Source organism: Ranitomeya imitator, chromosome 3, assembly GCF_032444005.1.
Source record: "Ranitomeya imitator isolate aRanImi1 chromosome 3, aRanImi1.pri, whole genome shotgun sequence".
Lineage (NCBI taxonomy): Eukaryota > Metazoa > Chordata > Amphibia > Anura > Dendrobatidae > Ranitomeya > Ranitomeya imitator.
The window spans coordinates 803,778,103-804,902,341 of NC_091284.1; the positions used below are offsets into that span (position 1 = coordinate 803,778,103).

The 1,124,239-nt window shown below is 43.9% G+C and overlaps 1 protein-coding gene across 6 annotated transcripts; it reads right to left on the bottom strand.

Annotated features, from left to right (window-relative positions):
• Positions 1-134,127: 134,127 nt before the first annotated feature.
• FAT3 (FAT atypical cadherin 3) lies at positions 134,128-879,507 on the bottom strand. 6 transcript variants are annotated; one of them, XM_069759239.1, is made up of 30 exons: positions 879,344-879,507; positions 718,577-718,645; positions 604,574-607,887; positions 481,645-481,959; positions 388,447-388,508; positions 340,995-341,309; positions 338,717-338,927; positions 337,815-337,883; positions 314,332-314,471; positions 279,411-279,686; positions 277,318-277,528; positions 257,756-261,829; positions 243,796-243,992; positions 230,571-230,724; positions 228,444-228,677; positions 214,843-215,232; positions 214,237-214,451; positions 212,260-212,397; positions 208,075-208,218; positions 203,029-203,226; positions 198,227-199,025; positions 175,089-175,223; positions 173,999-174,156; positions 155,098-155,566; positions 151,736-151,889; positions 149,075-149,730; positions 142,533-142,646; positions 139,643-139,702; positions 136,725-136,760; positions 134,128-136,343 (listed from the first exon to the last, which is right to left on the bottom strand). In XM_069759239.1, the coding sequence occupies exons 3-30, from the start codon at positions 607,854-607,856 to the stop codon at positions 135,724-135,726; spliced, it is 13,827 nt and encodes a 4,608-aa protein (XP_069615340.1). In that variant the 5' UTR covers positions 607,857-607,887; positions 718,577-718,645; positions 879,344-879,507; the 3' UTR covers positions 134,128-135,723. The 6 variants fall into 6 exon arrangements, with proteins under 6 accessions (XP_069615340.1, XP_069615336.1, XP_069615339.1 ...); XM_069759235.1 differs by lacking the exons at positions 718,577-718,645; positions 879,344-879,507 and adding an exon at positions 655,996-656,197; XM_069759238.1 differs by lacking the exons at positions 337,815-337,883; positions 718,577-718,645; positions 879,344-879,507 and adding an exon at positions 655,996-656,197.
• Positions 879,508-1,124,239: the final 244,732 nt, after the last annotated feature.

The window sequence follows — 1,124,239 nt, forward strand, 5'->3', positions numbered from 1 at the left end:
AAGGGAACCCAATGGAGAAGAGGATACCTAGCCTGGATGCCGCCTGTGCGGTTTACCTGTGAGGACGGCAGGGGCTCTAGTGCTGGAAGCAGCGTCGGGGGTCCTGGCTTCAGTTTCCCCCCTCCGCTGGCAGGCTCCGTGAGGCCAGGGCAGCAGGTCGCATGGGTCACGGGCAGGAGGACGCATAAGGCGAGCCTGCGGCAGAGGATTATACCCCAGAGTGCGGCGCCGCTGCTGGCGGTAGATGCGGGAGTTATTGCTGCCATTTTCGCTCCCCTGGAGGCAAAGTACAATCATCCAGTGTGGGAGCAGAGGAGATATGACGCTGGGCAGTGCAGCACGTGATCCAAGAGGGCCGCGACCCGGAAGTGGTGAGTACTTCCGGGTTCAACGAAGAAAATGGCGGCACCCAGCTTTAAAATTCTCCAGCGCCGATTCCTCGGTGTCCAAGCATGGTGACGCCACCTCAGGACTCAGCGGTGCCTTCAGAGGACACAGCCAAATTCCCTCGCAGCAGCGCAAGCAGCGGAAGATCCTCTATAAAGAGTGCTAAAGAGAAGAAGTCTGACCGATCTTCATCTCAGCCTGTGCCTGCATCTCCTCCTCCACGTCCGGTACCTTGATCATCTGCTTCACTGGGGTGAGTGTGTACCCTCCCTATTAAGCCGATTACGGCCCCTCTTATTTATAAACCCTAGGCAAAAAGATCGGAAAAATCAAAGCACAAAATGTGCCTTATGTACCCAGCCCCTCCCGGATAATTATGCAAAGAAAATGTGTTGTCTGTATAGAGAAGACAGTACGGGAGGAAGCCTCTGTAAGATCCGAAGACAGACAGATTAGGGACGAGTTATGGGCTTTCCATAGTACAGAAAGTATTCCTGATTCTAGGAGCAGGAAGTATAGTTCGCCAAGGTCAGATCATTCTTCTGATAAAGCAGATACGGATGCCTCTCTGGAATATATTTCCTCAGAAGGGGAGCAAGATACGCGTTTTCCTACGGAGAGTATAGATAATCTGGTGAAAGCTGTATGTAACACCATGGGTATTAAAAGCAGTAAAGATCCTAAAACACCGCAGGATATAATGTTTGCGGGATTGTCAGAAAAGAAGAGGCCTACCTTTCCTGTTATAAATCCAAATCAAAGAGTTAATTAATAAAGAATGGGAGAGCCAAGGGCAAAGGTTTTCCAACTTCTTCAAAAAGACGTTATTCCTTTAAGGATGAGGACATGTCTGTCTGGGCCAAAGCTCCGAAGGTAGACGCAGCGGTTGCATCCACGTCCAAAAAATCCTTACTCCCCGTAGAAGATTCGGGTTCCTTACAGGACCCACTGGATCGTAAGGCAGATACCTTGTTAAAACGAGCATGGGAATCATGTTCTGGGGCATTTAAACCAGCCATATCGGCTACATGCACTGCAAGGTCCATGCTAATCTGGCTTAATGACCTGGAGGAAGGTTTAAAAGGAGGACTATCTAGAGAGATATTAATCTCTTCCTTACCCCTAATCAGAGGCGCTACGGCATTTTTAGCGGACTCATCTGCTGACTCGATCAGATTGGCTGCCAAATCAGCGGGCCTAAAAAATGCAGCTCGTTGAGCCCTGTGGCTAAAAGGCTGGAAGGGGGACGCCCAGACAAAAACAAAATTATGTGGCCTTCCTTGCCAGGGTGAGTACCTTTTTGGTACAAAATTAGATGAGATCCTCACCAAAGCGGGCGAAAGAAAAAAGGGGTTCCCTAATAACTGTTTTCCATCCTATAGGAGAGCCTTCCGGAAGCCTATCTTTAATAAGAGAAGGGATTTCAAAAACCAAGACCGCTGGGCAAATAAGGATAAACAAAGAGGCTCCTTTTTCGGAAAACGTCCATTTAAAATGGAGGATAAACCACGTTAGTACGGATCAACCAGTGGGTGGTAGACTTTTTTCGCCCCGCAGTGGCGTGCTGTAACCTCCAACTCTTGGGCAATTAGTTTCATAACCTCAGGCTTAAAGTTAAAATTTGCCCGAGTCCCTCCGGACTCATTCCTGTTGACTTCTGTGAAGTCTCAATCTCAACAACAGTTTTTGGAACAGGAAATAATTGATCTCCTTTCCAAAAAAGTATTAGTTGAAGTTCCGTATAATCAGAGGGGAAAAAGGTTTTTACTCCTTTATTTTTTATCCCAAAACCTGACGGATCATATAGAACTATAATAAATCTAAAAAAGCTGAACATCTTTCTAGAAAACCAGACCTTTCAGATGGAATCAATCAGGTCTGCGATTAAACTTCTAATTCCGGGGTGCTTTATGGCAGTCCTCGACTTAAAAGATGCATACCATCATCTACCAATTTATATTGAACATAGATAATGATTAGTGAGCAAATACATCATTTTCAATACACGGCCATGCCCTTCGGACTGTCAATAGCTCCTAGAGTATTTACTAAAGTGATGTCATTTTTAAGATTAAAAGATACTCTCATAATTCCATATTTTGATGATCTTCTGGTAGTTGGGAACTCCCCCTCACAGTGTAATCAGCGTCTGACACAATCTCATCCCTACAGGAAATAGGATTGTTGATTAACTGGGAAAAATCCAGATTTCCAACAACCCGTCAAACGTTCTTGGGTCTTATCCTAGACTCTGAATGTCAGAGATGTTTCCTTCCGGAATCCAAACAGTTCTTAATAAAAAAGGTACAGTCGGTAATTAATAACCCTGTAATCTCCCTTAGGGATGGTATGTCCCTTTTAGGTTCCTTTACGTCGTGCATTCCGGCGGTTCCATGGGCTCAATTCCACACTAGGCAGTTACAATATTTAATTTTACAGGAGGAAAGTAAATTTCAAAGCCATTTAAGTAGTCGTTTAAACCTCCCATCAAATGTAATAGAGTCCCTCTATTGGTGGTTGGAGCCAAATAATCTAGTTGGGGGAGTCCCTTGGGTAATTAAACCTTCCAAGATAGTTTTTTACTGACGCCAGTCCTACTGGTTGGGGGGCACATCTAGAGGACCAGATTGTTCAAGGCCAATGGGCTATTAGGGAGTCAGATGATTCGTCTAACGAAAGGGAACTGAAAGCAGTTTATTATGCCATATGTAAATTCCTTCCACAGTTACACGGAACTAACACGAGAATACTATCAGACAACATGACTTCTGTGGCATATATAAACCATCAAGGAGGAACAAGATCAGGAGCTCTCATGTCCATAGCAAACATCTCCTTTCGTTGTCCGCACTACACATCAGGGGAGTGGACAATTCAAAGGCAGATTTCCTCAGCCGTCCCACTCTCCATCAGGGAGAGTGGGTACTTAGTTGGTGTATCTTCATGATGATCGCCAAGAAGTGGGGCACTCCCGACAGACCTTTTTGCAACGAGAGACAGACAGGTCAAAAAGTTCACTTCATTATTCCTCTCCGACAACCCCGATATCCTGGATGCTCTCCAAGTTCCATGGACATTCCGGCAAGCTTACGCATTTCCTCCATTAATACTCCTTCCAACTGTAATCAGGAAGATATGGGAAGACAAAGCGAACAATCCTGATAGCACCATTCTGGCCCAAGAGACCATGGTTTTCCTGCCTCAGAGCCATGTCTGTCTCAGATCTGTGGATTCTTCCAGAGACTCAGGACCTTCTCTCTTAAGGTCCTTTCAACCACCCTCATGTGAAGGGCCTACGGTTGACAGCCTGGTGTTTGAGAGGCAACCATTAAAACAGAGGTTTTTCAGAGAGGTTAATTGATACCCTTTTACTTAGTCGGAAGAAGTCTACAACCATATATGTAAGAATATGGAAAAGATTCCTAACTTTCTACCCTACAGCTCTGTCATGAGAAATTCCTATTTCCGCTATCTTGGAATTTCTCCAAAAGGGGCGTGACTTAGGCTTGTCAGTCAGTACGCTAAAAGTACAGGTTTCGGCTCTGGGAGCGCTATATAGTCATAAAATTGCAGGAGACAGATGGTTAGCACGGTTCATTTCAGCCTGCCAAAGAACAGAACCGATGCAAATTCCCCACATACCACCATGGGATCTTAATTTAGTCCTGGAAGCCCTAACAGGGGAACCATTGGAGCCAATGCACTCGGCCCACATAAAATTTGTATCTATTAAAACCGCCTTTCTTGTTGCTTGAATATCGCTTTCTCTTCTGGCTGATACTAAAGCATTTTCGGTAGACCCTCCTTTTTTTTATCAATATCCCAGGATAGGATTGTGTTAAAGACAGATCCTTCCTACTTACCTAAAGTAGGGACTAAATTCCACAGATCCTAAGAAATCTGCCTTCCTTCCATAGTAACCCTACAAATCAGGAAGAGGAAAGATACCATACTTTAGATGTAAAAAGGGCTGTAATAGCATACCTAGATATGACTAGTCTCTGGAGGAAGAGTAGGGCTCTCTTCATTTCCTTCCAGGGCCATAAGAAAGGTTCTGGGGTAACGAAGAACACGTTATCCCGGTGGATTCGGGATGCGATTCGCTTGGCCCATCTAGCAAGAGGAGAGAACCCTCCTGAGACTGTAAATGCAGACTCTACCCGGGTGATGTCTTCTTCCTGGGCTGAGAGAGGGGAGGTTCCAATAGAACTGATATGTAAGGCCGCAACCTGATCTTCTCCTACTACTTTCTATAGTCACTATAGATTGGACTTGTCTTCCTCATCTGACTTGTCCTTTTTATTCTCTCCATAGGGTTTCCTGTTCCTAAGGGGCCGATCCCCTCTCGTGGGTGCTGTCGTGGCTCTATAAAAAAGCATTACCGTTACGTAATACGGCGTTTCCCTTATTACTTATTGATGGTCCCCTGAGGTGATATCACTAATACAAAAATAAGCAATAGCTACTGAACATACTAAATAAGTTAATAATGGCAAATATGTAATTTAACCTATTACACTACTAAATGAATTATTTGTATATTATGCATTAAAGATTGTTTTATGCACCTGTTAGACAGGGGTAATATTTAGTGGGGTCTTACCCTTAAGATCTTTATTTATATGGTTATAATCTTCCCAGGTAACTTAATCTCTATGTACATTTGAAATTCTAAATCATAGCAAATAGACATAAAAAAAAGCACAAATAGAATAATTGGGTGCAAACGAAACCGTGTAAAAAACAGGCACAAAGGCAATGATGAATGTGGGCCAAACTGGTAAATTGTAACGTGACGGATATTGCAAAAGTGAAAAAACACATGTTGGTCTTGCGTCAGTCTGTGATAATATAAGAATTGGGCATTTTTAAAATAAATGCCAAAAATTAGACCACTCCGTTTATTAGTGATGCTTCTATATTTTTTGCCAAATATAATCTGACAGGTGCCGCACTCCTAAAAAAAATAAAAAAAAAAATCTAGATTAAAGTTTGTAAGTCCCCCCCACCGTGATCGCCTCCACAATATCGGACCATCTGTCAGAGCCGGTGTTCCTCTCCGTCCTCACATTTATTTGGATTTAATTGTGAGATTCCCAATTTAGTTTGTTGGCAGCCCCTTCTTTTAGGTAGTGATATTCCCACCTTGTTACTGTGTAATGGAATTCCTATTGTTTTTTATCTATATGACGGATAATACTATTCCCAAAAATGCTATTCCCACCTCTTATAGATCTCAAGTATAAAGTATAGATTTCATTTTTACTAACTGTATAAAAGACACAATATTGTAAACTTTTTAAAGGCTTCATTGATCAAGCACGAGTCAGACACGGGACATTTCAGAATGATGGAGCAGTGCGATTCATTACAATAATATACCACGATCTGTATTTAATAATAAAGACCATTATAATTCTTACAGAATAATAGAACGTTATTGTACATGTATAGCTTTTAGCAGTCGTATAAGCCACAGCGTCAGCCGCATGGACTGTAGCATCGGCAGAGTCTTTTTTTGGGGGGGTCCATAAAGTTCCTCGTGTGAAACCTAATGATGGGGAACGTAACGGTTGAATCACACGGCGTGGTGAGGACAGCCCACGAGATGTAGACACTCTCTGGTTGGGTCATCAATTGTCATTTTTAATCTCTCTAAAATCTTTCTAGTAGTAGAATTACCCACGATGAAGGACGGTGTATATTTAACTCTGCCACTATCCGCATAAATATATCCCACCCCCGAGGTAAATTCCTGTTACACCCTGGACTTACAAATATATTTTCATATTATTTCAATTTTCAAAGTTTCTGTAACACTTGTATGTGTTTGGGAAAGTCACTGCTACCAACATTACAGCTCGTCTTGTAATATAGTGAGACTTGTGTAACTAAAAGGTGCGACTGTTAACCCCTTCATGACCAGGGGATTTTTCGTTTTTCCGTGTTCGTTTTTCGCTCCCCTCCTTCCCAGAGCCATAACTTTTTTATTTTTCTGTCAATTTGGCCATGTGAGGGCTTATTTTTTGCGGGACGAGTTGTACTTTTGAACGACATCATTGGTTTTAGCATGTCGTGTACTAGAAAACGGGAAAAAAATTCCAAGTGCGGTGAAATTGCAAAAAAAGTGCAATCCCACATTGGTTTTTTGTTTGGCTTTTTTGCTAGGTTCACTAAATGCTAAAACTGACCTGCCATTATGATTCTCCAGGTCATTACGAGTTCATAGACACCAAACATGACTAGGTTATTTTTTATCTAAGTGGTGAAAAAAAATTCCAAACTTTGCTAAAAAAAAAAAAAAAAAAAAAAAATTGCGCCATTTTCCGATACTCGTAGCGTCTCCATTTTTCGTGATCTGGGGTCGGTTGAGGGCTTATTTTTTGCGTGCCGAGATGATGTTTTTAATGATACCATTTCAGTGCAGATACGTTCTTTTGATCGCCCGTTATTGCATTTTAATGCAATGTCGCGGCGACCAAAAAAACGTAATTCTGGCGTTTGAGTTTTTTTCCCGCTACGCTGTTTAGCGATCAGGTTAATACTTTTTTTTATTTGATAGATCGGGCAATTCTGAGCGCGGCGATACCAAATATGCGTAGATTTGATATTTTTTTTATTGATTTATTTTGATTGGGGCGAAAGGGGGGTGATTTAAACTTATGTTTTTTTTATTTTTTTCACATTTTTTTAAACTTTTTTTTTTAACTTTTGCCATGCTTCAATAGCCTCCATGGGAGGCTAGAAGCAGGGACAGCACGATCGGCTCTGCTACATAGCAGCGATCTGCTGATCGCTGCTATGTAGCAGAATTGCACGTGTGCTGTGAGCGCCGACCACAGGGTGGCGCTCACAGCGACGGGCAATCAGTAACCATAGAGGTCTCAAGGACCTCTATGGCTACAATGGAGACGCATCGCCGACCCCCGGACATGTGACGGGGGTCGGCGATGACGTCATTTCCGGCCGCCCGGCCGGAAGCGGTAGTTAAATGCCGCTGTCTGCGTTTGACAGCGGCATTTAACTAGTTAATAGGTGCGGGCAGATCGCGATTCTGCCCGCGCCTATTACAGGCACATGTCAGCTGTTCAAAACAGCTGACATGTCCCGGCTTTGGTGCGGGCTCACCGCGGAGCCCTGCATCAAAGCAGGGGAGCCGGCATCGGACGGTATAGTACGTCCGATGCCGGTAAGGGGTTAATTCTAGTTTTTTTCTTTTTCTTCAATCCGATCATCTGCTGATGGGAACAAGTGGATCACAGTAATGTACAGTAGTGTATGTGCATCTTTTATAGATTTTGTGCCCGTATTTACTATGTACAAGTCTGTAGTGTGTAAACAGACATGTGAATATTTTGTTGTATTGTATATAATGTGAATATACATGTAAATGCGCTTGTTTACATGGGTGGGGATTGATGGTGGGGGCCCAGACAAGTCCTGTACAGGGGCCCTTCACTGTCACTGTCCCCTATTTTAAAAGTGTAGATTCTGCGCTGAATTTTGTGCGTCTGCTGCGTTTTCTCTAATATCTCTTCTGCGTATTCTATCAGCTAGTGACCTCAGTGATTACCAACCGTTTTACAGCACCACTTGCTGCCATTGCTCTATTAAACGAGACTGATGGATTTCTCTACAATTCTTTTAATCCACCATTCTTAGTCATAGTCATAGAGGACTCTGGTTGATTCAGTACATGTCTTATTCGTGTGTCTGCAGAAATTAGCACATTGTTTTAGAATGATGATTTTTTCAATTGTTTTTTGTCTACGCAGCTGCATGATTTGCGGCTGCTAGACAGCTTGAGTACATGTGGGTATTGCCTGTTTGCTAGGCAATCCCCACATGTATTCAAGCTGCTTAGCAGCTGCAAATTCTGCAGCTGCGTCAACAAAACCAAATCGGAGCATGCTGAAATACTCAGACCGCCCGAGCTTGCTCAGAGAAACTCGAGCAACGAGCATACCTGCTCATCACTAGTCTTCAGGCGTCCCCACCCAACACACGGTACTGCTTCTGGTGGCAGCAGGTGTTCACCGGTTTTGCCCACTGAGCCCCTAGTCCGTTCAATTGCGGAGTAGAAGAGTAGAGCTCTCTGCAAAATTCCACTTGGCGCATGTCTCTGAGCAGCTGCCATCACCTCAATGGCTGCTCTGCAATCCTCTGTCCGGCGTGCGCTCCTCTGTGTGCTGGCCGATACCTGAACGTCTGTGCTGCAATGCTCGGCACGCATCTCCCCTGCGCACCCACCGATATAGGCGAGCCTCTCACACTGCTGCCCTGTCTCTGCGTGCTGCGGCCTATCGCTCTCCTGACTGCGGTCCGCACCCATTCAGCCCTCTGGCAGGAAGCCCCTTACAGTTCCCGTGCAACCCCTTTTAACCTTCCCCTGGCTACGCTCCCTTCACCCAGGTTATTGGCTCCCTCCAGCAACAGGAGGCTCAGCCCCAGCAGTTCCGGAACTGGTGCTACAGCAGCATATGCAGCCCTGTCCTCTCCTACACATGCCAAAGCAAAAAGCTTGAACTTCACCTTCTACAATATGTTGGCCATGAAAACGCTGCTTTCCACCTGCTGGATACAGACGGTTTCCAAAAGCTGATGGCTGTCACAGTTCCACATTACCAGTTGCCCAGTCACCATTACTTCAACAACGTACCTGCGCTACACCAGTATATTGCAGACATCTCCCTTTAACTGAAAAAAGTCTGCCAGGGTGCATTTCACCACTGACATCTGAACGAGCCACCACGGGGAGGGGTGTTGCATCTCACTGACTGAGCACAGGGTAACTGTGGTTCCTGCAGGGGCAGGTGGGGAAGGGACTGCTGCACAAGTGTTGAAATCTCCAAGGCTTGAGGGACAAAGTTCTGTATCTAACACTTTGTCCACTGTTTTTGCCTCCTCCTCCACTAGGGACTCCACTCTCACGCACCGTCATCCTCTCCCTTAATGAGACATGTTCCAGCAGTGCAGAGAGAATCTCTCCCACATCCATACTGCACAGCCATAGCTCAGGCAGTGTTCAAATTGATATGCCTTGGAGATCGAAGTCAAAGTACAATAGTTGTGGACAGCTATTCCAGCGGAGTTTGAGCAATGGCTGTCTCCACTGAGCCTGTAGCCAGTGAAGGCAGTGTGTGATAACTGTGTGAACCTGATGGTGGCCCTATGCTTCGGCAACCTCACACATGTGCCTTGCATGGCTCATGTCCTCCATTTGGAGGTACAGCAATTTCTCGGCCACTATCCTGATCTGGATGTGCTGCTGCAGAAAGCAGTGTCACTGTTTGCTCACTTCCGACGATAACACCCCTACAGAGGTATTTCGCCAACTGGTTAACTAGTTAATGTGACGCAAAAGCACGGAGCAGGGGTTAACAATTATTTATTTTATCAATAACCTCACAGGGAGCAACAGCAAATAAACAGATAAAGAATGAGGGGTAAACTAAGGAAGGAGTCATTCAGAATGGCAGTCTATATATTCCACTTCGCATGACTGTACGTTTCTTCTCCTGAGTCAGATGGTTGGTCGGCTGCCGGCTGAAGCCGATGCCGAGTTCTTCCAGCTTCCCCGCCTGAAAAGTCTGCCTCACTTCTGGTGGCAGCAAGCAGTCAATTCTTACCCACTGTTCCCCTGGTCCTTTATGCTGCAGCTCAGCAAAGTGCTCACCGCAATCCTCCACTAGGTGTGCGTTCCTCTGCACGCCCACCGAAACCTTGCTGTACCCGGCCGTGATCACTACTTTGTGGCCTATCTTCCCCTGCAACCCGGCGCCAGTCCTCTGACTCCTCTGGTGGAAACCCCCTTCTTTTCCCACGCAAACCCTTTTATGCCTCCCTGGCTCACCATGCCCCTTCTACACAGGTTAAGCATTTGCTCCGTCTCCAATCTCCTTCGCCCTGCAACAGTAGGTTCGGCCCGAGCAGTTCTGGAAACTGCCCTGTCAGCACCCACAGCTCTGTCTCCTCTTCTACAGGTCTTTCTCAAAAAATTAGCATATAGTGTTAAATTTCATTATTTACCATAATGTAATGATTACAATTAAACTTTCATATATTATAGATTCATTATCCACCAACTGAAATTTGTCAGGTCTTTTATTGTTTTAATACTGATGATTTTGGCATACAACTCCTGATAACCCAAAAAACCTGTCTCAATAAATTAGCATATCAAGAAAAGGTTCTCTAAACGACCTATTACCCTAATCTTCTGAATCAACTAATTAACTCTAAACACATGCAAAAGATACCTGAGGCTTATATAAACTCCCTGCCGGGTTCATTACTCAAAACCCCCATCATGGGTAAGACTAGCGACCTGACAGATGTCAAGAAGGCCATCATTGACACCCTCAAGCAAGAGGGTAAGACCCAGAAAGAAATTTCTCAACAAATAGGCTGTTCCCAGAGTGCTGTATCAAGGCACCTCAATGGTAAGTCTGTTGGAAGGAAACAATGTGGCAGAAAACGCTGTACAACGAGAAGAAGAGACCGGACCCTGAGGAAGATTGTGGAGAAGGACCGATTCCAGACCTTGGGGAACCTGAGGAAGCAGTGGACTGAGTCTGGTGTGGAAACATCCAGAGCCACCGTGCACAGGCGTGTGCAGGAAATGGGCTACAGGTGCCGCATTCCCCAGGTAAAGCCACTTTTGAACCATAAACAGCGGCAGAAGCGCCTGACCTGGGCTACAGAGAAGCAGCACTGGACTGTTGCTAAGTGGTCCCAAGTACTTTTTTCTGATGAAAGCAAATTTTGCATGTCATTCGGAAATCAAGGTGCCAGAGTCTGGAGGAAGACTGGGGAGAAGGAAATGCCAAAATGCCTGAAGTCCAGTGTCAAGTACCCACAGTCAGTGATGGTGTGGGGTGCCATGTCAGCTGCTGGTGTTGGTCCACTGTGTTTCATCAAGGGCAGGGTCAATGCAGCTAGCTATCAGGAGATTTTGGAGCACTTCATGCTTCCATCGGCTGAAATGCTGTATGGAGATGAAGATTTCATTTTTCAGCACGACCTGGCACCTGCTTACAGTGCCAAAACCACTGGTAAATGGTTTACTGACCATGGTATTACTGTGCTCAATTGGCCTGCCAACTCTGACCTGAACCCCATAGAGAATCTGTGGGATATTGTGAAGAGAAAGTTGAGAGACGCAAGACCCAACACTCTGGATGAGCTTAAGGCCGCTATTGAAGCATCCTGGGCCTCCATAACATCTCAGCAGTGTCACAGGCTGATTGCCTCCATGCCACGCCGCATTGAAGCAGTCATTTCTGCCAAAGGATTCCCGACCAAGTATTGAGTGCATAACTGAACATTATTATTTGATGTTTTTTTTGCTTGTTATTAAAAAAACACTTATTTGATTGGATGGGTGAAATATGCTAATTTATTGAGACAGGTTTTTTGGGTTATCAGGAGTTGTATGCCAAAATCATCAGTATTAAAACAATAAAAGACCTGACAAATTTCAGTTGGTGGATAATGAATCTATAATATATGAAAGTTTAATTGTAATCATTACATTATGGTAAATAATGAAATTTAACACTATATGCTAATTTTTTGAGAAGGACCTGTACACGTTTCAGTGACTGTGGCAGCAGCAATGAGCTCTGGAAGAGTATTTCATTTTGTGTAGCCTGGGCCAATGCAGTATGGGCGTGGAGCAATTCACCCTTGCAGGGTTGGCACAGGTGAAGGACCTCTGCACCTTTCTATACAGTTTTGAAAAGGCTATTAAGATGGTTGGCACTCATGATGCCATCAACAGCATCACTATTCCGGTCACTTACATGCTGGAGCACACTTTGAACAGTTTGAGGGAGGAGAAAGTGGTCCCAGAGGAAGAGTAGGAAGCAGAGGAGGATATGGAAAGTATAACAATATATCTACGTTCTGGACAGTCCTAGCACATGAGGGTGCCGTGGGAGTGTGGACTGCAGCGATCGGGGGGTTGGACTCCTGGTACCAGACAAACTGTTAATGAAGTTGCAGGAGCCAAGGAACAAATTGAGGAGGAACAGGTGATGGGCACGCAACAGTCAGGAGATGAAGAGGATAACGATCCCTTCTCTGATATCCATGGTTTATGGGAGGGGACAGAAGGCAAGCTTGTGTTACTCTTCCATGAGATCCAAGTACATGGTGTGTTGGTGGCAGTCCAATACCTAGTGCAGCAAGAAGGCAATCATCTGCAACATGATGCTCGTATTGTTAGGATTAGATATAGTACTGACTACTGGGTTGCCACTGTGAGATCCACAGTACAAAAGTAAATTCTGCCACATGCCCACCCTCCCTGTGCATTCTGGAGTATTGAGACGTACTTGTAGACCATCTTAAGTGTGGTGGTGAGGCACCCAGTGTGCATCACAGTTCTAAACTTCCAATCCTCAGAACGTTGAGTTGCCGACTCAAAAACATTAGCAGCAGCAGTGTAAATGGCAGAAGCAATTTCTGTGATTAGTTTCACTTTTTTTTTTTTACACCATCGTATGCACCAGCAGAAGAGTACAAGTCTGACACATAGCAATCAACTGGAGCAGATGGTGTAGGAGTATCTAGAGATCAACATCAATGCCATTCTCCAGGGAGGTTTTGGACCCTTTTGCATTTTGGTCTTCAAAAATGGAAGTGTCCTGACCTTGCCTGTCAGACCTTTTTGGAGGATTTGTCATGCCCAGCAGCTAGCGTTCGCTCAGAACTTTCATAAAGATGAACAAGTCATTGCTCTCATATTGACTGGGCAGACTAGGCAATGGTGTAGTTTTTAGTGTCATGCACTGATCTCACTTTATTACAGTCTGTGACACTTTTGTCGAGGCTTCTGAGGCTGTTGGTGCTACTGCTGCTGATGCGCCACCAAGGCACTTATTGCAACAATCAGAAGGTGTCTCCCGTTGTTACTTTAAAAAATAATATAGATTTTTAAAGCATACAATATTCCTCCTTTTCCTTTTGCTTCCTCCAGAGTCACAACAAGCGAAATCTTTGGTAATTGGAGACTTATTTGGGTCTCCTTGTTGTGTGGTGTCTGTAGTGGAAGGGGGTGTCAAAGCCCCATTATAAGATTTTCATTCTGGGGAAATTGATGCCACTTTAGTAGTGTGCCAATAATTTTTTGAACTGTGACGACTCCAAATTTGGTCTCCCATCTGGTGGGTTGCCTGTAGTGGAAGGGGTCTCAGAGCACCAGGCCTACAACTGTCACTCAGCTACCTTTTGCTGATCAATTTATAAGCTAGAAATGCTGGACCAAGTCCTGTCCCATGCATTCATGCTGCATTATTATACTATTTGCACTCTGGGTCAATTGATGCAATTTTTCCTGGTGTCTGACCCTAATTTGAGTGGTTTTGGCAGCTTTTGGGCCCATCTTAAGGTGTGGTCTATGCCTTTTTTGGGTTTGCCAATCGTAACTGAACCTTAAAAGGTTCGCTCCTCTCTTCTCCACAATGCACAAGCTGTGAAGGCTTTGTGACCAGAAGAGGCCAGTGGTTGAGTACTAGCACCAACACACCCATCATTACTCTGGTCAGCCTCTGCAGATAACTGAACAGTGGGCATGGATGTCTAACATTTGTTTGGTTCTCTAAGACTTTGAAGACACCACAAAGATGGTGAGTGGCGATGACACCATAGTCAGTGCAACTATCTTGCTTCTATGCCTACTTAAACAGTCGCTGCTCATAATTAAAAAAAGAAGTCTAGCACTCATCTTCAGCAAACGTGGAATAGATTTATTTTTAGCACTTGAAACGTTTCAGTCCAAAGGGACTTTCATCAGTCACGTGCTAATGATAGCCAGTAGGGCTGTGTTTATGGGGAAAGAAACAGTACCCAATCAATGTACAAAGACGCCGCCACACTATAGGGCACAAAGGATAGGAGTAATATAACTTAGGCAGAGTGCTAGTATGGTGGGGCGATGACCACCTATAAAGTAAAACACCTGCAGTCTGAGGATGATGGTAACAGGAGATAGAGGCACGGCCTCCAGACACGGAATCCACCGCAAGATCCAGCCCCCAAGGCTCCGGGGCGGCCCCGACCAGATTGCCCTCATGTGCAGCGGGCATTTGCTTGTTAGTAAGAAGACATATCCAAACTGTTTGCCTTCATTTGTATGTCAAGGGTTAACCAATACATGTTTTGCAGTCCAGATTATGGTCATTGTATAACCTAGTGACCTGGAACATTACTAGCTAGAGATCTAAACACTTAACCCCTTTATGATGGTTTGCACGTTATTGGTGGCAATATTATGTTTGGTAACAAAAATCTAACCTCAAGGTTACGAGCAAACGCTCCTCAGGAGAAACGCTGAGTCGCATGCAGGTGTCTTGTCTGAGAAGGTAAGGCCGCAAAACATGAAGTAGGTTGTCAAGGCCGGGAATGGAAAGACGACAAAAAGCAACAAAGTTCACTGGGTATCTGCGAAGTTCATTATATAATTTTGAAAAATGACCATATGCCCCACGTAGCAACAGTAGAGGGTGAACCCATAGCCTCTTTTGCAGCTGTGGTTCGTCTTCAAGCATATGGTTGCGAACCCCAAAGCGACGTGATACAAGCCATGCCAACCACAATAACGCCTCATTGTCAGTAGACCTATTTGTGACACCTAAGGAGTCCTAACACACCCCCCTAAGATGATATGTCTGTGGCAAACTTTTTAGGAACTGTTAACACATCATCACTAATGGCTCACACCTTTGTAAGTTTAAACCCTTTAATTAATGCCTTAACCCCTCATATGGACCTGGAAACCTTTGTGTGTGATACGTATGCACACAGACGATAAAAACGGACAGCACACGGATGGCCTACGTGAGCACACGGACACGGATAACTCCGGTACCGGAAATATCTGGACGTGAGGGACAGGCCCGAGTCTGTAGAAAACATCGGACAGCCCTCGGATGTCAGTAGATTGCAGACATTGAAGGACATCTCCACTATCTGGTTTTAAATTAGAGCAGCACACACCAAATATCACATATACAAAATGTATACAGATGGATAAATGTATGTATATTATGACTAGTCACACTTACAGTGCATGTGCAAAACATGTGAAGAAATCTCAATGTGCACAATTAAGTGTGGATATATCAAATAACAAATCAAATCATTACCACATACAAAGTGCAAGAGTGCCAAAAAAGTACTGGAGGAATTGGATATGGGGGTAATATACTTTAAGGGTCGCCAGGTCAAGTATTTGGCACACCCCAACATGTGTCTCGGTAAAACTTCCTTAGTCAGGGTTTTTTTTCCAAAATGTGTGTGGTTACGGAACCAGGTGACCCTTAAAAGGTATATTACCACCATTTCTAATTCCTCCAGTACGCTTTTCTTGCACTTTGTGCATGATTAAGTGTGGATATATCAAATAACAAAATCAAACTAGATGGGCAATTCCTGAAGGAAATACATGGTGCTTGAACAGCGCTGCCAGCTGTACAGCAGCACTTACTTATCACACACAGGATGGGGGGTGCACTTATCTTACTTATATATAGACATCCCCCTATATACAGACACCGTACATTTGCCTAGCTGCCATCTTTGTAAGGTCAGTGCACCTGCGCTGTGGCTTTAATCCATGTCAGTTGGAGGTCATGGAAAGGTCGTCATTAATTCCTATGGGAATTTTTTTTTAAAAAAAAATGCGATTTAAAAAAAAAAAAAAAAAACCCTACAAATCGGATCGACTCCTAAAATACATAGCACACCTGTCCCCACCGAGGGCTTCGAAACGCTGCCTGAACGGGGTCTCTACGCCAAGCGGTTCGGGCCGCATTAATTGTGGAAAACGCGGAGAAGAATAAAATATAAGAAATCGGATTACAATATGTTGCTTGAACCTAGAGGGTTCAAGCACCATAATCATTACCACATACATTTTTTTTAAGTATTTACAAAGTTTATTAAAATAATTTAGTTTTTTCTGTTTTCAGATCACACTTAAAATAAAAAAGATAAAAAGTGCCCGGTGTATATAGTCACAAGTAATATATATATATATATATTGTAGCATGGCTAAAGGGTGTGTAGTCGATGGGAGGTATGTGCCACATAAGTGCTTTGTTGCTGTAATGTAGCCCGGAATATTGCGTTGTTTTATATAACCATATGTTTGTGTTTCAGGACCTGTGGTGATGTCAGACCACATGGCTAATCATGTGATGGGTTACTGGGTGTGGTTAGCTCTTTATAAGACTGGCTAATCCTTTACACAGGAGATGTGTGGAGGTGAAACCCTCCTGAGTGTGTTCGGCTTCAGGACTGAGCCGGATGAACTGGACACTTGTTTTCCTTTGCCTGAACCAAAGGCTATTTTGCTTTCTGTTGTTTTGCCACCTGGTTTATGAAGCAATAAACCCAGTGAACTTTAAAGGAACACGTCTCCTGAGTGTCAGCCGTCGCAGCTGAGTGAGTGAAATCGCTACAATAAATATATATATATATATATATATATATATATATATATATATATATATATATATACATATATACATATATACATACACACATATATATATACACACACACAATGTAACAGTTACAATACATTTATTGCACAGATGTTACTTTTGTTTTTGTGAAATCAAAGGGATTCCACCACTGTGCAAACTGTAAGACCTTCTTCCTCTGATCATCAAAGTTCTCTCGCACGGCTTTTCTCCAGACTCTGGGCTCCAGATCCAGCATGCCACCGATGATTTCCTTAACAAAATAATGTGGCAACTTGTTATGGTCTTCGATAATGTGAGCAAAACCTCCTTGTAGTCCAAAATCCACCGAGAAATAAGGCAAGCTTTTTGGAACAGATCGCCGATAGTGTTGAGCATTCCGATACCGCAAGTATCGGGTATCGGCCGATATTTGCGGTATCGGATTTCTGATACAGAGTTCCGATATTTTTGTGATATCGGGAATCGGTATCGGGATTAAGATTAATGTGTAAAATAAAGAATAAAAAATAAATATTGATATACTTACCCTCTGACGCGCCCTGGTCGTCACCGCTGCAACCGCCTTGCTTTCGTTCCGAAGAATGAGCGCGTAAAGGGCCTTCGATGACGTCACGGCTTGTGATTGGTGCACTGACCCCGCTGCCTCCTCATCACTACCGAAGCTACCGCCTCACCAACACTGGAGCTCCTGCAACCCCCAACCTACTGTCTCCTTCCCCATAATCCTGTAGAATGTAAGCCCGCAAGGGCAGGGTCCTCGCCCCTCTGTATCAGTCATTGTTAGTTTACGATATCTGTAACTTGTATGTAACCCCTTCTCATGTACAGCACCATGGAATCAATGGTGCTATATAAATAAATATAAATATTCATGGTTTCATTTACCATTTCTGTATTTTTTGCTTGTGAATATTAGAATGTGACATCTGGAAACCACCATCTGAAGGACAATTTCCTTGTGTGTTGCTGAATAAGACAACATAGAAACCAATATATTGCACACTGTCCTATTAGTTGCCATTTTTGTGAATTCCCCCCAAGCTTCCCTAGCAGCATGCAAAACCCTTTGTTCAACTTCTGGCATGGTAATACAATTGCAACCATTATATCAACGTCTTTAGCTTGTATCGTCCACTACTGGCCAGTGCAGTTCCTTAGGTCGATGCTTCCAATCCAAATTATGATATAAAACACTTGTACTAATAAAAAAAAAAATACTTCTTTTATAGTTCACATGTGCTGTCTTATCCTTCATTTTCAGCTTTAGAGGTTGAGTGTTATTTGGCGAATAGGATATCTTGATACTTCACGCTTGTGTATCGTATATGAAATCCTTTCTTGCTGATTATATCCATCGGGGATTCAATACTAATTCATTTTCATATTGATGATTCAATTTCTTCTGGAGGCCCGGAACCACAAAAACGTTTTAGCCGCATCGCAGATGTATCATGACCTTCAAAGAGCTCCATGTAGTCATAACCACAATCTGCTTCTTCCACCTCAAATGTTGGGAAGTCGAGTTCAATTCGAAGACCTTTGTCACCAACAACCACTCACAATCTGCTTTGACTGGATAATTGTTGTCTCCAAACGGAGCGTGTGAAAACAAGTCTCCTGGCTTTGGTTCTGGTTTCAGTCTACCTCCACACTCCGTGGAATGTGTGGCTTGAAAACCTTTCTTTGTACGGATGCATCAGACTCAAAACAGAAACATCTCATTTCCTGTAGCAACTAAAGGCTCTGGAATCTTATTGCCACATAGTCGTCCCAGGATTGAAGACTTCTCCGTTTCCCCATCAAAAACCTCCAGGTGGTCATAGGCGCACTCTTGATGCTGCTCAATTTCAAATTCGCCAAATGTTAGTTTAACCCTATGGCCTGGAGTGGCACTTATTTCCAGGCAGATGACAATCACTGTGCAAACATAGTGCTCGCTATGTTCACTACTCGCAGAACCCTATGCTGGAGGTCTGCCTGACAGCGGAGGTTGGCACCCCAAACATAGAAACGAGAAATGGCAACCTGAACTCAGATCTTCATGACTCAATATCAAAATCGCCTAGTTAAGGACACCTCCTGGACCAATACTTGTCACCAATTATTTACAAATTATGCTGACTGCACCCCAGATGTCCAAATGGGGATGAACAAGTAAATTTTTTTATACAATACACATTTTGTTTTTTGGCTAAAGCCTTGGATCTTTTAATTTTTCGGCTCTTTATGTTTAGCTAAGCTAGTTCTCATTTTGTATTGTGGTCTTCACGGTATTATAGTTATATGTGTAAATAGAAATGTTTTGGGTTTTTTGCCAGTGAATGATGTAACCCAGAGATGGCGAAGCTGCCGTGATAAATACTGGAGGGAGCGCCAGCATAGTGGTTCCTCGACCAGAAAAAACAAAAAATTTCCCTACCTCTATATGAGTCGCTTAAACTTTTTAAGCCCCTATCATGGACCCAAGATGGCAAGTACTGTTTTTCAGCCTTATTGTTAAAGTTTAAAACCACATTTGTAGTTACCAAAATGATAAAGAAAAGTGGTTTTAATTTATATTTAGACCAGAATCCAACATACAGGAAAGAGACGCCGCCTCTGAGGAAGGGCCATCCCAACCTGCGGTTCAATGCCCATGTGAGGAAGATGTCCCTGGACCATCAGAGGAGGAAGGTCATGGACCAACAAACCCTCAAGAGGATGCAGCACCGCAGGAAGAGCAGCAGTCCTACATTGCCCCTAGATACCTCACCCCACGAATCATCAATACCACAGCGAATGTGCAGAAGGAGAGATGCACAAAATGTAGTGTCAAGGAGGCAAATTGATAGCCATATAATGGATTATATTGGGCCCCTTTCACCATCACTTTAATTTTTAGTTCAGTGCTAGCCATTGTATCCTTTGAGTCTATTGAGGAGCACTGACCTGGCATATTCGTGCGCTACAATATACTTCAGCTGGATGTGTGACTGAGGATGCAGATCCAGCTGAAGTAAGGGCTGGCATCCCAGGGCCTCACACCCACCGGCCCCTGTCCACTGATGGGAAACGGGGAGTTCAGATGGCGTGGCATTGATGGCAGTTTGACATGCAGATTCCACGGCACATTGAGGTTATCGTAAAAGACATGTTGGGGTGGTTAAAAAAAAAAAGTCTCCTGCCCTCATTCATGTTCTGAGAGACTGGGTAAAAAAGTAAATAAATAAAAAGTCAGTAGGGTGTGGGCAAAGAAGAGCAGTTTCACCCAAGGCACAATTCAGGCCAAGTCTGGCCCTGGCCATTGTGGATCATTCTTACCTGGGAGGGGAGATGCCATGATCTATAAGGTGAGGTGGGTCTCCCTGGGTGTGAAGAGTTAAATTAAAATCTTACGGCTGGTGGCGAAGCCTCAGGTGTAAGCAACACCGTGTGTTTACTGGTTAAACTGGACTTCAATAGACGAATTGAACTGGAGACTTCTCATCGAATTCCTTTTATTTCCTGCAAGACAATGCTGGTCAAGGGCTTTATAAAGTTTCTTTTGAGACAAGTGGACATTGCCTGAATATTTTCCAGAAGTGCAAGTGTCGTGACCAGGAAAGCCATTACTAATGTATGTTATATATCATATGGTAAGTGTGTGCTCTATTCCTTCCATGATTACACTTGTGACACCGGCTCCTTGTCTTGCCTTGGGAGGAAGTAAACTAATTCCATGCTGCCCTCTTCTGCCTTAGTTTGGCAATGCAACTTGTTCTTCTGATTGAAAGATAAGTGGCAATTGGAGGTGGTGCGTGCGGGACCAAAAGCACTTTATGTTCTGGTGTTCTGGTTGCAGCGGTGGCAATCGCATCGCCCCTGCAGCCAATCACTGAGCTCGGAGGCTCTCACAATGTCTACCGCAAGAGCCGCCGAGCTCTGTGGTTGGCTGTATTGGTGTTGTGCATGTCACCCACTGCAGCAAAGACAAATAAGATCACCAGGGGAGATGAAAGAGTTTGGGGTCCACTTTTCTTTAAGTGAAAAACCCCTATTAACAGTCTTGTGTATTTTTTTTTTGTGCTGGCATTGTGCCATCTTATGGATGTGTGGCCTGCACGGTGTCCATGACCGTTATAGAGAATGACTATATAACACCAATACTGCGCTACAAGTGCCTATGATGTAACAATTAGCTGATTATGAAGTGGGCTCCTCGCCTACTTTACCCCTTACACTGTTTAATGCACGTTTAAATGTATATAATAAAACATGTAAGAGGTCCTAATGTGGAAAAAAAAAAAAAAGCACTGGATGGTTTTAGTGGGGAGAGGAGGTAGAATTGGGGTTCCTGGATTGGGACAAGTGGGGTGTACAAATAGCACCCTATTCGGAGTGCCCCGTGTCTTACAGCAACAGAGTGCTGAGACAAGAGAAGGAACTGCCCAGCAGATTCCCGGATACTCCGATCTGATTAAGGTCAGTTGGAGCCTCCCATTCATGCAGCCCAGTTAGTCAAATTAAAAGTTACCACCATCCTACCAAGGCCGGGACTGAGAAAAGGCTTTGGCCATCGAAATAGTGAGAAAAATTTTATCGGCTACCCATAACTTATATTGAAAAATATAAGGATTGTTACAAGTCTGCAGTAAAGTTCATCTTTCAAGTTTGCACGAGACCCCGGTGTATGCTTCTTTCGTCCGCAGCCTCATCCCTTGCGGGCATCAACATAACTCAGTCTCATATCCGTTGTCTCCCCTTTATAATTGCCACTGAACCTAGGGATTGTTAGAGCCAATCGAGTCACCGTGACTGAACCATCCTCAGATTCTAGGCCCTGCATCTCACAAGGATCTGCGTGATCTCCCACAGGTGAAGACTTGCAGCTTTATTCCCCTTTTCAATATGGATTTAAAACCATTGACCATCCGTCTCTACGACCCCTTCATAGATCTGGCACCTATAATGTCCTTCCTAAAAATATACTGCAGCACGATCAGAGGAGGGATAAAATAGAGGAACAGGTTTAATATTCCCAACGGGAAAATTCTTTTCTGGGTTCGCTTCAAGCAAGATCTGCATGGTATCGGAGGATTGTCCCACCTGCCAGCCATCTTCTGTAGGAGGTTATCGAGCATTTGTGCTCTTCCCAAGGCAGCCGGAGTATTGTCTATCATGCTTTCAGTACATTCACACCGAGGACTCCTCCTCCCAAGGTAAATGCTGCCGCAACTGCACAATGCCAGGGTATGGGGCCAGGTATTGAAGCAGCCAGATCTGGAGGAGACCCAGTTTTCCTGGAATTCTTGGCTTGGAGACAGATGAAATGTCTGAACTAGCTACAGAGTAAACAGTGGCCCACAAACTTGGCCAGCTAACTCACCCTTTTCTAGAGCCTCAGGGGAACCCTGTCTCCAGACACAAAACTGAAGTACAGACAGTGAATGCCAAATGACCTCATACTTCCAGCACTACAGACAAGCCTTAATGAAACCCAAAAGACTGACTGGAGTGCTTATACCTCAGTCTGAGGGTCAACTGCTGGTTTATGACAAAAGGGAAGACCAGACATCCAGATCTCCACCATGCCTGGAGTGGAACCTCTAAACCCCTGGTAACCTCTCCGCCGGAAGCTATGGACCTCAGCCTCGGAGACCGCACAGAAAGAAAAATGACTCACCCCTACTGGGCTTGTGAGTATGAGCTCCCCTCCTATATTTCCTGAACCTGATGGCTCTGAAACTACTGGGGATAGGTCTGCCAAATCTGCTCCTGATTTATCACCACCGGCAAAATTTTGACAGCTGGGAGACCGTCCACAAGAAATCTAAAAGATTTAAAGCAGACTCTGGTAACTGACATGGATTCTAGCCTTGTACGCCAATTTTTGATGCAAGGCCCCTTCCCACCTTACCCAAAAGCTTCCAAAGACTGGCAGAGACACTGGATTCAGACAGTGTGGGGCGTCATCACCCTTTCTTGATATGGACGCTGTGACACTACAAATGCCCAATACCAAAATGTCCTCAAATACTGTTTGAATATTTTCTTTGTATGGATTTTCCTAATTACTATGTTTTACCATATCTGTTTTATAATTCACATTTTCAATAATTTCCAAAGATGTTTGAGGTTTTCAAGGACACTGCAAGATGAAGAGCCATCTAAAAGGATCTTGCAGAGAAATCGGGGGTGGGGGGTAATTTGTGCCTTCAAGAATGTGGATTTTCCAAGGCACCCAGGAACGCTCAGTGGGGTGAAGTTATGGGGAGGCAATATGGTCGTTTTGAGGAGGTTGGGATCCGGTTCATAAAATCAAAACTTTACTGTAGATTCATATACGTTGTGAAGTGCTTTCTCTTAATGGTCTATTTTTTTTTTTTTTTACTACAATTTTTCTTAGGCCACATTCAAGATTTGATCAGTATTTTACATCAGTATGTGCAAGTCAAAATCAGGAGTGGGACAGTTAGAGGAAACTTATAATAGAAAAACGGCACTACTTATGCATTTTTCACCCACTCCTGGCTTTGGCTTACCTTACAAATACTGATCAAATACTGAAAGGGTGAACGTGGCCTTAAAAAAACTTTCTAGCTCAAAAAAAACTACAGCTTCACAATGGAAGGATGAAAGGTCAATTAATTTCAATCTTGGATAAGACTTGTAAATCCTGTTACCCAATATTTCATAATGGCTTATATACATTGGAATTGTCCTGATATATTCCATCATGTGTGAGGTCAGTGGTAAAGCTATGATCGGTGCCATCATCCCGAGAATTAGTTGCTTCCTCTTGCAGTTTGATGGAATAGCGATCAACACCCGATCACATCAAGTCTCTTTATTCTCTTTGACATGTACTGATTCCAGATCTTACTTGCGCTGTTCATTATAGAAGTAAAGGTACCGTTACACTAAACGACTTACCAATGATCACGACCAGCGATACGACCTGGCCGTGATCGTTGGTAAGTCGTTGTGTGGTCGCTGGGGAGCTGTCACACAGACAGCTCTCTTCAGCGACCAACGATCAGAGGAAAGACTTCGGCATCATTGAAACGGTCTTCAACGATGCCGAAGTCCCCCTGCAGCACCCAGGTAACCAGGGTAAACATCGTGTTACTAAGCGCGGCCCTGCGCTTAGTAACACGATATTTACCCTGGTTACAAGTGAACACATCGCTGGATCGGCGTCACACGCTGATCCAGCGATTACAGCAGGTGATCAGCGTCCAAAAAAAAGGTCCTGATCATTCCCCACGACCAACGATCTCCCAGCAGGGGCCTGATCGTTGGTTGCTATCACAACGAGATAGTTAGCGGGATCGTTGCTACGTCACAAAAAGCGTGACGTTGCAACCATATAGTTAATGAAATCGCTATGTGTGAAGGTACCTTAACTTGTGGATCACATTCTAGGTAAACTGGGTCATAGGTTTATACCTTTATTTCTGTTTGGGACATCTGGTCACAATGTGTGGGATTATATTGCCTTTATATCATAACGGTTGCCCATTTCCATCCTTAATTTTACAATAGAACAATGGAGCATCGTCTAATTGTAGGTTTTATTCTTTTTCTCCTGCATTAAAACAACGTTTAAAAAAAGAAGAAAGGCTAAAGCTTTGTTTGAGAAATACAATTTTTTTTTGTTCCTTCCTGGTATATTACTACTTTTCATCTTGTTGGGGGACCTGAATTGTGGGTTACTCAGACGATTAGTGTGTGCGGTGTGAATGATTTGGAGGAGGGCAATATGGGAAAGGTGTCTGGAAGCTGAATGCTAGTTAGTATGCTGGAAAACCAGAAAGTGGAAATGGGCTTCAATGTCTGCAGTCTGATGATATCCGGGTGCAGTCAGTTTTCCATGTACTCATTGAGTTGTATGGCCGAGTCCAGTCAGAATATCGCATCAATATTGGGCATGCTTTTTTTTCACCCAAGGAAAAATTCTTGTGTGCAAAGCCCCATAGTATACCATTGGTTCAACTGCAATCAGTGTTTTATCAGATCACACGAAGACCTAAAATATTGTCATGTGCACGAGCTCAAACTGGTTACTGGACATGTGAACAAAGCCCAAGAAGAAGGCCGGTGAGGACGAGTAGCTAGAATCGAATCAAGTGACTGACACATACAGGCAACATCTTGTATCAAGCCAAGCTCGATTTGTAGGGAAAGGATGAAAATACTCATGCCCAGAAGACAGAAGTATTCTAGCACAATCTGCACAAAGGAACAGCGCTCCACCGGGTGCATAAATCCAAAGAAATCTTTATTCAGCCATTAAGCATAAGCAACGTTTCGACCATATGCTGGTCTTTTTCAAGCATACAGATATGGCTAACAGGCGGTCTTAAATAGTGTGGACACCACGCAGGGAGCCAATCACCATGAAGTCCCGCCCATCTCATAGTATAAACTAACATTATACAAACTTATGAAAAATAAACATCAGGTACTACAGTGTATACATAAATATTATTAAACAGTCATCATCATTTACATACTGGTGATAATATAACCAGAAATCTAAAATCAGGTGCTTATTTACAATTTTCTTTCATCGATTCCTCCATGTATCATCGTTGTCATAGTGACCGATAACCCATATGGCGTAGAGCTTCCTGTATGGTGTCTCATTATGAGGCTCAATAGTATCCAAGACCTTATATGGCCAATCAGGTCTATCCTTATACTCAGCTACTAAGATTCCCCCAATCACATAATCCCTTGTACCTGCACCTCCACACACCTCCGTCGGACTCCACCAACGTCATAACCGCTGAATAGGCGCACAGGCAGAGGGGCGCAGGTACAGTCCCGTCACACCGGAATAGCGCCTCGTCACATGACCCGACAGAGGCCGCACCCGGAAATGACACAGGCTAGTGCCGCATCTCCGCATAGCTCCAAGCCGAGCAGGTCACCAAGGGAACGCTGGTAAACACTACCGTGTCATCCTTAGACCACGCCCCCCAGACAGTCCAGGACACAATATCGGCACAGGCGCAGTGCGTCATGACCGAGACACAAAAGGAACCGCTCAGACGCAATGCAAACCTTCGATGCCAACACTCCTACCCCGGTATTGTCCAGCAGGCTAATGACCAAGGAAATGCATACACAAAATGGGGCTCATCTCTTAGGATACACTGTATAATCATCTCAGAGATCACTCAATACATAATATTCTCTACATATACTTCAACCATAAGGAATCATAATTATATTTCCTCACTGGTTATGACATGTTACAAGGTAGTATATAAAACGATCACAGGTCAGAACATGAACACTGGGAAGAAATTTTTCTTGAAAGAAAGGTATACATGTACATCTAGTTATGTCATCTACATGATTACCTGTCCATGTGGACTCGCCTATATAGGCGAGACAACAATGGAAGTGAAGGCCCGCATCACTAAACATAAAAGCACGATTAGAACAGGACTCACAGAGTTGCCGGTACCAAAACATTTTGTTGATAGGAAGCAGCTTAGGTTCAGGGTCATTGATAATGTTCCAGTTTTGAGAAGGGGTGGGGACAGGTTACAAATGTTAAAAACTAAAGAGATGAAATGGATCTATACCCTAGGTTCATTACAACCAGGGGGTTTGAATATAGATTTCAATCTTCAAGGATGTACTCATTGAATCTAATTCCCCTTCGATAAAAGTTCCCCTTTTTGATATATGTTGCTCGTCATGTTTTTAACATTGTTGGTATTTTAATTGATTTTCTATGTTTTTATTAGATCAGCCACACATGTGACAGTCGGTGGATGGATATGGATGAAGATGTTGTGATATATTAAAATTGGACAATTTATGTGGATAAAAAGTTTTTTTTTTTTTATCTTTAAAGATGATGCTTCTCCGAATTCCCGGCTGCCGCTGTGTGGCTGTTATATGTTAACTATTGATTGTGGTGTGAGATATGTAATATATAGGTTTTTTTGTTGATCCCTATTCATGTTCTGACCTGTGATCGTTTTATATACTACCTTGTAACATGTCATAACCAGTGAGGAAATATAATTATGATGTTTCCTTATGGTTGAAGTATATGTAGAGAATATTATGTATTGAGTGATCTCTGAGATGATTATACAGTGTATCCTAAGAGATGAGCCCCATTTTGTGTATGCATTTCCTTGGTCATTAGCCTGCTGGACAATACCGGGGTAGGAGTGTTGGCATCGAAGGTTTGCATTGCGTCTGAGCGGTTCCTTTGTGTCTCGGTCATGACGCACTGCGCCTGTGCCGATATTCTGTGTCCTGGACTGTCTGGGGGGCGTGGTCTAAGGATGACACGGTAGTGTTTACCAGCGTTCCCTTGGTGACCTGCTCGGCTTGGAGCTATGCGGAGGTGCGGCACTAGCCTGTGTCATTTCCGGGTGCGGCCTCTGTCGGGTCATGTGACGAGGCGCTATTCCGGTGTGACGGGACTGTACCTGCGCCCCTCTGCCTGTGCGCCTATTCAGCGGTTATGACGTTGGTGGAGTCCGACGGAGGTGTGTGGAGGTGCAGGTACAAGGGGTTATGTGATTGGGGGAATCTTAGTAGCTGAGTATAAGGATAGACCTGATTGGCCATATAAGGTCTTGGATACTATTGAGCCTCATAATGAGACACCATACAGGAAGCTCTACGCCATATGGGTTACCGGTCACTATGACAACGATGATACATGGAGGAATCGATGAAAGAAAATTGTAAATAAGCACCTGATTTTAGATTTCTGGTTATATTATCACCAGTATGTAAATGATGATGACTGTTTAATAATATTTATGTATACACTGTAGTACCTGATGTTTATTTTTCATATGTTTGTATAATGTTACTTTATACTATTAGATGGGCGGGACTTGATGGTGATTGGCTCCCTGCGTGGTGTCCACACTATTTAAGACCGCCTGTTAGCCATATCTGTATGCTTGAAAAAGACCAGCATATGGTCGAAACGTTGCTTATGCTTAATGGCTGAATAAAGATTTTTGGATTTATACACCCGGTGGAGCGCTGTTCCTTTGTGCAGATTGTGATGTGTTACCCAGGAGGGTTCTCTGGATATGGAACGAGTGCCCGAATAAGAGTGCTGTCGGTCATCTACATTTGCTATATACTAGAAGTATTCTAGCAGTGATATTTATTGGCTAATCAGCAAATTTATATTTGCATCTTTCAGAGCACAGCAGCTCCTTTATCAGGGAGGTTTACAAATGAATGACAGACAAGAGCACAACATTTAGGAGATGTTAGTACAGGACATTGGTGGACGGGGTGGTGAGGTCTAACTAGAGATGGGCGAACCTGAACAGTAAAGTTCAACGTCCATACTGAACACCTACTGTTCAGGTACAGACACCGAACCCAGATTTCACCAGGAAGTCCGTGTTATTGTTTGCGTTCAGCCCCCCGAACACCGGGTGTTTACCGCTCTGTCATGCATATGACAGCATGACAAACCGCTTCTGACCGGTGGTAAAATCATCCCTGCCGGTCAGAGCCACGGTTCCCACGCTGTCAAATTACAGCATAAGCGCTCAGCTCACCGATCGGAGGTATAACGGTTACCTCCGGTAATTGTGTCGCTAATGGGACTACTGATCCCATCAGCTGCCGCTAGTAACCGTGAAAGCAGGAGTGGCTTATGGGAGTATTCAGTCAGTGCCTGCACTGTAAATAATGGAGAGAAAAAAAAAAAATGTGTGGGTTCCCCTGTAATCTTGATAAAAAGGCAGGTGCTGCAACCCTCAGCTGCCAGCTTCAGCAAGACTGGATTTCAAGAATAGAGGGGTCCCAGCACCGTATTTTTTTTAAATAAAAAAATAAATATAATATGAATGGCATGGAGTCCCCCTCATTTTTCACAACCAGCCAAGCTAAAGCAGATAACTGGGGGCTGGTATGGGGCCATGGATATTGGCACAACCCAGACTAAAAATAGCAGCCAACAAAAGGCCCATCTATTAGACCTCTGGTGATTGTTTGCCTGAAAAGCTGCACGGCTGTGGCTAATCAGCGAGGAGCAGTTGCCAGGGGGGTGTCCCGTCTCCAGAGCCAGCGTGCGGTAAGTATATCGGATCCTCACTCCCTCGTGTGCTGTGGGGCACTGATGGGGCGGCAGAGTCTAGGTGGCACCGGCCGGAGTACAGCTGTCTGGCCTCGGCGTTCCACGATGGCTGAAGCGCTGACAGGAAGCACTGAGCTGTGGTGATGTCGGTAGGCGGAGCCGGCGACGACTTGCGGGTCGCGGAGCTCCTGCGCATGGGCTCAAAGATGGCGGCGCCCACCGGAGATCCATGCCGCTTTCCCTCAGGCCCTCGGATGATTCCCTACAGCTGCGGGGGGGGGGGGGGGCGGGAAAATCAAAACGGATGCTGAGCAAGGTGTGCTGACCTAGGAGGGGCTTTATAAGAGCGCTCCAGCTGCGTGTTCCCGGCTTCTGGCTCCAAATTGCTGAAGATGGAGTCTGACCAGGATCAGCAGGTTAGGCTTCTGGGTTGCTTCGTCCAGCAGCACAAGGAGAAGGAACAAGAAAGAAGGAGCGATGGATCTGGCCGCAAAAGCTCCTCCAGACAGGGGTCTGGAGTATCAGCCAAGAAAGATTCCCCTCGTACTTTGGTATCTCTCTGGGTGTGGGCAGCCACTGGTAAGTGATCTTTGAGAAAGTTCACTTAGTGACTAGTCTCCCCTCATGTTTTGTGCAGGGAAGAAAAAACATCAGTAAGGCGAAGCATAGGGAGTGTGCCATCTGCGGGGTTCCCTTGCCTGACACACCCTAAAAAAAAAAAAAAAAAAAAAAAAAAACTATGTGACCCCTGTATCCAGCAGACAGTGAGGTCCTGGAAAGAGGGGACGGGGTATGGCATTTAGATCTTATAGACTAGTCTGCCTTACTTATCCCCTCAGGTAGCGGAAGAATCCTCTTCTATTGCGGCCAGTCTGAAGGAAATGGTTAGAATGGAGGTCAGACAGTCCATTAAGAACCTTTCACAAACAGGAGGCTCTAAGCAGAGAACTCAGTGGACGTCTGATTCGTCTGTGGATAAGGACTTTCTAATGCTGCAAGGAGAGCCCTATGGTTTAAATGCTGGCCAGGGGATATGCAGGCGAAAGCAAAGCTCTGCGCTATCCCTTGTAAAGGCAAATAGTACCAGCATTACCATCTTACCTAAAAGATAGTGCCCATATTTTAAAATTATTGCAGAACATACAGGTCCTTCTCAAAAAATTAGCATATAGTGTTAAATTTCATTATTTACCATAATGTAATGATTACAATTAAACTTTCATATATTATAGATTCATTATCCACCAACTGAAATTTGTCAGGTCTTTTATTGTTTTAATACTGATGATTTTGGCATACAACTCCTGATAACCCAAAAAACCTGTCTCAATAAATTAGCATATCAAGAAAAGGTTCTCTAAACGACCTATTACCCTAATCTTCTGAATCAACTAATTAACTCTAAACACATGCAAAAGATACCTGAGGCTTATATAAACTCCCTGCCGGGTTCATTACTCAAAACCCCCATCATGGGTAAGACTAGCGACCTGACAGATGTCAAGAAGGCCATCATTGACACCCTCAAGCAAGAGGGTAAGACCCAGAAAGAAATTTCTCAACAAATAGGCTGTTCCCAGAGTGCTGTATCAAGGCACCTCAATGGTAAGTCTGTTGGAAGGAAACAATGTGGCAGAAAACGCTGTACAATGAGAAGAAGAGACCGGACCCTGAGGAAGATTGTGGAGAAGGACCGATTCCAGACCTTGGGGAACCTGAGGAAGCAGTGGACTGAGTCTGGTGTGGAAACATCCAGAGCCACCGTGCACAGGCGTGTGCAGGAAATGGGCTACAGGTGCCGCATTCCCCAGGTAAAGCCACTTTTGAACCATAAACAGCGGCAGAAGCGCCTGACCTGGGCTACAGAGAAGCAGCACTGGACTGTTGCTAAGTGCTAAGGGGACAATACAAATATCTCGCTGAGGATCTGTTTATACCAAGGAAGGTGACGGGCACAAGGGGGCATTCTTTGCGTCTGGAGGAGAGAAGGTTTTTCCACCAACATAGAAGAGGATTCTTTACTGTTAGGGCAGTGAGAATCTGGAATTGCTTGCCTGAGGAGGTGGTGATGGCGAACTCAGTCGAGGGGCTCAAGAGAGGCCTGGATGTCTTCCTGGAGCAGAACAATATTGTATCATACAATTATTAGGTTCTGTAGAAGGACGTAGATCTGGGTATTTATTATGATGGAATATAGGCTGAACTGGATGGACAAATGTCTTTTTTCGGCCTTACTAACTATGTTACTATGTTACTATGGTCCCAAGTACTTTTTTCTGATGAAAGCAAATTTTGCATGTCATTCGGAAATCAAGGTGCCAGAGTCTGGAGGAAGACTGGGGAGAAGGAAATGCCAAAATGCCTGAAGTCCAGTGTCAAGTACCCACAGTCAGTGATGGTGTGGGGTGCCATGTCAGCTGCTGGTGTTGGTCCACTGTGTTTCATCAAGGGCAGGGTCAATGCAGCTAGCTATCAGGAGATTTTGGAGCACTTCATGCTTCCATCGGCTGAAATGCTTTATGGTGATGAAGATTTCATTTTTCAGCACGACCTGGCACCTGCTCACAGTGCCAAAACCACTGGTAAATGGTTTACTGACCATGGTATTACTGTGCTCAATTGGCCTGCCAACTCTCCTGACCTGAACCCCATAGAGAATCTGTGGGATATTGTGAAGAGAAAGTTGAGAGACGCAAGACCCAACACTCTGGATGAGCTTAAGGCCGCTATTGAAGCATCCTGGGCCTCCATAACATCTCAGCAGTGTCACAGGCTGATTGCCTCCATGCCACGCCGCATTGAAGCAGTCATTTCTGCCAAAGGATTCCCGACCAAGTATTGAGTGCATAACTGAACATTATTATTTGATGGTTTTTTTGTTTGTTATTAAAAAACACTTTTATTTGATTGGATGGGTGAAATATGCTAATTTATTGAGACAGGTTTTTTGGGTTATCAGGAGTTGTATGCCAAAATCATCAGTATTAAAACAATAAAAGACCTGACAAAATTCAGTTGGTGGATAATGAATCTATAATATATGAAAGTTTAATTGTAATCATTACATTATGGTAAATAATGAAATTTAACACTATATGCTAATTTTTTGAGAAGGACATGTACAGTGGCAAGATCATTTTATACTTGGTACATTGGACATGACTTCTCTATACACTATTATAGATCACAACAAAGGGTGTAATGCTGCTAAACATTTTTTAAAATCAGTCTATGATTCCTAGTGAACAAATTGAATTTTTATATGAGTCCATGCAATTTATTTTAAGCCATAATTATTTTATATATCACAAGGACTACTACTCCCAGCAGTGGGGTACAGCTATGGGGACCAGGTTCGCACCAAGTTACGCTAACCTCTATGTGGGTAGGTGGGAAGAGAGTACCATCTACCCCGGGGGGCGGCTTAGGGCGGGCCTGGTCCTCTGGCAACGTTTTATTGACGATATTGTTTTTATTTGGTCAGATTGACCTAATTCTCTTAACAGTTTAAGTAATTTAAATAAAAATGAATTCTTTTTAAAATTTACCGCGAATATTAGTACCAAGGTCATTAATTTTTTAGATTTACAAATTTTTATTGAGAATGGTGCAATACAAACTCGGACTTTTTACAAACCAACTGACACTAATAGTTTTATCCCCCTGGACAGTTGCCATCTCCCTATATGGCTACTTAATATACCTAAAAGCCAATTCATGTGTATACATCGGAATTGCTCAAGAATTGAAGACTTCAATATTGAGGCTGAAGCATTGACAAACAAATTCGTGCAGAAGGGCTATAAACAGGATATTTTGAATACAGCTAAAAATAATGCCCTTATTAAATCACGCCAGGATTTGATTGATTCCACTAGAGCACAGAGGGTAAATAATGAAACCATTCCCATAATTACGCAATACAACACGAACTCACATTTGTTACGCAAAATAGTTAACAAACATTGGCATCTACTAAAGGATGATAAAATTATTGGAGATAAAATACCCACTGGTCCTAGATTTATATACAAGGCGGTGAACCTGGGAAATATGGTTGCCCCTACAATTCAGAACAAATCTCCTCATGCCAATATCTCCTTTTTCCACAACACACTAAGAGGTTTTTCCATGCCGCAGGCGCAACATGTGCAAGCAAATTAGCACTCACAACACCATGAGTATAGAAAAAGGGGATTACAATTATAAGATAAATGACTTCATAATTTGCTCTACTACTGGAGTCATTTATATTATTAAATGTCCCTGCAAGAAAATGTATGTTGGGCGCACTAAAAGACCGTTGAAAATTAGACTAAACGAACATATACGTAACATAAAGAAAAAATTTACTGGTCATCCACTTTCCAAACATTTCATTGAGGTACATGGAGGAATTGTTCAAACAATGGAAGCTTTTGGTATGGAAATTGTACATCCACAGTGGAGAGGGGGGAATTATATCAAGGCTATGTCCAGAACTGAAAGCAAATGGATTTTTCTGTTAGACACACTGACCCCTAGAGGATTGAACTGTGGAGTGGAACGGTTCGGTTTTCATTAGCATAAGTGGACCGCGGAAGGTATATAGAGGACCTGGAAACAAGGGAAGGACCAGCCCTGAGGAAGAAAACAGTTGTTTTCGAAACGCGTCGGTTTTTTCTGGTTTTTACCGCGATCCGTACTGAATTCCCTAGTCACATGGGACGGTCACCTGATTCACCACGTTACTACAGGTCCTAGACGCGCCGTGCACTCTGAACGCACACACGGCGTTGCCGCCCTGAGACGGTGCATCTCCGTCCCCGCTTGGAAGTTCGGTACTCGGAGCAGCTGCCACCGGCCGGGGCAGCTCTCTGGAACACTTACTGTCACAGATTCCAAAGACTCCATCTGTACTACACAGCATCACTGAAGATCCACGGACAGAACTACAGGCGATTCATCTGGACTCATAGGTATTTACTTCTAGCTCATTTAGTTCACGTTACTTAGTAATAGTAGTGGCTCACTCTAGTTTCATATAGAGAAGGTACAAGTGTATATCTGGTGCTGTTATATATCTGGTTATTTGAGCACGTACTATGCGGTAGGCATTACACCTATTCACATTGGCCTCTGTCTTTCCCCTGAATTAGATCTTTCGGCTCAAAGACGTTTCTTGGGTTTTACCAGCGCGATTTTTCTTTGTATTTGAAATATTTATTTGGGCCTACCCTGGATGAACTCCTGGAGAAAGCGGGAGATGACAAGAAAAAGTTTCCTAATTTAGTCAATTCATATTGTTGTCCCTTCAACAAGAGAAGGTTCAATCGGGGAGGGAAGCGCACCTTCTCACCGGGTAGAGATCGATCCAGATGGGATGATAAGCGAAAACGAGGTACAGAGCTCATGTTTCGCTGTAACCCGACAAAGCAAAAAACAGGATCAATGACTAGCAATCCCAGTGGGAGGGAGACTGTTGCATTTCTCGGCAGAATGGTCGAGAATCACAAACAGCGTTTGGATAAAAGACACTGTTTTCCATGGTCTTTAACTTTAATTTGTTCATACTCCACGGGACAAATGCAAGTTAACACCCTGGCGCTCATCTCCCACTGAACAAATTGCCTTAGAAGAGGAAGGGAGGACTCTGCTCTAAAAATGTTCTGGTAGAAGTACCATATTCTCAGGCAGGGAAAGGGTTTTACTCTCCCCTATTCCTAATCCAAAAACCAGATAAGACTTCTAGAACTATTTTAAATCTTAAGGTTCTCAATAAATTTTTGATCAAACATACTTTCAAAATGGAGTCCAACAATTCGACAATAAAAATGCTTTTCAATAACCGTTTTATGGTAGTAGTGGATTTGAAAGATGCCTACTATCATGTACCCATTCATGCTGATTTCCAACGATACCTGAGGGTAGCAGTGCTAATGGAGGGAAGGATTTGACATTTTCAGTTCAGGGCACTCCCCTTCGGGATAATTTCTGCTCCTAGAGTGTTCACTAAAATAATCGCTGAAGTCATGGCGCATTTAAGGGAATCAAATGTCCTTATAATCCCCTACTTAGATGATTTCCTTATTGTAAGAAATTCAGTAGTTCACTGTGTCACAATGGGAGATTACTAAAGCTAAACTAGAACACCTGGGTTGGATCATAAACTTCGAAAAATCTAAGTTACAGCCCCTAAATATTAAAAAATTCCTGGGACTAATGTTGAATTCAGTAACACAACAGTGTCTTCTCCCTATAGAAAAAAAATAGATCCGATTCAGAATTATGTATTAAAAGCAATTAATACACCCTCCATGACACTTCGGCAAGCAATGTCCCTACTTGGGTCACTCATCTTGCATTCCAGCAGTTAAGTGGGCTCAGTTCCACACCAGATCCCTACAAAAAGTAGTCTTGTTCCATGACAGAGCCTTGGGAGGTGCGTTAAATGGGAAATTAACGTTGGGGTCAATAACATTGGATTCCCTTAGGTGGTGGTTGGATAAACAAAATTTAATCAGCAGAGGTTCCCTGGATAGTAGATGTCACCCAGGTGAACCACAGATGCCAGCTCTTCGGGGTGGGGAGCCGATATGGGGGACATGGTGGTCCAGGGGCAATGGGAACCCTTCACAACATTCTTATCAAATCAAAGGGAGTTGTTGGCGGTTGAATTGGCTGTTAAAAAATTCCTCATATCTGCAGGGCCAGCACGTCAGAATTCTGTTGGACAACAGAGTTGCAGTCGCTTATATAAACCGGCAAGGGGGAACACGTTCCGAGACATTAACCCCTTCCCGACCTTTGACGCCACGTAGGCGTCATGAAAGTCGGTGCCAATCCGACCCATGACGCCTATGCGGCGTCATGGAAAGATCGCGTCCCTGCAGACCGGGTGAAAGGGTTAACTCCCATTTCACCCGATCTGCAGGGACAGGGGGAGTGGTAGTTTAGCCGAGGGGGGGTGGCTTCACCCCCCCATGGCTACGATCGCTCTGATTGGCTGTTGAAAGTGAAACTGCCAATCAGAGCGATTTGTAATATTTCACCCATTATAACGGGTGAAATATTACAATCCAGCCATGGCCGATGCTGAAATATCATCGGCCATGGCTGGAAATACTAGTGTGCCCCCACCCCACCCCTCCGATCGCCCCCCCACCCCTCCGTTCTGGCCGGTACACTGCTCCGGCTCCCCTCCGTCCAGTGCTCCGCTCCCCCCCGTGCTCGTGTCCGCTCCCCCCGTGCTCCAATCACCCCCCCGTGCTCCAATCACCCCCCCTGCACTCCGATCCACCCCCCCGGTGCTCCGTTCCACCCCCCCCGTGCTCCATTCCAGCCCCCCGTGCTCCGTTCCACGCCCCCCGCGCTCCGTTCCACCCCTCCCGCGCTCCGATTCCCCCCCCCATGCTCCGATCCCCCCCCTATCATACTTACCGATCCAGCCGTGGTCCCGTCCGTCTTCTCCCGGGCGCCGCCATCTTCCAAAATGGCGGGCGCATGCGCAGTGCGCCCGCCGAATCTGCCGGCCGGCAGATTCGTTCCAAAGTGCATTTTGATCACTGAGATAATCTCTCTCAGTGATCAAAATAAAAAAAATAATAAATGACCCCCCCCCCCCTTTGTCACCCCCATAGGTAGGGACAATAAAAAAATAAAGAAATTTTTTTTTTCCACTGTTAGAATAGGGTTAGGGGTAGGGGTAGGGTTAGGGGTAGGGTTAGGGGTAGGGCTAGGGTTAGGGGTAGGGTTAGGGTTAGGGCTAGGGTTAGGGCTAGGGTTAGGGCTAGGGTTAGGGCTAGGGTTAGGAATGTGCACACGTATTCTGGTCCTCTGCGGATTTTTCCGCTGCGGATTTGATAAATCCGCAGTGCTAAACCGCTGCGGATTTATGGCGGATTTACCGCGTTTTTTTCTGCGCATTTCACTGCGGTTTTACAATTGCGATTTTCTATTGGAGCAGTTGTAAAACCGCTGCGGAATCCGCACAAAGAAGTGACATGCTGCGGAATGTAAACCGCTGCGTTTCCGTGCAGTTTTTCCGCAGCATGTGTACAGCGATTTTTGTTTCCCATAGGTTTACATTGAACTGTACACTCATGGGAAACTGCTGCGGATCCGCAGCGTGTGCACATACCTTTAGAATTAGGCTATGTGCACACGGTGCGGATTTTGCTGCGGATTCGCAGCAGTGTTCCATCAGGTTTACAGTACCATGTAAACATATGAAAAACCAAATCCGCTGTGCCCATGGTGCGGAAAATACCGCGCGGGAACGCTGCGTTGTATTTTCCGCAGCATGTCAATTCTTTGTGCGGATTCCGCAGCGTTTTACACCTGTTCCTCAATAGGAATCCGCAGGTGAAATCCGCACAAAAAACACTGGAAATCCGCGGAAAATCCGCAGGTAAAACACAGTGCTTTTTACCCGCGGATTTTTCAAAAATGGTGCGGAAATATCTCACACGAATCCGCAACGTGGGCACATAGCCTTAGGGTTAGGGTTGGAATTAGAGTTGTGGTTAGGGTTAGGGGTGTGTTGGGGTTAGGGTTGTGGTTAGGGGTGTGTTGGGGTTAGTGTTGGGGTTAGGGTTGTGATTAGGATTATGGCTACAGTTGGGATTAGGGTTAGGAGTGTGTTGGGGTTAGTGTTGGAGGTAGAATTGAGGGGTTACCACTGTTTAGGCACATCAGGGGTCTCCAAACGCAACATGGCGCCACCATTGATTCCAGCCAATCTCGTATTCAAAAAGTCAAATGGTGCTCCCTCACTTCCGAGCCCTGACGTGTGCCCAAACAGTGGTTTACCCCCACATATGGGGTACCAGCATACTCAGGACAAACTGCGCAACAATTACTGGGGTCCAATTTCTCCTGTTACCCTTGTGAATCTAAAAAAATGCTTGCTAAAACATAATTTTTGAGGAAAGAAAAATGATTTTTTATTTTCACGGCTCTGCGTTGTAAACGTCTGTGAAGCACTTGGGGGTTCAAAGTGCTCACCACATATCTAGATAAGTTCCTTGGGGGGTCTAGTTTCTAAAATGGGGTCACTTGTGGGGGGTTTCTACTGTTTAGGCACACCAGGGGCTCTGCAAACGCAACGTGACACCCGCAGACCATTCCATCAAAGTCTGCATTTCAAAAGTCACTACTTCCCTTCTGAGCCCCGACGTGTGCCCAAACAGTGGTTTACCCCCACATATGGGGTATCAGCGTACTCAGGAGAAACTGGACAACAACTTTTGGGGTCCAATTTCTCCTGTAACCCTTGGGAAAATAAAAAATTCTGGGCTAAATAATTATTTTTGAGGAAAGAAAACGTATTTATTATTTTCACGGCTCTGCATTATAAACTTCTATGAAGCACTTGGGGGTTCAAAGTGCTCACCACACATCTAGATAAGTTCCTTTCAGGGTCTAGTTTCCAAAATGGGGTCACTTGTGGGGGGTTTCTACTGTTAAGCCACATCAGGGGCTCTGCAAACGCAACGTGACGCCCACAGAGCATTCCATCAAAGTCTGCATTTCAAAACGTCACTACTTCACTTCCGAGCCCCGGCATGTGCCCAAACAGTGATTTACCCCCACATATGGGGTATCAGCGTACTCAGGAGAAACTGGACAACAACTTTTGGGGTCAAATTTCTCCTGTTACCCTTGGGAAAATAAAAAATTGCAGGCTAAAAGATCATTTTTGAGAAAATAATTTTTTTTTTATTTTCATGGCTCTGCGTTATAAACTTCTGTGAAGCACTTGGGGGTTCAAAGTCCTCACCTCACATCTAGATTAGTTCCTTTGGGGGTCTAGTTTCTAAAATGGTGTCATTTCTGGGGGATCTCCAATGTTTAGGCACACAGGGGCTCTCCAAACGCGACATGGTGTCCGCTAACAATTGGAGCTAATTTTCCATTCAAAAAGTCAAATGGCGCGCCTTCTCTTCCGAGCCCTGCCGAGTGCCCAAACAGTGGTTTACCCCCACATATGAGGTATCGGCGTACTCGGGAGAAATTGCCCAACAAATTTTATGATCCATTTTATCCTACTGCCCATGTGAAAATGAAAAAATTGAGGCGAAAAGAATTTTTTTGTGAAAAAAAATTACTTTTTCATTTTTACAGATCAATTTGTGAAGCACCTGAGGGTTTAAAGTGCTCACTAGGCATCTAAATTAGTTCCTTGGGGGGTCTAGTTTCCAAAATGGGGTCACTTGTGGGGGAGCGCCAATGTTTAGGCACACAGGAGCTATCCAAACGCGACATGGTGTCCGCTAACGATGGAAATAATTTTTCATTCAAAAAGTCAAATGGCGCTCCTTCCCTTCCGAGCCTTACCATGTGCCCAAACAGTGGTTTACCTCCACATGTGAGGTATTGGTGTACTCAGGAGAAATTGCCCAACACATTTTAGGATCCATTTTATCCTGTTGCCCATGTGAAAATGAAAAAATTGAGGCTAAAAGAATTTTTTTGTGAAAAAAAAGTACTTTTTCATTTTTACGGATCAATTTGTGAAGCACCTGGGGGTTTAAAGTGCTCACTATGCATCTAGATAAGTTCCTTGGGGCGTCTAGTTTCCAAAATGGGGTCACTTGTGGGGGAGCTCCAATTTTTAGGCACACGGGGGCTCTCCAAACGTGACATGGTGTCCGCTAAAGAGTGGAGCCAATTTTTGATTCAAAAAGTCAAATGGCGCTCCTTCCCTTCCAAGCCCTGCCGTGCGCCAAAACAGTGGTTTACCCCCACATATGAGGTATCAGCGTACTCAGGACAAATTGGACAACAACTTTCGTGGTTCAGTTTCTCCTTTTACCATTGGGAAAATAAAAAAATTGTTGCTAAAAGATAATTTTTGTGACTAAAAAGTTAAATGTTCATTTTTTCCTTCCATGTTGCTTCTGCTGCTGTGAAGCACCTGAAGGGTTAATAAACTTCTTGAATGTGGTTTTGAGTACCTTGAGGGGTGCAGTTTTTAGAATGGTGTCACTTTTGGGTATTTTCAGCCATATAGACCCCTCAAACTGACTTCAAATGTGAGGTGGTCCCTAAAAAAAATGGTTTTGTAAATTTCGTTGTAAAAATGACAAATCGCTGGTCGAATTTTAACCCTTATAACTTCCTAACAAAAAAAAATTTTGTTTCCAAAATTGTGCTGATGTAAAGTAAACATGTGGGAAATGTTATTTATTAACTATTTTGTGTCACATATCTCTCTGGTTTAACAGAATAAAAATTCAAAATGTGAAAATTGCGAAATTTTCAAAATTTTCTCCAAATTTCCGTGTTTATCACAAATAAATGCAGAATTTATTGACCTAAATTTACCACTAACATGAAGCCCAATATGTCACGAAAAAACAATCTCAGAACCGCTAGGATCCGTTGAAGCGTTCCTGAGTTATTACCTCATAAAGGGACACTGGTCAGAATTGCAAAAAACGGCAAGGTCTTTAAGGTCAAAATAGGCTGGGTCTTGAAGGGGTTAAAGGGAACCTGTCACCCCGTTTTTTCAGATTGAGATAAAAATACTGTTTAATAGGGCCTGCGCTGTGCGTTACAATAGTGTATGTAGTGTATCCCGATTCCCCACCTATGCTGCGAAATACATTACCAAAGTCGCCGCGATCTCTTCTGCGCACGCGCGGCATCCCGCGGCCATTTTCCTGAAGCCCCGTGCAGCAGAGCACTCCATCTGCGCACGTGCGGCCCCAGGAAGATGGCCGCCCCCACCGATGCCAGTAATAGCGCAGATCGCGCGCTTGTTTCTTCACGTGCGCGCAGTGGATGCGGCACTTCGACATGCGTACACCACTACGCCACCAACGTAAAGCTGGGGAAGAAAAAGCGCTGTGGCCACGCCCACCCAACCTGATTTGACCACGCCCACCCGACCAGACCAGCCTGATTGACAGGCGAAAACGGCGACTTTGGTAATGTATTTCGCAGCATAGGTGGGGAATCCGGGTACACTACATACACTATTGTAACGCACAGTGCAGGCCCTATTTAACAGTATTATCTCAATCTGAAAAAACGGGGTGACAGGTTCCCTTTAATGCAGTTCACGGATCGCTTGTTCCAGGTGGCAGAGCTCAATTTTCAATCTTTGACAGCTCTCCACATCAAAGGAAAAGAGAATGTGGCAGATTTCCTCAGCCGAAATGTATTAAAGCAAGGAGAGTGGTCTCTCAACGAGGACATTTTCAACCTTATCGTCCACAGATTGGGTCAACCAGTGGTGGATCTGTTCGCCACCAGAAGCAACAGAAAAGTAAAAGATTTTTGCTCTCTAAATCCCAGGGAGAATCCCCTGGCGGTGGACACGTTTCTAATAAAATGGGATTTTCCGCTGGTTATGCCTTCCCAACGCTGAACCTGATACCTCTAGTTGTGGAGAAAATCAGGGAAGATTGATCAAAAGTCATCCTTATCACCCCTTTTGGCCCAGAAGAACCTGGTTTGCCTGGCTCAAGACAATGTCCGTATCGGTTCCCTGGGTACTACCAGAGATCCCGAACCTGCTTTCTCAGGGACCGATCTCCCATCCACAAGTGGCAGCGCTCCATTTAACGGAGTGGAGTTTGAACAGTCACTGTTAGTAGATAAAGGCTTCTCTCCAAACTTAGTAGAAACGCTCCTAAAGAGTAGAAAGCAAATAACTACGAAAATCTACTCTAGGACTTGGAGGAAGTTCTTGACCTGTTCAAAATTTAATATCCAAGAAGGGGTGCCGATACAACAAATTTTAGAGTTTCTGCAGATGGGGTTTGAGTTAAAACTCTACTAGTACAGGTCTCAGCCCTGGGTGCTCTGTTTTCCTGTAATATAGCCAACAACTATTGGATAGCGAGATTTATGAAGGCATTTAGAACTAGACCAGTGTATAAAGACAGAACGGTTCCGTGGGATCTAAATTTAGTTCTGTCCTCTCTAACAAAACCCCCCTTTGAACCTCTACAAGAGGCCTCAATCTAAATTTTGACACTTAAAACAGCCTTCTTGATTGCCATAACCTCAGCTCGCAGGATAGGGGATATCCAGGCGCTTTCCAGACTCCCCACCCCCCCCCCCCCCCATACACAGAAATCTTGTCGGACAGGGTAGTCCTTAGACCAGACCCAACATATCTGCCAAAGGTAGCGACATGTTTCCATAGATCGCAGGAGATCGTTTTGCCATCTTTTATTCCTAATCCCTCTAATCCTAAAGAGCAGGAGCTTCATACGTTAGACATTAGGAGATCTCTTCTACAGTATATTTCAGCCACTGATAATTGGAAGAAAGATGGAGCACTGCTTCTTTCCTTCCTTCCAAGGTCCAAGAAAAGGGTGTAGAGTATCGAAATATTCACTGGCTAAATGGATTAGGGAAACTATCTCTCTAGCTTACACAGCAGTTGGGGGCCAGCTCCGCAGAATCTAAAGGCACATTCCACCCGGGCCATTGCGTCATCCTGGGCAGAAAGATCTGGAGTATCAGTGGAACAAATATGTAAGGTGGCCACATAGTCATCCCCTTTCACATTCTTTAAGCACTATCGGTTGGATTTGGGGTCCTCCTCTGATCTCTCCTTCGGGTTAAGGGTGCCACAAGCTATAGTCCCTCCCTAAGGTAGCTTACATCTCTGTAAATCCCTCATAGTGCTGTCATGGGAGTCCAAATAAAGCATTAAGCTACTTACTGGTAGCGGCATTTTTCGGAGGCCCATGACAGCACCCTTACTTCCCTCCCTATTCACATGGGGGTTGCACTTCCTAATATGTATATAGTGTGATATGTAGATCTCACGTGTGGTGTCTAGATAGAATAGGATGTTTTTTCAAAATGTATATAATGTTTTTTCAAAATGTATATAATGTATATTTGTGTACCACTAACTGCTGATGCATGGGAGAGGTACCGCCCTTTTTGTATCTGTAGGTTTCCTGTTCCTTAAGGGCGGATCCCCTCTCTCATAGTGCTGTCATGGGCCTCCGAAAAATGCCGCTACCAGTAAGTAGCTTAATGCTTTTCTAGCTATAGTAGCCAAACATTAAGAGAGATGTAGATCTGGTGTCGCTGTAATCACACTGACCCAAAGAATAAAGACATCTAATCATTTATACCGCACGAGGAACTGCAAAAAAATAAAACCAATTCTTCACCTGCTGTTGATTTGTTTTCTGTACCTCTCAAAGATAGCAGTAAAGCTCAACTCCCATTTACCTGCTGTCTTTGCTGAGTTCTTATACTGTGGTTTCTTTATAAATATCAGAAACTCAGACTGAACTCACGACAGAAGATTCCCCATTATGAGGCAGATGGAGACCCTGTGGACACTGACTTATGATTCAGAGGTGTCAGTCTTTTAAAAGCATGCATAAAAGTATAGTTGGCTATAGTTTTGTGCACCTCTGAAAAAGAAATACAGCGCTGAACAAAGACCAGATGGAGTCCAGGGTAACTGCTGTCTGACTAGACCCGTTGTGGGGGGGGGGTTTCATCCGAATCCCGTCATTTGAAAATTTAGATGGAAACCCCAATGTAAATGCTAAGCATAGAGGGCTGGATAAATGTGATCCCAAACATTATGTAAAATTTCATCATCTGGTAGTACAAAGATCCTAGAAAGTGCCATTGCTCCTCGCCCTTTAAAAAAAAAAAATAAAAAAATAATAATGCTGCCAATTCTACACTCCCAAATCCAAATGCCCCAATCCATTCTAAGCCCCTGTGTGCCTAAACCACATAACATCTATGTGTCTAGCATTTCTATAGTGATGAGAGCCAACTTCAATTTACTGAGTGCATGTCTCCAGAAGCAAGAGCTGGGCACAATGTACGGGGCACTACAATGTAACATAGTAACATAGTTAGTAAGGCCGAAAAAAGACATTTGTCCATCCAGTTCAGCCTATATTCCATCATAATAAATCCCCAGAACTACGTCCTTCTACAGAACCTAATAATTGTATGATACAATATTGTTCTGCTCCATGTAAGAGAAATCCAATGAAAGATTTGCCATTTTCTCTCTGCAACATCCACTGCTGCTTGTGTGTGGAAACCACCAATAGAGTCAAAAATCATTACTACACCTGTAGATTAATTCCCATAGGGGGTGCAATTTCCAAAATTGTGTAATGTGAGGAGTAATTTTGCTCTTCTGCCATTTAGGGGCTCCATACGATTCCACGAACTGTTCTATGAAGATTTTGTAAGATCTGCCTGAGGTCACGTGCTCAAAAGACTGCCTTGGACAATGGTGGCACAAGCCACTCCGTCTGGCAGACTCCAGAGAAATCCCAATACCCTTTAACCCCTATACAGAGATCTGGATTTATAATTGGACTCAGTGGAATGCCACCATAGAAGGGCTGCCGTCCAGAGGTAGCAATGGCCACCAAGCAGGGTCAGAGCAGAGGTCACATCAAGGACAAAAATCAGGATCTGTAAGATTAGTCAAACAAGCCAGGGTCAGAGCAAGAATACACTAAACCAAACAATCAACTGCTCCAGTTGGCTGAAGCAGGTAGCAGATTTCAGCTGGACAGTGCACACACCTATACGGGCATACTAGATGGCACTAGAGGTGCAGGCCACTCTATGCTTACTGGCTGGACTGAGCATGTCATCCAGAGCTTCTGGTTCTGACATTATATCACCACCAGCAGAGTGAATACGGCAGCGCATAGTGACAGATGGAGATGTGACAGTACCCTCCCTTTTATGAGGGGCCTACATCCCTTAGAACCAGGCTTGTTAGGAAACTGAAGATGGAACTTCCGGATTAGATTTTTGGCATTGATATTACTCGCCGGGACCCAGGATCCCTCTTCTAGGCCATGACCCCTTTAATGCACCACATTGTACAGACCCTCTTACCATATGAAAATCAAGGATTCACTGCACCTCACTCTAAATTGCCTTTAGCTAAAACAGGAGAAGGAGCATTTCTGACTGGGTGAACCTGGGAGTTATATGGTTTAAGGAGGGACATATTAAATATTTTGGGTATCTTAAAAAAGGAGGAGGTTTCAGGCAGACTGCCTCAATTATCTCCTAAAGTCCATGGAATCTGAGACCCAGCTTGGCAGAAGGACTAGCGAGATTAGAGATTTTTTTTTTAATGGACCACTATACCTTGTTTCCTATTCCAAAGCTTGGGCCTCTAGAACGTTTAATAGCAGTTGGGGGTCTTACCGCCGTGAGCCCTCTTCAAGTTCTGACTTCAGACCAGATAACGTTTAATTTATCCACAAATTTTCAACCTCTAGAGCAACCAACAGTGTGGTTGAAAGAACCAAAATGAGCATGCAAGCCAAGACTACAGAAAAATTGTGCACTTTTAATGGATTCTTGATATCGATCACAGGTCAACAAAAAAAAAATTTTTTTTCTGGTGTCCAAAATATTTTAATGAATTTGGGGTATTTTTGGGGTGCTGATTCTGAATATGCTATCAGTTTTGCCAGATTGGCTCAAGTTTTTGAGATTTTTGGTATCTTATTTATAGCACTTGTTGGTAAATGCGACGCATCATCTCATTAATTTCTTTGGATTAGTACTTGAACTGAGCAGTTCTCAATATAGTTTTGTGTTAGTGTTCTAAAAGTTTGTTCATAGCTTGATTTTTGCACTAACTTTATGTTGTTGTCTGTTTTCCAGTGAAAAGCATGAACTCGTCAAGAAGAAGTTGTCTTAACGATCCAGACTCATTCTGTTACATTTGTGGTGAATGAGATGATGCGTCACATTTGCCAACAAGTGCTATAAATAAGATACCAAAAATCTCAAAAACTTGAGCCAATCTGGCAAAACTGATGACATATTCAGAATCAGCACCCCAAAGTTACCCTAAATTCGATGAAATATCTTTGGCACCAAAAATGCTGTTGACCAATTCAGTGTTATGACAGTAGCAATTCTGCAGGGAAAATAGGTAAAGCTAAAAAAAACCGCAAGTGACCCTGAAGTTGTTAGTTGTTTCTGCATGAGCCAACACCTTTAAACTAGACACTAGACCATGGACCTATGCTGCCTGAAAGGCCATCTAGCACTTCACGTTCCTTTTAAAGAGGTGGGAAGAGCAGAGTGTAAATTCCCTACAGATGGGAAAGTGTGCTGAAATATGAAAAAAAAACACTAGAGTGCATAAAATGAACCACAAAATACAGGATTAATTATGTAGTGTTAGAAACTAAGCCTCTTATTTCCTAAAAATAAAAGATAAGTGCAGGGTAAAGAACAGATGAGCGAGCACTAAAGTGCTCGGATGCTCATTACTCAAAACAAGCATTCAATCATTTAAAAATTGCTTGGTTAGAGTAATGAAATGGGATTTGTTAGCATTTTTCCAGCAGACCCTACAACAGAGGTCTTAGGGGTGGGGCAGTGAAAATGTTGAAATGGGTAGAAAAAGTGCTGACTGGATGGAGAACAGCAGGGGGGAGACCCAATGCATCTGACTCGCAGATCGGTGCTGAGAACAATGATGTCACATATTTAAAATAAACCAAAATAGATTTTATAAAAAAAATTGGAAAATTCAGGGCAATTAAGTAATAGCAATTGGATGGTGTAAAAAAATCTTTAATAGGTTCTTTGAAAATGTAGTAATAAAAAAAAAAAAAAAAAAAAAAAAAAAAAAATCGAAAAAAAGGGGAGGGAATCCTTGGTGAAATGAAGTGCTCCATTATCCGACACAGAAAGGGAAGACAAAGCAAAAAAAAAAAAAAAAACACACACAACGTTCTAAACTGACAGCACTATTGGTCTCTGAACAGCTGATGTCACAATCAGAGAGATAAGACCAATCTCGTATTGTATCTAATATTCATGCAACATCCTGCAGTATTAGAGTCTAAAGACACATAGGCGGTCAGACTCGGTGATTAGACTGCAAGATGTTGCATGAATATTAGATACGGGGTTGCATTTAAGATATTAGATAGGGCATCAGCCCATACATTGATATACCCTGTATGCAACTTTGATCAATACATTTGATACCTGTCCAACCGGTGGCTTCTCTTCAAATCTGGATCTCTGAAAAGTAGTCTAAAGAGACATTTTTCCACCTTAGTAGAGATTGGTCTTATCTCTCTGATCGTGACATCACCTGTTCAGAGACCAATAGTGCTGTCAGTTTAGAACGTTGTGTGTTCTGTTTTTTTGCTTTGTCTTCCCTTTCTGTGTCAGATAATAGGGCACTTCATTTCACCAGGGTTTCCCTCCTTTTTATTTTTTCAAGATTTTACTACATTTTTAAAGAACCTATTAAAAGTTAAGGTTTTACAGCATCCAATTGCCATCTTCATTAATTGTATACAAGTGAGGTGAGTAATCCAACAAAAAATTAAGAAAGCAAGGACTGACAAAAATTAGGGACTCTGATACACCTTGTATTCGACATCAAGGAGGGCTTCACACATTTTGTTCAAGTTGTCATAGACTCGGAGGCTATGCACCAAGTGCAAATCGTTCCAAAAATTATAATCAAGGTTATGGATACACCCTTGAAGGCAACAACTGTCAGGCCTCATTCAAATATTGAACATTAAAAACAGTATGTGCTGCGGAAAAGTGGGGGCTGATCCAGGCTTTATTCATTTCTAATAGTGTGAGCATGTCTATTCTCTGCTGTGACCCCACCCGACTGCACTAAAAAAACCTGCTCAGACAAGACGTGTCAGGGCAGCACACACACCTCCAAGCCATAAAGGGACAGCTCATGCCAGGTGTCCAGCTTTGAGACCCATTAATTGAAGGTCCCAAAAGGAATTAGGGAGAATTGTGGTTTGGTTGGTCAGGTCTGGCTTAACCATCTTTAACCCCTTTACCCCCAAGGGTGGTTTGCACGTCAATGACCGGGCCAATTTTTACAATTCTGACCACTGTTCCTTTATGAGGTTATAACTCCGAAACGCTTCAACGGATCTTAGCGATTCTGAGATTGTTTTCTTGTAACATATTGTACTTCATGATAGTGCTAAAATTTCTTCGATATATCTTGCGTTTATTTGTGAAAAAAAACGGAAATTTGGCGAAAATTTTGAAAATTTCACAATTTTCCAACTTTGAATTTTTATTCTGTTAAACCAAAGAGTTATGTGACACAATATAGTTAATAAATAACATTTCCCACATGTCTACTTTACATCAGCACAATTTTTGAAACAAACTTTTTTTTTCTCAAAGAAGTTATAGGGGTTAAAATTTGACCAGCAATTTCTCATTTTTACAACAAAATTTACAAAACCATTTTTTTTTTTTTAGGGACCACCTCACATTTGAAGTCATTTTGAGGGGTCTATATGGCAGAAAATACCCAAAAGCGACACCATTCTAAAAACTGCACCCCTCAAGGTGCTCAAAACCACATTCAAGAAGTTTATTAACCCTTCAGGTGATTCACAGCAGCAGAAGCAACATGGAAGGAAAAAATTAACATTTTACTTTTTAGTCACAAAAATGATCTTTCAGCAATAATCTTTTTAATTTCCCAAGGGTAAAAAGAGAAAATGGACCTCAAAAGTTGTTGTCCAATTTATGCAGAGTACGCCGATACCCCACATGTGAGGGGGAACCACTTTTTGGGCGCATGGCAGGGCTCAGAAGGAAAGGAGCGCCGTTTGACTTTTTCAAGTTAAATTTGGCTGGAATTGAGATCGGACGCCATGTCACGTTTGGCGAGCCCCTGATGTGCCTAAACAGTGGAAACCCCCCACAAGTGACCCCATTTTGGAAACTAGACCCTCTTTTCTAGTTGTGTGGTGAGAATTTTGAACGCCCACGTGCTTCACTAAAGTTTATAATGCCCAGGCGTGAAAATAAAAAATCCTATTTTTCCCCACAAAAATGATATTTTAGTCCCCAATTTTTAATTTTCCCAAAGGTAACAGGAGAAATTGGACATCAAAAGTTGTTGTCCAAATTGTCCTGATTACGCTGGTTCGCCATATGTGGGAAAAAACTGTTTAGGCACACGTTGGGGCTCGAAAGGGAAGTTGTGACGTTTTGGAATGCAGACTTTGATGAAATGGTCTGCGGTCGTCATGTTCCGTTTGCAGAGCCCCCGATGTGCCTAAACAGTAAAAAAAACCCACAAGTGACATCATTTTGGAACCTAGACCCCCCCAAGGAACTTATCTAGATGTGCCCCCTTTTTGGAACTAATGTACGCTTTCTTGTAAAGTAAATTAGTAGTGCATGGAGGTGTGGCACAATCTGAAGCAATCCTTCATACACAGGCCAGGTTTTTCGGGGCAGGTGTCGCATTGATAAATGGTGTCCTTGCGTATTCCCCTTTTGTAACACATTCGGCACCTTTTTTGCGGCTTACCTTTTCTGCCGGTTGGCGGGACCACCCCTGGAAAATGCTGGCCTGGTACGATACGAGCACCTTCAGTTCCGGAAGTACTGGGGCCCTCTCCTTCCGGAGTACCAAATATCAGGGCCTTAACCACTACCTCCTGGAACTGAAGGTACGACGTATCGGTGTGGCGTGCACATCGTAACAGCAGGAAAGCGTTGAGCATTGCCATTTGTACGATGTGGACGGCCAACTTTTTGTACCACACCTTGGCCTTTCTCAAAGCACTGTATGGTTGGAGGAGTTGATCAGAGAGATCAACCCCCCCCCATGCTTTTGTTGTAGCCCAGTACACAGTCCGGTTTGCAGACCTGTGTAGAGGTACCCCGTACAGTGCTGAGGGCTCTGCCATCACCATGTATGGTGGTCAAGAGAAGGACATCTCTCTTGTCCTTGTACTTGACCACCAGCAGGTGGTCGCTACATTGGGCCTTGCTCTCACCTTTTCTGAGCATCTGCCGAAGTAGCGTCTTTGGGAGGCCTCTCTGATTTTTGCGCACAGTACCGCAGGCTGCGGTACCTCGCGCAGAGAGGGATTTGTAGAGTGGGATGCTGGTATAAAAGTTATCAGTATAGAGGGGATAACCTTTATCCAGCAGTGGGTGCACCAAATCCCACACAATCTTCCCACTCACTCCCAGGACAGGAGGACACTCAGGGGGTTCAATCCTGCTGTCCTTCCCTTCGTACACTACAAGCTGTGTGAGAGTGCCTCAGGGAACATCCACAGGTTTAGAGAGTTTGATTCCGTACCTGGCCCTTTTGTTGGGCAGGTATTGACGGAATCTGAGCCGCCCCTTAAAATGGACCAAGGACTCATCCACGCAGATGTCCCTTTTGGGAACGTACACTTCAGAAAACTTTTTGTTGAAGTGTTTGATGACCAGCCGAACTTTGAACAGACGGTCAAAGTTGGGGTCATCTCGTGCGGGACACTGCATTATCGGAATAATGCAGGAATTTATGGATGGCCTCAAAACGTCTCCGAACCATGGCCATTCGGAATACTGGAGTGTTATATAAAACATCTACACTCCAATATTGCCGCATTTCTGGCTTCTTCACGATCCCCATGTGGAGGACCAGGCCCCAAAACTGCATCATTTCAACTGCGTCTACAGGAGACCAGTTGGATAATGATGTACCGGGGTTTTGCTCCAAAAATTGATGAGCATACAAATTAGTTTGCTCCACCATGAGGTTAATAAAATCCTCAGAGAAAAAGACTTTGAAAAAGTGTTTCTGTGAGGCCCGTGGTGTCAAACTTGATTCCGGATTCTGCCACAAAATCAGGAATCAGTGGCTCGTAATTTTTGGGGGGCAAGGTCCATGTGGGTTCCGCAGTGGGGAGCGCTGGTTCAGGAGTGGTGGGGGCTGCCTCATCTTCTGTCCTGGGGCGTCTGCGTGGTGGTTCCGCAGGACCCGAGGAGGAAGATGAGGAGGAAGAGGATGAAGAATCAGAAAAGTAAAGAAAAGTGGGATCCTCTCCCTCGCTATCAGTGTCGGAGGCAAGGAAAGCATATGCCTCCTCCAATGAATAGCGCTGTTGGGACGAACGGGACGAGCGGGACATTTTTGTGTGAATATGGTGATTGGGTGCACTTTATTGATAACTGTATGTGTATGTGTGGGGGGATAGTGATTTGTGCAAACTTATCTGAAAAGAAAATGCTAAAAGGAGAAGAAAAACCTGTAAAAAAAAAAAAAAAAGGCAGGCACAAACTGATAAGAGAACTGCGTCACTTATCAAAGTTTGGCGGCTGCGGGATGTGTGTACGGAGGTTGCGCAAAAAGGCTGAGGGAAAAAAAGTGAGCGCGAGCGTTGATCGGTGAACTGCGTCACCAATCAACGCTCGGCGGCTACTAAATGTGCGCACGGAGGCGGCACAAATGGGGGTGGAGGGGGTAAAAAGAGGGGGAAGGGGGGATTGGGGGTGGATGAACGGGGATTGGGCAGGGATCAGGGATAAAACTTACGTTTAGTTGTCTTCTTTCTTTAGCAGGGATTGTGGTGCTACAGGCTGCTGTCGCACCACAATACCCAGCACAGAAGGTAGATCCAGCAGAGAGATCAAGCCAGGAGATCCAGCAGTATGACCGCTCTGTAGGAATCCTCAGCTAGAGTGAGGACCCCTACAGAGCGGTCATACACAGGTCAGGCAGGTGACAGACAGGTCACAGAGCGGTCATGCTGCTGCTGTGACCTGTCATTGGTGGGATCGACCATAACATCGATCCCACCAATCAGAGCTTTCCTGGTGACCTGCCTAGGATCGGATCTGTTCACGCCATCCTAGGCAGGTCACAGCCAGGTCACATGCAGGGCACAGAGCGGTCACAGCGTGATTGCCGCTGCGCCCTGTGATTGGCGCGATCGACGATGACATCGATCGTGCCAATCGGCTCCTGCAGGCCCTGCTGGGCCTGCACTGTGTCCTATCTTATCCTAGGATCGGTGCTATTAGAGCACCGATCCATGCAGGTTCCGGCAGGGCACAGCGCGGTAATACTGCGCGGTGCCCTGCGATTGGCGCGATCGATGCGATCGGCAATCGCGCCAATCTGGGGTGTTCTTGCCGGTGCCTGGCGTTGCCAGGCACCGGACCTAGGATCGAGTACATCGGTACTCGATCCTAGCCTGTGACCTCATTGTTTCAGCCGCTCTAATTGAACAGCCAATCACAGCGATCGTGAGGGCGGGTGGGCGGCGACAATGCCCTGGATGCCGAGGCCATCTCCCCCCAGGTAAGATGGCGTCGGAATTTTAATGCGATCACCGCGACTTAAGTCGCGGTATCGCATTAAAGGGCATGACGTACTATCCCGTCAAGGGTCAGATAGGCCCAGGGCACCTCGACGGGATAGTACGTCCAAGGTCACAGAGGGGTTAAAAAGTTTTCCCTCCTTATCAAAAATACCCAGTCAAATTGGCCCAGGTATGTTATTATTTATATAGCACCATTGATTCCATGGTGTTGTAAATGAGAATAGGTTACATACAAGTTACAGATGTCACTTACAGTAAACAAACAATGACAGACAGATACAGAGGGGAGAGGACCCTGCCCTTGCGGGCTTACATTCTACAGGATTATGGGGAAGGAGACAGGTTGATGGTTGCAGGAGCTCCGGTATTGGCGAGTCAGTATCTCCAGTAGCAATGAGGCGGCAGCGGGGTCAGTGCAGGCTGTAGCCTTTCCTGAAGAGATGGGTTTTCAGGTTCCATCTGAAGGATTCGAATGTTGTTGATAGTCGGACATGTTGGGGCAGAGAATTCCAGAGGATGGGGAATATTCTGGAGAAGTCTTGGAGGCGGTTGGATGAAGAGCGAATAAGTGGAGGAGAGAAGGAGGTCTTGGGAGGACCGGAGATCTCGTGCCTTTGACAATGAACCCCTGCCTCTTTGTGCCTCCCTCGCCTCTCCTCCTTTGTTGGGCAAGGAGGAAGCTTTCCCACTACCGCTAGCATTGTCTGATGGGAATTTTCTCAATGGCCTTCTGGTACGGCAACATTTAAGAAGACCCCTCTGCATCAGGAAAGAGATGTTAAAGTCTTCTTGTAGCATGGGACTAGCATGATGAACTGATGAACAACCAGTACTGTTTTTTTTCTTCAAGATAAATATAACGTGAGGGTCACAGGAATGGCAATCGGTACATAAAGTCAGCTATATGTGCCAAGCTCCCTACAACCAACATTTTCCTGTCTCCACAGGATGACTATTTTCCATCTAGTCATCACTATCCTCAGCCCATCTACGTAGGACAGACGGAACAAAAGATTGTGTGTTTAATAGAAGTTTTTGGCTCTCAACAGCAGCTAGTACTCTTCCTCGGTTACCAAATCCACACTGAGCAGATGAGATGAGGCTGGGCTGAGTTGCGTCTACCGGTCTCATGTCTTCCTCCACTTGGTCTGCATGCATAGCTTCATGTTTAATTGTGATCAGCGACTGTTTAAGTCAACACACAGGCAGGATCATTGCACCGACTATGGCATCAGCCACTCACCATCTTTGTGGAGTCCTCAAAGTCTTCGAGAACTGTACAAATGTCAGACATCCATGCCCACTCAGTTATGTGTGGAGGCTGAGCAGAATATGGGCAAGCGTGTTGGAGCTGGTACTCAACTGGCATCTGCTGGTCAAAGCCTTGCCAGCATGTACAGTGTGAAGTTTCAGCACATGATCACGTCGCACACCAGTCAGTGAGCTGGCACTTGCATGTGCTACTGCAGTACTGCCAAAGCGGCAGCAGCAGAAGCAGACTATCAGAAATTGGCGCTGAGATGGCATACCTTGACCAGAAGCGCACGCAAATCTGGGTAGGTTTTAAGAAGTCGCTGAACTACACTGGTACGCGTGTTAGCTTGCCAAGCTTTACAGCCACCAAGTTAAGGCCATTATCACATGACCATGCCTTGTTTGAGGTTCAGCAGAAAAAGACACAGATCAGGTCTGATATTCCTCTAAGTAACTGCCACAGTGTGTGGTTTGTCTCCTACACAAATCAGCTTCCGTAGAGCCCGTTGCAGCTTCACAGAGGCAGTGCTGCAGAGCTTCCAGCTGATGTGGTCTACGTCATCTGACATAACACATTAGGGATGAAGGATGAGCAGGAAAGGGTGCAGGGACTGATTTATGAGATGGAGGAAATGCTGAAAGAAGTAGGGCCAGCAAAACTCTGCGTTAGGAGCACATGTGCCGTGGAAGGGTGGGAATCAGCCCCAGCCTCCACAGCATTAACCTAGTGTATAGTCAGTGAAATTTAGTGTACCTGGCCACAAGCGGTTGTCCATGTGTCTGTCATTAAGTGGACAATCCCAGTAAGTGCATTGGTAAGGGCATGGGTGATTATCCTTGACACATGGAGCAAGGTAGGGACACCACACTGGGAGAAAAAGGTGGCTGGGGACCGAGCACTGAGGGATGGCTGCCAGCATGAGTCTTCGGAAATCCTCTGTGTCAAGCCGAAACAGCATAGTTTCCATGACAAAAACCTGGATATGTGCCAGTTTAGCATTTGGGCCTGTGAACTGTGGGTGGCTGGGAACTTTCTTTTTTGTTCCAAAGCCTGGGGTAGGGACAGCTGAGCGCTGTGTTGGGACAAGGATTTGGAAGTGCCTGATGGGGACAATGAGCAGTCATAATATGCAATAGGTGCCTGTGTTATGGACAGGGGCATGGAAAGCACCAAGCAGAGGGGAAGAGGTAGTGGTGTGACCCAATAGCACCAATCGTTGACCCAGCCGTTTTGACCACTGAGTTGGGTGCTTAGATGACCTATGCCTGATCATGCAGGTGGTGGTTAGGTTCTTAGTGGTCAGACCCAAACTGATCTTTGCACGGCGCCGATTACAAATTAACATTTTTTGGTCTCAGAACTCTGACAGAAAGTCATGAGTGTCTGTGCTCTTCAGAACAGTTGCCCGCCTTGTCCCTCTGGTCACACCAGTGCCCCTTCCTGCCCTTTTTGGCGACTTAAGTTGAATTATCGGCAACTGCGTCTCATCACCATCTTCCTCCTTAGAGCAACAAGAACATGACAGTGAGCAATGGCAAATTTTATCAAACTTTTGTGCACCACTAAACAGTATGACCTCCTGCTCCTCTTGGAACATGCAGAGTCAGGGACCAGATTCAAGAAAGGATGTTGTAAAGAGCTTCTCAGAGTGTCCTAGTGTGGGATTACTAGTCTCCTGGGACATAACATTGTGGGTAGAAGGAGGATCAGGATGAGAGTTATTCAGACTGTTGGCTAGTGAGACTGGACATGTGGAAGACTTTGTGGTGCATTATCTGCTACCCAACCGACCACCTGTTTGTAGTGCTCTTGCTTCAGAAGTGGTGAACCGTGCCTCCCTGAAAAGTGGGACAGGAGCCTGTGGCATGAATAGGCATGTTTGTGCTCCAGCAACAGGCGTAGTTGCACCTGCCCCATGTCCTCTCGGCATCTGCGTGCACCATCATCAGCACTTCCAGTTCCCTGTCCCTTACAGCACACACTGCATTTTCTAATTGCCTTCTCTCTTGAAACCAAGTTCTCTTTAATATAAATAAAAAAAACAAACATTTGGTCACCGTCTGCAGTTTTTTGGTGGTTTAATACCACCGTTAGGTACTACAGAGCAATACTGTATGGATGAGGAACTGAATCCAGAAAATTCACAGTCTTTTTGGAAGTGTTCTGTATTACAAATGTACTACACACCATGGAATACTGTATTGGTAAGAATTTTAACCCAGCAAAAAAGTTTGATTTTTTTTTAGTGTTATACATCATAAAAATGTACCCCAGACCACAGAATACTCTATGGGTGATTAATTTAATGCTGCAGTTATATATTTTGCAAGAAACTGCACAGCCATAATCCCTGTCTAAAGACTGTATTCTGAAGCTGTTCCTGATCATCCAACTTTCCCCTCCCTTCTCTAAATGCAGAATGTACAAACAGCAAAGCAAATGATTAGCCCTTAGAATGGCTTTTAGTATGATGGTTCAACTCCAGCACCAGTATCAACACTACAGGCTTCTGATTCTTATACTGTGCACACGCCTTGACAAGCACTATCCCTCCAATACGAAGTGTCACAGAGCTGTGCAATGGCATCCGTGTGCAGAGCTGGTCAGCTCCTGTTCTGTTATAATCCTTGGTGATATCAAACAGCCAACCAATCATTGTAATACCACTACCAAGATGATTACGGCATTGCGATGATGTGCAGGCAATAAGTTCAGAGACACAGGTCTGTCTGGACCGTGGTCTCTCTAGAAGATGTCTCTAAAAAGGATAACTGCAAATATGACAGCAGAAATATGCCAGAAAAATAACCCCCTGCAATAGATTTATTATATTTTATTATAATTATTTTTAATTTTTATTATGTTTTGTTATTGCTACCAATCTGACAATTGATCTGCTTCATCCTCAGGTATGTCCTCTGGCTGCACCCCAAATCCTATCACCCAACTTTCCTGATCTTCCTCACCCTGCTATTCCTGGGAGGACTGCTGGCTGCTACAACTTGGTGTTTTGTTTTGTTTTTTTTTATTCCCCTGCATGTTTTCTCATTTTAATTCCTTGATACCAATACACAGCTGGCTTTATCTTTCCATTTGGATCTATTTGCCACCTTCAAATTTTCGGATGACTCCGTGGTTGTGGGTTGTATTAGGGGAGATCGGGGGGGATGAGGACTATAGAAGGGTGGGGTCGAATTTCGTGGATTGGTGCAATAGTAACCATCTACAACTAAATGTTAAGAAAACCAAGGAGTTGGTGGCCAACTATAGCAGCAGTAAGTTGGAATGCTCACCGATCACTATTGCTGGTCAGGAGGAGAGTTACAAATATTTGGGGGTCCATTTGGATAGAAAACTGGACTGGAGATGCCACTCAGTTTGTCTACAAGAAGGGGATGAGCAGATTGTATTTCCGAAGGAAACTGAGGTCTTAATGTGTGCAGCAAAATGTTAGAAATGTTCTACCAGTCTGTGGTGGCAAGTGCCATCTTTTTGCAATCACGTGCTGGGGTAGTAGTGTGCGGGCCTCTGATGCTAATAAGATTATCAAAAAGGCAAGTTCTGCTGTGGGCTGCAAGCTGGACTCTTGAGGAGGTAGTGGAGAAAAGAACTCTGAGAAAGTGTATGGCAATTATGAACAATAATGCACATCCACTATATGAGCTATTCATGAGACAGAAGAGCACCTTCAGTAACCGGCTAATACTTCTGAGGTGTAAGAAGGAAAAATTTAGGAAATAGTTTGTGCCAACTGCTATGGGGATGTACAACAACATTAGGGTTAAATCATAAAGGTGATTGTCCACTATTTATTCCACTTCAGTTTACCCGCTGTGTATGTCCTATTCTAATGTATAATGTCCTTCTGTCAAACTGTCATGTCAATTAAGTAATTCATTTTATGATGCAAGTTGTGCTGCTGTGACACCATAATTTCCCACGGGATCAATAAAGTGTATCGTATCGTATTTCCCCTTGCATTTTCCCTTCTGACTTCTAATTAATCCCTCTCCTGTGTCTGACCAGTCTTCCTGCTGCCCCTCCCTCCTGATCACACCTGGCCTATTTCACGTGCCCTACTTAGCTTGTTATAAATTCAGAAACAGGCCTGTCTCCAAAAGGATAACCGCAAATATGACAGCATAAATATGCCAGAAATGAGCCAGAAGTGAACAGAAGGCAAGACTAACCACTGTTAATAAATGTACTAAATTTCTTTCCCTTTCCACCACACTTACTTATGCTGACATACGTTCTAACAGTTTTGGCTCCATTACTCCTCAGCCTCCTTCGCTATCCCCAAACCCCAGCACCCTCTAACCAAGTTATAATCTCTCCTTCCTGCTTGCCTCCCCACCTGACCCCAATCTCGAACCTTAGATCTCTATTAAAACACAAAACAAGCCGCCCACTTCTCCCACCTGCTCTGTCTCTCTGCTTCTCCTCACTGCGGGAGACATATCTCCCCAATCCTGGACCCCCACAGCTCATACCTCCCATTACTACCTCCACCTACCACTCCCAACATAAACACCCGAAATCTTGCCCACCTCAAATCCGTGCCCATGACACCAACCCCCCCTGCACCCTCTCTGGATCACTATGGAATGCCTGCTCCATCTGCAATAAACTCCATGCGATTCACGACCTCTTTACCTCTCGTAATCTTTTCTCTGGGCATCACAGAAACATGGCTGACATCCTCTTACACAGCCTCCCCTGCTGCACTATGTTATGGTGGCCTCCACTTCACCCACACTCCTTGCCCTGGCAATAAACATGGTGGAGGAGTGGGCCTTCTTTCTTCCTTCCAACTGTACCTTTAACCCAATCCCACCTCTACCCTCCCTTCTTTTGAAGTCCACACTGTCCACATCTACTCCCCCTACGACCTCCAAAGGGCTGTCATATACCGACCTCCGGGCCCGACCACTGCCTTTATTTACCAATTCTCCACCTGACTCCTTCACTTTCTCTCTGCCTACACTCCCATCATGGGTGATTTCAACATCCCCATTGACACCCAGTTAGCAGCCTCCAGACTCCTGTCCCTTACTTCATCCTTTGGATGTACTCAGTGGTCCTCCTCAGCCACCCACACATTAGACCTCGTCTTTGTTTGCATATGCAACAGATTAGGACTTAAGTGAAAGAGGGACTTTATACTAACCAGACAGCAGATGGTGATCGTGTGTAAAGTTATATACTTGCTGTAATGTGGGGAGGGAAGCGCTCAATTGTTGGTTGTTTTCTTACTTCCTGTTTTTTTCTTCTTGAATGTGTTATGTCTTCAGTGCACGAACTGTGTTTATTCGTGATTCCTCGCATTTCATTGATATCTGTGGTCAAGTCGAATTGCCTTCTAACTTTCTACTTGTCACTTGTGATGTGGAATCACTTTATTCAAACATCGACCATAAGGATGGGACGGAGGCAGTCGCCCATTTCCTGAATAAGAAACAGTCCACCGACAGGGGGTCACGACTCATTCCTCCTTGATTTACTAACTTTTGTTCTCCATCATAATTTGTTCCTTTTTGACAGAGTCTATTATTTGCAGTGATCAGGCGTGGCGATGGGCGCGAAATGTGCACCAGCCTATGCGAATATCTTTTTAGGCTGGTGGGAAGAAAAATTTGTTTATCCCTTAACATCTTTCGCTGCCCACGTACACGCGTGGTATCGCTTTATAGACGATATTTTCATCCTGTGGAAGGGTACCAGGGAGGAGTGCGTTCTATTTTTGGATCATTTGAACATCAATCCTCATAACATTTTTCTAACGTATTCTATTTCCACCAGTGATACTACCTTTCTGGACCTTAGGATATTCCCACATAAGCAACATCTGGCGACGAATCTGTTCCGTAAACCCACAGCAACAAATGCGCTTCTGGAATTTTCCAGCTTTCATCCGTGGCACACTAAGGTGGGTGTACCTACGGGACAGTTTCTACGCGTGAGACGCAACTACTCTTGATCATGAGTTCTCAATTCAGGCCCGTGAGCTCTCGGATCGGTTCTCAAAAAGGGGCTACCCTAAACGTGTTCTCTCTACAGCTTATCAAAGAGCGAGGGGACAAGATCAGAGGGCACCTTTCTTCCAGGAGGCAAAAATCAGGAAACAGACCAGATTCACCACAGATTTTAACAATAGCTGGAAACAGGTCAGTGAGATTCTTTCTACACACTGGCCAATTCTCCGAGCTGACACCCAAACGATGGAGGTCACTAGCAGCAGACCCCTTATGACATTAAGACGGGCACCTAATCTGAGGGACCTACTTACAAAGGAGCCATTTCAAGAGACCTACGATGAGGTTGAATAGGGGCATTACGCTTCGGGAATCATTTCCCTGTGGGGATTGTACTGTATGTCCCCACATGGTTCCGACCCGTGATGCCTTCATCCACCCCACCCAACAGCTATCCCTTAAAGACCTACATTAACTGTAGATCTAGGGACGTAGTCTATGCTCTCATCTGTCCCTGCAAGATGGTGTACGTTGGGCAGACCACCCAAGAGTAAAGGAAGCGGGCCCAGAAGCACATTTCTACTGTGCATCTGGCAGCTTCGGAGTCGAGGAAGGGTAAAATCCTTACTCCGGTGGCCGAACACTTTTTGGCCAAACATGCGGGCTCTTCGGCTCACCTGAAAGTGGTTGGTCTTCAAAAACTTACCCCAAATGAGAGAGGTGGTGATAAACGCAAACTTTTACAACTGGCATCCCGTTGGATTTTTCTATTACAATCAGTGACTCCCTCTGGTTTGAATGAGGAGTTACTATTTACGGGATTTCTAGGTTAGTGTAGGTTTGTGGGGATTGGCTATTTCCCGCTTTGCTCTGTTCTATATTGTTATACCATCCGCGATAGTTTGATATAATTTTTTTTTTTCTTTTCCATCTTCAGCTGTCTGCTGTTGTGTGACCTCCTCGTTTTTGGATAATGGTTGGCTCTTCAGTAGGATGGATGGCTCCTGCTGTACATGACTTCTGGATATTAAGAATTTGAATTTGCCTTCTACTAGCATATTTATACAAACAAGAGGACTAATAAGACATTGCATTATGTCTGTTCAAAGTTGGCTGGCATTCCTGGAAGTTTGAATCTCATTGCATTAGACGGACGCTCTATCCTGTATATGACCTGTGGATACGAGGGACTTATATTTGCCATTTACTCCTTCCATCAGAATGAGCAGACTAACGAGTCATCCTCCCTTGTGTGAACATCATTGACTGGCATCCTGGGATCTTATTGGACGGGATCAACATATGACGGACATTATTCAGCGTGATATTATGTTGGACATTGAAGATCTTATTCTGATCCGCATTATCGGTGGTCTCTTGGATCCTTGGTCTTTTGGTCACCAACAGGGAAAGAAACATTTGGAGTGGGACTCTTATATCCATCCTTCTTTAGGAAATCCATGTATGTGGACCTCCGTGGTCCATTCACTCTGCAGTATATTAAAGAGTAGCGTCCGGTGGGCCGTTTATGCTCTGTCGTGTTATTCTATTTTATAGATTCTCTTCCGGTTTCTATTTCTTGCCCTAGGGTTATCATTGGGGATATGCGAGACCTCTCACATATATTTCTACACTGTTGGTGATATATGTATTAATTATATATTTATTTCCTGTACAGGTTTCTTCTAGCTATGCTTCGTTCATTCGATCCACATTTGCGCGTGGCTGCATTTTGTCCTATTATGCGCGCCGCTCATCTTAGGCGCTTATCGCTGTTCCCTTTCCCTTCTACATCTATGGGCCCTGTTTTTGTCCGGCGCTTGCGCAGTGCGGCTCATTATTGGATCCGCGCATACGCTTTTCTCCATGGAGATTCTTTCATTCCGCTCTGTCTCCCTCCTTCCGTGACCGGCGGTTCATTTCCGGTCTATTCCTCCTGCGTCCCAGCGACACACTGGTGTCCATTCTGATTGATTGTGGACACTATATACACGCAAGTTGTCCATCATACGACCCACTTCCCCTGATGAAGCCGCTGCGGCGGCGATACGCGTGGGGTCCTGTTTACACCCCCTCCTTTTTTGACACTTGCCGGCTATGTGAGTTATGCGAGCCATTCATAGCTTAGCAGCTTTTTACTCGCAGCTCTATTACCCCAGACGCAGCTGAGTATTTCCGGCGTGATGCCGTTTGTTTTTTTTCTTATGGGAGTTTGGTTCCTTTATTTAGGTCTTCTTTCCACACGTACAGCGGGTATTCTCTGGACCTGTGGACTATTTATGCAGGTCTAGTTGGGGTCATTCATTCACCAGCAGGGAATGCAGGGACCTAACATAATTATATGTATGCATTTTATTGGTCTCTGGTGGTGACCCTCATGAGCATTAGCTCGCTGTACTGTATAATATTATATGCCCGGTTATGAGTGTTATTTCATATATATGTATATATCTTCTATTGACATTCTATTATGGGGGTGTTTTGTACACATTTGTTGTGATTTTAAGTGTTTTTACATTCATGTTGTGGTGTTTAATAAACGTGTTCATTATTATCTTTCTATATTTTGGGGTTGTGCGAGCCTATTTTAGTCCATTCTTTGTCTTTTTCTTGTTCAGTGCACGAACTGTGTGACACTGAATTGTATCTCATGTTTATCCAGTATGAAGTAAATACTGTTTACTCAAGATTAGGGTTGAGCGACTTTTTAGGATCGGGTCGGGTTTCACGAAACCAGACTTTCTCAAAAGTCGGGTTGAGTGAAATCGGCCGATCCTAAAGAAAAGTCGAGGGTCGGCCGAAACACGAAACCCAATGCAGTGCAATGGGATACTAATGGTTCCCAGGGTCTGAAGGAGAGGAAACTCTCCTTCAGGCCCTGGGATCCATATTTAAGTGTAAAATAAAGACTAAAAATAAAAAATATTGATATACTCACCCTCGGACGCGCCCTGGTTCTAACCGGGAGCCTTCCTTCCTAAGAATAGGTCCTTCAGGCGCTCATTCTTAGGAAGGAAGGCTCCCGGTTAGAACCAGGGCGCATCCGAGGGTGAGTATATCAATATTTTTTTTTTATTTTACACTTAAATATGGATTCCGATACCCGATATCTTAAACATATTGGAACTCGGTATCGGAATTCCAATACCAGTTCAGAAGATTGCCGACCTCATGGCCGACCCCACACAGGGGTCGGGTTGGGTTTCATGAAACCCGACTTTGCCAAGAGTCGGCGACTTCTGAAAATGGCCGACCCGTTTCGCTCAACCCTACTCAAGATATCTTGCTGATTGAAGCTCTCGTAAGTACAGCGGTGACTGCAAGAAGACGCACTCTGCAACAGTCTTCACCGGTTTCTGCTCCCTATCTAACTTCACAACCTCCCCTCTATCTAACCACCATCTACTCTCTCTCATCCCTGTCCTCCTCACCTGTCACCCATGTCCAGCAACATGTGCACCCATGCAGGAACCTCGCACACCTAGACACACACACTGACTATCCTACCACTAACATCTATACCCTCACTCCACGACAGACACTGCCACTGCTTTCTACAATGCCACTCTTGCATCAGCTATTGACACAGTCGCCTCTGTCATGCATAGAGTGCGACGGACCAATAGACAACCCTGGCACAATATCACTAAAAAGCGTCGGCAAGTATCTAGAATTGCAGAACGGCGTTGGAAGAAAACGCATTCACAAGATGATTTCACTGCACTCAAAACAAGCAACACTGGCATTCAAATCAGTTCTCACCTCTGCTAAACAGACCTACTTCACAACCCACGTATCTTCATTATCCCCCAACAGTTGTTAACTTTTAATCCCCTCTGCATTCCCTAATCATTGCCCAAGACTTTGCCATGCACTTCAAAATATAAGGTCGACCAAACAAGGCAAATCTTTGTCAAACCACCACAACCCCTTTGTATATCAGATCAATGCCCAAAACCCCAGAGAGGGAAAAAAAAAAAAAAAAAAAAAAGTCACTGAAGGGGAGCTTGCTCATCTCTCCAAGTCACACCACCACTTGTGCACTTGTCCCCATCCCACCTCCTCCCCACCACACTAATCCATCTCTTCAACCCATCACCAATTTCTGGTACCTTCCCCACTGCTTTCAAACATGCCACAATCACACCTATCCTCAAAAAGCCATCATTGATCGTTTTGAAAAGGGCATAAAAGGAAAAAAGATAAATTTCAAAAGGGACAAGCTTGATTATGCTGAGGGCAGAGCCTTTAGATGGACACAACATGGCAATAGGATGCTAGGTTGTAGGAGGCCACAGTTCCCAAACACCACTGCTGGTGTAGGAGATTAGATAGTATCAAGTGATTTTTTTTATCCACGGACACCAGCGACCGAGAAAGCAGCACAGACGGGGGAGAAGGATCCGCAACAGGTCGCAAGAAGAGAACGGGGCGACACAGGGATTGGTCACCGAGCTTCAAGCGGGTGACGCATTACAACAACCGCAGACGATAGAAACGGATCAAACATCGAGGTTGGGAGGTGGCGAGTTGAATATCATTAACCTGTCCTCTTATAAGCTATCTGATGCTGAAAGAAAGCCTTTATCTAGGGGGCTGTCCTCCCCGATGAATACACTGGACAAATTCGAACTGACGAATGATGTGTACCTATTCTGTAGGCAATTAACATTCAAACTATTGTATCAGAAGCCATCAATTATGGATGTTGTGATAGACGGACAGACTTCTTTTGAGGGATTTGACGGACCTGTTGGAGGAAAATGAAAACCAAGGTAGGCGTAAATTTACTGGTAGAATACCCTCACAGGCCACTCCATCATTCTCCCCATTTCCGGCCATTCAAATTTTCGAGAAAACCAGCAATGAGATCCAAAACTTGAAGGTAGATAAATTTGGACAGAATAATTTATCTAAAGAGGAAAAACAAGCCTCGTCTAGCCTTAAATCTAATGACCCTTTTGAGATCAGCGAGGCGGATAACAGTGTTGTGGCCCAAAGATCTATATTGCAATAAGGCAAGGAAGCAATTGGGGAACACACAACACTGTTACCCTACCCCCAGATCCAACAGCTGTGGTCAAGTCTTGATTGACTTTTAAACAATGCCATTATGCAGAACATAGATAAGAAAGAACTGGATTTTCTTACAGTCAGGCACCCAGTTGTTCCTACTTTCTATATGTTACCAAAGGTGCATAAATCTGTGACTGAACCCCCGGGAAGGCCCATTGTCTCAGGTATCGGGGGTTTGTACGAAAAGTCCTGCATTTATCTTGATTTTTTTCTAGCAGCCCATGGTCCTTAGATTGAAGTCTTTCATATGAGATTCTTCATTTTTGATACAGCAACTGGATCCCTTGGTGCTACCTGATGACATCATTCTGGCAACCTTGGACGTGGAAGCACTCTATACCAACATCAACCATGATCTAGGTATATCAGCTGTGACCCATTTCCTGGACAAATATTCAACAGGGAATAGGGGCCACGATTAGTTTATCCTTGACCTTTTGAGAGTTATTCTTGAGAAAAATTATTTTATTTTTGACAGGGTCTTTTATAAACCGGTATCGGGCACAGCCATGGGGGCTAGGTGCGCACCCCCATATGCGAACCTCTTTATGGGGTTGTGGGAAGAAACACAAGTGACTAAGAATCGGTACTTTGAGGAAAATGTTCTGAAATGGTACCGATTCATTGACGATATTGTTTTGTGGACAGGTACAGCAGAGGCTCTGGAGAACTTTGGGGAGGAACTGAACACGAATCAGTGTAACATCCGCTTAACATCGTATTACTCCACCACTTCAGTGGATTTCCTGGATCTGAGGATTATGGTCCGGAACAGGATTAACACCACCTTGTTCCATAAGAGTACAGCCACTAACAATGTATTACGCTACTCAAGTTTTCACCCAAGCCACCTTCGGAATAGCATCCCCAAGGGACAGTTCCTATGTCTTCGAAGGAACTGTAGCACCATGTTGGATTTTCAGGAGGAAGCGAGATCACTCACTAATCGGTTTCAGGAATGTGGTTATCCACGCAAAATCATTGCTAAGGCATTCATGACAAAGATCAAGAGACGAGGTCCTGGAAACACGGCAGAGCTACTCCCAACCAACTGAGCCTTATAACCAAATTTCACAATCAGTGGGGGGGGGGGGGGGGGGGAGGGGGGGATATCCACCATATTTTGAATGAGAACTGGGGTATTTTGTTGAGTGATTCGAGGCTTAAGTCCATCATCCCGAAGAGGCCCAAGGTGGTGGCCAGGAGAACAAAGAATTTGAAAGACTGCCTGTCCAGGAGCCACTTTAGGCGTGCAAAGGTTAAAACATGCACGGGTAACAAAATCATTGGTTCTTTTCCCTGTGGGGGTTGTTCCGTATGCCTGCTGATGTTGGGGAGGTAGGGGTAGGGACAATGATATCTTCACTACCGTTCCAGATCAGAGCGAGATCATTTTTCAACTGTCGTACACGTAATTTGGTGTATGCCCTGATTTGTGGGTGCAGGAAAATATATGTGGGCCAAACATCACAGGAGTTGTGCTGTCGTGTGCAACAACACGTTTCTAATATAACCATGGCCAGATTAGACAGGGAGAGGGGTAAACAACTGACCTCCATAGCAACACACTTCTTGGAACAGCATAATGGTAGCCAAAGGACCAGAGGCGTAGCTAGGGTTTCAACTTAGGGGGGGCGAAACATCTGAGTGGGCCCCTAACCAGCTAACCCTGATTACGGTTGCGCACTCTAGTTGTGAATTTAGGGGAACCTCAGAATATGACCGCACTGTTATTGAAAATAAATCTATATACAAAAACGAACATTGATTTTACCGCCATATTGTGACGATATGCAACTTTGATGGTCACAATACTCTGAGTGCCCCTATAACAATGATGCTTAAGTGCCCACTTTACATTTAATAGTGTCCCCTAAGTTCCCCCATGTACTGCTCCATTATACACAGTATGTTGAGCTCAAAGCTTCCATATACACAGTGTAAGGCCCCCCACAGCTCCCCTATACACAGGATGATGATTCTATAACTCCCTTATACACCGTATGAAGTTCCCACTGCTCCCCTCTACACAGTATGAGCCCATTGCTCCCCTATAGATTGTATAGGGGAGCATTGGGCTCCCCCATCTCACTCTACCCCTCCACCAGACCTATCCATCAATGTCAATGGCTGCTCACTATCCCCAGTCCCACACGCCCGTTGCCTCGGGGTGATCCTCGACTCTGCACTCTCTTTCAAGCCACATATCCAAGCCCTTGCCTCCTCCTGTCATCTCAAACTCAAAAATATTTCCCGGATCCGTGCTTTCCTTGACCGCAACACTGCAAAAACGCTAGTGCATGCCCTTATCTCCCGCCTCGACTACTGCAACCTCCTACTCTCTGGACTCCCCTCTAGCACTCTGGCACCGCTCCAATCCATCCTACACTCTGCTGCCCGACTAATCCACCTGTCCCCCCGCTATTCCGCAGCCTCTCCCCTGTGTCAAGCCCTTCACTGGCTTCCTATCGCCCAGAGACTCCAGTTCAAAACCCTCACACTGACATACAAAGCCATCCACAACCTGTCTCCTCCATACATCTGTGACATGGTCTCCCGGTACCTACCTACACGCGACCTCCGATCCTCCCCTCTCATCTCTTCTTCCCATAACCACATCCAAGACTTCTCCCGTGCTTCCCCCATACTCTGGAACTCTCTACCCCAACACATCAGACTCGCGCCTACCATAGAAACCTTCAAAAAGAACCTGAAGACTCATCTCTTCCGACAAGCCTACAGCCTGCAGTGATCCTCAACCTACTGAACAGCCGCACAGCCAGCTTTTCCCTCTCCTAGTGTATCCTCACCCACCCCCTGCAGACTGAGCCCTCGCGGGCAGGGTCCTCCCTCCTTATGTACTCGTGTGCCTTGTTATCTGCTCATGTTTAATGTATTTGTCTATATTTGCCCCGTATTCACATGTAAAGCGCCATGGAATAAATGGCGCTATAAAAATGTATAATAATAATAATACTACTAAGTATAATGCTGACAGAACTCAACTATAGAAAGTATGCCCCCCAGAGCTCCCCTATATACAGTGTAATGGGCCAACAGCTCCCATATGCACAATATGCCTTCACAGTTCCCTATACACAGTATGATGGGCCCACATTTTCCTTATACACAGTATGATGGGGCCACAGCTCCCCTATACACAGTATGATGGCACGCAGCTCCCTGCCATGATTTGGCAGAGTCTGCAGTCACATAAAGTGACTGCAGACATTTATTCCAAGCCTTTATCAACTTTATAGTAATAAATTGTTTATTATTAAGTTACTAAAGCACCTCTCTAGCAGGGTTTTTTTTTTCCCACCGCTGGAGTGGTGTTTTAAGCGCAAGTCCCCATCCCCGGTCATTTACTCATCCTCTGGTGTATTCACTATTTTGTGGCACTACTGCAGTCCCACGGCTCAAACTTGTGAGCGCAGCTTCTGACTGGCCAGAAGTGAGAAGCTATGTCACAAGCGCTCAATGTAAGACTATGAGGCTATGTGCACACGTTGCAGATTTTTCCGCACCGTTTTTGCAAAATCCACAGGCAAAATGTGCTGCATTTTACCTGTGGATTTACTGCGTTTTTTGTGAGGATTTTGCCTGCGTTTTTACACCTGTGGATTCCTATACAGGAGCAGGTGTAAAACGCTGCGGAATCCGCACAAAAAATTGACATGCTGTGGAAAATACAACGCAGCGTTTCTGTGCTGTATTTTCTGCACCATGTGCACTGTGGATTTGGTTTTCCATAGGTTTACATGGTACTGTACACCACATGGAAAACTGCTGCGGATCCGCAGGCAAATCCGCAACATGTGCACATACCCTGAGAGTGAGAAAGGCCAGAGTGAGGCTCCCATAGACTCACATGGATTAGTGACTTCTGCGCTGCTCCATGAAACACTGGAGCAGCGGACAGGTCACTAACTGCAGGCGACGGAGCTGAGCAGAGACAAAAACAGATGAAGACGCCAGAAGATGAGTATCAGACTGGGGCAGCGGACTGGGATTTTCAGCACCGCTCCAGCAGGGAAAAAAAAATGGTGCTGTAAATGTGATGCAGCTCTTGGTTACTATATGGGGGCTTCGTATACTAATACTCGTAAAAGAGCCAGGTGGTACGTATCAAAAGCCCCCCAAAAGCTGTTTTGCTCACTAGTTTTACTTGAGCCATCTGAATCTAATCATCTATGGCTAGTTATATGCTGGATTTTCTAATAATTCAATGGTGACCTAACTTATCGTACTTTACCCCATGTCTTGCATTATCTAGGCGGTGCCATCTATGAACGGTACTGTCTGCTGAGGTGTTTACCAGACTTACTGCCATAGAGGGGTTGATTCGGCCCAGATTATGGTGAGCTTGACCCTGTTCCCTTATGTTAGGACTTATAGGTGTTTATTTATGAGTGGGACTTGCCCTCTGAGACGTCTATACTAGGGTGCCAATTGGGTGTGTGGGCCGTTGGCAATTTCTATATTCTGACAAACAAGGTAGTCCTCGATGAGGACCTAGACCTGGTTCATCTATTCTTTATTGGAGCCCAATAGCAGAGGAATAGCTTGTTTGCCCTTGGCTTTTTACACATCTGTGCATAACAAACATGGGCCAGGTGACCGTGGGAGTTCACTGTGCCGGACTACCATTTACCTACAATGACTGCGCAGCGGATATTGGTATTTACAAACAGGGGCATCTCCTTTAGCCTAATAAAAGCAGATAGAGTTGCCATGGCAACGTGAGAATTAGGCAGGCGCCGTTGGTATACTTCATAGTAACATAGTAACATAGTTAGTAAGGCTGAAAAAAGACATTTGTCCATCCAGTTCAGCCTATATTCCATCATAATAAATCCCCAGATCTACGTCCTTCTACAGAACCTAATAATTGTATGATACAATATTGTTCTGCTCCAGGAAGACATCCAGGCCTCTCTTGAACCCCTCGACTGAGTTCGAAATAAAAAAATAAAAATAAAATAAAAAAAAAAGAAGTCTAGCACTCATCTTCAGCAAACGTGGAATAGATTTATATGTAGCACTTGAAACGTTTCAGTCCAAAGGGACTTTCATCAGTCACTACAGTATCATAAGAAAAGAAACGAAAAATGATGTACAACCAGTACAAAAATAACCAAGGTATATACAGGATAACATACAGTAACATATAAACAATAAATTGACATACAACATTCGCTTGAGGTCAAAATGGAGTATCATACTAGAATAGGATACCCTAGGCAGTAGGTTAAACCGCAAATATCTACCCCCCCCCCCCCCCCCCCGTGTCAAAGAAAGTGAGACAATAAGTGACCATAAGAGCCCACACAATGGAGAACGTACCGTGCTAATGATGGCCAGTAGGGCTGGGTTCATGGGAAAAGAAACTGTACCCAATCAATGTACCTAATATAAATAAACAGGAAACGAAAAGAATGTTTGTAAAAAAATGCTTATAAAGGATATCCTGGAGAGGATGGAAAACCAGGGGTATGACTAAAATACTCACAAAGACGCCACCACTCTATAGGGCACAAAGGATAGGAGTAAAGTTGGTATACTTCAGACTCCTGGACTATTTGCACATGCGCATAAGAGATCAGGGATAGTGGTCTATGTTTATTTTTCACAGAGTGCCATTGAAACAGCCTGTGCAGCTTCGCCGTCTGCGCAGGTGCACTGGGTCACAAATGTATGTCTGTATAAGAGTAACCATTGCGCAATAGTATAGACGCTTGCATCTGCATGTGCGCGGAGCAAGCGGTGGGCCAGTTGCAACGGCAACCGGGCTAACAGGCAGGCGCCGTCATGACACTTCATTTCCGGTCAGCTGGGACTTCCTGTAGTAGCACCGGGATTCTCTGAACGCCGACATGCGGCCTGATTATTGCCACCTTCGCCTAACCTGGTAGGTTTATTAATTAATGTTTATGGTATAAATGCTGGGGACACACTAGTAGGGCATGCTCTGACCCTGAGGAAGACGCTGAGTGCGTCGACACGCATTGGTCCAGGACACTGGTCAATGGGATGCACTATGCCCAGCACACCAGAAATTTAGCAGGTTACTTCTGGTGAGATACTCTGTGTAATCTGTAGCCAGGGCTCGTTATGCTAGCTGGTGATAGGTTGACCAGTTCACACAGACTAGAGGTGGGGAGACAAAATAGAACAGCATTAGCACCCTTAGGATATTGGGCAGCAATTTTTGACCTGCTGTATGTACTTTTCCTAGCACCTCCTTCATACAATTCTTGTGTGCTGCAGTCTGGGGCTCATTGGGCTATTCAACTATATCTCTTACCAGTTTTTGGGTGCTTGTATATTATGTGGCATTTAATATGATTGTATCCATGTGTACTACCATGTACGGATATTTGACCTAGGAATGGTTATAACTGGTCAGGGTCTATTGTATACTATATGTGGCCCATCAGTGTATTCTTGTGCATTATATTGTTTGTGTGTAATTTTATTGTGGACCCGCCACCTCTACTCATGTGGTGGAGGCCTTTTAAATGTTTTCAATGTGCCTTGTGTGTCCTCAATAAATACATTATTTGGTATATTATTGTACTGGTGATCCCATTCTTTATTGCATACCTGGTCTCTTTTTGTTGTATCTCTTGTGAGTATGCAATAGGTGATCCCGAACCCTTATATTGGATGGTGCCCACTCTAACATTTGTTTGGCAAAAAGCCATCCCTTGACCCAAGCGCTATGTCCAGCTACTGCCCCATATCTTTGCTCCCATTTGCATCCAAACTCCTTAAGCAGCACGTCTATGCTGAACTTTCCTCTCACTTTGCATCTAACCCTCTTAGACAACCTACAATCTGGCTTCCGTCCCCACCATTCCATTGAGACTGCCCTGACCAAAATTACTAACGAATTACTTACAGCCAAAGCTAACAGACAATTCTCTATACTCCTCCTAGACCTGTCCTGTGCCTTCAACAGTTGACCACTGCCTCCTACTACAGATCCCCTCTTCCTTTGGGGGGTCAAAGACCTCACCCTATCTTGGATCTCCTCATACCTTAACTGCACATTTAGCGTCTCCTACTCCCATACTACCTCTTCATCTCGCCCCCTCTCTGTTGGAGTCCCCCAAGGCTCTGTCCTAGGACCCTTACTCTTCTCAATCTATACACTCGGCCTGGGACAACTCATAAGGTCCTATGGCTTCCAGTACCATCTATATGCCGATGACACTCAGATCTACCTCTCTGCTCTCCAGAATCCCAGAGTGTCTATCAGCCATATCCTACTTCTCTCTCTTCAAGCTCAATGTGGACAAATCTGAACTCATTATCTTTCCTCCATCACGAATATCTTCCCTTCCTGATCTATCTAAATAAGTGAAATCGCACTTTCCCCTGTCCCCAAAATTCACTGCGGAGTAACCCTGGATTCTGCCCTGTCCTTCAAACCACACAACCAAGCTATCGCCACCTCCAGCTCAAAGATATTCCAGAATCCGTCCTTTCCTCAACCCTCACTCTACCAAAATGCTTGTGCATGCCCTAATCATCTCCCGCATCGACTACTGCAACATCCTCCTCTGTGGCCTACCTACCTTCTAACACTCTCGCACCCCTCCAGTCCATCCTTAACTCTGCTGCCCGACTAATCTCGCTCCTCGCTACACTCCTGCTTCCCCTCTTTGCAAATCCCTTCACTGGCTTCCAATTTCCCAGCGTATCCAGTTTAAACTACTAACACTGGCATACAAAGCCATCCATAACCTTTCTCCTCTGTACATTTCCAAACTACCGTAATCTCAATATCCTCACTCACGTAATCTCCAGTCCTCCATGCTTATTCGCTCCTCACACAATCTCCTCCAAGACTTCTCCCGAATATCCCCCATCCTCTGGAATTCTAGGCCCCAACACGGTCCAGTTATCCACCACATTTGGATCCTTTAAAAGAAACCTGAAAACCCACCTCTTCAAAGATGATTACAGCCTGTAATGACCACACGGCCACCTCACCACCGAAGCTACTGTAACCCCTGACCTACTGTCTCCTTCCCCATAATCCTGTAGAATGTAAGCCCACAAGAGCAGAGTCCTCTTCCCTCTGAAGGGAAGGTTATTATAATAACCTCATGTTTATTGGCTGTGTAACAGGTGCCAAACATGTGGGGTGGGATTTAGACTTTGAAATCTAGCACCTCCCAATGCTCACCGAGTAAAGAGCACCCACATACTCGAGTGATATCCAAGTATCACTGAACACATTTGCTTATACTTTGTAAAGAACAAAACAGCAAAGAGATACCTGTTGTGAATTCTGTGGCAGAGTTCACTCCTGTGGTCACAAGTGGTACTTCGGCTGATTCTCTCTGGGAGCTTCCGTTTGTGGAGGAAAGTGGTACTGCAGCTTCTGAGTTTCCTCCCTCAGGTGATCTGGTGAGGTCGTTAGGTGCTTCTCTATTTAGCTCCACCTAATGCTTTGATCCATGCTTCCTGTCAATGTTCCAGTGTTGGACTTGTTTTTCCCTGGATCATTCCTGTGGCCTGCTGCTCAGCATAGCTAAGTGCTTCTTTGCTATTTGTTGCTATTTTTTCTGTCCAGCTTGTCTATTTGTTTTGCTGGAAGCTCTGGGACGCAAAGGGTGTACCTCTGTGCCGTTAGTTCGGTACGGAGGGTCTTTGCCCCCTTTGCGTGGTTTTCTTTAGGGTTTTGTGTAGACCGCAAAGTTATCTTTTCTATCCTCGTTCTGTCTAGAATATCGGGCCTCACTTTGCTGAATCTATTTCATCTCTACGTTTGTCTTTTCATCTTAACTCACAGTCATATGTGGGGGGCTTCCTTTTCCTTTGGGGTATTTCTCTGAGGCAAGGTAGGCTTATTTTTCTATCTTCAGGCTAGTTAGTTTCTCAGGCTGTGTCGAGTTGCATAGGTAGCGTTAGGCGCAATCCACGGCTGCCTCTAGTGTGGTTTTTTAGGATCAGGGATTGCAGTCTACAGAGTTCCCACGTCTCAGAGCTCGTTCTATTATTTTGGGTTATTGTCAGATCACTGTATGTGCTCTGATCGCTATGTCCATAGTGATACTGAATTGCCCATCATAACAGATACCCCAGCTGATCTTTCACTGACTGGCTTCAACAGCAGTATGGCTGGACATTGATATAAGACACTCACCAGCAGGAAATACCAACAGAGGGAAAGTATATAAAAAGCTGCACCCAAAAGGTGATAAGGCAGACAAAATGAATAAATTAAAAACACCCTTTATCCTTGCTGGGGTCTGTTTAGGGTAACAGAAACTAAACACCTAGAGAAAAGGTGTGTGCTGTTTTTTGGCTGATCAAGAAGACCACAAAGCACAGGCTCAAAAGTTCAAACCCAAAATCATAACATTCAGCTAACACCACATGTCCCACCAAGTGAGACTGATGATCAGATACACAACACCAAAGATATTGCATGAGTTTGATTAGTACGCTCTGTCTGACCATTGGCAGCTGGGTTGTAGCCGTATCGGGCCCACAAGTAACCAACACTAGTCCCCCACTTTTCAGCTACGTGTAAATGTGACATCCGCAAACCACAAATTTATGTAACAAACTGGTTAGATTAAAAAAAAAAAAAAAAAAAAAAATCAATAAAATGCTGCCTTTGTCTGTACATAGTGATTCAAGTATGTAGTGCCAAGTACTGCTTATATACGAGGGTGGTGGCCCACCGGAGGATTCTCCTGGTCTCCTATGCAAGTCTGGGTGGGAGACCTTTCCATATTGATATTTTTACAGAATGCCCTTCAAAATTTGGAAATCAACTTTAAAATTGAATCGTTTTGTTTAGATCAGTAACTTGCAAGCACAATCATGAGACTTCTGAAAAATACATGGGCTTGCTCTTGGAAGTCTATGATTCTCTGTTACAAGATTTAACCATACGCTCAGCTAGAATAGGAACTGGTTCAGAATCCCCAGAATGAGAAGGATAGACAGTCCAGGAGAGTGCATCAGCTTCTATGTTCTTAGTACGAGGTGTGAACGTCAACCACAAAATCAAATATAAAAAAAAAATTAAATAAAAATTTATATCTCACAGTCACACGTCTGGACCCCGATAGCATCATATGCTTTGTTGTGAGGCAAAATTTTAACCCTGCGCGTTCCAATTCACCACACAATTTTGCCCCCATCTACATAATGGGGAAAAAGTGACAGGAAAAGCGTTGGAAGCAAATTGACCGCTGCCAGATGTGAACAAGGGGGATTTAAAGAGAGAGCAATGGCGCCAAAGAGTATATACCGTACAGTTGCTAAGCTGGGGCCCGCCATGGGATACTCACCACACATGGGGATATGAACACAAAATGCGCCACACTACCATGTGCTTGAACACATACCACCCTCAGCACACATACACCAACCTCACCACATAAGTCGCCACACGCATAACTCGCCACACGCAAAACTCGCCACACGCACAAAAGTTGCAACACATGCAGAGGTTGCCTCACAAAACTTGCATACTCAAAACGCACCACACAACTCGCCATGCGAAAAACTCGCCATGCGCAAAACTTGCTGCACACAACTTGCTACACTAACCTGTCACATGCAACTCGACACAAAAGTTGCTAAACGCATGTCGCCACACGCAACTCAACACAACTTGACACATGAAACTCGCCCTGAAACACACACAAGTCTGGTATTATCCTTCAAAAATAAAAAACTGATTAATAAGCAGACAAACAAGAGCAACAAATGTACCATATAGGAAATATGGCAGCTGTCAGTCACATGACCTGTCTATATGTGTAAGCTAATATATACTGCCACAGGGAAGGGCTTCCTGTTGGCTGGGGATTTATCAGGCTGCCAATAGCAACCAATCACAGCTCAGCTTCTATTTTGCTACAGTTAATCTGAACTCTGGTTAAAATAGGCAACACAGGACATTCTCAGTATAACAAAGCTTGTGTGACGTAATAGCATGTTAGGGTGTGTTGGTGGAAAGGCTTATGTCAGTCACATTACCTCTATGTGAGAGGATATATACAGACTATTTTTACCACAATAATGTCTAAGAAAAGGAATTCCATGGCACAAATGTCAGCTGATGCGAAAAGAAAAGCTGCATTACGGGCCAATGAAAAATGTGAAGACCGAGAAACAGGGCTGACACGAGAACAGCAGCTGCTTCCTCAAGAGCCATATTCAACTGATTTCCTCAGTTCCTTGGAGCCACAAGGACTTCCTCCTCACAACCTCTTTCTAAAACCTGGAGCACCTATTCTGCTATTGAGAAATTTGGATCCACCAAAGCTGTGTAATGGAACAAGACTCTTGATTAATAACTTGTTTCCACATGTAATTGAGGCAACCATTTTGACAGGATGTGCCACAGGAGAAGATGTTTTCATTCCAACAATTCCTCTCATTCCATCTGATTTGCCTTTTGATTTTAAACGCCTCCAGTTTCCTGTTTGACTGGCATTTGCCATGTCCATCAACAAGGCTCAGTGACAGTCCTTGAAAGTACCGTATATACTCGAGTATAAATCAACCTGAGTATAAGCCTCCCACCCTAATTTGGCAACAGAAAAAAAAAAAAAAAAAAAAAAAAAAAAAACTGGGAAGATGTATTGACTCGAGTATAAGCCTAGGGTGAAAAATGCAGCAGCTACCGGTAAATGTCAAAAATACAAGTAGATAACAATAAAAGTAAAATTAATTGAGACATCAGTAGGTTAAGTGTTTTTGAATATCCATATTGAATCAGGAGCCCCATAAAAAAAAAAAAAAAAATTATGATGAGCCCCATAAGATGCTCCATATTAAAATATGCCCCATATAATGCAGCACAAATGCTGATTACGGCTCCATACGGATATTTGGCCCATATAATGCTGCAAAAATGCTTATTATGGCCCCATAGATGATCCATATAACAATGTGCCACATATAATGCTGCAATAAAAAAAAAAAAAATTAAAAAAAAAATTATAAGGACACCTCTCATCGCTGCTCCTCAGCATCCTGTCTCTCCGCACTGACTGTTCAGGCAGAGGGCGGCGCACACACTAATATGTTATCCTTATTCCGATTGCCTTAAGCTTCTAATTAATCACACCCGTCCCCTCCTTAATAAAGTCAGCACAGTCTTTGGAAGTCTAGGAATTTTTCTTCCTCTTTAATAAATTTATGATAATATAGTTTGCAAACCCAAGAAAGCCCTACAAAGCCTTCAGAGACTTGGGTTGCACCTGCTCCTTAATAGGTTGGACCTTAGAGGGATCCATATGGAAGTCTTTAGCGGACACAATATACCCCTGGAAATTTACTGAAAAAACAAAAAAGACTGAGACTTTGAAGTATAGTACGAACATGTTGGATATGTGAGGTCATCCAAATAGACAGCCACATACTGACCACTGATATCTCTGAATATGCCATTACAATTTTGTAATAGAGTTGGTGCATTATTTAACCCCAAAGGCATCACAAAATACTCCGTGACCTTTTGGTGTGTTAAAAGCCGCCTTCCACTCATCTCCTCCTCCGATAGGAATCAGGTTATAAGCTCCACTGAGAAAGTTTGGTGAACAGACAATCTCAGCAATTATTGAGAGCTGGGATGAGTAGCAGAGGTTACCGATTCCTTACAAGTCAGATTTTTCTCTTTTTTTTTTTAAATTTTAAAAAAAAAAAAGTAAAATTGGCACCTATTGGTGATGTGGTCGGTCTGATTAACCTTTTTTGACGACTGGCTGCTATGTAAATCTTTTATGGCCTGATGTTCTGTACCCCAAAAAAAAAGTTTATACATTTTACCTTTATGGAGACAGGAGTTGGGTACCAGGTCTATGAGAATCATAATCACTGTGTGGGGTAGTTTTTCAGATTTGGACAAAAAAAAAAAAAAAAAAAAATTGAGATAAAATCAAAGCAACAACAAGCAGGGATGCCTCCTTTGTGACGTACATCACGACACCCTGGGTGAGAGAGATCATCAATAGCAGCGGTTATCATAGGAACACAAGTTTTAGCAAGAGTAAACCAAGATCCTTTGCATCAACAAAATTTGCTGCGCAACCGCAATCAAAGAAAAAACCCACAAAACAAACAAACAAAAAAAAAAACCGCAATCAAAGGCCTGAAGCCGCAAGGATTTCTTTTGTAAAGATAAACAGGTAACAATAATATTGCAGAATCAGAAAAGGAAATACCTGTGCGCCTAGGTGGACATCCTCGAGCCCACCCAGACGCTGAAGTTTTGTGGTGGCGGTTGTCTTGGGGAGGAAGACCTCCGACGTCTAGACTTTCCACAGTGTATTGCGTTGCTCGATCCCTTGAAGTTTATGGCAGAGAGTCACCCCAATCTGCATGGATTCCTCAGTGAGGGTAACAGGTGCACAATTATTAGGAAAAGGTACAGTCAGTTGCGTTCCTGTCTGCCTTCATGCAAACGCTCATCAAGATGAATAGCCAGGGACCTGGAAATATCAAGAGTCAGGAATCAGTCCATTGTGAGTGTGTGGCTCAACGCCAGGACTCTGTACAATAATCCTCAGCATGGCGTCTCCACTGATGAAGTGCAGTTAATTTAGTTTCAGTAAAGGTACCGTCACACATAACGATATCGTTAACGAAATCGTTATGTGACAGCGACCAATGATCAGGCCCCTGCTGGGAGATCGTTGGTCGCTGGGGAAAGATCAGAACTTTATTTTGTCGCTGAATCGGCGTGTGTGACGCCGATTCAGCGATGTCTTCACTGGTAGCCAGGGTAAACATCGGGTTACTAAGCGCAGAGCTGCGCTTCGTAACCCGATGTTTACCCTGGTTACCAGGGGACTTCAGCATCGTTGGTCGCTGGAGAGCTGTCTGTGTGACAGCTCTCCAGCGACCACACAGCGACGCTGCAGCGATCGGCATCGTTGTCTAGATCGCTGCAGCGTCGCTTAATGTGACGGTACCTTAAGGCTATGTGCACATGTTCAGGATTTTTTGCGCTAAAAATGCTATAAAACACAACAAAATATAGGTCGGCACCACCGTCAGGGATCACCTATAACATGCTACAAAAGAGCTAAGACCAAAAACAAAAGAAAAAGGGTAGCATGCATGATAAAGGGATCACCACAAAATATAACAAATTTTTTATTGAACCACACCACAAAAAAGTATTAAAAACACTTAAAATAGCAGCATAAGGCAAACATGAAAACACGGCCCATAATAAGGTCAAGCCACAGTGTCACCCCACACAAACTACCAGGACAAATCCGGGTATAGGAGATTTAGGGATATAATGGAACCCAGCATGTAGGGCCTCTGTAGCTATAAATAGCCAAACATAACCCATCCTATACTACCTGACATGAATAGAGCAGGCCTCCTAGGTAGCGTTCCTGCATAATAGGTCAGGGCTGATGAAAGATGGCAATAAACAGGGGTGGCACCGGGCAGAGATGCCCAACGCGTGTCGCCAGTAAACTGGCTTCTTCAGGGGCAGTACCAGCAGTGTCCCAAGTGCATGGTTTAAATACCTTAATAATGATGTGAATAGTCGGTGCAGCTGGAGACCAGGGGGCCGGGAGCACGGCGTGTGCTATAAAAACGCATACATTATGCATTCTATCATTCAGAATGCATTCTGCATGTTTTGTGCACATGGATGCGTTTTTTTCTGGAAAAAAAAAAAAAAAAAAAAAAAAAAAAAAAACACACAACAAGCTCATTGCGGTAAAAAAGAAAAAAAATGAGCATGTTCATTTTTGCGGATTTTCTAGGTTTTTCCCACAAACACATGCAGATTTCTGGCAGAAACGTCCGGTTCTTGTCAGGAAAATTTCTGCAAGAAATCCTGACGTGTGCACATACCCTCAAAGCTACTCGGTCCCTCCCCCCCCAAAAAAAACCAAAAAAAAACAAACAAACAAAGTCTACAGTGGAGAATTTTGGGGTGTCAAGGGATAGGGAGAAGGCCCAAGCCTAAGGGTCTTCCTGCAGCAGGGACATGATGAATCCCAACCTCTGTCTCAGGCTAGGTTCACATTAGCGTTTCAGTCGGCAGCGTGGTGCTGCGGACTTTGCCTTAAGCTCTGCCTACATACCTATCTTTAACATTGTGTACACAGGGACATGAGTCGTTTTGGCGTGCCGCCGAACGCAAAAAAAAAAAAAATGCTACATGTTGCGTTTGGCGGTCACTTAAAAAACAATGTACGCGGACGCATCTGCATGCAACGCATGTCCCTGCATACACAATGTTAAAGATAGGTACGCAGGACGCATGCAGAAGTAGGCGGAGTTTACAAAAAATGTCCACAACACCACACTACAGGCTGAAACACTAATGTGAACCTGGGCTCAAAGCCAGACAGAAGTGTGTAGAACCTAAAATACAGGTGACACCTTTCCTTCAAGGAGAAAAAAAAAAATAAAAAAATTATAGAACAATTTTTGCCTGAAAATCTGTCAGGAAGGTTTACCTTGGGCTCCGGAAAAAAAGTCAAGTGAGGTGCTGCAAGGGCCTGGGTGTATCCCTGATGCTGAATCCGCTCTGCAAGATGCCAGCCCTTGCATTCGATGCACCATCATTTGGAGGGGGTCCAGGATTTGGTCCAGATATGTTACATCTGCCTCTAGGTATAGGCTTAAAAGCTGCTTCGGACAGACTTGGCCAAAGCCGCTCCGTCTGGCAGACTCCAGAGAAATCCCAATACCCTTTAACCCCTGTACAGGGATCTGGCTTTACAATAGGATCCAGTGGAATGCCACCATGGAAGGACTGCCATCTCCATAGGTAGGGATGATCGCTAAGCAGGGCCCGACCTGAGCAATCACATCAAAGACACACACAAAAAAAAAATCAGGATCTGTAAGAATAGTCAGAAACAAGCCAGGATCAGTACATGACTACACCTAGCCAGGGAACCACTACATCTGGCAGCTTCCAGCAGTAAGCTGGAAGCCTTAGTATGGTGTGGTGCTCTCCAATTGGCTGGAGCAGGGAGCTGATGACTTCAGCTGGACAGCACACACACCCATACTGCCAGACTGGATGCACTACAGGTCCCAGCCACTCTAACCTTAGGGTATGTGTCCACGTTCAGGATTGCATCAGGATTTGGTCAGGATTTTATGCAGGTAAAATCCTGACCAAATCTGCACCTGAGGTCACTGGCAGGTCACCTGCGTTGTCCTTGCGTTGTTTCAGCAATGTAAGGACATGCTGCGTTCTAAAAAGAAGCACCGCATCTGCGTTTTCGCGGGTCCGCCGCATGCGTCTTTTAATGCATAGTGGATACGGGATTTCATGAAATCCCCTCCACTATGCTGTAACATCTGGACGCTGCGTGTTTGACGCTGCGGCTCAACGCAGCGTCAAACACGCAGCGTTTCCTGAACCTGGAAACATAGCCTTAGTGGCTGGACAGAGCTTCTGGTTCTCTCACACCTGCGCCTCCCGCAGAGTGAATACGGAAGCTCCTGGTGACCAAAGCAGAAGTTGCAGGAGCAGTTTCTGGTGGACAACTTTGTTCTCCAGAAGTCAAATAGCGCTCTGTCCCTCACCATATGGCTAAGGCTACTTTCACATTTCCGTTGGGCACTCCCCGTCATAATACGTAGTTTAGGCTACTTTCACACTAGCGTTGTTTTCAATACGTCGCAATGCGTCGTTTAGGGAAAAAACGCATCCTGCAAAGTTGTTTGCAGGATGCGTTTTTGCTCCATAGAGTATCATTACCGACGCATTGCGATGTATTGACACACGTTGCAACCGTCGTGCGACGGTTGCGCCGTGTTGTTGCGGACTGCCGGGAGCAAAAAACGCTAAATGTGCCTTTTTTTGCTGCCGACGGACCGCTTTTTCCGACCGCGCATGCGCGGCCGGAACTCCGCCACCACCTCCCCACACCTCACAATGGGGCAGCAGATGCGCCGGAGAAATGCATCCGCTGCCTCCGTTGTGCAGCACACTGCGACGGGCCGAATCTGACGCTAGTGTGAAAGTAGCCTCAGGTAAAAAAAACGCATCCTGCAAATTTACCCGCAGGATGCGTTTTTTCCCCATAGACTTATATTGCCGACGGATCGCGACGTATGGCCACACGTTGCGTCCATCGTGCACTGGTTGCGTCGGGTTTTGGTGGCCCATCGTCTAGGAAAAACGTTCAAGGGAACGTTTTTCTCTGCGTTGTATCCAGTTTTTCCGTCTGTGCATGCCCGGCAGGAAAATGTCTCTCTCTGTGGCTACCGTCACACTAGCAGTATTTGGTCAGTATTTTACATCAGTATTTCTCAGCCAAAACCAGGAGTGGAACAATTAGAGGAAAAGTATAATAGAAACATACGCACCACTTCTGCATTTATCACCCACTGCTGGTTTTGGCTGAGAAATACTGATGTAAAATACTGACCAAATACTGCTAGTGTGATGGCAGCCTGTCTCTTTCCTGACCGGAACTGCAGATGGAAATGTGAAAGGACACACTTCTGTCAGTATGTCATGCCGACGCTTTGTGACGGGCGACTACCGACGGAAATGTGAAACTATAAGGCCGGCGTCACACACAGCGTAAAACAATACGGTCCGTATATTACGGCCGTAATACGCTGAAAAGTCCCGAAAATAGTGGTCCGTAGCTCCTCCGTAGGCAGGGTGTGTCAGCGTTTTTTGCGCATGGCATCCTCCGTATGTAATCCGTATGGCATCCGTACTGCGTGGTTTTCTCGCAGGCTTGCAAAACCAACATACCGCTATAGAAGTGATCCATGTGTCCCAAAAAGAAAACAAAATATATATATACTGTCTCTCTCTCTCTCTCTCTCTCTATATATATATATATATGTCAGTAGACACATATATGTATATATATTAATATTTATTCCAGCGCTATACAGCTTGAAAGCCGGTAATTCAATTACCGGCTTTTTCTTTCTCCTTCCTAAAACCCGACATGATTTGAGACATGGTTTACATACAGTAAACCATGTCTTCTCTCCATTTTTTTTGCAGATTCCACACTACTAATGTCAGTAGTGTGTATCTGCAAAATTTGGCCGTTCTAGCTCTTAAAATAAAGGGTTAAATGGCGGAAAAAATTGGCGTGGGCTCCCGTGCAATTTTCTCCGCCAGAGTAGTAAAGCCAGTGACTGAGGGCAGATATTAATAGCCTGGAGAGGGTCCATGGTTATCGCCCCCCCCCCGCCCCCCCGGCTAAAAATATCTGCCCCCAGCCACCCCAGAACAGGCACATCTTGAAGATGCGCCTATTCTGGCACTTGGCCACTCTCTTCCCATTCCCGTGTAGCGGTGGGATATGGGGTAATGAAGGGTTAATGCCACCTTGCTATTGTAAGGTGACATTAAGCCTAATTAATAATGGAGAGGCGTCAATTATGACACCTATCCATTATTAATCCAATTGTAGTAAAGGGTTAAATAAAACACAAACACATTATTTAAAATTATTTTAATGAAATAAAAACAATGGTTGTTGGAGTATTTTATTCTACGCCCAATCCAGTCACTGAAGACCCTCGTTCTGTGAAAGAAAAAACATAATAAACCAACAATATACTTACCCTCCGCAGATCTGTAACGTCCAACGATGTAAATCCTTCTGAAGGGGTTAAAACATTTTGCAACAAGGAGCTTTGCTAATGCAATGCTACTCCTCGCTGCAAAACCCCGGGGAATGAGTCTAAATATAGATCAATGATCTATATTTAGCTTCATTTGCGGTGAGGCGCCCTCTGCTGGATGTTCATAGATCGTGGGAACTTTCCTAGAAAGCCTGGGAGCTTTCTAGGTAAGTTCCCACGATCTATGAACATCCAGCCTGGGAGCTTTCTAGGTAAGTTCCCACGATCTATGAACATCCAGCAGAGGGCGCCTCACCGCAAATGAAGCTAAATATAGATCATTGATCTATATTTAGACTCATTCCCCGGGGTTTTGCAGCGAGGAGTAGCATTGCATTAGCAAAACTCCTTGTTGCAAAATGTTTTAACCCCTTCAGAAGGATTTACATCGTTGGATGTTACAGATCTGCGGAGGGTAAGTATATTGTTGGTTTATTATGTTTTTTCTTTCACAGAACGAGGGTCTTCAGTGACTGGATTGGGCGTAGAATAAAATACTCCAACAACCATTGTTTTTATTTCATTAAAATAATTTTAAATAATGTGTTTGTGTTTTATTTAACCCTTTACTACAATTGGATTAATAATGGATAGGTGTCATAATTGACGCCTCTCCATTATTAATTAGGCTTAATGTCACCTTACAATAGCAAGGTGGCATTAACCCTTCATTACCCCATATCCCACCGCTACACGGGAATGGGAAGAGAGTGGCCAAGTGCCAGAATAGGCGCATCTTCCAGATGTGCCTGTTCTGGGGTGGCTGGGGGCAGATATTTTTAGCCAGGGGGGGGGGCCAATAACCGTGGACCCTCTCCAGGCTATTAATATCTGCCCTCAGTCACTGGCTTTACTACTCTGGCGGAGAAAATTGCGCGGGAGCCCACGCCAATTTTTTCCGCCATTTAACCCTTTATTTTAAGAGCTAGAACGGCCAAATTTTGCAGATACACACTACTGACATTAGTAGTGTGGAATCTGCAAAAAAAATGGAGAGAAGACATGGTTTACTGCATGTAAACCATGTCTCAAATCATGTCGGGTTTTAGGAAGGAGAAAGAAAAAGCCGGTAATTGAATTACCGGCTTTCAAGCTGTATAGCGCTGGAATAAATATTAATATATATACATATATGTGTCTCACTGACATATATATATATATATATATACCTATTCTATGTGTACACATTTATTCTACCTATTCTACTGTAAGCTGTCAGTGTGATTTTACTGTACACCGCACTGAATTGCCGGCTTTTCTCTCTAACAGCGCTGCGTATTTCTCGCAAGTCACACTGCTTGTCCGTGTGTAATCCGTATTTTTCACGCTTCCATAGACTTTCATTGGCGTATTTCTTGCGCAGTACGGTGACAAACGCAGCATGCTGCGATTTTCTACGGCCGTAGAAAGCCGTATAATACTGATCAGTAAAATACGGCAGATAGGAGCAGGGGCATAGAGAATAATTGTGCCGTATTTTTTGCGAGTTTTATGGACGTAGTTTCTGCGCTCTTACATCCGTAAAACTCGCAAGTGTGACGCCGGCCTAAGTGGGAGTAAAATGTAATATCCCCCAGCTGCTGGAATCACCAGAATATGTGACAATTCTGTAAAAACCAACAGTAATAATCTAATATTCGATACTGCGCAATCTTGCCTTGCGCAGGCGTGTACTATGGAGGACAGAGAATGAACTTCAATCCAATATTGCAGCCAGCGGGTAAGGAAAGGGTGAATCAAACACCCGAAAACCCCACCTCTAGGGCTGAAGATTGTTCCCTCCAAATTCAGGAGGCAGAGTCCCTTTAAATAGAACCAGCTCTAATGGGATTGGCTGGGGAGCCAGATCTGTGCAGGACACAAGAGAGTTAAATTCCTGCAGAGACTGGCCAAGTGCTCCTAAGGTCAGATAAAAAACCATGCTGAGCAGCCCTGCAGGAAGAAATAACTTTTTTAGTGGAACATCCTGATGCGAAAAGAAACCACATGGTGAGTAGGATGGTGATAAGGAGCCGTGGAAGTTGCTGCCATCATTGTAATATGAGGTTGTGCAGCAGCTGAGGTGAATGATGTACAATGAATTGTAGATTTTACAATCTTAGTTTTTTTTTTTCTGTTCACACACAATAAAATCAGCAGTAAATCTGCCCCAATATCCACATGATTCCGTGCAAATTTGTTTTATAGAATTTCTGAAGATTGATTTGACGTGTAGCCAACTGGTGTGAGCCCAGACTGAGGGAACCTGTCACCCCGAAAATCGCGGGTGAGGTAATCCCACCGGCATCAGGGGCTTATCTGCAGCATTCTGTAATGCTGTAGACAAGCCCCCGATGTTACCTGAAAAAGGAGAAAAAGACGTTATATTATACTCACCCAGGGGCGGTCCCGCTGCTGGTCCGGTCGGATGGGCGTCTCCGGTCCGCTGCGGCGCCTCCCATCTTCTTTCCATGACATCCTCTTCTGATCTTCAGCCACGGCTCCGGCGCAGGCGTACTTTGCTCTGCCCTCAAGAGGGCAGAGGATAGTACTGCAGTGCGCAGGCGCCGGAAAGGTCAGAGGCCCGGCGCCTGCGCACTGCAGTACTTTGTCTGCCCTCAAGAGGGCAGAGCAAAGTACGCCTGCGCCGGAGCCGTGGCTGAAGATCAGAAGAAGACGTCTTGGAATGAAGATGGGAGGCGGACCAGAGACGCCCATCCGACCGGACCAGCAGCGGGACCGCCCCTGGGTGAGTATAATCTAACGTCTTTTTCTCCTTTTTCAGGTAACATCGGGGGCTTATCTACAGCATTGCAGAATGCTGCAGATAAGCCCCTGATGCCGGTGGGATTACCTCACCCGCGAATTTCGGGGTGACAGGTTCCCTTTAATGAAGGGGTCTTTCCAGGTCAATATATTCTTCCATAAACTGCGCCCTGTGTCCTCATGATGTACGTGTGGTCAGGGTCGTATTTAGGCTATGTGCACACGTTGCGGATTTTCTGAGGATTGCAGAAACGCTGCAGATCCGCAACTGATTTACAGTACAATGTAAATCAATGAAAAAAAATGCTGCGCTGATTGTGCGGAAAATTCAGTGCAGAAACGCTGTGGATTAAAAGTAGCATGTCACTAGTTTTTTTGCGGATCTGCAGCGTTTTTGTACACATTCCATTATAGAAATCCGCAGGGGTAAAAACGCTGAAAATCCGCAGCAAAAACCCTGTGGATCCGCACAAAAAACGTGATAAATCCGCTGCTGCGTTTTCTGCCAAGACATGCAGAATCCGCACCAGAAATTCCTAAGGCTAATCCGCAACGTGTGCACACAGCCTTAGAGTTTCTGCTGCCCTAGGCACTTTTAGTGCTGCCTCCCCATTGGTGAGTATGACACTATCGGCAGTGACTTTGGCAAAAATCGCTGATGTGAAAGTAGCTTTTTGCAGCAGATCCGGCAGTTTCTCCACATCTGCCGCGTAATGGATCACTTATGGCAACACTACGTTCAGCCTCATTGATTCCCTATGGGACTTGCGGACATGTGCGGCACTTGCTGTTTTCCTGCGATCCGGCAAATGCGGTACTTGCTGCAATGGGAAAAAAAACGCTGCTAGCAGTGTTTTTTTGTCTCAACGCAAGTGCAAAACCGCAAGTGCCGCACATATCCGCAAGTAGCCATCACTACCTGTCCCTGCACCTTCCTAGCTCATCCCTAACCATCCCTCTGACCCAAAACTACACTATAAAGCTTTAGAAAAACAATTTATTAACTGACATATTCCTATGATAATGAGGGCTGCAGGCTACGGCATAGACTGGGACGGGCAGTCTACAGGTCTCCATTCTCTCTGTACACACCCTCAGTCCCTGCCTCACTGCCTGTGCACAGACCTCCCTCCACCAGACCCGGTAATCACCGCTCTCAGTAGTATACCGGCAGAGGTGTATGTCTGTTTTCCGGCACCCGGGACATACGTGATTTGCACACTTAGCCATGTACCTACAATCTCCTCTCCCTAATGCTCTCAATGTTCAGTGAAAAACTAAGAGAAGCAGAAGAGAAGCTCGATGTCACAGGACCATAAGTATGAAAGTCGCATATGAGTGAAGTGTCCATGTGACGACTACTGGAACCTGCAGAGCTGAATCCTGACATCGCAGCTTCTGAATTCTCACAACTAACGCACTGCACACTTTTAGGATTTTCCCTTGCTGGTGGACAGTCATGTCAGCACAAGCATGTGATTTGTATACTTCTGACCACATTCTGACTAGATGTGCCTGGCCTTGCTCCGTTCATTTTCATTGAGAGGCCACACATGTCTAGTTAGCATGTGACCGAATGTGTTAGGAGTCGAGTTTCCTCTGCTGCACAGGGGGAATCTCGATCCCTGTCTGCTGCGGTCTCCCATTCTGTACCGGCCGCAGTGGGGCCTGCTCAGTGGAGGCGTCGCTCCCAGCGTCTTGCTGGGACTGATTCTGTGCAAAGGGTTAGGCTACGTTCACATTAGCGTTAAGCTAATGTGCGTCGGATTTGCGTCGGCGACGCAGCGGCGACGCATGCGTCATGCGCCCCTATACTTAACATGGGGGACGCATGCGTTTTTATTTGTTGCGTTGTGCGACGCATGCGTCTTTTTTGCCGCAAGCGTCGGACCAAGAAAACGCAACAAGTTGCATTTTTCTTGCGTCCGATTTTCGGCAAAAACCGACGCATGCGTCGCAAAACGCAGCGTTTTTGCGTGCGTTTTTGCCGCGTTTTGCGTGTGTTGTGCGTTGCGTCGCCGACGCAGCGGCGCACAACGCTAGTGTGAACGTAGCCTTACTGTTGCCTTTTCTGGCTCTCCTGTTGTACCCTGCACTGATCTGCGGCGAGCGGGCTTCTCTGGGACTAAGTCCTTATTTGCACACACCGAGCATGCCCAGGGCAAGATCTCCCGTTGGAGATCGAGGGTCACATGCTCAGGTACTGCAGCACATTCCATTGGTCCTCCAGGAAGGTCCTGAAAGGGCAAAACTTCAGTAGCAGCTTCCTGTGCTGCAACTATATAAACTGCGCATGACTGCACGGCCATGCGCTAGTATTGTCTTGATAATGTGTGTGTGTTGTGTGTGAAAGTCGCTCTTTAAAATACCCTCCCTATTGGATGACTGTTCGCGGAAGGTGTATGTTTGCTATCTAGCGCCCGACTTATCCAACAGCACGTTACACACATAACAGCGTCTAGTTGCTGTGACCGCCTGTACGGCGCCGTGAGCTTCCTCTGCACTTTCCTTACCCAAGCCTGGGTGGTTAGTGGCGTTTGTCAGTGCGGCACTGCATGCACTCTCGTGCCTTTATATACTATTTTAATAGTTTCCTTACACACCCAGTTGCGGTGTTATGCCAGCAAGGGGTCTAATCGGACTTCAATCCTGTGTTGGGGTTGTGTTCGCTGACTTCTTGTTCGCGCTCTATGTGCGGTACCGCGGTCCTGTGACTCAACAGGATCGCTTCCTTCACGCAGGGTGAAGTTAACCCGTGCGTGTATACTTTTAGTACCGCCATATAGTCCGTCTTACTAGCGGCAGGTTCTTCCTGCACGGTGGACCCCGGGCAGCGAACGCACCATTTATAATAAATATCTATTTCTACTCGGTGCGTTCCGCTAGCCCTAACAGCATGTATGTAAATCACCGGCACGAGAGAATCCTGACAGCGTGCAGTGCGCACTGTGAGAACTCAGAAGTCTGCAGTCACAAAGAATGACTGCAGACTCATTACAAACCTGGACATCCCCTTTAATGCTTCGAACATAAACAAAAACATAAAAATTAGTATCATAAAAAACATTTACATCCAGGTACCTCTGGAGCCGTTTTTATTTTCTTCATCTTGTCCAGACCTCATGAGTTTTCTCACCCACAGCCGTCTCTGCAGACTTCCATCTTCTCCGCTCTTTTGCCCTTAAAGATACAAGTGTCATTATAATGCTCCTGAATAAAAAAAATTGTCCCTCACTATATTGTCTGCACAAAATATGACCCCCACATTGTCCCTCTTATGGTACATGCTCTTCACACTGACCTCTCCTTTCCATACCGGCCCCCTCTTCACACTGTCCTCTCATACTGTGTCCACCCTATAGGGCTCCGTCTCTATACTGTACTCTCTCATCACATTCCCGCTCCTTGGTATACTGTCACTTCCTGGCTGTGTCCTTACACTGTCCCCCATGTTACGAAACCACTACTCAGTTTCTATTCTGTGCCCACTCACTTTTCTCCCACCATACTGTCTCATCACACTATTACCCTCCCTCCTCATACTGTCTCCTCTCACATCCCTCCTGTTCACCATATTGTCTCCTCATATATTTATCCCCTCACTTTTGATACTGTCTGCTCACCTGACTCCCCATACTGTCTGCACACATCCCATCATCATCACTCCCCGTACTGTCCACATCAATTTTTCACATCGCTACTTGTACTGTCCGCATACATTCCCCCGTTCACTCCCCATACTGTCTGCACCCATCCCCCATACTGTTTCCTCATACATGCCCCCCATTCCCCAGTACTGTTTCCTCATACATGACCTCATTGCCCATACATGCCCCCATTCCCCAGTACTGTTTCCTCATACATGCCCCCCATTCCCTAGTACTGTTTCCTCCTACATGCCCCCGTACTGTTTCCTCATACATACCCCCATTGCCCATACATGCCCCCCATTCCCCAGTACTGTTTCCTAATACATGCCCCCCATTCCCCTGTACTGTTTCCCCATCTCCCCCTTTGCTCTTCATTTTGTGTCCTCAAATATCCTCCCACACATTAAATCACCCATCCCCACTCCAATTCTCCCCACACATAAATCCCCCTATCCTCACTCAAATTGTCCCCACACACAATAAATCCCTCCATCCTCACTCCAGTTGTCCCCACACATAATAAATCCCCTCATCCCCACTCAAATTGTCCCTCCCTCCCATCTTGTATGTATGGCTCAGCTCCCCCCATCTTGTATGAATGGCTCACCTCCCCCTTCCCATCTTGTATGAATGGTTCAGCTTCCCCCCTTCCCATCTTGTATGTATGGCTCAGTTCCCCCTCCCATTCTTGTATGAATGGCTCAGCTCCCCCCTCCCATCTTGTTTGAATGGCTCAGCTTCCCCATCTTGTATGAATGGCTCAGCTTTCCCCACCCTTCCATCTTGTATGAATGGCTCAGCTTCCCCCCCCCTTCCATCTTGTATGAATGACTCTGCTTTCCCCCCTTCCATCTTGTATGAATGACTCTGCTTCCCCCCCCTTCCATCTTGTATGAATGGCTCAGCTTCCCCCCCTCCCATCTTGTATGAATGGCTCAGCTTCACCCCCCCCTTCCATCTTGTACATCTTGTATGTATGGCTCAGCTTTCCCCCCCCCATCTTGTATGAATGGCTCAGTTCAGCTTCCCCCCCCTCCCATCTTGTATGAATGGCTCAGTTCAGCTTCCCCCCCCCTCCCATCTTGTATGAATGGCTCAGTTCAGCTTCCCCCCCCTCCCATCTTGTATGAAAGGCTCAGTTCAGCTTCCCCCCCTCCCATCTTGTATGAATGGCTCAGTTCAGCTTCCCCCCCTCCCATCTTGTATGCATGGCTCACTCTCCCATGCTCCTCCCATCCTCCCTCCGCCCTCCTTCATCCTCCCCCCATCCTCCTTGGCTGTCATACTCGCCTTTCCCGCACCGCGCCGAACATCCTTCCATCTCTGTCCCGGCGCGGCAACGTCATCCTGCGTGAGCGTTCACACGGTACTGCTCATTAAGGTGATAAATATGCGTCCATATTCATCACCTTAATGAGCGGTACCACATGAATGCTCACACAGGACGAGCTGCATGCGCTGAGACCAGGCATCACTAGAGTAGGGTGAGTATGACGTCCTCAAGTGGGCGGGTGCGTGGGGGGTGGGGTGAGGTGGTGGGCAGGAGGAGAACCCGGACTTTAATTTAAAAAAAAAAAAAAAGGAAAAAAAAAAACAGAACAAAAAACTTCCTCAGGTGCTGCCCCCACATCATCCCGCCCTAGGCACGTGCCCTCAAGTGCCTAGTGGCAAATACAGCCCTGTGTGTGGTACTGCACCTCGGCCAGTCCAGGTGAGTGGAGCAGAGAGGTAATGTCTGATATAAGGAGACAACCCTTCATTATGCAGGAAGCAGAGATTATTTCTTAATCTTGTACAATACCAATTGCCACCTGTATTTAGTTCCTGAGTATACGCAGAGCAGGCCGCCAGCCATATCCTGTGTTATCTAGTCTCCTCATTCTGTATATTTATTGCTTATCTACAGGATTTGAGGAAGGTTTGGTAGATGTGGATCCCACCAATGGGGCCACCCTCAGCCGAGAGATGGCAGAAGTCCTATCCATGTGTATAGCGATTTATACCACCTCTCGTCGTAGAGCAGCAGAGCCTTGTTCTCCAGATGAGGGTCCCAATGGTGATATCCGCCTGTGCGATCCATTATGTAATATCCATGGATAACAGCATAAATGTGCGAGATCAGAGTTCAGATGGGGTGGAATTAATGGGGATTTGAGGTGGAGATTCCACACCACAAATTCGGTGGAGTTTACAGTACAATACATGTGAGGGTTCATGTCAAACCAAGAAAACAAAAGTATGTGAAGAAAGCCAAAATTAATTTTCTCAGGATTTAAAAATGACAGTCACCTGCCGTTGGTGTTATGGGAAACTGGTTAAAAAAAATCTATTGGGTGAAGGCATCTAAGGCTAGTTTCACACAAAGCACCATTCAAGCTAAGTCCAGCCCTCGCCATTGTGATGCATTATGTGAAATAACTTACCTGGGAGTGGAGATGCCATAATCTACAAGGTGGGTCTCCCCATTTGTAAGAGTTTATTAAAATCTCATCATGGCTGGTGCCAAAGCCTCAAGTGTAAGTAACAACATTTGTTTTCTGGTTAACCTGGACTTCAATAGAATACTTGATCTGGAGACTTTTTTTTTTCATTAATGTTCTTTTTATTTCCTTCAAGGTAATGCTGGTCAAGGGCTTCATAAAGTTTCTTTTGAGATGAGTGGACACTGCCTGAATGTTTTCAAAAAAGTGCAAACATCTGAATGATCTTCCACAGATGAAGACTTACAGCTTCATTCCTATTTTCGCTATGGATGAAAAGCTAGTGACCATCTAAGTCTACAATCCTTTCGTTGGCCTTCCTATTAAGATATTGCAGTTTGTTCAGAGGAGGGATACAATTAAGGAAAAGCTTTAATATTCTTAATGGGAAATCAATCAAATTATTGTTGATCGTGCTTTCAGTTCAGTCACACCCAGGACTCCTAGTCCTGATGTAGATGCTGCCACAAGTGCAGGATGCTAAGGTATTGGGCAGACACTAATGCAGCCAGATCTGGAAGAGGCACAATTTTCCTGGGCACCTCAGAGGAGAGAGTTGCAACGTCTGGAGTTGACAAAGGTCCAGACACACGACTAGTTAACTCGCCCTGTTCCATAACAGCAAAGCTGAAGTACAGACAGTAAATTCCAACAACCTCATCATTCCAGCACCACTGGCAAGAACCCAACCTGATACCCAGATGACAGCGACTGGAGATCTTCTATCTCAATCTGAGGATCATCTTCGAGTTTCCAATACACCTGAGAAAACTGAAGATGTCCCCATCTTCACCATGCCCAGGGCTGAGTTATCTAAACTTCTGGAGACCTTTCTGACAGTCTATGGACCACAGCCTCTCTGAGACAGCACAGAAAAAAGATTTTGCCACCCCAAGTAGGCTCGGGAGTATGAGCACCTCCCCTTTCCTGCCTGAAATTGGTAGCTCTGAAACCACTGGGGATACGTCTGTACAATGTGCCCCTGATTTATCACCAGAGGCAAATCTGGACAGATGGAGACGGTCCTCAGGAAACCTAAAAGATTTAAAGCAGACCTGGCTAGTTGTGTTGATGACACCATGGGCAAATTTTTTATCTAATGCCCTGTCCAACCTCCCCCAATAGCTGCTCAATAATTAAGTAACTTGAAGAGCACATTCTGAAGAATAACCTCATGACCCAATATCAACATGGGTTTACGAGGGACCGTTCCTGTCAAACTAATCTGATAAGCTTCTATGAAGAGGTAAGATCCGGACTGGACCAAGGAAATGCAGTGGACGTGGTGTATATGGACTTTTCAAAAGGTTTTAATACCGTGCCACACAAAAGGTGGATGCATATAATGGGGATAGGGGAAAATGTGTAAGTGGGTTGAGAGCTGGCTCAGGGATAGGAAACAAAGGGTGGTTATTTATAAAGCACACTCGGACTGGGTCGCGGTTAGCAGTGGAGTACCACAGGGGTCAGTATTGGGCCCTCTTCTTTTTAACATATTTATTGATGACCTTGTAGGGGGCACACAGTAGTTTCAATATTTGCAGATGACTCTAAACTCTGCAGGGTAATCAATACAGAGGAGGACAATTTTATATTACAGGAGGATTTGTGTAAACTAGAAGCTTGGGCTGATAAATGGCAAATAAGCTTTAATGGGGATAAATGTAAGGTCATGCACTTGGGTAGAAGAAATAAGATGTATAATTATGTGCTTAATTGTAAAATACTGGGCAAAACTGTCACTGAAAAAGACCTGGGTGGATGACAAACTCACATTTAGTGGCCAGTGTCAGGAAGCTGCTGCAAAGGCAAATAAAATAGGATGCATTAAGAGGCAAGAATCAAGAAGTATTAGCTACCTCTTGTATTCCAAATCATAAAAGGGGTCAAATTCTGCAGCATGATGGTGCTTCATCTCATACATCCATCTCTACAACAAAGTTCCTCCAGGCAAAAAAGATCAAGGTGCTCAAGGACTGGCCAGCCCAGTCACCAGACATGAACATCATTGAGCATGTTTGGGGTAGGATGAAAGAGGAAGCTTGGAAGACAAAACCAAAGAATCTAGATGAACTCTGGGAGGCATGGAAGACTGCATTCTTTGCTATTCCTGATGACTTCATTAATAAATTGTATGAATCATTGTTGAACCGCATGGATGAAGTCCTTCAAGCTCTTTGAAGTCACGCAAAATATTAAATACCGTTTATACTCAAGTATAAACCAACCCGAGTATAAGCCGACCCCCTAATTTTGCCACAAAAAACTGGGAAAACTTAATGACTTGAGTATAAGCCTAGGGTGGAAAATGCAGCAGCTACCGGTAAATGTCAAAAATAAAAATAGATAACAATAAAAGTAAAATTGAGACATCCATAGTGAATCAGGAGCCCCATATAATGCTCCATACAGTTCATGATGGGCCCCATAAGATGATCTGTATTAAAATATGCCCCATATAATGCTGCACAAATGCTGATTATGGCCCCATAAGATGCTCCATAGACCCATTTGCCCCATATAATGCTCCACAAATGCTGATCATGGCCCCATAAGATGCTCCATACAGATATTTGCCCCGTATAATGCTCCACAAATGCTGATTATGGCCCCTGTTGTGAATTCTGTGGCAGAGCTCCCTCCTGTGGTCACAAGTGGTACTTCGGCTGATTCTCTCTGGGAGCTTCCGTTTGTGGAGGAAAGTGGTACTGCGGCTTCTGAGTTTCCTCCCTCAGGTGATCTTGTGAGCTCGTTAGGTGCTTCTCTATTTAGCTCCACCTAATGCTTTGATCCATGCTTCCTGTCAATGTTCCAGTGTTGGACTTGTTTTTCCCTGGATCATTCCTGTGGCCTGCTGCTCTGCATAGCTAAGTTCTCCTTTGCTATTTGTTTGCTATTTTTCCTGTCCAGCTTGTCTATTTGTTTTGCTGGAAGCTCTGGGATGCAAAGGGTGTACCTCCGTGCCGTTAGTTCGGTACGGAGGGTCTTTTTGCCCCCTTTGCGTGGTTTTCTTTAGGGTTTTGTGTGGACCGCAAAGTTATCTTTCCTATCTTCGCTCTGTTAAGAAAGTCGGGCCTCACTTTGCTGAATCTATTTCATCTCTACGTTTCTTTTCATCTTACTCAGTCATTATATGTGGGGGGCTGCCTTTTCCTTTGGGGTATTTCTCTGAGGCAAGGTAGGCTTATTTTTCTATCTTCAGGCTAGTTAGTTTCTCAGGCTGTGTCGAGTTGCATAGGTAGCGTTAGGCGCAATCCACGGCTGCCTCTAGTGTGGTTTGTTAGGATCAGGGATTGCGGTCTACAGAGTTCCCACGTCTCAGAGCTCGTTCTATTATTTTGGGTTATTGTCAGATCACTGTATGTGCTCTGATCGCTATTTCCATTGTGATACTTAATTGCCTATCATAACAGTACAGGAAGCCAAAAGTACTAATGTTTCTCAATAGAGGGGAAAAAAGTTCTGAGACCATTTTTTTCCCTTTGCACTGTGTTTTGTCTTTTTTTTCCCCTAGACATTTGGGTGGTTCAGGACACAGGTGTGGATATGGATATTCAGGGTCTGTGCTCTTCAATGGATAATCTCGTTATAAATGTACAAAAGATTCAAGACTTGGTGGTTCAGAAGCCTATGTTAGAACCAAGAATTTCTATTCCTGATTTGTTTTATGGTGATAGAGCGAAGTTTGTGAATTTCAAAAATAATTGCAAACTGTTTCTGGCCTTGAAACCTCACTCCTCTGGTAACTCAGCTCAACAAGTGAGAATTATTTCTTTTTTGCGTAGTGACCCTCAAGACTGGGCATTTTCCCTTGCGCCGGGAGATCCTGCATTAAGTAATATTGATGCGTTTTTCCTGGCGCTCGGATTGCTGTACGATGAGCCTAATTCAGTGGATCAGGCAGAGAAAAATTTGCTGGCTTTGTGTCAGGGTCAGGATGAGATAGAGGTATACTGTCAGAAATTTAGAAAGTGGTCTGTACTCACTCAATGGAATTTTTCAGAAAGGGTCTCTCTGAAGCCCTTAAAGATGTCATGGTGGGATTTCCTATGCCTGATGGTCTGAATGAATCTATGTCTTTGGCCATTCAGATCGGTCGACGCTTGCGTGAGCGTAAAGCTGTGCACCATTTGGCGGTATTACCTGAGATTAAACCTAAGCCTATGCAGTGCGATAGGACTTTGTCCAGAGTTGAACGGCATGAACACAGACGTTTGAATGGTCTGTGTTTCTACTGTGGTGATTCCACTCATGCCATCTCTGATTGTCCTAAGCGCTCTAAGCGGTTCGCTAGGTTTGCCACCATTGGTACGGTACAGTCAAAATTTCTTCTGTCCGTTACCTTGATATCCTCTTTGTCATCATATTCTGTCATGGCGTTTGTGGATTCAGGCGCTGCCCTGAATTTGATGGACTCGGATTATGCTAAGCGTTGTGGGTTTTTCTTGGAGCCCTTGCAGTGTCCTATTCCATTGAGAGGAATTGATGCTACACCTTTGGCCAAGAATAAGCCTCAGTACTGGACCCAGCTGACCATGTGCATGGCTCCTGCACATCAGGAGGATATTCGCTTTCTGGTGTTGCATAATCTGCATGATGTGGTCGTGTTGGGGTTGCCATGGCTACAAGTCCATAATCCAGTATTAGATTGGAAATCCATGTCGGTGTCCAGCTGGGGTTGTCAGGGGGTACATGGTGATGTTCCATTTCTGTCAATTTCGTCATCCACCCCTTCTGAGGTCCCAGAGTTCTTGTCTGATTACCGGGATGTATTTGATGAGCCCAAGTCCGATACCCTACCTCCGCATAGGGATTGTGATTGTGCTATCAATTTGATTCCTGGTAGTAAATTCCCGAAAGGTCGATTGTTTAATTTATCCGTACCTGAGCACACCGCTATGCGCAGTTATGTGAAGGAATCTCTGGAGAAGGGGCATATTCGCCCGTCATCGTCGCCATTAGGAGCAGGGTTATTTTTTGTAGCCAAGAAGGATGGTTCGCTGAGACCTTGTATAGATTACCGCCTTCTTAATAAGATCACTGTTAAATTTCAGTACCCCTTGCCATTGTTATCTGATCTGTTTGCTCGGATTAAGGGGGCTAGTTGGTTCACAAAGATAGATCTTCGTGGTGCGTATAATCTGGTGCGAATTAAGCAAGGCGATGAATGGAAAACTGCATTTAATACGCCCGATGGTCATTTTGAGTATCTAGTGATGCCGTTCGGACTTGCCAATGCTCCATCAGTGTTTCAGTCCTTTATGCATTACATCTTCCGAGAGTACCTGGATAAATTCCTGATTGTGTACTTGGATGACATTTTGATCTTCTCGGATGATTGGGAGTCTCATGTGAAGCAGGTCAGAACGGTTTTTCAGGTCCTGCGTGCTAATTCTTTGTTTGTGAAGGGATCAAAGTGTCTCTTAGGTGTGCAGAAGGTTTCATTTTTGGGGTTCATCTTTTCCCCTTCTACTATCGAGATGGATCCTGTTAAGGTCCAGGCCATCCTTGATTGGACTCAGCCGACATCTCTGAAAAGTCTGCAAAAGTTCCTGGGCTTTGCTAATTTTTATCGTCGCTTCATCTGCAATTTCTCTAGTATTGCTAAACCATTGACCGATTTGACCAAGAAGGGTGCTGATTTGGTCAATTGGTCTTCTGCTGCTGTGGAAGCTTTTCAAGACTTGAAGCGTCGTTTTTCTTCTGCCCCTGTGTTATGTCAACCAGATGTTTCTCTTCCGTTCCAGGTCGAGGTTGATGCTTCTGAGATTGGAGCAGGGGCTGTTTTGTCGCAGAGAGGTTCTGATTGCTCAGTGATGAAACCATGCGCTTTCTTTTCCAGGAAGTTTTCGCCTGCTGAGCGAAATTATGATGTGGGCAACCGAGAGTTGCTGGCCATGAAGTGGGCATTCGAGGAGTGGCGTCATTGGCTTGAAGGAGCTTAAGCATCGCGTGGTGGTATTGACTGATCATAAGAACTTGACTTATCTCGAGTCTGCCAAGCGGTTGAATCCTAGACAGGCTCGTTGGTCGCTGTTTTTTGCCCGTTTTGACTTTGTGATTTCGTACCTTCCGGGCTCTAAAAATGTGAAGGCGGATGCTCTGTCTAGGAGTTTTGTGCCAGACTCTCCGGGTTTGTCTGAGCCGGCGGGTATCCTCAAGAAAGGAGTAATTGTGTCTGCCATCTCCCCTGATTTGCGGCGGGTGTTGCAAAAATTTCAGGTTAATAAGCCTGATCGTTGCCCAGCGGAGAGACTGTTTGTCCCTGATAGGTGGACGAATAAAGTTATCTCTGAGGTTCATTGTTCGGTGTTGGCTGGTCATCCTGGAATCTTTGGTACCAGAGTTAGTGGCTAGATCCTTCTGGTGGCCATCTCTGTCGCGGTATGTGCGTACTTTTGTGCAGTCCTGTGGGATTTGTGCTCGGGCTAAGCCCTGCTGTTCTCGTGCCAGTGGGTTGCTTTTGCCCTTGCCGGTCCCGAAGAGGCCTTGGACACATATCTCTATGGATTTTATTTGAGATCTTCCCGTTTCTCAAAAGATGTCAGTCATTTGGGTGGTCTGTGATCGCTTTTCTAAGATGGTCCATCTGGTACCCTTGTCTAAATTGCCTTCCTCCTCTGATTTGGTGCCATTGTTCTTCCAGCATGTGGTTCGTTTACATGGCATTCCAGAGAATATCGTTTCTGACAGAGGTTCCCAGTTTGTTTCAAGGTTTTGGCGAGCCTTTTGTGGTAGGATGGGCATCGACTTGTCTTTTTCCTCGGCTTTCCATCCTCAGACTAATGGCCAGACCGAACGAACCAATCAGACCTTGGAAACATATCTGAGATGTTTTGTTTCTGCTGATCAGGATGACTGGGTGTCCTTTTTGCCTTTGGCTGAGTTCGCCCTTAATAACCGGGCCAGCTCGGCTACCTTGGTTTCGCCATTTTTCTGCAACTCTGGGTTCCATCCTCGTTTCTCTTCAGGACAGGTTGAGTCTTCGGACTGTCCTGGTGTGGATACTGTGGTGGACAGGTTGCAGCAGATTTGGACTCATGTAGTGGACAATTTGACCTTGTCCCAGGAGAGGGCTCAACGTTTTGCTAATCGCAGACGCTGTGCGGGTCCCCGACTTCGTGTTGGGGATCTGGTTTGGTTATCTTCTCGTCATATTCCTATGAAGGTGTCCTCTCCTAAGTTTAAACCTCGTTTCATTGGTCCGTATAGGATTTCTGAGGTTCTTAATCCTGTGTCTTTTCGTTTGACCCTTCCAGATTCTTTTTCCATCCATAACGTATTCCATAGGTCATTGTTGCGGAGATACGTGGCACCTATGGTTCCATCTGTTGATCCTCCTGCCCCGGTTTTGGTGGAGGGGGAGTTGGAGTATATTGTGGAGAAGATTTTGGATTCTTGTGTTTCAAGACGGAAACTCCAGTATCTGGTTAAATGGAAGGGTTATGCTCAGGAAGATAATTCCTGGGTTTTTGCCTCTGATGTCCATGCTCCCGATCTTGTTCGTGCCTTTCATGTGGCTCATCCTGGTCGGCCTGGGGGCTCTGGTGAGGGTTCGGTGACCCCTCCTCAAGGGGGGGTACTGTTGTGAATTCTGTGGCAGAGCTCCCTCCTGTGGTCACAAGTGGTACTTCGGCTGATTCTCTCTGGGAGCTTCCGTTTGTGGAGGAAAGTGGTACTGCGGCTTCTGAGTTTCCTCCCTCAGGTGATCTGGTGAGCTCGTTAGGTGCTTCTCTATTTAGCTCCACCTAATGCTTTGATTCATTCTTCCTGTCAGTGTTCCAGTGTTTGACTTGTTTTTCCCTGGATCATTCCTGTGGCCTGCTGCTCTGCATAGCTAAGTGCTTCTTGCTATTTGTTGCTATTTTTTCTGTCCAGCTTGTCTATTTACCAAGGAAGGTGACGGGCACAAGGGGGCATTCTTTGCGTCTGGAGGAGAGAAGGTTTTTCCACCAACATAGAAGAGGATTCTTTACTGTTAGGGCAGTGAGAATCTGGAATTGCTTGCCTGAGGAGGTGGTGATGGCGAACTCAGTCGAGGGGTTCAAGAGAGGCCTGGATGTCTTCCTGGAGCAGAACAATATTGTATCATACAATTATTAGGTTCTGTAGAAGGACGTAGATCTGCGTATTTATTATGATGGAATATAGGCTGAACTGGATGGACAAATGTCTTTTTTCGGCCTTACTAACTATGTTACTATGTTACTATGTTATTTGTTTTGCTGGAAGCTCTGGGACGCAAAGGGTGTACCTCCGTGCCGTTAGTTCGGTACGGAGGGTCTTTTTGCCCCCTTTGCGTGGTTTTCTTTAGGGTTTTGTGTGGACCGCAAAGTTATCTTTCCTATCTTCGCTCTGTTAAGAAAGTCGGGCCTCACTTTGCTGAATCTATTTCATCTCTACGTTTCTTTTCATCTTACTCACAGTCATTATATGTGGGGGGCTGCCTTTTCCTTTGGGGTATTTCTCTGAGGCAAGGTAGGCTTATTTTTCTATCTTCAGGCTAGTTAGTTTCTCAGGCTGTGTCGAGTTGCATAGGTAGCGTTAGGCGCAATCCACGGCTGCCTCTACAGTCATGGCCAGAAGTTTTGAAATGACACCAAAATTATATTTTCACATGATCTGCTGCCCTCTGGTTTTTATTAGTGTTTGTCTGATGTTTATATCACATACAGAAATATAATTGCAATCATATTATGAGTACCAATAGGTTATATTGACAGTTAGAATGAGTTAATGCAGCAAGTCAATATTTGCAGTGTTGACCCTTCTTCTTCAAGACCTCTGCAATTCTCCCTGGCATGCTCTCAATCAACTTCTGGACCAAATCCTGACTTATAGCAGTCCATTCTTGCATAATCAATGCTTGCATTTTGCCAGAATTTGTTGGTTTTTGTTTTTCCACCCGTCTCTTGATGATTGAGCACAAGTTCTCAATGGGATTAAGATCTGGGGAGTTTCCAGGCCATGGACCCAAAATCTCTATGTTTTGTTCCATGAGCCATTTAGTTATCACCTTTGCTTTATGGCAAGGTGCTTCATCATGCTGGAAAAGGCATTGTTGAGCGCCAAACTGCTCTTGCACGGTTGGGAGAAGTTGCTCTTGGAGGACATTCTGGTACCATTCTTTATTCATGGCTGTGTTTTTAGGCAAGACTGTGAGTGAGCCGATTCCCTTGGCTGAGAAGCAACCCCACACATGAATGGTTTCAGGATGCTTTACAGTTGGCATGAGACAAGACTGGTGGTAGCGCTCACCTCTTCTTCTCCGAATAAGCTGTTTTCCAGATGTCCCAAACAATCGAAAAGGGGATTCATCAGAGAAAATGACTTTGCCCCAGTCCTCAGCAGTCCACTCCCTGTACCTTTTGCAGAATATCAGTCAGTCCCTGATGTTTTTTCTGGAGAGAAGTGGCTTCTTTGCTGCCCTCCTTGAAACCAGGCCTTGCTCAAAGAGTCTCCGCCTCACAGTGCGTGCAGAAGCACTCACACCAGGCTGCTGCCATTCCTGAGCAAGCTCGGCACTGCTGGTAGTCCGATCCCGCAGCTGAAACAGTTTTAAGATACGGTCCTGGCGCTTGCTGGTCTTTCTTGGGCGCCCTGGAGCCTTTTTGACAACAGTGGAAGCTCTCTCCTTGAAGTTCTTGATGATGCGATAGATTGTTGACTGAGATGCAATCTTTGTAGCTGCGATACTCTTCCCTGTTAGGCCATTTTTGTGCAGTGCAATGATGGCTGCACGTGTTTCTTTACAGATAACCATGGTTAACTGAAGAGAAACAATGATACCAAGCACCAGCCTCCTTTGAAAAGTGTCCAGTGATGTCATTCTTACTTAATCATGACTGATTGATCGCCAGCCCTGTCCTCATCAACATCCACACCTGTGTTAATGGATCAATCACTAAAATGATGTTTGCTGCTCCTTTTAAGGCAGGACTGCAATGATGTTGAAATGTGTTTTAGAGGTTAAAGTTCATTTTCTGGGCAAATATTGACTTTGCAAGTACAGTAATTGCTGTTAAGCTGATCACTCTGACATTCAGGAGTATATGCAAATTGCCATTAGAAAAAATGAAGCAGTAGACTTTGGAAAAATTAATATTTGTCTCATTCTCAAAACTTTTGGCCATGACTGTAGTGTGGTTTGTTAGGATCAGGGATTGCGGTCTACAGAGTTCCCACGTCTCAGAGCTCGTTCTATTATTTTGGGTTATTGTCAGATCACTGTATGTGCTCTGATCGTTATTTCCATTGTGATACTTAATTGCCTATCATAACAGGCCCCATAAGATGCTCCATACAGACATTTGCCCCATATAATGCTGCACAAATGCTGATCATGGCCCCATAAGATGCTCCATATACACATTTACCCCATATGCTATTGCTGTGATTAAAAAAAAAAAAAAAATCACATACTCTCCTCTCGTCGCCCAGGCCCCCGGCACTTGCTATATTCACCTGTCCTCTGTTCCACCGCCGAGCGTCGCTGTGTCTTCCGCGTCCTCTGCACTGACGGTCAGGCAGAGGGCGGTGCGCACACTAATCAAGTCATCGCGCCCTCTGACCTGAGTGTCACTGCAGAGGAAGACAGTGGCGCCCAGCAGTGGAACGCAGACAGGTGAATATCGCTCACTGCCCCTTATACTCACCTGCTCCTGGCGCGGTCCCTGCACGTACCTGGTTCTCCGGGCGCTGGCAGCTTTTTCCTGTGTTGAGCGGTCACATGGTACCACTCATTACAGTAATGAATATGCGGCTCCACCCCTATGGGAGTGGAGTCGGGTCCATATTCATTACTGTAATGAGCGGTACCATGTGACCGCTCAACACAGGAAAAAGCTGCCGGCGCCCGGAGAACCAGGGACCGCGCCAGGAGCAGGCGAGTATGATTACACAGCTGCCGCTCCCCCTCCCCCGCCGACCCCTGGGAATGAGTCGAGTATAAGCTGAGGGGCAATTTCAGCCTTAAAAAATGGGCTGAATTCTCAGCTTATACTCGAGTATAACGGTATGACTCTTAATAGCACCACAACTTCATTCACCAATGTTATGCAACATATATTTGCATTTTAAGTTAATTATTTGATTGAATATGACATTAATTTCTGTGGGCTACAAAACTTTTGTCTTGCCAAAATCTGACCATTCTGTGTCCATTAACTGATCAATATTTCTGCATTGATGCCAATTTATTTTCTTAACCTAAACCACATTTCGGAGGGTTTCAGCTTTCAAAAGAATAATTTATACAACCAATGGATGAATTTAACATCCGGTTATAAGCTTTTATTTACATAACATGGATAAGCGACATAACTTCTGTCAGGGAGTGTAGCTGAACTAGAGCGGGTGCAGAGAAGAGCGACCAAAGTTATTAGAGGACTGGGGGGTCTGCAATACCAAGATAGGTTATTACACTTGGGGCTATTTAGTTTGGAAATGTATAAATATATGAGGGGACAGTACAAAGACCTTTCTGATGATTTTTTTTTTAATCATAGACCTGAGACAGGGACAAGGGGGGCATCCTCTACGTCTGGAGGAAAGAAGGTTTAGGCATAATAGACGCGGATTCTTTACTGTAAGAGCAGTGAGACTATGGAACTCTCTGCCGTATGATGCTGTGATGAGTGATTCATTACTAAAATTTAAGAGGGGACTGGATGCCTTTCTTGAAAAGTATAATGTTACAGGGTATATACACTAGATTCCCTGATAGGGCGTTGATCCAGGGAACTAGTCTGATTGCCGTATGTGGAGTCTGGAAGGAATTTTTTCCCCCAATGTGGAGCTTAGTGTTTGCTGCAAAAGTTTTTTGCCTTCCTCTGGATCAACCTGTTAGGCTATGGGTTGAACTAGATGGACTTGGGGTACCGTCACACTGAAACGACGCTGCAGCGATACGACAACGATGTCGATCGCTGCAGCGTCGCTGTTTGGTCGCTGGAGAGCTGTCACACAGACAGCTCTCCAGCGACCAATGATCCCGATGTCCCCTGGTAACCAGGGTAAACATCGGGTTACTAAGCGCAGGGCCGCGCTTAGTAACCCGATATTTACCCTGGTTACCAGCGTAAAAACACTACATACTTACCTTCCGTGTCTGTCCTCCGGCGCTGTGCTTTCCTCTGCACTGTCAGCGCCGGTCAGCCGTAAAGCAGAGCGGTGACGTCACAGCTCTGCTTTTCGGCTGGCCGGCGCTCACAGCCAGTGCAGAGGAAAGCACAGCGGAGGACAGACACAGAAAGTAAGTATGTAGTGTGTTTTTTTTTTTTTTTACTTTTACGCTGGTAACCAGGGTAAACATCGGGTTACTAAGTGCGGTCCTGCGCTTAGTAACCCGATATTTACCCTGGTTACCAGTGAAAACCTCGCTGAATCGGCGTCACACACGCCGATTCAGCGATGTCAGCGGGAGATCCAGCGACGAAATAAAGTTTCAAACGATCTGCTATGACGTACGATTCTCAGCGGGGTCCCAGATCGCAGTAGCGTGTCAGACACAGCGAGATCGTAAGTATATCGCTGGAACGTCACGGATCGTGCCGTCCTAGCGACCAAAGTGCCACTGTGTGACGGTACCCTTAGTGTTGAAGGAAGACTGTTACTATGTATTCTAGGTAAACAGTCCTAGGTTGAGAACTTCTTTTCTATTTGAGATATGTTGTCACAATGTGCGGCATTATATTGCTTTTATATCATGTAAATGTTGCCTATTTCCATCCTTGATGCTACATTGTTCTATTGTACATTTGTTTGTATTGTACAATGTTTTGTTGTTGTTTTTTTTTTTTTTTTTTTTTCTTTCAATTGGACGAGTTTGAACAAAAAAGAACTGTCTTTGAACTGTGTAAACACGCAGTGACAGCTCAATGCTGACCGCTGTCACTGACAGCTTAGCGGCATGGGAAAAAGTGTGCGTACCCATGCCGTCAGTCCCCACGCTGATGACACTGTGATCAGTCAGTCAATTTGACTGACCGATTATAGCATGATAGCGCAGTAGGCGCGGCGCGATCACACCAGAGTTTTAAACCGTTCATGACCCGGGGTATTTTCGGTTTTGCATTTTTGTTTTCCGCTCCCCTTCTTCCCAGAGCCATAACTTTATTTTTCTGTCAATATGGCCATGTGAGAGCTTTTTTTTTTTTTTTGCAGGATGAGTTGTACTTTTGAATGACACCATTGGTTTTACCATGTCATGTACTAAAAAAACGAGAAAAAAATTCCACGTGCTGTGAAATTGCAAAAAATAAGTGCAATCCCACAGCTGTTTTTTTTTTTTTTTTTAGGTTCACTAAATGCTAAAACTGACCTGCCATTATGATTCCCCAGGTCATTACGAGTTCAGACACCAAACATGCCTAGGTTATTTTTTATCTAAGTGGTAAAAAAAAAAACCAATTGCGCCATTTTCCGATACCCGTAGTGTCTCCATTTTTTTTTCGTGATCTCTGGTTGGGTGAGGGCTTATTTTTTGAATACCAAGCTCACCTTTTTAATGATACCATTTTGGTTTAGATATGATCTTTTGATCGCCCGTTATTGCATTTTAATGCAATGTCGCGGTGACCAAAAAAAGTAATTCTGGCGTTTTGACTTTTTTTTTTTTTTTTTTTTTTTTTTTTTTTTTTTCTTGTTTCGTTGTTTTTTTTTTTTTTGTTGATCAGGTAATTCTGAACATGGTGATACCAAGTATGTGTATGTTTCATTTTTTATTTATTTTTAGTGATGAGCGAATATACTCGTTACTCGAGATTTCCCGAGCATGCTCTGGTGTCCTCCGAGTATTTTTTTAGTGCTCGGAGATAGTTTTCCTTGCAGCAGCTGAATGATTTACAGCTATTAGCCAGCATAAGTACATGTGGGGATTCCCTAGCAACCAAACAACCCCCACATGCACTTATGCTGGCTAGTAGCTGTAAATCATTCAGCTGCGGCGATGAAAACTAAATCTCCGAACACAAACAAATACTCGGAGGACACCCGAGCGTGCTCGAGAAACTAGTACAGTATATTCGCTCATCACTAGTGTTGAGCATTCTGATACCGCAAGTATCGGGTATCGGCCGATATTTGCGGAATCGGAATTCCGATACCGATTTCCGATATTTACCGCATATCGGATACCGGAATCGGAAGTTCCCAGAAACCAAACTGCACGCAGCAGCCAATGAGGAATGAATGGAAGTGTGGGCACATCCTGTTTAGCATGGTGGGCATGTAACTACTGGCAAGGCTGTGATTGGCTGCTGAAATGATGTCACGATGCACTATAAAAAACGCTGCCGCCATTTTGCGCTCACTCTGCTGTGATTTCAGTTAGGGACAGGACGCTGTGTTCTAACTAAGGGCCAGTTGAGATAGCTAATTGCTTCATTGCGCTTTTCCCAGGCTAATTTAGCAACCGCTGTGTTCACTGTTCACCTTGCTCTTGCCTTGCAGCGCTGTTTTAACAGCGTTCTGCAAAGTCTCTGTGTGTGTGTGTGTGTGTGTGTGTGTGTGTGTGTGTGCAGCTCACTCTGTAGTCTGTGTGCAGCCATAGCCGGTTGTATTCAGCTCAGGGGAGGTTCACACTGCCTCATACTGTTCTATCCATTGTTCTTTTTTGCTCATAGTGCAGCCTGCTGCACATTTTTTCTCAAATTTCCTATTAGTGTCTTTCCACCCGTCTCCAGCTAAATTGTGGAAAAACACTACATAGGATAACCTAGAGGAGTGTTTTTGGGCCTTGCAGCGCCGTTTACGGCTGTCTGCACGGTCCCTGTGTGAGTGAAACTCGCTCTGTAGCCCGATCTGCCCCCCCCAAAAAATAAGTAAAATTCACCAAACACCACTTAACACTTGTGTAGGCCACATTTTATCATTAATAAAGTCTAGTCCACACTTTAGAAAATTAGTGTTTCTTACACCTGTTAGGAGGAGCATTACAGGAATAAGCACACTAAGGCCTTAGTACTTTTCTGCTTATCTTTATCTGTGAACCAAGATGAAGAGGGCAGGGAGTAAGGCACGTGGGCGTGGGCGCGGAGCAGGGAGAGGACGTGGTGATTCTGTGCCTGCTGCGGGCACCGGTGACTCATCACCCAGTTTCAGCAGGGAACAGTCCTTCATGCGCAGCTTTGTCGGAGAGCGCCGTGCACCGCTGCTGCGTGAAGATCAAATTGAAGCCGTTGTCGGATGGATGGCAGCTAACGCATCGGCATCGACTTCAATTAGTGCCACATCCTCTCAGGCACAGAGCACTGGAGAGCAGCCATCTGTCTCTTCACCACCTGGCAAATTGGCCAGGCAGTCAGAGAGCCCAGGACAGGAGCCGTCTCTACTTCTGTTTTCTGAATCTCTTGGCTTGGAAACAGGGGGCCAGCCAAGCAGCATTTGAGAAATGGAAGAAGAGGCAGTGTGCAGTGATGCCCAACAGCTTTGTCTCTCTGACTCTGAAGAGGCGGGTGGGCCAGTGCCTCCGGTGACCACAGCACAGTACGCATCTGATGATGAAACTCAGGTGCCGCTTTCTGGTGCGTACTGTGCTGCCTAGACTACCCAGGAGGAGCAGTTGGTGGCAGAGGGTAGTGGAGATGAGGTCCTTGACCCATCGTGGCGTGAGGAACAGGAAGGTGGTGGGAGCAGCTCTGAGGAAGAGATTCCCCGAACGGGCCAAAGAGGGAGAGGGAGGGGGAAGACTGCGGAGCCTGTAGCCTCCACTTTGGCACCCGTTAGGAGCCTGTCTCTTCCAAAAGCCAAAAAGGGCGCTCGCAAGACTTGCAGTGCCTGGTCCTTTTTTGACACAGTTGCAGATGACATTTGTTTTGTCAAATGCAAGCTGTCATCAGAAAGTCAAAAGAGGGAAAAGTGTCAGCAACCTCAATACCACAAATATGTGGAAACATGTGCGGACCAGGCACGCGGTGGAGTTACAAAAACACACTGAAGACCTAGGCCAACCAACAGCGGCAGCTACCACCTCTTCAGCTCATGTTGCCTCTTCCTCCAGCTCACAAACAGCTGGTTCGGCTTCCTCCCAGGATCGTCATGGAAGAACCTCTGGCACTGTTGTCCAGAGACCTAGTGTAATTCCACCCACAGCACCACGTTCCCAGTCATCCTCACACTCCCAGCCTAGTCTACAGCCATCGGTAGTACAGGCATGGGAGAAAAGGTGGGCATTCTCGGCAAACCACCCCCGAGCACAGGCTCTGAATGCAGGTATTGCCAAACTTCTGTCACTGAAAATGCTCTCATTCAGGCTGGTGGAGACTGACAGCTTCCGTGACTTGATGGCATTGGCAGTCCCACAATACAAGGTGCCCAGCCGCTTTTACTTCAGCAGGCAAGCCGTCCCTGCTCTGCACAAGCATGTGGAGGGACACATAAAACACGCTCTACTGAACGCCGTCAGTAGCAAAGTCCACCTCACCACCGATGCGTGGACCAGTCAACATGGACAGGGGCGATACCTTTCCCTCACAGCCAAATGGGTTAATGTTGTTGAGCCGGGTACAGATCGTGCGAGTGGCGCAGGACGTGTCCTGCCCACTCCAAGGATTGCAGGAATCCAGTCTGTACGCATTGACTCCTCCTCATACACAAGTTCCTCAGAATCATTGCTGCAGGTGCCGTCACAGTCCACCTCCATATGGACCCGTGAACGTTTACCTGTTATGACCGACATGAGCACAGCCGTGGCCAAACGTCAACAGGCCGTCTTGAAACTAGTTTATTTGGGGAATCGAAGCCACACAGCGCAGGAGCTCTGGAATGCCATCAAGCAGGAGAGCGATGTGTGGTTTGTGCCAGCGAATCTCCAGCCAGGCATGGTAGTGTGTGACAATGGCCGAAATCTGGTGGCAGCTTTAGGCCTTGGCAACCTCACTCACATCCCATGTCTGGCACATGTGCTCAATTTGGTTGTAGAGAGTTTTCTGAGGGACTATCCGGATCTTATACATGTATGTGATCGCGCTGGAGGTGCCGATAAATCTGTTATACAAGAAAAACTTTCTGTTTGGAAAAACGTTCACACTATGCTTAATTACCTAGTTAGCATTTGGCGTCTGTTTCCCACATGTTTGCGGTTGCCGGGTTTTCCTATTAATTCTGATGGTCTTCCCACATAGATATGAAATACTATGCTTAAAAATATGCGAGGAAGTGGGTATTAAACTGTCCCGGCCGGTGACAGTTACCAGTTACCTCACATGCGGTGTGTTCCGGACCTTCAGCGATGAGGTCGCGCTTCAGTAAGCGAGTTGCCGGCGAGGTGCAGGACCTCGCGTGACGTCACATGCACGTGGTGCTCCACGTGATCGGCTGACGGAATGCACCTAGGACCAAAAAGTCTCTCCATAAGTGTTTACTTCTGTGTTTGCAAGGAGCATAATTAAAAGAGCAACCTTTTCCTTTTGCATCCTTAGTGCTGCACAAGATGGCTTTCAGCTACAAATGCCTTGGGGGGGGGGGGAGGGCTTAAAGGTTCCCTTTCAACTTGCTCCAATCAGGCTTCGGCCTACTCTGTTCCTCTGCTACTCGTGCTGTCCCTGGGCTCTAACACCGCCGGTTGGTGCCTGGAAGTGCTGTCTGCACAGTCAACAGTCGCTCCTCTGTTATTAGGGTTCAGTAACGTCAGCTGATTCCCAGCTCTGTGTGTGCGGCAATACCTCCAATCTGCTCATCCTGCTGTCCCTGGGCTCTAACACCGCCAGTTGGTGCCTGGAAGTGCTGTCTGCACAGTCAACAGTCGCTCCTCTGTTATTGGGGTTCAGTAACGTCAGCTGATCCCCAGCTGTGTATCCGGCAACGTGTCATGCGACCGCCACGCTGGCACACTAACAGACATTTACATGCCTACAGTGCAGGCTTCGGCCTACACTATGCTCCTCCTGCTGTCCCTGGGCTCCAACACTGCTGGTTGATGCCCGGAAGTGCTGTTTGCACAGAGCCAAACACCTCGCCAATGTGTTAGTGGGGTTCAGTCACGCCTGCTGCTCCCCTGCTGTGTATCCGGCACGTGTCATGCGACCGCCACGCTGGCACAACTAAAATGTAAAGGAAACGGCATGCCCATGGATCCCAGGCCCGCAGCGGGATTACATTAGATGACACTGCGAGGTTGGATCTCGGGCAGCTTGGACGCACAGGCACTGCCAGCCTGACACCTAAATGATGTCAGAAGACGGGCACCGCTAAGTGCATGGCCAAGGGATAACATTACAGCGCGGGCTCCGTGACAGAATCAAACAACGCTGAGGAGGCGGCGCACGGCACCAAGGGGGTTGGAATGACGGCTGTGCTGTGTCACATTACAAAGGAAAGTCCCACCTCCGGGAAGGTTGGACGGTGTGAGGGGGGACACATTACATGAGTGTGTAGTTCAGCGTTTGCAAGGAGCATAATTTAAAGAGCCACCTTTTTCCTTTTGCAGTATTACTGCTGTACAAGATGGCTCTTTCAGCAACAAATGCCTGGGGGGGGGGTTAAAGGTTCCCTTTCAACTTGCTCGAGTGCAGGCTTCGGCCTACACTCTGCTCCTACTGCAGACCCTGGGCTCTAACACCGCCAGTTGTTGCCCGGAAGTGCTAGCTGCACAGAGAAAAACACCCGCCAATGTCAGTGGGGTTCAGCAACGCCAGCTGTTCCCCTGCTGTGTAGCCGGCAACGTGTCCAGCACAAGCCACGCTGGCATAATAACAGACATTTTCCTGCCTCCAGTGCAGGCTTCGGCCTACACTTTGCTCCTCTTTGATTCCCTGGGTTTCAACACTGTCAGTTGTCACCTGAAAGTGTTGTCTACACAGAAAAAACTCGCTGATGTGTCAGTGGGGTTCCGCAACGCCAGCTGTTCCCCTGCTGTGTAGTCGGCAATGTGTCCAGCACAAGCCACGCTGGCACAACAGACCTAAAGCTGCCACCAGTGCAGGCTTCGGCCTACACTCTGCTCCTCTCCTCCTCCTGCTGACCCTGGGCTCTAACACCGCCAGTTGTTGCCCAGAAGTGCTAGCTGCACAGAGGAAAACACCCGCCATTGTGTCAGTGGGGTTCAGCAACGCCAGCTGTTCCCCTGCTGTATAGCCGGCAACATGTCCTGCAAATGCCACGCAGGCACCTGAACTGAAATTAAAGGGAACCTGAGCCCCCCCAGGTGTTTCTATGTAAAACAGCCACCTTGTACAACAGTAATGCTGCATTTGTACAAGGTGGCTCACTTTTCCTCCTTGCCCACGTGGAACTCAACATGTACAAAATGTCTCACTAGAGACCATTACACTGTTCCTGAGGTGTGACTTTCCTTTTTAATGACACGCAGCACCCCCCTTGGTAGCGCTGCCCGACTACTGACGTCATTGGTTGGCTGGCTGCGCCTGTGCGTCCGCCCTGACACAACGCCCCTCGGTGTCTTATTTATTTTGACTGCGAGGGTGTGATTGATGGGCATGTGCAGTGCATATGTTCGCCTGTCTTCACTCATCTCCTTCCGCCTTCTTCAGACTGTGCGGCCTCATGGCCGCAGCATGCGATAAGGGATCAGCAGAGGCTGCCCAGTCTGAAGCAGGTGTAAGGACATGTGTGAGCGGCGAACATATTTACTGCACAAGGCCATGAATCCAAGTCCCGCAGTGTGAATTTTTGAAAACACACTGTGGGTTTGGGATTCATGTGCATCGCTAAACGCACCGGCCGACATGAAATGAGGTGAGAAGACAGGCAGCGCTCACAGCGCATGGCCAAGGGATAACACGAGCGCTGACTCCTGTACAGCAAATAACGCTCAGGAGGCTGCGCCCAGCACCAAGGCGTTATTTTGGACACCTGTGCTGCGTTTCCTTAAAAAGACAAGTCACGCCTCCACTACAGTTTGCCTTTATAATGGGCTAAATTGTGTACGTGTTTCATTCAGCGTGTGCAAGGAGCAAAGTTGATAGAGCAACCTTTTACTTGTGCAGCATTAATGCTGCACAAGGTGTGGCTCTTGTACTTTGTAACACCTGAGGGGGGGTTAAAGGTTACCTTTGAAATTGATTCTACTAGGCTTCGGCCTACACTCTGCTCCTTTCCTCTCCTGCTGACCCTGGGCTCCAACACCGCCAGTTGTTGCCCGGAAGTGCTAGCTGCACAGAGAAAAACACCCGCCAATGTGTCAGTGGGGTTCATCAACGCCAGCTGTCCCCCTGCTGTGTAGCCGGCAACGTGTCCTGCAAATGCAACGCAGACACAAAACTGCCTCCAGTGCAGGCTTCGGCCTACACTCTGCTCCCCCTGCTTATCCTTTGCTCCAACACCGCTAGTTGTGGCTCTAGGAAGACAATCTTGAATAGGTCCAAATCCGGGTTCCAGTACCGTCAGCTGGTTCCAGTACCGTCAGCTGGTTCCGGGTAGTGTCAAGGTCACTTAGACGCCAATACGTTGCCCCGTCGTGCTGCAGTCGGGTTAGCCAACTCCATGGTGCCTCCAGTTCAGGAGCTTCCTATGTGGGCTGCGGGAATTGGCAATCAAGGCTGGTTCTGTAGTGCCAGTAGGCCAAGCTCCCCCTGTAGGACTGTTGGTGTTCGGTAACTGCGGCAGCCTCGCGGCCTAGCTGTTCTCTCCTCTCCTGTGGACCTTCCAGCACCGTCAGCTGGTCCTCGGTAGTGCCATTGGCTCTTGCACAGTTGGCCAACGCATCCGGGTTCCAGTACCGTCAGCTGGTTCTCGGCAGTGTCTTTTGCTCTTGTACCTTCTGCTCCCCATCCTGGTTCCAGCACCGTCAGCTGGTTCCGGGCAGAGCCTTTAGCTTAGGTGCCTCCTTCTGGGTATCTGAGTTCCGCCAACGTCAGGCGGTCCTTGGTAGTGCTTTTTAGCACGGGTACCTCCTGCTTAGTAACCGGGTTCCAGTAACGTCAGCTGGTCCTCGGTAGTTCCATTGGCTCTTGGACCTTCGGTTAGCCATCCGAGTTCCAATTCCATCAGCTGGTTCTCTGCATTTTCTCAGACTTCTTGTACCTTCTGCTACATTTCCAAGTTCAATACCCTAAAGACAACGACCCGGAAGACCACCCCTAAGATGACGACGACACCAGAGACGACAACCACTGAGATGACGACGACCCTGGAGACGACGACCCTGAAGACCACCACGATGACGACAATGACGACGACCCTGGAGACGACGACATGAAAGACCGAGAAGCAGAAGAACATTAAGCATAACACTGAATATCAGAGCAAAAGATATTATCTAAATTATATTCAGAAGAAGACTAAGCAGTGTATGGGGGTGAGTCCGTTCCTCCTCGTGGTGCCCCTGGATAAAGCCTGATGCTGCAGGCCAAACTGAACGCGGACAAATGTAACTTTTGTGACTGGCAGAACGGAAGGTGTAATCTTCAAACTTTTATAGATAACAACTACGGGAATGCCTGTCACAAATGAGAATATGATGAAGTAGAATAGGAAGAATAATAACAGTTGAATAAAATGAATATGTAGAATAGGAAGAATAATAATAGTTGAATAAAATGAATATGAAGAATGTAATAAAAAAAAAAAATAGGTAGAAGATGAAGAAGAAGATGAATAAGGTGAAGAAGTTGATGTCAAAGATGCTGATGATGATGAAGATGAAAGTGTGGAAAAAGTAAAAAAGGGGAAGGGCGTGGAATAGTGAAACATCAATATCTGACAAAATAAAAAAAAAATTACATAGTCAATATCTTTGTCACTCCGAACGTCTTTAAAAAAAAAAAATCATGCTATTCTATTTGATTGGGCTAAACCTCTGTGCCTTTAATGTCTCCGCCACCTCCCCAAATACATCCTGCATTATTCTTAGTTGTTTTCCTTCACGTAGAATGAACCTACAAGGAAAGAAAGGGTTTATTTTAATTCCGATATTTTGGTCCCATTGACTTGCATTGGGTATCGGTATCGGCGATATCCGATATTTTTTTGAATATCGGCCGATCCAATCCGATACCGATACTTTCCGATATCGGAAGGTATCGCTCAACACTACTCATCACTATTTATTTTGAATGGGGCGAAATGGGGGTGATTTGAACTTTTATATATTTTATTAATATTTTTAAAAACATTAAAATATATACCGTATATATTTTTTTTTAACTTTTGGCATGCTTCAATAGTCTCCATGGGAGACTAGAAGCTGCCATAACCCGATCGGCTCTGCTACATACAGGCGATGATCAGAACGCCTCCATGTAGTAGAATTACTCACTTGCTATGAGCGCTGACCACTGGGTGGCGCTCACAGCAATCTGGCACTGCTAACCATAGAGTTCTTCTGGAGACCTCTGGTTGTCATTCTAATGAAACGGTGATCCGCAATCACATGACAAGGGACACCGGTGTGTATTTCCGGCGTGATTGCCAGAAGCATGAGTTAAATGCCACTCTCCGCGTTTGATAGCAGCATTTAACGGGTTAATAGGGACGGGTGGATCAGAATTCCACCCGTGGCTATTCTGGGCACATGTCAGCTGTTCAAAACAGCGAAAGATGTGGGCTCACTGCCAGAGACCACATCAAAGGGAGGGAGTCTGACATCGGTGTACTATTACACCTGACATTGGAAAGGGGTTAAGAACCTTAATGCTGCAATCCTTAAAAAGCAAGTCCCCACTCAGGTCCGTCATCTGTCAACGAAAATATAGGGGCTTCCATGTTACTGGTAGTACAAAGGCCCCTTAAGCTCCCAAATCCAAATGCCATCTCCCTTTTGAGCACCACAGTGTACCTTAGGCTGCTTTCACACGTTCATATATTTCCGGCTTTTTCCCACGGTCCAGAGGTCACCTCAGTTCAGGCCAGCCGTGATGATATCATCGCTGGTGAATGATGCTGCGCTCTCAGCATCTCATTCATCAGTGGTTTTCAGCCAGAACGGTTGCATCTTGGCACTGTCCTGGTTGAAAACTATTTAGCTCCCCGACTTGGATTAAAGCGTGGGACACAACGATGGACAAGTATCGTATATTGTTGGTCTATTATTTTATTTTTATTACAGGAGATCAAAGGCATCAGGGAATTAGCTGTTACAATAGGTATGGTTTAAATTAGAACTTTAAAGGAGTCTGTGTAATTTTTTCAAATGAAGGACTTTATTCTGGCCGTGTCTTTATTTAACATTACCACTAGGATAGGTGTCTTATAGACTCTCCATTACTAAACTGTGGGCTTGATGTCACCTGAAAAGTGACATCAACCCCACAAATATTACCCCACTTGCCACCACTACAGGGCAGGTGGTAAGATTCAGGCAAAACACCAGAAAAGGCGCATCTAATAGATGTGCTGTTTCTGGGCAGCTGCGGGCTGCTGTTTTTAGGCTTGGGGGCCTATATCAATGGCCCCTTACCAGCCTGAGAATAGCAGCCCCCAGCTGTGAGCTTTAGCAGGGCTGGTTGTCAAAAAAAGGGGGGCCCCACACCGTATTTTTAATAATTTTTTCAAGCACGTCAAAGTCACTATTAGCAGCTGTGCATGACCAGATAACGCCTTATTCCAGCACATTCGCTCATCACTGATAATGTAGTTGATGTGGAATAGAATTTAGTTTTTTTATTGATATATTTATTATATAAAAATCTAGAACATTCTGAAGTTTCATTATTGTGCTAGAAAGCATGCGCGCAACATTCACATCCGTGCTGTATTGTTATAAATGATATTAAAATGTATTATATTCATAGCCTCTATATAAACTGTATATACCATTTGTATTGATTCGGTACAGATACCGTAGAATATTCATACAGTCTTAATTTAATTTTAGAAGGAAGGACAAATATTCTGTGGATCCATATGCTGATATTCTTACGAATACATAGTTAGGTATGTAATAAACTAAATACGAATTTTTATACAGGTGCTGAAGCGCTTCAAACGGGACATATATATGGAACCAATAACCGTCTGAAAAACTTGGAGAAATCGCTACACGTACTGAGCAAGAATAGCAAAGGTAAGGGTTATATGAAAAACATGTTGAGCACAGGTCCGAGATGAAAAGCGTTTCTACAACCGTCTAATGGTTATATTTTATTCACAGATCGTAAATTGATGCCCAGGAAAATTGTATTTTCAACAGGGAATATACCTATACGATAAAGTGCAACCACAGGGACTCGAGAGCCCACAACATGACAACCTGTGACACGCCAGCTAATATAGTGTGAACGAAAAGACGAACCTTTATCTGTTCTACACCCGCTACTGGAGCGTCAGAACAACGTCTGATCAGCGCAGGCCCCAGTACAGTCCTCTATTGGGGCTGTGAGACCACCGCCTCGATCTCCAATCTGTGTGGTGCAGCAGGGAGGAAGCGCTGTGACAGCAAAACAACCCCTAAAGACCTGTCCAAAACCACCCCGCCGAAAATATAAGTGATGTTCAACAGACAAAACTACAGCACCTTTACCTGCCGCAACACCGCAGATCATTTCCACCAATGTCCCGACACAATTCGTGAAGTGGTCGATAGAGAAATTGATCAGCTCGCTGATGGTAAGCACCCAATCATTAATCCGGGTGTTTCATACTGTAGAGAACACAATTACAGCTCTCAGTTGCTCATCTAACGATTTTAATGTTGTAAGACCTCTAAAGAGACGATGGCATTCATCTCCTACAAGTAAAAAACTCACGACATGGAACCGTACCTTAGCCATGCTGGTTGGGTTGGAGCTGGATTAAGTTTTTCACGAGCTGATATGTCGGTACTTGATAGTTCTGTGATAGTTATGATATATTTTTATCAGCACATCCAACACGTGAAAATATTGCTGAGCTATGCGCACTCAGAAAACCGTATACGGACACAGCGTCAACATCTGTGGACTCTAATAACTCGTAACTGAGGCTGATTGGTTATCGCTTGCAAAAAATGCCTAAAATTCCGATACAGGAGAGTATAATAGGACAAGAGTTATAGAACGAGCTCTAAAGCTGGTGGTGAGTGCTAAGCGGTCACTATCGGCTAGAAGGCGACGAGAAGCCTCTCATGGCGCAATGACTAAACGGGATCCAACAACAACCTCACCAGGCTTTACACAGTCAAGATATCCCTGCGGATGTTAGCAGGATCAAAATTCACAAAGCAGCTCGCATATTGAATCCCATGCTGAAAATGTAGAGTATTATTGGGGAGATTGCTTCAAACATCTTAAAAGGCCGAGTTCTACTGAAACCGCGACAAAAGAGTATATTAAAGTGGCATAAAGCTATAAGAACTTTAAATGATCAATAAAACAACTCCTCAAGAAAAGAAAGGTCTACTAAAGCAGACCAGCAGGTTTTTAGACCCTCTTTTAGGCTTTGCATTCCCGATAATTACAAGCCTGCTCACAGGAAAATAATGGAACATGCAGAGAAAATGTATCTAGTCCCCCAAACAGGACCTAATCAAACTAAGCCCCCCTAGTGTGAACAGGAGGTCGGCTAATATAGTGTATAGAGGATTAGCGCTAGATATTCCTGCCCACTGCAGTAGTGCATTGGATGTAAACTAAATTGAGTTGTCGCTAAAGCCCAGTTTGACTAATAGACAGTAAAAATCACTGACAAATGGCGACTAAAGCCCTAGATGCAAAGCCTCAATAATATAATAAGTAAGGTCATAAATTGCCTAGGAAATATTCACACCATACACAGTCTGCTATATCCAGGGATAGATTGGATCTTATATTTATATCTTATAGTGAATTATTTCCTTTGCTCGTTGCACTTTCACCTTTGTCTTGGGCAAATACGTATTTTATTGTAATACTTAATAAAAGTTATATTTTATAAGGGTTTTTTGCTAGATAATGTCTTGTTGGATCAAATTGTTGTTCTGTGCCCGAACCGTTCTGAGATTTACTGTAATTATTTCTAGAATAATAAAACTCTTACAATATTCTGTCTTTCATTTTTTTTTTTTTTTTTTTTTTACAAATGTATAAAACACATTAATACTTGGGAGGGGTGTTGTGAGAGGTGGATAATAGAATTATTGGTCATATGAATAATATGCTCAATCAAAATCAATGAAAACCATGGTATCAAGAAAAGAATGGTGTGATAAATGAGTTGGGGATATCATTCATATAAAATACAGGGAATGGAGAAACACACATAAGACAGATGGTCTGATAGGGGAGGGATGGAGTGTGTAGAGTGTGTTTGAGTGAATATGTACACACAGGTCAGCACTATATTGCGGGTAACATGGTTAATACAGAATATTATGACACCATGAGAACACAACGATGCGGCTAAATACAATGTATACAAATAGAACATTGATTAGATAATCTCCTTGTTAAACAACGCTTAATCAGTAATGATTGATCTTTATATTTCAGTAGGGGCGGACGCTGACAGCTTGAGGCCCCTGTGCACGAAATGTTTTTGGGCCCCCTCTATGGGGACTAAGCTGCAGATTATATATACTGTACATTATTACATTATACATACTACTGTTCCCTAGTGCCCTCTCAATATGTATACTATTGTCCCCTATTACATAGTGTCCTGACATTGTGTATACTATTGTTGCCTATTACATAGTGCCCTCTCATTATATATACTATTGTCCCCTATTATGTAGTCTACTCTCATTATACATACTACTGTCCCCTATTGCAAAGTGCCCTCTCGTTATGTATACTACTGTCCCCTATTAAATAGTGCCTTGACATTATGTATATTGTCCCCTATTACATGGTGCCCTCTCATTATGTGTAATATTGTCCCCATATTACATGGACTCCTTTCATTATATATACTACTGTCCCTACTAAATAGTACCCTATCATTATGTATACTATTTTCCCCATTACTTAGTCTTCTCTCATTATATATACTATTGTCCCCATTACATAGTGCCATCTCATTATTACTATTGTTCCCTATTACATATTGTCCTCTTGTGTTATGTTCAACACCGTACCTTATACTTCAGATTCTCTTTATACCTTCTCTTGCCTTGCGCAGGCGTGTACTACGGAGGACATAGAATGAACTTCAATCCAATATTGCAGCCAGCGGGTAAGGAAAGGGTGAATCAAACACCTGAAAATTCCACCCATATGACCGAAAACCGGTCCCGCCAAATTCAGGTGATAGGTTCCCTTTAAGCAGCCTCATACTCTGCACTCATTACCTGTTTGAATTAGTTACCTGTATAAAAGACACCTGTCCACACAATCCATCACATTCCAACCTCTCCATCATGGCCACAACCAAAGATTGCAGACCTTCACAAGGCTGGGATGGGAGAGAAGGCAAAAACTGCTTGCACAATTATTAGAAAATGGAGGAAACACAAGATGACTGTCAATCTTCCTCGGTCTGGGGCTCCGTGCAAAATCTTGCCTCATGGGGTAAGGATGATTCTGAGAAAGGTCAGGAATAAGCCCAGAAGGACCTGGTCAATGACCTGATGAGAGCTGGGACTAAAGTCTCAAACATTACCAGTAGTAACACACTATGCCATCATGGATTAAACTCCAGCAGGGCATGCAATCTCCTTCTGCTCATGCCAACACATGCCCAGGCCTATTTAAAGTTCTCCAATGACCATCTGGATGATTCAGAGGAGGCATGGGAGAAAGTCATGTGTTCAGATGAGACCAAAATAGAACTTTTTCATATCAACTGCACTCGTTGAGTTTGGAGGACGAAAAAAAATGAGTACAACCCCAATAGCACCGTCCCAATTGGTGAAACCTCATATTTTGGGGTGCTTTTCTACAAAGGGGACAGCACGACTGCACCGTATTGAAGGGAGGATGGGTGGGGTCATGTATCACAAGATATTGGCCAACAACCTTCTTCCCTCATTAAGAGCATTGAAGATGGGTCATGGCTGGATCTTCAAATATGATAATGACCCAAAACACACAGCCAGGGCAGCTAAGGAGTGGCTCCGTAAGAAGCATTTCAAGGTCCTGGAGTGGCCTAGCCAGTCTCCAGACCTGAACCCAACACAAAACCTTTGGATGGAGCTGAAACTCAATGTTGCCCAGTGACAGCCCCGAAACCTGAAAGCTCTGGAGAAGATCTGTATGGAGGAGGGGACCAAAATCCCTGCTGCAGTGTGTGCAAACTTGGTCAAGAACGTCCGGAAACGTCTGACCTCTGTAACTGCAAACAAAGGTTTCTGTACCAAATATTAAGTTCTGTTTTTCTGTTGTATAAAATAATTACTTTGCATTTTATTGCATGAAATATGTAAAAATCATACAATTTGATTTTCTGTATTTTTTTTAAGATTTTGTCTTAGAGTTGGTGTACCTACAGTAAGAATTACAGACCTCTCCATTCTTTGTAGGTGGGAAAAGTTGCAAAATCGGCAGTGTATCAAATACTTATTTTCTCCACTGTAACTAAAGGATGCTACATTATAAGGAATGAGGAATTTAAGGTTTAATGAGGAAAGTATATAATTCAAGACGGCGCTATATAAGAAGAACGTACACTATATACTAAGGGACAGCGCTATATAACAAGAAAGTGTACTAAATGCTAAGATCCTAAGGGACGGCGTTATACATATCAAGAAAGTGCACTATATACTGCCCCTCTGTGCTATACATAATAACGCGTCAGTCCTGTATCCATGTGAAGTGTTGGTGTGCAGACCGTTTTTTTTTTTCTCAGACAGCACACAGACTCATTGAAATGGACATGCTCTGAGTATCACAGATTTCATTCTCAGAACTGTGATTTTCACACATTTGTGAATGAATCTATGAAACTCTGAGTCCGTGTGCCATCCGATAAAAGAAATCTGGCAGCAGATCCATCACACATGTGAGAATGTGGCCTAAGGAAGGTTCTTTTCCAAATAACAGCGTTACTCCAAGTCATACAGTACAGTACAGAATAACATTTCTATCCGGTGACCGCTGATGTCTCGTCTGTTTAGAGACGTTTTGTGCTGTTTCTTCTCCAGCTGGTCAGACCTTCATGTCGTCGTCTCCCGGCCACGACTCCTCTTGTCACACTGATCACCGCAGCCTTGAAAATAACAAGGTCACATATTGTATACAGACATTTGCCTCCTGAATAAAAAATCCCATGCACTGCTCCCCTAATATAAACAAATTATACAGTTGTGCTCAAAAGTTTACATACCCCAGCAGAATTTTTGCTTTCTTGTCCTTTTTTCAGAGAACATGAATGATAACACCAAAACTTTTTCTCCACTCATGGTTAGTGGTTGGGTGAAGCCATTTATTGTCAAACTACTGTGTTTTCTCTTTTTAAATCATAATGACAACCCAAGACACCCAAATTTCAATTTTCCATTTCAAACATTATAGAGGATGTTGTATTTCGGGGGACCCTGTTGGCTCGTTTCGCCGTCGGGCCTGTTGGGGTCACACCCAGCTCTTTGCTGTCTGGTGATTGGTCAGATGATGTGTTAAAGGGAACCTGTCACCCGAATTTGGCGGGACTGGTTTTGGGTCATATGGGCGGAGTTTTCGGGTGTTTGATTCACCCTTTCCTTACCCGCTGGCTGCATGCTGGCTGCAATATTGGATTGAAGTTCATTCTCTGTCCTCCATAGTACACGCCTGCGCAAAGCAATCTTGCCTTGTACAGGCGTCTGCTATGGAGGACAGAGAATGAACTTCAATCCAATATTGCAGCCAGCATGCAGCCAGCGGGTAAGGAAAGGGTGAATCAAACACCCGAAAACTTCGCCCATATGACCCAAAACCAGTCCCGCCAAATTCAGGTGACAGAGTCCCTTTAAATTTTGTGCAGCTCGAGTCAACTAAGGACTGGGTCGACTTTTTTTTTACTGATCATTTATTGATTATTTATTTATTGATTGGTTATAAGATTTGTTTAAATAAAACCCCCTTAATAAAGCATAGCGGGCTGATTTCACAAATTCATTGTCAATGGTCTTCATTTATATTACAAATATAAATAATTCTAAATAATAAATATCATCTAGTATTTTAGCATTTATAATCCCATGTATGTTTTTACCCACTCCTGACTTTGGCTTAGAACTACCGAGCTAAAGATTCACCAAATACTCAGCATGTTACTTTACACAGCAGCATAAGATATCTGCATCCTTCCTGGTACATAAACGTCCCTAACATTCCCACAATGCAATAATAGGTGGATATAAAGATATTCTGCTGTACCCTGCTTTGGGTTACTACATCCTGTGACTGTCACATGGCAACACTTTGCTGCTTGACATATGAAGTGTCATGGTCTACCAGGGAAAGGATGAGTCTCCTCTAGTCCTACTGCTCCTGAAGTCAGTCCGCCATCCGCTGTGATCCTGCACAGCGCACCCCAAAGGACAGAAAAAAATTCCTGTTATTGTGAACAGTTAGGCAAGTTGAAAAGGAAATGATTTCCAAAAGGCCTAAAGTTAAGAATGACACATTTCCTTTGTATTTTAGGCCAAAAAAAAAAAAAAAATTATATATATATATATATATATATTGTGACAAAGTCACCGGTAAGGTCAGTGATATGAAATCAGAATATTTTCCTCCAGCACGCTATGTGCTGTGAGTGTTAAGTTGCATAATGGGCTGGTTTCATGTGGACCTTCATAGAACAGGAGGGAGGAGGTCCACCATATCTCCAGTGGCAGAGCTGCCAGGACCTGTGTGATGTCATGATCATGTGGTCAGTCAAATGACGGAAAGAGTCACATGATCAGGGGCTTAAGTAAATGGGCTCTACAGGCAGTCTGTGTTCAGCAGGCTTGGAGAGAGGAGTCTCCAGTGGGGTTGTGTCTTGTAGAGGACAGCCTGAACCTGTATTGTTCCAGAGCGGGGTGCCACCCGCATACGTATGGACTGTGTTGCAGCGTTTTGTTTTTTCTCTTCTTGTTTTTCCTGTTTTAGCCTGAAAGGCCGAGTTTATTTTTCCTCGTGTTGGTTTATGCCATTTTATAATAAACCAACCCAGGATTTAAAGAGGTGTTCCTATTTTTCCTTCCTCTGTATACAGCCACGTGAGTTGAACTGCCACAATATATATCTTACATTTTAAAAATTACAAAAAGTAAAATGTCCAGATGCAAAAGTTTGGGCAGCCCTTGGAAATTTGTGTGCTCAGATAACTTTGACCAAGGTTTCAGGCCTGTTAGGGTTATGGCTTGTTCACTATCATCGTTAGGAGAGGCCGGGTGATGAAAATTCCCCAGCTTTATAAAAAACTCATCCTCCTCTAACCTTGTGCCAAAAAAACAGCAGCTATGGGTTCTTCTAAGCAGCTGCTCAGCACTCTGAAAATGGAAATGATGGAGGCCCAGAAAGCGGGAGAAGGCTATAAGAAGCATTTTCAAGTTACCCTTTCCTCAGTTCGAAAAGTAATTAAATGGCAGTTACCAGGAACAGTGGAGGTCAAGATAAGGTCTGGAAGACCAAGCTAAAGTTCAGTGAGAGCTGCTCATAGGATTGCTAGAGAAGCAAGTCAGAACCCCCGCTTGACTAAAAAAGATCTCCAGAAAGATTTAGCAAAAAAGATTTAGTAGGAAAATAGCATTTCAGGACTTAAACAACAGTGATTGCAGCTCAGCCGACACCCTCCACGTATAAAGCAGGCTCTACTCCTGCGCCTGCTCTACACTGACCCTGCACCAGAGGTCCGGTAACAAAAACCTAAAGAGATGTACTGGAATATAAGTTGGTTTTCATGCGGCGTGTAGACGCATGTTCACACTGACCACTAAACAGACAAAACCTAAGCAAAAAACAAAATAAGCAAATAAATAAACAGCAATAATGCATGAAAATAATATAGGATACATAGGTAACAGAATTTTTTAGAAAAAAAAAAGTAAAAGCCATCCTACCACGTCAAGGTGACCCTATTCGGGAGGTTCCTAACCTCAAGTATTAAAACTTTACCATATGTCTAATGACGCTATGTGAATATGGGCTGAGAATGACTGAAACTTGTACTCCAGTTCATCTCTTTAGGTTTTTGTTTCAGGTTTTTTGTTCTCCCTCTTCCTTAAGCTGGACATTACATTCATATAGTTCCCCATGGCTGGTGTCCAATAGCTGGGATCTCAGTCCTTCACAATTTTGCGGCTCCAAAGTTCGGGTCCCCATTGGTTTCATTGAGGTGGTGTTGAGGTGGTACGGGTTCAGGTTCAAGTTCTGGTACAAGAACCCAAACTTCCATGAGTCCGCTCACCTCTATGTACATTTTAAACCCCTCAAAGTCTGTCTCGCTGCGCTGAAATAAAAACAAACGCGTGTTTGCGTAAATTGTTAACCATCGACTTTATCAAATTCTTACAGTTACAAACCTGTACACCGTTTCTAAGAAAATAATAAAAAATAATCCAAAAGTAAACAATAATACTGTCAACAGTGAGATTCACTTTCCTCCCCCCCATCCCCCCCAAAAAAATCTTATTTTGGGGGATAAAAATTCTAAAAAAAAATCCAGTTCATACATAATAGTTTGCATAATTAAGTTTTCATGTCCAAGAAATGATAACATTTCAAAAATGGTCAATTTATTAAAGCAAATGGAAGAGGTATAGAAAATAAAATAAATATTAAAAACAATAAACAACTAACCCAAATTGCATCAAATTGACTAATATTAAAAGTACACGTACAACTTCAAATGCATATTTTGAGGTTCAATACAGGTGGCCGGTAACATTTTTGCAAAGGTTTAAAGGAGAATACGGTCGAACTTTTCCTATACCTACAGGTGCTTAAGGGTTAAAAAAAACCTATATACAATGTGTACCTTATTTTACATATATTGTATCAAACACTACAACATACATCCTTAAGATCTACCTGTTTATAACAGGAAAACACTACAAAATCCTTTTTTTCTCATACAGTGCTCAACAATTCTTTCCCTAACAAAAATATCAGTGCAGTTTTTGGGCTTTTTTAAGTGTCAGATACTATGCAAAGTCAACATGAAAGTAACATTTTCAGATTTCAGCCATACAATGAGTCTTAAAAATATAACCTAAAGGGAAGCAGTTTTTTTGCTATTTAATTTGAGCACCATCATTTAGTGGCAGAAACCCTGATTCCAGGGATGTGTCACTTACTGGACTGTGAGCTGCAGTGTTTTATCAGCAGGAGATTATCACTGCAGGACTAGGTGTCTCCTGCCTCCTAGTCCTCCTGCTCTGTGGAACCACGCCCCCACAACTGATTGGTAGCTTACAATAGTGTACACAGGAAGCTACCACTAAGTGGTGTGGGCGGGGCTATACACAGCTCAGCATTCTGAGCTCTGCTAGATCTGCAGCAGAGAAAACTGTGATTTTATTACAACAATTGCACCCAGTAGACTAAATGATATATCGCTGGTCTCTGTACCTATATCACGCTGCTCTCACATTACACAGCAAAAACTTGATTACAGATTCCCTTTATTGTATTACTATGATATTTGTTATTGCAGTTATTACAGTTGTAGAAAAACTTTTTTGAATATTTTCCTAAACTTGAAACTTGTTTGCCAGAATGTTCATACCCAACCAGTAATGAGTTTCAGACCATGTTATTATGGCAAGTAAACACTTCAATTTTACAGAAAAAAAAAACTCTTTGTAAATTCATGAAAACTTTTAACTAACCTTAAAAAAGAAAATAAAAAAAAAGTTAAAAGAAAATATAAAGGTGCAGCTTTTGGGATAAAAATAATACAAATAGTTTAATTATTTCTTACTATTGTCATGCTTTCACCTGTTTACCGTCTAAATATTCTTACGTTCCTCTTCCAAGAAATGTAGGATTTTATCTAAATCTTATCTCTGGTAGAGAGAAGTACTGGTTCTCATTGAGGAGGAGATTCAGCTGGTGTATGGAGTGTTACAGGAAATGCACCATGGGAAAGCAAATATGCGAATTATCTCTTCAACAGGAAAAAAATGAAAACTTTGTCCAGTACCACCTCTAGGTAACAACCCTAAAAGTAAATTTTTATCCCAAAAAGAGCCTGGAAACATGACTAGTGATATTATCTGCCTATAGTTGATGCTAAAGAACGTTTCCTTCCTTCTGGAGGGAAGCCAATTTGAATATCTAAACCTTAAATTTTCTACTACCGTATATTTTAAGTCTCCAAAAAAAGAAATAAAAAAAAAGATTCAAAGAAAATAAGATTTCAAAGGGCACCAATGAAATATCTATAAGACGACTCCAACCTCCTACCTGTCGGAATTGAATGTAACTATTTCAGTCTCTCATGATTTTCAATCTCACCTTGGGGATTGCTGCTATACATCTCACAAAACTTGCCAACGTATGACGACTTAAAGAGCACTTGTCACAAGCCATAAATATTTTTTTTTCGTTCATTTTTATTTTAACCTAGTGTAAATGCCACTGTTCTCCTGGTTCTGGCATTTTTTGTTTTGTGTTCCTGCGCCTCTCCATTCCTAAAATATGGCATCTTCTTCCCTGTATAGACATCTAGCCTTGTTGGCCAACTACGTGCGGTTCTCAACTCTTCTTTACGGGAGTCTTCTTCAGTTGGCCGAAATACTAGAATTCAAGACATCGAAGACAGGACCATATCTCAGGAACGGAGAGATGACGGAACAAAACGAAAATGGCACTGGATTGAGGAGAACAGCGGCATTTACACCAGGTAACAATATTGCGTATTTATGACAAGTGACAGGTCTTCTTTGATGCTTTCCTACGGCATGGTATGTAACGTCATACTACATTATTGTCCATGTCGAATCATGTTTGGGAACTTTTTGTCTACCTCAAGCCTAAATTAATCAATTTGTTGTGTAGATGAATGCCATAAATAGGTTGACTAAATATTGATATGCCATTAATGTCCTGACTGTGGGAAAACCCCGCCAACAGTAAAATGAAGTGGAATCTCCTGTCTTCTCTTTCTAGACTATGAAGAGATGGATATTATCTATATTGGACCAGCCACTGGGTCTCTGGAAGACTATTGCAGAGCCCAATTGAGAAGAAACATCATTGTCAGGGGTTCATGGATTCCCACGGATCAGACACTGATGACATACCAAGTCTACGAGTAAGGCAATTATAGGATACCAGGATGTTATTGAAAGAAAACTGAACCCTACATTACGGCATAATATAGGGCGATTGACCTTGCCAGTCATAAGGTTGGCTCTGCAAGGTTTGGGCACTGTCTGGTACCAGATACCATCAACTATCATCATCAAGAACAATGGCCACAACACTGATGGCTTCCAGGCAAGATACATCTCTCTCTTTACAATTATGGCTTACATATATAGTATTACTTTTTAGAATATTTGGTAATATTTTCCAGTTCACAATAAGTATATATGGATAAAAAGGTGCCAATATAGTGCTAAATAATACAATGACTTACACATATGGTTTAGGGGAAATTTAAATGCCCAATATTCAGTGATTAGCTGAAAAAGTAAGGTTTTACAATCCATCAAGGGGTTATCTGAAACTATATATATATTTTTTTTACTTTTGACCTAAAAACTAATAGGCAGTTAGTTGATAACCTGATCTATGAGGCACTGATTCAGAGTGGTCATTGACTGCTACAATGTTCGATTTTGCTGCTTCACGTTAACAGAGCAGCTCTTCTTCTTCCGGGCTGCTCTTTCGAAGGGGCATGGCTTCCGAAGTCTTGCTGATTGATAGTCAACTCCCTACAGTTAAGCAGCGGGGAGCTGTAAGTCAATCAGCATGACATCGGCAGTTATGTCACGACAACAGAGCAGAGCGGAAGAGAATTTGCTGCTCTGTCGACATGATGTCAGCAGAATCTGCAAAATTGCTGGCAGGTCTGGGCAGGTGGTGATTTGCACTGGGCAAAACAGGCAGATAGTTAGTTCTTAGGCCCAAAGTAAAAAAAATAAATAAAATAACTTCGGATAACCTATTAAAAGGTTTGCATGAGGTTAAAAAAAACATGTCTGATTCCTTTCAGTAACAGCTTTTCTCTAGGGATGGGTGAACCCGAACTGTAAAGTTCTGGACCCATACCGAACACAGTCTTCGGCTTTTTCTGGCAGTGTTTGCACACGAACACTACCGGAAAAAGCCAAAGACTGCCGAGTGCAGTGAATACCACCAGAAGTTAATGAGCGGCCACGGAAGCAGATGCGGCTGGGAGACAGCTGGACGGGAGGACGCGTCGCTGGACAGGTAAGTATAATTATAATGTTTATTATTAATTTTATGCTTTGTTTTACAGCTTTCCCCTGCCCCATCCCATATCTGTAAAGTCCAAGTTCGGGGTTCGGAGGCAAGTTTGCGTCATCTCTGGCCCCGAGCTCGAAATTTACAAAAAACTTGGATGAACCCGCTGATCCCGATCATTGGGGGGTTCGCCCATCACTACTCTTGTGCATGGACTGTGTCTCGTATTGCAGATCAACCTGATTCAAGCGAATGGTCAATGGACCTTTAGAGACAGGAGATCCAGTCCTGGTTAATCCCAACCCCTTCACTATTTGAGGAATTTACTCAAAGGTTAAGGAATGGGGATGAAGTGAAAACTCCTACCTTGGGTGGCAAAATCCATGGGGCCAATTTTTATTTTTGCTAATTTTGCCATATCTTTTCTAGGAATCTCATTAGTAAAGTAGCCCATAGGTGGACAATGAAAAGCTGAATATGTTATGCAATTAAAATGGCCATCTAATTACTGCACCATTAGATATGGGAGAAGCTGGAGCAAGATTCATAATACTGCTGTAAAAAAAATGGCGGCAGGACCATATCCGCCCCACACAATACTGAATGACATGATAGGAAATGGTAAATTAATCTTTAGTATAATACAAGGTTGCTCACTATCATAAGTCTGAGGAGTGTGATAATAAGTGAGTTTCTATCCTCCATAGCACAGGGGATGGCTAATGAGATCAGATACTTAAAAAATGTTACCTACTACGTCATTCTACCTAGACCACCACATTGTGCTATGAGCCATCGCAGAGTCCAGAAGAAAAGGCGAAAGTCTGCGGTGCTGATGGCAAGGTGCAGAAAACCAAAAAATGGAGAGCGGATACTCTATAAGCAACTACGTCAAGAACAATAAGGGATTTCCATAAGAATATGGCTCAGCTGTCCTCTATCACTATCTATATGGCATCATCTACAATGGATGTCCAAGGAATCAGCCTGCGGATCCTGAAAATGGACCTAAGCTCATCCTGGACGTTAATGGAAATGTGCCCCCCTTTCTACACATCACGGGGGGAAAGAAGGCTTTATTTACTGGGATGGGTGGAATTGATTTTACTTACATTGTAGTGATAATAAAGTGTAAATTAAGCTTAAAGGGCTATTCCATAATAATTCATTTATGACCCTATTTCCTTCATCATGAGAATGTATGACCTCTTTTCCCCAGTCACTAAATGGGGACAGAATGGAGCAATGATCTAGCTTGTGGCCTGCAACTCTATTCAAAGGCCGTGGCTCATGCCCAACCTCTGCTTCATCCTGAATCCCACCAAACATGTTACATAACTATCGGAAAAACTATTATTTGGTGGACATTTTTTTCCTCTGACTCCCCAATACACAGGATTGATGGGATCGACCTGTGTACTCTATGAGGCAGCCAGCCCTCATAAGGCAGCGGCTTAACGCCACACTGAACAAAAGGATCAACTGTTGAAAATCAACAGGAGGGATCTGTTTTCACCCTCCAAAAATTATCTGTCAGGGGAGAGTCAGAAGGCCCTCAGAGATATTAGATTGTTGACCGATATTGGCAGGTTTGGCCGACTTTAGTCTAATGCAAATGGGGGTCTTAAAGGGAATCTTTCAGCAGATTCTTGCTATGTAATCTGAGATTAGCATAATGTAGGGGCTAAAAGCCTGATTCCACCAACGTGTCACTTACTGGGCTGTGTGTTGCGGTTTCAATAAAGTCAGTGTTTTATAAAAAGGAGGTTAGGACTACAGGACTAGGTGTCTCCTGCCTACTAGTCCAACCACAGTCATGACTGTTAATAAACATTCATGTTGGAAGTTCTTTTAAAAAGGTTTTCCAAAGAGTCTTATAGTTTCCAAGAAAATATAATAGAGCCCATCGGATTTTCTGTTGGGTTACGGTGTCTTTGATGTCAAGAATGCACCAGAACCCTGATGGAATGGGAACTAAGACCAATGTGATTAAAGACTGAACAGGCCAAAGTCACTAAGACTGAGCTATACCTTGGTAATTTTTAAACTGGCGTCTACGATATCCCCAAATGGATGTACTGCACAACTATTGGGAAATATGTTACATACTCAGAAATAAGACTATTGATATAAAAATTATTGAGAAATGGCTTTCGTCAGTCTACCCTAAGGTGCCCATTAAAGTTTATATTAAGTTCAACAATTCGGCAGTACTAGAAAATGGTTTTAAAAATTTAGATCTAAAGCTGGTCACACAAAGTAGATGTAACTAGGCCAAACTTGCTAATTTTGGTTGCACTAGCCATGCGTCGAAAGGACATAGGGACCCGCAAACTCTACGCTCGGGGAAGATATCAGGTAGTTGGCTTTCAACTGCTTAATCCTTCCATTTTTGGGGCGATAGTCCTCTGCCAGTGGAGTTAGGCAGCAGCTTACCCCCTTCTTTCTACCGAAAACACAGGCATGCTCAAATGTGTATGGGGGTGTCAGGGGAGATACTGTAGCTGTTCATACACACAAGAAAGCTTCCGGCCAAACCTTCCTTTAGTGGTCAACCTAAAGGTTCTATAATCAAGGATTTTTTCTTAGAATGATCGATTACGGAGAAAAAAGACTTTCTTAAAGTCTTTTGGAAATGATTGAATGTAAAATCAACCTAAGATGTAAGGAAGACCATAATGTAATGCAATACTGCACTATAACCTGAGCTTTATGTGCATTGCTATCCAATATATTCAATTGCTCACATACTTCTGCATGAAGTCATCTAACGAATGTGGGGATCACTTCACAAAAGGTGTAACTTAATGCGTTTTGGGACATGAATGAAAGCTTGATTTTTAGGAGACAACTATAAACCTTCTTGATGGAAATAGATGTCACAAACACTGTAGGTTGCCTCATCAAAACCACTCTTTTCCATGTGATTTATCCAGGCGTATGGACCTCATAGCAGAGGTGACCTTCTAAAGACCATCATAAGTAAAAGCAGCTACTGTTCTGGTTCATGGTCAGATAGGAGCCAGATGAGCCTTACACAAGTCTAACTCCTGGCACTCTCCCTTCCCAAAAAAAAAAACAAAAAAAAAACAACCCGACAAGAAATAGAATCGGAGCATATAACTCATTAGCAACCAAAAAAGACAAAAAAATGCCCCTAAAATATAACTTTTAATAATAATAGGTAAAATGACCTAAGAGAGTCAGGAGACAAGTATTACATAACCATATAACTTAATACTAAAAAGGATAGAAGTATCTAGGTGAGGGGGGTGTTCTCTCCCTAACTCACCCTACCTTACCGCGGAGGTTGGCACCCTAAAGTCGACATGGCGCCCCCACTCAACGACGGCTCTCCCTTAAGACCCTAATGGAGACTACTTAAAGAAAACACCACCACCAACACCACAAATAATTAAAGTGCTAATGTGCTAAAGTGCTAAAGTGGCACCTGCAAGGTATATTCAAAATAGTTGTATACCAGAAAATTTATCAGGATTCTTAGATATGAATCCTGCTTCCTAGTAACTGGGGGTGCGAGCTATGAGTAGAGATATAAATGGATTATCTACTCTATATTAAACAAGTGCAGGTTAATATATCTTATCTTAGATATTATAGGGTTGGCAGAGAATATTCAAAAGAAAAAATACGTTCAATAGAATAACATTGTATTGATCACCTGCGCAACATGTGGTATTCCACACCCAAAATAAGTATATCAGGGGAATTGTCTCATTCTGAGATATTCAGACTCCCCACTTTTATAGAGAACAATCACCACAATAATAAGAGATCACTCCCACATGTTCGATAAATAGTGATAGTACCCAGTTACATAGCACATTGCAGGATTTTAAATAATCAAAATGTTAAGAACATGGTCAGAGAAAAAAAACAGTACTAGTTGTACTCATCATTTTGCTGCCCGTCCCAACGCGTTTCCCCCCGGGGGGATAAACCGGGGTTCGTCAGGGGACCAAAAAGAGGGCTTGTTTCCTGAGCCGGTAACCGCTGCAATGAGCTACGTCCGGCCCTGACCGCTCAGGTGGTGGTGTTTTCTTTAAGTAGTCTCCATTAGGGTCTTAAGGGAGAGCCGTCGTTGAGTGGGGGCGCCATGTCGACTTTAGGGTGCCAACCTCCGCGGTAAGGTAGGGTGAGTTAGGGAGAGAACACCCCCCTCACCTAGATACCTCTATCCTTTTTAGTATTAAGTTATATGGTTAAGTAATACTTGTCTCCTGACTCTCTTAGGTCATTTCACTCTCCCTTCCCACCATTTTCTGGTATTGCTATCGAATATTAGAAACTGGACCTTCTGGAATTTATTGCCTATCACTAGAAAAAATGGATGTCCTCATGAAACTTCCTCTTGAAGTTGTAAACTTAAAGAGTTAGACCTTGGCCATATTTTTGGTTCAGCTATATTTTATGACTTATCAACCTAGATGGACCCATACCACTAGGAACTTTTTGTGGTCACGTTCATAATCTAAGAAGAAGGTGACCACAATTACACATCTCCACAACAACGGACATCATGTATTCCAATCCAATCACCCAACCAAGGTCAGTAACACTCTACAAAGGTTGGTGATAATTTTAGTGGTTGGACATGACCTTCTCTTTATGCAACATAAATATTCATGTTTTTCAAGGGAAGCAACGAGACAGAATGACGTACAAAACTCAAGTGACAAAGCCACAATGTTCAACAAGCTCAACTCCTAATTATCAAGAAACAGATACGAGTCAACAAATGGTTAATGTAAAAGGACGCTCTGTCCACCATTCGAGAAATATCATGGTCTTAGTCTTCTACTTTTAATGAGAAGGCTAAGTAATCATCAAACATTGAAAGAGCCGGTTGTATGTCATTAGATAAACTGTTCTCTTAAGGAAACAGAGACTCTTGTTCATGGGTTGCATCTAAAATCAATGCCAAATTCACTTATGAGACTTGTGTAGAGATGAGCAATTGCCATGGTCCGGTATCCAGTCCGATCATCCGTGGCAGCCGGTCTTCACTTTTAGCCTAGTGAGCATCAAAGGTGCCAATCATGCCAGAACAAGAATGCCAAACACAGATGTAAAGACTGAGGACCGGAATGGACAAAGGATCAGGGTTCATCTCTAGACTGAGGTACAGTACCAGAAAAATAGTAGCACTGTTTTATGAATCAGGTAGCCTTGTAAGAGCTATCTCTTTTCCATGGCCATCAGCAGAAACACCATCATCAGGTAAGGTTCGGACAGGCAGTGATGGGTGGCAAGAGATTTAAAACACAAGCCTTAGGAGATATTTACAAAATTTCCAGAAAACAATTTGTAGAAATAACTTAGTCACAACTAAACAAGATGAGCTGTGTATTTTTTTTTAAATATTTTTATTACATTTTTGGGGAAAAAGACTCATGCTGGCAATAGAGCCATTTTTTTTAAAAATATGGCAACTAAGTATTTATAGGTATTTATAAAAGGGGATTCCAGGATTGGAAAAACAGGATTCTTTCTTGCAGAAAAAGCTCCAAACCTGTCCAAGCTTTCGATAAACAGGTTGTGGTATTCCAGCCCAGACTATGCTGTCTTCATATATATGGACATTAAGTGTAAATCCCTTTTCACAATACATTTCAAAGGTTTATACCTTTCTTTCAAGTACCCTCTATTACTTTAATCCACAAAAAAATACGGAAGGTCAAAGGGGATCATACAGTAGAATCATAGAATGTTAGAGTTGGAAGGGACCTCCAGGGTCATCGTGGCCAACCCTCTACTCAATGCAGGATTCGCTAAACCATCTCAGACAGATGTCTGTCCAGCCTGTTAGCCATGTCCTATCGCTCTCCGATATTCATAATACGGCTCATCTACTATGAAAAAGACAGCGATTTATTGCTTCTATAAGTTAATTAAAATGTCCATATGATACATAAGGAACACAGACTTTAGACTATGGTACTAGTTGGGTTTCTGTAGGGTCTGGAGTTTCTTATGTGAATCATAAAGATGGACCCGAAGAGGAAAACAAAAAGCCGCCATGATGGACAAGTTACGCACATTGGTTAAACACAAAGTGGCTTGTATGGCTAATTACGTCAGATTCTATACATCCTGTCATCAGTCTTGTAGAAGCAAAATCTATGTAAACCGTTTTTTGGATTTTTTTAATGACTTTTGTGCTATTCCAGTAAACTATCATTTCATGGATGCAAACGATGATCCCCCATAGTAAACATATTAAAGTGTACTTGTCACATATGCACAATGGATATATTCTGTAGGCATCGGTCAAAAAGTAATGCAAGATATTTCTCAGTGTGTCCGATATCTAGACTGTCCCACATCCTTAAAGATGCTGTGAATATCGGGGCATTTGTAACTTGGGTAGATTTACATTTTTGAATAATTTTAGGATGGAGTTTGTGCCACATTACGTTGGGGCTTAACACTAGAAGTCCCAGAAGTTTCGAGCTCCAAAGGTTCCAAAGGTAGAAATGTTAAATGACCCCTCTCTGGGACTTCTAGTGTTGAAGGGCTTTTCCCGTCACAGCAATTGGCCCATAGATGCCATGCTATTTCCATAACTCCTAAAGAAGTGAATGGATGTTACAGAAAGCGTATAGCCCTACGAGCAAAGCCATTTCCATAACTCCTATAGAAATTGATGAGAGTTAGAGAAAACGTGTAGCCCAATGCAACACTTCCTTGGCTAGTAAAACATGGACCACAAAATGAATCATTGCCTATGACTTTTTATAAGCCTTTGGCCATGAGTTAGTGATGTTGCCTAGTCTAAGTGACTTTATAGGCCGTAGTCACCTGGCAATCATGGTCCTGAGAGCTACTTGGCCACAACAAAAGGGAGTAATCCTGAATCTGAGAATATGACACCATCACAAGACTTTTGAGCTTACACAGAGGCGTGCTCTGAGTGCAGGGTGCCCAAGGAAGGGCATCAAAAGCCCTTAACTTAGCTAGGGTATTGAAACAATTCCCAGTGGAAGCTAACTGAATAATTTCCCACCTACAACTTTGCACCTACATTAATGACCTTGTTTATTCCTTTGGCCATGAGTGAGTGATGTCGCGTTTTATAGGCTGTGTTCTCTTGGGCCGTTTCCACTGTATACGAGTGAGAGTTAGTGATGTCACATTTTATAGGCTGTGTTCACTTCGGCCGTTTCCACTGTATACGAGTGAGAGTTAGTGATGTCACGTTTTATAGGCTGTGTTCACTTGGGCCGTTTCCACTGTATACGAGTGAGAGTTAGTGATGTCACGTTTTATAGGCTGTGTTCACTTGGGCCGTTTCCACTGTATACGAGTGAGAGTTAGTGATGTCACATTTTATAGGCTGTGTTCACTTGGGCCGATACCACTGTATATGAGTGACAAGCAAACGTTTGTAGTGCATAAAGGTTTACAGCTACAGAAATCAAATCAATTGATGAGACTTTTTGAAACTTTATCTTTCGAAATGCAATTTTTTTTCTTTTTTTTTATAAGTATTAAAACACTGTGCATACTTTTGGCAATAAATATAAGCAACATGTTAGAAGGATTGTCTATTTAATTTTGCAACATATCACTGACATACTGTACTATCAAAAGCCATTGGAGTTCCACAGTCGGCATCCGTTACTAAAAAGTCAGTGACGAACGCGATGACTTCTTGTATTCCCTAGAGGCTAGTCATGGATGGCTATACATAGAGATAGATAGGATAAAAAAATGGAGTTTGTCACACTTGAGTTTGATGTTGGGTTTCCATGTAAGGAATGTGGGAGTGATCGATTCGAAAGTCGTCTAAACTTTCATAGTCACTTATGGCCACTTCTGTATCTTCCAGTCCACAGCTGGCCGACACATCTGAAGAAGAAGCACCTACTGAATTGTGCAAGGATAAAGATACATTATCTGTGCTTGTCTTGTCCACCTGTTGGCTTTGGGCAGGCACAAAAGTACTAAATGAATGTCCGGGTTGTAAGCTGGAAGTGTCTATTTCACTTGAGAGATGATGGGGTGGGAGATATTGGCTGGGATGAAATTGAGGGCGCCGCCGGCAGTCTGGACTGAGTGTGCTGATCACAGATCTTGGCTGTACTTTAGGAAGGGTATCGTAATGTTCTTGAAAGTCCTCCGGGAGAGGAGGTGGAAGCTGATCTTGACTTAAATAATCTTCCTGATGAGGAGGTGGGTAGTCACTGTCAATGTCGTAGCCTCCCAGGTAGTAATCCGTCTCCAGTTCTCTGGTGCTACCATGGTGGGCCGATGACCCATCAGCAGTTTCGTAGTTTGGGGCCTCCTCAATATCAGATAAATGAGCGCTTGGCATCCAATCAGAGGTATCCCAGTGGTACGCTGTGGAGATATAAGGGTCTGAAGTTAATATGAGGATGATGAGAAGCTTTCGGAAAGAGTCATGCTCCTGTTAATGGAGTGGTCAGTCATGCGGCTTGTGTTGAGCCCTCGTCTCGTGCGTTCCACCAAGCTTACGACATAAAAACAATTTGCACAGGGTAGTGATCGCTTATAATGTAACTCAAACACAATAGCAGTTGGATTAGATAAAATGTTACCAGCATGCTAGAGGGTAGGCGGGGGGAAAATGTGAAGGGTGGGGGGTGGGAGAAGCAGGCGGGAAAAAAAGGCAAAGCTTGCAAAATGTCGTTTTCACAAAAAACATGTTATGGGCACCAGACATATTAACAAGGCAACTGAATTTGGGTTACAAAATGTCACCTCTGTTGTAATTCTGCCCTTGGTCCAATATCGGAGCTGTTCGGTTCGAAGGAAAAAAAAAAGAATAAAACTTACAATTCACAAACATTAACGCAAACTATTCCACTTAGAACCCCATTTCACGGTAAAGGGAATCTATCAGCAGGTTTGTGATATGTAATCGGTGGGCAGACAGATTCCCTTTAAAACCAACAAAAAAAAAGTTTAGAAATGCTGCAACAATTTTCATTTTTTTTTTCTTCCCGTTTCTATTTTTTCACCTATGGTTTGTATTATCTACTGTATATAGAGGTGTTATCAGTCATTGCACAGGAGGAGGTGAGCTGTGACATCTCCTATTGTGAATGGTGGATTCTGTATTATGTACTGTATATAGAGGTGTTATCAGTCATTGTACAGGAGGAGGAGGTGAGCTGTGACATCACCTATTGTGAATGGTGGATCCTGTGTTATGTACTGTATATAGAGGTGTTATCAGTCATTGTACAGGAGTAGGAGGTGAGCTGTGATATTACCTATTGTGAATGGTGGATCCTGTGTTATCTACTGTATATAGAGGTGTTATCAGTCATTGTACAGGAGGAGGAGGTGAGCTGTGATATCACCTATTGTGAATGGTGGATCCTGTGTTATCTACTGTATATAGAGGTGTTATCAGTCATTGTACAGGAGGAGGAGGTGAGCTGTGACATCACCTATTGTGAATGGTGGATCCTGTTTTATCTACCGTATATAGAGGTGTTATCAGTCATTGCACAGGAGGAGGAGGTGAGCTGTGACATCACCTATTGTGAATGGTGGATCCTGTGTTATCTACTGTATATAGAGGTGTTATCAGTCATTGTACAGGAGGAGGACGTGAGCTGTGATATTGCCTATTGTGAATGGTGGATCCTGTGTTATCTACTGTATATAGAGGTGTTATCAGTCATTGTACAGGAGGAGGAGGTGAGCTGTGATATCACCTATTGTGAATGGTGGATCCTGTGTTATCTACTGTATATAGAGGTGTTATCAGTCATTGCACAGGAGGAGGAGGTGAGCTGTGAAATCACCTATTGTGAATGGTGGATCCTGTGTTATCTACTGTATATAGAGGTGTTATCAGTCATTGCACAGGAGGAGGAGAAGGTGAGCTGTGACATCTCCTATTGTGAATTCTGTATTATGTACTGTATATAGAGGTGTTATCAGTCATTGCACAGGAGGAGGAAGTGAGCTGTGACATCACCTATTGTGAATGGTGGATCCTGTGTTATCTACTGTATATAGAGGTATTATCAGTCATTGCACAGGAGGAGGAGGTGAGCTGTGAAATCACCTATTGTGAATGGTGGATCCTGTGTTATCTACTGTATATAGAGGTGTTATCAGTCATTGCACAGGAGGAGGAGGTGAGCTGTGACATCACCTATTGTGAATGGTGGATCCTGTATTATCTACTGTATATAGAGGTTTGATCAGTCATTGCACAGGAGGAGGAGTTGAGCTGTGACATCACCTATTGTGAATGGTGGATCTTGTGTTACCTACATATAAGTTTTATATCGGATAGTTATCCTGCCTGTGATGATAATGAGTTGACTACGGAGAAGTAATCTCTACAGAACTATTTTTCTGATACAGACAGTGACATACAAAAAAAAGAATATTTAAAAAATATGTTCAACATTACGAATATACTCAAGCATAAGCCGAGATTTTCAGCCCCAAAAAAATGGGCTGAAAGTGCTCCTCTCTGCTTATACTCGAGTCATGGAAGGCGGGGGGGTCGACGAGTGAGGGGGAGCGACGACTGTCAAATACTCACCTGCTCCCAGCGCTCCTGATGCGGTACCACGGTCTTCGGGCATGGCAGCTTCTTCCCCTGTTCAGCGGTCACTGTTACCGCTCATTAAAGTTATGAATATGGACTCCACTCCCATAGGGGTGGAGCAGCATATTCATTACTGTAATGAGCGGTGCAACGTGACCGCTCACTACAGGAAGAAGCTGCCGCTCCCGGAGACGTGGGACATGCGGGGACCACGCCAGGAGCACGTGAGTATGTCATATTCACTTTTCCGCGTTCCACCGACGCTCCGTCTTCCGCGTCCTCTGCAGTGACTGTTCAGGTCAGAGGGTGCGATGATGTATTAGTGTGCGCGCCGCCCTCTGCCTGAACAGTCAGTGCGGAGAGACGGGACACTGAGGAGCAGCAACGAGAGGTGAGTATGTCATTTTTTTTTTTTAGTGCAGCAGCATTACATGTGGCACAATGCTATATGGGGCATCTATGGGGCCATAAAGAACTGCATGGAGCATTATATGGAGCATCTATGGGGCCATAACTGCATGGAGCATTATATGGGGCATCTATGGGGCCATAAAGAACTGCATGGAGCATTATATGGAGCATCTATGGGGCCATAACTGCATGGAGCACTATGTTGGGCATCTATGGGGCCATAACTGCATGGAGCATTATATGGGGCATCTATGGGGCCATAAAGAACTGAATGGAGCATTATATGGGGCATATTTGTATATGGAGCATCTTATGGGGCCATAAAGAACTGTATGGAGCATTATATGGGGCATATTTGTATATGGAGCATCTTATGGGGCCATAATGAAGTGTATAGAGCATTATATGGGGCTCCTGATTCAATATGGATATTCAAAAACATTTATCCTACTGATGTCTCAATTAATTTTTTGTTGCAAAATTAGGGGGGGTCGGCTTATACGCGGGTCGGCTTATACTCGAGTATGTACGGTAAGTTGATTTAGAAAATAGTTTAGAATCAGTGAAAGTAAATTGTGCTATTTTCTTTAGTATACTTTTATAAGGTACAAAGACAACACATGATACAGATTCACGAATTACATTATCCATTTCATATAATAGGCAAAGTTTGCAGAAAAAGTGTAAATACCTTCAGTTTCAACATTATCAACAACATTGTTGACTAGATGAATGACAGTCACTATGGAAGCTTGTGGGAGGGAGAAAACACAACATGGGAGGAAGGGAGAAAAAGGGAGACAACGGAAAGGTTAGTATTACACCCCACAAACGTGGTTACTGTATCAATCACCGGATGTCACCAACCCTTAGGCTATGTACCCATGTTGCGCTTTTTAAGCATTTTTGCAGCGGTATTCCACTGCGAAAACGCTTAAAAAACGCTTACATGAAGCATCCCATTATTTTTAAGGGCATTCCGCAATTGTTGTGCTCATGCTGCGTTTTTTTCCGCAGCAGGAAAGCATTGTGGAAAAAAACGCAGCATGTTCATTAATTTTGCGGAAAATCTGCGTTTTTGCTGCTATGGAATTGTATTTGGACAAATGGAAAAAAAACGCTAAAAAATGCAAAAAAACCGCGACAAATAAGCGATAACAATGCAAAAAAAAAGCAAGCGGATTTCCTGCTAAGGGAGTCCGGTTTTGATGCACAAAATTCTGCATACGTTCTGCAACGTGGGCACATAGCCTTACTGTATGATTCATGGGTAACATTCATGGAACAGTAGAATTAATGAGCAGTGCTGGGTGATCATCCACCTATGTAAGGTATCAAGTCTCTTAGTCAAGTCTCTTAGTTTGACCTATTTGCAGTTTCCTCTGCTACCTGTTTCCAGTCTTCCAGTACCTCTCCTACCTGTCTGCAGCCTCACAGACGTATCTGGTCTGCCTCCGGCTTCCAGTACCTCTGCTACCTATCTGCAGTCTCCCGGACATCTCCGTCTACCTGTGGCTTCCAGTGTCTCTGATACCTGTTTGCAGTTTCAACTACCTCTGCTACCTTTCTACACTCTCTCGGATGTCTACTGTCTGCCTTTATTTCCAGTATTTATGCTACCTGCTCCTGGTCTTTCATGACCTCTGCTCACCGTTTGCGGTTTCCTGTACCTCAGCTACCTGTCTGCGGCCTTACGGATGTCTCCTGTCTGCCTGCAGCTTCCAGTAGCTCGGAAACCTGCTCCTCGTCTTCCCAGACCTCTGCTACCTGTCTGCGGTCACCAGGACATCTCCGGTTTGCTTGCGGCTTCCAGTGTCTCTGTTACCTGTCTGTGGTCTCCAGTACCTCTGCTACCTGTTTGTAGTCTTTTGGATTTCTCCTATCTGCCTGTGGCTTCCAGTACCTGGCATTTGGTCAGTGAGGTCTCTACTTCTGCCGGACGATTCATGAGAGTTGGAAAATAGGTGTTACTTCCCTTAAAATTGGCTTTAGTGTGTCTAACATAGAAAACATGGAAATTGAATCCTAGTTTGGACAAGAAATAGAAGACTTTCCAATTGAAAAACCATCAGGAATTCAGCACTCCGCCTTCTTGAATTCGAGAAAGTCCTGGATACAAACCTCTACATTTTACCTAAAAAAATCTGTATGTAAGACTTTATATTTTCCCTAGCGGACTTATGAAACGCATCTTTCTTAATCTGTTTTGATAGATTTCATGATAAGTTTAAAAGCGAAACAGCAATATCACAGAAATATTACATCCAGAAGGTCGTGATAACAAAGAAGTTAGAGAAAAAAAAGAATTATTTAGCAACTTCATACAGTATGTCATCAGCTGTTTTAGAATATTTTAATTGCTGTCATTAAAGGGGTTGTTCATATGGAATATTTTTCTATAGGATATTTCATCAAGAGAAGATTGATGGGGATCCAACACTCCTCACCCCCAGTGATCAGCTGTTAGCAGGTCCTGGGGTCCCCAGAAGTAAGACATGTACAGAGTCAGAACAGCGCAGCTCCATGTAGTGGCCATTCTCGTGTACTGCAGCTCAGTTCCTATAGAAGTGAATGTGATCTCAGCTGCAGTACCGATAACGGCCACTACGCGGTGTATAGAGCCTTAATGTAGCCCTCTCCACAGTGAAAATGGCCACTGATGGAGTTGCAAACAGCTGATTGCTAGAGGTGTCGGTCCCTTTGATATATTTCGACTTGTCCTAAGGGTAACTCATCAATTTATAAGTCCAGGACAACCCCTTTAAGGAGATCATTTTTATTTATTTAAAAAGTGCAAATATATTGCTGGTCTCATGAGTCTTCATTAACTGTCGTGCAGTCATGGCATGCCAACCGCTTGTACATGACTGCTGCAGTCAATCGCTGTCCCTTAGCAGTCTCATGCCGTACGTGCAGACATCACTGCGGAGCAAGAAAACCGTGACTATCGGGACTGCTAGAGCAGCATGGAATTTACCAGGTAAGTAGGGTTTTTTTATTGCCTTCCCTGCTTTGAGTAACCGTTCTAAAAATTTTGGATAATCCCCTTAATGGTTAAAAACAGCTGGTAGGTCAGTAGACAGGGGCCATAGAGATGCAATTTCATGTGTATTGATGTTGATGAGATCCCACATGCTTTTGAATACTTACGTACATATGTAGCCCACATTATGACGTTATCGTAGCACGCTTCTCACTGAAAAGGCTGCATGTCTGTAATTGCCACTAGAGGGAGCCATAGGGATTTATACGCCTCCCATTGAACTCAATCATGAATACACCTGCACTGAGCTCCCCCTAGTGGTGGCATATAGAAGCTTAACATGTAACACCACCTTTTCTCCAGAACTGCTCAGAGGTGATGAGATGGGGAATACCAGAAAACATCTCTAAATGTGACCAGACCCTGAGGTCATGGAAGGATAAGACAAGATTACTACCTACTCATTGCACTAATATGAACAGAAAATGTGTCCTCGGATAAAACTGACTTTCCTGGAAACAGGTCCTCGAGATAAAAGAGTGGAAATTGTGCACAAAGTAATATTGAAAAGAAGAGGTTGTAGATGCGGAGTCCTTACCATTGTCATCTCCTGAATCCGACTGGAAGGAGTTCAAAGACTGGTTCTCGGAATTGTTCCCCTTTGTGCTCCCCACAAAGCAAGTCATTTCTTCTGCTGCTTCCAGTCCTTTACCTTGAGATACAAAACCCCCACACAAAAAACTATTATTTTACATCGACCCCATCAGTCACCCCCATTACCAGAGTTCAATGATGACCTCAATTCTACAGAAGAACATCAATTAATGTCATTTTGCAGCATGTGCCCAACTCTCCTTCTGGCCGGTACTTCACTCTTCCCACTCTACTTTGTTACCACTGTGATGCAGTGACCCCTGTTACAGCTAGGGGGCACTGTATGTGCTCCCCAGGACATGCATGGAGGCGTAATGGGGATGGTGAGACGGTGTCCGGCATTGTTGTGAATGGTCGGTATGTATGTCGCAGAGAAAGAAACTCTGCGCTGTCAGCCTGAAGCGATGTTCTGTTCTGGGACCTGTAGTCCCACAAGTAATTGTGTAATTCTAAAGGGAGGCTGGCAAGGCTAGTTATGAGAGATGGGCGGGTCAAACTAGCCACACATCCACACTCCCACCTAGGGGAGTGGTCAAAGGTATATAATGTGACCAGGGTGTGGGTCACATGGTTCCTATATGGTTCCAGTGTATGGATCTATATGGTCCAAGTGCAAGGTCCTGGAAGCCTGTGTTGGAAGTCCTGGGAGAAGGATTCCTGAACAGCACATGGTGGGGCTTTGGACCTGATGGCCTGGGGTGTTGGACTAACGTCCTGAATAGAACCCGGACAGGTCACATGCCTAGGATGTTGGACTAACGTCCTGAATAGCACCCGGAGAGGTCACATGCCTGGGGGTGTTGGACTAACGTTTTCAATAGAACCCGGATAGGTCACATGCCTCTGTGTTGGACGGTCCCAGGTGGGATGGATGTCCTGAAGAGCACAGTGTGATCGTGGTCCTGGATGGTCTGTGTTGGAAGCTCCTGTGAGTGGAGTCTTCCTGGAGCACCTGAGAGACCGTGGACCTGGACGATCTGTGTTGAAGAGCACAGTGTGATCATGGTCCTGGATGGTCTGTGTTGGAAGCTCCTGTGAGTGGAGTCTTCCTGGAGCACCTGAGAGACCGTGGACCTGGACGATCTGTGTTGGAGAAGCTTCCCCTTTGGTGGATCTGGACTGACTAAGGTGTGCCAGGCAAGTTGGTGGTCCCCGTGAGGCAGCTTTCCCAGAAGAGAGGACTGACAAGGAGTCAGCAGGTGGAGCAGGAGCTCCCGTAAGGTACCATAGACTGTTGGTGCTTATGTTGCTCTATGAACTGTGTGGTAACCCACGGCAATTGGTGAGGAGAGGACCAGCGTGTTTAGTTTCCGCAGACTAAGGATGTGAAACTTGATGTGATGTCCTGGTACAGTGTGTAAATGGACTGCGCATGATGGGGTTTATGATACCTTAATAAACCAAATAGACTGTTTTGTGTGAAAAACCGTGCCCGTGTGCCCAAATACTGGGACAGCTCATAGAATCTCATGGCTTTCAGTATCACCTCTACGCTGACGACACACAGATCTACATCTCTGGACCAGATATCACCTCCCTTCTAACCAGAATTCCTCAATGTCTGTCTGCTATTTCATCCTTCTTCTCCACTAGATTTTTAAAACTTAACATGGATAAAACAGAATTCATCATCTTTCCCCCATCTCACGCGACCCCCCCAACGAACCTATCCATTACAGTAAATGGCTGCCTACTCTCCCCAGTCCCACAAGCTCGCTGCCTCGGGGTAATCCTTGACGCTGATCTCTCCTTCAAACCACATATCCAAGCCCTTTCCACTTCCTGCCGCTTTCAACTCAAAAATATTTCACGAATCCGTTCATTCCTCAACCATGAATCTGCAAAAACCCTAGTCCATGCCCTCATCATCTCTCGCCTTGACTACTGCAACCTCCTGCTCTGTGGCCTCCCCTCTAACACTCTCGCACCCCTCCAATCTATTCTAAACTCTGCTGCCCGACTAATCCACCTGTCCCCCCGCTATTTCCCGGCCTCTCCCCTCTGTCAATCCCTTCACTGGCTCCCCATTGCCCAGAGACTCCACTACAAAACCCTTACCATGACGTACAAAGCCATCCACAACCTGTGTCCTCCATACATCTGTGACCTCGTCTCCCAGTACTTACCTACCCGCAACCTCCGATCCTCACAAGATCTCCTTCTCTACTCCCCTCTTATCTCCTCTTCTCACAATCGTATACAAGATTTCTCTCGCGTATCACCCCTACTCTGGAACCCTCTACCACAACACATCAGACTCTCGCCTACCATCGAAACCTTCAAAAAGAACCTGAAGACCCACCTCTTCTGACAAGCCTACAACGTGCAGTAACCACCGATCGACCAAACCGCTGCATGACCAGCTCTACCCTCACCTACTGTATTCTCACCCATCCCTTGTAGATTGTGAGCCTTCGCGGGCAGGGTCCTCATTCCTCCTGTACCAGTTATGACTTGTATTGTTTAAGATTATTGTACTTGTTTTTATTATGTATACCCCTCCTCACATGTAAAGCGCCATGGAATAAATGGCGCTATAACAATAAATAATAATTATAATAATAATATCGCGGCCAAGCGACTGTCCCCCAAGACACGTGGTAAGCGCAATCTTACACCACTCATATTAATCGTGTGGTGACTGTGAATCCACCACAAGCCTCATGATAGATCGATAAATAGTGACAGTCAGAAAGATAAATAGATACAGTGGCATGCTTACATAGGTTACCTAACAAGGTACGAAGTGACACATAGGAAAGTGAATAAAAAGTATTTTTGGGGCCTATACCTGAGAAAGTGGTGATGGTACTATTTCTTGTATAATTTATACTGTTTTTCCTTCTCTCCCTCCATCTCCCCACCGTTTAACTGTGGTTGATAGTTAGACGGAAAAAGGGTGCGGTTAACACTCCGCCTCCTTCTTTTCCCTGGCATCTTACTTCTCGGCGTTGGTGCGCATGCGCCGGTCTCGCTGCTCTACTTGACATTCGATCGGCTCCACACTCATGACGCGCGGTGCGTTCCACCACGTGTCATCCGGCGCAGGACCGGAAGTCTCTTCTTCGTTAGAGCACTTGACCGTATTCATGCGCCGTTAGCTACGCCCCCAGCAACACTTAATACGCACATCACCTTGTCACATTTCATAGTAACATAGTAACATAGTTAGTAAGGCCGAAAAAAGACATTTGTCCATCCAGTTCAGCCTATATTCCATCATAATAAATTCCCAGATCTACGTCCTTCTACAGAACCTAATAATTGTATGATACAATATTGTTCTGCTCCAGGAAGACATCCAGGCCTCTCTTGAACCCCTCGACTGAGTTCGCCATCACCACCTCCTCAGGCAAGCAATTCCAGATTCTCACTGCCCTAACAGTAAAGAATCCTCTTCTATGTTGGTGGAAAAACCTTCTCTCCTCCAGACGCAAAGAATGCCCCCTTGTGCCCGTCACCTTCCTTGGTATAAACAGATCCTCAGCGAGATATTTGTATTGTCCCCTTATATACTTATACATGGTTATTAGATCGCCCCTCAGTCGTCTTTTTTCTAGACTAAATAATCCTAATTTCGCTAATCTATCTGGGTATTGTAGTTCTCCCATCCCCTTTATTAATTTTGTTGCCCTCCTTTGTACTCTCTCTAGTTCCATTATATCCTTCCTGAGCACCGGTGCCCAAAACTGGACACAGTACTCCATGTGCGGTCTAACTAGGGATTTGTACAGAGGCAGTATAATGCTCTCATCATGTGTATCCAGACCTCTTTTAATGCACCCCATGATCCTGTTTGCCTTGGCAGCTGCTGCCTGGCACTGGCTGCTCCAGGTAAGTTTATCATTAACTAGGATCCCCAAGTCCTTCTCCCTGTCAGATTTACCCAGTGGTTTCCCGTTCAGTGTGTAATGGTGATATTGATTTCGCTGATGGACTCCGCCCCCTCACTTTACGTCACACCTGGCTTTAGGATATATAAATCCACACATACCTAGTCTCCAACACGCCCCCTGGCGCTCGTCGGGCGCAGGATGTGACACCTCCTCCTTATATAATGCACCATCTTCCTCCTCCCATCTTCAGGTAATAGTTAACAGCTTATTGATCGGCCTTTCCACATTATATCTATTTGGATCCTGCTATATCCACTACTCTTTCAGGCTTTACACTTTATCCCCATCTAGTGAATGTTCCAAAAACTGCACAGCATCTATGTTCTCTCTGCTTTATATGAACAGATACTGTTCATATATTTAGGTCATTATTGATTTGATTATGGTTATGAGCCTATTTCCTGATGTGAGGGGATCACTATACTCTGCTGTTTATTTATTTTTTTACCCTTTTTGGATATAGGACCGCCAAGGGTTTTAAAAGAGACGTTTTTTTTTACGTCCACCCATATGCAAGTCCATACAACTTCCCTATAGGGATACTTTATGAGCGCACACATATTGAATACAAAAAAATCTTTTTCTTTGTGTCACACCCTGACTTTTTTTGGAGGTCCAACTTTTTTCCATCTTCCTGTCTTTTAATGTTGTGTGATTTTAAAATATTGTTTCAATAAAGACAAAAATACTTTTAATTCGCTTTCCTATGTGTCGCTTCGTACCTTGGTAGGTAACCTATGTAAGCATATATGACTGAAGTGCTATTTAACTGCCTACAAAATGTTGGATTATGGGATTAAAGATACAGTGGCATGTAAAAGTTTGGGCACCCCTGGTCAAAATGACTGTTTTTGTGAATAGTTAAACAAGTTGAAGATGAAATGATCTCTAAAAGGGCTTAAGTTACAGATGACAAATTTCCTTTGTATTTTAGGCACAAAAGATAAATATTATCATCATTAACATTACAAAAAGGAAAACGGACAAATGCTAAAGTTCGGGCACCCTGCATGGTTAGTACCTAGTAGTGCCCCTTTTGCAAGTATCACAGCTTGTAAACGCTTTTGGTGGCCAGACAAGAGTCAATTCTTGTTTGAGGGATTTTCCTCCATTCTTCCTTGGAAAATTCCTCCCGTTCTGTGAGATTCCTGGGGCGTCTTGCATCATCTGCTATTTTGAGGTCTCACCATACATTTTCAATGATGTTCAGCTCAGGGGACTGTGAGGGCCACTGTAAAACCTTCATCTTGCGCCTTTTGGGGTCGTCTATAGTTGATTTTGACGTGTGTTTCAGATCATTATCCATTTGGAGATGCCAGCCTCTTTTCAACTTCAGCTTTTTTACAGATGGTGTTATGTTTGCATCAAGGATTTGGTGAAATTTCATTGAATCCATTCTTCCCTCTACCTGTGAAATGTGCCCCGTGCCATTGTTTGCAACACAATCTCAAAGCATGATTGATCCACCCCCATGCTTAATGGTAGGCGAGATGTTCTTTGATCATTCTGGCAAAATAGTTGTATTTTAACTTCATCTGACCACAGGACTTGTTTCCAAAATGCATCCGAATTCTTAAATGTTCTTTTGCATACATCTGATGCTGAATTTTATGGTGAGCAAACAAATCTCCAAGGGTGTCCAAACTTTTGCACTGGCCCATTCTCCTATTTGTAATTTTTAATTTAAAAAAATTGGCAATATATTTTTTTTGCCTAATAGATGTGTCATCTTTAAGCCTTTTGACCAGGGGGATGGGTGGATGGATAGATAGATGATAGATAGATAATAGATAGATAGATGATAGATAGATGATAGATAATTGATAGATGATAGATAGATGATAGATAGATGATAGATAATAGATAGATAATAGATAATAGATGATAGATAGATAATAGATAGATAGATGATAGATAGATGATAGATAATAGATTGATAGATAATAGATTGATAGATAATAGATAGATAGATGATAGATAGATGATAGATAGATGATAGATAGATAGATAATAGATTGATAGATAATAGATTGATAGATAATAGATAGATAGATGATAGATAGATGATAGATAGATAGATAATAGATTGATAGATAATAGATTGATAGATAATAGATAGATAGATGATAGATAGATGATAGATAGATGATAGATAGATAGATAATAGATTGATAGATAATAGATTGATAGATAATAGATAGATAGATGATAGATAGATGATAGATAGATAGATAATAGATTGATAGATAATAGATTGATAGATAATAGATAGATAATAGATAGATAATAGATTGATAGATAATAGATTGATAGATAATAGATAGATAATAGATAGATAATAGATTGATAGATAATAGATAGATAGATGATAAATAGATAATAGATAGATAAATAATAGATAGATGATAGATAGATAATAGATAGATGATAAATAGATAATAGATAGATAAATAATAGATAGATGATAGATAGATAATAGATAGATGATAAATAGATAATAGATAGATAAATAATAGATAGATGATAGATAGATAATAGATAGATGATAAATAGATAATAGATAGATGATAGATAGATACATAGGACTTACATTCATTTCCTGAATCCCAAGGTGATTTTCTGATGGAGTCACAGTCAGACCGACATGGGGATACTGATGGCATATTGGGAGCCACGCTGCACACCACAACTCCTCTTCGGGCTGTGAGAATCCTAGGTGATTCCGGGTGGAAGGTTGTCATCTCCTGATGTTCCACCCCAAGTCCATCCACCATCTTATCTAAGTTGTTCCTAGATTCGCTCTGGAAACAAGGAGTGTAGGCCATGGGTCGCACAGGAACTTGAGGTGGACCAACCTCTTGATAGATATTTCTACTGTCTCCCCCACCTCGGAGATTCTTAAACTGTATCCCATTGGTTTTATTGAGTAATGCCGCAGTTGCAGGGTCTTGAACCAGGGTGATGTTGTTACGGGAGTAATTTTTTCGGAATACTTTTTTGCGGAACACAATGAAGAGGATGATGAGGACAAATATAACAAAAAGCACCACTGCAATCCCAATGAGCTCCTCCTTGCCAACATAAGAATGCCCAGCTTGAATGTTGGGCACCACCACAGGTCTGAGACCACAGTACTGTCCAACGTAGCCATGAGTGCAATTACAGAAAAACGACCCAAAGGTATTGATGCATGTGCCGCCATTTTCACAGTCTTCTCGTTCACATTCATTAATGTCCTCTTCACATCTACAGAGAAATTTATCAAATGAGAGATTGGTTACAGGTAGACTCTCAACAATGGTCAAAAAGAGATCAGTTACTGATAGATCCTCATCACTGGTCAAGAGAAGATCGGTTACAGATAGATGCTCTACATTGGTCAAAGGGAGATCAGTTACTGATGGACCCTAAACATTGGTCAAGAAGAGACCAGTTACTGATGGACCCTAAACATTGGTCAAGAAGAGATCAGTTGCCGTACATATATTAGCATAACACTAGTTAAGAAGAGATCAGAGCAAAAGGAGATCAGTTACTGATGGACCCTCAACACTGGTCAAATGGAGATCATTTTTGATGAATCTTCAACAATGGTCAAGAGGATATCACAAGGGAAGATCAGTTACTGATGGACCCTCGACACTGGTCAAAAAGAGATAAGTTACTGATGGATCCATAGCACTGGTCAATTATTGATGGACCCTCAACACTGCTCGAGAAGAGATCAGGAACTGACAGATCTTCATCGCTGGTTAAGAAGAGATAATTTACTGATGTCAACAGAACACTGGTCAATAAGAAAGCAGTTACTGATGGTCCCTAGGCATAATTCAAGAAGACATTAACAAGGTTTCCCTATTAACACAACGCCTGATGGACCTACAACAGTAGTCAAGATTAGATCACTTACTTGATTGACTCTTGACACTGGTCAATAGGAGATCAATTACTGATGCATCCTAAAGACTGGTCAAGAAGAGATTGGTTACTGATGGACCCTCAAGACTGGTCAAGAAGACATTACAGGGTTGCCCTATGAACACAACCCCTGTTAGTTACTGACGGACCTGTGACACTAGTCAAGAGGATATCGGTTACTGATGCGCCCTACATCCTGGGCAAGAAGAGATCAGTTACTGATGGACCCTCGACACTAATCGAGAAGACATTAAAGGTGTTGTCCTATGAAAACAACCCCTGTCCGTGTGTCTTATTAGGGGAGGTGGTTGATTGTGAACCCTTCCTTATCAGAGCTGCAAACAAGAGAGGAGGACCCAGCTGTCCTCATGGTACATGGTCCGCAGCTACAGAAGAAATGATCAACTTCTGCAATTAATGCGGATTGTGTCTTGGACAATCGTTATAACAAACGGCTCACTTGACAATAAGCGGATCACAAAGTGTTCCTGGGCTGGGATCTCCAGTGATCAACTGTGATCCCTGAAAACAACTGGTTTATAATGTTAGCTTTTGACAGGCTGAACTTGGCAAGGGTTACTGCACAGCAAGGATTGTGTCTCACAGCGACCACTGCAGGGGAAATGTGGTATTGCAAGGCAGCCAATTACATAAATGGCTGTACTCAGCTCTTGATTCTGGGTCATAGAGGGGGGTCCTAAGTGGAAACCGACCGCTAAATGGAAAGTGCCCCCTAATTGGAAGCGCCCCCCTAATTGGAGCTGCCCCTTTTATGATAAACATAAGTCCTATAAGGCAGATGGATGGGGGGTTTCTTCACCCCTTTAAATGACTCACACATCTTATCAGACCTGGATCTTAGGCAGTAAAACTCAAAGACCTTGACTACAACCCCTTTAAAAATGAGGCGATCCGCAACCACTGCAGGGGAAATATAACATTACATGGTGCCCTTTGAAATGGCAGGTAGTACCCATGCGGGGGGACAAAACTCTTTTCTCTACCTGCTGTAATTGTACATATGGAAAAAAATGTTCTGCACCCCTCTAAATGGCCTTTAAATGAATTGGTGCAATGTTGGATTCCTACGGCCACCACTAGAGGCAGCACACTGAATACAGGCTTCTTAGTGAGGTCAGTGAGGCTTTATTATGCCATAAGCAGCTCCACCTAGTGGTGACAACAGGAAGTCAACATTTTACCCTATCACTCCGGAATTGTAACTCTGTATTACAATAACAAAGCATTCAAAATATTAAGAAATTAGTCAAAAAAGCCGAAAAATGATAGGATCCCTTAGTGCTGGCACCCCGCAGTGATATTCGCTACTTACGTTAACCCCCTCAGGCCTGTCCTACAGGTGCAGATGAATGAATTCCCGATTGGATCACAGGATCCACCGTTTCGGCATGGATTTGGGAAGCACGCTGTGATCTCGGACTCGCAGTTTTTGCCGATGTACTGGGACGGGCAGGTACACTGGTATCCTGTGCAGAAGAATGAGAAATACGAGTTTACATAGGACTGCCTAGAAGTAAATGCATGATACAAAGAACAACAATATTACCATGGTGGATGAAAGGAACAGGTAATGGACAAATTCAGCTCTGCTACATACTGTGCTTGTCACCAACTGGGCTGTGTATCAGAGTGAATGCTGCAGCTATTCTGCTCCATTACATGAGCCAACAGTGCCACCTGCTGTCAGAACAGTGGTATTACAGAAAAAGAAACTGGCAATCTCAAACAGACATTACTCCGATATTATAGAAGAGTTTCCCTAAACTTATAACAAAATGATTCATTCCAGGGTCAACCTGATTACAGGAACTGTGTCTGTGATGGGAACAGCTGCAGCTTCCTAATATTCCTCCTGACTTACAGCAGCAACATGGCCCATAGATAGCAATGTGTGTCATTAAAAAGGAGGTGAGCTGTGACATCACCTATTGTGAATGGTGGATCCTCTGTTATCTACTGTATACAGAGGTGTTATCAGTCATTAGAAAGGAGGAGGTGAGCTGTAACATCACCTATTGTGAATGGTGAATCCTGTGTTATCTACTGTATATAGAGGTGTTATCAGTCATTGTACAGGAGGAGGAGGTGAGCTGTGATATCACCTATTGTGAATGGTGAATCCTGTGTTATCTACTGTATATAGAGGTGTAATCAGTCATTGTACAGGAGGAGGTGAGCTGTGACATCATCTATTGTGAATGGTGGATCCTGTGTTATCTACTGTATATAGAGGTGTTATCAGTCATTGTACAGGAGGAGGAGGTGAGCTGTGATATCACCTATTGTGAATGGTGGATCCTCTGTTATCTACTGTATACAGAGGTGTTATCAGTCATTGTACAGGAGGAGGAGGTGAGCTGTGACATCACCTATTGTGAATGGTGGATCCTGTGTTATCTACTGTGTATAGAGATGTTATCAGTCATTGTACAGGAGGAGGAGGTGAGCTGTGACATCACCTATTGTGTATGGTGGATGCTGTGTTATCTACTGTATATAGAGGTGTTATCAGTCATTGTACAGGAGGAGGAGGTGAGCTGTGATATCACCTATTGTGAATGGTGAATCCTGTGTTATCTACTGTATATAGAGGTGTTATCAGTCATTGTACAGGAGGAGGAGGTGAGCTGTGACATCACCTATTGTGTATGGTGGATCCTGTGTTATCTACTGTATATAGAGGTGTAATCAGTCATTGTACAGGAGGAGGAGGTGAGCTGTGACATCACCTATTGTGTATGGTGGATCCTGTGTTATCTACTGTATATAGAGGTGTTATCAGTCATTGTACAGGAAGAGGGGGAGGTGAGCTGTGACATCACCTATTGTGAATGGTGGCTTCTGTGTTATCTACTGTATATAGAGGTGATATCAGTCATTGTACAGGAGGAGGAGGTGAGCTGTGACATCATCTATTGTGTATGGTGGATCCTGTGTTATCTACTGTATATAGAGGTGTTATCAGTCATTGTACAGGAGGAGGAGGTGAGCTGTGACATCATCTATTGTGTATGGTGGATCCTGTGTTATGTACTGTATATAGAGGTGTAATCAGTCATTGTACAGGAGGAGGAGGTGAGCTGTGACATCACCTATTGTGTATGGTGGATCCTGTGTTATCTACTGTATATAGAGGTGTAATCAGTCATTGTACAGGAGGAGGTGAGCTGTGACATGACCTATTGCGAACAGTGGATCTTGTGTTATCTACTATATATAGAGGTGTTATCAGTCATTGTACAGGAGGAGGAGGTGAGCTGTGACATCATCTATTGTGAATGGTGGATCCTGTGTTATCTACTGTATATAGAGGTGATGTCAGTCATTGTACAGGAGGAGGAGGTGAGCTGTGACATCACCTATTGTGAATGGTGGATCCTGTGTTATCTACTGTATATAGAGGTGTTATCAGTCATTGTACAGGAGGAGGAGGTGAGCTGTGACATCACCTATTGCGAATGGTGGATCTTGTGTTATCTACTGTATATAGAGGTGTAATCAGTGATTGTACAGGAGGAGGGGGTGAGCTGTGACATCACCTACTGTGAATGGTGGATCCTGTGTTATCTACTGTATATAGAGGTGTTATCAGTCATTGTACAGGAGGAGGAGGTGAGCTGTGACATCACCTATTGTGAATGGTGGATCCTGTGCTATCTACTGTATATAGAGGTGTTATCAGTCATTGTACAGGAGGAGGAGGTGAGCTGTGACATCATCTATTGTGTATGGTGGATCCTGTGTTATCTACTGTATATAGAGGTGTTATCAGTCATTGTACAGGAGGAGGAGGTGAGCTGTGATATCATCTATTGTGTATGGTGGATCCTGTGTTATCTACTGTATATAGAGGTGTTATCAGTCATTGTACAGGAGGAGGGGGAGGTGAGCTGTGACATCAGCTATTGTGAATTGTGGATCCAATGTTATCTACTGTATATAGAGGTGTTATCAGTCATTGTACAGGAGGAGGAGGTGAGCTGTGATATCATCTATTGTGTATGGTGGATCCTGTGTTATCTACTGTATATAGAGGTGTTATCAGTCATTGTACAGGAGGAGGAGGTGAGCTGTGACATCATCTATTGTGTATGGTGGATCCTGTGTTATCTACTGTATATAGAGGTGTTATCAGTCATTGTACAGGAGGAGGAGGAGGAGGTGAGCTGTTACATCACCTATTGTGAATGGTGGATCCTGTGTTATCTCATTGTAGTCCAGTAAATTATGATTAGAAGCCTGCTGAAAAACCATTTATGAAACGACAGGAACTATATCAAGTATTCATCAAAGTGATTATGAAGATTGCCTCTTCAAGCGTGGCGGATTCATTAAGAGGCATGCACACCTCTGCCTCTGAATTTGGGGCCTAGGAGTCTAGACTGAAACAATTGTGTCAGACTCTGGTGATAATGGGTCGCATGAGAATGGAAGGATCCTGGGTTCAAATCCCACCAAGGACAACATCTGCAATGAGTTTGTATGTTCTCCCTGTGTGTGCGTGGGTTTCCTCCGGGTTCTCTGGTTTCCTCCCACACTAATAGGGAATCTAGTATGTGATCCACACTGGGGACAGCGATGATGATGTCTGTAAAGTGCTGCGGAATCAATGGCGCTACATAAGCAAAATGGAATAACTAAGAACGGCTACAAGCTGCAGTAATGTGTGCTTACCACCAGATGGCACACTGGTACAGCTGCCTCCGTTCTGGCACGGCCTCCGTTCACAAGCATCAGGGTAGAGCACGCAGCCAAGCTTTAATTCAGTCAAGCCGACCACTTCTGCGAAGCTGCTTCTCTTGTTCTGAAGTGGCAGTTCATTGTTATTCAAGATGACTGAATCCAGGCATCCCTGGAAGCCTCCCAGGACCTGCGTGCTCCTCTTGTCTGTCAGGCTTCGGACATTTTCCACTTGCACCTGGGCTCCAAAATAAATAGAGCTATCGGTGCTGAGGGTCTGGTAGTACAGGGGCGCCTTGCGACGCTCCACGTAGCTATCATCCAGCGACAAGCTTGTGAAATTCCGGTTCAGCTCCAAAAACACCGAGTGCCAGTTCCCATCATTAACCGTCCGGCCAGAAATTCCCAGGATTCCTGGACCGCTGCCACAGTCCAATTGGAACCACAGTTTACCGTCCACAATCTGCAGAATGAAACAAAGAGTCAGCGTGTGAAAGGCCGCCATTCCCCCAATATCGGAAACGATCAGGCCGCGGGGCACAAGACCTGGCGGATATGGTGGCTGTAGACATGCGCCTCATTTCTGAGGAGCTGGCCGCTGCCGTTTCCTCGCTTTCTGTGCCCTACATATCAATGTTACCTCTCTCCTGCACCTGATGATTTGGGGGAAGGATGGATGAATCCTGTAGACTGTAGCTCCTAGACTCCAATTCCCATCATGTAACACTTACCCAGTGCCAAACCTCCCGGATCCAGGAGGACGGTGTCAGGCTTGGGAAGCTGCTCCGCTATTCCGGGATGTCCTCACTTTGACCCAATTTCAACTGCATCAGCATGTAGGTACACTCGGATACAATGGTGGAGCACGGAGCCGTCGGCTCCCAGCTCCACCATTCACCTTGTGCATCTCGGTGCAGCAGGGAGAATGATGTCAGGAAATCAGGTGCAGCCACTCACATCACAGAGCAGATCATCGAGGGATCAGGGCTAGGGGAGTACTATTAGATGGGCACCATAATGTGAGGGTCATTGTGGGAGCATTATAATGCATAGCTGGCACTGCGGCGACATTATGATATGTGAGGGGCACAGTGAGGGCTTAATAATGAGTAGGGAGCACTATGTGAACATCATAATGTGCGTTGGGGCACTGCATTGAGATTCTGGGGGCATAACACCATGTGGAGGAGATTTTGGGGGCATTATAATGTGTGGGGGAGACTCGGGGGCATAATATGGTGGGGGAGACTCTGGGGGCACAATAAGGTATGAGGGAAACTCTGGGGGCATAACAATGTGTGGGGGAGACTCTGGGGACATAATAATGTTTGAGGAAAACTGGGGGCATAATAATGTGTGGGGGAGACTCTGGGGCATACTACTGTGTGGGGGAGACTCTGGGGGCATAATACTGTGTGGGGGAGACTCTGGGTGCATAATACTGTGTGGGGGAGACTCTGGGGGCAGAATACTGTGTTGGGGAGACTCTGGGGGCATAATACTGTGTGGGGGAGACTCTGGTGGCATAATACTGTGTGGGGGAGACTCTGGGGGCATAATACTGTGTGAGGGAGACTCTGGTGGCATAATACTGAGTGGGGAAGACTCTGGGGCATAATAATGTGTGGGGGAGACTCTGGGGGCATAATACTGTGTGGGGGAGACTCTGGGGGCATAATGTGTGGGGGGGAATTCTGGGTGCATAATAATGTGTGGGGGAGACTCAGGGGACATAATAATGTGTCAAACATTATAATATATGGTGGCACTATGAGGCATCATACTGTGTGAAACATTGTAATGTGTGGGGGAGACTCTGGGGACATCATACTGTGTGAAAAAACAATGTATGGGGGCATCCTAATATGTAGGGAGCACTGTGGGAGTATCATAATGCGTGGCGGTCATCATAATATGTGGTAGAGGACCATAGGAGCATCATAATGTGTGTGTGGACACTGTGGGAGCACCAAAATGTATGTTTTTGTGGGGGACATTACAATGTGTAAGGACACACCATGGTGTTGTTTTTTTTACAATTATTTTTTTTCACAATTAGGGTCATTCATCTCATATTCACTTTTCCTTCACTCATAGAAAATGGGGGCAATGACAGGAAAAGAACAGAATCCCAGACCAGCAGCGATCTGATGGCTGGTATCAGTGACGAGTGTGCCAGAAGATCCAGACTATAGATCCAGCTGAGCGGATCACACTACCGCTCATTGGTTCCTCGGTATATCTCATGTTCCTAGTGACAGGAGACATCACTCCTCCCAGTATCAGGAGATTAGAGGATCAGACAAGCTGTGCCTGCGCCCGGCCGAGCATAATACACGACTAGTGTGGGGATCAGTGGTCACCGAGGACGAGGCGTCATCATGAGTCACGAGTCCCACCATCACTTGGCCCCCGGTGTAAGATCTGTACCAGAAATGCCAAATGCCCCCTGACTGCTCCACACCCCCACAGATGCCCTCCACCCCAAACCTCATGGATCCAGGCTATCATAAAGGACCTTGGTGGTTGGGTTCCTTCATTGTCAGCAGGCTGGTATTGGCAGAAGCTTCTGTGTAAGACATATTTAGAGTAGGATATTCGTCCCCTTTTCAGGCCCATTCCACGCCCTGTTACCCACCCCTTTATATAGGAGGAGCGCTCTATATCATTTTCTTTAAATCGGTGACCCACCTTGGTGGGAGGTAATCTGGACAAATGCCTCATGCAGCTATTTCTTCGGTTTAGTTTGCTCACAGAGTTTTCATCCTATCAAAATAATTTAGTGATGTATGGCGGCATTATTTAGCAACTGAACTGCCGTATTACAAGGGAATTATAGGGCGGTGTCATGTGGGATCTTTAGAGTATTATGTACATACTGCATATTGTGTGCTATACAATGGTGCTATGTGCAGTATATGGCGGTAATATGTGGGATCGTTAGAGAAGTATTATGTACATACTGCATATTGTGTGCTATACAATGGTGCTATGTGCAGTATATGGCGGTAATATGTGGGATCGTTAGAGTAGTATTATGTACATACTGCATATTGTGTGCTATACAGTGGTACTATATGTGCTGTATATGGCGGTAATATGTGGGATCTTTAGAGTATTATGTACATACTGCATATTGTGTGCTATACAATGGTGCTATGTGCAGTATATGGCGGTAATATGTGGGATCGTTAGAGAAGTATTATGTACATGCTGCATATTGTGTGCTATACAATGGTACTATATGTGCTGTATATGGCGGCAATATGTGGGATCGTTAGAGAAGTATTATGTACATGCTGCATATTGTGTGCTATACAATGGTACTATATGTGCTGTATATGGCGGTAATATGTGGGATCGTTAGAGTAGTATTATGTACATACTGCATATTGTGTGCTATACAATGGTGCTATGTGCAGTATATGGCGGTAATATGTGGGATCTTTAGAGTATTATGTACATACTGCATATTGTGTGCTATACAATGGTGCTATGTGCAGTATATGGCGGTAATATGTGGGATCGTTAGAGAAGTATTATGTACATACTGCATATTGTGTGCTATACAGTGGTACTATATGTGCTGTATATGGCGGCAATATGTGGGATCGATAGAGAAGTATTATGTACATACTGCATATTGTGTGCTATACAATGGTACTATATGTGCTGTATATGGCGGCAATATGTGGGATCGATAGAGTAGTATTATATACATACTGCATATTGTGTGCTATACAATGGTACTATATGTGCTGTATATGGCGGTAATATGTGGGATCTTTAGAGTATTATGTACATACTGCATATTGTGTGCTATACAATGGTGCTATGTGCAGTATATGGCGGTAATATGTGGGATCGTTAGAGAAGTATTATGTACATACTGCATATTGTGTGCCATACAATGGTACTATATGTGCTGTATATGGCGGTAATATGTGGGATTGTTAGAGTAGTATTATATACATACTGCATATTGTGTGCTATACAATGGTACTATATGTGCTGTATATGGCGGTAATATGTGGAATCGTTAGAGTAGTATTATGTACATACTGCATATTGTGTGCTATACAATGGTACTATGTGTAGTATATGGCGGTAATATGTGGAATCGTTAGAGTAGTATTATATACATACTGCATATTGTGTGCTATACAATGGTACTATATGTGCTGTATATGGCGGTAATATGTGGAATCGTTAGAGTAGTATAATGTACATACTGCATATTGTGTGCTATACAATGGTACTATATGTGCTGTATATGGCGGTAATATGTGGGATCGATCAAGAAGTATTATGTACATACTGCATATTGTGTGCTATACAATGGTACTATATGTGCTGTATATGGCGGTAATATGTGGGATCGTTAGAGTAGTATTATGTACATACTGCATATTGTGTGCTATACAGTGGTACTATATGTGCTGTATATGGCGGTAATATGTGGGATCGATAGAGAAGTATTATGTACAAACTGCATATTGTGTGCTATACAGTGGTACTATATGTGCTGTATATGGCGGTAATATGTGGGATCGTTAGAGTAGTATTATGTACATACTGCATATTGTGTGCTGTACAATGGTACTATATGTGCTGTATATGGCAGTAATATGTGGGATCGATAGAGAAGTATTATGTACAAACTGCATATTGTGTGCTATACAGTGGTACTATATGTGCTGTATATGGCGGTAATATGTGGGATCGTTAGAGTAGTATTATGTACATACTGCATATTGTGTGCTGTACAATGGTACTATATGTGCTGTATATGGCGGTAATATGTGGGATCGATCGAGAAGTATTATGTACATACTGCATATTGTGCTCTATACGGTGGTGTTATGTGGGCTGTATATGGTGGTATTATGTGGTTGTGGGATATTTAAAGGAATAATAATATGTGCACACTTCATGCTATATAGTGGTATTATGTGAGCTGTATGTGACAGTATTATGTGGGATCTTTAGAGTAATATGTGCATACTCCATATTGTGTGCTATATGGTGGTACTATGGTGGGCTGTATTATGTATTATCTTTAGGGTAGCATTATGTGCATATTATGTTCTAATCAACATGGTGGTATTATATGGGCTGTACCCTGGCGTTATTATTTTGGCATTTCATGGCGGTGTAAGGTAGGGACAGGAAAGATTTTGCCCTGAGACACATTTTCTATAAATCCAGCACTAACTTTAAAATGCTTATTCCCTATTTATAGAATAAGGGGCAACTCATCGATCACTTGAGACCCCACTGATCTCGAGAATGGGATTCTGAAGAGCGATTAACAGTTGACCCCCCGGACAGGATAGGGGATAACTTCCGAGCTTGTCACAAATCCTTCAAAGAGATGCCTAAACCTGAGCCAGAATCACTGCTTGCTGTCAATGAATGAAACCTGGTCGTGCGACGGTCGCACATATGTACGGGACAAAAGAAAGCGCAAATAACTGTACTGAAAAAGCCTTCACGTGTGTGAACAGCACCTGATCGGGCTGCAAATTACTCCTTTTCAGTGTCAGCAAGCAGGGATTTCCGAAACTTTACAACCAATAAGCTTTATTTGCCGAAACAGAATAATCTACATGAAGAAAAAGCCGCTTCATCCGTCCACCTCCCACGTTATCTATCTGCAGACCCTAAAAGACCCTCCCACGTATTACCGGCCTATTCTACAAAGCACATTACATAGATACCTGAGGGAGTAGATCAGCCGCAGCGGGCCCGTCTGTAAGTCCATATACTTAATGCCTACAAGATGTCAGGGGAATTGTGTGGACTTTATGGCGGGTGGATCTAATTAAAATGTTGCTTGTTTCACAACTGGGAGCCGCTCCAAGCTGCGAGATTTGCCAGCGGACAGTAAAAAAGAAAAAAAAAAATGGCTGAAGTACCGATAATAAGAACAAGGGATAACACATCTCCTTAACGTCCTGCCAGACTCCATTCGCCGCACCGACGAGCGGTGGGAAAAATGGTAAAGAGGAGTAAAGACTCCGGCCGCGGCCAAAGACGAAGGTGATTTCTCTACAAATTAGGATTCCGGCCGAGAGGCTCTAATCTCATTATACTCCTTTACCTCGCTCCGTTCTCCAGCAGATGTTGGCAGTGAGGACACAACCCTTTCCATATGTTCCCGAATGATTTCCCAAGAAAATGTGTCAGGCCGGCCGGGCATCTTGCTTCATTCAAGTGAGGAGGAGGATTAATGAATTTCAGATTGTCTTAGGTATCCTGTGAGTTTCTGGTAGAGTAGGTTGGGAGGTAAGTAAAGTAAATAGTAAATTATACAAGTGCTGATCGTTGGGTGTCTGACTTCAGGAACCTCCACTGATCCTGAGAAGAGGATGCAATGTAATATGGTCTATGGGAATATCGGAGCTCTGTACTTGGCTTTCTCCGGCAGTCCCATAGACAATGAGTGGGGCAGAGAATGTGCACCATCTCTACATTCCACCCCCCTCTTGGGGTTCCAGATTTTTTATTTCATAGTTTACTCCTACTTGCCTAGGTCACTGGCTACCTCTGCAGTTTATAAGTAATGGCCAGGTTCCTGGACAAAGAGTGTCCACTATCCAGAACACTGGATCAGGCCCTCTATTATCTCACCAATGCCGTAGAGAAAAGCTGATCTGCCGGCACTAATTGTCAACCTTCAGAAATGCTGCGCCCCATAGCAAGCAGGAAGTCGGGAGACAGGGGAGCAGTGCGCTCCTAGAGACAGGGGAGCAGTGCGCTCCTAGAGACAGGGGAGCAGTGCGCTCCTAGAAACAGGGGAGCAGTGAGCTCCTAGAGACAGGGGAGCAGTGCGCTCCTTGAGACAGGGGAGCAGTGCGCTCCTAGAGACAGGGGAGCAGTGCGCTCCTCGAGACAAGGGAGCAGTGTGCTTCTAGAGACAGGGGAGCAGTACGCTCCTCGAGACAAGGGAGCAGTGAGCTCCTAGAGACAGGGGAGCAGTGAGCTCCTAGAGACAGGGGAGCAGTGCGCTCCTAGAGACAGGGGAGCAGTGAGCTCCTAGAGACAGGGGAGCAGTGTGCTCCTAGAGACAGGGGAGGAGTGAGCTCCTAGAGACAGGGGAGCAGTGTGCTCCTAGAGACAGGGGAGCAGTGCGCTCCTAGAGACAGGGGAGCAGTGCGCTCCTAGAGACAGGGGAGCAGTGAGCTCCTAGAGACAGGGGAGCAGTGTGCTCCTAGAGACAGGGGAGGAGTGAGCTCCTAGAGACAGGGGAGCAGTGTGCTCCTAGAGACAGGGGAGCAGTGCGCTCCTAGAGACAGGGGAGGAGTGAGCTCCTAGAGACAGGGGAGCAGTGCGCTCCTAGAGACAGGGGAGCAGTGCGCTCCTAGAGACAGGGGAGCAGTGCGCTCCTAGAGACAGGGGAGCAGTGAGCTCCTAGAGACAGGGGAGCAGTGCGCTCCTTGAGACAGGGGAGCAGTGCGCTCCTAGAGACAGGGGAGCAGTGCGCTCCTCGAGACAAGGGAGCAGTGTGCTTCTAGAGACAGGGGAGCAGTACGCTCCTCGAGACAAGGGAGCAGTGAGCTCCTAGAGACAGGGGAGCAGTGAGCTCCTAGAGACAGGGGAGCAGTGCGCTCCTAGAGACAGGGGAGGAGTGAGCTCCTAGAGACAGGGGAGCAGTGTGCTCCTAGAGACAGGGGAGCAGTGAGCTCCTAGAGACAGGGGAGCAGTACTCTCCTAGAGACAGGGGAGCAGTGTGCTCCTAGAGACAGGGGAGCAGTGCGCTCCTAGAGACAGGGGAGCAGTGCGCTCCTAGAGACAGGGGAGCAGTGCGCTCCTAGAGACAGGGGAGCAGTGAGCTCCTAGAGACAGGGGAGCAGTGCGCTCCTTGAGACAGGGGAGCAGTGCGCTCCTAGAGACAGGGGAGCAGTGCGCTCCTCGAGACAAGGGAGCAGTGAGCTTCTAGAGACAGGGGAGCAGTACGCTCCTCGAGACAAGGGAGCAGTGAGCTCCTAGAGACAGGGGAGCAGTGAGCTCCTAGAGACAAGGGAGCAGTGAGCTCCTAGAGACAGGGGAGGAGTGAGCTCCTAGAGACAGGGGAGCAGTGTGCTCCTAGAGACAGGGGAGCAGTGAGCTCCTAGAGACAGGGGAGCAGTACTCTCCTAGAGACAGGGGAGCAGTGTGCTCCTAGAGACAGGGGAGCAGTGCGCTCCTCGAGACAAGGGAGCAGTGAGCTCCTAGAGACAGGGGAGCAGTGCGCTCCTAGAGACAGGGAAGCAGTGCGCTCCTAGAGACAGGGGAGCAGTGTGCTCCTAGAGACAGGGGAGCAGTGCGCTCCTCGAGACAAGGGAGCAGTGAGCTCCTAGAGACAGGGGAGCAGTGAGCTCCTAGAGACAGGGGAGCAGTGTGCTCCTAGAGACAGGGGAGCAGTGCGCTCCTAGACACAGGGGAGCAGTGTGCTCCTAGAGACAGGGGAGCAGTGCGCTCCTAGAGACAGGGGAGCAGTGCGCTCCTTGAGACAGGGGAGCAGTGCGCTCCTTGAGACAGGGGAGCAGTGCGCTCCTAGAGACAGGGGAGCAGTGCGCTCCTTGAGACAGGGGAGCAGTGCGCTCCTTGAGACAGGGGAGCAGTGCGCTCCTAGAGACAAAGGAGCAGTGCGCTCCTAGAGACAGGGGAGCAGTGCGCTCCTAGAGACAGGGGAGCAGTGCGCTCCTAGAGACAGGGGAGCAGTGCGCTCCTAGAGACAGGGGAGCAGTGCGCTCCTAGAGACAGGGGAGCAGTGCGCTCCTAGAGACAGGGGAGCAGTGCGCTCCTAGAGACAAAGGAGCAGTGCGCTCCTAGACACAGGGGAGCAGTGCGCTCCTAGAGACAGGGGAGCAGTGAGCTCCTAGAGACAGGGGAGCAGTGCGCTCCTAGAGACAAAGGAGCAGTGAGCTCGTAGAGACATGGGAGCAGTGCGCTTCTAGAGACAGGGGAGCAGTGAGCTCCTAGACACAGGGGAGCAGTGCGCTCCTAGAGACAGGGGAGCAGTGCGTTCCTAGAGACAGGGGAGCAGTGAGCTCCTAGAGACAGGGGAGCAGTGCGCTCCTAGACACAGGGGAGCAGTGCGCTCCTAGAGACAGGGGAGCAGTGTGCTCCTAGAGATAGGGGAGCAGTGAGCTCCTAGAGACAGGGGAGCAGTGCGCTCCTAGGGACAGGGGAGCAGTGCGCTCCTAGGGACAGGGGAGCAGTGCGCTCCTAGGGACAGGGGAGCAGTGAGCTCCTAGAGACAGGAGAGCAGTGCGCTCCTAGAGACAGGGGAGCGGTGAGCTCCTAGAGACAGGGGAGCGGTGCGCTCCTAGAGACAGGGGAGCGGTGCGCTCCTCAAGACAAGGGAGCAGTACTCTCCTAGAGACAGGGGAGCAGTGCGCTCCTCGAGACAAGGGAGCAGTACTCTCCTAGAGACAGGGGAGCAGTGTGCTCCTAGAGACAGGGGAGCAGTGCGCTCCTCGAGACAAGGGAGCAGTGAGCTCCTAGAGACAGGGGAGCAGTGAGCTCCTAGAGACAGGGGAGCAGTGCGCTCCTAGAGACAGGAGAGCAGTGAGCTCCTAGAGACAGGGGAGCAGTACTCAACTAGAGACAGGGGAGCAGTGCGCTCCTCGAGACAAGGGAGCAGTACTCTCCTAGAGACAGGGGAGCAGTGTGCTCCTAGAGACAGGGGAGCAGTGCGCTCCTCGAGACAAGGGACCAGTGAGCTCCTAGAGACAGGGGAGCAGTGAGCTCCTAGAGACAGGGGAGCAGTGCGCTCCTAGAGACAGGGGAGCAGTGCGCTCCTAGAGAGAGGGGAGCAGTGAGCTCCTAGAGACAGGGGAGCAGTACTCTCCTAGAGACAGGGGAGCAGTGCGCTCCTCGAGACAAGGGAGCAGTGTGCTCCTAGAGACAGGGGAGCAGTGCGCTCCTCGAGAAAAGGGAGCAGTGAGCTCCTAGAGACAGGGGAGCAGTGAGCTCCTAGAGACAGGGGCGCAGTGCGCTCATAGAGACAGGGGAGCAGTGAGCTTCTAGAGACAGGGGAGCAGTGCGCTCCTAGAGACGGGAGCAGTGCGCTCCTAGAGACAGGGGAGCAGTGCGTTCGTAGAGACAGAGGAGCAGTGCGTTCGTAGAGACAGAGGAGCAGTGCGCTCCTAGAGACAGGGGAGCAGTACGCTCCTAGAGACAGGGGAGCAGTACACTCCTAGAGACAGGGGAGCAGTGCGTTCGTAGAGACAGGGGAGCAGTGCGTTCGTAGAGACAGGGGAGCAGTGAGCTCCTAGAGACAGGGGAGCAGTGAGCTCCTAGAGACAGGGGAGCAGTGCGCTCCTAGAGACAGGGGAGCAGTGCGCTCCTAGAGACAGGGGAGCAGGGCGCTCCTAGAGACAGGGGAGCAGTGAGCTCCTAGAGACAGGGGAGCAGTGAGCTCCTAGAGACAGGGGAGCAGTGCGCTCCTAGAGACAGGGGAGCAGTGAGCTCCTAGAGACAGGGGACTAGTGAGCTCCTAGAGACAGGGGAGCAGTGCGCTCCTATAGACAGGGGAGCAGTGCGCTCCTAGAGACAGGGGAGCAGTACACTCCTAGAGACAGGGGAGCAGTACGCTCCTAGAGACAGAGGAGCAGTGAGCTCCTATAGATGGGAGCAGTGAGCTCCTAGAGACAGGGGAGCAGTGAGCTCCTAGAGACAGGGGAGCAGTACGCTCCTAGAGACAGGGGAGCAGTACGCTCCTAGAGACAGAGGAGCAGTGAGCTCCTATAGATGGGAGCAGTGCGCTCCTATAGATGGGAGCAGTGCGCTCCTTGAGACAGGGGAGCAGTACACTCCTAGAGACAGGGGAGCAGTACGCTCCTAGAGACAGAGGAGCAGTGAGCTCCTATAGATGGGAGCAGTGAGCTCCTAGAGACAGGGGAGCAGTGAGCTCCTAGAGACAGGGGAGCAGTACGCTCCTAGAGACAGGGGAGCAGTACGCTCCTAGAGACAGAGGAGCAGTGAGCTCCTATAGATGGGAGCAGTGCGCTCCTATAGATGGGAGCAGTGCGCTCCTTGAGACAGGGGAGCAGTACACTCCTAGAGACAGGGGAGCAGTGCGCTCCTAGAGACAGGGGAGCAGGGCGCTCCTAGAGACAGGGGAGCAGTGCGCTCCTATAGACAGGGGAGCAGTGCGCTCCTAGAGACAGGGGAGCAGTACACTCCTAGAGACAGGGGAGCAGTACACTCCTAGAGACAGAGGAGCAGTGAGCTCCTATAGATGGGAGCAGTGAGCTCCTAGAGACAGGGGAGCAGTGCGCTCCTAGAGACAGGGGAGCAGTACGCTCCTAGAGACAGGGGACCAGTACGCTCCTAGAGACAGAGGAGCAGTACGCTCCTAGAGACAGAGGAGCAGTGAGCTCCTATAGATGGGAGCAGTGCGCTCCTATAGATGGGAGCAGTGCGCTCCTAGAGACAGGGGAGCAGTACACTCCTAGAGACAGGGGAGCAGTGCGCTCCTAGAGTCAGGGGAGCAGGGCGCTCCTAGAGACAGAGGAGCAGTGAGCTCCTATAGATGGGAGCAGTGAGCTCCTATAGATGGGAGCAGTGAGCTCCTAGAGACAGGGGAGCAGTGCGCTCCTAGAGACAGGGGAGCAGTATGCTCCTAGAGACAGGGGAGCAGTACGCTCCTAGAGACAGGGGAGCAGTACGCTCCTAGAGACAGAGGAGCAGTGTGCTCCTTTAGATGGGAGCAGTGCGCTCCTATAGATGGGAGCAGTGCGCTCCTAGAGACAGGGGAGCAGTACACTCCTAGAGACAGGGGAGCAGTGCGCTCCTAGAGACAGGGGAGCAGGGCGCTCCTAGAGACAGAGGAGCAGTGAGCTCCTATAGATGGGAGCAGTGAGCTCCTATAGATGGGAGCAGTGAGCTCCTAGAGACAGGGGAGCAGTGCGCTCCTAGAGACAGGGGAGCAGTGCGTTCGTAGAGACAGAGGAGCAGTGCGTTCGTAGAGACAGAGGAGCAGTGCGCTCCTAGAGACAGGGGAGCAGTACGCTCCTAGAGACAGGGGAGCAGTACACTCCTAGAGACAGGGGAGCAGTGCGTTCGTAGAGACAGGGGAGCAGTGCGTTCGTAGAGACAGGGGAGCAGTGTGCTCCTAGAGACAGGGGAGCAGTGAGCTCCTAGAGACAGGGGAGCAGTGCGCTCCTAGAGACAGGGGAGCAGTGCACTCCTAGAGACAGGGGAGCAGGGCGCTCCTAGAGACAGGGGAGCAGTGAGCTCCTAGAGACAGGGGAGCAGTGAGCTCCTAGAGACAGGGGAGCAGTGCGCTCCTAGAGACAGGGGAGCAGTGAGCTCCTAGAGACAGGGGACTAGTGAGCTCCTAGAGACAGGGGAGCAGTGCGCTCCTATAGACAGGGGAGCAGTGCGCTCCTAGAGACAGGGGAGCAGTACACTCCTAGAGACAGGGGAGCAGTACGCTCCTAGAGACAGAGGAGCAGTGAGCTCCTATAGATGGGAGCAGTGAGCTCCTAGAGACAGGGGAGCAGTGAGCTCCTAGAGACAGGGGAGCAGTACGCTCCTAGAGACAGGGGAGCAGTACGCTCCTAGAGACAGAGGAGCAGTGAGCTCCTATAGATGGGAGCAGTGCGCTCCTATAGATGGGAGCAGTGCGCTCCTTGAGACAGGGGAGCAGTACACTCCTAGAGACAGGGGAGCAGTGCGCTCCTAGAGACAGGGGAGCAGGGCGCTCCTAGAGACAGGGGAGCAGTGCGCTCCTATAGACAGGGGAGCAGTGCGCTCCTAGAGACAGGGGAGCAGTACACTCCTAGAGACAGGGGAGCAGTACACTCCTAGAGACAGAGGAGCAGTGAGCTCCTATAGATGGGAGAAGTGAGCTCCTAGAGACAGGGGAGCAGTGCGCTCCTAGAGACAGGGGAGCAGTACGCTCCTAGAGACAGGGGAGCAGTACGCTCCTAGAGACAGAGGAGCAGTACGCTCCTAGAGACAGAGGAGCAGTGAGCTCCTATAGATGGGAGCAGTGCGCTCCTATAGATGGGAGCAGTGCGCTCCTAGAGACAGGGGAGCAGTACACTCCTAGAGACAGGGGAGCAGTGCGCTCCTAGAGACAGGGGAGCAGGGCGCTCCTAGAGACAGAGGAGCAGTGAGCTCCTATAGATGGGAGCAGTGAGCTCCTATAGATGGGAGCAGTGAGCTCCTAGAGACAGGGGAGCAGTGCGCTCCTAGAGACAGGGGAGCAGTATGCTCCTAGAGACAGGGGAGCAGTACGCTCCTAGAGACAGGGGAGCAGTACGCTCCTAGAGACAGAGGAGCAGTGTGCTCCTTTAGATGGGAGCAGTGCGCTCCTATAGATGGGAGCAGTGCGCTCCTAGAGACAGGGGAGCAGTACACTCCTAGAGACAGGGGAGCAGTGCGCTCCTAGAGACAGGGGAGCAGGGCGCTCCTAGAGACAGAGGAGCAGTGAGCTCCTATAGATGGGAGCAGTGAGCTCCTATAGATGGGAGCAGTGAGCTCCTAGAGACAGGGGAGCAGTGCGCTCCTAGAGACAGGGGAGCAGTACGCTCCTAGAGACAGAGGAGCAGTACGCTCCTAGAGACAGAGGAGCAGTGAGCTCCTATAGATGGGAGCAGTGCGCTCCTATAGATGGGAGCAGTGCGCTCCTAGAGACAGGGGAGCAGTACACTCCTAGAGACAGGGGAGCAGTGCGCTCCTAGAGACAGGGGAGCAGGGCGCTCCTAGAGACAGGGGAGCAGGGCGCTCCTAGAGACAGAAGGTGAGAAGATCTCTTTAAATATGACTAAGTTTGGTGCATCTTCTAGTTTACCTGAAGAACCGAGTCCCGTCTGCTGGACTTGGGGAGGGGGATTTTAATAGTTGTAATGGGCCTGTACATATCATCTATCTTTGCTTTCCTGAGTGTTTGCTGAAAAGGAGAGGAACTTAATTTCATTCTTGAGATTCCCAGTAATTAATTAATTGGCCTGTGGCAGAATATTGCACCTAACACCTTCACAATTCCACATTACAATTCTTGGTTCTGTAATGAGGGACTAATCCACGCAAAATCATGAAAATTTGGTCTTGGTGATCAGGGGCACATGCAGAAGAGCATGGTGTCATTAGTTTTGAGGATGTTCTAACGTGGGCATAGCATTCGTTTCTCTACAGTATTTACGGGTAGCTAGAGGCGAATATGTCCATAGTACAGACGGGGGACCATAGTAAAAATGAAACTAACTTCTCTCAAGGTTTTGCTCTTTCATGACCCTTTGTCAATTATCCACCCTCTTGGACATTTCTTTAGGCCTCTTTTCTTCTTTTGTAATGTAGTTCCAAATCCCTCACTTTTTTTGAAGAGCCGCACTGTACTGTACTTGCCATCCTGTCACTTCCCGTAGACAGAAGTCCTGCACCAACCAATGGATAACCCTCTCTACGAACATCTCATGGCATAGACATGGGACACCTCTATGGAAAGAACTCAAAAATGCCCAGTCCTTGTGACTATAGTGACATTTTCTTGAGTCTACCATCTACCGCCTTTTTCTTTAAATGCACCCAATCTTGCAGTCTATAGACTTTTTCTGACTCTGGTGTAAAGAAAGTTAAACACATGAAAATACAGTTTCAAGCCTTAATTACTTGTAATGACCTAAACGCCCCGGGTGCTGCCACGCTGTTCTGCAGCAGACTAGCAATTTACATACAAAAGCTTTTTAGAAAACATTCAAAGAGTCTGCAAGGGGGATGAAGGATACAGAGGTTCTGCAGTCTCCGGAGACAGAAGGCGCGGGCTGGATTTTTTCCCTTTTTTCACTTATTCGGTTTGGTAAACATAAAAAACCTTTATACCATAAAAACAGAAGCCTAGGCGGATTATATACTGTATACAGCGGTGAAAAAAAGTATTTATTCAGCCACCAATTGTGCAAGTTCTCCCACTTAAAAAGAAGAGAGAGGCCTGTAATTGACATCGTAGGTAGACCACAGCTATGAGAGTCAAAATGAGAAAACAAATCCAGAGAATCACCTTCTCTGATTTGGCAAGATTTATTTAGCAAATGGTGGAAAATAAGTATTTGGTCAACTAAAAACATGCAAGATTTCCGGCTCTCACAGACCTGTAACTTCTTCTTTAAGAGGCTCCTCTGTCCTCCACTCATTACCTGTAGTGCCTCATGGCACCTCTTTGAACTTGTCATCAGTATAAAAGACACCTGTCCACAACCTCAAACAGTCACACTCCAAACTCCACTACGGTGAAGACCAAAGTGCTGTCGAAGGACACCAGAAACAAAATTGTAGCCCTGCACCAGGCTGGGAAGACTGAATCTGCAATAGGCCAGCAGCTTGGTGTGATGAAATAAACCGTGGGAGCAATAATAAGAAAATGGAAGACATACAAGACCACTGATAATCTCCCTCGATCTGGGGCTCCACGCAAGATGTTATCCCGTGGGGTCAAAATGATCACAAGAACGGAGAGCATAAAAAAACCCAGAACCACACGGGGGGACCTAGTGAATGACCTGCATAGAGCTGGGATCACCGTAACAAAGGCTACCATGAGTAACACACTACCTACGCCGCCAGGGACTCAGATCCTGCAGTGCCAGACATGTCCTCCTGCTTAAGCCAGTACATGTTCGGGCCCATCTGAAGTTTGCTGGAGAGCATTTGGATTATCCAGAAGAGTGTTGGGAGAATGTCATAAGGTCTGATGAAACCAAAGTAGAACTGTTTGGTAGAAACAAAACTCATCGTGTTTGGAGGAGACAGAATGCTGAGTTGCATCCAAAGAACACCATACCTACAGTAAAGCATGGGGGTGGCAACATCATGCTTTGGGGCTGATTCTCTGCAAAGGGACCAGGACGACTGATCCGTCTACATGAAAGAATGAATGTATTGTGAGATTTTGAGTGCAAACCTCCTTCCATCAGCAAGGGCAGTGAAGATGAAATATGGATGGGTCTTTTCGCATGATAATGATCCCAAGCACACCGCCAGGGCAGTAGTGGCTTCGCAAGAAGTCTATGAAGGTCCTGGAGTGGCCCAGCCAGTCTCCAGATCTCAACCTCATAGAACCCCCCCCACAGAAGAAACTACAATCGACAGGCTCCTAGGAACCAGCAGTACAGTTAGCGCTGTCCCCCGCCACATGTCACCACACGTACAGGACACTCTGATGTCTGAAAGAGGCCTAACTAAAAGATGCTTACAACCACTTTTCTAAAATAAAAAAAAATTCAACATGAGTTTTCTGGGTCTGGCAGCTAAAAATCCAGAGTGATCAACCAGTTGCGATCACCAGTGGAAGATGTGGGCAGTCACAGATTTTTTTTTTTAATCTGCAGTGCCATCTGCAGGACAAACGTGGTATTACATGGCACCAAATCAAATAAATATCTACAAAACAGGATCTGCTGGCACATTAAGGGTAAATTCACACTGGGCGTTTTTCATCATTTTTTTTTCTGCAGGAAAGAAGGTGCAGAAAAAAAGAATGTTTTCCTTGTTTTTTGTGAGGCTTTGGCATGCTAGATTTGTCTCTTGAGCATGCTGATAAAGTTTAGTGTTGAAATAAAAAAGTCCTATTCTATAAAATCAGGTTTTGACACACAAAAACGCAGCAAAACATGATATCTGCGTTCTTGGTTCGTTTTTTCACCATTCATTCATTTCAATGGGTGAAAAAACGCTGAAAAACCATGAAAGAAGTGACTTGCTGCGTTGTACAAAAAAAATACAAGCAAAGCACAAAATCTTACTGTAAAACGCAGCAAAAAAAAACTGCAGCAAAAACGCCTAGTGTGAACTTAGCCAAAATCTTCACTGGTTATCAGAGGGGTGCCCCAGTATTCGATGGCTGGGTACCCTAATAGGGTAATTAAATGGGATGTAATAATAGGGATACAGAATCTTTATAATGTATTGTTCTATTAAATATAGCAAAAACTTGACAAAGGATGGTAAGGCTAAAAAGTTTCTCAGCCTTTGAGTCTTATTAAGGCAATTCAGGAGCAAAAATCAGAAACCATCATATTTCTTATTATAAGGGGTCCCTGATCTCGTTCTCTCAGTGGCGGTTAGACATAATAATTAATTAGACAGGACGAGGTGGGAGGAGGGAGACTCATATAATAAAGCATGTAATTTCGGAGACCTCCGCCTGTGACTTTCCACATACCGCGTGTGTATAATTACACCGTAATATGGCGATGCTTTATTTACACCTCAGCCAATAGCTGTTTTCTCTGATGAATGGCACGTATGATTTTAGGTTGTAGGCGACACACTGAGTATGGGAATAAAGCGGAGATCACAGGAATCGGCGCTGCACGGAACATTGGTGAAATCTGGGAGCATTCAGCTAGATCACTATGTGACGAGTCCCCGCAGACTGCAGGAACACAACCGGTCTGGATTACTGGGAATAATTAATGATGAACGTGTTCAGATAAGGCGTTATCTGAGCATGCTCGGGTCTTCGGCATGCACAAATAATATGTTAGAGTCTTCGCGAGACAAGCAGGGACTGGAACCTATTATTCGAGTCACTCCTTTAGAACCCGTGCATGCCCGTGTAACACCTTATCCCAGCACTATTAATAATCACTCCTCCAATGGTAGAGATCTATTGTGTTACTCATCCTCAGCATCCAAAACCAACAATTGAAAAATCAGTCGGAAAGAGGAAACAAGTTGACGTCGAATAGCTGAGGTCGTCACGATTTGTAACGAGTGAATAGAGCGAACTATTCCTCCCGGCTTCTCCATACACATGCACGCTCTCGGCTCGTGCACGTGTTCTTAAAGGGTACATGAAAGTAAGCCATCGACGAACACTTCCTCAAATGGCTTTTCTTTTAGTACAGTTCGACCCACTTTTCTTTTTTGCTAACGAGTTTTCCTGGAATAATGACCATTTAACAGTATAATCAGATGGTCCCTGTCATTTAGTGGGTTCACTTGTCAGCTCTAATGCTCCCCCTAGTGGTGAGTGCAAATAGACAGAATTTTAGCATTTAAAAGGAATCTGTCAGGAGGTTTTTGCTATTTAATCTAAGAGCAGCATAATATAGGGCAAGTTAGCCTGATTCCAGGGATATGTCCCTTATTAGGCTGTGTGTTGCAGTTTCCATACAATCAGTGTTTTATTAGCAGGAGATAATCACTGCAGGACTAGATGTCATGTGCCAGACAGTCAAGCTAATGTGTGTAACCCCACCCCCATCACTGATTGGCAGCTTGCTAACAATGTACACAGGAAGCTGCCAATCAGTGGTGTGGGCGGGGTTATATAAACACAAATCTACAGCAGAGAAAACAGGGATTCTATCAAAACTGCGCCAAGCAGTCTAGTAAGTGACACATTGCTGGAATCAGGCTATCTTGCCCTATATTATACTGCTCTAAGATATAGCAAACCCTGCTGATAGATTCTTTTTAACTGTCAGTTCAGGGGATTTAGAGGTGGAAAAAAAAGCTCTGATTTCGATTTAAAAAAAATATATTGAAACATTAAAGGGGTTTTCTAAATAGAAATCAGAGGTTAGGGATCCTAGAAGAAAGAAATAATAGCACTACAATCTTCCACTGCTTTCCAATGGGGCTGAAAGTGATAAAATCCCAACCACCAGTTACCTGACCTCTGCAGACAATCAGTGACATCAAGCGACAGATGATTGGTGGTCGGGACGTGATCACTTCGGGTCTTGATGGAGAGCAACGAAACGGAAGGGTTTTCCAATCACAGGGTTTCTACTGCTTTATGTAATTGGCCAAAAGTTGCACATGAGCAGAAGAAAGAATTTGGGGTTCAGATCTTTAAAAGGCAAAGTTGTCGTCCAGAGTTGTACATGGTCCAATGGGTATAATGTGGGGTACGGTGGTGAATTGTAGCCGATTTTTAGCACGGACTTACCTTCAGGATCATGCAGGGGTTGGATCTCGTGTACATGATGATGGCGCTGTTCTGCAGAGTCCGCATTCTCAGGCCCAGTCTGAATTCATCTCGCTTGCTGTTCTCGGAGACCCGGTATTTGATGTAACTGTTTCCAGCAAAACTTAGTGAAGTGTGTCCTGAAATAATGAGGAAATATACTGTATTCATTCATACAAATTTGTTTGGCAGATTTAAAGGGAATGTCTAGTATAGAAAAAAAATCATTTTCATACGCCCGACTAGGGGGCCACCCGTCTAGGATCACGATCTCAGGGCTGACTGGAGAATGGGTAAATAATATAATAATATAATAATATATATAATAGAAGACCTGTTATGTCCCGTGATACACAGACATTCCATTCATATGAATGAGTACTGTGTAATGCTTCACTCTCCCTGCGGGGGCACTGTGGGAAAACTGAACACTTCCTAAAAGCACCCCTCACTAATTACAGCTAATCTCTGGATCTCCCATCAGTGGTTCAGTTAGTGATCAGTTTATGGTCAGCTTATTCCTACTAACATGTAGGAATTGTCCGGGTAATTTGTGAGTCAAAAGTCAGCAAAAATGACCCGGTCTCCTGATGGTAGCGTGGCGGGACTGTATACGTCACTGATCTTATACGTAAGTGTAGTGATGACATCCATATACCGTAATATGGACCATATATGGGTTGGCTGAGGGGGTCATTTAGTTTCTACGTGGTATATATGGGTGTCTTTGGGTGGAACTCTCCCCTGATGGGGCATGTGGATGGAGTTGTCCCATTTTTCGGATGGCTGGGCGCTTCTTGACTTTGGACTCGGGATATTATGACCCCACATGGTTCCTGAGCCCCTTCATACGGGACGCATGGGGCTTACTGTGACATTAGTACGGTACTACATTCGGACGGCTATACGCTTAACCTTCCAGCCCATCCTGACGGCGCCGTTTCTCTCCTCCTAGTCTTATTTACTACCTTTGGGCTCCGGAATAAAGAAATTCTGTAATCCCTTTGATATAAAAGTAAATATTAAAAGCTTCTGTCTGCGTCGGAGATATCCTGTGAATAATGGATTTTACCTGAGCATTCTCCGAGTTTGCCTGGTGGGCACTGGCAGATGAATGGTCTCCGGCTGACTTCGTACCCCACACATTGCATATCCTCAGGACACGGCTTGTTCAAACATGGATCGGCGGAGCCGGGGCAGAGTCCACCTGCAACACACGGAGCAGCCTGAGAAGAAAGCCTGCGGTGCGTCCCCTATGAAGATGGCTGATGATTGCTTTATTATCCCATGTAATAATCCATATAGTGGAGCACATCAGGCAGCATAATGGTCCAGGCACTGTGGGAACCCTGTCCAGCACCAGAGTCCCTATGGTTCCATGTCACAGACACTGTGCCGCCATATGGTGCCTCCATGATGTCTCTCTAATATAGCCTGAGATGGAGATAACATTAAAGTGCAAGGACCCTATACAGCAACCAAAAGAGTGACTTTTATAATATAGAGCCATGGGCAATGTGCCGCCATATGGTGCCTCTATGATACCTCTGTAATATAGCATGAGATGGAGATGACAGTCCCTATGGTTCCATATCACCGACCTGTGGGCACTGTGCCGCCATATGGTGCCTCTATGATACCTCTGTAATATAGCATGAGATGGAGATGACAGTCCCTATGGTTCCATATCATAGACCTGTGGGCACTGTGCCGCCATATGGTGCCTCTATGATACCTCTGTAATATAGCATGAGATGGAGATGACAGTCCCTATGGTTCCATATCATAGACCTGTGGGCACTGTGCCGCCATATGGTGCCTCTATGATACCTCTGTAATATAGCATGAGATGGAGATGACAGTCCCTATGGTTCCATATCACCGACCTGTGGGCACTGTGCCGCCATATGGTGCCTCTATGATACCTCTGTAATATAGCATGAGATGGAGATGACAGTCCCTATGGTTCCATATCATAGACCTGTGGGCACTGTGCCGCCATATGGTGCCTCTATGATACCTCCGTAATATAGCATGAGATGGAGATGACAGTCCCTATGGTTCCATATCACCGACCTGTGGGCACTGTGCCGCCATATGGTGCCTCTATGTTGTCTCTGTAATATAGTGTGAAATATTGATAACCATAATCTAAAAAGACCCTGTACAACATCAACTGTAGTCCCTATGGTTCCATATCACCGACCTGTCGGCACTGTGCCGCCATATGGTGCCTCCATGATGTCTCTGTAGTATAGCCTGAGATGGAGAAAACTGTAATCTAAAAGGACCCTGTACAGCACCAAATAGAGTCCCTATGGTTCCATGTCACCGACCTGTGGGCACTATGCCGCCACATGGTGCCTCCATGATACCTTTGTATTATATTCTGAGATGGAGATAACAGTATTGCACAAGGAACCTGTATAGACACCAAGAGAGTGACTATGGTTCTATATTACAGACTCATAGTAACTGTGCCGCCATATAGTGCCTTGATGATACTGCTCTAATATAGCATGAAATATACATAACAGTAATGTGCAGGAAGATTCTCCAGTAACCAACAGAGTAGCGATGCGTCCATATTAGGCTACTTTCACACTAGCGTCGGGTTCGGCCCGTCGCAGTGCGTCGGGCCGAGGTTACCGACGCTAGCAGTGAATGCATCCGCTGCCCCATTGAGAGGTACGGGGAGGTGGGGGCGGAGTAACATGTAACGTTTTTTGCTCCTGGCGGACCGCCACAACACGGCGCAACCGTCGCACGACGGCTGCAACGTGTGTCAATGCGTCGCTAATGTTAGTCTATGGGGCAAAAATGCATCCTGCAGACAACTTTGCAGGATGCGTTTTTTCCCCTAAACGACGCATTGCGACGTATTGAAAAAAACGCCAGTGTGAAAGTAGCCATGGTCACTATCCCGCCATACTGTGCTTTCATGATACTGCTGTAATATAGTATGGCATGGAGATATCAGTAAAGCAATCTGCAGGAACCCTACACAATAGCAAAAATAGTCCCAATTGATTCATTTTATGAATGGATTGACACTATACCGCCATATGGTGCCTTTATGATACTTCTGTAATATATTGCAAGATAGAAATAACAGTAAAGCAGGAACGATGTCAGCACCGAACATTTACCCTATGCCTCCACATTACAGACCTGTAGACACTGTGCCACCCTATAATCCCTTCATGATACCTATGTGCCATAGCGTGAGAATGAGAGCAGCAAAGCAATGTGAAGGGACCCTGTACAGCACCGACCACATGCCCTATGCCTCCATATTACTGACCCATGTTCTCTGTGCTGCCATAACCTCTGTAATACAGCACGGCATGGAGGTCACAGTACAGCAATGTGCAGGGACCCTGTACAGCAACCAACAGAGTGACCATGTTTCCATGTTACAGACCCATCAGCACTATGCCGCCATACTGTGCTTTCATGATACCTCTGTATCCTCTACAGCACAACATAAAAATAGCAGAAAAGCAATGTGCAGGGCCCTCAGGCATCAAACACAGTCCCTATCCTTCCATACCACAGACCGATGGGAATATGCTGCCATATGGTGTCTTGGCGATACCTCTGTAATATAGCAGAAGGTGGAGATAACAGTAAAGCAAAGTGCAAGGACCCTGCACAGTAGCAAAAAGAGTCCCTTTGGTTTCATATTACGGACCCATGGTCACCAGACGCACTAAAGCAATGTACACAGATCCTGTACAGCATCAAACACAGTCCCTATCCTTCCATATTACTGACTGCTGGACACTATGTCGCCATATGGTGCTTATAGGATACCTCTGTAATACAGCGCAAGAGAAAGATCGCACTAAAGCAATGTACAGGCATTCTGTACAACATCAAACACAGTCCCTATGCTTCCATACTACAGACTGCTGGACACTATGCTGCCATATGGTGCCTATATGACACTTCTGTAATACAAAGCAATATAAAGATGGCACTAAAGCAATGTACAGAGACCCTGTAAAGCATCAAACACGGTCCCTATCCTTCCATAATACAGACCAGTGGGCACTATGCCGCTATATGGTGTCTCTGCGATACCTCTGTAATATAGCACCAGGTTGAGATAACAGTAAAGCAAAGTGCAGGCACCTTACACGGTAGCAAAGAGAGTCCCTAATGTTTCATATTATGCATCAGTTGGCACTATGCCGCCATATGGTGCCTATATGATACCTCTGTAATACAGCGCAAGATAAAGATAGCAGTAAAGCAATATACAGGGACCCTGCACAGCATCAAACACAGTCGCTATGCTTCCATGGTACAGACCAGTGGGCATTGTGCCGCCATATGGTGCCTTCTTGATACATCTCTATAGTGGCAGTTTTTGCACTACAAGGACTGTAGTTTCGTGGGACAATCTCACACGATAGACTTAGATACACCAGTCCTGATAATTTCGGCATCGCCTATGACCAGTCGTGTCCATACACTGCCTCTTCGCGACAACTTATTCTTCCAGTATAACAAAGGTAGAATATATAACCCGAAGGGGAGCGTGTGAGAGGGAAGCCACACAGGGGATCGCTCCGTCACATAAGCGCCATGTGGACGCGCCACTTCACTTCCTACGCAATTAATGACAGCATCTGATGGACGGCCGGGGCAGCGCTGACAGGGAAATGCTCGGCGTACGTCTTCTGGCCGGGGCTCGGATTACTCAGGCGATTATATATTTTCGTTCAGAAAAGGGTAAATTACTGTTTTCAGAAATGACATGGTTGAGTTACCGACTCAGACGAGGTCTGAAGTGACGAGTGACAGCCGGAGATCGCACGTTACCGTCTCGCCTGATACACTAGAACTGAATGACCAGACCCCAAGAAGGCAGATTAAAGGGGCACTCCGGGGGTTTGTCAAGTTTGGACTGTCATGACATAAACCAAAATTTGGATGAAAGTGTCCACTGAATACCAAAGATGATCATCCTTCCTTGTATAGAGCCAACATATCCCCGGCCCCTTCCTCCTCTTTTTGGCTCATTATTAGACAATGTGTTTTCAGGTGGGCGAGCAGAGGAGTTAAATCTTGAAAAGTTGTGGCTGTCACTTATGGGGGTTGTGATTATTGTAAACTCACTGTCTCTGGTATCGGGACTTGCGGTTATTACCTTTATGGCAGTCCAGTGGCTGGCACTGTTACTGGGAGCTCTTTGGCTGGCACTGTTACTGGGAGCTCTTTGGCTGGCACTGTTACTGGGAGCTCTTTGGTTGGCACTGTTACTGGGAGCTCTTTGGCTGGCACTGTTACTGGGAGCTCTTGGGCTGGACCGGTTACTGGGAGCTCTTTGGCTGGCACTGTTACTGGGAGCACTTTGGCTGGCACTGTTACTGGGAGCACTTTGGTTGGCACTGTTACTGGGTGCTCTTTGGCTGGCACTGTTACTGGGAGCACTTTGGTTGGCACTGTTACTGGGAGCTCTTTGGCTGGCACTGTTACTAGAAGCTCTTTGGCTGGTACTGTTACTCGGAGCTCTTTGGCTGGACCTGTTACTGGGAACTCTTTGGCTGGACCTGTTACTGGGAGCTCTTTGGCTGGACCTGTTACTGGGAGCTCTTTGGTTGGCACTGTTACTGTGAGCTCTTTGGTTGCACTGTTACTGGGAGCTCTGTGGCTGGCATTGTTACTGGGAGCTCTGTGGCTGGCACTGTTACTGGGAGCTCTTTGGCTGGCACTGTTACTAGAAGCTCTTTGGCTGGTACTGTTACTCGGAGCTCTTTGGCTGGACCTGTTACTGGGAACTCTTTGGCTGGACCTGTTACTGGGAGCTCTTTGGCTGGACCTGTTACTGGGAGCTCTTTGGTTGGCACTGTTACTGTGAGCTCTTTGGTTGCACTGTTACTGGGAGCTCTGTGGCTGGCATTGTTACTGGGAGCTCTGTGGCTGGCACTGTTACTGGGAGCTCTTTGGCTGGCACTGTTACTAGAAGCTCTTTGGCTGGTACTGTTACTCGGAGCTCTTTGGCTGGACCTGTTACTGGGAACTCTTTGGCTGGACCTGTTACTGGGAGCTCTTTGGCTGGACCTGTTACTGGGAGCTCTTTGGTTGGCACTGTTACTGGGAGCTCTTTGGTTGCACTGTTACTGGGAGCTCTGTGGCTGGCATTGTTACTGGGAGCTCTGTGGCTGGCACTGTTACTGGGAGCTCTTTGGTTGGCACTGTTACTGGGAGCTCTGTGGCTGGCACTGTTACTGGGAGCTCTTGGGCTGGCACTGTTACTGGGAGCACTTTGGTTGGCACTGTTACTGGGAGCTCTTTGGCTGGCACTGTTACTGGGAGCTCTTGGGCTGGCACTGTTACTGGGAGCTCTTTGGCTGGCACTGTTACTGGGAGCTCTTTGGCTGACACTGTTACTGGGAGCTCTTTGGCTTGCACTGTTAACTGGAGCTCTTTGGCTGGCACTGTTACTGGTAGCTCTGTGACTGGCACTGTTACTGGGAGCTCTGTGGTTGGCACTGTTACTGGGAACTCTTTGGCTGGCACTGTTACTGGGAGCTCTTTGGCTGGCACTGTTACTGGGAGCTCTTTGGCTGGCACTGCTACTGGGAGCTCTTTGGTTGGCATTGTTACTGGGAGCTCTTTGGCTGGCGCTGTTACTGGGAGCTCTGTGGTTGGCACTGTTACTGGGAGCTCTTTGGCTGGCACTGTTACTGGGAACTCTTTGGCTGGCACTGTTACTGGGAGCTCTGTGGTTGGCACTGTTACTGGGAACTCTTTGGCTGGCACTGTTATTGGGAGCTCTTTGGCTGGCACTGTTACTGGGAGCTCTTTGGCTGGCACTGTTACTGGGAGCTATTTGGTTGGCATTGTTACTGGGAGCTCTTTGGCTTGCGCTGTTACCTGGAGCTCTTTGGCTGGCACTGTTACTGGGAGCTCTTTGGCTGGCACTGTTACTGGGAGCTCTTTGGCTGGCACTGTTACTGGGAGCTCTTTGGTTGCACTGTTACTGGGAGCTCTGTGGCTGGCACTGTTACTGGGAGCTCTGTGGCTGGCACTGTTACTGGGAGCTCTTTGGCTGGCACTGTTACTGGGAGCTCTTTGGCTGGCACTGTTACTGGGAGCTCTTTGGTTGGCACTGTTACTGGAAGCTCTTTGGTTGCACTGTTACTGGGAGCTCTGTGGCTGGCACTGTTACTGGGAGCTCTGTGGCTGGCACTGTTACTGGGTGCTCTTTGGCTGGCACTGTTACTGGGAGCTCTTTGGCTTGCACTGTTACTGGGTGCTCTTTGGCTGGCACTGTTACTGGGTGCTCTTTGGCTGGCACTGTTACTGGGAGCTCTTTGGCTGGCACTGTTACTGGGAGCTCTTTGGCTGGCACTGTTACTGGGAGCTCTTTGGCTGGCACTGTTACTGGGAGCTCTTTGGCTGGCACTGTTACTGGGAGCTCTTTGACTGGCACTGTTACTGGGAGCTCTTTGGTTGGCACTGTTACTGGGAGCTCTGTGGCTGGCGCTGTTACCTGGAGCTCTTTGGCTGGCACTGTTACTGGAAGCTCTTTGGTTGCACTGTTACTGGGAGCTCTGTGGCTGGCACTGTTACTGGGAACTCTTTGGCTGGCACTGTTACTGGTAGCTCTGGTTGGCACTGTTACTGGTAGCTCTGTGACTGGCACTGTTACTGGGAGCTCTTTGGCTGGCACTGTTACTGGGAGCTCTGTGGTTGGCACTGTTACTGTGAGCTCTTTGGCTGGCACTGTTACCTGGAGCTCTTTGGCTGGACCTGTTACTGGGAGCTCTTTGGCTGGCACTGTTACTGGGAGCTCTGTGGTTGGCACTGTTACTGGGAGCTCTGTGACTGGCACTGTTACTGGGAGCTCTTTGGCTGGACCTGTTACTGGGAGCACTTTGGCTGGCACTGTTACTGGGAGCTCTTTGGTTGGCACTGTTACTGGGAGCTCTTTGGCTGGACCTGTTACTGGGAGCACTTTGGCTGGACCTGTTACTGGGAGCTCTTTGGCTGGACCTGTTACTGGGAGCTCTTTGGTTGGCACTGTTACTGTGAGCTCTTTGGTTGGCACTGTTACTGGGAGCTCTTTGGCTGGACCTGTTACTGGGAGCTCTTTGGCTGGCACTGTTACTGGGAGCTCTTTGGTTGGCACTGTTACTGTGAGCTCTTTGGTTGGCACTGTTACTGGGAGCTCTGTGGCTGGCACTGTTACTGGGAGCTCTTGGGCTGGCACTGTTACTGGGAGCACTTTGGTTGGCACTGTTACTGGGAGCTCTTTGGCTGGCACTGTTACTGGGAGCTCTTTGGCTGGCACTGTTACTGGGAGCTCTTGGGCTGGCACTGTTACTGGGAGCTCTTTGGCTGGCACTGTTACTGGGAGCTCTTTGGCTGGCACTGTTACTGGGAGCTCTTGGGCTGGCACTGTTACTGGGAGCACTTTGGTTGGCACTGTTACTGGGAGCTCTTTGGCTGGCACTGTTACTGGGAGCTCTTTGGCTGGCACTGTTACTGGGAGCTCTTGGGCTGGCACTGTTACTGGGAGCTCTTTGGCTGGCACTGTTACTGGGAGCTCTTTGGCTGGCACTGTTACTGGGAGCTCTTTGGCTGGCACTGTTACTGGGAGCTCTTTGGCTGCCACTGTTACTGGTAGCTCTGTGACTGGCACTGTTACTGGGAGCTCTGTGGTTGGCACTGTTACTGGGAACTCTTTGGCTGGCACTGTTACTGGGAGCTCTTTGGCTGGCACCGCTACTGGGAGCTCTTTGGTTGGCATTGTTACTGGGAGCTCTTTGGCTGGCGCTGTTACTGGGAGCTCTGTGGTTGGCACTGTTACTGGGAACTCTTTGGCTGGCACTGTTACTGGGAGCTCTTTGGCTGGCACTGTTACTGGGAACTCTTTGGCTGGCACTCTTACTGGGAGCTCTTTGGTTGGCACTGTTACTGGGAGCTCTTTGGTTGGCACTGTTACTGGGAGCTCTGTGGTTGGCACTGTTACTGGGAACTCTTTGGCTGGCACTGTTACTGGGAGCTCTTTGGCTGGCACTGTTACTGGGAACTCTGGCTGGCACTGTTACTGGGAGCTCTTTGGTTGGCACTGTTACTGGGAGCTCTTTGGTTGGCATTGTTACTGGGAGCTCTTTGGCTGGCGCTGTTACCTGGAGCTCTTTGGCTGGCACTGTTACTGGGAACTCTGTGGCTGGCACTGTTACTGGGAGCTCTTTGGTTGGCACTGTTACTGGAAGATCTTTGGTTGCACTGTTACTGGGAGCTCTGTGGCTGGCACTGTTACTGGGAGCTCTGTGGCTGGCACTGTTACTGGGTGCTCTTTGGCTGGCACTGTTACTGGGAGCTCTTTGGCTTGCACTGTTACTGGGAGCTCTTTGGCTGACACTGTTACTGGGAGCTCTTTGGCTGGCACTGTTACTGGGAGCTCTTTGGTTGGCACTGTTACTGGGAGCTCTGTGGCTGGCACTGTTACTGGTAGCTCTGGTTGGCACTGTTAATGGTAGCTCTGTGGCTGGCACTGTTACTGGGAGCTCTTTGGCTGGCACTGTTACTGGGAGCATTTTGGTTGGCACTGTTACTGGGATCTCTGTGGCTGGCACTGTTACTGGTAGCTCTGGTTGGCACTGTTAATGGTAGCTCTGTGGCTGGCACTGTTACTGGGAGCTCTTTGGCTGGCACTGTTACTGGGAGCATTTTGGTTGGCACTGTTACTGGGATCTCTGTGGCTGGCACTGTTACTGGGAGCTCTGTGGCTGGCACTGTTACTGGGAGCTCTTTGGCTGGACCTGTTACTGGGAGCTCTTTGGTTGCACTGTTACTGGGAGCTCTGTGGCTGGCACTGTTACTGGTAGCTCTGGTTGGCACTGTTACTGGTAGCTCTGTGACTGGCACTTTTACTGGGAACTCTTTGGCTGGCACTGTTACTGGGAGCTCTGTGGTTGGCACTGTTACTGTGAGCTCTTTGGCTGGCACTGTTACTGGGAACTCTTTGGCTGGCACTGTTACTGGTAGCTCTGGTTGGCACTGTTACTGGTAGCTCTGTGACTGGCACTGTTACTGGGAGCTCTTTGGCTGGCACTGTTACTGGGAGCTCTGTGGTTGGCACTGTTACTGTGAGCTCTTTGGCTTGCACTGTTACCTGGAGCTCTTTGGCTGGCACTGTTACTGGGAGCTCTGTGGCTGGCACTGTTACTGGTAGCTCTGTGACTGGCACTGTTACTGGGAGCTCTGTGGTTGGCACTGTTACTGGGAACTCTGGCTGGCACTGTTACTGGGAGCTCTTTGGCTGGCACTGTTACTGGGAGCTCTTTGGCTTGCACTGTTACTGGGAGCTCTTTGGCTGGCACTGTTACTGGGTGCTCTTTGGCTGGCACTGTTACTGGGAGCTCTTTGGCTTGCACTGTTACTGGGAGCTCTTTGGCTGGCACTGTTACTGGGAGCTGTTTGGCTGGCACTGTTACTGGGAGCTCTGTGGCTGGCACTGTTACTGGGAGCTCTTTGGCTGGCACTGTTACTGGGAGCTCTTTGGCTGGCACTGTTACTGGGAGCTCTTTGGCTGGCACTGTTACTGGGAGCTCTGTGGTTGGCACTGTTACTGTGAGCTCTTTGGCTGGCACTGTTACTGGGAGCTCTTTGGCTGGACCTGTTACTGGGAGCTCTTTGGCTGGCACTGTTACCTGGAGCTCTTTGGCTGGACCTGTTACTGGGAGCTCTTTGGCTGGCACTGTTACTGGGAGCTCTGTGGCTGGCACTGTTACTGGTAGCTCTGTGACTGGCACTGTTACTGGGAGCTCTGTGGTTGGCACTGTTACTGGGAACTCTTTGGCTGGCACTGTTACTGGGAGCTCTTTGGCTGGCACTGTTACTGGGAGCTCTTTGGCTGGCACTGTTACTGGGAGCTCTTTGGCTGGCACTGTTACTGGGAGCTCTGTGGCTGGCACTGTTACTGGGAGCTCTGTGGCTGGCACTGTTACTGGGAGCTCTTTGGCTGGCACTGTTACTGGGAGCTCTTTGGCTGGCACTGTTACTGGGAGCTCTGTGGCTGGCACTGTTACTGGTAGCTCTGTGACTGGCACTGTTACTGGGAGCTCTGTGGTTGGCACTGTTACTGGGAACTCTGGCTGGCACTGTTACTGGGAGCTCTTTGGCTGGCACTGTTACTGGGAGCTCTTTGGCTTGCACTGTTACTGGGAGCTCTTTGGCTGGCACTGTTACTGGGTGCTCTTTGGCTGGCACTGTTACTGGGAGCTCTTTGGCTTGCACTGTTACTGGGAGCTCTTTGGCTGGCACTGTTACTGGGAGCTCTTTGGCTGGCACTGTTACTGGGAGCTCTTTGGCTGGCACTGTTACTGGGAGCTCTTTGGCTGGCACTGTTACTGGGAGCTCTTTGGCTGGCACTGTTACTGGGAGCTCTGTGGTTGGCACTGTTACTGTGAGCTCTTTGGCTGGCACTGTTACTGGGAGCTCTTTGGCTGGACCTGTTACTGGGAGCTCTTTGGCTGGCACTGTTACCTGGAGCTCTTTGGCTGGACCTGTTACTGGGAGCTCTTTGGCTGGCACTGTTACTGGGAGCTCTGTGGCTGGCACTGTTACTGGTAGCTCTGTGACTGGCACTGTTACTGGGAGCTCTGTGGTTGGCACTGTTACTGGGAACTCTTTGGCTGGCACTGTTACTGGGAGCTCTTTGGCTGGCACTGTTACTGGGAGCTCTTTGGCTGGCACTGTTACTGGGAGCTCTTTGGCTGGCACTGTTACTGGGAGCTCTGTGGCTGGCACTGTTACTGGGAGCTCTTTGGCTGGCACTGTTACTGGGAGCTCTTTGGCTGGCACTGTTACTGGGAGCTCTTTGGTTGGCACTGTTACTGGAAGCTCTTTGGTTGCACTGTTACTGGGAGCTCTTTGGCTGGCACTGTTACTGGAGCTCTGTGGCTGGCACTGTTACTGGGTGCTCTTTGGCTGGCACTGTTACTGGGAGCTTTTTGGCTGGCACTGTTACTGGGAGCTCTTTGGCTGGCACTGTTACTGGGAGCTCTTTGGCTGGCACTGTTACTGGGAGCTCTTTGGCTGGCACTGTTACTGGGTGCTCTTTGGCTGGCACTGTTACTGGGAGCTCTTTGGTTGGCACTGTTACTGGGAGCTCTTTGGCTGGCGCTGTTACCTGGAGCTCTTTGGCTGGCACTGTTACTGGGAGCTCTGTGGCTGGCACTGTTACTGGGAGCTCTGTGGCTGGCACTGTTACTGGGAGCTCTTTGGCTGGCACTGTTACTGGGAACTCTTTGGCTGGCACTGTTACTGGGAGCTCTTTGGTTGGCATTGTTACTGGGAGCACTTTGGCTGGCACTGTTACTGGGAGCACTTTGGCTGGCACTGTTACTGGGAGCTCTTTGGTTGGCATTGTTACTGGGAGCACTTTGGCTGGCACTGTTACTGGGAGCACTTTGGCTGGCACTGTTACTGGGAGCTCTTTGGTTGGCATTGTTACTGGGAGCACTTTGGCTGGTACTGTCACTGGGAGCACTTTGGCTGGCACTGTTACTGGGAGCACTTTGGCTGGCACTGTTACTGGGAGCTCTTTGGCTGGCACTGTTACTGGGAGCTCTTTGGCTGGCATTGTTACTGGGAGCTCTTTGGTTGGCATTGTCACTGGGAGCACTTTGGCTGGCACTGTTACTGGGAGCACTTTGGCTGGCACTGTTACTGGGAGCTCTTTGGCTGGCACTGTTAATGGGAGCTTTTTGGTTGGTACTGTCACTGGGAGCACTTTGGCTGGCACTGTTACTGGGAGCTCTTTGGCTGGCACTGTTACTGGGAGCTCTTTGGTTGGCATTGTTACTGGGAGCACTTTGGCTGGCACTGTTACTGGGAGCTCTTTGGCTGGCACTGTTACTGGGAACTCTTTGGCTGGCACTGTTACTGGGAGCTCTGTGGCTGGCACTGTTACTGGGAGCTCTTTGGCTGGCACTGTTACTGGGAGCACTTTGGTTGGCATTGTTACTGGGAGCACTTTGGCTGGCACTGTTACTGGGAGCTCTTTGGCTGGCACTGTTACTGGGAGCTCTTTGGTTGGCATTGTTACTGGGAGCACTTTGGCTGGCACTGTTACTGGGAGCTCTTTGGCTGGCACTGTTAATGGGAGCTTTTTGGTTGGTACTGTCACTGGGAGCACTTTGGCTGGCACTGTTACTGGGAGCACTTTGGCTGGCACTGTTACTGGGAGGTCTTTGGCTGGCACTGTTACTGGGAGCTCTTTGGTTGGCATTGTTACTGGGAGCACTTTGGCTGGCACTGTTAATGAGAGCTCTTTGGTTGGTACTGTCACTGGGAGCACTTTGGCTGGCACTGTTACTGGGAGCACTTTGGCTGGCACTGTTACTGGGAGCACTTTGGCTGGCACTGTTACTGGGAGCTCTTTGGTTGGCATTGTTACTGGGAGCTCTTTGGCTGGCACTGTTACTGGGAGCTCTTTGGTTGGCATTGTTACTGGGAGCTCTTTGGCTGGCACTGTTAATGGGAGCTCTTTGGTTGGTACTGTCACTGGGAGCACTTTGGCTGGCACTGTTAATGGGAGCTCTTTGGTTGGTACTGTTACTGGGAGCACTTTGGCTGGCACTGTTACTGGGAGCACTTTGGCTGGCACTGTTACTGGGAGCACTTTGGCTGGCACTGTTACTGGGAGCTCTTTGGTTGGCATTGTTACTGGGAGCTCTTTGGCTGGCACTGTTACTGGGAGCTCTTTGGTTGGCATTGTTACTGGGAGCTCTTTGGCTGGCACTGTTAATGGGAGCTCTTTGGTTGGCACTGTTACTGGGAGCTCTTTGGCTGGCACTGTTACTGGGAGCTCTTTGGCTGGCACTGTTACTGGGAGCTCTTTGGCTGGCACTGTTACTGGGAGCACTTTGGCTGGCACTGTTACTGGATTATGTGGCTGGCACTGTTAATGGGAACTCTTTGGCTGGCATTGTCACTGGGAGCACTTTGGCTGGCACTGTTACTGGGAGCTCTTTGGCTGGCACTGTTACTGGATTATGTGGCTGACACTCAGCGGATTCCTCTGCTGTCACACTATAATGGTACTGTGGCTGGCACTGTTATTGGATTATGTGGCTGACCCACAAATAGTATTCCATGTCTGACATACCATGGTGGTCCTGTGGACACTCGTTTGGTGATTTGTGGCGGACACAGCCGTAGTGGCCCTGTGTCTGGTCCTCTTATGTGGGTCATGCAGTCGTCACTGGGACAGGCAGTATTCTGGTGGTGTACATGGCTGGCTCTGTTATGCAGATTTTGTGGGTTCAATGCCATGTTGGGCCTGTGGTTTATATAGTTGGCATATCTATAGGGGTCTTGTGGTTGGCCCATTCCTATATATGTATGTGAACAGTAATGGCGCCAGTATTGTCTATTTTTACGCACGTGTCACTTAATTCTGCATCCTCAAACTCCCAAAAGATATTCAGCAAATGTCAACCTATGTTTATTCATGTCGCCGCTCCTTCACTCCAGCGACGCATCTGAGAAGTATTAATGCCGGAGAATTTTGCATTTCATAAAACATTGAGATCCGATGAAAACAAACTCATTTTGATGTTTTTAAACATGTCGGATTTGGGATTTCTATACTTTCCCACCCCTGAGATTTTCATAAAAAGTGCTAGCCGTACGCGCCACTGTAATGCTGAATGGATTAAAGGGGAAGTCTCCCGGGCCCTTGTGCCTAAGAGGGGGGAAGACCTCTCCTCCAGAAGCACATGGGAGGTGAAGGCCTGTTACAGATTTTGTATTGGGGCCCAGGAGCTTCCATCTGGATCTGGAGACCTTATCTAGAGACCATATGGACCTAGAGGCCTATATTAACCTGAACTCCCAATATTTTAACCTCAAATCATGTTACATTTTAAGACCCTCTTGCTCAGACCTCCAAAAGTTGGAAAACCCATTTTTATTCATCACATTAGGAAATTCCGATTTAATAGAGGGGGCTCTTTCATTCAAGATCTGGAGTGGCGAATGACCACAAAGTGCGGCTCTCTGGAGGACTGTATTGTGTAATGCTTCATTTCTCCTGTGGTGGCACTGTAGGGAAATTGATCAGTTACAGCCAGGATTACGCAGCGATCACTGATGATCAATGAGATTTGTGTTATTAGTATTATATCAAGGCAGCTGTCTAACAAGAAGGCATTGTCCAAAGTTGAGAACCCCTTAAATTTAACTTACTAACTTAAAACTAATCCTACTTTTACATAATAGTAAAATTAGAGTAATTTTTATGTTGGTAATTACCAACCTGATTTCAGCCATTGTAACAGGGTGGAAAATCAGAGCTGATCTAATATAAACTTCCTCTGGCCCTTTGCAATCATTTTTATAAACCTTCTCCTCCATAGTCTTACTCCTGTATTCGGGAGGAGTTATTTATTAGAAATTCAGATTTTAAAGGATTTTGTGGATTCATTTGTCTCAATGCTGGGTGACAAACTACACTGGTTCATCCTTCAAGAGATCGGCCCAAGGTACTCAGCGCCAGATGTACCCTGAAACTTTAATGTGTGACAGATGTAAGGTTGTGTCCTTTACCATATGGGCCCCGCAACCAGACATGGCGGCAGGGGAACACAGAAAATCTGCATGTAATATACACTCATTCATTATCTATTATGTACCTGTGCTTTACTGAGATGCATCATGTGACCATAGCATATGACAATGCCCATGTGGTCAGGATCATAGGTTATAACAATGCCCATGTGGTCAAGATTAAAGTGTATGACTATGCCCATGTGGTCAGGATCATAGGTTCTGACAATGCCCATGTGGGCAGGATTAAAGTGTATGACAATGCCCATGTGGTCAGGATCATAGGTTCTGACAATGCCCATGTGGGCAGGATTAAAGTGTATGACAATGCCCATGTGGTAAGGCTCCCAGTGTATGACAATGCTCATGTGGTCAGGATCATAGGATATGACAATGCCCATTTGGTCAGGATCATAGGGTATGGCAATGCCCATGTGGTCAGGATCATAGGGTATGGCAATGCCTATGTGGTCAGTATGAATGTGTATGACAACATCCATGTGTTGAGGATTAACGTGTATGACAATGCTCATGTGGTCGGGATTGACGTGTATGACAATGCCCATGTGGTAAGGATCATAGGGTATGACAATGCCCATGTGGTCAGAATCATAGTGTATGACAATGCCCATGTGGTCAGGATCATAGGTTAAACCAAAGCCCATGTGGTCAAGATTATAGTGTATGACTATGCCCATGTGGTCAGGATCATAGGTTCTGACAATGCCCATGTGTGCAGGATTAAAGTGTATGACAATGCCCATGTGGTAAGGCTCCCAGTGTATGACAATGCTCATGTGGTCAGGATCATAGGATATAGCAATGCCCATTTGGTCAGGATCATAGGGTATGACAATGCCTATGTGGTCAGTATGAATGTGTATGACAACATCCATGTGTTGAGGATTAACGTGTATGACAATGCTCATGTGGTCGGGATTGACGTGTATGACAATGCCCATGTGGTAAGGATCATAGTGTATGACAATGCCCATGTGGTCAGAATCATAGTGTATGACAATGCCCATGTGGTCAGGATCATAGTGTATGACAATGCCCATGTGGTCAGGATTATAGTGTATGACAATGCCCATGTGGTCAGGATCATAGCATATAACATTGCCCATGTGGTCAGGACCTTAGGGTATGACAATGCCCATGTGGTCAAGATTATAATGTATGGAAATGATAATGTCATCAGGATCATAGTGTCTGACTCAGGGCCGGACTGGCCATCTGGCAATTCTGGCAAATGCCAGATGGGCTGTTCCAGTCATGGGTTGCATTGTCTGCTATGCTGTTAACAGTATCAGTGTCCTCAGATTGCAATTGATACGGTGACCAGGGGAAGGAACAACGTGGTCCTATGTGCTTTCAATTGCCAGGGCTGAATTTCACTCTCAGTCCGTTCCTGGTCTGACTTGACAATGCCCATGTGGTCAGGATCATAGGGTATGACTATGCCCATGTAGTCAGGATCATAGGGTATGACAATGCCCATGTAGTCAGGATCATAGGGTATAACAATGCCCATGTGGTCAGGATCATAGGATATAACAATGCCCATGTGGTCAGGATCATAGGGTATGACAATGCCCATGTAGTCAGGATCATAGGGTATAACAATGCCCATGTGGTCAGGATCATAGGGTATGACAATGCCCATGTGGTCAGGATCATAGGGTATAACAATGCCCATGTGGTCAGGATCATAGGGTATAACAATGCCCATGTGGTCAGGATCATAGGGTATGACAATGCCCATGTGGTCAGGATCATAGGGTATAACAATGCCCATGTGGTCAGGATCATAGGGTATAACAATGCCCATGTGGTCAGGATCATAGGATATAACAATGCCCATGTGGTCAGGATCATAGGGTATGACAATGCCCATGTAGTCAGGATCATAGGGTATAACAATGCCCATGTGGTCAGGATCATAGGATATAACAATGCCCATGTGGTCAGGATCATAGGGTATAACAATGCCCATGTGGTCAGGATCATAGGATATAACAATGCCCATGTGGTCAGGATCATAGGGTATGACAATGCCCATGTAGTCAGGATCATAGGGTATAACAATGCCTATGTGGTCAGGATCATAGGATATAACAATGCCCATGTGGTCAGGATCAAAGGGTATGACAATGCCCATGTAGTCAGGATCATAGGGTATGACAATGCCCATGTAGTCAGGATCATAGGGTATAACAATGCCCATGTAGTCAGGATCATAGGGTATGACAATGCCCATGTAGTCAGGATCATAGGGTATAACAATGCCCATGTGGTCAGGATCATAGGGTATGACAATGCCCATGTGGTCAGGATCATAGGGTATGACAATGCCCATGTAGTCAGGATCATAGGGTATAACATTGCCCATGTAGTCAGGATCATAGGGTATAACAATGCCCATGTGGTCAGGATCATAGCGTATGACAATGCCCATGTGGTCAGGATCATAGGGTATGACAATGCCCATGTGGTCAGGATCATAGGGTATGACAATGCCCATGTGGTCAGGATCATAGGGTATGACAATGCCCATGTGGTCAGGATCATAGCGTATGACAATGCCCATGTGGTCAGGATCATAGGGTATGACAATGCCCATGTGGTCAGGATCATAGGGTATAACATTGCCCATGTGGTCAGGATCATAGGGTATGACAATGCCCATGTAGTCAGGATCATAGGATATAACATTGCCCATGTAGTCAGGATCATAGGGTATAACAATGCCCATGTGGTCAGGATCATAGGATATAACATTGCCCATGTGGGCAGCATTATAATCTATGGAAATGATAATGTCGTCAGGATCAAAGTGTCTGAGTTGACAATGGCCATGTGGCTAACATCAAAGCTTATGCTAACCTCCATGTAGTCAGGAGAATGCATGCGTGGTCAGATCATAACGTGTTACAATGCTCACGAGGTCATCTATGACAACCAAAATAACAAAGTAGGGCACCACAAAGAAGTAAAACCATTCCTTAGAACATAATACATAACACATAGAAATAAAACCATTCCTTAGAATATATTACAGAAGTAAAACATTAATAACATCTTCCGATGCTAATGCATATTCTGGTACTTTGGAAGATGAATATTTGTCCTTCCTTGCCATCTTGCCTCAACATATTTTAGGATAAATGGAGGGAAATGGCACTGACTATGCTCCATGTGTCTATATGCAGACACCCAGTGGTTGGGATGCGGGTAGAAGCCTGTCGGGAAATTTAATAGAAAATTGAATACGTGTTCCAATCTCAAATCTGCAGAAATATCGAGGTGGACACATCTGTAATTTACATTTTGAGTATCCGTCTATATCTAGGGACAGTTGTGAGTCTTGGCGGCTATTTCGCAGACTATAGAATATTGCATTTTTAGAATATTCTCACTCAGTCAACAAAATTTATACTATTCACCTCCCAGTCTTGATGTTTCCCAACCTTGTGTATGTTTTCTCATAGATATTTCCTCAGCGCTAAAAGCCTACTCTTAGTCACAACCATAAGGTGTAAGAAGCTTGGCTTACTTTTTTTTAGACATCTTTGTGGTTTATTTTGTCCCCTTATGCTCCATTTTGATACCTTACCTTCCTTTGCAAGGAAAAATAACACAATGATCTTTGGGGAAATTCTTCCTTGCCATTTTTGCTCAATCCAATGTACCTATGGGGAGGGATATGCTAAGTCCCGCCCCCGAGGAACGTGTAGATTTAACATAAGCAGGAGCCTGGTTTCCAATGGGCCCGATGGTTGTCTTATGGCACATAAATACATCTACGGGTAGCTGTGTACACTGTCTATGATTTGGGTCTGCAAGCATAGATTAGCATTAGGGATGGTACAGAGCAATACCACACTACAATATTCATGCTATCTAAAGTCACCATGGAGCGTGGGCTTGTCCGGCCTTACACTGGAAACTCGTTCCCGTACAGAAGAGAGCTCTGCCGTATTGCAGCCGCTTGGAAAAGACTGATTTCAGCCACATTCCTCTACGTTCAGCACCATATGGCATTCATCAACTCAATATGTTCTAGATTACGGCTAATTTAAATGTTCATGTGTCTTCACTAAACCTGATTATAAGATGCAAGGCGGTGGGATTAAAGAACACTGCCGAGCATCCATTTTTTACGAGGGTGACCCCCGTGCTTATATTTACCGTCGCTAGGTTGGTTACACTTTCACATCTGCTTTTAAATTACTCAAGAAATGTATGTGGGGAGCAGGTGCCGTCGGTGCGCCGTCAGTGTTCCGTCGGTGCGCCGTCGCTGTCTATACACCACTTCACTTTATTTTTCTAGAATTTAACCCCCAGATCTTTTTCATATGGTGCATTTTAATCTGGGAGTATAACATACATGGCCTGTTTGTGTTGAACTTTCCCAAACTATGAGCAGAACTGTTGACTTTGAGCATTTTTTTTGATTTGTGGCTGCTGCTCTATCGTGTTCCTTCATTGTTTATCTGGTAGTCATGTAATACTACATTTGACCTGCAGGGTAAAAATGTCTGACTGGCTGCAGCTTCAAGTGACAGCCAGAAAGCAAATTTTTGATTATCCCGGCAAATTGAATCTGTCAGCAGATTTTTGCTTTGTAATCTGAGAGCAGCACAATGTGGGGGCTGAGAGCCTGATTCCAGTGATGTATCACTTATTGGACTTCTTGGTGCAGTGTTGATAGAATCCCTGTTTTATCTCCTGTAGATCTAGCAGTGCTCGTAATGCTGAGCTCTGTATAACTCCACCCACTTCCCTGATTGGCAGTTTCTTGTGCACACTGTCAGCAAGCTGCCAATCAGTTGTGGGGGCGGGGTTATACAGATTAGCTGGACTGCTTGGCATGAGACACCTAGTCCCCTGCTGAAAAAAAACCACTGATAGTAGTGAAACTACAGGAAGCTGCAAAGAAAGTGACGCATCCCTGGAATCAGGCTCTCTGCCCATGAATTATGCGGCTCTCGGATTAAATAGCAAAAATCTGCTGACAGGTTAGCTTTAAAGCATTTTTTTTTAAAGAATTGCAAAACAGGGAGACAGGACTAAAATAACTCCTAAGGTGCGTTCAGACGTCTGTACAAATCGGTCCGAGGTCAGACCGCAATGCACGGACTGGCCGTGGGACAGCTTCATATATTTCTATGAAGCTGTCACGTACGGGTCGGGAGAACCGAATCCAGTCCTTGCACTGCGGTCCGGTTTCGGATTGATTTGTAAGGACGCATGAATGTGCCCTTAGTCTGGGGTTCACATTGTATCAGTGTATGGGATTTCGTCTGAAGCCCTGAAAAAGCGCGATTCATGCGAAACGGCCGACAGGAGCGTTGAATTCACCTTGTGATCTTTCCCACCTCCTTCTTGGCATATTTCATATAAGTTTGTCATGGACGAAACAAAAAAAAAAAATTCAGCTGCGTTGAACAAAATGTTCGGATGATCGCAGGTACAGGTCTTCGACTACGAAAACTGAGCCTCACTATTATATTTTGTGTTATCTTTTATAATTTACAAAGGCGGGAAATGAAAAGGAAACGTTTCATCCTGTGATAAAACCATTAGGATTCCATTAATGACCTCGTTACATTCGAGAGGGGGAAAATGCCTGAAAGGGAGGAGGGGAAGTAAAGCCGTGAATGTCACGGGGTTGGGAATTAATACATTCAGGAATTTTTCAGCAATTACACTATGTCATAATAATATGACAGGAATCTGAAAATCTTCCATGTTGCGGCACACAAACCCCGGAAGGCTCCTAACGAGGGAGCGCACGCAGAAGGCTTCAGTTTTTTTAATTTGTGGCCACAAGAAAACGATTGTTTCGGTAAGTGCTATAAATACCAGGTTGGCAGCGCTGGCGTCCATTAACAGTAGTGAACCTATGTTTAGGCTCTCGGGCCGTTCAAGAGGGGATCGTCCGTGTTCTTCAATCCTGAAGAATGACGAAACAATATCCCCAGCTGTCCCTCTGCTATTACTTCTCTTGGTTAGACCTAAGGCTTACTGGAAGTATATAATTAGACGGAGACGGCTACCGCCGATTGACGGTGATTTTCTAAAAATACTAAACCCTACAATCATTCTCGGCAAGGAGCGGAGGAGCTAATATATTGGTTTCTTAGATTTCTGCTTGTTGAAGCATTTTTGGCCATGAGTCATTAGGCCCAAAGACATCATATCAACACTTAAGATGCCTGTCTGTATTAAAGGGTTGGCCCATTATTATTATTTTTTAATTCTCAAAATAGGTCCATGTTAATTTTAAATAAAATAATAAAAAAAAGAAATTAAACTACCATACACCCCTTCTCCACATCGTTCCTCCGTCCTGCTGCCAGCATTGCCCCGTGGGTCTCCTCACTTCCTCTTCCGGTGGATGATGTCACATGACCAATGCAGTCAATCAGCAGCCACTGCTTGGAAAGAAGTCTGGCGATTGGCTGCAGTGGTCAAATCACATTTCGCACCAGAAGAGGAAGTGAACAGGCTGGTAGGACACAGAGGGGCAGCAGTGCTGAGTAATTACAGGGGTCTAATAGGCGAGTATCTGGTTTCTGCTTCTTTGTTCTTTTAACCATGATTAGCCTTCGCTCAAGGTGAAAAAATATATATAGGACAATCCCTTTAAAGTGTTAAGACGTCTTAAGTTGCCTTAAATGAGTTGACCAGTCTTGTGATAAATGTCTGCAATAACTCTATGTGAATGCAGAATTTGGAATCTTAAAAGTGCACAAACAACACACTGTCAGGAGTCCCTGGTGTTAAGGCCGGTAGTGGGCGCTCATGTGACTGCAAGTATACGATTTGCATAGTTCCGGCTACATTCCGACTAGACATGCCCAGCCTCATTCAATACACTTGTATTGAGCAAGGCTGTGTACGTCTATTCGGCATGTGACCGCATGTATACGATGCATACTTCCGGCCACATTCCAACTAAACATGTCCTAACTCATTCAATACACTACTGAGCGAGGCTGTGTTCGTCTATTCGGCATGTGGCCGCATGTATACGATGCATACTTCCGGCCACATTCCAACTAAACATGTCCTAACTCATTCAATACACTACTGAGCGAGGCTGTGTTCGTCTATTCGGCATGTGGCCGCATGTATACGATGCATACTTCCAGCCACATTCCAACTAAACATGTCCTAACTCATTCAATACACTACTGAGCGAGGCTGTGTTCATCTATTCGGCATGTGGCCGCATGTATACGATGCATACTTCCAGCCACATTCCAACTAAACATGTCCTAACTCATTCAATACACTACTGAGCGAGGCTGTGTTCGTCTATTCGGCATGTGGCCGCATGTATACGATGCATACTTCCAGCCACATTCCAACTAAACATGTCCTAACTCATTCAATACACTACTGAGCGAGGCTGTGTTCGTCTATTCGGCATGTGGCCGCATGTATACGATGCATACTTCCAGCCACATTCCAACTAAACATGTCCTAACTCATTCAATACACTACTGAGCGAGGCTGTGTTCGTCTATTCGGCATGTGGCCGCATGTATACGATTTGCATACTTCCGGCCACATTCCAACTAAACATGTCCTAACTCATTCAATACACTACTGAGCGAGGCTGTGTTCGTCTATTCGGCATGTGGCCGCATGTATACGATGCATACTTCCAGCCACATTCCAACTAGACATGTCCACCTTGTGCAATACATTTGTATTGAGTAAGGCTGCGTATGTCTAGTTGACATGTGACCGGATGTCTATGATTTGAATACTTCTGGCCACATTCCAACTAGATATGTCCTGCGTACGTCAAGGCGATGCCTCATCACTGAAGAATCCTGACAGCATGCGTTGCATGCACTGTAAGGATTCAGAAATCGGAATTCACACAGTATCACAAGACTGGAGAACCCCTTTAAAGCATGAGATAGCAAACTTATGGCAGATGTCAAAGCGTCACATAAAGTCTCAATTCACCCAGAACTGTGTACAGGGCCAGTCTTATGTAGAACGATGCTCTGTTCGGTACACATAACCACGCCATAGAGTTGCCAATTAAAAGCGATATACAGTTCATTCTAGCACCCAAATAACAGTACCCGTTATCCAACTCTACATTGGCAAATTATCACTTACATAATTGCCTATTTAACAAGAGGCCATAATTAAAGTTCCAACAGGGAGTAAATTATGGACCTGTCACAATCTATCACCTGCGACCCCCAGCAACAATGGGCAATTTATTAAAAGCAGTGCCCAAAAAAGAGAGGTTTGTGCTACACAATTAATCAAAAAGTAGATCTAAATATGTCCCTACTACCAACATTGCCGGAGAAGTCTCTGGTCATGTCCTCAACACAGCAATAAAGTGCTGGACCTGACCTTACAGGTGTGCTATACACAAACGAGACCTTCCTTATTTTTCCTCTTGGTTCGACATTATCTTTTAGATCAGTGGCTCAAGAAAACTTTCACAAAAAACAAAAACCCAATTTTTGCGATACTCTGTGAGGAGATGATCATTCTATTTATGCCTTTAGGTAGCCAACTAGTGGTTATGAGATGAACAGATTAAATAAAAAATTCCCTACCCGTATAAACCAGGGCGCCATTACTCACCATTGCATATACAGCGCACGTTCCTATAAAAGCGGGGGCATACGAAACTGATTCTGGCTGTGCTGTAGGTCATTAGTGAGTGGGAATCTATCGACAACGTCTGTTCACAATGTTGTTCCTGACAATCCAATCCCGAGCAATTCTTTTCCAGGATTGTTGATATCCGAATCACATTTTCCAAATGTCTCCTTGCATTTGAGAGCTTCTGAATCAAGTACGCCGGCTTGTAGAAACCCCCGCTTTGCATTTGTACGGCGAACAGCATGTCCAGCTGGTTTGTGCCTGCCACCGGCTGGATGCTAATTATATACAGGCTGTCCTCTTTCTGGGTGAGAACCGCGTTCCGGAGGGTACGTCGAAAGCCGTGCAAATGAAGCCCCACAAAATCCTCGGGAGAGATGTTCTCGAAACGTATGGTGACGGCATTGTACAACATATCCTGGATCAACTGCTCAACGTGGACCGTCACATCGACCGATACCTGGTAGCGGCCATCACTAACCGATATGTTCAAGTTGTATTTGCCCCCGTCAAGACCTCCAAGGGCGATAACCTTTCCGTCGTGATTGTTCACTTTGAACAAGCTCTTCTGCTCTGATTTGAGGGCGTAGGAGAGGACATCGTAGACATCCTGATCGGTGGCGTGAATCTTGCCAATGACTCCTCCCGGGAAGTCATCTTCCATGGTGACGATGTATATCTCCAGTGGGGTGGCAGAAGGTTTGTGGATACTCTCTTCGATAACTCTTACATGTACATAGGTTTGAGAGGTCATCGGTGGTTTACCTGAGTCTTTCACCTGTTCGGAGAAAAGAAAAATTAAGTCAATTTTGTGAAAAACAAAAGGACCAAAGGTTGGGGTTGTCAAGAAAACTTAATTATGTCTTATAAGTTTTTGGCAATCTCTTTTGTTGAATCTACTTCTTCACTATCATGGATTTCAGCCTTTCTTCCTCATTTAAATTCATACAGAAATCTTGTCCCTCTTGCCCACTAAAAACATTGATAAATTGGTGACATCATGGTTGGGAAAATTGTGTAGGGGCCATTTTGCTAGAAGCTATGATCATAAGTGTTCTAATAGGGGGGTCTGATGTAATATGACAATTGACATAGAGACTGAAGTCATAGATATATTTATTCCTCTGCAGGGTCCTCTCTCCTGTAGAGTGTCAGCTCTTATGTGCAGGGTCCTCTCTCCTGTAGAGTGTCAGCTCTTATGTGCAGGATCCTCTCTCCTGTAGAGTGTCAGCTCTTATGGGCAGGGTCCTCTCTTCTGTAGAGTGTCAGCTCTTATGGGCAGGGTCCTCTCTCCTGTAGAGTGTCAGCTCTTATGGGCAGGGTCCTCTCTCCTGTACAGTGTCAGCTCTTATGGGCAGGGTCCTCTCTCCTGTAGAGTGTCAGCTCTTATGTGCAGGGTCCTCTCTCCTGTAGAGTGTCAGCTCTTATGTGCAGGGTCCTCTCTCCTGTAGAGTGTCAGCTCTTATGTGCAGGGTCCTCTCTCCTGTACAGTGTCAGCTCTTATGTGCAGGGTCCTCTCTCCTGTAGAGTGACAGCTCTTATGGGCAGGGTCCTCTCTCCTGTAGAGTGTCAGCTCTTATGTGCAGGGTCCTCTCTCCTGTACAGTGTCAGCTCTTATGGGCAGGGTCCTCTCTCCTGTACAGTGTCAGCTCTTATGGGCAGTGTCCTCTCTCTTGTAGAGTGTCAGCTCTTATGGGCGGGATCCTCTCTCCTGTAGAGTGTCAGCTCTTATGGGCAGGGTCCTCTCTCCTGTAGAGTATCAGCTCTTATGGGCAGGGTCCTCTCTCCTGTACAGTGTCAGCTCTTATGTGCAGGGTCCCCTCTCCTGTAGAATGTCAGCTCTTATGTGCAGGGTCCTCTCACCTGTAGAGTGTCAGCTCTTATGGGCAGGGTCCTCTCTCCTGTAGAGTGTCAGCTCTTATGTGCAAGGTCCTCTCTCCTGTAGAGTGTCAGCTCTTATGGGCAGGGTCCTCTCTCCTGTAGAGTGTCAGCTCTTATGGGCAGGGTCCTCTCTCCTGTAGAGTGTCAGCTCTTATGCGCACGGTCCTCTCTCCTGTAGAGTGTCAGCTCTTATGGGCAGGGTCCTCTCTCCTGTAGAGTGTCAGCTCTTATGGGCAGGGTCCTCTCTCCTGTAGAGTGTCAGCTCTTATGTGCAGGGTTCTCTCTCCTGTAGAGTGTCAGCTCTTATGTGCAGGGTCCTCTCTCCTGTAGAGTATCAGCTCTTATGGGCAGGGTCCTCTCTCCTGTAGAGTGTCAGCTCTTATGGGCAGGGTCCTCTCTCCTGTAGAGTGTCAGCTCTTATGGGCAGGGTCCTCTCTCCTGTAGAGTGTCAGCTCTTATGGGCAGGGTCCTCTCTCCTGTAGAGTGTCAGCTCTTATGTGCAGGGTTCTCTCTCCTGTAGAGTGTCAGCTCTTATGTGCAGGGTCCTCTCTCCTGTAGAGTATCAGCTCTTATGTGCAGGGTCCTCTCTCCTGTAGAGTGTCAGCTCTTATGTGCAGGGTCCTCTCTCCTGTAGAGTGTCAGCTCTTATGGGCAGGGTCCTCTCTCCTGTAGAGTGTCAGCTCTTATGGGCAGAGTCCTTCCTCCTGTAGAGTGTCAGCTCTTATGTGCAGGGTCCTCTCGCCTGTAGAGTGTCAGCTCTTATGGGCAGAGTCCTCTCTCCTGTAGAGCGTCACCTCTTATGTGCAGGGTCCTGTCTCCTGTAGAGTGTCAGCTCTTATGTGCAGGGTCCTCTCTCCTGTAGAGTGTCAGCTCTTATGGGCAGGGTCCTCTCTCCTGTAGAGTGTCAGCTCTTATGTGCAGGGTCCTCTCTCCTGTAGAGTGTCAGCTCTTATGGGCAGGGTCCTCTCTCCTGTAGAGTGTCAGCTCTTATGGGCAGGGTCCTCTCTCCTGTAGAGTGTCAGCTCTTATGGGCAGGGTCTTCTCTCCTGTATAGTGTCGGCTCTTATGTGCAGGGTCCTCTCTCCTGTAGAGTGTCAGCTCTTATGGGCAGGGTCCTCTCTCCTGTAGAGTGTCAGCTCTTATGCGCAGGGTCCTCTCTCCTGTAGAGTGTCAGCTCTTATGTGCAGGGTCCTCTCTCCTGTACAGTGTCAGCTCTTATGTGCAGGGTCCTCTCTCCTGTAGAGTGTCAGCTCTTATGTGCAGGATCCTCTCTCCTGTAGAGTGTCAGCTCTTATGTGCAGGGTCCTCTCTCCTGTAGAGTGTCAGCTCTTATGCGCACGGTCCTCTCTCCTGTAGAGTGTCAGCTCTTATGGGCAGGGTCCTCTCTCCTGTAGAGTGTCAGCTCTTATGGGCAGGGTCCTCTCTCCTGTAGAGTGTCAGCTCTTATGTGCAGGGTTCTCTCTCCTGTAGAGTGTCAGCTCTTATGTGCAGGGTCCTCTCTCCTGTAGAGTATCAGCTCTTATGTGCAGGGTCCTCTCTCCTGTAGAGTGTCAGCTCTTATGGGCAGGGTCCTCTCTCCTGTAGAGTGTCAGCTCTTATGTGCAGGGTCCTCTCTCCTGTAGAGTGTCAGCTCTTATGGGCAGGGTCCTCTCTCCTGTAGAGTGTCAGCTCTTATGGGCAGGGTCCTCTCTCCTGTAGAGTGTCAGCTCTTATGGGCAGGGTCTTCTCTCCTGTATAGTGTCGGCTCTTATGTGCAGGGTCCTCTCTCCTGTAGAGTGTCGGCTCTTATGGGCAGGGTCCTCTCTCCTGTAGAGTGTCAGCTCTTATGCGCAGGGTCCTCTCTCCTGTAGAGTGTCAGCTCTTATGTGCAGGGTCCTCTCTCCTGTACAGTGTCAGCTCTTATGTGCAGGGTCCTCTCTCCTGTAGAGTGTCAGCTCTTATGTGCAGGGTCCTCTCTCCTGTACAGTGTCAGCTCTTATGTGCAGGGTCCTCTCTTCTGTATAGTGTCAGCTCTTATGTGCAGGATCCTCTCTCCTGTAGAGTGTCAGGTCTTATGTGCAGGGTCCTCTCTCCTGTAGAGTGTCAGCTCTTATGGGCAGGGTCTTCTCTCCTGTATAGTGTCGGCTCTTATGTGCAGGGTCCTCTCGCCTGTAGAGTGTCAGCTCTTATGCGCAGGGTCCTCTCTCCTGTAGAGTGTCAGCTCTTATGTGCAGGGTCCTCTCTCCTGTACAGTGTCAGCTCTTATGTGCAGGGTCCTCTCTCCTGTAGAGTGTCAGCTCTTATGTGCAGGATCCTCTCTCCTGTAGAGTGTCAGCTCTTATGTGCAGGGTCCTCTCTCCTGTACAGTGTCAGCTCTTATGTGCAGGGTCCTCTCTTCTGTATAGTGTCAGCTCTTATGTGCAGGATCCTCTCTCCTGTAGAGTGTCAGCTCTTATGTGCAGGGTCCTCTCTTCTGTATAGTGTCAGCTCTTATGTGCAGGATCCTCTCTCCTGTAGAGTGTCAGCTCTTATGTGCAGGGTCCTCTCTTCTGTATAGTGTCAGCTCTTATGTGCAGGGTCCCCTCTCCTGTAGAGTGTCAGCTCTTATGTGCAGGGTCCTCTCTTCTGTATAGTGTCAGCTCTTATGTGCAGGGTTCTCTCTCCTGTAGAGTGTCAGCTCTTATGTGCAGGGTTCTCTCTCCTGTAGAGTGTCAGCTCTTATGTGCAGGGTCCCCTCTTCTGTATAGTGTCAGCTCTTATGTGCAGGGTCCTCTCTCCTGTAGAGTGTCGGCTCTTTTAGTCAGGGTCATTTATCCTTTAAGGTTTTACATGCAATGACCTCTCGCTTATAGAATATAAACTCTTAAGGACAGTGTCTTCTCTGTATCTCGTCTACCTCAACAAGTTAGACCTTGAAATACCTGTATGTTCAGGAGATGCTCATTCGCGATCGTGTGTTGAAAAACGACAGCAGAACGTAAAACCCCCGACTGATCCAGAACGAACCGGCCGCCTTCATTTCCACTTATTATGGTGAATGTAAATGGTGGTCCATTATGGTACGAGTCTTTGTCGGTGACTACGAGCTGGAGGATACTAGTCCCGGTAGGTTTGTTCTCCTGAAAGATAAAGCAATGAGTTGTGTAGCATAAAATAAAGGAACTTGTTTTCTAGTCAAATCCCAAAAACTTTTACGTTAGGTTACACCAAGAGTAGGTCTGTCACCAAAATGTCCAATAATATATTTAGATTATTCTACTAGTTAACATGAAGATATAAATGATTTTCTAAGTTGACATGGTTAATATATTAATTCAGGAAGGCATCCGGCATGTCTTGGTCTGCACAAACTACATGACCTAGATAAAGGCTTCGGCATCTCATCAATTCTTTAGCTTTTGATGCAGAAGAAGAATTTCCAGAATTTCAGTACTGAGCTTCACAAACCTTTTATGAAACCCCCCTTTAAGGAAGCTTTTTGTCATTACATGTCCAGTGACATATCCCGATCTACAAAGATGGGTTTGATCATATGCTGTATGTTGATAAATGAAATTTACAATATAATATGGTACTACACCACCTCCGTGTTATGTCATAGAGGCTTAATTGGATGTCATACCCTCGAAAACAAAAGCTTGGTTTCTGGGGGAGAATACTTCTATTGGGTTTATTACATTTTAGAGATCTGGAGGTACAATAATGCAGCAATGCACCCCTACAAAGTCCTGTTATGTGGAGTTAAGCAGAAATGATTTGCAGGACCTTGGTCCAGCAGCCTCATCCGTAGTCTACCGAAGTAGAGCCTCCTAAACCTTTTCCTATCTACTTAATTGTATGACATACCCTTGGTAGTAAAAGCTTTGTTCCTGGGGGAGAATACCTTTATTGGGTTTATGAAGTATTAGATATCCAGAGGTACATTAATGCTGCCATGCCCTCCTACAAAGCCCTGTTATGTGTAGTCGAGCAAAAATCATTTGCAGGACTTAAGTCCAGCAGCTACATCGGTAGTCCACCAATCTAGGGCTCCGAAAACCTTTTGCTATCTCCTTCATTGGATGTCATACCCTTGGAAGTAAAAGCTTTGTTTCTGAGGGAGAATACCTCTATTGGGTTTATGAAATTTTAGAGTTCCAGAGGTAAATTAATGCTGCCATGCACCCATACAAAGCCCTGTTATATGGAGTTGAGCAAAAATGATTTGCAGGACCGTAGTCCACCAAAGTAGAGCTCTGCAAACCTTCTCCTATCTCCTTAATTGGATGTCATAACCTCAGAAGTAAAAGCTTTGTTTCTGAGGGAGAATACCTCTATTGGGTTTATGAAATTTTAGAGATCCAGAGGTACATTAATGCTGCCATGCACCCCTACAAAGCCCTGTTATGTGGAGTTGAGCAAAAATGATTTGCAGGACCGTAGTCCACCAAAGTAGAGCTCTGCAAACCTTCTCCTATCTCCTTAATTGGATGTTATAACCTCAGAAGTAAAAGCTTTGTTTCTGGGGGAGAATACCTCTATTGGGTTTATGAAATTTTAGAGATCCAGAGGTAAATTAATGCTGCCATGCACCCCTACAAAGCCCTGTTATATGGAGTTGAGCAAAAATGATTTGCAGGACCGTAGTCCACCAAAGTAGAGCTCTGCAAACCTTCTCCTATCTCCTTAATTGGATGTCATAACCTCAGAAGTAAAGCTTTGTTTCTGAGGGAGAATACCTCTATTGGGTTTATGAAATTTTAGAGATCCAGAGGTACATTAATGCTGCCATGCACCCCTACAAAGCCCTGTTATGTGGAGTTGAGCAAAAATGATTTGCAGGACCGTAGTTCACCAAAGTAGAGCTCTGCAAACCTTCTCCTATCTCCTTAATTGGATGTTATAACCTCAGAAGTAAAAGCTTTGTTTCTGGGGGAGAATACCTCTATTGGGTTTATGAAATTTTAGAGATCCAGAGGTAAATTAATACTGCCATGCACCCCTACAAAGCCCTGTTATGTGGAGTTGAGCAAAAATGATTTGCAGGACCGTAGTCCACCAAAGTAGAGCTCTGCAAACCTTCTCCTATCTCCTTAATTGGATGTCATAACCTCAGAAGTAAAAGCTTTGTTTCTGGGGGAGAATACCTCTATTGGGTTATTGAAATTTTAGAGATCCAAAGGTACATTAATGCTGCCATGCACCTCTACAAAGCCCTGTTATGTGGAGTTGAGCAAAAATGATTTACAGGATTGTAGTCCACCAAAGTAGAGCTCTGCAAACCTTCTCCTATCTCCTTAATTGGATGTCATAATCTTAGAAATTAAAGCTTTGTTTCTGGGGGAAGATGCTTTTACTGGGTTTATGAAATTTTAGAGATCCGGAGGTACAGTAATGCCGCCATGCACCCCTACAAAGCCCTGTTATGTGGAGTCAAGCAAAAATGATTTGCAGGACCCTGGTCCAGCAGCCACATTGGTAGTCCACTGGAGTAGAGCCCTGCAAACCTTCTCCTATCTACCAGACTACTTCTGATTGGTAGGCATACTAAGACTATAGTAGGCTCATCATTGGGGCATAACACATGTACAACAACATGCCGGGATGACTAATAAGAAGAAGCACCAGAGATGCTGGCGGTTCGGTTTTACTCTAGTAGGATGGTCACAGGGTAACGACGTGGCTGCTTTGTCAAGGTCCTACAAATTGTTTTGCCCGACTCTATTAATATGGATATACCCTAATAATGAACCCACATCTTATCCATATTTTACATTGTATTGGCCGAGTTCGGTCTTGGTGGTTGATTTTAGTGCCAAAACGCCTTGCCCGACCATCGATTATGCTGAATATTCTCTTCTTAGCTCAAATAAACATATCAGTGAGTTCCTCTTGTTCATATCTCCAGATTTATATTTAAAAGTCCATTAATCAATATCCGAGGCCTGGCAGCGTGACGTATAAGCCGGGCTCATTCATTACAGTCCAGTAATGAAGCTCTCGGCTAGGGACCCACAGAAGTGATTCGTAAGGCACAAGTCACATTTAATCCTGGGTCAAGAGATTAGTGGATACCTCGGCTTGTTTACAAGACTAACCCGCCCGTGACCTGCACTACGTATTAAACATCTTCTTCTTAGCTTCACATATATTGGGCAAAGTGGATCATTCTCAGCAGACGGTTAGAAAAGTGATTCTGTTACCGATAATGCATAAAGGGAAGGCATTCATCTATTTATTTCACCCAGAATAGAAAGGCAGGAGTTTTCGAGAACTTGGTTTGTCATGGAGGCGTCTTACTTTAGTGCATGCCTCTTGTTTTCAACTGTTTTATTTAGAATTAATTAGACTTTCTGGGATTAGAAGAAAAAAAAATGTGTTTTTATTTCCACAGACACAGCTCCCCTCTAATCTTCAAGCTCTAGGTGGTATTGCAACTTAAAAGCAATGGACAATTTTGACATGGAGGAAATGATTTTTACATATGTTTGTGCAATTTTATTAACTTGTAATAGCTACTAAGTTTTAGTCAGTAATCTTCATTCTTTTTCAGATCCTCTGATATGCAGTTTTCAAGTTTTGTATTTTTTCATTGTGGGAGCGGTTTTCCAGTAATATAGGCTGGATGTGGGCTCTGTCTGTATCCAGGTTGCTGTTGCTTCAGTAACACATGTATCAGCACAGCTTCTATCCTGAACTTATTTTCTCTCCATGTTTCCCTTCTTTTCTTTTTTTAAAGCCTGTTTTCTCTGCCCTCTCTGAAACTGTAGATACTTTCTCTCTTGTAGAGATCTCTGTATAGTCCCCTTTCCCTCCCTGCTGTTATCTCAAATACTGAAGGAAGGCAGGGATGATCAAAGCCATCCACAACTGCACTCATCACGAGAAAAGACTTACAGACTTTCTCCCAGTAATATAAGTTACATGTGAGCTTTGTGTGTATCCAGGTTGCTGTTGTCTTTAGTAATACATATATCAGCACAGCTTCTATCCTGCGCTTATTTTCTTAATGCATTTTCCTCCTCTCCTAAGGCCTGTTTTATCTCCCCTCTTTGAGACTGTAGATGCTTTCTCTATTGAACACATAGTAGGGATCTATGTATAACCCATGTTATCTCCAATATTGATGGAAGGGAGCAATGAGTAGAGCTGTCCAGACCTGCCCTCAGCACAAGAAAAGACTTGCAGACTTTATCCCCGTAATAAAGGCTAGATGCGAGCATTGTGTGTATCCAGGTTGCTGTTGTCTTTAGTAAAACATATATCAGCACAGCTTCTATCCTGCGCTTATTTTCTTAATGTGTTTTCCTCCTTTCCTAAAGCTTTTCTCTGCCGTCTCTGAAACTGTAGATGCTTTCTCTCTTGTTCATACAGTGAAGATCTACGTGCAATTCTCTTTCCTTCCCTGCTGTTATCTCTAACACTGAAGGAAGGAAGGAATGAGCAGAGAGAGTGTTGAGAATTGCACAAACGAAAACGTTTCAGACAGTCGCTTGCCTTAGGAGTTAGGAAAGCAAGTGAACAACAAAAAGACTGTCGCAAAGGAATAGCCTTTAAAGGGGTATTCCGGATGCTAACACTTGCTGGGTATGATGCATCAAGAATGGCGTAGCACAGGCTCGCACTGAGAAAGTCTTGATGGAGTGGAAGAGGAGCCCAATTTATTAAAAGGCACAAGCCACTTAATTAATTTGGTGCCTCCATGGGCCAAATCAGGGTGTTTGGTGGAGCTGATCCTGATTTTTGCACCAAAATTCTTGAGTTTTTTTCAAAGCTTTTACTCCACATTTGTGGCATTAAACTTTCACAGATTGTCCCCATTACCTATACACAGGATAGATGAAAACTAGCAGATCAGCGTTGAACCCCAATTGATTTATTAATTATCTGGTGGACAGTTTAATTGCAGTACCAGGAGCAGCCTGAGAACAATGGGGGTGCTAGTGATAATATGGTCATAATAAGCAATTCAGATCACTGTAGCCTACCTGTATGACGGCGCTGTAGTTGGCCGGTGAAAACTGGGGGCTGTTATCATTCACATCTGAAATATCGATATTTACTGTCACGGTGGATGAGAGCGGTGGAAAACCACTATCTCTGGCTTGAATCAAAAGCGAATAACCAGATACCTTGAAATAAAAGAAAGAAAAAAGAAAAGTAATAAAACATTTCTATTGGTAATGAAATGATGACAGCAGCGGGAGAAGAGTGAGCTGAACTTGTAGGAGACAGTGACCTGTCTATATGTGTGATTTTAAGGACATAACTAGGCACCTGGGCACTGATGTTTGAGGGGCCTCAAAGGGGTAGTAATGCTACATATGATAAACAAATAGACTTTTCGTAGGTCCTATGAACTTCACGCTATGCCTCGCCTATAGGAATATTTATAGTTGTAAGGTATTACATATTATATGTATATTATTGTGATTACAGCATTTCGATACAAAACTTGATAAAGCACAGTCCAAAAATGTATATAAGTGTAGCTCAGAATCACAGGACTATCAACTGCTTGGCTGGGAAATATAATCCTGGGCCATGGACCTCCTGGGAACATATGATGAATTGATCTGACGGTGTGAAGAGTCATCCTTCTCAGCTTCCAGGGGACTCGTCACTTCACACAAGGCTTCCTCTAGTGACTGCGTCGTAATTCTATTTGGTTCCCGGAGATGTGTTACTAGAAATCATCACGGTTACTTGCAGCTGCATCTCCAAATGTTATTTATCTAGAACATTAGAGGGTGATATAGAATTTTTAGAACTTAAAGGGAACCCGTGAGGTCGATTTTACTACTGAATCTAGTGGTATGGCTGTATAGATCCTCGTTCAACAATATAAATGACACTTCGCTTGTATTAATCCGACGTACCGGCACTGAGAAATCAAGCTTTGAAGCATCAAGTCAATTAATCAGGAAGTGCATTTGTGGGCGTGTCTATGTACTCCGAGTGTATGGACACGCCCCCAGACTAATTTACACGTGAATTCAACGTTCGATTTCTCAGCGCCAGTACATCCGATTACTACAAGACAGGTCTCATTTTTATTGTTGTACTAGGACCAAAACTAGGAACCATACCACTGGTTTAAGTAGTAACATCGTCCTGACAGGTTGGATTTAATTGCTGCAAGATTAAAGGATATTCCACTTTCAGCTTGTTAGCATGTTTTCTAATATACTTTGTACAGTATATTCTACTATGCAAAAGCATAAGGCAAGTCTGGAAAAAATGCAAGAAAGTAAGAATGATTTAAAAAAACAGATACGGTAGTTTAAAGGGAATCTATTACCAGGTTCTCCCAACATAAACTACGGCCATCACCTTTAATGCCTCCTTTAAAAACAGTCCAGCAACCTGCACATAAGTCTCCAATCTCCTCTGCATATCCCCAAAAGTACGTTTTATAATCCCTCCCCCGTACGGTGCAGTCCAGTCCAATGACCGTTGCTGGCCTTGCTCGGCGCCTCCTCTATTCCCGCAATCGCCGTCCTTCTACCCTGCTTGATATGGATAAGTCATCCACACAGCGCCCCCAACGCATGAGCCAGTTTAATTTCCCGGGTCATCGGCGCTCTTTGTCTTCTCACTGTACATGCGCATTACAGTTCTTTGCTCTGCCTACAGCATGGAAGCAGAAGCATGCCTGTGCATGAGCGAGATTGGGGAAGCTGGGTGGATGACATAAGATGCGTCATCCACACAATGCAGGGCAGGAGGATGGTCGATGGCGAGGATAGTAGAGGCACCGAGCAAGACCAGTGACGCCCATCATACAGGATCCCTTTAGTGAAGTCAGGCGGCCATATAACCTGAACGAGGATCACAACGCAATGCTCGGACTGGCCGCCGACTCTCCCGACCTGGGCGTGATAACTGCATAGAAATACATGCAGTTGGGAGAGACGTCGGCCGTCCAAGCATTGAGTTGCGATCCTTGTCCGAGTTATACAGCCATCTAACACATCCCTTAATTTTATCAATAAATAAAATAAACAATTTAATAAAATGAAAAGTGAATGAACAGAAGCGACATCTCCATCAAATCAATATTTATTGTGACTGCCCTTTGCCTTCATCAATTCTCCTAGGTACACTTGTCTCTCGCATACAGTTTTTGAAGGAACTTTGTAGGGAATTTGTTCTAAACATCTTGGAGGAATAACCACAGATCTTAGTGCACATACAGCCAATGTCATTAAGAACTATTCTCAGCATAATGATGGACAAGGAGTCCTGAAAATGATGATCCGGCCCCCACAGAGCCCTGACCTCACATCATCGAGTCGGTTTGGGAGCACAAGAAGAGACAGAAGGATCCACACAAGCCTCTTACACAGAAGATCTGGGGACAGTTCGCCAAGGTGTTTGGAACAACCTCCTGCCGAGTTCCTTCAAAAACTGTGTGCAAGTACAAGTACCTAGAGGAATTGATGAAGGCAAAGGATGGTTATCAAATATTGATCTGATTGGATTTCTCTTTTTCTTCATTGAATTAGCATTTTGCTAATTAATAAAGAATAAACTTTTAACACTTCTATTTTTTAAAAGGGTTGTTCACTACTAGGACAACCCCTTCTCATTCCACACGCTTGGCAACAATAAATAAAAAAGCCTATACTCACCTCCTGTGCCAGCGCTGTTCCAGCGGTGTCGGTACTCGCGGTCCCAGGGCGATTGTGATGACACCAGAGCATGGCGCACAATCAGCGATGGAGTCACTTGTCGAACTGAACATGAAGAGAGAGTCAGATTTCGGCCTCTGCACTGACTTCCTCCTCATGTTTGATTTGTCCAACAGTGACACCAGGGCTGATTGGGTGCTGGGCACCACGTGTAGTACAACTGCACAAGAGCACCGGGAACGCGAGCGCCAACACTGCTGGAACAGCGCCGGAATGGGAGGTGAGTATAGGCTTTTTTTTTTTATTAGGGCAGAAGAAGGGGTTGTCCTAGTATTGGACAACCCCGCTAATCATTATTACTTTGCGGCATTTTTCCACAACCTGCCTAAAATTTTTGCACAGTAGTGTAGATCTCTGCTTGCTTTAGTGAATTGACTACTAATTTTTTTACAATCGAGTTGATGGGTCTATCGGCGTCCTATGAATTTGGTCCGAGAGCATGTGCCTGTATGAGATTAGACTTAGCTTATTGGGAGAGAGAATGATGCAAGTGATGACAATCTCTGTACAACGCTGACATAAGTGTTGGCGCTATATACGGTATGTAACATAAATAATGGATAATGTGATGAACACATCAGTGAACACAGACGCTCCAACTGTCTCACGAATCAACCCGAAAAATAGGAGTGGAGTGTTGCAACCCCACACCCATATGATAGCATTCTGGTTTTGAATGCTGTGAGAGCAGGGATTAAATGTCTAGATTTTTTTCATTTGTGAGACCATGTTCACACTAGCAGTATTTGGTCAGTTTTTTACATCAGTATTTGTAAAACAAGACCAGTAGGGGAAAAGAATAATAGAAACAGAAACAAGTCACAACTTCTGTATTTATCACCCACTCCTGGTTTTGGCTACAAATACTGAGGTAAAATACTGACCAAACACTGAACGTGTGAACAAGGCCTAATGGTAAGTATGTGAACCACTCATGGCTGTACTTTAATGAGCAGGACAGATGTTTACATGCTGATTTTCTCACAAATTTTCCACAGATTATACCGCTGACATGGGTAAAATTGGTGTTGTGATAATCCACAGCAACTGCGTGTGGATAATCCACAGCCTGTCCTGTAAGAGTGGAAAAATCCACTAGGCCGAATTTATCAAAAACTGTGCTAAAAGAAAACCGCCTGTGTTGCTCATAGCAACCAATCACAGCGCAGCTTTCATTTTACCAAAGCAGTTTAAGAAATGAAAGCTGAACTCTGATTGGTTGCTATAGACAACATGGTCATTATTTCCTTTTAGGCAGTGATAAATAAGGGTCCAATTATGCAAAATATGAAACTGGCCTAAAGGTTTCAGGCATATAACATTTTTGGAAACCATAATGAATACCTTAAAATGGTAGAAGGGACCGGCTTTCGTTACATTTTCCCTATAGTGGCAAAAGTAGCGTTCCATAGCTGACATTTATATGCCGACCAGGGAATGAACAGACAGCGCAGCAAAATAAACAATATGTCCCCGTACCCGCTCCCGGTCCAACTTGTCCTTGACTTTTATCAGTCCTATGACCGGATCCACCATGAACTGTTTATCTTGGTCCCCGTTAACAATAGAGAAAGTTATGTATCCATTTGATGGGCTGTCCAGGTCTTCAGCAAAGACCTACGATTAAAAATGATGTGGCAATTAGTAATAATACAAATATTAAAATGGATTTACATAGGACTGCAAGTAAACCTCCTGTATAACCTGTAAAGAGCTTCATGTAAAGAAACATATGAAAATTTATCATAGACTTTGTGCCCGGTTCATCACTTGCAAGGTTTGTTTAAGTCACTTTTTTGTTGGGCATCTGTTTTAGCCAAAAATGTCCAACGTTTTAGATTTTTTTTTTTATAACTCTTACCACTGTTCAAAAAAGCGCATGCGGCTTAGCAAATAGGGGTCGAGGCCAGAACTGTCACACGGGTTTACGGTCATTTATGCCAGAAATTATCAGAGATTATACCAGTAACGTACACCAGCTCATACAGATATAGCAAGTGCTGACAATACCTCTACATCATGTTACTGCCAATGTGCACTGTCATGGTGCAGCTGCGCAAAGTGTGCAGGGAGGCCGCTTGGTCACTTTATATTGGAGCTACACTGAGGGTTTATTTATAAATCACTATATCTGTACTAGAATGGATTATACCTTGTGATGCAACACTTTCCATCTTTATAAAGAGCTGCGCAACCCTTAATTTGGCGAATAATACTCCAGAAGATTTCTTTTTAATACTGGGGTCATTAACGGGTTATTCCCATCTTCCTTTAATCGGTATATCGTCAGATATTGATTGTAATACAAGCAATTTACTTAATATTAAAATTTCAAACGTCCTTAAGATATTAACACTTTTCTTTTGTTTACAGCTTGTTGCCTCGGAGACCGACCACTGCTGCTAGACAACAGATAAAGAGCAGCGTTTACAAGCTGTTTTATTGAGCTTGTAAGTGCTGTTTAGAAGCTGTCTAGGATTGCTGGAGCGCCCTGTTTCCTCCTAGTCCCGGCCAGGTTCAGCATAGTGCTTGCAAATTAGACAGCAGTGGTAGACGGTTTCCTAGGCAACGAGCTGTAAACGGAACAAAACTTTCAATATCTCAATAACAGATGCAAATTTTTATGATCAGCAAAGTGCAAAAGTGCTTGTATTTACAATATCTATCTATCTATGAAGATGGGAATGACCCTTTAAATAACTCCTCCCCCCCCAAAAAAAAAATAATTGGAAAGTTGCCAACAATTTTATTATATAGTGATGAACTGGGTGAGAACCAGAATGGCCATCATTTTAGATCTCACAAGAGTTGTCACCCAGCTTTCCTGAATAGAGATTCTGTCTGGCTGTAGAGTAACACAGTGCATCGCTGCACAGATTGGCGGATTTACCATTCAGGAGTCTAAAAAAGCTGAGTGAGAATCCTCTATGAAAGCTCTAACAGCAGCAAAAATTGGTTGTCACTCAAATTTTCCGCTGTTAAACGTATCTAATATAACGCCGGACACAAAGTTGGACAGAAAAGGACAAATCAAGGTCTTCATTGGAGATTATTTTTATTGGGAAGGGGGGTGTCAAATAAAAATAGCAAATACAGTCCAAGAGGAAATGACTTTGCCCGGTGTACGGCTTGTGTTTATCTTGCTGCCGCCCCATAAATGTAATTAGGTTTTATAAAGGCTCTCTAGACGCGTTTCTTATGGCCAACGCATTTCAGTACAAGCTATAATGTTTGCTTACAAGAAGCGGACATGTTTACTCACTCAGTCAGTAAAATTCTTATTACATTTTATTAGACCATTGTAACCGGCGTGTTGATATTTATTTTATACCGTGACCTTGGGTAGGACACGAGTCGATCAGGTAAGCAGGAAATCATAAAATCCCGAGCAATAAACACTCAGCGAAATAAGGGTTTTAATAGGTTCTTAAGTAAAGTTCTAACCCTGACACTTACCATAATGACAGAATCGCCGATAGTGGCGTCTTCGCTGATGACAGCGCTGTAAACCTCCTGGCTGAAAGTCGGGGGATTGTCATTCACATCCGTCAAGTTGATGTTTACTGTCGCCACTGCGCTAAGTGGAGGGCTGCCGCCATCTTTAGCCTCCACCACAAGAAAAAAGTTTTTACAGCCTTCATAGTCCAGAGGATTGATGACTACAATCGCTCCTGGAAAAGAAAATAAGTTAGATGGAATTTTTTTTTTTTGATTCTAGATTAAAAAAAATAAAAAGTTGGTGCTGACCATTATGGCCACCTTTTACTAGTGCGATAAGGGATGATATTAAGCTTTTCCAAAACCATTATGGATCATAATGTCACCAATCACTACTCTGCTCCCTCCATGTCATTCTAAGATGACTAAGCAGGGCTGTGGAGTCGAAGTCGTGGAGTCAGAGTCCATTTTGGTGGAGTCGGAGTCATGGAAATTGAGGAGTCGCAGGTTTGGCTTACCGACTCCACAGCCCTGTGAATAAGGCATCTCTAGTGTTAGGGGCCTCACTCAACATGATCAAAACTCACCAAAGAGTCTTGGAAATTGATAATTACTGCCTTTTACCTGTCTTGGGATTGATCTTGAACTTCCCATGTTCATTTCCGGTCCTGAAGCTGTACATTATTTCTGCATTTGAGCCAATATCCTTGCTGGCGGCAAATATGAACATCACTTGGGAACCAATGGCTGTGTCTTCGGGAACCGTGACCAGGTAATCTCTCCTTTCAAATACTGGAGGGTTATCATTGACATCCAGGACCGTGATTGTAACAACTGCAAATGAAGATAACGGCTGGAGGGGGCTCCGGTCTGAGGCTTTCACGGTTATATTATAGGAGGACTGGACTTCCCGGTCTAGTGGCTGCTCCAGGACAATGATGCCGGATTGCTCATCCATAGTGAAATGTCCATCTGCTGAGCCAACCAGGGAGTAGATCACCTTCCGGTTTATGCCTAGAATATACAAAAGCAAGATGGGGATTAAATAGCTGTGTGTTAAAAATGACATTTAAGAAAAGAAGGAAAAGGGAGATAAGGGGAAAAAGACAAATAATGGGAGATAAAGAGGTAAATTAAAGGAAGACTGTAAAAGAGAAATAGAAGAGAAGTAAAGGGAATTGAAGCAGAAGATGGGAGATTGGGAAAATAGATATGAAAAAAGGAGAAGGAAAGCATAATGGAGATAGGAAAAAAGGTGAAAATGAAGGCACTGAATGAAAAAGGAAAGAGGGGGAAGAAAGGCAGAGGAGAGAAGTGCAAAGAGGAAAAAAAGAAAGGAGAGAAAGGAAAAAGAAAGATGTGAACAAGAGGCTGGAAGTAGAAAACATGACGGCAGAAGACAGAAAAAATTCAATGTGGAAGGGAAATTGGGAAATGAGAGGAGAGGGTAAGAAAGTATTGGACAGGAAGAAGAAAAAGGAAGATGAAAGTGGAGAGGAGAAAGAGAATGAAAGGAAGGAATGGCGAGGAAGAGAGAAGAAAAGGAAGGCGGCGAAAGAAAGAAGGTAAGGGAAACGTGGTGAGGAGAGAAGGTAAGAAACGAGAGGAGTGAAAGACAGAAGAAAAGGATCAGAGAGAAGAGAAAGGAAAAGAATATATGGTATATACGAAAGGACAGGAGAGGAGAGAAGGATAAGAGAAGAGAATAAAGGAAGGAGATGAGTGAAAGAAAGAAGAATTTGAAGGGAGGGGAGAGAAGAGAAAGGGAAACAGGAAAGGTGAAATGGAAAAGAAGAAGAAAAAAGAAGGATAAGAGGAGAGAAGAAAGGGAAAGAAGGAGAGGAGTGAAAGAAAGAAGAAAAGGAGAAGGAAGGTTTAAAGAAGAGAGAAGAAAGGGAAGAAAATCAGGAGAAGTAACAAAGGAGAGAAGAGAGGGAGTGATGAGATAAGGGCAGAGTAGGGACTGAAGAAGAGGAAGGAGACACAGGTAAGAAGAGAGGGAAGATGAACAGTGAGGATGGCAAGAGAAGGAATCAGAAGAGGGACGATACGTGATGAGGGAAAAGAAAGAAAATAGGGAGAAAAGGAGGAAATTAGAAGAGGAGACAAAAAAAGGGAAGGAGACCACGGAATGGGTAGTTAGGCAGAAAAAAAGGGTAAAGTCAGAACAAGCAGTTTATTTCAAAAGAAGTTAGAAAGTAATTTATCAGGCTTAAATGCCTTTCTTTATCATTTCTTGCTGTATAGAAGCGTAATAGACAATATTGTAGCCTTGTTGTTGTTTTGTGACACCATTATTTTTCATTGCTGCTGTCAGCTAGATATCGGCCTTCGTGATCAGAGAAGTTCCCCACCAACCTATAATCTGCATTCTTATGACTGGCCGCCTACATGCAGACAGCAGGTGCACATTTATAATACAATATCATGCTGCAAAGCCTGTGCAGACACCATCGAAACATAGGTCATGCAAAATGGAAGCCAAATGGACAGCTTTATCCTTCTGCCCAACAGTACTGACAGATGGTAGCACAAGGCTTCACTTACTGATTGCACACAAACAGCACAGTTATCAGAGATGATTTCCTAAAAGATACAACATAGATATAGCGCACAATTATGTCCCTCAAATGCTAAATCTGTTACTTGTCTTTTCAGATGGAGCGGCATGTTTGCTGTTATCTGGCTTATGTTAACAAGGTAACTCATTATTAGTTATTGCCCATGTTTGTCGTGGGACACCCGTATATGAAGCTGCTCTCACTACATTCTTAGCTTCATGTAGTACCACATCTCTCCTGTAGTGGGCACTGCAGAGGGAATGCACAGCTGGCTGCAACTGATCGCTGGAGGTCTCCAAAGCTAAACTTGCCGCAATCAACTAGTCGCTGCCCCAGCATCAATTGAATATATGATTATCTTAATTCACAGCCTTTAAAGCGATACTCAAGGACATACACATTAATGTGTACTGCCCCTAAAAGGGAATATATATATATATATATATATATATATATATATATATATATATATATTATACTAATATTCTCATCATCTCGATTTGTTTAATTGCTGTTCTCCATCCTCTCTTGCTTGGGGTCATCCATAGCATTGAAGCTTCACTTGAAAGTGGAGGCCACTCACAGCTTTGTGCAATCCATAGTGACAGCCTTGACAATCAAGTGATTCATCTTTGGTATGGCCCATCATCACCATCTCCGAGATAAAGGGAACCCGTCATGTCCCCTTATGATATTAGCATGCAGATATAGGGTTAATCAGCTGGTAAATAGAGTTTCACTGTAGTCCGGTTGCCATAGGGTATGTTTCCACATTCAGGAAATGCTGCGTGTTTGACGCTGCGTAGAGCCGCAGCGTCAAACACGCAGCGTCCAGATGTTACAGCATAGTGGAGGGGATTTCATGAAATAGATGAATAGACATGCTGCAGTCTGGAAAGACGCGCCGCATGTCCGTCTCTGGAGGGAAGCCGGAAGTGTCCATGCACGCATAGTGGAGATGGGATTTCATGAAATCCCATCCACTATGCTATAACATCTGGCTGCTGCTGGTTGGACGCTGTGGATGTACACAGCGTCCAACTAGCAGCGTTTACTGAAACGTACCCTTACTGAAAGCCCAGCTACCGGGAGAAAATTAACTTTTTCCTTCCTGGCAGCCGACAACTTTCAGTCAGAGGTGCCACCATCGAAGCTACAGTCATCGCTCTGTGAGTAGAGGCTCTAAGCACATCCAGCACATTTTTGCCAGATCACACTGCAGCGCATCTTTTCAGAATGAGCTGTCAATCAAAGTGTCGGTCATGCTGACAGTCGCTGCTCATTGTGTACTGTGTAGAGCATCTGTGCACAGTGAGCTGAGCTGAAAAATCAAAGTGTCGGGCGTGCTGACAGCCGCTGCTCACTGTCTACTGTGAAGCACATCTGTACACATTGAGCTGTCAATCAAAGTGTCGGGGTGTGCTGACAGCCGCCGCTCATGGTGTACTGTGTAGCGCATCTGTGCACAGGGAGCTGTCAATCAAAGTGTCAGGGTGTGCTGACAGTTGCCACTCGAAATGTTGTGGGCGATGTCTGTAGCAGCTCCAGGCACGTGTCTAAGACTGAAAGCTGATGGCTCCCGGGAGGAATTAAGTTAATTTTTAGAGATCAGCGAATCCGAACCTAAATGTTCAGTGTTCATACCGGACAGTTAGAACACGGAACTCTCCCAGACGTCCATTTCAATGTCCGGAGTTCCGGGGGAAGTCTGAGAGGAGACAGTTGTAACGCAAGTTCCGAAGTTCTGGAAGGCAGTTGTGGGAATCGTACAGAGGAGGCGGAGAGAAAGTTTGGGTCTCCATTGTTTTCAATGGGGTTGGGGTCCAAGTTCGAGTACAGTTCTGGTACCTGAACAAGACTTTTGCATAAGTTCGGGTGGGATACCAGAACCTGAAATTCCACAGGTCCGCTCTTCCCCATTCATTTTCTCCCGGTAGCCACAGTGTCAGTAAGATGGCCGGACAGAATTGAGATGCTGCTCACCTGCAGATTAACCCTATATCTGCACGTTAATATCATTTGGGGACACAGTAGGTTCCTTTAAGCAGGCAGTACCGGGGGAATTCTGCAGCGTGTGACTACGCCCCCATTTATCTGTGTGTGGATTCCCCTCTGTATCATAAGGTTGCATTCGGCGGTGCCACATCTCTCCGAATCTGGGCCAAGCTCTTCCCACTTAGCATTGATTTTGCTGAGCTGGCTCCTGACAACCTATGGCTTTGTGCTGCACATCTGCATTCGGAGCCCGTCTGCGCTAATGAGATCTGAAGGGAAGCAACATGCTTGCTTGCTTCGTCCGCTCAAGCAGAGTCATTTTAGAGCTAATTAAGAACAGAATGCAGAAGCCGCCGCACACCCAGCCGATAATTTATTCTGTGTCTCGGTAGCCGGGGTGTTGCTGGTTTAGGGAATATTTATAAAGCGCCACATTCCAACGCATCCGCAGCTTAGAGGCGCAAGAATAACAATTAACATCAGGTCTAATAGAGGCGCTGACTCCTGCACATTCCGCCAAGGGGACGGGACCTGGCATACAGCTATGCGCGGGAGAAACTGGCGTTTATGGTGAAACATAGTATTACGCTAAGTGTTTATTATACACTATAAAGTACTAAGGGCCGTACATAACACCACACACACTGTCAGGTATACGAATCCCTGATCGAAGCTGGTCATGAGGAAATAATGAGGAAACGGAAGCGTCATGGCAGCCATGGATTGTATGATGTGAAAAAAAGTCTGCCACACCTGAAGCCTCCAGACATTGTGTTGCCAGACACCTTTAATCTTCACCTCCCTTCCTCTCCGTGAAAATGATGTGGACACAGATATTAGTTTGCTCCTCTCTCGCCTAAAAATGATGTGGCACAGATAGTACTGTGGTCCTCTTTCATCTGAAAATGATGCATACACAGATAGTACTGTGTCCCTCTTTCTCCTGAAAATGATGCAGACACAGATAGTACTGTGTCCCTCTTTCTCCTGAAAATGATGAAGACACAGATAGTACTGTGTCCCTCTTTCCCTTGAAAATGATGCAGATACAGATAGTACTGTGGTCCTCTTTCTCCTGAAAATGATGAAGACACAGATAGTACTGTGTCCCTCTTTCTCCTGAAAATGATGCAGACACAGATAGTACTGTGGTCCTCTTTCATCTGAAAATGATGCAGATACAGATAGTACTGTGTTCCTCTTTCTCCTGAAAATGATGCAGACACAGATAGTACTGTGTCCCTCTTTCTCCTGAAAATGATGCAGACACAGATAGTACTGTGTCCCTCTTTCTCCTGAAAATGATGCAGACACAGATAGTACTGTGTCCCTCTTTCCCTTGAAAATGATGCAGACACAGATAGTACTGTGTCCCTCTTTCCCTTGAAAATGATGAAGACACAGATAGTACTGCGTCCCTCTTTCTCCTGAAAATGATGCAGACACAGATAGTACTGTGGTCCTCTTTCTCCTGAAAATGATGCAGACACAGATAGTACTGTGTCCCTCTTTCCCTTGAAAATGATGCAGACACAGATAGTACTGCGTCCCTCTTTCTCCTGAAAATGATGCAGACACAGATAGTACTGTGTCCCTCTTTCCCTTGAAAATGATGCAGACACAGATAGTACTGTGTCCCTCTTTCCCTTGAAAATGATGAAGACACAGATAGTACTGTGTCCTTCTTTCCCTTGAAAATGATGCAGACACAGATAGTACTGTGTCCCTCTTTCTCCTGAAAATGATGAAGACACAGATAGTACTGTGTTCCTCTTTCTCCTGAAAATGATGAAGACACAGATAGTACTGTGTTCCTCTTTCTCCTGATAATGTTGCAGACACAGATAGTACTGTGTCTCTCTCTCTCCCTGAAAATAATCTAGACGCAGGTAGTACTGTGTTCGTCTCTTGCATGAAAATATTATGGACACAGATAGCACTGTATCGAATCAGCAAAACTCAGCCTAGTAAGTGACACATCACTGGAATCATGCTCTCTGCCCCTACATGCTTCTCTCAGATTACATAGCAAAATCCTGCTGACAGATTCCCTTTAAGGAGCTTTTACACAACAACCATTAAACTCAGTGCAGTTATCTGCCACCACTGAATTTTCATCGATTATCAATGTAAAATCCCACAATGTAAAACATTATCTGGAGGATCTGTCAGTGGATCTATCAGTTTGTCTTTGTCTGGATTAAGGGCAAAGGTTTGGTGAGAACTTCTTTCTTTTTTTAAATCAATATTCCTATGTTCAGCTTATAAACCTGTGCAATTTTATATACCTAAGGTCACTTTCACACGGTCAGTATTTGGTCAATATTTATAAGCAATAACCGGGAGTGGAACAAATAGAGGAAAAGTATCATAGAAACACGTCACCACTTCTGTATTTATCACCCACTCCTGGTTTGGGCTTACACATACTGATGTAAAATACTGACCAAATACTGACCGTGTGAACAAGGCCTAAGGGTCATTCTCAGGACCCTTCTCTATGTAGATATCGTCACTGGCTCTGGCAGACCGGCTCACCCATGACTTACATGTAGGCACCCATTTAAATATAATTTAATACCACTTTCCCCCTGTAGTGGCCGCTGCAGGGAAAATGAATGGTCAGACACAACCATTCCTGGCAGTAATAGCTTCTTCATGTGGGTTTCAGAGGATTCTGAGGTTTTCAACAGTCTGGGATTTTTAGCTAATGGCTCAGCTGAATTCATTGGCAAACGTTAACCTCTTTAAGAGCTATTCCTTAAATAGTCAGTTACCCCCATCCATAAAAATAGCCGAGCACCGTGTTTGGCTCTTTCCCATTGTCCTATAGTCAATGAACGGAGCGGTGGTTGGGCATGTGCAACTACACTCCATTCAGGATGGTGCTCTGCAGAGGACCATCCAGGGTTCCAGAGCCCTGTTCTCAGGATTGATGGGAATCCCAGTGGTCAGACCACCAGCGATCAGTAAGATATCCTATGTACAGTAGATAGGGAATAGCTTCCCATCTTAGGAATAACCCGTTAAGACGAAATTAATGCCTAATTACCTATTTAATGGTATTGTTAGCAATGCTCCCATTCAGACAACAGTAAAGTAGATTTGACTGGTTTAGGACAGACTGTAATCTGGAATCCAGACAAAGACTAGACAAGAAAACCCTGGCTAAATGGAGGGACCCACATTAATTTAGGGGACCCATATTGATTTGAGCAGGGGTAGACATAGACAGCAGATGACCCCTCTGCAAAACACTACATACTCTTCAACAGCTCATCCTAAAACACCCCTTGCAAGTTACCCCGGTAGGACGATAGCTAATAGATGATGGGATGCTGCTTTTAAGATGGCAGTGGGTCGCCCTAACCCTCTGGGTACAAATATTGTATCAACCAATTCTCAAAGAAAACCGCAGAAAGAATGGCGGCAGGTTAAGGCGAGGAATGACGAGAGTGGACGACGGCCATTTCGCGCCGGCTGCGCTTCAATGCCTGGACCCATTGAAGCGCAGCCGGAGCGAAACGGCCGTCGTCCACTCTCGTCATCCCGCAGCCTTGCCTTAACCTGCCGCCTCTGTTTAATGTCCTCAACCCATGGATGGTAAAATAAAGGACTACTGAATACAACACTACAGGGTGAGTGCCACATCTTTCTACAAATATTGTATCTCTGCCACTGGATCTGGGTAAAAACACTCTACGGAAGACAGGCGGCCCAATGAGAGCTAGTCTAGAACAGATGGCTGCCATGAACAGCACCTAGTAGACTTAGATCTATTAAATCTATAAAAAACAGATAGTAGATCTATAAAAACACCTTGATGATTTTGGGTCCTCACAGCAGATCCGCGCCCATGCTGCTAATGGGGGAGGGTACTAAGAATACTGTTTAAAGGGGTCTTCCATTGGAAACAAGTTATCACCTATTTAGAGGATAGACGATAACTTACTAATTGGTTGGGGTTCGAATGCCGGGACCTGCACGGATTGGCAAAATGGGAACTTTGCTCGCCGATGGGGGCACTTTAATCCCCACTATAATCCCTGTATTAGCAGGTCGGATGTGCTGCACTCGGCTTTTTCAGGCAGGCCCATAGAAAATAAATGGAGTGTTGGTCAGACATGAACACTGCGGCTCTATTCCGAGGATAAAAGGGCCCTGTTTTTCTGTTCAGTGAGGGTCCTAACGGTTGGACCCCCAAGATCAGTGAGTTATTATACCTATCCTGTGGATAGGTGATTATTTGTTTTCACCGGACAATACTTTTAAGTAATTTAAGATTGGTTATTTCTATCTTTCCAGTCGTTTTATCTAACGGAAACGTGAAACTTTTTTTTATTATTTTAATAAAATCTGGACCGAATTTAATAACGGTTTACTGTGAAAGTTCCCGAAAAGTTTTACAGAACCTCAGGATTAGAGTATGAAGCAATTAAGGTGCGTATTCTAGACTTTTGGTGGCCTTTAAACCTCTGTCAGATCCAGCAAGTCTCGCCTTTGAACTATACATCACTTTGTAAAAAACAAATCTTCTAAAAAATGGAAAGTCTACAAAAATGTCATTTTAAGAGCATCAGTAAGACTATATCGTGATGATACAGCCTTCTTTTTGATTAAATTGCTAACACAAAAAGTTCAGGCTGAGGCGACTGGCAAGAAAAGAGAGGAAGAAAAAATAAAATGTTCTAGCTCCGGGGTACAGGTTCTCTGCTACATCAGGATGAACCGGAGAATGGCTTTGTTTTTTAGAACAATTACTTGCAGATATTCGCTTTATGCCCCTGATCTGATCTACGACTCTGATAACCACTACTGTCAGCTATACCCAAGAAATCCATTAATGTTCAAGATAAAACTCCGACTCGGGAGCTGAAGGATGCTGTTAATAGCCAGGAAAATACAACATGTGCTTACATCAGAGACATCTAGTGTCCCCCGGACAAAGGGGACACCTCTTGGACTTCAGCAGAACCCAAACCTAAACCTAAACTTTCTGATGTTCGAAAAGCATGGAACTAAAGTTTGGTACACGGCATTCGGATCACGAATATAACCTTCTGCCTGGCAAATACAGAACACAGACCACCTCTAGTCACATACAGACAATACAGAAGACCACCGAAACTGAGATGGAGAGTAGATATTAATTATAGGTACAAAGTTCAAACAAGACCCACCATCTATACAGAACCCAGGCCAGACCCACCCTCTATACAGACCCCAGGCAAACCCACCTTCTATAAAGACCCCAGGCCAGACCCACCTTCCATACAGAAGCCAAGCCAAACCCACTCTCTATACAGAACCCAAGCCAGATCCACCCTTTATACAGCACCCAAGCCAAACCCACCTTCTATATAGACTCCAGGCCTGACCCACCCTCTATACAGACCCCAGGCAAACCCACCTTCTATACAGATCCCACGCCAGGGCCACCCTCTATAGAGACCCCAGACCAGACTCACGTTCTATACAGACCCCAGACCAGATCCACCCTCTATAGAGACCCCAGGCCAGGGCCACCTTCTATACAGACACCAGGCCAGACCCACCTTCTATACAGAAGCCAAGCCAAACCCACTCTCTATACAGACCCCAGGCCAGGGCCACCCTCTATACAGACCCCAGACCAGATCCACCCTCTATACAGACCCCAGACCAGACCCACCTTCTATACAGACCCCAGGCCAGACCCACCTTCTATACAGAAGCCAAGCCAAACCCACTCTCTATACAGAACCCAAGCCAGATCCACCCTTTATACAGCACCCAAGCCAAACCCACCTTCCATATAGACCTCAGGCCTGACCCACCCTCTATACAGACCCCAGGCAAACCCACCTTCTATACAGACCCCAGGCCAGACCCACCTTCTATACAGAAGCCAAGCCAAACCCACTCTCTATACAGAACCCAAGCCAGATCCACCCTTTATACAGCACCCAAGCCAAACCCACCTTCCATATAGACCCCAGGCCTGACCCACCCTCTATACAGACCCCAGGCAAACCCACCTTCTATACAGACCCCAGGCCAGGCCCACCCTCTATATAGACCCCAGGCCAAACTCACCCTCTATATAGACCCCAGGTCAGACCCACCTTCTATACAGACCCCAGGCCAGACCCACCCTCTATACAGACCTCAGGCCAGATCCACCCTCTATACAGACCCCAGGCAAACCCACCTTCTATACAGACCCCAGGCCAGGCCCACCCTCTATATAGACCCCAGGCAAACCCACCTTCTATACAGACCCCAGACCAGATCCACCCTCTATACAGTTAGTAAATAACTTGGCACTCAACTTAGTGGATCGTGATAATAAAGAAAAATAATTTTATTACTTGAATAGCAGCCCAGCATAAACGTTTCGGTCAAACATTTAGACCTTCTTCAGTAAACCGACTGCTGGTATAATGGAGAGTATAGGGCACTGATATATGTAGATAGGGTCCTATGGTGGAGTTTTTGCAAGACCTCTAAGATTGAAGCAATTATCCAAGTAAATAGAACGTGTGCGTATTTCCGTTCCAAATAGGCTTGAAAGATAAAAGCTAGTATAAATAACTTAAGAGGTACTGGAATACTGCCAAGAAGCACGGGATATGGAGAAATGTCCAACTGAATGGCCTGGAGTTATATAATCCTGGCCAAAAGGGTGGTACATATAGGCACAGAGTACCGGAGACGCGGTGAAAATCTAATGCACAGGGCTTTGTAAGAAGGCTTCAAAAGGCAAGTCTCATAGGGAAGGTGCGCTGAGGATCTGTTCCGGTATAAGATAGGTAGGAGGTGAACATCAACGCGGTGTCCGCCGCTAGTTGAATGTTATTTTATACTCCGGTACTCTGTGCCTATATGTACCACCCTTTTGGCCAGGATTATATAACTCCAGGCCATTCAGTTGGACATTTCTTCATATCCCGTGCTTCTTGGCAGTATTCCAGTACCTCTTAAGTTATTTATACTAGCTTATTATCTTTCAAGCCTATTTGGAACGGAAATACGCACACGTTCTATTTACTTGGATAATTGCTTCAATCTTAGAGGTCCTGCAAAAACTCCACCATAGGACCCTATCTACATATATCAGTGCCCTATACTCTCCATTATACCAGCAGTCGGTTTACTGAAGAAGGTCTAAATGTTTGACCGAAACGTTTATGCTGGGCTGCTATTCAAGTAATAAAATTATTTTTCTTTATTATCACGATCCACTAAGTTGAGTGCCAAGTTATTTACTAACTATATGATTGCTGGTGTGGGAAACCTTTCTTGAGCACCGACACAGCTGTGCCACGATATACTTCACTATCCACCCTCTATACAGACCCTAGGCCAGGGCCACCTACTATACAGACCCCAGGTCAGACACACCCTCTATACAGACCCCAGACCAGATCCACCCTCTATACAGACCCCAGGCAAACCCACCTTCTATACAGACCCCAGGCCAGACCCACCCTCTATACAGACCTCAGGCTAGATCCACCCTCTATACAGACCCCAGGCAAGGTCCCCCCTCTATATAGACCCCAGGCCAGACCGACGCTCTATACAGACCCCAGGTCAGACGCACCCTCTATACAGACCCCAGACCAGATCCACCCTCTATACAGACCCCAGGCCAGTCCCACCCTCTATATAGACCCCAGGCCAGTCCCACCCTATATACAAACCACAGACCAGACCTACCTTCTATACAGACCCCAGGCCAGACCCACCCTCTATACAGAAGCCAAGCCAAACTCACTCTGTATACCGACCCCAGGCTAACCCACCTTCTATACAGACCCCTCACCAAACCCAACCTCTATATAGACCCCAGACCAGACCCACCTTCGATGCAGACCTCAGGCCAGATGTACCCTCTATTCAGAATCCAAGCCAACCCCCCTCTATACAAACCCCAAGCCAGAATCAACCTCTTTATAGACCCCAGGTCAGACACACGTTCTATACAGACCCCAGGCCAGACCCACTCTCTATACAGAACCCAAGTCAACCAAACCCTCTATACAGACCGCAGGCCAAACCCACCCTCTATACAGACCGCAGGCCAGACCCACCCTCTATACAGAACCCAAGCCAAATCCACCCTTTATACAGCACCCAAGCCAAACCCACCTTCTATATAGACCGCAGGCCAGACCCACCCTCTATACAGACCTCAGGCCAGATCCACCCTATACAGACCTCAGGCCAGATCCACCCTATACAGACCACAGGCCAGACCCACACTCAATACAGATCCGAAGCCAGACCCACCCTCTATACAAATTCAAACTGAAGAAAAGGACAGCGCCACACCGGATAGTGAAAAGCAGCTCACATATTTATTCTGCCTCCTGTGGCAACGTTTCGGTCCAAAGACTTTTGTCAAGCTTGACAAAGGTCTTCGGACCGAAACGTTGCCGCAGGAGGCAGAATAAATATGTGAGCTGCTTTTCACTATCCGGTGTGGCGCTGTCCTTTTCTTCAGTTTGGATTTGGATGTTCTGTCTGGGATGGACCCCCTGGTGAGGACGTGCGCCCCGATGTCCATAGAGACTATATAATTATAGGGTGCGGCTTTACTGCTTTCTTTGAAACTTCCAACCTCTATACAGACCTCAGGCCAGACTCACCCTCTATACAGACCACAGGCCAGACCCACACTCAATACAGATCCGAAGCCAGACCCACCCTCTATACAGACCTCAGGCAAGATCCATCTTCTATAAAGACACCAGGCTAGACCCACCCTCAATACAGATCCCAGGTCAGTACCTCCTGAATACTGAACCCACACCAGACTTCCTAGTATACAGACCCTATGTGACACCAACCCATCTAAAGAAACCAGAACTGACCCCAATTGATCAACTAAGGTTTGCAAATGAATATAAATGTTGCGGTCTAGAAAACACAGAAATAACTGTACATGCCTTTGGTAGAATGCATATTTGGATCATTTTGGGATGTGGCATTAATATTAAAGGGATGGGCAAAGATCTGAATACTGGCCCTTTTGCATTCATGACAAATTCTCCTTGAGGAACGTTCTATAATATAGGCATGTACAATGTACATCTTACCTGCTATTAATTTGGTTCTACAATGAAGGTGTAGATACCATCATTGACTGCAGCTTGGCTACACTGTCTATTGGAGTCTTTGGTAGTCTAAAATCTTTCTCCAGTCTCTTGAGGCTTATGAGTTTGCTCTACATCTCCTTCGGCTGGCCTTTACCTGTCCCACCCCTGCTTTAACTTCATTTTCAAAAAATACATAGTATGTTGCTGACATTAAAACTCCTCAAGGTAATTTATACAGAATAGGTCTTGCCATGTTATAGTCGGAGCGACTGAAAGTCCCTAAGCTTGGCACTATGGATTTCACTAAGATGTCCTTTAAACTGTGTTTCCTTGTCATTTGCTTGCTGTTTCCCAACCATGATTCAGGGGGTTTCTCAAAATATAGTCAAAACTTCTTTGGACGATCACATTGAAGGAAAGCTACAAGATGTTTGACATATGAGTCGGAAAGTGTAGAAATTAGAAAGTAATGTTTTGGTGTCCCCTCATCTAGTATCTTTGAGTTAGAGGTTGGAACGAAGGATTCAAAGTTTCCCCAGTGGAGATGAACTTAAGAACGTGCATGACCTTAATTAGGTTCACTCACCAACATCGGGGTCATTAGCCTGCACTCTCGTCAGCAAAGCTTTGGTGACCGTATTCTCGTAGACACTGGCAGTGTAATAATCAGCCGAGAAGACTGGAGGGTTATCATTGACATCTTCCAGAATTAAACGGATTTCAGACTGGCAAAACCTTCCTCCCCCATCCGTGGCTCGAGCAATTAAATTGTATACTGGAATCTTCTCGCGGTCCAAGGGGGCCAAGGTCTTCAGCTCACCTGCAATTGTTTGGAAAAATAAAAGATGACAGCTCAGCTTGTAGCATATGTCCCGTTCCATCTCTCCTGTGGCTGCCACCAGCAACGCACACAATTTTCATTCTAGGTCTTCGCGAAGAGGAAGCCAATTAAGCCCGGACTGGAAAGGGACAACGTGTTTTCAGAATCAGACCCAAAAGATTTTGATAGTTTTGTAAGATTATTCTCTGACTCTCACCGGCTTTATCTTCTCAGCATTTAATTAAAAAACATGAGATCAGCCAAATGCAAAAGACAGAGGTTGGTTAACAGCTCCTTAAAATCCCAGAAGTTAAAAAAAATATGGGCAGACTGCCAGGCTCGTAAATGTGCGTTTTTTTTGTTTTATTTTTTTATACTTTGATCACTCACTCAAATTTGTTCACCAAGCAAAACAATTTGCCCCTTTTAGTGACCGGGCAACATTTTACAAATCAGACGTGTCATTTTATTTGGCAATACCTCTGTAATGTTTTAACATTTCCCACTGAGTCTGAAACTATTTTTTCATGACACGTTCTACTTTATGTTCACGGTAAACGTAAGCTGACAAGTTTTGTGTTTTTTTGTGAAAATATCAGAAATTTTCACGAAAATGTCGAAAAATTAGCGATTTTCACATTTTTAATATTTACACCCTTACCCAACCAGATCGTTATACCACAAGAAATAATGAATACATATAATTTGCCATGTGCTTACTTATGCCGCCATCATTTTTCAAATGCCCATTGATTTTGTTAGGATGTCTCGCAGCAATTTTTAATTTTTCATGGAAATTTACAAAACTTATATATATATTTTTAGAGACCTATTCAGTTTTAAAGTGACTTTGAGACACCATTTTAAAAATAACACCCCTATAAGTAATCAAAACTGCTGTCCGGTAGATTGCTAACCCTTCAGGTGCCTCACAAAAAGGGGAATGAATGGAATGAAAAATTATATATTTTTTTCCACTAAAATGTTGTCAACATCCTAAAAGGCTACCATAGTTCATAGACCCTGAGGCCATTACCTGGCGACCATCGAGACCATACAATTGCGACCTCGTGGTGCCATTGGAGGTAACGAGGAAGCCCCCTCACTCTGTTGACCCCCTAAATGCCGCTGTCACTATAGACTGCAGCATATAGGGGTTTATACCACCATGATCAGTTTCATCACCGTCCATGGCCAATGCAGCAGGGCATCAACTATCGTATAAATATGGCACCTAATATCTATTGGTAATCCATGATTAAGACTCTTGAGTTGGAACGCGTCAGATTTTTTACCACCCACTGCCTGTAATATGTTCTTTTAACAAAAGTAATAAAGGAATAATTTTTAGACTTACCTTCCTGCCTGAGATCGCTACTGTGCATTTGGCCTACTATATATTCACCCATCGGGGCACGCTATTCTTTTATTTCTCAGGTCAATAAAAAGGCATATTGGTGGACATTAAATAGCTAAAGGGGTGTTCTCCAGGCATTTTCTTTATTATTTTTATATTTTATTATGTTTTTAAATAGCTACAACCAGCTTCATACCCCATGAACAAGATTATGGACTGGCTTTAAATATCTGACTCTAATTGGAATTTCAAGAAAAATTTACATTTTTACAAAAAAAAAAAAAAAAAAAGAATTTGCATTATTGGCCTCTCCTCAAGATCGTCAATCAATGTGTGATCGGTGGAAGTGTGACCACAGCAGGCTAAATAGAGAAGAGTATCCGGGTCCATCAGTGGTCCCGTTAGGTGCCCCATGGTGACGAAGCCCACACTAATAGGCCACCAGTGAGGTCACGTCCTCAGCATACGTTCTTGGGGGAAAAAAACCCTTTACAAATATTTGGACACTTTCCTGCCCCGCTAGTATCTATACTTACCACTTTCAGAATCTAAATAAAAGTTATCAGCACCAGCTCCGTGCAGAGAATAGCGGATCTCAGAGTTGATCCCAATGTCGGCATCTTTAGCACTGATTTTTAGAAGCATCTTATTGGGAGGAATGTCTTCCGGAAAGGAGGCTGCATTTACAACCTATGGAGAGAAATGATACCATAAAATCACAATGGTGCACGGTCACAGTCTGTACGGAGGATCCTCCATGTAATGCTGCTTATTTTGTGTAGCATATTCCGTGTAGCCACGCTTTTCTATTCCAGTCTATATAGAGCATGCTCTCAATAGCTCTGCCTGTTTAGTGTCTCTATAGACCATGCTCCCTGTAGTCCTGCATGTTCAGTGTCTCTATAGAGCATGCTCCCTGTAGTCCTGCATGTTCAGTGTCTCTACAGAGCATGCTCCCTGTAGTCCTGCATGTTCAGTGTCTCTACAGAGCATGCTCCCTGTAGTCCTGCATGTTCAGTGTCTCTATAGAGCATGCTCCCTGTAGTCCTGCATGTTCAGTGTCTCTACAGAGCATGCTCCCTGTAGTCCTGCATGTTCAGTGTCTCTACAGAGCATGCTCTCTGTAGTCCTGCATGTTCAGTGTCTCTACAGAGCATGCTCCCTGTAGTCCTGCATGTTCAGTGTCCCTACAGAGCATGCTCCCTGTAGTCCTGCATGTTCAGTGTCTCTACAGAGCATGCTCTCTGTAGTCCTGCATGTTCAGTGTCTCTACAGAGCATGCTCCCTGTAGTCCTGCATGTTCAGTGTCTCTAGAGAGCATGCTCCCTGTAGCCCTGCATGTTCAGTGTCTCTATAGAGCATGCTCCCTGTAGTCCTGCATGTTCAGTGTCTCTACAGAGCATGCTCCCTGTAGTCCTGCATGTTCAGTGTCTCTATAGAGCATGCTCCCTGTAGTCCTGCATGTTCAGTGTCTCTATAGAGCATGCTCCCTGTAGTCCTGCATGTTCAGTGTCTCTACAGAGCATGCTCCCTGTAGTCCTGCATGTTTAGTGTCTCTACAGAGCATGCTCCCTGTAGTCCTGCATGTTTAGTGTCTCTACAGAGCATGCTCCCTGTAGTCCTGCATGTTTAGTGTCTCTACAGAGCATGCTCTCTGTAGTCCTGCATGTTTAGTGTCTCTACAGAGCATGCTCTCTGTAGTCCTGCATGTTCAGTGTCTCTACAGAACATGCTCCCTGTAGTCCTGCATGTTTAGTGTCTCTACAGAACATGCTCCCTGTAGCCCTGCATGTTCAGTGTCTCTACAGAACATGCTCCCTGTAGCCCTGCATGTTCAGTGTCTCTACAGAGCATGCTCCCTGTAGTCCTGCATGTTCAGTGTCTCTACAGAACATGCTCCCTGTAGCCCTGCATGTTCAGTGTCTCTACAGAGCATGCTCCCTGTAGTCCTGCATGTTTAGTGTCTCTATAGACCATGCTCTCTGTAGCCCTGCATGTTCAGTGTCTCTACAGAGCATGCTCTCTGTAGCCCTGCATGTTCAGTGTCTCTATAGAGCATGCTCCCTGTAGCCCTGCATGTTCAGTGTCTCTACAGAGCATGGTCTCTGTAGCCCTGCATGTTCAGTGTCTCTACAGAGCATGCTCCCTGTAGTCCTGCATGTTCAGTGTCTCTACAGAGCATGCTCCCTATAGTCCTGCATGTTCAGTGTCTCTACAGAGCATGCTCCCTGTAGTCCTGCATGTTCAGTGTCTCTACAGAGCATGCTCCCTGTAGTCCTGCATGTTCAGTGTCTCTATAGAGCATGCTCCCTGTAGTCCTGCATGTTCAGTGTCTCTACAGAACATGCTCCCTGTAGCCCTGCATGTTCAGTGTCTCTACAGAGCATGCTCCCTGTAGTCCTGCATGTTTAGTGTCTCTACAGAGCATGCTCCCTGTAGTCCTGCATGTTCAGTGTCTCTACAGAACATGCTCCCTGTAGCCCTGCATGTTCAGTGTCTCTACAGAGCATGCTCCCTGTAGTCCTGCATGTTTAGTGTCTCTACAGAGCATGCTCCCTGTAGTCCTGCATGTTCAGTGTCTCTACAGAGCATGCTCCCTGTAGTCCTGCATGTTTAGCGTCTCTATAGACCATGCTCTCTGTAGCCCTGCATGTTCAGTGTCTCTACAGAGCATGGTCTCTGTAGCCCTGCATGTTCAGTGTCTCTACAGAGCATGCTCCCTGTAGTCCTGCATGTTCAGTGTCTCTACAGAGCATGCTCCTTGTAGTCCTGCATGTTCAGTGTCTCTACAGAGCATGCTCCCTGTAGTCCTGCATGTTCAGTATCTCTACAGAGCATGCTCCCTGTAGTCCTGCATGTTCAGTGTCTCTATAGAGCATGCTCCCTGTAGTCCTGCATGTTCAGTGTCTCTACAGAGCATGCTCCCTGTAGTCCTGCATGTTCAGTGTCTCTACAGAGCATGCTCCCTGTAGTCCTGCATGTTCAGTATCTCTACAGAGCATGCTCCCTGTAGTCCTGCATGTTCAGTGTCTCTACAGAGCATGCTCAGTGTAACCCTGCATGTTCAGTGTCTCTACAGAGCATGCTCCCTGTAGTCCTGCATGTTCAGTGTCTCTACAGAGCATGCTCCCTGTAGTCCTGCATGTTCAGTGTCTCTACAGAGCATGCTCCCTGTAGTCCTGCATGTTTAGTGTCTCTACAGAGCATGCTCCCTGTAGTCCTGCATGTTCAGTATCTCTACAGAGCATGCTCTCTGTAGTCCTGCATGTTCAGTGTCTCTACAGAGCATGCTCCCTGTAGTCCTGCATGTTCAGTGTCTCTATAGAGCATGCTCCCTGTAGCCCTGCATGTTCAGTGTCTCTACAGAGCATGCTCTCTGTAGCCCTGCATGCTCAGTGTCTCTACAGAGCATGCTCCCTGTAGTCCTGCATGTTCAGTGTCTCTATAGAGCATGCTCCCTGTAGCCCTGCATGTTCAGTGTCTCTACAGAGCATGCTCCCTGTAGCCCTGCATGTTCAGTGTCTCTACAGAGCATGCTCCCTGTAGTCCTGCATGTTCAGTGTCTCTATAGAGCATGCTCCCTGTAGTCCTGCATGTTCAGTGTCTCTACAGAGCATGCTCCCTGTAGCCCTGCATGTTCAGTGTCTCTACAGAGCATGCTCCCTGTAGCCCTGCATGTTCAGTGTCTCTACAGAGCATGCTCCCTGTAGTCCTGCATGTTTAGTGTCTCTACAGAGCATGCTCCCTGTAGTCCTGCATGTTTAGTGTCTCTACAGAGCATGCTCCCTGTAGTCCTGCATGTTTAGTGTCTCTACAGAGCATGCTCTCTGTAGTCCTGCATGTTTAGTGTCTCTACAGAGCATGCTCCCTGTAGTCCTGCATGTTCAGTGTCTCTACAGAGCATGCTCTCTGTAGTCCTGCATGTTCAGTGTCTCTACAGAGCATGCTCCCTGTAGTCTTGCATGTTTAGTGTCTCTACAGAGCATGCTCTCTGTAGTCCTGCATGTTTAGTGTCTCTACAGAGCATGCTCCCTGTAGTCCTGCATGTTTAGTGTCTCTACAGAGCATGCTCTCTGTAGTCCTGCATGTTCAGTGTCTCTACAGAGCATGCTCCCTGTAGTCCTGCATGTTCAGTGTCTCTACAGAGCATGCTCCCTGTAGTCCTGCATGTTCAGTGTCTCTACAGAGCATGCTCCCTGTAGTCCTGCATGTTTAGTGTCTCTACAGAGCATGCTCCCTGTAATCCTGCATGTTCAGTGTCTCTACAGAGCATGCTCCCTGTAGTCCTGCATGTTCAGTGTCTCTACAGAGCATGCTCCCTGTAGTCCTGCATGTTTAGTGTCTCTACAGAGCATGCTCCCTGTAGTCCTGCATGTTCAGTGTCTCTACAGAGCATGCTCTCTGTAGTCCTGCATGTTTAGTGTCTCTACAGAGCATGCTCCCTGTAATCCTGCATGTTCAGTGTCTCTACAGAGCATGCTCTCTGTAGTCCTGCATGTTCAGTGTCTCTACAGAGCATGCTCCCTGTAGTCCTGCATGTTCAGTGTCTCTACAGAGCATGCTCCCTGTAGTCCTGCATGTTCAGTGTCTCTACAGAGCATGCTCCCTGTAGTCCTGCATGTTCAGTGTCTCTACAGAGCATGCTCCCTGTAGTCCTGCATGTTTAGTGTCTCTACAGAGCATGCTCCCTATAGTCCTGCATGTTCAGTGGCTCTACAGAGCATGCTCCCTGTAGTCCTGCATGTTTAGTGTCTCTACAGAGCATGCTCCCTGTAGTCCTGAATGTTTAGTGTCTCTACAGAGCATGCTCCCTGTAGTCCTGCATGTTTAGTGTCTCTACAGAGCATGCTCCCTGTAGTCCTGCATGTTTAGTGTCTCTACAGAGCATGCTCTCTGTAGTCCTGCATGTTCAGTGTCCCTACAGAGCATGCTCCCTGTAGTCCTGCATGTTTAGTGTCTCTACAGAGCATGCTCTCTGTAGTCCTGCATGTTTAGTGTCTCTACAGAGCATGCTCCCTGTAGTCCTGCATGTTCAGTGTTTCTACAGAGCATGCTCAGTGTAACCCTGCATGTTCAGTGTCTCTACAGAACATGCTCCCTGTAGTCCTGCATGTTCAGTGTCTCTACAGAGCATGCTCCCTGTAGTCCTGCATGTTCAGTATCTCTACAGAGCATGCTCCCTGTAGTCCTGCATGTTCAGTGTCTCTACAGAGCATGCTCTCTGTAGTCCTGCATGTTCAGTGTCTCTACAGAGCATGCGCCCTGTAGTCCTGCATGTTCAGTATCTCTACAGAGCATGCTCCCTGTAGTCCTGCATGTTCAGTGTCTCTACAGAGCATGCTCCCTGTAGTCCTGCATGTTCAGTGTCTCTACAGAGCATGCTCCCTGTAGTCCTGCATGTTCAGTATCTCTACAGAGCATGCTCCCTGTAGTCCTGCATGTTCAGTGACTCTACAGAGCATGCTCCCTGTAGTCCTGCATGTTCAGTATCTCTACAGAGCATGCTCTCTGTAGTCCTGCATGTTTAGTGCAGCACGGTGGCGCAGTGGTTAGCACAGCAGCCTTGCAGCGCTGGGGTCGTGGGTTCTAATCCCACCCAGGACAACATCTACAAAGAGTTTGTATGTTCTCTCCGTGTTTGCGTGGGTTTCCTCCGGGTACTCCGGTTTCCTCCCACATTTCAAAAAGACATACTGATAGGGATTCTAGATTGTGAGCCCCAATGGGGACAGTGATGATAATGTGTGCAAAACTGTAAAGCGCTGCGGAATATGTTAGCGCTATATAAAAATAAAGATTATTATTATTAGTGTCTCTACAGAGCATGCTCAGTGTAACCCTGCATGTTCAGTGTCTCTACAGAGCATGCTCAGTGTAACCCTGCATGTTCAGTGTCTCTACAGAGCATGCTCCCTGTAGTCATGCATGTTCAGTATCTCTACAGAGCATGCTCCCTGTAGTCCTGCATGTTCAGTATCTCTACAGAGCATGCTCCCTGTAGTCCTGCATGTTCAGTGTCTCTACAGAGCATGCTCCCTGTAGCCCTGCATGTTCAGTATCTCTACAGAGCATGCTCCCTGTAGTCCTGCATGTTCAGTGTCTCTACAGAGCATGCTCAGTGTAACCCTGCATGTTCAGTGTCTCTACAGAACATGCTCCCTGTAGTCCTGCATGTTCAGTATCTCTACAGAGCATGCTCCCTGTAGTCCTGCATGTTCAGTATCTCTTCAAAGCATGCTCCCTGTAGTCCTGCATGTTCAGTGTCTCTACAGAGCATGCTCCCTGTAGCCATGCATGTTCAGTGTCTCTACAGAGCATGCTCCCTGTAGTCCTGCATGTTCAGTATCTCTACAGAGCATGCTCCCTGTAGTCCTGCATGTTTAGTGTCTCTACAGAGCATGCTCAGTGTAACCCTGCATGTTCAGTGTCTCTACAGAGCATGCTCCCTGTAGTCCTGCATGTTCAGTGTCTCTACAGAGCATGCTCCCTGTAGTCCTGCATGTTCAGTGTCTCTACAGAGCATTCTCCCTACAGTCCTGCATGTTCAGTATCTCTACAGAGCATGCTCCCTGTAGTCCTGCATGTTCAGTGTCTCTACAGAGCATGCTCCCTGTAGTCCTGCATGTTCAGTGTCTCTACAGAGCATGCTCCCTGTAGTCCTGCATGTTTAGTGTCTCTATAGACCATGCTCTCTGTAGTCCTGCATGTTCAGTGTCTCTACAGAGCATGCTCCCTGTAGTCCTGCATGTTTAGTGTCTCTACAGAGCATGCTCCCTGTAGTCCTGCATGTTCAGTGTCTCTACAGAGCATGCTCCCTGTAGTCCTGCATGTTCAGTGTCTCTACAGAGCATGCTCCCTGTAGTCCTGCATGTTCAGTGTCTCTACAGAGCATGCTCCCTGTAGTCCTGCATGTTCAGTGTCTCTACAGAGCATGCTCCCTGTAGTCCTGCATGTTCAGTGTCTCTACAGAGCATGCTCCCTGTAGTCCTGCATGTTCAGTGTCTCTATAGAGCATGCTCCCTGTAGTCCTGCATGTTCAGTGTCTCTACAGAACATGCTCCCTGTAGCCCTGCATGTTCAGTGTCTCTACAGAGCATGCTCCCTGTAGTCCTGCATGTTTAGTGTCTCTACAGAGCATGCTCCCTGTAGTCCTGCATGTTCAGTGTCTCTACAGAGCATGCTCCCTGTAGTCCTGCATGTTTAGTGTCTCTATAGACCATGCTCTCTGTAGCCCTGCATGTTCAGTATCTCTACAGAGCATGCTCTCTGTAGCCCTGCATGTTCAGTGTCTCTATAGAGCATGCTCCCTGTAGCCCTGCATGTTCAGTGTCTCTACAGAGCATGGTCTCTGTAGCCCTGCATGTTCAGTGTCTCTACAGAGCATGCTCCCTGTAGTCCTGCATGTTCAGTGTCTCTATAGAGCATGCTCCCTGTAGTCCTGCATGTTCAGTGTCTCTATAGAGCATGCTCCCTGTAGCCCTGCATGTTCAGTGTCTCTACAGAGCATGGTCTCTGTAGCCCTGCATGTTCAGTGTCTCTACAGAGCATGCTCCCTGTAGTCCTGCATGTTCAGTGTCTCTACAGAGCATGCTCCCTGTAGTCCTGCATGTTCAGTGTCTCTACAGAGCATGCTCCCTGTAGTCCTGCATGTTCAGTATCTCTACAGAGCATGCTCCCTGTAGTCCTGCATGTTCAGTGTCTCTATAGAGCATGCTCCCTGTAGTCCTGCATGTTCAGTGTCTCTACAGAGCATGCTCCCTGTAGTCCTGCATGTTCAGTGTCTCTACAGAGCATGCTCCCTGTAGTCCTGCATGTTCAGTATCTCTACAGAGCATGCTCCCTGTAGTCCTGCATGTTCAGTGTCTCTACAGAGCATGCTCAGTGTAACCCTGCATGTTCAGTGTCTCTACAGAGCATGCTCCCTGTAGTCCTGCATGTTCAGTGTCTCTACAGAGCATGCTCCCTGTAGTCCTGCATGTTCAGTGTCTCTACAAAGCATGCTCCCTGTAGTCCTGCATGTTTAGTGTCTCTACAGAGCATGCTCCCTGTAGTCCTGCATGTTCAGTATCTCTACAGAGCATGCTCTCTGTAGTCCTGCATGTTCAGTGTCTCTACAGAGCATGCTCCCTGTAGTCCTGCATGTTCAGTGTCTCTATAGAGCATGCTCCCTGTAGCCCTGCATGTTCAGTGTCTCTACAGAGCATGCTCTCTGTAGCCCTGCATGCTCAGTGTCTCTACAGAGCATGCTCCCTGTAGTCCTGCATGTTCAGTGTCTCTATAGAGCATGCTCCCTGTAGCCCTGCATGTTCAGTGTCTCTACAGAGCATGCTCCCTGTAGCCCTGCATGTTCAGTGTCTCTACAGAGCATGCTCCCTGTAGTCCTGCATGTTCAGTGTCTCTATAGAGCATGCTCCCTGTAGTCCTGCATGTTCAGTGTCTCTACAGAGCATGCTCCCTGTAGCCCTGCATGTTCAGTGTCTCTACAGAGCATGCTCCCTGTAGCCCTGCATGTTCAGTGTCTCTACAGAGCATGCTCCCTGTAGTCCTGCATGTTCAGTGTCTCTACAGAGCATGCTCCCTGTAGTCCTGCATGTTTAGTGTCTCTACAGAGCATGCTCCCTGTAGTCCTGCATGTTTAGTGTCTCTACAGAGCATGCTCCCTGTAGTCCTGCATGTTTAGTGTCTCTACAGAGCATGCTCCCTGTAGTCCTGCATGTTTAGTGTCTCTACAGAGCATGCTCTCTGTAGTCCTGCATGTTTAGTGTCTCTACAGAGCATGCTCCCTGTAGTCCTGCATGTTCAGTGTCTCTACAGAGCATGCTCTCTGTAGTCCTGCATGTTCAGTGTCTCTACAGAGCATGCTCCCTGTAGTCCTGCATGTTTAGTGTCTCTACAGAGCATGCTCTCTGTAGTCCTGCATGTTTAGTGTCTCTACAGAGCATGCTCCCTGTAGTCCTGCATGTTTAGTGTCTCTACAGAGCATGCTCCCTGTAGTCCTGCATGTTCAGTGTCTCTACAGAGCATGCTCTCTGTAGTCCTGCATGTTCAGTTTCTCTACAGAGCATGCTCTCTGTAGTCCTGCATGTTTAGTGTCACTACAGAGCATGCTCCCTGTAGTCCTGCATGTTCAGTGTCTCTACAGAGCATGCTCTCTGTAGTCCTGCATGTTTAGTGTCTCTACAGAGCATGCTCCCTGTAATCCTGCATGTTCAGTGTCTCTACAGAGCATGCTCTCTGTAGTCCTGCATGTTCAGTGTCTCTACAGAGCATGCTCCCTGTAGTCCTGCATGTTCAGTGTCTCTACAGAGCATGCTCCCTGTAGTCCTGCATGTTCAGTGTCTCTACAGAGCATGCTCCCTGTAGTCCTGCATGTTCAGTGTCTCTACAGAGCATGCTCCCTGTAGTCCTGCATGATTAGTGTCTCTACAGAGCATGCTCCCTGTAGTCCTGCATGTTCAGTGGCTCTACAGAGCATGCTCCCTGTAGTCCTGCATGTTTAGTGTCTCTACAGAGCATGCTCCCTGTAGTCCTGCATGTTTAGTGTCTCTACAGAGCATGCTCCCTGTAGTCCTGCATGTTTAGTGTCTCTACAGAGCATGCTCCCTGTAGTCCTGCATGTTTAGTGTCTCTACAGAGCATGCTCTCTGTAGTCCTGCATGTTCAGTGTCCCTACAGAGCATGCTCCCTGTAGTCCTGCATGTTTAGTGTCTCTACAGAGCATGCTCTCTGTAGTCCTGCATGTTTAGTGTCTCTACAGAGCATGCTCCCTGTAGTCCTGCATGTTCAGTGTTTCTACAGAGCATGCTCAGTGTAACCCTGCATGTTCAGTGTCTCTACAGAACATGCTCCCTGTAGTCCTGCATGTTCAGTGTCTCTACAGAGCATGCTCCCTGTAGTCCTGCATGTTCAATATCTCTACAGAGCATGCTCCCTGTAGTCCTGCATGTTCAGTGTCTCTACAAAGCATGCTCTCTGTAGTCCTGCATGTTCAGTGTCTCTACAGAGCATGCGCCCTGTAGTCCTGCATGTTCAGTATCTCTACAGAGCATGCTCCCTGTAGTCCTGCATGTTCAGTGTCTCTACAGAGCATGCTCCCTGTAGTCCTGCATGTTCAGTGTCTCTACAGAGCATGCGCCCTGTAGTCCTGCATGTTCAGTATCTCTACAGATCATGCTCCCTGTAGTCCTGCATGTTCAGTGTCTCTACAGAGCATGCTCCCTGTAGTCCTGCATGTTCAGTGTCTCTACAGAGCATGCTCCCTGTAGTCCTGCATGTTCAGTGTCTCTACAGAGCATGCTCCCTGTAGTCCTGCATGTTCAGTGTCTCTATAGAGCATGCTCCCTGTAGTCCTGCATGTTCAGTGTCTCTACAGAACATGCTCCCTGTAGCCCTGCATGTTCAGTGTCTCTACAGAGCATGCTCCCTGTAGTCCTGCATGTTTAGTGTCTCTACAGAGCATGCTCCCTGTAGTCCTGCATGTTCAGTGTCTCTACAGAGCATGCTCCCTGTAGTCCTGCATGTTTAGTGTCTCTATAGACCATGCTCTCTGTAGCCCTGCATGTTCAGTATCTCTTCAGAGCATGCTCTTTGTAGCCCTGCATGTTCAGTGTCTCTATAGAGCATGCTCCCTGTAGCCCTGCATGTTCAGTGTCTCTACAGAGCATGGTCTCTGTAGCCCTGCATGTTCAGTGTCTCTACAGAGCATGCTCCCTGTAGTCCTGCATGTTCAGTGTCTCTACAGAGCATGCTCCCTGTAGTCCTGCATGTTCAGTGTCTCTACAGAGCATGCTCCCTGTAGTCCTGCATGTTCAGTGTCTCTACAGAGCATGCTCCCTGTAGTCCTGCATGTTCAGTATCTCTACAGAGCATGCTCTCTGTAGTCCTGCATGTTCAGTGTCTCTATAGAGCATGCTCCCTGTAGTCCTGCATGTTCAGTGTCTCTACAGCGCATGCTCCCTGTAGTCCTGCATGTTCAGTGTCTCTATAGAGCATGCTCCCTGTAGTCCTGCATGTTCAGTGTCTCTACAGAGCATGCTCCCTGTAGTCCTGCATGTTCAGTGTCTCTACAGAGCATGCTCCCTGTAGTCCTGCATGTTCAGTATCTCTACAGAGCATGCTCCCTGTAGTCCTGCATGTTCAGTGTCTCTACAGAGCATGCTCAGTGTAACCCTGCATGTTCAGTGTCTCTACAGAGCATGCTCCCTGTAGTCCTGCATGTTCAGTGTCTCTACAGAGCATGCTCCCTGTAGTCCTGCATGTTCAGTGTCTCTACAGAGCAAGCTCCCTGTAGTCCTGCATGTTTAGTGTCTCTACAGAGCATGCTCCCTGTAGTCCTGCATGTTCAGTATCTCTACAGAGCATGCTCTCTGTAGTCCTGCATGTTCAGTGTCTCTATAGAGCATGCTCCCTGTAGTCCTGCATGTTCAGTGTCTCTATAGAGCATGCTCCCTGTAGCCCTGCATGTTCAGTGTCTCTACAGAGCATGCTCTCTGTAGCCCTGCATGTTCAGTGTCTCTACAGAGCATGCTCCCTGTAGTCCTGCATGTTCAGTGTCTCTATAGAGCATGCTCCCTGTAGCCCTGCATGTTCAGTGTCTCTACAGAGCATGCTCCCTGTAGCCCTGCATGTTCAGTGTCTCTACAGAGCATGCTCCCTGTAGTCCTGCATGTTCAGTGTCTCTATAGAGCATGTTCCCTGTAGTCCTGCATGTTCAGTGTCTCTACAGAGCATGCTCCCTGTAGCCCTGCATGTTCAGTGTCTCTACAGAGCATGCTCCCTGTAGCCCTGCATGTTCAGTGTCTCTACAGAGCATGCTCCCTGTAGTCCTGCATGTTCAGTGTCTCTACAGAGCATGCTCCCTGTAGTCCTGCATGTTTAGTGTCTCTACAGAGCATGCTCCCTGTAGTCCTGCATGTTTAGTGCAGCACGGTGGCGCAGTGGTTAGCACAGCAGCCTTGCAGCGCTGGGGTCGTGGGTTCTAATCCCACCCAGGACAACATCTACAAAGAGTTTGTATGTTATCTCCGTTTTTGCGTGGGTTTCCTCCGGGTACTCCGGTTTCCTCCCACATTCCAAAAAGACATACTGATAGGGATTCTAGATTGTGAGCCCCAATGGGGACAGTGATGATAATGTGTGCAAAACTGTAAAGCGCTGCGGAATATGTTAGCGCTATATAAAAATAAAGATTATTATTATTAGTGTCTCTACAGAGCATGCTCAGTGTAACCCTGCATGTTCAGTGTCTCTACAGAGCATGCTCAGTGTAACCCTGCATGTTCAGTGTCTCTACAGAGCATGCTCCCTGTAGTCATGCATGTTCAGTATCTCTACAGAGCATGCTCCCTGTAGTCCTGCATGTTCAGTGTCTCTACAGAGCATGCTCCCTGTAGTCCTGCATGTTCATTATCTCTACAGAGCATGCTCCCTGTAGTCCTGCATGTTCAGTGTCTCTACAGAGCATGCTCAGTGTAACCCTGCATGTTCAGTGTCTCTACAGAACATGCTCCCTGTAGTCCTGCATGTTCAGTGTCTCTACAGAGCATGCTCCCTGTAGTCCTGCATGTTCAGTATCTCTACAAAGCATGCTCCCTGTAGTCCTGCATGTTCAGTGTCTCTACAGAGCATGCTCCCTGTAGTCCTGCATGTTCAGTGTCTCTACAGAGCATGCTCCCTGTAGTCCTGCATGTTCAGTATCTCTACAAATCATGCTCCCTGTAGTCCTGCATGTTTAGTGTCTCTACAGAGCATGCTCAGTGTAACCCTGCATGTTCAGTGTCTCTACAGAGCATGCTCCCTGTAGTCCTGCATGTTCAGTGTCTCTACAGAGCATGCTCCCTGTAGTCCTGCATGTTCAGTGTCTCTACAGAGCATTCTCCCTACAGTCCTGCATGTTCAGTATCTCTACAGAGCATGCTCCCTGTAGTCCTGCATGTTCAGTGTCTCTACAGAGCATGCTCCCTGTAGTCCTGCATGTTCAGTGTCTCTACAGAGCATGCTCCCTGTAGTCCTGCATGTTCAGTATCTCTACAAAGCATGCTCCCTGTAGTCCTGCATGTTTAGTGTCTCTACAGAGCATGCTCAGTGTAACCCTGCATGTTCAGTGTCTCTACAGAGCATGCTCCCTGTAGTCCTGCATGTTCAGTGTCTCTACAGAGCATGCTCCCTGTAGTCCTGCATGTTCAGTGTCTCTACAGAGCATTCTCCCTGTAGTCCTGCATGTTCAGTGTCTCTACAGAGCATGCTCCCTGCAGTCCTGCATGTTCAGTGTCTCTACAGAGCATGCTCCCTGTAGTCCTGCATGTTCAGTGTCTCTACAGAGCATTCTCCCTGTAGTCCTGCATGTTCAGTATCTCTACAGAGCATGCTCCCTGTAGTCCTGCATGTTCAGTGTCTCTACAGAGCATGCTCCCTGTAGTCCTGCATGTTCAGTGTCTCTACAGAGCATGCTCCCTGTAGTCCTGCATGTTCAGTGTATATATGGCAGATGCTCCCTGTAGTCCTGCATGTTCAGTGTATATATGGCAGATGCTCCCTGTAGTCCTGCTTGTTCAGTGTCTGTAATGTGGTGCTTGCTTGAGGCCCTGTTAATGCATATATCCAGTATTTTAAAAAATTGTGCCCTAAAGAATTATGAATAGGAATCAAAAGGTAATTGATACCGTAGAAGAACCTCACAGCCGCCTCCTGGTAATATAGCTGCTAACATTGAACCAAGAACCAGTCTCATGAAAATCCCCAAAAATGACATTTCCTCTGTACCTGGTCACACACAGGGCTGTTATCATTCACATCGGTGACGTAAACTTCCACAACTGTTTGAGACACATAAAGTCCGTCGGTTGCTGTAATGTTGAGGAAGTACGTGTCCTGTTCTTCCCGGTCCAAGGATCTCTTCACATAAACTTTCCATTCATTTTCTATCAGCCCTAGGGCAAACTTCCCCTTGGGGTTACCTCCTGGAAAACAAGACATAATAATCAGATACCATTGCATCTCTTAGAGCAGCAGTTTGTGCTTCAGAGCTGCACTGAAAGAGAGAAGATGATGTTACAGCCAACGTCAGCCATTTTTTAAGGCTACGGACAAATGATTTTTGTCACCCAGTCACATACACATCCTTGTGCATCTTGCTGCCCTCTTCAATCTCATCCCCTTCTATGTCTGTGACATGCAGGATCTTCTGTCTGTCTGTCTGTCATGTCTGTGACATGCATGAACACCCAAGCCTTACACTATGGCTGGTCCGAATAACTATAGCAATTGTTACCATCCACCTCTCGTGTCTCCCCTTTTCCTCATAGTTTGTAAGCTTACGAGCAGGGCCCTCACTCCTCTTGGTATCTGTTTTGAACTGTATTTCTGTTATGCTGTAATGTCTATTGTATGTACAAGTCCCCTCTATAATTTGTAAAGCGCTGCGGAATATGTTGGCGCTATATAAATAAAAATTATTATTATTATTATTATTATTCTGCCATGAGCATCCTATGGGGGTGTTACACTCTGTGCTCACACATCCTGCAGCGCCACCACAGGGGGAATGACAAATTACATAGTGCCTACTGAAATCTATGCATCTGAAATGTATATTTTGGGTCCTCCAGAGCACAAAAACTTTTCCAATACCATACTGGCCAATATTTGATAGTCCCAAATAAGTAACCCCCTCTATACATTTAGACTTTGAAGGAGAGAATGGCTAATGAAATCAATTATTAACCTTACATAAGCTAGTAATATATGTGGTGTGGGAAAATGGCGTCTACATCCTGGAACTACGCGCTGGAATCCTTGGAATGTGAGGTGGACACACTAAAGACCATATATGGAATAGACCTGACATGGACCTATCACAGACTGATACTGGCTGCTGAGAAGCTGTGCCGCGCCCTCTTCCTGCCCGCTACAAGATCTTTGGTTTATACTAATAAAGTTCATTCTGTGCCAGCTTTTGCCGTTAGAGGAGCGCACATCTGACCCTTCGTCCGATGCCTTTCTTTTATGCATGCACTTGGCTCATATTTATCAGGTCAGGGGCAGGCAATCACTAAGATGTCACTTTAAAAGACCATCAATAAGACCACCCTAAAAAGGAAATCAAAATTTTTTTTTTTACAAACCTTACATACATAGTGTAGGCCATAGGGAATGTGCACACTAGAGTCTTTTAAAGTGGTTCCTCTCTCAAAAACTCCAGAAAAATTGCTAAAAATAAAAAAAAGTGCTCACTCTTCATTTCTACTGTAAAGCCATTTTGCGGTTCATATGTTCGCTCTTTTTTAGTATTTTTCTTTCACCTCAGGTTTTGAAAAACGGCCAGTGTGAAAAAAGTACATGATTGGGTATATCTAAACTATGGCCCCGATTCATCACAACCAAAGTTTTTCACGCAATGTGCCTGATTCATTACGAGGCTCTTAATTAATCAGGTAAGGTGATAATCGGCGTGCGCCTTCGTGGGCTTCGACAAAAAAATCTTACTCCGGTCAGGGACTAGAGTAAGATTTGTGCACCGGTTGTAATGAATTTAACGCCATGGCCCTTCCCACCCCAGCTTCCCTATTTTTGTCAGAGCTTGACATAAATAGCATAAAAATGCCAAAAAGTTGCTAATTTTTTGTGCGCAGCCTCGCATTGTTCAATATTTTGTGACTTTTGAAATGTTGTTACAATCAATGTCTGATCGGGCAGAGTCGGACACCCGGCACCCCGACAGTCGATTAGCTATTCTCGGTGTCAGTGGGGTAACTGCTCACTTGCGGAGCTGTTCTGTCTTCTCAGATTCACATCAATAGGAGGCGGATGTGCAGAACTCTTCTGCGGCCACTATCAGAAGACGGAGCAGCTCCGCAATAGAGCAGTTCCGGTCAGCGTCTGCCAACACCTATAGTAGCTGATCGGCAGGGGAGCAGGGTGTCAGGCTCCGACTGATCAGACATTGACGACCTCTCCTAATGATAAAGTAATGGACAACCTATTTAGCTGTACAGGAAACTGCAGTTTCCTGGACTCTCCTACTCTGCGGTATATCTTTTTTGGAAATTATTCCCCATGGCGGAGGACTGTCCAGTCAACCATCAAAAATGAGGTACCTGTTGGAAATTTATGTCTTATTATGATTTACCAATGTGGGTTTTGGAGGCAAATTTTGTACAGGTGCACAAAAAAAGGACACCCCCTTAAAGAGTACCTGTCATGTGTGCCCCAAAAATTATTTTGTCACCTTGCCAAATTCCCCGTACTCCCCTGAACCTGCCACCATATTCCATTTGTCATTTCATCCCATATTTCCGTTATCTTTTTTGGCACCAAGTGGTCCAAGAGGGCTAAATACAAAATGTTTAGTTCAGGGCTCGCAATCCTACACCCTTTATGATGCTATCCAATTGCCCAAAGGGTAGATCTCCCTAAAGAAGGGACAAAATTAAAAATATGGAAAACAGCAGCGGGTTCAAGGAAACACAGAGATTTTGGCAATTTTACAAACTCTTTTTTGGACATGTGACAAGTTCTCTTTAAAGTGAAACAGTCAGTCTGTTTTTACATAAAGAAATAGTGCTACGACTATATAGGCGCTTACACGCCGATAAAAATGATACCTTATTTATAGAGATCCAATGTGCCAGTCATGAGAAATTTAGTGTAGAAGCCATATGAAAATCAATCTGGAAGTGCACTGGGCGTGTCCTTCCTGCACTTCCTGCTTGATTTGCATATTACTTCCCTGCTTGATTTCACATAGCTGGAACATCGGATTTCTACAAAAAAGGTATCCTTTTTATTGGGAGACAAGCACCTACACAGGCATAACACAACTATCATATATTATATCAAGCTGACGGGTTCCCTTTAATAATGCTTTCATTTATAGGGTTATCATACAGATCGACGCCTGTAGAGACATAACGAGGGGCCATGTGAGGAAGAGTTCAATGACAAGCATTTCAATTAGGTGGAATTTATCGGGATGAAAGCCAGAGAGGAGATCGGGAGATGAAGCAGAACCACCTTTTATTAGCCTGGAACGCTGACATTGAGAATAGCAATCACACTTTTCGACATCATTAACCCCCACGGAGACAAATCCTCCTGATGTCCTAAGAAAAGGGATAGATGCTCACAAAGGAGCATGAGGCGCCCAATGTGATATAGCTGAGCTGTGTGCGCCAGTCCCTGTAGGGTAATGTGACGCTATAATGAAATGTCACGTCGCACCTAATGGAAAGTATTCGCACTGAAATCCACCAAATATGGATTTCCGACAACTGATGTGCCGTGACCGATGCTGACTTCGAAGTCACAATGTAGACCGCGTTCACTATTGTTCACCGCAATGTAGAAGTTGGAAAAAAAAACCTGTGTAGCCCTAACTAAAGAGTACAAAATAAAACAACTTACTAGACTTTAAAAAGGTTGTGGACACCTGTATGTAATAATGTGATCAATGATCAGCTGATCGCCGCAGATGATCAGCTGTGAACCGTACGTTTTCACTACAGCGGCCACTGCAGGACAAATGTAGTATTACATGTTGACCAGTCAAATTAATGGCCATCCATGTATTACAGGGACGGTCCGTGTCTATCAGTGGGAATTTCTGATGCAGAACTGTCACGTCCTAATATTGTAGATCAGTGTTTCCCAACTCCGGTCCTCAAGAGCCACCGAGAGGTCATGTTTTCAAGATTTCCTTAGTGTTGCACAGTTGATAATTGCATAATCTGCACAGGCAATAATTCCATCACCTGTGCAATACTAAGGATATCCTAAAAACATGACCTGTTGGTGGCTCTCGAGGACCGGAGTTGGGGAACACTGTTGTAGATTGAAAGAGGTGATTTTAGTAAAAAAAACAAAACCTCAAAATTAATTTTTCCTGAGGACCAAGTAAGTGGGAAAATCAGAAAAAGCTCACCATCCTGTTTTCTCAGCTTTAAATTTATAGATTCCAACGTTAGTTGGTGTTGACCCTACCTTAAAGACAAGGGTGGACATATCATTGGTGCAACCAGTGCAGCTGTACAAGGGTCCAAGAAGTCGGGGGCCACTTTCTCCTTCAAAGCTAGTTCGTCCATTCTGATGAGTTATTGGACTGTAATTGTTCTTGCACAGGGGCCTTCTTCTATCTCTGTTCGCTCCTGCCTAAAGGTGTCATCCAGGACTTACATATTGAAAAACAGTCCTCAGAATTAGTCATCAGTATCAGGTCACTAAAGGTCTGACACCCAGCATCGGCACCCCTATCGTTCAGCCTTTATTTGCTCTGCAAATATATGTAAGTTCCAGACAACCCCTTTAAATTACAAAATCGCCTCTACTGTATAACACAAATGACGATTATGTAAACAGAATGTATTGCTATGAGTTTAAGAGAATAGTAAGCTGTAAAATCCGCTATCGACTCTGAGGATCTGGTAAGGACTGGCGCTCGGAGGTCACTGAGACAGTGTTCCGCTAGGTGACTCAGTCCTTATGTCTGGCGCTCTACATTGCAGCACAATCAATGATCATTAATCATAGGTGTTACCCGATAACGACGGCAATGTATTTTCGGTACACTTCACAAGATGCACCGCGTTAAGCTGCTGTAGTGGCAAAGATAATGGCCACGTACATAAATAAAAAATGCGCAGGATATAAATAATGATGGAGGAACTGCGAGCAAAAATATTCATCAATTTTTAAAATGCAAAGGAATGAGATATTTCATATAAAAGGAGGCTGGTGGCATTTAAAGATGTAGATCTTTCTAGTGTTGCAGATAGATCCCCAATCACAGCTGTGCGGAGAAAATCTGGAGGTAAACCGCATCGAGGCTGTGACCACACACGGCGCCACATTGAGACTCTGTAACATTGAGCTCTTCTTTATGTGTCTGTGATGAGGTTGTCCGAGGACTAAATCTGTTTTTTAAAATTACCCCTCAAAAAAAATGAAAGAAATGATACCCATCCTCATCGATTCCCTTCAGCTCCCATTCCAGTGCTTACCGGATACCCGTTGGTCTCTATTTCCTGGTCCTGTCTCACTGGAAATAGCCCTATCAGCCAATCAGTAGCCACAGTGCTGACTCACTGCAGAAAGTGATTGGCTAAGCATGCGCAGTTCCTGTGTCTCAAAAAAAGACCAGGAAGTAAAGCACTGCATGGCCTATAAGTCTCCTTACACTGGTATGTCAGACATGTCACTCTCCACAAAGAGTGACGCTACCCCTTAGACAGTAATAATTTAATAAAATATATATCATCCCTTTGGGCATCCTCCTGGTTAAGGTCTATATGTTGGCTTTCTTCAGGTCAATGACTATCTGCCAGATTAATTAGATTGGACCCCTAGTAGGCCAATCCCAAATTCTCTTTGACTTCAGTCATAAATAAATTACATAGGAATACATATGATGGCTGTCTTAATTCTGGTATTAGGGAATCAATCTACGCACAAGGCACTGCCAGACTTTGGTTCCTTGGTATCACCGGGAGTAAAGATCCTGAGACCCATCCTCCGTATATACTATACTTGTCAACTTTTTGGAAGATGGGAAGACCTCCTGGATTCCTAGAAGATATGATATATTTCCAAGGGACGACAAAGGCCGCCCAAAACCCTCGTGGAACAAAAATTTTGGCTTCATGAGCTGAGGTCTTGCACCTCCTGGGAGGCCATCAATAAAATTGGCAAGCCTTATCTATACAGAACATGCAACTTGATATTAATTTGTAATTGAATTTTAGACATGAATAGGTTTTGACTTTTGTCAAACATTTGGGTTCAAAGACCATTGGGCTCAAAGACCAAATCCCACGGATGATCCTTTTGTGGAATAGTCTGAAAATGGCATTGGGAAGCATTTTTTCTGTGGTTTGGCACACCCATTTGTCCAAAAATCTTAAGAACATTAAAGGCTAAATTCATCATTTGTGAGTTTTCTTGAAGTCACCTTTCTTTTTCTGCTTTTCAGTAATCGTTAAGGGCTCTTTGCTCCAAATTCTTCAAAATGGCAGAAAATAAATAAAGGGTTTTTTTTTAAAGTTTTTTTGTAACTTTGTAATCACAAAAAAATCACGTTCCCCTAAAATCTGGCACAAAAAATTTCAGATGCTCATAAAATCATTCTAGGAGGGAGCTAGAGTGCATTTGCAGAAGAATTTAGCAAGTTTTTAAAAAATTCGCAAAAAACATCTGTCGACCCCAAACCCCGACCACAAGGAGAAGAATTTAAAAAAAAGGAAAAGCAAGCAGGTAACAACACATAAAATATACTTTAAAAAAAACAGTTGAAAAAAACAAAACAATAACGAGACAACAAAAAAAGGCGCAAATGTAATAATGAATTGGTTCCTCAAGAATTTTTGAACATCCGTCTCCTGTTTTTGCCGTTTCCTTTGTGCTTTGTTTTGTACCCGTGTCTCCAGTGCAGATGCCCTAGAGAACACATACTGCCTGGGTCGTTATATAATATAATGTGCTTGTTATTGAGCAGAACACTTTGGCTTTCGAAGCTATTCTCGGTGATTGAAGGCGCCAATATGCGACCCGGCACCGGAGCTGTCAGCAACTTTTACCGTTGACCGTAAATTTTCCACCCATTCTCCAGTGTATACATACTAAAGTGCCTCTCTACAGGAGAATGATTAACAATACTTCATTAATTTCTAGTGCAATTCTCAAGTCAGCCGCAACGTATTGTCAAATAAAGGACGGTAAGGAAAAAAAAAAATCCAATTAAAATCCGCCGGTGGTTGACGCTGCCGTGTAGTAAAACCACCATCATTAGAGTCTAGGAGGGTTTTAACAACAGATTTGATTAAATATCCCAAAGATTTGCTTCCTGAGTCATATCCTAACAATCCGGCATCTTTTATCCCCGCCACAGACTTGTAAGTCATCCAGGTAAGCAAAAGGCACAATATCATTTTCCTTCGCAATCACCATTAAAACAAATCAAGTGGATCTCATTATACGTACAATTATTATTGGTTTTCGTAAACCTTTGTTAGAATGTAAAAAAAAAAAAAAATGATGGAACGGATAATTTGGATGTGTCATAAGTATTACCGAAGAGCTAAGTGCTGTGCATTTCCGGAACACGCTAGAATAATTGTATTGATTTTTGCTTCATTTTAAAAGCAGTTTAGACCGCCGAGAATCCCAACGGCTGTTAACAAACTTTTTAGAAAATGTGCAGAGATGAGCGCTCGGGGAGTTAGAGGAGCGTCTGTGTGCTGTAAGACTATAAAATCTCAATGATATCGTTTCATTTACTTTACTCTGTAGGTGTTTAAACCTCAAGTCAATGATTCGGCTTTCAAAAAACTATTCGGAAGAAATTGAACGATTGATGGAATAACGATATGTCAAAATTGTGAGTTACGCAAGCGACAGGAGACTTGTAGCCTTGGTGGCACACCGCGTTGGATCATTCACCCAAATGAGAAGAAAGTGAAGGAGCCATCCTTCCAAGATTGGATTGGTACATACGGCATGAGATGCTACCATTGTAGGGAGGAGAACCAAGTTGATGGTCTCTCCTGCGTATCTGGGCAGGAATCATCGGGGCTGTTACCAGTGCTGCAGGTGAAGAGATTGCTGACCGAAGCAGTACAGGGCACCTGACGGATGGGGTCGGGTCAGACTTAAATAGCAGTTTGAGTGGGAAGACAGGACACGTGGCGGGGACCGAGCTTGTGAGTAGTAAGACGGTTAACTCCTTCACAGACCCACGCCCGCTAGCTGTGCCTATACCCCCAGCTAGCCAGACTTCCGACGCTTCCTACCCTCAGCCCAGAGAGACTTCCTCACCGGGTAGTGACCAGGATAAAGTACAGACCTTTGCTCCGCTCACCACCGCTTAGTCCCATCCTTGCGGTGCCTGCTGAGGACCGACCCGTGCCTGTGTCCTCCTACTGCGGCATTGCTCACTGAACTTTCTGATTCTTCTTCTGTGCCGCCTACCATCACTTCTGCCTCACCGTGTGCACGGATCAGGAGATCGTGTGCCGAAGAACCCGGAGGACTCGTCGTCGCAAGGACAAAGTGCATCGCTCATCTGCAGGACCGGATCGGAAACATCTCGCGCCACCTGAGGCGCCGCCGGGGGATCTTCCAGCCGCCTTCCTCCAGCGCGCAGAGACTGATAAGTTAACCTGTTACATTCTATTGCATTTGACTTTCCTCCTATCCTCCAATCACATTCCTTATCCCCCTGCTTGTACCATTACCGTTCCTATACATAAAAAACCTGTTAACCCTTGTTCTGCCTCCTGTGTGTCACTGCATCCTACACCATCACGGGGAACGAGAAGTACAGATTAGTGATGAGCGAAGGTGTTACCTGAGCATGCTCGGATGCTAACCGCGTGACTTCAGCGTGCTCCAAAAATATACCACTTTGAAGAATATGGTGCAAAAAAAAAAAAATCAACAAATACCACAAGATGAAAAAAAAAAAAGAAAATTGACTTAAACTCTTCAAATAATGATAAAGGATCCATACATAGGCTCGTTTTGGTTACTGCCCTGTTAGCATAGGCAAATTGAACACACTATACAGTCATGGCTGAAATTGTTGGAATTGTTCCAAAAAAGTATTTATCTAAGAAAATGATTGGCATTGCACGTTTTGTTATATACATGTTTATTTCCTTTGTGTGTATTGGAACACCACTTTTGGCCATGACTGTATACATGGTGCTGTTAGTGGGATGGTATGGGGGCGCGCTACTGCCCCTTCTTTGCAATATTTTCTTACACTAGACATGATTTTTTTCCCATAAAAACTAATAATTTTCAATGTTCATTATCTTAATGCCAAAACAAAAACCTTCAAGAAGGTTGGAATTTCAATAACACATGCATCATTTTGGTTCTCTCACTGTTGTGTATTTTTATTATTCTTGAAGTTTTCTCTGGTTCCTAATTGGCCCGGTCAAAGTCTCAGCCACTACTTTAGGTAATGGATACTCTGTAAAGAAGCAGGAGGTCATCGCTACACGAGAAAAGCGGAGGATTTATTGGCGTACAGTAAATTAATCCAGGTGTTCTCATGTGAAACATCCAGGAACAGTCTCTTATCTAATCAGATGCAGCCACTGTATAGCAGTGACCTATGTCAATGACTTCCATCTGCTCCTCCGAGATGCTGGTTTCCTAAAACACTCCTAGAATCACTCCAATTAGCATGCACTCCATCGCCTAGCCCGGCTATGGAAATGAGCTTCCTTAATTAATTGATTTGTTACACGTTAATTGAATCAATTCCAAAAATCTCAGAGTAAGGGTTGATCTGGGTTGACTAACACGCTGATTGCAGACATTCACGTTTTGCCTGGTTTATTTCTGGCATTTAAAGCAAAATTGTCACATTGCAGAATTGATATTAAGGCTGAAGAAATGAGCTCCCATTAATATCGTGTTCCCCCCCCATGATTTAATGAGAACCAATTTTTGCAATCTGTGCTACAGAAATAGAGACAATGCTCATGACCTCACAAGGAGATTTTCTTAAGATGGAGCTTCTAGTTTGTTTTTTTATCCCATGTTATGTCCATGTTATGTGACAATGCCCTTTATAGGATCGCCAATGGGTGGCGCTAGAGTTTCCTCCGATTCTTCAGCTGATAGGAAGAGAGAAGATGGGAAGTTACATCTCTTCATAAACCTCACCCTCCTTGCAGTAAAACAAGCAAACACATATTTGTTCCTTCCTATTGAGCAAAACCACTCTTGCTTACAATCTACAGTATATTTGCAAGAGTTATAAGTCCCCCTCCTACCAAAGTCATGTCCCCTTTTGCCTACTGCTCTAAGGGTCTGTACGGGTGTTTTTGCACTAGGCATGTGTATGGATGGCGGACTGTCCTGCAGCGTTCCTACCCTGAAGACACCAAGCGCACTGTGTGTAAATAGAGTCCTGCGTCTTTGTACATATTGTGTCATGTGAACTGTGCTGTAATGTATCTCATAAGATAAGTAATGTTGGCAATGTACAGTATAGAGTGTATGAAATATGTAGTACAGGGATAGAGAGTTGACCGTAGTTTAGGTAATGACATTAGGGTAAGATAGATAAGATAGCTAGATAAGATAGTTAATGTTTGAGACTAGCCCATAATGGGAGGGCAAGTGACTATTTTCTGTAGTATCAAGTGAGCAGTGCTGTCAAAAAGGGGTGATCCACAGAAAATGAGAATAAAGGTCAGGGATAGCGATATCCTGAAGAAGTGACTGACTAGTCAAAGTAGCCTTCCTTGGATAGGACGTCGAGTCATGAACCCCGAGCTTGCAACATCAAAGGTAATGAGCCTAAACAGGACTGAATTCGTGGGACTAGTGGGGGTCCCGAGCGGTAGATCCAAGGCGCCAGTAGTAGAAGAGCTAAGATGTGGAACTGCATAGAAACCAGAGAGGCTGTGGCGATGTAGGACAATACAGTGTGCTTCACCAGTAGTAGATTACAGAGGAAGGATATGATGTAAGGGGAAAACGCTTTATGCCAAGGAGTAAACGTCCAGGAGACTTTGCTATACCTTGTATATAACCTTTGCCAAGTTATCGTTCAGCAAAGACTATGTTTGAACGACGGATTCCTTTCTTAAACTGTGGAACCTATGGTCCTGGCCAACCTGCACCACCGGCTATGTGCAGCCTGCATGGGGGTGATGCCCTCAGAGAACAAGAGATGATGCCTCGCCCGTGGCTACCACCCCGTACCGTGCTACACATGTTCCGCAATAAGAATTGCATTTTTCCAGGATAGTTAATCAACACGTTTTGCACAATAACATAGATGCACTATGATTATGCGTTGGTCCCCAACCTTTCTTACCTTGAGAGCCACATTCAGCTTTGAGAGATGATCCCAAACCACATCCTGCCCCATCCCCTCCTTCCCCACCTTAGTGACACCCATAGCTTCCCATTACCGACATAATGATAACCAAAGCTTCCCCGCCTCCAGCTTACCATATTTATTTCTCCCTCCTTCCCCCGACAGTATGTGTACATCCACATCTGCTCTTCTGTACAGGCCTACTCATGAAAGTCTCCATCTAGAGACCTATTCTTTATAGCTGTTTGCTAGACCTGGCACTAAACTGGCAGACAGCCGCAGACCACACATCACGGTCCCGTGAGCTACATGTGGCTCCTGGGCCTCAGGTTGGGGCCACTGCCGTACATGAAATCCAGAAATGACTATAAACAGCGTGCTTTGTCTCCTGGGATCCCATAGCTAATATTGAGATGTTCCAGTTTAGAGTATTGTCAATCAGGATATTTTGCAGTCTGTGCGGCAGGCCATACCCAAACTACAGAAAATGAGACAAGAGTGCACATTTTATATCTTTGGTCTTGTGGCATTTGTTGACATTTTTTGTTCTAAATTTTTCAAAATGGTGTATGAGAATGATGAATTTTTGAACAAAACAAAAATTATCTTTATTTTTCCGTTAAGCTTTTTTTGCGCCTTTTCAAAATATCTCAAAATTTGCACAAACATACCAGGTATACTTATAATTGCCGTACTCTAAGTGGGGGGACTGGAGTACATTTATGCAAAAGTTTTGTGACTTTTTAAAAAGTTGCAGTTGATAAATCATCCGAATACATTTAGAGAGCAAAAACGAGACCCACAATTATGAATAATTAAAAAACAAAACAAGCAACACATACAAGATAGACCTCGAAAAGGAGACAAATTAAAAGAATGGCACACATCAAAAACAGACTAAAAATACTAAGAAGTAAACAAAATGGAATAAAGGCAATAATGCTTCGGAGCCTCCAATATGTTGTTTAGGCTTTTCTCAGAAAATACGGCAAAACCATCTGTGCAGTCTGATTTCACATTTTCCCTTATAGGATTATGGTGATGATAATAATAATAACAATATGATATATCAGGAGTAGCCGGTTTTATACACAGAAAAGGAGTTATTATTAATTATGTTCATTAACAGAAAGAATTAGAAGCTTCTCCACAATTATGTCGTGGGAAGGACAAACTTTATGAGGCATATATTCATTATCCATCATTATTCAGTCCTCACTGGTCCAGAATATAAAGTAGTCATGTACTGTCAGAAGAAAAAATTATGGAAAATTATTATTTGCTCCAAGTCACATTATCAGGAGTTTAAAGTCTAAAACCACCTATTATTTCTTGGATACCCTGCTGGTTCAGTGTCTTTAGAACTCATGTTCTCCTGTTCTGCATTGTGTTCGAAATATGACCTAACGATAGTCTAATATGAAAAAAAAATGCTTTGACTTCTGTTTGTTACTGGCTTTAAAGAGGACCTGTCACTTTCTCCCAAAAATTGAGTCAAATACATTGTAAAAATCCTTGTACTCCCCTGATTCTGCCCCTTTTTCCGTTTTGCGCTGCATTGCCCCATTGTAAAGATAATTACATTTGTTATGCATTATGTGAAATCTCTGCTTGTAGTGCAACTGTGCGTTTCCTCAAAGCCTTCTCTGGGGGTGTGTTTGCTTTCATGCCTCCCTCCCAGATGCAACCAATCACAGCTCAGTAGTCTGCGACTGCTAAAAAAGCTGCCTGTGAGGCTAGTCACTACTCACGGACTTGCCGTGAGGCAGGATAGTCAAGAGGTCCGAGGTCAGTACCAAGAGGGCTCATAATAGAATAGGAAAAGATAAAAGCGTAGTCAAGTCACAGTCAGAGAATCAGGAAGGTAGCAAATGAAGACAAAGAGGTAAGTCAAAGGGATGGTCAAAAGTAAATCCAAGGTCAGCAACGGAGATCAAAATTTAACTCAGAGCATTGATCAAACACACACCACTTAAACAAAACTACAATTGGCAATGGTCTGACTCATGTTAGTTAAATAGTCCTGTAATCACCAGGAACAAATGACCCCTGAAGATCCCACAGACCCAACCAGATAGGACGGCTGAGCTGTCATTCACAATACTCACACCTCTTCCTCAGTTTGGGCGGCACAGCTGTCACTCACAATCCTGACAGCTCAGCAAGCCCTCGATTCCCTAGAGAGGCAGAGCTGTCATTCACAGCGTCTGTAGGAAACAGTGAGTGCTGGAATTGTGACACTGTCGAGCTGTGTAAGGGAGGGAGGGGTGAAAGTGCACTCCCCCTGGAGAAGAAACTGAAAAAATGCCCAGTTGAACTACAAGCAGAGATTTCACATGCTGCACTCCAAAAGTAGCAAATGTGAATATCTCTGCAATGGAATGACGCAACGCAAAACAATAAAAAGCTGTAGAATAAGGGGAGTTCAGAGATTCGAACAGGCCATGTTTGTAATCTGTAGTCGCTGGACAGGAATCCTGAGAACAGCCTTCTGAGGCTGTTATTTTGATTAGACAGCCTGGCTTGAAGTCACATCTGTGTTATGCCTCAACAATAAACTTGGCTGGTTAATCAAAAGAAGAGCCACAGATGCCTAGAGGTATAAGGCAGTTCTTAGGGCTGCCGTTCACCGGTCATAGATTACTGACTGAAGACTTTCAAACCAAGCCCTGTGAACCAATTTCCACTAACTCTAATGTTAAAGTTTAGAAAAGACAGAGGTCCATGCAGTTCCATCTATTATTCTAAAGTTTTGATCCCGAGAAAGGCAAAACAAGATGAGGCAGCTGTTACCCCATATTAAGGGAAACTCTCTTTTCGAACTCCAGATAGGGCGATCAAACTATTTCCCCAGATCAATGTCACATCACAGAAGGGTAATAAGTGACTTACCTGTAATATGATAGCTCACTTGACGGTTTATATCGGATGTGTCTTCATCCCAAGTACTAAGTATTCCAACCACCTCTCCTGGGGCATCACTCTCCTTCACAAATCCTTTATAGGTTTCTTGTTCAAAGATGGGTCCATTGTCGTTGATATCTGTGACAGTCACTGAGACAATGGCAGAAGTAGAGAAAGATAATGCTTCTCCAAGATCAGCTGCTACAACAGTGAATATATAGGTAGGATTCCTCTCGTGGTCTAATTCTTTCAGTGTACTTATCCAACCAGTATTTGAGTCAATGGTGAATGTTTCTAAGATTTTGTCTTCATCCCGTTCTGAAATGAGGCTGTATGTGACTTGCCCATTAGCACCCCAGTCGGCATCGACGGCTTTCACTTGGATAACACTGGTTCCCATTGACAAACCCTCCATGATCACAGCATCATAGTGTGTGGAGTCAAATAATGGCTTGTTGTCATTCAAATCTAAGATCTTGATCTCTATGTCAACAGTAATTAATACATCAATATTATCCAGAGGTATAGAAGCAGCCACCTTGAAATGAAAAATAGGTATAGATTCATGGTCAACTTTTTTGTCCAATTTTAACACTCCCGTATCCTTATCGATGACAAAAATGTTGTCCTTGTTATTTTCAGGATATTCACCATTGACTACGCTGTATATAGCATCTTGAATGGGTTTAATAAGGAATGAGTCTATTATAGTGCCAATCAAAGTATCTTCTGGGACAGAGAATGTATACTGAATTTGGGAAAAGGTAGGCAGGAGAGTATCTGAGGGTACGACATGTATGTATACAGGAATAAGAGAGTGCTTCATAGGAATGCCCCCATCCACTGCTTTTACAAAAAATGAAAGAACTGTATTTTTCAGCTGATTGAAGTTGCCTTTTGTCACCATCCATCCATTGTCAGGGTCAATTTCCAAAAGATCTGCTACTGAAACAGAAGCCTCACTGTATAATGAGTAGGTGATTCGAGAGTTGGCACCATCATCTTCATCGAAGGCTTGCACCTGAGTGACGAGATGGCCTTTCTCAACATCAGCTTTGACACTTGCACGATATTCCGTGGCTTTAAATTGTGGAGCATTGTCATTTTCATCCACCACTAACACTTGGATAGTACAAAAAGCTGCCCGACCACCACCATCCAGAGCTCTAAGGAATATATTAATGTCCCGCTCGAGTGGATTTTCTCGATCAAGCTTTTCGGTAGTTACAATCTGTCCTAATGTGTCAATGAAAAATTGATTTTTGGCCAAATCATTTATTATTGTGTAGGTAACGTGTCCATATAAGCCTGAATCTCCATCTGTTGCCTTGACGTAAATAACTTTGGAGCCAACAGGGGCATTTTCTCTAACTTCAGTCACATAAACACTTTGTGCAAAAACAGGGCTAAAAAGATTGGCACCAAGGATCTTCACATGGACTTGTGCTGTACTGGTGAACAGGCCATCAGACACGGAGATATTTAAACTATGCATTGGCTCAATTCGTTGCTTACGATGGTTAGATAGGGTTATGACGCCACTCTTACTATCCATGAAAAAGTTCATACGGTCATTTCCAGACAAAATGCTGTACTCCAATCTATCAACGTCTGTACTGTCTGCGTCAGAAGCTTGGACGCAGGTCACAAAATGTCCTCTAGGAGCCAACTCACTCACATATGACTCATAGATCAACTGATTGAAGACTGGAGGATTGTCATTTAAGTCTGTAATATAGATGGTAACTAGGACCTCGCTGCTTAGAGATGGAAATCCATTATCTGTTGCCCTGATTTTCAGGACACTTTGCTGGGAAACCTCATGGTCCAACAGACGAGCTGTAAGTATTAAACCGCTGGTACTGTCTATGTGGAACGAATCAGTGTTGTTAAAAATGTCCTGAACAATTTGATACCTTATGACTTTGTTATTAAAGGAGTCGGCATCTATGGCAACAACTTGTAGAACTGGAGTCCCAATAAGGGAGCTTTCCGATAAGGTGGCATTGTATGACGGAAACTGGAAAATAGGTGGGTTATCATTGACGTCGTTGATGCTGATATCTACAATGACTTCGGCCCGAGCACTGGTCAGTGAATCACTTGCACGTACGGTCAACTTAAAGGAGGGGTTTGTTTCAAAATCTAATGGGCTCACTACACTTAAAACGCCTGTGTCAAAATCAATGTTAAACTGGTTATAGGGATCGCCATCAACAATGGTGTAGATGATACCTTGGCCTTCTGGGCTTGTGGCATTAATGCTCAAAATTGGTGTATGCATCTTGACGTCTTCATTTACGGAAGCTGTGTAAAAGGCTTTGTCAAATACCGGCATGGCTTTGTTGACAATGGTGACTGGGAGCTCAACCATGGCGGACAATAAAGGATCACCACAATCTTTGGCAATGATAATTAACATGTACTCTATGTTTGAGAGATCTGAGTCGAACGTCATTTTTAAGGTAACACTTCCGTTTTGCTTGTTGATTTCAAAATGGCCGTAATCATCTTCCAAGAAAAATGATAGCTCACCATTTTTACCCTTGTCTTTATCTATCGCAGTCACCTTATATATCAAAGTCCCTGGCTCAGCATCAACCTGAACAGCAGCATAGTATGGAAGACCTACGAAGACAGGAGGATTGTCATTTATATCTTCGATGTTGACCTTAACAACAACTCGAGCCACGCGAAGATTATCTAACTCCCTACTTGCTTCTACTACCAATTCATAGATCTCCTCTTCTTCTCTGTCAAAAGAAATCCCTGTGGTCTGAATAACTCCAGAGGTAGACTTAATTCTAAACTTATTTCCTGGGTTTAATATAGTATATTTTAGGGGCTCGTTCAAACGGTGGCCCACAGCATTCACAACGGCTATCTTTGTGATATTGGTGGTGTTTTCCGCTATAGAAGCAGAGTAAAAATCTTGGGTGAAGTAGAGACCACTGTCCATAGCTTCTTTTACCAGTATAGTCACAATGGCAGTACTATAAAACTTTCCATCTGATACTTTAACCATAAGCATATAATGATCTTTAGATAAACTACTGTTTTTTACAGTAATGACCCCACTGCTCGAATCGATTATGAAATGGTTGAGGTTTCCTTCCGTTAATGAGTAACTCAACTCTAGCGGTATTGCTAAATCTGGATCTCTTGCGGTAACTTGCAGAACTTCTACGCCTACATAGGTTGGTAAGAGTAAAGTTGTTTCAAAAACAGCTTCGGTGAATACTGGAGGGTTATCGTTGACATCACTTACTTCAATTGAAACTTCAACTGGAGTTTCGGCAGTAAGTTGGGGACTTCCACTATCCCTTACATGTACATGGAAATGAAAGAAGGCTATGGTTTCATGGTCCAAGTAAGCTATAGTCCGGATGGCACCGGTGCTGGAATCCACCGTGAAATACTTTTTGGCTGTTGACTCAACAATCTGGTAAACAAGCAAAGCATTCTGGTTGCTATCTGCGTCTGTTGCTCTTATTACTAATGGGTTTTTATCGGCGCTTCTAACAATGCTATTTATGGGGGCTGCTTCACTGATTGTACCTATATACTGAGAACTGAGAAAGACTGGTGGGTTGTCATTCTGGTCAAGAATCTGGATGTTGATTGTGGCGTTAGATGCCATGCCTGCCATATTTGTTGCCTGGACAATAAGCTGGTAAGAAGATAATCGTTCATAATCAAGCGGCTTCTGAGTTGTGATGACTCCAGAGTATGGGTTGATGGAGAAAGCTCCTTCCATTTTACCAGATTTGATTTCGAAAACCAAAGTAGATTGACTTATTGCAGACACCAACACAACCGGTGTGCCGACTTCTACATTCTCATGAACTTCAGCTTGATATTCCATCTGGGTGAATTTTGGATTTGAATTATCAGACATGGATAAGGAAATTCGAACAATAGCTGCAGCAGAGAGCGGTGGGCTTCCTCGATCAGTGACTTTGACGGATAGAACAAATTGACCCATTGTGGATAAGTCTGGCTCCTTTGACACAGCGATGATGCCCAGAACTGGTTCGATTTTGAACATGTTCCCAGTGTTGCCTAAAAATAAAAAAAATAAGAGGAATTAAGCCAAGAAGTAAAAATAGTAAAAACAATCACACGTCAGTTTGTAGAGCAGTTACAAACGTCAAACTATACACGCTCACGATGCCCTTACAGCACAAGGTTACCCTGTAGAGATGAATTGCAGGCTACTGTATGTCACTGCTATTGGATGATGTGCCTAGTGAAGTGTGAAGGATCAGGTCACTACTGACAATTTATTCTGAGACAGGTGAGTGCTTTATGATTTGCAATTACTGAGCACGGACATGTATGTGTTTAGTCTCAATAATACAAAAGGACAAGCAACGCTATTAAAAAAAAGAACCTATTTCAAATCTCAATTTTTTTTGTAATTTCTCCAGAATTATTTGAAATAAATATATATTTTTTTAATTTTATCTTTTATTTATCATTTGAACTTTTCTATTTTTATCTCACACTAAGTATCATACTGTAGGAAGCCCAATTAGCCTTTGAGTATGCTATTACTTACAAGTGACTGACTGCTATGGACAACAAAAACAGTTATTTCGATAAATCTGCCCCAATTAGCGCATGATTACACACATGGACAATAGTTGTTGGTACCTTCTGTTAAAGTAAGAAGAACCCACAATTGTCACTGAAATAACTTGAAAATTGCAAAAGTGATTTAACCCCTTTCAGTCATTAGACGTACTATTCCGTCCATGTGGGGTGGGCCCTAATTCCCACGGACGGAATAGTATATCATAGGCGATCGGCCGCACTCACGGGGGAGCGCGGCCGATCGCCGGGTGTCAGCTGATTGTTGCAGCTGACATCCGGCACTATGTGCCAGGAGCGGTCACGGATCGCTCCTGGCACATTAACCCCCGGCACACTGCGATAATAATAATAATTTTTATTTATATAGCACCAACATATTCCGCAGCGCTTTACAGTTTAACAGTTTCAAACACAAAGTCATAAGTAACAACGTTAACAATACAATAATTAAAGCAATATAAGACGACCCTGCTCGTGAGAGCTTACAATCTACAATGAGGTGGGGGAGATACAAAGTACAGGTGTGTATTTACAATGATGTATTTACAATGATGATCCAGCCATCTTCAGGGGGTGGGGGATAGATGGAGATAGTGAATGGGCTACACACACACACAAACATAACATAACTTTGATTAGTGAACGTGATAGGCCGCTCTGAACAAATGTGTTTTGAGCGAGCGCCTAAAACTATGCAAATTGTGAATGGTCCTAATATCTTGGGGTAGAGCATTCCAGAGGATTGGCGCAGCACGGGAGAAGTCTTGGAGTCGGGAGTGGGAGGTACGGATTAGTGCAGAGGTTAGTCGAAAGTCATTTGCAGAGCGCAGAGGTCGGTTAGGCCGATAGACAGAAATGAGGGAGGAGATGTAAGGGGGTGCCGCACGGTGGAGAGCTTTGTGGGTGAGAACAAGTACTTTGAATTGTATCCTGTAATGAATAGGCAGCCAGTGTAATGACTGGCGAAGAGCGGATGCGTCCGAGTAACGATTGGCCAGATGGACGACCCTGGCTGCTGCATTAAGGATGGACTGGAGAGGGGAAAGTCGAGTGAGGGGGAGGCCAATTAATAGAGCGTTACAGTAGTCCAGGCGGGAGTGGATCAGGGCGACAGTGAGGGTTTTAGTTGTCTCCATGGTGAGAAAAGGGCGGATTCTAGAGATGTTCTTTAGGTGTAAGCGGCACGAGCGGGCAAGAGATTGTATATGGGAGGTGAAGGAGAGATCGGAGTCAAACATAACACCCAGACAGCGCGCCTGCGATCAAAGATGATTGCAGCGTTCCGGCGGCACAGGGAAGCATCGCGCAGGGAGGGGGCTCCCTGCATGCTTCCCTGAGACCCACGGAGTTCCAAGGGTCTCCTACCTCCTTCTCCCTGCAGGCCCCGGATCCAAAATGGCTACGGGGGCCTTCAGGGTCCTGCAGGGAGGTGGCTTACAAACGCCTGCTCAGAGCAGGTGCCGCCAAGCTTCCTGCACTGACTGTCATATCGCTGATCTGACACAGTGTACTGCAAAGTGTCAGATCAGCGATCTGTCACTGTAACATGATGTCCCCCCAGGGCAATGTTACAAAGTAAAAAAAAAAATATTTACACATGTAAAAAAAAAAAAAAAACCTAAATAAATAAAAAAAAATATTCTTCCAATAAATACATTTCTTTGTCTAATTAAAAAAACAAAACAATAAAAGTACACATATTTAATATCGCCGAGTCCGTAACGACCTGACCTATAAAACTGTTCCACTAGTTAACCCCTTCAGTGATCACCGTAAATAAATAATAAAAAAAAAAAAAGGCAAAAAAATCAACACTTTATTATCATACCGCCAAACAAAAAGTGGAATAACACGCGATCAAAATGACGGATATAAATAACCATGGTACCGCTCAAAACGTCATCTTGTCCCGCAAAAAATGAGCCACCATACAGTGTCATCAACGAAAAAATAAAAAAGTTATAGTCCTCAGAATAAAGCGATGCAAAAATAATTATTTTTTATATAAAATAGATTATATTGTATAAAAGACTCAAAACATTAAAAAAAGATATAAATGAGGTATCGCTGTAATCGTACTGACCCGAAGAATAAAACTGCTTTATCAAAGTTACCAAACGTAGAACAGTGTAAACACCCCCCCACAAAAATCGGAATGAAAAGGGATCAAAAATGTCACGTTCCCGAAAATGGTACCAATAAAAACGTCAACTCGTCCCGCAAAAAACAAGACCTCACATGACTCTGTGGACCAAAATATGGAAAAATTATAGCTCTGAAAATGTGGAGATGCCAAAACAATTTTTTGCAATAAAAAGCGTCTTTTAGTGTGTGACAGCTGCCAATCATAAAAATCCGCTAAAAACCCGCTATAAAAATAAATCAAACCCCCTTCATCACCCCCTTAGTTAGGGAAAAATAATAAAATTTAAAAAATGTACGGTATTTATTTCCATTTTCCCATTAGGGTTAGGGCTAGGGCTAGGGTTGGGGCTAAAGTTAGGGTTAGGGTTTGGGCTAAAATTAGGGTTAGGGTTGGGGCTAAAGTTAGGGTTAGGGTTGGGGCTAAAGTTAAGGTTAGGGCTACAGTTAAAGTTGGGGCAACAGTTGGGGTTAGGGTTGGGGCTACAGTTAGGGTTAGGTTTGGCGCTAAAGTTAGGGCTACAGTTAGGGTTGGGGCTACAGTTAGGGTTAGGGTTGGGCTAAAGTTAGGGTTGGGGCTAAAGTTAGGGTTAGGATTACATTTACGGTTGGGATTTTCAAAATTTTCACCAAATTTCCAATTTTTTTCACAAATAAACGCAGTTAATATCAAAGAAATTTTACTACTAACATGAAGAACAATATGTCACGAGAAAACAATGTCAAAATCACTGGGATCCGTTGAAGCCTTCCAGAGTTATAACCTCATAAAGGGACAGTGGTCAGAATTGTAAAAATTGGCCCGTTATTAACGTGCAAACCACCATTGGGGGTAAAGGGGTTAATTTAATTTTACTAAATATCAACTGATGAAAATCAAACTTTTGGATTTGCGTTGTGGTTCAACAGAAAATTAAGAAAAAAACTAGAGAACCTGGCCTGGACAAAAATGATTACACCCATAACTCATTATTTTGTTGCACAATTTTTAGAGGTACCGTAATCACTGCAAACAAGCTGCCAATGAGACATCTGCCCCCGTTCACAGGTATTTTGGCCGCTCTTCGTGAGCAAACTGCTCCTTGTCTCAAGTGTGAAGGCACCTTTTCCAGACTGCAGGAGTCACCTCCTTCCAGATATGTTCAGTAGGATTTAGATCAGGGCTCATAGAAGCCACTTCAGCTTGTCCAATGCTTGGCTCTTAGCCATTCTTGGATATTTTAAGTTGTGTTTTGGATCATTATCCTATTGGAGGACCCATGACCTATGGCTCAGAGCGAGCTTTCTGACACTGGGCAGCACATTTCACTCCAGAATGTCTTCATAACCTTGAGATTTCATTGTACACATCACAGATTCAAGACCCCCTGTGGCAGATGCAGCGAAACAGCCCCAAAACACAACCGTGCCTTCTCCATGTGTCACAATAGGTACAATGTACTATTCTTTATAAATATTTTTATGTCTGTAAATATAGAGTTGATGCTTTTGACAAATTCTAGTCTCACTGTTTATGATTTGATTTCAACAGTGGTTTACTCCTTGGTCGTCTTCCATGAGGTCCACTTTGGTCAAGACAACAACGAATGGCTTGATCTGACATTAGTGGACCTTCACCTTGGAGTTCACCTTTAATCTCTTTGGAAGTTGTTCTGAGCTCTTTGGTTCTCATTCGTATTATCCGCCACTTTGATGTGTCATAATTTTTCCTCTTGAGGCCACATCCAGGGAGGTCGGCTACAGTCCCATAGACCTTAAACTTCTGAATAATAAGTGCAACTCTAGTAAGAGAAACATCAAGCTGCTTGGAGATGGTCTTATAACCATTACCTTTGACATATTTGTCTATAATTTTCTATCTAATCTCCTGAGACACATTTTCCCTTAGCTTTCTTTGGTCTATGCTCAGTGTCACCAAGACACCAAACAGCACAATGACTACTTTTCACCCTGTTACATAAACAGACTAACTGATTACAAGTTTCTAGAGACTTCTGATCTGATCTTAAATTTCATATGTCCCTATACTCAAATTATTTTCAATCTTTTCTAGGGACACCATCATTTTTGTCCTGGTCAATTTAATTAGATTTTTTATTTTTCTGTTCAACCACAATTCAAAAGCAATGCCTGACTGTCATTAGTTGATATTCAGTAAATTAAAATTGAAAATTACTTTTGCGGGTTACAAGTTATTTCATTGACCATTTGAGTTTTTCTTACTTTTAGCAGGAGGGTACCAACAATTTTGTCCATGTTTGTATAACCTAGATTTGAATCCGTGTCTATATGTCAAGGATTAGATGCAAAGGACGTTAACGTTACCATGAAGAACCATGTCACCTTCCTAACCGAGTGTACAATATACAAAACACAACGGACAAGTATCTTTGCTGGGAGGATATTTCACCATCGACGATGTCATCAGACTGTCAAGTCCATTGACCATATAAAATATTGTGAATGGAAAAGCACTTTAGGAAAAAGCACCATCCCTGAGTACAATATCCTTCTATAAGTCATAGAACGGGCTGAGATGAAAAGTGAGAAAATATATCCATCCTTAGAGTGTAACAAATCCATGAAACAGCCGCCAAACAATGAGCATGTAGGGCAATAAATTACGAAAATTTAGAATTATATGAAGCATAAACATAAAGGGACCTGAAAATCATACACAGGGCTATCAAATGACCACAGAAGATTCACGGTCTTCTATTTTTCTCTAAAACTTTTTGACCAAAGTTTCACAATTCTAAAAGTTCCTAAATGTAGATAAGCCGCTGCCAGAGCTGTCTGGCAGTGATTGTCTCCCCTCTTCCCTGTAAAAACACATGTAAGGGTGGCCAATCAGAAAGTTCTGCTGAACAATACAGTATACGCATTCCTCAACATTAAAATTTCAACTCCCAAGAAGGAAAATTTGTGGAATTATGGAAAACACAGGATAGACACGCTACTGTGCTGCAAATGAGGAAAAAATGGAAACATTTTCAAACCATAACGATTTATTCAGTCTGGAGTATGAGCACCACGTGCAGAAATCCCCACACTTACAGCCTTAGCCGCCATCAGTGATGTTATTAAGGGTTGTTTGAGGAATGTTCTGCTGCGGAATGCACTTGGGTGCGAAAATCATCAAGATCCACTGCTGGCAGCATCCTTTGTAACTGGCAAAAAAATAGCTGCGGATCTTGATGATTTTACCAAATGCATTCAAGACAACAGAACATTGCTCAGGCGACCATTAATAACCTCGATGATAGCAGCAGAGGCTGTAAGTGTGGGGATTTCTGCACGTGACGCTACTCCAGACTGATTAAATCTAGGTACGTACAAAATATTGATTTTAGTTTATCATCATTTGCAGATCAGTAATAAGTTGATCCATCCTGTGATTTCCATAATTCCAGACCTTTGTAATCTTGGTGTTGCCATTTCAATGGTAATGACTGTATGAATACATAGCAGTACCACGAGAGTGTTTTTTCTAATACTAGTCTTCATTTTCCCCAGAATATGACCCCTTCTGATCACAGACACTACTGTATGTTTCACTGTGACATTTCGAAAATGTCATTGATTTCACAAAATTTGTCCAATGTGTGAAACTGTAGACATCTGCAGATACAAAGATCGCGGGTAATTAAACTTTACAAAGTTCAATTTACAAGATATGAAACATGGACAGATGTCTAGAAGACACTGAGCATCATATGTATACTGTACAGAACAGGAACCTCTCAAAGGTCAGACAAACTTATGTACAGCGTATACCTACACATTCAGATGGATAGACAAACGGACACATACAGTCACGCCCTAAAGTCTTGGCACCCTTGAAATTGTTTCAGAAAATGAAATATTTCTATTAGAAAATTATTGCAGCTACACGTGTTTTGTTGTACACATGTTTACACAAAAAAAAAACAGAGAAAAAAAGGCAAATTGGATATAAGTTCATACAAAACCCCCAAAATGAGCCAGAGAAAATTGCTACAGGGCAGTGGGAAGAACCAGGCAAAGCTCCAGAATTGACGCATCTTATAGATGCGCCTTTTCTGGGCAGCTACGGGCTGCTGTTTTAACCCCTTTCTGACATGGGACGTACTATCCCGTCGAGGTGGGGTGGGCCCCCATGACCACGGACGGGATAGTACGTCCAGCGCGATCGGCGGCGCTCACGGGGGGAGCGCCGCCGATCGCGGCCGGGTGTCAGCTGTTTATCGCAGCTGACATCCGGCACTATGTGCCAGGAGCGGTCACGGACCGCCCCCGGCACATTAACCCCTGGCACACCGCGATCAAAGATGATCGCGATGTGCCGGCGGTATAGGGAAGCTTCCCGAAGGGAGGGGGCTCCCTGCGGGCTTCCCTGAGCCCCCCGCAGCAACGCATTGTGATCGCGTTGCTGCGAGGGTCTTACCTCCCTCCCTGCTTCCTCCAGCCCCGGATCCAAGATGGCCGCGGATCCGGGTCCTGCAGGGAGGGAGGTGGCTTCACAGAGCCTGCTCAGAGCAGGCTCTGTGAAGGCTGCAGCGCTGCATGTCAGATCAGTGATCTGACAGAGTGCTGTGCACACTGTCAGATCACTGATCTGTGATGTCCCCCCCTGGGACAATGTAAAAAAGTAAAAACATTTTTTTCAAAATGTGTAAAAAAAAATAAAAAAAAATATTCCTAAATAATGAAAAAAAAAAAAATATTATTCCCCTAAATACATTTCTTTATCTAAATAAAAAAAAAACAATAAAAGTGCACATATTTAGTATCGCCGCGTCCGTAACGACCCGACCTATAAAACTGGCCCACTAGTTAACCCCTTCAGTAAACACCTTAAGGAAAAAAAAAAAAAACGAGGCAAAAAACAACGCTTTATTATCATACCGCCGAACAAAAAGTGGAATAACACGCGATCAAAAAGACAGATATAAATAACCATGATACCGCTGAAAGCGTCATCTTGTCCCGCAAAAAACGAGCCGCCATACAGCATCATCAGCAAAAAAAAAAAAAAGTTATAGTCCTGAGAATAAAGCGATGCAAAAATAATTATTTTTTCTATAAAATAGTTTTTATCATATAAAAGCGCCAAAACATAAAAAAATGATATAAATGAGGTGTCGCTGTAATCGTACTGACCCGAAGAATAAAACTGATTTATCAATTTTACCAAACGCGGAACGGTATAAACGCCTCACCCAAAAGAAATTCATGAATAGCTGGTTTTTGGTCATTCTGCCTCGCAAAAATCGGAATAAAAAGCGATAAAAAAATGTAACGTGCCCGAAAATGTTACCAATAAAAACGTCAACTCGTCCCGCAAAAAACAAGACCTCACATGACTCTGTGGACCAAAATATGGAAAAATTATAGCTCTCAAAGTGTGGTAAGGCAAAAAATATTTTTTGCAATAAAAAGCGTCTTTCAGTGTGTGAAGGCTGCCAATCATAAAAATCCGCTAAAAAACCTGCTATAAAAGTAAATCAAACCCCCCTTCATCACCCCCTTAGTTAGGGAAAAATAAAAAAAAATGTATTTATTTCCATTTTTCCATTAGGGCTAGGGTTAGGGCTAGGGTTTGGGCTAGGGTTAGGGCTAGGGTTAGGGTTAGGGCTATGGTTAGGGCTATGGTTAGGGCTACAGTTAGGGTTGGGGCTAAAGTTAGGGTTAGGGCTATGGTTAGGGCTAGGGTTAGGGCTACAGTTTGGGTTAGGGCTAAAGTTAGGGTTGGGGCTAGGGTTAAGGCTACAGTTAGGGTTGGGGCTAAAGTTACGGTTAGGGTTTAGATTACATTTACAGTTGGGAATAGGGTTGGGATTAGGGTTAGGGGTGTGTCAGGGTTAGGGGTGTAGTTAGGGTTACTGTTGGGATTAGGGTTAGGGGTGTGTTTGGATTAGGGTTTCAGTAATATTTGGGGGTTTTCTACTGTTTAGGCACATCAGGGGCTCTCCAAACGCGACATGGCGTCCGATCTCAATTCCAGCCAATTCTGCGTTGAAAAAGTAAAACAGTGCTTCTTCCCTTCCGAGCTCTCCCGTGTGCCCAAACAGGGGTTTACCCCAACATATGGGGTATCAGCGTACTCGGGACAAATTGGACAACAACTTTTGGGGTCCAATTTCTCCTGTTACCCTTGGGAAAATACAAAACTGGGGGCTAAAAAATAATTTTTGTGGGAAAAAAAAAGATTTTTTATTTTCACGGCTCTGCGTTATAACCTGTAGTGAAACACTTGGGGGTTCAAAGTTCTCACAACACATCTAGATAAGTTCCATGGGGGTCTAGTTTCCAATATGGGGTCACTTGTGAGGGATTTCTACTGTTTAGGTACATTAGGGGTTCTGCAAACGCAATGTGACGCCTGCAGACCATTCCATCTAAGTCTGCATTCCAAATGGCACTCCTTCCCTTCCGAGCCCTCCCATGCGCCCAAACGGTGGTTCCCCCCAACATATGGGGTATCAGCGTACTCAGAACAAATTGGACAACAACTTTTGGGGTCAAATTTCTCCTCTTACCCTCGGGAAAATACAAAACTGGGGTCTAAAAAATAATTTTTGGGGGAAAGATTTTTTTTTCTCAATTTTCACGGCTCTGCGTTACAAACTGTAGTGAAACACTTGGGGGTTCAAAGCTCTCACAACACATCTAGATAAGTTCCTTAGGGGGTCTAGTTTCCAAAATGGTGTCACTTGTGGGGGGTTTCTACTGTTTCGGTACATTAGGGGCTCTGCAAATGCAATGTGACACCTGCAGACCATTCCATCTAAGCCTGCATTCCAAATGGAGCTCCTTCCCTTCCGAGCCCTCCCATGCGCCCAAACAGTGGTTCCCCCCCACATATGGGGTATCAGCGCACTCAGGACAAATTGGACAACAAATTTAGGGGTCCAATTTCTCCTGTTACCTTCGGGAAAATACAAAACTGGGGGCTAAAAAATAATTTTTGTGGGAAAAAATTTTTGTTTTATTTTTACGGCTCTCCATTATAAACTTCTGTGAAGCCCTTGGTGGGTCAAAGTGCTCACCACACATGTAGATAAGTTCCTTAGGGGGTCTACTTTCCAAAATGGTGTCACTTGTGGGGGGTTTCTACTGTTTAGGTACATTAGGAGCTCTGCAAACGCAATGTGACACCTGCAGACCATTCCATCTAAGTCTGCATTCAAATTGCACTCCTTCCCTTTCGAACCCTCCCATGCGCCCAAACAGTGGTTCCCCCCACATATGGTGTATCATTGCACTCAGGACAAATTGGGCAACAAATTTTGGGGTCCACTTTCTCCTGTTACCCTCGGGAAAATACAAAACTGGGGGCTAAAAAAATAATTTTTGTGGGAAAAATTTTTTGTTTTATTTTTACGGCTCTGCATTATAAACTTCTGTGAAGCACTTGGTGGGTCAAAGTGCTCACCACACCTCTAGATAAGTTCCTTAGGGGGTCTACTTTCCAAAATGGTGTCACTTGTGGGGGGTTTCAATGTTTAGGCACATCAGTGGCTCTCCAAACGCAACATGGCGTCCCATCTCAATTCCTGTCAATTTTGCATTGAAAAGTCAAACGGCGCTCCTTCCCTTCCGAGCGCTCCCATCCGCCCAAACAGTGGTTTACCCCCACATATGGGGTATCAGCGTACTCAGGACAAATTGTACAACAACTTTTGGGGTCCAATTTCTTCTCTTACCCTTGGGAAAATAAAAAATTGGGGGCGGAAAGATAATTTTTGAGAAAAAATATGATTTTTTATTTTTACGGTTCTACATTATAAACTTCTGTGAAGCACTTGGTGGGTCAAAGTGCTCACCACACATCTAGATAAGTTCCTTAAGGGGTCTACTTTCCAAAATGGTGTCACTTGTGGGGGGTTTCAATGTTTAGGCACATCAGGGGCTCTCCAAACGAAACATGGTGTCCCATCTCAATTCCAGTCAATTTTGCATTGAAAAGTCAAATGGCGCTCCTTCGCTTCCGAGCTCTGCCATGCGCCCAAACAGTGGTTTACCCCCACATGTGGGGTATTGTGGTGCTCAGGACAAATTGTACAACAATGTTTGGGGTCTATTTTCTCCTGTTACCCTTGGTAAAATTAAACAAATTGGAGCTGAATTAAATTTTTTGTGAAAAAAAGTTAAATGTTCATTTTTATTTAAACATTCAAAAAATTCCTGTGAAGCACCAGAAGGGTTAATAAACTCCTTGAATATGGTTTTGAGCACCTTGAGGGGTGTAGTTTTTAGAATGGTGTCACACTTGGGTATTTTCTATCATATAGACCCCTCAAAATGACTTCAAATGAGATGTGTCCCTAAAAAAAAAATGGTGTTGTAGAAATGAGAAATTGCTGGTCAACTTTTAACCCTTATAACTCCCTAAAAAAAAAAAATTTTGGTTCCAAAATTGTGCTGATGTAAAGTAGACATGTGGGAAATGTTACTTATTAAGTATTTTGTGTGACATATCTCTGTGATTTAATTGCATAAAAATTCAAAGTTGGAAAATTGCGAAATTTTCATAATTTTCGCCAAATTTCCGTTTTTTTCACAAATAAACGCAGGTACTATCAAAGAATTTTTACCATTGTCATGAAGTACAATATGTCACAAGAAAACAATGTCAGAATCACTGGGATCCGTTGAAGCGTTCCAGAGTTATAACCTCACAAAGGGACAGTGGTCAGAATTGTAAAAATTGGCCCGGTCATTAACGTGCAAACCACCCTTGGGGGTAAAGGGGTTAAGGTTGGGGGCCCCATATGCATGGACCTTTACCAGCCTGACAATAGCAGCCCGCACCTGTGAGTTTTGCCGGGTTGGCTGAAAAACATAGGGGGGACCCCACGTCAGGTTTTTCTTTCATTCATTGTCCCCTGTTCACGCTGCTCGCCGGCCGAGCAGGAGAGAAGTAATGACAACCACGTTCAGCACCACACGCAGGGGAACAGCGCTTACTGTAGCACTACTTCCCCGGCGGCCGACTGTGCACACGGAGGACAGTGTACACCAGGGGTGTCAAACTGCATTCCTCGAGGGCTGCAAACAGGTCATGTTTTCAGGATTTCCTTGCATTGCACAGGTGATAATTTAATCACCTGCAGAGAATGATTCCAGCACCTTGTGCAATGCTAAGGAAATCTTGAAAACACGCATGGTTTGAGGCCCTCGAGGAATGCAGTTTGACACCCCTGGTGTACACTGTTCTCTCATGTGTGTGGCACGTTTGGCGGGCCGTGTGTCCGGGTAAAAGCGGACATGTCTGCGTGTTTTGCATTTGAATGGGTCTACGTGTGTCAGCGTCTCCGGTTCGTGAGAAAACGGTCACTACATGTACCGGAGACACTGATGTGTGAAACCGGCCTTAAAGACAGTCCACATATAACCCATTAGGTCTTAGGGTGTTACGTTTATGAATCCAGCCTAATCCTACCATTTTGAGCAGTTTCTCTCTATCCCCACCTGGGGCACATGACTTAAAATACAAAACTCTAACCCTCTTCTTTGTGTCCCAGTTAAAAAAATAAATTTGATACAGGCAACTCTAATTTTTTCTTTCAAATTGTATATCTATGATGATGGAAGAGGGTCTTAAAATCCCATCTTGTTTCTCCCACATATACATTTTTACAGGGACATAAATTATCTCATTTACTTTGCTTGTACTGTAAAATACTTTTTTCTCACGGCAAAAATGCCACGTGTGAATATCCTCTTAGACTACGTTCCCACTATGAGTTTTTCCTGCTGCATGATTTTAAAAAAAAATTTACTTAACTGGTGCAGAAAATCAAAAACTCACCAAAATCTCATCATGGGAACTGAGCCTCAAAGAACAAAATGTAACAGCTACTGGTATTTTCTCAATGGACTAAAATCCACAGATGGATTTCTTTTACTTGCCATTTGCTGTAAATATAGATTTTTGTTTTGCCGTTGTTCTCCTGAATCCGACGCCGTTTTCCTTTTTTTCCTGCGCCTCTCCATTCCCGAGATACGGCCCTTTTTTCACTGAACATAAGTTTGACCTTTTTTTTAGCCGAGTGGGCTCGGTTCTCGTAAACATATCAATAGAAAACAGTTGAGTGTCACTCCCAGTTGGCTAAAAAGACCAGATTTGTATACAGGAAAGATTGGACCATATCTCAAGAACGGAGAGGTGCAGAAACAAAAGAAAAACATCGCCGGATTCAGGAGAACAGCGGGAATTACACCGCGTTCAAAAATATTGATTCATAGCAAATGACAGGTACTTTCTAATTCAGGCCCCTAATGTACTATATTTTTAGAAGATGAGAGCTACTGACACCGACAAAACTAATTTAATTACTCTCGTTGTGTGAAGTGCTTGTGTTCACGTCCCATGAGTTTCTCCATTTCCTTCCGAACCAAAACATATTAAAGATTAATTGGTTTCCTATGAAATTGACCCCAGCGTGTACAATAAGGGGATTAGATCTTGAGCCCACCAGAGACAGGGATCTGTGTACTTCGCTGCAGAATGCGTTGGTGCTATATAAGCAATAGGAAGTAACTAAATTAGTGTTACAGGTGGTGAACCTTTTAATGCTATACTTTCCAGAGAAACAAGCACGGGCAATTCCCAGCCGCCTGCCATGAAGTTGTCTGATGCATTAGTCATGTGCAGCAATATAGCTCCGGGGCGCGCTCGGTGCAAACAAATACACAATTATATGCTTGGCTACGGATCCGGGCTACGAACTGCTAAAACAATCTGCTTAATGAGTTTACCATAGAAAGCTGTGGCTCAGGTATAAAATGTCATGTACAACAGGCTGCCGCAGATAGAGGCGGCCGGCTGCAAACGATTTCCTCTCCCGCAGATGTTTCTGAGGACCGGCCCGTGTAATGCAGATTTATATGAGAGAGGAAACCTGGGGCGAACCTGACACCCTCTGCAGTCACAGAGGTTGTTATATTAGGGTTCGGTTTAACCCCCACGAGTATTATAAAAGACTGTATTCATTATGTATTAGTGTAACTGGTGGGGTACCGACATAGTAAATGTAGGGGCCCGACAAGGGATAAAGATGTATTCTTCCTAACATCCACAATCGTGCCCTACGAATTCCTAGCACATGGCATGATTTCTTAAAAAAAAGGGTAAAACAAATCTGACTTCCCAAACGAATGAATCTAACTTTTTTGTTTTGCTTCATTGGCCCCTAACAGGAGGAGCATGGGCACTTCACCCAGTGCCTTGAGCTGGTAATGGGTGGGCATCCGGTGGTTGCCAGTGCTTGCCAGAGATCTCCAACTCGGGAGAGAGCTAGGGGAGCACCTAGGGAATATAATCTTGACCAAGGAAGTGACGGGCATGTGGCATGAAGTTCAAAACCATGAGGGATCCAATTTGGGAAGAGAGAAACAATAGGCACTGGGCGGGCATTCAGTGGTTACCAGTGCTTGCCAGGTATCTTCACCTCATGGGAGAGCTAGGGGGACACCTAGCAAATATCATTATGAACAGAGATGTGACGGACATGTGGTAGGAAGTTCACAACCATAGGGGTTCCAATTTGGGAAGAGAGAATTAATACGATGCAGTAGAGTTGGTGCAAATTATTTTGTTGGACCCAGTTCGGTGGACAAGTCGGTAATCTGTGGCCATCGAAAAGTAGCCCTACGGACCACCTCCTACCTCCCAGCATCGGTGGCTCTTTCTTTGATTAGCCAGCCTGGCATCATGCACATCTGACATCGCACCAGGCAGGCTAATCGAAGGGAGTGTCACAAATGCTGGGAGGTAGGAGGCGGTCCGTAGGGTTCCTTTTCGATGCCCATAGATTACTGACTTGTCCACCGAACTGGGTCCTACTAATCAATTTGCACCAACTCTACTGCATCTTATTGTTTCTCTCTTCCCAAATTGGAACCCCTATGGTCTTGAACTTCCTACCACATGTCCGTCACATCTCTGTTCATAATGATATTTCCTAAGTGTCCCCCTAGCTCTCCCCTGAGGTGGAGATACCTGGCAAGCACTGGTAACCACTGAATGGCCACCCAATGCCTATAGTTTCTCTCTTCCCAAATTGGAACCCTCATGGTTTTGTGATATCGGGATTTGTGATTACTGACCTGGCCACTGGATTGGGACCTACAAATGGATTTGCACCAACTCTAGGAGGAAGGTGAATGCTCAGATATGAATCATTTTCAATCGCTACATGCATTTGTGACTTTTACAAAAAAAATGGTACGTTGGGTCAAACCAATAATATGAGGCTCAAAAATCTGCAGCAGAATCCCTCATCGCAATCCATTATTATTATACTTTTCTGGGTCAAAGGGAACTTTTGCCCTCAGAGACTACCTCTGTACCCCCGGTAGGTCCTCCTCGGTGTCTCAGGTATGAGGGGAAAGAGGTAGATGAGAGGTAGAGGAATATAGATTACTGAAAGGACAAGTTAGGGGGTAAAATGTCCAGGTGGCAGAGCAATCATCATGATACTCGTCTCTTTACTGCCGCCATCCTCACCTCAGACTCATGCACACTCAGAGAGTCTGAAAATCGACCTCTCACCTCCCCTTTCACAACTCCAATTTTTCAGTATACTATTCCCATACTGCTAGCAAAACCTTCAACAGGCTGCAACTCGCCTCACAACCACCAGATGGCCACATAGAGACACCCATAACAAACATCTCCCTACAGAGTATCACAAAACCACGTTTTTTTTTCCAGAGCTTTTCATCTTGCACCAATCTTCTTGGGAAAGTAAACGAAGGGCTGATAGATTACGTGTATTCGTATATATTATTTTCCAGCGCTAATAATGATGCTGTGTCAGTACCTGTCTCTATTGAGTATATAAGTTCAGCGTTTTCTCCTTTGTCTCGGTCTAAGGCAGTGACTTGTATGACGGCCGAGCCAATGGCGGCAGATTCAAACACAGAAGCTTCGTACAGTGGACTGGTGAAGTACGGGCTGTGGTCGTTAGCGTCTTCTACGGTAATTGTAATGCGAGCCAGGTTCCGTCTGTACGGGAATTCCTGATCTTTCACCTTTTGGAAAGAATGGAGAAAGGATTGTGAATTATTCATAAGCGCGGAGCCTTTTGTTGTCAGTGATCGTTATTGCAGCGGAATTCAGAGCAACCTCGGAGAAAAAAAAGGAGCGAGCCCAAAATACGCGCAGGTGTGAGCTGACCTGTCGCCACCAATAACAACCTCCTATAAAAATGGAAATATCACAAATTAAATATTTATATAAGGATGGACTATGGCTGGAAACCGAAAAATGGTCAACACTGAATGTCAACACTTAAAGATTAGCTGTCACTTTAATTTTCCAAAAATCAATAGTACAAGTGCAAAAAATCAACGTTGCAATATGTCTTATCAATATTTCTCCTCTGGGACAGATAGTTCATTCTCAAAATTCTCGTATCTCGAGTAAAATCTGTCGTCAGTGAACACAGACTTTCCCACTACTGAGATAGGAGATAACAGTTGGTGCTCATAAACTTCTATGGAACTGGCAGTAGAATGTCTGCGTCTGCCTCAATAGAATTTTAAAAGCACCAACTGTCTTTGTCAGGAGATGATCTGAGAGTGAACGATCAGTCCAGGAGGAGGAAAAGTTAGATATCTCTGATAAAATATATTACACAGTTTCTGATTTTCATTGATTTATAAAAGAAACATTAAAATGACGAATATTCTGTGCAGATTAAAATGTCCTCAAAACGGCTGGAACCTTGTGTCAAAATACAGAGAAAAGACATAAATTAGATGCTAAGATTTTATCTCTATGTGGCCACCACTAGGGGGAGCCTAGGAGCTTACTGCATACAATTTTTGATTGAACTCAATATTTAACCCCTTAGCACCCTAGAGAGCATTGATGCAGCATTTTTTTTCCTTTAATTCTTGTCTCCCAAGAGTCACAACTTTGTCATTTTTGCATCAAGCACACTTGGTAATACTTGTTTTGTGGGGGAGGAAGGGATGGAAAAAAATCAGCAATTTCCACTAAAAAAATTAAAGCTTTGTTTTTTGGGAGGTTTTATTTTTATTGCATTTACTGTGACATCTGGACTTTATTCTGTGGGAATTTATGATACTGAATGCATAGTAATAAAATTCCTTAAAAATGTGTTTTTGTGTCGCCATATTCTGAGAATCACATATATATATATATATATATATATATATATATATATATATATATATATTTTTTTTTTTTTTTTCGTTGACGGGGCTGTCTGAAGGTTAGTTTTTCTTATAGGATGAGAGTAGGCTATGTTCCCAGGTGGCGTTTTTGCAGCATTTTTTTTTCAGTGGCAAAACCTGCTCTCATGGCGGTGATAAGCTGTTTACAAAAAGCAGATCTTGATGCGCTTTTGCGGCTTTTTTGGGGTGAGTTTTTGCCGTGACTTTTTTTGTGTGATTATAGGTGCCATTTGTCTACAATACATGTTTAAAACCAGTTTTATTCAGCAAAATTGCATGGTTGTGTTTTTTTTTTTCTGCAGCGTCTTTGCACTTTCTCATTGCTTCCTATAATGTAAAAACAATCCAAAACCAGCTCAAAGAATTGACCCGTTGATTGGCTGCAGCGGTGATGTGATTTGATGCCACACACTTGGAAAAAAAGAAGCAAAGAGACTGGCGAAAACACTGGCAGCAGTAAGGTGAAGTGGCAAGGAGTCCGGTGGTGATTTTTTGTTTTATTTAGGGTAATTGTTTAGTAGTCATAGAAAATACTTTCACATTTCTTTTTCGTCCCACTATAGGACTTGCACTTGCGATTTTTAATCAATTGTTAACCTGAAAATACCCAATGCATATGATTAGGAGATATCCTGCTTGCTGATGGTTTCCACTTAAAATTATGTCAAGACAACACATTTGATGACCATAGTCCATGCTGCTGGGATCTCACCATTACAGTGAGGATGTGATGGGCCTGGGTCTCGTGGTCCAGTCGCTCCGCCGTGTACAGAGTGCCGCTGCCGGGATCAATGCGAAACTTCCTCATGCTGTTTGGGTCGATGCTGCTGTGGATGATGTAGCTCAGCTTGTGGTTATCGTCCTTGTCTGTGGCCTTGATGCGCAATATCTCAGTGTCGGGGAGGACGTCTTCTGAGATGATGGCGTCATAACTAGGCTGGGAGAACTCTGGGCCGTTGTCATTATTATCGAGGACTCGAATTAGAACCTGAAAGAGGAAGAGAGAAAAAAGAAAGAAAAGTGAACGTGCTCAGTAGAAACACAGGGGAAGGCTCTGCTACCAATGATGACCCATCCAGGTAACCCATCCGGCTGTTAGGGCACCACGAGGGCAGAGCAGCCCCCTATCCTCCTACCCCATGATCCCCCTAGCCCTCCTACCCCAGCACCATAGCTCTATCCAATGGGCTACACTATTCATTACTCCAAAACTGCAACTAGACAGACAGATGACAGATAGATAGTGTCACGGATGTGTCAGAGGCTGCAGACCGTTGCACTGCATCTGTCTGCAGAATGTCTCGATTGTTTGCTTTGCGGACTAGTGGCCACCTCCCCCGGTGGTAATGACCACACTTGGACCAGGGTGTTTATAACTCCCTACTTTCTGTTGGGAGGTGCGGGTGTTATTTCCTGTTTACACTTCTCTGTTGAGACTTGGAGCTGTAGCAGTCTGGTAACGTCCTCTTTGAGTTTGGAGGGCATCGGCGTGTCAACCTAAGTCTACTCAAGCAAAGTGTCCCCTGGTTTCATTTATCCTTATTGTCTTTAGTGTTAGTGGGATTGACTAGTGTTTATCCTGTCCTTCTCGGTGCAAGACTTATTGCCAGGGTCACACAGGGATTAGGTATCCTGTTCGGCGATAGCTGTGGAACCTATATAGGGACAGTAGGGCACACAGGTTGATGTTCATCAGTTGAAGGATCTCCACTTCCCCCTTCCCTAGTGTTTGATTCCCCTTCCCTTATCCCTTTGTGCTGCGCTTAAGGCCCCTTCACATTAAGCGACGCTGCAGCGATACCGACAACGATCCGGATCGCTGCAGCGTCGCTGTTTGGTCGCTGGAGAGCTGTCACACAGACCGCTCTCCAGCGACCAACGAAGCCGGTAACCAGGGTAAACATCGGGTAACTAAGCGCAGGGCCGCGCTTAGTAACCCGATGTTTACCCTGGTTACCATCCTAAAAGTAAAAAAAACAAACAGTACATACTTACCTACCGCTGTCTGTCCTCCAGCGCTGTGCTCTGCACTCCTCCTGTACTGTCTGTGTGTACCGCTCCTGTACGTCACCGCTCTGCTTTCCGGCTGACCGACGCTCACACAGACAGTACAGGAGGAGTGCAGAGCACAGCGCTGGAGGACAGACAGCGTTAGGTAAGTATGTACTGTTTGTTTTTTTTTACTTTTAGGATGGTAACCAGGGTAAACATCGGGTTACTAAGCGCGGTCCTGCGCTTAGTTACCCGATGTTTACCCTGGTTACCAGTGAAGACATCGCTGGATCGGTGTCACACACGCCGATCCAGCGATGTCCACGGGAGATCCAGCGACGAAATAAAGTTCTGGACTTTATTCAGCGACCAACGATCTCCCAGCAGGGGCCTGATCGTTGGTCGCTGTCACACATAATGATTTTATTAACGATATTGTTGCTACGTCACAAAAAGCAACGATATCGTTAACAATATCGTTATGTGTGAAGGTACCTTTAGTCTGACCTACACTGTGCATGACAGATAGAAAGATAGATGATAATAGATAGATAATGGATAGATAGATAATATGTGGATGAGATAGATAGCTAGAGATATATATATATATATACCGTATATATAGATAGATAATAGATAGAAAGATAGATAATAGATAGATAATATAGATAATAAAAAAATAGATAGATGATAGATAATAAATAGGTAGATAATAGACAGATGATAGATAATAGATAGATAGGTAATAGATAGATAGGTAGATAAATAGATAGATGATAGATAGACAGATAATAGGTAGATAATAGATAGGTAGATAATAGATAGATGATAGATAGATAGGTAGATAATAGATAACAGACTGACAGATTAATATATAAACAACTTTAATTTAGAAATAAATAAATATAAATGGAGACTTTCTCTGGAGTAGCTGGAAGCCTACGATGATGACATCCTGATTCGGTGTCACCGACACGTCCAGTCCTCGGGGGTCACCCTGCCACCAGTTGTCTAATCTATTCAGATCTGTCATAAAGAAACCCCATAAAGGGTCGGTGTGACCCCGAGCTGCAGATCTCCTCCGACCATTGTGCCTCACACAAAACCCTCTCCCTCCCCTGTACCGGCACTCTCTGGATCCGCCGCCTCCATCTGTACTCCGCTCACGTCCCGTCTTACTTGCCTGAATTTCCCACACTTACAAAAGTTTTAACAAAAGGATCTCTTGGTCCAGTAGTTGCACAAATGAAAGACGTTATGGCCTGATACTCGAGCTGGCAATTATACAGGAGCGTAACCACCAAATAAAGGCGCATACAGTAACACCCAGTAAAGTGGCCGCCACCCGGACTGTGGCCGCAGTGTAACCCTTTAATGACGCTGACAATTTCAATATCTTCTTTTTTGTCTTTTCTCCTTTTCTTCCAACAGACGTAACTTTATTTTCTTTTTTATTTCTATCCACATCCCCATACAGAGGCTTGTTTTTTAGGACTTTCACCTTTTTTTCTTTTTCTATTGCCAGGGCTGTATTATGACGGCTTTTTTTTCTTTGCGCTGTGCGCTGCGATTGATATTTTTATTGGTATCATTCCTGAGTACATACAACATTTCGATCACTTTGGATGCTTTTATTTTTTGCAGCGGTACGTTGAAAAATTACAATTTTGGTCTTTACTGTATGGGGTAGATCATTTTATGTTTTGATGGATCCAACGTATTTTATGGATGCAGCAGTATTGATTATATGGCACTTATTATTTTTATTTTTCATATTTTCAAATGGGGAAAAAGGGGGATGGTGCAAATGTTTCTTATTTTTTATTATTATTATTATTATTATTAGTCTTCCTAGTGATTGTTGGTACTATATACTGGAACACTTCAGCATTGCAGGAGATAGTATAAATAACGATCTCCTATGAAGGCATTAATAAAATGAGATTTAAAGCATATGCCACAAATGTCTGATACATGAAGGGGGGGTCTCATTTCTGGAACCCGTACCTATGTAGAGAATGAGGTTCCTGTTAATATACCATAAATATCCAAGATGGTAATACCGTTTCAGCTTCTGTCTGCATGGAGCCACCACTAGAGGGAGCTCACTATAACGGGAGATGTGAAAACAGTTTATGTCTGCATGGAGCCACCACTAGAGGGAGCTCACTACAATGGGAAATGTGAATACAGTTTATGTCTGCATGGAGCCACCACTAGAGGGAGCTCACTACAATGGGAAATGTGAATACAGTTTATGTCTGCATGGAGCCACCACTAGAGGGAGCTCACTACAATGGGGGATGTGAATACAGTTTATGTCTGCATGGAGCCACCACTAGAGGGAGCTCACTACAATGGGAAATGTGAATACAGTTTATGTCTGCATGGAGCCACCACTAGAGGGAGCTCACTACAATGGGAGATGTGAATACAGTTTATGTCTGCATGGAGCCACCACTAGAGGGAGCTCACTACAATGGGAGATGTGAATACAGTTTATGTCTGCATGGAGCCACCACTAGAGGGAGCTCACTACAATGGGAAATGTGAATACAGTTTATGTCTGCATGGAGCCACCACTAGAGGGAGCTCACTACAACGGGAGATGTGAATACAGTTTATGTCTGCATGGAGCCACCACTAGAGGGGGCTCACTACAACGGGAGATGTGAATACAGTTTATGTCTGCATGGAGCCACCATTAGAGGGAGCTCACTACAACGGGAGATGTGAAAACAGTTTATGTCTGCATGGAGCCACCACTAGAGGGAGCTCACTACAATGGGGGATGTGAATACAGTTTATGTCTGCATGGAGTCACCACTAGAGGGAGCTCACTACAACGGGATATGTGAATACAGTTTATGTCTGCATGGAGCCACCACTAGAGGGAGCTCACTACAAAGGGAGATGTGAATACAGTTTATGTCTGCATGGAGCCACCACTAGAGGGAGCTCACTACAACGGGAGATGTGAATACAGTTTATGTCTGCATGGAGCCACCACTAGAGGGAGATCACTACAACGGGAGATGTGAATACAGTTTATGTCTGCATGGAGCCACCACTAGAGGGAGCTCACTACAACGGGAGATGTGAAAACAGTTTATGTCTGCATGGAGCCACCACTAGAGGGAGCTCACTACAATGGGAAATGTGAATACAGTTTATGTCTGCATGAGCCACCACTAGAGGGAGCTCACTACAATGGGGGATGTGAATACAGTTTATGTCTGCATGGAGTCACCACTAGAGGGAGCTCACTACAACGGGAGATGTGAATACAGTTTATGTCTGCATGGAGCCACCACTAGAGGGAGCTCACTACAATGGGGGATGTGAATACAGTTTATGTCTGCATGGAGTCACCACTAGAGGGAGCTCACTACAACGGGAGATGTGAAAACAGTTTATGTCTGCATGGAGCCACCACTAGAGGGAGCTCACTACAATGGGGGATGTGAATACAGTTTATGACTGCATGGAGCCACCACTAGAGGGAGCTCACTACAATGGGAGATGTGAATACAGTTTATGTCTGCATGGAGCCACCACTAGAGGGAGCTCACTACAACGGGAGATGTGAATACAGTTTATGTCTGCATGGAGCCACCACTAAAGGGGGCTCACTACAACGGGAGATGTGAATACAGTTTATGTCTGCATGGAGCCACCACTAGAGGGAGCTCACTACAACGGGAGATGTGAAAACAGTTTATGTCTGCATGGAGCCACCACTAGAGGGAGCTCACTACAATGGGAAATGTGAATACAGTTTATGTCTGCATGAGCCACCACTAGAGGGAGCTCACTACAATGGGGGATGTGAATACAGTTTATGTCTGCATGGAGTCACCACTAGAGGGAGCTCACTACAACGGGAGATGTGAATACAGTTTATGTCTGCATGGAGCCACCACTAGAGGGAGCTCACTACAATGGGGGATGTGAATACAGTTTATGTCTGCATGGAGCCACCACTAGAGGAGTTAAAGTGATAATCCGGGAATTTGATTCTTTTTTTTTTTTTCATATGTGGCTAAGCACCTTCCAGCAAGTAGTTGCTAACTACCTGCCGTTTGACAGCCAGCATCATCAGCATTAGCCCTGCAGGTAAAAGCCCAATACATATACTAAACAAGAAAGAGTTAAAGGACAAACTTGGCTCTGCTACCTCAGTACACAGCTCTCATGCCTCAGAAAACAGTCATTGTTCCCTGCTTCACCGGCTCCTTCTCCAGCCTATTAAGACGTTCCACTTCACCCCAGAATACCCATTCTCCGCCAGCCTTTATGTTTGCACAGTGTCTGCACAATTAGTTCCCCCTGGGTTTGATTATATTCCTGTAACCCCCTCCTTCCTTAAATCTTAGACCCCCTCCCGGGGCACCTTAATCACGCCGCTTGCCAGTGTGATTGGAAAGTAGGTCTGACTCATTTTTCTAGCTTATCTTTGTATGTTGCCGGTCTGCGTGGCATCGCCATCGATGTGCGCTACTTACACACACAAATCCCTTTATTGTTAATCTGCGTCGCTAAAACTCACATCAAAGGAGAAAACTTTCAGCTATGGTAATTTATCAGGATGAGAAATCATTTTCTGGCTCCTGAGTGTATGGGATAATATTATTGACAGTGATAATATCCAACTGCAGTGACTGCAGGGTCTAAGATATACTACACGGACTGGCCCACGGGAGGACAGGTAAATGCCATGGTGGGCCCCTCTAAATGAGAAGTAATAATCAAAATACTATCGAGTCACTATGTACAAAGGCGGAATCATTTCATCATTCTGTAACCAACTACCTAGGTTACTATCTAGAAGCAGAGGTAGATTTGTGACTCTGGGTGATGTAATATTTGCATGTAGTTGAATAGTGGCCCCCAGAGTCTATGTTACTGATCGGCCCTTGGCACCCCAGTCTGACACTGCTACAGAATATCATTTCTTTTCACAAATACTTCAAAAAGTCACTACTCCTGTGTATCCGTATTCATGTCAACTGGGGCGTTGTACAGCTGCAGACAGATCTGCCCCCTAGTGGTGGGAATAATTTTGAAAAAAAATACATACAAAAATTATAAAAATATATATATATATATATATAATATATAATAGTATGAAATATGTATGAAAAAATGTAACAAATACAAAAAAAAATATATATATATATATATATATATATATATATATATATATATATATATATATATATATATATACATATATATATATCCTCAGCAAGAATTTACATTCTGTAAATGATTGTCCATCTCTGGAGACAATTCTTTTTTTTACCTAAATTAGTCTATTTGGGACTAGAAATTATTTTTACAATTATGTTCCATTACAAATTTTAGACTGCTTTGCTTTTACAGGTCATTTTTTTTCCATCTGCAAATTCAATTTTGATGTGATCCATGATTATAAATCAGCTGAAAAGAGCTCAGAAAAAGACAGATAAAAGAGTTACAAACCCCATCATTTGACCATTAGGAGTGATCTCACTGATGGAATCTCATTTAACTCATTCTGCCATCGCCAATACGGAGACTACAGAAGGCCAACGATGCAAAATGTTTAATGAAACCCAACTGCAAAAATATTTTTGCGCTAAAAATACATTATTTTAAGTAAGAAAAAAAATATGCCCCCAAAAGTGGACAATCCCTTTAACACTCACCCACAGGCAACTTTCCACTGTAGATTTTTTTCAGTAGTGCAGCAGACAAGGTTTGGTAAAAATTTCCTCCAATTTTGCTGCTAATGCAGATTTTACGCCCACAAATCCGAAGGTAAATCTGCGATGTACCCGCCACGTGTGACCACAGTGGGTCTAGAGAAGCATATGTTTTTCTTAATATAAGTCGCAGCGGCATTTCAGAGTAATAACCCTATGAAAAGCCGTCTAGGAACTACAGTATGAACCTCAGATGACTAGGTGTGAGTGCCAAGCCGTGGTGGTACAACTGCTGTACGTTTATGACGGACGCTACTTGCCCGAGTTGATGCTTCCTGTTAATGGTGCTCATGTAGTAAAATGGTCTCGTCGTACATGGCAGACATTTCATCCTATCCACATCTCGCATTCAAGGTAAAATTGAATGTGGAGCTCCTTGTGATCCGGGAGGTTACTGCCGGTTCCAGCACCGGGACATTGATTGATGTCCTCCATTAAACGTCACGCAAGGTTAGGTAGAACATACACCTCACGCTGTCGCTGGGTGCAGTGACACAACTCGCTGTCACATCCTACATTTCATGGTGAGAAATGGGAATTTGTAGAGCACAAAAATCTGAATTTTTAGTGGAGAGAAATCATGGGACGCAAATGTTTTTTTTTTTTTATTAGATACCGTACTTAAAGGGGCCCTGTCCAAAACCTAACTGAAGGCTTGAACATAAAGCCCCTTTAAGGCGTATTACCTTCATATCTTGCTTGCAGTAATTAGCATTTTTGAGAAATCCATCCTTGAAGTTGGGGTAAGGACGGCACTTGCAGATCTACTGAGCTCTCTACCTTTTCCCCTCCAGTCTTTGATGGGTCAGTGTTCTCTCAGTGTCCCTTCTTCCATGTGCAGGTGCCGTCGTTGCTCATAATGGTTTCATCAGAAACGGCGACGCATGCGCAGCAAGCTCCTGATGATGATGGAGGAACAATACCACCTCCTGCATTGTCATTACGAACCTACTGCCCATTCTAATGAGACGAATTCGGGCTATGCTGACACCTGGTAAAACCGGTCACTGTTCGCTCAGTGTCCCTTCTTCCCTGTGCAGGTGCCGTCGTTGCTCATGATGGGTTTCATCAGAAACGGTGACGTATGCGCAGCAAGCTCCTGATGATGATGAAGGATCACGATACCACCTCCTGCATTGTCATTACGAACCTACTGCCCATTCTAATGAGACGAATTCGGGCTATGCTGACACCTGGTAAAACGGGTCACTGTTCGCTCAGTGTCCCTTCTTCCCTGTGCAGGTGCCGTCGTTGCTCATGATGGTTTCATCAGAAACGGCGACGCATGCGCAGCGAGTTCCTGATGATGATGGAGGATCAAGGTACCACCTTCCGCACTGTCATTATGAACCTACTGCCCTTTCTGGCTATGCCGCCACCTGGTAAAAAGGGTCACTGCGAATACAGTGATCTACTAATAAAAGACCACAGCGGAAGAGTTAGAGAGGACAGTAGAGCTGGAAGTGCCTTGCTTACAGCACTGCACTTGCGATTTAAAATTCGAGGATGGATTTCACAAAAATGCCCCAACGAAATACAAAAAGCAAGTTAAGAATGCAGTCAGCATTAAAGGTGCTTTCCACTCGTACCTTTATTTAGGGGTCAAATATCCTTGTGACAGGTCCTTTTTAAGCTAAATAGGTGGAGATGCTTTACGTCATGCTGCAAAAGGTATGATCATCCCCTAGAAAAAGGAAGGATGACATTTGGTAGCTATAGGTTCTGAAGGTGACAAGACTTCTTAGCTAGCAGTTGGCAGAAAGCTCGTTTGGCCAAGATCTCTGACCTACTGTCTCAGCCATAGACTGGGCCAAACATGAATGTATATTCAAAAGGAAGAGTGGCTTAAATAGGTTTTCCAGCCTTGGAAAATCTCTGTCCCCTGTTGTCTCGGATCTACTCACCTGCCACAGGTTCGGCACTTAGTCTCCATTGCGGCTACCAGTGAGTTGTGGCTCATGCTATCAACTCGAACAAGACACCCGATATCACAGATTGGCTGCAGGCTGTCGAAGTAGCATCAGCACTGCAAACCATCAGATACTGGGAACAGCGGAAAATATTTAGACAGGCGGAGAGAGAGAAAGGCCTATTTTTTATTTATTTTTTAATCATGCTGCATCAGCAGGACAAGGCTTTTCTATACCTGGAAACTTCCTTTAAGCTGTTGCCAGACACTTCTGGTGGCTTACATCCCGCAGGAACAAAAGTATCGGCCATTGCTTTTAAGATTCCCACTCCTTCTATGATAGGATTGCAGAGGCCCCCTTATACATTAGGTAAGTGGCTAGTCTCAACGAAATCCACATACCGTATTTGGCTCAATTTATTCTAATGAAGCTGATCACTCAAGGATCCTTGGTGGTATTTAGACTTTCCAGGATTCAGAGAATACAGTATTTTTTGTATTCGGTGAGCACAGTATATTTTTGGGTCATTTGTAAATTGACTAAGGGGAGCCTGAAGATCTTTTTTTCACCAGGGGTGTCCCATGTCCAAAAAGAGTGAGAAACACTAGTCTGATGTGTATAGTAGCCCCCCAAATCTTTCCTTACATAAGGACTGGGCACATCAAGTTTCATCTCCCGATCCTTTCGTTCTTCCCAAGAGATAAGCTGCCATCAGAAATGTCTGACAGCCATTGAGAAAGTTGACAACAGGTAGAAATTGCTGTCATCTGACCGGTGGTTTGGCCAACAATAAAGCCAATGATACACATTAGATGGATGTTGGCCAAACCACGTTTCAGCCCATCGTTCAGCCAGCAGTCATCACGGATGGATTTCCCATACACAGGAGCACATGTACGGCTCAGCCCTCCTTAGTTTTCAATGAGAAAACCGCCAATTGACACGTCAACTGGCAACTCATCTATGGCTGACTAATGCGATTGGCAGTCCAAAATCAGACATGTCCGATCGACATTTCTCCCAATGATTAATTGGCCGATGCAACCAATAGCCTATTGGCCGAACCCAAAGATATTGTCTAATATGTATGGAGGACTTAAAGAAACTTCTGCATGGGTCAACAATGGAAGAACATGTTTGGGTGGATTGTTGTTGGTTGTTTATCTGTGATAACATAAAATGGATCGTCTGGCATTAGGCAACTCCACATTAATAGAGGAGAGCCTCTCAACCAGGTTCTCCATCAATTACCCATTGGTTCAAAGGATCTCTTTTGCTTGCAAATCTGATCCTTTCAATGGGCATACTTTATTAAAAACTTACAAAAGTCTGAAGCCGACCTGTGGTTTAGCCTTTATTTCAGGAATTTTATTTTGTAACCCAATTAGCATTGGAGGAGCCTATTAAAAAATTCTGAAAAAAATGCAGTAAATACAGAATGGACATTAAAAAAAATGCAAAATGTTCCAAAAAAAAAAAAAAAAACATTCGGTGGCATAAAAGGCTACAAAAAATGGACCAGACGCATGTGATGCCCCCTATTTCCATGAATAAACCTCGTTCTTTAAATCTGTTCCTATCCATGTTCTTTTTCTAACACTGAAAACTACATCCATCACACGAGTCACCATTTATAACTAGTCTGCTTTTCCCGGTGAAGCATTCCGAGCCCCAATAAGGATTTTCTGATAAGAAATGTCCATTTTAAGAGGCGGCATGAAGTAATACATCAAACAATAATTGTGCTGTTTGTCTCAGACATGTGTCTCGGAAAAGAGCTGAATTAACAGATGCGGTGCAGGACAAGCGATAATGAAAAAAGGTTTATTGACGGAGGAGGCAGCTCCTCACCGATCAGGGAGATCTGGCCAAAGGAGCTGGCGCAGATTGAGATAACGAACCACTGCTCGTACATCACATGCAGAAAACCCCAGAAACTCAGAAAATTAAAGATTCTTCATTAGTGCACCAAACCCCTGCCGCCTGGTATTCTCCTTGGCCGGCGCACTTGGAAGTTACGACAGATCACGTATAATCACACGGTTATGTTGCTGTGTTCGAATTGTTACACTCAGCGTGGTACAACCATAGTAAAAATGCAGTATACGGGTTAAATTTGCAACATGATTGAATTTTTGTTTTTTAGGGTGTTTTTTGTCACTGGGGCTCTTTTTGGAATCTTTTTTAAAGCAAAAACCTTAGTCCATACAACTAAAACAAAGGGCTAATTCGTTGTTGTCTTTGCACCTGTTTTTGTTGTTGCGTTATTGGTGTTTTGCGCCTTTTTCGTTTACGCCATATTCATTGGGCTTTCCTCCTGATTCATCATTTGCAACTTTTCAAATGGTCACAAGTTTTCTCGCAAGTGTACTCCAGTCCTTCCCCTGGAAGGATTTTATGTATGCTGTGTATTTTGGCACAATTTTTGCAACATAATACCAGAAAGTGTGACTTTTTTGCACTAAAAAAGTCACAAAACAGATTGAAGACATAAATAAAGAACATTTTATTTTGGGCCAAATTCATAACAAATTCAGAAGAATTTGACACAAAAAAATGGCAGCGAATATTACAAGACTTAAGAAAGATAAATCAAGTCCAAAATGTTTTGTAGCGTGCACTTCCTATATCGACTTTAACATGCAGCTGCACATTTTCAGACACAAACCACGTGCATAAAAGAGATATGAAAATCATGGTGCTTCTCTAAAAAACTGCCCTGTACTAAAAACCTAGGCTCTTTGTTATGCATTCTACAGAAGAGCAGAAGAAGAAAGAAAAAGACTCAACTTCCCTTCCAGCAGAGAAACAAAGACCTGCCCTCACTTCCTTCAGAGAGTCAAAGACCCATCCATATTTCACTCCTACTTACTGTAGAGATATAAATACCCACCCTCGCTTCCTGTAGAGTCAGAGACCTACCCACACTTTGCCCCTACTTACTGTAGAGATATAAAGACCCACCCTCGCTTCCTGTAGAGTCAGAGACCCACCCACACTTTGCTCCTACTTTCTGTAGAGATATAAAGACCCACCCTCGCTTCCTGTAGAGTCAGAGACCCACCCACACTTTGTCTCTACTTACAGTAGAGATATGAAGACCCACCCTCGCTTACTGTAGAGTCAGAGACCCTCCGACACTTTGTCTCTACTTACTGTAGAGATATGAAGACCCACCCTCGCTTACTGTAGAGTCAGAGACCCATCCACACTTTGCCCCTACTTATTGTAGAGATATAAAGACCCACCCTCGCTTCCTGTAGAGTCAGAGACCCACCCACACTTTGTCTCTACTTACAGTAGAGATATGAAGACCCATCCTCGCTTACTGTAGAGTCAAAGACCCTCCGACACTTTGTCTCTACTTACTGTAGAGATATGAAGACCCACCCTCGCTTACTGTAGAGTCAGAGACCCATCCACACTTTGCTCCTACTTTCTGTAGAGATATAAAGACCCACTCTCGCTTCTTGTAGAGTCAGAAACCCTCCGACACTTTGTCTCTACTTACTGTAGAGATATGAAGACCCACCCTCGCTTACTGTAGAGTCAGAGACCCATCCACACTTTGCTCCTACTTTCTGTAGAGATATAAAGACCCACCCTCGCTTCCTGTAGAGTCAGAAACCCTCCGACACTTTGTCTCTACTTACTGTAGAGATATGAAGACCCACCCTCGCTTACTGTAGAGTCAGAGACCCACCCACCCTTTGCTCCTACTTTCTGTAGATATATAAAGACCCACTCTTGCTTCCTGTAGTCAGAAACCCTCCGACACTTTGTCTCTACTTACTGTAGAGATATGAAGACCCACCCTCGCTTACTGTAGAGTCAGAGACCCACCCACCCTTTGCACCTACTTACTGTAGAGATATGAAGACACACCCTCACTTACTGTAGAGTCAGAGACCCACCCACCCTTTGCACCTACTTACTGTAGAGATATAAAGACCTGCCCTCGCTGTTGTGAATTCTGTGGCTGAATTCACTCCTGTGGTCACAAGTGGTATTGCAGCCTCTGGGCTTCCTCCCTCAGGTGTTTTGGTGAGCTCGTTGGCTGCCTTGCTATTTAACTCCACCTGAGTCTGTCTTCCTTGCTCCTTGTCAATGTTCCAGTGTTGGATCTGAGCTACTGCATCTTTCCTGTGGCCTGCTGCTCTGCTAGATAAGTGTTACTTTGTTTTGGTTTCCGTTTTTTTCTGTCCAGCTGTGCTATTCTCTTTTGCTGGAAGCTCTGAGACGCAAAGGGTGCACCGCCGTGTCGTTAGTTCGGCACGGTGGGTCTTTTTGCCCCCCTTTGCGTGGTTCTGCTTTAGGGTTTTTTGTAGACTGCATAGTTCTCTTTGCTATCCTCGCTCTGTCTAGAATATCGGGCCTCACTTTGCTGAATCTATTTCATTCCTACGTTTTGTCTTTTCATCTTGCTAACAGTCATTATATGTGGGGGGCTGCCTATTCCTTTGGGGTATTTCTCTGAGGCAAGTCAGGCTTGTATTTCTATCTTCAGGCTAGTCAGCTCCTCAGGCAGTGCCGAGTTGCATAGGTAGTGTTAGGCGCAATCCACTGCTGCTTTTAGTTGTGTGAGGATAGGTTCAGGTATTGCAGTCTGCAGAGATTCCACGTCTCAGAGCTTGTTCTATTGTTTTTGGGTTATTGCCATAACACTGTATGTGCGCTGATTACTGCACACTGTGTTGCCTGATAGCACAGCATAACAGTACAAGGAGCCCTACCAATGATTCTCAATAGAGGGAAAAAAGAAGTCCTGACATCATTTTTTTTTTTCCTCAGCTCTGTCTTCAGTTTTTTTTTTTTTTCCCCTAGACATTAGAGTGCTTCAGGACACAGCTGTGGACATGGATATTCAGGCTCTGTGTTCCTCAATGGATAATCTCGTTATAAATGTACAAAAGATTCAAGATACAATTGATCAGAAATCTATGCTAGAACCAAGAATTCCTATTCCTGATTTGTTTTTTGGTGACAGAACTAAGTTCCTGAGCTTCAAAAATAATTGTAAGCTATTTCTGGCCTTGAAACCTCATTCTTCTGGTAATCCTATTCAACAGGTTTTGATTACTATTTCTTTTTTGCGCGGCGACCCACAGGACTGGGCGTTTTCTCTTGCGCCAGGAGACCCTGCATTGAGTAATGTTGATGCGTTTTTCCAGGCGCTTGGATTGCTTTACGATGAGCCTAATTCAGTGGATCAGGCTGAGAAAAATTTGCTGGCTTTATGCCAGGGTCAGGATGATGTAGAAGTATATTGTCAGAAATTTAGGAAGTGGTCAGTACTCACTCTGTGGAATGAATCTGCACTGGCGGCTTGGTTCAGAAAGGGTCTCTCTGAAGCTCTTAAGGATGTCATGGTGGGATTTCCTATGCCTGCTGGTTTGAATGAGTCTATGTCCTTGGCCATTCAGATCGGTCGTCGCTTGCGCGAGCGTAAATCTGTGCACCATCTGGCGGTATTGTCTGAGAGTAAACCTGAGCCTATGCAGTGCGACAGGACTATGACTAAAGTTGAACGGCAAGAACACAGACGTCTGAACAGGCTGTGTTTCTACTGTGGTGATTCCACTCATGCTATTTCTGATTGTCCTAAGCGCACTAAGCGGTCCGCTAGGTCTGCCGTCATTGGTACTGTACAGTCCAAATTCCTTCTGTCCATTACCTTGATATGCTCTTTGTCATCGTATTCTGTCATGGCGTTTGTGGATTCAGGCGCTGCCCTGAATCTGATGGATTTGGATTATGCTAAACGTTGTGGATTTTTCTTGGAGCCTTTGCGGTGTCCTATTCCGTTGAGAGGAATTGATGCTACACCTTTGGCCAAGAATAAGCCTCAGTACTGGGCCCAGCTGACCATGTGCATGGCTCCTGCACATCAGGAAGTTATTCGCTTTCTGGTACTGCATAATCTGCATGATGTGGTCGTGTTGGGGTTGCCATGGCTACAAACCCATAATCCAGTATTAGATTGGAACTCTATGTCGGTAACCAGCTGGGGTTGTCAGGGAGTACATGGTGATGTTCCATTTTTATCTATTTCGTCATCCATTCCTTCTGACATCCCAGAGTTCTTGTCTGACTTTCAGGATGTATTTGAAGAGCCCAAGTCTGATGCCCTACCTCCGCATAGGAATTGTGATTGTGCTATCAATTTGATTCCTGGTAGTAAATTCCCTAAGGGTCGTTTATTTAATTTGTCCGTGCCTGAACACACCGCTATGCGCAGTTATGTGAAAGAATCCCTGGAGAAGGGACATATTCGCCCATCGTCATCACCATTGGGAGCAGGGTTCTTTTTTGTAGCCAAAAAGGATGGTTCGCTAAGACCGTGTATTGATTACCGCCTTCTTAATAAGATCACTGTTAAGTTTCAGTATCCCTTGCCATTGATATCTGACTTGTTTGCTCGGATTAAGGGGGCTAGTTGGTTTACTAAGATTGATCTTCGTGGTGCGTATAATCTGGTGAGAATCAGGCAGGGAGATGAATGGAAAACGGCATTTAATACGCCCGAGGGTCATTTTGAGTATCTGGTGATGCCGTTCGGACTTGCCAATGCTCCATCTGTTTTTCAGTCTTTTATGCATGACATTTTCCGTGAGTATCTGGATAAATTCCTGATTGTTTACTTGGATGACATATTGATCTTCTCTGATGATTGGGAGTCTCATGTGAAGCAAGTCAGAATGGTTTTCCAGGTACTGCGTGCTAATTCCTTGTTCGTGAAGGGATCAAAGTGTCTCTTCGGTGTGCAGAAAGTTTCATTTTTGGGGTTCATCTTTTCCCCTTCTACTATCGAGATGGATCCGGTTAAGGTCCAGGCCATCCAGGATTGGACTCAGCCGACATCTCTGAAAAGTCTGCAGAAATTCCTGGGCTTTGCTAATTTTTATCGTCGCTTCATCTGTAATTTTTCTAGCATTGCCAGACCATTGACCGATTTGACCAAGAAGGGTGCTGATTTGGTTAATTGGTCTTCTGCTGCCGTGGAAGCTTTTCAGGAGTTGAAGCGTCGTTTTTGCTGTGCCCCTGTGTTGTGTCAACCAGATGTTTCTCTTCCGTTCCAGGTCGAGGTTGATGCTTCTGAGATTGGAGCAGGGGCGGTTTTGTCACAGAGAGGTTCTGGTTGCTCAGTGTTGAAACCATGTGCTTTCTTTTCCAGGAAATTTTCTGCTGCTGAGCGTAATTATGATGTGGGCAACCGAGAGTTGCTGGCCATGAAGTGGGCATTCGAGGAGTGGCGTCATTGGCTTGAGGGAGCTAAGCATCGCGTGGTGGTATTGACTGATCATAAGAATCTTACTTATCTCGAGTCTGCCAAGCGCTTGAATCCTAGACAGGCCCGTTGGTCGTTATTTTTTGCTCGTTTTGATTTTGTGATTTCGTACCTTCCGGGCTCTAAAAATGTGAAGGCGGATGCTCTGTCTAGGAGTTTTGTGCCCGACTCTCCGGGGTTATCTGAGCCGGCGAGTATCCTCAAGGAAGGAGTCATTGTGTCTGCCATCTCTCCTGATTTGCGGAGAGTGTTGCAGAAATTTCAGGCTAATAAACCTGATCGTTGTCCGGCCGAGAAACTGTTCGTCCCTGATAGGTGGACTAGTAAAGTTATCTCTGAACTTCATTGTTCGGTGTTGGCTGGTCATCCTGGAATCTTTGGTACCAGAGAGTTAGTGGCTAGATCCTTCTGGTGGCCATCTCTGTCACGGGATGTACGTACTTTTGTGCAGTCCTGTGGGATTTGTGCTAGGGCTAAGCCCTGCTGTTCACGTGCCAGTGGGTTGCTTTTGCCCTTGCCGGTCCCGAAGAGGCCTTGGACACATATTTCGATGGATTTCATTTCTGACCTTCCCGTTTCTCAAAAGATGTCGGTCATTTGGGTGGTCTGTGATCGCTTTTCTAAAATGGTCCATCTGGTGCCCTTGGTTAAATTGCCTTCCTCCTCTGATTTGGTGCCTTTGTTCTTCCAGCATGTGGTTCGTTTGCATGGCATTCCTGAGAATATTGTTTCTGACAGAGGTTCCCAGTTTGTCTCGAGGTTCTGGCGAGCCTTTTGTGGTAGGATGGGCATTGACCTATCTTTTTCCTCGGCCTTCCATCCTCAGACTAATGGCCAGACCGAACGAACCAATCAGACCTTGGAAACATATCTGAGATGTTTTGTTTCTGCTGACCAGGATGATTGGGTGTCATTTTTGCCGTTGGCTGGGTTCGCCCTTAATAATCGGGCCAGCTCGGCTACCTTGGTCTCTCCATTTTTCTGCAATTCTGGGTTCCATCCTCGTTTCTCTTCAGGACAGGTTGAGTCTTCGGACTGTCCTGGTGTGGATTCTGTGGTGGACAGGTTGCAGCAGATCTGGACTCAGGTAGTGGACAATTTGACCTTGTCCCAGGAGAAGGCTCAGCTTTTCGCTAATCGTAGACGCCGTGTGGGTCCCCGACTTCGTGTTGGGGATCTGGTTTGGTTATCTTCTCGTCATATTCCTATGAAGGTTTCCTCTCCTAAATTTAAACCTCGTTTTATTGGTCCGTATAGGATTTCTGAGATTCTCAATCCGGTGTCTTTTCGTCTGACCCTCCCAGACTCCTTTTCCATACATAATGTATTCCATAGGTCGTTGTTGAGAAGATACGTGGCACCTATGGTTCCATCTGTGGAGCCTCCTGCCCCTGTTTTGGTGGAGGGGGAATTGGAGTATATTGTGGAGAAAATTTTGGATTCTCGTGTCTCTAGACGGAAACTCCAGTATCTGGTCAAATGGAAGGGTTATGCTCAGGAGGATAATTCCTGGGTTTTTGCCTCTGATGTCCATGCCCCAGATCTTGTTCGTGCCTTTCATGTGGCTCATCCTGGTCGGCCTGGGGGTTCTGGTGAGGGTTCAGTGACCCCTCCTCAAGGAGGGGGTACTGTTGTGAATTCTGTGGCTGAATTCACTCCTGTGGTCACAAGTGGTATTGCAGCCTCTGGGCTTCCTCCCTCAGGTGTTTTGGTGAGCTCGTTGGCTGCCTTGCTATTTAACTCCACCTGAGTCTGTCTTCCTTGCTCCTTGTCAATGTTCCAGTGTTGGATCTGAGCTACTGCATCTTTCCTGTGGCCTGCTGCTCTGCTAGATAAGTGTTACTTTGTTTTGGTTTCCGTTTTTTTCTGTCCAGCTGTGCTATTCTCTTTTGCTGGAAGCTCTGAGACGCAAAGGGTGCACCGCCGTGTCGTTAGTTCGGCACGGTGGGTCTTTTTGCCCCCCTTTGCGTGGTTCTGCTTTAGGGTTTTTTGTAGACTGCATAGTTCTCTTTGCTATCCTCGCTCTGTCTAGAATATCGGGCCTCACTTTGCTGAATCTATTTCATTCCTACGTTTTGTCTTTTCATCTTGCTAACAGTCATTATATGTGGGGGGCTGCCTATTCCTTTGGGGTATTTCTCTGAGGCAAGTCAGGCTTGTATTTCTATCTTCAGGCTAGTCAGCTCCTCAGGCAGTGCCGAGTTGCATAGGTAGTGTTAGGCGCAATCCACTGCTGCTTTTAGTTGTGTGAGGATAGGTTCAGGTATTGCAGTCTGCAGAGATTCCACGTCTCAGAGCTTGTTCTATTGTTTTTGGGTTATTGCCATAACACTGTATGTGCGCTGATTACTGCACACTGTGTTGCCTGATAGCACAGCATAACACCTCGCTTCCTGTAGAGTCAGAGACCTACCCACACTTTGTCTCTACTTACTGTAGAGATATAAAGACCCACCCTCGCTTCCTGTAGAGTAAGAGACCCATCCACACTTTGCCCCTATTTACTGTAGAGATATAAAGACCCACCCTCGCTTCCTGTAGAGTAAGAGACCCACCCACCCTTTGCCCCTACTTACTGTAGAGATATAAAGACCCACCCTCGCTTCCTGTAGAGTCAGAAACCTACCCACACTTTGTCTCTACTTACTGTAGAGCTATGAAGACCCACCCACACTTTGCCCCTACTTCCTGTAGAGATATAAAGACCCACCCTCACTTTCTGCAGAGTCAAAGACCCACACTTTGTCTCTACTTACTGTAGAGATATAAAGACCCACCCTCGCTTCCTGTAGAGTAAGAGACCCATCCACACTTTGCCCCTATTTACTGTAGAGATATAAAGACCCACCCTCGCTTCCTGTAGAGTAAGAGACCCACCCACCCTTTGCCCCTACTTCCTGTAGAGATATAAAGACACACCCTTGCTTCCTGTAGAGTCAGAGAACCACCCACACTTTTCCCCTACTTCCTGTAGAGAAATAAAGACCCTTCTCAATCTTCTACAGATCAAAAAAGAGCTGCAGTCATTCTCCACAGAAAGACAAGACCCTTCCCCACTTCCCATAGAAAGAAATAGACCCACCCGCGCTTCTCACTGAGAGATAAAGCCCCACCACCACTTACTATAATCTGTTTCTTTGGTACTACAGATGGATTACACCTGTATGGGGGGCAGCAAAAGGGAACATACATGCAATAGGAAAGCAGTCACCTTTCGAGTTGTACTTGCACATCAGAGGACCTTAGGTGGCCCCCATCATGTCTTGTCACTTTTCCTGGAGACTGGCTAGAAGATGACTGCAGCGTGCAAATATATCTTGATACAAGAGTTAACCACAATTTAATGCCAGTGGCCGGGCTGATGATTTCTGTGCTCACATTACTCTGCCACATAGCTTTTTGTAGGTAATTTAACAGCTTAATTGTCATCCATAAAGTAATAATGTGTCCATCGTCATAGTTCAGGTTGGATGAAAGTATTTAACCTCAGCCTACCCCATACTTAATAATACCAATAAAGACAAGCAGAGGGGAACAAAGGACCCACTTTTCCTGGACGATGACTCGTATAAAAACCCGGTAAAGTGCCATAAATGAATATTACAGGCTGCGGTATACAGTAATAACCGATGGGAACTAAACTACACGCATATGGAAACATCACATCATGGAGGGTTACTTGGCGTCTCAATGGAAAAGTCATATAGTAAGGGGAAAGACCATCAGAGTAAGGTTGGTAAGTGTGAGACAGACTGATTTGTATTTATGGTAAAAAGGTCAGAATGTATAAAAAAATAACAATGGGAATTTCTTGGATATCCCACCCTCTGTTCTATGTGCCCTATTTGGGGACGTAGAAGTATTGGAACCATTTCCTGGCATGGTAACCTTATATGTTCCCTAGCTTCTACAAACCGAAGCTCAGTTTCTGATGGATTTGACAGTGAGTGAGAAAACATATTATATTATACACCTTCTTATATAGCTTATTTGGTGATTTGAGTGAGAAAATAGCCAGGGAGAGACACAAAAAGATCGTACTGCTGCTTTCCAGCAAGTGTTTATCTTATCCTAGAGCTGGATTCACACCAATGCTGCTCAGTACTGTACTGTCTTTCGTTCTGCTGCTTCTGAAGATGTGTTACCGTATAAAGAGACAGGAGAGCAGAAATTCCTCATGTCTGTGTGTGCGGTGTATGGGAGACAGCATTTCAGCTACTAGCTCGGAGACAACTGAAAATGAGAGATAAAGGTGAAAACTGGTGACAAATACAGGATAAAAGTCCTAGAATGGCCAGAAATCGTAGTATCTGTCATGACTACACAAATCACAGAATATTCTAAAGTGAGCTCTAAATTGCCATTATGCCCTATCATGACATTTGCACATTACAGTGAGATGTCTTCAAGAGAAGACGCCTTCTTTTATCCAGACCCGAGACCGTCTGCAAATTCTGTCTCCCTTTCTGGTGACTCAGTACAAAAACAAATATTGTATTGGGCCACCGAACCATGTAAAAAAGCCGCCATGTAATTTCACATTTCTCCAGCAGTGGGCACTCTTGGTAATAACAGCATACGCAAATCCCTTCATGTACGTCGGCAAACAAGTCTGTAATAACATCTGATTGCAACAGCAGCGGGACTCCTGACAATATTTTCCATTTCGATAGGGGAGGCTACATTTATATGGTAGTTGGTCAGAGGTGGTAGAAAACTCCTCAAAAAAGGGTTCCCCAATAGCATCATTTTTATTATAATAATAACTCCGTCACGGAATCATTTTTGCGCCTCTATCAAGTTATCCCCAATCCCAAAGGTATGGGATGACTTCCAAACTTGAGAAAATAGGTGCATTTCCGAGTGATAAAAGGGGTTGTCCCGGATTTCCTCTTCATGTTCAGTTTGTCTGAAGGCGGAGACAGTGACGCCAGCGCTGATTGGGCATCATGTGTCACAACACCACATCACAGCCCCGGGGAGAGCGAGTGCCGACACCGCAGGAACGGTGCCGGCACGGGAGGTGAGTATAGACTTTATTATTTTATCGGCGCCTAACATTTAGTTTAAGAAGGGGTTATCCTAGTAGTGGACAACCCATTTAAAGTTATACATTCAGTTTGGTTGTGCTTTCTGGACGGGGGTCCGTATTTTTATTTTATTCACTTATATAGCGCCATTAATTTCAGCGCAATTTCACAGACATTATCATTGTCCCCATTGGGGCTCAAAATCTATTTCCTATCAGAATGTCTTTCAAATGTAAGAGTAAACCAGAGAACCCAGGGAAAACTCATAAACTCCTTACAGATGTTGTCCTTGGTGGGATTTGAACCCAGGACCTCAGTGCTGCAAGGCTGCAGTGCTAACCACTGAGTCACCGTGCTGCCCACAAGAAACTTGCATTACCTAGTATCTTGACCCTCAAAACTGGGAATTATAATTGAACTAATTGGGCTATGTGCCCACAACGTCTTTTTTTCCTGATTACGGTAGTTTTTTCAGGCACCGGCGGTCTTTTTTTTTCTTGAAGCAGCTTCGTTGGCGGATCTTACAATCTTATATTGTTGTGGTGTTTTCTAAGATATGTAAAACTATTGTGACTGGCGGGTCGTGAATAGAGGAGATCCCTTCATAACGGGTGGGCAAAAATGAATCAGTCTTAATGGCGGGTTGGAATTGGACCCTTATCCTAGCTGTATAACATCATCTTCTATCCCTTCTTCTAGCTAGAAAATTCTATTGGGGTCCATGATCTGTACTCTACACTATTGTGGATCTCCATCTAGTATAACAAGCAGCGCCCATCTAAGATTTTGAAGATTCATAGTGTGAAAAATTAATGGACCAAGCGGCAAATTATCAGTAATGCCTGTACGCGACAAAACAAAGAAATAAATGCATTGCATGTACCCCAAAATAACACATGAAAATTACAGCTCGCCAACCCAAAAAAAAATGGCCTCACACAGCTCCATGAACGGAAAAATAAAAAAGTTACGAATCTCAGTAAACGGAGACACAAATAATTTTTTGGGGATTTTGTTAACCACTAAAACTGTGCAGAGTTGTTATCACTATAATAGTACTGATCTGAAGAATAATAGAATGATGTCTCCAGGTCATTTTTTTTATCACACACTGTATGCTGTAAAAACAAATCCCCAAAAAACAATAGTGAAAAAAATAGTAATAAGCCGCACTTACACAGTATATATATATATGTGTGTGTGTCTGTCGGCTCGGACTGGCCCATCGGTGAGCAGGTGAATTTCTCTGGTGGGCCACTCAACCCTATATGTTTCAAAAACCTGACCTGCACATCCAAACATAGACTAAGTGTGAACAGGTGCTGAACCCAGAGTCGCCAACTCGTATATAGTTAAGTAAATAAGGCAGCACACTGCAGCGCTAAAACATGCAAACTTGAAAACACGAAATTTGAACTGCATTACTGCACTAGAAATATGAAAAATGAGAGCGTTTAGCGCATAAAAATGGCCAATTTTATGTGTATCTGGTAGCCTCTTTACGGCATCTCTCTTATACCAGGTCCTACGTTTGACCTACCTCGCTGAGAATAAACGTCTCCATCTGAATGGGTACATGTGAAACCTCTTCCTAGACTAAAATTCTCTCTCTCTGTGGAGGGATATTGGACCTGCTGTAATTAAAACACCTGAAGCTAGGAGGCGGAGTGCACGATCAGAAGGCTAGAGAATGCATTTCAAAAACCTGACCTGCACATCCAAACATAGACTAAGTGTGAACAGGTGCTGAACCCAGAGTCGCCAACTCGTATATAGTTTCTATATTTCTAGTGCAGTAATGCAGTTCAAATTTCGTGTTTTCAAGTTTGCAAGTTTTAGCGCTGCAGTGTGCTGCCTTATTTACTTAACTCAACCCTATATGAACTGCCACACTTATACAGTATGTGTGTGTGTGTCTGTCGGCTCGGACTGGCCCATCGGTGAGCAGGTGAATGTCTCTAGTGGGCCACTCAACCCTATATGAACTGAAACACTTATACAGTATATGTGTGTGCGTTTGTGTGTCTGTCGGCTCGGACTGGCCCATTGGTGAGCAGGTGAATTTCTCTGGTGGGCCACTCAACTCTATATGAACTGCCACACTTATACAGTATATGTGTGTGTGTCTGTCTGTCAGTTCGGACTGGCCTATTGGTGAGCAGGTGATTTTCTCTGGTGGGCCACGCAACCCTATATGAACTGCCACACTTATACAGTATATGTGTGTGTGTGTGTCTGTCGGCTCAGACTGGCCCATTGGTGAGCAGGTGAATTTCTCTAGTGGGCCATTCAACCATATATGAACGGCCACACTTATACAGTATATATGTGTATCTGTCTGTCGGCTTGGGCTGGCCCATTGGTGAGCAGGTGATTTTCTCTGGTGGGCCACTCGACCCTATATGAACTGCCACACTTACACAGTATATATGTGTGTGTGTCTGTCAGTTGGCTCAGACTGGCCCATTGGTAAGCAGGTGAGTTTCTCTGGTGGGCCATTCAACCCTATATGAACTGCCACACTTATACAGTATATGTGTGTGTGTCTGTCTGTCGGCTCGGACTGGCCCATCGGTGAGCAGGTGAATTTCTCTGGTGGGCCACGCAACCCTATATGAACTGCCACACTTATACAGTCTGTGTGTGTGTGTGTGTGTCTGTCTGTCGGCTCGGACTGGTCCATTGGTGAGCAGGTGATTTTCTCTGGTGGGCCACTCAACCCTATATGAACTGCCACACTTATACAGTATACAGTATGTGTGCGTGTGTCTGTTGGCTCAGACTGGCCCATCAGTGAGCAGGTGAATGTCTCTGGTGGGCCACTTAACCATATATGAACTGCTACACTTATACAGTATATATGTGTGTGTGTCTGTCTGTCGGCTCGGACTGGCCCATTGGTGAAATTCTCTGGTGGGCCACTCATCCCTATATGAACTGGTACAATTCACTTTATATAGCTGAACAGTGAGCCCCCAGAGTCAATGGTACTGGGGGATCTCTTATCACTCCAGTCCGATACTGTATAAGCAGCTTAATAAAGAAAAAATCCAAATATGCATATACATCTATAGATTTATAAGTCGGGCCTAATAAAGGGAATTTTTTCCTGTATGGGGTAATGTATTAACGTCATTCTCTATTTTTCATTATTCTTCACTCCTCGAGGCAGCTGAGAAATGTTCTAAGTATTATCCCACTACGTTACTTGTGAACATTTCTTAAAGGATATATCCTCCTTAAAAATTATTTGACAGGGGTGTAACTATAGGGGGTGCCGAGGTTGCATTCCTGCTCGGACTGTCCCTCTGTCTGCGTCACACCAGTATATTATAGCTGGCGATACTTGGGAGGCGGCTGGAAGACTCAAAAATATCCCTGTAAAGAGTTGTTCCCAGTCAACATCGCAAATGATAAATTCAGCTCTGCTGCATCTGTAGCGGGGAAGGAACATATTGTCTGTCACCGGGCCGTGCACTTACCCCCATCCTGCAATCCATCAGAAAAAAATATGGCAGGCTTTCATCATTCACCAGATGTAGCAGAGCTGGGTGTGACGTATGGAAGAAGTGAGATCTGTGCTTATTATCTGTTTCCCGTAGGAAACACAGGACAAGTTCAGATCATTTATTAAAAGGATTGTCCAGGACTGAGGGACTATTAATAAGGTTGTGAATATCAGATTGGTGCCTGCCCTCACTCTCGGACCATCCCTTTAAGTTATTTCTAAATCTGCTGCTCTGTCGGTGTGACGTCAGTGGCGGCAGCTGAATCGCCGGAAGGAGCGGTCTGTGAACACTCTGTGCCAGCAGAGATCGGTGCCGGGCTCAACAGGCAGGGAGGTATCAACTACCTGCCTGTTAGTTCTTAGGCCAGTAGTACAAAAATTAAGTTATCTACTTTTGGGGACAACTTTTTAAAACTTCTTTCAACTTTTTAAAACTTCTTTAAACTTTTTTAAAGTGAAATACATGTGCAGTATTTAGGGCTTACATTAGTTTTTGCAATTGGATTTTATTAACAATTTTGCACCGTTTCTCTCCTACAGCCTCTGCATTGCACTGTGACTTGCTGGCTGCAGAACGAGTTAACTGAAAAACCATCAGTGAGCTTATTTTGAGGAATAGTTTGTAACTTTTCTCAGCTGATTTATAACCACAGATCCGATCAGGGTTAAACATGCGGGAAAACAAAAACTAAAAAAAAAAAAAAAAACGGCACAAAATCTTTAATGAAACTCGATTACGAAAATGATTATTTTTTCCCCAAATGCATGCATTTAGGTAAAAAAAAAAAAAAAGTTCTTAAAAAAGGTGAACAATCCCTTTAAAATTACTCCCAGGTAGGTAAAAGTATAGAGAAACAAAAAACAGTCGCCGGAATTCCATCTCTTAATGAGTAAATTAGTTCGGAGGTTGGGATTATAGCGTAAGACCTGTCGATCCGTCGGTAAAAGGCGTCAAGTTACAGTCGGATTTTATTCTAATTGCTTCGCTCGTGTTTGCAGAAAACAGTCCCTGTTATGGCTCCTTTCATCCACCTTCGAAATGCATTTATTCAAGATGTGATGAATGGCGTTCACCTTCCGTCTGGTGAAAAAAAAAAAAAAAAGTAATCACTTTTCCAAACATGGCCCTGAGCGGTGATGTATTACGCCGCGGCGCGGGATACGGGCGTGCATGTCATCCGCAGGCTAGAAAAATTCATCATCCTCAAGGAACTTTGCTCTGCGGATACATTAGACGCCATGTCGTAGCACCATCGGGGGTCAAATACTGGAGGTCACGTTGGGGGGTTGAAGTGATTAAGTGATTACATTACCCCCGTTAGCGAGCTACAGGTAATTAGCAAAAAAAAAAAAGTTTTCGACCAGGCAGGAAAGAAAGTAATACTCTAATCACGGAAGCTGTGCTCGTGTGATTTTTAGTTTTGATGGGGACGCCATATCCATAGTATAGGTTTTCGTCTGCGATCACTTGATCCGTAGCTAATCAGGGGTATATTTACATGTGTCGGGGGGTCTTTACTTGGCTATCGGTTAAATCAATCTCTAAAACAATATTATCAAAGTATAATATTAATCGGTGACCCATAGAAAAACACGGGCGAAATGAGAGATAATGGAGACCATGTGTAGGAGGACGGGAATCAGGAGTGACGCAAAGTTTGATTACTAAGGCAATTAAGTGACGAGAGGCTGAGGATGTCTAGACAAAGACTTAAAGAAAACTTAGGGGGGGATTCGATACTTGCCCTTTAGGAGACCCTGTAAAGGAACTGCCTGGTCTATAAACCTCATTTTCATAATTAGGATCCAAAATTAGCAGCGATGAGAAGAAGTTCTCGCTCTGAAGGTCCCAAAACGGCCATTTATTACGGTACTCAATTTAATAAGTGTGATGCGGCTGCAGTGCAGTTTAGCGCAACCTCCACCACGTGGAGCTGGTGAGGGAAAAGATGTTGCACACTAACAGCGTAGCAACACCGAGCAGCCGCACAGGTGTCACAGGTAACGAAAGAGTGGTCAGATGAGCAGAGTCTGAAACTGTCAGGAGCAGAGGTACCAGAGGTCACAGCATGCACAAAGTCAGAGACAAGCCAGAAGTCAGAGCCAAATGGGAGTGCAGTATCCAAAACGTGAGACGTAAGACGAAGTCAGGATACAAGCCAGAAGTCAAAGCCGGTCGGGGAATGAGGTATCAGAGATAGAAAGCAAGAGGTGGCGTTCAGAGATCAGGCAGAATCATACACTGTAAGGGAAACAACCAGACAAACACGGAGTCAGTGATAGGGAATGGGTCTCACACAAATACGGGAAGTCAGAGGCAGAAGGATCACCAGGGTATACGGGTCAGCTGCCCGAGCATGGAAGCATGAACTATCACTGACGCTGGCCAGCAGACTGCAGAGCTCTGAAAAAGCCCAGCCAGCTCCAAAATGAGGGAGAGGGTGTTAACCCCTGCATGACCAGTCCAGAGAGGGAATAACAGAAAACAAACACCGGACTGGATCATGACAATAAGGTTATGCTTCTTTTTACCACCGGAGGCGCTGCAGGAGAACTGAACACTTTCTGCCATTCAGACTAAATGGGTTGTAAGCTTGAAGAAAATGATTGGATGAGGTTGGATGACTGCTCACTTCTTTCTCTATTCATTGGCTGTAACAGAGAAGGGGTGTGGCTTAGATCAGTCATCCAGCCTCTTATACGCAACACGCACGGGGTAAAAAGAAAAGTGAAGTTGATGAATCCAGTGCGGGATGAGATAGTTGAAAATATAAGGGAAACATATAGGTAAGTCGTATCCATTATTTTATACACTTATACGTATAATTTTTGCTCTAATGGACAAGCCCTATAAATCTGATCACTTCGGGAGGGTCCGGGTTTTAGGACACAATTAAGAGCAGATGTAAATGGAGGAAGTTCCCTGGACAAAAATGGAATATGTGCCCCTTGTTCTTCCAGAACTCATTGTTGAGCACTTGCCTTTCAGAAGTCTGGGCGGTTAAAAGTGTTGTCTGGGACTTTAACATTGATGGCCTATCCTTAGGAAAGCTCATCAATGTCTGATTGGTGGGGGTGCTACACTCGACACTCCCGTCAATCAGCTCTTCCTGTTGTTGGCAGTGACCGGAGCTGCTTAGTTGCGGAGATGCACAGCTCCATAGACAGAATAGTGGCCGAGGATGGGTACTGCACATCCGCCCCCTATAGATTTAAATAGAGGGTGGAAGTGCAGTACCCGGCCGCAGCCACTATAGAATCGATGGCGCTATTAGCTGCATCTCCGCAGCTGATCAGTTCTAGCCACCAGGAACAGCCGATCGTCAGGGGTGCCGCCCCCACCTTAAGGCATGATGTTTTCACTTATATAATGAATATAAATTATCAATAAAGAAACAAATTATTGTTTTTGCAATTGTTCGAAATCATCTTGGTTGACTAGAAGTGGTATCAGTATAAATTAGCCTTATTGTAAAAAATAATTTAAAGGGGTTGTCCAGGGTTGGGACTTAAGCCTGTCATTACTCTATGCACAGAGTGCACTGTCAGGATTCTCCAATTGCGGTGCCGGGAGCAGGCGGGCATGTTACCACAAGTATGTGATCTGCATACTTCCGGACACATTTCGACTAAACATGTCTGATCTCACGCAAAACATTTCTATTGAGTGAGGCCGTGCATGTCTAGTCGGCATGTGACTGCATGTATTCAAATCGTACACTTGCGGTCATGCACTTGCCTGCTTCCGAAGCCGGAGAATCTTGACAGAGCACACACTGCTCGCACAGAGTGACCGCAGACTTGTACCCCAACCCTGTGAGTTTCTTTAGATAGGAACGTTTGATAATGACAATGATGATGATGGTCGTTGATAAACCATATCACCTAGACTGGTACTTGTGTTACACAATTATCCAGAGATTTTCCTAAATTAACTTTAGTTAAATAGTTTAATTTACTTCTCTATAGAAGTGCAAACGACATTGCACCCAGAGTGACCTAAAGTGACCATGTTGTTCAATTTCTATGGATGCACTTGCCATAGATGACAAAAATTCTGTATATTATGATATTATTAGTATTTTTAAACTTTTTACAGATTCCACAACTTGTTGAAAAATGTCTAGATCATAAACTCTTATTGTCACGTCTCCACCAGGACTTGCTCCTGTGCAGTCTGCTTCTGTCACCATTCTATGGGTGGTGCTAATGATGGAAGAGATGTTAGAACCTAAAGCCATGGATGGTGCAGGCTTCGTCCAACCACTAGGAGTAGCGTGGATGTGACCTGTAGTGATGTCCAGTCTGGCAGTATGGGTGTGTGTGCTGTCCAGCTGATGTTACAGAAAGTTGGAGAGCATCACAACTTACTTAAGCTTCCAGCTTACTGCTGGAAGCTGCCTGATAAAGCCTTGTGTTTCTCTGGTTCAGACCTGTCAGTTTAGCTCCAATATAGTGTTTGTTTCCTGTTTTTGACCTCTGTTTTGTTTTATTGACTATTCTTGCGTCTTCCGATTTTGTACTTTTCCTGCCCTCTTATTTCTGACCCAAATATCGGACCATTCTTGCCAGCCTGCGCCAACGTACAGCAGCTTATTCTGTGACCCCAGCCCAGGGGCCCCTGTTTAAGTTCAGATCCCCGTGCAAGGGTTAAAGGTTGAAAGTCAGGTTAACCCCTGGTATGTGGTAAGTAGAGTGGCTTGCGCTGACCCTGTCCGTTTTAGCCTTTTTAGATCTACTAGGGGACCGCTGACAGAGCTACATTACACCTATTCTAATTTTCAAACCATCGATACTCAGAAAGCAGCGCTGGACGATGAGATAAAATTCCTATAAAGTAGGCACTCAGATAATTGTGGCCATGATATATATATATATTTTTTAATTCCAGACGGTGCAAGATCATGAGGATTTTGCTGAGCGAAAAGCGTGGGACTTGTAGACAGATGATTGTCAGGCTATTTAAGACGCCTGTGATACAATAGCAATGTGTAAAGTCCATTATGACTTCATCCTGCCCGATCCAATAACACACATGCTGATCACATTACAATGCTCCTGTTGTCTGTAGGATTACGACATCCGTTACCCCAACGCTGAGCTGAACCTATACAAAGAATGTGTCAAAGAGAATAGAAAGCCCATGTAATTGTCCCCAGCTCTAAATTACCAATGTAGACCGTTGAACTTTGCGCCTATGGAGAAAATCCTGTACGATGGAGTGCGAAAGAAAGACTGGGGATGTAAAGAAATGCAAATGGGAGAACATTAGGGTTTTATGAACAGCTCCAGAAAGCGACTAAACATGAAACAAAGATGCAGGAGGCGTAATATAACACAGCCGATCTGCGTCTACATTTTAGGACCCTTGAATTAGAAGACTGAAATTTTCATTGATGCCTTTTTATTCAGTAGCTCAGAACATGTCGGGAGCAAATCATGACACAGAACCTAACTCACTATCCAAGAAGGAAACTTTTCACTACTTTCTCATCAAGGAATCTTTTTGGAGTGGTGGTGCTTGATCTTTCATTTTTTGCCCATGGTTTGGTACAAAAATTGTCTTAGTAGGCACAACCCATCTATGGCCACTAGAGGCGAACGCAATACACGTCCTGTTAGGCACAGCTCACTTTTATGCCTGCTGTAAAGACAATATTTTCAGAAATGTTAGAGCCTATATAAAAGGGGGACAGCACAGCGCACACACATCAGCATGTAAACATATTTACCGGCCATTCATTGAGTGCCCTTAAGGGTTTTCCCGATGCCTAGAGTTGAAGAAAAGCATCGTACTCAACTGTCCTCTTTGACATCTTCACTTCTGACAGTTCCTCACTATAACTGCATTATATTTTTTTTGTGGGCCTGATATCCAGTATTCAGATTGATGACAAGTAGTCAGAGCACAGGGAGGAGAATTTGTGAAGCTTTTAATGTATAAATCTGGAGGTCACATTCATTGGAAGTAGATGGTGGTCACGGCTCAGCTATACAACACGAACCAACTGATAATTATTTTTTTTACAGTTATAGCAACTTTTAGAGGGGAACATAAAGATTTTTTATTTCCTAAATGTATATTGTATTGTTATACCCTGGTATTGTATATTTTCTATAATCTATAGGTATTAATAGTTGTATCCAAATCTTCATAGCTCCAAAAGCAAATTATATTCAAGACGTTTCTGCTTTTTTTTAAATGTCTTTTAACAAAAAGTTGCTCACCATTCATGGTGCTTTGCGAGCAATTCTTCCCGGCGTTACTCCAGTCCCATTCCGCCATATTGTGACTACAGCATCTGAATGACCGGAAGAGGTAACATCACAAGCTCTCAATGTGAGTCTTTGAGGACCTCATTCTGGCTTACATTGAGTTGCGACTTCTGGATTGTGCCACCAAACACTGGAGAGATCCGACAGGTGACAACCTGCAGAAGACGACTGAAGCAGCACCGATAACAGATGAAACTGGTGGCCGGTAAGTGTAAGACTAGGGCAGAGAACTTAGATTAGTTGCACCACTCCAGCATTCCAAATTAAAAACAAAACAATGGAGTGGTGCTTTAAGCATTATACTGTTCCCACAATGGGTTGTCCATGTAATGCACAAACATGCTAGGTCTCCAGAAGACCCCCTTTGCAGCCAATTTCTTTTCTGACTAGTAGATGAGAGCCCTAAATGGGGTAACCCGATACTTTAATTCATAAGTCCCTAACGCTGTGAGTCTCGTGAACCAGATGATTCCATTGAAATTTTCGAAAAATTGTCTCAAACCATTTTTTTTTTTGCATGTATATAAAATACCCAACTCACGTTTTGTACTGGAAGTCGTTTATTTGTATTTCATTGGCATTCTGGGAAGGATTATATGACTCACTTGTCAGTGTATTATCGCATTTCATCTTTACATTACATTTGTAGAGATTAAAAATAATGCAAGCACACAAAGCTGATTTACCAAAGTCAAAAACCACGGGTCACTTCACAGCAAGCTGAAGGGCTTTATGCAAACTTTTCGACAGTATGAAAACTTTCAGTGACTCAATGCATTGAACGTTATGATATATTTTAGCATTCTAATTACCAAGTTTTTTTTAAAAGGAGTAAATCATATTAGGTGATTAATCGACAGGGGTCCCAATTCTGTGACCCTTACAGATCTTCAGAAGGAAGCAGCCACAGTGTTTCCCTTGCCAGTGATAGTCCGGGACACCAGCCATGCGTTGACCTCGAACACAGTCCCAGTAACTTAATTGGGAGGAACTCATGAATGAATACTGCTGTTTACACAGTATGTCACAGAATATAGAGCAACAACTGTAGACAAGTCTTAAGGTACCGTCACATTAAGCGACGCTGCAGCGATATAGGCAACGATGCCGATCGCTGCAGCGTCGCTGTTTGGTCACTGGAGAGCTCTCACACAGACAGCTCTCCAGCGACCAACGATGCCGAAGTCCCCTGGTAACCAGGGTAAACATCGGGTTACTAAGCGCAGGGCCACGCTTAGTAACCCGATGTTTACCCTGGTTACCATTGTAAATGTAAAAAAAAACAAACAGTACATACTTACATTCCGGTGTCTGTCCCCCGGCCTCAGCTTCCCTGTACTGTCTCAGCGCCGGCCGGCCGTCAAGCAGAGCGGTGACATCACTGCTGTGCTTTACGGCCGGCCAGCGCTCACAGTCATTGCGGGAAGCTGACGGCGAGGGGACAGACACCGGAATGTAAGTATGTACTGTTTGTTTTTTTTTACATTTACAATGGAACCAGGGTAACATCGGGTTACTAAGCGCGGCCCTGCGCTTAGTAACCCGATGTTTACCCTGGTTACCAGTGAAGACATCGCTGAATCGGCGTCACACACGCCGATTCAGCGATGTTTGCGGGAGATCCAGCGACGAAATAAAGTTCTGGCCTTTCTGCTCCGACCAACGATGTCACAGCAGGATCCAGATCGCTGCTGCGTGTCAAACACAACGATATCGCTATCCAGGACGCTGCAACGTCACGGATCGCTAGCAATATCGTTAAGTCGCTCAGTGTGAAGGTACCTTTAGCCATAGCTGGCCATTTTGGAGTCATGAAAAGAGACTTCTGGTAACCCACATTCTTATACACTTGCCTGACAATTTCAACTTCTTAAGGATATAATGAGGTGGTGTAAAAAATTGAGACTTGCATGTTTCATATAACAGATAAATAGCACTAACCAAATCGGTTAGGTAAAATTCCTTTATTCCGACTGGTTTGGACATAAGTTGGGTGGCATGCAGGTGTACAAGGGAGCAAGGCAAGGGAAGGATGATGGATGATGCTCGTTTCACGTCTAGCCGACGCTTCTACGGGTCCAATCGGACTGATAGAAGCGTCAGCGAGACGCGAAATGACCGTCGTCCATCCTCCTCAGCCACCTAGCTCCCTTGAACACCTACATGCCGCCCAACTTATGTCCAAACCAGTCGGAATAAAGGACTTTTATCTTAACAATTTAGTAAGTGCTATTTTTCTGTTTTCTATGGACCTGGAGTACCGTATTTCCCAGCGTATAAGACGACTTTTTGACCCCTAAAAATTGTCCCAAAAGTCGGGGGTCGTCTTATACGCCGGGTACGGTGTGTGCAGGGAGCGATCCTGCATTTCGGCGTGTGGTTCCCAGGGTCTGGAGGAGAGGAGACTCTCCTTCAGGCCCTGGGTTCCATATTCATGTAAAAAATAAAGAATAAAAATAAAAAACATGGATATACTCACCCTCGGACAGGCCCTGGATCACAGCGCTGCTAGTGTCTCCCTCCGTTCCTTAGAATGCGGTGAGTAAAGGACCTTCAGTGACGTCGCGGTCACCTGACCGCTCATGTGACCGCGACGTCACTGAAGGTCCTTCACTCACCGCATTCTAAGGAACGGAGGGAGACGCTAGCAGCACTGTGATCCAGGGCCCGTCCGAGGGTGAGTATATCCATGTTTTTTATTTTTATTCTTTATTTTTAACATAAATATGGATCCCAGGGCCTGAAGGAGAGTCTCCTCTCCTCCGGATCCCGGGAACCACACGCCGTATAAGATGACTGGGCGTATAAGATGACCCCCGTCTTATACGGCGGGCATATCCCAAATTCCATATTTTATATGGAAAATTTGGGGGTCGTCTTATACGCCAGAAAATACGGTATCTTGTTTCTTCCACATTCACTGTCCTATAGCGCCTTGGATAATTATACAAGGGTAAGACATTCCTGGACTTAGATACTTTCCACACGGCAGCCCACAAACTCCCTTACACCCTCAGAGCTAGTAATGGATCTCTTCTTCTGGTGCTTTGGTTTCTGTTCATGTCAACAGAGGTCAAAACACTTGAATAACACAACCAAAATGATCTCACGAGCCTTGATCATATATTCTGTGATTTCACCATTTGTGATTAGTGGATTGGAGCCAACCAACAAAGAACAATCAAATCATAAGGAGTAAGACTTTTATACACTCAAGCTGGCCACACACATCAAACTTATATTGGCCGAACCCGCCGGGATCGATGGGTTTCGGTCGATGGTCTTATGTTGTATGGGGAAGGCGGTCAAATATTGATCAGGAGTGATGTTGATCAGGCATGTCCAATTTTAAATTACCGATCACATTGTTCTCCCTGGGATAAGCTGGCGATCGATGTATCAGTCAGCAGCTTTCTTACCGAGAATACAGGCGCGCTCGGCCGAACGAGCACTCGTGTATGGGAGAGTTGGCTGAGAAGGCTGTTGGCCAAATGATCTTTTGCCTCACAGCCATCAAATGTGTTTGGCCAGTCTTAGAGACTTTCCACATGACAGCCAACATACCGCTCAGAGCTAGAAATACAATTCTTCTCTCGTTTAGGTTTCTGTCCATGTCAATAGAGGTCATAGAACTTAAATAAAATAACCAAAAATTATGTCACGAGCCTTAATCGTGTGTACTGTGAATTCACCAATTATGATTAGCGAATTGGAGCCAACCCACAAAGAACTGTCAAACCATAAAACTCTTTCGAGGGGTCGATGATTCAGATTATTGCCCCTTACCCTTTGCTCCAGTTGCCAGTTCCCAAGTTATAAAACCAATGAGATGAGAATATCCACTTTACATAAAACCACGCATTGATCTTATCAGGATTTTACCTGGGTGGTGGCCACATTTGTCCCATCGGTGACTTCGACAGTCATATTATAGCTGGAGCGCAGCTCGGCATCCAATGGCTTTGCAATAACAATCGTCCCTACTCCTTTCTCGATGTCAAAAGCACTGTCCATATTTCCTCCTATACAAAAAAGGAAAATAATGTTATAAAAATTTTATTTTCACAAGTTTCCACATGTAACTGTATGAGATATTTGATATAAGTCTGTGGAAATGGGAAAAACGTGACAAGTGTCATTGGGCACTTACTATGGAGTAATTTGATCAAAGTAGACGTCGGGTCAGGTCAACATGAGTGGTGGCCATCAAAATAAGAAAACTGATATTTACTTAACAGCTATGGTATTGAGGAGTTTTAGGTGAGAATCCTCTCCACAAACCCTGTCCCATGGTATAGAACCAATGGCCTATGACCATGTCTCCAAACATCACACTCTAACATCTCAGGAACCTAAGCTTCACATCAAGAGGCACCATCTTCCAACCTTGAGTATTGCACATGGCTCCAAACTAGTTCTGAAATGCACCACCATTTAACATAGTAACATAGGGCCATAAGGCGGCACTACGTGGCGGAGTGCCTATGGCATATCGTAAAGTAGATAACATTTCCATTAAGTGACATGTATTTTTTTTCACCGAAAAATTTTCAAAGCTTCTTTAAAAAATAAATGCTCACAAAATTTCTCATGTGAATAGTAAAGTGGATTTTCCATAGAAGTTAACAGGAAGAGGTTTCAAAGTATTCTTAGGGTATGTACATGGTGTCTATTTTAGGCTGATTTAGCTTGGAATCCACCAGAAAAAGCGCTGCAAATGCGCTCCATAAAAACGAGCATAATGCAGAGAAATGTCAAAGTGACATTATTGTGCACAGGCCCCATCTAATGCCACACAACTGATGCAGGGTTTGGAAATAGTGATGAGCGAGCGTGCTTGGATTAGGTGTAATTCGAGCATACTCGTGTGCTAACCGAGTGTCTTCAGCGTGCTCGAAAAATGTGTTTGAGTCCCCGCGGCTGCATGTCTCGCGGCTTTTCAACAGCCCCAACACATGCAGGGATTTCCTGTTTGTTAGGCAATCCCATCATGTGTTGCGGATGTCGACCAACAGAGAGACTTACAGCCATGGGGACTCTTTAGCACACGAGTATGATCATCACGCTCACTTATCACTATTTGGAAACTCTTAAGAGCTCAAATAAAATAACCTTGAAAGTATAGAGTAAAAGAACTTAGCAGCAAAGCCACGTCAGGGGTGCCGGCGAAGCCACTTCAGGAAACAGACTGCCTGCATTTGTGGTTTGCCTGGGAAAACTCGGGGGTGCACATACCCTTAATTGAGTTTTTGAGAAGGATTTTGGGACAGATCTACTCCCCCCCAAAAAAAAATTAAAGAAAATTCCATCTAAACAAGACTTGGGTCCTGGGCTTATGTCCACATGGAGTTTTTCAAAGAGATTTTTGGACTTGGAGTCTACCATAGGCTGTGTTCACACTGAAGTTTTTGAAAAAATTTTTTTAGCAGGTCCACTCCAAAATGCTTGGATAACTCTTCCTACTAATTTTTATCAGAAATCCGATTTTGATGCTATGAGGTGGAGTCAACCTTTCTTTTTTTTTTTTTTTAAAGAAGAGGTGTTGAAAAGTGCCTGATGGAATAACAACTTCACTTCTTTAAAGTGCATCCTGATGAAGTCTACTCCAAACTAAGTACTATTAAAATAAAGGGCTGTAAAAAATGCTCAAGGGAAAAAAAATGCTTCAAGAAATTAAAGACATTTTTGTCCAGGCCAGTGTCATTAGTTGTTTTTTTTTTTTACATTTTTCTTTTGAAACACAACTCAAAAACACACAAAAGCGAAGTCTGATTGTAATTAGTTGATATTCTGTAAATTTTAATTAAACATTTCTTCTGGCAGTTTCAAGTTATCTCAGTGACCAATGTGTTTTTTTTTTTACTTTAACAGAAGGGAACCAAAAATTTTGTCCATAAATCTTCAAACATACTTGTACAATTCCGTAATAATACAACAATAAAAATTGTTGACCTCACTGTCGAATCAGACGTTGACTTACAGGATAGTTGCCTCCACAAGGTGGCAATAGTAAGACCACACTCTATTGGATAAAATTAAACTAATTTGAATGTTTTTTTTCCCATAGAGCATTGCCAGACTCTATACTCTGCTGGTCTCCTTAAGGAGAGGTAGTCCTATCAAAAGTTACTACCTATTGGTCTGTGAATGAAGCAGATCAGGGGATTACATTATCTCGAGTCAGGAACAATGAGATGTTGATTTGTATAAACTAGGTACCAAATATATGGCTGGAATTTGTCATCAGGGCATCATATGGGGGCCATCTTCCTGGAGCCCAACCAAGGTGACCCAAGGGTCTAATTAACATGTGAGAAGGGGGTTTCCTAAGTGTTATGAGTGGAGAGGTTATAAGAACATCAGATTATACACTTTCTACATAATAGGTGGCACAACGTCTTATTCTGAGCGTCGATATCCAGAACAGATCTCCAAAACACGTTTGTAATTTGACTTTTGATTCATTAGACGTCGTTCCACAAAAAGTCCAACAGATAAGGTAGGAACGGCCCACACACTCCTGACTACCGTAACGTAGCATGGCCCAGAGTGGAAAATGTCTCACGGTCAACAATGGATGCCCTGGTTATTTCTGTCAGCATCTAGGAATGAGGAAAGTTGATGAGAGAATTCCATTTTTTACACAGGAGACATTCGAGGTATTCTGGGGTTATCTTAAGAAATCTGACACAAATGGCTTACTGAAAGAAAAATCTATGAAGTCCACGAAAAAGCTGCTTTTTTAAGAAATCTGTCAAAATATGAAAGAAAGCACAAACGGTAATATATTGTATATGTTGACATTGATAAGGACAAATCGCCTGCTACATTCAGGTCTTGGCCTCCTACTTGGCACTTATTATGATGAACAACTCCGCAGCTGACAATGTCGTATATTATAAAAAGTGCATAAAAGTTCAATAATTAAAGGAATTGTCCACTTTTCCCAGAGTAGCCAACTCTGGTAACATTTCAAGGAGACTCCAACAAACAAGGGAGATCTTTTAGACATCTGCTAGAAGTCGTAAGTATTCACTTCTCCCCATTCTCAATATTCCATTAGTTTGGCTATTGTCTTTGGTGGTCATGGGAAATGGAAGAAAGCTGAAGAATGGGGGAGAAGTTGGCAGATAAATGTCTGGTCATAAGTCTGATAAGTGGTCGTTTGGAGTCTGGATTGGAACCTGTAGAAGGATAGAGGCTGGTCTTGGGTCTATATAGAAGTTTGAACCCATGGGGAATCTGATCTTATGTCTAAAATAAATGTTGGGGCTGATCTGGGGATCTGTATTATAAAAGGAGTCTAGTATAGGGTCTGAATTTTTTAGGGAGTTCTGGTCCGGGGTCTCTATTTTCAGAATATATGGAATCCTTTAGGGGGACCTATATAAACAGAAGAGTAAGGCCTGGGGTCTGCCTATGGGTATATTGTGTCACTAAAGTGTATATACAAGGGGGTTTGGTCTGATAGTTCTATAAAGGGCATGTCCGTGTACAGAGGTGTTTGGGGTCCATAACTTTATTATTATTTATTAGGGGGTCTAGGATATATTTCTTTTCAGGCTTTTTATGTTCCTTTTTCATAATCTCCTTAATGAATCTTCTCAAATGGTGACAATGATGACTTTTGACAATTTTTTCTTTCATCAAACAAATCCTTTGATGGTTAAGATATCTCAGGGTGGTCCTGCAGTTGGGACCCCTGATTGTTAGTGCTTATATCCCTGATAAAACAAAGCAGCATAAGCAATAATCAATAGGGATCTATATAACATACAGAAAATAAATATTCTCATATGATGGACCTCTGGAATCTCCACTTTTTAATGCTAAGTCAATTATGGGTCCAACATTTTCTGCACAATAATTTCCTAATATCCTAATATATATTTATAGTGAACTTCATTTTTATTCATACAAATCTCCAAATGCTGATTAAACATAGCTCAAATATTAAGTCACCACTAGAGGGAGCTTACTGTAGACTTTTTATACACTGACCTCCATATAAAAACAGTATACAATAAGCTTTTGGGCTCCCCCTAGTGGTGGCTGTTGGCAGTAAAAATTTTATTGGGTAACGCTTTCTGCAGTGAATCGGAGGCTTGCTTGAGAAAAATGGAGCTTAAACCACTATGAAGGAATTTTGGTAAATAATTTTGCAGAGAAAGCTAGACCTATAATTGACCTGGCATTTAAAAGAAGAGGTCCACCTCCTAGGAATATTTATTCCTTCTTATCTAAAGAGTGCCTCAATGTTCTATTAGTCTCATTTGTGTGTTTGTTTTCTAATGGCAACTCATTAGTCCACCAGGACTTGAAACATCAAAGGATTTTGGAACATTAAAAGCCAGAGGGTATCCTAAAGTGTTAGGAGTTTGGCATGTTGATGGCAAGGGGCCATCCTAAAGTGCTAGGAAGGTCAACAATCTTGGGAATTTGCTGATAAGGGGGTAAAGATCCCTGGATATTAAGAGTAGACTATTGAGGAACATACTAAACTGCAAGGAGCCTCACGGATCTTGATTTTAAAAGGACATCCTAACATTCGAGAAGCCTTAAAGATCTAGCCAGAGTTTGTCATAAAGTGATAGGAACATGAAAGATCTTTAGATCTTTAATGATGGCAAGGGGCATCTTAAACTGCTAGGAACATCGACGATCTTGGGATGTTGATTCTAAGAGGTCATCCTAGCGCATAAGAAGCCTCAATGATCTAGCAAGAGGGTGTCAAAGTAATAGCAACCTTTAGAACCTTGGCATATTGATGATCTTTGTGGCATTCTAATGTTCTTCAACAATCTTGAGATGTTAATATGGAGGCAAGCAAACGTGCTAGGAACCTCAATGATCTTGGAAAGTTCACAGTAAGGGAGTTTGAGACAGTGATAAGAACTTTAAGGATCTTGAGATCTTGTTGTAAAGGGCCAACCTTAAATGCTAGAAGCATAGCTAGATGCTTCACAGATCTTGGTATATTGATGGCAAAACCCAATGTAAAGTGCAAAAGCCTTGAGGCTCTTGACATAATGGTAAGAGGGTGTCCTAAAGTGCTAGGAGCACCAAGAATCTTGGGAAGTTAATGGTAAGATGTCATCCTAAAGCCAGTAACCATATGTAAGTTAAACCTCTCTTTTCAATGTGTATCACTATTTTAAAGATTATTTTCTAAAATTTCAAAGTTTGAGTCGAACCAAAATCTTGATTACTGGATTCAGCAGGGCTGTAATTACTAGTTTAAATAATAATTACACAGGAACAAAAGAGGGAGAAGAAAACACAGATCTAATCAAAATTATGCAGATTAATCTCATAAAATAATTATATTTCATTCTGCTTAGCACATTAAAACGATGCAGATGAAAGTTCCCTGATCTAACTTGATCGTCATTACGGCTGCCGAAGTAGAGAAAACTTATTTTGCCAGTACTAAACTTTATGAGGTTCTCTAAACTTTAGCCCTTTAATCATAATTGCTTCTTTGCTGCTCTAAAAGCCTCAGCAGAGGAAGCTGACATATGGGCTTTGTGGGGAGCACATATAATTTTATGGTGTTCTCATAGCTAATGGCTTCTGGGATCAAGTCTGAACAGGTGGAAGGAACTGCTGTAACACTGATCCCACCGATGAAGGACACGGAGCTAAAAATATGAATTTGCTGAAGTTTTGAAATAAAAGTTTAGTAGTTGAGTCATTGCCAATGTAAAAGTTTCAACATTTTCAGGGGCTGATTGTGCCAGGAAATTCACCCATATCGTGGCAATGTAACCTTTTCGTATTATTTAGCAGGCTATCATCAATTCACTGCCCCAACAAAGCACTGTATACAAACATAGATTGGAGGACCCATCCATTAGTTGCCCCTATAGCAAGGTCGTAGGGACAGGTGATGCTTATGTAGAAAATTGCACTCGATCTTAAGGCAAAAATGAGACAAAATCACATAAAAAAACACCATTATTAAAAAACAGCACAAGATGGGTGTGTGGTTTAGTTTAAGACTTTACATTCTGCTCTACGGTTTACTAAGCACTGGATCAAATATCAGCATAACCTTAGACTGGCATTGGCAAATATCCAATGCCAGACGCAAACCAGAAACAATAATGTTACAGTTTCTTGAAAAACCTGACCTTTATTCCCAATCAGATGCAGTCTTAGGATAAGTTCAAATCATGTTTTAGCCACTTTTAGTCAATAGCTCCATCGGGGCTTCCAGTTGAAACCCTGAAAAATGGGATTCGGTCATATCTGCCAATGTGGCCGTTGACTTTAATAAAGCAGATAGTCATTGTGTGCTGTTTCATCTAATTTTTAGGTACATGGGTATAAATGGCAGGCAGGAGTGGCAACTGATCTGTGCACAGCCAACATGGGGGCGCCATTGTGCCGTCTACTACGGCAGTCTGAAATGTTCCACAGATGAAGGAATTTTGCTGCCCCATGTCACTATGGGGAAATCTCAAGAGCGCAGTTCATGCTAGACAGCTCAGGAATTTACAGGAACTGGAGGCCTTTTGCCAAGAAGAGTGGGCAGCTTTACCATCTGAGAAAATAAAGAACCTCATCCACAATTACCACAAAAGACTTCAAGCTGTCATTGATGTTAGAGGTTTCAATACACAGTATTAAGAAATGGGGTATGTGAACTTTTGATCAGGATCATTTGGATGTTTTGGGTTGTCATTTTGATTTACAAAGAGAATACACATTAGTTTGACAATTAATGGCTTCACCCAACCACTAACCATGAGTGGAGAAAAAGTTTTGGTGTTATAATTCATATTCTCTGAAAAAAGGCCAAGAAAGCAAAAATTCTGCCGGGGTATGTAAACTTTTGAGCACAACTGTATATGAAGAAATATAATCCTTGTAGGAGTTGCAACAATCCTGGAAACATTGACATCAAATACTGCAAGTTGGAAGTATTTCTTCATTTTGAAAATCTACAAGCAATATTGGATTAAAGATTTATAAAGATTAAGTCTTTCTAAGACACTGATCTCCCTAGGAGCATTACTGGTTTCACTAGCCTTGTATGAATAATGATAACTGACAGTCAAAGTTTTATTCTAAGAAAAGACAAGAACTGTGTAGCAGAATGACCCAGGAATACCTGTACAGAAATACTGTAGATCCTTTTATTGAAGCCTTGAAGGCGTGGAACATGCTGGCTTTCTATGAGGAGGTAAGTGTACATCTGGATGTAGGTAATGCGGCTGGTGTGATTTATCTGGACTTTTTAAAGGCATTTGATCCTGTACTACTCAACAGCCTTGGGGGAAACTATATGCAGGTGGGTAAAAATTTGCTTAAAGGGCCACTGTCCCCCCCCTCCAGCCGTTACAAACTAAAAGAGCCACCTTGTGCAGCAGTAATGCTGCATTCTAACAAGGTGGCTCTTTTAGTTTTTGTTCCTGTTATTCCCACAATAAATGTATCTATAATTCTGCTGAAATACCTGCCTTTGTCCATGGAGGCGGGACTGAAGCCTCCTCTTAGAAGCGCCCAACTGCCGTCACTCATCTCTTGTGTAGATTTTCGCCGCCCCCTCAGCGCCGTTATTGTGTGAATTCCGGCGCCTGCGCTCTGCTCTTCTGCCTTGCGCAGGCGCATAGAGCATTTGTCGTCCTAGCGCTGGTGCCAGGTTCCGTTCTGCGCCTGTGCGGGCAGTGCGGCCACCCTGTTACTGAATCCCCGCCCCGCACTGTGCATAATGCTGGTATTCCTGGGCATGCGCACTGCGCATCTCAGACGCTCCCCAGGTCCCCCGCCTTTCAGCGTTGCCGGAATATACAGGTATCCTTGCCAGCGTTTGGAACAGCCGCACAGGGGGGGGGACCTGTGGAGTGTCTGACAAGCGCAATGCGCATGCCCAGGAATCCCAGCCCCGCACTATGCATACTGCATAACACAGTGCGGGGCGGGGATTCAGTAACAGGCTGGCCGCACTGACCGCACAGGCGCAGAAAGGAACCCGGCACCAGCGCTCGGACGGATAATGCTCTATGCGCCTGCGCAAGGCAGAAGAGCAGAGCGCAGGCGCCGGAATTCACACAATAACAGCGCTGAGGGGGCGGCGAAAATCTACACAAGAGATGAGTGACGGCAGTTGGGTGCTTCTAAGAGGAGGCTTCAGTCCCGCCTCCATGGACAAAGACAGGTATTTCAGCAGAATTATAAATACATTTATTGTGGGAATAACAGAAACAAAAACTAAAAGAGCCACCTTGTTAGACTGCAGCATTACTGCTGCACAAGTGGCTCTTTTAGTTTATAACGGCTGGAGGGGGTGACAGTGGCCCTTTAAAGAACAAGGAACAAAGATTCGTAAATGGTACATTCTCTAAATGTGATAAAGTCAGCATTGGGGGCAGCAAGGATCAGCAGCGGGGGCACAAGGATCACTGTTAGGACCTATTATTTTTAATCTCTTTATTAATGACCTTGTGGATGGGATTTAGAGTAAAGGATCAGTCTGTCCTGCTGGATAATAAAAACTGACCTTGATGGTACAATATTACAGAACGATCTGGATAAGAATGGGTAAACACTTGGCAGATGAACTTACTGATAAATGTAAAGTAATGCAGTTGTGACGGAGTAATCCTATTGCTGCATATACAGTGGGGCAAAAAAGTATTTAGTCAGTCAGCAATAGTGCAAGTTCCACCACTTAAAAAGATGAGAGGCGTCTGTAATTTACATCATAGGTAGACCTCAACTATGGGAGACAAACTGAGAAAAAAAAATCCAGAAAATCACATTGTCTGTTTTTTTAACATTTTATTTGCATATTATGGTGGAAAATAAGTATTTGGTCAGAAACAAAATTTCATCTCAATACTTTGTAATATATCCTTTGTTGGCAATGACAGAGGTCAAACGTTTTCTGTAAGTCTTCACAAGGTTGCCACACACTGTTGTTGGTATGTTGGCCCATTCCTCCATGCAGATCTCCTCTAGAGCAGTGATGTTTTTGGCTTTTCGCTTGGCAACACGGACTTTCAACTCCCTCCAAAGGTTTTCCATAGGGTTGAGATCTGGAGACTGGCTAGGCCACTCCAGGACCTTGAAATGCTTCTTACGAAGCCACTCCTTCGTTGCCCTGGCGGTGTGCTTTGGATCATTGTCATGTTGAAAGACCCAGCCACGTTTCATCTTCAATGCCCTTGCTGATGGAAGGAGGTTTGCACTCAAAATCTCACGATACATGGCCCCATTCATTCTTTCATGTACCCGGATCAGTCGTCCTGGCCCCTTTGCAGAGAAACAGCCCCAAAGCATGATGTTTCCACCACCATGCTTTACAGTAGGTATGGTGTTTGATGGATGCAACTCAGTATTCTTTTTCCTCCAAACACGACAAGTTGTGTTTCTACCAAACAGTTCCAGTTTGGTTTCATCAGACCATAGGACATTCTCCCAAAACTCCTCTGGATCATCCAAATGCTCTCTAGCAAACTTCAGACGGGCCCAGACATGTACTGGCTTAAGCAGTGGGACACGTCTGGCACTGCAGGATCTGAGTCCATGGTGGCGTAGTGTGTTACTTATGGTAGGCCTTGTTACATTGGTCCCAGCTCTCTGCGGTTCATTCACTAGGTCCCCCCGCGTGGTTCTGGGATTTTTGCTCACCGTTCTTGTGATCATTCTGACCCCACGGGGTGGGATTTTGCGTGGAGCCCCAGATCGAGGGAGATTATCAGTGGTCTTGTATGTCTTCCATTTTCTAATTATTGCTCCCACTGTTGATTTCTTTTCTCCAAGCTGGTTCGCTATTGCAGATTCAGTCTTCCCAGCCTGGTGCAGGGCTACAATTTTGTTTCTGATGTCCTTTGACAGCTCTTTGGTCTTCACCATAGTGGAGTTTGGAGTCAGACTGTTTGAGGGTGTGCACAGGTGTCTTTTTATACTGATAACAAGTTTAAACAGGTGCCATTACTACAGGTAATGAGTGGAGGAAAGAGGAGACTCTTAAAGAAGAAGTTACAGGTCTGTGAGAGCCTGAAATCTTGATTGTTTGTTTCTGACCAAATACTTATTTTCCACCATAATATGCAAAAAAAATGATAAAAAAACAGACAATGTGATTTTCTGGATTTTTTTTTTCTCAGTTTGTCTCCCATAGTTGAGGTCTACCTATGATGTAAATTACAGACGCCTCTCATCTTTTTAAGTGGTGGAACTTGCACTATTGCTGACTGACTAAATACTTTTTTGCCCCACTGTACATTAAATGGAAATATACTCGGGACTACAGAACAGGAGAAGGACGGGGGTTTCTGGTTACAAGTAAGCTGGGCAGTAGTACTCAATGTCAGGCAGCAGCTACAAAAGCAAATAAGATTTTATGGTGTCTAAAAAAGATATAAATTCCTTGGATCTAAATCTATTGTTACCTCTTTATAAATCACTGGTGAGGCCACATCTGGAATACGGGAAACAGTTTTGGCCGCCACATTTTAAAAAGGATATTGTAAAGTTAGAGTCAGCTCAAAGGCGGCAACTAGATTACTAAAAGGACATTGCAGGAAAAGTCTGCTCAGCCAATTACTGTCAGAGGCGAGTCACCTGTGACACTAGTCACTTCTCACGGCCAAGCCCTGATTCAGGATAGTCAAGGAGGCCAAAGTCAGAAGCCAGGAGGTTAGGTCATAAACAGAAGGAAGAGACAAAAGCGTAGTCAGGTAACGTTCTGAGGTCAGAATACCAGGATGATAGCAGATCAGAGCAGAAAAAGTTAAACAGACACAAGATCAGAATGAGGTCCAAGGTCAGGCAACAAAAGATCAACATACAGAACAAAAGGCACAGAACGAACAAACCCCACTTAGCTGAAGGTACGTTTAGCAGAGGTCTTGGAAAAACAGCCCAGTTAAACAGCCAGGCAATCACCTGGGATAATGAACACTTGGAGACAGCCAACCCCTCCCAGTGTCAGATTGCCAGCTCGGCTGTCTAATCAACACACTGACAGCTCAGCACGCCCCTGCACCAGACTGGACGACTAAGCTGTCAATCAAAGCACCAACAGCTTTAGTAATGTACCAGATTGGATGGCTGAGCTGTCAGTAACTGCATCCCAGACACATTGAGGGGTGGAACCGTGACATCACCAATGTGACCAGTGATCGGTTGAGCTGGCATTTCCTTGCTTTTCTGGTGTGTCAAAATTAAACCAAGAAGTAGAGACCAGGAAAGTCTCAGCTTTTTTATTTTTACACAAGATGTAATGATTTAACAATTAAGACTTGGGTTTTCTGGGATTGCCTATAGGCCATACACCTTAGATAGCCTTCAGCTTAAAGAAGCCCTCCTCTCATCACAGTTTTTATCTTCTTAATATATTGCAGTCATCATATTATATAGCAAGGTGTACTTACAATTGCTCATTTTGACTTTCTACCCAGTTAATTCTTCTCTTTTCCATTAAACCTGACATCACATGATTGAAAACTGACTAGCTGAATCCTTCTAAACTCTGTCTTAGACATGGGAAGTCTCTTTTCCCTGCATGAGTTATCATTAGAACTACAATTCCTCTTCACTGCAGAGTCCCTGGCATCCCAGCTCCACCTCCTCTTCAACTCCTGGCCCATATGCTCCGATCCTCCCCCTGCCACGGACTTTGCATGGAAGTGCTTCTTTAATAATCTTTGAGTGGCTCTTTGTTCTTAATCAGGAGTGAGAAAAATAGGTTGTTGCCAGACACCTCCGACACCACCTTATACTCTGCGAGAACAAAGGATCTGGCATGCCAATATCAAACATGCCTACTTTTTCTTTCCCCCCTTATCTACCATGCTGATAATGTCATAACTCTACAAACAAATTTGATGGCTGGATGGCAAGAATAAAGCTATGCATTTAGAGTATTTGCACTAACGTCTTATCACTTATCCAACAGTCTGTATTACTGATGTGAACATACACTGTGTAATGATTCATTTCTCCTGTGGTGGCGCTGCAGGGAAATTTAACACTTAATGGCAGAAACTCTAACAGATATGAAAGTCCAAGGTTGTGCGTCCCTTTAAGGATTTATTTTCCATATTTTTATGGATATTTTTGCTTTGAAAGGAGGAGAACCCTTAGGTGTGTTAGCTATTTAGCTCTTGGTATTTACTTGGTCTTGCTCTTATCCACAGTCAAATTGATAGAATTCAAAGAAAAATTCTGAAAAACCCAAATTGCGAGGAAAATAATGTAAAATTTTCATTTTTTGGTTCTATCTTTATACTACCACAATAGTCATCTTCAATACATTCATAATTTTTTGCAGGCTCATAATTGTCCTTGACATTTCATTTTGGAGGAGGTAGAGATACTAAGGTAGCCTGGAACGGCTACGAGATTACATTCCTTTTTTTTTTTTGCATTTTATGCTAAGAAGACATGGCATCTTCCAATTAACGTTTTAATTGATTTGCTTGGGAAATGATGCAAAAAAAATTGACTGTAAAATCGTTTGAAGAATAGAGTTTCAAGGAAAAGTCTTTAATTGAAAGCCTTGGGAGAGTATAGTATTTTTTTTTTCAAAGAGAATACTTTGTTCTGTTAATTAGAAGAGAAAAATAAAATAAGCATAAAAATTTCAATGGTGTAGCCAGACATGAAAAGCAAAAGCTTAAGGTACAGCCCGCTGTAAAATTATTCATCTTTCGAATGATTTTGGCACTTTGCTAAATAAAAGTTATCGTAGACTTGCCTGCAGAACTTTTCACTAAGTATGCTATAGAAGAAAATCAACAAAGTATAAACAGAAAAAATAAGACAAATTTCAAAAAAACTCTAATAACATTTTCCAACTTTAATAAACAAACTAATTTATCACAAATGTCTCTGCTATTAAATGAAATACATTTCAGGAGAACTTCCTTTTATTGTATCAAAGCAGCAAATAGATGGGTCCAGTTGTTTGTTGTAAGCATCTCTCTGACCTGATCCCCAAGGCAAAAGATCACTCTCTAGGATTTCCATACTCTCAAGGCCACTTTTGCCATGAGGTAAGTATCTCGCCTCAGGCATCTCTCTGAGCTGTTCCTCAGGAAGGGGGGAGAAAAAATGCCTTCACACCCCGAGATCGCAGCCTAAAAACTCTGACTCAATCATACCGCATATGAGGTTAGAGTGTTGGGAGCGGGCTCAGGAGCTGTGCCAGTGCCATATGTGGTAGATGCCGGCTTTTTAGCAGCAGCAACCATAGCTCAGCTTCAAAAGCTGCTGTTAACCATTTAGATGCCTCTATCAATTTCTTACAATGGCACTTAAATAAAGCAGTGACCAGTTCACACATGCTGCTTCCCATTGGACCTTTGTGATATGCGGGTATAGATGGGTGACAATTGCAGCCTGCTAAAAGACACTGTTGCGGCCATTTTAGCTTTCCTGATTGGTTTTATATACCGCAATACTGTGATGTTGCAAAATATAGTATAAGCAATCAAAGAATTGTAGGTTTAAGTACACTAGCAAGATTAACAAAACAGACAAAAAAATAAAACATTTTTAAAAAGAAAAAAAATTGAAACACACACCTTAACCCCACATTAAAGTAAAGACATTTAAAAAATAAACATATATAATATTGTAACTTCTCAAACTGTTCATTCTATCAAAATAGGAAATTAATTAACCCACATGGTAAATTCAGCAAAGAGGAAAAATAAAGGGAACGCCATATTGCCTTTTTGATCACATCACCTTATATTCCCCCAAAAATGCAATAAAAATCTAACAAAACGGCATATGCACCCCAAATTAATATCAATAAAAACGTCATCTCGCCTTGTAAAAAACAAGCCCTCTCAGAGAGAGCTCCATGGATGGAGAAATAAAAACGTTACGGGTTTCAGAAGTTGACAACACTGATCCCAATTTTTTTTGTTTACAAACTCCAATTTTTTTCTTCACCACTACAATAATAAAAAAAAATCTATGCAAGTTTGACATTGCCATAATCAAACTAATCATGTTGACAGGTCACTTATACATACAATGAATATCGAAAAAGCAAAACCCAGAAATAATGGTGGAGTTGCGTTTGTTCACTGTAAGTTTCTATTGAACTGCAAGGAGGAACGCCATTTCAATTTTCAAGCAGCAAGAAAGCAGGAATAGGATCTGTATACTATCTTTGGTGGTTAGTGAGATGTAACCTTAAATTGTAAATTTCAGGCTAACACTGACGGTTCCCATAAACGTCAGATATGAGTTGACCAAACCAGTCGATTTTGGGGTTGCCATTCCATCATGATAATGACCCAAAACACACAGGCAGGGCAACTAAGGAGTGGCTCCGTAAGAAGCATTTCAAGCTCCTAGAGTGGCCTAGCCAGTCTACAGACCTGAACCCAACAGAAATCTTTGGATGGAGCTGAAATTCAATGTTGCCCAGTGACAGCCCCGAAACCTGAAAGATCTGGAGAAGATCTGTTTGGAGGAGTGGGACAAAATCCCTGCTGCATTGTGTTGAAACTTGCTCAAGAACTACTGTACAGGAAACGTCTGACCTCTGTAGTTGCAAACAAAGGTTTTGCTATTGTATTAAATAATTATTTCACTGGAAATGTACCTATGATAAAAATTATAGACCTCTCCATTCTTTGTAAGTGGGAAAACTTCCAAGATCGGCAGTGTATCAAATACTTACTTCCACCACTATAGATGACATTGGGAAGAGAAGGATTTGGTCTTCTAAAATTCAACAGCTGATACTTTTATTCGTCATGGAGATAAGCCGCTACCAGAACTCAGGAATGCTTGTCCGACTTCTCTTTTAAAATCTATCTAGAACTATGTGGTTTTAATCTGGTACAAACAAAGGAAGTAAACCTCCTGGGAGGGCTATCTAGTGAACTCTTACAGGAGTCCAGCAGGTTTTCCTCTTTTTCCAAAAGACTCGAGAGTGTTCCGATACAGTAGGTAAATTTGTTTGTATTTATAGGATTGAACGGACCTTTTTTTGGTGAAATGTAGGAATTATAAAGATGGTCGTAATCCATTTCAGGCCTTAAATGACTGTTTGTGTAGATATCGCTCAACAGAAGGAGGTAGATAACGTCAGTCCTACATGATCAAGGATGGAGTAAACACTGGGCAAGTCTATACAAATGCCAATGGTTGACAAGCATAGGGTGTCCCATCGCGATCTCTATAAACATTATCAACATTTTGGAGCCTCTTATGACTTTGGCAATAAAAGGACCACCTAACCCTAAACTAGGGTCTATTCAAGATGGTTAAAAAAGCTTCATTTCCAGTTAAATTGACCACTTTGAGATGCCTAAAATATTGGCCAAGCTAACTGAAATTAAGTGCTTTAAAGTATCTATGGGCAAAACTAGGCTACCATCAGAGTCAGAATCAAGACGATGCCCCCTACTACGTTCAAAGAATCAACATTAGCATAGTATATGTAAGACAGGAAGCACATTAATATGTGCCCATAAATTATGAACCGAAAAGTCTGTCAAATAAATTATATATAAGGTCTTAGAAGAGACCATGCCGCTCCCTACTGCTTCAAATTATATAATGTGTACATAAATATTGGTTTCGCTTGTTCAGGAGCGAATTCTCTAATTCTATCCATACCTCGGAAGCAGATCAATTTAAAAAAAAAAAATGCACAGAACATCTGGTCTGACAGGCTATAAAATGCAAGATTGAACCGTACTTATTTTCTGCATGGTAGGGAATAAAAGCTCTGAGCCACCGAGTTTCTCTTTGTCGGCAATGACCTGCTAGGAGAGCAATTTTAAGATGGAAACTGAAAATTACGGCTTGCAGTATAGACGCATATTTAATGTGTGCTCATAGACTTTCGATAAAAATCTAGTAGCATTAGAAGGAATATAGAACAGAATGAAATAAACTTATTGGGGCTGTCAGATGACTTGATTTACTGTACAAATGCAAATTAAAATGGTGGCATGTCCAAGTTTGGAAGCATTAAATCGCAAGGAAGTTAGGAGTAGAAACTTTTGAATGTTGGATTCCTACTGAAAGCAAACACAAAAAACTTAAAGGGAACCCATCCCCCATATAAAGTACGGCCACCACCTTTAAGCCCACTTTTAAAGCATTCTACAGTAGTATGCTGCATGTATGTCTCCAATTCCGCAAGCAAAGCACAAAAACTTCCTTTTATTATACTCCAAGACGGCATGTTCTGTTGCGATTGGCGCCTCTTGTCTAGATCCGATGCCTCCTCTCTTCCTTCAATCGTCCTCCTTCACAGCGTCATGTGGATGACATATCCTACATTACCCTGTCCCCAGCATTGTGCTCCTGCACAGGTGCAATTCTCTCTGCCCTGCCAAGAGTAGAACAAAGTATTGTAGTGTACATGCGCCGGCTTTACCTAGTGGTCATCGGCGCTCTTCAGTTTTTAACGGCAAATCTGAACTACAGTAATTTGCTCTGCCCTCGTCAGGACAGAGACGAATGGCACGGCTCAGGAGCACAATAGGGGATAATGTATGGATGACGTAGGATGCGTCTTCCACATGAAGCAGGGAAGTAGGAAGGGGATTGTAAGGTGAGAGGAGGTGCCAGATCAAGACCAGCAACGTCCATTGGACCGCCCCACTCCATAGGTCAGTGAGTCTAATAAAAGCTCTTCTTTGAGGTGCGGATTGGGAACATGCATACCAGAATGCTATAAAAAGGCGCTGGCCCTACTTCATATTGGAAAAGCCTGTTGAAAAGTTCCTTTTAAGGGTTACCCAGTCATATAAAAGGTTGCTTAAAGGCTATGACCACCTCTGATGTATAAGAAATGATTTTTACAAATGTTAGTAACATAGTAACATAGTAACATAGTTAGTAAGGCCGAAAAAAGACATTTGTCCATCCAGTTCAGCCTATATTCCATCATAATAAATACCCAGATCTACGTCCTTCTACAGAACCTAATAATTGTATGATACAATATTGTTCTGCTCCAGGAAGACATCCAGGCCTCTCTTGAACCCCTCGACTGAGTTCGCCATCACCACCTCCTCAGGCAAGCAATTCCAGATTATCACTGCCCTAACAGTAAAGAATCCTCTTCTATGTTGGTGGAAAAACCTTCTCTCCTCCAGACGCAAAGAATGCCCCCTTGTGCCCGTCACCTTCCTTGGTATAAACAGATCCTCAGCGAGATATTTGTATTGTCCCCTTATATACTTATACATGGTTATTAGATCGCCCCTCAGTCGTCTTTTTTCTAGACTAAATAATCCTAATTTCGCTAATCTATCTGGGTATTGTAGTTCTCCCATCCCCTTTATTAATTTTGTTGCCCTCCTTTGTACTCTCTCTAGTTCCATTATATCCATTAACCATTATAGTGGTTAACTTTAGTCAATAAAATTGTACTAAGTTTCGGTCTACGATCTTCATTCTCTCATTCATGTTTAGACTACCTGATTTACAGTTCACATCCTGATAAAAGTTTCTGAATTTACACAAGTGGGCTAAAAGAAAGGCACTAGTATTTTAATGGTACCTGTGAATGAGGCAAATGTTTTTTTTGCATTGGGTTCATTGGGGCTTTAAATAATACATGAGTCATTTTGCAAAATGAAGGAGTCTACGAGTTTCATATGTGGGCCAATTCTGGGTCACAAGCACAAAAATCATGGTCATGTATTATTGACAATGTTAAGCTTGACAACACGTACGGTGAATATCTGAAGATCTAGGTCACGTGGTTTATGAATAGAATAATCATGTGAAGCTACAGGTGATGTTGCAGTAACAGCACGACAGATATAACCAGGGTTTATGAGCCTGATATCTAAACCTTAGCCTCATAGTTTATGTTCTTTTATATTTCGATTTCCAAAATGTTATTCCGTTTTCCATTTAGTACTCTGCATGGTTTGCAATATTTGTTGATAAACTGCTTCAACATCTAGGTCATTTATGCAAGAAAAATCTGTTAGATTTTCATATTCTCCTTTAAATTAAGGGGGTAATGCGATCAAAGTAAACTCCACAGAGAGGCGAAATGCGTTAGTCCCTGCTGACAGATACTCACTGTATTTCCATAGTATTAATTAGGATGGCACCTTGGAAAACAGCCAAGACTATTTAGAACATGAACAGTGTCTCAGATCAAACTATTGTGTTTATCTGAGATGCTGAAAAGTAAGTGATGTGACATATTAGGGTCATCTTTTTTTTTGCATCTTCCAAGTGACTAGTAGTCAATGGACTGAAAGAACATACATGTATGCCGACAGAAGCCAAGACTTGTCAGTCCTTTCTAAAAAAGACAGGTCTACTTGAAGGTAAATTTGATGGCTGTTTTCGATAATGTTGGGCTCACGTAGAATGCTGGATCCTTTTGCTCTCATAGAAAATGAACCGATAACCTCTACTCTTAGGCTGGGTTCACATAGCACTTTCTCCTACAGTCAGAGGCTCTGTTGGGGCTTAAGTCATCCAAACTCCTCAAAACATAATGCGTGCACCATTTTCATCCATATACACTTAGCTGAGACCAGCACCAAGGCGTAGTCTATCAGGTCTTGCTGCCCACCTGCAATAGGTGCATACGGATGAATAATGGACGACAGAGCACATGGTGACTCCATCTGCATCATTATAGTCAATGGCCCCATCAGTGCATACGCCCAAATCCAGTTTTGTGGGGGTTCGGACCTCAGCCCCGACAGAGCCTCTGACCGTTGATGAAAATTCTACGTGAACCCAGACTAAGAGTGTCGGTTCATCATCCATGAAGTTAAAAGGATCAGATATCCATCTCTCCCTCAACATTGGAGAAATGTGAGTAGGACCCAGTACACTTTAGATGATCAGCTGGTCCCATCGAAATTGGACGGTGTATCGTCAACCTAAAGCAGGCTTAGAGATGAAAGTTAACCATAGTTATTGAATCATTTTTAATCATTGTGGTTGGCTTATGGGGCACAATAAGTCAACTTTCAGAGATTACAGAAATTTGCAGTATCAGCTCAATTACTTAGTTTTCTCTACAGCCGTCTAAAATAAATTTTCCTAAACTTTGATGTAGATAACAATTTCTAAGAACCAGATCAGAAATTAAATGAATTGCATGATCTGAATGAAGGAGTCGTGGTGCACCAGACTACTCTGATATTACCTATCATAGTGAATGGTCACCAGTATTAAATTCCTTATGCTCTACTAATATCCAAAGTCATGTTGGAAAGGAGCAGAGGGTCATTTTAAGCAACTTATAAAGATTGTTCACTACTTTTACACTGATGACCTATCCTTACGATAGGTCATCAATGTCTGATCAGCCGGGGTCCGACACCCGGTACCCCGCTAATCCGCTGTTACAGGTGACGGCGGCGGCCGTCAACCAGGAATGCTCAATGCCGAGCTGCTCCGTCTACTTGTAGTGTCTGCTGCCGGGTACTACAGTCATGGCAAAAATTTTTGAGAACGACACCAAAATTATATTTTCTCATGATCTGCTGCCCTCTGGTTTTTATTAGTGTTTGTTTGATGTTTATATCACATACAGAAATATAATTGCAATCATATTATGAGTACCAATAGGTTAAATTGACAGAATGAGTTAATGCACCAAGTCAATATTTGCAGTGTTGACCTTTCTTCTTCAAGACCTCTGCAATTCTCCCTGGCATGCTCTCAATCAACTTCTGGACCAAATCCTGACTGATAGTCCATTCTTGCAAAATCAATGCTTGCATTTTGCCAGAATTTGTTGGTTTTTGTTTGTCCACCCGTCTCTTGATGATTGACCACAAGTTCTCAATGGGATTAAGATCTGGGGAGTTTCCTGGCCATGGACCCAAAATCTCTATGTTTTGTTCCATGAGCCATTTAGTTATCACCTTTGCTTTATGGCAAGGTGCTCCATCATGCTGGAAAAGGCATTGTTGGGCGCCAAACTGCTCTTGGACGGTTGGGAGAAGTTGCTCTTGGAGGACATTCTGGTACCATTCTTTATTCTTGGCTGTGTTTTTAGGCAAGACTGTGAGTGAGCCGATTCCCTTGGCTGAGAAGCAACCCCACACATGAATGGTTTCAGGATGCTTTACAGTTGGCATGAGACAAGACTGGTGGTAGCACTCACCTCTTCTTCTCCGAATAAGCTGTTTTCCAGATGTCCCAAACAATCGAAAAGGGGATTCATCAGAGAAAATGACTTTGCCACAGTCCTCAGCAGTCCACTCCCTGTACCTTTTGCAGAATATCAGTCGGTCCCTGATGTTTTTTCTGGAGAGAAGTGGCTTCTTTGCTGCCCTCCTTGAAACCAGGCCTTGCTCAAAGAGTCTCCGCCTCACAGTGCGTGCAGAAGCACTCACACCAGCCTGCTGCCATTCCTGAGCAAGCTCGGCACTGCTGGTAGTTCGATCCCGCAGCTGAAACAGTTTTAAGATACGGTCCTGGCGCTTGCTGGTCTTTCTTGGACGCCCTGGAGCCTATTTGACAACAATGGAAGCTCTCTCCTTGAAGTTCTTGATGATGCGATAGATTGTTGACTGAGGTGCAATCTTTGTAGCTGCGATACTCTTCCCTGTTAGGCCATTTTTGTGCAGTGCAATGATGGCTGCACGTGTTTCTTTAGAGATAACCATGGTTAACTGAAGAGAAACAATGATACCAAGCACCAGCCTCCTTTTAAAGTGTCCAGTGATGTCATTCTTACTTAATCATGACTGATTGATCGCCAGCCCTGTCCTCATCAACACCCACACCAGTGTTAATGGATCAATCACTAAAACGATGTTAGCTGCTCCTTTTAAGGCAGGACTGCAATGATGTTGAAATGTGTTTTGGGGGTTAAAGTTCATTTTCTAGGCAAATATTGACTTTGCAGGTACAGTAATTGCTGTTAAGCTGATCACTCTGACATTCAGGAGTATATGCAAATTGTCATTAGAAAAAATGAAGCAGTAGACTTTGGAAAAATTAATATTTGTCTCATCCTCAAAATTTTTGTCCATGACTGTACACATCTGCCTCCTATTGATTTCAATATCAGGTGGATCTGTAGTAGCCAGCCCCGACCTCTAAAAGTAGACAGAGCAGCTCGGCAAGTGAGTACTTCCAGTTGGGGGCCAACTATAACAGTTGAGAGGTGGGGGGTGGCGGATGTCAGCCCCTGGCCGATCAGACATTTATGACCTATCCTAAGGATGGGTCATCCATGTAAAAGTAATATACACCCTCTTTAATTTATTCCGAGCTCTAGAATTCACTCTTTTTCATTACCAAATTCACAAACCTACCATCCAATCTCACATTTGTAGTAGCTCTAATGTATTCATATTAGATATTTACTTCACAATTTTACTTTTCTTGAGCCACAGGCACAAACTTCTCTGCTAATCAGGTCAACGTAACGATTATGATAGAAGACCCCGGAGCAATAAAAAAAGCCAAAAAACACTAACTAATAAAACGGTGCATTAAAATTGTCACACCGCTTAGGGGATTTAGTATGTTTTTATGCAAAAGCTACTAATTAAAATTACCATTAGATTGTAATGACTTCGCCTTAAAAAGTATGTTTTTTCTCAATTTTGGACTTAAACTTACATCAAGAAAACTGCATTTTGTCATGGCTCGTGAGGCCTCATCTTTTGTTATATATATATATATATATATATATATATATATATATATATATATATATATATATATAAAATAAAAAACATATATATGTATATATAAACAAAAAAAAAACAATTTAATACTAATGAAAAATATAAAAAATATAAAAAGTGTATATAGTTGTTTTTTTAATAAATCTATTTCCTTTACTTTTTATGTCTTTATTAATCTGAATTTTATAACTAATGCAGCTATTTAATATGCTATTAAAAATTTAAAGCACGGTACATCTTTTATTCTTGCATATATAGTTAATACACACACACACACATATATATATATATATATATATATATATATATATATATATATATATATATACACATGTTTGTGTATGGATATATGTATATGAATAAATGTATATAAATAACTGAATTATATGTACAATAAAGAATATATATATATTGTAACGTTGTACCCACTCAGGTGCGTAGGAGGAAACAGGAGCCACATTCTCTTCTGCGTTCAAGTGGGTTTATTGCTCCATAAACCACATAACAGTGTGAACAACAGGTAAACAAACAGCTTTTAGCTCAGGAAAGGAAAATACAAAAGTCCAGTCCTTCAGGCTCAGTCCTGCAGCCTTAACACACTTTGGAGGCTTTCTCCTCCACACACACAGACTCCTGTCTGTAGTGTCCCATCTGGACACAGGGACCTCTGTCCACCCTGACAGATTCCCAAACACTCTCTTACCATGTGCTACACATCTCCATTAAGTAGCCTGAAACCACACCCATTGGTGAAGTAACGTCACATGATTAGACATGTGGCTATGACATCACCACAGGTCCTTAAACAAACACAAATAGGCATGGTTATGCCCCTTACCCAGGGGTGAGGTATATGGGTAGCCAGACCCTCCCATCTCTCATAGCTACCCGTAACCCGGACCCAAACATCCTAAACAATTCCTTATTGCCTTATGTGTATTAAACAAAACACTCCGGGTTACATCACAGCGGCAAGCCTTCTCTGTGATACATACCTCCCATCGACTATACAAGCTTTAGCCATGCTACAATATATATATATATATATATATATATATATATATATATATATATATATATATATACTGTATGTAAATATACACACTATTCATTAAAAAATCAAATTTAAAAAGGGCAAATTATTATTTTTAAAATGTATACTTTAATTATTTGTACATTAAAATGTATAGCCTTAAAATATATATACCGTATCTTAAGTGTAATTTTTAATTATTTGTCCATTTAAAAAAAAAAGTAGGTTCATAAATACAGGAAATGTAAATAAAATCAGATTTATTAAAAACCTAGATAAAATATGACTATTTAAATATTTAAAGCATTTTAAGTCCGTAAATAATGAATTTAAAAAAATGTGAATGATTATAAATTTGTTGTTATTTCAATTAAACTGTATAACTAGGTGTTTATAGCCTGCAGACTCTATTATGGGTAAAATATTCTATTTTGTCCAGATTACAGAGAATAGATATCGGGAGTCACAGCATGAGGAATGATAGTGATGAAAAAAAAAATAATTGGATACCGACTTGAAAAAAAAAACATATATAGAAAAATAATAAAAAAAAAGCTGAATATAGAATTTTGTAGAAAGATTAATATACTGCCTGAGACATATTTATAAAACACAATTTTAATGGCTCGGAGAGGGAGAAGCAGAAAAAAAAGAGTCTTGGTGAGATAGCAGCAATTTAGCAAAAATGTATTTTGCACCAATAATACCTTCTGATGAGCAGTTCTGCCCACAAGCTGTCTGCAGAATATAGAACATCTCTCGGGCATGCTTGCCACCTTGCAGCAGGGCAGTCAGCAGAAAAGCAAAGAGACAGCGGTAAAGGCAGCGAGAGAGAAGAAAGAGAGAGAGAAGTAAGTCAAACGGGACAAGATTAGTGCACAACCAATTAAGGGATTAAATCTGACAACACAGAAAATAGGAAAGAAAGAAAAATTAGAAAAAAAAGTTTTACGACATCGGTTAAAGCAAAGCAAGTGAAATATCTGGCAACTGCGCAGCCGGTCAGAAATATTCGTCAATAGACACTGCTTATAGACTAAGGATGGGATATGCGGTAAAACTCCTAAAATCCAGCTTGAACAGGATGTAATATGCCAAATAAAACAACATTTTGGATTATTGAAGTGCTAAAAAAGATCGGTGGAGGTCCATCACGCAGTGTACGAAACCGGGAGAAAGCAGCTCTTTACACCGTGTAGTGGCCATTCTGCGGTACTGCAGCCCAGCTCTTATTGAAGTGAATATGATCTGAGCTGCTGTAGAGGAGAATGGCCACTACATACTATAAAGAGCTGTTCTATCCCGGCTACATAAAGTTCTAGCAGCGGCATCGAGGATAAGCTGATGTTGTGATATTCCGTATTTTATTGCAGTTTTGTGCTAAAAAAAAAATGAAATGCCGGATTAAAGGAATTGTACTGCATAAACACAGAATTATCAACGAATAGCCACGCTCATTCTGGTCTTCGCCTCGGAATAACATGTCAAATCCTTGGCTTTGGGATGGTCTCTTTAAATAGATCAAATTAAATAAATTAACAGATCTTAAGTTTGAGATGTTAGAATTTTATTGGCGGGGAAGGGTCATGTTGAGTTGACTTGTTCTTACCTTCGACATCGAACCAGAGAGGGATATTGGAAGGCTGCACGGTGACGACCCCCACAATCTCCGTTACTTTATCACTTTCCATGACTGTAAAATTGTAGAAGGGTTCATCGAAAGTAAGGGGCGTGGGTGAAGGCGGAGGCTTCTTTATCCATTCAATATGGAGTCGTGCGGTGGAGGACTTCTGAGGACGACCGTTGTCAACGGCCTTTATCTGAATTAGGAAAAAACAAATAGGTGTTACCTCTCGACTATAGAAGTAGCTTTCAGAACATGTCTCAGGCGCCTGGGGACTTATTTTATTAACAACTCTAGGAGCCCCCATTAGACAGGTGCAGAGTTAAGACTCCCAAGTTTTGGATGTCATTGTAAGCCTCACTAATACATACCTACTAAGATTGGTAAACTAAGGAAGTGTAAATCTCTCCTTCATTCCCCCCAGAGAACAGCCCAGAAACGTCACCAAACTGAGCGACCCACTCAATTTTGGATGGGATATGATCCCTCCTCTATCTGGAAAATGGAACCACCGATTGCCACAATCGAATGAATGGAGTCACCGTCAAAACTGGATCAGCTTCTCATGTAACTCCCATAGACTTGAGTGATCACCACTCCATTCTTTGTTCGGCCGGAAATGACGGTTGACTGTGACCTCACCCAGTGATATGGGATAGGGAATCATCTGTTCTCCTGATTGGAAGGACCCCCATTTTTACGACAATAAATTCATATTGTGTATATTTATATTGTGTCAATACATTGTGATCCTACAGTCTGATTATGTCAGAAACTTTAAACCCCTCCAAATAATGTATATGAACGTGCAGACCTTTAAAATATAAGCCAGTAGATCCTTTTATCACACCAAAGCTCCATCAGTGAGAAATCGCATATCAAGTTGTGCATGGAAGTGCACTGGCGAGTGAGGATGCACTTACAGCTTCTCATCCTCATGCTGTAATTACTACCTAGCAGCACCTTCCACTGGCTGATTGACAGCTCAATGGTCATGTACCATAGCTAATGACCTGTCAATCAGCCATAGGCGGGAATAAAGAGTACGGCTAGGTGCAGACCACCGTGGAGTCTCTCATCCAAGACCATTAGGTAGTTTATGCAAATCACAATCTGATCAAGAGCCAATTCTCTTTGAGGAGGAGAAAATGGAAAAAAAAAAAAAAAGGAAAAGTAATTTAAAAAGCTCCCTATCTTCTTCATTCTCTCAGTCTCTAGAAATCGGACTGTACCCAGATGTTATCTGAGTGCGGTCCGATGGTTTCCACGCACACATTGACTTGCATGACTGAGTGCTATCCGAATATCAGATCAAGTTCGGGTATGCTGCAATTATTTCCTTGAACCACTCATTCCGAAGAAAAAATCTGACGTGTGCACGACCCCATAAAATAACACCGGTCCCAGTTCGATCTAATGTTTTGTTGAATCGCCCTTGGACAGAACATACGGCCATGTGCACAAGCCCTAAGGCTGAGAAGCTGTAAGTGCATCGTCATGTCCCAATGCACTTCCAGACAACTTCAACATGCGATTTCTTGTTTCTCAAGCAAAAAGGGATCAACTGGCTTATCATTTTAAAGGATTACACAATCAGATTAATTGTTTGCGTAGGGTAAACAATTCTAAAAGGTTCTCTTTAACACTACGTGTGGTCCAATGTATAATTCCGGGAATTATAAGAGAGGAATGACATCATTCAAAGTTCTAAGAAAAGACACCCTGGAATGTTTATTTCATGCAGATTTAAAACTTTTTTCAAAAAGTGCGAAGATGGCTTAAATTACTGAAGTTGGTGTTGTGGTTATCCGTTTCACATATTGACCCTGCTCGACCTTTTGAATATATTTAAACATTTATTAATTACCCTGAAGATGGATTTTTATCATTAAGATTTTCCATGAAAATGACCGAAAAGTTTGGTTTTCTGGAAAAAAAAATCTGTAATTAGGGGACGATGGAAAACGAAAAGGCTAAGTCACGACAGAACCTTCCAATGAATTTTAATATATCTATTTCTGGTTTTTAGCCTAAATGGTTGAGCACGTTGTACGGCAGATCTGTTTTGGATTAAAGACAAATGTATCATTTATGGCAGCATGCTGTTCTAGCCTTTCTGGCTCCCGGGGGATCTGGCTGCTTGCACTTGCAAATTTAAAATACAAGTAGGTAGTGAAGTGTTTTGATTTTGCATTAGCCTTGTAAATAACCTTCTCCGGCTCACTGTTAAACAACGTGAAAAGAATGGATAATGAATTCTTACTGTTAAGATGTCGTAACTCCCAGCGGAAAACTGCTTTCTCGAAGACACCATGCCGGTTTTAGGGTCGATAAAGAACTTGCCGTCTTCGTTCCCGTCAACAACGGTGTAGGAAATTTCGGCATTGGGACCTTCATCCTTGTCAAAGGCGAAAGCTCTGTAGATGGGTTCTCCTCTTTTCTTACGGTCTCTCTCTGGAAGTTTGATCTGATAAACCTTTTCCGGGAATTGGGGTTTGTTATCATTTTCATCCAAGACTTGAACCACCACCCAGACGGTGGAGTGCTTGGGTGATGGACCTCCATCACTGACGGTCACCTGTAGGTAAAAGAAGATGAATATTAAAAAAGTCAAATCCGATCCCAGGACTCCTAATAAGGTTATAAACTTGATATTCAGAACCCATAAACACTCATGGTATTGGGTTCAACCTTGACATGAACAAATGGTCAAAATGTCAAAAGAGAGTACAAGTCCTTCATTCCACATTTTTAAAACATTGGCAAAACATATATCTGTATTGCCTCAATGTTGGTTTAGGGTGGTTCTAACAGTCTAAACCAAAAAGTGAAAACTTTGAGTCAATTGAGGAAAAGTTAGGGTCAAAATTTTATAAGAGCATTAGTGGTGACAACTTCAACAAGGGTTCACCAGTTGCACAGCTTTATCATTACTTTAGATTGTTTCCCTTATAGCCTACAAGCCATAAGGTCCACATGCTCAATAATATCAACAAAGCAATTAAAGGTAGACATGGACCAGTGATCTGTAGCTTAAAGCCAACTGGAAAAAGTGCTTGTCAAGTGATTTGTGGTTGGCAATAACATCACCAGGGCTCAGAGATCCAAGAAGAAATGAATCGCTCATTTTACAACTTTTTATTGTCTTAGAGTCTTAGAATAAGCAACACATTTTGGAGAACCAGTAACAGAAAGAGAGACAAAATACAACTATTACAGATCCGCTTTAAATACGTAAAAAAAGACAAAGAAACATTATTTTCAAATGAGTTCAGTACCTTATCTGTGACACGTTAACCTTATAAACACTCCCTTTAGGTTTTGTCTATTTTGTCCTCTGCTGCTGCACTACGTATAAATTAAAGAGTCCCAGTCACATGTCATAAAAATGTAATTTCCCCCCTAGTGTAAATACCACTGTTCTACTGCATCTGGCGGCATTTTATTTTCTCCATGTGCCTCTCCATTCCTGGGATATGGTTCTCTCTTCCCGTTAAGAAATCATCTTTTTAGCCAAATGGGCATTGTCCACACAAAAAAGTTGAGGGCCACACCCACTTCTTAACAAGGCTAGATTCACATACAAGGAAGATGGACCACATCTCGGGAATACAGAAACTCAGGAACAAAGGAGACAACCATGCCAAATTCAACAGAAGAGCCCTCGGAATCCTTGTTCCTTGCGGGGCCAAGGTAACAAATTTCTCCACCTCTTCATCCTGAAGGCCATAAGTTAACTGTAAGGTTATGTAGACACAATTTTTTTAGATGCCGGCATACCCGAATAGTTTAATGTTTTTACCATGAGCCTAAAAAGTAACAGGCAGGTAGTTGCTGACTACCTATATGTTTTGCTCTGTGATCTCTGCCGGCACAGATAAGATTCAGCAGCTTCCATGGACGTCACGTGGACAGATCAGCTTCTTCTCTTCTGCTTTGCTGATGGACATGACTGCCAATGTCATGCTGATTGCCAGATGGCTCCCCACTGTCTTACCTGCAGGGAGCCGGATGTCAAACAGCATAACGTCTGCAGTCACGCCCTGTCGACAGAGCAGTATAGCAAAAAACTCGGCACTCAAACTTAGCTTTATAAGTGGTTTAATTGTATCCACGCTTAGTAGCAAAAAAAACGTTTCGGTCCTATTAGCTGGACCTTCATCAGTCACAGCGGTAAGTTGTGAATAAAAACAGGTGGACCCAGAGGATTGTGGGTTCTCAGTAAAGCCGTAACAGAAGGTTGACGCAGTCCGTGTCTCAGGAGTGTAGCCGAATCCGGCAGATAATCTTAGAAGATCTAGAGCCTGCGTGTCTGGTCTGAAGGGGACGCGGCATCTTCTAAGGTTATCTGCCGGATTTGGCTACACTCCTGAGATCCTGTGGGTCCATCTGTTTTTATTCACAACTTACCGCTGTGACTGATGAAGGTCCGGCTAATAGGACCGAAACTTATAAAGCTGAGTTTGAGTGCCGAGTTTTTTGCTACACTTCATGGTATTGGAACCTACTCTGGCACCTTATATACGACTGTGCACGCGATTATCATTCTGTCGACAGAGCAGACCGTAAAAAGGGAGAACTGCTCTGTTGACGTGGAACAGCTGAATATAGTAGTAGTGTAGTTGTATCTGCTACCAACTATCTAGCTGTTAGTTTTTATGCCTATATTAAAAAAAATAGAATAGAAAAAATATTGATAAAAGATGGAGTATGTGCACAACAATATTGTTTTGACATTGAAGTGCATTATGTTCATGTCTTGGACTTCCAAATGGAATCCGCTCGAAAAAGATGTTGTGTGCACATACCCTTATGAGTCAAAAAAGCCAAAAGAAGAGGAGATTGTACGTAAAAGATTCTTCACTTACGAATACTACATCTCGAGACTCAACAGTCACAGCTGACAATTATTTGTTATATTTAGAAGCCACCAGAAAAAGATGGAGTGAATGCAATTAGCTGATTAGCCTGGCACGTGCCAAGATGGGTAACTAAGAGGGCTGATAAGGGTTACAAGATGCTATAAAGTTCTTACGTTCTTTACTCCATTAACTGTGTATTTCAGAGAACCGTGGGGCTTGGAATGACACATCACAGCCCCCTGTTGTTTCCACTGCTCGGAGATTTATAGAGTTTACTGATCTCTTTATCTGGACAATTCTGTCAGTAAGACTATCAGAGCTGCGATGGCCGTTTTCCACACTGTTCAGTCAGGTAATTTTGATTATTACACATTGATTGTCATGCTGTTTATCAACTCCGCAGCTCACTGCAGCATAAAAGGCTCTCCCACTGGATGGGCTATTTCACAAAAAAGCTATATCCAAGTGCAATTTCACATTGTATTATCTTCCCTGCTGGAAAGTTAATACTGAAAATCCCACTGCAGTTACAGACTTATTCCTAGACCCGCTACACTGCTAAAAATCAATATTAACAGGGGATATACTCCTCAGTTCATGAACAATAATGTGATTTCAGAAACAGCTTAAAGGAAATGTCTACCATACTGTGCTGATATATTGTCTTAATATATGTTAATTTATGCCAGATACCACTAGGGCGAGCTTAAGAGCTTACTATTTACTGTTCATATATTAGGCTCCCCCTAGTGGTGGCTGTGGGCATAGCAGCGTCAATCAAGTGGGCCTAACATAGACTGAATAAAAGCAGAAGCAAGGAATGCAGCAGTCATTTTGTGGTGAATCTGGATACTGAAATTACATTACAGCTCAGAGATACAGATAAGGAGAGAAAGTCATAAAACACTGAATAAACATTACAGATAGTGTGTGACAGGACAGCAGTGAAGAACAGTTACCCAAAGCTGTATATGTTAAGAGATCACTTGGACATTACTAAGGCTGTGTTTGTGTTAAACAGTTTGATAAAGATTTAATACATGAAATGCGATTTCATAATTAAAGCTCTATCGTTTATTTTACAACATAATTGCCTTTACTTCAAGACTTCTCCCTATCTATAGCTTCAAGGTCCATGATGGCGGCCTGCACGCCTTCTTATGTCAACCTTTTCCTGTGGTTGTGGGAGAGGGAGATCTTTGTAACAGACCCAGTACATTCCATTTACCAGGTCTTACAATGTAGTCGTTACGTAGACGACATCTTCATGATATAGCAAGGTTCCATGACTGAACTTGATTCTGACATCTCCACTTTGAATAATAACAATCTTAAAGGAGTTGTTCGGTCAAAACCGGTAAGTCTGCAGTCATTCTGTGTGACTGCACATATGCAGGGCGTGCGCCGTGGGGATTCTCCAGTTTCAGACCCGGGAAAGGAGGGTATATACCCCCGGCAAGAGGGCACATTCTGGCTCTACATACACTTGTTTGGTGCGAGGCCGCACCCTCTAGTCGGACAAGCCCACTCGGAGGGTGCATCCTTGGCTCAATACAAGCCTGTGGAGTGAGGCTGCGCCCACTGGCCGGGGGTATGTATAACTCATACATACTCTCTGGTCTGAAACCGGCAAATCCCCACAGCGCACAGTGAGTGTGCCGGTGGGATTCATACATCTACAGCAGAGGTCCCCAACGTTTCAGACCTTGAGAGCCACATTCAGCTCTGAGAGAGGGTCAAGAGCCACATCCAGCCTTGAGAGAGGGCCGCGAACCACATTCAGCTCCCGCGCCCCCCCCCCCCCCCCCCCCCTCACAATAGTGGCAACCAAAGCCCCATTACAGGCATAATGATAACCAAAGCTTTTCCACAAAAATCAATCACCCCAAGGTAATATACAAACATCCAGGGGTTCCTACAATAACCCCATTCAGTATTCTCCTATAAAGTACTCCCAAGTCACTGTCACATCGAGCTTCAAAGACCTCCTCTGACAGGTGGTGTCATTTTGTCTCAAGCGTACCATACTTAAATCATCTTGAAACCCCTAAGACCATTACATGTTCATCCGGATCTGCTCTACTGTGCAAGGCTGCTCACTAAATTCACCATTTTCAGATGTGCTCTTAATACCTGTTTGCTAGAACTGGAGCTAATGCACCAAACTGACAAACAGCCGCGAGCCACAATTCATGGGTCCGCGAGCCACATGTGGCTCCCGAGCTACAGGTTGAGGACCCCTGATCTACAGTCACACACAGTGACTGCAGTCTTATCGGTTTTGACCGGACAACCCCCTTTAACACCAAGCTGACATATCATACTAGTCCATCAGCAAATTACTTTTTGGATCTTTCGATACAGGTAGACGCACGGGGTTTTCTGCAGCCGGACAGCTATTGTAAAGAGAGTTATATAAAATGGGAATTGACTATATCTATACCCCTTTTCACATGTAAAGCGCCATGGAATAAATGGTGCTATAATAAATAATAATAAAATTAATATAGCTAAGCATCCCCTTAATAAAAAAAACTACTATCTTTTATATTTCTCCAATTTTTTTTTAAAGGGAACCTGTCACCTGAATTTGGCGGGACTGGTTTTGGGTCATATGGGCGGAGTTTTCGGGTGCTTGATTCACCCTTTCCTTACCCGCTGGCTGCATGCTGGCCGCAATATTGGATTGAAGTTCATTCTCTGTTCTCTGTAGTACATGCCTGCACAAGGCAAGATTGCACAGCGCAGACGTGTACTACGGAGGACAGAGAATGAACTTCAATCCAATATTGCGGCCAGCATGCAGCCAGCGGGTGAGGAAAGGGTGAATCAAACACCCGAAAACCCCACCCATATGACCACAAACCTGTCCCGCCAAATTCAGGTGACAGGTTCCCTTTAAATGATTTAATTTTTATATATGCAAAATCAACCATAGCATTTGCCTTTAAGAAAAATGGAAATGTGATAACTTTTGTAAAATTTACCCATCTCTAACTTTTGCAAAGTTGATTTTACTGTATTGTCATATGAGGATTTCGAGAACATAAAATATATTGGAAATACTAAGTATCAAAGTGCGCTGTGCCTGGTTGGTCGCTTCCCCCAGAATCCTGTCCGAGGGTATATATCTGGGATAAACAATTCCGCTACTGAGGTCGCGCTAAGCCTGACAGCTGGCTGAAAGTTCTGACAGTATCGGTAGACACTCTGCACTCTATGTCTAAAATAAATATATAAAAAAACCTTAACCACAAGACCTTGAAGCGCTGAGCGCAAAGTTCATATCCTGAGCCAGACAGGGAGGCCATAAACAACAGCAAAGGAAAATCAATTCTCCTGAAATTGTTCAGTTGCCGCCCTCAGCAATCAATGATATAGAGGGTTCTTCAGATTCGAGTCATGGAACACCCAATAACAAAGGTTTGATATAAAGGTTGACATACATTCACAGTAGTAAGATAGTTATATAAATGTGCACGTTATTATATATACCGGATAAACAAAAACTAATAAAACGCAAATTATCTATGTCAATTTAATAATAAAAGCCTAAAGTTCAAAAACAATGCAAACCTCTAAAATTGAAGAGGACCTGTCATTTGTCAAAAAAATGTACTTTTTTTTGCCCGCTGTAAATGCCGCTGTTCTCCTGAATCTGGCGTTGTTTTTCTTCTGTTCCTGTGTTTCTCCGTTACTGAGATATGGTCCTCTTTTTCCTGTCTATAAATCTAGTCTTGTTAGCCAAGAGGGGTGTGTTCCTGAACAACACGCCCCCAGGAGAAGTGAGGAGCACACCCACTTGGCTAACAAGACTAGATTTATGCACCGTGAAGAAGGGGCCATATCTCAGGAACAGAGAGGCGCAAGAATATAAGAAAAACAATGCAGAATTCTTGAGAACGGGGGCATTTACACCAGATGAAGGAAATACATATTAATGACAAGTGACAGTCAGCCAATGGGACCTGTTACTGCTGTCTGTTGTCACACAACACCGATGGCATAACATTTGGTGGCACCTAACGGCTCACCATTTTTCGACTATAATAGAAACATCACAGCTGGGGACACCAACGAATGACACAGCCACTTGACATCATGGTACTATATGTGAACCTTTAAGAACACTTTAATGAACGCTCTAATTCTTGTGATGCTAATTCCATGTTGGAAGAAAGGCAAAAGAGGTTTTCCAGGACTTAAGATAGGCTGTTATTATTACATTGTTTGGAAATTATGATCCTCCACTGATCAACTAATTAAAAAGTCTGAAGTTCTCCACCAAGAAGCGCATCCTCTTGAAGGTTTATCAGTAGGACGTGGTACATTTTGTAGTGTTGGGCCTGCTACTGCAGCTCATTCCTGTTCACATTATTGGGACAAAGCCGCAATGAGCTGCCTGTAATACTAGTCCCTGTTACTACAACATATATAGCGTTGTGTCTGCAGGACCATGGAGAGGACGCGGTGCTCAACTAATCGGTGTGGGTTAGATACGAGCAAGTCTCCTGAAATTCGGGAGATTTGCTCAAATCGGCCCACAGATTTGATTCACTCTGAAGATAATTTGACTTAAATCAAATCTGACCTGAAAAGACATTTATTATTCACTGAGGCTTCATCAGACCCCAAAGCTTTATGAATGGGGGGCAATGAGAGGCTGACAAGTGAAGAATGTTTCAATACTATGGATGTCAAGAAAAACAAACAAATCAATCCTGGAAAAAAATTTTCAAGCCCGACATGTCAATTGAAGCCAGGATCACCAACCTACGACTTGCCTACTTTGGACATATCACATAAAGAAAGAAATCACTGTAGAAGGACATTATGGTAGGGAAAATAGATGAAACAGGGTGAAAAGGAAGACCAGCAACCCAATGGCTTGATACAATCGAAATAACGGCAGAGAAGACCTTGGTGAACCTATCTAGGCTTGCACAAGATTGATCTTCCTACAGATCATTCATCCATCATGTCGCCATGGCTCGAGATCAAGAATTCAAAAGAATCAATGAATATGACATTTGTGTTAGGTGTCGAGTTCCCGCCTCTGCACAGGGGGAATCTCCATTCTTCTCCAGCCACAGTGGAGCCTGCTCAGCGGAGACGTCGGTCCCAGTGTCTATCTCAGGCTGATACTGGGCGGCTGGTTACTACTGTTCTTCCAGGCTCTGCCTTTGTAGCCAGCGCTGATCAGTGGCGAGCAGATCTTTCTGGGACTAAGTCCTGCTTTTCTCATACTGGGCTTGCCCACGGGACGACCTCCCATTGGAGGTTGGGGGTCACATGTGCAGGTCCTAAAGCGGTTTCTATTGGACCACTAGGAAGGTCTTTAACTGCTAAAGCTATAAAAGGTTCACATGGCCGCACGGCCATGCGCTAGTATCAACCTATGTAATGAGCTCAGCGCCAGTGTGGTCATGTTTGCATGTGGTCAGGGTTTGTCTTATAGAAGCCCCTAATATACCAGCACCTCCGGTGAGGAGTTTTGTGTATGTGGATTCAGGGTTGGCGTAAAGCCACTAGAATTCCGGCTCCACCGGAGAGGAGCTGTGTGTGTGTTATGTTGACTGCATGACCACTATCGGCTCTATTAGGTAGCTGTGTTCCCCTGTGAAGTCAACAGGGCACAGCGTTCTCTTTTCTTGCGAATCTGTGAAGTAACAGAGTTCGTATATACTGCCATATAGTACCGCCTTTTCTAGAAGCAGGTTCTATCCTGCACGGTGGACCCTGGGATGCGAACGCACCTACTAATTCTAATATATATATTCGGTGCGTTCTGCCAACCCTAACAATTTGTATGACCCTCCATTTTTCTGGATTCATCCAAATCTCGAGAAATCTGGTAAATCTAAGTTTTTCAGGAAATTTAGAAATTAATTTAATTTGTTAAGAATCAATCTGTTCATCTTTAGTAGGGGTTAAGGATAAATATCAAGGTTCAAAAAGGAAAACCTTTAAAGATTCAGACAACCTTAAAGCCAATGTTTTAACCACCAAACATCAGGGAATAGGTAAAAATGTGCAAATAAATATTCACTTCCTAGGGGTCTTCGTTGCCTTTTTTGAGGTAGTTCTAAAAATCTTAACTGCTAAATGTTTCCTAATCCCGTATCAATTACTGCCCATATTCTACCCGCTTGCGCACAGCCCCCTCGCATTTAATACTATGATTTATTCCGTTTAACTGGTCTGTATGGAGAATATCAGTTCGGCCTGGCAGTCGCATGGAGGAATTGGCTCGGTGTTGCTCTCATTTATTTTAAGGCCATATGGCCTACCTGGTGAGAACAAATCTGTTAATGATTATACAGCGCGTCTTTTACTAACCATGGGATTAGGGAAATATAATTATGAATTGCATTGCTCAGGGGAAAAGTAATTACATTTAAATTGTGTATTTCTAGGTAGTAGGCTGAACTCGATCGTTTCTCAGCTTTATTCCTGGTTATTAAATTTTTAACTTTCTGGAAAGTACGTTTTGTAACACAGAAGAAATTAGAGAAAGAAGCAAATCCCGGCTTCAACAAGGTGTGACGGAAACTAATGGCACCGCTATGATACAGTCCAAGTAATCCTGATGGAGACCACTTATAATCAATTTAGGTTAATTCCCCTGCCCTTTATTTATTTTTAGCACTTTGGATAGTTCACAACAGTCTGATGATCAGGTTTAACGAAATTTGGTCAAACTAGAATTCGTTCATAAATCAATGGCCTGTGTAAAAGCAGCAGTGATCAGTCAATGAAAGTGTTGGTCTACTTCGGGGATGGGGAACCTCAGGCCCGCAGGCCGTTCCCGGGCACTGTAGTGCTTGGGCCAGCACCTGTCTTTTAACGACCCCCCGGACCATTAATTTCTTCTTGCTCTGTGTGTTCACTATTCAACGCTGAGGTGCATGCAGTGAAAGATTACGACCTTACACCAGTGCCAGTATCAGGACGCACTTTGTGGGGAGAGTTAGTGCGCAATTTGTACGGCCCCCAAAGAATGGTATAAATATCCAAATGGCCCTTGGTAGAAAACTGATTCCCCACCCCTGGTCTACATAGAAGATGAAATCCTTCAACGATTCAGCAGATTGTCAAACAGAGTTGGTGCGAATAGATTCGCATATACCAGTCGATCGGCCATAACAAGTCGTTGGTGGCCACTGGACAGGCGCGGGAGAACTGCCTCTTCCCTGACAGCATCTCTTCTACTGATTAGCCGCCCTTGCACAATGTCACATGAGCTTCACGCCATAAGTTGGCCAATCTAAAGTAGAGCCACGTTTTCCATCAGGTATAAGGCGGTTCTCCCATTCCTATCCATTGGTCAGAAACCACCGTCATGGATGATGGACATAGATTTACACCAACTCCGGTTGACGATCCAGTTTTGACTCGTTGACTGATCACTTCTTCGATGTAGATAGACTTTTTATATAGGGGATCAGTGCTCATTTTCTGGGAATCTGCCCAAATAAATCTTCAGACTATGGCCCGAACTGATTTCAAGAACCTTAATCTTCCAAACCATGTCTCACTCCCAGAAGTCCTGGAAGATGGGATATAATTGGCTTTTTGAAGAGATCTCTGAAATATGTATGAAAACTACTCAAGTTCTCCCACCACTGGCGAATACAGAAAGAAGAGGGCCCCTGTTCAGGAATAATATATCGGCCCTTTGCAGTCCAATAATTCATCACAGTACAAGTTTCACCTGCTTTGGGGGTAGAAGTGGTCTCCTTTCTTCTTGGACCCCTGTGTAGCTGCACACATTACACCAATGGTATGTCCACCCTGGTTTCCACCATATTACTGGTGGATGCAACACCTACAAGGCGATGACCAAACAACTTCTTAAACGTCCGCTTTTCATTCATGGGTAAAATTTTTTAGGTTTTCAGAGCAGAACAGTTTCATGGGCATGCCAGTTCTATGCACATTAGGCAAGACGTAGCGAACCCTTGGCTCCATACTATATGCTCACATATGGTGCCGCACAATGACTGTAGGGGAGAATACATCTGTAAATCGGCACATGATGGTACATGCCATGATTCTTAATTGAACAAGACTATGGGTGCTCTATTATACACATACAAAATGGTAATATCTATGTTTTTATGAAGCAAATAAAATTAATCTGTCATTGGGTTTTTGTTATGTAATCTGAAAATAGCATGATGTAGGGGCAGAAAGCCTGATTGCAGAGATGTGTCACTTACTTGGCTGTGTGCTTTGGTTTCAAGAGTTTTATCAGCAGGAGATTATCACTATAGCACTAGATGTGTCATGCCTCCTGGTCCAACCCTGCCCCACCACTGATTACAGTGTACACAGAAAGCTGCCAATCAGTGATGTGGACGGGGCTATACACGGCTCAGCATTCCGAGCTCTGCTATATCTTTACCAGAGAAAACTGTGATTGTATCGAAATGACAGCATGCAGACTAGTAAGTGATACATCCCTGGAGTCAGCATCTCAATCCCTACATCAGGCTCCTATCAGGTTACATAGTAAAATCCTGCAGGAAGATTCCTTTTAGTATGTGACCCTTGTTTCAGAGGATCTATTCTTTATAGGCTTAAGGGTACATGAACACATGAGATGAGAAGAAGACTTCATAAAAGTATATAATGTAGTTCACACCCAAAAATGTGCAAATTACGTGTCTCTTATTTACATATTTAATCTTTCATCCCTCTAGGTTGTTTTTTTCTTTCTTACAAACAAGTCCTGCCAAACCGGTGACAAAGCCGGGAAGTGCGCCTCTCCATCTCCTACTCCACCAAGGTATTCAGTCAATTAAGCAATTATGTCAACCTAAGGGAAATAGCTAATTACGTAAGATGGGGTACATGGCGACATCTCTCATCATATACTTTGGCCTTGTCGATATATATAATCCAAACAGAGGTCCAATCACAACATAGCCTTCATTGAGTCAAGAAGGTGGTGGGCTCATTATAAACTCTTGCCCTCCAGAGCTGGCCACGCAGTAAAGCTATAAACATAAAGATGTGATGTATTTTTTACATTTAGTCCATGTTTGTCTGGTTGTCTAGGGGCTGATATAAAATAATCCTGGTAGCCAGATGCATAGTGTCAAAATTAAATTTTATTCATTATTGATGGTTTTTATTTTAGTTGGACCTTTAACAAGGAGGAGTGAGAGTAGATCCGATAAAAATAGTGACCAGCTCAAAGCTTAATTGTTCTTAAATGATACTTGTCTTTTTAATAATAAACTTTGCATAATTCAATAGTCCAAGTGATATATATTTTATCACTTCTCCTCTCTGATATCTCCTGAACTCAATATTGCTTTATTATGTCCTCCAAGTTGCTGCTTTATAGTTAGTGTTTAATTTCACTGAAAAGCTGGATTCACAACTGCACTGCTCAGTACTGCTCCATCATATCTTCCATGCTGTTGCTGCTTTTGAACATGTGCTACATAGAGAATAGAGAGCAGGAATCGCTCATATATTTGTGTACAATACATGGAAGACCTTGTATTAGATGGTCTCTACCCACTAACTCAGAGACAATTGAAAGTAAGAGAGGGTGCTTTCACACAATGTTCTTCCCCACTCTCAGTGGTCCCGTCGGGGCTTACGTCTGAACCCCCTCTCTGCAAACTAGGTTTCAGACATATGTTCCGACTGGCCATTGATTCTAATGATACAGACGGAGTCATCCTGTGTTCCGTCATGCAGCATTTTTAAGGAGTATACGCATCCTGGAGGCGGACACAAGGCGTAGAGTAGACTGTGTTCAGGTGTCCGCCTCCAGTAGATGTGTAAGCCTGAAAATGATGCTCGACAGAGCACAAGGTGACTCAGTTTGTACCATTATAGTCAATGGCCTAGTCAGCGCATTCGCCTGAATCCCGGTTTGCAGGATGATCGGACGTAATCCCTGACGGGACCACAAAGTGGGGAAGAACACAGTGTGAAAGCACCCTTATTCTGCAGGCTCTCTCTTACTTTCAGTTGCCTCTGAGCTAGTGGGTTGAAACTTTAGCCTCGATGAAGCCACTGAAGAAAGCATAGTTGGTGCCTTTTATTGCAGCTCAGTCCCATTTAAGTGACTAGGACTAAGCTGCAATATCAGACACAGCTTTTGGATAAGAGTGTCGCAGTATTAAAAGTTGACTAAACTTACAACATTCTCTCCTGTTCTTCTCTTTGCTCGATGTATTCAGGCGTCTACACGAAAGCAGAGGAGGAGCGCCAAATGAAATCTCTCACAGCAGCTTGTTGTACTCACGGTTATATTGCATCAATCTGAAAATATCCAGCTTTTTTAGGATAATTTTCAATATCAGCAGGAAATAAACACTTTCACTCTGTCTTATTTTAATTGTTCGGATTGCTTCCCAACATTGAGAACAGATGGCCCCAATTTACCCAATCGCGGGAGATCTTTATGCTGGAGCAGCGGTGAGCCACGATGGTCGTCTATTACATGTTACAACGCTATAATTGTCCTACACGTGGTGGAAGAAAGGGACATTGTGACGATGCAGGTGTGGGAGAGACGCAGTTCTGCCGGGTCTGTAGCTGCAGATTAGGCATCCTGGGTTTATTGGCCCATTATGCCTTTTGTAGCCCATTTGATTTTTTATTGTTTTTTTTTAATCTTTTTAATTTTTGGTCGATTTTATTACAATATAGAGACCAAAATGAAAAATCAACAATTATACACCACAATTAGATTAAATACAATTTCTCGGGTCTTAAAGAGCAAAATCAAGCTATCATCTCCCCTTAGGCACCTGTAGATCTATGGAAACAATGAAGTGCAGACCGTAGAGTTGCTATGTGATTGATAGATTTAGCCTTCTTCCTTTCCCCTCTGCTTCACATGCGGTTCCTTTACTTTACTTCCTTTGTCGTAGTCCATCCTTAGGTTCAGCATTAGGCATAAAGCTTTATTACAGTGTTCCTTTAGAAAAGCCCTCCTCCTCCCATCAAAGTTTGCATCTTCTTAATATTTTGCAGTCATCATATGATATAGCACTGTGTACTTACAATTGCTAATTTTGCCTTTCTACCCAGCTAATTTTTCTCTTTTACATTAGGTCTATGACATCACATGATTAAAAACTGACTAGCCAAATCCTTCTAAGTTCTATGTAGAAACAGGAGGTCAATTTTCCCTGCATAACTCAAGAGTCACTGCAAAAGTCCCTGGCAGGGGCAGAGGCGGGAGCAGCTGGCTCAGGAGTTGAAGCGGGGAATGATGAATGCAGGCACAAGAGACTTACTGTTTCTACATAGAGCAGAGAACAGAAAAGAATTATCTGGGTAGAAAGGCAAAATGAGCAATTGTAAGTATACAGTGCTATATAATATGATGACTGAAATATTGTAAAAGGATAAAAACTTCGTTGGCAGTATTCTTTAAGAACTTAAAGAGTACTTGTACTTTCATTAAACTTTTGACATGTTAAAGAGATATGAAAGAAGTTTTAATCATGGGGGAAGATGACACTGTTCGCTAAAACAAAAGAAACAAAAGTGCTCAATCGAATGCCATCCACCTCGAAGATTAAAGATGAAGTCATTGGCCCTGATTCATCAAGACTGGTCCTTTTCACACTAGACTTGATGAGGAGACGGGTTGAAGTGTAAGGTACCTGATTAAGTGGTGAACGCCTCTTAATGAATCAGACGAGGCACGAAGTGTTGTATGCCTCCTTATTCACCTCACCACAAATCAAAAGAATGCTACTGCTCATCATGAATTTGACGTGGAGGGGCCGCCATTCGCCTCATCCTGCCCACTCTGTTGTAGCTGGGCGAAAAGGTCACGGAAACCTCAACAGTCACAACATTTTGAGGAACTTTACGTTGATCAAAGGTTTTGCAACTTTTCAAAACTTTTTAAATGTTTTGACGAATCTGTTGAGTCCGTCAACTTTCTCTTGAGTCCGTCTTCAAATTATTGAGGAGAGAGCGCTCCTGCCATTCTGTTTTAGAGACTGATGGGAGTCTCAACCCTCAGACCACCATAGATCAAAACTTCTGAAATGTCTCCATGATATGGAAATATTTTTGTGAACGTGGAAATGCTCTTCACGGACATTACAGAAACAGTTCAATAAAGTGTTCAGTCTAATGCATGGTGGATAAGGGAGGAGGATAAAAAAGGAAATTAAACCAAGGAAGAGTAGAGGGGAAGGAAAGGACGAAAGAGACCCTGAAGGATGATACATGCCATCTGATCCACAGGCAGTATGTGTCTGGAACAGTAATAAATACTTTAAAAACCGCCATAGGCCAAGCTGCGCAGGAGACTAGTCCTCCTACTCGCTGCCCCAGATTGACAGGTCTCTGCCTACGTGTGTATATATCCCAAGACTTGTCAATCCAGAGCAGGGTTGAGGCAAAATTCGACTAGTCTTCATTGACGGTCAGTCTCCAATGGCTTAATTTTTTTTTTTTTCAGAAATGCCCCAGCATCGGCTGAGTTCATAAAGCCGTTGCTCCCTTGAGTATTCTGTTTTTTGCTTCCTCCACCATAAGGTTGCAGAGATATGGACCATTTTATTTAGTGCACATTTTTCTGGTCTTTATAAACGGGTCGTGGGAGGCTCACAAGATAAGAATACAGAGCAACCTAAAGACATGACCTCAGAGTACCCTAAATATTTAGAAATGTACTCAAGGATGGATTAATTTAAATGTTTTGTTTTGCCAGTCGGATTTGATTCAATTTGTAATAATTGTATTGATTTTTTTCAGTATTTTCTTTTAATTTATTTTTACCTTATTTTGTTTTTCTGAGCTTCGTGATCCCCATTAGCAGCAAGCAGTGGTACAGATGCCATTATGTACCAGCAGGAAAAAAAAATACTTTCAAAGTTGTAAGAGCAGAAAACTTTTTTATCCTTCGGTGTGGAAAATAAAAAGTTGAAAAGATGGTATGGGGGCACTCCTGAGGTTCCTGGCAAAAGTAGGAAGCAAATGTGACATAACAGTAAAGACGGCAGTAGAAGTGCGCGCCACTGAGATAATTGTGTAGTGTGGGCTTGCCTAAAGGGCTGAGAAAGTATAGTGATCTGTGCAATAATAGAGCAGAGAAAGTTCCACCAGCGAGGACTCATCCTCTAAATGCTTAACGCAACAACACACAAAATCCAAGCTCGAGACCAAAAAAAGTTATTTATTTTAGCAGATAAACAACATTTAAAAGAATATAAAAAAAATAACTCACATCATTTACTTTTTGAACAAGTCAATCATGCGGCAAAAAAAATAAAAAATCAACAAGGGCAGTCTGTAGCTGTAGCAGGCATTCTACAAATGAGAAGGTCCCTTCCCCAAAAAATTGGCCAACACTTTGGACTAGAAAGTCATGCAAAGCTCAAGGTTTGATGGCCTCAAAAAGTTATGGGAGAACTCGTCTTTCTCCTGGGCTTCCATCTGACTTGTTACTTCAATTTTCATCAGAAGCTAAAGTCAAGGTTTGGTTCCTCAGAAAGAGAGAAAGGGTCACTATGCGGTAGAGCATGAGGAACCTGATGGCCATTCTCCATAGACCACCTCCCATGGCATCCTGAATTGTCCTTGTCACACAAAAATGTGGAACTGATATGAAGTAGATGTCAACCATGTCATTGCCACCTGGACATCACCCTCGGGAATCCGATTTATACTATAAGACCTGACTTATCTGTGTATTAGATATACCGCAAATTGACTTCAATGAGACAGTTGTAAAGCATCAGCTCTCTCATTTTGATAAGAATTTACATTTGTTGACAGTTTTGTGTTTTCTTCTCCAGTCACATCTAAAGTTTAGTTTTTCAAGTTTTCTGAAAACTATACATTGTAGGAGAAGAGCTAAAATATGAATCTTTGAAAAATCCTGGCGAACAGAAGTCCCAGAAGATTGGAGAAGAGCAAATGTTGCCCCTATCTTCAAAAAAGGAAAAAAGATGGAGCCAGGAAATTACAGGACAGTGAGCCTTACTTGTATACTAAGAACTATCTTTGATCAAATTATTAAACAACATGTATGTAAGTACTTGGATAAGAATACAGCAATTAACCAGAGCCAGCATGGGTTTGTAGCAAACAAGTCATGCCAGACTAATCTAATTTTCTTCTATGATGGAATCACTGACTGGGTGGATCAGGGAAATGCGGTAGATATAGTATATGTTGACTTCAGCAAAGCTTTTGATAAAGTATCTCATACTATCCTTATAAAAAAAAGACCAAGTATGGGATTGGCAAGGTTATGGTTAGGTGGATTCATAACTGGCTCAGTGATCATACTCTACAAGTGATAATAAATGGTTGCGCATCCAGTTGGAAGACTGTTTCAAGTGGGGTACCACAAGGCTCTGTTCTGGCACCAGTGTTGTTCAACAGTTTTATAAATGATCTAGATAAGGAAACTGAAGGTGAACTAAACAAATTTACAGACAATGCAAAGCTAGGAAGGATAGGTAACACTAGAGAAAACCGATAAAAGATTCAGAAGGATCTAGATAAGCCTGAACAATGGGTAGTGACTACTAGAATGGTATTTAACAGGGAGAAATGCAAAATTCTCATCTGGGAAAAAAAATGAAAATTACATCTACAGAATGGGAGGAACAGAATTAAGCAATGGCACGTGTGAAAAAGACTTGGGCACACTAATAGATCACAGACTGCACATGAGTCAACAGTGTGATGCAGCAGCAAAAAAGCAAACACAGTTCTAGGATGCATTAAGAGAAGCATAGAGTCTAGATCACGTGAAATAATTACCCCCCTCTACTCCTCCATGGTCAGGCCTCGTGTGGAATACTGTTTCCAGTTCTAGGCACCATATTTAAAAAAAAGACATTGAAAAACTGGAGAAAGTTCTGAGAAGAACTACCAGGATGGTGAGTGAACTTAAAATATGTCCTACAAGGAACGGTTAAACATTTTGGGAATGTTTAGCTTGCAAAAAGAAGGCTAAGAGGATACTTAATAGCTGTCTTCAAATATCTGAAGGAATGTCACAGTGCAGAGATATCATCATTATAATTTGCCCATGGAAGCACGAGAAGCAATGGAATGAAACTGAAAGGGAGAAGATACAGATGAGGTATTAGTAAAAACTTTTGACAGTGAGGGTGATCAATGAGTAGAACAGGCTGCCACAAGAGGTGGTGAGTTCTCTTTCAATGGAAGTCTTCAAACATAGGTTGGACAGACATCTGTCTGAGATAGTTTAGTGAATCCTGCATTGAGCAAGGGGTTGGACATGATGACCCTTGAGGTCTCTTCCAACTCTAACATTCTATGATTCTATGGTAGGGGTTATCCCACCAACATTTGTGATAAGTGTACGATCAATGGGATGTCAAGTTCTCCTGAGACCTAATATTCTATGTGACCGAAGCAATAATACTAATGCGCAGCCACCTTTCAATTCAATTCTACAAGTTCGGTAATGTTCAAAACAGCTAACATGTGCCAGGGAAGATGGGGTCTCAGCGCCAGAGCCCACATCAAAAAAGAGGGACACAACATGCGCAGTATATTTAGGGCGCATGTTGTGAAGTGGTTAAAGGGAGTCCATCAGCACAGTTCTTTTAAGACCCTCTAAACTGTGATCTGACAAAACAAATCAATTTTGTAACAAATTAACCCAGACACGTGTCTCAAAGCAAGGATCATCAGCTACGACTTGCCTACTTTGGACACGTCATACACAGAGAGTAATGAATAGAGAAGGACATCATGATCGAAAGAATAAAATGAACAAGGCGAAGAGATAAACCAACAACTCAAAAACTTGATACTATCAAGATAATGGCGGAGAAGACCCTGGTGGACCTTTCTGGGGTTGCAAAAGATAGATCTCCACACACATCGTTTATCCATCAAGTCGCCATGGCTCGAGATAGAGCAGAAGGCCATTAAATAATAGTAGTCTGTATTCCAGTCCTGCACTGTTATTTGAAACTTTACGGGCAAGATTTGATTCATCCATTGATCTCAGATTAACTGGTTTTCCAAAACTAATTAATAAGAAACTTGGATAAAAGGAAAATTTCCTGAACCCTGCAGGGAGATTTCAGGTTCAAGTAGTACAGACCTGATCACCCTTCAGGCTGAGATAATCCAATAAGAGTCAGAACCACTGTTCCAAATATTAACTCCGAGAACCCATCTCAACCTTACTTGTCAGCAGCAATACGCATCATTCTGAAAAACCAGTCTGTATGTTTCTACAAGGTTCCTACTGTCAGACAAATACTGTAAATATTAAAAGAAAGCATCCTTGCACAGATCTCAATGTATTCTGCTTCTGCTTTGTATTCAGGCATGATCTGGCAATGTTCTCAAGGTCGCATTCCCCCGGGTGTGATCCAAAGTGATAACAGCTTTGTAAAATTAACATTTGCATGAAATGTCAGAGTGTTTGTTATTTCTAATAACCAATGTGGTGTTGTAGAAAAATAAAACAGAAACCTTCAAAAATTTATAGGAAAAAAAAAACACATAAAGACAACTTTTTTTTTGTAAACAACATATTTCACGAGCAAGTGTTATCATGAAGGGAGAATAAGTTAAAAACAGAAAAGTAACCTTGGAAAAATCACTGAAGAAGATACCAATAACAACCTATCTTCCAACTTTTCCACCATTTCTACAAGGGGACAAACATGGACTGAGTTTTTTAAAAAATGTGATCGTCAAGGCCAATAACCAAAGGCGTATGTGACAATAACCGTAGCCAAAAATGAAAACGGGCCAAGCACATGGCTTTGCCATACACACTGCACTTAAGTTGGCTAAACCTGGTGAAATCGATGGTTCGGCCAACGGAGGATGAGGATGCCGGCTGACCGATTATAAGAAGAGACGTAGATCGCGCACGACCAATTTCAGACTGATAATAGCAGTTAGTTAATCACCAGATGGCATGTCAGGCAGCTTTCTCATAGAGAACACAGCAGCGCTCGCCCGAGCAAGTACTCCTATGTATGGGTGGAAGACGGGAGAGATGGCTGTCAGCTAAACGATCGTCTGAAGCATCATTTGGCAGAAAGTCATCAAGTGTGTAGGGACACATACAGTTGTGGCCAAAAGTATTGACACCCCTGCAATTCTGTCAGATAATCCTCAGTTTCTTCCTGAAAATGATTACTAACACAAATTCTTTATTATTATCTTCACTTAATTTGTCGTAAATGAAAAAAACACAAAGCCAAATTGGATATAATTCCACACCAAACATAAAAAAGGGGGTGGACAACAGTATTGGCACTGTTCGAAAAATCATGTGATGCTTCTGTAATTTGTGTAATTAACAGCACCTGTAACTTACCTGTGGCACCTAACAGGTGTTGGCAATAACTAAATCACACTTGCAGCCAGTTGACATGGATTAAAGTTGACTCAACCTCTGTCCTGTGACCTTGTGTGTACCACAATGAGCATTGAGAAGAGAAAGAAGACCAAAGAACTGTCTGAGGACTTGAGAAACCAAATTGTGAGGAAGCATGAGCAATTCCAAGGCTACAAGTCCATCTCCAAAGACCTGAATGTTCCGGTGTCTATCGTGCGCAGTGTCATCGAGAAGTTTAAAGCCCATGGCACTGTGGCTAACCTCCCTAGATGTGGACGGAAAAGAAAAATTCACAAGAGATTTCAACGCAAGATTGTGCGGATGTTGGATAAAGAACCTCGACTAACATCCAAACAAGTTCAAGCTGCCCTGCAGTCCGAGGGTACAACAGTGTCAACCCGTACTATCCATCGGCGTCTGAATGAAAAGGGACAGTATGGTAGGAGACCCAGGAAGACCCCACTTCTTACCCCGAGACATAAAAAAGCCAGGCTGGAGTTTGCCAAAACTTACCTGAAAAAGGTTAAAACGTTTTGGAAGAATGTTCTCTGGTCAGATGAGACAAAAGTAGAGCTTTTTGGGCAAAGGCATCAACACAGAGTTTACAGGAGAAAAAAAAGAGGCATTCAAAGAAAAGAACACGGTCCCTATAGTCAAACATGGCGGAGGTTCCCTGATGTTTTGGGGTTGCTTTGCTGCCTCTGGCACTGGACTGCTTGACCGTGTGCATGGCATTATGAAGTCTGAAGACTACCAACAAATTTTGCAGCATAATGTAGGGCCCAGTGTGAGAAAGCTGGGTCTCCCTCAGAGATCACGGGTCTTCCATCAGGACAATGACCCAAAACACACTTCAAAAAGCACTAGAAAATGGTTTGAGAGAAAGCACTGGAGACTTCTAAGGTGGCCAGCAATGAGTGCAGACCTGAATCTCATAGAACACCTGTGGAGATATCTAAAAATGGCAGTTTGGAGAAGGCACCCTTCAAATATCAGGGACCTGGAGCAGTTTGCCAAAGAAGAATGGTCTAAAATTCCAGCAGAACATTGTAAGAAACTCATTGATGGTTACCGGAAGCGGTTGGTCGCAGTTATTTTGGCTAAAGGTTGTGCAACCAAGTATTAGGCTGAGGGTGCCAATACTTTTGTCTGGCCCATTTTTGGAGTTTTGTGTGAAATGATCAATGTTTTGCTTTTTGCTTCATTCTCTTTTGTGTTTTTTCAGTTAAGACAAATTAAATGAAGATAATAATACCAAAGAATTTATGATTGCAATCATTTTCAGGAAGAAACTGAGTATTATCTGACAGAATTGTAGGGGTGTCAATACTTTTGGCCACAACTGTAACTATACAGAGATAAGCAAGATCTTGTACTGCTTGACAATAACCTAGTAAGATGACGTTTGGTGTGCGCTATATTATCAGTACCTATGACTAGAGATGAGCAGATCTTTTTAAATTGAAATACGCTGGCTTCAACATATTTTCCCCAAAAGACCGATTTGTGTCTCTCAATACAGGAGAGCATGTAATTACTAGGTAAATACACACGGGGAGAGAGTATACACTTTACAGGAGAGAGAGAGGGGACATTTTGACCATAAGGCCGGGATCACACATGCGAGAAACACGTCCGTGTCTCGCATGTGAAATCCCTCCTCTGGCGCCGGCACTCCAGAGCGGAGCGTGCGGCCGCATAGCAACACATGGAGCCGCACGCTCCGCTCTGGAGTGCCGGTGCCAGAGCTTGGATTTCACATGCGAGACACGGACGTGTTTCTCGCATGTCTGATCTCAGCCAAAGAAGAACTTACACTCTATAGAAGTGAGATAGCAAACCCTGCTGACCATAAGAGCCTACACTATACAGAAGAGAGAGAGGGAGAGAGGACCATAATCATAGGCGCTTACACTCTACAGGAGAGAGAGAGAGGACCCCACTAATCATAAGAGCTTACATTCTACAGGAGAGAGAGGACCCCACTGACCATAAGAGCTTACACTCTACAGGAGAGAGAGAGAGGACCCCACTGACCATAAGAGCTTACATTCTACAGGAGAGAGAGAGAGGACCCCATTGACCATAAGAGCTTGCACTCTACAGGAGAGAGAGGACCCCGCTGACTATAAGAGCTTACACTCTACAGGAGAGAGAGAGAGGACCCCACTGACCATAAGAGCTTGCACTCTACAGGAGAGAGAGGACCCCGCTGACTATAAGAGCTTACACTCTACAGGAGAGAGGACCCCACTGACCATAAGAGCTTACACTATACAGGAGAGAGAGGACCCCGCTGACTATAAGAGCTTACACTTTACTGAAGAGAGATGTACCCAGTTGCAATGGAGATGAAAAACGACTCTGCCGTACAAACTGTTCACCGCTGGAAACCGCCGATCTGTGATGGACCCAGTCATAAAACTAGATATCATAGCTGCAGGGCATTATGAGGAAACCCATGCAGCTACGCAAAAAGACATTAGGTCACTTTCTGATGTTTCAGTAGTGTGGGAAATGGTGCCCGGCAGGTTTTCTTCTTTTTGTGATTATAAATCGAATCTCAAAGTGTTCGAATTCACGTGAAACCACGAATTTCAGGAAATTCAATTCTAAGTTGATCGTCCACGGACTGATCTCTTAATATGACATCTGACCTTATTACATTCAAGCTGGCATCACACCAATTTGCCCAGAGGAACTACTGTACTTAAAGGTCATTGGCCCTCCGGCAAAATTTGCTTCAGGACTCCCCTCTATGTTCCATTTATGATGCTGGCATCTACGCGTCTACTGTAGCATCAAGACCATTGGGCACCATCAGGCACCAGGGCCTCTAACTATATTTTTATACTTTAACGCGCTGCCTAGCTCTCTACAAATCAATATTATCAGAGTTCCTGATGGAGAAACATGCCAAACACATCAAATGCACTGAGCGAAAAACATGCCTTCATTTTCTCAGTGTGTGCACACATCCGAAGTGCTTAGACTTATTATGACGTGGATGCAGAGAAGAACTTGGCACAAGGCAGCGCAAGACACAGGAGACATTGTATGCTGACATTTAGACAGGAACAGGTGCGGCACCCCACCTCTAATTGGTCACCGCGGAGGTAAGTACCTCATAAATGATAGCACAGTGAGCGGCAGTAAGGTTGATGAGGCATCTGTCAATCCGAATAGTGAAGTTAATCGGGCGGTGGCAGCTATATAGTCTAATCTGAATATGCATAAAGCTCACATGGTGTATATGAAAAGAAAAGCAATAGGTTTCTGGAACGGAAATATCAGCGGCCCGTCAAGTCCCTCAATCAGTTCAGCAACAAATACATTATGCACCTGTCATGTCTACATAAAGAAGAGATGTGGGCAGCCGATCAACACTCAAGTTCTGGAAAAGAGACAGGTGCGTTTTCCTAGAATCCATAACCGATCAAACAAGCAGAAGATAAATCGTGAAAAATGGAAAAACAAAGCAAAACCGGACAGAAAAAAGTCTAAGCCACATTGTACCAGTGGTAAACCGTCAATATATCCTTCCTCAACTTTCGATATTTCAGATGGCTACACAAAAACATTTCAAGGACCTATCTGAGTGTCTCCTAGATCTTGCTGGTCATCCATAAGGAAAAAAAACCCATGACTTAGAAAACCAAAGCATTGAGGCCATCAGACATTTATCCAACATGTAAGAAAGTCTCCCTGATTGTCAGAAGTGCTCATTATCTCTGTTGTACTGTTGTACACGACTGAGGTCTATTGTGGATGTCAACTCCGAATGGTCAAAGCAACTCTCTGTAAAGCAATTACCCTGGATCAAAAGATTAGAAGGAGTGGACATCTCTTTGGTTTCAGGAGCTAAAAGTTGTCTAGTACCTGTCTTTTCATGCAGATTATGAAGATTTTGGCATTCAACTCTACTGAGAACTTTCCCAGTCTAGCTGTCCTATCAGCTTAGTCCATAATTAGGTCATAGACATGAGATAATTTTTGGAAGGTTCTGCTGATGACACTCTTACATCCATCTTAAGTCTTATGTTGCGCAACGGCCGTACATAACTCCAACCAGAAGGGGTTCTCCATGTTGGACATTCTCAGCTTGTTGAGAGGTGGATGGATAAGAAACATGGGGAACTCCCTGCGTAACACCATGGACAACAGGTGAGGGTGAGCTGGAGGGTTCGGCGGCACAACTACGTAAAAAGTGTTGTGTAATTCAATCATGGTTGCTGCTCCGGCCACTGTACTTACACAAAAAGGAGAGAGGACATAACAAAGAGTGAGGAGTGTGGTGGATCTTGGACGCTGCCGCAGACAAAGGTTAATCCAGGCAGTAATTGCAAAAAAACCTTCCAATTTATATATTTCAGGGTAGAATCTATTCCTTCCTCAGGCTAACAGAAAAGGAATCCAATCCTCCCTTATAAAGGGGTCGGAGGTTAAGTTTAAAACACATTACACTACTTAACTTTTTAAGAACAAATTATAAAAAAAATATGAAAAAAAAAACAAAAAGACAAAAGGGGGGGAAAAACAAGAAAAAATATAAAAAAAAACAATAAACATGCATATATACATACACATTTATCTAGTCATATATATGTATACATGCAACGTCACCTCCTCCTTTATAAGGGAGGGCATGATTCTTTTCTGTTATGCCTGAGGAAGGAGTAGATTTGGTCTAAAACGCGTTGCAATAAATTGGAAGGTTTTTTATGACACTTAGAGTCTTGCTTAACCTAAGTCAGCGGCAGCTCCCGGGATCTACAGGACTGCTCTCTCCTTAACTTGTCACAAGGGTCATTTGATATGAAGTCGATTACAATTTTCTCTCTGCTGGAATTCCAAACGATCAGTGACCGGTCCTCCGCATCCTTCAATATAAAATAAAGCCATCATCTTCAGCTGATGTCACAACGACAGCGCTGCAGCTAATCAATGAGCTCAGTAGCTCTGAACGGCTCAGAGTCTCACCTCAGTTATTGACTGCAGCGCTGTTAATGTGACGTCGGCGCTGCGTACAATAAGACATTGAAAGCAGCGGTGCAGGATCAGTTGGACCAAGGGAGAGTGAGCAAAAAGTGTAGCTGGAGGACAGGGCTTATCCAAAATGGAGAAATTATTTTAAAGGGTTTGGCTTAAGTTTTCAAGTTCTCTGCTATTTTTGAGAGAGCTGTACTCGGCTATCTCCGACTGTCCCACAGACAGGATCGGGATGGGTCCCATCTGTCAGATCCCCATCAATCCGAGGCTTGTACTTTACTTTGGGAAATTCAGACAAATTTCCACATCACAGAACAAATAAGAATAGAAATTCTTAAAAACCCATTCCTCCCTCAATTGTGGGGTCTAGGGGAAAAAAAAGTGCAATCAAACACCTGTATCGACTTTTCCAGGAACTATTCCGGCTAAATTTTATCAGTATGACACGTTAATAAACCCTCGCTGCGGGAGCCTGGGATTCTATAATTTCCTCTCTATAAAAGTCTATGAACATGGCTATAAACTTCGCAAGTGCACAGCATGGCTCCCCAGCTCATCTGGTATGGAGAATGTTACCCGTTAACATACATTAAGCCCCCGCCTTACAGCCATTGGTGATCAAACAACGAGAATGTAACCTCTAAAGAACAATCCGAATCTTATCAACTTACAGATGCGCAACGATAAAAGCCGAGCAAATACTGATACAGCCTGGCAGGTGCAGCATCATGTACCAAAAGACCTCTTATTTCTCCATAACCGTCTCTGCAAATGGCCAAGTCAGGCAAAAAGCAACAGCAAATAAAATTATAAAATGTAAAGCAAAAACGTAAGGAGCAAAATGGGATCTGCTAAATAAGGTCACGGAAAAAAGGGAAACTACAGCAGCACTCGCTGTAGATTAACATTAGGTGCCCACTGCCTGCACATTTTCCAAAATCAAGGGGGTCCGGTTCCTGGAACCACCAATAACAAAATAATGGTAACTTCGGATACATCCCAAATGCTGTATCTATAAGTATTGATGAAAGCAGAACTTTAGAGGTTTGTTTTTCTATAAGCGAACACCTTATTTGCCATCAAATGCACAAAATATGCATTTTTAGGGGTAGTTTGGTTATGACCCCGATTCATCATTTATGTTTGTTTAAGTCAAAAAAGGCGCACGGAATTTATGATTTTGGCACAAAGTCCAAAATGGCTTCTTTTCTGTCTTGAAGTCACAAAAACTGCACCAAAATGTTGGCGTACTCGAAAATACACCGGGGGATGGGTGGGAAGGGGTGTTATAGATTTTTAACATACTCGAAAATATACCAGGGATGCGGGGGTTGGGGCAGGACTGAAGTGAAATTGCACCAAATTTTCTAATTTTTTAAAAGTCACAATTGATGAATCAGGTGAAAATATTTGGAGTTGCTAAACTTCGCCAGTGAAGCGAAAAAAAAAGTAATGCACATGTAAAATAGACTTTAAAAAAAGACACAAAAACAATAAGGAATTAGATGCAAACAACAACAAAAAAGGCACAAAAAAAGGTGCAAAAGCAATGATGAATGGAGGCCATAGTTTTTCCTGGGGAGACAACCTCTGCTGCACAGTTTTCCGCAGCAGCAGTTGTCAGAACCTTTCCCCTCAGTCAGTGATTAGCAGTTATTGTCTACAGATACCACACACTAAAAGTAGGGGGGTTACCTTTCATATCTCGGGGGATGATGACCCTGCTCTGAGTACCCAGCACTAGATGAAAAAAAGATATTTCTAATGATCTTTTTTTTTTAATACAGTGCATGCATGAGATTTCAGAAATCAAATTCAATTTGTGGGTACTGTAAACCACACAGGTTTTTTTTACCGCAACAAAAAAAAAGCGACAAAAATGCAGGATGTGAACAAGCCCTATGACTACCAGATTCTGGAGGTGGGACATTGATCCAGGGAACGAGTCTGAATGCCATGCAGTTAATGGAGCCTAGTTTGGGGCAGTGAATATCTTCCTCAAAGGTTTTTTGGCTTCTTGGATCAACATTTTAGGTTTGTTTCACACTTCTGTCGGTACGGGGCTGTCACAAAGCATGGGCGTGACGTACCGACGGAAGTTGTTAAAATTCGGCACAACGTGGGCAGCGGATGCAGTTTTTCAACGCATTCGCTGCCCATTCTACAGTCCCGGGGAGGAGCTAGAGATTTCCGCCTGGGCATGTGCTCTGCAAAGTGCAGGATGCGACGTACGAAAAAATGCTCCCTTGAACGTTTTTTCGTGACGACGGTCTGCCAAAATACGACACATCCAGTCACGATCTGTTGGCAATACAAGTCTATGGGAAAAAAACGCATCCTGTGGGGAACATTTGCAGGATGCGTTTTTTTTCCAAAACAATGCACTGTGAAATAATAAAAAAGATGGAAGTGTGAAAGAAGCCTTAGCATTACAGGTTGGACTTTTTTCAGCCTTATCAACTAAGAAACTATGTTGACTTGACTCTCTTGGCCAGTGTGAAAACTGCAATATTTCAGGTACCACAATACAATTTGTTATTGTACATCAGGATGTCTTGTTAATATATATATATATATATATATATATATATATATATACATATATATATATATATAAAACCGATTAGCAGGATGTGGTCCATCGGCCTAGTGAGAAATCTGCGAGTTGTGAGGACCTCCCCTTGCTTGACGGCAACGGCGGCTCTTCATTTGATTAGTCAGCCTGACGCAATGTTATTGTTGTGACCATCTGACGCTCATGTGACAAGGCCGGCTAAACAAAAGAAGAGTTGCGGATGACAATGGGTAAAAGGCGGCTCTCCAGCCTCCCGTTCAACAGTTACACACCAATGTCGTGGTCGATGGACCGGGTCGTGCAAATCGATTTGCACCAATTCTAGTTTATTATATATCACAAAACTAAAATAAAGTATAAAAAAGCCATTTTTTTAAATAAAGGACATCCCCTTAAAACATCTTGTAGAAATATAGGGCAGATTCCTTTGTCAATGGTTATTTTTTTCCCATCTGTCGCAGATGCTGCAGATTCAGCAACTTTTGGAGGTGAAATCTTTCCAAACACAAGATCAAAGAACTCTCGGGGAATATGTAGAATCAAAGCGTTCATTACATATTCAAGCTTTCTCCTGGCTTCCCAATTCTCATTAGAAATCATGAAATGAGCTTTTATTTACACTCGCCCCATTTACGCGGCTTCAATGGCAAGGATTCAAAGCCATTTAAGAAGAATTCTGCGGAAAGCCTGCTAATTTACAAGCCGGTCGTGCGGCGGTGCTAAAGAAGACGAAAACGAAGAGAAGAGGAAATATCACGTTTCTAAGCTCATAACGAAGCGTTGACGAGAGGTTATATCAACAATGTTCATTCCTACTGTTTATTATATGGAAACAAGACCTCCGGATACTCGAAGGACAGCTTCCTTCTGGAGAACATGTAAAACTTAGCCTGAAGAAGAGCACATTTAGAGCTGCTCGCTAATCTACCGGCCTGGCTTGATTTGCTTTATGTATTTAATTTTACTGAAGGATTTTATCTACAACATAAAATTTTATGTTGTGTTTTACACACAGACTTTTCACTGATGCGCTTCCCGGTAAAGCAAGCTTTTGAGATTTTTCTCAAGATAGTAAAAAATAGGGTTTTCATTTTTAAAGGGCTGTCATGTTGATTTTGTCATGTCCTCACTGCTAAAAATATCAAGAAGAAGAAAGCTGTTAAAAATAGTATATGCTGTGAGTCTGCAAAGAAAGGAGATGAGGATTTATTGCCGAGAAGAAAAATTGGCTACAAATTAGTAGATCGGATATTAGAAGAGTAAGCTAAATGTAGTAATTATATCACCATTGTTTCCATTTTACTGTGGCATAAATTTTTTAATAAAAGTGGAATCCATTTTTTTAACTGCACACACGTTCATAGTTACTTTAGAGTTAACATATTTTAATTTTAAGCTCCACCGTTGAGGAACGACCGACATCCCCAATCATCTATCTAGGATCTTCTCAGCTTTGTGTCAGAGAAGAAAAATTGGCCATAGATTACTAGTTAAAGGAGTAGATTCAATTTGGGAATTACATCGATGATGCTTCCATTTTGCTGTAGCCTCCATTTTCAATCTTTATAAAACTGACAACATGAACTGCAGCCATATTATTATTTTTTACTTAGCATATTTTAATTTTAAGCTTCACCCTTGATGAATAATCCACACCCCCAAAAATATATATTGGATCGTTCATGTGTATGTAGCCGAGAAGAAAAATTGGCTATGGTATAATAGATTATGTTAGAGGAATAGGCTAAATTTGGTAATTATATCGAGAATATTTTGCTGTGGCCTCCATTAATTTTTTTTTTTACAAAAGTGACAACATGAACTGCAGCCATACTGATAGTTACTTTTGATTTAGCATATATTAATTTAAGCTCCAACCTTGAGGAACAGCCTACATCCCCCAAAATATTTTTGTAGATCTTCTCGGACTTATAGTCGAGAAGAAAAATTGGCCATGCATTGGTAGACAAGACGTTAGAGGAGTAGACAAAATTTTGCAATTTTATCAAAGATGTTACCATTTTGCTGTGGACTCCTTTTTTTTTTTTTTTTACAAAAATGGCACAATAAACTGTAGTGATATTGATTGTTACTTTTGATTTAGCATATTTTAGTTTTAAGCTCCACCCTTGAGAAACAACTCACATCTCCAAAGAACTATCTAGGATCTTCTCGGATTTGTAGCTAAGAAGAAAAACCGACAATGGATTAGTAGAACGGATGTTAGAGGACTAGGCTACATTTTTCCATTTTGCTGTGGCCTCCATTTCTTTCTTTTTTTTGATGAACAAACCACTACCCCAAAAAACTTTACTGGATCTTTCACAGGTATGTACCCGAGAAGAAAAATTGGCCTGGGAATAGTAGATTATATGTTAGAGGAGTGGGCTGTTTCCATTTTGCTGTGGTCTCTATTTTTTTGACAAAAGTGACATGGACTGCAGCCATATTGATGGCTACTTTTGATTTAACAAATTTTAATTTTAAGCTCCACCCTTCAGGAGAATCCACACCCCCAAAGATCTATAGTAGTCCTTGGGGAAAAGATAGTAAAATAAACCATTCTCAGATGTGGTTCAGTTTATGGGACTGCTATGAACTATGCCAGAGGTGACTGTCCACCCTGACCTCTTGAAGAATTTCATTACCAACTCTAATTAGTACATTTTGTTGTGTTAGCAAAATCCTCAACATGAAGGCTGTAATTCACATCTCAACTATTGGAAGACAAATATAGCATAAACATCTCCTAACAGAGTATCAGGAAAATTATTTTTTCCCCAAAAAGCTCTCCATTTTGTTCCAATCATTTCACAAAATGTACAGCCAGAAGGGAAAGTAAGGAAGGACACATCTGCAATTCCGAATGAAAGGATGATCATTTATCATTTTGCCAGAATGTTATCATGGTTGTGGACAGGGTTTCTTCCCTTACCTTTTGGGGTTAATTTGTATAGCATTCTTTTGGTTTGGGGAGGGCTAATTACCCGCCTTCATCTGGGGTCCTTGTCAGTGACACATCTGTCTTGGCTGTGTGTCTGACACCAGTGTGTGCTTACATACTGTTTGGTCAGATTGTTTTCTTATGTATGACTCGGCCTGTTTTCTCGTTCTGAGCTTTGCCTTGTGACTCTGTGCTTATTGTCTGTTTCTGGCTCTGACCTTCGGCTTGGTACTCTAACTTCCCTCCTGTCTGCCCTGTTTGTACTGCACCGCTATCTTCGGCTCCCAATCTTACTGCTACTTCTCGACCACGCTTATGTCAGACCCTTTTGGCACTTCATCTACCTCCCGTCTTGACCTCGGCATATCCAGACTACTCTCCGGCTTCGCCGGTCTCGCCGCTACTCGGCATCTGGCCCGCCTCCGTCCACTCCCCCGGAAGTCACGTGCTTCAGGTCCTGCGCTCCGGCAGGTAACTCACCGCAGCACTCCTTCTGTAACACATGCACAGACTCCTGCTGTAAGTCTGCAGCTTGGCTCTTGACACATGTTTTATCAGAAGAGAAAGAGCAAAAATAGTTAGCGTGAAGGTTTTTATACAGATTGATGATGTCATGTGCACAGATTGTCCTCAGTAGCACACAAATTACTTAGAAATCTGTATTACAGATCTATAGGCCATGTGTTGCCAAATGAAGTGTAAATTTTGACCACTGTACAAAATTTTGTTTTGAGCTATTACGACAAGGAACAATGGAAAAATCTTGGGGGGAGGGGGTGGGTGGAAGTCGATTGGCCTAAGCTTGGTCAGTTTTGCAAATTACCATATAATGGACAAAATTCTGCTTCCTTATTGTCTGGAAGATTTTTAATTTAATAGAAAAAGGAAAAAAAATCTTAAGTCTTTTACAGCACACTGTAGGCAAAAATTACAACAATTAAGAAAGGAAACGCTAATGACTGTGGGTGGGGGTTGACTTTGTGCCAGTTCCTAATTAGTAGCAGGCAGCCAGCCACGTACTAATGGACTGTTAATGTAGAGGCGTCATTAGAAGGTAAAATGAATACTGTGTGTGGGGGGCAGTCAACGACGATGACTTACTCGACCAGTATGTGACATTCCCAATAATGAGAGGATTAAACAAAATTTCAATTTCCAATTATAAAATCAATTTGAAAAATATTGAACTCCTCCTCTGTCCGAATAAACATTGGTATGACTGTTCTCTCCCAGTTACTTCCCAGTATTATTTGCGTTGCTGGCAGCAGATCCAGCGTTATACACAGGGGTGGGCTGTTCACAATAATGAAGGAGAGGGAGAATATCTGCTAACACGACCATTGGAAGACAGAAATTAAAGTACAGTGCCTTGCGAATGTATTTGGCCCCCTGGAACATTTCAACCTTTTCCCACATATCATGTTTCAAACATAAAGATACCAAATGTAAATTTTTGGTGAATAATCAACAACAAGTGGAACACAATTGTGAAGTTGAACCAAATTTATTGGTTATTTTAAATTTTTGTGGAAATTCAAAAACTGAAACGTGGGGCGTGCAATATTATTCGGCCCCTTTAACTTAATACTTTGTTGCGCCATCTTTTCCTGCGATTACAGCTGCAAGTCTCTTGGGGTCTGTCTCTATCAGTTTTGTACATCGAGAGACTGAAATTCTTGCCCATTCTTCCTTGGCAAACAGCTCGAGCTCAGTGAGGTCTGATGGGGATCGTTTGTGAACAGCAGTTTTCAGCCATTTCCACAGATTCTCGATTGTATTGAGGTCTGGACTTTGACTTGACCATTCTCTCACCTGGATACATTTATTTGTGAACCATTCCATTGTAGATTTTGCTTTATGTTTGGGATCATTGTCTTGTTGGAAGACAAATCTCCGTCCCAGTCTCAGGTCTTTTGCAGACTCCAACAGGTTTTCTTCAAGAATGGTCCTGTATTTGGCTCCATCCATCTTCCCATCAATTTTAACCATCTTCCCTGTCCCTGCTGAAGAAAAGCAGGCCCAAACCATGATGCTGCCTCCACCATGTTTGACAGTGGGGATGGTGTGTTCAGGGCTGTGTTGCCTTTATGCCAAACATATTGTTTGGCAAAATTGCCAAAAAGTTTGGTTTTGGTTTCATCTGACCAGAGCACCTTCTTCCACATGTTTGGTGTCTCCCAGGTGGCTTGTTGCAAACTTTAAACGACACTGTTTATGGATATCTTTGAGAAATAGCTTTCTTCTTGCCACTCTTCCATAAAGGCCAGATTTGTGCAGTGTACGACTGATTGTTGCCCTATGGACAGACTGTCCCACCTCAGCTGTAGTTCTCTGCAGTTCATCCAGAGTGATCATGGGCCTCTTGGCTGCATCTCTGATCAGTCTTCTCCTTGTTTGAGATGAAAGTTTAGAGGGACGGCCGGGTATTGGTAGATTTGCAGTGGTATGATACTCCTTCCATTTCAATATGATCGCTTGCACAGTGCTCCTTGGGATGTTTAAAGTTTTGGAAATCATTTTGTATCCAAATCTGGCTTTAAACTTCTCCACAACAGTATCACAGACCTGCCTGTTGTGTTCCTTGGTCTTCATGATGCTCTCTGTGCTTCAAGCAGAACCCTGAGACTATCACAGAGCCGGTGCATTTATACGGAGACTTGATTACACACAGGTGGATTATATTTATCATCATTAGGCATTTAGGACAACATTGGATCATTCAGAGATCCACAATGAACTTCTGGAGTGAGTTTACTGCACTGAAAGTAAAGGGGCCGAATAATATTGCATGCGCCACTTTTCAGTTTTTGAATTTCCACAAAAATTAAAAAAAAAAAAAACAATAAATTTCGTTCAACTTTACAATTGTGTTCCACTTGTTGTTGATTCTTCACCAAAAATTTACATTTAGTATATATCTGTTTCAAGCATGATATGTGGGAAAAGGTTGAAAAGTTCCAGGGGGCCGAATACTTTTGCAAGGCACGGTAAATGAGCATCCATTAACTTCTTATATTGTCATTTACAGAAAAGGACAATTTATCTGTAGAAGAACACTTCCATATAATCTCCACTGTGGAGCCGCTAAGCCTTTAAGGGGAATCTGTCAGCAGGTTTTTGCTGTGTAATCTGAAGACAGCAGGAGATAGAGGCTGAAACACAGAACTCAGGGATGTTTCACTTGTCAAAATGCGTGCTGTTGTTTACTAACTGTGAAGGATTGATCACTAAGAGATTAACGTTGCTGGACTAGTCCGGCAACGCCCACCCCTGTGATAAGCAGCTCACTGTTTATAGTTTGTACATACAGAGCCTGGAGTGGGCAAGGTTAGCTTCCTCAGCTCCGCTTCATTCTAAATCTAATAATCTGTGTCAGAACAGCTGCACCCAGTAAGTGATACATCGTTGGATTCAGGGTCTCTTGGCATACATCATGTTGCTGTCAGATCGTGTAGCAAAAATCTGCTGACAGATTCCCTTGAAGTATGTAAAGAAAACCTAATAGAGAAATCATGAAAAGTTAAGAAACTTTACAAAATACTTTTTGCTCCTGTTCCCTCAATATTTTCAAGTGTCAGTGCTTACAGTCAGTGTTCATTACAAAAGGAATTGGGTTGATGATAGATAGATATCGGATAGATAAATAGATGACAGATAGATAAGATATAGATAGAAGAGAGATAGATAATAGATAGATACATAGATAAGATATAGATAGATAATAGAAAGATAGTAACATAGTAACATAGTTAGTAAGGCCGAAAAAAGACATTTGTCCATCCAGTTCAGCCTATATTCCATCATAATAAATCCCCAGATCTACGTCCTTCTACAGAACCTAATAATTGTATGATACAATATTGTTCTGCTCCAGGAAGACATCCAGGCCTCTCTTGAACCCCTCGATTGAGTTCGCCATCACCACCTCCTCAGGCAAGCAATTCCAGATTCTCACTGCCCTAACAGTAAAGAATCCTCTTCTATGTTGGTGGAAAAACCTTCTCTCCTCCAGACGCAAAGAATGCCCCCTTGTGCCCGTCACCTTCCTTGGTATAAACAGATCCTCAGCGAGATATTTGTATTGTCCCCTTATATACTTATACATGGTTATTAGATCGCCCCTCAGTCGTCTTTTTTCTAGACTAAATAATCCTAATTTCGCTAATCTATCTGGGTATTGTAGTTCTCCCATCCCCTTTATTAATTTTGTTGCCCTCCTTTGTACTCTCTCTAGTTCCATTATATCCTTCCTGAGCACCGGTGCCCAAAACTGGACACAGTACTCCATGTGCGGTCTAACTAGGGATTTGTACAGAGGCAGTATAATGCTCTCATCATGTGTAGTAGATGATCAATATATAATAGATAGATAATAAATAAAAGATAGATAATAAAAAGATAATAGACAGATAAAAGATGGATAATAAGTGATAGATAATGATAGATATGGTACAGATGATAGATAACAGATAGATGATAGATAGATAATAAATAATAGATAGATAATAGATAGATAGATAATAGTTAATCTACATACATAATTGTCTAAGGTCCACTTCCGTCCGTCTGTCACAGAAATCCCACGTCGCTGATTGGTTGCGGCCGGCTGGGCGCGACCAATCAGTGACAGGCACAGTCCGGCCGCGAATTGGCCTCTCCCTACTCCCCTCCAGTCAGCGCCCACATAGTGTTTCAGCAGTCCGTTAAACGGACTGCGTTACACCACTGCATAACGCGGTGTAATGCACTTCGTTAACGCTGCCATTAACCCTGTAAGTGTGACCAACATCTTACTATTGATGCTGCCTATGCAGCATCAATAGTAAAAACATATAATGCTAAAAATAGTAATAATAAAAAAAACATTATAGCCTCACCTTGCGGCGTGCGCGGCAGCCTTTCCCTCTCCTCGCGATGCTCCCATCCCAAGATTACATTGCACCAATGACCTCAGATGACGTAGCGGTCTCGCGAGACCGCTACAACATCACGGGTTATTAATGCAAACAAATAAACACCGTGTGCACTGCTATATATGTGGTGCAGATACTAGGTTCCCAAACCATCAGCAATCAATATAAAAGTCTCGCACTCAACTTAAGTCTAATGGATTAGTGAGTCTTATTGGTGCAAGGTAGCACTGGAAACGTTTCAGCTCACATGGAGCTTTCATCAGTCACGTGCTGTGCCTTATAAGTGTTTAACGGACAAGTCCTAAGATGGTATAGAGTTGGTGCTTGATACAGCCAAAAATCGTGGGAGGATAAGACGGTGGTCCTGTGTTTAGAATCTAAACTATAGAATAGAGGGGCTTGTACTAATAAATATTTCTGGAGAGGGCCATGGGCCTAAAGGTGACCAGCAAAAGAGTAGGGGCTTATATGTATAATGTCCGCGGTGGGAGGTGGTAGCCTCCAATATGGTCATAGACGGAACAGGGGCTGTTGTGAAGAGCCGCCTGGATCTGGGTAACGTCCCCTGAGACGTGCGGTGGACTCCGCGTCTCAGGGGACGTTACCCAGATCCAGGCGGCTCTTCACAACAGCCCCTGTTCCGTCTATGACCATATTGGAGGCTACCACCTCCCACCGCGGACATTATACATATAAGCCCCTACTCTTTTGCTGGTCACCTTTAGGCCCATGGCCCTCTCCAGAAATATTTATTAGTACAAGCCCCTCTATTCTATAGTTTAGATTCTAAACACAGGACCACCGTCTTATCCTCCCACGATTTTTGGCTGTATCAAGCACCAACTCTATACCATCTTAGGACTTGTCCGTTAAACACTTATAAGGCACAGCACGTGACTGATGAAAGCTCCATGTGAGCTGAAACGTTTCCAGTGCTACCTTGCACCAATAAGATTCACTAATCCATGAGACTTAAGTTGAGTGCGAGACTTTTATATTGATGGGTTATTAATGCAAGGCATTACTGAGAACGGAGCGTCGCAAGGAGCATCGCTAAAGGCCTGTGCTGGATCCACGGCAGCCGGAAGGTGAGTATATAACTAATTTTTATTTTTATTTTTTTTTAACAGGGATATGGTGGCCACATTGCTATATACTACGTGGGCTGTGTTATATACTGCATGAGCTGTGTTATATACTGTGTGGGCTGTGTTATACACTACGTCGCTGTGCTATATACTACATGGGCTGTGCTATATACTATGTGGCTGTGCAATATACTACGTGGCTGTGCTATATACTACGTGGCTGTGTTATATACTAAGTGGGCTGTGCTATATACTATGTGGGCTGTGTTATATACTGCGTCGGCTGTGCAATATACTGTGTGGCTGTGCTATATACTACGTGGATGTGCTATATACTACGTGGGCTGTGCTATATACTACATGAGCTATGTTATATACTGTGTGGGCTGTGTTATATACTACATGGCTGTGCTATATACTGCATGGGCTGTGTTATATACTACGTGGGCTATGTTATAATGTTATATACTATGTGGGCTGTGTTATATACTATGTGGACTGTGCTATATACTACGTGGCTGTGCAATATACTAAGTGGCGGTGCTATATACCACATGGCTGTGTTATATACTACATGGGCTGTGCTATATACTGCGTAGCTGTGCTATTACTACGTGGGCTGTGTTATATACTACGTCGTCTGTGCTATATACTATGTGGGCTGTGCTATATACTACATGGCTGTGCAATATACTATGTGGCTGTGCAATATACTATGTGGCTGTGCTATATACTACGTGAGCTGTGTTATATACTGTGTGGGCTGTGCTATAGACTACGTGGGCTGTGCTCTATACTATGTGGGCTGTGTTATATACTGCATGGGCTGTGATATATACTACGGCTGTGCTATATACTACGTGGCTGTGCTATATACTATGTGGGTTGTGTTATATGCTATGTGGGCTGTTATATACTATGTGGCTGTGCTATATACTACATGGCTGTGTTATATACTACGTGGGCTGTGCTATATGCTACGAGGCTGTGCAATATACTATGTGGCTGTGTTATATGCTACGTGGCTGTGCTATATACTAAGTGGCGGTGCTATATACTACGTGGCTGTGTTATATACTACATGGGCTGTGCTATATACTGCGTGGCTGTGCTATTACTACGTGGGCTGTGTTATATACTACGTGGTCTGTGCTATATACTATGTGGGCTGTGCTATATACTACATGGCTGTGCAATATACTATGTGGCTGTGCAATATACTATGTGGCTGTGCTATATACTACGTGAGCTGTGTTATATACTGTGTGGGCTGTGCTATAGACTACGTGGGCTGTGCTCTATACTATGTGGGCTGTGTTATATACTGCATGGGCTGTGCTATATACTACGGCTGTGCTATATACTACGTGGCTGTGCTATATACTATGTGGGTTGTGTTATATGCTATGTGGCTGTGCTATATACTATGTGGGTTGTGTTATATACTATGTGGCTGTGCTATATACTACATGGCTGTGCTATAAACTACGTGGGCTGTGCTATATGCTACGAGGCTGTGCAATATACTATGTGGCTGTGCAATATACTATGTGGCTGTGTTATATGCTACGTGGCTGTGCTATATACTATGTGGGTTGTGTTATATACTATGTGGCTGTGCTATATACTACATGGCTGTGCTATAAACTACGTGGGCTGTGCTATATGCTACGAGGCTGTGCAATATACTATGTGGCTGTGTTATATGCTACGTGGCTGTGCTATATACTACGTGGCTGTGTTACATACTACGTGGCTGTGCAATATACTACATGGCTGTATTATATGCTACGTGGCTGTGCTATATGCCACGTGGGCCATGTTATGTACTACGTGAGCTGTGTTATATGCTACGTGGGCTGTGTTATATACTACGTGAGCTGTGTTATATGCTACGTGGGCTGTGTTATATACTACGTGAGCTGTGTTATATGCTATGTGGCTGTGCTATATTTCTCTGCTGTATTTGTGTATCATGATTTGTGGTATGTGTTAAAGGGGGGGGGGGGGCACTGAGACTCTTTCGCCCGGGGCCCTCAAAAACATGGAGCCGGCCCTGGCCGGGCACGAACAATCAGCGACATGCGCAGTCTGGCCACAAATTGGTGCGGGATTTGAACCACGCTTCGCTGATTGGTTGCGCCTGGCCAGCCGAATCCTGTGTATTCATTGCATTATTCTTAAATTTTCATAAATAAACTACAGTACATACATATTCTAGGATACCCAATGCGTTATTATCGGCCCACCATCTAGTAGATAGATTAGACAGATACAGTAAATAGATAGACAAATAATAGATAGATAGATGGATAGATAATAGATAGATATGGGATAGATGATAGATAACAGATAGATAGATGGATATAGATATGAGATAGATAGATAATAGATATAGATAGATAATAGATACTTTCGCGGTAGAATGCTTCTTATGAGAATAATCCCATTACCTGGACACCATCCAGCCTTCTTCACTTAGGGTACCGTCACACAGTGCAATTTTCATCGCTACGACGGTACGATCCGTGACGCTCCAGCGTCGTAACAATATTGCTCCAGCGTCGTAGACTGCTGTCACACTTTGCAATCTACGACGCTGGAGCGATAATTTCATGACGTATGTGCGATGTAGAAGCCGTTGGTTACTATGCGCACATCGTATACAATATATGTTACACCATGCGATCATGCCGCCACAGCGGGACACTAGACGACGAAAGAAAGTTTCAAACGATCTGCTACGACGTACGATTCACAGCGGAGTCCCTGATCGCAGGAGCGTGTCAGACACTGCGATCTCGTAACTATATCGCTCGAACGTCACGAATCGTGCCGTCGTAGCGATCAAAATTGCACTGTGTGACGGTACCCTTAGATTCCGCTGTGTCACACATAAACTGCTGCCAACAGTTTGTTCCTAAATATTGCTCTGATATCAGACGGCTAATTGAATTTTCAGGAGCTGCAAAGTGTTAGAACAGTCCCCTGTACATATGAAGAAAATGAGGACCGCCACCAGGGTTTCATTAAAGCGTCACCAATACTTTTCCAGAAATGTATAAAAGGGGAAATAATATCTCAAATACCCTCACCGTTTGGATATTATGTGGCTACACTGTGCACATACAACACTGCCGTATAGTGCCCAATTCCTCCTATCGATACCTAAATAATTTCACCATTATTGTAATTGTATTATCTATGATACCGGTAACAGCAGAAGACAAGTGTGCTGATCTTACAGGAAGCAGTGACCGCTCTGCTCATGGCAGCTTATTACTGAGTTGAAGGCTGTGTAAGTGGTAAAGCTTCTCCTTGGGAGACTACGCCCCTCCACCCCCACAACTGGGCGTGCAATGTTCCCCTGGGAAATTAAAGAGGTAAGTAGACTTTTAGGAGAGAAAGAAGACAGGAAATCTAATGCTACTTATTGGAGGTAGCAATCCTAAAAGTCAGTATTGATCCTTTAAAGGGCCTTGGTACATGAGTGAGGATAGGCATTAAAGGCTAGTTGTGATTAATGCAGTGTCAGGAAGCAGTCAGAAGTGAAAAATTAGATTAAGATGATGACAGCAGGAGAGGAGTTTGCTGATTTTGTGAGTGGCAGTGACTTGTTTACTTGTGACTTTATTTTAATGAGCATAGAGCTGCAGGAGATTGGAGTGGTGCCTGAAGGTGAACAGGATTCAATTTAATCAGATTCTGATAATGATGACAGCAGGAGATGAATTTGCTGATTTTGCAGGAGTCAGTGACTTGACAACTTGTGAGATTGTTGTAGATCGCAGAGCATGTGATTAGAGTAATGCCTTGAAGCAAATAGAAAATTTAAAAAAAAAATCTGATTATTATAATGATGGCAGCAGGAAAAGAGTTTGATGATTTTGCAGGAGGCAGTGACTTGTCCACTTGTGAGATTATGTTAGTTAGCATAGAACATGCACCTGATTGGAGTAATGCTTTGAAGTGAGCAGGAATACAAGAACATACAGAAAGATAAAAATAATAGCAGCAGGACAGAAGATTGTTGATTTTGCAGGAGGTAGTGACTTGTGCACTTGTGAGAAACTCTCCCCGCTCCAATCTGTCCTGAATGCTGCTGCCAGGATCATATTCCTCACCAACCGTTACACCGATGCCTCTACCTTGTGCCAGTCATTACACTGGTTACCCATCCACTCAAGAATCCAGTACAAAACTACTACCCTCATCCACAAAGCACTCCATGGCTCAGCACCACCCTACATCTCCTCTCTGGTCTCAGTCTACCACCCTACCCGTGCCCTCCGCTCCGCTGATGACCTCAGGTTAGCATCCTCAATAATCAGAACCTCCCACTCCCGTCTCCAAGACTTTACACGTGCTGCGCCGATTCTTTGGAATGCACTACCTAGGATAATACGATTAATCCCCAATCCCCACAGTTTTAAGCGTGCCCTAAAAACTCATTTGTTCAGACTGGCCTACCGCCTCAATGCATTAACCTAACGATCCCTGTGTGGCCTATATTAAAAAAAAAAAAAAATTAATTAACTGGTTCATGCAGCTTTACATGAACACCCAAGCCTTACACTATGGCTGGTCCGAATAACTATAGCAATTGTTACCATCCACCTCTCGTGTCTCCCCTTTTCCTCAAAGTTTGTAAGCTTACGAGCAGGGCCCTCACTCCTCTTGGTATCTGTTTTGAACTGTATTTCTGTTATGCTGTAATGTCTATTGTATGTACAAGTCCCCTCTATAATTTGTAAAGCGCTGCGGAATATGTTGGCGCTATATAAATAAAAATTATTATTATTATTATTATTATGATTATGTTAGTTAGCATAGAACATGCACCTGATTGGAGTAATGCTTTGAAGTGAGCAGGAATTACAAGAACATACAGAATGATAATAATAATAGCAGGAGGACAGAAGATTGTTGATTTTGGAGGAGGCAATGACTGATCCCTTAGTGAAATTATATTACTGAGTATAGAGGTGCATGTGAATGGAGTAGTGCTTTAAGGTGAACAAGAAAAAAAAGAAAGAAAAAAAAAAAACAGATTATGAAAATTATGACAGCAGAGAAGTTTGTTGATTTTGTAGTAGAAAGTGACTTAGCACTTATAAGATTATGTCATTGTGAACTTGGTCTCTGTCCATTGGCACAGTGTCATAAAAAAGAGCAGTAATTGAAACTTTGCAGCCATCTAGATCATTGGGGGAATAATGGGAACAGCAGCAGAAGAGTGTGCTGATTCTGGAGGAAGCAGTGACCTGTACTATTATATGACTTGATCAGCTAAAAATAATAAAGTAAAAATGTGATGAATTCATAATTTAGGATTCTTGGTTTATGAAGATTAAACTATACATACCCCACTGTATGTTCCTGATATAACAGGACCTGTTCACACTTATGGATCGGCAGCATGTACCTTTAAATATGCGGAGGATTACGTGTAGGACGGCCATATGCTTTACTGAACTTCTATTAAAAATAAAGTGAAACTAATCCCATAAATACCGATGAAACATTTTACCTTTAAAATCGCAATCTGGCTCCTGGGAGGAATAAGACTAATGTCGTTAACTGCGGCCCGCGGTGCCTTATAATGAAGCTGATAAAACTCGCTGTAGGGTAATCTACCATGTCACAGACGCGGATTGATCAGTGTGATGTCAGATTTAAGAGCCGCGTTAACACCAGATAACGGCCACGGGAGCCATGGGATTTTAATTCCAAGATAAATCTGGTTCTGTCCTTTTTTTTTATCTTGCACCAGTTCCTACGAGTGAAATATTTTATAACCTTCCCACTAATGCAGATCTCATCTAAATCTTCATGTAACTGAGGCCCGATGACAACATAATCCCATAAAGCAAATTGGAGGTCTCCGAGGAGCCATGATGGGAGCATCCGGATTCAGTAGAGACCGTCATCGATTCCTGGTATTTCCTTGGATTGGATTGTTGAACAGCAAATTGACGGCTTGCTTTATTTTTACAAGATGCTTGAAAAAAAACATTTCCAGGAATTCTTGAGGGACACGAGTCTTGTTCTATCAAAGGTCCCTTGACAATAACCACATCACAAAATGTCCGTTTGCTGGATTCCTCAGCGATCAACTTTTATCTGTCCGTGTCCCAGTCCCAATGTGCTACCAGGTGTGGGGTGCGTCACACTGTCTTGTAGGCCGCAGGCCCCCGATGTCTCCAGGCCTCCATCTTCAGGAGCCGCCGCACATGAAGTTCATCAGATGGTAACCCGCAGAATCGGGCATGACACTTCTTATTTCCTTAGTACAGTACATCTTCAGCACCACTATCCGCTCCTCCTGGACTATCCCTACATTCACTGTTCCTGTCAGCCCCTGGGATTTCCCTTCCAGTCCTGAAGTGTACCCGGGATCCATTACCTTCCCTTTACGAGGTTCCATGTACATCGTCCTCAGTGCGCTAGAGGATACAGCACTCCTCGTAGTCCCTGTACCGAGCCTTGAGCTCCGGATGTTGCAGGAATGTCCTCAAGGGTTCCCACTGCCCCGAATGATAATTGCTCACCAACCGCAACTTGAACTTGACTGTTTACTTTACTTCCCTATATGATTAACTTTGAGGAAGCAGCTATTTCTTACTGTGGCTTGCCCACCCACTGTGGGCTAGTCCCAAATTTTTAACTATGTCTGTAGCTGACAGATATACATTTACAAACCTTATGCACGTCATATATTAACCTTCGTCCGGCTGACTAGGTACAATTGTAACTATTCCGTTTTAAAATTGCAATAATTTTTTTTTTTCGAAAAGCCATAGAGGGCTGAAATTTCGTGACATCTCTGCAGTTTTGGTCCAGAATATATTGGCCAAATTTCAATATAATATGTATGAAGGTACATTTGTACCTCTGCAGCCTGTTAACGTTGTAAAATTATGCAGCCTGACGAAGGTTAAACATGTTACATTTAGACTGCTTACCAAAGTCTATCTTATATGTATTAAATCAATTATTTTATACCTTACATTCCCTATAGCTGTGCTGCACACTATGCCGATTATTCTAACACTGCTTATCACATTCTATACATTATACATCACAATATCACATGATGCACTCCTAAAACCGCAATACTCAGTTCACACTTCACATGTCAAAGTATATGGAAAACCACATGGTGCTATTCACATTATAATACACAGCAGAGGGTGATTGGGGTCTTCAGGGGTAGGAACACATTAGTACAGTCCACCACCCTTACACAACTACTATCTCTACACACCCTCCTGCTTGGCAACAGAGCCTGCATACAACCACTACCTTTATACACTCTTCTCCTAGGCACCAGGGTCAGGATACATCTACTACCTCTACACATCCTACTCCCAGGCACCATAGTCTGGGTGTAACTACTGCTTTTATACACCCTACTGCTAGGCACCAGAGCCTGGAGTCAACTACTACCTCTACATACACCCCTGCTAGGCACCAGAGCCTGGATGCAGCTGCTGTCTATACACATCCTCCTTCTACAAACCGGGGTGCAACTACTACCTCTACACCTCCTTCAGCCAGGCACCAGAGCCTGGGTGCAACTACTATCTCTACCCGTACTCCTCGAGGCACCAGAGCCTGGGTGCAACTACTATCTCTACCCGTACTCCTCGAGGCACCAGAGCCTGGGTGCAACTACTATCTCTACCCGTACTCCTCAAGGCACCAGACCCTGGGTGCAACTACTACCTCTACACGTACTCCTCGAGGCACCAGAGCCTGGGTGCAACTACTATCTCTACCCGTACTCCTCGAGGCACCAGAGCCTGGGTGCAACTACTATCTCTACCCGTACTCCTCGAGGCACCAGAGCCTGGGTGCAACTACTATCTCTACCCGTACTCCTCAAGGCACCAGACCCTGGGTGCAACTACTACCTCTACACGTACTCCTCGAGGCACCAGAGCCTGGGTGCAACTACTATCTCTACCCGTACTCCTCGAGGCACCAGAGCCTGGGTGCAACTACTATCTCTACACGTACCCCTGTGAGGCACCAGAGCCTGGGTGAAACTACTATCTCTACCCGTACTCCTCGAGGCACCAGAGCCTGGGTGCAACTACTATCTCTACCCGTACTCCTCAAGGCACCAGACCCTGGGTGCAACTACTACCTCTACACGTACTCCTCGAGGCACCAGAGCCTGGGTGCAACTACTATCTCTACCAGTACTCCTCGAGGCACCAGAGCCTGGGTGCAACTACTATCTCTACACGTACCCCTGCGAGGCACCAGAGCCTGGGTGCAACTACTATCTCTACACGTACCCCTGTGAGGCACCAGAGCCTGGGTGAAACTACAATCTCTACACGTACTCCTCAAGGCACCAGAGCCTGGGTGCAACTACTATCTCTATACGTACCCCTGCGAGGCACCAGAGCCTGGGTGAAACTACTATCTCTACCCGTACTCCTCGAGGCACCAGAGCCTGGGTGCAACTACTATCTCTACACGTACCCCTGCGAGGCATGAGAGCCAGGGTGCAACTACTACCTCTACACGTACTCCTCGAGGCACCAGAGCCTGGGTGCAACTACTATCTCTACACGTACCCCTGCAAGGCACCAGAGCCTGGGTGCAACTACTATCTCTACTCGTATTCCTCGAGGCACCAGAGCCTGGGTGCAACTACTATCTCTACTCGTATTCCTCGAGGCACCAGAGCCTGGGTGCAACTACTACCTTTAAACACTCTCCTGCTAGGCACCAGGGTGCAACTACTACCTCTACACACATCCCTGCTAGGCACCAGAGCCTGGGTGCAACTACTACGTCTACACACACCCCTGCTAGGTACCAGAGTGCAACTACTACCTCTATACATCTACTTGCTGGGCACCAGAGCCTGGGCGAAACTATTAGCTCTACACAGCTTTCTAGGCACCAGAGTGCCACCACTATCGCTTTACTTCCTTCTCCTAGGAATTTGGATGCAACCGCTACCTCTATATATCCTCTTGCCAGGCACAAGGGTGCAACTACTAACTCTACATATTCTCCTCCTAGGCACCAGGGTGCAAATACTACCTTTATATACTATCCTTCTAGGCACATGGTACATCTACTACCTCTACGCCTCTTCCTGCTGGGCACGAGGGCCTGGCTGCAAATACTATCTTTATATACTCTCCTGTTAGGCACCATGGCCTGGGTACAACTACTACTTTTATACACCATACTACTATGCACCAAATCCAGGTTGCAACTACTACCTCTACACTCTCTCCCACTAGGCACGAACATCTGGGTGCAATTACTTCCTCTGCACACCATGTTGCTACGCCTGCAGCCTTAACATCATGACTAGGGCCAAATGTTGCACATAAAATATACATGAATTGTGTTATTTATGCAAATATCTCTGGCAAGCTACGTTACAATCTTCAGTCCTATTAGGATATCACATAAAGGTGGCACAGTTTCCTGTTTGAATCCGTTACTCACTCACTTGCGCTAATCATTTTATTAATGACAGTGCTCCCTTTACATTACAGCGCGAGATGCAGCCAGTTAATCTATAAGCACCATTTCATTTTATGACAAAACATGAACTTATCAAACCCAGGACCAGACATAAACCACGGGAGGCTGACACCAGATGTCAACCTGGATTTCACAACTAAGAAACAACTGCATTTGATATAGGTCGAAAGATAAGTGACGTTGAAAAAAAAAATGATTTCCTATTGCGAAACTGCATAAAAAGTCATGAAAAAGAAAGAAACCAGTGATCAAGTGACTGCACTTATCACTAAATCAATATCATTACATGACGGAACGAACAGGATGAATGACAAGTGCAAATGACAGAATTGCTGCCCTAATTAACAAAGCAAGTATTACCATAGTTTAGGTTTAATCTTTTCTTTCTTACTTTTCAGAAGATATATCATCGGAAATGAAAAGGTAACAAAGAAAAAAACATCCCGCCACCAGTCCTAAAATAAGGATGCTTAAGACCTGCCCCCGAACCGCCCAAGCCCAGACGCTAACACCCACTTTTGGGTTGGGTTTAAGAAAACCCCTCCCTGTTTCAGACAAGAGCATGCTTGATTATTTATGTAAATCTGGTATGATCCTGGTAAACAGTTGCCAGTAAAGAGTCGGATACATGGTCGTACCCAAGCAGGAGAGAAAAGCAGCATGGCCATCTAGTTGGCACTTTTCCTTCGGTTTCTAACAGTGCGGGCCAGTTTCCTTACACAGAAAGAAATGACTTTTCGCCACCATGTGGGAACGAGGGTCAGACCACCTTGATATGGGACTTTGTGCCCTTGGGTTCCTTCTATAATACGATTTCCTTTTCGAGTAGATATCTCCTGAATCCTATCCTGTACACCCTGCCACTCCATACTTGACTAGTAAGCGCTGCCCTGTTGCTTAGTATTTCACCCTGTTGGGGGCACACTAGTTACCCACGGGAGCGGCATGGTATATACGCACAGCCTCTGCCTGCATGTTATTTATCCATGGGATATTGAGATATGGCGGGGTGTTTTCCGGTGGTGACTCACTTCCCATTTTAACCATCTTCCTGTGATATTTATATATGTATTTATGCACTATTTGCTTGTGATACAATAAAATATATTTTGCACTATTCTTTTTGCTCTGTTTCTACTCCTGTTTTCTCTAACAAAAGTACATTACTGGGAGCTATGACCGTGCATGGACCAAATGGAGAAGTACCAGTGCCATTAAAATCAACATTAGCCCCCCCCCCCCAGATCTATCCTGTAGATCTGAAAGAGTTCTAGAACATCAATGACATCCGGCCCTCATTATCAGTAGGATCAGTGGCACTCCCTTTTATGTAGCCGTACTGATTAAAGAACCGTCTGATAGTACTCGGACATTATTTATTAATGCTAAAACGCTTCACAATGCGAAGACATTTTATTACCTGGCATTGACTACAGCACAAATGAATTAACTTAGAATAAACTCTTAGCCATTACCTCAAGAAAATGCTCTGCTTGTTGTTCGCGATCCAACTTTCTCGATGTCGTGGTAATGAGACCTAAAGGAAAGAAGAAAAGACAACGTTTCACTTTCTTTTATAACCTTCAGCATAAGGGTTGGAAAAAATTGTCATTTAGGCTACTTTCACACTAGCGTCGTTTGACCTCCGTCGCAATGCGTCGCTTTGGAGAAAAAAACGCATCCTGCAAAGTTGGCCGCAGGATGCGTTTTTTCTCCATAGACTTTCATTAGCGACGCACTGCGACGGATTGAAACACGTCGCATCTGTCGTGCGACGGATACGTCGTGTTTTGGCGGACCGTCGGCACAAAAAACGCTACATGTAACGTTTTTTTGCGCGTCGTGTCCGCCACTTCCGACCGCGCATGCGCGGTCGGAACTCCGCCCCTCCTCCCAGGACCTTACAATGGGGCAGCGGATGCGTTGAAAAACTGCATCCGCTGCCCCCGTTGTGCTTTTACTTCACAGCATGCATCGGTACGTCGGCCCGACGCACTGCGATGGGCCCGTACCGACGCTAGTGTGAAAGTAGCCTAAGACATTTATGGCTGTAGAAATATCACGGCTCGAAGACTCTTTGATCCAGGCAAAGCATAATGGCCAATCGCGGCACCGTTTAACCCCTTTCTTTTACGACTGTCACTAAGGTGTATTATTAGGATGTACGGAGGGTGGTGTAGAATTGGTCAAGTTTCTCGCATTTTACGGTTTCAGCCTTCGAAAAGGCTCTAAATGGATTGGTTGCATTGGAGACAGCAGAGATGATCAAGTGATCACTGGGTCAAGTTTCTGGCATGTTATGATTTCTGCCTCTGAAAAGGCTCTAAATGGATTGGTTGCATTGGAGACAGCAGAGATGATCAAGTGATCGCTGGGTCAGGTTTCTGGCACATTATGATTTCTGCCTCTGAAAAGGCTCTAAATGGATTGGTTGCATTGGAGACAGCAGAGATGATCAAGTGATCGCTGGGTCAAGTTTCTGGCATATTATGATTTCTGCCTCTGAAAAGGCTCTAAATGGATTGGTTGCATTGGAGACAGCAGAGATGATCAAGTGATCGCTGGGTCAAGTTTCTGGCATATTATGACTTCTGCCTCTGAAATGGCTCTAAATGGTGTGGTTGGGTTAGAGACGGCAGAGATGATCAAGAGATCGCTGGGTCAAGTTTCTGGCATGTTATGATTTCTGCCTTTGAAAAGGCTCTAAATGGATTGGTTGCATTGGAGACAGCAGAGATGATCAAGTGATCGCTGGGTCAAGTTTCTGGCATATTATGATTTCTGCATCTGAAAAGGCTCTAAATGGATTGGTTGCATTGGAGACCGCAGAGATGATCAAGTGATCGCTGGGTCAAGTTTCTGGCATATTATGATTTCTGCCTCTGAAACGGCTCTAAATGGCATGGTTGCATTGGAGACAGCAGAGATGATCAAGTGATCGCTGGGTCAAGTTTCTGGCATATTATGACTTCTGCCTCTGAAATGGCTCTAAATGGTATGGTTGGGTTAGAGACGGCAGAGATGATCAAGAGATCGCTGGGTCAAGTTTCTGGCATGTTATGATTTCTGCCTCTGAAAAGGTTCTAAATGGATTGGTTGCATTGGAGACAGCAGAGATGATCAAGTGATCGCCGGGTCAAGATTATGGCATTTTATGGTTCTGCCCCAGAAATGGCGTGGTTACACTGGAGACAACGGAGATGATCTAGTGATCACTGGGTCAAGTTTCTGGCATCTTATGGTTTCTGCCTCTGAAATGGCTCTAAATGGCATGGTTGTATTGGAGACAGCAGAGATGATCAAGTGATCGCTGGGTCAAGTTTCTGGCATGTTATGATTTCTAGCTCTGAAAAGGCTCTAAATGGATTGGTTGCATTGGAGACAGCAGAGATGATCAAGTGATCGCTGGGTCAGGTTTCTGGCACATTATGATTTCTGCCTCTGAAAAGGCTCTAAATGGATTGGTTGCATTGGAGACAGCAGAGATGATCAAGTGATCGCTGGGTCAAGTTTCTAGCATATTATGATTTCTGCCTCTGAAAAGGCTCTAAATGGATTGGTTGCATTGGAGACAGCAGAGATGATCAAGTGATCGCTGGGTCAAGTTTCTGGCATATTATGACTTCTGCCTCTGAAATGGCTCTAAATGGTGTGGTTGGGTTAGAGACAGCAGAGATGATCAAGAGATCGCTGGGTCAAGTTTCTGGCATGTTATGATTTCTGCCTCTGAAAAGGCTCTAAATGGATTGGTTGCATTGGAAACAGCAGAGATGATCAAGTGATCGCTGGGTCAAGTTTCTGGCATATTATCATTTCTGGATCTGAAAAGGCTCTAAATGGATTGGTTGCATTGGAGACCGCAGAGATGATCAAGTGATCGCTGGGTCAAGTTTCTGGCATATTATGATTTCTGCCTCTGAAACGGCTCTAAATGGCATGGTTGCATTGGAGACAGCAGAGATGATCAAGTGATCGCTGGGTCAAGTTTCTGGCATATTATGACTTCTGCCTCTGAAATGGCTCTAAATTTTATGGTTGGGTTAGAGACGGCAGAGATGATCAAGAGATCGCTGGGTCAAGTTTCTGGCATGTTATGATTTCTGCCTCTGAAAAGGCTCTAAATGGATTGGTTGCATTGGAGACAGCAGAGATGATCAAGTGATCGCCGGGTCAAGATTATGGCATTTTATGGTTCTGCCTCAGAAATGGCGTGGTTGCACTGGAGACAACGGAGATGATCTAGTGATCACTGGGTCAAGTTTCTGGCATCTTATGGTTTCTGCCTCTGAAATGGCTCTAAATAGCGTGGTTGCACTGGAGACAGCAGAGATGATCAAGCAATCGCTGGATCATTCTATTATTTCATTCAATTACTATTTATTACTAATGGGTTTGTAGCTTTTTTTGTGATGTCTTATTTTGTACTTTGTTATAGATTTTTTGCTTTGTTTTGCGTTTTATAGTGTGTATACTACTTTTTGCCTTACTCTATTGTGATGCCAATTTTTTCTGTCACCTATTGTCATCACCCTAGTCTGCACATTTTTTTAATAAACCGTAATTGATTCAATAAAATATATTTTACTTTTCTACTCCTTGGCTTCTTTGCTTTTTTTCTATATGCTTTTTTTCTATATTACCTCTTTTCCTTTCTCAGTAAGGGCACATTATATATTAATTACACATAAAGATCTAATGCATGTACTGCAAATTGATAGATTCATCTAGGATCATTTTCATGTGTCTCAATGTTGTAGTTTTCAGGGTTGATTCGCATTCATGTTACAACATTTTAAGGTAATGTGTAAATGGGTCTAGTCTTCAAAAAATGCGGGTGACTTTTACCAAACATTTTCTCAACCAAAATCTCCATACCTAAGGCCATGCCTTTGAGTTTTACCAACTTGACATTTCAATAGAGCTGGATTTATATTCCGGTTTTCCTCCCATACTCCAGAGACAGACTGACAAGGAACATAGATTGTGAGCCCCAGTGTGGACAGTGATGATAATGTCTGTAAAGCCCTACGGTATATGATGGTGCTATAAAAACGAGTAAAATAAAAAAATACATTTACATAAGTATCTATTATTGGTTTAATGCAAAAGCAAAAATAAGGTAAATTGTACAAAGTATCCGGCTTTGCAGACAATGATCTATTCTGAAATGCTTCGAGTAACCGGGGGGCAAACTGTCCAAACAATATCCTAGTAATAAACGAAAAACATAACTGTCAGGAGCTAATGTACCGGCTGCATCTTAATAATTCACATACTCGGACTCTATCTGTGGCTAAACGTTGTAGGAAAGAACAAAATGGATCAAAACGGAGAATCACACGTGGGAATACTGGAGAAGTACTGGAAGATCTTCATAAAAATATAAAAATAGCTTAAATCTCTGCTGAGATATTAGCAGTTTAAGTCCTATTGTGTCGGCGCCCCTATGACTGCATCTTTTGCTCCTATGATTTAACATGTGAAATTTGCCCTAATAGTGTTTTGTATTATATGTGATGACACATACTGTTCCAGTAACAAACAGTAATCTGATGTTTAGAAAAACCCACACAGGTCAATAGGAATGGCTTTTTTTTATAGGGGATCTGAGGTAAGAAGAGGCTGCTCACACTGCTGTCCACCATGTCTATCTGATCTAATACTGGAGATACCAGGGGGGCTGAGGTAAGAAGAGGCTGCTCACACTGCTGTTCACCCTGTCTATCTAATCTAATACTGGAGATATCAGGAGTGCTGAGGTAAGAAGAGGCTGCTCACACTGCTGTCCATCTTGTCTATCTGATCTAACACTGGAGATACCAGGGGGGCTGAGGTAAGAAGAGGCTGCTCACACTGCTGTCCACCATTTCTATCTGATCTAATACTGGAGATACCAGGGGGGCTGAGGTAAGAAGAGGCTGCTAACACAGCTGTCCACCATGTCTATCTGACCTAATACTGGAGATACCAGGGGGGCTGAGGTAAGAAGAGGCTGCTCACACTGCTGTCCACCCAGTCTATCTGATCTAATACTGGAGATACCAGGGGGGCTGAGGTAAGAAGAGGCTGCTCACACTGCTGTCCACCATGTCTATCTGATCTAATACTGGAGATACCAGGGGGGCTGAGGTAAGAAGAGGCTGCTCACAATGCTGTCCACCCTGTCTATCTAATCTAATACTGGAGATATCAGGAGTGCTGAGGTAAGAAGAGGCTGCTCACACTGCTGTCCACCCTGTCAATCTGATCTAATACTGGAGATATCAGGAGTGCTGAGGTAAGAAGAGGCTGCTCACACTGCTGTCCACCCTGTCTATCTAATCTAATACTGGAGATATCAGGAGTGCTGAGGTAAGAAGAGGCTGCTCACACTGCTGTCCACCCAGTCTATCTGATCTAATACTGGAGATACCAGGGGGGCTGAGGTAAGAAGAGGCTGCTCACAATGCTGTCCACCCTGTCTATCTAATCTAATACTGAAGATATCAGGAGTGCTGAGGTAAGAAGAGGCTGCTCACACTGCTGTCCACCCTGTCAATCTGATCTAATACTGGAGATATCAGGAGTGCTGAGGTAAGAAGAGGCTGCTCACACTGCTGTCCACCCTGTCTATCTAATTTAATACTGGAGATATCAGGAGTGCTGAGGTAAGAAGAGGCTGCTCACACTGCTGTCCACCCTGTCTATCTAATCTAATACTGGAGATATCAGGAGTGCTGAGGTAAGAAGAGGCTGCTCACACTGCTGGCCACCCTGTCTATCTGATCTAATACTGGAGATATCAGGAGTGCTGAGGTAAGAAGAGGCTGCTTACACTGCTGTCCACCTTGTCTATCTGATCTAATACTGGAGACGCCAGGAGTACTGAGGTAAGAAGAGGCTTCTCACACTGCTGTCCACCTTCATTATGTGCTGTAACAAGATGCTGAGGTAAGAAGCGGTTGCTCACACTGCTGTCCACCCTGTCTATCTGAACTAATATTTGAGATTCCAGGAGTGCTGAGGTAAGAAGAGGCTGCTCACACTGCTGTCCACCCTGTCTATTTGATCTAATATTGGAGATATCAGGAGTGCTTAGGTAAGAAGAGGCTGCTCACACTGCTGTCCACCTTCATTATCTGCTGTAACAAGATGCTGAGGTAAGAAGAGGCTGCTCACACTTCTGTCCACCCTGTCTATCTGATGTAACACTAGAGATACCAGGAGTGCTGAGGTAAGAAGAGGCTTATCCCACTTCTGTCCACCCTCATTATCGGCTGTAACAAGGTGCTGAGGTAAGAAGAGGTTGCTCACACTGCTGTCCACCCTGTCTATCTGAACTAATACTGGAGAAACCAAGGGCCCTGAGGTAAAAAGAGGCTGCTCACACTGCTGGCCACCCTATCTGATCTAATACTGGAGGTACCAGAGGTGCTGGGGTAAGAAGAGACTGCTCACACTGTTGTCCACCCTGTCTATCTGATCTAATACTGGAGATACCAGAGGTGCTGAGGTAAGAGGAGGCTTCTCACACTGCTGTCCACCCTATCTGAACCAATACTGGAGATACCAAGGGCACTGAAGTAAAAAGAGGCTGCTCACACTGCTGGGCACCCTATCTGATCTAATACTGGAGGTACCTGAGGTGCTGGGGTAAGAAGAGGCTGCTCACACTGTTGTCCACCCTGTCTATCTGATCTAATACTGGAGATACCAGGGATACGACATAAGAATAGGCTGCTCACACTGCTTTTCAATTCTACCTTTTTAAATTTTGAACAACTGATGTGACCTAGAGATAACCTATTCTACATATAACCTAAGCCTATACCTCACTACCTCCAGGTCACACAGGAGAGCTTCTTACAGAGTCCTATTAACAATCTAGCACATTTACAATGTGGTGTAGATTGGCCAGGTTGCATGTGACATGTACCCAAAACTTTTATAGGGTTGGCTTTTGTGTCTTACATGTTGAGTTCACAACTCCATTTACCATAATTGGATGTGAAGTCGCAAAGTGACATTGTGATCACCCTGTTGGACAACCAAAGATGCTATATAGCCCTTTCCGTAAATAAATATGGTAACATGGGTAAGGCAAGCAATATTTTTTCAGAATTTGACTGATAATCAGACTCATTACTTTTCAGATGAAAGCCGCCTGGTGGCATGAAACTAATCCATTATTGTAGTGTCATACGGTGGCTGCTATATGTGTGTAAATCATTGCAATGACAGTGGTGATAAACCCCATTACCAAACCTGGCCAGATTTTGATGGCAGATACTAATGCCGTGTGTCACAGCGAAAAGCCACTTTATTTCTGCGCTGCGCCCAGAGTCTGCTTTTTAATTAAAACACATATTTTCCGCTTCTAAATGAAACAAACTTCATTTGCGAGCGGCGATCTGCGGTACAGCAAATTCCAGATGGAGCAGCTGCGTGTGCCAAAAATTGATACGGAACACCGTGCAAGGACGCAATTTTTACATTTCATTTTTCCTAGCTAAGTATTGATCATTGCAAAGGGGGGACGCACTTTATTTAACGCTGCAAAAGGAGACTTTGAAAAGCTTAAGAGGTCAGCTGAAAGGACCTCGAGGAGCCGCTCTTTGGAGCCGTTAGACCAGCGGCGCTCCTTTCATTCAGGACACAAAACCCCCCAAACAAAGGCCGAGACAGAAACGGGGGCCGAGCCACCTGTTGCCCATTACATCATCATCCGAGATGAAACATTTTTTTTTGCAAAAGGGAGAAGGCAGGACAATTCAGATGCCTCACTGAATATAATCCTCTGCCCGGAAGCAAGTGCCGGGGGCTTCACAGCTCCGCTCCGTCCAAATTAAGTAAATCCTGACCCTCCATAATAGATGGCAAATATTCTGGGTAGGGGTACAGCACAGGACTAAAACAAGCGGGAGGGAATTATTAGGCCAGGTTCACATGTTATATATTTGGTGCAGATTTTATAGGTAAAATCCACAGTATATTGCAGTACTGGCAAAATGGTGAGTTTTAACTGATCGTCGTCCACATGCTACTTTTTTTTGGGGGGAGGGATGCAAAATCCTTGGGGAAATTAGATTTTTCTTTTTTTTTAATCCGAAGCATGTTGGTTCTTAGAGCAGAATCAGTGGGGAGTTCACCCTTTGCAAATCAGCAGCAAAATCCGCATGTGGTCTATATGATTCTGCTGGAGATACACAGGGGAAAGATTCCCACCCAATAAGTAGCATGTGACGCCCAGCCTTTTGAAGCAGCTTTTACCCATTCATTTTAATGGTGTTCCTGAAATCCACTGGTCTGACAAATGTTCTGCCAATTTTTATTTTTTTTTTGTCGTTGGGTCAGTTTTCGCAATAAATAATGCAAAAAACAAACAAACATGTGCATCAATAAATAGGTAAATACGTCCAGAGTTTTGTTGCGGAAATGATGCAGATTTCGGTTTATAAATCCATGTCTGAAATCTGCACGGTGTCTACTCTGCAAAAAGTTGCGTTTCTGCAAAAGAAATAAACATGCTGTGGTTTCTCACCAAAAACAAACAAAAAATACAACATGTCGATGAGATCAACTTAAAGAGTAATCTTTTTTTGTTTTTGCTGGGTAATCTGACAGTATGATGTAGAGGCTGAGACCCTGATTCCAGCAATGTATCACTTACTGGTCTGCATGCTGTCATTTGGAAACAATCACAGTTTTTTCTGCAGCAGAGCTCGGAATGCTGAGCCTTGTATAACCCCGCCCACACCACTGATTGGCTGCTTCCTGTGTATACTGTATATTGACAGAAAGCTGCTAATCAGTGATGAGGGAGAGGTTGGACCAGGAGGCATCAGACACCTAGTCCTGTACTAATAATCTGATGATAAAACACTGATTTTAATTGAAATAGCAAAACATAGCTCAATAAGTGACGCATCGCTGGAATCAGGGTCTCATCCTCTACATCATGCTTCTCTTAGATTACATAGCAAAACCTGCTGACAGATTCCCTTTGAAAGTCATTCACTTTGCTGGTACTGTAAAATGCTGCAGATTTTGTTGAAATCCCTTGTTTAGGACGGGTTCTCATTTCTTGGTGCTTTAATGGGACCTCAATCTGACCCCAACATACAACCTCATATGTGTCTATGAGGCTGTTAGTTTGGGACGGGAGACCAAGGGTCAGTCTGGGCACTGCGGTTCATATATTGACTATGAAATTTGCCGGCCTAAAGGTGATCTCCACTTGCAACATAAAATTTTCCCCCAACTTTCCCTCTCGCGTACGATACATAGATTGCAATCTTCCCTACTTGTCTGCACTTTTACCACCTCACTTTCCGATGTTTTGTTAATCTATGGCATTGAATGTTTATTCCACCCTTAGGCCTCATTCAGACGTCCGATCTTTCCAAGTACGAGAAAAACGGACCGATGATTCTGATCAGAGTTTGGTCCGAGTGTCATCCAACTTTCTTGTACGAAGAGAAATTTTTAAAAACAAAACAGTTTCTCCATCTTCCCCTTCTTGAGAGTCCGTGAAAATCGTCATCCGAGTACTGTCCGATTTTTTTCACGGACCCATTGACCTGCATTGTCGATTTTGATATGACCCTTGGATAAAGATCGGACATGTCTTGGCGAAAAAAAATCAAGGACATGGAAATGTCCCCATAGACTATCCCAGGTGTGAGTGCTACCCGTGAAAATCACTCGTCAGCTTGGACATGTGACTTCACACAGTTTCCACCTTTCCACGAGAAGAAATGGAATGAAATTGAGAGGGAGAAGATACAGATTAGACATTAGGAAAAACATTTTTTACAGTGAGGGCGATCAATGAGTGGAACAGGCGGCCACGAGAGGTGGCGAGTTCTCCTTCAATGGAAGTCTTCAAACAGAGGCTGGACAGACATCTGCCTGAGATTAGTTAGTGACTCCTGCACTGAGATTTCGTTGGACACGATGACCCTGGAGGTCCCTGCTAACGCTAACATTCTATGATTCTAAGATATCTTCTCTGATCAATGAGGGTCTCAAACCTACCAACATTCTACATCCAAAGCCTTGAACAATGAAATACTCCTTTTGGCGTGTCATTTTTCCAGGCCGTCTCCTTTCATCAGTTTTTGGGACTGTCTCAATAAAATCGAGTTATAAGAGGCTGTTGAGTTTGGATCAGTAGATCCGCCACCGGTCGGGAAATCACGGTCATCCTCGGAGCGTGAAGCACCAATGTTTTAACGGAACCTTCGTCCGTCCTTCTGATTTCATGACTCCACTTGATTCCCCGTCACGGCAGCCTTCCCTGGCTCTTCAGAGCTCGTCAGCGTAGGAGGCCGATGGCGGAGACATTGTTCTGTCAGGAGGACAGGACGGCTTTTTCAGCCCTGTCATCACACTCACACTTGTGAACCGTAATGACTCCTGGCAGACGCTCCTCTCATCTATTGCAGCTTTATTAGCAAGCTGTCAGGACATGGGAACGTTCGGCAAAAACAATTTTGGGGCCAGATAGGAGAATAGATGAGGTAAACACTGTATTTTATGTAAATATGGCACCACAACTAACCATCGCTATAACCGTACCAATATGAATCTCACAGACTCCTATTTCCCTCTACATTGTGGAGATATGAGCTGTAACATGAAACAGAAAAACTTGTCCAAACAGCCCCATCTTCTGGTTTTGCAGCTTCTTCGAAAAGAATGGGGCTGAACTGCAATACCAGACACAACCTGGGGTCGGGTGGGGGCGCAGGTTTTCTGCATTGTTGGGACTTTCTTTGCCAAGTTCAAGAAATGTCTAACGTTCACCTTCCGATCTGTGCTCTATGTTCTACTGTGACTAATACGTGTCTAGAAAAGATTTCCAAATCATTGCTTTCTTGTTTCCTGTACGGTGCCCCAACTTTTTTTAGATTCTGTATTCTATGTATTGATCCCCTATTTCTGAGAAAGCTGGGAGTCAATCAATACTTCCGTTGACTTGCTACTTTTCCAAAAAAACAGAAGTATTATTGCTATATCATTGGATAATGGACTTGCCATAAATATTTTTTAAAAAAACCTGGTATAAATGCCGCTGTTCTCCTGAATCCGGCGATGTTTTTCTTTTATTCCTGCGCCTCTCCGTTCCCGAGATATGCCCCTATAATCTCTCTATAAAAGTCTTGTCTTAAGTCAAGTGGGTGTTGTCCTCAAGCAGAATCCTATAGAGAAGAGTTGATGACCACACCCACTTGACTAAGCAAGCAGACTAAATTTGCATACAGGGAAGAGGAGGCCATGTCTCAGGAACGGAGAAGAGCAGGAACAAAAGAATTACAACGCCGGATTCAGGAGAACAAGGGCATTTACGAGAGGTTATAAAAAATGTGTTTTATGGCCAGTGACGGGTCATGATTAAATGATTTTCTTCCACTTCAGAGATACTGATTTCATATTTCCAGAAAAAAAGGTGATTATCTATATGCCGAACTCCTTTGCCAGAAATCTCGGATTATGCCAGTTTACACTATTATTTTTATAAATACCTTATATCATATATATTGATTCCATATTTCTGGAAATCAGCATAGCTTCTATTAAAGGGAATTTTATCACCAGGTTTTTGCTACATCGTCTGAGAGCAGCACGATGTAGAACCAAAGACCCTGATTCCAGGGATGTATCACTTACTGGGCTGCTTGCTGTAGTCTTTTTAAAAAGTTCACTGTTTTATCAGCAGGAGATTATCACTAGAGGACTAGTAAACCTGCTGCCAGGTCGTCCAACCACGCCCCCACCACTGATTGGCTGCCTTCTCTTATGCACAGTGTACACAGAAAGCGGCCAATCAGTGGTGTGGGCGGGGTCATACACAGCTCAGCCTTCAGAGCACTGATAGATCTGCAGCAGATAAAACAGGGGGTAGTTTGTGCCAAAAACGTCATAAAAAACGGATATTTCCCAATAAGTGGAGGAGGCTGAAAGCCATCACTAGATGAGTCTGGCAGCGGCACTCTCACAGAAAATCCGGGAGATAAGCCGCATCCGGAGGAGTCTGACAGCAGCACTCTCATAGATAATCCAGGAGAGGAGCCGCCACTGGAGGGGTCTGACAGCGGCACTCTCATAGAGAATCCGGGAGATAAGCCGCATCCGGAGGAGTCTGACAGCGGCACCCTCATAGAGAATCCAGGAGAGAAGCCGCCACTGGAGGAGTCTGACAGCGGCACCCGCATAGAGAATACGGGAGAGAAGCCGCCATTGGAAGAGTCTGACAGCGGCACCCTCATAGAGAATCCGGGAGAGAAGCCGCCACAGGAGGAGTCTGACAGCGGCACTCTCAGAGAATCCGGGAGAGAAGCCGCCACCGGAGGAGTCTGACAGCGGCACCCTCATAGAGAATCCAGGAGAGGAGCCGCCACTGGAGGAGTCTGACAGCAGCACCCGCATAGAGAATACGGGAGAGAAGCCGCCACTGGAAGAGTCTGATGGCAGCACTCTCATAGAGAATACGGGAGAGAAGCCGCCACCAGAGGAGTCTGACAGCAGAACCCTCATAGAGAATACGGGAGAGAAGCCGCCACTGGAAGAGTCTGATGGCAGCACTCTCATAGAGAATACGGGAGAGAAGCCATCACCGGAGGAGTCTGACAGCAGCACTCTCATAGAGAATCCGGGAGAGAAGCTGCCACCGGAGGAGTCTGACAGCGGCACCCTCATAGAGAATCCGGGAGAGAAGCCGCCACCGGAGGAGTCTGACAGCGGCACCCTCATAGAGAATACGGGAGAGAAGCCGCCACAGGAGGAGTCTGACAGCGGCACTCTCAGAGAATACGGGAGAGAAGCCGCCACCGGAGGAGTCTGACAGCGGCACTCTCATAGAGAATCCGGGAGAGAAGCCGCCACCGGAGGAGTCTGACAGCAGCACCCTCATAGAGAATCCGGGAGAGAAGCCGCCACCAGAGGAGTCTGACAGCGGCACCCTCATAGAGAATCCGGGAGAGAAGCCGCCACCGGAGGAGTCTGACAGCGGCACCTTCATAGAGAATACGGGAGAGAAGCCGCGACAGGAGGAGTCTGACAGCGGCACTCTCAGAGAATACGGGAGAGAAGCCGCCACCGGAGGAGTCTGACAGCGGCACTCTCATAGAGAATCCGGGAGAGAAGCCGCCACCAGAGGAGTCTGACAGCGGCACCCTCATAGAGAATCCGGGAGAGAAGCCGCCACCGGAGGAGTCTGACAGCGGCACCTTCATAGAGAATACGGGAGAGAAGCCGCGACAGGAGGAGTCTGACAGCGGCACTCTCAGAGAATACGGGAGAGAAGCCGCCACAGGAGGAGTCTGACAGCGGCACTCTCATAGAGAATCCAGGAGAGGAGCCGCCACCGGAGGAGTCTGACAGCGGCACTCTCATAGAGAATCCGGGAGAGAAGCCACCACTGGAGAAGTCTGACAGCAGCACTCTCATAGAGAATCCGGGAGAGAAGCCACCACCAGAGGAGTCTGACAGCGGCACCCTCATAGAGAATACGGGAGAGAAGCCACCACCGGAGGAGTCTGACAGCAGCACTCTCATAGAGAATACGGGAGAGAAGCCGCCACCGGAGGAGTCTGACAGCGGCACCCTCATAGAGAATCCGGGAGAGAAGCCGCCACAGGAGGAGTCTGACAGCGGCACTCTCAGAGAATCCGGGAGAGAAGCCGCCACCGGAGGAGTCTGACAGCGGCACCCTCATAGAGAATACGGGAGAGAAACCGCCACAGGAGGAGTCTGACAGCGGCACTCTCAGAGAATACGGGAGAAAAGCCACCACCGGAGGAGTCTGACAGCGGCACTCTCATAGAGAATCCGGGAGAGAAGCCGCCACCGGAGGAGTCTGACAGCGGCACCCTCATAGAGAATACGGGAGAGAAGCCGCCACAGGAGGAGTCTGACAGCGGCACTCTCAGAGAATATGGGAGAGAAGCCGCCACCGAAGGAGTCTGACAGCGGCACTCTCATAGAGAATCCGGGAGAGAAGCCGCCACCGGAGGAGTCTGACAGCGGCACCCTCATAGAGAATCCGGGAGAGAAGCCGCCACCAGAGGAGTTTGACAGCGGCACCCTCATAGAGAATCCGGGAGAGAAGCCGCCACCGGAGGAGTCTGACAGCGGCACTCTCATAGAGAATCCAGGAGAGGAGCTGCCACCGGAGGAGTCTGACAGCGGCACTCTCATAGAGAATCCAGGAGAGGAGCTGCCACCGGAGGAGTCTGACAGCGGCACTCTCATAGAGAATCCGGGAGAGAAGCCACCACTGGAGAAGTCTGACAGCAGCACTCTCATAGAGAATACGGGAGAGAAGCCGCCACCGGAGGAGTCTGACAGCAGCACTCTCATAGAGAATACGGGAGAGAAGTCACCACCGGAGGAGTCTGACAGCAGCACTCTCATAGAGAATACGGGAGAGAAGCCGCCACCGGAGGAGTCTGACAGCAGCACTCTCATAGAGAAAACGGGAGAGAAGCCGCCACCGGAGGAGTCTGACAGCAACACTCTCATAGACAATACGGGAGAGAAGCCGCCACCGGAGGAGTCTGACAGCAGCACTCTCATAGAGAATACGGGAGAGAAGTCACCACCGGAGGAGTCTGACAGCAGCACTCTCATAGAGAATCCGGGAGAGAAGCTGCCACCAGAGGAGTCTGACAGCAGCACCCTCATAGAGAATCCGGGAGAGAAGCCGCCACCGGAGGAGTCTGACAGCAGCACTCTCAGAGAATCCGGGAGAGAAGCCGCCACCGGAGGAGTCTGACAGCAGCACTCTCAGAGAATCCGGGAGAGAAGCCGCCACCGGAGGAGTCTGACAGCGGCACCTTCATAGAGAATACGGGAGAGAAGCCGCGACAGGAGGAGTCTGACAGCGGCACTCTCAGAGAATCCGGGAGAGAAGCCGCCACCGGAGGAGTCTGACAGCAGCACTCTCATGTAGGACAGAAGGACGCTCAGTCGAATCAGACATCCTGCTTATGTATGCCGAATGATTGTTCTAATGAGTATGGAGGCCTTGAGTTTCTAGTATTTCTGGACTATTGGATGCCAGATTACAGGGAGTTTCCATGGTGTAATGGCCTGCTGATCCTGAAATAAACATCACTACTTAATAACCCCCCCACCTTTCCCCGCAGATGACAAAGCGGCTACTTTACACTGTAATAACATGTGTTTCTGGAGCGAGGGGCACAGACAATTAATCTTCCCATTGTTCTCTTAATGTAAGGAACGTGTTGTTTCACACCTCGAACATCTGACGGGGTGACACATCATTAATCAAAGTATTTCTTCGCTGCGACCCATCGCCTCGCTCCTTCCATATTAAAGAATGTTAAAATAATAAAAGAAAATCACGGAGATTTAGAAAATCCGTCTCTGCTGATATTAAACTTATGTAATTCATGCCTGACAACTGCGCTGTACCTTAAAAAAAAGACTGAAAGCTATGCAGCCAATTACCTGCTCCTGCAAAATGAATCATATAAGATGCCAGAGCGCCCCCCGTCCCCTGAGGATGATATTTTTTAATAACGATTAGTTGCCATGAAGTTCTGTAAATCTCGGGGTTACCAGGCACCATGCGGAGTCAGACAGTTATCTGTAAAATATACCAACATTCCGAGGTTGCCATGGAAACCTGCAGGTATGTATCAAGCCTAATACCGGCGCAGCTTATTCGTCTCGTGTGGCAGGGGTGTGATTATTTCTTAAGACCTGTCACATATTAACTGGAAGCATATGTGAAATCGCGTAAGATAGACAACTCGGGTTAGGAAAATGTTTCCATTATCTAAAGACTTTACCAGTGCGGTAGATGTAAAGAAAATATTCAGTAATTATTCACAGATCAATGTCTGTGATGCTGTAAAATGTTAGTTATTTTGCCATATAATGCCAACATGCTGCTATATAGTACAAAAGTAATTTTACAGCCCACATAATACCACCATATAGTGACCACATACTACCATATAGCGTTCACATAATACCACCATATAATGGCCACATAATACCACCATATAGTGACCACATACTACTATATAGTGTACACATAATACCACCATATAATGTCCACATAATACCACTATATAGTCACCACATAATACCACCATATAGTGTCCACATAATACCATAGTGTTCATATAATACCACCATATAATGTCCACATAATACCACCAAATAATGTCCACGTAATACCACCATTTAGTGTCCACATAATACCACCATTTAGTGACCACATAATACCACCATTTAGTGTCCACATAATACAACCATATAGTTTCCACATAATACATCATATAATGTCCACATAATACCACCATAGTTTCCACATGATACCACCAGTGTCCACATACTACCACATTTAGTGATCACATAATACCACAGTTTAGTGTCCACATAATATCATATAGAGTCCACATAATATCACCATATAGAGTCCACATAATACCACCATAGAGTCCACATAATACCTTCATAGAGTCCACATAATACTACCATATAGTGCTCAAATTATTTAAGGAAACAACATATTCAGCAAATCTTCACAAAACAATGTCTCTGAGGGTACAGTATTACCATGACACTGCAAATTTCTTTAAGCAATTTCGGGCCCTGTAATACCCCTTAGTGATGAGTAACGAGCTCTGATAACATGGCGTCTTATCTGAGCATCTGGGAGTGCTCGTATATTATATTGGAGTCCCTCCCACCCCCCCTCTAACAGTCGCAGGGACTCGGACATAACATATGAGCACACCCAGAGACTCTGATTACACCTGAGCACAAGATGATATCTGCGCACATTCGCTCATCACTAATAACATTGTATTCTCATACAGTTCACTTGTAGTTTTGCCATAAAACCCACATAATACTACCACATAGTGCCCAAATAATATATCATATGGTTACAAACAATTTAAGGAAACAAAATATTCAGTAAATACTCAAAAAACAAATTTTAACATGACACCGTAACATTTTAGGGATTTCGGGTCCTATAATACCACCAACATCATTTTTCCCTATACTGCCCAGATAATACTACCACATAGTGACCAAATAATATGTAATGTCCAAAAATACTCTCTTAAAAGAAATCCACATTACACCACAATGTTGTCTAGACATAATGCTGTAATTCACTTTCCAAATATTCCCGCCAGCGCTGCCGTATAATACAACATTGGAAGGTTTTAGTTTGTTACCGATAGCAAGCAAGAGAACTGAGTACGGTAACTTCCCTGTTTGCAACCCACTAACGCTGGTATAGGTCAATGTCAGTTTGCTGCCGCATCAGCACAGGGAGATCCTAATTCCCTACACGGCCGTCTATTAGTATCCGCATGCATCATCACTGAGCACAGCACTTTTAACAATAAGATATTAGGGTCTGACATTTCCCAAAATAAAGACGAAGACTTGATGGGAATATGTGATTAGTAAAAGATCAACTGTTTGAGAGAGGATTTTATGTTACATATTAAATTTTTTTAACATTTTTTTTATATTTGTTTTAATTTTTCATATCACCATATTGGAAAAAAAATAATTTTCCCACTAATCACTAGTCCTAAAACTAGACTCTTATTTCTGTTCTTAACATGAATATTAGCAGCAATACAGTAATGCAGATCTTATTTGTGTGCATAAAAGCATTGTCTGAGTCTGTCTAATATGGGACAATGTCATTGTACAGGAGGAGAAGGTGAGCTGTGACATCCTCTAAGGTGAATGGTGGATCCTGTGTTATCTACTGTATATAGAGGTGTTATCAGTCATTGTACAGGAGGAGGAGGTGAGCTGTGACATCACCTATTGTGAATGGTGAATCCTGTGTTACCCACTGTATATAGAGGTGGTATCAGTCATTGTACAGGAGGAGGCGGTGAGTTGTGATATCACCTATTGTGAATGGTGGATCCTGTGTTATCTACTGTATATAGAGGTGTTATCAGTCATTGTACAGGAGGAGGAGGTGAGCTGTGATATCACCTATTGTAAATGGTGGATCCTATGTTATCTACTGTATATAGAGGTGTTATCAGTCATTGTTCAGGAGGAGGAGGTGAGCTGTGGCATCACCTATTGTGAATGGTGGATCCTGTGTTGTTTACTGTATATAGAGGTGTTATCAGTCATTGTACAGGAGGAGGTGAGCTGTGACATCACCGATTGTGAATGGTGGATACTGTGTTATCTACTGTATATAGAGGTGTTATCAGTCATTGTACAGGAGGAGGAGGTGAGCTGTGACATCACTTATTGTGAATGGTGGATCCTGTGTTATCTACTATAGAGGTGTTATCAGTCATTGTACAAGAGGAGGAGGTGAGCTGTGATATCACCTATTGTGAATGGTAGATTCAATGGTAAATACTATAGAGGAGTTATCAGTCATTGTAATCTTGTCTGTGATGACAATGAGACTGCTGAAAAGTCATGTGTACAGAACAGGAAGTATGAGTCTTACGTAACATCTAGTAGTCATTGTGAAAACTGTAATATTTCTGATAACTTTTTAACATAAAATCCTAATAGAAACAATAGTTTGTTTTGTCATGACACATTCTCTTTAAAGGGAACTTGTTATGAGGACTTGGCATTAAAAAAAAGAGCAGCGACTTAATATCCAGGACAATGACAGGTTCACAATGACGTGCTTCTGTATTTTGGAGAATTTTCATTACACAAAATATATATTTCAATTCTGCTATCAAGTACAGGATTTATATATACTGTATATTGTTTTTTGCTGATATAGGGCCTTTGACGAAACTGTCCAAATCTTTTACAGGCCCGATATATGTACTTGCATGAGGACTGTATGAGATACGACAGATTAATTAGTGTTCTCCGTCCATGATTCAGTGCACAACGAGCTCTTCCATCGAAGCTTTGTCTTCTGCTCGGTGCAGGAAACAACTGGATTGTTTATGAGCAGCTCGAGGCGCAGGGAAATTATTTTCCGTGCTGGTTAAATCTCAGCCCATGCTGTGTACAGTGATGCTAATCACATGCAAAATTTATTTTTCCATTATTTTTCTTAACATTTTTTTTTAATATCTTGCAATATGGCTGAATACAATGTACTGTGTTGTTTAGAGAGTTTTTTTCTGATTTGCCAGAAAACATCACGTGATTTGTGTCCACCTTTTGAACGTCACTTTTATATCTACAGATATAATGTACATAAAATAAAGATAAGTAACTTTGTAAATACAGTGAATAATAAAAGTAAGCCTGCCATATACAGTACTCCAGAGCTGAATTCATAATTCAGAAAGTTGTCACTGGAAACAGTCAGTAAGCTGATCTGTTACTCACCCTCTTAACAGTTCTTATAATGAGTAGGAACAATTACTGTTCTCATCATCAGATTACTGCAAATGCATCACCAGATCACCCAAGCAAGTTCTATACTGACGACCAAATCAGTTCCGTCACCTCAGGGAATCCTGTCGTCACGCACAAGAATCCCTGCAATTTGGGAGGTTTTTGGAATGCCCAGGTGATTTGCTATTTCTCCAGGAGTCTGGAGGTACTCTCCTTTTTCGAAAGTCTTCCAGGATGTTCTGCAAGAGTTGACAAAAATGTATTCGGATGGACTACCAAAGTTTGGTATGTGGTGGGGCCACCTTCAAGGACAAGTGGTGTAAAGACGCGAGAACGGATCCGATTATTGTCCCAAGGAACCAAAAATGGACCTCCATTATGCTCACCAGTTGGCCAACCAAGGACAAGGTCATTTTATGACTCTTGGGGGCAACTCGTTACCTACTTTCTTAAAGACCTACAGAAATTCTTAACACCCATGAGGAAGGTTGATGGGGCCAGACAAGATTGGGATCACTTTTGCTACAGCATGGTCTTCTTTTATGATATGTCCCCTGCTGTCTGGGAGAACCACCACAACAAATGGTCACATTATAGCCCCATACATACCAGTATGGCCGTGCCTGGTACTGAAGCTCTGTCACTTGAAGATTGAGCTGCAGTTCTCATGGCCAAGCTACTATGCCATGGCTCCTTCAATGTTTTGAAGTCAGAACCCACTAAAAAAGATGAAGGCCCATCCAAAGTTCTTGAGAACCTCTTTTAGCATTGTTCTCCAGGTACAATTATTGGTCATTCTATAAAATAATCACTAATCTAAACAAATAATTAAAAATGACTCATGGGTTCCAAAAATTGTGACTGCTCTTCTTTTTCTTTTATTTTGCCTGTCCCAGAATTTCCCGTCCAAACCATGGGAATACCGCATTAGCCTACATGTTTAATTCAGCCCCTAGGCGAAAGAACAAGCCCATAAAATGTAAGGTTATCCCGTAAGTGAATAAAAACATGTCACTCGCTGCATGTCAACATCGATGCAAAGTATAAAATAATAGCACGCGACATTACCGTGGTAAGTAGATAGGAAACAGATGGTCCTTTTATGTACTCGTTGTTTCCTCTGCATACAAATGCTTTTGGGGGGGATCTAATTAGTCTTCCACAAAACTCAAACTGGGTAATTACTATCATTATCCCCTTTCCAAATAAATCTGAAGTCTAAACCGCAATTACGTTTTTAATCTTGCCCGTTCATATTCACACAAACATTTTTTTTTCCACTTTAGGAAGATGAAAAATATAAGTTGTGAAAAGTTCTCAAGAGGTAAAATTGAGGCATCATGCAAATTGTTCCAGGAATTACCGACTCTTCTCAGTTTCTTGGCACATAATAGCTTGGAAAATTTCAGTAAAGCGTTGGTTGCTTTAACAGTATATCGGTATGCAGGATTGATGGTGGGTCTTACATTCTTGTCATTACTTTATATATGTTAAGAAAGATCAAGAATTAGACTGGTGAAGACCTGGTTACAGGGTTGTAGAGGGTGCAGAAACAACAATTTTCAGAGGTCCTGGTTCCTACGGCAGACATACACATAAGATAAATATGGTTCGAAGAAGAACAGGTAAGACTATCACTGCCTACATTGACAGCTTTGGATTTTCTTTGACCATTGATGTAGCCAATGCTCATGATCAGCTGAGAAAAAAAAATCATTGACTGACCGGTATTTTGAACATTACTGAATGCTCATCGGTCAGTTGGTCATTGATTAACACATACATTTTTTCAGGTTGCTAATGATTGTTCATTGTTTTGGGTCTCGTGGGGGGTCTTTAGAAGATACCAGACACATAGAAGATTGATGGCACACAGGCTATACCCTACAGTACTTGTTTGCTTAGGCATATTTGCCAACATTACGAAATTTGCCAGGACAGTCTTACATTTTTCGAGATGGTGTTGTCCAGGACTTTAACACTAATGGCCTATCCTTGGGATAGGTGTTGTGAATTCTGTGGCTGAATTCAGTCCTGTGGTCACAAGTGGTACTGCAGCTTCTGGGCTTCCTCCCTCAGGTGTTCTGGTGAGCTCGTTGGCTGCCTTGTTATTTAACTCCACCTGATTCTGTCTTCCTTGCTCCTTGTCAATGTTCCAGTGTTGGATCTGAGCTTCTGGATCTTTCCTGTGGCCTGCTGCTCTGCTTAGATAAGTGCTTCTTTGCTTTTGTTGCTGTTTTTTTCTGTCCAGCTTGTCTTTTCGTTTTTGCTGGAAGCTCTGAGACGCAAAGGGTGTACCGCCGTGCCGTTAGTTCGGCACGGTGGGTCTTTTTGCCCCCTTTGCGTGGTTTTTGCTTTAGGGTTTTTTGTAGACTGCAAAGTTCTCTTTGCTATTCTCGCTCTATCTAGAATATCGGGCCTCACTTTGCTGAATCTATTTCATCCCTACGTTTGGTCTTTTCATCTTGCTAACAGTCATTATATGTGGGGGGCTGCCTTTTCCTTTGGGGTATTTCTCTGAGGCAAGTCAGGCTTGTATTTCTATCTTCAGGCTAGTCAGTTCATCAGGCTGTGCCGAGTTGCATAGGTAGTGTCAGGCGCAATCCACAGCTGCCTTTAGTTGTGTTTAGGATAGGTTCAGGTATTGCGGTCTACAGAGATTCCACGTCTCAGAGCTCGTTCTATTGTTTTTGGGTTATTGTCAGATCACTGTATGTGCTCTGATTACTGGCACACTGTGTTACTGGATTGCCTTCATAACAGATAGGTCATCAATGTCTGAATGGTGAAGATGTGACTCTCGGCACTCTCACTGAACAGCTGTTTCCCGTGCCGGCCGTGGCTGGAACTGCTCAATTGTGGAGCTGTGCAGCACAGCTCCGTCAACGAAATAGTGGCCAAGCCTGGATATTGCACATGCATCAGACACTGATGACCTATTCTTTGAGAAGAGTCAGACAACCATATAACTTGGACAGGGATTACAAAGCAATGCTTGAACTGGCCGGCGGCTCTCCTGACTCGAGAGTGACAGCATGTATTTCTATGCCACCGTCATGCTCAGGTCGGGAGAGCCGACACCTAGAGCATTGCGTTGTGATCCACTTCTGAGTTATACAGCTGTCTGATTCTTCCCTAAGGATAGGCCGTCAATGTTAAACTCTCGAACAAGCTTTTAAACAGTCCCGACATATTTTGGTACCGGTATATCCTTGTTCAAGAAAGAGGTTGGGTTCACGGGAAAACCACCCAAAAGTCTACATTCCCATCAGATTTTATGTGGTTTTGGGAGGTGAAACCTAAATTTCTCCATTTTGCTACTGCCGTAAATCCCAAACATTTTAACAAGGCATTCTGAACATCTTGTGGTATGCAAAAATAAATATCGAACTCTGGCATAAAGAATTTGATTTCGGTTATGGTAAACATTTCATAAACAGTGACCAACGCTAAACTCAAAAAACATCCTACAGGGCTAAGAACCACAGTTTCTTAACATCCAATTACTTGAATTTGCCAAAATGAGGAAAGTTTTTGGTTGAGTTCACGTTTCTCAACCTCTTCTGTTGGTGGTTTTTCTTTTACGTTTATACAACACTCAATTTTTTATGTAATTTTTCTTCTCTGTTCTTTTTTTCTTCTTCAGAGATCATCTTTTGGCCACCTGCTTTGGTTATACTCATATTGCTCCTGTTCTTTCTATTTTGGGGCATTTACATCTCGAATTTTCTAGTTTATCGTTAGAAGATGTAAAATACTTTCAATTGTTACCCCCAAAAAAACACAAACGGAGTATACATTAAAGGTAGTGCATTCAGCTCCTAAGGGGTCTTCATAAAGTGAAGACAGCACTGAGAAATCCCATGACTAGTTCAATTGGGTGGGAAAGTGATGGGATAAGGATCTTAAAGAGGGTGTTGTTGGAGATCACAAACATCAAGATCTTGCGTTTATGGTGGCAAAACCCTGCACCTTAATGGTAACTCATGGCCAATATGACCCCATATATACTCTGTCCTCATTTCTTTCGATCGGAAAATGCGTTCAACATTAACACAAATTTAAAGGTAAAAACGGATTATGTGATTAAAGAGATTTACTAATGTATGAATCCATTATGCATGATGCCTCCTCCATTAAGATGCTCGAAAACCAGAACAATATGAGCAAATAGACAATGGCAGGAAGCTTTATTGATCAGAGTCAATTGGGAAATAATAAATTGGTAAAAGTAAATCCACAATACATTTTATGAGGCTCCAGTGATGTAGAAGGTAACATTAGAATTTTTGGGATTTGTGTATGGAAGACATATGATTAAAATATTTTTTTTAGAACATGATGGTTCTAATTTAATCCTAATTTTAAACTGAGGCAGACGTACCATGAGTGCAATTGAATAGAAGCCCAGTAAGTAGGAAGGCACAATGCCACCCAAAAGATGCTTCCGAAATGTCCATTAGATTATGTATGTATTATGTATGTATTATGTATTAGATCGATCTCATAGATGAAATTGCTCACAATTACTTGTAAATTTTGTACAGGAAGAACAGACTTAAAGGGAATCTGTCAACAGGTTTTCGTTATGTAATCTGAGAGCAGCATGATGTAGAGGCTGAGACCCTGAGTCCAATGAGGTGTCACTTACTGGTCTGCAGGATGTCATTTTGATACAATCACTGTTTTCAATGTTGGGGGTGTGACTGGACCAGGAGGCATAAGACACCTAGTCCTCAAGTGATAATCGCCTGCTGATCAAACACTGACTTGATTGAAGCTACAACACACAGTCCAGAAAGTGATACATCGCTAGAATCAGAGTCTTTGCCCTTATATTATGCTGCTTTCAGACTATAATGCAAAAACCTGCTGTTAGATTCCTGTAAAAGACAGGTTTTGGAGGATTCGGCCTCATGTATGGACTGAAGGTCATCGTCTGTGGCAAAGTACTCAATTCATCTAAATGTTGTAGACAATTTCCACCCAATATGTCAAAAAATGATGAGATATATCAATTTAGATATTTCTGAGACCATATGGTCCTGGTGGACCAGTGACTAGGTGCAAAAAAAACCTGGTTTGATGGAGAACACAATCAGCAATCAGTAGTCTTGAGGAAGAACATGGTTAGTCATTGATGGCCATCTCCATAACGGCTCACACTCTTAATGCAGGACCATGATGAATTTGATGTTGTCCATGTGTAAGAAGAGGCACCGGACCGGGGGTACCTTTCTAGCCCCGGGTTCGGAGCTGTTGGTGCTGTCACCTTCGCTGTCTGGGGGAATGCTTAGAGACCCGGTGGGATAAAAGGGAGAGAGCACGCGAAACAGTGGAGACTTAGCGGGAGCATGCAGCACACAGCAGGGGAAGTTTGGTGCTCCGTCCTCTGAGCACCGTGGCAGCGCAGGCCCACGCTATATTATCCCTGTTGCCAATTACAGAGACTGTGACGGGAGAACTGTATTTTGCCCGTTGGCTCCCACTACTACGACGCTACGGGCCAGTAAACAACGCGCGTTCCGCCTAAGAAACCCAGGGTGACTTACCGCGAAGTGTTCCTTTTCTCACGCGCCTATTTCTGCCAAGCTTCGTTAAGCCTTGGCAGTGTTGGAGACCACTTTTCACTCTCAACCTACATCCTGGACCCAGGACCCCGTGCAAGACGTGAAGGACCCATTGCCATCGCCAGGAATCGGATCCTCAACGCCTGCAGGACGACACCGGATTCATCATGTGCCGACTGCATGCGCACCACCGTTAGTACCTAAGACTCTGCAGTCAGGAAGCCATCAGACTGAAAATTTTACCCTTTATGAACAGTTTTTATATTTTTGCCCTCGTTACCTCTCTCAGCACATCTGTTGTGCTCCTATGACCTGCCATACCCTTGCCTCTACTTTCCCCTCCTTGCGTGGAGTATACCCCTGTATTAGTAAAGTTAACTTTAACCCTTGCTCTGCCTCCTGTCTGTTACTGCATCCCACAACCTGCTCACACATGCCACTGGAGTTGTACTACTCTTGACATTTTGCAAAGTCATCAAATTCTAGAGAGATTATTCTTTGGGAGACTTCAACTTAATGAACCTTCATGATAATGGACCATAATTCTCAATGGAGCCCAGGTAGAAGAGGACTACCTTCTTCATAGAAATGGCCAAAAATTTAAGGCACATGTCCTCCTAATGTATATGCTAGATAGTCCTTGGTCCTCCATAGACACTAGGGTCTAAGTGACAAATTTGACCCCTTTTACAGCAGAGAACTTCAGTTTTGTATCTTGCGAACAACATTTTAAAATAACAGGTAGTCCTAAGCTACATTAGGTACTGGTTCCAGCCATATTGACCACTTTAATATGTCTGGAACCAGTACCTAGACCACTTCCAAAATACTGGTCAGGTGTGAAAAACAGTCATGGCCGAAAACGTTGGCACACATTTGTTCCAGAAAATGAAGTATTTCTCCCAGAATTTTTTTGCAACATGTTTTGTTATACACATGATTATTTCCCTTGTGTGTATTGGAACAATACAAAAAAAGAGAGACAAAAATGCAAATTGGACATAATTTCACACAAAACTCCAAAAATAGTCCGAACAAAATTGTTGACATCCTTAATTTAATATTTGGTTGCACACTGTTTGGAATACCTGCAATCAGTCACTTCCTATAACCATCAACAAGCTTCTTACATCTTTCAACTGGAAGTCTGGACCACTATTCTCTTGCAAAATGCTCCAGGTCTCTCATATTTGAAGGCGCCTTCTCCTAACAGCAATTTTAAGATCTCCCCACAGCTGATTAATGGGATTTAGATCCGGACTCATTGCTGGCCACTTCAGAACTCTCCAGTGCTTTGCTTCCATTCATTTCTGGGTATTCTTGAAGTATGTTTTCCATTGCTCTGCTGGAAACCCCATGAACTAGGACGCAAACCCAGCTTCTGACACTCCGCACTACATTGCGACCCAAAATCCTTTGGTAATCTTCAGATTTCATGATGACTTGCACACATTCATTGCAACCAGTGCCAGGGGCAGCAAAGCAACCCCAAAACATCTTTGAACCTCCACCATATTTGACTGTAGGTACTGTGTTCTTTTCTTTGTAGGCCTCATTCTGTTTAAGGTAAGCAGTGGAATGATAGGCTTTACCAAAAAGCTCTATCTTGGTCTCCTCTGTCCACAAGACGCTTTCCCATAATGATTTTGGCTAACTCACATACATTTTGGCAAACTGAAGTCTAGCTTTTTTACATCTCGGTCAGCAGTGGGGTCCTCCTAGGTCTCCTGCCATAGTGTTTCATTTCATTCAAATGTCGACGTTCAGTTCACGCTAACACTGATGCACCCTGAGCCTGCAGGACAGCTTGAATTTCTTTGAAACTTGATTGGGGCTACTTATCCCCCATCTGGACTATCCTGCGTTGCAACTTTTCATCAATTTTTCTCTGCAGTTCATGTCCAGGGAGATTAGCTACAGCGCCATGGGTTGTAAACTTCTTGATTATGTTGTGCACCTTGGACAAAGCAACATCAAGATCTCTGAGGATGGAATTCTAACCGTGAAATTGTAGATATTTTTTAACAATTTTAGCTTTCAACTCCTCAGACAGTTCTCTTTTCCTCTTTCTGTTCTCCATGTTTAGTGTGGAAAACATACAGAGACACAATGCAAAGTTTGAGTCAAATTATCCCCTTTTTATCTGGTTTCAGGTGATTTTTATATTGCCCACACCTGTTACTTGCCACAAGTAAGTTTAAACGAGCATCACTTGCTTGAAACAAAGTTTTTTACCCACAATTTTGGAAAGGTGCCAACAATTTTGTCCAGCCCATTTTGGGTTTTTGTGTGAGGTTACATCCAATTTGCCTTTTTTTCTCGTTTTTTTTTTCGTGTTGTTCCAATATGCGCAAAGGAAATAAACGTATATAATAAAATGTGTAATTGCAATAAAATTCTGGGAGAAATACTCAATACAATTTCAAGGGGGTCAACACTGTACATGGTTTTTGCATGACCCTACCTGCCCTGGAGTTTTGACCTTGGATACGCTAATACCAATGGAGCCAAAAATTAGTGGCAAAAGGGTCCCAATTTTCACTCATGAAACTTAATGGGCACAATACGCCACTGCTTTTTGGTGACCTAAAGCTGCAACTTCTGGCTGCCGTTTTGAGCGCTGACATTAATGTATTCAGCTCACATGGAAGACCTGCTGATTTTTGACTCTGTTTCAATCAAGAGCTCTTGGGAGAGCTGTGACCTGCCTGTCCGTTCTCTTGATTTGTATGAATGTTATTATTTTTATGCAGGGCCGGATAAAAAGCTTTATGAACAGCTCCATAAACTATTTTACACTGTGTCAGCGAGAGTTCTCTCGTCAGCCATCAAGCCGGAGTTTATTCAGGCCACAATCGCGTTCCTCGCCAAGAAGTTCACATCTACGCTCCTCATTTAAAATATATCATCTGAAGTCATATTGATCCATCCTTAACCCCTCGGAGGCACAGCTCTACACCATTTACTTCTTAGGATACTTTTTTTTATCTGTTTTGACAAAGAGATAAAACATTAGAAAAAAAAGAAAGTGAATCTTCCAACTGTTGTTTCAGGTGATCCGAGCTGTGATGTGTTTTTTACAAAACGCTGGGTCAATATTGGAGCTTTACAAAGAGGAGCAGTGGGTCTAGACGGGACGGGGTATGAGAGACGAAGAGAGTTGCCGAGTGGCAGTTCCAAAGCGTTGGTAGAAGAGAAGAGAAGTAAAAGCCATACTGGAACCATAACTCCCCTAAGGAGAGCGAAAATGCTGAACTGTTGGTTGAGTAAAGGATTTTAGCTAAACAGGACTGTAGTGTAAAGCTGGGATGTGGTGATTTAGTGAGGAATAGTGAAGACAGAACAAGTAAAGAGAGAGAAGAGAAAGGGATTGAATTTGTGTGAGGCAAATGTTACACATTATGAAGGAAACATTTGAGAATATATGAGCCTTCCTGAACTGTTCAAATCTGGTCCTGGTCAACCAGCAACATCGGTTACATGTGCCCTGGAAGGAGCCCCACCTTCATGTAACGTGCCACGGCGTAAGAGAGGAGAACCTCGCCCATGGCCATCGCCCAGCACCATGTTACAGATGACGTACTGATATGGGGAATCTGTGGATGATGCACTGTTATGGAGACTAGGAGTTGGGGTCCTGAGCACAAATATCTCCCCTCTTACCTCTTTCCTTTTTACTATCTTGACATTGAACATGTTTGTTTCTTCCGGAATATCTAAAGCCACAGTCTGCGGTGGTATTAGCTGCCTCTGAGGACGATGGATGTGGTTTATCGACTGCTGTTTTATGTGTTATTACATAGCATAGCATAGCAGCGGAATATATCAGCTCGACACATTAAAATATGGTCATAATAAGTAATGTTTATTGTCTGATCTAAGACTTTACGGGCAGCAGATAAATAACGTTTTAGGTGAAGTTACTTGTCTTCTGCTCCACATTTAAACTTTAGGTTTTTGTGTGCAGCCGGTGAGTTTCAGCGTTCGGGACTTAGATACTTCTGTTTAACAGGTCCAAAGACACCTTTGCACCCAACATAAGCCTAAAAAGGTGTTATATCTATCTATACATGTTTTACCATTGTGGCTTATGGCGTACGTCAGCATTATATATGTCAGGATATTATTTTGCCGGGAGATGTGTACAATGTGAAGCCTTACAGAGCTCGTGAATAGAGGTAACATAAGTAATAAATCTATTTAGAAGGATACAGTGCATAACTAATAAATCTGGGGAAAAAAAGTGACTCCCTCTTTATTCCTGAGAGGCAACGGAGGTTGTCGGATCCATCTGATGCCACTCATTTCTGTGCAAAACAGTAGTCAACGTCCATATTTGCTAACGGTTACAAATTTTAACGCACTGCTCCAAATTTGGACATGTCGTGTACCCCAAAAAAGCACTTTCTGCAAACTCGACCCAAAAATGGGTGTTCCTGCTTGGTTAGGAGGAGTCACCTAGTTGGTCATAGGGAAGGGATTTAATAGTCTGTGGCCTCTAGGAAAGAGCCCTGAATACTTCCTCCTGCCAGAATCCCTGGCATCTCTTCCGACTTGTCACCCCTGCTTGAAGTCATCGTTACGGCATGACATCGCTTCAGACCAACTATTCAGGAGAGGCACAGGCGATGCCTGAAGCTAGGGATAGGTTTCTGGTCTAGTGCCACAGACCACTGACGTGGCCGCTGGACCATGGTCCCGTGAAAAATTTTGCTCAACTTTTCTGATAACTTCTGGATTATCAAATATTTAGATAACTGTACGGCTGAAGAAAAGTTTGTAAAATGAACACATTTGGATGAAAAACCTAAAAGAATTAAGAAAAAAAATAAAATCCTAAATAAAATTGAAAAAAATAAATAAAATCCTCATACCAGCTTTATCCTCTGCAATCTAAACACAACTAAAAAAAATAGTCATCACTGAAAAAGCTGGTAAAATTATTGGATGTGTTATGCAAAACGCATGCCTTACACTTTTTTTTATTGATGACCGGCCTGTCTTAAAAGAACACCATTAACATTCCTTTGCAAATATTCCCCAGGTTTAATACATGGGTCTAAAGGTTAAAAATATTATACGGAGTATTGAGATCCTAAAAAAAAAGTCCATCAGAGTCAAAGAGGGTCAGTCGTCCAACATCTGATGGACGTGGTTATTACACCGTAGGACCTAGCGTCCTCAATTCCAGTCAAAAAGTCACCACTAAGTATGTCAGTAGCTGGTTATTAACTATTCCCTGTTCCCGTCTGCTTCCTAGAGTAAGAGGACAGCGCCTAACGGAGCAATTGCATTAAATACATGCCGGAGATGCGGCCTCCGGTGCCATCCTCTGTGTTGACAGCTCTTGTCCGGAGGTGCTTTTTATAAAGAGGATTAATGTCATTGCACTAAGGGCAGCTCATAGCTCTGTGTGCCGCCGGTGCCCACATTGAAGCTCCCGTTATGGAGTAGTTTATGACTTCTCGAGTCTGTATCTAGAGCCGCGGCCAATTGCAGTGCATTCGAAGGGTAAATCTGAAGACAGACACTATGTTTATATAGTCAGCAAAACATAAAATGCTGAGGCCGGAGTACAGCTCAAAGAAAAAAAAAATCCAAAAATTGATGTGTGGTTGTTGGATAACTGGAAGACCGCATCCAGATTGTTCCTTCATATTTTCTAGGGTGTAGGGCAGTGGTCCCCAACTCCAGGCCTCGAGGGCCGCCAACAGTGCAGGTTTTCAGGATTTCTTTAGTATTGCATGGGTGGTAATGTGAGACTAAGGAAATCCTGAAAACCTGCACTGTTGGCGGCCCTCGAGGCCTGGAGTTGGGGACCACTGGTGTAGGAAGTAAGTATCAAGGAACTGGGTGTGGTTATCGAATAGTGAAGGGCGCAGTGAGAAAATAATACTGGGAACCCCCTTTCTTTACCAGGCAGAATAGTCTTTGGTTTGGACAAACGTTTGCTAAACCCTTTGGCCAACTTCACCAAATCTCACCAAGCAGTTGCAAAGGATATGAGGGCCAATGGTGGTTGGGATTTTTGGATAAGCTCATTATGCTGAAGGTGTCCCAAAAAATGGCGATATAGAAAGACTTGGCACTTGAGTGATATATGGTTTGGGACCCTACTTGTGCACCTTACCTTGGAGTGCCAATATCTTCTAGCTAAAAAATGGTGATGACATGGAGACATCCCCAACAATCAACTGATCTGTAGGGGTTCCATGAAAAAAGGGTAAATGAAAGGGACTTGCTGACCTAGGAATACCCAAAAATTAATACCCAAAAATTAAAATTATTTTTCTATCTACTGGCTAACACGGTACCAAGATATATTTCTTTCCTGTATCAAAAATTAGATGAACACCCACTACTTTTGTTTTTCTTTTTCCAAGCTTTAACCCTTTCAGCCATGGACATGACTACATTTTCCGAATTATATCCTAAATCCTTGAAGAGTCCTGACAAATTAGGGACTATTGGCAATCCATGTATAGAAATGTTCCATGTAATACCGAGTCTTCCTTCAGGAGACTTTTCTTATATTTCTAATTTTCCAGATTTCTTATATTTTTAGTTGTTCTCTATTTTTTTCATCACTCTGGTACATACCCAGCTTGGCACGAATGGATGTAATATCTGCATTTTTTCTGCCTAGATTTAAACCGGGAGCATTGTGATTTTCTACTAAATCAGTAAGAACATAATTGACCTGTAAAAATACGCTTTGATTCCTACCTACTTCATTAAGTAGGAGGTATGAGGACATTTGCTCTGAAATAGCTGAAAAATATTGGACCTGTCACAAAAAAATAAATCAGGCTTCAGAATCAAATAACTGAATATTTTGCATTTGCACATAGCCATGGATGTATTATTAACCCTCCGTCACATACAACTGATCTGACAGGCGCTTCTCTTTTACTTTCATTTCTCCTTCCTCACCAGATTGTGAGGAAACCCCCTCCCTCCAGGTAGTCTCCTGTCTCTTGAAGGTCTGTGAAACCCGATATCACAGTTGGATTTCAGAGCTTCAGGGGAGAGGATATAGCTGCACAGATCTCTCAGGCTCATTGTATGTGAATACGTCACATTCAGTAAGGTTGGTATTTTATGTTTTTATTCATCACAATAGTTTATTTAGCTTGTTTTATGAATGTATAGCACAAAATGTGAGGATATTTCATAGAAATAAGGGAGATTTTATAAAAGAAAGTGTGCTGCTCAGGCATATACAGTAGTTCCCTAACATATTCCTTCTCTTGCTTCAGATTATCTGCTGAAATGGAGAGGAAAATGTACAATTTATCCAAACAACTTGATGTTGAGGAAGTAACAAACATGCTGTTAGATGATAGAGACCTCACACTGAATGAGGATTTAGGAGAGGAAAGTGAGATTGATTCTCATGATGAGGTGGAAGAATGTGTCCTGGATTCTGAAACAGAGCAAGATGGTGACAGTGGTGAGGATGAAGAAGTTGGATCATATTATATTGGAAAAGATAAAAATACTAAATGGAACAAGAAGCCATTCCAGAAAAAACGTAGGGAACCTTTAAACATTATTACTCACCTTCCTGCAGTAATAGGAACTGCACGTAATGCAAAAACTGCAGTTGAATGCTGGAACAGTATATTTACAGATGACATTCTGGACTCTATTGTCACATATACCAACCAATATATAGACATTATAAAGGACAAGTACATCTGCAACAGAACCATCAAGCCCACAGATGAAATAGAACTGCATGCTTTTTTTGGATTACTGTACCTTGCAGGAGCTTATAGGGCAAATAGACAAAGTTTGGAGGAACTTTGGGGTAAAGATGGGGATGGAGTTGAAATATTTAGCCTTGTTATGTCCATAAACAGATTCAAGATTCTAATTCGTTGCCTTCGGTTTGACGACAGAACTACCCGAACCGAACGCAAAACACATGACCGACTTGGTCCAATTCATGATATATTTCAAAGATTTGTTGTAAACTGTAAACAAAGTTATTACCCTGGAGAGAATCTCACTATTGACGAAATGCTCCCTGGTTTTCGTGGTAGATGTGCCTTTCGTCAATATATTCCATCAAAGCCAAACAAATATGGAATAAAAATTTATGCCCTTGTTGATGCCAGTAAGACCTACACTTACAACCTGGAAGTTTATGCAGGAAAACAACCAGAAGGTCCTTACTGTGTGAGCAACAAACCCATTGATGTTGTAAAAAGACTGGCTGAACCCTTATTTGGATCAGGTCGCAATATTACAGCTGACAATTGGTTTACAAGTTGTGATCTGATTGATTATCTGAAAGTTCAGAAGCTGTCATATGTGGGAACTGTAAGAAAAAACAAAAGGTAATTGCCGCCACAGTTTGTAAGTGTGAAAGAGAGACAACAGTACAGCAGTATGTTTGCATTCCATAATGGAAAGGCTTTAGTTTCCTATGTACCACATGCCAAAAAAATCGTACTTCTTCTATCAACACTTCATGATGATGCTGCCATCGATCCTGGGACTGGGGCAGAAAAAAAACCGGAGATAATTACATTTTACAATGCCACCAAAGGGGGTGTGGATACAGCAGATCAGATGTGCTCCACTTTCAACATCAGCAGAAACATCAAACGCTGGCCAATGGTCATATTTTTTGCTATGTTGAATTTGGGTGGTATAAATTCACAAGTAATTTATCTTGAAAACAAGCTTGAACCACTCCATAGACGATTGTATCTGAAAAAATTGGCCCATGAACTAGTACTTGGAGAGCTACGCAGGAGAAGCGTGAAAACAATCGGTATCCCCTCTCGCCTTCAAGTTCAGCTCAAAAGGTTCCGCCCAGAAGATGATGGTGAAAAGTCACCATCTGCACCACCTCACAAAAGAAAGAGATGCACCACCTGCCAAACGGAAAGCGGAACCAGAAGGCTTTCAAATTATGAATGTCTCAAATGTCATAAAGCAATTTGCCTGACACATGCAAAAATGGTGTGTAATTCTTGCTATTTGCTCTGCAAGTGTGACTTTTCTGGGGAAACCTCAGCATCTACTTCTGATTGAATATGTTTTTAAAAGTACTTAAGGTACCTTAAAATTAAGTTTGTGTTCAAAAATTTTCTTTGTACATTTTTTTGAGAGAGTCGAACTGGGGACTATTTGGCGGGAGTTTTGAAAAGTTTGTATTTCATAGTAATTAGTTTTATGTTAAGTAAATGTTTTTTTTTGCAACTGATTATGTGTAGTCTCTTTTATTACATCCCTATGAAGGTCACTGATCACTTTTAGAGCACTGAAATTGCAAACATTAGATATTATAGGTATTTTTCCAGCAGGCGCCTGACAGGCACATTGTATGTGAACTCGTTAGTCCGAATATTGTATGTGACGGAGGGTTAAAGCAAACACAAAATGTGAACTGTCATGCAGTACTTATTTCTACCAGTAGATGGCATGTTAGAAATGTAATCCTCATCCCTGTTGAATGTCAGCATGATTCCCACAGCTCACCAAGTGGTCAGACATGGTATTGCATGTAAGACATAACAATAGTTTAAAGAGGTTATTTCAGTACCAACATCGATGAAATATCCCAAAAAAACTTGTAGCTCAAAATGCATCACCTCCTCCTATGTTAGCTTGGCTAGGCTCTTTATATATGGCTCCCAGTCTCCAGAGCACAAGTGAATAATGAAATATTTTTGACAAGCTAATAGTAGAGCTCCACTAACGAGCAGGAGGAGAGAAATGCATGTCATCCTTGGAGAAGAGTGGTCAGGATCTTCCTTACCAACCACAATACAAATTTTTTGTCTATTTTTATTTTATTTTTATCTCCTGCATTTAAACTTTAAGAAGTGTTGCCACTAAGGACACATTCACAGGTCAGTATTTTCCACTTATAAGAAAAACAGACTGATTATTTTGATCGGAGTGTGGTTCGAGTTTCATCATTTTTTTTCTTATACGTGGAAAAACTTGCATAGCCGATTTCGATCTGATGCTTGGATCAAAATTGGACATGTCTCCGTGATTATCTGCGGGCTGCACGGTCTACGAAAAACCACACTGTCAATCTCCCTATTGAAGAAGCTATACGCGAAACGCGCGTCGGGGTCGCTGGCTGCCGCGTTGTGACCACCCACCCAGGTTTGTGTGCACTTGCACCCTATGTAGACACTATGCCTATTCATTTGCCCAAGGCTTAATGGCTAGATAGTCCATGCACAGCACTTGCACCTTATATTTGCTAGTACGTTTACTTGCCTGCCTAGGATCTAATGGTTAGTTAGCTCAGCACAAGCACTTTATTTATGTCTATCCAATTTATTTAGGATTTATTACCTGGACAGTTTAGCATAGGACTTCTGTTGCTGACCTTGCAATATGGTGCAAAATATTACATTTGGCATATATGTATATACATCTTTATTATGATGATGAAATCCTCTTTATAACATCTTTTGCACAGCACTTTATTTATTAATCATGTATATGTCCATTCAATAATATTCTTCAACCGATTAGATTTATTTAACTATTTGGACACTACACATATTATGTATGGATTATTTTTTTGTTATATAATTTGGATTCATCTGTGACCTGTATGGCTTCACACCGGCGGCTACTCCTGTTTTCCATCTCCACCATTTTTGTATTTTTTAAAGAATTTGTCTTGTCTTTTTATTCATTACTAATAAACATTATACATTTTACTTTGGCTCAGTAGTTATATTTTTCCCTGTAGGTTATTTTAGAAATCCTAACAGCAAGTGTTCAGTTTCACTACAGCGTCATCACAGGGGGAAATTAAAGGGACTCTGTCACCTGAAATTGTCCTCCATAGTACACGCCTGCGCAAGGCAAGATTGCCTTGCGCAGGCGTTTACTACGGAGGATATAGAATGAACTTCAATCCAATATTGCGGCCAGCATGCAGCCAGCGGGTAAGGAAAGGGTGAATCAAACACCCGAAAACCCCGCCCCTATGGCTGAAGATTGTTCCCTCCAATTTCAGGTGACAGAGTCCCTTTAAGCATTACATATGGTCCATTCCATTCTATGGGTACTTTGTACAATGTAGAACGGGACCAGTCCTCCAGAGAGGGAGACGCTCTTCGTAATTGACTCTCTATTTTGGCTTAGAGACGAGTATCCAGAACAGAAGACCCTCGCCCTCTATTGACTCAGAATTCTCTACCGGGGTCTGTGAAAATGTGTTTTCTGTATTAGACAACCCCTTTATGATGATAGACCTGTTACTAAAATGCCAAATAAATAGGCAAAAATGATATTTGCCGAGGTGGGAACCTACAGGTCTGGCAAAAGGAGAATGATTAGATTTATCTAAACCTGTCTTATAGAGGAGAATGCCTACATGAAACAAGACACTCGACCCTCGGCGCCCGCTCCTGCTAAACAGGACGATATTATCAGCCGCCATCTCTGAAGTCAGTGACCTCACGTGTTTATATTCAGAGCGACCATCAGATTCCAGCCGAAAATCTGTTTATTGTGGATTCTTTCATCTGTGGCTACAAGACGCGAGATAAGCCGCGAGTAAGAGGCGCTCACGTCCCTTCACCCTTCGCTACGCTACAGACCTTTTCATTTTTCCTCTTAATCTGCCAATTTTAGGTGCGGGCGTGCGGCAACTAATAAAAATAAAATGAAATTTCCATTTTTAAGTCAGTGGGATAATATAGACCGTTGCCAGACTTAATTTCCTCTCCAATCTACGGGCTTGCCTATTGACACATTCGAGAGCAAATCCGATCTGGACACAGGTCTGTTGACGGAGGAAATATATTTCGGCTGACAGTGGACGAGGATCTCGAGGGAACGGCGACGGATAAATCTTGCAAGAGCTATTTGACAGATTTAAGCGTCTCGCTACAAAACAAACAAGTAGCCGGTCAATAAGGATCTGATGAAATGGAACTTTTGAGTCTCCTGCCAGTCAGGACGGGATTTTAGGAAAAAAAGAAAAAGAAAACCACCAAAAAATATACAACAGTATCAATAGAAGATATTATGTCCTCACATATTTCTGAGGGTATCTATTGACCTTCCCAGTTCCCACCCTTCTACTACTAGTGAAGCAAAAACCTTGGAGAAAAAGGTGGATCCAATACACAAAGTCATTGTGTGTCTCAACAGGTATATACAATTTGCCCCCCTTTGGTTCACGTGAATTAGTAAGTTTGGGGAGGAAGCTAGGACCAATGCAACCCAAAAAATCATCATATGAAGCCGTTTAGTTGCCCCAGCCTCACTGCTAGTGAATATGACGCATTTAGCTTGCGGAATGTGATCTGACCAACATAACATAGAAAGTCATCATATATCCTATAACATATACAGTTTTAGCCCCCCATCCAGTGCTGGTGCATGTAGAACAATAAGCTTGATGTATGAGGAGCTTACGCTGTTTTTTTTCTGGTTGGAGAAACAACTTGCTGCAGCGGAAACCTCCCCCATAAAGCTAACCGTACATATTAAGTAGCTATTCTCCCGTTAGCAACTTTCCCCAACACCCCCAAACATTGAAGCGCTCTAATCTGGCAGAGACTTATCTACACGCTGAACAAGGTTGTCTGTTGATTCTTCTCTACCCTGACATCATCTTTTGGGGGGAGACTCAGGAGGTCCTCATACACTTTAGAGGAAAATCGGTAAGCTTGGCTGACATTTATCGATTGGCTATGGGGCTCTAACCTGAGACTGCTGTATACGGTACATTTCACATGTACAAACACCTCACTCGGTGCCTCCTCTGCTCAGATCGGCGTTCCATTCATCCTGCTTCCAAGATATCCACCGCATGGAAATTCCAGTGGTAAGTCTAAGCCATGCCTTTTGACTTTTCTGCGTTTTTGATATCTGCAGTGTGTCAAATCTTTCAGCGTTTTTGCAGCCTTTTAGTTCACCCTTAAAAAGCAATGAAAAATTGCAAATCTGCCTTTTGCATTTTTTGTACCGTGTTTGGGGAACAAAACAAACTTTATTAAACATATATTGTGGACAAATCACATATGTAATCTTCACCCCCCCCCAAAAAAAATGCACCAATAAAGCTGCAAAAACTGAGAAAAACCCTGTTGACCATAGACTTATTAATTCTGGATCTTACCTGCCCCTTAAATTTGTAGGTTTTTGGCTCAGCAGATACATATCTGATGGATATGTTAGGTCCTCCTATATATATGGTATATCTCATTTATTAGGGATGAAATCAAGGAGGCATTACTGAGGATGGACCATCTGGAGAACATCTGAGGAGCACAAAGTTCCTCCCGATACTTCAACGGCGGCTAATACTCTTCGATAAGTTGCATTTTTCATGTCCATGTTGTCGGTGGCTCTCTTATATATTACACATGTATTGGACGATTTTCTTGGGGGTCAGGTACTGTGACTGCCATTTATTTTCTGTTTGCATTAGTGTTGAATTATATGGAGAATTATGTAATTTTATTTCATATTTTTGCTACGTGACTTTCCAGGAACCTGAGCACTGCTGAATACATTTGTATGTGGCCGAAGAACGTCTCCGTCATAAATCCCAAGTCTGCGTCCCTCTTATGTCAGCCTTTGAAACTTACGTATCAAACTTAGCAAAAGCAACGAGCTGACAACAAGTACATGGATTATGCGGGTTGTCAAAGCCTTTTAGACGCCTTTTAAGTGTCAGGAGGAACTGGGTGGCCTTCAGATGTTCTCCAGGAGGTTCGTTCTCGGCAGTGCCTCTTGTTTTTCATTCCTAATAAATAAAATACATTTTGACACTGGAAATTTGCAGGTAGGGGGTCGCTTTACATAAGAAATACTACTGAAAATAAAGAGAAAAATCAAGCTGCGGTCGGTTTCCTCTGAACATATGAACAGCCCTGGATGCCCAAGGCACAATTTTATATTATATATTTAGATGACATTGTGTTTCCTTAGAAAAAAATGATTTACAAAACTGGTTAAAAAAGGGAATTGTCTGTGTGTCGCTTGGTTATGTAAGAGTATTATTTGGGTATTGTGACGACTCAGCATCAATGAGGAAAATCTGACCACCTGTGCGGGGGGTCAACCATTCGTAATTATGCCAGACGTACTATTTCTTGTTAAGCAAATCAAGGGACATAAGCCATTGTTTCGTGTGACCCTTTTTGTATGTTAATTTGTAGAATGCCTGCTGATTACATTGCATCAGCGCCCTGCAGCGTACTAGTCTACATTATTTGGGGACCAATTATACAGACTAATTGATCTAGCGAACAATGAAGGAATAGCCATGATTATCTACCCCCAATTCTGTGGAGCACAATGCCCTGAAATGGGAGCTAAGAGATATAAAAAAGGACCTGCTCATGTTACCGGTGTTTTCTACTGGACTTCAGGGACCATGCTTCCAGCTGGCGGATTACAGTACTGTTCCACTGTCCAACACTGAGCCCATTAATTCGCTTGGATAACCTAGGTTGGGACAATCCGGTCACCTGGCCACATACCTATCTGTGGTCGGTCAGGTTCCTAAGCTTGTCGCTACCTCCTCTCAGTGGGTGACCGCCAAAAGTGGGTGCTGCTGGTTGGCATAGCTGGTGCTGGAGGCCCCAAAGTTGTTTAGGTTCTAATCCCTGGTAAGCCAGCAGAAGGGTGAGACTCTCACTTGCACCATCTTGAGTCCTTGCTGGGAATGCAATACCTACTTTTAATTGTTGGGGACCCAATAAAGTTTTACTGGAGGGTGGTACTCTCACTGTGTGTGTTGTCTGAGTAGTGTTCTGCCCATGGGGAAGGAGTGCGGGAGTTCAGTGGGATGAGACCCGGCCGTGCGGTGTTTCTAAAGACAGCCAGGCCAGCAGACGAGTGTACCCTCGTGTCTCTACAGGTATATATTAGTATTCTAAGTATGGATGAGTCTCACATGGCTATAAATGGGTATCATATGGCTATACATGGGTATCAAAAGAATATATCTCTATAACATGGGTATTTATGAGCATGATACGGGCATAAATAGGTATTATAGGTTATACATATATGGGTATTATTTGGATATTCCATTGCTATAAGTGAGTAATATAGGGTATTTATGGGTACACATACAGCTCTGGCAAAAGTTAAGAGACCACCACATCAAATCCCTGTCATGGGCAGCCCAATCTCCAGACCTGAACCCCACTGAAAACCTGTGGAATGTAATCAAGAGGAAGATGGATAGTCACAAGACATCAAACAAAGAAGAACTGCTTACATTTTTGCTCCAGAAGCCATGTGAAAGACTGATGGAAAGCATGCCAAGACACATTTGTATTTTTAATGTATTTATGAGTATTATATGGCTAGAAATGAGTATTATATGGATATGCAGTGTTACGCTACTGTTTCAGCCTCTGCTGTCAGGCCTTCTACGCCAGATCAGGTTGCGGCATGCCACAGAGTAGTCAGATACTTGGCATCTTAACTACGGTACTACTTTAGCTGGTCTCTGCTATGCCATAGTGATTCATCTGACCTATTCAACTCTGCTGCATTGTCGGGTTCTGCTACATGTCCACATTAAGTCACCTCACCTACTTAACTCTGCTTCATTGCTTGGCTCTGCTATATCATAACACTCAACCACCTGACCAACTCAATTTGCCTACAATGCTGGTCTCTAGCACATTGCATTATTTATTCACTTCGATTACTAAACTCTGCTGCACTGCTGGGTTCTGCTACATCACTGGTCATTGTTACTCAGGACTCTGTGGCAAACTATGCATTACCACAAAGTCTTCTCCGCTATGCCGTTATCTTCACTATGCTTCATCGGTCTCCCTTTGCTGAGTCTCAGACTTCCTTGTAGTCTACTTCTCTACTCCTCCAAACGCCAAGCAGCCATTACAGCTTCCATTATTCCTTCCTTTCCGCTCCGCTGCACCGCCGCATCTGTCCGTGCTGCTCATCTGGAACAAGGGCTCAGACAATCCACTTCACCATGTGTATAACTATATGTGTATTATATGGGTATTAAATACGTATTTTAAGAATATTTATCCACTTTTAAGCAATAAATGTGCAGTATATGGATTTGCATGGTATCATGGGTATATGTGGGTGCACATGGCAGTGCCAGGGTGCGGCACTCCGCGGCAGCACTGGGGATCCTAGAGAGAAATGGCCTCAATGTAGGTTCATCTTGTCCCAGTTCCAGATCACTTTTTTATACGAATGTCATCATGCATCATGTTGCTGTGTTTCAGCCCTTTCCCGAGGTATGGCCGTCGTAAAATCCAAACACACCGGAAATAAGTGTTTGCAGAATTCCATATCCATGTGTTATACTGGAGATTTACACAACAATAAAGTGGATGAAATCCAGTTTATACATCGGGTTTATTTTCCATTTAATATCCACATTCTATAACTTTATGGCTGGGACTAAATTGTAATCGGTACCTGGCTGACGCACGGATTAATGCGCGTACAGATCGGTAATGCAAACCTGCACGTCGTCTCCTAAATCAGCGCTGGCCCCGTCACTGAGCACTTCCATCTGACTGATGGATTCTGCTCTTTGTGAGATGAACCCGCCATATACAGCAGCGCCTCAACTTTATGTTTATTCACTTCTATAATCATATTTCACACTTGTCTAATGCCAAGTGACATATGATCGGACCGTACACACATTCAGGCCGGGATTAGCACAATTCCATAAAGAGAATCTGCTCCTTATTTCACAAAGTTGTTTGCGGATACAAGACTCTGCATTCATTTATTTCTGATCTTAATATTCACTATTTGGAGAAAAGTGGTGTTACATAGGTCTCAATCATTGAATTCAGGTTTTTCCGTCAAACCATTTCCCCTGGAATATAACATCCGACCCCTCGCCTCCGGTGTATAATACCTGGCCCCATTTCCCCCTCGTATATAACATCCAGCCCCTCGCCTCCGGTGTATAATACCTGGCCCCATTTCCCCCTCGTATATAACATCCAGCCCCTCGCCTCTGGTGTATAATACCTAGCACCATTTAACCCCTGGTGCATAACATCTAGCCCCTTGGCTCCAGTGTATAACATGTGGCTCCATTTCCCCCTGGTATATAACATCCGGCCCCTCACCTCCGGTGTATAATACCTAGCACCATTTAACCCCTGGTGCATAACATCCAGCCCTTCGGCTCCAGTGTATAACATGTGGCTCCATATCCTCCTGGTGTATAACATCCAGCCCCTCGCCCCCGGTGTATAACATGTGGCTCCATTTCCCCCTGGTATGTAACATCCGGCCCCTCGCCTCCAGTGTATAATACCTGGCACCATTTTCCCCTGGTATGTAACATCCGGCCCCTCGCCTCCGGTGTATAATACCTGGCACTATATTTCCCCCTGGTATGTAACATCCGGCCCCTCGCCTCCGGTGTATAATACCTGGAACCATTTAACCCCTGGTGCATAACATCCAGCCCCTCGGCTCCAGTGTATAACATCTTGCTCCATTTCCCCCTGGTGTATAACATCCAGCCCCTCGCCCCCGGTGTATAATACCCAGCTCTATTTCCCCCTGGTGTATAACATCCAGCCCCTTGCCCCTGGTGTATAACTTCTGGCTCCATTTCCCCCTGGTATATAACATCCATCCCCTCGCCCCCAGTGTATAATATCTGGCCCCAGGGCCGCCATCAGGGCATTACAGGCATCACTGCCGTATGGGGCCCGGTGATGAGGAGCCTGACATTTTTATTCAGGCTGCGGCTGCCAGTGCCACTGTGCTGTGCCTGTCTGTAAATGAGCCTGTTGTACCTTTAAGGCGGCCGGGCCCGCGGTGCATCATGAGCCCGCCCGCCGCAAGTTAGTGACATCACACGCTGCCCTGCTCCACTTCCTCATTCCGGGACCAGAGCAGAGCAGCGTGCGGCGGTGTGACACCACGTGGACGGCGGAGGGAGCAGAGAAGAGGCAGCGGGGGCCACCGGACGACGAGGGACCCGGCGGAGGAGAAGAGGCAGGCGGCAGCGGGGGACCGGCGGAGAAGAGGCAAGCGCCGCCGGGGGGGAGGGGGGGGGGGCAGAAAGCTGGACACAGGGGGGGGGGCAGAAAGCTGGACACAGGGGGGCCCAGGGCAGTAAAGCTGGACACAGGGGGGGCAGAAAGCTGGACACAGGGGGGGCCCAGGGCAGTAAAGCTGGACACAGGGGGGGCAGAAAGCTGGACACGGGGGGGGGGGGGGGGGCCCAGGGCAGTAAAGCTGGACACAGGGGGGCAGAAAGCTGGACACAGGGGGGGGCAGAAAGCTGGACACAGGGGGGGGGGCAGAAAGCTGGACACAGGGGGGGCCCAGGGCAGTAAAGCTGGACACAAGGGGGGCAGAAAGCTGGACACAGGGGGGGCCCAGGGCAGTAAAGCTGGACACAGGGGGGGCAGAAAGCTGGACACAGGGGGGGGACCAGGGCAGTAAAGCTGGACACAGGGGGACAGAAAGCTGGACACAGGGGGGGCAGAAAGCTGGACACAGGGGCCCAGGGCAGTAAAGCTGGACACAGGGGGGGGGGGCAGAAAGCTGGACACAGGGGGGGCCCAGGGCAGTAAAGCTGGACACAGGGGGGGCAGAAAGCTGGACACAGGGGGGGCCCAGGGCAGTAAAGCTGGACACGGGGGGGGGGGCAGAAAGCTGGACACGGGGGGGGGGGGGGGGGGCAGAAGGCTGGACACAGGGGGGGGCCCAGGGCAGTAAAGCTGGACACAGGGGGGGGCAGAAAGCTGGACACAGGGGGGGCCCAGGGCAGTAAAGCTGGACACAGGGGGGGCAGAAAGCTGGACACAGGGGGGGCAGAAAGCTGGACACAGGGGGGCAGAAAGCTGGACACGGGGGGGGGGGGGCAGAAAGCTGGACACAGGGGGGGCCCAGAGCAGTAAAGCTGGACACAGGGGGGGCAGAAAGCTGGACACAGGGGGGGCAGAAAGCTGGACACAGGGGGGGGGGCAGGGCAGTAAAGCTGGACACAGGGGGGGCAGAAAGCTGGACACGGGGGGGGGGCAGAAAGCTGGACACGGGGGGGGGGGCAGAAAGCTGGACACACAGTGGGGCAGAAATGCTGGACACACAGTGGGGCAGAAATGCTGGACACACAGTGGGGCAGAATGCTGGACACACAGTGGGGCAGAAATACTGGACACACTGGGGCAGAAATGCTGGACACACAGTGGGGCAGAAATGCTGGACACACAGTGGGGCAGAATGCTGGACACACAGTGGGGCAGAAATACTGGACACACTGGGGCAGAAATGCTGGACACACAGTGGGGCAGAAATGCTGGACACAGTGGGGCAGAAATGCTGGACACAGTGGGGCAGAATGCTGGACACACAGTGGGGCAGAATGCTGGACACACAGTGGGGCAGAATGCTGGACACAGTGGGGCAGAAATGCTGGACACACAGTGGGGCAGAATGCTGGACACACAATGGGGCAGAAATGCTGGACACACAGTGGGGCAGAAATGCTGGACACAGTGGGGCAGAAATGCTGGACACAGTGGGGCAGAAATGCTGGACACAGTGGGGCAGAAATGCTGCACACAGTGGGGCAGAAATGCTGGACACAGTGGGGCAGAAATGCTGGACACAGTGGGGCTGAAATGCTGGACACAGTGGGGCAGAAATGCTGGACACAGTGGGGCAGAAATGCTGGACACAGTGGGGCAGAAATGCTGGACACAGTGGGGCAGAAATGCTGGACACAGTGGGGCAGAAATGCTGGACACAGTGGGGCAGAAATGCTGGACACAGTGGGGCAGAAATGCTGGACACAGTGGGGCAGAATGCTGGACACAGTGGGGCAGAATGCTGGACACAGTGGGGCAGAAATGCTGGACACAGTGGGGCAGAAATGCTGGACACAGTGGGGCAGAAATGCTGGACACAGTGGGGCTGAAATGCTGGACACAGTGGGGCAGAAATGCTGGACACAGTGGGGCAGAAATGCTGGACACAGTGGGGCAGAAATGCTGGACACAGTGGGATAGAAATGCTGGACACAGTGGGGCAGAAATGCTGGACACAGTGGGGCAGAAATGCTGGACAGTGGGGCAGAATGCTGGACACAGTGGGGCAGAAATGCTGGACACAGTGACAGGGGCAGAATGCTGGACACAGTGACAGGGGCAGAATGCTGGACACAGTGACAGGGGCAGAATGCTGGACACAGTGACAGGGGCAGAATGCTGGACACAGTGGCAGGGGCAGAATGCTGGACACAGTGACAGGGGCAGAATGCTGGACACAGTGACAGGGGCAGAATGCTGGACACAGTGACAGGGGCAGAATGCTGGACACAGTGACAGGGGCAGAATGCTGGACACAGGGGCAGACTGTGAGACCCGGGGGCAGAATGCTGGACATTGGGGCAGAATGCTGGACATTGGGGCAGAATGCGAGACACCGGGCAGAATGGAGATACGGGGCATGATTGGAGACACGGGGCAGGATGAAAGACATGGGGGCATGACTGGAGACAGATGGGGGAGGATTGGAGACAGATGGGGCAGAATGGAGACACAGGGGGCATAATTGGAGACAAGTGGCAGAATTGCAGACACAGGGGCATGGTTGGAAACATAGGGGGCAGAATGGAGACATGGGGCATGATTGGAGACACTGGGGGCAGAATTGGAGACAGATCGTGCAGGATCATGGGGCAGGATGGATATGATGGAGACAGTCAGATGGGGCCGGATGGAGAGATCACATGGGGTGATCATATGGGGCAGGATGGGGAGATCATATAGGGCAGAATGGATACTCATGAGGGCAGGATGTGAGAACATATGGCTGACGCCAGGAATGAGACACACGGTGGCCAGGATGGGGAATATTATTACCATAGGGGCTAATTTAGGGATATTATTACTGCAGTGATGTATTTTTTATTTTTTGAGTATACTGTTTTAAATGAGGGGGCAGTCCTGTTACTGTATAGAGTGATACTATGTTGCCTCTTTTTCTTCATGTGGTGTAATGTAGAAGTTGTGAAAAATTAAGTAATGTATTCTACAAGCGGAGCTCGAGATAACTGTGTTATTTCCTGCAGAAACGAGTCCTGGCTGGATGAAATGATGGTGGTCTGTGCTGGATGAAAGATGAAGGACTTCACCTAGAGACGTCACTGGTGAGTCAGTGTGTTACCTATACACTGACACTATACACTGTATACTATATACAGAGCTCCTGTGTATAATTTCACTAGTGATCACTGTATTATCTGTACACAGACACTGCATACTAAGTACAGATCTCCTGTGTATAATGGCACTTATGGTGATAGTATGGTGCTTTTTTTTTAATTACTGATCAGAATTGTAGTATTCGGTCACTTTGTGGTGGTAATATGTGGTCTGGTCATGGTGTTGTGGTATTTGTTCCTTGTATGTGATATTATTTGCTCACTGTGGTGGTAATATGTGGTCTGGACATGGTGTTGTGGTATTTGTTCCTTGTATGTGATATTATTGGTCATTTTAAACATTGAAAAATAAATAAAAATATACCTAAATTGTATTGCATATTTTAACAAATATTTAATAGGTTACAGTAGAGTAGGGCCCGGCCAAAAGTGTCTACCGTGTTATGGTGGCGGCTTAAAAAATCTTTTGGCCAAAACAAAAGCTGCTGGCTATATGTGTGATCTGGTGATGGGAACTGTTAATGTGTGATAGGTGAGAAGTGGAGTTTTTCCAAGAGAGAGCGGTGGGACTGTGGACAGTTCGAGGGGTGGAGCGTGGAAGCGGGGCTGGGGTGGAGCATGGGTGGAGTCTCAAGGGGACCCCGAAAATTTTGCCAGTATGGGGCCCCGAAATTTCTAGTGGCAGCCCTGTCTGGCCCCATTTCCCTTGGTGTACAGCATCTGGTCCCACTGCCCCTGTAGTATAAGATCCAGCTCCATTGCTTCCCGGTGTATAACATCCGGCCCCTCACCCACGGTGAACAGCATTTGGCCCTGCGACACCAGTGTATAGCACCCATTACCCCCGGTGTATATTATCCGTTCCATTGTCCCCAGTGTATAACGTCTGTGCTCATAACCCCTTGGTGTTAAATTTCTGGCCCCTCGCCTTCAGTGTATAACATACAGATTCTCGCCCCCAGTGTATAACATCCTTACCCTCGCCCTCGGTGTATAACATTCGGTCCCTTGCCCCCTGTGCATAACATTTGTCCCCTCACTCCATGTATAACCTTCGGCCCTTAGCCCCCTATGTATAACATTCAGCTCCAGAGCGATCCTGTAATAGGAGCTATCGATGTAACAAGTCTGTTCATGACATTTCTTCCTCCTAAATCTTCCCCATCATCCATAAGTGTTATTTTTGAGAAGTGGAAATAGCTGCAGCAACTCGGCCAATAAGTGGAGACCCCATAATGTTACAGAGCGGGGGGCTGAGTTCTGAGAAGCAGAGGGAAGAAAAGTCACCAAGGCTCTGTTGACTCCATAACTGCGGGGTCCAGACCACCTCTGGCATTAACAACATCACAAACACTGCACCCCCACTGGAAACTTTATGGCTTCGCAGCTGTACCAACATCACCAAGCACAATGCCGAGTGTCAAATGGAGTGGTGTAAAGCCTCCACCACTCGACTCTGGAGGAGACGTATTCTGTGCAGTGACAGATCACAGTTCTCTGTCTGGCATCTGAGGAACGAGTCTGAATGTTGTGGATGCTAGGATAAAGCTACCCCCTGACTGTATTATTGTATCATACAATTATTAGGTTCTGTAGAAGGACGTAGATCTGGGAATTTATTATGATGGAATATAGGCTGAACTGGATGGACAAATGTCTTTTTTCGGCCTAACTAACTATGTTACTATGTTAATTTGGTGGAGGAGGGATAATGCTATGGTCTATGACTGCACCCAGTGCACAAGGTCAATACAGACATGGTTGGAGGAGTTTGGCGAGGAAGAACATGTCCAAAGCCTGGAATGAACTAGACAGGAGATTGTGATCCCGTCCCCTCCTCCACCGTGAGTGTTTGACTGAACAAATCCTCTTGTCATGGTTTATTTGGAAGTTTTGGCTGGTACCTCAGGGGTTAAGGCTTTTTGGCCTCTCTCTGGCTTTAAGAGGGCTTTAAATGGCCTCAGATGGGTTCCGGTCTTTGTCAGTTATACTTCTGCCTGCTTTTGTATGTTTCCTGTTATTGACCCGCTTCTGTCCCTCATTTTCCTTTTGTCTATTGAATCGGTACTGCTCATTCATTTGCCTGGTTACTGACTTCTGCTCCATCCTGACCCATTTGCCTGTCCCCTTGGTACATCTGCTGCCCTCTCCGGTTTCTGACACTTGGCTTGTATTTGATTCCTCCACCTCCGGTTCTGCCCCTTGCAGTCACAAGCCACAGGTCCTGCACGTCAGCGGTCGAGTCCCGTCCCTGTAAGCATTCTGTGCGCTGCCCAGCCCCGCGCATCTGGGACATTGCGGAACACGCGTACTGAGTGAGCTATATCAGTCACAGTGTTCCTTATACCTCTTCTGGATGAAAGGGCAAAATTTTCCACAGACATCTCCAAAATCTTGTAGAATGTCTTCCCAGAAGATTGGATATACTTTCAAATCAGAGCGAGCTCTATATTTCTGATACAGAGTTCCAAATCTCCTGCAGATCACACAAACCCACCAATCGATGAAAATACTTGTCAAAAAATGCACCATTCAGCAGACAAGAGTGCTCACAGACATCCAGAGATTGTCTATTCTGCCCGCACACGGCTCTGTGGGCGCTGATGCAGGAGCTGAGATCTTCTGTCTCCTGAACTTAGCGCTTTTGCATGCAGAGGGGGTCTAAGGACCCTGACCAAAGCGATCTACAGAGCATTTAAACACCTATGAAATATTAAGCATCGAAAAAGTGTGAATGTACAAAAAGGTCACAAGTGCTCAGTTGGCGGCTCCGAGCTCAACAACTCAGGTTCTCCTCTTCCAGATTATTCCTCTAAACCAAAGGGTAGGACACAACCATGGGCCTAAAAGCCTGAGGACATATCTTCAAAACCTGAGCCTGTCCTTTGAAATCCAGAATCTGCTACATTCCTCGTGTCCTTGACCCTCAAAACATATCACGCCAACAATACCGGTCATCTCCGCTCTTCAGCAGGTCAGCACTAAATACTCAAAGTATCATTACAGCATCTACAACCTAAACTGTGAAGTATTGAAAGAGGTTCTCATACTCAAAAAAAATATATGTCCTTCCTGTAAAAAAATAAATAATGGCCCCTTTTTCATCACTCAACTATCAAAGAGCACCATAGATGACTTTAGGGCATGTGTGCTATTGACAGCAATATTAGAAAGGGGAATAAAGGGGTAAAGTAAATATGTCTCCTTAGACAAAAATACGGTAGTTAATTTTCTTTTTCAATTTAAAAAAAAAAAATTTTTTAACGATATTGGACAAGGAAGATGAAGTCATTGCAAAGAGTATCTTTAGAACCCCTCTAAATAGATTCCATAAAGGGTAAAAAAACGATCAATGGTAGACACAGCTTTCTATATTTTCTCCATTTCAAAGCAGCAACTTTGTACATGAAGCCTTAACAGAACAAAGACAACAAAATCTCTGAACTTCAAATCCCCCTTCCCTATCCCTGAAGTGTTCGGGAAAGTTGTCGATATTTTTAGATCAGTGAGGTCCTCCTTTGTGAAAGGTTAATGTTCCTCGGTGAGGTCCTCGGAGTAGATGTCCAACCTTTGAGGGGGGATTTGGTGCCCTCTCTTGTGGCTCACAGCCTAAGTATAGAGCATGTGAAAAAATTTAAAGATCGATCGCTTCTCCGTGTGGATCCTTCTGGTTTTATCGCGAAGGCTAGATGACTACCACTCGAGACTCGTCTTGTTACAGAATGTAGAGAGCTGTGTACATACATCCTCCTTCATGAATCATGAAATTTTAAAGCATCATTTCAAATGACTCTTGATATTTATGATCATTAACACTTTTTCTGGCCATTATATGACTTGTATCCTGCATCTGTTACCAGTTTTCACCTCTGCAGGCTCTATCTCTGGTTTTCGGTTGTCTCTGAGCTGGTGGGTGGAGAATAGCTGCTAAGATGTCTCCTATACACAGCACACACAGACATTGAGATTCCTGCTCTCCTATATCATGTTCAAAAACAGCATCAGCAGCATGGAGGACATGATACCGCAGTACTTAGAAGTGTAGTCTGCCTCTTATTACCTCTCACTTTGCTCCTACATCCTCCTCTTCCTCTCCTCTCCATAGTCCTCAATAGGCAGATGTGTACTCTAATCCCTCAGTGAGATAATAGTCTATTTATTTTGACCAAGAATTATGATTTTTTTTTTAGCAGTTTTTCCGGATAAATGATGAGTTCAGGAGGCAGAAAAAAGGATAAGAAGTGGCTCATAAGTGGAGAAAGAAGCAGATTTCTGCTAAAGGTTTTGAAATTGATGTGACTATTTAAAGAAGTCTCCTAAAGAAATTGTGAGAATGAAGAAGAAGTAGTGTTGATGTTCCCTATTCCTATAGTCCCTGCATAGCGACTATCTTACCTAGCAAAACTATACTCCGACCTTATTAACCTGAATGCTGCAGATAATGGGGGATGCAGCATTAGACCAGCCCTGTGTAGTCCCTCCATTTCTAGAATTGGTGGTGGCCCTGGAGGTTGGATGTCCATCAATCCTAAAGTGGTGGCATATCTACATTATTTCAATGAGCAGTATGTAATTCTTTATTTCCCCTGAGGTGGCGTAACTAAACAATTCCAGAGACAGGGCAACAGACAAGCGAGAAAAGAAAAATAAAGCTTATGCTATAACGATGGACAATTCCTTTAAGAGAATGCATAGCATAAGCACTATCTCTTATTCGGAGTCTGTTTCCACCACATTTCTCTTTTTTACGCTTTTATTTTATATCTAGCAAATAACGAGATACCGAGGAGGCTGCAAATTTGGCATTTTTTACATTTTTTTATTTTTTTATTTTACCTTTGAAGTTTTGTTCCCGTCATCTGTTCGTGTTTTCACTAATATGTACAGCATCTGAATATGATCCTCAGCCTCCGGCGGTCTGTCTTTCAAGATTATACATTTGGGTTACATTCAGAGGAGAGATAGACTTTTCGGCTTTTGAAGTTTTTGTGCCATTTTTCTTCATCTTTTTTATGTACCGTATATTCTGCTCACTGGTTAACAGCTTATGGGGGGATTGCAAAGTAATGAACCCCCCATCCCACCCAGTGAACAGATCATACATAGTGAGGGGTTATGGGACCAATTCCATAAAATGTATGTACGAACGGAACATCATGCTGGTTTTGACTAAGTGACCAATTTTGGTTTTTGCACCTTCCTCTTTTCCTCCCCTTCTTCCAAGAGCCACATTTTTTATATTATTCCTTCGACAAAGCTGTAGGAGGGCTTTTTTGCAGGACGTGTTGTAGTTTATTATTTTTTTTTTATGGTAACATTCATTTTACCGTATAATGGACTGGAAATATTCCAAAGGGGGTGAAAAATTGAGAAAAATGCAACTCCAACATTGTTCTTTTTTTTGTGTTTAGTTTTTACCGCATTCATTGTGTGGCAAGAATGATTTGATTGTTTAGGTCAGAATGATTACCGTGATATCAAACTTTTTAATTAAAGTGGTAAAAGAAATTCAGAACTTTGTAAAAAAAAACAAACAATGTGGTTTCAATGGCCACTTTCTTAGAACTGGACCTCTTTATTTTTCCATGGATGGAGCCATGTTAGGGCTTGTTTTTTTGTGTGCTAAGCTGATGTTTTTATGTATTACTTTTTGGGACACAAACGATGTTTTGATCACTTTTAATTGCATTTTTCATGGAGGTGCGTTAACTAAAAATTCACTAATTTTGGGGTCCATTCTACAGATTATTTGATTTTATCTATTGATAGAGTTGACTTTTACAAATGTGATAATAGTTTTTGTGGTTTTTACACCTTTTTTTACATTCATTTATGTTGTATTTGATAAAGAGTGGTAACTCAATTTTTGTGTTTTTTATATAAATTTTTGAAAACTTTTTTTAAGTCCTTTTTATACCGTTTTTATGCCCCCCTTATGGGACTTGAACCTGCAATTGTTTTATTGGTAGTTCTATATCATGCAATATTACAGTCTTGCAGAGAATGTTGAGAATTGTGGTCTCCTATGAAGCTTCACAGGAATACCAAAAGATGGCGGCAATGGTACAGCAACCCATCGGTGACCCATGAGGGAAAAGCAGGAAGAATGGTGGGCACAGAAGCCAGGTAACTTAAATGCTACTGGTAATTCCTGTAGTTATGCTCGAAGACCACATGTGTAACAATGGGGATCAGAAGATCCTACGGCGACCGGTAGGGTGACTGTGAAGATCAGAAGATAGAACGAGGACCGGACGAGTGACAGCGAAGATCAGGAGATATGATGAGGACCTGACAAGTGATAGCTTGGTCAGAAGATACGACGAGGATAGGACAAGTTTTTGCAAAGATCAGAAGATGCAACAAGGACTGGACGAGTGCAGGCCAAGATCAAAAGATGTAAGAGAATTAGACAAGTGACAGCAAAGATTATGAGATATGACAAGGACCTGACGAGTGATGGCGACAATCAGGAGATACGAGGAGGACAGGACGAGTGACTGCGAAGTTCAGTAGGTGCAAGAGGATCGGACAAGTGACAGTAAAGATCAAGAGATATGATGAGGACCTGACGAGTGATGGCGACGGTCAGGAGATATGACGAGGATCGGACGAGTGACTGCGAAGATCAGAAGATGCAACGAGGACCGGACGAGTAACAGCGAAGATCAGAAGATGCCACAAGGATTGAATCAGTGACGGCAAAGATCAGGAGATACGATGAGGACCGGATGAGCGGCACCGAAGATTAGAAGATGCGTCGAAGAGCGGATAAATGTCGGTGAAGATCAGAAGAGCAAACCTCTGCTGGTAGGAGCAAGTGCAGACTGGATAACACAATTGCCGTATAAGGTGAAGGCTCAGCTCCTGAGCCAACTCCATATATTTGCACTCAATATGGGATGTACCAGTAAGTTGTAAGTCAGAAAAGGCTTGAACATGTCCAAAACTATGGAGAAAAGCAGCATCAGATGTGTCTCTTAGCCGATTATCGCCATTTCAATAAACGCCAATCTGAGCGTACATTTTCTAAGCGGAGACAGAGAATGTCCAAAATCTATTGAATGTGGATATTCTTATGGTATTGATAGACTTGGGGGCCTATATGTGTTGGAGGTATATGTCATAATATACTCCCAACATAAACCTTCTACGTGCTCAAACAGAAGCCAAGACAGAGCCTTACTCTGCCATGGTAATTGTTGGGTTTTACCACCATGAAGTCCATTTTCACCATCTGTGCACAATTTACTTATCCCTCCCATTCACTGACAGCAAGCAAAAATTAAACAAATGAGGATTTTTTTTATTATACAGCAATTAACTCTTTTGGAACCAAAAGCTTTGGTGGACATGCTGTCTGAGTGTTCATGCTTTCAGTGAGGAAAAGGTAATACTCTGCTGAGAGATGACTGCTGTCGAACCTTCCTTACCCAACGCTGGGGGGAAGAGTCAGGAGAGACCCCCATATACATTGTATACATACATCGTATATACAGCCAGTTTGGCCGACTTTCCCCTATTGTGTAATGACTACCCGTCCTCCCACATAAAGATTTCCTATCAGACATTTGTCTGCAGCTGCGCTCCCCTCCTCCCCCCACACCCTATCAGGCCTTTGATGCCTGTACTTTGTCAGCAGCGGCTCAGTCTCACTGTATTAGACCTCCTTCGACCTGTCAGAGGAATAAATCTGATTGTGTTCTCCCTGAAGGATTCTTTGATGGTTTGATCAATGTCAACTTTGAGAAAATGAGAAGTTTGCCCTTATAGAAAACCCGTTGAGAGACATCATCCCAAATTATATCTGCAGGCTGTTGGGGAGTGCGCCTATTATTAGTGATTTGTACGACTTGGACAGATACAAACACAAAAAAACAGAAAAAAACAATTCTCTCCTGACGGTGAAGAGAGAGTCACAGAAGTCTACAGCAATCTATGTCATCTAACATGGCTGCTCCACCGCTGCTGTCCCAACAGGCACTACCACCACTATAAGTACTGTCCCCATAGGCACTAGCACCCCTATAGGCACTGTCATCCCATAAGTACTGCCATCCCTATAGGCACTGCCACCCCTATAGGTACTGCCTCCCCTATAGGCACTGTCATCCCATAAGCACTGCCACCCTCATAGGTACTGCCACCCTTTAAGTACTGTCACTCATATAGGCACTGCCACCCCCATAAGTACTGCCTCCCCCATAGGCACTGTCACCCCCATATGCACTGCTACCCCCAGAGGTACTGCCACTAATATAGGTACTGCCACCCCATAACTACTGCCACTCCTATAGGCACTGCCAATCCATATGTAAAGCCAGACCTATAGGTACTACCACCCACCACCATAGATACAGCCATCCCCATAGGCATTGCCATCCCTATAGGCACTGTCACCTCCATAGGCACTGTCACCCCAACAGGCACTGCTACCCCATAGGTACTGCCTCCCCAAAGGCACTGCCAACTCCTATAGGTACCGCCACCCCATAACTGCTACTACCCCTATAGGCACTGCCACCCCAACAGACACCATTGTGAATGGTGGATCCTGTGTTATCTACTGTATATAGGGGTGTTATCGGTCATTGTACAGGAGGAGGAGGTGAGCTGTGACATCACCTATTGTGAATGGTGGATCCTGTGTTATCTACTGTATATAGAGGTGTTATTAGTCATTGTACAGGAGGAGGAGGTGACCTGTGACATCACCTATTGTGAATGGTGGATCCTGTGTTATCTACTGTATATAGAGGTGTAATCAGTCATTGTACAGGAGGAGGAGGTGAGCTGTGACATCACCTATTGTGAATGGTGGATCCTGTGTTATCTACTGTATATAGAGGTGTTATCAGTCATTGTACAGGAGGAGGAGGTGAGCTGTGCATCACCTATTATGAATGGTGGATCCTGCGTTATCTACTGTATATAGAGGTGTTATCAGTCATTGTACAGGAGGAGGAGGAGGTGAGCTGTGACATCACCTATTGTGAATGGTGGAACCTGTGTTATCTACTGTATATAGAGGTGTTATCAGTCATTGTACAGGAGGAGGAGGAGGAGGTGAGCTGTGACATCACCTATTGTGAATGGTGGATCCTGTGTTATCTACTGTATATAGAGGTGTTATCAGTCATTGTTCAGGAGGAGGTGAGCTGTGACATCACCTATTGTGAATGGTGGATCCTGTGTTATCTACTGTATATAGAGGTGTTATCAGTCATTGTACAGGAGGGGGAGGTGAGCTGTGACATCACCTATTGTGAATGACGGATCCTGTGTTATCTATTGTATACAGAGGTGTTATCAGTCACTGCACAGGAGGAGGAGGTGAGCTGTGCCATCACCTATTGTGAATGGTGGATCCTGTGTGATCTACTGTATATGGAGATGTTATCAGTCATTGTACAGGAGGAGGAGGTGAGCTGTGACATCACTTATCGTGAATGGTAGATCTTGTGTCATCTACTTTTTGAGCTATTGGTAAAAATGTACTTACTGAACAAACATTTTTGAAGGGACAGAATGACTGTTAAACCAAGTGCAAGCACTCATCGTGCAGCCAAACATTTAAATACACCTTCCCATCTGTCAGCTCTCCCTTTTTCTCCAGCCGCCCTTTCCTGATTGACAGCTCTGACTTCATAAAGATACAGTGTTTCACTGAAAATAAGACAGGGTCTCATATTACTTTTGTTCCTAAAGATGGGGGTTTATTTTCAGGTGATTTCTTTCTTTGTCTTCCATGAACAACAATCCACATTTATCCTTTAACAAAAAGTCAACATTTCTTCAAATATAATCCTGTTATCACACACACTGCCATTACACGTTTATATATACACACACACACAGCTCTGGCAAAAATTAAGAGACCACTGCAAAATGTTCAGTTTGGCTGATTTTTCTCTTTATAGGTACATTTTGGAGTAAAATGTAAATTGTTCTTTTATTCTATAAATTACTGACAACATGTCTCCGAATTTCCAAGCAATAAATTATGTATTTATTTTCAGAAAATGAGAAATGGTCAGAACAAAAAATCCAGTGCTTTCAGACCTCAAATAATGCAAAGAAAACAAGTTCATAATCATTTAGAAACAACAATACTAATGTTTTAACTCAAGAAGAGTTCAGAAATCAATATTTTGTGGAATAACCATGATTTCTAATCACAGCTTTCTTGCGTCTTGGCATGCTTTCCACCAGTCTTTCACGCTGCTCCTGGCCCAAAAATTTAAGTAATTCCTCTTTGTTTGATGGCTTGTGACTATCCATCATCCTCTTGATTACATTCCAGAGGTTTTCAGTGGGGTTCAGGTCTGGAGATTGGGCTGCCCATGACAGGGATTTGATGTGGTGGTCTCTTAATTTTTGCCAGAGCTGTATGTATATATATATATTTATACACACACACACACACACACATATATATACCGTATTTTTCTCTTATAAGACGCGCCGGATTATAAGACGCACCCCAAATTTTGAGGAGAAAAATAGGAAAAAAACTTTTTTTAATAAAATGGTGGTGCTTCTTATAATCCATGCATCTTATTGCTTACTGGGGATGGTGGCTGCGATGACGCGGGGCGGCGCATGCGCAGATGGAGATCTCGGCAACAAGATCTCGGGAGATGAGATTTCAGCGCTGAGATCTCATCTACCGAGACCTCCCGGCGGCCATTTTTCCGAAAAGAATCCACCGCACAGGAAAGCATGGATGGAAATGCAGAGCCCCCATGCAGCATGGGACAGAGAGTGGCAGCAAGCACAGGTGACACAACGCGGCGGCACCAGCGCATGGCAGCACTGGGGACACAGCGCGGCGGCAGCAGCAGCACATGGCAGCACCGGCGGGGATAGTGTGGCGGCAAGCATCTGACACCCACAGAGGCAGCACCAATAAGGTATATCTGATATCTGCATTGTAAGACGCACCCCCCATTTTCCCCCCAAATTTGGAGGAAAAAAAGTGCGTCTTACAAAGCGGAAAATACGGTGTATATATAGATATATATATATATATATATATACACATACACACACACACACTGCACATACACATGTGTACACATAATACACATGCATGTACAAACCTTCATATCTCCTCTTCAGTTCCTCTAGACTCCTGCAGTTAAGGAATCTTAACCTCAGAAGAAAAACGCTGGGAGCCCCTAAGAGAGTGGGGCCCTAGGCAAATGACCAATTATATCCCCCCTATTGCCGACCGTGACTGTAACCAGGGCTTATTTTTTAAGTAGGACTTATATTTCAAACATACTCCAAAAATCCTGCAAAATTATGCTAGGGCTTATTTTCGGGGGAAAAAATGGTAGATGGAAAATAAACAGGTGCTCTTAAATATTTGGCTGCACCAAGGGTTCACTGAGCGCTCGTGCTTGGTTTGAATAGTCATTATGTGCTGAGAGTTGTTGTAACTATCCAGACTGATACTTACCCTGATACACTGTAACAATCTTGTCATTAGAGAGACTTGTGATGTGTTTTCTTCCCACACTGGATACAACTGTAGCAAACTCTCAGCTGTGTAAGATTCTGGTATGTATGGCTTTCCAACAGGGCTGATCTTTACCCCAATTGTGTGGGGTTTAGCAAGACTACAACCATAAGTGGCTGTTTAGGGAATGTTCCTTGCAGGTGTTCTGCTCAGGTATCTGGTATCACGGCCTTATACACAACTAAACATATACTCTGAGAGGCGAGCCTGAGCGCACGATGATCTGTGAAGACCCCTGTAATTATGGGGGGTATGGAGATTAAAGTAATATCATTTTCAGAGCTGCAGGCAGCGGAAATATCTATGAGAAAGACCCAAAAGGAAGCGAGATCAGATGTGATAATGGAAAATTAAAGGGACGCAGAGCGTGACCACAACATGTGCTGTAATTAAATGCGGCACAAGACCTTAACCGTGAGGCTGTCAGTCTGAATGAATCTTCTCCGAGATTATTTATATATATATATATATATATATATATATATATATATATATATATATATAAAAAGTAAGAAAGCTTTAAAACAAATAGAAGTGTTAGTGTTTTGTTCATTCACTTTGCATTTTGTTAATTGATAAAAATAAACCATTAAGTCGAATTAATACTTTCAGTGACCAATCTTTGCCGTCTAAACAGCATCAGTTCTTTCCGATACGCTCGCACAAAGTCAAGGATATAGTTAATGATCCTTTTCATATGTAGGTAGAAACACTAGGATTACCTGAAAGAGATACCGCTGTGTAGGAGGCTTCAAACTGGGTGAAGAACAGTGAAACTCTGCTACAAAAGCTCATACACCGTGGCAAGATTGAGCACAGAAAGAAGACACGAGGTAGTTATACTGCATCAGCAAGGCCTCTCCCAGACAAACATTTCAACGCACATGGTTTTCACTGTTCAAACTCTTCTGGAAAAGCACCAAAAATGGACAACATCGGAAACCTTGGATGAAGGGAACGTATTATAGTGCAGCATGTGAAAAAAGACCCTTCATACTCTCTTCCTTTTAAATTGGAAGATGACCAGCAGTGCCATCCACAGAGAGCTGGCACTAACCAGTAGGACCCAGCTACACCCATCTACTGGTCAAAGAAGTCTGCCAAGACGTGGTCTTCATGGAGGAACTGCGGCTCACATGAGCACTGAGATACAGGTAACAGTTCCTCATGGAGAAATGTTTCTTTGCAATATTGGACCCAAGAACAATAATCCAAGTAGAACAAGCCTTCAAATTCAATGTTCTTACATTGTTTTATTTACATCTTACTATTTAAAAGTCATTAAGATTTTAATCTCTATGATCAGTTCCATAAACCCAGCCACACCTGTTCACAGCAAGAAAGTAAATTACATGCTATAGTCCCATCCCTCATTGTAACACTATAAAGTCCTACTCCAGAGATACCATCACAAATCAATCCTTCCATTCCCGCTAAGCTTTGATTAAAATCAAACTGCATATTAGCAGCTTCGACAAGGAAAATTAAAGTAGTTGCCCTGGAAGTAAATGAGGTCAAGCCGCGGTACCACACACAACTGGTAGGACAGGAAGGGGTCTGGTTTTGGAAGAAACAAAATATTTTGTTTTAATCCAGCACGGCTTGTTAAGTGTTTTGCTTGAATCAACATTAATGGCCCATCAGTGTTTTTTATTCTAGACACAATGGCGCATCCATGCATGTTACATAGTTACATAGTTATTAAGGTTGAAGGAAGACTATAAGTCCATCTAGTTCAACCCATAGCCTAACCTAACATGCCCTAACATGTTGATCCAGAGGAAGGCACTAAAAACCCCATGTGGCAAAGAGTAAGCTCCACATTGGGGAAAATGTGGTCGAACTAGTGACTTGTATAGAGGTAAAATTATGTTCTCCTCATGAGCATCTATGCCTCTTTTAATGCATCCCATTATTTTATTTGCCTTTGTAGCAGCTGCCTGACACTGGCCACTGAACATGAGTTTGTCATCCACGCATACACCCAGGTCTTTGTCATTGACGGTTTTGCCCAGAGTTTTAGAATTAAGCGCATAATTATACATCTTATTTCTTCTACCCAAGTGCATGACCTTACATTTATCCCCATTAACCCCTTCATGACCCAGCCTATTTTGACCTTAAAGACCTTGCCGTTTTTTGCAATTCTGACCAGTGTCCCTTTATGAGGTAATAACTCAGGAACGCTTCAACGGATCCTAGCGGTTCTGAGACTGTTTTTTCGTGACATATTGGGCTTCATGTTAGTGGTAAATTTAGGTCAATAAATTATGCGTTTATTTGTGATAAAAACGGAAATTTGGCGAAAATTTTGAAAATTTCGCAATTTTCACATTTTGAATTTTTATTCTGTTAAACCAGAGAGTTATGTGACACAAAATAGTTAATAAATAACATTTCCCACATGTTTACTTTACCTCAGCACAATTTTGGAAACAAAATTTTTTTTTCCTAGGAAGTTATAAGGGTTAAAATTTGACCAGCGATTTCTCATTTTTACAACGAAATTTACAAAACCATTTTTTTAGGGACCACCTCACATTTGAAGTCAGTTTGAGGGGTCTATATGGCTGAAAATACCCAAAAAGTGACACCATTCTAAAAACTGCACCCCTCAAGGTACTCAAAACCACATTCCAGAAGTTTATTAACCCTTCAGGTGCTTCACAGCAGCAGAAGCAACATGGAAGGAAAAAATGAACATTTAACTTTTTAGTCACAAAAATTATCTTTTAGCAACAATTTTTTTATTTTCCCAATGGTAAAAGGAGAAACTGAACCAAGTAAGTTGTTGTCCAATTTGTCCTGAGTACGCTGATACCTCATATGTGGGGGTAAACCACTGTTTGGGCGCACGGCAGGGCTTGGAAGGGAAGGAGCGCCATTTGACTTTTTGAATCAAAAATTGGCTCCACTCTTTAGCGGACACCATGTCGCGTTTCGAAAGCTCTTGTGTGCCTAAACATTGGCGCTCCCCCACAAGTGACCCCATTTTGGAAACTAGACCCCCCAAGGAACTTATTTAGATGCCTAGTGAGCACTTTAAACCCTCAGGTGCTTCACAAATTGATCTGTAAAAATGAAAAAGTACTTTTTTTTCACAAAAAAATTCTTTTCGCCTCAATTTTTTCATTATCACATGGGCAATAGGATAAAATGGATCATAAAATTTGTTGGGCAATTTCTCCCAAGTATGCCGATACCTCATATGTGGGGGTAAACCACTGTTTGGGCACCCGGCAGGGCTCGGAAGGGAAGGCGCGCCATTTGACTTTTTGAATGGAAAATTAGCTCCAATTGTTAGCGGACACCATGTCGCGTTTGGAGAGCACCTTTGTGCCTAAACATTGGAGCTCCCCCACAAGTGACCCTATTTTGGAAACTAGACCCCCCAAGGAACTTATCTAGATGCATATTGAGCACTTTAAACCCCCAGGTGCTTCACAGAAGTTTATAACGCAGAGCCATGAAAATAAAAAATAATTTTTCTTTCCTCAAAAATGATTTTTTAGCCTGGAATTTCCTATTTTGCCAAGGGTAATAGGAGAAATTGGACCCCAAATGTTGTTGTCCAGTTTGTCCTGAGTACGCAGATACCCCATATGTGGGGGTAAACCACTGTTTGGGCGCATGGCAAGGCTCGGAAGGGAAGGCACGCCATTTGGCTTTTTAAATGGAAAATTAGCTCCAATCATTAGCGGACACCATGTCACGTTTGGAGAGCTCCTGTGTGCCTAAACATTGGAGATCCCCCAGAAATGACCCCATTTTGGAAACTAGACCCCCAAAGGAACTAATCTAGATGTGTGGTGAGGACTTTGAACCCCCAAGTGCTTCACAGAAGTTTATAACGCAGAGCCATGAAAATAAAAAAAAAAATTATTTTCTCAAAAATGATCTTTTAGCCTGCAATTTTTTATTTTCCCAAGGGTATCAGGAGAAATTTGACCCCAAAATTTGTTGTCCAGTTTCTCCTGAGTACGCTGATACCCCATATGTGGGGGTAAACCACTGTTTGGGCACATGCCGGGGCTCGGAAGTGAAGTAGTGACGTTTTGAAATGCAGACTTTGATGGAATGCTCTGTGGGCGTCACGTTGCGTTTGCAGAGCCCCTGATGTGGCTTAACAGTAGAAACCCCCCACAAGTGACCCCATTTTGGAAACTAGACCCCGAAAGGAACTTATCTAGATGTGTGGTGAGCACTTTGAACCCCCAAGTGCTTCACAGAGGTTTATAATGCAGAGCCGTGAAAATAATAAATACGTTTTCTTTCCTCAAAAATAATTATTTAGCCCAGAATTTTTTAATTTTCCCAAGGGTAACAGGAGAAATTTGACCCCAATATTTGTTGTCCAGTTTCTCCTGAGTACGGTGATACCCCATATGTGGGGGTAAACTACTGTTTGGGCACATGCCGGGGCTCGGAATTGAAGTAGTGACGTTTTGAAATGCAGACTTTGATGGAATGTTCTGCGGGCGTCACGTTGCGTTTGCAGAGCCCCTGATGTGGCTAAACAGTAGAAACCCCCCACACGTGACCCCATTTTGGAAACTAGACCCCGAAAGGAACTTATCTAGATGTGTGGTGAGCACTTTGAACCCCCAAGTGCTTCATAGAAGTATATAATGCAGAGCCGTGAAAATAATAAATATGTTTTCTTTCCTCAAAAATAATTATTTAGCCCAGAATTTTTTATTTTCCCAAGGGTTACAGGAGAAATTGGACCCCAAAAGTTGTTGTTCAGTTTCTCCTGAGTACGCTGATACCCCATGTGTGGAGGTAAACCACTGTTTGGGCACACGTCGGGGCTCAGAAGGGAAGTAGTGACTTTTGAAATGCAGACTTTGATGGAATGGTCTGCGGGCGTCACGTTGCGTTTGCAGAGCCCCTGGTGTGCCTAAACAGTAGAAACCCCCACAAGTGACCCCATTTTAGAAACTAGACCCCCCAAGGAACTTATCTAGATATGTGGTGAGCACTTTAAACCCCCAAGTGCTTCACAGACGTTTACAACGTAGAGCCGTGAAAATAATAAATCATTTTTCTTTCCTCAAAAATGATGTTTTAGCAAGCATTTTTTTATTTTCACAAGGGTAACAGGAGAAATTGGACCCCAGTAATTGTTGCGCAGTTTATCCTGAGTATGTTGGTACCCCATATGTGGGGGTAAACCACTGTTTGGGTACACGTCAGGGCTCGGAATTGAGGGAGCACCATTTGACTTTTTGAATACGAGATTGGCTGGAATCAATGGTGGCGCCATGTTGCGTTTGGAGACCCCTGATGTGCCTAAACAGTGGTAACCCCTCAATTCTACCTCCAACACTAACCCCAACACACCCCTAACCCTAATCCCAACTGTAGCCATAACCCTAATCACAACCCTAATCACAACCCTAACCCCAACACACCCCTAACCACAACCCTAACCCCAACACACCCCTAACCCTAACCACAACCCTAATTCCAACTGTAGCCATAACCCTAATCACAGCCCTAACCCTAACCCTAACCCCAACACACCCCTAACCCTAATCCCAACTGTAGCCATAACCCTAATCACAACCCTAACCACAACCCTAATTCCAACCCTAACCCTAAGGTTATGTGCCCACGTTGCGGATTCGTGTGAGATTTTTCAGCATCATTTTTTAAAAATCCGCAGGTAAAAGGCACTGCGTTTTACCTGCGGATTTTCCGCGGATTTCCAGTGTTTTTTGTGCGGATTTCACCTGCGGATTCCTATTGAGGAACAGGTGTAAAACGCTGCGGAATCCGCACAAAGAATTGACATGCTGCGGAAAATACAACGCAGCGTTTCCGCGCGGTATTTTCCGCACCATGGGCACAGCGGATTTGGTTTCCATATGTTTACATGGTACTGTACACCTGATGGAACACTGCTGCGAATCCGCAGCGACCAATCCACTGCGGATCCGCAGCCAAATCCGCACCGTGTGCACATGGCCTAATTCTAAAGGTATGTGCACACGCTGCGGAAAACGCTGCGGATCCGCAGCAGTTTCCCATGAGTTTACAGTTCAATGTAAACCTATGGGAAACAAAAATCGCTGTACACACGCTGCGGAAAAACTGCACGGAAACGCAGCGGTTTACATTCCGCAGCATGTCACTTCTTTGTGCGGATTCCGCAGCGGTTTTACAACTGCTCCAATAGAAAATCACAGTTGTAAAACCGCAGTGAAATGCGCAGAAAAAACGCAGTAAATCCGCCATAAATCCGCAGCGGTTTAGCACTGCGGATTTATCAAATCCGCAGCGGAAAAATCCGCAGAGGACCAGAATACGTGTGCACATACCGAAACCCTACCCCTAACCCTACCCCTAACCCTACCCCTAGCCCTACCCCTAACCCTACCCCTAACCCTAGCCCTAACCCTACCCCTAACCCTAGCCCTACCCATAGCCCTAACCCTAACCCTACCCCTAACCCTACCCCTAACCCTAACCCTACCCCTAACCCTATTCTAACATTAGTGGGAAAAAAAAAAAATTCTTTATTTTTTTATTGTCCCTACCTATGGGGGTGACAAAGGGGGGGGGGGGGGGTCATTTATTATTTTTTTTATTTTGATCACTGTGATAGATTATATCTCAGTGATCAAAATCCACTTTGGAACGAATCTGCCGGCCGGCAGATTCGGCGGGCGCACTGCGCATGCGCCCGCCATTTTGGAAGATGGCGGCGCCCGGGGAGAAGACGGACGGACCCCGGCAGGATCGGTAAATATGATAGGGTGGGGGGGAGCACGGGGGGGGGGGGGATCGGAGCATGGGGGGGTGAATCGGAGCGCGGGAGGGGTGGAACGGAGCACGGGGGGGTAGAACGGAGCACGGGGGGGTGGAACGGAGCACGGAGGGGGGTGGATCGGAGTGCAGGGGGGGTGATCGGAGCACGGGGGGGGTGATTGGAGCACGGGGGTGAGCGAACAAGAGCACGAGGGGGAGCGGAGCACAGGACAGAGGGGAGCCGGAGCAGTGTACCGGACAGATCGGGGGGCTCCCCTGTATTGATTACCCTGCAGAGTTTAGTGTCATCTGCAAATATTGAAATTCTACTCTGAATGTCCCCTACTTAATGCCCCTGGATTTATCCAGTACTACTTGTCAGTGCTTTTCACTGGCAACAAAGCTATTTAGTACCTGCAGCCACCACTAGAGGGAGCTAACTGTATGCTGCATTATAATTTAGATCAGTATGCAGTCATCTCCTAAGTTCCCCCTAGTGGTGGTTATAAGCAGCCAGTACCATAAATGCTAGACCTTCCTTACTCTAATTTACCATGCACTGATCTTGTTCTTGATCTGTCCTAAATTGACAGCTCAACTATGATTCATTTATGTATTTTGATTGATAGAAAAAACAGCAGGAGAAGAGCGGTAAACACCCACCAACCCCCTTCATGTAAAGACACAAACATCTTCACTCACTTCTGGCCGAGAAGAAAGAAAACATTTCCTGTAGAAAAATAAAGACCCACCCACACTTCCTGTAGAGATATAAAGCCCCAACCACACTTCCTGTAGAGATATAAAGCCCCACCCACACTTCCTGTAGAGATATAAAGCCCCACCCACACTTCCTGTAGAGATATAAAGCCCCAACCACACTTCCTGTAGAGATATAAAGCCCCACCCACACTTCCTGTAGAGAGATAAAGCCCCACCCACACTTCCTGTAGAGATATAAAGCCCCACCCACACTTCCTGTAGAGAGATAAAGCCCCACCCACACTTCCTGTGGAGAGATAAAAACCCACCTCCACTTCCTGTGGAGAGATAAAAACCCACCTCCACTTGCTATTTAGAGATATTGAACTGCCTTACTTACTGTATAGACATAAAGATGTGTCACCACTTCCTGTAAAGGGATAAAGACACACCTTCAGTTCCAGCAGAGAGATACTGTCTAGACATGAGTGAATATCATCAAATCCCTCCTTATTCGACTTGCAAAGATAGCTTAGCGAATAGCTGCAGCGGGAACTCAGATACCGGCTGTGTGACAGTCACAACACATGCAGCCTCGGCGCCGGACACCTGATTATCGGGAGTGATCCAGGTATCCGGGTTCCTGCTGCAGCTATTCATAAGCTCTATTAGCGAGCTGAACAAGGAGGGATCCGACGATATTCGCTCATGTCTAATACTGACCAGCTCCCACTTCCTGTAGAAATAAAGACCAACCTCCATTTCCTGTAAAGAGATAAAGACACACCTCCACTTCCTGTAGACAAATAAAGACCCACCTCCACTTCCTATAGGGAAATATTGACTTGTCCTTACTTCCTGTGGACAGATAAAGACCCACCTCAACTTCCTGTACACAGATAATTACCCATCTCCACTTCCTATATGGAGATATTGACCTGTCCCTATTTCCTGTAGACAGATAAAGACCCACCTCCACTTCCTGTACACAGATAATTACCCATCTCTACTTCCTATACAGAGACATTGACCTGTCCCTACTTCCTGTAGACAGATAAAGACCCACCTCCACTTCCTATAGGAAGATGACCTGTCCCTACTTCCTGTGGACAGATAAAGACCCACCTCCACTTCCTGTACACAGATATTTACCCACCTCTACTTCCTATAGGGAGATATTGACCTGTCCCTACTTCCTGTAGACAGATAAAGATCCACCTCCACTTCCTATAGGGAGATGACCTGCCCCTACTTCCTGTGGACAGATAAAGACCCACCTCCACTTCCTGTACACAGATAATTACCCATCTCCACTTCCTATATGGAGATATTGACCTGTCCCTACTTCCTGTAGACAGATAAAGACCCACCTCCACTTCCTATAGGAAGATGACCTGTCCCTACTTCCTGTGGAAAGATAAAGACCCACCTCCACTTCCTGTACACAGATAATTACCCACCTCCACTTCCTATAGGGAGATATTGACCTGTCCCTACTTCCTGTAGACAGATAAAGACCCACCTCCACTTCCTGTACACAGATAATTACCCACCTCCACTTCCTATAGGGAGAAATTGACCGGTCCCTACTTCCTGTAGACAGATAAAGACCCACCTCCACTTCCTGTACACAGATAATTACCCACCTCCACATCCTATAGGGAGATATTGACCTGTCCCTACTTCCTGTAGACAGATAAAGACCCACCTCCACTTCCTGTACACAGATATTTACCCACCTCTACTTCTTATAGGGAGATATTGACCTGTCCCTACTTCCTGTAGACAGATAAAGATGCACTACCACGTCTTGTAGACAGATAAAGACCCACTTCCACTTCCTGTAGGGAGATATTGACCTGCCCCCACTTCCTATAGACAGATAAAGATCTGCCCACACTTTCTGCAGAGAGATAAAGCCTCAATCCCATTTCCAGAAAAAAGAGATAGAGAGACAAAGATTTAGATTTTTCAGGGCTAAGACAACATAATGTATAAATAAGGTGATTCATAGAATTATCTATTTATCACATCAACGGTCAAATAACATCAAGATGTCTGAAAATACATGACTTCATTTTTGCTTGCTGCTCAAATTAAAGTAGGTCCTGGTAAACCCCTTTACATACGTGCCTATGCAGGGGGCTTGGTGCTTTGTGTTAGGAAAATGGAGGTCTATAAAAAGAAACAGTTGGTGTCGAATAGGACGGTGTGGACAAGTGGTGATCTTCTACGTCTGAGGTCTTCTTCTGAGCCTTGTCTACACGACTAACAGGACTTACGTTGGAAACGAGGAAACTTTTGCTTGGAGCTCTCGGCCCTATAAGTGCAATTACATTGTCACACTTAATATCCTAATTGATAATCCTGTAACCATTACACATCATCTATAGAGAGAGTCTAACAGGATAGCGGCGGATTCATCTCCAAAAACGCTTCCAGGAGACGATGCTCTCAATCCGAGCTGTGAGATGAGAAGGAACAGGTGAGCGGGCGTCAATCTTATCTCAGGGTGTCAGATCTGCAAATGCAATGTGATTACCTCATTCGCGCTGAATTAGTACCTATGCCAATGAGGAACTGTAGGAACGCGCTACCTGAAATATTCAGCTGCCTAATACATGGCATTATCTCAGCACGAGCCGTGGCACCCATCACAGGCAAGCAGGGGTAGCCGTCCTCCTTAACATCACTTACAGCTGCTTACTATGCTTGGAAAAGAGGACCACTTCTGTAAAGAAAAAAGCCCTAGTCCTACGCGTTTCAAGCCCTTAAGCATTTTGATCCAATTACTGAAACATTGTTCACCTGTTTTGACAGAATTGGCACAAAATCTGGCTGCATGAATAGAAAAATATAACAATCCCTCCCCTCAAATGATGAATCGAGCGCTTTAAGGGGTTGTCCACTACTCGGAAGACCCCCTTCTCAATCTTCGTGTTTCTCCTTTGCAAAATAATAACACTTATACTCACCTCTGGTGCCGGCCGTTCCAGCAGTGTCGGCACTTACTTTCTTGTGATGTATCACATACGTACATCTGGGAAAAATTAGAGAACAGACACAGGTCTCACTTCATCCGGATGTCTTGATTTGTCTGAAGGAGAAAGATGCAAAGGCTGATTGGCCGCAGTGATAGCGTGACATTACGTCACGTGAGCCCTGGGAGTGACAGTACCAACACGGTGCCGGCACTGGAGGTGAGTAGAACTGGTATTATCTTACAAGAGGCACAGGAAACAACAAATAATTTCAGCGGATCTTTCCTACTTGGCAATTAAAATCCATTTTATTATTTCGGGTCTTCTTCTAGGTCTCCAGAAGAAGACCTAAGAAGGTCAAAACGCGTTGTCTGCACGCATTAAGCAGCAGTGTGCCCTTATCTTGATCCCCCTGTGTACATCAAGGATTTCTGCCAAATGGATTAAATAATAAAATGGATTTTAACTGCCAAGTAGGAAAGATCCGCTGGAATTATGTGTTGCTTCCTGTGGCTATTGCATCATGGGTGCGCATCTCCCATTTCAACTCTGTGTGGCTTCCTGGCAGTGAGCAGATCTCCTAAAGACGACAGACTAGGTGAGCTGGCTACAACTTTCAGTGTTTGTTTGGATTTTACAAGAGGGAATCATGTGGATTGAGAAGGGTTTGTTCTAACAGTGGACAACCCTTTTAAGAGTTTGCTACAATGAGATCCAGTCTGGGCAATCTTCTCTCAGCTAAACACACTGGAAGCATCATTTTCTGGCACACTGATGGCACACTGATGATATACTGATGGCACACTGATGATATACTGATGGCACACTGATGATATACTGATGATACACTGATGATACGCTGATGACACGCTGATGACACACTGATGATACGCTGATGATACACTGATGATACGCTGATGATACACTGATGATACGCTGATGACACGCTGATGACACGCTGATGACACACTGATGATACGCTGATGATACACTGATGATACGCTGATGACACGCTGATGATACGCTGATGACACGCTGATGACACACTGATGATACGCTGATGATACGCTGATGATACGCTGATGACACACTGATGATACGCTGATGATACGCTGATGACACACTGATGATACGCTGATGATACACTGATACGCTGATGATACGCTGATATGCTGATGACACACTGATGATACACGGATGATACACGGATGATACACGGATGATACACGGATGACACACTGATGACACACTGATAACACACTGATAACACTGATGACACGCTGATGATACACTGATGACACACTGATGATACGCTGATGATACACTGATGATACGCTGATGACACGCTGATGACACACTGATGATACGCTGATGATACACTGATGATACGCTGATGATACACTGATGATACGCTGATGACACGCTGATGACACGCTGATGACACACTGATGATACGCTGATGATACACTGATGATACGCTGATGACACACTGATGATACGCTGATGATACACTGATGATACGCTGATGACACGCTGATGACACGCTGATGACACACTGATGATACGCTGATGATACACTGATGATACGCTGATGACACGCTGATGATACGCTGATGACACGCTGATGACACACTGATGATACGCTGATGATACGCTGATGATACGCTGATGACACACTGATGATACGCTGATGATACGCTGATGACACACTGATGATACGCTGATGATACACTGATACGCTGATGATACGCTGATATGCTGATGACACACTGATGATACACGGATGATACACGGATGATACACGGATGATACACGGATGATACACGGATGACACACTGATGACACACTGATAACACACTGATAACACTGATGACACGCTGATGATACACTGATGACACACTGATGATACGCTGATGATACACTGATGATACGCTGATGACACGCTGATGACACACTGATGATACGCTGATGATACACTGATGATACGCTGATGATACACTGATGATACGCTGATGACATACTGATGATACGCTGATGATATGCTGATGATACGCTGATGACACACTGATGATACGCTGATGACACACTGATGATACGCTGATGACACACTGATGATACACTGATGACACACTGATGATACGCTGATGACACGCTGATGATACGCTGATGATACGCTGATGACACGCTGATGATACGCATATGACACGCTGATACGCTGATGATACGCTGATGATATGCTGATGACACGCTGATGACACACTGATGATACACGGATGATACACGGATGACACACTGATAACACACTGATAACACACTGATGACACACTGATGACACACTGATGATACACTGATGATACACTGATGATACACTGATGACACACTGATGATACGCTGATGACACGCTGATGACACGCTGATGATATGCATATGATACGCTGATACGCTGATGATACGCTGATGACACGCTGATGACACACTGATGATACACGGATGATACACGGATGACACACTGATGATACGCTGATGACACGCTGATGACACGCTGATGATATGCATATGATACGCTGATACGCTGATGATACGCTGATGACACGCTGATGACACACTGATGATACACGGATGATACACGGATGACACACTGATAACACACTGATAACACTGATGACACGCTGATGATATACTGATGATACACTGATGATACACTGATGATACACTGATGGCTCACTGATGATACACTGTTTTATAAGGATATATGAAGAGGGCCCAAGTGAATGTGGCCATGCTGTAATACCACACATAACCTCTGGACAAGTGTGGCCACCTGCATTTATAGCGCCGCTGTCTCTTTAGATAGGCTTACAGTGATGCGTGAGGATTCAGGGCTCAGCTATAGGGACCTCTGGAGTAACATGTAAGTGCTGGATAATCAAGTTCCCATTGAATGAAAAAGTGAAACGTTTCTGCTACATTGTAACTTTTCCACTTCACTGATCGCCAACCTCATTAATGGGATATGAGGAAAAACGTGTTCTATGTGGATATTGCATTTCTACCTCATCTGGCAAATGAGCGGGGAGGATTCATTTACTACCACAGACGTGTAACTGTGTGAGGTCAGGAACAATCCCCTCCGGCCATGACTGATATATGAAGAAATTGGTTGTACGCAGCCGAGGGGGAGGGGAAGTTTATAACAGACCCATCCAGGTACCTGTCAGCTCTGCCCAGCATTGCTGCTGTGATACTTGTGGCCCTTTCCAAGTATCGAGACCCCCTATGGCCCCTGGGGCCAACATCGCTAACATGACCTCACATACATACAGACACTGTACATTCCTCACAAGTGAAATTACAACACCGAGAGGGAAACATGGTGGAAGTCTGGAAATCGCAGGATGGAGACGTTACTGACCTGCAAATGAGGAAAACATGGTAATAAAATGATCAAAACATCTGGATTTATTCCGTATGAAATATTATCTTTACGTGCAGAAATCCCCACACTTACAGTGAGGTTATTAATGGTCGTCTGAGGAATGTTCTGCACTTGGGCAGAAAATCATCAAGATCCGCTGCTGGCAGCATCCTGTGTAATCACTGAGTAATGATGTCCTGGATGTGCTTGATGGGAGAAAAAAGACAAATATTGACCTTGGTTTAAGTTGGTATACATGCAGCACATACAGGCGTTTGTGTGTTGCATGTATACCAACTTAAAGGGAAGTTATCCCCCCTGGGACATATATGATCTATTAATATGGGCATACAGGTGATAGAAATATTAGACTAGTCCTACCTGTCTGCCTCATATTAATGGTGTTGTTGTGGAGAAATGTTATATTCTTTATACTAATTATTTCTTCCAGGCTCCGGGGCGTGCGGTGCTGGACCTGCCCCCTGTCCTCAGTGTAATATTACCCCCTTCCATCAGTGTCAGCTATGGCCCCGGAATCACACGCCTGCGCCCTGCACTCCCTCAGAAATGCAGACCTCGTACTCCCTTCTGTGGGCACTGCATTCAGGAATCTTCTGCACAAGCGCAGGCGACTTCCATTCCAGTGAACTCCGGTGTGTGCACCGATAATATTCTCTCCCCAGTCATCACTATATACACATGGTTCCTAGCGATGACTGTGCAGGCAGGAAGTAGGGAGAGAATATTATCGGTGCACACACCGGAGGTCACAGTGACTTGCCGGCGCCTGCGCCAAATATTCCTGACTACAGTGCCCCCAGAAGGGAGGATGAGGTCTGTATTTCTGAGGGGAGTGCAGGGCGCAGGTGAGGGAATTTGGGACCATAACTGACGCTAATGGGAGGGGGGTAATATTACACTGAGGACAGGAGGCAGGGATTTCTTACAGGCACCGCACGTTCCGTAGCCTGGAAGAAATCATTAGCATAAGAGTCTTATATATAAGAATATAGCATTTCTCAGCATCATGACCATTAATATAAGGCAGACAGGTAGGACTAGTGTAACATCTCAATTACCTGTATGCCCATATTAATAGGTCATGTGTGTCCCGGGGAGAGGGGGTGACAGATTCCCCTTAAACCAAGCTCAATCTTTCTGGTTTTTTCTTTGTATTTTTGCATTTTGTGCAAGCCGGGGTGTGGCCTCCCTCTCCTGAGCTGGAAATTACATTTAAAAGCTTCTATAGGTTGGTGTTCACATTTTGGGAACCAACCCTTTGTCTGCCCTTATTCACACACTGAGGTCATCGCTGACACATGGTAAGGTTTTTAATATTAGATAGTGCAGGACCATCCCGATCAGGGCACCATGCCGTGGTAGGATGGCTTTTATGTTATTTTTGATAAAAAACAGTGTTACTAAGACCCCTGTGTTATTTAGATGCACTTTTTCTTTTTAGTTACAGCAGGGTTTTTGCTCATTTTGCTTCTTGTAGGTTTCAATGGGAGACAAGTCCGGAGACTCCGCAAGCCATGCAGCATATTTAGGCCACACAGGCTGCTCACAGTAGCACGAGCAACATGTGGCCTGGCATAGTCATGTAGAAAAATAGCACAGAGTAGCGGACAGGTTTCCTTTACAGAGACACTGAACCTAAAAATGATTGATTAAATTAAACAATAAACCTAGCAACCCTCACTGTTTGATGCTGCAACATTATTTACTACTGCTGATAAGGCAGAGGGGGGAGGCTCCTGCTGCAGCCAGCTGTCTTTCAGTCATACACAAGACAGATAAGATAAGAAATTGGTAACCATAATTCGAGACTACGAGACTTGTTAACGCTACACAAAATGTAGAACTTAGAAAAATATTACCCTTCTATATCAACAATGACCTTTGCACACACTCATTAGATGCTTCAATACAAAAGAAAGGGGAGGGGACAGTTCATTGCTGCTCATGTACAAGTGAACTTAGTAAAAAAAAAAAAAAACAGGAAGCTAGTGTGTAAAAAATCCCCAGTGGCCAGTGAGAGAATTGCAAGATTACTAATTTATTTTTACTGAAGATTATGTTATATAAAAATAAAATGGCCCAAAATAAAAAAAAATTAATGGCGAGTGGTCTCCGAATATCACCTTCAAAAAGTGCCTGGAAAACACTCAAAAGAATAAACATATCAATTTCTCTGAAAAAACAACTTGCTGTCGACATGTTGAGCTTAACATTTCCAAAGACGCCAGGTGCTTAGAAGAACTTAGGTCCATTCTTCAGACTTCTTATGCTGTGAAGATGTTCTAAATTTTACAATCTAAGGCCATATGAAAGCTAAAAAAGCAGCTAAAAACTAAAAAAAAAATTCACTAAGCAAAATGCAAAAAAAAGAAGCTTCATAAAACAATGCTGTCGTTTCCTGAAGCGACTACCTCTTGGAAAAATCACTGTATTATAAAAAAAGCATTGTGTGCACAGACCCTTAGGTCTCCATACACATTAGATGACTGTCAGCCGAATGATGTTTTGGCTAATCGTTCCTCCGACATTCATCTCACCCAACTTCTTCACAGACAGTCTCGGTCCAGTGTTCTTTATGGGAAAACCGATGATTGTCAGTTCAGCTGGCGGCTTATCTCCTGGGGGGGGGGGGGGGGACTATGTGATCGGCAGTCTGAAATCAAACACGTGCATTCAACAGTTCCCCCAACAATCAGTGAGCCGGTGCCTCCTTACACATTAGAGTCCCGTTGGCCAAATAAGTTGCTCGGCTGTTAGTCTCTTACACAGGCTGAGACAAAGAGACTCTTACATGATCCTCCTCCCCTCTCACAGCGTACAGTCTCGCTGCAGCTGCATCGCCCCCTCTCCCCTCTTCTTTAAAGCGATTTCTGAACACTTCCATAGGGGAAATACTGAATTTAACACAACTTAGCCCTGATAAGATCTAAAAAAATTGTATGTATGCAAGAACAGTAAAATAATAGCACTCTATGAGAAAAGAGAAAAGCAAATAGCAGAAAGATACACAAAAATCGAGATACAAAATGGCTGCCAAAAGTGGAAAAACATCTTTAAAGAAAGTTCCTGAAAAAAAAAAAAACATATAAAAAAACATGCTGATAGATAAAAAGGTTTGCACATTTTGGAAATCAACCCCCCCCTCCCCGACGCGCGTCCTGGTGAAATACTATTAAATACGACTTAAGCCTAAATGGATAGAGAGGCAGATAGTGGATGTCAGAGTGTCAGGCTACAGGGAAGCAATAAAGGAGCGCTTCGCCAGCAGTCAGCATTTTGATTACTCTTATACCTAATCCAAATGGCCTCAAAGATGCAGCCAACTGCAAAGTAGTAAAATCTGCTGATCGCCGGAAATTGGGCGAAGAAACCGTTAACTTTAAGTAAAACACCACAAGTCTGCTTACATGAGACTAAGGCAATTAACCTACTGTCTAAGATAATACCGGGAGTCTATTAGGGCTGTGCCGAGCGTGCAAATCCTATCAAAGCTTACAGCTAACCTTTCACTCCAGCAACTAACAGGACAATGTGCGATAATTACAGGACGTCAGTCACATGCTTGTTTTCGTAAATGAGAATGAAAAGCAAAATTAGGACTAATTTGCCTTAAAGAGTGTGCGTGTGTTTATATCCACACACTAAAAGTTAAGTCACCGTCTGCGTACATACATTACATTACTGAACCTGAGTTATATCCTGTATTATACTCCAGAGCTGCACTCACTATTCTGCTGGTGCAGTCACTGTGTGCATACATTACATTACTGATCCTGAGTTACATCCTGTATTATACTCCAGAGCTGCACTCACTATTCTGCTGGTGCAGTCACTGTGTACATACATTACATTACTGATCCTGAGTTATATCCTGTATTATGCTCCAGAGCTGCACTCACTATTCTGCTGGTGCAGTCACTGTGTACATACATTACATTACTGATCCTGAGTTACATCCTGTATTATACCCCAGAGCTGCACTCACTCTTCTGCTGGTGCAGTCACTGTGTACATACATTACATTACTGATCCTGAGTTACATCCTGTATTATACCCCAGAGCTGCACTCACTATTCTGTTGGTGCAGTCACTGTGTACATACATTACATTACTGATCCTGAGTTATATCCTGTATTATACCCCAGAGCTGCACACACTATTCTGCTGGTGCAGTTACTGTGTACATACATTACATTACTGATCCTGAGTTACATCCTGTATTATACCCCAGAGCTGCACTCACTATTCTGCTGGTACAGTCACAGTGTACATACATTACATTACTGATCCTGAGTTACATCCTGTATTATACCCCAGAGCTGCACTCACTATTCTGCTGGTGCAGTCACTGTGTACATACATTACATTACTGATCCTAAGTTATATCCTGTATTATATCACAGAGCTGCACTCACTATTCTGCTGGTGCAGTCACTGTGTACATACATTACATTACTGATTCTGAGTTACATACTGTGTTACACCCCAGAGCTGCGCTCACTATTCTGCTGGTGCAGTCACTGTGTACATACATTACATTACTGATCCTGAGTTACATCCTGTATTATACCCCAGAGCTGCACTCACTATTCTGCTGGTGCAGTCACTGTGTACATACATTACATTACTGATCCTAAGTTATATCCTGTATTATATCACAGAGCTGCACTCACTATTCTGCTGGTGCAGTCACTGTGTACATACATTACATTACTGATTCTGAGTTACATACTGTGTTACACCCCAGAGCTGCGCTCACTATTCTGCTGGTGCAGTCACTGTGTACATACATTACATTACTGATCCTGAGTTACATCCTGTATTATACCCAGAGCTGCGCTCACTATTCTGCTGGTGCAGTCACTGTGTACAAACATTACATTAGTGATTCTGAGTTACATCCTGTATTATACTCCAGAGCTGCACTCACTATTCTGCTGGTGAAGTCACTGTGTATATACATTACATTACTGATCCTGAGTTACATCCTGTATTATACCCCAGAGCTGCACTCACTCTTCTGCTGGTGCAGTCACTGTGTACATACATTACATTACTGATCCTGAGTTACATCCTGTATTATACCCCAGAGCTGCACTCACTATTCTGTTGGTGCAGTCACTGTGTACATACATTACATTACTGATCCTGAGTTATATCCTGTATTATACCCCGGAGCTGCACACACTATTCTGCTGGTGCAGTTACTGTGTACATACATTACATTACTGATCCTGAGTTACATCCTGTATTATACCCCAGAGCTGCACTCACTATTCTGCTGGTGCAGTCACTGTGTACATACATTACATTACTGATCCTGAGTTATATCCTGTATTATATCACAGAGCTGCACTCACAATTCTGCTGGTGCAGTCACTGTGTACATACATTACATTACTGATTCTGAGTTACATCCTGTGTTTGTTATGTTTGCTAATGAAGGCAATCCAGAAACACAGTGTGCATAGCGATCAGAGCGCACACAGTGATCTGACAAATACCCAAAAATACAAGAACGAGCTCTGAGACGTGGAAACTCTGTAGACTGCACACCTGATCCTATCCTAAACACAACTAAAAGCAGCTGTGGATTGCGCCTAACAACTACCTAGGCAACTCGGCACAGCCTAAGAAACTAGCTAGCCTGAAGATAGAAAAATAGGCCTGACTTGCCCCAGAGAAATTCCCCAAAGGAAAAGGCAGCCCCCCACATATAATGACTGTGAGTAAGATGAAAAGACAAAACGTAGGGATGAAATAGATTCAGCAAAGTGGGGCCCGATATTCTAGGACAGAGCGAGGACAGTAAAGCGAACTTTGCAGTCTACAAAAAACCCTAAAGCAAAACCACGCAAAGGGGGCAAAAAAAACCCACCGTGCCGAACTAACGGCACGGCGGTACACCCTTTGCGTCTCAGAGCTTCCAGCAAAACAAAAGACAAGCTGGACAGAAAAAAAAGCAACAAAAAAGCAAAAGGCACTTAGCTATACAGAGCAGCAGGTCACAGGAACAATCAGGAGAAGCTCAGATCCAACACTGAAACATTGACAAGGAGCAAGGATAGCAGCATCAGGCGGAGTTAAGTAATGAAGCAGTTAACGAGCTCACCAGAACACCTGAGGGAGGAAGCTCAGAAGCTGCAGTACCACTTGTGACCACAGGAGTGAATTCAGCCACAGAATTCACAACAGTACCCCCCCCTTGAGGAGGGGTCACCGAACCCTCACCAGAGCCCCCAGGCCGACCAGGATGAGCCGCATGAAAGGCACGAACAAGATCGGAAGCATGAACATCAGAGGCAAAAACCCAGGAATTATCCTCCTGAGCATAACCCTTCCATTTAACCAGATACTGGAGTTTCCGTCTAGAAACACGAGAATCCAAAATCTTCTCCACAATATACTCCAATTCCCCCTCCACCAAAACCGGGGCAGGAGGCTCAACAGATGGAACCATAGGTGCCACGTATCTCCGCAACAACGACCTATGGAATACATTATGTATGGAAAAGGAGTCTGGGAGGGTCAAACGAAAAGACACAGGATTGAGAACCTCAGAAATCCTATACGGACCAATAAAACGAGGTTTAAATTTAGGAGAGGAAACCTTCATAGGAATATGACGAGAAGATAACCAAACCAGATCCCCAACACGAAGTCGGGGACCCACACGGCGTCTGCGATTAGCGAAAAGTTGAGCTTTCTCCTGGGACAAGATCAAATTGTCCACTACCTGAGTCCAGATCTGCTGCAACCTATCCACCACAGAATCCACACCAGGACAGTCCGAAGACTCAACCTGTCCTGAAGAGAAACGAGGATGGAACCCAGAATTGCAAAAAAATGGAGAAACCAAGGTAGCCGAGCTGGCCCGATTATTAAGGGCGAACTCAGCCAACGGCAAAAAGGACACCCAATCATCCTGGTCTGCAGAAACAAAACATCTCAGATATGTTTCCAAGGTCTGATTGGTTCGTTCGGTCTGGCCATTAGTCTGAGGATGGAAAGCCGAGGAAAAGGATAGGTCAATGCCCATCCTACCACAAAAGGCTCGCCAAAACCTTGAAACAAACTGGGAACCTCTGTCAGAAACAATATTCTCAGGAATGCCATGCAACCGAACCACATGCTGAAAGAACAAAGGTACCAAATCAGAGGAGGAAGGCAATTTAGCCAAGGGCACCAGATGGACCATTTTAGAAAAGCGATCACAGACCACCCAAATGACTGACATCTTTTGAGAAACGGGAAGGTCAGAAATGAAATCCATCGAAATATGTGTCCAAGGCCTCTTTGGGACCGGCAAGGGCAAAAGCAACCCACTGGCACGAGAACAGCAGGACTTAGCCCTAGCACAAATCCCACAGGACTGCACAAAAGTACGTACATCCCGTGACAGAGATGGCCACCAGAAGGATCTAGCCACTAACTCTCTGGTACCAAAGATTCCAGGATGACCAGCCAACACCGAACAATGAAGTTCAGAGATAAGTTTATTAGTCCACCTATCAGGGACATAGTAACATAGTAACATAGTAACATAGTTAGTAAGGCCGAAAAAAGACATTTGTCCATCCAGTTCAGCCTATATTCCATCATAATAAATACCCAGATCTACGTCCTTCTACAGAACCTAATAATTGTATGATACAATATTGTTCTGCTCCAGGAAGACATCCAGGCCTCTCTTGAACCCCTCGACTGAGTTCGCCATCACCACCTCCTCAGGCAAGCAATTCCAGATTCTCACTGCCCTAACAGTAAAGAATCCTCTTCTATGTTGGTGGAAAAACCTTCTCTCCTCCAGACGCAAAGAATGCCCCCTTGTGCCCGTCACCTTCCTTGGTATAAACAGATCCGCAGCGAGATATTTGTATTGTCCCCTTATATACTTATACATGGTTATTAGATCGCCCCTCAGTCGTCTTTTTTCTAGACTAAATAATCCTAATTTCGCTAATCTATCTGGGTATTGTAGTTCACCCATCCCCTTTATTAATTTTGTTGCCCTCCTTTGTACTCTCTCTAGTTCCATTATATCCTTCCTGAGCACCGGTGCCCAAAACTGGACACAGTACTCCATGTGCGGTCTAACTAGGGATTTGTACAGAGGCAGTATAATGCTCTCATCATGTGTATCCAGACCTCTTTTAATGCACCCCATGATCCTGTTTGCCTTGGCAGCTGCTGCCTGGCACTGGCTGCTCCAGGTAAGTTTATCATTAACTAGGATCCCCAAGGGACGAACAGTTTCTCTGCTGGCCAACGATCAGGTTTATTCGCCTGAAATTTTTGCAGCACCCGCCGCAAATCAGGGAAGATGGCAGACACAATGACTCCTTCCTTGAGGATACCCGCTGGCTCAGATAAACCCGGAGAGTCGGGCACAAAACTCCTAGACAGAGCATCCGCCTTCACATTTTTAGAGCCCGGAAGGTACGAAATCACAAAGTCGAAGCGGGCAAAAAATAACGACCAACGGGCCTGTCTAGGATTCAAGCGCTTGGCAGACTCAAAATAAGTCAAGTTCTTATGATCAGTCAATACCACCACGCGATGCTTAGCTCCTTCAAGCCAATGACGCCACTCCTCGAATGCCCACTTCATGGCCAGCAACTCTCGATTGCCCACATCATAATTACGCTCAGCGGGCGAAAACTTCCTGGAAAAGAAAGCACATGGTTTCATCACTGAGCAATCAGAACCTCTCTGTGACAAAACCGCCCCTGCTCCAATCTCAGAAGCATCAACCTCGACCTGGAACGGAAGAGAAACATCTGGCTGACACAACACAGGGGCAGAACAAAAACGACGCTTCAACTCCTGAAAAGCTTCCACAGCAGCAGAAGACCAATTAACCAAATCAGCACCCTTCTTGGTCAAATCGGTCAATGGTTTGGCAATGCTAGAAAAATTACAGATGAAGCGACTATAAAAATTAGCAAAGCCCAGGAACTTTTGCAGACTTTTCAGAGATGTCGGCTGAATCCAATCCTGGATGGCTTGGACCTTAACTGGATCCATCTCGATAGTAGAAGGGGTAAAGATGAACCCCAAAAATGAAACTTTCTGCACACCGAAGAGACACTTTGATCCCTTCACAAACAAAGAGTTAGCACGCAGGACCTGAAAAACCATTCTGACCTGCTTCACATGAGACTCCCAATCATCTGAGAAGATCAAAATGTCATCCAAGTAAACAATCAGGAATTTATCCAGATACTCACGGAAGATGTCATGCATTAAAGACTGAAACACAGATGGAGCATTGGCAAGTCCGAACGGCATCACTAGATACTCAAAATGACCCTCGGGCGTATTGAATGCAGTTTTCCATTCATCTCCTTGCCTGATTCTCACCAGATTATACGCACCACGAAGATCTATCTTAGTGAACCAACTAGCCCCCTTAATCCGAGCAAACAAGTCAGATAACAATGGCAAGGGATACTGAAATTTAACAGTGATCTTATTAAGAAGGCGGTAATCAATACACGGTCTCAGCGAACCATCCTTCTTGGCTACAGAGAAGAACCCTGCTCCCAGTGGTGATGACGATGGGCGAATATGTCCCTTCTCCAGGGATTCCTTCACATAACTGCGCATAGCGGCGTGTTCGGGCACGGATAAATTAAATAATCGACCTTTAGGGAATTTACTACCAGGAATCAAATTGATAGCACAATCACAATCCCTATGCGGAGGTAGAGCATCGGACTTGGGCTCTTCAAATACATCCTGATAATCAGACAAGAACTCTGGGACCTCAGAAGGGGTGGATGACGAAATCGACAAAAATGGAACATCACCATGTACCCCCTGACAACCCCAGCTGGATACCGACATGGAATTCCAATCCAATACTGGATTATGGGTTTGTAGCCATGGCAACCCTAACACGACCACATCATGCAGATTATGCAACACCAGAAAGCGAATAACTTCCTGATGTGCAGGAGCCATGCACATGGTCAGCTGGGCCCAGTATTGAGGTTTATTCTTGGCCAAAGGTGTAGCATCAATTCCTCTCAATGGAATAGGACACCGCAAAGGCTCCAAGAAAAACCCACAACGCTTAGCATAATCCAAATCCATCAGATTCAGGGCAGCGCCAGAATCCACAAACGCCATGACAGAAAACGACGACAAAGAGCATATCAAGGTAATGGACAGAAGGAATTTGGACTGTACAGTACCAATGACGGCAGACCTAGCGGACCGCTTAGTGCGCTTAGGACAATCAGAAATAGCATGAGTGGAATCACCACAGTAGAAACACAGACCATTCAGACGTCTGTATTCCTGCCGTTCAACTCTAGTCATAGTCCTATCGCACTGCATAGGCTCAGGTTTAACCTCAGGCAGTACCGCCAAATGGTGCACAGATTTACGCTCGCGCAAGCGTCGACCGATCTGAATGGCCAAAGACAAAGACTCATTCAAACCAGCAGGCATAGGAAATCCCACCATGACATCCTTAAGAGCCTCAGAGAGACCCTTTCTGAACAAAGCTGCCAGCGCAGATTCATTCCACTGAGTGAGTACTGACCATTTCCTAAATTTCTGACAATATACTTCTATATCATCCTGACCCTGGCACAAAGCCAGCAAATTTTTCTCAGCCTGATCCACTGAATTAGGCTCATCGTACAGCAATCCGAGCGCCAGGAAAAACGCATCGACACTACTCAATGCAGGGTCTCCTGGCGCAAGAGAAAATGCCCAGTCTTGAGGGTCGCCGCGCAAAAAAGAAATAATAATCAAAACCTGTTGAATAGGATTACCAGAAGAATGAGGTTTCAAGGCCAGAAATAGCTTACAATTATTTTTGAAACTTAGAAACTTAGTTCTATCTCCAAAAAACAAATCAGGAATAGGAATTCTTGGTTCTAACATAGATTTCTGATCAATAGTATCTTGAATTTTTTGTACATTTATAACGAGATTATCCATTGAAGAGCACAGACCCTGAATATCCATGTCCACACCTGTGTCCAGAATCACCCAAATGTCTAGGGGAAAAAAAAAAGTGAACACAGAGCAGAAAAAAAAAAAAAAATGATGTCAGAACTTTTTCTTTCCCTCTATTGAGAATCATTAGTTTGGCTCCTTGTACTGTTATGTTTGCTAATGACAGGTGTTATGAAGGCAATCCAGAAACACAGTGTGCTTAGCGATCAGAGCGCACACAGTGATCTGACAAATACCCAAAAATACAAGAACGAGCTCTGAGACGTGGAAGCTCTGTAGACTGCACACCTGATCCTATCCTAAACACAACTAAAAGCGGCTGTGGATTGCGCCTAACAACTACCTAGGCAACTCGGCACAGCCTAAGAAACTAGCTAGCCTGAAGATAGAAAAATAGGCCTGACTTGCCCCGGAGAAATTCCCCAAAGGAAAAGGCAGCCCCCCACATATAATGACTGTGAGTAAGATGAAAAGACAAAACGTAGGGATGAAATAGATTCAGCAAAGTGGGGCCCGATATTCTAGGACAGAGCGAGGACAGTAAAGCGAACTTTGCAGTCTACAAAAAACCCTAAAGCAAAACCACGCAAAGGGGGCAAAAAAAACCCACCGTGCCGAACTAACGGCACGGCGGTACACCCTTTGCGTCTCAGAGCTTCCAGCAAAACAAAAGACAAGCTGGACAGAAAAAAAAGCAACAAAAAAGCAAAAGGCACTTAGCTATACAGAGCAGCAGGTCACAGGAACAATCAGGAGAAGCTCAGATCCAACACTGAAACATTGACAAGGAGCAAGGATAGCAGCATCAGGCGGAGTTAAGTAATGAAGCAGTTAACGAGCTCACCAGAACACCTGAGGGAGGAAGCTCAGAAGCTGCAGTACCACTTGTGACCACAGGAGTGAATTCAGCCACAGAATTCACAACAGTGTTATACTCCAGAGCTGCACTCACTATTTTGCTGGTGCAGTCACTGTGTACATACATTACATTACTGATTCTGAGTTACATCCTGTGTTACACCCCAGAGCTGCGCTCACTATTCTGCTGGTGCAGTCACTGTGTACATACATTAGTGATTCTGAGTTACATCCTGTATTATACTCCAGAGCTGCACTCACTATTCTGCTGGTGAAGTCACTGTGTACATACATTACATTACTGATCCTGAGTTACATCCTGTATTATACCCCAGAGCTGCACTCACTCTTCTGGTGGTGCAGTCACTGTGTACATACATTACATTACTGATCCTGAGTTACATCCTGTATTATACCCCAGAGCTGCACTCACTATTCTGTTGGTGCAGTCACTGTGTACATACATTACATTACTGATCCTGAGTTATATCCTGTATTATACCCCGGAGCTGCACACACTATTCTGCTGGTGCAGTCACTGTGTACATACATTACATTACTGATCCTGAGTTACATCCTGTATTATACCCCAGAGCTGCACTCACTATTCTGCTGGTGCAGTCACTGTGTACATACATTACATTACTGATCCTGAGTTATATCCTGTATTATATCACAGAGCTGCACTCACTATTCTGCTGGTGCAGTCACTGTGTACATACATTACATTACTGATTCTGAGTTACATCCTATGTTATACTACAGAGCTGCACTCAATATTCTGCTGGTGCAGACACTGTGTACATACATTACATTACTGATTCTGAGTTACATCCTGTGTTACACCCCAGAGCTGCGCTCACTATTCTGCTGGTGCAGTCACTGTGTACATACATTAGTGATTCTGAGTTCCATCCTGTGTTATGCTCCAGAGCTGCACTCACTATTTTGCTGGTGCAGTCACTGTGTACATACATTACATTACTGATCCTGAGTTACATCCTGTATTATACCCCAGAGCTGCACTCACTATTCTTCTGGTGCAGTTACTGTGTACATACATTACATTACTGATCCTGAGTTACATCCTGTATTATACCCCAGAGCTGCACTCACTATTCTGCTGGTGCAGTCACTGTGTACATACATTACATTACTGATCCTGAGTTACATCCTGTATTATACCCCAGAGCTGCACTCACTATTCTGTTGGTGCAGTCACTGTGTACATACATTACATTACTGATCCTGAGTTATATCCTGTATTATATCACAGAGCTGCACTCACTATTCTGCTGGTGCAGTCACTGTGTACATACATTACATTACTGATTCTGAGTTACATCCTGTGTTATACTCCAGAGCTGCACTCACTATTCTGCTGGTGCAGTCACTGTGTACATACATTACATTACTGATTCTGAGTTACATCCTGTGTTACACCCCAGAGCTGCGCTCACTATTCTTCTGGTGCAGTCACTGTGTACATACATTAGTGATTCTAAGTTCCATCCTGTGTTATGCTCCAGAGCTGCACTCACTATTCTGCTGGTGCAGTCACTGTGTACATACATTACATTACTGATCCTGAGTTACCTCCTGTATTATACCCCAGAGCTGCACTCACTATTCTGCTGGTGCAGTCACTGTGTACATACATTACATTACTGATCCTGAGATACATCCTGTATTATACTCCAGAGCTGCACTCACTATTCTGCTGGTGCAGTCACTGTGTACATACATTACATTACTGATCCTGAGTTACATCCTGTATTACACCCCAGAGCTGCACTCACTATTCTGCTGATGCAGTCACTGTGTACATACATTACATTACTGATCCTGAGTTATATCCTGTATTATATCCCAGAGCTGCACTCACTATTCTGCTGGTGCAGTCACTGTGTACATACATTACATTACTGATCCTGAGTTACATCCTGTATTATACTCCAGAGCTGCACTCACTATTCTGCTGGTGCAGTCACTGTGTACATACATTACATTACTGAACCGGAGTTACATCCTGTATTATACTCCAGAGCTGCACTCACTATTCTGCTGGTGAAGTCACTGTGTACATACATTACATTACTGATCCTGAGTTACATCCTGTATTATACCCCAGAGCTGCACTCACTCTTCTGCTGGTGCAGTCACTGTGTACATACATTACTGATCCTGAGTTACATCCTGTATTATACTCCAGAGCTGCACTCACTATTCTGCTGGTGCAGTCACTGTGTACATACATTACATTACTGAACCGAAGTTACATCCTGTATTATACTCCAGAGCTGCACTCACTATTCTGCTGGTGAAGTCACTGTGTACATACATTACATTACTGATCCTGAGTTACATCCTGTATTATACCCCAGAGCTGCACTCACTCTTCTGCTGGTGCAGTCACTGTGTACATACATTACTGATGCTGAGTTACATCCTGTATTATACCCCAGAGCTGCACTCGCTATTCTGTTGGTGCAGTCACTGTGTACATACATTACATTACTGATTCTGAGTTACATCCTGTGTTATACTCCAGAGCTGCACTCACTATTCTGCTGGTGCAGTCACTGTGTACATACATTACATTACTGATTCTGAGTTACATCCTGTGTTATACTCCAGAGCTGCACTCACTATTCTGCTGGTGCAGTCACTGTGTACATACATTACATTACTGATTCTGAGTTACATCCTGTGTTACACCCCAGAGCTGCGCTCACTATTCTGCTGGTGCAGTCACTGTGTGCATACATTACATTACTGATCCTGAGTTACATCCTGTATTATACTCCAGAGCTGCACTCACTATTCTGCTAGTGCAGTCACTGTGTACATACATTACATTACTGATCCTGAGTTACATCCTGTATTATACCCCAGAGCTGCACTCACTATTCTGCTGGTGCGGTCACTGTGTACATACATTACACTATTGATCCTGAGTTGCATCCTGTATTATACCCCAGAGCTGCACTCACTATTCTGCTGGTGCAGTCACTGTGTACAAACATTACATTACTGATCCTGTACTGATCTGGAGTTACAATTTATACATTACTCTAAAGTTAACCGTATTTTTGTTGGATGCCCCCCCCCCCCCGCCAGCAGTTTAGCTGTGCCTTTATAATATTGGGGGGGGGGGGTGAATTAGATGACTATACCGTGTTTGGTGTAAGAAAAACACTTTGTAATCTAATTTAAAACCCTTTGAGCCCACAAGGAAGACTGGGAGACTTCAGCGCTCGAGTCAGCAGAATTGTAAATGCAGCTCTGTAGTATAGTAAAAGGAGAAAAAATTCAAATAAACATAAAAGTGAATGAAATGAATAAATACTGAATTATTAAAACATAAATTTATGCCTTGAGGGGCAAACATCTAAAATAAATGTCGTTTCAGGGCACTGGCGAGAAATCCATATTTAGTTGACTGCGTGTTCATCAGAGCTGTGGCTTTGCCAATTAGCCCTCCCGGGAAGGCGTGGATGAGCCGCACGTGTGGTCATTGGGGGCGCCGAGGCAGAAATGCCGAAAAAACAACATTACAAAGAGAAATGTAGCAGTATGGCAGTGACTTTATATCTCCTCCCCGGCACATCTATGCGTACGCGCTGTCCATCACTTTTTATGACTTTATTATACAATTTATTTCCTTCCTCTTTTATCTGCTGTCAATATTTTTTAAAGCTTTGGAAAAAAATTGCAAAAAAACATCTCTTGGGTTGTACGTACACGGCTTGGAAAAAAAATGAAAGCTCATTATCTGGATCTTCTGTTCTGTGTGTTTATGTAATAAACTAAGAAACATGGCGTTTCTACGAGTCTCGGGTGGCCCCACATTGCACGTGGCAGAATTAATGGTTCATCAACGCTAAGGCAATTAGTTACAAGTACTCAGCATAAAACGCGACCATGTAGGATGCCCTCCAGTTCACCCTTCCGCTGTCATCTGGACCCGTGCTTTACTGTTATATGCCCGGCACACAATTACATACATTATTAATCCTTTTGGACTACGCTGGATGAACGCTACCCTCCAGAAATGAAATATAATGAGCCGCGACCTCTGTCTATGCTCACAAGATGGGAAATTGCTCCTGAAAAATGGCACAATGAAAATTTGCATACAACGTTGACCTTGAGGGGTATCGGTACTTGGGGAGATTTTTTTTTCCCAGGAAATGCCTTCTGGGAAAAAGTATGCTCCAAAAAGTGTCATCTCATGAGGCCAACCAGTTCCGCGTACCATAAAAAGGGCACAAAACCCCCAAAAGGCTATGTTCACACCTACATCGGAGCCTTCATTGCATGCTGCCGTTGTCATTGACATTGCAGTTCCGAAATTAAGGATGTCTTAACTTTTTCTCAGTTTTGCCTGGATAAATCAAGAACGTCAATGGGTCTAGAAAAATCAGAACCGAATCGAAAAATGTTGGTAAGTTTGCATTATTTTGTTTAGTAAAATGATGAACGGCTTTAAAGCCAATGAGGAATGACGGGGGCCGTTGTCATCTATCACGGAATCGATCCCAATCTCCCTCGTCGTGTCCTTTAATAGGTCGGACATTGATTTAAAAGGTAGACACCTATATATGGCAATGCAGAGATAGATTTCTTCCTTCTGGAGGAGATCTAATTGGAACACTACGTTGAGTAATTTTTAATTCTACGTTACAGTTTGTTGTTCATTAACAATTCTGCAGGCTTCAGAGCTGAAATCTCACAGAATTATTTACTTTTTTCTAGCTATTTGTGTCTCCAGGAAAACAAAAACGACTCATCTGCATTATAAAAGCTCAGCTTCAAACCTGATCTTTGTGTCCCAGGTCCTTCATGACTTGTCCTCCTTCTCACTACTCCCTGTGTGGTTGTAAGGCAAATGACTGCAGCAGGAGCCTCCCCCCACCTCCACTTTGGAAACCAAGGGATCATTAAGCCCAGCTCTCATGGTTGAGCCATGCTTTCTCAGTTAGTCACCAGTCAGATGTAGACTAGATCAGTAGGAGATTTCCTTCCATCTTCTTGCTAGGGTTTCTACAAGTAACAGGATCGAGCAGAAACCGCTGCAGACTAACAAAAACGATAATCTTGTTTAACTTCTAACACTCAGACCTCGGCTCACCAGGACAATTTGTCATCTTTCCTCCAGCATCCATGACCTAGATGAGTTATCACAGTCAGTTACGTGATAAGCGTCCTCAGACTATAGCCTTCATCTGAATCATAGAGGGGCTCCCTGACCAGAGACCCCACTTTATTAAAGGTCCTAATACCCAGGGAAGGTTTAGTAGACTCCTGAAAAAAAGGGGAAAACTCTCAGAAAAAGCCCCAAAACTCCCATAAATCATCAGTTATTGACAATTTCTTGGGGGTTGTCGAGAGGCCATGAGCTCAAAAAGAGAGAGTCAAACATTTTCGGCGGAATGCAATGCCAACAAATGTCAAATGTTCCAGATGACAAACTCCCAAATTTCTCCAGTATAATATGGAGGCATAAGGAAGGGGGTTATACATCTGTTTAAAGAGGTTTTTAGCTTTTTTTTAAACTGCGCTTTACTCTCCATTCCCAGGTCCAGCGCTGATTCTAGTGTATGTTATTGTCGTCAGCACTGCAGACAATCAGTGAGTTCAGTCTCTCTGCCCGTGTAGACGGCACAACCCTATTGGCTGCAGAGATGCCCAAGTGAAGTCAGCGTTACAGACAATAAAAGACATTGAGAACAGCAGTAGAGACTCAGCGCTGGACCTGGGGAGGGTGAATTAACGACAATATGCTTTTTTTTTTTTTACGCTGCGGGACTTTTACGAAAGTGGGAATCTATTTTCATATATTTAACACCTTTAAGGGTATGTGCCAACGGAGTCTTTTGTCTTTTTGCAAAGTTTTCGAAACAGAAACACAACATTTTTCAGGAGTTTTGAGATTTGGAATAGGATTTGGAAAGTTTCCACTAAGTTTCTGCTGCAAAAACTGTTCTACTCAAGAACGGAACAGAAAATACTGACACTGAGCAATTTCCTTTGAAAATTTGTTGTGCCAAAAGCTGTGAACAGCAGCAGGCGCAGTTCTTAATGTAAAGGGGGCGCGCGTTGTGACTGCTGCGAGCTGCGCTTCATTTTTTTTCTTTTCTCGAGCTCAAGCTAATATAGAAGCTCATTTGGAAGCGGCGTCCGGGCCTCACACACGGGCAGCAGGTGCTTCGCTGCGTCCTTTTTCTATTTTTTTGTAGCAAATTGAAAGATTTCGTTTAGTTAATGGGGGAGACAGATTACCTTGGACGCAGCGGGGTCTGCGGGAAGAGATGTCCAGGACACACACCTAACTGGACACTGCTGTGAGCGAGACCCGTTTGCCTTGTTATTTTCAAGGTTTCTGACACCACAAGAAAATAACAAAAGGACTCCCCACCGAGCGGCAATCACTTAGAGGTGAACGTAAAATGTCAGTGTGCGGGAATGGCGGCCTGAAAGATGTGACCTACTTCCTCCCGCTGCTGCAGAGACCTAATGTGTTACAGACGGGAATCGCGGTGGACGGGTTAATGGCAAACGCTGCACTTTATACGGGATTCACTTTCCCTCTTAGATATCTCATACCTATTTCCTATTTTCCCAGGATCATAGATTATCCATGTTGTGGTTTCCATTATGCATCATAGTGCTGGATTGGCCATATTATGGATACCACCGATGTTCTCCCTAAGTTAGGTGTATGGGTATGTGCACACGTCAAAGGGTCACAATCTAACTTGACTTGCTTGACCTCGCTCGATTCACTTGTATTGAGTGATGCCACGCACGTCTAGTCAGCATGTGACTTCATGTGTACAAATCATGTGTATGGGTATGTGCACGTTAAAGGGTTACAATCTAACGACTTGTTTGACCTCCCTCGATTCACTTGTATTGAGTGATGCCACGCACGTCTAGTCAGCATGTGACTTCATGTGTACAAATCATCTGTATGGGTATGTGCACACGTCAAAGGGTCACAATCTAACTTGACTTGCTTGACCTCGCTCGATTCACTTGTATTGAGTGATGCCACACAAGTCTAGTCAGCATGTGTACAAAACATGTGTATGTGTATGTGCACGTTAAAGGGTCACAATCTAACGACTTGTTTGACCTCCCTCGATTCACTTGTATTGAGTGATGCCACGCACGTCTAGTCAGCATGTGACTTCATGTGTACAAATCATGTGTATGGGTATGTGCACACGTTAAAGGGTCACAATCTCACTTGACTTGTCTGACCTTGCTCAATTCACTTGTTTTGATCGAGTCTAGTTGGCATGGGATTGCACGTGTACAAATTATGGGTATGGGTATGTGCACACGATAAAGGGTCACAATCTGACTTGATTTGTTTGACCTCGCTCGATTCACTTGTATTGAGTGATGCCACACAAGTCTAGTCATAATGTGACTGCATGTGTACAAATCATGTGTATGTGCACGTTAAAGGGTCACAATCTAACGACTTGTTTGACCTCGCTCGATTCACTTGTATTGAGTGATGACACGCACGTCTAGTCAGCATGTGACTGCATGTGTACAAATCATGTGTATGGGTATGTGCACACGTCAAAGGGTCACAATCTAACTTGACTTGCTTGACCTCGCTCGATTCACTTGTATTGAGTGAAGCCACGCATGTCTAGTCAGCATGTGTACAAATTAGGCATATGGGTATGTGCACACAAAGGGTCCCAATCTGACTTGATTTGTCTGTTGTCGCTCAATTCACTAGTATTGAGCGATGCCAAGCACGTCTAGTCGGCATGTGTACAAATCAGGTGTATGGCTATGTGCAAACGTAAAAGGGTCACAATCTGACTTGACTTGTCTGACCTTGCTAAATTAACTTGTGTTGAGCGAGGCCACACAAGTCTAGTCAGCATGTGACTGCATGTATACAAATCACATACTTACGGTCACGTGCAAGCCTGCTCTCACCGCCGGTACCGGAGAACACAGACCACTCTGAGGACTCACAAGTCTGCAGTCACTGTATGTGATCCCCAAGCCTGGACAAACCCCCTTTAAGTACGGTATTTGCTTTTTTTTATTGTGTTTTTTATTCGTAGATTTGTCACAAAAACTGAAAGATTTCTTAGTGTGAGCAAAGTGATTCCTGAAATCTCACGCACAGGCTGCTTACTTTTCCTTGAAATTATTTTGAAGCGGGCTTCAAATCTGCAGCATGTCAATTCTTTCAGTAATTTTCATTTCATTTTAATTAATGGGAAAAATACATAAAAAAATCAAAATGTAAAAAAAAACGTAAAAATGAATGTACTTTAAGCTGCGTCTTTCCTGCCTACACATCACTATTCAAAGCAGACTTTTCTGTAGCAAATACTGAACGTGTCCACATACCCTTATGCAGTTTTATTCCTATTAAACCCATATTTCCGTATATCCTATTTTGCAATTATAGACCCACCTCAATCTATGAATCAAAGAGTGGCTGCAAAAAGACTCTCTCTATCACTCCGGAGGACCAAGGAGCCTGAAAGCCCAATTATTTTAAAAGCCATCATGTAGTACTTTACTTCCCCTGTGGGGGCACTGTGAATAAACTAGACTAGGATAACTACGGTAAACTTTATTTTAATTATTGATCAGCCTATATAAAGTTATGAATTAACTTACTATGCTTCCTTTTGCCTTAAACACCATGTTGATAGTGCTGGCTTACCTGCTTAGTTCATGCCGTCTTAGCAGCTGATTTGTACGGCAGGTATAGCACAGATCCGTAGTCCGAGAGTGACGTTCTTCGCTCTCCTTTCCCATTCTCCGCCACTAGTCTGATCATGGAGGAGGGAAGCACAGAAGCTCACAAAAGAATACAAGTTTTTCGAAAGCTACAGTTAAAATCAGCTGCGAAGACACCATGAACCAGGCAGACAAAACATCACTTTCAGCAAGGTATTAAAGAAAGAAGATTTGGAAGTCCACCAAACAAAACGTGATCGCGAACCCTTACGGTATCACTGTACAAAATATCCCTTTAAAGTCGAAAATAACCTCTTTAATGTGAGCACTTTTATATACTGTATTATTGTAAGTGATTGCTGTACTGGAAACCAATCTCATTCCTTGGCTCAGAAGATGAACATTTCTAGATGGACATCTTGGGCAAATGCCTAGTCTCTGTGTTCTTTTTTTAATGTTACATTTAACAAAAACTGATCTAAATCCTAAATTACTCCAAGCATGAAGACTAATCTAATAACTTCAGAATGAAAGTAGCAAAGATTACACTCAAAAGGATCATCAAAGTCAACACTATAGCCAGAAAACTATGGCTAGATGTAACCTCTATGGACATGTACCCAACCAACAACCAGAAACATGGTGTAATATGAATTTTGTAGGGTAAAAGTTACCTACATATACAGTATAAAGTATTGCCTCAGTCTAGTCTTCCGTGACATTGGCCCAACTTCATGGGTCTAAATACTATTTGCGTTAACAATTGCTACGTTTGCATCTGAACCATCTCCCATGGTCTCTGCTGCTAGGCGGTGCCATGCTTGCAATGCCGACAACATTGGAGGAAGCAGGTGTGGTCCTATTTTACATTAGTCTGGGTGGGTCTTGTAGCCAAGACAAGGAGTTTATGATTAAGGAACGAGTCAGACGGAAACATAACTCGGATGAGGCTTACAACAATGCAATGTTCGGACTGGCCATCGGCTCTCCTGATCCGAGTGTGACAGCATCGGGTGGGGAGAGCCGACGGCCAGTCCGAGCATTGCGTTGCGATCCTCGTCTGAGTTATATGGCCATCTGACTCTTCCCGTCCTTGTAGGGTGCTTATTATCTCTGCTGTGATACATGGGAAGAGCCACTCCCTATTTAAACTCCCACCAGATACTTCTAGCTACCGGATATTATATTTAACCTCCCCGCTCTGCTGTTCTTCTGTTCTGTTTTTTCTGGTGTTTAGATCCTGAACTTGGCTTGTATTTTGAGTACTTCTCTGTTTCTCAATTTTGTGCCAGACTTTGCCCCCGACTTTTGGTAATACCCTGACTATTCTACCACTTTCTCAGCCAGCTCACTCCACCGGCAAGCAGCCACTTTACGAACATAAACTTGGGGGCCTCTTATAAGTCCAGGTTTCTGTATAGGGGTTAAAGAGTGAGGGGTTAAGTTCTCCTGGGACCGCCTAAATGTAGTGGCTTGTGCAAAGCCTGGACATGGAAACCCTATTAAAAGCTGTCAGGCTACCACAAACAGAGCTACATTACAGAAATACATAGTATAAAGAAAACCTATATATAAATATTCAACAATTCAAAACTCGGACCACCGTTAACTACCTATCAGGATATATAAATTCAACTTTTTCAAAGCTTACCTGTCTTGGCATTGATGGCAAAGAAGTTCTGAGGGTTTCCGCTTGTGATCTTGTAGGACAACTTGTCACTGGTGTTAGAATCGGGGTCTACAGCCTGGACCTGGAGCACAGACACATCTTTAGGGGAATTCTCCATAATAGTAGGATAATATATGGGCTGTGAAGTCAGAGGAGCGTTATCGTTCACATCTTCCACTTCAATGTAAACTTCAATGGTAGAGAAGAGAGGGACAACTCCTCGGTCAGTGGCGTAAATGGTGAGCCAGTACGAGTTGGTGGTTTCCTTATCTAAAACATCCGCGGTATAGATAACTCCTACAAGACAAGAGCACAGAGGAATAGTATGGTTAGTGTACGAGAAGGCAAATATGTTCGGTTTCCATTGCACCTAAATGGGACCATGATCAGTTATTACTACACATTTTTCTTATGCCAATGGTAGGAAAATAAAATCTTATACACCTATTGCCTGTAGGTACAGGAGAGAATCTTTCAGAACTAAATGACCTATTGTTTAAATTAGAATGTTATGTTATAGATATTTTAAAAAAAATACAAATACATTTTGTTTCCCATGTCAATATATTAAAAAAAACATTTGTCAGCAATCTCTTCATCATCACAGACACCACTACCATTCACAATAGGTGATATCACAGCTCACCTCCTCCTCCTGTACAATGATTGATAACACCTCTATATACAGTAGATAGCACAGGATCCACCATTCACAATAGGTGATGTCACAGCTCACCTCCTCCTCCTCCTGTACAATGATTGATAACACCTCTATATACAGTAGATAACACAGGATCCACCATTCACAATAGGTGATGTCACAGCTCACCTCCTCCTCCTGTACAATGATTGATAACACCTCTATATACAGTAGATAACACAGGATCCACTGTTGTGAATTCTGTGGTCACAAGTGGTATTGCAGTCTCTGGGCGTCCTCCCTCAGGTGTTTTGGTGTGCTCGTTGGCTGCCTTGCTATTTAGCTCCACCTGAGTCTGTCTTCCTTGCTCCTTGTCAATGTTCCAGTGTTGGATCTGAGCTACTGCATCTTTCCTTGGGCCTGCTGCTCTGCTAGATAAGTGCTTCTAGTTTGTTTTCTGTTTTTTCTGTCCAGCTTGTTATTATCTTTTGCTGGAAGCTCTGAGAAGCAAAGGGGTGCACCGCCGTGCTGTTAGTTCGGCACGGTGGGTCTTTTTTGCCCCTTTGCGTGGTTTTCGTTTTAGGGTTTTTTGTAGACTGCATAGTTCTCTTTGCTATCCTCGCTCTGTCTAGAATATCGGGCCTCACTTTGCTGAATCTATTTCATTCCTACGTTTGTCTTTTCATCTTGCTAACAGTCATTATATGTGGGGGCTGCCTATTCCTTTGGGGTATTTCTCTGAGGTAAGTCAGGCTTGTATTTCTATCTTCAGGCTAGTCAGCTCCTCAGGCAGTGCCGAGTTGCATAGGTAGTGATAGGCGCAATCCACTGCTGCTTCCAGTTGTGTGAGGACAGTTTAGGTACTGCAGTCTACAGAGATTCCACGTCTCAGAGCTCGTCCTATTGTTTTGGGTTTTTGCCAGATCTCTGTATGTGCGCTGATTACTGCACGCTGTGTTGCCTGATTGCCAGCCATAACAGTACAAGGAGCCAATTCAATGATTTCCAATAGAGGGAAAAAAGAAATCCTGACATCATTTTTTTTTCTTAGCTCTGTCTTCAGTCTTTTTTTTCCCCTAGACATTAGAGTGCTTCAGGACACAGCTGTGGACATGGATATTCAGGCTCTGTGCTCCTCAATGGATAATCTCGTTGTAAATGTACAAAAGATTCAAGATACTATTGATCAGAAATCGATGCTAGAACCAAGAATTCCGATTCCTGATTTGTTTTTTGGTGACAGAACTAAGTTCCTGAGCTTCAGAAATAATTGTAAGCTATTTTTGGCCTTGAAACCTCATTCTTCTGGTAATCCTATTCAACAGGTTTTGATTATTATTTCTTTTTTGCGCGGCGACCCACAGGACTGGGCGTTTTCTCTTGCACCAGGAGATTCTGCATTGAGTAATATTGATGCATTTTTCCAGGCGCTGGGATTGCTTTACGATGAGCCTAATTCAGTGGATCAAGCTGAGAAAAATCTGCTGGCTTTATGCCAGGGTCAGGATGATGTAGAACTATATTGTCAGAAATTTAGAAAATGGTCAGTACTCACTCTGTGGAATGAATCTGCACTAGCGGCTTTGTTCAGAAAGGGTCTCTCTGAAGCTCTTAAGGATGTAATGGTGGGATTTCCTATGCCTGCTGGTTTGAATGAGTCTATGTCCTTGGCCATTCAGATCGGTCGTCGCTTGCGCGAGCGTAAATCTGTGCACCATCTGGCGGTATTGTCTGAGAGTAAGCCTGAGCCTATGCAGTGCAACAGGACTATGACTAAAGTAGAACGGCACGAACACAGACGTCTGAACAGACTGTGTTTCTATTGTGGTGATTCTACTCATGCTATTTCTAATTGTCCTAAACGCACTAGGCGGTTCGATAGCTCTGCCGTTATTGGTACTGTACAGTCCAAATTCCTTTTGTCCATTACCTTAATGTGCTCTTTGTCATCATATTCTGTCATGGCGTTTGTGGATTCAGGCGCTGCCCTGAATCTGATGGATTTGGATTATGCTAAACGTTGTGGATTTTTCTTGGAGCCTTTGCGGTGTCCTATTCCGTTGAGAGGAATTGATGCTACACCTCTGGCCAAGAATAAGCCTCAGTACTGGGCCCAGCTGACCATGTGCATGGCTCCTGCACATCAGGAAGTTATTCGCTTTTTGGTACTGCATAATTTGCATGATGTGGTCGTGTTGGGGTTGCCATGGCTACAAACCCATAATCCAGTATTGGATTGGAACTCTATGTCGGTAACCAGCTGGGGTTGTCAGGGAGTACATGGTGATGTTCCATTTTTGTCTATTTCGTCATCCATTCCTTCTGACATCCCAGAGTTCTTGTCGGACTTTCAGGATGTATTTGAAGAGTCCAAGTCTGATGCCCTTCCTCCGCATAGGAATTGTGATTGTGCTATCGATTTGATTCCTGGTAGTAAATTCCCTAAGGGTCGTTTATTTAATTTGTCCGTACCTGAACACACCGCTATGCGCAGTTATGTGAAGGAGTCCCTGGAGAAGGGACATATTCGCCCATCGTCGTCACCATTGGGAGCAGGGTTCTTTTTTGTAGCCAAGAAGGATGGTTCGCTAAGACCGTGTATTGATTACCGCCTTCTTAATAAGATCACTGTTAAGTTTCAGTATCCCTTGCCATTGATTTCTGACTTGTTTGCTCGGATTAAGGGGGCTAGTTGGTTTACTAAGATTGATCTTCGTGGTGCGTATAATCTGGTGAGAATCAGGCAGGGAGATGAATGGAAAACGGCATTTAATACGCCCGAGGGTCATTTTGAGTATCTGGTGATGCCGTTCGGACTTGCCAATGCTCCATCTGTTTTTCAGTCTTTTATGCATGACATTTTTCGTGAGTATCTGGATAAATTCTTGATTGTTTACTTGGATGACATTTTGATCTTCTCAGATGATTGGGAGTCTCATGTAAAGCAAGTCAGAATGGTTTTCCAGGTACTGCGTGCTAATTCCTTGTTTGTGAAGGGATCAAAGTGTCTCTTCGGTGTGCAGAAAGTTTCATTTTTGGGGTTCATCTTTTCCCCTTCTACTATCGAGATGGATCCGGTTAAGGTTCAGGCCATCCAGGATTGGACTCAGCCGACATCTCTAAAAAGTTTGCAGAAATTCCTGGGCTTTGCTAATTTTTATCGTCGCTTCATCTGTAATTTTTCTAGCATTGCCAGACCATTGACCGATTTGACCAAGAAGGGTGCTGATTTGGTTAATTGGTCTTCTGCTGCTGTGGAAGCTTTTCAGGAGTTGAAGCGTCGTTTTTGCTGTGCCCCTGTGTTGTGTCAACCTGATGTTTCTCTTCCGTTCCAGGTCGAGGTTGATGCTTCTGAGATTGGTGCAGGGGCGGTTTTGTCACAGAGAGGTTCTGGTTGCTCAGTGTTCAAACCATGTGCTTTCTTTTCCAGGAAATTTTCTGCTGCTGAGCGTAATTATGATGTGGGCAACCGAGAGTTGCTGGCCATGAAGTGGGCATTCGAGGAGTGGCGTCATTGGCTTGAGGGTGCTAAGCATCGCGTGGTGGTTTTGACTGATCATAAGAACCTTACTTATCTTGAGTCTGCCAAGCGCTTGAATCCTAGACAGGCCCGTTGGTCGTTGTTTTTTGCTCGTTTTGATTTTGTGATTTCATACCTTCCGGGCTCTAAAAATGTGAAGGCGGATGCTCTGTCTAGGAGTTTTGTGCCCGACTCTCCGGGGTTATCTGAGCCGGCGAGTATCCTCAAGGAAGGAGTCATTGTGTCTGCCATCTCCCCTGATTTGCGGAGAGTGTTGCAGAAATTTCAGGCTAATAAACCTGATCGTTGTCCGGCCGAGAAACTGTTCGTCCCTGATAGGTGGACTAGTAAAGTTATCTCTGAACTTCATTGTTCGGTGCTGGCCGGTCATCCAGGAATCTTTGGTACCAGGGAGTTGGTTGCTAGATCCTTTTGGTGGCCGTCTCTGTCGCGGGATGTGCGTGCTTTTGTGCAGTCCTGTGGAATTTGTGCTAGGGCTAAGCCCTGCTGTTCACGTGCCAGTGGGTTGCTTTTGCCCTTGCCGGTCCCGAAGAGGCCTTGGACACATATTTCGATGGATTTCATTTCTGACCTTCCCGTTTCTCAAAAGATGTCTGTCATTTGGGTGGTCTGTGATCGCTTTTCTAAAATGGTCCATCTGGTGCCCTTGGTTAAATTGCCTTCCTCCTCTGATTTGGTGCCTTTGTTCTTCCAGCATGTGGTTCGTTTACATGGCATTCCTGAGAATATTGTTTCTGACAGAGGTTCCCAGTTTGTCTCAAGGTTCTGGCGAGCCTTTTGTGGTAGGATGGGCATTGACCTATCTTTTTCCTCGGCCTTCCATCCTCAGACTAATGGCCAGACCGAACGAACCAATCAGACCTTGGAAACTTATCTGAGATGTTTTGTTTCCGCTGACCAGGATGATTGGGTGTCATTTTTGCCGTTGGCTGAGTTCGCCCTTAATAATCGGGCCAGCTCGGCTACCTTGGTCTCTCCATTTTTCTGCAATTCTGGGTTCCATCCTCGTTTCTCTTCAGGACAGGTTGAGTCTTCGGACTGTCCTGGTGTGGATTATGTGGTGGACAGGTTGCAGCAGATCTGGACTCAGGTAGTGGACAATTTGACCTTGTCCCAGGAGAAGGCTCAGCTTTTCGCTAATCGCAGACGCCGTGTGGGACCCCGACTTCGTGTTGGGGATCTGGTTTGGTTATCTTCTCGTCATATACCTATGAAGGTTTCCTCTCCTAAATTTAAACCTCGTTTTATTGGTCCGTATAGGATTTCTGAGATTCTCAATCCGGTGTCTTTTCGTCTGACCCTCCCAGACTCCTTTTCCATACATAATGTATTCCATAGGTCGTTGTTGAGGAGATACGTGGCACCTATGGTTCCATCTGTGGAGCCTCCTGCCCCTGTTTTGGTGGAGGGGGAATTGGAGTATATTGTGGAGAAGATTTTGGATTCTCGTGTCTCTAGACGGAAACTCCAGTATCTGGTCAAATGGAAGGGTTATGCTCAGGAAGATAATTCCTGGGTTTTTGCCTCTGATGTCCATGCCCCAGATCTTGTTCGTGCCTTTCATGTGGCTCATCCTGGTCGGCCTGGGGGTTCTGGTGAGGGTTCGGTGACCCCTCCTCAAGGGGGGGGTACTGTTGTGAATTCTGTGGTCACAAGTGGTATTGCAGTCTCTGGGCGTCCTCCCTCAGGTGTTTTGGTGTGCTCGTTGGCTGCCTTGCTATTTAGCTCCACCTGAGTCTGTCTTCCTTGCTCCTTGTCAATGTTCCAGTGTTGGATCTGAGCTACTGCATCTTTCCTTGGGCCTGCTGCTCTGCTAGATAAGTGCTTCTAGTTTGTTTTCTGTTTTTTCTGTCCAGCTTGTTATTATCTTTTGCTGGAAGCTCTGAGAAGCAAAGGGGTGCACCGCCGTGCTGTTAGTTCGGCACGGTGGGTCTTTTTTGCCCCTTTGCGTGGTTTTCGTTTTAGGGTTTTTTGTAGACTGCATAGTTCTCTTTGCTATCCTCGCTCTGTCTAGAATATCGGGCCTCACTTTGCTGAATCTATTTCATTCCTACGTTTGTCTTTTCATCTTGCTAACAGTCATTATATGTGGGGGCTGCCTATTCCTTTGGGGTATTTCTCTGAGGTAAGTCAGGCTTGTATTTCTATCTTCAGGCTAGTCAGCTCCTCAGGCAGTGCCGAGTTGCATAGGTAGTGATAGGCGCAATCCACTGCTGCTTCCAGTTGTGTGAGGACAGTTTAGGTACTGCAGTCTACAGAGATTCCACGTCTCAGAGCTCGTCCTATTGTTTTGGGTTTTTGCCAGATCTCTGTATGTGCGCTGATTACTGCACGCTGTGTTGCCTGATTGCCAGCCATAACAATCCACCATTCACAATAGGTGATGTCACAGCTCACCTCCTCCTCCTCCTGTACAATGATTGATAACACCTCTATATACAGTAGATAACACAGGATCCACCATTCACAATAGGTGATGTCACAGCTCACCTCCTCCTCCTGTACAATGACTGATAACACCTCTATATACAGTAGATAACACAGGATCCACCATTCACAATAGGTGATGTAACAGCTCACCTCCTCCTCCTCCTGTACAATGACTGATAACACCTCTATATACAGTAGATAACACAGGATCCACCATTCACAATAGGTGATGTCACAGCTCACCTCATCCTCCTGTACAATGACTGATAACATCTCTATATACAGTAGATAACACAGGATCCACCATTCACAATAGGTGATATCACAGCTCACCTCCTCCTCCTGTACAATGACTGATAACACCTCTGTATACAGTAGATAACACAGGATTCACCATTCACAATAGGTGATGTCAGAGCTCACCTCCTCTTCTTGTACAATGACTGATAACACCTCTGTATACAGTAGATAACACAGGATTCACCATTCACAATAGGTGATGTCAGAGCTCACCTCCTCCTCTTGTACAATGACTGATAACACCTCTGTATACAGTAGATAACACAGGATTCACCATTCACAATAGGTGATGTCACAGCTCACCTCCTCCTCCTGTACAATGACTGATAACATCTCTATATACAGTAGATAACACAGGATCCACCATTCACAATAGGTGATATCACAGCTCACCTCCTCCTCCTGTACAATGACTGATAATACCTCTATATACAGTAGATAACACAGGATTCACCATTCACAATAGGTGATGTCAGAGCTCACCTCCTCCTCCTGTACAATGACTGATAACACCTCTATATACAGTAGATAACACAGGATCCACCATTCACAATAGGTGATGTCACAGCTCACCTCCTCCTCCTGTACAATGACTGATAATACCTCTATATACAGTAGATAACACAGGATCCACCATTCACAATAGGTGATATCACAGCTCACCTCCTCCTCCTGTACAATGACTGATAACACCTCTGTATACAGTAGATAACACAGGATTCACCATTCACAATAGGTGATGTCACAGCTCACCTCCTCCTCCTGTACAATGACTGATAACACCTCTATATACAGTAGATAACACAGGATCCACCATTCACAATAGGTGATGTCACAGCTCACCTCATCCTCCCGCTGGGTGCTTTATAGCTCACTGGTCACTATGACTATTATACTATATACCGGCCGGATTTAGCGCCAATAGATTGCACCAATATTTATTATCAGCATCTCTATTCGGTCTCCTTTTTGCCACCAATTAATTAAATTTGCACATGCACTTTATAATATTCATTTGGTAAATCTGCTTGCTATATATTCTATGGCTTATTGACACAGGTATGCACATATATTTTGTTCTTACACTGGTTATATATTTAACTTATTTTTAGTGCTGCCATTTACATGTCCCTGGTGTTGTGCTTTTTATGGTATTTTTTCCCACTGAAACACTATATTATATATATTTTAATAAATATTATAATTTAGACTGCATTTTTGGACTTTGTTTCGTTTTTTTCTTCGTTTTTTCTAATTCATAATGACGTGGAGAATCATAATGGCAGGTCAGTTTTAGAATTTAGTGAACATGATAAAAAAAAAAAAAAAAAAAAAACAGCTGTGGAATTGCACTTTTTTGCAATTTCACCACACTTGAATTTTTTCCCCCCATTTTCTAGTACACAATATGGTAAAACCAAAGGCATATTTCAAAAGTACAACTCGTCCTGCAAAAAACAAGCCCTCACACGGCCATATTGACGGAAAAATAAAAAAAAAGTTATGGCTCTGGGAAGAAGGGGAACAAAGAACAGAAACACAAAAAGGAAAAAAGGGCTGCGGCGTGAACGGGTTAAAGCAAATCTCAAAGCAGTTCGGTCACGATGCCCACCCCCGTAATGAAACACAGAATAGAAGTAAGTAACATGAAAATAAAAACAAATTATAGAAAAAGAATATGTCTCGCTATCTGCTCTAGTTGGATCTGCAGCTTTTTTCCGCTGTGGAATTAGGGGCGTTAAATTATAGGGATGTGAAAAACTTGCCACAAATGTGAAAAATTAGGATGTGATGGGATAACCATCGATACATGGTGATCATCTAATGACGTCACTTTTCTATACCCAGCGTACATTTCCTCATTTCCACCTACGTAGATTTAGGCTACTTTCACACTAGCGTCGGAATCTCCCCGTCGCAATGCGTTGGGCAGAGATTCCGACGCTAGCGTTTAACGCACTGCACAACGGAGGCAGCGGATGCATTTCTCCGGCGCATCCGCTGCCCCATTGTAAGGTGCGGGGAGGTGGGGGCGGAGCTCCGGCCGCGCATGCGCGGTCGGAAAAAGCGGTCCGTCAGGAGCAAAAAACGTTACATGTAGCGTTTTTTGCTCCCGACGGTCCGCCAAAGCACGACACATCCGTCGCTCGACGGATTCGACGTGTGGCAATCCGTCGCAAATGCGTCGTCAATACAAGTCTATGGGAAAAAAACGCATCCTGCAAGCACTTTTGCAGGATGCGTTTTTTCTGCAAAACGACGCATTGTGACGGATTGCAGAAAACGCTAGTGTGAAAGTAGCCTTAGCCTCCTGCAGGGCATTCAGGGACTAGTAGTTCCTCGTTACCAATAATAATGACTATTAGTACATTTCTCCGAATCGTCACATTTCTAAGTGCGGAAAACATTATATAGAAGAAGGACCGCTATAATACGACACTCCGTTACAGAACTGATGTCTTAGCCCGTACACGTGCAGAAGACCCCAACAAGCTCATGACCTCCACTCGCTCTACTCTCTAATGGGAATTGGAACCTTCCAGATGCCTCCATAATCCAGAAAGTCTCCATCCCAGATACATCGTAGAGAGCAGAAAGTGACCGTAGAAGTAAGACAGAACTCCAGAACGTGTTGGGCTGATATCCCAGGGTCTGGTAACCTAAGCTTACGGCATTAATGGTGTCAGCTGTCACACGCCATACCTGGCCAACAACATGGAGATGTGCGCCACGGCTGTCCGCACTTCATCACGTTCACCGGCAGGATCTGTTCCATTGATTCTCAATGACCGGGACGTTTACCGCACATTATATGACGGCAGACGGAGATCCGCAGTACAAAGGAATGACTTATTTTTGGGGCTCCGTCCAAGATATCAGATGGCCATAGTGGGACCCATTACTTTATATTACACCGCACTCCTTGTCCCGTGCTCACGGAGTCACACTTCATCACAAGCCATGAAACATTATTGTAATACTCCTTAGAAGATGCTCCTAGTGGAAACTTTATACAACTATCTAAAGGATAGACCGTCTTTGTTGCCCGTAGCCAGGGGCGTTTTGCCAGGAGCAAGGCAAATAGTTTGCACCCCTAGCCCTTGCTCCTTGAGTCGCTTCCACCAGTCCCCAAGCACATGTCGTACTCTAAGAAAACTATCATCTAATTGTAATTTGGCCTTGTTGCAGAAATCAGATGTCAATTTTTAAAGTTATGTTTTTTGCACTTTATATTTGTATTTTTTTTACCCCAGCCCTAACCCTTCCTCTACCCCTTGTTCTTACTCCCTTAATTTATAATATTTTTTGCACTTTATATTATGTTAAAGTAATAATTTTCTTCCCCTACCCTATACCTAACCCCAACCCTAACCTTTTCTCTAGCCCTATACCTAACCCCAACCCTAACCTTTTCTCTAGCCCTATACCTAACCCCAACCCTAACCTTTTCTCTAGCCCTATACCTAACCCCAACCCTAACCTTTTCTCTAGCCCTATACCTAACCCCAACCCTAACCTTTTCTCTAGCCCTATACCTACCACCAACCCTAACCTTTTCTCTAGCCCTATACCTAACCCCAACCCTAACCTTTTCTCTAGCCCTATACCTAACACCAACCCTAACCTTTTCTCTAGCCCTATACCTAACCCCAACCCTAACCTTTTCTCTAGCCCTATACCTAACCCCAACCCTAACCTTTTCTCTAGCCCTATACCTAACCCCAACCCTAACCTTTTCTCTAGCCCCATACCTAACCCCAACCCTAACCTTTTCTCTAGCCCTATACCTAACCCCAACCCTAACCTTTTCTCTAGCCCGATACCTAACCCCAACCCTAACCTTTTCTCTAGCCCTATACCTAACCCCAACCCTAACCTTTTCTCTGGCCCTATACCTAACCCCAACCCTAACCTTTTCTCTAGCCCTATACCTAACCCCAACCCTAACCTTTTCTCTAGCCCTATACCTAACCCTAACCTTTTTTCTAGCCCTATACCTAACCCCAACCCTAACCTTTTCTCTAGCCCTATACCTAACCCCAACCTTTTCTCTAGCCCTATACCTAACCCCAACCCTAACCTTTTCTCTAGCCCTATACCTACCACCAACCCTAACCTTTTCTCTAGCCCTATACCTAACCCCAACCCTAACCTTTTCTCTAGCCCTATACCTAACACCAACCCTAACCTTTTCTCTAGCCCTATACCTAACCCCAACCCTAACCTTTTCTCTAGACCTATACCTAACCCCAACCCTAACCTTTTCTCTAGCCCTATACCTAACCCCAACCCTAACCTTTTCTCTAGCCCCATACCTAACCCCAACCCTAACCTTTTCTCTAGCCCTATACCTAACCCCAACCCTAACCTTTTCTCTAGCCCTATACCTAACCCCAACCCTAACCTTTTCTCTGGCCCTATACCTAACCCCAACCCTAACCTTTTCTCTAGCCCTATACCTAACCCCAACCCTAACCTTTTCTCTAGCCCTATACCTAACCCCAACCTTAACCTTTTCTCTAGTCCTATACCTAACCCCAACCCTAACCTTTTCTCTAGCCCTATACCTAACCATTGTTCCCTTTTAAGCTTTAATATTTTCTGCACTTATCCTATTTTCTGTGGTTTCTGATGTAAATATTTTTTTTATCTTAGCCCTAAACCTAACTCCAGCCCTAACCATTACTTTAGCCCTGAACTTAACCCTACTTCTAACCCTCTGTTTGGTCCAAACCCTAAACCCAACTCTTACCCTAATACTAATAGCATCTCAGCCTCTGTAATCTCAGTCTCTGCTTATGCAGAGTACAGCATTTAAGATCGGTTGGGTATCAGCAGCACCGCTCTGCATAGGCAGCAAACAAAGTGATGAAGTTCACCTCATTAAGGCTCATTCAGACGTAAATTTTCCAAACTCTAGCTCTGTCCATGTTTTTCATGTTTAGAAATTGCACCTATTCTAATATACTGTATATGGAGCTGTTCACGTGATCGTGGTCTGCACAAAATCATGCAGACGTGTCAGACTTTGATCAATCTCGTCAATGTAAGCCTACGGGTTTCTGACAAAAATCAGACAGCATACAGATACCATCCACGTGCTCTCTGCTTTTCAAGTACTAATTGACATGAGAAGGTTGAGAATCCGCCATCAAATTTATATTTTCCATATGAGAAAAACTGATTAATCCTCGACACCTCATTTCCAAGGTTCCGCTGGAGCCTCCATTCTTAGAGTAGAAATCGCTCCAACTTAGAAGTTTCTGTGATTCCATTTTTTGGCCGGTGAGAACAGTACAAATACATAGGCATGTGATTTCCAACAAACTCCAAGATATTCCGGAGTGTTAGTTTATTTTATACCCTTCCTGAATATAGGCGATCTGTACATAAATATAGGGAGTTCATACATAATAAGTAAGTGACAGTCCGGGGGTCCACATAGCTTGACTATCAGTTGCTTGATGTCTCCAGGTGAGAACCTCAACCCCATCCTTACACGATCATCTATTCTTCTTCTGCAGCCAGTGATGACCTGCAGCAGTCATGACACCGTACGGCCATGACAGGATGTATGGAGACCAATGTGCTGGAAGACGAGCAATGAGGGTCAATAGGGGGAGTATGATTCGTTTTTCTATTTTTTTTCTGAGCTGGATGGATTTGTAAAAATAAAAATCTGATGTAGTTGATCACTATTAATGTTCCTCTTCTCGTAGTGAGAAATATATGATTTGAAGTAGCGTATAAGTGGGAAAGAGAACAGTAAGTGCATAAATAGGCATAGATATGGCTGCAGCGTCGCTTAGTGTGAAGGTACCTTAAGTTTTGCATCTGATAATGCCCGTAAAGATAAATATCTTATATTATAGAGGTGTTATCAGTCATTGTACAGGAGGAGGAGGTGAGCTGTGATATCACCAATTGTGAATAGTGGATCCTGTGTGATCTACTGTATATAGAGGTGTTATCAATCATTGTACAGGAGCAGGAGGTGAGCTGTGACATCACCTATTGTGAATGGTGGATCCTGTGTTATCTATTGAATATAAAGGTGTTATCAGTCATTGTACAGGAGGAGGAGGAGGTGAGCTGTGATATCACCTATTGTGAATGGTGGATCCTGTGTGATCTACTGAATATAGAGGTGTTATCAGTCATTGTACAGGAGGAGGAGGTGAGCTGTGATATCACCTATTGTGAATGGTGGATCCTGTGTGATCTACTGTATATAGAGGTGTTATCATTCATTGTACAGGAGGAGGAGGTGAGCTGTGACATCACCTATTGTGAATGGTGGATCCTGTGTTATCTATTGTATATAGAGGTGTTATCAGTCATTGTACAGGAGGAGGAGGTGAGCTGTGATATCACCTATTGTGAATGGTGGATCCTGTGTGATCTACTGTATATAGAGGTGTTATCAGTCATTGTACAGGAGGAGGAGGTGAGCTGTGACATCACCTATTGTGAATGGTGGATCCTGTGTTATCTATTGTATATAGAGGTGTTATCAGTCATTGTACAGGAGGAGGTGAGCTGTGATATCACCTATTGTGAATGGTGGATCCTGTGTGATCTACTGTATATAGAGGTGTTATCAGTCATTGTACAGGAGGAGGAGGTGAGCTGTGATATCACCTATTGTGAATGGTGGATCCTGTGTGATCTACTGTATATAGAGGTGTTATCAGTCATTGTACAGGAGGAGGAGGTGAGCTGTGATATCACCTATTGTGAATGGTGGTGTTGTGAATTCTGTGGCAGAGCTCCCTCCTGTGGTCACAAGTGGTACTTCGGCTGGTTCTCTCTGTGAGCTTCCGTTGGTGGAGGAAAGTGGTACTGCGGCTTCTGAGTTTCCTTCCTCAGGTGCGTGGTGAAGTCGTTAGGTGCTTCTCTATTTAACTCCACCTAGTGCTTTGATCCTGGCCGCCAGTCAATGTTCTAGTATTGGACCTGTTTCCTCCTGGATCGTTCCTGTGGCCTGCTGCTCTGCATAGCTAAGTTCCTCTTTGCTATTTGTTTGCTGTTTTTTTCTGTCCAGCTTGTCAATTTGTTTTTTTCTGCTTGCTGGAAGCTCTGGGACGCAGAGGGTGTACCTCCGTGCCGTTAGTTCGGTACGGAGGGTCTTTTTGCCCCCTTTGCGTGGTTTTTGTGTTGACCGCAAAGTTACCTTTCCTATCCTCGCTCTGTTCAAAAAGTTGGGCCTCACTTTGCTAAATCTATTTCATCTCTACGTTTGTCTTTTCATCTTAACTCACCGTCATTATATGTGGGGGCTGCCTTTTCCTTTGGGGTATTTCTCTGAGGCAAGGTAGGCTTATTTTCTATCTTCAGGCTAGCTAGTTTCTCAGGCCGTGCCGAGTTGCATAGGCAGCGTTAGGCGCAATCCACGGCTGCCTTTAGTGTGGTTGGAGAGGATTAGGGATTGCGGTCAACAGAGTTCCCACGTCTCAGAGCTCGTTCTTGTTTTTTGGGTTATTGCCAGGTCACTGTATGTGCGCTGACCTCTATGTCCATTGTGGTACTGAATTACCTTTCATAACAGTACTGGCGGCCCAAAGTACTAATGATTCTCAATAGAGGGAAAAAAGAAGTTCTGAGACCATTTTTTTTTCTTTGCACTGTGTTTTGCCTTTTTTTTCCCCTAGACATTTGGGTGGTTCAGGACACAGGTGTAGCAATGGACATTAAAGATCTGTCTTCATGTGTGGATCAGCTCACGGCAAGAGTACAAAGTATTCAAGACTTTGTGGTTCAGAATTCTATGTTAGAACCGAGAATCCCTATTCCTGATTTGTTTTTTGGTGATAGAACTAAATTTCTGAGTTTCAAAAATAATTTTAAACTATTTCTGGCTTTGAAACCTCGCTCCTCTGGTGACCCAGTTCAACAAGTTAGGATCGTTATTTCTTTTTTGCGTGGCGATCCTCAGGACTGGGCATTTTCCCTTGCGCCAGGAGATCCTGCATTATGTAATATTGATGCGTTTTTCCTGGCGCTCGGATTGCTGTACGATGAGCCTAATTCTGTGGATCAGGCAGAGAAGAATTTGCTGGTTCTGTGTCAGGGTCAGGATGAAATAGAGGTATATTGTCAGAAATTTAGAAAGTGGTCCGTACTCACTCAGTGGAATGAAGGTGCGCTCGCAGCTATTTTCAGAAAAGGTCTCTCTGAAGCCCTTAAGGATGTCATGGTGGGATTTCCTATGCCTGCTGGTCTGAATGAGTCTATGTCTTTGGCCATTCAGATCGGTCGACGCTTGCGCGAGCGTAAATCTGTGCACCATTTGGCGGTATTACCTGAGCTTAAACCTGAGCCTATGCAGTGCGATAGGACTTTGACCAGAGTTGAACGGCAAGAACACAGACGTCTGAATGGGCTGTGTTTCTACTGTGGTGATTCCACTCATGCTATCTCTGATTGTCCTAAGCGCACTAAGCGGTTCGCTAGGTCTGCCACCATTGGTACGGTACAGTCAAAATTTCTTCTGTCTGTTACCTTGATCTGCTCTTTGTCATCGTATTCTGTCATGGCATTTGTGGATTCAGGTGCTGCCCAGAATTTGATGGACTTGGAGTATGCTAAGCGTTGTGGGTTTTTCTTGGAGCCCTTGCAGTGTCCTATTCCATTGAGAGGAATTGATGCTACGCCTTTGGCCAAGAATAAGCCTCAGTACTGGACCCAGCTGACCATGTGCATGGCTCCTGCACATCAGGAGGTTATTCGCTTTCTGGTGTTGCATAATCTGCATGATGTGGTCGTGTTGGGGTTGCCATGGCTACAAGTCCATAATCCAGTTTTAGATTGGAAATCCATGTCTGTGTCCAGCTGGGGTTGTCAGGGGGTACATGGTGATGTCCCATTTCTGACTATTTCGTCATCCACCCCTTCTGAGGTTCCTGAGTTTTTGTCTGATTACCGGGATGTATTTGATGAGCCCAAGTCCGATACCCTACCTCCGCATAGGGATTGTGATTGTGCTATCAATTTGATTCCTGGTAGTAAATTCCCAAAAGGTTGACTGTTTAATTTATATGTGCCTGAGCACGCCGCTATGCGGAGTTATGTGAAGGAGTCTTTGGAGAAGGGGCATATTCGCCCGTCATCGTCGCCATTAGGAGCGGGGTTCTTTTTTGTAGCCAAGAAGGATGGTTCGCTGAGACCTTGTATAGATTACCGCCTTCTAAATAAGATCACGGTTAAATTTCAGTACACCTTGCCGCTGTTATCTGATTTGTTTGCTCGGATTAAGGGGGCTAGTTGGTTCACCAAGATAGATCTTCGTGGTGCGTATAATCTTGTGCGTATTAAGCGAGGCGATGAGTGGAAAACTGCATTTAATACGCCCGAGGGCCATTTTGAGTATCTAGTAATGCCATTCGGACTTGCCAATGCTCCATCAGTGTTTCAGTCCTTTATGCATGACATCTTCCGAGAGTACCTGGATAAATTCCTGATTGTGTACTTAGATGACATTTTGATCTTCTCGGATGATTGGGAGTCTCATGTGAAGCAGGTCAGAACGGTGTTTCAGGTCCTGCGTGCTAATTCTTTGTTTGTGAAGGGATCAAAGTGTCTCTTTGGTGTTCAGAAGGTTTCACTTTTGGGGTTCATCTTTTCCCCTTCTACTATCGAGATGGATCCTGTTAAGGTCCAAGCCATCCATAAGTTCCTGGGCTTTGCTAATTTTTATCGTCGCTTCATCTGCAATTTTTCTAGTATTGCTAAACCATTGACCGATTTGACCAAGAAAGGTGCTGATTTGGTCAATTGGTCTTCTGCTGCGGTGGAAGCTTTTCAAGAGTTGAAGCGTCGTTTTTCTTCTGCCCCTGTGTTGTGTCAACCAGATGTTTCGCTTCCGTTCCAGGTCGAGGTTGATGCTTCTGAGATTGGAGCAGGGGCTGTTTTGTCGCAGAGAAGTTCTGATTGCTCGGTGATGAAACCATGCGCCTTCTTTTCCAGGAAGTTTTCGCCTGCTGAGCGTAATTATGATGTGGGCAATCGAGAGTTGCTGGCCATGAAGTGGGCATTCGAGGAGTGGCGTCATTGGCTTGAAGGAGCTAAGCATCGCGTGGTGGTCTTGACTGATCATAAGAACTTGACTTATCTCGAGTCCGCCAAGCGGTTGAATCCTAGACAAGCTCGTTGGTCGTTGTTTTTTGCCCGTTTTGACTTTGTGATTTCATACCTTCCGGGCTCTAAAAATGTGAAGGCGGATGCTCTGTCTAGGAGTTTTGTGCCCGACTCTCCGGGTGTATCTGAGCCGGTGGGTATCCTCAAAGAGGGAGTAATTGTGTCTGCCATCTCCCCTGATTTGCGGCGGGTGCTGCAAAAATTTCAGGCTAATAAACCTGATTGTTGCCCAGCGGAGAAACTGTTTGTCCCTGATAGGTGGACGAATAAAGTTATCTCTGAGGTTCATTGTTCGGTGTTGGCTGGTCATCCTGGAATCTTTGGTACCAGAGAGTTAGTGGCTAGATCCTTTTGGTGGCCATCTCTGTCGCGGGATGTGCGTACTTTTGTGCAGTCCTGTGGGATTTGTGCTCGGGCTAAGCCCTGCTGTTCTCGTGCCAGTGGGTTGCTTTTGCCCTTGCCGGTCCCGAAGAGGCCTTGGACACATATCTCTATGGATTTTATTTCAGATCTTCCCGTCTCTCAAAAGATGTCAGTCATTTGGGTGGTCTGTGATCGCTTCTCTAAGATGGTCCATTTGGTACCCTTGTCTAAATTGCCTTCCTCCTCTGATTTGGTGCCATTGTTTTTCCAGCATGTGGTTCGTTTACATGGCATTCCAGAGAATATAGTTTCTGACAGAGGTTCCCAGTTTGTTTCGAGGTTTTGGCGAGCCTTTTGTGGTAGGATGGGCATTGACTTGTCGTTTTCCTCGGCTTTCCATCCTCAGACTAATGGCCAGACCGAACGAACCAATCAGACCTTGGAAACATATCTGAGATGCTTTGTTTCTGCTGATCAGGATGACTGGGTGTCCTTTTTGCCTTTGGCTGAGTTCGCCCTTAATAATCGGGCCAGCTCGGCTACCTTGATTTCACCGTTTTTCTGCAACTCTGGGTTCCATCCTCGTTTCTCTTCAGGGCAGGTTGAGTCTTCGGACTGTCCTGGTGTGGATACTGTGGTGGACAGGTTGCAGCAGATTTGGACTCATGTAGTGGACAATTTGACTTTGTCCCAGGAGAAGGCTCAACGTTTCGCTAATCGCAGACGCTGTGTGGGTCCCCGACTTCGGGTTGGGGACTTGGTTTGGTTATCTTCTCTTCATATTCCTATGAAGGTTTCCTCTCCTAAGTTTAAACCTCGTTTTATTGGTCCGTATAGGATTTCTGAGGTTCTTAATCCTGTGTCTTTTCGTCTGACCCTTCCAGATTCATTTTCCATACATAACGTATTCCATAGGTCATTGTTGCGGAGATACGTGGCACCTATGGTTCCATCTGTTGATCCTCCTGCCCCGGTTTTGGTGGAGGGGGAGTTGGAGTATATTGTGGAGAAGATTTTGGATTCTCGTGTTTCGAGACGGAAACTCCAGTATCTGGTTAAGTGGAAGGGTTATGCTCAGGAAGATAATTCCTGGGTCTTTGCCTCTGATGTCCATGCTCCCGATCTTGTTCGTGCCTTTCATATGGCTCATCCTGTTCGTCCTGGGAGCTCTGGTGAGGGTTCGGTGACCCCTCCTCAAGGGGGGGGTACTGTTGTGAATTCTGTGGCAGAGCTCCCTCCTGTGGTCACAAGTGGTACTTTGGCTGGTTCTCTCTGTGAGCTTCCGTTGGTGGAGGAAAGTGGTACTGCGGCTTCTGCGTTTCCTTCCTCAGGTGATGTGGTGAAGTCGTTAAATAGAGAAGCACCTAACTCCACCTAGTGCTTTGATCCTGGCCGCCAGTCAATGTTCTAGTATTGGACCTGTTTCCTCCTGGATCGTTCCTGTGGCCTGCTGCTCTGCATAGCCAAGTTCCTCTTTGCTATTTGTTTGCTGTTTTTTTCTGTCCAGCTTGTCAATTTGTTTTTTTCTGCTTGCCGGAAGCTCTGGGACGCAGAGGGTGTACCTCCGTGCCGTTAGTTCGGTACGGAGGGTCTTTTTGCCCCCTTTGCGTGGTTTTTGTAGGGTTTTGTGTTGACCGCAAAGTTACCTTTCCTATCCTCGCTCTGTTCAGAAAGTTGGGCCTCACTTTGCTAAATCTATTTCATCTCTACGTTTGTCTTTTCATCTTAACTCACCGTCATTATATGTGGGGGCTGCCTTTTCCTTTGGGGTATTTCTCTGAGGCAAGGTAGGCTTATTTTCTATCTTCAGGCTAGCTAGTTTCTCAGGCCGTGCCGAGTTGCATAGGCAGCGTTAGGCGCAATCCACGGCTGCCTTTAGTGTGGTTGGAGAGGATTAGGGATTCCGGTCAACAGAGTTCCCACGTCTCAGAGCTCGTTCTTGTTTTTTGGGTTATTGCCAGGTCACTGTATGTGCGCTGACCTCGATGTCCATTGTGGTACTGAATTACCTTTCATAACAGTGTGGATCCTGTGTGATCTACTGTATATAGAGGTGTTATCAGTCATTGTACAGGAGGGGGAGGTGAGCTGTGATATCACCTATTGTGAATGGTGGATCCTGTGTTATCTACTGTATATAGAGGTGTTATCAGTCATTGTACAGGAGGAGGAGGTGAGCTGTGATATCACCTATTGTGAATGGTGGATCCTGTGTGATCTACTGTATATAGAGGTGTTATCAGTCATTGTACAGGAGGAGGAGGTGAGCTGTGATATCACCTATTGTGAATGGTGGATCCTGTGTGATCTACTGTATATAGAGGTGTTATCAGTCATTGTAAAGGACGGGGAGGTGAGCTGTGCTATCACCTATTGTGAATGGTGGATCCTGTGTTATCTACTGTATATAGAGGTGTTATCAGTCATTGTACAGGAGGAGGAGGAGGTGAGCTGTGATATCACCTATTGTGAATGGTGGATCCTGTGTGATCTACTGTATAGAGGTGTTATCAGTCATTGTACAGGAGGAGGAGGTGAGCTGTGATATCACCTATTGTGAATGGTGGATCCTGTGTGATCTACTGTATATAGAGGTGTTATCAGTCATTGTACAGGAGAAGGAGGTGAGCTGTGATATCACCTAATGTGTATGTTGGATCCTGTGTTATCTAATGTATATAGAGGTGTTATCGGTCATTGTACAGGAGGAGGTGAGCTGTGATATCACCTATTCTGAATGGTGGAGCCTGTGTTATCTATTGTATACAGAGGTGTTATCAGTCAATGTACAGGAGGAGGAGGTGAGCTGTGATATCACCTATCCTGAATGCCGGATCCTGTGATATCTACTGTATACAGAGGTGTTATCAGTCAATGTATAGGAGGAGGAGGTGAGCTGTGATATCACCTATTGTGAATGGTGGACCCTGTGTTATCTACTGTATATAGAGGTGTTATCAGTCATTGTACAGGAGAAGGAGGTGAGCTGTGATATCACCTATTCTGAATGCCGGATCCTGTGCTATCTACTGTATATTAAGGTGCTATCAGTCATTGTACAGGAGGAGGAGGTGAGCTGTGACATCACCTATTGTGTATGTTGGATCCTGTGTTATCTAATGTATATAGAGGTGTTATTAGTCATTGTACAGGAGGAGGAGGTGAGCTGTGACATCCCCTATTGTGAATAGTGGATCCTGTGTTATCTACTGTATATAGAGGTGTTATCAGTCATTGTACAGGAGGAGGAGGTGAGCTGTGAGATCACCTATTAAGAATGGTGGATCCTGTGTTATCTACTGTATATAAAGGTGTTATCAGTCATTGTACAGGAGGAGGAGGTGAGCTGTGACATCACCTATTGTGAATGGTGGATCCTGTGTTATCTATCATTGTAATCAGTCATTGATAATAATGAGACTGCTGAAAAGTTCTCTGTACAGAGCAGTAAATGTGAGTCTAGTGTAAGGTCCCTGTGTGAAAATTGAAAGATTGGTGCAATTTTTAAATATTAATAGCAATGTTTTTATAATACAATGCTGAAAAATAAAAAAAAATATTATAAATATCTGATTTAAACAGGTAACAAATAATAAGTCATTTTCTGACACTTATTCCCTTTGTAAAATACATTATTTATCATGTACTGATACTAAGCTACGATCTTTATTACCTGCCAGAGCTGAACTCACTATTCTATAGGAGCTGAAATCTCGTCACATTTCTTGCTTAATGTTTTGTAAAAAGATGCACTTTTTTTCTGGTATATGTATACAGTACGGAAAAGTGTGCACAAAGGCTTTCCCTAGCATACGCTAACAGTAGTCCGACTTTTGGGAATCCCACAGATCTTTCTACGATCATGTCTGCTTCTATGGAGTGGTGGTCGTCAATCACGGCTGTCACCTCGTAGGTAAAAATTCCATTATGACAGTGCTGTAAATTGACTGTGCTGAGAATTATGTGTTCGCTCCCAGGACCGTATGATCCAACGCAAGGTCGGAAGGAGGCAGTAAGGCACCTCGAAATTGGTTTTCTAAATTAGACAGCCCTTTTAATATTTTAGATATGTATTTTTGGATCACTCAGCTGCACGGTGTATTAACGTTTGCCGATTTTGTGCCCTTTTGCCTCTTTGATGCATAACACCGGTACTCTTTGCATACCTTTTTATATCGGAGGACCTCTAAACCCAATGTTACCCCTCTACCCAAACTGTATACCTCCGTCAAGCCAAACAAAAATATAAAAAATAAATCCAACTAAAATCATTCAACGTCAGCATTGGTAAAAATCAAGATACAAGATCTGAGAAGAAGATTGAGGGGAGTGTGAACGATGTAATTAGTATCTTTAAGTCCCAGATCGGCAGTTTCACGGCTCAGAACATTATACTTAACCTTGAATTTTTTTTTTCCCTTGTGACATTTCAGAAATGTTCCCATTTTGAAAGCTTCACAATAAGGGTGAAATGTCACCCAATCTTCTCTCTAAGAGGCGGCAATGTAGAAAGGGAAACTTGAAAAATGTTCCTTACTGTGAAAATGATCCAATTTCTTCATGGTCTCCTTTGAAAATTGCTCGAAAAATTGACGTTCGTCTAACCTCAGAGCAAATTGTCAGAAATTTTAACATCTTTCATCATCTCCACTTAGCACATGAAAGAAGAGCTCAAAACTTGTGATTTTTTAAATTTAGGTCAATGCGAATGAACGTAGGGAAAGCTCATCAATGGCCGATGTGAGCGTCGTGCGGCAGTTACATGGGCGAGGTGATAATTAGCTGCTATTTCTATTAGTCTAATCTCATGTAACTGCTGATTTACTATATAGTACAAAAAGTCCATATTAGAGATAATCAATCCCTACACCCGGGGTGCAGAATTAATGGTGACAACGACATATCCCATCTCCAATTTAGGGCGTTTTGCTTTTTGCTTCAGCAAAAATTTGACCCACTTCTGCTCTGGACCAGACAGTACATATTTCTTTTCCTAACCATAGAGATCTATATATATTCTGCACCTGGTACTGATCCTAAAGGTTTTACTCAAGTGTTAATTATAGAAGCCCACCGACATAAAAGCAAAAAATGGCAAAATTTTGCTGGTGGACCATTTTATGTGTATCGGGCTCTCCCAATTCTTCTCAAATGGATGATGTTGAATTTCAATGTCCGATCCTCTAGCTTAGGTGAGGTTATAATTGATATTTGCTTATCCAACTGTCCCCATTAAGAACCCATGCATGGAGAAATAGCCAACTCTGCACTTTCTATAGCCGTTGCGTCTTGTCCTTTTCCTTCATTGGTTTTTGACCATTGTGCAGACCTCGTTTGTGCTTGCTTATGAAGGGTGTACTTTCGAAAGAATGGTTGAACAAAAAGGGTGTTGTTCACAGGCTATCAACACTCAACATTAGAGTTACGTTAAAAAAAAAAAGATTTGCACTACCCTGGTCCAGTCCGGTCCTCCGGGACAGCCAGACCAGGGAAGTCTTCACTTCTACTGGCAGCTTCCTGAGTGCCTCTGGACCAGACTTAAGGGCATCATGTTTCTGAGGTGTAACACAAAGCCTAATAAATGCCAAAGGCACCCAAGATACTGGCCGCAGAAGTGAAGACTGTCTTGATCTTCCTGCTACACTGGACAGGACTGGGTGCTAATCAGGTCCACATTAATCTTTTTGCTCAACACTACTAAGTAGCAAATGACTGGGTCTAGTCTCTCCAAGGAATTCAAATATGGAAGAACCAGGCACACTGCCATGTAGAAAATATGAAAGCCGGGGTGCAACCAGAATTAAAATTTGCACTAAAAAAGAAAAGAAAAGACACTGCTGGAAATATGCACACCACCGCAACTGTTATAATATAAAGAAATCCACTTTATTAGCACACAACAATTATTAAAACATAATTGAAATAGCCATACAACTGTCCCCACCCTGGGTAAATGACATCACACCCCAATATATGACCTAGTATGTAATAATAACAACACATAAATTCATGCATAATTATAGGATCTACCCCTTAATTCATGGCTCATGGGGCACAACAAATCCCTATCCAAATAAAGATTCCTCAAAGACAAAATTCAATAGTGTAGTACTAAAAGTACTAAAAGCCACCGGGTAAGTGACCTATCTGAGGTAAAATAACCTAAATCACCAGTCTAATAACCGGTGGAACAACACCGCCAGCGCTTATATAGAGGAACAATCCATGGTAAGAAATCAATAGGAAAAGAAGGATATATTACCCAATATGGCCTAGTTGCATGAAAAATGACCAGGATCAGAGGTCCCAGGGTGGAGGGCAGGACATAGGAATTCCAGCATGGCTGACCGTTACGGTATGTGAATTTTTGGAGCCAGAGTTGGCACAAAGATCCCTCTGCCCCTGGTCCAGTCCAATCCTCCATGGCAGCCAGACAAAGGCAGTTTTCACTTCTGCTGCAAGCATCCTGTGTGCTTTGGCATTTACTAGACCTCATGACATGATTTTGTTAACTTCCATAGGCACCCCAGATGATTGGTAAAGAAGACTGCCTTGATATTACTGCCACGGTGGACTGGACTGGATGCCAGATAAGGGCAGTTTCAACTCTACCCAATAGCTAGTGGGATAGCACAAACAATGACTAGGTCCTGCAAGGAGCTCCAGCATTGTCAAACACTATGGTATGTGACTTTGGAACTTGAGTTGGCACAAAGACCTCTGTGCTTGAGTAAAACAAAGACCCCTCTACCTCTCTGATGTCACTGCCATGGCGGTCTGGACTGGATGCTACATCTAGAAAAGGGCAGCATTAATCTTTTTGCTCAACTCTGCTCAATAGCAAAATGAATAGCACAAACAATGACTGGGTCTGATCTCTCCAAGGAGCTCCAGCTTGGCCCAACGCTACAGTTTATGACTTTTTGAAGCCATATTTGGCACAAAGACTACTGTGTCACACAAGAAGATGAGTAATACAAATTGCACAAATGGTGGAAGGCCCTATTACGATATATTTGTGCATGTGTCCTTCAAAATTGCAAAAGCATCTCTTGTATGGAGGGAATCATTTATACAGTAAGTTGTCAAAATCAATTAAATCTCTAAACAAGATTGAAGAATTTTTTTTAAATTATTCTAACGCATTCTAAAGATTTTGACTAAATCGATGATGAAATCTATCCTACTGTACGTATCTGGATAGAAGGTATTTTACAAGATGTGTAAAAATTGCAGACGCAACTTTACATGAGTTTGCCAGGGTGGCCATTCTTTTTTTTTTTTTTTTTAAATCTTCATCTCTTAGAATCTCTTAGAAGAAAAAGGAATTTTCTGCCGGTAGTCTCAGGATGCAGGTAGGAAGCCAACTGGAAGCATTTAAGACACGAATACTGTGTTCCCATCCAGCCAAATTAGACGTTAAATGTCAGTTTATTCTTCAGTGTTTTATTTTAATGAAACAAAATAATCCCAGACTGCAGGAGCGAGAGTTTAACACAAGTTCCTGCTGAGAAGCAATATTGAGCCATCATGCTCGGCAGAGATGTGGAGAAAGAACGGGAGGATAGCCTAAGTGCAGAGTAAAGATCCTAATTGTGGAGAACAGGATTTTACTGCATTTTCATTCATGGTATTTAAAGACTAAAGCAGGTCAGACCTACAGGGTTACATGACCCCTATGAAGCCCGGAGAGGAGGCCAGAGGAACTCTTTACCTTCATGCATTATTGACATTCTTGGGCCACAATAACAAGGTTTGTTGATCGTCTTCTTGTAGAATATCATTACCGGGAAAAGAGATATTCCAAGTACACAGCACGCACAAGTCAGGTTGGTTCTTGTACAAAGCTTTATTGTGGCAGAGAGTTGACTCATGGGAGGTTTTCTTCATGCTGTGAAATATGGAGGTGGAGAAACAACAGGAACTGAAAAGGTTTTTGACTGGAAAGTCAGACACCTCCTAGGCTTAAGAATTTGCAAACATGCTGATTTGTGTTCTTAGTTTCCAGTTGACATACGGCCAAAACCTTTGCGTTTAGGTTCATATTAAATATTGGGGTGTTGAGAATCTTCAATATCAAAATGAGATATTCCCCAGATAGAAAACTCTAGTGTCTCATCTCTCTAGTATCACATGGATCAGACATTGACTTACATCCAGATTACTAGATTCAGCGCAAATTGATTTGCAGGACCCATTCCAGCAGCCAAGAAAGGGAGTCCTAAGAATTTTCCTCATTCCTCTGGGCATCTGAGGACTTTCTTTTGGTTAGCTGGCCTGCGATATCATCATTGCGGCTTGGGATGTCGCGTGAGGTCACCTAATCAAAGGAATGGCTGCAAATCCTGGGAGGTAGGAGGCGGTTCTCAAGGCTCCCATCCAGCAGACACAGAGTACTGACATGGCTGATGGACTAGGTACTACAAATCGATATACACCAACTTTATACCTATAGGGGTGTCACGCTGGTGGTGGGTGTGGACCCACTGCACCAGGGTTTGGACCTACTCTGGAGGAGCTTAACTATGTGGCTACCTGGTATTCACTAAAGCTTATGCTGGTGAGGCTAGACTTGAGCTGAAGGTAAAATTACCAATAATGACAAACACAACACAGGGTAAATGCAAATTAGACCCTGTGACCATCAGGGGATAATTAAACCATACCGGTCCCATACAAACCAAGCTATATACCTATAATAAATTGTACGAGTCAAACCTCAGAGTATAATATAATACCAAACTTTATTAAGGTTAAAACACAACAAAAGACAATAGTGATGGTGATAAATACCAATGAACAGGCACCATAGACCTGAGGCACGTTAGTTATAAATATCCTTACTACCACATTATATAGATCTCCCGTAAATTAGCAATCCATTACGCCAAGTGGCATGGTAACCTTGTATCCCATAGTTCAATATTACAAATGTGGCATAAAAAGACATACACAGTAAGTCACGCACTACATTACCTCAGGTCTGATGGTGTCAGAGCCCCTACACGCTTTTCGGCCATGTGTGCCTTCTTCTGGGGGAGTCTCATACAATTTATCATAGGTATATATATTGAGCTGAAGGTAGTTGCCTAGTACCACTCCAGGGCAGTCTCCAGTACAGCATCAGCTGACTTCAGGGGTTAGAGACGCAGGTACGGACTCGGAGTCACAGGCACGATAGGATCGGAGTCCCACGACAGACTCTGGTACAGGTATGGACTCAAAATCCAAGGAAAGACTGCAACCAGGCAACAGACAGTATGGACACTTGTGCTGGTTCAGACAGTACGGAAACAGGTTCAGTGGATTCAGGTTCTGATAAGGAAAGGCAGGACGGGTACAGGATCAAGTTCAGACAAAAAGGATGCAGGGACCTAGCAACTAAGTAGCAAGCACGAATTGACAATGCACTAAAGTTGCTCAGGCACCTCCCTAGAGGGGAAGGTGCCTTAAATACTTAGTGCCTACCTGCTGTTGGCTGGGTACACATCCCCTTTAAAAAGTGAGGAACATGCGCTACTAGAACACCTGTGCAGCAAGTGGAGGCACTGGAGTGCAGGAGTCACAGCTCAGTGCCTGAGGCGGTGAACATGTCGGCATCCCTGCCGGGAGGAGGAAGAGCAACCATGCAGGGACGCTGGCATTGCAAGGGCGCACTAGAGACAGTTTACTTCATTCTCTAGTTTTTTCCTAAGGTTCATCTAATGTTAGTCTAATATATATGTGGGAGCCTTTATGGCCATTTTACGGTATGCCATCAGTGTTCCCTACTCTTTTATAACCACCTTATTTAAAATTTTCTGAACACAATATATTCTGCATACAAAATGCCCGTTTTTGATACTCATCGGTTCCATTGACATAAAATATTTCAATGCTTCAAAAATGAACATCCATTGAATTTGTAATTAAGTCTTATTATCCTGGGAAGAAAACAGATTGTTCTTAAATAAAAATTAATTCTTGTCTCACTCATTATTACTCAAAGTCGCACGCATCGTTAATGTGCATCAGAGTCGAATTGATGTAAGACATTTAGTAAAACTGTTCATGAGCGGGAAGGGTTTTTCCTTTTTCCTCTTGGAACCAGAAATTCATTATGAGAAAATTTCGAACAGGTCTGAAATCTTCAATAGGGATTCTTGTAGGAATTTCTATATTATTGTTATGATTATTAAGAGGAGCTAAAGTTTTGACTCGGCATCCTTGAGATAGGTAAGGTCGGTAATAATGTTCATCTCCTTGGGGTCTCAGACCATTATTACATTGTGCGAGAAAACACTCTTGCTGGTGGGGATTGCATTCCTGCAAATTGCTTTTTGAATACCGTCTTAATTAAAAAGGGGGCACGGATTGCCCTGGAATATCTTATTAATGCTCTCTTTGCAGAGGTCTTGAAAAAGCTTAAGGTTTTAATTATTGAAGGCTAATTGCCAACAAGTTTTTTTTATTATTTGATTTTTAATTGCAATGTTTCACAAAATAGCATTATTTTATTAAAAAGGGGGACCTAGAAAATAGTCAAAAATATTATATACTAAGTTCATTTTTCTTCATGCAGCAATGTATAATTAACCTTTTTAAGCCTTTTACCAAGAGTCTTGTGTAAAAGGTGGGGGCTATAATAAGGCTTCCGATGCTGTATGTACGAGGACAGTATGAAGAATTGCTCCTACATCCGGCATCTGAGTGATTCAGTAGAGTAGCACATGGAAACCTTAGAGCTTCTTAATAAGCTGCCCTAGTGCAAGAAGCCTAAAGGCCTCCACAATGGGTTTGGTCAATGGTCTAAAGTGCATGGAAGCCCCGGTTCTCCTTCAACAGATGACATCAGGGGAGATAGGATCTGGCATGTTAGATTTAGGATTGCTGATCCTTTTCTTCTCTAAGAGTTAAGGTGCGTTCAGAAGAGTCTGAAGGTACCTTCACACTGAACAACTTAACAACAATAACGATAGCGATCTGTGACGTTGCAGCGTCCTGGCTAGCGATATCATTGAGTTTGACACGCAGCAGCTACCAGGATCCTGCTGTGACATCGCTGGTCGGAGCTAGAAGGCCAGCACCTTATTTCGTCGCTGGATCACCCGCTGACATCGCTGAATCGGCGTGTGTGACGCCGATCCAGCGAAGTCTTCACTTGTAACCAGGGTAAACATCGGGTTACTAAGCGCAGGGCCGCGCTTAGTAACCCAATGTTTACCCTGGTTACCATTGTAAATGTAAAAAAAAAACCACATACTCACATTCCGGTGTCTGTCACGTCCCCGGCGTCCGCTTCCCTGCACTCCTCCTGCATCCTGTGTAAGCGCCGGCCGTAAAGCAGAGCGGTGACGTCACCGCTGTGCTCTGCTTTACGGCCGGCCGGCGCTGACACAGGATGCAGGAGGAGTGCAGGGAAGCGGACGCCGGGGACGTGACAGGCACCGGAATGTAAGTATGTGGTTTTTTTTTTTACATTTACAATGGTAACCAGGGTAAACATCGGGTTACTAAGCGCGGCCCTGCGCTTAGTAACCCGATGTTTACCCTGGTTACCCGGGGACTTCGGCATCGTTGGTCGCTGGAGAGCTGTCTGTGTGACAGCTCTCCAGCGACCACACAAGGACTTTCCAACGATCACGGCCAGGTCGTATCACTGGTCGTGATCGTTGGAAAGTTGCTGAGTGTGACAGTACCTTAACAAAAGTGATCTCCTTGAGAGCACAGGAGCACTTGGCCAAGCGAGTGCTTCTATATAGGTGAGAGTAGATTAAAATAGCTGTTGACCTAGCAATTGGCAGAACCATTCTATTGTTCGGTCAACAGCTATCTATAGTGTATGATGTTGTTAGGCTCACCTGGTGAGGTGGATCCACTAAGCCTCAAGTATGAGTGGACACACAGGCCCAGCTTTTGGTGTAGCAGGGAGGAAGGCACATATTAAACGAGTACTTGGCACACTGAAGACCACAGAAAGGCAGATAGAGACAGGATGCGGGCAAGTCAAAAGCAGCAATCAAGGGAGGCAGAGGAATCTCAGGCATAGCACAGAAATAAAGAGGTCCAATGTGAGTCCAACAACAGCACTGTAACTTACTGCAACCGAGGGGCGAATCCAGGGGATGATCACAGAGGATTGACCAACAATGCAGTGGCGATGCAGGGTCGCAAAGGTCTAGCAAGTTGAATCCAATAAGAGCTGATGGTGAAGCGCTCCAAACAAACTGAACACATAGTCTTAATCCTAAGACACAAGTGTGTGTCTTAGTGGGCCTTACATAGGGCTAGGCAGATGAGGTCATTGAGACCCGCCGGGTAACTTGCAAACCCAAAGATTGACAGTGGCAATTAACTAGTTAACAGCCACAGGTGGATCATGATTACACCCGTGGCTGTTGCGGGCACATGTCAGCTCTATAGATCAGCTGTCATGTGCCCGGAAAGGTGCAAGCTCCGGTGCTGAGCAGGGGGAGTCTGACATGTGCGTACTATTATGGCACATGTCGTAAAAGGGGTTAATGTACCGTATATGTCTTTCTGGATTCCAAAAAATTGTGCAGTGGTCTATTGGACGACACTTTACAAGGCACTTCAGTAGTGCTGTATTGAGGCACAATATGGTGGTGGCACATGGAGTGTCTACGGGTCTACACATCGAGGCCATTTGTGACTCCATAGGCATCGGACACAAAGTTGTGATGGAAGTACAAGTGTCATTAATCCCATACAGCCGCATATATATCTAAACTAGTGGATGGTGATATAGCACTTTTTAGTAATCTAAACACTACGAGTAGCCATAACAGATGGACAGTATAGAATTGTACCCGCCATTACAGAACAAAATAGACCTGGCTTTTTGTGAATAATTAAAATGCGATGAAACATTTTTCATTCTGGCAGTCTGTTGTTTCATAAAATCTCGGCGCTTTCTAGCATGTGTCCTTATAATCAACTTCTCGAAATCCCTCCTACCCCCATCTGTTAATAAGGCCAAAATGCAAGATTACCATTCTCCTCCTCCAGGCACTTATGTTGGAGCCAACAGATAAGACAGCTTTTTTGTTAGCAAAGGTAGGCAGGGACCATCTGCAAGCTTTAAAAAAAAACCTCCAGATTACACACAATAGTTTCTCCAGAGCTCATGGTATTATTAAGAAAACAAAAGAAAAGTTGCACTTTTTTTGTCCAAAAAACACAATATTTATTTTGACAAATCAAATTATAAAGAAGAAAAGGAAATAAATTTCTATTTCTGTACGTATTACTTGATTTCCTTTTCTTTGTTCTTGATCATTCGATTTGGTGAAATATTGTTGTTGGGTTTTTTTTCAGTTTTTTTTTGTTGGGTAATTTTTTTTTTAGTCAACTCACTTGTTGAATTTATTGACCAAAAACATTAGATACCCCTTTTAAGATAACGATTATCCCTGATCACATCCTGGGAACCACAAGGGCCATGTTGACCATCATTGCAACCTGATCTAGGACATGGCTGAAGGTTATGTTTGCATTTTGGCTCAATGGACTAAAGAAGTTGTAGGGCCCCATCGTCTATCCTAAGAAACCATTATAATTAATGGTTTCAGTAGATGATAGCCCCGTTACAAGTTTTCCACATTTTAGGCCTTTTCACAAAAGTCGATCACCCAATTATTATTCCAATGACCCAATGCCTCAGTTAACTCAAGGAATTGGCAAAAGGCTTGTTCATCCGGTAATCAGATCATTTAAGCCTTCATAAAACACCTAATGTGGTCCTTAAAGAGGCTCCTTGTCATTAGTAGAAAATCTAAGAAAAAAAACAAACATGGAGGATCTTTTGTTCAAGCTATTTTGTAAAGGATTTGCTCACTCGATGGACAGCTTTTAAAGTTTTTGCCTATTCATGGCTTTTATTTCTACGTGTTTGATCACTTGCCAGTCTTTTTCATCAGGAGAAAACAACATTAGGATCCTTTAGTATGATATCTCTTGAGATAAAAAATGAAATATATAATTTTTTTTATAATGGGTAAAATGTGAAATGTTTCTTCTTGCAGAGAATGCCAAGCAGGCGTACGGAGACTTATTGGCCATGCTATGCTCCTCTGGCATTATTTTAGATCCACAAGTTTGATTATCTGCAAATTTTTTTGGGTAAGGACAAAATATATCGAGGATTGTTTAGTACGATATTTGTTTAGCTAAAAATGTATCATTATTTTATAAGGAGTCTAATATGGAAGCTTCTTCTTGGGGAAAGTGTCAAGCAGTCATAAGGAGACTTACAAGCCATGCAATGCATCTTTGAAAATTTGTCATTTTTTTATATTATTTTATTAATGCTATTATTGTTATATTTCATATGTTTTTTTTACTATTACTATTTGTAATAGTGATATTATACTTTATTGTAGAACAGGTATACTTAGATCAGTGGAATGTCCACCATTGAATCATGAGAGGTCCTCTCCTACTTCATCAGGGATCCTTGCTTTACCAGTTGGATCCTCAGGTTGGATCCTCAAAATAGTCAACCATAAGTAGCGAGACACATCAGTGATGAGATAACTGAAGGTTAGTTGGGTGATGGTCATGAGTCAGCACTGGAAATGTAGTACAACAAACTGAGGGAATGAGACAGAAGGTCAAACTGGAAACAAATCCCAAGGGGATAGCCAGGAAGCCAGGTCCGGGGCAAATCAGTGTGCAAAAAGCTAAATGCAGGCAAAAATGACAACGGATACTCCAAAAAGGAGTTCAAATATGCCAAAAAGAATTGCTTTGTATCAGGCTGCCATAACAGATGATTTGCAGAAAAGTAGAGTTTAGCAGGAAGAAGTATAGAACATTTATATAATTAATATTGTTGTTATACTATTTTTATATTTTTTCCACTTTAATGTAAAAAAAAAACAAGTCACCCCCTCTTTCTCGTACTTCGGCAATTTTGTTTTAATGACCTGTTAAGCCATATTCGTGAAGATATCCGATATAAGAAAGTGGCTTCTTCCATTATTATCAGTGGGTAGTGAGTACACTTTTAATGCAAATTTCCGATTGGTAATTCTGGAAGAACATGTTACATTTTTTTTAGAGACTTGTCATGTTTTCAGTCTTGCATCAAATTACAAGTTGGGCAAATCAATTCTCGTTACCCCATTTTCCCTTTGGTTCGTCAATGGGTTAAATCTCATTACGGCACTCATTTGCATGCAAGATGTTAATGATGGATGCATGCATAAGCATTTTAACAAGCTTAATCCCATTTACCGTGGGTAATTATTGGGGAAGAAAACCGATTTAATGAGATACCTTCCTTACATAAACTCATCATTAAAATAGTTTAGTGTCACTCCCCGTGATTTTCGCCTCATCAATATCAAGAAGTGAATTCTCGTCAACACACAAATAAGCCTCATTTAAATTCACCGCTTGACCTGAAGCTCTTCCCTGCGTCTCGACAAGAGAGCTATGGCGTTCGTTATGTTTCCACACACAGATGTCGGTCGTGTTCTACTTCTGTAAACATCCGACGTTAATGTGACTCCAGCTGATATATTGATACGCGCCACAAGTAAAGTCACCTGGTTTCGGAGAACATTCACATTTAATCCTGCTCTGTCATCATATATAAAAATATGTCTACCAAGATTACCAACGAGGGGCAACAAGTCAAGGAGATGTGGCATTTTTGGCAAGGACTTGATGAGAGTTATAATAAGGCAGAAGCCATCATTTTCCATGAAGAAAATTCTTACATGAGCTCACTGTCACCCCCTGTTGAGTACTGAATTAGATATGAACTGTCAAGCAGTGATGTACATAAATGGAAGACTGTATAACGTGGCACTGTCTGTGATCACCGAGCAGCTCTACATGGGACATCTATAGGCAGACTTCTCGGACAATTAGGTCTCATGGGTAACTTGGTCTTCACTTTTAAATAATTGTACAGGGATGTAGACTTATACAGGGGCCCTGGACTGAATTCTCAATAGTAGATCCTGGCTAATGAAGTGGGCTGGCAGAAATAGCAGGTTGCCAGGTCCGAAATAGGATGGAAGACAAGGAACAAAATCATAAGACACAAGAGCCATCATAAAAGGTGCTGAAGTTAGAGCAAGAATCAAAAGAACTATACAGGAGCTTAAGGCCTAAAGTGAACAAGAGCTAGTACTAACTATAACTGGCAAATCCTAGCACCAAGCTGGGAGTTTCAGTAGGGTGTGGTGCAGACCTACTGGCCATAACAGGTAGATAATAATTCCTGCTGGATAGCACACATCCCCACACTGTCAAACCAGACAACTCTAGAGGTCCCGTCCACACTAGACTCTACAGCTGGACAAAGTCTGCATCGGCCAGAGCTTCTAGTCCTGATGTCTCCATTACCAGTGCCATACAGTGATGCCAGGTGACATCGTAAGATCAAGTCCAAGTGTAGTTGTGATTAATGCAAAAAGAAAAATTGAGATCCCTTTCAGGAGCAGCTTGACATCACCACACTCCTAATCACCCACAAAGAAGTCCAGGTGGTGTATTCGACTTTCATAGAGTACACTGCCCACATTCATGCTGATATTGCTGCACCAGTTCAGGTCATGAACCTCTGATGATTTATTTGACAGAAGAACAAGGGAATTGTTAACAGTTTAGACCACATTCCTGACTCAAGGTTGTCACATTTCAAACACATTGAAGCATTGGCCAGAAAGGTTAGCTAAAGAGGTTGTCCACTCAGAAAATATTGATAGCCTATCCTTAGAATAGGAAATCATTATCAGATGGGTGGGAGTCAAATATCTGCCCCCCCCCCACCAATCAGCGGTGTCTAGAAGTAAACATATTGAACCGAGCTGCACATTGTGGCTACCGAAGAGATTTCTTACAGTTGATTGTGGAGGTGTCGGGGTGTTAGACCACTATTGATATGAAATTGATAACCTATTTTACAAATGAATCAGCAATACAGTGGCATATAAAAGTGTGGGCACCCTTGGTCAAAATTACTGTTATTGTGAACAGTTAAAGTTGAAGATGAAATGATCTCTAAAAGGCCTAAAGTTAAAGTTGACACATTTCCTTTGGTATTTTTGGCAAAAAAAATATATATTTTCATCTTTACCATTTTAAAAATTACAAAAAGGAAAATGGGCTGATGCAAAATTTTGGGCACCATGCATGGTTAGTACCTAGTAGCACCTCTTTTTGAAAGTATCACAGCTTGTAAACACAGCTTGTAAACACTTTTTGTAGCCAGCCAAGAGTGTTTAAATTCTTGTTTGAGGGTTTTCTCCATTCTTCCTTGGAAAATTCTTACATTTCTGTGAGATTCCTGGAACATCTCGCATGCACTGCTATTTTGAGGTCTAGCCACAGATTTTCAATGATGTTCAGATCAGGGGACTGTGAGGGCCATTGTAAAACCTTCAACTTGCGCCTTTTGAGGTCGTCTATTGTGGATTGTGACATGTGTTTAGGATCATTATTCATTTGTAGAAGCCATAGTTTTCAACTTCAGCTTTTTTACAGATGCTGTTATGCTTGCAACAAGACTTTGTTAAAATTAAATTTTATCCAGTCTTCCCTCTATCTGTGAAATGTTCCCCGTGCCTTTGGCTGCAACACAACCCCAAACATGATTGTTTCACCCCCATGCTCACTGGTTGGCGAAATGTTCTTTTCATGAAATTCTGTGCCCATTTTTCTCCACACACACTATGATCATTGTGGTGATAGTTGTAGTTTAACCTCATCGGTCCACAGGACTTGTTTCCAAAATGCATCAGGCATGATTAGATTGTTTATGGTGAGGACGCAGGAGAGGTTTTCTTCTGATGAGTCTTCCATGAAGGCCATATTTCTGCAGGTGTTTCTGAACAGTAGAACAATGTACTATAAATTAAAAGTCTGCTAAATCTTTCTCAGGGTCTTTAGCAGTCAAGCGGGGGTTCTGATTTGCCTCTCTAGCAATCCTGTGAAGTTTTTGCTCAAATTTTGCTTGGTCTTCAAGACCTTATCTTGACCTCCACTGTTCCTGTTAACTGCCATTTCTTCATTACACTTCAAACTGAGGAAACTTGAAAAAGCTTTGCAATCTTCTGGTAGTCTTCTCCTGCTTTGTGGGCCTCCACTATTTTCATTTTCAAAGTGCTAGGCAGCTGCTTAGAAGAACCCATGGCTGCTGTTTTGGCACAAGGTTAGAGGAGGCTGGGTTTTTATAAAGTTGGTAAATTTGCATCCCCTGGCCTTTCCTAACAATGATCATGAACAAGCCATAACCCTAAAAGGCTAATTAAGATCTGAAAGCTTGGTCAGAGTTATCTGAGCACACAAATCTCAAAGGTTGCCCAAACTTTTACATCAGCCTATTTTCCTTATTGTAATTTTTAAAATGGAAAATGACAATATATATATATTAGCCTAAAATGCAAAGGAAACTTTAACGTTAGGCCTTTTAGTGATAATTTCATCTTCAACTTGCTTAACTGTTCACAATAACAGTAATTTTGAACAGGGGTGCCCAAAGTTTTACATGTCACTGTAGCGTTTGCAGGGATAACCCCTTTAAATTAGCTAAGATTAAGTATCTTTTAAACCAGTTGGCCAACCTACTACAGAGTAACCCTAAATAGGTAAGAATGTGAAAGAAGAAATGCCCCCTTACGCATTAATGCAAAGTTAGATGAACTTCACGATTTTGGTGGCACAAGATGTCTGTCTTTTGAGTATGGAGGCCTCCCAAATTTCGAAATAGATGAAATTGGGGGAAAGGAGATTTGCTTATGATGAATTATTACTCAACCTATTGGGCACAATGAAATATTTTATTTTCATGGGAGATAAGTTACTACAAAGGTCTGGCAACGTCTTAATCTGTTTTCCTATTGACATGCATGGTTGGCCAAGCCAAGAGTGAATGTGTTGGAAGAAACAGTTGTTGGCTGAATGAGGGTGCAGATGTCTGTGATTGAAGGTGAACAGTATTGGCACCTTAATACTAGCATTGTGAAGTAAGGAAGGTCTCTATGGGAAAAATAAAAATTGAGAAAGTTAGAATGTGCCGTTTATTTTCATCCCTGTATTTTCCACCATTCAAATTAATAAAGTTTACATGAAAACACAGATAAACTAGAAAAAAGGATCAAGCAAAAAATATTGCGCTCCTAAATCAAAAGAAAATGAATAAAGAGAGGAAGAGATGGATCTGATGGTATGTGAAATAGACTAAATCAATAAGACAGATGATGGGAGGAATACATACATTCAATCAGGTGAAGAACAAAGAGCAAGAATGAGAAGATCAAAAGAAAGTTAATTAGATGAGTAACAAACGAACGAAAAGCGTAATGCAAAATAATGAAATCAAGGACAGAATCAAGGACAATCCAAAAAGATATATTAAGATAAAATCAGCAAAATGACAGGTGAACTCAGGGTGATTAATAAGATGCATGGATTAAGCAAACATGAAGAAGACATTTTAATTCAGTCCAAAACCAAATGGACAAATGCAAAGAAAAGATGAGACGAAGGGAAGACTTTGTGAAATCATCAAAAAGAAACGAGACAGCAAATGGGAAAGTCAATGGGAAAAAAATATGATAACACAGAAAACAAAAATGAATCAAGAAGCCAATTAATCATCAAGAGGACAATTCAAATTAATAGACTATTCAAAATGGTTGACGTAAACTATAGATTTCATCTGAATTTTTGAAAAGTCAAAAACTCAGAAGTTTCTAAATTGACCAACGAAAGAGGTCTTGCCAATATGTCACGTCTAGTGGCTCCAAACGTTATCACACCATACCATAATAGGTTTCTGGATCCCTACTTGTGATGTCAAGTTCTTCTGAGCTTCATAGAGCTAGGGTTAGAAGCGTTTTGCGCAAGATAGCATGGTGGCAAAGTGGTGGCACATTCTTTATTTGTTGTGCTGATCTTGAATCGGAGAACTAATACTGTGAATCCTAGACCAAATTTTGGGAAGATGACTCCTAAAAAAACCCACTAGATTATTTTTGTCGTAGCACCAAAAAGCAGATGCAGATTTAGGCCCAGAATCTGTGGCAAAATCTGCATAAAATCCATCATGTTTGAACATATCCTTGGAGGCCAGTTTGACTAACTCATGATGAAAAAAACAGATTATATTACTCGAGGAGATGGCATTAATGTCGTCTCTGAAGAATCAGCTCCTATGGCATTATTGTGATACATTCGGCAGAAGTATTTCGTGTCTATCTATCCATCATTTTATCTACATAGTCACAAGGAATCTGTTATTTAATTGGAACCTTTCCTAATTCTATTCATGGGCAGTGGTCCATTAAACACAAATTCCTCACACATGGTAACAATTAGTATTGTACCTACCAGTAAAAGACATGTAATTAATATCAGCCAGATTTCATCTCGTCTTATTTCCATTCGTTGGCCAAATAATGCCAGATGGTAAACAATATTATCATTAAAGAGAAAATTCCTAGTGAACCGCGTGTAGAACAAAGAACCGAGTGCATAGAAACTCAACAATAAGGAGAGAACATATCATTATGGGGACATTACACCTGTAACATACAGTGGCTTGTGAAAGTATTCACTCCCCTTACATTTTCATACTCGAGTCGGGTCAGCTTATTCTCGAGTACATACGGTATTTGATCCCATAAATTTAATTTATACCTATATTTTTCACATATCACTTCGCCAATTTAGACCATTTAGTGCTGATGATGCATCTCACACAAACCTCGTTATCGGATTACAAAAATATTTAAACACAGGGAAAAAAAACTACAGAAAAAAAGAAGTACTTAGCCCAAGAATAAAATTTACAATATTTATTGGGGATAATTAAAAAGCATTAAAAAAAATATATAGAATATGGAGATGGAAATAGAGATAACTGCAAGCATAAAGACTATCCAGACAGTGACATATAGCTTGTTATGATTACTGATGGTAAAGATATAATAAAAGAATTGTTACTGCAAAACAACATATATAGATTAAATATCAGTATGTAAATAAAATATCCTTATTATGTCCATAAAAAGAGATCAATATTTGAACAATGTAATCAAGTGATAAACAATTATTAAATGGACATATACATATTAAGTATAAATATTTATATCCATCCCTTAACCGAGGAATATATTCATACAAAGAAAGCATTGAACCCAAGGGGAAAGCAGTCCAAAATAATAATGCAGAGTCGGAATTGTATCTAGATACTGCAGCTGCAATGGATGGTTCACTAGAATGGAGGAGAACCACTCAAGGTATGATATTTGAAGGGAGAAAACTGTCAATCAAGCCAAACTAGAGAGGAAAGATCCAGAGGGAAATGCCCGGTGGACTCCTCTCCCCATGCCCAGCTTGTTTTCCTTGTGAAGAAAATGAGGGGGGTTTAATGGCAGCTTACAATCTTCCTTCAGCAAGTGTAGCTGTAACACAACACCTGGATCAGCAGGTAATCCAGCCCCACCCGCTAGTATCCAGGCTCATACAGGATGACCACCTGTGGGGCCCACGCTGTGACTGCTTCATTCAAACTTCCACCAGTCAGGTAGGATTCCATAAAGATATTTAAAGAGAATATGGAGTTATCGTATGTCCTAGCCACACCGGTTACATAAATAAGATCTCTGCAACAGGTCAAACGCCTTCCAGGGCCTCGATCAGTTCTAGCACTCCAGAGTGGGGAGATACGCAAAACAGCTAGTAGAAGGCAGGTAGCGAAGCCATGTTTGGTCTCCAAGCACAACAGGAGCCTGACCAGATCTGATGGCACCAGATTCGGCAACCTACAACCTTCAGTTGGGAAGTTATGATCCTTCATAGGTTTTAGGAGTTTTAGCTACAAACACACAGGGCAGATAAGCCCTAAGCCCCATTCCGGGGAGGGTGTGACTGATCAAGGGACTAAAAGGCTTGAGTAAGGCCAGGTGTCCTCACTCTTCTTTGTCATGCTTGCTGTTCACTTCTACAGGGGGGGATCACGTCAAGTAATGTTCTGGAAGAAACAGGGACAAGCTGGCAGCCCCATGTCCCCATGTGGCCTAGCACACATGGTCAAACATCAAACCGGTAATTGACATGACTCATCTGTTTATATAATTTGTACTTCACCTGTATTTGCATATCTGACCATTGTAAAGTATAACCATTGTGTATATAGTGTATTATCTAGTGTGCCCTTAAGGCAATTAAATATAAAATTTAACCTTGGGTTTGTTCAGAGAGGAAGAGGACTAGAACTCTAGTGCCACCTATTGGAAGTAAAGTTCTAGTCCTCTTCCTCTCTGAAGAGACAATTTGCATATTTCCCAGAGGAGCATTGCGGCTTTAAGTCTCCTCACCTCGACATGCTTATCATGTCACTCTCCGCGAGGAGAAACGATACCTCTTTGAACCTTGGGTTTGTATTTTATCTCAATCCACACTTCTGTGTTCTCGGTTTTAACTTGACATGATACTGGGGCTGATTTCTGGTCTGATATATTTGCGTTATCGGACCGGGCGTATGTCACTTGAGGAACTGTTGGCAGTCCTACCAGGCTGGCAGCGCTCTGTTTCACTGATGCTAGTGAAAAGTGCCTGTCAGGGTTGTGAGCGATTGTGGGGTCACGTCAGCGGAGCATGGTCCACCTTCTCTAACTCCCGTGCCTCCCTGGACCCGTGTGGACAGGGGGTGTCTGTGTTAAACTGTTCCAAGCCGATATTACATGTCCCCAGAGGGTGCGAAACGCCACATTGGTGCAAGTACAGAGACCATACCGCATCATACTTCCGACGTAATAGTGACGTCAGGCGTGGTGGCGAGGTGTGGGTTCACCACATTCACCAAGCTTATTTTGTTCTAAAACACTACACAGTTTTAGAATAAAATATAGCTTCCTGCAATGAGGGAGCCTGTCTAGATTTTATCCTGCACTTGGCTCAGATAGAATCTTAGTACTGTAGGTCCGATCAATTCTCCTGATTTCACCAAAAACATGCGCAATTGGTGTACATTTATTTGTTTTTTTCTTCTATTGTCCAATCATGGGCAGCTGGAAGGCCGTCAGATACACTAAGCAGCAACTATCCTTAAACCAATGGGCTTTAAAAATGGACTTTTAAATGGGATCTAAAGAATGAGAAAAACATTGCTGCCCCACAATCATCGTTACAGCTATTGACAAACGAACTAAGCCAACATGGCTCATGGAAGTGCAACTTCTAAGATACAAATTGCATGGTGATGTGGATGTTAATCATATGGCTAGTTGAGCAACCAGGACATGTGTCCTTGGTGCTGAATGTATTTAAGGTACCTTCACACTGAACGATATCGCTAGCGATCCGTGACGTTGCAGCGTCCTGGCTAGCGATATCGTTGTGTTTGACACGCAGCAGCGATCAGGATCCTGTTGTGACATCGTTGGTCGGAGCAGAAAGGCCAGAACTTTATTTCGTCGCTGGATCTCCCGCAGACATCGCTGAATCTGCGTGTGTGACGCCGATTCAGCGATGTCTTCACTGGTAACCAGGGTAAACATCGGGTTACTAAGCGCAGGGCCGCGCTTAGTAACCCGATGTTTACCCTGGTTACCAGCGTAAACATAAAAAAAAAAAAACACTACATACTTACATTCCGGTTTCTGTCCCCCGGCGCTGTGCTTCTCTGCACTGTGTAAGCGCCGGCCGGAAAGCAGAGCACAGCGGTGATGTCACCGTTGTGCTTTCCGGCTGGCGCTCACAGTCAGTGCAGAGAAGCACAGCGCCGGGGGACAGACACCGGAATGTAAGTATGTAGTGTTTTTTTTTTTTACGTTTACGCTGATAACCAGGGTAAACATTGGGTTACTAAGCGCGGCCCTACGCTTAGTAACCCGATGTTTACCCTGGTTACCAAGGGACTTCGCATAGTTGGTCGCTGGAGAGCTCTCCAGTGACCACACAGCGACGCTGCAGCGATCGGGATCGTTGTCTAGATCGCTGCAGCGTCGCTAAATGTGATGGTACCTTTAGATACAGGACTAGGGAAACCAACTAAACCTTTGCCCTGGGTGAAATAAATTTTAGCTAAAGCTCCTCTCAGGATCTCTGAACTCACAAAACACACAGTTCAAGCTACTTTATAGGCCTGACTTATGGTTGTAAAACCTGGAACCATAATGGGGGGAATGCATTTTAATCTTTATAATGGAACCCTTTTCCTCTTAAGCATGCCATAGATTCGACAACTCAAGTACAAACTATAACGGCTGGCAAATTAGCAGACGGGTTAACTCAATCGGCTCATGCCTCGTTATAAGCAATAACAATGGAAGTTGACTTTGAACCACCTACTATTTACAGAAGTTACTATATACATTCTGTATAAGCTGTAGTGACAATTTATGAAGACATCATAGACTTTACCACATGCTTATTAAAGCTCTAATTAATGTTATGGTATGCTAAAGAGATGGGAATTAAACCCTAATGGACTTTCCTTAATGGACTTTGTAGAGCACTTCCACCACCAGGACCTAAGTAAAAAGAGCCAACATGATTATCTTAATCTACAAGATACCAATCAATTTTTTATAAAGTGGCTTAAGGTCTATTGCTCTCAATTTCTTAAGTGTGAGGCAGCACATGTTAATGCTACATTTGGCCAAATAATCACTGCAAAGTCAAGTTGATGTGAAACTAAACTGACCATGGACGTAATTTTCATTTGTAGCTGAGGCAAAATTTAATGTTTCTAGGCTCAAAGCACCCTCACGTGCCATGTGCCTTTTATATTATTGGTGTCGTCTGATGTAGTAGAGGGGCACCAGAACCCAGATATGACTGTTCCATCGACATCCCTGATAGCTTCACCACTATTGTATTGCAAATTCTTCTCATGACCAAATATCAATTAAAGAAAGGACTCTCGTCATCAGGGCATCTATTCCATGTTTATCCTGCGGAACTCATTAGGTTGGCATTATGTATGGTAAATTAAAATGCAGTGTCTGTGATCTGCGGACAAAGTCATGACAAAGCTCATCCAATCCATGCCGTGAACTTCTCATTAATGTGGATATGAATGCATTCGGCTACTCGAGTGAAGTTGTCGCCCTGGGGTATTACTTTATGCCGAAGAAAGAAAGAGAATACAGGGAGGTATATCTTATAACTAAACTCTTCAACCAGACCCTTGAGCGAAATGAGGTTTCCACTGTATGCTCATCCTCAAAATTTAATAATGGGAAAGAAAGAGAAAATATGTGAGACGGAATTCATCAATTTTTATGATCGCGCAAATTGAAAAAGTCCTCTCGGGTATGTTGGGTCAACAGAAGAGGGTCACCAACTCAAGACCTCAATCTGTTAAAGCTGAAAGATACATTGGAGCAAATATATCATACAGATAACCTTTAGGGCATTTGTCGAAAAGAGGTCTAGCCCTGGTTGGTCTCATGAGCTTTGCAGTTTGGTGGTAAGAACCTGTGCAAGGATTACTTCTCTAAAGGAATACAATTGCGAAATTGGATCAAGAAAAGGGCATGGATGAGGAAAAGAGCAAGACATTTCTGTCCTGGGTGGCACAATTTGGAACCATAATGTGGGTCCATCTATGATATGAGGTCTACTCTAATCTGCATGTGCTACTGTGGCTTGAAGCCACTTGTTCAAAGTAGTCAACGACTGGGATCTCGTAATGATAAGGACTTCTGATATCTGCATGTCTTAAGTCCAGTATACACATAAACAAGCTGTTGGATGAAGAATTGTTTGACTGACAGCTCTCTGCCATGACTCCCTCTTATACAGGAACACTCACTGGTGGCCAAGTGCTCCTGTCGCTGTCCAAGTTGCTGTCAGACTCTTCTCTTCTTCTCCCAGAGAACAAAAGGATCGTCATTGGAAATCCAATAGATCCTTCTCTCCTACATCACCTGTTGAGGGACTGCCCCCATATACCGACTGCTGGCCAATCCAGCCAATATTAGCGAGTTTGACCATCTTAATCCAACGTGTATGGTGTGGACTCACAATCTGCAATAGACTGTTTGAACCTAACAACCAGTTTCCTTCTCCTTGTCATATACTGTTATGTGCCAAAAACTTTGCATATGAAGTCGAGCAAAATCCTGAGAGACCAAGGTTTCCTTGATTGATCATCCCCCTAGTCATGCTTATGGAATGTATATGGCCACTCATGGACTTTTCTGGTATACTATTCTCCTATCTCAGTATATGTCCAATTTCTTAAAAGTCAAAGCGGACTCTGTTTGCTGATGTACATGTGAAAGCCCACATTCATGCATTGTGGATGGGGTCTAGAGCATGTTCTGCAGCTGGGAGATGACTGATGGCTGTGTCCTAGCAGAAGACATGGTTCCTCTATAATATTGACCACTACTGTTCCTGAAGCGGATCATTAAAAAGGTGAATTCTTAAAAAAAAAAATCACACAGTTGGTCATTGATGCCTGCCCCATCAAAACCGGAAACTGGTTCACCGGACAGGAGGATGCCTTCGAAGGTTGGGTGGAAGATTAAGATGATGTAGAAGCATTTTTCTCTGTCCCTACCTTAAGGCCTTTTTCACACACCCTATGTTCTCACATACAAGAAAAAGGAAGCGATCATTTTGATCAAACTTTGATTAGAGTTTGTCCCAAGTGCTATCAGTTTTTCTCGTATGTGGGGGGAAAACAAAAAGTCTCTCCATCTTCTCCTTTCTGACATTCTGTGAAAATCAGACCACACTTGGATGTAATTAGATAGTAGTCTAATTTTTTCACAGATCCATCGACTTGCATTCCCGACCCTTGGATCAAAATCGGACATGCCTCTGCAATATTGCGTGGACTGAGTAGTCTGCGAAAAATCACAGACATGTGAATGGCACCACAGACTATCACAGGTACGAGTGCACTTGTACGTGAAAATTGGACGTCCGAATGAGGCCTTAAGCTGAGCTTGCTGGTTCTAATATTTGGGTTTTCTAGGAACTAAGTCAATTGAATTTGCTGCAAGTGCACCATTTTTAAGTGCTATTTTTACTGCTACGTGTAGTGGATTTTCCAGCTTTTCAGCACTAGGATAGAAATTAAAAAGTCAGAGCAAGCGAGTTATGTGACAGACGTGTAATTAGCCGTGCCTTCAGCTTGTGCAGCGTTAGTGTCGTACGTAAACCAAACATGACAATTCGAGGAGTGCCGCCAAGCTCCGGTAAGTCCCTGATTTCCCAGCTGATGCTGTACATTTACTCGGCTGCAGCCACAAACATGAGATAGAAAGGCTACTTCATTTCATGGAACTAGTCTGGAAATAATATTAAAAAGAAAAACTCTACTCCTCTATCTCATTCTCACAAGAGGTCCAGGAAGCTGAGCTATGAGATGTTTGATGGGTGGTCCTCGATGGGTTTCGCCTCTGAGACAGTCTGCTTCATTCTATAGATCTAGTTAGCATGTCAATAAAAAAAAGTCTCCCACGAGAAATCCGGGAAGCTGAAATATGAGGTGCTGTAAGAGCAGATATTCAAACCTGCTTTAGCTGCATTATGCCATTTACTAGATAAAAAATTGGCCGGTAATAACCCTTTAATTTAAAGTGAAACCATCATTTTAATTTTCATCATTTCATCATTTCATAAATCAACAGTTCATTTTGAAAATAACTTTGTAATATATCTTATTAGAGGAATCTGCTTCTTTCTCCTCCTGGACTGATTTTTCACTCTCAGTTCACAGATAAAATCTGTATTCAGTGATTTTCCCATTACGGAGATAGGAGATGACAGTTGGTGCTTCTAAGATTCCATGGAGAAAGGAGGAGGAGCTTGAAACTCCATAGAACTTTGTGAGCACCAACTGTCACCTCCTATCTCAGTAATGGGAAAATCTGTAGTCGATGAAGAAAGATTTGACCAGTGAGTTGAGAATTTTCAAAGTTAAAGATCAGTCCAGGAGGAAAAAGAAAGAGATTTATCTGATAAGATGTATTACAAAGTTTCTTATTTTCATGTGTACTATTGATTTACGAAATGGAGATTAGAACGACGGTTATTCTTCAAGCTCTGACTTCCCTTGTGTCACTGAAAAGGTCAGAAAGATGAGATATGAGAGCAGTTTAAAGAAGTCTTTATACTGTGCAGCTACTTTAGTATCTCCAGGTGACCGCAGCTGTCAGCTCACCGATGGTTATCTCTTCCGATCCAATCTGGAGAGAAGTGAACGTATCTTTTATTTATTGTTTTACCACCATAATTCTTCATTGGCAAATTTAACAAATTAAGTGAACAGCTCCTTTAAGTGATGGTATATCCTAACATGCCACTTATCCTATCCTCCCTATGATGGGAAATATGAGGTGACCTTTATTGGTTAGAGATGAATAACTAGGTTTATGTTTTTGAAAAAAAGTTGGATGTAAAAATAAAAAAAAATAAGAAAGGACATCCCTTTAAAGGGGTTGGACATTACCTTTAATTAAAGGGCTTCCACAATACTAGAAAACAGCCAAAAATAGTGTTACACCTGTCGATGGGTTGCGCCTGGGCATTTCAGATTACTTCAATTGGAGTGAATAAAGTTGACCTGCAATACCACACACAACCTGCAAATTAGGGTGGCGCTGTTGCAGAAAAGAAAAAAATACTAAAGGCTTCAACACTGTGTCCAAACATTGAATATTAGAGTTTTATCACTAGAAGTTCTTCATTGATGTTATTACTATTCCCAAGTGGCTGAATTTTGTGGGGGAAGCCATAACCAAGAAGAAAAGATTTTATTACTTTAGCTGGTTGAACAGGCACAGACCGTGCCGGACCCCAGGCGGCTGGGTTGTATCATTTGTATTTTCCTACTAAGGCTATATCCATTTAATAACTTTTCAATATTAAGCCCCGAGGCTCTCGCCGATACAGTGGTAAATACCGAGGAAAATTTAATCTACTCTAGTGTATTTCCCCACCTATAACAGGACAAAGCTCTGCAGATCCATTTGAACAGTTTTATGAAAAGTTTACATATTAGTTCCCCCCAAAAAAAATTTTTCATCAATAAAAGGAATTTCTCATATCACAGTGAAACCTGAGAAAATGAAAATGTTTTAGGCAACTGCTCTGGTGTTCGTAACTTCCCAGTGTTGCATACACAGAAAAAGCAGGACAAGGCATCCTGGCTATTATGGTGTAGTAAAGGTCTGTTATTCTGATATAAGGCTGTTTTCTTCTATCTTCTGGAGCACACATCTCCCCTGACTTCTAGCTTCCTGTTTGCCTGGGAGTGGAGGCTCCTCTCATTTATCTTCAGGAGCACACACCTCCCCTGCCTACTAGCTTCCTGCTTGCCTCCCAGCGCAGGCTGTTCTCATCTATCTTCAGGAGAACACAATTCCATTTCCGCCTAGATTCCTGCTTGCCTGGGAGGGGAGGCTGTTCTCATTTACCTTCAGGAGAACACACCTCCCTTTTTTCCTAGCTTCTTGTTTGCCTGAGTGAGGAGGCTGTTCTCATCTATCTTCAGGAGTACACAGCTCCCCTCTGCCTACTAGCTTTCTGCTTGCCTGGGAGGGGAAGCTGTTCTCATTTACCTTCAGGAGAACACACCACCCTTTTTTCCTAGCTTCCTGCTTGCCTGAGTGAGGAGGCTGTTCTCATCCATCTTCAGGAGAACACAGCTCCCCTCTGCCTACTAGCTTCCTGCTTGCCTGGGAGAGCAGGCTGTTCTCATCTATCTTCAGGAGAAAGTTTCCTGCTTGCCTGAGAGGGGAGGCTGTTCTCATCTATCTTCAGGAGAATAAAGGTCCCCTCTGCCTACTAGATTCCTGCTTGCCTGGGAGCGCAGGATGCTTTCATCTATCTTCAGGAGAACCCTCCTCCCTTTTTTCCTAGCTTCCTGCTTGCCTGAGAGGGGAGGCTGTTCTCATCTATCTTCAAGAGCACACAGCTCCCCTGCCTACTAGCTTCCTTCTTGCCTGGGAGTGGAGGCTGTTGTCATCTATTTTCAGGAGAACACACCTCCCTTTTTTCCTAGCTTCCTTCTTGCCTGGGAATGAAGGCTGTTCTCATCTATCTTCAGGAGCACACAGCTCCCTTTCCTTCTAACTTTCTTCTTGCCTGGGAGTGGAGGCTGTTCTCATCTATCTTCAAGAGCACACAGCTCCCTTTCCTTCTAGCTTCCTTCTTGCCTGGGAGTGGAGGCTATTCTCATCTATCTTCAGGAGCACACACCTCCCTTTCCTTCTAGCTTCCTTCTTGCCTGGGAGCGGAGGCTGTTCTCATCTATCTTCAGGAGCACACAGCTCCCTTTCCTTCTAGCTTCCTTCTTGCCTGAGAGTGGAGGCTGTTCTCATCTATCTTCAGGAGCACACAGCTCCCTTTCCTTCTAGCTTCCTTCTTGCCTGGGAGTGGAGGCTGTTCTCATCTATCTTCAGGAGCACACAGCTCCCTTTCCTTCTAGCTTCCTTCTTGCCTGAGAGGGGAGGCTGTTCTCATCTATCTTCAGGTGCACACAGCTCTTCTGCCCCCTAGCTTCCTGCATACCTGGGAGTGGAGGCTGTTTTCAACTATCTTTAGGAGCAAATAGGTCCACTGCCTCCCAGCTTCTTTCTTGCCTGGAATCAGAAGCTGTTCTCATCTATCTTCAGGAGCACACAGCTCCTCTGCTTTCTAGTTTACTGTTTGCCTGGGAATGGAGGCTATTCTATTCTATTTTCAGGAGTGCACAGCTCCCCTGTCTCTTGGTTTACTGCTTGCCGGGGAGTGGTATGATCCTTATGATTGACAGTATGATTGACAGCATGATTGCACCACTGTCCTGAACGATCTCCCACACTGCAAGCAGATATAGCTTTACCTCTCCAGCACCAGACGATCACTCGTTCAGTAGGAAAGAGCTTGTAAGGCTGCAGTCCTGAAAACCAGCCACTTCAGAGGTGAAAACTCTAGAGATGAGAGAATAAATTCAAAAGGAATTCTAAAAAAAAAAAAAATCAACATTCTCCAAAATGTGGACTTTTTCATAATTTTCTTCTGATCAGTTTTAGCAAAATGTCTGGCTTCTATTTTTCCGAACCATAAAAGGCCATCAAAATGTTACCGTACGGTGCTTGTCACATCTGCAGATCGCCGTTGGCAGCAAGTCTCCTAGTGTGTGAGGTCTGAGAATTTCAGGGCTGCCAACCGCGATCCGAGGTTGCAATGAGGATTGGATGGGTGATGGTAAAGGGCGGATGGGCTGGTGAGGTGAGCATAAGTATTTTTTAAAATGTTCTGCAACCCCAGAGCATAATAAGAGGTTTACATTTGAGGAGAACATTTTCTCTGTAAATCAATATTGCCTGATCCGCTCATCTTTAGACAATTCCCCAGGCAAAGAACTGTAAACTCTAAAATTAAAAATGCCTCAGTTCTAGCGAAAATTGCAAAGACGGGATAGATAGATAGATCGATAGATAGATAGAAAAATTTTGTCTCAAACTAACCCATTATGCAACTACCTTCATCAGCATAATTAATACTAGAAAGTAAGTGGTTAATTAGAAAAGTTTTACTTTCGAAATAATAGCGAATCTCTGATCGGAGCCCCGATGAGCTGCCAGGAGGCCCCAGCCTGCAGACTATGAGCAGAAGGTACTGCAGGCAGCGGTCCTGGATATTAACATAATCTGTCACATCTTCAGGCTACTAAATTACTTGGCATAATGTGATGATTCCTCATGTATAATAACAGGAGGGTGAATCCATACTCCCCTCCCCATCATTTATGTCTGAAATGAAGACTTCACGACGTGCGCCAATCTGAACAAATGGATGTCACTCTCAATAACGTAAACAGGAGTCGCTGGAGATCATTCTACCAGCAGCGAGTCCAGATTTCTGGATATTTCCAAGCATTTTTATGTAGATGTTTATCTGCACTCAGCACAAATTTATCGCATAAAGGACACCCTGAGCGGAAAAATAATCTAGTAAGGGATTGTAGGTAGAGAGACATTCAAAGCAAGTAGCAGCAAGCTACCACTTGCCTACTCTGGACACATCATATGAAGAGAGCTATCACTGGAGAAGGACATGATGGTTAAAAGACTAGAAGGAATAAGGCGAAGAGGAAGACCAGCAACCCGATGGCTTGATACCATCCAGATAAGGGCAGAGAAGACCCTGGTGTACCTATGCACAAGATCGATCTTCCTACAGAGCGTTCATCCAGATGTAGAATTGTTGTTCTCCGTCTTCTATTCACAGTGTGCGCCGATTCTCACATCCAAGAGAATCGAATCACACTATGCTGACAAGATAATCAAACTTGGATCATAGTTTGATCAGAGTGTCATTAGCATAAACTCGGATGAGAGAATCTATGGTCATGTGACCTTAGCCAAAAGTTGTAAATTGTAAAGTTGGTTGTTTTTGTAAGCAATTTTCAATTTTATTCATTTCAAAAGAAGAGATAATCTCTTTAAAAGAAACCTCTCAGCTCCTCTACACCTACAACGTTGCAAGCAACCTGTTCCTTGATTAGAACAAAACCCTTCAAGTTCCATATATTCGATCCTACTTTCTAAAACTCAACTGTCACGACTGTGTTGGCTCCTTCCCTGTACTTAATGCTAGGGGCGCCCTAGCTCGACCTGTTCTCCGGGTAACTTCTGATGGTGAAGACACTGTGGCCATGTACATTGCCTTAGCTCCTGTATCTGTCCTCAGTCTGTAACCTTCCCCACCCAGGGAAGAGGGGAGTAGTAGTGTACCGTAATACACCAACAAGACTCACAAGGTAATATAAACAGGGATAAAGGAAAATACCAATATACTCACACATACAACAGAGGAATGGCATGGGAGTGGTGGATGGAGTTAAACCAAAGTAGGAGTAGAATGGGAATTATCAAACATTCAAAACCTAGCAACAGTCACAGATAAATCCACCAAATGCCTTCTCCAATAACCACCAACAACCTCCAGCCATGCAGCATAAGCTAACTCTGACAGTGCTAGCAAGGAGCCAGTTTAAATAGTAGATGGGAGTGGATAACAGTGCACAGGCTGAGAGCCTTAGCTCCGGGAGCTCTCAACAGAGCAGATTAAACCCTGCACTGCTAAAATAAATTTACACCATTTAGTATGAAGGTGAAGTACTTCTAATTAGTGCAGGAGTAAGAGAAATCAGATGCTGTGGTCTTCTGGCTCCTCTCTGACGCGGTAACCCTGTGACATCAACTTTTTTTTTTGCAATGAAAATTAGCCACTCATTCAGTGGACTAATCACTTCTTCAGCTTCATTAATCACAACCCCCTGGCCATGATTGATAGCCATCCCAAAGGTGATATCACAATCAGGTTTCCCCAAATCTGTGGGCTCAGTCTGCCCAGACGTATGCAATCATACCAGGTATCCCTTCCTTGGGTTCATCGGCACACTGTGCATGACCAGGGAAGGCATTGGTGATACAGGTTATAAGTTGGCAAGCTGGAAAGCCTGAAAGTCATAACCAATACCTCCCTGTTTTTTCACCCTACACCTTCTTTAACCCCTTACCGGCATCGGACGTACTATACCGTCCGATGCCGGCTCCCCTGCTTTGATGCAGGGCTCCGCAGTGAGCCCGCACCAAAGCCGGGACATGTCAGCTGTTTTGAACAGCTGACATGTGCCCGTAATAGGCGCGGGCAGAATCGCGATCTGCCCGCACCTATTAACTAGTTAAATGCCGCTGTCAAACGCAGACAGCGGCATAACTACCGCTTCCGGCCGGGCGGCCGGAAATGACGTCATCGCCGACCCCCGTCACATGATCGGGGGTCGGCGATGCTTGTATATTGTAACCATAGAGGTCCTTGAGACCTCTATGGTTACTGATTGCCCGTCGCTGTGAGCGCCACCCTGTGGTCGGCGCTCACAGCACACGTGCAATTCTGCTACATAGCAGCGATCAGCAGATCGCTGCTATGTAGCAGAGCCGATCGGGTTGTGCCTGCTTCTAGCCTCTCATGGAGGCTATTGAAGCATGGCAAAAGTTAAAAAAAAAAGTTTAAAAAAATGTGAAAAAAATAAAAAAAACATAAAAGTTTAAATCACCCCCCTTTCGCCCCAATCAAAATAAATCAATAAAAAAAATATCAAATCTACGCATATTTGGTATCGCCGCGCTCATAATCGCCCGATCTATCAAATAAAAAAAAGTATTAACCTGATCGCTAAACAGCGTAGCGGGAAAAAAACTCGAAACGCCAGAATTACGTTTTTTTGGTCGCCGCAACATTGCATTAAAATGCAATAACGGGCGATCAAAAGAACGTATCTGCACCGAAATGCTATCATTAAAAACGTCATCTCGGCATGCAAAAAATAAGCCCTCAACCGACCCCAGATGATGAAAAATGGAGACGCTACGAGTATCGGAAAATGGCGCAAATTTTTTTTTTTTTTTTTTAGCAAAGTTTGGAATTTTTTTTCACCACTTAGATAAAAAATAACCTAGTCATATTTGGTGTCTATGAACTCGTAATGACCTGGAGAATCATAATGGCAGGTCATTTTTAGCATTTAGTGCACCTAGCAAAAAAGCCAAACAAAAAACCAATGTGGGATTGCACTTTTTTTGCAATTTCACCGCACTTGGAATTTTTTTCCCGTTTTCTAGTACACGACATGCTAAAACCAACGATGTCGTTCAAAAGTACAACTCGTCCCGCAAAAAATAAGCCCTCACATGGCCAAATTGATGGAAAAATAAAAAAGTTATGGCTCTGGGAATGAGGGGAGTAAAAAACGAACACGGAAAAACGGAAAATCACCCGGTCATGAAGGGGTTAAGCGGCTCGTGCCGTCAACTCAGCTGCAATAGAGTCGCTGACTTCGACAACTGGTGATGCCAGCACTGCAGAAAATAAAGAAATCGGGAACAACGCTGGATCTGGGAAGGGTGAGTAATGCCCAGTTTGTTTGTTTTTTATTTTTTTGGAAAAAAGGTTTCCCAAAACACCCTCTCTCTTAAATAGAGCAATTTTGTAAATTATTAGCCATCACGAGTTAATGGAAAAAAAATGAAAATCTAATGGATGTTAAATGCAAAAATATATAAGTAAAAATTAATTTGATGGTACAAGTCCAACAACATGGTGATACTTTACGATTTTCTCTTTACCAAGCTCTCACACGTTGTATAGGATTCGCACATTTACCACTAACCGCAGTTGTCAAGTGTACAAGCTCCTTCACTTAAGGCAACCATCAGCCAGACATGCTCATGACTTGATTTCAATTCCTTCCAATAAACCACATTTTGCTCAAGTGCTGAATGTCAGCTCTGCTCATAGTAATAACACAAATATTTCTCCAAAACTGACAAAAGAATACTGGAAGGATCCCAAGTGCACTCGGAAGGTGGAATTGTCTACTTAAGACGAGGTTCATGGATAATATACTATTTTATCGGATACTGATGGTTTCAGAAATTAATGTACAGCTGCAGCGGAAAGTAGTCCAGTAATAAAACAGGATCCGACCCATTAATGGACATCACAGGGTCTGTCTCCTCCGAAGCCCCCGTTTACCTTGTTATGTCTGCAACGTGAGCGGAGAAACGATGACATATGTCAAATTTTAATGCTCATTTTTAGGTCTCTGACCTGAAAATAAATTCTCGATATGAGAAAATACAGCTGTGTCTTAAGACAGCGAAGAGCCCAAGAGTAGGAGAGACGTGTTCTGCTGTTACAATGGAAAATGAGCTTGGATGCTAGACAAAGACAGTGAGTACCTTAACCCCATGCAGTATGTAGTGATGATCAAGCAAAAAAAAAATCTGACTTTTTCAACTTTGGAGGAAAAAGCTCGATTCACACAGATGCTATTTAATGACCAAGTTGCGGCCAAGTAACAAGGACTATTGTCACAGGCGCCACAAGGAGAACTCCATACAAGCTTGACTTGACCTGCCATTAAGTTGAAGAAACATAACATTTTGATGGCCCTTTACAGTTCAGAAAAGTGGTGGCCAGATTTATTTAAATAAAAAAAAAACTATAAAAAAAATATCCACATTTTGGCAAATGCAGAATTGTAGAATTCAATTCCACTTTTATCTATTTTCTCGATCTTTAGTTATAACCTATCTCACTGCCTGTAACTTCTGGACACTGATTAACAATAACGTTCAACCTGGTACACTATGGTGATATACTATGAATTCAGATCAACTATGTGGGGTTTAACTTTTTCTAGGTAGCTGAACTTAGATAACCCTCGAACCTTACGGTGATGTATGACTTATTCTTTAAAGATGTATGTGGTCTGGGTATTGCATGAGACTAGCTTCACATCTCTTCAGTTTCAACATGTATGTTCTTACAGAACCAAACGTTAACCCAACCGGGAAAGCGCTTCAATTTCAGGGATCATCTTTGGAGAACTTGTGGAAGAACTGTACAGAATCAAAGTTTATATTCCTATAAAGGCTGCTTTTAGAACAGTGCAAAAAGTTTTAAAAACCTCCGCACGTCTCCTTTGACAGGCTCTGTTTAAGGACATTGGCAAGGTAAACGAACTGGAAGATTAAGTCTAAAGGTACCGTCACACTCAGCGACGCTGCAGCGATGTAGACAACGAGCCGACCTAAACTAGATCGCTGGAGCGTCGCTGTTTAGGTCGCTGTAGAGACGTCAAACAAAGCAACTCCAGAACGATGCAGGAGCGATCCAGTGACGTAACGGCGACTCACTTCTCGTTCTCGCTGGTTGTTAGCTCCATGTCAAACAGCCGGAGTGTACCGATCCAACACACATCTAGGGGCCCTATGCTCGTTGCTGGCATCGTTGCTTTTGATGTCAAACATGACGATACACGCCGACCTGGCGACGAAATAAAGTTCTGGACTTCTAGCTCCGACCAGCAATGGCACAGCGGGATCCAGATCGCTGCTGCGTGTCAAACACAATGAGATCGCTATCCAGGATGCTGCAACGTCACGGATTGTTGTCGTTCTCTTTGCAAAGTTGCTGAGTGTGACGGTACCTTAAGGTCAGGATCTACAGAAACAGGACCTGTACTTAGAAAATCAGTACAAGAAAAATAAATAGGTGAAGACTGATCCTGGTGAAGAGATTAACCAGAGAATGAAAAATGTCAAACTCACAGATAATGAATCAACAGATCACCTACCAAAAGAAGGTTGAACTTAGGAAGGGCAAAATAAGGAACATCGAGATAGGACATGCCCAACCACCACAGACCAGAAAAAAAAACTCCTTAAAGTAAATCCAAAACTATAGAAAAGGAAATTTGTTCTGGACTGAAACTACACAATCGATTTCCCAACTCCTGCTGATTGAAATGAGTTGTCAATCTTTAGCCATTACTAGTGATGAGTGGATCAATTTGTCAACTTTCAAGCTTGGAGTTAGAGAATCGAATCTCAGGCTCAGCAATTTTTTCCCAACAAATATATAATATTTATAAATTCATTTTGAAACTGCCAAAAAATTGAAGATGGTATTTCAATTCTTACTTCTCTGGCAAGGAAAAAACAATTGCTTTCTTCGAGTTACTTGGAAGTTCTTCCATTCTGTAGGCATAATTACATGAAACGATAAGAAAAGACTCCGTACAATTACATCCATTAGCACTTGTGAGATGATTTCTACAGCAAATAGCTAAGAATAACCCCCAGACCATTGTCATTTAAGAAGTTTTGTTTACTATCAGTTTGTTTGGAGATTGTTCTTTCGCCCACGGTATACACGAAAGGACTCTAAATATATCCCAAATTAGATAATATTAGCAATTATCATGAAGGATTGTTTTTTCCCGTGTAATGAGATATACGGTAATCGTTTTGTTCAGCAGATTAACGCTCTAATGCAGGCTGCTTATTTTCCTAGATGGAAAACCTAAAAAGAGTAATGTGTGAAAAAGTATTCAGTGAAGGGAACAGGTATCCCAAAAGAATATGAAGGCAACTTTGGCAAATTTGGCTTGGAAATCCAAAACAATGTCCATAAATGGGAGTTTAGTGTGCCAAACAATCGTACATAATGTGCCCTGAGGATAGTGTGGGCATAATCTCAGCATAGCATGCAGTTATTGTCCGGTTTAGGTTTGAAGGAAGAAAAATAGCTTCAAAGTGAGCACCAAACAGATTAGGGACGGTTCCTAAAAAACTGGGCATGTCATTAAAGCGTCATGGTATTGTTAATGGGTTGCCACGTATTACAAATAGCATATGTGCACTACATTAAACATTATCATCATAGTACATTGTGATTGTCCCATTTAGGTTCAGGGTAAAGTGGTCAAGAGGAGAAAGGAGGTTCATAGGACCATCAAAGTTGGGCTAGTGGTTAAACTATGATGGTACTGTTCATAGGCATCCTTCCTATGCAAAAAGTGTAGATCATGCTTTCGACATAATGGTCCTGCTAAGGTTTGCTACAGCTGTAGATCCAGGGTATGGAGACTTACATGACCACCAAAGAAATGCATGGGAATTCCTACACATTTGGGCAAGTAATTGAGCTATATTGACTACTGCCAGGTACGACCGGGACACATTTTAGATGGACAGCGATGAACTGGAAGTTGTAAAGGACTTCAACCTACTTGGATCAATGATCACGAAAAACGCAGAGAGGACACTTGAAGTCAGCAGGAGAATAGTTATGGGCAAATCAACATTGAAGTCAGTGGACAAGGTCTTCAAATCTAGGAACATTTGACTGGCGACAAAGACACTGCTTGTACATTGTTTGGTATTTTCTGAAGTACTTACTGGCGACAAAGACACTGCTTGTACATTGGTCTTTTCTGAAGTACATACGGATGTGAAACCTGGACAATAAAGAAATAAGACAGAAGAAGAATCGATGCCTTCAAAATGTAGTATGTGGTGCTGGAGAAGGATGTTATCAATACCATGGATGGCAAGAAGAACAAACAAATCAATTTTGGTACCCAAACCGTCAAACTCGGCAAACCTGAACTTCTATGGGTCCGCTCATCCCTAACCATGACGCTTTGCAGTTTTGTTTTTTTTTTACCAGGATTCCAAATGAAGAGATGGTCTAAAATCTGTGTTTAAAGAACCTACCGAACCTCAATCAAAGTAAGGAACGGAGAGATTTTGACTTTTCCATTTTATGTTGTTGTTTTTTTTTCTAATTTTCTGTCCCTTTAAATACAGTATGGTAACTACTGAAGCCGTAGGTTATAAAGTGTAATTACTGCACCCTCCCACGTACGTCTCAAGATTTAAATTAGCATTCGATACTTCTTATGAAAAATAATCTGGACTCGCCGAACCGTATCAACTTATTTCTCCCACCCGCTGAATTGGCAGCGACAACTCTAAATGTTACCTTAACATCTTCACGCCGCATAGCAATGACAAGCTTTAGCTTTCTTTCTTCAAACACCAGTATTCTTTCCCCAGGGTAATAAAGCTCATAAGGCTCCTCAACATTTTCATACATTTGTAATACAGCAAATCAAATATTTGACAAGAACAGGAGATGAAACTTATAAGAAATGGGAAAAAAAACCGAAAACAATAAATAAATTACTAGTTTTTGATCAAAGCCAAAATCAATCCTGAAATGTAGAGAGGTTTCATAGATCCCTTCTGTAAGTAATGCGCCTTATATTTTATTATCATAGTTTTGTAACATGGGGTCCAAAACAATCAGGGGCGTAACAATCGCGGCCGCACCCTTCACTGGGGGCCCATGTGGGAAGGAGCCTGCTGACGCTGGATGTGTGTCCAATGACGCCGCATGTCGGGGAAGGTGAGAAAAATTTTTTTTTTTCAATGTGTACAGCAAAACAGTGGGGAGCATTTTTACAGGAAGGGCCAAGAAGCTGGGACATTATTCAGGAAAGTTCCCGGGATGAAGGAAATCTATAATATAACGCTGGGAGCATCACTCTGTCCGAAGCCTTTATAGACTGCGCAAACGCAAGCGCCGGCGCAGTCTGGACCCCACAGAGTAACGCAGCCCAGGAGATCGTGGTATGCATAAGCACTGAACGCATACCGCGATCTCCAACGGTGAAGCAGGGACGTGCCAGGAGGGTGAGTATGCTATATTCACCTGTCCCATTCCAGCGCTGCTCGCCGCTCCATCTTCCGGGTCCTCTGCCAGTGACGTTCAGTTCAGAGGGCGTGATGACGCGCTTAATGCACGCCGCCCTCTGACTGAACAGTCACAGCCAGAGGACCCGGAAGAAGCGGCGCGCAGCGCTGGAACGGGACAGGTGAATATAGCAAGTGTCGGGGGCCTGAGCTAGCGGTGACTCCGGCACCTGACCCCCACAGCGCACCGGTGTCCCCGCCTGCTCAGGCCCCCCAGCACTCGGCGCCCAGCGACGATAGGTGAGTATGTTATTTTTTTTTTATATATTGCAGCAGCATACGGGGCATATAATACTATGAAGCATCTTATGGGGGCCATCAACATTTATGGAGCAGTATACGGGGCATATACTATGGAGCATCTTATGGGGGCCATCAACCATAATGGAGCAGCATATGGGGCATATACTATGGAGCATCTTATGGGGGCCATCAACCATAATGGAGCAGCATATGAGGCATATACTATGGAGCATATTATGAGGGCAATCAACCATAATGGAGCAGCATACGGGGCATAAACTATGGAGCATCTTATGGGGGCCATCAACCATAATGGAGCAGCATACGGGGCATATACTATGGAGCATCTTATGGGGTCCATCAACCATAATGGAGCAGCATATGAGGCATATACTATGGAGCATCTTATGGGGGCCATCAACCATAATGGAGCAGCATATGAGGCATATACTATGGAGCATCTTATGGGGGCCATCAACCATAATGGAGCAGCATATGAGGCATATACTATGGAGCATCTTATGGGGGCCATCAACATTTATGGAGCAGTATATGGGGCATATACTATGGAGCATCTTATGGGGGCCATCAACCATAATGGTGCAGCATATGAGGCATATACTATGGAGCATCTTATGGGGGCCATCACCCATAATGGTGCAGCATACGGGGCATATACTATGGAGCATCTTATGGGGGCCATCAACCATAATGCAGCAGTATATGAGGCATATACTATGGAGCATCTTATGGGGGCCATCAACCATAATGGTGCAGCATACGGGGCATATACTATGGAGCATCTTATGGGGGCCATCAACCATAATGCATCAGCATGTGAGGCATATATTATGGAGCATCTTATGGGGGCCATCAACCATAATGGAGCAGCATATGAGGCTTATACTATGGAGCATCGTATGGGGGGCAATCAACCTTTATGGAGCAGCGTATGGGGCATATAGATGGGAGCAGCAAATTACAGAACGGGGACGCAGGAGCAGCACATGACAGAACGGGGGCACAGGATGGGAGCAGCACATGACAGGATGGGGCGCAGGATGGGAGCAGCAAATGACAGGATTGGGGCGCAAGATGGTAGCAGCACATGACAAGATTAGGGCGCAGGATGGAAGCAACACATACCAGGATGGAGACCATATACCAATATAAATGCTCACCACCCAGGCATAGAACGGGTTCAATAGCTAGTACAGTATATTCCTTGAAGTTGCCAGGATGAGGACATAAGACCAGGATGGGGGGCATTATTACTGGAAAGGCTGAAGATGGGGGACATAAATTACTGGAACGGGCACAGGCTGGGGGACATTATACCAGGAAAGGGCCAGGATAGGTAGATTATTTAAAGAATGGGCTCAGGATGAAGGGGAACTAGAGCAGGAAGGGGGCCAGCATGGGGGAGATTAGACCAGGAAGGGGCCCAATATGTTGGACATTATTACAGGAAGGACCCCAAGATGGGAAACATTATTACTGGAAGGGGTCCAGGATGGAGGACACTATATCAGAAAGGGACACAGGATGAGTGACATTAGTACATAATGGGGGACATCATTACATTACGGGGGGCACACAAGGTTTTATATGATCTAGAACACTACAAGGGCTAATACATATGACCAACTTGTAGGTGGGGGCCCAGGTCTAAATTTTGCACCAAGATTCATTGGACTCTAATTACGTTTACAGAAAACAAAACATTTTAGACATTGGTGGCTTATCACTAGAAGATGTCACTGATGTCCAATAAACAAATGTGTGACTGATTCAACCAGAGATTGCAAAGACTTGAACTAATTGGCTCTTTGTTGTATATCAAAGCAATATGCCTCCAATGTCTATTGTTATTAGACAAACCCTTTAAGTCTAGTTGCAGGGTACAGAGGAATAGCTCTCACAGAACATCTGAAAGGTCCTGGAAAAAGAAGAGACTTCTTCAGATGCTTGGAAGAGTTGGCAAAAATCTAGGGGTTGCAAAATCCTTCCTCAAGCTTTTCTAATGCTGTGATACCAAGTTCCCAGGTCCAGAGACGAGCCACCTTAGGAAGAAAGAACGGGGAAAGTGGATAGACATGGGTAGCTACAACCTGATATGTGGTATGACTATGTAAATAAAAATTTGGTGGCACTCCGCAAGCTTTTATGAAAAGTTGGCAAATATATTGTACACCAATAGCATTTACATCTGTTAAGGAGAACAGGATGTTTTACATAAACTTCTACCCATACTTAGTGGCCAGGTGACTATGACCAGAAAGTTTCAAAATGGCTGACTATGATTTAACCAGTTCCATATAGGTACAAGTAAATACTTGGTCATTTCATATGGGCCAAAGAAACTTTTAGACACCTCTATGATTTAGGGCCCTGGTGTAATTGCAACCCCCTGAACCCACTGGACAATTTTTCATTGCATGAGTTCTTCCAACAGTATAGCTCTATATAATGTTGCCGAAAACTGCAACTCAGCTCATACTCAAACTGATAACAGCTGACCGGTTGAGGTTCCGCGTGTTGGAAACCCCTCGTCCAGTCTGATATTGGTGACTTAGATCATCAATATCAAACTAGTGGTCAACCTATTTATAGAGATTATCGGGATGGACGATGACTGTCTATGATGTTGAGGCTGAATAATTCTTTTGAGCACCAATATCGTTTACTCTGTAAGATTGCAATAGATCTTGGTTTGGCAACTAATATAATAGCGACTTTAGCCTATCACTCCCTTGAAGTGGCAACATGGGGGTATGATAGTCTGAGACTTTCCTAAAGGTACCGTCACATTTAGCGACGCTGCAGCGATACCGACAACGATCCGGATCGCTGCAGCGTCGCTGTTTGGTCGCTGGAGAGCTGTCACACAGACCGCTCTCCAGCGACCAACGATGCCGGTAACCAGGGTAAACATCGGGTAACTAAGCGCAGGGCCGCGCTTAGTAACCCGATGTTTACCCTGGTTACCATCCTAAAAGTAAAAAAAACAAACACTACATACTTACCTACAGCCGTCTGTCCTCCAGCGCTGTGCTCTGCACTCCTCCTGTACTGTCTGTGTGAGCACAGCGGCCGGAAAGCAGAGCGGTGACGTCACCGCTCTGCTTTCCGGCTGACCGACGCTCACAGCCAGTACAGGAGGAGTGCAGAGCACAGCGCTGGAGGACAGACGGCTGTAGGTAAGTATGTAGTGTTTGTTTTTTTTACTTTTAGGATGGTAACCAGGGTAAACATCGGGTTACTAAGCGCGGCCCTGCGCTTAGTTACCCGATGTTTACCCTGGTTACCAGTGAAGACATCGCTGAATCGGTGTCACACACGCCGATTCAGCGATGTCTGCGGGGAGTCTAGCAACCAAATAAAGTTCTGGACTTTCTTCCCCGACCAGCGACAGCACAGCAGGGGCCTGATCGCTGCTGCCTGTCACACTGGACGATATCGCTAGCGAGGACGCTGCAACGTCACGGATCGCTAGCGATATCGTCTAGTGTGACGGTACCTTAACAGTCAGCTTTGTAGAGGACCTCAAAACCAAATTGTGACTTTCTAGCAAAGAACTTAGCATGCTGCAAGGCACACGACAACCAATGGATTGCCACATATAGCATAGACATCTCCCGGCCGACAGAGTAATGAGAAATCACTGCATTTTTTTTCAAAGCTGGCCTTTTTGAGCCACTCGTCCTGGGATATCTTGAGCCAACAGCTCTGAAGGACAAGTAAATAATTCTCACCAAGAGTAAGAAATGTGATAAAGTATAAAAATAACCAATACTGTCACTTGTTCAATCCGTCACTGTTTAGGTAGTTCCTGGTCGTCTTCTCTATTTACTTCCTCTCAGGGATGACATCATGGATATCCATGTGACCGCTGCAGTTAATCATTTGCCTCATTGTTAATACTAGCAAATCTGTGGCAGGAGACTGCTGAGGCCACTGATTGGCTGCAGTGGTCATATAGATATGCATGATGTCATACTGAGAAGTAAACAAACAAGACAGTTTGGAGAATACAGAATGGCTGGCACTGGAGATGTGGGGCTTGAGATATTATTATTATTATTATTAATATTTTTTTATTATTATTATTAGCTAATAGTAATGCATAAATAAAATAATGATAAAATCAAATCATTAAAATAATTTAAAATTAATATAATATTAATGATGTCAATAAAATTGTTAATTATTACAAGTATTAATTTATTTACATGTTATTATATTTTATTGACATTACTATTATTATTATTTTGATTTGTAATTTGTTTTATTCTATTGATATTATTATTTTATTGACTTATTATTGCTATAAGTCAATAAGAGAATATTAATTGTAAAATGTTAATAAAATAATATAATAATAACAATAATACAATGGCAACAAATTATTATTAATAATGTAAATATTATAGTAATAAAAATAATAATGAAACAATATTATCACTGTAATAATAGACTGTAAATCAAATCTACATAATAATATTCACAATAATATTAATAATGTAATATATAAATAACAATAATAATCAGATTTTACTCCCCCTACAACTTTCCCGTAGAATACACAGTCAGGTTGCAGCCAATTCTTGATTGCTAAATACACCTGAAATAACTGGAAATTCACCTTCAGATGATCGGGACAGCAGGTCTGTCGGTAGTAAAGTGCCAAACATATGGTTAAAGTCTCATTAAAATAACAGATTATATACTGAAAATTTGTAGAAATTTTTGCCAGAGATCGTTTTTCGGAACTTACTGTAAATTCCTGGCACTGGGTGGAAAAGAAATAAATGAAGACTTTGAAGAGAAGCGACAGAAGCAGCAGACACTGGTGAGCAGGATATTTTTCTCACCAGTTTGTTGCATGAATGAGTAATAGGTCATTTACCAGAAATGTATATTGACAGATCCAGGTCTTACTGAAAGAAGCTACAGAATGCTCAATTGAGCAAAGGATGAATCTGCAAGGAGTCTGAGGTTTCGGCAGATCATAGCCGTTAAAGAGCAAATCCCTGCAGAGCAGTTTACGAGGCGCAGCACGGCCTATGCTGCCATCCCGTACGGATCCGGGAGTATTGGGGTTTGCGCACACGGCGCCTTTTTCAGGTGGATCCGCTCCCAATCCTGCTTGAAAAATTCAAAAAAAAATATGACCATGTGCTGTCAAAATGACTTGCTGTTCATATGTTCAGCCTTTTTGAGCTTCGAAAGCCACAAAGCGGTAAAATAAGTGACCCGACCATTCTGCAGGTGGCTTCAGATCACTGTGTTATTCATATACCGTATATACTCGAGTATAAGCCGAGATTTTTAGCCCACTTTTTTGGGCTGAAAGTCCACCTCTCGGCTTATACTCGAGTCATACCCAGGGGTCATCATGGGAGGGGGTGCGGGGGCTGTCTAATTATACTCACCTGCTTCTCCTGTCCCTGCAGGTCCCTGCTTCTTCCAGAGCTGCTGCTTCTTCCTGTAGTGAGCGGTCACATGGTACCGCTCATTACAGTAATGAATATGCGGCTCCACCTCCCATAGATGTGGAGTCGCATATTCATTACTGCAATGAGCGGTAACGGTGACCGCTCACTACAGGAAGAAAATGCGGTGCCGGGGAACAGACGTGCAGCGACGGCGCCAGGAGCAGGTAAGTATGACGGGGGCAGTGCGCGATACTCACCTGCTCCTCGTTCCACCGTCGGCGCCGCTGTCTTCCACAGTGATGCTCAGGTCAGAGGGCGCGGTGACGTGATTAGTGTGCGTGCTGCCTTCTTCCTGAACGTCGGCGCAGAGGATGGTAAGATCAAGACACAGCGGCGGTCAGCGGTGGAACGGGAAAGGTGAGTATAACAACTTCGTTATACCAAGAAACAGAAAGATGATCGGCACAGAGCTTCACTATAGCGCAATTGGAGATTCGCTTAAATGATCTGTTTCAGAAGGACAGATGAGGTCTCCCTTACTGTGAGCTGCGGGTGGTGCTATGCAATCGTCAGAGTTTTGTACAAGACCATATAATGAGAAGAAAAATGATGCAGCACTCACCCTTGCGCTTCTTCCAAGTGTGCTCTTTATTCAGCAAAACATACTATACATAGTATGAACCGGCATACGCAGTGATCTATGAGGGAGCGGGAGTGAGGAGAGACCGGACGACGGCCGTTTCGCGCTACGGCGCTTCTACGGGTCCATGCTAAAAACAGGTGATGTCATTTCCTTTTTAAGGTTTTTTTTTTTTTTTTAGACTCACCTGATTCTATTAATTACAATTGTGCAAGTTAAAAACAATGAGATCTCTTATTACAGAATGAACATTTACAAGTATATTACAAAATGAACTTTAACAAATGTATTATAAGAACACCGCCATGTCAAGTTTGTCGTTAAGACTCCCTGGGCCCTGTGTGTTTGTTTGTAGGATCCATTTCGCTTCACGCTGCAGCAGTAGGCGGTCATTATTACCGCCGTTTTGTGAACATTTAACTAGTTCCAAACCTGCAAACCGCAATTGATCTGGATCGCTATTATGTGTCTCTGCCATATGTTCTACAAAACGCACGCGTCCCTTTCCTGTCCGAATTGAGTTATAATGCTCTCGTATTCGGACTGTGAGAGGTCTAATAGTCTTACCTATATAAAACCGTTGACACGGACAGAAAATTACGTAAACCAGAAATTTACTCTTGCAGGTTATGAAGTCTTTCACAAAATGCTCAATTATACCTATTTGCAAGGGGTTCTCAATTTTATGCAGATGGCATATGCTACAATTGCCGTATCTGTGGTTACCTTGCGGTATGGTTTTTGCTAACCAATTATTTGTTGGTGGTGATACTTTATTTTTTACAACAAGGTCTCCTATATTAATTGATCTTTTATATGAGAATAGAGGACATGTATCAGGGAGATTTCTAAAGTCCACGTCTTTCTGCAGCACATGCCAATTTTTTCGTATTGCTGTTTGTACAGTGGGGCAAAAAAGTATTTAGTCAGTCAGCAATAGTGCAAGTTCCACCACTTAAAAAGATGAGAGGCGTCTGTAATTTACATCATAGGTAGACCTCAACTATAGGAGACAAACTGAGAAAAGAAAATCCAGAAAATCACATTGTCTGTTTTTTTAACATTTTATTTGCATATTATGGTGGAAAATAAGTATTTGGTCAGAAACAAACAATCAAGATTTCTGACTCTCACAGACCTGTAACTTCTTCTTTAAGAGTCTCCTCTTTCCTCCACTCATTACCTGTAGTAATGGCACCTGTTTAAACTTGTTATCAGTATAAAAAGACACCTGTGCACACCCTCAAACAGTCTGACTCCAAACTCCACTATGGTGAAGACCAAAGAGCTGTCAAAGGACACCAGAAACAAAATTGTAGCCCTGCACCAGGCTGGGAAGACTGAATCTGCAATAGCCAACCAGCTTGGAGTGAAGAAATCAACAGTGGGAGCAATAATTAGAAAATGGAAGACATACAAGACCACTGATAATCTCCCTCGATCTGGGGCTCCACGCAAAATCCCACCCCGTGGGGTCAGAATGATCACAAGAACGGTGAGCAAAAATCCCAGAACCACGCGGGGGGACCTAGTGAATGAACTGCAGAGAGCTGGGACCAATGTAACAAGGCCTACCATAAGTAACACACTACGCCACAATGGACTCAGATCCTGCAGTGCCAGACGTGTCCCATTGCTTAAGCCAGTACATGTCCAGGCCCGTCTGAAGTTTGCTAGAGAGCATTTGGATGATCCAGAGGAGTTTTGGGAGAATGTCCTATGGTCTGATGAAACCAAACTGGAACTGTTTGGTAGAAACACAACTTGTCGTGTTTGGAGGAAAAAGAATACTGAGTTGCATCCATCAAACACCATACCTACTGTAAAGCATGGTGGTGGAAACATCATGCTTTGGGGCTGTTTCTCTGCAAAGGGGCCAGGACGACTGATCCGGGTACATGAAAGAATGAATGGGGCCATGTATCGTGAGATTTTGAGTGCAAACCTCCTTCCATCAGCAAGGGCATTGAAGATGAAACGTGGGTGGGTCTTTCAACATGACAATGATCCAAAGCACACCGCCAGGGCAACGAAGGAGTGGCTTCGTAAGAAGCATTTCAAGGTCCTGGAGTGGCCTAGCCAGTCTCCAGATCTCAACCCTATAGAAAACCTTTGGAGGGAGTTGAAAGTCCGTGTTGCCAAGCGAAAAGCCAAAAACATCACTGCTCTAGAGGAGATCTGCATGGAGGAATGGGCCAACATACCAACAACAGTGTGTGGCAACCTTGTGAAGACTTACAGAAAACGTTTGACCTCTGTCATTGCCAACAAAGGATATATTACAAAGTATTGAGATGAAATTTTGTTTCTGACCAAATACTTATTTTCCACCATAATATGCAAATAAAATGTTAAAAAAACAGACAATGTGATTTTCTGGATTTTTTTTTCTCAGTTTGTCTCCCATAGTTGAGGTCTACCTATGATGTAAATTACAGACGCCTCTCATCTTTTTAAGTGGTGGAACTTGCACTATTGCTGACTGACTAAATACTTTTTTGCCCCACTGTATATCTCTATCTAAAGGGCTATGTTTTAAAATCAGGTGAGTCTAAAAAAAAAAAAAAACCTTAAAAAGGAAATGACATCACCTGTTTTTAGCATGGACCCGTACAAGCGCCGTAGCGCGAAACGGCCGTCGTCCGGTCTCTCCTCACTCCCGCTCCCTCACAGATCACTGCGTATGCCGGTTCATACTATGTATAGTATGTTTTGCTGAATAAAGAGCACACTTGGAAGAAGCGCAAGGGTGAGTGCTGCATCATTTTTCTTCTCATTATATGAGTATAACAAGTGCTGGGGGCTGGAGAGGTGAGTATATAATTTTTTTTTACTTTTTTAATGGCAGCAACAGCATATGGGGCAGGTATCTGTATGGAGCATCTTATGGGGCCATAATCCACATTTGTGGACCATTATACGGGGCAAATGTCTGTATGGAGCATCTTATGTGGCCATCTGCAGCATTATATGGGGCAAATATCTGTATGGGGCATCTTATATGGCCATGTGCAGCATTGTATGGGGGCAAATATCTGTATGGGGCATCTTATGTGGCCATGTGCAGCATTATATGGGGCAAATGTCTGTATGGAGCATCTTATGGGGTCATAATCAAAATTTGTGCAGCATTATATGGGGCATATTTTAATATGGAGCATCTTATGGGGCCCATCATAAACTGTATGAAGCATTATATGGGGCTCCTGATTCAATATGGATATTCAAAAACACTTAACTTACTGATGTCTCAATTAATTTTACTTTTATTGGTATCTATTTTTGTTTTTGAAATTTACCGGTAGCTGCTGCATTTCCCACCCCAGGCTTATACTCAAGTCATTAAGTTTTCCCAGCTTTTTGTGGCAAAATTAGGGGGGTCGGCTTATACTTAGGGTCGGCTTATACTCGAGTATATACGGTAAGTAAGAAAAACAAATGTGGGCAACAAGGCTACAGTTTGGGAGAAAACACTGCCATTGATATTCTGACTTTTGCTTGAAAAATCTAGCAGGTTTCGCCAGAGGTTAAACAATGTATTGCACACAGGGCCTTAGGCCTGCAAATTTTTTTTTTTTTTTTTAGTGGATCAGCTCCAAAAAAAACAACATTTTTGGAAGCACTTTAAAATTGAGCAGGCACATGTAAAGAAAATAAAGAAAGGACAAAGTATGACATTGTTCACCAGTTACTGGCGTGAGGACCCTGCTTGCGAGCTACAATCTATAGAGAAATGGGCATAATAGGTAGAACGTGTTGTCATGTACGGTCCAGTCATCATTATGATAAATAAGGGTCTTCAAAGAAAGCTCTGTGATCCGGTCATCAGCCAGTATCTGCTGCAGTATGATTATTAAGTCCTATTGGGTGCATAGAGGATGAGAGATGAATAGGAGGGGCCAGATTCTGAAAAATTTTTAGATACAGAGATCAGTGAAAAGTTAGATTAGTGAAATGAGGTGATAGGCCTGTCTAAAGAGATGTGTTTTTAAAGCCTGAATATAAATGTTGGGGCTAAGAATTAGTTGGGTCATCCAGGGTAATGCATTCCAGAAAACTTGCGTAGCAAGAGAGAAGTCTTTAACCCCTTCATGACCCAGCCTATTTTGACCTTAAAGACCTTGCCATTTTTTGCAATTCTGACCAGTGTCCCTTTATGAGGTAATAACTCAGGAACGCTTCAATGGATCCTAGCGGTTCTGAGATTGTTTTTTCCTGACATATTGGGCTTCATGTTAGTGGTAAATTTAGGTCAATAAATTCTGTGTTTATTTGTGATAAAAGCGGAAATTTGGCGAAAATTTTGAAAATTTCGCAATTTTCACATTTTGAATTTTTATTCTGTTAAACCAGAGAGTTATGTGACACAAAATAGTTAATAAATAACATTTCCCACACGTCTACTTTACATCAGCACAATTTTGGAAACAAATTTTTTTTTTGCTAGGAAGTTATAAGGGTTAAAATTTGACCAGCGATTTCTCATTTTTACAACGAAATTTACAAAACCATTTTTTTTAGGGACCACCTCACATTTGAAGTCAGTTTGAGGGGTCTATATGGCTGAAAATACCCAAAAGAGACACCATTCTAAAAACTGCACCCCTCAAGGTGCACAAAACCACATTCAAGAAGTTTATTAACTCTTCAGGTGCTTCACAGCAGCAGAAGCAACATGGAAGGAAAAAATGAACATTTAACTTTTTAGTCACAAAAATGATTTTTCAGCAACAATTTTTTTATTTTCCCAATGGTAAAAGGAGAAACTGAACAATGATAGTTGTTGTCCAATTTGTCCTGAGTACGCTGATACCTCATATGTGGGGTAAACCACTGTTTGGGCGCACAGCAGGGCTTGAAAGGGAAGGAGCGCCATTTGACTTTTTGAACGAAAAATTGGCTGCACTCTTTAGCGGACACCATGTCACGTTTGGAGAGCCCCCGTGTGGCTAAAAATTGGAGCTCCCCCACAAGTGACCCCATTTTGGAAACTAGACGCCCCAAGGAACTTATCTAGATGCATAGTGAGCCCTTTAAACCCCCAGGTGCTTCACAAATTGATCCGTAAAAATGAAAAAGTACTTTTTTTTCACAAAAAAATTCTTTTAGCCTCAATTTTTTCATTTTCACATGGACAACAGGATAAAATGGATCCTAAAATTTGTTGGGCAATTTCTCCTGAGTACACCGATACCTCACATGTGGGGGTAAACCACTGTTTGGGCACATGGTAAGGCTCGGAAGGGAAGGAGCGCCATTTGACTTTTTGAATGAAAAATTATCTCCATCGTTAGCGGACACCATGTCGCGTTTGGAGAGACCCTGTGTGCCTAAACATTGGAGCTCCCCCACAAGTGACCCCATTTTGGAAACTGGACCCCTGTTGTGAGCTCTGTTTTTGGGCTCCCTCTGGTGGTTACTGATGTACTGGGTGATTTGTGTTCTGCTGTCTCTGGTGTCCACCTGTTCTATTAGGATTTGGGAGTTTCCTATTTAACCAGGCTTTCTTGTCATTTCCCCGCCGGCTATCAAGGTTATCAGAGTGTTTTGTTACCTCAGCTTCTGGCTTCAGTAATCTTCAGGACAAGCTAAGTTTTTGATTTTCTTGTTCCACGTTTTGCTTTATTTTTGTCTTGTCCAGCTTGCATATAATTGTTTCTTTGCTGCTGGTTGCTCTAGCGGGCTGTAATTGCTCCTCATGTTCCATGAGTTGGAACATGAGTTCAAGTAATTACAGGATGGTTTTTTGAAGGGTTTTTTGCTGACCGCGCAGTTTACATTTGTATCCTCTGCTATCTAGTTTTAGCGGGCCTCATTTTGCTGAATCTGTTTTCATACTGTGTATGTGCCTTCCTCTCATTTCACCGTCATTATATGTGGGGGGCTGCTATTTCTGTGGGGTATTTCTCTGGAGGCAAGAGAGGTCTGTGTTTCTTCTAATAGGGGAAGTTAGATCTTCGGCTGGTGCGAGACGTCTAGGATCAACGTAGGCACGTTCCCCGGCTATTGTTATTTGTGTGTTCAGGTTTAGGGTCGCGGTCAGCTCAGGTTCCATCACCCTAGAGCTCGTTGGTGCTTGTCCTTTTGTGATTCCCTGCCATTGGAATCATGACAGACCCCCCAAGGAACTTATCTAGATGCCTAGTGAGCACTTTAAACCCTCAGGTGCTTCACAAATTGATCCGTAAAAATGAAAAAGTACTTTTTTTTCACAAAAAATTTATTTTCGCCTCAATTTTTTCATTTTCACATGGGCAATAGGATAAAATGGATCCTAAAATTTGTTGAGCAATTTCTCCCGAGTACGCCGATACCTCATATGTGGGGTAAACCTCTGTTTGGGCACACGGCAGGGCTCGGAAGGGAAGGCGCGCCTTTTGTCTTTTTGAATGGAAAATTAGTTCCAATTGTTAGCGGACACCATGTCGCGTTTGGAGAGCCCCTGTGTGCCTATGCATTGGAGCTCCCCCACAAGTGACCCCATTTTGGAAACTAGACCCCCCAAGGAACTTATCTAGATGCATACTGGGTGCTTCACAGAAGTTTATAATGCAGAGCCATGAAAATAAAAAATAATTTTTCTTTTCTCAAAAATGATTTTTTAGCCTGGAATTTCCTATTTTGCCAATGGTAATAGGAGAAATTGGACCACAAATGTTGTTGTCCAGTTTGTCCTGAGTACGCAGATACCCCATATGTGGGGGTAAACCACTGTTTGGGCGCACGGCAGGGCTCAGAAGGGAAGGCACGCCATTTGGCTTTTTAAATGGAAAATTAGCTCCAATCATTAGCGTACACCATGTCGCGTTTGGAGAGCCCCTGTGTGCCTAAACATTGGAGATCCCCCACAAATGACCCCATTTTGGAAACTAGACCCCCAAAGGAACTAATCTAGATGTGTGGTGAGCACTTTGAACCCTCAAGTGCTTCACAGAAGTTTATAACACAGAGCCATGAAAATAAAAAAAAAATTTCTTTTCTCAAAAATGATTTTTTAGCCCGCAATTTTTTATTTTCCCAAGGGTAACAGGAGAAATTTGACCCCAAAATTTGTTGTCCAGTTTCTCCTGAGTACGCTGATACCCCATATGTGGGGGTAAACCACTATTTAGGCACATGCTGGGGCTCGGAAGTGAAGTAGTGACGTTTTGAAATGCAGACTTTGATGGAATGCTCTGCGGGCGTCACGTTGCGTTTGCAGAGCCCCTGATGTGGCTAAACAGTAGAAACCCCCCACAAGTGACCCCATTTTGGAAACTAGACCCTGAAAGGAACTTATCTAGATGTGAGGTGAGCACTTTGAACCCCCAAGTGCTTCACAGAAGTTCATAACACAGAGCAGTGAAAATAATAAATACGTTTTCTTTCCTCAAAAATAATTTTTTAGCCCAGAATTTTTTAATTTTCCCAAGGGTAACAGGAGAAATTTGACCCCAATATTTGTTGTCCAGTTTCTCCTGAGTACGGTGATACCCCATATGTGGGGGTAAACTACTATTTGGGCACTTGCCGGGGCTCGGAAGTGAAGTAGTGACGTTTTGAAATACAGACTTTGATGGAATGCTCTACGGGAATCACGTTGCGTTTGCAGAGCCCCTGATGTGACTAAACAGTAGAAACCCCCCACAAGTGACCCCATTTCGGAAACTAGACCCCGAAATGAAATTATCTAGATATGTGGTGAGCACTTTCAACCCCAAAGTGCTTCACAGAAGTTTATAACGCAGAGCCGTGAAAATAATAAATACGTTTTCTTTCCTCAAAAATAATTTTTTAGCCCAGAATTTTTTATTTTTATTTTCCCAAGGGTTATAGGAGAAATTGGACTACAAAAGTTGTTGTCCAGTTTCTCCTGAGTAAGCTGATACCCCATGTGTGGGGGTAAACCACTGTTTGGGCACACGTCGGGGCTCAGAAGGGAAGTAGTGACTTTTGAAATGCAGACTTTGATGGAATGGTCGGCGGGTGTCACGTTGCGTTTGCAGAGCCCCTGGTGTGCCTAAACAGTAGAAACCCCCCACAAGTGACCCCATTTTGGAAACTAGACCCCCAAAGGAACTTATCTAGATATGTGGTGAGCACTTTCAACCCCCAAGTGCTTTACAGAAGTTTATAACGCAGAGCCGTGAAAATAATAAATACGTTTTCTTTCCTCAAAAATAATTTTTTAGCCCAGACTTTTTTATTTTCCCAAGGGTTACAGGAGAAATTGGACGCCAAAATTTGTTGTCCAGTTTCTCCTGAGTACGCTGATACCCCATGTGTGGGGGTAAACCACTGTTTCGGCACACGTCGGGGCTCAGAATGGAAGTAGTGACTTTTGAAATGCAGACTTTGATGGAATGGTCTGCAGACGTCACGTTGCATTTGCAGAGCCCCTGGTGTGCCTAAGCAGTAGAAACCCCCCACAAGTGACCCCATTTTGGAAACTAGACCCCCCCAAGGAACTTATCTAGATATGTGGTGAGCACTTTGATTCCCCAAGTGCTTCACAGACGTTTACAACGCAGAGCCGTGAAAATAAAAAATAATTTTTCTTTCCTCAAAAATGATGTTTTAGCAAGCAATTTTTTATTTTCTCAAGGGTAACAGGAGAAATTGGACCCCAGTAATTGTTGTGCAGTTTGTCCTGAGTACGCTGGTACCCCATATGTGGGGGTAAACCACTGTTTGGGCGCACGTCGGGGCTCGGAAGTGAGGGAGCACCATTTGACTTTTTGAATACGAGATTGGCTGGAATCAATGGTGGCGCCATGTTGCGTTTGGAGACCCCCTGATGTGCCTAAACAGTGGTAACCCCTCAATTCTACCTCCAACACACCCCTAACCCTTATCCCAACTGTAGCCGTAACCCTAATCACAACCCTAACCCCAACACACCCCTAACCACAACCCTAACCCCAACACACCCCTAACCCTAACCACAACCCTAATTCCAACCCAACCCTAACCCTAAGGCTGTGTGCCAACGTTGCGGATTCGTATGAGATTTTTCCGCACCATTTTTGAAAAATCCGCGGGTAAAAGGCACTGCGTTTTACCTGCGGATTTACCGCGGATTGCCAGTGTTTTTTGTGCGGATTTCACCTGCGGATTCCTATTGAGGAACAGGTGTAAAACGCTGTGGAATTCGCACAAAGAATTGACATGCTGCGGAAAATACAACGCAGCGTTTCCGCGTGGTATTTTCCGCACCATGGGCACAGCGGATTTGGTTTTCCATATGTTTACATGGTACTGTAAACCTGATGGAACACTGCTGCGGATCCGCAGCGGCCAATCCGCACCGTGTGCGCATAGCCTAATTCTAAAGGTATGTGCACACGCTGCGGAAAACGCTGCGGATCCGCAGCAGTTTCCCATGAGTTTACAGTACAATGTAAACCTATGGGAAACAAAAATCGCTGTGCACATGCTGCAGAAAAACTGCACGGAAACGCAGCGGTTTACATTCCGCAGCATGTCACTTCTTTCTGCGGATTCCGCAGCGGTTTTACAACTGCTCCAATAGAAAATCACATTTGTAAAACCGCAGTGAAATGCACAGAAAAACCGCGGATTTATCAACTCCTCTGCGGAAAAATCTGCAGAGTTACAGAATACGTGTGCACATCCCGAACCCTAACCCTACCCCTACCTCTAACCCTAACCCTACCACTAACCCTACCCCTACCCCTAACCCTACCCCTAACCCTACCCCTAACCCTAGTTCTTACCCCAACCTTAGTGGAAAAAAAAAATTCTTTATTTTTTTTATTGTCCCTACCTATGGGGGTGACAAGGGGGGGGGGGTCATTTACTATTTTTTTTATTTTGATCACTGTGAGATTTTATCTCAGTGATCAAAATTCACTCTGGAACGAATCTGCCGGCCGGCAGATTCGGCGGGCGCACTGCACATGTGCCCGCCATTTTGGAAGATGGCGGCGCCCAGCAAAGAAGACGGACGGACCCCAGGAGGCTAGGTAAGTATAAGGGGGGGAGATCAGGGCACGGGGGGGGGGCGTCGGAGCATGGGGGGTGGATCGGAACACGGGGGGTGGATTGGAGCACGGGGTGGGGGATCGCTGTGCGGGGGGGTGGATCGGAGCACGGGGGGATCGCTGTGCGGGGGGATCGGAGTGCGGGGGGGTTTGATTGGAGCACGGGGGGTGGGATTGGAGCACGGGGGGAGCGGACAGGAGGACGGGGGAGCGGAGCACAGGACGGAGGGGAGCGGACCACAGATGGGGGGCTGGGGGGGCGATCGGTGGGGTGGGGGCACATAAGTGTTTCCAGCCATGGCCGATGATATTGCAGCATCGGCCATGGCTGGATTGTAATATTTCACCAGTTTTTTAGGTGAAATATTACAAATTGCTCTGATTGGCAGTTTCACTTTCAACAGCCAATCAGAGCGATCGTAGCCACGGGGGGGTGAAGCCACCCCCCCCGGGCTAAACTACCACTCCCCCTGTCCCTGCAGGTCGGGTGAAATGGGAGTTAACCCTTTCACCTGATCTGCAGGGACGCGATCTTTCCATGACGCCACATAGGCGTCATGGGTCGGATTGGCACCGACTTTCATGACGCCTACGTGGCGTCATGGGTCGGGAAGGGGTTAAGGAGGATATGCGAAATTCGGATTATGGAAGTTAGTCTTTGATCGGTTACAGAACGGAGAGCACAGGTAGGATAATGATAGATATAAGGGAGGAGAGGTAGGGTGATGCAGAACTGTGAAGAGCTTTGTAGGTGAGAGAGATAACTTTATATTAATCTTTGTAGCAGATGGGTAACCAGTGTAATGGCTGGCACAGCGTGGAAGCATCGGCGAAGCAGCTGGACAGGAATATAACACTGGCGGCAACATCCAGGACGGATTAAAGAGAAGAAAGCTTGGTAAGAGCGCTTACTATGTGCTGCAACACCAAACATAATGTCCAGGATGCCAGGTGAGGAAGGGGAAGCTACCCTGGTACAGCTGCCACAGAGAACTGGACTGGAAGTCGGACAAGAGCAGCGTCAATCCTTTTGCTTAACTATATTTTTTTATTATAAATTTAGGATTAAGGGTGAAAGATTCTAAATAGTACAACATTGTATAGTATCCAGGTGGGATTATACAGTACTATGCATTTTTCATCTTTTTCCCCCTTGAAAAAAAAAAAAAAGAAAAAAATAGTAGACTGGTTTCTTATTTCCTTTTAATTCCCAAGAAGTCATGATCAAAGAGCTGAATTCACACAACCATAGGAAAAAATAAAAAAGATTCTTTTCCGTGCCCGCTCCCTTCACCCCTGCGTTCAGTCGCCCAGCAGGTGCCATTCATACAGGAATGGAATCATTTGAAGTCGAGATAAAGATAGCTTCAAGGAGATCTCTCCCTTCCTTGATTTGCGCTTCTCACAAGTTGACCAGACAATGCGGCACAGATCAGTCCCGTGTTTAATCATGTTTAGAATTCGGTCTATTGTACATCTCATTGGCAAAGCGGAGAATAAGGAAAAGGTATAATGGTGGTGTGCGTCTGAACCGCGGACCTCTTGTGTTACAGATAATGATTCTGTGCGTAAAAGGTTGGTAGACTTGCAAAAATACCTTAAAAAGAAAAATAATAAATGATGTATGTAAATAAAATATGGGTCAGTCATCTATTTTTGTGATATCTTTCCAGCTTAACAATGGAATGAGAAGATAAAATCAGGGATGGACTGACAAATCCAAGTATCCTCCAGTTGACCGAGGATCCGACATAATAATGTTCCCTAAAGCTCCAGTGGGTGAAAACCCAAACTTGAGTTGACTAATCATTTGTTGGGATGGGTGGTTCCACAATAACCATCATCAATGAACCCAGTTTCTTTTTTAGATAGTGTCCATATCCTATAGATTCCCTACAAAAGCCGTCTTGCCAGGAGACATCTCTAGATCAACTATCTGACTTGAGACCTATCGTATTTTGTGATTACCTCAAGGAAACCTGTCACTAGATTTAGATGGGTCTTCAACCTTGCCATCGTAAAACCATTGTTTGGGGCATTAGGTATTAAGGTGGAGTCTCCACTACAATTACATTGATCACCTAACCCTAGATTAGGTCATCAATATCAGATTAGTGGGGTCCGACACCCATTACGAGCTCCAGCATTGTCCGAATGTAAGCAGAACACCACCGCTCCATCACATGGTTTAGCGGCCACTCCAAGGTAATGCCACTGCACATGCCCATGTGTCTGTCTCCATTGGGATAATCTCTCGGACCACCTAATGCTAAACCTGTGGTTCTGACAGGAATATATTTGAAAAGCTAAACCCAGCTACATAATAACCCAAAGCTAGTCCTTTAATTGTGGAATTTTCCTTTATTTTTGGAAAAATTTTACCACAGGCATTTTGGTCCAGAGACAAAAAAAAATATGTACCGGAAAAATGCAAACAAAATTAATATTACTTTAGGTTTTTATTTTACAAGGCCACCACCCACTTGAGTGTGATAAAAATGGACCAATGGCACATCACAGAAGTGAAATTTTTGGCATATGCCTTACGCAACAGATGGCAAACTATGGGAATCAGCGAGAGAATGGCGGACACAGAATGTGCCTTTTTGTTGGGAGTTTGTGAGTTCAGTCAAGCTAATGCATTGCTATGCCACTCCAGAACAAAATAATTGCTTAAAGTTTCTTCAAGCTATTTTTTTTTCACTACTTGAACTTTGTCACACTGTGCCGGCACATTCATTTTACAGAATTCTTTCTAGCTCAAGTATGAGAAAATTGACAAAAAGTGGCTAAAAGTGAACCAAGCGCAAGCGGATCCATCAAATGCTACTTTCTTGCTTAACTATATATGTTATAAACTGTCTGAGATTTGGGTAAAAATAACGCTCTACTATTTTCCCTAAACACCACTATTTGCCTAGATAGGAATCAGCTGCAGTACCAAATACAGCCAATAGACAGAGGTGGTGCTGTTTCTAGAAAGAAAAGCAAACCCTTTTCTAGTAGTAGACAAACACTTTCAATTTTGCTGTACAATTAGTCCACTTTAACTCCCCTTTACGTGTTATTGGTCTTAGAATGGTCTGTCTGTACCCTAGTCTATTACAGGTCATATATTTTGTAAAGTCGTGTCCCCCATTTACTGCTAAGCTAGCTTGGCTCCCACTTTGGTGCTTTAACCATCCATGAGTTTCATGGTTTTCAATTAAAATTGGCACCGTGTACTATTTCACATCCCCTCTAGAAGGAACTACCAGGTAAATGTGTGGCCAGTAGAGATGAGCAAATCGATTCACAGAAATCTGTGCAGTGGGGACAACAAGAATCAGTACTGGGAGAAGTGGGGACCACAAGGATTAGTAGTGGGAGAAGTGGGAACCACAAGGGTCCATACTATGAGCAGTGGGTACCATAAGGATCAGTACTATGAACAGTGGGGAAAATAAGGATCAGTAGTGGGAGCAATGGGAACCACAAGGGTCAGTATTAAGATCATTGGGAACTGTAAGGATCAGTACTTGGAGAAGTGAGTACCACAAAGAACAGTATGAGGAGTAGTGAGGACCACAAGGAACAGTGCTGGGAGCAGTGGGGACCACAAGGATCAGTATGAGGAGCAGTGGGGACAAGGAAAAGTAATGGGAGCAGTGGGGACCACAAGGATCAGTATTGAGAGCAGTGGGGACCACAAGAATCAGTATGAGTAGCAATGGGGATCACAAGGATCAGTATGATGAGCAGTGGGGACCACAACGATCAGTACTGGGAGCAGTGGGGACCACAAGGATCAGTACTGAGAGAAGTGGGGACCACAAGAATCAGTATGAGTAGAAATGGGGATCACAAGGATCAGTATGATGAGCAGTGGGGATCACAACGATCAGTACTGGGAGCAGAGGGGACCACAAGGATCAGTATGAGGAGCAGTACGGACCACAAAGATCACTACTAGGTGCAGTGGGGACCACAAGAATCAGTACAATGAGCAGTGGAGACCACAAGGATCAGCAATGTGAGCAGTGGGTACCAGAAGCATCAGTATGAGGAGCAGTGGGGACCACAAGAATCAATACTGGGAGAATTGCGGATCACAAGGATCAGTACTGGGAGCAGTTTTGATCTGTTTTAAGCCCAAATCTTTGTAATCACTTTATTAATTACCTTGGGGATGGGAGTGAAGGTAAAGTGGTCTTTGCTGATGACACAAAACTATGTAAGATAATAAAAACTTGGCCTGGCTGTATAATATTACAAAATGATCTGGATAAGATGGCTGCATGGACAAACACATGACAGATGAGGTTTAATGTAGATAAATGTAGAGTAATACACCTAGGATGGAGTAATCCTACTACTGCATATACCTTAAATGAGAGAATACTCAGGACTCCAGAACAGAAGAAGGACGGGGGATTCTGGTTACAGGAAAGCTGAGTAGTACTCAATGTCCGGCAGCAACTTCAAAAGCAAACAGATTTTAGGGTGTCTAAACAAAGAGATAAAATCCTGCGATCCCAATGTATTATTACCCCTTTATAAATCACTGGTGAGACCACATTTAGAATATGGGATACAGTTTTGGGCTCACCATTTTAAAGAGGATATTGGGAAAACAAAGTCGGTTCAAAAGCGGCAACTAGATTCTTCCAAAGTAAGACCTCTCATATGAAGAGAGGCTGGAAAAGTTGGGCTTGTTTAGCTAAGAAAAAAGACAGAGGACACCTCATTTATAAGTATAAACATTTGTGTGGTCAACACAAGGACTTGTATATGACTTATTAGTCCCAAAGAACTTACAAGGGACATTTATTATGTGTGAAGGAAAGGCGATGCTAGCAGCTAAATACGAAGGGTTCTTTACAGTTAGAGCAGACAGACTGAGGAATGTCCGAACAAAAGAGGCAATAATGGCAGACACTATAACAGCTTCTTTTTTAAGGGACCAATGTTTTCCTCACAACAAAGGGCATTGTCTTTATAAATAATCTGCGATAGAGAATGCAGAGCTGGCGGAGAAAGGTTGAACTTGATGGACCTAAGACTTATTTCAACCTGTGTAATTATGTAATTATATTGTGTCACGGTTTCATAACTGACTGTGGCCTATAAATGCTGTGAGTGACAGCTCAGCTGCCCTATGGAATCTGGAGTCAGCTGGACTGTTGGTTGTGTGAGTGACAGTCCAGTCATCCAATCTGATCCAGGGCGTACTGACCTGTTAGCATTTTGACTGACAGCCCTGCTGTTCTATCTGGTTTAGTCTTCGAAAGTTTCCTCGGATGCATCCCGAATTAATCATTTTCAAGGTATTTAGCTGGCTAGCTGTTAGTAGTCAATGTCAGTTGTAGCTTTGCCCAAGCTGGATGTGTTTGCTTAGTTCTGTGTCTCTTTCTTCTGGCCCTGTTGCCGGACCTTGGATTTGTCGTGACTTATCTTGTGGATTCTCTGTTCTGCTTTTGACACTCTCTGACTTTAGGTATCTGACCCTGGAATTGGACTCTGACTATCCTTTTGTTGTACCCGCTGGTTTTGACGTATCCACCTGGCATTTGACCCCGGACTGTTTCCTGACCAGTCCTTTGACTTACCCCGCTGTACTTCAAGCCCTCCTAGTATCTGACCTTGGACCTCTTGACTACCCTGTCTCACTGCTTGCCCGTGAGTAGTGTCTCATCAACACATATTGACAGTTCAGGGCCAAGAGAAATAATTAATATTTTTGAGTATTTTTTACTATTGTTTTGTAAAATACAGATTGGTGTTAGTAAAATTTCAGCAACTCTACAAATCCACTGGATATAATTGTCGGAAAGCCATTAGCAACACACGAAGCGTTTAGGAGCATGTCCAAGCTGATCAGGTGGCCGATATAAAGTGACACTGTACATGGGATGATTTAATGCGTTGATTCTGCCTTCTGGGCAGATGGTAAAAAGCTGTAAATGGCATCTATTTATATACTCGTAGTGCGAATATGTTCTTTTTCTTTTTTATAGAAGGTTCCACCTGCGTGGTACAGACTCGGCATTGGCTGGTGCTGCCCTAAAACTAATGTGTTGGGCTGGACGTTCCTTCTCGGCAGCTACCGAAATGGTGATATTTACCACCTCCTGCTGGAAAAAAAAAGCTAAAAATAAGCAGCAGAATGCTTCATAAACAAGCTGCGATATAATCTCATTCATATTTCAGTTCTGAGTGTTAAATATGCTCATATTTAGCATCTGGGCCGTTTTAAACAAGCAGCTGGGAGACATTGACCTCATTTTCATGTACAATACAAGAACATTTGCATTTTGTTTACTCATAATAAAAAAAATAGATTTTTTTTTTAATTTCATGAAGTTGTACACAAAAGATAGAAGTGTAGTGAAATCTCTTTTGAGACAACCACCCAAATGTGTGATAAAAATTAGTAAATGATGCACTATGAGAAGAAGCCTATCAAACTAAGGCAGTGTGATGCTTTGGATAATGTTCTTCTCGGAAATCTTGGGTCCTGGCATATGGATGTCACACATGCCACCTACCAAAACATTGTACAAATCAGGTAATCTCCTTTCATGGCAGCAGGATTCCCTAATGTCAATGGTCTCTTTCAGCATTCTGCAAAACTGAAAAAAAATTTTTAGCAATAGACTTTTATAATGTCTTTGATACAGCGTTACATAAAAGGTTGGAACACAAAACGAGAGAAATAGGACTAGTGGAGAAATGGGTAACTGGGTTAACAACTGGCTCAGTGATAATAAAAAAGGGTGGTTATTAATGGAACACACTCAGACTGTTTCACAGTTACCAGTGGGGTATCACAGGGGTCAGTATTGGGCCCTCTTCTTTTTAATATATTTATTAATGAGCGCTGCAAAATAATCAACACATAGGAGGATGAATTTATATTACCGAAGGATTTACATAAGTTGGAGGCTTGGGCTAAAAAAAATTGCAATTGTAGATTAATATAGATAAATTTAAGGCTATGCACTTTGGGAGAGGAAATAAAATGTATAATTACGCACTACATTGTAAAACATTGGGTAAAGTGTCACTCAAAAAGACTTGGGTGGATGAAAAAAAATCATCTTTAGTAATTAGTGCCAAGCAGCTGCTGCTAAGGCGGGTAAAATAATTGGAAGCATTAAAAGTGACAGAGAAGCTCCTGATGAGACCATAGTTTTGACTCTATACAAGTCACTAGTTTAGCCAATTTTGGTCATCGGTGTATAAAAAGCATGAGAGGGTGTAGAGAGCAGCCAGCAACGTTACTAAGGGAAATGGTAGACTGCAATACAAGGACAGGTTATCAAACTTGGGGTTATTCTGTTTGGGAAAAATGAAGGCTTAGGGGCGGTCTTATTACAATGTACAAATATACAGTATGAGGAGACAGTACAGAGATCTGTAAAATTTTATTTACACAACTACGCCTGCAACGGTTATAAGAGGCCATACTCTACATCTTGAGGAAGGAAGGCTTAATCATAATCACAGATGACGATTCTTTACTGTAAGCAGTGAGACTATGGACCTCTCTGCCATATGAGGTGATAATGGTTGATTCACTACAAAAGTTCAAGGAGGGCTTGGATGCCTTTCTTGAAAAATTACATGGAGTTCAAGGTGATGACTTGGCTTACAAATTCCCCAAATCCCAATCTAACCAAGTATCTATGGAATTTCCTGGAAACACCTTGGTGCCAGATACCAAAGGACACCTTCAGGAGTCCTGCGAAGAACGTGAGTATATGTCTCAATGTGCCAGAATTGTTTTGATGGTATAAGGGGGACCTAGAGAATTTTAGCTGACTTTGATGTTACAGCCCAATAAATGTATTGAACAACAATGGAAGTAGCTAAGAAAATGTTCTTTCCTACATCATTAAAAGACACAAACCCAACTTAAAATCAAGTTTCAAATCCAGAAAAACATCTGTCACCGAAAACACCATTAATTGTGAAACCTATAGTCCAGAAGTTGAGGTCAATACCAGTGAAAAGGAACTAGACAACAAGTGTCTAAGCTGTAAAAAACTATCTTAGAAGAAAGTGATATTCCAAAAATGAATTGCACACCAAGACCAGGGGACCTCACAACTAAACTGGTAGAACACCACACTGCCTAATGACTAAACTCGTTGATTGGTTACTCCCTAAGGGAGAGGGAGTCTTCTATACATGATGACAGGAACAACAGGAATCAGGAGCATTCTGGGGAACCACGTTGCGGGGCCAGGGCAATGTGTATGCTGGTATCCATGCCTGGAGAGGAAACGAGGCACCATGCAGGGACGCCGGCCATAGCGCTAAACTCTATTTGGTTATATGACCAAAGTTCTCAAGGATTCATGCCAATTTACCAGACTAGGAAGCTTAATATGAAGAAAAATGAGTGGACCCTGGGTGAAGCTGTGATCATCACCCATCAAGGAGAACAGAGAGGACGAGCGTAACTGTTATTTAATTGATGTGGTATTTTCATGCGGCACGAAAATGTGTCAGACTGATGAATTATTTGTGTGCACAAGTCAAACCAAGAAATCTCTTTAAAATTAAAATAATGTCTCATTGATTTTCTTTGTAATAATTACAATGTCCATGTGGGTTGATAAGAAGAGGAGAACTAATGAAATAATGAATTGCTAACATCTTAACAAACCAGCCTTACACAATGGAATACAAAGAACAGTAAATCATTCATTCGCCTGGACCCAGAACGAGCTTCCCGTAACTTCATTTACTTTTAATAATGTCGGCTGTCACAGTTACACAAGAAAGAATTTCCAGACAAAACCCATATAATTAATAATTTCTACAGCGGTAATGAGTACCTAATGGTGCTTTACCTTCATTGAATGACTGCATCTCTAACCTCGGGGTGATGATATTACTCTCTCCACCCTACGATAAATGACATGCATTCAATTTTAATTTCTCAATGAACATCTTATTACAGACAAGAAACTCGATTTGGAAAGCTCCACAGAAGTTATTTATGTCCAGGTTGCTCACTTGAGTTCTCGAAATTGACCAGTCACACAAAAAATCTTCACGATTTAAAATCAACCGCAAACTAGAAGGTTCAAAGAGCATCAACCGTGGAAAGCTTCTAATCTACATGCAACTTGCATGGGATCCTTCTATCGGAGTCCCCAACTTTCAATATACTGATTCCCTTTTTAACTTCAAGACAGGAGGTCCATTTTACTAAGGCCTCATTCAGAAGTCCGATTTTCATGTACGAGTGATATCCGTGCTTGGCTATGGGGCCATTCACACGCTGAATCAAAATCGACAATTGGATCTATGGATCTTCCAAAAAATCAGATGCACTTGGATGCCACCAGAGTTTGGTCCGATTTCCAAGGACTGCCACATAGGAAAAAGGGGAGAAACTTTTGTTTCCCCACGTACAAGAAAAACGTATGACACTCGGGCCACATTATAATTAAAGTCTGATCAGAGTCTGATCAAAATATTCATGGATGAGAAAAATGGACGTCTAAGTAAGGTCTTAGTGTAATCCAACTAAGGACCTCTACTGACCAGGACTGGGGATGTTGGCTTCTTCAGCTTTCAAGGTACTAGTTCATAAGGGAAGTGTAGTTCTCTACAAAAGCTCATCTGAGTTCTCGCAGACAATTGGTCAAACAAACATTCCTATAGATGTGAAGCCAACGCAAAGCTAGAAGATTCAAAAACTTTTAATCTACATACATGTAACTTGCATTGTGTCCTTCCACCAGAAGCTTGAACCATCCACAGACAACTACTCTTTTTACCCTTCTAGGTACTTCATACTAAGTGCCATAGATAATCAATCTATGGACTTCTGTTGACCAGAAATGGAAATATTTTATTCCAAAGCTTTTAAAGTACTAGCTAATGGCGCATAGGTTATATATGGAAATGCACAAAATTTCACCTATTGCGTCTAGAACATGTTCCATGTTCTACCAGCAACTCTAGTATTTCTGCTCCACTGATGCCTATCTGTGGAATATTTAGGTTGTTTTGAAAAATGTCCGCCTTTCAGATCATTTCCAGATGCTCTGGACTTACAAGGTAGCTTATTTTAGAAAACGCATTTTTATACATCATATTAAGGAATTGTGTGTTAATAGAGGGAGGCTCACAGTTCAGGATCTTCATCTCTTAGTCTAAACGGAGAGCAGTTACAAAGAACGTCTGTCAGTCTGGAGGACCTGCCCAGATCAACATTACACTGTGAGTCTAATGATTCACATTTGGTGGCACTGAAGAAAAACTTTGGACTGACTCTAAGGCGCACCCTACAGATGACAGCGGATCGCTAGGTGAACCAAATTGGAAGGAGGGAGACATTTTCTGATCTTTCCGATGTCAAGCGTTCCTTATTAACAAATAAACTTCTCAAATAAATATATAAAAATAACTAAATAAAGAAAGAACTACAATATCATGGTTGAAACTAGATATGCATGCTTGGATTCGAAAGTGTAAAGTGAGGTTATTGGTAGTGACAAGCAAATAGCTTTTTCGCTGCAGGTTTGATTCCTAAAGAATAGCGAAGAGGCTGTAGATATGAACCGAGCCATTGGAAAGAAAGGAACTGTACTGCGGGTATCAAGCAGTGGTGTGGCCAGAGAGGAGAGTGGTTGGGTGAATTTTTTTTTTCCATTCGCCATAAAAGGTTTACCAAAATGACGTCTTGGACTTTTTTTCTTTTTTCAAATTGTGAATGGAGTCACAGAAAGTGTTCAAAATCGTGTGGAACCGTGAATTTTAGGACTTTTAACTCAAACTGGATCTTCTAAGATACGATCCTCTTATCCTTAGTTTCTTGGTTTTATTCCACCACCCATATAATATAGAATTTCCATTACTATCTTCCATTCGAATGGCCAAGTTGCGGCAAAAGTTGGACCCTCATAACTTTTTACTTATAAACTTCATTGAATTCTGATGTAGCACAATGTTATGCACTCTGTTCTCCGAGAATGGCCGCCCACCGCTAACCTAATTCATAACCGAAAAGTTTCATTTTACTTGAGAATAAATTTCAAGATTCTTCTCATCCGTTCAAGTCTCCCACCGCCGTTGTGCCTACCTAGCAATAAACAATCCTCGGATCACGTTAAGTGCCGGTAACATTCAGAACAACAGGTGTCTGAACGGAGACTGTTCAATTTGCAGCAATAGTTGAAGCAGATAAAACACAAACAGCAATCCAATCATGATCACAGCACCGGATCAAACCCACAGACCGGAGTCTAATCCATGTCAAAAGAGCGTTATTTTTTCCTGAAATTATGATCTTTTATTTTATTTTTTTCCGTTTTCCATGTCATTACCTGGAGCAAGGTGCATTTTCTCTCCTTTCTGAAATTGAGATAAGCGCAACTGGGTTGGTAATAAAAAGAAATCCCCAGCGTGAGAACAAAGCTATTTTACAAGGCTTTAAGCAGGTATTATGCTTCGATGCCGTTCACATCGTCTTAAAACTTCTGAAAAGAACGGATATATTCCAGACACAGAAGTCACTGAACACGGATCTAAGTGCAAACTTCCTAAACTTATGTTGGTGCAGCTATCCAAATACAAAGAGAAAAATAGAGAATCTAAATATAAAATATATCAGGATCCTGCCTGTTTCCATAGATCATAGACAGCTTGTTAGAATCAGAAACCAATCATGTTTATTAACCCCCTGATGAAACAATTAGCATTAAAGGGGTTGACTAGGACTATTTAATTATTTTGCTATGGACCTAAATCTAACAGGCAGGTAGTTGCCAACTTCCTGTTGTTCCCGACGCCGATCTCTGCTGGCACAAAGAGGTCTCCGACCACTCATGTTGGCAATTCAGCAGTTTCCACTGATGTCTCGTCAACGGAGCAGTGACTTCTCTTTCATTCTGCTCTGTTGATGGTGTTGATGGTGCATAACTGCTGAAATCATGCTGATTGACAGCAGACTTCTCCCTGCAAGGAGCTGGTATCAATCAGCATGACGACAGCAATGATGTCCCATCGAAAGAGGAGCCCAGGAGAAGAAGAGCTGCTCTGTTAATGTGACGCAGCTGAAGCACCGGCAGGAGAGGTCGGTGACCGCTCTGAGCCAGAGCCGGGTGTAACTACGTGCCTTAAATGCCTAGTAAAAAAATAAGATAGTGATGCCCCATCGAAAGAGCAGCCCAGGAGAAGAAGAGTTGCTCTGTTGATGTGAGGCAGCTGAATCACCGGCAGGAGCGGTCGGTAACCGCTCAGAGCCGGATGCAACTACCTGCCTTAGACACCTAGTAAAAAAATAATAAGATTGTCCTGGACATTAACTTTAACATTGTAAATAGTATAATAATAGTTATTGGAGGTTAGTGAACACATTTGATGCAAATAGAATTTTGGGTAGAATTTTAACAAATTTGCAGGACCTAGTGAATCTGAACAATTTTCTGTTCTATTTATCGTGAATTACCCAAAAAAATTTCAACATCATTTCACATGATGCAGAAAGTTAATTCGCCAGAAAAGGCTCACATAACCTCAGGTGCAGCCATGTAGGCTTCCTTATAATGCCATCCAGCTATCACATCACATGGTATAGCACAGCCAATCAGGATGTGGTACATTCCTAGAAAGAAGGAAAAACAGGATAGAAATAAAGAAAAAAATAGATAGATGGATAGGTAATAGATAGATAATAGATGAATAGATATATAATAGATAGATAATAGATGGATAATATATGGATAGGTAATAGATAGATAGAAAATAGATAGATAATTGATCGATAGAAAATAGATAGATAGATAGAAGATAGATAATAGATAAATAATAGATAGTAAATAGTAGATAGATAATAGATAGATAATAGACAGATAGTAGATAGATATGAATATAGATATATAGATAGAGAGATGATAGATAGATAATAGATGATAGACAGATAGATAATAGATAGAAGATAGATAGATAGATAATAACTAGATACATAGGAGATAGAAAATTTATAGATAATAGATAACACAGATAGATAATAGACAGATAGATATATAGATAATTAGATAGATGATAGATATATAAATAAAAGATAGATAATAGATAGACAGACAGAATATTACAGTTTGAGCGGATATTAGCAGACTTATTATATTCAGTATTCCACAACATTCTGCCATTGTCTCTCCACACTTGTTTCTGCTGTATCTGACGCTCCTCTAATCAGCGTCCCTCCGTGAGTGATGAGACCACTGCCATGGTTATACGCTGGCATCTGCTATCATACAATAATGAAATACAAGTGGACTAATCGAGATTTGGCTGTACGCAGTGTGACTCACATATGGCCGAGATGGAATGGATATCTAACAAAAATACTCGGAAAAACACTCGACTTCTGTAACTGATTACACCATTGATGACAACATATGAGTATACAGATGGGGCCTCAGCAATGCTTCAAAGTGAGCCCCCATTGCATGGAGCGCAGGGTCAAGTGTTTGCTTGCCTCCCTGTCTTCACCATGATCTGATATTCCACTTCTAATCAGTTCTTTACACCCTTGCTCGGAGGCCACATGGTTTTCCTCTACATTCTTACCAACAGTCGGAATCCAACATTTTCTACAATCTAAGCTCCGTCCGCAAATTGCTCAGGAAGCGCCACAAAATGCATCAGACAATGGACAGGTTCTTTGCTGATGAATAGAAAAAAAAACAAAACACTGGGACAAGAGAAGATGCCAATCTCCAATTCATTGAAGCGTTTGGTTAGCCTGCTCCATGTCTGGTGTGCCTTATACCAACACACGTTCTACCCTATACAATAATAACACCTGTGAGCCAATTAACCGGTAGTCCACACTTCCTAAATGTTCCCTTATTAAGACAACCAGTCATGCAAAAATACACTTCCTGGTAAACAAGTATGGGGAAGCAATCATAAATGCACAGGAATCCCATAGACCTTAAAACAACCTGCACCCCCTGCTCGACACTATATTATCATAATGAATGCAGACCTGCACGGATTGGAGAAGGTGTGGTGGTGTCTTTTTTCACTTTCTGACTTCCTTGGTAATTTTGAAGACTATTTAGAAAAGCTAGTGGACAAGGAAAATATTGAATGTTATTAAACATGTATGTAAGTACTTGGATAGCAATACAATAATTAACCAAAGCAAACAAGTCATGCTGGACTAATGTAATTTCCTTCTATGATGGAATTACTGACTGGGTGAATCAAGGAAATGTGGTGACATAGTAAATCTCTACTTAAGCAAAGCATTTGATAAAGTATTTCATACTATCCTTATTAAAAAAACGAAAAAGTATGGGACTGACAAGGCTAAGGTTGGGTGGACTCATAACTGGCTCAGTGATCATACTCAAAAAGTGGTAATAAATGGTTGCACATCCATTTGGAAGAGCGTTTTAATTGGAGTACCACAAGGGTCTGCCCTGGGTCCTGTGTTGTTAAACATTTTTATAAATTATCTAGATAAGGGAACTGAAGGTAAACTAATCAAATTTGGAGATGCTGCAAAGCTAGGATGGATAGCTAACAGTAGAGAAGAGAAAGGATTGAGAAGGATATAGATAAGCTTGAACAATGGGCATCAACTAATACAATGGTATTTAACAGGGAGACATGCAAGATTCTACATCTGGGCAAGAAAAATGAAAATTATATCTACAGAATGGGAGGAATAGAACTAAACAACAGCACGTGTGAAAAAGACTTGGGTATACTAATAGATCACAGACTACACAGGAGTCAACAGTGTGATGCAGCAGTAAAAAAGGCAAACACAGTTCTAGGATTAATTAAGAGAAGCATAGAGTATAGATCACGGGAAGTAATTATCCCCCTGTACTCCTCCTTGGTCAGGCCTCATCTGGAATACTGTGTCCAGTTCTGGGCACCACATTTTAAAAAAGACATTGAAAAACTGGAGCAAGTTCGGAGAAGAGCTACCATAATGGTGAGCAGACAGTATGTCCTACGAGGAACGGTTAAAGGAGCTGGGAATGTTTAGCTTGCAAAAAAGGAGAAGAGGAGACTTAATAGCTGTCTACAAATGTTTGAAGGGCTGTCACAGTGTAGAGGGATCATCATTATTCTAATTTGCACATGGAAACACGAGACGCAATGGAATTAAACTGAAAGGGAGAAGATACAGATTAGATTTAGAAAAAAACCTTTTTGACAGTGAGGGTGATCAATGAGTGGCACAGGCTGCCACGAGAGGTGTCTTCAGACAGAGGCTGGACAGACATCAGTCTGAGATAATTTAGTGAATCCTGCATAGAGCAGGGGGTTGGACTTTATTGACATTCTATGATTAAATGTCTTTAACAAAAATTTTTTTTTTACAAATTTGGAGACATTTGCAACATGTTAGCAGTCATCCTATGACTAATAGCGTAAAGAAAATGAATTGAAGATGACAATGTTTGGTTTTCACATTCATGTCAGGCCCTTTTTATGACACCTGGGCTACTTACCCATCTGCTTGCTTGATAATAAAGTAAAGATATGTACGAGTTTTCTCATTCAAGTAGTAAAGTAAGAAACAATCAGGGCTGTTACTTTCTACGGGACTTACGGTACATGGGCCACATGGTCTACCTGATAGATGGGATTTATAACCGTGCCCATGACGGTACTGAAAAATCTCACTGTGTTTATCCTATAGTAGAGGGGGCGTAGAGATGAGCAAATAAATTCATAAAACCTGAGCCTCCGGCCAGGACGTCGCCAGCTCCTCTTTTGATTAGCTGACTTGGCACGACGTTGGGTTTCATTGGAGAGGTAACTCCAGGCCAGCTAATCAACAGAATGGTGGATGCTGAAAGGTAGGAGGAGGTGCGGAGACCTCTGGTACTATGGCAGGAGGTTACTGGTCAGTGGATCAGGGTCCTGGACCAAGATATTGATGACTCTTTATCTTTAGAACAGATCACAAATCTCAGATCGGTGTGATTCTGGCACCTTCACAGATCAGGTGCCACCAAGTCCCACCAGCGGTAGTCTATGGAGCCCGTACACTACAGCTCCATACTCTGCAGTGGATGATCCAGAGGACTGCAACTCAGCTCCCACTGACTTCAAAAGGAGGTAACGATTCTGATTTGGTACACTTTACTTATGGCGGGCATGGGACCCTGTAAAAGCGGATTATCTGATATTATTTAACTATCCTAAGTTAGGTCATCAATATCCTAGTCATGGTAAATCCTTTTAAAGTGGATTCGAGAGCAGATTTGTGCTATGGGATCCTAGAGCAGTATGATGTAGGGGCAGAGACCCTGATTCCAGGGATGTATCACTTACAGAGTTGCTTTGCGTCGTTTGGATAGATTCCCTGTGTTATCTGCTGTAGATATGGCAGTGCTCAGAATGCTGAGCTGTGTATAACCCCGCCCAAACCACTGATTGGATGCAAGGGGTTATACAGATTAGCCTGACTGCCTTGCACGTGACACATAGTCCTCCAGTGATAATCTCTTGCTGATAAAACTCTTGCTGATAAAACTCTGATTGTATTGAAACTACTGAAAGCTGTTGAGCAAGTGACACATCACTAGAATTTGCATAATGCTCTCCTACTACATAGAAAAAATCTGCTGACAAATTTCTCTTTATGGCATGCTTTTGGAGAAAATGGGGCCAAAATTTAAGGGGAAGAAGGGGCAAAAAAAGAGAGTAAACCCTTCTATTTTGAATAGCAAAACCGTAATTGGGTGGTCAATATCAAATTTTGCAATGAGGCCCTCAGTGTACAAAATCTAAGCTGGGCGAACAATCCGATCTAATTATTTCCCATTCCTATCACATTTTTCCCTTTGCCGCTTTCTGGGTATCCGTAAGACGCCAAGCAGATGTTACCAGAGCTAGGAAGATCAAACTGAAATAATAAAACTGATTGCTTTAAAGTTCAGGCTGCAATAATAGAAGTGATTAAGTTGAAAACACATTGAAAAGTTTAATGAATGGCTATTAACCTTTCCTTCCATAGTAATGACATTATTCCTTCATGTCCTGAATATGTCCCATCAGTAGTTCAACCTCGTACCACATTCAGGGTTACGATTTCAAAGGAGGCATATGAAAAAAAAAAAAGAAAAATCTCATTTAATTTTTAACAAAGGCCGCCAGACGAGAAACGGGTTTTGTTCAATTACTTGGACTTACACGACTGCGCTTGCCAAGTTATTTCACGGCTCGTGAAAAATGGAACCGGCCACAAATAGTATTACCAGTTACATAGAATAAGGCTTGTTATATCCAATGTTGACCGACCCAAAAAAAATTCTAGAAATCCTAATTTACTCTAATAGGATCTGAAGCTACTGAATTTATAAAGTATGTGACCCTCCCATGACTCGGGGAAATTGTCTACAGCTTGCTTCCCCAAAACCAGTGCCAGACGTAGACAGATGCTTGTTAATTGCTACGTCGAATTTAGCACATCTGGTCTATTTGCCTTAGAAAAATGTTTAAAGGTCGTTATTTTTTTTTCCCAGAAGTTCCAAAATGGTATGATCTTACCGACAAATTACATAGTTGGTCACAGAGATTAGATGTTCAAACGTGACCACGAAGCAGGGCCATTTAGCCGACCACTAAGAGCATACCTGCGAAACTGGTCTACGGTGTCCATTGTCTGCCACAAAAGTTTCTCAAGAAATTTCCAAATGACTTAAAAAAAAAATGCCCTAGATAGGGATAAGGAGGATAATAATTTATGTAAAACTTATGATTCCCACTTTAGATAACACTACGACACAAAGACCCCTACATACATTGGATGAAAGTTGTCCGAACTAGCCGGGCTGACCATCTAATGTGGGCTTCCCAACTCTTTATCATGGCTTAGAAGGATCGGCCAGAAGGAATTTCAAGGTCTGATCCTTTTATTGTCAGGGAAGAAAGTTGTTCCTTGGGGCGTCTTGAACACATACTGTAAGTGGTTGGCCCATGTTTGCGGGAGTCAGGAGACAAATGTCTACTACTGATGTCTACTGAACAAATGTATGGCCGACAGCTATCTGAATTGTATGGTCAGCTCCTTTTGCACCCTCGACTTCTCGTTCGAATTAGGAGAGATGTGCTTTTCTCCCCCAAAAACAAAAGGTTTGGGCATGCTGAAATTGCACTTCCCGATTCATCCCTCCACCACTGGATGAGTATCAGGATTCAGGAGTCCCCCCTAAACCACACTGGATGGTTGGCCACATTGTCAACATTAATCCAATGTGTATGGCCAGAATTGAAGAGCTAATCCAGGAGCCAGTTTGACTTCATTTTTTAAGTTGCCAGTCAGAAAAAGAAATACCACGGAAAACAATTAAATAAAAAGTTAGACATCAACATCAAATTATTAACCTTCGTCCGGCTGAAAAGGTACAATTGTAACTATTCCGTTTTAAAATTGCATTAACTTTTTTTTTTCGAAAAGCCGTAGAGGGCTGAAATTTCGTGACATCTCTGCAGTTTTGGTCCAGAATATATTGGCCAAATTTCACTAAAATATATATGAAGGTACAATTGTACCTCTGCAGCCTGTTAACGTTGTAAAATTATGCACCTGACGAAGGTTAAACAATATGGGCGAAGAATCAGCCATGAGGGATCATTTTATCCAAATATTCCTAGTTATTTGGATGTTGACTACAAGTGAATGATTCGCGAACTTAAGGACACCATTCAGGGCCAGCTCCAGGTTTTTGAGGGCCGCGGGCGAAAGAGTCTCAGTGGACCCCCCTTTTAACACATACCAGGATTCATGATCGCATATAACACAGCCATGTAGTATATAGCACTGCCACATATTATATAACACAGCCCACGTAGCATATAGAACAGCCATGTAGTATATAGCACAGCCCACATAGCATATAACAACCCACGTAGTATAAAACACGGCCCACATAGTATATAGAACAGCCATGTAGTATATAGCACGGCCCACATAGCATATAACAGCCCACGTAGTATAAAACACGGCCCAAGTAGTATATAGAACAGCCATGTAGTATATAGCACAGCCCACGTAGCATATAACAGCCCACGTAGTGTATAACACGGCCCATGTAGTATACAGCACAGCCCACGTAGCATATAACAGCCCACGTAGTATATAGAACCGCCATGTAGTATATAGCACAGCCCACGTAGATTATAACAGCCCATATAGTATATAGCACAGCCACATAATATATAACACAGCCCATGTAGTATATAGAACAGCCATGTAGTATATAGCACAGCCCACGTAGCATACAACAGCCCATATAGTATATAGCACAGCCCACGTAGTATATAAAACAGCCATGTAGTATATAACACAGACATTTAGTATACAGCAGAGCCCCCTTCCCCCAAGAAAGGCCCCATAATCCAGTACTCACTGTTATAGTTACAAAAAAAAAAAAAAACACTCTTCACCTCTCAACGTGCCCGCGCTGCTCCCTGCTCCGGTCTCGGCGGCTGCCGCTGCACTGCCTGACACACAGCGAGTGCGCGATGATGTCATCGCGCACCCGCAGCGGCAGTGTCAGAGTGGGGAATGATGGGAGAGGGAGCGTCAGGTGACGCGCTCTCCTCCATCATTTGCTTTGAACTTTACCGGCAGACGCCGGTATAGTTCAATGTGGCGGCGGGGGAGTTTTCGCTGGCGACAGGCGGGCCCCCCTGCCTAACAGAGGCCCCATAGCGGCTGCTGATGTGCCGCTAGCTGAGGGCCCCTGAGGGAGCGGGGGCCCTAGGCTGCTGGCTGCCCCAACGCCAGCCCTGAATGGGCCCCCCTGTTCTGCCAGGGCCCCGGCACTTGCCCGGGTACGCCAGGTGCTGACGCCTGCCCTGACACCACTGGTTGAGGTGCCGATACTTATAGGAGTAAAATTGAGTAAACCATGGATTATGGCAACTTAATTATAAGGACAAAGGTGGCCATAAATATTGGAGATAAGTCAGTCAAACCTTCCAATTTCATTAAGACTGTCCAATGTCTTATGTGTATGGTGGCTTCTGACTCTCCTCCAGTCATAGTTTAATAGTCATAAAGGTTGACAACAAAGTCCATTGATTTCAATCTATAGCCAAACATGATGATCCAGAGGAAGGCAAGAATCCCATGGCACAGATGCCAATAGCTTCACATTAGAAGAAAAATGCCTTCTTGATATCAGGGGAAGGACTATTGGGCATGCTTAATTTGAATGCCCAATCCTTTTGTTCCCACGGCAGATAAACCATGCCAGAAGGGTCTGCTAGTGGCTTACTCCCCTCTCACGGTTAAAAACACACTACTCTCAGCCAAACTGAGTATCCATGTGTCTACGGAGGTGGGGAGATGGTTTAGTGGTCAGTCAGATGGGCATTTGAAGTTGTAGGGGCATCTTAACTTTCCTTCTTCTGGACCAACACTGAATCACAACAGTATGAACTAGATAAACTTGTGAGTCTTCCTTCTTCAGCCCGAGAGGCCATAGTCAGACAGGGTAAGGTAAGAGAAGTAATTCGCCCAGAAGTTACATTCTTAACACACTTGGCCACCTTCCTATTTTAGCTGAAAGACGAGTAAATCCTAATGAGTTTTATTTAGATTCCAAGGACAAATATAATGTCCATGACATGCCCGGCATTCTCTAATCATCCACTGTAATAGTATATTTATCTAGATACACAATATTAAGAATCTACGGCACCATGTGGATTAGGGTCGGAAAATATTCCTCTCACAAAGGAATGTTATCCAACTAATTCAGTCTTCATCTAGTCTCGAGAAATGGATTTAACTTTCAGGATATTAAAGGGGTTGTCCAAATTTTCATTGTTCAGATTGATAGGTGATAACTTACTGATCGATGGAGGTGCAACCGCAGGGATCTGCGTTGATCGGTAAAACTGAGAACTTCCAGCGGGGAACTTTTATTCCCGTTACAATTTGGAGTGGTGCCGGATGCCTGACCACCACTCAATTTATTATCTACAGGGATGCTGGATAAAGTGGAGTTCAGTGCTCAGGACACCCATAGAGAATAATGGTGGTTGAGCATGCGCACTTTCACTCCAATGTATAGGGTGGAAAAAACTGCTTGTTTTGCCAATTGGCGTGGGTCTCAGTGGTTGGACCCCACATGATCAATAAGTTATCACCTATCCTGTGAATAGGTTATAACTTGTTTTCACTAGACAAGCCATTAAGTTAAAAATTTGAACTTTTTTTTAATGTATAAGTCAAGTTACGACTCACGATGTCGGGTGGGACAAGCAGCAGTGTAACCACAGGAAGAGGTTGCACCAGATCTTTATTACCTGAGGGTTACTAACGACCCTTCTTCCACCAAAAGGTATGGACAGATAGCACCTGATTAGACGTTTTGCATACTATCCTTTTCGGGCTCAGAAATGATCAATGTATCTCTGGGTTCTCAACTGTCACATGGATTTATTGGTGGGGGCGCTATTGTACTGGAGCCTAAGGTAAATATTTAGCATTGGCTGTGGTGAAAGAGGGTATTGCAAGTTACCATCCTTAATTGTAAATTCTAGAATGGTATCTTGCCAAACTAAATTTTAAAATTGTCATGACACGAACTGGCTCTAACACATAAAATAAAAAAGTCATTTTCGTAAAAGATGATAAAAATCATGTTGTATGATTCATAATTATGTCACAATCAGAGGCCCCTCATTTAACTTTAGGAGCTAGAAATATCCTTCCAAGCGCCATGAAATATATGCTAAGATACGTCAGGCCACCAATTTTCAGGTGCAAAAAAAAAAAAAAAAAATAAATAAATAAATAAATATATATATATATATATATATATATATATATATATATATATATACACACGGTATATATGTATGTATATATATATATATTTTTTTTTTTTTATTTGTTTTTAAAGGATAGTCTAAGCTTGTCTGCGAAACTCTTATCCTCCAAAAATTTCCAATAATATGAATTTCAGGAAGATAGTTATCTGGTATTGATGTATTCACACAGATCCCTATTGGTTCTATTAAGCTGATTTAAAAATAAAAAATAAAAATAAAAAAAACCTTGAGTTGTTCACCGTGAAACAGTTTTCGATTGTATCAATTCAAAGCAACAGATCAATCTTGGTTCTGCCTTTAATTCCCTTGCAGAGCAACAACTTAGCAATTGTCAAACACAATAACGTCAGCAGATTCCCATAAGGATACCTAGAAACTGTGTCTCGTTCTGGGATTTAAGCTCTCATTGCTGGATCTAATAGCGTACACAAATAAACTTCAGTTTGCAGATAGAACAGCCACTGAGGTCCTAAATGGAGAAGGATTTCTACTGTAGGAACCCTTGAAATACCAAATGATGCCTAAAATCCCTCTAAAAAGTAAGAAAAAGTGAAAATGCAACAAAAAAGGAAAAAAAATGAAAATGACATAAAAAGGTTAAGAAATGAACATAAAAAGACACAAAATAAAAATGGATAAAAGTAAAAATAATAAAATAAAAAATAAATAAAATATTATTTGAATCATGCCTGTAAAACAGGAGGAACAAAAACTATAAAAATATGTACTAAAAAAATGACATAAAAAGGTTAAAAAAAGAAACTAAAAAGACAAGAAATAAAAAAAAATGGATGAATGTAAAAATAATAAAATAAAAAACAAATAAGAATATTTGAATCATGCCTGTAAAAAAAAAAGGAGGAAAAAATCTATAAATACAGTATACATACTAAAAAGGTTAAAAAATGAATATAAAAAGACATGAAATAAAAAAAATGAATAAAAGTAAAAATAATAAAATAAAAAATAAATAAAACATTATTTGAATCATGCCTGTAAAAAAAGGAGGGAAAAAAAACCTATAAAAATATATACTAAAAAAAGACGTAAAAAGGTTAAAAAAAAAAAATAAAACGACATGAAATTAAAAAAAATGGATAAGAGTAAAAATAATAAAATAAAAAAACAAATAAAAATATTTGAATCATGCCTGTAGAAAAAAAAAGGAGGAAAAAATCTATAAACACTATACATGCTAAAAAAAAGACATAAAAAGGTTAAAAAATGAATATAAAAAGACATGAAATAAAAAATGGATAAAAGTAAAAATAATAAAATAATATTACATTTAAAAAATATTTGAATCCTGCCTGTAAAAAAAAAGGATACTTTTCTCCGAGGAGCAGTTTCAGCCTCGCTAGAAAGATAAGTAGTACTGACAAGTCAATAAACTATGAAAGAATAATAAAAATTTCATTACCATTCCAGCTTGCAGCAAAAAAAAAAAAAAAAACATCAAACACTGAAGGCCGTAATAATCCAATTCTATGTTCTTCCATGTGCAGCTAAAAAAAAAAAAATCTGGCCCAAAGCCTAAACCTAGATATTAGCTACGTGGATTAATTCCGCTCACTAGCAGGAATACTTCTACTGTATTTAAAGCAGGGGTGGCGTGTCATGGGGGTTTTATTGACAGGACAATTACTCACAGGCGATGGCACTTAATGTCAGCTGATAAATTCTGAAGATGTTTCAAAGAATAGATCAGGAGGCAGATATTGATCGGCCTAAAGTAAGCCATATGCTCCGCACGCTCAGGGCTTTGTCTAACGCCGGCTTTTTTTCCTACTAGAATAATCTATAGATTTCAGCTTCACTGAAAAGAAGAGCGAAAATCATAAAGGACAATTTGCCACAGTGTTAACCACACAAAGAGACCTCTCCATAAGACCAGCTCTTTGAAAAGACCACCCTCCCATCTCCTCCAGATTCTTCTTCAATGGATTGCCAATTCTTTATCTTCTGGGACCTACTTCCGTGATGCCACCAGGCCCGGCTGTATTAATTTTGTATTACGGATTCAGTTCTGCACATGAACGAACAGGTCGTGACCTTTGGCACGAGAATCATGCACAGAATCATAAGAGCCGGAAATCTAGGCTCGGTGTGAGAGGTCTAGAGATTTCAGCACAAACGATGGGAATCATAAGATGCGGTGAGGACCAGACAGGTGACAATGAGGAGTGGAGGCGCCAAAGACGTGAGCAGTGAGATGAGTATAAGGATTTTTTTTTTATTTTTTACATCTTATGCTCAGGATTCTGGTGAGAGCATAAGGAACATTACATTTTAATAGAATAACTTTTTGTGGAGACACAAGGATTAGTAGTCCGCCTGTCTTAAGAAAGACTGCCTCGACCAGGGTTCATCCCACTGAATGCCTGCATTCCTTTCCCGTGGGCAGAATACCACACATACAACACAGGGTGATGGTAAAACAGGGTGGCAATAATTTATTGAACCACCAACAGACAATAACATATAGAACAGTCCCAGCAATTACCCAAGATGGTGCAAATTACAGAGTCTCACCAGTCTCATCCGCTTGCTCACCAACATCTGCGACTTCGGGGCCTCCAGGGCGACTACCTGCACCAGTGGCACCCTGCTTTTGGTGGGTAACCACAAAGAGGAGGTAACAACAAGCTTAGGAAGCTGACTGAGTGCAGTGAGGGATATAGCCAGGTGACCTGATTGTCTCAATCTGGATTCTCGAAACGTCTTTGAGGATCAATGGAGCAGATCTGTATTCCTTCAGCTAAGGTCATGGTCCCTTAAGTGGGTATCCTGTAGAATTCTCAAATCTGTATTCCTCTTCATGGAGCCATGGTGCCTTGGCTGCTGTTCTATAGAGTCTTCTTGCAGAAGGATAGAGATCCCTTTTTAAACTCACAGCTGTCTTCCTGGCCATCATCCACAGGTCAGGGGGAAGGTGGCATCAGGTTAACTCTCATTGTTTGAGTATTAAATCAACCTGCATAGTTTGTCCTCTAATGTTTTCTAGGTCAACAAGGTACATTGACTTATGCAATGGGTAATCAACATATTAGCAAACATTGATTGTTCAATGACCCTGCTTCCCTGTCCTCCAAAGATAGCAACACAATATACTCTAGGAGTTTATATAACTCAACTTTAGCTATTGAAGAATTTACAAACATCAAATCAATCTACAACAAGAGTCAAAGTTCAGACTCATACGAACAACAGTCTTCCTGGCCCACTGAAAATACTCATCTGGCATAATTAAGATTAAATACTGTGTCATCACACTCCACAAATCGAACGTCCTGGGAAGAAACGCACAAACAGGAGAATTAAAATTTTGCCTGATCAGATCATCTCTGCTTCCAGCTTACTGCTGGGAGCTTCCAGATAAATTTTTACAAGCACTGAAAGCACTGTAGTGTGCATAAGCCGGGAAAGGTCAAAGAGCATCGATGACCTGGAATTAAAACCAGCGTATGCGCACTACAGTATTTTGCTCTGCCCTCAGCAGGGCGGATAGAGGTGCACCTGCGCAAGAGCGCGATGGAGGACACTGTGGATGATATAGAACGCCTCATCCACACGAAGCAGGGAAGGAGGATGGCAATCGCAAGAGGAGGTGCCCATCAGACCAGATCACCCCATCTATAAGAATAATAAAAGCAATTTTGGGGGGATCTGTAGAGGGGACTGGGGACTTTATTACAGCATTCCAATATTTTACAGCATTCTAAGATTTTACCAATGCAAACCGGTCGGGGCTTCTATGTGAAAGTAATGTTTATTTCTTATTTTCAAGCATTACCCACCTGTGGCCTTTTTATCTTCTTTAACCCCTTACCGGCATCGGACGTACTATACCGTCCGATGCCGGCTCCCCTGCTTTGATGCAGGGCTCCGCGGTGAGCCCGCACCAAAGCCGGGACATGTCAGCTGTTTTGAACAGCTGACATGTGCCCGTAATAGGCGCGGGCAGAATCGCGATCTGCCCGCACCTATTAACTAGTTAAATGCCGCTGTCAAACGCAGACAGCGGCATTTAACTACCGCTTCCGGCCGGGCGGCCGGAAATGACGTCATCGCCGACCCCCGTCACATGATCGGGGGTCGGCGATGCTTGTGAATGGTAACCATAGAGGTCCTTGAGACCTCTATGGTTACTGATTGCCCGTCGCTGTGAGCGCCACCCTGTGGTCGGCGCTCACAGCACACGTGCAATTCTGCTACATAGCAGCGATCAGCAGATCGCTGCTATGTAGCAGAGCCGATCGTGCTATGCCTGCTTCTAGCCTCTCATGGAGGCTATTGAAGCATGGCAAAAGTTAAAAAAAAAGTTTAAAAAAATGTGAAAAAAATAAAAAAAAACATAAAAGTTTAAATCACCCCCCTTTCGCCCCAATTAAAATAAATCAATAAAAAAAATATCAAATCTACGCATATTTGGTATCGCCGCGCTCAGAATCGCCCGATCTATCAATTAAAAAAAAGTACTAACCTGATCGCTAAACAGCGTAGCGGGAAAAAAATTCGAAACGCCAGAATTACGTTTTTTTGGTCGCCGCGACATTGCATTAAAATGCAATAACGGGCGATCAAAAGAACGTATCTGCACCGAAATGCTATCATTAAAAACGTCATCTCGGCATGCAAAAAATAAGCCCTCAACCGACCCCAGATGATGAAAAATGGAGACGCTACGAGTATCGGAAAATGGCGGAATTTTTTTTTTTTTTAGCAAAGTTTGGAATTTTTTTTCACCACTTAGATAAAAAATAACCTAATCATGTTTGGTGTCTATGAACTCGTAATGACCTGGAGAATCATAATGGCAGGTCAGTTTTAGCATTTAGTGAACCTAGCAAAAAATCCAAACAAGAAACCAATGTGGGATTGCACTTTTTTTGCAATTTCACCGCACTTGGAATTTTTTTCCCGTTTTCTAGTACACGACATGCTAAAACCAATGATGTCGTTCAAAAGTACAACTCGTCCCGCAAAAAATAAGCCCTCACATGGCCAAATTGACGGAAAAATAAAAAAGTTATGGGTCTGGGAAGGAGGGGAGCGAAAAACGAACACGGAAAAACGAAAAATCCCCCGGTCATGAAGGGGTTAAATGGACAACCCCTTAAAGATACATTTTGAATTGTTGGACAAACATCTGTGAATCTCATAGACTAAGATCCGCATCTGACTAACGTAAAAGTGGGGCTGATGCTTTATGCTCTCCATCGCAATGTTTATAGGAAATGCGATAAAGAATAAGTGCTTTCTCGTGTAGCACAATGACATTTATGACTGGGCGTGATATACCGAATCTGCCCATTATTCCATTGTTTTATAATTTATGTCTAATATCTTTTAAATATCAGTCCAAAGACAAAGCGGCGAGAGACATTACATCCAGCGATACAGAAGACATCCGTCATCCTGAGTGCTTCAAGTGGAGAAGACAGCAGTGACGACTAGACCAGAAATTAAATAGGTGGAAGTGGGTCTTCTAAGAGAAAGCAATGGGCTCGAAATGGGATTTTCAGACAATCGCTGTAGATTTTTTTTTACCGTGGAAATAAGAGTGGCTGTCACCGAACAGATATTTCACCGTTCCTATACAGACACCACACATGTCTCCAGGGACTGTCGCAGCTGGACTATCAATATAAAACTTTATGAGTTTGCGGTTTTACTACGGAGATCATAAAGCTGAAATTTGTATCCAGCAAATTCTCGGATCTAGTTGGACAATGGATAAAACCACAAACAAAAACAGTAAAATGATCCAGAATATTTGATATGAAGGTTGCAGTGGTTGTCTGACATTTGATATATATATATACAGGGTGGAGCGCGGTAATTTGCTGATTTGGGAATGAAATAAAAAAATTATGATCATTAGAAAAATTTATTTTATATTTTAATTATACTGAACAGTAATGGAATTTTTAAATTACATGGTTTTAAATAGTGTATCTGGCAAATGTCGACCTTCGCTATCCACACACTGCTGCATACGTTTTCTGAAGTTTTCATGAACTCTAACAAGCATGTCCACTGGTATTCTGCCAATTTCATCTTCAATATTGTTCCTTAGGTCTTCCAAGGTGTTGGGACGGTTGATATACTGTACACCTTAGACTTCAGGTAACCCCAAAGGAAAAAATCGCATGGGGCTAAATCTGGTGAGCGTGCTGGCCAGTTCACATCTCCCCTCAAAGAGATAAGCCGTCCAGGAAACATTTGCCTCAAACAATTCATGGTAACCCTCGCTGTGTGTGCAGTGGCACCATCCTGTTGGAACCATGTATCCTCTAGTTCCATTGCCTCAAGAGCCGGCTGAAAATAATCCTGTATCATAGACAAGTACCGTTCGGAGTTCACAGTTATGGCACGACCATTATCCTGAAAAAAGTAAGGACCAATGATGCCTACTCGTGATATGGCGCACCACACAGTGAAAATGAGGTGAAAATGTGCCTCATCAGAAAAAAAACACAATTGCGTCACGGAGTATCGTTGCTAACATGTCTTCACAAGAGGTCCGCCGTGTCAAATAGTCCCATGCTGACAAATGTTGGACCACGCACATTTTATACGGGTGAAAATTCAGTTCATCATGAAGAATCCGGTGGAGAGAACGTCTTGAAATGCCAAGAGCAAATGATTGCTTCCGAGCAGAGCGTTTCGGAGATTGCAGTACTGCTGCTCTAACTCTCTCGATGTTTTGTGGTGTTGTAATCCTTCTCTCAGGTCCCCTTCGTACACATGACACATTCCCTGCTGTTCTGAATGCATTCACCCAATTTACAATTGATTGCCGTCCAGGAACACGTCCGCGTGGAGGAACAGCGAATTGTAAACGAAAAGCACGCTGCACTGCAATGAACGAGTGGGCATTTGAAAAATACGCTTCAACACAAAATTACCTCTCCTTATAGGCCCCGCAATTCTCTACTGGGAAATTAAATATGCAAATTGACTCTTCAGAGGAAACAAGTACTAGTACTCTGGTGGTGGTGGCTACAGGAAGTAGCAATCCTTAAACTCAACCCTTTAATGAGCCTTACCACATCACTTAGAATAAAAGTCAAGTCAGAAGCTCTATTTGTAGACACATGTTTTAGGGTGTTTGCCCCTCCTCAGTCCAAAGCAGGAGAGCTGATTTGGCTGTATTAGAGGCTATTGACTGGTGTCTAAGGGGTAACGTCTCTACTTGTGGAGAGCTACTTACCTCTTTGGAACCCTGCTTCTCCTGAACCGCCACTACAGTGGCCTCAACCTGGGCACGAAGTGACTACATGCTATCCAAACAATCACCTGACCATCAATAATTGGCTGCAGACTTAGGTGACTAACATAATAGACAATGTTCCATCCATTAGTCACCTGATCCTGCCGACAATCGGTGGCTTCAGTGGTCAAATGACTTTACGGAAGGGATGTCATTAATTCTGGTCCCGCCGAAAATCCCTGGAAAGAAGTGCTGAAGCTACAAGAGCATTTTGTTCTTCTACAATCACTCCTGGGAAAGAAAACCCCTTTAAAGGGGTTTTCCCAATGAAAACTAATAGGACACATGGTCAATCTATTATGGTCCAGAATGAGTCCCACCAGATTACCAAGTCCATGAGTGCTAGGTATCCACTAGGTGCGGTCTTGATGGCATGATGATTAAAGTCGATTGATGGGTGGGTCAATATTTAGACACATCATGCTATTTCTGCAGAAATGTAATATTTCTGGGCCATACCAAACCTCTTACTCACATCTGCCAACTTATACAGGTAGTTCAAAACATTCCTTTTTTCTGCTCTGGTCAGCCCCCACTTAGTTATTAGGCAACCCATGTGTGAAGACCTCCCATACACACATATTCTTCTCCTCGGACAATTTAGAGATGCTCAGTGTTGGCACCTAACTAGAGATCCTGTTCATTTTCAGTCTGATAGAAAAGTCTGGAGCCCTCCCAAAAAAAAGAGATGAGGAACCTGATGCTGAACCTAATTACTGATATCATATATAACACTGTTACTTTTAACATCTTAGGTAGCAATTTCCTATCCATTCATCTTGTCAAGTGACAGGTTTTTAATCTTGAAAACACTTGCGTAGACTGTATGGAGTTGTTACAACCCAATTACTGGAATAAGTAGGCAGCGTAAAAGTAAAGCAATTGCCCTGAAAAATAGCAAATCAAAAAAACATTATCTTGTCATCTCTACCGCTGGCACCATGTCAGCCACATTACTGTCCAAAAGTCATAGAGGAGAACAGATAACGTTTGGTCTGTTGATAGGAAAAGCTAAAACGTAAGAATTTATGAGAAATGTCTTACTTCTAAATTCAAGGGTATGTCCTCTATTGGGACATCATATGATTACTTAATCTAAAGGGTCCTTCTATACACTCAGGAACTTTCAAGTAAGATTCAGTTCTTTCAACTTGGCTTAAGTTTTGCCACCTGAAGCCCAGCTAGTTGACAGGTCACCACTGTGCATTGCTGGACCATTCATATTGCTTCACTTGGTTTGGCTCATGGGCTTGAAGGTTTGGTTTTCCTCTAAAAAAACCTCATAATAGATATATAAGGAAACAAGAAAATAAATATATGGTAAGTAAAGAACCTCCCATGGTTAGAAGATCGTGAATGAAGGTCTTTGCATTGGCCATTCATGGACATCCATTTATGGACTTAAAACACCTTTTAGACCTTCTCTATAGCTTTCGACCACACTAAAGCGGGCCATATACTAGGGATTTCAGGAGACTACTTTCGGGCTACGGTTGGTTTTGAAGGTTGGCATTTTTTACATCAATGCCATCAGTTCAAAGAAGAGTCTCAGATTGGTGTTGTGATTTATGGCCAGATCTAAGCTTTTAATTGATGGGATACAGATATTTTTTTTTTAGCATTAATGACTTTTTATGCATACATTGACTTCCAAAACATCCAACATAGCAGATTAACTTTTCTGCCTTTAGTATTAACGAACAAGACGTGCACTCTCGCTAATGGTGGTGCAGACTGAACATGGAGGGATACTCCAAACTATAGTCATATAACAACAGTCGCACTCAAGGAAAAATTTTCAGAGTTTCGGTTTTTGCAAAAACCGAAACTCTGAAAATTTTTCCTTGAGTGCGACTGTTGTTATATGACTAACTTTTCTGCCTTTAGTCAGCTTAAATGAGACTCACTTTGTCACTAAAAGGAAACAATATTTACCAATAAATGGCCTAAATAGGCTTTTTGTTTGGCTATTAAATATACTATATATTTTCCGCTAATCAACTCCTAATGGGAATACAAGATTATCGGAAAAGTAGGTCTTTGCTTTCATCCAGGAACCGCCCTCCATGGACATAATTTTGTACCTTATACTCTACGTAGCTGTAAATTTAGTTCTCACTTTAATTAATTATTTTGACGGTGGCAATGCGCTCTTCATGTATAGCTCTTAGATAGGGCTGTTGTATGATTGGACCTGTTTTGCTATGGATACATCAATAAAATTATTACAACAGGATGTAGTCCAAGGGACTGGTCAATTGTTCATCCACCCCAATCAATTCCAACATATCGATAACACATTGGGAATAAGTTTCATACATTGAAATCATGTTTTGATTAAACACACATGTATGTATCTATGTTATGGACCATCATATTCACAAATATGGTCATCACGTTTTGTTCCCATAAAAAATTCCCAAAAACAAAGGCCCTAAGGTATTATTGTCCGCCAATACTAATATAGTCTAAAGCCCCTCATAAAAAGTAAAAACCATTCGACCAACGGCTATCTCCCCCAACTTGTCCATATAAAGGAACACTCGTCCCAGCCGAGTGCTCCTGCTTTCTATGTAAGACCGTGATAAGATGGGCATATTTCATGGTCCGTAGACGGATAGCAATAGATGGACTGACTGTAGGTCTCCATCTGGAACTTATATTCAGTAAGTATAGGTCGGAAGATTTGCGGTATGTCCAGGTATTGAGTTCCAGGTATGGATAATGAAATATGCCTACTTGAACCGGGTCTAAAACATACTCGTTAGATGGCTATCGGCAGAAAGATGCATTGCCCAACGGAACAGCCGACAGACATCTCAGCCGTCACCACCCATACACAGAAGTACTCCAGTGTTCTCTATGAGAAAGCCACCAATGGATATCTTTTCTGATGGCTAATCTTGGAGAACAAATCAATCAGCAGGCCAAAATCAGATGTGCTCAATCAACATTTTTGCCACTGACGATCAGTTGGCTGGTGCTTCCATGTGCATTAGAGTGTTGGCCAATTCCAACAATATTGGGGACCCTAAACTTTTGGCTAAGGGTTGAGCCAATATTGGACCTGCCTTCTTAGGCATAGATAACAGGGTTGTCCAGAGGTCGTCCTCACGAAGAGAAACAGGAAATCCTGACACTGGGTCGTAAAACCTTCATTGGCAGAAATCCTATTTTTTGTCTTGATTTGACAAGAGTGAGACATCGGTGCAAGTAGCTGAGGATGGAGCAAGGTGATATTTACCAGGTTTTGCTATTTCCTGCTATAATTTATACCATTAATATCTAAGCAGTAATATTTTTTAGCAGAATATACTGTAGATATGCATAATGCAGCAGGCTGTATTTCTCTATTTTGCATATGGATGTTTTTACCTTGAGCGGCAATAAAACATACACCCACGACCGAAGCAAAAATAAAAACATAACAGAAAACAGTTAAAACCCACTAAAGCATGCAACCATGACAGACGTTTACACAAGGATGTATACCCGCGGGGCAAGCGACATCTTGCTTGCTACTGTGCTAACTTTTTTCTATGGAGTGTGGGTTGTCATGCGTGCGGGTTCCAACCAAAACAAATACAATATAGCACGTACCAATCTGGTTTTTGTTTTGTGTTTTCTCTCTATTTTTTTTAATATAAGGTACCATATAATATTGATGAATGGAGCATCCTACGCTAAACCTAATACCCCAAATAATTTTTCCAGCTGAATTTTTAAGAATTCCACAGCATGTGAATAATAACAATTAGCGTGGGAGCTTACAGACGTAAAAGGAAAAATATAACAAGGCAGAATATAAAACTCTATAAACACACACATTTTTGTGAAATACACAATGTCTAAATGTCTCTTATACAAAGGTTCAGAGTCAGAGTCAAGCAGAAAAGAAAGCAGTTTTTTCTATAAACCAATAACTTTTTTTTTTGCCTACATGTATTCCAGATGCGAGAAGCAGATTGTTTATCCAGGCCAATATTAATGGATCTGCTGATGCATTGTACCTAATGCAAGACCCGAGCGGGCGGTCCGTGACCTAAGAATCCCTGTGTCATGCCCATGTCTGTGACCACCTGTAATTTTACCATGTACTGAGCTTCCGTAGGCTGCGTGCACACGTTCCACTTTTGCAGCAGTGTTTTTTTGCAGTGACTTTTTTATGCAAATTTTAGGCTGTGTTTACAGTATAAGCAAGTTCACATACCCCATTTCTTAATACTGTGTATTGCCCCCTCTAACATCAATAACAGCTTGAAGTCTTTTGTGGTAGTTGTGGAAGAGGTTCTTTATTTTCTCAGATGGTAAAGCTGACCACTCTTCTTGGCAAAAAGCCTCCAGTTCTTGTAAATTCCTGGGTTGTCTAGCAAGAAATGCGCATTTGAGATCTCCCCAGATTGGCTCAATGATATTGAGGTCAGGAGACTAAGATGGCCACTCCAGAACCTTAATTTTGTTCTGCTGTAGCCAATGACAGGGTCAACTTGGCCTTGTGTTTTGGATCGTTGTCATGTTGGAACGTCCAAGTATGTCCCATGCGCAGCTTCTGGGCTGATGATTGCAAATTTGCCTCCAGTATTTGCTGACAACGTGTTGCATTAATCTTTCCTTCAACTTTGACCAAGTTACCTGGGTCTGTAGCTCACACATCCCCAAAACATCAGCGATCCACCTCCAAGCTTTACAGTAGGAATGGTGTTCCTTTCATCATAGGCCTTGTTGACCTCTCTCCAAATGTAACGTTTATGGTTGTGGCCAAGTTCAATTTTGGTCTCATCACTCCAAATTACTTTGTTCCAGAACTTTTGAGGCTTGTCTCTGTGCTGTTTTGTGTAGGAGAGATACTTTACAGCATTTCAGCATTTGCACAGTAATGGCTTTCTTCTGGCGACTCGACCATGCAGCCCATTTTTCTTCAAGTGCCTCTAGTTTTCAGAGAGTCCTGTATGTCAACTGATGTTATTTGTGGGTTTTTCTTTGCATTCCGAACAATTTTCCTGGCAGTTGTGAATGACATTTTTGTTGGTCTACCTGACTGCGGTTTTGTTTTTACAGAGCCCCTGATTTTCCATTTGTTAATGACAGTTTCTATGCTGCTGACTGGCATTATCAATTCTTTGGATATCTTTTTATATCCCTTTCCTGTTTTATAGAGTTCAACTACTTTTTTCTGTAGATCCGTTGACAATTATTTTGCTTTCCCCATGACTCACAATCCAGAAACGTCAGTGGCTGGATGAAAGATGCAAGAGTCTGTCTGGATCCCAGAAACTCACTCAGCTTTTATACACACACACACTGATTACAAAGAGGCCACAGGTGAGGATGTTACCTTTAGTAGCCAGTCAAATCCATTTGTGTCAACTTCTGTGCATGTTATCAGGCCAATATCACCATGGTATGTGAACTTTTGACCAAGGTCATTTGGATATTGTGGGTTGTCATTGTGATTTTTTTTGGTAAACTGTCCAAAAAATAAAAATAAATAAAAACTCAAGATGACAACCCTGATGAAAATCCCTCTTCTGCCATAAAAACATGGTTAGACAAAAATGTCCATATTTGCGGAATGGAGGAACTGTCTAGCTAGGACTAGATTAGGAAAGATCTGGTATCCTTGGCGCTCCAATAGGGCCCACCTGGTGACCCAGACCAGACCCTTCCTCAGCTGTTCTACCACCACCCATTTCTGCTGCTACTTCACAGACCTAATCCTTATCCTCACCTTTGGCAGGGCAATAAATATTCCCACATGGCTCCAAATTACACATCTCATCCATACATCCTCCGCTCCTACATTTCTCTCTAACATAACATGAAGCTTCCATTGCGCCTTCCCCTCCTCATGTCTCCATAATTATTCCCCAGGTTCGAGAAATATATATATATATATATATATATATATATATATATATATATATATATATATGTGTGTGTATAACCACATTCCTAGGCCCTAAATTATAAATATTCATATCCTATCTTGCTTTATCAAGCTCAGAGATCTTATTCCCACACCACCTCAGGCTCGGACTTTTTAGCACTGACTAATGGGACATGCAGAACATGTTGAGAAGAACCTTTGAATTACAAATGTCCTTTCCCGTTTCCCTAGCTGCCCTCTCCCTAAAACATACCCCTCAGGGATGTGTCTGGTATAGTTGTGTGGCCATTCATGATTAATGTCCTCTACTGATTAGACTTTCTGCCTCATTAGTGCTGGATAATTCGTATCTAGCTTTCTACTGTTAGATGTTGAGCCGTACACATACATTGTGTAAATGTACAATGAGATAAAGCTGGGTTTGCACTTACATTTATTGTGGCTTTTTTTTCTCTTGCTTTACAAATCACCCTTTAAAATTATTGTCCTATGTGTGATATTCCATGTTTCGGTCTAATTAACATCCGTGGTAAAATGAGGGGATTCATTGTTAATCAGTCGTGATCAGTCCTCACCTGCGCGAAATTTACTAATCGGTGTGTAATTAATGGGATCTACAGTTAGGGCCAGAAATATTTGGACAGTGACACAAGTTTTGTTATTTTAGCTGTTTACAAAAACATGTTCAGAAATACAATTATATATATAATATGGGCTGAAAGTGCACACTCCCAGCTGCAATATGATAGTTTCCACATCCAAATCGGAGAAAGGGTTTAGGAATCATAGCTCTGTAATGCATAGCGTCCTCTTTTTCAAGGGACCAAAAGTAATTGGACAATGGACTCTAAGGGCTGCAATTAACTCTGAAGGTGTCTCCCTCGTTAACCTGTAATCAATGAAGTAGTTAAAAGGTCAGGGGTGGATTCCAGGTGTGTGGTTTTGCATTTGGAAGCTGTTGCTGTGAGCAGACAACATGCGGTCAAAGGAACTCTCAATTGAGGTGAAGCAGAACATCCTGAGGCTGAAAAAAAAGAAAAAATCCATCAGAGAGATAGCAGACATGCTTGGAGTAGCAAAATCAACAGTTGGGTACATTCTGAGAAAAAAGGAATTGACTGGTGAGCTTGGGAACTCAAAAAGGCCTGGGCGTCCACGGATGACAACAGTGGTGGATGATCGCCGCATACTTAATTTGGTGAAGAAGAACCCGTTCACAACATCAACTGAAGTCCAGAACACTCTCAGTGAAGTAGGTGTATCTGTCTCTAAGTCAAAAGTAAAGAGAAGACTCCATGACAGTAAATACAAAGGGTTCACATCTAGATGCAAACCATTCATCAATACCAAAAATAGACAGGCCAGAGTTAAATTTGCAGAAAAACACCTCAAGAAGCCAGCTCAGACCTGGAAAAGTATTCTATGGACAGATGAGACAAAGATCAACCTGTACCAGAATGATGGGAAGAAAAAAGTTTGGAGAAGAAAGGGAACGGCACATGATCCAAGGCACACCACATCCTCTGTAAAACATGGTGGAGGCAACGTGATGGCATGGGCATGCATGGCTTTCAATTGCACTGGGTCACTTGTGTTTATTGATGACATAAGAGCAGACAAGAGTAGCCGGATGAATTCTGAAGTGTACCGGGATATACTTTCAGCCCAGATTCAGCCAAATGCTGCAAAGTTGATTGGACGGCGCTTCATAGTACAGATGGACAATGACCCCAAGCATACATCCAAAGCTACCCAGGAGTTCATGAGTGCCAAAAAGTGGAACATTCTGCAATGGCCAAGTCAATCTCCAGATCTAAACCCAATTGAGCATGCATTTCACTTGCTCAAATCCAGACTTAAGACGGAAAGACCCACAAACAAGCAAGACCTGAAGGCTGCGGCTGTAAAGGCCTGGCAAAGCATTAAGAAGGAGGAAACCCAGCGTTTGGTGATGTCCATGGGTTCCAGACTTAAGGCAGTGATTGCCTCCAAAGGATTTGCAACAAAATATTGAAAATAAAAATATTTTGTTTGGGTTATGTTTATTTGTCCAATTACTTTTGACCTCCTAAAATGTGGAGTGTTTGCAAAGAAATGTGTACAATTCCTACATTTTCTATCAGATATTTTTGTTCAACCCTTCAAATTAAACGTTACAATCTGCACTTGAATTCTGTTGTAGAGGTTTCATTTCAAATCCAATGTGGTGGCATGCAGAGCCCAACTCGCGAAAATTGTGTCACTGTCCAAATATTTCTGGCCCTAACTGTATAATAAAGATTGTCAAAAATGTATGTGTAACATGGTGCGGGGTGGTAACTGCGGGTGAGGTACTCGTCTTTCACGCCCCGATATGCTACATGAACATGGGGGTCCTGGCTGGGTGTGTTGGCTTCGTCCACAGGGGCGCTAACCCTTGCAGGCCGCTTGATGCCGGTGATTTCGGCTAGCCAGGACCATGTGTTGAGGACTCCATTGAGGGAGTGCATCAGCCAACAATTAACATTTTTTTTACTGAACAGTAACTTGGTGGGAAGTATGTACATTAGATAGTGGGTGCATAACTACATGAATGTTTATTTTATAACATGGAGCATCTTCACACCCATTTTCTGCTTTCCTTCTCTAGGCTCACTTGCCTCTGCCTCAGCTAGCATCTCTATATTACCCACCACCCAGCCCAGAACTTCAGGAGTCTCTCCAATAACGGCACTATAGTTGAGCAAGTGCGAGTCCTGTACTTGAACTCGCGGTTTCGCGTCCTTTTCCCCTTAAGGGAGCTATTTGGCCACTACGGCCGTTACTTAACTTTTTGTTGCTGCCGCCTTGGAACTACCGCCCCGGGCGCTCTCTTTTTCTCACATTCCCTGTTCCATCCTGGCCCATTACCTCTCCGACTTGCGTACTCGGGCCGTACTGCTAGGTGTCCTGTCCTAGGACCCATCTCCTGTGCACCCCTCTGTCTTTCTGTCACTCTTCCTCGTCTCTACTCTGGATCGCTATCCACAGCCTCTGTCTCTACCCCTCAGGGACACCCACGTCACGTGACTCTGCTGACTAATAAGACCTTAGGTCTGTTTCCACTGCAGGCTGGGTCCTACCTCATGTTCTAACAGGAAACTATCCCTGTCCCTTCACTTTGACTCCTCCCACTATGGGCTAGTCCCAAATATTAACCCTAACTCCTGTCGAGCAGAATAAAACATTGTCACTAACAATACATGTCCTCAGACACACACTCAGTTGAAATGTATTGCCCCGTCGCCATTGCAATAGGCCACCATCCTAGCAAAGGCCGGATGCTGACACGTGTAGCACCGTGTGCGCCTGTCACAGGCGGCATATGACAGTAACGTCGTCAGCGTATGATGTCACTGTCATGCGACGCGCACACTCATGCCCCCCAATAAAAGGGGCCAGGATGATAGCCTTAAAGAGAACCTGTCAGGTCCCCTATGCCCTCCAACCCAGCAGCATTCAATTACTTATGATTACATTCTCTCACTGACCAGCCCAGTATAACGTTTGTCTTAAAAAAAGCATTTATATTGTCCCCGTTTCCTATGGTAATGAGGGCTCTGATTAGTCGATGGGGCGTCAGTTGACCCTGACTAGTCGGCTCTCTTTCCATGTTATCACGGGGTTCAGAGGCACACTGTGTATGATTGAAAGTTCAGAAGAAATCCATTAAAGGGTATTTCCAGGACATTTTTTTTTACCATGAGCCTAGCAATTAACAGGCTGCTTGTTCTATCTGGCGCCGACTCTGAGCGAACACAGACAGCTCCTGCCGGAGAATCAGTTGCTTCACATCAGCAGAGCAGCTCTTCCTCTCCCGATGTGCTCTGTCAATGGGGCATGACTGCCGATGTCATGCTAATTGACAGCCAACTATTCACAGCCAAGAAACGGGGAGCCGGCTGTCAATCAGCATGACGCTGGCAGTCGAAGAGGAGTTGCTGCTCTGCCGACATGATGTCAGTCAAAGCCACTGAATCGCCGGCACGAGCAGTTTGTGACCGGTACCAGGCACAACACATAGGTAGTTAACAACTACCTGCCTGATAGTTCTTTGGCACATAGTAAAAACATGAAATTTAATCTGTGCACATTTGCTTCCCATTAGTTCATAATGTGTCCATCTCGTTCCATGGAGGTTTCCATTTTATATAATCACTAATGAAAACATTTTTTTTAATGTTAATTTTATGTATTTTTTTACTGAGGCAATGCACCAAAATTTGAGCTATGTGTACAATGATCAAAATTGCCATAAAATTGAGCCAGGTCCACTACAATCTCATGTTTCAGGTATACTAATGCCAACTAAAAAAAAGCTAACAAAAAAGTTGAACCCCATGTGTGTATGAGCCTTGCTTCGGGCAACTTAACATGATTTATCATGATACAGAGGTATTTATGGGTGAAGACAATGGCCTCCCTTGTTTTTCGATTCAAGCATTGAGCTTGTGAGAACACGTGGAATTATTTACCGTCTGATGCCCTCAGGCTTCCCTATGTCCTCTCAGATGGTATGGGTTCCCCGAACATTTATGACCGATCTGGTAGAATATACATATAAAAAATCCTTTCTTCAAATTTCTTTCCGCCTTACCATATTCTAACAGTCTCCACCATGGTTGGAGAACAATCCTGTTGTGTCGAGAACCTTTGAAGGTAGACATTAAACTTCTCATGCTTTGCCAAGTTGACACTTTCTACTTTAGGTTCATGGCTTTATTCTCCTGTATGTTTCAATACTTTGTTGTACTCCCAGATTTATTCTTCTCGGGAACACATTTGTTTTTAGTCTACATTGGATTTTTTTTTTAAAACCTCATTTCAATTTCAAATTAAGGAACTGAAAAAAAATCAATCAAGAGGGTCTTCCAAGGTCTTTGAAATATCAATAGTTTTCGATACGTTCATGAAAAATTGTGTTGGGTAATCTCTTTTACGGAGATTCAATTACTGTATAAACGTATAAAAGACCTCACAGAAATCTTTGCCCCCACTATTGAAGAAAGCCTGCTTTCACACCCCAAAAATATTCATGTCTGAAATTTGCATTTGAACACATGGTGCTCACACAGACTTGATTGTGAGCCGTTGAGGTGTACAACATCTGTGTCGAGTTTGAGCATGTTCTCATCCATTAACAGTCGTCTTATTCTAAAAGGGTCTCGGGTTATTATAAGAAAGTGATGAAAGCAATAATAGAAAACCCAAAAAAGACGAAAGAAAAATATCAAAGTATGGAAATAATTTGAATATTTTACCGTACACAAAAGAGAATTGGAATGTAGTGCATAACTTACAGGCAGTAAGTATAAGGCAGCCATTATATTCAGAGGAAGCCTAGACAAGAAAATTACTGCTAGACCTATCAATATGTGAAAAAAAGAAAAATAGTAAAGAAATAATATTGTTAGCAATAATGATGTTGTACATCCAAGTCCGAGTGCGGAGACACCGAAAGTCCCATCGATTCTACATTACGAAGCAGAAGACGTTGTGTGTGGCTTCATATAGTGCCTTGATGCAGAGGAGCATGGAGAGGTACTATATGGACCAATATATTTTTGAGGCACTGTACGTGGATCAATGAAACAGCCATATGCATGAGCCTTAAAGGTTTTATCCAGGGCTATTCTTTTAGCTATGAGCCTAAAAGCTAACCCCTTAATGACCAATACGTCTTTTTACTGACCAGAGATATGAGAGAATAGCCTCCCATACAGGTGACAATCCAGCAGCTGTTGGCTATACACTATAGGTGACAACTTGCTGTATCAGCCAAAACCAGTGTTGGCACCATCCATATCTGTTTAACCCCTTAGATGCTGCTGTCAATAGTGACATCATATAAATGGTTAATAGAGAATGGGAGTTTTCTATTTAACCCCATCGGCACCCAGAAATCACGATTGTGTGTTTTAGGTGTTGAGTTCCCACCGCTGCACAGGGCGAATCTCGAACCATGTCCACAGTGGTCTCCCATTCTTCTCCAGTCGCAGTGGAGCCTGCTCAGCAAAGACATCGGTCCCAGTGTTTGGCTCAGGCAGATACTGTGCGCTTGGTTACTGCTGCCCTCCCAGGTCCAGTCATTGTAACCAGCACTGATCAGCGGCGAGCAGACGCTTCTAGGACTAAATCCTGCTTTTTCTCTACTAAGCATGCCCAAGGGATGACTTCTCATTGTAGGTCGGGGGGTCACATGCTCAGGTCCTGTAGCAGCTCCTATTGCATCACTAGGAAGGTCCCAGAGAGCTTCTGCTATAAAAGCTTCACATGGCCGCATGGCCATGCGCTAGTATAAACTGATAACGTGTGTGTGTAGATGAATGACTGTCGATGGATGAAAGCTCCTTAATCATTCTCATTCCTTGTGTTGTTGACTGCTCGCGAATGGTGGAAGCCATCTAGTGCCCGACAGTGCTCCCTGCACACATAGCACACATTACAGTGCCTTTTTGCAGTGCCCGTCTGTATGGCACCGTGTGCAATCAGTGCGCTTCCAGACAGCCTGTCAGCGTAGGGCGGGAATTCCTGCTTGGACTCTGCATCTTGCTTGGGGCGTCCTCAGGCGCGAGCTCAAAAGCCACCGAGGGTCAGAGCGAGTTTAATCACCAGTTTAGTGGGGGTGATTCATAGGGATCCCACTAGTGTCATGCGGCTGCACCCTGTGACTGCTAACAGGGCACAGCTTTTTTTGGCGACTCTGAAGCAACAGAGTTCGCTTCCATTTACACTGGGTGAAGTCTAACCCACGTGTGAGCAAGTGTCCATCCGCCATTACTCAGCAGCAGGTACCATCTCTGCACGGTGGACCCCGGGCTGCGAACGCACCTCACATCTACCTCTATTATTTGGTAATGTTAGGTGTCGAGTTCCCACCGCTGCACAGGGGGAATCTCGAACCATGTCCACTGCAGTCTCCCATTCTTAACCAAGCACACAGTATCTGCCTGAGCCAGACGCTAGGACTGACGTCTCTGCTGAGCAGGCTCCACTGCAGCTGGAGAAGAATGGGAGACCGCAGTGGACATGGTTCGAGATTCCCCCGTGCAGCAGCGGGAACTCGACACCTAACAACGTGGTCTTGATGTTTGCCATGGCAATTCACGGCCAAATAGTGGCCTTAGAGTCTCTTCAGGGATAAGCTAACTCATCACTAGCACATTTTTGGAGACCCTTATCTTTCTTTTTTTCTCTTTTTGCATTATATGTATATCTTACTAACATGCACTTGCAAGGCCTTCTGTTTTAACGTTACAGCGGCCTGGTCAGAAGTTAGCGACATTTAGGTGGTAAAAATACAATTTCATTTCTGTCATGCCACTTTGCATTAATTCCTGAAAATTACCTGAAGGGTTAATAAACTACCTGACTGCAGTTTTCAATATGTCAGGGGGTACTGTTTTTAACCCCTTCATGACCAGGGGATTTTTCGTTTTTCCGTGTTCGTTTTTCGCTCCCCTCCTTCCCAGAGCCATAACTTTTTTATTTTTCCGTCAATTTGGCCATGTGAGGGCTTATTTTTTGCGGGACGAGTTGTACTTTTGAACGACATCATTGGTTTTAGCATGTCGTGTACTAGAAAACGGGAAAAAAATTCCAAGTGCGGTGAAATTGCAAAAAAAGTGCAATCCCACATTGGTTTTTTGTTTGGCTTTTTTGCTAGGTTCACTAAATGCTAAAAATGACCTGCCATTATGATTCTCCCGGTCATTACGAGTTCATAGACACCAAACATGACTAGGTTATTTTTTATCTAAGTGGTGAAAAAAAATTCCAAACTGTGCTAAAAAAAAAAAAAAAAAAAATTGCGCCATTTTCCGATACTCGTAGCGTCTCCATTTTTCGTGATCTGGGGTCGGTTGAGGGCTTATTTTTTGCGTGCCGAGATGACGTTTTTAATGATAGCATTTCGGTGCAGATACGTTCTTTTGATCGCCCGTTATTGCATTTTAATGCAATGTCGCGGCGACCAAAAAAACGTAATTCTGGCGTTTCGAGTTTTTTTCCCGCTACGCTGTTTAGCGATCAGGTTAATACTTTTTTTTATTTGATAGATCGGGCAATTCTGAGCGCGGCGATACCAAATATGCGTAGATTTGATATTTTTTTTATTGATTTATTTTGATTGGGGCGAAAGGGGGGTGATTTAAACTTTTATGTTTTTTTTATTTTTTTCACATTTTTTTAAACTTTTTTTTTTAACTTTTGCCATGCTTCAATAGCCTCCATGAGAGGCTAGAAGCAGGCACAAGCCGATCGGCTCTGCTACATAGCAGCGATCTGCTGATCGCTGCTATGTAGCAGAAATGCACGTGTGCTGTGAGCGCCGACCACAGGGTGGCGCTCACAGCGACGGGCAATCAGTAACCATAGAGGTCTCAAGGACCTCTATGGCTACAATGGAGATGCATCGCCGACCCCCGGACATGTGACGGGGGTCGGCGATAACGTCATTTCCGGCCGCCCGGCCGGAAGCGGTAGTTAAATGCCGCTGTCTGCGTTTGACAGCGGCATTTAACTAGTTAATAGGTGCGGGCAGATCGCGATTCTGCCCGCGCCTATTACGGGCACATGTCAGCTGTTCAAAACAGCTGACATGTCCCGGCTTTGGTGCGGGCTCACCGCGGAGCCCTGCATCAAAGCACGGGAGCCGGCATCGGACGGTATAGTACGTCCGATGCCGGTAAGGGGTTAAAATGGTATCACTTTTGAAGGTTTTTCAATATATAGTGACCCCCAAAGTCACTTCAAACCGGGATAGGCTCCTAGAAAAATATATTTTGTAAATTTCCTTGAAAAAATGAAAAATTGCTGCTACAAGTAATCAGGCAACAGTCAAGGACCTTTGTCCAAGAATATGTGCCAAAATTTGATGAGTTAGCTTATCCCTGAAGAGGTTATCTGGGACAATTTTTTTTTGTTATTTGCCTAATATTTAACAATCAGGTTCCAAGCTGCCTGTTGTGCCCAGAACTGATCGCAGACCGCTCCTGCCGGCGATTCAGCTGCTTCCACTGACGTCACATCAACAAAGCGTCTACTCTGTCAATAGGGCGTGATTGCCCTTGTCCAGTTGATTGACAGCCGGCTCCCTGCTGCCGATTGTCAATCAGCGTGACGTCGGTAGTCACGCCCCAGGGACAGAGCAGCTCAGAAAAGAAGAGCTGCGCTGTTGACATTGGGTTGCTGAATTGCTGGCAGGAGCAGTTAATGACCGCTCTGTGCCGGCGCCAGGTAGAACAAGCAGGTAGTTAACTACCTTTCTATTAGCACCTTAGTGATGGAGCCACATTTTTTTAAATCTGACCAGTGTCACTTTATGTGCTAATAACTCTGGAATGCTTCAACAAATCCCAGAGATTTAGAGATTGTTTTTTCGTGGCACATTATAATTTATGATAATGGTAAATTTAGGTCAATATATTTTGTGCTTATTTAAAAAAAAATCTGAAAATTGACCAAAATGTAAACAAATTAGCAATTTTCAAACTTTGAATGATTATCCCTTTAATCCAGATAGTGATATAACAGAAAAACATTAAGAAATAACAATTCCCACATGTCTGTTTTACATCAGCACCATTTGTAAAATGTTATTTTATTTTGTTAACATTTTACGAGGTTTAAAAATGTAGCAGCAATTTTTCATTTTTTCAAGGAAATTTACAAGTTCATAATCATTTAGAAACAACAATACTCATGTTTTTAATTCAGGAAGAGTTCAGAAATCAATATTTTGTGGAATAACCATGATTTTTAAATCACAGCTTTCTTGCGTCTTGGCATGCTTTCCACCAGTCTTTCATACTGCTCCTGGCGCAAAATTTAAGCAGTTCTTTGTTTGATGGCTTGTGACTATCCATCATCTTCTTGATTACATTACAGAGGTTTTCAATGGGGTTCAGGTCTGGAGATTGGGCTGCCCATGACAGGGATTTGATGTGGTGGTCTCTTAATTTTTGCCAGTGTTTATGCTGTTTACTAAGGAGGCAGATCTAACAGGATCCTCTGGGACGTGGTTTAGGCTGCTCTGAGTGATTACCCTGTGAGCACCGCCTCTTTAATAAAGACCATAAAAATAAGCACTAAATATAAACACACATATCTATGGAAAATAAAACTGAATAATCGCGAGATCATTGGGAATAAAATATGAGAAAAACCTGCCCATATTTAATCTGGTGATAGGTCCTCTTTTAGCCACCAATTTACTTTACAGATTCAAGTGGCAACATTAGTTAGGCTAGATATATTGCGAAAAAAAACAGATTCTCCAGAAATAATGATTTATCATACAGCCCTTTCTGTCTAAAAGTAAGGGAGGTCTTCAGACCTTATCTAAAACAATTAATCACCTGAACTTACTCCTAATTTTTACCATATCTTAAAATTCTTAAGCATGCAAAGGTTTATAGTGTTAAGAGGCTTTGCCAAAACATTTTATTAACACATTAAGAGTCTGTTTCACTATTGCATTTGCTTCATTGTTTTTTTGTCTGGTTGTTGGAGTTTTAGCCTGTTTTTGATTCTTCTATTACCGTAATTTGCACCTTTTTCAAGTCCATTTTATATGTGTTTGCTTGTTTTATCTTTTAAACTCAACATTGTGGATATGGTTGTTGTTTTCCAGATGTTTGCAGCCAATTCATCAAATGCAACTTTTTAAAACGTTGCAAAATTAGGATGAAAATGTAGTCCAGTTCCTCTCTGGAGTAATTTCGTATACAGTATGTTTTTATTTTTTGCATAAATTTGGGAACATTTTAGAGTGAAATGAAAATAATTTTTGCTCCAAAAAGGAGCAACAAAAAGATTAAAAAAAAAGCTTTTTTTCTTTAGCGCAAAATTCATGAACCATGTGTGCTATTTTACAGAATTTGGTGCACAAAACATCAATGAGTACAACAATACAAACAAATAAAAGTGGGCTATACATTATATATGGAGAACTGTGGAGGGTGCATTATACTATATGGAGGACTATAGGGAGTGTACTATAGTATATGGAGAAATATGGAGAGTGCATTATACTATATGGAGGACTATGGGATGTGCAGTATATATAAGGAGGACTGTGGGATGCATTATACTACATGGAGGACTTTGGAGGGTGCATTATACTATCTGGAGGACTACGGGGAGCGCATTATACTATATGGAGGCCAACTACCTAACAATTATTTTTAAGCCTTTTTAGTCCTACACATAGTTTGCCAAACACTTTTCAAGCTAATCAGACCACTCTAGGGAGCACTTTAAACCTTCAGTGGCCTTAATCTGGCCATACAGAATAGATGGCTGTCAAGACAAATTACGCTTTGGCCAATCGTTTGGCTGACAGCCAAATTGGTGGTCTTCACCTTACAAAGAAGCGCTCTTTCAGCTCCAGTGCTCTCTATGATAAAGCTCTGCTGGTGGCTTATCTCCGGTGGAGAATAAAGTGATTGGCAATCTGAAATCGAACATGCCCAATTGATATCTCCCCCATTGATCAGTAGGCCGGCCCCCTTATAAACATATGTGTTGACCGTTACTGTCGATATCGCCCCAAAGAGCACCTATACATAGAGACCAATTAAAACTTTTAGATATCAGTTACAATTGCCAAGGAGCATTGACTACCTGGATCATCGGACCCTGCAATCCTAAAAGCTAGGATGATGAGAAGAACAGCAACATTCCTGGTCATATGTACCATAGAAATGGTTGCTTTGGGGCACTTGGAGATGGGGACAAGCCTTAGTTGGCAGCATCTTAAAGAGTTGTGAGAGCCAAATGTACAGATTCTTTCTCTAAAGGGTTTCCAATGTTAGAAAATAAAGGTGAAGACTCAACCCAAGGATTGTGGAGAGGAGATTAGGGGCGAACAAGAGCAAGTCCTTCAATCCAAGATGGTTGGGGATGTGAAGATCTATACCAGAGATGTAAATTGAAGCTCCTGACCTCCAATGAAAAATCTATACCAGGTCCCCCATTGACCATGTACTCTTAGTAATAATGGTGTCTTCTATGTGGTAAGGAGCTCACTCTGGCACTAAGGTTGGAAAGTGATGGTTGCACCCCTGTAATAGTGGTCAAGGTCTCAAGTATTACTGATTCAGGATCCCATTTTATTTTCTAACATTAGCATTCCCTTCATTCCTTACTTGTGGTAAACTTTATGTTGCCTTCAAAAACTTTCCTACCCTCCAATTATTGTACAATAAGGTCGAATGTATAGAATTTCTGTATTTGTACAAGTGACATAGATACATGATATCACTGACAGTATAACGGGAGCAGATTAGACATCATATAGATGACTAGCGCCGGCCGGTATACAAACTGGTCAATGACCCAGAGTACAACTCTATTACGTGGATGTATTAAGATGTATAACTCCATTACACAAAATGAACAACTTTAGGAAAAAATAAATAAATGATCAAGACATAAGGCATAGGTGCCGCCAGCCGTCATTAATTGCCTTAGCTAATAACCCATGACACATCTGGATTTGCGGCAAACCTTTAACCTAAAATCGATGGCCACTTCATAATGAGCACATGAACTAAACAAACGGTAAATAAACAGGCCTGTCAGTGTAAGGTAATTCAATCCGCGACTCTCTCTGTAACTAGACAGAAGATTAATTATTCAGAGGTGTTTTAGCTGCCACTAGTCCAATAGCAATCCGCTAATGACTTTCAAGTATCAGAGATCATATTGCCGAATGGCTTTTACACGTATCTCAACAGGATGGAGTCCAAATCACCCAGCTGACTCAGCCAAAGTTTTTTAGTCTGGCTCGGATCAAACAGCAAGAAGTTAATATTAAAATTCAACCCATTTTCTATTGGCAAACAAACACTATAATCATGATAACGAAAAATATGAAACCTCACCCTTCATGTTAATAGCTTATAGTAAATTAAAAGACTTTTGTTTCTATTTTCAGAAATATATTGGATATCCTAATTTAAAGGGATTAAGCACTACTCGGACAACTCCTTCGCAATCTACCTGTTTCCCCTTTGTAAAATCATGTCACTTATATTGATTCACCTCCGGTGCCGAAACTGCTCAAGCGATGTAAGTACTGGGTATCCCGGGAATTGCCTAACATAATTATGTCATGTAATCCCTGTGGCCAACCAGTGCTGGCTTTACTCTCCCGACCTTCAGAAAATCGCATGCATCAGGAGGAAATGAGAGAGCAGAAGTAGCTCTCACTTCCTCCAGATGTATGTTATTTGTCCGAAGACGAAGAGAATGAAGCCAGAACTGATTGGTCGCAAGGATTGCATGACATAATTATGTTACGCAATTCCTGGGACACCAAAGTACAGACACCACTGGAACGGTGCCGGCATCGGAGGCGAGTATAAGTGATATGATTTTATAAAGGGGAAACATGAGGATTGAGAAGGAGTTGTTCGAGTAGTGGACAACCTCTTGAAAGGGAGTCTGTCAATACAAAATGCCTGGTCAAGCCAAGTATAGGCACGCTGTGCACCCTTGGCGTGGCCAATCAGTTTTGTGCACCTTCCCACTATTTATTTTCCATCTATTTCCACCCTCTTCCGCCTCCTGTAAAGCCAGAGCTGTTAATCAAAGAAGACATGAGTGTAGATAGCTAGAAACCACTGAGTTGCAAAGGTGAACTGTTTGGCCACACCAAGGGTTCATGTGCTTGGTTTGAACAGTCATCTTGTTCAGCTATTTTTTAAGTGAAGGGGATTGAACTGCTGTTTTAGTTGTTGAGCGTGGCTATGTGATGCTGCTTTTGGGGAAAATATAATCCTGGACAACACCTTAACCGAGCTAATACAGAATTAAGAATGATTTTATGGATGATAATTAGGTTTGTCAAATAAAAAACTTTAGAGACCGAAGGACAATACCTAATATATAAATACAAATAAAAAAAACATGACAAGTAGTGCAACCATGATCTCCAATATCTAAATTAGTTCGCTACATTATTCTAGTACATAGAGACAAAAGGAGATTGACCTTAAAAAACACACATCTTCATTGTATTGCCATTGTTTCCCTTCTATTCCCATAAATAGTGCCATTCTGATCCATTATTTTGTATTAGAATACTTTTAGTCACTTACCAGTTTCTTCATCAATACTAAATCTTCCGAGTCCACTCCCATCCCTTATGGAGTATTGTATTTCACCATCTCGACCGGTATCTTCATCTCTTGCCAAAACTTGCAACACACTAGTTCCAACGCGTGAATTCTCTTTGATAGATCCAGTTATAGCGAAATCCAAAAAGTAGGGGGTATGTAGGTTTTCATTGACATCTACCACTTCCACTTCCACAAATGAAACCGAAGATAGAGAAACGGGACGGCCCTTATCCTTAGCACGTACGGTTAGATTGTAGAATTGTTGCTTTTCGTAGTCCAGTTCCTTGTTCAAGCGAATAGCTCCACTGGTTTTATCAATTTCAAACTTGCCGTTGTAGTCATTCACTAAGGAATATCGTACTTGGCCACCTAAACCAAGATCCGGATCTTGGGTTTCAAGCCAAGATATGACGGTACCCACTGGTAGATCTTCCAGTACTTTGGCAGTGTAGCTGAAAGGTACAAAAACTGGAGCGCAATCATTAACATCATCCAAAAAGACCTTGAGGGTGACAACTGAAAAAAGTTGTTGACCGTTTTCCGCTTTGTCCCTTGCCTCAATTTTCAGTGTGTAATTAGACATGAGTTCTCTGTCCAGTTGATCAGCCACATAGACTATTCCAGTAGAGCTATTTATTGCAAATTTTTTGGTGTCGGTTAAAATTGAATAAGATATTTCTCCATTGGGTCCAATATCCTTGTCTCGAGCTTCCACCTGAATTAACTCTGTCCCTAAACTTGTGCTCTCTAGAGTATTAGCCGAGTAGCTTTCTTGAAGAAACGTAGGACTGTTATCATTTGCGTCATTGACATGGATAGTCAACAATCTCCATGAAGATCTCTGAGGTTTGCCTAAATCGTAGGCAGTGATATTAAGAAGATATTTATCTGAAGTCTCACGATCCATGGGCATGAGCACGCTAATTTGTCCAGATTCCAAGTCAATGGTAAAACAGCTATCAATATTACCATCTGTGATGGTGTAAAGTACCTTTCCATTAAACCCTGAATCAGAGTCGGTTGCTTTAATTTTTAATATAGAGGAACCTACAGGAAGGTCCTCCTTGACTGATACATCTGAAGGAAACGACTTGTCAAATTGGGGCGGTTGCCTATTTATTGAATAGAAATCAAACAAATTGTCCTCATAGTTTAACTTAGCATTAGCCTTGGACTTTTTGAGAAGTTTTTCTGCTAATTTCTGGGCAACTCTTGTTTCTTTACAGTCAAAATATTTAGATGGGACCTTACCATGAACAACTGTTATGTTCACGTACATAGGGTCGGCAAAGTTTTCCCCATCCGTGGCAGTGATCTTAAGTGCAAAGTTGCTATTTCTAAGACCGGAACTGATAAATGATTTCTTAAGCTGTAAGACCCCAGAATCTGGATTCAAGTAGAAGAAACCTAGTTCATTCCCTGACATTATTTTATACTTGACCAGCTCTAACTCATCAATATCAATGGCAGAAACGGCAGTGATGTGTCCACCGGTTGGAAAGTCAAAAGAGATGACTCCTTGGCAAGCAACTTTTTCAAATAAGGGCTTATTATCATTTATGTTTCCTATATGAATAGTGACATTGACTTCACTCTCATGGCGATAGGGAGACCCCCAATCGGAGGCTCTTACGATAAATCTATAACTCTCGGGAGATGACTCAAAATCAAGAACATCAGAAGTGCTGATAGTTCCCGTAAACTGGTTAATGACAAAAGGTAGGGAATTCAAACTGGCAATGCTATAAGTTATATAACCATTTTCTCCTTTGTCCTTATCGGATGCTAAAACCAATAATACGCTAGTTCCGACAGGCACAGTTTCATTGACAAATGCCTCATATGAGGTCTGTTGGAACTCCGGGGTGTTATCATTGGCGTCTTCTAATTTTATTGTAACCTTTGCTTTAATATCATTAATTTTCTGAATTACTTCTATTTCATAGGTATCTTTCCCATCGAAGTTTAAATGCCGTGCTGTAGTGATCAGTCCCGTTCTGGAGTTTATCTTAAAATACTCTGAATCCTCACTTTCGGAAATTTTGTATTCCACAGATGCAGACGAAGGTTGCACCTTCACTGCTGTTACGACTGCACCAGGAGGAGAGAACTCACTAACTGTAATGTCATAAACTTCTTTCTCAAATTCAGCTTTTACTTTTTCTTTTTCAAGGCTGGCAATATGCATGTAATTTAAATCCGAAGACTTCTGAGGAGACCCTTTGTCTTTAGCTTGAAGTGTCAGATTAATACCGTATGGAAAGTTGTCCCAATCAATGGGACTTTTTTGTTTGATTTTATACTCATTCATCCATTTTCCCTCCTTCACGATTGAAAACTGTTGCGACTCGTCTCCCGAGATAATGGTAACTGATTCGATGTCTCCATTGGCGCCTTCATCGATATCATCAACGGTAACAACGGCATATGAAGGGTCCATGTCCAACATGGATGGAATGTGAGTGACCACAGTGACTGTAGGAGCGTTTTCATTAATACGTTCAATGTGAACAAAAAGTTTGGCAGTGCTGCTGACGCCATTGTTGCCGTATAATTTCATGCCACGGTCTACAGCTAAAACCTCCAGGTCGTATCTGTTTTTCTCGTCGTAGTTTAGCCGCCCACTTAACGAAACAATCCCACTTGTAGGATGGACAGAGAAGAGGTCTACCTTGTTCTTAAAATAGTAATAAAATTCACCATTGGATCCAATATCGGCATCGGTGGCAGTAACCTGTGCTATGCTCGTCCTTATAGGAGTGCTTTCCGCTATGGTAACAGAGTAAGTGGTTGGGGAGAACAAGGGACGTAAATCATTCATATCTAAGACCTGTACGTTGACTTTGGCCCAGGCCTCCAAATCCTCCCCTCTCACTGATGCCTTTATTGATAATAAATAGCTGTCCTGAATTTCCCTATTCAAAATGGCTGAATTTCCTCCTTTTGTTCGTATTCGTAGAAAACAAAAATCACCAATTACCACCTCTTCGGCTTTAAAAAATCCCTCTTCATCTCCAGACATTATCCTGTATTTGATGTCCCAAGAAAGATTGGCCAGCTTGATTCCAATTTTGGTTTGACTGTTGAGATAAGTCCGAGCAGCAGAATTTTCGTATACTGTGGCATTGTACATTGAATGTGTAAACTGGAAGATCTGAGATGACGTTCCTTGCAGACCAATACATAATTTAAAGAGTAAATTTAGAAATAATAGGGTGATGACACTGGAAGGCGATGTCCGTATGCCTTTCAAGATGTCCATCTTTACAGCTATTCCATCATTTTTCTTTCTCCTAAAATAAAAAAAAATAAAAAGGTTTAGAAACAAAATCTAATAAATGTATATACAGTAAATATATATATATATATATATATATATATATATATATATAATTAATCAAGATTTTGGAAAGAAGAACAAAAAGATCATAGACAAATCCAAAGGAATACGCAATATTTATAAAAAAAAATGTTTTCTAATTTTACTACTTGTTCAGTCTAGGCATAAGCTTTACATTTTTTAAAGAGCATTGTCCATACTTGGAAAGAGAGGTCTGGTCTTCCATGTCGAAAGGTCGCTAACTCTTATAGGAATAATCCCATCTCATACTTTTAAAGTTTTTTTCTACAAAAAAACAATTGTCCCGATTCATCAAGATTGATGACTTTCTTGCTGAAGGGCCAGGTGGAGTCAGATGCTCCTGATTCATGAAGAGGTGCATGCCTCTTCGTGAATCCGGAAAGTCTGAAGAGTGGCATCGACCTCCATACACCACGTCAGATATCTTACTTCAATCATGGACTGAAGTGAGATCTCTTGTATAGGACACATCAAAGCTCTCTGTGAATTAGATGAGCTGTGCTATCTAGCTTCTGCCACAACCTTGTCTCACCCAAACGTCATCCATTATGGCAGAACTGGGAGAAACTGCAGTGGAGATGCCAAAAGTCACAACATTTTGGCTCAACTCCGATGTGCCAAAATTTAGCAATTTTTCAAAGCTTTTACGACACTGTTTTTGTGTAAAAGCTTTGATGAATCGGGGCTAAAATCTGTGGATAGAGGATAGTTTGCTGATCGCTAGACGTCTGACTGTTGAGACTCCCAACTATCCCAAGAACGGGGCTCTACCTCAACCATATTTCACAGCGCTTCATAGATATTGTCATCGCTGTTTCCATTGGCGATCTCAAAGCAAATTCCTTATTGGCACAACTTTGGAGAAAACCCATACAGACTTGGGCAGACCATACATACTTCATACAGATGTCGTTCTTGGTGGCATTTAAGCCTACGACCACTGTACGGCAAAGCAACAGTGGTAACCAGTGAGACACTGTGCTGAGAATAATTCCCTATGGCATAGCCATATAATATGTCATGAGTGTAGTGTGGATTCGAGACCATCCAGTGGGTCATTGGTACGTGCTGGTTTCAGTCGAAATTTGGTTGGAATTAAAAAAGAGTTTCAACCAACTCTTCACTGACAAAGGGGCACATTGTTGCCCCTTTCTCGAGAAAGATGCAGGTTTTATTTGTGCTGTCCGCATCTTCTGTACCTTTTGCCATATCCTGTGGATATGCCGTAAGTACATATGATTGAAATACCTCTTGAGGTCCTCATTCATTTGAGAGCAATACTGGTTGCAAAGTCAATTTTATGTACTGTGTTGACTCTCCGCTCGATTTCAGAGATCAGAAGAAAGAAGTATTGGGCATGTTGGATTTCATCATGCCTGATGCTTTGCTCTCAAAGGAAATGGGCGGCTGACAGCAATGTATGTATGGCATTTCTTGATGAAAAGAACAAGTATATGTATAGTGAAGTTGGGAAGAACACCTGTTGGCTGAGTGAGGTATATAGCTATCTTCACAATGTGTAGGTAAGAGTATGGTATTCTGGTTTATGATAAAATGGAAGTGAGAATACAATCCATGATTGTTGCATTGCTATTGTATTCAATGCAGCCAAAAAAGTATGAAGACCATTATCTTCCATGAATGAGAAATTAAGGCAATTTTATGCATATCCCTTGCCTTAAGATCCAAACTAGGAAAATGGGAACTGTAAGCTTCAAAAAAGGTGAGGAAAATTACCATTTTATTGAGAAACATTGTAATTGTCACATATTTCATACTACCATTGTCATGACACTGTTGTCGGGTGTCCCGGGACCAGGGGCTCCTTCCCTGACCTTACCACTAAGGGGCGCTCTAGCTCGCCCTATTCCCCGGGTTACTTCTGAAGGTGAAGATGCCAGAGCCTCCACCCTTGCCTTATCTCCTGAATTAGCCCTCTGTCTGTTCTCTTCCCCTACCCAGGGAAGAGGGGCGCAATTGTGCACCGCAGTACACCAACCCGACAAACAAGGCTACACCAAGAAGGTTTAGAAGAAAACTCCAGGCATACAAAATACTCACTCACATAACAGAGGAATGCATCGGGGAGTGTAGGATGGGGAATAAACAAAAGTAGAGAAGGGAAGACAATTACCACACTTACAAACCACACAACAGTCACAGATAACTCCTTCAACTCTCCTTTTCATATGAACACCTCTTCCTCGTGAAGCCATGCAGCAAATGCTAGCTCTGACATGGATTTGCATCATAGTCCAGATTATCAAGGGGAAGGGAGTGGCTAACTGGGCTCAGATGGGAGCGCAGAGTTTTCCAACATGGCCGCCTAACCGTTGTTCTGCCAAAAGGAATAAACACCATTAAAATGAAGGAGAAATGCTTCTTCTCACTGCCGGAGTAGGAGCAATCAGACGCTGCGGTCTTCTGGCTCCACACTGTCACGGTAACCCTGTGACAACCATATTGTACAAAACATAGTAAAAATTAATATGTGCATCTGTACCAGCAGCATTAACTACAGAGCTCTCACCAAGGCAGGCTAGGACTCAAATATAGCCATGACTATCTCCAATTATATCAGTTATTTGAAAAAGTTTTTGCTTTCCTTCTCCATAATGTTAGTTGATTGGAGAGAATAAAGATAACTGGCAATAATACAATGTATCGCTCAATATAATTTAGCAGAGATACAATTTGACGCCGCACATAATGTTGGACCCATGTGACCCATTTAATATTGTGAAATAGTTCTGTAATATAGCGATTCTCAGTAGCAGATCTCGGAGGACAGGAACGGATCAAATGTAGCTATAATTCTAAAGCAACAAGAAAGTGTTTATTACGAGGTTATTTTATTCCTTCGGCAACCGACCAAACTTATTGAAACTAATATACAACAATGGTCTTATGAGAGAGAGACACAATCTTTAGAAACTCAAAGAAAAATTCCACAGAACTTGTAAAAAACAATTCCACCTTATAAAGTTATAAAATAACACTTGCTTGTTTTTAACCACTATGGCCTAGGAGGGGGAGGAGGAGAGCTGTGACATCACTTATTGTGAATGGTGGATCCTGTGTTATCTACTGTATATAGAGGTGATATCAGTCATTGTACAGGAGCAGGAGGTGAGCTGTGATATCACCGATTGTGAATGGTGGATCCTGTGTTATCTACTGTATATAGAGGTGTCATCAGTCATTATACAGGAGGAGGTGAGCTGTGACATCACCTATTGTGAATGGTGGATCCTGTGTTATCTACTGTATATAGAGGTGTTATCAGGCATTGTACAGGAGGGAGAGGAGGTGAGCTGTGACATCACCTATTGTGAATGGTGGATCCTGTGTTCTCTTCTGTATATAGAGGTGTTATCAGGCATTGTACAGAAGGAGGAGGAGGTGAGCTGTGAGATCACCTATTGTAAATGGTGGATTATGTGTTATCTACTGTATATAGAGGTGTTATCAGTCATTGTACAGGAGGAGGTGAGCTGTGACATCACCTATTGTGAATGATGGATCCTGTGTTATCTACTGTATATAGAGGTGTTATCTGTCATTGTACAGGAGGGGGAGGAGGTGAGCTGTGACATCACCTATTGTGAATGGTGGATCCTGTGTTATCTGCTGTATATAGAGGTGTTATCAGTCATTGTATAGGAGGAGGAGGTGAGCTGTGACATCACCTATTAGTGAATGGTGGATCCTGTGTTATCTACTGTATATAGAGGTGTTATCAGTCATTGTACAGGAGGGGGAGGCGGCGAGCTGTGACTTCACCTATTGTGAATGGTGGATCCTGTGTTATCTACTGTATATTGAGGTGTTATCAGTCATTGTAAAGGAGGAGGAGGTGAGCTGTGACATCACCTATTGTGAATGGTGGATCCTGTGTTATCTACTGTATATAGAGGTGTTATCAGACATTGTACAGGAGGGGGAGGTGAGCTGTGACATCACCTATTGTGAATGGTGAAATATGTGTTATCTTGAGGTATTATTTATCATTGTATTCCTGTCTGTGATGACAATGAAACTCCAAAATGTCATTTTTACAAAACGGGAATTATTAGTATATTGTTAGGTCAATTGGCCGCTGTAACAATGGCAACATTTCTGAGTTATTTTTTTTAGATGAGTAACATTATGGAACATTTTAAAAATCATTAATTGAAAAAAAAAAAAAACTTATAATAAAAAACTTCTTGAAACAAAGTAATTTTCTGATGACACATTCCATTTAACAGGTTCCCATCAATGGAAATTTCTGACAACAGTTTAGACGATGAGATATTGAAATGCACGGGGGCTCGTTCAGGACATTCTATGGGAGATTCCGAACGGGGTCAGGTGTAACGTAGTTTCTGACTTGGAATCTCTGGAGGGAGAGCTGTCAGGCTCTATTGATGTGATCTTTGACACGTCAGGAGATCCGTTTGGTTGGATCACATCGGAACCTCTGTTACTGGGTTCGGAACAATGAGATCAGAAGGATCGAGTCTGGTGTCATCATTTCACTTTTGGGTTAAGGAGGACACAATGGCGTGCAGTTCTCCATATGCACAGTCGGAGGCTGCACTTAGCGAAAGTAGCAAGTTCTAGTAATGAGCACTTTTTAGTGGAGCCGCGTCTTTTTGTTTTGTTTTCCCCCTTCCTTTCTCTCCCATTACGTTTCTCTCTCTCACTACATTCCGACCTATTCAACTGAAAAACAAACCAATTTAAAATGCAATTAGACTCCTCAATGAGCGCATTTAAGGCTTGTAATGATGCTAAGTGCATTACTTAGCTACAGATGAGGCTGGTGCCAAACATCATGCTGTTTTTTTTTTCTTTATGCAAGATGCCAGTATTTAATGAAAATTACACGCAAACACAAAACTTGGTGATGATGTTGAGCGCCGTTCCAACGCACAGTTGGGTGAAGAACTTATAGCCGTTTCCCATTCATGGGTTTATAGCTTTTAAGGTTGAAGTTGGAGATGAGTCCATGGAGTTCCACTTAGAGTTTAACATGTTGATCCAGAGGAAGGGAAAGACCCCACAATGCAGATACTAATAGCTCCATATCAGGGGAAAAAATCCTTCCTGACTCCGACTTGTCTGGCGCACAGAATCTAGTACCCATAACCTGTAATATATTATTCAAGAAAGGGATCCATGCCCTCCTTGTACTTTTGTAGTCAATCGAACATTACTTCATATGGCAGAATGTAACGCCGGTGGGTTTATACCTTGTTTCTTCGGCGTTACTCTGCATGTCTCTGCTTTAACCCTTGCTCCTCTCCCCCTAACTTGCACGGGTACTGTTGTCTGTTACCTGTATGGATGCTGCTCAGTTCCCTGTGCCGCTGCGTAGCTGTACATGTGCTGTGATGTCTTTGCTCTGCTGCATGACCACCCGCATGTGCGGTCCCTGGCTGCCGCTGTGGAAGCTATCCGCAGGTTGCGAGGTCCTCTGCAGCTGGTGCATGACTTTCCACGTGTGTCCAGGCTAGCAGTCGCTGCCAGATGCCCTAAGCTACAGTTCCTGTGCTGTCTGTGCTGTAATGGTTTCTGTTTGTGCTTAGGGTGCGCGCAGCCACACCTACCCTGCTTTTATCAGGGTTTGAGTGTGCACCTGTGTTGCTCCCTCAGCCTGTTTCTGAGGGGCAGCTCCTATATAAACTCTCTCTTCCCTGTTGAGCGGCGCCAGAGCATTGCATTGTGTTTCTGAGTCTAGCCTTGTGTGTGAGGTATTCAGCTCCCATTCTATCTGCAGTCTGTTCTAGGAGAGCTGATACCTGTCTTCCGCCTGTTCTGGGGGCAAAGTACCCAGATCCCGCCTGCTCTGGGGGCAGAATACCCAGATTTGTTTGCGTCTTGTTTTTCCGCCTGTTCTGGGGGCAGAGTACCCAGATCCCGCCTGCTATAGGGGCAGAATACCCAGATTCGTTTGTCTTATTTTTCTGCCCTGGGGGCAGAGTACCCAGATCCGCCTATTCTGGAGGCTGCATATCCAGTACCTGACCCTGTCTAAACTGTGTTCTGTGTTATGTTACTGAAGTCCTTTTGTGTCTGACACCCTGTACCCAGTGACTGTGAACTTTCTGGGCTCATCTTTTAAAGATGGATCCCGCGTTCTTACTGAGCTTATACTATGCTGTGCTCAGCCTGCTATGCGGTGCTAACCCTGTTCGGCCCAGGTTCAGTCCAGCAGTGCTTGCACCATCACGCTGGAGTTTCTTCCTAGGTACGATGCCCGGAGCCTGACGACTGTAGCTAGGAACCTGATGACCACTGTTGCCTGGTCCTGAGCCATCTGTGTCCCAGCCGATGACCTGGGTTGCCTCGCCAGTGTCCCAGATGTCTATCTGGTATTCCTGATGTCCTGATGTCCAGCCTGTATCCGATGTCCTGATGTCTTGCCTGTGACTCGATGATCTACCGGTTCTCCAGGGTCCACCCTGTGATGACGTCCTTCCGGGATCGATGTCTGATGTTCTCCTGCTGAGCCTGTGCTACGCCTGAGGCCTGAGAGAGAGGCCGTCCTAGTATGCCCGTGCCAGATGACCCTGGACTACATCAACCCGTGATGACTCCTGCCATCGTCCGACATCTGTCCAAGGTGTCCAGCCTGTGTCTGATGACCCCTGATGTCCTGCCTGTGTCCTGATGTCCTGCCTGTGTCCTGATGTTCTGATGTCCTGCCTGTATACTGATGTCCAGCCTGTATCCTACGTCCTGATGTCTAGCCTGTGACCCGATGTTCCACCGGTTCCCCGGGGTCCACCTAGTGACGACGTCCTTCCGGGATCAGTGTCTGATGTTCTCCTGCTGAGCCTGTGCTACGCCTGAGGCCTGAGAGACCGTTCTAGTATGCCCCTTCCAGATGATCCTGGACTGCATCAACCCGTGATGACTCCTGCCATCTTCTGACGTCTGTCCGAGGTCGGTGACTGATGTTCTCCTGCTGAGCCTGTGCTACGCCTGAGGCCTGAGAGAGAGGCCGTCTTAGTATGCCCGAGCCAGATAACCCGGGACTGCATCAACTTGTGATGTCCTCCTGCCTTCATCTGTTATCCTGAGACGTGTACCCTTCCTAGACGTGTGGAATCGGGATCCTGACATCATTATGTTTTGTTATGTACTGTGCTTTCATTTAAGTAAACTTGGTTTCTTCATACCTGAAGTTGTGCGGTGTAATCTAGTTCTGCATATCAACATCTTGTTCACATGTTCAGCTGTCACAGACCCTGCTTGCTGCCCTTCCCTAGCCTGGGTAGGTCTAGGTTACTCTATGTGGTCCAGTGGGTCCACATTGCGTTCCTTTTTGGGGCGCTCGCCCACTTCATCATGGTCAGGCGACGTGGAGGCGTCGGCTCGGCCGCGTCTGCGGTCGCAGCCATAACACAGAAACTTCCATAATCTCATTGCTCACAGTACAAGAAATCAAAACCTCACTGCTCTTACAGTAAAGAAACCAGAATCTCACTGCTCTTACAGTAAAGAATCCATAACCTCACTGCTCTTACAGTAAAGAACCCATAATCTCACTGCTCTTACAGTAAAGAAACCATAACCTCACTGCTCTTACAGTAAAGAAACCATAACCTCACTGCTCTTACAGTAAAGAACCCATAATCTCACTGCTCTTACGGTTAAGAAACCATAATATCACTGCTCTTACAGTAAAGAAACCATAATCTCACTGCTCTTACAGTAAAAAACCCATAATCTCACTGCTCTTACACTAAAGAAACCATAATCTCACTTCTTACACTAAAGAACCCATAATCTCACTGATTTTACAAGAACCATAATCTCACTGATCTTACAGTAAAGAACCATAATCTCACTGCTCTTACAGTAAAGAAACCAGAATCTCACTGCTCTTACAGTAAAGAATCCATAACCTCACTGCTCTTACAGTAAAGAACCCATAATCTCACTGTTCTTACAGTAAAGAATCCATAACCTCACTGCTCTTACAGTAAAGAAACCATAACCTCACTGCTCTTACAGTAAAGAACCCATAATCTCACTGCTCTTACGGTTAAGAAACCATAATATCACTGCTCTTACAGTAAAGAAACCATAATCTCACTGCTCTTACAGTAAAAAACCCATAATCTCACTGCTCTTACACTAAAGAAACCATAATCTCACTTCTTACACTAAAGAACCCATAATCTCACTGATTTTACAAGAACCATAATCTCACTGATCTTACAGTAAAGAACCATAATCTCACTGCTCTTACAGTAAATAACCATAATCTCACTGTTTTTACGCTAAAGAAACCATAATCTCACTGCTCTTACAGTAAAAAACCCATAATCTCACTGCTCTTACACTAAAGAAACCATAATCTCACTTCTTACACTAAAGAACCCATAATCTCACTGATCTTACACTAAAGAACCATAATATCACTGCTCTTACAGTAAAGAACCATAATCTCACTGTTTTTACACTAAAGAAACCATAATCTCACTGCTCTTACAATAAAGACACATAAAGGTTCATTTTGGCAAATGATCTATCACAATGATGCTCATTGCCGATCATCAGCCTGCTTGAGCATTATGCCGAATATTTACGTGAATCAGTATATCGTTTTTATTAGCAGCACGTTGCTCAGTTGGGACCTGCTGCTGACAATAAGCAAGTTGTATGAGGACAGCCAGTGCTAATGGGCCATTAAATAGTTAATAGTTGCTCATTTATAGGCAGAAACCGTCAAGTGTAAATGGGGAATAAGACAAAAAGACCTGATTGTTTACACTTTCTAAGACATTTGGGAGAAAATATCTATCTTCAATATGGTGTCTCGATAGAGGAACCAACCTAGCAGCAAAACGAATAGCATCTACCAAGGCTGGGGCTTCTCTCTCCAATGAACCACTCAGAGCAACAACATGGTCTGCCTTTATTGTGTATATACACCCTTACAGATAACATGGTCTACCTCTATTACGTATACACCCTTGCAGTTATTGCTGCTGTTGAATACACCTACGGTATATACTTCTGTCTGGGGGTCAAAAGTGAAATCCAGTCCTTCCAAAATCAAAGAGTTTATAGTGTAGATGGATGATCTGAAAAAAAGTCCTTTATTGAGGTTTCAAAGAAAATGGATAGTGTACGGCCCAAAAGATAAAGCTAAAGGGATATAGGTCATAAATGATAGAAAATCGGTGAGTAACACGTCCTGGTAACCAGTGCTTCGATGTAGAGGCATGTTTTCTATTTCATGTCCTTTGACACTAACAATGATAAAAGATTCCAGAACCTTAAAAGTACAATGTAGCATTTACTGTCACTACAGTTCTGTCTCAATAACAAAACGGAATCTAGGTCAAGTGGAGAAAGAAGAGTCGCAACGAGAGGTGAACCGAGAGTTTATAGCAAAACTGGGAGTCTTAAGAGCTCTCAAGCATGAGGCATGGAAACATGAATTTAGTTAAATGTTTTGTTGTGTGTGAAAAGAGATCCGGAGAAGTAGATAACAAGATATCAAATAGTGTGAAAAAATAATCTACATGCAGCCAGCTGAAATATTGCACTTTACAGTCTGAAGTGGAAAAATGAAATGTTCTGTCGAAGGAACACATTAAGCCGGTAAGCACCGTTCTTAGAAGCAGAAAAGATCATCAGGACATGGCGCTTCTGAGAATGGTTATTTCTTTGATTTGTGTTAACCGAGGTTGCTTTGTCAAGAGACCTTCAAAAGTAAAAGGATGAACCCAAGTTGTCAGAAAAGGCCGAAATTTAGTGTAAAGTATTTTCTTTGGCTCTACATTGATGTGAAAGCTGGAAAACAAAAACCAAAGACGTATTGATGCCTTCAAATATTTACATTAGAGAAGACTTTCATCGTGGCAAGACATACAGTGGGGCAAAAAAGTATTTAGTCAGTCAGCAATAGTGCAAGTTCCACCACTTAAAAAGATGAGAGGCGTCTGTAATTTACATCATAGGTAGACCTCAACTATGGGAGACAAACTGAGAAAACAAAATCCAGAAAATCACATTGTCTGTTTTTTTAACATTTTATTTGCATATTATGGTGGAAAATAAGTATTTGGTCAGAAACAAAATTTCATCTCAATACTTTGTAATATATCCTTTGTTGGCAATGACAGAGGTCAAACGTTTTCTGTAAGTCTTCACAAGGTTGCCACACACTGTTGTTGGTATGTTGGCCCATTCCTCCATGCAGATCTCCTCTAGAGCAGTGATGTTTTTGGCTTTTCTCTTGGCAACACGGACTTTCAACTCCCTCCAAAGGTTTTCTATAGGGTTGAGATCTGGAGACTGGCTAGGCCACTCCAGGACCTTGAAATGCTTCTTACGAAGCCACTCCTTCGTTGCCCTGCCGGTGTGCTTTGGATCATTGTCATGTTGAAAGACCCAGCCACGTTTCATCTTCAATGCCCTTGCTGATGGAAGGAGGTTTGCACTCAAAATCTCACGATATATGGCCCCATTCATTCTTTCATGTACCGGATTAGTCGTCCTGGCCCCTTTGCATAGAAACAGCCCCAAAGCATGATGTTTCCACCACCATGCTTTACAGTAGGTATGGAGTTTGATGGATGCAACTCAGTATTCTTTTTCCTCCAAACACGACAAGTTGTGTTTCTACCAAACAGTTCCAGTTTGGTTTCATCAGACCATAGGACATTCTCCCAAAACTCCTCTGGATCATCCAAATGCTCTCTAGCAAACTTCAGACGGGCCCGGACATGTACTGGCTTAAGCATTGGGACACGTCTGGCACTGCAGGATCTGAGTCCATGGTGGCGTAGTGTGTTACTTATGGTAGGCCTTGTTACATTGGTCCCAGCTCTCTGCAGTTCATTCACTAGGTCCCCCCGCGTGGTTCTGGGATTTTTGCTCACCGTTCTTGTGATCATTCTGACCCCACGGGGTGGGATTTTGCGTGGAGCCCCAGATCGAGGGAGATTATCAGTGGTCTTGTATGTCCTCCATTTTCTAATTATTGCTCCCACTGTTGATTTCTTCACTCCAAGCTGGTTGGCTATTGCAGATTCAGTCTTCCCAGCCTGGTGCAGGGCTACAATTTTGTTTCCGGTGTCCTTTGACAGCTCTTTGGTCTTCACCATAGTGGAGTTTGGAGTCAGACTGTTTGAGGGTGTGCACAGGTGTCTTTTTATACTGATAACAAGTTTAAACAGGTGCCATTACTACAGGTAATGAGTGGAGGAAAGAGGAGACTCTTAAAGAAGAAGTTACAGGTCTGTGAGAGCCAGAAATCTTGATTGTTTGTTTCTGACCAAATACTTATTTTCCACCATAATATGCAAATAAAATGTTAAAAAAACAGAAAATGTGATTTTCTGGATTTTTATTTCTCAGTTTGTCTCCCATAGTTGAGGTCTACCTATGATGTAAATTACAGACTCCTCTCATCTTTTTAAGTGGTGGAACTTGCACTATTGCTGACTGACTAAATACTTTTTTGCCCCACTGTATAAGTCATGGCATATCATTCACTTGAAGAGCAAATGACAAGACTGAAGGTTTTTCTTATGCTGGACGTCTTAAAATAAGAGACGGAGAAAGAGGAGACCATCAACAATATGAACGTATGCTAAGAAGATGATTATCATTAAGAAGGACAGAGAGGAAGTGGACAATCATCAGCAGGATGGATGATGATGGGCGGTTGGGACATCATACTGTGTGAGGGGCTGTGGAGACATCATTCTTGTGTGGGGGTCATAATGCTATGCAAGGGGTTGTGTGGACATCACAATTGTGTGGGGGGGCGTAACAATGTGTGCAGGGATATAGGGATATCCTTCTTGTGGAGGGCAAGCATAATATTATGCAAGGGGCTGTGGGGAGATCATACTTTTGTGGGGGAACACCACATGGTGTGAGGGGCTGTGGGGACATCATAGTTGTGAGTGGAGACAACATACTGTGTGAGGGGCTATAGAGGCAACATTTAGCTTGTGGGGACATTATACTGTGTGAGGGGCTGTGGAGGCATCATATTGTTTGTGGGGGGCTGTGGGAAAATTATACAGTGTGAGTTGTGGTGGGGGTCATCATATTGTTTGTGGGGGGCTGTTTCGACATGATACTGTGTGAAGGGCTGTGGGAAAATGTGGGGGCATCATATTGTTTATGGGGAGATGTGGGGACATTATACTGTGTAAGGGACTGTGGAGGCATCACACTGTTTGTGGGGAGTTGTGGGGACAGTATACTGTGTGATGGGCTGTGGAGACATCATATGGTTTGCGGAGGGATGTGGGGACATTATACTGTGTCAAGGGCTATGGGGACATTATACTGTGTGAAGGGCTGTGGGGACGTTATACTGGGTGAGGGGCTGTGAAGAACTCTGGGGACATTATACTGTGTGAGGGGCTGTGGAGGCATCATATTATTTATGGTAGCTGTGGGGACATTATACTTTGTGAGGGGCTGTGGAGGCATCACATTGTTTTGTGGGGAGTTGTGGGGACATCATACTGTATGAGGGGCTGTGGAGGCATCACATTGTTTTGTGGGAAGTTGTGGGGACATTATACTGTGTGAGGGGCTGTGGAGGTATCACATGGTTTTGTGGGGAGTTGTGGGGACATTATACTGTGTGAGGGGCAGTAGAGGCATCACATTGTTTTGTGGGGAGTTGTGGGGACATTATACTGTGTGAGGGGCTGTGGAGGTATCACATGGTTTTGTGGGGAGTTGTGGGGACATTATACTGTGAGGGGCAGTAGAGGCATCACATTATTTTATGGGGAGTTGTGGGGACATTATACTGTGTGAGGGGCAGTATAGGCATCACATTGTTTTGTGGGGAGTTGTGGGGGCATTATACTGTGTGAGGGGCTGTGGAGGTATCACATGGTTTTGTGGGGAGTTGTGGGGACATTATACTGTGTGAGGGGCAGTAGAGGCATCACATTATTTTATGGGGAGTTGTGGGGACATTATACTGTGAGGGGCAGTAGAGGTATCACATTGTTTTGTGGGGAGTTGTGGGGACATTATACTGTGCGAGGGACTGTGGAGGCATCACATTGTTTTGTGGGGAGTTGTGGGGACATTATACTGTGTGAGGGGCTGTAGAGGCATCACATTGTTTTGTGGGGAGTTGTGGGGACATTATACAGTGAGAGGGCTTTGGAGGCATCATATTGTTTGTGAGTTGTTGTGGAGACACTATTCTGTGTGTAGAGAGCTGATTCTTATTATCCCTTGCATGGACAATAAGAATAAAGAGAAAAACAGAGACCATGAGAGGAAAGTGATGACCATAAATAGGATGAATGGAGAGGAAGAAAGTCACCACGCAGAAGAGACAGGAGGACGATCATCAAGAAGACGGAAAGAGAGGAAAAGGATGAAAATCAACAGCACAAGAGATAGGAGGATGATCATCAATAAAATGGATGGAGAAGAAGAGGATGAAAATCAAAAAATTCCGTGGTCATGTCAACTGTTGGGTTTGAGTTTATAAAAAGTAGGCCTGCAGTGACCACCTGAATGATGCAGAAGTCATGGACAAGCTTGGAGAACTTGACAGAAGACATCCGATAAGCATGGTTGGTGGTGATTTGTAGTCACTGTTGGTGAAGGCAAATATGGAACTTTATGGCCAGATCTTTCCATGGTGGATATAAAAAGTCAATGATATACAAAAAGCAATATGAGAAGCCATCAAATTTTATTTTTATGGCTCTGGGTGGTGTTCCTAAGGTACAGAACTTAACAAACAACAGATACAACATTTAGCATGTATGTTAAGGCTTGGGCAGTCGAAAAATGGCAAATTATTGTCTCAAAAATGAATTCCATAACGTATGAGAAGCTCTCATAAAAAACTATAAATGTGGAGACCACAGGAAAGCATCTGGAAAGAGATGAAATGTAAGAACCCAATAACTTGGCCAGAAACGTATGAAGTCCTTATGTTCCTGCTGGACTCTACACCTCAAAAATGTTTACATTCTGTTTTCTTTTAGCTCCGTTTCTCTTTTTTCTCCAGCGAAAAAAAAAATTCCAAAATATTTGATTGCAAAAATAACAAAATGTAAAATATTTTACGATATTTTGGTGAGAAAAAGATACATTTTAAGGTCATTTACATAAACCTCAAGCATTGGACCCCATTTTATTATATTATAATTTATTGTATAGCGGTCAGCTGAAGAAAATACGAGGGAGGGTTTTTATTAACTTTTTTTTTAACGGATGTAATTTAAGAACTGGTGAATTCCCACAAAACACCAGAAATCCGAGCCGAAAAAAAAAATATGATCAGCACAAAAGTTCCAAGCCATCAATTCATTTTATATCAGATTGTGCAGTAAACTGAGAACAAATAGCTTTTCCAAACCCGAAAAAAGAAAAAAAACAAAACAAAGCAAGACAATGCAGCGAATATATCCGAAATCTGCCAGTTAGCTGGAAGTAATCAGGACATAAAGGCTACTCAGCATTAAAACTGTGTAATTTGAGACAGCCCCAAGGAATCCCGCCTCAGCCACCATTCAGCAGTGGGTTATGAACACTTTGTCTCACTTTTCCTACCAGGTGCTGGAACGTTTCCACATAGTCGCGCACCCGCTAATGTAGAAGTTCATCAGCAAATTGTTCCAGTTAGCAGGCAGCTTTTTTATCTCTTATTATTATCTCCGCAGAGGCTTTTTGTAAATTTTAATACTTTTTTTTTTTTTTTTTTACAAAAAAAAAAAAAAAATCACATCGGATACAAAACTATTGTCACATTACAAATTCACAAAGAATTTCTCCTTAAGTCAGATTTATTGTAATTACGGTCTGAAAAAAAAAAAAAAGGTTTTCTCTTAGGACCTGAAATGTAATGTAGAAGCCAGAAGGACCACAGGAAAAAAAAAATATGATGGTATGCCCCTGAAAAAGTGAAAAGTTCTAAAGGATAATATATATGACTAGCTGAAGAGCTCGGCGTTGCCCGGGCATAGAAACTAACTGTGGTTAGTTATAACAAATTATAATGATTATATTGCACATAAAACCATTTGACTTCATATATTCAACACTACAGATTTGCAACACAAATTAACTAAACGATGACCCAAGTATTGATGTTATTTTATTTTCAACTCATTCAAGAGCCTTTTGATAAACAACATTTTTGGTTTTTCCTTCTGGTGCAAAGATGAACAGATTTTTGGCAGTTCCAACTCTTGAACAGGCCACGTAAAGTTGACCATGAGAAAAGCATGGAGATTGCAATTACAATGATGACTTTTAACGGCAGCAGTTAAGGGGCCTTATTCCTCCTGCACCTCATGATTCTTCTTTTTACACAGCCTCATCCTGCACCTCACGCTCCTCCTTTATACACAGCAATTTTCTGCAGCACAGCTTTTCTCCTTTATAGTCGCCTCCTCCGGCAGCCCCTCACACTCCTTTTCCATATACTATTGGAAACACTTGATCCTAAGAGAAATTGCACTAATTGTAATAAAGTGTATTGTATACACAGCCTACTTCTTCTGCAGCACCACACTTTTCTCCTTTACACCTCGTTCACATGTTATTTTGTCAGTATTTTTGCCTCAGTATTTGTAAGCTAAAACTTGGAGTAAAACAATCAGAGGAAAAGTGTATTAGAAACACATCACCACTTCTGTATTTTTCTCCCACTTGTGGTTTTGGCTTATAAATACTGAGGTAAAATACTGACCAAATATTGATCGTGTGAATATGGCCTTAGACACAGCCTCCACCTCAAGGTATGGGCCGTTTTAATTAGTGCTTACTTTCATGGTCCTTACCAAGAACCAAGGGAGTACCGTATGTCTCACAGGATCCTCTGGAGAGTGTCTTTAGCCTCCTCTACATTGTTATTCTGGGAGCCACGTCTGCTTGTAAAGATTAACACTACATAGAAAGGTCAGTATCTCTGGAACTGTATGGTGGATTTACAGAAAAAAAAATAGATATATAAATAGATAGATAGATATGGGATAGATGATAGATAATAGATAGATAATAAATAGATGATAGATAGATAATAGAGATAATAAATAGATAGATAATAGATAGATACTAAATAGATAATAGACAGATAATAAATAGATAGACACATAATTGATAGAAACATAGATTTCCAAAATTCTACCCCGTCCCTCTGATATATCATACGTAGTTTTTCACTTGCATTTTGCACATGTGATGGTCACAGCTCTGCCTGTAATGTGACTTGTGTGATGTAGCACAGTGCCTGGGATCGGAGCCGGAGCTGTATACGGTGTATATATAACACTACACTCCGCCGCTTGTGGTGTTTTCAGCTTCCTGATGGTTATAACAGGGGTGTATTTTAGAATACAGCAGAAGTCCCTCAGCTCCACATATTCTGGTAGCTGCCTCCTTCAGCGCTTTGTACTGTGTGAGTAGCCCCCGCCTGTGAGTCAGCAGCCCCCGAGCCCTCATTTCCCTTCCAATCAATGATATGACGGGCTCACATAGTTATAAACCTTAACACTGATATTAAACTACAGGCCAGATTATATACACAAGAACATCTAGTGGAAGTCCCATCCTGAGCCCATCGTTGTATATTTGTCCTCAACCAGTAATATATGGCCCCCATCCAGGACATTTTTCTCACATACGCGTATATGTCCCCCATCCTGGTATAGATGTCCCCCATCCCGGTATACATGTTCCCCATCCTGGTATAGATGTCTCCCATCCTGGTATACGTGTCCTTCATCCTGGTATACATGTCTCCAATCCTGGTATACATGTCTCTTATCTTGGTATATATGTCTCCCATCCTGAGCCCATCCTGGTATATTTGTCCTCAACCAGTAATATATGTCTCCCATCCAGGACCCTTTTCTCACATATATGTCCCCCATCCTGGTATAGATGCCCCCCATCCTTAGCTCCTTTCCAGTATATACATTTCCAGTTCTGCCTCTGCATAAAAAAATAAATAAATAACATTCTACTCAGCTCTCTCGACATGGAGTATCCCCTTCTACAATCGGCGCAATGGCCGGCAGCTGACATTGGCATGCCTGCTATGGTGACGCATGATGTCACTCATGTGAAGCCAATGCCTGGCCCATAGGCATCAGTTGCCGGCCTCTGTCAGTCAGAGGCCGGCTGAGATTTACAGCAGCGAAGGGAGTCAGAGAGTTTCTGCACCGCAATACATTTCAGCTGAATGTGTGTCCTCTGACGTACATCCTGTTGAAGCAGGGTCTGGAATCAAAGAGCCCCGCTCCCACGCAGTCCCAGTCACACCCTCTGCAATTGTGATGGTTACACACTCTGGTCAAATCCCTTTAAAATTTCTTTATTGTGACAATTTTTTACATAACTTTTTATAGCAAGAGGAGCTGAGCAGACTGATATATGGGTTTGTGGTAGAAAATGTATTATAACTTGCATTTTATGCATTTAAATACCTATTACCAAAAGTCCAGTGGGTGGTTCTACTCAGAGATTGACAGCTTTCACTGATTGTAAACAGGAATAGCGGTCAATCACGGATCAAAACTGCCCACTAGTGAAGAAAAGAGCAAGCTTCACATGCAGAGAAGGCTGCCAGGACCAACTGGACTCCTAGAAAGAACGAGGAATTAAAAGAATGAAGTACAAGTTATACTGAAGCAAAGGTGTGTGGTTTGTTACAAAAGGAATCCAAGCAAGATGACACTTTTTTGGCCCCACTAGATGCATTTCACAAAAAGGGGAACCACTAGGTCATTGTAGCGCCCATCTAAACCAAATGCAAACAACATTTGAGATTTACGGCTCCGATTATTTTTCGGGCTCTATTGGACTGGTCCCTCTACCATAATATCTTCTACATCTCGCGTTGTCAGGCTCCTATGTGACGAATTTGCCTATCTATACTATGGAAGACGTGACAGTCTGGAGGGCAAATAAAATGACTTACTCCGCTTTTAGAGGGTGGTATTTTAGCATCCATATTGAAAATCACAATATGCGGACTTTCTGTACAAGGTCTAGTCCAGTAGAAGTCCACTCCAGAAGAATCCGCTCCAGTAGAAGCTGATCCAACAGAAGTCTGATCTAAAAGAAATCCGCTCCAGTAGAAGTTTAGTCCATTAGACGTTCGCTCCAATAGAAGTCCAGTCCAGAAAAAGTCTGTTTCATTAGAAGCTGATCGAGGAGAAGTTTGGTCCAGTACAAGTTGGGTCCAGTATAAGTCGGGTCTAGTACAAGTCGGGTCCAGTACAAGGCGGTCCAGCAGAGGTCAGGACCAGTACTGGTCCAGTCCAAGTACAAGTAAGGTCCAGTCCAGCACAAGTCATGTCCAGTTGAAGACAGATCAAGTAGAAAACAAGTACAAGTCCGGTCCAGTAGAAGTCTAAACCAATAGAAGTCCAGTGCACTAGAAGTTTTGTACATTAAAAGTTTAATCCAGCACAGGTTTGGTCCAGTACAAGTTTGGTCCAGTACAAGTTTGGTCCAGTACAAGTTTGGTCTAGTACAAGTTTGGTCCAGTACAAGTTTGGTCCAGTACAAGTTTGGTCCAGTACAAATGTCGGCTCCAGTAAAAATGTCAGCTCCAGTACACTGACGCCTCCAGTATAAGTTGGGTCAAGTACAAGTTGGGTCCAGTACAGGTCCTAACCAGTACAAGTCGGGTCCAGTATAGGTCAGGTCCAGTATAGGACAGGGTCCAGTATAGGTCCGGTCCAGTACAGGTCCGGTCCAGTATAGGTCTGGTCCAGTATAGGTCCGGTTCAGTATAGGTCCGGTCCAGTATAACGCCGTTGATTAGGAATATAATATGAACACTAAAATATGCCATAAATGTCTGGAGATTTCGTAATTTGAGGGGCAAGTGCCCCTTCTATGTCTGTGTGGGTCACTGTTTACAGCGAACTATGGTCCCAGTGCCGATCCTCTTCTCCACCGCGCTCCTTCCAGTAAACACTTTCCAGTTGAAGTGTTTTCAATGATGCCCCATCCCCCCAGATTTCCAGCAAAGCCCCCTCAGAGCAAGGCCTTGGATCTTTCCTTTTAAATGCTAATAGTATCCACCGGCATCCTAAAGATTGCTACCAGCTATCAGAAGGAAACTGCAAGTGTGCGCTTTGTTTCTGGCGCTCGCCATCCTTCAATATGCTCGGATTTTAATTAACCCCTGTGGGGGCGGAGGGAACGCAGACGTTGCTTACTTGGCGTATTCCCTGCTCCCGTCTTCATTCCTCCACGCTTTAGTATGGCACACACAAAGGGATGACAGCACGAGTGTCCTTACACAGATATGGCAGACATGTCTAGCTGCAGGACATGGGATGGAAGAATCAGTTTTGGGTATTTGAAAGCAGTCGTTTCTTTCCCTCCAGGCCGAGGAATGTGCGGCACATCTGCGGCCCTTTGATTTTTGCCATTATCTCGTCTAAAGATAAAACCCTCGCCATAAATCGATAATTAAATATGGACTGAATTGGCGAGAATGAACGCAAATGTCCTGGGGTCAACACAAATCCTATAACGAAGGACGAATAAAAAAACTTCTTAAAGGAGTTTTACTAACAATAATGTTTTACGTCTTATTTTATAAAATTGAGTGGGCTACTAATTAGAGAACAACGGTTTTGGTCACATTATTTGAAAAAGGTTGTGTATTATACTTCCCAGTCATCAGGCTATTATATAGTCTTTTATAGGCTATCTATTAATTTACAGAAGGGTTCACCATTTTCATAAATTTTGCCAAGAACTTAGAAATGAGCAAAATTTGAATTTGCCAGTTTTCAACTTAAAAAAAAATCGATACACTGTCAATGGCAATTACAGCGAAGAATCCAATTCTAAGAATCTATTACTAATCTATTTCAACCTAAAACGGCTGCTGCATTCCCTGCCTCAGCTTTTATACAGGCGACGACAATTCCTTCGGTCTGATTGGCTATGCTGTATAAAATGTAACATGATAGCTGTAAAGCATTATTGGAAAGTCCACAGGGTTACGCCTGAGTTCATGCGAGTCTTCTCAATCTTTTATTTTGGATAAAATAGCGGCAGGCATTTTTTTGTGATTCACAAATAGTTTTGAATTTTTCCTAAAATTTGACACAAATTTGATTTGTTCACATTTATAAGGACTTCAATTTACCAAAATATCCAATACATTATCTAATCATGCTTGGAGAACCCTTAAAAAATGTAATTCACATCAAGACCATAGCCACGTATAGCTTAAACATCTCTCAACAGAGTATCAAAACATTATTATTTTCTCATACACAGCCACATATAGCTTAAACATCTCTCAACAAATCATCACATAATAATTTTCTCATACACAGCCATGTATAGCTTAAACATCTGTCAACAGAGCATTGCAACATTATTTTCTCATACACAGCCACGTATAGCTTAAACATCTCTCAACAGAACATCACAACATCATTATTTTCTTATACACAGCCATATATAGCTTAAACATCTCTCCAGAGTATCACAACATTATTATTTTCTTATACAAAGCCATGTATAGCTTAAGCATCTCTCAACAGAGCATCACAACGTTATTATTTTCTTATACACAGCCACGTATAGCTTAAACATCTCTCAGAGCATCACATTATTTTCTTATACACAGCCACGTTTAGCTTATACATCTCTCAACAAATCATCACATAATCATTTTCTCATACACAGCCACATATAGCTTAATCATCTCTCAGAGCATCACAACATTATTTTCTTATACATAGCCACGTATAGCTTAAACATCTCTCCACAGAGTATCACATTATTATTTTGTCATACACAGCCACATATAGCTTAAACATCTCTCAACAGAGCATCACAACGTTATTATTTTCTCATCTCATACACAGCCATGTATTGCTTAAACATCTCTCCACAGAGTATCACAACATTATTATTTTCTCATACACAGCCACATATAGCTTAAACATCTCTTCACAGAGCATCACAACATTATTATTTTCTCATACACAGCCACATATAGCTTAAACATCTCTCAACAGAGCATCACAACATTATTATTTTCTCATACACAGCCACATATAGCTTAAACATCTCTCCACAGAGTATCACATTATTATTTTCTCATACACAGCCACATATAGCTTAAACATCTCTCCACAGAGTATCACAACATTATTATTTTCTCATACACAGCCACATATAGCTTAAACACCTCTGAACAGTGTATCACAATTTTGTTTTATTTTTCAAAGATAGCGCCAATCATCTCAGGTTACGTTAAGCCAAGAACTAAGGTAAAAAAATTATTATATTAGGACTCTACGAAATGTAAGGGTTGTATGGAATCAGAATAAAGTACTCATAGAAGTCTATGGGCCTATGAGAGTCTACAGAACCAATGTACAAACCATCCACCTGGCAGCCATGACACACAACTGGGATGGTATAAAGTGACTTGGCTGTTAGCTAAGTGAATGAGATTGCCATGCTACTCAAATTGCATAGGGCTACAATACTGTCAAAGACCACTGACGGCTGCCATCTCTGTACCTTTTTATAACTCTAATTCCATACAAAGGGAAACAGAAAACAATGCTTTCAGTGATATCTGCACTGCTCCAAGTACAGGGAATCTGTGTGCGTCTGTAATGGCTCTACCATGCACAGGAGGCAGCGCCGGCTCCAGATTTATACAGGTCCCAGAGGTCCCTTATTTGCTTTTCATTTTTCCTCTTTGTCTTCCACGGGCTATAATGAGCTACAGTTTTCATCTTTACTATTTTGGATTCCATATGACTTTCAAATTTCTCATATGATATATACAGTACAGACCAAAAGTTTGGACACACCTCATTTAAAGATTTTTCTGCATTTTCATCACTATGAAAATTGTACATTCACACTGAAGGCATCAAAACTATGAATTAACACATGTGGAATTATATACTTAACAAAAAAGTGTGAAACAACTGAAAATATGTCTTATATTCTAGGTTCTTCAAAGTAGCCACCTTTTGCTTTGGTGATTGTTTTGCACACTCTTGGCATTCTCTTGATGAGCTTCAAGAGGTAGTCACCGGGAATGGTTTTCCAACAATCTTGAAGGAATTCCCAGAGATGCTTGGCACTTGTTGGCCCTTTTGACTTCACTCTGCGGTCCAGCTCACCCCAAACCATCTCGATTGGGTTCAGGTCTGGTGACTGTGGAGGCCAGGTCATCTGGTGTAGCACCCCATCACTCTCCTTCTTGGTCAAATAGCCCTTACACAGCCTGAAGGTGTGTTTGGGGTCATTCTCCTGTTGAAAAATAAATGATGGTCCAACTAAACGCAAACCGGATGAAATAGCATGCCGCTGCAAGATGCTGTGGTAGCCATGCTGGTTCAGTATGCCTTCAATTGTGAATAAATCCCCAACAGTGTCACCAGCAAAGCACCCCCACACCATCACACCTCCTCCTCCATGCTTCACGGTGGGAACCAGGCATGTAGAGTCCATCCGTTCACCTTTTCTGCGTCGCTCAAAGACACGGTGGTTGGAACCAAAGATCTCAAATTTGGACTCATCAGACCAAAGCACAGATTTCCACTGGTCTAATGTCCATTCCTTGTGTTCTTTAGCCAAAACAAGTCTCTTCTGCTTGTTGCCTGTCCTTGGCAGTGGTTTCCTAGCAGCTATTTTACCATGAAGGCCTGCTGCACAAAGTCTCCTCCTAACAGTTGTAGAGATGTGTCTGCTGCTAGAACTCTGTGTGGCATTGACCTGGTCTCTAATCTGAGCTGCCGATAACCTGTGATATCTGAGGCTGGTGACTCGGATAAACTTATCCTCAGAAGCAGAGGTGACTCTTGGTCTTCCTTTCCTGGGGCGGTCCTCATATGAGCTAGTTTCTTTGTAGGGCTTGATGGATTTTGCCACTGCACTTGGGGACACTTTCAAAGTTTTCACAACTTTTCGGACTGACTGACCTTCATTTCTTAAAGTAATGATGGACACTCGTTTTTCTTAACTTAGCTGATTTTTTCTTGCCAGAATACAAATTCTAACAGTCTATTCAGTAGGAATATCAGCTGTGTGTCCACCAAACTTCTGCACAACACAACTGAAGGTCCCAACCCCATTTATAAGGCAAGAAATCCCACTTATTAAACAAGACAGGGCACACCTGTGAGGTATGTCCAAACTTTTGGTCTGCATTGTATATATATATATATATATATATATATATATATATATATATATATATATCTTTATTTACGTATTTATTCTTTTATATTTTTTGTGTTAAAAATATATATATATTTTTTTTCATTTTTACTGGTGCCCCTAGGGGACTTGAACCTGTAGTCAATTGTAAAATACGCTGCAATATTGTAAGGAGCAGTGTTTTAGAAAAATGACTGATCTCATATGAAGATCAATCACAGGGGTACAAACATGGCCTTCAGTAGGCTGCCATGATAATGTTGTGTTGCAGGAGGGCTCGAAGAGTGTTGGATGGGACACCTTAGCCTATTTTCAACTTCATAAATGCAGCGGTTGCTATAGACAGTGGCAGCTAAGAGGTTAAACTGTTGCAATCAACGCTAGCTATTAGACTCAGGGGTCAGCTGTACAACAAAGGCATCACCCTCGCTTTTTAGAGTGGGCTCAGATCCCCAGATTGCAACGTATAAGCCCATCAAACCTGGACAGAGTGACCCCCTGGTGTTGTCCCAATAGAGAATGGCAAATTCCTTTAATTACATTGGAACCTGTTGAGGGTTCAGTTGAGATGTCCGTCATTCCAACCGCCTAAGTAGTGATGTATTCTACGCCATTCTTCCTGTTAAGAAAAAAGTGTCGCAGGCGGCTCTGATGGCAGTGTAAACCGAGCATTATACGCGTCCATGCCGTCATTATAAGAAGGTTTGAAGGTTAGCACTCAGCCACCACTCACCGAGAGCGGGAACAGCATGACTATAATTTGTGCTCCATACGCAACCACATTATAGATCCAGGGGGCCGAACATTCAGGAAGAGAGAAACTCAAAGTAGATCCCCTACTGCTTGATTCACCTTAAAATTATGTTTTCGTATTCACTTTAACATAAGTGGAGAAAAATATATACATAAAGTGAGTTTCGAGAGAAGTTATGAAGCATTCTACAGTTATCTGTTCTCAAAAAAGCCGAGATCCAAGCAATATGGCTGCCATTACAGATTTTTCGGGGGATATATTTCTGAATATTGCGGCATAATTTAGCCACGTCTAACTATATTGTCACAGGCTGCACTAAAATAAATGGTGGTGCGGTGTTTAAATGTTAGCAATTTGTTACAGAAAATATAAAAATATTGGGTGCGGCAAAAGCAGACGTTGCAAAAGTGCAAAAAAAAAAGTGCCATGCCCCAATAATTTGTCACTGATCGAATAAGATTTAACTTTTCCTCCTTACATAGGGTAAAACCCTGATCTGCCTGTTAGCCTCCTGAGAGTGCTGCAAGCCATGTCTGTCATGGGGTTACCACAACAGAGCGGAGCCCGAAGACCGCAGCGTCTGGTTGTTCGCTGAGAAGAAGCACTTCTCCGGTTTATTTGTACTCTTGATAATCCCTTATCCTTCCCTGTTTTGCTTTCTTCCCCCTCCTGCACACCCTAGTCGATTCCTCTATTATATGTGAGTGAATATTTTGTGTGTGTGTAGTTTTCAGTTTACCCTTATCTGTGTTGCCCTGTTTGTCAGGTTGGTATACTGCGGTGCACAGTAGATTCCCCTCTACCCTGGGTGGGGGAAGGGGACAGACGAATGGCTAACTTAAGAGCTAAGGCAAGGGCGGAGGCCCCAGCGTCTTAGCCATCTGAAGTATCCCGGGGAACAGGGCGAGCTAGGGCGCCCCCTAGTGTTAGGGCCAGGAAATGAGCCCCTGGTCTGAGGTCAGTCAACAGCTGTGTCGTGACAACATCTATGCCTTTTATGAACTAGAATAACCGGCAGTGTGTGGTGATTACATGCTAGCAGTTTTCTGCAAAAAATACTGCAAAACTGGGTGTGGCAAAAAATTTGTGCTGTGACACTCAAAATAACTTGTCATAGACTAAAGTAGAATTAACATTGTTTTCTGTGTTGCTTACAGGGCAGTGGAGTCGGTAAGCCAAGCCTCCGACACCTCAATTTCCACGACTCCGACTTCACAATTTCCCTGACTCCCAACTCTGACTCCACAGCCCTGCCTTATTACTGAGCATGTACCTAAAGTGCAGCACAGATTCATCTCAACTAAAAGCCGAGATCCTTAGATGAGGGACAGAACAGGCATTTATAGGACAGTTCATAACTTTCCCAAATTATTATGAAAAAATATTCAACATATCCTGCCTTGTACTACTGTACCCAATGTATTACCATATATATTTTAGGAGTTGGAGTAGGTCCATTTTATACTGACTCAGACTCCACAAAAATGGACACCGACTCCAATTCCACATCCCTGGTTGCTTAAATACTGGTAGTTTAATGTAAAACCCTGTAAAAAATTGCATGTAAGTAGCTTCCAAGCCGCTGCGTTTTCCCAGTCTATCTGCCTGCCTTAAAGGGAAACTCAGTAGGATGAACCCTCCTAAGCCGTCTATAAGGGCATGTAGGTCACAGAAAGATGAATAAAATTGTACCTTGATATATGTGATCCGATGTCTAATTCCTGAGAAATCCACATTTTTTCTTAATATGTAAATGAGATCTTAAGATCTATGGGCTGGACATAGATCTCCCCAAGAATTTTTCACCAGAGATTATTTTTAATAAAATCGTTGTTACCAGTGTGAGACAAGTAAGTAACACAGAACCGGAGAACTGAACTTTGTCCCCTTACAAACACATTTGCTGCGGCTCTCACAGCTCTGCGGTATTACAACCCCGTCTGCCTGTGAGATGGAAGGTGAAGATGAGAGGAACCTGCAGCTGTGTCAGGTATAATCACACACAGCTCTGGGGTAATACAACCCCGTCTGCCTGTGAGATAGAAGCTGAAGATGAGAGGAACCTGCAGCTGTGTCAGGTATAATCACACACAGCCCTGCGGTATTACAACCCCGTCTGCCTGTGAGATAGAAGCTGAAGATGAGAGGAACCTGCAGCTGTGTCAGGTATAATCACACACAGCCCTGCGGTATTACAACCCCGTCTGCCTGTGAGATAGAAGCTGAAGATGAGAGGAACCTGCTGCTGTGTCAGGTATAATCACACACAGCCCTGCGGTATTACAACCCTGTCTGCCTGTGAGATGGAAGCTGAAGATGAGAGGAACCTGCAGCTGTGTCAGGTATAATCACACACAGCTCTGCGGTATTACAACCCCGTCTGCCTGTGAGATGGAAGCTGAAGATGAGAGGAACCTGCAGCTGTGTCAGGTATAATCACACACAGCTCTGCATTAAGGTCAGGAGAGCAAAGAGCGGCCATTACACATCATACTGGTAACTCCTCCTTATACTATAATAAGCTCTGGAGGCGGAGTCTCAGGGAGATCTCTCTCTTTAACAGCTCATTTACATATAAGAAAAACATGGATTTCTCTGCAATAAGACATCGGATCGCAGACATGAAGGCATCATTTTATTCAGGTTCCTATGACCTGTGTGCCCATATAGACGGCTTAGGAGGGTTGACACTACTGACAGATGCTCTTTAAATTCCACTTGTATCAGATCGTACTCATTTGGAGCACAGACGATGGCAGTGATAGGTTAGCATCTGTCTCCTCCTCTCAGTACAATCTCTGGCAGCAGCTTCTCCACAGAGTTAGTGGCTCAGGTGCTGAGCTGACCCTTTCACTGCCAGCATCAGTACTCCAAATGACCACTGCCAGCATCAGTACTCCAAATGACCACTGCCAGCATCTCCCATTTGACTTTTATAGAGATCTGACGTCCCCAAATGCTCCCCCATGATTGGCTGTGCTCTAGGGTGGGGTAACTGCAAGGCGTTAGGGGGAAGCCCACTGCCCGCGCCCGAGGTCGGGCTATCCTTGCTTTTCTGTCTTACCCTATTTGTAACATAGCAGTTTCAATTTTAGGCAACTGTCCCCAAAAAAATTTGGATTTGCAAATTTGGACTGAACATGATTCCAGGGGATTCATCTCTACGAAATCTCTGACACAGACACACACTGTACATTCCAGCAGTGCACCAGCCGCATCCCCCACCTCCCTGAAACCTTTGCCCTCTGCATTGGAAAGGGAAGCAGCCACAGCCCCTGTGCTGATGTATTGCCCCCTCCCCAGCAGATTCTGCACACACAGCACATTATTATCACACCACATCTCTGTATAAATATTCATGGAGATTTGCTTCATCCCTGCACAGTCTGCTGTGAGACCAGGGAGGATGGTAATCTACATGTGGGTATGGGAGAAAGACCCCATCCCATGCACTGGGGAAACTGCAGGCATCCATGCAAAGGATTGGTATAATGTATAATATCCGAACGGCTGCAATAATCCACTGAAAAGCGACAGCAGCTGAAAAATCCAACATGTCAGATCGGATCTTCTTTACAATATCCCAATGGAACATGAAGAAACACAAGAACATTCACTGCTCATTAACAATGGGAAAACCTTTTTACGATACACATATCTTACTTCTAGGCTACCGTACAATCAGTGGAAGTTTCATGCAGATAGATGATAGATAGACAGACAGACAGATAGAAAATAGATAGATAGATAGATAGATAGATGATAGCTAGATAATAGATAGATAATATATATGAGATAGTTAGAAAGATGATAGATAATAGATGATTGATAATAGATATATAGATAGATAGTAGATAATAGATAGATGGATAATAGATAATAGATAGATAATAGATAATAGATAGATAGATAGTAGATAATAGATAGATGGATAATAGATAATAGATAGATAATAGATAATAGATAGATAGATAATAGATAGATAGATAATAGATGATAGATAGATAGATAGATAATAGATAATAGATAGATAGATAATAGATAGATAATAGATGATAGATAGATAATAGATAGATAGATAATAGATGATAGATAGATAGATAGATAATAGATAGATAATAGATAGATAATAGATAGATAGATGATAGATAGATGAGACATTTCCTGAGTAGTAAGGTCGGATATTTCCATGACTTTGGATGTGATTGCTGACACTATTCCGGGGATTGCTCCGCCATGTATAACATTTCAGGACAGGCAGCACTACCGTATATGTATTTGGTGACACAGTGTGCACGAGGTTCTTGCTCTCATGGGGACATCGTGCCAGTCACCCGTCTTGTAGCCGAATACCCTTGTGGCCACCGTCATCCCCGGCACCCTGAGGTTCTGAGGCCTGTGCAGCAGTAATGAAGACGGGCCACCCGCCATGCCACACTCACAACACCTCAGACTCATAATAAAGAAATCAAACGCTCAGTAACTTGTTTCCTTTGGATGTTCCGGCTCCTTACATAACCTAATTCCTGCAAACTTGTTAATCCCTGTGTTTATTACCTGAGTTATGAGCTGAAGTTTCCAGCCCGGCCTTACAGGTACATGACCACCGAGCAAACATAGAAATGCCTCATAATGTGGGTACAGACCTAAACACGCTCATACCAGGGGACAATTACCAAATCCACCTATGGGCAAAGCAAAAGAGGGCTGCTGGCATCATTACACAGTGGGGCTCTCACTGTACATACTCAGAGAAATAGATCAATAAATCCATATATGATAGATTATATATATATATACACACATATACTAGATGGTGGCCCGATTCTAACGCATCGGGTATTCTAGAATATGCATGTCCACATAGTATATTGCCAATTTATGTAATATATTGCCTAGTGACATAGTATATTGCGCAGCCACGTAGTATATTGCCTAGTGACATAGTATATTGCGCAGCCACGTTGTATATTGCCCAGCCACGTAGTATATTGCCCAGTGACGTAGTATACAGTACAGAGCCACGTAGTATATTGCCCAGCCACGTAGTATATAGCCCAGCCACGTAGTATATTGCCCAGCCACGTAGTATATAGCCCAGCCACGTAGTATATTGCCCAGCCACGTAGTATATTGCCCAGCCACGTAGTATATTTCCCAGTGACATAGTATACAGTACAGAGCCACGTAGTATATTGCCCAGTCACGTAGTATATTGCCCAGCTACGTAGTATATTGCCCAGCCACGTAGTATATTGCCCAGTGACGTAGTATACAGTACAGAGCCACGTAGTATATTGACCAGCCACGTAGTATATTGCCCAGCTACGTAGTATATTGCCCAGCCACGTAGTATATTGCCCAGCCACGTAGTATATTGCCCAGCCACGTAGTATATTGCCCAGCTACGTAGTATATTGCCCAGCCACGTAGTATATTGCCCAGCCACGTAGTATATTGCCCAGCCACGTAGTATATTGCCCAGTGACGTAGTATACAGTACAGAGCCACGTAGTATATTGCCCAGCCACGTAGTATATAGCCCAGCCACGTAGTATATTGCCCAGCCACGTAGTATATAGCCCAGCCACGTAGTATATTGCCCAGCCACGTAGTATATTGCCCAGCCACGTAGTATATTGCCCAGTGACGTAGTATATTGCCCAGCCACGTAGTATATAGCCCAGCCACGTAGTATATTGCCCAGCCACGTAGTATATTGCCCAGCCACGTAGTATATTGCCCAGTGACATAGTACACAGTACAGAGCCACGTAGTATATTGCCCAGTCACGTAGTATATTGCCCAGCTACGTAGTATATTGCCCAGCCACGTAGTATATTGCCCAGTGACGTAGTATACAGTACAGAGCCACGTAGTATATTGCCCAGCCACGTAGTATATAGCCCAGCCACGTAGTATATTGCCCAGCCACGTAGTATATAGCCCAGCCACGTAGTATATTGCCCAGCCACGTAGTATATTGCCCAGCCACGTAGTATATTGCCCAGTGACGTAGTATACAGTACAGAGCCACGTAGTATATTGCCCAGCCACGTAGTATATAGCAAAGCCACGTAGTATATTGCCCAGCCACGTAGCATATTGCCCAGCCACGTAGTATATTGCCCAGTGACGTAGTATACAGTACAGAGCCACGTAGTATATTGCCCAGCCACGTAGTATATTGCCCAGCTACGTAGTATATTGCCCAGCCACGTAGTATATTGCCCAGTGACGTAGTATACAGTACAGAGCCACGTAGTATATTGCCCAGCCACGTAGTATATAGCCCAGCCACGTAGTATATTGCCCAGCCACGTAGTATATTGCCCAGCCACGTAGTATATTGCCCAGCCACGTAGTATATTGCCCAGCCACGTAGTATATTGCCCAGGTACGTAGTATATTGCCCAGTGACATAGTATACAGCACAGAGCCACGTAGTATATTGCCCAGTGACATAGTATACAGCACAGAGTCACGTAGTATATTGCCCAGCCAGGTTTGTCACAGGTTAAAAAACAAAAAATAAACATATACTTACCTTTTCGAAGGCCCGTTGTAGTCCACGGCAGCTTCCGGTCCCAGGGTTGGTATGAGCGCAGGACCTGTGATGATGTCACTGTCACATGACCGTGACGTCATGGCAGGTCCTTCTCCCATACCATCTTTGCCACCGGAACCTGCAACGGAAGATGGCAGCCGGTGCGAGCGACTACGGAGGGTGAGTATAGCAGGGTTTTTTTAATTATTTTTAACATTACATTTTTTACTATTGAAGCCGCATAGGCAGCGTCAATAGTAAAAAGTTGGGGACACACACAGTTAATAGCGGCGGTAACGGAGTGCGTTACCCCCGGCATAACGCGGTCCGTTACCGCCGGCATTAACCCTGTGTTAGTGGTGACCGGAGGGAGTATGCGGGCGACAGGCACTGACTGCGGGGAGTGAGGCGCGGCCATTTTCTTCCAGACTGTGCCCGTCGCTGATTGGTCGCGGCAGCCATGACAGGCAGCTTGCGAGACCAATCAGCGAATGAATAACCGTGACAGACAGACAGACGGAAGTGACCCTTAGACAATTATATAGTAGATATACATATATGTATGTATGTATGCATGTATATATATATATATATATATATATATATATATATATATACACACTATAATATATTATTGATACATGATTGATAGATAATATAGAAGATTGATAAATAGATAGATAATAGATAGAACATACGGTACATATCCTGCGGGGAGAAGAGAGTGCGATGGAAAGAGCAGAGCAGTATGTGAGCACTGGGGAGAGAGCAGCGCAGTATGTGAGCACCAGGGAGAGAGCAGTGCAGTATGTGAGCACTGGGGAGAGAGCAGTGCAGTATGTGAGCATTGGGGAGAGAGCAGCGCAGTATGTGAGCACTGGGGAGAGAGCAGTGCAGTATGTGAGCACTGGGGAGAGAGCAGTGCAGTATGTGAGCACCAGGGAGAGAGCAGTGCAGTATGTGAGCACTGGGGAGAGAGCAGTGCAGTATGTGAGCACTGGGGAGAGAGCAGCGCAGTATGTGAGCACCAGGGAGAGAGCAGCACAGTATGTGAGCACCAGGGAGAGAGCAGTGCAGTATGTGAGCACCAGGGAGAGAGCAGTGCAGTATGTGAGCACTGGGGAGAGAGCAGCGCAGTATGTGAGCACTGGGGAGAGAGCAGCGCAGTATGTGAGCACTGGGGAGAGAGCAGCACAGTATGTGAGCACCAGGGAGAGAGCAGCGCAGTATGTGAGCACTGGGGAGAGAGCAGCGCAGTATGTGAGCACTGGGGAGAGAGCAGTGCAGTATGTGAGCATTGGGGAGAGAGCAGCGCAGTATGTGAGCACTGGGGAGAGAGCAGTGCAGTATGTGAGCACTGGGGAGAGAGCAGTGCAGTATGTGAGCACCAGGGAGAGAGCAGTGCAGTATGTGAGCACTGGGGAGAGAGCAGTGCAGTATGTGAGCACTGGGGAGAGAGCAGCGCAGTATGTGAGCACCAGGGAGAGAGCAGCACAGTATGTGAGCACCAGGGAGAGAGCAGTGCAGTATGTGAGCACCAGGGAGAGAGCAGTGCAGTATGTGAGCACTGGGGAGAGAGCAGCGCAGTATGTGAGCACTGGGGAGAGAGCAGCGCAGTATGTGAGCACTGGGGAGAGAGCAGCACAGTATGTGAGCACCAGGGAGAGAGCAGCGCAGTATGTGAGCACTGGGGAGAGAGCAGCGCAGTATGTGAGCACTGGGGAGAGAGCAGTGCAGTATGTGAGCACTGGGGAGAGAGCAGTGCAGTATGTGAGCACTGGGGAGAGAGCAGTGCAGTATGTGAGCACTGGGGAGAGAGCAGCGCAGTATGTGAGCACTGGGGAGAGAGCAGTGCAGTATGTGAGCACCAGGGAGAGAGCAGTGCAGTATGTGAGCACTGGGGAGAGAGCAGTGCAGTATGTGAGCATTGGGGAGAGAGCAGCGCAGTATGTGAGCACTGGGGAGAGAGCAGTGCAGTATGTGAGCACTGGGGAGAGAGCAGTGCAGTATGTGAGCACCAGGGAGAGAGCAGTGCAGTATGTGAGCACTGGGGAGAGAGCAGTGCAGTATGTGAGCACTGGGGAGAGAGCAGTGCAGTATGTGAGCACCAGGGAGAGAGCAGTGCAGTATGTGAGCACTGGGGAGAGAGCAGTGCAGTATGTGAGCATTGGGGAGAGAGCAGCGCAGTATGTGAGCACTGGGGAGAGAGCAGTGCAGTATGTGAGCACTGGGGAGAGAGCAGTGCAGTATGTGAGCACCAGGGAGAGAGCAGTGCAGTATGTGAGCACTGGGGAGAGAGCAGTGCAGTATGTGAGCACTGGGGAGAGAGCAGCGCAGTATGTGAGCACCAGGGAGAGAGCAGCACAGTATGTGAGCACCAGGGAGAGAGCAGTGCAGTATGTGAGCACCAGGGAGAGAGCAGTGCAGTATGTGAGCACTGGGGAGAGAGCAGCGCAGTATGTGAGCACTGGGGAGAGAGCAGCGCAGTATGTGAGCACTGGGGAGAGAGCAGCACAGTATGTGAGCACCAGGGAGAGAGCAGCGCAGTATGTGAGCACTGGGGAGAGAGCAGCGCAGTATGTGAGCACTGGGGAGAGAGCAGTGCAGTATGTGAGCATTGGGGAGAGAGCAGCGCAGTATGTGAGCACTGGGGAGAGAGCAGTGCAGTATGTGAGCACTGGGGAGAGAGCAGTGCAGTATGTGAGCACCAGGGAGAGAGCAGTGCAGTATGTGAGCACTGGGGAGAGAGCAGTGCAGTATGTGAGCACTGGGGAGAGAGCAGCGCAGTATGTGAGCACCAGGGAGAGAGCAGCACAGTATGTGAGCACCAGGGAGAGAGCAGTGCAGTATGTGAGCACCAGGGAGAGAGCAGTGCAGTATGTGAGCACTGGGGAGAGAGCAGCGCAGTATGTGAGCACTGGGGAGAGAGCAGCGCAGTATGTGAGCACTGGGGAGAGAGCAGCACAGTATGTGAGCACCAGGGAGAGAGCAGCGCAGTATGTGAGCACTGGGGAGAGAGCAGCGCAGTATGTGAGCACTGGGGAGAGAGCAGTGCAGTATGTGAGCACTGGGGAGAGAGCAGTGCAGTATGTGAGCACTGGGGAGAGAGCAGTGCAGTATGTGAGCACTGGGGAGAGAGCAGCGCAGTATGTGAGCACTGGGGAGAGAGCAGTGCAGTATGTGAGCACCAGGGAGAGAGCAGTGCAGTATGTGAGCACCAGGGAGAGAGCAGTGCAGTATGTGAGCACTGGGGAGAGAGCAGCGCAGTATGTGAGCACTGGGGAGAGAGCAGCGCAGTATGTGAGCACTGGGGAGAGAGCAGCGCAGTATGTGAGCACTGGGGAGAGAGCAGCACAGTATGTGAGCACCAGGGAGAGAGCAGTGCAGTATGTGAGCACCGGGGAGAGAGCAGTGCAGTATGTGAGCACCAGGGAGAGAGCAGCGCAGTATGTGAGCACTGGGGAGAGAGCAGTGCAGTATGTGAGCACTGGGGAGAGAGCAGCGCAGTATGTGAGCACTGGGGAGAGAGCAGCGCAGTATGTGAGCACTGGGGAGAGAGCAGCGCAGTATGTGAGCACTGGGGAGAGAGCAGCGCAGTATGTGAGCACTGGGGAGAGAGCAGCGCAGTATGTGAGCACCAGGGAGAGAGCAGTGCAGTATGTGAGCACCGGGGAGAGAGCAGTGCAGTATGTGAGCACTGGGGAGAGAGCAGCGCAGTATGTGAGCACTGGGGAGAGAGCAGCGCAGTATGTGAGCACTGGGGAGAGAGCAGCGCAGTATGTGAGCACTGGGGAGAGAGCAGTGCAGTATGTGAGCACTGGGGAGAGAGCAGCGCAGTATGTGAGTACTGGGGAGAGAGCAGCGCAGTATGTGGGCACTGGGGAGAGAGCAGTGCAGTATGTGAGCACTGGGGAGAGAGCAGTGCAGTATGTGAGCACCGGGGAGAGAGCAGCACAGTATGTGAGCACTGGGGAGAGAGCAGTGCAGTATGTGAGCACCGGGGAGAGAGCAGCGCAGTATGTGAGCACTGGGGAGAGAGCAGCGCAGTATGTGGGCACTGGGGAGAGAGCAGCGCAGTATGTGAGCACTGGGGAGAGAGCAGTGCAGTATGTGAGTACTGGGGAGAGAGCAGCGCAGTATGTGGGCACTGGGGAGAGAGCAGTGCAGTATGTGAGCACTGGGGAGAGAGCAGTGCAGTATGTGAGCACCGGGGAGAGAGCAGCGCAGTATGTGGGCACTGGGGAGAGAGCAGCGCAGTATGTGAGCACTGGGGAGAGAGCAGCGCAGTATGTGAGCACCGGGGAGAGAGCAGCGCAGTATGTGAGCACTGGGGAGAGAGCAGTGCAGTATGTGAGCACTGGGGAGAGAGCAGTGCAGTATGTGAGCACCGGGGAGAGAGCAGCGCAGTATGTGGGCACTGGGGAGAGAGCAGCGCAGTATGTGAGCACTGGGGAGAGAGCAGCGCAGTATGTGAGCACCGGGGAGAGAGCAGCGCAGTATGTGAGCACTGGGGAGAGAGCAGCGCAGTATGTGAGCACTGGGGAGAGAGCAACGCAGTATGTGAGCACTGGGGAGAGAGCAGCGCAGTATGTGAGCACTGGGGAGAGAGCAGCGCAGTATGTGAGCACCGGGGAGAGAGCAGCGCAGTATGTGAGCACTGGGGAGAGAGCAGCGCAGTATGTGAGCACTGGGGAGAGAGCAGCGCAGTATGTGAGCACTGGGGAGAGAGCAGCGCAGTATGTGAGCACTGGGGAGAGAGCAGCGCAGTATGTGAGCACTGGGGAGAGAGCAGCGCAGTATGTGAGCACTGGGGAGAGAGCAGCGCAGTATGTGAGCACTGGGGAGAGAGCAGCGCAGTATGTGAGCACCGGGGAGAGAGCAGTGCAGTATGTGAGCACTGGGGAGAGAGCAGCGCAGTATGTGAGCACTGGGGAGAGAGCAGCGCAGTATGTGAGCACCGGGGAGAGAGCAGCGCAGTATGTGGGCACTGGGGAGTGAGCAGAGGAATATGTGAGGGTGCGAGAGTATGATGTGCCATGGACTTCTATATCTTCCACCCTGGATGAGCCCCCATCCATCGTTCCTACAGTAACTACCTATCAGCCCCATAGTTCTGATCCCTACTGTACACTCGCTTTGGCACAACTAATGTGTATTTAGTCCTGACAATAAAGCTTCTTTGATTTTTAAGTTTGAATTTGATAGAATGATAGATAGACAGATAAATAAATAGATAGATGATAGATAAATAAATAGATAATAGACATATAGATGACAGATAGATAATATATAGGTATATAGATAGATAATAGATAGATAGATAGATAGATGCTAGATAGATGGTTAATAGATATATAGATAACAGATAGATGATAGATAAATAGATAATTAGATAGATAATAGATAGATAATAGACACATAGATAATAGATAGATATAGATAGAAAGGTAATAGATATATAATAGATAATAGATAGATAGATAGATAGATAGATAGATAGATAGATAGATAGATAGATAGATAGATAGATAGATAGATAGATTTTATACATAGATCTCCTATATTACCAGTTTTACTCAGACAATGTCTGGGACATCTATTTTCTCAACAGGCACATTAAAACAATAATCCAGACCCGAAAAAAGGAGTCCCGGAATCCAGACAGACTGTCCCACCTGTTGGATATTATTGTAGATGGAGGAAGCAGGGGGTGCTCTTAAAAGAAAACACAGTGAGCTGCTTTGCTTGCAGCTGTTGTGGTTCTGAGTTCAGGGACATCAATCTTTCGGCAGCGAGTGTAGTGTTGTAGCGAGCAAATATATGTTCTAATCCTGGAGATCTGGATTTTATTTGTTGCCTTCTTCTTTACTATATAGTGTTTCATGTGAAATCAGTAAAATTTACTTTGGAGCACAGGAAAATTACTTAAATGGCAGTTACATAATGTGAATATTTGTTCTTGAAGGCCATTGTTAATCCTAAATCGGTGCAAAACGATGTGCTGATTAATTAATATATTTTTACATCGGTCACAATTGCATTTTTCTGATGCAGAGCCCCAAAGTCCCTGCCTCAACTTAAAACTAATGATAGAACCGTGCATGCCTGCAGCCACCACTAGAGGGAGCTTAGGAGCTTACTGCGTACTGATAATACTTTGAGCTCAATAATAAAACAGTAGTCAGTGCGCTCCCAAGCTCCCCCTGGTGGCAGCCAGGATTATATCATTGAACTTTTCTAAATGAATGCAAGAAGAGGGTAAAAAACGAAATATAGGGGGCACAGAAACATTAATAGCCACACAACTTTCCCATATACAGATACAATTTAGTAGGTTTTGACAGGAGAGCAACTTTAAATGATAGATATGGTCTTGGTTGGTTATCTGTTACGTCCAACTGTGCATGTCTTAGAGATCTCCTTACAGAGAGACATGTGGAACAATAAACAGCACATATGGATCTTATAGGACGAGACGCCACTGATTAATACACCTGTGACATCTGGGATATATATTACATTGCGGGGGTGAACTGAGGACCGTTGATCTGGACTGTTTCCAAAAAGTCTGGGACTCTGATATGTGGCATGTATGTGTGTGTGTGTGTGTGTGTGTGCGTGTGTGCATATATATATATATATATATATATATATACTGAGGTATATAGATCTATTGGTTTTCCATGTTAGCGATTATCCAATATATGAATGTAGCTTCATTGCAGGAGAACTTCCACTATAAACACGATTGTTGATCCCGGCCAATGTCCATGAGGTCGGTGAACTGTGCAGAGAGCCACGTGAGCAGATGATCTGACAATGCTTTGCACACCCCTAGTAACATGTTCGCTACAAACCATCCCCCTTCTTGTAAATGAGATTTAATCAATATTCCAGCTATTGCTGCTTACAATGTCAGCGGTTGCTTAGAAGAAGGCCTGTCACTTTACGCAAATATATACATAGTAACATAGTAACATAGTTAGTAAGGCCGAAAAAAGACATTTGTCCATCCAGTTCAGCCTATATTCCATCATAATAAATACCCAGATCTACGTCCTTCTACAGAACCTAATAATTGTATGATACAATATTGTTCTGCTCCAGGAAGACATCCAGGCCTCTCTTGAACCCCTCGACTGAGTTCGCCATCACCACCTCCTCAGGCAAGCAATTCCAGATTCTCACTGCCCTAACAGTAAAGAATCCTCTTCTATGTTGGTGGAAAAACCTTCTCTCCTCCAGACGCAAAGAATGCCCCCTTGTGCCCGTCACCTTCCTTGGTATAAACAGATCCTCAGCGAGATATTTGTATTGTCCCCTTATATACTTATACATGGTTATTAGATCGCCCCTCAGTCGTCTTTTTTCTAGACTAAATAATCCTAATTTCGCTAATCTATCTGGGTATTGTAGTTCTCCCATCCCCTTTATTAATTTTGTTGCCCTCCTTTGTACTCTCTCTAGTTCCATTATATCCTTCCTGAGCACCGGTGCCCAAAACTGGACACAGTACTCCATGTGCGGTCTAACTAGGGATTTGTACAGAGGCAGTATAATGCTCTCATCATGTGTATCCAGACCTCTTTTAATGCACCCCATGATCCTGTTTGCCTTGGCAGCTGCTGCCTGGCACTGGCTGCTCCAGGTAAGTTTATCATTAACTAGGATCCCCAAGTCCTTCTCCCTGTCAGATTTACCCAGTGGTTTCCCGTTCAGTGTGTAATGGTGATATTGATTCCCTCTTCCCATGTGTATAACCTTACATTTATCATTGTTAAACCTCATCTGCCACCTTTCAGCCCAAGTTTCCAACTTATCCAGATCCATCTGTAGCAGAATACTATCTTCTCTTGTATTAACCGCTTTACATAGTTTTGTATCATCTGCAAATATCGATATTTTACTGTGTAAACCTTCTACCAGATCATTAATGAATATGTTGAAGAGAACAGGTCCCAATACTGACCCCTGCGGTACCCCACTGGTCACAGCGACCCAGTTAGAGACTATACCATTTATAACCACCCTCTGCTTTCTATCACTAAGCCAGTTACTAACCCATTTACACACATTTTCCCCCAGACCAAGCATTCTCATTTTGTGTACCAACCTCTTGTGCGGCACGGTATCAAACGCTTTGGAAAAATCGAGATATACCACGTCCAATGACTCACCGTGGTCCAGTCTATAGCTTACCTCTTCATAAAAACTGATTAGATTGGTTTGACAGGAGCGATTTCTCATAAACCCATGCTGATATGGAGTTAAACAGTTATTCTCATTGAGATAATCCAGAATAACATCCCTCAGAAACCCTTCAAATATTTTACCAACAATAGAGGTTAGACTTACTGGCCTATAATTTCCAGGTTCACTTTTAGAGCCCTTTTTGAATATTGGCACCACATTTGCTATGCGCCAATCCTGCGGAACAGACCCTGTCTCTATAGAGTCCCTAAAAATAAGAAATAATGGTTTATCTATTACATTACTTAGTTCTCTTAGTACTCGTGGGTGTATGCCATCCGGACCCGGAGATTTATCTATTTTAATCTTATTTAGCCGGTTTCGCACCTCTTCTTGGGTTAGATTGGTGACCCTTAATATAGGGTTTTCATTGTTTCTTGGGATTTCACCTAGCATTTCATTTTCCACCGTGAATACCGTGGAGAAGAAGGTGTTTAATATGTTAGCTTTTTCCTTGTCATCTACAACCATTCTTTCCTCACTATTTTTTAAGGGGCCTACATTTTCAGTTTTTATTCTTTTACTATTGATATAGTTGAAGAACAGTTTGGGATTAGTTTTACTCTCCTTAGCAATGTGCTTCTCTGTTTCCTTTTTGGCAGCTTTAATTAGTTTTTTAGATAAAGTATTTTTCTCCCTATAGTTTTTTAGAGCTTCAATGGTGCCATCCTGCTTTAATAGTGCAAATGCTTTCTTTTTACTGTTAATTGCCTGTCTTACTTCTTTGTTTAGCCACATTGGGTTTTTCCTATTTCTAGTCCTTTTATTCCCACAAGGTATAAACCGCTTACACTGCCTATTTAGGATGTTCTTAAACATTTCCCATTTATTATCTGTATTCTCATTTCTGAGGATATTGTCCCAGTCTACCAGATTAAGGGCATCTCTAAGCTGTTCAAACTTTGCCTTCCTAAAGTTCAATGTTTTTGTGACTCCCTGACAAGTCCCCCTAGTGAAAGACAGGTGAAACTGCACAATATTGTGGTCGCTATTTCCTAAATGCCCAACCACCTGCAGATTTGTTATTCTGTCAGGTCTATTAGATAGTATTAGGTCTAAAAGTGCTGCTCCTCTGGTTGGATTCTGCACCAATTGTGAAAGATAATTTTTCTTGGTTATTAGCAGAAACCTGTTGCCTTTATGGGTTTCACAGGTTTCTGTTTCCCAGTTAATATCCGGGTAGTTAAAGTCCCCCATAACCAGGACCTCATTATGGGTTGCAGCTTCATCTATCTGCTTTAGAAGTAGACTTTCCATGCTTTCTGTTATATTTGGGGGTTTGTAACAGACCCCAATGAGAATTTTGTTACCATTTTTCCCTCCATGAATTTCAACCCATATGGACTCGACATCCTCATTCCCTTCGCTAATATCCTCCCTTAAAGTGGACTTTAGACAAGACTTTACATAGAGACAAACCCCTCCTCCTCTCCGATTTTTACGATCCTTTCTAAACAGACTGTAACCCTGTAAGTTAACTGCCCAGTCATAGCTTTCATCTAACCATGTCTCGGTTATTCCCACTATGTCAAAGTTACCTGTAGATATTTCTGCTTCTAGTTCTTCCATCTTGTTTGTCAGGCTTCTGGCGTTTGCGAGCATGCAGTTTAGAGGATTTTGTTTTGTTCCAATCTCCTCACTGTGGATTGTTTTAGAAATGTTCTTACCTCCCTTCTGAGTATGTTTTCCTGGGTCGTCTTTGTTCGAGTCTAATGTTTTTCTTCCCGTCCCCTCTTCTTCTAGTTTAACGCCCTCCTGATGAGTGTAGCGAGTCTTCTGGCGAATGTGTGTTTCCCAGGTTTGTTGAGGTGTAGTCCGTCTCTGGCGAGGAGTCCATCATACCAGTAATTCACACCGTGGTCCAGGAATCCAAATCCTTGTTGTCTGCACCATCGTCTTAGCCAGTTGTTTGCATCAAGGATCCTGTTCCATCTCCTGGTGCCATGCCCGTCTACTGGAAGGATAGAAGAAAAAACTACCTGTGCATCCAGTTCCTTTACTTTCTTCCCCAACTCTTCAAAGTCCTTGCAGATTGTCGGTAGGTCCTTCCTTGCCGTGTCATTGGTGCCAACATGTATCAGAAGAAATGGGTGGACGTCCTTGGAGCTGAAGAGCTTTGGTATCCTATCGGTCACATCCTTGATCATCGCACCTGGAAGGCAGCATACTTCTCTTGCAATTATGTCCGGTCTGCAGATGGCTGCTTCGGTGCCTCTCAGTAGTGAGTCTCCCACCACCACCACTCTTCGTTGCTTCTTGGCTGTACTTTTTACATCCCCCCATTGGTGTAAATGCCGCTGTTCTTCTGATTCCGCCGACGTTTTCCTTTTGTTTCTGTGACTCTCCATTGCTGAGATATGACCCCTTCTTTTCTGTTTCTAGATCTAGCCTTATTGGCCAACTAGGCGTGATCCTCAAGACGATGCCCACAGAAAAGAGCTGTGGATCACGCCCACTTGTAAAAAAAAGATGATTTCTGGAGACCATATCTCAGGAATGGAGAGGCGTAGAGACGAAAGAAAAACAACGCCGGATTCAGGAGAACAGCGGCATTTTTACCGGGTAAAAATAAGTCACGTGTTTAGGGCAAGTGACGGGTCCTCTATAAGTAGACACACGAGTATCAAACAGAGGGATGCTCGAAGACTCCACATAACCGTCCATGAAGACAGGCATAATGCAGCTCATAGATAACATGGAGGTGTTCCTGCAAATTTTTTGTAAATCGCAGGAAATAACGCAATATGTGTACACTGATTAAAGGGTTAAAGCAGAGTCCATATAACCGCCCACCAAAACGGGTTCTTAGAGTGCGTCGGTCTTAGGGTACAATCAGGTGTTGTGTTCATGTGTTCATGACGGAAAATGTTATGGCGGAAAAGTGAAAACAGATTAAAGGGTTAAAAGGGTGTAAGGTTCAGAGAGTCGGCATAACCGTCCACAAAAACAGTCTGGATACGGCTGACAGGTATATCTGTGTAGCCGCATGTTCTGGGTTTCATAAAAATAACAGCACCTGCTGGGAGTTGTAGTGCAGCACTGAATATGTAATGACTGACGGGGACGTTTCTCTCACAGGCCATGTGGTAGTGCGAGTAGAATACCCTATAGAAGTGTGACAATATGGCTGACGGCTTCCACCTGGCAGATGTGTGCGCCAGTCACAGACCGGGAGGAATGAGCACAAACATCCTTCCAATTAAACGAGTCCCAGCGGACATGTCTAATAGCTTGTTCTCGGTGCGTAACATAATCCTAGTATTATTTTAAAGATCCGATATGGTAAAAAAATGCAAACTTAGGATTTATGAAAGGAACATATTGGGCGATTAATGTTATAATAGTCTAATGTTGAGCGCCGGGCATAATGGAGGATGTCTAGGGTTTAAGCCAGGGCAACCAATCAGATCAGGGCTACCATTCTGAAAATGAACATCTGAAAAAGAAAGCAACCACTCCATTGCTCCATTGGTTGCTACTGGCAATACACCCGCGTCCTTCTCTTAGTATTGTTTACATGGCCTCCATTATAAGTATTCAGAGTGTTTAGCCGCCGTATGCCATGCTGTAGTACAGAAATACATTACAGGCTATATAACCATAATTACAGTGATCGTGGGGGGTGAGACCGTTAATCTTTACAAAATGGCTGCCTACTGTTTTTATCTGTGTGATGAAATGTAAGTCCTAATAAATCTACCTCATATTATTATGCAGAACAGGCGCCATTTACTACTTAGGCTAATTTCACACATCCACGTTTGAAGGTCTGAATACGGACCGGAATGTACAGAACCGGCCATGGGTCTTCTAACCCGAACTTTACAGCCTTAGGCCGGGATCACACAGGCGAGAAACACGGCCGAGTCTCGCATGTTAATAACCGGCCCTGCCGCCTGCACTCCGGAGCAGAGCGTGTGGCCGCATAGCAATACATGGAGCCGCTCGCTCCGCTCCTGAGTGCCAGCAGGAGTCCTGGGTATTAACATGCGAGACTCGGCCGTGTTTCTCGCATGCATGATCCGATCCCAGCCTTAGACGGGTATCAAGCTGTTGAGTTCGGGGTTAGAAGACCTACGGTCCAGACTCGAGACATGGCGGTCTAGACTCAAGACATGGCGGTCCAGACTCGAGACATAGCGGTCCAGACCCGAGACATAGCGGTCCAGACTCAAGACATAGCGGTCCAGACTCGAGACATGGCGGTCCAGACTCGAGACATGGCGGTCCAGACTCGAGACATAGCGGTCCAGACTCGAGACATAGCGGTCCAGACTCGAGACATAGCGGTCCAGACTCGAGACATGGCGGTCCAGACTCAAGACATGGCGGTCCAGACTCAAGACATAGCGGTCCAGACTCAAGACATAGCGGTCCAGACTCGAGACATGGCGGTCCAGACTCGAGACATGGATGTCCAGACTCGAGACATGGCGGTCCTGACTCGAGACACAGCGGTCCAGACTCGAGACACAGCGGTCCAGACTCAAGACATAGAGGTCCAGACTCGAGACATGGCGGTCCAGACTCGAGACATGGATGTCCAGACTCGAGACATGGCGGTCCAGAATCAAAACACAGGGGTCCAGAATCAAAATACGGGGGTCCAGAATCAAAACACGGGGGTCAAGACTCGAAACATGGCGGTCCAGACTCGAGACATGGTGGTCCAGACTCGAGACATAGAGGTCCAGACTCGAGACATAGAGGTCCAGACTCTAGACATAGCGGTCCAGACTCGAGACATGGCGGTCCAGACTCGAGACATGGCGGTCCAGACTCGAGACATGGCGGTCCAGACTCGAGACATAGAGGTCCAGACTCGAGACATAGAGGTCCAGACTCGAGACATGGTGGTCCAGACTCGAGACATGGCGGTCCAGACTCAAGACATAGCGGTCCAGACTCAAGACATAGCGGTCCAGACTCAAGACATAGCGGTCCAGACTCGAGACATGGCGGTCCAGACTCGAGACATGGATGTCCAGACTCGAGACATGGAGGTCCTGACTCGAGACATGGCGGTCCTGACTCGAGACACAGCGGTCCAGACTCAAGACATAGAGGTCCAGACTCGAGACATGGCGGTCCAGACTCGAGACATGGATGTCCAGACTCGAGACATGGCGGTCCAGAATCAAAACACAGGGGTCCAGAATCAAAACACGGGGGTCCAGAATCAAAACACGGGGGTCCAGAATCAAAACACGGGGGTCGAGACTCGAAACATGGCGGTCCAGACTCGAGACATGGTGGTCCAGACTCGAGACATAGAGGTCCAGACTCGAGACATAGAGGTCCAGACTCGAGACATAGAGGTCCAGACTCGAGACATAGAGGTCCAGACTCGAGACATAGAGGTCCAGACTCGGATGTGTGAAGCCAACCTTAGAAGCAGGCCTCATGTACATGGCAGCCATATTGGCTGGAGCCCAGCGATGCTTCTATGTACTCAGGCAGGGTCCGTGACATATTGTAATATGCTAATACACGGGTCTTCACCAGGATTCCTGATGGCTGCCTGCAGAGATTGAGACATCTGCACTTGTCTTCTATATAATGAGATACTTGCTATGGAGATTAGGTCAATGCCATACTTCCGCCCGGGGAGAGCAGGCGAAAAATACACAAAATGTATTACCTGTAATGGCAGCTGTACGTTATAAGATATGACGGCTTCTGGGGGCTCCTGAGCACGCCAACAATCGGGCCAAAGGCGTACCGTGCCCCCCCCCCCCTGCATCATATCACACTTTAGTATAATATCTAGTGTCCTCAAAATGGGAAACACTATGATTAAGATGTATTAAATATAAACATATATTTATATAGCGCAGACGTCCAGTATCATCACCAGGACTTGTTCACACTTACCATTTTCTGCTGAACCCTTTTCCTTCCCTTTTTCAAAATGGCGCACTAGTATTTTTTTTTCTTCCTGTAATCTGGCTATTTTTTTAGAGCCCAAAAAGGAACTTTATGCTAAATGGTGCAAAATTTGCCCCAAATTTTCAGATATACATAAAAATACCTGGGGAGGATGGACTGGAAACCCCAAAGCCCGATGAAAATAAGGAGAAGGTGCAAAAACAGGTCACAAAAACACCCAAAACTAGACAAAAAGAAGGAACAAAAATAGTTTTCCTATTGCATTTGTCATGCAGTTTTTTTGCTTTTTTTATGTAGTTTTGACGGATAGGGTTTTTTTTTTATGTCAGAGTGCAAAAATCACTTGAATTTCACACTTAAAAAACATAACTTGCATTTTTATGGGGTTTTTTTCAGATTCCCACTTGAACCCTATCAGTAACCGAGATTTTAAAAATCTCATTTATTTTGCCTTTACTGTAAAATAATGGCTTTTTTTTTTTTACACCAGCAATATTACCGGTAAATGGAAAAAGAAGTATGAAAAACGTTACGTGTGAACAAGTCCTAAGGCATCATGCAATAAGAGCATGTAGCAGGGCTTAGTTTGTCATTTGCCACAGTAGCCATATGTTCTGACATTTTTTTTTATTGGTTATCTATAGCGTTCCCTCCCATAGTTGTCATCCCCCCACAACGCTTTTTCCTCAGGGGGATTTGCTGGCGTTCATTGAAATGGATGCCCATTAATTTCAGCGGGTGCTGCGCAAGCGATTCCGGCAGCTGTGACATCAGATTGTGAATAATCCCTGTATCAGAATTGCTCCATCATGAAAAAAATGGTGTCCGACATATTTCATACAAAATCAAAGACTAAAAGACAAATTCAGCTCAGCTACATGGGAAAATACGCACATACAGATGCAGTATAGTGTGAAGCTGGTGTCGATTAATTATTACATTGGCGCCTTCTTTTAATTTGCGCCTTTTTTAAACTGTTTCCTATGCTCTCACTATCTTATATTCTCCCGTATGGGCGAGGTTTTTTGGGGTTTCCAAATGTTTTTGGGCCGATTCATCAATTGCGAGATTTTAAACATTTGCACAATTTTTGCAAGAAAAACTGCACTTCGGCCCTCCCCCTCCTTTCCTCCGGAATGATTTTTACGTAGGCATGTAATTAGGACGCGACTTTTTGCGCCATAAAGACGCAAAACAGGTTATACTCTGGACTTTGCGCCAAAATTGGTGCGCAAAGAATTTAGCGCAAAAAAATCAACACATGCAAGAGAAAAAACAAATGTGACAAAAAACCACCAAAAATGATAAATCGGGCACGCTGTGTTTTTACGTAAAAAACATTTTTTTGCGATGTTTTTATATATTTTTTCCATTTTTTACGCGGCCAGATGAAACTGGGTTATATGCACTACACACGATGCGTTTTGGTTTGTGACCGTTTTAGGGTCAGTGACTTTTGTACCATGTAGCGTGCTCTGGGTATGGCTGTTTTTTTCAAGGGTCTTAACACTGAAAAAAACGCAAACAAAATGCAGGGAATTACAGTAATGCTGGGTTCACATATTTCGGGCTCAACGGATCAGAGCTGATGACAAAAATAGGCATCGCTTGCCACCAGCCCGTTCCACCATGGTCCACAACTCCACATATTACCTAAAAAGTACCGAACCGGCGCCTGCACCTATCTGGAGCAAAAACTGATGCGCCGAACAGATTGGAACGATCCCATCGTGGTGTCCCCATCAGTTTCAGCCTGGTGTTTTAGGTTAACGCCAGATGGAAACGGCTGCCATAGGTGGACCCAGCCTAAATAAAAAACAACATAAAACAGCACTAACAAATCCACTAAAATATACTAAAAACACCTACTACTATGTTTTCATAAATTAATGTACCGTATATAGATAAATCCACACCATTAAGTACATATATTTGCATATTATATAGACCCTTGACCCCCATCTACTAGGCGCACCCTGACCATACAGTAGCCAACACTACAAACCAACTGTGCTAAAATATACCACAATTAAATTAAAAACATCATACAATATAAAAAAATAACTAAAAAGACCATATACTATGCACCCTACACATATACAGCCTATGCTTTATGTCCTATGACAGCCAACACCATCCTACTAATGCTACTAAAAATACATAAATGAAAAATAAAATAACTAAAATTAACTAAAACACACCATATGCTATCATCATATACATATATACAGACTCTATATCCTACTAACGCAACTAAAATGTATGGAGAGTGATAAAACACACCATATGCTATGCTAAAACACATACACACAGTCTATATACTGCCTGATGCCATATACCAGCCAACGCAATACTAAAAACTCAAATATAAATTAAATAAAATATAAAATAACAATATATCTATATATATCATACACTCTACACCCTACACATGTACAGCCTATGCTTTATGTCCTATGACAGTTAACACCATCCTACTAATGATACTAAATATACATAAATGGAAAATAAAATAACTCAAATGAACTAAATACACCATAGACTATGCATCATAAACATATATATAGTCTACTATATAAAGTCTATATATTACTAACACAACCAAAATGTATGGAAAGTGATAAAACACACCATATACTATGCAAACACACATATACACAGTCCATTTACTGCATGATATCATATACCAGTCAACGCCATACTAAAAACTCAATATAAATTACATGAAAAATGAAATAAAACAATATATATATAAAAATCTAAATATACCATGTACAATGCACCGTACACATCTACGAAGCCCATACATTGCGTTATGTCCTATAAAAGTCAACAGCATCCACCTAACTAATATATCAACGCAATAAAATAACCTAATAAAATATGTAAAATAAATCAAATCTAAAAAACAACTAAACACTATCCACCAAACGCATATATTCCACGCCCTGCCTTACGTCCTATAACTGTGAACGGCATCCAAACGACTAATATATAAATAAATGAAAAATAAAACAACCTAATAAAATATGTAAAATTATAAATATATATCAGATATAATAAAACTAATAAACTCTGAACGCACCATATACAGCCTAGACATTTCCTTATGTCTTATCGGCATCCCGATGACAGCTGACACAAACCTCTTACTTTGCTTGATAAGGAAAAAAATGAAACAAGTAAAAAAAAAATGATAAAACGTAAAATAAAAAACAAAAACTAGAAATACTATAATAAAATAATGCAAAAAAATATATAAAAAATACTTTAATCTAACCATTAGCAGGTGCTGAATTGCTTCTTCCATTTCCAGGAGGGTTACCGTGTATACAGCTGACTTTGCTACTCTGTATATACAGCCATGATACAGTGTATACAGTATACACCCTCCCGAGAGCGGCGAGGACTCCCCTTACCTCTCGCATGAGTGCAGCTTCATGAACTGTCTCCAATCTTGCACTTGTCCTAGATGGTCCTCCATGCTCTTTCCAAAAACAGCCCCGCAACCCAAGTGCAACCTGCCTGCTCCATTCTCCACCTCTGCTCAAGATGATAGATGCTTCCAAGGTAACCAGGTGGAAATCTCAGCCTTCGCACACTTTACTATATAAAGTCTACTTTATAGTCAAAAATTATCTTCCCCCCCCCTCAAAAAAAAAATTATCCGGAAGATTCCTTGCGGAAGACTCAAGACTTGTCCGGGGAATTCAGCAGTTTGAAAAAGTTGCCATCACCTTCCTTCAATGAAGAAAAAAAATGTGACTTGGAGATGGGGGAAGAAAATCCTGGAGCAGGGAGGAGGGGGAGGGGATTGGGAGGTAGTGGAGGAGGAGGAGGAGGAGGAGGAGGGTAGTGCAGTGATGTGACATACATATGGAATGAGCTTTGGAACAATGCTGTCACAACAGCCAGTGCCTTCTCCACTCATAGGCAGCCGCCTTCTGGACTGAGCGGTATAAAAGGAGTTGGGGTAGAGCCCCCAGATTAAGCCTGGTGAGAACCCTAGCGTCTCCGCCTGGTGCGCTGCCGCACTTACTCCTTACAATTGGCCATGGATTCCTTTGCAAGACACATCCTAATTCCTAAATCGCCCATTAGAGAAATCGGATGCCTTCAGGCTGTGGAACTACAAGTGCTTGCACACTTAGCCGGACCCTTGCCCTTCATTTGCCCTTAGTCTTCGTTTGGCGCTTGTGGTTTTACGACAACTGCTTCACTTTTGCGTGGCGGCGCCACTTCGAAATAACTACAATTTCGTTAACAATTTCCTGAATTAAAATGACCCCAATTTTGGCAGATTTGTGGTAGAGATAAGTTACCTTCCCGCGGGACGGAATTCTGGCAGCGGAGATTCCGCAGCGACCGCCCACAGCGGTATTTATGGTGGCAGATATCATTTGAAAAAAATGGGGCACACACATTTCACACCTTTGCATGATAAGGGGTGAAAATGGCACCTCTATCCACAACTAAAATTGACATGAACGTAGCTCTTGTCAATTTCTGCTGCGGATATATTTCGTAGCATGTCTCAGCCCGTTCACGCTGTGACTTTTTATGTCCTTTTTGCCGCAGAAAAAGCAGCAAACGTGCCGATAAAATGCTCATTAGAAAAATTTTATTATTTTCTGTGCAAAAACATATTTCGATCCGTTGGCACAGGCTTTCGAGATCTTTTTAAACGTTTCAGGCTTTCAAAAAACGCAAAGCGGTTGAAAGAAGTAACATGTTCTTCAGGTATTAGTCACTAGAAACATGCTGAATGCTTAATAAGAGAAGTCATTGGGAAGACTAAAAAAAAAAAGTCTCAAAGGCGGCCGGGCTTTTTGTATCACATGCGTGTTTTATAAGCGTTTTTGCTGCAAAAAAACAGTAGTATTTTCATCATTGGATAATGGACTTCACAAATACAGAGAATGCCAAAAAAAATCCAAATAAATGATTGTGAAAAAAAAACTCAGAAAACTACACAAAAATGCTAAAGAAGGAGCGATTCCTTGCTTGAAAAAAAAATACATTTTTTGACCACTGTAAAAAAATGCAGTGTGAAAAAATTGGAACAGCATCAGACACTACCTTAATGACGTGCAAAGTTTCCCCAACCAATATTCAAGTGGCTTTCAAAATAGAAATAAAAAAGGAAAACAGCACAAATAAATGAAAAAAAGTGGCGAGGCGACGTTTCGGATATAGTATCCTTGAGCTTGAGAAAGGATACTATATCCGAAACGTCTCCCCACGCCGTTTGGGCAATAAAGTCCACTTTTTTTCAGTTTTTTGTGCTGTTTTCCTTTATATATATATATATATATATATATATATATATATATATATATATATATATATATATATATATATATATATATATATATATATATACAGTGGGGCAAAAAAGTATTTAGTCAGTCAGCAATAGTGCAAGTTCCACCACTTAAAAAGATGAGAGGCGTCTGTAATTTACATCATAGGTAGACCTCAACTATGGGAGACAAACTGAGAAAAAAAAATCCAGAAAATCACATTGTCTGTTTTTTTAACAATTTATTTGCATATTATGGTGGAAAATAAGTATTTGGTCAGAAACAAAATTTCATCTCAATACTTTGTAATATATCCTTTGTTGGCAATGACAGAGGTCAAACGTTTTCTGTAAGTCTTCACAAGGTTGCCACACACTGTTGTTGGTATGTTGGCCCATTCCTCCATGCAGATCTCCTCTAGAGCAGTGATGTTTTTGGCTTTTCGCTTGGCAACACGGACTTTCAACTCCCTGCAAAGGTTTTCTATAGGGTTGAGATCTGGAGACTGGCTAGGCCACTCCAGAACCTTGAAATGCTTCTTACGAAGCCACTCCTTTGTTGCCCTGGCGGTGTGCTTTGGATCATTGTCATGTTGAAAGACCCAGCCACGTTTCATCTTCAATGCCCTTGCTGATGGAAGGAGGTTTGCACTCAAAATCTCACGATACATGGCCCCATTCATTCTTTCATGTACCCGGATCAGTCGTCCTGGCCCCTTTGCAGAGAAACAGCCCCAAAGCATGATGTTTCCACCACCATGCTTTACAGTAGGTATGGTGTTTGATGGATGCAACTCAGTATTCTTTTTCCTCCAAACACGACAAGTTGTGTTTCGACCAAACAGTTCCAGTTTGGTTTCATCAGACCATAGGACATTCCCCCAAAACTCCTCTGGATCATCCAAAAGCTCTCTAGCAAACTTCAGACGGGCCCGGACATGTACTGGCTTAAGCAGTGGGACACGTCTGGCACTGCAGGATCTGAGTCCATGGTGGCGTAGTGTGTTACTTATGGTAGGCCTTGTTACATTGGTCCCAGCTCTCTGCAGTTCATTCACTAGGTCCCCCCGCGTGGTTCTGGGATTTTTGCTCACCGTTCTTGTGATCATTCTGACCCCACGGGGTGGGATTTTGCGTGGAGCCCCAGATCGAGGGAGATTATCAATGGTCTTGTATGTCTTCCATTTTCTAATTATTGCTCCCACTGTTGATTTCTTCACTCCAAGCTGGTTGGCTATTGCAGATTCAGTCTTCCCAGCCTGGTGCAGGGCTACAATTTTGTTTCTGGTGTCCTTTGACAGCTCTTTGGTCTTCACCATAGTGGAGTTTGGAGTCAGACTGTTTGAGGGTGTGCACAGGTGTCTTTTTATACTGATAACAAGTTTAAACAGGTGCCATCACTACAGGTAATGAGTGGAGGAAAGAGGAGACTCTTAAAGAAGAAGTTACAGGTCTGTGAGAGCCAGAAATCTTGATTGTTTGTTTCTGACCAAATACTTATTTTCCACCATAATATGCAAATAAATTGTTAAAAAAACAGACAATGTGATTTTCTGGATTTTTTTTTCTCAGTTTGTCTCCCATAGTTGAGGTCTACCTATGATGTAAATTACAGACGCCTCTCATCTTTTTAAGTGGTGGAACTTGCACTATTGCTGACTGACTAAATACATTTTTGCCCCACTGTATATCTAATATATAAAGCTGAATGTGTGTATGTGTGTATGTATGTCCGGGATTGGCATCTGCACCGTCGCAGCTACAGCCACAAAATTTTGCACAGTCACACATCTGGACCCCGAGAGCGTCATAGGCTATATTGTGAGGCAAAATTTTAACCCCGCGCGTTCCAATTCACCAAACAATTTTGCCCCTATCTACATAATGGGAAAAAATGAAAGGAAAAGTGTAGGAGGCAAATTGACAGCTGCCAGATGTGAACAAGGGGGACTTAAAGAATGAGAGCGATGGCGCCAAAGAGTATATACCGTACAGTTGCTAAGGTGGGGCCCCGACATGGGATACTCACCACACACGGGGATATGAACACACACACAAAATGCGCCACACACTACCACGTGCTTGAACACATATCACCCTCAGCACACATTTCACCACACATTCTCCAACCTCGCCACATAAAAGTCGAAACACAAAAGTCGCCGCTCAAAACTCGCCACGCGCAGAACTCGCCACAAGTGCAAAACTCACCTCATGGAAAACTCGCCACACACAAAACTTGCACACGCGGAAAAATTGCCACATGCACAAAAGTTGCAACACATGCAAAATTTGCCTCACACAAAACTTGCACATACTCAAAAGGCACCACACAAAACTCGCCACGCGCAAAACTCGCCATGCGCAAAACTTGCTGCACACAAGTTGCTACACTAACCTGTCACATGCAACTCGACACACAAAAAGTTGCTACAGGCATGTTGCCACACAAAACTCATCTCACAAAAGTCGCTACATGCATGTCGCCACACGCAACTCAACACACACAACTTGACAAACGAAACTCGCCCTAAAACACACAAGTCTGGTCTTATCCTTCAAAAATAAAAATCTGATTAATAAGCAGACAAACTACAACAAATGTACCATATAGGAAATACGGCAGCTGTCAGTCACATGACCTGTCTATTATGTGTATGTGTGAGCTAATATATACTGCCAGGGGGAGGGCTTCCTGTTGGCTGGGGATTTATCAGGCTGCCAATTTAGCTTACAAATACTGAGGTAAAAATACTGAGCAAATAACGTGTGAACGAGGTCTAATACAGGAGGAGATGACACACAGGTATATACTATATACAGGGGAGATGATACACAGATATATACTATATACAGGAGAGATGACACACAGGTATATACTATATAGAGGAGGAGATGACATACAGGTACATATATATACAGGAGGAGATGACATACAGGTATATACTATATCAGTGTTCCCCAACTCCAGTCCTCAAGGCCCACCAACAGATCATGTTTTTAGGTTTACTTTTGTTTTGCACAGGTAATGCAATTATCACCTGGGCAATACTAAGGAAATCCTGAAAACATGACCTGTTGGTGGGCCTTGAGGACTGGAGTTGGGGACCCCTGTACTATATACAGGAGGAGATGACATACAGGTATATGCTATATATACAAGATGACATGCAGGTATATACTATATACAGGAGGAGATGACACACAGATATATACTATATACAGGGGAGATGACACACAGGTATATACTATACAGGACGAGATGACATACAGGTATATGCTATATATAGAAGATGACATGCAGGTATATACTATATACAGGAGGAGATGACAGATATATACTGTATACAGGGGAGATGACACACAGGTATATACTATATACAGGAGGAGATGACATACAGGTATATACTATATATAGAAGGAGATGACATTCAGGTATATACTATATATAAGGGAGATGACACACAGCAGGTATATACTATATACAGGGGAGATGACATACAGGTATATACTATATACAGGAGATGACATACAGATGTATACTATATATAAGGGAGATGACAAACATGTATATACTGAGGTGATGAGGTGAAAATGAGAGGTGTGAGTGCAAAATGAGAGGAGTGAGGAAAAATAGTGGAGTGATCAGAAAATGACAGATGTGAGGTTGAAATGACAAGTGTTAGGGGGGAATGAGAGGAGTGAGGGAGAAAATGAGAGGTGTGAGGGAGAAAATGAGAGATGTGAGGGGGAAAATGAAAGATGTGATTGGGAAAATGAGAGGCATGATGGGAAAATAAGAGAAGTGAGGTGCTATAACTAACCACAGATATTTAATATGCCCAGGCAACGCCGGGCTCTTCAGCTAGTATATATATATGTATGTATGTATATATATATATATATATGTATATATATATATATATATATATATATATATATATATATATATATATATATATATGTATGTATATATATATATATACACTAGATGGTGGCCCGATTCTAACGCATCGGGTATTCTAGAATATGTATTTATGTATGTATGTAGCAGCCATATATAGCAGAGGCCACATAGTATATAGCAAATATATGTGCTATATACTATGCGGCTGCTATATACATATATACATATTGTAGAATACCCGATGCGTTAATACAGGCCACGCAATATATAACAGTGGCCACGCAGTATATAACACAGCCACGCAGTATATAACACAGGCGACGTAGTATATAACACAGGCCACGCAGTATATAACACAGGCCACGTAACATATAACACAGGGCACGTAGTATATAGCACAGCCCACGAAGTATATCACACAGCCCACGGAGTATATAACACACCCCACGTACTATATAGCACAGCCCATGCAGTATATAGCAGCCACGCAGTATACAGTTAGGGCCAGAAATATTTGGACAGTGACACAATTTTCGCGAGTTGGGCTCTGCATGCCCCCACATTGGATTTGAAATTAAACCTCTACAACAGAATTCAAGTGCAGATTGTAATTTGAAGGGTTGAACAAAAATATCTGATAGAAAATGTAGGAATTGTACACATTTCTTTACAAACACTCCACATTTTAGGAGGTCAAAAGTAATTGGACAAATAAACATAACCCAAACAAAATATTTTTATTTTCAATATTTTGTTGCAAATCCTTTGGAGGCAATCACTGCCTTAAGTCTGGAACCCATGGACATCACCAAACGCTGGGTTTCCTCCTTCTTAATGCTTTGCCAGGCCTTTACAGCCGCAGCCTTCAGGTCTTGCTTGTTTGTGGGTTTTCCGTCTTAAGTCTGGATTTGAGCAAGTGAAATGCATGCTCAATTGGGTTTAGATCTGGAGATTGACTTGGTCATTGCAGAATGTTCCACTTTTTGGCACTCATGAACTCCTGGGTAGCTTTGGCTGTATGCTTGGGGTCATTGTCCATCTGTACTATGAAGCGCCGTCCAATCAACTTTGCAGCATTTGGCTGAATCTGGGCTGAAAGTATATCCCGGTACACTTCAGAATTCATCCGGCTACTCTTGTCTGCTCTTATGTCATCAATAAACACAAGTGACCCAGTGCCATTGAAAGCTATGCATGCCCATGCCATCACGTTGCCTCCACCATGTTTTACAGAGGATGTGGTGTGCCTTGGATCATGTGCCGCTCCCTTTCTTCTCCAAACTTTTTTCTTCCCATCATTCTGGTACAGGTTGATCTTTGTCTCATCTGTCCATAGAATACTTTTCCAGAACTGAGCTGGCTTCTTGAGGTGTTTTTCTGCAAATTTAACTCTGGCCTGTCTATTTTTGGTATTGATGAATGGTTTGCATCTAGATGTGAACCCTTTGTATTTACTGTCATGGAGTCTTCTCTTTACTGTTGACTTAGAGACAGATACACCTACTTCACTGAGAGTGTTCTGGACTTCAGTTGATATTGTGAACGGGTTCTTCTTCCCCCAATTAAGTATGCGGCGATCATCCACCACTGTTGTCATCCGTGGACGCCCAGGCCTTTTTGAGTTCCCAAGCTCACCAGTCAATTCCTTTTTTCTCAGAATGTACCCAACTGTTGATTTTGCTACTCCAAGCATGTCTGCTATCTCTCTGATGGATTTTTTCGTTTTTTTCAGCCTCAGGATGTTCTGCTTCACCTCAATTGAGAGTTCCTTTGACCGCATGTTGTCTGCTCACAGCAACAGCTTCCAAATGCAAAACCACACACCTGGAATCCACCCCTGACCTTTTAACTACTTCATTGATTACAGGTTAACGAGGGAGACGCCTTCAGAGTTAATTGCAGCCCTTAGAGTCCATTGTCCAATTACTTTTGGTCCCTTGAAAAAGAGGACGCTATGCATTACAGAGCTATGATTCCTAAACCCTTTCTCCGATTTGGATGTGGAAACTATCATATTGCAGCTGGGAGTGTGCATTTCAGCCCATATTATATATATATAATTGTATTTCTGAACATGTTTTTGTAAACAGCTAAAATAACAAAACTTGTGTCACTGTCCAAATATTTCTGGCCCTAACTGTATAACACAGGCGACGCAGTATATAACACAGCCCACGTAACATATAACACAGGGCACGTAGTATATAGCACAGCCCACGGAGTATATCACACAGCCCACGGAGTATATAACACAGCCCATGTAGTATATAGCAGCCACGCGGTATATAACAGTGCCCACGTAGTATTTAGCAGTGTGGGCACCATATCCCTGTTAAAAAAAATAATTAAAATAAAAAATAGTTATATACTCACCCCCTGGGATCCAGCGAAACTCTGGCGGTGTGCGCGCGGCTGCCGCCATCTTCCGTTCCCAGGATGCATTGCAAAATTACCCAGATGACTTAGCGGTCTCGCGACGCATCGTCCGACGACGGAAGGTGAGACTAGCAGGTTTTTTGTTTTGTTATTATCTTTAACATTAGATCTTTATACTATTGATGCTGCATAGGCAGTATCAATAGTAAAAATTTGGTCACACAGGGGTAATAGCAGCGGTAACGGAGTGCGGTACCCGCAGCATAGCGCACTCCGTTACCGCTGGCATTAACCCTGTGTGAGCGGTGACTGGAGGGGATTACGGAGCGGGCGCCGGGCGCTGACTGTAGGGGAGGAGGGAGGGACTAATCGGACTGTGCCCGTCGCTGATTGGTCGCGGCAGCCATGACAGGCAGCTGGCGAGACCAATCAGCGACGCGGGATTTCCGTTACGGAAGTTGCCGACAGAAAGACGGAAGTACTGTACCTTAGACAATTATATATATGCACACCGGTGAGAAATTATACACACCACCAAATTAAGAGCTACACAGGCACAATATGTCAAAAATGGAATTAATAACATAATTCCTTTAATCTGACATCTGATAATACCAAATAAACATTAAAGCTGTGCAAGGGAAATTAATTAGGACATTTCTCCAAATTAATTTTATTTTTAGAGAATTTTCAAAAATCAGGAAAAAAAACTGCATTTTTTTTGCAATAATTGAAAAAAAATGAAAAAAATGAAAATGCCCACCATGTGTGCTTGTACTTCTGGTTCGTTGCACAACCGTAAGAAGATCCAGGGGGCTGATGTGGACCTGCATAGCCATGTGGCAAGAATATGATGAGATGTGAGAATATGACGGGATTATCGGTGCAGCGTTGGATTATCCAGGGACGCTCGGATAATGCCAGGTATAAATCATGGTGAAGGTAGCTCTCAGGGGTATGTACACATGGCTACCTCAGACCAGGTTTGTTTGCTTTGATTTGCGGCTGACATAGCATTTATATATACGGGTCAGTGGAATAAAAGAGGAGTGAACCACATCTATAACGTACGGAGGATCTTGTCCAATCCACGACAGACAAGTCAGTATAAATACAGCATAAGGCCTCATTCAGATATCGGTTTTTCACGTATGCGCTCTATCCATGTTTTTCAGTAATAAAACATATGCCCAATATAATCTAAGGCGCACTTCACGTCTAGGAGACATGTCTGTTTTTGATCCAAGTAACTGAAAAAATTCAGTGCAGTGGACCTGTGAAAAGAATGGATAGCACTCAAATGCCATCCATGTGTCATTCAAGTGCCACAATCTATGTGTCATCCGAGTGCTGCCATCCATGTGTCATCCGAGTGCTGCCATCCATGTGTCATTCAAGTGCCACAATCTATGTGTCATCCGAGTGCTGCCATCCATGTGTCATCCGAGTGCTGCCATCCATGTGTCATCCGAGTGCTGACATCCTTGTGTCATCCGAGTACTGCCATCCATGCGTCATCTGAGTGTCATAATCCATGTGTCATCCGAGTGCTGACATACTTGTGCCATTTGAGTGCTGCCCTATGTATCATCCAAGTACCGTCATCCCTGTGTCATCCAAATGCTGACATACGTGTGTCATTCGAGTGCTGCCATCTATGTGTCATCTGAGTGCTGTCATCCACGTGACATCCGAGTACTGCCATCCATGTGTCATCTGAGTACTGCCATCCATGTGTCATCCTAGTGCTGTCACCCATGTGTCATTGATGTGTCATTCGAGTGCTGCCATCCATGTGTCATCCGAGTGCTGCCATCCATGTGTCATCCGAGTACTGCAATCCATGTTTCATCCGAGTAATGCAATCCATTTGTTATCCGAGTGCTGCCATCCATGTGTCATCCATGTGTCATTCGAGTACTGCCATCCATGTGTCATCCGAGTGCTGTCACCCATGTGTCATTGATGTGTCATTCGAGTGCTGCCATCCATGTGTCATCCGAGTGCTGCCATCCATGTGTCATTCGAGTACTGCCATCCATGTGTCATCCGAGTGCTGTCACCCATGTGTCATTGATGTGTCATCCGAGTGCTGCCATCCATGTGTCATCCGAGTGCTGCCATCCATGTGTCATCCGAGTGCTGTCATCCATGTGTCATCCGAGTGCTGCCATCCATGTGTCATCCGGGTGCTGTCATCCAGGTGTCATCCGAGTGCTGTAATCCGAGTGCTGTCATCCATGTGTCATCCGAGTGCTGTCATCCATGTGACATCCTAGTGCTGCCATTGATGTGTCATCCGAGTGCTGTCGTCCATGTGACATCCAAGTACTGCCATCCATGTGTCATCCTAGTGCTGCCATGCATGTGTCATCCGAGTGCTGTCATCCATGTGACATCCGAGTACTGCCATCCATGTGTCATCCGAGTGCTGCCATCCGTGTGTCATCCGAGTGCTGTCATCCATGTGACATCCGAGTGCTGCCATCCATGTGTCATCCGAGTGCTATCAATTATTTGTTATCTGAGTACTGCCATCCATGTGTCATCCGAGTGCTGCCATCCATGTGTCATCCGAGTGCTATCATCCATTTGTTATCTGAGTGCTGTCATCCATGTGTCATCCGAGTGCTGTCATCCATTTGTTATCTGAGTGCTGTCATCATGTGTCATCCGAGTGCTGTCATCCATGTGACTTCCGAGTACTGCCATCCATGTGTCATCCTAGTGCTGCCATCCATGTGTCATCCGAGTGCTGTCATCCATGTGACATCCGAGTGCTGCCATCCATGTGTCATCCGAGTGCTGCCATCCATGTGTCATCCGAGTGCTGTCATCCATGTGACATCGAGTACTGCCATCCATGTGTCATCCGAGTGCTGCCATCCATGTGTCATCCGAGTGCTGCCATCCATGTGTCATCCGAGTGCTGCCATCCATGTGTCATCCGAGTGCTGCCATCCATGTGCCATTCGAGTACTGCCATCCATGTGACATTCGAGTACGGTCATCAATGTGTCATCTGAGTGTCACAATCCATGTCTAAACTGTTGGTGCTTTGATTGACGGGCTCAGTTGACCTACCTGAGACTGGGAGGTGCAGAGATGTCTCCAGGTGCTCCCTGTTCTTAGTAATTGCCCTGCTATTTAAGTGAGCTGTCTGACCCAGATCACTGCCAGTCAGAAGCTTGTGCTCTCTGGTGTGTGTTTACCAGATTCCTGTGCTGTGAGTTCTGATCTGCTGCTGCCTGACCTTTGGACCGTGTTCTGACTATCTGTTTGTTATTGCCCTTTTGCTTATTCACTATTTCTTTGGTATTTTGACCCCGAACTGTGACCTGACTTACGCCTTCATCTTTTCCCTTAGTTTACTATGTGCTCTCTTGGTACTTGACCTCAGACTGTCTGATTTATCTGCCTCATGGCCTATCCATGAGTTGTGACTGGCGTCACACTAACAGTAGTCACACGGTCCAAAAATGGATGATTACCGATCCAGAACATCGAAAAAATAGCTATCCATTTTTTTTCTTGTACACAAATAATAGTTATGTCTAAATGAGGCCTAAATAATGGAAAAATGTAAAGCTCCTAAGGCCAGGGCACCTCACTAATAACGTGCAATTCTAGTGAGGCCATTCAGGACTCAAATTATACCAGTAAATTATATCTACACAACCGGTGTAGAGAATCAAAATAATACTACCATATAGTCCTCATAGGGCATCGCTATACATCAATGATATACAGTATATCAATGCCACATGGACACCATATGGTACCATTATTCTGAGCATTTAGACAATGTACAGCATAAATTTCCCACACAATAGTATCATTTAATGCCAAATAAAACTGAACTGATATTCAGTATCCAGATAATGCCGCAATACAGTGTCTACATAACCTAAATACAAAATTAGGCCACAGTCAGTATTTTACATCAGTATTTGTAAGCCAAAGCCAGGAGTGGGACAATTAGAGGAAATGTATAACAGAAACTCGTCACCACTTCTGTATTTTTCATCCATTCCTGGTTTTGACTTACAAAAATATTGATGTAAATTACTGATCAAATACTGAACATGTGAATGTGGCCTTAGAATGATTCTTCCAACTTGTGCCCATATATCACTGACATATATTTCCCACACAATAATGTCATTCAGGCCAAATAAAGCGGCTATTCAGAGTCCAGGTAATACCGCAATGCAACATCTGAACATTATACCATACATTGCCTTTATAGTACTATTCTATATTTCCCACACAATAGTGCCATTTAATGCACAAATTAAACAGCTATTCAGTGTCTATATAATACTGCCATAAAAAGTCTAAATGACGTCTATATGGCATCTAAGTAATACAATCAAATAATGCACATATTTCACCCACACAATAGTGTCATTCAGTGTCCAGTTAAAACCGCAAGGCGGTAAATAATACACCATGCAGTGCACATATACCATTGATATAATTTATACACAATAGTAAATACAACTGTCATTGAGTGTCCAAATAACACTGCTATAAAATGTTTCGCTACTATACCGTATAGTGCCCATATATTACTGATATCTATTTCCCCAAAAATAGTGTCACTCAATGCCAAAAACACAATCATTATTAAGTACCTGAATAATACCTCCATACAATGTTTAAATAACCAGTATATAGTATCTAAAATATACTACCATATAGTGCACTTATAACAATGGCATCTACTTCCCACACAGTAGTGATAATCTATGCCCAAATAAAACTGTCACTCTAAATGTCTAAATAATACACCATGTTGTGCCCATATACCCATGATATATATTTCCTACTCAATAGTGTCATGCTATGCTCAAATAAAAGTGTCTTTCAGTGTCCAAATAATACCGCAATGCAACGTCTAAATGACTTATATACGGAATCAGAATGATTCTGCCAAATAATGCCCAAATAACCAGGTACGTATTTGCCACCTAACAATGTTATACTATTCCCAAGTAAATCTGCCATTCAGTGTCCAAATAATACCGCTATACGATGTCTACATTCAGTTTACGGGAATGGAAAATTTCTTGCTTGCAATCAGAGGCTAAAAACTAATACAAACAGTTGGTTACAATGGTGTCCAGTCCATGCAATCCTTTGTGAGCTAAAGCTTTCCCTTGTCCTGCTGGTTTCCTACAGAATTTAGGATTAAAACAAAATGGGCATATAAAGTGCAGCGAATAAATAGATAATTAGTAATAGCACACGTAAATAACATACAGTACTTGGTTAACACTTTTGATCAAAAAAGTGTAAAAGCTATCCGACTGCGACAAGGTAAACCCATCGGGATGGTACCTAACTCTTGTAGTTCACCTCATTGTGTGTCAGCAGCCATCAAAACAGATGAAGGCAGAGCAGGACCTGGGTCCCGACTTTCCAGATACCGGTCTGTAGAAAACTATATAAACAAAATTAACAGCCCAAAAAGAGGGTGCCACGACCCTCTTTGCACAGAGTGCAAAAAACTAAAACAAAACCAAAAAAAACTGAGCCAGAGCCTACTGTATTTTGGCATAAGTGTAAAGCGTTGGGGTGCATTCACACTGTGGCCATGTAACAGTCATAGGTTTCCACTGGCAGGTGTCTGAGCAGTCGGGACCCAGGTCCTGCTCTGCCCTCATCTATTTCGATGTCTCCTGACACATAGTGAGGTGAACTACACAAGTTAGGCACCTTCCCGATTGGGTGCACCTTGTCTCAGTGGGATGTCCTTTACGCTTTTTGATCAAAACACTCATAACTAAGTACTCTATGTGATTTACATGCGCTATTACTCTTTATTTTCTTACTACAGGGTATTTGCTCATTTTGTTTTTACCATCGGTTCTGTCTGTTAAATGTCCACAGTGTGAATGAACACCTATGTAGTGATGAGCAAACAAGTGTGCTTCATGGATTCGCCGCTTTCAGAACCGGAACAAAGGCTTTGTATGAGTTATACATACCCCTGGAAAGTGGGTTCAGCCTCGCTCCATACACTTGTATACAGCCGAGGCTGCGCCCTGACCAGTGATGCGGCCGGCCAGTGGGAGTGTCTGACTACAGGGTGTGGCCTTGCTCCATAGAAGTGTATGGAAAGTGAGACCACGCCCTTAACACTGATGCCGCCGGCCAGTGGGAGGGTCTGATTAGAGAGTGCGGCCTTGCTCCATATAAGTGTATGGAGAGTGAGGCCATGCCCTGAACAGTGACGTGGCCGGCCACTGGGAGTGTCTGATTAGAGAGTGCGGCCTTGATTCATAGAAGTGTATGGAGAGTGAGACCACGCCCTTAACAGTGATGCTGCCGGCCAGTAGGAGTGTCTGATTAGAGGGTGCGGCCTTGCTCCATACACTTGTATAGAGCCGAGGCTGTGCCCTGACCAGTGACGCGGTTGGCCAGTGGGAGTGTCTGACTAGAGGGTGCGGCCTTGCTCCATAGAAGTGTATGGAGAGTGAGGCCACGCCCTGAACAGTGACGCGGTCGGCTAGTGGGAGTGTCTGATTAGAGGATATGGCCTTGCTCCATACACTTGTATACAGCCGAGACTGCGCCCTGACCAGTGAAGCGGCCGGCCAGTGGGAGGGTCTGACTAGAGCAGTGTTTCTCAACTCCAGTCCTCAAGACCCCACAACAGGTCATGTTTTGAGGATTTCCTTACAAGTGTATGGAGAGCGAGGCCGCACCCTCACCAGTGACGTCGCCGGCGAGTGGGAGTGTCTGACTAGAGTGTGCGGCCTTGCTGCATACAAATGTATAGAGAGCGAGGCCGCGCCCTGAACAGTGACGTGGCCGGAGAGTGGGAGTGTCTGACTAGAGGGTTTGGCCTTGCTACATACAAGTGTATGGAGAGCGAGGCCACGCCCTCACCAGTGACGTGGCCGGCGAGTGGGAGTGTCTGACTAGAGGGTTTGGCCTTGCTACATACAAGTGTATGGAGAGCGAGGCCACGCCCTGAAGAGTGATGCGGATGGCCAGTGGGAGTGTCTGAATAGAGGGTGTGGCATTGCTCCATACACTTGTATAGAGCCGAGGCTGTGCCCTGACCAGTGACGCGGTTGGCCAGTGGGAGTGTCTGACTAGAGGGTGCGGCCTTGCTCCATAGAAGTGTATGGAGAGTGAGGCCACGCCCTGAACAGTGACGCGGTCGGCTAGTGGGAGTGTCTGATTAGAGGATATGGCCTTGCTCCATACACTTGTATACAGCCGAGACTGCGCCCTGACCAGTGAAGCGGCCGGCCAGTGGGAGGGTCTGACTAGAGCAGTGTTTCTCAACTCCAGTCCTCAAGACCCCACAACAGGTCATGTTTTGAGGATTTCCTTACAAGTGTATGGAGAGCGAGGCCGCACCCTCACCAGTGACGTCGCCGGCGAGTGGGAGTGTCTGACTAGAGTGTGCGGCCTTGCTGCATACAAATGTATAGAGAGCGAGGCCGCGCCCTGAACAGTGACGTGGCCGGAGAGTGGGAGTGTCTGACTAGAGGGTTTGGCCTTGCTACATACAAGTGTATGGAGAGCGAGGCCACGCCCTCACCAGTGACGTGGCCGGCGAGTGGGAGTGTCTGACTAGAGGGTTTGGCCTTGCTACATACAAGTGTATGGAGAGCGAGGCCACGCCCTGAAGAGTGATGCGGATGGCCAGTGGGAGTGTCTGAATAGAGGGTGTGGCATTGCTACATACAAGTGTATGGAGAGCGAGGCAACGCTCTCACCAGTGACATGGCCGGCGAGTGGGAGTGTCTGACTAGAGGGTTTGGCCTTGCTACATACAAGTGTATGGAAAGCGAGGCCACGCCCTCACCAGTGATGTGGCCGGCGAGTGGGAGTGTCTGACTAGAGGGTGCGGCCTTGCTCCACACAAGTGTATGGAGAGTGAGGCCACGCCCTGAAGAGTGATGCGGATGGCCAGTGGGAGTGTCTGACTAGAGGGTTTGGCATTGCTACATACAAGTGTATGGAGAGCGAGGCAACGCTCTCACCAGTGACATGGCCGGCCAGTGGGAGTGTCTGACTAGAGGGTGCGGCCTTGCTACATACAAGTGTATGGAGAGCGAGGCAACGCTCTCACCAGTGACATGGCCGGCCAGTGGGAGTGTCTGACTAGAGGGTTTGGCCTTGCTACATACAAGTGTATGGAGAGCGAGGCCGCGCCCTGAACAGTGATGCGGATGGCCAGTGGGAGTGTCTCACTAGAGGGTGTGGCCTTGCTCCATACAAGTGTATGGAGAGTGATGCCACGTCCACACCAGTGACGTGGCCGGCGAGTGGGAGTGTCTGACTAGAGGGTGCGACCTTGCTACATACAAGTGTATGGAGAGTGAGGCTGCGCCCACTTGCCAGGAGTATGCATAACTCCTACATACCCTCCGTTCACGGGTCTGAAACCAATGAATCCCCGCAGATCACAGTGTGTGTGCTGGGGGCATTAATAAGTCGGCAGTCACACAGACTTATCGGTTTGGACCAGACAACCCTTTTAATGCACCAGTCCAGAGTCTCGTATGTTTCGCTTACACAAGTTTGCTGGGACCAGATATAACTCTAGCAAATTCTCCGGTAAAGTAGCCATGAGGAGCCTAGCGATGCCGGACTGCGCTCAGTCTACACGCTATCACTGCTACTGTTACCCTAATGGGTCCTAAAGGGGACCCCTGACATCTCAGGTCTACTTGATGAGACACCATAAATGTGACTTGATCCCAGCAGCTCCGCACCGCGGCATTACATTGCATCGGGGACTTCGCCCATACGTTCACGTGTACAGGAGGGAGACACATTGTCCACATTCCTCCGGGTATGGTTCCTGCTGGAGCTGCTGTTCGTTCAAGTTTATGTGTGAGGCGCTATGTTTATGGAGGGAACACATGTCTTGAAAAAACAGTTGCCCAAATGCGAATAACAGCTGACATTTTCTTACAAGCCCGAGGAGCAGACATTAAAGGGGAGACAGAGCAATTGGTCAACTGGAAGAAAAGTTATAAAAAAAACTGCTTATGTTGGCATGGCGTGGTGGTACCTAGGTTGACATTACTGCATTAAGGCTCTATCAGCTGGGTCATGAAGATTTGGAGAAACTACAACCCCCAGCAAGCACTGGAAATAATGGTCCTGGGACATAGTGCTAGAAATAAGGAATGACAGAATCGATGTCCCACCACGCCGTGCACCCATCTATGATGTTCAGTATCTCCACCAGCATTCGGTCTTACTGGCTTAGTGGGAAAGTCTTCTGCCCAGTATCCATTGTATCTCGGCTTAAGGGCTCACTCACACCAGTGCCTAATACAGAAGAGTGCCATGTGAGATTGCGCCAATGCAAGTAAATAGGTGCGAAAAAAAAATAAGACGGCATACGGACCATGTATGAAGACCAATTTTTACGCACACATATCAAAGGAAACTCAACATTTCAACAGCACAGCAACTTCACAGCCCGAACCCTCAGGATACGATAGATAAATAGATAGCTGTCCAAAAAATATATAATATCACAAGCCCCCTAAATAACTCGTATAATAAACTAGCACCCATTATTGCCTTTCATGTGGCACTAAAGGGTGTTTCGCCTTATTAAACCTATTAAATAAATATGTAATTTAAAAAAATAATGTTTTTGATAACCAGCCAAGGTAAAGGAGACAGCTGTGAGCTGATATTATCAGGTTAGGAAGGTCCCTGGTTATTGGACCCTTCCCAGTCTGAAAATACCAGCCCGCAGATTAGATGTGCCAATTTTGGCACTTTGCCCAACTCTTCCCAAGGTCGTAATCGGGGTTGTGGTAGTTGGGGTTGATGACATCTGTGATTTGTCAAAAATCACAGCTGCTATCAAGCCATGGGGTTAGTAATGGAGAGGTGTCTTATCAGACACCCCTATTACTAACCCAGTAATCGAAAATAAAAATACACGGAAAAAAAAACTTTATTTGAATAAAGACTCCCCCACACTAGCCCTCATTCAACAATTTATTTTAAAAAAATAAAATTCCCACGCGGGTCCGCCATAATCCAACAAATCTGATGTAGACCATAAATGGATACCTGAAAAACATAAAAAGACAGAAATACACAGCAGAGACAGTCTCTCGTTCCCCAATCTATTACCAAAAATGTTCCCACGAAGCTCCGACGTAGTCCACATTCCCGAAATCTGGCTCCGGTCACTGTGGATAGCAGTATAATGACCGCTATTCACAGGCACCGGGTAGTGACTACAAAGCTCATCAGCTGCGTTTACTGAGAGCTGGCATCTCTGATGAGAGTTGTCGTTACATCCCGGTGCCTGTGAATAGCGGTCAGTTTACTGCCATCCACAGTTGCTGGATACAGATTTCGGGAACGTAGACTACGTCGGAGCTTCGTGGGAACATTTTTGGTAATAAATTGGTGAACGAGAGACTGTCTCTGGTGTTTATTTCTGTCTTTTTATGTTTTTCATACCGATTATTATATGTATTGATAGAAATGATCGCATCTATAATGTGCACTACATTTTTTTATTTAGTTATATACATTGATTCTGGAAAAAAAAAACGGCGCCGACGATCCGATAGATGCTACTGCACAGGCGCCGTCCATCTTGGTGGAGAAAATTTAGTTTTTTCCTCTACCAAAATGGCGGCAGCGGCTGCGCAGTAGAATCTATCAGATCTTTTTTAGAATCGATGTACATGACTAAATAAAACAATTTAATACACTTTATAGATGTGATCATGCTGCAGAGCAGGCGCCGCCACCGCCTGCCTGATGAATGCAATTTTTGGGGGGGTTTTTTCAATACATATAATAATCAGTATGTAAAATAAGGGGCAGGTCAGTGTCAGCTGTCTTCATTATCAATACGTAATCAGAACACCACATGAAAACCCCACCCAAGTCCCACCCACAGCCCCACCCAAGCCCCGCCCACATCCCCACCCAAGTCCCACCCATTGCCCCACCCAAGCCCCGCCCACAGCCCCACCCAAGTCCCGCTCACAGCCCCACCCACATGCCGCCACAAACCACGAGAATCTCATTAACTCAAAGCTGAAAATAAAGATTAACCAACAACCACAAGACGGATTTAATCAACCAAGGTATCATTTTAATCAGTATAACGGCGCCGACCTGACACTGTCTGTAGGTTACTGTGCACAATCCTGCTGACAGTTTCCATTTAATATCTGCTTTACTATACAGCTGAAGCCTACAAGAGGCAGCATGGCAGCACAATATACACAGATAAGTCTCTGCACGCAGCTCCTCTGCTAGCGCTTGGTTTCTGGGTGAGGGGTTGCATTTCATTTGTCTGTGTCCCCCCATTAAAGGGATTTCCAACTAATAAATCTAGCTGCTATGTTACTGCCATCAGAGAACAGAACTATGGGGAACTGCGCGTCATGGACTGTTCAATGCAACGCTCCGAGTGCAGTTTTTGTGCATGCAGAAAGCATAAGATGAGCAGTAAATGTGCAAAAAAAAAATTGTAAAAATAATAAATATCTAAAAAAAAAAGTTACATTTTGATGCAATAATTTTTGCTTCTAGCACTGGGCATATTATAATGGGATCACCGATCTCATCTACATGAGCTTACGATACATTACCAGTCCGCTCTCTAGGGCACTGGGATTTTCCATCCACCAAACCAATCTGAAGGACCTGGCATCATTAAACAAAACCTATTGGCTTTTTAATACATCAGCGGCGTTTCTCCCGGACTGGGGCAATCAGGGAAATATTACCTGCTATCCTGATCCCAGTGTGTGAAGGAAAAACCTGGTCACAATCATTAGATATGCTCATTGTTCCTTACACTCGTTGCCTTCCGATCAAATAACGGATTGCCATAGATTTACCCATACCCGATTCATCAAGGTCTTTAATATACACAAGGTGACCACAATAAGCAGAAAGGGCAATCAATAAGCACTGCCGCTGGCCTGGGATTAATGGCTGTGACTCCCCGATCAATAATTCACCGCGCGCAGAACAAGAGCACCGGTCAGCGGCCCAATGTGTGGCTTGTTTATTGCATATGTAGGATCAGAGCTCAGCTGCTGTGTATGCTACGACTGTAATGATAGTTCCCCTTTAAATAAAAAAAAAATACTTGCAAAGTCCCCGAATATTCAAGCTGTTGTATCTGAATTTAGGAAAACTGAGTGCCAAAAAATATGGCCACCATTACCAAGTATTGCCAGAAAATGCAAAAATCTTACTGTTTTTAATAATCCATTATTCAGTGTTAAGTCTATGAGATGCAGAAATGATTTGTTGATACACGTAAACCATCACCAAGCTGCTGTTGACAGATCTACAATTCTAAATGAAGCTGAAGAACTACGTCGTGTAGGCAAAATCTACATGGAATACGGAAACCATCAACAAGCTGCTGTTGACAGATCTACAATTCTAAATGAAGCTGAAGATCTACGTTGTGCAGGCAAAATCTACATGGAATACGGAAAACATCAACAAGCTGCTGTTGACAGATCTACAATTCTAAATGAAGCTGAAGATCTACGTCGTGCAGGCAAAATCTACATGGAATACGGAAACCATCAACAAGCTGCAGTTGACAGATCTAGAATTCTAAATGAAGCTGAAGACCTATGTCGTGTAGGCAAAATCTACATGGAATACGGAAACCATCAACAAGCTGCGTTTGACAGATGTGCAAATCTTTGGAAACCCTCAGCAAGCTGCTATTGACAAATGTCCAATTATTGAAATCAATTTTGAAATCATAATGCTGTGCGGCTGCAAACAGACAGGCAATAAGCTACTTTTGGCAGATCTACAATTCTACATTTCCTAGTACTTATCTGTAAATGTAGTATAGGCAAAGTCTGTTGCTATTTGGAAACCATGAAGAAGCTGCTGTTGACAGATCTACAATTCTTATTGCGTGTCTCTGAATACGTAATGGTGTGCTGCAGTAAATAACCTGTCGGTCTCACAGTTTCAATTATTTTTCTATACATTTTACTCTGTGCAATATACCGAAAGTGTGCTGCTATTTGGAAACCATCAAAAAGCTAAGGGTGACAGATCTATAATTCTTATTGTCTGCTTTCAATGCATAATAGTGTGCTGCTGCGAATTGGAAGTGCCGTGACATAATTTTCATTTATTTTTCAGTACACATCAGTATATGCAGCTTAAGCACAGTATGTTGCTAATTGGAAACCCTCAACAAGCTGCTGTTGACAGATCTACAATTCTTATTGTGGGTTTTTTAATATCAATGTGTTGATCTAAATAGATTTTGAATCTGACAGAATGTTATTCTTTGTTTCAGTACATCTTCAGTCTATAGATAAAACATTTTTCTATTCGGAAACCATAAACAAGCTGCTCTTGACTGATCTATATTTTTATTATTTGCTTTTAAATGCATAACTATGCGCTGCCATAAAAAAAGCAAGTAATAAACATTGATATATGTATAGTCAGCAAATTTAACATTTTTGCTTATTTTGCCGTTAATTTTTAGTCTGCATGGTCTAGAAAAAAGTAAGTTGAAAGCATCAACAAACTGCTGTTGACAGATCTTCTCTTCTCATATTTTGCGTTTTGGGGTAAAACCATGATCCCTAATAAAAATTAAGGACAAGCAACTAGCTTACTAGCTGATGGTTTTTAAAAAGTAGCATATGATACATCGCACACAGTATTAGCAAAAATAAGTGTGATAGTGGGTGTTAGCCACCTCCTTGTGATGGCCACCAAATGACCTCAATCTCTGCTGTCAGATGGGGCAGACATTTTTATTGTCAGTGTAGATGGAGACGACTCAGGTGCAGAAATCTTCCAGAACAAGTGAAATCTTCCAGCACACTTTATAATCCTCATAAATCAGTCCGCGTCTAATTCTGGGCAGAACACGGAGGTTTAATAATGTAACATGTGCTGATTTATGGCCGGGGCCTATGACAGAAGTGACATACAGGACGGTAAATTATGCGCCTGCCTCGCTTTTTACCATATGAATTAAATGTAACTTTCTCTTTAAGTCAGACCAGAACACTGAGAGATCCAGAAGATCCAGGGAACGGATCTCATACATGGAGGTCTCAGCCACCACGAGTTATGCTCCGAGCTTCTCTGGCTGCGACCATCTGCCTCCTTCTAGATCAAGGATGTCAAACTCCAATAGACGGAGGGCCAAAATTAAAAGCCTGGGCAAAGTTGCCGGCCATCCTTGATATTTATGAAAAAATGTCTGCAATTGAGGATGTTTTTCCTTGTCATCAGATATAACAATGAACTTTTGTACATGGGATGAAACTTAAAGGGGTTGTCCCACGAACAAAGAAAATAGATCTTAGAATAAAATATTGGAATAATATAATGTCATGTAAAAAAAATTGTTATATAAAACAGTGAAAAGCATATGGCCTAATTTAAATATGTAATACCAAAGAATAAAAAGCCTTGAATAATAAGGATAATAAAGTATGGTGCAACAAAAGTGTACCCCAAACACAATATGATACCCCCACAGTGAAAACCTCCACATGCACAGTAGGATGACCCTACTCTACCACCATCCCTCAATCCCCCAACAAAGAATGGTCACCCCATCACAGTATGATTCTCCAACTCTAATCCCCACACAGCCCTCCACACAGTATAACGGACCCCACATAGTACTTCATACAATATACTGACCACAGAAAGTACTTTATACAGTAAAATGGACCCAACATAGTTCTCCATACAGAATAATGGCACCACATAGTGCTCTATACAGTATAATGTGCCCCACATAGTGCTCCATACAGTATAACAGGCCCCACATAGTGCTCCATAGAGACAAGAAAGAGACAATGGAGTTGGAGTCCATAAACAGATATTTATTATTAACAACAATTGGCCACCATAGCCAAGAAACATGCAAATATAATAATACAATTAAACATTACACATAACTGAAAAGGAGGATGAATGGTAGCAAAAAGATGGAAATAGACACCATGTGGGTGAACCTGATACCAACTTTTATATTAATAAAGTGCATAGTGCCACAAAATAAACGGGAAATAAAAGGGCAGCCCCCTGACGAAGCTGACGCGAAACGCGCGTTGGGGCCACCGCGTGGGTCATCTTGGTTACCAACCTGTGGGTAAGGATCAATAGGGTTTATTTATGGCGTTTTCTCCCCTTCTCTCTTTGGCCTTTGATTACTGACCAGATTTGGTGGTCATTTAGCCTGTGCGCAGGGCTAGTTACATGTATATACAGCCATTAGTGTAGATTTACAGGGATAGCTTGATATTATCTGGTCCTTTTCCCGTTTATTTTGTGGCACTATGCACTTTATTAATATAAAAGTTGGTATCAGGTTCACCCACATGGTGTCTATTTCCATCTTTTTGCTACCATTCATCCTCCTTTTCAGTTATGTGTAATGTTTAATTGTATTATTATATTTGCATGTTTCTTGGCTATGGTGGCCAATTGTTGTTAATAATAAATATCTGTTTATGGACTCCAACTCCATTGTTTCTTTCTTGTCGCTATTGTGAGGAGTGTCCACTTTTACTATCGGTATTGAATATCTCCCTGGGTGGCTCCCTCACTTGGGGTGTGAGTATGGTGGAGATTTCGGCTACAGTATCTTCATATTTGGTTTTTCTCTGCTATAGTGCTCCATAGAGTATAATAGGCCCCACATAGTGCTCCATAGAGTATAATAGACCCCACATAGCGCTCCATACAGTATAATAGGCCCCACATAGTGCTCCATACAGTATAATAGGCCCCACATAGTGCTCCATACAGTATAATAGGCCCCATATAGTGCTCCATACAGTATAATAGGCCCCACATAGTGCTCCATACAGTATAATAGGCCCCACATAGTGCTCCATATAGTATAATTGGTCCCACATAGTGCTCCATACAGTATAATGGGTCCCACATAAAGCTCTATATAGTATAATAGGTCCCACATAGTGCTCTATACAGTATAACGGGTCCCACATAGTGCTCCATATAGTATAATGGGCCCCACATAGTGCTCCATGTAGTATAATTGGTCACAAATAGTGCTCCATACAGTATAACGGGTCCCACATTGTGCTCCATATAGTATAATGGGCCCCACAGTGCTCCATATAGTATAATTGGTCTCACATAGTGCTCCACACAGTATAACGGGTCCCACATAGTGCTCCATATAGTATAATGAGCCCCACATAGTGCTCCATATAGTATAATGGTCCCCACATATTGCTCCATAGAGTATAACAGGCCCCACATTGTGCTCCATATAGTATAATGTGCCCCACATATTGCTCCATACAGTATGATGTGCCCCACATAGTGCTCCATACAGTACAGGGTGGGCCATTTATATGGATACACCTAAATAAAATGTGAACGGTTGGTGATATCAACTGCAGTGTGATCCCTTAGAAGTGTGTCCTTAAAAGTGTGGATTACAGTAGAATTAAAACCTGAAAGATGTATACAGACTGTGCCCTGCTACCTGCCACCATCGCACTCTAACAAGCATCTCTACTCTTCCAACAGGTATGTCTATCCAGCCAGCTTCCCTGCGCTGTCTGTCTATGAAGTGCACATAATTACATCACCCAGCTTTCCACACAGACTTTCCTCTGCTCTTAGCATTCTCATGGTATGTCTATCCAGCCAGCTTCCCTGCGCTGTCTGTCTATGAAGTGCACATAATTACATCACCCAGCTTTCCACACAGACTTTCCTCTGCTCCTAGCATTCTCATGGTATGCTTTTCAGCTAACCCCAGCATACCATAGTAACATAGTAACATAGTAACATAGTTAGTAAGGCCGAAAAAAGACATTTGTCCATCCAGTTCAGCCTATATTCCATCATAATAAATAAATACCCAGATCTACGTCCTTCTACAGAACCTAATAATTGTATGATACAATATTGTTCTGCTCCAGGAAGACATCCAGGCCTCTCTTGAACCCCTCGACTGAGTTCGCCATCACCACCTCCTCAGGCAAGCAATTCCAGATTCTCACTGCCCTAACAGTAAAGAATCCTCTTCTATGTTGGTGGAAAAACCTTCTCTCCTCCAGACGCAAAGAATGCCCCCTTGTGCCCGTCACCTTCCTTGGTATAAACAGATCCTCAGCGAGATATTTGTATTGTCCCCTTATATACTTATACATGGTTATTAGATCGCCCCTCAGTCGTCTTTTTTCTAGACTAAATAATCCTAATTTCGCTAATCTATATGGGTATTGTAGTTCTCCCATCCCCTTTATTAATTTTGTTGCCCTCCTTTGTACTCTCTCTAGTTCCATTATATCCTTCCTGAGCACCGGTGCCCAAAACTGGACACAGTACTCCATGTGCGGTCTAACTAGGGATTTGTACAGAGGCAGTATAATGCTCTCATCATGTGTATCCAGACCTCTTTTAATGCACCCCATGATCCTGTTTGCCTTGGCAGCTGCTGCCTGGCACTGGCTGCTCCAGGTAAGTTTATCATTAACTAGGATCCCCAAGTCCTTCTCCCTGTCAGATTTACCCAGTGGTTTCCCGTTCAGTGTGTAATGGTGATATTGATTCCCTCTTCCCATGTGTATAACCTTACATTTATCATTGTTAAACCTCATCTGCCACCTTTCAGCCCAAGTTTCCAACTTATCCAGATCCATCTGTAGCAGAATACTATCTTCTCTTGTATTAACTGCTTTACATAGTTTTGTATCATCTGCAAATATCGATATTTTACTGTGTAAACCTTCTACCAGATCATTAATGAATATGTTGAAGAGAACAGGTCCCAATACTGACCCCTGCGGTACCCCACTGGTCACAGCGACCCAGTTAGAGACTATACCATTTATAACCACCCTCTGCTTTCTATCACTAAGCCAGTTACTAACCCATTTACACACATTTTCCCCCAGACCAAGCATTCTCATTTTGTGTACCAACCTCTTGTGCGGCACGGTATCAAACGCTTTGGAAAAATCGAGATATACCATGTCCAATGACTCACCGTGGTCCAGCCTATAGCTTACCTCTTCATAAAAACTGATTAGATTGGTTTGACAGGAGCGATTTCTCATAAACCCATGCTGATATGGAGTTAAACAGTTATTCTCATTGAGATAATCCAGAATAACATCCCTCAGAAACCCTTCAAATATTTTACCAACAATAGAGGTTAGACTTACTGGCCTATAATTTCCAGGTTCACTTTTAGAGCCCTTTTTGAATATTGGCACCACATTTGCTATGCGCCAGTCCTGCGGAACAGACCCTGTCGCTATAGAGTCACTAAAAATAAGAAATAATGGTTTATCTATTACATTACTTAGTTCTCTTAGTACTCGTGGGTGTATGCCATCCGGACCCGGAGATTTATCTATTTTAATCTTATTTAGCCGGTTTTGCACCTCTTCTTGGGTTAGATTGGTGACCCTTAATATAGGGTTTTCATTGTTTCTTGGGATTTCACCTAGCATTTCATTTTCCACCGTGAATACCGTGGAGAAGAAGGTGTTTAATATGTTAGCTTTTTCCTCGTCATCTACAACCATTCTTTCCTCACTATTTTTTAAGGGGCCTACATTTTCAGTTTTTATTCTTTTACTATTGATATAGTTGAAGAACAGTTTGGGATTAGTTTTACTCTCCTTAGCAATGTGCTTCTCTGTTTCCTTTTTGGCAGCTTTAATTAGTTTTTTAGATAAAGTATTTTTCTCCCTATAGTTTTTTAGAGCTTCAATGGTGCCATCCTGCTTTAGTAGTGCAAATGCTTTCTTTTTACTGTTAATTGCCTGTCTTACTTCTTTGTTTAGCCACATTGGGTTTTTCCTATTTCTAGTCCTTTTATTCCCACAAGGTATAAACCGCTTACACTGCCTATTTAGGATGTTCTTAAACATTTCCCATTTATTATCTGTATTCTCATTTCTGAGGATATTGTCCCAGTCTACCAGATTAAGGGCATCTCTAAGCTGTTCAAACTTTGCCTTCCTAAAGTTCAATGTTTTTGTGACTCCCTGACAAGTCCCCCTAGTGAAAGACAGGTGAAACTGCACAATATTGTGGTCGCTATTTCCTAAATGCCCAACCACCTGCAGATTTGTTATTCTGTCAGGTCTATTAGATAGTATTAGGTCTAAAAGTGCTGCTCCTCTGGTTGGATTCTGCACCAATTGTGAAAGATAATTTTTCTTGGTTATTAGCAGAAACCTGTTGCCTTTATGGGTTTCACAGGTTTCTGTTTCCCAGTTAATATCCGGGTAGTTAAAGTCCCCCATAACCAGGACCTCATTATGGGTTGCAGCTTCATCTATCTGCTTTAGAAGTAGACTTTCCATGCTTTCTGTTATATTTGGGGGTTTGTAACAGACCCCAATGAGAATTTTGTTACCATTTTTCCCTCCATGAATTTCAACCCATATGGACTCGACATCCTCATTCCCTTCGCTAATATCCTCCCTTAAAGTGGACTTTAGACAAGACTTTACATAGAGACAAACCCCTCCTCCTCTCCGATTTTTACGATCCTTTCTAAACAGACTGTAACCCTGTAAGTTAACTGCCCAGTCATAGCTTTCATCTAACCATGTCTCGGTTATTCCCACTATGTCAAAGTTACCTGTAGATATTTCTGCTTCTAGTTCTTCCATCTTGTTTGTCAGGCTTCTGGCGTTTGCGAGCATGCAGTTTAGAGGATTTTGTTTTGTTCCAATCTCCTCACTGTGGATTGTTTTAGAAATGTTCTTACCTCCCTTCTGAGTATGTTTTCCTGGGTCGTCTTTGTTCAAGTCTAATGTTTTTCTTCCCGTCCCCTCTTCTTCTAGTTTAACGCCCTCCTGATGAGTGTAGCGAGTCTTCTGGCGAATGTGTGTTTCCCAGGTTTGTTGAGGTGTAGTCCGTCTCTGGCGAGGAGTCCATCATACCAGTAATTCACACCGTGGTCCAGGAATCCGAATCCTTGTTGTCTGCACCATCGTCTTAGCCAGTTGTTTGCATCAAGGATCCTGTTCCATCTCCTGGTGCCATGCCCGTCTACTGGAAGGATAGAAGAAAAAACTACCTGTGCATCCAGTTCCTTTACTTTCTTCCCCAACTCTTCAAAGTCCTTGCAGATTGTCGGTAGGTCCTTCCTTGCCGTGTCATTGGTGCCAACATGTATCAGAAGAAATGGGTGGACGTCCTTGGAGCTGAAGAGCTTTGGTATCCTATCGGTCACATCCTTGATCATCGCACCTGGAAGGCAGCATACTTCTCTTGCAGTTATGTCCGGTCTGCAGATGGCTGCTTCTGTGCCTCTCAGTAGTGAGTCTCCCACCACCACCACTCTTCGTTGCTTCTTGGCTGTACTTTTTGCTGTCACTTGTTGCTGTGTGCCCTTTTCTTTTTTGCTTGCTGGTATTGCTTCATTCTTAGGTGTGCCATCTTCATCCTCTACAAAGATTTGATATCGGTTCTTCAGTTGTGTGGTTGGTGATTTCTCCATGGTCTTCTTGCTTCTTTTGGTCACATGCTTCCACTCATCTGCTTTTGGAGGTTCTCTGACACTTTTTGCACCTTCTGTGACCAGTAGAGATGCTTCTGTTCTGTCTAGAAAGTCTTCATTCTCTTTGATGAGTTTCAAAGTTGCTATTCTTTCTTCCAGACCCCGCACCTTTTCTTCTAAAAGGGCCACTAGTCTACACTTCTGACAGGTGAAATTGGATTCTTCTTCTGGTCGATCTGTGAACATGTAGCACATGCTGCAGCTCACCATGTAGGTTGTCACATCTGCCATGTTGCTCCTAGATCCTGCTGACTTGCTGTGTGTTTTCCTCCTTGTGTAATCTACTCAGCCAAGCTCTCTTGCAATAATGTCCTACAGGCAAAAATTCACCTGGAATATGCAAATTAGCCTCCTGAAGCTTGAATCCCTGGTTTGGTGATGCTTTCGAAGCAGCTGGTCCCGGCTGTACCCAACGATCTTCTTGCTTAGGGAGACTTCGCTTCTCCCAGAAGGCACCTGGAATATGCAAATTAGCCTCCTGAAGCTTGAATCACTGGTTTGGTGATGCTTTCGAAGCAGCTGGTCCCGGCTGTACCCAACGATCTTCTAGCTTAGGGAGACTTCGCTTCTCCCAGAAGGCACCTGGAATATGCAAATTAGCCTCCTGAAGCTTGAATCCCTGGTTTGGTGATGCTTTCGAAGCAGCTGGTCCCGGCTGTACCCAACGATCTTCTAGCTTAGGGAGACTTCGCTTCTCCCAGAAGGCACCTGGAATATGCAAATTAGCCTCCTGAAGCTTGAATCCCTGGTTTGGTGATGCTTTCGAAGCATCCCTGTGTTATTTATGACCTTGTTTACTCAGGCCTGATTGTATGCATCTGGTCCACCCTTAATTCTCTGACCAAGATGAGCAGAGACCACTCCTCTCTGCTTCACACCTGAACGCACTTAGTTTGCCATATATTGCATAGTATAAGTCTGCATGGACTTCAGTCTGCAGTGTGATCCCTTAGAAGTGTGTCCTTAAAAGTGTGGATTACAGTAGAATTAAAACCTGAATTGAACCTGAAGGGAACTGAAGGTAACTGGCCACAGTCTTTGAAAAGAATGTTTCTGTTTGTTTTCACTTTCACTCCTATAATCCTTCACTTTCTGCTACCTCCCCTGATCCCTACACCTAGTAAGGAACTGTTCATCTCCTCTTCAATCCTCCCCATCCACCTCACCTCCTCCTCCAAACTGATCCTTAACATACAATCCTCTGTCTCCAAGCACAGACAGCCCCCTCATGCCCTCTCCTGCTCCCACCTGCTAACACTTTCTCTGCTCCTTCTTACTGCTGGTGATATCTCTCCAAATCCTGGTCCTCCTCACCATATTCCCACAATCATTTCTACCTCCCATCCACGCTCTAGCACAAACTTCCGTAACCTCTCTAACCTAATACCCATTCACCCAGCCCCCGCTTCCCCAGTCCCACTAACGGGAGCTCTGTGGAACGCTCGCTCTGTCTGCAACAAGCTCTCCTACATCCATGATCTATTTGTTACTACCAAACTTTCCTTCCTTGCCATCACCGAAACCTGGCTCACCCCCTCTGACTCAGTCTCCCCTGCTGCACTCTCTTACGGTGGCTTCCACCTTTCCCACACACCCCGCCCCAGCAGCAAACATGGCGGAGGAGTTGGTTTTCTCCTGTCAGATAACTGCTCCTTCACCCCAATCCCACTGCCACCCTCTGTTACCCTCCCTTCCTTTGAGGTGCACTCTATGCGCATCTATTCCCCCACCAACCTCCAACTGGCTGTCATTTACCGCCCCCCAGGGCCAGCCACCATCTTCTTTGACCACTTCACCACCTGGCTACTTCATTTCCTTTCTGCGGACATCCCCACTATCATCATGGGCGACTTCAACATACCCATTGACACTTCCCTCTCAGCTGCCACTAAACTTCTATCTCTCACTTCCTCCTTCAGCCTCACTCAATGGTCTTCTGCAGCCACTCACAAAGACGGTCACACACTGGACCTCATCTTCACCCGCCTCTGCTCTCTATCTAACCTCTCTAACTCACCTCTTCCTCTCTCTGACCACAACTTTCTCACATTCTCATCTCTCTCCACTCCATGTCTACAATCCCCACCCCACAAACTTTCACACCCTCGCAGAAATATTAAACATCTTGACCTACATTCATTCTCTGAATCCCTCCTCCCCCTCACAGGCATAAGTTCCATACACAATGCGGATGATGCTGCCACTCTATATAACACCACAATAGCTGTAGCTTTGGAATCTGCTGCCCCACTTACACATACCAAAGCTCGCAAAATCAACAGACAGCCCTGGTACACCAGCCTGACCAAAGAACTTAGGCGAGCTTCCAGAGCTGCTGAGCGCAGATGGAAAAGATCCCACTCTAACGAGCACTTCATCGCATTCAAACAGTCCCTCACTACTTTCAAGACCACACTTGCCACAGCTAAACAAACCTACTTCTCATCTCTCATATCCTCCCTCTCTCACAACCCTAAACAGTTATTCAACACCTTCAATTCTCTCCTCCGTCCCCCAGCACCTCCTCCCTCCCCACTTATCTCTGCTGAAGACTTTGCCTCATTTTTCAAGCAGAAGATTGATAGCATTAGAGACAGTTTTGGTCAACAACCCCCAGAGCTCTTCCTCCCGATTTCACAGACCTCCACCTCCAAAACCAACTTCTCCACCATTACAGAAGATCAACTCTCCACTCTACTCTCAAGATCACATCTCACCACCTGTGCACTTGACCCACTCCCATCCCACCTCATCCCAAACCTCACCACAATCTTCATCCCAACCCTAACCCATCTCTTCAACTTATCTCTAACAACTGGTGTTTTCCCCTCAAGCTTTAAACATGCCTCCATCACACCTATCCTCAAAAAGCCCTCTCTTGACCCATCCTCTGTATCTAGCTATCGCCCTATATCACTTCTCCCCTATGCCTCCAAACTACTGGAACAACACGTTTACCTTGAACTGTCCTCCCATCTCTCTTCCTGCTCCCTCTTTGACCGCCTACAATCTGGCTTCCGGTCACACCATTCCACCGAAACTGCCCTAACTAAAGTCACCAATGACCTCTTAACCGCCAAGAGCAAGCGACACTACTCTGTCCTCCTCCTCCTCGACCTGTCGGCTGCCTTTGACACAGTGGACCATTCCCTATTATTACAAACCCTCTCATCCCTTGGCATCGCAGACTTGGCCCTATCCTGGATCTCATCATACCTAACAGACCGGACATTCAGCGTCTCCCACTCACACACCACCTCCTCACCTCGCCCTCTATCTGTCGGAGTCCCACAAGGTTCAGTCCTTGGGCCCTTGCTCTTCTCCATTTACACCTTTGGCCTGGGACAGCTCATAGAATCTCATGGCTTTCAGTATCACCTCTATGCTGACGACACACAGATCTACATCTCTGGACCAGATATCACCTCCCTTCTAACCAGAATCCCTCAATGTCTGTCCACTATTTCATCCTTCTTCTCCGCTAGATTTTTGAAACTTAACATGGACAAAACAGAATTCATCATCTTTCCCCCATCTCACGCGACCCCCCCAACGAACCTATCAATTACAGTAAATGGCTGCCCACTCTCCCCAGTCCCACAAGCTCGCTGCCTCGGGGTAATCCTTGACGCTGATCTCTCCTTCAAACCACATATCCAAGCCCTTTCCACTTCCTGCCGACTGCAACTCAAAAATATTTCACGAATCCGTTCATTCCTCAACCATGAATCTGCAAAAACCCTAGTCCATGCCCTCATCATCTCTCGCCTTGACTACTGCAACCTCCTGCTCTGTGGCCTCCCCGCTAACACTCTCGCACCCCTCCAATCTATTCTAAACTCTGCTGCCCGACTAATCCACCTGTCCCCCCGCTATTCCCCGGCCTCTCCCCTCTGTCAATCCCTTCACTGGCTCCCCATTGCCCAGAGACTCCACTACAAAACCCTAACCATGACGTACAAAGCCATCCACAACCTGTCTCCTCCATACATCTGTGACCTCGTCTCCCGGTACTTACCTACCCGCAACCTCCGATCCTCACAAGATCTCCTACTCTACTCCCCTCTTATCTCCTCTTCCCACAATCGTATACAAGATTTCTCTCGCGTATCACCCCTACTCTGGAACCCTCTACCACAACACATCAGACTCTCGCCTACCATCGAAACCTTCAAAAAGAACCTGAAGACCCACCTCTTCAGACAAGCCTACAACCTGCAGCTACCACCGATCGACCAAACCGCTGCATGACCATCTCTACCCTCACCTACTGTATTCTCACCCATCCCTTGTAGATTGTGAGCCCTCGCGGGCAGGGTCCTCATTCCTCCTGTACCAGTTATGACTTGTATTGTTTAAGATTATTGTACTTGTTTTCATTATGTATACCCCTCCTCACATGTAAAGCGCCATGGAATAAATGGCGCTATAACAATAAATAATAATAATAATAATAACTTCCTGTTTGTAGCACATTAGTATATGGGAGGGGGGAACTTTTGAAGATGGGTAATGACCATGGTGGCCATTTTGAAGTCAGCTATTTTGGATCCAACTTTATTTTTTTCAATGGGAAGAGGGTCATGTAACACTTCAAGCTTATTGAGAATTTCACAAAAAAAAACAATGGTGTGCTTGGTTTTAACGTAACTTTATTCTTTCATGAGTTATTTACAACTTTATGCCCACTTATAAAATGTGTTCAAAGTGCTGCCCATTGTGTTGGATTGTCAATGCAACCCACTTCTCTCACTCTTGACACACTGATACGAACACCGCAGAAGAAATGCTAGCACAGGCTTCCAGTATCCGTTGTATCAGATGCTGAGGGGGAATGGTGGGAGAGGGAACGTCAGTTGGCGCTCCCTCCCCCATCATTGTTTTCAACTATATTGGCATCTAGGATGCCGATAAAGATGAAAGTGCGATGCCAGGCGGGGGACCCGCCCGATGTCAAAAAAATCTGAGGCAGCACACCATTAACAGTGGAAAAAAAGGACATCTGTTTATTAGCACATCATGGCGACGTTTCGGTTCAAAAGTGAGAACCTATTTCAAGCGGTACATGGGTGCAAATACAAGGTATATGTTCTCTTGAACAGGCTCTTTTTCCTGTAATTACTGTTAAACACTTTAATCATGTATACCCTTTATATACACCTTGTATTTGCACCCATGTACTGCTTGAAAAAGGTTCCAATTTTTTAACCGAAACGTCGCCATGATGGGCTAATAAGCAAAAGTCCTATTTTTCACTTTGAATGGTGTGATGCCTCCATGTTTTGGATTTCTATCTATCTGGAATGGCTTGCAAAAGTATTCACTCCCACCCCCTTGGTTTTTTACCTATCTTGTTACAACCTGTGTTTAAAACTTTTTGTAATCCGATTTGTGTGTGATTCATTGGCACAAAATAATCTAAGTGAGTAAAGTGATAAAAATATAGCCATAAATTAAATTTATGGGATCAAATAACTAAAAATTAGCATGTGCATACGTATTCACCCCTTTTGCGATGAAGACCCCAAAATTTCTGGTGCAAGCAATTACCTTCATAAGTCACATACTTAGTGACAGGATGTTCCCCGCTGTGCAATCTAAGTGTCACATGTCTGTCAGTGTACACACCTTTTCTGAAAGGCCACAACACCCTTAATCAAGAGGCAACACTAACCAGACAACACCATGAAGACCAAGGAGATCTCCAAACAAGTCAGGAACAAAGTTGATGAGAAGTACAATTCAGGGTTGGGATATAAAAAATATCTCAACTCTGATGATCCCCCGGAGCTCCTTCAAATCCATTCTCATCAAATGGAAAGAACATGCTACCACAACAAACCGGCCAAGAGGGGCGCCCATCAAAACTCTCAGCCCAGCATTACAGAATGCTGTAGATAAGCCCCTGATTCTGGTGGGCTTAGCACACCTTCGATTTTGGGGGAGACAGGTTCCTTTTAAAATTTTAACAAATGATTCAAAAAGACTTTGTAAAAATCTAGTAACATAGTAACATAGTAACATAGTTAGTAAGGCCGAAAAAAGACATTTGTCCATCCAGTTCAGCCTATATTCCATCATAATAAATACCCAGATCTACGTCCTTCTACAGAACCTAATAATTGTATGATACAATATTGTTCTGCTCCAGGAAGACATCCAGGCCTCTCTTGAACCCCTCGACTGAGTTCGCCATCACCACCTCCTCAGGCAAGCAATTCCAGATTCTCACTGCCCTAACAGTAAAGAATCCTCTTCTATGTTGGTGGAAAAACCTTCTCTCCTCCAGACGCAAAGAATGCCCCCTTGTGCCCGTCACCTTCCTTGGTATAAACAGATCCTCAGCGAGATATTTGTATTGTCCCCTTATATACTTATACATGGTTATTAGATCGCCCCTCAGTCGTCTTTTTTCTAGACTAAATAATCCTAAATTCGCTAATCTATCTGGGTATTGTAGTTCTCCCATCCCCTTTATTAATTTTGTTGCCCTCCTTTGTACTCTCTCTAGTTCCATTATATCCTTCCTGAGCACCGGTGCCCAAAACTGGACACAGTACTCCATGTGCGGTCTAACTAGGGATTTGTACAGAGGCAGTATAATGCTCTCATCATGTGTATCCAGACCTCTTTTAATGCACCCCATGATCCTGTTTGCCTTGGCAGCTGCTGCCTGGCACTGGCTGCTCCAGGTAAGTTTATCATTAACTAGGATCCCCAAGTCCTTCTCCCTGTCAGATTTACCCAGTGGTTTCCCGTTCAGTGTGTAATGGTGATATTGATTCCCTCTTCCCATGTGTATAACCTTACATTTATCATTGTTAAACCTCATCTGCCACCTTTCAGCCCAAGTTTCCAACTTATCCAGATCCATCTGTAGCAGAATACTATCTTCTCTTGTATTAACTGCTTTACATAGTTTTGTATCATCTGCAAATATCGATATTTTACTGTGTAAACCTTCTACCAGATCATTAATGAATATGTTGAAGAGAACAGGTCCCAATACTGACCCCTGCGGTACCCCACTGGTCACAGCGACCCAGTTAGAGACTATACCATTTATAACCACCCTCTGCTTTCTATCACTAAGCCAGTTACTAACCCATTTACACACATTTTCCCCCAGACCAAGCATTCTCATTTTGTGTACCAACCTCTTGTGCGGCACGGTATCAAACGCTTTGGAAAAATCGAGATATACCACGTCCAATGACTCACCGTGGTCCAGTCTATAGCTTACCTCTTCATAAAAACTAATTAGATTGGTTTGACAGGAGCGATTTCTCATAAACCCATGCTGATATGGAGTTAAACAGTTATTCTCATTGAGATAATCCAGAATAACATCCCTCAGAAACCCTTCAAATATTTTACCAACAATAGAGGTTAGACTTACTGGCCTATAATTTCCAGGTTCACTTTTAGAGCCCTTTTTGAATATTGGCACCACATTTGCTATGCGCCAGTCCTGCGGAACAGACCCTGTCGCTATAGAGTCACTAAAAATAAGAAATAATGGTTTATCTATTACATTACTTAGTTCTCTTAGTACTCGTGGGTGTATGCCATCCGGACCCGGAGATTTATCTATTTTAATCTTATTTAGCCGGTTTCGCACCTCTTCTTGGGTTAGATTGGTGACCCTTAATATAGGGTTTTCATTGTTTCTTGGGATTTCACCTAGCATTTCATTTTCCACCGTGAATACCGTGGAGAAGAAGGTGTTTAATATGTTAGCTTTTTCCTCGTCATCTACAACCATTCTTTCCTCACTATTTTTTAAGGGGCCTATATTTTCAGTTTTTATTCTTTTACTATTGATATAGTTGAAAAACAGTTTGGGATTAGTTTTACTCTCCTTAGCAATGTGCTTCTCTGTTTCCTTTTTGGCAGCTTTAATTAGTTTTTTAGATAAAGTATTTTTCTCCCTATAGTTTTTTAGAGCTTCAATGGTGCCATCCTGCTTTAGTAGTGCAAATGCTTTCTTTTTACTGTTAATTGCCTGTCTTACTTCTTTGTTTAGCCACATTGGGTTTTTCCTATTTCTAGTCCTTTTATTCCCACAAGGTATAAACCGCTTACACTGCCTATTTAGGATGTTCTTAAACATTTCCCATTTATTATCTGTATTCTTATTTCTGAGGATATTGTCCCAGTCTACCAGATTAAGGGCATCTCTAAGCTGTTCAAACTTTGCCTTCCTAAAGTTCAATGTTTTTGTGACTCCCTGACAAGTCCCCCTAGTGAAAGACAGGTGAAACTGCACAATATTGTGGTCGCTATTTCCTAAATGCCCAACCACCTGCAGATTTGTTATTCTGTCAGGTCTATTAGATAGTATTAGGTCTAAAAGTGCTGCTCCTCTGGTTGGATTCTGCACCAATTGTGAAAGATAATTTTTCTTGGTTATTAGCAGAAACCTGTTGCCTTTATGGGTTTCACAGGTTTCTGTTTCCCAGTTAATATCCGGGTAGTTAAAGTCCCCCATAACCAGGACCTCATTATGCGTTGCAGCTTCATCTATCTGCTTTAGAAGTAGACTTTCCATGCTTTCTGTTATATTTGGGGGTTTGTAACAGACCCCAATGAGAATTTTGTTACCATTTTTCCCTCCATGAATTTCAACCCATATGGACTCGACATCCTCATTCCCTTCGCTAATATCCTCCCTTAAAGTGGACTTTAGACAAGACTTTACATAGAGACAAACCCCTCCTCCTCTCCGATTTTTACGATCCTTTCTAAACAGACTGTAACCCTGTAAGTTAACTGCCCAGTCATAGCTTTCATCTAACCATGTCTCGGTTATTCCCACTATGTCAAAGTTACCTGTAGATATTTCTGCTTCTAGTTCTTCCATCTTGTTTGTCAGGCTTCTGGCGTTTGCGAGCATGCAGTTTAGAGGATTTTGTTTTGTTCCAATCTCCTCACTGTGGATTGTTTTAGAAATGTTCTTACCTCCCTTCTGAGTATGTTTTCCTGGGTCGTCTTTGTTCGAGTCTAATGTTTTTCTTCCCGTCCCCTCTTCTTCTAGTTTAACGCCCTCCTGATGAGTGTAGCGAGTCTTCTGGCGAATGTGTGTTTCCCAGGTTTGTTGAGGTGTAGTCCGTCTCTGGCGAGGAGTCCATCATACCAGTAATTCACACCGTGGTCCAGGAATCCAAATCCTTGTTGTCTGCACCATCGTCTTAGCCAGTTGTTTGCATCAAGGATCCTGTTCCATCTCCTGGTGCCATGCCCGTCTACTGGAAGGATAGAAGAAAAAACTACCTGTGCATCCAGTTCCTTTACTTTCTTCCCCAACTCTTCAAAGTCCTTGCAGATTGTCGGTAGGTCCTTCCTTGCCGTGTCATTGGTGCCAACATGTATCAGAAGAAATGGGTGGACGTCCTTGGAGCTGAAGAGCTTTGGTATCCTATCGGTCACATCCTTGATCATCGCACCTGGAAGGCAGCATACTTCTCTTGCAGTTATGTCCGGTCTGCAGATGGCTGCTTCTGTGCCTCTCAGTAGTGAGTCTCCCACCACCACCACTCTTCGTTGCTTCTTGGCTGTACTTTTTGCTGTCACTTGTTGCTGTGTGCCCTTTTCTTTTTTGCTTGCTGGTATTGCTTCATTCTTAGGTGTGCCATCTTTATCCTCTACAAAGATTTGATATCGGTTCTTCAGTTGTGTGGTTGGTGATTTCTCCATGGTCTTCTTGCTTCTTTTGGTCACATGCTTCCACTCATCTGCTTTTGGAGGTTCTCTGACACTTTTTGCACCTTCTGTGACCAGTAGAGATGCTTCTGTTCTGTCTAGAAAGTCTTCATTCTCTTTGATGAGTTTCAAAGTTGCTATTCTTTCTTCCAGACCCCGCACCTTTTCTTCTAAAAGGGCCACTAGTCTACACTTCTGACAGGTGAAATTGGATTCTTCTTCTGGTCGATCTGTGAACATGTAGCACATGCTGCAGCTCACCATGTAGGTTGTCACATCTGCCATGTTGTTCCTAGATCCTGCTGACTTGCTGTGTGTTTTCCTTCTTGTATAATCTACTCAGCCAAGCTCTCTTGCAATAATGTCCTACAGGCAAAAATTCTGAAGCTTGAATCCCTGGTTTGGTGATGCTTTCGAAGCAGCTGGTCCCGGCTGTACCCAACGATCTTCTAGCTTAGGGAGACTTCGCTTCTCCCAGAAGGCACCTGGAATATGCAAATTAGCCTCCTGAAGCTTGAATCCCTGGTTTGGTGATGCTTTCGAAGCAGCTGGTCCCGGCTGTACCCAACGATCTTCTAGCTTAGGGAGACTTCGCTTCTCCCAGAAGGCACCTGGAATATGCAAATTAGCCTCCTGAAGCTTGAATCCCTGGTTTGGTGATGCTTTCGAAGCAGCTGGTCCCGGCTGTACCCAACGATCTTCTAGCTTAGGGAGACTTCGCTTCTCCCAGAAGGCACCTGGAATATGCAAATTAGCCTCCTGAAGCTTGAATCCCTGGTGCTCACTAAGTGTTATAAAATGTTTTATAAGTGGTATAAAAATGCAGCATCTGTAAGCAATGTGGGGGGTGAAAACCTGCAATTAACATACCAGAATAATTGCTTGACATCCAGGAATTATAGAGACTCGGGTAAAGACTTTTATGATGGCGGTCATTTCAGTAGTCCTTTAAGTGTAGCCAAACTACAAGCTCCAGGACCCCTCTGTGATCTACAAGTGATACCTTGCAGTTAGTACACTAGGGTAAGGGGATTTCAAAGTTGATGTTTATTTCCTTAAAATTTGACATTTTGAAATTCAAAAAGTTTTTCAATAGACGTTACATTTTTTATTTTCTTACGGCCCAGTCCTGAAACTTTTTGAGTCTCTAGATGGTCTTCTGTTTAGCATAACTTGTTATAACATGTAGCCCCTACAGATATAGACAAAGCATGTTCTCTATGGCAGGATGTAATAGTTCAAGGCATTCGGGTGGTATAAAATGGCATTGATAAGGGTGACTGACCACCGAAATCTGCCTTGCTCGGGGTCTTTTGATGAGAAGTTGAGGGCATACCATAGATGATGTTGGGATTTGGAGTTTTCATATTTGGTGAGTAACAAATTCTACATTTCAGAATTCTAAAAGTTTTTTAGTATACATTTCATTTTTATTTCCTTATGGCCCTGCACTGTGACTGAAAGTCCATTTATATGGACCGACTGGTGGTACTAGATGACCGCTGATTGGTAAATGTTTACTGATCGGCAGTCTTTTAGTAGCCAGTTTAGAAAGGCAGACCGCAGCCAACCATGAGCATGGAACGATCTGTAATAGATCACTAATTGCGCATAAGCTGTAATTTCATGATCTTTTGATCTGCACAAAAGCTTTTTGCTAATTCGTCCAGATTATTGTGAAAAGAGTGTTCTTAAGAACGTACCTTCTTGATATTCTTTTGGTGTAAATGTAGCTTATGTCTTTGGTCGGCATTCTGATTTAGGTGGAATGTTATGATGACATGTGGCCCATACAGATATGAGTAACACATCACCCTGGCAGACTACCTTTAGCCAAGTGTAGATACACGTGAAGGACCCCATATACAGGGTACCATGTCAAAAACCCTATCATCCTTGGTAAAGGGTCTTTAGGTAAAGCCCTAGGTGATGGGGGCCAACATCTCAAACTGCTTTGTGAGGGCATTTATAAGGTTACGGTCAGTCCTTAAGTGCTGGGTGACAATTCTACCTTGATCGGTAAGGACCCAGATCAGTATAGACCCCAAAATTCACAGCACTGGAACAGAAACAAGACAAGTAAGTCTCTTTTTACATCTGCGTTGAAGGTTCTGACACATTTTATAGAAAAAATAGAGTTGTTTTTTTCTGGCTGAACCCAACAGACAAGTCACCGCGATTCACCGGACACCGTTAGTATCAGTCATTTCACAGATCCTGAACTGCTTTGTGGTTTCCATTATAGACGGACCCCAAACATTTATGCACATTGCCAAAGTGTACTGAAAATATAGTGATTTATCTCAAATTTTGTAATTTTCCAAAATTTGGTAAGAAGCTAGAGAAGCCAGATTTTTGGAGCAGGAAAAGAAGCAAAATGGTAACACATAGTGATGATATTTGTTCTGACTTTATGACAAATCTACCAGTATATAGAGATAAAAAAGGAAAAAAAACACTGACCAAAAATAAATAAAGGATTACATGTCCCTAGGGAACGGCCTACCGGTGTATTGTGTCACAGTTTAGACAGCGATAGATATGAACCAGCTGTGTATTCATCTAAATTATGGTAGCCTATCTATCACAAGGGAGATTGCCAGACTGATGTGGCGGGCACTTCAACATAATGAGAAAAATCAGTTACACTGGAGGGCTCGGGTAAGGGCATGAAAGGGAATGAGGAAATCTGAGAAGAAGGATGTCAAAACATTTTGTGAATGATGTAAACACATGGCAGGTTTGCCCGAGAGGGAGGAGGTGGCCGAAAAAACATAAAGTGCTCCTGAAAAGCGGGGGCTTACAATCCTGGGTGAAGACATTGACATTAATGAACCCTATTTGAAATTCAAGGTAAAGTAGTGTTACAAAGAGAACATTGTCGATGTGATAATAGAGAACGGTCTACCGGGACGGCACTGTGGAATTTAATCCTTAATACTAGGCTGAGCAGCTGCTGGGAGCTTTGTCTACTCAAATGGTTAACAGTCTGTAGAGCATTGGTGGAGGTAGCCAATTAAATGAATGATATGTAGGACTCTTTACCAAACTCTGTAGCGGAAATGGTTGGAGTAAGCAAAATTTTTACTGCCCCATGAATTTTCAATGTTTTATTCATCATCCGATAACTTACGAATACAAAATAGAGCACAAAATGACTGTTCGAACCAAGCATGTATGCTCTGTGCACCATTGGTGTGACTGAGATGTTCAGTATAACTTCCTTCCCATCTATCTCGGTTCTACTCTGAACTCCTTTAAAGCCAGATATGTCAATCAAGTAAGAAGAGTGTGAAGATAGACGAAAAACTAGGTGGGAAGGTGCTCTGAATTGTTTGGCTAACCCAAGGGTGCATGGAGTGCCTATCCGTGGTTTGGACATTTATTTTGTGCCGACGGGCTCCCTTGAAAAACCTGTGTAGTGCCATGCTACCCAATTTTGCCTGAATATATAAAATAAAATCTATTGGAAATGACTACCCAAAATGGTATTGTGGAGAAGTGTTTCTTAACAACTGTGAGCCAAGATACTGCCTACTGCATCAACAATCAGACATTGCGCTGCTTGCTAATAGCAAAACTAAGCAAAGTACAAGTACAAGTACATCCACGTGGTGTGGACCTACTGGGATGCACATTTCACAGGGTTGGACGCCAAGATATAAGTGCCTCATAAGCTATCCTAGATCGAGACTGGTCTAATCAATTAAGTGGTCTACTGCAGCGGTTTCAATGTATGACCTTGTAACTACTGTTGACCACAAACATCTCCTGTATTGGTCAACTACTGGGTAATGCCTGAGTCTTAATTTGCTATATAAACCCAAGCCGGGAGATATAGGTCCAGGCTGAATGATCATTTCGGCCAATGAATAACTAATGTATGGCCAACTTAAGACCACTGGTGAAAATGAAGCTTGGCTATTTAGGGCTCCATAGACAGGCAGTAAAATCACTCATATTCTTGGAGATGTTGAATAAATAGTTCAACTATGCCTGAGCAACCCATTTTCATATACAACTTTTGAAAAATGTTAATGGAAATCCTTTTTTCAGGACCTTCATTTTCAAGACGGAGTGGAGAATGGTAACAGAAAGTATTTCTCGTCCTGATGATCCTCTCCTGTCCTTCATTACACAAACAACCCAATAATGTGATGGAACATTGTGTAATGCTTTATTTTTGGGAAATATGATGCTCACTGTCAGTCTCTCCATAGGTTACTTATTGCTTAGAGCTCCAGCCAGGGGACCATCTGTATTCGGATAAGTATTAAGAGACTCATATAAGAAGTATAGACTCTCCAAAATGGTGAACTCCTTTCAGACACGCGTAATGATTTTTGGTTACTGACATGCATCAAGGTTCCATTTTGGACAATCACTATTTCTTAAATGAGTCTCCAGAGAGAGGATAACCTTCAATCTTGGCAAGAAAATCCTGTAAGGAGACCAGATGAGAATGGAGTCCTATTGGCAATGCTTCATGGGAACAAAAAGTATGCACGTTACCAATAAGACTCCATACTTAGCTGGTCTCCTTAAGAAGAGCCAGTTCTTCAAAGTTGATGACATCAGATACAAGCATCTTGGAACAGGAGAAATGGTATTTCTTGCCCCAAGAGAAAAATTTACTAACAACACTCCCCTCACCTTGTAAAGTTAACACCCCCACCCATAAAAGAGGTGATATGGACAATTTAAAGAGAAACTGTCACTTGCAAAATTGAAAGTTCCAACTTTCATAATTTGCTAATTTTTCGTTGCCCTCTAGTTAAACATCTAGTGGTATGTCTCAACATACACACACATGCCACAGAGAAACAAACCTACTTCTCATCTCTCATATCCTCCCTGTCTCACAACCCTAAACAGTTATTGAACACATTCAATTCTCTCCTCCGTCCCTCAGCACCTCCTCCCTCCCCACTTATCTCAGCTGAAGACTTTGCCTCATTTTTCAAGCAGAAGATTGATAACATCAGAGACAATTTTAGTCGACAACCCCCAGACCCCTTCCTCCCAACTACCCAGCCTTCCACCTCCAAAACCAACTTCTCCACCATTACAGAAGATCGACTCTACACTCTACTCTCAAGATCGCATCTCACCACCTGTGCACTTGCCCCGATCCCTTCCCACTTCATTCCAAACCTCGCCACAGTCTTCATCCCAACCCTAGCCCATCTCTTCAACCTATCACTAACAACTGGTATTTTCCCCTCAACCTTTAAACATGCCTCAATCACACCTACCCTGAAAAAGCCCTCTCTTGACCCATCCTCTTTATCTAGCTATCACCCTATATCACTTCTCCCCTATGCCTCAAAACTACTAGAACAACACGTCCACCTTGAACTGTCCTTCCATCTCTCTTCCTGCTCCCTCTTCGACCGCTTACAATCTGGCTTCCGGTCACCACTCCACTGAAATTGCCCTAACTAAGGTCACCAATGACCTATTAACCGCCAAGAGAAAGAGACACTACTCTATCCTCCTCCTCCTGGACCTGTCCTCTGCCTTTGACACAAAGGACCATTCCCTATTATTACAGACCCTCTCATCCCTTGGCATCACAGACTTGGCCCTATCCTGGATCTCGTCATCCCTAACAGACCGGACATTCAGCGTCTCCCACTCACACACCATCTCCTCACCTCGCCCCCTATCTGTCGGAGTTCCGCAAGGATCAGTTCTAGGGCCCCTAATCTTCTCCATTTACACCTTTGGCCTGGGACAGCTCATAGAATCTCATGGTTTTCAGTATCATCTCTATGATGACAACACGCAGATCTACGTCTCTGGACCAGATATCACCACCCTACTAACCAGAATCCCTCAATGTCTATCCGCTATTTCATCCTTCTTCTCCACTAGATTTCTAAAACTTAACATGGACAAAACAGAATTCATCATCTTTCCCCATCTCACACGACCCCCGCAACAAACTTATCCATTACAGTAAACGGCTTCCCACTCTCCCCAGTCCCACAAGCTCGCTGCCTCGGGGTAATCCTTGACACTGATCTCTCCTTCAAACCACATATCCAAGCCCTTTCCACTTCCTGCCGCCTTCAACTCAAAAATATTTCACGGACCTGTACATTCCTAAACCAAGAATCTGCAAAAACCCTAGTCCATGTCCTCATCATCTCCCACCTTGACTACTGTAACCTCCTGCTCTGTGGCCTCCCCTTTAACACTCTCACACCCCTCCAATCTATTCTAAACTCTGCTGCCTGACTAATCCACCTGTTCCCCCCCCCCCCCCACACTATTCCCCGGCCTCTCCCCTCTGTCAATCCCTTCACTGCCTCACCATTACCCAGAGACTCCAGTACAAAACCCTAACCATCTAACCATGACATACAAAGTCATCACAACCTCCATACATCTGTGACCTCGTCTCCTGTACTTACCTACGTGCAACCTCCGATCCTCACAAGATCTCCTTCTCTACTCCCCTCTTATCTCCTCTTCCCACAATCGCATACAAGATTTCTCTCGCGCATCCCCCCTACTCTGGGACTCTCTCCCACAACATATCAGACTCTCACCTACCATCGAAACCTTCAAAAAGAACCTGAACACCCACCTCTTCTGACAAGCCTACAACCTGCAGTAACCACCGATCGACCAAACCACTGCACGACCAGCTCTATCCTCACTTACTGTATTCTCACCCATCCCTTGTAGATTGTTAGCCCTTGTGGGCGGGTTCCTCTCTCCTCCTGTACCAGTTGTGACCTGTATTGTTTAAGATTATTGTACTTGTTTTTATTATGTATACCCCTCCTCACATGTAACGCGCCATGGAACAAATGGCGCTATAATAATAAATTATAATAATAATAGTAACATGCATTACACTAACATATGTAATCTCTGACAAAGGGGAAAAAAACAAAATGCTGCAGTGGTGCTTTAGGATGGATTGACATTTCTTTGAGAACACACTCCAGCCTATCATAACTGTTACGAATAACACCAAAGTCATCGAGTTCATGAAACACTTGCAAACAATCTGGACTGTGAAAACTGCCATTAACCTCTTGGTTGGATCTCTTGTCGCTGATGATCCGATGGATATTCTTGGAAACGTATTAACAAGAACTGTCCATCATTGTGGGAGTCCATCAGAGAGGGCTTTTTCTTTGAAAAGTTCATCATCTCTCTGAAAAAGTGGCTACACATTGCTTTCACCTCTGGTGTTTGGAAGACGCTGAAAAACAAGCTGCAAAACTTACTAGAATAACCAAATGATCTACTGCAAGTCAAGCTTAAGTCTTAAAGGACTCTTCTCCATTCCTAACATCTGACCTCCTCTTCCCTGTATGTAAATCTAGTCGTTATCCAAAAGGGTGGACACTTGAGAAGAAGATGCCCACAGAGAATAACCGAAGACCATTCCCACTTGGATAAGAAGGCTTGATTTACCCACATTGAATAATGTCCATATTTCAAGAATGGAGAGGCACAAGAACAAAATTAAGAAAAATAGATGAAGATGAAGGTTCACAACAGCGGCATTTATAACAGGTAAAAATGGATATACCGTATTTTCCGGCGTATAAGACGACTTTTTAACCCCTGAAAATATTCTCAAAAGTCGGGGGTCGTCTTATACGCCGGGTGTCGTCTTATACGGCGGGTGCGGAGCTTTGCGATCGCCGAATATGGTGCGGTGAGCTGTCCCGATGATGACGTGCCTCACCGGGAAGATGTAAGGGAATCAAGCCCGCCCTTGTATCCTATTACCTCCTTCTTTCACCTGTCTGGCCCACCATTCTCTGCCTCTCAAGTCTCTGGAGGATTGAAATGAAGTCGCTTCTTCTCTTTCACCCATCTGGCCCGCCCTTCTCTGCCTTTCAAATATCATGGGGATGGATGTGAAGCAGCGCAGACGCGCATATTATGCAGCGAGTAGATCCCAAACTCTATATGTTAAATGGAAAAGTTGGGGGTCGTCTTATACATTCAGTCATCTTATACGCCAGAAAATACGGTATTTATATCAAGTGACAGGTCCCCTTTAATTAGACATTTAAGTAGGCTTAAAACAGGGAATGCTCAAAATGTCCACATAACCGTTCATGAAAACATGTTTAAATGGGTTGTCCACTACTAGGACAACCCCTTCTTGATCTAATGTCTGCCTCAGTTAAAATAAAAACACTTACACTCACCTCTTGTGCCGCTGCCATTCCAGCGGTGTTGGCACTCGCATGCCCAAAGATCATGTGAGGTTGTATGCCATGGGAGCCCAGCGCCCATGTCACGGTTAAAGTGACAGAGCAGAGACAGAAGACCGCAGCGTCTGATGGCTCCTGCTTCGCCGCTGAGAAGAAGCACTTCTCCAGTGTATTAAATGTGTTTGTTTTCTTTCAGCAGGACAGGGGTTTATCGGCCATGTGGAAATCCCTGCATTCAGCTGTGCTCGGTTAGCCACTCCTCTATAAAAGCTAGGCCTTCTGGCCTGGTACTTGTCTGAGTTAGCACTTGCTACATAGATCTGGAGAGAGAGAAGCTGGTGTCTGGAGAGCTGGAGGAGTTTATTGTGCGACTGTTGCTTGGTTTGTACACTTGGAAAGTCCTCATCCTTACCTGCCTTATTTTCTTCCCCCGTCCTTCACACCCTGGTGAATACCTCTGTTATTTGTGAGAGTATATTTTGCGTGAGTGGAATTTGTACTGCGGTACATGGTAGCGCCTCTGTTCCCTGGTTGGGGGAAGGGGACAGACGCAGGGCTGCAGCTAGGAGAAAGGGCAAGGGCGGAGGCTCCGGCATCCTCGCTATCTGAGGTATCCCAGGGAACAGGGTGAGCTAGGGCGCCCCCTAGTGCTAGGGCCAGGAAAGGTGCCCCTGGTCCCAGTTTACTTGCCAGTCCTATCGTAACAGCCCAATCAACACTGGCATCACTGTTCCCACCTTCAAATGTATAAGTAATCAAGAGGGAGTATGAGCTGCGGTTAGGTGTTCACTTCCTCTTAATTAGCTTGGACATGGAAACAAGGCTAAGAGACTCAAGTGTGCACGAAAACATAGGAACCGGAGAAAAGAAACATGGCAGCAGGAGCTCTGGACTGAAGAGCCAAAATGTGAAATCTTGGTCAGTAACAGTTGGCAGTTGTTCACCGAAGGTTTGGAAAGCAGCACAATAATGAGTGTCTGCAGGGACAGTGAAGCAAGGGCGAGGTTTCTTGCAAGTTTAGGGCTACATTTCAGCCAATGGAGATGGGGATTTGGTCAGGATTAATGGTGTCCTCAATGCTGAGAGATACAGACAGATACCTATCCACCATGCAATACCATCAGGCAGGCATGTGAAGTCATTAAGAACTATCTTCAGAATAAAGAAGAACAAGGAATCCTGGAAGTGATGATCTGGCCCCCGCAGAGCCCTGATCTCACATCATCCAGTCTGTCTGGGATCACATGAAGACACAGAACTACTTGTACAAGTGACATCCACAGAAGATCTGTGGTTAGTTCTACAAGATGTTTGGAACAAACTCCCTACCGAGTTCCCTTAATAAATGGATGTAGAAGAATAGATGCAGTTTTGAAGGCCAAATGCAGGCATACCAAATAATGATTTTATTTAGGTTTCTCTTATTCATTCACTCAACTGATAAAAACAAACCAGTAACACTTCTATTTAAAAAAAAAAAAAAAACATTTTTACTCGGCAGCATTTTTACGACACCTGACTAAAACAGTTTCCTACATAAATAGATAGTTGGCCATATCTCAGGAACATAGAGGAGCAGAATGAAAAGGAAAAAAAAAAACTTCCATTTCAAGAGAACATCAATATGTACACCAGGTATAAAATATTAGTAACTGGTCCTCCTTAAGCAAGGGATCCCTAATACCTGAGAAGAAAAATGTAGGAATCCAGCTCCAGGATGTAAAATATCAAAAAAATTCTTTATTCAAACATCAAAAATTGAAACAAGGGCTTACAAATGACCAGCAAGATAGTTAGGGAGCAGCCATAGGGTGAGCTGAAATAACTTTTTTCGTATTTATCCCTAATACCTACATTGTCTGCCACTATGATATATATAGTACCGGTATATACCTAATGGCTGCCACTACGGTATATATGGCTTTGGTAATATAATACTATGAGGATTTGCAAAGTTACAGGAAAGCCAGCTCCGTAGAGTTGCTAATTCTAAACGTGTGAGTCCGTAACACAGTGCGTGAAAGTTGATACCAGGCAACAGTCGGTTTCTGGCACAGAAAGGATGTGAATATGCAGCGGCAGGGAGGCTCTCTGCGGGATAAATTCTTCAGAGGGATGTACTAAAACATCCAGTGTTGTTTAATAGCAGAATGGTGTAGTGCTGAACGCCCCAGGCAGGAGGCAGACACAATACTCAAGGGCTCACAAACTATAACTCTTTTTAAAGGGACTCTTAGTTGTGGTTCATGAGATGTGGCGTGCATTGCAGATCCCTTCCATAAATCAGGTAAAATACTTCTTTCCAAGTGGCGGTCTTATTTTTCACATTCCCTTAGTAAAAAAGGAAAAAAAAAAACCTAATAATAAAATGAAATCTGCCTACATCCTAGTGCTAAGCTGAGACGGATGTGTATCTCAGAGTTTAATCCACTGTCTTCGCAGTCTCGATCATCATCAAGGTCACCTTCAAGGTATCTTAGTTGATATATAAGGAAGAGGCGTACACCACTACATCCCTCAGGTGTCGTTCAGGAAGACATGGCTTTCCCGCTATTGCGTGGGTTGAAGGAAACAAAGGCAGTAATGAGCAGAATGACTTAAACAATTTTGATGATATCGTATATGGCTTGCGTGAGTTTTCTGTCGCTCTTCCGTCACGACTTATAACTAGGATTAGATTTCATTTATTTAATCAGCCCCTGATGTCATTGTGGCAGTGGAGGAGCCAAGCGATGGTCCTCTCGGATAACCTTTCAGCCCATTACGTTGTGGTCTTTGGATGGCGGCACATAGGGTCCCCAACGTTCGCCTAGCACACTAGACTAAAGTTGGCCAAACCTGTCTATCCTGGAAGATCACCCGAAATTTTGACGTCTATGGGGGGGCCTTTTGACTCTCCTCCGACAGATGATATCAGAGGAGATAAGGGTCGGTAGTTTGTATTTCAATGGCCGACCCTTCTTTTATCTCCGGGAGATAAGTTGCTGACAGAGCTGTCTGGAAGAGGCTTTCTCCGTGATCCCCTTTGAAAACACATGAAGTTTGGTCAAGCTGAACGTTCATGTGTATGTGGAGAAACAGCTGTCGGCCAAATGTTTGATCATGCATATGGTGGCTATAAGGGTCTGTTTTGCAGACCCAAAAGCCAATTGGACTGCTGTATGGTGTCTCCTAGAGGGCAGAGATTACCTCTGCTGTGGAGCATGCATTTTCTTGTTTTTCTTACAGAAGATCTTCCATAAACTTTTTTTTTTTTACTAAATCTGTGCATACAGTATATCACAAAAGTGAGTGCACCCCTCACATTTTTGTAAACATTTTATTATAACATTTCATGCGACAACACTGAAGATATGACACTTTTATACAATGTAAAGAAGTCAGTGTAATCTATGTCCTTAGCCTACTTGTCTTCAGCAAAGTGTGCCATCTTTATGTAGAGCAACAATTCTTTTTTCAGATCCTCAGAGAGTTCTTTGCACACGGGGTGCCATTTTGAACTTCCAGTGACCAGTGTGAGAGCGTTAACATAAAATGTAACACACCTGCTCCCCATTCACACCTGAGACCTTGCAACACTAAGAAGTCACATGACACCAGCTAATTTGGCCATTTTCACTTAGGGGAGTACTCACTTTTGTTGTCAGTGGTTTAGGCGTTGCATTAATTAGACAGCTCACCAAATTGACACTGTTACACAAGATGTGCACTGACTACTGTTCATTGTATCAAAGGGTCAGTGTTATGATCCTGTGACCTTGGAGCCGCATGAAACTTTCTCTGGAGTAGGTGGAAACTGTACTGACCGCAAATCCTCAACTAACACCGCAACTAGAAGTAGCCGTGGGGTGTGCCTAACAAACCCTAGACACCTCGACACAGCCGGAGGACTAAATACCCCTATAGATGGAAATAGGAATTCTACCTTACCACAGAGCAGAACCCCAAAGGATAGGCAGCCCCCCACAAATATTGACTGTGAGTAGGAGAGGAAAGACACACGCAGGCAGAAAACAGGATTTAGCAAAAGAGGCCACTCTAGCTAAATAGGAAAGGATAGGACAGAATACTAAGCGGTCAGTTTTAAAACCCTTTCAAAAATATCCACAGCAGATAATACAAAAAATTCCACCATCTAACTAAAGACGTGGAACGTATATCTGCAACTCCTGAGAATCCAACAAGACTGAGAAAATACTGACACAATCTAAGCTGGACAAGAAAAAACAAATGAATAGCACTGAATTATCAAGCACACAGCATGTGTGCCACAGAAACAAAACCAGACACTTATCTTTGCTGATTTGGCAGCAAGGCAGGAGGAACCAGACAGAGGTCCAACACCTCCCAACAACCATGGACAACTGGCAAGGACTAATGAATCCTGCACACCTAAATACCCCAGTCAGAACTGCAATCAGCAGATACACCTGACCAGGACTGCAATCCAGGGACAACTGCATTACCACCTACAACCACCGGAGGGAGCCCAAAAGCAGAATTCACAACAGTACCCCCCCTTGAGGAGGGGTCACCAAACCCTCACCAGAGCCCCCAGGCCGATCAGGACGAGCCAGATGAAAGGCACGAACCCAATCAGCAGCATGGACATCAGAGGCAAAAACCCAAGAATTATCCTCCTGGCCATAACCCTTCCATTTGACAAGGTACTGAAGCCTCCGCCTCGAAAAACGAGAATCCAAAATCTTCTCAACCACATACTCCAACTCCCTATCAATCAACACAGGGGCCGGAGGATCAACAGAGGGAACAACGGGCACCACATATTTCCGCAATAAAGATCTATGGAAGACATTATTGATAGCAAAAGAGGCCGGAAGCGCCAATCGAAAAGACACCGGATTAATAATCCCAGAAATCCTATAAGGACCAATAAACCGAGGCTTAAACTTAGGGGAAGAAACCTTCATAGGAACATGACGGGAAGACAACCAGACCAGATCCCCAACCCAAAGCCGGGAACCAACACATCGACGACGGTTAGCAAAACGTTGAGCCTCCTCCTGAGACAACACCAAATTGTCCACCACATGAGCCCAAATCTGCTGCAACCTGTAAACCACAGAATCCACACCAGGACAGTCAGAAGGCTCAACCTGCCCAGAAGAAAAACGAGGATGAAAACCAAAATTACAAAAGAAAGGCAAAACCAAAGTAGCCGAACTAGCCCGATTATTAAGGGCAAACTCGGCAAATGGCAAGAAGGCCACCCAATCATCCTGATCAGCAGACACAAAGCATCTCAAATAAGTCTCCAAAGTCTGATTAGTTTGCTCGGTCTGGCCATTTGTCTGAGGATGAAATGCAGAAGAAAAAGACAAATCAATACCCAGCCTAGCACAAAAGGCCCGCCAAAACCTAGAAACAAACTGGGAACCTCTGTCGGACACAATATTCTCCGGAATACCATGCAAACGAACCACATGCTAAAAAAACAAGGGAACCAAATCTGAAGAGGAAGGCAATTTAGGCAAAGGCACCAAATGAACCATCTTAGAGAACCGGTCACAAACAACCCAGATAACCGACATCCTCTGGGAAACCGGAAGATCAGAAATAAAATCCATAGAAATATGCGTCCAGGGCCTCTCAGGGACCGGCAATGGCAAAAGCAACCCACTAGCACGGGAACAACAAGGCTTGGCCCGCGCACAAGTCCCACAGGACTGCACAAAAGAACGCACATCACGTGACAAAGAAGGCCACCAAAAGGACCTACCAACCAAGTCTCTGGTACCAAAAATACCAGGATGACCAGCCAACACAGAACAGTGAACCTCAGAAATCACTCTACTAGTCCATCTGTCAGGAACAAACAGTTTCCCCACAGGACAGCGGTCAGGTCTGTCAGCCTGAAATTCCTGAAGAACCCGTCGTAAATCAATGGGAAATGGCAGAAAGGACCAACCCGTTCTTTCAGAATGCCGATCGGTTCAAGAACCTCAGGAGAATCAGGCAAAAAACTCCTAGAGAGGGCATCAGCCTTAATATTCTTAGAACCCGGAAGATACGAGACCACAAAATCAAAGCGGGAAAAAAACAAGGACCATCGAGCCTGTTTAGGAATCAGCCGTTTGGCAGACTCGAGGTAAATCAGATTCTTATGATCGGTCAAGACCACAATATGGTGCTTAGCTCCCTCAAGCCAATGTCGCCACTCCTCAAACGCCCACTTCATAGCCAACAACTCCCGATTGCCGACATCATAATTGCGTTCAGCAGGCGAAAACTTACGGGAAAAGAAGGAACACAGTTTCATCAAGGAACCAACAGGATCCCTCTGAGACAAAACGGCCCCTGCCCCAATCTCAGAAGCGTCAATCTCAAGCTGAAACGGAAGAGAAACATCCGATTGGCGCAACACCGGAGCAGAAGTAAATCGGCGTTTAAGCTCCTGAAAGGCAGAGACAGCCGCAGAAGACCAATTCGCCACATCAGCGCCTTTCTTCTTCAAATCGGTTAAGGGTTTAACCACGCTGGAGAAGTTAGCAATGAAACGGCGATAAAAATTTGCAAAACCCAAAAATTTCTGAAGGCTCTTCACGGATGTGGGTTGAATCCAATCATGAATGGACTGAACCTTAACCGGATCCATTTCTATAGATGAGGGAGAAAAAATGAAGCCCAAAAAAGAAACCTTCTACACCCCAAAGAGACACTTAGACCCCTTCACAAACAAAGCATTGTCACGAAGGATCTGAAATACCATCCTGACCTGTTCCACATGAGACTCCCAATCATCGGAAAAAATCAAAATATCGTCCAGATATACAATCAAGAATTTATCAATATAAGTCCGGAAGATATCATGCATGAAGGACTGAAAAACAGATGGAGCATTAGTGAGCCCGAATGGCATCACAAGGTATTCAAAATGGCCTTCGGGCGTATTAAAGGCAGTTTTCCATTCATCACCCTGCTTAATACGAACAAGATTATATGCCCCCCGAAGGTCAATCTTCGTAAACCAACTAGCCCCCTTAATCCTAGCAAACAAATCGGAAAGCAAAGGTAAAGGGTATTGAAACTTGACCGTGATCTTATTCAAGAGGCGATAATCAATACAGGGTCTCAAGGAGCCATCCTTCTTAGCAACAAAAAAAAATCCCGCTCCCAACGGTGAAGAAGATGGCCGAATATGCCCTTTCTCCAAAGACTCCTTATCATAACTCCGCAGGGCGGTATGTTCAGGCACAGACAGGTTGAAAAGTCGGCCCTTAGGAAACTTACAGCCTGGAATCAAGTCAATCGCACAATCACAGTCCCTGTGCGGTGGAAGGGAACTGGACTTGGGCTCATCGAATACATCCTGAAAATCAGACAAAAACTCTGGAATTTCAGAAGAGGAAGAAGAGGAGATTGACATCAAAGGAACATCATTATGAACCCCCTGACAACCCCAACTAGTCACAGACATAGACTTCCAATCCGACACAGGATTATGTACCTGCAACCACGGAAAACCCAGCACGATAGCATCATGCAAATTATGCAACACCAGAAATCGACAATCTTCCTGATGGGCTGGCGCCATGCGCATGGTCACCTGTGTCCAAAACTGGGGCTTATTTTTAGCCAAAGGTGTAGCATCAATGCCCCTTAAAGGAATAGGGTTCTGCAAAGGCTGCAAGGGAAAACCACAACGCCTGGCAAACTCAAAGTCCATTAAGTTCAAGGCAGCGCCTGAATCCACAAACGCCATGACAGAAAATGATGACAATGAGCAGATCAAGGACACAGATAACAGAAATTTAGGTTGTACAGTACTGATGGTAAATGAACTAGCGATCCTCTTTGTCCGCTTAGGGCAGACTGAAATTACATGAGAAGCGTCGCCACAATAATAACACAACCTATTCTGACGTCTGAATCCTTGTCGTTCCGTTCTAGACAGAATCCTATCACACTGCATTGGCTCAGGAATCTGCTCTGAGGACAACGCCACAGCGCGCACAGTTCTGCGCTCCCGCAAGCGCCGGTCAATCTGAATGGCCAGAGACACAGAATCACTCAGACCGAAAGGCGTGGGAAACCCCACCATAAGATCTTTAACGGATTCAGAAAGACCCTTTCTGAAAATTGCCGCCAAAGCATCATCATTCCATTTAGTCAACACAGACCCTTTTCTAAATTTCTGACAATACAATTCTGCCGCCTCTTGACCCTGAGACAGGGCCAACAAGGTCTTCTCCGCTTGATCCACAGAATTCGGTTCATCATATAATAATCCTAAAGCCTGAAAAAAGGAGTCTACATTAAGCAAAGCCGGATTCCCAGATTCCAGGGAAAAGGCCCAATCCTGTGGATCGCCACGCAGCAGGGAGATGACGATTTTAACCTGCTGAATGGAATCACCGGAGGATCGAGGTCTCAGAGCAAAAAACAGTTTACAGTTGTTTTTAAAACTCAAAAATTTGGACCTGTCACCAAAAAACAAATCAGGAGTAGGAATCTTCAGCTCTAAAACAGGAGTCTGAACAATATAATCAGAAATACCCTGTACCCTAGCAGCAAGCTGGTCTACACGAGAAGCTAATTCCTGAACATCCATGCTAGTACAAGACTCCTCAGTCACCCAGAGAAAGAGGGAAGAGAAGACAAAGCAGACTGCAGAAAAAAAATGGCTCAAGACCCTTCTTCTGAGATGCATTTAACTCATTATTGGCCAGTTGTACTGTTATGATCCGGTGACCTTGGAGCCGCATGAAACTTTCTCTGGAGTAGGTGGAAACTGTACTGACCGCAAATCTTGAACTAACCACGCAACTAGAAGTAGCCGTGGGGTGTGCCTAACAAACCCTAGACACCTCGACACAGCCGGAGGACTAAATACCCCTATAGATGGAAATAGGAATTCTACCTTGCCTCAGAGCAGAACCCCAAAGGATAGGCAGCCCCCACAAATATTGACTGTGAGTAGGAGAGGAAAGACACACGCAGGCAGAAAACAGGATTTAGCAAAAGAGGCCACTCGAGCTAAACAGGAAAGGATAGGACAGAATACTAAGCGGTCAGTATTAAAACCCTTCCAAAAATATCCACAGCAGATAATACAAAAAATTCCACCATCTAACTAAAGACGTGGAACGTATATCTGCAACTCCTGAGAATCCAACAAGACTGAGAAAATACTGACGCAATCTAAGCTGGACAAGAAAAAACAAATGAATAGCACTGAATTATCAAGCACACAGCATGTGTGCCACAGAAACAAAACCAGACACTTATCTTTGCTGATTTGGCAGCAAGGCAGGAGGAACCAGACAGAGGTCCAACACCTCCCAACAACCATGGACAACTAGCAAGGACCAATGAATCCTGCACACCTAAATACCCCAGTCAGAACTGCAATCAGCAGATACACCTGACCAGGACTGCAACCCAGGGACAACTGCATTACCACCTACAACCACCGGAGGGAGCCCAAAAGCAGAATTCACAACAGGTCAGCTATTCTGTGTTGTCCCATGAAAAGCTATAATAAAATATTTTTAAAAAAATTAAGGGGTGTACTTACTTTTGAGATATATTGTATGTAGTGTGTGTATGTTAATGTTCATCTACCGCCGTCTTCTCTGGCATTCGGCAACGTTCTGCTCCTCTTCTCAGTGACGTCACCGCTCTTCAGACTCTCTCCGCCTCACTGTATGCTCTACGCGTGAGCCGGAAGTGGCTTTGAAACCCTTCTCCGGACGCTCCATAGTCTTACACTATAAGAGCCACTTCCGGGTCACCTGAAACGCAGTGTGGCTCAGAGAATCTGCAGAGCAGTGACGTCACTGAGGAGAGGAGCAGAATGGAGGAGATGACGGTAGGTGAGTATATTAACACGCACTACAGTACATACATACGAGCTCGTATATGCACAAAATTAGTTAAAAATAGTTAACGGAGGTGCTTCTTTAAGGATTCGCTATGTCATACAGAATAGTTTCATAACCATATATTGGCGCCATATCCAAACAAAGTGGTCATGCGCACAAGCTCTAGGGGTATGTGTGATCATGACGGAATTTTCAGGAAGATTCGCCCAGGAAACCCACTTGAAAAGCAGAAAATGCTTAGGAAAAGCTCAAAAGAATGAATATATGCACTACTACGTAAAAACTACTTGTTGTTCATATGTTCAGGCTTTTGAGCATCTTAAGGTTTCAAAAGACGCCAAGCGACCAAAAGAAGCGAGCGGAACATTCTTCAGGCTTCGGAAGACACTCTGTAATTTACAAGTCAATGGGAAGGCTTAAAAGACACCTGGAAGATGCCTGGACGTCTTTTTTGATCATTTCCCCAATGGTTTCGCTAACGGTTTTTTCATTATTGAATGGAGAAAAGAAAACGTTCGGAAAACATCAGTAAAAAAGACGATCCAAAAACAATAGAAAAAGTGCTCAAAATAAATGCCGGCAGTCAAAAACGACAAAGCAAGCACTCAGGAAATGACAGAAAAGATGTAAAAAAAATATGTCACCTTCTAAATTCCCTGGGTTGTCCTAGACGTTACATTTTAACATGATCGATTCTTTTTGTTCTAAAAGACATTGTCTGCTACAAAACAACCCCTTCTTAAACTTCTTAAATGCTTTCATGCCACATATAAAATAAAAAAAGTAAACAACATCTACTCACCTCCTAAAGCGGATCAGTTCCAGCAATGCTGGCACTGGGATTCCCAATGCTTGGTTATGCCAAGTAAGCACTGCAGCCTATCAGTGGTCACTGACAGGCTGCAGTGCTCACATGACACAATAATGTTACCCGAGAGCCAGGAATCTTAACGTTGCCATCCATTAAATACTACCAGTCTGTGTGCTGAGTATGGTTTTTTAACGTTATATGGGGCATAGAAAAATTAAAGTAGAGGTTATCCAGTTGTGGACAACTCCTTTAAAAACAAAAAGATCAGCCATGTTAAAATGTAACAGCCTGATCATTCTTTATCCCACAACTTCCTCTGAGGGAAAGTCAGGACTGGTGGTCCGACATCTGTGACCCTCACAGATCCCAAGAACGAGAGTCACAAGTCTCCAATTTGGATAGAGCAGTCATCACATATGTGCATTAGTACTCCATTCATTAAAATGATCTACATGACTGATGGAGACCTCCATCAGTTGCACTGACTATGCGCATGCGTGAACACCACAAGGGTCTCCATCCCATGTGACTGGAGGGATGTAAGGTGCATGGGTGACAACCATTTGATTTACTGTTGGAAAAATACATAAAAGTGAATGGAGCAGTGTTCGCGCATGCGCATTACCACTCCCATAGACCCAGATTAGTGAAAAGAGAAGTGGTTGCTGATGCGTAATATCACTCCCATAGAGCCATAAATGTGAATGGAGCAGTGGTCGCACATGAGCATTACCACTCCCATAGGCCCATAGAAGTGAAAGGAGAAGTGGTCGTGCACGCACATTACCACTCCCATAGAGCCATAAAAGTGAAAGGAACAGTGTTCATGAATGCGCATTACCACTTCCATAGACCCATAGCAGTGAAATGTGCAGAGGTTACGCATGTGCATTACCACTTCCATAGAGCCATAGTAGTGAAAGGAGCAGTGGCCGGGCATGCGCATTACCTCCCCTCCAATACATCCGTAGAAGTGAAAGGAGCAGTGGTCATGCATGCGCAATACCACTCCCATAGAGCCATAGTAGTGAAAGGAGCAGTGGCCGGGCATGCGCATTACCTCGCCCATACATCCGTAGAAGTGAAAGAAGCAGAGGTTGCGCATGCACATTGCCTCTCCCATAGACCCATAGAAGTGAAAGGAGCAGTGGTCATGCATGCGCAATATCACTCCCATAGAGCCATAGAATTGAATGGACCAGAGATCACGCATGCATAATTCCACTCCATTCACATGGCAAATAAGACCTCTTTTCTTGTGATTAGGGTTCCCATTGGTTGGGATCATACATTTATCCCCAATCGCATGAATACGTGATAAATGTTATTCGTGAGATAATTACCTAATGTATATGACCACCTCATAGGCGTTTCCCAAGAATTTGACAATGAAGGCCTATCCTAAGCTTAGGTGATCCATCTTTAAGTCTTGGATAACCCCTTTAAAAGATCTTGATCACAGCCTTAATGGATACAATGGGCTGGGTGGCCGATAGTGGTGAACGCAGTCAGCATGGATACAATGGGCAGGGTGACCGATAGTGGTGAATGCAGACAGTCAGCATGGATACAATGGGCGGGGTGACCGATAGTGGTGAACGCAGACAGTCAGCATGGATACAATGGGCGGGGTGACCGATAGTGGTGAATGCAGACAGTCAGCATGGATACAATGGACGGGGTGACCGATAGTGGTGAATGCAGACAGTCAGCATGGATACAATGGGCGGGGTGACCGATAGTGGTGAACGCAGACGGTCAGCATGAATACAATGGGCAGGGTGGCCGATAGTGGTGAATGCAGACAGTCAGCATGGATACAATGGGCGGGGTGACTGATAGTGGTGAACGCAGACAGTCAGCATGAATACAATGGGCAGGGTGGCCGATAGTGGTGAATGCAGACAGTCAGCATGGATACAATGGGCGGGGTGACCGATAGTGGTGAACGCAGACAGTTAGCATGAATACAATGGGCAGGGTGGCCGATAGTGGTGAATGCAGTCAGCATGGATACAATGGGCAGGGTGGCTGATAGTGGTGAATGCAGACAGTCAGCATGGATACAATGGGCAGGGTGACCGATAGTGGTGAACGCAGTCAGCATGGATACAATGGGCAGGGTGACCGATAGTGGTGAATGCAGACAGTCAGCATGGATACAATGGGCGGGGTGACCGATAGTGGTGAACGCAGACAGTCAGCATGGATACAATGGACGGGGTGACCGATAGTGGTGAATGCAGACAGTCAGCATGGATACAATGGGCGGGGTGACCGGTAGTGGTGAACGCAGACAGTCAGCATGAATACAATGGGCAGGGTGGCCGATAGTGGTGAATGCAGACAGTCAGCATGGATACAATGGGCGGGGTGACCGATAGTGGTGAACGCAGACAGTTAGCATGAATACAATGGGCAGGGAGGCCGATAGTGGTGAATGCAGTCAGCATGGATACAATGGACGGGGTGACCGATAGTGGTGAATGCAGACAGTCAGCATGGATACAATGGGCAGGGTGAGCGATAGTGGTGAACACAGACAGTCAGCATGAATACAATGGGCAGGGTGACCGATAGTGGTGAACGCAGACAGTCAGCATGAATACAATGGGCAGGGTGACCGATAGTGGTGAACGCAGACAGTCAGCATGGATACAATGGGCGGGGTGGCCGATAGTAGTGAACGCAGAGAGTTAGCATAGATACAATGGGCGGGGTGACCGATAGTGGTGAACGCAGACAACATGGATACAATGGGCGTGGTGGCCGATAGTAGTGAACGCAGAGAGTTAGCATAGATACAATGGGCGGGGTGGCAAATAGTGGTGAACGCAGACAGCATGGATACAATGGACGGGGTGACCAATAGTGGTGAATGCAGACAGTCAGCATGAATACAATGGGCGGGGTGACCGATAGTGGTGAACGCAGGCAGTCAGCATGGATACAATGGGCGGGGTGGCCGATAGTGGTGAACGCAGACAGTCAGCATGGATACAATGGACGGGGTGGCTAATAGTGGTGAACGCAGACAGTCAGCATGGATACAATGGGCGGGGTGACCGATAGTGGTGAACACAGACAGTCAGCATGGATACAATGGGCAGAGTGGCCGATAGTGGTGAACGCAGACAGTCAGCATGGATACAATGGGCGGGGTGGCTGATAGTGGTGAACGCAGACAGTCAGCATGGATACAATGGGCGGGGTGGCTGATAGTGGTGAACGCAGACAGTCAGCATGGATATAATGGGCGGGGTGGCTGATAGTGGTCAACGCAGACAGTCAGCATGGATACAATGGGCGGGGTGGCCGATAGTGGTCAACGCAGACAGTCAGCATGGATACAATGGACGGGGTGGCCGATAGTGGTGAACACAGACAGTCAGCATGGATACAATGGGCGGGGTGGCTGATAGTGGTGAACGCAGACAGTCAGCATGGATACAATGGACGGGGTGGCTGATAGTGGTGAACACAGACAGTCAGCATGGATACAATGGGCGGGGTGGGCGATAGTGGTCAATGCAGACAGTCAGCATGGATACAATGGGCAGGGTGGCCGATAGGGTTGAATGCAGACAGTCAGCATGGATACAATGGGCGGGGTGGCCGATAGTGGTGAACGCAGACAGTCAGCATGGATACAATGGGCAGGGTGGCCGATAGTGTTGAACGCAGACAGTCAGCATGGATACAATGGACGGGGTGGCCGATAGTGGTGAACGCAGACAGTCACCATGGATACAATGGGCGGGGTGGCTGATAGTGGTGAACGCAGACAGTCAGCATGGATACAATGGGCGGGGTGGCTGATAGTGGTGAACACAGACAGTCAGCATGGATACAATGGGCGGGGTGGCCGATAGTGGTGAACGCAGACAGTCAGCATGAATACAATGGGCAGGGTGAGCGATAGTGGTCAATGCAGACAGTCAGCATGGATACAATGGGCAGGGTGGCCGATAGGGTTGAATGCAGACAGTCAGCATGGATACAATGGGCGGGGTGGCCGATAGTGGTGAACGCAGACAGTCAGCATGGATACAATGGGCAGGGTGGACGATAGTGTTGAACGCAGACAGTCAGCATGGATACAATGGACGGGGTGGCCGATAGTGGTGAACGCAGACAGTCAGCATGGATACAATGGGCGGGGTGGCCGATAGTGGTGAACACAGATAGTCAGCATGGATACAATGGGCGGGGTGGCCGATAGTGGTGAACGCAGACAGTCAGCATGGATACAATGGACGGGGTGACCGATAGTGGTGAACGCAGACAGTCAGCATTGACCGTTCTGGTTGTGGAGAGCGTCTCCTTCAGGCCTATCCACCTATCCTGTGTTCACTGCAATCACTTCCCGCATATTTATCGTGTAGGATGAATAAAGTTGCAATTAGCGTTTAAATAAAGTAACACTCGAGGAAAATACATCTGCTCTTCAGGCAAATTACCTGAAAAATGGAAAAAATTCAAAGATTTCAAAAGCAGTACTTCAACGTAAAGGGGGCTGTAGACGTTTTAATAAAGCCGGGCTTTCAGTTAGGAGGCGCTTTCACTGCACTTGACTCTACAAAATGATCTGAATCTCTAGGGGTTTGAGGACATTGTTGTTCCTGGGTAGAACAAATAAAAAAAAGAACAAGCGCTATGTATTAAAAATGTCACCGTGGTGTTTTAGCCGGGCACCTTATAGGGACGACTGATTTCACCGAATTACATACAGGCATTGCTCAAAAGGAGCATGCGTTCACTGATACTGTACAACAAAATTTTGGCAAAAATTTGTACCACATGAGTTTAGCTATAACACTCAATATTGCACCCATGCCCCTTCTGCTAAGCCGCCGAATTGTGTGTGGAGGATCACCTGCGTTTGCGTTGCGTTTACACAACCACGCCTCTATCTGGTTCGTTGCTTGCCAAAATTTGCTTCCAGGAAATTTGGGTCTGTTGGGGAGAGGGTGTAGGTACTGCAGTCACAACTGAATAGGAAAGAGACCTAAAAACGCCTTCGGTAACATGTAAGGAGACCAATGGGAACATTTATTTGTGATTTTTCATGGGGGCGCGCGTGGATCGGTTACCTATTTTATTTGAAAATTTACAAAATTGTGGCACGCTCCACTAGACGTAATATTATTGAGATATTCAACCTAGCACCATGAATCAAGGGGAGGATATCTGTAATATTGGCATCACATGTAGGCACCACATGGTCCGTTAGATCTTAGAGCACAACAGCCGCCATCCAAGCATAAAACTCAGTGGTCTCCCAATGTAGTGATAAAGTTACCGGACATACCTGCAAACGATGCGTTGTATCCAAAATTCTCTATTCTCCTTTCTTGGACTCCTTCAGAATTCATAGGTCCTGTCAAAATCAAAAAAATATATATATAGATTAGGGAACATATGTCACTTACTATTGGTTATGTCAATGAAATTAAATTACGGTAGGTAAAGTAATAGAATAAAAAATGGAAAGGCTATAAAAAAGAAGAGAAATTAAAAAAGTACCGTAATACTATTAAGTAAAGCAATAGAATACAAAATGTAAAAGCTATAAAAAATAAGCAAAATAAAAAAAAAGAAAATTTTTATTTAAAAAAACATATATATATATATATATATATATATATACACACACACGCACATCGCACATTTTTATGGATAGAAAAAATTATAAAAGCTCTACAAAAAAAGAAATACAAAAAATTTTTTTATTTAAAAAAGCATATACCGTATATATATATATATATATATATTGTATATATATATATATATATATACAATATATATATATATATATATATATATATATATATATACAGTGGGGCAAAAAAGTATTTAGTCAGTCAGCAATAGTGCTAGTTCCACCACTTAAAAAGATGAGAGGCGTCTGTAATTTACATCATAGGTAGACCTCAACTATGGGAGACAAACTGAGAAAAAAAAATCCAGAAAATCACATTGTCTGTTTTTTTAACAATTTATTTGCATATTATGGTGGAAAATAAGTATTTGGTCAGAAACAAAATTTCATCTCAATACTTTGTAATATATCCTTTGTTGGCAATGACAAAGGTCAAACGTTTTCTGTAAGTCTTCACAAGGTTGCCACACACTGTTGTTGGTATGTTGGCCCATTCCTCCATGCAGATCTCCTCTAGAGCAGTGTTGTTTTTGGCTTTTCGCTTGGCAACACGGAATTTCAACTCCCTCCAAAGGTTTTCTATAGGGTTGAGATCTGGAGACTGGCTAGGCCACTCCAGGACCTTGAAATACTTCTTACGAAGCCACTCCTTCGTTGCCCTGGCGGTGTGCTTTGGATCATTGTCATGTTGAAAGACCCAGCCACGTTTCATCTTCAATGCCCTTGCTGATGGAAGGAGGTTTGCACTCAAAATCTCACGATACATGGCCCCATTCATTCTTTCATGTACCCGGATCAGTCGTCCTGGCCCCTTTGCAGAGAAACAGCCCCAAAGCATGATGTTTCCACCACCATGCTTTACAGTAGGTATGGTGTTTGATGGATGCAACTCAGTATTCTTTTTCCTCCAAACACGACAAGTTGTGTTTCTACCAAACAGTTCCAGTTTGGTTTCATCAGACCATAGGACATTCTCCCAAAACTCCTCTGGATCATCCAAATGCTCTCTAACAAACTTCAGACGGGCCCGGACATGTACTGGCTTAAGCAGTGGGACACGTCTGGCACTGCAGGATCTGAGTCCATGGTGGCGTAGTGTGTTACTTATGGTAGGCCTTGTTACATTGGTCCCAGCTCTCTGCAGTTCATTCACTAGGTCCCCACGCGTGGTTCTGGGATTTTTGCTCACCGTTCTTGTGATCATTCTGACCCCATGGGGTGGGATTTTGCGTGGAGCCCCAGATCGAGGGAGATTATCAGTGGTCTTGTATGTCTTCCATTTTCTAATTATTGCTCCCACTGTTGATTTCTTCACTCCAAGCTGGTTGGCTATTGCAGATTCAGTCTTCCCAGCCTGGTGCAGGGCTACAATTTTGTTTCTGGTGTCCTTTGACAGCTCTTTGGTCTTCACCATAGTGGAGTTTGGAGTCAGACTGTTTGAGGGTGTGCACAGGTGTCTTTTTATACTGATAACAAGTTTAAACAGGTGCCGTTACTACAGGTAATGAGTGGAGGAAAGAGGAGACTCTTAAAGATGAAGTTACAGGTCTGTGAGAGCCAGAAATCTTGATTGTTTGTTTCTGACCAAATACTTATTTTCCACCATAATATGCAAATAAATTGTTAAAAAAACAGACAATGTGATTTTCTGGATTTTTTTTTCTCAGTTTGTCTCCCATAGTGGAGGTCTACCTATGATATAAATTACAGACGCCTCTCATCTTTTTAAGTGGTGGAACTTGCACTATTGCTGACTGACTAAATACTTTTTTGCCCCACTGTATATATACGGTATATATATACACACACATTTTTATGAATAGAAAACAATTGTAAAAGCTCTACAAAAAAGAAACAAAAAAATGGAAATTTTTTTTTGGTCCAAGTGTATTTTAATGTAGCAGAATACAAGAATACCACCTATTACTGCACATAATGAATACAAAAAATAATATAAAAATATAAAGTGAAGCATAGTAAAATAGAATACAATCAAAAAATATATATATACGGTAAATATATACCGTACCTTATATATGTATATATATTTAGTCTTTTATTGCATCTTTCTTTACTTCATTTTTAATTATGTTTTTTTTGTCATTTTTTACTCTCAATTCTTATTTTTGATCTCATGTGAAAATGTATTTAAGTATCTGATTGAGGTGTAGGTATTGATATTAAATATTCATGTCTAGTCATGGTAAGGTGGGCAACATCAAGGTGGGGGAAGGGTAATTGCACAATATGGGGGTTGGTGGAGTGGAGTGGGGGGTAAGAAGTCACAATCTCTATTCTTGTCTGTTGATTGTCATGGAAACTTAAAGCTCATGAGAGAGTAGACATCTGACGATCCTTACACACACTCATGTATCCAGAGATAACTCGGTGAGAATTATTCCGGGTTCCGTAACTTATTGTTACCATAGTAATATCGATAGAATCTCACGTAAAACGTAAAATACAAGGAAGCACAATTATAGCAAGAGCATTTGCACTACTGTTACAATGTAGGGTTTGACATTTAATACAACAACCTAGTTTAAGATCTTTAATATTTTAAAAAGAACATGTCACTTCCCACAAATAAGTTTATTATCCGATGTAAATGCTGCTGTTCTCCTGAATCCGGCGTTGTTTTCCTTTTGCTCCAGAGCCTCTCCGTTCCTGAGATATGACCTCTTCTTCTCTTTATATAAATCTAGTCTTTGGAGCCAAGTGGGCGTGGTTCTCTGTAGACATCTACTCGAGGGCTACACCTACTTGGCTAAGCAGATTAGATTTATATAGATGAAAGAGGAGGTCATATCTCAGGAACGGAGAGGCGCAGAGAGAAAAGAAAACTAACACCGGATTCAGGAGAACAGCGGCATTTACACCAGGTATTAACAATCACACATTTATAGCAAGTGGCCGGTCCTCTGTTAGGTCAATGCCATAGAAACTAAAATAATTTAAAGCATTGTCTAGTTAATACAACTCATTCTCTGGTGTGGGGGGATCTGCTCCAAATAACAGTTCCCTCTCTAAAGGACAAAGCACATCCATAGATCCATTTTTTATGGGAAGTGTGTAATGCTTGATTTCTCCTGTGGTGGCGCTGGTGAGAAATTGAACGGCCACACTGTTTCTTAAAGAATACAGCAAATGATAGAACAGGAACGGCTCCCATCTCTCATTAGCCAAAATGGCACAAAAACATTGTTCATCCGGTGTATACCTGAGAATAGCTGGTACAATAATAACAGGTACAATAATCTTGAACAATACAAGTCACAACTGGTACAGCAGGAGAGAGGACCCTGCCCGCAAGGGCTCACAATCTACAAGGCATATCCATGCCTAATTGTCGGAAAAAGCACAGAAAGTGTCTAAAATGCATCACAAATTTGGCAAAATGCTTTTAAAACAGCTTTTTTGCGCAAGTTGTTCCAGAATAATAAATCTCGCATATTCTCTGATAGATCCACTTTAATATTAAAGGGATTGTCCCATTTCATGCCCTTTAGAGCAGAGAAACATCTCAGTCTGAGGCTGCTTATTCAGAACCCTTTCTATGAACCCGAGCAGAGTCGCAAACAGGCTTTGGAGGACTCAAATTTTTTATATATTGCTTAGGCTACCATACATTTGATTGGTCGCATGCAATACTATAATTATCCTGTAGGGGCTGCTGCAGGGAAAACGATTCACTGCCAGACCTGCAGCGATCAACTGATTGCCAAAGGAGCTCTTATTTGTAGATCTTATTTCATCCCTGTATCTTGGACAACCCCTTTTCTTTTTTTTGCACGTATCTTGGAATTAGTCTGATCAGTACAGTCCTACAAAGCATTGAAACATATGTCTGTTTAATAATTTCAAAGGATTATCAGGATCCAATACAGGACTGCTCAATACAGGACATCCTTCCGACTAACTCAGCATGCTACGTATATTGGGGTATAGACAGCCAATATATTGGCGTCAATTCATTATAAAGCCACTAACTACTAAGGACAATTTATAGATTCAAGGTCCTAAAAGGACACAATTTAATGATAATTGACCATTAAAAGGTTATCCTCAATAAAGTGCTGTCCATCACTCTTCAGGAGAGCAAAGAGTGGAGGGACAGTAGTGGAGGGACAGTAGTGGAGGGACAGTAGTGTAGGGACAGTAGAGTTGATCAAATTTGTGTGGAATCGGTCGCTGAATCTGAATTTGCCATATTGGTACCCTATATGTGCCGAATTTGTTTGATGATCAGTTCCAAACATATTCGGTAATTTCTACTCCCATTGACTTCAATGACGTTTGGCTGTGTTCGGCAAATATTGCAAAAACAATATTCGCCGCCGATTGTAATTGGACCCGAATTTTGAAAAATTTCCCGAAGACTGATAGTTTGGACCACCATCTAACCCGAACTGTGCTCTTTCCGATTCTGCAAACAGGACACTTTTCTCCTCCAACATCAAAGGAGCTCTGAAGTTGGCTGAATTCAGCGACCCAGACAGCTACAGAGCAGCGCTTACAAACTCTACAACAAAGATCTTGTAAACTCATGTCCAGGAATCCAGCCACCTCTGATAGGAAGAAATCAGTGAAGAATTAAATTAAAAATTCCTCTGTTCTTGAGAACGTAGAAGAGGTAAATTGTCAAATTTGTTTGTTTACAAGCACATTTACAATGAAAAGAATACCCCTTTAAAGCCACCAGACTTATAGCAGTGATGACGACACTTCTTGCTATGCATCGTGGTTTTTACGCATTGTTCTAACCATCCACATCAATGTCTACATCCTTAGTGGCGAACATGTGGATATTGATGGAAATGATGTTTTGGATACTCACAATGTAAATCAATGGATCTTTGTCAGTGTGGATAATATAAATGATTGATTGCAAATAGACTGTATCTCAACACCCCCATACACCACCCCCCAAAAAAAGACAAATGACAAAATAACAACCAAAGCCTCCGTGCGTAAAGCACAAAGTAGTCGCTCGGCAGTTCTTAGCACCAGCAGTCAACAATTCGCCCGCTTATGTCGCCGGCAACAGATTACAGTTATCAGAAATTAGCTGAGCCAAATATTTTTTTTAAGGAAGACAAGTAGCAGTCAATCCTGCATTGTGTAGATAATTGATCATTATACTTGTATTACTCTGGGCCAGAAGACTGATCTCATAATTAACTGGGACTCGGCTTCTAATTAGGATATTTGTTATTCATGTTTGGCAGGGAGAATCAAGTGCAGAGAAAATTAACATAATGCTTTAACCTAAAAAAAAAAAGAAAAAACAATATACATATAAAAAAATGAAAGGATGTTTTTGCAGTAAATGTAAACTTATGAGAACAGATGATATTCTTAATGAGGAGAAAATCTGCTCTTGATTTTCAGATTTTTTTTTTTACTTTTCCGAAACTTGGATGATGAGAAACAGACTTGTTATTATTGACCTTACACAGTTGTGATTAGACTATCGACTGTGTTAGTGTCCTGGGGGCTCAATCCCTTCACGTCTGTCACTATTTGCTGTATTTACATGACATTAACACGAAGAATGAACCAAGAGCGTAAAGAACGTTTCTACTAAAAAAAAATAAAAAAAACAGCAGAAAATATAAAAAAAAAATGTAAAAAAAAATACTAGTATCGAACCAGACTAGAGTATACTGCGATTTTTTACACATGGACTTGAGGTTTATGTGAAAAATAGCCCATGTGCACTGGCACATACCCTATCATTGGGTCCTTGGACTGTCCGTTTTACTCGTGGCCCAAAATACATCTGTCTGAATGTACCCTAACTTATGGGACTCCCTCTCTTTGGATGGCAAGGTAGCACACACAAGACAGTCTTAAGAGTAGGACCTTTACGTTGAGGCACAGAGTTTACTTAACGTATTTCCAGTGATTGGAACAGACAATGTACAAACACACAATCCAGGTCTTCATCCGGCATCCAGTCTCCATCACACTCTACATCAAAACTCTTGTTCTTTCTCAGTCCAACACTGGATGGCTCTCTAAACCAGGGGTGTCAAACTGCATTCCTCGAGGGCCTCAAACCATGCGTGTTTTCAAGATTTCCTTAGCATTGCACAAGGTGCTGGAATCATTCTCTGCAGGTGATTAAATTATCACCTGTGCAATGCAAGGAAATCCTGAAAACATGACCTGTTTGCAGCCCTCGAGGAATGCAGTTTGACACCCCTGTTATAAACATCAGTAGCTTCCTCGTTCGCACATCTAAGGTCCTCATACCTGGGTCTCGATTCTGCTCATCTGGACTTTTACCTGAAGTGGCAACCTCACAACTCTCTTATCTCCTCAAGGGTCAAATTTTTTTTTACCTCCCTCATGACTTTGTTTTTCTGCCATCAAGATTTCCACACTTAACACTTGTCTCACCACAACGCCATATCCACTAGGGCATCTCCTTATCTCCTTACAGCCAGACAAGCTTCTTCTACTCAGGACACTCACAAGAGTCACTTTCTCCCCCATAACCTGGGGCAACAAACCACATTAAAATGTGTCTTCTACCCATTTTCAAGTTGTAGGCTATATCAGGTAGCACCTTGACGTGATTGGGTGGCTTCTGGGCTCTTTGTTCAAAAAACTATAACTCAGTACCTACATTCTTAACATTTAACGCAATGGTGGAGGTCATGTATCCATTAGTGGCAACGTGCTGAAGCAAATCCAATAGTTATAAAGCACAAGGCAGAATAAACTATTGGGCTCCTGAGGCCTATCATGAGGCCTATCAGGTAATTGGTGGGGTGGCAACAAATTTGCCTTGGGGGTGAATTGAGGAGCAGACTAAGGGTTCATGATCCTTTCAGTGATTTTCTCAAAAGAGAAAATTAGGTCCAAGTTTCATCAGTGCTTTCGATCAGAGTTTCTTCAGATGTTCATCAGCATTTGGTCAGATGATGAGATATAAAAAAAGGTTTCTCAAGCTTCTCCTATTTATCACTTCATGTTGACATCCTAATGTTGTCTGATTTTTTTAATGGACACATTGGCTTTTACTGACAAATTTGAACCGACACTCGGCTCAAGATCGGACATGTCTCCGCGGTTTTGCACAGACGGTCCGCAAAAAAAATCACTGACATGTCAAAAACCCTATAGACTATTACAGGTTCGAGTGCTATCTGTGGAAAACATGGATACCACTCAAACTACAATAAGCCTTAATATTGCTGACTTCATAAAAATTGTCTTCCAGTTCTCTCAAACTCCTGAGTAGCATATGGTCTGTGATTAGGGAGAAATATCATACTTATAGCTCTGTTATTGAACTATATACATGCCAACAGTTCCCAAATTTCCTAGGACAGGCAAATTTGTGGCTGTTTCGGACCAAAAAGGAGCTCCTGCTTTCAAGGTGGGATTTTGGGGGTGAGACTTAAAATTCTAGTGCTGTTATCGTTAGACTTCCACTGGATTGGACTTTTACTAAACTAGACTTCTACAGGAGCTGACTTCTACCTTAGCGGACTTCTACTGGAGCAGTCTTCTACTAGTCTACACTTCTTAAGGAACTGACTTCTACCTTAGCGGACTTCTATTGGAGAAGTCTTCTACTAGACTAGACTTCTAAAGGAACTGACTTCTACCTTAGTGGACTTCTACTGGAGCAGTCTTCTACTAGAGTGGTCTTCTACTGGAGCGGACTTCTACTGCAGTGGTCTCCTACTAAGCAGTCTTCTACTGGAGCAGACTTCTACTGGAGTGGATTCTACTGTCATGGACTTCTACTGGAGAAGACTTCTACAGAAGGTCCACATATAGCGGTCTTTAATATGGGTGCCAAAATGAGTTCTAATTACACCATCTAAATGAGACTAAGTCATAGTCATGCAGCTCAGGAGTTAGGACTGTTGATAATTTTGTTCAAATTCTGCTAAAGGCGACATCTTGATACAGTTTGTATGTTCTCCCTGTTTTTGTATGGGGTTCTTATCACCATCCTAAAACATACAAATAGGGATGTGATGGGGACCGTGAAAACAACATCTATAAAAGCACTGTGGAATATGAAGGCGCTAAATAAACAAATTAATAAATAGGCCTGAAAACTGTGTTATAAAACATGAAGTAGGTATAAAAAGACAAAATTTTGGTAATAATTTTTTTTTTTCAAATTGAGTTTTCCTACTTTTTATCCCCACAACATCATGCATTGGGCTCATACACCGCACCGCGAGAAACATTCATTTGCTTTTTAGTGGAACATTCCCAGAGAAGTCATTTCAGTGTGAAAAAGTCTCACGGGATTAAATTTAGACCCTAACCTCTGACTGCTTAGAGGTTAAGGCCTTCTGTCAAGGACACATCAAAGTCCTGAGCGCACCAACATCGGGGGAACACTGCCAATTATATCAATGAAACGTGATTCCTGTTCTTAATTACGTGGCGTACACAAAAAAAAAGTTCTGGATACAGAATTAGGCCTTGTATAACTTCACTCAGGGCCCGAGTTGTACGTTGTCATTATTTCGGCACCCATGTATGTTCATGGCCGGAAACCGAACCTGTGTATCCATCCTATGATTTTCCCAATAGGAGTCAAGAGGAAAAATGATGGCATGTTCCTTCAACGAGATATTTTTCCTTAAAGCAATTCTTATACACCACAGTGACACACACTGTCCCCGATCGTCCGGCAAACTCCTGGAAAATGACGAAACCTCTAGGACAAATCTCCTAGGCACTGCTGAAACTTCTCGGAAAACAACACTGTTACGCTCCATCATCAGATGGAGACTCAAGGCCCAAATGGAGAGATCATATCAGAGGAGAGAGAAATGGGAAATCATACTTTTTTTTTCAATCGCCTATCACGAGACTATAGCGCTATAACTTTATTTCTCAGCGCCGTTAAAAAGCCGTTAAAAAGTACCCCTAGCTCTATGACTTACATAACAAATGCAAGGTCTGTGCTCACGCCTGCTGAAGAAGTGTGGACGAAACGCGCGTCGGGGTTGAGGACCGCGGCACGTATTTAGTGTGAATTTTGAATTATGATGCAGCCCTTTGAGATCACATACTTTTTGATCACAGTTTTATCTATATGTACTTCTATGAGAATATTGATTGCTTATATTACATGCACTCCCTTTATATGCATTTTAACATATGTTTAATAGGGTCTCTATCCACATGCGTCCCTCACATTCGAAGCATAGTTTTTATTGTGTATTTTTGTGATAATCGATTTTCAATAAAGATTGTATATCATTATTTTCTATATATATGGTCATTGTGTTTTTCTCTGAGAACTGTGTCTCCTCATGTGGAGTGACAAAGCGACTGGTACAGAAGGACAGAGGACCCTGCCCATGAGGGCTCACCATCTACTATATTTAACAATTTTTGGCTTCTAAAATTTGCAAAGAATTTCATTATTTGCTATTTTTTTCTCTCTAGAGGTCTAAATCTATGTTAAAACCCATGACCAAAGACATACTTGGGACATGCTACATTTGGAAAAAAAAATACCAAAAAATGCAACAAAAGAAGCCAGAAATACCTAGATTTGGTGTTCTCCTGCAAAAAATGCTTAAAAAAACACTAGAAAATGATACAAAAATATTGTTCCAATTGATCTGAAGATGACTTATATCACCTCTCACTTTCCGCATATAAGGCCCTCTGCCGCGCTGGACCCAGGATTAGCGCCTTGTAGACGTGTATATAGGGTTAGACCAAACCGTCGCTAATCCACTAGAAGAAAACGGATTGTTTACTGCAGACAGGACTTCACAGGGAAGGAAGATAAATCTTTTTATCACCATTTAAAGGAAAAAAAAAGAAATCCTTGATGTTTTATAGCTGCTGAGCAAATGAAATCCATTTTAGATTTGCTGACAGCAGCAACTTGACGCTTTTTCCGCAGTTTCCCCCGACGATGAATCTTTATCTTTGATATCACAGGGATTGTGCCTGTTACTCCACAGGACCTCTACTTTCCGTCTGTGATTTGCATTAGGCTGTGTGTTAGGGGTTGTAGTTGTGTAACTGATGGAGAAGATCATATTACAGATCACTGCAATGGACAGTTATTAAACTGTTTTTTAAACATGGTGGCTCAGTGCTTAGCACTGTATGGTGAGTCAGTGGTTAGCACTGCATAGTGGCTCAATGGTTAGCACTGTATGGTGGCACAATGGATAGCACTGTATGGTGACTCAGTGGATAGCACTGTATGGTGGCTCAGTGGATAGCACTGTATGGTGGCTCAGTGGATAGCACTGTATGGTGAGTCAGTGGTTAGCACTGTATGGTGAGTCAGTGGTTAGCACTGTATAGTGGCTCAGTGGATAGCACTGTATAGTGGCTCAGTGGATAGCACTGTATGGTGGCTCAGTGGATAGCACTGTATAGTGGCTCAGTGGATAGCACTGTATGGTGGCTCAGTGGTTAGCACTGTATGGTGAGTCAGTGGTTAGCACTGTATAGTGGCTCAGTGGTTAGCACTGTATGGTGGCACAATGGATAGCACTGTATGGTGACTCAGTGGATAGCACTGTATGGTGGCTCAGTGGATAGCACTGTATGGTGAGTCAGTGGTTAGCACTGTATGGTGAGTCAGTGGTTAGCACTGTATAGTGGCTCAGTGGATAGCACTGTATAGTGGCTCAGTGGATAGCACTGTATGGTGGCTCAGTGGATAGCACTGTATGGTGACTCAGTGGATAGCACTGTATAGTGTCTCAGTGGATAGCACTGTATGGTGAGTCAGTGGTTAGCACTGTATGGTGAGTCAGTGGTTAGCACTGTATAGTGTCTCAGTGGTTAGCACTGTATGGTGGCACAATGGATAGCACTGTATGGTGGCACAGTGGATAGCACTGTATGGTGGCTCAGTGGTTAGCACTGTATGGTGGCTCAGTGGATAGCACTGTATGGTGATTCTGGTTAGCACTGTATGGTGGCTCAGTGGTTAGCACTGTATGGTGAGTCAGTGGTTAGCACTGTATGGTGACTCAGTGGTTAGCACTGTATGGTGAGTCAGTGGTTAGCACTGTATGGTGAGTCAGTGGTTAGCACTGTATAGTGGCTCAATGGTTAGCACTGTATAGTGGCTCAATGGTTAGCACTGTATGATGGCACAGTGGATAGCACTGTATGGTGACTCAGTGGTTAGCACTGTATGGTGGCTCAGTGGTTAGCACTGTATGGTGGCACAGTGGATAGCACTGTAGGGTGGCACAGTGGTTAGCACTGTATGGTGACTCAGTGGTTAGCACTGTATGGTGGCACAGTGGATAGCACTGTATGGTGGCTCAGTGGTTAGCACTGTATGGTGGCACAGTGGATAGCACTGTATGGTGGCACAGTGGTTAGCACTGTATGGTGACTCAGTGGTTAGCACTGTATGGTGGCACAGTGGATAGCACTGTAGGGTGGCACAGTGGTTAGCACTGTATGGTGACTCAGTGGTTAGCACTGTATGGTGGCACAGTGGATAGCACTGTATGGTGGCTCAGTGGTTAGCACTGTATGGTGGCACAGTGGATAGCACTGTATGGTGGCACAGTGGTTAGCACTGTATGGTGACTCAGTGGTTAGCACTGTATAGTGGCTCAATGGTTAGCACTGTATGATGGCACAGTGGATAGCACTGTATGATGGCACAGTGGATAGCACTGTATGGTGGCACAGTGGATAGCACTGTATGGTGGCACAGTGGTTAGCACTGTATGGTGACTCAGTGGTTAGCACTGTATGGTGGCACAGTGGATAGCACTGTATGGTGGCACAGTGGTTAGCACTGTATGGTGACTCAGTGGTTAGCACTGTATAGTGGCTCAATGGTTAGCACTGTATGATGGCACAGTGGATAGCACTGTATGGTGGCACAGTGGATAGCACTGTATGGTGGCACAGTGGTTAGCACTGTATGGTGACTCAGTGGTTAGCACTGTATGGTGGCACAGTGGATAGCACTGTATGGTGGCACAGTGGTTAGCACTGTATGGTGACTCAGTGGTTAGCACTGTATGGTGACTCAGTGGTTAGCACTGTATAGTGGCTCAATGGTTAGCACTGTATGGTGGCACAGTGGATAGCACTGTATGGTGGCACAGTGGATAGCACTGTATGGTGGCACAGTGGTTAGCACTGTTTGGTGACTCAGTGGTTAGCACTGTATAGTGGCTCAATGGTTAGCACTGTATGATGGCACAGTGGATAGCACTGTTTTGGGCACCGGTGCTCAGGAAGGATATAATGGAACTAGAGAGAGTACAAAGGAGGGCAACAAAATTAATAAAGGGGATGGGAGAACTACAATACCCAGATAGATTAGCGAAATTAGGATTATTTAGTCTAGAAAAAAGACGACTGAGGGGCGATCTAATAACCATGTATAAGTATATAAGGGGACAATACAAATATCTCGCTGAGGATCTGTTTATACCAAGGAAGGTGACGGGCACAAGGGGGCATTCTTTGCGTCTGGAGGAGAGAAGGTTTTTCCACCAACATAGAAGAGGATTCTTTACTGTTAGGGCAGTGAGAATCTGGAATTGCTTGCCTGAGGAGGTGGTGATGGCGAACTCAGTCGAGGGGTTCAAGAGAGGCCTGGATGTCTTCCTGGAGCAGAACAATATTGTATCATACAATTATTAGGTTCTGTAGAAGGACGTAGATCTGGGTATTTATTATGATGGAATATAGGCTGAACTGGATGGACAAATGTCTTTTTTCGGCCTTACTAACTATGTTACTATGTTACTATGTTACTATGTATGGTGGCTCAGTGGTTAGCACTGTATGGTGGCTCAGTGGTTAGCACTGTATGGTGACTCAGTGGTTAGCACTGTATGGTGGCTCAGTGGTTAGCACTGTATGGTGACTCAGTGGTTAGCACTGTATGGTGACTTAGTGGTTAGCACTGTATGGTGGCACAGTGGTTAGCACTGTATGATGGCACAGTGGATAGCACTGTATGGTGGCTCAGTGGTTAGCACTGTATGGTTGCTCAGTGGTTAGCACTGTATGGTGACTCAGTGGTTAGTATTGTATAGTGGCTCAGTGGCTAGCATTGTATGGTGGCACAGTGGTTAGCACTGTATGGTGGCTCAGTGGTTAGCTCTGTATGATGGCTAAGTGGTTAGCAATATATGGTGGCACAGTGGTTAGCACTGTATGGTAGTACAGTGGTTAGCACTATAGTGGCTCAGTGGTTAGCACTTTATGGTGGCACAGTGGTTAGCACTGTATAGTGGCTCATGGGTTAGCACTGAATGGTGGCACAGTGGTTAGCACTATATGGTAGCACAGTGGTTAGCACTGTATAGTGGCTTAGTGGTTAGCACTGCATGGTGGCACAGTGGTTAGCACTGTATAGTGGCTCAGTGGTTAGCACTGTATGGTGGCACAGAGGTTAGCACTGTATGGTGGCACAGTGGTTAGCACTGTATGGTAGCACAGAGGTTAGCACTGTATAATGGTTTAATGGTTAGCACTGCAGGCTTTCAGCGCTGGGGTCCTGGGTTCAAATCCAACATCAACAAGGAGTTTGTGTGTTCTCCCCGTGTTTGTGGGGGGTTTCCTCCAGGTTCCCCCACACTGCAAAGACATACTGATAGGAAATGTAGATTGTGAGCCCCAATGGGGACAGTGATGATGATGACTGTAAAGCTGTGGAATTAATGGCGCTATATGAGTAAAATAAATATATACATGGGGCTGACTACCGTAATTAGTTTCACTGGAGTAATGATTTAGTTCCCTCCATGTTTTTTTACATGTCTTCCAAGAAAGCTCCCGACATCATGTTAAAGGGAACCTGTCACCAGGTTTGGCCGATACGAGTTATGGCCACCGCCTTTCAGGGCTGATATACAGCGTTCTATAATGCTGTAAATATATCTGCCCCCGACCCGACCTGCAAGAGAAGAAAAGTAACTTTTATTATACTCCCCTGTAGGGCCGTCCGGTCCGAGGCGTGTCGCAGGTCTTGGTCTGCTGCCTCCCATCTTCTTATGGTCCCCGTCCTCCTGCTTCATGTGCCTTCATCATCCATACAGGCTCCCCGGCATCGCGTTCCGGCGCAGGCGTACTTATCTGTCCTGTTGAGGGCAGAGGAAAGTCCTGCAGTGCGCAGGTGCCGGGAAAGGTCAGAGAGGCCCCACGCCTGCCCTCAACATGGCAGAGAAGTACGCCTGCGCAGGAGCGCGATGCCGGGGAGCCTGTGTGGATGACGCAGGGACGGGTCATCCACACGGAGCAGCAGGAGGACGACATTGAACATTTGTGTTTGCTGTCAGTGAACGATATCAAACAATCTGAAAACCAAATCAGACCTGACACTTCTCACTGCTGCGGTTTTGCTTCATTGTGTCCAGTCCCGGGAATCTTCCTGAGCTCCACAGCCTATATTCCAGACCAAGACATTTCGCCTGCAGTGATACATTGTTGCTAACTCTCAGGACAGTGATTTATGCCTCTATTGTGTTTATCTAACAGATGATTGTCAAGACTAAATGCAATTATGGCAAACTAAGTAGTATGAGGTCTTTTTTTTTCAGCCTCTGGATGTAAAGAAGAATGCTCCCATTCTTTGCCAGCAAGCAGAGATTTTAGAAATAATGAAGAACAAAGTTTATCAGAAAGTTGCAGAACTTGCACAATAGAGGACCCCTTTCACCATGAGTTGCACCACATGACACACAGCTCTGCTACATCTGTATCGTAGGATCGCTCCCATTTGTAAAGTGAGGGATTCCAAGAATAACATTGTGATAGCAAATAGCAGAAGTGATGATAGGTGACGCGGTATGCATCTTTATTTTGGCCATGGACGCAGCATTCCTCCGCTGTACTCTGCGGACACATCTGGCCGCTCTCCACATTCCCAGTGTGACGCAATCTGATAATTGCCCCATTAACACCGCCGCTGTACCGGCTTCCACATAATGCACTGGCACGGCAAATAATTTATCCGGTGGCACATGAATTAATACCACACTGCTACTTTGGATACATAATTCATTACGGATGCTAAATTAATGAAGCAGTTAAAAAATGCTTCCAAAGTAAAAAGGATTAAAAATAAATAAATATATGTAGAGTCATGGGTGAAAGTGTTGGCACCCTAGAAATTGTCCCAGAAAACAGTGCACAATGCACTCCAGTGACTATACTCCCATCATAGGGGTTGTCCAGGATAGTGGGCGCCACCTTGCTCCATACGAGTGTATGAAGAGAGGGCCTGGCCGTCTAGTGGGCACGGATTGCTCCATACACTTGTCATACCCACTAGATGGCTTCTGCCAGAAAAGAATGCATATCAAAAACATCACTGCCATTCCCAGCTCAGAAACCGGCGAAACTTTGCAGCGCCCAGTGCGTGCTCTGTGGAGAATGATACAGACTTTTCATTTTAGACCAGGCAACCCCTGTAAATGTAATACGCTTGTAAGCAATAAGTCCTTCTCTAGTGGTGGATAAAGGGAGGCAAAATGTTATGTACTTTTATCTCTATAGGAAGTTGGGGTGGGTCTTTCTCTCTCTACAGGAAGTGGGGCAGGTCAGTATCACTGTACAGGAAGTGGGGGCGGGTCAGTAGCACTGTACAGGAAGTGGGGGCCGGTCAGTATCACTGTACAGGAAGTGGGGGCGGGTCAGTATCACTGTACAGGAAGTGGGGGCGGGTCAGTATCACTCTACAGGAAGTGGGGGCGGGTCAGTATCACTGTACAGGAAGTGGGGGCGGGTCAGTATCACTGTACAGGAAGTGGGGGCGGGTCAGTATCACTGTACAGGAAGTGGGGGCGGGTCAGTATCACTCTACAGGAAGTGGGGGCGGGTCAGTATCACTGTACAGGAAGTGGGGGCGGGTCAGTATCACTGTACAGGAAGTGGGGGTGGGTCAGTATCACTGTACAGGAAGTGGGGGCGGGTCTTTCTCTCTCTACAGTAAGTGGGGCAGGTCAGTATCACTGTACAGGAAGTGGGGGCGGGTCAGTATCGCTGTACAGGAAGTGGGGGCGGGTCAGTATCACTGTACAGGAAGTGGGGGCGGGTCAGTATCACTATACAGGAAGTGGGGCGGGTCAGTATCACTCTACATGAAGTGGGGGTGGGTCAGTATCACTGTACAGGAAGTGGGGGCGGGTCAGTATCACTGTACAGGAAGTGGGGGTGGGTCAGTATCACTGTACAGGAAGTGGGGGCGGGTCAGTATCACTATACAGGAAGTGGGGCGGGTCAGTATCACTCTACATGAAGTGGGGGCGGGTCAGTATCACTGTACAGGAAGTGGGGGCGGGTCAGTATCACTATACAGGAAGTGGGGCGGGTCAGTATCACTCTACATGAAGTGAAGGCGGGTCAGTATCACTGTACAGGAAGTGGGGGCGGGTCAGTATCACTGTACAGGAAGTGGGGGCGGGTCAGTATCACTGTACAGGAAGTGGGGGCGGGTCAGTATCACTGTACAGGAAGTGGGGGTGGGTCAGTATCACTGTACAGGAAGTGGGGGTGGGTCAGTATCACTGTACATGAAGTGGGGGCGTGTCAGTATCACTGTACATGAAGTGGGGGCGGGTCAGTATCACTGTACAGGAAGTGGGGGCGGGTCAGTATCACTGTACAGGAAGTGGGGGCGGGTCAGTATCACTGTACAGAAAGTGGGGGCGGGTCAGTATCACTGTACAGGAAGTAGGGGTTGGTCTCTCTACAGTATGCGGGGGGCAGGTCAGTATCACTCTACAGGAAGTGGGGGCGGGTCAGTATCACTGTACAGGAAGTAGGGGTTGGTCTCTCTACAGTATGCGGGGGGCAGGTCAGTATCACTCTACAGGAAGTGGGGGCGGGTCAGTATCACTGTACAGGAAGTAGGGGTTGGTCTCTCTCTACAGTATGCGGGGGGCAGGTCAGTATCACTCTACAGGAAGTGGGGGCGGGTCAGTATCACTGTACAGGAAGTAGGGGTTGGTCTCTCTACAATAAGCGAGGGGCAGGTCAGTATCACTCTACAAGAAGTGGGGATGGGTCTTTCTCTCTCTACAGTAAGGGGGCGGGTCATTATCACTCTACATGAAGTGGGGGCAAGTCTTTCTCCATAAAGCGGGGACGGGTCAGTATCACTCTACAGGAAGTGAAGGGTTTTTCTCTACAGTAAGAGGGAGTGGGTCAGTATAACTCTACATGGGGGGGCGGGTCTTTCTCTCTACAGTAACGGGGGTTATCACTCTACAGGAAGAGGGGGTGGGTCTTTCTCCAGAAAGCAGGGGCGGGTCAGTAACACTCTACAGTAAGAGGGGGTGGGTCAGTATCACGCTACATGAAGTGGGGCGGATCTTTCTCTACAGTAAGCAGGGGCGGGTCTTTGCCTCTCTACAGTAAGTGGGGGCAGATCTTTCTCTACAGTAAGCGGGGTGGTCTTTGTCTCTCTACAGTAAGTGGGGCAGACATTTTTCTCTCTACATAAGTGGGAGACGTTTTTTGTCTTTCTACTGAAAATGAGGACAGGAGTTTGGATTTCTACAGGATGAGAGGGCAGGTCAGGCTCTTGTTCTCCTTTCAAACTGCATAGAAGAGATGTGGGCTTTGTGTTCAGAAAATTTGACAATGGCATAAGCAGTGCATTCTGGAAAGTAAGGAAAAATACGTTCTTGCTACTATAGAGGTGGCAAAATGGAAGTGAAGAGCATCCACTAACTGAAAAAGTTTCAAAGCATGAGAATTGGGAACGTTCCTGGACATGTGCACTAAAGGCAGTTTTAATGTGTTTTGGGGGGAGAAGGGCAACAAGATCATGCATGCATCTCTACCGGTTTTATGTGAAAGGACAGGTCTGTTTTTAAAGTGCAGTTTTAAGTTTAATGGTTGGGAGGCTTTTACTGGCTCTGGGCCATTGGGCAGCGTCCAGTTGCCCGAATGTTCAGGCCGCCCCGGATCAGGGCAGATTTTTTGAGGAATAATAAAATAAACAATGTAGGAAATGAGAACTACTGAGCGTAGCGAATCATAGGGATTTCCTTCATTCTCCGCATGGTGGAGGAGATAGGATTTTAGAGGGGGCAGACCATTCCCCTCCAGAGTAGACACTGATACTCTTTAAGTTGAAAGCTAATAAGTAAAACAGCTGTTACTACACCGGGTCACATACAAGTCCAGAGACAAGTGGAATTACGAGGCGGCAGCCATGGAATGTTTATGGGTGTGTTCCTTGACGGAGAAGAATAATAAAGCTGTAGGGTATATACCATTCCAAGCCAGGCCCAAACGTGACAGATCTGCTTTGTAACAATATCAGCGTTGCCTATATTCTGCCGGAATAAACTTTTTTTTTTTAATTCGTCTTAAGGACGTGCAAAAGATCTGGACTCTCCTTAAAGTATTTTGAAGCTGCATGCAATTGTGTAGCCGGCGTCTGTCTGTAGAGGGGCATCTGTACGGGCAATGGTGGCTGCCAACAAATTCTTTGGAAGTTACAATCTGTTGACTGTTCGTAGAAAAGTGGGAATATGCTACATAAACACGTTCTGCACCACGTTCTGTCTCCGTTGTAGTAACCATGGGGATGGCAGACGCGTGTATTAACACCATAATGAAGATTTTTTTCAAATAGTACACAGTGTGAATCTGTGTTAAAATTTAATTGTGCAAAAACTCGTTTTTATACAGATGTTAAGTTATTTTTGGCTTCCATATGTCAATGGCTCTCCTTGCAAACAGTCAGCAGCTCCGACCATTGTCAGATATGTGACCAGAAAGGGTTTGTACTAAGAATGCAACCTATGTCCCATCCACAGGTGGTAAGTTGCTGACAGCCGTGGGCTACATCATTTGGACCCTCACTGATGAATAGAGCAGGTTACCGCCCAAGTCTCACTGCGCACGCACAGTGTTGGTTCATTGAAAGAGTACAGCTCTCAACTGTTTTTATCAGGACCCTTATTTTCATCATTGTTAAGCGTTGAACCTAAAAGTTGGACCCTCAGAAATCGGCAATTTACTACCAATCCTGTTAGCAAGTTTATGATCCTCTATGCCATATATGTCCGATATGTGGGGTCCAAGCTACTGTGAAAACAGGGGGAACAATGGCCTTGTTAGCATACCAAGGTAGATCCGATTCCAAGAAAAGACAGAAGAAGAGGTGGCCAAGCATCTGATCTGGTTAGTTGTCTCTATAGAAGTGTTACGCACCTGCCTCAAATCCAAGGCCGGGCTCTGCTCCCTTCCCCTGTGGCTGCCACCTTTTGATGTTTTCCACCCTTGTGAATCACGGCGTTTCTCAGTGATGTCGTTTCCCAAGGACTTTTAAGGCCCACTTAAAAACACATGTGTGTCTGAGTGTTCACTCAGTGTTCACATGCTTGAAAAAGATCTTCATGCTTGAAACGTTGCATTTGGCACAATAAAGGAAACTTTGATACTTCACCTGGATTGGATGCTGTCCTTCACTTTTCTTTTGTTATGTATTTTTTCCATCGGGTCCAGTGGAACTAGGACTTGCATCCATATGTCTGCTGTGCTGTCGGCCATCTTCTAATATATTGTCTGAGTGTTCAGTCAGTGTTGTGTTTACTTGCCATTTGCTTTGGAGTTTGCCATCATCCAGTTCCTACAGCTGCAATCATCTTTGCAAACTCCTGTACTTTCTACAGCTTCCTCGTACTTCTCCTCGGACCTGCTGGTTAGTCTATCATCTTCTGTAAGCATTACAACAAACTGTTATCTAAAGACTGCTCATATTACTTTGCAATCATCTCCAAGAACTTCTTTGGTTTCTACAACTTTCACCTATAATCTGGTTCAGACTTGCCATTTAACCCTTCATCTACTCTCCTGTGCTTGTCTACACTCCGCACCTTGTGGTTTGTGATATGTCTTGCTCTACTTGCTTGCTTGCCATCTACCACAGCCAGTTACCCGGGTCCACACTGATCCATGTGCCCTCCGGCAAATCCAGCCAACTGTGCCATCGCTGAGGCCTGTGTGTTCTTCCAGACCTCCACCATGTGAACCCTACGACGAAGTCTATGTGCTCAAGTCAGCCACGTAAGCTTTCGGGAGTAGTGTTGGGAGACTATGTTTTTTCATATTGATGAAAGTCTAAACATATGACACCGATCAGACATTTAGATTCAGATAAGAGGTACGTCTCTTTTCACCCCTACTGCGCAACTAATTGAAAATTCTGCAGCCTGTATTACCAGGCATAGCTCCATGCACTTTCTTGTTACTGTGCTTGATGATGCAGCTCTCCGATGCTTAATCCATTCAAATATGTATGATGGAGCCTCAGCACCAGGCATCTATGCTAGGGAAACAATAGAAGCCCCATACTTCTCAATCAGCTGATCATGAAGGTTCTTGAAGTTAGACCCCACCCAAAAATATTGGAATTTTATGGCCTAGCCTAAGGATAAACCATTAAAATTAACTGAACAGATATTCAGGATTTAGTGCCATGCTACTGCAGTGCAGTATAGCGCAACCTCTACCAGAGGGTACCAGTGAGGGAAGAGAGGTTGCACACACAGTGTAGCAACACAGCAGCAGCACAAGCGACACCAGGTGGCGAAAGAGTGGTCAGACAAGCAGAGCCAGCAACAGTCAGGAGCAGAAGTACTTGCCCTGTGTCTGTTAATTCCCTCTGTTTGTTGACTCACTGGTTTTGACTTGGCTTGCATTCGGACCTTCTTTTGTCTTCGTCTTATCCGCTTCCGACCGTTGCTGACCCCCTGGCTTTTTTCTGACCATGTGTACGGCTGTGACCTCAAGTTAGGGATCACAGCAGGACTAATCAGGATATTCCAGAGTCAGATACACAAACCAAAGGCAAAACTATAGCTGACACCGCCTGCAGGATGCGGCGGTGCTAAATAGCAAACCTGAGACCAGACTGAGGCTCAGAAAAGCTAACCTCTGAAATGACCAGACCGGGAACATGGAGAGACAGGACTCAAAATCCGGTCTGGATCATGACATTTAGTTTTCAGAACGATAGAGAAAGGCATGTCATGGACAACTGGTGTACACCACTAGTGGTCCACCTGACACTTGTGGTCTTGTCATGACACATCAGATACATCCCTTCTACAAATGCCATTCACTGCTATTGTAATGCGATCCAACAGGGAGCGAGGAGTGATGCAAGTTAATATTATAATCTGATCTCTGCTAGCTGGTCGCTCAGTGCTCACTGCTCAGACACGCAGTGTTGGTATCTCCTCAACTGCAGCAGTCGAAGGGTTAAAAGATGAGAGAACTGGGAAAAGTGCCTCGGGACGAGCGAGATAATGTCAGCATGACAGCCCGTCTTTTACTTTAGGACCGTCCTTGCAAATAATTACATTGTCTAATATTCCCCTTGGTATTTGGGGCATTTGTGTCACCCAATTACAGTGTGCGTAAAAGACACAATGTAACGTTCACATTTCATCCTGCAAATCCGACTAGGAAATGACAGCCAACAATAAGGTCATTATTGAAAAAGCCTGCACCTGGGCTGAGTAGCTCATATCGTTTCCCGGTAATGTGACAGCCTCTCGTCAAAGTCCTTACCAGTGAACACCAGCTGTGGCAAAACTACAACTCCCATAGTGTGAGATTCCTAGCGATCAGTTATAATCTGCATTGAGCCTTGGCAGCGAGTGTTCAGTTTTCCAGCAGCTCCCCCACAGGAGACATGGAGCATTACATAAATCAGTTTGCTGCCAATGTAATACTCCGGGTCCTCCGGAAGGAAACACACCTTGTAGCCACTCTGTGCAAAGTGGCTACGAGATAAGAACCAATTCAGAATGAGTTATCATGTGTCTGTACATGATATATAAGACTATGTTGGCCATTATATGCCTTGCATCCTGTATTTTTCACTAGTTTTCCCCTCCACAGGCTCTAATTTTCTAATATCTCTGAGCTAGTGGGTGGATACTTGCTACTGTGAATAATCCCAAGGGAATTGCTGTTCTCCTGACTATGTATGAAGCACATGTTCAGAATAATCAGACAGTATGCAGGGTGTTGTGAATTCTGTGGCTGAATTCACTCCTGTGGTCACAAGTGGTACTGCAGCTTCTGAGCTTCCTCCCTCAGGTGTTCTGGTGAGCTCGTTAACTGCTTCATTACTTAACTCCGCCTGATGCTGCTATCCTTGCTCCTTGTCAATGTTTCAGTGTTGGATCTGAGCTTCTCCTGATTGTTCCTGTGACCTGCTGCTCTGTATAGCTAAGTGCTTTTGCTTTTTTGTTGCTTTTTTTTTGTCCAGCTTGTCTTTTGTTTTGCTGGAAGCTCTGAGACGCAAAGGGTGTACCGCCGTGCCGTTAGTTCGGCACGGTGGGTTTTTTTTTTTGCCCCCTTTGCGTGGTTTTGCTTTAGGGTTTTTTGTAGACTGCAAAGTTCGCTTTACTGTCCTCGCTCTGTCCTAGAATATCGGGCCCCACTTTGCTGAATCTATTTCATCCCTACGTTTTGTCTTTTCATCTTACTCACAGTCATTATATGTGGGGGGCTGCCTTTTCCTTTGGGGAATTTCTCTGGGGCAAGTCAGGCCTATTTTTCTATCTTCAGGCTAGCTAGTTTCTTAGGCTGTGCCGAGTTGCCTAGGTAGTTGTTAGGCGCAATCCACAGCCGCTTTTAGTTGTGTTTAGGATATGATCAGGTGTGCAGTCTACAGAGTTTCCACGTCTCAGAGCTCGTTCTTGTATTTTTGGGTATTTGTCAGATCACTGTGTGCGCTCTGATCGCTAAGCACACTGTGTTTCTGGATTGCCTTCATAGCACCTGTCATTAGCAAACATAACAGCAGGGGTACTGAGCAATGTAGCTGTGCTTACAGCTCTGGGATGAGACAAAACAGTCTTTTCTGTGTCTATCTATCTATTTTTCTCACTTTTCCCCTTCTACCACCAAAGACTTCAAAAGAAAGCTGTAATCGGATCAATCAGTGAGCTGGTAGCCCCTTTTATCTTGAGCAGAACAGATTTTAGTTGTTTTTCAGGGTTCAGTGGGAGAAGAAGAGGCTCATAAGTGGAGAAAGAAGCCTATTTCTCTGAAAAGATATATCAAAGTTTCTTATATTTGCTTGACCTATTGATTTATGCAAAGTTTATGCAAACGGCAGTGACCGTCGCACTAATTTTTTTCAGCATGGTTTCGCAGAGGCAGACAGCCACACAAAATTTCTGTGCATCCCTTCCAATATTCTGGATCTGGTAAACTACTCATCTCATAATATGTAAAGGAAAGCTTGTCCTTATTATCCCTTCATTTACTGTAAACACAAAACAGAGGTTGGAGAACCCACCGTAAGTAATTCAAGACACTCAAGCAATTATGTTCCAATAGACATAAAACAAACCATTCAATTTGAGTAATTAGGAATAAAACAAAGACTTAATTCAGTAACATACGTAATGGCTTGCAGTACGGAGACGTATATGGCATTCTGGTGGAGAACATGGAAATGGCTGCATGACTTATGGGTATGGATGTAGGAGTGGCTGGATATAAATCTGGCTGGCGGCAACGGTTTCATGAGGTTTGTACCTCCAAAATATAAAAAATTGCCTTATACCATCAATACTCAATTATAGGTGCTTAATCACTGTGATCATTGAGGCATTTCATTGTTATGGAGTCCTGGCCATGGTCCTTATGCACATTGTGCAGAGCCGTAATAAGAAAGTTGTTCACGGGACCCTCATAAGGGGAGTTTCACCTATGTTTCACGGTCTGAGTAGAGAACGCAATGTATGGGGTGGCCGTGAGCCTACTGACAGCTTCATATATGCCTTTAGTAATATATGCCCATAAAGCTGTTGAGTATGGCTTAAAAAGAACATGTCAGCAGGATTTTGCTAAGTAAACTACAGGTATTGTCAGGTTGCCACTGTTACACTGATTAAAATGATACCTGGGGTGAAGAAATCTGTCTTGTGGTTCTCGTGTAATCAGTGTTAGAAGTTAGGGGACGCTAATGAAGGAAGAGGAGGCGGCGCCCGGCGTGGAGGCCATGAGTGACGGCTGTGAGGTGTATGCATTAGGGGGGAAAGACCTGCCCCCCCTGGCGATTTCACGGTATGAGGGACAAATTTCAAAAGCGATTATTGCAGCAGTGCCAGGGACCCGAACTAAAAGAGCCACCTTGTCAGAATGCAGCATTAGTGCTGCACAAGGTGGCTCTTTTAGTTACAAACGCCTGGGGGGGGGGTGACAGGTTCCCTTTAAATAGCCAGACAGATACCAAAACGAGGCAAGGAAGATTAACCCCCACATGACCATCCTGGGGAGAGAATAATCAGAAACAAACCCAGGACTGGATCATGACAAGTTTGATGCAAAGTTCAAGGTCGGAGTTCGTTAACAGTACAGAATAGTTGCCCCCTCCCCCCCAGGCGTTTGTAATTAAAAAAGCCACCTTGTGCTACACTAATGCTGCATTCTGACAAGGTGGCTTTTAGTTGCAAATGCCTGGGGGGGGGGGGGGGGGTGACAGGTTTCCTTTAAGTCTGATGTTACCTGTAAGCTGTGTCAGTTACAGTCTCTGGCTTCAGCAGCTGACCTCATTATACCCTGATTTGTCCTCTGCCCATTTACCTAGGTCCCGTTCCTGCTTTCCCCTGTCACTTCGCTAGTCGTAGTACTCGCTCTCTGTGTTGTGATCTCTTGGTATTTGACCCTGCTTGATTGTCTTCCGTCTTTGGCTTTCCTGCTCCCGACCGGCTCTGACTTCTTTGGCTTGTTTCTGACCACGTGTATTGCTGCAGACTCTGGTACTTCATTCCTTCTCTGTTGCTGACCCGACTTTTCTGACTACTCTTCCGTCATCTAGTGGCTCCTGCCTGTTGCTCTGTGGTTTCTCTGTGTGTACCTACTTTCCCTCACCCGCATCCCCTGGTGGAGGCTGTGTGCTACAGGCATTACAAAACTCAATTCTGTTGTGCCCTACCGACTCTGTAGTAAACGCAGCTCAAATATAGCGCTGATTCAACTGTTTTACCGCCAGTATCTCAACATTGGACTCTGTGACAAATTCTGTTCTGTTACATTGCTGTGTCAGCTACCAACTTGTTCTCCGCCTCCTGATCGCTATATATTCTGCTTCATCAGAAACCTTTATTCCCGTTTGCTTCTCCTGTTCCCATTTTGCCACAGTAGCCTCCATTGTTCTACTTCGATTTCACTGCTGCACCAACGTCATCTGTCCGTGCTGCTTCACAACCGCTCATCCGGACCAAGGACATTGAGCAGCCACGTCGCCAAAAGAGACATAATTTGAAAAAAGGAGTGGCATTTTTTCTCGAAATACAGGAAGCCACTTTTTTTTCTAATCTCAAACAACCATTATTTTCTGCAGTAACTGGTCCACAAGACATAACGACCATGAAGATACTAAGCAGAATATTTCCAGGGACACTGATGATAAACATACAACTACTTACACGGGGTCTGCTACGAGCTTGATTAATGGACCAACAAAACTGATCAAACGACTCAGGTAATGTCTACAGGAAACTGGGGAAAAAAAGTCGGCTGGGTCTGTACATTTAATCAATGGCAATTACTAAGGTGTCAATGCCGAGAGAATGAATCAGACCACGATGAGCGGAGAACATAGACCGATAGAACAGAGGTTATTATTTTTAGCTCGGTGATTACCTTTTTTTTTAACCTTATTCAATTATTCTTCTATAGGAAATCTGAACCTTAAATGAGTTCTGCAGAATAAAATAAAAATAAAGGGTCTGCTTTCTTTCTTAATCCGTTCCACACCTGTCTACAGGTCGTGTGCAATATAGCAACTCATCTTAATTGACCTCTATGGAGCGGAGCTGCAATACCAGATGCTTAGGGGTGGCGCTGTTTAAGTAAGAGAGCAGCCCTGTTTTTCACGCCTTTAAAAGGTATGTACACACTTATATGGATATACCTAAATACATTGGATCCAAAATGGCCGACTTCAAAATGGCCGCCATGGTCACCATCCATTTTCAAAAGCTTTCCCCCTCCCATATACTAATGTGCCACAAACAGGAAGTTGATATCACCAACCACTCCCATTTCATTTAGGTGTATCCATATACATGGCCCACCATGTAGAGACGATTGAATCAGTTGGCAGCTCTTTGGCCCAGTGGCCAGGCTACTGGATGGAAGCCCTACAATCTGCTCCTATCTGGATGGTCCTCCCTTGATTAGCTGAGCTGGTGAAACAACGTTGGTGCAGAGGGCAGAGCAGATGACATCAAGCCAGACTGCTAAATCAAAGGAGGACCCGTAGAAGGTGGCAGGTAGGACTGGTTTGCAGTAGTGCTCATTACTCATGTTTGCGGAGGGTGCTCGTGTATGCACTGAGTATTGCGGATGGTCATGTGACATGTTCAATTCCCCACACCCGCCTATTAGACAGTCACAAAACATGCGGAGATTGCTTGTGTTGGTCCGACAATTGCCACATGTTTTGTGCTGCAAAACATGCATCCGCAGGGACTCAGACGTGTCACTCGAGCTACTGCTCTCCCTATTTCCCTGTGCACATCCCCAGTCACTGACATCTTGCTGAGAATCACAGGCCACGCCCCCATGACATCACCAGTCAGAGCACATAGCACTGACGGCTGCTGACTGTAGCAGGAAATAAGGAGCCGGAGGTCACATGTGACAGCAAAATTTTAACAACAAGTAAATTATGAAGTTTCTTCATTTCTCATAAGCTTTCCAATGCCATAATAATCTGTGTGCCTCGAAAACCCCTTTAAAGGTAAGTACAAAGTACTTGGCCACCAGTTCAGGTAACTTCAGTGAGGCATAAGGTGGCTCTTACCTTCTTTATTACTATTAACCCTATCTAGCTCCACAATATGGCTACCCACGATCGCTCGCTGGCGGCAATGAATGTAAAAGTGTCCTCAGCGCCGCTGTAATGACACCATCGCGCAGAATCTGACTGATTGCTGTGGACCACAAGGACGCTTTATCTCGGAGAGCCTTTTGATGTGTGAGGTCTGTAGACTTCAGGCCGCAGACAAAATCTATATTCTTGTTTTATACTCTCAAGTAAGGAATCTGCCGGGGCTCCACGTTTGGCAGGGATCCCACGCAATTTCACGTAGAGGGTTTTTCCCTTCTAAAATGACAGCTTATGATATTGAGGAAGGCAAGGACGGCAACTTGGACCCAAGGCTGCGGCAAATCAGCCAATTACGGGAGAAATTCTTCATTAAAGAAAAACGAGAGAGATGTAGACTGTAACAAGCATGAGGATGCGGAATAATCAGTGTCAGCTAGGGATATGGGTAATACAGGGGTAGCAGAGCTGAGATTGTCAAACATAGCACTGCTGTATTTGCCATTTTATACAAGTATTCAGGACACCAGATTTACACAAGATTGCAGGTAAGCGGCCATAATCCCCATAAACATGTATGTCTGGTCGAACATACATACTTTACATGGAAAAAAATGTTGGGACATCAACATATAGGAGCTTTTATGACCTCCCCTCCTACATCCATTGGTATTAATATGGGGTCGCTCCTCCTTTTGCAGCTCCATAATTCAAAAATGGCTGCTTTACACCACTCCATCTGACGCTCAGCATTGCGCTTGGTGATGTAAGGCCACAGGCAGCTGCTCGGCCATGATGCTCCTGGCGAGGGCGCAGTGTTTGTGCTGATGGTAATATCAGAGGAGGTCTGGACTCTGGAGTTATGGAGTCTTGGTGTCTCCACTTCGTGGTCGAATTGCTGCTGTTCTTTCCACTTCTCAATAATATCACTCACAGATAATGGGGGAAGATTCAGGAGGAAGAAACCTCACCCTGGCAGCTAATATTACAGGACCGCGCTGGCATCTTTGAGCTCAGCACCACCGGCCAATCTGTCACATGGTAGTAAAGGCAGATGACATAGCGGGGAGCCGGAGGTTATACACTGGGGGTGAGGGGTTGGATATTATACACTGGGGGCGGGAAGACTGGACGTTATATACCAGGAGCGAGGCAGCCGTACGTTATAAACCAGGAAAAAGGGCCGAAGGTTATACACCAGGGGCAAGGTGGCTTAATGTTATATATACACAAAGGGGGAGAAGGCCGAACTTTATACATAGCCAGGGGGGAGGAAGCTGGACGTTATAAACTGGGGACGAGGTGTTGGATATTATACATCGGGAGTGGGAAAGTTGGACGTTAGACACCAGGGGTGAGGAAGCCATACATTATACACAGGGGGTCGAGGGGCCGTATGTTATACACCGGTGACAAGGGGTTGGATATTATACACCAAGGGCGGGAAAACTGGACGTTAGACACCAGGGGCGAGGAAGCCATACGTTATACACAGGGAGTCGAGGGGCCGAATGTTATACACCGGGGACAAGGGGTTGGATATTATACACCGGGAGTGGGAAAACTGGACGTTAGACACCAGGGGCGAGGAAGCCATACGTTATACACAGGGAGTCGAGGGGCCGAATGTTATACACCGGGGACAAGGGGTTAGATATTTTACACCAAGGGCGGGAAAGCTGGACGTTATATACCAGGGGCGAGGAAGCCGTACGTTATACACAGGGGGTCGAGGGGCCGAATGTCATACACCGGGGACAAGGGGTTGGATATTTTACACCGAGGGCGGGAAAGCTGGACGTTATATACCAGGGGTGAGGAAGCCGTACGTTATAATCCCGGGGCAAAGGGCCGAATGTTATACACCTGGGGCAATGTGGCTGAATGTTATATATACACTAAGGGGGAGAAGGCTGAATTTTATACATACGCCAGGGGCGAGGAAGCTGGACGTTATACACTGGGGACGAGGAAGCCGTATGTTATACACAGGGGGTCGAGGGGCCGAATGTTATACGCCAAGCACGAGGGGTTGGATATTACACACCGAGGCGAGGAAGCTGGATATTATACACCAGGGGTGAGGTGGCCGAATGTTATATAATAAACCAGGGGCGAGGAGGCCAAATGTTATTTATACACCAGGGACGAGGAAGCTGAACGTTATACACCTGGGACAAGAGGTTGGATATTATACATGGGCGAGGAGGCCAGATATTATACACAGGGGTGAAGGGCCCAATGTCATACACCTGAGGGCAAGGGGGCCAAACATTATACACCAGGGACGAGGGGTTGGATATTATACACAGGGGAGAGGAAGCTGAACGTTATACACAAGGGGTGAGGAAGCCGGACGTTATATACCAGGGCGAAGGGCCGAACGTTATACACTAGGGGCAAGGTGGCCGAACGTTATACACCGGAGACAATGAGACTAAAAGGAAAACCCGAATTCAATAATTATGATGTGTGTCACAATACTTTTATACTTTTACTCCTTATACTGTATTTATATCAATGGGCTTAGGAAGACAAGGCACATTTGGAACTGCTTATCTCCTGCCTTAAGAAAAGATTGGGCATGTTAAAATAAAATATGTCTAATCCTTGTTTACAGCGACACTTGCCATATGGAGACAGTACGACTGCCAAGAATGACCAGAATGCGGCACCCAGTGGTAAATGTTTGCCAGCCATCCCTTCCTAGACCGCTGCTTGTAACATCGAACAAATGTGCCGATGGTTCAATCGAGTAGACTGACTTCACTGCAGGATGTACTTGTACCCATTAGCTACAAAACCATGGTGAGTCTCCATCCTATCGACCTTCTGCTTGACTAGCATATTTTACCTGTATGTGGGAGCCATGGTAGGGTGGGGTCATAACCTTATCAATTCCATGCAATCTGGTAAATATTGACCACATCAAGTGAAGATCCAAGACCACCCTGATGACAATGGCTAACATTGTCTTTTTATGAAACCAATACTTCACCTGTTAGGCCTTTCTAATGTGATGGATCTGTGCGACCATCATAATAATAATAATAACTAGATTATTTGCAAAATTGTAGTTTGTAGACACTTCCAAAATTAGCAGGAGCTGAAAGCCGAGCGAGACGATGTCCTGTCTCTAGAATACAATCACTCTCTGATCGGTGGGGATCTGAGCTCTGCGATCCCTGACGATCCTAAGAATGTAGTGCCGCATGCACCTGCAGTGAATAGATACGACCACAATTATCCCCAAAAAAACAGCGAAGGAGCAGACACACTGATTCATTCTTAGGATTGATAGGGGCCCTAGAGGGTTAACTCCAACCGATCATACATAAAGTGATACCATATCATAGCCAAACACCAGCAATTTTAAGATGAGAACACTCTTTTAATAAAATGTAGTATCAAGCCTTGGGCAAGTGTTGTGCATTAAACCAAGCAAATCCATTATATCATTAGTTCCATACATGAGGGGCTCTTGGGCCCCAAACCCATTACATCATTGGGGCTAAATATGAGGGCCTCTTGGTCCCCGTACCATTACATCAATGGGTCCATACATGAGGGCCTCATAGCTTTACATCATTGGGTCCATACATGAGGTCTTCTTGGGCCCTATACAAATTACAGCCTTGGGTCCATACATGAGGGCCTCGTGGGCCCCATACCCATTGCAGCATTGGGTCTCTACATGAGGGCCTCTTGAGCCCCATACTAATTTGATAATTGGGTCCATACATTAGGGCCTTTTTGGCCTTATACCTATCATATCAATGGGTCCATAAATCAGGATTTCCTGGAACCTATACTCATTACAACATTGGGTCCATGAGGACCTATCGGGCCCCATACCCATTATATCATTGGGTCCATATATGAGGGTCTTTTGGGCTCCATACACATTACATCATTGTCCATACACGAGGGCCTCTTGAGCCCCATACCCACTACATCATTGGGTCCACATATGAAAGCCTCTTGTGCCCGATTTCCATTACATCAACTGGTCCATACATGGGGACTTTATGGGCCCAATACCCATTACAACATTGGGTCCATCCATGAGGGCCTCTTGGGCCCCATACCCATTATATCATTGGGTCCATATATGAGGGCCTCTTGAGCCTCTTACCCACTACATCATTGGGTCCACACATGAAGGCCTCTTGTGCCCGAATTCCATTACATTAATTGGTCCATACATGAGGGCCTCTTGGGCCACCAGTGAAGCCAAATGTAGAGAATGACCTTTCTTGACTTGAGTTTTATGCAAGACGCGAAAGGTGGTCTTCCTCTGAGCCGCTTGGCTATCACATTCCATAATATTTCACAGACGGCTGTGTAGATGACTCCAGCTTGTTCTTTTCACTTGTCAATCCAGAGTCCGTGGTGGGACCTCAGCTCATGTATCGCTAGTGAAGAACCTAAGAGAAGCACCCATGGGATCGACAATGACTTTTCATGAAAATGTAAATGAAAACCAGTAAAGTCAGAAAATAATAGGGAAGTCAAATCTATGTACAATATATAATATGTTCATCACTCCCCCACTCCAGAGACCAAGAATTGACATGAAATCACTTTAATTGGTCCCACGATACCCCTCCTTGGTGACAATTACCGCAAGCTACATACCTAACACGACCTCCTGCATCCACCTCCCACCGGGTCACACATGAGGACGGGGATGAATTTAATAAGAGGCGTTTAGTCCCTTTTCTACATGGGCATTTAATCAGTTTTTACTTTTCCTAGCGCGGTCACTGGAAGACATTGGAGGTCACTAGATAACATCTACACTTAATTGGTTTCAGATCCTTCAATATGGATAACGCGCAGGTCCATCGGCCCAGAAGGAACACGGTTTTATAAAATTCCTGTATCTTCGAGATTCTTCGAACTGAAATATAATCCATAATCTCAGATGAAAAAAGAGAATATGTATTAGATAAATGAGCAGAGACCACCAGTTATGAGGGCCCCATGGTCGTCTCACTCACATATGTGCAGGTAAATGCTGAGGTGTTAAAGGGATTGTCTACCTTTGGGATCTTTTATATTACTTAATTGCATGTATTTACGCCTAAAATTCATTATTGTAATTGGGTTTCATTAAAAATATGACACCATTTGCTTCCTGGAAGCCTTCGTTCTTCACTATTGCTGGCTGCAGAATGGGTTAACTGAGAATTCATCACTGAGCTCCTTCTGATGGTGGAACAGGAAGTTTTTAACTCTTTCATCAGTCTTTTTCTCAGCTGATTAATGATCACAGTAAAAGCCAAATGGGGCATAATTTTTAATGAAACCGAATTGCAAATGTTTTTTTTAGCCCCAAGTATAAGCATTTCGGTAAAGAAAAAAAAAATGTCTCCTGGGGTGGATAACCCCTTTAACTTCAAGAGCTGGGACACAGTTCACATTCTGTACCAAAGAACGCTTTTGTTATAGCGAAAATCCACAGGTGCACATGGTCTGTGTGCGGCAATGAAGGGAAACCAAGAAATTCCAGATAGCATGATCCAAAGAAGTAAAAGTCGGCAATGCACTGACAACAGTACAAAAAAAAAAGTAAAGATCCAACGCGTTTCGGATCACTTTTGGTCCGAAACGCGTTGCATTTTTTTAAATTGATATCTGATGCTTGTTTTTTTTTTATTGGTTATTTTTTGGTGTTATACTTAGGGTAAAATTTCAAAGAAAAATTTCCCCCAAAAAAGTGAAAAACACACACGTGCAAATATATGCAAATCCGCCCTAGGGATACTAACCCCCATTTAGACAGCTGTTAAAATACACCTCACACTTGGAAGTATGCAAATCAGTTTTGATGGTTTCACTTTACACCTCATCTATAATTAACCATGTGATAAAAAGATGCCTCCGTCCGTCATGTGACGGCGCCAGAACGTGCGATTCATCCCGAATGAAACAATTTTCAATCTTATTACTACGTGGTCAAAGTATAAGCGTTTAATGATGGAGTCTGGAATGTTTAAAATTAGGATGAAAGGCGCTGTCATGGAAACAAACCTCGTAGCGAGACTCGAATCATTAAAGGCATAATGAGAGAAGGTATAAAAAGTACCAAAAAAAGCTATATATTATCAATTTACTTCAATTGGTTCAATTACCGCTTTTTAACCGGATGAAATAGATAAAATGGTTGATGAAATATTTAAAGGGGCAGAACGCTTTACCGTAACGTGGATCTGTCCGGCCTCTCTTGAATGCCCGTGCTAGTAAATATTTGCGTTCCTCATGTGTTTCCTTTCATTTAGAACACTGCAATTTGTTGTCCCAAATGAAACTTACACCTGGGTGTTTCCATTCCTTCTTGTTATTTAGAGAAAAATGAGCAAATTCCCCAAAAAATTGGTTTCGGGCCAATTTGATTTGTTCTGAATCAAAAGTGTCAAAATGACCAGAAGTGTTGCTCTTTCTGCTCCTCCCATTTGGAGCTGAGACAAAATATTAATCTCAGGTGTATTTTCCACACCATGTGATAGCATAATTCAAATCTGTCTCAGTGCTGCAAGGAGGGTGCGCCGGAAGAAAGGGAGACCAGCTCGGAGGTCCGGGGTAATGTGGCGTAATGACATGTGACAGCATAGGACACAGGTGATTATCAGGAACTTGATCATCTAGTGTCGGACCGAGGTGCCAAGGGCCCATCAGTAACATCAACTCCAGGGCCCCACTTTTCAACTACCTGTGAATATGACTTTCCTCATTCATAAATTTCCATAGCAATAAGCTGGGGTGGTTGTTACATTGATAAGATGCTGCCTTTGCTTGTATATGGTGAATCAAGTGTATTGTGCCAAGTACTGCTCATATAAGTGGGTGGTGGCCCCAGGGCTGTGGAGTCGGTAAGCCAAACCTCAGACTCCTCAATTTCCACGACTCCGACTCCACCAAAATGGGCTTCGACTCCATAACTCCGACTCCACTGCCCTGGGTGGCCCATTTCTTCATAGGCAGGGGCCCACCCAAGCATTCTCCTGTTCTCCTGTGTGCCAGTCTGAACCTGATATTAACTCATTCCCAGCATCCACAGTCGTCCACCACTGTACTAGATTCATGAGAATCGAATTCCAAAAACTTCACATTTATTAGAATTCCAAATTTCATAACGAATTTAATTCATTGCGAAACTGATTTGCTAATCTTTAAGTACGCCCCTGTCAGCTATGTAAGATATGACATTAAATAGGGGTATTCTCAAGTTTGGAAGTTATCCCTTATCTATGGTATTGTCATGAGCGTGTCAAGTCTTCCTGAGAGATATGGGGTTAGAAGATCACTACGAATTGTGAATCGCAGATCTTCCATTTAATGTGTGTTTGTGTCCCATATTAAATGGATTTGGTTTCCTTTGGTGCTGAAGAGGTTAATGACCCATTCTACGCTGGTTAGAAACTTGCAGCTCTATTTCAGCTGCTTCTGATCTGGTCATTACCTCTCCCTATAACACCTGGCCAGACCTTCTCTGCCTTGTCCACAAAAGCTTTGCTTCCTAGCTCCTTGGAGTTGCTGTGCAAAATTGGAGATTGTTGTTACTACTGGAGATTGTTGTGTTGTTTTTGGGGTGTATGCTTTCCTCATAGTCCTATTCCTATTTTGTTGGTACATTCCTATCCTTTCCTATATACCTCTCTACTTTTGGTGAGCGTTTGTATGTTTGTTGCTTTCTGTCATCCCTGTTTTATCTTTCTGTCTTGTTTACCTTACATTTCTATCCCAGGCCTCAGGTGGTGGGGAAGGAGTCAGATCAGGATTTAACAGGAGCATAACTAAGGACGAAAAAGAACCCAAACGAATGTCCAATGTTGAAATAAAGAATAATGTTTATGGTGGGATACCTAAACCATAGGGAGAGGTGGGAAAATACCAAAGAAAGAGGGGGCAACATAGTGTGGCTAAAGGAGTTATAACATAGTATAATTGTTATTATCAATGTATAACAAAAATGAAATCAAATAATCATGCCACAGAAATAAAAAATACAAAAGAGATCTAATCAAAAAAGATGCTGGTGTGCAAAATGTATACAGGCATATGGAAAGTTAAAGTGCAAATGCAAAGGGTCGGTCATGTAAGGGGGGGTAATATACAGCAGATAATTGCACAACCTTGACGAAGGCAGATGCCGAAACGCGCGCCGGGGCAGGGCGCATCCTGGGGACCTCTAATATACAGGCATAAGGTAAAAATTGTGTGGCTATTGAGCGTACTTAAGTGTACTTTATCTATGGATGCATATATACAGTGGGGCAAAAAAGTATTTAGTCAGTCAGCAATAGTGCAAGTTCCACCACTTAAAAAGATGAGAGGCGTCTGTAATTTACATCATAGGTAGACCTCAACTATGGGAGACAAACTGAGGGAAAAAAATCCAGAAAATCACATTGTCTGTTTTTTTATCATTTTTTTTGCATATTATGGTGGAAAATAAGTATTTGGTCAGAAACAAACAATCAAGATTTCTGGCTCTCACAGACCTGTAACTTCTTCTTTAAGAGTCTCCTCTTTCCTCCACTCATTACCTGTAGTAATGGCACCTGTTTAAACTTGTTATCAGTATAAAAAGACACTTGTGCACACCCTCAAACAGTCTGACTCCAAACTCCACTATGGTGAAGACCAAAGAGCTGTCAAAGGACACCAGAAACAAAATTGTAGCCCTGCACCAGGCTGGGAAGACTGAATCTGCAATAGCCAACCAGCTTGGAGTGAAGAAATCAACAGTGGGAGCAATAATTAGAAAATGGAAGACATACAAGACCACTGATAATCTCCCTCGATCTGGGGCTCCATGCAAAATCCCACCCCGTGGGGTCAGAATGATCACAAGAACGGTGAGCAAAAATCCCAGCACCACGCGGGGGGACCTAGTGAATGAACTGCAGAGAGCTGGGACCAATGTAACAAGGCCTACCATAAGTAACACACTACGCCACCATGGACTCAGATCCTGCAGTGCCAGACGTGTCCCACTGCTTAAGCTAGTACATGTCCGGGCCCGTCTGAAGTTTGCTAGAGAGCATTTGGATGATCCAGAGGAGTTTTGGGAGAATGTCCTATGGTCTGATGAAACCAAACTGGAACTGTTTGGTAGAAACACAACTTGTCGTGTTTGGGGGAAAAAGAATACTGAGTTGCATCCATCAAACACCATACCTACTGTAAAGCATGGTGGTGGAAACATCATGCTTTGGGGCTGTTTCTCTGCAAAGGGGCCAGGACGACTGATCCGGGTACATGAAAGAATGAATGGAGCCATGTATCGTGAGATTTTGAGTGCAAACCTCCTTCCATCAGCAAGGGCATTGAAGATGAAACGTGGCTGGGTCTTTCAACATGACAATGATCCAAAGCACACCGCCAGGGCAACGAAGGAGTGGCTTCGTAAGAAGCATTTCAAGGTCCTGGAGTGGCCTAGCCAGTCTCCAGATCTCAACCCTATAGAAAACCTTTGGAGGGAGTTGAAAGTCCATGTTGCCAAGCAAAAAGCCAAAAACATCTCTGCTCTAGAGGAGATCTGCATGGAGGAATGGGCCAACATACCAACAACAGTGTGTGGCAACCTTGTGAAGACTTACAGAAAACATTTGACCTCTGTCATTGCCAACAAAGGATATATTACAAAGTATTGAGATGAAATTTTGTTTCTGACCAAATACTTATTTTCCACCATAATATGCAAATAAAATGATTAAAAAAAACAGACAATGTGATTTTCTGGATTTTTTTTTCTCAGTTTGTCTCCCATGTTGAGGTCTATCTATGATGTAAATTACAGACGCCTCTCATCTTTTTAAGTGGTGGAACTTGCACTATTGCTGACTGACTAAATACTTTTTTGCCCCACTGTATATGTTATGCGATTATCTGCAGGCGCCAGGACGTGAACATGTTTTTCAAGTATGTCGAAGGCACTCGGTTAGCAAATGAGCATTGAGGATACTGCCTTATCTGAGCACGTTCACTCATCACTATTAATGGCCTATTTTAGGGATAGGTCATGAATATCTAAGTGATGGACATGTCCATGGTAGAGAAATAGAGCTTTCTATATACTGCTGTATAAGACGAGGAGCGGTGGAAACACAAGAGGACGGTAATATAATCCTGCCAGATAGATCACCCTGTTACATCTTCTCAAGCCGCCATCAACTAAGCACTGCGACATCGCAAAGCTTTCAAGTGTCTATCAAGAAGTTATTTGATAGAGCAGATGATTGGACGCAGCGCGGGCAGTTCTCATATTATTTCTCAAACAATCATAAAAAAGCGAAAAATCAATGAAGAACAAAAATCACACACACCGTACAAAAGCGCCACACACTTCAGCTAAAATTGGTTTTTAAAGATTGGTTTATTTTTCCTTTTTTTTTCAAAAAAGAACCATGGAATTCCTTTTTCCAGACCACATCGAATAGAATTATGACAGTCATGCAGTTTTTGTACAGAAAACACAACAGTTATTTATTTGTGAGATCACATAGATACAACGTAGGGAAAGTAAAAAAAATACAAATAAAAAAATGGAAAAAAATCAACATTGCTTTGTATCAGATATTCCGGAGATTCCAACCATGGTGACACCAATGCATAAATGATATCACATAGGGATAAAAATATAAATCCCGTCTTCTTTGCATTCTGTACAGATCCATGTTACCAGTTAAAGGGACACGCTAAACGTGTGTGTCAGAGGCGGTGTACGACCAGAAGGGGAGGGACAGTATGCAAATTACCTCTCCTCCAATAGGTGGCACTAGAGAGACAGATCCCTGGAGGAGAGCTAATTTGCATACCTTTTTCCCAGGAAGCATTGCCTGGCCAATAACGCTCCCTACGCCATAAGGATTAAACAAAATAAATATGTAGTAAAGATGAGTGAATAGATTTGCTGAACTAAAACTGGACAGATCAGTATTCCGTGACGGCTGGATGACCGCCTCCTACAGAGGCTTCTTTTTTGATTAGTCAGCCTGGAATAATGTCTTGTGTGCCTCACGATGCAACAATGATTTCAAATTTGACATCTGAATACCCTCGGAGTTATTATTTTATTATTTTTACTACTGGCCTAACAATTAACAGTCAGGTAATTGTTACCTACCTGACTGTATTTCTGCCAGCATAGACCACTCCAGACGGCGATTATGTGACTCCTGATCTGCTCTGCTGACAGAGTGTGAATGTCGATTGACAGCTGGCTCCCCACTGTCTAACTGCGGGGAGCCAGCTGTCAATCAGCATGATGCCAGTGGTCACGCCCCATCAACAGAGCAGACTGGAAGAGGAAGAGATTCCCTGTTGAAGTGAAGCAGGAGAATTGCTGGCAGGAGAGGACAGTAACCACTCTGAGCCGCTGCTGTTTAGAACAGGCAGGTAGTTAGTAACTACCTGCCTGTTAGTTATAAGGCCCAGAGTAAAAAATAAAATAATCCTGGACAACCCGTTTAATAGAGACCCCCAGGGCTGAGGAGCCAGAGCCCATTAAGGTGGAGTCGGAGTAATGGAAATTGAGGAGTCGGAGGTTTGGCTTTTCCCCAAAAGTTTTTCCCAGCTGGCAATGAGCTGTAACTACAGTATGCCTAGGTCAGCTGATGTGGATGGTGCCCACTCCCACCATCCCTTAAATTGTCACCTGATGCATCAGCTGACTGTCAGTGATAGAGCAATCTACAGTGACCTAGCCTGGAGGAAGGAGGAGGTCGCTGGCTGCTGTGGTGTATCAGCTGGTTTTGTGAGCTCGTGATCCTGGTGCCTTTATTCTTCTGTTCGGTGCGCTGCAGCAGAGGAAGTTGAAGCTAAGTTGTGTGTTTTTACCCCTTCCCTTTTGTGTTTGTCACCGTTTAATGTGTGGTATTATCTGCAGTGGTGAGGCTAGCGCCCCTTTCCAGCCAGTGTACTAGCCAGGGCACTATTAGGTGACAGCGAGGGATGAGGTTCCTGATGCTGGTGGGGGAAGGACCCACTTGGGGCATTAGGGGAGCTTCATATATTTAAGTAGTAGTCACCGGGACCACCCGGGACTACATAGCTTCCAGAAAGTGAACATACACATAAAAGCTAGGTGGACTACTATATGATCAACATGGTGGCTTCCTGACTCTCTTCAGGTAGATGATATCAGGGAAAATGAGGATTGGACATTCTGAATTTAAATGTACAATCTTTGACGGCCAATCAGTGAGAGCTTTCTGGAAGCGACAAACTCTTCTGTCTCATACATACAACATCTAAAATCCCTCTTTATCCCCCCAAAAAAAGTTTGGTAAATCACTGAGAGATCAGATGACACCTGCGTGTACAGTGACAGGAGAAGGAGAGAAAAACAGATCATGCTGGAGCTGTGTATTCATCTCACACAGTGCTGGATCCACAGATACACTGCTCAGAACTGCTGTACAAAGACACATAATGGAGAGAAATAGTGTTATACCTCATGCAAAGACACATGACGGCGTCATCTGGAATAACGGGTATGCTTCAAAGAATCTTACTTGAAGATGGCATATTGTGAAAAAATGCAGTCAGCTCAAATAGTGAAGAGGGTCATGAAGGGGTGAACCTGTGACCCCCTTTACAGTTCATTCTTCTCAGGCATAATAAGAGCATTGATTCGCAGCTACTTTACGTTCCTTTCTAATAATACAAAAGCACTTTACAGAGAAGATTGTTACATTTACAACTCTCCATAGCACTTACATAAATGGAGCACTTAACTCTCTGTTACTCTCACGGTTCGTTGTGAATGTGTTTATGATTTTTTTTTAAACTCAAAATGCAAAAAGCAGTATTGAATCTATCATAAATTGCTTTCTGAAAATGAGTCCTCGGGTTTAGCAACGTCCGCAAGCAGCTGTGATATTACAGAAACATCAAAACAACCAAATTCTAAGATTTGCATCAGGAGCTAATGTGAATATTTCATACCTTGCGGCCAAGCAGTGCCACTATCAGTAAAGTTAGTCTTGCCTGTCGCGTCACTGTGTACGTGAAAATTACCGATGCCTTTTATAAGACTCCGGTCCGTCAAGATTCACCAGTTCTACATTCTCTATCGCTATATTATCCATATCCCATAATGTAATTTATTATGAGGAAATCATCAAGCCCCTGTACAAGAGCTGATATAGTATCAGCCATTACTACCTCTTGTGGTCGGCATTCCACAGTCTGACTGCTCTAACTGTAAAGAACCCTTTCCTGTTTAGCTGCCGCAATCACCTTTCTTCCACCCGTAATGAATGCCCTCTGGTCCTCAGTATGGTCTTTGGACGCAATAAGTCGTATGCGAGTGTTTTGTACTGGTCACACACATATTTATACATGTAAATGAGATCTCCTCTGAGGCATCTTTTTTCTAAGCTAAACAAGCCCAACTTTCCCACCCCCTCCTCCTATGAGAGGCCTCCATCCCTTGTAATAATCTAGTTGCCGCCTTTCAACTGACTAATCTCTGAATATCCTTTTTTAAATGTGGAGCCCCAAACTGAATCCCGTGTTCTACATGTGGCCTCACCAGTGATTTATAAAGGGGGAATAAGTAGTGATGAGCGAGTATACTTGTTGCTCGGTTTTCCCGAGCATGCCCGGGTGGTCTCCAAGTATTTGTGAGTGTTCGGAGATTTAGTTTTTGTTGATTCAGCTGCTTGATTTACAGCTGCTAGCCAGCCTGAGTACATGTGGGGGTTGCCTAATTGCTACGGAATCCCCACATGTAATCAAGCTGTCTAGTGGTCGCAAATCATCTAGCAGTGGCAAGGAAAACGAAATCTCCGAACACTAACAAATACTCGGAGACCACCCGAGCAACGAGTATATTCGCTCATCACTAGTAATAAGACGTTGGGACCGCAGGAATTTATCTCTGTTTTTTGCACCCTAAAATATGGCTTGCTTTTGTGACTGCTGCCTGACATTGAGTGCTGCTGCTCAGCTCACTTGTAACCAGAATCCCCCGTCCTTCTCCCGTTCTGTAGTGCCGAGCATTCTCCCATCTAATGTATATGCAGCAGCAAGATTACTCCGTCCTCGGCGCATTACTTTACATTTATCTACATTAAATCTCATTTGCCAAGTGTTTACCTATTCAGTCATCTTAGGGGGCGGAGTTGAATGGAAAAGGTGCGCCAGTGGGCGTGGTTTAACAGAAGAAGTACGAGGAAGTACGCAGCCCTCCGCAGCTTTGCAATATTGTAATGTCAGGGTCAGATTTTAGTATCCTACATAGTTTGGAGTCGACAGCAAAGAATAAGAATAAGACTGACACTTTACTGTCAATCCCATCCACAAGGTCAGTAGTAAGGAGATTAAAAATAATTAATCCTAACACAGATCCTTGTGGCCCCACTGCTCCCAGTACAGATCCTTGTGGCCCCCACTGCTCTTGATGTAGAATCTTATGGTCCCCACTGCCCCTAATACAGATCCTTGTGGCCCCACTACTTCTAGTACAGATCCCTACGGTCCCCACTGCTCCCAGTACAGATCCCTGCGGTCCCCACTGCTGCCAGCACAGATCCCTGCGGTCCCCGCTACTTCTAGTACAGATCCCCGCAGTCCCTGCTACTTCTAGTACAGATCCCTGTGTGTCCATTGCTCCCAGTACAGATCCCTGCGGTCCCCACTGCTCCCAGTACAGATCCCTGCGGTTCCCGCTACTTCTAGTACAGATCCCTGCAGTCCCCACTGCTCCCAGTACAGATCCCTACGGTCCCCACTGCACCCAGTACAGATCCCTGCGGTCCCCGCTACTTCTAGTACAGATCCCCGCAGTCCCTGCTACTTCTAGTACAGATCCCTGTGTGTCCATTGCTCCCATTACAGATCCCTGCGGTCCCCACTGCTCCCAGTACAGATCCCTGCGGTCCCCACTGCTCCCAGTACAGATCCCTGTGGTTCCTGCTACTTCTAGTACAGATCCCTGCAGTCCCCACTGCTCCCAGTACAGATCCCTGCGGTCCCCACTGCTCCCAGTACAGATCCCTGCGGTCCCCACTGCTCCCAGTACAGATCCCTGTGGTTCCTGCTACTTCTAGTACAGATCCCTGCAGTCCCCACTGCTCCCAGTACAGATCCCTGCGGTCCCCACTGCTCCCAGTACAGATCCCTGTGGTTCCTGCTACTTCTAGTACAGATCCCTGCGGTCCCCACTGCTCCCAGTACAGATCCCTGCAGTCCCCACTGCTCCCAGTACAGATCCCTGCGGTCCCCACTGCTCCCAGTACAGATCCCTGTGGTTCCCGCTACTTCTAGTACAGATCCCTGCGGTCCCCACTGCTCCCAGTACAGATCCCTGCGGTCCCCGCTACTTCTAGTACAGATCCCTGCAGTCCCCGCTACTTCTAGTACAGATCCCTGTGTCGCCATTGCTCCCAGTACAGATCCCTGTGGTCCCCACTTCTCCCAGTACAGATCCCTGCGGTCCCCACTGCTGACTATATCCCATTCAGAGAACGCACCATTTTTGACGATTCTTTTTCTTTGCTGTTATTTGGAACTAGATTGTGGCCTGATTCTAACGCATCGGGTATTCTAGAATATGCATGTCCCCGTAGTATATGGACAATGATGATTCCAGAATTCGCGGCAGACTGTGCCCGTCGCTGATTGGTTGAGGCAACCTTTATGACATCATCGTCGCCATGGCAACCATTATGACATCATCGTCGCTGTGCCCGTTGCTGATTGGTCGAGGCCTGGAGGCCTCGACCAATCAGAGACGCAGTATTTCCTGGACAGATAGACAGAAAAACAGACAGACAGAAAAACCCTTAGACAATTATATATATAGATTGTATCAAATGCCTTTGCAAAGTGGAGATAAATCACATCAGCCGCATTACCAACATCCAGATTTGACCTATCTCCTCATAGAAACCCAATATGTTGGTCAGACATGACGTATTCTTCATGAATCCATGCTGGTTGCCAGTTATTATAATACTAGATTGTGGCCCGATTCTAACGCATCGGGTATTCTAGAATATGCATGTCCCCGTAGTATATGGACAATGATGATTCCAGAATTCACGGCAGACTGTGCCCGTCACTGATTGGTCGAGGCAACCTTTATGACATCATCGTCGCCATGGCAACCATTATGACATCTACGTCGATACTGTGCCTGTCGCTGAATCAGAAACGTGGGATTTCTACGTCCTTTATGACATCATTGTCGCTGTGCCCACCAGGCCTCGACCAATCAGAGACGCGGGATGTCTACGTCCTTTATGACATCATCGTCGCTGTGCCCGTCGCTGATTGGTCGAGGCCTGGCGGCCTCGACCAATCAGAGACGCGGGATTTCCAGGACAGACAGACGGAAAAACCCTTAGACAATTATATATATAGATTCTTTGCAATATTTTTTGTAGAACATCTCTTACAAAGTCATTATTTCCTTTCTTAAATATCGGTACCATTATCAGCCATCTTCCAATCCTCTGGCGCCGACACTGTTGCAAGAGTCCAACCAGCTGAGACACATCGGTCTGTCAATTACTGACCTCAGCTCCCTCAATATCCATGGATGAATGCCATTCGGCCCAAGGGCTTTGTCAGTTTTCCATTTGTTCAGACGCAGCCGTACTTTGTGTTAGTGTAATTATATCTTGCTAAATTGTTGTTTTGCTTCACACTGTTTATAAAAGTGTGGAAACTACGTGACCATAATACACATATTTCAGCCACAAGTCCAGATGGGCAAGATTTTCATCTTTAACAAGTCTGGACGAATTCAGCCATATAATTCTGATGCCAAACCTGCCTTAAGGGGATTGTCTCAGCTTCTTAAATGGGTATAATTGGAACGAGCTTGTAAAAACAAGGAACTTCGCAATTTACCTCTTATTAAAATTCCTTTCTCCGTTTTTAAAGCTATTGTTGACAGCTCGATGCCTAAGTTACCAGCCATCATTGCGGTCTATAAGAGGTAGCCGGTGTTCTAGCCAAAGGTCTGTGATATGGAGCTTGTAAGTGCTACTCTGAAGCCAGCCAGCGTCAGTGTTCCTGTCCTTTTCCAATGCTGCAGAGGCACATCGGAGAGCACAGAGTTTGGACCAAAACAATGCCACCGGTCCAAACTGTTAATATTTGGGAGCGCACTGCAAGCATTAAGCACAGAGGCAGAGAAGCAGTGCCCTCCCAAATTAGATTAAAGCCTACTGCACACATCAGGTTGACATTCCCCTGACAGATGATGTTGTGAGGGTGAAAGTTTCTTCTCAAGGGAGATGATCCACCATGTAAGGGGTCTGTCTACTTGCTTCCCTCCCCCCTCATACAGAACATACAGTATATATGCTTGACCAAGCAGAGCATACTCATGTATGGGAAGGTCAGAAGCAATAGATGTCGGTCAACCAGCTATCTAAGGTGAATGGCCATCTTTAGAGTGTAAATGTTGTGTGCAGAAGAGGACTGACCCTTTGGTAATTAGGGTTATATCCGAGTGGTCCCATCATTTTAAAAGCAGACCTGAGAAAAAAATAAATTACAGTAATATTTGCTCCTTAAAAGTATTTTACCAACCCAAATCTAGTGTTAGGCTCACCAAATGAGGTGTATTCATTAAGTCCCAGGTCTGGGTGGGTATATGGACCTTGGGCATTGGTGTACCAAGCAGCCATGTGGAAAACGAGGACTTGGCATGCAGGAAACTCAGGATCTGTAGAACAGGTGAAGTGGAGAAAAGCAAGGCTGAACCAAGTCCATCAGAAGTTTGTTTGCTGCAACTGATGGTTAAATGCAGATACGGCAGAGGGAGGGTGAACCTGCTGAGATGTACAGTGGGGCAAAAAAGTATTTAGTCAGTCAGCAATAGTGCAAGTTCCACCACTTAAAAAGATGAGAGGCGTCTGTAATTTACATCATAGGTAGACCTCAACTATGGGAGACAAACTGAGAAAAAAAAAATCCAGAAAATCACATTGTCTGTTTTTTTATCATTTTTTTTGCATATTATGGTGGAAAATAAGTATTTGGTCAGAAACAAACAATCAAGATTTCTGGCTCTCACAGACCTGTAACTTCATCTTTAAGAGTCTCCTCTTTCCTCCACTCATTACCTGTAGTAATGGCACCTGTTTAAACTTGTTATCAGTATAAAAAGACACCTGTGCACACCCTCAAACAGTTTGACTCCAAACTCCACTATGGTGAAGACCAAAGAGCTGTCAAAGGACACCAGAAACAAAATTGTAGCCCTGCACCAGGTTGGGAAGACTGAATCTGCAATAGCCAACCAGCTTGGAGTGAAGAAATCAACAGTGGGAGCAATAATTAGAAAATGGAAGACATGCAAGACCACTGATAATCTCCCTCGATCTGGGGCTCCACGCAAAATCCCACCCCGTGGGGTCAGAATGATCACAAGAACGGTGAGCAAAAATCCTAGAACCACGCGGTGGGACCTAGTGAATGAACTGCAGAGAGCTGGGACCAATGTAACAAGGCCTACCATAAGTAACACACTACGCCACCGTGGACTCAGATCCTGCAGTGCCAGACGTGTCCCACTGCTTAAGCCAGTACATGTCCGGGCCCGTCTGAAGTTTGCTAGAGAGCATTTGGATGATCCAGAGGAGTTTTGGGAGAATGTCCTATGGTCTGATGAAACCAAACTGGAACTGTTTGGTAGAAACACAACTTGTCGTGTTTGGAGGAAAAAGAATACTGAGTTGCATCCATCAAACACCATACCTACTGTAAAGCATGGTGGTGGAAACATCATGCTTTGGGGCTGTTTCTCTGCAAAGGGGCCAGGACGACTGATCCGGGTACATGAAAGAATGAATGGGGCCATGTATCGTGAGATTTTGAGTGCAAACCTCCTTCCATCAGCAAGGCATTGAAGATGAAACGTGGCTGGGTCTTTCAACATGACAATGATCCAAAGCACACCGCCAGGGCAACGAAGGAGTGGCTTCATAAGAAGCATTTCAAGGTCCTGGAGTGGCCTAGCCAGTCTCCAGATCTCAACGTTATAGAAAACCTTTGGAGGGAGTTGAAAGTCCGTGTTGCCAAGTGAAAAGCCAAAAACATCACTGCTCTAGAGGAGATCTGCATGGAGGAATGGGCCAACATACCAACAACAGTGTGTGGCAACCTTGTGAAGACTTATAGAAAACGTTTGACCTCTGTCATTGCCAACAAAGGATATATTACAAAGTATTGAGATGAAATTTTGTTTCTGACCAAATACTTATTTTCCACCATAATATGCAAATAAATTGTTAAAAAAAACAGACAATGTGATTTTCTGGATTTTTTTTTCTCAGTTTGTCTCCCATAGTTGAGGTCTACCTATGATGTAAATTACAGACGCCTCTCATCTTTTTAAGTGGTGGAACTTGCACTATTGCTGACTGACTAAATACTTTTTTGCCCCACTGTAGGTATGCAGGACCAAAGAGTTGGAGCACAAATGGTGGAGAAGACCAAACACAGGACACTAGAGTCTTAGGCAGATGCAAACCAGGAGCTGATGGAGGAGCACAGCAAATAAACAGGACTAGGAGCCCTAATACCAAAACACAGGTGTGAGACTTATGGGACATGTGAAGATGTGGAGCACAAAAGGCAGTGGACATAGTGGTTAGCAGGGCTCCACCACTTTCCCCTAAGTAGTGGAGCCCTGCTAACCGGACGTCACGTGTCAACTAGATTCTCATCTGCTTCTCTCGCTAAAATATTGATTTGCCAATATGTGGTCTTATAAAGTGACTGCAGAAATTTAGCTGAAGCACGGAAAAATCTTTAAATTCTTCTACAGCACCAACTGGGTCAAAAATATACTGACAGGGGAACGACCTATAAGTGGCACTGGAATAACAGTTTTCTTCTTTCTGAAAGAGAGCTCATTTGCCTCCCTTTTTCCAATAGAGCACCGCCTCCAGGAGCAGACACAAACAGAAGAGGGCCTCTTTGTGGTCAGTTGCCTCCTTTTTCCCATGGAGCACTGCCTCCAGGAGCAGACACAGACAGAAGAGGGCCTCTTTGTGGTCAGTTGCCTCCTTTTTCCCATGGAGCACTGCCTCCAGGAGCAGAAACAGACAGAAGAGGGCCTCTTTGTGGTCAGTTGCCTCCTTTTTCCCATGGAGCACTGCCTCCAGGAGCAGACACAGACAGAAGAGGGCCTCTTTGTGGTCAGTTGCCTCCTTTTTCCCATGGAGCACTGCCTCCAGGAGCAGAAACAGACAGAAGAGGGCCTCTTTGTGGTCAGTTGCCTCCTTTTTCCCATGGAGCACTGCCTCCAGGAGCAGAAACAGACAGAAGAGGGCCTCTTTGTGGTCAGTTGCCTCCTTTTCCCATGGAGCACTGCCTCCAGGAGCAGAAACAGACAGAAGAGGGCCTCTTTGTGGTCAGTTGCCTCCTTTTTCCCATAGAGCACTGCCTCCAGGAGCAGAAACAGACAGAAGAGGGCCTCTTTGTGGTCAGTTGCCTCCTTTTCCCATGGAGCACTGCCTCCAGGAGCAGAAACAGACAGAAGAGGGCCTCTTTGTGGTCAGTTGCCTCCTTTTTCCCATGGAGCACTGCCTCCAGGAGCAGACACAGACAGAAGAGGGCCTCTTTGTGGTCAGTTGCCTCCTTTTTCCCATGGAACACTGCCTCCAGGAGCAGACACAGACAGAAGAGGGCCTCTTTGTGGTCAGTTGCCTCCTTTTTCCCATGGAACACTGCCTCCAGGAGCAGACACAGACAGAAGAGGGCCTCTTTGTGGTCAGTTGCCTCCTTTTTCCCATGGAGCACTGCCTCCAGGAGCAGACACAGACAGAAGAGGGCCTCTTTGTGGTCAGTTGCCTCCTTTTTCCCATGGAACACTGCCTCCAGGAGCAGACACAGACAGAAGAGGGCCTCTTTGTGGTCAGTTGCCTCCTTTTTCCCATGGAACACTGCCTCCAGGAGCAGAAACAGACAGAAGAGGGCCTCTTTGTGGTCAGTTGCCCTCCTTTTTCCCATGGAGCACTGCCTCCAGGAGCAGACACAGACAGAAGAGGGCCCCTTTGTGGTCAAATAGCTCATCATAATCCACAATTCTACCTTCTCCAGAGTTAGAAGTCCTCATTTTTCCAATAAGGGCCGATGTGAAACTGCACAGGTTGCACCAATGGTATGTCCGCCCTTGATGGCCTCCAAAAACCATCTGGATCTCCTCAATGAGATCCGACACTTATCAATACAACCTCAGGTCAACCAATTTTAGCTCCAACCATTTCCCCCAAAATATATTGTTCAAAGTCTCAGAATGGGAAGAAAGGGGAAATAAATTGAAAAATTGATGAAAAATACAGGAGAATGCAGAAGATATTTTATATAGATTTTTTTTCCTTTCCGTTTGCAATTTGACACAGATTAAGTCCTGGAAATAACAAAGGATTGGTTACCAAATCATTACTAAATGTCCGACCAATGGAAAAGTGGTCAAAACGGTCCCCTCTACTTTATTATATCATTGGTGCACACTGCCATTTTGGGTAGGATATTAGACATCACATTGTCTTATTTCCAAATTATTTTCGGTCTTGGAAGTCTCCTTTAAAAAATTGTACCTATTGGTGGTATAAAAAAAGGTTCTATTCTTAATGATGTTTCCATGCTGTGATGCGTCTCCCTCTCCCTCCATCACGTCCTTCTTAACAAGCTATCACTGCTGAGAACCACCGCTATTTTTATTAATAGGACACCAGAACGCTACAACCCACACAGTTTATAAATACAGCCGAAGCCCCAATGATGATCGCATCGGCCATTAGAGATGGCTCCCTGCTAACTTCTAACCATAATTGCAAGAAGGGTCACTTTTTAGATGGACCAATATGGATACACGTGGATCATACTGGTTAAAATTACTGTAAAAGACAAATGGCCATTTAATAGCAGGGTAGCTGCTAGGTGCGCCACCGGGAGGTACGGCGCGCATCACAACAGGAAACAGGGGCACTCAGTGGGGTGAGGACGGAGGAAGGAGGAGGACACCATGCAGGGGTGCTGCACTGTGCTCCACTGACTTTTGCAGTACCATAGACAATAAATGGAGAACTCGCGAGCATGCACGGCCATTGCTCCATTCTAACAGAACATTCCAGAGCCCTGTTCTCAGAATTGGTCAGACTCCCAGAGATTATAAAGTTATTCCCGATCCTGGGAAAGAACAACTATTATCACCAAGCACAAGCAGTCTAAAGATTACAAGACTATCTCCAGAGACCATGGCATCCCAGCTTCTACAGTTCCCACTATTACCGTGAAGATTGCAACTGATGAAACAGTAAAGAACCTACTGGGACAAGGGGGAAAGAGGTAAATTGAAGCAAGAACTCTGCAAAAATTGGTTTAAAGTATGGCTAAGAAATCACGTACTACATCCAGAAAACTTCAGTTTGCATACTTCTGGGGCACATTTCGACTAGACGTGTCCGGCCTCGCTCAATACACTTGAATTGAGTGAGGCTGCACACTTCTTGTTGGCATGTGACTGGCATACTTACGGTCACACGTCCGACACTCCCGACATCAGAGAACCCTCAGAGTGCGCGGGATGTGAGGACTCACAAGTCTACAGTCACGTAGGTTGGCTAAGATTTGTAGCCTACGGCCGGTCAACGCATGTAAAGAAAGGCCTAAAAAGAGCAACTGAACTTTGCCATTAGCTTACAAAGACAAACCACAAACCTTCTGTGAAAATGTTCTGGGGACAGATAAACCCAAACTATAGCTCTTCAGCAAAATGAAGCCACAAAAGAAAAGTGCTCCCTACCTACAGTGACTGGAAGCCTTGATAATGTTAAGGCCTATTTGCACGGACCAAACGACAGAACAATACAACTGAAAATCGGTGAAATTCGTTCGGTCGTTTGACTACCTGTTTGCACAGACAGATCAAAGCAATCCATGCTTACTGAGCGACCTACACCACATTTTTCAGTGTGCAGAGGCTTCCATTGTACTCGTCAGCATGAGTCCTGTTTACACAGGACGATGTGCCGCCGAGAACGATGATCCTCTAAGATTGAGAAAAAAAAAATTTCATCCGGTGATCAAGCGCTATGGGTGATTGGCAGCCTGTTTACGTGGCAAGATAATCGTGAATCAAGCGCATTCGAGAACATTCTTCATGACTATCTCGCAGTGTAAATGTCCGTTTACAATAAAACTGTATTTTTTTTTACACCTGGGAGCACAAAATGGGTCCTACAGTAGAATAATGACCCAAACCTCACATCCAAAAGTACATAAGCATTGTTAAGAAGAAAAAAACACGGATTGATCTAAATTCAGATGAAAATTATTGGAGAACTGAATTCTGTTATTGAGAAGAAAACTGCAAAAATTCAAGAGCTGGAGAGAACAGCAGAAGAAACTACCAGCAGACAGGAGCAAGAAGTTTACAGGTGGCTACAAAAAAAAGTATGGATGCTATCTAAGGTCATGTCACCAACTATTAGGGGAGGGGTCTTTACCAACTATTAGGGGAGGGGTCTTTACCAAGTATTAGGGGAGGGGCCTTTACCAAGTATTGGGGAGGGGCCTTTACCAAGTATTAGGGGAGGGGCCTTTACCAAGTATTAGGGGAGGGGTCTTTACCAAGTATTAGGGGAGGGGTCTTTACCAAGTATTGGGGAGGGGCCTTTACCAAGTATTAGGGGAAGGGCCTTTACCAAGTATTAGGGGAGGGGTCTTTACCAAGTATTAGGGGAGGGGTCTTTACCAAGTATTAGGGGAGGGGTCTTTACCAAGTATTAGGGGAGGAGCCTTTACCAAGTATTGGGGAGGGGCCTTTACCAAGTATTAGGGGAAGGGCCTTTACCAAGTATTAGGGGAGGGGTCTTTACCAAGTATTAGGGGAGGAGCCTTTACCAAGTATTGGGGAGGGGCCTTTACCAAGTATTAGGGGAGGGGCCTTTACCAAGTATTAGGGGAGGGGTCTTTACCAAGTATTAGGGGAGGGGTCTTTACCAACTATTAGGGGAGGGGTCTTTACCAAGTATTAGGGGAGGGGCCTTTACCAAGTATTGGGGAGGGGCCTTTACCAAGTATTAGGGGAGGGGCCTTTACCAAGTATTAGGGGAGGGGTCTTTACCAAGTATTAGGGGAGGGGTCTTTACCAACTATTAGGGGAGGGGTCTTTACCAACTATTAGGGGAGGAGTCTTTAACAAGCATTAGGGGAAGGACCTTTACCAACTATTAGGGGAGGGGCCTTTACCAAGTATTAGGAGAGGGGGTTTTACCAAGTATTAGGGTAGGGGCCTTTACCAAGTATTAGGAGAGGGGCCTTTACCAAGTAGTAGGGGAGGAGTCTTTAAAAAGCATTAGGCGAGGGGCCTTTACCAAGTATTAGAGGAGGGATCTTTATCAAGTATTAGGGGAGTTTCCTTTACCAAGCATTGGGGGAGGGGCCTTTACCAAAAATTATTTGTCAAGTATTAGAGGAGGGATCTTTATCCTTTCCATGTCATACACGTCGTTTCTTCTTTTTTACTTTTGTGAAATAATGGCAGGTATGGGAACAAGGTAAACTGTGGACACGCTATTATATTGGCTATAGTAGCATGGTATAACAGTGGCTCACCCACCAAACACAACTGCTTCATCTGGGGTGGTTGGTGGAAGTGACAATTTTTCTATTTCAAATACAGCCTACTCATCACCGAAGACAAATAATCATCCTATATGATTCAATCAGAAGGTTAACCTTCATCAGAATGGTGAAACTCTCTGAAATGATGGCATGTAAAAGGTGTAAGGTCTTGATCACATGCTGCATTTTTGTTTCTATAATTTCATATACGGTAAATACTGCTTAGCTTTTAAGGAGTGATGCAATCTTTTCTGTACCTATGGAGGGGGGTCTTATGACCACCTGGACAGGAGACACAACCAGTATTCCTTTTCCCTGAGCCATAGGCTAAGATTATTACCCAAGTTATGTGTCTAAAAACCCTGGAAAATTCAAAGTCTGGAACCTATCACATACTTGCCAACTCTACCAGAACATCAAGGTGGCACCCGGTAAAAGGGCAAACATCCCAAGCTCTCGGAAGAGTCGGCAAATTTCCCAAGTGATGCCAAAGCCTTCCAAAACCAGTAGCTACTGAAGGTTCTTAGCGCGTGACGCTGGGATCTTCTATCATCCTATCACATACTCGAGAGTAAAATTTGTAAAATATTACTTATTATCAGGACCCATGCCGAGATTGTCCCACCCTATATACCTACATCCCAGGAGAAGGGGCATGGTGGTTCCTTCTTCGCAGGTGGTTCCTTCTTCGCAAGAGGTTCTTTCTTCGCATCCCCTACAGTTGTGGTATGCCGTTACACTGCACACATTATACCATAGAGTACCATTATAATTAGTAATTAGTAATCTTTCCTCCTACTATCATATTTCTAAACTGTTTTCACAAAACAACTACCCACAAATCATTGGAAAAATTATTACCTAAAGGGTACGGGAAGCAGCCTCGATCTCCTCCTTGTACTGTACACGGAGAACTGCCGCCTGCTATTCCCATGCTTCTCCGAGTAATACGTTTACAATGATAAAACCGCCGCTCATCACTCATCCCATATGTGTTTTTCCCAGTGAGGAAATTAGCATGAATTTACAATGCATTAGTAAGTTTGTAGACCTCGGCTGCAGAAGGAGAAGATGTAGAAGATGTAGTTGCGATTCTGATAAAACTGTGAGCGCGCGGGGGAAAAAAAACGCCGCTCGCTACCTACATAAATATATTACAGTGACATCCTGTCAATCTCCTGTAATCATTTTTCTTCTTCCCAATATAAATTATGAAAGGAATCTGCTGGAATAGGATTTATTTGATATAGGGGTTGCATCGCTTTAACCTTGTGGATTTTATTGTCAAGGTGAGAGCTGGAAAATTGTAAAATTGCACAATGAATGTAACAGCGCCGATTGTTCCCCGCGTCTGCACTGTGCTAGTTGTTCAACCACAGAAATGTTACCGTATCATCAAGGGTTCTCTACGATAAAAAGAGGTAACGGGCCCCCATGCAATATGGTAATATGAACATTGTGAGTCGATTGTGGTAACCCAAGGCTTCTAACACCACTAGCGAGCTGACAAATGTTGCTGTGCCACCGCAGTCTGAAGGTCTTCTACGATGGTGATCACTCCAAGGAAAAATGGCAGATGTTACTCAAAATTGTCACCAGTTTCACCAAACTTTGCATAAAGTTAATAGAAGAAATTAGGTAATAAGTCTTTTCAGAGAAATCTGCTTCTTTCTCCCCTTCCCCCTGCCTCTTGGATTCACCACCCACTCTGAAAAAACCTCAGCTCAAATTTAACTTGGTCAAGATAAGACAGACTGCCTACTCACTGAGGGATCAGATTACGGCTGCCTAGTGAAACCTATAGTGAGGTTAGGGATGCAGTAAGACAGAACCAGCTGCTTTACCTTGTTTCTGCCACCTCAGTGCTGGATTCATATCTACACTGCTCAGTACTGCTGTGTAAAGAGAGGAGAGCAGAAATCCCTCACGTCTGTGTGTGCTGTGTATGGGAGACATTGTAGTAGCTAATCTATAGTGAGGTGAGGGAGGCAGTAAGACAGAACCAGCTGCTTTATCTTGCTTCTGCCACCTCAGTGCTGTATTCATATATACACTGCTCAGTACTGCTGTGTAAAGAGAGGAGAGCAGGAATCCCTCATGTCTGTGTGTGCTGTGTATGGGAGACATCCTAGTAGCTAGTCTATAGTGAGGTGAGAGAGGCACTATGACAGAACCAGCTGCTTTACCTTGATTCTGCCACCTCAGTGCTGGATTCATATCTACACTGTTCAGTACTTCTGTGTAAAGGGAGGAGAGCAGGAATCCCTCATGTCTGTGTGTGCTGTGTACGGGAGACACTGTAGTAGCTAATCTCCACCCACCAGCTCAGAGACAACTGAAAACCAGAGACAGAGCCTGCCAAGGGGAAAAGTGGTGAAAATGCAGGATACAAGTCATATAATGACAAGAAATTGCGTTATTTCTCTTGCACACACACAAGACAACTCATTCTGAAGAGCCGTTTGAAATGACAAGTATGCTGTAAAGTTTGTAATATATGAATCACACTACATGCAAAGTTTTGGGGGACATTTATGTAGTCAGTAGCCACATGCTTTTCCATAGGATTAAAAACAACAGTATAAAGGTACATGTACCTGAAGACCCACCTCTTCCGTTAAGCCTACAACCTGCAGTAACCGCCGATCGACCAAACCGCTGCATGACCAGCTCTACCCTCACCTACTGTATCCTCACCCATCCCTTGTAGATTGTGAGCCCTCGCGGGCAGGGTCCTCTCTCCTCCTGTACCAGTCGTGACTTGTATTGTTTAAGATTATACTTGTTTCTTATTATGTATACCCCTCCTCACATGTAAAGCGCCATGGAATAAATGGCGCTATAACAATAAATAATAATAATGTACAAAATTACAATTAATAAAAAACACCAAGAAAAAATTCCACTAAAAAGCCCTAAAAATGCATGTTAGATTGAAAGCCCGCTCGGCTTTTCTCTCCTGGAACTGATAATCCAAAATCTGAAACAATTCAGCCTGACAAGGCCAATTCTTCAATTAGGACATAAGGAAAGTGACAAGACCATATTGCGTCATGCATCAGTTGGACCTCACTAGATGAATCCCTGATTCTCACTGAAAGTTCTGAATACTTGTCTCAATCAGTTCTTGTCGTAAAACAGCTCTATTGGCCATCCCTCGCAGAATATACCCTGATCCCCTGATGAACACATAAAACAAGTCGGCCACTCTCTTTCTCCCACCTGCTCTCTCTCTCTCTCTGCTTCTCCTCACTGCTGGAGACATATCTCCCATCCCTGGACCCCCACAGCTCTTACCTCCTATTACTACCCCCTCCTATCACTCCCTATCCAACATGAACTTCCGCAATCTTTCCAACATAAAACCCGTGCCCCTGACGCCCACCCCCCTGCTCCCTCTCTCTGGAGCTCTCTGGAATGCCCGCTCAATCTGCAATAAGCTTCATGTGATTCACGACCTTTTTCTCTCCCGCAACCTTGCCTTCCTTGGCCTCACAGAAACATGGCTAACACCCTCTGACACCGCCTCCCCTGCTGCGCTGTGTTACAGAGGCCTCCACTTCACCCATACCCCTCGACCCGGCAACAAACATGGTGGAGGAGTGGGTCTTCTCCTTTCTTCAAACTGCACCTTTAACCCAATCCCACCTCTTCCCTCCCTTATCCTCCCCTCTTTTGAAGTCCATTCTGTCCGCATCTACTCTCCCTCCAACCTCCAAGTGGCCATCATATACCGACCTCCGGGCCTGGCCACTGCCTTTATTGACCAATTCTCCACCTGGCTTCTTCACTTTCTCTCTGCTGACATTCCCACCATCATCATGGGTGACTTCAACATCCCCATTGATACCCTTCAGTCAACAGCCTCCAAACTTCTGTCCCTTACCTCATCCTTTGGACTGACTCAGTGGTCCTCCGCAGCCACCCACACGGATGGGCATACACTAGACCTGGTATTCACCCGTCTCTGCTCTCTATCTAACTTCACCACCTCCCCTCTCCCTCTATCCGACCACCATCTGCTCACCTTCTTATCCCAGTCCTCCTCACCAGTCATCCATGTCCAGCAACATGCGCACCCACGCAGAAACCTTGCACACCTAGACACCCACACACTCTCTGACTCCATCCTACCACTGGCATCCATATCCTCACTCCACGACACAGACACTGCCACTGCTTTCTACAATGCCACTCTCGCATCAGCTATTGAAACGGTTGCCCCTCTCGTCCATGGCGAGTGCCACGTATCAATAGACAACCTTGGCACAATAACACCACTAAAAAGCTCCGGCAAGTGTCCAGGGTTGCGGAGCGGCGTTGGAAGAAAACACATTCGCAAGACGACTTCACTGTATTCAAACAAGCAACACTGGCTTTTAAATCTGCTCTCACCTCTGCTGAACAGGCCTACTTCACAACCCTCGTATCTTCCCTATCCTACAACCCCAAACAGTTATTCAAAACCTTTAACTCCCTCCTCCGCCCCCCACTGCCCCCTCCAGCCTCCCTCATCTCTGCTGAGGACTTTGCCACACACTTTAAAAATAAGATCGACCAGACAAGGCAAGTCTTTATTGTTCAACCACCACAACCCCTTTGTATAACAGACTAATGCCCAAACCCCATAACCTCCCTATCCAACATCACTGAAGGGGGGCTTAATTGTCTCCTCTCCAAATTGCACCTCACCACCTGTGCGCTCGACCCCATCCCATCCCACCTCCTCCCCTACCTCACCACCACACTTATCCCATCTCTAACCCACCTCTTCAACCTATCACTAACTTCTGGCACCTTCCCCTCTGCGTTCAAACATGCCACAATCACGCCTATCCTTAAAAAGCCAACCCTCGATCCAACTGCTATGTCCAGCTATCGTCCAATATCGCTGCTCCCATTCGCTTCCAAACTCCTGGAGCAGCACGTCCATGCTGAACTCTCCTCCCACCTCTCATCTAACTTGTTGTTCAACAATCTACAATCTGGTTTCCGCCCCCATCACTCAACTGAGACTGCCCTGACCAAAATCACTAACGACCTACTTACCGCCAAAGCTACTGGACAATACTCTGTACTCCTCCTTCTAGACCTGTCCTCTGCTTTCGACACAGTTGACCACTGCCTCCTACTACAGATCCTCTCCTCCTTTGGCATCAAAGACCTCGCCCTATCCTGGATCGCCTCGTACCTTTCCAACCGCACATTCAGCGTCTCCCACTCCCATACTACCTCCTCATCCCACCCTCTCTCTGTTGGAGTCCCCCAAGGCTCTGTTCTAGGACCCCTACTCTTCTCAATCTATACACTTGGCTTGGGACAACTCATAAAGTCCCATGGATTCCAGTACCACCTCTATGCTGATGACACTCAGATCTACCTCTCTGGCCCAGACGTCACCGCTCTGCTGTCCAGAATCCCAGAGTGCCTATCAGCCATATCCTCCTTCTTCTCCTCTCGCTTCATCAAACTCAATGTGGACAAATCTGAACTCATCATCTTTCCTCCATCCCACAAATCTTCCTTACCTGACCTATCTATCGCAGTCAATGACATCATGCTTTCCCCCGTACCTGAAGTCCGCTGCCTCGGAGTAACCTTCGACTCTGCCCTGTCCTTCAAACCACACATCCAAGCTCTTTCCACCTCCTGTCGCCTCCAGCTCAAAAATATCTCCAGGATCCGTCCTTTCCTCAACCCCCAATCTACTAAAATGCTTGTGCACGCCCTCATCATCTCCCGCCCTGACTACTGCAACATCCTTTTCTGTGGCCTCCCTGCTAACACCCTTGCACCTCTCCAGTCCATCCTTAACTCTGCTGCCCGACTAATCCATCTCTCTCCTTGCTACTCCTCCACTTCCCCCCTCTGCAAATCTCTTCACTGGCTCCCATTCCCTCAGCGTATCCAGTTCAAATTACTAATACTGACCTAATACTGAACTACAAAGCCATCCACAACCTGTCTCCTCCATATATCTCTGAACTAATCTCCCGATATCTTCCCTCACGTGATCTCCGGTCCTCCCAAGACCTCCTTCTCTCCTCCACACTTATTCGCTCCTCATCCAATCGCCTCCAAGACTTCTCCCGAATATCCCCCATCCTCTGGAACGCTCTGCCCCAACACTTCCAACTATCAACCACAGTCGGATCCTTCAGACGGAACCTGAAAACTCATCTCTTCAGGAAAGCCTACAGCCTGCACTGACACCGCTGCCGCCTCATCACTATCGAAGCTACCTCCTCACCAACACCGGAGCTCCTGCAATCCTCAACCTACTGTCTCCTCTCCCATAATCCTGTAGAATGTAAGCCCGCAAGGGCAGGGTCCTCGCCCCTCTGTATCAGTCCATCATTGTTAGTTTGTTTACTGTATGTGATATCTGTAACTTGTATGTAACCCCTTCTCATGTACAGCACCATGGAATCAATGGTGCTATATAAATAATAATAATAATAATAATCTTGATCGTCTACTTCTGCCACTATCATGCCTTCTCTCGGGGAAAATCTACCAGCAGTCCGACACCATCAATGCATTGGTTGATCCTCTTGTTCTGTAGAGTTATGAGGACAGTGCCCCTAGGCTCTACTCATTACATATGGGTTTGTCCTCTGGCCTTCCTCATTGCATGGCAGTATACAACAGTCATAAAGATGGCAATCTTCTTCCTGTAGTAAAGGCAAGTAGAGATGTGTAGAAAGGTGTAAGCACCTACAAAAAGAGGTCACAAGTTCTTGAGATCTCTAAGGCTCCTTTGGGCGTTTCCAGTTATGTTTGCTATTCTTTCAGACACTTGAAGAATGTTCCTCTCCCAGATCTTGTATCTGGAGGAATCTTTGACTCTCACTATCAGCCTGCAATGATGGATTCTCTGTGCTGTGCCCTCAGAAGACCTCAAATCAAACCCTTTTCCCCTCCCCAGTCCTCAACTTTAGGCAACTTTATTCCATCTCTGTATTTGGATGTACTCTTCTTTCTTAAGATGGAGTTCTGAACCAGAATTTACAAAATGTTAAAAAAATTTGGGGGGGTTGGGTCAAGAATCAAGTCTTATTTTAGTGTTGTCCAAACATGCTCGGGTTTTAACCGAGAGTCTTCGGAGCACTTGAAAAATATGTTCTAGTCCTCGTGGCTACATGTCTCGCTGTTTGTTCAGCACATGCAGGGGTTGCTTGTTTTTAAGGCAATCACTGCCTGTGTTGCGGATGTCGGACAGCGGAGAGACATGCAGCCGCGGGGACAGTGGATTTGCGCAGGCTTTAATAAAGAGGCTCCAAATTTACATGGAACTGTTGTAAGAGTTCCGAAACGTGCTGCAAACTGACTAGGGAAAAAATGGCTACCTCGGCAAAAAGGTAGGACATATTTAACAACGATTTGCAAATTAGCTTTTTTAAATTTATTTTAAATATAGAATCACTTTTCTTGCACAGAATATTGGAGATACAAGGATATTAGGCACTTATTGCACCTTGTATGCCAAACACTGTGCTATACTTATGAGCGGCAAACACCCTGATAAAGGCTGTCTGTAGATGATTTTCTTGCTTGGCTTTCGCCATTTTATCTTGACGTCCAACTCATCTGCAAAAAAATCGAGATATACTCCTTTTCTAGGGAAAACTACATTTCCTCATGGTGGCACTTTGTGGCTCAAGAAGGCACCAGTGTTACACAGGTTACCTAAAGTTGGTAAAATAATCTTGTGCCGTTATACAGTGTTCGTACAGCAACAGTTACCAATGGTCCCAAATTTGTCTACACCTCTCCAGAAAAAAGGGCCGCAAAAAAAGTTGGATTTACGCAAATTTTGGTTAAAAAAGGGCATTTCTGAATGTTTAAAGGAAAGTTCCCTACTGAACCGCATACTCCTAAACTGCCCTATTTGTTTTGAAATTGGCCTACAACAAAAATAGCAACTTTCCAATAAAGTGGTCTGGGTGTTTCTAGGCTGTTTTGTGGGAATACATGGGTAGGGCTTAAAGGGAATCTGAGGGGAGGGTCAAGCTTCCTAAGGCGTCTATATGGGCATATTGGTCATAGAAAGCTGAGTAAAATGATACCTTGATATCTACGATCCGACATCATATTCCAGAGAAATCCATGTTTTTCTTAATATGTAAATGAGCTCTTCAAACCTATGGGCCAGACATAGATCTCCCTGAGAATCTGCCTCTAGAGCTGATTGTAAACGTTAAAATGTGGGACATGTAATGACTGATAGCCTGCTCTCCTGACCTACATGTCTGACAATTTTTTTTTACAATAAGCTCTGGCAGATTCTCAGTGAGATCTATGTCCGGCCCATAGATCTTAACAGTTCATTTACATATTAAGAAAAATGTGGATTTCTCTGGAATAAAACATCGCATCGAAGATGTCAAGGTATCATTTTATTCAGCTTCCTATGACCTGTATGTTCATATAGACAGCTTAGGAGGGTTGAAATTCCCTTTAAAATGTGTGAATGGGGATCCAAATGTTGTGAGCCATGGAATAAAAAAACTAAATACCTCCAACTGTTCAAATTTTTTGAAGAACTGGTTCTTGACATAGGGTGCAAAATTGGCACACCTAATTTTTTGTAGGACTGGTTCATGACATCGGGTGCAAAACTGCCACAACTATCATTAAAGTGGTCAGTGGGTTCCTGGGTTGTTTTGTGACCATTCTGGGGGTTAAAAGTGTCCAATGCATTGGGGGTGGATAAATGTCCCACAAATTTGGTTTTAAAGTGGTACTCTAGGCCTGATATTTATTATTACGGCAATATCAGGTAAGTTTATAGTATGGAGTCCATTGAAAGCCTCGGCGTACAACCCGCAGGTAATTCATCGATGCCTCGGCTGCTAATATACTTCTCCAAAGACAATAATGATTAATGTTTCTAGTTTCCTGGGTTCACACATAGATGTGACTCCGAAATGAAATGTATTTCTCAATTCCGGCATAAGCACATCTCTAGTACTCAAAATTCCTTCACCCGCCCTCAAGTGTGTGTGTACCCGTCCTGTAGACCATACTTGACATTGCTTAGCATGCACTACTGAACTCCTTCATTACAGATAAGAGTCCTTCTCTGAAAGGTCTTTTAAAAGCCCAGAAGCGCTACATCCCCGACGCACACAATGAAAAGGTTGCATCTCTTTCAGGTGCTTTTCAAGAGAGACACATGTAGAGAATCGTACCGGAAGGGAAATAACAGGGAAGACAACATCGCAAAATAAAGATGCCGGCACGGAGCATGGAAACAAAATGTTGTGTAGGAGAATCTCCGAGCAGAACAGAAGTCAAACTAAATGATGTTCTATTCTGTAAGATGTCTCAACCCGTAAAGAGGTTCTCTGATTTTCGATAAAAGCCAAGTCTTTGGAAAAATCTTGAAAAAGGAAAGCGGTCCTGGACTCACGGAAGAGTGGGAATTTCTCCTTCCAAATTCTTTCGAAAAGATGATCTTTTGAAAGTTCCTTCTGAGAAGGTGGCAAAGAAACTACATAAAAGGGGACATGGAGGATGACTTGAAAAATAGGCTTGGCTTCATCATCACAACAGATGTTCAGGCAGAAGGGGGCTGGTTTGCCTTTAGACTAAGCAATCAGCAAACCCCCTTTTACATACTCACAGAAACAAAAAAATCCCCAGTGTAAACTAGATAAAAATATCTTTATTAGTTAGTTTTAAAACCTATCAAAAACAATAATAATAATAAGTGCACTTAACGTAAACCGTCACCATGACAACAACATATAATAGAAAAGACCAGGGTGATGCCTAGCCCTATACTGCACTACCTGCACCCTACCTACCAGCGGAGGTTGGCACCCTATAATCCTGCGCAGTTGGCGCCCCCGCTCACCGTCGACTCTCCCTCCTACCCCTATTGGGCCCTAATAGGATGGGATGGAAACACATAAACAATCATACAGAAATGATATAGTAAATATGATAGAAAGAAAGGGGGAGTCTGTATTACTAACTGCTCTACCCCTACCTGTCAGCGGAGGTTGGCACCCTATTATAGTACATAGACAGTGGCGCCCCCGCTCAACGACGACTGTCCACTGGCCTGTCCCTTATTGGATGTTTAGGGAAATAGGATATTATATTTGTAATAAAGTGCTGTAGTGCTTGTAAACCATGTCTAAACACTCCCAAGGGTTAAACATACATGTATGGATCCTCTTAGTGTAACACACATTCATACACCAGGTACTCCAAACAAAATGTAGTCCGATATATGAAAGATATAAATATCTGGTATAATGCTCATCCAGTTCAGCCTGATGCACTGACTGGACACCAAAATACATAATCCGAGACCACTGAGCATAATACCCAGTCAAACCCCAAGAAAAAGGCCACAGACAATCAGTACCCTTGTTATTGGGAATCCATACAAAAAACCATTTGGTATTTTAAATAGTATAACTATACACACATTATATAAGCATTATATAAGCATTATATCAGCATCAGGCTGATCTGGATGAGCATTATACCAGATATTTATATCTTTCATATATCGGACTACATTTTGTTTGGAGTACCTGGTGTATGAATGTGTGTTACACTAAGAGGATCCATACATGTATGTTTAACCCTTGGGAGTGTTTAGACATGGTTTACAAGCACTACAGCACTTTATTACAAATATAATATCCTATTTCCCTAAACATCCAATAAGGGACAGGCCAGTGGACAGTCGTCGTTGAGCGGGGGCGCCACTGTCTATGTACTATAATAGGGTGCCAACCTCCGCTGACAGGTAGGGGTAGAGCAGTTAGTAATACAGACTCCCCCTTTCTTTCTATCATATTTACTATATCATTTCTGTATGATTGTTTATGTGTTTCCATCCCATCCTATTAGGGCCCAATAGGGGTAGGAGGGAGAGTCGACGGTGAGCGGGGGCGCCAACTGCGCAGGATTATAGGGTGCCAACCTCCGCTGGTAGGTAGGGTGCAGGTAGTGCAGTATAGGGCTAGGCATCACCCTGGTCTTTTCTATTATATGTTGTTGTCATGGTGACGGTTTACGTTAAGTGCACTTATTATTATTATTGTTTTTGATAGGTTTTAAAACTAACTAATAAAGATATTTTTATCTAGTTTACACTGGGGATTTTTTTGTTTCTGTGAATTTGTTAAAGATAGATGTCCCCATAGATATATATTTTTTCTCTGTGAATGTGTTACAATCACCCCTTTTACATACCCATCCGATGACGTGCCGATGGAAAATATTTTGGTCATACAGAATCTGATGGAACACGGCAGCACAAAGCTACGTAGACCTTTGAAGAGATTTAATATGGTGGTGGGCATGAGGTCTTACATGGGTTCTTCACCTTTAGGGACATTTTATTTTTCTTAAATAGATGTACTAAAACTCATTTTTTTGCAGGTAGATGTTAAAAATTGTGAACCGTTTGGCTTTTACAGTCTTTTTGTTTTCATGCACAACGAACTTTGAAGGGGTCTGTGGTCATAAATTAGCTGAGAAGTCCTCAGAAAATGACTGATAAAAGACTTACAAACACAGCAGGCTCACTAAAAAATGTTCAGATAACTCATTCTGCAGCCAGCAATAGCCACAGAGACTAAAGTGACTAAAAAAGGTAAAATTATTAATGATACCCAACTGCAAAAATGATTTTTAGCCCCAAAATACATTCATTTAAGTAGAAAAGAAATGTCCGAAATGGTTGAAACATCTAAACAGAATTCAACCATTGATAAGATATTGGTCATTTTTCTTGAGACTTGTCCCGCTTGAGTAATATATTCTTAGATAAGGTCAATGCTTCCGAGAAACTGGCTAAGGGCTAATTATAAAGTCCACAGATAGGGATATTGATCTGGATGACGCTCTTCTCACGAGGAAAGCTCAATACAGAACCTACGTAAATTTCAGAGCACATCCACCAAGGAAGACTGGTCGGACTTTAGCATTTTGATTCCAAATCTTGCTCCTCATAAATTGTATCACTGATTTTGGTCCTGGTTGATAGTGGCTGATGAGAATGTTACCAGCAATAGTGACATTTTCCAAGATCCACAGTGTAACACTGCTTTGAGGAACACGGGATGTTTCTGCATTACATGTAGAGATGAGCGGATAAATTTGAGTGGAATTGAATTCTTCTCGAATTTTCCAAATATCTGCATTCCCTAAAATGCTATTTTTCTTTTCTCCTTCGCTTTCGCATGGCCACCATGTTTCTGGACCACAAAGGTCCATCAAAATTTTTTTTAAAAATCCTTATACTTACCTTACCACTCACCTCTCCAGCATCTCCGTTCCTCACCGTCACCTGTCTGATCCTCATCACATCTTCTGATCCAAACCTCTCGCACTGAGCCGAGACATCCGGCTCTGATGAGACCTAAGATGGTTGGTCACAATGCACATTGTCCTGTCATCATATCGTAACTCCTCCCTGTCAGATGGTGTCCGGTGGAGAGAAGGATCCGGAATGTTAAATTTCAGACTGCTGATAATTTCGTTTTCCAGAAGATAACCCATCTCCAGAGGAGACCAGCAACGGATCTCTGATAGAGAACACAAGAGAGTACTTAGTGAAGCCAAGTGAGAGCTTGTGTGTGGGAAGTCGGGAGTCATAGCTGGTTGGAGAACCATCGGCCAAACAATCACTTGGCCGTAATCTCCATGGGAGAGCTTAAGTGTGTTAGTGTAATCAAAAAGATCCAATGCATTAAAATACAAATCCCAATTTTTGCCCCTTGGGTAAAAGTTGGAAAGTCCTCATACACATTCACTAGAAGGTTGGCTGTTCCCATTGATATGAGTAGGTTTTAGTCAACATTCATCTAATGTGTCTGCTACTCAATAGTCGTTAGAATAGCCTGTTCTGGAGCTCACCAGCCCTGTTGTGGCTTGGAATAATTACTATGCCAAACATTATGCCCTCATACCAACCATTCCGGTGGGCAAGACCAACCCTGAACCATTCCACCGGTCCATAACTCTTCACATTTCCTCCATTTAAGTGGCTTTTTGTACAATTATTGTTTCTTGTAATGTGGCTCTGTGCCCACTTCCTTGTTTTACAGGACAATAAATTGGAATTTTTTCCCTTCCCCCAGGTCACGAATGAATAATTTTGTCATTTCCAGTAATCAATAAGAAGTGTAAAGGCTCCTTCTTCTCCACCCATGGCAGGACCACATCACTTGTCTACAGGACACTTTACCAATAATCACGGTTTTATAGTAAATTTCTCTCTCAGCGATTGATCATCTACTGACATTGTAACATACATTCTCATGACACAGCACTCACATACGGCATTGACTGATACATTTACTATCAGTCTCCTAAATCTTACACAGGTAAAAGCTTTCTCAGCTCCATTATCATCACATTGTTATCAGACAGATAATTCTATTCAAGAGGTGCGTCGTAAATCATAAAATCTGACTTTTTATCTATCTATTTATCTATCTCGCATTCAATCACACATCTATTTGCTCTATTTTACTCATGTTTTATATGACGCCATAATAATAATATGCAAATTGCCTCTTCTGAGAAAAAGAGGACTTAACTCTATAGCGCCACCTGTTGGAAGTAGCGATCCTACAAGTCACAATCAAGCCTTTAACGAGTTGTGCAATAAAAGGATAAAAGCCAAATCAGTATCTTAATTCGCAGACACAAAATATTTTTTTTACATTTTTTAAATAAATATGGACTTTTAAAGGAGTTTTTGGATGCTGGACTTGAATCGTCTTCTGAATTTCCCTTGCTACACAGTGAGTATCCATGCAATCAATCCACTCCAGAAAGGGTTAGCTGACAAATATATTTTTTCTGCTACTATAATAATGCTCCCTAAAAACAAGAATATACTATATACCTAACCCTAATGTACAAGGATATAACTACTATAATACTGCCCCTATGTACAAGAACATGCTGTAACTACTATAATACTGCCCCTATGTACAAGAATATAACTACTATAATACTGCTCCTATGTACAAGAATATACCTACTATAATACTACTCCTATGTACAAGAATATAACCACTATAATACTGCCCCCTATGTACAAGAATATATCTAATATAATACTGCCCCCTATGTACAAGAATATATCTACTATAATACTGCTCCTATGTACAAGAATATAACTACTATAATACTGCTCCTATGTACAAGAATATACCTACTATAATACTGCCGCTATGTACAAGAATATAACTACTATAATACTGCCCCCTATGTACAAGAATATACTATAATACTGCCCCCTATGTACAAGAATATATCTACTATAATACTGCCTCCTATGTACAAGAATATAACTACTATAATACTGCCCCTATGTACGAGAATATATCTACTACAATACTGTCCCCTATGTACAATATAACTACTATAATACTGCCCCTATGTACAAGAATAAAACTACTATAATACTGCCCCTATGTACAAGGATATAACTACTATAATACTGCCCCTATGTACAAGAATATAACTACTATAATACTGCCCCTATGTACAAGAATATAACTACTATAATACTGCTCCTATGTACAAGAATATAACTACTATAATACTGCCCTTATGTACAAGAATATAACTACTATAATACTGCCCCTATGTACAAGAATATAACTACTATAATGCTGCCCCTATGTACAAGAATATAACTACTGTAATACTGCCCATATGTACAAGAATATAACTACTATAATACTGCTCCTATGTACAAGAATATAACTACTATAATACTGCCCCTATGTACAAGGATATAACTACTATAATACTGCCCCTATGTACAAGGATATAACTACTATAATACTGCCCCTATGTACAAGAATATAACTACTATAATACTGCTCCTATGTACAAGAATATAACTACTATAATACTGCCCCTATGTACAAGAATATAACTACTATAATACTGCCCCTATGTACAAGAATATAACTACTATAATACTGCTCCTATGTACAAGAATATAACTACTATAATACTGCTCCTATGTACAGGAATATAACTACTATAATACTGCTCCTATGTATAAGAATATAACTACTGTAATACTGCTCCTATGTACAAGAATATAACTACTATAATACTGCTCCTATGTACAAGAATATAACTACTATAATACTGCCCCCTATGTACAAGAATATAACTACTATAATACGGCTCCTATGTACAAGAATATAACTACTATAATACTGCCCCAATGTACAAGAATATAACTACTATAAAACTGCTCCTATGTACAAGAATATAACTACTATAATACTGCTCCTATGTACAAGAATAGAACTACTATAATACTGCTCCTATGTACAAGAATATAGCTACTATAATACTGCCCCCTATGTACAAGAATATAACTACTATAATGCTGCTCCTATGTACAAGAATATAACTACTATAATACTGCTCCTATGTACAAGAATATAACTACTATAATACTGCTCCTATGTACAAGAATATAACTACTATAATACTGCCCCCTATGTACAAGAATATAACTACTATAATACGGCTCCTATGTACAAGAATATAACTACTATAATACTGCCCCTATGTACAAGAATAAAACTACTTTAATACTGCCCCTATGTACAAGGATATAACTACTATAATACTGCCCCTATGTACAAGGATATAACTACTATAATACTGCCCCTATGTACAAGAATATAACTACTATAATACTGCTCCTATGTACAAGAATATAACTACTATAATACTGCCCCTATGTACAAGAATATAACTACTATAATACTGCCCCTATGTACAAGAATATAACTACTATAATACTGCTCCTATGTACAAGAATATAACTACTATAATACTGCTCCTATGTACAGGAATATAACTACTATAATACTGCTCCTATGTATAAGAATATAACTACTATAATACTGCTCCTATGTACAAGAATATAACTACTATAATACTGCTCCTATGTACAAGAATATAACTACTATAATACTGCCCCCTATGTACAAGAATATAACTACTATAATACGGCTCCTATGTACAAGAATATAACTACTATAATACTGCCCCAATGTACAAGAATATAACTACTATAAAACTGCTCCTATGTACAAGAATATAACTACTATAATACTGCTCCTATGTACAAGAATAGAACTACTATAATACTGCTCCTATGTACAAGAATATAGCTACTATAATACTGCCCCCTATGTACAAGAATATAACTACTATAATGCTGCTCCTATGTACAAGAATATAACTACTATAATACTGCTCCTATGTACAAGAATATAACTACTATAATACTGCTCCTATGTACAAGAATATAACTACTATAATACTGCCCCCTATGTACAAGAATATAACTACTATAATACTGCCCCCTATGTACAAGAATATAACTACTATAATACGGCTCCTATGTACAAGAATATAACTACTATAATACTGCCCCAATGTACAAGAATATAACTACTATAATGCTGCTCCTATGTACAAGAATATAACTACTATAATACTGCTCCTATGTACAAGAATATAACTACTATAAAACTGCTCCTATGTACAAGAATATAACTACTATAATACTGCCCCTCTTTCGTTTCAAGATAGATTTTCACGTATGGATTGATTCTACAATGACGGCTTAGAATCTCAGTTAGTTTCAGCCTTTGGTCCCATCCATTTATCTGTCGGGGTTACCCCGGGGGAAATAAGACCTTTATCTCTTTTGGCGGAGTGCCTGATATTAGTGAATGATTCTTTGATAACGGCTCCACCAAATCCCTCACTGTCCAGCTGCAGGTTAGAGTAACATATCATGACACAGATGCTCAGAGGTCATTTTATTGACCCCTTCCTTTCTTCCGAGCAGCAGCTGACAATCCCCCTAAGCTCTGCGTCTGAGCTGGGTTCATTTAGATAAAATTTTGTAAATAATCCCAATCATTTTCTTGGCCTTTGCACATGTGTCTCCATCTAGATGAGATCTCAAACAAAAGGGTCATTATTTAAGCCAAGAAGGATCAAGACAATTCTTCTCCATAGATTTTTTTTCTCCCTATCAGGATTCTTCTGTCTATATCATTCATAATCACTAGGGGTAGAAAATGTCTAGGTAGGACTATCCCTTTAAGGTAAGGAGACTAGGAAGAATTTGCTTTCGGTACTTTTGTCTCTTGTTCTTCATGTGCGCTCATTTTTGCTCAGAGCAGGGAAAGACAATAAAAAATAATCCTGGCAGAAGAGGTAGAATGTTCTGATTTTGGAGGAGAAAGTGACCTCTCATCTTATATAACATACATAGCTGGCACAGAAGGAAAAAAAATAATGTGTCTATCTGCTTAAATCTATTACACTGAACTGTTGATCCAGAAAAAGGCAAAACAACCAGAAAACTGATGGGGAAGCCACTATAAAAGCTACCACAATGCTCGGCACTTTTGGTACCTTATTTTTGAAGCAACTAAAAGCAATGTGCCATTTAGTGCTGTAGGAAAGCTGAGTGACCCACAGAGCTATAAATTAACTCATCGCAATTGTTTTACAAACACTTAGTTAGTCAATAGTGACTTGATAGATGAGAAGTCCTAAAATTGTGCTGATATTGTGTCGAATAATTTGCAAATAGGACAAGGTGATGGTACAAGCGAAACATGGAGGTGATGTAAAATGTCCAAAACATACCCACTAGGGATCAATAAGGGTCATTTTGCAAAAAAACAAAATAATTAAAGGTACAGATCCCCAAAAGGGTAAAATTTAAAGGGGTTGTTCAGAAACAGAAATATATGGCTTTTTCCAAATCCAGTGCTATACATGTCGAAATGTTGTATGTGGTATTGCAGCTCAGCCCCATTCACTTCAATAGAGCTTAACGGTAATACCACACACAACCAGGTTTAGTATACTGCTATATAGGTTCTGAGATGTGCCATACATGATCCGTGCATGGCAAGACAGCTCTGTGCAGCTCCATGCAAGCTCCGTGCTCTGCTGTACATGATCTGTGCCCTGTAATATTGGCTCGGTGCTCTGCCATACAAGCTCCGTGCTTTGCCATATAGCCTCTGTGCTCTGCCATACAAGCTCCGTGCTGTATGTACATGCTCTGTGCTCTGCCATGCATGTTCCGTGCTGTATGTACATGCTCTGTGCTCTGCCATACAAGCTCCGTGCTGTATGTACATGCTCTGTGCTCTGCCATACAAGCTCCGTGCTGTATGTACATGCTCTGTGCTCTGCCATGCATGTTCCGTGCTGTATGTACATGCTCTGTGCTCTGCCATACAAGCTCCGTGCTGTATGTACATGCTCTGTGCTCTGCCATGCATGTTCCGTGCTGTATGTACATGCTCTGTGCTCTGCCATACAGGCTCCGTGCTGTATGTACATGCTCTGTGCTCTGCCATACAAGCTCCGTGCTGTATGTACATGCTCTGTGCTCTGCCATACAAGCTCCGTGCTGTATGTACATGCTCTGTGCTCTGCCATACAGGCTCCGTGCTGTATGTACATGCTCTGTGCTCTGCCATACAGGCTCCGTGCTGTATGTACATGCTCTGTGCTCTGCCATACATGTTCTGTGCTGTATGTACATGCTCTGTGCTCTGCCATACAGGCTCTGTGCTGTATGTACATGCTCTGTGCTCTGCCATACAGGCTCTGTGCTGTATGTACATGCTCTGTGCTCTGCCAAAAAGGCTCCGTGCTGTATGTACATGCTCTGTGCTGTGCCATACAGGCTCTGTGCTGTATATACATGCTCTGTGCTCTGCCATACAGGCTCCGTGTTGTATGTACATGCTCTGTGCTCTGCCATACATGTTCCGTGCTGTATGTACATGCTCTGTGCTCTGCCATACAGGCTCCGTGCTGTATGTACATGCTCTGTGCTCTGCCATACATGTTCCGTGCTGTATGTACATGCTCTGTGCTCTGCCATAAAGGCTCCGTGCTGTATGTACATGCTCTGTGCTCTGCCAAACAGGCTCCGTGCTGTATGTACATGCTCTGTGCTTTGCCATACAAGCTCCGTGCTGTATGTACATGCTCTGTGCTCTGCCATACATGTTCTGTGCTGTATGTACATGCTCTGTGCTCTGCCATACAGGCTCTGTGCTGTATGTACATGCTCTGTGCTCTGCCATACAGGCTCTGTGCTGTATGTACATGCTCTGTGCTCTGCCATACAGGCTCCGTGCTGTATGTACATGCTCTGTGCTTTGCCATACAAGCTCCGTGCTGTATGTACATGCTCTGTGCTCTGCCATACATGTTCTGTGCTGTATGTACATGCTCTGTGCTCTGCCATACAGGCTCCGTGCTGTATGTACATGCTCTGTGCTCTGCCATACAGGCTCCGTGCTGTATGTACATGCTCTGTGCTCTGCCATACATGTTCTGTGCTGTATGTACATGCTCTGTGTTCTACCATACATGTTCTGTGCTGTATGTACATGCTCTGTTCTCTGCCATACAGGCTCTGTGCTGTATGTACATGCTCTGTGTTCTACCATTCATGCTCTGTGCTGTATGTACATGCTCTGTGCTCTGCCATACAGGCTCTGTGCTGTATGTACATGCTCTGTTCTCTGCCATACAGGCTCTGTGCTGTATGTACATGCTCTGTGTTCTACCATACAGGTTCCATACTGCATGTACATGCTCTGTGCTCTGCCATACAGGCTCTGTGCTGTATGTACATGCTCTGTGTTCTACCATACATGTTTTGTGCTGTATGTACATGCTCTGTGCCCTGCCATACATGTTCTGTGCTGTATGTACATGCTCTGTGCTCTGTTGTGAATTCTGTGGCAGAGCTCCCTCCTGTGGTCACAGGTGGTACTTCGGCTGATTCTCTCTATGAGCTTCCGTTGGTGGAGGAGAGTGGTACTGCGGCTTCTGAGTTTCCTTCCTCAGGTGCTGTGGTGAAGTCGTTAGGTGCTGCTCTATTTAACTCCACCTAGTGCTTTGATCCTGGCCTCCAGTCAATGTTCTAGTATTGGACTTTCTTCCTCCTGGATCGTTCCTGTGGCCTGCTGCTCTGCGTAGCTAAGTTGCTCTTGTGTTATTTTTGTTTGCTGTTTTTTCTGTCCAGCTTGTTTATTTGGTTTTTCTTGCTTGCTGGAAGCTCTGGGACGCAGAGGGTGTACCTCCGTGCCGTTAGTCGGTACGGAGGGTCTTTTTGCCCCTTTTGCGTGGTTGTTTGTAGGGTTTTGTGTTGACCGCAAAGTTACCTTTCCTATCCTCGCTCTGTTCAGAAAGTCGGGCCTCACTTTGCTAAATCTATTTCATCTCTACGTTTGTCTTTTCATCTTAACTCACAGTCATTATATGTGGGGGGCTGCCTTTTCCTTTGGGGTATTTCTCTGAGGCAAGGTAGGCTTATTTTCTATCTTCAGGCTAGCTAGTTTCTCAGGCTGTGCCGAGTTGCATAGGGAGCGTTAGGCGCAATCCACAGCTGCCTCTATTGTGGTTGGAGAGGATTAGGGATTGCGGTCAGCAGAGTTCCCACGTCTCAGAGCTCGTTCTATGTTTTTGGGTTATTGTCAGATCACTGTATGTGCTCTGACTTCTATGTCCATTGTGGTACTGAATTACCAGCCATAACAGTGCTCTGCCATACATGTTCTGTGCTGTATGTACATGCTCTGTGCTCTGCTATACATGTTCTGTGCTGTATGTACATGCTCTGTGCTCTGCCATACATGTTCTGTGCTGTATGTACATGCTCTGTGCTCTGCCATACATGTTCTGTGCTGTATGTACATGCTCTGTGCTCTGCCATACATGTTCTGTGCTGTATGTACATGCTCTGTGCTCTGCCATACAGGCTCTGTGCTGTATGTACATGCTCTGTGCTCTGCCATACAGGCTCTGTGCTGTATGTACATGCTCTTTGCTCTGCCATACAGGCTCTGTGCTGTATGTACATGCTCTGTGTTCTACCATACATGTTCTGTGCTGTATGTACATACTCTGTGCCCTGCCATACATGTTCTGTGCTGTATGTACATGCTCTGTGCTGTGCCATACATGTTCTGTGCTGTATGTACATGCTCTGTGCTCTGCCATACAGGCTCTGTGCTGTATGTACATGCTCTGTGCTCTGCCATACAGGCTCTGTGCTGTATGTACATGCTCTGTGCTCTGCCATACAGGCTCTGTGCTGTATGTACATGCTCTGTGTTCTACCATACAGGTTCCATACTGCATGTACATGCTCTGTGCTCTGCCATACAGGCTCTGTGCTGTATGTACATGCTTTGTGTTCTACCATACATGTTCTGTGCTGTATGTACATGCTCTGTGCCCTGCCATACATGTTCTGTGCTGTATGTACATGCTCTGTGCGCTGCCATACATGTTCTGTGCTGTATGTACATGCTCTGTGCTCTGCCATACATGTTCTGTGCTGTATGTACATGCTCTGTGCTCTGCCATACATGTTCTGTGCTGTATGTACATGCTCTGTGCTCTGCCATACAAGCTCTGTGCTGTATGTACATGCTCTGTGCTCTGCCATACAGGCTCTGTGCTGTATGTACATGATCTGTGCTCTGCCATACAGGCTCTGTGCTGTATGTACATGCTCTGTGCTCTGCCATACAGGCTCTGTGCTGTATGTACATGCTCTGTGTTCTACCATACAGGTTCCATACTGCATGTACATGCTCTGTGTTCTACCATACAGATTCCATACTGCATGTACATGCTCTGTGCTCTGCCATACAGGCTCTGTGCTGTATGTACATGCTCTGTGTTCTACCATACATGTTCTGTGCTGTATGTACATGCTCTGTGCCCTGCCATACATGTTCTGTGCTGTATGTACATGCTCTGTGCTCTGCCATACATGTTCTGTGCTGTATGTACATGCTCTGTGCTCTGCCATACAGGCTCTGTGCTATATGTACATGCTCTGTGCTCTGCCATACAGGCTCTGTGCTGTATGTACATGCTCTGTGCTCTGCCATACAGGCTCTGTGCTGTATGTACATGATCTGTGCTCTGCCATACAGGCTCTGTGCTGTATGTACATGCTCTGTGCTCTGCCATACAGGCTCTGTGCTGTATGTACATGCTCTGTGTTCTACCATACAGGTTCCATACTGCATGTACATGCTCTGTGTTCTACCATACAGGTTCCATACTGCATGTACATGCTCTGTGCCCTGCCATACATGTTCTGTGCTGTATGTACATGCTCTGTGCCCTGCCATACATGTTCTGTGCTGTATGTACATGCTCTGTGCCCTGCCATACATGTTCTGTGCTGTATGTACATGCTCTGTGCTCTGCCATACAGGCTCTGTGCTGTATGTACATGCTCTGTGTTCTACCATACATGTTCTGTGCTGTATGTACATGCTCTGTGCCCTGCCATACATGTTCTGTGCTGTATGTACATGCTCTGTGCTCTGCCATACATGTTCTGTGCTGTATGTACATGCTCTGTGCTCTGCCATACAGGCTCCGTGCTGTATGTACATGCTCTGTGCTCTGCCATACATGTTCTGTGCTGTATGTACATGCTCTGTGCCCTGCCATACATGTTCTGTGCTGTATGTACATGCTCTGTGCTCTGCCATACATGTTCTGTGCTGTATGTACATGGTCTGTGCTCTGCCATACAGGCTCTGTGCTGTATGTACATGCTCTGTGTTCTACCATACATGTTCTGTGCTGTATGTACATGCTCTGTGCCCTGCCATACATGTTCTGTGCTGTATGTACATGCTCTGTGCTCTGCCATACATGTTCCGTGCTGTATGTACATGCTCTGTGCTCTGCCATACAGGCTCTGTGCTGTATGTACATGCTCTGTGCTCTGCCATACAGGCTCTGTGCTGTATGTACATGCTCTGTGCTCTGCCATACAGGCTCTGTGCTGTATGTACATGCTCTGTGTTCTACCATACAGGTTCCATACTGCATGTACATGCTCTGTGTTCTACCATACAGGTTCCATACTGCATGTACATGCTCTGTGCTCTGCCATACAGGCTCTGTGCTGTATGTACATGCTCTGTGTTCTACCATGCATGTTCTGTGCTGTATGTACATGCTCTGTGCCCTGCCATACATGTTCTGTGCTGTATGTACATGCTCTGTGCTCTGCCATACATGTTCTGTGCTGTATGTACATGCTCTGTGCTCTGCCATACATGTTCTGTGCTGTATGTACATGCTCTGTGCTCTGCCATACATGTTCTGTGCTGTATGTACATGCTCTGTGCTCTTCATACAGGCTCTGTGCTGTATGTACATGCTCTGTGCTGTGCCATACATGTTCTGTGCTGTATGTACATGCTCTGTGCTCTGCCATACAGGCTCTGTGCTGTATGTACATGCTCTGTGCTCTGCCATACAGGCTCTGTGCTGTATGTACATGCTCTGTGTTCTACCATACAGGTTCCATACTGCATGTACATGCTCTGTGTTCTACCATACAGGTTCCATACTGCATGTACATGCTCTGTGCTCTGCCATACAGGCTCTGTGCTGTATGTACATGCTCTGTGTTCTACCATACATGTTCTGTGCTGTATGTACATGCTCTGTGCCCTGCCATACATGTTCTGTGCTGTATGTACATGCTCTTTGCTCTGCCATACATGTTCTGTGCTGTATGTACATGCTCTGTGCTCTGCCATACAGGCTCTGTGCTGTATGTACATGCTCTGCCATACAGGCTCTGTGCTGTATGTACATACTCTGTGCTCTGCCATACAGGCTCTGTGCTGTATATACATGCTCTGTGTTCTACCATACAGGTTCCATACTGCATGTACATGCTCTGTGTTCTACCATACAGGTTCCATACTGCATGTACATGCTCTGTGCTCTGCCATACAGGCTCTGTGCTGTATGTACATGCTCTGTGTTCTACCATACAGGTTCTGTGCTGTATGTACATGCTCTGTGCCCTGCCATACATGTTCTGTGCTGTATGTACATGCTCTGTCCTCTGCCATACATGATCTGTGCTGTATGTACATGCTCTGTGCTCTGCCATACATGTTCTGTGCTGTATGTACATGCTCTGTGCTTTGCCATACAAGCTTCGTGCTGTATGTACATGCTCTGCCATACATGTTCTGTGCTGTATGTACATGCTCTGTGCTCTGCCATACATGTTCCGTGCTGTATGTACATGCTCTGTGCTCTGCCATACAGGCTCCGTGCTGTATGTACATGCTCTGTGCTCTGCCATACAGGCTCCGTGCTGTATGTACATGCTCTGTGCTTTGCCATACAAGCTCCGTGCTGTATGTACATGCTCTGTGCTCTGCCATACATGTTCTGTGCTGTATGTACATGCTCTGTGCTCTGCCATACAGGCTCTGTGCTGTATGTACATGCTCTGTGCTCTGCCATACAGGCTCCGTGCTGTATGTACATGCTCTGTGCTCTGCCATACAGGCTCCGTGCTGTATGTACATGCTCTGCGCTTTGCCATACAAGCTCCGTGCTGTATGTACATGCTCTGTGCTCTGCCATACATGTTCTGTGCTGTATGTACATGCTCTGTGCTCTGCCATACAGGCTCCGTGCTGTATGTACATGCTCTGTGCTCTGCCATACATGTTCTGTGCTGTATGTACATGCTCTGTTCTCTGCCATACATGTTCTGTGCTGTATGTACATGCTCTGTGCTCTGCCATACAGTCTCCGTGCTGTATGTACATGCTCTGTGCTCTGCCATACAGGCTCTGTGCTGTATGTACATGCTCTGTGTTCTACCATACATGTTCTGTGGTGTATGTACATGCTCTGTTCTCTGCCATACAGGCTCTGTGCTGTATGTACATGCTCTGTGCTCTGCCATACATGTTCTGTATGTACATGCTCTGTTCTCTGTCATACAGGCTCTGTGCTGTATGTACATGCTCTGTGTTCTACCATACAGGCTCCGTGCTGTATGTACATGCTCTGTGCTCTGCCATACAGGCTCCGTGCTGTATGTACATGCTCTGTGCTCTGCCATACATGTTCTGTGCTGTATGTACATGCTCTGTGCTCTGCCATACATGTTCTGTGCTGTATGTACATGCTCTGTGTTCTACCATACATGTTCTGTGCTGTATGTACATGCTCTGTTCTCTGCCATACAGGCTCTGTGCTGTATGTACATGCTCTGTGTTCTACCATTCATGCTCTGTGCTGTATGTACATGCTCTGTGCTCTGCCATACAGGCTCTGTGCTGTATGTACATGCTCTGTTCTCTGCCATACAGGCTCTGTGCTGTATGTACATGCTCTGTGTTCTACCATACAGGTTCCATACTGCATGTACATGCTCTGTGCTCTGCCATACAGGCTCTGTGCTGTATGTACATGCTCTGTGTTCTACCATACATGTTTTGTGCTGTATGTACATGCTCTGTGCCCTGCCATACATGTTCTGTGCTGTATGTACATGCTCTGTGCTCTGTTGTGAATTCTGTGGCAGAGCTCTCTCCTGTGGTCACAGGTGGTACTTCGGCTGATTCTCTCTATGAGCTTCCGTTGGTGGAGGAGAGTGGTACTGCGGCTTCTGAGTTTCCTTCCTCAGGTGCTGTGGTGAAGTCGTTAGGTGCTGCTCTATTTAACTCCACCTAGTGCTTTGATCCTGGCCTCCAGTCAATGTTCTAGTATTGGACTTTCTTCCTCCTGGATCGTTCCTGTGGCCTGCTGCTCTGCGTAGCTAAGTTGCTCTTGTGTTATTTTTGTTTGCTGTTTTTTCTGTCCAGCTTGTTTATTTGGTTTTTCTTGCTTGCTGGAAGCTCTGGGACGCAGAGGGTGTACCTCCGTGCCGTTAGTCGGTACGGAGGGTCTTTTTGCCCCTTTTGCGTGGTTGTTTGTAGGGTTTTGTGTTGACCGCAAAGTTACCTTTCCTATCCTCGCTCTGTTCAGAAAGTCGGGCCTCACTTTGCTAAATCTATTTCATCTCTACGTTTGTCTTTTCATCTTAACTCACAGTCATTATATGTGGGGGGCTGCCTTTTCCTTTGGGGTATTTCTCTGAGGCAAGGTAGGCTTATTTTCTATCTTCAGGCTAGCTAGTTTCTCAGGCTGTGCCGAGTTGCATAGGGAGCGTTAGGCGCAATCCACAGCTGCCTCTATTGTGGTTGGAGAGGATTAGGGATTGCGGTCAGCAGAGTTCCCACGTCTCAGAGCTCGTTCTATGTTTTTGGGTTATTGTCAGATCACTGTATGTGCTCTGACTTCTATGTCCATTGTGGTACTGAATTACCAGCCATAACAGTGCTCTGCCATACATGTTCTGTGCTGTATGTACATGCTCTGTGCTCTGCTATACATGTTCTGTGCTGTATGTACATGCTCTGTGCTCTGCCATACATGTTCTGTGCTGTATGTACATGCTCTGTGCTCTGCCATACATGTTCTGTGCTGTATGTACATGCTCTGTGCTCTGCCATACAGGCTCTGTGCTGTATGTACATGCTCTGTGCTCTGCCATACAGGCTCTGTGCTGTATGTACATGCTCTTTGCTCTGCCATACAGGCTCTGTGCTGTATGTACATGCTCTGTGTTCTACCATACAGGTTCCATACTGCATGTACATGCTCTGTGTTCTACCATACAGGTTCCATACTGCATGTACATGCTCTGTGCTGTATGTACATGCTCTGTGTTCTACCATACATGTTCTGTGCTGTATGTACATGCACTGTGCCCTGCCATACATGTTCTGTGCTGTATGTACATGCTCTGTGCTGTGCCATACATGTTCTGTGCTGTATGTACATGCTCTGTGCTCTGCCATACAGGCTCTGTGCTGTATGTACATGCTCTGTGCTCTGCCATACAGGCTCTGTGGTGTATGTACATGCTCTGTGCTCTGCCATACAGGCTCTGTGCTGTATGTACATGCTCTGTGTTCTACCATACAGGTTCCATACTGCATGTACATGCTCTGTGCTCTGCCATACAGGCTCTGTGCTGTATGTACATGCTTTGTGTTCTACCATACATGTTCTGTGCTGTATGTACATGCTCTATGCCCTGCCATACATGTTCTGTGCTGTATGTACATGCTCTGTGCGCTGCCATACATGTTCTGTGCTGTATGTACATGCTCTGTGCTCTGCCATACATGTTCTGTGCTGTATGTACATGCTCTGTGCTCTGCCATACATGTTCTGTGCTGTATGTACATGCTCTGTGCTCTGCCATACAGGCTCTGTGCTGTATGTACATGCTCTGTGCTCTGCCATACAGGCTCTGTGCTGTATGTACATGATCTGTGCTCTGCCATACAGGCTCTGTGCTGTATGTACATGCTCTGTGCTCTGCCATACAAGCTCTGTGCTGTATGTACATGCTCTGTGTTCTACCATACAGGTTCCATACTGCATGTACATGCTCTGTGTTTTACCATACAGGTTCCATACTGCATGTACATGCTCTGTGCTCTGCCATACATGTTCTGTGCTGTATGTACATGCTCTGTGCCCTGCCATACATGTTCTGTGCTGTATGTACATGCTCTGTGCCCTGCCATACATGTTCTGTGCTGTATGTACATGCTCTGTGCCCTGCCATACATGTTCTGTGCTGTATGTACATGCTCTGTGCTCTGCCATACATGTTCTGTGCTGTATGTACATGCTCTGTGCTCTGCCATACAGGCTCCGTGCTGTATGTACATGCTCTGTGCTCTGCCATACATGTTCTGTGCTGTATGTACATGCTCTGTGCCCTGCCATACATGTTCTGTGCTGTATGTACATGCTCTGTGCTCTGCCATACATGTTCTGTGCTGTATGTACATGGTCTGTGCTCTGCCATACAGGCTCTGTGCTGTATGTACATGCTTTGTGCTCTGCCATACAGGCTCTGTGCTGTATGTACATGCTCTGTGTTCTACCATACAGGCTCTGTGCTGTATGTACATGCTCTGTGCTCTGCCATACATGTTCTGTGCTGTATGTACATGCTCTGTGTTCTACCATACATGTTCTGTGCTGTATGTACATGCTCTGTGCCCTGCCATACATGTTCTGTGCTGTATGTACATGCTCTGTGCTCTGCCATACATGTTCTGTGCTGTATGTACATGCTCTGTGCTCTGCCATACAGGCTCTGTGCTGTATGTACATGCTCTGTGCTCTGCCATACAGGCTCTGTGCTGTATGTACATGCTCTGTGCTCTGCCATACAGGCTCTGTGCTGTATGTACATGCTCTGTGTTCTACCATACAGGTTCCATACTGCATGTACATGCTCTGTGTTCTACCATACAGGTTTCATACTGCATGTACATGCTCTGTGCTCTGCCATACAGGCTCTGTGCTGTATGTACATGCTCTGTGTTCTACCATGCATGTTCTGTGCTGTATGTACATGCTCTGTGCCCTGCCATACATGTTCTGTGCTGTATGTACATGCTCTGTGCTCTGCCATACATGTTCTGTGCTGTATGTACATGCTCTGTGCTCTGCCATACATGTTCTGTGCTGTATGTACATGCTCTGTGCTCTGCCATACAGGCTCTGTGCTGTATGTACATGCTCTGTGCTGTATGTACATGCTCTGTGCTCTGCCATACAGGCTCTGTGCTGTATGTACATGATCTGTGCTCTGCCATACAGGCTCTGTGCTGTATGTACATGCTCTGTGTTCTACCATACATGTTCTGTGCTGTATGTACATGCTCTGTGCCCTGCCATACATGTTCTGTGCTGTATGTACATGCTCTGTGCTCTGCCATACATGTTCTGTGCTGTATGTACATGCTCTGTGCTCTGCCATACAGGCTCTGTGCTGTATGTACATGCTCTGTCATACAGGCTCTGTGCTGTATGTACATACTCTGTGCTCTGCCATACAGGCTCTGTGCTGTATATACATGCTCTGTGTTCTACCATACAGGTTCCATACTGCATGTACATGCTCTGTGTTCTACCATACAGGTTCCATACTGCATGTACATGCTCTGTGCTCTGCCATACAGGCTCTGTGCTGTATGTACATGCTCTGTGTTCTACCATACAGGTTCTGTGCTGTATGTACATGCTCTGTGCCCTGCCATACATGTTCTGTGCTGTATGTACATGCTCTGTGCCCTGCCATACATGTTCTGTGCTGTATGTACATGCTCTGTGCTCTGCCATACATGTTCTGTGCTGTATGTACATGCTCTGTGCTCTGCCATACATGATCTGTGCTGTATGTACATGCTCTGTGCCCTGCCATACATGTTCTGTGCTGTATGTACATGCTCTGTGTTCTACCATACAGGTTCTGTGCTGTATGTACATGCTCTGTGCCCTGCCATACATGTTCTGTGCTGTATGTACATGCTCTGTGCTCTGCCATACATGTTCTGTGCTGTATGTACATGCTCTGTGCTCTGCCATACAGGCTCCGTGCTGTATGTACATGCTCTGTGCTCTGCCATACAGGCTCTGTGCTGTATGTACATGCTCTGTGCTCTGCCATACAGGCTCTGTGCTGTATGTACATATTCTGTTCTCTGCCATACAGGCTCTGTGCCGTATGTACATGCTCTGTGTTCTACCATACATGTTCTGTGCTGTATGTACATGCTCTGTGCTCTGCCATACAGGCTCTGTGCTGTATGTACATGCTCTGTGCTCTGCCATACAGGCTCTGTGCTGTATGTACATGCTCTGTGCTCTGCCATACAGGCTCTGTGCTGTATGTACATGCTCTGTGCTCTGCCATACATGTTCTGTGCTGTATGTACATGCTCTGTGCTCTGCCATACAGGCTCCGTGCTGTATGTACATGCTCTGTGCTCTGCCATACAGGCTCTGTGCTGTATGTACATGCTCTGTTCTCTGCCATACAGGCTCTGTGCCGTATGTACATGCTCTGTGTTCTACCATACATGTTCTGTGCTGTATGTACATGCTCTGTGCCCTGCCATACATGTTCTGTGCTGTATGTACATGCTCTGTGCTCTGCCATACATGTTCTTTGCTGTATGTACATGCTCTGTGCTCTGCCATACAGGCTCTGTGCTGTATGTACATGCTCTGTGCTCTGCCATACAGGCTCTGTGCTGTATGTACATGCTCTGTGTTCTACCATACATGTTCTGTGCTGTATGTACATGCTCTGTGCCCTGCCATACATGTTCTGTGCTGTATGTACATGCTCTGTGCTCTGCCATACATGTTCTGTGCTGTATGTACATGCTCTGTGCTCTGCCATACAGGCTCCGTGCTGTATGTACATGCTCTGTGCTCTGCCATACAGGCTCTGTGCTGTATGTACATGCTCTGTGCCCTGCCATACATGTTCTGTGCTGTATGTACATGCTCTGTGCTCTGCCATACATGTTCTGTGCTGTATGTACATGCTCTGTGCTCTGCCATACAGGCTCCGTGCTGTATGTACATGCTCTGTGCTCTGCCATACATGTTCTGTGCTGTATGTACATGCTCTGTGCCCTGCCATACATGTTCTGTGCTGTATGTACATGCTCTGTGCTCTGCCATACATGTTCTGTGCTGTATGTACATGCTCTGTGCTCTGCCATACAGGCTCTGTGCTGTATGTACATGCTCTGTGCTCTGCCATACAGGCTCTGTGCTGTATGTACATGCTCTGTGTTCTACCATACATGTTCTGTGCTGTATGTACATGCTCTGTGCCCTGCCATACATGTTCTGTGCTGTATGTACATGCTCTGTGCTCTGCCATACATGTTCTGTGCTGTATGTACATGCTCTGTGTTCTACCATACAGGTTCCATACTGCATGTACATGCTCTGTGCTCTGCCATACAGGCTCTGTGCTGTATGTACATGCTCTGTGTTCTACCATGCATGTTCTGTGCTGTATGTACATGCTCTGTGCCCTGCCATACATGTTCTGTGCTGTATGTACATGCTCTGTGCTCTGCCATACATGTTCTGTGCTGTATATACATGCTCTGTGCTCTGCCATACATGTTCTGTGCTGTATGTACATGCTCTGTGCTCTGCCATACATGTTCTGTGCTGTATGTACATGCTCTGTGCTCTGCCATACAGGCTCTGTGCTGTATGTACATGCTCTGCCATACATGTTCTGTGCTGTATGTACATGCTCTGTGCTCTGCCATACAGGCTCTGTGCTGTATGTACATGCTCTGTGCTGTATGTACATGCTCTGTGCTCTGCCATACATGTTCTGTGCTGTATGTACATGCTCTGTGCTCTGCCATACAGGCTCTGTGCTGTATGTACATGCTCTGCCATACAGGCTCTGTGCTGTATGTACATGCTCTGTGCTCTGCCATACAGGTTCCATACTGCATGTACATGCTCTGTGTTCTACCATACAGGTTCCATACTGCATGTACATGCTCTGTGCTCTGCCATACAGGCTCTGTGCTGTATGTACATGCTCTGTGTTCTACCATACATGTTCTGTGCTGTATGTACATGCTCTGTGCCCTGCCATACATGTTCTGTGCTGTATGTACATGCTCTGTGCTCTGCCATACATGTTCTGTGCTGTATGTACATGCTCTGTGCTCTGCCATACAGGCTCTGTGCTGTATGTACATGCTCTGTGCTCTGCCATACAGGCTCCGTGCTGTATGTACATGCTCTGTGCTCTGCCATACAGGCTCCGTGCTGTATGTACATGCTCTGTGCTCTGCCATACATGTTTTGTGCTGTATGTACATGCTCTGTGCTCTGCCATACAGGCTCCGTGCTGTATGTACATGCTCTGTGCTCTGCCATACAGGCTCTGTGCTGTATGTACATGCTCTGTTCTCTGCCATACAGGCTCTGTGCCGTATGTACATGCTCTGTGTTCTACCATACATGTTCCGTGCTGTATGTACATGCTCTGTGCTCTGCCATACATGTTCTGTGCTGTATGTACATGCTCTGTGTTCTGCCATACAGGTTCCATACTGCATGTACATGCTCTGTGCTCTGCCATACAGGCTCTGTGCTGTATGTACATGCTCTGTGTTCTACCATACATGTTCTGTGCTGTATGTACATGCTCTGTGCCCTGCCATACATGTTCTGTGCTGTATGTACATGCTCTGTGCTCTGCCATACATGTTCTGTGCTGTATGTACATGCTCTGTGCTCTGCCATACATGTTCTGTGCTGTATGTACATGGTCTGTGCTCTGCCATACAGGCTCTGTGCTGTATGTACATGCTCTGTGCTCTGCCATACAGGCTCTGTGCTGTATGTACATGCTCTGTGTTCTACCATACAGGCTCTGTGCTGTATGTACATGCTCTGTGCTCTGCCATACATGTTCTGTGCTGTATGTACATGCTCTGTGTTCTACCATACATGTTCTGTGCTGTATGTACATGCTCTGTGCCCTGCCATACATGTTCTGTGCTGTATGTACATGCTCTGTGCTCTGCCATACATGTTCTGTGCTGTATGTACATGCTCTGTGCCCTGCCATACATGTTCTGTGCTGTATGTACATGCTCTGTGTTCTACCATACATGTTCTGTGCTGTATGTACATGCTCTGTGCTCTGCCATACATGTTCTGTGCTGTATGTACATGCTCTGTGCTCTGCCATACAGGCTCTGTGCTGTATGTACATGCTCTGTGCTCTGCCATACAGGCTCTGTGCTGTATGTACATGCTCTGTGCTCTGCCATACAGGCTCTGTGCAGTATGTACATGCTCTGTGTTCTACCATACAGGTTCCATACTGCATGTACATGCTCTGTGCTCTGCCATACAGGCTCTGTGCTGTATGTAGATGCTCTGTGTTCTACCATGCATGTTCTGTGCTGTATGTACATGCTCTGTGCCCTGCCATACATGTTCTGTGCTGTATGTACATGCTCTGTGCTCTGCCATACATGTTCTGTGCTGTATGTACATGCTCTGTGTTCTACCATACATGTTTTGTGCTGTATGTACATGCTCTGTGCTCTGCCATACAGGCTCTGTGCTGTATGTACATGCTCTGTGCTCTGCCATACATGTTCTGTGCTGTATGTACATGCTCTGTGCTCTGCCATACAGGCTCTGTGCTGTATGTACATGATCTGTGCTCTGCCATACAGGCTCTGTGCTGTATGTACATGCTCTGTGTTCTACCATACATGTTCTGTGCTGTATGTACATGCTCTGTGCCCTGCCATACATGTTCTGTGCTGTATGTACATGCTCTGTGCTCTGCCATACATGTTCTGTGCTGTATGTACATGCTCTGTGCTCTGCCATACAGGCTCTGTGCTGTATGTACATGCTCTGTCATACAGGCTCTGTGCTGTATGTACATACTCTGTGCTCTGCCATACAGGCTCTGTGCTGTATATACATGTTCTGTGTTCTACCATACAGGTTCCATACTGCATGTACATGCTCTGTGTTCTACCATACAGGTTCCATACTGCATGTACATGCTCTGTGCTCTGCCATACAGGCTCTGTGCTGTATGTACATGCTCTGTGTTCTACCATACAGGTTCTGTGCTGTATGTACATGCTCTGTGCCCTGCCATACATGTTCTGTGCTGTATGTACATGCTCTGTGCTCTGCCATACATGATCTGTGCTGTATGTACATGCTCTGTGCCCTGCCATACATGTTCTGTGCTGTATGTACATGCTCTGTGTTCTACCATACAGGTTCTGTGCTGTATGTACATGCTCTGTGCCCTGCCATACATGTTCTGTGCTGTATGTACATGCTCTGTGCTCTGCCATACATGTTCTGTGCTGTATGTACATGCTCTGTGCTCTGCCATACAGGCTCCGTGCTGTATGTACATGCTCTGTGCTCTGCCATACAGGCTCTGTGCTGTATGTACATGCTCTGTGCTCTGCCATACAGGCTCTGTGCTGTATGTACATGCTCTGTTCTCTGCCATACAGGCTCTGTGCCGTATGTACATGCTCTGTGTTCTACCATACATGTTCTGTGCTGTATGTACATGCTCTGTGCCCTGCCATACATGTTCTGTGCTGTATGTACATGCTCTGTGCTCTGCCATACATGTTCTGTGCTGTATGTACATGCTCTGTGCTCTGCCATACAGGCTCCGTGCTGTATGTACATGCTCTGTGCTCTGCCATACAGGCTCTGTGCTGTATGTACATGCTCTGTGCTCTGCCATACAGGCTCTGTGCTGTATGTACATGCTCTGTGCTCTGCCATACAGGCTCTGTGCTGTATGTACATGCTCTGTGCTCTGCCATACATGTTCTGTGCTGTATGTACATGCTCTGTGCTCTGCCATACAGGCTCCGTGCTGTATGTACATGCTCTGTGCTCTGCCATACAGGCTCCGTGCTGTATGTACATGCTCTGTGCTCTGCCATACATGTTCTGTGCTGTATGTACATGCTCTGTGCTCTGCCATACAGGCTCTGTGCTGTATGTACATGCTCTGTTCTCTGCCATACAGGCTCTGTGCCGTATGTACATGCTCTGTGTTCTACCATACATGTTCTGTGCTGTATGTACATGCTCTGTGCCCTGCCATACATGTTCTGTGCTGTATGTACATGCTCTGTGCTCTGCCATACATGTTCTTTGCTGTATGTACATGCTCTGTGCTCTGCCATACAGGCTCTGTGCTGTATGTACATGCTCTGTGCTCTGCCATACAGGCTCTGTGCTGTATGTACATGCTCTGTGTTCTACCATACATGTTCTGTGCTGTATGTACATGCTCTGTGCCCTGCCATACATGTTCTGTGCTGTATGTACATGCTCTGTGCTCTGCCATACATGTTCTGTGCTGTATGTACATGCTCTGTGCTCTGCCATACAGGCTCTGTGCTGTATGTACATGCTCTGTGCCCTGCCATACATGTTCTGTGCTGTATGTACATGCTCTGTGCTCTGCCATACATGCTCTGTGCTCTGCCATACAGGCTCCGTGCTGTATGTACATGCTCTGTGCTCTGCCATACATGTTCTGTGCTGTATGTACATGCTCTGTGCCCTGCCATACATGTTCTGTGCTGTATGTACATGCTCTGTGCTCTGCCATACATGTTCTGTGCTGTATGTACATGCTCTGTGCTCTGCCATACAGGCTCTGTGCTGTATGTACATGCTCTGTGCTCTGCCATACAGGCTCTGTGCTGTATGTACATGCTCTGTGTTCTACCATACATGTTCTGTGCTGTATGTACATGCTCTGTGCCCTGCCATACATGTTCTGTGCTGTATGTACATGCTCTGTGCTCTGCCATACATGTTCTGTGCTGTATGTACATGCTCTGTGTTCTACCATACAGGTTCCATACTGCATGTACATGCTCTGTGCTCTGCCATACAGGCTCTGTGCTGTATGTACATGCTCTGTGTTCTACCATGCATGTTCTGTGCTGTATGTACATGCTCTGTGCCCTGCCATACATGTTCTGTGCTGTATGTACATGCTCTGTGCTCTGCCATACATGTTCTGTGCTGTATATACATGCTCTGTGCTCTGCCATACATGTTCTGTGCTGTATGTACATGCTCTGTGCTCTGCCATACATGTTCTGTGCTGTATGTACATGCTCTGTGCTCTGCCATACAGGCTCTGTGCTGTATGTACATGCTCTGCCATACATGTTCTGTGCTGTATGTACATGCTCTGTGCTCTGCCATACAGGCTCTGTGCTGTATGTACATGCTCTGTGCTGTATGTACATGCTCTGTGCTCTGCCATACATGTTCTGTGCTGTATGTACATGCTCTGTGCTCTGCCATACAGGCTCTGTGCTGTATGTACATGCTCTGCCATACAGGCTCTGTGCTGTATGTACATGCTCTGTGCTCTGCCATACAGGTTCCATACTGCATGTACATGCTCTGTGCTCTGCCATACAGGCTCTGTGCTGTATGTACATGCTCTGTGTTCTACCATACAGGTTCTGTGCTGTATGTACATGCTCTGTGCCCTGCCATACATGTTCTGTGCTGTATGTACATGCTCTGTGCTCTGCCATACATGTTCTGTGCTGTATGTACATGCTCTGTGCTCTGCCATACAGGCTCTGTGCCGTATGTACATGCTCTGTGTTCTACCATACATGTTCTGTGCTGTATGTACATGCTCTGTGCCCTGCCATACATGTTCTGTGCTGTATGTACATGCTCTGTGCTCTGCCATACATGTTCTGTGCTGTATGTACATGCTCTGTGCTCTGCCATACAGGCTCTGTGCTGTATGTACATGCTCTGTGCTCTGCCATACATGTTCTGTGCTGTATGTACATGCTCTGTGTTCTACCATACATGTTCTGTGCTGTATGTACATGCTCTGTGTTCTACCATACAGGTTCCATACTGCATGTACATGCTCTGTGCTCTGCCATACATGATCTGTGCTGTATGTACATGCTCTGTGCTCTGCCATACATGTTCTGTGCTGTATGTACATGCTCTGTGCTCTGCCTTACAGGCTCCGTGCTGTATGTACATGCTCTGTGCTCTGCCATACAGGCTCTGTGCTGTATGTACATGCTCTGTGCTCTGCCATACAGGCTCCGTGCTGTATGTACATGCTCTGTGCTCTGCCATACAGGCTCCGTGCTGTATGTACATGCTCTGTGCTCTGCCATACATGTTTTGTGCTGTATGTACATGCTCTGTGCTCTGCCATACAGGCTCCGTGCTGTATGTACATGCTCTGTGCTCTGCCATACAGGCTCTGTGCTGTATGTACATGCTCTGTTCTCTGCCATACAGGCTCTGTGCCGTATGTACATGCTCTGTGTTCTACCATACATGTTCCGTGCTGTATGTACATGCTCTGTGCTCTGCCATACATGTTCTGTGCTGTATGTACATGCTCTGTGTTCTGCCATACAGGTTCCACACTGCATGCACATGCTCTGTGTTCTACCATACAGGTTCCATACTGCATGTACATGCTCTGTGCTCTGCCATACAGGCTCTGTGCTGTATGTACATGCTCTGTGTTCTACCATACATGTTCTGTGCTGTATGTACATGCTCTGTGCCCTGCCATACATGTTCTGTGCTGTATGTACATGCTCTGTGCTCTGCCATACATGTTCTGTGCTGTATGTACATGCTCTGTGCTCTGCCATACATGTTCTGTGCTGTATGTACATGCTCTGTGCTCTGCCATACAGGTTCTGTGCTGTATGTACATGCTCTGTGCTCTGCCATACATGTTCTGTGCTGTATGTACATGCTCTGTGCCCTGCCATACAGGCTCTGTGCTGTATGTACATGCTCTGTGTTCTACCATACAGGTTCCATACTGCATGTACATGCTCTGTGCTCTGCCATACAGGCTCTGTGCTGTATGTACATGCTCTGTGTTCTACCATACATGTTCTGTGCTGTATGTACATGCTCTGTGCCCTGCCATACATGTTCTGTGCTGTATGTACATGCTCTGTGCTCTGCCATACATGTTCTGTGCTGTATGTACATGCTCTGTGCTCTGCCATACAGGCTCTGTGCTGTATGTACATGCTCTGTGCTCTGCCATACAGGCTCTGTGCTGTATGTACATGCTCTGTGCTCTGCCATACAGGCTCTGTGCTGTATGTACATGCGCTGTGTTCTACCATACAGGTTCCATACTGCATGTACATGCTCTGTGCTCTGCCATACAGGCTCTGTGCTGTATGTACATGCTCTGTGTTCTACCATACATGTTCTGTGTCCTACCATACATGTTCTGTGCTGTATGTACATGCTCTGTGCCCTGCCATACATGTTCTGTGCTGTATGTACATGCTCTGTGCTCTGCCATACATGTTCTGTGCTGTATGTACATGCTCTGTGCCCTGCCATACATGTTCTGTGCTGTATGTACATGCTCTGTGCCCTGCCATACAGGCTCCATGCTGTATGTACATGCTCTGTGCTCTGCCATACATGTTCTGTGCTGTGTGTACATGCTCTGTGCCCTGCCATACAGGCTCTGTGCTGTATGTACATGCTCTGTTCTCTGCCATACAGGTTCTGTGCTGTATGTACATGCTCTGTTCTCTGCCATACAGGCTCTGTGCTGTATGTACATGCTCTGTGCTCTGCCATACAGGCTCTGTGCTGTATGTACATGCTCTGTGTTCTACCATACATGTTCTGTGCTGTATGTACATGCTCTGTGCCCTGCCATACATGTTCTGTGCTTTATGTACTTGCTCTGTGCCCTGCCATACATGTTCCGTGCTGTATGTACATGCTCTGTGCTCTGCCATAGATGCTCTGTGCTTTACGGTACAGGCTCAGTAATCGGCCATAAAAGCTCTGTGCTTTGCCATACAGGCTCCTTGCTTTGCCGTACAGGCTCTGTGATCTGTCATACAGGCTCGGTGCTCTGCCATAGAAACTCAGTGCTTTGCCGTACAGGCTCGGTATTCTGCCATAGAAGCTCCAAGCTTTACCGTACAGGCTCTGTTCTTTGCCGTACAGGCTCGGTATTCTGCCATAGAAGCTCTGTGCATTGCCGTACAGGCGCGGTGATCTGTCACACAAGCTCCGTGTTTTGCTGTACAGGCTCGGTGCTCTGCCATAAAAGCTCTGTGCATTGCCGTACAGGCGCGGTGATCTGTCACACAAGGTCCGTGTTTTGCTGTACAGGCTCGGTGCTCTGCCATAAAAGCTCTGTGCTTTGCCGTACAGGCTCCGTGCTTTGCCATACAGGTTCGGCATTCTGCCATAGAAGCTCTGTGCTTTGCCATACAGGCTCCGTGCTTTACCATACAGGTGCGGTGATCTGTCATACAGGCTCCGTGCTTTGCCGTACAGGCACGGTATTCTGCCACAGAAGCTCTGTGCTTTGCCGTACAGTCTCTGTGCTTTACAGTACAGGCTCAGTATTCTGCCATAGAAGCTTTGTGCTTTGCCGTACAGGCTCCGTGCTTTGCCATACAGGCTCGGTATTCTGCCATAGAAGCTCTGTGCTTTGCCATACAGTCTCTGTGCTTTGCCGTACATGCTCGGTATTCTGCCATAGCAGCTCTGTGCTTTGCCGTACAGGCTCCGTGCTTTGCTGTACAGGCGCGGTGATCTATCATACAGTCTCCGTGCTTTGCCGTACAGGCTCGGTATTCTGCCATAGAAGCTCTGTGCTTTGCCGTACAGGCTCCGTGCTTTGCCGTACAGGTGCGGTATTCTGCCATAGCAGCTCTGTGCTTTGCCGTACAGGCTCCGTGCTTTGCTGTACAGTCGCGGTGATCTATCATACAGTCTCCGTGCTTTGCCGTACAGGCTCGGTATTCTGCCATAGAAGCTCTGTGCTTTGCCGTACAGGCTCCGTGCTTTGCTGTACAGTCGCGGTGATCTATCATACAGTCTCCGTGCTTTGCCGTACAGGCTCGGTATTCTGCCATAGAAGCTCTGTGCTTTGCCGTACAGGCTCCGTGCTTTGCTGTACAGTCGCGGTGATCTATCATACAGTCTCCGTGCTTTGCCGTACAGGCTCGGTATTCTGCCATAGAAGCTCTGTGCTTTGCCGTACAGGCTCCGTGCTTTGCCGTACAGACGCGGTGCTCTGCATGCAGGCTCTATGACTACACTCCTTACACTACACTTTTCCCATCAGTATTGTCTCTGGTACCATGAGAACTGTCTATTTTACATTTAGAAATGTGAGCTTGTGAGAAACGTCTTCCCCTAGCACAATGCGCTTTCTGGTAATTGATGAGCAGACCAGAAAAGACACACGAGCGCTGCCCCTGCCAAACCGAGATTCACTGATTGTACGGGTAATGTTCATTTCAGACTCACATTGGGATTTTGCAATCCATTGATTTAGACATGAACATAACAATTGCCGGGAAGAGAAGAACGTATCCTATCTGGAGCAGAGACCATGGAATATGCCCTATATACCGTATATAGAGCTATTTCCACACTTGTGTTCAGGAATTTACTTAAAAAAATGAAGCAACTTTACAGTCTTGATTTTATACCACCCAATATTTGTATACAGCTTCTACTGAAAAAAAAAAACACATGTTGCCATGGTTACAGACTACAAACAAACCCTATGTAGTCAGATCTTAATGTTCTGCATCTATGATGTAATTACCCCCTTTGTGTGCAGGAATTACATTTTTCCAGTAAAAAAGAAACGAAGGCTTACAGCCATCAAATCTACCCCAGAAACTTTTATTCATTTTCCAAAATGGAAAAATGTAATCATATATTTTGCATTTCTTTAAGAAATGTGAAGCAAAACTACCATGGCAACCAGAAGTAATCTTTGAGATAAGGTTTATGAAAAAAAAGAGTAGCTATAGAGTATATTAATAGAAAACAGCGGCATGTGCGATATTTCACTGCTAAACTGTAAGAACATGACTGGACCGGCAGCTCAAGGAACATCATCAAAGGAGCCGGGAAAGCGAGGGCTGTATTGTTACACAGGAGAAAAGGAAGAACAGAGAGGAAAAGAGATGATACCATTACCAGCACCAGCTCCACCATTATCAATGTCACCACCATCAGTCACCATCATCAGCATCACCAGCTTTATCATTCACATATTCATCATCACCATCATCAATGTAATGATTGACAACCTCTTCATCATCATCATCAATATCATCAATATCACCAATATCGCCATTATGTTCAATTCCTTTACTGTCAACATCTTCAACATCATCGCCGTTGTTAACATCATCGTCATCACCATTATCAACATCATCGTCATCACCATTATAAACATCATCATCACCATTATAAATATCATCACCATTATCAACATCATCACCATTATCAACATCATCACCATTATCGACATCATCACCAACACCATTATCAAAATCAACGTCATCACCATTATCTACATCATCATCACCATTATCAACATCATTGTCATCACCATTATCAACATCATTGTCATCACCATTATCAACATCATTGTCATCACCATTATCAACAACATTGTCATCACCATTATCAACAACATCGTCATCACCATTATCAACATCATCATCACCATTATCAACATCATTGTCATCACCATTATCAACATCATCGTTATCACCATTATCAACATCATCACCATTACCAACATCATCATCACTATTATCAACATCATCACCATCTTATTCATCAACATTATCATCACTATCACCATTATCAACATTTAAATCACATTTATCAACATCATCAGTCACCATCTTCAGCATCACCATAATTACTAACAAGTATGTTGCAAAGTTGTTCGTTTTCTCATCTTCTGCAGGAGCGCACTACTCCCCTATCTTCTGCATGCTGGGCAGCATTGCACTCCTGCTTAATTGACAGTTTGAACGATTTCTGTGCAGGATCTATTGGACTTTAAATTACATCAACATCTGGTTCATCATCGTTAAAAGGAATTCTCTTAACATCTTCTGCAGGAGCGCACTGCTCCTCTGACCTCTGCATGCCGGGGAGCATTGTGCTCCTGCTTAATTGACAGTTAGAACTAGCAGCATCATCACGTCACTGGCAGGATCCATCAGAAAGAGCTTGTAAGTGCTGCTCTCCTTGCATAGGAGACCGGCCACCCTAGCTGGCTGATGGATCAATGTGCAACTAAGGCAGCCTTCTTCTCTGTCTATACAGTATGTTGGTTTTGATGAATGGGCTGGCTTAGCTATTATAATAAGCAATCAGACAGCCCCCATCTTGTACAGCTCCATCAGTCATACACGAACTGGCAGATGATTTGCCCTGTCCGTTAACTGAAAGATCGAGGCACCATCACGAAGACACAAAGTAAATTAATAAGTCGCCTTACTGGCTAAGGCTGGTTTCACACCTGCGTTTTAAAACGCATGCATTTAAAAAAAAAAAACCGCATGGTGAAAAAACGCATGTAAACGCGTGCAAACGCCGCGTTTCTTTGACGCATGCGTTTTTGCATGTGGTAAAAAACCGCGGCATTTTAACGTGTTTACATGCGTTTTTTCATGCGTTTGCGTTTTTTAAACGCATGCAGATAAATGTGTGACAGCTGCCAATCATCAAAATAAAGTAAAAAAACCCACTATAAACAGAAAGAGCTAGGGTTAGGGTTAGGGGTAGGGTTAGGGATCCTAACCCTAACCCTAAAGGGATCCTAACCCTACCCCTAACCCTACCCTTAAAGGGATTAGGGTTAGGGTTAGGGATAGGGGTAGGGTTAAGATCCCTTTATCAATTTTATGGTGTGAGGTGGTTTATGAGTTTTTTTTTTTTTTTTTTAATAAAAACGCATGCGTTTTTAACGCATGCAAACGCATGTGGTTAAAAACGCATGCGTTTACATAGACAGCAATGCATTTTTGCTGCAAAAAAAGCATGCTTTTTTTTGCAGCAAAAAAACACCGCTAAAAATACTAGATGTTGCATTTCTGCAACACAACGCATGCATAAAAAAGATGCATGCGGTGGCAAAACGCAGCAAAACGCATGCAAAAAACGAATGCGTTTTTAATGATAAGTATAAGGGGAAAAAAACGCATGCTTTTTTTTTTGCGTTTTTTTACCGCAAAAACGCAAAAAAAAAAAACGCAAATGTGAAACCAGCCTAATTTCTAAGAATTGACCCAACTTGGCCAATTATCACACATCGTGACCCCCATCGATCTAAAGATGGGCTATGAATCGGTCCTCTTGTATGTACTGGTGGTTGCGCATGCGCACTGGTTCTATTCATTGTCTGCAGGACTCTATAGGACTGATTTCATGAATCCTTCACTAGACCAGCGATGCTCCTAAACACCTTCGAAATATAGTTCTAGGAAGTGATTATAATAAAATCAAAACAACAGTAAATGTATTAAAATAATGAAAAATAATGGCCCCCCTTCACCTTCCATCCAGTCACTGAAACGCGCGTGGCTGAGCACACCAGACCCGTTCCTCGAGTGCAGCCTCCGCAATGTCCTACATATTCATGCGTGCAGCCAGTCATTCACAATCTACGGTGACATGAAGTATCTCTCCACTTAACAGATAAAACTTTGACTCCATTTTCACCTTATAGGTCACGACACCCGTTTGAAGGAAAGCGCCCTGAAGACATGTCATTGTGTTTAATGGCTGATCCCACGATGAGTAACCTGTCACATAACTCATCGGCTGCGGTAATAATCGGCACATCTTCAGCTACAGTCGCAGCCTTAATTTCCCTCCAAGATGCCAGGTCCAATGTAAAGCAGGTGCCTTCACTCTCCGCTCAGTGCCCAGGAGCCGGTGTTATAAATATTTGGAGAACTCCCAGGCGGTTATGGTGGTACCACACATAGAATTTTTGGAAAAACATGGTGGCCATCATACAGTAGTTGAAAGTGAATAGTAAAATATAAAACGCACTACGGTTAGTTTTGTTCTGTGACATTTGTCTTCACGTCTACTGCAGGACTTTTCTTAGGGCTTGCTCACACGTGTGTATAATACAGCCGAGAGCTATATGTTGTTTTTATAGCACTCGGACCAATGTTATACTATTGGGAAGAACGGGTCTGAGATTATTTTCTCATGCCGATTCGGCAGCATGCTGCGAGTGCTTCCCATAATCGGGTCAGGTGCACGCATACAAGTCTATGGATGCGTGTAAAATATCGGACTGCACTCAGATGTCTCCAGAGAATGGAGAAGATAGATAAATTATGTTCTCCGTCTCTTCTGCACCTGTGGTGAAGAGAATCGGATCACACTCGGGTGACACTCGACTCACGTTCTGACAAAGCTGGAGCCGAGTGACATTAGTGTAATCGGCCTGATTCTCTCGCATGAGAGTATCTACGACAGTGTGAACGGGCCTTCAAGGTTTTCCAGTAGGCTCTTCTATAGTACATAAAAACATCAGGAATAAAAGAAACAAAAACAAAAAAAGACCCCTAAAAACCTTTGTGTAAATGAAAGTTCAAGGCAACTTTCAGACATACATGTTCCACAGTCCGAGTCCGGACAGCGATGCCTAGAACCACCACTCTACTCCACCCAACACCACTAACCTCAACAGCCTCAAATATGTCTATCAATCTGCAGCCTTTCCGTGCATTGCAGTCCATACTTGGACCGTGAACGTCCGACTGTACAACCCCCTAAATTGGGCGCTATGACACTATTAGTGGCGTACTATAACTGCCATGGTTTTAGGAAAGTCTACTGTGTCTAATGTGATATTTGTGCCATGTATGGTAGATTTCCGACTTGCATTGTGTATGGCGGCACCGTGGACGTATTGTATGGAGTTATAGTCAATATTTATGGGCAGCATTCATGTGCATTCGGCTAGGCAAGCAAAGTGCATTGAGCCTCCGATAGTGCTGCATCGTCCCATTTAACAGAATTGGGTTTAAAAGTACCGGTAATAGCACACGCCACCACATAGGAAAGAGTGGCGGCATCTTGGGTACAGCAGTCAAAGAGCCAATCTTCTGATTTTGGGACCACATTAATGATGCAATTCAAGGACAGCTATGATCCCAACAAAGACTATCTAAAGTGCGTGAGTGAGTAGTAATGTAGGACGGCACTGCCGATGCCACCGAGGCCCTCGCTGGGACATTTTTAGCTGCCAATCAGGGCCCCAATACGAAGCTTTACTCTTACATTCTTCATTAGCTTTCTCCTTTACAAACCCATTATCCAATATTCAAAGTAACATATGCAAAATGACTGCGAGAAGTCAGATAACAGACACGAAGCCGACACTGCCAAGATGGGTTAAGCAATAGAAGTGTAAACACAGAGAAGATAAAGAGCGAGTGCGCTAACCGCATCGGCTCCTGATCAGATTGCAGGCTATTCCGATGACATGGGACAAAGTCTTGTTCTCTTTTGAATATCTGAGCCGAGAAAATACGATTTACAGAGATCAAATATTCCACGAGCCGCACGGACCCATCTCTCCAGCTCTGTTATCATTCTTCACATCAGCTTTTCAGCTACAAAGTTGAAAAAGCGCCTGGCGCTGAGCCAGTTCATTGTCAGATACAAAACTGAAGGCCTGATCCTCAGCAGGTCCTTACAGAGGAAAATACATCAATGTGCCGTAGAAAAACAGGGATAGCTGACAATCTGTTCAGAAAAAAAAACAATATGGATCACAATCTCCACTGCAAACTAAAGGTTTTTTTCCCCCCATTGCTTTGAATATCGTGATCTCCAAGGCAACAATATGCCAGAAAGCCTGAGCTCCAAGGCACCAATGTGCCAGAAGGCCTGAGCTCCAAGGCACCAATGTGCCAGAAGGCCTGAGCTCCAAGGCACCAATGTGCCAGAAGGCCTGAGCTCCAAGACACCAAAGTGCCAGAAGGCCCGAGCTACAAGGCACCATAGTGCCAGAAGGCCCGAGCTACAAGGCACCAATGTGCCAGAAGGCCTGAGCTCCAAGACACCAAAGTGCCAGAAGGCCCGAGCTACAAGGCACCATAGTGCCAGAAGGCCCGAGCTACAAGGCACCAAAGTGCCAGAAAGCCCGAGCTCCAAGACACCAATGTGCCAGAAGGCCCGAGCTCCAAGGCAATAATGTGCCAGAAAGTCTGAGCTACAGGTCACCAATGTGCCAGAAGACCAAAGCTCCAAGGCACCAATGTGCCAGAAGGCCCAAGCTCCAAGGCACTAATGTGCCAGAAAGTTTGAGCTACAAGTCAACAATGTGCCAGACGTTCTGAGCTCCAAGGCACTAATGTGCCAGAAAGCCTGAGCTACAAGTCACCAATGTGCCAGAAGACCTTACCTCCAATATGCCAGACGGCCTGAGTTCCAAGACGCCAATTTGTCAGAAGACCCGAGCTTCAAGGCACCAATGTGCCAGATGCTATAAGTTCCAAGGCACCAATCTGTCAGAAGACCCGAGCTCCAAGACACCAATGTGTCAGAGGGCCCGAGCTCCAAGGCACCAATGTACCAGAAGACTCGATCTCCAAGATACCAATGAGCCAAAAGGCCCAAGCTCCAAGGCATCAATGAGCCAGAATCACTGAACTCCATAGCACCAATGTGCTAGAAGCCACGATCTACAGTATAACTGGGTGCCCACTTATTCTGGTATCTTCTTTTATTGATCACCAGAGCATGAAGTTCAACTTTTTCCTCTGCAGCCCCCACAGTAACCTCCTGGCTCCGGAGCTATTCATTATTCTTCACCGTTGATGGACCACTGATTCTTTTGATGGACCACTGATTCTAGTCCTAAAATGCCCTAATTGAACATGATCTGTCTATGTATACTATATATTTTGACCAGGCTACATTTGGTTGATACACACAGTATAGGCAGATCAGCAAGCTACTTTAGAACACTTGGATAAGTACGCCTGGCCATGCTGACCCCATCTTTGGGGGCATTTTGTTGTCACTTCTAATGGGGGATACTCTGAAACTAATAATAAATCATTCATTGCAATAGTGTTAAAAGAATTCTCCAGGCTGAACATAGATTCACCACTGGACCAGATCATAAGCTAGCTGAGCTAATTATGTGCCCTAAGTCTGTTGTGAGTCTTGGAAGGAATCTGCTCTGCTGTAACTTTATATAAACCTACAAAAAATGCACAAGACAGACCTCAAAGTATGAAACAATACCAAAATTTTATTCAAAGTACAATTACAAGAGAACACCTAATGATGGTGATGTATACCAGTAAAAAAGACACCATAGACCTGAGGCATGTGTTATACATACAATCCTTTCAGCCACGTACTATATATAGATCACACGTATCATGCAATGATCATTACGCCTAGTGGCATATTATAACAATAATTAGCGATATTGCTATTCTAAAGTGGCAAGATATATAACAAAGAAATCAGTTTGTATTACCTCAGGTCTGATGGTGCCAGGTCCCCTACGCGCGTTTCGGGTGCGTGTGCCTTCTTCCGGGGGAGACTGCGACTGATGACAGCGGGTGATCAGCGACCAAAAAATGGTCCTGATCATTCCCCAACGACCAACGATCTCCCAGCAGGGGCCTGATCGTTGGTCGCTGTCACACATAACGAGATCGTTAGCGGGATCGTTGCTACGTCACCAAAAGCGTGATGTTGCAACGATATCGTTAACGATATCGTTATGTGTGACTCCCCCTTTACATCCCAGAAGATCGTCACAGAGTGTCAGGACTAAAACCAAGCAGCTCTTGCGCACCATGCGGAGGATCTTCCCTCTGAGCTATTCAGCTCCCTGGACAGTTCCTTGTTAAACTAGATACTAGTACCTGTGTTGTTCCTGATTGTCTCCACCCTCAGTTCCTGAATGTCGCCACTGCGAGTTCCTGATTGTCTCAATCCTTTCATCTCCTGATTGAACACCTACTTAAAACTAGCATTGCACTTCCTTCCCTGCAAGATTATTGAGCCCACAGCCTTTAGTCTAGCTTCTTTCTTCCTGCTGATTATCCTCAAAGATTCTACTGCTGCACCGTGTACCGACTTCTGGCTATTTCCTGACTATGTTACCTACTTATCCTCCCAAATATACTGCTGCTTCGTGTACCGACCTCTGGCTATTTCTTGAAAACGTTTCCTGCTTATCCTCCCAACTAACACTGCTGCTCCGTGTACCGACCTCTGGCTATTTCCTATGTAATCTGCTTATCCTCCCAACTATACTGCTGCTCCGTGTACCGACCTCTGGCTATTTCCTGACTATGTTACCTACTTATCCTCCCAACTATACTGCTGCTTCGTGTACCGACCTCTGGCTATTTCTTGAAAACGTTTCCTGCTTATCCTCCCAACTATACTGCTGCTTCATGTACCGACCTCTGGCTATTTCCTGAAAACGTTTCCTGCTTATCCTCCCAACTAACACTGCTGCTCCATGTACCGACCTCTGGCTATTTCCTATGTAATCTGCTTATTCTCCCAACTATACTGCTGCTCCATGTACCGACCTCTGGCGATTTCCTGACTATGCTTCCTGCCGATGCTGCCCCTAGTGGTTGCAATGTCACTACTCCAGCTTAGGTCAGTCCATAACAGAGGACTAACTGATGGATTCTCAGCTAGTGCATTTTGCAGCAGAGAGACTAAAGAAGGCAAACTGTGCAATATTTTTAAACAAACCCAATACCAAAAATGATATTTAGCCCCAAATACAAGCATTTAAGTAAAAAAAGTCCACAATGATATACAATTCCTTTAAGTATATAATTGAACCAATGAGGTTTGGGTTGTCAGAATAAGCAACCCTGGGCCTACACACTTTAGGTGACATTTGGTCAAACCAATATCAATGGGAACGGCTGACCATCTGACGTAAACAGGGGTCTCCCAACTCTCAATGACAGATGATGTTGAGGTGAGAGAAGGATCGAGCCTTTGGAAATTCTATGCAGTTTCTTTGGTTTTCAAGCTAAATAAGCAGCTGCCAGCCTGGCAGCAGCTTTCTCCTCTCTCCCTGTTGAAAACACATGAACAATTGCCAATCCGAGTGCTCATGTGTATGGGGAAGTCGGGTGAGAAAGCGGTCAGCCGAGAGAACATTCAAGCAACAGCTATCAAATGTGCATGGTCAACTAAGTAAGAAATAATTGAGATGTCAGACTGGAACGGGCTAATGACCAATGGGTGAGGGCTAATGACCAGTGTGTAAGGGCTAATGACCAATGTGTAAGGTCTAATGACCGGTGTGTGTAAGAGTTAATGACCATTGTGTAATGGCTCATGACCAATATGTAAGGGTTAATGAGTAGAGGCTAATGACTGGTGTTTAAGAGCTAATGACCGGTGTGTAAGGGCTAATGACCGGTAGGCAAGGGCTAATGATGGGTGTATAGGGTCTATCGACTAATGTATATGGGCTAATGACCAATGTTTGAGGGTGTAAGGGCTAATGACCAGTGTGTAAGGGCTAATTACCGACGTGTATGGCCTAATGACTGGTGTGTAAGGGCTAATGACCGATGTGTAGGGGCTCATGACCGGTATGTAAGGCCTAATGCATGATGTGTAAGAGCTAATGACCAGTGTGTAAGGCCTAATGACTGGTGTGTAAGGCCTAATGCCTGGTGTGTAAGAGCTAATGACCAGCGTGTAAGGCCTAATGACCGATGTATAAGAGCTAATGACCAGTGTGTAAGGGCTCATGACTGGTTTGTAAGGCCTAATGCCTTTTGTGTAAGAGCTAATGACCAGTGTGTAAGGTCTAATGCCTGGTGTGTGAGAGCTAATGACCAGTGTGTAAGGCCTAATGATGGGTGTGTAAGAGCTAATGACCAGTGTGTAAGGCCTAATGACTGGTCTGTAAGAGCTAATGACCAGTGTGTAAGGCCTAATGACTGGTCTATAAGAGCTAATGGCCAGTGTTTAAGGGCTAATGACCAGTGTGTAAGGGCTAATGACTGGTTTGTAAGGCCTAATGACTGGTGTGTAAGAGCTAATGACCAGTGTGTAAGGCCTAATGATTGGTGTGTATGAGCTACTGACCAGTGTGTAAGGGCTAATGATTGGTGTGTAAGAGCTAATTACCAGTGTGTTAGGCCTAATAACTGGTCTGTAAGAGCTAATGACCAGTGTAAGGCCTAATGACTGGTGTGTAAGAGCTAATGACCAGTGTGTAAGGCCTAATGACTGGTCTGTAAGAGCTAATGACCAGTGTGTAAGGCCTAATGACCAGTGTGTAAGAGCTAATGACCGGTGTGTAAGAGCTAATGACCAGTGTGTAAGGCCTAATGACTGGTCTGTAAGAGCTAATGACCAGTGTGTAAGGCCTAATGATTGGTGTGTAAGAGCTAATGACCAGGGTGTAAGGCCTAATGATTGGTGTGCAGGGGCTAGTGACCAGTGTATAGGGGCTAATGACTGGTCTGTAAGGGCTAATGACCAGTGTGTAAGGCCTAATAACTGGTGTGTAAGAGCTAATGACCAGTGTAAAGGCTAATGACTTGTGTGTAAGGGCTAATGACTTGTGTGTAAGAGCTAATGACCAGTGTATAGAGGCTAATGACCAGTGTGTAAGCTCTAATGACCAATGTGTTAGGCCTAATGACTGGTCTGTAAGAGCTAATGACCAGGGTGTAAGGCCTAATGATTGGTGTGCAGGGGCTAGTGACCAGTGTGTAAGGCCTAATGACTGGTCGGTAAGGGCTAATGACCAGTGTGTAAGGCCTAATGATTGGTGTGTAAGAGCTAATGACCAGGGTGTAAGGCCTAATGATTGGTGTGCAGGGGCTAGTGACCAGTGTGTAAGGCCTAATAACTGGTGTGTAAGAGCTAATGACCAGTGTAAGGGCTAATGACTTGTGTGTAAGGGCTAATGACTTGTGTGTAAGAGCTAATGACCAGTGTAAGGGCTAATGACTTGTGTGTAAGGGCTAATGACTTGTGTGTAAGAGCTAATGACCAGTGTAAGGGCTAATGACTTGTGTGTAAGGGCTAATGACTTGTGTGTAAGAGCTAATGACCAGTGTGTTAGGCCTAATAACTGGTCTGTAAGAGCTAATGACCAGAGTGTAAGGCCTAATGACTGGTCTGTAAGAGCTAATGACCAGTGTGTAAGGCCTAATGATTGGTGTGCAGGGGCTAATGACCAGTGTATAGGGGCTAATGACCAGTGTGTAAGGCCTAATGATTGGTGTGTAGGGGCTAATGACCAGTGTATAGGGGCTAATGACCAGTGTGTAAGGCCTAATGATTGGTGTGTAGGGGCTAATGACCAGTGTATATGGGCTAATGACCAGTGTGTAAGCTCTAATGACCAGTGTGTAGAGGATGACTAGTTACTGTGTCAGTGAGGTGGCATGGAGGGTTCAGTCCGGTTGAGAAAAACATAGCTACAACAGCTCCTTCTTTCTAGCTGTCTGGGAATGGTGCGGCTGCCAGTGACAGCTGTTCCTTCCCACTATAGGTAATAGGGGCACAATTATAACTAATACATATTGTAACTCAAGATCAGAAACACAATATGTAAATCATTTGCAAAATTACTCGACTTATTATGTAGACGTCCACAGAAATGGAGCCACGCTATAGAATCAGGCCTTCCCATTAACGCTTGCAGCCGAGGATCTCAGTAGTCAGCAGTCTTATTATTACGACACGCTGCAAGTTACAGTATTTCCTATTGTGTTTGTAGAGATGTTTTGTATACAGCTGCGTATGCAAATCTATGATAAAAGGAGCCGCCGGTGACGGTAGCAAAGCCTCTCGTTCCGAGCTTATTTCCATGTTTTAATAATAAGCAAGGTAGCCCTCAGCTCCCAGATCCATGTCAGAAGCAATGTAGAAAACCAACACAAAATGATACAGGAAAGAAAACTAATTAGCTTGTCATTTTTATGCTTAGTTTCATGGCGGTATGATAAAGGAGGAAATGCTGCGCTGACAAATGCTCCATTTCAGTGAGCGGCGACGGAGACCACTGTGGACATCCAGCTTATTATTGCATTTCTGGTAAACGCTTACTGCACCGGATTGTGGGCGACCATGTGTGTCTTCATGTGCTCAACGTTAAACAGAATTTACAATCTGATCACTACGTTTTCAGTTTATCTACTGTATCCTAAAATAATTCCCAACCATAGAGGAGATCCAGACGGCTGAAATTGAGAGGTTGAACCAATCGTTTTTGCTTTTGGGTTATGAGAACCTAAGAAGGTTTCCTGTCCCTCCTTAGCTCCTACAAAGGTAGGTGGAATCGGCACACGGGTCACTGACTGTCCAGTCAGATAATCAGAGGATTCTCCACTTAACCCAGGATCGGAAACAATAATGAATGGTCGAACCGGAGACAACCCCATCTGGAGGTGACTGGAGCCAACCAGTTGTCACCATGGTCAATTTTTTAATTGGACCCATTAGATCTCATTGATTATAAGTCCTGCGAGAGAATAATTGTTGATCTGCACTTGTTCCATAAAGATTTTATGTGGACCCCAGAAAGGTTTCCTCTGGTGAGCTCCAAGTCCCTCACGATGGAAATGTTATGGGGAAGCCAAAAAGCATGCGTTATTTCCATTATAGTTAGCTTTTTCCCAATCAAGTGAGGCTTCATTTCGATCCTTGACCTCAACATGTCTACTTGCCTTCTACTTGAGCCACCAATGTCTAACCATAAAGCTTTATATCATCCTAAACATAGGAGAAGACTCGGCTCATATTTAAACTAAATTATGTTCTTAGAGAAGAGTTGAAGGGAAAAAAGAAGGGGAAGAAGCACAATCAAGAACATGGATGAAGACACAAAAGGATTTCACCATAAACATATTTAATCACCTATCTACAGAAGTGTTGTATCACTGGGAGTCCAAGAGTTGTGTCCCTCACTCATCATGATGGTCCTGTGTCACATGTGTAAATGGTACTGAAGGAGATGGCTGAGCAATGAACTCCCTAGACAAAGCTATAAAGGGAGAAACTATGGGTCAGGTAAGTTACATGAGGCATCCTGTGCTATTTTATCTATGTGAGTAGATACACTTGACCTAACAAATCAATCCTTAACATTTTCCACCATGGCTGAATGTTTGTTTGCTCTATAGGAAGTACAGTGGCTTGCAAAAGTTTTCACACCCTTGGATTTTTTGGTGTTTTGCTACCTCACATCCTTGAATTTCACAGGTTTTGTTTAGGGTTTGTGTTATGACCTGGTGGTCAGGACAATAATGGACCTGGTGGTTAAGAGCACACGGAATGACCTGATAGTTACTGATAATAAGGACGAGCTCTGGGATGTGGGAACTCTGCTGACCGCAATCCCTAAACCTATCAAACACACTAGAAATAGCCATGGATTGCGCCTAACGCTCCCTATGCAACTCGGCACAGCCTAAGAAACTAGCTAGCCCTGAAGATAGAAAAATAAAGCCTACCTTGCCTCAGAGAAATTCCCCAAAGGAAAAGGCAGCCCCCCACATATAATGACTGTGAGTAAAGATGAAAATACAAACACAGAGATGAAATAGATTTAGCAAAGTGAGGCCCGACTTACTGAACAGACCGAGGATAGGAAAGGTTACTTTGCGGTCAGCACAAAAACCTACAAAAAGACCACGCAGAGGGCGCAAAAAGACCCTCCGCACCAACTCACGGTGCGGAGGCGCTCCCTCTGCGTCCCAGAGCTTCCAGCAAGCAAGACAACAAATTAAATAGCAAGCTGGACAGAAAAATAGCAAACCAAAGAAATACAAGCTGGAACTTAGCTTCTGATGGGAAGACAGGTCACAAGAACGATCCAGAAGTGAACAGACCAATACTGGAACATTGACAGGTGGCATGGAGCAAAGATCTAAGTGGAGTTAAATAGAGCAGCAGCTAACGAATTAACCTCGTCACCTGTGAAACTCAGAAACACCCACCAGAGGAAGTCCATGGACAGAACCAGCCGAAGTACCATTCATGACCACAGGAGGGAGCCCGACAACAGAATTCACAACAGGTTTGCATCAGTTCATGTAAAGAACATGACTACAACTGTGAACATTTGGTTTACCGTACTTTTTATTGTGAAGCAAACAAAAAATAGGACAAAATAACTAAAAACTTTTAGTGTGAATAACTATTCACCCCACCAAAGTCACTTAATTATAGAGCCTCCTTTTGAAGCAATTATAGCTGCAAGTCGCTTTGAATAAGTCTATATGTGCTTTCCACATCTTGCCACTGGGATTTTTGCCCATTCTTCAAGTTAAAACTGCTCCAGGTCCTTCAAGTTAGATGGTTGGTTCTGGTGAACAGCGATCTTCAAGTCTGACCACAATCTCAATTGGATTAAGGTCTGGCATTTTACTGAGGTGAACCTCCGCCCCCACCTCAAATTACTGACAAAAAGGTTTTGCTCAAGAATATCCCTGTATTTGGCACCACCCATCTTCACCTCGACCATTTTCCCTGTCCCTGCTGCCGAAAAACATTCCACAGCATGATGCTGCCACCATGTTTCACTGTGGGGATGGTGTTCTTGGAGTGATGAGATGTCTTGGTTTGGCACTAGTGTATACCTTAGTGACCAAAAAGTTCAGTTTTGGCCTCATCTGACCACAGAACCTTTCTTCTTACATTTGGGGAGTTTCCACACATCTTTTGGTAATCTCAAAATGAGCCTTACAATTTTTGTATGAAAGTAAAGGCTTTTCTTTGCCCGCTCTTCCATAAAAGACACCTCTATGGAGTGTATGGCTTTTTGTGGTGGTATGGAGAGATATTGCAGCCTCTGCTTGGGAACGCTGCAGCTTCTTTAGGGTTAGCTTTGGTCTCTGTGCTGCGTCTCTGATTAATGCTCTCCTTGAGAGTTTTGGTGGGAGGCCCTCTCTACGCAAGTTTGATGTGGTACCATGTTCTTTCCATTTGATGATTATTTGATGATAATGGATTTGATGATGCTTCAGGGATCATCAGTGATTGGGATGTTTTTTATAACCCAACCTTGACTTGTACTTCTCCACAACTTTGTCCCTGACTTGTTTGGAGATCTCCTTGGTCTTCATGGTGTTGTTTGGAGATCTCCTTGTTCTTCATGGTGGTGTTTGGAGATCTCCTTGGTCTTCATGGTCTTTCTTGGAGATCTCCTTGGTCTTCCTGGTGTTTGGTTAATGGTGCCTCTTGATTAATGGTGTTGCAGCCTCTGTGGCCTTTCAGAAAAGGTCAAGTGTACAGTGGGGCAAAAAAGTATTTAGTCAGTCAGCAATAGTGCAAGTTCCACCACTTAAAAAGATGAGAGGCGTCTGTAATTTACATCATAGGTAGACCTCAACTCTTTGAGACAAACTGAGAAAAAAAAATCCAGAAAATCACATTGTCTGTTTTTTTAACATTTTATTTGCATATTATGGTGGAAAATAAGTATTTGGTCAGAAACAAAATTTCATCTCAATACTTTGTAATATATCCTTTGTTGGCAATGACAGAGGTCAAACCTTTTCTGTAAGTCTTCACAAGGTTGCCACACACTGTTGTTGGTATGTTGGCCCATTCCTCCATGCAGATCTCCTCTAGAGCAGTGATGTTTTTGGCTTTTCGCTTGGCAACATGGACTTTCAACTCCCTCCAAAGGTTTTCTATAGGGTTGAGATCTGGAGACTGGCTAGGCCACTCCAGGACCTTGAAATGCTTCTTACGAAGCCACTCCTTCATTGCCCTGGCGGTGTGCTTTGGATTATTGTCATGTTGAAAGACCCAGCCACGTTTCATCTTCAATGCCCTTGCTGATGGAAGGAGGTTTGCACTCAAAATCTCACGATACATGGCCCCATTCATTCTTTCATGTACCCGGATCAGTCATCCTGGCCCCTTTGCAGAGAAACCGCCCCAAAGCATGATGTTTCCACCACCATGCTTTACAGTAGGTATGGTGTTTGATGGATGCAACTCAGTATTCTTTTTCCTCCAAACACGACAAGTTGTGTTTCTACCAAACAGTTCCAGTTTGGTTTCATCAGACCATAGGACATTCTCCCAAAACTCCTCTGGATCATCCAAATGCTCTCTAGCAAACTTCAGACGGGCCCGGACATGTACTGGCTTAAGCAGTGGGACACGTCTGGCACTGCAGGATCTGAGTCCATGGTGGCGAAATGTGTTACTTATGGTAGGCCTTGTTACATTGGTCCCAGCTCTCTGCAGTTCATTCACTAGGTCCCCCCGCGTGGTTCTGGGATTTTTGCTCACCGTTCTTGTGATCATTCTGACCCCACGTGGTGGGATTTTGCGTGGAGCCCCAGATCGAGGGAGATTATCAGTGGTCTTGTATGTCTTCCATTTTCTAATTATTGCTCCCACTGTTGATTTCTTCACTCCAAGCTGGTTGGCTATTGCAGATTCAGTCTTCCCAGCCTGGTGCAGGGCTACAATTTTGTTTCTGGTGTCCTTTGACAGCTCTTTGGTCTTCACCATAGTGGAGTTTGGAGTCAGACTGTTTGAGGGTGTGCACAGGTGTCTTTTTATACTGATAACAAGTTTAAACAGGTGCCATTACTACAGGTAATGAGTGGAGGAAAGAAGAGACTCTTAAAGAAGAAGTTACAGGTCTGTGAGAGCCAGAAATCTTGATTGTTTGTTTCTGACCAAATACTTATTTTCCACCATAATATGCAAATAAAATGTTAAAAAAACAGACAATGTGATTTTCTGGATTTGTTTTCTTAGTTTGTCTCCCATAGTTGAGGTCTACCTATGATGTAAATTACAGACGCCTCTCATCTTTTTAAGTGGTGGAACTTGCACTATTGCTGACTGACTAAATACTTTTTTGCCCCACTGTATATATGGACAGACATGTGACACTTCGACCTCACTCACGTGGACTTCTTTTCACTAAGCATGTGACTTATGAAGGTAATTGCTTGCACCAAAAATGTTTAGGGTCTTTGTAGCAAAAGGGGTGAATACATATGCACATACCAATTTTTAGTTATTTGATCCCATAAATGTAATATATGCCTATATTTTTCTCACTTCACCATCTTACATTATTTACTTCTGATGCATCATATAGAAATACAAAGATATTTAAACACAGGTTGTAACGTAACAAAACAGGTAAAAAGCCAAGATCGATGAATAATTTTGCAACCAACTGTAATTCCCCTAGATGCTGAGTATGTCAAACATTTTGCACTGCATCGCTCCATTGCAGAGATAGTAATATTTATTGCTTGTGGAGCACGGTAAGTGAAATTTCTGCTTGCAGACGGAATGGACGTTTGTTCACAGACCTCCCTGGGGGTGTGCGCTTCTACCCTCGGATCAGCTGTGATTGGTCACATCTAGGAGAGAGGGATGTAAGTGCACACCCCTAGGGAAGACTCTGATAAATAACCCAGTTGCACTGCTTCCAAAGATTTCTCATACTACTACTACTAGAAAGCAAATGATACCTATCTATTGATACCTGTTTCAGGGTTCTTGGCCCCTCATGTAGATCTTGGGGGGGGGGGGGGGGGGTTACTGTTTCTTCTTGAGGAGATCACCATTTGTTGCAGAAAGTCTTAGAGGCCAAGAAATGTCTGGGAAAAAGTTATACAAATCAGTTCTTCTATAGATGTGGGAAAACTGTCTCTCTAGTGCAACTGCCTTATAAGTTAATGTCAAACCTTATAACGAGCTTTTCTACAGCCATTAGAAGATTGGCTTTCTTCCTTCTGGAGAAGAACTTGTTTGCATACTCTTTTTCCAGGGAGTATTGCACTTTCCATAAGGAGAAATAGTAAAGAGCTGAAAATGTCATGATATAATCAATTAACATATTTTTTATTGTTCTTATCATTCTATCTAGATAAGTATATTGTCACTTCTTGGCCTTTTGGCTAAGATCAAGTGCAGTATCACCCGAAAAGTCGGCTTTGGCCAAGGCCGACCAAGGAGATCGGTACATTATGCATACTAGTTACGGTGTGCTGAGCATTATGCCGGATGGCTTATACAGTCACCCGGTGGAGACCCCGGTTCTCCAGGACCGAGGTCATTAAGATTTAGAATCCGAGGCGTGAAGTGTCCCAAGAGTGGTGACCCTGGGGTGCCTTAACTCACTAGGCGTGGGAACCTCTGTTGACTTCATGTCGATTTTGCACTACACTTCCAATTTTTCATTCTTACTGCTCACATACCCTTTTCACAGCTCTTTTGGCTAGGTTGGGGAATTTTTAAACTTCCGTTCGAAGGTCCGGCTAGGACCGTCATTATTTAATTGTTTTCACTAGGTGTGTCACCCTTTGCCTGGATGACTAGTCAACAGGACCTCCCAGGATTCGGTTCCCTCCTAGTCAGTTTAAGGGGAATGTGTATGGCCATCAGGTTCTGTTCCCACCTGAAACTCCTCGTTGTCTCTTGGGAGGGGGTTGACCCAGATGCCTCCTAGTTCTGTTTGGATGGCAGTCAGATCAGATGCTGGGAGCAAGATTGGGTGTCCCTTGGCTTTGGCTAGGAAAGGTCACTAGTCCCTGTTCCTCACTGTAGACTTTTGAGTCGTAGGGAATGTGGATCGATTTTTGGAGACCTTCTCTTGTTGGAGAGGGCTACGACTGACCACATCCGAATGCACTTTTCTTGTGGCACTTGTCACTTTTTTTAACAGACTCTGGTATAGAGCACTATTCTCGAGCTCAACAAAAAAAAAAAGAGATGCGCACAGTATAGTCAGGGTTAAAAGACACATTAAGTTTTATCCATCTGTAATACTTTCCATTATTCATGTGTCAGAATGGCTTTCGCTGGCACCCAGAGAGCAAACGATAACGCTCAGCTCTTGGTCCATCCTGAACGACTGCTTCATATTTATCTAGTGTAAGTCTTCTTCTACGGTATAAAAGGAAAACCCAGATGTCTAATCCTGGATCGTCTCCCAACCCACAAATAATATACTGGAAGGAAGCGCGGAGAGTAATACTTTGCATTCTTCTGCGGGTAGAAGTTATCTAGTCTTCATTCCGTCTGATGTTTGCTTCAGATACTTAATAATAAATCCATTCAAAGAAATAACAGCTGACGAGAGACCGGGGATCTGGAAGCGCGCCATCACCTAATACATGTCCTTCACGACCTCTCACCCTGCTATTGCCACCATCATTTGTCGCTACTTAACCTCTACTTACAAGACACCCTCTTTTATAAAGGATCACAAATCACACTTATAAATAGCTGGAGGGAGTCAGAAGCGGAAAGTCTGCAATTAACTAGGAAACAAATGAAAAATCCCTCTGACTACGACTCCCTAGCTGACAGCCAAAAAGATGTAATTTTCTGCCGTTTGATCCAGTTCTGTATACTTACTGAATGGTTATGTCGTCTTGGGAGTATGGTTGGAGACATCTTCAAGAAAAGAAGCGTATGCATTGAATGTACGTCGTAGGGAGCGCAGCCAGAGCTGAATTAAGGAGCATTGTTGTATCGTAAAGTCAAAACTAATTATAGGGTAAATTCTCCGTCGCGCTTTTCTACGATACTTATATCGTTGTTTTCTGCAATGTTCATTTCTGGAAGAGATATAGTATAGTAAAACCATGGGAGTCGCTCAGAAATGTTTGGATCTCTCGTAGAAATGGATGGAGAAAGCTGCGCATGCATGGTCACCACTCCTCCAACAGAGTCTGACCTGCATTTGTCATACAGTTATGGCCTATACTGTGGATACGATGCTAGAAACCCCCCCAATCCCAAAATAAGGGCTTACCAGTTGAGGTGGATCCACTAAGCCTCTGGTCCAGGTGGGCACACGGGCCCCAGGTATTGGTGCAGTTTCTAGAGGACAGTGCCCAAACGCAAACCCAAAATCTCAAAGCTTCAAGGGAAATGTACAAACTCCTGACCAACTTGGATAATCTAATCGTGGAATTGTGGGGACTAGGACTAACTGGAAACTCAGAAGCAGATGGACAAATTGGGGTGGAATCCGGCATGGATGGATGCAAGCTGAAATGCAGAAGTACATATAATGGAGAACACTAAACAAGGAACAGTAGAGTCTCAATTCCAAGACACAGGGGTGTGTGTGTCAATGGGCCGTAAGTAAATCTAGGGAGATGATGTCATGATCTACACCAGAAAACCTGCAATTTTTGGAGCTCCAGTAGAAATGAGTGGCGAGAGCTGCGCATGTACAGTCTCCACTTCCCAGACAGAGTTGAACCTGTGTTGATCATATATTTATGGCCTACTCTATGGATATGCCTCAGGGACCCACACCAATCCAAATGATAAATAAACCAGAAGATGTGGATTTCATAGTCTGCTAAGCCTCTGTCTTGGGGGGGACACACGGACCCCAAGAACATTAGAGTCTCAATCCCAGTACAAAGGTGTGTGTTTCAATGGGCCTTACACACCGGGCAACCTGCAAAACCTAATGTGGAGCACAACAGAGAGCATCACACCCGGGAGAAGGGGGCAGAGCCTGAGAAACCCGGGACTAGTGTGTAACACCCAAGAACAAGGCTCTGAAATGCCCTGTAGGAACAAAGTGTTGGCCGTGCATACAAACATCCGCTCCTTCATTGGATATTGGACTGTCAGAGATAGGGGAGTATATTGACAGCCAAACACAATAAATGGAGTGGTGCACTCAGATTAAATTGCAAAAACATGTTGGCAGAGTTACTTTCATAGAACTCCTCGAACCTCGTCATAAGTTCACAGCTTTCCTGCATAACTAAGAAAATACCTCTTATAGTTCTCCAGCACCGCATGCTAATCATCGCCCTGCGGTGCAATGGGCGTTTCAGGAGTCTTCTCAGCAATTACTATCCTTCTGCCTTGACTGACTAGGCTGACATAACCCCCCCACAGCCTGTTGCACCTTTGCAGATTTTATTCCTAACTGTGAGGGCACGGGAGTTGAACAAACTCTATGGAAGATATAGGAGATGTCAGCCATGTCAATCAAGGCAGGAGTATAGTGATTGCAAGGACAGATTAGGCACCCAGCACAGACTGGAGACAACCATTGGTTGCGATGACCATACAGTACAAAAAAAAACTCTTAGTTATGCGGAAGAGCTGAGAACTTAGGAAGATGTTCCAGAAGTGCTTTTAAAGGTGACTTGGCCATTCTCCTCTTCTTCTGCCACTGACCAATCCAAGAATGACGTCTTTCTCCAATGACTGGCTTTGCATAATGTGGTTAAAATAAGCTAATTATTGTTTGTTCATCTTAGTTTTCAGTGACAGTTTTGCCTTGACGTGGTCCAAGAAGTCTCCATTGGTGCTCCACGCTGTCAAGATTCTATGGATCAAAACCAACATATCACCTATCCAGTGCAACCATAACCAAAACAAGTGGTAATAAAAGAAACAAAAATATATACCTCACCGCCTGGCCACTAATATGGTTAAAAAAAGTCCTAATTAGTATTGTTTTGAGAGATAAGCAGAAATAAGATGGAAACCACCTTAGCAGTGCCCAAACGCAAACCCATAATCTCAAGGCTTCATGGGAACTGTACAAGCTCCTGACCAACTTGGAGAGTAATCTAATCAGTTTACTTCTAGATCTGAAGAGGGGACCAATAAGTAGAGTATGCGCACTTCGGAAGAAAATAAAAGATCAAGCGGATGTTACCGTGCTCGGATCTTACCCATCAGAAAATACATCAGGATTGAAAAGCAAGAATAGTCATCATTCCGTTGGTAAATCTGAAGATTTTTGGATTTTTGGTGAAGACGCATGCCGCCCATGTTATCAAGCACCAACAGTTTCCAAAAAAGTTCAGATAAAATGTGAAAAAGGTGCAGCCATAGAAATAAATTACGACCCTACGGTATATGGGATTTTCTCTCCTATAATAAATGATATGTAATAAAACCATTTTTATTGCGCCTTTTGGTTCCTCTTGACACGACGTGACCCTTCAATGTCTCAGCTCTGCATGCTGATATTGCGTTTTGATTTCAGGTTTTAATCGAGTGCGCTCATTTTCTTTTTTTTTCCCTATCTCCACCTGCGTCTTTTGTCTTTTCCTTTTTCTATAGTGCAGCAGTTTTCTCCTCGTGTCAACATGCCCTCTGCCTCACCTACATTTCTTTCCCTGTCTGTGCCCTATTTGACTTCACTCCCTTAAATCCTGGTGAACATAAATTCTCTTCTAGACGTGCCCCTCCCGATTGGTTCACGTAGCTGACCGACCTTGGACTCCTCTCTCCATTTTTCTCTATCCTTGAATGAGCCTCATGAATTAGACAGCGGACAACGAAAATGCGGATAGTGAGGTTAGTGAGACACATCTACAGTCAGTTGTGAGTGGCCATTTAAATATACGCTAATTAACAAAGCCTCAAAAAATATATACCGGGGTCATACATCAATAACGTTGGTATCAATACTATGGATGGCAAGAACAAACAAATCAATTTTGGAACAAATCAAACCAGACATGTCACTCAAAGCAAGGATCACCAAGCTAAGACTTGTCTACTTTAGACACATCTTACGAAGAGAGCAATCACTGGAGAAGGACATCATAGTCATATGAAGAGAGTAATCATTGGAGATGAACATCATAGTCATGTGAAAAGATCAATCACTGGAGAAGGACATCATAGTAATATGAAGAGAGCAATCACTGGAGAAGGACATCATAGTCATGTGAAAAGATCAATCACTGGAGAAGGACATCATAGTAATATGAAGAGAGCAATCACTGGAGAAGGACATCATGGTCATACGAAGAGAGCAAACACTGAAGAAGGACATCATGGTCATACGAAGAGAGCAATCACTGGAGAAGGACATCATGGTCATACAAAGAGGGCAATCACTGGAGAAGGACATCATGGTCATACGAAGAGAGCAAACACTGGAGAAGGACATCATGGTCATACGAAGACAGTAATCACTTGAGAAGGACATCATGGACATACGAAGAGGGCAATCACTGGAGAAGGACATCATGGTCATAAGAAGAGAGCAATCACTGGAGTAAGACATCATGGTCATACGAAGAGAGCAATCACTGGAGAAGGACATCATGGTCATACAAAGAGAGCAATCACTGGAGAAGGACATCATTGTTGGAATAGATGGAAAAAGTCAAAGAGGAAATCTAGAAACCCAATGGCTTGATACTATCAAGATAATATCGGACAAGACATTGGAGGACCTATCTAGGCTCGCACAAGGTCAATCTTCCTACAGATCCTTCATTCATCAAGTCGCCATGGCTCAAGATCGAGCTGAAGGACATAAAAAGAATCTGGAACCATGGGTAGACAATGGGAAGAAAGTGCGAGAAGTGTGTTTGGGCCCCTTCTCTGCTTGAGAAAGCCAAATGATCTTCAGCGTTCCGATTGAGAATCAATGGAGCATATGCTCAACCTTTATTCCATTCAGTCAGGACACTATCAGAGCCCAAATCTCCGGATCGTTGGAGGTCCAAGCAAGCAGATCGCCCAATGATTGGGTTGTTATCTTCTATGGATAGGAGATAAATTCATGTCTTGGTTCAAAAACTTTCACTACCTAGTGCATTGGCTGGGGCCCAGGAACTGCAATCTTTAATTTACAGAAATGATGATGTAAAGGGACAAAACCCCCTTTGGACCCATGTACGGTTGTACAGGCTGCATTGAATATAAGTCCAGCCATTTCTGGTACAATGCCAGCAAATTATTAAAAATGTAATGTATATACTTTTGACCCACTTATAATTCCATTTTTATGGGTCTGTCATATATAGATTGACTTTCCCCAGTAGTTCTAAAGGCAATGAATGGAGCAATGGCGCGCATGAGTAACTACGTATCATTCCATTGTAAAGTAGAATTTCAAAATCCATTTTCTGAATCGGTGGCGGTCCCAGTGGTCAACACTCTTTAAAGGTGATATTTGTCAACAGGTTTTTGATATTTAATCTTAGGGCAGCATGACCTAGGGACAGAGACCCTTATTCCTATGATGTCTCACTTACTGGGCTGCTTTTGCAATAAAATTAGTGTTTTATCAGCAGGAGATTATCACTACAAGACTAGGAGTCCCTAGGCACTAGGAGTGCCATGTAGTGCAACCCCGCCCTCACCACTGACTGGCAGCTGTTGACTAATCAGTGGTGTTGGCGGGGTTATACACAGCTCAGCATTCAGAGAACGGCTAGATCTGCAGCAGAGAAAATAATGATTGTATCAAAACTGCAATAAGAAGCCCAGTAAGTGACATCGCTGGAATCAGGGTCTCTGCCCCTACATCATGGTGATCTTAGAATAAATTAAAAAAAAACCTGGTGATAGATTCCGTTTAAGGATAGACATTCGTCAAAGCTTTTATGTTAGCATTCTGGAGTAAAAAGCTTTGAAAAGTCACATCATTTTTGGTGGTTCGGAAAAATTCCGTGACTTTTGGCCTTCTCACGCCATTTTTTCCCATACTCCAACAAAGTGGGCTCACTTGAGGTTGGACCGCCGCTCATCAAATTTGTGATGAGTGGCGATGTTCGCTACACCATAAATCTTAACCCAGCAGGGACTGGAGTAGGATTTGTGACAAGACGCACACAGAGGTGTACGCCACTCATTCGACACTCCTGATTTATGAAAAAGGGTGAGCCGTGTAGGCTTAATCAAGCATTATCGGCTGTGGCTTGGGCACGAGGCTGTCAATCACGCCAATAGGCACCCTCTATCTCCTAATATCTCGGGTACCCCCATCTATCTTAAGTACGTAACATACCCATCTCAATGGACCAAGACGTTGACCATTTCCTATAACGGAACCTGTACATAACTGGGGCACTTTCTTTTTTTCATACATGTGAATGTAAGACCTTTAAAGTCTGTTATCTCTCGAATAGCTAAATAACTTATCTCAGGATCCGTGAGACCTAACGTTTACATAGTATTTTTTTTTTCAGATATCAGGAAAAAAAATAAATGAAAAAACACCTATTATTTTTTTTACTCTTTCTTCCACAAAATACCACTAAGATACATTTTAAATTGCGATCTCAATTCCTTAACAATTATTTTTATGTATCGTGCATGTTGGGGTTTTTTTTCATTTTTTTTTTTCTTTTTTGTTTCTTATTTTTGATTCATTGCTTTTTTTTATTTATTTTTCATTTATTTCACATGTAAAGGACGTTTAGGGAAAATTTAAATATTGAAATAATTTTTGCTCATAATACATATATATATAGATGATTTTCCCTGTAACTGGGGCTCAGTTACAGAGTAAATTTTTCCTCTTGGTTGCATAGCAGAGCTGATCCGGGTCTGCTAGGCTCCTGCTCCCTCCCAGTACCACCAAACATATGATCGCCGGCTCCAGGGGAGGAATTGCCTTCAGTATTCAGTGCTTTCTTCTCCATATACTTCGCTTGTTCAGCACAGTGGAAGGCAGAGGTGGTAATATACCATCTCTGCCTTCTCTATGTGGAGTCTGGCCGTGTCTGACACATGGCTCCATCTTCATGAAGCTGTTTACTTTTCAGTGACAGACTAATATTTGGACCGCCCAGACATTCAAAATGTATATATGGTCAGGAAATAATTAATATTGCTCCCTTTTTTTGGTATTTTTCAACCTTCATGACCCTATTATATCTCCCTTTGAGTGTAAGATGTGTTTTTTTTTACTGTATTGTTTTTTTTTTTACTGTATTGTTTCTAAAGCCAGCTTGGTTTGTGCTTCTAAAGATCATCAAATGTCGTCATTGCCAGCTGCTGTACACCACAGGCCTAGAAATTCCCTAAGATTATAACTTTTTATTTATCGGCGACGCATTTACCTGACTCAGAAATGTTTTCAAAGTTTTGTCTCTCATTAAGATTCACCGCATGTCCGTAACGCAACGGCCCGACCAGCGGTGATCCAGACAATAGACGCCAGAGAAAGCCAACGTGACAGAATTCATTTTCTGAATCGCTTTACCTGCAGTATCCTCACATCTCTCAAACACAAGGAATTTTTTTTTTTTTTTTTTGACAAGTACATATCATATTTTGGTAAGGGGCCCTTGACAGCGGAGTTCTGTTTAGCTCCTTTTTGTTGTATATTGCAAAGTCAAAGTAAATGGAATGACAATGGCTGACATGTTATCACAGCTCTCTCACTTTCAACATCATACCATTGATTTTTTATATATATTATAATATATATTTATATTCTTTCAAGGTTAAATTTAGGTTTTCAAAAATGTTGCTTTTTTTTTTTTTTCTTAATCCTACGAACGGGGTATAGATGAAACAATTTCATGGCGGATTTTAGATTAATATTATCAATCACTACATGTGGGACACTTAGGACATAGTGAAAAGGAAAGTTTTTGCTACTTATGAAGAGTAGACCATTCTCAAGGACTTAAAGGGGAAATTTCATCCGATTTTAATATTTGAACTGAATTGCCTCGAACAATTGCTGTTGTCCTACTGATTCTGGAACAGTTTTTGTTTTCTGTCTATGCCCTTTCATTCCAAAGTTATGGCCCCAAGTAATAATAATGCAAATTTTCCCTGTATGCCACAGAATTTCTCTGTGGGCGTGGTCTTGTTTTGATTGGCCAGCATATAACAAGAGAAAAAGCAAACGCCCACAGAAAAGTTCAATGGAACAAGCCGAAATGGTAGTAGGGAAAATTTACACCATAACTTTTGAACCGAGGGGCACAGAAGAAAAAGAAAAACTGTCCCAGAATCAGTGGAACATCGACAATTAAATGACTCGTTTAAGTTAAATTTAAAAATTCAGTGACAGCCCCCTTAAAAAGTTGATAGTACGTGACTCACTAATGTTTTACACGCTCTTAAAATGCCTGTGTCCCTCAGCAAGGCTCAGATTATAATTTTTTTAAGGGGTGTTTCTTTGCATAGAATTGTACATTCTTTTTACATTTTTTTTTTTAATTCCAGAACTTTTAAAAGAAAAATTTCCAAAAAAAATCACAAACTACAAATCAATGTCCTTAGCATATGTCATAAAGATTTGATAGAGGCAGGTGCGACATCTATCTTGTAACTGGGATATCCAACCCATCTCGTGTCCATTGCCCATGGGGAAGTGCGAAACATTCGCAACTCTCTGCATTCACTTTCATAGGAGTTTTCTTGGCTGTTTTAAGAAGAGGAGCGATGGGAAATCGGGGAAGGTGAGTATTGCTTCTTTTATTTTTTTCTAAGATGACACTCAGACTTTTTTTTTAGCGGGGAAAAACAGATTGATCAGGCGATCGACCCTTTTAAAGGAACACTCCACCCAAAACGGATATGCCATTTAATACTTAATTCAGGGATTGCGCTTTTTTTTTAGAAAAAAAATATTATTTAAAGGTGTTTTAACACAATCCAAAGTTATTCCTTCTACATAAATTTGGGCATAACTGCACCACACCATTCATTGACTATAGAACAGACAGAAATAGCTGATTTCTGGTAGTCCCATAGACAATGAATGAACTAGAGGTGTGGATGCTCAACGTTTGTAACAGAGTCCTGTTCACAGTGGTCGTTCCACCAGCTATAAGTAAGACATCCCCATCCAATGGATAGGGAATAACTTTAAGTCAAGGGAAAATCCCTTTAAGTCCCTGTACCGTCAGTAAGACCCAATTTTTGTAAGGAGTTGTAATTTATTTTAGATTTTTTAAGAATTGCCCATTATCTTCTACTTCAAACCCTAAAGAGTTGAAGATTCCTCAGAATATTGAACCTGTTCACACTTAGTCTCTCACTTATGCCGGAGATGGCGCCAGGATTAATCACAGCTTGAGAACGCTATGGGGCAGGGATCCCCCTTGGTAGCCTTTCCCTTGTCTTCTCATTACTCATGTATTCCTGTGTACGCATATTGTTCCACAGTTCTATGTACTAGATTAATCACTGCGAGGAGTCCACTGGGAATACTGGGATATATGGAGGAAACGCAGCTCCCCGGACAATACCATGGAAGCGCCAGAAGATACTGTTTATTATCAGGAGCGCATAGAAGAAGAAGATAGCCGCTGCCTATTCTGCCTATTTATAACTAATTACCAGATTTACATAAAAGCATAGTAAATGAGTTTTACTGCCAAGGACAAACAAACAAGGTCAGCATTTATTGCAAAAAAAAAAAATTATAAGGAAAAAAAAGTAAGAAAACTAAATTCCAGGGTATAGTTTAAGCCTCACCTCTGCTTAACCTAGAACCAACCTCTATGTGTAAATCTGAGTGAGCCCAACCCTTGCTTAACCTAGAAACATTCAGTAAATAAGCCCCACCTCTGCTCAGCCAAGAAACACCCTTTTGTATGTGTTTATAAGTGATCCCTACACCTCCTTACCCTATATTCATCCTATATGTGTATATTATTTAAAGCTCCACCCCTGACTAGGCTAGAAAAGCCCTCTATATGTAAATATTTATAAGCCCCGCCTCTGCTTAACTTAGAAACACCACCTATATGTACATTTGTGCAATCCCTACTACTGCTTAGCCTAGAAACACTTTCTATATGTACATATGAGTAAGCCCAACCCTTGATTAATCTATAAATGTACAGTTTATGTACATTTATATAAGCCGCACCCCTGCTTAACCTAAAAACACCCTTTATATTTACATTTGTGTAAGCCTCAGCCCTGCTCAGCCAAGTAACACCAGTTATAAGTGTATATATGTCAGCCCCCCACCTCATTAGCTTAGACTAACCCTATATGTGCACAATATTTCAACCCCTGCTAAGGCTGGAAAAGTCCTATGTATGTACATAAGTGTAAGACCCACCCCTGCTTAACTTAGAAATACCCTTTATATATACATTTATGCAATCTCCATTCCTGGTTAGCAACACCTTCTATATGTACATACAGAAAACAGGAAAACACACATTTGGTAGACGCCTTGCTACACTCATCAGGAAAGCTTTAAACTAGAGCATTATGTAATGGGCAATATATACGGCCAGGAAAAAATATGCAGCTAATGAATTCTTTTGAGAACCTGATATTAGAAGTGGAAAGGAAGAACAAAAGCAACAAACTCTGAATAAAAATAGAGGAGCAAGAGAAACAGACTACAAACTAACATGTGTCTATAAAAAAGCACAAAGCATGGGAAACAAACAAGGAGAAATGGAACTGCTAACACAGGAAGAGAGATATGATTTCATAGGCATCACTAAAACTTGGTGGGATGATACACATGATTGGAATGCAAACCTTAAAAGCGACAACTTATTTATTAGAAAGAGGGTTAACAAGAGGTGAGGAGGTGTTGCATTGTATGTTAGGAAAATGTATATCTTAACAGGGATCCAAGCTTCAGAGACTGGTAGCTCTGTAAAAACTGTTTAGGTAAGAATACAAGGAGAGAAGAACAGAAAGGACACTAATGTAGGTGTTTTCTACAGGCCACCAGGACAGACTGAAGACACGGAAGAACTCTTTTTACATCAGATGTCTCTGTTCTCGAAAATGTACTACATAGTGATCATAGGAGATTCTAACTATCCAAATATTTGCTGTGAATCTCTCTCTGGCAAAAGTAATGGGTCCAGAAAATTCTTAACTTCTTTTTCCAATAACTTTATTTTTCAAAAGGCTGAAGAAAGAACAAGAGGATCCGCAATCTTGGACCGAATTATTACCCACAAGGAGGAATTGGTTGAGGAAGTAAAGGTGGCTGGAAATTTAGGAGGCAGCAATCATGCTATCCTCGAATTTTGGACTACAAGAGGAGGAAGACCAGCGAGGACTCAGACTTTAAGGTTGGACTTCAGAAAGGCAGATTTTAATGGACTCAAAAAGAGGGTAGGAAAGGTCCAATGGCTGGATGTTCTAAAGGACAGATATGTCCAAGAAGGGTGGGAGACTTTACTAAAAGAAATTCTGAAAGGAAGAAGATACAGATTAGATTTGTCTAAGTCCCACCCATGCTTAATCTAGAAATACCCTCTATATGTACATTTGTCAAAGTCCCACCCTTGGTTAGTCTAGAAATACCCACTATGTGTACATTTGTCTAAGTCACACCCTTGCTTAGTCTAGAAATACCCTCTATAGGTTTTCCTAAAAACACCCTTGATATAAATTATTGCTTGAACATTTTAACAGCAAGCTATGCCCCCGAAACATCAATTTCCAATGGACATATAGTATAAGCATTACAATACAGCACCACTTATTAAGCTTATTGACAGCACCATACAATACATACAAAAAAGTACTGTGTATTAAACATTAACAGTACTAGACAGTGTCTCCAGAACAGTACCATTTCTTAGTGATATGACCAGATCCATACAGTGTCTAAACAACAGCAGTTTCAATAAACATTAATGAATGGTACTGATTAATTGACTTCGTCAGAACCTTACAAGCACCATGCAGAGGCTACATAACAGTACCATTTATTGCACAGGGAACATAACAGTACCAGTCATTGAACATATGAACAATACATACAGGGCTTACCAACAGGTACTATCCATTGAATATTTTAACAATGCCATACAGAGCCTACATAACAGTACCATTCAATAATCATAATAAGAATACTATGGGTTGACTACATGACAGTACCATTTATTGTACAGGCAATATAACAGTACCATTTCTTAGTGATATTACCAGTAACATACAGTGCCTAAACAACAATAACTTCAATAAACGTATTAATAAATGGTACTGAATAATTGCCTTAATCAGAACCTTACAGAGACTACATAACAGTACCATTTATTGCACAGGGAACATAACAATACCAGTCAATGAACATATGAACAATACATACAGGGTTTACCAACAGCTACTATCCATTGAACATATTAACAATGCCATGCAGTCCCTATATAACCGTACCATTCAATAATCATAATAATAGTACTATGGACCCGGTGGCTATACAACAGTACCATTATTTTAACATGTTACCAGTACAATGCTGTACCTGTATAACAGCGCTATCCATCCAACACTCTGGCTAATCCTGCTACATAACAGTGCCATTTAATGACCATATTACCAGTACCATAGACAGCAGTGCTGACATAACAGCGCCATTTAATGACCATATTACCAGTACCATAGACAGCAGTGCTGACATAACAGTGCTATTTAATGACCATATTACCAGTACCATAGACAGCAGTGCTGACATAACAGCGCCATTTAATGACCATATTACCAGTACCATAGACAGCAGTGCTGACATAACAGTGCCATTTAATGACCATATTACCAGTACCATAGACAGCAGTGCTGACATAACAGCGCCATTTAATGACCATATTACCAGTACCATAGACAGCAGTGCTGACATAACAGTGCCATTTAATGACCATATTACCAGTACCATAGACAGCAGTGCTCACATAACAGCGTCATTTAATGACCATATTACCAGTACCATAGACAGCAGTGCTCACATAACAGCGCCATTTAATGACCATATTACCAGTACCATAGACAGCAGTGCTCACATAACAGCGCCATTTAATGACCATATTACCAGTACCATAGACAGCAGTGCTGACATAACAGTGCCATTTAATGACCATATTACCAGTACCATAGACAGCAGTGCTGACATAACAGAGCCATATAATGACCATATTACCAGTACCATAGACAGCAGTGCTGACATAACAGTGCCATTTAATGACCATATTACCAGTACCATAGACAGCAGTGCTGACATAACAGAGCCATTTAATGACCATATTACCAGTACCATAGATAGCAGTGCTGACATAACAGCGCCATTTAATGACCATATTACCAGTACCATAGACAGCAGTGCTGACATAACAGAGCCATTTAATGACCATATTACCAGTACCATAGACAGCAGTGCTGACATAACAGCGTCATTTAATGACCATATTACCAGTACCATAGACAGCAGTGCTCACATAACAGCGCCATTTAATGACCATATTACCAGTACCATAGACAGCAGTGCTCACATAACAGCGCCATTTAATGACCATATTACCAGTACCATAGACAGCAGTGCTGACATAACAGTGCCATTTAATGACCATATTACCAGTACCATGGACAGCAGTTCTGACATAACAGTGCCATTTAATGACCATATTACCAGTACCATAGACAGCAGTGCTGACATAACAGTGCCATTTAATGACCATATTACCAGTACCATAGACAGCAGTGCTGACATAACAGTGCCATTTAATGACCATATTACCAGTACCATAGACAGCAGTGCTCACATAACAGCGCCATTTAATGACCATATTACCAGTACCATAGACAGCAGTGCTGACATAACAGTGCCATTTAATGACCATATTACCAGTACCATAGACAGCAGTGCTCACATAACAGCGCCATTTAATGACCATATTACCAGTACCATAGACAGCAGTGCTGACATAACAGCGCCATTTAATGACCATATTACCAGTACCATAGACAGCAGTGCTGAGATAACAGTGCCATTTAATGACCATATTACCAGTACCATAGACAGCAGTGCTGACATAACAGTGCCATTTAATGACCATATTACCAGTACCATAGACAGCAGTGCTGACATAACAGTGCCATTTAATGACCATATTACCAGTACCATAGACAGCAGTGCTGACATAACAGCGCCATTTAATGACCATATTACCAGTACCATAGACAGCAGTGCTGACATAACAGTGCCATTTAATGACCATATTACCAGTACCATAGACAGCAGTGCTGACATAACAGAGCCATATAATGACCATATTACCAGTACCATAGACAGCAGTGCTGACATAACAGTGCCATTTAATGACCATATTACCAGTACCATAGACAGCAGTGCTGACATAACAGAGCCATTTAATGACCATATTACCAGTACCATAGATAGCAGTGCTGACATAACAGCGCCATTTAATGACCATATTACCAGTACCATAGACAGCAGTGCTGACATAACAGAGCCATTTAATGACCATATTACCAGTACCATAGACAGCAGTGCTGACATAACAGCGTCATTTAATGACCATATTACCAGTACCATAGACAGCAGTGCTCACATAACAGCGCCATTTAATGACCATATTACCAGTACCATAGACAGCAGTGCTCACATAACAGCGCCATTTAATGACCATATTACCAGTACCATAGACAGCAGTGCTGACATAACAGTGCCATTTAATGACCATATTACCAGTACCATGGACAGCAGTTCTGACATAACAGTGCCATTTAATGACCATATTACCAGTACCATAGACAGCAGTGCTGACATAACAGTGCCATTTAATGACCATATTACCAGTACCATAGACAGCAGTGCTGACATAACAGTGCCATTTAATGACCATATTACCAGTACCATAGACAGCAGTGCTCACATAACAGCGCCATTTAATGACCATATTACCAGTACCATAGACAGCAGTGCTGACATAACAGTGCCATTTAATGACCATATTACCAGTACCATAGAGAGCAGTGCTGACATAACAGCGCCATTTAATGACCATATTACCAGTACCATAGACAGCAGTGCTGACATAACAGTGCCATTTAATGACCATATTACCAGTACCATAGACAGCAGTGCTGACATAACAGCGCCATTTAATGACCATATTACCAGTACCATAGACAGCAGTGCTGACATAACAGCGCCATATAATGACCATATTACCAGTACCATAGACAGCAGTGCTGACATAACAGCGCCATTTAATGACCATATTACCAGTACCACAGACAGCAGTGCTGAGATAACAGTGCCATTTAATGACCATATTACCAGTACCATAGACAGCAGTGCTGACATAACAGTGCCATTTAATGACCATATTACCAGTACCATAGACAGCAGTGCTGACATAACAGTGCCATTTAATGACCATATTACCAGTACCATAGACAGCAGTGCTGACATAACAGCGCCATTTAATGACCATATTACCAGTACCATAGACAGCAGTGCTGACATAACAGTGCCATTTAATGACCATATTACCAGTACCATAGACAGCAGTGCTCACATAACAGTGCCATTTAATGACCATATTACCAGTACCATAGACAGCAGTGCTGACATAACAGCGCCATATAATGACCATATTACCAGTACCATAGACAGCAGTGCTGACATAACAGCGCCATTTAATGACCATATTACCAGTACCATAGACAGCAGTGCTGACATAACAGCGCCATATAATGACCATATTACCAGTACCATAGACAGCAGTGCTGACATAACAGTGCCATTTAATGACCATATTACCAGTACCACAGACAGCAGTGCTCACATAACAGTGCCATTTAATGACCATATTACCAGTACCATAGACAGCAGTGCTGACATAACAGTGCCATTTAATGACCATATTACCAGTACCACAGACAGCAGTGCTGAGATAACAGTGCCATTTAATGACCATATTACCAGTACCATAGACAGCAGTGCTGACATAACAGTGCCATTTAATGACCATATTACCAGTACCATAGACAGCAGTGCAGACATAACAGTGCTATTTAATGACCATATTACCAGTACCATAGACAGCAGTGCTGACATAACAGTGCCATTTAATGACCATATTACCAGTACCATAGAGAGCAGTGCTGACATAACAGCGCCATATAATGACCATATTACCAGTACCATAGACAGCAGTGCTGACATAACAGTGCCATTTAATGACCATATTACCAGTACCATAGACAGCAGTGCAGACATAACAGTGCCATTTAATGACCATATTACCAGTACCATAGACAGCAGTGCTCACATAACAGCGCCATATAATGACCATATTACCAGTACCATAGACAGCAGTGCAGACATAACAGCGCCATATAATGACCATATTACCAGTACCATAGACAGCGGTGCTGACATAACAGCGCCATTTAATGACCATATTACCAGTACCATAGACAGCAGTGCTGACATAACAGTGCCATTTAATGACCATATTACCAGTACCATAGACAGCAGTGCTCACATAACAGTGCCATTTAATGACCATATTACCAGTACCATAGACAGCAGTGCTGACATAACAGCGCCATATAATGACCATATTACCAGTACCACAGACAGCAGTGCTCACATAACAGTGCCATTTAATGACCATATTACCAGTACCATAGACAGCAGTGCTGACATAACAGTGCCATTTAATGACCATATTACCAGTACCACAGACAGCAGTGCTCACATAACAGTGCCATTTAATGACCATATTACCAGTACCATAGACAGCAGTGCTGACATAACAGTGCCATTTAATGACCATATTACCAGTACCATAGACAGCAGTGCTCACATAACAGTGCCATTTAATGACCATATTACCAGTACCATAGACAGCAGTGCAGACATAACAGTGCCATTTAATGACCATATTACCAGTACCATAGACAGCAGTGCTGACATAACAGTGCCATTTAATGACCATATTACCAGTACCATAGACAGCAGTGCTGACATAACAGTGCCATTTAATGACCATATTACCAGTACCATAGACAGCAGTGCTGACATAACAGCGCCATTTAATGACCATATTACCAGTACCATAGACAGCAGTGCTGACATAACAGTGCCATTTAATGACCATATTACCAGTACCATAGACAGCAGTGCTGACATAACAGCGCTATTTAATGACCATATTACCAGTACCACAGACAGCAGTGCTGAGATAACAGTGCCATTTAATGACCATATTACCAGTACCATAGACAGCAGTGCTGACATAACAGTGCCATTTAATGACCATATTACCAGTACCATAGACAGCAGTGCTGACATAACAGCGTCATTTATTGACCATATTACCAGTACCATAGACAGCAGTGCTCACATAACAGCGCCATTTAATGACCATATTACCAGTACCATAGACAGCAGTGCAGACATAACAGTGCTATTTAATGACCATATTACCAGTACCATAGAGAGCAGTGCTGACATAACAGCGCCATATAATGACCATATTACCAGTACCATAGACAGCAGTGCTGACATAACAGTGCCATTTAATGACCATATTACCAGTACCATAGACAGCAGTGCTCACATAACAGCGCCATTTAATGACCATATTACCAGTACCATAGACAGCAGTGCAGACATAACAGCGCCATATAATGACCATATTACCAGTACCATAGACAGCAGTGCTCACATAACAGCGTCATTTATTGACCATATTACCAGTACCATAGACAGCAGTGCTGACATAACAGAGCCATATAATGACCATATTACCAGTACCATAGACAGCAGTGCTGACATAACAGAGCCATATAATGACCATATTACCAGTACCATAGACAGCAGTGCTGACATAACAGTGCCATTTATTGACCATATTACCAGTACCATAGACAGCAGTGCTCACATAACAGCGCCATTTAATGACCATATTACCAGTACCATAGACAGCAGTGCTGACATAACAGTGCCATTTAATGACCATATTACCAGTACCATAGAGAGCAGTGCTGACATAACAGCGCCATATAATGACCATATTACCAGTACCATAGACAGCAGTGCTCACATAACAGCGCCATTTAATGACCATATTACCAGTACCATAGACAGCAGTGCTCACATAACAGCGCCATTTAATGACCATATTACCAGTACCATAGACAGCAGTGCTGACATAACAGTGCCATTTAATGACCATATTACCAGTACCATGGACAGCAGTTCTGACATAACAGTGCCATATAATGACCATATTACCAGTACCATAGACAGCAGTGCTGACATAACAGCGCCATTTAAAGACCATATTACCAGTACCATAGACAGCAGTGCTGACATAACAGCGCCATTTAATGACCATATTACCAGTACCATAGACAGCAGTGCTGACATAACAGTGCCATTTAATGACCATATTACCAGTACCATAGACAGCAGTGCTGACATAACAGTGCCATTTAATGACCATATTACCAGTACCATAGACAGCAGTGCTGACATAACAGCGCCATATAATGACCATATTACCAGTACCATAGACAGCAGTGCTCACATAACAGCGCCATTTAATGACCATATTACCAGTACCATAGACAGCAGTGCTCACATAACAGCGCCATTTAATGACCATATTACCAGTACCATAGACAGCAGTGCTGACATAACAGTGCCATTTAATGACCATATTACCAGTACCATGGACAGCAGTTCTGACATAACAGTGCCATATAATGACCATATTACCAGTACCATAGACAGCAGTGCTGACATAACAGCGCCATTTAAAGACCATATTACCAGTACCATAGACAGCAGTGCTCACATAACAGAGCCATTTAATGACCATATTACCAGTACCATAGACAGCAGTGCTCACATAACAGCGCCATTTAATGACCATATTACCAGTACCATAGAGAGCAGTGCTGACATAACAGCGCCATTTAATGACCATATTACCAGTACCATAGACAGCAGTGCTGACATAACAGTGCCATTTAATGACCATATTACCAGTACCATAGACAGCAGTGCTCACATAACAGCGCCATATAATGACCATATTACCAGTACCATAGACAGCAGTGCTGACATAACAGCGCCATTTAATGACCATATTACCAGTACCATAGACAGCAGTGCTGACATAACAGCGCCATATAATGACCATATTACCAGTACCATAGACAGCAGTGCTGACATAACAGCGCCATTTAATGACCATATTACCAGTACCACAGACAGCAGTGCTGAGATAACAGTGCCATTTAATGACCATATTACCAGTACCATAGACAGCAGTGCTGACATAACAGTGCCATTTAATGACCATATTACCAGTACCATAGACAGCAGTGCTGACATAACAGTGCCATTTAATGACCATATTACCAGTACCATAGACAGCAGTGCTGACATAACAGCGCCATTTAATGACCATATTACCAGTACCATAGACAGCAGTGCTCACATAACAGTGCCATTTAATGACCATATTACCAGTACCATAGACAGCAGTGCTCACATAACAGTGCCATTTAATGACCATATTACCAGTACCATAGACAGCAGTGCTGACATAACAGCGCCATATAATGACCATATTACCAGTACCATAGACAGCAGTGCTGACATAACAGCGCCATATAATGACCATATTACCAGTACCATAGACAGCAGTGCTGACATAACAGCGCCATTTAATGACCATATTACCAGTACCATAGACAGCAGTGCTGACATAACAGCGCCATATAATGACCATATTACCAGTACCATAGACAGCAGTGCTGACATAACAGTGCCATTTAATGACCATATTACCAGTACCATAGACAGCAGTGCTGACATAACAGTGCCATTTAATGACCATATTACCAGTACCATAGACAGCAGTGCTGACATAACAGTGCCATTTAATGACCATATTACCAGTACCATAGACAGCAGTGCTGACATAACAGCGCCATTTAATGACCATATTACCAGTACCATAGACAGCAGTGCTGACATAACAGTGCCATTTAATGACCATATTACCAGTACCATAGACAGCAGTGCTGACATAACAGCGCCATATAATGACCATATTACCAGTACCATAGACAGCAGTGCTGACATAACAGTGCCATTTAATGACCATATTACCAGTACCACAGACAGCAGTGCTGAGATAACAGTGCCATTTAATGACCATATTACCAGTACCATAGACAGCAGTGCTGACATAACAGTGCCATTTAATGACCATATTACCAGTACCATAGACAGCAGTGCTGACATAACAGTGCCATTTAATGACCATATTACCAGTACCACAGACAGCAGTGCTGAGATAACAGTGCCATTTAATGACCATATTACCAGTACCATAGACAGCAGTGCTGACATAACAGTGCCATTTAATGACCATATTACCAGTACCATAGACAGCAGTGCAGACATAACAGTGCTATTTAATGACCATATTACCAGTACCATAGACAGCAGTGCTCACATAACAGTGCCATTTAATGACCATATTACCAGTACCATAGACAGCAGTGCTGACATAACAGTGCCATTTAATGACCATATTACCAGTACCATAGACAGCAGTGCTCACATAACAGTGCCATTTAATGACCATATTACCAGTACCATAGACAGCAGTGCTGACATAACAGTGCCATTTAATGACCATATTACCAGTACCATAGACAGCAGTGCTGACATAAGAGTGCCATTTAATGACCATATTACCAGTACCATAGACAGCAGTGCTGACATAACAGTGCTATTTAATGACCATATTACCAGTACCATAGACAGCAGTGCTCACATAACAGCGCCATTTAATGACCATATTACCAGTACCATAGACAGCAGTGCTGACATAACAGTGCCATTTAATGACCATATTACCAGTACCATAGACAGCAGTGCTCACATAACAGTGCCATTTAATGACCATATTACCAGTACCATAGACAGCAGTGCTGACATAACAGCGCCATTTAATGACCATATTACCAGTACCATAGACAGCAGTGCTGACATAACAGTGCCATTTAATGACCATATTACCAGTACCATAGAGAGCAGTGCTGACATAACAGCGCCATATAATGACCATATTACCAGTACCATAGACAGCAGTGCTGACATAACAGTGCCATTTAATGACCATATTACCAGTACCATAGACAGCAGTGCTGACATAACAGTGCCATTTAATGACCATATTACCAGTACCATAGAGAGCAGTGCTGACATAACAGCGCCATATAATGACCATATTACCAGTACCATAGACAGCAGTGCTGACATAACAGTGCCATTTAATGACCATATTACCAGTACCATAGACAGCAGTGCTGACATAACAGCGTCATTTAATGACCATATTACCAGTACCATAGACAGCAGTGCTGACATAACAGTGCCATTTAATGACCATATTACCAGTACCATAGACAGCAGTGCTGACATAACAGCGCCATATAATGACCATATTACCAGTACCATAGACAGCAGTGCTCACATAACAGCGCCATTTAATGACCATATTACCAGTACCATAGACAGCAGTGCTGACATAACAGTGCCATTTAATGACCATATTACCAGTACCATAGACAGCAGTGCTGACATAACAGTGCCATTTAATGACCATATTACCAGTACCATAGACAGCAGTGCTGACATAACAGCGTCATTTAATGACCATATTACCAGTACCATAGACAGCAGTGCTGACATAACAGCGCCATTTATTGACCATATTACCAGTACCATAGACAGCAGTGCTGACATAACAGTGCTATTTAATGACCATATTACCAGTACCATAGACAGCAGTGCAGACATAACAGTGCTATTTAATGACCATATTACCAGTACCATAGACAGCAGTGCTGACATAACAGTGCCATTTATTGACCATATTACCAGTACCATAGACAGCAGTGCTGACATAACAGTGCTATTTAATGACCATATTACCAGTACCATAGACAGCAGTGCAGACATAACAGTGCTATTTAATGACCATATTACCAGTACCATAGACAGCAGTGCTGACATAACAGTGCCATTTAATGACCATATTACCAGTACCATAGACAGCAGTGCAGACATAACAGTGCTATTTAATGACCATATTACCAGTACCATAGACAGCAGTGCTGACATAACAGTGCCATTTAATGACCATATTACCAGTACCATAGAGAGCAGTGCTGACATAACAGCGCCATATAATGACCATATTACCAGTACCATAGAGAGCAGTGCTGACATAACAGCGCCATATAATGACCATATTACCAGTACCATAGACAGCAGTGCTCACATAACAGCGCCATTTAATGACCATATTACCAGTACCATAGACAGCAGTGCTCACATAACAGCGCCATTTAATGACCATATTACCAGTACCATAGACAGCAGTGCTGACATAACAGTGCCATTTAATGACCATATTACCAGTACCATGGACAGCAGTTCTGACATAACAGTGCCATATAATGACCATATTACCAGTACCATAGACAGCAGTGCTGACATAACAGCGCCATTTAATGACCATATTACCAGTACCATAGACAGCAGTGCTGACATAACAGCGCCATTTAATGACCATATTACCAGTACCATAGACAGCAGTGCTCACATAACAGTGCCATATAATGACCATATTACCAGTACCATAGACAGCAGTGCTGACATAACAGTGCCATTTAATGACCATATTACCAGTACCATAGACAGCAGTGCTGACATAACAGTGCCATTTAATGACCATATTACCAGTACCATAGACAGCAGTGCTGACATAACAGCGCCATTTAATGACCATATTACCAGTACCATAGACAGCAGTGCTCACATAACAGTGCCATTTAATGACCATATTACCAGTACCATAGAGAGCAGTGCTGACATAACAGCGCCATTTAATGACCATATTACCAGTACCATAGACAGCAGTGCTGACATAACAGTGCCATTTAATGACCATATTACCAGTACCATAGACAGCAGTGCTCACATAACAGCGCCATATAATGACCATATTACCAGTACCATAGACAGCAGTGCTGACATAACAGCGCCATTTAATGACCATATTACCAGTACCATAGACAGCAGTGCTGACATAACAGCGCCATATAATGACCATATTACCAGTACCATAGACAGCAGTGCTGACATAACAGTGCCATTTAATGACCATATTACCAGTACCACAGACAGCAGTGCTGAGATAACAGTGCCATTTAATGACCATATTACCAGTACCATAGACAGCAGTGCTGACATAACAGTGCCATTTAATGACCATATTACCAGTACCATAGACAGCAGTGCTGACATAACAGTGCCATTTAATGACCATATTACCAGTACCATAGACAGCAGTGCTGACATAACAGCGCCATTTAATGACCATATTACCAGTACCATAGACAGCAGTGCTGACATAACAGTGCCATTTAATGACCATATTACCAGTACCATAGACAGCAGTGCTCACATAACAGCGCCATATAATGACCATATTACCAGTACCATAGACAGCAGTGCTGACATAACAGCGCCATTTAATGACCATATTACCAGTACCATAGACAGCAGTGCTGACATAACAGCGCCATATAATGACCATATTACCAGTACCATAGACAGCAGTGCTGACATAACAGTGCCATTTAATGACCATATTACCAGTACCACAGACAGCAGTGCTGAGATAACAGTGCCATTTAATGACCATATTACCAGTACCATAGAGAGCAGTGCTGACATAACAGCGCCATTTAATGACCATATTACCAGTACCATAGACAGCAGTGCTGACATAACAGCGCCATTTAATGACCATATTACCAGTACCATAGACAGCAGTGCTGACATAACAGTGCCATTTAATGACCATATTACCAGTACCATAGACAGCAGTGCTCACATAACAGTGCCATTTAATGACCATATTACCAGTACCATAGACAGCAGTGCTCACATAACAGTGCCATTTAATGACCATATTACCAGTACCATAGACAGCAGTGCTGACATAACAGCGCCATATAATGACCATATTACCAGTACCATAGACAGCAGTGCTGACATAACAGCGCCATTTAATGACCATATTACCAGTACCATAGACAGCAGTGCTGACATAACAGTGCCATTTAATGACCATATTACCAGTACCACAGACAGCAGTGCTGAGATAACAGTGCCATTTAATGACCATATTACCAGTGCCATAGACAGCAGTGCTGACATAACAGTGCCATTTAATGACCATATTACCAGTACCATAGACAGCAGTGCTGACATAACAGTGCCATTTAATGACCATATTACCAGTACCATAGACAGCAGTGCTGACATAACAGTGCCATTTATTGACCATATTACCAGTACCATAGACAGCAGTGCTCACATAACAGCGTCATTTAATGACCATATTACCAGTACCATAGACAGCAGTGCTGACATAACAGTGCCATTTAATGACCATATTACCAGTACCATAGACAGCAGTGCTGACATAACAGTGCCATTTATTGACCATATTACCAGTACCATAGACAGCAGTGCTCACATAACAGTGCCATTTAATGACCATATTACCAGTACCATAGACAGCAGTGCTGACATAACAGTGCCATTTAATGACCATATTACCAGTACCATAGACAGCAGTGCAGACATAACAGTGCTATTTAATGACCATATTACCAGTACCATAGACAGCAGTGCTGACATAACAGTGCCATTTAATGACCATATTACCAGTACCATAGAGAGCAGTGCTGACATAACAGCGCCATATAATGACCATATTACCAGTACCATAGAGAGCAGTGCTGACATAACAGCGCCATTTAATGACCATATTACCAGTACCATAGACAGCAGTGCTGACATAACAGTGCCATTTAATGACCATATTACCAGTACCATAGACAGCAGTGCTGACATAACAGCGCCATTTAATGACCATATTACCAGTACCATAGAGAGCAGTGCTGACATAACAGTGCCATTTAATGACCATATTACCAGTACCATAGACAGCAGTGCTCACATAACAGCGCCATATAATGACCATATTACCAGTACCATAGACAGCAGTGCTGACATAACAGTGCCATTTAATGACCATATTACCAGTACCATAGACAGCAGTGCTGACATAACAGCGCCATATAATGACCATATTACCAGTACCATAGACAGCAGTGCTGACATAACAGTGCCATTTAATGACCATATTACCAGTACCATAGACAGCAGTGCTGACATAACAGCGCCATATAATGACCATATTACCAGTACCATAGACAGCAGTGCTGACATAACAGCGCCATTTAATGACCATATTACCAGTACCATAGACAGCGGTGCTCACATAACAGTGCCATATAATGACCATATTACCAGTACCATAGACAGCAGTGCTGACATAACAGTGCCATTTAATGACCATATTACCAGTACCATAGACAGCAGTGCTGACATAACAGCGCCATATAATGACCATATTTCCAGTACCATAGACAGCAGTGCTCACATAACAGAGCCATATAATGACCATATTACCAGTACCATAGACAGCAGTGCTGACATAACAGTGCCATTTAATGACCATATTACCAGTACCATAGACAGCAGTGCTGACATAACAGTGCCATTTAATGACCATATTACCAGTACCATAGACAGCAGTGCTTACATAACAGAGCCATATAATGACCATATTACCAGTACCATAGACAGCAGTGCTCACATAACAGTGCCATTTAATGACCATATTACCAGTACCATAGACAGCAGTGCTGACATAACAGTGCCATTTAATGACCATATTTCCAGTACCATAGACAGCAGTGCTCACATAACAGAGCCATATAATGACCATATTACCAGTACCATAGACAGCAGTGCTGACATAACAGTGCCATTTAATGACCATATTACCAGTACCATAGACAGCAGTGCTCACATAACAGCGCCATATAATGACCATATTACCAGTACCATAGACAGCAGTGCTGACATAACAGCGCCATATAATGACCATATTACCAGTACCATAGACAGCAGTGCTGACATAACAGTGCCATTTAATGACCATATTACCAGTACCATAGACAGCAGTGCTGACATAACAGTGCTATTTAATGACCATATTACCAGTACCATAGACAGCAGTGCTGACATAACAGTGCCATTTAATGACCATATTACCAGTACCATAGACAGCAGTGCTGACATAACAGTGCCATTTAATGACCATATTACCAGTACCATAGACAGCAGTGCTGACATAACAGTGCCATTTAATGACCATATTTCCAGTACCATAGACAGCAGTGCTGACATAACAGCGCCATATAATGACCATATTACCAGTACCATAGACAGCAGTGCTGACATAACAGTGCCATTTAATGACCATATTACCAGTACCATAGACAGCAGTGCTCACATAACAGTGCCATTTAATGACCATATTACCAGTACCATAGACAGCAGTGCTGACATAACAGTGCCATTTAATGACCATATTACCAGTACCATAGACAGCAGTGCTCACATAACAGCGCCATATAATGACCATATTACCAGTACCATAGACAGCAGTGCTGACATAACAGCGCCATATAATGACCATATTACCAGTACCATAGACAGCAGTGCTGACATAACAGTGCCATTTAATGACCATATTACCAGTACCATAGACAGCAGTGCTCACATAACAGCGCCATATAATGACCATATTACCAGTACCATAGACAGCAGTGCTGACATAACAGCGCCATTTAATGACCATATTACCAGTACCATAGACAGCAGTGCTGACATAACAGTGCCATTTAATGACCATATTACCAGTACCATAGACAGCAGTGCTGAGATAACAGTGCCATTTAATGACCATATTACCAGTACCATAGACAGCAGTGCAGACATAACAGTGCTATTTAATGACCATATTACCAGTACCATAGACAGCAGTGCTGAGATAACAGTGCCATTTATTGACCATATTACCAGTACCATAGACAGCAGTGCTGAGATAACAGTGCCATTTAATGACCATATTACCAGTACCATAGACAGCAGTTCTGACATAACAGTGCTATTTAATGACCATATTACCAGTACCATAGACAGCAGTGCTGAGATAACAGTGCCATTTAATGACCATATTACCAGTACCATAGACAGCAGTGCAGACATAACAGTGCTATTTAATGACCATATTACCAGTACCATAGACAGCAGTGCTGACATAACAGTGCCATTTAATGACCATATTACCAGTACCATAGACAGCAGTGCTGACATAACAGCGCCATATAATGACCATATTACCAGTACCATAGACAGCAGTGCAGACATAACAGTGCTATTTAATGACCATATTACCAGTACCATAGACAGCAGTGCTGACATAACAGTGCCATTTAATGACCATATTACCAGTACCATAGACAGCAGTGCTGACATAACAGTGCCATTTAATGACCATATTACCAGTACCATAGACAGCAGTGCTGACATAACAGCGCCATATAATGACCATATTACCAGTACCATAGACAGCAGTGCTGACATAACAGTGCCATATAATGACCATATTACCAGTACCATAGACAGCAGTGCAGACATAACAGTGCTATTTAATGACCATATTACCAGTACCATAGACAGCAGTGCTGACATAACAGCGCTATTTAATGACCATATTACCAGTACCATAGACAGCAGTGCTCACATAACAGCGCTATTTAATGACCATATTACCAGTACCATAGACAGCAGTGCTGACATAACAGTGCCATTTAATGACCATATTACCAGTACCATAGACAGCATTGCTGACATAACAGCGCCATTTAATGACCATATTACCAGTACCATAGACAGCAGTGCTGACATAACAGCGCCATTTAATGACCATATTACCAGTACCATAGACAGCAGTGCTGACATAACAGTGCCATTTAATGACCATATTACCAGTACCATAGACAGCAGTGCTGACATAACAGAGCCATATAATGACCATATTACCAGTACCATAGACAGCAGTGCTGACATAACAGTGCCATTTATTGACCATATTACCAGTACCATAGACAGCAGTGCTCACATAACAGTGCCATTTAATGACCATATTACCAGTACCATAGACAGCAGTGCTCACATAACAGCGCCATATAATGACCATATTACCAGTACCATAGACAGCAGTGCTGACATAACAGTGCCATTTAATGACCATATTACCAGTACCATAGACAGCAGTGCTGACATAACAGCGCCATATAATGACCATATTACCAGTACCATAGACAGCAGTGCTGACATAACAGTGCCATTTAATGACCATATTACCAGTACCATAGACAGCAGTGCTGACATAACAGCGCCATATAATGACCATATTACCAGTACCATAGACAGCAGTGCTGACATAACAGCGCCATTTAATGACCATATTACCAGTACCATAGACAGCAGTGCTGACATAACAGCGCCATATAATGACCATATTACCAGTACCATAGACAGCAGTGCTCACATAACAGAGCCATATAATGACCATATTACCAGTACCATAGACAGCAGTGCTGACATAACAGTGCCATTTAATGACCATATTACCAGTACCATAGACAGCAGTGCTGACATAACAGTGCCATTTAATGACCATATTACCAGTACCATAGACAGCAGTGCTGACATAACAGCGCCATATAATGACCATATTACCAGTACCATAGACAGCAGTGCTCACATAACAGAGCCATATAATGACCATATTACCAGTACCATAGACAGCAGTGCTGACATAACAGTGCCATTTAATGACCATATTACCAGTACCATAGACAGCAGTGCTGAGATAACAGTGCCATTTAATGACCATATTACCAGTACCATAGACAGCAGTGCTGAGATAACAGTGCCATTTAATGACCATATTACCAGTACCATAGACAGCAGTGCTGACATAACAGCGCCATATAATGACCATATTACCAGTACCATAGACAGCAGTGCTGACATAACAGTGCCATTTAATGACCATATTACCAGTACCATAGACAGCAGTGCTGACATAACAGCGCCATTTAATGACCATATTACCAGTACCATAGACAGCAGTGCTGACATAACAGTGCCATTTAATGACCATATTACCAGTACCATAGACAGCAGTGCTGACATAACAGCGCCATATAATGACCATATTACCAGTACCATAGACAGCAGTGCTGACATAACAGTGCCATTTAATGACCATATTACCAGTACCATAGACAGCAGTGCTCACATAACAGTGCCATTTAATGACCATATTACCAGTACCATAGACAGCAGTGCTGACATAACAGCGCCATTTAATGACCATATTACCAGTACCATAGACAGCAGTGCTGACATAACAGTGCCATTTATTGACCATATTACCAGTACCATAGACAGCAGCGCTCACATAACAGTGCCATTTAATGACTATATTACCAGTACCATAGACAGCAGTGCTCACATAACAGTGCCATTTAATGACCATATTACCAGTACCATAGACAGCAGTACTGACATAACAGTGCCATTTAATGACCATATTACCAGTACCATAGACAGCAGTGCTGACATAACAGTGCCATTTAATGACCATATTACCAGTACCATAGACAGCAGTGCTGACATAACAGCGCCATTTAATGACCATATTACCAGTACCATAGACAGCAGTGCTGACATAACAGCGCCATTTAATGACCATATTACCAGTACCATAGACAGCAGTGCAGACATAACAGCGCCATTTAATGACCATATTACCAGTACCATAGACAGCAGTGCTCACATAACAGTGCCATATAATGACCATATTACCAGTACCACAGACAGCAGTGCTGACATAACAGCGCCATTTAATGACCATATTACCAGTACCATAGACAGCAGTGCTGACATAACAGCGCCATTTAATGACCATATTACCAGTACCATAGACAGCAGTGCTGACATAACAGAGCCATATAATGACCATATTACCAGTACCATAGACAGCAGTGCTGACATAACAGCGCCATTTAATGACCATATTACCAGTACCACAGACAGCAGTGCTGACATAACAGTGCCATTAATGACCATATTACCAGTACCATAGACAGCAGTGCTGACATAACAGCGCCATTTAATGACCATATTACCAGTACCATAGACAGCAGTGCTCACATAACAGTGCCATTTATTGACCATATTACCAGTACCATAGACAGCAGTGCTCACATAACAGTGCCATTTAATGACCATATTACCAGTACCATAGACAGCAGTGCTGAGATAACAGTGCCATTTAATGACCATATTACCAGTACCATAGACAGCAGTGCTCACATAACAGCGCCATATAATGACCATATTACCAGTACCATAGACAGCAGTGCTGACATAACAGCGCCATTTAATGACCATATTACCAGTACCATAGACAGCAGTGCTCACATAACAGTGCCATTTATTGACCATATTACCAGTACCATAGACAGCAGTGCTCACATAACAGTGCCATTTAATGACCATATTACCAGTACCATAGACAGCAGTGCTGAGATAACAGTGCCATTTAATGACCATATTACCAGTACCATAGACAGCAGTGCTCACATAACAGTGCCATTTAATGACCATATTACCAGTACCATAGACAGCAGTGCTCACATAACAGTGCCATTTAATGACCATATTACCAGTACCATAGACAGCAGTGCTGAGATAACAGTGCCATTTAATGACCATATTACCAGTACCATAGACAGCAGTGCTCACATAACAGTGCCATTTATTGACCATATTACCAGTACCATAGACAGCAGTGCTCACATAACAGTGCCATTTAATGACCATATTACCAGTACCATAGACAGCAGTGCTGACATAACAGTGCCATTTAATGACCATATTACCAGTACCATAGACAGCAGTGCTGACATAACAGTGCCATTTAATGACCATATTACCAGTACCATAGACAGCAGTGCTGACATAACAGAACCATTTAATGACCATATTACCAGTACCATAGACAGCAGTGCTGACATAACAGTGCCATTTAATGACCATATTACCAGTACCATATACAGCAGTGCTGACATAACAGTGCCATTTAATGACCATATTACCAGTACCATAGACAGCAGTGCTGACATAACAGTGCCATTTAATGACCATATTACCAGTACCACAGACAGCAGTGCTGACATAACAGTGCCATTTAATGACCATATTACCAGTACCATAGACAGCAGTGCTGACATAACAGCGCCATTTAATGACCATATTACCAGTACCATAGACAGCAGTGCTCACATAACAGCGCCATTTAATGACCATATTACCAGTACCATAGACAGCAGTGCTCACATAACAGCGCCATTTAATGACCATATTACCAGTACCATAGACAGCAGTGCTGACATAACAGTGCCATTTATTGACCATATTACCAGTACCATAGACAGCAGTGCTGACATAACAGCGCCATTTAATGACCATATTACCAGTACCATAGACAGCAGTGCTCACATAACAGTGCCATATAATGACCATATTACCAGTACCATAGACAGCAGTGCTGACATAACAGCGCCATTTAATGACCATATTACCAGTACCATAGACAGCAGTGCTCACATAACAGCGCCATTTAATGACCATATTACCAGTACCATAGACAGCAGTGCTCACATAACAGCGCCATTTAATGACCATATTACCAGTACCATAGACAGCAGTGCTGACATAACAGTGCCATTTAATGACCATATTACCAGTACCATAGACAGCAGTGCTCACATAACAGCGCCATTTAATGACCATATTACCAGTACCACAGACAGCAGTGCTGACATAACAGTGCCATTTAATGACCATATTACCAGTACCATAGACAGCAGTGCTGACATAACAGCGCCATTTAATGACCATATTACCAGTACCATAGACAGCAGTGCTGACATAACAGTGCCATTTAATGACCATATTACCAGTACCATAGACAGCAGTGCTGACATAACAGTGCCATATAATGACCATATTACCAGTACCATAGACAGCAGTGCTGACATAACAGCGCCATTTAATGACCATATTACCAGTACCATAGACAGCAGAGCTGACATAACAGTGCCATTTAATGACCATATTACCAGTACCATAGACAGCAGTGCTGACATAACAGTGCCATTTAATGACCATATTACCAGTACCATAGACAGCAGTGCTCACATAACAGCGCCATTTAATGACCATATTACCAGTACCATAGACAGCAGTGCTGACATAACAGTGCCATTTAATGACCATATTACCAGTACCATAGACAGCAGTGCTGACATAACAGTGCCATTTAATGACCATATTACCAGTACCATAGACAGCAGTGCTGACATAACAGTGCCATTTAATGACCATATTACCAGTACCATAGACAGCAGTGCTGACATAACAGTGCCATTTAATGACCATATTACCAGTACCATAGACAGCAGTGCTGACATAACAGTGCCATTTAATGACCATATTACCAGTACCATAGACAGCAGTGCTCACATAACAGCGCCATTTAATGACCATATTACCAGTACCATAGACAGCAGTGCTGACATAACAGTGCCATTTAATGACCATATTACCAGTACCATAGACAGCAGTGCTCACATAACAGCGCCATTTAATGACCATATTACCAGTACCATAGACAGCAGTGCTGACATAACAGTGCCATTTAATGACCATATTACCAGTACCATACACAGCAGTGCTGACATAACAGTGCCATTTAATGACCATATTACCAGTACCATAGACAGCAGTGCTGACATAACAGCGCCATTTAATGACCATATTACCAGTACCATAGACAGCAGTGCTGACATAACAGCGCCATTTAATGACCATATTACCAGTACCATAGACAGCAGTGCTGACATAACAGTGCCATTTAATGACCATATTACCAGTACCATAGACAGCAGTGCTGACATAACAGTGCCATTTAATGACCATATTACCAGTACCATAGACAGCAGTGCTGACATAACAGTGCCATTTAATGACCATATTACCAGTACCATAGACAGCAGTGCTCACATAACAGCGCCATTTAATGACCATATTACCAGTACCATAGACAGAGTGCTATATAGAGGTAAGGATACTGGTATACAGAGCTGCCACAGCAGATATCATGCCATTAGCTTGTGATACACCATCATGGACGAAGTTGCAGGTGACCCATAAATAAGGGAGACCCCAAATTTGGCCCCAATCTTGCTGATGCCATAATATATGTACATAGAGATGAAACTGGACATTGTTCGGCAATAATGGTGGAAAGTGCTAAACCCGACCATATGATGTCTGTTACGTTACATAGGACTGCATAATATAAATGCTGGGATTTGCCCTTTAAATGACAATGTCAGCTCTGCTGTATCTACACGCTGTAACAAATTGGATCCATTTGCTGCAGATCGGGGGGATTCTTTCCTCTTGTTGAATGCTCAGCCCCCCGCTATGTCCAGGGAATGATGTGATTATAATCTGTGCGGCCCATGATTGTGAGATGTAGCAGAGCTGAGCGTTGGCTATGAATACTAATAACAGGCATCATCTCAGGGGGCGCAGGGCTCAGCTACATGCCAGCGCCTTGTAGGAAATCCAGGCCACACATTCCTCCACTCGCACAAATATGCAAAACATTTTAATGATTTTAGGTTCAGCTTATACGCGGGGATTTGTCAGATTGCCCTCGAGATACAGAAGTCTCTTTCCAATTCATTACAAGGTAACACAAGCCCCGACTGGCAGCGCAATAAATGAGCGGAAAACGACAAATTGTAAGAATACAATGCATAGAAAAGCGCAAACACCATCACATGTATGAGATACACAAGTAGCGGTGCTGGGGGTGCGGAGGGAGCACTGGATATAGCAGAGCTGGGCTGTAAAGTAAAGCTGACGGGCTGCTTCCATTTCTAGCAGAGCTGCTGATTATGGGTATAGCAGAGCTGCTGGTTATGGATATAGCAGAGCTGCTGATTATGGGTATAGCAGAGCTGCTGATTATGGGTATAGCAGAGCTGCTGATTATGGATATAGCAGAGCTTCTGATTATGGATATAGCAGAGCTGCTGAATATGGGTATAGCAGAGCTGCTGAATATGGGTATAGCAGAGCTGCTGATTATGGGTATAGCAGAGCTGCTGGTTATGGGTATAGCAGAGCTGCTGATTATGGATATAGCAGAGCTGCGGATTATGGATATAGCAGAGCTGCTGATTATGGGTATAGCAGAGCTGCTGAATATGGATATAGCAGAGCTGCTGATTATGGATATAGCAGAGCTGCTGATTATGGGTATAGCAGAGCTGCTGATTATGGGTACAGCAGAGCTGCTGATTATGGATATAGCAGAGCTGCTGATTATGGGTATAGCAGAGCTGCTGGTTATGGGTATAGCAGAGCTGCGGATTATGGGTATAGCAGAGCTGCTGATTATGGGTATAGCAGAGCTGCTGAATATGGGTATAGCAGAGCTGCGGATTATGGATATAGCAGAGGTGCTGATTATGGGTATAGTGGAGCTGCTGATTATGGGTATAGCAGAGCTGCTGGTTATGGATATAGCAGAGCTGCTGATTATGGGTATAGCAGAGCTGCTGATTATGGGTATAGCAGAGCTGCTGATTATGGGTATAGCAGAGCTGCTGATTATGGGTATAGCAGAGCTGCTGATTATGGGTATAGCAGAGCTGCTGATTATGGGTATAGCAGAGCTGCGGATTATGGATATAGCAGAGGTGCTGATTATGGGTATAGCAGAGCTGCTGATTATGGGTATAGCAGAGCTGCTGAATATGGGTATAGCAGAGCTGCTGTTATGGGTATAGCAGAGCTGCTGATTATGGGTATAGCAGAGCTGCTGGTTATGGGTATAGCAGAGCTGCTGATTATGGGTATAGCAGAGCTGCTGGTTATGGGTATAGCAGAGCTGCTGATTATGGGTATAGCAGAGCTGCTGATTATGGATATAGCAGAGATGCTGATTATGGGTATAGCAGAGCTGCTGATTATGGGTATAGCAGAGCTGCTGATTATGGGTATAGCAGAGCTGCTGGTTATGGGTATAGCAGAGCTGCTGATTATGGGTATAGCAGAGCTGCTGAATATGGGTATAGCAGAGCTGCTGATTATGGGTATAGCAGAGCTGCTGGTTATGGGTATAGCAGAGCTGCTGATTATGGGTATAGCAGAGCTGCTGATTATGGATACAGCAGAGCTGCTGATTATGGGTATAGCAGAGCTGCTGGTTATGGGTATAGCAGAGCTGCTGATTATGGGTATAGCAGAGCTGCTGATTATGGGTATAGCAGAGCTGCTGAATATGGGTATAGCAGAGCTGCTGATTATGGGTATAGCAGAGCTGCTGATTATGGGTATAGCAGAGCTGCTGATTATGGGTATAGCAGAGCTGCTGATTATGGGTATAGCAGAGCTGCTGATTATGGGTATAGCAGAGCTGCTGAATATGGGTATAGCAGAGCTGCTGATTATGGGTATAGCAGAGCTGCTGAATATGGGTATAGCAGAGCTGCCGATTATGGGTATAGCAGAGCTGCCGATTATGGGTATAGCAGAGCTGCCGATTATGGGTATAGCAGAGCTGCCGATTATGGATATAGCAGAGCTGCTGTTATGGGTATAGCAGAGCTGCTGTTATGGGTATAGCAGAGCTGCTGTTATGGGTATAGCAGAGCTGCTGATTATGGGTATAGCAGAGCTGCTGAATATGGGTATAGCAGAGCTGCTGATTATGGATATAGCAGAGCTGCTGTTATGGGTATAGCAGAGCTGCTGTTATGGGTATAGCAGAGCTGCCGATTATGGATATAGCAGAGCTGCTGTTATGGGTATAGCAGAGCTGCCGATTATGGATATAGCAGAGCTGCTGTTATGGGTATAGCAGAGCTGCTGTTATGGGTATAGCAGAGCTGCTGTTATGGGTATAGCAGAGCTGCTGATTATGGGTATAGCAGAGCTGTTGAATATGGGTATAGCAGAGCTGCTGATTATGGATATAGCAGAGCTGCTGTTATGGGTATAGCAGAGCTGCTGTTATGGGTATAGCAGAGCTGCCGATTATGGATATAGCAGAGCTGCTGTTATGGGTATAGCAGAGCTGCCGATTATGGATATAGCAGAGCTGCTGATTATGGATATAGCAGAGCTGCTGTTATGGGTATAGCGGAGCTGCTGATTATGGGTATAGCGGAGCTGCTGATTATGGGTATAGCGGAGCTGCTGATTATGGGTATAGCGGAGTTGCTGATTATGGGTATAGCGGAGCTGCTGATTATGGGTATAGCAGAGCTGCTGTTATGGGTATAGCAGAGCTGCTGATTATGGGTATAGCAGAGCTGCTGATTATGGGTATAGCAGAGCTGCTGATTATGGGTATAGCAGAGCTGCTGATTATGGGTATAACAGAGCTGCTGATTATGGGTATAGCAGAGCTGCCGATTATGGGTATAGCAGAGCTGCCGATTATGGGTATAGCAGAGCTGCCGATTATGGATATAGCAGAGCTGCTGTTATGGGTATAGCAGAGCTGCTGTTATGGGTATAGCAGAGCTGCTGTTATGGGTATAGCAGAGCTGCTGATTATGGGTATAGCAGAGCTGCTGAATATGGGTATAGCAGAGCTGCTGATTATGGATATAGCAGAGCTGCTGTTATGGGTATAGCAGAGCTGCTGTTATGGGTATAGCAGAGCTGCCGATTATGGATATAGCAGAGCTGCTGTTATGGGTATAGCAGAGCTGCCGATTATGGATATAGCAGAGCTGCTGTTATGGGTATAGCAGAGCTGCTGTTATGGGTATAGCAGAGCTGCTGTTATGGGTATAGCAGAGCTGCTGATTATGGGTATAGCAGAGCTGTTGAATATGGGTATAGCAGAGCTGCTGATTATGGATATAGCAGAGCTGCTGTTATGGGTATAGCAGAGCTGCTGTTATGGGTATAGCAGAGCTGCCGATTATGGATATAGCAGAGCTGCTGTTATGGGTATAGCAGAGCTGCCGATTATGGATATAGCAGAGCTGCTGTTATGGGTATAGCAGAGCTGCTGTTATGGGTATAGCAGAGCTGCTGTTATGGGTATAGCAGAGCTGCTGATTATGGGTATAGCAGAGCTGCTGTTATGGGTATAGCAGAGCTGCTGATTATGGGTATAGCAGAGCTGCTGAATATGGGTATAGCAGAGCTGCTGATTATGGGTATAGCAGAGCTGCTGGTTATGGGTATAGCAGAGCTGCGGATTATGGATATAGCAGAGCTGCTGTTATGGGTATAGCAGAGCTGACATTTGAAGATATAGATGAGCTGAGACGTTACAGGTGGAGCAGAGCTCTGCTTTACAGATAGGATATTTCTTAGGATCGGTTCTGCACAGCAGAGCTGAGCTCTTCAGATTAACACTTATATACAGCAACCTGACGTTTTAGGATATAACAGAGGCGAGATTTTCGGATAAAGCAGAGCGGATTTCTTCAGATACAACTGAGCTTGCATGATGCAGCAGAGCTGAGTCTAAAGTTACAGCAGAGAGGTGGAGTTTAGATATAGCAGAGCTGTTCTTTTGGTTATGGTATAGCAGAGCTGAGCTTCTTACATGCGGTATACAGCAAAACTGATTTATGATATAACTGAGGTTTATGAAGCAGCAGAGCTGAGCTTTTATGAAGCAGCAGAGATGAGCGTTTATGATGCAGGAGAGTTGATCTTTTATGATGCAGCAGGGCTGATCTTTTATGAAGCAGCAGAGCTGAGCTTTTATGAAGCAGCAGAGCTGAGCTTTTATGAAGCAGCAGAGCTGAGCTTTTATGAAGCAGCAGAGCTGAGCTCTTATGAAGCAGCAGAGCTGAGCTCTTATGAAGCAGCAGAGCTGATCTTTTATGATGCAGCAGGGCTGATCTTTTATGAAGCAGCAGAGCTGATCTTTTATGCTGCAGCAGAGCTGATCTTTTATGAGGCAGCAGGGCTGATCTTTTATGAAGCAGCAGAGCTGAGCTTTTATGAAGCAGCAGAGTTGATCTTTTATGAAGCAGCAGAGCTGATCTTTTATGATGCAGCAGGGCTGATCTTTTATGAAGCAGCAGAGTTGATCTTTTATGAAGCAGCAGAGCTGATCTTTTATGATGCAGCAGGGCTGATCTTTTATGAAGCAGCAGAGCTGATCTTTTATGAAGCAGCAGAGCTGATCTTTTATGATGCAGCAGAGTTGATCTTTTATGAAGCAGCAGAGCTGATCTTTTATGAAGCAGCAGAGCTAATCTTTTATGATGCAGCAAAGTGGATCTTTTATGACGCAGCAGAGGTGAGCTTTTATGACGCAGCAGAGTTGATCTTTTATGATGCAGCAGAGTTGATCTTTTATGATGCAGCAGGGCTGATCTTTTATGATGCAGCAGAGTTGATCTTTTATGATGCAGCAGAGTTGATCTTTTATGATGCAGCAGAGCTGATCTTTTATGAAGCAGCAGAGCTGATCTTTTATGATGCAGCAAAGCGGATTTTTTATGAAGCAGCAGAGCTGAGCTTTTATGATGCAGCAGAGCTGATTTTGCCATTTTGCCCAGTTCGTTAATAAATAACAATGAAGCAGGTTTATAAGAATGGGGGCAGACAGCAAACAATTGGCATATACAGGAAACGTCCGCCTCCGGCATACCGGATCTGATACTTTGCATGTTGCTGCCCTTTATGCCTCTGCAGTACCTCCATCAATAAATGATTACCCGCCATACTCTAAGTGGCGCACGATTGGCATGTGAATGCGTGAGATAAGAGAATGGGATCCTGGTCCGGACCACTCTGCGTGCTACGCTGCAGAATATGTTGGCGCTATATGTTTTATTTCGATGGCATAGTATAAAAAGAAGACATAGCCAATGAGACCTGCACATTCATTCTTCCAGGATGGGAACCTCCGGGGGAAATTCTTGGCAAATCCTTCCGTCAAATTGCTAGCATGCATTTTAATTGGCTGTAAATAAGGAAAAAAAGCAGATTAAGGCTTCTTTCACACTAGCGTCGGGCCCGGCCCGTCGCAGTGCGTCGGGCCGAGGTTACCGACGCTAGCGTTGCCTCCGCCGCACAACGGGTGCAGCGGATGCTGCTTTTCAGCGCATCCGCTGCCCCATTGTGAGGTGCGGGGAGGTGGGGGAGGAGTTCCGGCCGCGCATGCGCGGTCGGAAAAGACGGTCCGTCGGCTGCAAAAAATGTTACATGGAACGTTTTTTGCGGCCGACGGTCGGCCGAAAAACGGCGCAACCGTCGCGCGACGGTTGCGACGTGTGGCAATCCGTCGCAATGCGTCGCGTAATGTTAGTCAATGGAGAAAAAACGCATCCTGCAAACACTTTTGCAGGATGCGTTTTTTCTGCAAAACGACGCATTGTGACGGATTGCAGTTAACGCTAGTGTGAAAGTAGCCTAACAAGAAAACCACCCCGACTGCGGCCTCATAAAGGAAGGCATTAAATGGCGAGCTGCTTCCTAGCTGCACCGCACAGCCACTGCCGGCAGGGGCTATTAATTAGGATTTATTTCCCAGGTAAATAGGACGCTGTTTGAATATTTCTGTACCGGCCTAATACGCCTGGAAAGGAAAAATAACACAAGCTAAATGGAAGAGATATCTGGAAATAACTCCATAATTAGGAAAATCCCATCTACAGCTGCTGTCAGCAAGCTTTCATCTTCCCTGCAGCACCCCCGCAGGTGAAACAAGGTATTACACAGGTCATATTAGTATCAACAGCCAGAGTGGTTAATGCTTCAGCATGTTGGGTCCTCCAGAGGGAGGGATGAGAGGGGGTCACTTCTGCTAAGAGATGAAGATCCTGAACGAAGAACGAATAGGGCGTTTAAAGGGGATTTCTTAAGTAGAAATCCCCTTTAAGTCTAAGAAAATGGTGCAATATCTAGGAGGACCATCTAGCCTAGGTATGATAGCTGGACTTTAAGATGTGGCACAATTAATTGTAAATCCACCACGGACCACGACGGATATCATAATCCATCTATATACCTCCCGAGATCACCAGGAACATTCATCGGAACCATTACTGAGGCTGAAGATGTGGAGGCCATGTGTGGTACTTTATCATATTGGGGTCATATAAAGGGAGATTCCAAGATAGATAGATGATAGATAATAGAAGATAGTCAGATAATAGATAATAGATACATAGATAATAGATAGATAATAGAAGATCGTCAGATAATAGATAGATAGATAGATAGATAGATAGATAATAGATAGATGATAGATAGATAATAGATAGATAATAGATAGATAATAGATATATAATAGATAGATAATAGATTAGATATATAGATAGATAATAGATAGATAATAGATAGATGATAGATAGATAATAGATTAGATAGATGATAGATAGATAGATGATAGATAGATAGATAGATAATAGATAGATAAATAATAGATGATAAATAGATGATAGATAGATATATAATAGATAAATCATAGATAGATGATAGATATTAGATAACATGTAGATAGATAATAGATAGATAATAGAGAGATGATAGATAGATAGATAGATAGATAGATAGATAGATAGATAGATAGATAGATAATAGATAGATCATAGATAGATAATAGATCGATAGATGATAGATAGATAATAGATAGATGATAGATAGATAATAGATAGATGATAGATAGATAGATAGATAGATAGATAGATAGATAGATAGATAATAGATAGATCATAGATAGATAATAGATCGATAGATGATAGATAGATAATAGATAGATAGATAGATATATAATAGATAGATAAATAATAGATGATAAATAGATGATTGATAGATAGATATATAATACATAAATAATAGATAGATAATAGATAGATAGATGATAGATAGATAATAGATAGATGATAGATAGATAATAGATAGATAGATGATAGATAGATAATAGATAGATGATAGATAGATAGATATATAATAGATAAATAATAGATGATAAATAGATGATTGATAGATAGATATATAATACATAAATAATAGATAGATGATAGATAGATAATAGATAGATGATAGATAGATGATAGATAGATAATAGATAGATAAATAATAGATGATAAATAGATGATTGATAGATAGATAATAGATAGATGATAGATAGATAATAGATAGATATATAATAGATAAATAATAGATGATAAATAGATAGATAGATAATACATAAATAATAGATAGATGATAGATATTAGATAACATGTAGATAGATAATAGATGGGTCACCATGGTGGCAGTGTGATGTATTTTGGCTGCTGACTTCAGAGCCACATATTGGACAGAGCTCGGAGACAGTAGTGGTCGCCCTCCCCCCATATAACGGCAGATCACACCGCTCCTCAGTCTGGGGGTCTTTCATAGCGTCTCCCCTCACACAGTGTATGCTCGCCCGCCCGACATCACCCGCCGGCCCGTGTATAATTCATGCGATCTCACCGCTTCAGCGTTTTGTGCTCTTCAAAATAAAAGTCAGCGCTGACTAATAACCGCGAGCATCTCACGTCACCATGGAAACGCCGGCAACATTCCACGGATCAGGAAGAATCTTTTTTCACATTTTTTTTTCTTTCTTATAACGGACGGCGACAAATAACTGACAGATAATAAACTCCCAGAAGACACCAGGTGACGTAGAGGTGGCGTAATAATCACAGGAATTCTCCCAACCCCGACCTCCCCGACTACAGCAATACTGATAGTACTGCACAGGGAGTAGTCACACCGAGGACCAACTCTAGGACAGGAAAGACCCCAGGACAGAAAACACCCCAGGACAGGAAAGACCCCAGGACAGGAAAGACCCCAGTTATAGAAATGGCACAGGATAGGGGAAATGGAGTGGGGGGTGAAGGCCGTGTATACATTTTAGGTTAGAGATCTATCCATCTATGGCTACGTTCACACTAGCGTTCGGCTAGTGTGCGTCGCGCTAGCGTCGGGCGACGCAGCGGCGACGCACGCGTCATGCGCCCCTATGTTTAACATGGGGGACGCATGCGTTTTTGCTTGTTGCGTTTTCCGACACGTGCGTCTTTTTTGACGCTAGCGTCGGACCAAGAAAACGCAACAAGTTGCATTTTTCTTGCGTCCGATTTTCGTCAAAAAACGACGCACGCGTCGAAAAACGCAGCGTTTTTGCGTGCGTTTGCACGCGTTTTTCGGTGCGTTGTGCGTCGCGTCGCCGACGCAGCGGCGCACAATGCTAGTGTGAACGTAGCCTATCATCAATGTATTATCTATCATCTATCTTCTATTTATCTATCAATCTATTATCTATCTATTATCTATCATCTATATATTATCTATCTTCTATTTATCGGTCTATTATCGATCATCTATCTTCTATTTATCTATTATCTATCCACCCATCTATCCATCATCTATATACCTATTATCTATCTATGATCTATCTATCTATTATCTGTCTATTATCTATGATCTATCTATTATCTATCTATTATCTATGATCTATCTATTATCTATCTATGATCTATCTATCTATTATCTGTCTATTATCTATGATCTATCTATTATCTATCTATGATCTATCTATCTATTATCTGTCTATTATCTATGATCTATCTATTATCTATCTATTATCTATGTATGTGTCTATTTCTCTGGCACACACCGGCAGGTATCAGTGAGGTAACAGCCTATAATACATATTCACGCTATCGGCCGCTGCTCTCTGGGGCGCGGAGACACTAAATATTGCTCATTATTTATGCAGCTCTTCTTCTTGTCATTTGTACAAGGATTAGTCCAGGTTTAGACACACAAGTGTTGGAGATGAAATGCAAAACTCGATCACACAAAGAAATGACAATAATTTAAAGAAAAATACAGCAAATTATTTTGGATTAGGTGTTTATTCATTTTTTCTTTCACTTCATCATTTACCTTTCATTTTTGCCATAAAGACATGTACCGTATTTACAAATCTATTCCGAGGATTGTTCCTGGTAAAAAGAAAAAATCTACACAGTCACATTCTTGCAGTTTGGTAATTAATGGGACCTGATCGGTGCCAGAGTATCAGATATTCTAGAGGTTATAGAAATGTGCTGTATATGAGAATCACTTCTATGATTAGGGAATCATTTCTTCCAACAAAAAAAAAAAACAGCGCCACCCCTCCCCCACCCCTGCCATTGGGTTATGTTTGGTAATGCAGCTCAGCTCCATTACAGTGAATGAATCTGAACTGCAGTACCACACAGAGCCTGAGGACAGGGATGGCGCTGTTTATGGAAGAAAGCAGCCATGCTGGACTATTCCGTCCGGGGTTGTCTCTACAGACACTCCCAGGGTGGCGAGAAGCTGCTATCGATGCAGGAATCATGTCAGGATCCCTTTAAGTTCTATAGGGCACTTTTATTTAAGCACTATAGAGCGTTATTAATTAGCCACTAATTTCAGCACTACAGTTATACTAGCGCGCGTCGGGGCGTTATTGCTTGCCTACTGTAAATAACCACATGGCGTTACTATTTAGGCACTACCAACCATTGATGTCTGAGCACTATGTTTATTTTTTCAGCACCATATGGCACCATTAGTGAGCACTAACAGACACTGTGTGGCATTATTATTATTTTAGAAAACAGTATGCTTATTATTTCAGCATTATATGGCGTTATTATTTAGGCACTGTAAGGCACTGTTATTTCAGCACGCTGTGGTGTTATTATTAACGCACTGTGTGTCACTGGCGAACACTGGTATTTAAAGACTACATGGTCTTATTATATGAGCACTTTATGGTTGTTATTATTTCATTATTGTACTGTAATGTGTAATTATTTATGCACCATAAGGCACTCTTATTTGAGTACTGTGGAGTTAATATTTCAGCACCGTATGATGGTATTATTTCTGTACTGTATGGTGTCATTTATGCACCATAGGGCACTGTTATTTCAGTAATGTGTAGATAATATTTCAGCACCATATGATGGTATTATTTCAGCACGGTATGGTGTCATTATTTATGCACCATAGGGCACTGTTATTCCAGTAATGTGGAAGTAATATTTCAGCACTGTATGGTGGTATTATTTCTGTACCACATGGTGTCATTATTTATGCACAATAGGACACTTATTCCAGTACTGCGTAGTTAATATTTTAGCACTGCATGGCAGTACTATTTGAGGACTATATGGTGTAATTATTTATGCACCATAGGGCACTGTTATTTCAGTAATGTGGAAGTTATATTTCAACACTGTATGGTGGTATTATTTCAGCACTGTATGGTGTCATTAATTATGCACACTTATTTCAGTACTGTGTAGTTAATGTATGGCGGTTTTATTTGTGCATCGTCTTTCTCATTCTTCCAACATCCTATGGCGCTCTCTGGGCACTGAATGGTACTTTTAATTAACTATGGTATGGCGGTATTATATGTAAGAAACTACTATTATGATCAATTTTTTTTTCTTATATATTTACTATCTCCAGAAAAAGGGAATATTTTGATTTTGGAGCATCCACATACTGTAGTTCGTCCCTATCTAGCGCCTCGTACATGTGCGTTCCCCATTTATAGGAGGCATGACGGTACTTTTTTCCTGCCTGGTATATGGGAGCGGAGGCTGCACGTTACACTCCACCATCACCGGGCGCCAGAGATACGGGGTGGATGTAGCAGAGCTGAGCGTTCGGCCGCTGCACCCCAGGCGTTACCCAGCGAGGGAGAATGTGTCCTGTTACCAGATCTCTGAATTACACCCGTAACCCTAGAAACTGCCGGTGAAAAGAGCCGGAGAACTTGTTTTTCTTGGCAGGATCTGGGATAACGATTAACGGGCACAAAGGCTTCGGTTGAAATTTGCTTAAAAAAATACAAAGAAAAAAAATACATTTTCACAAGGGGATGAACGACGACGTAGAGGAATCCCAGCGAGATCCGCATCACTTATGGGGAAATGAATGGAAGATGCAAAACAAGAATGACTGATCCGAAAATAAAGATGATGCCCCCCCAAGCCTTGTTAACGGGGGCAACTGTGACCACCGGACGGCGATGCATTGAGAGCCCGACAGTTCGCCCACACACCGGCCATTGTGGCTTCCAAAGTCACCTCCTAATCCTCCTGAATTTCTGTCAACCGTCAGCATTACATAGGAGAAAAGCTGAATTAAGTGAGGTCCCAGAGCAGCGCTCCCGGCAGCAACCGCGGGTATGGCTTTAAAGAAAGGGACTAAAATGATGCATTAACTCTTCACCTGCCGCGCCGACATCATCAAAAAATCCAGCTACCTTCTATCATCCCACCGGCATTATTATCGAGGGGCTGGGGGGGTCCGACCATGTAGCATTGCATGCATTTCCGTAGGCACGAAAGATTCACAGTGGCGCCGCTCATCCTGAGCTTGCTGATTCACCAATATAATCCAAGAGAAGCAGTAGAGACTGATGCATTACAGCAATAGAAGGAAGTGTAAAAAAAGCATAAGTTAATACGCCACGGGACGACGACAATTTACGTACAGCGCTGCGGAATAGGACGGCGCTATAAGAATAAGTTAAATATATGAAAAGGAAAAATTGTAGTCCATGGGTCTTACCAAGAACTAATGCATGGGAGAACTTCCAAAATTATGAAAATCCTATAGCAATGTTCATCATGAGCTACCTGATTCATCCTGAGCCCCCTAATTCATCCAGAGCCCTCTGATTCATCCTGAGCCCTCTGATTCATCCTGAGCCCTCTGATTCATCCTGAGCCCCCTGATTCATGAGACTAATACAAGAGGAGCAGAAGAGGCTGACACAAGCACAGTAGCAGAAGGGGAATAAATGGTCAGTGGTTGGGTCAGTTCAGACCGATGTGTCAGTCAAGACCAGTGCAGTGCGATGACGATGTAAGTACAGCGCTGCTGAATATGTTGGCACTATATATATATATATATATCTATTAAAAAAACTAACTATAATGGCTGCCATAGGAGGTAAGTATTTTATTGCATTGTCTCATAATTCAATGCACTGCAGTACATCCCTAGCAAGAAAAAAAGAAAAAAAAAGTTCAACACTTTTCATCCTGGGCTACCTGATTCATGAACATAATCCAAGAAGAGCAGTAAAAACTGACACATGCAAAATGCAATGGTAGGTGATGGGGTATAAGGGCGCAGCTGTATGGCGCCTTCAAGATCAGATGTAGCGGTTATGTCTATGTTTTATCTGCAACTACGACGAAATCGGAGCTAGATGCTACATAAAAGTATGGTATAGTTCGGAGCCACATCTGGATATTCCCCAATGACTCTGATGAGCTCTGGGATACTTGTCTATCATACACTTCACAATCATTTTAAAGCATCCACATTTCATTTACAGCAACTTCATTGTAGAATTTTTTTCCCAAAAGAGCGCCACACTATTCCACAGGTTGCTTATGGTACTGCAGCTCAGCTCCATTGACTTCAATAAAAGGGAACGATGCCAGCCACAAGGTGAGAGGCCGTGGACATATGTGGCGCTGCTCTTACTGAGACTTCCCATCCATGAATATGATTTATGTGCCACAGTGATGCTATAATGGTATATATGTAAGAGGGTATGTGCGGCCCCTTACACCACCAACACGACAGGCCGACACAGAGTTCACCATTACTGGCTCCAATCACTGCGTTTTCTGTGTCCTCTTATCACCCTGTTCATCCTGAGCTCTCTGGTTCATGAATATAATCCAAGATCTGCAGTAGAGACTGACACATTGCAGCAAGAGGAGTATAACCACCAGCAGCCAGAACTACGCAGATTGATGTGCTGTTTAGAGCCTGGGTGGCACCGAAACGGTCATAGGAGATAGATAAAGAAAGTATATATACATATTTATGTGTGTGGGTGTATATATATATATATATATATATATCTGTATGATACATGTACATAGGACATTTAAGAGAAACAACACACAGATAATTTGCCGGCACTGCTCCTATTATTATTAGTTTCCTTCCCGGAAATACAGGAGAGCCCCCCGTTATTGCCCCTATTATTTAGCACCTCAGCTTACAGTGTGGGGCCTCTGAGGTGGCAGTGCTTCCCAGGGAAGACCCCCTGTGCCTCCAGGGCAGCCCCCAGAGCACCCAGAACAGACCCTCCAGGGCAGACCCCAGAGCACCCTGAACAGACCCTCCAGGGCAGACCCCAGAGCACCCTGAACAGACCCTCCAGGGCAGACCCCAGAGCACCCTGAACAGACCCTCCAGGGCAGACCCCAGAGCACCCTGAACAGACCCCCCAGGGCAGACCCCAGAGCACCCTGAGAAGACCCTCCAGGGCAGACCCCAGAGCACCCTGAACAGACCCTCCAGGGCAGACCCCAGAGCACCCTGAACAGACCCTCCAGGGCAGACCCCAGAGCACCCTGAGAAGACCCTCCAGGGCAGACCCCAGAGCACCCTGAACAGACCCTCCAGGGCAGACCCTTAGAGCACCCTGAACAGACCCTAGAGGGCAGACCCCAGAGCACTCAGAACAGACCCTCCAGGGCAGACCCCAGAGCACCCAGAACAGACCCTCCAGGGCAGACCCCAGAGCACCCAGAACAGACCCTCCAGGGCAGACCCCAGAGCACCCTGAAAAGACCCTCCAGGGCAGACCCCAGAGCACCCTGAGAAGACCCTCCAGGGCAGACCCCAGAGCACCCTGAACAGACCCTCCAGGGCAGACCCCAGAGCACCCTGAACAGACCCTCCAGGGCAGACCCCAGAGCACCCTGAACAGACCCTCCAGGGCAGACCCCAGAGCACCCTGAACAGACCCTCCAGGGCAGACCCCCAGAGCACCCTGAACAGACCCTCCAGGGCAGACCCCAGAGCACCCTGAACAGACCCTCCAGGGCAGACCCCAAGCACCCTGAACAGACCCTCCAGGGCAGACCCCAGAGCACCTTGAACAGACCCTCCGGGGCAGACCCCAGAGCAGCCTGAACAGACCCTCCGGGGCAGACCCCAGAGCACCCTGAACAGACCCTCCAGGGCAGACCCCAGAGCACCCTGAACAGACCCTCCAGGGCAGACCCCAGAGCAGCCTGAACAGACCCTCCAGGGCAGACCCCCAGAGCACCCTGAACAGACCCTCCAGGGCAGACCCCAGAGCACCCTGAACAGACCCTCCAGGGCAGACCCCAGAGCACCTTGAACAGACCCTCCAGGGCAGACCCCAGAGCAGCCTGAACAGACCCTCCAGGGCAGACCCCAGAGCACCTTGAACAGACCCTCCGGGGCAGACCCCAGAGCAGCCTGAACAGACCCTCCGGGGCAGACCCCAGAGCACCCTGAACAGACCCTCCGGGGCAGACCCCAGAGCACCCTGAACAGACCCTCCAGGGCAGACCCCAGAGCAGCCTGAACAGACCCTCCAGGGCAGACCCCAGAGCACCTTGAACAGACCCTCCGGGGCAGACCCCAGAGCAGCCTGAACAGACCCTCCGGGGCAGACCCCAGAGCACCCTGAACAGACCCTCCAGGGCAGACCCCAGAGCACCCTGAACAGACCCTCCAGAGCAGACCCCAGAGCAGCCTGAACAGACCCTCCAGGGCAGACCACAGAGCACCTTGAACAGACCCTCCAGGGCAGACCCCAGAGCACCCTGAACAGACCCTCCAGGGCAGACCCCAGAGTAGCCTGAACAGACCCTCCAGGGCAGACCCCCAGAGCACCCTGAACAGACCCTCCAGGGCAGACCCCAGAGCACCCTGAACAGACCCTCCAGGGCAGACCCCAGAGCACCCTGAACAGACCCTCCAGGGCAGACCCCCAGAGCACCCTGAACAGACCCTCCAGGGCAGACCCCAGAGCACCCTGAACAGACCCTCCAGGGCAGACCCCAGAGCACCCTGAACAGACCCTCCAGGGCAGACCCCAGAGCACCCTGAACAGACCCTCCAGGGCAGACCCCCAGAGCACCCTGAACAGACCCTCCAGGGCAGACCCCAGAGCAGCCTGAACAGACCCTCCAGGGCAGACCCCTAGAGCACCCTGAACAGACCCTCCAGGGCAGACCCCAGAGCACCCTGAACAGACCCTCCAGGGCAGACCCCAGAGCACCCTGAACAGACCCTCCAGGGCAGACCCCAGAGCACCCTGAACAGACCCTCCAGGGCAGACCCCAGAGCACCCTGAACAGACCCTCCAGGGCAGACCCCAGAGCACCCTGAACAGACCCTCCAGGGCAGACCCCAGAGCACCCTGAACAGACCCTCCAGGGCAGACCCCCAGAGCACCCTGAACAGACCCTCCAGGGCAGACCCCCAGAGCACCCTGAACAGACCCTCCAGGGCAGACCCCAGAGCACCCTGAACAGACCCTCCAGGGCAGACCCCAGAGCACCCTGAACAGACCCTCCAGGGCAGACCCCAGAGCACCCTGAACAGACCCTCCAGGGCAGACCCCCAGAGCACCCTGAACAGACCCTCCAGGGCAGACCCCAGAGCAGCCTGAACAGACCCTCCAGGGCAGACCCCTAGAGCACCCTGAACAGACCCTCCAGGGCAGACCCCAGAGCACCCTGAACAGACCCTCCAGGGCAGACCCCAGAGCACCCTGAACAGACCCTCCAGGGCAGACCCCAGAGCAGCCTGAACAGACCCTCCAGGGCAGACCCCTAGAGCACCCTGAACAGACCCTCCAGGGCAGACCCCAGAGCACCCTGAACAGACCCTCCAGGGCAGACCCCAGAGCACCCTGAACAGACCTTCCAGGGCAGACCCCAGAGCACCCTGAACAGACCCTCCAGGGCAGACCCCAGAGCACCCTGAACAGACCCTCCAGGGCAGACCCCAGAGCACCCTGAACAGACCCTCCAGGGCAGACCCCAGAGCACCCTGAGAAGACCCTCCAGGGCAGACCCCAGAGCACCCTGAACAGACCCTCCAGGGCAGACCCCAGAGCACCCTGAACAGACCCTCCAGGGCAGACCCCAGAGCACCCTGAGAAGACCCTCCAGGGCAGACCCCAGAGCACCCTGAACAGACCCTCCAGGGCAGACCCCAGAGCACCCTGAACAGACCCTCCAGGGCAGACCCCAGAGCACCCTGAACAGACCCTCCAGGGCAGACCCCAGAGCACCCTGAACAGACCCTCCAGGGCAGACCCCCAGAGCACCCTGAACAGACCCTCCAGGGCAGACCCCAGAGCAGCCTGAACAGACCCTCCAGGGCAGACCCCCAGAGCACCCTGAGAAGACCCTCCAGGGCAGACCCCAGAGCACCCTGAACAGACCCTCCAGGGCAGACCCCAGAGCACCCTGAACAGACCCTCCAGGGCAGACCCCCCAGTGTCTCCTGGGTAGACCCCCAGAACTCCCTGAGAAGACCCTCCAGGGCAGACCCCCAGTGCCCTCCCGCCCTGAGCCCCCACCCGTCACCCACCAGACTGAGGTAACTTTCCCCCCTCCGTGTTTGCACTGAAGATGAGTCCGCGCTCCGGGCACAGCGCCCAGCGCCACCACAGCCAGCATCACCAGTAGGGGCATTGTACTGGGACTTAACCCCTGCAGGGGCGGAAAACCTCCCGGTGGGCTTCCCAGGGTTTATATCGGGGGTATTTGCGGCCGTCATCCGTCATGTGTGTTCCATGGGCAGCGACACAGACATCAGGCCCCTGTGCACACTGTGCGCCGCATGTGCTGCACCTGCCCGGGCTGCGGAGGGAGCGGAGCCGGCATGTGGAGGCGATACATCCTGCTACACGGAGCGCCGCATCCTAAACCTGACCCTCCCGCCCCGGTCCTCACCTCCCTGCCCGGTCCTCACCCCCCTGCCCGGGTCCTCACCCTCCCGCCCCGGTCCTCACCCCCCTGCCCGGGTCCTCACCCTCCCGCCCCGGTCCTCACCCCCCTGCCCGGGTCCTCACCCTCCCGCCCCGGTCCTCACCCTCCCGCCCCGGTCCTCACCCTCCTGCCCGGGTCCTCACCTCCAGCCCCGGTCCTCACCTCCTGCCCAAAAACTTTGAGGCAAGAACAAGGTAACAGCAACTTCTTCCAAGAGCGAGAAGACACAATGGACGAAGCCTGACAATGGCACTCACCCGGGCCGGCGGAGACGAGCTGCAGGCGGCGGAGAAGTGCTGCAGGCTCCTCACTCCCATCCATAGTGAAGCCGCATGCTGCCTCCAGCTCTGCACACAGCCCTGTGCTGCCTGCGGACTGGAGCCTGAGTCTCCTGCCTCTCCAAGAGGAGAATTCCCAGCCCACTAATCACAGCGCAGCCTACTGGGGAACCCTGCCTGCTGCCTGCCTGCTGCCTGCCTCCCTGCCTGCCTGCCTCCCTGCCCGCCTCCATGCCTGCCTGCCCGCTGCCCGCTGCCCGCTGCCCGCCTCCCTGCCTGCTTGCCCACTACCCGCCTGCCTCCCTACCCTCCTGCCTGCTTGCCTGCCTGGGCTTCATCTTCTCCTCAGCTCCTCTCTTCCTGACACCCCTTGTGTGCACCATCTTGCACTTTTATTTATTATTGTGTGTGTGTGTGTGGGGGGCACAGCTAATAAAGCTTCGGGTCGGGTATTCTACAATATGTATGTAGTTTATTTATGACGTTTTCAGAATAATGCAATTTATACACAGGATTCGGCCGGGCGTGACCAATTAGCAAAGCGTGGTTCAAATTCCGTGCCAATTCAAGGGCGGACTGCGCCTGTCGCTGATTGTTCGCGGCCGGGCGTGACCAATCAGTGAAGCCAGGGCCGTCTCCAGGGTTTTGAGGTCCCCGGGCGAAAGAGTCTCATTGGTCCCCTCTTTAACACATACCACAATTCATGATGCACAGATACAGCAGAGAAATATACCACAGCCAAGTAGCGTATAACTCAGGCCACGTAGTATATAGCACAGCCAAGTAGTATATAACACAGCCACGTAGTATATAGCACAGCCCACGTAGTACAGCGCACAGCCACTAGTATATAACAGCCACGTAGTATATAGCACAGCCATGTAGTATACAGCACAACCACGTGGTATATAGCACAGCCACATAGTATATAGTCCAGCCACATAGTATATAACAGCCTACATAGTATATAGCACAGCCACGTAGCATATAGCACAGGCCAAGTGGTATGTAGCACAGCCATGTAGTATATAACACAGCCCACATAGTAAATAGCACAGACAGGTAGTATATTGCCCAGCCACTTAGTATATTGCCCAGCCACGTAGTATATAGCACAGACACGTAGTATATAGCACAGACACGTAGTATATTGCCCAGACACGTAGTATATTGCCCAGACACGTAGTATATTGCCCAGCCACATAGAATATTGCACAGACACGTAGTATATAGCACAGCCCACGTAGTAAATAGCACAGACACATAGTATATTGCCCAGACACGTAGTATATTGCCCAGCCACGTAGTATATAGTTCTGCCACATAGTATATAACACAGCCTACGTAGTATAGCACAGCCACGTAGCATATAGCACAGGCTACGTGGTATATAGCACAGCCATGTAGTAAATAGAAGACTTGTAGTATATTACCCAGCCACGTAGTATATTGCTCAGCCACGTAGTATATTGCACAGACACATAGTATATAGCACAGCCCACGTAGTAAATAGCACAGACACGTAGTATATTGCCAAGCCACGTAGTATATAGTCCAGCCACATAGTATATAACACAGCCTACGTAGTATATAGCACAGACACGTAGTATATTGCCCAGCCACGTAGTATATAGCACGTGGTATATAGCACAGCCCTGTAGTAAATAGCACAGACACGTAGTATATTGCCGAGCCACGTAGTATATTGCCCAGCCATGTAGTATATAGCACAGACATGTAGTACATAGCACAGACACGTAGTATATTGCCCAGCCATGTAGTATATTGCCCAGCCACATAGTATATTGCACAGACACGTAGTATATAGCACAGCCCACGTAGTAAATAGCACAGACACGTAGTTTATTGCCCAGACACGTAATATATAGCACAGACACATAGTATATTGCCCAACCACGTAGTATATTGCCCAGCCACATAGTATATAGCACAGACACGTAGTATATAGCACAGACACGTAGTATATTGCCCAGCCACATAGTATATTGCCCAGCCACATAGTATATTGCCCAACCACATAGTATATTGCCCAACCATGTAGTATATTGCCCAGCCACATAGTATATAGCACAGACACGTAGTATATAGCACAAACACGTATTATATTGCCCAGCCACATAGTATATTGCCCAGCCACATAGTATATTGCCCAGCCACGTAGTATATAGCACGGAAACATAGTATATAACACAGCCCACGCAGTATCTAACACAGCCCACGTAGTATATAGCAATGTGGGCACCATATCTCTGTTAAAAAAAGAATTAAAATAAAAAATAGTTACATATCTTCCGTCGGCCCCCGGATCCAGCCCAGGCGTTTACCGATGCTCGTGAGAGCGCTAAGTCATCATCTCGCGAGACCGCAATGCATGGACCGGTCACCGGAGCGTCGCGAGGAGCGAGAAAGGCCTGGGCTGGATCCGGGGCCGCTAGAAGGTGAGTATATAATGATTTTTTTTATTATTATTATTTTTAACATTAGATCTTTTTACTATTGATGCTGCATGGGCAGCATCAATAGTAAAAAGTTGGTCACACAGGGTTAATAACAGCATTAACGGAGTGCGTTTCACCGCGGCATAACGCGGTCCATTAACGCTGCCATTAACCCTGTGTGAGCACTGACTGGAGGGGAGTATGGGGCGGGCACTGACGGCAGGGGAGTAGCCGCACTGTGCCCGTCGCTGATTGGTCGTGGCCGTTTGACCGTGACCAATCAGCGACTTGGGATTTCAGTGACAGACAGACAGAAAGACGGAAGTGACCCTTAGACAATTATATAGTAGATTCTAGTCCATGGTATAGGTCCAAAAAAAAAAAATATTTATATAATTTTTTTTATTAGTTTACATCTGCAACTATTATTAACCCCTTCATACCCTTTTTTTCCCTTCATGTTTCTTTCCTCCCCTTCTTCCAAGAGCCATAAATTTTTTCTTATTTTATCTGTATGGCCATATGAGGGCTCGTTGTTTTTTTTTTTCAGGGATCACTTGTACTTTTTAAACACACCACTCATTTTAGAATGTGATGCAATGGAAAGTGGGAAAAAAAATTCCAAGTATGTTAAAATTGCAAAAAAAAAATTAATTAAAAAAATTTACCATGTTCACTATATGGTAAAATTGACCTGATAATATGATTTTCCAGGTCGGTACGAGTTCGTAGATACCAAACATGTATAGGATTTTTTTTTTTTTTAAGTGGTGAAAAAAAATTTAGCAATTTGGGAAAAATAAAACCTTTTCTTGTGTCGCCATTTCCCAAGTACCGCAGCGTCTTTATTTTTCGGGTTCTGGGGCTCGGTCAGGGCTTATTTTTTGCGACATGAGCTGATGTTTTAATGACACCATTTTGGGGTACATAAGATATTTTGATCGTCGCATAATGAATTTTTACTGCAATGTAGCGGCAGCCAAAAAAACACAATTCTGGTGCTCTGATTTTTTTTTCTTACGCCGTTTAACCAATTGGGTTAATTTATATTGGGGGAAATCTACTGTATCTCTGACACTGAAGATTCCCCCAGAATCACATTAGATTCCCCGATATCAGTGTCAGACATACAGTAGATTCCCCCCGATATCAGTGTCAGACATACAGTAGATTCCCCTGATATCAGGGGAATCTTCTGTATGTCTGACACTGATATCAGGGGAATCTAATGTATGTCTGACACTGATATCTGGGGGAATCTTCTGTATGTCTGACACTGATATCAGGGGAATCTACTGTATGTCTGACACTGATATCGGGGGGAATCTACTGTATGTCTGACCCTGATATCAGGGGGAATCTACTGTATGTCTGACACTGATATCAGGGGGAATCTACTGTATGTCTGACACTGATATCAGGGGAATCTAATATATGTCTGACACTGATATCGGGGGAATCTACTGTATATCTGACACTGATATCTGGCGGAATCTTCTGTATGTCTGACACTGATATCAGGGGAATCTACTGTATGTCTGACACTGATATCGGGGAATCTACTGTATGTCTGACACTGATATCGGGGAATCTACTGTATGTCTGACACTGATATCGGGGGGATCTACTGTATGTCTGACACTGATATCAGGGGGAATCTACTGTATCTCTGACACCGATATCGGGGGAATCTACTGTATGTCTGGCACTGATATCAGGGGAATCTTCTGTATGTCTGACACTGATATCAGGGGAATCTAATGTATGTCTGACACTGATATCTGGGGGAATCTTCTGTATGTCTGACACTGATATCAGGGGAATCTACTGTATGTCTGACACTGATATCGGGGGGAATCTACTGTATGTCTGACCCTGATATCAGGGGGAATCTACTGTATGTCTGACACTGATATCAGGGGGAATCTACTGTATGTCTGACACTGATATCAGGGGAATCTAATATATGTCTGACACTGATATCGGGGGAATCTACTGTATATCTGACACTGATATCGGGGGAATCTACTGTATATCTGACACTGATATCTGGCGGAATCTTCTGTATGTCTGACACTGATATCAGGGGAATCTACTGTATGTCTGACACTGATATCGGGGGGAATCTACTGTATGTCTGACACTGATATCGGGGAATCTACTGTATGTCTGACACTGATATCGGGGAATCTACTGTATGTCTGACACTGATATCGGGGGGGATCTACTGTATGTCTGACACTGATATCAGGGGGAATCTACTGTATCTCTGACACCGATATCGGGGGAATCTACTGTATGTCTGGCACTGATATCAGGGGGAATCTACTGTATGTCTGGCACTGATATCAAGGGAATCTAATGTATGTCTGACACTGATATCGGGGGAATCTACTGTATGTCTGACACTGATATCAGGGGGAATCTACTGTACGTCTGACACTGATATCAGGGGAATCTAATATATGTCTGACACTGATATCGGGGGAATCTACTGTATATCTGACACTGATATCGGGGGGAATCTACTGTATATCTGACACTGATATCGGGGGAATCTACTGTATATCTGACACTGATATCTGGGGGAATCTTCTGTATGTCTGACACTGATATCAGGGGAATCTACTGTATGTCTGACACTGATATCGGGGGGAATCTACTGTATGTCTGACACTGATATCGGGGAATCTACTGTATGTCTGACACTGATATCGGGGAATCTACTGTATGTCTGACACCGATATCGGGGGGAATCTACTGTATGTCTGACACCGATATCAGGGGGAATCTACTGTATCTCTGACACTGATATCGGGGGAATCTACTGTATGTCTGACACTGATATCAGGGGGAATCTACTGTATGTCTGGCACTGATATCAAAGGAATCTAATGTATGTCTGACACTGATATCGGGGGAATCTACTGTATGTCTGACACTGATATCGGGGGGAATCTTATGTATGTCTGACACTGATATCAGGAGAATCTACTGTATGTCTGACACTGATATCGGGGGGAATCTACTGTATGTCTGACACTGATATCAGGGGAATCTACTGTATGTCTGACACTGATATCAGGGGAATCTAATGTATGTCTGACACTGATATCGGGGGAATCTAATGTATGTCTGACACTGATATCGGGGGAATCTACTGTATATCTGACACTGATATCTGGGGGAATCTTCTGTATATCTGACACTGATATCAGGGGAATCTACTGTATGTCTGACACTGATATCGGGGGGAATCTACTGTATGACTGACACTGATATCGGGGAATCTACTGTATGTCTGACACTGATATCAGGGGGAATCTACTGTATGTCTGACACTGATATCAGGGGAATCTAATGTATGTCTGACACTGATATCGGGGGAATCTACTGTATATCTGACACTGATATCGGGGAATCTACTGTATGTCTGACACTGATATCGGGGAATCTACTGTATGTCTGACACTGATGTCAGGGGGAATCTACTGTATGTCTGACACTGATATCGGGGAATCTACAGTATGTCTGACACTGATATCGGGGGAATCTAATGTATGTCTGACACTGATATCAGGGGAATCTAATGTATGTCTGACACTGATATCGGGGGAATCTACTGTATATCTGACACTGATATCGGGGGAATCTACTGTATATCTGACACTGATATCTGGGGGAATCTTCTGTATGTCTGACACTGATATCAGGGGAATGTTCTGTATGTCTGACACTGATATCAGGGGAATCTACTGTATGTCTGACACTGATATCGGGGGGAATCTACTGTATGTCTGACACTGATATCGGGGGAATCTACTGTATGTCTGACACTGATATCGGGGGAATCTACTGTATATCTGACACTGATATCGGGGGAATCTACTGTATGTCTGACACTGATATCTGGGGGAATCTTCTGTATGTCTGACACTGATATCAGGGGAATCTACTGTATGTCTGACACTGATATCGGGGGGAATCTACTGTATGTCTGACACTGATATCAGGGGGAATCTACTGTATGTCTGACACTGGTATCAGTGTGAATCTACTGTATGTCTGACACTGGTATCAAGGTGAATCTACTGTTGGTCTGACACTGATATCAGGGGAATCTACTGTATGTCTGACACTGGTATCAGGGTGAATCTACTGTATGTCTGACACTGGTATCAGGGTGAATCTACTGTATGGCTGACACTGGTATCAGGGTGAATCTACTGTATGTCTGACACTGATATTGGGGGGAATCTACTGTATGTCTGACACTGATATCGGGGGAATCTACTGTATGGATGACACTGATATCAGGGTGAATCTACTGTATGGATGACACTGATATCGGGGGAATCTACTGTATGTCTGACACTGATATCAGGGTGAATCTACTGTATGTCTGACACTGGTATCAGGGTGAATCTACTGTATGTCTGACACTGATATCAGGGGAATCTACTGTATGTCTGACACTGGTATCAGGGTGAATCTACTGTATGTCTGACACTGGTATCAGGGTGAATCTACTGTATGTCTGACACTGGTATCAGGGTGAATCTACTGTATGTCTGACACTGATATCAGAGTGAATCTACTGTATGTCTGACACTGATATCGGGGGAATCTACTGTATGTCTGACACTGATATCAGGGTGAATCTACTGTATGTCTGACACTGATATCAGGGGAATCTACTGTATGTCTGACACTGATATCAGGGTGAATCTACTGTATGTCTGACACTGGTATCAGGGTGAATCTACTGTATGTCTGACACTGGTATCAGGGTGAATCTACTGTATGTCTGACACTGATATCAGGGTGAATCTACTGTATGTCTGACACTGGTATCAGGGTGAATCTACTGTATGGCTGACACTGGTATCAGGGGAATCTACTGTATGTCTGACACTGATATTGGGGGGAATCTACTGTATGTCTGACACTGATATCAGGGGAATCTACTGTATGGATGACACTGATATCAGGGTGAATCTACTGTATGGATGACACTGATATCGGGGGAATCTACTGTATGTCTGACACTGATATTGAGGGGAATCTACTGCAAACATTGCAAACGGTCCACCCCCAAGGCCTGAATGAGAAACTTTCTTTGTCCTCGTTTCTATAATATATTTGTGTAGTTTGATACACTTAGCGGTCACTTGCTTGCTGTTGGGAACATATATACAGGTTGTTTTTTATGATTTTAATATTATTTTTTATTTCATAGGTGTTTATTGTCTTACATTTCATATGTCGGGCTTTTTTGATAATCCATATGGCCTGGGTGAACTACTCTATTTGCCATTTGATGTGGAAGTATCATTGGTCAGGAAATGAATATAATGGGATTTCTCTATCTACACATTATTCATCTCGTCTTGACGGTGCAACATTCTTATACTGTGAAGTTCTGCGAAATTGTATATGTACCTTTTGTATGTACTAAATATGTATGTTACTTACTATGTTGTATACTGATATTGTGTACAAAGTATATAATTGTGTAGTATATATCTCTCTCAAAATACATCTTTCCTGACATACTGTGTCGAATGGGCTAAATTGGGCTCTGCCCTCTCTATTCTGGTTGTCCTGTGTAATAGGAAGCTAAATGTTCTTTTGGTGATGCATTTTGATTTGGTAACGCTGTTGCGGACAGTGCGCATGCGCGCCTTGTCCCCGCTACTCCCGCCGGCCTCCTGTGTCTCTATGTGTCTGCAGGCATCGGGTCACGTCGGGATTACCTGTTTCCTGATGCCTGTGGTCACATGACCAGCGCGCCGTCCAGCGTCGCCGTTGCCGAGGTGACGGATGCGTCACTTCCGGTCCACGGCAGCGCTACTTCCAGGACGCGCTGTGATATAAAAAGCCCGGTTTCTTGCTATAATGTATGCCCCCTGACGAAGGTGCCATCCGAAACGTGCGTTGGGGCGGTCAGGCGGATCCTCTGGGCCACCACTGAAATACTTTTGACAGGTGATAGTGCAAACTTTACAATTATTGTATATTACTAGCTGTTTCCAGCCAGCTAACGCTCGGCACGCTCATTGCTATCTAATTAACGCTGCTGGTGATTATGCAATTAAATGTACGTTTACCTTGGTTGAAGTGGTTGAATTACATAGAAAGGAAGTGCTGCTTGTGGTAATGTGTGGGGGCGGAGCCTCGTGTGGTAATGTGTGGGGACGGAGCCTCGTGTGGTAATGTGTGGGGACGGAGCCTCGTGTGGTAATGTGTGGGGGCGAAGCCTCATGTGGTAATGTGTGGGGGCGGAGCCTCGTGGGGTAATGTGTGGGGACAGAGCCTCATGTGGTAATGTGTGGGGGCGGAGCCTCGTGTGGTAATGTGGGGGGGCCGGAGCCTCGTGTGGTAATGTGTGGTGACGGAGCCTCGTGTGGTAATATGTGGGGACGGAGCCTCGTGTGGTAATGTGGGGGGGCCGGAGCCTCGTGTGGTAATGTGTGGGGACGGAGCCTCGTGTGGTAATGTGTGGGGACGTAGCTTCGTGTGGTAATGTGTGGGGCCAGAGCCTTGTGTGGTAAAGTGTGGGGATCCAGCCTCGTGTGGTAATGTGTGGGGACGGAGCCTCGTGTGGTAATGTGTGGGGACGGAGCCTCGTGTGGTAATGTGTGGGGATGGGATTATGTGTGGTAATGTGGTGGGGGGCGGGATTATGTGTGGTGATGTGGTGGGGGGCGGGATTATCTGTGGCAATGTGGTGGAGGGCGGGATTATGTGTGGTGATGTGGTGGGGGTGGGATTATGTGTGGTAATGTGGGGGGGCGACATTATGTGTGGTGATGTAGTGGGGGCGGGATTGTGTGTGGTGATGAGGTGGGGGGTGGGATTATGTGTGGTGATGTGGGGCGGAGCTACTGTTCAGGGGGTGGGATTAGAGAGTGTGATGGGGGTGGGATTATGTGTGGTGATGTTGTGGGGGGGCGGGATTATGTGTGGTGATGTGGTGGGGGTGGAAATATGTGTAATAATGGGGTGGGGGGCGGGATTATGTGTGGTAATGGGGTGGGGGGCGGGATTGTGTGTGGTAATTTGGTGGGCGGGATTGTGTGTGGTGGTGTGGGGCGGAATTGTGTGTGGTATTGTGGTTTGGGGTGGAATTGTGTGTGGTAATGTGGTGGGGGGCAGAATTGTGTGTGGTAATGTGGTGGGGGCGGGATTGTGTGGGGTAATGGGGTGGAGGCGGGATTATGTGTGGTGATGTGCTGGGGGGCAGAGCTACTGTGCAGGGGGCAGGATTAGCTAGTGTGGTGGGGGGCGGGATTATGTGTGCTGATGTGGGGGCGGGATTGTGTGTGGTAATGTGGTGGGGGCAGGATTGTGTGTGGTAATGGGGTGGGGGGCGGGATTGTGTGTGGTAATGGGGTGGGGGGCGGGATTATGTGTGGTGGGGGCGGGATTGTGTGTGGTAATGGGGTGGGGAGCGGGATTGTGTGTGGTAATGTGGTGGGGGCGGGATTGTGTGTGGTAATGTGGTGTGGGGCGGAATTGTGTGGTAATGTGGTGGGGGGCGGAATTGTGTGTGGTAATGTGGTGGGGGCGGGATTGTGTGGGGTAATCGGGTGGGGGGCGGGATTATGTGTGGTGATGTGGTGGGGGCAGAGCTACTGTGCAGGGGGCAGGATTAGCTAGTGTGGTGGGGGGTGGGATTATGTGTGCTGATGTGGTGGGGGCGGGATTGTGTGGTAATGTGGTGGGGGCGGGATTGTGTGGGGCAATCAGGTGGGGGGCGGGATTATGTGTGGTGATGTGGGGGGCGGAGCTACTGTGCAGGGGGAGGGATTAGCTAGTGTGGTGGGGGGCGGGATTATGTGTGCTGATGTGGTGGGGGGCCGGATTGTGTGTGGTAATGTGGTGGGGGCGGGATTGTGTGTGGTAATGGGGTTGGGGCGGGATTATGTGTGGTGATGTGGGGGGCGGAGCTACTGTGCAGGGGCGGGGTTAGCGAGTAATCACGATGCCTCTTATATATATAGATATACCTCAGCACATTCGCACTTTACCTTTCTTTGCTGGAGGCAGGATTATTGGGTCCTTGAATGTATAGATCTCCATGCTGTTAGATTGCCTCCTACATGTTGCTTGATTCATTCAAGGCACTTGATACTATATTCAGGTGCCTGTATGCAGGGATATTATCTGTGGGGTTTTCCGGTCTCTAGATATACAAATACTTATTATTGAATTGGATTTATCTGGAATATTGGCCCATTTTTGGTCCTGCCTGTCCTTGAGCGTTTTTTACGTGTCGTTGTAACATTCCCTTCACTATGTATTCAGTAATAAACTATATAATCTTTTTACAATGCTTTGGACTTTTTGATCGTGAGGTTTGTTTCTTTTTGTTTTGCTTGTCTAATTGACGATCTGTCCATATTCGGTCCATATCATTGGGTTGGTTACCATTTTGGAATTCATTGGAATATTCATACTTTATATCTAACCAATGCTTTTCATAAGTTATTGCAACTGTGGACTCTGTTGCAAACCCACCTTTGCTACATCGCTGGATCATCTCTGGCATACTGCTGTGCCAGCTCTGCAGCTTTGAACTCTGCTGCTATCCCAGCTCTGCTATATTGCTGGGTCAACTGAAAAATGTTGGACTTTGCTGCAAACTCTACTACATTGCTGACCCAGCTCTGCCACATTGCTAGTACAGCTCTGCCTTTGGACCTCAACTACTTAGATTCCCCGTTGCTGCGTCTACCTAACTCCTTCGTGAATTGCAACTCTGCTAAACCGGTTGTCATTGCTTCGGCTCTGCTTCATCAGTTCTCATGGTTCCAGTTCTTCTCGAAACTTAAAACGTTGGCTCTGATTTATCACTTCACTTTGAAGACACTTTTCTTTTTTTTTTGTCTTGTAATTTTTACATTGACAGTGTTTGCACCAAAACTTCACCAAAATAACTTGTGTACATAAAAAACACTCCAGGATGGAGACTGGAGTACAGTAACTAAAATTTTAGCATTTTTTTTTTTTAAAGTCATATTTTACAATTCAGTCTAATAGAATGAGTTAACCGAGAATTTGTCAGTGAGCTCATTCTGATGACCCAACAGTAAGTTTGTAGCTGTTTTATCCATCTTTCTTTGAGCTCCTCTTCCATTATTTATGAGCGCAGACCACATCAAAGTTGAATTTACAAGGAAGCAAAAAGACTGTATAAACCATATGGTATAAAACTGACTGAGAATCCGTCAGTGAAATAAATCCAATAGTCAGATGGGAGGGATTGTAACTGTTTTAGGTCTTTTTCTGAGCTCCTATCAGCTGATTTATCAACATAGACCACATCAAAGTTCAATGTGCACAGAGACAAATAGGCTATAAGAGCCAAACGGTGCAAAATGTGTGATGATACCCAATAGCAAAAATGATTTTAACCCCAAATACATAAATTTAAGCAAAGACAAAAAATGTACCCAAAGATGTAAAAGATGTCATCCTCCCCTTGGCCGTTAAGTCCCATGTAGTTACACCAGAAAATCAGTTGTGACCCCGCCCACCACGTCCTTTAAATTTCATACAGAATGCACTTTAATACAGAACTGCAAAGATGAAGATCTAATAAATGGACTTTCTTAAAGGGGCGGCACATTAAAGGGGAAAACAACTTGAAGTCCATGCCAAAGTCAAAAAGTTCCTATTGTAATTAGCAAACAAGAAAAGGCACGTGTGATCTGTAACTTGTCCACAACTTTCCGACATCGTAGATCAATTGTGCACATGGTCTCCGACTTTCATCACTTTGCCTAAAGGACTGTATTGCATGGCTTCAATAAAGCAGCTCCTGATGTGTGTACATCTGTGACTGAGGTCATACACGAGCCCCCTCCACCCAAGGCAAATCTACGAAGTCCACAGAAAGTGATTATCCACTCGCTCGTCCACGGGGATATTTTGCATTCAGTCCTGTGTGCTTTCTACCTGTCATTTATGAAATCCAAGAAAAATGTTCAAGCGCTCCTCAGACCTCAGGAGCACAGTTCTGAATGTTATGAAGCAGTACTGAATCCTTTCGAGTTTCCATATCTCTATACGATGCTGGATTTTTCATTCCCAGTCCATGTTATTAAATAAAAATTGAGCCTTGATTGATCTGATGTGATGTGTATGTCGGTTGTACCCAACAGGACCAAAGGCAGGAGGACTCTTGGATTTGCATGTCGTCATGGGAAATACTGCTTTTTTCATGTTTTCATACCATTCTCATAGTAAAATCATACAGGACCCATCTGTAATGCAAACTATCAATACAGAGGTCAATATGGAGGAAAATCTATTGTTCCTATATGGCACTTGTATGAAATTCATTCTGCACCAATACTGAACTTACTCCACTCATGGGAATTAAACAGAAAGCTACGTGTACCTCACACAAATCATCCAGATCTCATACTGTACAGATACAGGACCCATATATAAAAAAGGAAAGGAAATTGGGAAGATAGAGTCAGGTCAATGGCGGCAACCAGATTATTTCATGGGATGGAAGATCTCACCTTCCAAGGAACTTACGAAAGACCTGGGGGGAATTCTCTGAGGGAGAGAGAGGACCCCACTGACCATAGGAACTTACACTCTACAGGAGAGAGAGAGAGAGGACCCCGTTGGCCATAAGAGCTTACACTCTACAGGAGAGAGAGGACCCCACTGACCATAAGAGCTTACACTCTACAGGAGAGAGAGGACCCCACTGACCTTAAGAACTTACACTCTACAGGAGAGAGGACCCCACTGATCATAAGAGCTTACACTCTACAGGAGAGAGAGGACCCCACTGACCATAAGAGCTTACACTCTACAGGAGAGAGGACCCCGCTGACCATAAGAGCTTACATTCTACAGGAGAGAGAGGACCCCACTGACCATAAGAGCTTACACTCTACAGGAGACAGGACCCCACTGACCTTAAGAACTTACACTCTACAGGAGAGAGAGGACCCCACTGACCATAAGAGCTTACACTCTACAGGAGAGAGAGAGGACCCCACTGACCATAAGAGCTTACACTCTACAGGAGAGAGAGGACCCCGCTGACCATAAGAGCTTACATTCTACAGGAGAGAGAGGACCCCACTGACCATAAGAGCTTACACTCTACAGGAGACAGGACCCCACTGACCATAAGAGCTTACATTCTACAGGAGAGAGAGAGGACCCCACTGACCATAAGAGCTTACACTCTACAGGAGAGCGAGGACCCCGCTGACCATAAGAGCTTATACTCTACAGGAGAGGGCCCCACTGACCATAAGAGCTTACATTCTACAGGAGAGGACCCCACTGACCTTAAGAACTTACACTCTACAGGAGAGAGAGGACCCCACTGACCATAAGAGCTAACACTCTACAGGAGAGAGAGGACCCCACTGACCATAAGAGCTAACACTCTACAGGAGAGAGAGGACCCCACTGACCATAAGAGCTTACATTCTACAGGAGAGAGAGAGGACCCCGCTGACCATAAGAGCTTATACTCTACAGGAGAGGACCCCACTGACCATAAGAGCTTACATTCTACAGGAGAGGACCCCACTGACCATAAGAGCTTACATTCTACAGGAGAGGACCCCACTGACCATAAGAGCTTACATTCTACAGGAGAGAGAGGACCCCACTGACCATAAGAACTTACACTCTACAGGAGTGAGAGAGGACCCCACTTTTTTTTAAGCACCACTCCAGCGGTGAAATAAAAAACAAAGAAAACAAGCTGGAGTGGCGCTTTCTGAAATCTAAGGTGTAACACATCTTTCTGGTTTGTTTCACACGTTTCTTTGCTCCTTATTTTCATACTTGTTCCTTCATGATTTTGCCGCCTTCAGTCTGATTCTATAATGTGCACATTCCAGTATAAAGACTCCGTTGCATTATTGCCGCTGTATATTGGGCACCTATGGAAATAATAGGAACTCCTATGAAAAAATTTACTACACACATCTAGGACTCGGAGAGAACTCCTGCGGGATACAATGCCCGCACTGAGCCACAGGCAAAAAACAAAAAGAGAACAAATGTAATGTCAGATTTTGCAATTTTTTGGTTCATTTTTCGCCTCCGTATAAGCTGCTGTGTTTGGGACCGTCCTTCACATACAGTCAGTGCATCAGACCCGATACGCGGTTTTATGTCCTGCTCAGCAGGAGTAGAATAGTAAACCTCCAATTTACAGTAATTTTCTGGCACATTTTGGCCAGTGGGGAAAAAAATGGTTCTTAAAAATTAAACTCTCTACAAATCTGTGATATTTAAGAACATGCCGAGCGCGGATCAGCTGGAAATATTTAGGACGTGGCTCCTCTTTACAACTGCGTAAATCTATGGGAATGCAGAAAGAAAGACTCGGATAATGTTTCCATACGATACTTCGTCAATGTGTGATTGGTGGGGGTCCCACCCTCGGGGTCTATATTAAACAGCACAAAGGAGGGATTTCCTGGATTGTCTTGACCTTTCCGCACGCAGCGCAAATGAAACAGAATATATAACAAGTTTTTTACTGATTTTTTTTTACATAACACTGCCATATAGTGCCAAGATAATACCGCCATATACAGTCGACAAAGGAATAACGCCATATTGCCATAAAGAAGGCAATATCCAAATAATACACATATACCGCCATATAGTCCCACATAATGCTACATAATACTGCCATTTAGTACCAAGATAATACCGCCCTATACAGATGACAAGGAAATAGCACAATATTGCCATAAAGAATGCAATATCCAAATAATACACATATACCACCATATATTCCCACATAACACTGTCATATAGTACCAAGATAATACCGCCATATGTAGCCGACAAAGGACTAACACCATATTGCCAAAAAGAATGCAATTATCCAAATAATACACATTTACCACCATATAGTCCCGTATAATACTGCCGTATAGTGCCAAGATAATGCCACCATGTACAGCTGACAAGGGAATAACACCATATTGCCATAAAGAATGCAGTATTCAAATACACATATACAGCCATATAGTCTCACGTAATACTGCCGTATAGTACGGCCCTATACAGCAGACAAGGAATAAAACCATATTGATTAAAAGAATGCAATATCCAAATAATACACAAATATCACCATATAGTAGTGCATAATATTGCCATATAGTGCCAAGATAATACCACCATATACAGCTGACAAGGGAATAACACCATATTGTTATTAAAAATTCCAATATTCAAATGATACCCGTATACCGCCATATAGTCACACATAATACTGCAAATCAGTTTCCATATAATACCGCCATACCAAGCTAAATTATACTGGTCGGTTTTATTTTACACCGTTTGGGTCTCCGTAGTAAAGTCTGCATGTTCTGTCTTTTAAATAAGCAACATAGAAAAGTATATTTTGTCTTGGAAGCCAATGCCAAACTACGAGATTATTAGATTTTCTGGATTATTGGATGCCGTATTAAAGGGCATCAAATTTTAAATTCTACTCCCGGAGTTTCCCTTTAATGAATGCAGCACGAAGCGCATTAGTCATAAAAAACAAGATAATTAAAAACCTAAGAGAAAACAATGTGTTCTGTTACCATCATGAAAGACGATCCACCTACAGCTAAACCTGCCTGCTATAAATATTTCAATCATCGCTCCGTCGCCTCAGACGGTCCTGAAATTATCATACGACAGCGGCAAAACTTTCTTTTTCCCTTTTTTTCTTTTTTTTTTTTTTTTAGATATAAAAGTATTCTAAAAAGAATCGGGGGCTAATTAATATTTCACATATGAAGCGCTCGCTGCTGTGTCCATTAATATGTAGTCGCCTCTGAGAAACAAAAGGCTCAGATGCACTTGACCTTTTATATTCGGCAGAAGCAAAAACGTTTTCCATCTTTGCTGCCACCATAGGACACAAAGGAATTTTATCAACTTTTAAAAAAAAATGTTGAAGAACTTTGGTTGTATTTTCTTTTACTGCTTTTAAATTGTAAAACTCTTCTGTCACAGCAGCAGCGAATTTCCACTGAAGTCACCGAGAAGTATTCGTCACTAAAGCTTGACACTTGCCAATTTAGACTTGATGTTTGCCAACATTTCCATTTTTATTCCATAAATCAATAGTACACATGGAAATAAGACAGTTTGTAATGTATCTTGTCAGATAAATCTGCTTCTTTCTCCTCCTAGACGGATCTAATTGTAACACCCCCTTAAGGGCTACCACGGTACACTGGGTGTTATGGGGGGTCTCACCTCTCCAGGGCGCAGTGCCTCCACCCGAATCTTGATTGGAGCTCTCTCTCTGGGACTGCAGAAGGACTATTATCTTCTGCCAGGGGCTGACTCGGGAAGCCTCTGCCACTCTCAGTACACACTCACAGGGATCAGGAGTAAAACAGTTTAACAGGTTTATTGCTATGCAGCATAAATGAGATGGATTTAACCCCTTAATGACCGCCAATACGTCTTTTAACTGACCTGAGATATAAGAGAATAGCCTCCCCATACAGATGACAATCCAGCATCTGTTGGTTGTACACTATAGCTGACAACTTGCTGTATCAGCCACGATCAGTATTTGCACCATCTAAATCTGTTTAACCCCTTAGATGCTGCTGTCAATAGTGACTACATCATTATAAATGGTTAACAGAGTGTGGGGGCTTCTTCTTTGTCACAATTGGTGCCCTCAGATCATGATTTTGTTGTCCTGATGTTTGCCATGGCAATTAATGACCAAATAGCGGCCTTAGAGTCTGACGGCTGTAGTAATCTGTTTAGAAGTTAGCAACATTTAGGTGGTAAAAATACACATTTTCATTTCTGTCATACCACTTTGCATTAATTCCTGTAAAGCACCTGAAGGGTTAATAAACTACATGACAGCAGTTTTCAATATGTTTAGGGGTGCTGTTTTTAAAATGGTATCACGTTTGGGGGTTTCCCAATATATGGGACCCCTAAAGTCACTTCAAACATGGATAAGTCCCTAAAAAAATACATTTTGTAAATTTCTTTGAAAAAATTAAAAATTGCTGCTACATTTTTAAACCTCCTAAAATGCTAACAAAATAAAATAACATTTTACAAATGGTGCTGATGTAAAGCAGACATGTGGGAAATGTTATTTATTAATGGTTTGCTGTTGTATGACTATCTGGATTAAAGGGATAATCATTCAAATTTAGAAAATTGCTAATTTTTTAACATTTTTCTCAAATTTTTGATATTTTTTATAAATAAACACAAAAAATGTTGAACAAAATTTACCATTATCATAAAGTATAATGTGTCACGAAAAAACAATCTCAAAATCACTGGGATTTGTTGAAGCGTTGCAGAGTTATTACCACATAAAGTGACACTGGTCAGATTTCAAAAATTTGGCTCGGTCACTAAGGGGTTAAAAGAATAACATGCAATACAAGTAACTGTGCTCTGTAAAAGTCATATACACATCACACTCTAATTCTACTTCAACCCTGCAAGTATAACGCAGCAGGGGTTTTGTTTCTTCTGGTTTAACTCAGTCCAAACGTTGGGGCCCAGTTGCTGCAGATGTTGACGCGCAAATTAGAACAGTTTGTGCACTTAGATGAATATTAATGGCAATAGTCTAGGCTGTAGTGTACTCACTGTAAATAGCGCTGGTAGATCCACAAGTCTCAGAAGGTCACCCACTGCGCGTCTCCAACGGTCGGATGGTTCTCTGGACACCAGCTGGGGGCGGCCGGATTCAGTCCTATATACGGTGGGAGTGCTGGCAGAACTCTCCAAGTTCTTGATGTAACTTGTTTCAGAGGGTAAAAAAAAGCCGCGCTCTCTCCAGCAGCGTGGGTATATCCGAGGGGACATCAACACTGCAGCGTAGAGGGATGCAAATCCGCCGTGCTCAGTCTCTCACAGCAAGTTGCCACGCTCTTTTTTTTCTCTGAATTCTTGCTTTCACTTTCTGCCCAGCTCCTCCCTCCAAGTCCCTCCTCATCCAATCCAGGCTGTGTCATCTGACGGAAACAAGCGTCCCTGGGAATTGTAGTCCACTGCAGCTCAAGGGAAAATCTGCTAATGTCTGTAAGTCCCAGTATACCAGTAGCTGCCCTGACAGTTCCCAGTGCTGGTAATCTTTCATTTTTTTAATTCAGAGGTAAAATCTGTAAAAATCTTGTCAGTGAAGGTAAATGCACCCATTACTAAGATAGGAGATGACAATTAGTGCTTATAAAATTCTATGGAGAGGGAAGCAGTTAGTGGAAGAGGAACACCCAGACATTCTAGGGAGGAGCTAGAGGAACACCCAGATATTCCAGGGAGGAGCTAGAAGAACACAGACATTCTAGGGAGGAGTTAGAGGAACACCCAGATATTGTAGGGAGGAGCTAGAGGAACACACAGACATTCTACAGAGGAGCTAGAAGAACACCCAGACATTTTAGGGAGGAGCTAGAGGAAAATATACATTCTAGGGATGAGCTAGAGGAACACACAGACATTCTGCAGAGGAGCTAGAGGAACACCCAGACATTTTAGGGAGGAGCTAGAGGAACACCTAGATATTCTAGGGAGGAGCTAGAGGAAGACCCAGATATTCTAGGGAGGAGCTAGAGGAACACACAGACATTATACAGAGGAGCTAGACGAAAATATACATTCCAGGGAGGAGCTAGAGGAACACAGGCATTCTGCAGAGAAGCTAGAAGAACACCCAGACATTTTAGGGAGGAGCTAGAGGAACACCTAGATATTCTAGGGAGGAGCTAGAGGAAGACCCAGATATTCTAGGGAGGAGCTAGAAGAACACCCAGACATTTTAGGGAGGAGCTAGAGGAACACCCAGACATTCTAGGGAGGAGCTATAGGAACACACATACTTTCTAGGGAGGAGCTAGAGGAACACCCAGATATTATAGGGAGGAGCTAGAGTAATGCACAGACATTCTAGGGAGAAGCTAGTGGAACACCCAGACATTCTAGGGAGGAGCTAGAGGAACACCCAGATATTCTAGGGAGGAGCTAGAGGAACACCCAGACATTCTAGGGAGGAGCTAGAGGAACACCCAGGTATTCTAGGGAGGAGATAGAGGTACACCCAGACATTCAAGGGAGGAGCTAGGGGAAAACACAGACATTCAAGGGAGGAGCTATAGGAACACACATACATTCTAGGGAGGAGCTAGAGGAACATACAAATTCTAGGGAGGAGCAAGAGGAACACACAGACATTCTAGGGAGGAGCTAGAGGAACATACAAATTCTAGGGAGGAGCTAGAGGTACACAGACATTCTAGAGAGGAACTAGAGGAACACACAAACATTCTACAGAGGAGCTAGAGTAAAATATACATTCTAGGGAGGAGCTAGAGGAACACACAGACATTCTGCAGAGGAGCTAAAAGAACACGCAGACATTTTAGGGAGGAGCTAGAGGAACACCTAGATATTCTAGGGAGGAGCTAGAGGAGCACACAGATATTCTAGGGAGGAGCTAGAGGAACACACATACATTCTAAGGAGGACCTAGAGGAACACCCAGATATTCTAGCGAGGAGCTAGAGGAACACACAGACATTCTACAGAGGAGCTAGAGGAACACCCAGATATTCTAGGGAGGAGCTAGAGAAACACACACACATTCTAGAAAGGAGCTAGTGGAACATACAGATATTCTAGGGAGGAGCTAGAGGAACACCCAGATATTCTAAGGAGGAACTAGAGGAACATACAGACATCCTACAGAGGAGCTAGAGGAACACAGAAATTCTAGGGAGGAGCTAGAGGAACACCCAGATATTCTAGGGAGGAGCTAGAGGATCACATACATTCTAGGGAGGAGCTAGAGGAACAGACATTCTACAGAGGAGCTAGAGGAACACACAGACATTCTAGGGAGGAGCTAGAGGAACACCCAGATATTCTAAGGAAGAGCTAGAGGAACACACATACAATCTAGAGAGGGGCTAGAGGAACACACAGACATTCTAGGGAGGAGCTAAAGGAACTTACACATTCATTCTACAGAGGAGCTACAGGAACGCACAGATATTCTAGGGAGGTGCTAGAGGAACACACAGACATTCTACAGTGGAGCTACAGGAACACACAGAAATTCTAGGGAGGAGCTAGAGGAGCACAGATATTCTAGGGAGGAGCTAGAAGAACACCGAGATATTCTAGGGAGGAGCTAGAGGAACACATACATACTAGGGAGGAGCTATAGGAACATACATTCTACAGAGGAGCTAGAGGAACACACAGACATTCTAGGGAGGATTTAGAGGAACACCCAGATATTCTAGGGAGGAGCTAGAGGAACACATACATTCTACAGAGGAGCTAGAGGAACACACAGACATTCTAGGGAGGAGCTAGAGGAACATACATTCTACAGAGGAGCAAGAGGAACACACAGACATTCTAGGGAGGAGCTAGAGGAATACCCATATATTCTAGGGAGGAGCTAGAGGACCACACAGACATTCTAGAGAGGAGCTAGAGGAACACACAGACATTCTAGGGAGGAGCTAAAGGAACTTACACATTCATTCTACAGAGGAGCTACAGGAACGCACAGCTATTCTAGGGAGGCGCTAGAGAAACACACAGACATTCTACAGTGGAGCTACAGGAACACACAGAAATTCTAGGGAGGAGCTAGTGGAACACAGATATTCTAGGGAGGAGCTAGAAGAACACCGAGATATTCCACGGAGGAGCTAGAGGAATACACACTTTCTAGGGAGGAGCTATAGGAACATACATTCTACAGAGGAGCTAGAGGAACACACAGATATTCTAGGGAAGAGCTAGAGGAACACAGACATTCTAGGGAGGAGTTAAAGGAACTTACAAATTCATTCTAAGGAGGATCTAGAAGAACACGCAGACATTCTAGGGAGGAGCTAGAGGAACATGCAGATATTCTAGGGAGGAGCTAGAGGAACACATATACTTTCAGGGGAGGAGCAAGAAGAACACACAGACATTTTAGGAAGGAGCAATAGGAGCACACAGAAATTCTAGGGAGAAGATAGAGGAACACAGACATTCAAGGGAGGAGCAGGAGGAATACTTTGGCATTCTAGGGAGGAAATAGATGAGCACACAGACATTCAAGGGAGGAGGTAGAGAAACACAGACATTCTAGGGAGAAGCAGGAGGAACATACAGGCCTTAAAGGGAGGAATTAGAGGAACATACAGACATTCTAGAGAGGAGCTAGAGCAACAAACAAACATTCCAGGGAGGAGCTAGAGGAACACACCGATATTCTGGGGAGGAGCAAGAGGAACACACAGGAAGTCTAGGGAGGAGCTAGAAGAACACACAGACATTCTATGGAGGAGCTAGAGAAACACAGACAATCTAGGGAGGAGCAACAGGAACACAGGGATTCTATGGAGGAGCAAGATGAACTCACATTTTAGGGAGGAGCTAGATGAACACACAGGCATTCTAGGGAGGAACTAAGAGAATACACAGACATTCTGGGGAGGAGCTAGAGGAACACACAGACACTCTAGGGATGAGCTAGAGGAATGCACAAGGAAGCAAGAGGAACACAGGCATTCTATCGAGGAGCAAGAGGAACGCAGATATTCTAGGGAGGAGCAAGAGGAATGCACACACATTTTAGGGAAGAGCAGGACGAACACACAGACATTCTAGGGAGGAGCAAGAGGAACACAGGCATTCTATGGAGGAGCAAGAGGAACACAGACTCAAGGAGCAAGTGGAACACACATACATTCTAAAAAGGTGCTAGAGGAACACACAGGCATTCTAGGGAGGAATTAGAAGAATGCAAGGACATTCTAGGGAGGAGCTAGAGGAACAGACAGACATTCTAGGGAGGAGGTAGAGGAGCACACAGACATTCTAGGGAGGAGCAAAAGAACACAGGCATTCTTTGGAGGAGCTAGAGGACCACACAGACATTCCAGGGAGGAGATAGAAGAACACACAGATATTCTAGGGAGGAGCTAGAGGAACACACACATTCATTCTAAGGTGACGCTAGAGGAACACACAGACATTTTAGGGAGGAGCAAGAGGAACACAGGCATTCTAGGGAGGGGCTAGAGGAACACACAGACATTCTAGGGAGGAGCTAGAGGAACACAGACATTCTTGGGAGGATCAGGAGTAACACATTGGCATTCTAGGGAGGAACTAGAGAAATACACAAACATTCTAGGGAGAAACTAGAGGAACACACGGACACCCTAGGGAGGAGCTAGAGGGGCACACATACATTCTAGGGAGGAGTAAGAGGAGCACAGGCATTCTATGGAGGAGAGAGAGGAACACACAGATATTCTGGGGAAGAGCAAGAGGAACACACAGGAAGTCTAGGGAGGAGCTAGAGGAACACACAGACATTCTAAGGAGGAGCTAGAGGAACACAGACAATCTAGGGAGGAGCAACAGGAACACAGGGATTCTATGGAGGAGCAAGATGAACTCACATTTTAGGGAGGAGCTAGATGAACACACAGGCATTCTAGGGAGGAACTAAGAGAATACACAGACATTCTGGGGAGGAGCTAGAGGAACACACAGACACTCTAGTGATGAGCTAGAGGAATGCACAAGGAAGCAAGAGGAACACAGACATTCTATGGAGGAGCAAGAGGAACACAGATATTCTAGGGAGGAGCAAGAGGAATGCACACACATTTTAGGGAGGAGCAGGACGAACACACAGACATTCTAGGGAGGAGCAAGAGGAACACAGGCATTCTATGGAGGAGCAAGAGGAACACACAGACTCAAGGAGCAAGTGGAACACATACATTCTAAAAAGGTGCTAGAGGAAAACACAGGCATTCTAGGGAGGAATTAGAAGAATTAGAAGACATTCTAGGGAGGAGCTAGAGGAACAGACAGACATTCTAGGGAGGAGGTAGAGGAGCACACAGACATTCTAGGGAGGAGCAAGAGGAACACAGGCATTCTTTGGAGGAGCTAGAGGACCACACAGACATTCTAGGGAGGAGCTAGAAGAACACACAGATATTCTAGGGAGGAGCTAGAAGAACACACAGACATTCTAAGGTGACGCTAGAGGAACACACAGACATTTTAGGGAGGAGCAAGAGGAACACAGACATTCTAGGGAGGAGCTAGAGGAACACAGACATTCTTGGGGGCAAGAGGAACACAGGCATTTGTTGGTGGGGCAACAGGAACTCACGTACATTCTAGGGAGGAGCAAGAGGAACACAGGCATTTTATGGAGGAGCAAGAGGAACTCACATACATTCTACGGAGGAGGAAAAGGAACACAGACATTCTAAGGAGGATCAGGAGTAACACATAGGCATTCTAGGGAGGAACTAGAGAAATACACAGACTTTCTAGGGAGGAACTAGAGGAACACACGGACACCCTAGGGAGGAGCTAGAGGAACACACAGGCATTCTAGGGAGGAATTAGAAGAATGCAAGGACATTCTAGGGAGGAGCTAGAGGAACAGACAGACATTCTAGGGAGGAGGTAGAGGAGCACACAGACATTCTAGGGAGGAGCAAAAGAACACAGGCATTCTTTGGAGGAGCTAGAGGACCACACAGACATTCCAGGGAGGAGATAGAAGAACACACAGATATTCTAGGGAGGAGCTAGAGGAACACACACATTCATTCTAAGGTGACGCTAGAGGAACACACAGACATTTTAGGGAGGAGCAAGAGGAACACAGGCATTCTAGGGAGGGGCTAGAGGAACACACAGACATTCTAGGGAGGAGCTAGAGGAACACAGACATTCTTTGGAGGATCAGGAGTAACACATTGGCATTCTAGGGAGAAACTAGAGAAATACACAGACATTCTAGGGAGGAACTAGAGGAACACACGGACACCCTAGGGAGGAGCTAGAGGGGCACACATACATTCTAGGGAGGAGTAAGAGGAGCACAGGCATTCTATGGAGGAGTGAGAGGAACACACAGATATTCTGGGGAAGAGCAAGAGGAACACACAGGAAGTCTAGGGAGGAGCTAGAGGAACACACAGACATTCTAGGGAGGAGCTAGAGGAACACAGACAATCTAGGGAGGAGCAACAGGAACACAGGGATTCTATGGAGGAGCAAGATGAACTCTCATTTTAGGGAGGAGCTAGATGAACACACAGGCATTCTAGGGAGGAACTAAGAGAATACACAGACATTCTGGGGAGGAGCTAGAGGAACACACAGACACTCTAGGGATGAGCTAGAGGAATGCACAAGGAAGCAAGAGGAACACAGGCATTCAATGGAGGAGCAAGAGGAACGCAGATATTCTAGGGATGAGCTAGAGGAATGCACAAGGAAGCAAGAGGAACACAGGCATTCTATGGAGGAGCAAGAGGAACACAGGCATTCTATGGAGGAGCAAGAGGAACACACAGACTCAAGGAGCAAGTGGAACACACATACATTCTAAAAAGGTGCTAGAGGAACACACAGGCATTCTAGGGAGGAATTAGAAAAATGCAAGGACATTCTAGGGAGGAGCTAGAGGAACAGACAGACATTCTAGGGAGGAGCAAGAGGAACACAGGCATTCTTTGGAGGAGCTACAGGACCACACAGACATTCTAGGGAGGAGCTAGAAGAACACACATATATTCTAGGGAGGAGCTAGAGGAACACACACATTCATTCTAAGGTGACGCTAGAGGAACACACATACATTTTAGGGAGGAGCAAGAGGAACACATAGACATTCTAGGGAGGATCAGGAGTAACACATAGGCATTCTAGGGAGGAACTAGAGAAATACACAGACATTCTAGGGAGGAGCTAGAGGAACACACGGACACTCTAGGGAGGAGCTAGAGGGGCACACATACATTCTAGGGAGGAGTAAGAGGAGCACAGGCATTCTATGGAGGAGTGAGAGGAACACACAGATATTCTGGGGAAGAGCAAGAGGAACACACAGGAAGTCTAGGGAGGAGCTAGAGGAACACACAGACATTCTAGGGAGGAGCTAGAGGAACACAGACAATCTAGGGAGGAGCAACAGGAACACAGGGATTCTATGGAGGAGCAAGATGAACTCTCATTTTAGGGAGGAGCTAGATGAACACACAGGCATTCTAGGGAGGAACTAAGAGAATACACAGACATTCTGGGGAGGAGCTAGAGGAACACACAGACACTCTAGGGATGAGCTAGAGGAATGCACAAGGAAGCAAGAGGAACACAGGCATTCAATGGAGGAGCAAGAGGAACGCAGATATTCTAGGGATGAGCTAGAGGAATGCACAAGGAAGCAAGAGGAACACAGGCATTCTATGGAGGAGCAAGAGGAACACAGGCATTCTATGGAGGAGCAAGAGGAACACACAGACTCAAGGAGCAAGTGGAACACACATACATTCTAAAAAGGTGCTAGAGGAACACACAGGCATTCTAGGGAGGAATTAGAAAAATGCAAGGACATTCTAGGGAGGAGCTAGAGGAACAGACAGACATTCTAGGGAGGAGCAAGAGGAACACAGGCATTCTTTGGAGGAGCTACAGGACCACACAGACATTCTAGGGAGGAGCTAGAAGAACACACATATATTCTAGGGAGGAGCTAGAGGAACACACACATTCATTCTAAGGTGACGCTAGAGGAACACACATACATTTTAGGGAGGAGCAAGAGGAACACAGGCATTCTAGGGAGGGGCTAGAGGAACACACATACATTCTAGGGAGGAGCAAGAGGAACACATAGACATTCTAGGGAAGATCAGGAGTAACACATAGGCATTCTAGGGAGGAACTAGAGAAATACACAGACATTCTAGGGAGGAGCTAGAGGAACACACGGACACTCTAGGGAGGAGCTAGAGGGGCACACATACATTCTAGGGAGGAGTAAGAGGAGCACAGGCATTCTATGGAGGAGTGAGAGGAACACACAGGCATTCTAGGGAGGAACTAAAGGAACACACAGATATTTTAGAGAGGAGCTAGAAGAACACAGACTTTCTAGGGATGAGCTAGAGGAACACACAGACTGCAAGTTCTCTTGAAGCAATAGTTAGAGTTTTCCATAAAACTTTATGAGTACTAACTGCCATCTTCTTTCTCAGTAATGGGAAAATGGATTTTACCTTTCAATTCATAATTTTGAGAATAAATAATTTCTCCAGGAGGAGAAAGAAGCAGATTTTTCTTGATAAGATATTTTACAAAGTTTCTTATTTTTACATGTATTATTAATAGTGATGAGAAAATATACTCGTTACTCGAGATTTCCCAAGCACGCTCGGGTGTCCTCCAAGTATTTTTTAGTGCTTGGAGATTTAGTTTTCTTCACTGCAGCTGAATGATTTACATCTGTTAGCCAGCATAAGTACATGTGGGGGTTGTCTGGTTGCTTGGGAATCCCCACTTGTAATCAAGCTGGCTAACAGAGGTGAAACATTTAGCTGTGGCAAAAAAACCTAAATCTCCGAGCACTAAAAAATACTCGGAGGACATCCGAGCGTGCTCGGGAAATCTTGAGTAACGATTATATTCTCTCATCACTAATTATTCATTTATGAAAAAAAAATGATGATGACATTTTAAGTCCCACCCTCGGGACTATCCATGAGATTCTCTCCATACTTCCCAGGAATTTTCCTAAACACATATTTTTGGATGAGGTTTGCAGATGCCTACCCTTTTTGTGAATGGTCTGCTACATTAACACAGCTAAAAATAATTATCTGATTTTAATCTCCCTTGGCAAAATTATTATTTTTGCCAGGGGTGTAAGGAGGCGGGCCTGGATTGATTGGCGAATTCCTCAAATGTCTAATTCGGGATTCATCAATTACTTTGGCGCATCTTTTGACCTTCATGCGGCGCCGCCACCTTGTGGCATAAATGGTGATATATTCGTCAGAGGCGCCCAGCCAGGCTCCATCCCGTCTGAGCCCTGCTTACTTTTCTTGTCAGAGCTGGCCAGGATTGGGGTAAAAAAACAAAAACAAAAGTTGCAACATTTTTTGCGGATCTTCAAGTTTTGAAAAATTGTGCAACATTTCAAGTAGTTTTAGGTTGCTGAATCTGTGCCCGCGTTTTATAAACAGCTAAATCTGAACTATAGAAGGAATGGTAAATGATCTCAGCAGAACACCGGAATCATCGGTCAAAGATCAAGACCAGAAACTTAACAGAAGGCAAAAAAAAGAAGAAAATCTAAGCCTCTCAATCTGCGGCACAGAAATCTGGGACATTTTCTGAATAAATTAAAGCCTGACAAACTAAGTCTATGTTCTCAACTTTTCAATTAATGCGACATTTATCAAATATATAAAGCTCCCAAGAAAACTGCTCTCTGGAAATATTGACAGTGTGCCAGATTTGTGACACTTTTTGATGTTTGAAACGCTTAGGAAAATCTTTTTTTTCTAATTCGGCAATGAGAAACTGGACCGGAACAAGATACCGTATATACTCGAGTATAAGCCGACCCGAGTATAAGCCGACCCCCCTAATTTTGCCACAAAAAACTGGGAAAACTTATTGACTCGAGTATAAGCCTAGCGTGGAAATGCAGCATTTACCGGTGAATTTCTAAAATAAAAATAGATCATTATTTCCCCATAGCTGTGACCCATAGGGTTGAGCGAAACGGGTCGAACATTTTCAAAAGTCGCCGACTTTTGGCGAAGTCGAGTTTCATGAAACCCGATCCGACCCCTGTGCGTGGTCGGCCATGCGGTACGCGACTTTCGCGCCAAAGTCGCGTTTCAATGACGCGAAAAGTGCCATTTCTCAGCCAATGAAGGTAAACGCAGAGTGTGGGCAGCGTGATGACATAGGTCCTGGTCCCCACCATCTTAGAGAAGGGCATTGCAGTGATTGGCTTGCTGTCCGCGGCGTCACAGGGGCTATAAAGAGGCGTTCCCGCCGACCGCCATCTTACTGCTGCTGATCTGAGCTTAGGGAGAGGTTGCTGCCGCTTCGTCAGAAGCAGGGATAGCGTTAGGCAGGGTCCATTAACCACCAAACCGCTTGTGCTGTAGCGATTTCCACTGCCCAACACCACCTTCGGTGTGCAGGGACAGTGGAAGCTCCTTTTTTTTTTTTTTCCTCAGCGCTGTAGCTCATTGGGCTGCCCTAGAAGGCTCCCTGATAGCTGCATTGCTGTGTGTACGCCGCTGTGCAAACCAACTGCTTTTTTCAAAGCACAAATCCTCTTGTTCCTTCCTTTCTGCACAGCTATCTTGTTTGTTTGTACACACTTTTTATTTAATTTGTGCATCAGTCCACTCCTTATTGCTGCCTGCCATACCTGGCTGAGATTACTGCAGGGAGATAGTAATTGAAGGACAGTTCCTTTTTTTTTTTTTTTTTTTTGGTGGGAGATTAAGATTGGCATTTCTGCTAGAGTGCCATCCCTGTGTGTGTCATCTCTCACTCAGTGGGCCATAGAAAGCCTATTTATTTTTTTGCTTGATTTGGGTTCCAAAATCTACCAGAAAAAATCACAACATCAATCAGTGGGAGAAAAATATTGGCCTCAGGGCTTGTGTGCCAGTCCTGAGCGTGCCATCTCTCACTCAGTGGGCCATAGAAAGCCTATTAATTTTTTTGCTTGATTTGGGTTCTAAATTCTACCTGAAAAAATCAATAAATCAATCAGTGGGAGATTAATATTGGCCTTTGGGCTTGTGTGCCAGTCCTAAGCGTGCCATCTCTCTCTCTCTCAGATAGTGGGCCATAGAAAGCCTATTTTTTTATTATTTTATTGGGTTTATAAATTTTCCCTGGAAAAAAAAAAAAGTGGGAGATTAATATTGGCCTCTGGGCTTGTGTGCCAGTCCTGAGCGTGCCATCTCTCTCACAAATAGTGGGCCATAGAAAGCCTATTTATTTTTTTAGTTGATTTGGGTTCATAATTCTACCTTAAAAAATCAATCAATCAATCAGTGGGAGATTAGTATTGGCCTTTGGGCTTGTGTGCCAGTCCTAAGCGTGCCATCTCTCTCTCTCAGATAGTGGGCCATAGAAAGCCTATTTATTATTATTTTTTTTATTGGGTTTATAAATTTTCCCTGGAAAAAAAAAAAAGTGGGAGATTAATATTGGCCTCTGGGCTTGTGTGCCAGTCCTGAGCGTGCCATCTCTCTCACAAATAGTGGGCCATAGAAAGCCTATTTATTTTTTTAGTTGATTTGGGTTCATAATTCTACCTTAAAAAATCAATCAATCAATCAGTGGGAGATTAGTATTGGCCTTTGGGCTTGTGTGCCAGTCCTAAGCGTGCCATCTCTCTCTCTCAGATAGTGGGCCATAGAAAGCCTATTTATTATTATTTTTTTTATTGGGTTTATAAATTTTCCCTGGAAAAAAAAAAAAATGGGAGATTAATATTGGCCTCTGGGCTTGTGTGCCAGTCCTGAGCGTGCCATCTCTCTCACAAATAGTGGGCCATAGAAAGCCTATTAATTTTTTTGCTTGATTTGGGTTCCAAAATCTACCTGAAAAAAATCACTAAATCAATCAGTGGGAGATTAATATTGGCCTCTGGGCTTGTGTGCCACTCCTGACTCCTGTGTGCGTCATCTGTCACTCAGTGGGCCCTAGAAAGCCTATTTTTTGTTTTATTTGTTTTCTACATTCTCCCTGAAACAATCATTTTATTTTCTTTGGTTTCTAAATTATTCCTGAAAAAAATCATTTTTTTTGTATTTTTTTTTCTCTCAAGTCTCCCTGAAAAAAAAAATAAAAAATCTGTGGGAGATTCATATTGCCCCTTCTGCTTGTGTGCCAGTCTTGACTCCTGGGTGTGCCATCTCTCTCTCTCGCCCCAATTGTGGGCCATAGAAAGCCTATTAATTTTTTTGCTTGATTTGGGTTCCAAAATCTACCTGAAAAAAATCACTAAATCAATCAGTGGGAGATTAATATTGGCCTCTGGGCTTGTGTGCCACTCCTGACTCCTGTGTGCGTCATCTGTCACTCAGTGGGCCCTAGAAAGCCTATTTTTTTGTTTTATTTGTTTTCTAAATTCTCCCTGAAACAATCATTTTATTTTCTTTGGTTTCTAAATTATTCCTGAAAAAATCATTTCTTTTGTATTTTTTTTTCTCTCAAGTCTCCCTGAAAAAAAAAAAAAAAAAAAAATCTGTGGGAGATTCATATTGCCCCTTCTGCTTGTGTGCCAGTCTTGACTCCTGGGTGTGCCATCTCTCTCTCTCTCCCCAATTGTGGGCCATAGAAAGCCTATTAATTTTTTTGCTTGATTTGGGTTCCAAAATCTACCAAAAAAAATCACTAAATCAATCAGTGGGAGATTAATATTGGCCTCTGGGCTTGTGTGCCACTCCTGACTCCTGTGTGCGTCATCTGTCACTCAGTGGGCCCTAGAAAGCCTATTTTTTGTTTTATTTGTTTTCTAAATTCTCCCTGAAACAATCATTTTATTTTCTTTGGTTTCTAAATTATTCCTGAAAAAAATCATTTTTTTTGTATTTTTTTTTCTCTCAAGTCTCCCTGAAAAAAAAAAATAAAAAATCTGTGGGAGATTCATATTGCCCCTTCTGCTTGTGTGCCAGTCTTGACTCCTGGGTGTGCCATCTCTCTCTCTCTCCCCAATTGTGGGCCATAGAAAGCCTATTATTTTTTTTAGCTTGATTTGGGTTCCAAAATCTACCTGAAAAAATCAGTACATCAATCAGTGGGAGATAAATATTGGCCTCTGGGCTTGTGTGCCACTCCTGACTCCTGTGTGCGTCCTCTCTCACTCAGTGGGCCCTACAAAGCCTTTTTTTTGTTTTATTTGTTTTCTAAATTCTCCCTGAAACAATCATTTTATTTTCTTTGGTTTCTAAATTATTCCTGAAAAAAATCATTTTTTTTGTATTTTTTTTTCTCTCAAGTCTCCCTGAAAAAAAAAAATAAAAAATCTGTGGGAGATTCATATTGCCCCTTCTGCTTGTGTGCCAGTCTTGACTCCTGGGTGTGCCATCTCTCTCTCTCTCCCCAATTGTGGGCCATAGAAAGCCTATTATTTTTTTTAGCTTGATTTGGGTTCCAAAATCTACCTGAAAAAATCAGTACATCAATCAGTGGGAGATAAATATTGGCCTCTGGGCTTGTGTGCCACTCCTGACTCCTGTGTGCGTCCTCTCTCACTCAGTGGGCCCTACAAAGCCTTTTTTTTTTTTTTTTTTCCTAAATTCTCCCTGAAACAATCATTTCATTTTATTTGTTTTATAAATTCTTCTGTAAAAAATATTTTTTTTTTAATTTTTTTTTTTTCTGAAGTCTCCCTTTTAAAAAAAACAAACACAAATCAGTGGGAGATAAATATTTACATTTGCGCTTCAGTGACAGTCCTGCGTGTGTGCCATCTCATTTGTTGCCAACAACAACAGAGTGTGTAACATTGTGGCTGATTTTCGTTGTGGTCTCACCCACCTGTAAAGGGGTAGCTAAATCATACTGAAGTTATAGCTCACCGTGTAAGTTGTGTGACAGCAACAAATACCGTTCGTTTGTTAACGTTTTTAAAACAATGAGGAAGTCTGGTGGAAGAGGTCGTGGCCGGGGGCGTTCATTGTCAGCTGGTAATGAGGGTAGTGGTAGTGGTGGAGCATCAGCTGGTCGTGGGAAAAAAAATATTGCACCTAAGTCTGGAGCTGTGGAGCCAGGTTCGTCGTCTGGCTACACAAGGCCTTGAACGCTCCCTTTTCTGGGAGTAGGAAAACCGCTTTTAAAGCCGGAGCAGCAAGAGCAAGTTTTGGCTTATCTTGCTGACTCAGCCTCTAGCTCTTTTGCCTCCTCTCGTGAAACTGGTAAATGTCAAAGCAGCGTGTCGTTAGTGGATGTTCACGGTCAGGGACAAGTCGCTTCCTTGTCCTCTTCAGCAAAAACAACAACAGAGAAGAATGCAGCAGGCGACACAACGGGTTACTCCATGGAGCTCTTTACACATACCGTCCTTGGCTTAGAAAGTGAAGCAGTTAACAGTCCATGCCCATTACAAGTTGAATCTGACATGGAGTGCACTGATGCACAGCCACAGCCAGACTACTATCCTGGTCCTTTGACTCAGACCACAACATTGCCATCGCAGGGTGCTGATCAAGAATCAGACCCTCATGAGACTATGTTGCCCCATCACGAACGCTATACCACCGACCGCCACGGTGACACAGACGAAGTTGCACACGAGCTACAAGAAGAGGTAATAGATGACCCAGTTCTTGACCCCGATTGGCAGCCATTGGGGGAACAGGGTGCAGGCGGCAGCAGTTCTGAAGCGGAGGAGGAGGGGCCGCAGCAGGCATCAACATCGCAACAGGTTCCATCTGCCGGGCCCGTATCTTGCCCAAAACGCGTGGCAAAGCTAAAACCTGTTGGAGGACAGCGTGGCCATCCGGTTAAAGCTCAGTCTGCAATGTCTGAAAAGGTATCCGATGCTAGAAAGAGTGCAGTCTGGCATTTTTTTAAACAACATCCAATTGATCAGCGCAAAGTCATCTGTCAAAAATGTTCAACTACCTTAAGCAGAGGACAGAATCTGAAAAGTCTCAATACAAGTTGCATGCATAGACATTTAACCACCATGCATTTGCAAGCCTGGACTAACTACCAAACGTCCCTTAAGGTTGTAGCACCCTCGGCCAATGAAGCTAGTCAGCAACGCAACATCCCTTCCGGCAGTGTAGGGCCACCATTTTCCGCACCACCTGCAGTATCTGTGCAGGTTTCTTTGCCAGGCCAAAGCCTTCAGGGTCAGGGAATCACCAGTTTCGTAGTAGGAAACACTGCATCTAGGGCGCCGGTGGCAACAATACCATCTCCCACCGTCTCTCAGTCTGCCATGTCCACCGGCACCCCCGCTAGTTCCACGATCTGCAGCTCTCCAGTCCAGCTCACCCTACATGAGACTATGGTTAGAAAAAGGAAGTACTTAGCCTCGCATCCGCGTACACAGGGTTTGAACGCACACATAGCTAGACTAATCTCGTTAGAGATGATGCCCTACCGGTTAGTTGAAAGCGAAGCTTTCAAAGCCCTGATGGACTACGCTGTACCACGCTACGAGCTACCCAGTCGACACTTTTTTTACAGAAAAGCCATCCCAGCCCTCCACCAGCATGTTAAAGAGCGCATCGTCCATGCACTCAGGCAATCTGTGAGCACAAAGGTGCACCTGACGTTACGTGTCCATCACGGCACACTGGTTAAATGTGGTGGATGCAGGGTCCACAGGGGACAGCAAGTTTGGGACAGTTCTGCCTAGCCCACGGTCTAGGAAACAATTGGCTGTAGCCGTTCGCACCCCCTCCTCCTCCTCTTCGTCCTCCTGCAGAAGCGAGAGCTCGTCCACAGACCGCAGTCGCACAACCACTCCATCCGCAGCTGCCACTGTTGCACACCAGGTCTCCCATTATGGGGCAGCTACTGGCAAACGTCAGCAGGCTGTATTGGCTATGAAGTGTTTGGGCGACAACAGACACACCGCGGAAGTTCTGTCCGAGTTCTTGCAGAAAGAAACGCAGTCGTGGCTGGGCACTGTAGATCTTGAGGCAGGCAAGGTAGTGAGTGATAACGGAAGGAATTTCATGGCTGCCATCTCCCTTTCCCAACTGAAACACATTCCTTGCCTGGCTCACACCTTAAACCTGGTGGTGCAGTGCTTCCTGAAAAGTTATCCGGGGTTATCCGACCTGCTCCTCAAAGTGCGTGGACTTTGCTCACATATCCGCCGTTCGCCCGTACACTCCAGCCGTATGCAGACCTATCAGCGTTCTTTGAACCTTCCCCAGCATCGCCTAATCATAGACGTTGCAACAAGGTGGAACTCAACACTGCACATGCTTCAGAGACTGTGTGAACAGAGGCGGGCTGTTATGTTTTTGTGGGAGGATACACATACAGGGGCAGGCAGTAGGATGGCAGACATGGAGTTGTCAGGTGTGCAGTGGTCGAAGATTCAAGACATGTGTCAAGTCCTTCAGTGTTTTGAGGAATGCACACGGCTGGTTAGTGCAGACAACGCCATAATAAGCATGAGCATCCCCCTAATGCGTCTGCTGATGCAAAGTTTGACGCACATAAAGGATCAGGCGTCTGCAGCTGAGGAAGAGGAAAGCCTTGATGACAGTCAGCCATTGTCTGGCCAGGGCAGTGTACAGGACGAGGTAGCGGGCGAAGAGGAGGAGGAGGACGAGGAGGATGATGGGGATGATTATATTTTTAATGAGGAAGCTTTTCCGGGGCCACTGGAAATTGGTGGCGCGGCAAGGCCGGGTTCTGCTTTTTTGAGGGACACAAGTGACGTGGATTTGCCTGAAACTGCCCCTCAACCAAGCACAACCGCAGATTTGAGAACTGGAACTTTGGCCCACATGGCGGATTATGCCTTACGTATCCTCAAAAGGGACACACGCATAACTAAAATGATGAATGATGACGATTACTGGTTGGCCTGCCTCCTTGATCCTCGCTATAAAGGCAAATTGCAAAATATAATGCCACATGAGAACTTGGAACTAATATTAGCAACCAAACAATCAACTCTTGTTGACCGTTTGCTTCTGGCATTCCCTGCACACAGCGCCCGTGATCGTTCTCACACGAGCTGCAGGGGCCAGCAGACCAGAGGAGTTAGAGGGGCAGAAATCAGAAGTGGCGTTGGCCAGAGGGGTTTTCTGACCAGGTTGTGGAGTGATTTTGCTATGACCGCAGACAGGACAGGTACTGCAGCATCAATTCAAAGTGACAGGAGACAACATTTGTCCAGTATGGTTACAAACTATTTTTCATCCCTTATCGATGTTCTCCCTCAACCGTCATTCCCATTTGATTACTGGGCATCAAAATTAGACACCTGGCCAGAATTGGCAGAATATGCATTGCAGGAGCTTGCTTGCCCGGCAGCTAGTGTCCTATCAGAAAGAGTATTCAGTGCTGCAGGTTCAATACTAACAGAAAAATGGACTCGTCTGGCTACCCAAAATGTAGATGATCTAACCTTCATTAAAATGAACCACAACTGGATTTCGAAATCTTTTGCCCCACCTTGCCTGGCTGACACCTAGCTTTCCTATGAAAAGGTCTTGCCTGTGGACTATTCTGAATGCCTTTTCCAATCTCGTAATTTTCAGCACCTGATTGTCCAGCATACGACATGTTTACACCTCACTAAATGGCCAAACTCCCCACACGGGGCAGTGGTATCGACACTTGGCGACAGCACCCGTGAGAGTGCAGTTTGTCTGAAGAGGTGGGTGAGCCCGCTTTTGGTCGACGGCACTGCCACTGGGTCCCTCCTAGTACAATAAAGTGTCTCTGGCGGTGGTGGTGCGCACCCAACGTCAGACACACCGTTGTAATATGAGGGGCCCTGGGCCTGTACCGCCGGCCACAAGACAGTTTCCCCCCACCCCAGCTCAAACAGTGCTCTACCACTTGCAAAATTATCTCACAGCTCCACCAATGTTTAGTCTATGCGCTGACATCCTTCAACGCCTGCCACTGACAATACCATTGTATTGACATTTTTGTTATGTTAGGCCTTCGATGCCTGTCTGTGGTCACTCCTTCCACTAGGCCTCCACTGACCACACCACTGCTGCCCGTGTACCCCTGGAACCAATTTAAAATTGCCTACAGCCATGTGTTATTATTTTAGGCCTTCGATGCCTGTCTGCGGTGACTCCTTCCACTAGGCCTCCACTGACCACACCACTGCTGCCCGTGTACCCCTGGAACCAATTTAAAATTGCCTACAGCCATGTGTTATTATTTTAGGCCTTCGATGCCTGTCTGCGGTGACTCCTTCCACTAGGCCTCCACTGACCACACCACTGCTGCCCGTGTACCCCTGGAACCAATTTAAAATTGCCTACAGCCATGTGTTATTATTTTAGGCCTTCGATGCCTGTCTGCGGTGACTCCTTCCACTAGGCCTCCACTGACCACACCACTGCTGCCCGTGTACCCCTGGAACCAATTTAAAATTGCCTACAGCCATGTGTTATTATTTTAGGCCTTCGATGCCTGTCTGTGGTGACTCCTTCCACTAGGCCTCCACTGACCACACCACTGCTGCCCGTGTACCCCTGGAACCAATTTAAAATTGCCTACAGCCATGTGTTATTATTTTAGGCCTTCGATGCCTGTCTGCGGTGACTCCTTCCACTAGGCCTCCACTGACCACACCACTGCTGCCCGTGTACCCCTGGAACCAATTTAAAATTGCCTACAGCCATGTGTTATTATTTTAGGCCTTCCATGCCTGTCTGCGGTGACTCCTTCCACTAGGCCTCCACTGACCACACCACTGCTGCCCGTGTACCCCTGGAACCAATTTAAAATTGCCTACAGCCATGTGTTATTATTTTAGGCCTTCGATGCCTGTCTGCGGTGACTCCTTCCACTAGGCCTCCACTGACCACACCACTGCTGCCCGTGTACCCCTGGAACCAATTTAAAATTGCCTACAGCCATGTGTTATTATTTTAGGCCTTCGATGCCTGTCTGCGGTGACTCCTTCCACTAGGCCTCCACTGACCACACCACTGCTGCCCGTGTACCCCTGGAACCAATTTAAAATTGCCTACAGCCATGTGTTATTATTTTAGGCCTTCGATGCCTGTCTGCGGTGACTCCTTCCACTAGGCCTCCACTGACCACACCACTGCTGCCCGTGTACCCCTGGAACCAATTTAAAATTGCCTACAGCCATGTGTTATTATTTTAGGCCTTCGATGCCTGTCTGCGGTGACTCCTTCCACTAGGCCTCCACTGACCACACCACTGCTGCCCGTGTACCCCTGGAACCAATTTAAAATTGCCTACAGCCATGTGTTATTATTTTAGGCCTTCGATGCCTGTCTGCGGTGACTCCTTCCACTAGGCCTCCACTGACCACACCACTGCTGCCCGTGTACCCCTGGAACCAATTTAAAATTGCCTACAGCCATGTGTTATTATTTTAGGCCTTCGATGCCTGTCTGTGGTGACTCCTTCCACTAGGCCTCCACTGACCACACCACTGCTGCCCGTGTACCCCTGGAACCAATTTAAAATTGCCTACAGCCATGTGTTATTATTTTAGGCCTTCGATGCCTGTCTGCGGTGACTCCTTCCACTAGGCCTCCACTGACCACACCACTGCTGCCCGTGTACCCCTGGAACCAATTTAAAATTGCCTACAGCCAGCCCAATTTTTTTATTTTAGGCCTTCGATGCCTGTCTGCGGTCCATTCTTTCAACTACTACTACTACACTGACCAGGGCACTGCTGCCCGTGTACCCCTGGAACCAACATCAGAAAATATAAAAATAAGTATTTTGCTTACAAAAAAGAAAATACTGGAGAGATATCAAATGCAGACATTTTAACATTAAAAACAAACACACAACTAAAATCTGGTACAGTACTAAAAATGGCCACCAGCTACAATTACTTTCTCCTACAAGTAGTTAACTGAAAGGTTTTTTCAATTGAAAACACACATATGGCATCCACCGAGTGTTGTCCTGTCGCGTCTTCTTTATATTATTGCCGAGAAGATGCAAAACAATGAAAATAATAAAATCATTAATTACCAAAATAATAGAGAAAGTCAACACCACATTGCAAATAAACATTCATTCCAAATAAAGAAGCAGGGCGCGTCCGAGGGTGAGTATATACCTAATAAGAATATAATCACCCTCGGACGCGCAATGCTTATTTCCAACAGCCTTCCTTCCTAAGAATCAGCCCTTCCGTGGTGTAGAGAGACGTTGTGTTACACTCCAAGGTGTTCCCCAGGTTGCCTTTCCTGAGCTTCGATCTTCCGGCTCTCGTTTAGTAGTTCTTGGAAACTACACTGCATTAGGCCTTCAAATTGGGTATGGGGTGTAGAGAGAGCGTGTGTTCCACTCCAAGGTGTTCCCCAGGTTGCCTTTCCTGAGCTTCGATCTTCCGGCTCTCGTTTAGTAGTTGTTGGAAACTACGCTGCATTAGGCCTTCAAATTGGGTATGGGGTGTAGAGAGAGGGTGTGTTACACTCCAAGGTGTTCCCCAGGTTGCCTTTCCTGAGCTTCGATCTTCCGGCTCTCGTTTAGTAGTTCTTGGAAACTACACTGCATTAGGCCTACAAATTGGGTATGGGGTGGAGAGAGATGGTGTGTTACACTCCAAGGTGTTCCCCAGGTTTCCTTGCCATTGCTTCGGTCTTCCGACTCTCGTTTAGTAGTTGTAGAAAAGTACACTGCATTAGGCCTACAAAATGGGTATGGGGTGGAGAGAGATGGTGTGTTACACTCCAAGGTGTTCCCCAGGTTGCCTTTCCTGAGCTTCTATCTTCAGGCTCTCATTAAATTGTGGTTAAATGAAACAACTGCATTTGGCGTACTAGTTGGTTTGGGGCCTACTATCGGTGTCTGCCACTCCTTGCTGTTCTCCTGGTTTCCTGTCCTGAAATTCCATTTTCAGGCTCTCGTTAAGTAGTTGTTAATGTTAGACTGCATTTGGCCTACTAGTTGGGTTGGGGCCTACTATCGGTGTCTGCCACTCCTTGCTGTTCTCCTCCACTGAACAAAGCTGTGCCGCCTGTTTACTACGGTTGCCAATTTTGAACTGCATTTCGACTACTTACTGATTTGGCCCTACTCTCTGTGTCAGCCTCTCATTCCAGTTGTCCTCCACTGCAATGCCCCCTGGTTATTCCTGTGTTACCAATTTTGAACTGCATTTAGCCCACTTTATTCTTTGGGCCTATATCTGTGTTTCCACTTCATCGTGCCCATTGCCCAGCCAGTGATAGATGAGTCTGCTGGTACATTGACCCATAACGCAACATTCCCCGTGCATGCTACACAACAACATTGTGACCCTGCTGAAAGTCAGGTTGCTCTTCCCGCATACCATACCACCTTACACGGGGACAAAGAGGAAGGTGCAGATGAAAGTGCAGGTTCCTTCATCAGGTGGGGGGAGGAATACTAGTTGGCGACGTCACTGGCACAGGGCCTCTCATAGTACGCAAAAGTGTTGCTGCCGGTGGGAGGCGCCCCCGCCGTGCAAACACACCGCTGTACTTTGAGGGGCCCTGTGCCAGTGCCAATGCCAACAAGTGGGCCCCCCCTGCTTGCTCAGGATCACAGCACTTGCAAAGTTGAAATACTTACCTCTCCCTGCTCCACTGCCGTGACGTGGTCCAGATTTCCTGGGCCCACTAATTACTTGAACCAGCCCTACCCCACACAACTTTAGCCAAATGACCCCCAATTTCAAATGCCTTCCAATTATTATAAGGTAAATTACGCTTGACAAGCTACATTAAGAAGAATGGATGGTTTTTACATTAAAATGGGCACTCTAGGTGTTTTCCTGGCCCCCACTCACTGCCGACTATGCTGCCCCATTGACTTGCATTGGGTTTCGTGTTTCGGTCGATCCCGACTTTACGTCATAATCGGCCGATTTCACTCGACCCGACTTTTGAGATAGTCGGGTTTCGCGAAACCCGGCTCGACTCTAAAAAGGTCAAGGTCGCTCAACTCTAGTGACCCATACAGTGCTCTGCACCGTTCATTTTGTCCCATAGCTGTGCCCCATACTGTGCTCTGCACCGTTCATTTTGTCCCATAGCTGTGCCCCATATAGTGCTCTGCACCGTTCATATTTCCCCATAGCTGTGCCCCATACAGTGCTCTGCACCGTTCATTTTGTCCCATAGCTGTGCCCCATATAGTGCTCTGCACCGTTCATTTTGTCCCATAGCTGTGCCCCATATAGTGCTCTGCACCGTTCATTTTGTCCCATAGCTGTGCCCCATATAGTGCTCTGCACCGTTCATTTTGTCCCATAGCTGTGCCCCATACTGTGCTCTGCACCGTTCATTTTGTCCCATAGCTGTGCCCCATATAGTGCTCTGCACCGTTCATTTTGTCCCATAGCTGTGCCCCATACTGTGCTCGGCACCGTTCATTATTGCCCCATATCTGTGCCCCATATATGCTCTGCACCGTTCATTATTGCCCCATATCTGTGCCCCATACTGTGCTCTGCACCGTTCATACTGCCCCATAGCTGTGCCCCATACAGTGCTCGGCACCGTTCATTATTGCCCCATATCTGTGCGCCATATACAATGCTCTGCACCGTTCATTTTGTCCCATAGCTCTGCCCCATACAGTGCTCTGCACCGTTCATTATTGTCCCATATCTGTGCCCCATATATGCTCTGCACCGTTCATTACTGCCCCATATCTGTGCCCCATATATGCTCTGCACCGTTCATTATTGTCCCATATCTATGCCCCATATATGCTCTGCACCGTTCATTTTGTCCCATAGCTCTGCCCCATATAGTGCTCTGCACCGTTCATTTTGTCCCATAGATGCTCCACATTAAATCTGTGCCGCTGCTGCTGCTGCAATAAAAAAGAAAAAACCCATACTCACCTTTCTTGATTGCAGCTCCCAGCGTCCGGTCCCGGCGTCTCGTCCCGGCGTCTCTGCACTGACTGATCAGGCAGAGGGCGCCGCGCACACTATATGCGTCATCGCGCCCTCTGACCTGCACAGTCAGAGCGCAGACGCCGGGAAGATGGAGGCGCCGGGAAGATGGAGCGACGCCCGGCGGCTGGAACGCGGACAGGTGAATATAAAATACTTACCTAGTCCCAGCGATCCTGACGCTCACACTGCCTGTCACAGCTGTCTTCGGTGCCGCAGCCTCTTCCTCTATCAGCGCTCACTGTTACCGCTGATTAGAGAAATGAATACGCGGCTCCACCCCTATGGGAGGTGGAGCCGCCTATTCATTTTTCTAAATGAGCGGTCCCACGTGACCGCTGAAGAGGGGAAGAACTGCAGCACCGAAGACCGTGGGACGGCAGGGACAGCGCCAGGATCGCTGGGACTAGGTAAGTATGCCTCAGCGCCCTCACCCCCTCACCCGCCGACCCTGCCACCCACCTTGACTCGATTATAAGCCGAGAGGGGCACTTTCAGCCCAAAAATTTGGGCTGAAAATCTCAGCTTATACTCGAGTATATACGGTACTTTGGTTCTATAAGCAGATGGCACCCTTCACAAGTACAGGAATCGTCAGGAAATGGGTGTTAGGTGTTGCGATTCTCCCGCTGCACGGGATAGATCCCAAGCCTTATCTGCCTCTGCAGTCTCCCATTCAGCTTCAGCTGCTGTTGAGCATAGACATCGGTCCCAGCGTCTTGCTCAGGCTCATAGTGTTCGTTTGGTTAGGCCAGTCTCACACGTCCAGATAATTCCGGTACCGGAGATATCGGTACCGGAGTTATCCGTGTCAGTGTGTCCGTGTGCTCACATGGCACATCAGTGTAGCACACGTGCGGCAGCCGTGTGCCGCCCGTTTGCCGCCTGAGGACCACACGGACCGTGCAGGAGAGACAGCACTGTCCCCTGCATGTGGTGCTGAAGCCGGCATTCATCCCTTTTGTCCTGCTCGGCTGAAAGCAGCGCTTGCAGGAGAGAAGGGATGAAAAATCAAGTTTTTTTGTTAAAAATAAAGTTTGGGGGTCATCTAATGCCTCTCACACCTCCCCACCCCCCGCGTGCACGCCCCCTAGCAGAGAAATACTCTCCCAGCTCTCGTGATGCCTTCTCTCAGCGCCACCAGCTTGTCTTGTGTGAGCGGTCACGTGGTACCGCTCATTACAGTGATGAATATGCGGCTCCACCTCCCATAGGGGTGGAGCCGCATATTCATCACTGTAATGAGCGGTACCACGTGATGCTCACACAGGACAAGCTGTGGCGCTGAGAGGAGGCATCACGGGAGCTGGGTGAGTATTTCTCTGCAAGCGGGCGGGCGCACGGGGGGTGAGAGGCAGGAGGTGACCCCCAAACTTTATTTTTAACAAAAAAAAAAGCTTCTCACCAGCATGCAGCCCTGCAGGGAGAAGAAATGAATGCCGCCTTCAGCACCACACGCATGGGGGACAGCGTTTACTGTAGCGCTGTCTCTCCTGTGGTGGTTGTTATGATCTGGTGGTTTAGGAGCAACATGGAACGAGCTCTGAAGGACGTGGTAACTGTACTGACCGCAGTCCCTAAGCTCAACACAACACTAGAAGTAGCCGTGGAATGCTCCTAACTCTCCCTAGGCATCTCGTCACAGCCTAAGAGCTAACTACCCCTAAAGATAGAAGCAGGAAAGCTATCTTGCCTCAGAGAAAATCCCCAAAGGATAGATTAGCCCCCCATAAATAATGACTGTGAGTGGAGAGGGAAAAGACATACACAGAATGAAACCAGGATGAGCACAGGAGGCCAGTCTAGCTAAATAGATAGGACAGGATGGAATACTGTGCGGTCAGTATAAAACACTACAAAAAATCCACGCAGAGTTTACAAAAATCTCCACACCTGACTAAAGGTGTGGAGGGTAAATCTGCTTCCCAGAGCTTCCAGCAAGACAAAATTAATTCATTCATACTGATAAGCTGGACAAACAAAGAAAGCACAGAACGGATAAGTCCACAATCTATGGACAGAAAAGAGCAAGCAAAAACTTAGCTTTGCTGAACTGGTCAGGAAAACAGGGAAATCCAAAGAGATGTGAATCCAACCAGGAACCATTTACAAGTGGCACTGGCTGAAGGAAAGAGCCAGGCCTAAATAGCAGAGCAGAAGAGACAATAAGTGGAGGCAGCTGACGACAGCTAACTCCAAGGAGCAGCCATACCACTTGAAACCACAAGAGGGAGCCCAAGAGCAGAACTCACAAAAGTGCCACTTACAACCACTGGAGGGAGCCCAAGAGCGGAATTCACAACAGGTGGTACGTGCTCACAGAGGAGAGTGCACACTGTTCTCCATGTGCACGTGTGCGGGACGCTTTGCGGGACGCTTTGCGGACCATGCTGCCAGAGAAAAGCGGACATGTCTCTGTGTTTTCAACACAGACACACGGTCCATGAAAACACGGAGACATGTGCATAGACCCATTCATTTGAATGGGTGTACGTGTGTCAGTGTCTCCGGTACGTGAGAAAACTGTCACTACACGTACCGGAGACACTGACGTGTGAAACCGGCCTTACTGCTGGTTCTCCAGCCAAGTCTATGGTAACCAGAGATAGGCAGCAGCGACCTGATACTCTGGACCTACAGTTAGGGCCAGAAATATTTGGACAGTGACACAATTTTCGCGAGTTGGGCTCTGCATGCCACCACATTGGATTTGAAATGAAACCTCTACAACAGAATTCAAGTGCAGATTGTAACGTTTAATTTGAAGGGTTGAACAAAAATATCTGATAAAAAATGTAGGAATTGTACACATTTCTTTACAAACACTCCACATTTTAGGAGGTCAAAAGTAATTGGACAAATAAACATAACCCAAACAAAATATTTTTATTTTCAATATTTTGTTACAAATCCTTTGGAGGCAATCACTGCCTTAAGTCTGGAACCCATGGACATCACCAAACGCTGGGTTTCCTCCTTCTTAATGCTTTGCCAGGCCTTTACAGCCGCAGCCTTCAGGTCTTGCTTGTTTGTGGGTCTTTGCGTCTTAAGTCTGGATTTGAGCAAGTGAAATGCATGCTCAATTGGGTTTAGATCTGGAGATTGACTTGGCCATTGCAGAATGTTCCACTTTTTGGCACTCATGAACTCCTGGGTAGCTTTGGCTGTATGCTTGGGGTCATTGTCCATCTGTACTATGAAGCGCCGTCCAATCAACTTTGCAGCATTTGGCTGAATCTGGGCTGAAAGTATATCCCGGTACACTTCAGAATTCATCCGGCTACTCTTGTCTGCTCTTATGTCATCAATAAACACAAGTGACCCAGTGCCATTGAAAGCCATGCATGCCCATGCCATCACGTTGCCTCAACCATGTTTTACAGAGGATGTGATGTGCCGTTCCCTTTCTTCTCCAAACTTTTTTCTTCCCATCATTCTGGTACAGGTTGATCTTTGTCTCATCTGTCCATAGAATACTTTTCCAGAACTGAGCTGGCTTCTTGAGGTGTTTTTCTGCAAATTTAACTCTGGCCTGTCTATTTTTGGTATTGATGAATGGTTTGCATCTAGATGTGAACCCTTTGTATTTACTGTCATGGAGTCTTCTCTTTACTGTTGACTTAGAGACAGATACACCTACTTCACTGAGAGTGTTCTGGACTTCAGTTGATGTTGTGAACGGGTTCTTCTTCACCAAATTAAGTATGCGGCGATCATCCACCACTGTTGTCATCCGTGGACGCCCAGGCCTTTTTGAGTTCCCAAGCTCACCAGTCAATTCCTTTTTTCTCAGAATGTACCCAACTGTTGATTTTGCTACTCCAAGCATGTCTGCTATCTCTCTGATGGATTTTTTCTTTTTTTTCAGCCTCAGGATGTTCTGCTTCACCTCAATTGAGAGTTCCTTTGACCGCATGTTGTCTGCTCACAGCAACAGCTTCCAAATGCAAAACCACACACCTGGAATCCACCCCTGACCTTTTAACTACTTCATTGATTACAGGTTAACGAGGGAGATGCCTTCAGAGTTAATTGCAGCCCTTAGAGTCCATTGTCCAATTACTTTTGGTCCCTTGAAAAAGAGGACGCTATGCATTACAGAGCTATGATTCCTAAACCCTTTCTCCGATTTGGATGTGGAAGCTATCATATTGCAGCTGGGAGTGTGCACTTTCAGCCCATATTATGTATATAATTGTATTTCTGAACATGTTTTTGTAAACAGCTAAAATAACAAAACTTGTGTCACTGTCCAAATATTTCTGGCCCTAACTGTAAGTCCAGAAATCACCTTACTGAGCATGTCCACGCTGTGGCGTCTACCTATTTTTCTCCAGCTCTGGTGATGTGGCAGCTCTGGATTGGCCCTTGGCTGATGTCATGGCCTGCTGGGCGTGAGTGTTTGGGGTGGAGCTATGGGGTTAAAAGGCTTCCGATGGCGCCCGGAAGCACAACCCTAGTCAGGGTATTATACTTAGCATCTGTTTAGTTTCTGTGCGCGAGTGACACAGCTCAGTTGCAGAGCATCTCTTTAATTTTTGTGTGCAATTGACACAGCTCAGTTGCAGAGCATCTATTTGATTTCTGTGTGCGATTGACACAGCTCAGTTGCAGAGCATCTATTTCATTTCTATGTGCGATTGACACAGCTCAGTTGCAGAGCATCTATTTCATTTCTGTGTGCGATTGACACAGCTCAGTTGCAGAGCATCTATTTCATTTCTTTGTGCGAGTTCAGTTCACGTGTTTGTCCTGTGACGTTTAAAAGGACAGAGCACTTAGTACTCGTTTGTACTGTTCCTTCCTGTGGAGTAACAGAGTTTGGATCTCAGCGTCCTGTTTACACTGAGTGGCGGCAACCCAATGTGCACAAGTAATCGCTCGCCGTGTGTTTCGTCATTATCCACTAGCAGAAATTTTCCATCTCTACATGGTGGACCTCGGGTTGCGATTGCGCTTTATTATTTATTTTATTTTGTGCATTCCGCCAACCCTAACAATGGGTCACACATAGCGTTAAGTGTCTGAGGTGCGGCTGCTGAAAAGTCGCTTCCTAATTGTTCCATTATTACAAATTCATTGCTAATGGCTGGGAGGTTTTTGAGACATTTCACTTTCACTACTGCTAATAGCCGGGTGGTTTTGGAAAGAGAGTTCATGGTCCCTACTGCTAATAGCTTAGTATACTTGCAGTACCTATGCATGGCCACTACGCAATGGATGGCGTTGTGTTACTTTTATTGTAGCCACGGCGCCTTTAATTAGCAGGTTTAATAGGATTAGACACTGTATAATACGTTCCAGTAACAAAAAGTCATCACCTATCCATTTCCAAACACCCAACGTGAAAGGGGGCAGTATGGTGAATTACAATGTAAAGCTTATGTGCAGGTGTGATGGTTATGGCACGCCTATCACAATATTATTTTGCACTTTTATGATTATTTTTTTGGAGATATATATGACACTACTATTTGTATGCTTTTTGATATTACTATACTAAAAAGCACTATAGTGCAGTCTTATTTGGGGGGCTACATGGCAGTGAAGTTGTTGCTGGTCACCTATCAAACTTTTTTTGGAGCACATGGACCATGATGCTCAGCGAGACACATAGGAGCAGCTGCCTATATTATTATTTTACATTATTATTTACATTATTATTTTTTATATTATTATTCTCCGTCTGATGAAAGGATCCAGGAACCTAATAGGCAGGGCTGTAATTAGCTGCCATTTACAACATCGCCCCCTGCTGGACGTCGGGGATCTGCAGCCATACTTCATTGCAGTTCTGCTAATCCAGCATTTTATTTTATTCTTCTGTGGAGATGATATTAAATAGGGACATCAAACATTAGAATATTCAAAGTCCCCTTAAAGCATCCTTTTGACCTTTTATATTTCTTTGAGCAAGACCTTTTTCCATCTTTTTGACCATTGGACACTTTTTTTTTTTGTTATAAAAGACTTTGGGTAACTTTGAAAAACTTTGGTTGTATTTTCTTTTTCTGATTTAGAATTGCAAAATGTTTCAGTCACAGCGGCCACAAATTCCCACTCAAGGGAACTAGTCAGTTACAGTTCTCCATAGAACTTTATAAGCACCAACTGTCATCTCCTATCTCAGTAATGGGAAAGTTTGTATTCACTGAAGAGTGAGACACATTTTACCAGTGAATTGAGAAGAAAAGAGGAGAAGGAAGCAAATCTCTCTGATAAGATACATTAAAAAGTTTCTTATTTTCAGATGTGCTATTGATTTATGGAAAAAGAAGCATCCTGACTGGGTGTGTGTGGTTGGACTACTTCTGCGGACACCGTCAGGTTCAGCTAGGCCACTGTTTGTGCGGCACCGGACCCCTTTAACCCCTTTACCCCCAAGGGTGGTTTGCATATTAATGACCGGGCCAATTTTTACCATTCTGACCACTGTCCCTTTATGAGGTTATAACTCTGGAACGCTTCATCGGATCTCAGTGATTCTGACAATGTTTTCTCATGACATATTGTACTTCAAGATAGTTGTAAAATTTCTTTGATATTACCTGCGTTTATATGTGAAAAAAACGGAAATTTGGCAAAAATTTTGAAAAATTCGCAATTTTCCAACTTTGAATTTTTATGCAATTAAATCACAGAGATATGTGTGGCACCCCTAGGGGTATTTGCCACAAAAATAGTTACTGACAGTAAATACAAATACTAAAATAGCAAGACTGCACTACCACCTCCGGCCAGAAGGGGGAGCTCCAGAGACTCCCCTTGATCTATTCTGGTCTGAGAGAAGAAATGGCAGTTGGGCCAAGGAGCTGATAGTGAGAGGTCATACAGTTGAATCTCTAACAGCCCTGTGACTGTTACCAGGCCTAAATCACCGGCCTGAGGAGAAGAGGGATAGAGAAAAAGGACATTGTGAGAACCGGGTAGCATTAATCACTACCCAGAACAGGCGCAAAGACGGATACCGGATCCGTGGCTGTATTCATTACATATAATACAGCAACCGGAAAAACGTGAGGTGATATCAGCTTCACTAGGGCCGGACGCAGCAACAGACACAGAGTTCAGCAGTACTCCCAGAGGGGGTAAACCGATAAAAGGACTCGGGTTGCCCGTCGAACCAGGACCCGGAGGGGACAGATTGGGCCGGCAGCCAGTTCACATACAGCAGCAGGGCCACACAGAAATTGCGCACAATAAGAGGCGAAGACCCCGGCAGGGTCAAAGTAACTCAGAGTTCCCATACAGACTCCGGTGACAGGACTGGTTGTAAATCCTTTTATGTTAAAGTAAACTGGTTAAACGTTTCAGTGCCTCAGTCTTTCATTTGGACAATAGCCATCTATCCAGGATCGGGATCGTCACCGCTGGGAGAACCTGCTGCTGATCAAGTAAGTGCCTGTCCCCTCATGATACCCCTTACACTGTGCATTGCCTGAGGCCACAGCACCGGGTCAAGCCACCCGTGACATCCCCCTCAAGAGACAGACCCCATTGGTCCGGTGCTGGGTATCCCGGTCTCCTGGGCGTCACAATTGGCGTCACGAACAGGATCTAGCCAGCCCGTATACCGGGTATTGTGTGCCGTGATTGGAGCCCAAAACTGTGAAAACTGGGATGAAAAATCTTGAAAATTGACTTTATTAAAGAAAAATCCATTCCCCATTGAAAACTATTGAAAGTGACTTTTCCCCATTGGTTATAATGGAGTAAAGATGGCCGCCATCCCCTGAGGTAATCACTTCATAACCGTTAGGCACGAGACTGTTAATTGAGCTACGCCATTACCTGAGCCCCAGTCTAACTGAAAAACTTCAGAATCCGCCATTACTGAGCGCGCGGCGGGCGGGAGCAGCAGGGGGCGTGTCATTGTGGGCGGCACCAAGCTGAGCGCTCTGACATCAGAGCAAGGGGAAAATCGATCCTGCTGCACAGCGGAACGAATCTACACTATCCCGACGGAAGCGGAGGACCGGAAGGGTCCGGATTAACTAAGGGGGCACAGTATGTCGCAGCACGGAGACGCCGCAGCACCCGGCAACGCTAATGCAGCTGAAAGACAGAGTGTCAATAGAGAGTCCGGTAGCGCAGCGGTGCAAGGAGTGGCGCCCATCATGCCGGTGCTGATGCCATATACCCCGGGTGGCCCATGGCTTCCAATGTATGAAGGTGAGCCTAATACCCTTGACGATTTCAGAGAAAAGATGCTGGCCCATTTTGACATGTTCCCTGTGGGTGAAGTTCAGCGTGTTAGTCTCCTGATGATGCAGTTAAGTGGCCATGCTAAGCGAGAAGTCACAGCATGGGCAGCTGATCTAAAAGGCACTGTTGAACGCATATTTGCTGGATTAAAAGCTACATTTGAAACCACGGCCAGCAGCAAAGCTAAAATACGATTCTTTAATTGCAAACAAAAAGTTAATGAGGGCGTGAGAGACTTTGCCTTAAACCTGCAGGAAGCCCTTAAATCACTTACACTGGCTGAACCCATTTTTAACACCGGAGCGGATAAACTACTAAGAGATCAATTTATTGAGGGACTCTACACCCCTTCTCACCGGGGGCATGTGAGCATGCTTGTTTTTAAGAACCCTGAATTGACATTTGCCCAATTAAAGGAGAGCGCTATACGTCTCCAGCTGGCAGAGGCACCTCGGGATCAGGATCCTGCGCAACCCATGGCAGAGGCACCTCAACAACAGGGAGTGCCAGTGACATCAGCTATGTCTGGGGCCATTGCTAAGCCCCTGGGGCCCAGTACTAATGAGGCTCTTCAACAAAAGCTTGACTCTTTAGCTGATGTTGTTGCTTCAATGGCTAAAACCATGCAGGAGATGAGAGGACCCAAGATGGAGTTGGCAAACTGTAGAGAGGATGTTCCATGGATGAGACCCCGGAGATACCCGACATGGAGAGGACGACCCCGCGACCGCTACCAACCGGATGGACAGCCCATTTGCCGCCGTTGCCAGCAGCCGGTCCACTTTGCACGAGATTGTGATTTAAACGGGAATCCCCTGGGAATGCGGGCCGCTTCGCAGGAATGAACTTTCAAGGCCCAACACCCTGGCACGACAGGTACATCGGAGGACGACCCATTATCCCTATCGTGCTGGACGGAATTCCCCTCAACGCTTTGCTGGACACAGGTTCCCAGATTTCATCTATACCGTATATCCTTTATAAGAGGTACTGGGCTGATGCAGATATTGATAAAGGGCCCTCTGATGTTGAACTAGATATATGGGCCAGTAATGGTAAGTTGGTACCGAAACTAGGATTCAGGGAGATGACCATAAAGATTGGTAAAGTAGAACTGAAGAAACAGGGTATAATTGTTGTTGATGATGACCGGCGGAACTGTGAACCAACTGTATTGATAGGAATGAATGTGTTAGAGAACTGCTTTTCCGAAGTCATTTCTGTCTTACAGCAAATTGCTGAAACTGCCCAATCCTGCCAGCAGAGAGTTCTCCGGAGGGAAATAAAAGTATTGATGTTAAGGCAACAGGTAGAAGTTGCAGGTGGAGAAATCGGCAGTGTGAGGGTAAGTGATCCAACGTCTATTGTAATCCCACCAAAAACAGAAATGCTGGTATGGTGTAGAGCAGCCATTGGTACTAAGGGACGAGATTATCAAGCCTTAATAGAACCAGTGTACACCGACAGCAGGCCCACTATACTCACAGCACGAGGGATAGTCGAGGTACACCGGGGACGAGTGCCGGTACAACTTTTGAACTGTGGAGAGGAAGAGGTCACTTTGCCAAGGTATGCTACAATGGCAAAGCTATATACTGTTGACAACAATGCCATCACAACCATTGAGCCCTTAGAACCAACCTGTCAGGTGGAAGGCAATGGCTCAGATGGAGAAATGGAGGATTGGTGCCAACAGCTACACGTGGGCATAAATTCAACACCTACCCATCAAAAACAAGGGGTGTATAGGCTAGTGACGGAATATGAACAAGTCTTCAGTAAACACCCATTGGACTTCGGACGGATAGAAGGGGTAGAACACACAATCCCCACAGGTGACCATCCCCCAATAAAAGAAAGATATAGACCCATACCGCCCGCTCACTATCAATGTGCAAAAGATATGCTGAGGGAAATGAAACAGGCCGGGGTAATAAGAGACAGCTGTAGCCCCTGGGCGGCCCCTCTAGTGATTGTCAAAAAAAAGGACGGAACCATGAGAATGTGCGTAGACTACCGGAAGATTAATAACATCACCCATAAAGACGCCTACCCCTTGCCTAGGATAGAAGAGTCCTTAACTGCTTTGAAATCTGCTAATTATTTTTCCACCTTAGACTTAACAAGCGGGTATTGGCAAGTCCCTGTGGCTGAGAGAGATAAGGAAAAGACGGCATTCACGACACCAATGGGTCTATGTGAATTTAATCGCATGCCGTTCGGACTCTGCAACGCATCCGGTACCTTCCAGCGGCTGATGGAATGCTGCCTCGGACACAAGAACTTCGAGACCGTTCTCCTGTATCTAGATGATGTGATCGTCTACTCGAAGACTTACGAACAACACTTAATAGACCTGGCAGAAGTGTTCGAAGCCTTATCCAGGTATGGCATGAAAGTCAAGCCATCCAAATGTCACCTTCTCAAGCCAAAGGTACAGTACCTGGGACACATCGTGAGTTCGGAGGGAGTAGCACCAGATCCCGAGAAAATAAGCGCCATAAGGGATTGGCCAAGACCTACCAGCGCAAAAGAAGTGAGACAATTCCTGGGATTGGTGGGTTACTATCGCAGATTTATAAAAGGATTTACCAAGTTGGCAGCACCCTTGCAAGACACCTTGGTAGGGCAGACGAAGAAACCTTCAAACCGAAACCCTCCTTTTCAGTGGAACGACGAAAGGGAAGACTCCTTTGAACAACTAAAGAAGGCACTAACCGGAGAAGAGGTTCTGGCATACCCAGATTACCATCAACCTTTCATCCTCTACACCGATGCCAGTAATGTGGGACTAGGAGCGGTGTTGTCACAAAAGCAAGAAGGTCGGGAGAAAGTCATCGCCTTTGCAAGTAGAAAGCTCCGGCCTACTGAAAGAAATTCAGAAAATTACAGCTCCTTCAAATTGGAACCACTGGCAGTAGTTTGGGCTGTGACGGAGCGTTTCAAACACTATCTGGCCGCTGCAGAATTTATTGTCTATACTGACAATAATCCGTTGACCCACCTGGACACAGCCAAATTAGGTGCGTTAGAACAGCGATGGATAGCCCGGTTATCTAATTACAACTTCATAATCAAGTATCGAGCAGGTTGCAAGAATGGAAATGCCGATGCCCTATCCCGGATGCCACACTTGAGAGATGTAGAAGAGGAAACGGGGGAGCTTGAAGAAATTGAACTACCAGCCTTCCAACGTCCCAAGGCAAAACATCATCAGTCAAGTACCTATCAGAAACAACAAGAGGTGAATTTTAATCCGTTAGCACACCATAGATGGGCTGACACCCAAGACAGCAATCCGGCTGTGAAGTTGGTGAAGGAACTGTTGACTGAGCAAAGTGCATATCCCGATGAGGATGCCCCAGAAGAGACGCATCAACTCTGGAAAGAGAGAGGCAAAATGTTCCTGTATCAAGGGAAGCTCTGTAGAAGATACACCAATCCGAAAACACATGAATTGGTTTGGCAGATTATTGTGCCTAAACAAGATGTGAAGATGGTCCTCGAAGCTTACCATAATGGTGCTGGTCACTTCGGTTGGAAAAATTTAGAAGTACTTCTAAGAGAAAGATTTTATTGGGTCGGGATGAGAAAATCAATCGAACAGTGGTGCAGAAATTGTGGCCCGTGCAACCTCAGAAGAAACGATCAAAAGAACCAAAGAGCACCACTGCAGCCCATAATCACCAAACAACCACTTGAACTTGTAGCCATGGACCACGTGAAGTTGACACCAAGCCGGTCCGGCTATGTCTATGCCTTGACCATCGTGGACCATTATTCACGTTTCTTGGTAGTAGTACCCGTAAAAGATCTGACAGCAAAAACAGCAGCCAAAGCGTTCCAAACGTACTTTTGTAGACCCCATGGATATCCGGAACAGGTTATCACCGACCAAGGTACAGCCTTTGAATCAGAGATCTTCAGAGAATTCTGTAATATGTATGGTTGCAAAAAGATCCGGACGACGGCCTATCATCCACAAACAAACGGCTTATGCGAGAAGATGAACCATATTGTAATAGACCTACTAAAGACTTTACCTGAGACAGATAGGAATCAATGGCCAGAGAAATTGCCTGACTTGGTGGATCTGTATAATCATGTCCCGGTGAGCTCAACCAACTGCACCCCAGCTTACCTTATGCGTGCAAGACCCGGCCAATTACCAATCGATCTAGAAATGGGAATTCTGAAACCAGACGCAGAAGTTCAAGACTCCAATTGGGATATCATACGGCAAAAGCAGTATCGCCAAGTGCAAGAGAGTGTGGAAAGAAGCCTTCAGCAAACTAGAGAAAGACAAGAGCGAACTTTCAACCAGAATGCTCTAGCGACCCCATTAAGACCGGGTGACCAAGTGCTCAAGAGAAATCGTCGAACCAATAAACTAGACAATCAGTGGGAAGCCGTACCCTACACAGTTTTACCAACAAGAATGGATAATCCTAAAATGTGTCTCATTAGCAAAAACGGAGGCTTAACATCTGTATTAGTGTCAAGAGACAATCTTAAATTGTGTCCGGAAGCATTGAAAGAGCCAGAAGTTGTCCAGCCAGAATCAGAAGTTATTCAACCCATACAGGTTCAACCAGTAAAGGAAAAAGAAGAGGAAATGTATCACACCTGTATAGGAGACTTTCCCAAAACCCTACTAACATACCATGGTGCAGTAGTGGTTCCCATGGTGGCCTTTTACCCAACACCGAACCCAATACCAGAAGTTCAAAGACAGGAAGAGGATGACCCCGTACTACAGGAGGTTCCAGGCCAGGAAGAACAGATTCCTGATCAGAGTAATCCCCTTCACGGTGGACTTGCCAACTCCATAGTCATGGAATTATCTTTAGCAGAGCGGGCAGATACTACATCCGCAGTAGACAGTAGTACACCACATGAAGAGACACCGCTATTACGTAGATCACAGCGTAGTACCCAGGGTCAATTACCGGCCAGGTATGCAGATTACCAACTATAAAGCTCATAATGTGAATTGTATATATGTTATGCCGTATATAGTTAAACAGAAAATGTAGTATAGTCATTGCTATCAGTCTGCAACGTTTAAGCCCAGTGCCTACAGAGACTTGTCTGTATGAACTTATTGCATATTCTTGAACTTTTTATCAGCCCGGAGGCACTAAATCAAAGCTCCGGAAAGACTGCTTTTTGAACTTTGCTTTTTGCTCTTTTTGAACTTTCTTTAGACTTTATATTGATAACTCCGTTGGAAAAATGGAACTAAATTCCTGGACACTAAGTACAGTGCCGTTCCTAATACCTTCAAGGATAGAACTGTATTAATGGACGCTATTTGAAGTGACTTTTTACAGAACTCTATTTTTGTTTCCTTGAGTGGTTTTTGTAACTTTTCATTTTTAAGACTCTGTACATATTAATTGTTATTTCAAAATGTTATTGTCCCACAGTCCCGGAGTACTGTTCTTAACTAAGGGGGAATGTGGCACCCCTAGGGGTATTTGCCACAAAAATAGTTACTGACAGTAAGTACAAATACTAAAATAGCAAGACTGCACTACCACCTCCGGCCAGAAGGGGGAGCTCCAGAGACTCCCCTTGATCCATTCTGGTCTGAGAGAAGAAATGGCAGTTGGGCCAAGGAGCTGATAGTGAGAGGTCATACAGTTAAATCTCTAACAGCCCTGTGACTGTTACCAGGCCTAAATCACCGGCCTGAGGAGAAGAGGGATAGAGAAAAAGGACATTGTGAGAACCGGGTAGCATTAATCACTACCCAGAACAGGCGCAAAGACGGATACCGGATCCGTGGCTGTATTCATTATATATAATACAGCAACCGGAAAAACGTGAGGTGATATCAGCTTCACTAGGGCCGGACGCAGCAACAGACACAGAGTTCAGCGGTACTCCCAGAGGGGGTAAACCGATAAAAGGACTCGGGTTGCCCGTCGAACCAGGACCCGGAGGGGACAGATTGGGCCGGCAGCCAGTTCACATACAGCAGCAGGGCCACACAGAAATTGCGCACAATAAGAGGCGAAGACCCCGGCAGGGTCAAAGTAACTCAGAGTTCCCATACAGACTCCGGTGACAGGACTGGTTGTAAATCCTTTTATGTTAAAGTAAACTGGTTAAACGTTTCAGTGCCTCAGTCTTTCATTTGGACAATAGCCATCTATCCAGGATCGGGATCGTCACCGCTGGGAGAACCTGCTGCTGATCAAGTAAGTGCCTGTCCCCTCATGATACCCCTTACACTGTGCATTGCCTGAGGCCACAGCACCGGGTCAAGCCACCCGTGACATCCCCCTCAAGAGACAGACTCCATTGGTCCGGTGCTGGGTATCCCGGTCTCCTGGGCGTCACATATGTCACACAATATACTTAATAAGTAACATTTCCCACATGTCCACTTTACATCGGCACAATTTTGGAACCAAATTTTTTTTTGTTAGGGAGTTATAAGGGTTAAAAGTTGACCAGCAATTTCTCATTTTTACAACACCATATTTTTTTAGGGACCACATCTCATTTGAAGTCATTTTGAGGGGTCTATATTTAGAAAATACCCAAGTGTGACACCATTCTAAAAACTGCACCCCTCAAGGTTCTCAAAACCACATTCAAGAAGTTTATTAACCCTTCAGGTGTTTCACAGGAATTTTTGGAATGTTTAAATAAAAATGAACATTTAACTTTTTTTCACAAAAAATTTACTTCAGCTCCAATTTGTTTTATTTTACCAAGGTTAACAGGAGAAAATGGACCCCAAAAGTTGTTGTACAATTTGTTCTGAGTACACAGATACCCCATATGTGGGGTTAAACCACTGTTTGGGCGCATGGCAGAGCTTGGAAGAGGAGTGCCGTTTTACTTTTCAATGCAAAATTGACAGGAATTGAGATGGGACGCCATGTCACGTTTAGAGAGCCACTGATGTGCCTCAACATTGAAACCCCCCACAAGTGACACCATTTTGGAAAGTAGACCCCCTACGGAACTTATCTAGAGGTGTATAATCATATATAATAAACCTGGCCTATTATATTGACTCTTCCCATAAATATAAACCAAACCAATACACAAAATCTAGGAAGCGAATGTCAAAAGTACATAAAACCAAAATTTTATTAAGTAAACACACACAGGAAAATTACCAAACATGACATGTACACAGGATAAAAAATATGTATATACTGTCCTCAGCGAGATACACATGCAATATAAGACTGCAGACACAGAGCCATGCACAGCACCCCAATTAAGTCTCCATAGATAATATCATGAAAAGCACACAGAAAAGTAAAACTTGATACAGTACTAACAGCGGTTCATAAATAGTACATACCAAAAAAGGACACAAAGTCCTAAATACGTGGTGATACCTATCACCTACATGTACTGAGTAAAGACCACTATGATGCTAAGGTAGCTATACCCAGAAAAAAATGAAAGCAGTGCTTAGTAAACTACCACACATAGCAGCCATAGCAGTTTATAAGTGCCCAAACCAGCCTGTGCTCAAGGAGTGGATATCCACAACATGTTAAAATGAATCAATAAGGAGTATGGATACAATACATAACCTGCATGTGCAGTCCTGAGAGCCCCAACGCACGTTTCGCGTATTGCTTCTTCCGGGGGAGTGTATGTGTGGATCGATATATGTTGGGCTTTTATAGCCATGTCTCATATTGGTGGCAGCGGCGTTGTAATGGCGCTCACATCGCTGACCCGGGCCACAGCGCATGCGCAGATCGGCGTCCCACGTCACTGCCCCGCTTCCCCGTCCGACGCGTCAAGACGGGGGGCGGAGTCAGCGGCGCCATGTTCGCGTCACTGCAGCAGAGCGGTAACCCAGACAACGATGGAGCGCTCACGTCGCACATATGACGAGGGTACACAGACGCAATGGTAGCTTGGTAACAGGGGGACGGAGGGGAGTGTGAATAATAACATTCAAGTGACTTTGTTACGATATCACAATACCGCGGTAGCCTAAACAATAGTGAGGCACTCACGTCGCACATATAATGAAGGTATATAGAGGTGATAATGAATCAGCAGAGGGGAATTGATTGTTACCAAGTGGGACTACATATAAATGAGCTAGAAAGGAGGAGGGGGGGAGAGGGGTAATCTATGGAGAGAGTTATCAATCTCGATTGGGAGTATATACACGCAAGGGTCCGAGGGCAGCACATGCAGGCCATAGAGTAACCACTACCCATAACCATATATATATATATAGAATTAATCCACGAGAGAGACTGACTATGTGAAGATAATTTCTAAAACATATATTTTTTACATGAATTTGTTATATATATATACATAATTATTTAAACTGTGATATAGATTGTGTCCTACAGGTACACCAAATTTCACAGATTCTATAGACGTTCAGTGAAAAGTGACTAGTGCAATGAAAAAACTAAATAGCAGCAAAGAGATATATATCATATAAATATCTAACCTACATATTCCCTTAAAGTTACATAAGCATATAGATTTGAAAAGGTGCATATCTACCTATAAATGATGAAAAACTAATGATTATAGATGTTATACACAAATTCTATAGATATTCAGTGAAAAGTGACTAGTGCAATTAAATGACTATATAGCAATAATGAGATATATATCAAATATATCAAATAAATATTTGACCTACATATTCCTTTCAAGTTACATATGTGTATAAATTTGAAAAGGTGCATATCTACCTATACTTGATGAAAAACTAATTAAAATACATATTATAGATGCTATACATATATATAGTTGGTTATGGTGGTTCAGATTCCATGACTTCCAACATAGGGTCCTCTTGCATGACTTGATTTCCTTCATCTTTTCAGCATTACTCAGAAGCACGAAATCACTCCGAATTCTCCATTCCAGACTCGCCACACACCACCAAGTATCCCAATCCTCCAGAATAGACGCCATATGCCACCAACGAACATAGGTAAGTATACATATTCTAGAAAGAAACTAAGAAAACAACTGATTAAAAACTGGAAATGAATACAGTAAATATGTAAAAGACCTTAAAACCACACGAAAATAAAAAGTTAAAGAAAGGGGGCAAAACTTAATTTCTCATTTAAACCTTTTGGATAGACACAGTCAATCTTTTTAATCCATCTGGTTTCTAATTGCGCGAGGATCTTCTTCCAGTCACAACCTCTTTGGTTTATGAAGACTTTATCAATTCCTGACACCTTTAGTAGTTTGGCATTACAATCATGTATTTGTTTAAAGTGCCGAGGTATCGGTTTCAATTCCGTCATGTCAGTTACCTCCCGTGCATTTAAAATGTCTCTGACATGCTCTCTTACTCGTAATCTCAATGGTCTTGAAGTTAGACCTACATAGATTTTTCCGCAAGGACATTTTGCGTAGTAGATCACGCCAATCGAGTTGCATGTTATATGTTGGGTGATGGTAAAATTCTTAGTTCCATCACTAGACTCAAAACCAGATGCCTTCTGCATGTTAGGACATGCAATACAATCATTGCATGGGAAAAAGCCCCATTTTGGTCCTTTGGATCCAAATGCTTTATTTGGATCTCCTCCAGGGTAGTAACTGTGGACTAGAATATCCTTTAGATTTTTGGATCTCCTATAGGTGATAGAGGAGGTATCGCTGATGTGTCTAGTCAAAGTTTGATCACTTTTTAGTATTGCCCAATATTTATTGAGGGCTTGTCTCATGTCCCTCCATCTCTCATTATAGGTTGAAATAAATCTGATCATTGGATATTGTTCTTTTTTCTTTTCTTTTGGCTGCATGAGATTGATCCGGTTTTCTGCTGCTGCCCGTCTCCAGCCCTAATAAAAATGCTCCTATTAGAGTAGCCACGACTTCTAAATCTCTCTGCCAGCTCATCAGCTTGTCGGTTGAATAGGTAGTCATTAGAGCAGATTCTTTTAACCTGCAGAAATTGTCCCGTAGGGATAGCATTCACCACTTGCTGGGGGTGAGAAGATGAGGCATGGAGAAGAGAGTTTACAGCGGTTTCTTTGCGAAAAACATCGGTTTCCAAGATATTAGACTCTCCCTTTCGAATGAGTATATCCAAAAATTCAATTTCAGTTTGACTATATTTGCATGTCAATTTCATGTTGATGTCATTACTGTTTAGTATATTGACAAATGATAGGAGCTCTTCTTCCGTGCCCTGCCAAATCATGAGAATGTCATCGATAAATCTCGCCCAAAAGAGGACCTTTTCAATGTCGGCAATGGGATTGGTGAAAAATATATGTGGGGGTAAACCACTGTTTGGGCGCATGACAGAGCTCGGAAGCGAAGGAGCGCCATTTTACTTTTCAATGCAAAATTGACTGGAATTGAGATGGGACGCCATGTCACGTTTAGAGAGCCACTGATGTGCCTAAACATTGAAACCCCTCACAAGTGACACCATTTTGGAAAGTAGACCCCCTACGGAACTTATCTAGAGGTGTGGTGAGCACTTTGACCTACCAAGTGCTTCACAGAAGTTTATAATGCAGAACCGTAAAAATAAAAAATCATATTTTTTCACAAAAATTATCTTTTCGCCCCTAATTTTTTATTTTCCCAAAGGTAAGAGAAGAAATTGGACCTCAAAAGTTGTTGTACAATTTGTCCTGAGTATGCTGATACCCCATATGTGGGGGTAAACCACTGTTTGGGCGCATGGGAGAGCTCGGAAGGGAAGGAGCGCCGTTTGACTTTTCAATGCAAAATTGACAGGAATTGAGATGGGACGCCATGTTGCGTTCGGAGAGCCCCTGATGTGCCTAAGCATTGAAACGCCCCACAAGTGACACCATTTTGGAAAGTAGACCCCCTAAGGAACTTATCTAGAGGTGTGGTGAGTACTTTGACCCACCAAGTGCTTCACAGAAGTTTAAAATGCAGAACCGTAAAAATAAAAAATCATATTTTTTCACAAAAATTATCTTTTCGCCCCCACTTTTTTATTTTCCCAAGGGTAAGAGAAGAAATTGGACCCCAAAAGTTGTTGTACAATTTGTCCTGAGTACGCTGATACCCCATATGTGGGGGTAAACCACTGTTTGGGTGCATGGGAGAGCTCGGAAGGGAAGGAGCGCCGTTTGACTTTTCAAGGCAAAATTGACAGGAATTGAGATGGGACGCCATGTAGTGTTGAGCGATACCGTCCGATACTTGAAAGTATCGGTATCGGATAGTATTGGCCGATACCCGAAAAATATCGGATATCGCCGATACCGATATCCGATACCAATACAAGTCAATGGGACACCAAGTATCGGAAGGTATCCTGATGGTTCCCAGGGTCTGAAGGAGAGGTAACTCTCCTTCAGGCCCTGGGATCCATATTAATGTGTAAAATTAAGAATTAAAATAAAAAATATTGATATATTCACCTCTCCGGCGGCCCCTGGACATCACGCTGGTAACCGGCAGGCTTCTTTGTTTAAAATAAGCGCCTTTAGGACCTGCGAATGACGTCGCGGCTTCTGATTGGTCGCTTGCCGCTCATGTGAGCGCCACGCGACCAATCAGAAGCCGCGACGTCATTCTCATTCACTAAACTCCTAATTCTAGGAATTTAGGACCTGCGAATGACGTCGCGGCTTCTGATTGGTCGCGTGGCGGTCACATGAGCGGCACGCGACCAATCAGAAGTCGCGACGTCATTCGCAGGTCCTAAACGCGTTCATTTTAAACAAAGAAGCCTGCCGGTTACCAGCGTGATGTCCAGGGGCCGCCGGAGAGGTGAATATATCAATATTTTTTATTTTAATTCTTTATTTTACACATCCCTATGGATCCGATACCGATACCCGATACCACAAAAGTATCGGATCTCGGTATCGGAATTCCGATACCGCAAGTATCGGCCGATACCCGATACTTGCGGTATCGGAATGCTCAACACTAACGCCATGTTGCATTTGGAGAGCCCCTGATGTGCCTAAACATTGAAATCCCCCACAATTGACACCATTTTGGAAAGTAGACCCCTTAAGGAACTTATCTAGATGTGTGGTGAGCACTTTGACCCACCAAGGGCTTCACAGAAGTTTATAATGCAGAGCCGTAAAAATAAAACAAAAAGTTTTTTCCCACAAAAATTATTTCTTAGCCCCCAGTTTTGTATTTTTCCGAGGGTAACAGAAGAAATTGGACCCCAAAAGTTGTTGTCCAATTTGTCCTGAGTATGCTGATAACCAATATGTGGGGGGAGCCAGCGTTTGAGCGCATGGCAGAGCTCGGAAGGGAAGGAGCATCATTTGGAATGCAGACTTAGATGGATTGGTCTGCAGGCGTCACATTGCGTTTGCAGAGCCCCTAATGTACCTAAACAGTAGAAACCCCCCACAAGTGACCCCATATTGGAAAATAGACCCCCCCAAGGAACTTATCTAGATGTGTTGTGAGAACTTTGAGCTCCCAAGTGTTTCAGTACAGTTTGTAACGCAGAGCCGTAAAAATAAAAAAAAAAACATTTTCCCCCAAAAATAATTTTTTAGCCCGCAGTTTTGTATTTTCCCAAGGGTTACAGGAAAAATTGGATGCCAAAAGTTGTTATCCAATTTGTCCTGAGTACACTGATACCCAATATGTGGGAGGGAACTACCGTTTGGGCGCATGGGAGGGCTCGGAAGGGAAGGAGCGCCATTTGGAATGCAGACTTAGATGGAATGGTCTGCAGGCGTCACATTGCGTTTGCAGAGCCCCTAATGTACCTAAACAGTAGAAACCCCCCACAAGTGACCCCATATTGGAAACTAGACCCCCCATGGAACTTATCTAGATGTGTTGTGAGAACTTTGAGCCCCCAAGTGTTTCACTATAGGTTATAACGCAGAGCCGTGAAAATAAAAAATCTTTTTTTTTCCCACAAAAATTATTTTTTAGCCCCAGTTTTGTATTTTTCCAAGGGTAACAGGAGAAATTGGACCCCAAAAGTTGTTGTCCAATTTGTCCTGAGTACGCTGATACCCCATATGTTGGGGTAAACCCCTGTTTGGGCACACGGGAGAGCTCAGAAGGGAAGGAGCACTGTTTTACTTTTTCAACGCAGAATTGGCTGGCATTGAGATCGGACGCCATGTCCCGTTTGGAGAGCCCCTGATGTGCCTAAACAGTGGAAACCCCCCAATTATAACTGAAACCCTAATCCAAACACACCCCTAACCCTAATCCCAACGGTAACCCTAACCACGCCTCTAACCCAGACACACCCCTAACCCTAATCCCAACCCTATTCCCAACCGTAAATGTAATCCAAACCCTAACTTTAGCCCCAACCCTAACTGTAGCCTTAACCCTAGCCCCAACCCTAACCCTAACCCTAGCCCTAACCCTAACCCTAGCCCTAACCCTAACCCTAACCCTAGCCCTAACCCTAGCCCTAACCCTAGCCCTAACCCTAACCCTAACCCTAGTCCTAACTCTAACCCTAGCCCTAACCCTAGCCCTAACCCTAACCCTAGCCCTAACCCTAGCCCTAACCCTTATGGGAAAATGGAAATAAATAATTTTTTTTTATTTTTTTATTTTTCCCTAACTAAGGGGGTGATGAAGGGGGGTTTGATTTACTTTTATAGTGGGTTTTTTAGCGGATTTTTATGATTGGCAGCCATCACACACTGAAAGACGCTTTTTATTGCAAAAAATATTTTTTGCGTTACCACATTTTGAGAGCTATAATTTTTCCATATTTGAGTCCACAGAGTCATGTCAAGTCTTGTTTTTTGCGGGACGAGTTGACGTTTTTATTGGTAACATTTTCAGGCACGTGACATTTTTTGATCGCTTTTTATTCCGATTTTTGTGAGGCAGAATGACCAAAAACCAGTTATTCATGAATTTCTTTTGGGGAGGCGTTTATACCGTTCCCGCGTTTGGTAAAAGTGATAAAGCAGTTTTATTCTTCGGGTCAGTACGATTACAGCGATACCTCATTTATATTTTTTTTTATGTTTTGGCGCTTTTATACGATAAAAACTATTTTATAGAAAAAATAATTATTTTTGCATCGCTTTATCCTGAGGACTATAACTTTTTTATTTTTTTGCTGATGATGCTGTATGCCAGCTCGTTTTTTGCGAGACAAGATGACGTTTTCAGCGGTAGCATGGTTATTTATATCTGTCTCTTTGATCGGGTGTTATTCCACTTTTTGTTCGGCGGTATGATAATAAAGCGTTGTTTTTTGCCTCGTTTTATTATTTTTTTTTTTCTTACGGTGTTTACTGAAGAGGTTAACTAGTGGGCCATTTTTTGTAGGTTGGGTCGTTACGGACGCGGCGATACTAAATACGTGTACTTTTATTGTTTTTTTTTTTTTTTATTTAGATAAAGAAATGTATATATGGGAATAATATTTTTTTTTTCTTTATTTAGGAATTATTATTATTTTTTTTTTTTACACATGTGGAAATTTTTTTGGGGACTTTTTTACTTTGCACAGCACTCTGTCAGATCAGCGATCTGACTTGCAGCGCTGCAGGCTTACCAAGCGCCTGCTCTGAGCAGGCACTTGGTAAGCCACCTCCCTCCCTGCAGGACCCGGATGCCGTGGCCATTTTGGATCCAGGCCTTGCTGAAGGGAGGAAGGTAAGAGATCGCACCGCGTTGCTGCGGGGGTCTCAGGGAAGCCCGCAGGGAGCCCCCTCCCTGCGCGATGCTTCCCTATACCGCCGGCACACCGCGATCATGTTTGATCGCGGTGTGCCGGGGTTAATGTGCCAGGGGCGGTCCGTGACCGCTCCTGGCACATAGTGCCGAATGTCAGCTGGGATAGGCAGCTGACACCCGGCCGCGATCGGGCTGGACGTACTATTCCGTCCGTGGGAATTAAGGCCCACCCCACATGGACGGAATAGTACGTCCAATGACAGAAAGGGGTTAAACCCACAATGAGGTAGCAGGAAATAAGCGTAGTGTGGCGTGGGGAGGTAGCCGCAGACGAGGCACTCGTCTTCTCCTGTGACACCATGGAGCACTACATGAAAGAGTGGGTCCTGCCTGGGAGTAGGTGTTTGTGCTGTGAGGGCCTCGCACCCACACTGGCCACCTGTAGACGATGATGTTGGCCGGCCATGACCATAGGTTTAAGAGTTCAATAAGGAGACTCCCGTTCTAAGACACAGTCTTTACTGAACGGTAACTTGGTATGGGTTATGTACAAGGAGTAGTGGGTACATAGTCTTATGGACATTTTCTTTACAGTATAAAGTATATTCATACACACAGTTTCCTTCCTCTGTAGTCTACTCCAGGGCCGGTGAAGCACACTGTTTCGCCCTACTTCATCATAGGCTAACTTGCCACCACAGTCCTGATCAGCAATTCTGTCTACTCGCTTTCTTCCACTACTGGACCCTAACTAGTCCTACATACTTAAGTGCTAGGTTCTTTACCTTCAGTGTTTAGCAAGGTCAGGGTTTCTCATGACATGTCGTCCTATCCAAAGACACCTTTAAGATAGTAGGCCATTCTGTTTCTTCTTCGCCGAGTTCCACACTAATCCCTTGACATTAGTCTCCTTTTCTTAGTAGTTCATCTAAACGGCAGCACTGCTCACGGACACTTCCTGCTTCAATTTCAACTTTTCCCTATCTGACTACGTAGAGGAAGTGGTCTCTTTCCCTAACACTAAGCCCCTCCCACAATGGGCTTGTCGTGAACATTAACTTACCCTAATGTCGCTACCTAAGTACAATCACTATCTAATTCTTCCTATCTTATAACCTAAATCGTAACCTATGTATTATCCTACACTTATCCTACACGACACACTACCAACATTACTTATACACTCATCATATTACACTTCACATAATACAAAATATACAACAGATGCTCAATACTATTCATAATATATAGTACACATAACGCGATTGGTGTAATTATGGGTAGGAACACGACAGTCCAGTCCACACCTCTTACATAAGCTTGCTGTTTTCTTCTGCACAATACAGAGGCACATTATTGGTTGTGGTCTCTTGCACTATACTTGTAGTGAACGTTACAGATGAACAACGGGACAAATTGGGTAAGTTCATCTTCCTGGTAGAGGGCAGCACGAGTCGATGTGTTTCGCTGTGACCACTGCAGCCTAGTTTCACATTTATGAACGGTGTAAGGGAACTCAACTTACTGACATCCCCCAGCCCAACTAACCCTGTATTCCTTCACGGCTGATCTCCAGGTCTGGTTAACACCATTGCTTCCTTCTTCCTTTAGCTTTTCCAGTGCTTAAAGGGAACCTGTCACCCCCAAAATCGAGGGTGAGCTAAGCCCACCAGCATCAGGGGTGTCACGGGGTTACCGCGACAGAGAGGTTCCAGAGAACCGCAGCGCTCTGGGCCTCGTTCACACAGTGAACAGAAGCTCTTCACCTGTATTCTGACCTAGCTGCTTTGTGTCAGCAGTGCAGGAGTTAACCTTATTGCTAAGTTGCTGAGAGCTGGTTCTCTCAGCTGAAGTGGATTTTATAATCTAATCCTCTATATAGACCCAGTCCTGACTTCAGCTAGTATCAGTGATCAGTTCTACTGCCTGGCTTGGAGGTTGAAGGAGCGTAGTGTTGGTGTTGGAGGTTTATTTACAGAGATTAGTGTCTGCAATTTTGGTTGCATGTTAAACCTGTTTTCCTTCCTAAGTTTATTCCTTCTCTTCACTTCTCTGTGTTTCCTCTGTGGTTGTGTGAGCATTTGGTGAGTTTGAAACTTTAAGTTACCTTGTCTGTATACCCTGTTATTTGTTGTATTATTACACTGGTGCAGTCCACCTCCTTTGGGGGGAGAGGGGGCCCCTGATAGGGCCTGCACAGGAGACGGAGATACGTTGGGGGCTTGGGCCTCCTAACCATCATAGGTACCCCCGAGATAAGGGAAAGCCAGGGCCCCATTTAAGTGGTAGGGACAGGTGTGGGTTCCTGTAGTGCACAGGCGCCGGGCCTCTCTGACCTTTCCCGGCGCCTGCGCACTGCAGTACTTTGCTCTGCCCTCAACAGGGCAGACAGTACGCCTGCGCCGGAGCCGCAGCGTGAAGACCAGAAGAGGACGTCATCTGATGAAGACAGGAGGCCCCAGACCGGACCGCGACACCCATCGGATCAGACTGCCCACCCATGTGAGTATAATCTAACCTCTTTTTCTCATCTTTCAGGATACATCGGGGGCTTATCTACAGCATTACAGAATGCTGTACATTAGCCCCTGATGTCAGTGTGCTTAGCTCACCGTCGATTTTGGGGGTGACAGGTTCCCTTTAACTGCCCCAGATTTGCCTGCTATGAAGAACTTGCGCCACTACCGCCATACTTGCTGAGAATTGCTCCCTTTCCTTGTTTTGGCTTCCACACACACACCCATCGAGGATAACCTTCTTGTGAGGGTGTCTTTTCTTGTCTCTCGCTCACTAAAAAGTAACTTTCTCCCAGGAACTAGCTCACAAGTCCCTATTACTCCTCTCCAACTATGGGCCGACCCTACAGTTCACCCTGTCACCCGTGACCAACAGAAACTGCATCCTTTAGGAGAATAACACATACAATACAGTACATTTCATTACATTTTAAAAAAAGCAGTGGTCTTCAGAGAAGTGTTACGCCATCTTCTCCACGTTCACGCCCTGCTTGTCAGATTTAGTTCCTACTAGTGTTGAGCGATACCGTCCGATACTTGAAAGTATCGGTATCGGATAGTATCGGCCGATACCCGAAAAATATCGGATATCGCCGATACCGATATCCGATACCAATACAAGTCAATGGGACATCAAGTATCGGAATGTATCCTCATGGATCCCAGGGTCTGAAGGAGAGGAAACTCTCCTTCAGGCCCTGGGATCCATATTAAAGTGTAAAATAAAGAATTAAAATAAAAAATATTGTTATATTCACCTCTCCGGCGGCCCCTGGACATCAGCGGGAGGATCCGGCGTCCGGCACGGCTTCTTTCTTCAAAATGCGCGCCTTTAGGACCTGTGGAATGACGTCCCTGCTTCTGATTGGTCGCGTGCCGCCCATGTGACCGCCACGCGACCAATCAGAAGCCGCGACGTCATTCCTCAGGTCCTAAAAGGCGCTCATTCTAGGACTTTAGCTGAGGAATGACGTCGCGGCTTCTGATTGGTCGCGTGGCGGTCACATGGGCGGCACGCGACCAATCAGAAGCCGGGACGTCATACCACAGGTCCTAAAGGCGCGCATTTTGAAGAAAGAAGCCGTGCCGGACACCGGATCCTCCCGCTGATGTCCAGGGGCCGCCGGAGAGGTGAATATAACAATATTTTTTATTTTAATTCTTTATTTTACACTTCCGATACCGATACCCGATATCACAAAAATATCGGATCTCGGTATCGGAATTCCGATACCGCAAGTATCGGCCGATACCCGATACTTGCGGTATCGGAATGCTCAACACTAGTTCCTACTACTGAGATCCTTGCCTGTGGGAGCATTAATTTTAGGAATTGCTATGTAAGCTCCTCACTGAGGTTTATTACAGAGTGGCCAGTTTGGCCTGAGCTCCTTTATCGGGATTTTTATACAGAAAGATTTTAGACTTTTCTACTTATATGGCAAAAGTGAGATGAAGCCAACACGTAACAATGGCTGCATTCATTACCGGGATCTTGCTATGTCAGTGCGAAACTTCACACATTCCTGTGTCTTTTGTCTCTACTTCACAATTCTTCATATGTAGATAGATAATAGATAGATAGACGCGACCTCCGATCCTCCCAAGACCTCCTTCTCTACTCCCCTCTCATCTCTTCTTCCCATAACCGCATCCAAGACTTCTCCCGTGCTTCCCCCATACTCTGGAACTCTCTACCCCAACACATCAGACTTGCGCCTACCATAGAAACCTTCAAAAAGAACCTGAAGACTCATCTCTTCCGACAAGCCTACAGCCTGCAGTGATCCTCAACCTACTGAACAGCCGCACAGCCAGCTCTTCCCTCTCCTAGTGTATCCTCACCCACCCCCTGCAGACTGTGAGCCCTCGCGGGCAGGGTCCTCCCTCCTTATGTACTCGTGTGCCTTGTTATCTGCTCATGTTTAATGTATTTGTCTATATTTGCCCCGTATTCACATGTAAAGCGCCATGGAATAAATGGCGCTATAAAAATGTATAATAATAATAATAATAATAATAAAATGATAGATAGACAGATAAAAAAGGCAGCATGCACTTTATTATACTCTGTACTGAGTATGGATTGTGTTTTTATTTTGTACTAGCTGAAGAGCCCGGTGTTGCCTAGGCACAGTAAATATCTGTGGTTAGTTATAGCACCTCAGGTCTCTTATTTTCCCATCATGCCTCTCATTTTCTCCCTTACACCTCTCATTTTCTCCCTTACACCTCTCATTTTCCCCCTCACTCCTCTTATTTTCCCACCACTCCTCTCATTCCTCCCTAACACTTGTCATTTCGACCTCACATCTGTCATTTTCCAATCACTCCACTATTTTCCCTCACTCCTCTCATTTTGCACTCACACCTTTTCATTTTCACCTCACACCCCTCATTTTCACCTCAGTATATACATGTTTGTCATCTGCCTTATATATAGTATACACCTTTATGTCTTCTCTTGTATATAGTATATACCTGTATGTCATCTCCCCTGTAAATAGTATATACCTGCTGTATGTCATCTCCTCCTGTATATTGTATATACCCATGTGTCATCTCCTCCTGTATATATTATATACCTGTATGTCATCTCTTCTGTATATACTATATACCTGTATGTCATCTCCTGTATATAGTATATACCTGTATGTCATCTCCCCTGTATATAGTATATACCTGCTGTATGTCATCTCCTCCTCTATATACCTATGTGTCATCTCCTCTTTTATATAGTATATACCTGTAAGTCATCTCCTCCTGTAGAATAGTATATACCTGTGTATCATCTGCTCCTGTATATAGTATATACCTGTGTGTCATCTCCTCCAGTATATAGTATATACCTGTGTGTCATCTCCACTGTATATAGTATATACCTGTGTGTCATCGCCCCTGTATATAGTATGTACCTGTATGTCATCTCCCCTGTATATAGTATATACCAGGTTGTCATCTCCTCCTGTATATAGTATATACCTGTATGTCATCTCCTCCTATATATAGTATATACCTGTGTGTCATGTCCTCCTGTATATAGTATATACCTGTATGTCATCTCCTCCTGTATATAGTATATACCTGTGTGTCATCTCCCCTGTATATAGTATATATGTGTGTGTCATCTCCTCCTGTATATAGTATATACCTGTGTGTCATCTCCTCCTGTATATAGTATATACCTGTGTCATCTCCTCCTGTATATAGTATGTACCTGTATGTCATCTCCTCCTGTATATAGTATATACGTGTGTCATCTCCTCCTGTATATAGTATATACCTGTAAGTCATCTTCTCCTGTATATAGTATATACCTGTGTGTCATCTGCTCCTGTATATAGTATATACCTGCGTGTAATCTGCTCCTGTATATAGTATATACCTGTGTGTCATCTCCACTGTATATAGTATATACCTGTGTGTCATCGCCCCTGTATATAGTATGTACCTGTATGTCATCTCCCCTGTATATAGTATATACCAGGTTGTCATCTCCTCCTGTATATAGTATATACCTGTATGTCATCTCCTCCTATATATAGTATATACCTGTGTGTCATGTCCTCCTGTATATAGTATATACCTGTATGTCATCTCCTCCTGTATATAGTATATACCTGTGTGTCATCTCCCCTGTATATAGTATATATGTGTGTGTCATCTCCTCCTGTACATAGTATATACCTGTGTGTCATCTCCTCCTGTATATAGTATATACCTGTGTCATCTCCTCCTGTATATAGTATGTACCTGTATGTCATCTCCTCCTGTATATAGTATATACGTGTGTCATCTCCTCCTGTATATAGTATATACCTGTAAGTCATCTTCTCCTGTATATAGTATATACCTGTGTGTCATCTGCTCCTGTATATAGTATATACCTGCGTGTAATCTGCTCCTGTATATAGTATATACCTGTGTGTCATCTCCTCCTGTATATAGTATATTCCTGTGTGTCATCTCCTCCTGTATATAGTACATACCTGTGTGTCATCTCTCCTGTATATAGTATATACCTGTGTGTCATCTCCTCCTGTATATAGTATATACCTGTGTCATCTCCTCCTGTATATAGTATATACGTGTGTCATCTCCTCCTGTATATAGTATATACCTGTAAGTCATCTTCTCCTGTATATAGTATATACCTGTGTGTCATCTGCTCCTGTATATAGTATATACCTGCGTGTAATCTGCTCCTGTATATAGTATATACCTGTGTGTCATCTCCTCCTGTATATAGTATATTCCTGTGTGTCATCTCCTCCTGTATATAGTATATACCTGTGTGTCATCTCTCCTGTATATAGTATATACCTGTGTGTCATCTCCTCCTGTGTATAGAATATATCTGTGTGTCATCTCCTCCTGTATTAGACTGCGTTCACGCGTTATTTGGTCAGTATTTTTACCTCAGTATTTGTAAGCTAAATTGGCAGCCTGATAAATCCCCAGCCAACAGGGAGCCCTCCCCCCTGGCAGTATATATTAGCTCACACATACACATAATAGACAGGTCATGTGACTGACAGCTGCCGTATTTCCTATATGGTACAGTTGTTGCTCTTGTAGTTTGTCTGCTTATTAATCAGATTTTTATTTTTGAAGGATAATACCAGACTTGTGTGTGTTTTAGGGCGAGTTTCATGTGTCAAGTTGTGTGTGTTGAGTTGCATGTGGCGACATGCATGTAGCGACTTTTGTGAGATGAGTTTTGTGTGGCGACATGCGTGTAGCAACTTTTTGTGTGTCGAGTTGCGTGTGACAGGTTAGTGTAGCAAGTTGTGTGAAGCAAGTTTTGCGCATGGCGAGTTTTGCGCGTGGCGAGTTTTATGTGGTGCGTTTTGAGTATGTGCAAGTTTTGTGTGAGGCAACTTTTGCATGTGTTGCAACTTTTGTGTATGTGGCAATTTTTCCGCTTGTGCAAGTTTTGAACGTGTGGCGAGTTTTGCGTGAGCCTAGTTTTGCATGTGGCGAGTTTTGCGCGTGGCGAGTTTTGAGCGGCGACTTTTGTGTTTCGACTTTTATGTAGCGAGGTTGGTGTATGTGTTCAAGCACGTGGTAGTTTGTGGCGCCCTTTGTGTGTGTGTTCATATCCCCGTGTGTGGTGAGTATCCCTTGTCGGGGCCCCACCTTAGCATCTGTACGGTATATACTCTTTGGCGCCATCGCTCTCACTCTTTAAGTCCACCTTGTTCACATCTGGCAGCTGTTAATTTGCCTCCAACACTTTTCCTTTCACTTTTTCCCCATTATGTAGATAGGGGCAAAATTGTTTGGTAAATTGTAACGCGCGGGGTTAAAATTTCGCCTCACAACATAGCCTATGACGCTCTCGGGGTCTAGACGTGTGACTGTGCAAAATTTTGTGGCTGTAGCTGCGACGGTGCAGATGCCAATCCCGGACATACATACATACACACACACATTCAGCTTTATATATTAGACTAGCTATTGAACCCGTTCTACGCCCGGGTGGCGAGCATTTATATAGGTATATGGTCTCCATCCTGGTATGTGCTGCTCCATCCTGCGTCCCCATCCTGTCATGTGCTGCTCCATCCTGGGTCCCCATCCTGTCATGAGCTGCTCCATCCTGCACCCCCATCCTGCCATGTGCTGCTCCCATCCTGTGCCCCCATTCTGTCATGTGCTGCTCCCATCCTGTGCCCCCATCCTGTCATGTGCTGCTCCATCCTGCGTCCCCATCCTGTCATGTGCTGCACCCATCCTGCACCCCCATTCTGTCATGTGCTGCTCCCATCCTGCGCCCCCATTCTGACATGTGCTGCTCCCATCCTGCGCCCCCATTCTGACATGTGCTGCACCCATCCTGCGCCTCCATTCTGACATGTGCTGCACCCATCCTGCGCCTCCATTCTGACATGTGCTGCACCCATCCTGCGCCTGCATTCTGTCACTGGCTGCTCCCATCCTGCGTCCCCGTTCTGTCATGTGCTGCTTCCATCCTGCACCCCCGTTCTGTCATGTGCTGCTCCCATCCTGCGCCCCCGTTCTGTCATGTGCTGCTTCCATCCTGCGCCCCCGTTCTGTCATGTGCTACTGCCATTCTGCGCCCCCGTTCTGTCATGTGCTGCTCCCATCCTGCGCCCTCGTTCTGTCATGTGCTGCTTCCATCCTGCACCCCCGTTCTATCATGTGCTGCTTGCATCCTGCGCCCCCGTTCTGTCATGTGCTGCTGCCATCCTGCGTCCCCGTTCTGTCATGTGCTGCTGCAATCCTGCGCCCCCGTTCTGTCATGTGCTGCTCCCATCTTGCGCCCCCGTTCTGTCATGTGCTGCTTCCATCCTGCACCCCCGTTCTGTCATGTGCTGCTCCCATCCTGCGCCCCCGTTGTCATGTGCTGCTGCCATCCTGCGCCCCCGTTCTGACATGTGCTGCTTCCATCCTGCGTCCCCGTTCTGTCATGTGCTGCTGCAATCCTGCGCCCCCGTTCTGTCATGTGCTGCTCCCATCCTGCGCCCCCGTTCTGTCATGTGCTGCTTCCATCCTGCACCCCCGTTCTGTCATGTGCTGCTCCCATCCTGCGCCCCCGTTCTGTCATGTGCTGCTGCCATCCTGCGCCCCCGTTCTGACGTGTGCTGCTTCCATCCTGCACCCCCGTTCTGTCATGTGCTGCTGCTATCCTGCACCCCCGTTCTGTCATGTGCTGCCCTATTCTGTCATGTGCTGCTCCCATCCTGCGCCCCCGTTCTGTCATGTGCTGCTGCCATCCTGCACCCCGTTCTGTCATGTGCTGCCCTATTCTGTCATATGCTGCTCCCATCCTGCGCCCCCGTTCTGTCATGTGCTGCTCCCATCCATATACCCCATACGCTGCTCCATAAAGGTTTATGACCCCCATCAGGTGGCGTAAGTAACAAATAGCTGTGGCATGAAGTGCCACAGCCTCATGGCACAGCAATTTGTTACTTACGCTACCTGATTCTTTTCCGGCGCCATTGTCTTGCTCCTCCCGGTGCCGGAATCGGCGCCTGCGCAGTCCGCGCTTTCCGGCGCCATTTTCTTGAAGACAAACTCCTGTGTGTCTTCAAGAAAATGGCGCCGGTAAGCGCGGACTGCGCAGGCACCGATTCCGGCACCGGGAGGAGCAAGACAATGGCGCCGGAAAGGAATGGCATAAGTAACAAATTGCTGTGGCATGAAGTGCCACAGCCTCATGGCACAGCAAGTTTTTACTTACGCTATTCGTTTCGGGCGCCATTGTCTTGCTCCTGGTGCCGGAATCGGCGCCTGCGCAGTCCGCGCTTTCCGGCGCCATTTTCTTGAAGACACACAGCAGTGTGTCTTCAAGAAAATGGCGCCAGAAAGCGCGGACTGCGCAGGCGCCGATTCCGGCACCAGGAGGAGCAAGACAATGGCGCCCGAAATGAATAGCGTAAGTAAAAACTTACTATGGCGGTGGATTATTTGCATAATCAGGGCAAACATATGTAGACGGCGTCCCCGTGCTCCCGACCCCCTGCTCTCGGCGGCATTTTTTCCATAATGTAACGCTAGGAGCGTCGCGCCTGCGCAGTCTATTAAGGCTTCGGACAGAGTGACGCTCCCAGCGTTATATTATAGATTAGCTCATGTTATTGCATTATATCAATATTTATTCACTTTATAGATGAAATGCACTTTTGATTTATGAATTATTTACACTTTTTTTGCTAATGGATCTATATGTACCTATTTGACATCACTGTATATATCTTCATTGTATACTTGCTGCTTGGATAAGGTCCAATGGTAGGACGAAAACATTGCTACACGAGCTAATAATGATTAATTATTCATGAAGATTTTGAGCGTGTATCTTGGAGGCCTGACACCCAACATTGATATATTTTGGTGCAACATGTATTTTTTCCTTCTTTCTCTCCATTTTCTCCTTCTTTTTCCCCATCCTTTTTCCTTTTTTCTATTTCTTTCTCTCCTTTTTCCTTCTTTCTCACCATATTTTTTCCTTTTTTTCTCTAATTTTTCCTTCTTTCTCTCCATCTCTTGTCCGCCTTCTTTTTTATTTTCTCTTTTATTTTTTACATTTTTCTTGCCTTCTTTTTCCTTCTTTCTCTCCATCATCCCTCCCTTCCTTCTATCCATCTTTTTTAATTTTTTATCTTGTTTTTTAATTCTTTCTATCCTTGTTTTTTCCTTTCTATTTTCATTCTTTCTATCCTTCATTTTTCCTATTTCTCTCCTTTTTTCATCTTTCTATATTTTCCTTCTTGCTCTCCATCTTTCTTCCCTTCTTTCTCTCCTTTTTAAATTCTTTCTCTCCTTTTTTAATTCTTATTTCCTTCTTTTTACCGTCTCTCTCCTTCCTTCCTTCTTTTCTTTCGTTCCTTCCTTTCTTTTATCTTTCCTTCTTTTTCCATCACTCTTTTTCTCTCTGCTCTCTCTCTTTCCTTCTCTCTCTATTTCTTTCTTTATTTTTCTCTCTCTCTTTCTTTCAGTATACCAGCAGAACATTAGAATTGATTAGGAGCGTTGTTCAGTTTTGTGCTGGGTGATTACCGGTTGAGGAATATAGACTTACATGAATTTCCCTGCCTGATACTCGGGTGATTCTTCTGTTGCTCTTATTCCCAGGATGACAATTGTAGCAGAAGTTTAGTTTTCGTACATGTGACGACCCTGGACTTGTTGAATCCCAAAATTCTTTCATCACAGATAGTAAGTCCATATGTGCCGCATCTAGATCACTTGGATCTGTTACAGACTTGGTTGTAAGAGCAGGTTGGTGCATGCTTGAGCGCAATCTCGAGTCCCGCCCCGCATGTTTGGTGCTTTTCAGACAGCCAATAAACGTGGGGATTGCCTGCCAGTCACTGTAATGCTGTAGCCATCTTGGCTGTGGCATTACTGTGATTGGCTGGACACATAGCATCATCGGGTCTTCTATATAAGACCCATGACACCATGCTCGGCCCGCTGTACCCCAGAAACAGGCAGCATATGGAGAAATGCTGGTGAGAGAGGAAGAGAATTGTAGCTGCGTATTACCCAGGGATTCAACCACATTAATATTTCTATGAAGTAGAACAACAGCCCTTCTTAGGGCTGATGATAACAAATATACATACTCCTGGTAGCAGCACTTAGGGAGAAATTGTGCTGAAGGAATCGTGTAGGACAGGATAGGGGGAATTTATGCTGCAGCCTGCAACTCAGGCCAAAACCCCTTTCCAGGGCTAATAATATTCTTTTTGCTCTTAATCCTGCAAATTGTTCTGATCAGAGAAATATTATGCACCATTTTTACTGAGGCAGTTGTGCGTCAAAAGCATACAGCCAGACTAGGTTGAATCTCAGTAGCATGGCTATATTGATACTGTAGTGTAACCAGTCCATCTGAGGTGTGCAAATTTTCCTGCAATAGTAATACTGCAAATTTTTTTCAGCAGTGAAATATTATTTACATTTATTGCGCTCCAGTTGTGCATCAAAACAAAAAAAAAACATGATTGGTTGCAAAGAGCATTGCTATATTGATACTGCAGCGTAAGAAGTCCATCTGAGGTGGGTGGAACACCACCCTTGAAGCCAGAGCAGTGTCAAAAAGTTGTTTTATAGATAGCAGATAATGCTTCCAGTCAGTTTGCCAGCATCACTCTGTCTTCCACATGGTGCAGTCTTAGTAGCTGTGATTCTGGACCAAATAATCCTCACCTTGATTTTCCTTCCTCCCACCATGCCGAGTGCCAGGAAACAAGTAATCCCAAACTTGGACATTCTAAAGAGCTGTTCACATTTCCATTTATAGATTCTGGCCTCCCATCAAGCCAGTTTCAAGCGGGACATGAGGAGATCGCATGTAGTGATGCCCAAATATTTGAGCAGCCATGGTGGCTGCTATGAAGCTTGACAACATCGCACATGTACCATGCTTGGCCCACGCACTTAACTGAGTGGTTCAGTGGTTTCTGAAAACCTACCAAATCTGCCTGAGCTACTTGTGAAAGTATGCCGCATGTGTGCCCATTTCCGCAAGTCAACTACAACTGCCGCTGCCTTGGCGGTGCTGCAGCAGTTTTGGCAACTTTCAACTCACCGACTTGTGTGTGATGTCACCACGGGTTGGAACTCAACGTTACATATGTTGGCAAAGCTTTGTTAGCAGCAGAGGTCAGTAGTTGAATAACAGCTACACTATGCCTGTCGGTATTCAGGTCAGCCTCCGCACATAAGAGTTGATGAGTGGGCATGGTTGTCTGACATCTGTGCAGTTCTCCAAAACTTTAAGGACTCGATCAAGATGGTGAGCGGCGATGAAGCCATAATCAGTGTCACCATCCCGCTTCTCTGTCCACTGAAACACTCGCTGCTCATAATTAAAGAGGCTTGCAGGTGGAGCAAGTTGAGATGGAGCAAGAAACTATACTGGGTGATGCTACCCAGTCCAGCCTCAGCTCATCTTCTCAATGAGGATTGGGTGATAATCAAGAGGATTAGGAGAAGGAACAGGAGCTGGTTGCCTGGAATACAGATGGTAGTACTCACACCACCTTCATCCCTTCTGGATAGCCTTAAAAAAAGGAGGAGAGGGAGGACGAGGAGGAGAGGAAGAACGAGGAGGATGAGTAGGACAACATAGACAGTCATCTTCTTGGTGGGGACTAGGGTTGAGCGAAACGGGTCGTTCATTTTCAAAAGTCGCCGACTTTTGGCAAAGTCGGGTTTCATGAAACCCGACCCGACCCCTGTGTGGGGTCGGCCATGCGGTACGCGACTTTCGCGCCAAAGTCGCGTTTCAATGACGCGAAAAGCGCCATTTCTCAGCCAATGAAGGTGAAAGCAGAGTGTGGGCAGCGTGATGACATAGGTCCTGGTCCCCACCATCTTAGAGAAGGGCATTGCAGTGATTGGCTTGCTGTCTGCGGCGTCACAGGGGTTATAAAGAGGCGTTCCCGCCGACCGCCATCTTACTGCTGCTGATCTGAGCTTAGGGAGAGGTTGCTGCCGCTTTGTCAGAAGCAGGGATAGCGTTAGGCAGGGTCCATTAACCACCAAACCGCTTGTGCTGTAGCGATTTCCACTGTCCAACACCACCTTCGGTTTGCAGGGATAGTGGAAGCTACTGTTACGGCTAGCGGAACGCACCAAATAATAAGACAGATAGAGTATGGTGCGTTTGCAGCCCGGGGTCCACCATGCAGAGATGGAACCTGCTGCCAAGTAATGATGGACTATATGGCGGTACAAAGTGAATACACACATGAGCTAACCTCACCCTGTGTGAAGGAAGCGAACCCTGTTACGTCACAGGGCCGTGGTACCGCACCAAGAGCGCAAGCAATGAGTCTCAGAACTCAATCCCAAGACACAGGATTAGAGTACATAGACCTCATGCGCTCGACACCGCTACTGAGGTGTCAGAGTGACAGCAATAGAAGCACGAGAGTGCATGCAGTGCCGCACTGGCGAACGCCACTAACCACCCAGGCTTGGGTCAGGAAAGCGCTGTGAAAGCACAAGGCGCCGCACTGGCGGACACAGCAATAAGACGCTGTATTGTGTGTTAACGTGCTGATGGCTAAGTCGGGCGCTAGATAGCAAACATACACCTTCCGCGAACAGTCATCCAATAGGGAGGGTTATTTAAAGAGCAACTTTCACTCACAACACACACACATTTACAAATGTACACTAGCGCATGACCGTGCGGTCATGCGCAGCTTATATAGTTGCAGCACATTCAGGACCTTCCAATAAAGGACCAATGGGAAGCTGCTACCAAAGTTTTGCCCTTTCAGGACCTTCCTGGAGGACCAATGGGATGTGCTGCAGTACCTGAGCATGTGACCATCGATCTCCAATGGGAGATCTTGCCCTGGGCATGCTCAGAAAGAGAAAAGCAGGACTTAGCCCCAAAAGCATCTGCTCGCCGCTGCCCAACACTGACTTCAATGACAGAAGCAGGAAAAGCAGCAGTAACTCTTTGTACATAGTGAGACTGAGCAAGACGCTGGGACCGACGTCTCTCCTGAGCAGACTCCACTGTGGCTGGATAAGAATGGGAGACCGCAGCGGAGATGGCTCGAGATTCCCCTTGTGCAGAAGCGGGAACTTGACACCTAACATTACCCCCCCTCCTAGGACCCCCCCCTCCTTGGGCCTCGCTACGCTCGAAGGCAGCAATGAGCTGTGGGGCCCGAATGTTTTCAGCAGGCTCCCAGGACCTGTCCTCTGGGCCATAACCCTTCCAATCCACCAGATAGAACTTTTTGTCACGTACCACCTTGCACCCCAAAATAGCGTTCACCTCGTAATCGTCCGTAGACGAACTCGATGTCCCGGCAGATGACTCGGAAAACCGGGACATGTATACGGGTTTCAAGAGGGACACATGAAAGGTGTCGGTGATACCCAAGCGTGGAGGAAGGGCCAGACGGTAGACCACAGGGTTAACCTGTTCAAGGACCTTGAAGGGACCCAAGTAGCGAGGTGCAAACTTAGTGGACTCAACACGCAGCCTGATGTTACGGGCGGAGAGCCACACTAAGTCGCCAGGAGCAAAGGTCGGAGCGGGACGCCAATGAGCATCGGCGGAGGACCTCATTCTCTCCTTGGAGGCCTGAATGGCATCCTGAGTGCGGTCCCAAATGTCCCGTGCCTCCACAGCCCAGTCTGCCACCCTGGAGTCAGCAGAAGACACAGGCATGGGCACAAGGACACGCGGATGCTGGTCGTAATTTAGGAGGAATGGAGTCTGACCGGTGGAGTCAGCTACAGCGTTGTTAAGCGCAAACTCTGCCCACGGTAGCAAGGATGCCCAGTCATCCTGCCTGGCAGAAACAAAATGTCGTAAATATGTGACCAAGGTCTGGTTGGCCCTCTCTACCAACCCATTCGTCTCGGGATGATATGCCGAAGAGAGATTCAACTCAATACTGAGTAGACGACAAAGCTCTCTCCAGAATCGAGACGCAAACTGGGGACCCCGGTCACTAACAATTTTGTCTGGCATACCGTGTAGGCGAAAGATATGTTTGATGAACAAGACAGCCAACGCCCGTGCAGAAGGTAGCCGTGGAAGAGGCACCAAGTGCACCATTTTGGAAAAATGGTCAGTGATCACCCAGATAATGGTGCAGTTACGAGACTTGGGTAAGCCCACCACAAAGTCCATCCCGACCATCTCCCAGGGCCTGTCCGCCACCGGCAGAGGGTAAAGCAAACCAGCTGGCCGTTGCCGAGGGGACTTGTTCTTGGCGCAAGAGACACACGCCCGAACATATTCTGCGACATCACGAGCCATATGCGGCCACCAGTATGTCCTCGCCAGTAACTCAGATGTCCTTTTGGAACCAAAATGTCCACCCACCCTGGATGAGTGTGCCCAAGAGAGAACCTCCGGTCGCAAACTGGATGGTACAAAAGTCTTGCCCGGAGGCACAGACTCTAGCGAAACCGGGGCCACAGTTCTCAAGCTCTCGGTGGGGACAATAAGCCGAGGCTCCTCTTCCTCCTCTGCAGATGACACAACGGAGCGAGAGAGAGCATCGGCCCGAATGTTCTTCTCCCCAGAAAGAAAATGGAGAGTGAAATGAAACCGGGAGAAGAATATGGACCATCTGGCCTGGCGAGAATTCAACCGCTGGGCTGTCTGCAGGTACACCAAATTTTTATGGTCTGTGAAGACTTGGAAGGGAAAACGTGCTCCCTCCAAGAGATGTTTCCACTCCGAGAAAGCCAACTTCATGGCTAGCAACTCCCTGTCCCCGATGGAATAATTCCTCTCTGCTGGTGAGAAAATCTTAGAAAAGAAGAAGCAGAATGCTTCCGACCTTGAGCATCCTTTTGGAAGAGGACTGCTCCAGCACCAACAGAAGAGGCATCCACCTCCATGATAAATGGCTTATCAACATCGGGGCGATGTAGGATGGGAGCGCTAGCGAAGTGTGACTTTATGGAGTTAAAGGCCTTGGAGACCTCCTCAGACCACAATTTGGGATTTGCCCCCTTCTTGGTGAGGGCAACCAAGGGAGCTACCAAAGTTGAGAAGTGCGGAATGAACTGGCGATAATAATTAATGAACCCCATAAAGCGCTGCACCGCTTTAAGAGAATGGGGTTCCTGCCAGTCCATCACAGCCTGTAGTTTGGCAGGATCCATAGCCAATCCCATTAACTCCTCCAGTGTGGCAGGAATCTCCCTAGTGGCCAGAGCGTCCTTAACGTGATCAGCCAGGCCCCTCCAAAATATGGGGATAAGGGCTTTATCCGACCAGTCCAGCTCAGAAGCTAAAGTGCGGAATTGGACGGCAAAATGACTGACCAAGGACTCACCCTGAGTTAATGCCAGCAGTTGGAGCGCAGTATCATGGGTGACTTGAGGTCCTAAAAAGACCTGTTTCAGAGTGCTCAGGAACAGCGGAGCAATCTGCACCACATGATCGCCACGCTCCCACAGCGGCGTAGCCCATTCCAACGCCCTGTCCGACAAGAGAGACACTATAAATCCCACCTTAGCCTGCTCTGTGGGAAAACGTGCAGCCAGGAGCTCGAGGTGAATAGAGCACTAACTCACGAATCCCCTACAAAATTTGCTATCACCAGAAATTTTTTCTGGCAGTGGGAGGCGAGATAATGTCGGAACAGGGGTGGCAATGGACCACTACTCAGTTTGAGAAGGACCCGGAATTGGGTCGAAACGTCACTTTTTTCTTATCCTGCTGTATGTGTACATATATTTGAATGTCAAACACATGTGAATAAATACACCACTTTGCAAGCTATAACCCAAGAGAGTGCGGCTGTTTTATCGTTTATTTGACTGGTATTGGGTTCTTCCCAAGTACAGCCTGCACCACCTGATTTGCTGAGTGTGCTCCATTCCCTTGAATTTGAGCCCATGTGTGTATTCACTTTGTACCGCCATATAGTCCGTCATTACTTGGCAGCAGGTTCCATCTCTGCACGGTGGAACCCGGGCTGCGAACGCACCATACTCTATCTGTCTTATTATTTGGTGCGTTCCGCTAGCCGTAACATTACACCAGCGCCAGGGTCTGGCTAGTAATGACGGACAAACAGCAATCCTTGCGGTATATCCAGCAGCTGGAGGGTAGGTTGGCGGCTCTCGAGAGCTCAACCTCAGCTGTGGATGTTACCGCAGTTGCTGTACAGGCTGCTAGCGTGGCTGCAGCAACCTTGTCCACACTTCCAGGAAGCAGGATACCCCAGCGCCACACTTAGAGGAGCCCTTTTTGGGACCTAATTTCAAACTTTCAAACAGTATCAGCTACTCAGTTTGAGAAAGACCCGGAATTGGGTCGAAACGTCACTTTTTTTCTTATCCTGCTGTATGTGTACATATATTTGAATGTCAAACACATGTGAATAAATACACCACTTTGCAAGCTATAACCCAAGAGAGTGCGGCTGTTTTATCGTTTATTTACACACATGGGCTAACCTCACCCTGTGTGAAGGAAGCAAACCCTGTTACGTCACAGGGCCGTGGTACCGCACCAAGAGCGCAAGCAACGAGTCTCAGAACTCAATCCCAAGACACAGGATTAGAGTGCATAGACCTCATGTGCTCGACACCGCTGCTGAGGTGTCAGAGTGACAGCAATAGAAGCACGAGAGTGCATGCAGTGCCGCACTGGCGAACGCCACTAACCACCCAGGCTTGGGTCAGGAAAGCGCTGTGAAAGCACAAGGCGCCGCACTGGCGGTCACAGCAATAAGACGCTGTATTGTGTGTTTACGTGCTGATGGCTAAGTCGGGCGCTAGATAGCAAACATACACCTTCCGCGAACAGTCATCCAATAGGGAGGGTTATTTAAAGAGCGACTTTCACTCACAACACACACACACATTTACAAATGTACACTAGCGCATGGCCGTGCGGTCATGCGCAGCTTATATAGTTGCAGCACGTTCAGGACCTTCCAATAAAGGACCAATGGGAAGCTGCTACCAAAGTTTTGCCCTTTCAGGACCTTCCTGGAGGACCAATGGGATGTGCTGCAGTACCTGAGCATGTGACCATCGATCTCCAATGGGAGATCTTGCCCTGGGCATGCTCAGAAAGAGAAAAGCAGGACTTAGCCCCAAAAGCATCTGCTCGCCACTGCCCAACACTGATTTCAATGGCAGAAGCAGGAAAAGCAGCAGTAACTCTTTGTACAGAGTGAGACTGAGCAAGACGCTGGGACCGACGTCTCTGCTGAGCAGACTCCACTGCGGCTGCATAAGTATGGGAGATCGCAGCGGAGATGGCTCGAGATTCCCCTTGTGCAGAAGCGGGAACTTGACACCTAACAGCTACGTTTTTTTTTTTTCTCAGCGCTGTAGCTCATTGGGCTGCCCTAGAAGGCTCCCTGATAGCTGCATTGATGTGTGTACGCCGCTGTGCAAACCAACTGCTTTTTTCAAAGCCCAAATCCTCTTGTTCCTTTCTTTCTGCACAGCTATCTTTTTTGTTTGTCCACACTTTTTATTTAATTTGTGCATCAGTCCACTCCTTATTGCTGCCTGCCATACCTGGCTGAGATTACTGCAGGGAGATAGTAATTGTAGGACAGTCCCTTTTATTTATTTATTTTTTTTTAATTCTCCCTACAAAAAATAAGTTGTGGGAGATTAAGATTGCCATTTCTGCTACAGTGCTATCCCTGTGTGTGCCATCTCTCTCACATAGTGGGCCATAGAAAGCCTATTTTTTTTTTGTTGATTTGGTTTCTAAATTCTACCTGAAAAAATCAATAAATCAATCAGTGGGAGATAAATATTGGCCTCTGGGCTTGTGTGCCACTCCTAACTCCTGTGTGTGCCATCTCTCACTCAGTGGGCCATAGAAAGCCTATTTTTTTTTGTTGATTTGGTTTCTAAATTCTACCTGAAAAAATCAATAAATCAATCAGTGGGAGATAAATATTGGCCTCTGGGCTCGTGTGCCACTCCTGACTCCTGTGTGTGCCATCTCTCACTCAGTGGGCCATAGAAAGCCTATTTATTTTTTTTGTTGATTTGGTTTCTAAATTCTACCTGAAAAAAAATCAATAAATCAATCAGTGGGAGATAAATATTGGCCTCTGGGCTTGTGTGCCACTCCTGACTCCTGTGTGTGCCATCTCTCACTCAGTGGGCCATAGAAAGCCTATTAATTTATTTTGTTGATTTGGTTTCTAAATTCTACCTGAAAAAATCAATAAATCAATCAGTGGGAGATAAATATTGGCCTCTGGGCTTGTGTGCCACTCCTGACTCATGTGTGTGCCATCTCTCACTCAGTGGGCCATAGAAAGCCTATTAATTTTTTTTGTTGATTTGGTTTCTAAATTCTACCCGAAAAAATCAATAAATCAATCAGTGGGAGATAAATATTGGCCTCTGGGCTTGTGTGCCACTCCTGACTCCTGTGTGTGCCATCTCTCACTCAGTGGGCCATAGAAAGCCAATTTATTTTTTTTGTTGATTTGGTTTCTAAATTCTACCTGAAAAAATCAATAAATCAATCAGTGGGAGATAAATATTGGCCTCTGGGCTTGTGTGCCACTCCTGACTCCTGTGTGTGCCATCTCTCACTCAGTGGGCCATAGAAAGCCTATTTTTTTTTTTGTTGATTTGGTTTCTAAATTCTACCTGAAAAAATCAATAAATCAATCAGTGGGAGATAAATATTGGCCTCTGGGCTTGTGTGCCACTCCTGACTCCTGTGTGTGCCATCTCTCACTCAGTGGGCCATAGAAAGCCTATTCATTTTTTTTGTTGATTTGGTTTCTAAATTCTACCTGAAAAAATCAATAAATCAATCAGTGGGAGATAAATATTGGCCTCTGGGCTTGTGTGCCACTCCTGACTCCTGTGTGTGCCATCTCTCACTCAGTGGGCCATAGAAAGCCTATTAATTTTTTTTGTTGATTTGGTTTCTAAATTCTACCTGAAAAAATCAATAAATCAGTCAGCGGGAGATAAATATTGGCCTCTGGGCTTGTGTGCCACTCCTGACTCCTGTGTGTGCCATCTCTCACTCAGTGGGCCATAGAAAGCCTATTTTTTTTTGTTGATTTGGTTTCTAAATTCTACCTGAAAAAATCAATAAATCAATCAGTGGGAGATAAATATTGGCCTCTGGGCTTGTGTGCCACTCCTGACTCCTGTGTGTGCCATCTCTCTCACATAGTGGGCCATAGAAAGCCTATTTTTTTTTTGTTGATTTGGTTTCTAAATTCTACCTGAAAAAATCAATAAATCAATCAGTGGGAGATAAATATTGGCCTCTGGGCTTGTGTGCCACTCCTAACTCCTGTGTGTGCCATCTCTCACTCAGTGGGCCATAGAAAGCCTATTTTTTTTTGTTGATTTGGTTTCTAAATTCTACCTGAAAAAATCAATAAATCAATCAGTGGGAGATAAATATTGGCCTCTGGGCTCGTGTGCCACTCCTGACTCCTGTGTGTGCCATCTCTCACTCAGTGGGCCATAGAAAGCCTATTTATTTTTTTTGTTGATTTGGTTTCTAAATTCTACCTGAAAAAAAATCAATAAATCAATCAGTGGGAGATAAATATTGGCCTCTGGGCTTGTGTGCCACTCCTGACTCCTGTGTGTGCCATCTCTCACTCAGTGGGCCATAGAAAGCCTATTAATTTATTTTGTTGATTTGGTTTCTAAATTCTACCTGAAAAAATCAATAAATCAATCAGTGGGAGATAAATATTGGCCTCTGGGCTTGTGTGCCACTCCTGACTCCTGTGTGTGCCATCTCTCACTCAGTGGGCCATAGAAAGCCTATTAATTTTTTTTGTTGATTTGGTTTCTAAATTCTACCCGAAAAAATCAATAAATCAATCAGTGGGAGATAAATATTGGCCTCTGGGCTTGTGTGCCACTCCTGACTCCTGTGTGTGCCATCTCTCACTCAGTGGGCCATAGAAAGCCAATTTATTTTTTTTGTTGATTTGGTTTCTAAATTCTACCTGAAAAAATCAATAAATCAATCAGTGGGAGATAAATATTGGCCTCTGGGCTTGTGTGCCTCTCCTGACTCCTGTGTGTGCCATCTCTCACTCAGTGGGCCATAGAAAGCCTATTTTTTTTTTGTTGATTTGGTTTCTAAATTCTACCTGAAAAAATCAATAAATCAATCAGTGGGAGATAAATATTGGCCTCTGGGCTTGTGTGCCACTCCTGACTCCTGTGTGTGCCATCTCTCACTCAGTGGGCCATAGAAAGCCTATTCATTTTTTTGTTGATTTGGTTTCTAAATTCTACCTGAAAAAATCAATAAATCAATCAGTGGGAGATAAATATTGGCCTCTGGGCTTGTGTGCCACTCCTGACTCCTGTGTGTGCCATCTCTCACTCAGTGGGCCATAGAAAGCCTATTAATTTTTTTTGTTGATTTGGTTTCTAAATTCTACCTGAAAAAATCAATAAATCAGTCAGCGGGAGATAAATATTGGCCTCTGGGCTTGTGTGCCACTCCTGACTCCTGTGTGTGCCATCTCTCACTCAGTGGGCCATAGAAAGCCTATTTTTTTTGTTGATTTGGTTTCTAAATTCTACCTGAAAAAATCAATAAATGAATCAGTGGGAGATAAATATTGGCCTCTGGGCTTGTGTGCCACTCCTGACTCCTGTGTGTGCCATCTCTCTCACATAGTGGGCCATAGAAAGCCTAATTTTTTTTTGTTGATTTGGTTTCTAAATTCTACCTGAAAAAATCAATAAATCAATCAGTGGGAGATAAATATTGGCCTCTGGGCTTGTGTGCCACTCTTGACTCCTGTGTGTGCCATCTCTCACTCAGTGGGCCATAGAAAGCCTATTTTTTTTTTTGTTGATTTGGTTTCTAAATTCTACCTGAAAAAATCAATAAATCAATCAGTGGGAGATAAATATTGGCCTCTGGGCTCGTGTGCCACTCCTGACTCCTGTGTGTGCCATCTCTCACTCAGTGGGCCATAGAAAGCCTATTTATTTTTTTTGTTGATTTGGTTTCTAAATTCTACCTGAAAAAAAATCAATAAATCAATCAGTGGGAGATAAATATTGGCCTCTGGGCTTGTGTGCCACTCCTGACTCCTGTGTGTGCCATCTCTCACTCAGTGGGCCATAGAAAGCCTATTAATTTATTTTGTTGATTTGGTTTCTAAATTCTACCTGAAAAAATCAATAAATCAATCAGTGGGAGATAAATATTGGCCTCTGGGCTTGTGTGCCACTCCTGACTCCTGTGTGTGCCATCTCTCACTCAGTGGGCCATAGAAAGCCTATTAATTTTTTTTGTTGATTTGGTTTCTAAATTCTACCCGAAAAAATCAATAAATCAATCAGTGGGAGATAAATATTGGCCTCTGGGCTTGTGTGCCACTCCTGACTCCTGTGTGTGCCATCTCTCACTCAGTGGGCCATAGAAAGCCAATTTATTTTTTTTGTTGATTTGGTTTCTAAATTCTACCTGAAAAAATCAATAAATCAATCAGTGGGAGATAAATATTGGCCTCTGGGCTTGTGTGCCACTCCTGACTCCTGTGTGTGCCATCTCTCACTCAGTGGGCCATAGAAAGCCTATTCATTTTTTTTGTTGATTTGGTTTCTAAATTCTACCTGAAAAAATCAATAAATCAATCAGTGGGAGATAAATATTGGCCTCTGGGCTTGTGTGCCACTCCTGACTCCTGTGTGTGCCATCTCTCACTCAGTGGGCCATAGAAAGCCTATTAATTTTTTTTGTTGATTTGGTTTCTAAATTCTACCTGAAAAAATCAATAAATCAATCAGCGGGAGATAAATATTGGCCTCTGGGCTTGTGTGCCACTCCTGACTCCTGTGTGTGCCATCTCTCACTCAGTGGGCCATAGAAAGCCTATTTTTTTTTTGTTGATTTGGTTTCTAAATTCTACCTGAAAAAATCAATAAATCAATCAGTGGGAGATAAATATTGGCCTCTGGGCTTGTGTGCCACTCCTGACTCCTGTGTGTGCCATCTCTCACTCAGTGGGCCATAGAAAGCCTATTTATTTTTTTTGTTGATTTGGTTTCTAAATTCTACCTGAAAAAATCAATAAATCAATCAGCGGGAGATAAATATTGGCCTCTGGGCTTGTGTGCCACTCCTGACTCCTGTGTGTGCCATCTCTCACTCAGTGGGCCATAGAAAGCCTATATTTTTTTTTTGTTTCTAAATTCTCCCGGTAAAAATCCTTTTATTTTATTTGGTTTCTAAATTCTTCCTAAAAAAATCATTTTATTTTATTTTGTTTCTAAAGTCTCCCTGAAAAAAAAAATCAGTGGGAGATTAATATTGCCCTTTCTGCTTGTGTGCCAGTCTTGACTCCTGGGTGTGCCATCTCTCTCTCTCAAATAGTGGGCACTGGGCCATAGAAAGGCAATTTTTTTTTTATTTGGTTTCTAAATTCTCCCGGAAAAAATCCTTTTATTTTATTTGGTTTCTAAATTCTTCCTGAAAAAATCCTTTTATTTTATTTTGTTTCTAAAGTCTCCCTGAAAAAAAAAAAATCAGTGGGAGATTAATATTGCCTTTTCTGCTTGTGTGCCAGTCTTGACTCCTGGGTGTGCCATCTCTCTCTCTCAAATAGTGGGCACTGGGCCATAGAAAGGCAATTTTTTTTTTATTTGGTTTCTAAATTCTCCCGGAAAAAATCCTTTTATTTTATTTGGTTTCTAAATTCTTCCTGAAAAAATCCTTTTATTTTATTTTGTTTCTAAAGTCTCCCTGAAAAAAAAAAAAAAATCAGTGGGAGATTAATATTGCCTTTTCTGCTTGTGTGCCAGTCTTGACTCCTGGGTGTGCCATCTCTCTCAAATAGTGGGCACTGGGCCATAGAAAGGCAATTTTTTTTAAATTTGGTTTCTAAATACTCCCGGAAAAAATCATTTTACTTTTTTTTGGTTTCTAAATTCTTCCTGAAAAAATCCTTTTATTTTATTTTGTTTCTAAAGTCTCCCTGAAAAAAAAAAAATCAGTGGGAGATTAATATTGCCCTTTCTGCTTGTGTGCCAGTCTTGACTCCTGGGTGTGCCATCTCTCTCTCTCAAATAGTGGGCACTTGGCCATAGAAAGGCAATTTTTTTTTTATTTGGTTTCTAAATTCTTCCGGAAAAAATCATTTTACTTTTTTTTGGTTTCTAAATTCTTCCTGAAAAAATCATTTTATTTTATTTTGTTTCTAAAGTCTCCCTGAAAAAAAAAAAAAAATATCAGTGGGAGATTAATATTGCCCTTTCTGCTTGTGTGCCAGTCTTGACTCCTGGGTGTGCCATCTCTCTCTCTCAAATAGTGGGCACTGGGCCATAGAAAGGCAATTTTTTTTTTGCTTTCTAAATTCTCCCTGAAATAAAAAAAAAATACAGTGGGAGATTAATATTGACATTTGTGCTTGAGTGACAGTCCTGCGTGTGTGGCATCTCTCTGATTTGGTGCCACAGAAAACAGAGTGTGTAACATTGTGCCTGATTTTCCTTGCGGTCTCACCAACCTGTAAAGAGATATCGAAATCATACTGAAGTTATAGCTCACCGTGTAAGTTGTTTGACAGCAACAAATACCGTTACTTTGGTTACGTTTTTAAAACAATGAGGAAGTCTGGTGGAAGAGATCGTGGCCGTGGGCGTTCATTGTCAGCTGGTAATGATGGTAGTGGAGCATCAGGTGGTCGTGGGAAAAGAAATATTGCACCTAAGTCTGGAGCTGTGGAGCCAGGTTCGTCGTCTGGCTACAGAAGGCCTCGAACGCTCCCTTTTCTGGGAGTAGGAAAACCGCTTTTAAAGCCGGAGCAGCAAGAGCAAGTTTTGGCTTACCTTGCAGACTCAGCCTCTAGCTCTTTTGCCTCCTCTTTTGAAACTGGTAAATGTAAAAGCAGCGCGTCGTTAGTGGATGTTCACGGTCAGGGACAAGTCGCTTCCTTGTCCTCTTCAGCAAATACAACAACAGAGAAGAATGCAGCAGGCGACACAACGGGTTACTCCATGGAGCTCTTTACACATACCGTCCCTGGCTTAGAAAGTGAAGCAGTTAACAGGCCATGCCCATTACAAGTTGAATCTGACATGGAGTGCACTGATGCACAGCCACAGCCAGACTACTATGCTGGTCCTTTGACTCAGACCACAACATTGCCCTCGCAGGGTACTGATCCAGAATCAGACCCTGATGAGACTATGTTGCCCCATCACGAACGCTCTACCACCGACTTACACGGTGACACAGACGAAGTTGCGCACTAGCTAGAAGAGGAGGTTATAGATGACCCAGTTGTTGACCCCGATTGGCAGCCATTGGGGGAACAGGGTGCAGGCGGCAGTAGTTCTGAAGCGGAGGAGGAGGGGCCGCAGCAGGCATCAACATCGCAACAGGTTCCATCTGCCGTGCCCGTATCTGGCCCAAAACGCGTAGCAAAGCCAAAAACTGTTGGAGGACAGCGTGTCCATCCGGTTAAAGCTCAGTCTGCAATGGCTGAAAAGGGATCCGAGGCTCGAAAGAGTACAGTCTGGCATTTTTTTAAACAACATCCAATTGATCCGCACAAAGTCATCTGTCAAAAATGTTCAACTAGCTTAAGCAGAGGTCAGAATCTGAAAAGTCTCAATACAAGTTGCATGCATAGACATTTAACCACCATGCATTTGCAAGCCTGGACTAACTACCAAACGTCCCTTAAGGTTGTAGCACCCTCGGCCAATGAAACTAGTCAGCAACGCTACATCCCTTCCGTCACTGTAAGGCCACCATTTTCCGCACCACCAGCAGTATCTGTGCAGGTTTCTTTGCCAGCCCAAAGCAGTCAGGGTCAGGGAATCACCAGTTTCGTAGGAGGAAATACTGCATCTAGGGCACCGGCGGAAACAATACCGTCTCCAACCGTCTCTCAGTCTGCCATGTCCACCGGCACACCCGCTAGTTCCACGATCTCCAGCTCTCCAGTCCAGCTCACCCTACATGAGACTCTGGTTAGAAAAAGGAAGTACTTATCCTCGCATCCGCGTACACAGGGTTTTAACGCCCACATAGCTAGACTAATCTCGTTAGAGATGATGCCCTACCGGTTAGTTGAAAGCGAAGCTTTCAAAGCCCTGATGGAGTACGCTGAACCACGCTACGAGCTACCCAGTCGACACTTCTTTTCGAGAAAAGCCATCCCAGCCCTGCACCAGCATGTTAAACAGCGCATCGTCCATGCACTCAGGCAATCTGTGAGTACAAAGGTGCACCTGACTACAGATGCATGGACCAGTAGGCATGGCCAGGGACGTTACGTGTCCATCACGGCACACTGGGTGAATGTGGTGGATGCAGGGTCCACAGGGGACATCAATTTCGGGACAGTTGTGCCTAGCCCACGGTCTAGGAAACAGTTGGCTGTAGGCGTTCGCACCCCCTCCTCCTCCTCCTGCAGAAGCGAGAGCTCTTCCACAGACCGCAGTCGCCCAACCACTCCATCGGCAGCTGTCACTGTTGCACACCAGTTGTCCCATTATGGCCCAGCTACTGGCAAGCGTCAGCAGGCTGTATTGGCTATGAAGTGTTTGGGCGACAACAGACACACCGCGGAAGTTCTGTCCAAGTTCTTGCAGCAAGAAACGCAGTCGTGGCTGGGCACAGTAGATCTTGAGGCAGGCAAGGTAGTGAGTGATAACGGAAGGAATTTCATGGCTGCCATCTCCCTTTCCCAACTGAAACACATTCCTTGCCTGGCTCACACCTTAAACCTGGTGGTGCAGTGCTTATTGAAAACTTATCCTGGGTTCTTCGACCTGCTCCTCAAAGTGCGTGGACTTTGCTCACATATCCGCCATTCGCCTGCAAACTCCAGCCATATGCAGACCTATCAGCGGTCTTTGAACTTTCCCCAGCATCGCCTAATCATAGACGTTGCAACAAGGTGGAACTCAACACTGTACATGCTTCAGAGACTGTGCGAACAGAGGCGGGCTGTTATGTTTTTGTGGGAGGATACACATACACGGGCAGGCAGTAGGATGGCAGACATGGAGTTGTCAGGTGTGCAGTGGTCGAAGATACAAGACATGTGTCAAGTCCTTCAGTGTTTTGAGGAATGCACACAGCTGGTTAGTGCAGACAACGCCATAATAAGCATGAGCATCCCCCTAATGTGTCTGCTTATGCAAAGTTTGACGCACATAAAGGATCAGGATGAGGTAGCGGGCGAAGAGGAGGTGGAGGACGAAGAGGATGATGGGGATGAGTATATTTTTAATGAGGAAGCTTTCCCGGGGGCACTGGAAATTGGTGGCGTGGCAAGGCCGGGTTCTGTTTTTTTGAGGGACACAAGTGACGTAGATTTGCCTGAAACTGCCCCTCAACCAATCACAACCGCAGATTTGAGAACTGGAACTTTGGCCCACATGGCGGATTATGCCTCACGTATCCTCAAAAGGGACACACGCATTACTAAAATGATGAACGATGACGATTACTGGTTGGCCTGCCTCCTTGATCCTCGCTATAAAGGCAAATTGCAAAATATTATGCCCCATGAGAACTTGGAACTAATATTAGCAACCAAACAATCAACTCTTGTTGACCGTTTGCTTCAGGCATTCCCAGCACACAGCGCCCGTGATTGTTCTCACACGAGCTGCAGGGGGCAGCAGACCAGGAGTGTTAGGGGTGCACACATCAGAAGTGGCGTTGGACAGAGGGGTTTTCTGACCAGGTTGTGGAGTGATTTTGCTATGATCGCAGACAGGACAGGTACTGCTGCATCAATTCAAAGTGACAGGAGACAACATTTGTCCAGTATGGTTACAAACTATTTTTCATCCCTTATCGATGTTCTCCCTCAACCGTCATTCCCATTTGATTACTGGGCATCCAAATTAGACACCTGGCCAGAATTGGCAGAATATGCATTGCAGGAGCTTGCTTGCCCGGCAGCTAGTGTCCTATCAGAAAGAGTATTCAGTGCTGCAGGTTCAATATTAACCGAAAAAAGGACTCATCTGGCTACCCAAAATGTTGATGATCTAACATTCATTAAAATGAACCACAACTGGATTTCGAATTCTTTTGCCCCACCTTGCCCGGCCGACACCTAGCTTTCCTATGAAAAGCTCTTGCCTGTGGACTACTGTGAATTACTTTTCTAATGTCTTAATTTGCTGCAGCTGATTGTCCAGCATACGACATGTTTAGACCTCCCTAAATGGCCAAACTCCCCACACGGGGGTGTGGTATCGCGACTTCTCGCAAGCACCCGTGAGAGTGCTGTTTGTCTGAAGAGGTGGGTGTGCCCGCTTTTGGTCGACAGCACTGCCACAGGGTCCCTCATAGTACAATAAAGTGTCTCTGGCGGTGGTGGTGCGCACCCAACGTCAGACACACTGTTGTAACATGAGGGGCCCTGGGCCTGTACCGCCGGCCACAAGAGAGTTCACCCACCCCCAGGTCAAACATTGCTCTACCACTTCCATAATTATCTCTCACACTTCCACCAATGTTTAGTCTATGCGCTGACATCCTTCCATTCCTGCCACTGACAATACCATTGTGTTGACATGTATGATGGTACTTAACATAGTCAGGGGCAGTGTCCTCTATTTACCCAAGTAAATACTTGCGCCAAATTAGTAGGTCTGAAACTACGCAGAGGATCCCACCCCTGTACCTAATGATTGCACCCTTTAGTGTTTTCGTTTTGTTTTAATGCGAGACATTCACATTTATGTATTGTTTTGGACTACTAACTGGCAGACACTCATTACAATCGGCCTCCGCTGACCAGACCACTGCTGCCCGTGTACCCCTGGAACCAATTGTAAAGTGCCTACAGCCAGCCCAATTTTATTATGTTAGGCCTTCGAAGCCTGTCTGCGGCCCGTTCTTTCTACTACTCCTCCACTGACCAGACCACTGCTGCCCGTGTACCCCTGGAACCTATTTAAAAGTGCCTACAGCCCAATTTTATTATGTTAGGCGTTCGAAGCCTGTCTGTGGCCCGTTCTTTCTACTACTCCTACACTGACCAGACCACTGCTGCCCGTGTACCCCTGGAACCTATTTAAAAGTGCCTACAGCCCAATATTTTATTATGTTAGGCCTTCGAAGCCTGTCTGCGGCCCGTTCTTTCTACTACTCCTACACTGACCAGACCACTGCTGCCCGTGTACCCCTGGAACCTATTTATAAGTGCCTACAGCCCAATTTTATTATGTTAGGCGTTCGAAGCCTGTCTGCGGCCCGTTCTTTCTACTACTCCTACACTGACCAGACCACTGCTGCCCGTTTACCCCTGGAACCTATTTAAAAGTGCCTACAGCCCAATTTTATTATGTTAGGCCTTAGAAGCCTGTCTGCGGCCTGTTCTTTCTACTACTCCTACACTGACCAGACCACTGCTGCCCGTGTACCCCTGGAACCTATTTAAAAGTGCCTACAGCCCAATTTTATTATGTTAGGCCTTCAAAGCCTGTCTGCGGCCCATTCTTTCTACTACTCCTCCAGTGACCAGACCACTGCTGCCAGTGTACCCCTGGAACCTATTTAAAAGTGCCTACAGCCCAATTTTATTATGCTAGGCGTTCGAAGCCTGTCTGCGGCCCGTTCTTTCTACTACTCCTACACTGACCAGACCACTGCTGCCCGTGTACCCCTGGAACCTATATAAAAGTGCCTACAGCCCAATATTTTGTTATGTTAGGTCTTCAAAGCCTGTCTGCGGTCCCTCCTTCCACTAGGCCTCCACTGACCTGTCTACTGCTGCCCGTGTACCCCTGGAACCAATCAGAAAGTGCCTACAGCCCAATTTTTTTATGTTAGGCCTTCGAAGCCTGTCTGCGGTTCGTTCTTTCTACTACTCCTCCACTGACCAGACCAATGCTGCCCGTGTACCCCTGGAACCAATTATAAATTGCCTACAGCCCAATTTTATTATGTTAGGCCTTCGAAGCCTGTCTGCGGTCCCTTCTTTCTACTACTACTCCACTGACCTGTATACTGCTGCCCTTGTACCCATGGAACCAATTACAAAGTTCCTACAGCCCAATTTTTGTTATGTTAGGCCTTCGAAGCCTGTCTGCGGTCCCTCCTTCCACTAGGCCTCCACTGACCTGTCTACTGCTGCCTGTGTACCCCTGGAACCAATTAGAAAGTGCCTACAGCCCAATTTTTTTAATGTTAGGCCTTCGAAGCCTGTCTGCGGTCCGTTCTTTCTACTACTCCTCCACTGACCAGACCAATGCTGCCCGTGTACCCCTGGAACCAATTATAAATTGCCTACAGCCCAATTTTATTATGTTAGGCCTTCGAAGCCTGTCTGCGGTCCCTTCTTTCTACTACTACTCCACTGACCTGTCTACTGCTGCCCGTGTACCCCTGGAACCAATTACAAAGTTCCTACAGCCCAATTTTTGTTATGTTAGGCCTTCGAAGCCTGTCTGCGGTCCCTCCTTCCACTAGGTCTCCACTGACCTGTCTACTGCTGCCCGTGTACCCTTGGAAAGAATTTAAAAGTGCCTACAGCCCAATTTTTTTTTATGTTAGGCCTTCGAAGCCTGTCTGCGGTCCCTTCTTTCTACTACTACTCCACTGACCTGTCTACTGCTGCCCGTGTACCCATGGAACGAATTTAAAAGTGCCTACAGCCCAATTTTTTTTATGTTAGGCCTTCGAAGCCTGTCTGCGGTCCCTCCTTCCACTAGGCCTCCACTGACCTGTCTACTGCTGCCCGTGTACCCCTGGAACCAATTAGAAAGTGCCTACAGCCCAATTTTTTTATGTTAGACCTTCGAAGCCTGTCTGCGGTCCGTTCTTTCTACTACTCCTCCACTGACCAGACCAATGCTGCCCGTGTACCCCTGGAACCAATTATAAAGTGCCTACATCCCAATTTTATTATGTTAGGCCTTCAAAGCCTGTCTGCGGTCCCTTCTTTCTACTACTACTCCACTGACCTGTCTACTGCTGCCCGTGTACCCCTGGAACGAATTTAAAAGTGCCTACAGCCCAATTTTTTTTTATGTTAGGCCTTCGAAGCCTGTCTGCGGTCCCTTCTTTCTACTACTACTCCACTGACCTGTCTACTGCTGCCCGTGTACCCATGGAACAAATTTAAAAGTGCCTACAGCCCAATTTTTTTTATGTTAGGCCTTCGAAGCCTGTCTGCGGTCCCTCCTTCCACTAGGCCTCTACTGACCTGTCTACTGCTGCCCGTGTACCCCTGGAACCAATTAGAAAGTGCCTACAGCCCAATTTTTTTAATGTTAGGCCTTCGAAGCCTGTCTGCGGTCCGTTCTTTCTACTACTCCTCCACTGACCAGACCAATGCTGCCCGTGTACCCCTGGAACCAATTATAAATTGCCTACAGCCCAATTTTATTATGTTAGGCCTTCGAAGCCTGTCTGCGGTCCCTTCTTTCTACTACTACTCCACTGACCTGTCTACTGCTGCCCGTGTACCCCTGGAACCAATTACAAAGTTCCTACAGCCCAATTTTTGTTATGTTAGGCCTTCGAAGCCTGTCTGCGGTCCCTCCTTCCACTAGGTCTCCACTGACCTGTCTACTGCTGCCCGTGTACCCTTGGAAAGAATTTAAAAGTGCCTACAGCCCAATTTTTTTTTATGTTAGGCCTTCGAAGCCTGTCTGCGGTCCCTTCTTTCTACTACTACTCCACTGACCTGTCTACTGCTGCCCGTGTACCCATGGAACGAATTTAAAAGTGCCTACAGCCCAATTTTTTTTATGTTAGGCCTTCGAAGCCTGTCTGCGGTCCCTCCTTCCACTAGGCCTCCACTGACCTGTCTACTGCTGCCCGTGTACCCCTGGAACCAATTAGAAAGTGCCTACAGCCCAATTTTTTTATGTTAGACCTTCGAAGCCTGTCTGCGGTCCGTTCTTTCTACTACTCCTCCACTGACCAGACCAATGCTGCCCGTGTACCCCTGGAACCAATTATAAAGTGCCTACATCCCAATTTTATTATGTTAGGCCTTCAAAGCCTGTCTGCGGTCCCTTCTTTCTACTACTACTCCACTGACCTGTCTACTGCTGCCCGTGTACCCCTGGAACGAATTTAAAAGTGCCTACAGCCCAATTTTTTTTTATGTTAGGCCTTCGAAGCCTGTCTGCGGTCCCTTCTTTCTACTACTACTCCACTGACCTGTCTACTGCTGCCCGTGTACCCATGGAACAAATTTAAAAGTGCCTACAGCCCAATTTTTTTTATGTTAGGCCTTCGAAGCCTGTCTGCGGTCCCTCCTTCCACTAGGCCTCTACTGACCTGTCTACTGCTGCCCGTGTACCCCTGGAACCAATTAGAAAGTGCCTACAGCCCAATTTTTTTATGTTAGGCCTTCGAAGCCTGTATGCGGTCCGTTCTTTCTACTACTCCTCCACTGACCAGACCAATGCTGCCCGTGTACCCCTGGAACCAATTATAAAGTGCCTACAGCCCAATTTTTTTATGTTAGGCCTTCGAAGCCTGTCTGCGGTCCCTCCTTCCACTAGTCCTCCAGTGACCAGTCCACTGCCGCCCGTGTACCCCTGGAACCTATTTCAAAGTGCATACAGCCTACTTTTTTTCTTTTATTTATAATTATAAAGCCCAGATGGACTACGCTGTACCACGGTAAGAGCTACCCAGTCGTCACTTCTTTTGCGAGAAAAGCCATCCCAGCCCTCCACCATCATGTCCGCATTGTCCATGCTCTCAGGCTATCTAATAGTAGAAAGGTGCACCTGACAACAGATGCATGGACCAGTAGGCATGTCCACGAAAGGTTACATGTCCATTACGGCGCACTGGGTTAATGTTGTGGATGCATGGTCCACAGGGGACAGCCTACTAAGTCTGTCTGCAGTCCCAAATAGAAATTGTCCTCCGCTTACCACACCAATGCTGCCTGTGTACCCCTGGAACATTTTATAAACTCCATTGACCAAAATTTTGGGTTTAAAGCCTACTACCAGTGTCTGCCGCTTCAAGGTGTTCTCCGGGTTGCCTTTTCTGAGCTTTGATCTTCAGGCTCTCGTTTAGTATTTTTTGGTAAATCTAACTGCAGTGGGGCTAGTACTTGGGTTGGGGTCTACTACCAGTGTCTGCCGCTTCAAGGTGTTCTCCAGGTTGCCTCTCCATTGCTTCAATCTTCTGGCTCTCGTTTAGTAGTTGTTGAAAACAACACTGCATGCGGCCTACAAGTTGGGTCAGGGGTGTAGAGACGGTGTGTTCCACTCCAAGGTGTTCCCCAGGTTGCCTCTCCATTGCTTCAATCTTGAGGCTCTTGTTAAATAGTTGTTAAATGGAACAACTGCATTTGGCCTACTAGTTGGGTTGGGGCCTACTAACAGTGTCTGCCGCTCCTTGCTGTTCTCCTGGTTTCCTGTCCTGAAATTCCATTTTCAGGCTCTCGTTAAGTAGTTGTTAATGTTAGACTGCATTTGGCCTACTAGTTGGGTTGGGGCCTACTATTGGTGTCTGCCGCTCCTTGCTGTTCTCCTCCACTGAACAAAGCTGTGCCGCCTGTTTACTACTGTTGCCAATTTCAAACTGCATTTAGACTAATTACTGCTTTGGGCCTACTCTCTGTGTCAGCCTCTCATTACTCATCTCCACTGAACAAAGCAATGCCCCCTGGTTAGTCCTCTTACCAATTTTGAACTGCATTTAAACCACTTTATTCTTTGGGCCTATATCTGTGTTTCCTCCTCATCCTGCCCATTGCCCAGCCAGTGATAGATGAGTCTGCTGGTACATTGACCCATAACGCAACATTCCCCGTGCACGCTACACAGCAAGATTGTGACCCTGCTGAAAGTCAGGTTCCTCTTCCCGCATACCATACCACCTTACACGGGGACAAAGAGGAAGGTGCAGATGAAAGTGCAGGTTCCTTCATCAGGTGGGGGGAGGAATACTCGTTGGCGACGTCACTGGCACAGGGCCCCTCATAGTACGCAAAAGTGTCGCTGCCGGTGGGAGGCGCCCCCGCCGTGCAAACACACCGCCGTACTTTGAGGGGCCCTGTGCCAGTGCCAATGCCAACGAGTGGGCCCCCCCTGCTTGCTCAGGATCACAGCACTTGCAAAGTTTAAATACTTACCTTACCTTAACTATTATTATAAGGGAAATTAAGATTGACAAGCTTCATTAAGAAGAATGCATGGTTTTGGCATTAAAATGGGCACTCTAGGTGTTTTCCTGGCCCCCACTCACTGCCGACTATGCTGCCCCATTGACTTGCATTGGGTTTCGTGTTTCGGTCGATCCCGACTTTACGTCATAATCGGCCGATTTCACTCGACCCGACTATTGAGATAGTCGGGTTTTGCGAAACCCGACTCGACTCTAAAAAAGTCAAGGTCGCTCAACCCTAGTGGGGACAGGGAAGTCTTGGCTGTGGCAGTTTGGCACACATGGCTGTGTTTAGGTTCCATTGCCTTTCCCGTGACCCTCACATTGTACGCATTTTGGCCAACCCTAATTATTGGTTGGTCAGCCTTCTAGACCCATGCTACAAGAAGAACTTTACATCTCTTCTCCATAGCGGATAGGTCTAATAAAATGTTGCAGTATCAGTAGGCCCTAGTTGAAGAATTATTAAAAAATTCCCATCTGACAACGCTAAAGCCAGAGGTCGCAGGTCGTTGGAAAACCAAGGAGTAGAGACAAGGGAGACACACACCAGATGCAGCATAGGCAGGGGAACACTATCAAAGGTCTTGGACATTTTTCTCAGACCGTCCCATCACCCTTCTTGATGTGTGGGGTACTCTGAAAGGTAGGTTAACGTTTTGGAAGATTCTTAAGGAGTACCTTGCCGACCGTACCAGCGTATGTCGATGTTCCTCTGAGCCTTACAACTATTGGGTATCCAAGCTAGACACGTGGCACGAACTGTCTTCCAATGCCTTGGAGGTCCTGGTATGCCCTGCTGCTAACGTTTTGCCAGAGTGGGTTTTTAGTGCCGTCTGGGGTATTATAATCGATAGGCCTGTCAACTGAAAATACAGACAGGCTGACTCTTATCAAAATGAACAAGGGCTGGATTTGGCCAGACTTCTCCACTCCAATGGATGACAGTAGCGGAACATAAACTCAAATCCAGTGTTCTTCTTTTTTCTGGTTTATGCCCATGCCCACCCAAACATGGATATACGCTTCAGGATTTTGTCTTTTTTGTGTCGTTTTCCTCCTCCACCACCATATCAACAGGGTGATCATGCTACCCTCACTATAATTATTTAAGGGTGTTTATGATGCCTGTATTAACAATTTTTTGATGCCTACCTTGAATATTCTTTAATATACATGTATACCCCCCAGGGGCAAATGTTTTTCAGCCTGTGCACCTAGAGCATGGGCTTTACCAGTCTAGAATGCGCACTCCTTAATAATGGGAAAAAATGTTTTCTAAGGCCCTCCACTACGTCTCTTCAAAGGGGTATTGGAGATCCTCCATCTAATTTTTGTCACTTGGTGCATACGCTTTACCAGTGTAGGAGATCCACTCCTTTGTAATGGGAAAAAAGCTTTTCTGGGGGCTCCACCTTCTAGTTTAGGGAACATTTTTGGAAATCAAAAGAGTCAGTGGGTTCTATTAGTATATGATCCAGTGCCTTGTTGTGGGCTGTCAGATGATTGTCACATAGGAAGTTCGCACACTGCATGCAGGATTTCACAGCTGGGACAGGAGACTTTGTACAGTAAGTAGAGAAGATTCTGGTCTCCTCCATATCAGGCTGAGTAGATGTGAAATGCTCCACTATATTCCCCAGCAGGGTTGATGCTGCTACTTTAAACTAATCGCTTTTTTCAGGGCTAATTCAAATAAATTCTATTCTGTTATAATAATACTGCTCTTATCTGCACTTTGTCTACAGTGAGGTATGGCAGTAGGTATAGCGTATGACAAGCATCTAGTCAGGGATTATTGCTGTCATGACTCCTCTGGATGGGGTGGTTCTAGCTCCATCCTGGTCAGGTCAGGGTTAAGATAGTTTGCCTCTCTTTGGTTCTGGTGCGGCTAATTAATGCTTGCAGTTCCTGGGTCCAGTGTCGGTGATATTTCTGTTTACTCTTACTTTTATAGGCTGAACTGGATGGACAAATGTCTTTTTTCGGCCTCACTAACTATGTTACTATGTTACTATGTTACTCGGCTAGGGATTGCTGACCCAGGTTACCTCTCTGTTACCGTTGTGCCTCTGTGCGTGTGAGCATTTCTGTGTATGACCCGGTTCGTCCCCTGACTTCTGCCTCTGTGTTCTGCCCTGTCCTTCATGGTGCTCTATTATATAATACACTTGGCACTCAACTTGTACTGATAATTGGAGTTTATTGTAGTCAACAAATTAAACGTTTCAGCCACACGTGGCCTTCTTCAGTAATGGGTAGAAAATAGGCTGGATACGTGGTGTTTGTGAGCAGGATACGCAAGCTTGCAGCAGTATCTGGACTAAGGGATAGGGTTCCAACAGTAGAATGATGTGTTTTACCAAAAATCTGTATCTTGGTCTCATCTGTTCACAAGATGCCTGGTAGACCTCTAAAAATAGTGGGGACCACCTGCTGGCCCTCTATAAATTGTGAGGGCCTCTTGCTGACACTTTAAGCTTCAAACGGTACAGTATTAATACGAAAAAGAAAATTTGCCCACGTCAGATGCATGTTATACTGAAGTAGCAATATATGCATCTATAATATAGCCGTCTGCTGGCCCTCTAAAATTAAAGTGAGGGTCAACGGATGATCCTCTGACAGTAGTGAGGCCCACCTGCTGGCCCGCTAACAATAGCAAGGGCTGTCTGATGGCCCTCTACAAATAGTGAGGGCAACCTGATGGCCCTGAAAACAAAATTGTGACTTTCAGAGTCCCTCCTTCATAAATTAAACAGGATGTGTCTGAACATGTCTCACACCACAAAGCCAGATAAGGTATTAAAATGATAAAATTACATTTCCTGTTGAATATTTTTTTTCAAGATTGAAAGCAATGTAAACGTGCAAAAATGCAGAAACACTACGTGTGAACTTAGCCCAAGGTGTGGAGGAGATTTTTTTCCCTCTTATTTATTTTGCCTTTTATACAAGTCATTATCCTGGATAGAATGTTTCTTAACATTTTCTTCCAGTTAAATCCCTTCTAACTGCGGTTTTGTATGTTTTATTGTCAGTCTGTAAAAGTGGCGTAAGACTCTGACAACATTGTTCTCAGCTCTGACATGGGATTCACATATGCTTTCAGGGGTCTTGCCAATGCTGTCCCCATGCCATTTCAGCACTATTTCCATCGATTTCAGCAATTTTTAGACCCCCTCCGGACCTCGGTGGAGAGGGGGGGTGGCACCGAAAAAATGCTTGAGTTTCAATTGACTTCTATTATACTTGTTACTTGGATCGAGCACCCGAGCCTTACGATTTGCTCGACTCGTGTAACGGGCACCCGGGCATTTTAGTGCTCATTCATCATTACTATTAACCTGTTAATTGTGTGTTTTAGGCTGGTTTCACATTTGCGTTTTTTTGGGTGTGTTTTTGCGGTAAAAAATGCAAAAAAACACATGGTGAAAAAACGCATGTAAACGCGTGCAAACGCTGCGTTTTTTTGACGCATGCATTTTTGCATGTGGTGAAAAAAATGCGGCATTTTGACGCGTTTACATGCGTTTTTTCATGCGTTTGCGTTTTTTAAACGCATGCTGAGAAATGTGTGACAGCTGCCAATCATCAAAATAAAGTAAAAAACCCACTATAAACAGAAATAATTAGGGTTAGGGTTAGGGGTAGGGTTAGGGGTAGGGATCATAACCCTAACCCTAACCCTAAAGGGATCCTAACCCTAACCCTACCCCTAACCCTAACCCTAACCCTAACCCTACCTCTAACCCTAAGGTATCCTAACCCTAACCCTATCCCTAACCCTACCCCTAACCCTAACCCTAAAGGTATTAGGGTTAGGGTTAGGGGTAGGGTTAGGGTTAGGGGTAGGGTTAGGGTTAGGGGTAGGGTTATGGTTAGGATCCCTTAGGGTTAGGGTTAGTGTTAGGGGTAGGGTTAGGGTTAGGGGTAGGGTTAGGGTTAGGATCCCTTAGGGTTAGGGTTAGGGTTAGGGGTGGGGTTAGGGGTGGGGTTAGGGTTAGGATCCCTTTATCACCTTTATGTTGGGGGGTGGCATATCAGTGTGTTTTCTGATTTTTTAATATAAAAACGCATGCATTTTTAATGCAAAAAAACGCATGCACAAAAAAACGCATGCGTCCCCATTGACTCCAATGTATTTTTTGTCCCCAAAAAAAACGCATGAAAACGCATGCGTTTTTTTTGGTCCAAAAAACGCCTCTCAAAAATACTACAAGTTGCATTTCTGAAAATGAACGCATGGAGTAAAAAAACGCATGCGTTGCAAAACGCGACCAAACGCGTACAAACAAAAACGCATGCGTTTTCAATGTTAAATATAGGAAAAAAAACGCATGCGTTTTTTTTTAAAAAAAAAACGCTGCAGACAAAAACGCAAGTGTGAAACCACCCTTATTCTAGCATGCTATGGCGAATTTGGCAACTTCAGGAGCGACAGACCTTTTATAGTTTGAATATTCTAAGCAGAATGTTCCACTGTTCTGGAAGGAATGGGAAGAATGGCCCCGCTCTGAGCCATTAACCCCTGTCATCCTTGCTGGTATTAATCATGAGTGAGGCCCATTGTGCTACTAGTAAGGTGATCTGAGGCATCTTTAGGTAATAGCTTGTGCTGGAACATGCCGTGATCTGTTACGTAAAGGAGACCCTGAGCCATGTGATGTAATCGCAGCCGCTCTCAATTCGGAGGAATGCTGAACACTTGTAGGTATGGGGATCAGGAGAACAGTGGAAGCTGCCGAATGCCAGGGAGGAAAATGTAAGATGCAAAATCTCTCTGAAAGTAGCAGTATAGAAAATTAGAGAGATGTTTAAATAAAAGGAGAAAGAGAAAAAAGAAAGAAGATATGAAGGAGAAAGAAAGAAAAAGAAAAAAAGAAAGAAAAAAAAGAAAGAAAAAAAAAAGAAAGAAAGAAAAGAAATACATGGGGGTAGATGTCATTGCGTCACGTCTGCTGTGTGGAGAGTCAGTGCATCGGAGACCGGAGCAGAGCGTCGGGGGGACGGGAGTGAGGTGAGTATGTGTTGTTTATTTTCTTATGTGTATGGGACACATAGCCCCTGAATACAGTATGAGCCCCTACATAGCCCCACACATACTGCCTAAGCCCCACATAGCCTCCTATATACAGAGGGTGAAATAAGTATTGAACACATCACCAATTTTCTAAGTAAATATAAAGGTGCTATTGATATGAAATACTCACCAGATGTTGGTAGAAACAATCCACACAGGCAAATGAATCAAACCATAGATGTCCATGAATTGAGCTATGTACTTAATTTATGGACATCTGTGGTTTGATTTATTGGCCTGTGTGGATTGTTTGAGTTTCTACCAACATCTGGTATTTCATGTCAATAGCACCTTTATATTTACTTAGAAAATTGGCGAAGTGTTCAATATTAGTGATGGGCGAGCACTAAAATGCTCGGGTGCTCGTTGCTCGGGACGAGCAAATTGTAATACTCGGGTACTCGGCCAAAACAACGAGCCCAATGTAAGTCTATGGGAGACCCGAGTAATTTTACCGCGATCCTCCAGGGGTCAATTTAAGGTCTAAAACATCTGAAAATGATGGAAACACTGCTCAAATGACACAGGGACATCATGGGGATCGCCCCTGGAAGCATTCCTGACTCCTAGTTCACAGCTTTAAACAATTTTTTCTGAGATTCATGCCATTTTTCCCAGTGCCACAAAAACACATTAAAACAAAACCAAAACGGGTTTTGCTTGGAAATATGTCAAGGTACAACCTTTGCAGGCTAATGACTTGCCTGTAAGGCCAAATATTTAACCCCAGACTGAAAATTTCATCCCCCACCTAGGCTTAGTTCAGACGCAGCGTTTTTGAAGCGTTTTTCAACTTTAACATTGCTTTCAACTAGGGTTGAGCGAAACGGGTCGAACATTTTCAAAAGTCGCCGACTTTTGGCTAAGTCGGGGTTTCATGAAACCCGATCCGACCCCTGTGCGGGGTCGGCCATGCGGTACGCGACTTTCGCGCCAAAGTCGCGTTTCAATGACGCGAAAAGCGCCATTTCTCAGCCAATGAAGGTAAACGCAGAGTGTGGGCAGCGTGATGACATAGGTCCTGGTCCCCACCATCTTAGAGAAGGGCATTGCAGTGATTGGCTTGCTGTCTGCGACGTCACAGGGGCTATAAAGAGGCGTTCCCGCCGACCGCCATCTTACTGCTGCTGATCTGAGCTTAGGGAGAGGTTGCTGCCGCTTTGTCAGAAGCAGGGATAGCGTTAGGCAGGGTCCATTAACCACAAAACCGCTTGTGCTGCAGCGATTTGCACTGTCCAACACCACCCTCGGTGTGCAGGGACAGTGGAAGTTTTTTTTTTTTTTTTTTTCCCCTCAGCGCTGTAGCTCATTGGGCTGCCCTAGAAGGCTCCCTGATAGCTGCATTGCTGTGTGTACGCCGCTGTGCAAACCAACTGCTTTTTTCAAAGCACAAATCCTCTTGTTCCTTCCTTTCTGCACAGCTATCTTTTTTGTTTGTCCACACTTTTTATTTCATTTGTGCATCAGTCCACTCCTTATTGCTGCCTGCCATACCTGGCTGAGATTACTGCAGGCAGGGAGATAGTAGCTGCCTGCCATACCTGGCTGAGATTACTGCAGGCAGGGAGATAGTAATTGTAGGACATTCCCTGTTTTTTTTTTTTTTTTTTTTTTGGTGGGAGATTAAGATTGGCAATTTGGCATTTCTGCTAGAGTGCCATCCCTGTGTGTGCCATCTCTCTCACATAGTGGGCCATAGAAAGCCTTTTCATTTTTCTGTATTTTTTTTTGTGGGGTGTATAAATTCTCCCTGATAAAAATACAGTGGGAGATTAATATTGGCCTTTGGGCTTGTGTGCCAGTCCTGAGTGTGCCATCTCTCTCACAAATAGTGGGCCATAGAAAGCCTATTTATTTTTTTTTTTGGTTTTATAAATTCTCCCTGAAAAAAAGGGAGATTAATATTGGCCTCTGGGCTTGTGTGCCAGTCCTGAGCGTGCCATCTGTGCCAGCCCTGAGCGTGCCATCTCTCTCACAAATAGTGGGCCATAGAAAGCCTATTTAATTTTTTTTTTTGTTTTATAAATTTTCCCTGAAAAAAGGGAGATTAATATTGGCCTCTGGGCTTGTGTGCCAGTTGTGAGCGTGCCATCTGTGCCAGTCCTGAGCGTGCCATCTCTCTCACAAATAGTGGGCCATAGAAAGCCTATTTAAATATTTTTTTGGTTTTATAAATTCTCCCAGAAAAAAAGGGAGATTAATATTGGCCTCTGGGCTTGTGTGCCAGTCCTGAGCGTGCCATCTGTGCCAGCCAGCCCTGAGCGTGCCATCTCTCTCACAAATAGTGGGCCATAGAAAGCCTATTTAATTTTTTTTTTTGTTTTATCAATTTTCCCTGAAAAAAGGGAGATTAATATTGGCCTCTGGGCTTGTGTGCCAGTTGTGAGCGTGCCATCTGTGCCAGTCCTGAGCGTGCCATCTCTCTCACAAATAGTGGGCCATAGAAAGCCTATTTAAATATTTTTTTGGTTTTATAAATTCTCCCAGAAAAAAAGGGAGATTAATATTGGCCTCTGGGCTTGTGTGCCAGTCCTGAGCGTGCCATCTGTGCCAGCCAGCCCTGAGCGTGCCATCTCTCTCACAAATAGTGGGCCATAGAAAGCCTATTTAATTTTTTTTTTTGTTTTATCAATTTTCCCTGAAAAAAGGGAGATTAATATTGGCCTCTGGGCTTGTGTGCCAGTTGTGAGCGTGCCATCTGTGCCAGTCCTGAGCGTGCCATCTCTCTCACAAATAGTGGGCCATAGAAAGCCTATTTAAATATTTTTTTGGTTTTATAAATTCTCCCAGAAAAAAAGGGAGATTAATATTGGCCTCTGGGCTTCTGTGCCAGTCCTGAGCGTGCCATCTGTGCCAGTCCTGAGCGTCCCATCTCTCTCACAAATAGTGGGCCATAGAAAGCCTATTTTATTTTTTTTTTGGGTTTTAGAAATTCTCCCTGAAAAAAGGGAGATTAATATTGGCCTCTGGGCTTGTGTGCCAGTTGTGAGCGTGCCATCTGTGCCAGTCCTGAGCGTGCCATCTCTCTCACAAATAGTGGGCCATAGAAAGCCTATTTAAATATTTTTTTGGTTTTATAAATTCTCCCAGAAAAAAAGGGAGATTAATATTGGCCTCTGGGCTTCTGTGCCAGTCCTGAGCGTGCCATCTGTGCCAGTCCTGAGCGTCCCATCTCTCTCACAAATAGTGGGCCATAGAAAGCCTATTTTATTTTTTTTTTGGGTTTCAGAAATTCTCCCTGGAAAAAAAAAGGGAGATTAATATTGCCCTTTGGGCTTGTGTGCCAGTACTAAGCGTTCCATCTCTCTCTCTCTCTCAGTCAGTGGGCCATAGAACGCATATTTTTGGTTTTATTTGTTTTCTAAATTCTCCCTGAAAAAATCATTTTATTTTATTTGGTTTCTAAATTCTTCCTGATAAAATCATATTTTTTTTATTATTTTTATTTCTAAAGTCTCCCTGAAAAAAAAAAAAAAAAAACAACCAAAAAAACAGTGGGAGATTAATATTGGCCTTTCTGCTTGTGTGCCAGTCTTGACTCCTGGGTGTGCCATCTCTCTCTCTCTCTCTCTCTCTCTCTCTCCAATTGTGGTCCATAGAAAGCCTATATTTTTTTTCCTTGATTTGGGTTCTAAAATCTACCAGAGAAAATAACTACATCAATCATTGGTAGAAAAATATTGGCCTCTGGGTTTGTGTGCCACTCCTGACTCCTGTGTGCGTCATCTCTCAGTCAGTGGGCCATAGAACGCCTATTTTTGGTTTTATTTGTTTTCTAAATTCTCCCTGAAAAAATCATTTTATTTTATTTGGTTTCTAAATTCTTCCTGATAAAATCATATTTTTTTTATTATTTTTTTTTCTAAAGTCTCCCTGAAAAAAAAAAAAAAAAACAGTGGGAGATTAATATTGGCCTTTCTGCTTGTGTGCCAGTCTTGACTCCTGGGTGCGTCATCTCTCAGTCAGTGGGCCATAGAACGCCTATTTTTGGTTTTATTTGTTTTATAAATTCTCCCTGAAAAAATCATTTTATTTTATTTGGTTTCTAAATTCTTCCTGATAAAATCATATTTTTTTTATTATTTTTTTTTCTAAAGTCTCCCTGAAAAAAAAAAAAAAAAAACAACCAAAAAAAACAGTGGGAGATTAATATTGGCCTTTCTGCTTGTGTGCCAGTCTTGACTCCTGGGTGCGTCATCTCTCAGTCAGTGGGCCATAGAACGCCTATTTTTGGTTTTATTTGTTTTATAAATTCTCCCTGAAAAAATCATTTTATTTTATTTGGTTTCTAAATTCTTCCTGATAAAATCATATTTTTTTTATTATTTTTTTTTCTAAAGTCTCCCTGAAAAAAAAAAAAAAAAAAACAACCAAAAAAAACAGTGGGAGATTAATATTGGCCTTTCTGCTTGTGTGCCAGTCTTGACTCCTGGGTGCGTCATCTCTCAGTCAGTGGGCCATAGAACGCCTATTTTTGGTTTTATTTGTTTTATAAATTCTCCCTGAAAAAATCATTTTATTTTATTTGGTTTCTAAATTCTTCCTGATAAAATCATATTTTTTTTATTATTTTTTTTTCTAAAGTCTCCCTGAAAAAAAAAAAAAAAAAACAACCAAAAAAAACAGTGGGAGATTAATATTGGCCTTTCTGCTTGTGTGCCAGTCTTGACTCCTGGGTGTGCCATCTCTCTCTCTCTCTCTCTCTCTCTCTCTCTCTCTCTCTCTCTCTCTCCAATTGTGGTCCATAGAAAGCCTATATTTTTTTTCCTTGATTTGGGTTCTAAAATCTACCAGAGAAAATAACTACATCAATCATTGGTAGAAAAATATTGGCCTCTGGGTTTGTGTGCCACTCCTGACTCCTGTGTGCGTCATCTCTCAGTCAGTGGGCCATAGAACGCCTATTTTTGTTTTTATTTGTTTTATAAATTCTCCCTGAAAAAATCATTTTATTTTATTTGGTTTCTAAATTCTTCCTGATAAAATCATATTTTTTTTATTATTTTTTTTTCTAAAGTCTCCCTGAAAAAAAAAAAAAAAAAAAAAAAAAAAAAACAGTGGGAGATTAATATTGGCCTTTCTGCTTGTGTGCCAGTCTTGACTCCTGGGTGTGCCATCTCTCTCTCTCTCTCTCTCCAATTGTGGTCCATAGAAAGCCTACATTTTTTTTCCTTGATTTGGGTTCCAAAATCTACCAGAGAAAATAACTCCATCAATCATTGGTAGAAAAATATTGGCCTCTGGGCTTGTGTGCCACTCCTGATTCCTGTGTGCGTCATCTCTCACTCAGTGGCCCATAGAAAGCATATAGTTTGTTACATTTGTTTTCTAAATTCTCCCTGCAAAAATCTATTTTTTTTTTTTTGGGGGGTTTCTAAAGTGTTCCTGAAAAAAATAAAAATAAAAAAAAAATAATAGTGTGACATTAATATTAACATTTGTGCTTCAGTGACAGTCCTGCGTGTGGGGCATCTCTCTAATTTGCAGCCACCAAAAAAAGAGTGTGTAACATTGGGCCTGATTTTCGCTGTGGTCTCACCAACCTGTAAAGGGGTAGCTAAATCATACTGAAGTTATAGCTCACCGTGTAAGTTGTGTGACTGCAACAAATAACGTTAGTTTGGTTACGTTTTTAAAACAATGAGGAAGTCTAGTGGAAGAGGTCGTGGCCGGGGGCGTTCATTGTCAGCTGGTAATGAGGGTAGTGGTAGTGGTGGAGCATCAGGTGGTCGTGGGGGAAAAAATATTGCACCTAAGTCTGGAGCTGTGGAGCCAGGTTCGTCGTCCGGCTACACAAGGCCTCGAACGCTCCCTTTTCTGGGATTAGGAAAACCGCTTTTAAAGCCGGAGCAGCAAGAGCAAGTTTTGGCTTATCTTGCTGACTCAGCCTCTAGCTCTTTTGCCTCATCTCGTGAAACTGGTAAAAGTAAAAGCAGCGCGTCGTTAGTGGATGTTCACGGTCAGGGACAAGTCACTTCCTTGTCCTCTTCAGCAAAAACAACAACAGAGAAGAATGCAGCAGGCGACACAACGGGTTACTCCATGGAGCTCTTTACACATACCGTCCCTGGCTTAGAAAGTGAAGCAGTTAACAGTCCATGCCCATTACAAATTGAATCTGACATGGAGTGCACTGACGCACAGCCACAGCCAGACTACTATGCTGGTCCTTTGACTCAGACCACAACATTGCCCTCGCAGGGTGCTGATCAAGAATCAGACCCTGATGAGACTATGTTGCCCCATCACGAACGCTATACCACCGAACGACACGGTGACACAGACGAAGTTGCGCAGGAGGTACAAGAAGAGTTATTAGATGACCCAGTTCTTGACCCCGATTGGCAGCCATTGGGGGAACAGGGTGCAGGCGGCAGCAGTTCTGAAGCAGAGGAGGAGGAGGGGCCGCAGCAGGCATCAACATCGCCACAGGTTCCATCTGCCGGGCCCGTATCTTGCCCAAAACGCGTGGCAAAGCCAAAACCTGGTGGAGGACAGCGTGGCCATCCGGTTAAAGCTCAGTCTGCAATGCCTGAAAAGGTATCCGATGCTAGAAAGAGTGCAGTCTGGCATTTTTTTAAACAACATCCAATTGATCAGCGCAAAGTCATCTGTCAAAAATGTTCTACTTCCTTAAGCAGAGGTCAGAATCTGAAAAGTCTCAATACTAGTTGCATGCATAGACATTTAACCACCATGCATTTGAAAGCTTGGACTAACTACCAAACGTCCCTTAAGGTTGTTGCACCCTCGGCCAATGAAGCTAGTCATCAACGCAACATCCCTTCCGGCAGTGTAGGACCACCATTTAGCGCACCACCTGCTGTATCTGTGCAGGTATCTTTGCCAGGCCAAAGCAGTCAGGGTCAGGGAATCACCAGTTTCGTAGTAGGAAACACTGCATCTAGGGCACCGGCGGCAACAATACCATCTCCCACCGTCTCTCAGTCTGCCATGTCCACCGGCACCCCCGCTAGTTCCACGATCTCCAGCTCTCCAGTCCAGCTCACCCTACATGAGACTATGGTTAGAAAAAGGAAATACTTAGCCTCGCATCCGCGTACACAGGGTTTGAACGCCCACATAGCTAGACTAATCTCGTTAGAGATGATGCCCTACCGGTTAGTTGAAAGCGAAGCTTTCAAAGACCTGATGGACTACGCTGTACCACGCTACGAGCTACCCAGTCGACACTTTTTTTCCAGAAAAGCCATCCCAGCCCTCCACCAGCATGTTAAAGAGCGCATCGTCCATGCACTCAGGCAATCTGTGAGCACAAAGGTGCACCTGACAACAGATGCATGGACCAGTAGGCATGGCCAGGGACGTTACGTGTCCATCACGGCACACTGGGTAAATGTGGTGGATTCAGGGTCCACAGGGGACAGCAAGTTTGGGACAGTTCTGCCTAGCCCACGGTCTAGTAAACAGTTGTCTGTAGCCGTTCGCACCCCCTCCTCCTCCTCCTCCTCGTCCTCCTGCAGAAGCAAGAGCTCGTCCACAGACCGCAGTCGCACAAACACTCCATCCGCACCTGCCACTGTTGCACACCAGGTCTCCCATTATGGGGCAGCTACTGGCATACGTCAGCAGGCTGTATTGGCTATGAAGTGTTTGGGCGACAATAGACACACCGCGGAAGTTCTGTCCGAGTTCTTGCAGCAAGAAACGCAGTCGTGGCTGGGCACTGTAGATCTTGAGGCAGGCAAGGTAGTGAGTGATAACGGAAGGAATTTCATGGCTGCCATCTCCCTTTCCCAACTGAAACACATTCCTTGCCTGGCTCACACCTTAAACCTGGTGGTGCAGTGCTTCCTGAAAAGTTATCCGGGGTTATCCGACCTGCTCCTCAAAGTGCGTGGACTTTGCGCACATATCCGCCGTTCGCCTGTACACTCCAGCCGTATGCAGACCTATCAGCGTTCTTTGAACCTTCCCCAGCATCGCCTAATCATAGACGTTGCAACAAGGTGGAACTCAACACTGCACATGCTTCAGAGACTGTGCGAACAGAGGCGGGCTGTTATGTTTTTGTGGGAGGATACACATACACGGGCAGGCAGTAGGATGGCAGACATGGAGTTGTCAGGTGTGCAGTGGTCGAAGATTCAAGACATGTGTCAAGTCCTTCAGTGTTTTGAGGAATGCACACGGCTGGTTAGTGCAGACAACGCCATAATAAGCATGAGCATCCCCCTAATGCGTCTGCTGATGCAAAGTTTGACGCACATAAAGGATCAGGCGTCTGCACCAGAGGAAGAGGAAAGCCTTGATGACAGTCAGCGATTGTCTGGTCAGGGCAGTGTACATGACGAGGTACCGGGCGAAGAGGAGGTGGAGGATGAGGAGGATGATGGGGATGAGTATATTTTTAATGAGGAAGCTTTCCCGGGGGCACGGGAAATTGGTGGCGTGGCAAGGCCGGGTTCTGGTTTTTTGAGGGACACAAGTGACGTAGATTTGCCTGCAACTGCCCCTCAACCAAGCACAACCGCAGATTTGACAACGGGAACTTTGGCCCACATGGCGGATTATGCCTTGCGTATCCTCAAAAGGGACACACGCATTACAAAAATGATGAACGATGACGATTACTGGTTGGCCTGCCTCCTTGATCCTCGCTATAAAGGCAAATTGCAAAATATTATGCCACATGAGAACTTGGAACTAATATTAGCAACAAAACAATCAACTCTTGTTGACCGTTTGCTTCTGGCATTCCCTGCACACAGCGCCCGTGATCGTTCTCACACGAGCTCCAGGGGCCAGCAGACCAGAGGTGTTAGAGGGGCAGAAATCAGAAGTGGCGTTGGACAGAGGGGTTTTCTGACCAGGTTGTGGAGTGATTTTTCTATGACCGCAGACAGGACAGGTACTGCAGCATCAATTCAAAGTGACAGGAGACAACATTTGTCCAGTATGGTTACAAACTATTTTTCATCCCTTATCGACGTTCTCCCTCAACCGTCATTCCCATTTGATTACTGGGCATCCAAATTAGACACCTGGCCAGAATTGGCAGAATATGCATTGCAGGAGCTTGCTTGCCCGGCAGCTAGTGTCCTATCAGAAAGAGTATTCAGTGCTGCAGGTTCAATACTAACAGAAAAAAGGACTCGTCTGGCTACCCAAAATGTAGATGATCTAACCTTCATTAAAATGAACCACAACTGGATTTCAAAATCTTTTGCCCCACCCTGCCCGGCTGACACCTAGCTTTCCTATGAAAAGGTCTTGCCTGTGGACTATTCTGAATGACTTTTCCAATCTCGTAATTTTCTTCACCTGATTGTCCAGCATACGACATGTTTCCACCTCACGAAATGGCCAAACTCCCCACACGGGGCCGTGCTATCGCCACTTTGCGCTTGGACCCTTGAGAGTGCTGTTTGTCTGAAGAGGTGGGTGTGGCCGCTTTTGGTCGACGGCACTGCCACTGGGTCCCTCATAGTACAATAAAGTGTCTCTGGCGGTGGTGGTGCGCACCCAACGTCAGACACACCGTTGTAATATGAGGGGCCCTGTGCCTGTACCGCCGGCCACAAGACAGTTCCCCCCCCCCAGCTCAAACAGTGCTCTACCACTAGCAAAATTATCTCTCACAGCTTCACCAATGTGTAGTCTAGCCGCTGACATCCTTCAATGCCTGGCACTGATAATACCATTGTTTTGACATTTTTGTTATGTTAGGCCTTCGAAGCCTGTCTGCGGTCCCTTCTTTCTACAACTACTACACTGACCAGGCCACTGCTGGCCGTGTTACCCTGGAACCAATTTAAAAGTGCCTACAGTCAGCCCAATTTTGTTATGTTAGGCCTTCGAAGACTGTCTGCCGTCACTCCTTCCACTAGACTTCCACTGACCATACACTGCTGCCCATGTACCCCTGGAACCAATTTAAAGTGCCTACAGCCAGCCCAATTTTGTTATGTTAGGCCTTCGAAGCCTGTCTGCGGTCACTCCTTCCACTAGACTTCCACTGACCAGACCACTGCTGCCCGTGTACCCCTGGAACCAATTTAAAAGTGCCTACAGCCAGCCCAAGTTTGTTATGTTAGGCCTTGGAAGCCTGTCTGCGGTCACTCCTTCCACTAGACTTCCACTGACCAGACCACTGCTGCCCGTGTACCCCTGGAACCAATTTAAAAGTGCCTACAGCCAGCCCAAGTTTGTTATGTTAGGCCTTGGAAGCCTGTCTGCGGTCACTCCTTCCACTAGACTTCCACTGACCAGACCACTGCTGCCCGTGTACCCCTGGAACCAATTTAAAAGTGCCTACAGCCAGCCCAAGTTTGTTATGTTAGGCCTTGGAAGCCTGTCTGCGGTCACTCCTTCCACTAGACTTCCACTGACCAGACCACTGCTGCCCGTGTACCCCTGGAACCAATTTAAAAGTGCCTACAGCCAGCCCAAGTTTGTTATGTTAGGCCTTGGAAGCCTGTCTGCGGTCACTCCTTCCACTAGACTTCCACTGACCAGACCACTGCTGCCCGTGTACCCCTGGAACCAATTTAAAAGTGCCTACAGCCAGCCCAAGTTTGTTATGTTAGGCCTTCTAAGCCTGTCTGCGGTCCATTCTTTCAACTACTACTACACTGACCAGGTCACTGCTGCCCGTGTACCCCTGGAACCAATTTAAAATTGCCTACAGCCAGCCCAATTTTTTTATTTTAGGCCTTCGATGCCTGTCTGCGGTCCATTCTTTCAACTACTACTACACTGACCAGGTCACTGCTGTCCGTGTACCCCTGTAACCAATTTAAAATTGCCTACAGCCATGTGTTATTATTTTAGGCATTCGATGCCTGTCTGCGGTCCATTTTTTCAACTACTACTACACTGACCAGGTCACTGCTGCCCGTGTACCCCTGGAACCAATTTAAAATTGCCTACAGCCATGTGTTATTATTTTAGGCCTTCGATGCCTGTCTGCGGTCACTCCTTCCACTAGGCCTCCACTGACCACACCACTGCTGCCCGTGTACCCCTGGAACCAATTTAAAATTGCCTACAGCCAGCCCAATTTTTTTATTTTAGGCCTTCGATGCCTGTCTGCGGTCCATTCTTTCAACTACTACTACACTGACCAGGTCACTGCTGCCCGTGTACCCCTGGAACCAATTTAAAATTGCCTACAGCCATGTGTTATTATTTTAGGCCTTCGATGCCTGTCTGCGGTCACTCCTTCCACTAGGCCTCCACTGACCACACCACTGCTGTCCGTGTACCCCTGGAACCAATTTAAAATTGCCTACAGCCATGTGTTATTATTTTAGGCCTTCGATGCCTGTCTGCGGTCACTCCTTCCACTAGGCCTCCACTGACCACACCACTGCTGTCCGTGTACCCCTGGAACCAATTTAAAATTGCCTACAGCCATGTGTTATTATTTTAGGCCTTCGATGCCTGTCTGCGGTCACTCCTTCCACTAGGCCTCCACTGACCACACCACTGCTGTCCGTGTACCCCTGGAACCAATTTAAAATTGCCTACAGCCATGTGTTATTATTTTAGGCCTTCGATGCCTGTCTGCGGTCACTCCTTCCACTAGGCCTCCACTGACCACACCACTGCTGTCCGTGTACCCCTGGAACCAATTTAAAATTGCCTACAGCCAGCCCAATTTTTTTATTTTAGGCCTTCGATGCCTGTCTGCGGTCCATTCTTTCAACTACTACTACACTGACCAGGTCACTGCTGTCCGTGTACCCCTGGAACCAATTTAAAATTGCCTACAGCCATGTGTTATTATTTTAGGCCTTCGATGCCTGTCTGCGGTCACTCCTTCCACTAGGCCTCCACTGACCACACCACTGCTGTCCGTGTACCCCTGGAACCAATTTAAAATTGCCTACAGCCAGCCCAATTTTTTTATTTTAGGCCTTCGATGCCTGTCTGCGGTCCATTCTTTCAACTACTACTACACTGACCAGGTCACTGCTGTCCGTGTACCCCTGTAACCAATTTAAAATTGCCTACAGCCATGTGTTATTATTTTAGGCATTCGATGCCTGTCTGCGGTCCATTTTTTCAACTACTACTACACTGACCAGGTCACTGCTGCCCGTGTACCCCTGGAACCAATTTAAAATTGCCTACAGCCATGTGTTATTATTTTAGGCCTTCGATGCCTGTCTGCGGTCACTCCTTCCACTAGGCCTCCACTGACCACACCACTGCTGTCCGTGTACCCCTGGAACCAATTTAAAATTGCCTACAGCCATGTGTTATTATTTTAGGCCTTCGATGCCTGTCTGCGGTCCATTCTTTCAACTACTACTACACTGACCAGGGCACTGCTGGCCGTGTACCCCTGGAACCAACATCAGAAAATATAAAAATAAGTATTTTGCTTATAAAAAAGAAAATACTGGTGAGATATCAAATGCAGACATTTTAACATTAAAAACAAACACACAACTCTAATCTGGTACAGTACTAAAAATGGCCACCAGCTACAATTACTTTCTCCTGCAAGTAGTTAACTGAAAGTTTTTTTAAATTGAAAACACACATATGGCATCCACCGAGTGTTGTCCTGTCGCGTCTTCTTTATATTATTGCCGAGAAGATGCAAAATAATGAAAATAATAAAATCATTAATTACCAAAATAATAGAGAAAGTCAACACCACATTGCAAATAAACATTCATTCCAAATAAAGAAGCAGGGCGCGTCCGAGGGTGAGTATATACCTAATAAGAATATAATCACCCTCGGACGCGCAATGCTTATTTCCAACAGCCTTCCTTCCTAAGAATCAGCCCTTCCGTCGTGTAGAGAGACGTTGTGTTACACTCCAAGGTGTTCCCCAGGTTGCCTTTCCTGAGCTTCGATCTTCCGGCTCTCGTTTAGTAGTTCTTGGAAACTACTCTGCATTAGGCCTTCAAATTGGGTATGGGGTGTAGAGAGATGGTGTGTTCCACTCCAAGGTGTTCCCCAGGTTGCCTTTCCTGAGCTTCGATCTTCCGGCTCTCGTTTAGTAGTTGTTGGAAACTACGCTGCATTAGGCCTTCAAATTGGGTATGGGGTGTAGCGAGAGGGTGTGTTACACTCCAAGGTGTTCCCCAGGTTGCCTTTCCTGAGCTTCGATCTTCCGGCTCTCGTTTAGTAGTTCTTGGAAACTACACTGCATTAGGCCTTCAAATTGGGTATGGGGTGTAGAGAGAGGGTGTGTTACACTCCAAGGTGTTCCCCAGGTTGCCTTTCCTGAGCTTCGATATTCCGGCTCTCGTTTAGTAGTTGTCGGAAACTACGCTGCATTAGGCCTACAAATTGGGTATGGGGCGTAGAGAGAGGGTGTGTTACACTCCAAGGTGTTCCCCAGGTTGCCTTTCCTGAGCTTCGATATTCCGGCTCTCGTTTAGTAGTTGTCGGAAACTACGCTGCATTAGGCCTACAAATTGGGTATGGGGTGTAGAGAGAGGGTGTGTTACACTCCAAGGTGTTCCCCAGGTTGCCTTTCCTGAGCTTCGATCTTCATGCTCTCGTTTAGTAGTTGTCGGAAACTACGCTGCATTAGGCCTACAAATTGGGTATGGGGTGTAGAGAGAGGGTTTGTTACACTCCAAGGTGTTCCCCAGGTTGCCTTTCCTGAGCTTCGATCTTCCGGCTCTCGTTTAGTAGTTGTTGGAAACTACGCTGCATTAGGCCTTCAAATTGGGTATGGGGTGTAGCGAGAGGGTGTGTTACACTCCAAGGTGTTCCCCAGGTTGCCTTTCCTGAGCTTCGATCTTCCGGCTCTCGTTTAGTAGTTCTTGGAAACTACACTGCATTAGGCCTTCAAATTGGGTATGGGGTGTAGAGAGAGGGTGTGTTACACTCCAAGGTGTTCCCCAGGTTGCCTTTCCTGAGCTTCGATATTCCGGCTCTCGTTTAGTAGTTGTCGGAAACTACGCTGCATTAGGCCTACAAATTGGGTATGGGGTGTAGAGAGAGGGTGTGTTACACTCCAAGGTGTTCCCCAGGTTGCCTTTCCTGAGCTTCGATATTCCGGCTCTCGTTTAGTAGTTGTCGGAAACTACGCTGCATTAGGCCTACAAATTGGGTATGGGGTGTAGAGAGAGGGTGTGTTACACTCCAAGGTGTTCCCCAGGTTGCCTTTCCTGAGCTTCGATCTTCATGCTCTCGTTTAGTAGTTGTCGGAAACTACGCTGCATTAGGCCTACAAATTGGGTATGGGGTGTAGAGAGAGGGTTTGTTACACTCCAAGGTGTTCCCCAGGTTGCCTTTCCTGAGCTTCGATCTTCCGGCTCTCGTTTAGTAGTTGTTGGAAACTACGCTGCATTAGGCCTTCAAATTGGGTATGGGGTGTAGCGAGAGGGTGTGTTACACTCCAAGGTGTTCCCCAGGTTGCCTTTCCTGAGCTTCGATCTTCCGGCTCTCGTTTAGTAGTTCTTGGAAACTACACTGCATTAGACCTTCAAATTGGGTATGGGGTGTAGAGAGAGGGTGTGTTACACTCTAAGGTGTTCCCCAGGTTTCCTTGCCATTGCTTCGGTCTTCCGACTCTCGTTTAGTAGTTGTAGAAAAGTACACTGCATTAGGCCATACAAAATGGGTATGGGGTGGAGAGAGATGGTGTGTTACACTCCAAGGTGTTCCCCAGGTTGCCTTTCCTGAGCTTCTATCTTCAGGCTCTCATTAAATTGTGGTTAAATGGAACAACTGCATTTGGCGTACTAGTTGGTTTGGGGCCTACTATCGGTGTCTGCCACTCCTTGCTGTTCTCCTCCACTGAACAAAGCTGTGCCGCCTGTTTACTACGGTTGCCAATTTTGAACTGCATTTCGACTACTTACTGATTTGGCCCTACTCTCTGTGTCAGCCTCTCATTCCAGTTGTCCTCCACTGCAATGCCCCCTGGTTATTCCTGTGTTACCAATTTTGAACTGCATTTAGCCCACTTTCTTCTTTGGGCCTATATCTGTGTTTCCACTTCATCGTGCCCATTGCCCAGCCAGTGATAGATGAGTCTGCTGGTACATTGACCCATAACGCAACATTCCCCGTGCACGCTACACAACAACATTTTGACCCTGCTGAAAGTCAGGTTGCTCTTCCCGCATACCATACCACCTTACACGGGGACAAAGAGGAAGGTGCAGATGAAAGTGCAGGTTCCTTCATCAGGTGGGGGGAGGAATACTAGTTGGCGACGTCACTGGCACAGGGCCTCTCATAGTACGCAAAAGTGTTGCTGCCGGTGGGAGGCGCCCCCGCCGTGCAAACACACCGCTGTACTTTGAGGGGCCCTGTGCCAGTGCCAATGCCAACGAGTGGGCCCCCCCTGCTTGCTCAGGTTCACAGCACTTGCAAAGTTGAAATACTTACCTCTCCCTGCTCCACTGCCGTGACGTGGTCCAGATTTCCTGGGCCCACTAATTACTTGAACCAGCCCTACCCCCCACAACTTTAGCCAAATGACCCCCAATTTCAAATGCCTTCCAATTATTATAAGGTAAATTACGCTTGACAAGCTTCATTAAGAAGAATGGATGGTTTTGACATTAAAATGGCCACTCTAGGTGTTTTCCTGGCCCCCACTCACTGCCGACTATGCTGCCCCATTGACTTGCATTGGGTTTCGTGTTTCGGTCGATCCCGACTTTACGTCATAATCGGCCGATTTCACTCGACCCGACTTTGGACATAGTCGGGTTTCGCAAAACCCGGCTCGACTCTAAAAAGGTCAAGGTCGCTCAACTCTACTTTCAACCACTTCCAACTTAAACGGCCTATAACAATACTGAGCACGATCACCCTGGTGATCTAGTGGCAGTTAAACAAGAGACATTGCAGGAGTTAAGAATTTGGGCCAATGTAGTGGTGGGTGTCTCTGAGACTTGTAATGCAGTGTACTGGCAGTTAAAGGACACATTGCAGGAGACAGAATGAAGAAGTAGGCCCAATGTAATGTCATGCCCAATTCCCCAATGTGGGGTCCATTTTTTTTTTAAATAAAAGAGTGCCAGCACAGCCCTCTTGCCCAAAATGCACCGTACAGAGCACGTTAACCCTGGTGATCTAGTGGCAGGTAAAAGGACACATTGCAGGAGACAGAAGGAAGAAGTAGGCCCAATGTAATGTCATGCCCAATTCCCCAATGTGGGGTCCATTTTTTAAAAAATAAAAGAGTTCCAGCACAGCCCCCTTGCCCAAAATGCACCGTTCAGAGCACGTTAACCTGGGGATCTAGTGGCAGGTAAAAGGACACATTGCAGGAGACAGAATGAAGAAGTAGGCCCAATATAATGTCATGCCCAATTCCCCAATGTGGAGTCATTTTTTTAAAAAAATGTAAAGAGTGCCATCCCAGCCTCCTTGCCCAAAATGCACCATACAGAGCCCGTTAACCCTGGTGATCTAGTGGTTCTGGATGATGAGGATGAGGAAAAGGAGGAGGATAACAACAAACAGACCAAATATTGTAGCGTATACCCATGCGGGGTTGTGAAGAGGTGCATGAGAATACACCTCCCCAAAAGAGAGAATGCATTTGAGGTTATGTTTCGCTGTTTTCACTTGCTGTTGTACAGAAGTCTTTACCAATCCAGGCCTGGTTCATTTTTATAAGTGTCAGCCTGTCAGCATTTTCAGTTGACAGGCAGATGTACTTATATGTTATAACTCCACCAGTGGCACGATAAACCCTCTCTGACAGAACGCTAGCAACAGGGCAGGCCAGGACCTCCAAGGCGTAGAGAGCCAATTCATGCCATGTGTCCAGCTTGGATACCCAATAATTAAAAGGCACAGAGGAATCACGGAGGACGTTTGTACGATCTGCAAGGTACTCCCTCATCATCTTCTCAAACATTCCACTTCTTGTAACAGCACCCCTTGCCTCTGTGCCGCCATGATGGGAGGGTCTGAGAAAACTGTCCCAGAACATGGCCATTGTTCCCCTGCCTGAGCTGGATAACACTTCTGTCTCTCTCGCTTGGACTCCTTGGTTGTACAACAAACTTTGTCATCTGCTGCCTGCGTTCTCACATGGAAATTTTCTAAGTAATTCCGCTACAAGGGCCCTCTGGTACTGCAACAATTTAGTACACCTCTCTGCCTCAGATAGAAGAGATTGAAAGTTTTCCTTGTAGTGTGGGTCTAGAAGTGTCACCTGTTATGATAGGCAATTCAGGAACACAATATACATAGCGATCAGAGCACATACAATGATCTGACAACAACCCAAAATAACAGAACGAGCTCTGAGACGTGGGAACTCTGTAGACCGCAATTCCTGATCCTCTCCAAACACAACTAGAGGCAGCTGTGGATTGCGCCTAACGCTCCCTATGCAACTCAGCACAGCCTGAGAAACTAACTAGCCTGAAGATAGAAAAATAAGCCTACCTTGCCTCAGAGAAATACCCCAAAGGAAAAGTCAGCCCCCCACATATAATGACTGTGAGTAAGATGAAAAGACAAACGTAGGGATGAAATAGATTCAGCAAAGTGAGGCCCGATATTCTAGACAGAACGAGGATAGGAAAGATAACTTTGCGGTCTACACAAAACCCTAAAGAAAACCACGCAAAGGGGGCAAAAAGACCCTCCGTACCGAACTAACGGCACGGAGGTACACCCCTTGCGTCCCAGAGCTTCCAGCAAAACAAATAGACAAGCTGGACAGAAAAAATAGCAACAAATAGCAAAGAAGCACTTAGCTATGCAGAGCAGCAGGCCACAGGAATGATCCAGAGAAACACAAGTCCAACACTGGAACATTGACAGGAAGCATGAATCGAAGCATTAGGTGGAGTTAAGTAGAGAAGCAGCTAACGACCTCACCAGATCACCTGAGGGAGGAAACTCAGAAGCTGCAGTACCACTTTCCTCCACAAACGGAAGCTCCCAGAGAGAATCAGCCGAAGTACCACTTGTGACCACAGGAGTGAACTCTGCCACAGAATTTACAACAGTCACCAACCAGTAATGAGTGTCACCCAAAATTTTGATAATGTGAGGGTCACGTGAAATGCAGCGCAACATAAAGTCAGCCATGCGTGCCAGACTGCTAACAGGCAAGACTTCCATGTTCTCACCTACAGGACGACTGACCATGCTGTCCTTCTCCTCCTCATCCTCCTCCTCCTCCCTGTCCTCAGGCCATCCCTGCTGAACAGTCACTAATACAGATGTGTTTGTAATACCGTCTATAGCGCATGAAAGTAGCTTCTGTTCTTCCTCCTCCTTATTGCCTACCAATCCACGTTGAGAAGACATGAGGCTGGGCTGAGTGTAATCCCCCTGTATGTTTCCTTGCTCCATGTCCTCGTGCTCAGCCTGCAATGCATCCTCTTTGATTGTGAGCAGAGAGGTTTTCAGAATGCTGAGAAGCGGGATGGTGATGCTAATTATAGCGTCCTCGCCGCTCACCATCTTGGTGCAGTCCTCAAAGTTTTGGAGGATGTTACATATGTCTGACATCCATGTCCACTCCTGTCACGATATTGTATGAAATATAATATGATGGTGTAGCTTTGTCCTTCAGCTCATGCTGGGGGCTAACCCCCCCCCTTCTCTCTGCGGCTCTCTTTGTCTCTTTGTGTTGGAATGTATGGGGGAAGAGGGTTTTATTGCCAAAAGGTATTTACGACTAGGCTCAAATCTCCCTCTTGCAGAACTGTCTAGAAGTTTCCAGAAATCCATGAGAGTCCTTTGTTCCAATATGATAAGATATTGGGCCAACTACTGGGCGTCAGAGAATATTAATTAGATATTGCTAAAGTCCATCGGAGCCTCTATCCATCACGGTAAAGATGAGCTTCTAACTCCATCAGGTAAAAAAGTAGGGATTTCTCTGTAATGACGCATCACACATATGACATATTTGATCTCATTAGAATGCCAATGTTAATACGAGATGAATGCTGGGTTTGTTATGACCATGACATGTTCTGTAGCGGAGTTACAAGCATTAGAGAAATTTAGGAATGTTAGTTTAAACTGAGGAGGTAGGAGGGACAGAGTAATCCAACCCCTTTCAGTGATGTCACAGGCTGCAGCTATAAGTTTGTTGGCCAGACTCCAGCAGTCAGGCAGCTGCTGGAAGCCATGTGAGTCTGACCTGAAGAGCTGTTCCTAACCAGTCCTAATGCATTGGGACATATGGACCTAGCCTGGTTGCCTGAACTGATATGAACTAAGAACATGTGAGTTGTACCTTTTCTTATTTAATCCCTGTTTATTTTATAATTACCTTCTACATATTTTTCTCAATTTTCTCATATTGTAACATCTTTATATAACTTTTTATAAACACTGCCTGAAAATCATTTCTGGAGTATAATATTTAATATACTAGATTCGTTCTCCTGTTCTAAAACGTACCCTGTCTCCTGAAGGGAATTACGCTACTGTTTTTGGGTAAGCTTTGGACCCGTTTAATCAAAGCTGGTGGCAGCTTACCGTGTGCAGGCCTCTGGATGTTGTTGTAGCGACTGCGGCGTTGATAATTATTGTTCCTGCCTGAGTGGGAGTAGTTTATCGCATCGCTGCAGCGTGCCCAATAGCCAGTACATAGCAGGTAGCCTTTCTGGCGACTAATTACCTCAGGTGCAGTACCTAATCTGACCTGAGAGTAAGGGGGGCACCAGAGAGCTGCAAGTCTTAAGTGGAACTGTAAGCGGGATATACATAAATCCCTGCAGTTCGTGGTATATTGAAGAGCGGTGGGATAGCTAAAATAAGCCCCTGCTGTAAACTAAGAGGTCAATAGCCTTGTGTGTGCTTTTTCATCACATTGTGGAGTGGAGGGATAACTAAGATAAGCCCCCTGCACATGTGATAGCCGTCTGTTGGCCTAAAGTCACCCCGACCCGTGACGTAGGGGTGACGGTCACGGTGTGAATCGTGACAACTCCTGAGGTCTTATGTTTGGAGTCTGACCTGAAATTCGACGGCCTTGTTGATGTTGGTAGTCAACAACGGCCGTCTTCTGCTCACAAATCCTTTCCAACATATGCAGCGTAAAGTTCCAGCACGTGGGGACATCACACCACAGTGAGCTGGAAGCTGAAAACGCTGCTGAAGCACGGCAAGGGCAGCTGAAGCTGTAGCTGACTTTCTAAAATGGGCAGACGGCGTACTTTCACTAGCAGATCCGGCAGCTCTGGGTAGCTTTTCAGAAAACGTTGAACAATGAGGTTAAGCACATGGGCCAAGCAAGGTATGTGTGTGAGCTCACCTTGTCTCAGAGCTGCCACAAGGTTACGGCCATTGTCACACACGACCATGCCTGGCTGTAGGTTCAGCGGTGTCATCGAAACATCTGACTGCTCTTTCAGCGCTATCCACAACTCTTCTGCATTGTGCGGTTTGTCACCTATGCGTCAGCACAGCCTGTTGCCGCTTGGCTGAGGCGATGCTGCAGTGCTTCCAGCTTCTGACTGATGTGTTGATTTCAGAGATGGAGGATGAAGAGGAGGAGGTGCAGGAGCTGTAGACTCTGAGGGCACCCCTGATTGAAGTAGGGCCAGCAATCCTCAGCATGGGGAGGATGTGTTCCATCCAAAGGTCCGACTGGGTCCCGGCTTCCACTATGTTAACCCAGTGTACTGTCATTGAGATGTACCGTCCCAGCCCACAAGCACTTGTCCACGTGTCCGTGGTTAGGTGGACTTTCCCCGTAACAGCATTGTTGAGGGCACGGGTAATATTGTGGGACACATGCTGGTATAATGCCAGTATGGCACACTGGGAGAAATAAGGACGTCTGGGGACCGAATACCTTGGGACTGCCGCCGCCATCAGGTTGCGGAAAGCTTCCGTCTCAACGAGCCTAAAAGGCAGCTTTTCAAGTGCAAGCAGAAGGGAAATATTAGAATTTAGGACTGTGGGGCATTGGCTGGGTATTTCCACTTGCGTTCAAATGACTGGGTTAAAGACAACTGAAGGCTGTGCTGGGACCAGGACGTGGACGGGCTCGATGATGGTGCTGTTTGACTGTGGAGCACAACAGGTGCAGGGCTAGAGGCATCTTCACATGCACGGTGTACTGGGTATTGGCCTCTACGCAAAACAGTGGAAGAAGCAGTGGTGTGACCTGCAGGCAGTGGTCCTGGAGCCTGGGTTTCGGCCCACAAAGTTGGGTGCTTTTCTGCCATGTGCCTGATCATGCTGGTGGTGGTCAGGCTGGTTGCTTTGCTACCCCTGCTGATGCGGGCATGGCAGGTGCTGCAAATGGCCTGTTTGGGGTTATCGATAAAGTCTTTAAAAAATAACCAGACTCGGGAAAATCTCACAGTTGGAATGGCAACTTCCCTCATGTTGGTGTTACTGGGAACGGATGCACGCCTTCTGTCTGTGGCCACCACACTGCTTCTTCCTGCCTGTTGGGGTGATATGCCTTCTTCCCCATTTGTGCTGCTGTCCTCGGTATGCATGTCCTCCTGCCAGGTTGGGTCAGTCACTATGTCATCCACCACCTCGTCTTCCACATCCGCACCCTGCTCCTCCTCCTGACTTTCTGGCAATTGTGTCTCATCATCATCCAACTCTTGTGACACTTTCCCATCATCGCCTTCGTGTGACCAAGGCTGGTCAAAGCTTTGGGCAGCTCTACATGCGCTCTCATCTTTCCCCACTTCAAGTTGACCGGCAGAGATTTCTGAATCTTGAAATGGACAACTGAACGGCTCTTCAGAGTGTCCAAGTGTGGGATCAGTTGTTTCAGGGCACTAAGCATGGTGGGAGGAAGGAGGATCAATGTGAGTTATATCCTGGCCACACTCACGGCTACTCAGACTTGACCGTGTGGAAGACATGGTGGTGGTGGTGGCTAAGTGACTGGAAGCATTATCTGCTATCCAACCAACAACCGTTTCACACTGCTCTGGCTTCAATAGTGGTGTGCTGCGGTCCCCTAGAAACTGGGACAGGAAGGTCGAGCAAGAAGATGTGGGTCTTTGTTGTTGCCCACTTTCACCTTGGCACGGCCTCGTCCTCTGGATGCAGCATCAGCATCATGTCCACTTCCCTATCCCTTGCCCCTTGCCTTAACCATTAAATGGACTACTGCACTATTTAAAATGCTCAACACAAATGTCTTTATTAGTAGCGAAATAATATCTGATTAGTAAGCCTGCAAATCTACGATTTTTCAAACCCAAACACCAGGCAATCCTCAGCCTTACATAACAGACTGTATTCAGTGTTTGGGGGCTTTTTTGTGAAGTGAATTTATGCAAAATAGTGCTGTATAGAATTTGAGTATCAGACAGCCAAATAATAACTACATCGGCCTACAATGACCAAACTTGGAGCACGCAGATATATGATGGCTGTCACCGAAATACCACACTGGCAAATATGTGGCCTTTTTTTGTTTGATATGCAAAATAGTGCTGTATAGAATTTGAGTATCAGACAGCCAAAAAATAAGTACACAGGCCTACAATGACCAAACTTGGAGCGCACAGATATATGACGGCTGTGACGGAAATACCACACTGGCAAATATGTGGCCTTTTTTTTAGTTTGATATGCAAAATAGTGCTGTATAGAATTAGAGTATCAGACAGCCAAAAAATAAGTACACTGGCCTACAATGCCCAAACTTGGAGCATGCAGATATATGAGGCCTTTTTCGGTGAATTAAAATAAAAATTGTGGCACAAGGCTAGCACGCACAACTATGCTACGTATGCCTGACACTATGATTTTTCAACAGGCCTCAGTCTGACAGAACAGACTGTATATATTTTTTTTTTTTTGGGGGGGTGAATTTTTGGAAAAAAAAAATCCAACTAGATATATAGTAAATAAGCTCCCTTTGGGAGGGATGCAGTGGGAGTAATGGACGCACATACCGTGCGCTTGGTTTCTCAGGAGTTGTGGATGTAAGAGTTGCAGACCTACACTACCTCTAACCACGATTCTGACTCTATTTCGGCACCAGCTCTCCCTACTCTCGCTGAAACAGGAACAGAATGCGGCGAACAGGGCGGCGCCAGGTCTCTTATACTCGTGATGATGCTCTACAGCCAAGCCAATCACTGGACGACCACAACAGCGATGGATGCGGCGTTTCATAGCCTGGCAGGCAATCCCTGCAGCATGATTGGGTCTCTAAAGTCCACTAAAACTGCTCAGTGGAGATACCAGTTACCACCGAATAATCCCGGAAATGCTCGCTGCTCACCGAGTACGCCGAGCATTGAGATACTCAGGCGAGTACCGAATAGTGGCAAGCACGTTCTCTCATCACTATTCAATACTTATTTCACCCTCTGTATATAGGAGGCTATGTGGGGCTCAAGCAGTATGTGTGGGGCCTCATACTGTATTCAGGGGCTATGTGGGGGCTGTTTGTGGACCCATACTGCATATAGAGAACTGTGTATGGGCTCATACTGTATAAAGGGGGCTACACCTTCAAACAGGCCCAAAAGCTGCCAAAACACATCAAATTAGGGACAGACACCAGTAAAGTGGCCTCAATTGACCAACAGTACAAATTTTAGAATGGCACGGCAGAAATAAGCCAGGTATGAGGAATCAGGGTCTGGGACAGCATTTACAGCTTTGAATTGAACTTAAATTAAGACGAGGTGGGTGAGGCATTGGTGTAGGTCTGCTGTGCTGGGAGCCCTAATACCACATGCAACAGCTCAACCTGCTTTGATGCTCAGTCACATTCAGGTGGCACAAATATCAGTTTTGTAACTACCATTGTCAGAAAAATGTAAGGATAGTAACACGGGTAGTTGACTCAAAGGAAGTGAGTAGGGCAGCATGGTGGCTTAGTGGTTAGCACAGCAGCCTTGCAGCGCTGGGGTCCTGGGTTCTAATCCCACCTTGGACAACATCTGCAAAGAGTTTGTATGTTCTCTCCGTATTTGCGTGGGTTTCCTCCGGGCACTCCGGTTTCCTCCCACATTCCAAAGACATACTGATAGGGAATTTAGATTGTGAGCCCCATCAGGGACAGCGATGATAATGTGTGCAAACTGTAAAGCGCTGCGGAATATGTTAGCGCTATATACAAATAAAGATTATTATTATTAAGTGAGTCCTGCCGGTCTCGGAGGCATACTGCTACAGGCAACACACATGAAGGAGACCCAACCAGGGTTCACATTTCCAAAAATTAGTAGTAGAAGCAGACACCAACAAAGTGGCAGCAATTTCATCAGAGTAGAAATAGTATAATAGGGACTGACACCTCTTCCACTACAGCCAACCCAGCAGATGGAGACCCAACCAGGATTGTTCTCATTTCCACAAATTAGTGTTAACATCTGCTGCTGCAGCAGCAGCAGGCACAGAATCCCCACTAAAGATATCACAGACTGCGAATAGATCAATGCCCACTAAAAAGTAGAACACTGCCTAGTCTGTATGTTCTTATTGCTCAGAAGTGGCTTTTCATCATGGAACTCTGCTATGCGTGACATTTTTGCCCAGTCTTTTTCTTGTGGTAGAGTCATGAACGCTGACCTTTACTGAGGCAAGTGAGTTCTTTGGATGTTGTTGTGGGGTCTTTTATGATGTCTTTAATGAGTTGTCGCTACCCTCTTGGGTTAATTTTGGTCGGCCAGCCACTCCCGGGAAGGTTCACCACTGTTCCTTCTTTTGCCCATTTGTGAATAATGGCTCCCTCTGTGGTTCACTGGAGTCTCAAAGCTTGAGAAATGGCTTTAGAACCTTTTCCAGACTGATATATCTAAATTACTCTGTTTCCCATTTGTTTCAGAATTTCTTTGAATCTCGGCATGATGTCCAGCTTTAGAGGTTCTTTTGGTCTACTTCACTTTGTAAGGCAGATCCTATTTAAGTGATTTCTTGTGGTAGTAGTCAGGCCTTGGTTTGGCTAGGAAATTTGATATCAGCTTCCCAAAGATATGATGAATGACCGTTAGTTTATGTTTTAACCCCTTCCCGACCTTTGACGCAGCGTATGCGTCATGAAAACCCGTGCCAATCCGACCTGTGACGCAGCATATGCGTCATGGTCGGATCGCGTCCCTGCAGGCCTGGTGAAAGGGTTAACTGTAATTTCACCCGATCTGCAGGGACAGGGGGGAGTGGTACTACAGCCCAGGGGGGTGGCTTGGCCCCCCCGTGGCTACAATCGCTCTGATTGGCTGTTGAAAGTGAAACTGCCAATCAGAGCAATCTGTAATATTTAACCTATGAAAATTGGTGAAATATTACTATCCAGCCATGGCCGATGCTGCAATAGCATCGGCCATGGCTGGAGACCCCGATCTGGCCACCCCACCGACTGACGGCAGCAATCTGCAGCCGCCGTCAGTGTTCCGTACCCCTCCGTCTTGTCCTAAGCTCCTTCCTCTCCCCTCCGCCCCCCCCCCCCCCGCTGTCCGATCGCACCCCCCATACTTACCTAGTCCCGGTGTCCCTCCCGCTGCCGCGGTCTTCTCGCATGGGCGCCGCCATCTTGGAAAATGGTGGGCGCATGCGCAGTGCGCCCGCCGAATCTGCCGGCCGGCAGATTCGTTCCTTGTACATTTTGATCGCTGTGATAGAACCTATCACAGCGATCAAAATAAAAAAAAGTAAATAAACCCCCCTTTTATCCCCCCCCCATAGGATAAAAATAATAAAATACAGAAAATATATTTATTTTTGTTTTTCCATTTGGGTTAGGTGTAGGGGTAGGGTTGCACTTAGGGTTAGGGTTGCACTTAGGGTTAGGGTTGCACTTAGGGATAGGGTTGCACTTAGGGCTAGGGTTGTACTTAGGGCTAGGATTACACTTAGGGCTAGGGTTGCACTTAGGGTTGCACTTAGGGTTAGGGTTGCACTTAGGTTTAGGGTTGCACTTAGGGTTGCACTTAGGGTTAGGGTTGCACTTAGGGCTAGGGTTTTTACTTAGGGCTAGGGTTGCACTTAGGGTTGCGCTTAGGGTTGGGGTTGCACTTAGGGTTGGGGTTGCACTTAGGGTTGCACTTAGGGTTAAGGTTGCACTTAGGGTTAGGGTTGCACTTAGGGCTAGGGTTGCACTTAGGGTTAGGGTTACACTTAGGGTTGCACTTAGGGTTAGGGTTGCACTTAGGGCTAGGGTTGCACTTAGGGTTAGGGTTGCACTTAGGGTTGCACTTAGGGTTAGGGTTGCACTTAGGGTTGCACTTAGGGTTAGGGTTGCACTTAGGGATATCGTTGCACTTAGGGTTAGGGTTGCACTTAGGGATATCGTTGCACTTAGGGATAGGGTTGCATTTAGGGATAGGGTTGCACTTAGGGTTAGGGTTGCACTTAGGGTTAGGGTTGCAAATAGGGCTAGAGTTGCACTTGAGGTTAGGGTTGCACTTAGGGATAGGGTTGCACTTAGGGTTAGGGTTGCACTTAGGGTTAGGGTTGCACTTAGGGTTAGGGTTGCACTTAGGGCTAGGGTTGCACTTAGGGTTGCATTTAGGGTTAGGGTTGCACTTAGGGTTGCACTTAGGGTTAGGGTTGCACTAAAGGTACCGTCACACTCAGCGACGCTGCAGCATTATAGACAACGAGCCGACCTAAACTAGATCGCTGGAGCGTCGCTGTTTAGGTCGCTGTAGAGACGTCAAACACAGCAACTCCAGAACGATGCAGGAGCGATCCAGTGACGTAACGGCGACTCACTTCTCGTTCTCTCTGGTTGTTAGCTCCATGTAAAACATTGCTGGCGTCATAGCTTTTGATGTCAAACATGACGATACACGCCAACCTGGCGACGAAATAAAGTTCTGGACTTCTAGCTCCGACCAGCGATGGCACAGCGGGATCCAGATCGCTGCTGCGTGTCAAACACAATGAGATCGCTATCCAGGACGCTGCAACGTCACGGATCATTGTCGTTCTCTTTGCAAAGTTGCTGAGTGTGACGGTACCTTTAGGGATATCGTTGCACTTAGGGTTGCACTTAGGATTAGGGTTGCACTTAGGGATATCGTTGCACTTAGGGTTGCACTTAGGGTTAGGGTTGCACTTATGGTTAGGGTTGCACTTAGGGTTGCACTTAGGGTTGGGGTTGCACTTAGGGTTAGTGTTGCACTTAGGGTTAGTGTTGCACTTAGGGCTAGGGTTGCACTTAGGGCTAGGGTTGCACTTAGGGCTAGGGTTAGAATTAGGGTTAGAATTAGGGTTAGAAATAGGGTTAGGGTTGCAATTAGGGTTAGGGTTGCAATTAGGGTTAGGGTTGCAGTTAGGGTTAGAATTAGGGGTAGGGTTGGAATTAGGGTTAGAATTAGGCTATGTGCACACGGTACGGATTTGGCTGTGGATTCACAGCGGATTGGTCGCTGCGGATTTGTAGCAGTGTTCCATCAGGTGTACAGTACCATGTAAACATATGGAAACCAAATCCGCTGTGCCCATGGTGTGGAAAATACAGCACGGAAAAGCTGCGTTGTATTTTCCGCAGCATATCAATTCTTTGTGCGGATTCTGCAGCGTTTTACACCTGCTCCATAATAGGAATCCACAGGTGAAATCCATACAAAAAACATTGGAAATCCGCAGGTAAAGCGCAGTACGTTTTACCTGCAGATTTTTCAAAGACGGTGAGGAAAAATCCGCACACAAATCCGCAACGTGGGCACATAGCCTTAGGGTTGGGGCTGGAATTAGAGTTAGGGTTGGAATTAGGGTTAAGACTAGGGTTAGGGGTGTGTTGGGGTTAGGGTTGTGGTTAGGGTTGGGATTAGGGTTAGGGGTGTGTTGGGGTTAGTGTTGGAGTTAGAATTGAGGGGTTTCCACTGTTTAGGCACATCAGGGGGTCTCCAAACGCGACATGGCGCCACCATTGATTCCAGCCAATCTTACGTTGAAAAAGTCAAATGGTGCTCTCTCCCTTCCGAGCCCCGACATGTGCCCAAACAGTGGGGTATCAGCGTACTCAGGAGAAACTGGACAACAACTCTTGGGGTCCAATTTCTCCTGTTACCCTTGGGAAAATAAAAAATTGCGGGCTAAAATTTATTTTTGAGGAAAGAAAAATGATTTTTTATTTTCACGGCTCTGCGTTATAAACTTCTGTGAAGCACTTGGGAGTTTAAAGTGCTCACCACACATCTAGATAAGTTCCTTTGGGGGTCTAGTTTCCAAAATGGGGTCACTTGTGGGGATTTCTACTGTTTAGGCACATCAGGGGCTCTGCAAACGCAACGTTACGCCCGCAGAGCATTCCATCAAAGTCTGCCTTTCAAAACGTCACTACTTCACTTCCGAGTCCCGGCATGTGCCCAAACAGTGGTTTACCCCCACACATGGGGTATCAGCATACTCAGGAGAAACTGGACAACAACTTTTGGGGTCAAATTTCTCCTGTTACCCTTGTAAAAATAAAAAATTCTGGGCTAAAAAATTATTTTTGAGGAAAGAAAACGTATTTATTATTTTCACGGCTCTGCATCATAAACTTCTGTGAAGCACTTGGGGGATCAAAGTGCTCACCATACATCTAGATAAGTTCTTTTGGGGTCTAGTTTCCAAAATGGGGTCACTTGTGGGGAGTTTCTACTGTTTAGGCACATCAGGGGCTCTGCAAATGCAACGCAGAGGATTCCATCAAAGTCTGCATTTCAAAACGTCACTACTTCACTTCTGAGCCCCGGCATGTGCCCAAACAGTGGATTACCCCCACATATGGGGTATCAGTGTACTCAGGAGAAACTGAACAACAACTCTTGGGGTCAAATTTCTTCTGTTACCCTTGGGAAAATAAAAAATTGCGGGCTGAAAAATAATTTTTGAGGAAAGAAAAATTATTTTTTATTTTCACGGCTCTGTGTTATAAACTTCTGTGAAGCACCTGGGGGTTTAAAGTGCTCACTATGCATCTAGATAAGTTCCTTGGGGGGCCTAGTTTCTAAAATGGGGTCACTTGTGGGGGAGCTCTAATGTTTAGGCACACAGGGGCTCTCCAAATGCGACATGGTGTCCGCTAATGATTGGAGCTAATTTTCCATTCAAAAAGTCAAATGGCGCGCCTTCCCTTCCGAGCCTTGCTGTGCGCCCAAACAGTGGTTTACCCCCACATATGAGGTATTGACGTACTCAGGAGAAATTGCCCAACAAATTTTTGGATCCATTTTATCCTGTTGCCTATGTGAAAATGAAAAAATTGAGGCGAAAATAATTTTTTTGTGAAAAAAAAGTACTTTTTCATGTTTACGGCACAATTTGTGAAGCACCTGAGGGTTTAAAATGCTCACTATGCATCTAGATAAGTTCCTTGGGGGGTCTAGTTTCCAAAATGGGGTCACTTATGGGGGAGCTCCAATGTTTAGGCACACAGGGGCTCTCCAAACTTGACATGGTGTCTGTTAACGATGGAGATAATTTTTTATTCAAAAAGTCAAATGGTGCTCCTTTCCTTCCGAGCCTTACCATGTGCATAAACAGTGGTTTACCCCCACATGTGAGGTATCGGTGTACTCAGGACAAATTGCCCAACAAATTTTAGGATTCATTTTATCCTGTTGCCCATGTGAAAATGAAAAAATTGAGGCTAAAAGAATTTTTTTGTGAAAAAAAGGAGTTTTTCATTTTTATGGATCAATTTGTGAAGCACCTGGGGGTTTAAAGTGCTCACTATGTATCTAGATAAGTTACTTGGGGCGTATAGTTTCCAAAATGGGGTCCTTTGTGGGGGAGCTCCAATGTTTAGGCACACAGGGGCTCTCCAAACGCGACATGGTGTCCGCTAAAGATTGGAGCCAATTTTTCATTAAAAAAGTCAAATGGCGCTCCTTCCCTTTCGAGCCCTGCCGTGCACCCAAACAGTGGTTTACCCCCACATTTGAGGTATCAGCGTACTCAGGACAAATTGGACAACAACTTTCGTGTTCCAGTTTCTCCTTTTACCCTTGGAAAAATAAAAAAATTGTTGCTAAAAGATCATTTTTGTGACTAAAAAGTTAAATGTTCATTTTTTTCTTCCATGTTGCTTCTGCTGCTGTGAAGCACCTGAAAGGTTAATTGTTATGACCTGGTGGTCAGGACAATAATGGTGGTTAAGAGCACACGGAATGACCTGATAGTTACTGATAATAAGGACGAGCTCTGGGACGTGGGAACTCTGCTGACCGCAATCCCTAAACCTATCAAACACACTAGAAATAGCCGTGGATTGCGCCTAACGCTCCCTATGCAACTCGGCACAGCCTAAGAAACTAGCTAGCTCTGAAGATAGAAAAATAAAGCCTACCTTGCCTCAGAGAAATTTCCCAAAGGAAAATGCAGCCCCCCACATATAATGACTGTGAGTAAAGATGAAAATACAAACACAGAGATGAAATAGATTTAGCAAAGTGAGGCCCGACTTACTGAACAGACCGAGGATAGGAAAGGTTACTTTGCGGTCAGCACAAAAACCTACAAAAAGACCACGCAGAGGGCGCAAAAAGACCCTCCGCACGACTCACGGTGCGGAGGCGCTCCCTCTGCGTCCCAGAGCTTCCAGCAAGCAAGACAACAAAATTAAATAGCAAGCTGGACAGAAAAATAGCAAACCAAAGAAATACAAGCTGGAACTTAGCTTCTGATGGGAAGACAGGTCACAAGAACGATCCAGGAGTGAACTAGACCAATACTGGAACATTGACAGGTGGCATGGAGCAAAGATCTAAGTGGAGTTAAATAAAGCAGCAGCTAACGAATTAACCTCGTCACCTGTGAAACTCAGAAACACCCACCAGAGGAAATCCATGGACAGAACCAGCCGAAGTACCATTCATGACCACAGGAGGGAGCCCGACAACCGAATTCACAACAGTACCCCCCCCTTGAGGAGGGGGTCACCGAACCCTCACCAGAGCCCCCAGGCCGACCAGGATGAGCCAAATGAAAGGCACGAACCAGATCGGCAGCAAGAACATCAGAGGCAAAAACCCAGGAATTATCTTCCTGACCATAACCCTTCCACTTGACCAGGTACTGGAGTTTCCGTCTCGAAACACGAGAATCCAAAATCTTCTCCACCACATACTCCAACTCCCCCTCAACTAACACCGGGGCAGGAGGATCAACGGATGGAACCACAGGCGCCACGTATCTCCGCAATAACGACCTATGGAACACATTATGGATGGCAAAAGAAGCAGGAAGGGCCAAAAGAAATGACACAGGATTGATAACCTCAGAAATCTTATACAGACCAATGAAACGAGGCTTAAACTTAGGAGAGGAAACCTTCATAGGAACATAACGAGACGATAACCAAACCAAATCCCCAACACGAAGTCGGGGACCCACACAGCGCCGGCGGTTAGCGAAACGTTGAGCCTTCTCCTGGGACAATGTCAAATTGTCCACCACATGAGTCCAAATCTGCTGCAACCTATCCACCACAGTATCTACACCAGGACAGTCTGAAGACTCAACCTGCCCTGAAGAGAAACGAGAATGGAAACCAGAATTGCAGAAAAACGGAGAAACAAAAGTAGCCGAGCTGGCCTGATTATTAAGGGCGAACTCAGCCAGCGGCAAAAAGGACACCCAATCATCCTGATCAGCAGAAACAAAGCATCTCAGATATGTTTCCAAAGTTTGATTAGTTCGTTCGGTTTAGCCATTTGTCTGAGGATGGAAAACCGAGGAAAAAGACAAATCAATGCCCATCCTAGCACAAAAGGATTGCCAAAACCTTGAAACAAACTGGGAACCTCTGTCAGAAACGATGTTCTCCGGGATACCATGTAAACGAACCACATGCTGGAAAAATAATGGCACCAAATCAGAGGAGGAAGGCAATTTAGACAAAGGTACCAAATGGACCATCTTAGAAAAGCGATCACAAACCACCCAAATGACCGACATCTTTTGAGAGACGGGGAGATCCGAAATAAAATCCATAGAAATATGCGTCCAGGGCCTCTTCAGGACCGGCAAGGGCAAAAGCAACCCACTGGCACGAGAACAGCAGGGCTTAGCCCGAGCACAAGTCCCACAGGACTGCACAAAAGAACGCACATCCCGCGACAAAGACGGCCACCAGAAGGATCTAGCCACCAAATCTCTGGTACCAAAGATTCCAGGATGCCCAGCCAACACTGAACAATGAATCTCAGAGATAACTCTACTATTCCATCTATCAGGGACAAACAGTTTTTCCGCTGGGCAACGGTCAGGTCTATCAGCCTGAAATTTTTTAAGCACCCGCCGCAAATCAGGGGAGATGGCAGACAAAATTACCCCCTCTTTGAGAATATCCGCCGGCTCCGGAACACCCGGAGAGTCAGGCACAAAACTCCTTGACAGGGCATCAGCCTTCACATTCTTAGAGCCCGGAAGGTACGAAACCACAAAATCAAAACGGGAGAAAAATAACGACCATCGAGCCTGTCTCGGATTCAACCGTTTGGCAGACTCAAGATAAGTCAAATTCTTGTGATCTGTCAAGACCACCACGCGATGCTTGGCTCCTTCCAGCCAATGACGCCACTCCTCGAATGCCCACTTCATGGCCAACAATTCACGATTACCAACATCATAGTTACGCTCAGCAGGCGAGAACTTTCTAGAAAAGAAAGCACATGGCTTCATCACCGAGCCATCAGAACTTCTTTGCGACAAAACAGCCTTCTCCAATCTCAGAAGCATCAACCTCAACCTGAAACGGAAGCGAAACATCTGGCTGGCACAACACAGGGGCAGAAGAAAAACAACGCTTCAACTCCTGATAAGCCTCTACAGCCGCAGAAGACCAATTGACCACATCAGCACCCTTCTAGGTCAAATCAGTCAACGGTTTAGCAACAGTAGAAAAATTAGCGATGAAGCGCCGATAAAAATTAGCAAAGCCCAGGAACTTTTGCAGGCTCTTCACAGATGTCGGCTGAGTCCATCGTAAATGGCCTGGACTTTAACAGGGTCCATCTCGATAGTAGAAGGGGAAAAAATGAACCCCAAAAATGAAACCTTCTGAACTCCAAAGAGACACTTTGACCCTTTCACAAACAAGGAATTCGCACGAAGGACCTGGAACACCATTCTGACCTGCTTCACATGAGACTCCCAATCATCCGAAAAGACCAAAATATCATCCAAATACACAATCAGGAATTTATCCAGGTACTCTCGGAAGATGCCATGCATAAAGGACTGAAATACTGATGGAGCATTGGAAAGCCCGAATGGCATAACCAGGTACTCAAAATGGCCCTCGGGCGTATTAAATGCTGTTTTCCATTCATCGCCTTGTTTAATACGCACAAGATTATACGCCCCTCGAAGATCTATCTTGGTGAACCAACTAGCCCCTTTAATACGAGCAAACAAATCAGACAGCAACGGCAAAGGATACTGAAATTTGACAGTAATTTTATTAAGAAGGCGGTAATCAATACAAGGTCTCAAAGAATCATCCTTCTTGGCCACAAAAAAGAACCCTGCTCCTAACGGTCATGACGACGGGCGAATATGGCCTTTCTCCAAGGATTCTTTTATATAACTCCGCATAGCGGCGTGTTCTGGCACAGATAAATTGAACAATCGGCCCTTAGGAAACTTACTACCATGAATCAAATTATTGCACAATCGCAATCCCTATGAGGAGGTAGGGCACTGGCTTTGGGCTCATCAAATACATCCCGATAATCCGACAAAAACTCTGGAACTTCAGAAGGAGTGGAAGACGAAATTGACAAAAATGGAACATCACCATGTACCCCCTGGCAACCCCAGCTGGACACAGACATAGATTTCCAGTCCAATACTGGATTATGAACCTGTAGCCATGGCAACCCCAAAACGACCACATCATGCAGATTATGCAACACCAAAAAGCGAATATTCTCCTGATGTGTAGGAGCCATGCACATGGTCAATTGAGTCCAGTACTGAGGCTTATTCTTGGCCAAAGGCGTAGCATCAATTCCTCTCAATGGAATAGGATACTGCAAGGGCTCCAAGAAAAAACCACAGCGCCTGGCAATCTCCAAGTCCATCAAATTCAGGGCAGCGCCTGAATCCACAAATGCCATTACACAATAGGACGTCAGAGAGCAAATCAGAGTAACGGACAAAAGAAATTTAGACTGTACCGTACCAATGATGGCAGATCTAGCGAACCGCTTAGTGCACTTAGGACAATCGGAAATAGCATGAGTGGATTCACCACAGTAAAAACACAGCCCATTCCGACGTCTGTGTTCTTGCCGTTCAGCTCTGGTCAAAGTCCTATCACACTGCATAGGCTCAGGCCTATGCTCAGAGAATACCGCCAAATGGTGCACAGCTTTGCGCTCACGCAAGCGCCGATCGATCTGAATGGCCAAGGACATAGACTCATTCAGACCAGCAGGCGTGGGAAATCCCACCATGACATCCTTAAGGGCTTCAGAAAGACCCTTTCTGAAAATTGCCGCCAGGGCACATTCATTCCACTGAGTAAGCACAGACCACTTTCTAAACTTCTGACAGCACACCTCCGCTTCATCCTGACCCTGACACAAAGCCAGCAAGATTTTCTCTGCCTGATCCACTGAATTAGGTTCGTCATAAAGCAATCCAAGCGCCAGGAAAAATGCATCAACATCACGCAATGCCGGATCTCCTGGCGCAAGGGAAAATGCCCAGTCTTGAGGGTCACCACGTAACAAAGAAATAATGATCTTTACTTGTTGAACAGGGTCACCTGAGGAGCGAGGTTTCAAGGCAAGAAACAATTTACAATTATTTTTGAAATTCAAGAACTTAGATCTATCACCAAAAAACAAATCAGGAATTGGAATCCTAGGCTCTGACATCGGATTCTGAACCTCAAAATCTTGAATGTTTTGTATCCTTGTAGTGAGATTATCCATCCAAAAGGACAGACCTTGAATGTTCATGTTTACACCAGTGTCCTGAACCACCCAGAGGTAAAGGGGGAAATAGAGACAAAACACACTGCAAAGAAATAAAAATTGGTCTCAGAACTTCTCTTATCCCTCTATTGAGATGCATTAGTACTTTGGGCCACCTGTACTGTTATGACCTGGTGGTCAGGACAATAATGGACCTGGTGGTTAAGAGCACACGGAATGACCTGATAGTTACTGATAATAAGGACGAGCTCTGGGACGTGGGAACTCTGCTGACCGCAATCCCTAAACCTATCAAACACACTAGAAATAGCCGTGGATTGCGCCTAACGCTCCCTATGCAACTCGGCACAGCCTAAGAAACTAGCTAGCCCTGAAGATAGAAAAATAAAGCCTACCTTGCCTCAGAGAAATTTCCCAAAGGAAAAGGCAGCCCCCCACATATAATGACTGTGAGTAAAGATGAAAATACAAACACAGAGATGAAATAGATTTAGCAAAGTGAGGCCCGACTTACTGAACAGACCGAGGATAGGAAAGGTTACTTTGCGGTCAGCACAAAAACCTACAAAAAGACCACGCAGAGGGCGCAAAAAGACCCTCCGCACCGACTCACGGTGCGGAGGCGCTCCCTCTGCGTCCCAGAGCTTCCAGCAAGCAAGACAACAAATTAAATAGCAAACTGGACAGAAAAATAGCAAACCAAAGAAATACAAGCTGGAACTTAGCTTCTGATGGGAAGACAGGTCACAAGAACGATCCAGGAGTGAACTAGACCAATACTGGAACATTGACAGGTGGCATGGAGCAAAGATCCAAGTGGAGTTAAATAGAGCAGCAGCTAACGAATTAACCTCGTCACCTGTGAAACTCAGAAACACCCACCAGAGGAAGTCCATGGACAGAACCAGCCGAAGTACCATTCATGACCACAGGAGGGAGCCCGACAACCGAATTCACAACAGTTAATAAACTTCTTGAATGTGGTTTTGAGCACCATGAGGGGTGCAGTTTTTAGAATGGTGTCACTTTTGGGTATTTTCAGCCATATGGAACCCTCAAACTGACTTCAAATGTGAGGTTGTCCCTAAAAAAATGGTTTTGTAAATTTTGTTGTAAAAATGAGAAATCACTGGTCAAATTTTAACCCTTATAACTTCCTAGCAAAAAAAAAATTTTGTTTCCAAAATTGTGCTGATGTAAAGTAGACATGTGGGAAATGTTATTTATTAACTATTTTGTGTCACCTAACTTTCTGGTTTAACAGAATAAAAATTCAAAATGTAAAAATTGCGAAATTTTCAAAATTTTCGCCAAATTTCCATTTTTTTCACAAATAAACGCAGAAATTATCGACCTAAATTTACCCCTAACATGAAGCCCAATATGTCACGAAAAAACAGTCTGAGAATCGCTGGGATCCGTTGAAGCGTTCCTGAGTTATTACCTCATAAATGGGCACTGGTCAGAATTGCAAAAAATGGCCAGGTCATTAAGGTCAAAATAGGCTGAGTCATGAAGGGGTTAAGGGAGGGGTTGGTTGCTTTTTCAAACAGGGCCCTGTAGGTTTGGATTTCTATTTAAAAATTGTATTTTGTCTTTATTTGTGTTACTTTTGTCTAATATTTAAATCTGTTTGGTGATCTGCAAAATTTAAGTGTGACAAAAATGCAAAAGAATAGGAATTCAGGCAAGTTTTTTTTACACAACTGTATATTTGCCAAATGCCAGAATTATGAGAGAGAGAATGTTTAAGGCATTTTTATTACTTACTGGAAAGTAAAAAGTTTATATACACTAAGATTACTGTGCCTTTGAACAATTCTGCGAATATGATGATATCATGCGTCTGTGGAAGCTTCTGATAGGTTTTTGAGTAAATTAGAAACACACCTGTGGATGTATTTAATGCACGCCTAAAACACACTGCCTCTTTGTGTAACATCATGGGAAAGTCTCAAGACATCAGCCAAGATATCAGGAAGAGATTTGTGGACTTGCACAAGTCTGGCTCATCCTTGGGTACAATTTCAAAATTCCTGAAGGTGCCTTGTTCATCTGTACAAACAAATATATGCAAGTACAAACAAGATGGGAATGTCCGGCCATCATACCGCTCAGGAAGAAGATGGGTTCTGTGTCCCAGGGATGAATGTTCTTTTTTTTGTCCGACATGTGCATATCAATTATCAACCAAAGGAAAAAAAGCAAAAGACCTTTTGAAGATGATGGTGGAAGCTGGTAAGATTGTGTCAACATCCACAGTGAAACAAGTACTGTATCAAGATGAGCTGAAAGGCCACTCTGCCTCAAAGAAGCCATTACTCCAAAAGAAACATAAAAAGTCAGATTAATGTTTGCAAATGCACACAGGAACAAAGACCTTATATTTGGAGACGTCTTTTTAGGGCGTAATGACCATCGTTACATTTGGAGGAAAAAGGGAGAAGCTTGGAAGGTTAAGAACACCATCCCAACTGTGAAACACGGGGGTGGCAGCATCAAGCAGCATCATGTTGTGTGGTTATTTTTCTGCAGGAGGAACTTATGCACTTCACAAAATAGATGGCATCATGGGAAAAGAAGATTATGATTATAATTATACATTTTTTATAGTGCCATTTATTCCATGGCGCTTTGCATGTGAAAAAGGGGGCAAATATAGACAAATGCAATAAACATGTGCAAAAAACAAGGCAATAACGGCTGCAGAAGGAGGGAGGACCCTGCCCGCGAGGGCTCACAGTCTGCAGGGGATGGGTGAGGATACACTAGTAGAGGGTAGAGCTGGTTGTGCGGCGGTTCAGTAGGTTGAGGATCACTGCATGCTGTAGGCTTGTCGGAAGAGGTGAGTCTTCAGGTTCTTTTTGAAGGTTTCTATGGTAGGCGAGAATCTGATGTGTTGGGGTAGAGAGTTCCAGAGTATGAGGGAAGCACGGAAGAAGTCTTGGATGCGGTTGTGGGAAGAAGAGATAAGAGGGGAATAGAGAAGGAGATCTTGTGAGGATCGAAGGTTGCGTGTAGGTAAGTACCGGGAAACCATGTCACATGTGGAGGAGACTGGTTGTGGATGGCTTTGTATGTCATAGTAAGGGTTTTGAACTGGAGTCTCTGGACGATAGGAAGCCAGTGAAGGGCTTAGCATAGGGGAGAGGCTGGGGAATAGTAGGGAGACAGGTAGATTAGTCAGGCAGCAGAGTGTGGGATGGATTTGAGTGGTGCCAGAGTGCTAGAGGGGAGGCCAGAGAGTCGGAGGATGGAATAGTCAAGGCGGTAGATGATAAGGGTGCACACTGTTATGACCTGGTGGTTAGGAGCACCCGGAATGACCTGATAGTTAAACCTCATACAGGACGAGCTCTGGGATGTGGGAGCTCTGCTGACCACAAGCCCTAATCCTATCACACACACTAAAAATAGCCGTGGAGCGCTCCTGTCCAGACCTAGGCGCCTCATCACAGCCTAAGAACTATCTAGCCCTAGAGATAGAAAATAAAGCCTACCTTGCCTCAGAGAAATTCCCCAAAGGTAAAGGAAGCCCCCCACATATATTGACTGTGAGTAAAGATGAAAGTCACAAACACAGAAATGAAACAGGTATCAGCAAAGGGAGGCCAGACTTACTAAATAGACAGAGGATAGGAAAGGTAACTTTGCGATCAGCACAAAAAACTACAAAAGACCACGCAGAGTGTGCAAAAAGGACCTCCGCACCGACTCACGGTGCGGAGGGGCCATCCTGCATCCCAGAGCTTCCAGCTAGCAAGACAAAATCATGAAAACCAGCTGGACAAGAAAACAATGAACAAATAATGACTATCAGAAACTTAGCTTCTGCAGGAGAAGGAAGGTCACCAGAGAGATCCAGGAGCGAACTGAACCAATGCTAAAACATTGACAGCTGGCATGGAGTAACGATCTGAGAGGATTTAAATAGAGCAGTCAACCAAAGGATAAACCACGTCACCTGTGTAAGGAACCTCAGAAGCAGCAGCTTCACTCACAGCCACCAGAGGGAGCCCATAGACAGAACTCGCCGAAGTACCATTCATGACCACAGGAGGGAGTTCGACAACAGAATTCACAACAGTACCCCCCCCTTGAGGAGGGGTCACCGAACCCTCACCAGAGCCCCCAGGTCGATCAGGATGAGCCAAATGAAAGGCACGAACAAGATCGGCAGCATGAACATCAGAGGCAAAAACCCAGGAATTATCTTCCTGACCATAACCCTTCCACTTGACCAGGTACTGGAGTTTCCGTCTCGAAACACGAGAATCCAAAATGTTCTCCACCACATACTCCAACTCCCCCTCGACCAACACCGGGGCAGGAGGATCAACGGAGGGAACCATAGGCGCCACGTATCTCCGCAACAACGACCTATGGAACACATTATGGATGGCAAAAGAAGCTGGAAGATCCAAACGAAATGACACAGGATTAAGAACTTCAGAAATCTTATATAGTCCAATGAAACGAGGCTTAAACTTAGGAGAGGAAACCTTCATAGGAACGTGACGAGATGACAACCAAACCAAATTCCCAACACGAAGTCGGGGACCAACACAACGCCGGCGGTTAGCGAAACGTTGAGCCTTCTCCTGGGACAATGTCAAATTGTCCACCACATGAGTCCAAATCTGCTGCAACCTGTCCACCACCGCATCCACACCAGGACAGTCCGAAGGCACAACCTGCCCTGAAGAGAAGCGAGGATGGAAACCAGAATTACAGAAAAAAGGAGAAACTAAAGTAGCCGAGCTGGCCCGATTATTAAGGGCGAACTCAGCCAAAGGCAAGAAAGACACCCAATCATCCTGATCAGCAGAAACAAAGCATCTCAGATATGTCTCCAAAGTCTGATTAGTTCGTTCGGTTTGGCCATTAGTCTGAGGATGGAAAGCCGAAGAAAAAGACAAATCAATGCCCATCTTAGCGCAAAAGGACCGCCAAAACCTCGAAACAAACTGGGAACCTCTGTCCGAGACGATGTTCTCTGGAATGCCATGCAAACGAACCACATGCTGGAAAAACATTGGCACCAAATCAGAGGAGGAAGGCAGTTTAGACAAGGGCACCAAATGGACCATCTTAGAGAAGCGATCACAAACCACCCAAATGACCGACATCTTTTGAGAAACAGGGAGATCAGAAATAAAATCCATGGAAATATGCGTCCAGGGCCTCTTCGGGATCGGCAAGGGCAAAAGCAACCCACTGGCACGAGAACAGCAGGGCTTAGCCCGAGCACAAATCCCACAGGACTGCACAAAAGAACGCACATCCCGTGACAAAGAAGGCCACCAAAAGGATCTAGCCACTAAATCTCTGGTACCAAAGATTCCAGGATGACCAGCCAATACTGAACAATGAATCTCCGAGATAACTCTACTATTCCATCTATCAGGGACAAACAGTTTCTCCGTAGGACAATGGTCAGGTCTATCAGCCTGAAACTTTTGCAGCACACGCCGCAAATCAGGGGAAATGGCAGACAAAATTACCCGTTCTTTAAGAATACCCGCCGGCTCCGGAACACCCGGAGAGTCAGGCACAAAACTCCTTGACAGGGCGTCAGCCTTCACATTCTTAGATCCCGGAAGGTATGAAACCACAAAATCAAAACGGGAGAAAAAGAGCGACCATCGAGCCTGTCTAGGATTCAACCGTTTGGCAGACTCGAGATAAGTTAAATTCTTGTGATCCGTCAAGACCACCACGCGATGTTTAGCTCCTTCAAGCCAATGTCGCCACTACTCGAATGCCCACTTCATGGCCAACAACTCCCGATTGCCCACATCATAATTGCGCTCAGCAGGTGAGAATTTTCTAGAAAAGAAGGCACAGGGTTTCATCACCGAGCCATCAGAACTTCTTTGCGACAAAACGGCCCCAGCTCCAATTTCAGAAGCATCAACCTCCACCTGAAAAGGAAGCGAAACATCTGGCTGGCACAACACAGGGGCAGAAGCAAAACGACGCTTCAACTCCTGAAAAGCCTCTACAGCCGCAGAGGACCAATTGACCACATCAGCACCTTTCTTGGTCAAATCAGTCAACGGCTTAGCAACACTGGAAAAGTTAGCGATGAAGCGACGATAAAAATTAGCAAAGCCCAGAAACTTCTGCAAGCTCTTCACAGATGTCGGCTGAGTCCAATCGTAAATGGCCTGAACTTTAACAGGGTCCATCTCGATAGTAGAAGGGGAAAAAATGTAACCCAAAAATGAAACCTTCTGAACTCCAAAGAGACACTTTGACCCCTTCACAAACAAGGAATTCACACGAAGGACCTGGAACACCATTCTGACCTGCTTCACATGAGACTCCTAATCATCCGAAAAGACCAAAATGTCATCCAAATAGACAATCATGAATCTATCCAGGTACTCTCGGAAGATGTCATGCATAAAGGACTGAAACACAGATGGAGCATTAGAAAGCCCGAATGGCATAACCAGGTACTCAAAATGGCCCTCGGGCGTATTAAATGCCGTCTTCCATTCATCACCCTGTTTAATTCGCACAAGATTATACGCACCACGAAGATCTATCTTGGTGAACCAACTAGCCCCCTTAATCCGAGCAAATAAATCAGACAGCAGCGGCAAAGGGTACTGAAATTTGACTGTGATCTTATTGAGAAGGCGATAATCAATACAAGGTCTCAAAGAACCATCCTTCTTGGCCACAAAAAAGAACCCTGCTCCCAGCGGTGATGACGACGGGCGAATATGACCCTTCTCCAAGGATTCCTTTATATAACTCCGCATAGCGGCGTGCTCTGGCACAGATAAATTAAACAGACGGCCCTTAGGAAACTTTCTACCAGGAATCAAATCAATAGCACAGTCGCAATCCCTATGAGGAGGTAGGGCACCAGATTTGGGCTCTTCAAATACATCCCGGTAATCTGATAAAAACTCAGGAACTTCAGAAGGAGTGGAAGGTGAAATTGAGAGCAATGGAACATCACCATGTACCCCCTGACAACCCCAGCTGGACACAGACATAGATTTCCAATCCAACACTGGATTATGGACCTGTAGCCATGGCAACCCCAAAACGACCACATCATGCAGATTATGCAACACCAAAAAGCGAATATTCTCCTGATGTGCAGGAGCCATGCACATGATCAATTGAGTCCAGTACTGAGGCTTATTCTTGGCCAAAGGCGTAGCATCAATTCCTCTCAATGGAGTTGGATACTGCAAGGGCTCCAAGAAAAAACCACAGCGCCTGGCAATCTCCAAATCCATCAAATTCAGGGCAGCGCCTGAATCCACAAATGCCATTACACAATAGGACGTCAGAGAGCAAATCAGAGTAACGGACAAAAGAAATTTAGACTGTACCGTACCAATGATGGCAGATCTAGCGAACCGCTTAGTGCACTTAGGACAATCGGAAATAGCATGAGTGGATTCACCACAGTAAAAACACAGCCCATTCCGACGTCTGTGTTCTTGCCGTTCAGCTCTGGTCAAAGTCCTATCACACTGCATAGGCTCAGGCCTATGCTCAGAGAATACCGCCAGATGGTGCACAGCTTTGCGCTCACGCAAGCGCCGATCGATCTGAATGGCCAAGGACATAGACTCATTCAGACCAGCAGGCATGGGAAATCCCACCATGACATCCTTAAGGGCTTCAGAAAGACCCTTTCTGAAAATTGCCGCCAGGGCACATTCATTCCACTGAGTAAGCACAGACCACTTTCTAAACTTCTGACAGTACACCTCCGCTTCATCCTGACCCTGACACAAAGCCAGCAAGATTTTTTCTGCCTGATCCACTGAATTAGGTTCATCATAAAGCAATCCAAGCGCCAGAAAAAATGCATCAACATCACGCAATGCCGGATCTCCTGGCGCAAGGGAAAATGCCCAGTCTTGAGGGTCATCACGCAACAAAGAAATAATGATTTTTACCTGTTGAACAGGGTCACCAGAGGAGCGGGGTTTCAAAGCTAGAAACAGTTTACAATTATTTTTGAAATTCAAGAACCTAGATCTATCCCCAGAAAATAAGTCAGGAATAGGAATTTTAGGCTCTAACATAGGATTCTGAACCACAAAATCTTGAATGTTTTGTACCCTTGCAGAGAGATGATCCATACAAGAGGACAGACCTTGAATGTCCATATCTACACCTGTGTCCTGAACCACCCAAAGGTCTAGGGGAAAAGAAAGACAAAACACAGTGCAGAGAAAAAAAAATGGTCTCAGAAGTTCTCTTATCCCTCTATTGAGATGCATTAATACTTCGGGCCAGCTGTACTGTTATGACCTGGTGGTTAGGAGCACCCGGAATGACCTGATAGTTAAACCTCATACAGGACGAGCTCTGGGATGTGGGAGCTCTGCTGACCACAAGCCCTAATCCTATCACACACTTCTTCTTAGCTTTTGCAGGAGAAGGCAGGTCACCAGAGAGATCCAGGAGCGAACTGAACCAATGCTAAAACATTGACAGCTGGCATGGAGTAACGATCTGAGAGGATTTAAATAGAGCAGTCAACCAAAGGATAAACCACGTCACCTGTGTAAGGAACCTCAGAAGCAGCAGCTTCACTCACAGCCACCAGAGGGAGCCCATAGACAGAACTCGCCGAAGTACCATTCACGACCACAGGAGGGAGTTCGACAACAGAATTCACAACAGCACACTAGTGTTTTTGTGGTTTCGTGGTAAAGGAATGCGCGGATCCGGGAAATATTTTTGAGTTTGAGATGGCAGGAGTAGGTAAGGGCTTGGATATGTGGCTTGAAAGAGAGGGCAGAGTCGAGGATCACCCCGAGGCACCGAGCATGCGGGACTGTTGAAAGTAAGCAGCCATTGACATTGATGGATAGGTCCGGTGGAGGTGTAGATTGAGATGGAGGAAAGATTATGAATTTTGTTTTGTCCATGTTCAGTTTTAGAAAGCGAGCAGAAAAGAAGGCCGAGATAATAGACAGACAGTGTGGAATTTTGGTGAGTAAGGAGGTGAGGTCAGGTCTGGATAGGTCGATCTGTGTGTCATTGGCGTAGAGATGATACTGCAAACCATGGGATTCTATGAGCTGTCCCAGGCCGAACGGTAGATGGAGAAGAGTAGGGGTCCTAGAACCGAGCCTTGAAAAACACCGACAGACAGGGGGAGAGGTGTTATGATAGGCAATTCAGTAACACAATGTACATAGCGATCAGAGCACATACAGTGATCTGACAATAACCCAAAATAATAGAATGAGCTCTGAGACGTGGAAACTCTGTAGACCGCAATTCCTGATCCTCTCCAAACACAACTAGAGGCAGCTGTGGATTGCGCCTAACGCTCCCTATGCAACTCGGCACAGCCTGAGAAACTAACTAGCCTGAAGATAGAAAAATAAGCCTACCTTGCCTCAGAGAAATACCCCAAAGGAAAGGGCAGCCCCCCACATATAATGACTGTAAGATGAAAAGACAAACGTAGGGATGAAATAGATTCAGCAAAGTGAGGCCCGATATTCTAGACGGAACGAGGATCGGAAAGATAACTTTGCGGTCTACACAAAACCCTAAAGAAAACCACGCAAAGGGGGCAAAAAGACCCTCTGTACCGAACTAACGGCACGGAGGTACACCCTTTGCGTCCCAGAGCTTCCAGCAAAACAAATAGACAAGCTGGACAGAAAAAATAGCAACAAATAGCAAAGAAGCACTTAGCTATGCAGAGCAGCAGGCCACAGGAATGATCCAGAGAAACACAAGTCCAACACTGGAACATAGACAGGAAGCATGGATCAAAGCATCAGGTGGAGTTAAGTAGAGAAGCAGCTAACGACCTCAGCAGATCACCTGAGGGAGGAAACTCAGAAGCTGCAGTACCACTTTCCTCCACAAACGGAAGCTCCCAGAGAGAATCAGCTGAAGTACCACTTGTGACCACAGGAGTGAACTCTGCCACAGAATTCACAACAGAGAGGCGAGGAGGTGGTGTGGGAGAGGGAGACACTGAATGTTCAGTCTGTTAGATATGACAAGATCCAGGATAGGGCCAAGTCTGTGATGCCAAGATATGAGAGAATCAGTAGCAGGAGGGAGTGGTCCACAGTGTCAAAGGCAGAAGACAGATTATTTGGCAATACTGAAGCAACATCTCAACACATCAGCTAGGAAATTAAAGCTTAGGTGGAAACAGGTCTTCCAAATGGACAATGAGCCAAAGCATACTGCCAAAATAGTAACAAAGTGGCTTAAGGTTAACAGTGTCAATATTTTTGAGCGGCCATCACAAAGTCCTGATCTCAATCCTATTGAAAATTTATCTGCAAAGCTAAAAAGGCCGATGCGAGCAAGGTGACCTACAAACCTGCATCAGTTACACCAGTTTTGTCAGGAGGAATGGACCTAAATTCCGAAGAAGCTTGTGGAAGGATTTTGTGAGGAAGTGCCAGGGCCATAGTCATGGCTGAGAATATCTGTTTACATGCGCCCTGGCCTTCCGCTACATGAAAACAATGTCCCCTTTTCAGCATACCTTCAGCTACATCATCTGCACCTTCAGGGTTCCATCTGAGCGGCCGAAGTTCTGCTGCTGGCGTTGTTGCACAAATTGCGACAGAGTCCACATTCAACTTTAAATAGATAACTTTACTGGTTTCTTCTCTCAGCACATCCATGTCTTTTGCAGCATCAACATAGGGTTCCACAAAGTTTACATTCTTCACTTTCCCCGTGCACTCCCTCATGTCCTTCGGCACATTCCCGGATCGGACCGTCGTATCCGGTGTCACAGCGTCCTCCCTGTCCAGCTTCACAACTCTTAGGGATTCTCATGTCCGCTTAACGCCAGACAAAAGGGCATCTGCCCACATAGTAAGCTGCCACATGATAGAGCCACCTGCATTCCTGTGCTGCTGCAATTCCTGAACTCCTGGCCGTGGATATCTGGGCTCCTAGCTTCAAACACTACAGGGCCCACTGTGTTGCCCCAGGCTCTAGGGCCCTCCGGGACTGCCTGGGCTCTCCGGCCCTCCTGAGCTATCTCAGCTCCCTGGCTCCACTGAACTCTAAGGCCACATTCACACGTTGCGTCCTGTCCTGCGGGTTCTCCCGCAGCGGATTTGATAAACCTGCAGGGCAAACCCGCTGCGGTTATCCCTGCAGATTTATCGCGGTTTGTCCTGCGGGTTTCGCTGCGGGATTTTACCCCTACTATTGATGCTGCATATGCAGCAATATGCAGCATCAATAGTAATGTTAAAAATAATAAAATCATGATATACTCACCCTCTGACGTCCCGATCTCCTCGGCGCTGCAGGCGGCGGTCCGGTTCCAAAGATGCTGTGCGACGAGGACCTTCGTGATGTCACGGTCATGTGACCGCGACGTCACCGCAGGTCCTGGTCGCATAGCAAACCTGAGACCGGACGGCCGCGTGCAGCGCTGAGAATTCAGAGGTGAGTATATCATTATTTTTTTATTTTAATTCTTTTTTTTTTTACTCAAATATGGTTCCCGGGGCCTGGAGGAGAGTCTCCTCTCCTCCACCCCGGGTATAACCCGCACATTATCCGCTTACTTCCCGCATGGTGTGCACAGCCCCATGCGGGAAGTAAGCGGATCAATGCATTTCTATGGGTGCAGAATCGCTGCGATTCTGCACAAAGAAGTGACATGCTCCTTCTTTTTTTCCGCAGCAATTCCGCGCGTTTTTTTCCGTGATTTTCCGCAATGTGGGCACAGCGGTTTTTGTTTTCCATAGGGTAACATTGTACTGTACCATGCATGGAAAACTGCTGCGGACCCGCAGCGGCAAAATCGCGGCGGTTCCGCGGTAAAAACTGCATAGTGTGAACATGGCCTAACAAGGAAATACTCATAATTTATCCACAACTGGCACCTCCTACATTAATTTTTTACACCATCGTGCCTCCATCTACTGTCATAACTGAGGTGCTGCACTTTCCCTAACATCAATGTCCAAATGGCAGCATTAGATACAGAATATTACATATAACCATAAATACACGATTTAACAACATTACAAGGCGGCAATATACATTCAATTAACCGGGACGTGTTTGGGGTACGAGACCACTTTTATGACCCCCTTACAGTATCTCAAACGTTTGACCCAAGTCATTCAGTTTAAGGGCAATGGTACCAACTATAATGAAATGTATGTAAGTTTTTGACTTTGCAGTTAGTAATAAAATGCTTTCAATCACTCTCTCTTGCTCTCATTATTTTGGCATTTGGCAATTATTAATAATTATGGTAATCCTAATTGATCTAAAATGGGAAAGGTTTATTCTGATTTCATGTCAGATATTGAGAAAAACATGCAGATATGTTTTTTTTATATAGCGTATGGAACCTTCTCGTTTCAAATATAACCAAACCAGTGGAGATGATGGTGTGAGCGGCCGTTCTTCTGCCCACATATAGAGACACGAGGACCATCTGTAATTAATAAGCAAGGAAATCCATTATCGTGACTCGTCACTGATCTTACACAGTGATTGCTCATAGCCGCGCTCATGACTTGTGAGCCCCATTTTTGGCTACCGTTGGACTTCATGCTTTTATTATACTTGTTTGGCCCATTACTTGTCATGTATGCAGTTATATTGATTAATAGCATGACCCTATAATTGGATGTACCTCCCTCTCCCAGACATGATTGTACTCATACACTAATGTATCTCCGCCGTTCCTTTATCTGCGGCCCGCACCTCTTTATCAGCTTTGCCGCTGCTCACACCTGGTATCTTCCCATTGTTTTCTGCCGCTGCTGCTGGGGATGGGCCATTTGCAATTCTAAACGATTGCTCCCCGGTGTGTTACTTCTGCATTTCTCGCCTTGTGTTTGCCGCTACCTCCGCTCGTTCCTTTGTACCTCGCACAGAATGGCGCATTGTGTCAAAGCGGTTTTATGTAATAATAATGCACACATTACTTATTTATACCCAATCTCATAAGATGCCGGCGCTTATTTTTTCTTGCATTCCCATTGTACATAAATTGCCCAGCAGTATATTTTTTTCTTTCTTTACGTTCCTCCCTTTTTTTTTTAAAGACATAAATGGCGCTATTAAATGTTTCACTGTGTAAATACGCTCGGCGGGTATTGTTAATGCGTTTGATGATTATTTCTTATTTTATTATTTACCTTTGGTTAAGGAATTATAGACACGGATGTAGCAGAGACGATCGAATTATTTAAAGGGGTTTTCTGGATTTTGGTAAATTAAAATTGTCCAGTCTACAAAATCCATTTTTATATCCCCTAATAGAGTATTCAGAAATAATAGAGGTTGGGCCCTTTGTCTTGGATCCAAAACCCTTGGACAGACTAATAAGTGTGCATCTTGCTCTGTCCGGCTCTATAGAGACCACACACTGGTTTTCAATGGATGCCGTGTAATGCTTCATTTCTCCTGTGGAGGCGCTGCAGGGAAATTGAAAATTTGCTGCCAGGTTTTCCTAGGAAGTATAGCCGGGGTCGTACCAGGGGGCTTGTCCAAAGAGGATAAATGGGTTCTCCCAACTTAGAACGTAATCCCTTATCCACATCACTGCTAATCACTGGATGTTTGAGCTTTAGGACCCCCACTGATCCTGAGAATGGGGATCCACTGCTCCATTTTAATGGAGCATTTCTGAGCCACATTCTTGGGGTTAGTGGAGGTTCCGGAGGTCAGATTAGTGATCTATAAGTTGTCACTAGTGTTGAGCATTCCGATACTGCAATATCAGGTATCGGCCGATATTCGCTGTATCGGAGTTCCGATACTGAGTTCCGATACTTTTACAATATTGAATACTGGAATCGGAAGTTCCCATAATGCAATGAGCCATTTTTATTCTATTCAGCCAATGAGGATCCTAAGAAGTGTGGGCACATCCTGTTAGGCATGTTAGCCATGTTAACTAATAGCATGGCTGTGATTGGTTGCTCAAATGATGTCATGATGTGTGGGCGGTGTGTGGGTGGAGACTGCGTGTCTGTGCGTGGGGGCAGGGTCTGTACGGGCCTCTTGGGGGTCTGTGCGTGCCTCTCGGGGTCTGTGCGGGCCTGCTGGGGGTCTTTGTGTCTGTATGTAGTCCCATCAGGCTATGCCTGCTACAATGACAGTGATTGATACATTAGCCAATGATGGGACAGTAGTAGTCCCATCGTCCCGCTAATGTGTTGAATGTAAAAAAAAACCCACAAACATACATACTACATACAACATACTACATACATACTACATACATACAACATACTATATACTACATACATACTACATACATACAACATACTATATACTACATACATACTACATACATACATACATACTACATACAACATACTGCATGCATACTACATGCATACAACATACATACAACATACTATATACTACATACATACTACATACATACATACATACTACATACAACATACTACATACATACTACATACTATATACTACATACATACTACATACATACAACATACTATATACTACATACATACTACATACATACTACATACATACATACTACATACAACATACTACATGCATACTACATGCATACAACATACATACAACATACTATATACTACATACATACCACATACATACATACATACATAATACATACAACATAATACATGCATACTACATACTGTACATACATACAACATACTATATACTACATACATACTACATACATACATACTACATACAACATACTACATGCATACTACATGCATACAACATACATACAACATACTATATACTACATACATACCACATACATACATACATACATAATACATACAACATAATACATGCATACTACATACTGTACATACATACAACATACTATATACTACATACATACCACATACATACATACATAATACATACAACATAATACATGCATACTACATACTGTACATACATACAACATACTATATAGTACATACATACTACATACATACAACATACTATATACTACATACATACTACATACATACAACATACTATATACTACATACATACTACATACAACATACTACATGCATACTACATGCATGCAACATACATACAACATACTATATACTACATACATACTACATACATACATACTACATACAACATACTACATGCATACTACATACATACTACATACATACAACATACTATATACTACATACATACATACATACAACATACATACTACATACATACTACATACAGTACATACTACATGAAAAACCACTAAATAAAACTAGTGCCATTGTCCAAAATATATGCAAATCATAGAAAGTTTATTAAATACAAAGAACAACAAAGAATGTGGGCGTAAAAATAGGGGATACGCGACAGAATTAACATGGAAGGAAGGAGCCAGGTGGAGAACTCTGCATATAATCTGAATATGTAACATCAAATAGAACGCATCAAGCTAAAGGTGTATACGGATCCATACCGACAGTGCAAGTTAAGCACATGCCATATGGAACCACAATGTGAACATACCAGTATATGCAGGGAACCACGCTGACTTCAACCCACCCCGACGCGCGTTTCGGTACAATACTTCTTCAGGGGTGAAAAATACCTTCATCCAGGATCCAGGAACTCATTAAAAGCTACAGGAAGCAACTAGAGGCTGTTATTTTTGCAAAAGGAGGATCTACTAATTATTATTGTCACTTTTCTGGTGGGGTGCTCATACTTATGCACCTGTCAAATTTTGTTTGAATGCAGATTGCACATTTTCTGTTAGTACAATAAACCTCATTTCAAGGCAGAAACATTACTGTGTCCAACAGTTATTAGATATATGAAATTGACATAGCTGTTGCAATAAAAACAATTTTTATAAAACATTAAGCTTAAGATTAATAGGGGTGCCCAAACTTTTTCATATAACTGTATGTATGTTGTATGCATGTAGTATGTATGTAGTATGTATGTTGTATGTATGTAGTATGTACAGTATGTAGTATGTTGTATGTAGTATGTATGTTTGTGTTTTTTTTCTTTTTACATTCAACACATTAGCCGGATGATGGGACTACTACTGTCCCATCATTGGCTAATCACTGTCATTGTAGCAGGCATAGCCCTATTGGACTTGTAGTCCCATCGGACGATGCCTGCACACAGACACAAAGACCCCCGAGAGGCCCGCACAGACCCCCGAGAGGCCCGTACAGACCCCGGCAGGCCCGCGCAGACCCCCGAGAGGCCCGTACAGACCCCCGGCAGGCCTGCACAGACCTTGCCCGCACACACAGACATGCACAGTCTCCGCCCATGCACCGCCCACACTCTTTCCCCCTCCCGAACAGGATGTGCAAGGAAAGAAAGGGTTTATTTTCATTCCGATATTTGTGTCCCATTGACTAGCATTGGTTTCCGGTATCGGCGATACCCGATATTTTTGGGGTATTGGTCCGATCCAATCCGATCCGATATTTCCCGATATCAGAAGGTATCGCTCAACACTAGTTGTCACCTACCTATATTTACTGCATTACACACATCTTCAGGAGCACACTGCTCTCCTTACTACTTGCTGGGAACTGTGTGCTCCTGAAGATTGAGAATTCGGACAAGCGACATGGTCACACCATTGGTTCAAACAGTTTGCTCTTCTATACTGCAAACATAGGCCACATTACACCAGAGGAGTGCAGGGGTAATATAGCTCTCCGGATTGTGAGCTCCAGCCTCTGGACCAGTTTTAGATCAGCGCTTTCAAACTCTGTTACAAAGAGCTTGTAAGCACTGAGCATGCTCAGTGTAACCTAGACAAAGAGCATTGCACAGTAAAATTTCACACCTTTCTCTATTTGAGAACGGAGAAGATTTTTAATAACAAGTAAATAGAAAAGTTGCTTGTTTTATAAGTGCATCTTGATTTTAGCCATAATGAGACTAAGATGTGTGTTGAACCTGCCATTGTGATTTTTCTTGAGCCATTAGTGAGACTAACTTGTGCATTTGCTGAACTCAGCGTGTACTAAGATTCACCTCTGAAATGCAATGTGCTGCAGAATAAGTTGGCACTTTAGAAATACAATTATTATTATTATTATTATTATTATTAATAATAAAATAAGCTCTGAAGATTCCCCTAGTGGAGGCTGCAGGTAACCAAAACTTTATCATTTTGGTGCAGTCTATGCAGGAATTCAGACCTCTGTATAGTAAAATGAAACTCTGACTGATTTTTTTTTTTTACATTAAATGTTAAAATATGAGAAAAAATAACAAAATTTGAATTACTTACCTTTCAACACCAATGTTGCTTCACTGGTACTTCCATCAGTTTGCATTGACCGGGCCATAGCAGTGACATCCCGCCTAAAGCATGTGTCTGTCGCAGCCAATCGCCAACCTACCTCGATACGATCTCCAATTTGTACATAAAGCACTTTTCTTGTTTTTGATTTACAATGATCTCTTGCCCAGAGCGAGCGCTGCCTGAAATCAATCCATGTACCTGTGCATACATGCTGACACTGGAGGGTGCCCAACGGTGTGCACAAAGCAGCAGCGCAAGCGTGCTCTTATTCCTGGCTTCTCTCTGAAGTGGCTTGATGTATCAGTGTACTGAGTAGTGGCCGCAGACAGAAGCCAAAGATCAAAGCATGCACACTGACACTGGAGATTGCCCAGTGGTGTGCATACAGCATTAGTGTAGGTGTGCTCTAATTCATGGTTCCTCTCTGAAGTTACCGTATATACTCGAGTCTAAGCCGGCCCGAGTATAAGCCGACCCCCCTAATTTTGCCACAAAAAACTGGGAAAACTTATTGACTCGAGTATAAGACTAGGGTAGGAAATGCAGCCGCTACCGGTGAATTTCAAAAATAAAAATAGATGCTCCATACCGTTCATTATTGCCCCATAGATGCTCCATATAAAGCTGTGCCCCACATATAATGCTCTGCACTGTTCATTATGGCCCCATAGATGCTCCATATAAAGCTGTGCCCCATATATAATGCTCTGCACCGTTCATTATGGCCCCATAGATGCTCCATATAAAGCTGTGCCCCATATAGAATGCTCTGCACTGTTCATTATGGCCACATAGATGCTCCATATAAAGCTGTGCCATATAGAATGCTCTGCACCGTTCATTATGGCCCCATAGATGCTCCATATAAAGCTGTGCCCCATATAGAATGCTCTGCACCGTTCATTATGGCCCCATAGATGCTCCTTATCAAGCTGTGCCATATAGAATGCTGCTGCTGCAATAAAAAAAAAAATCACATACTCACCTCTCTTTTCTCAGTACGCCGGCGCTTTCAATATTTACCTGCTCCGTCTCCAGCACTGACGCTCAGCAGAGGGCGCGCACTGACTACGTCACCGTGCCCTCTAACCTGAGCATCACTGCCAGAGGATGCTAGAGATGGAGCAGCACTGGAGCGAGAAGCAGGTAAATATCGCGCAGCGCTACCCTCCCCGTTTACTTACCTGCTCCCAGCGCGGTCCCTGCAGTCCCTGCTTCTTCCAGCGCTGCATCTTCTTGCTGTATTGAGCGGTCACAGTTACCGCTCATTTTCAGTCATGAATATGCGGCTCCACCTCTATGGGAGGTGGAGCCGCATGTTCATTTCTGTAATGAGCGGTACCATGTGACCGCTCAATACAGGAAAAAGATGCAGCGCTGGAAGAAGCAGGGACTGCAGGGACCCCTGCCGACCCCCAGGTATGACTCGAGTATAAGCCGAGAGGGGGACTTTCAGCCCCCAAAAATGGGCTGAAAATCTCGGCTTATACTCGAGTACTTGATGTATCAGTGTATTGAGCGGTGGCCGCAGACAGGAGCTAAAGATCAGAGCATGTGCAATGACACTGGAGGTTGCCCAGTGGGGTGCAAACAGCATCAGCATGTGCATGCTCTCATTCCTGGCTCCTCTCTGCAGTTGGTTGCTGTATCAGTGTACTTAGAGGCTGCTGCAGACAGGAGGCAAGGATCAGAGCATGTGCACTGGCACTAGAGATTGCCCAGCGGTGTGCACACAGCATCAGCGTGGGTGTGCGCTTATTCCTGGCTCCTTTCTGAAGTTGCTTGATGTATCAGTGTATTGAGTGGTGGCTGCAGACACAGGGAATTGCACACAGCATCAGCGTAATCATGCTCTCTGAAGTTGCTTGATGTATCGGGGTACTGAGAGGCGGATGCAGACCAAAGATCAGAGCATGCGCACTGGAGATTGCCCAGCGGTGTGCACACAGCATCAGTGCGGGTGTGCTCTAATTCCTGCCTCCTCTCTGAAGTTGCTTGATTTATCAGTGTATTGAGCGGTGACCACAGACAGGAGCCAAGGATCAGAGCATGCGCACTGACACTGGAGATTGCCAGGTGGTATGCAAACAGCATTAGTGCGGGTGTGCTCTAATTCCTGCCTTCTCTCTGAAGTTGCTTGATATATCAGTGCATTGAGCGGTGGCCAAAGACAGGAGCCAAGGATCAGAGCATGTGCACTGACACTGGGGGGTTGCTGCCACACACAGTATAGGAAAGACTAAGTGCAACACAAAGGGATAAGGGGAAGGGGAAGGGAACCCAACACTAGGGAAGAGGGGAGTGGAGACCCCTAGGCAGATCTAGCGTCACTAGGTCTGCCCTAAGCGTCCATATATAGGTTCCGCACTTATCACCGACCAGGATACCTAACCCCTGCTTGACGATAAGCCCTGCATAGGGAAAGAAAGGATGAACACAATTCAATTCCCACTACCACTAAAGTCAAATGGGATACACAATCAAGGGGAATACTTCCCTAATAACATCCCTCTCCAACATCACTGAAGGAGAGCTTACTTGACTTTTTTCCAAATCACACCTCACCACCTGTGCACTTGACCCAGTCCCCTCCCACCTGCTCCCCAACCTCACTAACATGCTCATTCCAGCCCTAACCCATCTCTTCTGGTACCTTCCCCTCTGCCTTCAAACATGCCACCATCACACCCGTCCTCAAAAAAACTAACCTTGACCCAACTGCTATGCCCAGCTCCCGCCCCATATCACTGCTCCCGTTTGCTTCAAAACTCCTTGAGCAGCATGTCCATGCTCAAATTTCCTCCCACCTCTCATCTAACTCTCTCCTTGACAACCTCCAATCTGGCTTCCGCCCCCACCACTCGACTGAAACTGCCCTGACAAAAATTACTAATGACTTACTCACAGCCAAAGTTAACAGACAGTTTTCTATCCTCCTCCTTCTTGACCTGTCCTCTGCTTTCGACACAGTCGATCACTGCCCACTGCTACAGATTCTTTCTTCCCTTGGCATCAAAGACCTTGCCCTGTCCTGGATTGCCTCATACCTTTCCGACCGCACATTTAGCATTTCCCACTCCCACACCACCTCCTCATCCCGCCCTCTCTTTGTTGTAGTCCCTCAAGGCTCTGTCCTAGGGCCCCCCCTTTTTTCCATCTATACACTTGGCCTAGGACAACTCATAAAGTCCCATGGCTTCCAGTACCACCTGTATGCGGACGACACTCAGATCTACCTCTCTGGCCCAGATGTCACCTCTCTGCTGTCCAGAATCCCGAAGTGTCTGTCAGCCATATCCTCCTTCTTCACCTCTCACTTCCTAAAACTCAATGTAGACAAAACCGAACTCATCATCTTTCCCCCATCTCACGTATCCCCCCTACCTGATCTATCTATTATGGTAAACGGCATCACGCTCTCTCCCGCACCTGAAATTCGCAGACTCGAGGTAACTCTCGACTCTGCCCTGTCCTTCAAACCGCACGTCCAAACTCTTGCCACCTCCTGTCGCCTCCAACTCAAAAATATTGCCAGAATCCATCCCTTCCTCAGCCCACAATCTACCATAACTCTTGTGCATGCCCTCATTATCTCCCACCTCGACTACTGCAACACCCTCATCTGTGGCCTCCCCGCTAACTCTCTTGCACCACTCCTGTCTGTCCTCAACTCTGTTGCCCGGCTAATCCACTTCTCTCCTCGCTACTCCCCTGCTTCTCCCCTCTGCAATATCTTCCCTCACGTAATCTCCGATCCTCCCAAGACCTCTTACTCTCCTCCACACTTATTCATTCCTCACACAACCGCCTCCAAGATTTCTCCTGAATATCCCCCATCCTCTGGAATTCCATGCCTCAACACGTCCGATTATCCAACACCATCGGATCCTTCAGACGGAACCTTAAAACCCATCTCTTCAAGAAAGCCTACAGCTTGCAATAACCATTCTGCCGCCTCGCCATTGCCAGAGCCGCCGCCTCGCCATCACCAGAGCCGCCGCCTCACCATCGCTAGAGCCGATGCCTCGCGATCGCCAGAGCCGCCGACTAGCCATTGCCAGAGCCGCCGCCTCACCCCTACCTTCTGCCTCTTCCCCACTATCCCATAGAATGTAAGTCCGCAAGGACAGGGTCCTCTCCCCTCTGTACTAGTCTGTCACTATAAACTTGTTTACTGTAAACGATATCTATAACTCTGTATGTAACCTCTTTCTCATGTACAGCACCATGGAATTAATGGTGCTATATAAATGAATAATAATAATGCTTAGCTTGAGTAGACTCAGAGAGAAACACAGACATCCTCCAAGCACCAAAGAGGATGATAGCCGACTGCTATAGCTCCAAGCCTCAACAAGAAATGGAAACATCATCGGCAACTCCCAGCAGCAAGCTGGGAGTTATAAACACCCAGGTCCACGTGTGTCAACTAGAGGCGGGGGAGGTTGCCACTGGGTCCTAAAGTCAGAAGGACTGGGAAGCAGTCTGCAAAGCCAACCTCTGAGACCTTCTGCAGCCAGATGCAGTGCAACTATCTGCAGCCTCTGACACACCTGTGACAGTGGCCCAGCGGTGTGCACACAGAATCAGTGCGGGCATACTCTTATTCCTGGATCCTCTCTGAAGTTGCTTGATGTTTCAGTGTACTGAGAGGTGGCCGAAGACAGGAGCAAAGGATCAGAGCATGTTCACTGACACTGGAGATTGCCCAGCGGTGTGTACTCAGCATCAGCGTGGGTGTGCTCTTATTCCTGGCTCCTCTCTGAAGTTGCTTGATGTATCAGCGTATTGAACGATGGCCGCAGACAGGAGCCAAGGATCAAAGTATGTCCAAACCTACTCTGTATGCATGCTGCTGGGCTCCTCTAGAGTCAGTGTGCAAGCACAGAACACTGATTGAGTTCAGAGCAAGCAAATGCTGTCAATCAAGATCAGATATAGTACTAAGTAAATTGGAGGGCGTAACGATGCACTAAGCTTTTAGTCATGCCTAGTGTTCACCAAAGTGCCCTAATTGGCATAAGAAATATATGTAAATTTCTCTGCCCTAAAAACTAAAATGTATATTATTTGTATGATTTTATAAGGGCTAATTATCCTACATACTGTAAATGTTTAAGTAGTTTTAGTTGCATTTTGATGGTGACAGACTCATTCTACAGAAGGTGCAGCAGCATCCCCCTCCTCCCTCTCCTCTAACCTCCTCTCCTCACCCCTCCTCTAACCTCCTCTCCCCCTCTCCTTTTATCCTCTGTATTACAGTAGATGGATTTCTTGGTGACTTAGAAGGTTTGTTAACTTTTGCAGGCAGAAATATTCTGGATAGTAGAATAATTAGATTACCTAGGGTGATAACTTATGGCCAGCGGTTATTTAAGAGTGTTGATGCTTTCCCTTCCCCCCCATGTGTGCGATACCTATAATCTGTGAGTTTTGCTCCTATGGGGGAAGGATTACGCCAACTCCCGACGGATTCTGGGATAATTCAGCATTCCATGTGCTCATTACAGGATTATATATTTATAGCCATATAGTTAATTGTTCTATCCTCTCCCATCTAATCATTTACCATTCATCTCTGTGTTGTCCCATTTTTTTCCTTGCATTATTTATAAGGAGACCCCGGGCTGCTGCCTTTAATTGGGGTCCGCAGGGAGAATTGCAGAAGGAGCAATATTTTGGTTGGAGGAAGAATTTTTAGACATTTCTACTTCATCAGACCGTGGAGACCTCGAGCAGGAGAAACATCTGTATCACTGTTACACGGATATTAAGTGGCACAGTAGGGAATCGATATATTGTCCTTATCACCATCTACAGATGTAGCAGGGCTGAATGTGTCAATTATTTTTTGATGGTCATTAGTGAGAATCCATACATGAAATACACAGGATGTCACTTAGGAAGGGAGATTAGTGATACATTTAGCAGTGAAACTCGGACAAAATGTAGTAGCACAATCATATCATATTGTCTTGTCTATTGTTCTATCTGAGACTCCGGGAAATCCACAGATTTATAACTGGAGGCAAATAGATAGATAATAGATAGAAGATAGATAGATAACTGGATGATAGATAGATAATAGATAGATAGATAGATAGATAGATAGATAGATAACTTGATGATAGATAGATGATAGATGGATAATAGATAGATAGATAATAGATAGATAGATAGATAGATAGATGATAGATGGATAATAGATACATAGATAGATAGATAGATAGATAGATAGAAGATAGACAGATAGATAGATAGATAGATGATAGATGGATAATAGATACATAGATAGATAGATAGATAGATAGATAGATAGATAGATAGATAGATAGATAGATAGATAGAAGATAGACAGATAGATAGATAGAAAGATAGATAGATAACTAGATGATAAACAGATGATAGATGGATAATAGATAGATAGATATAATAGATAGAAGATAGAAGATAGATAGATAGATAGATAGATAGATAGATAGATAGATAATAGATGGATAATAGATAGATAATACATAGAAGATAGATAGATAATAGATAGATAGAAGATAGAAAATAGATAGATAGATAGATAGATAGATAGATACCGTAGATAGATAGATAGATAGATAGATAATAGATGGATAATAGATAGATAGATAATACATAGAAGATAGATAGATAACTAGATGATAGATAGATGATAGATGGATAATAGATAGATAGATAGATGATAGATACATGGATAACAGATAGATAGATAGATAGATAGACAGATAAATAGATAGATAGATAGATAGATAGATAGATAGACAGATAAATAGATAGAGAGATAATAGATAGATAGATAGATAATAGATAGATAGATAGACAGATAAATAGATAGATAATAGATAGATAGATAATAGATAGATGATATCCCTCCACTGGCTCCCAATTCCCCAATGAATCCAGTTCAAACTACTAACACTGACCTACAAAGCCATCTACAACCTGGTCCCTCCCTATATCTCTGAACTAATCTCCCAATATCTTCCCTCACGTAATCTCCGGTCCTCCCAAGACCTCCTACTCTCCTCCACACTTATTCGTTCCTCACACAACCGCCTCCAAGATTTCTCCCGAATATCCACCATCCTCTGGAATTCCACACCTCAACACGTCCGACTATCCACCACCCCTCGGCTCCTTCAGAAGGAACCTGAAAACCCATCTCTTCAGGAAAGCCTACAGCCTGCAATAACCATTCTGCCGCCTCACCAACCACCCGAGCTGCTGCCACGTCACCAACCACCCGAGCTGCTGCCACGTCACCAACCACCCGAGCTGCTGCCTCACCAACCACCCGAGCTGCTGCCACGTCACCAACCACCCGAGCTGCTGCCTCACCAACCACCCGAGCTGCTGCCACGTCACCAACCACCCGAGCTGCTGCCTCACCAACCACCCGAGCTGCTGCCTCACCAACCACCCGAGCTGCAGTACACCGACTTCCTGTATCTTCCCCATTATCCCGAAGAATGTAAGTCCGCAAGGACAGGGTCCTCTCCCCTCTGTACCAGTCTGTCACTGTAAACTTGTTTACTGTAAACGATATCTATAACCCTGTATGTAACCCCTTCTCATGTACAGCACCATGGAACTAATGGTGCTATATAAATAAATAATAATAATAATAATAATAGATAGATAGATAATAGATAGATAAATGGATAATAGATAGATAAATGGATAATAGATAGATGATAGATGGTTAATATATAGATAGATAATAGATGATAGATGGTTAATATATAGATAGATAATAGATGATAGATGGTTAATATATAGATAGATAATAGATGATAGATGGTTAATATATAGATAGATAATAGATGATAGATGGTTAATATATAGATAGATAATAGATGATAGATAGTGAGACAATAGATAAAGATGGATAGATATTGGATAGATAACAGATAGATAGATAGATAGATAATAGATGATAGATAATAGATGATAGATATATAGATAGATAATAGATAGATAATAGATGATAGATAAAAGATAGATAGATAGATAGATAATAGATAGATAATAGATAGTCAGATGATAGATAGATAATAGATAGATGATAGATAATAGATAGATGATAGATAGATAGATAGATAGATAGATAGATAGATAGATAGATAGATGAATAATAGATAGAGAATAGATAGATAGATGATAGATAGATAATAGTTAGATAATAGATAGATAATGAGAAGGATAGATAGAATAGACTTTTTTTCCTCAAATTATGTAAAGGTGAGGGAGGAATTTACCTATCCTTTTGTATGACTCGCAGAGTAGGTTTTATATGAGGACACCCTGTCACTTGCTCTGTACGGAGCCTCATTAGTCTGTTCTCAAAGGCCGGCGTCACACTTGCGAGTTTTACGGACGTAAGAGCGCAGAAACTACGTCCGTAAAACTCGCAAAACATACGGCACAATTATTCTCTTTGCCCTTGCTCCTATCTGCCGTATTAAACTAATCAGTATTATACGGCTTTCTACGGCCGTACAAAATCGCAGCATGCTGTGTTTGTCACCGTATTGCGCAAATAAAACGTCAATGAAAGTCTATGGAAGCCCCAAAAATACGGATTACACACGGACCAGCAGTGTGACTTGCGAGAAATACGCAGCGGTGTTAGCGAGAAACGCCGGTAATTCATTGCGGTGTACAGTAAAATCACACTGACAGCTTACAGTAGAATAGGTGGAATAAATGTGTACACATAGAATAGGTATATATATATATATATGTCAGTGAGACACATATATGTATATATATTATTATTTCATCCAGCGCGATATAGCAGAAAGCCGGTAATTCAATTGCCGGCTTTTGCTTTCTCCTTCCAAAACCCGACATGATATGAGACCTGGTTTATATACAGTAAACCATCTCATATCCCCATTTTTTTTGCATATTCCACACTACTGTTAGTAGTGTGTCTATGCAAAATTTGGCCGTTCTAGCTAGTAAATTAAAGGGTTAAATGGCGGAAAAAATTGGCGTGGGCCCCCGTGCAATTTTCTCCGCCAGAGTAGTAAAGCCAGTGAGTGAGGGCAGATATTAATAGCCTGGAGAGGGTCCATGGTTATTGCCCCCCCCTGGCTAAAAACATCTGCCCCCAGCCACCCCAGAAAAGGCACATCTGGAAGATGCGCCTATTCTGGCACTTGGCCACTCTCTTCCCATTCCCGTGTAGCGGTGGGATATGAGGTAATGAAGGGTTAATGCCACCTTGATATTGTAAGGTGACATTAAGCCAAATTAATAATGGAGAGGCGTCAATTATGACACCTATCCATTATTAATCCAATACTAGTAAAGGGCTAAAAAAAACACACACACATTATTAAAAATTAATTTAATGAAAAAATCACAAAGGTTGTTGTATTAATTTATTCTACTCTCAATCCACTCACTGAAGACCCTTGATCTGTAAATAAAAAAAAAATAATAAACCAACAATATCCTTACCTTCCGAAGATCTGTAACGTCCCACCATGTAAATCCATCTGAAGGGGTTAAAATATTTTGCAGCCACGAGCTTTGCTAATGCAACATTGCTCATGTCTGCAAAACCCCGGAGAATGTAGGTAAAGTAGGTCATTGACCTATATTTACCTGCATTTGCGGTGAGGCGCCCTCTGCTGGCTGTTCCTAGATCGTGGGAACTTTCCTAGAAATCTCCCAGGCTCGAGATCATAAGAGGGCGCCCTCTGCTGGTTGTCCTCATATGAACTCGAGCCAGGGAGCCGTCGTCTCGTGACACCCACGTTCTCCTGTGAGACCTTGCTATACATTTTATGCCGCAATAAAGATTGAACATTTCTTCTGGATGGTGAGTGCTCCTTTCTACTTCGTTGTACTGAATTTTGGACCCTGTTTTTTCACAAGGAGCACCCAAATCCATAATACTGGCTGAAGAAACGCATGTTTTGTGGTTTTCCACCCAGTATCTCTGATTTAACCTGCTGTGAGTGCGGACTTTGATTCTTAGTTTTGGGTGACTGTAAGTGGCCTGTGCTTGACATTTATTCTTCCACTATTAAAAAAGTATTTTTTAGGGTTATGAGCTCAATTGTCTGTTTTTCTGTCTCAGTTCTGGGGTTGTCACGGTGGCTGGACCCGGTCCGTGACCCTGCCAAGGGGCGTCCAATAAAAGGGGTGATGGTAGTTTGTCAAGGTTTCGTGACGCCACCTGTGGTGTTCGGTCAGGGTGACCGACGCTGCTTGGGGTCCACTGGGGTGATGTGATGGCAGCTGGATGGTATACCTTCCCACAGGTGAAGTATGTCCCCAGGGCTTCCCAGTAAGGTGGATGGTGATGGTGTGAGGTGAAGTCAATAACGAGGACACAGGGTTGCACCTCTTTACTGAAGACTTCAGGATCCTCAATCCAGAGCACGCTTAACAGGGCTATCTGAGACCGGCCGGTCCGATGGGCACATCCAGAGTTCCCTGTGCAGGTGGAAATCGTTGCCTACCACTAGCGCCTGTGTGTTGTAGTGCTTCCCTGCTGAGCATTCGGAATAGTCCTCACAACTTCTGTTCTCGTTCGTTCTTTCTAGTGCTTTCTAATTCTTTCTCTTTCGTTCCAGATGTTTCTAGTTTCTCATCCCCAGGTATGTTATGGCTAGGATGCACCCGTATGACGGGAAGACTCGGAGCTCTTCCGGGACCCTAGAGACGGCCCTCTCCACGCGTTGCCCCCTATGTCTGCGTAGGAAATTTAAGGTAGACAGCCAACCTACAATTAACTGTACTGCGGAGTTTGAAGTAAGGCATAGAGTTAGTTACTTCCTTGGTGTTCCGGCCACCGGCTACGCGCCTCAGTAGGATGTTGCCGTTCTCGGGGCACGACTCCTACTGGCTCTCCTTTGTGCTTGATCTCATTTCTCACTGTTCCACAATATCCTTCGCTTCGTGTCTCTTTCTTAGGATACAGCCGCAAGGTAGTGCAGGCGCGGTTCCGTAATGTTCTGCTCTGTTCGCTAGGTACCTGCCAGGTTCCCACGCCTGACAGGCACCCCTCTGAATCTTCTCCCTGCAACACCCCCTGCCACGGGATGTTGCCTGAATCCAACCCAGTCAGCTTCTGACTAACTTCCTATCCAACCCCTAGTTTTACCAGTGTGAGGAGTGGCCCAATAAATAAAGCCTTTTTCTCCCCCTAGTGTCCGGAGTGTGAAGTGTAATGTGTGCTGGTGATACCTGGTCAGAAGAACTCCTTTAGTGCCATCATACGTACCATCACTCCCCTTAGCGGCAAAGCGTCATACTGCAACGACCAGGTCTCTGGGGCGCTGCAAATGTGTAGTGAGCGATACTACTATTAGTATAATATTCAGTTATTATATGGCACTGTACTAAAAACCCTCGTATCATTAGCTATTACACACAACTCCCCGGAGAGACCACTGTTGTATGATGATTTTATTTAATCACTCTAGCCAATTCATTCACTGTATGGCAGTATTATTCACTCGCTGTATGGCAGTATTATTCACTCACTGCATGTCAGTATTATTCACTCACTGTATGGCAGTATTATTCACTCGCTGTATGGCAGTATTATTCACTCACTGTATGCAGTATTATTTACTCTCTGCAGTATTATTCACTCACTGTATGTACGGTAGTATTATTCACTCTCTGTATGGCAGTATTATTCACTCACTGTATGCAGTATTATTCACTCACTGTATGACAGTATTTTTCACTCACTGTATGCAGTATTATTCACTCTCTGTATGGCAGTATTATTCACTCACTGTATGGCAATATTATTCACTCGCTGTATGCAGTATTATTCACTTGCTGTATGGCAGTATTATCACTCACTATTTGGCAGCATTATTCACTCGCTGTATGGCAGTATAATTCACTCGCTGTATGGCAGTATTATTCACTCACTGTATGCAGTGTTATTCATTCGCTGTATGGCAGCATTATTCACTCGCTGTATGGCAGTATAATTCACTCGCTGTATGGCAGTATTATTCACTCGCTGTATGCAGTATTATTCACTTGCTGTATAGCAGTATTATTAACTCACTGTTTTGCAGCTTAATTCACTCACTGTATAGCAGTATAATTCACTCTCTGTATGGTAGTATAAGTCACTCATTGTATAGCATTGTAATTCATTCACTATATGGCAGTATTACACACTCACTGTATAGCAGTATAATTCACTCGCTGTATAGAAGTATTATTCGCTTACTGTATGGCAGTATTATTCACTCACTGTATGACAGTATTATTCACTCACTGTATGGCAGTATTATTCACACTTTGCAGTATTATTCAATCTCTGTATGGTAGTATTATTCACTCACTGTATGCAGTGTTATTCACTCTCTGGCAGTATTTTTCACTCACTGTATGACAGCATTATTCACTTGCTGTATGACAGTATAAGCCTGGTTTCACATTTGCGTTTAAAAATGCAGCGTTTTAAATGCAAACACATGTGGTGAAAAAAACGCATGTAAACGCGTTAAAACGCCGCGTTTTTTAGACACATGCGTTTTTGCATGTTTTAATACAAACGTGGCGTTTTGACGCGTTTACGTGCGTTTTTTCCTGCATTTGCGTTTTGAAAACGCATGATGAGAAGTGTGTGACAGCTGCCAATCATCAAAATCAACAAGAAAACCCACTTTAAACAGAAATAGCTAGGGTTAGGGTTAGGGTTAGGATCCCTAGTAACCCTAGGGATCCTAACCCTAACCCTAACCCTAAGGGATCCTAACCCTAACCCTAAGGGATAGGGTTAGGATCCCTTAGGGTTAGGGTAAGGGTTAGGGTTTGGGGTTGGCTTATCAGTGTGCATTCTTGTGTTTTTTTCTATTAAAACGCATTCGTTTAAAAACGCATGCAAACGCATGTGCTTAAAAACGCATGCGTTTACATAGACAGCAATAGGTTTTTTTGCCGCAAAGCACCGCTAGAAATTACTACATGTTGCATTTCTGCAACACAATGCATGCATAGAAAAGACGCATGTGGCGGCAAAACGCGGCAAAACGCACGCAAAAAAACGCATGCGTTTTTAATGTTAAGTATAGGAAAAAACGCATGCTTTTTTTGCGCTAAAACGCAGCGGCAAAAAACGCAAATGTGAAACCAGCTTAATTCACTCACTGTATGGCAGTATTATTCACTCACTGTATGGCAGCATTATTCACTCACTGTATGGCAGTATTATTCACTCGCTATATGGCAGTATAATTCACTCACTGTATGGCAGTATTATTCACTCACTGTATGGCAGCATTATTCACTCACAGGCAGTATTATTGTTTCACTTTATGATGGATTTATTCACTCACTATGTACTGATAAATTATTCAATTTCTAGCAGCATTATTATTCAGTCCCTGTATGTTGATATTCTGTCACTTTATGATGGTATTATTGTTTCACTGTATGATAATTGTATTCAGCTATGGCTGTATTATTCCGCTAGTGTGTGCAAGTATTATTCATTGAATGCATGGTGGTCTTATTCAATCACCATATGCTAGTATTACATGGTCACTGTATAGTGATTTCAATCAATCACTGCATGGCACTATTTTAACTCACTATATGGCAGCATTATTCAGTCACTATTTGGTGCTATTCAGTTAGCTAGGTGGTATTAATCACTGTATGATAATATTATTTACTCTTTCTATAGTATGGTATTTGTTCACTGTTTAGTGATGTTCAGCAGCTCTATTATTTATTCATGGTATTATCCAGTCAATGTGTGGTGGTAATACTGATTCACGTATGATATTATGTATTCATTCTACATTCATTCATGTAATTCATTCACTATGTACTCATTTATTCACTGAATGGTGGCATAATTTAGTCACAATATGGTGTTTTTATTCACTCACCATATATTCATATACAGTTAGGGCCAGAAATATTTGGACAGTGATACAAGTTTTGTTATTTTAGCTGTTTACAAAAACATGTTCAGAAATACAATTATATATATAATATGGGCTGAAAGTGCACACTCCCAGCTGCAATATGATAGTTTCCACATCCAAATCGGAGAAAGGGTTTAGGAATCATAGCTCTGTAATGCATAGCGTCCTCTTTTTCAAGGGACCAAAAGTAATTGGACAATGGACTCTAAGGGCTGCAATTAACTCTGAAGGCGTCTCCCTCGTTAACCTGTAATCAATGAAGTAGTTAAAAGGTCAGGGGTGGATTCCAGGTGTGTGGTTTTGCATTTGGAAGCTGTTGCTGTGAGCAGACAACATGCGGTCAAAGGAACTCTCAATTGAGGTGAAGCAGAACATCCTGAGGCTGAAAAAAAAGAAAAAATCCATCATAGAGATAGCAGACATGCTTGGAGTAGCAAAATCAACAGTTGGGTACATTCTGAGAAAAAAGGAATTGACTGGTGAGCTTGGGAACTCAAAAAGGCCTGGGCGTCCACGGATGACAACAGTGGTGGATGATCGCCGCATACTTAATTTGGTGAAGAAGAACCCGTTCACAACATCAACTGAAGTCCAGAACACTCTCAGTGAAGTAGGTGTATCTGTCTCTAAGTCAACAGTAAAGAGAAGACTCCATGACAGTAAATACAAAGGGTTCACATCTAGATGCAAACCATTCATCAATACCAAAAATAGACAGGCCAGAGTTAAATTTGCAGAAAAACACCTCAAGAAGCCAGCTCAGTTCTGGAAAAGTATTCTATGGACAGATGAGACAAAGATCAACCTGTACCAGAATGATGGGAAGAAAAAAGTTTGGAGAAGAAAGGAAACGGCACATGATCCAAGGCACACCACATCCTCTGTAAAACATGGTGGAGGCAACGTGATGGCATGGGCATGCATGGCTTTCAATGGCACTGGGTCACTTGTGTTTATTGATGACATAAGAGCAGACAAGAGTAGCCGGATGAATTCTGAAGTGTACCGGGATATACTTTCAGCCCAGATTCAGCCAAATGCTGCAAAGTTGATTGGACGGCGTTTCATAGTACAGATGGACAATGACCCCAAGCATACAGCCAAAGCTACCCAGGAGTTCATGAGTGCCAAAAAGTGGAACATTCTGCAATGGCCAAGTCAATCTCCAGATCTAAACCCAATTGAGCATGCATTTCACTTGCTCAAATCCAGACTTAAGACGGAAAGACCCACAAACAAGCAAGACCTGAAGGCTGCGGCTGTAAAGGCCTGGCAAAGCATTAAGAAGGAGGAAACCCAGCGTTTGGTGATGTCCATGGGTTCCAGACTTAAGGCAGTGATTGCCTCCAAAGGATTTGCAACAAAATATTGAAAATAAAAATATTTTGTTTGGGTTATGTTTATTTGTCCAATTACTTTTGACCTCCTAAAATGTGGAGTGTTTGTAAAGAAATGTGTACAATTCCTACATTTTCTATCAGATATTTTTGTTCAACCCTTCAAATTAAACGTTACAATCTGCACTTGAATTCTGTTGTAGAGGTTTCATTTCAAATCCAATGTGGTGGCATGCAGAGCCCAACTCGCAAAAATTGTGTCACTGTCCAAAAATTTCTGGCCCTAACTGTAGCAATAATCTCCTGAGCAATCTCTAAACACTAACTCCGATCACAAACGGCACCTCTAACTTCAGAACCAGGCTGTATGAACTAACATTTGCAACCTCTAAGTGCCAGACGTGAGCATATATAGCAGAGGGGAGTGGTCAACACTGAACAGCTGAGACAATCCAAGTAGAAAGCTCCAGGAGCTCAACTGAACAGATTAACCCTGGCAAGGGAAAACCTTGGATTAAGCAGTAGCACAATGATCCAAAACACACCAGCTAGTCCACCTCTTAATGGCTTAAGAAAAAGCAAATTTAAGACTTTGGAGTGGCCTAGTCAAATTGTTGACCTTAATCAAATTGAGATGATGTGGCATGAACTTTATGATTACTTGTGTTATCTTTGTCTAATATTTGCATTTTTTCGATGATCTGCAAGTTTTAAGTGTGACAAACATGCAAAAGAATAGGAAATCAGGAATGGGCAAAAACATTTTCACACCTGTATATATTTTTTAGTACTCTACTTTTTTTTCTATGTTGTGTTTTGGATAGGCATTTGAGCATAAAAAGGCACAACCAATTCACATCAAATGAATTATATGCAGATCAAAATTTGTGCGCAATTTTTGAGCTGACAAATACGAATTTTTCTCAGATTTGCTCATCACCATGATATTTTCATTTTTATATTTCAGTCCTGTAACTAAATATACTGTCATTACATCCCAGACCTTTGCTTTTCAACATTTCTGTTTTCATGTTTGAAAAGCATCGTAAAGAAACCTTCTTTTCGTGTCGCCACCAGAAAGCGATGCCCTGGCAGTAAGTCCTGCAAAATGAGAAGCATATTGCTCCAATCTCATGTATTTTTTTTTCTTTTTGGGTTACAGAGATTTGCCAAGAAAGGACCACAGACAAGTGAGTCCCAGAGCATCAATATTAATCTGAGCGACTGGCAGCAGAACAAGCCACGGGCAACTGTAGCCTTCAAACCACAACAAACATGTCTGATTGGGAAAGTGTACACGAGCAGATCCCAGCACAGCTCCACTCCCCGTTAATTATAGGCTCTTCAGAGAGTAAGGATCTGAGTTTCTGCGCCAATGACTATATACTGGATAGATATGCAAATCTAAAGAAATAATAAACTAGACCCCTTAAGGAACTTATCTAGATGTGTGGTGAGCACTTTGAACTCCCAAGTGCTTCACAAAAGTTTATAACATAGAGCCGTGAAAATAAAAAATCATATTTTTTCCACAAAAATTATCTTTTTGCCCCCAAATTTTTATTTTCACAAAGGCAACAGGAGAAATTAGACCCCAAAAGTTGTTGTGCAATTTATGCTAAGTATGCTGATACCCCATATGTGGGGGTAAACCACTGTTTGGGTGCATGGCAGAACTCGGAAGGGAAGGAGCGCCGTTTGACATTTTCAATGCAGAATTGGCTAGAATTGAGATCGGTCGCCATTTCGCTTTTGGGGAGCCCCTGATGTCCTAAACAGTGAAAACCCTCTTACAAGTGACACCATTTTGGAAACTAGACCCCCAAAGGAGCTTATCTAGATGTGTGGTGAGCACTATGAACCCCCAAGTGCTTCACAGAAGTTTATAATGCAGAGCCATGAAAATAAAAAATCATTTTTGTTCCATAAAAATGATTTTTTAGCCCCCAATTTTTTATTTTCCCAAGGGTAACAGGAGAAATTGGACCCCAAAAGTTGTCATCCAATTTGTCCTGAGTACGCTGATACCCCATATGGAAGGGAAGTAGTGATGTTTTGGAATGCAGACTTTGATGGAATGGTCTACCTGCATCATGTTGCGTTTGCAGAGCCCTTGATATTCCTAAACAGTAGAAACTCCCCAAAAGTGACCCCATTTTGGAAACTAGATCCCCCCAAGGAGCACTTTGAACACCCAAGTGCTTCACAGAAGTTTATAATGCAGAGCCGTGAAAATAAAAATATCATTTTTTTTCCACAAAAATTATTTTTTAGTCCCCAATTTTTTTTATTTTTCCAAGGGTAACAGGGGAAACTGGATCCCAAAAGTTGCTGTCCAATTTGTCCTGAGTACCCTCATGATCCATATGTGGGGATAAACTACTGTTTGGGCGCACAGCAGAGCTCAGAAGGGAGCACCATTTGACTTTTTGAATGCAAAATTGGCTGTAATTAATGGTGGTGCCATGTCGCGTTTGTTGACCCCCTGATGTACCTAAACAGTGGAAACCCCTCAATTCTAACTCCAACCCTAACCCCAACACACCCCTAACCCTAATCCCAAACCTATACATAATCCTAATCACAACCCTAACCCCAACCCACCCCTAACCATAGCCCTAATCACAACCATAACCCCAACACATGCCTAACCCTAATTCCAACCCCAACCATAACCCTAATGACAACCCTAACCCCAACACACCCTAACCCTAATCCACACCCTAACCATAACCCTAATCGCAACCCTAACCCCAACACACCCCAAACCATAATACAAACCCTAACTATAACCCTAACCCCAACACACCCCTAACCCTAATCCCAACCCTATGTATAACCCCAACACACCCCTAACCCTAATCCCAACCCTAACCATAACCCTAACCATACCCCTAACCCTAATCCCAACCCTAACCATAACCCTAACCATAACCCTAACCATACCCCTAACCCTAATCCCAACCTTAACCATAACCCTAATCCCAACCCTAACCCTAATCCGAAACCTAAATCTAATCCCACCCCTACCCCTAATCCAAACCTAACCCTAAACCCAAACCTAACTCTAAACCCAAACCTAACCCTAAACCCAAACCTAACCCTAAACCAAGCCCTAACCCTAATCTCAACCCTAACCCTAATCCCAACCCTAACCCTAATCCCAACTCTAACCCTAACTTTAGCCCCAATTCTAACTTTAGCCCCAACCCTAACCCTAAATTTAGCCCCAACCCTAACCCTAACCCTAGCCCCAACCCTAACCCTAACTTTAACTTTAGCCCCAACCCTAACCCTAACTTTAGCCCAACTCTAACCCTAATTGGAAAATGGAAATAAATACCTTTTCTTTATTTTATTATTTTTTCATAACTAAGAGGGTGATAAAGTGGGGGGTTTATTTACTTTTTTTTATTTTGATCACTGTGATAGGGTCTATCACAGTGACCAAAATAAACCAATAGGAAAATTTTTCATATTGTTGCCGAGTGCCGGCCGGCAGATCTCGGCGTGCGCACTGTGCATGCACCTGCCATTTTCTCCGAAAGAAGACGCTGGAGGCACGGGGGACTTCAGGGGGCCATGGAGGGACAATGGTGGTACCTGGGGGGAAATTGGGGACTCTATTTCTCTCTCCTCTGATGTGCGATCACATCAGAGGAGAGAGAAACTAAATGGCACATCAGACTTTATTTTTTGTGGCCGCCGTTACACATTTAGTAACAACGATAGCAAAACCGAATCGTTAAAAACCAACCCCACTCATGTTCTTTAGGGTCTTGGCTACCCCCGGAAGCCGAGACCCCGAGATCTGCCGGGTGCTGTCCGGCAGATCCAGCGCACTGCCCATGCGCCTGCCATTTTCTTCCCGGAAGAAGATGGAGGCGCCCATAGGGGGATGCACGAGGGCAAAGGAGCACCGGGAGGTACCAGGAGGGATCGAGGAACCTATTTCTCTGTCTTCTGATGTTCAATCACATTGGAAGACAAAGAAATTAAATGGCAAATCGAGCTTTTTTTTTGCGGTCGCTGGTAAAAGGTTCATTGCCGGCAATCGCAACCCGGGGGTTGGTAAAAACTGACCCGAATCATGTTCTCAGGGGTCTCAGCTACCCCCAGCAGCCGAGACCCCAGAGAAATCCAACTCTGGGGGGCGCTATACACTTTTTCCACAGCGCCATTAATTAACGGCTCTGTGGTTTAAGTACCCTTAACTACCGCCGTTAAAAGGCGTATCGGCGGTTGTTAAGAGAAGCATAGAGTCTAGATCATGTGAAGTAATTATTCCTGTCTACTCCTCCTGGGTCAGGCCTCATCTGGAATACTGTGTCCATTTTAAAGAAGAAATCGAAAAACTGGAGCAAGTTCAGAGAAGAGCTACCAGGATGGTGAGTGGACTGCAAACTATGTCCTATGAGGAACAGTTAGAGGATCTGGGAATGTTTAGCTCGGAAAAAAGAAGAAGAGGAGACTTCATAGCTGTCTACAAATATCTGAAGGGCTGTCACATTGCTTCTCATTTGCACATGGAAACAAGAGAAGCAATGGAATGAAACTGAAAGGGAGAAGATACAGATCCGACATTAGAAAAATCTTTTTGACTGTGAGGGTGATCAATGAGTGGAACAGGCTGCAGAGAGAGGTGGTGAGTTTTCCTTCAATGGAAGTCTTCAAACAGAGGCTGGATAGACATCTGTCTGAGAAGGTTTAATGAATCCTGCATTGAGCAGGGGGTTGGACACGATGACCCTGGAGGCCCCTTCCAACTCTAACAGTCTAGGATTCTATGAAATGATGAAAAAAAAAACAATTCCGTCTAATTTTTTTACAACATTCATTGTGTGGTACAAAGGACTTGTCAATACAATTCTCCAGGCCAGTCGGATTACAGCAATATCGAATTTGTATCGTTTATTTTTAAATATATAGATTTTAGTGGTTAAAAAAATCAGAACTTTGCAAAAATAACTTTTTGGTTTGTGTCACCAATTATTGAGGCCCAGAACTTTTTTTAGCTGTCCTTTGATTCCATTGATGGAGCTGTGTGAGAGTTTGTTTTCAAAACAAACCTTACTCTAATATCAATTCATCACCAGCACCAAGAAGACGATGTCACAAAGGCTTTATATCTACAGATTGGTGAGACAATGAGTAAAAAAAATCCAACTGTATGGACATTCCCTTGACCACAATACAGTGGTTGTGCTCGCCTGGAGTTATGGGGCATCAGTCAGAAATTTGTGACATGTGTACTGCCATGAATTTCATCGTTAGTGATGTGACTACTACTTTCTTTTCCTTTTTAAAGTTCGCTTCTAGAGGGGTCAAAAAAATATACGGTAAGTGAAAGTGAATTAATTTTTTTTAATTAATCAAAACTTATTAGGCTATGTGCACATGTTGCAGATTTTGATGCGTTTCCGCAGCTTTTTGGATGCGTGGAATTGCATCAATGCCATAGTGTAGTGCACAAGCAATGTTAGTCAATGGGAAATTGAGAATTTTTGTGCACATGCTACGAAAAAAAAATGCAGATTTGCAGCGTTTTATTTTATGTCATTTCTTTTTGCGGATCTGCAGCATTTCTGCATCCATTGACTACCATTGAGTCAGGCAAATCCACAGCAAAACCGCAGGTTTAAAAAGATCTGCGGTGTTGCTGTGGAGTTGTTTGTGAGAAATGCTGCAGATAGGGATGAGGAAGAGTGTGTGGGCGGAGACTATGTGTGTGGGTGGGGACTGTGTGTGTGGGCGGGGACTGTGTGCGGAGATGTGCGTGTCTGTGTGCGGGTGTCTGTGAGTTTGTGTGTGTGTGTGCGTGGGTCCACGGGGGTCTACGAGTGTGTGTGCGTGTGTGTGTAGGCAGGCATCGTCTGATGGGACTACTAGTCCCATCCGGCTATGCCTGCTACAGTGACAGCTAGCTGGATGATGGGACAGTAGTACCATCATCCAGCTACTGTGTTCAAGTGTAAAAAAAACAACACATACACACATATACACATACAGTACATACATTATATACTCACGATACAGCTAATCCCTGACGCCCTTGATCTCCGATGTAATTCATTTAATAACGAGTGTACCACGATGGTCTCCCATGGAGAGCTGTCACATCGGCAGATGTGACCATCCTCCAGGGTCTCCGGCGATACAATGTTGGCAGGTAATCCTCCGCACTGTATCCCTCTGCCGCCATGAGTTCAGTAGAGTTCATACTGTTAATTGCGGCACCGCTGCATGGGATAATTCTCACGCAGCAGTGCCATAAAGTGAGAACATGAACTCTAGTGTACCCTAAGTGATAACACTGCAGGAGCCATTGTCTCCTGTCACTGTGTCACTGGAGGCCCTGTAGAGTGGTCACATCTCCTGATGTTACTGCTCTATGGGGGAGATCGTCGTGGGACACTTGTTATTAAATGGATTAAGGCAGAACAGGAAAAATTTGTGTTGGTTTATTATTTTACTTTTTTACAGTAGATTGAGAGCGTCTCATGGATTAGGCTTAAAAATAAAGATGGCAAACTGTGTTTAGTGTTTTATTTAATTAAAATACTTTTATCTGGCTGTGTGTTTATTTAATCCGTTACCAACTATAGGGTTAGTAATGGATAGGTGTCATATTGACACCTCTCCATTACTAAGTCGGCTTGATTGTCACCTTACAATACAAAGGTGACATTAACCCCCCAATTATTACCCCATATGCCATGGATACAGGGCAGTGGGAAGAGAGATTATAGATCTTATAGATGTGCCATTTCTGGGGCAGCTGTGAGCTATTGCTTGTAGCTGGGGGGGGGGGCAATATCCATGGTCCATTACTAGGCTATTGATATCAGCCCACAACTGTCTGCATAGCCTTTTCTGGCTATTAATTATAGGGGGACCCCACATCATTTTTTGGGGGGGTCCCCCTATTTTATTAGCCAGTAAAGGCTAAATATACAGTTGTGGGCTGAGATTCATAGCCTGGGAAGAACCATGGGTATTAACTCCTTCCTAGGCTATAAATATCGGCCCCCAGTTGCTGGCTTTCCCTCTCTGGTGCAGAAAATTTCACGGGAGCCCACGCCATTTTTTTCTATTTTTTTCAATTTTAATTTAAATTTTAATCTAATTTTTGAAACAGATATTGCGTTTAAGGCCGGGGTCACAATTGCGAGAAACTCGCGCGAGTCTCGCACCTCAATACCTGGCACTGCGGCTGGCACTCGGGATCGGAGTGTGCGGCTGCATGTATTTTCATGCAGCGGAACACTCTGGTTCGAGTGCTGGCGGCAGTGCCGGGTATTGAGGTGCGAGACTCGTAAGAGATTCTCGTAAGTGTGACCCCGGCCTAACGCAGATTTTATGTGTGTGTGTCTTTATTTAACTCTTTATGTACCATTTTATTATTATATTATGTTTATTACTAAACATTGGGCTTGGTATCTATCTATCTATCTATCTATCTATCTGTGTGTGTACATATTATTCTTCAATGGAGTATGTAAATGAAGAGGTTGGACAAGAAATTACATCACAATTCTTTTTTTTTTTGTTAAATACTAGATCTTTATTTAGCTTATAAAAATGCATACAAATTTGCATGAAAAAAAAAACGCATGAAAAACCGCATCAAAAACGCATCAAATCCGCGGGGATTTTTACCTGCGCTTTTTGCCAAGAGATGCAGAATCTGCGCCGAAAATTCCGAAGGCAAATCTGCAACGTGTGCACATACCCTTAAAGTTTTAATCACTCCCATTTTCCAGGTGTGTTATTTTCGCATCAGTAAAAGTCGAATCTGTGAAAATATAAAATTAATTAACTCATAAGATAAAAGAGAAAAAAAATATCAAAAGATCTGATGGCGGGTTTTCTATCATTTGCTTTCCCTCCTCTGAACAAAAAAAGAATAAAAAACAATCAAAACTTAACTAAACCCAAAAAACAATGAAATTAAACACTTGTAATTTTTACGATTATGTCAACAGAAAAGTAACAAAGTTGTTATGGCTCTTGGAAGAATGGTTTGGAAGAAATGCAAAAAAAAATGGAAATTTGCCTGGTCAGGGAGGGATTAAGTGTTATATATATGTAATAGCTTGTGAAAGGCTCAAAACTGAAACAAAAAGTCATAAAAAAGGAAAATGTAAATGCACCCTCACATTTTTGTATGTTAGATACTTTTCAAAAAGGTTAAAATATTACTTTATTAGAGTTTTTTTTATGCCAAGAGACAATATGGGAGGGAGCTATAATATTACTGTATACAATCTGTTGACGAAATCTTAGGGTAAGAAAAGGCGTAGGTAGACGAGAACAACACAATAGCAGTAAACAAGTTTTAAGTCTTCGAATGCAGAATCTCACACATTTTTAATGTGCTAATGATGAGGAGCGCTAGATATTTATAGCAGACATCTGCTTATATTATCCCACTGCGGTGTACCAGCCCGACGGAACGTTTGTCAGTGAATATTCCTTACCTCTATCTATACCATAGAAGATTTACGCAAATATTTTTTGCTAAGTATAATGATTGTGACCCTTAAAAACCTTTATCGTATCTCATCTGAGTAGATACTAACCAGCACCATACATGGGAGGAAGTAAAGTCATTGGATCAAGTTATACTGGTCTATAATTATAGCGGAAGAGGAAGCAATGTGTCAATAGTACGTTCACCTTTCCAAAATTCAGTCCATTATAGTAAGTACATTGTAAGAATAGTTTAGTGTCAGAAGCTACTAAAATTACCGCACACCGAAAATAACAAGAAATGTTGACAATTGTGTAAATTGTTGTTTGTTGTTGATATTGTGTGAGAGAAGTCACATAGTAATATAATTTTGTGGTAGTGTGATATTGTAGTAAGAAATTATTGTAGTATGGTATTGTACTAATACAGTCCTATGGTAGTATATCACTGTGGTAGTGTGGGCCTATGATGGTATTGTGGTACTGTAATAGTTTGGTATTGTGGTTGAGCTGTAGTATGGCTTTTAGGTAGTATCGGCCTATGATGGATATATGGTATTGTGGTATTGTAGTAATATAACATGGCAACGTGGGCCTATGATGGGTATGGGATTGTGGTTCTGTAAAAGTTTGGCATTGTGTTATTATGGTATTGTAATTGTGCGGTGTATAGTAATATGACATTGTGGTAATGTGGGCCTATGATGGTATTGCATTGTTGCACTGTAATAGTATGACATTGTGGTGGTATGGTATTGTGGTTGTGCATTAGTATGGCTTTGAGGTAGTGTTGGCCTATGATGGGTATGGTATTGTAATACTGTAGTAGTATGACATTGTGGTGACGTGGGCCGGTTAGTGGTATGGTATTGTGGTTCCTTCAAAGTTTGGCATTGTGGTAGTATAGTATTGTAATTGTGTGGTCATCTAGTAGTATGGTACTGTGGTCGTGTCGACCTATGATGGGTATGGTATTGTGATACTGCAATAGTATGACATTGTGGTAATGTGGCCTATGACGGCATAGTATGGTGGTACTGTAATAGTATGACATTGTGGTAGTATGGTATTATCGCAGTGTCGGCGGATGATAGGTATGGAATTGTGGTACTGCACTGTGGGAAGTGCAGGGGTTAATCTGCTCTGTTGACAGCCCCTGGAGCATTTAGACTCTCAGCTGTGCACTGACACTCCCATCTACTATATAATGTGGGTCTTGGCTAGCACTCATTGTCAGAGTTAGCTTATGTGGCATGGAAGGAGGTTGTTAGTGCTAATTATTGGAGAAAGGAGTTTGGTGGATTTATCTGTGACTGTTGCTAGGTTTTGTGTGTGTGATAATTCCATTTCTTGTCCTATTTTGGTTTATCCATATCATAGTAACATAGTAACATAGTAACATAGTTAGTAAGGCCGAAAAAAGACATTTGTCCATCCAGTTCAGCCTATATTCCATCATAATAAATACCCAGATCTACGTCCTTCTACAGAACCTAATAATTGTATGATACAATATTGTTCTGCTCCAGGAAGACATCCAGGCCTCTCTTGAACCCCTCGACTGAGTTCGCCATCACCACCTCCTCAGGCAAGCAATTCCAGATTCTCACTGCCCTAACAGTAAAGAATCCTCTTCTATGTTGGTGGAAAAACCTTCTCTCCTCCACACGCAAAGAATGCCCCCTTGTGCCCGTCACCTTCCTTGGTATAAACAGATCCTCAGCGAGATATTTGTATTGTCCCCTTATATACTTATACATGGTTATTAGATCGCCCCTCAGTCGTCTTTTTTCTAGACTAAATAATCCTAATTTCGCTAATCTATCTGGGTATTGTAGTTCTCCCATCCCCTTTATTAATTTTGTTGCCCTCCTTTGTACTCTCTCTAGTTCCATTATATCCTTCCTGAGCACCGGTGCCCAAAACTGGACACAGTACTCCATGTGCGGTCTAACTAGGGATTTGTACAGAGGCAGTATAATGCTCTCATCATGTGTATCCAGACCTCTTTTAATGCACCCCATGATCCTGTTTGCCTTGGCAGCTGCTGCCTGGCACTGGCTGCTCCAGGTAAGTTTATCATTAACTAGGATCCCCAAGTCCTTCTCCCTGTCAGATTTACCCAGTGGTTTCCCGTTCAGTGTGTAATGGTGATATTGATTCCCTCTTCCCATGTGTATAACCTTACATTTATCATTGTTAAACCTCATCTGCCACCTTTCAGCCCAAGTTTCCAACTTATCCAGATCCATCTGTAGCAGAATACTATCTTCTCTTGTATTAACTGCTTTACATAGTTTTGTATCATCTGCAAATATCGATATTTTACTGTGTAAACCTTCTACCAGATCATTAATGAATATGTTGAAGAGAACAGGTCCCAATACTGACCCCTGCGGTACCCCACTGGTCACAGCGACCCAGTTAGAGACTATACCATTTATAACCACCCTCTGCTTTCTATCACTAAGCCAGTTACTAACCCATTTACACACATTTTCCCCCAGACCAAGCATTCTCATTTTGTGTACCAACCTCTTGTGCGGCACGGTATCAAACGCTTTGGAAAAATCGAGATATACCACGTCCAATGACTCACCGTGGTCCAGTCTATAGCTTACCTCTTCATAAAAACTGATTAGATTGGTTTGACAGGAGCGATTTCTCATAAACCCATGCTGATATGGAGTTAAACAGTTATTCTCATTGAGATAATCCAGAATAACATCCCTCAGAAACCCTTCAAATATTTTACCAACAATAGAGGTTAGACTTACTGGCCTATAATTTCCAGGTTCACTTTTAGAGCCCTTTTTGAATATTGGCACCACATTTGCTATGCGCCAGTCCTGCGGAACAGACCCTGTCGCTATAGAGTCACTAAAAATAAGAAATAATGGTTTATCTATTACATTACTTAGTTCTCTTAGTACTCGTGGGTGTATGCCATCCGGACCCGGAGATTTATCTATTTTAATCTTATTTAGCCGGTTTCGCACCTCTTCTTGGGTTAGATTGGTGACCCTTAATATAGGGTTTTCATTGTTTCTTGGGATTTCACCTAGCATTTCATTTTCCACCGTGAATACCGTGGAGAAGAAGGTGTTTAATATGTTAGCTTTTTCCTCGTCATCTACAACCATTCTTTCCTCACTATTTTTTAAGGGGCCTACATTTTCAGTTTTTATTCTTTTACTATTGATATAGTTGAAGAACAGTTTGGGATTAGTTTTACTCTCCTTAGCAATGTGCTTCTCTGTTTCCTTTTTGGCAGCTTTAATTAGTTTTTTAGATAAAGTATTTTTCTCCCTATAGGTTTTTAGAGCTTCAATGGTGCCATCCTGCTTTAGTAGTGCAAATGCTTTCTTTTTACTGTTAATTGCCTGTCTTACTTCTTTGTTTAGCCACATTGGGTTTTTCCTATTTCTAGTCCTTTTATTCCCACAAGGTATAAACCGCTTACACTGCCTATTTAGGATGTTCTTAAACATTTCCCATTTATTATCTGTATTCTCATTTCTGAGGATATTGTCCCAGTCTACCAGATTAAGGGCATCTCTAAGCTGTTCAAACTTTGCCTTCCTAAAGTTCAATGTTTTTGTGACTCCCTGACAAGTCCCCCTAGTGAAAGACAGGTGAAACTGCACAATATTGTGGTCGCTATTTCCTAAATGCCCGACCACCTGCAGATTTGTTATTCTGTCAGGTCTATTAGATAGTATTAGGTCTAAAAGTGCTGCTCCTCTGGTTGGATTCTGCACCAATTGTGAAAGATAATTTTTCTTGGTTATTAGCAGAAACCTGTTGCCTTTATGGGTTTCACAGGTTTCTGTTTCCCAGTTAATATCCGGGTAGTTAAAGTCCCCCATAACCAGGACCTCATTATGGGTTGCAGCTTCATCTATCTGCTTTAGAAGTAGACTTTCCATGCTTTCTGTTATATTTGGGGGTTTGTAACAGACCCCAATGAGAATTTTGTTACCATTTTTCCCTCCATGAATTTCAACCCATATGGACTCGACATCCTCATTCCCTTCGCTAATATCCTCCCTTAAAGTGGATTTTAGACAAGACTTTACATAGAGACAAACCCCTCCTCCTCTCCGATTATTACGATCCTTTCTAAACAGACTGTAACCCTGTAAGTTAACTGCCCAGTCATAGCTTTCATCTAACCATGTCTCGGTTATTCCCACTATGTCAAAGTTACCTGTAGATATTTCTGCTTCTAGTTCTTCCATCTTGTTTGTCAGGCTTCTGGCGTTTGCGAGCATGCAGTTTAGAGGATTTTGTTTTGTTCCAATCTCCTCACTGTGGATTGTTTTAGAAATGTTCTTACCTCCCTTCTGAGTATGTTTTCCTGGGTCGTCTTTGTTCGAGTCTAATGTTTTTCTTCCCGTCCCCTCTTCTCCTAGTTTAACGCCCTCCTGATGAGTGTAGCGAGTCTTCTGGCGAATGTGTGTTTCCCAGGTTTGTTGAGGTGTAGTCCGTCTCTGGCGAGGAGTCCATCATACCAGTAATTCACACCGTGGTCCAGGAATCCAAATCCTTGTTGTCTGCACCATCGTCTTAGCCAGTTGTTTGCATCAAGGATCCTGTTCCATCTCCTGGTGCCATGCCCGTCTACTGGAAGGATAGAAGAAAAAACTACCTGTGCATCCAGTTCCTTTACTTTCTTCCCCAACTCTTCAAAGTCCTTGCAGATTGTCGGTAGGTCCTTCCTTGCCGTGTCATTGGTGCCAACATGTATCAGAAGAAATGGGTGGACGTCCTTGGAGCTGAAGAGCTTTGGTATCCTATCGGTCACATCCTTGATCATCGCACCTGGAAGGCAGCATACTTCTCTTGCAGTTATGTCCGGTCTGCAGATGGCTGCTTCGGTGCCTCTCAGTAGTGAGTCTCCCACCACCACCACTCTTCGTTGCTTCTTGGCTGTACTTTTTGCTGTCACTTGTTGCTGTGTGCCCTTTTCTTTTTTGCTTGCTGGTATTGCTTCATTCTTAGGTGTGCCATCTTCATCCTCTACAAAGATTTGATATCGGTTCTTCAGTTGTGTGGTTGGTGATTTCTCCATGGTCTTCTTGCTTCTTTTGGTCACATGCTTCCACTCATCTGCTTTTGGAGGTTCTCTGACACTTTTTGCACCTTCTGTGACCAGTAGAGATGCTTCTGTTCTGTCTAGAAAGTCTTCATTCTCTTTGATGAGTTTCAAAGTTGCTATTCTTTCTTCCAGACCCCGCACCTTTTCTTCTAAAAGGGCCACTAGTCTACACTTCTGACAGGTGAAATTGGATTCTTCTTCTGGTCGATCTGTGAACATGTAGCACATGCTGCAGCTCACCATGTAGGTTGTCACATCTGCCATGTTGCTCCTAGATCCTGCTGACTTGCTGTGTGTTTTCCTTCTTGTGTAATCTACTCAGCCAAGCTCTCTTGCAATAATGTCCTACAGGCAAAAATTCGCGCGCCGTAAGGCGCGCGGTTTGGTGATGCTTTCAAAGCAGCTGGTCCCGGCTGTACCCAACGATCTTCTAGCTTAGGGAGACTTCGCTTCTCCCAGAAGGCACCTGGAATATGCAAATTAGCCTCCTGAAGCTTGAATCCCTGGTTTCCCTGGTATCCTCCACTCCACGGTGTATTCTTCTGTTACATGTGTGAATATATTTATATGTTTGGTATTTTTTCTCTACCCCTGTTCGTACTACCTTGTTAGTCTGGTTTGGTGTACTACGTGTACTACGGTATACTACTACTCTCCTCTTCCCTGGGTGGGGGATGGGTACATACTGAGGGCAGATTCAGGAGCTAAGGCAAGGTATGTGGCCCCGGTGTCTTCACCATAAGAAGAATCTGGGGAACATGACGTGAGCTAGGGCGCCCCTAGCATTAGGGACAGGGAGGATCCCCTAGTCCAGGGACACCAGACAACAGAGTCATGACAGTCTCCCCACAATCCCAAAGAAAATATGATGTTCCCACACTGTCATGACATTAGTTCTGACCAAAACAGTTTTTTAATCCATTATGGATCCTATCACTGCTTTGATAGGGCAACTGCAGCAGCTCAACCTAGAGGTGGCAGATCTATGCACTGTAATTTTGCAGCTGTCATGACTCTGGACAGGATGGTTCCGCCTCCATCCTGGTCAGATCCGGGGGTAATTTTAGTTTGCCTCTCTTTGGTTCTGGGGTGGCTCTTTAATGTTTGCAGTTCCTGGATTTGGTGTCAGTGATACTACTGTACCCTCGGTTTGTGGTTGCTCACCCAGGTTACTTGTCCGTAAACGTTGTGCCTCTGTGCTTGTGTGGTTTACTGTGTATGACCTAGTTTGTTCCCTGACTTTTGCCTCTGTATCCTGCATTGTACTGCCCTGTTCTTTCCGGTTATCTGACCCCTTGGCTTGTCTCTGTTTACTCTTTGTCTTATCCCTAGGTACTATGCTCTCGTCCGGCTTTTGACCCTTGGCTTTCCTTGACTACGTGTACTGTCATTTGTCTTCCCTGCACTCACATACGGTGACTCCTCCCCCTGGTCTCATGACTGCTCAGTGCCAGGTAATGTGCTCACTGCATAGTCTCAGGACCTTGCGCACAGCGTGCTGTGTTCCTGCACTCCCTGCGCTTGTTCCCCTGCTCCCTACTAGCACCCCCCTAGGTAGCGCCAGTGACACCATTGGTGTCATCGCAGCAGCACCCTAACAGAAGGATGCTTCAGCAAGGTTAGATTTGGGCAGGTTGTTCTTTGCGAAGGACGTATGAATCAAGCCACATACAAGGTTAGCCTGGGAAAACAGTTGATTTCTTCTACTCAGGCAATGTTCCCCAACTCTAAGAACTGTTTTTGTCCAGCAGGAAAATGCACCATGCCACACAACTAGGTCAATCATGGCGTGGATGAAGGAAGGACCAAAACATCAAATCCCTGTCATGGGCAGCCCAATCTCCAGACTTGAACCCCATTGAAAACCTCTGGAATGTAATCAAGAGGAAGATGGATAGTCACAAGCCATCAAACAAAGAAGAACTGCTTACATTTTTGTTCCAGGAGTGGCATAAGGTCACCCAAAAGCAGTGTGAAAGACTGGGGGAAAGCATGCCAAGACACATAAAAGCTGTGGTTAAAAATCATGGTTATTCCACAAAATATGGATTTCTGAACTCTTCCTGAGTTAAAATATTAGTATTGTTGTTTCTAAATGATTATGAACTAGTTTTTTGTTTTTTTTTGCATTATTTGAGGTTTGCAAGCAATGCACTTTTTTGTCATTTTGACCATTTCTCATTTTCAGAACATAAATACAAAATGTATTGCTTGGAACTTCGGAGACATGTCAGAAGTTTGTAGAATAAAATAACAATTTATATTTTGCTCAAAAATATACCTTTACATAGAAAAATCAGACAAACTGAAAATTTTGCAGTGGTCTCTTAATTTTTGCCAGAGCTGTATGTGAAGGAGATCCCTTTTGAAGGATATGTGTTTATCGTCAACTGGTTTTTGCATCCGGTGAGTGTCCAGGCAGTACTGACCTGAGGATTTGAAGACGTTACAAAGGTTTTTGGGTTTTGCCAACTACTACAGTAAATTCATCAAAGACTTTTCAGTAGTGGCAAAATCTCTGACGGATATGATCACGAAAGTTACAGACTTTTCTAAGTTGTCTAATCCAGCCAGGGAGGCATTCGATAACTTTAAGGAGTTTTTTGCATGTGCATGAATTCTCATACAGCCTGATGTCACTCGGCTTTTCATTGTACAAGTAGATGCGTTTGAAGTGGGGGCTGTATTGTCGTAGGGTGCCTCTCCTGGTAAATGGCGTCCAGGTGCATACTTTTAAAAAAAACTGTCATCTGTGGAGAGAAATTATGGCATTGGTAACAGGGAACTCTTGGCTTTCAAGTGGGCCTTTGAATAGTGGTGTCATTTTTAGGAGGGGGCAGTTCATCATGTTATGGTAATTCTGAATATTAAAAATATCGTAAATCTAGAGTCTGCAAAACATCTAACGCCTCGACAGGCAAGATGGGCATTGCTCTTCACCAGATTTACATTTTTTGTTACATAGAGACCGGGGAACAAGAACATTAAGGAGGATGTCTTGTCTCGTTGTTTTCCTGGGGTGAAGATAATTGTGAATCGGTTCCAATACTACAAAAAGGGGTGATTATTGCGTCAATTTTGAAAAAGAGGTTGTTGACACTCAGAGGGACGCTCCTGCTGCCTATCCATTAGGTAAACTGTTTGTGCCTATGAATCTGCGTCTGAAAGTTCTTAGTGAACATCATGATTCAGCCTTGGCCAGACATCCCGGTAATAAAACCACCACAGATCTTCTAACTTGGCGTTTTTGGTGCTCAAGCGTACATGAGGATGTCCGGGAGTATGTGGCCGCCTGCAGTGTCTGCGCGTGTTCTAAAAGTATGTCAGGGGCTCTGCAACCATTGGCGATTCCCAGTAGACCTTGGACCAATTTATCGGTCAATATTATCACTGATCTACCCTTGTCGGCAGGTAGTACTGTAATTTTGGGGGTGGTGGACAGATTTAGGAAAATGTCACATGTTATCACGCTACCCACTTTACCTAACGCCAAGACCTTGGTGCAAATTTTTATCAGTGCGATAGTAAAATTACATGGGATCCCTACCGATATTGTGTCTGACTGGGGGTGCAGTTTATTTCCAAATTTTTGAGGGCATTTTGCACTCGTTTGATGAGCTACCTGTCATTTTCTTCAGCATTTCACCTGCAGTCTAATGGGCAAATTTTGTTGGTTAACCAGAATCTTGAGACTTATCTTAGGTGTTTTGTGTCTGAGAATCAGGAGGATTGGGTTACCTACCTACCTCTAGCTGAATTTGCAGTAAATAATTGTTGTCATTCGTCTACTGGTAAGTTCCCATTTTTTGGGGCATATGGGTTTCATCCTCAGTTCAACTCATTTAATAGGAATAAGTCTTCTGCAATACCTGAAGAGGAACAATTTTTATCATCAATTACAATTACTTGAAATTTAGAATTTTAAATAGCCAAGATCATTGATTCTTGCTTAGTTTGTCGGTGGCTTCAGTATCTTGTACAGTGAAAGGGATACGGTCCTGAAGAGAGGATGTGGGTACCAGCATCTGATGTCCATGCGACCAGGCTGATCTGATCTTTTCACATGGCACATCCTGATAAACCTGGTTCTGAGGTTCCGGAGGTCCTTCATAGAAGGGGGGTACTGTCATGGGTTTACCATGACAGAGAGGAGCTAGAAGCCACTGGTTTCTCCTTCTCCTGCACTGATTAGAAGCACTCACATTCATATTAAAAGGTATAAATTTAGGCTGGCAGTGCAAGTGTTAATCTGCTCTGTTGAGAGTTCCTGGAGCGTTCAGGCTCTCAACTGTGCACTGTTAGCCACTCCCATCTCCTATATAATCTGGGTCCTGGCTGGCACTCATTGTCGGAGTTAGCTTATGCTGCATGGCTGGAGGTTGTTCGTGGTTATTACTGGAGAGAGATGTTTGGTGGATTTATCTGTGACTGTTGCTAGGTTTTGTGTATGTGATAATTCCCTTTCTTCTCCTACCTTGGTTTAACCTACCCTCCACTCCCCGGTGCATTCCTCTGTTACATATGTGAGTATAGTTGTATGTTTGGAATTTTTTCCATTACCCCTGTTTGTACTACCTTGTTAGTCTGGTTTGGTGTACCACTGTATATTACAACTCCCCTCTTCCCTGGGTGGGGGAAGGGTACAGACTGAGGGCGGATTAAGGAGCTAAGGCAAGGTACGTGGTCCCGGCATCCTCACCATCAGAAGTAATCCGAACTAGGGCAACCCCTAGTGTTACTGACAGGGAAGGAGCCCCTGGTCCCAGGACACCCGACAACAGAGTTGTGACAGTCCCCCTACAATCCCAAAGACAGTATGATGTTCCCACACAGCCCTCTACACAGTATGATGTCTCTCCATAGTGCTCCACATGCTATGATGTCCCCCCTAGTTCCCCACACAGTATATCTTGAGACAGCCCTCCACACAGTATGATGTCCCCCCCACAAAACCCAAACACAATGTGATGTCCCCCCACAGCCTCATCCACATTATGATATCACATTGGTTTTATTACTTTGCTTTTTTTGTACTGTCTCAGTATTGTCACAGTATTGCCCTGTGATTGTATGACATTGTACTAGTATTAGTCGTATTATGTTAGTATGTTTCTGTAGTCGCATGCTATTTTGGTCCTGCTTGTTGTAACAGTACTGTCTAGAGATGAGCTGATCATCATTATGGTCAGCAGCATCCTCTCTATCCCTCTCTCACTCCCCATCTTTCGCGTCTGTAGATTGACGGTTCTTAAAGGGGTTGTTGGTATGATCTGGTGGTTTAGGAACAACATGAGACAAGCTCTGAAGGAGGTGGTATCTGTACTGACCGCAAACCCTGAACCTAGCAGCGCAACTAAAAATAGCCTTGGGGGGTACCTGACGCTCCCTAGACCCCTCGGCACAGCCTAAGATCTAACTTCCCCTAAAGATGGAAACAGGAAACCTATCTTGCCTCAGAGAAAATCCCCAAAGGAAAGATAGCCCCCCACAAATATTGACGGTGAGAGGAGGGGAAAATAACATACGCAGAAATGAAATCAGATTTTAGCATAGGAGGCCAGTCTAGCTTGATAGATAGAACAGGAAAGGATATTTTGCGGTCAGTATAAAAACTACAAAACAATCCACACAGAGTTTACAAAATCTCCACAGCTGACTAAAGGTGTGGAGGGTAAATCTGCTTCCCAGAGCTTCCAGCTAACAGAAATAATCCATACTGACAAGCTGGACAAATATAGAATGCACAGAACAATAAGTCCACAACATGTGGACTGAAATTAGCAAAGCCAGATCTTATCTTTGCAGAACTGGTCAGGAAACCAGGAGAATCCAAGCAGAGATGTGAATCCAGCCAGGAAACATTGACAAGTAGCACAGGCTGAAGAAAGAGCCAGACTTAAATAGCGGAGCAGAAGAGATGATAAGTGGAGGCAGCTGATGACAGCTAACTCCAAGGAGCAGCCATACCACTAGAAACCACAAGAGGGAGCCCAAGAGCAGAACTCACAAAAGTGCCACTTACAACCACCGGAGGGAGCCCAAGAGCGGAATTCACAACAGGTTGTACAGTCAAAACCGATAAGTCTACAGTATCTCTGTGTGACTACACACTTATGAATCCCCCCAGTACACGCAAGTGTATGGAGCGAGACCTCGCCCACTGCCCGAGGGTATGTATAACTCATACATACAGTCCGTTCTGGGGTCTAAAATCAGTGAATCTGTGGAGAGCTCAGTGAGTGTGCGGAGGTGAGTCATAAGTCTGCAATCACACAGAGTGACTGCAGACTTATCGATTTTGACCTGACAAACCCTTTAAGGTCAGTTTGGTCCTCTATTTCTTTCCTGATGAGTGCAAGCTCTTATGGTCAGCAGGGTCCTCTCTTTCCTGTAGATTGTAAGCTCTTATAGTCAGTGGGGTCCTCTCTGTCTCTTCTGAAGAGTCTGTGAGGTTCTCGCTCTCTCTCCTGTAGATTATAAACTCTTATGGTCAGCAGGGTCCTCTCTCTCTCTCCTGTAGAGTATAAGCTCATATGGTCAGTGGGGTCCTCTCTCTCCTGTAGAGTGTAAGCACTAATGGTCAGTGGGATACTCTCTCTTTCCTATAGAGTGTAAGCTCTTTTGGCCTGTGGGGTACTCTCTGTCTCTTTCCTGCACACTGTAAGCTCTTATGGTCTGGGGGTCCTCTCTTTCCTGTAGAGTGTAAGCTCTTATGATCAATGGAGTCCTCTCTCTCTCCTGTAAAGTGTAAGCTCTTATGATCAATGGAGTCCTCTCTCTCTCCTGTAAAGTGTAAGCTCTGATGGTCAGCAGAGTCCTTTCCTGATTCTGTAGAGCACAATCTATTACGGCCAGGGAGGTCTTCGCTCTCCTGTAGAGTGTAAGCTCTTATGGTCAGTGGGGTCCTCTCTCTCTCTCTTCTGTAGAGTGTAAGCTCTTATGGTCAGTGGGGTCCTCTCTTCTGTAGAGTGTAAGGTTTTATGGTCAGCAGGGTCCTCTCTCTCTCTCTACAGCAGAGTGTTGTCTCTTATGGTCAGCAGGGTCCTCTCTCTCTCTCTACAGCAGAGTGTTGTCTCTTATGGTCAGCAGGGTCCTCTCTCTCTCTCTACAGCAGAGTGTTGTCTCTTATGGTCAGCAGGGTCCTCTCTTCTGTAGAGTGTAAGGTTTTATGGTCAGCAGGGTCCTCTCTCTCTCTCTACAGCAGAGTGTTGTCTCTTATGGTCAGCAGGGTCCTCTCTCTCTCTCTACAGCAGAGTGTTATCTCTTATGGTCAGCAGGGTTCTTTCTCTTCTCCCTCAATGTGTTTCCCATGCAGTTACAGTATTGATTTCTGCACAATTGAATTTGAATTTCAAAACATTCTCTCATTTCTAGTGTGGTCCTGTGATAGCACAATATTGCAGTAGCATTGTTTTCTGGTAGTATAATATTTTGTTTCTGATCTCTGTAAGGCTACTTTCTGACATCAGTTTTTTGTTTCAGGCATAATTCGTCAAATTTAAAGAAAAAAAAAAATGGATCCGTTGGAAATGGTGAAAAACTGATGTGCTGGATCCGTTTTTGTTTTTTTAAACCCTGGGATAACTTCCTGTTTGAGAGAGAGAGAGAGAGAGAGAGATTTTTTGTATGGAGAATACATGTCAAACCAGATTTGGAGGCCGGATTCATCATTTCACATGTCAGTTTCATCCGTTTATCGCTGGAACCGACGCTGGATGTTTTTTCGCCGGACAAAAAAAACGTTCATATGGACGTTTTCTCCGTCTGCCGGAAAAGAAAAAAAAAAGCGGATGAAATGTGTGGACATCAGGATCAATCCGGCAATAATACAATTCTATGAGAAAAAAATGGATCCAGCGTAAAAAAAGGATCCGTTTTTTTCAAAACTCGCCGGGTTGTGCCTGGCGACAAAAACCTGATGTGTGAAAGTAGCCTAAGATAGCGCTTACTGCATGTGTTGGGGGACACTCGCTTGGCAATGGGATAAATGCACATGGGCACGGTTTATAACACAAAGCCGTCTATCCGGTTTATTATGCAGTCATAAACCGGGTCATGCACAGTTCATTACATCACTTCATATACGACTTCATCTCACAGACACTAAACATGCACTCCACAGCAGCCCCATTGCGCGTTTCGCGTGGGCTTCTTCCAGGGGCTGACAGCTGCTGTGGAGCGCACACTGACGGATATTATTATGGGTAAGCTGAGCATCCTTTAAAGGGGTCCGTTTACATTTTTTTCTCTTGCACCATGTCTAATGTAGTATCAGGGACTAGGGAACTGCTCACTGATGTTAGTGCATAGAGGTTATGGTGTATTCATTAATATGGATGGTGCCAAGCCTCTCCATTACTAACCCGTGGGCTTGATGTCACCAGGCAATACAAAGGTGACATCAACCCCACAAATATGAACCATACTTGCCACCGGTACAGAGCAAGCGGGAAGAGCTGGGCAAAATGCCAGAATTGGTGCATCTGATAGATGCACCTTTTCTGTGCGGATGTGGGCTGCTATTTTTAAGCCTTGGGGACTAATATCCATTGCCCTTTACCAGCCTGAGAATACCAGCCTCAAGCTGTCTGCTTTAGCAAGGCTGGTGGTCAAAAATGGGGAGGACCCCACATTGTCATTTTAAATTATATATTTAAATAATTTAAAAAAACAGCGTGGGGACCCCTCTATACTTGCTAGCCAGCGTTGATAATGCAGACAGCTGAGGGTTGCAGCCCCTAGCTGTCAGTTTTGCCTGGCTAGTTATCCAAAATACGGGAACCCATGCCTTTTTTTTAAATTATTTATTCAGAGCACAGGAGCAGGATGATGAATACTACTCCCATCTGCCACCACCTGCTCTCGCTTGTATTAGAGGCAGCAGGTGTAGGCTGCTGGGAGCAGTAGTCCCATCAGCCGATACCAGTGACCAGAGGTAAACTTTTTACCTCCTATTACAGTTGTGGGCTCACGTTGTAATTTGATGACAGCGATTAGAAGCAGTGTTTGCTGCACTGTCATGCACATGACAGCGCGACAAACGCCTGGTGTTCGGGGGGCCAAACCCAAACAGTAACACGGACTTCCTGGTAACGTCCGTGTTTGTTGTCCTTGCCTGAACAGTAGGTCTTCGGTACAGGCGCCGAACTTTACTGTTCGGGTTCGTCCATCTCCAGTGATAATATTATATGGTAGGAAAAGAAAACCAATGAAAGATGGACACCCGAGCTAAAATAAACAATTTTTATTGAAGACAAAAATCTAAAAAAGTATATAAATACAACAATACAGACAACAATAGAAAAGATGCAATGAAAAAAGAAAGGCAACACTAGTGCCACGCACAAGAAAAGATAATCAGGTAACTTTACACAGGATACATATAAATATATGCCTATAAATAATCAAAGTAGGTGAGCTGATTACTCCACATGCGTACAGATCCAAGATAATAATTGTGCATATAGCTAATAGAGCATAGGAGTAGCTACACCAACATTAAAAGGCTCCATGGCGTACCACATCAAAAAAGGGGGGGGGGGGGGTCCAGAGTATACACATACAAGCAATTACTTTCATATAAACCTAGCACCATCAGGAAACCCATATAGCCTATTGGAAATAGTATGAACCAATATTATACCGGGGACGTCCCATAGATACACAGTGGGTAAAGCCAGGCTAGATCCCGGATGGTAGCAAAGGATAGAGGTGGAGAGTAAGAAATAGTAAAAGATTGAAAACACTGAACCAACCTGTTACTTGTGCGTGGTAAGAGGGGCCCCAACGCGCGTTTCGCATATGTTGCTTCCTCTGGGGGCGCTCTGCTATGGTAGTAGCATTGTGCTGTGGTAATTTGAAATTTTAACTAGTTTGTGTTAATGGTCCTATATTATTAGTATGATATTTTGGCACTGTGATTATATATACTGTATTGTAGCACTGTCCGGTGATAGTATAATATTGTAGTAGCATTTTCCAGTGATAGTATGATATTGTGGTAGCATTGCCCGGTAGTGGTATGATATTGTAGTAGCACTTTGCTGTGGTTGTAAGACATTGTGTTCTGGGTTGGTGGTGAGTCATTGTATGGCTCTGTAGAGCATCACTGAATGTATTATGGCAGCACTATACTGCAGCACACTGTACGGTATTACAATGGCTTTGTAAAGCTCTTTAACAACATGTGTAACAATTGAAAGAAAATATTTTCCCTTCACACAAAAGCTTCTCACTATAAAGTCTCAGTGACCCACTGAACGACTGTTATCAAAAGGACGTTCGTTTCTGCACAAAACGTTTCTCACCGAAAACATCCAGCATTGAAAAGCGCCATTGTGATTCCTACAGGGGCTCGGCGGGTACATAGAAATCCACGTTTATTTAGCAGTGCAGTCCAGACAGAAAGGATTAATAGGGAGACATCCTGCATTCTACACTAATTATATCATCTGCAATATTAATGCTGTGTACGGTGATTTACCAACTGCGCTGTTATGCCCAGGGCAATTTAAAGAATTATTTTTATTTATTTTTTTAATTATTTTTTTGTGTATGATATATAATATCTATTTTTTTATATTTTTTTTTTTACAGTGTTTAATTGTAAGGATACGCTTTGACTTTGCGCTGTGATGATAAACCAAGTGAAATGGAGACTGTAGGCATATTAGATCCTAATAAGCCAAAAAGATAAATATTTGGACGCCAGAAGGTTTGAACAAAAACTGCGCACAGCTGGTGCACCAGCCATTTGTTACAATTAAGCCCCCCTTTTTTTAGTCACTCATTTGGTGCCGGAGTAAATAAAAATAGAGAATCGAATTATTAACATTTCTCCTTATTTACTTTTTTTTTCTTACATAGAAAAATAAATTGGAAGTTATATTATTTTGTCTTAATTTTTTTTTTTTTTTTCAGTTTTTGAAAATAGAATATGTTGGATATCTTTTTTTTCTCTAGACTGTGACTAGTCAACAATTCCTGTGCCTGGAGGAGGTTTGTTAACATTGCTCCGAGGTTAGATGCCATTGTAAAACCATAGCAACCACATTTCTGCTTAGGTAACATATAAAAATGTCTTCTTTTATTGAGGACCTCTGCAAAAATAAATTGGAGATTTTTTTTTTAAAGGGAAGGTATCGCCTAGATTTTTTTCACTCATTAATTCCAGATGCCGAAAAATAATGTTTGTAATATATTTTGTTTCTCATTGTTGATTTTTTTTAATAATCATATTTTCTGTCAACTATCAGCTGCCGTTGACAATATTGGGAGATTTGGTTTGCAGCAGCCATATGAACAGTAGTAAACTTTTATCTGGAGATTTTCACTAACTTCTGTAGGAAAGTGTTATGATCATGCTCTGTAATGTGCAATTTCATTGTAATCCTGTCTATGAGGATAATGAGATGATGGCTGAGAAGTGATCTCTACAGAATTTATCCTAAGTCATATTGCACGACTCGTTAAAGGGTTGATTGTGACTTGTAGGATCGCTACTTCCAACAGGTGGCGCTATAGAGTTCAAGTCCTCTTTCTCTGAAGAATATATTTGCATATTAAATTTCCCAGAGGAGCATTGCACGGCGAATAAGCCTCCTTACCTTGACAAGCCAGAGCTGGTATGTCACTCTCCACAAGGAGAAACGTTACCCCTTAGACCCCAGTCCAGAGCCTCTCACCTAGCCAAATCAGTTCTCATGCTTCGCACTGATGACGGCCAACAGCCTGAAACACTGTGTCTGCGAATTGAGATACTGATTTGGCTTATTATCCTAAGTCATATTGCAAGACTCGTTAAAGGGTTGATTGTGACTTGTAGGATCGCTACTTCCAACAGGTGGCGCTATAGAGTTCAAGTCCTCTTTTACTCTGAAGAGGCAATTTTCAGAATAGCAAGTGACTGCTGAGAAGTGATCTCTACAGAATAGACAGTGACTGCTGTGAAGTGATCTCTACAGAAGAGGAAGTTGTTATGGATCTACAACTCAGGACTAGGGTAGAAGGGGGAAAAGCTGACCCTGAACTATGATTAGGCTGAAACCCTACGATGGAGTGAGCGACCTATTCCTTGTGAATAGACCCACCGACGTTTCCTAGGCTAAACTCAAACAAAGACCTACAGGTAGGAGGGAAGGGTATCCCTGAATGATCTAGGGACTGGGAACAAAAACAGGTGACCTCCTAGTAGGAAAATAGAGGAAGCTGCAGAAACGAATGGAAAACCAAAAACTAAACTGGCAGAGCTAGAGATCCCAGAACTGCACTATATAATACACAAAATGCTAACCAGTCACCAAGCCAGAACACTGGCAGATTAACACGTTTGTCCAGCAAGGACTGGGAGGCAGGTGCAGGTTAATAAAGGGTGATACAATCACCTGATCTAGCACAAACCGGCACCAGAGGAAAAAGACCAGCAGCCAAAAAACCACAAGATGGCGGATAGTCAAAATGAAATAGATTCTAACAGAAGTGACTGCTGAGGACTGATCTCTACAGAACAGAATGTGACAACTGAGAAGTGATCTTAACAGAACTGGAAGTGACTGCTGAGAAATGATCTCTACAGAATAGGCAGTGACTGCTGAAAAGTGATCTCTACAGAGCAGGAAGTGACTGCTGAAAAGTGATCTCTACAGAGCAGGAAGTGACTACTGAGAAGTGATCTCTACAGAACAAGATGTGACTACTGAGAAGTGATGTCTACAGAACAGGAAGTATAAAATAAAGAGAACGGTATTAAATGGCCACATCACGTGGATAATATACATATGTATGCACAACTGTGTGCTGGCCGGACTAAAATGTTCCTAGTCGTAACACAAACATGCAAAGGGGAATTGTGGAAACCACAAAGAAAACGACAGCAAAAACGGAATATAATAAATATCAAATAAACCTTTATTAATGTACATAACATACTAAAGAAGATAAAATACGGACCAATACATGGGACCAAGTGCAAGATGGCGAAACACACGGGGAAACAGCTACCCGTGTAAAAAGACGTACGGCTAAGGGGCTGGCTATAAAGGACAATGGTACATGAAAAAAGTACTGCCTGTCATGGATATTACCCATCCATATGACCTTACACCCTAATTGCAAATGTGCACTACCGATATAGCTCAATACTACCAAATTAAGTGGGTGCCACAGTGGGCCCACATGTAGGCTAATCAGAGAGGGGTAATGTCTATATACATTTGTAACACAACGGGATCAGGCATACCAAATGTCCCGCCAAATACATAGACTCCCCACATGTGATAAGGCAGCAAAGCTGCTCAGAAAGTGTACCTGATAAAGACCAGAGAGGGAACCAGCGCAGGACCTCAGACCGCACGTCCGCCCGACGCGCGTTTCGGAGAAGAACTCCTTCGTCAGGGGGCGTGTCAGAACCGATCACATGCCGGGTTAAATACTCCACTACAAGATCCACCGACGGCGCGCACCGGAAGTGACGCAGGCGTTGCCAAGGCAGCATGACACTCCCGGCGGCGGCGGCGTCAAGCGAGGGCGACGCCATAACCATGGCAACCACCCAAGCATAAAGACGTCGCACGCCGCCCGGAGTGAAAGCGCCCAGCACGCATGCGTGCAGGTGCCGCCGCAGTGGATACGAAAAAGTAATAAGTGGGTACCCAGAGTAAAAAATAGAGAACAGAGGGCAAGACTGACCCCATTAATCAACTATTACATCGCAATAGGGTGTCGCATGGGTAACCAAATATATATACTGGGCAAAGCATGAGACCGAACTAACACAGGAAACTACACATATATAAACAAACACTAAATGGTAGCAGCTAGGACAACTACAGAAGCACAAATAACGAAAATAATAAACAGCGAGAAATAACAAACAGCAAATAAATCACTACACACATCAATATATATGACACTAAAACATATCTCCGCCAGATGAATGCGGACCGAAATAACTGTGATATATTCATGTCTTCCTGATAGAATCTTCAATGAGATACGGTAGTTCTTGAAGAAATAGACATGACGGTCCGACAATTCCTTAAAATATACCTAGCTGAAAAATAGGTTAAAAACAAAATTAAAATCAAATACAGGCACAGTACACCATATGCCCCACCATACATCGTGTCGAACCAGTGATCACAGAAACGGCGCAAAGCTTATGGTCTCATTGAGACCATTAGGGTGGACACAATTTAGTGTCCACATCCAGCGAGTTTCGAGCTGTGCCAACCTTTGGGAGATCTTACCACCTCTTATACCAACCTCAACCATATCGATACCCTTAACGCGTAGTAGCCGACTATCGCAATTATGATGTTCCTTAAAATGCCTGGGTATCGTTTTCAATGTATCAAGCTCCACCACCTGTGTTGCCGCCTCAATCCCACGGACATGCTCCCTCACTCTAATTTTCAGCTGTCGCGATGTCAAACCCACATAAATAAGTGGGCATGGACACGAAGCGTAATAAATTACGTTTTTTGTCGTGCACGTGATTGATTTAGATATTTTAAAACACTTAAGGCCAGAAGAGTCCACAAAAGTGTCCTCACGTTCTATATTTTTACAGGCCACACATTGGCCGCACGGACGACAACCACCTCGTACTCGCGTAACCGGGGCGTATGGAAGTGTTCGCTGGGGATCACCCGCGTAGTGACTCCTTACAAGGTGATCACGAATGTTTTTGGCCCTCCGATACGTGATCAAAGGATGATCCGGGAGTAATTTAGCTAGAGTGGGGTCGGTCTTAAGGATGGGCCAAGCCCTTACCAGCGCATTCCGAATCGCCCCTGCCCGAGAGTGAAAATTAGTTATGAATCTAATATCTGATTTGTCATTTCTTTGATTATTCCCGTACAGAAGTGCATTCCTATCTTTATGTTTAGCCCTAAGGTATGCTCTTTTAATGGCGCGGTTACTATAGCCACGATCTCTAAACCAAGACCAAAGAACCTTGGCCTGCACTTCAAACTCCTCAGTGGTAGAGCAAATACGGCGAATACGCAAAAATTGCCCTATTGGGACCAAGTCTATCATGTGGGCTGGATGGGAGGAGGATGCATGCAGAAGCATATTAGCGGCAATCGGTTTCCTATAGACCGTTGTTTGAACGGTATCCGTCCTATCTCTAGAAATTCTGACATCCAGGAACTCAATAGTGGAACTATCGGACGTAGCTGACAACTTAATATTTCTGTTGTTGTCATTCAATCCCTTCACAAAGCTGGAAAAGGATTCACTATTACCTTGCCATATGATGAAAATGTCGTCTATGTAGCGCGTCCATAATAGGACGCGCTCCATAGACAGCAGATCATCAGACCGTAGGAGGTCCCTTTCCCACAGCCCCAGGAACAGAATGGCATAGGAGGGCGCAAAGGCCGCCCCCATGGCTGTTCCCTGGAGCTGCAGGAAAAAGGACCCCCTAAACGTGAAGAAATTGTGAGTCAATGTGAAGTGCAAAACTTCCAGGACAAAGTTGCGGAAGACAGGGGAGCAATTGAACGTGGAAAGAAAAAATTCAGCAGCTGCTAGACCATCGCTATGGCGAATGCTAGTGTACAATGATTCCACATCCATTGCCCCCATGATAGTGTCATCACCCAATTTGAGATCATCTACCCTTCTCAATAACTGGTTGGTATCCTTCAGGAAGGAGGGTAGTTCTTCAACTAAATGTTGTAAGATGGAATCTATCCATTTATTAATACAGTCTAAATAATTACCTCTCCCCGACACTATGGGGCGTCCAGGTGGAACCACAGCATTTTTATGTGTCTTAGGGAGGAGGTAGAAAGTCGGTACCGTGGGTTCCTCCACGGTTAGTGCCATACACAACTCCTTGCTGATGACACCCCTATCAGTAGCAGCACTGAGGATCGCCCTGAGTTCGGAGCAAAAGGCGGACAATGGGTTATATGTCAATCTCTTATAACAGGTTGAATTAGATAATTGGCGCATCGCCTCCTGTTCATACATCGTCTTCGGCCATAATACAATGTTACCCCCCTTGTCCGCCGGTTTGATCTCGACCCCAGGGAGATCCCTCAGTTGTCTCAGCCGTATCCTTTCCGATCTTGTCAAATTGTCCTTAACAATGGATTGCGGGATACGTGTTATCTCCTCGCTAACCACCTTCACAAAGGTGTCAATAGCCGCACAATTAGAAAGTGGTGGAAACCGTTTAGACCGCACCCGAATGGATTGTGGGATCATACCTCCTTCCTCTATATGCTGTTCTCTGGATAGTTCCTCCAAAATTCTTAGGGCCGACTGCTCACTTTCTGTGGGAAACAATTGGTGAAGATTATCATCGTAAAAATACCTCTTAAATAATAAGGACCGTGCAAAAAGATGTAAGTCCTTAATGACCGAAAACCGGTCAATCCCAGCTGTGGGTGAAAAAGATAACCCCTTACACAGAAGTGAACAGTCGGCCTCAGACAGAGGGAACTCACTCAAATTGATTACCTTATTATCATCCCTCGAGATCTCAAACTGTCGGGGTTTACTTCTCTTGTAAGGATGATAGTTATAGTTTCTTTTCTTGTTGTAACTGGCCCCAGACCTTGTGACAGCCGATGATGTAGAGCAATCTGATTGAGTACCATTGGAGGATATAGATGTAATAGACGTGCTGCGTAACATATGTCGCTGCTGTGTAGATGGTTTTCTCCATTGGTAGACATTATGGGACTGATAGTCCCTCAAGTCCCTATTTAGTTTGGAGGCTTGTTTCACTGATTTTGTTCACTAAAGATTCAAGAGATTTGTCCATCAGTGTCTCGTACTTTTTAAACTGCTCATCAGTGCATATACTTCGCAACTCAGAGAGTATAATAGCAATCTCTTTATCCAGGTCTTCGATAATCCCACTATTAGAACCAATTAGTAATTTCATGAATGTCACTGAACATAATCCGCATGCCTCCTCCCATCCAGCTATAAACTCGGTATCATCAACAGGAAAGGTCGGCACGACTCTCACTCGAAGACCCCTAGGAATCATATTTCTTGACAGGTATTGTTCAAGGAACATCCTGTTCCACCAAATCCTAGTACGCTTCAATAGCATCTTTTTCATAGATTCAAACATCGCTTTGCTACTGCAATCACTGTTCAACACGTCACCTGTCCCGTTATGTCCGAAGACCTGCTCCACTTGTCCTAGCCAGGACTTCTCCCTGGCTCTAAAGTCCATAATACCTAAGGACGTGCCTGTGCGAAACACAGAAAGATAATACAAAATAAAGAGAACGGTATTAAATGGCCACATCACGTGGATAATATACATATGTATGCACAACTGTGTGCTGGCCGGACTAAAATGTTCCTAGTCGTAACACAAACATGCAAAGGGGAATTGTGGAAACCACAAAGAAAACGACAGCAAAAACGGAATATAATAAATATCAAATAAACCTTTATTAATGTACATAACATACTAAAGAAGATAAAATACGGACCAATACACGGGACCAAGTGCAAGATGGCGAAACACACGGGGAAACAGCTACCCGTGTAAAAAGACGTACGGCTAAGGGGCTGGCTATAAAGGACAATTGTACATGAAAAAAATGGTGCTTATACCATCTTGGTGCTATTTTTCTGTATAGTGGCATGGCAGACTGTTGGTCACATGCTACTGATACCTTTGCTGCTTGACATTCATGTTTCGTCTTGCACACACCTGTCGTTTCCATTTGCTAGGCAGGTTCGTGTATTTGTGTCCCTTATTCAGCACTTGTAGTGCAGGGATTTGTATGTCTATGTATGGGCTTTATAGTTTTTCTATTTTTGCATTCACACTATCAGTGGTCTGTTTCCATTTGTAGTACCCAGGGGAGTGCCTAGGTAGCTTGGCCTACATCTATCAGTCTATGACCATTTTTGGTTCTAGGTTATTACATTATGTATATATAGTTCGAGTCCTATGTGGGGTACGGCCGTATTAGGGGCCGTTGTGTACAGCATTTGTATGCTTTTTAAGTGTTTTTATATGTCTATGTGTTTGTTACCCTTGTTTGTATATATATTTCAATAAAGCTGTGTATATTTTTTGCCATATCTTTGTTGTGGTGATCCCCTTTCTTAGGACCTTGTCTGTTTCTCTTTTTTTGTGTACAGAACAGGAAGTGACTGCTGTGGAGTGATCTCTACTGAACAGGAAGTGACTACTGAGAAGTGATATCTATAGAACAGAATATAACTATTGAGAAGTAATTTCTACAGAACAGGAAGTGATTGCTGAGGAGTGATCTCTATTGAGCAGGAAGTGACTGCTGAGAAGTGATCTCTACAGAACAGAATGTGACTACTGAGAAGTGTTCTATACAGAACAGGAAGTGACTGCTGAGGAGTGATCTCTACTGAGCAGGAAGTGACTACTGAGAGGTAATCTCTACAAAATAGGAAATTATTGCTGAAAAGTGGTCTCTATAGAACTGGAAGTGACTGCTGTGAACTGATCTCTATATAACAGGAAGCCACTGCTGAGAAGTGATCTGTATAGAGCAGGAAGTGACTGCTGAAAAGTGATCTCTACAGAGCAGGAAGTGACTGCTGAAAAGTGATCTCTACAGAACAAGATGTGACTACTGAGAAGTGATGTCTACAGAACAGGAAGTGACTACTGTGGAGTGATCTCTACTGAACAGGAAGTGACTACTGAGAAGTGATATCTATAGAACAGAATATAACTATTGAGAAGTAATTTCTACAGAACAGCAAGTGATTGCTTAGGAGTGATCTCTATTGAGCAGGAAGTGACTGCTGAGAAGTGATCTCTACAGAACAGAATGTGACTACTGAGAAGTGTTCTATACAGAACAGGAAGTGACTGCTGAGGAGTGATCTCTACTGAGCAGGAAGTGACTACTGAGAGGTAATCTCTACAAAATAGGAAATTATTGCTGAAAAGTGGTCTCTATAGAACTGGAAGTGACTGCTGTGAACTGATCTCTATATAACAGGAAGCCACTGCTGAGAAGTGATCTGTATAGAGCAGGAAGTGACTGCTGAAAACTGATCTCTACAGAGCAGGAAGCAACTGCTGAAAATAGATCTCTACAGAACAGGAAGCAACCACTGAGAAGGGATCTCTATAAAACAGGGAGTGACTGCTGAGAAGTGATCTCTACAGAACAGGAAGTGATTGCTGAGATGTGATCTCTACAGAATAGGACGTGATAACTGAGAAGAGATCTCTACAGAATAGGCAGTGACTGCTGAGGAGTGATCTCTAAAGAACAGGAAGCAGCTGCTGAGAAGTGATCTACTGATAACTAGTGACGAGCGAATGTGCTCATTATTCGAGTTTTCTGAGCATGCTCGGGTGTTCTCCGAGTATCTTGGGCATACTCGTAGATTATGTTTGTGTCCCCACAGCTGCATAATTTGCTTGAATACATTTGGGGATTCCCTAACAAACAGGCAATCACTGCATGCGTTCAGGTTGTCTAGCAGCCGCAAATCATGCAGCTACGGGGACACAAACATAATCTACGAGTACGCCCAAGATACTCGGAGAACACCCGAGCATGCTTAGAAAGATCGAGTAACAAGCACACTCGCTCATCACAACTGATAACTGATTTCTACAGAACAGGAAGTGACTGCTGAGAGGTGATGTTTACAGAACAGGAAGTGACTGCTGAGAGATGATTTTTACAGAACAGGAAGTGATAACTGAGTAGAGATCTCTACAGAAGAGGAAGAAACTGCTGAGAAGTGATCTCTACAGAGCAGGAAGTGACTGCTGAAAAGTGATCTCTACAGAGTAGAAAGTAACTGCTGACATGTGATCTCTATAGAGCAGGAAGTGACTACTGAGAAATGATCACTACAGAACTGGAAGTGACTACTGAGAAGTGACCTCTATGGAATAGGCAGTGACTACTGATAAATGATCTCTACAGAACAGGGAGTGACTGCTGAGAAGTGATCTCTACAGAGCAGGAAGTGACTGCTGAAAAGCGATCTCTACAGAGTAGAAAGCAACTGCTGACAAGTGATCTCTATAGAGCAGGAAGTGACTACAGAGAAATGATCTCTACAGAACTGGAAGTGACTACAGAGAAGTGATCTCTACAGAACAGGAAGTGATAGCTGAGATGTGATCTCTACATAACAGGAAGCAACCGCTGAGAAGTGATCTATTCTCTACAAAACAGGGAGTGACTGATGAGAAGTGATGTCTACTGAACAGGAAGTGATAGCTGAGATGTGAGCTCTACAGAACAGGAAATGACTGCTGAGAGGTGATTTCTAAAGATATGAAAGAACGGGCAGTACTAAACCCAAGACAGATAAAGTAGGTAATAGCAACTTGGGATATATTAAAAATTAACTTATATTGAGTACTTTTAATAAAAAAAACTTAAACCACAAAAAACACAAAATACATATAAAGTACAAACGTGGCAAAAGTGTTGTGCATAGATAACGGTAAAAAAGTAGCAGATTACAACTATTGTGCCCTATATTGGTAGGGTGAGAATCTATTAACAGGTTTCCTTAAATAATTATGATAAAGTCCTATACAGAGTTTCCAACTGTCCAAAATCTGGTCTCTCCCAGACTGCAATAGCTCACTTTGGGCATTGGATATATGCCTGTCATGATCCCAATGGCAGGGGATCACTAAAGGACAAGCACAGATACAAACAAGCTCTAGGGCGATGGAACCTGAGCTGACCGCGACCCTGAACCTAACACACAAATAAAAGTAGCCGGGGAACGTGCCTACGATGATCCTAGACGTCTCGCTCCAGCCGAAGATCTAACTTCCCCTATTAGAAGAAACACAGACCTCTCTTGCCTCCAGAGAAATCCCCCACAGAAATAGCAGCCCCCCACATATAATGACGGTGAAATGAGAGGAAAGCACATACGCAGTATGAAAACAGTTTCAGCAAAATGAGGCCCGCTAAAGCTAGATAGCAGAGGATACAAAAGTGAACTGCGCGGTCAGCGAAAAACCCTTCAAAAAACCATCCTGAAATTACTTGAACTCATGTGCCAACTCATGGTACATGAGGAGCAATTTCAGCCCACTAGAGCAACCAGCAGCAAGAATCACATATCTGCAGGCTGGACTAAAAACCAAATAAAGCAAAACACCAAAACAGGAAAATCCAAACTTAGCTTGACCAGAAGGTTCTAGGAGCAGGGAGCAGAGGTAACAAGACACACTGGATACATTGATAACCGGCGAGGAAATGCCAGCAAAGCCAGGTTAAATAGGAAACTCCCATATGCTGATGGAACAGGTGGAACCCAGAAACCCAGGAAAGACAAGTCACCCAGTACCATCAGTAACCACCAGAGGGAGCCCAAAAACAGAACTCACAACAGTACCCCCCCCTTGAGGAGGGGTCACCGAACCCTCACGAGAACCACCAGGGCGACCAGGATGAGCCCTATGAAAAGCGCGAACCAAATCATCAGCATGAACATCCGAGGCAACCACCCAAGAATTATCCTCCTGACCATAACCCTTCCACTTGACCAAATACTGGAGTTTCCGTCTGGAAACACGAGAATCCAAGATCTTCTCCACAACATACTCCAATTCTCCCTCCACCAGCACTGGAGCAGGAGGCTCAAGCGAAGGAACAACAGGTACCTCATACTTCCGCAACAACGACCGATGGAACACATTATGAATAGCAAACGATGCCGGGAGATCCAAACGAAACGACACAGGGTTAAGAATTTCCAAGATCCTATAGGGACCGATGAACCGAGGCTTGAACTTAGGAGAAGAGACCTTCATAGGAACAAAACGAGAAGACAACCACACCAAGTCACCAACAAGAAGTCGAGGACCCACGCGGCGACGGCGATTAGCAAACTGCTGAGCCTTCTCCTGGGACAACTTCAAATTGTCCACCACATGACTCCAAATCCGATGCAACCTATCCACCACCATGTCCACTCCAGGACAATCAGAAGGTTCCACCTGACCAGAGGAAAAACGAGGATGAAACCCCGAATTACAAAAGAAAGGAGAAACCAAGGTAGCAGAACTAGCCCGATTATTAAGGGCAAACTCGGCCAGCGGCAAAAAGGTAACCCAGTCATCCTGATCAGCAGAAACAAAACACCTTAAATAAGTTTCCAAGGTCTGATTAGTTCGTTCAGTCTGGCCATTCGTCTGAGGATGGAATGCAGACGAAAAGGACAAATCAATGCCCATCTTAGCACAGAACGTCCACCAAAATCTAGACACAAACTGGGATCCCCTGTCAGAAACGATGTTCTCAGGAATCCCATGCAAACGAACCACATTCTGAAAAAACAGAGGGACCAACTCAGAGGAGGAAGGTAACTTAGGCAAGGGTACCAGATGAACCATTTTAGAAAAGCGATCACACACAACCCAGATGACGGACATTTTTTGAGAGACAGGGAGATCCGAAATAAAGTCCATGGAAATGTGCGTCCAAGGCCTCTTCGGGATAGGCAAAGGTGACAACAATCCACTGGCCCGAGAACAGCAAGGCTTAGCCCGAGCACAAACCTCACAAGACTGCACAAAAGAACGCACATCCCTCGACAAGGAAGGCCACCAAAAAGACCTGGCCACCAAGTCTCTAGTACCAAATATTCCAGGATGACCTGCCAACGCAGAAGAATGGACCTCGGAGATGACTCTACTGGTCCAATTATCCGGAACAAACAGTCTCTCAGGCGGACAACGATCAGGTTTACCCGCCTGAAACTCCTGCAAAGCACGTCGCAAGTCTGGGGAGACAGCAGACAAAATCACCCCATCCCTAAGGATACCAGAGGGCTCAGAATTTCCAAGGGAGTCAGGCACAAAACTCCTAGAAAGAGCATCCGCCTTCACATTCTTTGAACCTGGCAGGTATGAAACCACAAAATTGAAACGAGAGAAAAACAGTGACCAACGAGCCTGTCTAGGATTCAGACGCCTGGCAGACTCAAGGTAAATCAAATATTTGTGATCAGTCAAGACCACCACACGATGTCTAGCACCCTCTAGCCAATGACGCCACTCCTCAAATGCCCACTTCATGGCCAAAAGTTCCCGATTACCAACATCATAATTCCGCTCAGCCGGCGAAAACTTTCTAGAAAAAAACGCGCATGGCTTCATCACTGAGCCATCGGAGCTTCTCTGTGACAAAACCGCCCCCGCTCCAATCTCGGAAGCATCAACCTCAACCTGAAAAGGGAGCGAAACATCTGGCTGACGCAACACAGGAGCAGAAGAAAACCGGCGCTTAAGTTCCTGAAAGGCCTCCACAGCCGCAGGAGACCAATTAGCAACATCAGCACCCTTCTTAGTCAAATCCGTCAAAGGCTTAACAACACTAGAAAAATTAGTTATAAAACGACGATAGAAATTAGCAAAGCCCAAGAACTTCTGTAGACTCTTAAGAGATGTAGGCTGCGTCCAGTCACAAATAGCCTGAACCTTGACGGGATCCATCTCAATAGTAGAAGGGGAAAAAATATACCCCAAGAAAGAAATCTTCTGGACTCCAAAGAGACACTTTGAGCCTTTTACAAACAAGGAATTGGCCCGCAGGACCTGAAACACCTTCCTGACCTGCTGAACATGAGACTCCCAGTCATCAGAAAAAAACAAAATATCATCCAAATACACAATCATAAATTTATCCAGATATTCACGGAAAATATCGTGCATAAAGGACTGGAAGTCTGAAGGAGCATTAGAAAGTCCAAAAGGCATTACCAAATACTCAAAATGGCCCTCAGGCGTATTAAATGCGGTTTTCCACTCATCACCTTGCTTTATTCGTATAAGATTATACGCACCCCGAAGATCAATCTTAGTGAACCATTTAGCCCCCTTAATGCGAGCAAACAAATCAGTCAACAATGGCAAAGGATACTGATATTTTACGGTAATCTTATTCAAAAGACGATAATCTATACAAGGCCTCAAGGAACCATCTTTTTTGGCCACGAAAAAAAAACCTGCTCCCAAAGGGGACAAAGATGGACGGATATGTCCCTTTTCCAAGGACTCCTTAACATAATCCCGCATAGCAGTATGCTCTGGCACTGACAGATTGAACAAACGACCTTTAGGAAATTTACTGCCTGGAATTAAATTTATAGCACAATCGCAATCCCTGTGAGGAGGAAGCGAACTGAGCTTAGGCTCCTCAAAAACATCCCGATAGTCAGACAAAAACACAGGAATCTCAGAAGGAGTAGATGAAGCGATAGAAATCGGAGGTGCATCATCATGAACCCCCTGACAACCCCAGCTTAACACAGACATTGATTTCCAGTCAAGGACTGGATTATGAGTTTGTAACCATGGCAGACCAAGTACTAGAACATCATGCAAATTATACAGTACCAGGAAGCGAATCACTTCCTGATGAACGGGAGTCATACGCATGGTCACTTGTGTCCAGTACTGAGGTTTATTCATAGCCAAAGGTGTAGAGTCAATTCCCTTCAAAGGAATAGGGACTTCCAGAGGCTCCAGACTAAACCCACAGCGATTGGCAAATGACCAATCCATAAGACTCAGGGCAGCGCCTGAATCCACATAGGCATCGACGGAAATGGATGATAATGAACAAATCAGAGTCACAGACAGAATGAACTTAGACTGTAAAGTACTAATGGCAACAGACTTATTAACCTTTTTTGTGCGTTTAGAGCATGCTGATATAACATGAGCTGAATCACCACAATAAAAGCACAACCCTTTTTTCCGCCTATACTTTTGCCGTTCACTTCTGGACTGAATTCTATCACATTGCATTATCTCAGGTGACGGTTCAGACGACACCGCCAAATGATGCACAGGTTTGCGCTCCCGTAAACGCCGATCAATCTGAACAGCCATAGTCATAGACTCATTCAGACCAGCAGGCGCAGGGAACCCCACCATAACATCTTTAATGGCCTCAGAAAGGCCATCTCTGAACTTTGCAGCCAGAGCGCACTCATTCCACTGAGTAAGCACCGACCACTTCCGAAATTTTTGACAATAAATTTCTGCTTCATCTTGCCCCTGAGAGAGGGCCAACAAAGCTTTTTCAGCCTGAATCTCTTGGTTAGGTTCCTCATAGAGCAAACCCAATGCCAGAAAAAACGCATCCGCATTAAGCAACGCAGGGTCCCCTGGTGCCAATGCAAATGCCCAATCCTGAGGGTCACCCCGCAGGAAAGATATAATTATCTTGACTTGCTGAGCAGGGTCTCCAGAGGAGCGAGATTTCAAAGAAAGAAACAACTTGCAATTGTTCCTAAAATTCAGAAAACGAGATCTATCTCCAGAAAAAAACTCTGGGACAGGAATTCTAGGTTCAGACATAGGAGCATGTACAACAAAATCCTGTATATTTTGAACCTTAGTGGCAAGATTATTCAGGCTGGAAGCCAAACTCTGGACGTCCATGATAAACAGCTGGGATCAGAGCCATTCAAAGATTAAGAGGAGGAGGAAGTAGCCAGGCTGCAATAAGGCTAGGCAGCAAACTCTGAGGGAAAGAGAAAGAAAAAAAAAAAAAAAAACTTCCTCAGACTACTTATCCTCCTACTTCAGCCAATACAATTAACACTTTGTGGGCCGGTTATACTGTCATGATCCCAATGGCAGGGGATCACTAAAGGACAAGCACGGATACAAACAAGCTCTAGGGCGATGGAACCTGAGCTGACCGCGACCCTGAACCTAACACACAAATAAAAGTTGCCGGGGAACATGCCTACGATGATCCTAGACGTCTCGCTCCAGCCGAAGATCTAACTTCCCCTATTAGAAGAAACACAGACCTCTCTTGCCTCCAGAGAAATCCCCCACAGAAATAGCAGCCCCCCACATATAATGACGGTGAAATGAGAGGAAAGCACATACGCAGTATGAAAACAGTTTCAGCAAAATGAGGCCCGCTAAAGCTAGATAGCAGAGGATACAAAAGTGAACTGCGCGGTCAGCGAAAAACCCTTCAAAAAACCATCCTGAAATTACTTGAACTCATGTGCCAACTCATGGTACATGAGGAGCAATTTCAGCCCACTAGAGCAACCAGCAGCAAGAATCACATATCTGCAGGCTGGACTAAGAACCAAATAAAGCAAAACACCAAAACAGGAAAATCCAAACTTAGCTTGACCAGAAGGTTCTAGGAGCAGGGAGCAGAGGTAACAAAACACACTGGATACATTGATAACCGGCGAGGAAATGCCAGCAAAGCCAGGTTAAATAGGAAACTCCCATATGCTGATGGAACAGGTGGAACCCAGAAACCCAGGAAAGACAAGTCACCCAGTACCATCAGTAACCACCAGAGGGAGCCCAAAAACAGAGCTCACAACATATGCCCCCCACTCCCCTGATAAATCTTTATTGAGGAATCGAGTCGGGAAAAAAGCATGTCTGGGAGAGACCAGTGTGGGATCTTTGATATATGAAATCCTGGTACATCCTGGTACAAAACAGGTGCTTAGAAAATTAGTGACGTGTTCAATATTTATTTCACCCACTGCATAATATATATAAATTTTAAAGTCAATTTAATGTGAAACAAATTTGTGAACATTTTTAAAAATTTCAAACAATTTGGAATTCACTTTGCATAAATCACCTATGGTGACCACTGCCATTTTACACAAAGCAGAAGTCTGCATCAGTCAGTATCACATGACCTCTTGCATTTCCAAATATTACCTTGCAGCTTTCCTATCACCTGGTGTCACATAGACAACCAAGAAGTACTATCATAACCTGTATTAAAACAATTTTGATAGTGAGAGGACGTCACGGCTCACAGTTTAGCTATAGAGATTGTCAGAGGAAGCCATAAAACACCAAATATATATTACAGATATTTTGTGATGGCAAAGTAGTAAAAAAAGATTAGTGTAATAGTAACATAGTAACATAGTAACATAGTTAGTAAGGCCGAAAAAAGACATTTGTCCATCCAGTTCAGCCTATATTCCATCATAATAAATCCCCAGATCTACGTCCTTCTACAGAACCTAATAATAGTAACATAGTTAGTAAGGCCGAAAATAGTTAGTAAGGCCGAAAGAAAAAATAATAGAAAAATTAATAGAAAAATTAATAGAAAAAAATGTATAAAACAAACTTGATAAAGACTCAGATAGAGTTGAAACGTTGCTACTTTTTTATCCTATCCATTACTAATATACCAAAAAAGAAAATGGACAGCACCTCCAAAAATCATACATTGATCTAATGCCGCTAGGCAAAAATATATTACTGAACCCTGAGCATGAAGTTATTAGTTTAACATTCTGATCAGATGGTATGAAGCCCACTGTCACGTCACAGCGAACCTCTCAGTGGGTCCTATCTTCTATCAAATTAAAGGAGCGGCATGGTGAGATCACCACTAGCACAGTGAGAAAAAGTCTCAAGGTGCAGTGCTGAGCTTAGCGAGTTCACTGGGAGAAATGAGAAATTTCTCCCAGTGAACAGTGGTGAACTCCCCTCTGCACCATAAGACTTTTTCTCACTGTGTTAGTGGTGATCTCAACGAGGTCACTGCAGTTTAGCCAGGCTGGGAACACAGCCTCAGTGACCGACGGTAACCTCGATGACATCACCGCTAGTCACTGTGCTTCCAGCAGCTCATTCTTCAGTGGTTCTCAGCCAGGACTGTCACTTCTTGGCACCATCCAGGTTGAAAAATGTTTATTCCCAGACAAGGATTGTGGCGTGGGACAGAACAACAAACAGGTGAGGGATATGGTTGTTTTTTATTTTTGTTTTATTACAGGAGACGAGGGATTCATTGAAATGGACGTTAGATGAGAATAACTGAGCCTGTTATTTTGAAATAAAAAAGGAAAAGTGTGTTTTGTTTTTATTTAAAATAAAATACTTTATTTTGGTTGTTTCTCTATTTACCATATAAGTATAGGATTAGTAGGATTAATGACAGTCACTGAGACTGCATTCCCAGCCGGGCTGAACTGCGGTGACCTCAGTGAAATCCCTGCTAGCACCATGAGAAAGTCTCAAGGTGCAGAGGCGAGTTCACTGCAGTTCACTGAGGTTAATTGGAACTGTTTTGAACTCACCTGTGTAACCTTGATAAGGTCACCACTAGTCACTGATGCTGCACTCTGTACGGTCACATCTTGTCACCATCTAGATTGAAAATTGTTTATCCACCAGACATGGATTATGGTGTGGGACAGAACAATGGACAGGTGAGGGATATTGCTGTTTTTATTTTTGTTTTATTACAGGAGACAAGGGATTCAGTGGAATTAGGCATTAGGTCAGTGTAACTGTGATTGTTATTTTTAAATAAAAAAGTAAAAGTGTGCTTTGTTTTATTTCAAATACAAAACTTTATTATGTCTGTGTCTTTATTTACAATATAACTATAGGATAACTAATGGATAGGAGTCTTTTAAATGCCTCTCCATTACTAATCCATGGGCCTGATGTCACCTGACAGTACAAATGAGACATCTACCCCACAAACATGAAAACCACTTGCCACCACTACAGGGCAAGGGGGAAGAGCTGGGCAAAGCACAAGAATTGTCTTATCTAATAGATGTCCCTTTCCTGGGTGGCTGCGGGCTGCTATTTTTAGGCTGGGGGCAATATCCATGGCCTCTTACCAGCCTGAGAATACCAGCCCCTAACTATCTGCTTTAGCCTGGCTGGTTGTCAAAAATAGGTGTACCCCACACCATTTTTTTAAATAATTTATTTAAATAATTAAAAATGTGGAACCCTCTATTCTTGATAACTAGCCTTGCTGAAGCTGACAGCTGAGGGTTGCAGCCCCTAGCTGTGAGTTTTGTCTGGCTGGTTATCAAAAATACAGGGGAACCCACACCATTTTTTAAAATTATTTATTTACAGAGCAGGGGCCAGCTGATGAATACTCCCATCAGCTGCTCCTGCTCTCACTGTTATTAGTGACAGCAGGCGTTGGCTGATGGGAGCAGTAGTCCCATCAGCTGACACCAGTGAACGGAGGTAAACGTTATACCTCTGATCAAATCTGCGCGCTCACGCCAATGATTTTACTGGTGATCAGAAGCAGTGTTTATGACAGCGTGGCAAACTCTGGATGTTTGGGCCCCCCATTCAAGTGAATGGAGCCTGGGTTAGGGTCCAGGTACTGTTGTGGTACCCAAAACCGAACTTTTTGTAACTGTTCGGCCAAACCCGCTGGATACGAACATCCAGGTGCTCGCCCGTCTCTATTGATGACCTATCCTAAGATTAGGTAATAAATTTATAGGCCTTTGACACTCCCTTTAGAGTCAATTGATATGGAGGCATGAGACAAATGACAGAGGTAGAGCATACTTGGATAGGTGGAGGACGAGTCTTCTATTAATATGCGTGCTTTACATTTGATCTGACGAAGATGTCTGCTTGAAATCTTTGCTGCATCCATTAAATATTAGATATAGAAGAACAGAGCTGAGCTAAAAGAATTAAGAGATTCACCAGATAAGCTTAACATAATAGTCCGGATAATTAGTATTTCAGGACGGCTGATAACCCACAATATTAATTGGTCCAATTGCCATTTTATAGCCATTTTCGAACAATAATCACATTTTCTATTTTTTTTATTGAATAACACAATAAAATTAATTATACAATCACAGTGAAAGCTTGATATTTTGCAAACAGCCTGAGCATTGTGTGCCTGGTATTGTATAGTACAATGTACTTATCCTTGATTGCGGAAGCACTTGAAACTGAAGAGTTCTTCAAAACCCTGAGCCAAGACCCGGAGCACATATTGTTTTTTTTCTTTCTGGAAAATAATGGAGTCAAATGTGTTGATAGTACTAATTATAATGCTTATTCTGTGAGAACTACAAGTGGAACAGAACTATAACCCTTGTGTTCTTGAATGGTTCATGAAGTACAAAGATGTTTTTGGTATATAATAAAGATAAACAAATTGATTCAATGAAAATTATATTTTTGTAGAATTTTAGAAAATTTGCTGGACTTGGTGAATTCAAACAATTTTCAATTTAATTTGTGCAAATCACTCTACAAATTTCTGATGCTGTTTTGCACAAAGCAGATGATTTCGTAGGCCAGAGAAAGGACTGCAGCTTACATATATTCATCACTGTGCCGGGGGCTGTTAGGTATAGGGAAGAGTGAACCAGAACTGGAAAGTTCAGGGTCCATAACCACACACCAAGTGTGAAGTGTCCATTTACAAATCCCGAACATGGACGTTTTACTGTACGTCTGATTTCCTGTTCGGGTTCAACAGTAAAGCTTGCTGAAAGACTGCAGCACAGCCAATCAACATGCTTTTTGACTCTGGTCACTACCAGAGCTATCACAGCGATTGGCCAGCGCAGCACATGATCCAGCATGATTGTAACTGCGCAGTTTGCAAACACAACACTGTGGTAGTACTGTGCTAAAAACCGCTGTATGCACTCTACACCCCCACGCCTGTAGGAATACTGTCCTGTAAGCTGCTGTGTGTACTCTGCACCCTCTACCTGTGACAGTCCTCTCCTTTAAGCTGCTTGTGTGCTCTGTAAACCCATCTGTGAGAATACTGTTCCTTTAATCCACTGTGTGTACTCTGCACCCCTCCACCAGTGGGAGTATTGTTCCTTTAAACCACTGTGCGTTTTCTATTAGTCTGAGAACGAAATAAATCGCATCAGCTGTCTTATTGCCGTTATTATTGTCATCAGTCATTGTCATTGTCATCAGTCATCTCATTGTCATCTATAGGCCAAAGAAATATTTTTCAGGACCACTGTGTGTTTTCTAGTAGTGTTACAAACAAATAACTGGCATTAGCCATCATGTTGTCATTTATAGGCCAAAGAAATAATATTTCTGGACCAGTGTTTGTTTTCTAGTAGTCTGGGAAAAAATAATTGTCATCAGCCATCTTGTTGCCATTTATAGGTAAGATAAATATTTTTTCAGGACCGCTGTGTGTTTTCTAGTAGTGTTGCAAATAAAAAAATTGTGTTTTCTTGCTAGTAGTATGTGTAAAACATTATTTCACTATGCAACATTTTTTGCTAGTAGTGTGTGTAAATAATTACTGTACTCTGCAGCGCTTTTTTTTTAGAGTAGTGTGTATAAAAAATTACAGAGCTTACTCAAATAAATAAATAAAAAATCCGGTATGGGTTACCCTGTATTTTCTTTAACCATCCAGACAAAACTCACAGCTGGGGGAAAAACCAGAGGGGTCCCCAAACTGTTTTTTAAAATTATTTAAATAAATAATTTAAAAAAGGCATGGAGTTCCCTCCATTTTTTGGAAACAAGTCAAGCTAAAGCAGATAGCTGGGGCAGGTGTTCTCAGGCTGGTAAGGGGCCAAGGATATTGACCCCACAGCCTAAAAATATCAGCCCACAGCAACAGAAAAGGCACATCTATTTGATGCGCCAATTCTGGTGCTTTGCCGACTCATCCCATCTGCACAGTAGCGGTGGCAAGTGGAGTTTAAATTTGTGGAGTTGATGTCATCTCTGTATTGTCTGGTGACATCAAGCCCACAGCTTAGTAATGAAGAGGCATCTATAAGACATCTATCCATTACTAATCCTAAAGTTATATGGTAAATAAAGACACAGCCGGAATAAAGTCCTTTATTAGAAATAAAATAAAAACCCTTTTTCATTTTTTATTTAAAAATAACAAACACAGTTATACTCACCTAACGCCTAATTCCACTGAATCCCTTGTTTCCTGTAATAAAACAAAAATGAAAAAAAAAAACAACAGTATCCCTCACCTGTCTGTCGTTCTATCCCATGCCGTAATCCATGTCTGGGGATAAATAGTTTTCAACCTGGATGGTGCCAAGATGCAGTCTGAGAAGCACTGGTGAATGAGCTGTTGCGAGCGCAGCCTCAGTGACCGGTGGTGACATCATCGAAGTTACCTCCGGTCACTGAGGCTGCATTCCCAGCTGGGCAAATTAACTACGGTGACCTCAGCACCGTTTAAAAAATACTGATGTAATTGTTAGCATCAGGATGTATTTTGTGGGTGGAGTAAGCTTGCAGTTTGTACAGCGCACAAAAGATGGTAGAAATATCCAAATGGCCTTTGGCAGAAGAAATATTCCCCACCCCTGATCTAAAGGATTGCGAGTCAATTACCATTACAGCTATCAAAGAGATTCCAACTTTCCCAAAGATAATCCACAAAAGTGTTCTATATTAGGAATGGCTGGTGTATACAAAACCAATGGACAGGAATCTTAATCAGGCAGTGCACACTTTAAAGTGAACCTGTCACCAGTTTTGACCGATATGAGATGCGGCCACTGCCTTTCGGGGCTGATATACAGCATTCTATAATGCTGTAGATAAGCTCTCCACCCGACCTGGAAGAACTGAAAAATAACTTTTATTATACTCACCTGCTGGGTGTCGCTCTAATTGGTCCAACACTTCCCATCTTCTTGCGATGCCGTCCTCCTGCTTGTTTCATGTGGATGTTTATGGGAAAACAGTCGCACACATGAAGCTTGAAGATTTTATGCAAAATTTTCACTGTTCATTATTACAGTCATCACCGAGTGCTCATTAGCGTAAGAAAAATTGATGGACATTTTAAGTTAGGTTAGTGTTGTGAATTCTGTTGTCGGGCTACCTCCTGTGGTCATGAATGGTACTTCGGCTGGTTCTGTCCATGGACTTCCTCTGGTGGGTGTTTCTGAGTTTCCTTCCACAGGTGACGAGATTAATTCGTTAGCTGCTGCTCTATTTAACTCCACTTAGATCTTTGCTCCACGCCACCTGTCAATGTTCCAGTATTGGTTTAGTTCACTCCTGGATTGTTCTTGTGACCTGTCTTCCCAGTAGAAGCTAAGTTCCAGCTTGTATTTCTTTGGTTTGCTATTTTTCTGTCCAGCTTGCTATTTTGTTGTTTTCTTGCTTGCTGGAAGCTCTGGGACGCAGAGGGAGCGCCTCTGCACCGTGAGTCGGTGCGGAGGGTCTTTTTGCGCCCTCTGCGTGGTCTTTTTGTAGGTTTTTGTGCTGATCGCAAAGTAACTTTCCTATCCTCGGTCTGTTCAGTAAGTCGGGCCTCACTTTGCTAAATCTATTTCATCTCTGTGTTTGTATTTTCATCTTACTCACAGTTATTATATGTGGGGGGCTGCCTTTTCCTTTGGGGAATTTCTCTGAGGCAAAGTAGGCTTTATTTTTCTATCTTCAGGGCTAGCTAGTTTCTTAGGCTGTGCCGAGTTGCATAGGGAGCGTTAGGCGCAATCCACGGCTATTTCTAGTGTGTTTGATAGGATTAGGGATTGCGGTCAGCAGAGTTCCCACGTCCCAGAGCTCGTCCTTTATTATCAGTAACTATCAGGTCATTCCGTGTGCTCTTAACCACGAGGTCCATTATTGTCCTGACCATCAGGTCATAACAGGTTAGGTTAGGTTAGGTTTAAGTTAACGTTTCGACCAAGGCTGGAAATTGTCAAAACCACACTGAAAAATAAATACACAACATAAGTATACAACATAAATACATAGTATGGATGTGCTGTACACATATATATATATATATATATATATGTGACACAATTAGCACAATATTTACACATTAACAACAAAACCTATTGTCAGAAATCAATACATGTAATAATTTTCAACCTAATATATACAAAATGCAGTGTTAACTAGAACACCTTAGTGGAGGGACCTTGTAGGTAGTCCCTGGAAATATAGAACCTAAAGAACCAGGAGAAGCAAGAGGAACATGGGAAGGAGCTGCCAGATATGTCCCAGTTACAATATTCATATTTATTTATAACCAATAACCGGATTCCTACCAATATGTTTATCCACTAGCTACTGATATGGTATATGGAAGGAGGGAGGAGACCACAGCAGCCTAAACTATGAACAACAGGATCAACATAAAAACCACCTATGTATAGTACTGATTAGAAATAGGACAATGGTAAAATTGGGGAATAATAGACCTCCCCTGACCCAGACAGAATAGTGACATCGAGGTCTTCGGCATTTAGGGCATATTATAACACACTCTATGACCTGAGGCACTGACCTTTTAGTGAGAGGTAGAGTGCACCAAGTAGAAAGGCAGTCCGGAGTGGGCTGTGAAAAATAAAGAATTTTCATAAGTATATAGACAAGGTGGTAGGGAGGATTCGGAATCCATACAAAGCCCAACTAATTACGGGAGTTTTGCAGGGGTCCAGGAGCGCTATGTCCGGTCACAACAATTCATGCTGGACCTTTTGTCATTAGTCCTAGAGGAAAATGATTTCCTTTTTGGTGACCAATTTTATCTACAAACCTGTGGGACCGCCATGGGGTCCAATATGGTGCCGGCGTACACCAATTTGTACATGGATCACTTTGTACAAAATCATATCTACGACAATCCCCTCTTCCAAACACACTCAAGATGCTGGCTCTGTTACATAGATGACGTCTTCTGTCTATGGGACGGACCAGCTGAAACCTTCTCTCTTTTTGTTTCTCAAATTAATGGGGTTAGGCCTGAGCTACAATTTGTACCCAACAGCGATACCCAAAAAATTCCGTTTCTTGACACCCTGGTGATCAAAAATGGGTTTGGTGGTTTGGATACGGACATTTGTGTAAAACCCACGGATTCCAACAACTTACTCTTCTATACAAGCTGCCACCCCAAGTCTACCAGAAACAGTTCCACAGGGTCACGAACATAGTCTCAGTCCCCAATTTGATTGAAACCTGGCTGGACGACATGTCCCAAAAGTTCAGGGAGAGGGAGTACCCAGTCAGTATCCTTCAAAATGAAAAACAAAGAATCCTACAAAACCTTCCTCGTACTAACCAACCCCTCAAAAGTGACAGAATCCCTTTCATACATACCCATCACCCCATTATGCCCATGGTCTATGGGGTAATCAACAAACACTGGCCCCTCCTGTCTGAGGCCTACCCACAGATAATTCCCTTCCAATCCCCCACCTTAATGTGCAAGGGTAGACCTAAGAACATCAGAGATTATTTGGTCAAGGCTGATGTGGGCAGCCTCACCAGACAACCCAAACAGCAATTTCAAGGTTCTCAAAGAACGGGCACATTTCCTTGTTTAGGGTGTGCTTGCTGTGCCAATGTGATCAAATCTAGTGACATCATACACCCGCATACAGGCAAGAGGTTCTGTTCCAAGGGATTTTACACATGCAATTCCAACTTTGTAGTTTATTTGGTAAAATGCCCTTGTGGCCTCGTATATGTAGGCGAGACCACACAACATGTGAGAGACAGGATTTCGAGCCATAAGTCTACCATTAGACTTAAGAAAACATGTCTCCAACTCCCCCATCACTTTACCCTACCCAATCATTTGGTATCACAACTACGATTTCAGGTGATCGAAAAAGTTGAGAAGCCTAGACGTGGGGGAGACCATATTAAACTCCTGAAAGAAAGAGAGGCCTTCTGGATCTACACGCTTCAGACCCTATCACCGAAGGGTCTCAATAGAGAACTTGATTTGTCATTCAATTAGGTTTATATGACTTAGATTTGGGTATACATTACGTTCCACAGGTTCCTTGTATTCATGCTATAACAACTAACCGTCTTTCCTTTTTTTTCCTTCATCTTCACCATGCCTTAAGACTTCATGACAAACACACATATGAGCAGGACGTTTGCACTCTTTTCTCTCATCACTACACCTCTAGGGTAAGTCCTCCTAGTTATCCAATGGTTTATCTTTTTCAAATACAAACAGATAGATGCCGCGCTTGTAAATGTGGAAAACAATGTCACTTTTGTGTTATAGCACCAGATAAACGACTAAAAGCAATGAACAAAAGACAGAAAGCAAACAAACAAAGCTCCCCGTGGATTCACGTCAGTGAAAACTCCCTGACCCAAAAACAGATACTCCCCCCACCACTATAGTACCGCACCAGCAGCACAGTCTATCCTGCAAAGTGCCAATATCTCTAGCTTACCAATTGTATGACTGACACAGCTAAGTGCGGGTCCGCGCTGCGTGAGGGTGGATGTACCTCTATCCGGTGTCCGGTGTAAGCCACCAAGGGTTCCGGCGTGGTGCGCGTCAGATGACGCTATGCAGCATACCTCAGGGATGCCCCGGCCGGTAGCATTCCCCGGATACCGCAAACAAAAACAGCAATGGCCGATAGGCTCCTCCTACCTAGTGACGTCACCTGCAGTAAGGAGCGCTGGATCGCTCAAAAAAGAGGGGAGAGGGTTAAACCAACGCGTTTCAAAGAGCAGCGCTCTTCTTCCTCAGGGTTACCGCTCCCCCAGCTCACCCTATCTTATATATTGTCTGGCCATTACTGCGCACCGCCCCCTTCTTAACCCCAGGTTTACTGGCTCTCATAGAAACAGCCCCACCAATGTTATGTGCCCACAGCATGCGACGCAGTGTATTAAAACCCCTTTTGCCTGTATTGAAATGGGCTACAAATAACTACCTTTATATGCTACATGACCCAAATTGCCTAAATATATATATATCTTAAAATTTTTTAACTTTATTAACAAACACAAAATATCTAAAAAAACAGCATTAAAGCGTATTTAGAATTATTGCAGTGACACTGACATACATAAAACCAATTAAAAAACTCTCAGTGTTACCTGAGTAATAAATATACTACAATAAATACACTACATTAAAAATAACATATATTAAAATATCCCACACAATATATGTATATAAAAAATCCCATCTAAGGAGGAACCTTCTCTTAAAGTCTATATTATTAGCCATTGTATGAGGCTACCAGTAATATCTACTGGCGCCTCCCCGATACCCTATTTTCCAGTATTCCATCTGGTTAACAGTTCACTAAAAGGCAAATATTTCCACCTCATGGTTCAAGCCCCTTGGGGCCAAGCTGTCCAAGGTGAATATCCATTGTGTTTCCACCCTGGACATGCTCCTAATGTAGTCACCACCCCTAGGGTTCTGATGGACACGTTGAATGCCAGCAAAGGATATTCCCTTAGTGGATTTATTATGTTTAATTATAAAATGCCGTGATAGGGGATGTCCAACGTGACCTTTCTGAATATTCTTCATGTGCTCTTTCAGTCGGGTCATGAGACTCCTTTTGGTACGCCCTACATACAATTTATCACATGGGCATCGGATCACATAGATGACCCCTTTAGAGAAACAAGAGATCCTATCCCTAATCATGAATTCCTTTTTTCCAGTGGCATCTTTAAATGAAGTCTGCAATACTTTCTTGAAATTAGTGTTGATACAACTAAAACAGCTTCCACAAGGTGCAAAACCCGCATTCGATGGTACAGAGGTCTTGGATTTCTTGTTCCCATCAGTAATTGCCCTCTATCCGGTGTCCGGTGTAAGCCGCCAAGGGTTCCGGCGTGGTGCGCGTCAGATGACGCTATGCAGCGTACCTCAGGGATGCCCCGGCCGGTAGCATTCCCCGGATACCGCAAACAAAAACAGCAATGGCCGATAGGCTCCTCCTACCTAGTGACGTCACCTGCAGTAAGGAGCGCTGGATCGCTCAAAAAAGAGGGGAGAGGGTTAAACCAACGCGTTTCAAAGAGCAGCGCTCTTCTTCCTCAGGGTTACCGCTCCCCCAGCTCACCCTATCTTATATATTGTCTGGCCATTACTGCGCACCGCCCCCTTCTTAACCCCAGGTTTACCGGCTCTCATAGAAACAGCCCCACCAATGTTATGTGCCCACAGCATGCGACGCAGTGTATTAAAACCCCTTTTGCCTGTATTGAAATGGGCTTACACCGGACACCGGATAGAGGTACATCCACCCTCACGCAGCGCGGACCCGCACTTAGCTGTGTCAGTCATACAATTGGTAAGCTAGAGATATTGGCACTTTGCAGGATAGACTGTGCTGCTGGTGCGGTACTATAGTGGTGGGGGGAGTATCTGTTTTTGGGCCAGGGAGTTTTCACTGACGTGAATCCACGGGGAGCTTTGTTTGTTTGCTTTCTGTCTTTTGTTCATTGCTTTTAGTCGTTTATCTGGTGCTATAACACAAAAGTGATATTGTTTTCCACATTTACAAGCGCGGCATCTATCTGTTTGTATTTGATCTATATTGTTACACAGGGGGGCACTACCCTGACTGATGTCAGCAGCTGTAATATCACTAGGTAGTTTATTTGGGTGAGCGCCGGTGTTTGTATTATAGTAAGGTTTATCTTTTTCATTTTATTTTTTATTTTTTTATTTTTCATTTTTTAAATTTTTTTCATTTTTTCCCATTTTTTCCATTTTTTTTTTCATTTTTTTTTCATTTGGTTCATTTTGTTCATTTTTTCATCTTTTTATTCTATTTTTATTTTTTATTTTTTATTATTCTTTCTCGGTTTTTTTCATTAATCTTCTCATCTATTTTTATTTTTCATTTATTCTTTATTTTCCATTTGCTAATTTCATTCTTTTTTTTTTATTTTTTATTTTTAATTTTTATTATTTTATTATTTTTTCGCTTAAAAAAAAAATTTCCATTATTTTTCTCTATTCCCATTTTATGTATGGATACCCCTCTCCCATCATCTTGTGTAAGTTAAATAATTTTTTTATTTCTTTGTTTAATTTTGGATGTTCAAGCTTGGGTCCATTTCCTACATATTTATTTATCTTGTTTATTGGCTTATTTTTTATTATTTTTCCATTTTATTTTTTATTTTTTGTTTACCATTTTTTTCCTTTTATTTGCTTCTTATTTTTTATTTTTTTCTTGTTTATTCCTTTTTTTCTATTTTATTATATATTCTTTTCTTGTTCATTTTTCTTCATTTTTTAATTTTTGTTCCTTTGGATCTTATCTAATTTCTTTTATTTTTCTTTATTTATTATTTTTTTGCCATTTAACTTCATGACAGTACTCAGAGGCTACCCTTCCGTGTCATTAACACCAGGGGGACTTTGTCCCCTCTCTTTCTTCTTGTTCTGTGCGTCCACAGGCTCCATTAGTAAGTTAGGATGCTCCTCCCTACTACTACTCCTGAACATTCTCAGGCTTTATTGCTTCTCTTTACTACCACCAACTTACGTATACGCAGAGAGACCATACAGCTGGGTCCGTTACTAGCACGCCCGCTCTTCACACACACTGCGCAGGCGTATAGCTTCCCTCTCCAGACGCACAGCCTTAATGGAGTGACTCACACTCCTACATGTCAGCCTCTGTCTACCGACCACAGAGAACTAGTGCTCATCTGCGCATGCGCGGACCATGTTGGACACGCTCCGGCGTGCCTGCCCCCACTTCTCTACTGCAGGTCTTTAACGCTTCACTGCATATGCCCGGAAGCTACGTCAGACGCCACTAGCATAAAAATACCGGCCACATCCACTGCTGCACACTGCATCACCAATGTGACGGACATAGCGCTCCTGGACCCCTGCAAAACTCCCGTAATTAGTTGGGCTTTGTATGGATTCCGAATCCTCCCTACCACCTTGTCTATATACTTATGAAAATTCTTTATTTTTCACAGCCCACTCCGGACTGCCTTTCTACTTGGTGCACTCTACCTCTCACTAAAAGGTCAGTGCCTCAGGTCATAGAGTGTGTTATAATATGCCCTGAATGCCGAAGACCTCCATGTCACTATTCTGTCTGGGTCAGGGGAGGTCTATTATTCCCCAGTTTTACCATTGTCCTTTTTCTAATCAGTACTGTACATAGGTGGTTTTTACGTTGATCCTGTTGTTCATAGTTTAGGCTGCTGTGGTCTCCTCCCTCCTTCCATATACCATATCAGTAGCTAGTGGATAAACATATTGGTAGGAATCCGGTTATTGGTTATAAATAAATATGAATATTGTAACTGGGACATATCTGGCAGCTCCTTCCTATGTTCCTCTTGCTTCTCCTGGTTCTTTAGGTTCTATATTTCCAGGGACTACCTACAAGGTCCCTCCACTAAGGTGTTCTAGTTAACACTGCATTTTGTATATATTAGGTTGAAAATTATTACATGTATTGATTTCTGACGATAGGTTTTGTTGTTAATGTGTAAATATTGTGCTAATTGTGTCACATATATATATACATGTACAGCACATCCATACTATGTATTTATGCTGTATACTTATGTTGTGTATTTATTTTTCAGTGTGGTTTTGACAAAGACCAGCCTTGGTCGAAATGTTAACCCTAACTTAAAGTGTCCATCAATTTTTCTTACGCTAATGAGCACTCGGTGATGACTGTACTACTAATAAAAAGTGTAAATTTTGCATAAAATCTTCAAGCTTCATGTGTGCAGCTGTTTTCCCATAAATATTGTGACTTTTTTGTTCAGCCAGCACCTTTTTGCTCCTTAAATACAGAGTGCACCACATTTTTTGGACTGTTTCATGTGGATGACGCGTCCATGCATCATCCACACAGTCTGCTCTTCATCTCGCATCTGCGCAGGCGTACTTATCTGCCCTGTTGAGGAGCAAAGTACTGCAGTGCGCAGTTGCCAGGAAAGGTCAGAGAGGTCCAGCGCCTGTGCACTGCAGGACTTTGCTCTTTCCTCAACAGGGCAGATAAGTACGCCTGCGCAGGAGGGCGATGCCGAGCAGAGTGTGTGAATGATGCAGGGATACATCACCTGCAAGAACCAAGAAGGAAGACCGCATTGCAAGAAGCTGGGAGACATCATGACCAAGAAGAACGACACCACTCGGACCAGTCCGACCCGCAGGTGAGTATAATAAAAGTTATTTTCTTTTCTTACAGGTCAAGTTGGGGGCTTATCTACAGCATTATAGAATGCTGTATATCAGCTCCTTCAGGCCCTGGGATCCATATTCATGTAAAAAAAATAATACAAATAAAAAATATGAGATATACTTACCCTCCAACGGCCCGCGGTTCTCAGCGGTGCAAGCGGCGGTCTCCGTTCCTAAGGATGCATTGAGTGAAGGAGCTTTGATGACGTCGCGGTCGCGTGACCAATCGCTGTATATATATACAGTGGGGCAAAAAAGTATTTAGTCAGTCAGCAATAGTGCAAGTTCCACCACTTAAAAAGATGAGAGGCGTCTGTAATTTACATCATAGGTAGACCTCAACTATGGGAGACAAACTGAGAAAAAAAATCCAGAAAATCACATTGTCTGTTTTTTTAACAATTTATTTGCATATTATGGTGGAAAATAAGTATTTGGTCAGAAACAAAATTTCATCTCAATACTTTGTAATATATCCTTTGTTGGCAATGACAGAGGTCAAACGTTTTCTGTAAGTCTTCACAAGGTTGCCACACACTGTTGTTGGTATGTTGGCCCATTCCTCCATGCAGATCTTCTCTAGAGCAGTGATGTTTTTGGCTTTTCGCTTGGCAACACGGACTTTCAACTCCCTCCAAAGGTTTTCTATAGGGTTGAGATCTGGAGACTGGCTAGGCCACTCCAGGACCTTGAAATGCTTCTTACGAAGCCACTCCTTCGTTGCCCTGGCGGTGTGCTTTGGATCATTGTCATGTTGAAAGACCCAGCCACGTTTCATCTTCAATGCCCTTGCTGATGGAAGGAGGTTTGCACTCAAAATCTCATGATACATGGCCCCATTCATTCTTTCATGTACCCGGATCAGTCGTCCTGGCCCCTTTGCGGAGAAACAGCCCCAAAGCATGATGTTTCCACCACCATGCTTTACAGTAGGTATGGTGTTTGATGGATGCAACTCAGTATTCTTTTTCCTCCAAACACGACAAGTTGTGTTTCTACCAAACAGTTCCAGTTTGCTTTCATCAGACCATAGGACATTCTCCCAAAACTCCTCTGGATCATCCAAATGCTCTCTAGCAAACTTCAGACGGGCCCGAACATGTACTGGCTTAAGCAGTGGGACACGTCTGGCACTGCAGGATCTGAGTCCATGGTGGCGTAGTGTGTTACTTATGGTAGGCCTTGTTACATTGGTCCCAGCTCTCTGCAGTTCATTCACTAGGTCCCCCCACGTGGTTCTGGGATTTTTGCTCACCGTTCTTGTGATCATTCTGACCCCACGGGGTGGGATTTTGCGTGGAGCCCCAGATCGAGGGAGATTATCAGTGGTCTTGTATGTCTTCCATTTTCTAATTATTGCTCCCACTGTTGATTTCTTCACTCCAAACTGGTTGGCTATTGCAGATTCAGTCTTCCCAGCCTGGTGCAGGGCTACAATTTTGTTTCTGGTGTCCTTTGACAGCTCTTTGGTCTTCACCATAGTGGAGTTTGGAGTCAGACTGTTTGAGGGTGTGCACAGGTGTCTTTTTATACTGATAACAAGTTTAAACAGGTGCCATTACTACAGGTAATGAGTGGAGGAAAGAGGAGACTCTTAAAGAAGAAGTTACAGGTCTGTGAGAGCCAGAAATCTTGATTGTTTGTTTCTGACCAAATACTTATTTTCCACCATAATATGCAAATAAATTGTTAAAAAAACAGACAATGTGATTTTCTGGATTTTTTTCTCAGTTTGTCTCCCATAGTTGAGGTCTACCTATGATGTAAATTACAGACGCCTCTCATCTTTTTAAGTGGTTGAACTTGCACTATTGCTGACTGACTAAATACTTTTTTGCCCCACTGTATATAGAGAGATTTTTTTTTTTAACAGTCTTTGTGAATTGAATTACAGTGTTCAAATTCACGTGGAACTAGAAATTTAAGGACATTTGACTCAGATTCAAACTTCAGGTATCTATTTGCTCTTCTCTAACAGTAAACAAACAGGTGTCAGACAAGTACATGCGTGACATCCATTACTACGAGCGGCAAAATACTGGAGCGGCCACTAATAGGACATTGGGCATCTAGAGAGTTGAGCCAGCAGATCAAAATAGTGTCATAGGTTGAGATTATGTACAGTTGTGCTCAAAGGTTTACATACCCTTGCCAAATTTTTGCTTTCTTGTCCTTTTTTCAGAGAATATGAAATATAAGTAAAACCAAAACTTTTTCTCCACTCATGGTTAGTGGTTGGGTGAAGCCATTTATTGTCAAACTACTGTGTTTTCTCTTTTAAAATCATAATTTAAAAAGAATCATATTCTTCTGAACCACGCAGAGGAAACACTTTGGTTCCTCTCCAAATGGATCTCATAGGTTGACTGGACTCACCAGAGGCTAACTTTGGCATGTGCCCTGGGTTGTGGGAACCAGAGGTTGCATCAAATGTGTGTCTAGCCTTAACTTCAAACATAAACTTTGGAAATTTTATAAGAAGCCATTTAACTATACAAAAACACAAAGAACATACAAAATCTAAGCGTATCTTGCCATAGTTGGCGTTAAGTCCTTGACCACAAGTTTGACAATGCGGCGGTAATAACCCCTGTGCCATCACCAGATATCACATCAGTATGCAGCATAATCTCAATTATTATATCTATCTATGAAGCCTACGACTAAATTTTATTTTTAGTTGACCACGTGTTGGTAGAATATGGCCTGGCAGAATCTTGAAGGCCATATGTTTGCAACAATTGAGAAAATCATCACACTATATCTTATTTTACTCAGTACAACAAGAAACCCGAGAAACTTTAAAAGGTTAATGAAGGGATAAATCAAAAGGTTTTACAACAGTTCCCTGTAGAAAATTGCTTTACCTTTGCATTTGAATGCACCGAGGAGAAAGAATTATAGTTTTCTGGCTGATAGAAAGAATGATGTCCCCAAGCATTTCGCAATAGTCTTGGTGATATGGGAATAGAACAATGTTAATATACCAAGTAACATAGGAATTAGATAAATGATCAACTCTATCTGGGCTTCACTGCAAAGTTACTCAACTCTACGACCTATCCCTTGTCAGTCTATGAATCAACACTTGCACCAAAGTCATTTTTCCTCGAAGGGATATGAAGGCAAAAAGAACAACGCTAATAAGTCTTTTGCTGTGGTTAAAAACTCAGTAACGATCATCTATGAATCAGAGAAATATGTGTCAACTGTGTAAAAGTAGAAAACAATGGCCTCTAATATCATACACACTCAGGGCCTTCTCACAAGACTACCATTTCCCGCCTGCTGGAATCTCTGTTAGGTTTGCTAACTTATGGTCTCTTAAAGGACCAGTGAAAGCCAATTTTTTTTCTTCTCCACCAAATGTCAATCTGTACACATGAATCTTAAGAAGCCTTCCTCCGTCATCCATGTCGTAAAAAATTAAGTTCTTAAATTTCTGTTCTAAGGTATTTTTGCTTTTGTCTAATGATTCTTGGTGGAGATCTGTCTCAATGTCCTGACCTTGATCTTTTGTCTGTTTCCTGTGTGACAAGTTCTCCGCCAGCCCTGATCTTTTGACTGACTACACCTCCAGCTTTCATTTTAGTACTACCATTTGGTGTCCTCTGATCGTTCTTAAGTCAGATGTTGTATACAGAGACTCCTCAGGTGACAACTGGATTCACTGTGGGAAAATCACTAACGACCTACTTACCGCCAAAGCTACTGGACAATACTCTGTACTCCTCCTTCTAGACCTGTCCTCTGCTTTTGACACAGTTGACCACTGCCTCCTACTACAGATCCTCTCCTCCTTTGGCATCAAAGACCTCGCCCTATCCTGGATCGCCTCGTACCTTTCCAACCGCACATTCAGCGTTTCCCACTCCCATACTACCTCCTCATCCCACCCTCTCTCTGTTGGAGTCCCCCAAGGCTCTGTTCTAGGACCCCTACTCTTCTCAATCTATACACTTGGCTTGGGACAACTCATAAAGTCCCATGGATTCCAGTACCACCTCTATGCTGACGACACTCAGATCTACCTCTCTGGCCCAGACGTCACCGCTCTGCTGTCCAGAATCCCAGAGTGCCTATCAGCCATATCCTCCTTCTTCTCCTCTCGCTTCCTCAAACTCAATGTGGACAAATCTGAACTCATCATCTTTCCTCCATCCCACAAATCTTCCTTACTTGACCTATCTATCGCAGTCAATGACATCATGCTTTCCCCTGTACCCGAAGTCCGCTGCCTCGGAGTAACCTTCGACTCTGCCCTGTCCTTCAAACCACACATCCAAGCTCTTTCCACCTCCTGTCGCCTCCAGCTCAAAAATATCTCCAGGATCCATCCTTTCCTCAACCCCCAATCTACTAAAATGCTTGTGCACGCCCTCATCATTTCCCGCCTTGACTACTGCAACATCCTTTTCTGTGGCCTCCCTGCTAACACCCTTGCACCTCTCCAGTCCATCCTTAACTCTGCTGCCCGACTAATCCATCTATCTCCTCGCTACTCCTCCGCTTCCCCCCTCTGCAAATCTCTTCACTGGCTCCCATTCCCTCAGCGTATCCAGTTCAAATTGCTAATACTGACCTACAAAGCCATCCACAACCTGTCTCCTCCATATATCTCTGAACTAATCTCTCGATATCTTCCCTCACGTGACCTCCGGTCCTCCCAAGACCTCCTTCTCTCCTTCACACTTATTCGCTCCTCATCCAATCGCCTCCAAGACTTTTCCCGAATATCCCCCATCCTCTGGAACTCTCTGCCCCAACACGTCCGACTATCAACCACAGTCGGATCCTTCAGACGGAACCTGAAAACTCATCTCTTCAGGAAAGTCTACAGCCTGCACTGACACCGCTGCTGCCTCATCACCAACGAAGCTACCGCCTCACCAACACCGGAGCTACCGCCTCACCAACACCGGAGCTACCGCCTCACCAACACCGGAGCTCCTGCAACCCTCAACCTACTGTCTCCTTCCCCATAATCCTGTAGAATGTAAGCCCGCAAGGGCAGGGTCCTCGCCCCTCTGTATCAGTCCGTCATTGTTAGTTTGTTTACTGTATGTGATATTTGTAACTTGTATGTAACCCCTTCTCATGTACAGCACCATGGAATCAATGGTGCTATATAAATAAATAATAATAATAATAATAATAATAATAATAATAAAGTCAACATCTCCAACAGTGGTTAAGGCTATAGAAGACACAATCCTTATAGCTTCCAATACAGTTTAGATAGCTGTTGGCCGAATGATGGTTCGGAAGATTGGCTGTAAGCTTTCTCTCATGGTTCCCCAACACAGAGGGGCTCTTGCTCTTCCGAATACCAATGTGGGATCTATGAGAGGGATGCTTCCATAAATCTCTGCAGGCTTATTTTTTTAGAGAAAAAAAGGATCGGCAGCCTGAAATCAGACATACTGGATTATTATCTCCTTTGATATCAAGAGTCCAAGCTCCCGTACACATTTGACTGTTGGCTGAACCCATCGAAAGTGGTGGGTTTAGCCAACATTAGTCTTGTAAGAATGGGACCCTTAGATTCTGATGCTCATGTAACTCACATGTAAATTCATCATAGCTCAGTGGATCTACAGTACAGCTCAGGTAGGTCTCGTGTTAATCATCAGATCCAATTCAAAAGTTACAAACAATAGTATACCACTATACTTTCAGCTTTCATTTTGCAAAATGTCGGACAGCAAAAAACACAAACCTTTTGATAGTTATCATAGTAAACTGGGAATATGCTTTGTTTTTTAAATCACTCTTTATATAGAAAAAAGAATAATTGAAAACAAGCTTTACGAACAAAAAAATAACGTTTGCTGTATGAGAGCAGATATTCCTCTGGCCCCATGCTGGTCACTAGCAGTCACAGTTCTGATGATCTCTACTGGCATGTGTGTCACTGCAAGCAATCATTGTCCCTGTGATCGTACGTTGTACATGCTGGCATCACTAATGACCAGAATGCCAGGTTGACTAGATGGCATTATAATGAGGAGCGTTGTTTCTGTGGCTTCTTGGGATTCCACAAATGAGCATAGACTTTTTTCTAGTCTAGAAACTTAGAAAATTCTGACTTCTTAGACATTATCTCCTGCTTCAGATCCATACGCCTTGAATCGGGGGACCAATATTGTCCTGCATCCGGCAGATAACCCAATGATGCATGTAGGAATGGTGTCTGTAGCACTTTATTTCCATTGTGGTAGCACAAGAGGAAAATGGTACACTTACACGCGTTGTCCAATAAATTTATAATTTTTATTTTTTCTAGGCTTGAATGATTTTAAATTAATAGACAAAGGCATACTCACGTCTGAGGATCTAGAGTAGGCCACTCCGGAGATCTGCATTGTTTCCAGAAGTGAAATCTAGTCCATTTGGAAGTCACAAGACCTCTGTAACCTGTGATTTGCTATGGTGGTGAGGTAAAGAAGATCTTGTCATTAAAGAAACATCTGATGACATGCTCTTCTATTTACTTGACCGATGCAGCCAATCTCTGGTGGTCCTGGTGACTTTTGAATGGAGCACGAGTTAATTCCAGAGCCATTGCAACCTCGGGAGTGCCCTGTTATTTTAAAACCATTCAAGCCTAGAAAAAATGCCAGGTTCCACCATAAATTAGAGCTTATTCTTTGGGTTCCCACCCAATAGAAGGACCCCTGTTATAAGTAGGGATTATTCTAAGTAGTAAACCCCTTTAAGCAAATACATTTATGGACCCGTTAAAAGTGACAATCACTGAAACCATGGTTTGATCAGATCACAATATTCTTTTTTTTTTTTCAAAGAAAAATTAGATGTTTATTTCCTCCACGTGCCTCAATAATGAAAAGCATTTGACTATTCAGAGAAATTCTATCCCTCCTCGGCATGATTCCTTTCTCGTTAGTATCTTCACTACTATGCAGCAGTGGGGGTCTTTGATATAATAGATGTTGTATTTTTGGTTATTGAACTTCCTAGACATTTTATTAATGTTTTAATGTTATGAGTCACAAAGAAAACTTCTAAGCAAATCCACAGCGAAAAAAAGTCAAAGGATGCCTTTCACCCGGATTGAGGAATTCTAAGCAAGGCCGAAATAATGCAAATGTCAGAATGTCGAAGTAGGGACAGCGGAGACCAGGCTTAAAAGGAATATTGATTTCACAAGGCTGTACTTGATTTTTTTATGTTTTTTTGTTCAGCTCTTCAGGTCTACATTTTATGTTTTCTTGGTCAATAACGATGAATTGCTATCCCGTGGAAGTCTTTTGAACCTCCCATTCAAAAATAAAATATTTTTTTAAGTGTGAAACTGAAACATTGGCTGTTTTATTCCTTTTTTGTTGATCCAGTTTTCTATTTTCCTTTTTCTTTTTTTTTTAAACTTCAGTAATGGAAATTGTATTTCTAACACAAATAGCATCCGGTCATTTAAAACATCTTATTGATCTAGAAAAAAAGAAAAAGAAAAAATGAAAAAAACATTTTGCCGGAGGAATAGTAGTATAGCTTGTCAGAATCTGAATGGTATTACAAGACAAAGAATTAATTCAGAAACAGTTTGGTGCTAGAACAGAAGAAATCTTTCAAAGGTTAATTTACTGAGTAGAAAATCTGGCGTTAAAGAAGCGAAACTGAACTATATGGTAAACAAATAAAAAAGAAAAAAATAGAAACATAACAAGCGTGATGCATTATATATACAGTGGGTACGGAAAGTATTCAGACCCTTTTAAATTTTTAACTCTTTATTTTATTGCAGCCATTTGGTAAATTCAAAAGAGTTCTTTTTTTCTCATTAATGTACACTCTGCACCCCATCTTGACTGAAAAAAATGATTTTGCAAATGTATTAAAAAAGAAAAACTGAAATATCACATGGTCATAAGTATTCAGACCCTTTGCTCAGTATTGAGTAGAAGCACCGTTTTGAGCTAGTACAGCCATGAGTTTTCTTGCGACTGATGCAACAAGTTTTTCACACCTGATTTAGGGATCCTCTGCCATTCTTCCTTGCAGATCCTCTCCAGTTCCGTCGGGTTGGATGGTGAAGGTTGGTGGACAGCCATTTTCAGGTCTCTCCAGAAACATTATCTTGTTGGAAGGTGAACCTTTGGCCAAGTCTGAGGTCCAGAGCACTCTGGAAGAGCTTTTCATCTAGGATATCTCTGTACTTGGCCGCATTCATGTTTCCTTCAATTGCAATAAGTTGTCCTATCACTGCAGGAGAAAAACACCCCATAGCATGATGCTGCCACCACCATGTTTCACTGTTGGTATTGTATTGGGCAGGTGATGAGCAGTGCCTGGTTTTCTCCACACATACCACTTACAATTATCACCAAAAAGTTTTAGCTTCATCAGACCAGAGAATCTTATTTTTCATAGTCTGGGAGTCCTTCGTGTGTTTTTTTTTTAGCAAACTCTATGTGGGCTTTCATATGTCTTGCACTGAGGAGAGACTTCCGTCGGGCCACTCTGCCATAAAAGCACGACTGGTGGAGGGCTGCAATGATAGTTGACTTTGTAGATCTTTCTCCCATCTCCCTACTGCATCTCTGGAGCTCAGTCACAGTGATCTTGGGGTTCTTCTTTATCTCTCTTCTCTCACGATTGCTCAGTTTGGCTGGACGGCCAGGTATAGGAAGACTTCTGGTGGTCCCAAACTTCTTCCATTTAAGGATTATGGAGGCCACTGTGCTCTTAGGAACCTTGACTACTGCAGAAATTCTTTTGTAACCTTGGCCAGATGTGTGCCTTGACACAATTCTGTCTCTGAGCTCCTTGGCCAGTTCCTTTGACCTCATGATTCTCATTTGGTCTGACATGCACTGTGAGCTGTGAGGTTTATATAGACAGGTGTGTGCCTTTACAAATCAAGTCCTATCAGTTTATTTAAACACAGCTGGACTCCAATGAAGGAGTAGAACCATCTCAAGGAGGATCACAAGGAAATATACAGCATGTAACTTAAACATGAGTGTCCGAGCAAAGGGTCTGAATACTTAGGACCATGTGATATTTCAGCTTTTTTTGCAGTAGGACAAAACATAGCTCCCTTTTTGAAAGAGATGGTGCTACATCAGATCATTAGCCAGAGATGGAACCGATCAGCACTAGATTAACCCATACACCGTGTTCTAAATTATTATGCAAATTGGATTTAAGTGTCATAAAGATTTAATTGTTTTGTTTTTCAAATAAACTCATGGATGGTATTGTTTCTCAGGGCTCAATGGATCACTGAAATCAATCTTAAAGGGACACTGTCACCTGAATTTGGAGGGAACAATCTTCAGCCATGGAGGCAGGGTTTTGGGGTTTTTGATTCACCCTTTCCTTACCCGCTGGCTGCAATATTGGATTGAAGTTCATTCTCTGTCCTCCGTAGTACATGCCTGCACAAGGCAATCTTGCCTTGCGCAGGCGTGTACTATGGAGGACAGAGAATGAACTTCAATCCAATATTGCAGCCACCATGCAGCCAGCGGGTAAGGAAAGGGTGAATCAAAAACCCCAAAACCCCGCCTCCATGGCTGAAGATTGTTCCCTCCAAATTCAGGTGACAGTGTCCCTTTAAACACATGTGATAATTAGTTTTCCTGGTGATTCAAAATAAAGGAAAACTACTTAAAATGATGTTCCACATTATTAAGCAGGCCACAGTTTTCAAGTAACATGGGAAAGAAAAAGGATCTCTGCTCCCTAAAAGCATCAAATAGTGCAATGCCTTGGTCAAGGGATGAAAACATTAGATATTTCCCTAAAACTTAAGCGTTATCATTGCACTGTTAAGAGATTTGTGGCTGAATCTGAGCAAAGACGTGTTTGTGCTAATAAAGACATAATGAGGAAGGTTTCTGCCAGACAAATTCATGGGATTAAGAGAGCAGCTGCCAAAATACCATTACAAAGCAGCAAACAGTTATTTGAAGCTGCTGGTGCCTCTGGAGTCCCTCGAACCTCAAGGTGTAGGATCCTTCAAAGGCTTGCTGTGGTGCATAAACCTAATATTCAGCCACCCTTAAACAGTGTTCACAAGCAGAAATGGTTGCAGTGGGCCCAGACATACATGAACACTAATTTTCAAATAGTCTTGTTTACTGATGAGTGTCAAGCAACCCTGGATGGTCAAGATGGATGGAGTAGTGGATGGTTGGTGGATGGCCACCATGTTCCAACAAGGCTGCGACGTCAGCAAAGAGGTGTAGGAGTCACATTTTGGGCCAGAATCACGGGGAAACAGCTGGTAGGACGCTTTAAGGTTCCTAAAGGTGTGAAAATGACCTCTGCAAAGTATTTAGAGTTTCTGACTGACAACTTTCTTCCATGGTCTAAAAAGCAGAAGCGTGTCTTCAGGAGCAAAATCATCTTCATGCAGACAATGCCCCATCTCATGCTGCAAAGAATACCTCTGAGTCATTGGCTATTATGGGCATAAAAGGAGATAAACTCATGGTGTGGCCACCATCTTCCTCTGACCTCAACCCTATAGAGAACCTTTGGAGTATCATCCAGCACAAGATCTATGAGGGTGGGAGGCCGTTCACATCAAAACAGCAACTCTGGGAGGCTATTCTGACTTCATGCAAAGAAATACAAGCAGAAACTCTCCAAAAACTCACAAGTTAAATGGATGCAAGAATTGTGAAGGTGATATCAAAGAAGGCTCCTATGTTACATGTAACTTGGCCTGTTAGGAGGTTTTGGAGTTAAATAGCTTTTTTGATCAGTGAATGTGACCTCCTAATGCTGCAAATTCCACAAAAGAGCATTTTCAGTTCTTTAAAACATATCAAATGTGTTGAAATTCTACTGTGCCTAATAATTTGGAACAGTGCATTGTGAGGTTTTATTCTTTTTGGAGATTATACTGTTATCATTGGGAGGTTTCTTCAATAAAATTTGATGTATAATCTAACGGGTGATGACTTTTATTAGACTGACTGTCATTTGCACCGATCATTTAGGAAAATCCGAGAAAAATAACATTTGCATAATAATTTGGAACATGGTGTATAAAAAAGCACAGCAGCACTCTGTGAATGCCAAGATATATAGTGTGCAAATTGCCTCTTCAGAGAAAAAGAGGACTTAAACTCTATAGGAGTATTTGGAACACAGTGTAATTGTCAATAGTACCATTTTTTCTGGAAAAATCCTGCGGCTCAAGTGGACAATTTGTGAACATTCCTTAGCTCTTGATGGTTTCTGTGGGCATTCCTGACAGTGGTGATGAAATGTTTTGTTTTCCTACTTCTAAATGTTCTTATGTAAGAATTTACCCCATGTTAGGACTGGCGGAACGCACCAAGACAGATGGTATAGATGCGTTCGCAGTCCGGGGTCCACCGTGCAGGTTAAAACCTGCTGCTAGCAATTAGCAGACTATATGGCGGTACACTAGAGTATACACGCGTGGGTTAACCTCACCCAGCGTGAAAGAAGCAATCCTGTTAAGGCACAGGACCGCGATACCGCACCTAAAGCGCGAGCAAGTAGTCAGCGAACTCAACCCCAACTGGGATTGAAGTCCGATTAGACCCTTGCTGGCGCAACACCACAACTGGGTGTGAAATGAAACAGAAGAGCATGCAATGCCGCACTGACGAACGCCACTAACCACCCAGGCTTGGGTAAGGAAAGCACAGAGGAAGTGCACGGTGCCGTACTGGCGGTCACAGCAACTGGACGCTATAATGTGTGACTAGTGCTGTAGGATAAGTCGGGCGCTAGGTAGCAGCCATACACCTTCCGCGAACAGTCATACTATAGGGTAGGGGTATCCAAGGACGACTTGCACTCACAACATACACACATTAGCAATTGTTTGACAATACTAGCGCATGGCCGTGTGGTCATGCGCAGTTTATATAGCAGCAGCACAGGAAGTGGCCACAGCACTTTTGCCCTTCTAGGACCTGCCAAGAGGACCAATGGAATGTGCTGCAGAGCCTGAGCACATGACCCTCGATCTCCAACGGGAGACCTTACGCTGGGCATGCTCAGTACGTGCAGACAAGGACTTAGTCCCAGAGAAGTCCGCTCGCTGCTGACCAGCACAGACTTTAATAGCAGAGACTGGAGAAGCAGCAGTAACTCTCAGAACAGAGTGAGAATGAGCAAGACGCTGGGACCGACGTCCTTGCTGAGCAGACTCCACTGCGGCTGGACAAGAATGGGAGACCGCAGCGGAGGTGGCTCGAGATTCCCCCTGTGCAGAAGCGGGAACTCGACCCCTAACATTACCCCCCCTCTTAGGGCCCCCCCCTCCTTGGGCCTCGCTACGTTCGAAGGCAGCAATGAGCTGCGGAGCCCGAATGTGCTCAACAGGCTCCCAGGACCTGTCCTCGGGGCCATAACCCTTCCAGTCCACCAAATAAAATTTTTTACCACGCACCACCTTGCACCCCAAAATAGCGTTCACCTCATAATCGTCCGAAGACGAACCCGATGTCCCAGCAGATGACTCGGAGAACCGGGACATATACACGGGTTTCAAGAGGGACACATGAAAGGTGTCGGTGATACCCAGGCGTGGCGGAAGGGCCAAACGATAGACCACAGGATTAACCTGCTCGAGGACCTTGAAAGGACCCAAGTAACGAGGAGCAAATTTAGTGGACTCAACTCGCAGCCTGATGTTACGGGCGGAGAGCTACACCAAGTCGCCAGGAGCAAAGGTCGGAGCGGGGCGCCGGTGAGCATCGGCGGAGGACCTCATTCTCTCCTTAGAGGCCCGAATGGCATCCTGAGTGCGGTCCCAAATATCCCGTGCCTCCACAGCCCAGTCTGCCACCCTGGAGTCGGCGGAAGACACGGGCATAGGCACAGGTACCCGTGGATGCTGACCATAGTTGAGGAGGAATGGGGTTTGTCCAGTGGAGTCGGCTACGGCGTTGTTCAGTGCAAACTCTGCCCATGATAGCAAGGATGCCCAGTCATCCTGCCTGGCTGAAACAAAATGTCGCAGGTATGTGACCAAGGTCTGGTTGGCCCTCTCTACCAACCCATTCGTCTCGGGATGATAAGCGGAAGAGAGATTCAACTCAATACTGAGAAGACGACACAGCTCTCTCCAGAACCGAGACGCAAACTGGGGACCCCGGTCACTGACAATTTTGTCAGGCATACCATGTAGGCGGAAGATGTGCTTAATGAACAACGCAGCCAAGGCCCGTGCAGAAGGTAACCGTGGTAGCGGCACCAAATGCACCATTTTCGAGAAATGATCGGTGATGACCCAAATGATGGTACAGCCGCGAGACTTGGGCAAACCCATGACAAAGTCCATCCCGACCATCTCCCAGGGCCTATCTGCCACCGGCAAGGGATAAAGCAACCCAGCTGGCCTTTGACGCGGAGATTTATTTTTGGCGCAGGAGACACACGCCAGAATATAATCCCTGACATCCCGGACCATATGCGGCCACCAGTACGTCCTCGCCAGTAGCTCAGATGTCCTCTTTGTCCCAAAGTGTCCACCCACTCTGGACGAATGAGCCCAAGAGAGAACCTCTGGTCGCAAATTAATGGGCACAAAAGTCTTGCCCGGAGGCACAGACTCAAGCGAAACCGGTGCTACGGTTCTCAGGCTCTCAGAGGGAACAATAAGCTGAGGCTCCTCTTCCTCCTCTTCAGTGGACATAAGGGAGCGAGAGAGAGCATCAGCACGAATATTCTTCTCCCCGGCGAGAAAATGAAGAGAAAAGTGGAACCGGGAAAAGAACAAGGACCATCTGACTTGGCGAGAATTTAGCCGCTGGGCTGTCTGTAAGTAGACCAAATTTTTGTGGTCAGTGTAAACCTGGAAGGGAAACCGCGCACCTTCCAGAAGATGTCTCCACTCTGAAAAGGCCAACTTCATTGCTAGCAGCTCCCTATCCCCGATGGAGTAGTTTCTCTCTGCTGGCGAGAAAGTCTTAGAGAAGAAGAAGCATGGATGCTTCCGACCTTGAGCATCCTTCTGGTAGAGGACTGCTCCAGCACCAACGGACGAGGCATCCACCTCCATTAGGAATGGCTTATCCACATCGGGACGATGTAAGATGGGAGCACTAGCAAAGTAGGACTTAATAGAAGTGAAGGCCTTGGAGACCTCTTCCGACCACAATTTAGGATTCGCTCCCTTCTTGGTGAGGGCTACCAAGGGAGCTACCAGAGTTGAGAAGTGGGGAATGAACTGGCGGTAATAGTTAATGAACCCCATAAAGCGCTGCACCGCTTTAAGAGAATGGGGCTCTTGCCAGTCCATCACAGCCTGTAGTTTGGCAGGATCCATAGCCAATCCCTGGGCGGAGATGATATAGCCCAGGAACGGCAAAGACTCCTGCTCAAACATACACTTCTCCAACTTAGCGTAAAGAGAGTTTGCCCGTAGGAGGTCGAAGACTCTGCCAACATCTCTCCGGTGGGAGTCAATATCTGGAGAAAAGATGAGAATATCATCCAGATAGACTACAACTGAGGTGGAAAGCATATCCCGGAAGATGTCGTTGACAAAGTCTTGAAATACGGCTGGGGCATTACAGAGCCCGAAGGGCATCACCAGATACTCATAGTGCCCATCTCTGGTGTTAAACGCCGTTTTCCATTCGTCCCCCTCACGGATGCGAATCAGGTTGTAAGCACCCCGCAGATCTAATTTAGTAAATACCCTTGCTCCCCGAAGCCTATCGAAGAGCTCAGATATCAAGGACAAAGGATACTTGTTCTTAACGGTGATAGCGTTAAGACCCCTGTAGTCTATGCATGGACGTAGCTCCCCATTCTTCTTCTGCACGAAGAAGAACCCTGCCCCAGCAGGTGACACTGACTTCCTGATAAACCCTCTTGCCAGATTCTCTTGAATGTACTGAGACATGGCCTCCGTCTCCGGGAGAGATAATGGATAAACTCGACCCCGGGGAGGCTCCGCACCAGGCAAGAGATCGATAGGACAGTCATAGGGGCGATGGGGCGGAAGGGTCTCCGCCGCCTTCTTGGAGAACACGTCTGCGTAAGACCAATATTGCTTGGGGAGAGAGGATAGATCTGCGGGTACCTCAGTAATAGCAACCTGAACGCACTCTCGGTGACACCTACCCCCACATGATTCACCCCATCCCAGAATTCTGCCTGAGGACCACTCGATGTGAGGAGAGTGGTACCGTAGCCAAGGTATCCCCAACAGGACCTCATCAATACCCTCAGGAATGACGAGCAGAGAAATAATCTCCTGATGGGATGGCGACAGGGACAGAGTAACAGGGATGGTTTGATGTGTTATCTGTGCGGGGAGTGTCGACCCATTCACCACTCGTACCGTTACTGGTTGAGATAGCATAACCAGGGGTATTGCGTGACGTTGGGTGAAGGCAGAAGACATAAAATTGCCCTCCGCCCCAGAATCCACGCAGAGGTCTACCGAGTGGGAAGATGAGCCAAAGGTAATTGTCCCCTTAAAGGACAATTTGGAGGCAAACGTCGCAGTGTCTAGTGCACCTCCACCTACTACCACTAGACGCTGACGTTTCCTCGACCGCTGATGACATCTGGTGGCAAGATGTCCTGACTGTTGGCAAACATGGCAACCCTGGAGTGCACGAGCGGTCTGGGACTTAGATTCCGCTCGTGACACCACCTTAGGTTCCTGGAACTCAGGAGCCTGGACTGGAGATTCCAAAGGTTTGGCGAAGGGGGGAGCCAGCCGAAACCTCTGCCTACACTGGGCTCGCTCTAACCTCCGCTCGTGAAAACGGAGGTCAATGTGAGTAGATACTGCTATTAACTCCTCCAGTGTGGCGGGAATCTCCATAGTGGCCAGAGCATCCTTAACGTGGTCAGCCAGCCCCCTCCAAAATATAGGGATAAGGGCTTTATCCGACCACTCCAGGTCAGATGCCAGAGTGCGGAAATGGACGGCAAAAAGGCTGACCAAGGACGAGCCCTGAGTCAGTGCCAACAGTTGGAGCGCCGTGTCATGGGTGACACGAGGTCCTAGAAAGACCTGTTTCAGAGTGCTCAGGAATAACGGAGCACTCTGCACCACATGATCGCCACGCTCCCACAGCGGCGTAGCCCACTGCAACGCCCTGTCCGACAATAAGGAAATTATAAAGCCCACCTTAGCCCACTCTGTAGGGAAACGAGAGGCCAGAAGCTCGAGATGTATTGAGCACTGACTCACGAAACCCCTACAGGACTTACTGTCACCAGAAAATTTCTCTGGTAGCGGGAGGCGAGATAGCGTCGGTACAGGAGCGGCAGTGGACAAGGTAGCTGCAGCCACACTTGCAGCCTGAACAGCGACAGCAGTAACATCCACAGCTGAGGTTGAACGCTCAAGAGCCGCCAACCTTCCCTCCAGCTGCTGGATGTACCGCTGTAAACGCTGGTCGTCCGCCATTTTACTAGCCAGACCCTGGCGCTAGTATTCTGTTAGGACTGGCGGAACGCACCAAGACAGATGGTATAGATGCGTTCGCAGTCCAGGGTCCACAGTGCAGGTTAAAACCTGCTGCTAGCAATTAGCAGACTATATGGCGGTACACTAGAGTATACACGCGTGGGTTAACCTCACCCAGCATGAAAGAAGCAATCCTGTTAAGGCACAGGACCGCGATACCGCACCTAAAGCGCGAGCAAGTAGTCAGCGAACTCAACCCCAACTGGGATTGAAGTCCGATTAGACATGAAATGAAACAGAAGAGCATGCAATGCCGCACTGACGAACGCCACTAACCACCCAGGCTTGGGTAAGGAAAGCACAGAGGAAGTGCACGGCGCCGTACTGGCGGTCACAGCAACTGGACGCTATAATGTGTGACTAGTGCTGTAGGATAAGTCGGGCGCTAGGTAGCAGCCATACACCTTCCGCGAACAGTCATACTATAGGGTAGGGGTATCCAAGGACGACTTGCACTCACAACAAACACACATTAGCAATTGTTTGACAATACTAGCGCATGGCCGTGCGGTCATGCGCAGTTTATATAGCAGCAGCACAGGAAGTGGCCACAGCACTTTTGCCCTTCTAGGACCTGTCAAGAGGACCAATGGAATGTGCTGCAGGGCCTGAGCACTTGACCCTCGATCTCCAACGGGAGACCTTACGCTGGGCATGCTCAGTACGTGCAGACAAGGACTTAGTCCCAGAGAAGTCCGCTCGCTGCTGACCAGCACAGACTTTAATAGCAGAGACTGCAGAAGCAGCAGTAACTCTCAGAACAGAGTGAGAATGAGCAAGACGCTGGGACCGACGTCCTTGCTGAGCAGACTCCACTGCGGCTGGACAAGAATGGGAGACCGCAGCGGAGGTGGCTCGAGATTCCCCCTGTGCAGAAGCGGGAACTCGACCCCTAACACCCCATTCCTGGATTTCTATAAATTTCTACATAGAAACAATGAGCCTGGTTATATCTCTCATTTTGTTGAAACATTAATTTCTATGTTTATTGTGCACCTAAACAGTTTTTTGTAGCACACGCAGGAGGTTGTGGTGTCACGACATTACGACATGTGCTGTAACCTTCCTGCGTGCATGCTCAGAACCCCCTTGGCCAAATAAAAGTCAGAAGGTTCTAGAGCAGCTTGAGGTTCCCGAAGATACGAGTGCAAGCATTGAGGGATTAGAAGTTGCATTGAGGACCACATGATGCAGTGAGGAGTGGAGGTGCCAGAGAGTTGAGCGGTAAACTGAGTATAAAGATTGCTTTCTCATTTTAACTTTTTGATGGTCCGCTATGGTTCAAAAAATGGTGATCAGTGGCTGCCATCTTTCTGAATGTGCACGGATCAAATTACAACAAAATTCTGGCAAATGCGGATTTTTCTAAAAATTCAAGTAGCATTCCTTTCAAATATATTTGCTCAGCTCTACGGAGAATATTTCGAGAGGACGATACTACTTAACATGGTATGATTATAGATTCACAGTACATAGTCAAAAGTCATAAAGATGTTGTGCGTCTCTGTACAAAGCCCAGTAGGAAAAATCAATAAAGAACAACTTTTTATACTATTTACCATTTATACTTTTTTAGGTTGAAATTCTCTAGACCATTGCTAAAAACGTGAGTATCAAATCCAAGTACTTGTCAATCGATATCCGAATGAAAATGTAACTACTGTGTATCCCGTATGTGGAATCGAGGGATGTAACACAGAGTGGAGAATGCAGTTTGTTTTTGGATGTTTTTGTATATCTCTAGGCAAAGGGGGTGGATGAACATTATCCTTTCATCTTCTGAAAAAGAACTGTGAGTGTATTACTTTACTGAAAAGCTTACTTTCACTGTATTGCTGTTCTTATATAGTGTGATAGTAATGAATAATGTTGTGTTGTTACCCTACCATGTCTGGGCACCGTTGAGTTCAATGATTTTTGGACTGGTGGGTTGAAACACACAGCGGTGCTGTCATGTCATGCCAAATTAGCGAAGAGCACTTGTGCAGGTTTTCTAGCTGCCATCAGATGTGGAGGTGCTGCCTACATTAGTGATGATGAGGATGGAGCCCAACACTGAAGCATTGTGTCGCTGAACCGCTGCATAGCAATGCTGTTAGAAGGAGGCACAAAGGAATGTACAAGAAAGTTATTGACATTAGAAGAAAGAGTGGGGTCATAGTGCATGTTGTGATTGAAGGACTTGTTTTTGGCCCATGTCTCCTTTTAGGCCTTGGAGTTGTCCATCATGAGAGAATTGGAGAACCAGATGCTGGAGTGGGCATGTCCATTTTGGGAAAATGAGTGAGCTGGAGGCCGAAGTGGGCTGGTCAACTCCAGAAAATCTGTGGGCTTGTCGATTGAGGCAGAGTTGGTAAGTGGGATCTGGATTTGACTTTTTCATTAAGAGAAAGTTGGCATGCTGGAGAAATGAGTGAATGACAAGATGCCTGAGGTAATGTTATTCTTTAAAGTACCTAGAGATTTGTTAAGAGTAGTCTTGAGGGAATAGTAAGACCGTAATTGGTTTGTCTATGAAGACAGAGATGAGGAACTGGAGACTGGAGTAAACATGTCCAATCCGGAGAGAGATAACGTCTGTGGGTTAGAATTTGAAGTTGGCTTGTCAAGTGGTAGTTAAGGGCTGGTTTAGGATTGTTCATTGTAAGAGAGTCCGTTAGGCTAGAGCCTAGAGTAAGCTTGTCCACTCCAGAGAGAGAAAGCCTATGGGCTGGAATTTGAAGAGGGATTGTCTGTTAAGTGTGAGTCATGGGCTGGTATGGGCTTGTCCATTGGGAGAGAATCATTATGCTGGAGGCTGGAGTAGTGCTATCCATCAGGAAAGAGTCAGGAGGCTGGAGGCCTGAGTGACTGACAGTGTGCTTGAGGAAACCTACAGGGGGTGGTCTTTGAGGACCAAAAGGATGAGAAGTATCATTGTGGCATTGTGCATCAAGACTTAGAATTATCATGATGAAGGAAAAGATGAGAAGTCCTTAGGCATGTTTTACAACTAAAGACAAATCTTTTTTCTATGTTTCCCCAAGCACCCCTCAACTCAAACAAATTACATCACTGTATGTACAAGGTTGTGATGTTATGTTTTGCTATAAATTAAAAGCACAGTGTTAGATATGCAAACACATCTTGATACATGACATGCTATTCCTGGTGTACACATTGTACATACCGTATTTTATACAACGCACCGGATTATAAGACGCACGCCAAATTTTGAGGAGGAAAATAGGAAAAAAGCCTTTTTTTAAATAAAATGGTGATGGTTCTTACAATCCATGCTTCTTATTGCTTACTGGGGGTGGTGGTTGCGGTGAAGCAGGGTCCCAGGGTTGCTGCTGGAGGAGGCAAGAGTGGAGCATTGCTGCAGGCCGC

Bases quoted from the DNA above. Each gene is read 5' to 3' on its own strand.
- FAT3 (XM_069759235.1), bottom strand. From the start codon at position 656,060: ATGGAGGACCATCTAGGACAAGTGCAAGATTGGAGACAGTTCATGAAG. The intron at 151,890-155,097 runs GTAAGCACACAT...TCTTCTGCACAG, and splicing joins TACCAGTGTGCCATCTGGTG to GATACCAGTGTACCTGCCCG. The intron at 139,703-142,532 runs GTAAGGACTCCG...CCCTCCCACAAG, and splicing joins GGATTCAGGAGATGACAATG to CTTCCATAGTGACTGTCATT.